The sequence below is a fragment of the Tamandua tetradactyla genome, chromosome 4 (assembly GCF_023851605.1).
Source record: "Tamandua tetradactyla isolate mTamTet1 chromosome 4, mTamTet1.pri, whole genome shotgun sequence".
In the NCBI taxonomy this organism is placed as follows: domain Eukaryota; kingdom Metazoa; phylum Chordata; class Mammalia; order Pilosa; family Myrmecophagidae; genus Tamandua; species Tamandua tetradactyla.
Genome location: NC_135330.1, coordinates 40,598,244 through 41,598,184, shown reverse-complemented (window position 1 = coordinate 41,598,184; position 999,941 = coordinate 40,598,244). Strand labels below are relative to the sequence as shown.

The window sequence follows — 999,941 nt, the reverse complement described above, 5'->3', positions numbered from 1 at the left end:
CCGAAGGGGACCTGCAAATACTCCTCCAGTCGCTGATCAAATCATTCTGGGATTCATCAGGGGATCACTCTGGACAAATCAACAAAATCTCATGTGCTACCTGAGATTCCAAGTACTTATGACATTCAATCAAACTATCTACATGGGTTATATTAGGAAATGCTCCAGTCAAAACCTAAATTTTGTAACAAATAAACACTCCTTGCTTTAGTCTCACACACAAGGTGACATTTTAAAGTATTAATTATCATCTATTTTCAGTACCCCGCAATAATGACTGAATGGCACTACTTTTGAGCCACTAAAATATTAAAATGTAAAGAAAGAATCCCTCAACTTTCTTTCTTACTTGCAATTTATATCTTCAATAGAGAAGAGGCAAAATATAGGCACTTTTCTAAATTTTCCTATGAAATTCAGTTGCGACTGTTTTTGATAAAGTTTTCATCATATTCCTTTTTTCACTTCACCACTGTCTTCGCTGTTACTTGAAATTTCTATACTTGCATGATTTATCTCCCTAATGATTTTATTAGTATTCTAAAGATAATTGTGATATATTATAATTTTGTATAGCCATAGTACCTGTCACAGGGTTGTCATAGTCCTTGCTCTAAATGTACTTGCTAAGTTGTGAGGGAAATTAAAGGAAAGAAAAACAGAAGCTGGTTGTTAATTATATATAAGAATAAAGAGAAAATGCAAATTAAACTTTCTTTATAGATTGTTTCTGGACAATTTAGGGCAGCATGCTAATTATGCCAAAAAAAAAACATAATATGAATTAGAAGTCATGGAAAAGTAGGTGCAAAGGAAAAACTAAGGTAGGAATATATAATGGAGCTAAGAATAGGTCTAGTGCAAAAAATATATATAACTTCACAATCTAAACAGTTGCTGAGACTATAATTATACATAATTAGAATTATTTTCTTAATAGAGTACAATTATGATGCTGATAATGAAACTAGGGTTGCTGCCTTCTCCAAGGTCAGTTTTAGACTCTGAAGTTTCAGGCCTGAGGGCGAAGGAATAAATTTTAAAAAGCAGCAGGATGGTTAACAGAATCTTCCATCTGAAGTTGCTTTCTTAATTTTAAACAGTTGCTTAAAGGGCAAAAGTTGAATGATGTTACAACCAAAAGAGAGTATCTTACAAAGAATGAGAGAGAACAGGAGAGAAAATGTTCCAGTCTCTTGGCTTCCTTTGGCTCTTTTAGAATATTACTAATGAAGCCCATCTATGCCAGCTTCTGAGTCTTTCCAACTTATCTCTGATTGAGCTCACATCCCTGCTTTTCTTTGATGGAAAACAGCAGTCTAAACTCAAACCCTTCCTCAGGGAGGTTGCCAGGCCATCTGGGGACTCTCTGGGGACCAGGGCAGTTTATCATACCCTATTACAAGCAGGCAGATGTGCCCTACATAAAGACCAATAGCTGCCTAGCAAGTCAAAAAGAGAATAAAAATGACCATTAAAAATAATTTTCATTGCTGCTTTTAAAGGGAAAACAGATTTGGTATCTGCACACTGCAGTTATATCTCCAGGAAAGCAACTTACTTCCCATGGGACACTATAGTCCCTGCTTTAGTTCTTCTAAATTTCTATGCCTTGAACAGTTTCCTTTTACAGCAAGCCTACTGGGGGCCTTTAATATGCCACTGAGGTGCAGCATGACCCACTGAAGGAAGAATATTATATATTTTAGTTTTCTTGGCTGCCCAAGCAAATATATTGAAATGATTTGGGTTAAATGATAGGACTTTATTAGCTCATGGGTTTGAGACAAGAAAAATTTCCAAATGAAGGGTTCATTAAAGTGATACATTCTCCCAGAGACTGATGTTCTGGGACTTACTATCTTTAGTCCCTGGCACTGGGTTCCTCTGTTACATGGCAACACATAAGTGGCATTTCTTAGCCTCTCCCTTCTTTCTCTTCCAGATTCCAATGATGGTCAGCTTCTTGCTTTCCATGGCTTTCTCTTTATCTGTCTGAATTTCATTCTGTTTATAAAGGACTTCAGTGATAGGATTAAGACCCATCTTGATTGAGTTGGGCCAAACCTTAACTAAAGTAACTTCATCAAAAGGTTCTACTTATAATGATGAAGTAACTTCATCAAAAGGTCTACTTATACACACAGGAATGGATTAAGCTTAAGAACATGTTTTTCAATTCAACAGCAAGATGTAACATTTATAAATATATATGCATCTCACAGCAGAGCCCCAGAATATGTGGGGATTTTGAAGAGGGAAATTGACAGTTCTACATTAATAGTAGGAGACTTTAACAAATCACTCAATAATGGATTGAACATCTAGTTAGAAGATCAATAGAAATAGGATTTGAATGAATGGCTAAAACAACAAAAGACCTAACAGGCATGTATACAGTGCTGCACCCAAAACAAACAAAATACACATTCTTCTTGAGTGCACATATATCATACTCCAGGAGAGATAATATACTGGGTCATGAAATGAGTTTCAACAAATTGAAAAATATTGAAATCATAACATGTATATTCTCTGACCACAGTGTAATGAAGGTAGAAATCAATAACAGAGGAGAAATGGAAAATTCACAAATTTGTAGAAATTAAACAACATATTCTTAAATAACCAATGGTTTAAAGAGGAAATCAGAAGTGAAATAAGAAAAACCTTGAGTAAATAAGTATGAAAACAGAACATACCAAAACTTATGGGATGCAATGAAGGCAGTACTGGCAGGGAAATTTATAGCTCTAAATGTTTACGTTACAAAAGAAGAAAGACTTTAAGTCAGAGACCTAAAATAAAAAATGGAAGAAACTAGAAAAAGAAGAGCAAACTAAACCCAAATCAAGTAGAAGAAAGGAAATAACAAAGATCAGAGCAGAGATAAATGAAATAGAAAACAGCAACAGCAGCAATGAAAAACATTAGGGAGAATCAACAAAATCAAAATTTGGTTCTTTGAATAAAACGATAAAATTGACAAACCAATAGCTAAACTGACAAAGAAAGAAACAGAAAGGATACAAATAACTAAAATTAGTAATATCAGGACATTACTACCAATACCACTGAAATAAAAAAGAATAAAATTGGATACTATGAACAATTATATGCCAATAAATTAGATAACCTAGATGAAATGGACAAATTCTTAAAAACACACAAACTACTCACATTTACTCAAGAAGAAATAGAAGATCTCAACAAGCCAATTACTAGTAAAGGGATTAAATCAGTCATCAAAAACATCCCAACAACAACAAAAAACCCTCCAAAAAAGAACAGAACCACATGGTTTCACAGGAGAATTCTACCAAACGTTCCACGAAGTCTTAACTTCAATTTTGCTCAAACTCTTCCAAAAAATCGAAGAGGAGGGAACACTCCTTAACATATTTTTTGCTCTCATACCAAAGTCAGAAAAAAGATATCAAATACACACAAAAAAACTACTGACCAATAACTCTTATGAATATAGATTCAAACTTCTTCAAAATACTAACAAACCAAATCCAACAGCATATTAAAATAATTATGCACCATGATCAAGCATGATTTATCCCTGGCTCAGCATAAGAAAATCAATTATGTAATACAGTACATTAAAAGAATGAAGGAAATAAAAACAGATGATCATCTCAATTAACTTTCTCTATTTGCAGATGATATGAACCTATATACAGAAAATCCTAAAAAATCCACCAACTCTACACCTAGAGTTAATAAATGAATTCAGCAAACTGGTGGGGTACAAGAACAGCATGCAAAATCAGAAGTGTTTTTATATATAAGCAATGAACAATCAGAACAAGAAAAAAATTTCAATCACAACAGCAACTAAAAGAATCAAATATCAAATAATAAATCTAATCAAGGACGTTACGTATCTGTACACAGACAACTAAAATACCTTGTTAAAAGAAATCAAAGACCCAAATAAATGGAAGGATATTCCATGTTCATAGATTTGAAGACTAAATATACTTAAAATGCCTATATAGCCCAAAGCAATGTATAGACTCAATGTAATTTCAATCAATATTCCAACAACCTTCCCTGCAAAAATGGAAAAACCTATCATCAATTTTATTTGGAAGTGTAAGGAGCCCTGAATATCTAAAGCCATACTGGAAAAAAAAAATGAAGTTGGAGGACTTGCACTTCCTGATATTAAAATTTATCAGGAATTTTAATTTGCTTACAATAAGCAAATAAGCAAAACAGCATGGTTCTGGCATGAGAACAGACAAATAGAATAAGGGAATTGAATGTAGAGCTTAGAAATCAACCCACACAGTTATGGCCAACTGATTTTTTTTAAGCACGTAAAGACCGCTCAATTGGGAAAAAATAGTTTCTTCAACAAATATGCAGGAAACTGGATCTCATTAGCAAAACAAAAAGAAAAGAAAAAAGTACCCCTACCTCACATCATATACAGAAATCAACTCAAAAAAGATCAAAGACCTAAATATAACAGCTAAAATTGTGAAAATCCTAGAAAAAAATGTAAGGGGGTGGTGTGAGGGTAGTTCAGTGGTAGAATTCTCGCCTGTCATGCAGGAGTCCCAGGTTTGATTCCTGGCCCATCCACTTCCTAAACAAACAAACAAGCAAAAAAAACCAAACAAACAAACAAAAAAACAAACTAAAAAAAAAGAAAAAGTCAACAAATGGTGCTGCAATAAGGGAATACTCATGAAAAAAGAATGAAATGTGACCTTGCCATATAGCATACAAAAAATTTTTAAAAATTTAAAAATAAGAGAGAATCTTTGTGAACTTATGTTAGGCAGTGGTTTCTTAGACTTTACACCTAGCACAAGCAACAAAAGAAGAAAGAGATAAATGGAACCTCCTCAAAGTAAAAAAATAAAAAATAAATTGTAGCTCAAAGGATTTTATCATGAAAGCAACAAAACATACACAATGGGAGAAAATATTTGGAAACCACATATGAGATAAAAGATTAAAATCTAGTATACAGAAAGAAATCCTTCAATTTAACAAAAAGACAAACAACCGAACAAAAAAATGGGCAAAGCACTTGAATAGTCACCTTGCCAAAGAACATATACAAATGGTCAGAAAGCACATGAAAATATGCTCAACATGATTAGCCATCAGGGAAATGTGAATCAAAACCATGATAAGATACCATTTCACTCCCATTAGAATGGCTGCTATTAAAAAAAAAGTGTTGGAGAGGATGTGGAAAAATAGGTACACTCAATCTTTGCTGATGGATATGTAAAATGGTGCAGCAGCTGTGGAAAGCAGTTTGGTGGTTCTTCCAAAAGCTAAGTAGAGAACTATCATATGACGCAGCAATCCCACTACTATGTATATACCCAAAAGAACTGAAAGCAAGGACTCAAACAGATATTTGTACACTCGTGTTCACAGCAGCATTGCTCACAATTGCCAGAATTGGATACAATTGGATACAACCCAAGTGTCTATCAATTGGATAGATAAACTATGGACTATGCTTACAGTGGACTATTATTTAGCTATAAAAAGGAACGAAGTCTTGATAAATGCAATAACATGGACAAATCTTGAAGACATCACATTAAGTGAAACAAGCCAGACACAGAAAGACAAATATTGCATGATCTCACTGATTTAAAACAATTAGAATAAGCACACTCATAGGGTCACAGGCTAGAATATAGGTTACTAAGGGACAGGGTGGAATAGGGAATGGAAAGTTAACCCTAAAAATATACAATGTTCCTATTTGGAATAATGGAAATATTGTGGTAATGATGGCCGTGATGGTAGTACAACATTGCAAATGCAATTAACAGTACTGAAATATAATCGTGAATGTGATTAAAGGGAAAGTATTAGATTGCATATATGATAACAGAATTTTACATATATGTGTGTGTATTTTATACGCTGTATGGTGGGGTTGCATTTCATTATTTTTCCATGTGAGTATCCCATTATTGCAGCACCATTTGTTGAATTTTTGTTTGTTTTGTTTTGGGGGAAGTGCATGGACTGGGACTCGAACTCAGGTCTTCTGTGTGGCAGGCGGGATTCTACCACTGAACTACCCTTGCACCACCAGAATAATATATATTTTAAAAAATCTCTGGAACTACACTACACAGTGAACCCTAAGTTAAACCATGGACTTTAATTAACAGTGCAATATATAATCGAACTGTAACAAATGTTCCACACCAATGCATGGTGTTGGTGGTGGGGTGGTATACGGAAATCCTGCGTTTTATGCATGATTTTTTCTGGAAACCCATCCCTTCTCTAATAAAGGAGAAGAAAAGAACATGTTTTTCTGGGATAAATACAGTTTTAAATCATCACATTTCCAATTTCCAAATGTAGCTTGGAATATGTTGGGACATTTGCATAAACTAATTTTCCTCAAACTTTAACATGCATCAGAATCATCTGGAAGGTTTGTTAAAGCAGATTGCTGCCTCCAACCCCACTCTTGAGCTTTTGATTCAGCCAGGTGTAGATGAACCTGCTGTTTCAGAGACTCCACTTTGAGGATCATTGGCCTAGAAACACGGTGCCTGAACCATTCTGGTTTAAATATATTTTCAGGATCATTTTATATCTGCCAAACCCCAAAAGGAAGTAATCTACAAAATAGATCCTACCTCATTGCATTTTGTTATGGTGGTTGTTAATCTTCAGCCAGATAATATTAAAAGCATGGACTATGATTTATGAGGTTCTCCAGGGGATCTGAGGGTTGTTCTATTACAGCACCAATATGTACAATATGACAATGTTTTCTTTTGTTTTGCTTTTTTTGACAAGAAAGATACATTGAGCTAAGTTATTCCATACTTGAAGGCTTCATCCCTTTGGCGACTCAAGGGAAACCTTAATCTTCTTATAAATTATGATTTTTTTTAACAGAAAGTGCGTGTCATAGTGGTATTTCATGTTTGTAATTGTTATTTGTTTTTGTGTTTAATTTTTGGTCCTGCTAAAAATGATTTTAGGGAAAAAAGTTTCAAAGCACTTCATTGGAAGCTAAATTTCTTTGTGGGCATGATTTTAGATGGGGATAGAGGAAATATCCCTAAAGAACTCAGAGAACTGTGAATCCTGTCAGTTAAGTATCAAAGTTAGTGTACAAATCAATATCAGAACATACCTGCAGAGGTCTTCCCATTTGTGGCAACGTCCTAAAAGTAGTTTCAGGCCAGGTAACCCCACACCTGCCTTTTATTGAACATGAGCTGTTCTCCCTGGTCTTGGTGTACAAAAGGGGAGCTAAAGTTGAACCTCAGTTTGTATTATTATGCTAATGACTATCAATAATAATTCAGGTCCATAGCCATTATCAACCCCCACCCCCAGGGACAGATGCATTTCGGAATTCAGAATTTCTTTAGAATGTATATCAGTTCAAGCATTTTGTTATATTTTGTAGGGTGCTAGACCACACCCTATAAAGAAATACATTGGTAGAAAAATATATTATTGGTCATGCCAAGTGGCCTAAATAAATGCATCAAACAGTTTTATAACATTAAGATTTGCTACCAAATGAGCTCATCATATTTTATTTCAGTTATTAAAACAGCTTTATTGAGATATAAATATAAATTTGCCATTTTAAAAAGTAAAACAATGGTTCTTAATATGTTCACAGAGTTGTGCAACTATCACTACTCTCTAATTTTAAAACATACTCATCACTCCAAAAAAACACCATTCCCATATCTAGTGACTCCCATTTTTCTCTCTCCCTCTAGCCCCAAGCAACCACTAATCTACTTTCTGTCTCTACGGATATGCCCATTCTGGACACTTCATGTTAACAGAATCATACAATCATACCAATTTTCATGTCTGGCTTCTTTCATTTAGCATAATGTTCTCAAGATTCATTCATATTGTAGTGTATATCAATACTTTGTTTCTTTTTAGGGCTGAATAATATTCCACCGTGTGAATATATGGCATTTCATTTATCCATATACCAGTTTGTGGATATTTGCAATGACTCCACTTTTGGTTTACTATGAATAATACCTCTATGAACATTTGCACACAAGTTTTTGTGGAAATATGCTTTCAATTCTTTGGGGTGAAATTGAATTCTTTGGAATTTCTGGATTATATGATAAATCTATGTTTAACTCTTTTTAAGAACTGCCAAACTTTTTTCCAAACTGGCTGCATCATTTACATTCCAACCAGAAATGTATGATGGTTCTAATTTCTCCTCATCTTTACTAATATTTGTCCATCGTTCTGATTAGAGCTATTCTAATGGGTGTGAAGTGGTATCTCATTTATTGTCTTGATTTTCATTTCCCCAGTGGCTAATGATGTTGAACATATTTCAATATGCTTACTGGCGATTTGGTTATCTTCTTTATTTCTATTTTGAGAAATTTTCATTCAAATCCTTTGCCCATTTTTAACTGAGCTATTTTTATTGTTCTTATTGAGTTGTAATAGTTCTTTATATTTTCTGGATGCAAGTCCTTATAAGATATATGTTTTACACATAATTTTTCCCGTTCTGTTGATGGTCTATTCATTTTCTTCATGGATTCTTTGAAGCACAAAAGTTTTAAATTTTGATGAAGTCCATTTTTTTCTACTTTTTTAAAAAAACATGTTTTTTTAAAAAAACATCTGTCTTTTTAAAAAAACATCTGTTTTTTATATCATATCACTGCCTGATCCAAGGTCACAAAGATTTACTCCTATGCTTTCTTCTAAGAGTTTTAGAGTTTTATTTCATACATTTAGGTCTATGTTCCATTTTGAACTGACTTTTGCATATAGTATAAGGTAGGGGTCCAACTTAATTCTTTTGTAGGCGGTTATCCAGTTGATGTAGCACCTTTTGCTGGGAACATTATTCTTCTCCCATTGAATTAACCCAGTGCCTTGTCAAAAATAAGTTGACCATAAATGTAATGAGCTAAGTAAATTCAAATTCTATCCCATTTATCTTTATGCCTATGCTTATACCAGTAAAACACAGTCTTGATTAATGCAGCCCTGTAGCAAGTTTTGAAATCAGAAAGTGAGTCCTCCAACATTGTTCTCTTTCAAGATTGTCTTGACAATCTAGGTACCTTGAATTTCTATATGAATTTCAGGATCAACTTGTTGATTTCTGCAAAAAATGAAATTAATATTATGATAAGGATTCCACTGAATCTGTAGGTCAAATTGTTGAGTGTTGCCTGCTTAACAATATTAATTTTTCTGATTCATAAAGATAAAATACCTTTCATTTATTTAGGGCATCTTTAATTTCTTTGAAAGATACTTTAGAGTTTCCAGTGTACATGCACTGCACTTCAAAAAATTATTCCTCAATAATTTATTGTTTTTAATGCTATAATAAATGCAATTATTTCTTAGTTTTTCTGATTGTTTATTGCTACTGCATAAAATGCAGTTGAATTTTGTATATTGGTTTGATCTTGAAAATTTCCTGGACTCATTTATTAATTCTAAAAAGACCTTTTTTTGTGGACTTTGTAGGATTTTCTGTATATAAGATCATGCTATCTGCTAATAGAGATAGGTTTACTTATTCCTTTTCAAACTAGTTGTCTTTTATTTCTTTTTATTAGCTAATTGCCCTGAGTAGATCATCTTGTAAAATACTGAATCGGCATGGTGAGAATGTGAATCCTAGCCTTTATCTAATCTCAGGGGAAAAATTCCATTTTTATTTTAAAATATAATGTTAGCTATGAGTTTTTCAATGCTGGCTTTCTCAGGTTGAGGAAGTTTCCTCCTTTGTTGGGATTTTTTTTTTTTTTAACCACAAAAGGGTGTTGGATTTTGTCAAATGCTTTTTATGTGGCTATTGATTTGATATATGGCTTTTCTCTTTTATTCTAATGGTGCATTACATAAATTTTCATATGTTAAGCCAACTTTGCATTGCTGGGATAAATCCCATTGGTTATTGTGTTTAATTCTACTTATAGGCTGTTATATTTAGTTTGCTAGTATTTTAATGAGGAATTTTGAATCTATGTTTATAACAAATATTAGTCTGTAATTTTATTTTTCCTGTTATGCCTTTGGTTTTCATATCAGGGTAAAATTCTTCTGAGAAAGGCTTGGGAAGTATTTTAGTTTCCTAGCTACCTTAACAAATACCAGACAACAGATTGACTTAAAAAATGGGAATTTATTGGCTTTGAGGGTAGAAAAGTGAAAAGTCAAGGTGTCATTAAGGCAATGCTTCCTCCCAGAAGACTGACCTGCTGGGGTTGGCTGCTGGTGATCCTTGGCCCTTGGCTTTTCTGTCACATGCCAAAGCACAAGGCAGCCTCCCCTGGCTTCGCAGTTGTGTAGACTTCCAGCTTCTGGCTGCTCCTTGTCTCTTTTTCTCTCTGTGTGGCCTTCCCCATAAGGACTTCAGTAATAGGATTAAGACACATCCTGACTCAGCTGAACAAAACATTAACTGAGGTAACCTCATCAAAAGGTTCTATTTAGAAAGTTTCACACTCACAGGATTTAAGTTTGAGAACATGTGTTTCTGGGGTACAGAGATTCAAGCCACCGCAGCCCACCTTCTGAACACCCAAAAGACATGTCCTTTCCACATGCAAAATACTTTCATTCCACCACAACATCCTACAAGCCTTGTCATATCAGTAACAATGCTAAGTACAGTTTCATGGGTGTAGACTGTCCTGAGGCAAAAGTCTGAGGACCTACAACACCTAGAAAACAAGTTATGTGTTTTCAATATTCAGTGTTGGAATAGGCATAGGATATACATAGAAACTGTAAGGCAAGCATGGGTCAGGGTCCCAAACAATTCCAAAACCCAGCAGGGCAAACTCCAATAAATCTCAAAGTCCTCCACTTCATATTTTCTTTTCAATATAACTTTAGCTATTTGGGGTCTCTTCTTCCATATAGATTTGATGACAGGCTCTTCCACTTCTGCAAAATCAGTTGGATTTTTGATTGGGATTACACTGAATCTACAAATTGCTTTGGATAGGTTGACACTTTAACATTATTTAGTCTTCCAATCCATGAACACAGAATGTCCTTTCATTTATCTATGTCTTTGATCTCTTTTAGTGATGTTTTGTAGTTTTCTGTGCGCTAGTCCTTTGCAACCTTGGTTGGACTTAATCCTAGATATTTGATTCTTTTCTGGGGCGGGGGAGGAGGTGCGTGATCTCCCGTATCAAACCTGTATCTCCTGCATGGAAGGTGAGCATTCTACCACTGAACCACCGATATTTGATTCTTTTGCTATTGTGAATGCAATTTTTTCTTGATTTCTTCTTCTGATTCCCATTGCTTGTGTTTAGAACCACTTCTGATTTTTGTGTGTTGATCTTGTTCCCCACCAGCTTGCTGAGTATTTGCTCCAGGAATTTTGTTACAACTTTTCAGAATTTTCTATATATAGGATCATGTCATCAGCAAGTTGGGAAAGTTTTGTTCCTTCCTTTGCAATTTGGATGCCTCCTATTTATTTTTTCTTGTCTAATTGTTTGACAACAACTTCCAGTACAATGTTAAATAACAGTAGTGACAGTGAGCATCCATGCATTTTGTTCCTGATCTTAGAGGGAAAACTTTTAGTCACTCACCATTAAATAGGATGTTTGCTGTGGGCCTTTCATATATTTTCTTTTCCATATTGAGGGAGTTTCCTTCTACTCCTAGTGTTCTAAATGGTTTGATCAATAAGGGGTTCTGGATTTTGTCAATACCTTTTCTGCATCAATTGAGATGATCATGTAGTTTACCTTCATTCTGTTAATGTGATATATTACATTTATTGATTTTCTTATTTTGAACAAACCTCACACATCAGGGATTAATCCCCCTTGATCATGTTGTATAATTATTTTAATATACTGCTGGATTTGGTTTGCTAGAATTTTGTTGAAGATTCTTGCATCTATATTCATAGAAGATATTTGTCTGTAGTGTTCTTATCTTTATCTGGCTTTGATATAAGGGCAACTCACTAAATGTGTTAGGAAGTGTTTCCTCCTCAGTTTTTTTTTTTGAAGAGTTTGAGTAGAATTGGAGTTAAGTCTTCTTGGAATATTTGGTAGAATTCCCCTGTGAAGCATCTGGTCCTGGGCTTCTCTTTGTTGGGAAGTTTTAGATGACTGATTCAATCCCTTTACTAATAATTGTTTTATTGAGATCTTCTATTTCTTCTTGAGTCAATGTGGGTAGTTCGTGTGTTTTTAAGGTTCATCCCTTTTATCTAGATTATCTAATTTATTTTCATACAGTTGTTAATATTATCCTATTTCTTTTTATTTCAATGGCTTTGGCAGTAATGTCCGAATTTAGTTATTTGCATCCTTTCTGTATTTTTCTTTGTTGGTTTGGCTAATGGTGTGTCAATTTTATTGCTCTTCCAAAGAACTAACTTTTGGTTTTGTTGATTCTCTCAATTTTTTTTGTTTGTTTGTTTCCTATTCCATTTATCTCTGCTCTAATCTATTTATCCTTCCTTCCTTCTATTTGCTATGGCTTAGTTTGTACTTCTTTTTCTAGTTCTTCCAGTTTTGAGGTTAGATCTCTGACTTAAAATATTTCTTCTTTTATAATGTAAACATATAGAAATATAAATTTATTTCTCATCACTGCCTTCACTGTATCTCTTAAGTTTTAGTACATTGTATATTCATTTTCATTTTCCTCAAGCTATTTCCTAATTTTGCTTCTGATTCCCTCTTTAACCCATTGGTTAAGAGAATATTGTTTAATTTCCACATATTTATGAATTTTCCATTTTCCCCTCTGTTAACAATTTCTACTTTCATTCCATTGTGATTGGAGAATATATATTGTATGCTTTCATTTTTTTTTTAACTTTTTTTTATTGTGACATTTAACATATATACAAAAAAGCAATAAATGTCCAAGTACCCAGAAACAAGTACTTATAGAACAGATTTTAAAGTTTGGTATGGATTACAGTTCCATGATTTTTAGTTTTTTCTTCTAGCTACTCCAAGACACTGAAGACCAATGATTTATCAGTCATGCTCATTTGTTAAATCCTACCTTCTCTGTTATAACTCCTTTTTCTCCTTCGATCCTTCTCACAATCTTTAGGGTTATTTGGGCTATGCCCATTCAAACCTTTTCTTCTTGGAAAGGGCTGTGGATAATATAGGATAGGGGATAGAACTAGTTGATGTTCTGGAAAGGCAGGCCCCTCTGGATTTCAGAACTTACCTGGCCTAGGAACCCATCTGGAAATTGTAGGTTTCTGGAAAGTAATCTCAGTATGTGAAACTTGTGCAATTTCCACTTATTTGTGAATTTTCCATCTCCCCTTCCCCATTGACAATTTCTACCTTGATTCTATTGTGGTTGGAGAATATATATTGTATGATTTCAATATTTTTTAATTTCTTGTGACTTGATTTGCAACCCAACATATGGAGGGAGAATTATATGTGTACCCTTGAGAAAGAATGTGTATTCCCTTTTGGTTAGGTGGCTCATCTGTTAGGTCAGAGGGTCATTCAAGTCTTGCACTTCCTTATCAATCTTCTGAGAATGGTGTATTAGAGTCTCCTATTATTAATGTAGAACTGTCACCTCACCATTTTTTTTTGTACTTTTCCCCACTTACATCTTTGTACATTGTATGTCTAAAACCATGGATTTATTATTTCTTTTATGCATTTGCACTGTAGCACCTGTTGGAAGTAAGAAGTGGAGTTACAAATCAAACAATACAATGCAATAATACTGGCATTCAAAATTACTAAAATGGTTACCTTGCCACAGCTCTTTATTTCTTCATGCTGCTTTATGTAGTCTTCTTTTCTTTCGGTCTAAGAAATTCCTTTAGCTTTGCTCATAGGGCAGGTCTAGTGGTGAGGAACTCCCTCAACTTTTCTTTATCTGAGAATGTCTTAATCTCTCCCTCCTTTTCGAAAGAAAGTTTCACCAAATATAAAATTCTTGGCTGGAAGCTTTTTCTTCCAGTACTTATGTATTTCATCTCACTGCCTTCTTGCCTTCATGATAAAAGTTGGAACTCAATCTAAGTGGGACTCTTTTGTACATAGTACATTGCTTTTCTCTAGCAGTTTTCAGAACTTTCTTGTTGTGTTTTCATTTGATAATGTGATCAATATATGGTGGAGTATTTTTTTTTCCCTTCATGTTTATCCTGTTTGGTGTTCTCTGGGCTTCTTGGATGTGCATATTCACATCTTTGGCTAAGTTTGGGAAATTCTCTGTCATTATGTATTTATTTATTTATTTTGCTATTCCTTCTGCCCCTTTCTCTCTATCTTCTCTATTTTGGGGGACTCTCATTATTGTATATTGGTGTGTTTGATAGTGTCCCAGAGATTTCTTAAGCTATTTTTTCTTTCTATAATTCTTTTTTCTTTCTGCTCCTCAGTCTGACTAATTCAAGTGTCTTGTCTTCAAGTTCACTGATTCTTTTTCCACCTCCAATTTGCTCTTGAAACTCTTCTGACAATTTTTCATTCCAGTTATTGTGGTCTTCAACTCCAACAGTTCTGTTTGTTTCCTTTTTAAAATTTCTGTCACTTTAGTTAGGCTTTCATTCATTCATTCATTCATTCATTCATTGTCCTGCTGATATCCCTTAGTTCTTTCTTTGTATTTCTCTTCATCTCCTTGAGTATTTTTAAGGTCATTTTTAAAAGGACTTGTACTTATGTCCACATTCTCATCTTCTTCAATCTTTTTTCTGATTTTTTTTACTCTTCCTTTGGATAGGCCATCATCCCCTATTTTTTTTTTTGTCTGTACTCTTTTCTTACACATTCACACTGCAATATTTTAAAATGTTAATTCTTAAGTTTATCCCCTGAGATGCCTGTATCTTAGTTCTGTAAACAGCTCATGATAAGATAGAGATTTTCTTGCTCTTCAACCCTCCTTCCTGGAATATCTGCCCAAGGTGAATGTAGCGTGCAAGGTTTTCCCTGTTTTTCTGGGTCTCTGTCTTGTCCTGGGCTTTTGCATGTTAGTTGCTTTGGAGTTCCCCTATTTAGGGGAGCTTGGTTGTCCTCTCTCTTTCCCAGGAAACAGAGCTCCCTCTTCTGGGTGTTTGGAACTGGCAAGCCTTTGTCTGAGATGGTCTGCATCTATAATTTTTTACACTCCTTTAATTGTCTTCCACTGCTTTTGCCTGGAGGGTAAATTCTGGTAGGAGAGGTATGTTGGAGAGTACTTCCCAAATCAGTCTTTCCCAGCCAAAACAGGGCCATGGACTCATGAAAGGTGGGGGGCACAAATCAGCTTCAAAATGTCTGTGGTGGAAATCAGGAAGGGCACAAGAGCTTCTCTGATGGCTCTCCAAAGCTGAGCTTTCCTGGCCTGCCCAGCAAATGCAGTCCTCCCACTAACTATCCCCTGCAGCCTTGAGGAAGTCCAACACGTTTAAAACTTTACCCTGCCACCAGCCACCTCTGTCAGGGGAGGATGGAAACAATGACTGCCACCAGCTTTGGCCAGGCAGACTGAAATATTTCTGCCACTGCCTTTGTTCAGTGTTTTTTGAACCTGGCCCTGGCAAGCCAAATTTGCTCATCAATAGTTGTGATCAATGACCAGCCATCCCCACCCTTTTCTTGGGGAATAGGATATTTATGTCCCTTTCTTTTTCCAGCAAACTAGCCAGTGGCTGGACCCTTCTATGGTCTGCCACAAACATGGGGTATAGACACTGGTGGGAACCATTAGCCAACACATAGAGAGCAATTTACTGTTCTCCATTGCAGTTTATCAGCCTCCTCCTCCTGCTCTGCCCTGGATACTGTACCATGTTCATCTGGCTTCCATAGTTTCAAAATAGTTGTTTCAATCACTTCCTGACTGTTTAATGATTGTTTTCTTGGAAGGATTAAGTCCTGGAGCTCTTTATCTTTCCATCTTCCTACAATCATCTGAAAGTAATTCATTTTAAATATTAAGCAGCTAAGAGCTACAAACATCCATGTTCGACTTATAGATTTTTAGACATTAGAATAGGAAATCAGGAACAATTCTGTTAGTAAAGCAGAAGGCACTAGTTTTTAGATGAATACTAATTTAAATAAATACTAATTTATTGAGCATATACTGTTTGTGTAATTACATTATCTCTTAATTGTTCATTTATCTCACAAATAATTGTTTTCATTGATCCAGGTAGAAGGTAACAGGGAATAAAATAGACCACATTCCTGCTCTCATGAAATTCACATTCTGGTATGATAGGAAGTTAATAAAAGGAAAAATACATGCTTTAATGCCAAGTAAGTACTCAAATGAAAGAAAGCAGATAGCATGGCTAGAGACAGGAGGATGCTGTATCAAATAGGGAGGCTCAGGAAGGACATCTCTGAGGAGCTGACATTTGAGAGACATGAATAAAATGTAGGCATGGATCATATGTACATCAGAAAAGAGATTCTTCCAAGAAAATGTTTCAAGAAGTGAAAAGGTCCTGAAGTGGGAATATTTGTCCCCTCACCATGACTTCACTTATAGTCCAAGACTGGCAGAACAGATGAATGTTCAATAAAAGGTACTGTTCTAGTTTGCTAGCTGCTGGAATGCAATACCCAGAGTCAGAATGGCTTTTAAAAAGGGGAATTTAATAAGTTGCTAGTTTACAGTTCTAAGGCTGAGAAAATATCCTAATTAAAACAAGTCTCTAAAAATGTCCAATCAAAGGTATCCAGGGAAAGATACCTTGGTTCAAGAAGGCCGATGATGTCCAGGGTTTCTCTTTCATCTGGAAAGGCATATGGCGAACACAGTCACAGTTCCTCTCTTGGCTGGAAGGGCACGTGGCGAGCAAGGCATCATCTGCTACTTTCTCTCCTGGCTTCCTGTTTCATGAAGCTCCCCAGGACGCATTTTCCTTCTTCATCTCCAAAGGTCACTGGTTTGTGGGCTCTCTGCTTCTCATGATTATGTCATTCTGCTCTACTCTCTCTGAATCTCTTTCATTCTTCAAAATGTTTCCTCTTTTATAGGACTCCAGAAACTTATCAGGATCCACCCAAATGGGCGGAGACATGTCATCACCTAATCCAGTTTAACAACCACTCTTGATTTAATCACACCTCCAGGGAGATGATCTTATTACAATTTCAAACATACAGTATTGAATAGGGATTATTCTGCCTTTATGAACTGGGATTTTGATTAAAACATGGCTTTTCTAGGGTACATGCATCCTTTCAGACCAGCACAAGGACTGTGGGGTTGCTGCCCTGAAAGCATTCCCAGACAATTATAGCAAATAGGGAAGACCTTGAAAATACCTTTTGATCTACAGTTGGTTTGTAATTAGTTTTGGTACTTAAATCATAGACCTCAAAGTTCTTTTTATCTTCAATTACCCATCCTTCCATCTTCAATCATGGCCATGAAGAAATATAACCCCTTCAAGGAAATGCTGATTTTTTTTCCCTAAAAATTCATTTTAGTAGGACCAAATATTTTTTTAAAAAACAAATGACCTATATGTTTTAAGACATAATTAATGTGAGGATAAGAGCACTTAAATAATATTCCTATGATCAACAGTGAGTAAAATTTTTTCTGACTATAAATTCCATATTTTACATTTTTAAAAACATAGTTTTTGGAAAGAATAGAGGCTTAAATAAATTTTAAACCATGAGGGAAAGTTCTGAAGGTTGATTATGCAATCTATGGTGTCATCTAGTGGCAATTCACTCAAATTTCAACCAAATGCCCCAGAGGGTTACATTAAATCATTAGAGAACATGACTAAGCATAGCTCCTCCAAATTAAATGATTGTCTATCCAAGGACACCACTTTAAAAAAATAATTATAGGATCAGAGAATATTGCAAAGATAGTACAGAGAGGTTGCCTGTATTCTTCATGAAATTTCCCTCTATGGTTACATCTTATGTACTATATTTTGATATTAAACTGGGATATTGATATTGGTAAAAGGTGTGTATATAGTGTTTTCTTGGTTTTGTTTTTGTATGTTGTATGGTGGGGCCACATTTTGTTCTTTTTTCTATGTGACTATCCCATTATTACAGCACTATGTGTTGAGTTTTTTCATTGTTTTGTTGTTGTTGTTTTGGGGAAGTGCATGGGCTGGGAATTGAACCCAGGTCTCCCACATAGCAGGCAAGAATCTACCACTGAACTATCCTTGTGCCCTCATGGTGTGCATATAATTTTATATCATTTTATCACATGCATGGGTTCATGTAGCCATGAAAACCATGAAAATTCAGAAAAATTCCATCACCCTAAATATCTTGCTCTTACTTCCTATTTCCTATTTCTCCCTTACCATCCTAACCTGAGAAACCAACAATTTATTCTCCCTCTCTATAATTAAATGAAATCATATACTATGTGACTTTTTGACATCAACTTTTTTTAACTCAGCATAATTACCGGGAGATTTGTACAAATTGTTGTGTGTATCAATATCTCACTTATTCTTACTGCTGAGTAGTATTTCATGAGATGGATATGCCACAGTTTATTTTACCAAGGATCTATGAAGGACAACTGAGTTGTTTCTGTTTTGGGCTTGTGCTGGTTTGAAAATATTACGTACCCAGAAAAGTCATGTTTTAATCCTGATCGAATTTTGTGGGAGCAGCTGTATTTTTTTAATCCTGATTCAATAATGTAGGTTGGAAACTTTTGATTATATTATCTCCATGGAGATGTGACACACCCAATAGTGGGTATTAACTTTTGATCATATGGAGCTGTGACTCCACCCATTACAGTGGGTCTTGATTAGTTTACTGGAATCCTTTAAAAGGGGAAACATTTTGGAGAGAGAATCAGAAATAACAGAGCCAGTAGAGAGAGAGCCAACAGAAACTTCAGAGCTGACAGAGAGGGTGGAAACACAGAAGTTTGGAGATGCCTGGATCTCAGCAGGCATTGCTGTGTCCCTTCCTGTGAGATGTCAAGGAAACCAGAATCTGGAGAGAGCCAAGGGAAGCCAAGAGATGAAAGCCAGCCCCAGAGAAGCAAAGTGAGGAACCCCCACAGGAACAGAGGTTGAAAGCAACAGAGCCCAGGAGCAAGGGACCATCAGATGCCAGTCACATGACTTCCCAGCTGACAGAGGTGTTCCTGACCCATCAGCTTTCCTTGAATTAAGGTATCTTTACCTGGATGCCTTAGTTTGAACATTTTTATAGGCTTAGAACTGTAAACTTGTAACTTATTAAATTCCCCCCTTTGAAAACAAATCCAGCTCTGGTATAGCACATTCTGACAGCTTGCAAACTAACACGGGGCTATTACATATTGAGGTGTCATTAACAATCTTTGTAGTGGCTTAGAGCTATGTGTCCTAAAAGAAAAACCATGTTCTTAAACTTGATCCATTAATGTGGATGTGAGCCCTTATAAACAATGCCCTGTGATGAAGTTACTTTAGTTAAAGCGTGACCCAACTGAATCAGGAAGGACATTAACTCTATTACTGAAAGTTTCATAGAGAAGTTGACAGAAAGTGAAAAAGCTGGAAGGAGATGCCCAAAGGTGAAAGTCAACAGAACCTGAAAGAGAAAGGAGAAGCCAAGAGAGGCTGCTGTGTACAATGCCATGTGACAAAAATTCAAGGATAAATGATCACTGGCAGCCAGTCCCAGAATGCCACAGCCTTCTAATGCCTTGATTTTGGACTTCTCCCAGCTTCAAAATTGTGAGCTATTAAATTCTTATTGCTTAAACCAACCCATTGCATGGTGTTTGTTTGGGCAGCTAGGAAACTAAAACAGTTTTTAATACTGGAATGTGAGTACTGCTATTAAAAACACCTAAAAATATGGAAACATCACTGGAATTGGGTAATGGGTAGAGGCTGGAAGAATTGTGAGGTCCTTTCTAGAAAAAACCTAGATTGCTTTGAAGAGGCTGTTGATAGAAATAAGGATACTAAGGTTCTTCTGATGAGACCATGGAAAGAAATGATGACTATGCTATTGGAAATGGAGGAAAGGTGACTCTTGCTTCAGAATGGCAGGGAAATTGAGGAAATTAAGTTCTGATGTTGGATGGAAGGCAGAATTTGAAAGTGATGAATGTGGATATTTAGCTAAAGGGATTTCTCAGCTAAATATGGTAGGCGTAGCCAGGTTACTCCTTGCAGCATATACTGAAATGAGAAAGGAAAGGGATAAGCTGAGAAATGGGCTTTTAGGTACAAGGAAACAGAAATTGATGTTTTAGAAATTCTGAGCCCATCCAGATGGTGTGCTAGAAACTAGGACCAGAATTGGCTCTATTAGGGAGCTCCCTTATCTTCCAGAAAGTGAGTTCCTAGAGAATACAGCTTCTGTGTGAAGGTTTAATTGAACATGGGTCCAGTCAGCCATTTCAATGGAAGTCAGGATTGGAGGTGCAGTTATGCAAGAAGGATATGTGAAAAGTCTTTCTATCTGACAGTTTGAACCTATTTTACTGCATGCAAAACTGACAAGGTTTTGTGAAATTTGTATGAGCAGACTGGACTGAAAGGGAAAGAAAAGGGAAGATTTGAAAGAGAATGACTTCAAGGGCAAAACCATTAAAGCTCAGGTCTGGACAAACAGATTTCTGTAGACCAAGACAGTGGGCCCACCCATGTGTGGGAAAAGGGCAGGTTCACACCTGTTGGAGGGAATAGGCAATCTACCCCAACATTTTCAGAGAGTGGGCTCTGTGCCCAATTGCTCAGGGAGAGTGCTACTCCAATGTTTATAGAGAGTTTTGGCCAGTGCCTGGACATTCATAGAGGGCTTGTGTACCTGCCCAATGCTTGGAGAGGGTGGAAGCTTCATCCAATTTTCAGGAAACCCATGGTCACTGTGCTCAGAAGGGGTGGGGCTGCTGCTCCATCAGGCCTAGAGGACAAGATTTCAATCTACAGATGACTCTCATACCTTGAAATGTATTGGAATTTTCCTTGCTGGGTTTCAGTATTGTTTAGGACCCGTGACCCCTGTTTTCCTTCCAATTTCTATGTATATCCTATGACTGTCCCAACACTGAATATTGGAAGACATAACTTTTCTAGGTTTTATAGCTCCAGACAGAAGGGACTTTTGTCCTAGGACAGACCAAATCCATGAGTCTGTACTTAGAATTGTTGCCGATATGACAAGGCTTATGGGATGTTGTAATAGAATAAATGAATTTTGCATGTGGAAAGAATATGTCTTTTTGGGGGTTCAGAAGGTGGGCTGTGGTGGCTTGGAGCTATGTACCCCAGAAACACATGTTCTTAAACTTAAATCCTGTAAGTGTGATGCCTTCTAAATAGGACCTTTTGATGAGGTTTCTTCACTGAAGGTATGGCCCAACTGAATCAGAATATGCCTTAACCCTATTACTGAAGTTCTTATGGGGAAGACCACACAGAGAGAGAAAGTGACAAGGAGCAGCCAGAAGCTGGAAGTCAACAGAGCTGTGAAATCAGGGGAGGCTGCCTTGTGGATTGCCATATAACAGAAAAGCCAAGGACCAAGGATCGCTGGCCACCAGGCTCCTCTGACAACACCTCAGTGGACAGAGGGGTTGGCCTGCAATTTTGCTGCTGGGTGGGGGTGGAAGATTAGGCTTGCTTGGAGTAAGGCAGTTGCTGTTGAAAGGTTTCTATCTTGCTAAGCTGTCCCTTTCCTTGTCCTTTGGCTAGAAAGAATAGGCTTTTCTTTGGGCTTTTTATGTAGCATCTATTGGTGTCCCGAGATTGCTGGCTTCTTCATTACACAGTCCAAGGTACATAAGGCAAAAAAGAAAATCCCAGGAATATATTGCCATGTTGTTCCTGGTGTCCCAAGGTCCCAAGATAGTCTGAGTTCTCCCCACATTTCATAACTTCTTATGTTTCTTTCTATACAACATCTAGGTTTTTTTTTTCAGCTGTTCTTAACAGAAGTAATAAGAGGAAATGGTGTGTCTGTCATCACTTTTTATATAAAAAATATTTTCACTATGATTAAGAAATGCGAGAATAAAATTTTCACTTACAAATAGCTGATCGTAAAGTTGGTTTAAAGATCATGGATTGAGCACATGCTACATTTCTCCCTTCAAAATCCCTAGAGATGGTATAAAGAAATTAGTTAATAGATAATAAATTGCTTAATAGATAACTAAACTCAAAAATAAGATGGAGAATCAGAAGCTTTGTGAATCAAAAGCTGTGAAAGTTAACCAAGAACAGATCAAACTGTAAAATCTAGTCCTCCATGCTCATGAAGTCTGTCGGAACTGTCAGCAATGAGAGTGCAGGGCCTTTTCTTCCCAGTTAGGCTATCCAAAGAGATACAGAAAATGTCCAGGGGACATTCTTAAATACTAAGATGAACATGCAAATAGTTCTCATCTAATATTTTAGGAAAACCATGAAAAAACAGCAAAATGTATACTTGGATAAATGCTCTTAATAGAGCGTTTAGAACAAGATTTAGAATGAATATAATTAATAATGTATTTGGAGTTGTGGAAATATAGTATTTATTATTTATATTTATAGCTATATTTATAAATATAAATTTATAGGTATATTTATTAATATAGCATTTATTAAAAAATCAACTAGTGAGGGAGTGCAAGGGTAGTTCAGTGGTAGAATTCTTGCCTGCTATGCAGAAGACCCAGAGTAGATTCCCAGTCCATGTACTTCCTCAAAAAACAAACAAGCAAAACAAACAAACGGGAATTTAACAAATGGTGCTGCAATAATGGGATACTCACATGGAAAAATAATGAAATGTGACCCCACCATACAACATACAAAAAAAAATCAACTAATGATTACAAAAATAAAAGATCTGCTTGGTGAAACTAAAAGTCAACAGATGGCCTTAATCATATTTTTGACTCAGCAAAAGAGAAAATTGTACTTTTGCAATTCATTTCAGGGATTTCCCTAAAATACAGTACCAAAGTACAAAATACATGCAATTTGAAAGAAATAATTTATGGAGGGCAAGATTTCTACTATTTGTTTCTAAAACTAGAAAAATATATACACATGATAAAATATGGGATGAAATGGATTAAATATCATGAAAAATATTTCCAGAATTGAAGGAAAAACATGACTTAATATTTCAAAAAGACTGACTGACATCTAAGAGAAATCCATTATTTAAAAGTCCACACTGATAAAGATAGGAAGAAATTTACTAAAAATTTTGAGAGAGGAAAAAACAGATTTCTTACAAAGGAGTGAAAAAAAATAAGATTAAATCAGCAATATCTAAGATAACAAGTGGAAAAAGAGTCCCAAAATTTGATAGTAATATATTCTTGAACATAGAATTCTATACTCTAGCTAATAATCCTTCAATTGTGAGTGCAAAATAAAGAAGTTTTCATTTAAGTAAATACTTAGGCATTTTACTTCTCAGAGACCCTCTCTAAATTAATTAATCCCTTGATGCTGAGTCCCAGCTCATTCTCAGATTTCTGTCCCATGTTGCCAGAGAGGTTTATACCCCTGGGAGTCATGTCCCACATAGAGAGGGGGAGGGCAGTGAGTTTGCTGGCTATGTAGAGAGAGAGATAGGCCACATCTGAGCAACAAAAGAGGTTCTCTGGGGGGGGGGGTGACTCTTAGGTCTAATTTTAAGTAGGCTTAGTCTATCCTTTGTGGGAATAAGTTTCATATGAAGAAACCCCAAGATTGAGGGTTATGCCTATTGATTTGGTTGTCCCTACTGCCTGTGAGAATATCAGGGATTCTCCAAATTGGAAAGCTGAATTTTCCCTCTTTCTCACCATTGCCCCAAGGGGACTTTGCAAATACTTTTTTATTCACTGTTCAAAACACTCTGGGATTTATTGAGGCATCGCTCTGTACAAACCCACAAAATCTCATGCCCTATTCAAGGTTCCATGTACTTATGGTCTTCTAGACCAAAAGGGGGAAGAGAGAAATGAGACAAAGTAAAGTGTCAGTGGCTGAGAAATTTCAAACAGAATCGAGAGGATATTTTTTTGATATCCCCTTTTTAGTTTAAGGTATATTAGAGAGGCTAGAGGAAAGTGCCTGAAACTGTAGAGCTGTGTTCCAGTAGCCATGTTACTTGAAGATGAATATTTAATGTTACAGCTTTTGCAATGTGACTTTGTGATTGTGAAAACCTTGTGTCTGATGCTCCTTTTATCTACAATATTACAGATGAGTAAAAAATATGGATTAAAAGTAAATAAACAATAGGGGGAACAAATGTTAAAATAAATTCAGTAGATTGAAATACTAGTGAACAATGAGAGGGGATGGTAAGGGGTATAGAAAAAAATAGAGGGAACAAAAGCTAAAATCTATTGTGTAGATGGAAATACTAGTGATCAATGAGAGGGAGGGGTAAGAGGTGTGGTATGTATGAGTTTTTTCTTTTTTCTTTTTGTTTCTTTTTCTGAAGTGATGCATATGTTCTAAAAATGATCATGGTGATGAATATGCTACTATGTGGTGGTATTGTGAGTCACTGATTGTACACCATACACGAATGTTTGTATGTTAAGAATGTTCATGTTTGTATGCTGTTTTGGTTTGATAATAAAAAATTAAAATATTATGTTATTTTAAAGTCACTATATTTGTCATAATTTGTTCCAGCAACAATAGGAAATGAATACAAAAAGTTTAAAATTTGTGTTAAGGGTGACTCACAGAAGTAGAAACAGAATAGAGTATATAACTTCTAAACCATTTAAGAAAAAATAAAAGAAAGAAAATTTGAAAAATTCAACAAATGACAGAAAATTGGCAGAGGAAAAATGGAAAATACAGTAGAGAGTCAAAAGTAAAATTTGTCAAGACCAAATCTAGCATAATGATAAAAATAGTAATTTACTAATATTTTATTTAGGGTTTTTACATTTGTGTCTATAAAGAAAATTGGCTTCACATTTTCTGGTACATTCTTTTCCACTTTTGGTATACATGGGTTCTGGGACATTTTAGTATTAAATGGGAATTGTACTGAGTGGTGTATGAATATATTTCAATAAAATTGCAAAAAAATTGGAATTATGTGTTTCTTGATAAGCTGAGCTTTCCTATAAAACTGTAGATACCTGGAGCTTTTTGAGAGTTATACCTTTTACAACCATATAAATTTCTTATGTGAATCTTATTTTATTCAGATTTTCTACTACTTCATAATCTGATATTGGTAATTTACATAATAAAATTTCTGGTATAACATGCAGATGCCATTAAAATCTCTTCAGTAGTTGAGGTAAGTCCATTTTTCATTTCTGATGTAGAGAATTTGTGGATTCTTCTTTTTTACTTGATTATCTTGTCTACTGTTTTTGTCTTAACATAGGTTTGGTTTCATTGATCAACTTTTCTTTTTTTCTTTAGCTTTATTCCCTGTTTGATTAACTGCCGTTGTTTCATTTTTTTGTTACACTCTTTTTGGATTTACTTTATTTGGTTTCTCAAATTGAAAGCTGAGTTACTTAATTTTTAAATGTTTTCAAATAAATACATTATACCAAATATGATTTCCAAAGATGAATACTTTTTAGTCATGTCACAAGTTTTATGTAAATGTAAAAACCCTTAGTAAAATACTAGTAAATTGAATACAGAGTGAATTAAAAGAATTGCATTTCATGGCCTAATTGGATTTTTCCCAGAAATGTAAGGATGCTTCCACTTTGTAAATATTATCATTATAATTTATTACATTAACAGATTTAGACTATTTGGTATCTTTATAGATGATGAAAGTCATTTGATAAAATCTAACACCTATTACAAATAAAGAAAACACAAACTTTTAACAAACAAGGAGTAGAAAGAAATTTCCTTAACTTGAAAAAGTGTATGATGAAAACTAAAGTAAATATACTTACTGGCGAAACTTGAGACGCATCCTCATTCAAGTTGGGGGGAGGAAAAAGATGGCATTATCCTCTCAATTATTCAACATTGTTCTGGAGGTTCTATGCAACACAATAAAACTGGGAAAGCAAAGAGAAAATTGTTAATTCTAAATGATGATAACCTACCTAGAAAAGGCAAGGGAATCCGTTGGCAAACTGTTAGAACTAAGTAACCTGTGTTGTTCTACAGTGTATTAGGGCTCCTGCCTCATTTCTCCCTGACTCTCTGTGGTTCAGTTACACTGAAATTTGTTCAGTTTCTTGAATGTCTCTTTGTTCCGCAGTGTAGTCTGTTGACCAGCAGCATCTCATGTCACCTGGGAGCTTGGTAGAAATGCAGAATCCAGGTTTCATTTCAGTCCTATTATCTTTTATAAGATCCTTGGATGGCTGTTGTCCATGTTCAATCTGAGAAGCACCACCCTACACTGCTTACCTTCTTGAGGACATTGTGTATTATCTTACCTTTACTGGGACACACATGCCCACTTCACTTCTCTGAATTTAATTTCTCAAACTCAAACATTTCAACTCAAACTCAAACTTTCTAGACCTTTCATACTAGGCCAAGGGCTTCCCATGCATTCTCGCAGAGCAACGTATACTGTTTCCTCTCTGTATTTGTCACAGATCATTCCTTAATACATGTTTAGTTAATGTCCATCTTCCCTCTAGACCTCCAAGTCCTTGGGGAATCCTATCTATTTTGTTACTTTTTGTTTCCAGTGCTTAGGCATTCCTAGTACTCGGTAAATCTTTGTAGAATGAGTAAATAGAGTAGAAAGGCTGTCCTACAGGCCACATTTCTCTTGGTTATCAAAAAGACTTTTATTATTACGAAAAAACAAACCTTGCTTCAGTTATCTGGTAATTCACACAATAGGATAATTTAATCTGAAAAAAGTTTCTTAATTATCCTAAACAAGATTTTTTTGTTTGTTTGTATTTGTCTCAAAATGTAGAGATTTAAAATATTGATTCTCAGTCCTGGAGGAACTTGAGAATCATCTGTAGCTTTAAAATATTCCAGTTGCTAGGCTGCATCCCCAGAGATTCTGATTACATTCATCCCTGATGGGGTCTGAGCATTGAGGAAACTTTACCTCTAGCTGGACACAGCTTCAGAAGTAAAAATAAAAGAAAAATCAGGGCTGCCAGGTTTCAGGAGGATGGCTGAATAGGGTAAATTGAGTTCAGCCCTGCTCCAAGGAAAAGTTAGAGAAGGGATGGAAGGGCAACTGAGATGATGATTCAAGAGTGCAACTGACCCGGGAGAGCCTTTTGCACCATACAGGGTGGCCCTGGTTGCAAAAGCTGAAGAAGTGAGAAGCAGAAAACTGGAGCCTAAAGTGGAAGCTCAGAGCCCACAGGAGTGCATGGACCGGGAGACAGAGACTAAGAAGTAAGCCAAGCCTCCCGCGTTCCTTGAACACATTACCCTCATCAGCACAGCCCCATGACCTACAGCTCACGCCACACCCCATACACCTGAAACTGTAACCTGTCCCCACTCCCAGTCTCCTAGCGCCCCTGCCCCACCAACCCCCAGCGTGAGTACCACCCCCCACCCCCACCCCAAATGCAGCCCAATTCTCCTCTTCTACTCTCCTCCTGAGCACCACCTCCTCCTCCCTGCTCCCTGCATACCCAGGCAACATGTGTCCCCCATCCACATGTCACACAGTGGATGACTTGTGCATCTGGGTCACATCTGCCCCCAGCCCATGAAGTTATAATGCTGACCCACTGCCATAGCTCTGCACATGCACACAAAGGGCACTGCACCCTAGACCAGTGCACAACAGGGTCACGCCCCCCAGACCCATACACCTGCACAGCTGCATCCTCCCTGGCCGCTGGGTGCCCACTTTCACAAGCATCAGCTTAATATCCTCAGTCTGTGCCTATATCTGCGCTGCAGCGCATCACCTCACTGTTGTGTCCTGCCCTGTATCCTGCATCCTGCTACACGTCCATCCTGCAAACACAAGGCCTAGACTACTGAAGGACATCAACTGCCAGAGTACATCAATCAAGATATCTACATGCAACGAAAACAACAGAAGATCACTAAGCATATCACAATGCACAAATATAGCCCAGTCTAATGACCAAATTAAAACACCAGAGGAGACAGATGTTGGAACAACTAATCAAAGATGTTCATATAACTCTGCTTAATAAAATAAGTGGGATGGCTAATGACATAAAAGAAATCAAGAAGACACTAGAAGAGCATAAAGAAGAATTTGAAAGAATAATTAGAAAAATAGCAGATATCACAGAGATTAGACATTCTGTTGACCAAATAAAAAGAAAAATCAAATAATGCTACCTTTCACCATTCATATAAGAAAATTATAAACCTATGACCAAGACAAACTTCTCTTAATTTAAAGTTGCTAAATTACTGGATTCTTGAACTGGTTGTCAAGAAAGAATTACATAAAACTTCAAAACTACATCATTTGTGTTAGGTGTGCTAATATCATGATGTCTATGTCATATTATCTTGATTCCTAGGAGAGTGTACATAGTTTTAAGAATCACAGAATTATATAACTGTTATTATTAACATCTTCAGATAGTGTATCATTATGAACTAGATGTCCAAGACATTTCTGCATCATTTAGATCACTTACACTACTCAAAAAATCATCTCATGCTCTGAAATCTTAAATTACATGTCTACAGTCAAGAGAAAGACATGTCATAGCTTTCCTATCTTTCATGAAGAGAAATGATCCTAACTCTTACTGAATTGTGTCAAAGCCCACCAGCCAAAGACTATCAGAAACACATTCGTAGTTAGTGTTAGGTTTATTGAGATTGCTGCACCCAGGGAGCATGAGCTCCATAGGACTCCTGGATGTGTCAGCAAGGGGTAGCAGGAAGGGTCTTTCTATGGGGTTTGGGCTTGTGCTGAGTGATTCTAGGATGGGATTAGGGAAAAGCAAACAAGCTAAGTACTGGCTAAAATCTAGAAACAGAGGTGATTCAGGTATTTGGTATTTCAGCAATCCTATCTCTTTCTCACTTGAATAGCTCCGGATATTTTCAGTATGACTCCAGATGTCATTCTATGCCAGACTTTGTCTTTTTCAATTTTTCAACAATTCCCTAGTCTACATTTATTAACTTCACTTTCTGAAGCCACTGTAGGTCTGCTTTTTGTTTGTTTGCTGCTGCTGTCCCTTATGTCATGCTGCCTCTTTATGTGCCTTGTTATTTTGATTATGCCAGACTTTGCATTTACAAAAATTATAGAAACAATTGGATGCTATTTTCCTCTAGTGAATTTATATTTGCTTCTGTCTGGCTCTTTCATATTTTAGGCATTGAGATCGTTCAAAGCTGAGCTTTAGTTTCTGCGAGAGCCATCTATTTCTGGTTCCCCCTCTTCCTAGGGTGCAGCTCTCTTTGTCTCAAACTATTGCCAGGGGGCTCATCAGGTAGCCTCTTGGCAGATTCTGGATCCCATCCCTGTCTTCCAAGCCCTGTGAGGCTGTTAAAATCACCCTTCAACTTATCAGCCTCTTCCTCTGTGATTCACAAATGAGCCCTCCAGGACTGGTAAACATCCCTGGGGAAAAGTGACCCCAAATTCCAGACTCCCTACCTAACCTTCTGTCTTCTGGGTCAGTAACTCTTCACTATTCGCTCTAAAATTCCACCAAGCAGCTATTTTTAAACTATTTTGTCCAGATTTTCTAGCTGACTTCATTGAGAGGGTAGGTCTATTATTCCTGGAAACACAATTTCATACTATATAATTTAAAATAAATCTTATAAATTAAACTTCTTGCATAAAATTAGTGATCTAGGTATGGCATATTTATGATGTCTTTATTGCTAAGAATAAGTTACTATCCAGACCTCGCTATCTCAAATCATGATGGATAACTAAATTAATTGGACTCTCTAATTAAAGAGCAGTTTAAATTTCTTTAGAAGTAGAGTCAGTTTTATGAAATTTAATTATTAGAGATTTGTTGCTACATCCCAAGGCTTCATAATTAAGCTGTCCAGTTCTATGTTTCTCCTTCCGGATCATCTTTAATTAATTTAGAATTCAGTCTTCAATACATTGAATATTAAGGACACTCATGAAAGGAAGTATCAGTTATAAACCTCCACAAATTAAAGAAATAAATTAATTAATTTAGCCATTACTTTTGCAAGACTTGTCACCAAAGAAGGTAGAATGCCAAAGAGACATTACTTCATTATAAATGGACCTCAGACCATAACTTGTTTCCTTTTTCTAAACCATGCACATCATGCACATCTGTTAAAAAGAAGGGTTGTTTGCAAAGTAAATACAGTTTTACCATTACAAAATCTGCAAAAGGACATAACAGTCTTTTCAAAATTTACAGTCTAAACATAATATTTGTATTTGCCCACTTTCCTGCTGAAGTTAATTTAAGTTTAAATTAATCTAAAGGAAGTTTTTAGTTTGAAGGAAAATGCCCAGTTGGGGCCATAGGGCTGATGTAGCAGAGATGGAAACTTTCCAGTTTGAAACTACTTCATAGTATGATTTAATCATGACAAGATGAAGTCCCCAGAAAAAAATGTCATTTCCATTTCCTTTATTGCAAGTATTCATTGAGTTTGAATCTTTAATATCACTGAACCTAGACCAACATCAGGGAGAGTCCTTAAAATAAGTGATTTTCCAGCTTTTTCCCCCTCGAGGTGTCAGGCAAAAATTTAGCAGAATCAAAAGGCATAAAAATTCCTTTTATTGTATCACTGATTATAAAGTCTGCATTAAAGAGTATTAAAGAAATGTGACATTAATGGGAATATTAATGGCCATCTCAGTGACTGAGCAAACTCAGTACAGATGCTTATTCTAAATAATATTAACTAAGAAAGACATTAACCTATGCACATTTTTCAAAAAAGCAAGCTAGAAAACAGGAAATGAATTGGTGGTGGCATTGGTTATACTTTGCCTCTTGGGATTAAAAACAAATACCATAAAAAATATTTTGAAATCCAATTTTCTTCAGTCACTCTGAACTCCAGGGAAAGAAAATGAATTACCAAGAAGAGTCACCTGTGAACTCCAGCTTAGATGCAACATGTGGGAACAGGGTATTGCCTGACTGCCCTCTCTATACCTGATTTGGGGGAACAGGGAAGTTATTCTTTCTCTCGCATAGTCAAGCACACTGAGCAAGAATGAGCAAACCTTGATAAAAGGTTTCATAAGAAATTGGTAGTAGGTGCATAATTTGTAATTTTGTTATAATAAAATAAGCAGAGCTTATTGAGATGGGCATTACCAAATCTAAAAATTTCCTCTTAAAAATGGTGAAATGAATCAATTTCAGTAAAGATGAATCAGCCTTGTTAGAAGTGCTGAGGAAAATCACCATGATTTAACGCATAAATGTTTGGCAAGAAGTTCTACTCAGTCTTTTGGCAAGGGCTCTGGAATTTAGTATTCCCAAAGAAAGACAGTTGGTTTTGAATCACGGGTCTACTTGGAAGATATATTCATTCAGAAATGTTGATGTCAGGGTGCTACATGTTCATTATGATTGTCATGGTCAGGCTCATGAGTCAACTTGACCTGCTGATGGTGTCCAGTTGTCTGGTTAAGCAAGCACTGGCCTAACCATTTCTGCGAGGACATTTTGTGGACTTAAATCATCAATCAGTTGATTGTTATCTATGGTTGATCATGTCTGCAATTAGCTAAGAGGAGCACCTTCTGCAATGAGAGAATCCAATAGCAGGATTTAACCCAATCAGTTAAAGACTTTTAAGTGTGAGGTGATGACTTTAGCAGCCAGAAGAGAAAACTTTCATTTCTACTTCAGCCAACCAGCCTCTCCTAGGAAATGCATTCAAGATCTTCACCTTTGTTGCCAGCCCACGGCCTGCCTTATGGAATTTGGACTTGTGCATCCCCACAGTTGTGGGAGACACTTTATAAATCTCATATTTATAGATTTCTCCTATTGGTTCTTCTTTCTTAGAGATCCCTGACTAATGCAATGATCCATTGTCACTAAAATTCACGTAAATAGCCATTTTGATACTATTGTGGGTAGTTACATGATATTAGTACATTTTGGGGAGGCTAATCTTGTAGCATTGATTGTATATTTTTGCCTATTGCTCATGTAAGAAATTACCTCAAACTTAGTGGCTTAAAACAAAACAGATGTATTACCTTAAACTTCTGGAGGTCAGAAGTCTGCAGTGGGTACTATGGGACCAAATCAAGGGAGAGCTACATTCTTCATGGAGGCTCTAAGGGAGAAGCCACTCCTTGCCTTTTCCAACTTCTAGAGGCTGCCTGCATCCCTTGGTTCATGGCCACTCCACTCTGACTTCTGCTTCACTTGTCACATCTCCTCTCTCTCTTACTCTCCCACTTCCACGTTTAAAAAGACTTTTCCTTATATTGTACTTACCCAAACAATCCAGGATAATGGCCCTATCTCAAGATTCTTGATTTAATCATATCTACAAAGTCCTTTTTACCATATAAGGTAGCATATTCATGGGTTTCTGGGATTAGGACTTGAAATCTTTGGGGAGGACATTATTCTGCCTACCAGAGACAGCAATGATACCATCGATAGAATTCCATCTCTCACGAAGTACATTTCTGTAGCCAATTTTAAGTGTTGAAGGACTTTCACATCTATGATGATCACTCAACTGAACCTCAAAGAAGTCTTTTGAGACAGAAGAGCCAATATCTTTAGTCCATCTGAGATGAGGGTAGTGATGCCAAGAGATGTTAAAAGCCTCTCCCACAGATCTGAAGTGATGGTGACTGCACGAAAATCCATTTCTGATTTCTTAGTTCCAGGGTTTTTACACACTGTGGCATTTTAAAAGTATTGTGGTTATATACGACATGAAGAGGTGAAAACTAAAAACAAAGCAAAATATGTTATGGTCTGAAGAAAGGAATTGCTTCAGTGTTTTGAAATGCATTTTCAACTTTTATGAAAAACTCATGCTCCCATATTGTGATTGGTTTTAGTGCTCTTAATTTCTTCAAGATTATAGGTCAATGAACCCATGCAAGTTTTCTTAACTTTTGGAGGTTTCTTTATGCTTTGCTGAACTAATCCAAGAGGGTATTAATTTTTTAAATAACTACATTTGTGATAATAAATTTATTTATTCATGCAATTAAAAAACCCTGAGCATTAACTATAAAAGTTCGCTTTCTTTAAGAAGTTTTCAGATAGACACGATTTTCTTTACTGCTGTATCCCCAGATCTCAAAACAGAGTCTTAGACTTTAATAATTATTTGCTGCAGGTAAGTAGGCAAGTTTGATATGGTGTGACAGGTGCTATGAGAGAGATAAGCACAAGTGTAATTCCTGTGGATTAGGCAGCATCTAAACCAGTTAGGGGAAAGAAGAGGGTCAATGAGAGAATTCAGGTGAAAGGAAAAGACATTCCAGGGGATGAGGGAAGAGGATGACAGAGACTAAATTCTAGAACACTGTCTATGACTTGCTTTCACATAAAATATTGGACATTTTCTCTACTTGAATTTAAGAATGGCAAGTAATTCCATCATGTGTGCAAGTGTGTAGAAATAATTTGTCTACTTGGTGCTTGGTAAATCACAGTAACCTAGTGTTCTAGTTTGCTAGCTGCCAGAATGCAATACACCAGAAACAGAATGGCTTTTAAAAAGGGGAATTTAATAAGTTGCTAGTTTATAGTTCTAAGGCTGAGAAAATGTCCCAATTAAAACAAGTCTATAGAAATGTCCAATCAAAGGCATCCAGGGAAAGATACCTTGGTTCAAGAAGGCCGATGAAATTCAGGGTTTCTCTCCCAAGTGGAAGGGCACATGGCGAACAGGGCATCATCTGCTAGCTTCTTCTCCTGGCTTCCTGTTTCATGAAGCTCCCTGGGAGGCATTTTCCTTCTTCATCTCCAAAGGTCACTGGCTGGTGGATTCTACTTCTCATGGCTGTGTCATTCTCTGCTCTCTCTGAATCTCCTTCTTTCTCCAAAATGTTTCCTCTTTTATAGGACTCCAGAAACTAATCAAGACCCACCCAAATGGGTAGAGACACACCTCCGGCTAATCCAGTTTAACAACCACTCTTGATTAAATCACATCTCCAGGGAAATGATCTAATTACAGTTTCAAACATTCAATACTGAATAGGGATTAGAGGAAACGGCTGCCTTTACAAAATGGGATTAGGATTAAAACATGGCTTTTCTAGGGTACATTCATCATTTCACACCAGCACACCTAGGCTGCCATTTCATCATATAAAGCTACTGGTGATTGACAAAGAAAAGTATGAGGCATGCGCTGTGAAGACATTTAGGGATGACAACATGATTCTTAAATTGAAGTATGCTCTCCTCTTCAAGGCGAAATAACATTGACTAATCAGTCACCCAGTGAAGATGATGACTGGAGTTAGAGGAGATTTGGAAACTTTGTTAAAAATTTTGACAGATAGTATAATGAATGTGACTTAGGGATCCTATAAAATATCTCTTAAAAGCTTCCACACAGGCGGTTCCTCAGGAAGCTAAGAATAAAAATGCCATATGATCTAGCAATCCATTGTTAGGTATATATTCAGAAGCACTGAAAGCAGAGACATGAATAGACATTTGTGCTCTGGTGTATGTAGTTGTAGGATTCATGATTGTCAGTGAATGGATGGAGGTGGCCCAAGGGTCCAGCAACCGATGAGCAGAAGGGTGATCTGGGGTGTATACATACGATGGAACATTGTGAGACTGCAGAAAGGAATGAAGTTGTGGGGCATGCAGCTCTGTGAAAGAACCTTGAAGACATATGGTGAAGCCAGAAATAAACCAGAAACAAAAGGACAAATACCGTACGGTCTCACTAATACGAACTGACTATAATGACCAAACTCTGAGAGTTAAATTCGAGCGTATTGATTATCAGGAGTTAGAAAGAGAGCAGAGATTGGGCAGTTGATGTTTAAGGAAACAGAATGTTCAGTAAGGTTGGTTGTAAAGATACAGAAATGGATAGCACAATACAATTCGTGTAATTAACAAAGCTGAGTGTGAGTATGGTTGAAAGAGGAAGGCTAGAGACGTGAGTGTCACCAGAAGAAAAGCTAGAGGATAAAAACTGGACTGTATAACTTAGTGAAACCTGGGGTAGATAAAGATGGTGGTTAATTTTATAAATATAAGAAAGTTCATGCATGAACTAGAGCAAACCAATGTCACTATTAAATGGTGTTAACAGTAGGGTGATATATAGGAAAACACAATTAATATAAACTAAGATCTATAGTCAATAGTAACATTGTAATATTCTTGTATTAATTATAAGAAAGACTAAATGTCAGTGATGAGGGGATATAAAGAGTATGGGATTTTTCCCTTTGGAGGAAATGAGAATATTCTCATATTAGCTGTGGTGGTGAATGCATAACTGTGATTACACCAAGAACCAGTGATTGCACGCTTACGATGGATTGTATAGTGTGTGAATAAAACTGTTGAAAAAAATACTATATATCACATTATGATTTTACCTACTTATTGTCACAATCTAACCAAATATGGATGGTTAAAATGTTTTATTGTAGAATGATGGGACTTTTTTAAGCAGCAACAAGAAAAACAAACAAAAAAGTTTTCACCCCAAATTCTCTCAGTATCTCAGGTATGGTCAGAAATTAAAACCTGGAGCCACAAAGAAGTATAGAATCTGGAAATCCTTCAAATTTAAACGTTGTTTCCTCTGGCAAATAGTACTTAAATCATTAAACCAAAATGTTCATAATAAAAACAAAGTTTTACCCGTGGCATCATATCCTCTTGGTATCTGTTCTGGTCTGGTTTGAATTGTGTAGCTTTTCTAAACAAAGTAAAACTTTATGAAACTTGAGACATAATTTTGAGCTGTGGCTTTGTATTTGACAAAAATCATCCACAGTGCTTTTTCATAGCTTGAGGAGAATGAGTTAAACAGTATCCTTTCACAGAGCAGGCATTACGTAAATATTTATTGAACTATTTAATACACATTTATAACGCCCTTTTGTACACAATTGTGCATCTGTTTTGGGGAGATTTTGAAACAAACAAAAAAGTGTAAAGAATAAGTTGAAATCCCTATAATATTTGTGTCCAGAGATAATCTTTACTAAAATTCTGACATATTCCTTCCAAAAATCTAATAGTAAATATTGTCAAACACTTTTAAGTAGATTCACAGATGACATATTACAGAGTCAAAGAAAATTAATTTTTAAGGCTTTTAGGAGACAATGGCATATTGTATAAGCAGTTTAGAATCCTAATTTTTCACTCAGATAATCTGTATAATAAGTGTGTTCTGATATTATTAAAATCTGAAATATCTTTTCAAGTTCGTATGATATTTCATTACATGAATATATCATAATTTAATTCGTTTGTCCATACTTCTATTTCTATATGAAGTTCTTTGTTTTTTCTAGTTTATAATAAACACCATAATAGGTATCGATTCATAATCCTTCTGCATACTGCTTTGATAACCAGAAGAATTATAGCATAGGATGAAAGTGGTTTCTAAGGCTCTTGATGCAAACTGCCAAATTACTGTATAGAAATATTACCTCAAGAAATAGAACATAAAAGTGCCTGATGCATTGTTCCTCTTTTATATATGCACATATATATATATATATATACATTTACATGTTTTGCTAACACAATAGATACAAATTATTTCACTTTAATTTTCAGCTATTTGGACACGTGTGTTAAATAATTTTCCAAATTTCTTTTTGTTCATCTATTTGGACATCTAATTAAGATATTATTAAATATATTACACATATAAAAGAGATATGTAATTTAAACATTCAATTTAAATAATTATTATAAATAAAATAAGTAATTATTTTAAAATAGGGCCCCGTGTTGCTACAATTCTGTTTATAAAATAAATTATTCTCTGGACTTTGAAGGCTTCTGTGCATTCCACTCTGACCACATCTACTTTTTTCCTCTACAGAGATAACCATAACCCTGAATTTCTTCGATTGATCTTAATAGTTTATCACCATGAGCTTTTCCCTAAAATAATTTGTTTAATTTTCTTTTGAAGACTATTAAATAAACAAGACTATGTTCAGTCTGTACTTCCACATATTTACTTTCTTTGACAGTCTCTTTGGCAGTTCATCCACGTTGCCCTATGCAGCTGAAGCTCAATTATGTTTTCAGATCTACACAATATTCCCTCCAAGAATATCTCACAATTTATTTATTCATCTTACTCTTTAAAGAAATTTGGATTATTTCCACTTTAATATATTTCAAGTGATGCAGTTTTAGACATTCTTACATTTATTTATGTTTATAAACTTGAGCAAAATGGGAGAATAACTGGGTATAGACTTTATGCATCTTCAGCTCTGTGGAGAAATTCAAAATTATTTTCCAAAGTGATTGTACCTTTGGTTAGCATGAAAGTTCCCATCACTTCACAACTTTGCCAACATTTGGCGTTGTCACCCTTTTCATTTTTTGCAAATCTGGTGGACAAAAAACAACAAATGTTGTTAGTTCTACTATTCATTTCTTGATTATTAATGAAGTTGAGTATCTTTTTATATTTTTTGTCTGTAAAATTATTTCTCTATTGTTTTGTTTACTTGACTACTGATCTGTGTCTAATTGTCTTGTTGCTTTATTGTAATTATTTAAGTATATTCTGAATGCTAATCCTCTATGATCATATTTACTACATATATCTTATTTTCATTTTTCAGTCTATCCCTGGTGTCTTTGAATGAATAAAAATTTCAAATTTTAGTGAATTAGAAAATATAAATATTTTCCTTCTTTTCAGTTTGTGCATTTTGTATCTGTTTTAGAAATCCTTCCCTTTCCCAAGCCCTTAAAGGTATTATTTTAAGTTTTCTTCCAAGTGATATAATGTTTTGCCTTTTCATATTTAAATCTTTAATCCTTTTGAGATTTTGTTGTGTATGGTGTGAAGTGTGGATTAAATTTTATTTTATTTTTCTATATGACTAGAAGTTGCCCCAGCACAATTTGTGGATAACCCCTCCTTTTCTCTCTGATCTACAAAGCTACAGTCATACATTAAGTTTCCATAATTCATTGGTCTGCTTCCTATCCCTGTAGTAATACCATACTATCGCAATTACTATGGAGCTTTAAAATAAAGTTTAGATATTTGGAGGGGCAAGTCATCCTAGCTTCATCTTCTTCTTCATGGATTTTGGCTTTTATTCATTTTTTGCTTTTTCTTGTACATTTTAGAATCAGCTTAAAAAGTTGATTGATAACAGGTACATATACTTCTAATTTTTTTAAAAAATTAAATAGTTCTAGATTTACAGGAAAGTTGCAAAGATAGTAGAGAATTCCCACATTACCTCACACCTAGTTTCACTTATTGTTAACATTTTACATTACTATGGTACATATTGCATTACTAATGAATCAATGTTGATATATTATCATTAACTAAATGCTATAATTTATTCAGATTTCATTCATTTGTTTTCTCTATTCTAGAATCCTATCCAGGTTACCAAATTACATTTAGTTGTGATGTCTCCCCAGACTCCTCTTAGCTATGACAGTTGTACAGACTTTCTTTGTTTTCAATGAGCTTAATAGTTTTGGATAGTAATGGCCAGGAATTTTGTAGAATATCCCTCAATTTAAGGTTGTCTGATGTTTTTCTCATGGTAAGACAAAAAATGATAGATTTTGGAGAAAGATTACATAGATGAGATACCATTCTCATTGTATCAAGGGCACAAGATAACAACATGACTTATGATGATATTAAATTTTCCCAACTGGCTAATGAGATGTTTACCAGTTTTCTCCATTGTAAAGTTAGTTTTTATCCCTTTCCATACTGTACCCTTTAGGAGCAATTCATTAGGTATAACCCACTTAAAAGTTGAGAAGTTATTCCTTAAAAATATCTATATACATTATTTGGGATTCTTTTCGGTGGGAAATTTTTTCTCCTCCATTTATTTATTTATTAATCATGTATTTATATTAGTATGGACTTCTTGGATATTTATTTTAAACACATTGCTATTCTGCCTGCAATTATATTGAATCTATCAAGTATTTTGGGGAAAATTGGTATGATATTGAATCTTCCTATTCATGAACATGGTATGTCTTTCTTCACTTATTTCTTTTAAATGTCTTTGATTTTTTTTCTATTCCAGAAATACTTTGCACATATTTTATTGACTTAGTCATTGGATTATAGATTTTTTAATCTGTATCATCAACATCCAAACAAAAGAAAGAATACATACCCATCATTTGAAAAGAGAAAATTTGATATAAAGAACTAATAGCTAGCAAAAGGGTCTATAAAGAATAAAAAAGTACTCTAAATAATACAAGAATAGCAAATGTAGGTAGCAGTTACTATCTCTATGGCTAGGGGAAAGTACTCAAGAAAAGAATAAGTTTGACAAAGCTCTCCTCCGAAGGCTGAGATTCAGACCTCATTGGACAGGATGTATCCATGCCTCAATGGATAGTGGAAAAGTTCAAGGAGATGTTGCAGACCATGGCTATTGCTTACCAGCCTGGCAAGCAAATCTATCTGCTGAGGTGTTGGTGAAACTTGCTGGAATATATACACTACTGGGTCTCTCCCCCACACCACTGGCAAGGAATCATCTCCTTAGATGCCATAAAACTCATTGATGGTTGAGCCTTACTAGCCTTCTGCACATCACTGAGAGTGTCTTGTAGGAAAAAAAGGAAGGCACACCAAGACTATGAAGACAATGTTACCTCTCTTATGCTTTGCAGTGTCCCTCTAGTCCTCTTTACTGAAAATCCTAACTTTGCACCAGCTGGCAAAAGATCCAGCTTTAGAATTACAAAGCAGAGCAAAGAAAGGTGGATCTGGCCCTCTATCAAACATAGTATTTTTAAAAAATAAAATGTTCTATTTATTACTGGTTTGTAGAATTATCGTGCTATTCTGTCCATTGATATATTTAGCTATCTTGATAAACTCCCTTATTAATTGCAATAATTTATGTGTATATTATTTTTTTTCTTTGCAGACAATTTTATTACCTGTGAATAGTGATCACGGTGTTTCCTTCTTTTTATTCCTAAATGTTTTTCTCTTTTTCTTGTCTTATCCAGCTGAATAGGATTTACCACACAATATTAAGTAGGAGTGATGACAATGGCATTCTTGGCATGTGCCTGATTTTGAGGAGAATGCTTTAAAATTTTTACCTTTGAGTGTAATTGTTAAGTAGGCTTTTAAAATTGTAGATATATTTTATTGGTTTAAGAAAGTTCCTCTCTGTCCCCAACCTTAGGAACTTCTCACCAATGGAGTGATTTTTTTTTTTTATAAAAGGCATACTCTCTAGAAGACCTTTATTAAAATTATAGGAAGATTTTACTTAATATTAGGAAGCCTAGAACTAAATTCATTCGTGCTCACTAGCAGCACTATATTATTAATACCATTAATAATATTTCATACTTAATCTTTTTTTTTTTTCTTTCTGGTACCTTGCATTCCAGCAGCTAGCAAACTAGAACAATACTTAATCTTTATAGTTAAAAAATCCTTCATATTCACTGCCTTATTTGAGGGAGGAGAGGATGTAGCAGAACACGCTAGTTGCCTACTCCACCCTGTTCCGTCCTTTTCCCACAATCATGAACTGTTTTGCTGTGGTACATTGCCGTTCAGAATAAAGACGCTTTGCCCAAACTCTCCACATCGCCAATGTGATGTAAGTTGAACTGGCATGCGGCACCTTCAGGAGAACGTTTGCCTTTTTCCTTTACCCTTTCCTCAACCTTGCTGTCTAGGGCATGAGTGCTGCCCCCTGAGAATGTTGGAGGGGCGAGCTGGGAGCAGCCGGGTCCCTGGGGTCTTGGATCAGCACCACCCCCCCAGTTATTCTTCATTTCTGCATGACAGAGAGAGAGAGGGAGAAACTCTCTATCTCGTTTAAGTGACTCTCACGTGGGATTTCTCATATTTTCTCAATTTATTCAACAGAGAGGAGAAAAATAATTAATGTACACTTACATTAAATATATGGTGGGATAGATTATTAAGTTAAAAATATATGATTGTTTATATATATATATATAATCATATATATATATATATATATATATATATATATATATATATATATGATTACTATGCTCGCCTTCCATGTGGGAGACCTGGGTTCGATTCCTGGATCATGCAACCCCCCTCCAAAAAAAAAAAATATATATATATATGATTATCTATAGGGGGCTTGATCGAGAGGATAGGGTGCAGGAACAGGGATAAAACCTAGACTGATCTGAACATAAGTTGTTGGAACCAGATAAATATTTTATAAATAGGAACCATAAAACATAAAATAAACAAAATATTTTATAGAACAAAATCACATTAAAATTTTAAATCCCAAAAATATAAAGCAAATTAAAGCAATGGAGAGTTGTATATACAGTTAGTAACACAACTAAACAGGAAGAGATTATTTCAAGTGAATTTGAAACACTGTAATTTACGTAACCCTTGTGGGGTATGCCCTAAGGACAAAAAGAATTGCCAAAAAAATCTTAAAATGTGTTCAGAAATCATACTATTGGTGGCAGGGTTGGTATTGTTTTAGATGCAACTGTTTGTTATCAACTGTTTATGTGGGATAAAATTGATGGTAGTTTATGTTGGTGCTGTTTATAATAAACATTTTTGTCATGGGAGAAAGAAGATGGCAATTAAGAATAATGAAGCCAAATTTTAAAAACCCTGTAGTCCTAAACTGAATTGGAATTAAAAGTATGAACTCACGATGCATTTCATCTTAAAAAGAAGAGCGATCTAGCTCTGTTTACTGAAAAAAAGTCCTGAAATTTTGACTAACACTGTAATAATGAACACATGTAGTGTTCACGGGCTTCTAAGTACCCTTTCCTTCTAAAGGATTGCAAGGGCTTCTTGAAGAACTGGCTGATTGCAGATCTGGGGGAGAAAATGTACAAAATGAAACAGGAATGTTATGAATTCTATTACAGACAAAAAAAAAAAGAAAAAAGAAAAAAAAAAAAAAAAACAGAAGCAGCAGCAGCAGGAATCAACCAGAAGAGGCTCCTACTCTTCTGATCTGAATATCAATAAGGATACTAGTTGCAATGTATCGAGTGTGTGTAAATCTACATGCTCATAAAAATAAAAAACCTCTTAAGGGCACCTTTGAAAGGTGTTTGTTAGGGAAACAACTTTTATTTTGAAGGGGGGTAAGTAAAGGAAAAGAAACATATATCTTGCTTTTCCCATATGAAATATCCCTGGAGGTAACCACATGGTGATGGGAAATGCCTCTTTCTAGAAATATCCCAGTTAATGATTGCAAAATGAGTTATACAATTAGAATATTGCCATTTTGCAACTCTCCATGAATTAGGGGCTCTAGATAATGGCTATTAGCAGCTAATATCACAAAAACAGATTCTTAGTCATTGTATATACACCACTGCCTATCACATTCCTTGTCAAAGAGTGAGTGATCATCGACTGTGTTGAGGTGCCCAATCTTACACCATTACTCAGCTATTTTTTTCCCAACCAAAGGTTCACTTTGGCCTTTGGAATAAATGTATTTGCTTCTCACTGGAACCTAACTGTTTTCATGAGCTCCTGTACACTCTTACGAAAGTTCACATTGAGCTGCTCAGCTCACATGGAGGCTCAGCTGGAATTATCGGACTGGTAATCTTATTCCGTCATTGTACAAATATGTAATAAGTCTTATACTTTCAGGAAGGGGGTTAGAAAGTGAGACAAAAAATTAAAACAAACCAATGATAAACCATATTTTTTCCCCTTGCAGAGTTTATGGCTTTCATGTGGAGAGTTATACAAAAATAAATATACATGAGCTCAGTATAAATTGTATACCCTAAATAATTAAAAGCAGAAACTTGGACATATATTTGTATACCACAATACTTACTACAGCATTGCTCACAATTGCCAAGAGATGGAACCAACCCAAGTGTCCATCAACAAAAGAATGGAAAAACAAACTGGGTGTCAAGACAGAGGTCGTGCGCTCGCTGCAGGGATATAGCAAAACTGTCCCTGTGGGGAAAGGCACCTAATGTCCTGAAAAGACTAAAGTGTTGCAAACTGCCTGAGTCTGGGGCAGAAGGACGCCCTGGGAAATGTGTCATTTTTGACTCATCGGGGCACAGGGAAGCAGATGGTTCAGCCTGTGCTTCCTCCTTCCCTATCCTTTAGTTACGCTTCTGTTACTTTCTTTACCTCACAGCCTTATAAAATAAACACTGCTGAATTTCTTGGGATCTTTGAGTCTCCATCAGAGCTCAGAGTCCCACCTGGTCCCAGCTTTAACTATATCTTTGTCTCTTCTCTTTCTTTCTTAATTCTCTGTCTCCTCCCTTCAGTCCCGACACTGAGCTGTGCTGGTGGCGGCAACTGGGGCTTATCCATACAATAAGATATTATCAGCCACAAAAAGAAATGAAGGTCTGGTACATGCTACAAAATGAGTGAACCTTGAAGATGTCATGTTCAGTGAAATAAGCCAGGTACAAAAGGAAAAATATTGTATGATTTCTCTTATATTAAATATTTATAATAATCAAATTCACAGAGACAGAAAGCAAAGTAGTGGTTACCAGGGAGAGGGTAGGGTGTGGAAATAGGGACTCATTGCTAAATGAGTACAAGTTTTAGGTTGGAATGATGAAAGTAGATCGGAAATGGACAGTAATAAAAGTCACAAGTATTTTCAATGTGTTATACTCAATGTCAAAACAATCGTCCTCTTAAAATGATTTCAATGATTTTTATGTTATATATTCTATCAAAAGTAAAAATAAATAAATGAGTAAAACATCAAAAACTGTACAATGCAGGGATATTTGTGATAGTAGGGAGATTTGCCAGAGGTTTGTCAGCTGGGAAGTGACAAGATCATTTATGTATAGTTGAAATATCATTGTGGCAATGGTATAAAGTGATATGGGTTCAGAAGGCAGCTCAGATTTGTAATTAAGAGAATGGAACTCTGACTACCAGACTGCTTAGGGTAGAAAATTGCCTCTGTTCTGCTGATAATCTGTGTGACTAAGGAAGGTTAATTAACCTCTCTGTGCATCAAATCCCTAAATTGTAAAAAGGAGATCAATATAGTAACCTTTTACAGGACTATTTTGAGGATTAAGTAGGCTAATAAATGTAAAACAATTAGAATAATCCTGGGCATAGGGTAAACCCTATATAACTATCTCCTATTATTATTGTTAATTTACTTTATGGCATAAAATGCCTCAATTAGTGCTAATTTTGAGAATAATTATCTCTGGAGATGATAGTCTGATAGTCATAATTCTACTACCTACAGCACAAAAATCACAGGAAGAGGGCAAATGATATAACTCTTGCACAGGGAGAACGTGCAAGGGTAAGAAAATAATTCCAAGAAGAAAATGAAATATAGAGAAAATTATAAAAATATGTCTGGAAGGAATTCACATTAGGTTGAAAATTATGGTGAGTAATTTAATTTGGCATATTTTAATCAAATGTCCTGAATTACAAGTCACATCTAATAGGCGCATGACGAAGTCTTGTCAGCTGGGAACACAGAGAAATAAATATAACAGAAAAATATAGATTTTTCTTTACTTCGAAAAACAGATGTCCTGGGATTTTGAAATTATTTATTTTTTGTCAGTATATCACTGAGAATATTAAAGTATTTCCTCCTCCTTATATGAAGGGAAATTTGTCTCATTAAAAGAATCCTGTTTTCCCTGGTTTATGTTTGGGAGGTCATCTTCAGCTGACCAGTTCTTGAAACCATGAGACACATCTTCTTTTAGGAAATGAAATCTTGCCCTAATTAAATGGCGGTCACCACAAGTGCAGCCAATCCAAACAAAAAAACATGTGGCAAATATTTGAGATGGAGAGAAAATAGATTCCTGGGTAGGCAGTGGACGTCTTGGGGTCCCAGAAGAGGCCTTTTAGAGGACAGGAGGCATTCTTTGGCTCTCACTGAATAATTAAGCCTCAATTATATAAAATAAGTGGTTGTTGCTGGGTTGGCGAAATCTCTTGGTGGACTCAGTGGTGTAACCCTTAGTTTCTTTGGCCTTAGCACTAGGAGGATGTTTTTCCTCTAGGATAACATCTCAAAGACATACATAATTAACTTCTTAAAGAAAGATGATAAAAACCAGTGGCCACGTATTCGCGGGGGCAAACGTAAAGGGAAAAGGTCATTTCCCTCATCGTCCTCACTGGATGCTTTAAGGACACCACCATTCTCAAGAGTTCATGTGTGTGCGTGTTTCCTTCAGAAAGCATAGGGGAGATGCGATCGGGATATTACTGGATTTTTGAGACTGGGGCTTTGTTGAAGAAGGCTTCCCTTTTTCATACGGGATTTTTTTTTTCAGTTTACAACTTGAGTTTTGACAGTTCGTTTTGTGAAATTCCAGACTTCCTCCCCCTTGTCCCCTGCCAAATCTCTATGGTCATCTAGAGGATTTCAGCATGTGGAGGGACATCTTGATCTTTATTACACAGGACGAAGATAATTTCAAGATTACACAGGAGCTTGTACTCTGTGATGTTGTTTCACCAAACAACAAGCCATGAACTCATAAAGCCCCCCAGGAGTACACAGAATATGGTGTGATTTCAGGAGTTCTAGGGCAAGACCCTGTGTCATGAAGGATTTTCGTTCTTTTAATAGAGTTCCCTATTAAAACACAAATGCTGCATAAGGAACGGGTGGTATTGACTAGCCTTTTATTTGGGGTCAGTTTAATAGCAAAACAGTTGCTGTGAAAATAGGACCCTGGTAGGGACCCAGAGAGGGTCAGTCATCAGAATTCAATGGTTGAGAACATTAAAAATATAAGCGGGATAGATAACATTGCATGTAGTCACCTAATAAAAATAATAGCAATATTAATACTATTAATAATGATAATGATAGCTCATGGCAATGAGGACTTACTATAACAACAGACAATAGCTTAGAAACTATTATTTCCCCCATTTTACAGATGAGAGCTTAGAAACTACTATTTTTACTACTTTGCACCTGAGGGAATTGAGACAGAGATTAAGTAACTTGCCTACCACCACACCAGAGGAAGGGGCTGGAGCTGGGATTCGAGTCCAGGCTGTTTGGTTCTGGAGCTCTTGTTCTGAACCAGTTCCATCTATTTGACTTTTACTCTCTCAGCCCATATGACAAAATCATTTTAATATCAAAGGTTACAGATTATTCTGTGCAAATTAGCTGAAAATAGCCTGTTCCTGTAGTACTTTCTTCCATCTTCCATCTGCCCTTTGTATGGATCCCAAAAGTCACTGGCAGATCAGGCAAGGCCCACTGATAAGGACCTTGCTTTCTGTTGCCATTAGCCACACCTGGGACCTGAGCAGTCATATCACTGAGGCTCCCTCTGAGTGTTTGTGGCAGATTGAATCATGTCCCCAACAAAAACATGTTCAAGTCTTAACCCCTGGTTCTGTGGGTGTGAAGTCATTTGTAAATGGGAAGATACTGTTAAGATGAGGCCAAACTAAAACAAGGTGTGTCTTAATCCAATATGATTTATGTCCTTAGGTAATTTGAACATGGAAGTAGCAACCACAGGAGGAGACGGAAAGAGACAGTTTGCCATGTGTTGGAGGCAGAGATTGATTGCCAGCAAGCCACCACAGGAACATGCAGACTTTGGAGAAGGCATGGCCAGTCAACAACTTGAATTTGGACTTTTGGCTCCCCAAACTGTGAGACAATAAATCCTGTTGTTTAATCCAACTAGACTCTGGCATCTGTTACAGCAGCCCTGGCCAAAGTGTGTTTGCATATCCTCTCATTGGGAATGGCCCACTGTAGCTGAAAGATCAGAGGCATGATGTCTCCTAATTGAATCATCCATCCCTCTCCTCCTGATCTCTTTTTTTTCTGCTTCTGTCTAGAAGTCATTCACTCTCCAACTCATGTAGAGTGACAACTCTGTTGTCCTCTCAACCCTGCTCAAAAGCTGGCATGTGTCTTGCCCAAATGTTGCAGTTTGACTGCTTTTACATTTTCTTTAACTTACTTCCATGAAGTATTGAAATACTTCATACAACCCGCATACTCAAGAAACAATGCCTTCCCCAGTGATCACCAGGGATTATCCATACACTTGGCTATTTATGCATAGTTTTGCCTCTGCAGCTCTGTATAGAACCACTCTATATGACAGTAATGGAGTCACCTTGCAAGAAGACACAAGGCAACACAGAATGGGATTATCCATACACTTGGCTATTTATGCATAGTTTTGCCTCTGCAGCTCTGTGTATGAATTTCTATTTTTCTGTATGTTTAAGGAGGCATTCCACCAGACAGGTGTCCAGTAGAGTAGGGCAGGACAGAAGTCACCTTGGAATATATGAAAGTAGCCCTATATTTTTTATTTCACATTAGAATAAAATTTATATTTGATGGTTAAAAAAAGTTGTGATTCAACTCTGTGAGGCAGCAAACACTAGATCTAATGCTAACCAATTCTCCCGGGTTGACATGATCAGAGAGGTGGCTGTGTAAATGAACTGTTTGAGTGAATTATTTGATAGGGGCTATATTGAAAGTTAGTACTCAGAGCCAGTATGAAGAGAGGGCTCTTGGTGTTGGAAATTATCTTTTCCCAAAGCATCACTAGGAAAGTGCTTTATTCTGGTAACCGTAGTAGTTGTAGCAGAGGATTTGGTCTTTACCTCTGTGACCTAGACTCAACACATGTGAACATCCTTATTGAAGAATAGAACGTTTTTTCCTCCCAGCATCATCCAACTTGAGAATCATTCTGTGTTGCCTTGTGTCTTCTTGCAAGGTGACTCCATTACTGTCATATAGAGTGGTTCTATCAGAGCCCAAATCTCTACAACTCTGCACTTGCAGAGAAACTGGGAACTGAAAGAACTTCAGTTAACAAAATGCTGGTCAACTTGGCAAGGAGCTTTTCCACTGAGTATAGCATTGGGGTATGGGTTATGCTCAGTAGACACATTCAGTATTTCAAGTCTTTGATAGTTCACAACATGATTCACCAAGAATCGTTTATAATCACAACCAGTTCTTTCTGTCTTCCTTGCACAATCAAGATGCAAGATAAATTGGTCTCTCCCTTCCAGTTACTTTTAAGTCTCAGGACTACTCTCCTGATGTATAACCTAGAGGAGTTTGGAGAGTGATAGGCTAGACTTGTAGATACAGATAAAGGTACAAGTATAAGTTTCAGCTTTTGCATTTCAGATACAGATAAGGAGAAACTAGTGTGTACAGACAACCCAGAAATGTGTGTTTAGAGCCTTATATATGCTTATTCTGGTGTCCATGTGTCTACATGTGTGTGGGGGGGAAGTGTACTTTCAATGTTAACATATCATCACTGGGAAAATAGAATAGATGCCAAACTGAAATTTAAAAGTATGGATATGATTCATTTTCTATAAATAAAGAATAGTGATTAGTTGTACAAATAAATTCAAATTACTAATCTAAACTGTAAATCATGAATTAACTTGTGTAGACATATTAGAATAAGGATTTAGTAAAAACAAAAAACTGGAGCAAAATTTCAGATGTAGCAAGCAGTAATGGATTTTTATCTCCCTCTCTCCCTCCCTCCCTTCCTTCTGACTTTCTTTCTTTCTTCTCTTTCTTCCTTCAAATTTAATTAAAATGAAACATACATGCTGATATGTTGGTATTCATGAGCTGCGTTAGTCAAAGTAACAGTAGCTATTGTAATAACTAAATCCGCAAATTGCGGTGCTTTGTCACAGTAAAAGCTTATCTCTAGATCATGTAATAGGTTAATGCAAATGGTCCTAGTTGATAAAAAATGTCTAACCATCTTAAATTGCCCAGGATGGAGGGTTTCCAGGACAGGAGACTTTTAGTGCAAAAACTGGAAAAGTTCTGAGCAAACCAAAACTAATTAGTCACCCTACTTAGTCAAGGAGTTCTCCTTGAAGGGGTGATCCAGGTACATGGGCTTCTTCCATCATTATCTCTTGACTTCTAGGGTTTCCCTGAGGTTGTTTCCTTTCTCAACTGGCCAGAAATAGAAAAGAACATGGCAGATATCGGAGGAGATCACATGGGCTGTGCCTGGACACGGCATACATCACTTCAGTCTGCATTCCAGTGGTCGGAATCAGTGATGTGGCAACACCTAACTGCAAGGGAGACTGGGAAATACAATCTATCTGTGCTTTCAGAAAGAACTTTTTTTAGTGACCAGCTAGCAACAATGGGCATATGAGTATATGTAGGCTGTTGTGAATATGTATATATGTAAATATAACTCCCAACTGTTTTAGTAACATGCAATACGATATTTACCCCAAATGTTTTTAATTCTGATCATTCCTTTGAACAGTTGGTTGTATGTTCTTATAAATGATATATAGATATATAGTTAGCCATTTAACAATTGCTTTTGTGTTTCTTTCATTGATTCTGCCCCAAGAGGAATCATTAGTTATCAGGGAGTATTTCAGGGAGAAGTAGAACAGGGTAATTCTCTCCCACTGCTTGGAAGATTATTAGTTTGCTAAGCTGCCAGAATGGGACATACCAGAAATGGAATGGAATGGAATTTTAATAAGTTGCCAGTTTATAGTTCTAAGCCTATAAAAATGTCCAAACTAAGGCATCCAAGAAAAGATACCTTAATTCAAGGAAGGCCGATGGGTCAGGAACACCTCTGTCAGCTGGGAAGTCACGTGACTGGCATCTGCTGGTCCCTTGCTCTTGTGCTCTGTTGCTTTCAGCCTCTGTTCCTGTGGGGGTTCCTCACTTCGCTTTCCTGGGACTGGCTTTCACCTCTTGGCTTCCCTCAGCTCTTTCCAGGTTCTGGCTTGCTTAACATCTCATGGGGACATCTGCTGGGCTCCAAACATTTCCAAACATCTGTGTCTCTGTTCTCTACATCTTGGCATCTGTGTCAGCTCCGCTCTGAAGTTTCTGTCAGCTCTTTCTCTGTCAACTCTGGCTCTTTCCAAAATGTTTCCGCTTTTAAAGGATTCCGGTAAACTAATCAAGATCCATCTGGAATGGGTGGAGTCACATCTCCATCCAGTCAGAAGCTCACACCCACAATTGGGCATGCCACATCTCTGCAGAGATAATCTAATAAAAATTTTCTGCTCCATGATATTGAATCAGGATTGAAAGCATGGCTGCCCCCACAAGATTGGATCAGGATTAAAGCATGGCTTTTCTAGGGTATATAATACTTTCACACAGGCTCCAAAGGGAAGTTTCACCAGAGCAGTGCTAGCCACTTGCCATGTATACCATATCAGGAGCTTCAGGGAGCATGTCCCAGGGATGTGTGCAGCAGCTTAGTTGAACTTTGGCCCTTCAACCCAGACTAGATGGGAAAGATGAAGTGCTCTTGGGGTGGTGTCTCTCCAAAAAGGGTCAGGATAGAATATCTGATATGTTGGAGTTTTGAAAAAATGGAGAATTATTATCAGGAAAAAAAGAAGATTAAAAATTCCAAATAAAAAGACTATATGCAAATAAATGGAATCATAATATACTTTCACTCTTCAGTGGATTGCATTTGTATAGCCATGGTAATACAACTACCAATGACAACGTGACATTGGGAACACGTGGCAAGGGGAGGTTGAAGTTGATGGAAAGATAGTTATATCCTCATTTATCACAACAGAAAGCATATAGATAATGTCTAAAATTGATAAATCATAAAATAGAAGTACAGTCATATTATTTAGCAATACAAAATCATTACAATAAGACTTAGTTAAAAGTTAAAAGTTGTTCAAATTGGGAGATGCACAAAGAACAGGGACGGGGAAGGCTGGGAACAATTTTTCTTTATCACCAGACTTTCAATGCTTTTTATAACTATGTGTGTACATGGCATTGTTAAAAATAAGTATTTACTTAGAAAAGAACAGTATATCTTTTTGGATTCTTATAACTATAATGCCAAAGGAGCTAAAATATTATTGAGGTTACACAATATTAGACATCAGTGTTCTTTCTTGAAAACAGAAATGAAAGGAGGTCAAAAGGAAAGATAAACAAGAACATACCTATATGAAACACAGAGCAAGAGACTGGATTACTTAGTATTGCGGCATACAAGATCAGTAAGAGTGAAATCCATGGATTAAACTAAATGTGGGCATTTTTGTTGGTTGGAAGTACTGAGATGATGGAGGCAAACTACAGTAAAATGTTGCTATCATGCAATTTAACAAAAAGTAGAAAATGGAATCAATATGTACTGGTTCAAGAGATACGGTATGAGAAAAATTAGAAGGTATACTTTTTTGTCCATTACCTTTGTTCTATTTATTTATTTTAACTTTTTTTATTATGAAATGTAACAGATATACAAAAAAGCAATAAATTTTGAAGTACATTGTAACAAGCAGTTATAGAACAAAATTTCAGAGTTTGGTATGGGTTACTATTCCACAATTTTAGGTTTTTCCTTCTAGCTGCTCCAAGTCACTGGAGACCGAAAGAAATATCAATGTAATGACTCAGCAGTCATACTCCTTTGTTAAATCCTACCTCCTCTGTTATAACTCCTTCTTTCCTTTGGACCTTCTCCCAATCTTTAGGGGTATTTGGGCTATGCCCATCCTAACTTTTCATGTTGGAAAAGAGTGTCAATAAGATGGGATAAGGGAATAGAACTAGCTGATATTCTGGAGAGGCTGGCCCCTCTGCATTTCAAGACATATCTGGCCTAGGAACCCACCTGGAAGTTGTAGGTTTCTGGAAAGTAATTTTAACGTGTGAAACTTTTGTTGAATTTCAGATAAAGACCTAGGTATTCTTTAGGATTGACACGGATGGTTTTGGTTGAGGTTTGGCAAACCCTAGTAATTAGCAATATCTAGCTGAAAGTTACATAAAAGTAGCCTCCAGAATAGCTTCTAGACTCCATCTGATATCTCTTTGTCACTGTTACCTTATTATATTACATCTCTTTTCCCCCTTTTGGTCAAGGAGAAGATAAACTCTTTATACTAGTGAAAGTAAGCTACTCAGTCCACAGGGAAGTAATTCTGAATTCATTATATACATACATTTTAAAGGAAAACTGCCAAGCATCTATTTTATTTAAGCTCTTTCAAATTTTAAGGAAAAAGAATGTCAAAGTTAACCTAGATGATGAGGGTTTAAATAAGTGTGCAGGACAATTCATTAAAATGTTTTAAACATCTTTTTTGCTCTTTCTGCTAGTGTTTTCCTCCTCACATTCTATCAAGAGAAAGTAGCCCTTGCCTCATTTTTGTGTTTTAGTACAAAATGCAGCAGTTGCTAGATTTCTGTATGCTAACTCCTCTTCCCTTTCCTTCATGAAAGCTTGTATTTCTTAATGGAAGTTATTCTGGATTGCCCAAGGGGAGTACTTGGAGTTGAAGGATAAAAGAATCTAAAGCCCTTCAATGAGGAAATTTTTAGATATTCTCCAAAATTGGGAAGATTAACAGCCTCTAAGAATTTTCAAGTGGGGAAACAAGTTTCCTGTTCCCTCATAGTGTCCCAGGAGGTGCCATGCCTTTAGAAGAGGAAGTACCTGGTGTATCAGTGAAGATAATACTAGCTGTGCTATAACAAACAGACCCGCACTGTATAATGACTCAAATAAGTTGAAGTTTCAAAAAAGTGATATGGATTCCAGGCTCTTTGCATCCAATAGCTCTTGCAGCATAAACATTTGGCTTCAAGGGTGAACATACCCATTTTCATCCAACTGATAGAGAGACCATGAGGGGGAGGTTTTCATAAGACCAGCCTGGGAGCGGTATATATTACTTTCACCTACATGCATTGGCTGGAATTCAAGTACATAGCTACATGTCACTCCAACAGAGACGGGGTGGGGGTGGGGGTGGGGGGGGCAAATATTCTGTGGGCTCAGGAAGAAGAGGAAATGGGTTTAGAGAATAGCTAGCTAATCACTGCCAGGCCTAGAGAGGGTGGGCCTCAGGAACAGAGATTTTCAATCTTGTTAAAGATTTTAACATACAAACTTGGCCTTGGAGCTGTGAAGTCAACTGCTTTTGGAGAGTCATGCTCCAATGGACAAATATTTACCAGCAGTGACCCATGTGGACGGACAGTCAGAGGCCCTTTCTTAATGCTCAGACCCCACGTAAGATCCTTCGGTCTTTGCAAAGATATCATCAGTGATGACTCAGTTTGAACTTTACTCCAGTCAGGGGAAAGGAAGATTAAATCTGATTTAGGTGATGTTTCAGCTATTGCTCAGTAATAACCAGCCACAAAATGTCAGGGGCATATCACAACTAGCGTTTATTTTTCTATTGCGCGTTGGTGAGAAGGCAGAGGTTTATGTGATCTAGGCTGAATTTGGCATATGCTATAGGGTGGTTACATTATACTGAGTAATATGTTCTAAGTGTTTAGGCACATTTTGATCTTCTCTGGAGGAGACATGAGTTTGAGGCTTGTCTTAAGTTTCCTCATTCATTCTTTCTACAGTGAAGCTCCAGGGGAGTTTTTTGTTTTGTTTTCTACCGCCCCGCCCCCGCCCCAGGATTTCACTGTCCTGAGACAGTCAGGGACTGGAAACCCAAAACCCTGGTGAGACGGTGAGAGGCGTGGGCCCGGGTTCAGACCCAACCCAATGACATAAGCTGAGACAACCTCGCTCTGCCAGATTTGGAGTCTTTACCATGCTTTGCTGCAAACATGTTTTTCCGAACACACCCAAATCCCCAAAATTTTCAGCTTTGTCAAATAACAAGATATTACAGAGAAAAGAAGCCTGTCTAGATTCCCAGTAGGGCAACTTACTACAGAACCTCAAGAGGCAATGAGTTTTGGAATTGCCCTTCAACATTTTTTGCTCAAAGATTTTTGAAATATTATGTTTGTTGAATAATCCAGAGAAATGGAAAACAGGAGCAGTGTTCTCCTAGTTTAGGAACTGCAAGTGACTTGACGTGGAGTGTTTGTTTTGTTTTCTTCCGCATGGGCAGGTGCCGGGAATCAAACCCGAGTCTCCAGCATGGCAACCAGGTGAGAACTCTGCCTGCTGAGCCACTGTGGCCCGCGCAATGTGAAGTGTTTTTAAAGCAAACTCAGTGATTTAGTATCTGCTATTAGTCAGGGTTCTCTAGAGAACAGAATCAGCAGGAAATATCTGTAGATATAAAACTTATAAAAGTGTCTCATGTAACTGTGGGCATGTAGAGTACACCATCCACAGGGCAGGCTGTGAAGCTGACGATTCCGATGGAAGGTTTGGATGAACTCCACAGGAGAGGCTCGGCAGCCGAAGCAGGAAGAGAGCCTGTCTCTTCTGAATCCTTCTTAAAAGGCTTCCAGTGATTAGATTAAGCATCACTCATTGCAGGAGACACTCCGCTTGGCTGAGGGAAGTAAGGAAATTAGGAAGAGAGGAAGGAGACAACTGAAACACAATTGTCTCTTTTCTTCAAAGTGTTGTGCACATAAATAAGGATCACCCAAAGGAGAGCAAGCAAAAACTGTTTAATCAGTTTCCTATAACAAGGGAGTTGGCCAGCAGCACTTAGGTTTGGCAGAGACTTCAAAAAGCAAGGGGAGGGGCGGGCCGCGGTGGCTCAGCGGGCAAAGTGCTTGCCTGCTATGCCGGAGGACCTCGGTTCGATTCCCGGCCCCAGCCCATGTAACAAAAAACGGAAAAACAAAATACAATAAAACAAGAAAATGTTTAAAGTTGTTTCCCTTCCTTCCTTCCTTCTCTCTGTCTTTCCTTTAAAAAAAAAAAAAAAAAAGCAAGGGGAGTGTAAAAGCTTTATAGTGGGAAAAAACAAGGTTTCAAGTATGCCCTCATTGGAGGATATTGACAGAGGGAAGCTGGAGGTAGGCTAACTAGAAGTGGAGCATCCTAAGTGATTAATTAAGGGAGCACCTATGACTTTCTCTGATTGGTCCAAAATTGGAAATGGGGGTGGGGGTGAGAGTGGAACAACAATTAAGACTTGATCAAGTCCTGCCTATTCTGGGCCAATTGCTAGAGAGGTTATTGTTTGGCCTTCTGGACTGTTTACTGCAAAGGTTGTGGGGTGGAGTTCTATATTTACATATGAACTTCTTTGTATATGTAGTCTGTCAGTGCATTTCTCCCAAGAAGTCATTAAACCTTACACTTGCTCTTCTTCACTTCTGCACTTGCTTGTGCTTATCCTGTTTGCTATCTACCATAATTTTTTAGCTTGATTATAATACATCAACAAATATTCACTAAACTCCTCGCATGTGCCAATCACCCTTCTAAGCACTGTGGAGAATAAGAAAATAAGTAAGACAAAGGCCTTTCTGTTAAAGAACTTACTATTCAGTAGAAGACACAGGGCATAAAACTGTAATAATATTATAGTAATAAAAGAGCTCCTTAAAATACTTCAGGAGAAAGTTTGGGAGGGTTTCATATAGGAAAAAACATTTGTGCTGATCTTAAACAGAATTTGGATTTGCTGAGGCCACTCAAGAGATAAGGAAATGAATCTATAAGCAAATGGATGTTGTATGAATAGGGTAATAAAAAAATCATCATAATTACTCCTAGTAAGTGAGCACCTATTATGTGTCAGCTCTATGCAACGTGCTTTATATGCACTATCTCATTTGATTCCCAAAACAAGGTGTGGAAATAAATTGCTACAGGCTCAAAAACTCTTTGTTTAAAGAGTTAAACAAGATTAAAATTAAGATGAATCCATAGGGCACAAGCTTCCACAGAGGAAATTTAGGTGTTAGGATTCTGAGCTATTGACACATGGGCTTTGGAAATACAAAACACAAATTAACCTTAGCTTTTTAAAAATAATAAATATAAGAAGACTGGAGACTATTAACCTGACAAGTAGTTTAAAGATTTTAACTATAAAATCTTTATTATCTATCTATGTTTTTCCTGTTGCCTGTCATCATAAAATTTGTGTATCTATGCACAAATCTATGTTTTTCCTGTTGCCTGTCATCATAAAATCGGGTGGCTTGTTTATAAGAAGTTCCCTGTGGGAATCATCTGTCTTAACTAAAAGAGCTCTCAACTTTGAGTCCATGATATTTGTTTTGAGTAAGAAAGTTATATTCATTGTTTGTTAGGGAAGACTGGATTTACTTATGAATCTTGTAACAGATCTTGTTATAATTATTTCAATTATTTCAAACCATGTAAAATGTTGTCAGATTCTCCTGGGGTTAGGAAACATACCTGATTTTTATTTCAAAATTATACAAGTGAATCTTGGCCTTTCATTGACAAAAAACCATGATTTTGATACTATATTATCCCTATTTCAGGGCTGAGGAGACAGATTTAGAGAGGTTTCCTGTGGTGGCCATGACCTTGTGGCTTGCAGAACTCCAACTAATGCCAACTTTGCTCTAAAAAACCACCTGTAGTCGTTAGGTTCAGGTGTCAACTTGGCCAGGTGACGGTGCCTAGTTAGGTTACTGTGGACATGAACCAATGGCATGTGAAGCTTATCTGTTGCTGATTATATCTGCATTCAGCTAGGGGGCATGCCTACTGCAATGAATGATGTTTGATTTAATTGGCTGGTGCTTAAATGAGAGAGCTCAATGTAGCACAGCCCAAGCAGCTCAGCATACCTCATCTCAGCACTTGCAGCTCAGCCCAGGCCTTTGGAGATGCAGAAAGGAATCACCCCTGGGAAAGTTGTTGGTACCCAGAGGCCTGGAGAGAAGGCCAGCAGGGATAGCCCTGTGCCTTCTAGTGTAAGAAAGAACCTCAGTTGAAAGTTAGCTGCCTTTCCTCTAAAGAACTATGTGTTTAGCTGAATAAATCCCCTTTTATTGAAAGCCAGTCCATCTCTGGTGTGTTGCATCCTGTCAGCTTTGGCAGACTAGAACACCACTTTTGCATTTGCTTTCACCAAGGCCATGCTTGTGATCCATGTCTGCTGCTCCCAGCCGGTGGTGGAGTGTGGTGAGGATGCTAAAGCAGGCGCGTTCTTGGGTGATACTGAACTCCTCTAACAGCCCGTTTTGGCTTGAGGATTTCTGATAGCCTTGCTGAGCCTCCCTTACGCTCCACAGCGGTCTAAAATACTTCCACTCAGACTTCTTCCACTCTCTCCATCACTTGGGGTGAGACTTGCACCACATTCTGATGGCTTTTCCAGCCTTCCCTGGCTCCTGCCCCATTTTCTCCTGCAAGTGTTTCACCTATAATAAAATCATTGCTCCTTAATCCTCTGCTGGCATCTGCTTCTTAGGGCACCCAGTGACTTGGCCAAGGTCACACAGTAATAATGTGGCAAAACCGGGCATACTGGTTTGAAACTATTATATACCCCAGAAAAGTCATGTTTTAATCTGGATCCAAGTTTTTGGAAGAGGCTGTTTCTTTTAATCTTAATTCAATATACTGGGTGGCAACTTTTGATTAGATTATCTCCAAGAGATGTGGCATGCCCAATGGTGGGTGTGACCTTTTTATTAGCTGGAGATGGGACTCCACCCATTCCTGGTAGGCCTTGACTAGTTTAATGGAATCTTTTAAAAGAGGAAACATTTTGGAGAGAGTTAGAAATGACAGAAGCCTCAGAGCCAACAGAGAGAGAGCCAACAGAAATTTCAGAGCAGAGCTGACACAGATGCCGACACTTGGAGAACAGAGACACGGATGTTTGGAGATGTTTGGAGCTCAGCAAATGTTGCCACGTGACATAAGTAAGCCAGAACCTGGAGAGAGCCAAGGGAAGCCAAGAGATGAAAGCCAGCCCAGGAGAAGCAAAGTGAGGAACCTCCACAGAAATAGATGTTGAAAGCAACGGAGCCCAGGAGCAAGGGACCAGCAGATGCCAGCCACGTGACTTTCCAGCTGACAGAGGTGTTCCTGACCCATCGGCCTTCCTTGAATTAAGGTATCTTTTCTTAGATGCCTTAGTTCGGACATTTTTATAGGCTTAGAATTGTAAACTTGTCACTTATTAAATTCCCCTTTTAAAAAACTGTTCCAGTTGTGGTATATTGCATTCCGGCAGCTTGCAAACTAACACACCAGGACTCACACCCAGCTTTGCATGGCTCTGGAACAAGGGAAAGCGTAGTAGGAAATAAAGCTGCACAGTGGTTACTGTTAACAAAACTTCTCTCTATATCTTTTTGGTGAAAAATTCTGTGACAAGTTGGTTGTGAGGCAGTCACCAATTCTCAGTGGGCCTTATTCTAGAGGTAAGATAATGAAACACCACTCTGGAACACCCACCAAGTTGAAAGCTCCAAGAGAAAGGGTGTTTGTCTTTTTCATGGCTGTATCTCATAGTATAGCAGAACACCTGCACACAGCAGGAGGTCATTAAATATTGTTGCATGCAGGAACAAATGGATGAATGGATTTAATGTGCTTATCTCAGAGTAGATCCTGTCCAATATTTGCTTCTTTCCTTTCTGATGTCCTGTTAACAGATTCTAACAATTTGAAGAGATAATGCCTTCCAAGAACATGTGCACTTAAAACAGGATGTCTAAAGAGGCAATAACCCTCCCTGGAATGAATGTCAATTTCTGGAAATTCAGAGCTTATGCTTAATTGGGAGTTTTAAGCAAGGGCATTTACCCTTATCCTCATGCGCCAGCTAACTGCTGTGATGCATTGACACTAAACATGATAAAAATAACAAAAATATAATGCTTTTTGATGCATGGTTATGGGGAAGGACTTTGGGCAAATAGTTGTTAGCCCAAACAGCACACTGATTTAAATATAACAGCACTCTTATATGCTCTCTAGGCTCTTTACTTACTTTAATTGTATCTACATCATAAAGTTGCTGTGATATTCAAGATGCTGCACACACACACACACACACACACACACGTGTGTGTGTGTATATATATATATATATATATATATATATATATATATCTTCCTTCCCTGTTCCTTACCTATCCATGAGGACGTCTTTGTGTCTTTGTATTTCAGCCTTCGAGCATGTTTGCATTTCTCCATCTCCAGTGCCATTGCTCATTCTGACCAGCTGCCATTTATCTGTTCTTGCCAAGATTATGGCAGTGACCTGATTGCTCATCTCTTCATACTGGTATTTTGCCTCCCCCAGTCTCCCTGTTGCCGCTGAAGTGACTGTCCTATAAGGCAAATCTGAGCAACTCACTGCACTATGGACAGCACTGTGGGTGGCAGGCAGATACTTTTGAGATGATTTAGATGATTTTTTTCTTGTGATATTTTCCCCCTCTCCTTTTCTTCATTTGAATAGGGAGCCAGCTCTGAGTTCTTCAGGGGAGGTTTGTGGCATGATTTCCAGGATTTTTTTTTTTTTCAAAGGCTCATAGAAGAGATTCTGTGAGGTATTTTGGCAGGGTCAAGCACAGAGGAAGTGTCTCTGAGGGAAACTTGGAGAAGAATCATCTCCAGGTCAGAACAAAATGAAAGACTCTGGGGTAGGTGACAGAGGTCCACGGGTGTCAGATTCCTCAGGGGCCTTGAGCCAGGCTCCACTGTGGAGAGCTGGTAGCTTAGGGCTCGGGCCAAGGGAACACTTGAACAAACAAACCAAGGACCCATGGGCAGTGGTGATGCTGTCAAGAGCAAAATGGTGTCCTACAAATAGTTTATAGCTTTGGAGTCAGAAAGACTTAAGTTCCAATCCAGGTTTTCCACTTGTCATCTCTGCAATAGTTAATTCACTTCTGTGACCTTCAACTTCCTCACAAGTAAATGGAGATAGTGATAAAAAAAAAAATTTAAAAAACTTTGTTAGAGAAAGCTGAGACGAGCAAACACAGCTTGGTGTAGCCTAGGGAATCAATAAGGATCAGATTAGTTTCCTCTATCAAAAATGCAAACTGTGGTCTACATGTGAGCATGCCTATGTCAAAGGAAAGTCCTGTTGGTACAGCTCTTCTTTGCAGAGATAAGTAATAGGCTCTATTTTTAACTGTGTTAACTCTGAACAGTTTTATATTCAGCCTTCCAAGGTGAGACTAAGGCAGCCACAGGTTAGATGAGACCGCAAGGATGCCGACAAGGCACACACGTGCTGCTGCTTTTCGATGTGGGTTCTCCCTCCGTATTGTTTTTCTGGGCTCCTCTTTCAGATGATTATCCTGAGAATTGAGTGCCCTTTTGCATTTGGCCTTTATTATTGTGCTGTTATCCCCAAATTGTAATGCCTTTTAGGCACTAGCATGATTGAAGGTTCAGCATTATTCATGCAAAGATGGTTTCATTTCGTGGTGATTTCAATTGGAAAACTGCTCTGGTTGTTTGACATGCAAGCATGTACTTGCTGCACAGAAATAGTTATTAGGTAAATACAGTGATGTCTTTGTATTCTCACACAGAGCATTCTGGTGTTCAGTAACCCATTTATAGTAATCTTCTTATTGTACGCAGTGATTTTATTATTAAGAACCCACTTTCCACCAATGACTTTCAACATGAAACACAAAATATTTGACTTATTTAGTCTCATAATAGTGCACATATTACCACACCTGCATTCTAAAAATAACTTAAACTCATTACTTCCATCATAATTCCAAAGCTATCATAATTAACTCAATGTTGCTTATTCAGAGTGTCTCAACTTAGAATATGCAAAAGGCAACTATATCATCAAGCTAATTTAATCATGATAATCCGTAATCATATAGCAGACTTCCATATTTAATTTGAGATTTAACAGAGACTTTCCTTGGCTTTTCATAGGCCCCCTACCCACTTAGGGATAGGTTATTCAAAACTAGGATATCTGCTTATTTTAACAAGCCATGTATTTGCAAATGTCTTACTGTATACGTCAGAACTGTCATAAGATTTCTTTTAAAAGATGATATTGTAAATGGAATAAAATTGAAAAATTAGCCAAACTCAGATTTTTAAATGATTGAGCCACCAGGAGAGGACTGCAGCTAGCATTTAATTCTATATTAAAACTGCATTACCGTTTGCTAGAATTAAAGTTATTTTTATAAGAATTAGGCTGCTTTTGATTAATCAATTTAGAGTTGCTGTTTGATCCATTAATTCCATAAAGGGATCCTGGATATGGTTGAATGTGAATGAATGCACTGTAATAACCAGGCATATTCCACTGCTGCTAGAATCCTTTCCTAAATGACCCCTCTTGAGTGTCTCATTGAAGAACCTCTGCAGACTTCAGGAGCCTCCACTGTGGTTATTTCTTCAGGACTGCCAAAGAAGGGTGGTGGCAAAGACTATTTGCAGCCACCATATATGCAAAGTCATGCTATGTATAATTAGAAGTTGTAGTTGCAATTTCACCTTTGTAAACTCATGAGCCTACTGAGTCTCATGTTGTCAATATCTGTATTAAAAATCGTGGGCTTTGAGCAGGTCACGGTGGCTCAGCAGGCAGAGTTCTCGCCTACCATGCTGGAGACCCAGGTTTGATCCTTGGTGCCTGCCCATGCAAACAAAAAAGCATGGGCTCCCAGCACTGGTGTCCTGCTTCTCTAGCTAAAATGATACTTGCTTCCTTGGTATGATGACATAGAAGGAATTCAGGTGGAAATTGCAATTATTGAAGACTTTTCAGTTTTCTCAGGATGCATATGGCTTTTATGTTCATTTTCCATTTCCCTTTTTCCAAACAAGATATCGTAATTAGATAAAACAAAGTGCTCATGCTGTTATGCCTCACGATTGGGGGCCTATTTTCTTAGTTATCATCTGGGTCATTAGATTGGAGTGGACATATTAATTTAGTTAAATAGGCCAAAGAATGACATTAGCCATGGTTTACAGATAGAAATAAACTCATATTTAAAAAAAAACATCATGACAAATAATTTTACTTGTGCATTGTATTATTTTTTTGGCATGGGCAGGAGCTGGGAAACGAACCCAGGTCTCCAGCTTGGCAGGCAAGAACTCTGGCTGCTGAGCCACCATTGCGCTACCCACGGGTATTGTATTTTGACATGTCTTGTGTCAACTTAGCTAAGCTGGAACTACTTTTCCCAGAATTTCCTTCCTTGAATAGTTCTAGGTTAGTATACATCGTGAGAAACATTTCACACAGGCTTTGGAAAGGGGAAATAAACAACAGCCATATTATTTTTGCCCCTAGGAGGCTGGTGCAGCCCATGGACATTGACCTGGATCTGCTGGCTCACCTTGTGGGCGTGGGCACCAGCTGAGCACCTCCAGCTCCCACCAGACGCCCCCTGCACCCTCCCCTAGTCCCGCGTCAGGAGTACGTGCAGTTCCGTGATGGCGAGTGCCAGCAACTCCTGTCGTCACCCACGTCTTCCACGTTGGAAGCTTGGAGGCTGTGAGAGACCTACAAGTGTTCTGGCTTGTCCTCATGGGCTCCAGTTTGTCTCTGCTTTCCCTCACTTCCTGTCCATCTTTCCTTCCTGATGGCTCGCTGGGCTGACCCCAGGCCCAGCAAGTGATGCAGAGCCAACGGCAGAGCACAGACTGTTGAACTTGCTCCCAAGATTGAGTAAGATCAAATTTCTACAATAATCTCCTATTAGATACATAATATCCTAAGAGTTTTGTTTCTCTAATCAAACTCTGACTGACACAATTAAGAGTGCCTCGGTGTCCAAGGGTCTTTAAGTCAGAATTCCTTTCCCTAAGGAGCGAAGCCCACAGGGAATCACAAACTAAGGACCTGCATTGATGCAGCAATCCTGCTAATAGGTCAGCTGAAAGGAAACATAGCAAGAACCTGAATATTAAGAAGCAAATACTTAATTCTGATGATTTTCAAGACCTCTTTTCCTATATATTTGTGATCTTATGGGAAGTAATTCTATAAGAATAGAAATTCTCCACTGAATCTGTAATAGATACATCCTTGTAAAACACAAAATCAGATGCATGCTGGAAAACATGGAAAAACAGAACACTTCAGCCGTGCTCTGTGGGCCAAGCTGATGGACTTCATTGCACAGTGCTGGAAGCTTGGGTTTTAGAATCAAATTAGATTCAGACATTTATTGCTCTGTAACCACGGGCAAGTTATCTAACCTCTCTGATTCTCAGTTTCTCTAACTGTAAAATTCCACTTATCGTGGAATTGCTGTGAGGACTGAATGAGATAATACATAAGGGCCAAACAGATGCCCAGAGGAATATAGGATTTGCTGCGCACCGCTAAGTCCTTTGTTATCTGTGCATATCTCAACTTTTAAAATTTGAAAACGCCCTTCTGGGTGGAACGGTGACTTTTTCATCATTGTTTCTAGCACTGTATGAAGCGTTCAGTAAATAGATGCTCATCTTTATTGCCAATGCAGCATACCTAGACTTGGAATTATTATATCTTCTTTCGTGGGGATCAAAGTGGGTAAAGCTGGCCATGACGTTTGGAGATCTAGGCGTGTGCATGGGTGAATAGCCAAGAATCAGTATGTCTGATGTAATGTTTAAGTTAATGCTTTCTCGTTTGCAGATCTTGGAATGCAGTTACGAATGCACACCAGAGGATGTCACCCTTGGAACACACAAATGTGCTATCAGGCTCTGGACAGGCAAGGCAGAGACTGCACAGATGTTTGCTTCTCTTCCCCAGGATGTTGTGGGCAGTGATGTTGTTCTCCAGATGACACCAATCATCACAGAGCCTTCCATGTTGCATCTTCATCCAAGGGTAAAAAGAGGGACTGGGGAAAACTTTGCAAAGTATGCTTTTATCTATAGGAATGGTGTTTGTAGATTGATGGAATTTGGGGAATGCCTCTTACTGAATTAACATCATTCAAAAATGTTTTTCAGCTGTCATAGTAGTTGTCTCTGGGGAAGAAAAGTAAGGGATTCAGGCATAGGAATGGGAAAGAGATTTACTTTTCACTTTAGTATCTGTTGTTTGTACATAATAAATCATGTTTGTTAATAACTCACTCATTCAAAAGTAAAGATTAGAGAATAAATGAAATATTGTTTTCCAAAGCTTGGTAGTGTACTCTTTCTTCTTTGAATTGTCAGTTACTGCTACTTCCCTGTTATTGACTAGGGAAGCTTCTATTTTGAAAAGTCTTGCTAATGTTCGCTGCAATGTTATTGCTTTCCATTATTTAGTCTCTGATGCAGATTTTAATTCACATTCATATTCGCTTATTCAAATATATATTATGCACCTATGTGGTAGGTGCTGTACAGGTGTGGGAGTACAGTGGTGAATAAAATAACAGCTTATTTTTAAAAAAAGAAAACTAATAATTACAGTAAAGGAAACACATCATTTTCTAAGTTATCTTTGCCTGGTTTCTAGTTGTATAAAATTAATAGGTAAAGGGTGGGCCATGGTGGCTCAGCAGGCAGAGTTCTCATCTGCCATGCCAGAGACCCGGGTTCGATTCCTGGTGCCTGCCCATGCAAAAAAATAAAAAAAATTAATAGGTGAACTTATAATTTAAAAACAAAGTTTATAGGAGGAAGGACATATTATGCCCTTCCTGACAAACTCAACTGTTTTCCATCCGGGAATATAAATTGGTACAATCTGTTGCTAGAGCAATTTGGTGCTATTGCTCTGAAACCTCGAGTTGTCATAATTTTTGTCTCAGAAATTCCATTTTAGAAATCATCCTTAGGAGACAAAGAAAGATGCATTTTAAAAGTATGCATGGTGCATGGGCAGTTCAGTGGTAGAATGCTTGCCTCCCATGTGGGCAGTTCAGTGGTAGAATGCTTGCCTCCCATGCGGGAGACCTGGGTTCATTTCCCTGACCATGCAAACCCTCCCCCAGCCCCAACAAAAAGCATGCACAATAAAGATTTTGTGAGACCTATTTATATTAGAGAAAAATCAGAAGCAAAAAAGAGGAAGTATAATAATGACTCCTTAATGAAACAGTGTGGCCAGCATGACACAGTTGCCAAAGCACAAAGACAAAGCTGCCTCGATGACTCTCAAAGTTTCAACCATCCCTTTGCCTTTGGATTGCTTTGTGTCACTGTGCCAGGCAGGAATTTGACAAGAGGTGGGCTCTCTACTTCCACTTCTGGGTGGGGTAGGAGATGGCAATATGGATCAATACTGATCACAGTATAAGATGCCCCACCAGAGATGGACAGACTTATGTTTTAAGCAAAAAACCATAGAAGCCCACTGCAGTTGACAGGGGAAAACAGATCTTTACCAATTCTAATTGGTTTCAGTTCTCTCTCTTGATGAGAATGAATTTCAGGCTGAAAAAGGTAGAGCGTTTTCGAGATGATACTATAGTTTAAAGATGGGTTGACAGCCATCTAGCTGCTTTAAATGAGTTTGCATGTCTAGGACTGGACAATTAAATCCTGGGCTCCTAAAGGAACTGGCAAATGAAATCATCAAGCAGGCATCAGAGATCTCCAGTGAAGAGCTAGAGAGATACTGGGAAGCTGGGCACAAATAAAGATTTTTAATTTTCCAAAGGATAAAACAGATTCTAAACATGTTAGGCCTTTGAGCGACAGGTGAAGCTTCTTAATTCTACCATACTTCAGGGAACAGTTAGGTGACGTCAGATTATCAGGCTGCTTCTTATAAGTACCCTCTTGCTGTCTTTCTCTTTCTTTTGTAATCTTATTCTATTTCATATTCTATTCTTTGCCATACCTCGACCCCTCAATCCCCATCATCTCCAAACTCTTCTTGTATTTATTTGTGTTCCCCGGGGTATTTCTGGTTCTCGTGTTCAGGTGAACCAGTGCGAAATTTGGAATTGATCAGGGCAACCAAAAATGTAAACATTAGGGAGTGCTTTATTAAGGAGCAGTCAGCCTAAGGTGGCATCTAAACACCTGGTGTGACCTTACCCATGTTACTCATCTTATCTGGACCTCAGTTTCCTCATCTGCAAAACAACCTTTAAGCTTCCGAGTACGACAATTCTAAAATGTGTGAGCAGAGCAGGTGGCCGACATTTCTGAAACAGAGGAGGTTACGACAGCCTGAGACAAGCCCATACTGTTTGGGATAACAAGACCTGCAGATAAATTGTAGCACATCCTCATTTCTCTGCTGGGATAGACACAACAGCAATATTCGTTTCTTGTTGTTTTTAACTCACCCTCCGAGGCCTGCTCAAACCCAATGTTCGAAATAACCTCCAAAGAAGGCAGGAACTATGGAAGCCACAACTGGAGAGAGCCTGCCCTACCAGGCAGCCAGGCAGTGCTGTCTTCCGCAGGTCTGGTCACTGCTTCTGCGGCATGTCACAGGATGCCTATTTTCCATCCCTATATCTTCTTGCCAAAGAGGTAATAATAATGAGGTGTTAGCCTGTAAAAAGAACAGCCCTGCATCACATGAATATCCTTCTTTGATCCAACTGAGCCAGATGATAGTTATTTTGATGTCAAGAGACTAATAACAAAAGGCTAGGCAATGCCGTAACGCTTTAGCTGGGTGTGTGTCAGTTGAGGACAGACAAGTGTGCCTGTTTTACGGGAGTCTGGGAAGGCTCGGTTTCATTTGCTCAGGGTATGGATGGAACAATTGGTACTCAAAAGCCAGTTCATTGGAATGAAGCTTCTGAGGTATAAGATTAAAGCATCTCTTTTTCTATCTCTACTTTGTGAAATAACACCCTGAAGGCAGGAAGCCCAGTGCATGGGTAGAAGTGTTAACGTGTGTGTGTGTGTGTGTGTGTGTGTGTGTGTCTTTTGGGAATAAAGCTACTTATAATTTATTTGTTTGTATTTATGTTTTTTAAGGAAATGCCTTCCTAGAGAGCAACCACATCATTTGAGCTGTGATTTATTCCAAAGTGAAATGAAAAGTTACAGGCATGACAGCAACGCATTGGCATGTTGAGGTTGATTTATCAGATTTTATTCTTGCTTTTAATCTTACTTAATAAGGAGTATTTAGGGGTTTTTCCCACCTATTGTAATGGCTTTTCGGATGCTGCCAAGTGTCTAGTTCTTTTTGCAATTCCTGTGCAATCATGTAACCTTACACCTCACGCAAGGAATGAGGACTGTCATGAAGATAAGCTCCCTGGTGGTCACTGGGCCCAGACCATGTTTCTCTCTCAATGCCCAGGTTTAAGCTTTGCCTTAGTTTCTCAATTTCTGAGCTCAGTGTCTCAATTTCTGAGAAACTTCAGTTTCTCGATTTCTGAGACAGATATTCTTCCTCCTATGCTAGGTGCCCATTTATATACACGATCTCATTAGTTCTTTTTTAGAAATAAATGAGATTATATTTCCAAAGATACATAGGTGAGGCTTTTTTTCCTGTTAGTGTGCCTAACTCGACTGATTAAGGTGTTCCCATGCCCCAAAACCCACCTCTGGTGTCCTGGGCTCCTTGCTGAGTACACTGGCCCATTGTCTTTTAAAAGGGATGAGACTAAAACTCATCGTACTTCCTGGTCTAGAATAGGGCATTGACTCATTTCATTTTATAGAAAATAAATGAACTCTGTCAGAACTGTAAAATAACCCATTTCCTAAATACCTGTAGAAATGTCATATTCCCCAGCTTGGGAGGGGCGCACAATAAACTGAAACTGCCCAGGGTTGACCCTTTAAGTCGAGTCCTTCAGGGTCTCTCAGAACAAATTCTGATTCACGTCCTCTGGCAATAAGGTCAACCCCCCTCAAAAGGATTTGTGGGATCTTGCATATTTTGGCATCTGCTTAATTCTCCAGCCTTTCAGGCCTACTGAGCTATTCACTCTCTTCTGGGCCCTGTAAAGACGGACTACTTCTCTGGAGAAGGCCCTCTGTCCTCGGATCCTGCTTTCCAGCCGAGCCACGCGGGACCCCCCACTGCCCCCCGCCCCTGGCCCCCAACCCCGCCCCCCGCCCCCCGCCCCCCACCCCCGCTCCCCGCCCCGTGGGAAGGGTTACCTCACTCCTCTGTTTCTCTGTTCTCTGCCTCTGTTCCTTTATTGTAAACTGGGGATAAATTATAGCTGCTGCCTCATGGGGTTGTTATTCATTCGTTCATTTATTTTATGCATCTAAATGAATCATTTTAATGGATTGAAAACAGTGAGATCTATGGAAAGCCACATGTCCACAGAAAAAGAAAATAGGCATTTGACATCATTTAAATGAGCACTTAAAGCAACTGCTAACTTGGCATTTGATTTTGGAAACACCTCTGCTGTCTTTGCAGCATTGATGATTTTGAGGAATTTCTTATTTTATGGTATGTGATGATGTTATTCAGGGTTGAGATGTATCCTGCGAGCCGCTCGGAACTGGGTGAACCGAGGCTCATTCCCTTGCCCCAGCTGAGAGCTCAGGGTTGCTTTAGGAGCCTGTGGAAGTCCACGGCCCCACAGTTCTCCAGGTCACGTCCCTGTGCAAGGCATCAAGCTGACCCATTCTCCCCAGTCAAGGGCACGGTCACGGCCGCAGAAGTCACTTAATTTGTTTAGTTAACAGACATACAGCACAAGACACTGTGTCTGGCACAAAATAAGTGCTGAATGGGGCTTAGCTAATGTAATCAGGATTCAGAATTTAGCTCAGCTGTCACCTGTCCTCCAGGATCATTTAGTCCTGATCACCTTGCTATCCACTTAAGTGCCCTAGTTGCACTTCTATTAATTTCTTGGGACTGCCATAATTAAATTGCTGCAAATTTAGCGGCTTAACACAAAGGCGATTTATTCTCTCAAGTTTGTGGGGGCCAGAAGTCTGAAATCGAGGTATCTGCAGGGCCATGTCCCCTCCAAAGCCTCTAGGGGACAGTCCTTCCTTGCCTCTTAGAGCTTCTGGTGGCTGCTGGTGTTCCCTGGCCTGTGGCAGCGAGGCCCTTGTCTCTGCCTCCACCATCGCGCCTCCGCCTTCTTCCTGTGGGTCTCTCTGTGTCCTTTCCTCTTTTCATAGGGACACCAGTCATTGGGTTTAGGACCCACCTAAAAACCAGGCTGATTTCATCTTGGGAGCCTTATCTAATTACATCCGCCAAGGCCATATTTCCAAATAAGGTCGTATTCTGAGGTTCTAGGAGGACGTGGATGTTTGGGATATCTTCAACCCACTAAAGCGCTCTTCCTAATCACATCACTTATCACACAGAATGGCAATTTGGGAAAGAATTTCATGCTGAGATGAGCTACAGTGGTCCTGTTGACACGCATTTAATACTGGTACCACAAAATGGTTACACTTCATCTCCTTCCACTTTCTCCTGTGTTGCATATCCCAATCATTTAAAGAATGTCCTTTGAACTCCCAAGCCACTAACTTTTAATGATATCACATAAAAAATTTAGTTTTCAAAGGAAGGACCGATGCAAGTCCTATCTTAGGAGCATCTCCTTCCTTCCCCCGTTGAGCCCACAGAACGTCTCCTCACATACTAATTCACCACAGTGAACCCAGGAAGCAACTTCATTCCTTTGGCACATGACACATTCTTTTATCAAATTCCTCTGCATGAAATGGATAGAAAGCCTTGTGGAGTACGTTCTGATGGAATTCTACCTTTGCCGTACATCTCCAGCTCTGCCACACACTTGGCCTGGTGAACATTCAGACAGATACAATATGCAGAAGGCACATGTCTCACCACACTCCCCTTTACTACCTCTTCTAAGGTTATTGTCTACATGTTGGAAATGCCTGTAGGATACACACAAAGTCCTGCCTTGTTGATGGTCTGGCACCAGTAAATCACTGGTTTTCAGGCGCTGGACTCACTGGGAGTAAAGTTTGTAAGAGGCTCGACTGTGCCTGAATACACAAGAGATACAAGCAGGTGAAAGATGAAGCTTTCAACCATGCTTCCCAATGCTTTCAGATCCTAGTGAGTGTGAGTTTTGTGTAGACCAAACATCTGCAAAAGTTAACTGAAAATTCCATTTGTCATCCAGATGTTTCTATGTACTGATTTCTTTAATCTCACTTTGTCTCCTTAACATCAAAACAGCTGATCTGTTTAGTAAGCACTCTTCCCCACCTCTCATTTACATTTTTCATTTGGTCTTACCCTGTCATCCCAAGCCCTATAACCCTTTGAGCAGTTCTGACACTGCAATCCACAAGTAAGGGAGCACATGAGATGTTCATTGTGTTTTAGGATGGCAGAAAATTGGCAGCTTTAATTGCACTGGAAAGGTCTGTAGGGATCTTTGATTTTAGGGGGGATAATGCCAACACAAAGAGCTTCTAAGCAACTTTCAAGCATCTTTGTCTTTAAGATATATTCAGTATATAATTTTATTCTTTCATCTAAATTCAGTCCAATCAATAAAACTCTCTCCATCACTACTGTGTTGGGTATAGTTATATTCACTCATACATTTATCAAATATTCATTCGATGACTGTTATATGCCAGTTACTGCACTAAGTGCAGGAGGTACGTTATTAACAGATGCTTGGGTGTGGGCGTGGAGGAGGACTTAAGTATACAGATCATTTCCATATACTGTTGATTTGCTCATGATGCTGTGACTACATAGAAGGGATTAGAGCTAAGATCGTAAGAAAGACAGGAAAAAGTAATGCCTCAGCTCAATGTATAGGCAGCATTTACATTTTGTAAAGGCATTTTCTAGCAGGTTTACAGCACAGCAGAATTCATTCACATTGAATGATAGTGCAGCAAATACTTGTATGGGCCTTTGCTAGTAACATGTACAAACAGACATACCTAGAACAGTGCTTTTCAATTTTCTTTTTGTATGCTGCATAATAGGGGTCCTAGTTCATTCTTTTTCCATGTGAGTTTTCTGTTATTGCAGCACCATTTGTTGATTTTTTTTGGGGGGGGGAGTGGAGAGCATGGGCTGGGAATCAAACCCAGGTGTACCACATGGCAGGTAATAATTCTACCACTGAACTGCTCTTGCATCCCAGTTTTCAATATTTTTAAAGGAATAGTCAACCTTGTTTTTAACTGGCTTTATACCCATTTTTTTTAATTAGAGAAAACAGATTAAAAAAAACTCTCACTGAAGGGTTTGGAGTGGATATTGGGGCCTAGGTACCACCCACTGAGCCTTGCGTCCTAAAATTATCCATGAGGCACCACTGGATATCTCAAGGCTCTAAGGAGAGCTACTGCTCTAGCGTTGTGCAGGGCAGAAAGCTCTACATGCTAAGAACTGAACGCTGCTCTGTAAACAGAGACTGAAACCTCTGTTCTGAAGACAGAGACTGAAAACCTTTCTCCAAAGAGGTGAGCTTTTCATGGATGCCTGGCTTATAGCAGGACAGCGTGGACATTGGCTGGCCAGCGATAGAGAGATAACTTACAACAAAAAGACAAAAGAATAACCAGTGAGAGAAAAGAGCCATTCACTGCCGCTTTGGGACAAGGGATTCACCAATACCCTTTACACCGCCTGGTTTAAGCACGAGAATATGTGCCTAGAAGAGTGAGGTTTGAACAAATCAGTGTGCGAATGCTAATGGGATGAAATGAGCACCTCTATTTCTTTAAGAATGGTTTAAGAGTGTGAATGGATTGGGATGTTAATTAGCCTATAGAGCTGTATGTAGATATTTAAAGAGACAGATTTGAATAAGTAAAGGATCAATTAGTAGAGATACAGAAAGTTCATACAGAGGATTTTTCATATCAATCCAAGTATTGGATATTTCCCTAGAGTTTGGATCTTGAATATTTTTCTGCCACGTGGATTGTGTTTTCTTCCTCTTCTCTGCTTGCCTAGGTTTTTCCTGACATTCACACTTTATGTATACCTTGTCTCCAGGGGGCCTACAGATTCTGATGCCAAGTCTCCTTCTAACCTTTGGTTGTATGTACCTGTCTCTATTCTGATGTGATTACTACTTAGGTGCCCTGAACATCACCTTTTGAGGTTTTCTGTAAATCGTGTTCGTTCCTCTGCCCGACTCTTATATTTGTGGACTTCTAGGCAGCCTCCCCTCTCCCCATCTGCAACTGAACGAACCTTGAAGAGAGAGATTGCTCTTATGGGTGGCTGAGTGCTAAGGAGTGAGCAGAAGCGTCAAAGCTTAGGTTCTATCTGATATGTTCTTTTTCTCTCTGAAATTTCTCCCTTGAGATACACATCTCTTTTGAATTCAGGGTTCCATTTCCCATGCAACTGTGGGAAGCATACCTTCCCTGACAAGCCGCTGGAGAAAGAAGCCAAAAATATCCCTCAGTCTAATTTTCATGAAAACAGTGGGACCCACTTAGAGTCTAAGTAAAAGTTGTTCCAGCTCAAGAAGAGCCTATATTACTGATGCGGCTAAAACTCCCAGTTAGCAATAAAGAGCGTGCATTGAACTGAACTTAGTATTCTCTCCATGCAAACTGATTGTGGTTGGGTGGCAAACAGTTGGCTGAGGATCTTGGTTCTGGGTTTAATATCATTTCAACACTACTAGCAAGTTTTACTGCAGGTAGTAAGAAAGGGAGAGACAAATCCTAATGGAAGATGATTCTGCTACTGAGTGTTAGGCTGACATCAAAGGAGGGTGAACCAACAAAGAGAAAAGCAAGTCCATGCAACCGATGTGGTAAAGGCCAGCATAAGGGCAGCAGTGGTAGAAATGGGGAGGGAGGACCTCTTCCTAAAACCATTGTGAAGAACGTCCAAATTCCCAGGCAGTTTCTCTGAGAATAGGGAATTTGAAACAGAGACTTGGCAAAGCATGGTGATTGGGAAACTACAATCATTCCGACCAGTTACATGTCTACTGCTGCTCTGGCTTGGCAGTGAGCTTTCTGACTCAGTGGAGAGGTGATTGCACACTGAGAACTTGGCCCCAGTTTGTCCCCTCTAAGGACCTCTGGAACGCTGCAGTTAATCAGCAGACCGGCCATCATGGGTCACTTGACATTTTGAAAATGTGTTTTAGATACCTGGGCAAGCCTGTTGATACATTCTTTCAGTGTCCCTACAGAGTTGGAGCAACCCATGGCCAGCAGGCCATGTCAGGCACAGCCTCCACACATGGAACTGCTTTGTTCAGGAGCCCAGGCCAAAGTGCGATGAGTTTGTCTCCATCCTGCTGTCTGACTTGGAGGTGGTGGAAACTGGAAACATCAGGACAGTATGCATCACAAGCTTGAAAATCAGGCATGCCGGGAGCCTGCAACCCAACAGAAAGAGAACAAAGTAGTTCAATGCACAAGAGCGGTCCCCTAGCACCAGAAAATCATGTAGGAGCCAAAGACTTGTTCTCTGCAGAATGTCGGAAAGGAAAGCAATTGTTCCATGGGGTCAAAGTACATTATTATCAGGAGGCTCATTCTTAGGATGGTTAGGACACAGGGTTTCTTTGTGGGGCCTGAGTCCAATAACACCAAGCCCCTTCCTACCCTCCCCCCACCCCATGAGCGTACATCGATGTGCTCACTATTACTCAGAGATATCAAGTAAATGTGAAGTTTTGAAGAGAAAACCAAATTTCACCAGGAGAGGAAGCTAAGGAAACAAGGATGCTTCTTCCAATTTTGCCCTGTAAATAGGGAGTAGAGGGTTTGTATGTTGGTCGAGTGAGTGTAAATTCAAATGTGTTTTTCTTTTTTAATGGCAACTAGCTGATGAAGTCAGTGCTTCTTTCCTTCCACATGTCTTTCTACTAGAAGCCAAACTCCTTATGGCATCAATGCTAACTTCTTGACTCCCCCAGTCACCTAAAGCAACAAAATGTAGAGCTCAGAATAATCCTACCCTTTCTAAAGACTTCTTCAATTTGTATCTTTTTATTTCTAGTTCTACATAGTACCTGGCACAGAATAAGAAATGACAAAATGATAATAATATGTAACAAGAATAGAAGTTGTTGTTATTAACACCCCCATTTTAAAGATGAAGAAACTGCAGTTTGAAGAGATTAAGTAATTTGCCTAAATTATGCTCTTAGGAAATGAAGTTAGTTATGAATTCATTTCATCTAACTCCAGAACCTAGGTATGCAACCATTTTTTTGATTCAGAAATAATGTTCATCTCCCCAAATTGATCTATAAATTCAGTGTAATCCTATCAAATTCCTGCAGGCTCTTTACAAAAATTGAAAAGCCGATCCTAAAATTTATGTGGAATGGAAAGGGACTCGGTATAGATTAAATAATCTTGCAAAAGAACAAAATTAAATTACATGAATCAGTCAGGGTTCTGCAATGTAACAGAACCAACAGGATACATGTATGTGTATGTATATATATGTGTGTGTGTATATATATACTTTACACATGTGTAGTGTATGTGTGTATGATTTATTTTAAGGAATTGGATCATGCATTTGTGGGACTAGCAAGTCCAAACTTTGTAGGGGAGGCTGGCAGACTGTAAACTCAGACAAAAGTTGATGTGGTATTAACTCTTGGAATAGGTTTTCTTCTTCTCTGGAAAACCTCAGTGATTTGCTCTTAAGGCCTTCAACTGGCTGGATAAAGCTTATCCACATTATTGAGGATAACCTTCAATAGTAACTACCTGATTGTGATCAGTGAACTGACTGTAGATGCCAAGCACCTTGTCCTGGCTTGAATTTGTGGACCCCAGAAAAGCCATGTCCTTTCATCCTCATTCAATATTGCTGGGTGGGAGTTTTTGAGTTTTCCAATTGTGGGCGGTAACTTGATGAGATGGTTTCCATGGAGGTGTGTTCTCACCCATTCAAGGTGGGGTTACTTACTGGAGCCCTTTAAGAGGGAACCATTTTGGAAAATGCTACAGAGCCTGCACAGCCAGAGACCTCTGGAGGTGAAGAAGGAATCCCTCCTCCTGGGGGAGCTTCATGAAACCAGAAGCCTGGAGAGAAAGTTAGCAGATGCCGCCATGTTCGCCATGTGCCTTTCCAGTTGAAAGAGAAACCCTGAATGTCATCAGCCTTCTTGAAACCAAGGTATCTTTCCCTGGATGCCTTAGATTGGACATTTCTATAGACTTGCTTTAGTTGGGACATTTTCACTGACTTAGAACTGTGGACTTGCAACTGAATAAATTCCCCCTTTTAAAAGCCATTCTATTTCTGGTATATTGCATTCTGGCAGCTAGCAAATTAGAATACACATTTACAAAATATCTTACCAAGGACAATTAGGCTTGCACTTGACCAAACAACTGGCCATCAAAGCATAGCCAGTAATTCATTTATGGTCAGTTGATTTGTGACAAAGGTACCAAGGCAAGTCAATGGGAAAGAATAGTCTTTCCAACACATGGTGCTGGCACAATTGGATACACATATACAAGATGAATTTGGACCCTTACCTTATGTCATATGCAACAGTTAAGTGAGTGGATAATAAACATAAATGTAAGAACTGAAACTATTAAGCTTTAAGAAGAAACATGGGAGAAAGTCTTGGGGAACTTCAGTTAGACCAAACCACTTGGTGCTATATGTCTTTTTGTTTCCTACATGCAGGTCGCTGGCTGGGTACTGACTGCATATTGGGAGAGTCACACAAATAAATGCACTGAAACCAGAAATGTTTATAATTTTCAATACAACTACTCAGTAATCCTTTATATATCTCCAATTTGCTCCATCTCCTGTTTCCACAGAAGCTAATGTTTACCCATCTTCACTCCTAACACCCTCAGTGAGTGGCTTTATTTCTCTCACATTGGGACCTTTCAGTGTCCTGCCATTCACTCGTCTTGTCCTTCTGTATGCCCGCTACCATGTTTTAGCATCTAATCTTCTTCATCATCCGTTTGCCTTTTGTTCTTTCCCATATTAAAAACAAGGCTGATGGCTTGCTCCAGTGTTTCCTCTCTCACCATATAACTTTCCTTTTCTTCACAGCTTCTGGAAGAAGTAACCCCCTTCTCACTTTTCCAAGTATCCACTTGTTCTAGTTTGCTAGTTGCTGGAATGCAATATACCAAAAAATGGAATGGCTTTAAAAAGGGGAATTTATTAAGTTGCTAGTTCACAGTTCTAAGGCCAAGAAAATGTTCCAGTTAAAACAAGCCTATAGAAATGTCCAGTCTAAGGCATCCGGAGAAAGATACCTTGATTCAAGAAGTCTGATGAAGTTCCAGGTTTCTTTCCCAAGTGGAAAGGCACATGGTGAACAAGGTCAGGGTTTCTCTCTCATCTGGAAATGCACATGGTGAACTTGGAGTTGTCTGCTAGCTTCTTCTCCAGGCATCTTGCCTCATGAAGTTCCTTCAGGGGCATTCTCTTCATCTCCAAACATCGATAGGTGTCTTGCCCCATGAAGCTCTCCCAGGGGCATTCTCCTCACCTCCAAAGGTCTCTGGCTTCATGGCTCTCATCATTCTGTCATCCTTCTCTGCTCTCTCAGAACCTCCAGAGTTTGCTGGCTGGTGGCCTCTGTGGTTCTCTTGGCCTCGTGGCTCTGCTCAGGTCTGCTGTAGCTGTCTCATCTTTCTCAAAAGGGCATTCTCTCCAAAAATGTAACCTCTTTTATAGGATTCCAGTAAAGTAATCAAGACCCACCTGGAATGGGTGGAGATAGCTCCACCTAATCAAGTTTAATACCTACTCTTGATTGAGTCATATCTCCATGGAGATAATCTAATCAAAGTTTCCAACATACGGTACTGAATAAAGATTAGAAGAAATGGTTGTCTTGACAAAACAAGATTAGGATTAAAACATGGCTTTTTTTAGGGTACATAGACCCTTTCAAACTAGCACACCACTCCCCATTCTCTCAGATCCTTGGACCGAGATGCCTAGTTGCCTCCTTTTATTCTATGGTAACAGAGCACGGAGCTCAGAAAAAGCAGTAAGTTTCTTTCTTTCCCTTGTAGCTATCATACTGTGGCCCAGGAGATATCAGTGAAAATGCTGTGTGGCCACTTTTGAGGAAATTTTTTTAAAGGAGGGGTGTGTCCTCTTTCTTCTTGCTGTCTGAAATGTGGCCTTTTACCTATTTATCCCAGGTGAATTTAGGACTACAGCCCCTATATTTTCATTGCACTTTGTATATACTTTTATTATAGCTATCAGATTGAATTATAATTGTTTGTTATTACCTCTGACTTCTCATTGGTCTCTAATTGTTCCTTTGTTATTCATATTCCTACAGATAGTATTCTACACATAGTAGGCATTCAGTGTACATTTTTTTTTTTTTTTTTAGAAAGAGGGAGGAAGGGAAGGAAAGACAGAGAGAAGGAAGGAAGGAAGGAAGAAAGGGAAACATCTTTAAACATTTTCTTGTTTTATTGTATTTTGTTTGTTTGTTTGTTTTTTACATGGGCTGGGGCCGGGAATCGAACCGAGGTCCTCCGGCATGGCAGGCAAGCACTTTGCCCGCTGAGCCACCGCGGCCCGCCCTCAGTGTACATTTTTTGAATGAATAAACAAATATATGAATGAATGTATTATTTCTATGGAAAGTCTTAATCCTCATATGCTTTGGGTTCTTTTTTATCTAAATTTAAAAAATTCTAAATTACTACATAAGTGTGTGGAGCACATATTGGTTACAAAGTCCTATGCTAAAAGTCATGCTGGATAAGAGAAGACTCAGACCCCCAAACTACTGCAGTCCAATAGCTAAATGAATCCATGTGCCAAGCAAGTATAATACAAAGTTGAAGGTGAGGCATGCCATAAGAGAGAAAGACTCACAGAGAAAGACTGTGAGTTGAGTGGAAGAAGAGAGGTCTTTTGTATTAAAAATCAGGGAATATTCTAATGAGGGTCTGGCATTAAACAGGACTTTGAGATGAGTGTGAATTGAGAATGTGGAGTTGGAAAGCTTTTTCCAACTTTTTCATCCAAAAGGTGAAAATTGAAAGAACATCGGATTGTGGGATGCGTGTGGTACCATTACATGGAAAATGGGACATATAGAAGAAAAGTCGTGGAAATAAACACTGAAAGGTTATATTGGGATCTGCTTATGGAGAAATCTGGGCTTACCCCTAGCGATGTGGCTTTGAATGCAAAGATGTCTCAGACCTTGAGATCTTTCACATAAATAACGATCCATTTAAGTTGTAATTCTTTCTCTTTCATTTTGGTTGACCTAATCATGATTTTAAAATGTCAACCTTCTGCACAGGAAGGTGGAGTGCTTAATTTTCTTAGTGGTGTCAAGTCTCATTTTTTCTGATTCATCAGAGGTTACTTGATGTTAACAAAACGTCAGGCCCTCAGACTACTCACAGCTGATTCCAATTGATGTTTTTTAAGGATGAGTGATAACTGGAACTACATTAATAGCTAAAGCGGAGCTGAGATGGGAGACTTGAAGATACTTTTCCAAAGCACCAAGGTGAGGTGTTATTGTTCATGTTCACACTGAGATTCTTATGTGTGGATAATAAGAATTTATCTTATTCAAGATATTGGCAAGTAGCATGGCTTTATAGTCAGGTGGACGTGGGTCCACGCCCAGCTCTGCATCCCCGACTGGTGATGGGAATCTTGCAGCAAGTTATTTCACATCTTTGACCTTCATCTTCCGCCTCTGTGAGATAGTGGCCTATCATTTTTAGTTCATGGTGGGGTGCATTGCACTGCTTTTCAAACTACCTGTGGAAAGGGACCAGTTTTTAAAAAATTACTAATCTGTTATAAATGGCTACTTCCATAAAATACAGTAAAATGAATTACTAAAAAATAAAATGAAAAAGACATAGAAATAAAAGCTCCATTTTCTTTTTGTCATTGGATTCCACAGATATGAGTCTGCTTGTGGGTCTAGAAATAAAAGTGAGTAGGTGTGAGACCTGAGGAGGGGCAGCAGTCCCTGGTAAGTCCACTGCTTCAAGGAAAACCATTACAAATTCTTCAGAAAAGGAGAGACAGAACTTCTCAGACAGAGGGGAAGGTTAGGCTACTTCTACTGGTAAAGAAGTCTCAACATATTTGGGGGTCAAAGTTCCCAGGTTTGTTAAAAACTGCTCACACGGTCCCATGTCAATTTTCAGGGCCTTTTTTTTTTCCTCAGTCAATGCCCTGACTTAATGTAAAAGACCTGTGAGATTGGGAATATAATTTCTGTTGTAGTTTAGACACCCTCAGGATCAGATTTTTGGTCTGTCTTTCAAAAACACTGGCCTTGCAGTTTTAGGCTGTCATTAATTCAGTAGTTCCTTTCAGGCAGTTATTCAACATTATATCCTTTTCACAGACCATGAGCTGGGTATTTAAAGCTCTGAGCTCATTATTTTCTTTTGGTAAATTCTTTAGCACACTTAGAAGCAAACAACCAACCACATTATACTCCTCCCTATTTTCCCTAAAATGATCTATGAAAGTAAATGCTTGACTGTGTGAAGTCTAGGCATTTGATTAAAGATGTCTATAGGTGATAATTTAGGTAACTCTTGTCAGGACATCCCATTAATCACAAGTACTATTACCATTAAACCTTACCGGATCAGAGGGCCAATTACAGCATTTCTGAACCAATTCATAGAATCCAAATTTTTCAACAGTGAAGTTTGATCACAGAAACTGAATCACTAGAAGTTTTGTATATTATACTTGATATAATATATAAAACTTCCTTCAATTTGTGGAGTTAATTAATGCCTGTATAGTCTGTATGAAGCATTGCCTCTGGGTAGGGAGCGTGAAGTCAATGGAGCACAGCGGGGAAAGCAAAGACAAACTGAAACCCGTGAATATGAGCTGACACCCATGAGGACAGATTGGAACCTGTGTTCATTTCTCACCATCTTCGATCCTCCAGGATTTCTCGCAGGGACAGCTAGAGCTCCTTGTCACGAAGATAAACATATATTTGGCCCCAGGGTTATAGATGATGACAAAGGATCTGGTGGGAGGTGAAATGGCATGGGCCCACCACTACCCCACATTAACAAAGGGAGCCAGCAGATTGTGGCAAGGCCCATGAGCCACAACAGCACCTGGTGATGCTGTTTTACATTTTTGGTCTTCCTCTGTTTCATTTTCTACTTTCTGAGTCTGCAAGTTCCTCAACGCCCTAGGTAGAATAGCTAGCAGAAAACTGAAGGTCTCCAAAGGGAAACCAAGGGACCAAATGAGAGATCTAAAAGGTATCATTAGCCTCCACTACATACAGATTCTCGGGCAATCCTTTACATAGCATATGAAATCTACCTGCTATATAAGTAGTTAATTAATCTGACTTTAACGTAAAAAGAAGTACAATCTATATCGGGGTCTGAAAAGGGCAGGATAGTAAATATCTTCATTTCTACTTTCCAAATCTCATGCAAAATGTCTCATGTGGCCCATACTCTGAACTCTGTGGATATAGGAAATGCAGTTTTATCTTATCTAAGTTGACACATTACAAATTCATGACAAAGAGCTAAGGAGAAGCCAGAACATATAGGATCTTAGGCCATGAAAGAAAAGAATAATGGAAAGTCATCGATGGGGTAACATGATCTTATGGATGTTTTTAAAACAGAAATCTGGTGGAGAATGGGGTATGGCAGAACAGGATAAAAGGAACCATCTAGGAGTGTATTATGTGAGAAAATGATGGCCTTGTCTAGGGGGATGGCAGTGAAGATGGAGATACATGTATACAATAGGATGTGAGAAGATTGGGTGAGTGAGGAGTTACCAGTGAATCCCAGGCATTCAGTAGGTGAATGATAGTACTACTAACTTGTTAGGAAAGACTAGGGGAGAGAAAGTTTTGGAACGTTGTGCTTTGCATGAATATATTCAGCTGTAAATATAGATAATCCAACAAACCATGGCTTAAATAAATTCAGGATTTTATTGGTTTCATACAACTGTAAGTCCTGGGGTGGTTCGAACAGTAATAATAGAGTGGTTCAATAATGCCACATAAAGGCTCAGGCTCTTTCTTTCTTTCTCCATCCTAAGTATGTCGTCTTTCATTCTCAGAACTATTGCCTCATTCTTGCAAGTTGGCTGTCACATATCTTTCGATATTTTGAACATGAAAAGATGAAAAAGGACAAAGGCCAAACTGACACACCATCAAGATCATCTTTTTAAAAATGATTTCTTCAGAGCTCCACCAAGTAACTAATGTTTAATGTCTTAGCACATAATGGTATCATCTGACAACTGTAATTAGAAGGTTGCCAGGGAATAGGAAATATCTGCATTTATCTATATGTTGGATATATACATGAGTTGGCTGTTAGCCAAGTGGAAGTATGAAGTAGCCAATTGGACAAATCAGTTTATATCTGGGAAGGGAGGCATGGTAGTTTGTACCTGAATGAACCCCAGAAAATCATGTTCTTAAAGCTAATCCATTCCTGTGGGTATAGACCTAATGTGAGTAAGACCTTTTGATCAGGTTATTTCAGTTGTGACATGTCCCAGGTGGGATTTAATCCTCCTACTGGAGTCCTTTATAAATGGAATGAAACAGAGAAAGACCAGGAAGTTGAGAGAGAAAACCACTGAAACAGAAAGAAAGCCACTGAAGCCAGAAGCTGGAAGCAACAAAACCTGAAAGAGAAGAGAGACCAGCAGGTACTGTCATGTGCCTTGACAACTGACAGAGGAGTCCAAGATCACTGGCAGCCTGGATTCCTCTGTCAGATGTCAAGGCACATGACAGCATCAGGAAGAAGGTATGTCTTGATGAAGCCTTTATTTAGACATTTTCATGTTCTCGGAACTATAAGCTTGTCAATGAATAAATTTCCATTGTTAAAAGTCAACACATTTCTGGTATATTGCATTTCAACAGTCAAGCAGATTAGAACAGGAGGGACATATTTTTGCCCTACCTGGCTCATCTGGACAAATTAAGATGTAGAATGATAAATTCTGATGAGCATGCTTTTATCTAGCCCTGAAAAGCAGGTATGTGTATGTCTGTATTTAAGAAGAGAATGGGGTCTTAAACCTGGTTGGTAATTAATGACAGCTAAGTCTGCAAACTGGTTCAATGTAGAGAATAAGAATGGGTTATGGAACTGGGCAGGACTGCACAAGCAGAGTCAGCATTTTGTTATAAAACTTGTAAGAGCCATCACCTCTATTCTGTACCCTGCATTTCCTATCCCTGCAATCCTCTTAGCTTCACCTGTAAGACGTATGACATCTTGGGCTGCTGTGAGTCATAAAAAGAATTATACTTACCGTGCAGAGCAGAGGTCTGCAAACTATGGCTCTCAGGTCAAATTTGTCCTGATTTTGTAAATAAAGTGTAATCAGAACACATGCTTATATATTATCCATGGCTGTTTTTGTGCCAAAACAGCAGAGTTAAGTGGTTACATCAAAGACTATTTGGACCACAGAGCCTAAGATATTTACTACCCTGCCCTTTTCAGACCCCTGATATAGACTGTACTTCTTTTTATGTTAAAGTCAGATTAATTAACTAATTATATAGCAGGTAGATTTCATATGCTATTTAAAGGATTGCCCAAGAATCTGTATGCAGTGGAGGCTAATATGCCTTTTGGATCTCTCATTTGGTCCCTTGGTTTCCCTTTGGAGAACTTCAGTTTTCTGCTAGCTATTCTACCTGGGGTGTTGAGGAACTTGCAGAATCAAAAGACTATAATAGTGATACACAGAGTGGACACTTGTTGCTTCCAGCGATGCTAGATACCACGGAGGAGGAGGGCTTCAACTCCCTGTCCTGTCATCCCAGGGCACATTCAGGCCTAATGATCGATCTCCTTGTGTAACTCTGCTCAGTCACTGGGTGCTTATGAGAAGCTTCCAGGAAATTCTGTCAAAAATACTTGGTTAAAGCCAAGGTTCTGGCGGGACCTCCTGGCTCCACGTAGGAGTTTCCAAATCAAAGATGGTAGTAAACATAAGTCTGTTGCTAGTAATGACTGTGCAGTAACTCATGTCTGGTCACTGTCCTGTCATTCTCTATGCTTGCAGAATGCTGGACAGAGGAAATGAGCAAACATTAGTGTGGTTTAATTTTAGAAAGAAGCTCAATGGTCAGGGTGGCATGCTGTAATTGTTTATCAAAGTAGGCTGTAAAGTGTCCTTTCTAAAGACCAAAGAGTGTGAAGTAAATGTCTTTACTGTATTAAACCACATTACCCCGTTTGGTAAGATATTACAATATAGTGGGGAGACAGTATAGTTTTACAATGAAATAATTTGGAAAACATTAACTTGAACGAGTTAAATCTGTTTACTGCTGAACTTCTAAGAGCCTTTAATGTTCACTGTAAATCATTAATAGGAGGACATGTTATACAGTGTTTTTCAAACTTGTTTGATCATGCAACCCTTCTGACTCAAAGAATTTTTACTAGACAAGTGTTTTATAGAACATTCTTTGGTAAACTCTGATTTAAACAATCACCTGCCTGATTGGCAGATTGTGGACTAGATGAATTTTTCCAGGTTTTTTCTTTGAATTATGTAATTCTAAGGGAAAATTCTTCAATCTAGGACATGACTAGGCATTCACTAATCTAGTACTTATCACAGGTAGGAGCTAAATTAATTCAGGATGAAATATAAGTGAACTACATGGGTGAGAAAGCAACTGTCATGTAGTGAGAATAACATTTGACTTGGAGTCAGAAGAGTTAGTAGGTATGATATTTCTCCCACTAACTAGCTCTGTTGTTTTAAGGAAATTGCCTAAATTCCTTGAGTCTCAGGATCCTGATATACAAATATGGATAATACTATTACTTATCTCAAGATGTGTTGTGATGATTTGACTAAGATGTGTGTGTTTGTGTGTGCTGGTATGCATGGACATGTGGCTGTTAACTTTAACACGTGCTGTTGCTGTAGGAAACACATTTTGTTTGTGTTTTTTTTAACATGGGCAGGCACTGGGAATCGAACCCGGGTCCTCGGGCACGGCAGGCAAGCGTTCTTGCCTGCTGAGCCACTGTGGCCCGCCCTTGGGTTTTCAAAAGAGTTGTGAAAATAAAAGAGATGTGAAAATTTTATTTAGGCTGATTTTACTGTAACATTGTTTTTATTTTTATAAAATAATTTTATAAAACAGTCCATCAAGATATTGTATGGAAAGTACACACTAAGGTAATACATATATACACTTCATAAAAATAGAATACATCTTGGCAATTGCTTCCAGCGTTTGTTTATCACCATGTACAGTGTATTGACATTTAACATGTATGCTAATTTGAACACACAAGGTTTTTAAGAAAGACAAAGTGATCCACTTTATCGATATTTAAAAAATTATTTTCAACTGAATGGAAAATTTATAAACATGCTGGAATATAAACATTTTGGAGTTAACTGAAGGAAAGATTATCTCAAAATCTTAAGAGGAAAGATCCATGCTAGGAAAAATCATATTAGGGCAAAGTAATATATATTTTTCTATTATCATAAGTGGTTCAGCTGATTTCACAAAATCACTGAAAATAATACCGGTATTTTGCACATTCAATCAAGGTAAGTACCATCTGAGATTGAATAAACCTTCTAGTGGCTGTGCTATTTTTCTAAAATGAGTGGTGTTTCATTTTATTCATAAAATAAAAACAATCTATATAAGGCCTACCACAAGGTATCAATACCTAAAAAAAAAAAAAAAAGCATCTTTATAAGTTATTTCAAAAGTTTAATCAGGGTGGGCCATGTGGCTCAGGCAGAGTTCTCGCATGCCATGCCAGACACCGGGTTTGCTTCCTGGTGCCTACCCGTGCAAAAAAAAAAAAAAAGTTTAATCAAAGAACATGCAAGTTTTATTACTTAAAAAATAGTCAAATGCTCAAAAGTCCACTTGTTTTTCTCACTTCTGGTTATTTTGGCTTTGTTTTTTTTTTTTTCAGGGAAAATGATCCTAGCTACTACGCTACTATAAAACATCACTAATGTGCCCTGTTAAATGTTCAGGACAATTTTGGGGAAGTAACTGCTCCAGTGTAATAAATAAAGAAAACAATAAGGGACTTTTCTAGACCTTATTAAAAGACATAACCACAGTGGGATAAATGAAAATGCCTTGGAAGTACCAAGGAAGGCACATATAGCAGAGCACAGCACCATTTTCAAGCTGCCAAGATTGCAACAGTTCAGGAGACAGTAATATGAAAGGGGATTGGATTCCCATGATTAATGCAGTTTAAATACATGGATTAGGCTTTGGAGAGCTTCTTAGTATGGATAGGCAGACACAGCTATATAAACTATGAATGTGGTCTGATATTCAATGGTCCCATTGGCACTGTAGGATAAGGCTCGAACCTTCATGCGGTAGGTATCTGCTTCTCTTAGCGGTCGTGTTGTATATACCACTCCCTTCAGGTTTTCATCCCTTAAGGCAAAAGGGACTATTTGTTCCCCATCTACCATGAGGAAGGTTGTCCTGGGATGCATCACTCCATCCTGCGTGTATGCAACCAGACGGATTAAATCTTGATTGGCAGATATTCCAAATGGGAGGGAGACAAATCTGTACTCTAGGGCATATGGGCTCAAGGCACATTCCAAGTCATTGGGTGGACAATTCTTGAGGCAGAACCTAAGGATAATAAGCACATGAAATACACACAGTTGTATCGCTTGGAAGGAGAAGACATGATGCAGGTGATCACGATCCATGACAACTTTTAAGCATTAAATGCAGGAGACAGTCTGACTGCAAGAGCAATAAGGCTCCCCCCAAGTCCTAAGTCACTAATTCAGACCAGATGCCAGATGACTATGAGAGTGTGCTGGTCTTGAATCAAATATCTATTGCTCAGCTCCATTAAAATCAGAAGTATTTGAACCATTGAAGTAAACATGAATATCACAAAGAATGTCTTTAAAATAAAAAGTTAAATTTGAAAATGAAAGCATCTGCCCATATACTGGAAAGAAGGACTTCTTAAATAAAGGAATACAGCTTTAAAAAAAAAAAAACTTTAACAACCACCCTATGACTGTCTGAAAGCTGAAATAGGATATACTGATATATGATTTATTTTTCTAACAATTATAAAAGGTCAATTAGGATTCCTGAAAAAAGAAACCAACTTCCTTATGAATTTGTCCTCCACCTTAATTTTACTTTAAATATATCACATTTTCTTTTGCCAGAGCCCCCACTGGCTGTTTCTGAGTCATCATGATTTTTAAATTGTCTGTCAGAAATCACTGGTAGTAAAAAGGAAAGGAAAGTAATGTACAAAGGACGATTTTCTAAAGATAGGGATTCTTTAGTCAAAGTATTTTTAGAAGTTTCACTGGTTTACATTTCTTTACTCCCTCCTTCCCCTTTCTTTACCCCTGGAACCAATCACAGTAAAATTTCTGGTGGGTCCTGGGTAGCCCACACTTGACCCTATTCCAGTGGCACTCTCAGAAGTGCCAGCAGGTACTACCAAAAGGAAAACAAAGTGTGGGCTCCAGCATACATTTGGTTTTAGAACCATCTTATTAGCAGGGCTATCCAAAATGAGCATTATCACTTGTTTTCAACCCCCTGGTGATTTGATAACTGACCAAAGTTCAACCTTTCTGTAGGGGTGAGAGGAAACAGAGAAGGAATTTATTCAGAACCAGAGAAGACAGTGTTTCAGACAGCAGGAAATGTGAGCAAGATGACATAAGAATGGGCAGACTATTGACTCATTCTTCCAGATCTCCATTTTCTCATGGAGTTGTGAGTCATGCCAATAACAGAAAAGGTGCTTCTTGAAGCACTGAGAGCCCATAAAACCCAAGGCAACATGGAAGGAAACTGTAACTTTTCAAAGAAAGGCAGAGTCTATTACGCGATAAAACTAGCACTGAGGCAGAATTCTAGGTGTTGCACGGGGCATCACGTGCTGGAGGGGCTGCCCCAGGAAACACTGACAGCCAAAAGTGAAGCTTGAGCTGTAGAGCTGCTGTTGGATGAGCTCAATTCTTGCCCTTTCTTTGAAGAAGGAACACGCTGGAAGCCCATTCCCTACTGGGTTATTAACTTTCTTTTAGTTAAATATGGCTACAGACAAGTTTTTTTGGTCAAAGAGAAAAAGGAAGAAAGATTTTCAAAAGCACGTCTGTGGTGAGAAGGCGAGACATACCCTGTAACAGGATCCCGTTGGTAGTTGGGTGGACAGGGGGTATCAATGCACTGGTAGCTTCCTCTCATGTTGAAGCACATGCGATTTGGCCCGCATCGTACACTCTGCTCCAGGCACTCATCCACATCTAGTAACACAGAGGGAATATGCAGCATCAGTAACATAGGCCAGAAAAGGCCATCAGAGCAGAAATTGTAGACACTGGACTGCAGTGTACAGGGTCAGATTTCACTTCCCACAAATGAACTAGGTGGTCATATACAAGCTTCTTCTACCACAGAAGGGGTATCATGATACCTGGTGTGCCTAATTCCCAGATTGCTTTGAGGCTACATTTCTTTAACATGTGAAAAGACATCAAACAATAAGAGCTATAAAAATAGAGGATAAGTTATTAGAGTTCCCTGGTGTCTTTCATATTTGGAAAATACGGTGCATTTGAGATTTGTAAAGAAAACAGTATTTTAAATGCACTAAACACTAGATGCAAATTTAAAGGATATTTTGTGAATCTTTTTGTAAAGAGAGGAATCTCTTTAAAATGTGAGCATAATCCTTCCCTAATTTGTATAATTAATGCAAATTGTTGACTGGGAAGGGGTGTTCAGAATTTATTGAATAGGGTGGTACAAATTAAGTTATAAAGTCAGGGGAGGCTGTATGGGTCAGTCAGATCTTGTGGAGAGAGACAGAAAAAAAAAATAAAACAGGATCAAATGAATGAGCCAAGAACTGTAATTCAAGTTTGGTCAAATGGAGCAGGGAATCCACATGAATCTCAACAGTGCAGGGTCCATCCTCAGTTGCCATGGTGATGGGATGCTCTCCTTAGGGTAACAGAAACATAACTAGGAAAATATGCAAATTAAATAGTGTCTAGTCTTGTTTGCTACAGAAAGTTGTTAAATAAGTACAGAGCTACTTAAATTACTAAAATTAAGAAACATCAAGATGGAGCGAAAGGAAATTTTTTTGAGCTTTCTTAAAATGAGTGTTTCTGAGCTGTGATTCTTAACTTGAGGTCATTATTTGAACTTCAGAGGATCTGTGAGATTAGATCTTTGAAATTACATAGAAATGTTTTAATGCATATGTGTTTGTGCTGTGTGTGTGTGTGGAAGAGAGAGAGAGAGATGAATAATCTGGAGAAGGGGTCTAGAGAGTTCTACAAAAAATTTAAGGGACTCTGAAATCTCAAAGTGAAAAACATTTTAGAGAAATGTTTCTCAAACAGTGTATACACATGAGGGCAGGCAAAGCCTCAAATTAGGTGCTCCTTCCTAAATCTAATCTGCCTGAGAACTTCCTGTGTTCTGGGGTTCTTCTTTCCTTTCTCCCCTCTTAAAACTGTCTTCTGCTTTACAAGAAAGGTCCCCATTCATCCCTAGTCTCTTTATAATACCCAAAGTATAAAAAGCTTCAGCATGCAAACTAAGCTTAGAAATATTGGTAAGAAATAGTTGACAGCAGCAGGCCTTATTATTTCACCAAGGCTACAAGCCTATGACCTTAGCTCGCTATTTTAAATCAGATTTCAAAAGTAAGCTGGTTGTCACGGGAACACTTGTTAATATTTCGTTTGAACAGAAAAATGACCTTAGACCTTTTCTAAAGATAAATCTGGTTGGTTTGTCAATGTATGCAGATTAAGTTACATAGTGGTCATCTACGATAAACTGAGGGAGTTAAACGTTCTGCTTCAAAGTTTTGATGAAAACATATTTAAATCATATATTCATTAAATAACATGCCAGAAACCACATCCTTTGCAACTATTTAAACTTATGGTACAAAATTCTAGAGACCAATTTTCTAAAATTCTAAAGTATGAGGAAAGTACAAGGTTTTCCATATTCTTTAAGGGTATGTGCACAACAAAATGGAGGACCACTTATTTTAAAGGAATTCCATGTAGGCACTTGTAACATTACTTATCTAGCATCTGAATAAACACAGATCCTGATGTTAGGGAACAATTACAAGTAAGTGGACTCAAATCCATTTTCTGGAGATGTGGGCCCTAAAGGCCAAATGCATATCTACCATGAAATTGCCTCCAAGACCCAATGGTATATGTAAATATTATGTCAGTTCTCAGTAGTATGTGGCATAAAGGGTATTTAGGCTGGATTTAGGTTAAAGTTGGAAAGTTCTTTTGTGAACCCTCAAATGACTTGGGATTTTCTATATAAAAGGAGAAAGGAGAGAAGAAATTCCAAGATAAAATATAGTAATCATGGACAATAACTATTAAATTTATTTCTGAATTATTTGCCATTTGCATTTTTGGCTTAAAAATGAACATTTAGATTTGGTTTCAAATATAGTCTGTTTTCTAAGTCAACAACAGAAAATGTAATTATTTACTTTAACCTTAATATTCAGCATTAGTTGTCTCAGCTCCTGTATCTCATTTGAACTATTGGTTTGTTCCTTTGACTGGGCCATATCTTCAATTTTCCGAGCGTCATCCATTATTTTCTGCTGGTGTCTGGGCATTTGATCAGATTTCCCTGGTGTGGGACCCAGCTGGTTGAAAGATTTTTCTGTGAAATCTCTGGGCTCTGTTTTTCTTTTCCTGCCCAGTAGGTGGCGCTCGTGGCGCTCGTCTGTCTGCACGGCAGTCGGCCCGGGAAACCGCGCGTGGAGGTGGGGGTCGCTGGCCGCCGCGGCTTGGGAGAGTGCCAGTCCTAATTGCCCAGCTGGCCCGAAACGCCAAGCGTGACGGGAGGGCCCCGCTATCCAACGTTCCCAGTCAGACTGGGGAGCCACGTGAGTGGAGGGGACCCCAGTCGCCAGCCGCCCCGGCCGGAAAATGCGCGCCCCTTGGGTATCTCACCGCAGCAGATTCTCCCTGCCCGTTCAGCTGTTCCAGACGCTGTCTTTTTGGTCTCTGTCGTGACTCCGGGAGCTGTTTCGTATTGTTTCTGTTTCTTTAGTTGCTTTTCTGGAGGAGGAACTAAGACCCGCGTGTCTTACTAAGCCGCCATCTTCTCCGGAAGTCCACTTACTTGACTTTTTAGTTACTTTTATGTGCTGACAAAGATAGGTGCTTTCTGTTATTACTCTTATATTAGGACTAATTTTGATTCAGAAATGGAACATACTGTAAAAGAAGTTTTTATCTCATTTAAGGCTTGCCTATTGTCTCTGTGAACCAATTTCTAATTATGATTTTATCTGTCAGAAGTGCTTCATCTCCTTGACAAAATGAATTTGTCTCAGAATGAAGTGAAAAGTCCTCTAGGAAAACGTAAAAGAAAATCAATTAGCCTTATCTTCCTTTCTCTTATAAAACACATTCCCTATGCAGCCATCTGCCAAATTTCATTTTAGCTCTAATTTATATAGTGAACTCAAGGAGAAACTTGGAGGCAGTAGGCTGCCTTGGCTCAGGAAAATGGCAGCATGGAACCAGAATTGAGGTGCACATTCATATGCATATAAAGAGCTGCGAACTTATCATGAATTTTCATTGACTGAATATGGATCTATAAGGAAATACAAAATTTAATATACACAGTATTTGTTCTTGGATCCATAAAAATGTACAATCCCCAGAGAAAAGCTTTCATATGTATTTAGGTTGCTGGGCAGGTGGTCTGCCTTTATCTTAGATGTGTTACTATCTCCTCAGAAATAAACACAATACAGGCATTCATTCCTCACTCTACTCATTGGCTTTACAAAAAGAAGCTAGAAAAAAATGGAGAAATCATACTGTCTTTTGTTAATTATACGAGTCTGGTTTTTATCAAATATTATAAAAACATTCTTGTGATAGAAATGGAAGTATAGACATTTTATAACATTAATATTTTTACTACATGAAAAGAATCCCAAGCAGAGCTGACAAACTTTTATATTAATAGCTTTGGAACATGTGATGCATCTAACTGAATGCTTCTGGGTGCTTTGTATTTTTTTTCAGAGCTTAAGATAAACATACTTAAAACATGTGTTTTATAGAAATTATAGAATAATTCAAACCCGTGATGAAAATTTTAGATTACTTTTTAAAAACATGAATGGATTAGAACACTCATTTCAAATGCACTGCCAATACAGTGTCTCTAAATTTCTGGAATTAGACCAGTGGTGCTTAAAATTAGCCTAAGGATCTTTTCGTTTTTACTCTCAGCTTCTTGGGCAAATCGTGATTGGTATTGTTTTTTCAATTTTGCAGTCCAGTGACTGCCACTTTAATCACTGTCCTTGTTCAATGTTAAATTCATTTTAATTCCCTTATTGCTGATAACATTTGTAATGCTAATGTATAAAGCTTTAAAAAGTCATATATGATTGAAAAACAGTCTTATGTTCTTCATAAATGTCTCAAACAATTTCTAGAGCTATAAAAATACTCAAAGTTTTCTTTAGAGTAAGGAATTCTTTAAAGGGCATAATTGTTTTGTCTCATGTCTTTTTAAAACCACAAAATGTGTAACCCATTTAAATTGGAGACGTTTCCAATGACACCTGTTTCTGATTTGTTCATTATTTTCCACTCTCTGAAGCACAACCTAAGGCTGAAAAACGTTTTGAACTGAATGACTGACAAGGGCAATTAAAAACCAAAAGGGTATAATTTAGGAAAGAAGAAAAACTCCCTAATGAGAATACAACTTAAAGGTTTTAAAATCTGACGAAGAAGTTTTACAGTTCATTTGGTTATTCCAAATGCTTCGGTATCTACGCTGCTTCCTTCCTTGGTGCCTTTGCTCCTGTCGGGGGTGTAGTTTTATTCTTGGGAACTGCCAGCCTTTTAGTGGGATTCTTGAGAAGCTGGAGAAAATTATAAACCACAGATGGGTTACTGCTCTCACCCCACCCTGTAGCCACAGTACAGTGATTCTGAGGGCTCACAGCATCATCGGAAAGACAAAGGACAGATCCAGATATTATGAGACCTGGGCCCAGGTCCTGCCATTGTTTTTAATTGCTTTAGGACACTGAGGCTCATCTAACCACTGTGAGAATTGGTTTTATCTGTAGAATGAGTACAAGTTATTGCTTTTGACACGTCAGTATTGCTGATTAAAATTGAGAGAAAAGTTGCTTTAGAGAAACATAAGACCGTAATATAAATATGTTATTGCAGTGCTTCAAATCTCTATACAAGGTTTTGCATAGGATAGGTTCTTAATAAACATTTGGTGACTGATGGGTGGGAACAAAGGTTATTACTGAGTCACTTTCCTTCTCCAGCTCACACAACCTGATGGTATGGGTGTGGGCTCCTCATAACTCAGGTGACACCTTAGTCCATCCTGGTCTTGCCTCCAGGTATACATTTCCCATGTGATAAATCCTAGCAAGCTTTGTTTTGTAAATCCCACAGAGAGGAAAAATGCAGTCTACATTTGATTGTTACTGATAAAATACTCTCTTGAATATTTTATTCGCTATACTTCAGAAGAGGATATAGATTGTACATGACAAAAATTAATGCAATTAGGAAGTTTATTAAGACCTATAGAATATTCCTAGAGTTTTTTTTCCCACAAAGTTGAGGGACTTTCTCAGAAGATTTTCAAGGTTCATAAAAGTTCCTATTTCTTTTTTTTTTTTTTTTGCATGGGTAGGCACTGGGAATCAAACCCGGGTCTCCAGCATGGCAGGTGAAAACTCTGCCTGCTGAGCCACCATGGCCCGCCCTCTACTTCTTTTTAATCTGATAACACATTGCAATATAACAAAACCCACTGAAGTACATGGCTTCTTTCACAATTTTATGTAATGAGGGAATTAGTGAGGTTGATAATATTTTTTTAATTTCTACTATCACTATACTTTGTTCAAAAGTATCACCTTGCACTGTAATATTTACCTATTTACACATCTATCACCAGACTGTAAGATCTTAAAGGGAAGGGTCTGTACCTTACTCATCTGTGCAAACCTTTCAGATCCTACAATGTTAGTACACAGTCTGTGCTCAAGAATCCTATGTTGATTCAAAATACAAATGGATTATTAAATCAATTATTCATAGATGAGTCTAAGAAAAGTCTAACGAGAAGGACAAAATAGAAAATAATGGCTAACATTGATGCAAAATCGCTGAACACTTTACCCATTTCCCCTTATCTCTTAGACGAATTATAGAAAACTGTTGCGAGAGGTCTAGTCTCCTTAAATTAAAAAAAATATGAAATATGAATTGATTTAGGCATTCTTGCTCCTTCCAGTAAGATCATTCTAAAAATGTTTCTTTCCTTTGCTTAATTCCTTTCTCATTGCTTCACTTACTTTCAAAAGCAATTTAAAAGATAAGACCGTCCAATGGGAATGACAAAGCAGGAGCAGTAACTAGGAGAGTAATTATTCAAGAAGATAAATTATTTCATTTCTCACACTCTTCTATTTTGGTTTCAAGTCAAGTTGCCATAACAAACATCCTAACATATTCCCACCTTGGCATGTTTTTCCATTCAGCATGAGTTGATAGCCAGGTGGGCAGAGACACTGATAGCTTCCAAAGGTATTTTTACATTCGTGTTGGCAAGTGTCTCTATTTTCACATTCATCAATATCTGTTCAGAAAGAAAGCAGAGGGTATAATCTTGTAAAACAAAGGCAGAAACCATGACAGAGCCAACTCTAAACAAGTTGTTTGATATACAAGCAATAATCACCTTGGAGGTTTTACACACGTGTTTAAAAATGCTCAGAGCTGTTTTATACCAGAATCTGTTTTTAATTAAGTCCAATATAAATGTTACTATAAAATGTGAGCATCTTTTCTGTGTGGTAGTATATATAAGCTGAAGCCAAAAACTGGCCAATTTTTACATCAGTTAAATAAAGTAAGACTGAAATGACAGAGGAAATGGATTTCTACAAGCTCCTAACATACCACAGTACTAAACTCTTGACAGAATGATAGAATTAAATAAAAAGATAAAGTTTCTATTGAGATTAATTGGAAAAAAGGGATATTATCTTTATTTCATTTAAACTTTAGCCCTTTCTCTCTCATTCGCTTTCTTCCTACCCCACCCACATGCATAGTTTCCCCATACACATATAACAAATGGAAGTATATATTTCTTGTGGTAGGAATATCCATTCAAACTTTTCATGCAACTGTAAGTGCTAATAGCAACTATATAAGTTGGCATTCAGCATGAGTTGATAGCCAAGAAGGCAGGTATATTGAGAGTTTCCAAAGATATTTTTACACACAGGCTGACTTTCATTTCTACATTCATTGATGTCCATTCAGAAATCTTTGCTTTGCTATTACATAGTTGCTGTGTAACTTAGGCCAGCTACTTAACTACTTAAGACCTCATTTTATACACCTGCCAAAAGGAAATGTTAATACAATCTGCCTTATTTCACAGGTTGGTTGTGAGGTTCATGTACAGTAATATATGGGGATGAATTTGATAAACTATAAAGGCTTTTTAATCTGTTATTATTAAACAAAGTAAAAAAATACAATAAGAAGGACAATTGAGTATGGAGAGTAATTCAAACATGATTGATATCTAATTTTAGGATATGGGTTATGATTTTGGGGGCCTCAGATTTCTCTTCCTACATTTGCTTTGCTTTGACTAATATTGAAATTTGCTCACAGTCCTGGAGCACACACCAACCAGTGGGAGAATGAAGAGAAGAGCATGGCATGAAATAGGAGTGGGGATGAGGGTAGGGGGCCCTAGGGTGAAACTTAAGAGATCACAGTGAAAACTGGGAGACGATGAGGGGCAAAAGGATCTGCTCAGCCAGCATATTTTCAGATGCTCAAAACATAATTGCAATTATTCAAAATCTGTTAATGATAAACATTCATCAAGTATTAGTCCAATGTTTCATTTATCATCTAAGGTGTGATAGCTAACTAAGGCATTTATTCCATAATTAGTGAATTTTTATTTTTCCTTTTATAATCTTACTTAACATAAAATAACAGAAATGTAAATGACGTTAAACTCTTTAAATGATATTGAACTCCAGGTTCAATATTATACTCCAGGAGTATGAATTCTGAAGGGGGCTTCAGTGGGATTTCTTCAAAGGAAGCCCTGTTTTCATAAGTAAGGCAATGTTCATTCTTCCTGGATGCTTTGGAATCAATTCCTTAAAAAGCTAAGTTTTAGCCCAAGTCTAACAAGATTCCATATTGTTAATCTAAGTCCTTTGTAGATTGTCTACCCCAGATGGCTAGTTAAAATGCATTTGGTGTTTATGTAAGTTGCTCTTGTTACATAATTACGAAACTGTCAGCAATCTTTGTGTAAATTTCTTTGTTAGCTCCCGGTACTATAAAATACTCCTTATAATTTAAGAAATGTCTACGCCTATTAATTACTACAGGACAAAACTTAAAATTCAGTAATTGGTTAGTTATAAAAGTTTACTTCAGATTTTCTAAGATTGACTCTCACTCTATAACAGTAGCTGCCTGAAATAGTGGATGGTTGTCTAGGGAAGATAATTCTGATAAACATAAAAATCTAATACGAACACAAAGACACAGAAACATTTTAAGACTTTAATATTTGAAGACATTTTAAGACTTCACTATCACAAAACCGTATGCCATAGTGATGAAGAAAGAGAGAATTGGCAAACTTTCCTAAAACTACTTGGACCTTCAGATGATTTTGAAGAAACCAGCTAGATGGTGTATGGACTGGGGGTATAGTTTAGGTCATTTATCATGGCATAATTAAAGATTTTTTAGGTAGGAGAATAAAGATAGAACAGAAGAAAATAATGTCTAAAAGGAAGGCTGAGAATGGGATTGAAATAGGATATGAAAAGTCTCCAGTGGGAATGACTATTTGGAAGAAACTTTGAAAAACAAAATGTCAGATGTTAATTTTGTTATGAAAGCATTAATGAAAGGGTTTAACTAAGAGCCAGGTCAAAATTGTGGGCATGAAAAATTACAAAAACCCAGAATGGTTTGGGGCAGTTGAGAGTAGTGTTTGACATATCAGCAAGGGTGGTGAGTCCACAGATAGAGCAATTAAGTGGCATTTGACTATATGGGACAAAATGTAGCGGGTTGTAATGAGTACTCTAAGGTTTGAAGTTTAAGGATAGAAGAAACTGGTACTGTTCACAGTGAGAGAAGCTGATTGTAAGAGAGAGGGCTACATAGCCATCATAAGTTTTAGCTACAACAGAATGTCTAGACAGAAATATCCTAGAAAATATTTAAAAATTATGGATCTAAAAGAACAAAAGATAAAGGTTGAGTATCTAGAGCATTTGAGAGTCCTACTGAGTACAGGTCATATGAGGAGAGTAGAGAAAGAAATAACAAAAGCTGAAGTCAGGAAGAAAAGACATTTAAAATATGTAAAATAAATGTTTTAATGACAGTATAATTTGGAAAGAATAAGCAAAGCATAGAACACTTAAGAGAAATGTAAGAAAATTAGGTTGGCCTAGTGGTTTTTGAATTTAATCAATCCTTCCTTCCTTCCTAAATTCCTTCCTTCTTTCCTCTCTCTCTCTCTCCCTCTTTATTTCCTTCTTTCTCCATCTAATGAATATTAGGGCAATGAATGAACTATATGTTCCTTATGTCGTGCTTGTTAAATCCCCTTGGTGCGTTGCTCAATGACATGGCATCTGTGGATACTCACAGAAAATTGAGTTAAGTAAAGGACAGATGGTAATGGTTTGCAATCTAACTGAAAACAAAGTCTTGGTTCTTGACTCGGAAATTACACTTCACTTTTGCAAACAAATGAAACTATAGACTTGGTCTGTGAGTTTAGGTAAAGATATTGAAAAGACATATTCTAGAGTGATGGAAGCAACTTCATTTTATCCTGGCTTACATTATTTGTTAAGTAATATACAGAAATACAACATAAATAGAAAACAATGCTACTAAGAAATTCATGAGGACTACAGGGCAACAGTCAACAGATGTTGGCTGTCGTATAGAACAAGCCGTCAGCTGTGTAACTGAAATCTTCACAAACTCACTGCTTTGGTATCCATCATACATAGCCATAATCTGGTGGTATTATATTATGTGGCAACACATATATTCTCATTTTAAAAGCCATATTCCGGATGCCACTGAACTATATTTATATATGTAGCAATAAATTTAGTATTATTTTCAGAGATGACCCAAAAAAGAAACATCAATATAACACAACACATTAGCATGCAAACATGTAACTTGATCATTATTTGAATAAAATTTGTGATCGTTTTAGGTGCCAGAGAAACAGTTGAAATTTTAAGTCATCCCAGATTTGAGAACAGTTGCAGTTCACGGCACCCAAACGTTCACAGGTGCTGGAGATACACTCCATCTCTGGCCAGAAACGGAGCCCACAGAAAGGAAATGCAACATGGCCGACATTTACCTACACATGTGTCATGTCTTGCCTCAGAGCCTTCGGGGCAAATTTTCCTAATAGTCCTTCTAGTCCTGGAGAGAGATGTTCTGCTGTTTCTATACTCTGAGTAGGAGCTGTAGAGATGTGAGTATTGTCTGTAATGCTGCTGAGGTTGATAGTTGTTTCTCACAGGGGAGAATCGGGCAAGGTTATAGCTATTGTACTGAGTGCCATAAATCGGCAGCCTCTCCAATCCAGCGCAAGATTTCCCGTCCCCTAATAAATGTTGTCCTGGCGGACAGATACACTTGAAGCTGCCGGGAGTGTTGGAGCACTGATGTGCACAAGGTTTAGGCACTTGTTCACACTCATTAATGTCTGCTCATGTGGTGGCATGATATGTAAAAAAGAGAAAAAAGACACACACACACACACAAAACACAGGAAGAAAAAATCAGTCTGTGAAACAAACTGAGGACATTATGTTACCCTACAAAATCCAGGGATACAGTAATTTCTCCTCAAATGTTGTGAACCTCTGTGGAAGCCTTATTAACATAGTTCTTGAATATGTAGAAAGACTTTGTGTCTCTCCCTAATGACTGCTTCCCATGTACAAGTTTTATTTGAGCATTTGCTTTGGAATGGGTGGTTAGAAAACCAGACACTAGTTCTGTGAATCCATCCTCCTTTTAATTTCAGTTGTGATGGCCCCAAGAACTAATGGACTCTGTCTTCATTCTTGTTTTCTTATCTGGAAAAAACACAACTTGGATGATATTTCAATTTGGGCTAATTTGGCATACATTATGACACGTGATTGTAAGTGGCATATTAAATCTTACAAATACTACACACAGCTTTCTAAGTCCAACTAAGAAGGAACATTCTAAATTGTTGATATTTACATATCTTCCTCTCGAAAATATAGGGGGAAAAAAGAACACAAAATCCAGAATCAAATCAACACAATTATCATTAAATTGCATGGACGGAAGTCTGAATCCTGGCTCTTAATAAATGCTACGGTACACTTTCAAGCTTAATATTTCTTTTTCTTGCTCTTTCTATCTTTTGACAAATATATCATTTAGATGTATTTCTGATTTTCCTAACTGATTAAAAATGTTGGACATATTTTAATATGTCGAAATATCATTTTTTAAATTGTATAATTACATTTATTTTCATGTAAGTGTACTTGGTCTTCTGCATATACCATGGCCCATCTGTGGTCTATTCTCCACAAAGCAGCCAGAGGGACCTTTTCCAAAAGTAATCATTTTGCACTGTTCATTTGCACAAAACCTTCTTTGTCTTCCCATTACACCTTCAGGATAAAATCTAAACTCTTTAGGGCCCCTTTATTCTCTGCCTAACTTCAACAATACTGGTCCCTAGCTTGTTCCTTGACTGCCTGAACCTGGGTCACTCTCTCCCATAACCCTGCTTTATTTTTTCTCAGTGTGCTTATCACTACCTGAAATTGTGTTGTGCTTGGTTTGTGATCACTGTTTCTCTCCATGGAAGACAGACTTCCTGAAGACAAAGACCTGGTGTGCCCTGCTTCACACTGTGTCCCCTCAGCCTGGAATATCATCCTGCATGTATTAGGTATTCAAGAAATATCTTTTGAATTAATGAAGGAATGAACTTGACATGGTGTGCAAATCAAGCCACTAACAGTAGGAACATAAGGGTCATATGGTAAATTAATGTGGTCTTGAACCTAGAGAAATCAAAGTGCAAAAGCTAATAGTGGGGCAAGCAATGGTGGTCCAAGTGGCAGAGTTCTTGCCTGCAATGCCAGAGACCCAAGTTCGATCCCTGGAGCCTGCCCATGCAAAAATAAAAAAGCCAATAGTGGTCTAAATTCCATTGGTGGGTGTCCAACTCTGGTCTGCATTTAGTAACAATATTGATCACTGGTACCTCTAATCTTTCATACAATTTTAAGTTTCAGATTGAGGATTATCGGCACACCAATAAAAAGTTTTATTTACTTTTGAATCAATAATCTTGAATTAATAATCTAGGCCAAAACATTATTTTTCAGAAGATTTTTTAATCTTCAGGAAATGAAGACAGAATCATTTCCTAGATATAAGAAATGATATCTTTGTTCAATACAAAACTGACAAGCCTCGCAAATTTAAAAAATGATATTCTCTTTCTATTTCTAGGTCAAGACATGGAGTTATGTACTTGCATATCTTCCGATATATTGGAAATGCACATGTAAACCAGGGATTGAGACCACATGCTTTAATCCATTACTACAGTGTAAGCACGAAAATAAGATGAATAGTTAAAATAAAAATAGTAAATTAAGCTGAAAAATTATTTCATTGATGAAAGACAAAATCAATACTTTTAATCTCTTAAAGGTAGTTGCCCTGCCTTCTTTCATTGTTTCCCCACACTGTAATGCCTGACATTTAACTGCTAGTCAAATTAATGAAAGAAAAGAAAAACATTCCATTCTGACAGGTCACTGTTCTGAATAATCAAGATGTTAAACTATATATAAATTACAATATATAAACAGAAGACTAAAATGATATGCATTTCTGCTATTAAAACATTTTTTAAAAAACATTTTCTAGTAATGGCATTAGCTTGAAGATTTGCTATGTGCCAAGTACTATGCTAGTGACTGCATAAAGATAGATCGAAGACTATATGGGGATATTTGCTATAAATAATTGGTACGTAGACAACCAAAGGAACCTATTTAAAAGCATAGCACGAAACCCAGAAGTATTAAAAAGCTCACATATATTTTTGTAGTACTTAATTATTCTGAAGAGGAATACAATTTGATAGATCAGCTTCTTAATTATAATTGCAGTAATTTTTTAAAAAGTGCATGGCTTTCTTCTTGCAGATATTTTCTATCATCTCTTATCTACCTTACTTTATACTCAGTTATAACTAAGGTGGAAACAAATGGCAATTGGGTGAATTACATGAGATATTCTCACTTAGCGCAGTGAACGGCACAAAGGAAGTACCAAATGTGTGGTAGATGAAGTGATAGCTATCAATTTGAATTGTGTAGCTATTACTTCTACACCTTCTATCTCATACTCAAATAAAATATATCTATGGAGACATTTATGTCATAGTCATAGAGACATAATCGATGAAATAATGTTGATAATTACATTGTCCTGGTTATCATATCAAAACCTCCCTCTGTTAAGTATTGTGTCTAGTAAGCACTCAGTAACTATTTCTGTCACTTGAAATCTAAATTTGCAAATTTAAATGAACTCAATCTGAATGAAGTCTCTGAAGCAGTAATCCAAATTATGTGACTTAATTAAATCAATTTACATACTTTCTAATTGTAGCAAGGGAGCATTTGGGAAATAGGGGTCCTAAGCAAATTGGTAAGGTTAAGTAGCTCAATTATCATTACTCAGCCAGAGTGCCTATTAACTTACCCATACAGGGCCTTCCAACTCCTTGAGACCGATAGCCTCTCGGACATACACAATGGTAGCTGCCTCTCATATTCTCACATATTTGATTATATCTGCACTGATGGGTCCCATCTTTGCATTCATCAATATCTACAGACATGGAAACAACAGAAAGGAACAACATTTCCTTTTTCAAAACTCAAAGTCATTATATTTAAAATAAACATTCAGTAGCAATTGCCAAAGGTCGTATTTCTCACCACGTGGGTAGGGAGAGATCAATTTATGACTTCAAGTCAGCAAATCTGGGTTCAAGTCCCAGCCCCGCCACTCATGAACTAACTTCCTTTTCTTCCTCCTGCCCCCTATTATGGAAAGAGTTTTCATTCTCAGATTTCTACCCCCCGCCCCCATGGGCTCTCAGCCTTTGGTCATCTTATTTATACTAGCCCCCACCCCACGCTCTCTCAGCCTTTGGTCATCTCATTTACACTAGCAACCCTAATAAGAAAACTGTCTTTGCAGAGCCAGGGCGCTTGTACCATGCCCCTTCTGGTCTGAAATTCCAAAGTTTCAACTGCTCCCTGGACATATCCATCCTCTGTGTTTTAGCAGGACTTCAAACCCAACCTGCCTCAGGGTCTTTTCCCTCCTACTCCTTTGTTTTTAATAATGGCACTCCTGCTTTACCAGTCAAGTAGGCTGAAAATGTCAGTCACCTTTGACTTGTCCCTGAGTTGCTGAAATTGGGTAATTCTACTTTCCTAAATCCCCACATTTCATTCCTACCTAGCTAGATTTTTGCTGTAGCTTTGTAATAGGTGACTGACCTTTCAGCCCATCTCATTTCTAATTAATCTTTTATTTAATTATAGGAGTTAAGAAAAATATTTATTGATATTCATAGTATCACCACAGAAAAGAGTCTTTGAAGTCTGATAGCCCAGCTACTTTAGCTTATTTTTATTTAAATTTTATTAATGAAATATTTAAACATATATGTAAACAGAAAAAAAAACAATTATGTAAACAGAAGTAAAAGTATAATGAATCCCTATGTACCTCAATAAGCATTAATGCATGGTCAATCTTCCTTTATTTATATCTGTATCCCCCCACCTACTATCGTATTATTTCAGAATAAATTTAAGACATCTTGCAACAGTATTAATAAATATGTCAGATTTTAAAAAGCCTCCTTTTTTAAAGATGAGAAACTTAAATTGCTCTGTGGTTTTGAAGTTTGTCTAAGGTCACATAGCTATCAAGAAGGAAAGACTGATTTTAACACCTTATCTCTAAGTCCAGACCTTGCACAGGGCTTTCATTCTATACTTTTTCTTCCATCTGCACCTATTAGCATTCCATTCAAGGCCATATTTAAATATGATCATATGAAACCTATCATATTAGATATAACCCTCTCTCGGGTACTCTCATACAATTATATTTGTACCTCTTTTATGGTCTTTCCTTCTACCTGGTATTACAGGGTCATTTATTTTGTTTTGGTGGGGGAAAGCTTAGGCCAATCTGCCTCAGTGGACTGTAAGTACTCGAGGGCAGGAATGATATCTGTTTTGTTTTTGCATATCTTGCAGCTCCTAGTTATGCTAGCTCTGGCAAGCCTGTGCAAAATAGGCAAACGATGCACTTAAAGGGACATATGATCTGTTTCATTGTCTAGTCATCGATCTGATAATTAAGGATATTTCTAAAACGATTATTTTTTGACCTTTTAATAAATTCTACAAATGCAAATTTTATTTCCCCCTCATTTGAAATTCTACGCATATATGTTAATTTCATGTTAGGAAAGATGTGAGAAAATAGTAAATTATGTGATTATGAAACTATCTAAACTAAATGTGTAACTGACAGGGACTCAATATGGTCACAAGTGTCTATAGTGAGCTTCCTTCTCCCGGCATCTCCCTAAGCCTGGGACCTTAGTGCTCAAACTTACTAGAAGTTGGGAGCTAAAATCTATGACAAAAGACAGATATCCTTGTTAGGGCATTTACTCTAATTGGTAGTTTTTATAACAGATGCCTTCGGCTTGTGGATGGTAAATGGGTCTCGGTTACTGAAATGGCCACACACTCACCAATACATGTTCCATTTTCTGCCTTGGTCATTCCGTTTGGACAAAGGTCGATGCACTTATAGCCCCCGCGGGTGTTCTTGCAGTGCTGGTCTGGTCTGCACACACTCTGTCTGCATTCGTTCACATCTTGATGAAAGAACAAAGGCAATGCAGACTGTGAAAAGATTTCTTCTACTTTTCTAGAGAAAACATACTTATGGGTTTTAAGAATATTACCTTTTGAACTAACACAGATCTTCATTGCATAATCATTGCACAAGGTTAAAGTGCTTAAATTCAGTAAGGTACGGAATATATTTTACTTTAGAGCAGAATAACAAAAATAAACAAAACCAAGATATTGTTTCACCAGTTACAACGCCAACCAGTTACTCCCCCTAGAAAAATAAAGATTATTCATATAAATATATATGTGTGTTCACACATATGTGTGCATATGTTATACTTTTGTGGAAAATTTCAGTCAATAGCATAGGGGAAATGTGAAAAGAAAAGTGATGCAATTAGAGGAGATACGTAATTAGAAGAGGAAACATAAAGGATTTGCCTCTACTTTGTGTTTGTGTGGCTCACATTCAGGATACATGGTGGGTGTCTTAAATCAGGTCGAGGACATGGCACATGCGTTTAGTTCAGGCAGCACTGAGAAATTACAGAAACAGCATTGCTTTGAACTCAAGGTGCTTTTCCTACCCATGCATTTTCTGCCTTTGAGCTGATATCCAGGTTCACATCCACAGTGGTAACTTCCTATGGTATTGAAACAGCGCTGGTGACAAGGGCTGGATTCCTGGCATTCGTTGATATCTGTCAAATAAAACTTTTATTAAATGTTGTGTGAAAAATGGGGTTAATTCTCCCCAATTTTTAACATTTTAATGATCTTTGATCATTACTATATTTAAGATCCCAAACTTATCCAATACATTTGCTCTTAGATGATTTGCTAAGTAGTTGATAGGATGAACTATCAATTCACCTTTTTGAATATTGAAGAGGGCATCTCTCTTCAATAATTTAGAAAGGAAGATATTTGCTAGTGATTCAGAACTATGTTGACACAACACTCCTACAATTTAAGTATTTTACCATATGACTCCCACTCCTGCTTCTAGGAAGTTCCAGCCAAGAACAGACTGGGATGCTGAAGGTAGGAAGGAAAAAAAAGAAAAGCTAAGATCTTCTGCAGTATCTTTTGAAATTGACCTTTCTTCCTCACTCTTGCTGCTATTAACCTGCTTTGGGTCTTTATCAACTTTTTCTGATTGCCTGCTGCAACATTAGCACCTTTCCTTGTCTTCAGACATTGCCAAATTAATTTTCCCAAATACCACGTGTCACAGTGTAACAGAAAGAGCACAGGCACACACTTCCCAAAAGTCTTGTGTACTTATCTGTTTCTTGCACCTTCTCTCCTCTCCTTCCCTGCAGCATCATAGAGAGAGAGCACCCTTTTCCCATATAAGAACAGCCCTCTATTTGAACTCTGCAGCCCATCACCACCTACATCAGGATGAGAAGCATTCCCTTTTCTTGTATACTTTTCAAGTCCTTTCTCTTTACTGTCATCTTTCCCATAACCCTGTATACATGCTCAACTCTTTCCTATAATAACAACATGTCTCTCTGAGGTCTGTGCACATCTCAAGCTCCTGCTTATTCTACCCTTATCTTACAAATGCTTTGAAAGAACAACCATATTTGGGCTCTTCACATCCTCACCTTACATTTCTTTACAGTCAATTCAAGATCACTGATGTCTCTTATTTTCTGCATGTTGTCTATTTGAGATCTTTTAATTTAATCTCTTAAAATCCACAATATATTAATTTATATAAATGGACAAAAGTCATCATATGCTTTTTAAAATAGTTTTATTAGTGCAGTTCTTTCCTCCCTCTTTTGTTGTGGGTTGTTCTCCCTTACCCTTTTTACCTTCTTTGTCCATGAAAGGAAGCCTGCGCAATAATTTGGTGTGTATCATGGCATATGTCTTCTATGCACACATATATATTTCCACTTAAAACTATAACCTTGTACTATGGTTATTGTTTGTTTTCTAGTTGTATACATTTCTATACAAACTATATACAAAATTTGACATCTTGGTTTTCTCACTTGACAATGCCTTCTGGAAATCTTACCAAGCCAAATATTGGTGCTCCAATTCACTCTTTGTTATGCTTGCACAATGGTTCATAAAGTGGATGAATTCACAATTCATTCATTATTTCTACTATTAAGGCATTCAGTTTGCATACACTGTTTTTGCCTCTGTGAAAAATCCTGCCAAAAGCATTCTGTAGTTGTATTTACTAGAGTTTATGGAATAGATTCTATCAGATTTTATTAATCTCTTCTGTCAAATGGTAACAGGCAAGATACTATTACTCAAAACCACTGTACAACAAATTTAAAATTGTTGTGCATTATTTTATCTATGTGAGATTTTAACAAGTAGCCTAATCTATGAAATATCTAAAATGCAAATCTAATTTCAGTTCTATGGAATCTACTTGCTTGATAACTTCACAGTCTCTTCCTCTTTATCCAGCCCCTCTCACCTGGAGTCTTCTGACAGGGTTAACTTTAACTGAGTCAAATGACAGATGGTCTTAGCTCTTAGTATAAGGAAGATAAAGCAAGGGCCTCCATTGTTATACCTTGACAGCTCAGCCCATCAGAGGTTCTCCGAAAGCCAACTCCACAAGGGATCACACAGCGATAGGATCCAATGGTGTTGTCACAGTCCTGACCCGCATGGCAGGTGTGCCCACCTAAAGCACACTCATCAATATCTGCAACAAAGTGAGTCATTCAACTGAGGTGAGTTGAAGAAGGCCCAATCAATGAATCTGCTAAGGAATGGGAATAAAAAATGGGTGAATGACATTCAAAAAATAAAAAAGAGCAAGAATAATTGAAGTTTTGGGTGAGCCATTTCAGGAAGGTTAAATAGCTGACAGCCTTACTGCAATATGGTGTGATATCCTTATAGACAAACCCATCAATTAGAGCACTTGTGAATATGGTGGTTTAAAAAAAGTTATTTCTAAAAGCTGATTACCGGACTTCCTGGAAGATGGCGGCTTAGTAAGACGCGCAGATCTTAGTTTCTTCTCCAGGACACCTACTAGGGGAGTAGAAACGATACAGAAAGCGCCCAAAGCCACAACAGAGATAAAAAAGACAGTGTACCCCATCCTGGAACGGCTGGCTGGCTGAGAGAAGCAGCTCGGGTGAGATCGCCGAGGCGCGCAGGCCTTACCGGGCGGGGTGGCAAGCGGCCGGAGTTACTCCCTTCCCCCTTCCCGGGCCGGCTGGGAGAATTGGAGAGGTGGTCCCCTGAAACCAAGGCGACTGGCGCCCACACCACGCGCAGCCCCCGGACCAACTGAGAGAATTGGATCGGAAACCCCCAGGCCGCGGAGAACGGTGACCCTGTGACTCCAGGGGAACGTGCACTCTCTCGGGCGGGCCGCTGCCGCTGGCGCCCTCCCGCCACGCTTGTTGCCCAGGGCCGACTAGGAAATTCGGACGGGCTCTTTCCCTGGCTGCGGCGACCAGCAACCCTCCCTGCGTTCGGACACCCTCCCTGCGTTCGGAACCTGGGCCGGCTCAAGCCGCTTCGGCTAGCGAATCCCCAGGACGGCGAGAGTTTTCCAAAGTTTAAGGTCCCACAGCACCTTTTACTGGTGGGACCCGCAGACAAACGTGTGCCACGAGCGCCACCTACTGGGCAGGATAAGAAAAACAGAACCCAGAGATTTCACAGAAAAATATTACAACCTTGCTGGGTCCAACACCAAGAGAAATCTGAATAAATGCCCAGACGCCAGCAGCAGAAGATAACTGTCCACGCTCAAAAGATTGAGAATATGGCTCAGTCAAAGGAACAAACCAATAGCTCAAATGAGACACAAGAGCTGAGACAACTAATGCTGAATATACGAACAGAAATGGAAAACCTCTTCAAAAATGAAATCGATAAATTGAGGGAGGACATGAAGAGGACATGGGCTGAACATAAAGAAGAAATAGAAAAACTGAAAAAGCAAATCGCAGAACTTATGGAAGTGAAGGATAAAGTAGCAAACATAGAAAAAATAATGGATAGCTACAATGATAGATTTAAAGAGACAGAAGATAGAATTAGTGATTTGGAGGATGGAACATCTGAATTCCAAAAAGAAACAGAAACTATCGGGAAAAGAATGGAAAAATTTGAACAGGGTATCAGGGAACTCAAGGACAATATGAACCGCACAAATATACGTGTTGTGGGTGTCCCAGAAGGAGAAAAGAAGGGAAAAGGAGGAGAAAAACTAATGGAAGAAATTTTCACTGAAAATTTCCCAACTCTTATGAAAGACCTAAAATTACAGATCCAAGAAGTGCAGCGCACCCCAAAGAGATTAGACCCAAATAGGCGTTCTCCAAGACACTTACTAGTTAGAATGTCAGAGGTCAAAGAGAAAGAGAAGATCTTGAAAGCAGCAAGAGAAAAACAATCCATTACATACAAGGGAAACCCAATAAGACTTTGTGTAGATTTCTCAGCAGAAACCATGGAAGCTAGAAGACAGTGGGATGATATATTTAAAATACTAAAAGAGAAAAACTGCCAACCAAGACTCCTATATCCAGCAAAATTATCCTTCAAAAATGAGGGAGAAATTAAAACATTCTCAGACAAAAAGTCACTGAAAGAATTTGTGACCAAGAGACCAGCTCTGCAAGAAATACTAAAGGGAGCACTAGAGTCAGATACAAAAAGACAGAAGAGAGAGATATGGAAAAGAGTGTAGAAAGAAGGAAAATCAGATATGATATATATAATACAAAAGGCAAAATGTTAGAGGAAAATATTATCCAAACAGTAATAACACTAAATGTCAATGGACTGAATTCCACAATCAAAAGACATAGATTGGCAGAATGGATTAAAAAACAGGATCCTTCTATATGCTGTCTACAGGAAACACATCTTAGACCCAAAGATAAACATAGGTTGAAAGTGAAAGGTTGGGAAAAGATATTTCATGCAAATAACAACCAGAAAAGAGCAGGAGTGGCTATACTAATATCCAACAAATTAGACTTCAAATGTAAAACAGTTAAAAGAGACAAAGAAGGACACTATATACTAATAAAAGGAACAAATAAACAAGAAGACATAACAATCATAAATATTTACGCACCGAATCAGAATGCCCCAAAATACGTGAAGAATATACTGCAAACACTGAAAAGGGAAATAGACTCATATACCATAATAGTTGGAGACTTCAACTCACCACTCTCATCAAGGGACAGAACATCTAGACAGAGGATCAACAAAGAAATAGAGAATCTGAATATTACTATAAATGAACTAGACTTAATAGACATTTATAGGACATTACATCCCACAACAGCAGGATACACCTTTTTCTCAAGTGCTCATGGATCATTCTCAAAGATAGACCATATGCTGGGTCACAAAGCAAGTCTTAACAAATTTAAAAAGATTGAAATCTTACACAACACTTTCTCGGACCATAAAGGAATGATGTTGGAAATCAATAATAGGCAGAGTGCCAGAAAATTCACAAATACGTGGAGGCTCAACAACACACTCCTAAACAACGACTGGGTCAAAGAAGAAATTGCAAGAGAAATTAGCAAATACCTCGAGGTGAATGAAAATGAAAACACAACATATCAAAACTTATGGGACGCAGCAAAGGCAGTGCTAAGAGGGAAATTTATTGCTCTAAATGCCTATATCAGAAAAGAAGAAAAGGCAAAAATTCAGGAATTAACTATCCATTTGGAAGAACTGGAGAAAGAACAGCAAGCTAACCCCAAAGCAAGCAAAAGGAAAGAAATAACAAAGATTAGAGCACAAATAAATGAAATTGAAAACATGAAAACAATAGAGAAAATCAATAAGGCCAGAAGTTGGTTCTATGAGAAAATCAATAAGATTGATGGGCCCTTAGCAAGATTGACAAAAAGAAGAAGAGAGAGGATGCAAATAAATAAGATCAGAAATGGAAGAGGAGACATAACTACTGACCTCACAGAAATAAAGGAGGTAATAACAGGATACTATGAACAACTTTACGCTAATAAATACAACAATTTAGAGGAAATGGACGGGTTCCTGGAAAGACATGAACAACCAACTTTGACTCAAGAAGAAATAGATGACCTCAGCAAACCAATCACAAGTAAAGAAATTGAATTAGTCATTCAAAAGCTTCCTAAAAAGAAAAGTCCAGGACCAGATGGCTTCACATGTGAATTCTACCAAACGTTCCAGAAAGAATTAGTACCAATTATCTTCAAACTCTTCAAAAAAATCGAAGTGGAGGGAAAACTACCTAATTCATTCTATGAAGCCAACATCACCCTCATACCAAAACCAGGCAAAGATATTACAAAAAAAGAAAACTACAGACCAATCTCTCTAATGAATACAGATGCAAAAATCCTCAATAAAATTCTAGCAAATCGTATCCAACAACACATTAAAAGAATTATTCATCATGACCAAGTAGGATTCATCCCAGGTATGCAAGGATGGTTCAACATAAGAAAATCAATTAATGTAATACACCATATCAACAAATCAAAGCAGAAAAATCACATGATCATCTCAATTGATGCAGAGAAGGCATTTGACAAGATTCAACATCATTTCCTGTTGAAAACACTTCAAAAGATAGGAATACAAGGGAACTTCCTTAAAATGATAGAGGGAATATATGAAAAACCCACAGCTAATATCATCCTCAATGGGGAAAAATTGAAAACTTTCCCCCTAAGATCAGGAACAAGACAAGGATGTCCACTATCACCACTATTATTCAACATTGTGTTGGAGGTTCTAGCCAGAGCAATTAGACAAGAAAAAGAAATACAAGGCATCAAAATTGGAAAGGAAGAAGTAAAACTATCACTGTTTGCAGACGATATGATACTATACGTCGAAAACCCGGAAAAATCCACAACAAAACTACTAGAGCTAATAAATGAGTACAGCAAAGTAGCAGGTTACAAGATCAACATTCAAAAATCTGTAGCATTTCTATACACTAGCAATGAACAAGCTGAGGGGGAAATCAAGAAACGAATCCCATTTACAATTGCAACTAAAAGAATAAAATACCTAGGAATAAATTTAACTAAAGAGACAAAAAACCTATATAAAGAAAACTACAAAAAACTGCTAAAAGAAATCACAGAAGACCTAAATAGATGGAAGGGCATACCGTGTTCATGGATTGGAAGACTAAATATAGTTAAGATGTCAATCCTACCTAAATTGATTTACAGATTCAATGCAATACCAATCAAAATCCCAACAACTTATTTTTCAGAAATAGAAAAACCAATAAGCAAATTTATCTGGAAGGGCAGGGTGCCCCGAATTGCTAAAAACATCTTGAGGAAAAAAAACGAAGCTGGAGGTCTCGCGCTGCCTGACTTTAAGGCATATTATGAAGCCACAGTGGTCAAAACAGCATGGTATTGGCATAAAGATAGATATATCGACCAATGGAATCAAATAGAGTGCTCAGATATAGACCCTCTCATCTATGGACATTTGATCTTTGATAAGGCAGTCAAGCCAACTCACCTGGGACAGAGCAGTCTCTTCAATAAATGGTGCCTAGAGAACTGGATATCCATATGCAAAAGAATGAAAGAAGACCCATCTCTCACACCCTATACAAAAGTTAACTCAAAATGGATCAAAGATCTAAACATTAGGTCTAAGACCATAAAACAGTTAGAGGAAAATGTTGGGAGATATCTTATGGATCTTACAACTGGAGGCGGTTTTATGGACCTTAAACCTAAAGCAAGAGCACTGAAGAAGGAAATAAATAAATGGGAACTCCTCAAAATTAAACACTTTTGTGCATCAAAGAACTTCATCAAGAAAGTAGAAAGACAGCCTACACAATGGGAGACAATATTTGGAAATGATATATCAGATAAAGGTCTAGTATCCAGAATTTATAAAGAGATTGTTCATCTCAACAACAAAAAGACAGCCAACCCAATTACAAAATGGGAAAAAGACTTGAACAGACACCTCTCAGAAGAGGAAATACGGATGGCCAAGAGGCACATGAAGAGATGCTCAATGTCCCTGGCCATTAGAGAAATGCAAATCAAAACCACAATGAGATATCATCTCACACCCACCAGAATGGCCATTATCAACAAAACAGAAAATGACAAGTGCTGGAGAGGATGCGGAGAAAGAGGCACACTTATCCACTGTTGGTGGGAATGTCAAAGGGTGCAACCACTGTGGAAGGCAGTTTGGCGGTTCCTCAAAAAGCTGAATATAGAATTGCCATACGACCCAGCAATACCATTGCTAGGTATCTACTCAAAGGACTTAAGGGCAAAGACACAAACGGACATTTGCACACCAATGTTTATAGCAGCATTATTTACAATTGCAAAGAGATGGAAACAGCCAAAATCTCCATCAACAGAAGAGTGGCTAAACAAACTGTGGTATATACATACGATGGAATATTATGCAGCTTTAAGACAAGATAAACTTATGAACCATGTAATAGCATGGATGGACCTAGAGAATATTATGCTGAGTGAATCCAGCCAAAAACTAAAGGACAAATACTGTATGGTCCCACTGATGTGAACGGACATTCGAGAATAAACTTGAAATATGTCATTGGTAACAGAGTTCAGCAGGAGTTAGAAACAGGGTAAGACAATGGGTAATTGAAGCTGAAGGGATACAGACTGTGCAACAGGACTAGATACAAAAACTCAAAAATGGACAGCACAATAATACCTAAGTGTAAAGTAATCATGTTAAAACACTGAATGAAGCTGCATCTGAGCTATAGGTTTTTGTTTTGTTTTGTTTTGTTTTGTTTTGATTTTACTATTATTACTTTTATTTTTTCTCTATATTAACATTCTATATCTTTTTCGGTTATGTTGCTAGTTCTTCTAAACCAATGCAAATGTACTAAGAAATGATGATCATGCATCTATGTGATGATGTTAAGAATTAATGATTGCATGTGTAGAATGGTATGATCTCTAAATGTTGGGTTAATTTTCTTTTTTCCGTTAATTAAAAAAAAAAAAAAAGAGAAGGGATAATTGGAGATGAAGGGATACAGACTGTACAACGGGACTGGATATAAAAACTCAGAAATGGACAGCACAATACTACCCAATTGTAATGCAATTATGTTAAAACACTGAATGAAGCTGCATGTGAGGTATAGGTTTTTTGTTTTTGTTTTTTTTGTTTTTTTTTCTTTCTATTATTGTTTTAATTCTTATTCTGTTGTCTTTTTATTTCTTTTTCTAAATCGATGCAAATGTACTAAGAAATGATGAATATGCAACTATGTAATGTTATTAAGAATTACTGATTGTACATGTAGATTGGAATGATTTCTAATTGTTTTGTTAATTCTTTTTTTAATTAATAAAAAAAAAGTTATTTCTCTTTTCTGAGATCTCAGTTTTCTCATCTGTAAAATGAGGGTGCTACCTGTCTTCAGCGTTGCTGTGAAAAGTAAATAAAACAATATATATAAGCTGCCCAATCCATACTGGGCATCCATAAATGTTATTTCCCTGTCCTTCTGCACCATTTTCCCCCTTCTCCTTTGCATTTAGAAGGGGGCCTTCTCATGGACAGAGGGAAAAATCCTTTCTTCTTTACATTTTTGATTGACTTATTAAACTAGGTTCTAAACAAGTTTAATCATGGAGGGTACATAGGGTCAGATAGAGAATTTGTTTTTCAGTTTTTGTTTTTTTAATAATGTTCTCTAAATGCTATCGGAAGTATACAATTGATTTAATTCCCTTAAACCTTTTTATTTCTTCATTTCATGATTATAAAATGAGGATGGTAAAAGCCCTGCCTGCCCCTTCAGAGTATTTGGGGGATTGAATCAGTCACTTGGGCATCCTACTTGCAATATCCCATTTCAAGGCAGTGCATGAGCAGTATTTCCTCTTTTTTTCTTTCACAATATGCCAGTTTGAAAGTACTATGTACTCTAGAAAACCCATGTTTTAATCCTGATCCAATCTTGTGGGGCAGCCATTTCTTTAATCCTGATTCAATACTGTAGGTTGGAAACTTTTGATTAGATGATCTTCACAGAGATGTGACAAGCCCAATTGTAGGTGTGACCTTTTGATTAGATGGAGATGTGACTCAACCCATTCCAGGTGGGTCTTGATAGGTTTACTAGAGTCTTTTCAAGGGGAAGCATTTGGAGAAACCTCAGAAATGACAGCCAACAGACAGAGAGAGAGCTGACACAGATGCTAACACTTGGAGAACAGAGACACGGATGTTTGGGCATGCTTGGAGCTCAGCAGGTGTCGCCATGAGATGTTAAACAAGCCAAAACTTGAGAAAGCTGAGGGAAACCAAGAGATCAAAGCCAGCCCCGGGGAAATAAAGTGAGAAACCGCCACAGGAACAGAGGTTGAAAGCAGCAGAGCCCAGGAGCAAGGGACCAGCAGATGCCAGCCACGCGGTGGAAGGGTTCCTGACCCATCAGCCTTCCTTGAATTAAGGTTTCTTTTCCTGGATGCCTTAGTTTGGACAATTTTATAGGCTTAGAACTGTGAACCTGTAACTTAATAAATTCCTCTTTTTAAAAATCATCCTGTACTGGTATATAGCATTCTGGCAGCTTGCAAAAAACACACAACCTAATGATGACCTGCTCTGATTATTCCCAAAGTAGGAGCTGAGAGAGTAGGAAAAATGAGAAGCATCTAGCATACTTTTCTGGGGTTGGGAACTGTCTTTACCATTACTTAAATACATCTAATAGATTAAGCTTTGTGAGTACCTTGACAAGTTCTTCCATCTGCTGCTATGGTTAGGCCTTTTGGGCAGGAGCAATAGTAGGTTCCCATGGCATTGTGGCAGCTGTGGGAGCAGGGATTCCAGACTGCACATTCATTTTCATCTGAACAAAGAAACAAGAAGGCCCAGTCAGCATGTAAAATCCTTATTTTCTAGGAGTTATTAAAATCAGTGATGACAGTTGCTTACAGAGGCCAAGGAATTGAACCATGTACAAAAGAAAATACTCTAAAGCATCATAAAAATGGAGACACTAAATAAAAATTAATTTGGGGTCCTTGGGTTATTACTGATAGTGAACAGATGTTTAGATTATATTCTAAAACAATGATAACTAATTTACACACACACACACACACACGCACATATACCCATACAAAATGCTGTAATCTAAATGCTTTACCTGCTTTAACACATTCCTCATAATGCTCCCAGGAGGAAGGTATTTTTATTACTATCCTCATTTTGCAAAGATAAAACTGAAGAATAAAGAAGCCAAGTGATTTTCCCAAGGCTAGAGTTCCTCAAGCCATTTACTTAGCTGTTTGCCTTATCTTTGACTCTTCTGTCCTGGCACTTGGGTGGGACAAGGCTGGTTTAGTCATTAGTCCTAGAGCCACCATACTGCCCTATCTTGTGGTTGAGCAATTCTAGAGTTAGGTGTTTTAGGGTTGGATTATTCTTGTCTCATGCCCTTGGCAATCAAGCAGGCAAACCAAATCTAGCATTGTTTCTGTTCTCACTCCATATCTGTACGTTGTCACCATCCCTGACAGAGTTGATCATGGCCAAATGCCACCAAAAGTACAAGCTTTGTCATCTAACTTCAGTTCATACCTAACTCTGCCACCTGGCAACTGATCTTAGACAACTTACTTACTTTCTCTACATGTCAATTTCCTCACCTGTAAAATGAAAAACATATAGGACTGTTGTGGAGATTGGATACCTAAAAAAATGACAGTAGGCACCTGCTAAATGGTATCTATTGCCGACATTTTAATAAAAATAAAAACATTATTCTTGTACTTACCAGTGCAGAAGGGTCCAACTGAGTCTAAAATGAACCCAGAGGGACACTGGTTACTGTGATCTCCTGCACAGAGAGAGAAGCAAAGTTCACTGGTTTATTCGAATGTTAGCATCTTGTTTCTCTTCAGTACAATCTTCACTGGGAAGATATGCCAAAGGTGGAATGCATGATGCAACAAATGCAATAGGTAAAAACAAGCAGAAATGGAAAAATTTTCCTGCTTTTCAACCGAGAACTAAATGAATCATAGTCCAGAGATTGTTGGCAAGGTGCCATTGGAAACAGATTTTCCGTTTAAGTTGTTTACATCAATCAAAAGAAAATTAAATTAAATTATCCTGTGGTAATTAAAAAGGATCCAAGATCAATGTGTATGCCAGGCATAAACAAAGGCAAAGTCCTGTTCCTCCAGCCTTGACTCCCCTGCTTTGTTCTAGAAGGAGAAACACTATTTTCAAGTATTTATGTCAGTGAAAAACTGAAACTCCGTGAAGAAGCCCCTCCCTTTGTGGATTTCCATCAGATGCAATGTCGAGTACCTGGATCAAAGTCCTCTAAGGTGTTACCAAATGTTTGTCCCTTCCATTCAGTCCAAGCAAAGGATAACTGGTGTATTGTGATAGAACGGATTTGAGATAGAAGTCAGAAAAACATGCTCGTAAGAAGTTACAGGTCAGAGAGGTCAGGAATCTCCTTAAAGGTCATGTAACTGTCTTGACTGGTTTAAGCAGTTTAGAAAATCTTTTTCAAACATCACTGACCTGTACAAATTTACATAAAACTCATCTTTCAAGTTACAGAGTAGTGTATGTCTCACACAACTTTAGGGCAATTGTCAAATTCCCACAGCTGGTTAAGTGGCCAACTTATTATCTTGCATCACAAACCTAAAAACAAAATTAAGATCACCAAACAACGTTTATCAGGTGGCATTTTGGGTCATCAAAGCTCAGCTTTTATGGGTCAAGTGTAAATATGCACATTCTAGTGATTATAAAATATGTCCACAATGTCTTTGATTTGCCTCCCTTTAAAAAGAGAAGTCCAATTCCTCTTTTCTTGATTGCAGCAGTACTTAGTAACTAGCTTGTGATGAGTATGTGAAAAAGTGGACGAGTGTCACTTTCAAAAGGGCTTTTTTATTTTTAAAGGCATTACAGCATCTACCCTCCTTGTTCACTCTTCTGTCACTCACTCTGGTAGAAGCCAGCTGCTGGGTTGTGAGGACTCTTAAGCAGTTAGTTCTACGGAGGAACTGAGGTGTCCTGGCAACATCCAGCACTAATTTGCCAGCTGAATGAATGAGTCAACTTGGAAGCTCATCTTTCAACCCCAGTCCAGCCTTCAGATGCATTCAGTCCCAGCAGACAGCATGACTGTAACTTTACAAGAGACCCTGAATCAGAACCACCCAGCTAAGCCATAACTTGGATTCCTACCCACAGAGATTGTGTGAGATAATAAATGTTTATATTTTTAGAGGTAATCATGAATACAATACATTTCTCTTGGGGGAAATTTTACTTCACTCATCTTATCTCTTAGAAATTATCTTAGGTTTTCTTTCAATTTCAAATGCACAAACCAAGGTTTATTTTATTTATTTTAGGTACTCTTATTAGAGGGAGTCTGGATATTAGTTTTTTAGATTTGCTTTGCTTTGGAGATTCTCTGATTATAATATTGTTTCAGCCATGCTAAGGACATAAAACTTTTTTTTCAAACACTGCTTTACACATTTATACATTTTGAAGATAAAAGAAACACTACTCAATTGAAAATGTTTCCTTGAGTAGAAAGCTAGGGCACTATTTGCTATTTCTAGGCAACCAAATGCCCAAAAAACTTGAACACAAAGCAGAAGTATACCGGAGCATAAAAATGACTTCTAGAGTATTCATGCGTCTTCCTGCACATGTAAGGCTGTGGGGATAGGCTGGGTGGAACAGAACACCTAGACATACTGCCAAACGATTACTGAGTGATTATCGTGAGCTTCATGTGCTTTATCTCATTTAAACTTCACAACTCCATTACTACCACTTTTCGGATGAGGAATTTGAGTCTGAGGTTACATAAGCTGTCCAAAGTCAAATAGCAAATAAGTGCTGGAGCAAGGATTTGATTCAAATCTGTTTCACTTTCAATCACTGGATTCAATATAAATCAGATGGTGATTATCATTTGTTTCATTTTTCATTTATCCATACATCGTTTAATTTAGCCAGTATAATGTGTGGGCCTCTGTATTGGGGAAAAATATGAACATAACTTATTATTTGACAATATTTTTAGATTTCTGGTACTAAAAGGGAGAGATATTTTTCATAGATGGCATTTGGGAAACTTGGGGGGAGATAAACTGTAGTTGTCAGGATGATAGGGGGGACTATTAAAATTAAGCGAGCGGGGGAGACCCTGATGCAGGTTTATAACGCTACAATGTGTGGGGATAGTCTTGTAACATGAAGAGTTGACCCTTGACCTGCAAGAGTTTCATGGAAGTGAGATAGATGTTTGTAATTCTCTAAAGCTAGCACCTGTCTTCCATATATTAAGCATTTTTTACATGATTTAAATACACAATGAATTTTCCAGGAATGCAACTGTCATCTATATGGATGGCTGATTTGTGCTTTGTTTATTCAGAACTTTACAAGATTGCTCAGTATTTAAAAAAACAAATCACATCAGGATTCTATATATAGGTTTAGAAATTGGACTACTTCTCTGTGCCTTTTGGTGTACTGATATCCAAGGATTTCATATTGAAATACAAAATATTATATATTACAAAACAGTTTTATACTATAAAGTATGGTATTTTGAATTATATTAACTATGATTTCATTCTAATATAGTTGTGGAGGCAATATCAGATATTTATAAATCTGTTTATGTTATAGTAATATATGATCACTGTAAAATCTTTGAAATGTATAAAATAAAATTTTCTGGAAGCCTGCCACTTGGAACAAACCACTGCCGACATTTTGATGATTTTCTTTCCATTCATTTTTTTTTTTTTTTTTTTTTTTAGGTATATGGTCTGGGAATCGAACCCAGGACTCCTGCATGGAAGGTGAGCATTCTACCACTGAACAACCCATGCACCTTTTTCATTTTTATAAAATCTGCTTTTAAAAGGTAAGTTATGCTCTTACATTATAGCTTAACAATGGCCAAACTTTACAGATCATAAAAAATCACTTGGGGAGCTTGTTAAAAATTAGATGTTTTGGTAGGAATTGGCAATGATGAAGCTTGGAGATCTATATTTTTAACCAGGGTAGAGGTTTCTATATAATCATTCAATAGTGGGCATCCCTCATTTAGATCCTATTGTATACTGCTTTTCCATTATTATCATGTCAGGAACATTCTCCTTTACTTGTTCACAATTACACTGTCATTATCTAGAACAGTGCCTGGGACATGGTAGCCACCTAACAACTATTTGCTAAAAGAATTAAATCATTAAAAGTTATTTTAATGATTGCTTACGAGTTTATGATATAATTTACATATTTATTCACTAGTTAAAAATATTCATTAATGATTTTTCCATTATAAATAACACTGCCTGTACCTTCCTTGGACACACATCTTTGACCATTTCTGTGATTTTCTTAGATAGACTCCAGAATGAGATAATTGAAAAGACTTGAATATTTGAAGGCTACTGATACATATTGCTTTTCAGAAATGTTGAGCCTCTTTGTCGTCCCTGGCAACAGGTATGAGGGGGTTCATTTCCCTGCACCTCTCCAATCCTGAAAGGGGCGGGGGTGAGGAGCAGTTATCATGGTTTTTAATTTCTGACTATGAGAGTTGGTAAATGATACCACATTGATTCAATTTTCATTTTTTTACCTATTCACATTCATTTTTCATTATTATTTCTTCTTTTTCTGTTTATGGTCTTGATACATTTTCTACTGGGGTCTTTGCCTTTTCTAACTGATTTGTAGGAACCCTGTATATAGTATGGGTTGATCATAGCTGTCCATAATAAATTATGCAAATATTTTTCTCAGTACATTTTTCTTGACCTTCTCATTCTTATGTTTCCATTTATCCCATGAAGAATATTTTAAATTGATCTGTAGCTGATATTTATTAATCTTCACCTTTATGGTTTCTGATATCTTCTTTTGCTTAAAATTTTTAAATATTTATTAAAAAATAATATTAAAATTAATTTTAAAATATTATATATATATATATATATATATATATATATATATTTTTTTTTTTTTTTTTTTTTTTTTTTTTGCATGGGCAGGCACCAGGAATTGAACCCAGGTCTCTGGCATGGCAGGTGAGAACTCTGTCTGCTGAGCCACCGTGGCCCAACCATTTATCATCATATTTTAAAAATAGGTACATTTATATCATTATGCCAAAACTAAATGTCAATGGGCAGGGGCCATGGGAAAGGGGTATGGATTCTTTGTGGAAGAAAAGGAAATGTCTTTAGATACAGTATGGTGGCGAAGGCATGTCTATACACTTAGGTTGGATTGTATGATGTGTGAATAAAACTGTTTAAAAATGAAAAGTACACACATTTGAATATAAAGGCTCAAATTTTAAAATGAAATTGATTTATAGTTGTGAGTCATTTTGTCTTGACCAGTAGTTTCCAAAAGATAACAGGCAGATCAGCTGCATTAGAATCAGCTGGGGGTCATATTAAACTACAGATTCTCAGGTCCTACCTACATTTGCTAGACCAAAATCTCTGGGCTTGGAAATCTTAACTGTCATCAAGCTTTCTAGATGGTTAAAATGCACTGTAATCATAACTCTAAACTAGACTCAACACAATGGAAGAGAGAAAACTTACTGGTTAAGCTACCAAGAGTGCAAGTTTGCCCCCTGGTGGTCACTTAAAAACAACTACAGGTACACAGTTCTTGAAATTTTCAAGAAACAAAGTCAACAACAAATGGACACGTATATCAGATACAATTCATAGACTTATTGGTTGCAAGGGTAGCAAGGGGCTGTTAATATCCTACAGTGCATTTCCCTATATTGTGAGACACAAGCCCCCTAACAACATCCTTACAGATGTCACGAAGACCTTCAAGCATTTTCAGGCTTGCCGGATTTATATGATAGGGTAGAAAATACAAGTGATTTTTCAAAAATCATTTTAATTCTGTATTCCCAGATGATATAAATTCATTTTCCACCAATATCTTGTAGGCAGTTATCTTTTTAAAGAGGGTAGAGGACTTGAAAAAGTAGAGCTGGAGATTAGATTTTAAAACTGGGCATAATTGTTAAAGAGAAAACATAATTCTTAAATCCAGTGACTTATCTTTTAATGCAAGTGAACTGAATATGACAATAGTAGAAGGAGGTAGAATAGGAGAATGAGGTGGTAGCAATGAGGCTTCAAGAACCTCTCATCACCTCAAAAAATGTGAACACCTATTCCCAAATTACTATGGTCTCAGATGTGATAAAGCAGTTCTGACAGATGCTGAAGAAGAAAACAGTTCTGTGCACAACTGATGAAAGCAAGAGTAAATAGTGAAAATGAACTTTCATTTATCTGCTGAGCATGATAAAAGAAAATGGTGCCGTTTATAATTTTCTTGGGTCTGTTTTGAGAAAACCAGCCCATGCCTAAACAACAAGGTCAAAGTGAATCATTTTAAGTTTACTCATGGGATCCTAAAGTACTGGGGCAAAGGCATGCAACCATTTAGTGCCTGTAACATAACTATATGCAAGGGTCTCCAAGCACCAAAGCCCCACAAAATACGGAATGCAAATTGCTGTGGTGCCTTTTATGACTGAAAAGGAAAATTTAGGGGACATACACATCAAAGAACCCCCAGCATAGGGGAATGCTGAGATCAATGGCTGCAGAAATATGCTTGGAAAATAGAAAACAGTTCAAAATGATAATTTCCAGGAACAAGAAATGATAGCTGGAATCCTGATTAATGCTGCACAACTTGTAAAAGCATCTTTTAAAATATGAAATATTTTTTGACTAGTTTAGGTTAAAAGTAACCCTTACAATATGTTTCTGGAATGTTTAAAAGTCCTTGACAAATATAAAACCTCAGAATCATAACAAATGGACTTTATTTCCTGAAGACATATTGTTCTAGCAGATTATATATTTACCCTTTTCTGCACAAACAGAATAGAACAATAACAACATCACTATAGTGTATGAAGAGGAACTTTAGTAAATTAAATGTAGCAGGACTCCAATTAGATTGGCTCATATCACAAGGTTTTACCTACCATGGAACACGGACAACGTGCATCAAAACCCCTGATACCATCACGTTAGGCCTGGGTGTTAACGCCTTTATTTTGAATGGCATCGATGCACTTCTTTTTTTTACCCTTTAGACTGATATTACGGCATAAAGAGATGGATTTTCTTGTAACCAAGTTACCTTTGGAAATTGAAGCATGGATTTTAAAATCTAAAGTCTCTTTTAGCTGGTTGTAGTCAGATTCCACGGAGGACGCATGAAGTGTTTCTACCAAGAAAGGCATTTTTCCTCGGGTCTGATCATAGAAAACAGTGTGGTTCCATGCGTATGGGATGCTGGTGCCATCGATGGTGAAGAGCCTGGTTGAGTAGGCGTGCAGCTGCCCGGGCCCTGTCTGAATGTAGTCCTCTGTGTAATCCTAAACAGGACAGTACGGATTTGAATACCAGCAAGGCTCATACTATTTTGTTGTTGTTGTGGAGGATACTATGAAAATGCCCAATGAGAAGAAAAGACTTCAGGTGCTAAAATTCCATCATGTCAAATAAATTGTGATTATATAGTCATGTTCAGGAAATAACTTGAAGTTTGAACATTTTTATGATATTTATATTAGTTTCATAATTTTACTACTATAAACAGTTCTATAAGGGACTTGAGGTAACATGACAAGAGGAATGAAAAGATGTGAAAGGGCCATTATTATTTTTCTTTCATTTTGGAAATACTATGGTATACAGAAAGTTTTGTATATGAGTTATGATTTTCTATGTCTGTAGAAAATTAAACTCATGGCTTTAATCAATATAGGAACGATCTGGTTCTGATGAGCAGGTAATACAACCAACTAGATAGAGTGTTTGTAAAGCCTTGTCCCTGAAGATTTTTAAACAAAGACCAGCTATCCATTTCTACCTTTAGTGGTTTAGACATCTACTCTCTAAAGTCTTTAAGGAAATCTACACAAAAGTTCCCTGGGAACTTTCTATGATTCCTTGACTCATTCTCTTACCATAACTTCAATAAACAGTGAAGGCAAGTTATCCTGTTATCTTACCTTTACAGTGACATCGACAGGTGATTGAAGCTGCAGGATATGGCCGCTCACAACGATATCCAGCAGCAAAGTGCCATCAGAATCTAAGCCCCGGGCTATGTGAGTCATTCGCAAGATTTCTCCTGGAAAATTTTAATGCATTCATTTTAATAGCAATAGAAATATGGTTTGTGTAGGCACAGAGCAGATTTACCTTACCTACCACTTCAGCTATGTTATTTTAATTCAAACTTGAATAAACATAGACAATGAGTATATTAAATTAGAACTTAGCTCCCAAAGTCATTACCTATTGCACTCATTTCTTCTAAAATTTATTTTCATTTGACAAAAATGTAGCATGTGAATTTGTGAAGGATTCCACATTTTACACTCACAGCAACAGCATGGCAGTTTTACAAAAACTCTACAAGTTTGGCCAGAGGGTTTTGTTCTCTCTCCTCCTTTAAACAGTGGTAAAAGGGCATCTTAGTAAGTGGGTGGCCATGAAAAGATCCCACTTGTCTTCTGGGCTGATTAAATGCTGATTAAAGATATACCCTCCTTCAGTCCTTCTTTAAGGATCGTCGCACTGAGGCTGAAATCCCTCGAATAGACTTGAAATGAAGGTCTGTAACAACCTTAATGCACACACAGTAAGAGCCAAGAATGGCTAATACATATTTATTAAGACTAAGAGCAAAAGCAAAAATCCTTTCCATTTGTTTTATTTTCATCTTTCTGATAAAGAATCTCTGTAAGGGTGTCATAACTGAATCTTGGGATAACAGACGAAAGTCTTTGATTAACAATAACAATGGCATTTTCCTGCTCTGCTTTTGCCTTTAAAGCCTTCTCTAAGGATTAAAAGACAAAAGATACAGAAAAGAGAAAAAAGCTTTATTTATCATTATACTGCTTGAAAACACATGGCCTCATACACCCCGAGCATTATAAGTTTATAGGAAAATATTACACTGCTTCTATATCATTGATGATAAGATTGGATCGAAAACTGAAATTATTCCCTCCAGAATCTATGACATATTTTTCTTAACCACCAACACTTAAGGTAGTCATATTTTTATACAAACAGAATATTAAGTTAAACTGACACCAACCAGTTGCAAATTCCACTTGGGTTTCTCTCTTGAAGACTGCATTGGTGAGGGTAAAACCATTAACTGCTTCTCCTATTTCCTTTGCTGTTGTCCAGTAAATAGGATTTAGAATAGAAGCTATTTTTCTCATTGCTGGGCCTAAGGAAAAAAAGGAAACATAAAGCAACAAGGCAAAATAGTTACAGTCCACTCCTATTGTTTTTATAGCATGTTATTCACCAGGATTAATCTTGAATCACAGCAAAACAAATATCAATTGTAAGAGCTTACCATTGGGATAGCTACTGATTATTTAGTAGTTACATCCTCTCCGAAACTTTAAGTGAAAATGAGATGAAAAAGAATGGATAAGTTGAAAAAAAAAAAGAGGCTTATCAAAGAACTATTATAAGCAGAGACTTACCAAGGCTGCGAGGTATGTTGGTAATTTTGGCATGTATTATTTTAGTATCAGAGTTAGGGCTGTCTGTTACTGTAGCATTAAGGAAAGCAATTCCAAGTTCAACATCATTAATATTTCCAATAACACTTCCTCTGGCTCTCTGTGGTCCACCTATTGGAATAAAAAACATTCCTGGATAAGGCAACAATTCCTTCAACATTACATGGATGAAAAGGCCTGTGGTCAGAGACACTACAAATCTTTTCTCAAACATCAAAAAAGAACATATGACGTCTGATTTAAGGGTGTAATAAATCAGCTTTCAAAACATTCTACTTTTATGTAACACCCATCATTCCACATAAATCTAGGATCCTTCCAATCTATGTATATCATAGTATTATTTCACAATCCAAAGAATACAATCAGCATCCAATGCCTAAGCCAAAATAAAGAATGTGTCTGTGGATGGTGCTGAAATGATGATGGTGGTGGTGAGAGCTTACTGAGCATGGCTTGTACTATGGTAAGCACTACCATCAGTCGTCCTGTAAGGCAGCTTTAACCACAGTTTGTAGAACAGGAAACTGAAGTTCAAAGAAATGACTTCCCATTATTACATAGCTAATAAGTGGTTGAGTGAGGATCTGAGCACAGGTTTGCCTGGCATCAACACCCAAGGTCTTTGATCTATTGCCTCCCTCATGAGGACACAGAGGGAAAGGGGGGGATCACCAGCAAAACCAGCCCCAACCTTATAACAGGTCACCTCCACATCAATATTAATATCTATGGGACAGCGTTCAATCTTGGGTTTATAAATAAGGATTTTCATTCCAGTAGATGGTGGGCTTATCTAATCCTTCACTGTAAAGCAATTATATATATATATATGATAACAGTATCTGAAATATAATTATTTTAAATGTATCCAATTACAAGGCTTAAATAATGAATATTTATTAATTTCACCATCAGCTTTTTCCTTATGTATACATATATACATATATATATATATGTATAACTTTGAGAAAATTTTGAGGATATTGAATTTTCAACAGTACAATTATGGTGAAAGGCAATATAAAATTTAAAAAGTATTTCAACAATATTTTAATGTCCTCTTCCACTGTTCAAACAAAGGTGTTGGTTTCTAACACAGAATAAATAGCTACTGAACTTTTAAAAATGAATTGTATGCTTTTATAAGAGAGGGAAACATAAGGAAAAAGCTGATGGTGAAATTAATAAATATTCATTATTTAAGCCTTGTAATTGGATACATTTAAAAATAATCATGTTTCAGATACTGTTATCATGCATTATATAATGGGAAAAATCTGAGTATGGTATCTTATCATTTTAATTTGCACCTACTTTGATTATTAGTGAGAGAAAACATGTTTTCATGTTGATTCAGCCTTCATATACCAGGTTACAATAATTTTTTTCTCAAGCATCGAGGATACAATAGGAAAGGAAAAAAGGACATAAGGACTGCCTTCATAGAACTTTTATTCTTACAGGGGATAAAGACATTCATCGAAATTCTACAAATAAATGTAAAGTTCAAATGTGACAATGTACAAGGTATCTGCTACTCAGGGAGGTCTAAGAAGGATGTAAAAATAGAGTAGGATATCTGAAAGAAATTTAAGCCTTAACTAACCCAGGGAAGGGGTGGGGAAGGGCTTTCCAAGTAGAAGTACCAGGTGTCACCCTTTTGGGCGGGGAAGGGGCATTACTTGCCACATCTGAGAAACCAAAAAGGTAGAGAGGTTAAAGAGTGATGGGGTTCATGGTGCAGGATTATGCAGGAAAGTAGACAACACAGCCTGTCAGGCCCTGGTAGACCATTATGATCCTTACCCTTGGTCCTAAGCAAGGGGAAAGCTGAGTAGAAGGACCACGAATGAACTCACTAGTTTTCTGTGCATCACTGACATCTCAACCTCCCGTTTTGACTCTGGTCTCACAAAGGAATATCTCTTGTGTCCCATTGCTCAAAAGAAGTCTCCTAGCTATGACTCTCTCGCTAGGATTCTAGAAACTTTCTGCCAGACTCCCGTAACCCAAATTTATGCCTACTTGGATTTTTGCTTATTTGGATTTTCTGCTGGCTGCCACTGGAACCCCAGCAACACTAGATGTTGAGCTTCAAAATGCCTCAGCTGAAAGGCGAGCTATCCCTCGGCCTATTTAGCAAAGCTTCAAACCCCTCAGAAATCAGTTGATAGATCGAGCAGTTGACTGGTAGATACCCTTTTAGATTGTCTGAATTCCGTAACTCTTTTAAGGTAATCTTCTTCTCTCAGTCTGTCAAAAAGGTCCTGTACTTTTCAGGGACATTTTATTTCTAAAGCAACCTTAAGGCTCTGTTAAGTCTGTTGCCGTCCTGACACTTCAACAACGTGAAACTGCTGTTGTTCATTTCCTTACAGTCCTTAGAAGTCTAGCCCCTAAAATAAGTACCCTTTGGATTATCCACCATTTCTTGGGATTATAGCTAACTCTTTGGAAGCTCCATGAGTTCTAAAATTCCAAATTTGTTCCTTCCGAATTTTTCCATCATATACAACATAAAGCCATATTGCATGACTTGAGGATTATGGTGCTTGAACTTTTCCTGTTCTTTTTCCTCAAACTAAAGTGGTTCTCCTCAAACCCTGCTTTTATTTTTCACATGCATGTTCTCCTGTCCGTTAATGGACAGTCTGCAGCTCTGTACTTCTGTTACATATCCAGTCTCCATCCTGGTTTCACTTTATCCTAGAGTCTCAGCTTGGCTTTCCCCACACTGCCTTATCATTTTACTCCTGAATCTCAGGACTTCCACTCATGGCTGTGCAGACTATACCTTTTGAACAAGGGAGACTGAAAATGAGAAAGCAAAAACTAAAACTCAGACATGAGCCTTGTGTAGAGCGGCAAAAAACAGGGGGAAAAAACACATTGTTTTTTCTTCCTCCAAGTGTTGGCACCATGATGTAGTTTGTGTGCTCAGAGTGGCACCTTTTTCTAATTTGTCCAAATATGCTACAAATGATTCTGCCAAAGTCTAATTCAATTCCTCACCAGGACATGCTTGTATATTGCATCTGGATACTTGAGTAGCATCTCCTGGACAGGGATGACCACTTTTAGATGGCACTGGGTTGTTGCACAGCCGTTTCCGAGTCTTTTCACCTCCCCCACAAGAGGCAGAACACCTGCTCCAACTATGCCAGTTTCCCCAACTTCCATCCACTGAAGTTAGAAAACAAGAATGGAATGGTCAATATTAACACACTGGTAACAGATTGGTTTTAAAATCTACTTTTAGGGCAACTCTGCATTTTTTTTAAGACCTCAAAGCATAAGTTATTACAATGAGCACCAAATGAAATGCCATACTCATTCTACTGTCGGGAGTGGGAAAGCTCACCAGGACACATGTTGGTGTTGCATCTCTGGATCTGGGAGTCAGGCCCCCCACAAGCTCTTCCACCATTGGAGGGACGAGGGTTATCACATGTGCGGTACCGCCGCATTTGCCCTCCGTTACATGTCCGGCTGCACATTTCCCAGCCACTCCAAGGACTCCAGTTACCATGAACTACAAACACAGAATCATTTTAACAAGAAAATGATCCCTATGAATGAGAAGTGTTATAAACAATGACATTCATCCACAAGGTGTGGGAAAGTCTGTCCAGGGACTGAAAACAAATATGTATGTCTATAAATAGGCAACTTTCAAAGGCAGGAGGTTAAGCTGCTGCTTTGATTAGAAACTGTACATACATTCCAGAGATTGTGTGATTCCATTTAACATACAGCTATTGAGCCTTAAAGTATGCCAGAAGCTGGTGAGTATGAACAAAACAGGGTCTCTATCCATGATGAGCCATGGCTGTAACACTCAGAATACAATAAAACTCAGATTTCCAGATAACAAATTGCTGCTAGGGTCTAAGACTCTAGCTTGGTGACTGAATTAAGGCAATAAGATGATTGGTTGCCTCCATAATGGAGTCATCAACACCCTTAACAGTTAGCATATGAGAGCATCCTCTTCCTTGCACTCTGTAGCCAATCCTATATAAAGAAAAAGAAATAGGACACAGCTCCTGCCCATGCAAATCAATGATATCTATTTATTATACAGATATAGCAGAAACCATACAATGTTTTGATATGCTAAAGATAGGTAGAAGAACCAAGTGACAGAATAATATTGATGCAAGTATTTAAGATCCGAATGAAACTTGAAGGAAGTGTGATGGTGACTCTCCTATTTCCGACACTCACTTGGACAAGGATCATTATTGCAAGAATCGCTCTGGACATCACTCCCTTCACATTTGCTGCCTCCATCCTGGGGGGCAGGGGCAGAGCAGTCCCTTGTTCTCTGTCTGGCTCCTCCTCCGCAGGATACAGCACAGGCACTCCAGCTGGACCAAGTTGTCCACTTGCCATCAACTGGTATTGGGGGAAAACATAGGTGCTCAGATACCCCATAAACAGCCAGGATGGAACAGACTGGGAACTGATACACTCTCTACATAAGAGATAGGCGTAAAGTTATTGAAGGTTTAACCAGTATTTCTCATACCTGGACAGCGTCTTTCATTGCAAACTTGGATCTGGGTTTCTGCTCCAGCACAGTGTGACCCATCAAAGGATGGTGGTGGGTTATTGCACAGTCGTGTTCTTGACTGAGTGCCTTTCCCACAACTTTTGCTGCATGTGCCCCAAGGCTGCCAAGTGTTCCACGCTCCATGAACTATAAATACCCCAAGAGACAGTTTCAAGTCACAGAACCAGTTTTGTTAAAAAACAAATAAAATTATACGAAAAAGTTAACTCAGTAATGAGTTAAATTAGTCCAGAATCTAAAAAAAATGAAATTGGGCCAAAGGAAACATACATCGTTTTTCCCTTTCTCTTTCTGGTTATATTCGCACAGGAATTTGTACTATAGGTAAACTCAGGAAGCTTCCTAATGCCAACATACATGCTTAAAATTATCCAAAGGGGTTATTCTATTAGAATTAAATATAATCAAACTGGCATATGTAGACACAATCTGCATGTTTAAATTGTAGCAAAGTATTTGTCTGTACTTTGTACTCTGTAAGAAGTGGCAGAGATGAGGAGTGACAGATCTGTTACGGACAATGTAGATATTTCCACAATGATAATTTGAACCCCAGATTCAGCTTCATCTTTAAATATGTACTTGGCCTTTCAACAGCATGATGATTTGCACAGTTGAAACTCTTTGAAAATTTTTCTCCATTACATAATGTTCATGAATTAAAAATCCTGAATAACACATTCACCTGCTTCCTAAACAAAAGAAAACACTGACCAGAAATTTCCAAGGAATGATATTAAAGCATTCCTTTTGGTAACTAACACATTACACCATCTGACCGCAAAACTGGAACAACCTTAAGTTTCCTACCAGGTCTATGGGCTGAGAATCAACGTTATGGTTTCTCTTATGTACAAGTCAGTACCAGGTTATATTTTCATTTTAAGGGAACTTTCTAGATATGGGTTCATAAATTATTTTTTTGGTTACCATGTTTAATCAAGATATGAACCAAAATTGGGAGCCTCAAGGTCCATGTTTAAATAGTCTCTTAATACAACCTCTAATGCGCCCCTCAAATAAGTTGAAAACCAAGTAATGAAATTATCATTTGTCTGCTTTGTTTAGAAAATATGTAAAAATGTGTCTTGCATTTTCTTTGAATTAATTAATTTCTGATTGAGTTGACCAAATATCCTTGTACTTTGTAGACACAGGCAAACAGTCATCCAAATCCACTTTAGCTGACAAGAAGTTGTACTAGGAAGTATGTGATTAAACCTAAAAGGAAGGAATTAAACCTTTAAATATATGGTAGATGTTACTCAAAACTACAACTGTATTGATTTGAATACTGTTGATCAGTCCTCATAAATGTACTCTTTATAATTTCAAAAATTCTGCCTTTTAAAAATATGTTAATATGTTCTATTTTCAAAGCTGTTGGTTTATAAATGTTCAAACCTCTTACAATGTTAAGCTACATGTTACAGATGCATCTTTTATTGGAGGATTGCAATTGGGTGATATTTATTCATTTAAGTCTTGTGTAGTTTCTCCTATACATAAGCAGAAATTTTCAACTGAAGATTAAAAAAATCAATCTAGAAAACACTAATCAGAACTGTCTTTAATGGCATAAATTGTGGTTGAGAGTTAAAATGTTTCTTATATATGTATGGAACGATAAGAAAAAAGGAAGAAGGGTAGTAAAAACCAGAGAAAGCATAAAACACCATGATATCTAAATAATACAATATTAAATGACTATAGAGGAATTAGTATATGAGAAAAATGCAACATATAATGAAATGTACTTGCACTTCTGGTTACTGAAAGGCAGTAGAGCATGGCGGTTAGCAACAGGTACTGGAGCAGACGCCCTGCGTCTGAAGCACCACTCTGCTCTTGTTAATTGTGTGATCGTAGACAAACTCCTTGGCCTCTTGTGCCCAGTTCCATCATTTGTACATACAGATCATAAAGAATCTACCTTATTAGGGCTGGGTGAGGAAATAATGAGTTTATACATGCAAAGTGCTTGGAACAATGTAGGACACACAAGAGCTACACAAATATGAGCTATGAGTTATTACAGCCATTCTTCATTTAACTTTCTCAAAATGAAGACCATCTTTAAAATGTCAGAAAGACACTGTAGCAACACACACACACACATATATATATGCATATGTATTTTTTTTAGGGCAATGATTTTCAAATGGTAGCAAGATGGGTCTCTTCAGAAGACATCAATCTTTTGGAAGAATGGGAGTTTTAAAAAAAAATTCTTCTAATATATCTTATATACAGCTAATCCTTATTACTCTTGGATTTTGTATTTATGAGTGCACCTAGTTGTTAAAATTTGTTTGTAACCCAAAAATCAATGCCTGCAATGCTTATGGGTCATTCAAGGACATATGCAGAGTGGCAAAAATCTTGAGTTGGCAAATGTGCATGAGGTTGAGGTTAGACAAGGCAAGATGCTCTGCCTTTTTGTTTCAGTTCTCATACTGTAAAAAAATATCCTTTGCAAGGTATATTTAGTGTCATGTTTTTTACATTTTTGTGCTTTTTATTGGTGTTTTCACTGTTAGAAGTGCCTACAAGCATAGTACCAAAGTGCTATCTAGTGTTTCTAAGATCAAGAAGGCTATGATGTGTCTTACAGAGAAAATACACAGTAGCTGTTGGCTGTGGGCTAAATGTTAATAAATCAACAATATATATTAAATGAGGTTTCTTTAAGCAGAAACACATAAAATAAGCTATATATTGATCCTATGACAAACATGTGACCACAGGCTCAAAGGAGCCTAGCCCTGTATTTTCCCTAGGAGCAATGGTTCAGCGCTAGTGTTTGTGGCAACTTTATGGAACATAACTACCGTGAATAGTGAGAATCAACTGTACATCTCTTTCCTCTCTCTCATAATAGAAAGACAGATACACAAAACTCTGTGTTTTTAATCTCCTAGCTCTGTCTGCTGAGGGAGCCAAGATACCCAGACCTTATTTTCTAAATTCAATTCTTCTTTAAAAAGATCAAAGATTCCCTGTAGAATCTTTGAGGCAGAGAAGTACAAGATGAAATATCTATTTGTACTGAAAAGTAAGGAAGTACGCAAAGAGTCATGGGGACATGTCCAGAGAACACTGAAGCTAGCCTGAGGAGGTACCCAATAACCATACAGGGACAATTTGAGCATCACAATAATAATAATAGTAGCGGGCTATAAACCATTGAACTAAATGATATTTGAGTCCTTACTGATAGAAATCAAGAAATAAGGAAATAAGAATGAATAGAAAGGCCTTTCGTACAATAATAAATGTAGAAGCGATAGTGGGATGAGAAAATAAGTATTTTTCACAGATCACAGTAAAAACTGTTTCAGGAAAGAATGATAAATGGATGCTAAAACAACTGTGTGAAAGTTTGATGCAAAGTAAAATGTTTATCCAGTCTCAAAGCAACCCTCCAAAATGTTCATTAATTACAAAGGTCAAAATAGTAACTATAAAAGGGACAGACACCACCTTAAACAAGTGATCAGAATTAACATCATCGGTCTGGAACAAATTGCCATCACGTGCCTTCTGATATAATGCTCTGAGAGGGACACCAAATCATTTCGGTGTTATTCCTGCCAAAATGCACAACCTGAATCTAATCATGAGGAAATATCAGTAAACCCAAGTTGAAAAATATCCTACAAAATAATTGGCCTGTATACTTCAAAAATGTCAAAATTATGAAAGACAAAGAAAGACTGAGAAACTGTTCCAGACCAAAAGAGACTAAAGAGACGTGACAAATAAATGCAATGTGTAATCCTGAAATAGATCTTAGATGGTGGAAAAAAAAAAAAAGAGTCCTAAAAGATATTACTGGGACAACTGATGAAACATGAATATGGACTTTGGATTAAAAAGTAAGATTAGATAACAGTATTGTATCATAAAACTTCCTGATCTTGATAATTGTATTGTGTTGATGTTAGAGAATGTCCTTGTTTTATGGAATATACGCAATTGGTGAAGCCGGGTGAAGAGTATATATAGGTGTTATTTGTATTATTTTTGTAACTTTTCTGTAAGTCTTGCATTATATTAAAACAAGTTAGTACTAAAACAAAAATCTCTTTCTTGTCCCTCTAGCTATGTCACCTCAGTGAAATACTTAAAGTTTATTTTCTGAATCTTAGTTTTCTGATATGTACAATAGGATGCAATATGTAGCAGATAACAGTTTCTCTTGGGTCTGTCTGCATTCCCTTTTTTTTTTTTTAACCACCCAGACAGGGCATTTCTCCCAGTTGTGCTCCATCTCTTCAACTCAATTAGTTTGTTCAGTATGTGTATCAATATCTTAAAGATATTGTCTGTTTTATTTGTCATTCTAAACCTAGCACATAGAACAGTGACTTCGGTATAGACTAGGTACTCAATAAATACTTGTTGGATGAATGAATGAATGAACAGTCCTTACTGTATTCCATATGATCCCTTTGAGGCTGCCAAACAAGGAGCCCTGCCCCTCTTGTCACAAGGTAGGCAAGTAGCCCAGGCTGGCTATCAGAGTAACCTTCTTCTGGACACAGTTGAGTCCAGGATGGGCATGTGATGCGAGCAGAGCAAAACAGGTTTCTTTCTCAGGGGTTTATATGAGTGCTGAGAGCAACAGAATCTCTTCTGCTCTGAGGCGTCAGACTACATGGCTCCTGTGAGCCAGAAACTGCCAGCAGTCATTTTTTCCACCACATGGAGAGAGTTTACTGGAGAATAAAGCCAAAGAGAGGAAAGCAGAGATGAGAGATAGAAAACATGCTAGGAAAAACATTGGCCAAATCCTTGACTCTAGTTGTTTCTGAAGATTTTTCTACTGAAGTTTAAGTTTGATTTCTGTTACTTTCATCTGAAAAAGCCCTAAAATAGTTGTTTTACAAAGTCAATAACAACATTTGCATAAGGCACCTAACACAGTTCTGAGGATATGATAGGTATTTAGTGAATGGTGGCTGCTATTATTTTACCCCTCATCAGTTGGGTATTCCTGAGGAAATCCTTAACCTAACCACTCTAGGCTTCATTTTTCTCACCTGAAAATGAATGGCTGGATTAGGTGTGACCTAAATTCCCCTTTACCTCCCTAATTCTATGATTTTAGAAATACTTAATGCTTTCTTTGCATGGTTAAACATATACAACAGTTTGGAGCCTGTTATAATGTTCAATTAAATCTGTGTTTTACCTAATATTTTGAATAAGAAATTTTACTTAATGTGGGTAATGTCATATCTCCACAAGGATATCCATGAGACAGAACTAAGACCACAGGATCAATATATCCAAGGACAGAGGCTATAACGTCTTTCACAGCAAAGAAGAAAAGGTAATTGAAACCCCTTTATAGGAGTTAAACATATAAAAGTTTGCTTATCCTGATATTATTCGTGGATTCTAACCTGGGCAAGGTCTAATGTTGCACATGATCGTTTCCACAGCATTCCCTTCACAAGGCCGGCCGCCATGCTGAGCTGATGGATCGTTGCAAGTTCTGGTCCTTGTTCGATTTCCATGTCCACAGCTCCTTGTGCATTCTCCCCAAGGACTCCATTCTGACCAGCTACCATCCACTATACAAAGGCGAACAATTATAAACATCAGATATGATTCAATTGAAAGTACTAACCTTATGGCAATCCACAGTCAGGGACCAGAAATGAACATCTAATTAAGCACATCCTACCAGTTGGACAAAGAGATGTACCTGGACATGGCTTATTTTGACAGTTTTGCATTTCTGAGTCTGACCCTTGGCAAGACTTCCCACCATTGGCTGGAAGGGGGTTGTTACATAGACGACTCCTCTTCTGGATGCCTTTTCCACAGGTGGCACTGCAGGATCTCCATGGAGACCACTGGGAAAATCCACCATGAACTGCAAATAAGACATTGTACTTTGTCTTAGGTTTTTGTAAATAAAAATTTGTAGACCAGATTTCAGTGAAGATATGCATTGTATCTAGAGCTGAATCAATAATTGCTGAGAAATCTTGCTTATGAAATCTGCTCTTCTTTAAGGTAAAATTAAAATCTAAGAGTGCAAGGACTCCCAAACAGTTAACTAGAGTTGCTTCCCCGCTCCCATCCTGACTTCCTTGGACATAACTACTAAGAGTTATAGACCAAGAAGTTAATATAACGTTTACTTTTTGGATACAAAGCATTCTTTAAAGCAAAATATATTAATTTATTTCTTAGGATAAATTTGACTTAATTTTGAATAAAAATTTCAGTTTGGGATTTTGAACTATTAACTTGACATTTTTCAGCTTCAATCTGTATTGCTTTAGTCTCTTTGGCTTGTAAATTGTGATGTGCTTTTGTCCTAGCCCCATAACCTAAGATTTTGTATTGGTAGAAAAGACTTGGACTGAAATACTGAATCATTTTTATCAGTCAGGTTTTCTCAAGTGCTATTTAATATGAATGCCCTTTTGATCACACTCACCCTGGACTGTGACAGGAACTTTGACAAGGACAGAACCCATCAAATTTCGAGCAACACATTCATATTCAGAGGTATCTTCTTTCTGAGCAGCAGCAATATGAAATGAGTTGTTGGGCAATATAGTAACCCGGTCATTCCAGGGGATGGGTTGCCCTTGACGGGACCACATAATGGTTGGACGAGGCTCTCCAGTTGCCTGACAATTCAAAATGACTTTTCCACCAGCATTAATGACAATTTCCACTGGCTCAACAGTGATAACAGGAGGACCTATAGGAAGAAGCACATTTAGATTTTGTGCAGCCACATCAATATTTTACCATTATTAGAGTAAAAGTTTATTGTACATTATGTGGTAGCATTATGTTGAAAAAAACTTTTTTATAACACTATAGCTTTCCAACCACCAAAATTGCAATTGCCATTGACAGAATTTTCATAGCTCTGTCTTGGTAAATGTAAAAATCTAAAATATCAAACCAGATTAGTCTGGAGCATAAATACTACAGCCATGCTTTCCAGATACAAATCCTACCTACTTGGAGGGTTCTTGTTAGACTCAACTAGGATGATGCAAGCACAACTTAGATAGGTTACACACACATAAACAGCTATTGTTGTTGTGATTGTCTTTATATTATATGGTGAACATTCCCTTCTTTCCCTTTGATCATTTTTAAGGTAAAGAGTCATCATTCATTCATTCATTTGTTCAATAAATATGTATTGAAAACCTACTGTTTGCCAGGCATTGTGCTAGATGATGAAGTTACAGAGATAATAGATATAATATCTAGTCTCAAGGAGTGCACAGTGCATTGATAAGACAGACATGTAAATAATTATTTATCTGTGCTATAGAACAGGTAAACAACAGTAACATCATAGATCAAACAAAAGCATGTTATTGGAAATGGAACAAAAAAGGAGGACAATTCAAGAATTGTTAAAGTAGGAATAACAGTACTTTGTCATTGAGTGGCATGATGTCAGGGGAGGAATCAATGACTACCAGATTTTGACTTGTACAATACAATCATTGTTTGGGCAATTCGACAGAACACAGGAAGAGTAACAGACTTGGTGTGAGGGAGTGAGAATGATGATGTGCATCCGTTTTGGATCGCTGAACTTTGAGGTACCTGGGAATATTCAGGTAGAAATGTCTAAAAGCAGCTGGGTGTTCAGATTTGGAGTTCAAAATAGAGATATGGTCTAGAAATTTAGATTCATGACCCATTCCTGGATGGATAAGATTGCCTCACAAGGGAGTCTAAAATGAGAGGAACAGGACCCAATACAGAAACCAGTGGAACAAATACTTAAAGGATAGGAGACAAGTGATAAATGATTCTATAAATTGATCACTGAGGCAGGAAGAAAATTAGAAGAAAATGTTTTCTGGAAACCAAAAGAGTTTCAAGAAGGGATAAGTTAACAATATTGATAGTGGATGGTAGCTGATCATGTGGAATCCTTGGAAAGAATGTAAAAGTTGTACGGAATTGATGGCAGAATATTTCTCTTTTCACTGGTCTCCAGTGCCAAGAAAGATAGAGTATGAAAGAGTTCATGGAAGAGAAGTGACTTGAAATAGATCTTCAAAATGAGTACTGTTATATGGGCACAGAGGAGAGAGAAGAAGGAAGCAGCAAGGCATGGAAGTGGGATTTAGGTTTTTTGTTTTAAATAAAGCAGAGGTTAAAAAGAATAATTCATCCTAAAGAGCAGCAGCATATAAGGATTTAAGCACTGTTCAAAATTAATTCACAAAGAATCTTTAAAAAACATCAGAAGGGTTTATACTTGAATAGGTAAGTAAAAGGGAGAGTATGCATTTTTGAGTAGAATGAAAATGTTTCAGTAAGATTGAATTGAATGGTGGAACGATTCACTCAATGAAAGGTAACGTATATCAGATAATTCAGGGCGGTGGCTGCCTATTTTAGACTGATAAATGGAACACATAAAATATAAGACACAAATGGGAATAAAATGTTTTTTATTTATGATATTACTATGCTAATTGTTATTGTGAAGTATTACTGCCTTTTCCAAAAGTAATTATTCCATGTGAGGTTTGAATATCTTATAATTCTCAGATAATGAATTATTCTTATATATACCACATGGTCCTATAAAATTGCCTTTTTACTTGATGTTTATGTTAACTTCACTCCAGGAACTTTCAGTGTCGGGACTTTTATTTCTCTCCCACTGCTCTATTTAAATCTATTTATTCAATAAACTGTTGTTGAATAAAGCAAATTTCTTGAATTTTTGGACATACAGTCCATGAATATACAATTACTGGTTCACAATATCATCAATATAGTTGTGTATTCATCACCATGATCATTTTTAGAACATTTGCATCATTCCAGAAAAAGAAATAAAAAGAAAAAAGAAAAAACTCATATATCCCATAACCATTACCCCTCCCCCTCACTGACCTCTAGTATTTCCATCTACTCAATTTATTTTACCCCTTATCCCCCTCGATTGTTTAGTTTTGTATCCATATTTTTTTACTCATTGGTCCAGACTCTGGATAAAAGGAGCATCAGATACACGGTTTTCACAATCACACAGTCACATTGTAAAATCTATATTGCTACACAATTGTCTTCAAGAATCAAGGCTACAAGAGCACAGTTCAACAGTTGCAGATACTTCCTTCCAGCCACTCTAATATACCATAAAAAGGCATATCTACTTATTGCATAAGAATAGCCTCCATGACAACCTCTCGACTGTTTGAAATCTCTCAGCCCCTGAAACTTTACTTTGTCTCATTTCTCTCTTCCTTCTTTTGGTCAAGAAGGTTTTCTCAATCCCATGATGCTGGGTCCCAGTGAATTCTAGACATTCTATTTCTAATGGAACAATTATTATCAATTATAAAATACTTGATAGGGAGATTTACATTCCTGGGAATCATGTCCCATGTAGAGGATAGGGCAGTGTTCACCTGCCAAGTTCATTTAGAGAGACCACATCTGAGCAACAAAGGGGAGTTCTCGGGGGTGACTCTTAGGTATAATTATAAGTAGGCTTAGCCTATCCTTTGCAGGAATAACTTTCATATGGGTGGACCCCGAGATCATGGCTCAACCTATTGATTTGGTTGTCCCCACTGCTTGAGAGAATATCAGGAATTCTCCAAATGGGGAAGTTGACTATTTTTTCCTTTCTCCCCAGTCCTCCAAGGGAACTTTAAGGCAGCCTTTTTTAAACTGGACCAGTGGAATACTCTTCCAGGAGAGATTAATGGTGTGGTGCTCTGCATACATCCTCCCAACAAAGAAAGGAGAAGGAATCACTTAGCAGCTTTTCGGCAAATGTGGCATTTAATATCCTCTTCATGTAGACCTATAATTCACAGCAGCCTATTAAGATTCCTAGGAAGATCTACTACAGTGAGTAAACTTGGTTCCTCTAAGCAGAGTTTGGTACATAGTGGGTGCTCTATGTATGCTTGTTTATAAATGGATGAACTTTCCTGAATGCCTCTTTTCTAGGATTTACTTGGCCATGGGACACCACACTGTTTTTTTCTAATAACAACTCACAAAAGTTATCATTTGATAGATATGGACCTTAGTAAAACCCTGTCTTACATATCTGTTAAATGTCTATTATCTATTAATGTCCCAGACAGTTAGTCAAACACCTGTTGGGAAACATTAGTCTAGAGTACCTGAATAATAAATGAAGACAATGTATTTTAAATTCAGAAAATTAATTGGTTTGTTTAAATTTTCAACCAATAACTCTGCCACGGGTCAGTCCTCGAATGGTTCCGTTGACCCTCCAGTGGGCCTTCAGAGTCTTTCATATTTTTCTAATTATGAAAGCTCTGTCTTCTGATGTTTTTTTTACTGAGAGCTTCTCAATAAGCATGGGGATTCCATCCAAGAAGCAGTTAATTCATGGATCTTGGTGTAAATAAACCCTGGAGCTCTTTTGAGTTCATTTACATTATTCTTTTTTTTAAAATAAATATTTCTAAAGTCCTATCAATAATATCTTAGCAACCACATTGCAAGAACTTGAACAAACTTGAAGAAGAGTTTTCCACTGAATAGGTGTCAAAAAAGCACTGCCACCAAGCACTTGCACTTTAGGACTACACATGCTCGACAAAAAGGTAGAAAATGTCTATCAGTTTTATACGTGATAATAATTGTTCCATTAGAAATAGAAAACTAAATTAGACATGCTCTGAAAACTACTATTAAGGTACATGCTATACATTCAAAGCAAGTGAACATTCTTTATCAGGAAACATTTCTTAAATCAAGTGTTGACTACTTGGAGCCTAAGTATAGAACATGTGGAGTTTAAGTAAACAGCTTACTTTGCAGAGTCAGGCTCATGCTGCGCTCCACCACCCCAGCTTCATTGGCCGCTACACAAGTATAGTCCCCAGCATCTTGACTCTATGAAAATAAGCAGTGTTTCATAAAAATAGGAGTCTGTGGAGCAGGGAAAATCTCTTTTATCCACATGAGCCTAATTTACATGAAAATTTATTTTTGAGAAGGCATTTTAATGGAAATAGATAAACATACATAAATCTAACCTCATCACTAGGTTTAAAAAAAGAAATTCTTCTCCTTAACTTCTTGAAGACAGACAGTTCATCATCCCTCTCTGGAAATAATAATTGATAGGACAACAGAGAAAAAGTGACATATTTTTAGAGCAGCTATTAGAAATTATCTAACTAAAGAAACATGTTTTAAAGGCATTAAAGTAAAACAAATGAACAAATATTGTATCCTTCCTAATGGAAGTTATTTAAAAGACATTAAGTTGGCTTCTGTCTTTAGAAAGCTTGAAATGAAGAGAAAACAAAAGATTGAATTTACTTGCAATAATAAATCACAAAAGGTAAATCATATAATCTTATATATATATGGCATAGAAAATAACTCCTATATGGATTTAGATTTGGTGACTAATTAGAATATCAGATTTCCGTAAAGTTCTTGTGAATGGGACAATTCTGTTCTCAATAGAAAAAGTAACTCAATAGATGGGACCTGATTTGTAAGGAGTGCTATAAACATTGTTTAGATGTTTAATTTGAGGTTTCAATGTATTACCAAATAAACATTTCTAGTTGGAAATGGAACTTAGAAAAGCTTCAGGACTGGAGAGAATATATTCAGAAATCTGAAATAGTATAATGGGAAAATTTAGCATAAGTATTAACATTGGCATTAGAAGAAGCCCCAAGCACTTCAGAAGTGATAACATTTGAGCAGAGGAAAAGGGAAAAAGTGGCAATGAAGAAGCCAGAGACTTCTTAGCGTTAATAGAAGCTAAAGGTAGAAACCATCTTAAAATTGAAGGAACAATTAATAGCATTTAATGCTGAAGTGAAACCAAGGTGAATCGAAGACTGAAAATAGTCCATTGGATTAGGTGACTAATAGTACCTTTTAATTAATAATTATTTCAAATAACTAACAACAAGAGCACCTAAGAGATCTCATCAAATGTGAACTAAAAAAATTACCTATATGTATTCTAGGTGAGACATTTTTAGATAATAATGCATCCATTTGACTCCAAAACTAACATAACTGAAAGTTCCAATCACTTACTGAGTTACTGAAGTTTTGGGAAAAGCCTAATATAGTTATGGGCTTAGGGATGAAATCTACTCCTATAATTTATTTATAATTGTAGTTGTAATTCTTCAATTTCCTTATTCTAAAACAGATTTGCAGAAGTTATCCCCTAATGTTAAAATGATAGGTCAATGACTGGGAACAATGTAGCAAAATTATCTTATTACTTTTATTTATTTGAAAAGGCTGAAAATATCAGCTTAAAACCCTTGTTTCAGTTTTTAAAAAATAACCCATAAATTTCGATTTTATGATTTAAGAGAATCTTCTCCCATTCCTGGCACACACACTGGAGGCACTGAATGTGGCAGTTTAAGTGGGCATTGACGATTCCAAAGTAACTTACTATGGTGCCATAGATGGCCAGTGAGCCATTACCAAGTTGCCGGATTCTGCGGCTAATTTCAATTTCCACTCCCATTCTGCTCCAGTGGATGGTTGGGGCAGGGTCTCCTTTCACCTCACAATTCAGGATTGCATTACCACCGAGTGGCTCAATCCAATTAGAAGGGTCATCACCTTTGAAGACGGGAGGTTCTGGGAAATACATAAAACAAATACACAGTAAAAGGGAGCACTGACAATTTCCTTGTGATTTTGACCTATTTAGAAACATAATTCACAGTAAAAAAGGAAAATCTACTCTGGAATCATACGAATTGTCCAGAAAAAGCTGCTCCTGCTAATTAACAGATAATTTTGTCCATTTTAAGAATCTAAGCTAAGTCTACTTTGTGCTAGTCTCTTTATTTACTATTTACCTAACTTGAGTTGGTGACTCATAATTTTTTTCTCATGAATATGCTCATCAGTGAAATAGGACTATATACTTTAATAAACTGACATAATACTGTATTACTATTTAAATGATGCAAAAAACAAACCACTCCTATAAATAAATTGTAAATTAAAAATAGAGAATTTTCCTTACCTTTTACATAAACAAATCCAATTGCTTTCACAAAACCAACACTGTTGTCTGCAGTGCATACATAAGTGCCTGAATCCTCTTTTGACACTCTTTCAATAACAAGTTCACTGTGTCCATTGATGCTGTCAAAGTGAGCTGAGGGGAACAAATTAGGAAACAACACAAATAACTCAGTAACCTAGGAAAATATTCACGACAGGTCAATAATTTGCAGGTTAGATTTACGAGTTAGCAACTGAACCCAAGAGATCTCATCATGACATTGGAGAAGAGAGCTGTTTTCACAGTTTTCTTCCTCTGAGGTATTCTGTATGTATACAGAAACTCATTTGAAGAATGAAAAACAGCAGAAGGAACAGGAAAAGAAAATGAAAACAAACGTCTTTTGAAATTATTTTAGATTAAAATAAACCTTTCGTCCAGTTGCTTAAAGCTGGCTCATAGCCTCTCGGGATTCAAAATCTTTCATTCAGAAAAACGACATCTTCCATTTCATTTTATCTCACCATGATTTTCTACCCAAAAATTTACATAAAACACATGAAACCCTTTTCGGTTATAATTCAACCAATTTGGCAGGTCAGAGGGGGGAATCATGAAAACACATGCTAGTTAGGTAATAATGACAACATGATCAAAGTTGTAATAGTTTAAACTCCTCCATAAATGATGAGGATATAAATATTTATAAAGGTAGTTATAATATTTGGAAAAGAATATAAGGTAAACATGCTAATCCTAAAATAATAGACGCTAAGATTCTAATTAGCACAACCACTGTCTGTGTTTATCTTGCATGCTTCCCTATCTTTCCCTATTGTACCTTTCTAATTTCATTATGCTGAAATAGTTAAGTGGAAAATCAGGCTTTAGAAATTTAAGTAGCCAATTGAACACTACAACTTTAAAAAAAAAAACTGATGAGATCTTTGACATTGCTCTTTCTTAGCGGGATGCACTGCTGTTATTAGTAAGATAATACAGCTGATAAATTCCAGCCATTAAGATAAATCCTTATAAAAGCAAAAGCTCAAGCTGATTACTACTTTTCTAGCAAGACATTTATTAAATGCTTATAGTGCAGTACTTCAGAAATCAGATTTTCGATGCAACCACTTCTCAATATGTACACTTTTATGCTGATGACACAGTCTAACAATAAGTAGATACTTGTCCTCCCAGGAATGAGTGCTACTGGATTCCAGACACTGCCTTAGCACATCATGTACATATGCACCAGAAATTTTCTACATAGATTAATCTATATTTATAATAGAGGTTGAGTCACACAGTGGAAGCAGAGTTCTTTGTAAAATTAGGCGAATCTTCAAAATTCAAACAGTAATCACCTTGATTTACCTTGATAAAGGGATCAAGGAGATAATCCCAATTCATCTAGGTAAAATAAATTTAGATATACATTATTGTCTATGCAGGAGGAATTCGTTTTAGCTTAAAAATATCTAACTATGCCTGCACCATAAAGTTCTGCAATAAACTTATCCTTTTAAAGGAATGGATAGAATGCATATGCTGGGTAAACAGTAAAATCTGAGCAGAGGAATACATTTTTCAGAATTTCAAGCAATTCTTCTCAGTAATTTTCCAGTCAAATCCCATAGAGGAAATGGAAATTGGTTTAGAGCTCTAAATGGGCTTTTTAATTCATCTCTTAAAAATCATATCACCAACCTGGAATTATATTGTTATTGAAGGTCCATGTTAACTTGGGCAATGGAACACCAGTTGCTTTACAGCTTAATTGTAGCCGTTCTCCTCTATTTAATGACACATCTCCAGGAAGTTCAGTAAAAGTGGGGAGAACATGCACAGTCAGGCTGACAGTGTGTGTGTCTTCACCTGCAGCATTGTTAGCAACACAGGTATAGGTGCCAGAATCCTCCGGCTTAAATAAAAAATCATAGTGCTTAACATTATAGGAACTTACATCATATCACACAAAATACATAAGAGTGCATAGTTTGGTCCCTCAAAGAAGCATCCTTATTTAAAGACTACTTAAATTTCCCTTTCTAGTCTGAACCATTTGGTCAGACTTTGCATACCAAAACTCCATATTGTATAAGAGTTCAAATATAAGCCATTACAATATTATACCAATCATTTTATAGTAATACAATCTCAGGAGACTTCAGATTCTAAAAGTTAACTAAATATCAAAGTTTGCAATGTTCAAATAAAGAACAGAAAAGCCCCAAGGCTGGTCACATTTTGACAGCAAAGTTGGCTCTGTGTGTAATGTGGCCCCAAAGACCATTAAAATTATCAGGGAAAATCAAAAGTAAGGGCAACATAATCTGCAATTCTCAAGTTTCACTTGCTAAATCCAATAGCCAGTTGTCAGCACAATCTTATTTGATGTATTGGCAGGATGTGACATAATCTTTTCTCTTTGAAATCTTGTCCTCACTTGGTTTCCAGCCACCACACTCCCCTAGTTTCCCTCCTCCTTCACTGCGGTTGCTCCTTCTCCATTACTTTTGCTGGCTTCCCCTCGAAATTAGTGTCTTAATGCTGGAATGTAAGAGGACTCAGTCTCTGTTCCTCTTGTCTTCTCTGTTCTCTGTTCCTTGGTGATGTCATCCTGTCTCATGCTTCAAATACCATCTATATGCTGGTGTCTACCAGGATCTCCAGGCCAGATCTTTCTTTTAAACTCCAATTATATTGCAAACCCTCTGCTTGGGTGCTTAATGGATATCTTAAACTCATGTCTAAAACTGAACACCTAATCTTTCTCTTATGCTACTTGCAATCTATTAGGAAATCTGAGCTTCAAAGAACATGCATTATCTCACCAACTTTCACCCCTTCTCTGTTAACATTCCGCTCTGAGTCCTGTCATCCTTTACTTAGAGCACTACATTAGTTTCCCAACTGGTATCCTGCTTCTTTCTTTGCCTCCCTACTCTGTTCTCATCAAAATAGCAAATTAAAGTCCTGCAAAGCATAAGTAAGTAGTGCTGCTCCCTCGCTCAGAAACTGCAATGGATTTTGATGTCGATTTGTTCTGATTTGGTCCTACATGATCTGAACTTTTCTCTTTGCTTTCACTGGCCTCCTATTTCTAAAATGCACAAGACACGTCTCTACCTTACTTTCTTTGCTCTAGCTGTTTTCTCTGTCTTGTATGCTCCTCCCGCGGATATTTGCTTGGCTAACTCATCTACTTAAGTTTTGTTCACATGTTACCTCCCCAAAGGGGACTTACTCGGATCACGTTAATTAAAACTGTAACTGCTCCTCCTAGCTCCTGATGCTCTTTATGCTGCTTTTTAAATTTTTTAAACTACTTTTTGTCTTCTGACTTATTGTATAAGTATTTATTATGTTTTTTTTTAAATTGCCTATCTTCCCTCTCTAGAAATAAACTCAATGAGGCCAGGGATCTTTGCTTCTTTTGTTCTTTGATATATTCCCAGTGCCTAAATCAGTACTGCACACACAGAAGGTGCTTAATTAATACCTGTTGAATCAATGATGAATGCCTCTGGATGCATTAAGGAATATATTGTGGACATTTCCATTTCCTCTCAGAAGTTAAATAATACATTTTTTTTGGATTGAAACACCAAAAGGAATTAACTGTAAATTTAACATAAAATTATAGTCATTCATCATAGATACAATCGAAGTTTGGCTACATCCTATTACATTTTTAAAAAGGACACACAGGAATAAACCATATTCCCTGTCAATGTTTCCTCCTACTGCCCATTTTAAGTATTTTTAAATACCTAGACTGTGAAAATTTAAGTTTAAAATTAAGGATTTTATGAAAGTGAAGCATTTACAAATTTGGATTATACATATTAATCACAAATAGAATAATATGCACTTATCATTTAGGTCTCTCAGCTGGTATTTATAATCTATCTAATTGCTGATTCTCTCATAAAGTATCTGGGTTATTTTTCCACTAAAATCATGGACATATTTTTTCATTTTTAATTCCTTAAAGTCTGGAAGAGAAACTGTATGGTTAAATTCAACATTCCTGAACCTGAGATGATGCCCGAAAGAGATATTTAGCAGTTGAAACAAAATAAAAATATTTATCCCTATTTCATCAATTCCAAAGATCACATATTTTCCACATTTTAACATCTACAAAATTGGGATGCAACTTAAAATTAATCATCCATCATAGTTTAATTGACTGTAGTTATTCTTACTTAACGGTACATAAATTAATGATGCATCTTACAACTGAAGCAAACAAGATTTGAATAAATACGAACTTTGTTGGCACCTTGATTAAGTTAGGCCTATCACTAATGACAGTTTACCTGCTACCCAAGAGCTTGACTAACTGATTGAGGTTATTCTATAAAATGAATGTGATCAATTTTATAATTTTAATCCATTCTAAATTAATTTCATGCAATTTGTAATGAAACGCAGGTATTATAAAAAGAAATCTGATATGCACAAGAACCCTAAAATTCATTTCACGTTTTAATCATACTTTACTATTTGGTACCAAATGATGATACTGTTAAACCATATTTTGAAAAAAAGAGTCATGAAATATGCACAAATACAGATTTCTGTTCAGGCTATCACTAAAAAACCGAGATGCCCTGACAGCTCTTATTTTGCAGATATGGAGAGGTACGAGCTAACAATATTCAAACACTTAGTCTTCTGTAGTTTCCTAAGACTTCAATTCCTATGACAATCATTAGGAAAGGTTATTTAAAAACCTGAAAAGAACAGAAAGCTGCCTTTTATATTTGCTTAATAATATATCCAACATTATTACATGCCCTCTCCTGTTTTCATTTACATAAATAGTAACAAGCATGGAATATAGCACAGGTATTCAGAATTTTTCCCCTAAAATATCAATTTCCAAAAAAATAAAATAAAATATTTTTAAAGGGGGCTATTTATGCATTTCTATAATCTGTTCAATACTATTATCATAGAATGAACAGAAAATGACAAACATGAAATATGTATAAAATTCATTTTGTGATTTGGATTTATAAGAGTATTTTTCTTTCATAATTAGACAGTATATTTCCAAACAAAGTTAGTGAAAGTAAAAAGGTGAATTAACAATCTGGCTTATTGTATCTATTCATTTTTATTAAACTTACCACAACATTTTCCAAAATGAGTTCTCCATATGGTTCAGCAGTGTATTTTCCTAACAAGTCAGCTAAAAGAACATTGTCTTTTTTCCAGTTAATTGCTGGTGTGGGGATTCCATCAGCTACACATGGAAGAATGGCTTGCGAATTCTCATTGACCGTGTAATGCACTTCTGAACTACGGATTCTGGGTGGTACTATAAAGAGTTTTTAAAAAAGATAGTCATTCAAGATGTTGAGTTGTTGAATTCAACAGTATCTCTATTTACATTGAAAATTAAGACACAAAAGACTGAGGGATACATTTGTTAGAAATATTTTTTAAACTTTTTTTATTATATAGTATAACATATATACAATGCATAGAAATAAAAAAGCAATAGCTTTCAAAGCACTCTTTCGTCATGGGCTACCATACGATCCTCTCATATGTTTCCTTCTAGCTGCTCCAGAATATAGGAGGCTAGAGGGCTTAAATACTTTTTTGTCATCACAGCTGATTTCTTTTTCCTTTTTTAATGAACAACAATATATATGTAAAAAAGCTATAAATTTCAAAGCACAGCACCACAATTAGTTGCAGAACACATTTCAGACTTTGACATGGGTTACAATTTCACAATTTTAAGTTTTTACTTCTAGCTGCTCTAAAATACTGGAGACTAAAAGAGATATCAATTTAATGATTCAGCATTCATATTCATTTGTTAAGTCCTATCTTTTATGTATAATTCCACCATTATACACCCCAATACCTCTCATTGGGGTTGTTTGGGCTATGGCAATTCTGAATTTTTGCTACTGGAAGGGTCTGTCACTAATACGGGGTAGGGAGATGTAACTATCTGATGTTCTGGAGAGGCTGGGCTAGGTTTCAGGACTTATCTGGACCAGGGACCCATTTGGAGGTTGTAGGTTTCTGGTAAGTTACTCTTGTGCCTGGAATCCTTGTGGAATCTTATATGTTGCCCTAGGTGTTTTTTAGGATTTGCTGGAAAGGGGGCTGTCAGGTTATGATAGGTAGCAAGGTCTACCTGAAGCTTGCATAAGAGCAACCTCCAGAGTAGCCTCTCGACTTTATTTGAATTCTCTCTGCCACAGATACTTTATTAATTACACTTCTTTTCCCCCATTTGGTCAGGATGTAATTGTTGATCCCACAGTGCCAGATCTGGATTCATCCCTGGGAGTCCTCTCCCACGTCGCCAGGGAGACTTTCACCTCTGGATGTTATGTCTCATGTAGGGGGGAGGGCAATGATTTCACTTGCCGAATTGAGCTTAGAGAGACTGAGGCCACATCTGAGCAACAACAGAGGTCCTCTAGAAGTAACTCTTAGGCATGCCTATTACTTATAATAGGCATTATAAGTCTAAGCTTCTATGCTACCTACATAAACTTTACAAGAGCAAGCCTCATGATTGAGGGCACGGTCTATTGATTTGGGTATCCCTAAAGTTTGACACAGTATCAGGGGATTCCCCTGATGGTAAGGCTTAATAGTTCCATATTCTTTCTCTCCTCTCAGGGGACTTGCCAATACTTTTTGATTATCTAGTTAGTATACTCTAGAATGTTTCTAGGCATTACAATTAGAAAAATTTTTAAAAATACTTATTAATATATTGATTTATTTGTTACCATGAAAGCAATCAATATTTTTTATACTATAAAGAACTCAATTTTGAACTTACTGAATATTTAAATTTAGTTTCAGAGCATGAGCTGGGTTGGAAATTTCTAGATTTTATTTGGCTTCCTGATTTCTCCTTAATTCAGTTTCTTCTGCTTAATGCAGTAAAGTAAACAAACATACAACAACAACACTAAAATACTTCTATGGTTGTGTAACTGCTGGATTTGTATCATAGAGATATGGTGAGCATGGACTAACAAACGTTACTATAAGACACTTAACTGTTATTATCACGAAGTGCTAAAGAAAAAACAATTTATTTCAGTATTTCAAGAATGTTATAACAAATGTAATTAAAACCAGAGCAAGATATTTAAATTCAATCATGTCTGAGAGGAAATTTTTATAGTGATTTCATCACTCAGTGCATTGTAGTACCAAGCCAAATACTTTTTATGCCACAAGTTTTTTTGGCGGGGGGAACTTGAATTTAAGCAATAAAGAAAGATAAATGGAATACTTTAAGAAATACCTTAATTGACTAAGAGCTAAAATATTTCTAAAAGAAAGACTTAAAAAATCATAAAAATACTTGGCTCATAAAGTAAAAATATACTCTTCCACCAAAACAATGAATTTTGGAATTATTCAAACATTAGTGAGAAATGGACCAATTTGTAATGATATTTTGAAAAGTAACAACACAACAACTGTTCTCAGCAAAGATAACATTGCTACACAAATACTACTTGTTCATACTTTGTTTTTTTTAATTATATGAGTAAATATACAAACTTATATGAATGAGCATCTGCTAAAACCTATAATCTGGAAAGCAGAATACTTTGCTGCATGGATGGTCCAACTAAACATTCAATTCATTCTTCCTTGATTTTTTATGTGTTTTCATTATTGCCATTATCTTGGTTTTCTTGGGGTTGCTTTTTTTTTTGTTTCCTAACTGTTGCAGAATTTCAACATTAAAACTTTTACTTCAATTTTTTCTTTTCCCTAATGAAAAATTTCAAGGCTTTGACTTTATCTTTGATTTTAGCTTTGGCCACACACCATACATTTTGATATGTAGTGTCCTCATTTTTATTATTTTCCAAATAATCTGAAAATAAAAATATATCCTTTGACCAACTAATTAGTTAGCAGAGTATTTTTTATTTTGTCTGGGGCTAGGATTTTGAAATTAAAACTTTATTACTGGGAAAAAAAACAAAGGAAAACAAAAACAGAACAATCTTTATTCCAGGGGGCATGGGCAGTTCAGTGGTAGAATGCTCACCTTTCATGCGGGAAACCTGGGTTCAATTTCCAGACTATGCATCCCCCCCCAGCCCCACGCCAAAAAAACCCCAACTTTACACTGATTTCTAGGTTTACTCCACTGTGGTCATGAACTGTGACCCATACTTTTAAAATCATTCTTTGTTGTTTAATATATGGTCAGTTTTGGTAAATGGTCTACAAATACTTGAAAGGAAGAGTATTATTTATTTGTAAGGTAAAGGTTAATGCATATTTATTAATTACAATGATAATAATTGAAAGTAAATATAAATCAGGGAAAAATTTAGAAAACTCAAAAATCGCAATTTTTAAATTTTGGTTAAATTATTTATTTAATCAATTAAAACTACTTCCATTTGAGATTGTCACCTTTACTATTAAGTTGTAAGATATTCAGACACTTCAAAACTAAAAATAGCTTCCACAAATTTTTGAAAAAGAAAAAGCAGAAGCTTATTTTTAAAATAAGAATTACTTCTGAAAATAGTGTTTGGGAACAATTCAATTTGCCGATTGTTGTTCTCCATGACTGATACTAATAGTTATTCTATCTTTTGTCTTAAAACATGCATTTAAGAATTAAAATATTTCCATGCTTATTTAGATATTTGGCTAGATTTCTGAATACACAGGAAAAATAGGTCACCTTTCTGATATAAAAATCTACGTGTAAATCTTTTACAACTTTAAAATAATGAATCAAATACACCTCCTATTCCTATTGGGTTTAAACCATATAATGTAGGTTATATGATGATAAGTTTTGAGTCAAGACAACTCGCAGTTTGAGAAGAAAAGCAAGAGTCTCATAACACAAAAAGACAGATCCCAATAATTGCAATATGATGGCATTATTGGCAGCATATTACTAATTCCGACTATTTTAATAAAATTGCCCTTTCTCTCTCATACATTTTTATGATCACCCACAGAAAAACACAGCCTACAGAACACATATACAGGCAAATGTACCTTCAAACATCTCCTTCACCCCGCCCGCCACAGGTTTGGATTACACGTTTTGCACAGTTTTGATTTCCATCATATTCGCCCACAGTGGCCTTTTCTCTTTGCTAAATTGATGCAACAGACTGAAATCTTTGATGTTAAAGAACCCACCGTGGACCGTGAGCTTGGTGGTCGTGCTAGTCGATCCCGCCACATTAGCTGCCATGCAGGTGTACTGGCCAGCATCACCAGGCTGCGCAAATGCTATCTGCAGAGCTCCGGAAGTGAGGACATGCTGGCGGACTGATTCCAAGACTACATGCCCATCTTTATGCCACGTGACGTCAGGTGGTGGCAGGCCGTCCACCTCACAGGGCAGTGTGATGGGCTTATCCACAGCAATGATGTATTCCTTGGGATGGAGGCTAATGACTGGAGGAACTAAAAGATGCAAAATTTGGACCTCATCTTAAACCATGAAAATACCATTTACACACTATAACATTCCTGTAGCAAAATGAAACAAGAAACAAAATCCTGATAGAACCAAATCGTCAAAAAAGGGTGACTAGAGTTTGTTTTCAGGGAACATACAATTCATCAAGCCCTTTTAAGAAAATTAGTGTCTATATAACTAACAAATAAGTGTAAGAAATAACCAAATTTAATTGAGGAAAAAAACATATTCATGAGGGTTTGCATGTATAGGAAATTGAGGTTGTGTCAACAAAGGCATTTTCTTTAATATATATGAATTGTCTCGCTTCACATGCTTAAACTTCCAAAACAGACCTCCTCAAGCTTTGGAAAATGTTCATCTACTCAAACATACTTTTACTCATTCGTTTCCTACGGTGCTTAGCAGGTGTCTCTCATACACAGTGGTCATTTTAAATAAAGTATTACTTGACTGAATGAATAAATAAATGAATCATGGAAATAATTATATAGATAAAATTCTTTCTGCTTCAGAAAGCTGTGGAAGGACTTATGGCAAGAATCTCCCTTCCAAGAATTTACAATAGGTTGACTATCACTTAAGTATTGTCTAGGATATACTACTGATTCTTAAAGTATTCACCACAAAAAGACATACTATATAGTTATGAATAACCATGTGGGATCATTGATAGCAACCAGACTTCTTTGGTTTAATTTGTTCTTTGTCCTTATATACTGTACCTGGGTAAGAAGAGATTTTATTCAGAAATGTTCACACTTCAAGAACATACAATTATCTCTGAGTGCTTTTGCAATGTTGAAATGTTATTAGCTGTTTAAGGTGTTTCTTTGTCCGTAATTGCTCTTAATCAATAATTTTAATCGGTGAGGAAAAAAACCACAAGAAATCTCCAGTTGGAAACTGTTCATTTCCATGACCTGTATGTTGTCAAAACCAGTGAATATTTCTTGGTCCTTATTCTACCAGACCTCCTAACTGGATTTAACAAAGTAGCCCACTCCCTTTACTCCCTTTTTGAAACACTCTCTTCTTCTGTCCTACCTGATGTGATAGTTATTTGGCTTTCCTCTGACCTCTCTGCTCTCTCCTTTGTATGTTTTCCCAGCTTTCTCTCCTTTATCAGATCTCTAAATCACACAGCATCCTCAGCTTTGTTCTCAGTTCTCTCTTCTATCCACATTCTCTTTTCATAGGTGATTTTATTCAGTCGTATGCGTTTAAATACACTGCTTATATCCACATTTATATCTTAGACTATCCTTCTCCCATGAGCTCTGAATTCATAAATATTCAACTTTCACTTTGACATTCCCACTAGGATTTCTAAGTTTCCTACATTTAGCATGATTAAACAGAAATCATGACTTTCTTCTTTCAAGCTTAGTTCCTCCCCATGAATTTCCCCATGACACTATCATGTACTCAAGAGTTCAAGTCTAAAGCCCAAGAAACATAATTAATTCTTCTCTTTTTCTAATCCCTCCAATATAATTCATTATTGGCCCTGGCAATGTAATAAATACTTGAGGTATCTACAAAGATACTTCAAGCACATGACTTTTTTCTTTCATCCCTGTGATACTCACATCATCTCCCCCACTCTGAGCTAGACAATCACATCTTGCCATGATCATTTGAACAGTTCTTGAGCTCTAGCCTTGCCTTTTGACCAAGCTGTTACGTACATAGCACCAAAAGAGGTCTTTTTTTTTTTTTTTTTGAGCATTCTTGCCTGCTGAGCCACCGTGGCCCGCCCAAAAGAGGTCTTCCTAAAACCAAATCAAATTCCTTGAAAAGCTTCTCACTGCACAGAAAATGAAAACTAAATTCCTTACAAACGTTTGGGCCCTCCATGCACAGGCTCCACCTACTTTTTGGACCTCCCTCATGCTGTGCCAGCTTTTTTCTTTTCTCTGCTCTTTCCTGCCTCTAGACGAATGCACAATGGACATACTGGACACTCCCCCCCAACCGTCACATGGAGTATCGTAGCTTATCTTTCAGGTCTCAGCTTAAATGTCAACCACTCAGAAAAGCCTATCCTAACTATTGAGCTAAAGCAGTCCCCACTTCCTCCCATTTCTCCCTACCTCCACCTTTTTATTTTCCCTCTGGATAGCATATATCAAAATTCAAAATTATTTTATTTATTTGGTTGTTTTTTTCTTTTGCCATAAGAGAAGGATTATGTCTATTATATTCACTGCATCTCCAGTTCCTATCCCAATACGTATTTATTGAATAAATTTTGAAAAACCACAAAGAAACTTAACTTACAATATGCAGGAAAGTAAGCTTTACCATGTTGATTAATTTGCCATAGAAAAGCCGGACTATAGGGAAATTTAAGAACAGCACATTCAAATGAAGTAGAATGGCCCCTATTTCTGGATTCTCTTTCTAGGTCACACAAAAGCAGCACATGCACAATATCAAAATCATATAAAAAATATCAGCTGAATGTGAAAAAATATCCGTGCTTCGTCTTGGGCATATTTTTATCTCAGCTAGTTGGTTAAACTGCAGTGATGTGGACAGCACAGTTCAGTCTCTCGTCGTGTATCCAAAGTGATGTTATAGAACAAATGATTTTAAAAATCACCTTAAATATGCACTGTAATGAAATAAAATATCAAATGGTGATCCACAGAAGTCCAAAGTAAGGTAGACTTCCTCAAATTTCTTATAGAAACAATGGTATAAAATAACCCATTTAATTTTCTTTGTTATAAGGGTAATAGAAAAACAAAGAGGATCAGATAAACTGAGAATACTGAAAACTATCAGAGAAAGCAGCAGTCATTTTAGAGATATAAATATTTGATACCCATTGTTAAAAACCTATTTGAAGACAGGGATCAATTATTTAAGTACCTTGAACATTTAATTTGATCTTGCCCAAGGCTGTACCAGCTGAATTCTGAGCCACACACATGTAAGTACCAGCATCTTCTCTCACAGCTCTGGAGATTTGCAAGCTGCCTTTAGGAAGAACAGCGTGGTTTTTGCCTACATCATAGTTATGGAAACAGAAAGCAAAAATAATTTTAATTTTCATTAAAAAAGAATTATACCAACTTCTAAATTATAAACGTGGATGCTGTCATGAATTCCTTGACAGAGACAGTGGTAGTTACCTAAAGTGATGACATTGATGCCTTCTTTCTGCCAAGAAACGAAGGGACTGGGTATCCCTGTTGCTTCACACGGTAATAAAATGGCATTGTTTATTATGACATCTAGTTCACTCGGCTGAGGTCGAATGACTGGAGGCTCTATAAAAACCAACCAACAAAAATAAGTAACAGCGCCAATTAATAGCAGAAATGTTTACTAAAGTCATGCGATTAAACACACCCAAATCCGTAATTTCAACACATTAACGATTTGATTGTTCAAGAGAAAAGCAAATATTGGCCATATTGTGTTCTTTGAGACTTGCCACAACAACCAGTGCCCATTAGAAGAACAAGACTAGAAGCAGAAAAAGATGATAAAAATCCCAAATGGGAAATAATTTAGAGACTCTGTGTCACTGTGCTTTTTTTTGTTTTTTTTTTTTTTGTCTAATGAAGAATATTTTCCAAGATTTCACATTCCCAAGATATTAATGCGGATCACAGCTCCAACATGTGTATACTTTTCAAGAATAAACATGACTTTTTAAGAAAGAAAAGCAAATCAGCAGGCTTTAAATAAATAAATAACCTTCCGTACCCTGGACGCGAAAGCTCACATGTCGATGTGCTGAGCCAGCTGCGTTCCTGGCCACACAAGTGTACCTTCCAGCATGGCCTAATTGGGTGGCAGATATGTCAATGGCTCCTAAGAAGGACAAAAGTTATTATGTCTGGTGTCCTTGTCTTTCCGGTTTGATTGACTGTGTCTCTCTCATTTTTTTGTTTCCAGCACTTAGCACTGGGGTGCTTGACGTCTATACATCCTTGTATACCTGAAGTACCTAACACCACAATACTTAAAAAAAATTATTCCTGACAGTTTAATTCATGCATAATTTACACACCAAAAGTTCACTTAAGTGTACATTCAATGATTTTTAGGCTGTTTACAAAGTTGCACAACTACGATCACAGTCTAATTTTAGAGAATGTCTAGTGCTACAAAAAGAAACCTCAGGCCCATTTACAGTTATTCCTCACTCGCAGCCTCAGCCTTAATAGTAATTCACTTTCTGTCTTTATGGATTTGCCTTTTCTGGACATTTCATGTCAATGGAATCATTTACGAATGTGGTCTGATTTCTTTCACACTGAGGTTTTGAGGTTCATCCATTGTAGCATGTCAGTATTTTGTTCCTCTTTATTGCCAAATACAATTCCATTGTATGGATATATCATATTTTGTTCATCTATTCACCACCTCAAGGGACATCTGAACTGCCTCCACTTTTTGGCTATTGTGAATAATGCTGTTAAGAACATTCTATACATGTCTTCGTGTGGAAATAGTTTTCATTTCTCTTAAGTAGATTGCTAGAAATGGATTTGATGGGTCATATAGTAGCTAGGTTTAACATTTTTTGAATTTCCAACCTGTTTTCCTAGCATAGCATTTTGTGCTGGAGGATAGTTAATATATATTTTATGATTTGAATTGTGACCAGTCTAGACAGGTTTCTGATGTAGTCATCTTGGGAACAAGATTTTTATATTATTTCCCTTCTACTAAAGAAATATGCAAATTCTCTTAAAATAATATGCACACACTTGTAAATTCCCAGAGTACTGGCTGCTACTTTCATATTCTCCACATCCCCTCCTGTTTTTCCTCCCCCTTCCCCTCTTCGTCTTCCTTCCCCTCTCCCTCTTTGCCCTCCCCTCTTCCTCCTCCTCCTTCTTTCTAGTGCCTCAATGCAAGATGAGTTTCAGAAACACCAGTGTGAATCACCCATTCTTTCATTTAGGTGAATGTTTTTTCTGCTCAATACTAAAACTTTTAATTGCATAAATGATTGTTATCACCACCCTCTAAAATTATCCATTATAGCACATATCACACAGTCATATCTGATGATAAATTATAAAAATGTTGAAAGCTATAACTCTGTAACTCTGTCTTAATTAGCATGTATCCTCAGAAACTTAGTAGAGTATGCAGCTTGTTTTAGTACTTAAATAAGTGTTTGTTGACTGAATGGTGGAGATAGTATTTAATAAGGGAAGAAGTGTGTTTCACTCACAGGTAGGCAGTGAATTCGTTAAACCTTAGGTTTAGTAAACATGCACATAAAACACGAGTGCTCATGTTTATTTTATTCAACCAGTCTTAGATATTTATTGTTTTGTTTCCAGACTTCTTTTTTCCTTTCCTTTCCCTAGCTCTCCTTCTCATTCTCTGCCTTCTTCCCAGATACCTAAATCTGGGAATACACATGCATTTAATTCTGGTGAAACAAAAAACATGGTGAGGCCACTATGAATGACTAATCCAACTTCTAGATGTTTAATCACTGAGCTAGAGGACATACCTGAGGGTAGAATTCTGTAGCCATCTCCCCTGGGAAGCAGTCTCATACCATTTTTGATCCAGTGAATTGAGGGGAATGGAACTCCTGAAGCAGTGCAGGTAATTATGGCTGGGGTATGTTTGGTTACTAGGAAGTCCATAGGCTCATCAGCTATCGAAGGTGGAACTAAAACAACATAACAACACAAAGAAAGGAAAGTATACATGCTCTGTTTCCAATGCTTACAGATTTTCAAAGCCTCATTATACAATTTTCTTTCTCTTCTGAAACTGAATGTGAGGGAAGTAGAAAAGAAGCTCCTGTGAAGCACTGGAAAGAAGTGGTATCATTATAATAAATTTCTATCCACATGCTAAAACAGTTCTACCGTGTACAGTGAGATCCATCGTTCTCTTATCCTCTCCAGCATCATTTGTCACAGTGCACTCGTAAGCTGCAGTGTCATCCACAGAAGGGGAAATAATTACTAGTGAGCCCGAAGATAGGAGCCTAGAAGAGAGATTTTAAAGCAATGAGGTACTGGATTTCATAATTTTTCTAGTCCGTTCAACATGGTATAACTTCAGTTAGGCTGAAGAAAGAATTTTATCATCTCTTAATGCTTATATCATGACCAATTTTACTCACCTAGGAGAAATACAGGGCAATACTGATGACAGTCACTATTTATTAAGTGTTGAATAAATTCCTGGCAACATGTTAAATGTTCTGCATAAATTATCTCTAAGTTTTACAATAACTATGCAGGTTGGTATTATGATTATTTGTATTGTCAGTTGCGAAGATTCAAAGTTAGGACTGGTTAAGCAATTTATCTATCGCCACACAGCAAATCGGTGGCAGAATTAGTATTCAACTACAAGGCTCTCTGTCTAGCTCCTTTCATTATTTCTCATAGCTCTTTAGATGTGAAGGCTACCCTGGAGGCACATAGCACATACATCAAAAAGTATGTCTTTAACTTCTAATCAATTCAAAACTAAAGTGATTCAAATGTTTAGGAGGCTTAGTAAATATACAAACATGATTTAAAGTAAATCTAAATAAATATAGATATCATTTTATCTCAAACTATGCAATGAATAAATAGAAATCATTCTATTTAACGGAAACATATTTGCATAGTTTTTATACAATGGCATCATTCATTGTCCACATAGTGTATACCTTCAAGTCACTGAATCCCCAATGGCAAAAGAATAAAAGGATGAGAAAGAGAAAGCAATAGTATTTCAAGTAAAACACTCCTAGTTTCATGTTTCCTGATATTTCAGAACTGATTTTTGTCAAAGTATATGTACGAGAGCATTCGTTTTCAGTATATGGCAAATCATCTGACAAGATAATTATCTATTAATTTGTTTGAGATATAAGAAATGAACCTCAACTATAGAGTCAGAAACTCCTAGTTATTTAAAGTTAAGCATTAAAAAACATGCATTGCCATATTATGAGCTATGGTAGTAAAGCAGGAAGAATGGAAAATTTTGGAGAAAATACTATTTTTATTCCCCATACGTGCTTGCAATGACTAAATTTTATTTGAAGGGATTAAAATTGATTTTTATTCTACAACTAAAGGTTGCATTTATTTGTAAAGTATAATTTTTCTTTTATGCCAAATGATCATTTTCTATCCTTTGTCTTTGTAAAATTCCAAGAGGTGTTACAAAAATAAAGCAGGAGCTTCTGTGAAAATGGTTGACTTGAGTGGCTCGAGATTAGCCCTGCTCCACGGAAAGGTTAGAGAAGGATCAGGAGGGCGACTGAGGCGGCAATTCGGGAGTGTGGCTGACCTGGGAGAGCTGCACCACATGTGGCAGCCCTGGCTGCGGAGGCCAAGGAACTGAGAGGCAGAAAGCCAGAGCCTGGCATGGAGGCATGGATCCCATGGGAGTGCACAGACTGGAGCCAGGGACTAGGAAGTAAGCCAGGCCACGTTCCTTGGGTGCGCTACCCTCACCAGTGCAGCCCTGTGACAGGTGACTCACCCCACACCCCACTCACATGAGCCCCCTCATCCTCTCCCATTCCCTGTGCTCCAGGCGACCCCACCCCACCAGCCCCCAGTGCACGTACCTGCCCCACGCCCCACACCCCACCCCAAGTGCAGCCAAACCCACCTCTCCTGCACCCCTCCCGAGCACTACTTCCCCCTCCCTGTTCCCTGCAGGCTGTTGCCAGCACATAAAGGTTGCGGGCACTTACCTCCATACCTAGCCTACCCCAGCCCCCTGTCTATAGTGTTGCATAGCCTCACCTTGCCCTCCCTGAGCTCAGCACATCCCTTTATGGCACTCCCAGGCCCGTGCCTGCCCATGGGCCCCCAATCACATCATTCTATTCTGGGAACCCCACTTTAAGAAATCCTAGAACCATGCATGCGTGCAGCCCTCAGCCTCACTTTCCAGCTCTTAGAAAGTGCCAACCTGCGCAGCCAAATCACATCTGCCCCAATCCACGAAGACCAGTGCACACCAGGGTGACACCCCCAAGACTGGTGCACCCACACAGCTACACCCTCCCTGGCCGCTGGGTGCCTGTGCTCACAAGCATCAGCGTAACATCCCCAACCTGAGCCCATACCTGGTCTGAAACAAATCACCATCCTGAGTGCTCCACCCCATGCCCTGCTCCCTGCTGTACAATCATTCTGCAAACACAAGGCCTCAGACTATTGAAAGAAGTCAACTCCCAAAGTAAATCAATCAAGATATTAACATGCCATGAAGACAGCAGAAGATCACTAAGAGTATTACAATGCAGACAGATACAGCTCTGCCTAATGACCAAATTAAAACACCAGAGGAGACACAGACATTGGAACAACTAAGCAAAGACGTTCATACAATTCTACTTAATAAAATAAGTGGGATAGCAAATGACATAAAGGAGATCAAGAAGACAACAGAAGAGCACAAAGAGGAATTTGAAAGAATAAATAGAAAAATAGCAGAAATCATGGAGATTAAAGACTCTGTTTACCAAATAAAAAACATCGAAGACTTAAAACAGCAAATGGCAAAAAAGATAGAAAAAATAGAATGGGAACTTAGGGTAATGATAGACAAAACAAAGCGCACAAATATTAGAATCATTGGTGTCCCAGAAGGAGAAGAGAGAAGTAAAGGGCTAGGAAGCGTAGTTGAATCTATAATGTGGGAAAACTTTCCAACCCTCATAAAGGACTTAAATATACAAGTCAAAGAAGCCCCAAAGTATCTTTTAAAGGCTTAGTTAAATCCAATGAATACAAATAAGCCTTCCCCAACACACATACTAACCAGTCTGTCAAATGTTGAAGAGAAGAAAATCCTGAAAGCAGCAAGAGGAAAACAATCTACTAAATACAAGGGGGATCAAATATGACTGAGTTCAACACATTGGAGGCAAGAAGGCAGTGGTATGATATATTCAAGATCCTGAAAGAGAAAGACTTCCAGCCAAGAATTCTGTACCCAGCCAAATTGTCCTTTAAAATTGAGGGAGAGATTAAAGTTTTCACAGACAAAGAAGTCCTGAAAGAATCTGTCAACAAGAGGCTGGCCCTATAATAAATACTAAAAAGAGTTCCGCCGGCTGAAAAAAATGACAGTAGATGGAGTCTGGAGGGGGACACACAATTGAAGAGTACCACTAAGGGTAATTTAAAGAATACAAAAATAAAAAAGGGAAAGAATATAAATAAAATATTCTTAAGAAAGATAAATAAAAAAGATATAAAATAAAATAAAATAAAAAAGATAAGATTGTGGAATGAAGAAACATCTTTTCAGCAATAACTCTGAATGTTAACAGATTAAAATAACCAATTAAAAGATACAGATTGGAAGAATGGATTAATGAACATAATCCAGCTATATCATGCTTACAAGAGACTCATTTTAGACACAAGGATACAAATAGATTGAAAGTGAAAGGATGGAAAAAGATTTTCCACACAAGTTGTAACCAAAAGAAAGCAGGAGTAGCTATACTAATATCAGACAAAATAGACTTTAAATGTAGAGACATCATAAAAGACAAAGAAGGACACTACATACTAATTAAAGGATCAACTCACCAAGAAGATAGAACAATCATAAATGCTTATGCTCCCAATCAAGGAGCTCCAAAGTACATGAGGTAGACATTGGCAAAACTGAAGGGAGTGACAGATGTTCAACAATAATAGTAGGAGACTTCAATACACCACTCTCCTCTATAGATAGAACAACCAGACAGAAGATCAACAAGGAAACAGAGAAGTTAAATAACTTGATTAATGTATTAGACCTAACAGATATATATAGGTCATTGCACCACAAAGCATAAGGTTATACATTCTACTCTAGTGCGCATGGAACATTCTCCAGGATAGATCATATCCTGGGGCACAAAACAGGTCTTTATAAATTTAAATATATTGAAATTATTAAAAACACATTCTCTGATCACATGGGATGAAGCTGGATGTCAATAACCATCAAAGAATGAGAACATTCACAAATATATGGAGATTAAATGACACTCTCTTAAACAATCAGTGGGTCAAAGAAGAACTTGCTAGAGAAATCAGTAGCAATTCATTCTTCTGGAGATGAATGAAAAAGAGAATACAACTAATTAGAACTTATGGGATGTGGCAAAGACTGTGCTGAGAGGGAAATTCATTGCCCTAAATGCCTATATTAAAAAACAAGAAAGAGCAAAAATCGAGGACTTAAAGTAAACCTGAAGGAACTTGAGAAAGAACAACAAACTAACCCAAAGCAAATAGAAGAAGAGAAATAACAAAGATTAAAGCAGAGATAAATGAATGGGAGAACAAAATAATAGAAAGAATCAATAAAATCAAAGTTGGTTCTTTGAGAAAATCAAGAAAATTGATGGGCCACTAGCAAGGCTGACAAAGAAAAAAAGAGAGAGGATGCAAATAAACAAAATCAAATGAGAAGGGATGTGTTACCACAGACCTTGAAGAAATAAAAGAAATAATAAGAGGATACTATGAACAACTTTACACCAACAAATTAGACGACTTAGATGAAATGGACAAATTTCTGGAGACACACAAACAAGCTACACTGACTCAGGAAGAAATAGAAGGTCTCAACAAACCAATTACAAATAAAGAGACTGAATCAGTCATCAAAAATCTTCCTACATACAAAAGCCCAGGGCAGGATGGCCTCACAGGGGAATTTTATCAAACATTCCAGAAAGAACTAACACCAATCCTGCTCAAACTTTTCCAAAAAATTGAGGAAAAAGGAACTCTACCTAACTCATTTTATGAAGCTAATATCACTTTAATACCAAAACCAGGTAAAGATGCTATAAGAAAGGAAAACTACAGGCCAATCTTCCTAATGATCAAAGATGCAAAAATTCTCAATAAAATATCAGCAAATCAAATCCAACAGCACATTAAAATAATTATACACCATCACCAAGTGGGGTTTATACCAGGAACGCAAGGATGGTTCAGCACAAGAAAATCAATTAATGTAACACAGCACATTAACAAATCAAAAGGGGAAAATCACATGATCATATCAATTGATGCTGAAAAAGCATTCAACAAAATTCAGTATTCTTTTCTGATAAAAACACTCCAAAACATAGGAATCAAAGGTAGCTACCTCAATATGATAAAGGGAATACATGAAAAACTGATATCCAGCATCATACTCAATGGAGAGAGACTGAAAGCCTTTCCCCTAATATCAGGTACAAGACAAGGATGCCCACTGTCACCACTATTATTCAACATTTTGCTAGATGTTTTAGCTAGAGCAATCAGGGAAGACAAAGAAATAAAAGGCATCGAAATTGGAAAGGAAGAAGTAAAACTCTCATTATTTGCAGATAATATGATACTATACTTGGAAGATGCTGAGAAATCTACAGCAAAGTTACTTGAACTAATAAACAAATTCAGCAAGGTGGCAGGGTATAAAATTGATGTGCAAAACTCAGTAACATTTCTATACACAAGCCATGAGCTAGCTGAGGAGTCAGTTAAGGAAAAAATTCCATTCAAAATAGCAACTAAAAGAATCAAATACTTAGGAATGAACTTAACTAGGGATGTAAAGGACTTGTACACAGAAAACTACATAACATTGCTAAAAGAAATCAAAGGAGATCTAAATAGGTGGAAAGACATTCCCTGCTCATGGATAGGAAGGCTAAATATAGTCAATAAGAAGTCAATTCTTCCCAAGTTGATCTACCAATTAAAATTCTAACAACCTACTTTGAAGATTTGGAAAAGCTAACTACCAAATTCATCTGGAAGGGAAAGAGACCCCGAATAGTTAAAAGCATCCTAAAAAAGAACGAAGTGGGAGGATTCACACTCCCTGGCTTTAAAACCTATTATAAAGCTACAGTGGTCTAAACAGCATAGTACTGGCACAAAGACAGAAGCATTGACCAATGGAATCGAATCGAGAGTGCAGAAATAGACCATCAAATCTATGGTCAACTGATTTTTAACAAGGCCCCCAAATCCTCTGAACTGGGACAAAATAGTTTTTTCAATAATTGGGCATGGAAGAACTGGATATCAGTAGCCAAGAGAATGAAAGAGGGCCTCTATATTACACCCTACATAAAAAATTAACTCAAAGTGGATCAAACACCTAAATATAAGAACTAGCACCATAAAGCTTCTAGAAGAAAATGTAGGGAAACATCTTTAAGACCTAGTAATAGGAGGTAGTTTCCTAAACTTTACACCCAATGCACAAGCAACAAAAGAAAACATAGATAAATGGGAACTCCTCAAAATCAAATGTTTCTGCTCCTCAAAAGACTCTGTCAAAAAGGTGAAGAGGCAGCCAACACAATGGGAGAAAATAGTTGGAAATCACATATCAGACAAAGGTTCGATTTCCTGTAGATACAAACAAATCATACAACTCAACAACCAAAGAACAAACAATTCAGTTATAAAATGGGCTAAAGATATGAATAGGCATTTTTCTGAAGAGCAAATACAAATGGCTCAAAAGCATATGAAGAGATGCTCATTTTCACTGGCTATAAAGGAAATGCAGATCCAGACTACAATGAGATACCATCTCACACCTATAAGAATGGCTGCTATTAAACAAACAGGAAACCATAAATGTTGGAGAGGATATAGAGAAACTGGGACACTTTTGCACTGCTGGTGGAAATGCATAATGGTGCAGCCACTATGGAAGACTGTTTGGAGGTTCCTTAGGAAACTGAATATGGAGTTGCCCTATGACCCAGCAATAGTACTACTTGGTACATACCCAGAAGAGCAGAAAGCAATGACACAAACAGACATTTTCACACCAGTGTTCATAGCAGCATTATTCACAATCGCCAAAGGATGGAAACAAACCAAATGCCCATCAACAGACGTGTGGATCAGAAAAAAATGTGGTATCTACATACGATGGAATATTATGCAGCAGTAAGACAAAATGACTTCCTGAAGCACATGACAAGAAGGATGAGCCTTGAGGACATAATGCTGAGTGAAAAAGGATAGATAACTGAATGAGTTCACTTTTATGACCAGCATAATGGTATAATCAGAGGCTTATAATACAGAACATAGGGGACTTAGAGATACATAGAAGCTAGAGATGTGTGACCCATTAGCTAATGAGGTTGAACTCCAATTAAGAGAATAGATAGGAGCGAAGGTGATTTCCTAGTGGGTCTAGAAGTAATATTACCATATTGAAGATGAACAAGATTGAAAGGGGCTGCATAGACCTACGTGTCCCACTGACTCACACTAGAAATATGAATGCGTTCTCATAAGAATTATCTCAAAGATATGGTTCTTGTATAAAGTGTTTAAGTCCAGGGTTCAGGGGTAAAATTGCTATTGCATGCTATGAGCTATGTTCAAAAGGAAACCATTAGCACTACCACAGCAACAGCAGAGGTAAATAATGGGGTGAGGGACAAGAGTTAAGAGGAGGTGGAGATTTCCTATTTGGTGAGGGTGTGTTTATTGGTTTTCTGTGTCTTGGGAACAATGAAATTATCTAAAATTGAGAATGTTGATGGACTGTGGACTTTGGGGCCTCTACATGATGCCTGATGAATGCAGGTGGCTGAAGGATGCATTGACAGAGAAGTAGATTGGTGAATGATGGTGTATGCTTATGACTGAAGGTTGTGCTGCTACAAAAAAGAATCAATGTCGTGAGGTATGCAACAATGTGAAAAAATATGTGGGACATTTGCTGAGACAAAATAAGCTAGAAACAAATAAAACAATGGTATAGTCACGTTTAGAAAATGCTTATAAGGAAACAGAGGCCTAGATTGTAAGCTTTTAGAGCAGACACATTAAGCCTGCAGTGGTGATTATTATTTCTGGATTTTGAGAGGCTGTTTTATATATGTATATATAACCTGATATTTAGAGATAAGAATTAAGCCAAACAGGTTTGGGTTAAAGTAATTCAGAACACAGAAGTAAGGAAGACAGTGTCTATATTTTAGAACCACACATATTCTTTGAGACCAATGGAAGAAAAGATTATTTGATCTGGAACTGAAATTTTCTGTAGTGCATAAGCTAATTTAACCTACCTGTATAGCTTATTTGAACAACTGAAACCCAGAAAGCACAAAATAAGAAAGAGGTCCTTCAATCCTGTATAGATTATTGTAATGCCTGGAAACATCTTAGAGTATATTAGCCAGATAATAAAAAAGTATTGGCAAAGTCCCCCGAGGGAGGGGAGAAAGAATATGGAACTATTCAACCTTATCATCAGGGAATCTCCTGATACTGTGTCAAACTTTAGGGATACCCAAATTAATAGGCCATGCCCTCCATCATGAGGCTTACTCTTGTGTAGGTTAGGTAAGTAGTGGAGAAGCTTAGACTACTTATAGGCATGCTTAAAATTTACTTCTGGAGGGCCTCTGTTGTTGCTCAGATGTGGCCTCAGTGTCTCTAAGCCCAACTATGCAAGTGAAATCATCACCCTCCCCACTACATGGGACATGACATCCAGGGGTGAAAGTCTCCCTGGAGATATGTGAGAGGACTTCCAGGGATGAATCCAAACCTGGCACCGTGGCATCAACAATTACATGCTGACCAAATGGGGAAAAGAAGTATAACTAATAAAGTATCAGTGGCAGAGAGAATTCAAATGGAGTCGAGAGGCTAATAAAGTATCAGTGGCAGAGAGAATTCAAATGGAGTCGAGAGGCTACTCTGGAGGTTGCTCTTACGCAAGCCTCAGGTAGACCTTACTACCTATCTTAACCTGCCAACCCCCAACCAGGACCCTTCCAGCCAACCCTAAAGAATACCTGGGACAATATATAAGATTCCGCAAGGGTTTCAGGCATGAGAGTAACTTGCCAGAAACCTACAACCTCCAGATGGGTCCCTATTCCACAGAAGTCCTGAAACATAGCCCAGCCTCTCCAGAACATCAGAAAGTTCGATCTCCCTACCCCATATTAGTGACAGACCCTTCCAATATCAAAATTTAGAATTGCTATAGCCCAAACAACCCCAAAGATATGGAAAGATTAAAGGTGATGGTGGAATTATACATAGAAGATAGGAATTAACAAATGAATATGAATGCTGAATCATTATATTGATATCCCTTTTATACTTCAGTATTTTAGAGCAGCTAGAAGTAAAAACCTAAAACTGAAATTGTAACCCATGTCAAAGTCTGAAATATGTTCTACAACTAATTGTGGTGCTGTGCTTTGAAATTTATAGCTTTTTTATATATATGTTGTTGTTCATAAAAAAAGAAGGAAAAAAAAGTCGATTGTGATGATAAAAAAGTATTTAAGCCTTCTAGCCTCCTATATTCTGGAACAGCTAGAAGGAAAAATATGAGAGGATCATATGGTAGCCCCTGACAAACTCTGGGTTCTATCCTGTAACCACTTGTTCGAGAGTGCTTTGAAAACTATTGCTTTTTTATTTGTTTACTTTGTATACATGTTACATTGCACAATAAAAAAGTTTTAAAAAATAAAAATAAAAGTATAAACACGTAAAAAAAATAAAAAGTAAAGCAGGATAGAAATCTAATCCAGTAGACCTCATGGACAGATATTCAGAGGCTTTGCATATGGAAAAGTTGCATCTATAATTTAGAAAAAGATTTTAGGTGATAAAGCTAATTCCATAGTGGAAAGAAAGAATACTGTGTATATACTAGCCAATTATTCGTAATTTATATATTTGCTACTCCCATTAATAGAGTTAAAATGTAGGTTCTTTTAAAAGATACTTTTTTGAAATAGTGAGGTGGGATTTTTCAACTAAATTATTCTTACCTGTATGAATTCTGATTTTGATCTGCATTAAGAAGATGCCCATTTTTCTTCCATGTGATTGACGGTTTGGGTATTCCAGCAGCCTCACAAGACAGAGTAGTTTGAACATTTACTGTCACAGTTATGTTGTTAAGACCCGGAGCAATTGATGGAGGAACTAAAACGTCACCAAAAAGAGGAGACACATTCAGCGAATAGCATGCCATCTGAAGTATTTCTGCTGAACTAAAATTAATCGTTTGTAATTTATATCATTGTTATGCATGAATTTAAATTGTGCAGAAATAGTGGGCATGGGGAGAAATCATAAGTCTTAGCTCATAAAGTGATGCATTTAAAAGCGTGGGCATCAGGGTCTTTATGACTGTACTAGTTTAGGCTATAGAAATGCATTTTACCCAAAGACTGGGTGATGTTTATAAAGGTACATTTACCATGGACCTGTAAATCTATTCTCCTGCGATCTGTTCCAGCAGCGTTGGCAGCCATACACAAATACCGCCCAGAGTCAGTGACATGTGCTGACTGGATATGAAGGAATCCATTTTCCAGGATCGAATATCTACAAGAAAGATCACAAATAATGTTGTCTGAATCAGTCTTATCTTATTATTCTCATTTTGGCTGAAAGTATCTTTTAAAGGCTTAGTTAAATCCAATTTTATTCCTTTTCCTGTTTCAAATGACACTTTCTTGGTGGAAGAAATGATAAGAAGCAAAGGTCATAGCAAATGGGCTTGCAATCTTGAATGGATTATAATCATTAGCCTTAAGAATTATGCTTATAAAATGCTCCTTTTTGATTCTCATGTAAAGTTGAAGAGACTACATCTAAATAAACAAGATTAAAAGAATTCATTGGAAAAGACTAAAGGATTTGTATTTCAGTTCTTACAGTATTTTTACCCCTTCTCCAGCATTGTTACCTTGCATGATTCCCAGTTAGAATGGTTCCATCCTTTCTCCACGTAATTCTTGGTGTTGGCACACCTTCAGCGAAGCATTCCAATATAACTGACTTATTTAAGTGAATGACAAGGCTCTGGGGGCCACCCTTTATGTGTGGAGGAACTGCACATGGGACGCACATGAAAAAAATCCAGTTATAATAACATAGCCTGAACCCAAGAACCTGCAGGGGCAATATGAGCTGAGCTCTGAGTCAGATATAAAGCTTTGCCTACAGCTAAATTAGGTTGGTAGAAGTAGCATTGCAGTTTAATTTCTAAAGTCTTATTCAAGATACTTTGTGTGCAAAACTAAAGAGTACCTAAGGGAGGAGGATTTTAAATTCCTGATATGGTGTGTGAAATCTGGCTCTCTATGAGAGAGGCTTCAATAAAAATCAGCTCCGGTCTGATGTAAATTAAAGATGATATTTCTTATTTCTCTCTGGCCAAATAATGGTCAGAGAATGTTAACACTGGAACAACTTCACTTTAAATAAAGAACAGAAAGTGGGCTGTTTTATGAAATGTACATCTGTGATTAATCAAGCAGGTCTTGGAGCATTTATTTTATTAAACATTGAGTTCTATGGGAAAAGAAAACTGGAATTTTAATTTTAGTATTAGAGATATGGATCATGCGTATCACCAAAAAACCTGTAAAATCTCACATATTAAAAATCCAAAAGGGACTGTTGTAGGAAAATTCTACATTATCATCTTGAATTTTGACAAATTTTAGAATTTAGATTTTATGTTGAAGAAAATTAGAGTCCTATGGCAAGTTCCATCTAGTGCATATTTACTTCCATGTCACCATCAATAAATTGTGAACCAAATAATGGGCCACTTGTCATCCAGAGATTTAATGGGTAGACTTTCTCAATGGCTCTGATCTGAATGACAAAACATCAGGACATGCTAATAGCAATTGGTCATAAATTATTCCCTAATATAGGGAATATGTGTGAATTTAAAGTTCTAACATAAATACTTTATCTTCTCTTTTTCAAAAGAAACACAATAACCACAAGGATTCATTAAGAATGCTCATAGGAAATAAATATATCATCTCTTTGAATGCTTTAGCTAAATTTTTAAATTGTGAAACAATGATTAACTTTTCTTACCATTTATAGTGAGAATAAATTCTCTTGTAGTTTTTCCTGCAATGTTGCTGGCAACACAGGTATAATTGGCTGTATCACCTAGATCTGCATTATTAATTTGCAAGTATCTCCCTCCAGATAGGATTCTCACTCGAGGTGTTGCCTGAATTCAGCAAGTAAAATTTACTATTAAAATGTCAGCAAAAGGGAACAAAATGTTACTTTATAGCATCAGAAGTAGCTACAGTGAACTATAGAATTCCTGTCTGCCAGGGTGCTTTGCCTATGCCCCCCCCCCCCCCATATTATTCTGGTATCAAAAATCCTTGGGAACTATTTCTAGAGTGTGTTTAAGGCATGGGTAAAATCAGGGTCTATAGCTTCCATGACCACAATGATCTGTTCAAGGATGGGCCAGAAGTGCTGGGGAAAGGCATGCCTTTTTCACTGTGATCATTGGTTGGGAGGGAGACCTAAGCCCAGTGGCAGTCTTTGTCATCAGGGGGTGGCTGCTCGTCCTGAATCGAAGACCAAAGAAACCGAGTGAGAGCTGTAGAAAGGACATAGATGCCTGATTACACGATTAGAGTTCCTGGATCTAGTATGACTAAAGCTAAATTCACCAATCACCACAGCCATTCGATTTCCTTTCCTTTTCTTCATTTAAATTCACTTGAATTTGTATTCTGTCACTTTCAACTGAAAGTTTCTTGACTAACATATTAACGTTTGTCAACTTAGAGGAAAACCTTATCCCTTAACATTTTAAAAAATAAACAAGCTATTCTAGTTTATTAGTAACTGTTCCGTGTCTAAGCATGGGGCCCAAAATTAGGAAAATGTTAAGTAAATGAGACCCACTCTCTGCTATTAAGTCTCATCGGGGAGATAGATGCAAACAGATAATTTTAGTATAAATCAAAATGTGTAGAACTGTTCATAATCATTAAAAAATGTCAGGTAACATCAAAGACTGATATTTTCTGGTTGTGTACAAGATGGAGCCATTTCAAGAAGAGCACAAGTAACATTTCTCTAACACAAGTGTTCTGTCCCAGACAGATATATATACCTAATGAAAAATAATATTTTTCCACACTAAAATACGCAGTTCGGGTTTGATTGCTATTGGAGCTACTGGTGATACAATCGTTTTGCCTCTGATGAACAATTTCTTGCACATATATAGTAAGTTCTATGAACCATATTTTAATTTTTAATGTTTATATGGATATAGTAGGATTTTAGCCTAAGAAAAATTATTTTCAGGGTTGATTCTTATAATGTCATACTTCCATTAACATCAGTAAGTGCTACTAACTTAAGTATAACTGTAATTTTCTTGAGTTCTCCTACTATTTACTGCTAGTGATTCTTCTGCATCTGACTTCTTTCCTCAAATAGAATCCCACTTTCAGCTGATGACCTTGCTTCCTATTCCACAGGGAAACTTAAAGCCCTGCGACTGAAATTCTTTCCTTCTCCCGCTGACAAACTTATGCGCATATGAATACCACCTTTCTTTCTATTTCACCATCTCTGTGGAGAAGGATGGACTCTTCTATACAAGGTTCCTCTCTTTATCTGCGACCTGGGTCCTATTCATCCCCCATCAATACTGCTTGTCCTGTAAACCTCTCTTTCTGTTCCTTGTATCTTCAATCTCTTTCTTTCAGCAACTGAACATATACAAATCACTTTTATATTTAAAAAATAATCTGCATTTGTCTCTGTTTCCTCTTCCTCCATGAACATTACACTCCACAGTAATCTGCCTTCTACTTTAATCACTCCATTGAAGAATCATTGCTCAGATATTTAAACATACACACACACAATCCCAAAGCCAATGGACACAATCTAATTTGTATCTCTGCTTGCCACCTCTTCACTTTGCCTTTGACTTTCAGTACCTCAGTTGCTTCTACTTTTAACCCTCCTCAGTCTCTTTCCTTTGCTTGCCTTGTAATGCTATGTTGCCAATGACTTAATCCTCATTTTACTAGTCTTTTCACACTGTAGGCTTTCTGGTCTACCTCATGGCCTATGGCTTAAACAACAAGTTGTGCCATTTGGACTACCAAATCAAAAGATTTTTTTTTTTTTTTGATGAGATATGGACCTATATTTCTAATGCTTTTTAGAATCTCTACTTGGGTAATCTACAGCTAATTCAAAATCAAAACATCTAAAGCTGAGTTCATCTTTTTGCCATCATGGTCTTTTTCTGGTATCCCATTCTCAGTGCTGGGATCACTCGGTCTTATCTGGGATCACTTTGGACTCTTCCATCATCAACAGTCATTCAGTCCCTACCTTGATATTTAATGGTCTAGAGTGAAATATGTGCATAGGATATGAGATTGCGGAGGCAGAAGTCAGAGTATGATTGGTCTTGGGAATTAAGCTGGCATTATAATATTAATCCTGAAATCAATAGGGAGCTATTACAGGATTTTAACCAAGGACAATGCAATCGTACCAAGATACTTAGAGTTTCTGGAACAGCAGCTTCCCTTTTCTGCAATGGCTTTGCCCGTGCCATTTCCTATGACTGGAATCCTCTTCTCCTTCTTTCTCATCTACTCATCCTTCAAAACTCAACTCAAGCCCCCTAAGGGGTTTCCTGAAGATATTCCTCACCTTTCCATCTGGGTTATTTGCCCCTCCTCTCTGTTCCTATAAAATATTGTATATACCTCTACCACACAATTTATCAGCAGTATCAGTTCTAAATCTTTGATTCGCTTCTCTGTATTTTCAGATAGTCTGTGATTGATAGAGTCAAGACTACTCTCAGCAGCAATCACATTGCCTGGTGTTATAGTAGGCACTCAAAATTAAAGAAACTGAGGCATAATAGGATTAACTGGTAAGCATAGAATGTCAGTGATTATCAGAACCAAGCCTCCTGTTTGGTGTGGCTGGTGGTGGAGAGTAACTTTCTCCCTTAGATAGTAGGTAACATCTATATGATTAGCTGAGAAAACCCAGAACATACCACAATGGGTTATGCTAACTGAATGAGGAAGAACAAAGGAGAGGAAAAGAGAATAAGAAACTACGAGAATATGGGCGATCAGAGCATTCAGTCAAAGTTTTGAGCTGGTCCTCAAAGGCTACTGGGCTGTGACACTCTATGAGAGCAGAGTAGTATCTCCTGAGCCAGGGAAGCTTTACAGAACCAGTTTAGACCACAGCAATTCAGTAACAGACTGAATTGGTCATGAGACTTGGCAGAATAGGTCAATTCTTGAAACTCTGACGGTTTCTTCCCTTTCCAGGAGAGAAATAGCTGAGTGTGTCAAACTTGACTTGAATCCCTGGGCTCTTGCAGATATATGTACTTGGACCAGTTGACATAGCGACATGAATCTAAAAATCTATCTTTCAACCAATAACTAATTACTACCTATTCCAGCAAAGGTTGAGAGAAGGAGAAAGCTGATTAAAGGACCATGCCCCATTTCTGAAATGTTGAATACCTGGTAGCCTGAATTATTTGGTCTTGGACCACTTAGCAAAGAATTCGCAGCTGATTTTTTTTTTCCTAAAAAGGAGTCTGTGGAACAAAAATTTTACCTGTAACTGCTCCCCATTTTTAAGCCAAGTGATTATAGGTGGAGGCACTGCATCTGATTTGCATTCCAATGTCGCTTGTCTGTTTCGTAACACAGTGAAATCTTGAGGCTCATCAGTTCCAGCAATATTAGGGGGTACTAGATGTGAGAACAAATAAATTAAAGATTTCAATAAATGAGGTATAAAAGTATCCTAGTTATCCTAAATATTGAGCAAATTTTGGTTCTGCAATATGCACTAGAAGCTATAAACTTAAAACATTGCTCATTTAACTTACAGTAGAAATAATTACAAATAATGGTAAAATTTTTTACTTTGCTCAGTACTTTCACATACATTGAGTAATGAAATATTTCCAACAACCCTGTGAATGATAGCATAGGTAATATAATCACATTATTATCACTATTTGACAGGCAAAGAAAGCAAGGCATAGAGAAAGGATACTTTGTACAGTTTCTAGACCTGGAAGGAGTTTTCTCTGAAAATCAGATTTTAAAACAAATCAGAGTCTACCCATCTTAATATATAGAACTGCATATCCTTTCCTATGTGATCTTTTTATATGACTCATATGTAGGTTTTACATGCCTATTAATGACAGATAAAATTTATGTGCATGAGAGGGATTGGCACTTAAATCTGAGAAAGTTTGCTATACCAAGTCAATTATGCCATGAAAATGAAATAAAGATCTTCTGTTTAGTCTTTTAAATGTTCTTCCCCATGTGGAGTAATTCCCATTTATATGTCAGAAGAGTATATAGGTGAGAGTCCAATTGGCAGAACTTTTCTGGAAGGTAATTTAGCAATAAGTTTCAAAGTGTATGTGTTTACCCAATTATAGAAATTTATCCAAATAAAATAATTAGGGAAATAAGTCAGCATGTATGTACCAAAATGTCTTTAATGGTATTTTTTATACTGGTGAAAATACAGAAAGTGTCTAAAAAATATGGAGTGGATTAAATAAATCATGGCACATTCATAAAATGGGACACTATGATTACTAAAAATGATGTTGTAAAATACATTTATTGACATGGACATGAAAACAGTTTTCCCATACTCCTAGGTGATAAAAAAAGCAAGGAAAATACTATACATTATAAGATCCTATTTTTGTGACAAACCCTTTAGATGTGAAAAGTCTTAGCTGTGTATTAAGACTATGGATGATTTGTATTTTTTAATCATAATTTATACTCTATGATTTTAAAAACAGCAAATATGAATTATTTGAGAAGGAAAAAAGCAAGTAGCTCAAAAACCAATTGAATTATTCCAAAGAGCACTTGATTAGCCAAATAAAAGTATTGGATTTTCAAAATATACATCCTAACATATAAACATATCTTATGAAATTCTATGGAGTTTCCCCTTGTTTCATAAATCACGCCTTCTAAACATATGTGTGTATGATGGACTGCAAGACATTTTGCCAAATTTACCATGCACTCTCACTAAATATTCTTTATCATCATCTCCTGCAGGACTGGATGCCAGACATGTATATCTTCCTGTATCCTCTACCTAAAACAAAACAAAAAAAAGTAATTACACAATATTAATATGTTGGTTTAAGTGTTGAGAATAGATATCAGTGGGAACTAATTAAAAAGGCCCCATATAAAGCAAGGTTTTCTTAAGGAAGTACTACAATTACAAACTTAAAACTGGTTAACACTTATGATTAGCATTCTGATGGTGAGTGTTGGTTGACATGTTTAATATAAGTAAATCTATGCTTTAACACATTTTCAGTATTTAGTCTCAGATTGTTTGCAACCTAAGTATCCTTAATGATTTCAGAGAAGGCAGATATATAGGACCTGGTACCAGACATGACAGATTAGATGCTCAATGTTTATGAAAGAAATAAGTGAAATACATTTATTAAATAAAAACAAACAGATAAACAAAATATCAGGTTATTAAAATAAAGAAAATTGATACCATATTTTGAATATAACTTTCACATATATGTTAAAATAGAGGATTATATAACATAATTTGGCTGTTAAAAGTGTCAGGTTGACAACAGAATCTATTATTGTCTAACTAAAATTAGACATTTCTTCAAAAAACCCACATTCATAACAACTTCCACTGAAGTGTTAGTTTTCATCTATATAGTTGACATTGTGTAGACACAACCCATCTATTTTGTACATGGAAGGCATACTCTGAAAAATCTGATGGTCTTACTACTGTGAAAAATGTATCTTGAAAAAGGAAAATAATTCTATTTTCATTTATTTTACATTTGAACATTCCTAGACTATTGGGACTTCTAAAATTCTTGCATATAAGATTGACTTTATAGGTGATAGAAAAAAGTTTTGGTAGATTGTGAAAATTCCTTTGAAAAAATTTAAGATTAGAATATTTGGAAAAATACTTAATATAATTTTAGAAGAATTGCTCTCACATAGTCTTTCAGTTAAAAATTCAAAATGATGCACCAATGCCTAGAAAATAATTTCTGGTTTTCTCATCATATATATATATTTAAAAACTCTAAAATCTCACTTTTATTTATGAATTTAATTAATTCCTAATTCATTAACTCTGTCTTGACTTTAACCAAACTTGAACCATCATTTGTGGCTACTCTTAAATCCTATGCTCTCCAACACATACTTCCTAAATAGTATGCTTTTCTGGACACATTTATTTGCATTATTTGTTATTATTTGTAGCTACATTTCCTAAAATAGGTTCTGTTAATAGAGTGTTTGACAAATAGTTTAACAAGGGGTGCTAGGGTAGTTCAGTGGTAGAATTCTTGCCTGCCATGCAGGAGACCTGGGTTTGATTCCAAGTCCATGCACCTCCCTCCCAAAACAAAACAAAACAAACAAACAAACAAAAATTCAACAAATGGTGCTATAATAATGGGAGACTCAAATGGAAAAATAATGAAATATGACCCCACCATATAGTATACAAAAAATTTATTTAACAGGTCTCTGTAAATTATATAATTTCACAGAGGTGTTGACATGCACTATGACTCAGAAGGTTGGGGACGGGGCAGCAGACACAACATGCAAAGTTTTCCAAATCTATCTGTTCACAGACTGTCACCCTTCCCACCTTGGAATAAATCACAGAAATAATGTTCCATGGAAGATGTCCAAGGAAACTCTTGTCTCTCCTACGTAACGTGGAATTTGCAAAGTATGTGCCAGACATAACCTTATGTTGGAAATAAATACACAAAAATATAAAGCTCAGGAAATAAAATATAACACGGTAAGAGCCATAAGAGAGCTATATAGGAAATGGTATGAAGACACAGAGGAGCTGGGGGATAAAATTCAGTCTTTGGACTTGATCATATTTAGTTTTTATACTTCTATACAGTTTTTAATGGCTTTCATTGTTCCATGCCCAATTTTACCTTATGTCTAGGTTTATTTCCCCTAGATAACTCGAAACTTTCTGAAGGTCGAAACATGTCTTATCTACATTTTTGTTCTCCACAACACCTAGCCATGTTGGAAATACAGTCAATAAATTTTTACAGAATCACATTCAAGCCCCTTTCTTCTCTATAGCAGAATGTCACCATTTAATACTAGATGAGCCCTTTGTCTTGTTTTGTTGTAACCCAAGTTTTCTCTTTTGCATTTGAGACCTACTATAATGTAGTCCTAACATCCCTTTTCAAGCTTTATTTACCATTATTCCTTTGAATTTACGCTTCTATTCCACACACTTTCTTGTCTCCATGCTATTCCTTATGTCACAAAATTCTCTTGCTTCTAATTTTGTCTGTTTAAATTGCATCATTTGAGGGTTTTGATTCAGTATGTGGCTTGATAATTTAACCTGACTTTTCTCTGAGTAACTGTGATGTCTAAAATGGAGAGAAAAGCAGGGAACAGAGGGTATTTTCTCCTTGATGCTAGAAACATGAACTGTGCTGAGTTCCTGCTGACAAGGCTTCCCAGTGAGACCCAGGTTTGAGCCCAGCTCCCCGAACAGTGATGAGCACCTGAGGGACAAGCACTTATTCTCTCTGTCCCTGTTCCTGGATTTGCAGTCTGGACATCTAGACATTGCTTCACAGAATTGTCACAAGGGATGCATGCGACAGAGAGCTCAGAGCTGAACACAATACTGACACAGCGTACAACGCATAATCTTTAGTGCTCTTCTCCCAGTAACCTTTTCTTTCCTCTTTCCTCAGGGAAGGTACAAACAGAGTATGAGTAAGTAATTCTGTTATCAGTATTGAAAGGGATGACAATAGCAACAGTAATAATTTTCCCTAACTCTTTCTTAGCACTCACTATACACTTGTGGCAGCAATCTAAGTAATTTATGTTAGATTTTCTCATTAAATCCCCAACTGTAGAAGTCGTTATTATTATTATTATTATTATTATTATTATTATTATTACTATTATCCCCAGTCTATAGATGAGGGCATTAGGGCACAGATGGAGAATATCTGTAATGTCTGTAATGTAAGGTTTGCCTCTGTTACTAGACCAGAGGATTGTATCATTAAGCCATCTACAAACTTAATTCTAATAGGTTCATATTTAAAATTGAATTCCTTAAACACAAACTAAAAGAACCAGTCAAGTTTTTTGAATTAATCCCTGTTGGTAAAACTCTGTCTTTGCGGACTCTCATGCCTTGTTCGTTTTAGAGATCAAAAGTGCTATCTGAGGGGGTGCAAGCGTAGTTCAGTGCTACAATTTTCGCCTGTCATGCAGAATACCTGGGTTCAATTCCTGGCCTGTGTACTTCCCAAAAAACAGATGAAAAACAAACAAAAATTCAGGAAAGGCACTGCAATAATGGGATACTCACATGGAAAAAGAATGAAATGTGATTCTGCCATATAGCATACAAAAAAAGTGCTATTTGAAGCCTCAATACAGATAGTCTAATACAGCTGTGCAGTCCAATATAGTCGAGCATTTTTAAGCAGTTTTATTGCCATATATTCACACACCGTATGTATTGATTTTTTTTTTTCATGGGCAGGCACTGGGAATCAAACCCGGGTCTCCCACATGGCAGGCGAGAATTCTGCCACTGGGCCACTTGAATCGCTTTTTGCTAGTTAAGTAAAGTAATACATGCAACAAATAAGAGCCCCAGGATATATATTAACATTATAGCATTGTGAAAACTTGCAAAATTTGTATATTCTGCTCTCTTAAGAGTTTAATGAGATACTTCTCCTTTTTAGTCATGTCACTCTGTAAGTGCCTACCTAATCATGCATATCATAGGACTAACCTACCTTTGCAAAAGTTACACAGACCTGTGGGTCTATTCAGATAAAAAGACATAATTTCTCCAGCATTTCTGCTATATTTGCAAGTGAGAAGTTTAATATGGGGTAAAATAATGGTATGAATTTAAACACTTACCTGAGCACTAGATATTCGAAGAATCTCTCCCTCTCCTAGGTTTTGCACTTGATCTATCCATGGAATGGGTCGCCCATCTTTCATCCACATAATTTTAGGAGCTGGGATTCCAGAAGCAATGCAGGTAAGTTCAAATGGATTACTAACAATCACTGATATCTCTTCAGTTTCTTTGGACCTATTAATATGAGGTGGTTCTATTTAAAAGGAATAAAAAAACAACAACAAAATAAACCTTCTGCTTGATAAAATGCTACTGACTAGAAACATCTGAAAAGAAAATTCAATTCAAATTTATGTTCATGGTATATGAATTATTGATTCCAAGGAAACCAAGATGGTAATTCCTAGATATCATTACCATTTATTAACAGTACTATTTCAAGAGAGAAGGGTCACACCGGTAAGTAACTGGTGATTACAGAATGTCAATTTGAATTCAGAAAATTACATCCTTCTTACCTAATTGTGTAGATTTCAAAGCAATGAAAATTAAACCTATCTTGTACCACTTTTTAAAAGAGAGGTACTTAAAAATATTTGTGCAGTTTTACGCCTTTTATATAAAGATCGCAACTACAAAAGCAACAGGTGAGCGTTATGGAATTTCATTATCATCGTTTCTATGAAAACCCCTTATGGGAAACAATGATTAAGCAGCAGAAAAAATAGTTACATTTAGACATGATGATCTTCACATAAAACACATTTGTTTGTGAAGGGATCATTTCCTTAACTGTTTCTTTTGCTTCTAAAATTACCCTACTTAAAACAAAACAAGACAAAACAAAAACAAAAAAAGAAAAAATATATATAAAATTATCTTTCTCAAAAGGATGTTAAAGAATCCAAGCACTGTAAAGAAAACTTAAGTAACCTTGGTTCAGTTTCCCCCAGGTTTAGAGAACCCTTTAAAACAGACTCTGTTTATAATTATCATTAAACTTTTCTATGAACATTTCCAGCTTACTTTTTCACAAAGCAGCCAAAGAAACTGTTGGACAGCTCCAAGAATTAGCTGTTCCTTTTTTTCAGGCACATAGTCCATATAGTACTTCACATCAGAGACTCACAGCCTGAGTTCGTATCCTGGCTTCAACAATTATTAGCTTAGCAGATTTAGGAAAATCTCTAAACTGAGGATAACAGTGTTATTCATCTAATAGGAGTGGTGTGAAGATGCAGGGATAAATCTATGTTTTCAGCACAATTCAGGCGCATAGCAAATGCTCCAATAAATATTGCTACTATGAAGAAAGATTGGGAAGATAGTGGTACTGGAATAGGTTTCTGAATCTCTCCAAAATCACATGTAAAAAACAGACCTACTACATAGCAAAAATCAAACACTTATAGATAACATTTATAACAATGCTAGATGACAAAATATCCCCCCACAAACCCCCAAATGCTAGCAGAGAGACAACCCACCAATAGCTACAACACCTGTTGATATGGGTGTCTGTGGTAAAGACAGTAGAAGAAAGCAATAGGGCACTTTATGGACACAAACATAGAAGACCCGTCTCATGGACAATAGCTATTCATTAGAAACCCAGGCCAGTTTGAGAAGAGCAGCTAAAACTTGGAGGGGTTCTGCCTTTTTCAATGACCAATGCAGTAGCAGTAAGTACTCCCATCACCTAGAATGAAGTTTTATCATTGATAACCTTTTCCTCTAAGAGAAATCAGAGCTTCCTGAAATAGTTAATTCCAGACCTGGGGCAGAAAATGGTGATTTTGTCATAAAAGATAGCAAGAAAGTTATCAAAGGCTACTCAAGTCATGCCAAAAAGTCTCAGGAACCAACTTAAAGAAGCATCTACTGGCCAAAGATGGGACAATTTGAACTCCCCAAAGGAAAATAATTATAATTGTTTAAATCATTGAGTTCATGATGATACTATAATTTAATAATGATATTAATAATTAACTAGTTACTTTTGAAAGATGACAGGGAACAAATTCATTGTCTTAAAAACTGACACATAAAGGGAAAGAGTCAATCATTTAACCTGTCTTTTCTTTGTGAACTATATGACTGGATAACCAAAACGTAAATGAGAGAAGCATTTCATAAAATTATTTTAGCTAATAAATGAAAACAAATGCTTGCATTAGAATGCCACCCCTTTGTGAATCCTATTGTGGTAGTTTGGAGCTGCTATGTACTCAGAAAAGGCCATATTCGTTTAATCCATCCTGTGGGTACAGACCTGTTGTGGGTGGGACCTTTTGATTAAGTTATTTCAATTGAGATGTGACCCAGCTCATTCAAAGTGTATCTTAATCCTTTAACTGGAGTCCTTTATGAGGATAAAAGATACAAAAATCCTAGAGCCCTCAGGGAGAAACACCCAACGAAGTTTGGAGAGAGCTTAGAGAGAAAAGTTCTAGAGAAACTAAGAAATGGACCCACAGAAACTCAGAGAAGAGGACCAGTAGACAGAGGTCCTGTGCCTTGCCACCTGACAGGGGAACTCCAGATATCAGCAGCCTGTTTTCAGAGAAGTTACCATCCTGTTGATGTCTTAATTGGGACATTTTCACTGTAAATGAAACTGTAAATTTGTAAGCTAATATATTCCTATTGTAAAAGCCAATCTATTTCTAGTATACTGTATTCCTGTAGTTTTAGCAAGCCGAAACACCTACTTTATAAGTGATAGAAAAATCATACGCATTAAGCATCAGTAGCCTGTCACCACAAAAAGAGAGAGAAGCAGAATGGTGTGCCTCCTGATAAAAGAACACACCATGCATGGCTTGTAATCTTGCCAGAGGTATTAAACCCCACTCTGGACCAAGCCTATGCCAATTTTTAGGAAAGAGAGAGGCTGACGAACGTGCTGAACTAACCGCAAATGTTCAAGTGGCAAAACTCATACTGTGGGAGAGTATGCAGGCCAAATGGGCCAGATTCTGGTAGAGAGACAAAAGTAGGATGGTTAAATTAAAGAAGACTTAAAGGGCACATCAAAAATTGCAAAATGGGGGCACTAAATTGTGACGTCTAGGGATATACACTGGTGTGATAAAATCATAAAGAATTTCAAGTAAACAATTTCTATAAACATCAGGATAGTGGTACTATGGGGGAAAAAATCCACACGGAGGATCTTCTAGGTGGCTGGCAAGGTTTTATTTTTTGACATGGATGGTGATTACAAAGCTCTTAGCCTTATAGTAACTCATTAATCTATACATTTCTTTTGTGTTTCTGTTCTAGTTTGCTAGCTGCCGGAATGCAACACACCAGAGACGGATTGGCTTTTAATAAAAGGGGATTTATTTTGTTGGCTCTTCAGAGGAAAGGCAGCTAACTTTCCACTGAGGTTCTTTCTTATGTGGAAGGCACAAGATGGTCCCTGCTGTTCTTCTCTCCAGCCCCTGGGTTCCAATAACCTTCCCCGGGGTGACTTCTTCCTGCATCTCCAAAAGCCTGGGCTGAGCTGTGAGTGCTGAGATGAGGAATGCTGAGCTGCTTAGACTGTGCTACATTGCATTCTCTCATTTAAGCACAAGTCAATTAAGTCAAACGCCACTCATTGCAGCAGACACGCCTCCTAGCTGACTGTAGATGTAATTAGCAGCAGATGAGATTCACCTACCATTGGCTCATGTCCACAGCAACAGAACTAGGTGCCTTCACCTGGCCAAGTTGACAACTGAATCTAACTACCACAGTTTCTTTATCTGTTTTAGTTTAAAATTAAAAGATTTTTAAAAATAATTACTACTATCATTTCTACTACAGCTGTTGGTATGACTACTAAAATCTGCTTCCTAAAAATTTGTTATCCTAGTTTTCCTTTCTGCTAAAAGATAATATTAAATCTGTTATCCTCTTCAGATTATAATTAAGAAATCAGAATTTCTTAACTGTTGTCCCAAATGACCTTTCTTTGCTTTTTTTTTTTTACTTCTATCCGTCTTATATACTGCTGCCAAAATAATTTTCTTAAATGCAATTTAAGATTGACCAAAGATTTCCTGCTCAAAAGATTTCAATGGCTCCCATGTTGCTTACTGAATGAAATAAATTTTCTCATTATGGTTTCCAAGGCTTCCATAATGTGGTTTCAATTTATCTGTATATCATGATCGACTTTTACTATATGTAACCAACACTACAAATAAGACTACTGTCCCTCAAAAAGCCCAGTGATTTCTTACTATTCCTTCTATTAGAATATCTTCTCACATAGTCCCACCCCCTAAGTGAGCCTGTTGAAAAATTATCAAAATCACATTAATGTCATTCAGTTCATTTTGTAAAAACCATAAATTCTTTCTGGATTTTCTTAAGTATGAAATCTCTATCCCCTTTAATTTCCCATAGCATGGTGCCAATACCAGTCAAAAAGCATTTATCTGATTCTGCATTTGACCAGTCAATTATTTATTCCTCCGACTTAGTTGTTACTTACTACTCACTGTAGGTACAAAGATTACTGACACAGGCCTTTACCTTCTGAGGCTTATTGTCACTAGATTTAAAACAGTAACAACATGTTCCCAACTGGCTCAAAACCCAGTCTCCAAATCTTACATGTAGTGATTGTGAGTTATTTTACTGTATGTCTTTATCTATGTGTCTTGTACTCTGAGTAGAATAGAAGCTGCCCACACTCTGACTCTAGAAATTATATTTCCAGCCCAGAACTCTCTACTGAGCTCTGTACTCATAAACCCAATTATCAGATAACATCTCTACTTGGATGAATGAAAATGACTTCAAACTCCACATGCTTGCAAACTAAATTTTTTATCTTAGCCTTCAGAATTTGGTCCTCTTTCAGCAAATCCTTCATCTATGTGATGGCTCCACACAGTGCTCAGTTATGCAAGTAAAAACCTAAGAGTCCTTTTGAAACTCCTTCTCCATCACTTCCTTATGTCCACATCCACAACAAGTCCTAATATTTCTACTTGCAATTATATCTCTAATACATCTTTTTCTCTCCACCTCCACACCATCACACTAACTTGAGTTACAATACCTTTCTCTTGGACTAATGTCTCCTCCTTCCTGGTTGTAGTTGCCTACCCAATAGTACCTATTTGTTTCTTTCTTATTAACAGATCCCAACTTGGTTGATTGTCAATATGCTAAAAGTCTACATTTCCTAACTTCTTTATCAGGCAGCAGATGAAGAGGCCGTGTGATGATTCTGATCAAATGCAGTGGACATGGAAGTGGTTTTGTGAGTCTTCTATGACAGTCTCTTTAAAGGAGACTTAGTATTAAATCTAGCAATATTGAGAGTGGACAGATTTTGTATGATCACTGACCAATCATTAAGCAGGTCAGGATCCTGAACTTCAAATATCTGAACTTCTGAACAAATACCAACAACTGCCTACCTGCAGACATCTCAGTGAGAAAAACCAAAGTTCTTTGTTTAAGCTGCCATATTTTGACTCTATTATTCACAGCCAAATGCAATTCCTAATAATCCATTCTAGTCCTGCTACAAGAAGCTCTCTACTATACAGCCAGAGTAATCTTTACAAATAGCAAATCTAATCATATTATTCCATTTCTTAGAAATTTTGTTGGCTCCCCACTGATGAAAGATATCAACCAAAAAATCTTAATGTGGTCAACAAGGTCGTTCATAGTTTGGACCATGTCAAAAAACCCTCATATTTATTTTGGATGGTGCTATCTCTGGTTTTCAGTGCGTTAGCCACAGTGGGCTTTTCAGAACTCTAATATGCCATGAAACCTCCCACCACTTGAATAGGTTTAAGTTGAGAATAGCAGTTCCCCAAGTCAGGACCTTTACATGCTGATCGATAACATTGCAGCATGTGAAGAGTTTTTCAGATTTTCTTGGGATTAGCTTTCAACAGATGCTAAAATACTGAAATCTCTCTCTTGCTGCTGAGCCAGTTTTTCAACTCTGCTTTAAGAAAGTATTATCTTTATAAACTCCAGCTGGGAGGTAAATCTTTGTTTACTACTCTAACAATACTATGGTTGTTTATCTCCTTCCTTTTCTTTGCCTAGAAATGCACTGGGCAGTGATTTTGCTCCTGAGTTCTTATATTCTTAGAGTTGTATTCCTTCTGTCTTTTCCCAGTGCTACCATGCTGGACCCCTGAAATTTTAGTTCTGAATGACACAACAACTACATCAATTCATGCTTCCCTCTGTCATCAGAGTGATTTCTTGGGAATGAAATATAGCGTAACACACTCTTTTTAAGTTTCTTATTTTCCACTTAGGATGAAGTGTAAGCGCTCTAAAATGACCTCAGTGCTCTTCATAATTTGGCCTTGCTCACATTTCTAGCCTTGTCTCTTGCTATTTTTCTTTTCAAACTCAGCTTCTATCAGTCTGGACTAAGGAAGACTTTCTCTGACTTAGTACCTGTCACATACTAGGTGCTTAATAAATATTTGTTAAATACTAAATAGAAGTATGCCATCTGACACATTATATATGTTCATAATTAATATATGAAAAATGAATTATGAAATCATATTTATGTTTTTTTGGGTGGGAGTGGTGTATGGTCCGGGAATCGAACCCGGTCTCCCACCTGGAAGGCGAGCATTCTACCACCGAACACGTGTGCACCCCATATTTATGTATTTTTATGTTATTTCTCTCATTCTGAATATTGATGTACAGGTATCAGTTACCTACTCCTTCACCCTGCTCCCCCAAACCCACACATATACATGAACATTTTTCTCTCTTTTGCCTCTGTATAACATGGGGTGCCTTCTTAATTAGCATCCTTTTTTCTATGTAAGACTCACCTACACCAGAATATTTCACATGATTTAGAGACTATTTTGCTTACCTATATAGTTAAAATCTCCCTTAATGTCTAACTCAGCTCTGTTCAAGCCAAATGTAGTGCTAAATACTGGGAATATGGTAATAAGTAAGATGTGTACAGTCTCTGCTCTCTAGAACTTAATATGTAGGGAAGAAGCATGCTTCTAAAAGTGCATAAATAATTAAATTTTAATATATGTGATGAGAATGAATTGTAGGGCATTCAGAAAATATAGGCTAGCTCCAGCTAAACTAGAGTCTTACCAAAATTCTTGCAGTTCTTTCTTGGGTGCATTCTATACGGTGCTGTGAATATAGAGTGTGGGTAACTGATCCAAAACCATAGTAAAACAAACAAGAAAAACAAACACCTCCCCCATCTTGATTATTGAAATAGTCAATTCATATTATACACCTTTTCTCTCACAAGGTTAAAAATTTTGATTTCAAGGAAAGTTTGTTCTCTTTATATTATTTATTTGCATGTAGAGCACTGGAATACACAATTTAAATATCTATTATAAATGCATACAAGAGTAAATAGAACTGAACTATTTGAAATGACTATTCCAATTATAATCTACAGATTGGATCATTTAAAGACTAGTCAGAATAGCATGCAATATTATAAATATGCTCTTTCATTAAATTGCTATTATCTGATAAACTTTTTTTTGGTATGCTGTATGTTTTTTTTTTTTTTTTTTTTTTTTTTTTTTTAAATAAAGACAGAGAAGGAAGGAAGGATAGAAGGAAGGAAGAAAGGGAAACATCTTTAAACATTTTCTTATTTTATTATATTTTTGTTTTTGTTTGTTTGTTTTTTACATGGGCTGGGGCCGGGAATCGAACCGGGGTCCTCCGGCATGGCAGGCAAGCACTCTTGCCCGCTGAGCCACCGCGGCCCACCCACTGTATGTTTTTTTGGTATGCTATATGGTGGGGTCACATTTCATTATTCAATGAAATAATGGGCTACTCTCATATCCTGTTATTGCAGAACCATCTGTTGAATTTTTGTTTGCTTGGTTGTTTTTGTTAGTTTGTTTGATTTTTGGGGGGGAACATGGACCTGGAATCGAAGCTGAGTCTCCTGCATGGCGAGAATTCTACCACTTACTCTTTCATCCCCTATCTGATAAACTTTTAGTTCTGCTACTTACCAATCAATTGTATGACTTTTCTCAATGAATAATGTTTTACAGGTAGATGTTTTCATTTTTTTCAGACAGATAAAAAAATATAACAATTTAAATTTAAATTTAACCATGTTAAATTTAGATGGATTATAAAAGAGATATATGAGGTATTATGCAGTTTTCACAACTTTTTGTCCCATAACACAATGACCCTAAGAATTATACTTACAAAGTCTTTTTATCACTTACTTCCCAATTATTCTATATTATTCAAATATTTACCTACCTAGGACCTTCAGAATGAAGTGTTTACTGACTTCTCCAGCTTCATTTGAGGCAACACAAGTGTATCTTCCAGAATCTTCAGTCTCTGCTTTGATGAGCTGAAGGACCATTCCTTGATTGCTTATTGTCAGCTGGGCACCAAGTCCCACAGGTTGGCCATCTTTGAGCCAGGACATATTGGGAGTTGGAGTTCCATCTGTAAAGCATGTCATAGAGGCAGGACTCCCTTTGATAATTGTGATTTCCTCTGTTCCCATTGAATTGTCCACATTTGGTGGCACTTTACAGAAAACAAAAGAAAACAGCCAAAATTTAAAAATCTATTTTAAGTTAAGATTAACTAAATAAAAAATAAGAAGTACTATAATGTTTCTATGGCCTAATGAGTATATATAGTCTCTAATGTATTGATGTATTTACTATAAAAATATGTATTAGGCCGGTTAATTATCAGTCTTCCAAATATTAGCAATGACATCACAAAAATGGTTTTCTTATAGAATATGCAATCAATGTGTTTTAAATAATGGTCATTTCTCAACATCCTAGGTTTATCTCTTGATGTGTGCGTTATGATTCTAGTAGTATATTTTCAACTACCTTATGTAAATAAATGAGGTAAAATTAAGTTCTAGAATAAGCTTTATATAGTCCAGTATAAGTTATTTGTAAGCTACAGAAAACAATTACTTAATTGTTCTGAGATACGCCAAAGGATTGAAAAATGTGGACCAGCAGACCTCAACAATTCGGAAATAACAGATTTCGAGTTTTCTCTCCCTACGCACACACATTCACACACAGGCACACACAGGGGCATATGTGCACAAGCATCCATCCATCGTTTAAATACTTGAAATGAGCTGCTAATACTATAGGAAAACAGTCTTAACTTTCTTTGTATGAGAAAGACTACTCTTGGGTCTGGATTGAAGAATGATTGTGGATTTAATACAAAATTCCAGATCAGAAATTGTTTGGCAAAGAGAGAGTGTAGTCCAAAAATACAGACCCTTTGGGAGACTATGTGCTGTTTCCTATTCAGTAAAATTCTGTTTTTACCAATCTTTTTCTGACACATGAGGAAGTCAACCTTCAAATATAAGTCCATTGCTTAATACTGGATATATAGCATAAACTGGGGTCACTTCTGCAACATACCAAAAACTTGAAGGCTGTAATATTTATTATCCATCCCAGCTCTGTTGGAGGCCACACAAGTATACACTCCAACATCAGATACCTGAGCCCTCACAATCCTGAAAAACAATTGGACACATTTCATAACTTGAATCCACTTAACATATACAAATAAAATAATTATGATTTATAAATAATTTATTGAAAGTGATTTATGCTGAGAAATTTTAGTTAAAAGCTTACAACCATCTGTCACAAACTACAGATACCGTGAACACAATTTACTTTAAAAAGTTGGATAGGCAGTGGCAGTAAGTCACTGAAAACATAACACAATTTGAGGATGAATATTATTTCTCAAATATACATTAACAGGGTTTGACAAAACTCTCAATTGTAGTAGGCATTTTCCTACTATCTTATATCATATGAAATTTTAGGTAAAAGAGTAATTTTTGGAAATGCACATGTGATAGTAAGTCTGTCTATGAAAAGAGAAATTTTATATAAATTTACTAAAATTCAAGTATTCAAATAGATTGAAAAAATATTTTAATTTTATATTTGTTTATCTTTCATCTTCTGAAAATGTACTGATAGGAAAAAAAACATGGTAAAATCTTAGAAAACAATTTCTTAAACACTGTTCAGAAAAATTAAACGTCTACAATCACAGTTATTTTATTTGTCTAACAAACCACACATAATAAAAACTGACCTGATAACCTGTCCTCCTGATAGTAACCGGATATGAGAGGAAAGAGGCAAAGGAAGTCCATTCTTTAACCAGTTTATCTGGGGTAGAGGCGTCCCTGTGGCTTTGCATTCAATATTTATTGAAGTATCCAACAAAGCGATTACTTTCTCTGCTTCTTTTTTATTACCCCTAATTACAGGTGGAACTGTGCCATGCAGAAGAGAGTGAGAGAGAGAGGGAGAAAGGCTATGGATTACTAGTTTAAATCATCTCAAATACCACTGCCCATTTGTCTGCTCTGTGTCCCCAAAGAAAACATTACTAGCATCGGATTTTAACGATAAATAGTGGCGATGGTAGTCCAACACTGTGAATGTAATTAATACTACTGAGTTGCACATTTAGACAAGGTTAACATGGGAAATTTTATAATGTTATCACAATAAACATTTTTTTAAAAGAGAAAGTATTTGGAAAACCGCTTGGCGGTCTTTGAAAAAAATAAAAGTAATTAAAATAAATAACTAAATGATCCAGACACCTGCTCCTGGATCTTCATTTCTACTGATCGATTCCCAATGTAAGCAGAGCCAAGAGAGGGTGAAATTTTGAATTTACCATAGATATTCAAGTTAAAAATTCGGTCCTCTTCTCCAGCAGGATTAGTAGCGACACACATATATTTCCCAACGTCAGCTGTGAGAGCTCCGTAAATGTTTAATGTGCTGCCATCCGGAGTCACCCTATGGAGAAGTTCAGAGGAGAACCACTGACCTGGTTTATGTGGAGCTAAAATCTCGACAACTCACTCATAATTATTATGTTCTTTAGAAAATATCACTACAGAATGGTGACTGTATCTTCGATATAATGGTTCAAATCTATTTCAGTAAGAACACAGAAGCCTGCTCAAGTCATAGCTGGTGAAACTGACGGTGATTTCATGCAACCAAATGAAATACTACAGTAATGGTCCTCACATATTCACTGCTTACTTATGAGAAAAGGGAAATGAACAAACTGATTAGGAACTTCTTTAAATAATAGACAAAAATATTTTTTTCTGAGAGTTAGAATATTTTATCTTTAGTCAACAATGTAAGGTTTGAATTACATAAATTAGAAATTCTGGTATGAAAATTGAATAATGTTATAGACAATGAGAAATTGAAAAATATCTACCTCTAAATGACTTAGTACTCTTACTGAGAAGGAGCAGGAGGGATTATTTATTTAAACATGACAACTCTGTATTATGTATGGATAAATTGTACAAAACTTTTCCTACAAATTGCTTAAGCTTTTCCTTTGTGGTACATGCTAGGAAATGATAAATAGACAATTATATCTTTAAAGATATCTAAGTAATATTGCATTATTGGTTCTCTTTGTATGCCAGCAAGTAACCAAATAAAACTTTCTGTTTTTTTGTAAAGAGATTAAATTCTATTATGGTTATTCCTATAACAGTGACTTCATTCAACTCTCCCAGTGTTAAAAACAAATACTCAATCTATACTATGTCATATTATTAAATATGACTCTTTAGAATTACAATATCATAATTTGGGTCTAGTTGCATTTCCTCTATTTCATAATACGAATTTTAAAACTCCCCATGAGTTTAACTATAAGAATAAACAAAAAAGAAAGTTACTGTGACTAAAGGAAAGAAGCAAGTTGATTTTTGGAAGAATTATCCTATTTGACAAATTGTCTCACTTACAAATCTGTGCATATTGTGAAGCAGTGAACAAATATTATTCAATAAACTGGATATAAGAATAGATATAGGATATTAATGGAAGTGGAGTGATAGATTCTCAGTACCTGAGTACAACTATTATTTTATATAATATGTTTAGGTTTGGCAAATGTCTAGTACCTAGCTTGGCTTATGGTCAATACCAGGTGATTTAGTACAAATAATTATATGTTTTCTAGTGAGATAGAGATGTTCACACCAGAGATATTAACCCAAAATATACCTCTTTAATATTACCTGGAAATTTACCTAATCTTGTGAAATGGACAAATATCTGTATCTTAATATACAAAGAAAATTACAACGATTGATCTTTCCTTAAATAAATATAAAAATTCTGGTATGACATTTATTCAATTCATTGACTAGAAAATACACTGCAAGCTCTCAAATTTAAAATTTTGGCTAAAAATGATAAACTCTTAATTTAAAACATATTTAATTAATGTCTACTTGTGCATATATGATTCTTCAAGTAATTATAATACCTCTGACATGTCTATATAATGGGACTTTATGATGATGTAATTTAGAAGAGTGCAAAATGCTGGATTGTCCTGCTAAATGAATTTGTTGTTGAAAATAGGAGGAGGCCCTAACCACATTATTATTCCACCTCTTATGTGGTCTGTGCATGGGTAACATGCCAGCTGAAAATCAGATTTGTACAAATCACTGTAAGGGATGAAACAGGTTATGGTATCATTGTTTCCTTTTACAAAATGAGTCAAGCAGCATGGCCTGTACACAATTTAGTGGCTTCAAAACACAAAGATAATGTCTAGGATTATGGATCTATTTTTTATAGGAAGAAACAGAAAAAAGAGCTAATTATTTATGATGTAGACTTTGATATAAACATTCCTGATATTAGAGAAATAAAATCAACAATGGTTAATTAACATTTAAGAATTAGTCTGAGTAGCTTTTACCATGCAGAGTTAATGGACAAGGAATACAGACACACAATTTTGAGTGATTCTCTAAGGAGAATTTATGTGTTCAACTTCCCCCAAATTTATATCTTTTCTCTAATGATACTGAAGTTCACAATAAGGTTGAACTTGGAATTTATTCATGAGAAATCAGAAGCATGATGCATCACAGAAGACCTCATAATTTATAAGGCAAAGATCCTTTTTAAAACATACCGGATTCTTTCTGTTTCACCACTGGCTATGGACTTTCCATCTCTGAGCCATTGAATAACTGGGGTGGGAATTCCATTTGCACTGCAAACCAGCTCAACATTTTCTCCTACAAGGACACTGACTTCACTTGGCATTTCAGCACCAGCAACACTTGGAGGAACTTTGGAGAAATAATTAGGGCTTTCATTAACAAGGTTTGAGAATATAAATTCTAGTGAGTGCAGCACAATCATAGAATAGTATGCCATTTTTATTTCATATTCTTTTGTTATCCTCATGAATTATTGTAAAATGAGGGCTGGGTAAAGGAATCACTTCAGTATTCTTGGTATAACTGTAAGTCAACAGAACTATTTAGCCATAGGACCTCGTATCTACTTCACGGACTCCTTCCCCAAGTCCTGGCTAACTGGAATCACTCTGAGGTCAATCCTCACTAAGTGATTTAGGATTAATTCAATTCAGCAGAATCTGTTCAATAAAATATTGGTGTAAGGTTGGAGGAAAGTATCACCTTAGATTATTTCATCCTCCATGATCCACTTTACATTTTATTTATTCTGAATAATTGAAAGGCTTATTGCAGGTTTCAGGATCCAATGACTACTATTTTATTTTTCTTATCCAACTTTTGTTTTCACTTTTATGATTTTATTGATAAATAATGTGCAAAAGCAATATCGACAAAGGCATTACAAACATTTGAATCCCTGCTCCACATTTACTAACAAGCTTATTTAACTGCAGTGGTGTGTTGGAGGCTGCTCCCATCAGTTCACAAGAGCTGATTTACATGTCTTTGCTATTCCATGTGTAGTGGCATCTCATTGGTAGCTTGAAATTGATCATGGTGGGAATATTTACACCATGGAAATTGGCGAATGCTAAAAGTGAGGACCTTTTCTTTTTGCTTTTTACTTTTTTTTTGCATGTTGTATGGCAGGGTCACATTTCATTATTTTTCCATGTGAGTATCCCATTACTGCAGCACCATTTGTTGAATTTTTGTTTGTTTATTTGTTTTGGGAAGTTCATGGGCTGGGAATCAAACCTGGATCTCCCGCATGGCAGGCAAGAATTCTGCCACTGAACTACCCCTGCACCCTCTAAAAATGATGACTTTTTTTGTCAGGAGACTCTTGTTAAATATTTGTTTACCAACACATTAATGCATAAACTCTTCAAATCTTAAGTCTCTTAGTCATCCAGAAGAGATGAACATAATACCAAATTTCCAGAATTTAGACGATTAAAGATGTCAAACTAATCAGAATGTTAATAATAAAAGCTATCCTATATTGAGTATCTAATACATGGACAAGTACGTCACTAAGTCCTATATGTGTATATTGTTTCTAGTCTGGAGATAAAGCCTCACAAAATATTTAGCCATATCATACACCCCATGCCCCATAACTGGTATTTACTATTACTAAAGCATTAAACATAATTCAGCCTGAACTTTCTGATACTGCATCTTTGACTAGGTAGTTTTCTTTTCATGCTTCTGAAATGTCTAAGCATCACTAATCACCATAAAGAGCACTACTTATATCCATAAATATTTTAATTTAAAAAATTGGAGTCAGCTTAGCAGAGCACACATTAGGCAGCTAATAAATATTCTCAATTATATTTGTAATTTATGAAAAACGTTTTTCATAATAACCATAATAAAATTATACTAAGCAAGCATTTCAACTTAGTTTCAAGTAAGACCTTTGCTTGAATTTACTACAAAAAGTTGCAATCACAGTTTTATTGCAAAGAAAAATATTAAGTTTTCTCTACAGTGCTCAACACTATGCTGGAGCCCTGTAGGAATTCCTTAATATTTGTTAGATAATGACTGATCCTTACGCTCACACCAAAACTGTATAAGTGTTGTACCTATTTTAAATTCACCTAATCCCCAATCTGTAGTTAAAACATAGTACAACCTCTTCATCAATTAAATCTTACCTATTCATAAATAAGAACAGACCTATAGGCTTAGAATTAAAATAAATTATGCCAGTTTCAAATAAATAAGTATAATTTAATAGAACATATCTGTTCTAGGAAGGTAATAATTTTGATAAACATGGAGAAAATGGAGACCACTAAATTTCCACGATTCTTTTTCCAACTTATGTCCATTTCTATGACAAAACAAAATATTTTTTGTTACTTTAAAGATATTTTGGATCAATCATAAAAGATTCCTTCAAATGCAGACTTATTTTGAATTACAAATGGAATATAACAAATAAATTAAAGATAGATTTCAAAGTACCCCACATACCTTGAATTGAGAGAATGTAATTTTTCTGTGCTTTACCCTCAGTATTTGATGCAATACATGTATAGTTTCCACTGTCAGAACGCTGAGACCGAGCAATTTGGAGCTTGCTACCTCCAGACAAAATATGAACTTCAAGCGAGTCAGAATTCTCTACAGGTGCAAAGATAAATAAGCTTTTAATTTTAAAATCTTAGCAATTAAACATTAAAACGTCTTGCTTTTTGGTGATAAATAGTATTTCTTAAAAATTCTTCCTATGTGCTTTCATTTTTAAATGAGAGCCTTTGGAAAGGAAACTGAGATACATCATTTTTGAAATGAATAATCACTCCACAATGAACTTATTTTATAAGTTTATATTTCAGTAAATGAGATTTTCTTTAAGTGAGCACAAGCATGAACATAACATTGAGAACATGCCAACTTATAAATCTAGGAAATGAAGAACAACTACCACCACAAAAACTAACAAACAAACACAAGAAAAATGAAGCTGCATCACCTATGGGTTTGTAGTTCTTTAACCATGATATTGTGGGAGGCGGAATTCCAGCGGCATCGCAGGTTAGGGTCACAGGATTGCTGAGAGTCTCAACAACCACTTCCTTCTCAGGACTTTCAATACTGGGTGGCACTATAAAAAGACAGAAGAAAATCACGCTGCTCATTAAGTTTGTTCAGGAGAATATCTGTCATTTGCATATCTAGGGGAAAAAGAGTTATTTATATTAGAGGCAGATGCTCACCATATACATTGAGGTGGAAATTTTTATCATCCCGTCCTGCTACATTTATAGCTCTACATACATACTGGCCTGTGTCAGATACCTAAAAGAAAAAGATACTATTGTATGTGCTCCAGTAAATTATAGATGACCAATCACACTGTTCAAGTGTAGATTAAATCATCAGTCATCTTTATGTTCAAGTACCCCAGTTCTTATTGCCTTCTGCAATCCTTTCTTTTTTCTTAATGAAGATAAGGTCGGTGGTAATGAAGTCTATTTTTTAAATGAAAATCAGTATCCACCGTAGCAAAGGGAATATGCAACTTCTAACTCTGTCTTCCCCAACCCCAGCAAAGAAGGAGACACAAGCGAAAATAAAAGATGCACCTCAGCTTTCTTGATGTGTAGCATTTGTTCATCTGCTAAAACGTCCAAGTGAGCGGAGTCTGTGAGCATTCGCCCATTCTTATACCAGGTGATGACTGCGGGAGGGACAGCGTTGGACTCACACGCCAATGACACCGAGGTTCCTTCCCTTACATTAACTACAGAAAGAGAGTCACTGCCACGGTCTTTAATGCTTGGGGGTACTGAGGGAGGGAAACAAGAACAGAAGGAAAATGTTTCCCATTAAAATGCTCAGATAGAAAATGTTTAACATCAATTTCAAAATGAGCAGAATCTTGCGAGCAGAGTGAAAACAAACCATAAACAGTCAGGGAAACTTTTTTCTTGCTTTCACCAGCTTGGTTGATAGCGATACATGTATATTCACCACTATCAGATGTTTTGGCCCGAATAATTTGTAGAGTTCGACCACCTGTGGGCAAATAAAATGAAAATTGAACAGTGGCAGAGAGGTTGCTGTAGTAACTTTTCTATCAATACAATAAACAGTAAAACAGGTCCTTTCACTTGGAAAAAAATGGATATAGAAAGATTTCATATGGGAAATGAAGGAACTGGAACAGTTTTCTTTGCTCCTTCTTTATTATTGTTTCTATGTCCACAGAAAGCAAGAAATACACAGAATTTTTCTTTCCAGTGACAAAATATGGATAGTAGAACTGTCTGATATAGGTTGTAGCGAGCAAACAGTAATGATACTTTAGTCAAAATACATTAACAAATATTTTCTGAGTCTAAATCTCTCACAGTACAGAGTGCTCTGTCTGTCTATCTATCTATCTATCTATCTATCTATCTATCTATCTATCTATCTATCTATTTATTTATCTATCTATCTATCTGTCTATCTATCTATCTATCTTTCACCCATTCATTCATCCCTCTGCCCATTCATTCATCCCTCTGCCCATCCATTCATCCATCTGCCCATTCATTCATCCATCTGCCCATCCATTCATCCATCTGCCCATCCATCCATCCACTCACTCATCCCCAAAGAACTTTAAGATTGACTAAAGGAACCAGAGGACTTATCAGTAAATTACTATTTATCTACCTACCACTCCCATGGAATGAATAAGTAGTTCTGCTCCTAAATTTCATAATTTTTTGAAGGAGAACTTGTTTGCATTTTCACTAAAATCAAAAAGTCTTCACAATCCTAAGGGCTTCAAATTGCCAGAAAGGCATTTATGTGAACAAATAAATGAGGCAAGATAAAGTTTGGAAGAGACTAAGTTGAAATGTCATTTCTATTAAGATAAAAGAAAATGAGAAAGTTTGTTCACCTTATTAGAATAACAGGCTCCTTACCAGGCACAATGAGAGCATTCGTATTTGGGCTGATGGGTTGTTCATTCTTGAGCCAGCTGAGGTCAGGAGGTGGGAAACCAGAGACTTCACAGGTCAAAGAGATGAAATTGTTCACCACAACAGTCAGATTTTCGGGGTTAGGACCAATGACACTTGGAGGAACTACAACAGTATTAGTAAAATTAAAATCTGATGCTATCAGCACACATATTCCAATTTACTAAATATAAGTCCAATTCCCGTATTCTGTGAAAGCACTTAGTTCCCTACAAATAATATCATATTGTGGAAACCTATCTTGCGGTATTTCTTCTTAAAATCTTTAAGCCTTCATCAAATCCATGTCCATAAGTTCATTTCATCGCAATTGAAAGAGAGTGTCAGAATTTTTAGACAGAATTATTCTGCATTTTACTTGTAAAACACACATAGTAATTCCTAAGATGGTTTTGTTGATATACAGAGAAAGACCTAGTAATGTTTTTACTAAATACATTTGAATATTATTCTTCTCTAACAAAATAAAAAATAAAATAATATTAAAACATTCAATTTTAGGGTGTCTGTCAATAAATAATACAGACTATTTTTCAATAGTGTAAATCAGTAATTTTTAAGATGAGCAGAAAATTTAAGAAATGAGCAATAATATCAAGTTTTATAAAAAAAATCTGAGAAGCAAAAGCAATGCTGAGAGAAAAAATAGAGAAAAAAAGAATCAGATCCATAATACAATATGATTTATATATTAAAACAGTACACATGTCATAAGAACACATGCAAATGGAAGTAAAAACACCATACATAATCAGATGGTTCCCTATGAAGGGGAAAGAGAATGGACTTGAGGATGGAGCATAAAACTAAATAAAAAATGAATGAATAAATGAATAGATTAATAAAGAAGAGTTCTTGCTTAAATGAAGATAGTAGGACCTATGTTAGGAAATATGGTAAATATAATGTTCTATTATGTTGAAACTGAGATATTAAAGCAACATTAAAACAAAAATAGAATATGAAAAAGGCAAAAACCTCTTTTTTCTTTTAATATCATAGATGGCTATTTTTTATCCATTAACTAATTCTACTATTCATTCATGCATGTATCCATTCATGTCTTCATTCATTTATCAAATGTTTTTGAATAGCATGACATTTGCTAGGTGATGCTGATACAGTGTGAAAAACGTTATAGGCAACACCCATACTGAGTCAATAATTTGGTAGTGTTACGCATGTTGACTAAACATTTTTTGAGTGTTTATGCTGTTCTAGGCACTATTCCAAACACTCCACATACACTATCTCTTTGATAGTATATCAAAATTCTGCTAGCACCTTTGCTAGTATATCAAATTCTGCTAGCACCTAGAAGGCTAGCAGAATTTGAAGAACAAGGGGCAGGATGGATTAAAGGGCTAAGACAAATCTAAGACTTATAGGACCATCTGTGTATCATTAAGAATGTTGAATTATACTCTAAGGAAAATGGAAAGCAGAAGAGTGATTTGATCAAAAATCAATTTAAAAATATTATCACACTGACAGCAGTAGAAAGCAATTATTAGAAGGTCAGCAAGGAGGCTCTGGGTGTTGTCTGTAGGCCTAGGATGGTGTCAGAGGGCTCAAGAATAGTGAATGGTGCCCAGATTATTTTCTAGGCAAAACTGTCAGGAATTGATACTTTGGGATTGAGATTGAGGAAGAGGAAGAGTCAGGAATGACCCCCAGATTTCTGGCTAGATGGTGGTTTCCTTTACTGAGACAGAGTCATTGGAGGAGAAACATGTTTTGGATACATGAGTGCTGTTTTACACACATTGTTTTAGTCTGACTATTAAGCATTCGTATCAATAAGTATTTTTGGATATAAAGATCTTCAGCACTTGAGAGAATCCAGGCTACAGATAAAGATTTGGAAATTATTTGTACATGGACAGCAACTGAAGTTTAGGAGTATATGAGCTCACCTATGGATAATGTGGGAAGGAAGCAAGATCTAGGGCACTGAGAATTACAAAATGCAATGGTTGAGTAGAGGAGGAGTGTGCTGGTTTGAAAGGATCTATGTATCCTAGAAAAGCCATGCTTTAATCCTAATCAATCTTGTGGGAGCAACGGTTTCTTCTAATCCCTATTCAGAACTATAAATTTGACTAGGTTATCTCCAGGGAGATGTGACTCAATCAGTTGTGGGTATTAAGCTTGATTAGATGAATACATGTCTCCACCCATTCTACGGGATCTTGATTAATTTACTGGAATCCTATAAAAGAAGAGACATTTTGGATAGAGTTCCTTTATTAGAAATTTATTTATTTATTGACATGGTCAGGCTCCAGGAATTGAACCCAGGTCTCAGTCATGGCAGGTGAGAAGTCTGCCTCTGAGCCACCATTGCACTGTCCAAGAATTCCTTTTTGAGAATGTCGTAGAACCACAAAACAGAGAGTCCACCAGCCAGCGACTTCTGGAGAAAGAAGGAAAATGCTTCCCAGGGAGCTTCCTGAAGCAAGAGGCCTGGAGAGAAAGCCAGCAAATGCTTCCATGTTCGCCATGTGCCCTTCAAGCTGAGAGAGAAACACTGAACATCACTGGCCTTCTTGAACCAAGGTATCTTTCCCTGGATACCTTTGATAGGACATTTCTATAGACTTGTTTTAATTGGGAAATTTTCTTGGCCTTAGAACTGTAAACTAGCAACTTATTAAATTCCTCTTTTTAAAAGCCTTTCCAGTTCTGATATATCACATTCTGGCAGCTAGCAAACTAGAACAAGGAGGAACTAGGCAAAGTCAACTGAGAATGAGATATTGGAAATGCAAGATATAAACAAGGGGCGTGGGTGCCACAGAAGCCAAAAGAAGTGAAATGTTCAAAAAGAAGTTGGTCAAGAGTGTCAAATGTGCATAAATAAAAAAGATGAGGTCTGAAAAGTGCTCACTCAGTGAGCAGCGCTAGTGGCATATGGGAGGTAGAATCAAGAAAGCAATGGCGGGAGGAGTGAGAGGGAAGTTAGGAAATGGAGACATTAAATATACACCACTATTAGAGAAGTTTGCTATGAAATGAGGGAGAAAGAAAGGGAGGTAACTGTAGGGAAATGTTGGGTCTAAGGGAGATGCTGTTTTTTTAATGGGAGAGATGAGTAAATTTAAGTGCTTCTGAGAAAGACACAGTAAAGAATGAGATTTCAATATTCAAGAGAAAAAGAGGAGACTATAGGAGATGTTTTAGTTTGTAAGTTGCTGGAATGCCATATACCAGAAATGGAATGGCTTCTAAAAAAGATAATTTATTAAGTTGCAAGTTTATAGTTCAAGGCCATAAAAATGTCCAAACTAAGGCATCCAGGGAAGATACGTTGATTAAAGAATGGTCAATGGGTCCAGAACACCTCTGTCACTGGGAAAGGCACATGGCAACATCTCCCAGCTTCCTCTCCTGGCTTCTTGTTTCATAAGGATTCTGGGGGCATTTTCCTTTTGTGTCTCCAAAATCTCTGGCTGTGTGGGCTCTGCCTGCACTCTGGGCTCTGTTAGGTCTGAAGCTTTTCACAAAATGGTTCCCTCCCATAAGCAATCCCACCTTGAATGGGCAGAGACACATCTCCATGGAAATCATCTAATCAAAAGTTACCACCCACAATCGGGTGGGTCACCTCCATGAAAACAATAAAAAAGATCTCATCCAACAATATTAAATGAGGATTAAAGGACATGGCTTTACCACAGTTTCAAACCAGCACAGAGGGTTTTAGAGTTCAGATCAGTGTTTGGCCTTGGGAAGGGATGCTTCCCTCTCTTACTGTGATAGAAGGGAAGAAAGAAATAGCGGGAAGAGTAGTATTCTCAATTTGCTGGTAGGAAGCTGAGGTGGTTTCTGTAATACACCTTTTCTTTTTCCTGTAAAGCATAGAATATGAGGTGAGGACATTTTGCTAAGAGAAGGGCAAGGAGTCTGTGACATCTGAGGATAGTGGTAAGCATGAGGCAGTCACATAGAGTAGAGACAAGAGGAAGAGTGCCAAGTAGTGTGCAGGTTCCAGTTAAAGTTGGTCCTATGAATTTGTAATGTTACCAATATTCCAGTGTCCAAGATTTCCTCCAGCTATGATAAGCTATGGGTGCAGGTATGGTGCAGATGTAGGAGTCTATGGTAATAGAGAAAAGCATCTTATAGTCTGGAATCAGACTCTCTGGGTCAAAATCCTAGTTCTTCTCCTGAAAGCGGTGTAATTTAGGGCATATTACTTAATCTATCTGTTAAAGAGTTAAGCAATGGAACCACGTGCCAGGGAGAATTAAATGAAATAACGTATGTTAAGGTACTGAGTACAGTGCCTAATATTTATTGAGCTATCAGTACATTTTTGTTACTGTGGTTGATATCATTATATGCTGTTGCTGAGCAAGAGATATGAAAAGGTATGAGCTAAGAGAAGTGATTGAAATATTGATCACGAATGTTAAATTGGACTGAAAGAAAAGTGAAATCAGGAGAAGGCTGAAAAAAATCAAGACGTCTACAGATTAGAATGATAAAAAAGATGCAGTGAGGGATAAAAAAAAAAAGATATGTTTTTAAGTGAAAATAATTTAAATTATTTCTACCAAAAAGAAATTTTCCAATATTTAAATATGGGTCCTGATTGCAGTCAGAAGTTAACTGACACCTGACACCATTAACTGAGTTCTAATCCTTCTAATGGTCAAATACTACTGACTACTTCTCAATTCACCTGATGCTCCCAATTCAGGTGCTTCTAGTGTGCATCAGGAAAAGGCAATGGAAATGAAGAAGATAGAGTAAATTAGCAGCAAATACTACTACAACTACTACAACTAAACTACTACAACTCAAGATACCATCTACTTTTGGGGAGACTGAGATGAGTAAACATTGGTCATTTGCTAGGAGCATTTATAATATAGTGAAGGGATAGAGGTGAAAATACAGGCATAAAGATAAATAAGGCAACAGAGAAGGAAAAATTAATTCTGCCATGGGGAATCAGGAAAAATAGTCAAGATATTTTATTTTTCAGCATTTAGTTCACTGTACTTGACAGGTTAGGATGTCTGCTTTCACAATGAATTCATAACACATTTGTTTCTGCCTTGCTCAGATTCACTCACCCAGAAAACCCAAAGATATTTATTAATCACCCTACTGCATGCTATTCATCATATAAACATATGGAATACAAAAATAAAAGTGTTTAAAATGTCCGTTACACAAACACCAAGCATTGCTAGATATCAATAGTCCCTACAATATCACATCAAACAAGAATATTCATGATGCTAAATACAAGTTCTTTTGTGATGAGAGAATTTTCATGGTCTTTTAAATGTCCGCTATTTCTAAAATGAGCTAGAATGTTATATATGCATCACATATGTAAAGGGAACCTTTCATAATCATTGTTCACCATTTCTAATGAAATATTCTTGAGGCAGCTGCCCCCTCAAGAAAATAAAACTAATATATAGTGGTTGACAGCCAACTGCTTTTTTAAGCAACGAAATAGTATTTATGGAGTGTCTAGCATGTATTGAGAACTTAAATAAAGTCTGGTGAATGAATTAGGTATGCAGCTGGTTTTTAGGAATCATTAAACACCATGAAGTGACTTTTTCTTCTCCGGGGAGTATATTAGGTGTTGGTGGATGTAGGTCAATATGAATTCTGCACTTGCAGACAGAAATTGGTTCCAACCAGGACCAAGCAGATAAATTTTTATGAGGATAAGACCTATATTTGGTTCTAACATCATATAAACCTATAATCTTTGGAGTTCCAAATTTTGATTTTGCTTTCAAATGCATATGAGTAATAGCTTCCTCTTGGGGAACTGAAACAATATAAAAATGGGCTTCCTAGAAGGCACGTACATTATAAATTAAACGAGAAAGAAGAAAGGAGGTTGAATGAATAGAGATTTCACATAATGCTCCAGTTACAAAACACAAAATAAGCCTAAATAATCTAAAACATGGTTTTCCTGCTTTTTCAAGTGTACTGTAACAGATGTATCTGGAACTGAGCTCTTACCATGAACATTGAGGTTGAAATATTTTTTGGCACTTCCAGCTGTGTTCTCAGCAACACACACATATCTGCCGATATTTGTTATTTGGCCATTTAGAATCTATGGGAAAAATGAAAACAATTCCAACTGAAATTTTTAATAAAACAACTTGTCATATTTATCATTGTTAGAGTAAACTATACATATTCATCCTAGTTACTACCAGGTAAACATAAGAAAAAAACACATTTTGTACATAACAGTGCAGATGCTGACTTTTATTAGTCAGTCTGTCAAATAACTACTTATTTACAAAGATTTCCAATCAGGAAAGGCAATTTTATAAGCAGTGATGGCACACTGATTACAAAATATCTCAAGTTATTCCCTTATCTCTCTATCCACTTCCCTAGCAATGTGACTTTGAACCTCCTCTCATCAACAGCTAGAGTAAAGACATGAAATTTAAGCTGTGTTGTGATTGCCTTGGTCAATAGAATGTGATGGAAGAGACAATGTGCCAGTTCAGAATCTAGGTCTGAAGAGGCCTTGTGCATCTTTGCTCTTTCTTTTGAAACCCAGTCACTACCATATGAGGAAGCCAGGACTAGACCGCTGGAGGGTGAGAAATCACATGGTGCAGGATCATACCAGGTATTACACCTGAGGCCCCAGAAGTGTGCAAGAGTCCAGACAAGATAAGCAGAGCCTTTGATCCAATCCACAGCTCTATGCAGACACTTGAGTAAGCCTAACTTACACCAGAAGAATCATCCAGCCATCCAACCAACTAGCAGACTCATGAGCTAAAAGCTTTTTGTTTTAAATCAAGTTTTGGGGTGGTTTGTTTTATATAGCAATAGTTAAATAATATAGCAGTTATATCTCAACTGGTCATTGAGATAAGCCAGATAAATAAGATGCTTAAAATATATTTGAAATGTTCAGATTTTATTTCAAGGAAATCCTTGGGCCATTCAAACTGTGTTTCCCAGCCTCACTAACAGTGGTATTAGTATCACCTAGGTACTCAGAAATGCAAATTTTCTATCCATTTGTATATTTATTTGGCCCTAGATACAGAAACATTTAAGTATTTTCATAAAGGTTGTATGATCATCAAATAGAAATATTCATGACATTTAGAAGATACTTTGAGAATTCAAGGTTATTTATAAGGCAGTGAAATCTGATTATTTGCATGAAGAACTCCTTAAGGTGTGTCCATTGTTAGTACACTGATAGTTAGGCTTATATTTGGGCCAATATAATATTATTTATTGTATTCAAGAAGTAATGTATTAAGTTGTAGACCGACAAAAGAAATGATGCTATTTCTACAAGTGCCTAACTTTCTTTGAAAAGAAATATATAGACATGGTCTTTATTGAACAAAAATCCAAGACATTTATGTGGATTTCTTTATTATTTATTATCAAACTTTTGCCAATATAGGAAAAATTTCAATCTCTAGGACTGTTGTACCATCTTGAATTTTACCAACAGAAACATGCAACAAAAAGGATTGTGACACCAATTTGCTTACAATGTGGCTTTTATCACAAGGGCCATATTGCAGTAAATTTAGGGGTGAGTGTGTGCATGTGTGTGCCTGAACAGGAAATTTCTGGAAGGATTCTTGCAAAACTGTTAGGAACACACATTTTATATACTTTGTGTGGTTACATATCTTTACAATATAGCATTTACAAATCAGCAAAAGTTATTTTTAAAAGTAACAAATATCATAAAGTACAAAGTCAAAATAGATTTTTTTTAATTAGACTTTTGCTTTTACCTGCAGAATTCTTCCATTAGATAGGAATTTATGATGGTCATCTTCTAGCAAGGCTTGTCCATCTTTTTGCCAGGAATTCCTTGGTGCAGGGCTGCCACTGGATAAACATTCCATCATTGTACTCTTGTTCACCAGCACAGTGATCTCTTCAGGGAGATCACTATTGGCTCCCTTGATAATTGGCGGCACTAACAAACGATTGCAACCGAGAAATAATGACAGGAAAGAAGGATAGTTCAAAATTATTCCATTTTCTGCCAGTTTAAAAAAGTTTGGGGTGAGAAAAAAATCTCGAAGAGGAGACCCATGATCCTCAGGCAATATTTCATACTAACAGATTTGAGTGGTGATAATTATTTTAATTTGGGTTTATTCTCTTTGTCTTTTTATCTAACCTTAACTAATCCCTCCACCCCTCCCCACTCCAATTTCACTCCCATTTAGCTCACTCCAGTTCTTCCCTAATTGATTCTGTCCTGTCTCTCTCTGAGTCCCTGTGGAATTTCAATCACAAAAAGGTACCTGCACAAATGAGCACATATTTAAGTCTATCTATTCAGGTCATTGAGATAAGCCAGATAAATAAGATGTTTAAAATATATTTGAAATGTTCAGATTTGATTTCAAGGAAATCCTTGGGCCATTCAAAGTGTGTTTCCCAGCCTCACTAACAGTGGTATTAGTATCACCTAGGTACTCATTAGAAATGCAAATTTTCACATCTCATCCAGACCTCTTCAATCAGAATATTTATGAAGGGGTCCATAAATCGGTTTTAACAAGCTATCCAGGTGACCCTTATGCATGCTAAAATTTGGGAAGCCCTGCTCTAGATTTTCCTACACACACCCAACCTTTTTTAAAAAATACTGTAAAATACAAGTACATGTCTACCTTGTATTAGACTAGTCAATTATGAAAAGACACATATGCACAGAATTTTAAAAAATGGAAACGTTAAATTAACTAAGAACATGTCTTGATCTCTTTAAAAATTTAGAAATTCATTTACAAAATGAATTTTGTTTTGTCATGAAAACTTGGTTATTTTATGCCACTCTTAAAATGTACATACTTTTAACAAATAGAAAAGACCGCATGTTTAATGTAAATGCAGTCCTGTGGCATTTAGGTGTCTCAAAAACTAACCTAAAAGTCTGTAAAGAAAATCATCATTGATACAAAGCACATAACAGAATTTCCATGATATTCTGAATGCATACTTTTACATTTTAAGTCACATGATTTTTAATACACTTTAGATAACAATATAAAACTTGAACTGAATGAAGATTGGTAAATAATAAACTTGGGTTTCTAATCAAATAAGACATTTGATGCCATGAAAACTGACCAGATGCAGAGTTGAGACATAAAGACATGATATATTCTTCAATTTTTGATGGGAGCTGAACTATTAGGAGATATGTTATATGGACATCTGACATTTAAGATCTACATAGCAGTTTCTTTGCTCTGACCTGCTCCTCCAGATGCCACCCCCCACCAGCTGGGTTACATCACTCAAAATCGTTCTCAGTAATCCCCTAAGAGGGGTGCAAAAGACATTATGAAACAGCCTTAGTTTTTGTTTTTTTTTTTTTGGCATGGGCAGGCAACGGTAATTGAACCTGGGTCTCTGGCAAACTCTGCCTGCTGAGCCACCATAGTCCGCCCAACAGCCTTAATTTTGTCAGAATTCAGGGGCTAATTTTTCTTGTTTTGGTCTCACTTCCCAACTCCAAGCTCATCTGCAACATGCTTCCTGGTGACTGAAACAAACAACCCGAAAGTATGAACATCTACCCTTGACTACCCAACATCATAATTCTATTTCATTTGAATTCCAGTCCTTCCCAAACTATACTATCTTGCTTCTTTATCATTTCCTCCTACCCTGTCCTAAACAAAATTCATCCTAAACTTAGATCAAATAACAAGCCAGGTGGTACAAGGTACTCCACCATTCTTGATGATGTTAGCACTGATTTTTTTATTGTCTTCTCCTTCCTTTGCTTATAACTGAGGGCTTTAAATTTATGTTGATGACCCATTCATCCCCTAATTAACTTAATCTTTATGTTAGTTATCCATAGCCAGTCATACTTAGGACCATTCACTATGAATACCTCTTCTCTCTGCCAAGTCATATAAGGACTGATATCCTTTGTATTCACTGCGGTATCCTCAGAGTCTAGCACAGTTTCTGGAACACAGTGAACAATCAATAGACATTTGTCAAGTAAATGGACTTTGAACTCTGGTGGTTTTTTTGTCTTCCACCTCTTTTGGGGCTTCCTTTGTAACCTGCTCTTCATTTCACTGAAAACTTGAGACTTTCTTCACTCCCTATTATAATCAGTCCATCAGCCTCCTTCCAGTCTCATTTTCCATCTTGCTAAATCTAGAATTCATGGCGGGTCATTTCAGTGGTGCTCATCTCATTGTTCATTCTATGCTCTCTTACCCTCCAGTGTTTCCACAGTGTGTCATCGTATGGTACCCTCCCTGGGTAGACCACATCATCTATTTTCTCTACCTTTGCCCCCAGGTTACTGAGTGTTGCTGCAGAAAGCATTGTCTCAAAGCCAAACAGCTCCAACCTCAATGGCTGACCATTTAGTATATCCTTTATAGTGGCAATCACTAACATATTTTGTTTTCCTCAAGCCCCAATCCATCTGGACTCTCTTACTCTTATTTTCATACTTAAGAGGACCTAAGAACAGTTGGTATGCATTCTTATATTTCTCTTCTTATCACTTCAAAATTTCTATCTTTATCCATGAATAGCTAATTAACTCCTCTTGGTCCTTTAATTCCATTTTTCATCTGTTCTAGTCCCTCCATGCACACATACTTCAAACTTTAATTTGTCCCTTTCTGTTGGATCATTTCCCTTGGCCTATTCTCATGTTCCATTCTCTTTTCAATCTTTTCATCCCAAGAAGCTATTTATACCCAAACTCTCATCTGCTTCTTGCCTCCCTTGCAAAATGTCTTAAGAGTACCTTATATTTGTTTACTTTATGATCACATACTTAATATTCATCCTTTTCTTCTGTGACACTACATTACTCTATGCCAACTGGATCTGTTGAATTTCATCAATGATCTCTTAGTTTCAAAGCCAATGGCCTTTTCTGAGTTTTTATTTTCTTAAAGTTGCCTTAGCATTCAATACTAACATTTATTTTTTGATAGGTGTTGTGTGACACAGCAGTTTACTGTTTTTTGGTAAGACTCCCTACCCCACGTAAAATGGCAGCTTAACATCAGCCAATTACATTCCCTCACTTGCTTCTATATTTGTCCCATATAAAAGCTCCTCCTTTCTACTTCTAATTGAGGTTGGGCTGTCGCCTGATTCATGAATCATAAACTGCTCATTATAGATGTGATATCTTGTCTAATATTTCATTGTAAACTTGTAACATCAACTTTTCTTTTCCTTGAAGGAACAACACTTCTTCTACCCTCAGTTCTTGCATGGAGACGATGCTAGTTCAAGTGTGGGTATATGAGCCAGGTCTTATCACTTAGAACACTGCAAACTCTTGGCCACTGTAATTGGTTCAAGGATGGATATATAACTCACACTTGGCTACTTAAAACTGTGAAAATTGAAATCTCGGACTTCAGTTATAAATACTGGGAAAGAAAATGTTGGCAATTAAACATGTCCCCCACAAAAGGCATGTTCAGGTCCCAACTCCTGGTCCTGTGGGTGTGAACCCATTTGTAAACAGGACCTTTGAAGATGTTCTTAGTTAAGGTTCTCCAAACTGAATGCAAGTGGGCCTTAATCCAATTTGGCTAATGTCCTTATAAGCAAACAAAAGTAGGCATAGAGAGAGAGGCCACAGAGAGCAGTCAGAAGCTAAGAGACAACAAAATCCAGAAGATAAAGGACAAGAGGCCACCACGTGCATTGCCAGGTGATAAAAAAAGCCAAGGACCCAAGACTCACTGGTAGCCAGTCTCAAAACATGAGTCTTTAGAGAGAAAGAATCACCTTGCTGATGCTTAGATTTTGAACTTCTTCTAGCCTCAAAACTGTGAGCCAATAAATTCCTCTGGTTTAAGCCAAATCATGGTATGATATTTGTTTTAGCAACCCAGAAATTTCAACAGAAAGTAGGAGGTTATAAGCCTAAAGCTGCTTTCCCCCCTACCTGAGACTAAAGCTAAGAGAGAAAGCAAAGTCAAGAGATAGGCAAGGTCCTGTAGTTCTCTTTTGGGCCACAGCAATCAGATACAACTGAAGCCAGCTTTACCTTGGGACCGCTCAGGTTTACAAGTCAATGAATTCTTTTCTTTTTAGCTTGAGTCAATTTGTTTGTACCTGAGGAGTCCCGACTAATGTGCTTTTCTTATACATAAGACAGTTAACTCCTTGGGGGAACAATCAGTTTCTGATTATCTTCATAGTCTCTAAATTGCTTAGTGTAACATCTTGCAAACATCAGTTCATCAGAAAACTTTTTGAGTGAAAGAATGAATAATAAACAAAACAACCACTCACAGAGTACACGGACATCATACTGAAGGGAATCTTCTCCAGCTTCATTCACAGCCACACACGTGTATCTCCCAGCATCTTCTACCTTAGTGCGGGGAATCTGCAACACTCGCCCTCCTGAAAAATATATCCCAATGTGTTTATTTCTCCAAATCTTAGAACGAACACAAGTCACAAAGAGTGACACAATTTCTTAGGTCTGATGACTTTCTAATTTTTCTTTTAAGGTTCCTACTTCTACCAAATGTACTTTTAACCCCAGATACCACTTTTATAGCAAGCACAACTGTGGTAGTTTGGAGCTATTATGTACCTCAGAAAAGGTCATGTGATTTTAATCTATTCCTGAGAGTGTAGACCTACACTCTGGACCTTCTGGTTAGGTTATTTCAATTGAGATGCGACCCAAACCATTCAAGGTGGGTCTTAATCCTTTTTAGTGGAGTCCTTTATGAGAGGATAAAGGACAGAAAAAGCCCAGAGAACTCAAAGAGAAACACCCAGAGGGAGCTGAGAGAAAAAAGCCCCAGAGATGCTAAGAGAGGGCTCACAGACACTCAGAGAGGAGGCCACTGGAACCAGGAGCTGAAAGCAACGAAACCTGGGGATGACAGACCAGCAGATGCTGGCCATGTGCTTGCTGTCTGTCAGAGGAAACCCAGAACCTTCTTCAGAGAAAGGGTCTTCCTCTTGAGGTCTTAATTTGACCACTTGCGTGGGCTTAGATTCTAAATTTGTAAACTAATAAATCTCCATTGTAGAAGCCAACCCATTTCTGGTATACTGCATTCTGGCAGTTTTAGCAAACTCAAATAACATTATTCTTTAAAAAGAACCAATTTATGGACTGAATCTCCTAAGAAATGAATAGCTAGTGATTTTCCTAGAGGGGGGAAAAGTTACTCTATTCAGGGATTTTCTTGTTTCTGCAATTTTGAACACATTTAATGGAAGTTTAAATGTGTTTGCTGTGAGTTTACCGTTTTGACAAAGTAAATTCTAGGAATACAAAAGGTATAAAGTATACTCTAATAATATAATTCTGAAAGTTAGCTCTGTGTATTGCCTTAACTTTTAATGTTTCTATAGTTCCAAACTTAGTGAAAAGTGGCAAGAAGTATATAAAAGTGCATCCATGTTCACTATTTATTTTTCATTCTATTTTATCTCTCATATATAAATATATATTTTTCCTGAACCATTGAGAGAAAGTTGGAGACCTAGTCCCCCTTTTCTTATGAGATACATATTTCATATAAAGAGGACAATTTTTTAACAACCAGAGTACAATGATCAAAATCAGGAAATTTAAAAACAACAGAATTGTATTATTGAATTCGCGGTCCACTTTCAAGTTTTGTCACTGCTTACACTAATGTATTTTAGCTAATTTCTCCCTGATGTGAATACATTTTAGCATTACATATTACATTACAGTTGTCATGTCTCTTTTGTCTTCTTCCATTTTTAATTTTTTTAAAGTAGTTTTTGACTTAATACAGAATTTAGTAAAATGTACTGACCTTAAGTGTACAATTTGTTAAGTTTTGACAAGCTCTGCGTATTTTAATGTTTCTTAAAATAAAATGGGAACCTTGTTTCTTAAAATAAAATGGAAGCCTTGTTATTCCATGACATTTGAAGAATTTTTGCAATAGCAAAAATATTTGAAAATTATATCCTATATTTATTTAGAATAAATGCCTTAAATGAACTAAATAACAACTATTTGCAAATGTCTTTTAATTAATTAATTAATTAATTTATTTATTTATTATTATTACTTTTTACATGGGCAGGCACCCGGAATCAAACCCAGGTCCTCCGGCATGGCAGGCAAGCATTCTTGCCTGCTGAGCCACCGTGGCCCACCCTGCAAATGTATTTTAGATTTCATCATTAATAATATATAGAAACCAAATTGATAATCTTATCTCACTATGAGAAAAATGGAAGCTCTAGGAAGCCAGTAGACTTTCTAAAGTTGATAGAGTGATCTGCAGTAGAACTGAAAAATGAACTAGGGTGTTCTTTCTTTCTGTCTAATTCTCAGCCAAAGCTACATGGATATCATTGACATTCAGTAGCCTAAATGTCATTTGAATTGCATGGGCAGGAAGCCCATCAATTTGATTGCTTTAATAAATTAAAAGAAACCCATTTTGCAGAGAATTGGATATTTACCCTGTTCCCAGCAATCTTTACCTGGTAAAATTAATACTCTATCATTTGAGGTTAGAGGATGGCCATCTTTGTACCATGTCAGAGTAGGAGGAGGAGCAGCATTTGTCTCACAGTAAAGAGAAATTGGATTGTTGATGACCACGTCTTTGGCTTCACCACTTCTGCCTGTATCCAGCATGTTTCCTATTTCCCAGAGTTTCTGAAAACTTGGAGGAACTATGGAGGAAAGACATACAATTTTGATCATGAATGAATGCTTGTGCTGATCCATTAAAGGCCCTGGCTGTATTTTCACAAGAAAGATTTGTAAATGTAATAAATCGGATTATGTGAAAATATTTGAGTCCATGAACCTACCAACTTGAGTTGCAACCAAACATAATAGTAGACAGAAGTTGGAGCTGGTTGTCAAGTAGAAAAACAAGAAATATGGGTCTCAGAACATTGTTTCCTGACTTTGATCTCCCTGTAGAAAGGCTGTTTTTAATACAAGAAGAAGGAGCTGCTCTCGGGCAGGCACTACTAAAATAAGGAAGTCTACTGAATATGGTCATAGCAGGAAAAACCTTATTTTGAAAAATCATTAAAACAATTCTGGTTTAATTGAAAATATTTTCAGATGAATTGTATCACTAAGTAAACTAAAGAAGTTGTGCTATCAGGATTAACTAACAAAAATGATGAGACAGATGCATACTTTTCTGGGGGACAAGTATGAATTTTCTAGAAGGCAATGTGCCTGTACATCAAAGGCACTAAAATTTTCACTATTAAGAACTTATTATGGAAAAAACTCACAAAGATGTGCAAACTTTTATGTATTAAGATGGTCACTAAAGCACTATCTATAAGTACTGAAAGCTGGAAGCAACCAGACATTTAATGATAGGAGTCTGGTTAAATAAATATTTAAATATTCAGCTGATGAAACAGGTGTGTGTATTAAAAAATCACGTTGAATAGTAACCTCAAAAGTAGAAATATCAACAATAACAGCAAGTATCATTTCCTATGCATTTTGCTAGGAGCTTCAGATATTTTATCTCATTTGTTATTAACAGCAATTCCATAAGGCATTATTTTAAAAGTGAGGAAACTGAGACTTAAAATATTTTCATAACCTGCCCAAGCCACACAACTTGTAAGAGCCTAAATAATTATTCAACTATAAATCTGACTACTCTAAACCCTGTACTTCACCATTTTGCTAACTTCCATGTTTAATGATAATAAAATGTTCATGATAAACTGTTAGGGAAAGCTACTGTAACAAAGAAACATGTGACTCTGTAAAGCAAGTTATATATTTAAAAAATTCAAAAAATATAAAATTAAAAGAATAAAAAAGTTATAAATTTAAAAATATCAGAAGAAACACATAAAAATAACAGATTAATCCTGGATGATGGAACTATGTATATTTTGTTAATTTTTTGTGTTCAATTTCCAGTAATGAATTTCTATTATTGTAAACAGAAAAAGACTATTAAAAATAGGCCAAGTCAAAATTCTTTTTCCATTGTTTTTATAGAACATGAAACTCAAATTATCTGCAATAAACATATCGGTATTACCTTGTATATTCACATCGAAATCCAGTTCATCTTCACCTGCAATGTTAGATGCTACACAGGTATATCGCCCAGTGTCTGATAGTTGAGCCTCCTTTATTTGAAGTGTGTGTCCATTAGCAGCAATATGAACATGATCGTCTGATTTTAGGAGCTGTGATTCAATTGTAATAATATTAGCATTGAGTATATTAACAAATCCTCTGAGATAATGCAGTTGAGACTTTCATAACTTCAAAAAAATGAAAATAAAATTTTATGTGAAATATTCATGATAATTTAATTAGATTAAATGATTGCTTTGGAACGAACATGTTTTCAAACATTGAAAATTTTATCTAGTATAGTCTACATTTGTGCTAGATATTTGTGAGTAGTGTTTTATACATTTTTATGATAACAATATGTTCATAATAACTACATCTATTTATCCATGTGGAAAAAACATTTTTGGCTGATTCTATATTGTGTTAAAAAATAAATCTCCTAAGCTGATTTTGTAGAAAATTGCTAGAAACTTTTATGAAAGAATGAGGACATTAGCATAATCTGATTTGATCTGAAAAAATTAGTGTTTTTCATCCAGAAATATCATTACTTCATAAATGAAAATTTTTAACCTTAAAGTATTTATTTTATCAAAATCACTGCTATACTTAATAGAACATGAACTTATAGATATTTATATTACGATGCTTTTTATAACATTGTTTACACTTAATAGAATATTTCTCATTTTATAAACATGTCCATTTTTACTAAATTCCTCCTCATTCCTTGAAGATTTTTGGGTACAGTATGAGTCATACTCCAACTTCAGAATTATCAATAACCACATCCTCATCATAATCTCAGTTTCTCTGGCCACCACCTCCTAACTAACAAACTTCTTCGGGCATCCCAATTCCAACAAGTGTTTGACTCCATGGGAGGATGCATGATTCCATGAACTTCCAATCTTCTCACTGGCTCTCTCCCTCATCATGACTTCTATTCTCTCTTTACCCAAGAAAAATCTATCATGATAAACACTCCTTGTATAAACTCTTAACTCCTTGTCTCTTCTCTATTTATTCCTCTGGCACTGGCAAAACCCACTGAATAAAGCCAGTCTCTGCCCATTTTGAATATTGGGTGGTCTTTTTCAAGAACATCCATCCATCAAATGTCACCTCTCTTATCTACCTCATCATCAATTTATTTCTTTCCACTGGATGATTTTCATCAGTATACAACATATTAATCTTCCCTTTAAAAGAAATCTCTCTTGACAGCAATGTACTTCTAGTTATTAGTCACATTTTTATACTCCCCTTTGCATGAAAGTGCCTTAAAAGAATTTTCTACACTTAGTATCACCAACTTCTTTCCTCCAATTTTTTCTTGAATCCATTCCCTATCAGGCTTTCATCATTTTTCCTTCATCAAAATGACTTTGTCATGGTCACCAATGATGTCCATGCTGCTAAATTGATTGGTTCACTTGTCTTTATGTTACCTGATCTATTAGTAGTATTTCATACAGTTTAACTTGCCTCCCTTTTTAAACACTTTTCTTGCTCATGTCTTTTGGGACACCACACTCCCTGCTCTCCAAACTCTAAGTGTAACTTAAACCCATTGCTTAATTCTTGAACCCTTTTTCTTTCTATCTGTATTTACTCTCCTAGTGACTTCAGCTAAAATCTTGGATTCATCTTTGACTTCACACTCTGCACCTAATCTGAGCTCCTAGACCATTGCAATAGCTTCATATCTAGATCTTCTCTTTCTCTTCCCAACACAAGAGCCAATGTAATTCTTTTCAAACCTTAGAACATGTCACTTTTCTGTTCAAAACTTTCCAGTGGCTTCCCATTACACTCAGAATAAAGGTTAACAGACCTACAAGCCAGTATGATCTGACTCAAGACATTTCTGCTCACATCATCTGGATTCTCCTTGACGAGGACATTTGAGCCAAAATGCCTTAGAGACTTTGCCCTTGCTACTTTCTCTGTCCTTCAAGTTCTTCAGGTTTCTGCTCAAATATTATCTTATCAGTGAGGACTTTCCTCTTGAAATAGCAGACCCCTCCCCACATTCCTACCTTCCTCCTTGATTAAGTTTTCTCCATATGACTTACCCCACTTGACACATTATATATTCATTTTTCTTTATTAGAGAAGTTGTAGGCTTACAAAACAGTCATGTATAAAATATAGGATTCCCGTATCCTGCCCTACATTACTAACGCCTGGCACTGGTGAGGAACATTTGTCACAACTGACTAAAGCACAGTTTTATCATTGTGCTAGCAACCAGAATCCACAGTTAAATTAGCGTTCGCTGTTTGGGTACACTGTGTACCACTGTTTGTTTCCAGGATAATTAAAAAAAAAAAGATCTTCTGTTATCATATGTACAACCTAACATTTTCCCTTTTAACTACATTCAGATATTCATTTCAGTGTTGTTAATTAGGTTCACAATGTTGTGACACATTATACATTTTATAGGCTTGTTTGTTTAGTTTTGTCTTCCCCAGTTGGAATGTAAAATCCATATGGGCAGGGTTTTTGTTTGTTCCCTAGACAATTATACTTCCAGCACCTAAAACAGCATCTGGCTAATAGCAGTGCTCAGAAAATATCTTGGAATTGAATAAAACATTACCATGATACAATTAGATAAAATACAATAATTTAAATTTCCCATGCCAAAGAAAAACTTCAGAGTATGAATAAATAAAATTCAGTGATTCTATCAATATTGTGGCCAATACAACAAATATTTTAAATGTTTTTTCTCTGCTTCACTCAAGTAGTGTTGCTTAGCTGAAGACTGAAATAACAGAAGAAAGGATATGAAAAGTAAAAAAAAAAGCTGCTTTTTTCTTTGTACGTATTCTAGAGGACTAACCCAAAACTGAGACAAAAATAGTAGTTTAACTAAAGCATCATAATTGGATCAATTTCAGAGTCCAAATTTGAAACTCTATTCATAATGAAATAAAAAAACTACCTCATTCCTAGTGCAATTCCAGTCTTTATCCATCCTTTATGTGTGTATATGTTTGTGTATGCATGTACAATAACTACAAGAATGAAAAGATTTAGAGAAAATGAAAAGTAAAATAATATGATTTCAAAGGGAAAAAATTATGTTTTCAAATAAACTCATATAGAATTGATATTGTATTATGAAGTGTGCTTGTAATCAGAAAAGAAACTGTAAACAGAGCATGGTGGGAGTTCCATATTTTTCCTTTTGCGATGACTTCCAGATGAAACTTGCTTATTTTATAAGAGAAGACTTTTTTTTTCTAGCTGCCAGTATTGCAAAATCCATCTGGGATCTGAAAAAAATAAAACTATGTCTTTTTTGCATCTTAAATCATAACTAAGACCCGAACTTCTACAACTGGAATTTAACTGACCGTTTGGTTGATTATGTGTAAAACAGAACAAACAGCAGCTTAGCTATATCACATCTGTACTGAGAACAGTGTTAACTGGAGTTAAAAAAAATCTATTTTGGTCTAAGGGCATCAGTAGTACATATGTCTTTAAAATACGCAGAGAAGACAATCAGTTGAATGAGAAATAAGGGTGTGTGGTCTGAAAGTCAGCTCACAGAACTAAAGGTTCTTCCCTTTATTTGAAGTTTTGCATTGCCTCAGTGAATTGTAATGGACATTTAATCATGTCCTTTAGTTTTTTCTTCAACGTGGAATATGAAAAATAATATCTTTTTTATTAAAAAACCAGTGGTATTTATAGAGTTCTGAATAAATTCAGTACTTATATTGTACCTATAACCCTTAGCTTAGTATAGCTTTTGCATTTCTTCCTTCCTCACAGATTACTTATTTACTGCAGAACAGAGAAGCTGTTCCCCTAACTTCTCAAGTGGAAGAGTAGCCAGATATTCACAGACAACTGTTAATGCACACTGAAACAATCTGGTAAACTTTCCAGCAAAGGAATAACGCTAAAATGGTTTACCAGGTTTTTGTTTTCAGTTTTAGTTTCTCTCTGCATGTGATTGATCTAATTCTGAAGGCCACATTAATTCTCTAAGTCACTGTGTCTGTTTTCTTTTTAATTTACCATTTCAGTCTTTAAGAAACCATCAACAAATGAAAAAGATTATGTGACTGGCCTGTCCATCCTTGTACCAGCTGAGGGAAGCAGAAGGAATTGCATAGGCCTCACATTCCAAGGTGAGGGTGTTGTTTACTTTGATCTTCACTTCTTTAGGTGAAAGACCTGGACCCAAGAGGTCTCCTTTATTGATTATGGGTGGAACTGCATAAAAATGAATATTAAAAAGTTAAAACTTATTTTTAAAAATAAACTGAGGTTCTCTTAATAAGCATACAAGGGTACAGTAGATGTATTTCCTTTGTTCTGCTTTCCTTGAGGACATCCTTTGAAATAGCAATGTTCAGATACAGAATATGAAGGAAAATATCTGTCTCCTTTCATCATTATGTACTGCCAATTAAGCTAAAAGTCCTTTACAGAACAGTTGGCTTCCTTTGTTCCATGTCCACAGACACAGTCCTAGCATGACACATAACGGGCATGGTTTTGGTCATCAAAGGGACTGAGTCAAAGAATAAAAAAAAAAAACGATCAGAAGGATACAGTTCCTTTTTGGAAAAGATCACACATACACACACACACACACAAACCACACTGAAAAGCAGGTCCTATTTATGGTAGTATTAGCTTTGCCTTCTGTTTATAGGCTAATGTACATTGGAACAATTCAACATCATCAATGAACTAATCTTTAGGCTGCTGATTATAGTATATGCATTTAAACAAGTTTTGTGGATGAAGGAAGTATAACTCAGTCCAGAAGGTAATGCAGAAGGAAAAAAAATAGAGAAATTTAGAAAGTGTCACCGACAAGTTTTCCAACAAGGGGTTAGTAATCAGATTGAATAGGCAACTGAGGTTATGGGTATAACGTTTAGTGCAACCACCATACTGTCTTTTTTTTTTTTTAACTTTTTAATTGTATAATATACAAAGCAAAGAAAGAAAAATGCTATAGTTCTTAAAGCATTCGTCAACAGGATATACCCAGAGTTTGTCATGGACTACCATACAATCATCTCAGATTTTTCCTTCTAGCTGCTCCAGAATATAGGACAGTAGAAAGAATAAAATTTTTTTTATCAACATAATTGATTTTTTTTGTGAAAAATAACATATATACAAAAAAAGCAATAAATTTCAAAGCACAGCACAACATTTCATTGTAGAACAGATTTCAGAGTTTGGTATTGTCCACAATTTTAGATTTTTATTTTTAGCTGCTCCAAGATACTGGAGACTAAAAGAACTATCAATATAATGATTCTGCACTTATACTTGTTTGTTAAACCCTACCTTTCCTGTATTTCTCCACCATCACCTTTGATCTTTCTATCCCACTCTTTAGGGGTATTTGGGCTAGGCCCATTCTAACTTTTCATGTTGAAAGAGGCTGTTAGTGTGAGACCCCCGAGCGGCGTGTGATTTCCCGATCAGCGGCAGCTGCGGTGGTCCGAGCTACTCCCTCCCTCCTTTCCGGGCTGGCTGAGAGTATTGGAGAAGCAAGTTTCCCAAGCCGAGGCAGGCGGCACCCCTCTTTTGCGGGCAGCTTCGAGTCTGCTTCGAGTCCGCGGATACGAGTCTCGGATAGGAGGGCTATCCAAGCCGCGGTAGCCCCCCCCCCACGGGAGGCTTCCTGGTCTGGTGGGGAATCCCCCAGGCCCGCTGCGGCCCGCAACCAGCCACAGGGTCCCCTCAAGCCGCGGCAGCTGATGTCCCCACCACGCGCGGCCCCTGAACCAACGGAGAGAATTGGATCCGAAATCCCCAGGCCACGGAGATCGGTGACTGGGGGAGACCCATTCCAAACACTTGAGACAAACGTGTGCCACGTGCGCCACGTACTGGGCAAGATAAGAAAAACAGATCCCAGAGATTTCACAGAAAAATCTTACAACCTTGCTGGGTCCAACACCAAGAGAAATCTGAATAAATGCCCAGACACCAGCAGCAGAAGATAACTGCCCACGCTCAAAAGATTGAGAATATGGCTCAGTCAAAGGAACAAACCAATAGCTCAAATGAGACACAAGAGCTGAGACAACTAATGCTGCATATACGAACAGAAATGGAAAACATCTTCAAAAATGAAATCGATAAATTGAGGGAGGACATGAAGAGGACATGGGCTGAACATAAAGAAGAAATAGAAAAACTGAAAAAACAAATCGCAGAACTTATGGAAGTGAAGGATAAAGTAGCAAACATAGAAAAATAATGGATAGCTACAATGATAGATTTAAAGAGACAGAAGATAGAATTAGTGATTTGGAGGATGGAACATCTGAATTCCAAAAAGAAACAGAAACTATAGGGAAAAGAATGGAAAAATTTGAACAGGGTATCAGGGAACTCAAGGACAATATGAACCGCACAAATATACGTGTTGTGGGTGTCCCAGAAGGAGAAGAGAAGGGAAAAGGAGGAGAAAAACTAATGGAAGAAATTATCACTGAAAATTTCCCAACTCTTATGAAAGACCTAAAATTACAGATCCAAGAAGTGCAGCGCACCCCAAAGAGATTAGACCCAAATAGGCGTTCTCCAACACACATACTAGTTAGAATGTCAGAGGTCAAAGAGAAAGAGAAGATCTTGAAAGCAGCAAGAGAAAAACAATCCATTACATACAAGGGGAACCCAATAAGACTATGTGTAGATTTCTCAGCAGAAATCATGGAAGCTAGAAGACAGTGGGATGATATATTTAAAATACTAAAAGAGAAAAACTGCCAACCAAGACTCCTATATCCAGCAAAATTATCCTTCAAAAATGAGGGAGAAATTAAAACATTCTCAGACAAAAAGTCACTGAAAGAATTTGTGACCAAGAGACCAGCTCTGCAAGAAATAGTAAAGGGAGAACTAGAGTCAGATACAAAAAGACAGAAGAGAGAGATATGGAAAAGAGTGTAGAAAGAAGGAAAATCAGATATGATATATATAATACAAAAGGCAAAATGTTAGAGGAAAAAATTATCCAAACAGTAATAACACTAAATGTCAATGGACTGAATTCCCCAATCAAAAGACATAGATTGGCAGAATGGATTAAAAAACAGGATCCTTCTATATGCTGTCTACAGGAAACACATCTTAGACCCAAAGATAAACATAGGTTGAAAGTGAAAGGTTGGGAAAAGATATTTCATGCAAATAACAACCAGAAAAGAGCAGGAGTGGCTATACTAATATCCAACAAATTAGACTTCAAATGTAAAACAGTTAAAAGAGACAAAGAAGGACACTATATACTAATAAAAGGAACAATTAAACAAGAAGACATAACAATCATAAATATTTACGCACCGAATCAGAATGCCCCAAAATACGTGAGGAATACACTGCAAACACTGAAAAGGGAAATAGACTCATATACCATAATAGTTGGAGACTTCAACTCACCACTCTCATCAATGGACAGAACATCTAGACAGAGGATCAACAAAGAAATAGAGAATCTGAATATTACTATAAATGAACTAGACTTAATAGACATTTATAGGACATTACATCCCACAACAGCAGGATACACCTTTTTCTCAAGTGCTCATGGATCATTCTCAAAGATAGACCATATGCTGGGTCACAAAGCAAGTCTTAACAAATTTAAAAAGATTGAAATCTTACACAACACTTTCTCGGACCATAAAGGAATGATGTTGGAAATCAATAATAGGCAGAGTGCCAGAAAATTCACAAATACGTGGAGGCTCAACAACACACTCCTAAACAACGACTGGGTCAAAGAGGAAATTGCTAGAGAAATTAGCAAATACCTCGAGGCGAATGAAAATGAAAACACAACATATCAAAACTTATGGGACGCAGCAAAGGCAGTGCTAAGAGGGAAATTTATTGCTCTAAATGCCTATATCAGAAAAGAAGAAAAGGCAAAAATTCAGGAATTAACTATCCATTTGGAAGAACTGGAGAAAGAACAGCAAACTAATCCCAAAGCAAGCAAAAGGAAAGAAATAACAAAGATTAGAGCAGAAATAAATCAAATTGAAAACATGAAAACAATAGAGAAAATCAATAAGGCCAGAAGTTGGTTCTATGAGAAAATCAATAAGATTGATGGGCCCTTAGCAAGACTGACAAAAAGAAGAAGAGAGAGGATGCAAATAAATAAGATCAGAAATGGAAGAGGAGACATAACTACTGACCTCACAGAAATAAAGGAGGTAATAACAGGATACTATGAACAACTTTACGCTAATAAATACAACAATTTAGAGGAAATGGACGGGTTCCTGGAAAGACATGAACAACCAACTTTGACTCAAGAAGACATAGATGACCTCAACAAACCAATCACAAGTAAAGAAATTGAAGCAGTCATTCAAAAGCTTCCTAAAAAGAAAAGTCCAGGACCAGACGGCTTCACATGTGAATTCTATCAAACATTCCAGAAAGAATTAGTACCAACTCTCCTCAAACTCTTCAAAAAATCAAAGTGGAGGGAAAACTACCTAATTCATTCTATGACGCCAACATTACCCTCATACCAAAACCAGGCAAAGATATTACAAGAAAAGAAAACTACAGGCCGATCTCTCTAATGAATATAGATGCAAAAATCCTCAATAAAATTCTAGCAGATCGTATCCAACAACACATTAAAAGAATTATTCATCATGACCAAGTAGGATTCATCCCAGGTATGCAAGGATGGTTCAACATAAGAAAATCAATTAATGTAATATACCATATCAACAAATCAAAGCAGAAAAATCACATGATCATATCAATTGATGCAGAGAAGGCATTTGACAAAATTCAACATGCTTTCCTGTTGAAAACACTTCAAAGGATAGGAATACAAGGGAACTTCCTTAAAATGATAGAGGGAATATATGAAAAACCCACAGCTAATATCATCCTTAATGGGGAAAAATTGAAAACGTTCCCCCTAAGATCAGGAACAAGACAAGGATGTCCACTATCACCACTATTATTCAACATTGTGTTGGAGGTTCTAGCCAGAGCAATTAGACAAGAAAAAGAAATACAAGGCATCAAAATTGGAAAGGAAGAAGTAAAACTATCACTGTTTGCAGATGATATGATAATATACGTCGAAAACCCGGAAAAATCCACAACAAAACTACTAGAGCTAATAAATGAGTACAGCAAAGTAGCAGGTTACAAGATCAACATTCAAAAATCTGTAGCATTTCTATACACTAGCAATGAACAAGTGGAGGGGGAAATCAAGAAACGAATCCCATTTACAATTGCAACTAAAAGAATAAAATACCTAGGAATAAATTTAACTAAAGAGACAAAAAACCTATATAAAGAAAACTACAAAAAACTGCTAAAAGAAATCACAGAAGACCTAAACAGATGGAAGGGCATACCGTGTTCATGGATTGGAAGACTAAATATAGTTAAGATGTCAATCCTACCTAAATTGATTTACAGAGTCAATGCAATACCAATCAAAATCCCAACAACGTATTTTTCAGAAATAGAAAAACCAATAAGCAAATTTATCTGGAAGGGCAGGGTGCCCCGAATTGCTAAAAACATCTTGAGGAAAAAAAACGAAGCTGGAGGTCTTGCACTGCCTGACTTTAAGGCATATTATGAAGCCACAGTGGTCAAAACAGCATGGTATTGGCATAAAGATAGATATATCGACCAATGGAATCGAATAGAGTGCTCAGGTATAGACCCTCTCATCTATGGACATTTGATCTTTGATAAGGCAGTCAAGCCAACTCACCTGGGACAGAACAATCTCTTCAATAAATGGTGCCTAGAGAACTGGATATCCATATGCAAAAGAATGAAAGAAGACCCATATCTCACACCCTACACAAAAGTTAACTCAAAATGGATCAAAGATCTAAACATTAGGTCTAAGACCATAGAACAGTTAGAGGAAAATGTAGGGAGATATCTTATGAATCTTACAATTGGAGGCGGTTTTATGGACCTTACACCTAAAGCAAGAGCACTGAAGAAGGAAATAAATAAATGGGAGCTCCTCAAAATTAAACACTTTTGTGCATCAAAGAACTTCATCAAGAAAGTAGAAAGACAGCCTACACAATGGGAATCAATATTTGGAAACGACATATCAGATAAAGGTCTAGTATCCAGAATTTATAATGAGATTCTTCAACTCAACAACAAAAAGATAGCCAACCCAATTACAAAATGGGAAAAAGACTTGAATAGACACCTCTCAGAGGAGGAAATACAAATGGCCAAAAGACACATGAAGAGATGCTCAATGTCCCTGGCCATTAGAGAAATGCAAATCAAAACCACAATGAGATATCATCTCACACCCACCAGAATGGCCATTATCAACAAAACAGAAAATGACAAGTGCTGGAGAGGATGCGGAGAAAGAGGCACACTTATCCACTGTTGGTGGGAATGCCAAATGGTGCAACCACTGTGGAAAGCAGTTTGGCGGTTCCTCAAAAAGCTGAATATAGAATTGCCATACGACCCAGCAATACCATTGCTGGGAATCTACTCAAAGGAATTAAGGGCAAAAACTCAAACAGACATTTGCACACCAATGTTTATAGCAGCGTTATTCACAATTGCAAAGAGATGGAAACAGCCAAAATGTCCATCAACAGACGAGTGGCTAAACAAACTGTGGTATATACATACGATGGAATATTATGCAGCTTTAAGGCAGGATAAACTTATGAAGCATGTAATAACATGGATGGACCTAGAGAACATTATGCTGAGTGAGTCTAGCCAAAAACTAAAAGACAAATACTGTATGGTCCCAATGATGTGAATCGACACTCGAGAATAAACTTGGAATATGTCATTGGTAACAGAGTTCAGCAGGAGTTAGAAACAGGGTAAGATAATGGGTAATTGGAGCTGATGGAATACAGACTGTGCAATAGGACTAGATACAAAAACTCAAAAATGGACAGCACAATAATACCTAATTGTAAAGTAATCATGTTAAAATACTGAACGAAGCTGCATCCGAGCGATAGGTTCTTGTTTTGTTTTGTTTTGTTTGTTTTGTTCTTATTATTATTACTTTTATTTTTTTTCTATATTAACATTCTATATTTTTTTCTGTTATACTGCTAGTTCTTCTAAACTGATGCAAATGTACTAAGAAACGAGGATCATGCATCTATGTGATGATGTTAAGAATTACTGATTGCATATGTAGAATGGTATGATGTCTAAAAAAAAATTGGTCAGCACAATACTGCCTAACTGTAATGTAATTATGTTGGAACGCTGAATGAAGTTGCATCTGATCTATAGTTTTTTTTTGTTTTTTTTTTCTTTCTCTTATATATTTTTGTACTTTTTAGTTTTATTTGTGTTTTCTCTGTGTTATCACTTTATTTCTTTTTCTGTTGTCGTGCTATTTCTTTCTCTAAATCGATGCATATGTACTGAGAAATGATGACCATACACCTATGTGATGATATTAAGAATTACTGATTGCATATGTAGAATGGATTGATTTCTAATGTTGTGTTAGTTAATTTTTTTTAATTAATAAAAAAAAAAAAAAAAAGGTTAAGGTAATCTTCTGTTCACATCTTACTGAGTCCAGCTGGGTAAAGAATGAAAATAAAGCAAGATACTTTAAAAAGAAAAGAAGTCAATATCAAAAAAAGTAAAAGGAACTTCTAGAAATGAAGATTTGAGTCGTTGAAATAAAATGAAAACCTCAGTGAATCCACTTAAACAATAGTTTAAAAACAAATGAAGAAAGAATTAACGAACTAAATAAATATCTAAGGAAATCCATTAGGCTGTAGCAGAAACAGAAGGGATGGAAAATATGAAGGAGAGGTTGAGGGATCTAGAAGACAGAATGAGAAGGGTCAATATGTTCCTAATTAGAGTTCCAGAAAATGAGACAAAAGAGAATGAGCAGAAGGAAATAACTTTTCTTTAAAAATGAATGACTCAGGATTGCGATGATAAAATTTAAACTTTCCATCCTTCTATATTCTGGAGCAGCTAGAAGGAAAAATGTGGAGAGGATCGCATGGTAGCCCAGGACAAACTCTGGGATCTGCCCTGCAACTGCTTGTTGAAGAGTGCTTTGAACACTATTGCTTTTTTATTACTTTGCTTTGTATATATGTTATACTATACAATAAAGAAGTTTTTAAAAAAATGAAAAAAAAAAAAAAAAAGAAAGAGGCTGTTAGTAATATGGGGTAAGGAGATGGAACTAGCTGGCATTCTGGAAAGGCTGAGCCTTCTAGGTTTCAGGACTTATCTGGTCCAGGGACCCATCTGGAATCAATGACCACTTAATGAAGCCGACTCCATAAATAACAATCTTTCATGATAAGCATAAATAATTATGAAAAGCAGGATTGAATAAAACAGAAACATTAGGGAAGATATGAAAACACGTTATCACTCAGAACTTACTGTAGACTTTCACTTCATAGTGCTTTATCATTTCCCCAGCTTCATTAGTGGCTACACAAGAGTATCTCCCAGCATTATCCTCCTGTGCATTTAGGATCTGTAGAGTTCTACCTCCTGAAAAATCATGGAACATCAGAGCATCTTTGTGATCATGATGGCAGCAGAGGACTGCCATCACCAAATCACCAGTTTTAGTTCTTGTTATTAACATATTTCTTCTTATACATGCCCATTCTGTGACAGACTTTTGACATAGGAGAATCCACAATACAAGTGGACACTGTAAATTGTGTGATGACAATCATTAAGTCTTCAGTGTTCCTCTGTGATAATGACTCTCAGGCCCATTTCTGTGTCTCCCAGCCCTCTGGACACCATGCTAACTAGGACCCTTATTTCACTGTCTTCAGAAACAGCCCTTTGTCTTAATCCTCTCTCTCCTCTCATTTACCTGGCAAATCAGGAGAGACTAATCTTACTAAAACACAGTTTTTGTCATGCTGCTTTCCTCCTTAAAAATCCTCAATGGTTCTCAATTGGATTCAGTATTAAGTTAAACTCTTTCATCCAGGCATTCACAATATGACTGCTACTCAATTGGGGGTGAGGAGGCTACTTATTATTACTTGGACATGGCTAAGCGATATCCACTTTGTGCCTTCCATACACTAGTTCCCCTGCTAGATCTCAAACCTTTCCTAACTCATTTCTTTTTTAATATTTTTATTGACAAATCTTCACAAAAATACAGTTCATACATGGTGTACAATCAGCGGCTGACAGTATCATCACATAGTTGTACATGCATCACCATGATCATTTTTAGAACATCTGCATCACTCCAGAAAAAGACAAAAATAGAAGAAAGAAAAAACCCATATATTCCATACCCCTTACCCCACCCTCTCATTGACCATTAGTATTTCAACGTACCCAATTTATTTTACCCTTTATCCCCCTTATTATTCATTTACTTTATGCCCATATTTTTTTACTTCTCTGTCCATACCCTGGATAAACGGAACACCAGACATAAGGTTTTCATAATCACACAATCATGCTGTAAACATTATATCCTTATACAATCATCTTCAAGAATCAAGACTACTGGAACACAGCTCAGCAGTTTCAGGTACTTCCCTCCAGCCACTCCAATACACCATAAACTAAAAAGGGATATCTATATAATGTATAAGAATAACTTCCAGGATAACCTCTCAACTCTGTTTGAAATCTGTCAGCCACTGGAACTTTATTTTATCTCATTTCTCTCTTCCCCCACTTTGGTCAAGAAGGCTTTCTCAATCCCATGATGCTGGGTTCCAGTTAATCTCAGGAGTTCTATCTCACGCAGCCATGGGAGATTTACACCCCTGGGAGTAATGTCTCATGTAGTGGGGAAGGCAGTGAGTTCATCTGCCAAGTAGGCTTAGAGAGAGAGGCCACATCTGAGCAACAAAAGAGGTTCTCTGTAAGTGACTCTTAGGCATAATTTTAAGTAGGCTTAGCCTGTCCTTTGCAAGAATAAATTTCATGGGTGTGAATACCAAGATTGAGGGCTTGGCCTATTGATTTGGTTGTCCACACTGCTTGCAAAAATAGAAATTCTCCAGGCGGGGACGTTGAATATTTCTGCCTTTCTTCCCACTCCCCCAAGAGGATTTTGCAAATACTTCTTCATTCACTGCCCACATTACTTTGTGAAATATCAGGGCATCACACTAACCTGAACAAACCAACAAGATCTCAGGGCCTATTCAAGATTCCATGTACTTATGGTGTTCAACGGAACTGACCATACAAGTTAAATTTCTCCTAACTCATTTCTAGCCAACTAAATTCAGTAACTTTCTCTTAAGTCTGATTCAAGTTCTGACTTTGCAACAAAGCTATATTTGACCACTTCAGGCCATAGCGAACATTTTTTTTATTTTGAATTCTAATAAAACTCATCATTATGCCATTTATCACATTCCATGACTGTTAATCCTCCATGATTATCTCCATATCTATGTTGCTAATTAACTTTTCATGACAGTAAGTTTCTTAAAGCCAGTGATCACATAATCACACATTTTAATTCTTTCTTATTTCTACAGTGCCAGGTATTAAGGAGAAATAAATAAATTCTATCTAAATACTAACTCTCCTTCAAGGTTTAATTCAATAAGAAATGAATTTATTCTTTTTTTTGGCATTCCACATTATAATACGCTCTAGCAATTAACTACATTGTGGTATGCACATTTTATCTTTTATTTAGGTATTCTACTACTCTCTCAAAAACAATTAGTTACCTTGGATTAAAAGATATATGCAAACAATTAAAAACTTAAAATATAAACAGAACACAATCAATAACATAGGAACTTTCACAAAAAATAACTAATGATTCTGCTTTTATACAATAAAAGATGAAGCAAATGCATCTTGGGAATCTGAAGTTAACTAAATACCTGGAAGAATCCGAATATTTTGGTTAGTTTCTAAAGGAGCTCCATCCTTAAACCAGGTAATTGTTGCCGGGGGATATGAGTAAGCTTCACAGACCAAAGACGTGGGGCTATTAAGGATAACAATGACATCTTCAGGACTGCCATCATTGTCTATGCCAGCAATTGTAGGAGATACTGAAAAAGATTTAAAAGTTGATGAAAGATAAATTATAAATTTCTCTATTTTATGCATTTCTAAATTCCATTGTGCCTACTGATGTGATTCCATTCCTACAGTTACAGGAAACAATTGATTATCTTTCTTGTTCTACAAAAAATGAGTGAGATCCCTTTAAACACTCACAGAGTAATAAAGGAGATAAATAAATCATGGGGATGTTGGTGCAGGATATCTGGAGGCATGGCATTCAATCCAATCTGAGGGGTAGAGTATAAGGACTCTCAGCAGGTAAGTTCTCCTAAATTGAGCATTCAAGGGTTACTGGTAGAAGAGGTAGGGTACTGTGGGTAGAGGAGAAGAAAACAGTGAGGAAAAATGGAATATAGAAAGGTTGGATTTAATGGCTTTAATATTGGAGCCAACAGCAGCAATGCTACCAGGCAGGGGCAGGTACATTTGCTCTACAAGGGATAATGAAGGACTGAAATAGAATGCTGAAGGAAGGCACAAAGAGATGGGAGTAATTTAAGAAATATTTAGGAGATGGGGCCAATGGTAGGACTTCATAGAATCTGGGGACAAAGCGAGGCAGAGGAGTCAAAGATAACTTCTAGTTTTGTTTTGTTTTTTTCCTTGGGAAACTAGTTAAAATGCACTGAAGCAAGGGAAATGGAAAATGTAACACAATTTGTTCATTCAGAAGGGGAAGGAGGTTTATTCATTCTGAATATCATGCATTTTGAGTGCCCATGAGAATTCCATGTAGAAATGTCCAAATCAGTTATACATAGGAATCTGAATCTTGGGGAAAAAATATCATCTTGCAGATATGGATTTTTTGAAAAGTTGAGTTGGTAGGAGATGATAGATAAACTTCTGGAAATGCAGTTTATCATTCAAATACAATATGAGCTGGAAGGTGAGGACAGAATATGAGGGGCCCCAATGTTTAAGAAATGGATCAAGTAAGAGACCATAAAGGAGAGAGAAAAGGAAAGGAGCTACCAAATGTAGGCAAGGATAATAGGAAAGAGCACTGTCAAGGAAAATGTGATCCATAATGTCCAAAACTTTAAGATAAGGACCATAAAAATATTCATTGGCTCTAGTAATAGGGTGGTCCTTGTCAGAGCAATGTCAAAAATGATGTGGATGGAAACTAGATTTCTGTAGGCAGAGGAGGCAAGAGAGTAAAGAGAGAGCATATAAACAAGGAGTTGTTATAATAAAATGAGATGGAGACAGCAAAAGATGAGGCTGCAGGTAAGGCAGAGAGTGAGAATGACTATGGCTAATGTACCGAGAAAGTGGGAAGCTATTGGACCAACAGCGTAAGTGCATGCAGTAACTGTTAACAAGAAGAAGGATAACTCACTGGGAAAAGAAAGGAAAAGCACTGTGGTGACTAGGTGGACTGAAAACTGCAAACGCTCCCATCCTAGGAAAATTGGTATCTCTAGGAAGGATAAGATTTCATTAAAGCAAGAAGATGGAGGGAGTTTTAAGTCAGATTTCCAGAGAGCAGAAAGAACAGGAATTGAATATGGGTCAGTACTACGAGGGGTCAGTGATGGGAGGAAGGAACCAAGAGGAACTCAGAATGCTAGGAGAAGGTGAGCTACAGAAGGGAGGTAACCCAGGGCTGGGCATTTGCCTTTGTACACTGACTCACAGGGACTGCAGGCATGTTTGGAAACTGGCTCATGAAATCTCAATCATATCTATCTACATATTCTGTTATTCAATGCTATGTGTTAGGCACTAGGGCTAAATCTTATATAAGAAAAACAGGGTACAGCCCTTTCTGGAGAGTTTATGGACATATAATTATTATTTCTAAATACTATTCATTTGGCACTTACTTATACACCATAGAGTACTGTGATTTCGCTTTTCTCACATGCACATCACCTCTCTCCAATTAGACTGTCAGCTACCTGAGGGCTGTGCTACGTGGGTAGTTCTTACGTATGGGAACACCTATGTACTTCCCACAGTCTAAACAACAACCACTAAAAAAGAAAACTGCAAAAATTAGAGTTAGTACTCAAAAATTGGCAGCTTTGCTGATTTTAGTAGGACAACAAATATTCTGACATTAGTAACTAAGTAAAACACATACGGGTAGTGCATTTTAAAATTCAAATTCAAAACATGAACTGCGATTTAAGATCTATTTTGTCATTCCTGAGACATGAACTTAGCTTTGGTGCTGTAGGAACTGAATATACCAACATACTCAGTTAATTCATCACTCTTGTTCCACAAGGCTATAATATGGATAATTACCAATAGTAGCAGAGCACCACAAAGGAAGGATCCAAAATATCAGCTTGAGCCCCCTCATTTTTTTATCTGCTTCTCTTTGACCACCACTCCCTTATTATTTTACGACTAACTTAATATCTATCTTATTCACAATTGTGTCCCTAGCACAAAACACAGTTCTGGAACATAGTATGTATTGCAGACATAACGGATGAATTTATGAATGAATGAGTTAATAAATGAAAGAAGAACCAACTACTCTATACAAGCTCTTGTTCTCCTTATGTTACGGAAGTCTATGATAGAAACATTAGGTATAAAGAAAAAGAAAAGGAAAGAACTTAGCCTATACGTCCTGTGTGATTCTACAGGATTTTTGAAACAGTGCTTACACCTACCAAACACATTAAGACTGAAACTTTTGCTCTTGTCACCAGCTGCGTTCGAAGCCAAACATGTATATCTCCCAGTGTGTGACACTTGGGCGTTGGTAACTTCAAGAAAGCGGCCACCAGACATGATGTGGTGCTCCTCGTCTTCTTGGAGAAGCTGCCCATCTTTGTGCCATGTTATTTCTGGCACTGGATTCCCTGTAAGAAAAAGCTATTTCTTAAAAGTTGGTTCCTAACCATATATCTGCAACTGATGAACCCTGAAAGAAAAAGGATGTTTTCACTCATTTGCCTATTTAAATACCTCACTTCCTACATAATGCAGTAACTGTCATTTAAAAGTAAATTTGCAAACATTATTTCTCTTAGAACAATAATGGTTATGTTACAATTTTAAGATGTACATACAGATTACTAATCGTTTTCAAATATAGATGATTTTTTGTGTGTGAGTGAAATGGTTTTAAATTAGTCTTTGTGTTTAAATTTATATCAACTCTTAGGCTATTATAATTAAGAATATTTTTATAACACTATACTTTAAAAAGAATGGAGCGTGCATTTTTATTAAGATGATTAGGATTTTTTTTCATTCAGGTTAAAGTTTTACAGAACATTTCATATGTTGAGAGAAATCTGTAAAAAATAAAATTTCAATTAAGTAACTCAAGAAACATGTTTTTTGAGTTTATGCCAGTATTTCTAATGTAGATAGGATAGATGGAGAGATAGATAAATACATTATTCTTTTACTATTTATGGCCTATAGGGAAAATATTTCATCTTTTTCAATAACACATTAAAATTAAGTTTCAAATTGTTAAAATATTTTTTTGAAATTTTAAATCCATAAAAGCAAGTTCTACCAGGAAAGACAGCTTGGATGATATTAAACTAAAAGGCTTGAGGTAAAGATGTTGTAAAATTTAAGTAGCAGTTCTTTATGTAGCAGTTGTGAATTACCACATCATTTCTAGAGAAGTAATTTAACAGGTTAAGTAATGGTATATGTCACATTCTTTCTGTGTGCTTTTCAAATGAAATAAGAAACTCTTAATGGTTTCCTTAAAATTCAGGCTTTCCATAAAATGTAATGAGCTTCTGCTGTTCCTTCAAAACTGCAAGACCATCTCCAATACAAATACAGATGTGAAAATGTCCTCCCAGAAAAGTGTATTAAGAAAAAGGGACAATTTTATTTCAGGATAATACCCTGGGTATTCCCCATTATAATGCAATGCCTCTACCTGCCTATTTCTTTGAAATGAAATTAAGAAAAAAGGAAAGGAAAGGAAGACACAAGGAAGGGAAATTAAGGAAGAGGAGGAACGAGAAATAAAGAGGAGGTGAGGCAGAAAAAACCTACAAAGTAAAAGAAGAAATAAAGAAAAATAATTTTTTGAATTGAAAGAAAAGACCAATATGTCCATTTGATTTTTTTTCGGAGGGGGAGGCAGTGTGCATGGGCTGGGAATAGAACCCAGGTCTCCCACATGGCTGGCAAGTCTGCTTGATTTTTATTGTCATGGAATCTGAGCTTCCCCCCCCCCGACATTTCTGCCAGTTATACTGGAGTAGAATTCCATTTCAAATGCCTATTGGTATTTACTAAACTTATTCCTATTTAATTAAGATATACAATGGAGGCAGTAAGTAGCCACTGATGAAACAGCAGAAGTACCAGAGCTGGGCCCCTTACCTGTCACTTCACAAGTCAGTGTAATGCTCTGTTTCTCTTTTACCTTCAAGTCTTCCAATATATTCTCGCCTACAATGTGAGGTGGTACTAAAAAAGTGGAAAAAAGTAAGTCACAAAACTAACAGCAGGATATTATTATGTAGGCATTGCTACTTAAATTTTTATTAGCTATAACCTCAAAAAGAATGCTCCAAATTCTCATTCATTACTTGATTACTAGAATAATGTCATAAAAATAACTCTAATTTTAAGATATATTATGAAGTTATATGCCAGGAATACAATTATAATAAATCTAATTGTAATGTAAATTACAAGATTTGGATAAAAATGTGTCTGCAAGTTATTGAGTTAGAAAATGTATTAGACACTTATTTCTTCCACTATAACTGAAAATAACTTACGTTAAGTTATCCAGCATCTCAGAATATTGCAGAACAATCACAAACTGACAAGATATGGTATATCAGCCCTTTCAATCAGTCTAATCGCCTCCCAAACATTCTAACATTGAATTATCATCACGTATGAGTGTTCGGGGCCAAAGAACACATGGGCATACATCTAGCTGTAAATAAATTTCAACTCTGCTTCCAGAATGCATTTTAGCCAGTTAGAATCTTTTCTAGACATTGGAAATTACACAAGTACCTAAAACTGAAAGTCCAAAGATTTTTCTTTCTTCTCCAGCTGCATTCCTTACGATACAAGTATACTGGCCAGCATCTTCAATTCTGGTCTGCATCAACCGTAGAGTTCTACCTCCTGGAGATGCAAACCACCAGATGACTCACAAAGAAAACTGGAACTTTACAAGTTGCGTAGACTAGCTAAAAATCTAATCAATACATTTTAAAGGGCTTTAAAATGAATATATGCATATTTTAAAAAATAACGTTTTAAGCCTATATAAAACAGAATAAATAATTCAGAACAAATTTCCAGTTCAGTAGATTAAAGAAACAAACACAGCATAAATACAATACTGTATGACAGGCAAGCAAGAATGGCGTTTTAGACAGCAGGTGATTTTTGAACATAATCTTAAAAGGTGAATATATTTTAACACACAGAGGAGCTGAGAGGTGCCATTCTAAGTGGAGAGTGGATCAGAAGTGTGGATCTAGATGTACTACATCCAGAATGCAGATAATGGTATCAAAGTTAGAGTAGGCAGAGAAAATGCTAATAGATGAGACTAGATAGAGTGTGGCCAGATTCTGTGGGCCTTTGAATATCATGCTAAGGAGTTTAGACTTTATTTTGTACATTAACAACTTTGGAAGTGCATAAGGAAAAAAAAAGTCATCTACTGACTTCTGATGACAAATCACAAATGTGAATGACAATTGTGGCAAGATGTCTCAGAAAAGATTCCCTGTGCAGTTGAGCATACAAAAACGGAATTTATAAAGAAGACTGGACCAGTGCCCCAGGTTTGGTTGACAACTATGAATAAGTGATAAATGAAGCCAAGAGGAATAACTACCAGTTTTCAATTGTTCCTAGAATTATTTACAGCAAAATTTATGGGGTTATCCCACTCAAGAGCAACTCTCTGTTTCACTTTAAGAGTTTGGCCCCCTGTGTAACATTGGATTTGAAGAAAGACTGTTTGTTCAAGAAGGGCATGTAGATGAGAGCGAGGCTAGGATATGGAGGTGTTATTTGGAGGGAATGACCATGTAAGTTCAGAGGAAAAGGAGCCAGCAAATGAGGCGGAAACAAAGCCTACACAGAACTAAAAGACAGAGAGAGTGGAATCCTAGTAACCATTTGAGAAGAAATGTCCACAGAAGAAGACTAACTCATTTTGTAGATTTTATAATAGTTTTTCAAATTGGTATTAATTTTGCTTGTACTCTGAATTTGCATCAAAACCACTTGAAATGGTTAAAGATGAAATTTTCTTGTAAATATTCACCTGGATCTGGTTTTGTCATGAGTTTACATCTGCTTTCTGTTTTTATAAACACGAGCTGTCATAAAGCTTTTGCTGGAAGCAACCACTCCTTCCCAACCCACTGAACAGTGAACTGAGTAGCACCAGTGATTGGGCCTTATTTACACAAACAAAGCTGATTACCTCAAGGCAGTCCTTTTCCAATTGAATTTAGACAAAGTTGAATATAGAAATAATCTAAACATGCTTAAAAAAAGCTTTGGTTAATTAGGAAAGGCTTCAAATACCCACTGCTACTCCAGGATAGTGAGACCACAGTATGATTTCCTGTTGAGGGAGATTTAAGCAAGTCAACTTTTATGAGTCATTGCTGGCGCTGCAAATCTTATGATCTTTCTTTTATCTTTGTTTCCTGGTCCTCTCACCTACTCCAGGAAAAAACATAAGCTATACTTATGGAGACATTTCTTGCACCTATTAAATTTTTATAGCAGTTACTTTTTCTTGACAGATAACTTCATAACAAAGATAAGTCCTTTGTCAATGTACCTCTTTCAGAAAAGCTGTACTTTAAGTCTTAAGAGAACTGATCTTAATGAAAGGGAAGTGTGCAGCAGAACAAGAAAGGACAGAGCAAGTCATATGCCATTCATTTGATTCTCATTCCTCTATGCACAAGACACATGCTCGGACTGTAAAACTGAATGACCCCTTTGGCAAGCACCGCAAGTTGAAATATTTTGAATGTGTTTGCTCAGAGATATCCTGCAGCTAGTCAAGCCAAACAAAATAAATAAAACCAAAATACAACTTAATGCAAATCTATAATAAGCCAGAGTACATATATCATTCTATCTTGCCTTTTACATTTCCAGGAGCTCTGAGGTCGTTATTGCATTTAAAGTGCTTACTTTTTCAACAGTAGAGAACTTCAAATAATAAGCCAAACAATAGGAGGACCATTTTCAGACAAGGAGAAAATGTGTTCAGGTTTTGATTAGCCAAATTTCAAATAACTCTTTGTCATTACTGAGAATTTCCTAATACTCTAATTAATCAGCAGAGACTGTGAGGAACGTGAAAATGAAAGCTTCATGGATGGACATAAGAGCAGGCACTGCTCGTAGCATATGAGCCGGCACTGTATTAATAGCTTTACATACATCAACTCATTTCATCTTTATGACAACCATAAGAGGAAAACACTTTCAATATCACTGTTTTACCAGTGAAGAAATTGAAGTTAGCAGAGTTAAGTGACCTTCCTGAGCTCATGAGTGAATATTGCAGACAATAAATAAATAAATATGCTTGATAGCAATGTGCATTCCTCTTCAAGTCCAAGCTCCTATTATGTGTAGACCAAGATGATGGAAAAACAGAGGGACCTTAGACATTTAGGCCTAATTCCAATAGTAGAAATGATTTTTTCTGAAAAAGCTTTCAAAAGTGGAAATTTATGCTTTGCTTGAAAAGCTTTAGGAGCAGGGAGTTCAGTACTTCCTAAGTAGTTCATCTTTATTTTAAACAACCTAAATATCTTTTAAGTTGCTATATGAGATCAACATCCATCCATAGAATATTCCAAACACTGAATTAGTTTTAACCTCTGGAATTAGACAGAACCAAAATAATCCTTTGCTACAACATGGCTCTTCAAATACTTAAATGTAATTTTCATGATTTAACCATTTACTTTATTTTTCCAGGTTAAATACAATCAGACATATCATTTGAGGTCATTGACCATTGTGTTCACTGTTCTTTGGAAATACTGTCAATAAATCCTTCGTCTAGTCTTCCTGGTGATGTCTGTTAAGTCCAGAGTATAAGCGGTCTTACTTTCCTTATTGGGGAAAATATATTATTTTATTTATGTGGCAAAACATTGCATCTGTTTCCTTGACAACCATATTACGTTGTTGGTACATGCAGAGTAAATAAAATTCTGAGATCTTTCCACAAGAAGAACTGTAAAGCTATATCTCACCACAATTTCATATGCATAGGAGTTTATTAACCTTCACTTTGTCAGATTTTAATTCAAAAGTTCCAGTATGAGGTAGGTTTGAATTCTGATGCCTTCATTCAACATTTTAGGTATTCTTCTAAATATCTAAGTTTTATTAACAAAAGAGCTAACAAATTCATCCTCTTTGTTTGTATCCAAGTTATTAGTAAAAAGGGCCTAGTGCAGATTCCTATGATATGCCATAATTAAACTCTCTCCAAGTTTATTTTGATCCATAAAATTTTTACATAATTTTATGAGGAATAAGCTAAATATCTGTTCCACACTAATGGTAGAAGTCTAGCTCACAAGAAACAACCTGACCCTAGTAATATAAATCCACTTAGATTAGAGTCATGAGTAAGTTGAAATACTCTGTTACAGACGTACTTTATATAACGTGATTCAAACTCTATTATCTGCCTGGGTTTTTAAAAATATATATTTTTTCTATTATTTCTATTAGTAGGACTATTATTTTTATATATTTATATCTTTGCTGATTTATTAACTTTATCTCCCTTCTGTAAGTACCAGTCTGAGTGCATTCAAACATATCTTGGGTGTCTTCTTCTGACTTTGTGAATTGAGCCTGGGTCTCTCACATGGCAGGCAGGCATTCTGCCACTGAACTATATGTGCATCTCTGCTTAGCATTTTTTTTTTTACATGGACAGGCACCAGGAACCGAACCCAGGTCTCCGGCCTGGAAGGCAAGAACTCTGCCACTGAGCCACTGTTGTCCACCCCCTGCCTAGCTTTTAATAGATCCTCAAGTAGAATTTTACCAACTATATGAGATATGGGCCTTGGTTTGGTGGGGAATTACCAACAAACCAAGTGTAAGAGGGAACCTTCAATGCAAAATCAAATAAATACAAAACTTTAGATGACTAAAGGAAACCAGCTTGCAAAATAACCTTATTAAGACAATCAAATGCCCTGAACACAACAGAAAATCATAAAGCATGTGAAGATCCAGGTAGAAATGACCCAGCCAAATGACCAAATCAAAACACCAGAGGGGACAGAATGCTCAACAACCACTAAAGGGAATAATGCTAGCTGAAAAAAATGACTGGAGAATGAGGTCTGGAGGAGTTGACAGAATTAAAGAGCAGTAAGGGTAATTTAAAGGATAAAAAGAGAGAGGGAAAAGAATATATAGATCTGACAAATAAAAACTAGAGGATAAGATGGTAGATTCAAGAACTGGTTTTACAGTAATAATTTTGAATGTTAATAGGCTAAACTCACCAATTAAAAGATACAGATTGGCAGAATGGATTTTAAAAATAATACATCTATATGCCATCTATAAGAGGTGTATCTTAGACCCAAGGACACAAACAGATTGAAAATGAAAGAGAAAAGCATGTTCTATGCAAGCTGTAACCAAAAGAAAGCAGGAGTAGCTAGACTAATATCACATAAAATAGACTTTAAATGTAAAGACATCAAAAGAGACAAAGAAGGACACTACATATTAATAAAAGGGACAATTCACCTACATGAAATAACAATCACAACTGTCTATGCTCCCTATCAAGGAGCTCCAAAGTACATGAGGCAAACATTGGCAAAAATGAAAGGAGTGACAGGTATCTCAACAATAATAGTTGGAGATTTCAATATACTTTCCATTATAGACAGAACAACTAGACAGAGGAACAACAAGGAAATAGAGAATCTAAACAATGTGATAAACATATTAGACCTAATAGAAATATGCATTCTTCTCTAGTGAATATAGAACATTCTCCAGGATAGATCATGTGCTGGGACACAAAATCAGTCTTAATAAATTTAATAAGATTGAAGTTATTCAAAGCACCTTATCTGATCGCATCAGAACAAAGCTGGAAATAATTACCAAATTTCATAAATACATGGAAATTAAACAATGTACCCTTAAATAATCAGAGGGTCAAAGAGGAAATAGCTAGAAATTGGTAAATATCTGGAGATGAACAATATTGAGAATACAACATTATCAGAACTTATGGGATGCAGGAAAGGCAGTGCTGAGAGGGCAACTGATTGCCCTGAATGCATATATTAAAAAACAAGCAAAAACCAAGTCCTTAACTTCTCACCTGAAGAAATTAGAGAAAGAACAGCAAATAACTCCAGAGCAAATAAAAAAGATTAAAGCAGAAATAAACGAACTGGGGAACAATAAAACAGTAGAAAGAATAAACAAAACCAAAAGTTGGTTCCTTGAGAAAGTCAACAAAATTGATGAACCCATAGCTAGATTGATAAAGTAAAAAAAAAAAAAAAAGAGGATGTAAACAAACTGAATCAGAAATGAGAGAGGGATCACTACCAAGGACCCTGAAAAAAAAGTAAGAGGATTCTATGAACAACTGTTTACCAACAACCTAGGCAACTTAGATGAAAGGGACAAATTCCTAGAAACACAGCAACTATCTATACAGTCTCGAGAAGAAATAGAAGATCTCAACAAACCAATTATGAGTAAAAAGATTCGATCAGTCATCAAAAATCTTCCGACAAAGAAAAGCCTAGGACAAGATGGCTTCACAGGGGGATTTCATCAAACAGTCCAAAAAAATAACTAACAACAATCCTGCTTAAACTCTTCCAAAAAATTGAGGAAAAAGGAATGCCACGACTCATTTTATGAAGCTAACATCACCCTTCTACCAAAACTAGATAAAGATGCTACAGAAAAGGAAAACTACAGACCAATCTCCCTAATGAACATAGATACAAAAATTCTCCACAAAATACCAGCAAATTGAATCCAACAGCACATTAAAAGAATTATACATCATGACCAAGGAGGGTTTATACCAGGAATGCAAGGGTGGCACAACACAAGAAAATTAATATAATACAGCACACTGACAAATTGAAAAGGAAAAATCACATGACTACATATCAATCAATGCTGAAAAAGCACTAAAAAAATTTAGCATCCTTTCCTGATAAAAACACTTAAAAAGGAAGCATTTGAAGGAAACATCTTCAATATCATAAATGGTATATATGCAAAATCCATAGCCAGCATCATACTTAATGTTGAGAGATTGAAAGCATTTCCCCTAAGATCAGGAATAAGTTAAGCAGGCCCACTGTCACCATTATTATTCAACATGGTACTAGGAGTCCAAGTTGGAGTGGTCAAACAGGAGAAAGAAATAAAAGGCATCCAAATGGGGAAGGAAAAAGTAAAACTTTCATTATTTACAGATGACATGATCCTATACTTGGAAAACCTGTAACATTTCTATGCACAAGTAGTGACCTATCTGAGAAGACAATTAAAGAAAAAATTGTATTCAAAATAGTGACCAAAAGGATCAGGAATCTTGAAATAAGCCTAACCACGGATGTCAAGGACTTGTACACAGAAAACTACAAAACATTGCTAAAAGAAATAAAAAATGATTTAATAGATGGAAAAACATTCCATGGTCATGGATAGGAAGGCTGAATGTCATTACAATGTCAAGTTTACCCAAATTGAACTACTGATTCAATGTAATATCAATCAAAATTCCAACAACCTACTTTGAAGACTTTGGAAACACTATTATCAAATTTATCTGAAAGGGAAAGAGACCACTAATAGCTAAAGATATCCTGAAAAAGAAGAGTGAAGTGGAAGGACTAACACTTTCTGACTTTAAAACTTACTATAAAGCCACAGTGGTCAAAACAGCATGGTATTGGCACAAAGATAGAAATATCAATAAATGGAATAAAATTGAGAGTGTGACGAGAGACCACCAAATCTATGGACAATTGATTTTTGATAAGGCCCGCAAATCCACTGAACTGAGTCAGAATAGTCTTTTCAATGAATAGGCATGGAAGAATTGGATATCAATAGGCAAAGAATGAAAGAGGACCATACTTTATACCCTCTACAAAAATTAATTCAAAATGGACGAAAGGCCTAAATGTAAGAGCCAGTACCATAAAACTTCTAGAAGAAAATGTAGGGAAACATCTTTAAGATCTAGGAATAGGAGGTAGCTTCTTAAACTTTATACCTGAAGCACAAGCAATGAAAGTAAACAGGTAAATGGGAACTCCTTAAGTTCAAGAACTTCTGTGTCTCAAAAGACTGTACAAAAGGTGAAGAGGCAGTCAACTCAATGGGAGAAAATATTTGGAAATTACATATCAGATAAAGGCCTGATATCTTGTGTACATGAAGAAATTATACAGCTCAACAACAAAAGAACAAAGAATCCAGTTATAAAATGGGCAGAGGATATGGATAGACACTTTTCCAGAGAGAAAATACAAATAGTTAAAAAGTACATGAAGAGATGCTCATTTTCATTAGCTATAAGAGAAATGCAAATCATGATAACAGTGAGAAATCATCTCATATCTATGAGAATGGCTGCTATTAAATGAACAGAAAACTACAAATTTTAGAGAGGATGTGGAGAAATTGGAACTCTTATTCACTGTTGGTGGAATGTATAATGGTGTACCTGCTGCAGAAAATAGTTTGGTGATTCTTCAGAAAACTAATATTGAGTTGTCCTATTACCCAGCAATACAACTACTTGGTATATACCCAGAAGAACTGAAAGCAGTGACACAAACAGAAATTTGCACACTGAAGCTCATAGCAGCATTATTCACAAATTGCCAAAAGATGGAAACAATCCAAGTACCCATCAACAGACAAATGGATAAACAAAATGGGGCATATACATACAATAGGATATTATGCAGCAATAAAATGAAATGAGTTCCCTAAGCATATGGCAGTACGGAAGAACCATGAAGAAATACTGCTGAGTGAAATAAGTCAGACACAAAAGGACAGATACTGTATGATTTCATTATTATGATTCTGGTAAGGGTCATCTCATAGGTTACCTTGCAAAATATATAGCAGACCTAGATGTACACAGAAGCTGGAGACAGGGGAAAGGCTATCCAAAGAGGTTGAACTTAAATACAACCGAAAGGATAGAAGTAATGGTAACTAATTAGCTGTTTTATATGTAACATTTCCATATTGAAAGTGAATGTGATTGAAAGGGATGTATAGTGCCATGTATCCCACTGATTAAATCTACAATTATAAATAAATTCTCACATGACCTATTTCAAAGGTTTGATATTGGACAAACTGCCAACAGTAGAGGAGTATAGAGGGAAAACTAAAACTGCATGCTACAGCCAATAGCTAATAGAAAGACTCTAAAAGTACCATCACACTACCAGGGGCAAATAATTGGGAGGGGAAGGATAAGTGATAAGAAGTAGTTTTGATTTGAAATTTGGTGATGCTGTTTGTGGTTCTTTGTCACTATGGATCAATGAAAATTGTCTAAAATTAAGAGTGCCGCTGATTGTACAACAAAGTGAGGATACTGTAAGACATAGCTTGCTTATTTAGGAAATTATCCATGATGCCCAATAGATGGAGAGAGCTGAAGGGTACAATGACTGAGAAGCAGAATGACAAACTGTGATACATTTATATGATAGAATATGGTGCAGCTATAAGAAAGAAGGACACTGAGAAGTGCACAACTACAATGAACAAACATTGGGGACAGTATGTTGTACAAAATAACCCAGGAAGGAAAAAACAAATATACTAAGGTCTCTTTTAGAAAATATTCATAAGAAAATTAGAGCCTAGATTGTTAGCCCTTATAGAAGCCACATTTAGGAGGAAGTTGTAACTGTATTTTTTAGATTCTGAGACACTGAGCTATATATATATCAACTGGTATTTCCATGGAACTTTGAGTAACTCTATGACATCTAAGACCAAGAAATGGAGTGCTACAGCCCTGAAAGTTAGCATAGCTATATTCAATAAAAAAAGTAATCGAAAAAGAGACCAGGCCTCTATTAGAGATAAGAGTGAAACCAATCTGACTAGGACTAAGGTAAATCAGAATACAGGTTAAAACATGATAGTGTATATACTCTAGATCTTCACCTACTGTATGAGATCAAAGGCAGAGAGGTTTATCATGTCTAGAACTTAAATTTTTTGTAACACACAATCCAAATCAATGTGTCTGGATAACTCATTTAAACAAATTCCTTGAGTCTAGAAGAGGAACAAGCCTTGTAATTTTGTATAGCTAAATGTAAAACCTCAGAATATGGTGGGCTGATAATTAAAAAGTATTGGTAGAGTCCCTTGAGGATCTGAAGTGAAAAAAAAAAATGGAACTATTAAACTTTCCCAGCTGGGAAACCCCAGGTATCCTCTCAATCATTGGGGACTCCCAAGAAAATAAGCCAAGCCCTTGATTTTGAGGCTTGCCATTATGAGTTATTTCAGTAGTGGAGAAAAAAAAAACTACCTATAACAAAGCCTAAGAGTTGCTTCCAGGAAACCTCTTTTGTTGCTCAGATGTGTCCTCTTTTTCTCTAAGCCCAATTCGGCAAGAAAATCATTACCTTCTTCCCTACAGGGGACATGACAGTCACAGGTGAAGACTACCCTGACAATGTGGGGCATGACTCTAGGGGATTAGTGTGACTCTGGCACCAAGGGACCCACAATGTCTTCCTGACCAAAAGGGGGAAAAGAAGTATAACAAAGTATTTCACTTCTTAGGCTTTAGTGGCTAAGAGAGATCAAATAGAGCCAAGAGAGGCTATTCTGGAGGCTACTTTTATGCAAGCTTCAATTAGATAGTGCTAATTGTCATGGTTTGCTAAACTCTAACCAACATCACTCTTGTTAATTCTTAAGAACAATTAGAGCTCAAATTAAGACTATATAAAAGTTTCACGCACTAAGTTTGCTTTCCTGGTACCTATAGTTTCCAGAGGGTTCCTAGGCCAGATAAATCCAGAAACCCAGAGAGACCAGCCTCTTCAAGATTATCAACTAATTACATTCTCCTATCCTTTAGTGTCAACACCCCTTTCAGTTGAAAAAGTCAGAATGGGCACTGCCTAAAGATCCCTACAGATTGGAAGAAGGATCAAAGGAGAAGGAGGAGTTATAACAAAGAAAACAGGATTTAGCAAACGAGTATGACTGCTGAGTCACTGTATTATTTTTTCTAGCCTCCAGTGTTTTGTAGCAGCTAGAAGGAAAAATCTGAAATAGTGGAATGGTAATACATAACTATGAAATCTGTTATGTAACTACCTGTTGAAGTGTACTTTGAAAATTATTGCTTTTTCTTTGTATATATATTTCACAATTTAAAAACATTTAAAAATGTAAAAAACCATACAACTCTTAGAAGAAAACATAAGGCAACACCTTCAGGAGCTTGGATTTGGCAATGCTTTCTTGGATACGACACCAAAAGCACAAATAAAAGAGAAACAGATAAAATGGACCCCATCAAAATAAAAATCCTTTGGGGTGGGCCATGGTGGCTTAGCAAGCAGAGTTCTTGCCTGCCATGCCAGAGACCCGGGTTTGATTCCCAGTGACTATCCATGCAAAAAAAAAAGAAATCTTTTGTACATCAAAGGACGTTATCAAGAAAGTGAAAGAAAAATGAACAGAATGGGAGAAGACACTTGTAAACCATATATCTGTAAGGGTTTAATACCCAGAATAATGGCTTGAACAACAACATAAAGAGAAACAGCTCAGTTAAACAATGGACAAAGGACTTACATAGACATTTTCCCAAAGAAGATAGACATTTCTCCAAAGATGATATACGAATGACCAATAAGCACAAGAAAAGATATTCAACATCATTAGTCATCAGGGAGATGCAAATCAAAACCACAATGTGATATTACTTCATACTTAGTAGAATGGCTATTATCAAAACAAACAAATAAATAAACACAGAATGTTTTGGAAAGGATATAGAGAAATAGGAACCTTTGTATATTATTGGTGAGCATGTAATGTGATACAGCTGCTATAGAAAAGTTTGGCGATTTCTCAGAAAGGTAAATGTAGGAGCCAAGGGTTAAAACAAGACCTGCAGAATTTGTTGGGAGCAGCTGGCGTCAAAGTAGCAGCAAGAAATTGAGGAGATAGTAATTTGCTTAATGGAGTACAGTCTGGGGGAAAGAGAGAAAGTTTGTTTTGTCTTAGCCCCAGGTTCTTTGTGGTCATCTTAAGTAAGCACTCTGTACTCTCACCAGGTGCATACATACTCTTTGTCACATGAATCCTGCAATATATAAGCAGGAACTAATTAAGAATAAAGTTGTCTGATGCCTCTGGTCTGTTATTGCTGAGCTTCAGACCCCCTGAACCCATCTTTGTTTGTCTTTTATTCTTTCTTTCATTCTTTCTTTCTCATCATTCCTTAATATTCTTCGAGCTCCGTTTCATAGGAAGCAACAGATAAACGTAGAAGTATCATATGAACAGTCATTCTCACTTCTAGGTACATGCCCCCCACATTGAAAAAAGTGACTAGAACAGATATCTGTACACCAATGTTCATAGTAGCATTTTTACAGTGGCCAAAAGGTGGAAGCAACTCTAAAGTCCATCAACAGATGTATGCATAAAATGTGGCATAGCCATACAACGGATTATTATTCAGCCATAAAAATGAGTGAAGTTCTGATACATGCAAAAACATGGATGAACCTTGTAGACAACATGTTGATTAAAATAAGCCAGATACAAAGGACAAATATTGTGTGATTCTACTTATATGAAAAATATAGAAATAGCAACTTCATATACACAGAAAGTAGATTACAGATTACCTGTGATCGGGAGGCAGGGAAATGGGGAGTTATTGCTTAATGGGTACAGAGTATCTGTTTGGGCTGATAAAAAATGTTTTGGTAATGGGTGGTGATGATGGCAGCATAATATTGAGAATATAATTAATGTCACTGAACTGTATGCTTGAAAGTGGTTAAAATGGGGAATTTTTAGTTGTATATATGTTATCACGATAAACAATCTAAATGAAAACACCAAGAAATGAAAAATTAAGGAGAAACTGTGGCCACATGAAGCTATTCAGATTATCAGGCTACCAGAATTTCTAATACCTGAGAGACTTCTCACAGAACTGCTGAGGCTAATTGGCCATCCATCTCTAAGCCAGGTTATTGAAGGCAGTGGTATTCCTGAAGCTTCACAAGTCAAGGACACTGAATTCTTTTCCACCACACTAATATTTTCAGGTGCACCATGGTTTCCTAAGATGCTTGGAGGGGCTGCATATACAAAACAAAACAAACAGCAAGGGAAAGAAAAGAAAGACAAAACACAAATCAAACACCAATCCTAAACAGCTTGGTAACAGCAAGACTGACATTTCCTGATGAACAGTAAGCAAAATAAGCAATCACAACCATTATTTTACTTATTACTATTTTTTTTAGTGTGACATTCCTGGGCATAAAAACTTTACTTCTTCTCCACTAATGGCAGTAAGTGATTTTCAAATTAGATTTTAATAGTGGTGAAAGATTTTCCATGGTATACTGGTACTTTTCTGGAAAATTTCTAATGTGAATTCAAGACCTTTATTTTTCAGGTAGGATGCTCTAATAAATTATTCTACTTAAAAGTAATTTGATGAAAAGATATTTGAGAAATTCCATTTCTTTTTTTATATTCTGATTTCTTTAGCTTTGGCTCACATTTTGCCTGCAAACTGCAGAACATTGATACTGGGCTTTGTGCATGTCTTAACCGCACTCAAGGTATAAGATTTGGGTCTATTAAATTTACCATTGTTTCTATGAATTTAAAATTCCAGTTCAAACTGGACGTATCCAAATAGGTGTTCCTGAGCACATGTAAGTTTGGTCTATTCCTATGGATAATTATGGCTCATTAAATAAGAACTTAAAGCTGATTTCCCTACTACTCGTGTCCAGCTGATGCAGAGTCAGAAATCTCTAAACTTAGGTTTAGTCCAGCCTAGTTAAGATAGCAAATTTGAATATATACAATCAAGGAATTTATTTTGGACAGCATTGGGCCAAATGCACTTGAAGAAGACGATTATCTGCTCTGCCATTTGCTTTCCTAAAAGAATATTCAGTATGTGCTTATCTCAACAGGGTAAGAAATGGACGTCAAGGATAGGAGAAATGATGAGAAAGATCTAGAGAAGTACTGCAGATGTGGAAAAGAATAGACTAGAAGTAAATGACTCTTAACACTTGAGGCCTATAGAAGCTACAGATTATACCATGCAGTGATTAGACTTATTGAGTCTCTTCATATTTACCATGGACACTTAAGTCATATTTTCTGTCAGCCATTCCTGCTACATTCACAGCCACACACACGTAGCGGCCTGTCTCAGACACATGAACGTTCTTCAGTTGAAGGATGCGACCTTCACCCAGGATTTCTGCTCCCCTTCCCTTGGCCATGGGGCGGCCATCTTTCATCCAGGTCACTGCTGGCTGAGGAATACCCTGTGCCTCACATTCCAAGGAAACACTCTTTCCTCGAGTCACAATAATGTCTGTAGGGTGGCTCCCACTGTTGGATATGATTGGACGAACTGGGGAAGAAATAAACAAAATTTGAAGTGATTGCATCAAATTTTACATAGTCAACTGATTTTCTGATGTCAAAAATGCCAAAGACTCAGGAATTACATGTGACGTTGCTACATTGAGAGGTAGAATTATTCTCCAATATTTCTAAGTAGTTTCATATGTCAAATGAAGTTGCTGATGCAGAAAGGAAAGGATGCTGTGTTTTCTACCATTCCTGCTTTTGAGAAGTTATACAGATATATGAACTTATCATTTGTAGATCTGATTTCCAGAAGTCTTCCTGATACTAATTTTAGAACAGGTATAGTAGCCTAACTCAAGGTAGACTCTCCATGGTCATCTGTTGAATGAATTTTATGATTAGAAAAATACATACAGACACTTGTCATGATTTCAGTCTTTGGAAATATATGGCTTTCCCTCTGTCAAATGAGAGAGACAAAGAAGCAGAGAGAAAGAGAGAGAGAGACATTTTTAAAAAGTACAGGAAACTGATGAGATTAACTTAATCACATCATTTAACCTGTTATACCGAAACTATTACCCTTTTAAAATGTAATAAATTAAAAAATAACAATGAGATATTTACATTATTTTTATTTCACACAGTCTTTGCTATCTGGTGTGTATTTTATATTGCCACACATCTCAATTTGGTTGAACTGCATTTCAAGTGCCCAATAGCCAAACGCAACTAGTAACTATCTTATTGGACAGTGCAGCTCTAAATCACTGGGAGATCTAGGACTAATGGCTATGGCTTTTCATTGCAAGATACTGAGAGCCTGGCACAATGCCTGGTACATATTTGGCAATCAATAAGTATTTCTGCAAAAAAAAAAAATCAACGTGATCATGTTTTTTTCCATTGTTCTAACAACAAATTTGCTGATTCTAATATGCTTTTTCTAACTTTTCCACACTGAATATCTATTGCCTTTGTAATGAGAAAAGGAATTTAAGCAACTGTTTTAAATTTTAAAATAGAACACTTTCAGTAATGGAAGGATATTTTGGCATCCTTCAATGTAAAAAAATGTTGGAAGGGTGCATAGGTGGTTCAGTGGTAGAATGCTCACCTTCCATGTGGGAAACCCAGGTTTGATTCCCAGACCATGACCCCCCCCCCCCAAAAAAAATTGGAAGTACAAAGGATGTCCCATTTGATATCATTTTGTGATAGCATATAGTAAACATACAGGAACTCCCCCCCCTTTTTTTCACCCTGTTTCTCTCTTCTTTAGAATGATTAAAATTACATTAGGACTGTGGCAGATACTGCTAATCAGCTGGCCCTGTGTCTGTTTCTTCTTTTTACATTCCAATATAGGGGTTGGAAAAGCTAAGAGTATTTCTCAGGATTCTTTGAAAATCTTTCTATTTCGGGCCAATACAATCTAAAAGGACGCCTGCTAGGAAGATTTGGGGAAAGCTTATGCTTTCTTGGTCAAAGGGAAAGATGCCACCCTCCCCCTTCCTTGCCTTCCATGTGGACTGGACACCACAGCTGTAGGTACCATGTTGAGACCACAAAGGAGACACCAAAGAATCCCACGGCTCTGTCCTGATAGGAATAAGCCGGTGATCAACCACCTACAGTGATTAACTGTCTACCCTCAGACTTCTCATTACGTGTTTAAAATACTGATTGTTAATTATTCTGCTGCTTTGCAGCTAAATTCACCTGATACAGTTCTAAGAAAGGAAATTAGACCAACTCTAATACACATGTGTTTTAGTGGGATGAACAATGGCCAGCATCAGTCATCCCGAGTTTAATGCCAGTCCTACAGCATATGAGCCCTGTGACAGTGATTCGCCACGGAAACCTCTCTGGACTTACGTTTCCACATCTGCAAACTGGAGGCAAATAGCTTTATTTTATATCATGAAAAGGTCAAGCAAGATAATGCAAATCATTTTAAACACCATAAAATCGTATATGAATTACTCTTTAAATTTAGATATTTTAAATATTGTAAATAAACCCTAAGGTAAAATACCACCACCTCCAACTCCCAAAAACATATCCACTGTCTCACTCCAAACAAATCAGTCACATTTTGCATCTGTCATGAAAGAATGGTGCAAAGTGGGCAGCTGTATTGCTGAATAAATAGCACGAAACAGGTGCTTGTTGCCTGATTATATCAGCACAATTTAAATATTTAGGTCATATGTTAGTTGTTATATAATACCCATATTACTATGAATGAGCTTAAAGATATGAAGAGAAGATGAAAAGTAAGGATGAAATAATGTTAAAGAAAATTTTACCAAAGCCTGGCTAATCAATAACTTACTGTAAACTTGCAGATTATAGTCTTTTTTTGCAGTTCCAGCAACATTTGATGCCACACATGTATAGAGCCCTGCATCAGACTTCTTAGCAATTGAAATCTGTAACTGTCTGCCTCCAGATAAAATTCTGATACGCCCTGCGGAATCAGCCAGCACTGGGGAGTCTGCAAAGAAAACCAAATGAGGCAAAACATAAAGCATATGTACATATTGTGATAAATATTTACATTTAGTTTTGCTTTCTAGTTCAAGTATCTAAAAAGCAAATGATACCATAAAACAAACCTGCTCTAGCATGCCAAAAAAAAAAAAAAAAGACTAAAAAGATAAATTGAAAAACAGGAGGAGGCCAATAACAAGTGTTTACCAAGGTTATCTCTGCCAGTTTTTTCTATCAATCAGTATGATATTTGAAATAAAATATACTTAGGAAAACAAACAAATAAAATAGTAAAATAAAAATGATGTTTACTATCAGTTAAAAATTTAGATACTTTGTCTGGGCACTTAGTGGAAACAAATAAATATTGGCTAATGAATAAATTTGAAGATCTATTCATCTACAGAACTCAATCTTCATATATATTGCAAAACTTTTACAAATATAGCAAAATTTTTGTTTTAGAAAATAATTTTTAAAAATCTATTTTAAAGAAGAAAATTTGGTTATTTGAATAGTGGATGAGTGATCATTATAGCTGACCTGCAAGCATTTGATTAAAAACAATAAATCAATGTAGAAAATTAGTGTCTTCTGGGGAGTACTTAAAACTCTGAAAAAAAGAAAATTTTCAACAGGATAGTATAAAAGTATCATACATTGCACAGTTAATATAAAGCAATTATGCTCCCTAGCATTTTAGTATGCAAACTATAGGAAAGTTTCTAAATAAATTAACATGTCAAACAAAATATAAATTCATTTTATGTTTAAATTTTATTTTATAACTATCAAAGGATAGAAACTGACCTTTCTTCTTCCAAATGAGATTTGGGGGTGGGATACCACTAGATTCACACAATAGGCTAATGAGGTTTCCTTCAATAACTGTAAATTGAGCAAGTTCACCAGAATCATAAATATTTGGTGGCACTAGGAGAAAAAAAGAGAAAACATGCTATTTTTATACTCATTTCACATATAATTTTCTTAATATCTTCCCATTTTTACAGAGGGAAATTTAATTATAAAATATTCAGAGCAATGAAGTAGCATAAAAGAGGCTAATTTATTATACATATTTAGACATTTTGCACCAAAAAGCTAACGGGTCTACCAAGTTTCAAATAAACTCAGGCACTGGTTCCAAGGACAGATCTGATAACTCATATGCTGAACAGAAGTGGAAAACATCAGGATTACAACCTATATTAGAGAACAGAGGTAACAGACTTAATCTAAGAAACAGACGTACTATCTATTCTGGATTGCACAGCCTCCCACTGGCCTCCAGTTTCCTCCTGGAACCTTCAAAATGAGTCCTGACTACCCGTGCTTTTCCCAAAGATGCTGGAGCCTGCAGTTGCTGGCCTGAGGCTTCCCTGATGACATGTGATTGGCTGCGATATCATATGGCAGATGCTTGTTCTCCCAAGCTTCTGGGCATTGAGGGTTGGGAGAATCCTTTGCACTCCCCACTGCAACTTCCAGTCATTGTTCAACGATAGCCATGTGAAAGCCTCTATTCCTTTGAAGTTCATGCCTCCAACTTATTTCTCTTGCTTTCTTATCATCATCTGTGACTCTCCCTGTCATTCTTCTGTTCACTTAACAATTTGGCACTTGTTCTTACACTTTCTCATCCCACCTCATCCTACATGAACCTCTCATTCATGTTTTTAACTAGACTGACACCCTGGCTACTCAATTCCTTGATCTGCTCATCCATTTTCCCCACTCAAGGTCATACCTTGGCCCTTGTTATCATCTAGATGTCGCTCTTATACATTTATACATTTTGGCCACTCTCTGACAATGCCTACATCCTTCTAACTGTCTCACTCAATTATTCCAATTCTCAATTAGCCAACCTAATTGAACCTCAAGTTCATTGAGCTCTCAAAATTCTCCCTATCCATCTGCCTACTTTTTGTTTATTGACTTCTCTATCCTATCAGCAATTTCAACTGCTCCTTTGCCAATATTCTCAACTGCTTTGTACCTTTGTCCTTCCTAATTGGCAAAATCTTTATTCTGTATGAATCCTACAGTTTACTTTGTTCTCTTCTATGCCATGGATCATAAATACTGCAAAAGAAAATGACACAGTTACACAGATTGTCACTATTATAAAATTAATTATTTCTCATCTAAACTCTACCTTCATGTACCTTATGGCTTCAGGTACCATTAATACAAATACGTTTATGTCAGTATGTATAATACAAATTCCCTCTGTAATCTAGACTCATATATCCAACTCACAATTTGGGCACATTAAAGACATTGTCAAACTCAACCTGTCCAAAATTTAACTCATCCCATCTTTGATACCCCTCTAAGGTCCCTTTCTCCACAATCAAGCTGGTTCAGTCTACCAGGCCATTCATACTTGCCTCTTCTAGTGTCCCTATGCTTAACCAATTAATCCCATTGATTCAATCTCTTGAACACTTCTAGAGTTTATCTGCTTTCTTCCTAAAAGACAAACCTGATATCTCATTTCTCCTTTAAGTCCCTTTAATGGTATTCTATTGCCCTTAGTATCAAATCCATATCTTTTGAATTGGTGTCTCCTTCTACCTTCTCTCCCTAACAGCCCCTTACTATTTTCTGTACTACTCTAGGCTCTATAGTGAATGGTGCTAAGTTCCTTGAACACAGAAAGCATTTTTCAGGTAAGTGGAATGCTTCTATCCTCTTCATAGAGTTAATGTATACTCATCCTTAGATGTCATGCACTCTTGATAATGTCTTCCTACATAATCTCTCCTATCACAGCTCTTATGAGATTTCATTTTCATTGGCTATTCAAAGATTTGTCTATACTAGCAGACCATAAGTTCTTTGAGATCAGTGTCTTTGCATTTCTTGCCCATGTCTATGCCTACATCTGGCATAGTGCCTCATACACAGAAGGCACACCACAAATATTTTTGCATGAATCTATCCTTTATGTCTCAACTTTCTTCTTTATCATTCCTTCCTGTCTACTGCATTCTGCTTTCTACTATTAATAAATTGCTTCTCTGTGAGAGACATAGGTCTGCTAATTTAAAAAGTATATTTTATAAATATGTATTTACATGAATATAAATATATATGAAGTCTGATCTGACTTCTCTGCAGTATTTAGTGTTATTTATTCATTTACCATCTAACCATCCCTGTTTAACTGGTTTTTTTTCATCCACATTCTCCTTCTGGGAACACTATCATCCCTTGGTTTCCATGACAAAAATTTTACCCTTTCCTCCCATCTCTTTTACTGTTCCTTATAAGTTTCCTATTAGGCATCCCCTTTTCTGTCTTCCTTTTCACACTGGTGCACACGAAGGCTATTCTACCATTCTCTGCTGTACACATTCCTTTCTGTCTCTCTCTAGGGGATCTCAACTGCTACCAATATACTTATGTCTACAACCTTAAGTTTTTAACTTTTAGCCTCTCCCAAACTATAGGCTCATATTTCTGATTGAATGGTGGACAGTTTCACATGAATAGTCTACAGATACCTCAAACATGGAATTTCAAAAATGAATTCATCACCTAACTTTCTAATTGATAATTACTCTTAATTTTTTTTCTATCTTTATTTGATAACATCAAGATCAGTCTCTTGTCTAAAGTGGGGGTCATATGCATACTTTTCCCATGTAAAATAAATAAAGGAGGAAAAGAGAGAAATATAGGGGGAAAAGCAGAGAAGTGGGTAGGAACAGGAGCTAATGACACATAACTAATATGTGATAAATATAAATCTAGCATATAATAAATCTCACTATTTAAAAGCAAATTAACCCTTTTGCAGATTCTTACAATCTGCCTCTAGAATTTTTTAATGATAATGATGATTTATAATTAATAAACCACTTTTCCACATAAATGTATATTTTTAAAGTTAAAAAAATTATTCCCCATTAGAATCAAATTATTTTCCTTGCTTTTTTATTTAAAAATTTGTTTCTTGAATAAACTTTTACAAATAAAAGTAAATTTCAGTTCATGGGTTCAGTAATTAAAAGTTTAAACAAATACTATCGAAATTAATAAGGGTTCAATGCAATATAAATGAATTCTTAAAAATATTTAACATAAGACCATTAAGCTGAGAATGGAAATATTTTTTTAAATTAGCAAACAGCAACAACCAAGGTAACAGTTGTGATTAGTTATAAGGATGATCTTGGTACAAATGGTAAAATTCAAGCAAGAGAATAGCTTTTGTCACTGGTCAGTACGGTCACCCCATCTTCCAGCACATAAGAGGTGCTCACACACATGCACTCACACATACATACATACATACACAGAAATTCATACACATAATTTGGCCTTTTGGTTTATTTTCAATTGATCAACTGATTAGTATTTCCTGGAGAAACTCCATCAATAAAGATCCTGGCTACAGAGGTGAAAGGACATGTTATCTGCCAGGAGAGAAGAATGCTACTACATCATAGTTATAATGCTACTATGTTTAGATTCAGGAAATTAATCTATACTTGCTTTTGAGTAAATTACGTGAGCTGATAGCACAGTTCAGCACCATCTAAAAGCACTGATTAATGTCCACCTATGTATCACAACCAATTTTAGTTATGCAGATGTCATTTTAAGAACTGACACAAAATAAAAAGTTAAACCACAGGCTTCATCTTTAGTTTTACAACGGTTGATCACACTTACCCCAAATGTTGACATTATAGTTTTTCTCAGTTTTTCCAGCAACATTTGTTGCCTCACAAGTGTAACGACCAGTGTCTTGAACTTGAGCTTCTTCAATCTGAAAACAGAATCATGTTCTGAAACCACAGTTTCTATTTCACCTCACTACCAATTTCTGGAGAAGCTCAATCAATAATCAGGATTTTCCTATTAATGTTATTTTTGATCTTTTACCTTACTTATCTTTATTCTGAAGATTTGCAATCATATATAGAGAGACTAGTAAAATGAATGGCTATATCCCCATCCCCCAGATTCAACAGAACAAAATATAAAAATTTCACATCATATCTTATATTAATCTGATTTATAATAGTGGTTGAAGGATTAGAAAGGTCTTTTAAATATAGTTCAGATAAAACAGCAAAAGAATCACAATTTTGAAGCATTTATTTAAGGCTATATAATACACAATCTTCATATATTCAGGATATTGTTTGGTAAAATAACACTCCTATAATTGGTTTATTACATATGTCTTTTCCCCACACTCAGTTTGTAAACTTTTTCATGTCAGGTATTGTATTTAATTGTACCCAATCTCCTAGTATTTCATTTGGTACTTGTTAGGTAGTTGGGTATCAAAAATATTTTCTATGTACTTATCTGTGGCATACATCAATACTCACTCATCATTCATTTATTGATCCTTCAACAATTATTGAGAACCCTGTTCTAGATATTGCAGGTGGAAGGTATAAGGTATAACATAACACAGAGTTTCTGATTTAACAAGTTTGTAATCTAGTTGATAAGTAAAGTGTATGAACATAAAAAAAGAACTTAATAATAATACAAGATAATACAAGAAGTATGACAAACATAATAATTTGATTTCCAAATTAATTTAAAAACATAATGTGATTGATTTCCAAATTAATTTGCAATCAACAACTGCTAAACCATTCAAAAAAGGGAGTCACTGGGATTGGAGTGACCACTGGAGGCATTTAGCAATAGTAGGGGTATACAGTAAGCAATCAAAAACACTTAATAGCTGCTCAACATGAACAAATAGAGCTGGGATTTGATCAAAGCACAGAAAGAGAACTAAAAAATATTAAACCTGGAAGAGTACTTAAAATCTATTCTCCTCATCTTACCAATAAGGAAACTCAGGATCAATGAAGAGATTTAAAATGCTCAAAGTCACATAATTGGTAACTGAGCCACTCAAACCTGGGCTCCAGGTCCTTAATATCAGTAAGCCCAGGTCTCCACATCCTGAAGAGAGTCAGCAGGTGGAAAGTAGGAAGTATCATTTGAGTGCCTACTGTATGTGAGGCAAAATAAATTGGTAGGATTCTATAACTTGATCAGGTTAAAGATGTATATTAATTGTTTTGGGTAGCACATTAGCAAATAATTTCAAAAAGAGGTAGATAGTTTTAACTGACTAAGTTTGAATTTTATAGTCTTCATTTCCACAGGATCTTCTGTCTACCTTCTTCAATGGGACCTAACACTGGTCTCCCACTTGCCTCCAGAGTGGAGATTCAAAGGACCCCAGGAATTCTTCACCGTCAACTCTCCCCCATTCCAAGCCACATTTGGTTCTGTGCTCTGAAGATAAATGGACCTCTATACCTACTGATACTTGCTAAGATGGTCTGCATCATGCAAAGCTCTTCCCTGCCAGTGCTGGGACTTGTGTTCATACAATCATCTCCCTCTATCATTCAGTCAGAGCTGATTGGGAATTTGGGGCAGTGCATATTTTTGCCTATGCAGATTGATTAGTTTATCCCACTTTCCTTCCTCACCCAGTTCTGTAATTAGAAGATATTTATACCTTAGATCTTCATCCTTTTGTCTCTAACATGCACCTGCGTGTTCCATCCCACTCTTGCCTGTGAAAACTCAGTTGTACTGCCCACCTGTGCACTGGCACCCATCAACAACTCCATGTCTCATTATTCTGTTTGCGATTCATGACTTCCCTTTACCAAGAGGCTAGTGGTATGGTGATTAGTAGCATGTACTCTAGAAGATATTTCACCTGTGATTAGACCCAATTTCTACCACTTAGTAACTCTTGGAAGACTACTTAGCTATTCTTTCAAAATTTCACCTTGGTTATTATGAGGATTATATAAACATTTCAATAATCTGTTACTTCCTGAATCCTAACTTCATGGGATGGCTTTCAATGTCAGAATTTTTGTTGACAGTGATTTTACTCAAATCAACCCCATCAACTTCATTTTCAAATATTTCATTTTGCTAAATTCTTTGTTTCAGTCAAACTAGCTTACTCACATCCCTTTGTCCCATATGTCTTTAAAGAGCCAGGTAGCCTTACAAGACAACTCAAGTCAACTACAAGCTCGCTTTTAAATGTATTCTCTGTACCACTCACTTGGTAATTAACTCAGCCTCACAGCAATTTTTCAACTTTTTCATTTTTAAACTCTTATTTAATTTATTATACACTTATGTAAAATTGGAAGATATCCCACAGACAGGCAATGTATCATATACTTTTTTGCATTTCTATCCAGAGACCTTGGAATGAATATTTGTTGATAAGCCGACTGACTGAGAAGTTCAGACACTCCTTGAATATTTTCCTGGGTGAATTTTTTGAGATGGCTTCTGGGTAGAATTAAATATTTAAATATCACTAAACATATAATTGGAAAATATTACAAATACTATCCACAAAAGGGTTCAAGAACTTTTGAAACAGGAAATTGGCAAAACACTCATAAAACAAGTAATTTTAATGGGTGCTAATACCCAAACCATGAGCTTACGAATAGTATAAGAATAAATAAATGAGTCTTACCTTCAACATACTTCCATTTTCAGAGACAGTGAAGCCTGGTTTCCTCAGCAAAGGGCGTCCATCTTTTAACCATGTCAGCGTAGGTGGGGGAATAGCATCGCTCTGACACAGTAACTCCACAGCTTGGCTAATAAGGACAGAGACATTCTGTTCTTCTCCCATAATGTTTGGTGGAACTAAGTAAAAGATGGGTTTTACCTCAGGATAAAACAGGTCAGCACACTGTTTATCTTCATTAATCATCGGGATATATTCTGAGTAACTTTATTGGTTCTTTTAAGATGTAAGGTCACGAGCATTCTAAAATACCCACTTTGCATTATTTGCTTCCAAGTCAAGTGTTAAAAAATCATTAATTAATGCATTCTGGTTGAAAATAAACAGTTCTTTTTTCTTTTTTCATTTAAAAAACTTTCAGAGGTGGAATTTCTAAAAGTCCATTTTGGAAATTTCTAGAAGTAGGTTTTCTGCTGCTTAAGGGTTTCAAAGTAGCAAGTCACTCATGAAATATTTTGGAAATGATAGAATTAAAAACAAATACAACTTCAACATTTATTTGTAGTTTTTACAAAATAAATTTCACAGTAGTGAAGGCAAATAAATAAATAATGAATGAATGGATGGATGACTGCTGAAAGAGACCACAGGGATCATTCAGAACCAATTCACAGGGTGCAAAACATGAAATGGGTGACAGATAATGACTTGTTCAAAATAGCATGACTAATTGGTGGCAAAATTAGAGTCTTTTGACTCTCTGTTTAGTGTTCTTCTGTTTTCCAGGGTGCCTGTCAATTTTTAAGGAATGAAGTCCATGTGGAAGAAATGACACAATAGAGAACAAATTAAATTAGTGACCAGCTGTACAACATACAAGTAAATAAAAAGAGGAAATGAGTTGAAATTTTAATAAGATTAAAATTAGAATTTCCTGGCTAATAAGGCTTGTCAGGTGCTGAAATGTGTTCTTGGAGACATTTAAGGAATTTCCTTTCCTTAGGAGTATTAAAGAATAGAGTAACAATCATTTGTCTTAGATGGCTTAGGTGCAGCCCTGCCAAGAATGAGAGGGTACACTCTATAACCTTTCAAGGACATTTTTAGGCAAGTACACATAATAATTCAGAAAACACTAATGATGAAATAAGGCTTATTACAAGAGGATACACTAAAAAAATGCAGAGGGGAAATTCCTTGGCCATTTTTCATTAAATCCCAAAACTATTCAGGCTTATAGGAAACCTACCAGATTTGTAGAAAAGTTACACTAAGATATTTTTACAACAAAGTGTAAATTGCATTGAAATAGGTCCTAGGGACTTTTCAAGTGCTTTCTGAAATAATAAGGAATAGATTTTAATGGTAACAATTTTATTATAGTTCATTAGCCATTGATGCAGGCTTGATATCCCAGCATTATATTAAAATAGCAGTGAATGTTAATGGATTGTGACTAGGCATATTGTATTTCTGAAATTATGACTCTGCTACCATGTCTACTACAGAGGGAAAGAGAATATGAACTAAAGGGCACTTTCAGATGCTGTTTCTGGCACAGGACATGTGCTAAATCCAAAGGAATTGAGGTAAAAGGAAGAAATACCCAGCATGACAGCTGAAACAGACCAGTGGGGCATATCTGCAGTGGATCATGATGCTCTTTCCAATAAGTTGAATAGCACACAGACATCTGGCTCATGATAACCTTAAAGTAAATCTACATGGGAACAGGAACTAACGGGATTATTTCTGATATGTTATGCATTAGCAAAGATACCCAACTCATCTGAGATAAAACTGCTATAATATTGTAATGTTAATAGAAGCACAATTAGTGCCACTTTCTAAGATATCAAATAAACAGATAAATTCAAAGGCTTTTTCTTTGCACAAGAGGCCCTAATACATTCGCTTATTCACAGTTTGGAATAATTTTGGGTAAAGCCTGGTCTCGTTGGACAAAACACTACCATAACTATATATAAATATATTTATCTTAGCTTATTTGCAGAGTTCACAAGGAAGCATGAGTTCTTTATGGCTGTTCATAAAAGTGAAAGTCAGAAACAGTTCAATACAGCAGGATGCTAATTTATTTCCAAATATTTTTCCTTCAGTTATTTTCTTTAGAGCCAAATGGGTTGAATCAAGTTCAAAAGGAAATCAGATTTTTCAAAACGGAGAGGAAAAATGCAAAAAAACAGTAGTGAAGTTGTTTCTTAAAGAACACATTAAAGTGAATCTAATTACAGACACGGATATATATTACTGAACACATCTATTTTTTTCTGTCCTGTCTCTTATTTCTAACTTTTTGTTTAGTCTGAGAAGAGAACAGTTTCTACCCTCTTGATCCTTAGTTTTCTTCGATGTTATCCCTATTCTGCTCTTTTGCTACTTAGGGAAGGGGTATACTCTGTTTCTGTTTCTCATCCTTCATATTATATTTGCCAAATTTAATTACCAAAGTAAGAATTGCCATAGAGTTGTGCTCAGTGAGACGCTGGAGAATGTGTGATCTCTTAGAAACTTTTCTGGCTTACATTTTTAAAAATATATATATTACAGGAATGTCAATCCTTTGAAATGCAATTCTCTTGTTTCAGCTAGTCAGAATATGGAAAAATATTCTCTAAATTTATACCTGGGAGAAAATTCTTTAATGAACTATCGTTGTGATTGTAGGAAAAGTTTTTCACCCACTTTTTATTCTTCCTACTGTTTCTACACTCAATGTAAATCTGAAGAATGCTTCTTTCTGGGAATTAACATCTATTTCGCATCTATAATAGTGCCAAGGTTACTGCTATAAACAAGAAAACAATGTACGTAAGCGTGGTGGAGTATAGACAGGAAACTGGTTCCAGATTAAAAATCTGTTTCATATTTACAATTCTTTAGTAGCTGGCTATGCATCTATATTTCAAATGCCAAACACATATTACATTTTCAATCACATATATATAACAGCTCGCCGTTTGACATTTAAACCAGAGGAAAGATTCTGGTTTTCAGGCTAACAGGCTGTTTCTTTCTATGACTCCTGGAAAATATCAACTCTCTACGCTAAGCGATGTAGAAATAGAAGGAGCCAAACCTACATTTCCACTGCTGACAAAACCCAGCCAATACCGATGTCACTGCCTTGCTTGCTTGCTAATGACTGGAGGAGCTATTGCGTCACACACTTTGATTGATTGATGAATCATTCTCTAAGGATATTTTACATTGGCAGCCTTCACCCTTCCCGTTCCTTGTAAAGCATAAACGCGACACAACGAAAGGAAACAGAATGCCAGGGTTAGGCCTTAGAGACCGATCTGAGATGCAGAGCACCGGCAGGTCTGCGCGTTGGATGTGGACTCATGCAACTGCAATTAGGATAGAAACAGGAAATGGTAGACATCAATTCTTACTGATGCCAACTGGGATTTTTTTTTTTTTTTACCTTATTTAGGAATATAGGGTATTCGTGTTATGACAAGGGACCGTTTTATTAAAAATATATGACCTTATATAAATTGTCTGTGATCATTACACTTGCTTTTGGCAAATACATAAAAGGAAGTCAACCTACATGAACTGAAGGAAAACAAGTCATATTTTGTTTAGGGATGAATTCTTTGGAATCGAGGCAGGACTGAGGGAAGGTCTGTACTATTAAACAGATACTCTTCTAGAGACTCTAGGATTCTGAAACAATTTCATATTTCCACTAAACAAGGGATATAATGCAAATAAGACACACTGAAAAAAAGTCTGAAAAAGTTCTAAATCTTAAAGGCATATTGAATGTATATAGAATGACTAACATAACCTGTGAATGAACCCAATGAAGTTCAACTTCATTCCGAAGGACATTTGCTGTGATAGAGTCAGACATACCCTGTTAACTTCATAGCTGCATTGTGGGTAGGAAAAAATTTGAATTTTGTCTATTTATGTTTAGTTTAACTTTCGCTTCACAAATAGACAAAGTATTGATTTAAAAAAATGCCTACTGTAAATATAATTGAAAAGTAAAAGTAGTAAAATCGTGGCTGTAAATAGAATAGATGAAGAAAGCAGCTTGAACAAATGCTTGCTTTGATGAAAAGATTTTATCTTCCAAATTGTAAGGCTGTTTTCAATGGTTACGTTCCTTAGGGTGTGCTCTAAAATCAACACTCTACATGCCGAATTAGGCATTTTAATTTCTTGGAACTGTTTAAAAGGAAAACAAGTCAAAATCGAGGCAGAAAGGTAGAATTTGATTTGAGCTGATCCTGTAATATTATTATTTCTACTGTTCATGGTTCTTTATTGCCAACAATACTTCCTCAATGATCTTAGGACATAAACACATCTATAATCAGAACAGAAATAATTATTAAAATACCTCACCAAATACTCTGAGGTCAATGTCCCTCTGTTTCTCCCCAGCAGCATTCACTGCCACACAGGTATATCTCCCCGTATCACTGATTTGTGCACTGGTCAGTGCTAGGATTCGACCCCCAGAGAGAACCTAACAATGATAAGAAAACTAAATTACCAACATGCCCTTGACAATGGTCAGTTCAAATAGACTTTGCTTTATTCTTATTTTCTGTGGTTGATCAATTGACAGTTGACTCTACAAAGAGTTTTCTTGGGTATTTTAAAGTGGGGAAACATAATGTAATCGCCTTCTAATATTCTCTGTGGACAAATATCAGAGGCTAGAACCAAACAGTAACAACCAGTGAAAATGAGTATATACAGGATTAAGCAAAGGTCAAATTCCATTGATACTACAGAGAAAAAAAAAATCTACAAGGAGAGGAAGATGGGAAAAAGTGGGAAACAATTAAGAGTTAACACTAACAGAAAAGTAGTAGCCAAATAAACTAATTAGCCACATTCATTGATTCAGTTGGGCCTCTTAAATATTGACATTAACTCTAAATGTAGCATTTCAAATTCCAAATGCATTGGATTTTCAAGAAAGTTTAAAATAGAATATCAAGAGAACTTATGGTCTCTGCTAGGCAAAATAAAAATAAAGCAAAGTTTAGTTTAAATATATGTGCTTCTGTATCTTCACTTAGGACTTTTTTAAGGTTTAAATTTCATTTCTTGTACTATTTCCATTGGAAAGCTTACTTTATTATTTGATGATTATTATGGTCTATATGGTTAGCTTATTCATTATTTCTAGACATTTAAATATAAATTCTACCAAGAAATCCCTTTTTATGTGGCTGCTAAACATTTCAATGTGTAAGATGTAACTTGTAGTTGGGGAAAATGGTCAAAATATGAATGTAAACATTACCTACGTGTGAGGTAAGGGAACCATTCAAATAATGACTCTTAAAAACACTGAGCTTTTAAAGAATTGTTTTGAAACTCCAAATGTATGTTCCTGATACCTGTGTAGGCATGTCACATGTGTTTGGATAACCTTTCTTGACCATTGTTCTCCAAACTCATCAACAGCTTTACTTGTTTGTACTTCTTATACTGAGTAATCAGATAGAAGATTTCATCAAAGAACTGAAAGGTGGTACCTGTATTCCATTAGAGAAACTAGAGACAGGGCTTCCATCTTTTAACCAGGTCAGACTTGGGGCAGGGATACCTCTGGCTTCACATTCTAATCTCACCAGATTATTAACCACCACTGCCACCATGTTATTGCTGCCAGAAATAGATGGGGGCACTGAGAAAGGATGAAAAATAAATAAAAGTAAAGTATGTTAACATTACACATTTCATCACAAAATAATGAAAAATATATGTAATTTCCACAATAATGTGTGTGTCTTATTTTCATGTGGATTTTTTTCTTTAAGCCCTTACACTTCTCTTCTTTAAAATTCCAGTCACAGTCATCCTGGGAGGCAAGGAGGATAAACATTAATATCTCCAATTCACAGATGAGGAAAGGAGGTTTTATTATTTTGTTTAACAAGTCCAGTTTTATAATGCCAGGGTTAAGAGCTAGGTTTTTTCCTTCTCTTTTTAGGGGAGGAAGGGGTGTTACACAATGGGGGAACTTATTCACTCAAGCTTTGAGGCTGTGAGTCCAAATCAAGGCACTATAGTATTTTTTCTTGTTATATATATATATATATTTTTTTTTTTGGGGGGGGGGGGTGCATGGTCCGGGAATTGAACCCGGGTCTCCTGCATGGAAGGCAGGCATTCTAACCACTAAACTACCTGTGCACCCCACTACGGTATTTTAATTTCTTGATTTTTCAGTAACACGCACACACACACACACACACACACACACACACACACACGACATCCCCACTGTAGTATGTTAACTACAAATTCTTCTTAAAAACAATATTAAAGGTAATTACTTAGAATTGTTCTTTAATATCTATGATTCTGTTAGAGACTATTTACAAGAACAGTTAACGTGTTAGTTGATAAGATCACCAAAGACTATTAAAAAAAAACCAACTCATCTGAAGCAACTTTAAGGTCAACAGCAGGTGAAAACTGGGCATTCTAACAGGAATTAGGAAATAAACACTGACAAATATTTATACTAGAACTTTACAGAAGCACTTAATTATTCTGTATATTTCTTTAACCCGGAATAATTCTAGGAAGAGCTGTGCTAACCGTGAACCTGCAGACTGTAAAATAACTCTGCAGCTCCAGCTGAGTTGGTGGCCACACATTTATACATGCCAGCGTCGGAAATCCGGGCGCTTTCAACATTCATGATCTGTCCTCTGTTCAAGAAAGTCACGCTGGTGGTACCTGAGAGTGGATGATTGTCTTTGTACCAAGTAATAGCTGAAGAGGAAAGGGAGAGAAGACAATATATGTAAACATTTACTTTAAAAGCTCAAAACACTAAATTGAGCTCAACAAAAAAATTCAACAATTGCTTTATTTTTATGTTTATCATTTTAGTTTCATCTGTTTAAACAAACGTCTCCTTAAGGCTGATTGATACAAGGAGCAATCCCAAGAAAAACACCAACCCAAGTCACCCTAAAAATCCTGAAAATATATTGTATTTAATGAGTCAGTATAGTTATTCTTTGACATTTAACTTTCAACCTATTTTATTTGTTTGTGTTGTGTGTATTCTTGCCATCTTTGAAAATTTAGCCCATGGGTCTCAATCAAAATTCAGTACTATATATATATGTATATACAGTTACACTACAAAAAATAAAAGATATTATTGGTAGATAAGATTAACCTACCAGTGAATAAATCAACACAACAAAATAATATTCTCATCATAATTATTGTGATTTATAAAGATAAACAATTGAGGCTAATTGTCATGATAATATCAAAGGTTTAAGACATATTTTATAACGTAAATATATGTCAAATATCACTGTCGCAGTTGCAGCAACACTGTGGACAGGAAGATTCAGGTACTCACATATTTCTTCATTGCTTAACTTGATAAATTATTTCATGTAATTAAAAGTTCAAAAATGCCATCTGCCTTATGATATTCTTATTGTATTATCCTCGAAATGTATTCGATAATTGCTCATTTGTTAATAATTACTATATTATCACCATTTCAGTTATTCCAAGAAATCTTGAAATGTTAATAAGTTCCAGAGTCTAAAAGTAAACACACCAGGCAAAGGATTTCCAGCTGCCTTACACTCCAGCTGTATGGGACTGTTCAGCACTACTGTCTCATTCAGGACGCTCCCTGAATGCTCCAGACGAGGTGGCTCTGGAAGAGTCCCAAGAAAGATAATTAATCCACTTAAGTAGGATATTGAAACCAAAATGATTTACTCAACGAAAATGAAAATTTATTTTTTCTTTCCTTCCTTCTTCTGTTTCTTTCACATAAATAAACTGATTTTTTTTTAACTTTTTGTATTGTAAGTATAACATATATACCAAGCACAGAAATAACAAAGCAACAGTTTTCAAAGCACTCTTCAACAAGTGGTTACAGGATAGATCCCAGCGTTTGTCATGGGCTACCATATGATTTTCTCATATTTTTCCTTCTAGCTGCTCCAGAATATAGGAGGCTAGAGGGGTTAAATACTTTTTTATCATCACAATCAACTTTTTTTCCTTCTTTTTTTTTTGTGAACAATAACATACATACAAAAAACAATAAATTTCCAAGCACAGCGAATTAGTTGTAGAGCATATTTCAGACTTTGACATGGGTTATAATTTTACAATTTTAGGTTTTTACATCTAACTGCTCTAAAATACTGGAGACTAAAGAGATATTTTAATGATTCAGCATTCATATTCATTTGTTAAGTCCTATCTTCTATATATAATTCCACCATCATCTTTGATCTTTCTGTAGCTCTTATTAGGGTTGTTTGGGCTATGGCAATTCTAAATTTTTGATACTGGAAGGGTCTGTCACTAATATGCAGTAGGGAGACAGAACTATCTGATGTTCTGGAGAGGCTGGGCTAGCTTTCAGGACTTATCTGGACCAGGGACCCATCTGGAGGTTGTAGGTTTCTGGCAAGTTACTCTAGTGCCTGGAACACTTGTGGAATCTTTTTAATTGCCCTAAGTGTTCTTTAGGATTTGCTGGAATGGTCCTGGTTGGGGGTTGCAGGTTATGACAGGTAGCAAGGTCTACCTGAAGCTTGCATAAGAGTAACCTCCAGAGTAGCCTCTTGACTCTATTTGAACTCTCTCTGCCACTGATACTCTATTAATTACAAGTCTTTCCCCCTATTTGGTCAGGATGTAATTGTTCATCCCACGGTGCAGGTCTGGATTCATCCCTCTCCCACGTCACCAAGGAGACTTTCACCCTGGATGTCATGTCCCATGTAGTAGGGAAGGTAATGATTTCACTTGCAGAGTTGGGCTTAGAGAGTCTGAAGCCATATCTGAGCAACAACAGAGGTCCTCCAGAAGTAACTCCTAGGCATGCCTATAGGTAGTCTAAGCTTCTATGCTACCTACATAAGCTTCACAAGAGTAAGCCTCATGATCGAGGGTACGGCCTATTGATTTGGGTATCCCTAAAGTTTGACACAGTATCAGGGGATTCCCTGATGGTAAGGTTTAATAGTTTCATAGTCTTTCGCCCATCCCTCAGGGGACTTTGCCAATACTTTTTGATTATCTGTTTCATATACTCTAGGATATAAACTGATATTTTTCATAAAAATAAAGTACATGATCAAGTAGAAGTGAAGAAGAATATCAGATTATCTATTTCTCTGTGATCAAATAGGAAAAGCCTTTGAACTGTAGATTAGCAGAGTGGTAAAAGAGACTATGAAGAATATTTTTAAATCACAATTACTGATCTGATGAATTACTTTTACCAAGAAGTAACCTACCCAATTTGAACTCTTCCAGTGAAGAAGAAATCTATCTCTTTCAAGGCATTCTTCTCTATCTTTAGACAATGCTGCCTTCAACTATTTCAGAGAAATGAGAATCCATTCTTGTTTGCTTATTAGCAGACTTTTTGTCTTTTGATACAAAATTTACATACAATTAAATTGTAAGTAAAATTAAATGCTAATCTATATTTTCAGCTTTAAGTAATCAATGAAAATGCTATTAATTAATACACTTGTAAAGTCTAAGAAGGAAAAGTTGTAAAAGGAATAACACTTAAGAACAGAAATGATGGATATTTTCAATGATATATCAGCAAATGGAAAGGGGACAGGGAAAAAAGAACAAGAGAGTAACATGATTAGGACTGAATAAGATGATGAAAATAAAGCCAATATACAAATAAGGACCATGAATACGACTGGTTTTATTTCCTGGCTTAAAATACAAAATAGTTCACTTGACTAACATTACTTTTTTTAAAACTAAAATCCTAGTGTACAAAAAGCACAACAAAAAGGAATCTACCAAAACCCTGACAGAATAGAGCTGGACAAAGACACAGCAGAAGTGTGACAAACTGGAATACGAAACAAAAATCATTAAACATGACAGCAACATGCTTTGTGTTGACTGAAACATAATTCATGACGAATATATTATAATTACAATGCATGATACATTGAATAACAAATTAAAAATAATTAAAAGACAAGGAGAACTTGAAAAATCTCACATATGGCATAGTTTAGTACATATCCCAGAGAAATTGTGCAGCAAAAAACCCACAAGGCTATAGAGGATTGAAAAATAAAATTACCTACCCTAGTTGTATAAATGTATATATATGTTTGTGTTTATAGGTAACCAAAGATTTATATTCTTTTCAAATGCTGATGGGACATTTTCAATATAGACTCTATATTAGGCCACACACACACATACACACACAAACCAACCCTCAATAAAACATTATTTAAACACATTTCACTAAAACTATAATGAAAAAGAGAATAGATATCAACAACAACAATCTAAAGGAATACACATGGTGAAAAAGTACATTAAAGAGGAAATAAAAGCCAAAATTGTAAGCTTAGAAGAAGAAAAATTAAAATGAGACTGAATAATATTAAAATCCATGGTTTGTTTCCAAAGCAGTACAGTACTCAGAGTAAATATTAACACTCCAATTAATACATGAAAAACTAATATTAGGGAAAATAAATATTCTAAGAATTCAACCTTAAATCTAAGAGAAAAGATCAGTAAAATTAACTAAAATAAACCACGATTAAAGAGTTAATGAAGATAAAAGCAGAAAACAATGCAAAGATAATAAAACAACAACAAAAAGGACAATAAATCTTAAAGCTAGTATTTGACAAGTCTCAAATAAATAAAATAAAGTTTAAAAGGGGGTATGTGTCTTTGTAGGACAGATGTCTATTGTTCTGGGAGTTGTTCCTGAAGACCCAGCCTAGACCCACTCCTTCTTCACTCCTTCAATCCCTTTGGTATGCATCTAACTCCATGTATTAACTCTTCCTGCTAGAAATGCATGAGAAGTTTTGTTTATTGTTCTGAATTCTAATTTGTGATATGGTACTTAAGGACAAAAGACCCTCAAATATGGGTATCTGACTTGGTTTGGATTTAAGAAAATAAACATCCAACTAGAAAATATGAAATAATTAGTCCATGGCTCATTCCTTCAAAATAGTCATTTAAATACTCATTTGAAGCCATCTGGAATGAAGTGCTCATTGAAGACTTTGACAAGCTGCTAAAATAAAACATGGTGGAATAAGAAGTATACAAGCTACGGAGTGGATTGGCTATTTCTCAATGCTCTAGAGACTGCAGAGAAAAAAGATTGATGTCAGCAATAACAGCAGAGTAAAGACTTTTGAACATCTACTCCAACATCAAAGAAATTAGAACACTGGCAAAAAATCATTTCTTCAGAATTGGAGATTAACCAAAGGCTTGCAACAATCCAAGAAGTGTTTTGTCAAGAAAAATGGCTGAATCTCATTAAGATCATTGAGGTTTGTGGTGTTTTAACATGACCAATTTCCATCACCTACTTCTAGCTCAGTAGTAGTCTTGAAAGTCAACAGCCCTGCATTCACTCAATGCAAACAGCTTTTTCCCCAGAGTTGGTCATTGAAAATAAATTGCAGCAATTATTTAACAGACTGAGATGGTAATAACGGCCGGGGCAAAGAAGAAGCTGGCAAAAAACTTAGAAAGGAAAAGATGGAGGATAAGAGTGAAGTTTCCATAGGGAGGCTTTTAAAAGTTCTGAGATATTTCCAGGAATCTAGAAAACTATGTGCATGCACAGGTCTGAGAACTCAGGGGCTAGCATCAAGAAGACCCTAAGCTCTCAACTCTGGTTAACCTTGAGGATCTGCACAATCAGGATGTGAAGGTAAAGGCAGAGTTGCAAACTGCCTATTTGAGTTGTTGAAGGCATACCTAAACATGCACACTGAGCCCCTCAATAATGGCTGGGAGATTTATTCTTTCTAGGAATTCAAGGAAATCTGTCCAGATCTTAGTTGACCACCACGCTATTTGAGAAGACTCATTATAGATTTTGTTCAGAAAAATCACTGCATTTGAGTTGGAAGAAGAAAGAATCAGTAAACTTGAAGAAAGGACAATTGAGACTATTCAGTTGTAGGAACAAAAGAGTGAAGAAAAATGAGCCTCAGACACTGGTGAGTCACCATGAAGCATATTGCCATAGGCATAATGGGAGTCCCATGAAGAGAGGAGAATATTTGAAGAAATGTTCTGAACCTTCCCAAATTTAAAGAAAAACATTGATTTACCCATCTAAAAACTCAACAAATTCCGAGGGGGATGAACTCAAAGAAAATCCACATAGAGACACATCATAGCCAAACTTTCAAAGACAAAAAACAAAGAGAGAAAATTCAAAGCAGAAAGAGGTCAGAAGATAGTGGAATGACAAATTCAAAGTGCTGAAAGAAAAAGGTTATCAATGAAGAATTCTATACCCAATAAAACTATGCTTTAAAACTGAAAGAGAAAAACTATGATGAAAGAAATAAAAAAAGATCAAAATAAGTCAGGAGATATTCTATTTTCAAGGACAGGAAGACAATATTATTACGGTGCCAATTCTTTCTAAATTGATCTATAAATTCAATTCAGCACCAATCAAAATGCTGCAAACAGCTGAAATGCATCATTTTCTGGATGTTGGCAAATGGATTAAAGTATATATGGAAAGGCAAAAGACACTGAATAGCCAACATAATATTAAAGAAGAAAGTCAGAGGATAAATAGTACCTAATTTTAAGACTTACTAATAGTAAAACTATACTGATGAAGACAGTATGGTATTGGCAAAGAATGAGCAACTAGGTAAATGGAAAGAATAGAGAATCTAGAAATAGATCCAAGCAAATATAGCCAAATGATTTTTGGCAAAAAAGTATAGGCAATTCAATGACGAAAGGATAGTCCTTCCAGTAAACGGCGTTAGAACAACTACATGCAGTGAAAATGAATCTAGACACAGAACTTATACCTATAGTAGAAATTAACTCAAAAGGGATCATATACCCAAATGTAAATTGAAAAATTATAAAATTTCTAGAAGACAATATAGGAGAAAATCTAGGTGACTTTAGATGTGGTGATAATTTTTTAGAAACAACAACTAAAGCACAATCCATGAAGGAAAAAAATTAAGTTCAACTCCCTGAAATTAAAATTTTCTATTTTGGAAGAGAAACCATTAAAAGAATAAAAGAAAAATCACAGACCTGGAAAAATATTTATAAAACACATATCTGATACAGGACTTGTATTTAAAATCTGTGAAGAACTCTTAAAATTCAACAATAAGAAAGCAAATAGCCAGATTAAAAATGGGTGGAAAAATTGAGCAAACACATTACCAAAGAAGATATGTAGACAGAAAATATATGAAAAGATACTCAACATAACTTCACTGGAGAATTGCAAATTAAAACAATACAAAACCACTACATGCTTATCAGAATGACTTAAATCACAAAACAATAACAACATCAATTATTGATGAGCAACAGGAAATCTCATTCATAGCTAGTGTGGATGTAAAATGGTATAGCCACTGTGGAAAAGAGTCTGGCAGTTTCTTAGTATGCTAAACCCAGGCTAACCATATGATTCAGCCATCATGCTTCTAAGCATTTACCCAAATGAGTTGAAAACTCACATCCACACAACATATTCACATGGATGTTTGCAACCACTACATTCATTATTGCCACAGCCTAGATGTCCTTCAATAGGTGAATGAATATATAAACTCTAGTACATCCTTATAGTGGAATATTATTCAGCAATAAAAAGAAACAATCCATCAAGTCCCTAAAAGACATGGAGGAACCTTAAATATGTACAGCTAAGTGAAAGCTGAAAAAGTTATATACTGTCTGATTCTACCTCTATGACATCCTGGAAAAGGCAAAACTAAAGAGAGTAAAAAGATCAGTGGTTGGCAGTGATTCGGGGAGAGGGATAAATAGGTGGAGTGCACAGCATTTTTAGGGAAGTGAGACTATTCTGTACACTATTGTAGTGGGGGATATGGACAACTGCACATTAATCAAAACCTACAGAACTGTAAATCACAAAGAGAAAATATTGATATAAACTATCAACTATATTTAATAGTAGTGTGCATTCCCCATGCAAGAAATATTAAAGAGAATCATTCAGGCTAAAATGAAACAGTACTGTGATTACACATGAAGAAGTGAATAGCACCAGTAGCGGCAACTATATAGGTAAGTATAAATGTCAGTAAAAATGTATGCTTTGTTTTTTAACTATTTTTTCTCTTACCTATTTTAAAAAGGAACTGCATAAAGCAATAATTATACATGTGAGTCAATAGGTACATTTTGTATAAAGATGTAAAATACTTGACAATGAGCCTAGAGGAAGAATAAAGGACTAAAGTTATATAAGAGCAAAGTTTCACATACAATTGAAATTTAGTTGGTATTAATTCAAACTAGATTACTATAAATTAAAATGCTAAGTATAATGCCCATGGAAACAAAAATAATACAACTCAAAAATAAACAGTACAAAATCCTATATGGGGGAGACTTCTGGGGAAAATGAGGGAGCAGCGAGACCCAAGACTCAGTCCTCCCACTGAAACAACTATTAAACAGGCAGGAACTGTATGAAATAACTGCAGGGGCCAGAAATGTATACCATTCAGGGAAGAATGACAGGAAGAGGCAGATGCTCTTTCTGCATAGTAGCTATCGGTGTTCCTATCACACTCTCACGGCAGGATGCCATGAGGTCTAGTCTTTGGGTAGCTGAAAGAAACATAAAAATCCTCTTCCCCAAGAACAGGGGTGGCCATAGCCCATCACTGATCAGTTAGTGAATTCAAATCATAGCTCCAGGGCTCTCAGGACAGCTATTGTTTCAATCTACACCAGACAAAGACAGCAGGCAGTCATTGTTTCATTCCCCCACCCTGGGCAGAGGTGGAGGCAGTGGAGATTTAAAAATGCAGCACTTTCTCAGGGCAGCAGGGTATAGGTAGCTGAAGGGCTGCATTTGTTGGGCATGCCAGAAAGCTCAGCTTTGGGGAGCCATCAGAGAAGCTTTTAGAGCTTTGCGGCCCTTCCCAAGGTGTTTTGGAGCTAGTCTGCACCTACTTCATGGGTCCCTGGACTTGTTTTGGCTAGGAAAAATTGACTTGGAATAATCCTCCCCTGGGTGACCCTCTGCCCAGAATTTGCCCTCCAGGCAAAACCAGTGAGAGATGACAGAAGCAGTGTAAAAAATTATAAAGGCAGACAGTCTGGGACAAAGGTCCTACTCATGCCAAATACCCAAGAGAAGATCTGTCTACTGGAAAACAGAGGGAACATCTAAGCTTCCATAAACAAGGGCATTCTGAAACAACTAGCAAGCAAAATTCCAGGACAAGACAGACCCAGAAAGATAGGAAAAGCCCTTCACAGTGCATTTGTGTTGGGCAGACCTTCCTGATTAGAAGAGCTGAAGCTCAAAAAAATCTGTCTTATCACCAGCTGGTTAGAAAACAAAGAAACAGACATCACAGGAAGTAAATCCCAGAGTTAACATTTTAAACTATTAAATGAACAGTATGCAACAAGAGTACAAGACAAACAAAGAAACAGGAAATGATGACCCATCCAAAGAAAGAGAATAAAAATACAGAAAACACCAATGAAGATGAGAATGTGGACATTCCAAGCAAAGCCTCTAAAAAATTATCTTAAATATGCTCATGTAGATAAAAGAACATACAGAGGAAGAACTAAAGTTTACCAGGAAAATAATTAATGAACAATATGAGAATCTAAGAGATAGACATTTTTAAAAAGAACTAAACAGAACTATGGGAGTTGAGGATCGAAATAATTGAAATGAAAAATTCCCAAGAACGTTTCAAGGGCAAATTGGGGCTGGCAAAAGAAAGAATGAGTGAACTTGACAAGAAACTTGAAATGAGCCAGGCTGAGGAGCAAAAGAATTATTGAAAGCACAAATAGCCAGAGAAATCTCTGGGATACCATCAAGTGCATAAATATACACGTTATGGGAGTTCCAGAAGGAGAAGAAAGAGAAAAAAGGGCTGAAGGAATATTAGAAGAAATAACAACAAAGAACTTCCCAAACTTAACAAAAGTTGTGAATATGTACATCCAAGAAGCTAAGAAAACACTAAACAGCATAAATAGGAAGAAAAATACAGTCCATCATATATTGAATCACAGTATCAAATGCAAAGACAGGAGGAGAGCTCTGAAAGCTGCAAGAGAAAATCAACACTACATATTAAGGAGTCCCAATCAGATTTAGTACCAAATTCTCATCAGAAACCATGGAGGCAAGAAGGCAGTGCAAGACGTGTACGTGGAAAACTCAAAAACAATGAAAGAAGTTAAGATACCTAAATAAATAGAAAGACAATCTCTGTTCATGGATTAGAAGACTTAATATTGTTAAAATGATGAAATTCTCTAGGTAGATCCATAGATTCAAACCTAATGAAAATCCCTGCTTCCTTTTCTTTGGAAAGTGACAAACTGATCCTAAAATTCACATGGAACTATAAGTGGTTCAAAATAACCAAAATACTCTCGAAAAAGAACAATTATAAATGACTTACATTTCCTGATTTCAAAATTCATTGCAAAGCTACAGTAATCCAGATGGTGTGGTACTGGCATAAGGATAGGCATATAGATAATGGAATAGAGCTAAAACTGACAGTGATACAACCTTACATTTATGGTGAAATGATTTTCAACAAGAGTGTCAATGCCATTCAGTGGGGAAGAGCTTAGTCTTTTCAACGATGGTGGTGGGAATGACTGGATATCCACATGCAAATGAGTGAAGATGGACACTTATTTTAGACCTTACACAAATATGAACTCAAAATGCATCAAAGACCTAAAGTAATAGCTACAGCTATAAGACTCTTAAGTAAGTGTAGATGCTAACTTCATGACCTTGGATTAGACAACGGTTTCTTAGATATGACACCAAAAGTACAAGCAATAAAAGAAAAAAATACATAAATAAGAGTCATCATAGTTAAAGGTCATTGTGCTTTAAAGGACGATATTAAGAAAGTGAACAGACAATTCACAGAGTGGGAAAATATTTGGAAATCATTTAGCTGATAAGGGACTTGTATCTAGAATAGATGAAGAACTCTTACAACTCAATAATAAAAAGACAGCTCAATCTAAAAATGGGCAAAGGTTCTCTACAGATACTCTTCAAAGAAGAAATACAAATGACTGAAGAGCACATGAAAAGATGTTGAACATCGCTGTCATCAAGGAAATGCAGATCATACCACTTCATACTCACTAGGAGGTACGTAATAAAAATACAGGCAATAGGGCGGGCGATGGTGGCACAGTGGCAGGGCTCTCACCTGCCATGCTGGAGACCTGGGTTTGATTCCCAGTGCCTGCCCATGTTAAAATAAAAAAATAAAACAAAATTTAAAAAACGCTTTTCTTTGGGTGAGCCACAGTGGCTCAGTAGACAGAGTTCTTGCCTTCTCTACTGGAGACCCAGATTTGTTTCTCAGTGCCTGCCCATGAAAAAATAATAATAAATAAATAAATTTTAAAAATACAGGCAATAACAAATGTTGGCATGGTCATGGAGAAATTAGAAACTTCAGGCATTACTGATAGGAATGCAGAATGGTACAGCTGCTTTGGAAACATTTCCTCAAAAATGTAAATAGAGAATTGCCATATGATCCAGCAATTCCACTCCCACATATATACAAAAAAGAAATGAAAACCTATGTTTATGCAAAAAAATGTACAAAGATGTTCACAGTAGCATTATTTACAGAACCTTAAAGTAGAAACAATCCAAATGTCCATCAACTGATAAGTGGATAAACAAAATGTGGTATAGCCAAACATGGAATATTATTATTCAGCCATGAAAAGGAATGAAGTACTGATACATGTTATATAGCATGGATGTATCTTGAAAAATTATGCTAAGTTAAAGAAGCCAAACACAAAAGACCACATATTGTGTGGTTTCATTTTTATGAATGTCCAGAATATGCAAATCATAGAAACAGAAAGTAGAATAGTAGGGCATGGAGAGAAGGGAAATGGGGAATGACTGTTACTGTGCATGGGATTTCTTTTTTTTGGCATGGGCAGGCTCCAGGAATCAAACCCGGGTCTCCAGCACGGCAGGCAAGAATTCTGTCACCGAGCCACCATCGCCTGCCTGGGGATTTCTTTTTGGAGTGATGAAAATGCTTTAGAATTAGATAGTGGTTATAGTTGCACAGATTTGTGAATATATTAAAAACCATTGAATTGTATATTTAAAAGGGTTTATTTTATATGGGATTTATATCTAAATAAAAAAAAGGTTATTAACTTCAGAATTTTAAATGCTCAGCTCAGGAAACAATCAGAGGATGATGGAGTTCCCATAACTGACTTTCAAGAATCAGTTATGAAAACTCAGGCGAAGGGTCTGATTTCTGTTTACTATATTTCCACATAATTTGAATACACAGCCTCAGATGGCTGCAAAAAGCCAACTGTTCTCTTACTCTAAAGAGTTAGAGATAGAAATTGTTGCTTAGAAACATTTTCAAAAGCCTCCCCTTACCCTTAAGTCTTCTCAGACAGGCTAAGCAAATATCACATACAGCATGTTACCTTAGACTTCAAGTGCTCTCAAGGTAGCGCCCACTAGAAATGTGTGCTTGGAAATATTAAACACAGAATCCAGTAACTAAAAGAGGAAAGCTGAAGAACAAAGAATTCTGTATACAAGAGTTCCTTGGCTATGGGACTGACAAGAAACACATGGACTGGAAACCTACAAAATTCTTAAGGGGATTGTTTCAGCAAAGAAATTACAATTCTGTCTACAAAAGTACGAGATAAAAAGGGGGTTCTAATATCTAAGTTCATATGATAAATATCAGAAAAATCTGATTTCTTTCTCATTTTTAGGTAAAAAGTGAATAAAAATATAAATTCTATTCCCTTCTAGCATTTGAATGGATAGCCTTGCAACTTTGAATTTGGGAGAATACTGTTTGAGACAGAAGCATCAGTAAGGTAAAAATATCTTACTGAACAATAAGAAAATGTCAGCATTCTCCCAGCAGGCTTTTGAATTCCATTCAACTTGCCGGGATTTTGTTTTCCTTATTCCAAAAGCTGTACGCGTACCACGCCAAAACCACAATACCTTCATCTTGCTACATCATGGGCTAGATTCTTCCTAGTGTTTTATTCACTCAAGAGCATGAATTAACTCTTTCAAAACTTTGATTAAATTTGAATTAATACACAAACGATCTAAAAATGATTTAGGTGAGTTTATCCTCCCTAACTATTAAAATTATAAAATAGTGAAAGGATGAATTCATCTGTACCAATAAAATAAAAAAAAATTTATATAAAATAGTAAAGTCCTGAACTAAAGTTATCCATTATAAAAGAAAAAAAAAAAGTGTTCCCTACAACATTCCCGAGTGTACCCTTTAGGCCACAAATGAGCTTAAAACTTTTTTTCCCCCTTTTTTAAATTAATGGGTTATTAGCAGATGTTAGCCAAGGAAATACTTAGACAAAAAAAATCAAGAGGTCCTCTAATACTGTTTTCACCAGACAACGAATGCAGACCTAAGAGGGTTCTTGGCCAACAGGTTCACAACCACCTCCATGGGTATGAGTGTATCATTACCCTTCTCATTTTACAGATGTGGAAAATGAGTTTTTAAAACCCCAAGGTACTGAACTTACAGACAAATTATAGAAACCCAGACCCAAGGTCAGTGCTCTAATCACAAGATTCTACTTCTCAGTGTGCTTTTACCTCGGTTGAATTTTCCTGAGAAGTAATTATGTGCAGATGAAATGAATGTTTGAGCCATTAGACCCCAAATAGTCATTTGTTTGTGGAAACATCTGTTTTACTTGGCAAATATCTGAGATTTAGATACAATTTCATAGTTTGGTCTAGAGAATAAGAACTTCCAGAATTATGAAACTTTGATGATCAAAAAGGACCACCTACTGAGGGCTCCTGCCTTCAATAATAGCCAAAACGACCCCCTGGAAAGTCCCACAAGAATGTTCCTGTTCACGTGTTCCTTAGTGGCTCTTCTAAGACCAGGAGACTAGACCCTAACTTCAGCTTTTTTTTCTTTTTTTTTTTTCTTTTGCATGGGCAGGCACCGGGAATCGAACCCGGGTCCTCGGGCATGGCAGGCAAGCACTCTTACCTGCTGAGCCACCGTGGCCCACCCAACTTCAGCTTTTATAAACACATTTTTGCTATGACTGAAAAGAATGGCAGCAGACAGAATCTTTTCATAGGGAAGAAAAATACTAAACAATTGGAATGCTCTATTTCTTAGGATTGAATACTTTGGGATGACAATGGCAGTTAATGCATGTTTGCTCAATCTGTTGCCCTATGTCGTCAGTAAGAATCAGAACAAACAAATCCAACTTAAAAGGAAACCACAGAAGTAGTTTCCAAAATTTAGAAAGATAGGTGGTCCTAAACTTCAGAGTTAATTATGTTCTAAATGAAAATGTTCAACTTTACTGTTTTAAATGTGCAATTTATTTGTCTCTCAAAACCAACTATGATTAGCTTTCTGGATTAACATACGAAGCCTAGTGAATGCCATGTAAAGCATTCAGAGTATCAGAGTATCAGAAGATTTGCAATAATATTACAAATGACTGAATGATATTTTCTACATATTATACACTATCTTAAGGGCCTTCTTTATTAATTCATAACTGTGTAAAATATGCACCATTATTACCCCTATTTTACAGAGAAGAAAATGGAGGCACAAGGAATTATAATAGCTTACTCATGGAGACACACACCTAGTCACTGAAACAGTAAGGATTCGGATCTGGGCAGTCCAGCTTCTGAGTGTGTTCCTAAACCCAAACTATATGGCTTCACCTGAATACAAGTAACTTAAGTACAATATAAATAATTTAACTCAGCAACAAGAAAATTTCATACACACATTGAATTTTATTCATGATAAATATTCTTTTTTTCCTAGCTTTCTTCTTTTCCCCTTCAGCCTGAGGTAGGTACTGGCCAGTGTTTGTCTAAGGCCATCAGGAAAATAAGATTATTGATTTGATTTCCATAATTAACCTCTCTCTCCTTAAAGAAAGGGCAGTGGGGAAATAAGAGGCTGGTTTTGACACCCACGACCAAGGAAAATACTGGTCAAGAAAGATCTGAATTACAGAGTTAGGGATGGATACCTTAAATTATGTCAACTACCAATCCAAGAATCATCCACTTTATTCATTAGGCTCCTATGTAGACATTTTTCAGCAATAAAGGACATTCAGCTCCCTGGGCCATATCCACCTGTAATGAGCTCTAATTGTTAGCAAAATGTTGCTTACTTTAAACAAAATATGCCTTCTTTAAACATCAACACAGCACAACAATGACTGATAACATTTATCGAGCTTTTTGTATAAATGGCTCTGCTAAATACTTTACATGAAATAAATCACTTAATTATTACAACAACCTTATGCAGTAGGTATACAGTTATCAACATGTTAGAGAGGGAGACTAAGGCTGAGAGAGTGTGCATAAATTGCCAAGTGGCATAGAGAAACAGAATAAATCTAATCTATTTTCCAAATGGAATCTCTTTAAATAACCTTTAAACATAAATATCCTTTAAACATTCCTTTCTTCATTTTACAATATTTTCTTAAAATATTCTTCCTCCCACTTTTCACTGAATAACAAAAACAATCTATTAAAGATCTAGTTCAAATATCATCTCTTGTCTGGGTTACTCTAAATCTCCCTATGCAAAATTAATCACCTCATTCTCTACTCACATAGCACTTGGTGCCTACCCAGTGTGTGCTGGTAGACATTTAACAACCAGTTCTCTGGGTATAGCTCTTACATGAATATTCTTACATGAATTATAGCTTGATAATTTTGTTTATATCAATGAATAAGGTAAAAGTTAAAAAAGATATGTTGGTAATTCAGTCATTCATTCATGACATGAGTGACTTCTCAGATGAATCAAAAAATAGTTTTCAAATAAAGAATATTAATTTTTATACTATTCGAATATAGCAGGTACTGACATGACAACTTTAAAGTTTAATCTCCATTATTGTTTTCTCTATCACTTTCCTATCCCTAAGAAATGAGAAAAACAATAAATTGAGCTCTAATTTATAACATTTAACAATTTTTAGGGTACAAATACTCCAACCACTGCCAAGTTCAACCTACCAACCATGACATCCCTGAAAGTAAAGAGAAGCACAGTAGCACACCATTATATATTCCCAGCATACAGATACACTAGATCTAACTTTAAGAGCACAGAAAATAGTAAAAATAATTAGGAAGTGATGAGCTACAGCAGTTTGTCTTCAGAAAAGCTGCAAGAGGAAAATACAGATGCTCTAGTTTCAGACTGATAAAGAATAAAATTCAACCACTTTACTCACAGCTAAGCATTTTCCCCTTTGAATTTTTGTTTAGTTAGATAAAACAAAAATAGGGCTAATTATACCAACCTCAAAGAACTGTTCTGAAGATTAAGATTTTATGAATGTACTTGGCATGAATTGGGTCTTCCTGTATGATAACTACAATTAGTTGTTTTTATAAATTTGTCTATTCTATTAGAACAGAATCACTCATATGTTTTTGTATGCCAAGTATCTTGCATAGATTTGATTAAATACATTAATTAATTTAATTAAATGATAAGTGCTTCCTTATGGCTTTCTCACGGGCCCTCTTAATATATAGCCCTAGAACTGGATACAATTCTTAACTCCCTATTCCCTAACCCCACCCTGGTCCCTGGTAACCTGTATTCTAGTTTCTGATTTTATAAATTTGCTTGTTTTTCTTTTCACATTAATCCAAATGCTTTTCAGCTTGCTTTTCTTCTCTTTGATGACTTCCCGCAGAGGGGTGCACCCTAATTGCATCCTGTTCCAGTAGGGCATTTTGTTTCCACATTTAGACCACTGGCTTATAGACTCTTCTTCCTTACATATTAATCCTACTTTTTGTCTTCTGATGTTGCTCTTCATTTGATGAGATAGTAGATTTCTTCCTCAGACTCTGGTTTTCACTCATTCTGGACTACATCAGCCATCTCTAGGCCAGTTACACAAATCTGGGCCAATGTTTCTCCAAGTACTGGCATACAGGCCATTTGCATAAAGATAACGTTTCAGGAATGCTCGGACTGGGCCTAGGAAGCTGTATTGTTAATGTGTGCCACATATAATTTTTATGCATATTGAAGTTTAATGTCCTCTGCTCTATGCAGGGTCTTTACAGTCCTGGATACATAAATTCTGTCCCTCATCATAAAGCCTTCATTTAAGTATTCTAAACCAGTCTAGAGAATGAAAAAAAAATCCCTCTTTTAAATAACACCTCAGAGAGTAGAAGTCACTGAAGTTAACTGCTACCATCAAGTATCTATGAAGTGGGAGATATTTTATACCTCTCATCTCTAAATCCAAAATCCTTACGTAAATCAGTTACTATTATGTTCATAATAATCCCAAGATTCAGAAAATTAAGGGGTTTGGTCAAGGTAACTGCTTTGGCTTGCTAATGTTGCCAGAATGCACTACACATCAGAAATGGATTGGCTCTTATAAAGAAGATTTATTAAAGTACAAGTTACAATTCTAAGGCCATGAAAATGTCCAAATTAAGGCAGCAATAGGAGGATACCTTCTCAGAGGAAAGGCTGTTGGCATTAGAGTTCCTCCGTCACATGGGAAGGTACATGGTGATATCTGCCGGCCCTCCTGGGCTGGTTTCAAAATGGCTCAGTCAGCTCCCGTGGGTCCTTCTGGCTTCTGCTGGTCCAAAACTCTGTGTCTAGACATCTGCTCTATATATCAGCTCTGAGCTCTTTCTCTCTCTGTGAGCTCCTTTAAGGACTCCAATAAACTAATTAAGAACCACCCTGAATTAGCAGGTTCACACAATGGAAACAACCTAAGGAAAAGATTCCACCCAAACATTAGGTCTGCTCCCACAAGATTGGATTAGATTTAAAGTTTCAGAATTTGAACCAAAGTCAGCCGATATCAGTGACTGAGATGGCTGCATTATTCTGTGCTATCCCATTTAACCGCTTCCTCTTGGCCAACAATGGGGACCAGATAATAATATATTCAAGACCTTAAATCATTGGAATGGGGAAGACAAATAGCCTATATAAGGAGGAGAGAAGGAATCCAGGGGTAAGGAAAACTGTTGGGGGGAGAATCAATCCTGCCACCAGAACATTTTCAGACAGAAATGGGGGATTGAGTAGATCATGGAGACAGCTGGCAAAGAGTACAAGGAAAAGAAAGAACATCTTATGAGCAACAAGCAGTCTAGCAAATTCAAGACAACCTGAGAGAGAGCAGGGTCAGTCTGTCCCCTATCTTCTAAGCATGATGATCCAATTCCAAGATGGTTACATTCAGATATTGGTCTTCAAACTAATTAACTCAGTGAAAGTATTAAGACCTGTTTAAGGAAAAGTAGTTTGTATGTGTGAACATTGCAAGCATTCATATTTAGGGAATTGGAGAAACAATAAATTGGTTTGTTAGGAACATTTAGGGAAAAGATTGGAATGTTTTAACTGGTTGATTCAAATAAAACATGTAAAGAAGTAAATCAGAAGATTCACTATCCAATTTTTTTTTTACTATTTATTTTATTTTATTTTTTTATGGTCAAAAAACTTGTATTTAGAATTTGCCAGCTGGACTAAGTTTAGATGATCACAATTTTGTTGGCGACATCCAAAGCATCATAGTCCAGAGCCAGTCAAACACATGCTTTCTTCTCTCCATCAGGGTATAGACCTTGGTGACTTCAACGTCACCAGAGCTTCTTCTCAGCCTATTTGACCTGGTGCTTGATGGCCTTGACATCTACAATGAACACAAGTGTGTTCTTGTGTTCAGTCTTCTTCATGACTGAGTCAGGATCTGGGAGAACATGAGGGCGGCATAGTGGTCAAGCTTGTTTCTCCTGGGGATGCTCTTCAGAGGATATTTGGGTTGTCTTCTGAGATGCAGCATCTTGGGCCAGCGGAATATAGGTGAAGTGCTGATCTTTTTTTTGTGTGTGGGCATGGACATCTTTCAGTACTGCCTTCTTGGCCTTCAAAGTCTTTGCTTTGGCTTTGGCTTTGGTTTTGAGAAGGGCAGGGGCTTCCATCTTCGCTTTCAAAGCCACCTTTGTGAAAAACGCACTATCCAAATTTAAATGTATTGGTTCACTTTATTACTATCTACTCTTTCATTTGTTAACTATTTACTGATTACCTATTTTAATATGCTGAATTAAGCTAGTTGCTGGGACATTATTCTAGGTTAAATTGTTTCCTCTGGGTGGAATGCTTACTCTGCACGGCACATGAAATCAATGAAAGGTTGAACAAGCAATCACATAACTTAGAATGAATAACATATACACAGAGATAGTGAATAGCACTCTTTAAATATCCTTGGCTGAATTAGGATAGTACAAGCCTAAAGTTCTTGAACATTTCTGATGGGAATCCAGAACTGTGAAATCTTACATTCAAGGTCTGAATTTCAACTTAACTATGAAGTAGTGTGGTTAATGAAGCATTCCATGGTCATCCAGGTTTTTTATTAAAACAGAAGGGTAAAGATCATGAGCCAAGGATAACTTCTCTCACAGTCCCTCTCATAAGCAGGCAAGAAAATCACAAACAATGCTAACAAACAACTCTGCTTCTGTCTTTTCAACAAAAGTTGTCTTTAAAAAGTTATCAGTTAACAGAATACAAATAATTTAAAGCACAGGGTTGTCTATTAATTTATGGACTACATAAACAACAATGCTATTTGACAAACCAAAAACTAAAGATCTTAATATGAGCAATTATAATTAAAATTATTGTATTAGTTTCCTAGCTGCTAAAACACATACCATGCAATGGAATTACTGCCTCATAATAAATTAAGAAGTCCAAAATCAAGGAGTCAGCAAGGCGATGCTTTCTCCCTGGAGACTGTGGCATCTGGGGGTTGGCTGCTGGTGATCCTAGACCTTGGATTGTCTATCACATAGCAATGCACACGGCTGTGTCTTTTCCTTTCTCTTATGGGTTCCACTGACTTCCAGTTTCTGGCTGTGGCCCATAGATTCTCTTTCTGTGTCCAATTTCCTTTGGTTACAAGGACTTGAGCCACATTAGGTTAAGACCTACCCTCAATCAGTTTGGCATGCCTTAAGCTAATAATATCTTCAAAAGTCCTATTTATGAATGGGTTAACACACACAAGACCAAGGGCTGGGACCTGAACATGTCTTGTGTAGGGGACATGATTCAATACCCAACTATAATGTATAAAATTATTATACATTAATAGGTTTCTTCATAAGACTAAAATAAACAATTGTTTCTTTTATAGAATTGTTTCTGAAATTCAATAAACATGAAGCCAAGACTTTTTATTTTAGCCATAAAAGTATTCTTCTGTTAAGACGTGGTAATTACATTACCATGCACATGCACTCGAATGTGCTGCTGTGTTTCTCCAGCCGCATTGGTAGCCACACATGTGTATCTGCCAGCATCTTCCAATAGGGCTTTGGCAACTTGAAGAACTCGACCGGATGACTGTATCTAATTGGGGGCAGAAAGCATGGTAGCATTTTGTACTGTACGCTCAAACTTGAAAATATTCACTGAGCTATACAGGTACTTAAATTTATAATATATAATCATACTTTCATGCCAATATCTTAATTATCTCTTGATACATTAGAGCCAGATCACCTCATACATTCAAGAAAATCAACTAGACTGATTGAAAAAATTTCTAATTTTTTGGAAAAGGCAAAGCATAATAGCTAAGGTCAGCCTGCTGGTATACTCATAAAAATCCACTGACTAAATGAATTTAGCCCTGGACTATGAGGTTTGTGATTAAAATTTAAGCTATTTGAAATAAATATGGTCACATTTATATAACACTTCATAAATAGTTTTAAAACAACAATCTTTTTTTGGTTAAATGATCATGGAGGCCAGTAAAACAGCAAAAGTTATAAAATATGAGTAATGGGAATGGAGATAAATTTCTTCCTGACTGATTTTCCTTATTTCCCTCCTAAACCCATTTCAATTGGCTCCCAGCATATTGAAAGCGTTATTCAGGGATTATCCTTTTCAACAAATTATTCTGAGGTTAACAGTAATTTCCAATTACAATATGCATCTGCCTACATAAGCTCAGACTCTCTTTCATCATCTGCAGCATTTGGCATGGCTGCCTACCTAACTCCTTGAGATTCTTTACTCTGGGTGTTGAGGATACAACATTCCCTCAGTTCTCATTCTCTGGCCTTCTTAAGGGATTACTTTACAGAATGTGATTCTTTTTCCTGTCCCACAAGCATGAAACCCAGGTCCCTGACAGGTGTCATCCAAACCCATGACTTCAGAGATAAAATCATGCTCAGGTTCCTAAATCTACAGTTTGAGTCACAATTATAATCTTTTGATAAATAACTTGTGGTTTCAACTATCTGCTGACTGTTAGCACATGCTAACTCACAACCAAGTCTGAATTCATAAATGCTTCCCTTGCATTTGTTTCCTAAAACCTATTACTCATTGTGTATTTTCGATTTGTTTAATGACACCCACAATCCTTCAGTCATCTGGATTTTGGAGCCTACTTTGAACTTCCTTATTAATTATAATACTGTATGTTCCTCAGATCTTGTTTTCCATTCTTCTAACCACATGGGATTATAATAGTTCCTTAACTGAACTATTGTTCCAACCAGTGTCTCCAACCATCTCAACTGTTAGTCTCTCTGGCATACTGAATGCCAGAATAATTTGTCTAAAATGTAAATTTCACCTTTTTACCAGTCCCCCTCAAAATTCATTCATGGCTTCCTACTTTTCCCAGAATGAAATCTGAACTCAGTGTAGCCTTCCAGGTTCACCACATTCTGACCCCTAATGATCATCTCACCATACTCTTCCATGTAAATTGCCACATAACCTATTCTCCACCTACTATACTACACAACTTAAGCCAACACATCCATATATTTATATCCACTTTTAAATTATTGCACATAGCCTTTAAACATATTTTTTTTTTTTGCATGGCAGGCAAGAATTCTGCCACTGAGACACCATGGCCCACCCTGCACATAGCCTTTAAATACCATAAGTTCTTAAGACTCTGAACTAGGTCTATCCATTCTCCTTTTTCTCCTTGTTTTTTATTCTCTCCTTATATTAAGTAATCTCTGCCCATGGTTTCAAATATCACGTTTGTGCCAGTATCTCCACCAATACTCTCCTTAGAACTATAGTGTCATATATTCAAATGTTTATCTCACATTTCCATTAGTTTATTTCAACCCCCAAGTCTATAACTTCAATCATGCTTTCCCCCTCCAAACTACCCTCCCCAGTGTCTCCTGTCTTACACAATAGCGTTACTGTCCATGCAGTTGTGTGAGTTAGATATCTAGAAGTTTTCCTTGATTCCTCCCTCTCCCTCACCCTTCATAAACTATCACAGAACCCTAAGGATATGACTAATAAATGACTCTCAATTTTACTTACATTCCTTATCTCTATGATAAGTATGTGAGCCCAAATTTCTATTATTTTTCTCTCCTAGACAAATGAAAATAGGTCTTAATGTGTCCAATTCATTCTCCAGAGGGAGTCAAGATAACTATTTCAAATGAAAATTTGATCATGTCACTCTTCTCTTAAAACCTTTCAAAGACCTCCCATTACTTCAAAATAAAAAAAAAAAATCAACATTACTTAAATACCTCCTGTCTTCCACTCTCCTCTAATATCACCTTTCCCTTGCTCTCTGTTCCTCAGCCCACTGGCTTCATTTCACATTCTCAATAGGTACCATGCTCTCCTACTTAAAGTCATTTGCCATACACATCTTCTATGAAATTCTCTACTTACTTCTCTCTCATTACTTCATGAATTTAACTCCTTAGTATTGTACAAATCAATGTGAAAAGACTTTACTCATGAAGTTTCCACATACTCAAAGGCTTTTCTTAGTACATGCTCTTATAGTTTGCTATATTTTCTCTTAAAATTCCTCATCAATGTTTGCAACTATACTTTTGTATGATCATGTGATAAATGTTGGTCTCCATTTTTGAAACTGAGTCTTTTGCCAGTACGGATACATGAGATTAGCTCCATTGGATTTGAAAAATAAATGTATAATAAATAAGCAGGTCTACATCACTTCTATTAAATAAATAACCTGACACAGTCTTCATTACTGAGAACTTAATTACAAAGTTTGAAGCCATATTACTCAATTAACTTGAGCTTAATAGCAAAATTTGTCAATTCGATTTAAAATGCATCATTTAGATTATCAAGGTTTAAAATCAATTGTCTCTCAATTTACCTATCTAATTCAACAAATATGTACTCAGCTACACTTAACGTGTCAGAGCCTATATTCAGTATAAAAGATATTAACTAAGTCTTTGTGTCTTCCTGTAGCTTATAAAGTACTTTGAAGAAAATATTTTTCAAGATTATTTCCCTTGGTTTGTGTGAATATGACTTTTACTTAAATCTTATTCTGTGGTGAACATATTGAGTATGTACTGGCTTATTACTGATATGGTACAGTAGTTTTCCAATAGTTAAACAGATACAAACCAAAATTTAAAAAGTATCAATTACTATATTAAAACTGATATAATTGCTAAGGTTATTAAAGCCTGTAATTAATTCCATTCTTTACATCAAAATATTAAATTATAAAAACTCTAAGGAAAACACATACTGTTTCACTAACATTCCACAAAATCTGCCCACAAGAAAATCTAACATTAAGAAAGAATTTGATAGCTCCATGGTGCTCTGTGTAGCTTTCTGAATTGGGGCACCATGATATTTACACTTACTTTATAGTTTCCTTGGGCTGTGTTCACAGGTTGGCCATCCTTTAACCATGTGATGGATGGATTTGGAATGCCGTTGGCTATGCACTGCAAGGTGACAGGTTTGTATTTCACCACGGCTCTCTCGGAGAGGCCTGAGGATTTGATTGATGGAGGAACTAGATTTAAGAAGGGAGGAAGGAAGGAAGGAAGTGAGGAGAGGAAGGGAGAAAGGGAGGCCGGGAGGGAGGGAAAAAAGAAAGAAAACCACAATTAGTAGTAGGGATTTTAGTATTTAAAAATGTGAATGTAAGAACCTGAAACTTTAAAATTTAGAAAAGGGCAACCCCCTATTTTTAACAAATAGTGAAATCATCTCATCCCATACATTTAGTTTATACTTCAGAGCATTACATGAGTGTTCATCAATTCTAGAGATTACTTATATCTTAACCAGAGATCATTAATTCTTCAAAGTATAAGTAAAACATGTGCATAGCTATGCCTATCCACATTAATGCTTTTGGTTTACACCTTTTGGTATGTTTTCTCAATCTATAATGATCCTCCCTGTCTCTAGAACTTCCTCTTTAAATCAGGGTCGGTTCCAGCACCCTTATTTAAACCGTTTGACTCTTCTCCCAGCAAGGTTGACATAACCTGGAATGGTAACTTGATTTAAACTAGGCCTGCAAGATTCCTTCTCTTCAGAATTAGAACAGAAACTGTTATCCATATTCTAACACAGGACTGCAAAACCAGGGAGAAAAGCTGCAGAGACTGTGAAGAATGGAGTTGACATTCATAGAAACCTCTGTCTGTGGCTTTCAAGTGGGTCTCCAGTCTCTGGTTCTAGTCCCTCCCTTCCTGAGGACTGCCGGCAAGTGGGACACATAATACCTTGGCAGAGGGTTGCTTCCGTCATTAGATTAATAATTATAACCCTAATGTGCCAGTTCTGTAAATGCACTGTTTGCTCTGGACCCTCAGTAATATCCTCTGGAAACTACTTTATTCACACTCCCTCCTGTTTTGGCTAAACCCTTCAATACTAACACAACTCCTTTTACTTGGAATTTTCTGCCTGCCTTTTCTATCTTATTTGGTCTCATTCCTCAGACCCTGGCATTCCAGGCAGCACACACTTCCGAATATTTATATTCTGGCTAACTTCATTCATACAGTACCTCTTGGCTGAGTTTCTGAGCCAGCAAAGTGCCTTAAATTCTACCATTATTCAACTCAAATTTATATACTTCATACTACTTTCCATAACTCAAAGTTTATGCACACTATTGAGCTATAACCTGAATTAGACAATGAAATAATGCATAAAGTAATTTTAAATACAATGTGCCTATCCCTTCTTGAGCATACCATGAACAGTCACTTCAAATTCCTTTTTATGATCTCCAGCAGTGTTGGTTGCTATGCACCGATAAAGACCAGTGTCTGACACTTGAGCGTGATCAATAACAAGTTTACGCCCATTTAGTAAAATCTTGAATCCATCCCTTTCATCGACTGGCTGACCATCCTTCAGCCACCTATAGAAAAAAAAAAAATGCCTGGAGATATATTTTAAATAACCAGTTTTCTAAAAGATATACATCAATTGTGTATTTGCCTAATTTCCCAATTGCTCACTCTGTAAAATAAATTGTAAACAGGAAAGAGAAGAAAAAAGGAAACCTGGTCTAACACAGACGAAGGCATACAGTTGAACTCCATACATATGTTCTGAGTTCTGTATTCTACTTCTACTAATTTTAGAGTTTTATGAGGCCAAAGTTCCTAAATATTAAACACTTCAAGCATTAAATACTATTAACCAGAAAAACCCACACAATATTAACCAGCAAAAACATGTGGAAAAAAATCCTGAAAGCATATAGTATTGTTTTTACATTTTTTGTAAGAGTTATTAATTTCCATTTAGTTTTACTATTGTGTGAGAACACATTTTATGCCTCTAGTGAACTAACTGTTCATTTGTACATCTGAAAGTACCTTGTAAATGAAAGATAAGTTCTCAGTAAATGCTTTGTGAATGAAGGAATGAGAAAAAAGAATTGTTACATATTAATGCAGGTAAACTTCCTCGATTTCCCTAACATGTGTATACACTTCTTTATATTTAGTAGTTCATTAAACATTTCAATGTCTCAGAAAGTTCTGACATTAGAACTACTTAATATTCTGTGTCATGAACTGAAAATGTAATTTCTAAAAGCATTTAATGGAATTCCTCTAGTTGAGCAAATACCTGTGAATATCAAGTAGAAGTTGCCCTGTTTATAGAGTATATCTTTTAAAAGGAGAACATAAAAAATATAATTTAATAACTCTACTTTTTAATAACACAGGTTCTCTTACAAGATAGCTTTAAGACATGCAAACCAAAAAGTGGGAGGTATTTAAAAGACATACCAAAACCCTTACATGATAGTTGGTGGAGGTGAACCTATCACTTGACAATCTAGCTCCAGTAAATTATTAACCATCACAATGAAGTAGGATGTCTCATGTCCTCCTTCTATAGTTGGTGGCACTGAAAAACAGCAAAATATAACATACAAAGAAACTTGTACGAGAAAAAAATACACCATCACACCAAAGAATACTTAGTAGTTTCAAAGGATAGGTACTTGCGTAATTTGGTATATGGAGAGAATTTGAGGTATGAAAATACATTTTACAGTAAGCATTTGTTAGGATCAGAGAATGTGGTTTTGACATATTAGCCTAGCACTGTGGGGCTGTTGATGCCAAGTGAATAAAACATAAATTCATATTTCTATATTGCCTACTTTCATAAGAACAAGAGAAAGTAAGCCCCAAATTGGGCCAACTATTCATAGACCTTCAATTTGTAGATAAAGAAATGGATTCAAGTTTACCAGATGACTTTCCAAGGTCCACAGACAAGAGTCTTATTATGTAGTACAGTATTCGTGACAGAAGACCATGTTGTCACTCATCGCAATCAAATATTTTCTCACATGTAAAAATGCATCTATACACCAGAAATGCAAGCTGTGTCTATCAAAATCAGTGGAATATTCAGGTGGGTTTTTAGTGATAAATTCAACTCTCAGCAATGTACAGTCCAGAGTTTAACAGACAATTAAACCTCCTCTAAGATTGTTTTATCATTCTATGAACAAAAAGGTATTTAATAAACTAGTCAAGTTTTGCTGTTTCGAGTGGTGGCATCCTTATTTACCTAAGACATCAACTTCATATTTGATTTCCCTTTCTCCTGCCACACTGGTAGCCACACATGCATACTGCCCCCGATTGGCTTCTCGAGCACTGGTAATTTCGAGTTTCTTCCCACCAGCCTCTATGCGGATACTGTCACCAGCTTTCACAGGTATGCCATCTTTTAACCAGGTGAGTACAGGAGGAGGACTGCCGGCGGCTTTACACTCCAGGGTCAGGGAATGAGCAACAATCACTTGCTTTTTCAAAGGTGTAGCCAAGTCACCTTCAATCCTTGGGGGAACTAAATAGACAAAAGCAATTTTTCTGGCAATTATTTGTGCAGTCACAAAATACATCCTAGTGAAATAAAGGGGATTATTTTCTCATTTGCCACAGGAACTACTTACTTATATACCTTCCTCTAAGCTGTCGAGGAACAAATTTCTTAGTTCAGCTTGTTCACAACTATTCTAACCACTTTGGGATATACTGTATCATGTCTGGCTGATAAAGGAAAATAACGAAGAATGATCTTTGTCTTAATGCAACTCCTTTATCTTCTCCATAAGAACCGAATGGTTTCCATGTCCCAAGTGCTATGGGCAAATGGCTACCAGGATAAGTGGACAGTGTCTTATATACTTAGCCTTTATAAATGTTTTCCTAATCATGGGACAAATCATCCCAATTCTTAGCCATGCATATTGAAATTACCATAACACACCAGGGCTTTATGAGTGAGCTAACTGGATGTTAGAACACTAGAAAGCATAGGCAAAATAGTATATACTTAAAGTCCGTATTTTTGTCTTTACCATAGATTTCCACCTGGAATGATTTTTCAGCAGTTCCAGCAACATTGGTTGCATGACACATATATGTTGCTGAATCTGCAATCTGTGCTTGAGGAATCTGAAGAAATTGTCCATTATCAACATAAAGTGCTTGTGGGCTGGATATAACTGGCTGGCCATCCTTATACCAAGTAATAGCAGGTACTGGAAGTCCCCGTGTTTCACATTCCAGCTTAATCATGCTGTTTATGAGTGCTGATATTTCTGCGGTGACATTCCCTCCTTTAATACTGGGTGGAACTACAAAAGATTTCAAAACAAAAACAAGCCTTCTAAGTTTCAACATCTGCATCAAAATGTTAAATGCTATAAACGTTTAAATAATGCATTTAAGGTAAATCGGCATCAGAGACAATTAGGAAGTCCATAGTTTATCCACTGATAATTGGTTGCCTGGCTTGCTAAAATAATCTATTTCATTTGGATTTCATATTCCAATAACAGAAAGTCCTGGATTCAGTTTCAGTGGTTCATTTAAGTCCAATAAATCTTATTAGAGTAATTTAAAAAGTTATGTTTAACAAACAAAGCAAAACAAACGAAAACCCCACTGAAAGCAGATACAGAACGTTTGAAACCAGACCAAGGAAGCAAAAATTGTAAAATGTGATATAACTACATGACCCCTCCCCAAGGACTACATAAGTTCTAAGTGCTTTCAGAACCAGCTACCGGCAATAGTTGTAGAGTTTTAAATTTTTTGCTTCTTGCTCTTTTTGTTTATTTTTTGGATTTGCCAAGAATTCATTCATTCAGCTTTACTCATCTAATTGGCTACATGTGCATCTACCACAATTCGGCATCCACATGCCTGTCCCCTGCCCCATAGGACAGGAGGACCTGGTGTGGGAAAAACAACTTAAGTGGCTCAATTCCTGCGACATATTCTTAACATGGTTATGCTAGCTTGGTGCTATGATTGCAACAATTTAAAAGAAATCAAATGTCAAACGTCTGAATGAGCGCTTTAACATTATTTCAATACATTTTTAATTTTAGAATAGCTTTAGATCTACATAGAGTTCCCATTTAGGCATGTTTCCTCTATCTTAACATACTGTATCAGCATGGTACATTTGTCACACTTATTAAATCAGTATTGATACATTATTATTAACTAAACTCCCTAACTTTTTTAGATTTTCTTAGTTTTTGCCTACAGTCCTTTTTCTGTTCCAGGATACCACATGGCATTTAGCTGTTACGTCTTGTCTCCTTAGGTTTCTTTAGACTGTGACAGTTTCTCAGACTTTCCTTGCTTTTGTATGACCGTCACAGTTCTGAGGAGCAGTGGTTCGGTATTTTGTAGAATGTCCCTCATTTTGGGTTTGTCTGATTTTTACTCATGGTTATACTGTTGTTACAGTTTCTTGAGAAGTACACAACAGAGGAAAGTGCCGTTCTCATCACATATCCAGGGTGCATGGTGTCAACAAGATTTATCATTGTTGATAGAAACCCTGATCATCTGGCTGAAGTAGTGTTTGCCAGGTTTCTCCATTGTAAAGTTATGCTTTTTTCCTGCTTTTTATGGAAAACTCACATCTAAGGAGTGGAGAGTTAGGCTCTACTTCCTTGAGAAAGGTGCATGTATACTATTTACTTGGAATTCTGCACATGACATTTGTCCCTTCTCTCTCATTTATTTATTTATTGAATAATTTATTTATATCAATACAGATTCATGAATACTTGTTTTATACTTTGGGTTATAATCTAATGCTACATTATTTATTTTATTGCTCAAATAATTTCAGTTTTGACCAATGGGCGCTCTTTCAGTTGGCTCCTATGTCCCTATGACATATCCATGTTATTTTATCTTTCTTTAGTATTTCCTTATTTATTGTCCTATAAGATGCTCATCTTGTATATTCCCTGCCATAACCATAGAATTAGCTATTTCTCCAAGGTAACGTGGTTCCATTTAGTGGAGAATATTAGGAAATAAGATATGGGTGCTGGGTGGACAACTTTAACATTTTTAGGTAATCATTCTTGGTTCTAATCCAGAGTGACAAACATTGATATATATATATATATTTTTTTTTCCTCACACATAATTTAAGGCAAGATCTACTATACTTTAAGGCAGATATGATGGTGGGATGATTTTCCAATGAGTTGGCTTAGTATGCGTTGACCAGACTATGGGCCACAAGTGAGGCATGCAGATACTGAGATAAAAATGCTTTTCTACATTTTTATATGGTGAATAACAAAATCAAAAGAATAATAACATTTTGTGACTCATGAAAACTGTGTGAAATTCAGACTTCAGGGTCTATAAACAAAGTTTTACTGGAATACACCTGTACTTATTCATTTATACATTGTATATGTCTGCTTTCATGCTACATTGGCAGAGTTGAGTAGTTGTAACAAGCCAAATGTGGTGTTCTCATTGCTTGTCACTGCTACATAGCAAACTAAAAATGCAGTGATGTGACAGCACAACTATAGCTGTGCTAAAAGAATACAATATCCGTCTTCACTACTAGACTAGCATTCATAATATTTCCAATTCACAGACAGGAAAAAAATAAAAATGCAAAATTGAATGTCGCAGTATAGCAGAATTTCTTCACAAAAATAAAAAGTCAAACTGAGACTACAAACAAAGTGACTTTCTGAGTGGCTCATTAGCAGTCAAGCAAAGCTGTTTACCAAAGGCAAGCTAATTAAATCAGGTATGATTTAAGACCTGAAGAAATGTGTCCAGAAAAAATAAATTTGTCTAATATTTTTAGCCTTTCAGTAAGAACAGTTGCTGAAGAGTTGACAATACTAGGAGAAACATCAATAGACAATTAAAATACCAAAGCAAATTTTTCTTGGTAATATTCTTGGCTCTTGTTAAGTCGTGGGATGATATTACACTTCTTAGTTGTTTTTGTTCCATTGAGGAGTTAATGAAAAGTCTGAAGTGACAGAATATTAGTCTAGAAACATGATCTATGTGAAACAACTATAGACAAAAATATTTTCAAAGAAGTCAAGAAAACTTTAATTCATTGCAACCTGAAGTGGAATATGCTAAGATGTGTTACAACCAGTGGTGGAAAAATACATGCATAGAGCAAAGAAGGGTGAAGTTAGCAAGTTTATGCAAATGTAAGATGGTAAAAGCCTATGTTTATCCAGGAAGATGGCAGAGTGAGATGCTTGAAAGTTCCATCCTCCCATAAAAGCTTTGAACAAACAGCAAGTACTGGCAGAAACATCTTTCTTAAAACTCCAGAAAATAGTTAAAAGGTTGCAGTAACATAGTGACTCCAAATTAGGAAAAAAGCAAGTTAAAAATGGAGGGAAAACCTAGTGGTGTCCTTGCTGGTCAGCTCCATTCCTTCCCAGGTCATTATGGAACTCACTCATGCTCCCAGTCCAGGTCTCTGGTCCTGGTTCCAGACAGATCAGAGTAACATTTATGCACATACTATGGTAAAACGTATGTCTGAGCCAATCTGACTTAGGCAGCCTGAAAGACTGAATCAAGACACATGGCTTACCATCCCAGAGTTTGTGCTGTGCTTAGAGTTGTTCAGAGAGAATCACATAGAAAACTGAAGGAGAACTGTCCAATCAAGCTGCCTATGGCAAAGGAACACCAGCTATGGGTTACACTATACAGCACCTGCCCAGGAGAAGATAAATACACAGAAAAAGCCCTATACTTTGCTATGGGCTATTCTCTAAACTCATTATTAAGACAGTTAAGCTTTGAAGGAAAGTGTAAGTCAAATAGCAAAATTGGGAAGGTGTTTTCTCTGGGTTAGCTCCTAGCATTCAAGGAAATTTTGTCATAGCACCAGCTGGATACAAGCTTAAGGAACAGACACTTCAAAGTTAACACATTAAACTATCAAAATGTCCAGGTTGTTGCAAAAGATTACAAAACACATAAGGAAACAGGAAGCTATTGCAAGTTAAAGGAGAAGATTAAAGCATCAGAAATCTTCAGTAAGAAGGAATAGACCTGGGACACAACAGACAAAGGCTTTTATAAACTGTCCTAAATAGACTTATATAGCTAAAGGAACGTGTAGACAAAGAAACAAAGGACTTGAGAAAAAAAATGACAGAAGAACACAAAGAGAATAACAGTAAAGAGATAGAAATCATGAAAAGAAACCATACAGAGATGAAGACCACAGAAACAGAAATAAAAAATTCCCTATAGGGATTCAGCAGTGCGTTGGAGCTGGCGAAAGAAATAATGAGTGGACATGAGGATAAGACAATTGAAATCATGCAGTCCAAGGAAAAGTAGGAAAAAAGATTAAAGAAAAGTGAACTGAGCCTAAGGAATCTGTGGGACATCATCAAGTGTACCAACATATACACTGTAAAAGTCCCAGGACAAAAAAGAGAGAAAGGGATAAAGGGAATCTCCAAAAAATACAAAGTTTAAAAACTTGCCAAATTGAAAAAAAAACTTGCCAAATTTAACAAAAGACATGAATATATACACCAAGAAACTCAGTGTACTCCGAACAGGATAAACTAAAGTAGATCAGGTGACAAAGGTGTCCCAGATGCTGCCTTTTCTCCATGAAGATATTCTCTTTTTTAGCGTCTTTTCTTTTTAAGTTTTTTTTTTTTTTTTTTTTTTTTTTACATTGGCAGGCCTCAGGAATTGAATCCGGGTCTCTGGCATGGCAGGCGAGACAACTCTGGCCCTCTTTTTGGTGTCTTTTTTTGGGGGACATTTTCATGGTCTTAGAATTTTAACTTAATAAATCCCCTTTATTACAGCCAAACCATTTCTGGTATATTGTAGTCTAGAAGCTTTAGCAAACCAAAAGAGAGTCTCAATAAGAATAAGTCCCAATTTCTCATCAGAAACTATGGAGCCAAGAAGGTAGAGGGGTGACATTTAAAATCCTGAGAAAAACAAATGGTCAGCCAAGAATTATATATCAAGCAAAACTATCTTTCAAAAATGAGGGACAGTTTAAGTCATTCCCAGATAAACACAAGTTGATGGAGTTTATCACCACCAGACCAGTTCTACAAGAAATGCTAAATGCAGTTCTGTAAGTTGAAAGGAAAGAACACAGGGCAAAGATTGCAGCTGCATGAAGAAATAAGGATTCCTAGTAAAGGTAATAACATGGGTAAATATAAATGCCATCACTGTCATATTTTCGGTTTGTAACACCACTTCTTATTTCCTACAGGATTTAAAAGGCAAGTGCCTTAAAAGTAATGATAAATCAATGGTTTGGGACTCAATGTATAAGTATATAATTTGTGCCAAGAATTACAAAGAGGTGGGGAATTATAGAAAGATATAGAAACATAATTTTAATATATAACTGAAGTTAATTGGTATCAAACTGCAGGAGATTGTTGTAGATTTGGTATATTAAATATAATGGGTTCAGGGATTAGGGTGATGGGAAAATTCTAGCAATGGATGGTGGTGAGGGCAGTGCAACATTGTGATTGTAATAAGCTGCACTGAATGGTATGCTTGGGTGCGGTCGAGAAGGGAAAGTTTAGGTTGTATATATGCTTCTACAGTTTTGTTTTAAAGGGCAACTCAGAGATATTTGGGCAGAGGATAAAAATCTATTTGCAAAGACCCCATTGAGGGATTGGGGTAAAAGTGGAATATTAAACTTCCCCACCTGGAGAATTCCTGATATTCTTGCCAGCATTGAGGACTACCAACTCAATAGGTCTCGATCTTGGGGCTTAGCCTTATGAAACTTATTCCTGCAAAAGAGAAGCTAATACTACTTATAATTATGCCTAAGAGTCACCCCCAGAGAACCTCTTTGTTACTCTCTCAGAGCCAACTTGGCAGGTGAAGTCACTGCCCTCTCCGCTACATGGTACATGGTACATGACTCCCAGGGGTATAAATTCCCCTGGTAATGTGGGACAGGACTCCCAGGGATTAGCCCCCACAAATTTGCAGAGTATATATTTTCTGATCCCAAACTACAGTTCCAACAACATTTGTTAGACTGCAATGCAAATGCAAAGGAAATTCACACATTTTAAATTCATCCACTTCTGCAAATGAGGACCTTCCATCTAACTTTCAATTGGAATTGATTAATCTGCAATGTAATGATATGCTAACAGGTAAATATCAGGAGATACTGATATTAAGCGGATACGCTCAATTTTTAAAAATCATATGCTCGTGAATTGATAGCTAGTATTTAGCAGTACTTATCTGTATGGAAAGACATTTTTAAAGGTGAAATAAATAAACTGCAGAACAGCATGAGCAGATGGAACATATGCAATCTATTTTGATGACTGGGAATATGAATTTTGAATTGCAATTAAGTAAAATTTTAGCCCCCTCACCTCTAAAATCCCATTCTTCTCCATAGTAAATGTGTATTACAAAAAAATGTATTTGATTATTACTGTATTTCTAATTTCATAATAAAAGTTGTGGAAATTTGTTTTTTCTGTTGTTATATAATGTAACATCCTTGATTTTTGTCTCGTCATTTGAAAACCTAAAATATTTACTCTCTGGCCCCTTAAAAATGTTTTTTGACAAATGCTACTGATAGATAATTAGTAATACAAATTTGGGCCACTCTTTTGAAATGCTAAGAATAGCATTTTATTCAGGCTTTAAGTTTTCATTTTGATTTGAGATTATTTATGTTTTATATTACTCTGTAAATATACATCAAACTTTTGGCTCATATTGCCTAACTCAGCTGGCTAGCCTACTCAATTAGATAATATCTTTTTAAAGCCATGAACATAGTTTCAAGCAAATTCTTATCCTCCATGAATATTTTGCAAAGTAATATCTTTATACTGAAAGGATCTATTTTTAAATTTATATTTATGAAATTGAGCAAATTGCTCAACCAACATATCCAACTGATAGTAGAAAACCCACTGCTTGAATCTGCTAAATAAATATTTCACTTTCTGTTTCATTTTAATTCATATATACATGGCTGAGAGTTGTACTTTTTTGGGGGGAAGGGGAGTTACTGATAAAGATTATAGATATACTGTACATTAAAATGCACCTGTGCATAAGACACAAAGATACTTATACAATTTGAGTAGGTTCTCAGGTATGTGAAGACCATCCATGGATGTCAGGTTAAAATTTCTTCCCACAGAACTACTAGTTTTCAATTTGCATAATCTCTCCATAGAATATTAAAAGCTCTTTTATTTCTTTCCTTTGCTCACCTTCTTTCTTTTCCCTTCTTTCCCCTCCCTCTCTTTTATAATTGCCTCTTACTTTGTCTCTATTACTTTACTTATTTAGGCATAATGTGATTTCTACTTACATATGCACCCATCTGCTTTATCTATGTTAGTATGTAAATAATGAAATTAAATGAATCAACTGTAGTACGCAAGACACTCTAGATATAAAGTCTATGTAACTATTTTTGACAGGTAATCAAAGCATGGTATCTACTTTATTTCTTGTCCATCTCAGGAAGAAAAGCATTTTTCACCAGTGATATAAAGTAAGCTTCTGATTACCCACTTAGGGGTATAGGCAGGTATACTGGAGAGGAAATGGTATTATATCCTGAATCGTAAAGCTCAAACATCCCACTGCTACAATGTCTTTCATCTCCATCAATCCCAGAAGCATCATACAGTGTGCACAACAGGAAATGAAATGAAAGAAACCAAGTCCCAAGGAAATAGGAGTCTTATTGAATCACCAAAACTTTTTCATCATAAACCCTGGCAACAATACAATAATGTAGAGAAGACTACACAACAGCTCAGGGAAAATATTGCACCTATTGTTTAAATGTCTGGTTCTGGTAAGAAGCCAGTGGTAGCAATAACACTTTTGCTTAACTTGGAAGCTTGTATAGCTAATTTTTCAGTAGTGTTACTCTTTTTTGGAGAACATGTCTTTTTATAACTGATTTCTTCCACAGGCTTCAATTTATAGATAGAAATTATTTAAAAGCCTGCATTAAATTAAATTTCTTTGAACCAAGAAACCTATTCAAACTTTATTTAGGCACTAACATTAAGAAAAGGGAAATGTGGAACACAGATTCTATATACATTTTAAGTTTTAAAACAATTCAATCATTATGTCGATAATGATAAACAACTAACAATTATTAAGTTCTTACTATAAGTTAGGTAATTCATGTATTTAGCAAAACACTCTTAAGTAGGTGCTATTATTACTCCCATTCCATTGATGAGGAGACTGACTAAGAGGAGTTGGGTGATTTATCCAGAGTCACAAATCTAGTACATGGTGAGGTTGGTCTGAACCCAAGTCTGTCAGTCTCAGAAGCCCAAGCTCTTACTAACCACTAGACCTGTGTTGTCCAATAGAAATAAAATGCAATCCACATGTGTGATTGAAAATCTTTTCTAGTAGCCACATTTAAAAACATGAAAGAAACAGGTGATATTAATTTCAATAAGACATTTTATTCAGTTCAATATATTCCAAAGTTTCATTTCAAACTGTAATCAATATAAAATTATTAATTAAGTACTTTACATTCTTTTTATATCAGGTTTTCATATCTGGTATGAATTTGATATGTAATATCTGTGCTTATACTTGGAGCACATCTCAATTTAGATGAGCCACATTTCAAGTACTCAATGCCCACATGTGATTAGTGCTACTATATTGGACAGTATAGCACTATTACGTATTCATTCATTTAACACATTTTTCTTGAGAGCTAATAGGTACCAGCACTAAACTAGGAATACTAAGGCAAACATGATAAACAAGGCTCTCTGTTCTTCTGAAACTTATCTTCCTTGGGTAGAAAGAGCCAATAAGCAAATAACCCCCCAAATAAGGAATAAACTCTCAGACACTGATAAATAATATGAAGAAAAGAAACTGGGATGATGTGACAGTGTGACTGGATGGCTGCTTTCGGTTGGGAAAGCCCCTATGAGTTTCCCTGTGTGTCATCCTCTATGGATGGACAGAAGGTAGCGAGTAGAGACACCAAAAATTTGACTGGACAGTTGGGTTCTATTTCTTTCTATTGAGTAAATCTTTGTGCTAGAAACATAATATTCATGAGCCTTCCTATAGTTCTATTCATAAAAATAAAATTGACCTTGGAAATCATTTCCTTCAGAGGACTTTGAAAATTTTAATGAAATGAAGGCTACATATTTCTGGCGGAGACACAGCTGGGGAAAACAGTAGCATAAGCATAAGGTACTTACAATATTACCACATGGTCAGATTAAAGGCCAAGATGGAATGAAAATAGCACAGACAAGTTGTTTCCACACCATAAGCTTCATTGTACTTAATGAAACTCTACCCCTTTTAAAGCTTTGTTTTGTCCCTTCGAGGATTTAAGAATTTTTATCAAGCCTAACAATTAGAAAATACTTGAGTTCTTCTATATGATCATTTGAAAATCCCTGAACAATTTGAAGAAATACTTTAATTTTGGATGAAACATGTTAATATTAAAGTTGGCTCTTTCTTCTGAAGTAGTGTTCCCAATGCTCAGGATTGTATAAAAGGGCAATTAAGATTAATCCTGATGTTCAATTTATACTAAGAGTTTAAAATAATTAAAAGCCTAAGAAAGGAGGGTGCAATGGTAGTTCAGTGGTTGAATTCTTGCCTGCCACGTGGGAGACCCAGGTTAGATTCTTGGCCCAAACACTTCCCCAAAACAAACAACCAAGCAAAACAAACAGAGGAAAAACCAAACAACAAAAATTCAACAAATGGTGCTGCAATAATGGAATATTCACATAGAAAAAGAATGAAATGTGACCCTCATCATTTAGCATACACACAAAAAAAGTGTAAGAAAATCGTACTTACTATAGATAGTTAGTTTTATATCTTTGACTTGCCTGCCAGCTGTGTTAGAAACAGTACACTGGTATCGCCCCTTGTCACTTCTTCGTACATTTTTCAGATGTAAAACTTGTCCTTTGTCTTGAAGTTCAATATTAGGATCTCCCAAAAATAAAGGCCTAGATAAAATGACATTTTATTCCATGCAACATTTTAATTTTTGAATTAATCAATTATGACAGATAAGTGTTATGAGATTAAAAATATGAATCAAAGTCGATAAAAATGTAATCAATATTTCCACTCAGAAGAATCAAATTCATAAACCACTTTACTGGAAATTAGATAATTATCACTTCGGGATGAAAAATTTCTCCAAGTCAAACTTAAAACTATTTAATAGAAAATGTGCAGTGTTATATTTTGCTGCTACATTCATTCCCTCATCTATTCATTCTTTTTATTGTTTTTGGTTTACATAGCCAAAATTTCTACCATCATTTAGAAAGAAGAACTAAGAGCTGAATATTATAGTATAGCAGCTTCAAGCCAGGCAATACTATTTTTAAACCAATATCATTATAATATCTAGAAATGTTTTTATGATGGAAATAATGGCTATTACCTTCTAAAGATAATGATCATGCAATCTTTTTAAAAACACAGACATTTTAACAACTATTAATACATTTATAATCATAAGTATTGAAAGGTCCTGTAAAGACCAAAAGCAGCTCATAAACAGTTGCAAGAAAGGCTTTTTCAACTATACAGTCATTTAATGACTACTATAGAATGTTTGCTTTTTGTAATTAGTAACCACTTTATTTTGCCACTTGAAACATTATGATTATTAAAGTCTATGAAGGCTTAAAGAAAAAAGGAAAAAGTAAAGTCTATGGTGTCCTAAAATTATTACATTTAAAATATATATATCTTCTCTCAGAAAAACCCATAGCTAATTTTTAAAAAAACTGCACTGACTTAATCACATGATAAATACTTAGATGTGCTGCTATTTAATAAGCCACTAGTCAGACTACCAGATTAAATGCAAAATACATTTCATTTTCTATGGTAGCATCCTTTACTGTTTCTTTCTATGACACTATGAACAAAGTTCTCAAAAAGTTAAGAAAATGAATTACCTTAGCCTTAACATATGCCAACTATTTAAGAAAGTGAATACTTGATAAAATGCTACTCAATTTTAAGTACTTTAAAAATGTTATTGATGGTTAATTATGCAAGCAATATAAAAATTTCAACAAAAACTATAAGCATTATAAGAAGAGTAAGGTCTCCTTGCTTCATTACCTTTAATATGAGTTTTTACTTTAGAGATAACCACTGTTATCAATTTTGGCTCCTATTCTCACACAAGAGAATATTCCATACATTCCATAAACACTTGTCCAAACAAATCTAAAGTTGTAATATATAAATAGTATCACGTTGTCCTCCTTTTCTTTTCACTGGACAGTAACTATGGAGATCTTTTTGGTGCACAAAGCTTGCTCTTACCCTCTTTAATTGCTGCAGACTGTTTCATAATATGACTCTGCCATAAGTTATCTAGATATTCCCTTAAAGTTTGGCATTTAAGCAGATTTTGCTTTTCTGCCTTTGCATTATCACGGTACAAGGCTCCCTGCAGACATGCATGACTGTTTCCCTTTAGAAGATACTTAAAATGTAATTACTGGATCACATTTCAAATTTTAATAGATATCAACAGATTTCTCTTCTGGGTATTAGTTTACATTCTTCCTGGCAAAGCAGTCTATCCCAATTTCCCACACACTAGTCAACACTTGATATTTTCAAACTACGTTTTCTGTTTTTTAGTGGTTTCTTTTGGCCAATCTTACTGGAGAAAAACAAAGGTCTGTTTATTTTCATTTACATTTCCCTAATTATTGAGGGTGAGCATCTTTTAATGTTTATTGCCTATTCCTTTTATTCATATCCTCCAGGCATTTTTTTAGGTTACTGCTTGCATTTTCTTACTGATTTACAGACAGTTTGAATATATTTCTTTATTTCATATGATGCTAATCTTTACCCTTTCTGAGGTCTAACTCAGAAGGAAGCCCTCACAACCCATGCAGATCACTGCAGCCATTTCAGGGCTGGCAAATCTTATCAGCCCTTGAGACTTGCTGTTTGTGTGGCATCTGATTGCTCGGCTGTGGCTCCATCTTTCCCACATAAAGAACCAGTGTAAGCATTTTCATCTTGGTGTCATAAATACATTTTCCTTTCTAATAATTCAAACAATTCCATGCAAAGATAAAATCATCTTTGCATTTGGATCTTGCATTTCTCATTTCTCATTCTTAATCTTCGGACAGAGAATATTGGCTGTATAATAAATTTCAGTCTCTCTTAAGAAATTTCAGTTTTTCTACGTTTCTAAAATAAATTCCCATCATTTATAAAGAACTTGGTAACTCATAAGAATGAAAGACTTTGACCAATTTCTTGAGGACTGATATTTGTCCTTCATGTTTATTTAATAGTACTCTATATGGTAAAATACATAATTAAAAAGGAGGGAGAAAATTCACATGCATTTGCACATTTATTTCCTATGGAGTCTTGCAACAAATACAGAAAAGGTACTCACTTGCCATCTTTGAACCAGTGAATAATGGGGAAGGGAGTGCCTTTGACCTGGCATTCGAGGGTGGTGTCATGGTTGAGGATAACTGAAACTTCGTTTGGGGAGTTGGCACCTATTATGGTCGGTGGAACTTGAACAAAAGTGTTTTATCATGAAAATCTTTGACTAATCAAAAAGCAGGGAATGGGGAGCAGAGAATTAATAATTTATAAAATATTTTGACAAGATCATAATATTAAAAATAAAATACCCAATAACCCCTTTTCAGAGCACAGCGCAGACCCAAAGGTTACACTTAAACATCAGAGCATTCATGAGACAATTGTGAGTATGGCAATTACTGGGAAGACTTATGATAGTACAGAATCTTATTTAAGGATCATTAAACCCACATGTAATAATAGTTTAGAATAGTAGTTTAGAATAGTTTAGTGAGTAATCAAGTTCATATAATTTAATTTACTCCTACTATACATTTTATATAATGAAGACTGGCAAAATCAATATCAGTCACATAATGTCAAGTTCTACATATCATAGCCTAGTGCTGCTTGAAATATATTACCTGTGTCTCTTTTTAAACGGCTCCTCATGCTAAAATTGGACATGAGATATAGCATGAAAAAATGCTAGTTTTTATTAGAATTATCAAGCATACTAAAGAGCTTCTGCACAGTCCCTTGACCATCTAATTCTCTCCCTCATACAGTGCTAAGGTATTCGGTCTTCATCCCAAGAGCAACGGTTAGCCATTGAAGGGTTTACAACTTATGTTTTAAGACCACAATGGCTGTGAGGTGAAGAGTGGATTAGGGTGCCAAAGAGTGGAGTTAGTGAAGCAGTTAGGAGGCTTTTTCATGACTTCAGTATACAAATGATGGGTACTTTATAATGGAAATGGAAAGATGTGGTTGATTTAATATGTCACTGGGAAGTAGATGCACAGGATGTAGGAAGACTGAAGAGTGGGGTAGAAAGAGTGAGTCCCAGCTTCTGACAGAAGTTAGTGGGGGGGAGGGCAGAAGGCCTGGTTACCGGGCTGAGGGTCTATGGAGGGGAACAGAATAGAAATTCATTGGGACCTGTCAGCTTGATATTCTGCTAAGATATTTGAGTTAAAATAACGTGGAGAAGATTAGACATATAGCTCTAGAACTCAGAGAAGACGTCTGAGCTGGAGATAAAAGTTAAGTTGGCAACGCAGGTGAAATTCAAAGTCATGGGAGTGAATGAGTGCCAAAAGAAGTCATGTCAGTGAGAGTAATGGTAAGAAAGGTTATTTTATTTACTTAGTAGGCTATATGTAAATATAATAATGGTATTTTGGGTAGTGGAAATGCAAAGTACTTCAGGGTTTGAGAAGACTGAGAGCGATTATCTTAATGCAGTATCATTTCTGGTCCACCTCCACTCCAGACTTACAAAGCATATGCCCATTTCGATGAACAAAATATTGCAAAGCGAGGAAGGAAATTTTATCACAAAATAAATTTTAAAATGGTAAATATAATTCCAGAAAATAAAATTATAAATTGAAGATCCCCATTTACCACATTAAAAATGTATTATGGGCGGTGCAAGGGTAGTTACGTGGTAGAATTCTCACCTGCTATGCGGGAAACCGGGATATGATTCCCAGCACATGCACTCCCCTTTCCACCCCACCTCCCCGAAAAAAGAAAAAAAATTCAACAAATGGTGCTGCAATAACAGGAAAGTCACATGGAAAAAGAATGAAACGTGATCCCCACCATAGAGCATAAAAAAAAATTATGATCCAATTTATATCAGCTACTACCCACTCTCAGCATTCTCTACGATTAATTAGCATCAGGATTGAGATCATTTAGTTTCAAGAACAAATTAGAATGCAGGGGCAGGTGGCTTTGCCTCCTCTCCAATTCAAATAGGACCAGCCATTTCAGGTGTTGACAGCCTGATTGCGTTACACCCTGCAGTACTCTGTATTAGCTACTTCCCAGAAAATTACCTGTCCACTTAACAGGAAAAACTGACATGAGTAACAATTTACTATTTTGTACACAGGATATCTGTGTACAGATAAACAAAGATATCTCCATATGATGAAGTAATGCCTTACTTCATTACTTACATTACTTAAGTAAATGCCTTAAAATAGTCTGTATCACATTTCTCATTAACCAATATTAAAGTTAAAAACAATACAGTGAAACGAATGGTATTTCTCCAATCAATTTTTTTTATCCTTTTACTCTTTCACATAATTAACTCTATTCTACTTAAGAAATCCATAGAGATCATAGTTTTTCAAAGGACAATTTTGCTTACCTAGCACGTCAATGTGAAAGTCCTTCTGAGATGTGCCAGCAATGTTAACTGCTTTGCAGGAATACCTTCCCGCATGCTCAGGGGTGGCTCTGAAGAGCTTTAGAATATTCCCGCTGCTCACAATCTGAACAGTGCTGCCCTCAGTCACCTGTAAGGGCCAAAATGATCAATGTTATGATCCATCCCCAAAAGTGTGTAATTACAAACTGAAGTAACACTTCTCCAATATTATTAATAAGAAATTCATATCTGAACAATTTATTTCAGAGGCAACACAGCAAGGAATTATATTTGTTTGGATGTCCCCAGTTACCTGGTCATCACCTTTATACCACATGACGACGGGAGACGGAGTACCTTCAGCCTCACAAAAGAGAGTGGTCTGCTGATTTACCAACACGGACACATTTGTTACTTGTTCATTATCTTTAATTACTGGAGGAACTACAAAAGGAGATAGGTTATAAAATAAATTGTATTTGTATACTTTTTTCAAACCCTGAGATATTTGATGGCTAGAAGGGCTAGTTTATTTAAGCAAACATTTTATTATAAAACGAAAACATCTTGACCAATATATTTATAAGTATCAACCCTTATTGCATTTTTTACTTTAACTTCAAGTTCAGAGTTTAGGATTAAGGATAAATTTAGGAGAGAAACTTGAAACAAACCTATTTATTCCACATATCACTCAAAATGCAAGCATCTCGGGCCTTAATTAAGTCACATGGGACTCCCATACATTATTGATATTATTGATACATTATTGCCTGATATCTATAGAAACCAACAGCTACTAAATTTTTTAAATGTAAATACCCTTTGACACATGCAAAAATGATAAATGTATAAGATTTTCCTTGCAGCATTAGTTAAAATAGCAAACAATCGGCAACAACCTAAACACTTACTATTAATAGAAAAAGAAGCCACTGAATAGTAGGATACTTACGTTCATACAGTGTGATACTAGGTAGGCGTAAAATAAGACATACAAATATTAAATAATCTCTAAAATATACTGTTTAAGGGCAAAAGAGACTTTTTACTATGTATCTTTTTATACCATTTAAGTTTTGAATGATATAAAGTCATATAACCCTAAATTACATGAAATTTTAATTTTAATAAATGCAATCAGATAACCAAGTTTCTGATAATGTTTCTAGTCACATTAATATTAAATAATGACAGGAAGGAATGATTTAAATAAGAATTTGAAAATATTATGTATTCAATAATATATCTTCAGCATTTCATCTATATTTACCATGGACTTTGAGGTTATATTTTCTTTCTGTGGTTCCAGCTTCATTGACTGCCACACAAATGTACTCCCCATTGTCAAATGGTGTAACAGAAGCAATAACCAACAATGTGCCATCATCCAAGACAGAAATACCAGGCTCTCTGCCTGTCAGCTCTCTACCATTATGTAACCATTTAATGATCGGTTTTGGGGTACCTAAATCAGAAATTAAAGTACTGTGATATTATTGCAAAAAATCAGAAATCATTATTAAGGTTTTATGTTAAATATATTGACAATAAGTAAAATTTTATCATGGCTTTAGTTTTTTCCCTTAAATATTATGGTCCTGTCAAAATACTTTTCCCATCACAGGAATTTTAAAAGACTATGGTATTTAAAGCCTCTGATTCCTCATTGGTCTTAGAGCTATGACCTCCACTGTCAGGTTGTTTTAATCAAGACACTAAATGAAAGTAAGTAATGCATTTTCTTGAGTGAGTTCAGGTGACTAGTGCAGAAAAAGTTGTATTAATCAAAGGGACTAGTATTGGGGAGAGCTTTGGGTGAGAGCAAAAATAAGATATGGGTGCAGGAATACATCATGGAAATTGTACAATCCACACTTCTTCTGATGAGGAACTTGTACAATCCACACATCTTCTGGAGATCTCATACAGCTAAAAATAGTTAGGTTACTACATCAATTCTTGACTTGTTTTACTGAAAAGAAAGTTGAAAAAGCAGTGATGGGAATTGCTTTATTGGATTTAGTCATGACCTAAAAGTTCAATGAAAATGATGTGTTCATGAACAAAAGTGATAAAAACATCCTAAAGCAAATAATAGATCCAAAAGGATATATTGGAAATAGACAAACATTAACTACATACTAATAATTTATTTATTTAGCAAACAATGTACGAGACACTATTCTAAGTACTTGAAATTTTACTTAAACCCTATAAAGATAAAAATAAAATATTACATAAAATTAATATGATTATATTGGAACATTATTAATAATTTTATTAAAGCATAATAAAAATATTGAAATCTGAATACATAATCAAGGACAAGTATAAAAAATGGCAGTAATACATAGAATGTGTCATTAAGGCTAACCTCAAATTGAGTTAAGGACTCCTAAAAGTGACTATGAAAGTCATATTTATGGAAAAAAGAAAAACAAAAGATTGGCTTATTAATTGTGTTCATAACAAAATGCTCACTGTTGAGGGCGAGTAAAACTACTGGATTCCAGATGTCTATCCAGGCTGTCAAAGAAAAGGGGGGTTATAATCATTTAATTACATCCCACTAATTCCTGTATACATTTATGGCTTATTTCTCAATAAATACCTGTTGAGTTAATAAATGAAAAAGCAAGTGAACAAATAAAAGAATGAAGATGGATTACCTTTCATTTATAAAAGGGAGAAAAATTACAGTCAAGATTAAGCACATAGTAAAGATGGTGAAAGGCTATCTAGCTTCTTTACTTTGCCAGGCCTGCCATAACAAACACCACAAGTTGACTGGAATAAACAGTAGGAATTATATCACAGGTTTGAAAGACAGAAGTACAAAATCAAGGTATCAGGATCAGAATGAACTCCGTGACATTCTGGTGGGGGCCTGCCTGCCATCCATAACTCAATCTCTGCCTCCATCACATAGCCATCTCTCTCCCATCTGATTCTTATGTGTCCATATTTCTTCTACTCATAAGTACTGCAGTCATATCAGATTAAGACCCACCCTGATTTAGTTTGCCCTGATCTTAACCAATAACATCCTCAAAATCCTATTTACAAATGGGTTCACATTCACATGACCAGGAGTTAAGACCTAAGTATGTCTTATGGGGGACATGATTCAAAGTACAATATAGGTACTTTAAATGAATTCAAGATGGAACCAGGAAGCATCCACGGCACTTACCTGAAGCTAAGGCCTTCTGAAGAAGGTATTTTCTCCAAGTTTTGCCTCCCTAATTTTCGTAGGCTCTGGGAATAGTTAACTGATAATTCATTGGATATCTGAAAAGCTTTTTAAAGTTGCTTTATTTAATGCTGGCAGAAAATAGAGTCATTGCAGGTAAGAGCTACTGTTGAGAGATGCAAAATCTTGTTACAGAAACAGAGACCACTAGAGGACTTTCAATTGCTGCTGCCTCCAGCAACAACTGCTGGGATAAGCAAGTGGGAGCACTAATTGGAGAAAGCACCTGGAGCCTCAGGAGGTTATGAAAAGAATATTGCTTGGACTTTGCCAGAACAACTCAGTCTAGATTGGGTCATTTAAGAGGAATGCAAAAGCAAAAGAAAGGTTGTCCTCAACCACCTATTTAGCATCTAGGGTAAGGGGGCTAATGACAGTTGTTTTTAACATACACCTTTTAGGAGAGGTAATAATGGTCTCCTGTAAGGAAATATGCTGGGATTGCAAGACCAGAAATCCAGGGACAGGAGGTGCTTGGATAAACCTCAGAGAGTCAGAAGGCAGAAAGTATACTAACTGAGTCAAGTTTGAAAGAACAGGAGATTTTCCCATTGAAGGAAATAAAACACCTGAGAGGTAAAAATACCCATTCAAGGAACTGACATCTGAAAGAGCAATTAGTTTTTATGGTGTCTAAATATTATTATAAGGACCTTTTGAAAAAAGTTGTGTAAAAATGAAGCTTTGGCTTCAGTATAGGATTCTGAACAATATAACAGCATGGCAATGTTTATGTCTGAGTATTACACACCTTTTGCAGGACAAGGAAATGCAATGCGTTGATTGGCCACTCTCTCTTGGGATGGAGTGTTATATGGAGGCTCAAGATCTTCCAGTGTAGGTGGTTCTAGTAGAAAAATAAATGCATTATGACCAGGCTTTCCTTAGGTAATCTCAACTTTCCTGAGATACCATCACTAATGAGTTGCTCTTTGATTCTTCTTTTAAAAATGAATCACATCTCTGGTTTCCTCTTATTTGTGACCCAGGAATCTAAACTCAAAATGACCCAAAACAAAATACATCTCATGCTTTCCACTATCCTACTCTGCTTCCTTTATTCCCCAATTAAAACATCATACTTCCCTTAGTGGTTCTATCCTCTTTCTCCTATACTCCTGACTTCCATCCACATCATATTAATCACAAAGTACTTGGACACCTGTGTTCTCATATCTCTATCTTCTCTCTATCTTTAAGGTCAACACTTACTACAAACCTTAACTTTCTCTTATGAAAACTATTTCAATAGCCTTCTCATTGGGGTCCTTTCCTCATATATGTTCTCCTTTGGATCAATATTTTACACTGCCTCCAAAATTATCACTCTTAAACACAAATCTTATTATGTGGCTTCCCTGATTAAAATCATTGCATGTACTAATTTTGTCTATACAATAAAGTTGCAGACTTGGTCATTTATCAGTGTACCCTATCTCACTGGGTAGCCCCATCACCCATTCATTTCAGGAAAAAAATTTGGTAGTCACTCATAAGGCCTTTATTTCCTTTACTCCCTGTGTCCAGCCCATCACCAACAATCTGATGATTTCATCTCCTAATAACTGTTGAGTCCATCACTTCTTTCCTTAGTTACCCTTCAATTACCCCTATCCTCCATGAGTCCAACTACCATTTGCCTGAACTACTGTAACAGTCTACTACTGTTTCTCATCACCTCCTCTAACCATTCTCTAACCATTCCAAACCACTCTCTCCCAAAGAGTGATCTTTTAAAATCCTAATCAGACACATCACTTCCCTAGGTATAGTAACTCAAAGTATTTTCATTGTATTTAGAATAAAGTCTAAACTCCTTAATCTGAGTTCCTAGGTTTTGGATAATCTAGACCATGATCTGAATATCTGCACTCTGTCTGGAATTCAGCCAGATGGTATATTTATTTATTTGTTTGTTTGTTTTTATACCAGTGTCTCCAAAATATCACATACCCTCCTCTTCACATTCTATATCTTTCTCCTGGAAGAGTCTCCTCATGCCAGTCCTGCCCCTTTCTAAAAAATTTCTACCCACCCTTCAAATCTCAACTAAAATGTCTCTACACCAGAGAAGACATCTCTGATTTCTCTCTCTGTCAAAAGTTTATATAGTGTCTTCCACCATTTTGTGATGACACTAATCAGTTTGTAGTTATGTATGTGTAAGATTATTTTATTAATGCTATCTTTCCCATTAAACTATAAATGCAAGCACTCAACAAAATGTATTCAGTGAATGAACGAACTCCATAAGATTCCCAATAGTGATCTAGCTACTCATCCAAACAAGTATTCCAGTGTGTCAATTACTAAGTACTGTGCTTAGTACTCTACTGGTTAATCTTTTCAATTTGCCTTTGCACTGGCTATTCCCTTTGCCAAGAATGTTCTTCCCCCAATTTCTACATGGCTGGCTCCTTCCAGTTAACAAGAGCTCATTCTAGGTATCACCTCCTCATAAAAGTCATATCTGACAATCTAATCTAACATAGCCAGCTCCCTGGGGCATCACCCTATTTTTAATTTTCCATACAACACTTCTCATTGCCTGTATTTCATTTTATTTGTTTTCTTTCTGTCTACTCACAAAAGAATAGCTCATGAGTGCAAGGCCTTTTTTTTTTTTCCCCACTTTTTCTTCCCAGTGCCTAGAACATGACAATGCTTGGTAGAAGCTCAATAATTATTTGTTGCTTGAAGGAATAAATATTGATCTTTAAACTCTCAGAGCAAGGCCAACATCAATAGGGAATATAGCAAATCTATATTTACTAGGGATCAATTTTCAGTGGATCCTGCCATTATAAGGTAAAATCATACTCCAACCAACTCTGCCCACACTTTCTCCTAAACCAGAAATGGTGGGTGGGGCATTTATCTGAAATTATTTCTATTATCTACATCATCCATGGCAACTTTGGTTTCAGAAGTAAACATTCTAAAATTGCTGCAGGTAGAATAGTATGATGTCATTTTTATCATGTATTTTATACACAACATAGAAATGAAATAGAAATGGAAAATGGAATGGCTATACTTTAAAAATTAACTAAAGAATGATAAAAGTTACATTAAAATCTTCTTAAAGTGATCTAAGACAATAATAGACTCCACGGGTCTCCCCCCACCCTCCCGCCATACATATATTTTCTTCTGTCAAAAAATCACCTTGGACTTGAAGCGTTATCTCCATTTCATCGCTGCCTGCTATGTTAGTAGCAATACATGAATATACGCCAGCATCTGAGAGCACGGCTTGGTCAATTCTTAAGGTTCCATCTGGACTGCTTATACGCTGCCGTCCATCAGCCAGCACAGCACGTCCACCTTTAAACCAGGTGATTACAGGAAGCGGCATCCCCTGGACATTACATGGAAGATCTATTCTCTGACCAACTCGTACTTTCATAAGTTTAGGACCTTGTTGTATCTTTGGAAGAACTGGAAACAGCAATTCACTATTAATAAACCAAGTTAAAAAAAAATTTTCCTTCCTTTTCTCACTCTAAATAAGAGGCAGCATGGAAAAGTAGAATAATCTCAGGATTTGGTCCTGAGCCTGGGTCATTTATTAGCTGTGGGATTGAAGGCAAGTCAGTGATTTTACTGAGACGTGTTTCCTAGATAAGCAAGGTATAATAATCTCTTCTATACTAGTCCATTGCACAAATTAAAGGAAATAATAACTACTAAACTCTTAGCTCTGAGCTTCAGGCATAGCAAGCACTAAAGAAAGGTTAGCTTTCCTTTAATTCATATAAGTTTAATGTTCCCTTTCAAAGGGAACCTAGACAATTTCTGTAACTATCAGAGAGTAAAACAAAAGGCATTTTCTCCATGAACTCCTAGTTTTTGTTGAAGATTCAGTCAGAAGTAAAGAATGTTTCTTGTAGAAGCCATTACTGATTTTAGAGAAAATAGGTAAGATACAGCTTTTACTATTTCCTTTTATCCACCTTCCCTTAGAAATTTAAACAAAGTTTAATTTGTTTAAATTTCTAAAACACCAGCAAAAGATCATTGGTTTCCACATGTGCACACTGAATATTGCAGCATTGAGTTGATTCATAGGGATATAATTAGAATTTATGTACCTTGTATCCCTAAAAAGTCCCATTCCTCTGTCCTTCCTTTAAAAACTTACTATTTAACAAGCATGTTCTAAAGGCTGCCATACAATTAATTTATAAGTTTGAGGCCATTAGTATTATCATTTCATGAATGAGAAAACTGAAAATAAGAGAGGCTAGATAATATGCCTGATGACCCAGAGCTAGAGTAAATGACAGTGACAACACTGTTCAATGGATTCCAAAGCTAAAGGTCAAGAGGACACCATTACAGTGGTTGATGTAAGAGTAAAATCAGGTCAATACTGTCTGGAAAGATTTCTTCTAATATTTGAATATCAAGCATGTTCAACAATGCCTGTCTTATAATATGTATTCATTAAGTATGTGATGAATGAATGACTAATTGAATAAAATATGATAAATTGGGAGAATAAAGCAGATGAAATAGAATTTTAAAGTAGTCAGAGTCCATGGAACTAACTACACAGTGAACCCTAAGTTAAACAATGCACTTTAATTAATAGTACAATTATGAGAATGTGCATCAACAATGGTAACAAACGTTCCACACCAATGCAGGGTGCCAATGGTGGGGTGGTGTGTAGGAACTTTGTATTTTATACATGATTGTTCTGTAAACCCACAGCTTCTCTAATAAAGAAAAAAAAAAAAAACTTCTCTTGAAAAGTGAAGCCTCATACACAAACCGCAGCCAGAGAATCCTTGGTAGGAAATCCTTGGTATTTCTTAACTAAATTAAGAAATAATTCAAGAAAAATTTAATTATTTCTTAAAACTCCCTATTCACTTCTACAGAAAGCTACCAGTTTAAATATTTTCTTCCCATTGTATAACAACAGCATTTACAAGTCACTGTAGGCATACAGAAAAATTGAGAACAAAATTTTAACACTATCCATTTGAGGAAAACGGGGGAAAGTTATTTAGACATAATAGATAAAATTTTCAGAGTAATATGATGGAAAATCACAAGAGTATCAGACCTTAGAAAATGTTTCAATAATTACTCTATATATACTTGGAGTTTACAAAAACAACAACAACAACAAAAGACTGGGGTGACAGTGTACCCCTGGCCCATCCACAGCATTATCAAATGGCTTCATTTCAAAACTCACCATGGACATTTAATTTAACAGCCTGAGTCACATTCCCAGCAATATTTGTGGCAACACAAAGATACATCCCACTATCTGAAATGCGAGTCTCAGTGATCTTCATCGAACCAGAAGGGAGGAACATGTGTCTAAAAGAAAGAAACCATACAATAGACTATAGAACATGATAATTAAAATACCCCCACGCAGTTGCCCTTTGGCATGAAATTACTACTTAAGAAGCAGTTTTCAAAACCATTCTTCCATCTGTAATGCCATTTCTATATACCTTAAATGTCAGGAATTTTCAAATTATCTTGTGCATGTGGTTTGATGTTCTTGCAAACACTAAATCAGTTTTCTTTTACCTTTTTATTTATCCTAATGATCGGAAACAGCCAAATAATGTATATCTTCTACTTTACTAAGTTGTATCTTTAGAAAGTAAATGCATATTTTAGAGAATTTGGATTTTATTTTTACCATTCATTATTTCTCAATTTCATAATAATTTAGTGTTAAAAAGAAAAAAGGTACATATGTAATTCTCAAGCATATATCACATATATTCCTCTCATCAAACAATAATGCAGCTATAATAACCAGACCTGAATCTAAAAGTGTTATTACAATAACAGTTATATAGGCATTAAGGGACGGGGTAGAGAGAGTACAGGATCTACCCAAAAGCAATATTTCTTGTAAAAGTACATTAAAGTGTGCAACTGGCCCAGAGATAGACAGATATTAGTTAAAGACAGAGACGCCCTCCTCCCCCGCCAAATATCTGAGCATAACTATTGGGACCTAACACATAATATATAATATCAGAAGTAAAGAAAGAATTTCAACTATCAAAAATAGTGTTGGGCTTTCCATGTGGTAAAAATAAAATGAAATTATCTAATACTAAATACAAAATAAATTTCACATAGATTAAAATCCAATATTTGCCATTAGCGAAATACAAATCAAACTCCCAGTGAGGTACACTTTAGACCCACAAGGATGGCTATTATTTAAAAAATGGAAAACAAGTGTTGGAGAAGATTCAGATAAATTGGAACTCTAATGTATTGTTGGTGGGAATGTAAATTGATGCAGCCACCATGAAAAGCAACGTGGCAGTTCCCCCAGAAGTTGAATATAGAGTTACCATATAATCTAACAATTATATTTCTAGGTGTATACAAATGAGTGAAAACGGGGACTCAAGCAGAAACCCTTGTTTGTAGCAGGAAACATTCACAATAGACAAAAGGTGGAAACAACCAAGTGTCCATCAACAAATGGCACAAACAAACAGAATATTATTTGGCCATAAGAAAGAATGAAGTTATGAGACATGTTGCAACATGGAAGAGCCATGAATACTATGCTTGGTGAAACAAGCAAGTCACATAAGGACAAAAATTGTAAATCACAAGAGATGACTAGAAATAGAACATTTGCAGAATTATCAGACTGGAGGGTATGGGAGGAAGGGGGGAAGGGGGAGTATTTGTCTATAAAATGAACTAATTAAATAAATTTTTAAAAATCCAAGATTCGAAAAACAAAACTCTAAAATATTAGACTAAAACATTAGAGTTTGCATCTTTTTTATCGCTTTCATGAAAAAGATAGAAAAAGAACAAATCTGAAAAAGAATAGATTAATACATTGAACTACATGAAAATTTTAAGCTTTTTATACCAAAGACATTGTTCATAAATAAACTAAAAAGCCTAACAGTAGGGCGGGCCATGGTGGCTCAGCAGGCAGAGTTCTCACCTGCCACGCCGGAGACCCAGGTTCGATTCCCAGAGCCTGCCCATGCAAAAAAGAAAAAAAAAAAAAGCCTAGCAATACAATGAGAGAAGATATTTCAACACATATGACATTTAATGCATGTGCCAGTTTAAAACTGTTATATACCCTAGAAAAGCCATGTTTTACTCCTGATTCAGTCTTGTGCAGTTAGCTGTTTCTTATAATCCTGATTCAACAATGTAGGTTAAAATCTTTAGATTAGATTATTTCCATGGAGATGTGACACATCCAATTGTGGGTATTAACTTTTGATTAGATGGAGATGCGACCCACCATTCCAGGTGGGTCTTCATTAGTTTACTTGAATCCTTTAAAAGAGGAAACATTTTGGAGAGAGTCAGAAATGACAAAAGCCTCAAAGTCAAAAGAAACCTCACAGCAGATGTGGACACATGGAGAACAGAGACACATATCTGAAGATGCTTGGAGCCCAGCAGATATCACAAGATGTTAAGCAAGCCAGAACCTGGAAAGGCAGATGCCAGCCACATGACTACCCAGCTGACAAAGGTGTTTCTAATCCATGGACCTTCCTTGAATTAAGGTAATCTCTTGTTGGTGCCTTAATTTGGATACTTTTACTTCTGTAGAACTGTAAACTTGTAACTTATTAAACTCCCTTTTGCAAAAGCTGTTCCAGTTCTGGTATATTACATTTCAGCATATAGCAAACTAACACAATGACTATTGAGAATAAAGACAAAATTTCTATAATTCAATAGGAGAAAGGCAAGTAAGTCACTAGAAAATTGTGCAGCAGATTTAAAGAGGCCATTCACAGATAGCACAAATAATCAACAAACAGGTGAAAGCATGCCTGGCCTCACCTGAGGACAGCTGCATGAAAATGAAAGGAATTGTAATGTTTCCTTTCATGTCCATCCTGCCGGCAAAATGTTTAAAGGCGGATAATGCCATGCACTGATTGGAATGGGTAACAGGTATATCCACATTCTCCTGGTGGGAGGGTAAATACGTACAGCATCTTTGGAGAGCAATTTAGCAATGTACAACAAAACTGAAAATAGTTCTTCACTCTGATGAGAAATAGTAGTTCCAGGAATGGACCCTAAAGAAATTCTACATAAGTATACAAAGAGATTTAATTAAAAAAAAAAAAAAAAAGATGAGAAGATATTCACTGAAATTCCTTGCTTGTAAAACAACAAAATTAAAATAAAAGAAAGAAGGAAAACAACAGCATGAATGTCCATATACGGAGGAATGGATAATAAGATGCAGAATATGTGCACAGTTGTTAAAATAAATAAACCAAAAGTCAATGTATAAAAATGGGTAAATGTTGACTTAATAAAGCAAATAGAATGGTAATATATGTTACCACAAGCAAACTGAAAACAGACACAGAACAAATTAAAGACAACAGAAAGCAATCCTCTGAACTGTTTAAGGATATATGTATACAATGCACCCCAAATTTGTACATTTGTAGGGTTTGCTCTTTGAAAGGAAAAAAAGAGATAGTAAATGGGGGGAGGAACATTTATCTGTAACGTTACATTTATTTTATTCAAAAATATTCAAAGCAAATTTTTTTCAAATAAATAATAAAATATTGTAAAGTAATTCTTATTTTTTTGCCCTTCACCAGCAGTAGGGAAACTACAGCAGCATTAATTGATAGCTTCATAGTAATACATCAACAAGTCTGACAATAACTAAAGGCATAATTCTTATACCACCAGTAACTTTTTGCATGATGCTAAATTAAAATAGTAATTGCTGCCATTCATCGAGACCTAGAGATTGGGGATGTGTAATATACATAATCTTATTACAATCCTCTCAGGGAGGTATTATCCCCATTTTACTGATAGGAAATCTGAGGTTCAGAGAGGATCCCTGAAAAAAAAAACACCCGAAGTTTCAGGCAAGCTCTAGTAGCAGACATAAATTTAAACTTAAATCTGGCTGTCAAAAAAAGTTATGCTCTTTGAGGGCGCCAGCATTCTCCATGTCAATTAATCTATCACATTAATGATTTCCTTGGGCCTTTATTGCTTCTATGGGATTTATGGAATTCTACGTGTGTACACTTGTACTAACAAGAATCAACATATAAATCAGCTACATTTTAATAACTAGCATGTAAAATGCACCAAGCCAAATAATGTCAGGTCTGGGTGCTAGCATTTCTGATATTAAAGAATGAATTAGAAAGTATTTCCATTTTTGTAGGCTCAAATGTACTTTTGAATTATCTCAAACTTGAGAGCTATTTTTCGAAACATTTAAAAACCTGAACAGGCTCATCTGTTCAAAAAGGCTAGATTTTCATGTGTTTGATTCATACCTTGGAGAGAATGGAGAGATGAGTTGGGTTTCCTTGGCCCACGTAATTATGGGTGGAGGTAAACTCTTCACTTCACATGGAAGTGTCACCTCTTCCCCTGCAATGACTGAGATCTCAACTGGTTTATCCCGGGACAGCCCTCGTTGATCTCCAAACACTCTGGGCCTTACTAAAATAAACACATTTTTTTTTTGAAGGGAAATAGTACATTAAAAACAAAGCACAGTTTAATTTATATTAAAATGTGGGCTATTAACGTCCTTAAATAATTTACAAAATGATGCTGTTCTTTCCAAAGTTTCAGAGCATATCTAAAGCTTCTGTTAATGTGGTTAATTATGAGATGCAAAAGGAAAAAAAAAAAAACTAGAAAATTTCCCTTTTTAGCTTTTTCTTTCAGAACATAAAGAAAAGGTCAGCTAAAATGCCCTTTTAAAGTCTGCCATCCACAAATGTAATCCTTCAAGGCAGAGCATAGTTGAGGTTTGGCTTTGCTAGGAGTTTTAACTAAAGATAGTTACTGAAGAGGGCTGGGTATAATCAGCATAGTCCTTGGATAAAAACAGTATACATTTTCTTCTGAAAGGCTATAGAATTACTCTTCTTAAAAATCAGAATACAACTAGAGGAGATTTTGGTTGGCAATAAGAATGCATTTTTGTAAAAATTATTTACTTGGGGGAGCAGTCCACTTGAGGGGTACAGTCTTCTCTAGTAACATTACTTGGGAAAGAACTGTGAGTCTTGGCAAAAATAGACAGTCAATGGAAAGCATTCCTCCTGGGGCTCTCACCATATACAGTCAGCTGCACTTTCCTTTTGGCGTAGCCGGCCACGTTGGTGGCAGTGCAGAGGTACTCCCCACTTTCCTCCCCTCCCGGGGACACAACGTACAGGCTTCCATCAGCCCCAGCTGAAAACTTAGCACTGCTGGTCAAAATCAGCTCTCCTTTCTGCAAAACATAACAAAGAGCAAAATGTTTTTTAAGATAATAAAGGAGTGACTTAATGTCTGGAAGTGACAAACAGAAAAAAAAAATCTTCAAAGGGGGGAAACACTGGATTAAAGAAAGAAAACTCATATTGTTAAGGAAAATTAAACAAATAAGGTGATAGTTCTCCATAACAATAGCTCTTCATTCTAGAGCCACTTTACAAAGGGAGAGAATGGTAATAATGAGAGATGGCACAATGGGTGCTTATGATATGTGTGGTAGTCAGATTTAGTTGTCAACTTGGCTGGTGAAGGTGCTTAGATCTATCGCTGTGGACATGAGCCAATGATAAGAGAACCTCATCTGTTGCTCATTACATCTGCAGTCAGCTAGGAGGCATGCCTGCAGCAATGAATGATGTTTGATTTAATTGGCTGGTGCTTACATGAGAGAGGTCAACATAGCACAGCCCAAGCAGCTCAGCATACCTCATCTCAGCACTTACAGCTCAGCCAAGGCCTTTGGAGATGCAGAAAGAAATCACCCTGGGGAAAGCTGTTGGAACCCAGAGGCCTGGAGAGAAGGCCAGCAGAGATCACCCTGAGCCTTCCCACGTAAGAAAGAACCTCAGATGAAAGTTAGCTGCCTTTCCTCTGAAGAACTAATGAAATAAATCTCCTTTTATTAAAAGCCAATCCGTATCTGGTGTGTTGCATTCCGGCAGCTAGCAAACTAGAACAATATGCCTGGCACTGTTTTGAGTATTCTATGTGAATTAACTATTTTAACTCCCACAACCACCTCATGAGTAGGAACTCATAAAGCTCCCACTTTACAAAAGAGAGTGTTAAAGCACAGAGGGTAGAGAAACATGCCCAACAATGCAGAGACAGGCAGTGGCTGGATTCCAACTCTGGCAGTCCAGCTCTGGAGACCAGGCTCTTAACCTCTGTGATATACCATGGTACAAAGGCCAGAATGGAAAGAGGCCTTCAGTTTTGCATTTTCCTAAATTCATTAAAACCTCTCTTCAGGGCCAGAAACTGTGCATTTGGGGGATCAGCTTCACCACTGCACATCTGTGTCCAGGAGGCAGAAATGTAAACCTTTTCTGTTAATTTACAGATGTCAACACTGGTTTCTCCATACATTAGAGATTTTTAGATGGATACAATTAAGTGGATGGCAAATTATTTTGGTTGAAATACTAAATATACGTATGTCACATTTCATTATTCTCTTATCGTTTCATCTTATTTTACATCTGCCTGCTTGAAATTAATTTACAGAAAATGCGCCATCTTCATGGCTGTCCAAAGACAGAAAGGACTGCCTCAGAACATAAGCTTCCCCTCACTGCAAGAAAACAAATAAAATCTGAACAACGGCATTGCAGGGATAAGAAGGAGAAGAAATGAGCTCATATATGTGTCTTATTTGGGTCCCCTGAAGAGCATAGTGTGAGCCATAGATTTGGGGGTAAGAAGTGTACATGGGAGGTGATCCCTGGAGGCTTGAGAGAGAGAATGGGGATGTGAGGCACAGACGGAAGGAAAGATAATGGAGGGCTACACTGAGACTGATTCTCCTCCGTGAAATGATAGGCTTCCATGCGCTGGGGACCTCAGAGGAGCAATTCAGATGTGACTTAGAAGGTTCTCTTATGAACAGAAAGCCAATTTTTATCCGTAATGCCTGCACCCTAGAGGAGTTAACTTCCTGGCTACCCTGTCCAGGCTGAGTGGACTCCCAAGGCTGCAGAGAAAGCCCTGAGGCCAAAATGTATACAGTGGCACATGTATGAAGTGCATCCCTCACAAAGTGTGCAGATCTGTCCCCCAGAGCTGCTCTGGAATGAAAAGGGCTGAGGGAATTTGGCAAGCTTTAAAAAGGGGCCACCTACAGCATGTAAAGTGCTTAGAATAGCTCCTGGAATACAGGCTATGCTATAGAAGTGTTCAATGTTGTTCTTGTTAAAACTATTAAAGCATCAGGTAGGTAATCATATTAAGAGCCTCTTAAAATCCCTTCCAAGTGTATGACTATATGGCTTTCCTTTTTATAATGTTCTGTGGTACAGTCACAAGTTTAATGCATGACCAAAAATATTCAAATGTTATTGTTATAGCATGTTACACTGATGAACATTACTAGATGTGTCATTTACCTTGGACCAGGTGATAGAAGGTTTGGGAATTCCACTTGCTTTGCATGGTAAGGTTATGGGAACACCTTCAATTGTACTAAGTATCTGCTGGCCATGCTGAATAGTTGGCAGAACTGAAAAAAAATAGATTTCAAAATCTGAGCACCTGTTCTTCTATTTAGTCTCATATGTTGAAAGTCAGAAAGATATAAAACTATAAAAAATGTCACATTTTCTAATAGAAATGTAGGGTAATTTGTAAGGGAGTGTGCTAAACAAAGTAAAAACAATAGTTATGATCTCAAAAACAAGGTGACCTTCCTAACAAAAATGAGAGGAAAGAAGAAAATTCATTTTTCCCTGGAAATCCAAGAAAGAATTGCTCTCTAAGAGCCACACCTTTAACACATATCTTTGGTCAGTGTCCATTCCTCATTAATTACAGCAAGCTAACTCAGGCCTATCTCCAGAGAAATGGGCTGCCCAATCACCACATTAAATATCTACCTATACACATGAACCAGTTAGCCAGCTACTAAATTTAGCCTAGAAAAAACGATTTGTTTTCTTAAAAGGTAATTCAAACAGTTAAAAACTGAAAGGCTTAGGCGTTAACATTTAAAATACTAAATACAGGATTCTAAGTCAATATTTTTCAGTTAGAAAACATCTGAAAAATTAATATTACATAAGTAGAAGCAAAAGGAAAAGGGAGAATGTTAAACACTCCATTCTGGGTATATTTCATTAGTTAGAACCAATTCACTCACAAAAGTTATCTATACTCAATGTTTTCAAAATAATGATTTTGATGAAAAGATTCCCCATATAGAAAGGTTCCTAAAACAGTACAAGTAACACTATAAAAGCCCAACTAAAACCAGTCCATTGTCTTTACTTTCCCAAAAATATGAGGTTAGGACTGGTCCACCAAGCTCAATTACTCATTATGTCCCTTGTCTTAGGTCAGATTTCTTCAAAGTTATCATAGATGTTCTGGAGTGGAAGTTTGTCTGACTAAAAGACCAAAGATCTCATTTATACTACATGCTCATATTTTCCTATAGCTGGGTTTACCCTTTAGATAATTTCTTCTTAAAGAATTGACAGAAAATTCCCAGGCCTAGACAAGAATGACAGACTATTGTGTAATGAAGACATTCGATCTTTAGAATTGTCATGGAATAATAATCCTTCAACTATGCTGTCAAATTGGGGCAAAATAGAATAAGTCATTTTCTTATATGTTTATTGAGTTTGACAGTAATAAATGAAAGGGGCAAATTTGGATAAGAGTTCTGAAATCTGATGACAGTTGGGTACGGAAGAGCAATTTCTTTCCAGGTTGTCACTCTACATAAATCAATATTACAATTGAACTGCTTTAGTTGTCATTTTAATTTGCATATTTATTTGCATTCATTCATTTATTTCAGAAATGATTGAGAGCCTTTAATCAGCATTCTTAAATGTGGAAAGGCAGAGTGATGCAAGAATGGCAATGCTAATTAACATCTATGCAGAGGTATCAAGAAGTTATGATGCTGCATCACATACAACTCAAAAACAAATTTGCCAGCTAAATGGCTGTTTGGTTTAGTTCATGCCAAATAGTTGGGCATTTTTTACTTATTGACTAAATCAGCTGCTCATTTTGAACAAATATGAATTACCAAAGAATACTGTGGAATGACCTTTTAACTCATAATTGTAAAGATTTCTTGCATCATAATACAGCACATCATGGAAGGCATAAATAACTTGGTTTGCCTGTCTTCACCTCACTCCAGTCATCTGGCAGATGTCATAACTAATCACGTCAATTTTCCTAAGTATAAATTTGGCTCCAGAATTTTTCTCAACAAAGTATTTCAGGCAGGCTCTAGAAGTCAAATAGAGATGACATGAGGACTTTCCTACACTAGATTCTTAAATCAGTCCATAACCATCCTCCAGGAAATCTTTGGACTACTATTCTTTAAAAGTAGCTAGATATAACAATATCCACATGTGGAATCATGTAATTACTCCTTTAGGCTATAACTAAATCAGTGTTGTTTTGGTATTTCTTCCAGCATGCCTCATGTGAGCTGATGGATATTTGTTATAACGTCGAGCGAGGTGGAAGAAACTGTTTAAATGAGAAAAAGACGTGAAAAAGGAGGATGGCCTGAATCCACTGACATTTCTGACAGAACAAACAAAATCTGAAAATTACTAAACTAAGTGATTCCCTGATTCATGTCATAAATAAGGTCTGAATTAAAAACTAAGAATAAGGGTTATACGTTATTTTATCCTCTAAGATATTCATCCCTATAGACAAAGGTGTTTTTCAATAGTACACTTTAAAAAATAAAAACAATGTTGGAAATTGCTTAAAGGAAATATACAAATAAGTTATGATAATTTCCTGAACTATGAAGCTGTCATTTATTTATTGAAATATAAAAAAATCGTAACTGACAATCATGAATGGAAAAAATTGTTTCCAGACTTTTTTGTGACCCTTAAATTGTTTAACAGCTAAAAGGATAATTTGGTCAACAGGAGATGACCTTTAGAAATATTTATGTCATTTCTAGCTGAGACACAATGGAGTCATTACATTACTAAGGTCATGATTATCTCACAATCCAAAAGATAACGTCAATTTGGTATAATAAGTTCAGCCTGCCTGGAACTAAAATGTATTTTTAAACATAATTATCTGAGAGCACAGTTCACTTTGATCACTTGAGAAGCCATTCACAAAACCCCTTGGTCAGATTCAACTGGTGACTGCCAATGTCTTTCTGTGTATATAGAAAAGAAAAATCTGGAAACATGATTAACAATGTAGATATTGTTCAAAAATATAAGGCTTTTGGTAAAAATAAAATTAGGAGAGTTATACTTCTTATAATTAAAGCATCAGAGTTATTTGTTTTAAATATATTTTCCAGGCTTTGAGTACAGTTGGACACTATTATAAAAGGCATTTCTCTTACCATGCACAGCCACAGTGACAGTTTTGTTACTGGTTCCAGCAATGTTAGTGGCCACACAGGTATATTTCCCTCCATCCTGGAGGCTGGCTCTCTCAATATGGAGACTCCCATCATTGCGCACAGTGATGTAAGGATTTTGTACCAACTTGGAAAACAAAAGTCATTTTTAACTTAAACATGCAAGGATTTTCCTGAGCCAATACAGGATTTGCTTTTTATTTTTTCAACTGGATTATTAAATGTCTTATACAATAACAACATATTTTAATACCCTTAAGGGAAGTGATGAGCAAAAGATGTTCTGAAAAATGGTATCAATTGTATTTAATCCTGATATACCTCAAAAGTTTATACTGATTAACACTTATCAAAGAGTTATGTGCCTGCTGGGAAAATGAAAGAAATAGGCATGCTACTTGTATTTTCATCCTGTATTTTTTTGTCAGCACGCAAGATGAAAATTCCACTGGTAATTTTTACTTCTGGTTTAAACTCTTCTTCTCCATGAAGACCTTATTACCACTAGCAAACTATTTCATATTCTATTTTGGCACAGAGGAAGTCAGTCAAGCCAAGAGAGAGTGACCTCATCTCAATGCCCCACTAGAAATACTAGAGGACAATATATAATACAGGAACTGTGTCAGGGAGGCTGGCAGTATTTTCAGTTAAGAACAGTCACCTCTAGTTCTGTACCATTTATGCACATTGTTCCATCATGGGATCCTGCAGCACTCAAACAGTATCATCCTATGTTATAAGGGCATTTATTACTGAATGGGTTAACACTAATTTTTCTCAAGTTTTAATTCTAATATCTATAATTTTACATCTTCTTCCATGGGGTCGACTTATCTTTAATAAGTACTTCAAAAACAGGGTGAGTCTAAAAGACTTTATCATGAAAGTAAAATGACAACCTACACAATAGGAGAAAAACAGGTGGAAACCACATATTTGATAAAGGATTAATATGCAGAATATATAAAGAAATCCTTTAACTTAACAACAAAAAAGGCAAACAACCCAATTAAAAAATGGGAAAAATGCTTGCACAGACATCTCACCAAAGAAGAGCTACCAATGGCCAGGGAGCACATGAAAAGATAGTAAAAATCATTAGCTATCAGAGAAGTGTAAATCAAAATCAAATCAAGATACTATTTCACACCCATTAGAATGGCTGCTATTAAAAAAAAAGAAGAAGAAGAAGAAGTAGTGTTGGAGAGGATGTGAAGAAATAGGAACACTCACTCATTGCTGGTGGCAATATGAAATGGTGCAGAAACCGTGTACAACAGTTTGGCAGTTCCTCAGAATGCTAAGTATAGAACGACCATATAACTCAGCAATCCCATTACAAGGTAGATGCCCAAAAGAACTGAAAGCAGAGACTTGAACAGATATTTGCACACTGATGTTCACAGTGGCATTATTCACAATTGCCAAAAGATGGAAGCAACCGAAGTGTCCATCAACCAATGAATGGATACAAAAAATGTGACAAAATGGAACATTATTTCGTCATAAAGAAGGAATGAAGTCCTGACACATGCAACGACATAGATGAGCCTTAAAGACATCATTTGGAGTGGAATAAGCCAGACATAGAAGGACAAATATTATTTTGATCTCACTGATTTGAAACAATTAGAATAAGCAAGCTCATAGAGTCAGGAGTTAGAAAAGGTCAGGATAAGGAAAGGGAAGTCAAGGCTTAAAATGAACAGGGTTCCTATCTGGAATGATGGAAATATCTTGATAATGGTTAGTAGTGATTGATTTGAATGCATTTCACAGCACCGAAATACATATCTGAAGATGACTAAAAAGAGAAATGTTAGATTGCATTTACGGTAACAGAATGAATTTTTTTTCAAAGTCCATGGAACAGCACTACACAGACAGTGAACCCTTAGTTAAACCATGAACATCAATTAATAACACAATTATAAAAAGATGTTTCAAACCAATGAAAGGTGTTGGTAGTGGGTTGCTATAGGGGAATCCTGTATTTTGTATATGATTGCTCCGTAAACCCACAAATTCTCTAATAAAAAAAGAAAAGAAACAATGCGATTAAGAAAAAAAGAAAAGAGTGAGTCACATACTTTGGGTAAACAGGGAATATACACCAAACTAGATTGAAATTTATGGCCATCAATAGTATGTTTGCAGAAAAATTTCATAGGAATTTAGGAACATTTAGGAAAATGTTCATATCCTTTCACAATCAAAACTTATACACTGAAAATCTGTGCTATAGTATACACAAAAAATTTGATACGATATAGATCCCCATTTTAAAGTAGCTAATGAGAAAAATATAATGGCTGAAGTTAATAATAAAGAGAAATATGTAAAATGGAATTTTATGGGGCTATTAACATTTCATAATGTCCTACAAGAATGGTATAAAAATATTTAAATACTATTAAAGTGGGTTAATATCTGCTTCAGTTTTTACATATTCCTAAGTGAGCTTATTAGTAACATTGAATTTAATGTGAAATTGTGAAAATTATGCCATTACTTCCATTTTATTAATCCTCAAATAATACTAACTGTGTAAATATGTTAATAGTGTTACACTTTGGTATTAGCCTTGGCACACTCACAAAATATATTTTTGTATATTTATTAAATATGCACATGATAAATATGAACATTTATTTTAAATGGTTGGAATACATTACCTCCTGCTCCAGAAAATTTAGAATCAAATGCATGTATTTTAAACGTTCTTACCGTGGCAGAGTTCTTGATCCACTGACGTTCTGGAATGGGATTTCCAGCCAATAGGGTACAAGGCAGAATAAGCTGTTGTCCTTCAATTACATTAGCCACTGAAGGGCTGATTCCAATAAGTGGAGCAACTAAGTTAGAGAAAGCACAGGTACTTTATTTCACCCAAAAAGAAAGGCAAACTTTTTATAGGCCAAGACAACTATTACTAAAAATGTTATGAAAATTTTATTTGTCAAAAACAAAAATTTTAAACATAAATGGGTATGAATTTTAAGGGAGAAATAAAGGACCCCTATAAGCAAAGGAAATGGCAAGAGAGCAGGTAATAGTGGACCCTTCAAGAGAGTAGGAGAGAATAAATCTGCTGCAGCAGTAAGATCAGGCAAAGCCAGAAACATCAAACCAAGAGATGTGAAATGTCTTCAGTTGATAAATGAAGAACGACTGAAAGCATTTAAATAGAAAGGGTGACTCATCAGAACCAGGCTTTTGGAAATAGTCATTTTAAAAGAGTGTGAATATGAAGAAAAAAAAAAGTGTGAATATGGATAAACTTTGAAGACATAATTTTGAATGAAATAAGACAGACACAAAAGGATCCCGTGATCTCATTTAGATGAAATAATTAGCTTATGAAATTGCATAGATTCAGAAATTAGAATACAGATAACCAGGAGCAGGGCTGGGAGTGTGAAGTGGGGAGTTATTGCTTAATCAGTACAGAGTTTCTGTTAGGGGTGATGGAAAAGTTTGAATAATAGAAGGTGGTAATGATAACACAATATTGTGAATGTGATTCAAACCACTTAATCGTATTCTTAAAGAGGTTAAAATAGGAAACTTTGTGTTGTATATAAGCTACTAGAATAAAGATTTAAAAACAAGCAAACACACAACTATACAACACAAAGAGTGAACCCTAAATTAAACTATTAACTACAGACTATAGTTAAAATACAAATATAACAATATTGGATCATCAGTTTAACAAAGTACCAAACTAACACAAAAAGTTAATAATAGGGAAAACAGTGTGTGTGAAGTTTTAATTGAGAAGTTAGGACTTAAGGGATGATTATGGTTGCTGACTCATTGTATAGATACTCCTTTTTTAAGTTTCTGATATATTTAAGTACCCAAAGGGAAATACCTGAAATTCTGAAATGTAATCCAGCTGCTTTGTTCTCTGATAATGATTGTATAGCCTTTATCTTGTGCCCTTGTGTTTGTAAAAGCCTTGTGATTAATCTTTACTTGAAATCATTTACCCAGGTTTCTTACTTCAGAGTCTTATGATCACTAAAGACAGCTCCTAATGTTTATTAATGAAGGGTCTTGGGTCAGCCCAGAAGGAACTCACCCGAATTCCAAAGTTATCTTGATAACTGAAGCTCGAGCTAACCAAAATAGGCCCGCCTGACATGCACAGTAGCTTAGATTTTTACTTATAAATGACCTAAACCTCATTATAATACTAAAAATCATGCCCATTATTTTATTAAGGCCACTATTTTCCTACATACATTTTGTGACTAAACACATAATCAACCTGCACATGGTCAATAATTTATATCACCACTAATTACATCATCTAGAGCCACTGTGCTCATTATCCTAAAACCTACCCAGCTTTTAAATAAACTATAAAACTATCAGAATTAATGCTGTGCGGGGTGACAGGTTTTTAGGCCAATAGGCTGTCTGATCTCCTGCTTTGCGACTGGCAATAAGCTCTCCATTTGAAACTTGACATCTAGGAATTGGTCATTTGAGCACATCAGACAAAGAATCCATTGCTTTTGATCAGTGTTAAGGTAGGGAGTATGTAGGAATCTGTATTTTCTGCATAATTTTTCTATAAATCTGCAAATGCTCTAATACAAATATAAATGAAAAAAAGTTTTAAAAAAGTGTGAATAGGACCCACTGGAGAACAGAATAACTGGAAGTGCTGGGATCATATAATATAATAGCTCAAAGATTCTCTTAGGTGGAATGATAAATAGGTATTCTAAAATACATTTCTATAGAAATCAATTAATCAGTTTATCATTGAAGAAAAATCCATAAGAGATTTTTTTTTTTTTTTTTTTTTTTTTTTTTTTTTTTAAAGACAGAGAGAGAGAAGGAAGGAAGGATAGAAGGAAGGAAGGAAGGAAGAAAGGGAAACATTTTTAAACATTTTCTTGTTTTATTGTATTCTGTTTCTCCGTTTTTGTTACATGGGCTGGGGCCGGGAATCGAACCGAGGTCCTCCGGCATAGCAGGCAAGCACTTTGCCCGCTGAGCCACCGCGGCCCGCCCACCATAAGAGATTTTATTTGAATAAATTCAAATTTATACAGATAATAAATTTAAATTTATGTAGAGATGCAGGTAGAAAATTTCATAGAAGGGTACTAAGGAGAAATATGCACAGCTAGATTTAAAAATCACATTACAAAAAAAAAATCACATTACATGTTAAAGTAATTTAAACAATGTAGTAGTAGTGCAGAAACAATAAAATTCAAATTAATAGACGTAGCAATATAAACATAGCCTATGATCAAGTGAACATTTTGATCAGTGGGAAGAGAATAGATTATTCAATAAAAGATACTGAAACGAAAAACTCACCACTTTGGGAATAAAGGATATATATATATATATATATATATACATACTTCACATTATGACACAAAAGTAATTCCAAAATGGACTAAAATTATAACTTAAAAAGGTACCCAGAAAAACAATTCCTCCATCCTAAATATATTAGAATATAAATGTTTATATTCAGACTTTATCAATATGTTTAAATTGATCTTCATTTCTTCAAATGGAAAATGAAGAGCTGGGATCAGATAACCCCTATGGTTGTTTCAAGTTGTAACATTCTGTGAACTGTGAAATGGAGTAGGGAAGGGAATGCTAGTCTAGTGATTACGTATTTATCTAGTTTTTTTTTTTTTAAGTGGCACAGGCAAGAAATGGTGAAGTAAAAGAAGTCTGATTATTTTGAATAGTGTGGAGTATAAACACTTAATTGATCTTACCAAGTCCTGTCACTGTTACTGTTGTCTGGGACTGGATCTTTCCAAACTGATTTTCAGCTTCACAAATATAGGTTCCCTTATCGTTCGCCCATAAGTCTAAAACGAAGAAAAGATTTATGCATCCAACATCATCTATGGGGCATTAACTATGTGCTAGGCACAGTGATGAGATGTGAAGATGGAAAATATGGTACATGCCTTCTAGTAGTTTCCATTCTAGGGGAGAAGACTTACACAGGAACCAATAATTACCCCATGATATCAAATGCCATGATATTATGAGTTTCAAACCATGAGCTCTGGAAGCACACATAGGAGTGACTAATTGCAAGTTGATAAATCAGGGAAGAATTCACATAGGAGGCGATATATGAGCTATACCGTGAAGAGCAAGTAGACTAGAGGAAGGACAGCCCAGACCTAATGAGCTACAAATGCAAAAGCATGACTTAAAAAATCATGGTCTCTCCAAAGAACGGAAAGCTGCAACACCAATGGATGCTGCACTACCACCCTAGGGGCATTCTGCAAGTTTGGGGGAGACGGGTTTTTAGTTGGCACAGTGATTGGGGGATTTAACTGGCATTTAGAATCTACTGGCAAAAAACAGGGATCCAATGCATAATTATCCCAAGTTCAGGAGGACTTTTGAAGTCCCTGCTAGAAATTTATGGATTTGATAATCTGTTAAATATATGATAATTTTATGAGCTTAGAATCTAATTGTGTGTAAATAGAGGAATGAACAGTAGAAGAATGATGTGTCATTTTAGAATATGGCATCACCAACTTGGAATTCTTGAGTCATCAATCCCATACTCCTTTAATAGTCTTCACTTGAGCTGCTGAATTCATGGTGATGCTAAATAAAAGTGTATCATATGGTGTAGAAATTGTTAGAGTAGTTACGTATTGAAATACATACATTTTACTAGAAAATCATTTTCCTTTATGTTCCTTTGTATAACATTTTGGGCATTAAATTAATTTTTTATTATGTAAGTGGCTCATATACACAAGAATTTCTTTTCTGGATGATAAAAAGAATATTGCGAAGGGTGGGCCACGGTGGCTCAGCAGGCAGAGTTCTCGCCTGCCATGCCGGAGACCTGGGTTTGATTCCTGGTGCTTGCCCATGAAAAAAAAAAAAAAAGATTTTGTGAAATAATTTGTTATAACAAGAGGATGTTGGAGTCAATTGGGATGACAACTGCTGGTTTATAAGCTTTGTGTGTGTAATCGGGGGACTGAAATTGAAGAGGAAGGCTGGTGCCCAAGGAGCGTGGTTTTCTCTGGCTAGCAATACAGGAGGCAAGAAAAGACTTTAAATATGGGAACTATTATATTCTTTGCAAATACCTTGACTACAATAAACACAGTTTAATTTATTGATAAGACTATGACAAAGATAAATGCAGCTTTCCATTATGCAGAATTGCATCTGGTAAACTTAGGCAGTGCCCATTTTAAACACCTGACTAATAAGTTAAACATATTAGTCAGGAAATCACCTAATAAGTTAAACATAATTTCTAATCAAGGTATTTTCAATATTGTCAAGTCTTGGACTGATTTGCACAGAAATGCAAAATACTACTGGGAACAGAGTTTCTAATTACTAGTTTTCTTCTAGATAATTATTGATTTAGGCAACTGGGCAACTAATGCTCAATATATATTGTCCTCTGTCATTCTTCTTTTACTTTCATCTTCTCTAATTGAATAGTTTTTAGGTCTCATTTTCTTTCTCCCTCAAGGCTGATTCTCATCACCACCTGTACAACTGTGAGTTTCCCCATTTGTCCCTTGCGGTAATCTTTCCACCTATTTGCAGAAGAATCAGTCTGAAACCTCACTATCACATGCATTTTCCTTCCCAGGAAGGCTGGGGAACTCTCTATGTTCTACTTTATCAACTGTATTTCTTCATCTTGATAGTTTTGGTCCTCCACATTCAAATCCTATTTGTTGAGTGCTTTCCAGTAGGTATCACTTTTGGCAATCCACTCAGGTTGTGGATTACAAAAGACTGAGTGAGGGACTCCATAATTGACTTCTGTCTTTAGTGCCTAGCACTTGTAACTAAGACAGTTGAATTTTATTTGGAAGTTTAAGTGGCTAATGTACATTTAATTTTGCCAATAGACATAGAAATTACTGATTGAAGACTTTTTATAAAATACTTCAAAAATCCAATCACTTTTTAAAAAAACCATAAATCATCCAAATATTCCTCTCCTCATGCTACCATGCATGGACAGGCACCGGGAATCAACCCAGGTCTTTGGCATGGCAGGTGAGAATTCTGCCACTGACACCATCGCACTGCCCCATCCAAATATTTTTAACATTATTGCTAAAGTAAAAAATATTTTCAAATATCTGAATGCTAAATAGCTAAAAAATTAAATTTTTAGATAACTGAGTACTTGACTTTTGGGGGAATCTTCTGCTTCAGGGGATACAGGTATGAATCAAGGAGTTTCCATAGGGTACCCATTGTGACATTATGTAACAGAAAAAAAGTAAAATGAATTTACTACTGAAAAACAAGAATTAAAATTAATGTACTACACAAGTAAACACTTCACCTTTCTATACAACAGTTGGTAAAAGATTCGGTAATGTGAGTACTTATCTACCTACAAGCCCAAGTGACTCTACTTACAATAAGAAATTGATATATGAAGAAATCCTATTGCTTCATAAGCCTTTTTGACAGCTAATGACTTACCTTTGAATAAAATTTAGCCAGTTTGTGGCATTTTTAAATATACAAGTTCAGTACTACATTAAGTGAAATGCAGCAAACATAAAATACGTTGGCAAAATTAATTTGCTATTTTAAATATAACCATGACTAGGTATAAAACATGGATGTATAATGCATATATACATATTCATATAAAATATATTTCCTTTAACCTACTTAAAATAAAGAGGGCTCCTGTCCTTAGCTGGCTGATGGAGCTAACTGAAAAGGGTCTTGAGAAAATCGGCATGTTGTCTAATCTTCGCCATTTGACCCGTGGTTCTGGATAACCCTGAACATAGCAGGGTATTGTCACATTTGAGCCAATTTCCATAGACACGTCGGTAGGTTCTTGTATGAAAACAGGAGGTGCTGGAAGATATTTTGAAAACATAGGTCATTGGTAGAATATTGAATAAAAATTTCATTATTAAGCTGTCAACAGGTTGAATTTGAACCAAATCATTGTTCACATATAATAAATTTATCCTTTAAGTATTCTTGTCTGATGTAGAAATAGCAGATATTCCTTCTTTATTTTATATAGAAGTATTTACCTCTATAGAGATTAAACTATTTCCTTAAAGTCATAGAGAACGAGAAGCCTGAGAATTTAAATCAAGACTACTTTTAATAAAGGAAATGTTTCATTTTAGGAATTGTTTTCCATTTGAGTTTCTGTCATACTGCTTAAAAATTTAGACTTTCTTATAATAAGATGGCCTTGAAGTGAAATATTTTTGACACTTTTCAAAACTTTACTCCCTGTGCTGGTTTGAAATTGTTATGTGCCCCAGAAATGTCATGTTTTCTTTACTAATCCCATCTTGTGGAAGAAGACTTATTACTCAGAGCCAAAACTTTGACTGGAATGTTTTCATGGAGATGAGACCCACCCAGTGTGGCTTTCTGATTAGATGGAGATGTGACTCTGCCCATTCAAGTCGGGTCTTGATTAGTTTACTAAAGTCCTTTAAAAGGAAAAATATTTGGAGAAAATTCAGGCGCAGATACAGACATTTGGAAATGTTTGGAAATGCAGAAGTCCCAGGAGGCATGGTTGCTTCAGAGCTGACAGAGATACAGACATTTGAAGATGCTTGGAGTGCCAATAGAGAGAGCAGATGCATAGACACAGACATTTGCAGATGCAGAGCCAGCAGATGTCACCATGTATCTTCCCATGAGAGATGCTAAGCAAGCCAGAACCCAGAGTTGGTCCCAGAAGAGCTAAGTGAAGGCCCACGGTTGCTTAGAGACAAAACCTAACAAATGGCATCAGAAGCTGGAAGCAATAGAACTAAGAATAAGGACCAGCACATAGAAGCCATGTGCCTTCCCATGTGACAGACATTGCCCTTACTTGAGTCAAGGCATTTTTTTTTGGATGCCTTAGTTTGGACATTTTTATGGCCCTAGAACTACAAACTTGTGACTTAATAAACCTCCATTATAAAAGTCAACCCATTTCTGATAGATTGCATTAAGAAACCAGAACACTGAATATTTAAGATCAACTTGCTGAATATTTAAGATGAACTTAATTTATATCAGAGTTCATTCTTCAATACATCACTGTATAACAAGCTTACAGTATTTAATCCTAAATTGTATCCCTTTTCTGTACCATATTTTTTCTTCTCATATCCTTCATACTTTCAAGTTACAGAAATTTATATTGAGATGTGATGATTAAACTAAAGCAATAATGTGATATTTGTTAAGGAGAAAATAAGTCTTTAATATCATAGAGTTAAGAAATTATCCAGAAATTATAAAATTATAGATAAGGTGGCTATGGATATTCACATAATTCAGGCAACCACAGAAAGCAGAAAGAATTAGAAATATATTAGTGACACACTGTGGGCAGCACAGGAATACAATAATTGTGAGGAAGCCATCAGCAGGTTCAAACAAAAGAGACTATCAATATGTCCCAGCTAACTTGTTAGTAATGATGTTTTAGGTATCATATATATATAGTGTACTTTCTACATATATTAAATAAGTATGCTATATACTATAGATTCTATATGCTATCTACAACACACTATATACACTTTACTATAGATATATGCACATATGCTCTAAGTGTAGATATCAAAGGGCTTCTCCTTGGTAAAGTCAAGATTAAATGTTGATTAGAAATTACAACAGTTATCACTTAAACAGCCAACTACTATGTTAAATGTTTTACATTAATTATCTCATGTAACCTTTACAATATCCCTCTGAGGTAGATAGTATTATTACAGATTTTACAGATGAAGAAATAAAGACACAATTTGTTAAATGTCACATGGTGCTGAATAGTGGAGCTAGGGTTCAAAAGTAGGTCAATCTGACTCCTGAGCCACAGCTTTTCACCATTTTACGAATTTCACCTTTGCTGTGGTTTCTTACAATTGCCCACAGTCATGCTGTTGACCAGGCTAATAAAAATGAATGCAGAAATCGCTTCTTTCTTTTTCATGGGAATTCCGGCTTGGAGGCACAGCTTTCTGAAGAGCAGTGAGCCTGGATTCCCAAACCTCCTCTTACTTTGCAGCTGCATCTTCCACTATTTCTCTACACAAATCCCGACTCTGGCCAACCCAACCCCTCAATCTTCTCCAAACAAGAATTGACCTTCCCCTTATCAGTGCCTGCATTACCATTATCCTGTCAAATGCAATGTCTAGATCTCCAACTGTTGAAATACTGATAATTCTTTAATTCAGTTTAAAAGGCCTTCATCCATGGTTTCTTTTTTACCTTACCAGAAGGACATGATTTCTCACTCTAGACACGGATGACCATTGCCTCATGTAGTTTATTATTATAAGCTATTTTTCCTGCTAAATTATAAATTCCTACTAAATTAGGAATTTATATATTTATATAAATTATAAACTTATAAATTTATAAAAATTATATTTATTTTCCTACTAAAATATTCATTTATAAAGTTTATATTTGCAGCTATATTTTTATCCTTAAGAGCAACTTGCATAGTTCTTTGTGTATTATATCTGATCTCTACATATTTGTGAATGAATTATTGAATCAGTATTAAAACACTTCAACAATAATCCAGCCTGTGTATGTCTGTCTGTAAGTGTATATGATGATAACAATCTTGACCCAGTACATTTAAACTTATCCTTTTGAAGGAAAAATGGCAACTTCAGAAGCCCTACTGCCTATTTACTGAACCTAAAGAAAATAAAGTCAAATATAACAATTGGACAATGTTTTTAAAAGTGAAGTGGTGTTTCTGTATTTGGATTTCTCCCAATCCATTTACACATGAATTAGACTTACAAAAATAACTGGAAAATGGAGTGGGAGTGTGGGAAGACCGAAACAACTAGAAGTCACAGGGTAGAGTACTGGAGAGAGAGCTCTACAAACAGACGGCGCTCCATAAATCTGCAAAGGCCCCAGCCTCAACCACCAGTATTCAGCAGAGTACTGATCAGAGCATGCATGCAAAAAAACTACCTGAGGATGGAGAAAGAACCATTCCAAAGGACTAAAGGGGGCAGTACCTACCCCAAACTCACGCAGTACCGGGATTAGTGCCTGTTGCCATCAATTAGGAGGAAAGATTCATAATTCACAGGGTATTGGGTGGAGGACTCTGACAGCTTTGCCTCAGTTAGTGAGGAAAAATATTCTTAGACTAAATGCTGTTCTTACCACCTATCAAAACTTAAAAGCAAGATGTGAAAGGACCAAGCTCCTTCCAAGTATTTGAACTGCATCCTAGAACAAAGCTCAAGAATATTTTTAGGAATAAAAATTTCCAGCACACAACAGTTCACACTGTCTGCCACCCAAGCAAAATGATCAGGCATGTGAAGAGACAATAAAACATGGCACATGATAGAAAAATTAACCAATCAAAACCATTCCAGAATGGCGGGAATGGTAGCTCAACATTGTGAATGCAAGTAACAGCATTGAAATACATATCTGAATGTGATTAAAGGAGGAAATATTGGCCTGTATATAAAGGTAACAGAATAAAAATTAAAAAAAAAAAAATCTATGGAACTAAACCACACAGTTAACCCTAAGTGAAACCTTGGATTTAATTAACAGTAAAGTTATAAAAATGTGCTACTATCAATTGTAACAAATGCTTCACACCAATGCAAGGTGATGGTGCTGGAGTGGTATATGGAAATTCTGCATTTCATGCATGACTGTTCCACAAACACACAATCTCTCTAATAAAAGAAAAGTTAAAAAATAATAGGAAACTGGACATATTTTTATAATAGCTTATAAAATAATTTATCACTTGCTTATGCTAAGTCTCTAAGGCCTAGTTTCTTTTCTCTGGAATGTTAGCAGCACTCATTTATTCTAAAACAGGTAGTTTTTCTGGAAACCGAGGTTAAGTATAAAAGTCTCAGGATGTGTTAAATTTAGAATGTGGAGAGGTGAAAGGCAGGGATGGGGCAGAAAATAAATCCCAGACCAGAGAAAAGATATGTAAACACATTGGATTAACCATATATTTGTGGGGATAAGGAGGAAAGTGGGAAAATATTTCCTGACACATTAGAACATAGGTGTCAGTGAAAATGAAAACAAATTAGAATTTCCAGAGCTAAGAAAGTTTAAAAAAAGGGTAAGCAAAGCTCAAGTTATGCCCAGAAAATTCAGTTAAAACAGGAAGAATCATCCGCAGTGAAGAAGCAACAGGCACAAGACAAGTAAAAACTGAAATTAGAAACATGTAAAAGGTCTCTGGTCAGAATATACATTCTAGTACCTAAAAACAAGGCAAATGAGAGTACCAGGCACTGAGTAAGCAGCCAAGCCAGCATCGATGACAAGTAAACCTCAAAAATGAAACAACGCCAGGCTCTGGCCAACATGCCTTTTAAATACTTCCTTAGTCTAAGTGTGGCCAACTTGAACTCCAAGTGAATTACATTAGGTGGATGGTAAACAGATTAATCAGAATGGGGGGTGAGGAGCAGCTGGCGAATGTAGTATACTATACAGTACTTACACAGGAGGCTGTGCTACTTAGAGAGGTCCAGAGCCCACAGAATGGTTTCAAATAGCAGTTCCACTACTTTGTAGCCTATGATTTCAAATAAATTATTTTACCTCTCCCAGTCCGAAATATTCCAAGAATGAAAGAGGAAATAATAGCATGTTCTATCCCATAGTTAAAAAAGGCAATCTTTATAAATCATTCAGCACATATTAAGCTGCAAATATTAACTACCACTAGGCACAAATATTTGTAAAGTTGACTTATTAAATCTTGGTTCTAGAGTTCAATACTTTCATCTTTTGGCCTCTGCATATATTTTAGTCTGTTAAGATCATGTTGGATCCTCTGTGACCACGTAAATATTTGTATGCAAGCACTTTCAGAACTGCACGGGCCCTGGCACGAAACAGTTTTGTTGTTACTCACAAATAGATATCACAGCATGCATACATTATTTTGAATATATCAAAATTTAAAACAGATTGAGCACCTTGCTCTAAAACTTATTCCATAAAGCCATTCTAGTTTCCTTAGTGATACCTAAAATGCCAACTCTTGCATTATATTAGTCAAACAGAACTTGACCTTTCAAAAAACGGCTGGACACATTACTATGGTTCTTTCAACCCTCAAAATACAAAACCACAGTCTAAGACTCAAACCCTAATGTGGTGGGGAGTGCTGCAAACAAAATCACTGCCAGGCCAACTTTTTGTTTGATGTTGCTTATTTTCTTTTCTACCAAATGACTTCATAATTCACTATACCCAGTGTAAATGGAAAAAAAGGCCTTTGTAACTTTCCCTGTTGACCTGAAATGTCCATAACATAATAATAGTCATAATAATGAGAAATAAGAAAAAGGACACTCATTGCAAGAAGACAGAACTGAAGAATAATATTAATATAAAAATTACATAAATGTATTATTATCATTTGTGTAATATTACTGATATTTAGTAATATGACCATAGAAAACAATCTTAAGACTCAAATATCTACATGATATGATAACAGATGTGTTTTTCTTAGGTCATAAGCTACTTAAATGTATGTACAATAGTTTTGGAACTCAAATGAATAATTTCATGCACTATAAACAGTTTAGTACTTGACTTGTTCCAAGTCCTTGTTCTTTTAAAATCAAATTGAGGGGGTGCAAGGGTAGTTCAGTGGTAGAATTCTCACCTGCCATGCAGGAGACCTGGGTTTGATTCCCAGTCCATGCACTTCCCAAAAAACAAACAACAAACAAAAAATTCAACAAATGGTACTGCAAAAACAGTTTACTCACATGGGAAAATAATGAAATGTGACCCTGTCATACAGCACACACACAAACAAAAAAATCAAATTGAAAGTGACTCTCACGTCAAAAACCCAATCCTTAATTGCTTAGTCTATTATATACATATATTCTTTGATTCATTTTTCAAGAATCAAAGAATCAACATGACCATTTAATGAACAAATTTATATTCACCTACTTGGCACACGTCACATTAAGCAGGTTCAGGGGAGAAACAGTAACCACTGACATGCAGATGGCCTCAAGTGCAGGTCTCAAGTACTGTGCGTGGGAGATGTTCGCTCATTTTATCCTCATACCCACACTATGAAGTAAGCACTATTTATGTCCTTATTGTATAGATGATGAACGGCAGACAGAACTCTCACACAGAGAATAACAATAAAGCTGTTTTTCAAAAACCCCATCTCTCTCCAGAGCTCATTCTTTCAACCATTATATAAATTCAAGGGAATTTTTGCTTGCTTGCTTTTTCCTAAATCTAACATTGACAACCACACCATCAACATAACTGTGATTTGCACAGTTCTTGGCCATTACATCTTCTCTCTGCTAGGATATTTAACCACAGTTTTATGTGGACAGACATAATAAACTTTTGTGAGATGCAATGAGCAAGATTCTAATGGTGAATAATGAACCAGTTAAACCATAACAGAAACGTGACTGACTGACTTTAACACCAAGTTACTGGGCAACTGTTACAGTGATCCGAGATGCAGTAAGCAAGCAGTTGAGTTTATTTTAATGGTTCCACCAGGACAATTACTGGGACAAAAGTGGAGAAAGCCATTGTTTTAGAAAGCGTCAAAGTGAATGAAAATCTTGAATATGAATAAAGATGAAGCAAAGTTCAATTCAGTTCAAAGAATGAAGATAAATGCAAAACATGTGTTGGAATGTTTCCTTATTCAATTCATGTTACCTCGGTGCAGGCAGGCGCTGACCTAGCGTGGTGTACCCCAGGCCACAACAGGGAACCTGCAAAGGTTCAGAAGCTAAACACATTATCAGAAAAGACCAGGAATAAGTAAAGAAGGATATGCAGAATTTTTCATTTTGCACAAACTTGGAGAAGGTGAGAGTATCATTCTGTTTTTGCTGACAATAATGACTGAGGTTGCTTCTCTCTTCCTCTATAGCTGGGCAATTCTAAAAGAATATTGGTTAAATATGAAATATCTGTGCAATAAGAATGGAGAAGGAGAACAAGAAGTTGTTGAAAATCAAAAACATGGAACACAACCCATTGATAATCACCCTCCTTCCTCTAGGTCTTAAATTTCTAGAAGCATTATTCATGTTTTATACCCTGCTGTTAGATTCAGATACCCTTCACCAGAGACTCCCATCCCATTTCCAAGGCAATCCTCTTAATGACCACAGAGTTTAGTGATGGTTCAAACACATCTTGCAGTGCCTTAGATTCTACAATGGTCTTTGTGGCCACTTTTAGCTTTGAACCCCAAAGGCACAATCACCAAGAATACAGAATGTTCACCACACAGCCCAGGGCAAGTGGATCAGAAAACAAAATACTAGGATTAAAGAGCCTGTCATTTCATTTAAAGAACTAGGATAATAGAACTAAAATGCTTCAAGTTAATTTATTCTTTAAAAGATGCATTTTCTTATAGTTCTAACTTTTTTGAAAAAAATTGGCATAAAAATCATCATACATGAATGAAAGTACAATTTACTGAATGTCACATTTTATAAGCTTTAAGTGTTAGCATTCTCTGTTTAAACTAGGCTGCCAGGTAATTTTTTTATACAAAGCAAGCCGTGTTTTATTTCATGTTTTACCATACCATGTACAGAGTTTTATCAAAGAGACATCAGATAGAGGAACAAAGAAGGGACAAAGAACTATAATTTTCACTCACTGCAGTCAACAATTATTTGTAGTTAGTATTCTATTTTATGCACTGGAGAATAATTGCTAGTGAATTTTAAGAAAAAGTAAAAACACGACCTGCTGCTACCTTTGCTGTCATCAACATCTCCACATTATGGTCTAGAGCCAAAGTCTAATTTCTGGTCTCCAGATGTTAATAGTTAACGCTTTTGGTGTCAGATGAATGACTCCTGATAGGAAAATGTTTGGCAACGTGATATATTGGCTAAGCACAGAGTCTCTGCTGTCAGACAACCTGAGCTCAAATAACCAGTTTGTGCCCCTCCCTAGCTCTACATCCCTGGTGAAGTTGCTTAATCTTTTTAAGCCTCATTTTCCTTACCTTTAAAATGGAGATGCCAATAGCATCTTCCTCTCAAAGTTGTAATGTGAATTAATGAGGTAATGTAAATAAAAGTTGTTAGTCGAGTACCTGGTAAGTAGAAAGCACTTAATACATGCCATGATTACCAAAAATCTGAAATGCTCACTCTACCTGTGCCATTCTGACAAGTAATTTTTTTTCAGGGAACTGAGCTATTCTTATTTTTATTAATTTTTTATTTTTTTAATTCTTTAAAAATATATCAAACACAAACATTCTTAGCATATGATCATTCCATTCTACATATATAATCAGTAATTCATAATATTATCACATAGCTGCATATTCATCATGATCATTTCTTAGAACATTTTCATCAATTCAGAAAAAGAAATAAAATGATAACAGAAAAAAATTCATACATACCATACCCCTTACCCCTCCCTTTTATTGATCACTAGCATTTCAATCTAAATTTATTTTAACATTTGTTCCCTCTATTATTTATTTCTATTCCATTTGTTTTACTCGTCTGTTGATAAAGCAGATAAAAGGAGCATCAGACACAAGTTTTCACAATCACACAGTCACATTATGAAAGCTATATCATTAAACAATCATCTTCAAGAAACATGACTACTGGAACACAGCTCTACATTTTAGGCGGTTCCCTCCAGCCTCTCCATTACATCTATTAACTAACAAGGTGATATCTATTTAATGTGTAAGAATAACCTCCAGGAAAACCTCTCGACTCTGTTTGGAATTTCTCAGCCATTGTTACTTTGTTTTGTCTCTTTCGCCTTTTGGTCGAGAAGGTTTTCTCAATCCCTTGATGCTGAGTCCCAGCTCATTCTAGGATTTCTGATCCATGTTGCCAGGAAGGTCTACACCCCTGGGAGTCATGTCCTATGTAGAGAGGGGGAGGGTGGCAGTTTGCTTGTTGTGTTGGCTGGGAGAGAGAGGCCACATCTCAGCAACAGAAGAGGTTCTCTTGGAGGTGACTCTTAGGCCTAATTTTAAGTAGGGTTAGCCTATTCTTTTCAGGGTCAAGTTTCATATGAACAACCCCCAAGATTGGGGGCTCAGCCTATTGCTTTGGTTGTCCCCATTGCTTGTGAGAACATCAAAAATTCTCCCCTTGGGAAAAATTCAATTTCTCCCCATTCACAAATGGTGACTTCACAAATACTTTTTTATTCACTCTGGGATTTATCGGGGCATCACTCTGAACAAACCTCCAAAATCTTATGCCCTGTTTAAGGTTACATATACTTATGGTGTTCAGTTAAGCTCTCCACATAAGTTATGTTAGGAACTGTGCTAGTGAAAATATAAATTTCATACCAAATAAACATTTTTTGCTTTAGCCTCACACATATGTTAAAATTTTAAAATATGAATTACCATCTATTTTCAACACCCTGCAGTATTGACATTCCTTTGTTCTTCCTCATGGAAAAAAGATTTTTAAATTTCTGACAAGTAATTTTACCCAATTGTTTCAAAGTCATTAAACATGGAAAACAGGCAAATCAATTTTGAAACAAGCTCATCTATCAAGTGGGGTCCTTACAGCCAACATCCAGAGTGATCTTGCCAGTTGCTCTTCCAGCATCGTTGATGGCTACACACGTATAATCACCAGCATCCAGATCTTGTATTTCTTGAATCTTCAAAAGTCCCAAGAAAGGGTCAATTGTGAGGAACGTTGAGGGGCTTAGCTCAAGATCCCCTAGTCAAAACAATGGGGAGAACATTAAACATGAAAATATTTACACAATTTACTCTACCATTGATTTGATTTCAAAATTTCTGAATAAAGTTGATTGCAACATTTTAAAGTACAAGTGTCTGGGATAAAGTATATACTTAGCAGTGTTTATACAAGGAAAAGTGAAATGTTTCTTGGCGTTGAGCTGATTTATTAGCCTATTTCTGTTAACTCTCCTATATGCAAAAATCAGGCCCTATAATGAATTATGTGCAAATATTTCCTAATTTAGAAGTACCTAAATAACAATGAGCTCTTCTTTGAAGCCACACTGGAGGACCGGGGAAGGGTGGCAGGTGTAACTGTGGCTCTGATAGGTAAGCAGGGAATTGAAAGATGAAGGTTGAAAAGAGGTTTTTACCATCGCTTTGTAAGAGGATGAATTTCGGTGGGACATGAGAGATCTTCTTAGTTTGGCTAATTTCCAGGTTTTATGTTTGCTGAATGCTCTTAATTAGATTTGTCTTGTGAGAGGGGTAAGCTGGCTAAGAGGATTCTGAGGAAGGCTGGGGAAGAAAGGACCTCAAATGGCTAGAGAGGAAGGAAGAGAAACTATGAATAAGGAACTTCTGACAAAGGCCATCGTGATTTTGTTACATAGATCTCCGTAGATAACTCTAGAAAATCTGTATTATTCACCAAAACTTCTGAGGTCAGAGTTATGGTTCTGGGAATTTGGGGGGGGGTGTTGTAGACAGTAAATGTGTGAGAGATGGAATGACCCATTGAATTTGACCCTGATGTGACAGGAGGATGCCCTAAGTAAAACTAGTTATGTCTGGTTTACCAGTTCATGCTGTGTTTCACTGCAGCATCTCATATACCCCCAAATACCTCTATTTGAAGACAGGCAAAGCTAAGTTAGGTGAAGCTTCTCCTTCTCTTTACTCCTCATCCAGTGGTATTTACATTTCAAAGAATGAAATCAACCAGGATGACCAGTATAATAAAAAGTACGTATTACTGGATGTTTAAATCCAGTTCAGTGTCCACATCTTTTTCATTTGTTTTTGTAAAGGGTGATATACAACATTTAGGGGGTTCAAAAAACTTCCTGGAAGTTGAAGGACCATTGCTCTTAGGGTTTCATAGCACTCCCAGATGTCAAATCTGAAAACATATTGTCTAAAATGTCACATACTAGCCATGTGCCTTGGGCCTGAGGCTATAGAAGTAGCTTCGTTAGCATCTGTAGGCAAAGAACCCTAGAATGAGTAATTCTCTAGGACAATACCAGAAGCACAGCCAACACACTCAGGGCAATAGACAGACAATTCTCTTTTTGCTTTTATATTTTTGGAAAGAGAGGTCAGAGGCACTCTAAATTTAAAAGCAAAAAATTACATTAACATCCAACTGCAGTGCCAAAAACACAAGTATTTTTCAGCATTCCAGTATTTAAAATGCTAATCATCCTTTTAAGCTTGCTACTACATACCATGTGAGAATGAGTGAAGCAACTAAAGCCATGTCCATGTGCCTCTGGGAAATTTCCATAAATAAAAGCAGATGATGTTGACATAAACTTTCCTCCACCAAGGAAGGATGCAATGTGACCTAGCTGTTTATCAAGTATTAAAATATTTGGACTAAAATTCATTTAGAGCTTTAGAATTTACTTCTCCCTTATTTCTTCTATGTCAAAGGACATAACTTTTTGCTGGTAGCTTTTTTTATTTAACAAGATAAAAATGTTTTAGAAACAGCAGTAATGAAACAAAATATAAATTGACAAATGCTGTTAAAAAATTTGCATTTTGATAACATTTGATAGCGTCTCCCTTCTTCATTTCAGCTGCAAAATTAGTTATAAAATTATTGAGAAGCCCTAGAGAAATACAGAACTTTCTAGATGGAAATGAAATAGGGATTAGTTAGTTATCTACTCCTCATATTAGCTAAGATTAGAAGAATGTTACACATAGTAAAATACATATATGTTTCTGACGATCTATTCCAGGATTTAACAATCATTGCCATTGAGGGGTATTCTCTTTCTGTAGCAGTTTGAATTTAATCCTGGCCTCCGTGGTTAAGATCATTTTCCCTGGAATAAGATCCTTTCAAATCATTCATGGTAATTAAATGGTTGGTCCACAAACTTTTTTGTCTCAAGACCCCTTTACATTCTTAAAAATTATTGAGGACCCCAAAAGGCTTTTATGTAGATTATATTTATTTAGATTTAGTATCTTAGACATTAAATGGAAAAACTTAAAAACACATGTACTAATTTCTTTTAAAATAACCTAAACTCATGACATTTAGCATAATGAGCATATTTTATTTTATGAACGATAACTATATTTTCCAAAGCAAGAGAAATTTAGTGAGAAGAGTGGGATTCTTTTCTTTCAAATCTCTATACTATTTAGCTTAATAGAAGCCAGCTGGGTGCTCACTTTGCTTCTGCACTGCATAAAAGCTCCAGAAAACTCCACCACAGGCACATGAGACAATGAGTGTGAAAAAGACAACGAAGTCTTAGTTTTATTAAGAAAATAGTTTTGACCTCATGGACCCCCAGAAAGAATTACTGGAATTCCCAGACAACACTTGAGAACCATCCAGTTTCTTTAAGATTTTACCACAAATGTCCTTTCATAACATTTTAATAGTGTCCCTGATTCTCCTTTGAACCCACTTCATGATGCTCTTTTCTGAAATAGAAAGCTTTAAAAATTTGGCTGAGGAATTCTTATTACTTAAGGAATTTCTATTCTCCGATGGTGTGAATGAAATACAGCTTATTGTTTTCTTTTTTAAACACCTACTTTATTCAATCAGAAATGCCTGGAGAAATGAAAAAGCTATTCTTATAACTAGGGCAGGAACTCTTCTTCCCCCTTACGGTTTCCAAGAGGAAGGATTTTTCCCAACCCTCCTGGTGTCTTGTCCCCCCAGCACCCTAAGTGGGAGAGAAAGGCTCTGCTGCTCCCCCTTCTTTCTCATTGGATTCAGCCTGCATGCAGAAAAGGTTGCCCTCTGGTTTAGCTCTTGATGACAGCCCTGAGAGCCATACCTCCAACAGAGTCTGTCCAAATGTAATGCTGCATTTCTGTTGATCCATAACTCAGATAGGGAAATGGGAAGTTAGTGACTGTGCCCACTGAACTCCAACATCTTTGAAAGAACGGAGTTAACAGTGAGTTCATTTCAGAATCTTCCATACAGTACTGTCAAGTAACATGATTTGAGCGTGGCTCTCTCCTCCCTCAGCTTCTAAGTCATTTGCGGGAACAAAGCTGCCCTGAGGACTACCATATTCAAGAGAGCATCCACAATTTGGGAAAATTAAAGACTTTCCTTGTGACTGCTACATACAGACAGAGAAATCAGCATACCCCATTATTTTTTTTACATTTTCAACATAAATGACAAACATTTTTAAAACTGAAATACTGTCTCAACAATGTATTTTTTTTTCTGGTTCTATTCAATTATAATACGAAATTTTAATTTATATCTATTTCATTTTGCAATTAAAGGATTTAAGTATCTTAAATAAGCATAAAAATAGTTTACATTAACTGAAATAAACCTGACTAAAGAGAAAATCCGGAAATGCTTTCTTCTTAGAGAAAATATAAAACTAAGAAGCATTTAATATGGAAAACCATCAAAATGGCATTATCTTCCAGTTATCCTCCCTGTTTTTGACTTGTTTACTTAAAGTGTTTTCTACATAAAGCCTTTCTTTTTCACCCATGTACCCCAAGAGTTTGAACCCGAGGTAAATTCATAATTTTGTGATTATGACATCAACCTGTTACTATGGGAACATCAGTGATTTGACAAACAAAATCATAACAAAAGTGCTTTGTACTTTAGCATTTTTCATCTGAAGATTAAAAAGTATTTTGCAAACAGTATCTCAATAACCCTAGCAACCTCTCTGCTGGGGTTTTTGTGGGACTTTTCTTTCTCATGAATTTGAAGAACTGAGACAGAAGCAGGAGGAGGGCTTGGTTTTTTACAGATACTGTCAGCATCTGAGCCTCAACCAGTATTCAAGTGTACTCTCACTAAGGTCAAATGGCACAATACTGTTTTATTACAAAATCACAGAAAAGTCGTCTTTATGTTACAAAAACAGGCAGATAACCTCTATGCTTGATACAAGGAAGTGGATGATGCAGCTGGCCATGAAATTCATTTGTCCTTCAATTGTCACAAAGCGTCAATGTGTGTCTTCATTTTAGTACTTTACGGAAAGCATCTTTGAGATCCTCTCTAAGAAAAGTGAACTGAAATCAGTGAAGCCATTTTAAATGTTAACTGAATATTTCTGGACAATTTTCTACAGGAAACAATCCTAAACTAACAAAGAGAATGTTCAGCTGGATTAGCAAAGACAGAATTTTCCTTCTTTGATTTTCATGGCCCTGTAATCCAGACCAGATGTGAAATCCTGACATTTAGAGCTCAGGATTTTGAGCGATAGTCTCTAGTGAGATAATAAACACATTTTATGAGGCTTCTAAGTTACACCAAAACAAATTTTAACAAATGCATTTTTTATGTAAAAGAGAAAACAAAACTAAATTAATCTCCATGAATATACTTAAGAAACGTACCTTTGAACCATTTAACTTGAGGTAGAGGAACGCCAGAGGTTTTACATTCCATAGCTGCTGTATTCCCAACGGCAACCAAAAGCTCACTCTGAACTACAGTCAACTTTGGAGCTTCTGAAAGGAACAAGAATGCCTAGTTCTTTACATACGTATGTCAACATCTAGCACAATGTGATATGCGCCTTGTTTTATGGGTATTTATGTGCTGTGGCTATTTCAATGTTTGTAAACAGAAGAAAACTCTAATAACATATCTGCACATATATGTGTCTTACGAAAACATCATTTATTAAGGTCAAAAAAGCATATTGAGCAAAAATAATGAATAAAACAATAATTATGATAAAATGGAGTCCAAAAGACTTAGGAAATTGAAAGGTCTTTATCAAAAAAAACGTGTATGGAAAGAAAACTCTTGGAAAGTTGAGCATATGTTATAGAATCAATACTAAAGAACAAAGCAGGGATAATAATAATGGAAACACAATCAAAAGAGGCATGATGAGACGGATGGCTAAATTAAGATTTGAGGATAATAGGTGGATTTGTTTATAAAATTTTCTACCTGATTTAAAGGATACTCAGGTCTAATGAAAGACAGGTATTTGCAGACTAAGGCTAAAGTGTTCATGTATGAAAATTAGAATCTCCCAGTTTCAACTCTACCTTCCCTTTGATGCTAAATATGGATGTTCGCTAGTTTTTGGTTTTTTTTTTTCTCTTTAGCTCTTTTTGCTTCACCCCTTGCAGAATGTTGCAGTTCACTCACAGTTTTCTCTCAAATGGAAATTTTAGGATGTCATAACCTCGTTTTAAACTAGGACAAAATTTGACTTCTCAAAAACTGTGACATCGCTTTTCTCAAAAACCTTCAATAATTCCTTATTGCTTTCAGAATAGTTCAAACTCATTAGCTGGATTTCAAAAATTGCAAACTGGTATGCAACTTTGTTTTCAGCCTGATCTTCCATTACAGTACCTCACTTATTACAAGGTATAGAGCTACATTCATAGCCCTAAACCTGCCCTACTCTCTCGTATCTTCTTGTCTTTGTGAAAGCTGTTTACTCTACCTGAATGCCCCTTTCCCACAATTCTTCAAATCCCACTCATTCACCCAGACTGGATTTAAATCCTGTCTTCTTTGAGACATCTTTGCAAATTCCCCAGTCAGAATTAACATTTCCTTCTGTGTACTTCCCACTATAGAACTTGTTTACCTGTCTTGTTATATTTCCGTACGTGCCCACCCTCATTATGCAGGCTCCTAGGAGGCACGTACTGTATAACACGCATTTATTTTACATTCCAAAATCCCAAACACTGCATTTTCCACACTCTGGGTGCATAACAAACTTTAAAATGTTTTGGCTTTTATGTGAATGAACCAAAATTTGTTTCTGCAATGCAGAGTTTAATTTCAACCACCCATTCTACATTCCCATCTGTCTGTTCTCTTCCCACCTGGGTGACTTTCCAACATTTTAAATTCAATTGTCCATATACAAATCAGAGTCATCTTCCTGTCTAAATGTATTTTCCATGCTGCCTTTCTCATTTCTATAAATGAAACTACCTCTTTCTAGGATACCAGGTTCAAAACTTGTGACACTTTGGTTTCCTCCCTCACCTGTGCACATGAAATCCAATTATCTATCTTTTAGCTCTTTCTATACCTCTTCCTTTCCACCGCCACTCACTACCTTCCTATGAATAAATGGAGAGTAAGAATGAATGGGTGGTGGATTGCTAACCGTTAACTGTTCACAATTTATAAACTAACACTGTGTATATAAGGCCTTTACTCTTTATTTGATTTAGAATGACCATATTAAACAGAAACATTCTATGGAATAATTATCACAAGCTAGACTTTTTACAAATGTTTGAGTTTGAAGGGGAAAAATTGCAGGTAAACAATGAAAATAGTATATGAATAAGATAACTGACAGAAAAATTACAAAGAATAAAAAATATAAGTGGGAAATGGAAGATGGAAATTGGGGCAAACTATAAAGGATAAAGCATGTATTAATTTTAAAGTGAAATATTGCGAAGAACAGATGAACTGTGGAGGGAGAAAACTCTAAGAACAATCAGGAACTTTGCCATAAAAGTTGACTTTTGTTGACTAACAAACCTATTTATTTCCTAAAGTTTTAAGTTAGTCACAAAATTTGCTTTAATCAATATGAAATGTATAATTAAACTATAATATTGTATATAACTCCTAATATCAATTTACTGAAAAATATTTTTGCATTGCTTTTTATAGTATTCATACTGTTTTAATTGCCTTTTAAACTGATTATACTTGCCAATGTATCTGAGGGTAGACATCTGTTTATCTATTCCAGCTGAATTACTTGCTAGGCAACCATAGATGCCTGCATCTTTAGGAACTGCATTTTTTATAAATAAGGTACCTTCTGAGGTCATCCTATACCTATGGATAAAAAAAATAAAATGAAAACAAAATTGAAAATACAATAATAATAGTATCAAGGTGGATTTAGTATCTTCCTTTCAAATATATTCAAATATTTGATAGTTATATTTTTGGTGCTGATTGCAGAAATGATTAGCATCATGATTTTGCAAATAGTTATAATAATAATAAGAAGAAGAAGAAGGGGTAACATGGGTCTAGTACTTTCTATGTTTCAAAGACTGTCTAGCTTTACATTTGTTGATTTTTTAAATCTTCATAACAATCCGATGGGTTAGATACTATTATTACCTCTTTTTTACAGGTGAGCAAAGAGTTTACTTGCCCAAAATCAGAGTTATTAAGCGAAAGAACTGGAATTTGCACCCGGGCAATCTTGTTCCATGTGGTGAACTGCTATGCTAAATGGCGCTTCAGACAGAAAACCTTAGGGATGAAATGGCTCAGGTCACAGTGAGTCAGTGATGAGTCTAGGAATAGAATCTGGCTCAGTTTACTGGCTCACACCTAAGCCCTCCTCCCCATGCCAAACCCAGAGTAATGGAAGCCTGATGGTTGGAAAACTCATTGTTTATGTTCCACATGTCCGTTCCACTCTTTGAGCATGAGAGGATTCAATGTCTTTAAAAAGCATCCAGGAGAATAAAATACCTCTCAATGTAGTATGACAAAGTGGACAGTAGTTACAAGGAATGTCTGCACACACTTAACTTAGAGCTACTGTCCTGTCCTTTGCCTCTCTTTCTCTCTTCTGTTAAATCCCAGGATCATGCCCTTAACAGATTTATTAAAACTATAAATTTCTTTACTCAACAGAAAGTTGATTATCCCCATTTGAACTATTCAAGGTAAACCAAGAGTTCTGGTCTTATATTGTGCAACTTTTATTGGCGAGCATTTACAGATATTGGATTTAAGACTCAACAGCCTCAAGCTCTATAAATTCATCTTTTTTTTTTTTTTTTGACAGTTCTTGTTCTATTTAAACAACCTAAAGTTGTGGATTTGGGAGAAAGCTCCCTTAATCTTAGGGATTTGGTTTGATTAGTTTTATCCACAAATATCATCAACTCTTCTCACTCAATTAAAAAAACAAAGAACATGATACAAACCCAGTACCTGTGTGAACCCATGATAAACATATCATTAATGGTCCAGGTGATCTTTGGCTTGGGATAACCCGTTGCAGAACACATGATGGAGACATCAGACCCTCCTGTGAAAGACTGATTCTTGGGCATCACAGTGACTTTGGGAGGTTCTGCAAATAAAATGAAGCATGTAATCACATGTCACTTTATCAGAACTTGATGTTAGGAGCTTACTCTGTTACCAGATACGTAGGTTTCTCATCATCCCCCCCCCCCCCTTTTTTTTGCATGGGCAGGCACCAGGAATCGAATCTGGGTCTCTGGCATGGCAGGCAAGAACCCTGCCACTGAGCCACCATCACATTGCCCACCGTTGCACTTTTACTACCTCCCTTTATGGATGATACACCATCAGAGACCTGGCTCTCTCTGTGCAAGAACAAAACCAAATGTAACAAAGCAGGGAGGTAAATTCCTTTGAGATTAAAATGAATTTGATCCTGATGTCTGCCACATTTCTGTGTCTTCACTGGTGACTGTCCACTGATCTGGAACTTCAAAATAAACCTGTTTCCAGGCGGGTCTCTAGATAGGGTCTTTGGCCCCACCTGTGTGAACACAGGTTTGGAGGTACAATTTGTCGTGACTATGCTGTTTGCTTTGTTTGAACTAATCTTTATTTTTATTTACTAGATTGTAAATTTACTGAGATCAGAGACCATGCCTTCAATAGTAGTCCTTATTTTATATTCCATCATATTGCACAGCATGTATCAGCTCTTGGGTGTTATGTGATGGTTTGCATATGACAGACACTTAAAGGTATTGATGGCAGTCAATCCATCCCTAAACTGTCACTTGGTTCTGACCAGTCCCTCATGATTCTGCTATACTGAACATTTACCTCATACCTATAGAGACATGAGACCTGACTTAATAAGAAATATCAATTATTAAAACTTTCTATTGCATTCTGCTTCTATGGGGAAAAAGACATTAAATCAGGAATTGATTGTCAAAAAGAAAGCAAAAAGTTTTTGGAGCAATCCTAGGACGTTGATCCATTTGCTCTAATTATACATTTTACATCTATAATACCACATATTAAGAATTAATCTTCAAAGAAAGTACCACCTAAGAAATATTAAATGATTCTTTCAATATATCTTCCAATCAATTAAGATAAATGAAAATAAATTCATTTCTGCAGTGCTTGAAATAGACAAATTCTATGAGTTTTAACAAATATAAATAAATTCATTGAATAACATGTTTTTTGCATAAATATTATATGCCAAGTACTGTGCTAAATTCTAGGGGTACACGGATGAACCAAATAGACATGGTATTGTTTCCCATTTCATTGGGTTTTCACTAGAACTGAAATTGGGGAACACAGTTACTTGGATCTGGATATATTTATAATGTATCCTTATTATGAGTTAGTCTGAAAATTGTGTCTTAGTTCCACTAAGAAAGATCAGTCTGAGGGATCCCAATACATTCAAAAGAGACACAAGTGGTACTGTTGGACTGCAGCAGCTACACAACTGAACAAACCTAATTAGTGCCTAATTGCTAGCAGCTTACAATCACCTCCCTTTTCCGGTTTGCATTACGTTTTTCAAATTATGATGATGTAGTCTTTGAAGTTAATGTTTGAAAGGTTTTTCCGGACCTGGTTGATAGCCTCATTATCCCATGGTTTCTTCTTGGTGATGGGCTAGAGAAATGCAGGAGGTCAAGGGCAGACTTGCCATAGCCAGTAAAGTTTAAATTGTGATTCCATCTGGAGTTCATCAATCCTGAAATGCTGGAGGATGACACATGCTGAGAGAGGTATTACATATGATCTCCAGGGGATGAGGAAATAAAAGAACATTTCTTTCTCTTTGGAACTTACTGAATACCCACACTTATCATAATTCTATCCTTCCTAAACCTGAAGTGTTTCTTAGTTCAGCTCATATTGACATAGGACTGCTACAAAGATTTAGACAGTTTCGAGAATTTCATCTAAACATGGTACTATCTAACGGGTTCTGCCAGAGTTGGCCTGGCTTTTCTCCCAGCCAGTATTCCACTGGTCAACTCTGCAATTCAGACAGCAAAACGAAAACAAACACCAGTTACCCAGACCAGGATGCAGAAGGCTAAGAGGTCATTTAGCACATAAAGCCTGGATATAGGGTGCTGCTAGGGTCACGAAATAAGTCTGTGTGCAACACACAGATGGGATGAGATCATCCACAGAAGGTGAGAAATCCATTGCCCTGCAAATAATATTCTTGCTGACAATAAGAAATCAGAACGGACATAATCAAATACAGAAAAGCAAAAACTGAATTTCCACCAAATAGCGCTGAATAAAAATGGTCAAAATAACTCGGCCTTTACCTGATTGGGTTAAATAAGAACACAGCAGTCATTATTTTAACCGTTAAAACTTCTTAGTTCCTTCTATTTGTTTTAAAGTTATTTTGGGTAAGTTCTTCAATTCTATTCCAAAGCTTTGTTCAAACTGAACAAGAATTTCAGCTATACTATTTCCTGAAAGGATTTCAGGTTTTTTTGTTTTGTTTTGCTTTGTTTTTCTTGCATAGGCAGGCACCAGGAAACAAACCAGGTCTCCAGCATGGCAGGTGAGAAGTCTGCCTGTTGAGGCACCGTGGCCCGCCCTCAGGTTGTTTTGTAATAAGGTAGAGTTAATGGAGCAAGAACATGGAATTGAAGAATCATAGTTCCACTCAATCAGTGAAATAAAGTAATTTGCCCATGAACAGCCCAACTATACATCTCCTGATTTATAACGCAATGTCATACACCATATTTTGATAGGAAATCAGCACTAAAATTGGATTTAGAAGGTCAGAGTACAATTTTAGGCTTGGAGAAAACTGACCAATTCTTCCCAGTTGGCTTTCCATCTCATTTTACCACCTCTGTCATTGTCATCAGCATGGAGCACCATCCACCCTGTTATCATGAACCATATCATCACTTTCACCACCGACTTGCTTCTTAGTAGCCAAATCAGTGGGAACATGGTGCTCTATTAGGTATAAAGGCATGAATTCCTTTATTGTATTTGAATTCTGACAAAAGTAAAATACATGCATTTCTGTAATTTCTCACCAAGGATTTAAAATAATTAAAAAGATTGTATGATACTGAAAACCAAAAATAAACACTACTTTAAGAGTTGGGTATCTTAACTCATTATCACCAATAAAGGTGACAGTATAGAGGATTATATGTGGTCAGAAGTGAAAACAGCCATCACACCACCTTCAAAGATTAGGAAAAATAAAATCTTGCCACTCCAGGAAATTTCTGGTGTCTTATTTATAACCAGGAAGCATGTTTCTAGTTAACAGTCAGTGGGGCCTGAATTGTTACTGCTATGCCTCTGATGGGAAATTCTAAAAGAAAAGATCTAAGGACTTTGTCTTCAGGGTGATTTAATTACCACCAATAAACTAGTCATTTAGTTTATCATCATATAATGATGATGTTTTGAATTATCTAAGCATGGTGGCTTGTAACTATATAACCCAGGAAACCATGTTCTTAAACTTAATCCATTCCTGTGGGCAGGTACCCACTGGAAGTAGGTCTTTTTGATGAGGCTACTGCAGTTGAGGTATGGCCCTGCCCAACTGAGGATGGGTCTTAATTCTATGCCTAGAGTTGCTCTAGGGAGAAGCTAGAAGCTGAAAGTCAATGGGACTGAACAGAGAAGCAAGGAGAGCCTGCCACATGCACTGCTGTGTGACAGGATAACCGAGGACCCAGGAGCAAGGGCAGCCAGTCCCAAAATGCTACAGTCTTCTGGGAGAAAGCATTGCTTTGATGATGCTTTGATTTTTACTTCTTCTAGCCTAAAAACTGTGAGCCAATAAGCTCCCATTGTTTAAGCTAACCCATTGCATGGATTTGCTTTGGCAACCAGGAAACTAAAACACTAGGCAACAAGTTGACAACATCACTCACCACCGGTATATTTAGTACTTTGGCAAATTTCTGTGTGTTTTTGTTCATTCACTCAAGACATATCTGTTAGGTATCTACCATGTGTCAAGCATTTTTCCCCTCAAATAACCAATACCATACAGGATAGAGAAGTATATTATGTACAATTAGGGGCAGCAATCAGTTCATTGTAATAGGAAGGTGGACTAAAGTTAATTTTGTACCTGTTCTGTGCAAGGTATTTAACTCTAGACCCATCATTTATTTTCCCCAACAACCCTATGAAATAAGTGTCATTGCAATTCTACAGATATGGAAACTAAGGCTCAAAATGGTTAAACAATTTGCTCAAAGCTACTCAAAGGTGGAGCAAGGATTCAAACTCAGACCTTGCTAGCTCACGGTGTCTGTCTATACCTGAATGGGGATAATAATAGTACATACCTCACATGGCTACTGTGGATTAGATAAGTTAATATACCTAAAGCACTTAAAACAATGCCCAGTAAATAGCAAGCTTTTTATTCTATTACATAAAGCCAACAGAGGATGACACGATTAGTAACACAGTATTTAAAATACATATGTACATATGTACGATCTAGATATTTATAAATGAAACTTGTTTACCACAATGCTCACACATGCAAATTCCATTTGGATTACATGCCCTACTGATAAATAATAGTTATCATATCTCATTTAATTCTTCTGAAATTTGAGATGTTCCTAAATACTCAAATTTCACTAGAAATTTCAATAAAATAGTCAAATTTACTAATTTCCATGTTTTCTGGTGGCACATGTTAAAAAAGAAAGATGATGATGTAATGAGCATGTGGTTATGATAATGTCAATTTTATGCTTAGTGAAGTAATTCTGGTCATTAGGGACTTACTTTATTAATCATCTTGAGAAATATTTCCTTTCTTATTGCAGTGTTTTCTCTGGTAATGTAGACTAATTAATGACAGACATTTATCCTTTCCTGACACCTTAGAAGACAAATTAAAATTTCTAATGTTCCGACGGAAATAAGAAGAAGAAAAAGAGCCTCTATCTTGTCCTTTAATCATAGTCAGCTTCTCACTGATTATGTTCAAATTTAACCAAGACTCTTCTATTCATCTTCAGCCTAAAAATCCCCCTCACAAAGAAAAAACAAATGAAATGAATACAAAATTACTTCTGACCCCAGATAAATAGGAAGGCAGTCTTTTATAAACAAAATATTAAACACAAACCATAAAATGACTGCTACCCCACTTATTCCAACTTTTACTTGTAAGCCTGATCCTTTGAAGTATTTGAAAATTTAGCAGCCACTGTATCACATGAGAAACAACAAATTGCTTAAACTATTTTGTAAAATTTTGCAAACTCACTCACATGATATAATTTTTAAATTGGGTGATCTCATTTAAACAAAATTTTTTAAAAACATCTGTAAATTTTCCATGAAATAGTTACCAGATTTTGTTATAAGAATGTGGTGTTAAATGTAAGCAGCAATATGCTAGCATGTGCTATAACTCAAAAAGAAAGTACTTACATAACGAAATTTAAAACTGCTGATGTGATTCAAATAACCCATGGATATTAACACGGAAACATGAAAGATATGTTAGTGACTTAAGTCTTCCCTGTACTCTCTCATTGCTACTATGAAGTCTATTCAGCAATTAAGGAACACATATCTTATTTGGTGTCAACTATGTCCAAAGCATAGGTTAAAAAAGAACAGTAAGCATCTCATGGTACATATAATACAATTAGACATGAAAGGAGTCATGATTAAGTACAAAATTGTGTGGCAGAAAATAAAAATTCTATAGGATATCAGAACAAAGAGATCAAGAATAATTAAAGTAACCAGAAAAGAGGTTCTCTTAGTTTATCAGAGCTGCTATGAGAAATACCACACAATGGGTTGGCTTAAACAAAAAGAGTATTGGCTCATAGTTTTAAAGGCCAGAAGTGCCAAGTCAAGGGATCAGGAAAGCCATGCTTTCTCCTGGACTCCACAGCATTCTGGTGGTGGCTTGTTCCAAGTTACGGTGTCCTGCATCTCTGCCTCTGTCACATGATGATGTCCATAGTCTCCTCCTATGGCTTGTCTGACTTCTGGCTTCTACATTTTCTGGCTCCTCCGACTGAGTCCAAATTTCCCCTCTTTATAAGGCCTTTGGTAATACAGATAATACCCACCATGACTCAATTTAGCCACACATTAACAATAACATCTTCGAAATGTCTTATTTACAAATGGTTCACACCCATAGGAAGCAGTTTAAGATTAAGAATGTGTCTTTTGTTAGGGTACATGAGTCAATCTACCATAAAGGCGATTTATGAGGTGGGTTTCATATTACAGGTAGAACTTAGTTAAGCAACATTGAACTCAAAACAGCTCTGAGAAGTCAAAAGAACTCGAATGAGAGTGGTATAGTCTGGAGGCAGTGAGGATGCTTCTGTCTTTTAGGTAATGGGAAATGGCACTGGAGAAAATCATAGCAGGATGAAAAATAATGGAGAAGGGGGTTAGAATTAAAGAAGTGGGCAAGAGGAATCCCCTGAAGAAAGAACGGACATGGAGATTGGCAGAGTAAATATCCAATAGGAATAAAAATCCCAGTCCTGGAAATTGAAGACAGGGCAAAAGGAGAAGCACAGACTTGAGAATCAGTCTCCAACCATTCTTTGAGAAATTCAATAAGGAGAAAAGTCAAAATTCATACACAGACACCAAAAATAATCAATCTATTTGACATATAACATCTAGCAGCATGAATAATATTTTATGGCACAAAATAATTAATCTGATAGTTTATTTTTAATCCATAAATAGAGGTGGCTTAATATTAAACTCAAAGATTCAATTATCTATATTAAGGAAACACGAATAATGGAAAATGTGAATATGTGATTCTTAAATGTAAAATAAAATTCACATACTGAAAGGAAATATTTCTATTTCTATTTTTCATGCATGTTTTGTGAAAGGAAAGGTGGAAGGTTAAGTATAAAAATGTGTAGGGGTTAAGTCTGTAGAGAACTACAGAGTATGAATTTTATTTTGAGGTAATTAGGAAATAACAAAAAGGTTTTAAGTAAAAAGTAAACTAACATTTAAAGCAATATTTAGGGAAATTTAGACAGCAGAATATGAACTAAAGTGGGAAAACAAAACTGAAGAAAAGAAGTCCATAAAAAAGAGGACTTTAATATTTCAGGCACATGGCTTGGCAATAGGATGAGGGTGGTGCCAGGAGAGAGAATGAGAAAGGGAGTGATAGGAGAGAAAAACGAAATAATCAGTCACACATAGGGAAATCCTAAGCCTAAAAAATCATTACATCTGGTATGATTCCATCTGAAGTCTAAATTTTACATCAGGCTCGTTCGCACTGATCTTTATCAGTATTACTAAGCATCCAATGATTCAAGCATCAGCACAATGAAAACATGACCTAAATAGATGTCCATAATAAAAAGGACATGACATTAAATATTTTTAATTGATACATTGTATGTGTATGGTCTACAGAAAAAGAGACCACAGGAAGAGGAGCAAGGCATGATTCCTATAAGCAGATCCCAAATGCCCAGCACACTAGCCTAGTGGTCTTTCATTACCTTGAAGCAATTACATATACTTAATCAGCAACGCAAGGATGTCTTTATCTCAATAGCTTCCAGCAGTCAAACAAGTTGAGGTTATAAAGTTTTAGATGCTTTTATTTTTCACCCAAAAGGATTTATGCCCAAAAGGAACCAAACAGATCAAACAATTCTCTAGCGTTTTTAGAAAAGTTTAAACAACATTTTGGAAAAAAGCATTCAAGGCCGCCAAATCTCTGCAATACAAGTTTCCCAAGCTTCTAGGAATAAACTAAAACCCTACATATCCTTGGAAATGTTCTTGGTGATAATTGTATGCACTAAGGAATAGACAAGACTCTGATGAGGAGAAAGATATGTCATTAGCTAGTTTAAAGTGTTGTTCTTTTCTTGCTTGAATTGTCACAATGAAATTTAAGTACACTCATTTTTGATACAGTAAAAAACCTACATTCTCCCAACTATCTAACTGACATTTACCTGAAAACATAATAGGAACTTGTTTACAAGTGTTACCAAATGTATTTTTCATTGTGGTCAATGTACTTCCCCTAAAATATGATCTAATACCAAGTATGCTACATGATACTGGCAAATAAATGTTTTCCCAGAATAAGATGTAAGGATATTTATGTGGTCAATGTTTGCTGCCTTGATATCCATTTTAAGAAATTCCTAGTATAGAAAGTTTCATATATCAATGTTGTTTCCATTAAATTTTCCATGTGTTTTCTTACCTTAACAACAACAAAATCATGAACTCAGGAGCTTCTTTTGGTGATTAGCCAAAACAAGATAAGGCAATAAATACAAACGAGAAGAATGGAATTGTAAAAACTTTTCAGTCTTTCTTACTCAGAATATCTTCAACTAAATATCTGGCAGTCAATATTACATTGTCTTTTCTTCACTGGCTCCACTGTATAACAATTTCAAAAATCATAGAATTTCAAAAAAACGCAGAAAGTCAAACTTTATACTTACATTCCCACTGGCTTAGAGAAGAGTGACTAACCATAATTAGCGTTATTATTCATAGCAAATCAGAAAAAGATTATTGAGATTTTGCATATCTGTATGTCTATTGCCTGATTCAAACTCAATTACAGCAACAATATTTTTAACTATAAAAAACTGGTTAAGGGTGGGCCATGGTGGCTCAGCAGGCAGAGTTCTCTCCTGTCATGCTGGGTTCAATTCCCGGTGCCCGCCCATGTTAAAACAAACAAACAAACAAACAAACAAAAAAAAAACTGGTTAAGTACTCAAAAAAGGGATAATTTTACATAAATATGCAACAGTGATAAACTCAAAAGCATATGAAAGTGGATTTACACAGTACCTCTTAAAGGAAAGACTTAAAACCTGGCAGTTAATTTAAGCTGCTAGGCATATTCATTTGTTATTTTTTCAGGGAACCAATCTCGATGTGGTTGAAAGAACATTTGCCTTCAAGTCCAGCTTGAGGCTGGCAACCGTCCTTCCAGCTGTCACTCTCCAGTTTCCACCTTGCCCCCCTCCAACTTTTTCATGACCACCACATCTTTGAACCTTCCTTTTGTTCCAGTCTATCGGAGCCTCCACAGGGTGTCACTGCAGCCACTTTTTATCCAGTTATCTTGTCTGTGCATGAACCATCCTCACAAAGCTACAAGCCTGAGCCATCCCTCTATTCATATGTAAAAGCTACTGAAAACTGCAGGAAAAAAAAATCACACTATGATAGGAACAGACCTCCCTATCCAGCCAGCTCACTTTTCTGTGTTTTCATTCCTCCATGGCTCTGCGCATGACATTTTCTCCATTTAGAGAAGTTTGCCTGACTTTCACCTGGCAAATGCTGGCTCATCGTTCAGAGGTCACCTCAGGCCCCACCTCATCTGTGAAGCTCTTCTCACGTCCCGCCCATCACTCTGAAACAGAATTAAAGGCTCCTGTGGCATCTGGCAGAGTTCTCATCACATTGTGTTGTTAATGATTATTTGTTGAATTTACTTATTTCTATTATGAGATTTCTAAGGGGAAATATGTTGCTGTCTTCTCATTTATATCCTCAGCAAGGAGCCTCACACTTAAACTTTTGGTCAATAAATAAGTGGATGAATCAATGAATATAAAATTAGCAAACAAGATTTTTCTGACCTTTTCTAGCAATTTGTTTTTAGTCAGGACTCTTAATGAGTTTCAGCATTTGTTTCCTGTTACATGAATAAACATTTTCTTAACACATAGCATGATTGAGATAGTACCATGGGTATAGCAAAATGAAGATCCCAACATAATAACTACTATCAGTTTAGACTCTCAAAATCAAATAATCCTAATATATATCTCTCTACAGCTGCAGCAAATAAATATTTTTATTTTGTAATACTAGCTCTAATTCTATTTTTATTTATAATAGTCAAATTCCACACTTCCTTCTTCATATATAAAATAGCAAGTTTAATATATTGTTTCTTGTATTGCTAACATCTATTCATTAGAAACAATTACTTTTTAATTGAATAATTCATAAAATAATATCTCAAGAAATATTAACCCATACTTAGGGAGAATTTTAGTACATGATATGATATAAATATATGTAAAATTATATAAGGCATTGAAGATATAAAGTTGAATAAAATTGGGCTCTTGCTTTAATGCAACTTACAATCTAACCATGTTACATTTTCTCTGAATGTTTATATTTTTTGGTAACACATATGTAGTTCTTTCTCCTCTAGATCTCTGCTTAGTAACTACACTAACATAACTCAGACCTTAAGTCAAAGGATTCATTGAACTGCTGCAATACAAGTGGCCTACTCTAAAAGGTACCAGAGAAGGGAGGAGTAAGGGAGAGTTAGGGAATTAAAATGGAATGAAATGAAATAAAATCAAGCAGTGATTTCCCTAAGCACTAATTCCACATATTGCTAGCATTCCAGAGATTCTTTACTCCATTCATGAACAGGGACCTGCAGCTACCTTGTACCTTTTCTATTTTTTAAAAAAATGTTGTCCACTCATTTTCTGTATATTCTCAAGAACCCTTCCTTTATTTTCTCTTTTTACCCTACCTGTACCTTAGGCCTGTTATTAGCAAATAAAGGCATTTCTGTTTGCAATGCAGATAGACGAAAAGACAAGAAGTCTTAATTCAAATCCAGACTCGGACACTTGCTGGCTTTGTAACGTAGGGCAAGTCACTATTCCCTCAGAGACTACACTTTCTTATGAGCAAAATACAGGTACAAATAATAAAACAATTTTTGAGGATTAGATGGTAAATGTATTTCATGGACTCCTCAATTTTTTAAAATGTTAGTTGAAAGCTTTCTTTTAATAATTTAGTGGCTTAAAATATTTGCTTCTTCATCTGGCCGACATTTTCCCTCCAGTTACTACATTATGAAAAGATTAGTATCTTCTTTCCAGCTGTCACATTCTAGAATTTAACCTCTCCGAAATCTGAATAGTCTTTCTTCTAGCTCACTTAACACCATCAGGCTTGGTTTAATGTACTTTTTCTTATGGTCCATTTTTGGTGAAAATTAAATTTCCTTAGTATACAGCTTCTTTAGAAGAATTTGTTATATACTTGAAGTATTTATTTGTCCATGCTACATCTTTTAATTTTCCTTTTTCAATCTAAATATGTCTAATTCTTTAACCTTTCTTCTAAGTTTTATTTAAAGGTGCTTGAAATCTCTCTCTCTTCTAAGCTTTAAAGAGATGTAATTCTTTCTACCTATAATTAAATTACTCCAACATCTAAAAAGCATAGAATTGACTTGGATGAAGACCAAAGGAAGTAGAATATACAGTATTCATTTGCACATTTTATTGCACAGAATTGGAATATATTATAAAGGAAGCTTGCTCCTCACCACTGAGTCAATAAATTATGTTAGGCAGATAAAGTAAGTGAAAGTTAAACTTTCTCTTCATAAAATTTACAGTCAGTGCAGAATAGAATTGAGATAGAAAATATTTTTATAGAAAAGATACATATATCTCAGGTACCACTGGGGTGAAAACTTCATGCAACTACAATCTTTTAAGTCCAATGACTTCCAACCCATTCTTTGTAAGATCCCTAGCAGAGTACACAACAAAAGCCAGTATTTTAACAAAGCATCTCATTTATTTGTGCTGACTCATATTAAGACTTCAAGCAACAAAGATAGTCAATAAAATTAAGTTTTGACAGCAAGTAATTATTTGGGGGTTTTTATTGAGATATGGATTTACCACAAAGTGGTACTAGTATTTAAATAAACACATACAATCCTCAGATGAATCCTAGAAAAAGAAAGCCTTAACTAGTACGATTCTGATGTATTCAAATGTCTAGAAAAAGAGAGTTAACTAATTAAAAAATCAATTTTCATTTTTCAAACATGGATATAGATTTTTATAAATTAAATTTAATTCCTGTGAACATCTTACAAAGGGGAAAATTGGGGGAAATACTAAAGAGAGTTTTCATCTCTCTTACAAGTCTATTTACTCTAAGAAAACCTAATTTAGTTATCAATTAAAATTCTGCAAATATTATTGTTTTTAGATCCCACCTTGATTCAGAAAGGCTTTCTCTGTAATATAATCCTATGATTTACAGATCCTTAAGCTTTCAAATATGAATTTTTGCACTGTCAAATGTTCTAACTTTAAATTTTAATTATTTTATGACACTTCGTGATTTACACAGAACTCCCTATGGTGGATATTTGTTAAGTACCAAAGAGATTTAAAAATATTAGAATAACTTCTGAAATTTTATAGCTATAAACCTCCTAAGTGGACTAGTCACAGTAATCCTGTCTGAAGACCAAGTAAGGTTATCATATCAATTCCAAGAGTCTACCATGTAAATGCCACGTATTTGTGATTTTTAAAACAAAACAAAACTATTTCTAAAGTGTTAAAAGAAGAAAAATATTCAGCCTTTTGAAAGAAGGTTCCAGTAGCTACCAATCATCAGAGAATAAATTTCATAATAATAAGGCTTCTCAAAAGTAACATTTTCTAATACAGCTTTATTAATTAAAATGAGCTCTGCACTCACCATGAGTGATTCTGAGGTGTGGGATCATATTCTTTGGGAATGGGAGCTTTGTTTAAAAATATGGAAGAAAAGAGCCAAAGTAAGCACATGTTTCTACATATGAAAACAGTAATTCTGAAAAGGTGTTTCATTAGCACATGGCAAAGAAGTGATATCCTATACAAAAAAGTTAGTAGACTAGATAAAGGTGCATCTCCATAGGTGAAACTGTTTCAGTAAACCAGAGGTTATAATAGAGGGAGTAAACTTAACATGGGAGTTTTTTTAAAAAATGTGTCAACTGTGATTTGAACTTGAAAAAGGAAACCCAAGCCGAAGCACACATGTGAAAGCCAAAGTTAGTAAAAGATGCCACAAGATTTACCTGTGCATTATCCTATTATATATCAAATGGAGTTTCTTTTCATGTTAATATAACATATTTAAATATGTTTTTAATTATAAAAGTAATAATATTCTGGCATGAGCTGATTCCATTTCTAAGGTAGCCATACGTAGAACGAACCTCTACCACTCACATGCAGTGATGTAATTGCCGTCGTATCTTTATAGTTAACTGAAAAGAAACTACCTACAAGTAAATTGTAGGAAGAATTATCCTCTCCAGAACAACCTTTTTAGAACAAAACTTTTAAATCTGAGGGCACACATTATGAGGTTATTAGCTCGTACTCTAAACTTACATTTATATAAATCAGGTACAAGATGTTTCTTCTGTTACATTGATGTTTGATCTATAAATATTTTCTTTTAGGCTCTGACGTTTACTTTTTCAAATACATTATTTACTTTCTTAATTATTTCTTACTTTTAATTATCTAATATATTTTCTTATTTATTTCTTATTTAAAATATATAGTAAAGCTACTTTACAGATTATTTAGCAAAGAAAAGGAAATTTATTACCCATAATTCAATCTTCTGCTAACAATAACATGAGCAATTTAGTGTATTTCCTTTCAAAAGATTTAAAACTTCATTTTAAAAAAGTTTAAAACCTATCTAAGACTATTAAATAAATTTTGTCAAGTAAATAAAAACATAAGAAAAATGTCACTTCCAGTTCCATTACCCCCAAACAATCAAATTCACATTTTTGTTTGTATCAATCCAGTTTTCTTTCTCCCCTCATAATAGAATTAGAGGCTTCTATTTGCTTGCTTGTTTGCATATCTGGACTTCTGAGTCCTGTGTAAATACTGCTTGAGGGAATCCCTTTCTTTAGGAATTCCTGTATCTAATTTCCACTATTCCCACAGAGAAGAGTTCTCAATGAAATAAGTTTATCAGCTCATTCACATTCTCATATGCTCGTTAGTGTGGCTGATTCAAACAGCCATAGTTCTAAGGTTAACATTTCTTCTCAAAGCTCTTCTGATAAATCGGTCCTGTGGCTGATTATAATAAAAAGGACCCATCAGTCCTTTTTACCACAGCTTCTCCAATTTTGATCTCCTATTTTTTAATCAGTTTCAGGTAGCTAACTGGCATCTTCAATAAATCATTATAAGAAGAGCATGTGTTTTTCTTCCCTGAATATTTGAGCATTGGAAAATGTCTTTTTAATGACTTTTCATAGGAAAGAATATTTGACTGGGTCTTAAAATTCTTGGATCCCAAGCTCTACTTTCAAAACTACATCTATCTCTTCCTTTCATTATGCCAGTCAGAGTTCTCAATTGCAAACAACAGAAACCAGCGCTGGCAAAGTTAAACAGAAAGCAATTCATTGGAAGCATACTTTTTAAACTACAGGAATCAAAAGGAGACTGAAAATCAGGCAGAAACCAGAAAGGCTAGGCAGCTGAGAACATAGCCAAGCTCATGTAAAGAAACAGTCTATTAGGACAGCAGTACTCGTCAACTAGGACACTTGTTTCTGCTGCACCAGACTCTGAATTCCATGCTGCTGCCAAAAGTGGAGTCTTTTAAGTGTAGTCTTAGTAAGAGCCAATTCCCACTGGGAGCATCTGATTGGTTGATACTAGGTTATATGATCTGCTAGAGAATGTGGAAAGGGAATTATCTGATCTCATTTGTTTTCTGCTTCCCACCAATATCATGAAGGATTCTTCCCCAAATTAGGAAAAGGGTTCAGACCCTAAAGATCAAAAAAATGACAAACATCCACTGCAATTATCTTCCAACCTTTAGGGCATCTGAGAAGTGTGACACCAGCCTGATTGTATCCCTCTGTTTACAATGTTTTTGTTTAGTCAACATGCTTATAGGGTTGTTTTCTCTTCATAACAGTGATTTCAAATTTTAGCCAGGACATGTCTAGATAAAGTTCTCCCTTAATTGAACTTGCTTGATTTGCTTACCTAGGACAAATTTATTTTCTTCCCTAGGGCAGTTTTCTTCAATTGTTACCTTTGACTATTTCTTTAATTTCAGTTGTCTTTGCTCCTTAAATACCTATAAATCTTTGAAAGAGGTTACATTCTTCTGTCTTGAATTTCTTCTTTTTAAAAATTCATATTATTTTTCTATTAGCTGTTTTCCTCAGTTATCTGAAAGAACTCTCAAATTCACTGTGTACTTTCTGCATGATTTGTCTGTAAACTTATACTTTGATAAAATTTTCAAAAATTTTAAAAGATGATAGGTCTTTTTGAAAGACATCGGTGTTACCAAATATTTTTTCTTGTCTTTAGAATAAATTACTTTCAAAGAATCCATTTCTTCTAAGTATTCGCTGCTTTTGGTTCCCTAGTATTTTTTCCCTAGATCTCATATTTTATTTTTTCCTGCTCTGTTTTTCTTATTTGTTTTGATAGTTTTCCATTTATTCCCAATGAGATGACATCCTTTCAGACTCAGTGTTTGTCCACAAAGTGTTTGGATGGACCTGGCTTCATATTTTTGTCCACATATGAAGCACTTTTTTCTGAGATGGGATTCTCTCTTCTGTTTCTTTCCGTTGTCTCTTAAATCCCCAGCTGACACTTCTATCAATGTTTCTCTCGCTTCCACATGTTTTTACTGGTGGTGAGCTTATATCCCGGGTTGTGATTTTCTATGTGGGGCCAAGCTGCCTGTCCACATCCTATGTACTGTTTTCCTAAACTGAATGGCAAAATGAACTAATAGGTACAGAAACATAGTATTCTGGCTTCCTAAGAGAATAATTTTTTCTTGCTTAAGCAAACTATGAAACAGAGGGACAAAGGTGTTTCCTTCCTATTTTCATGTGAACATAAAAAAAGACAGGCCTCTGATTCAGATTTTCATTCCATTGACCTTAAAACAGAAATATATATTACATATACATATTTTTAGTATATATACACATGTACATAAATAAAAATCTTTGTATACAATAGAAATAAAATTCCCCCTTAGGATTTTTTGTTACTGTTAATTGCCACTGTTGATTTTCAGAATTCCTCAGTTTTTGTCTTTTTTTGAAAGGTATATATATATATATATATATATATATATTACTATTAGGTGAGGAAAGTTAGACAAATGCTATTTAAACCAGAAAAGTTCTTAGGAACTGTATTTCGTACAACTACCAAAAATTTACAAAATCTGGATTTTAACTCTTAAAAATATTCCAATAGAAGCAGCTTCCCAACAGACCTGTAAAGGGGCAGCAACATAAATGAGGCGATGAATTAAGCTATAAATTCACTTGAAAGCAAGAAAACTATTTCTAAAGTGAATATGAAATCCAAATGAACAATTATATCTTTGACATAGAACTTTTTTTATTTCTGCTTTCTAAAACATTTACTTGCAAAAAATGAAATTGATTTATAATTTAATATATAATGTCAATATATTACAGCATCTTATTAAAATACATTACTATTCTTCTGAACTATACTCCTGAGTGCAGCGTATCCTTGATTAAATAGCTGTATTTTTTCAGTAGTGCATCTGACCATAAAATAACACATTAGAATGCCTGTAGTTAGCTACAGCTTCTTCTTTCTACTAAATAATAACATAAATTCTGGAATATGCTTTTTTTTCATATTAGAAAAACATGCTTCTTCACCAAAATTTCTCCTCCAACTCAAGGCCAACTTGACAGGGCATAAAGGAAGACCTCTGAACAGACTATACCGTTACAGATCCCAGAGTCTACACAGTGATCATGTAATGTCACATGATTTTTGTATTGATATTTGTGTACTATATAATATCCCATCTTATTACCTTTGATAATAATGGTTCTATTGTAACAGCAAGAAGAGAACAAAGGGCTTCCCTTAAAAGTATACATTTCTAGATCACAGGGTAAAATAAATTCAAATGCTGTTTTTAGAAAATATGGTTCATTGAACCATCTGCAGAGGCTGTTTAAAAATAATAATAAGGAGGGTGCAAGGGTAGTTCAGTGGTAGAATTCTTGTCTGCCATGTGGGAGACCCAGTTAGATTCCTGGTCCATGCTCTTTCCAAAAAACAAACAAACAAACAAAAATTCAACAAAATGGTGCTGCAATAATGGAATACTCACATGGAAAAATAATGAACTGTGACCCCAAATTACAGCATTCAAAAATAATAATAATAACAATAATAATAAGAGTGAGACTTCCCAAGCCCCACAAAGATAGAATCAAAATATTTGAATCTGGAGTTAGGAATCTGCTTTTCTTTTTCTTTTTTTTCTTTAAACAAATTCCTTGAATAAGTTTCTTCCCATGAAAGCTGAAGATTCACTGTCCTAATGCACTAAACAGATTATTGATGGGGAAATAAAGAAGGCTCTGGTTTTATTTTACACTCCCATTTTAAGATACTTCAGGTAAAGAACCAGGATCAAATTTCAGAAGTATTTATTTTACCTGAAACAATCAGTTTGGTAAAAATAAATAGTTTCAAAGTTCTAGTAACCCAAGTTTCTACTTGAATTGATTCAAATTATCTAGGCAGTTTACCATGTGGGACTATAGTAAACCATTAACAAAAGCATTGTCTCCCTAGAGGTTTCTAGATCAACTAACAAAAAACCCACATTCAGCTACCAGGAAGAAAACCAGAATCAGATGTCAGCCATTTTGTTAGTTCTCACAGTAGTTTCACTTTTCTGCCATTAATAACATGAGAAAGCTAGGCTTGAAATTCAGTGGTCATTCTCTTAGATAACCTTGTTAGAAAAACCATCTGAGAGTGTTACTTCAGGAATGTTGTAGTCGTTTCCAATGCCATAATCAAATATGCCCAATTCTGATGTAATCAGTCTTCTACATCAGGGATTGGAAATGAAATATTCTGCTGAGGCAGCAACTGAACCTTTCAGCTTAACACTGAGAAACTGCCAATAATAATTTGCTCATTACATTAAGACTGCAGCTGGTATATAGACTTTTAGAAGCAAATATGGTTCTAATGTTAGAGAAGCTTTGGAGCAGATTATGATCTTCATTTGATGGCCCTGAATTATATATATATATATATATATGATAGCCATTAAACCACATTATGAATACTTTTTTTCTTAGCCATCTGAACATTTAGTCTATATAGACATAATTCAAGATCAGTTTACCATTAGCACATTTGTATATGTGTGCATGTAAGACAAATAAGGATAAAATAACTCTGCTTAAGTTCTTAATTTCACAAGATAAGGAACATCTTAAAGCTTTAAGAAAAATAAAAGTAGGGCAGGCCACGGTGGTTCAGTGGCAGAGTTCTCGCCTGCCATGTTGGAGACCAGGGTTTGATTCCCGGTGTCTGCCCGTGCAAAAAAATAAATTAAAAAAATTTAAAAATAAAAGTAAATTAACTATATATGCAAAGAATACAGTATTCAAAATTTGGAAGGAATATTTTAAACCAATTATTAAAACAAATATAACTTTTAAAATTTTTGCATGGCAGATTGGAGAATTCAAAACTATTAAGCCATTCAAAGACAATTTCTATTTATATTCTCCTAAAATAGAAGTCTTCAACTAGTAGGATTAATTTTGCCTGAAAGTTCCCTATTTATCGGTAATATTTCATTTTTCAGTTTAGTCAGCTATAAATCACTGCTATCCACAAGTATTCTATCATTCAAAACTGTATTTGTTTGAGTACATGCCATTCTCTAAGGTGGCAGACTTGAGGGGACAGAGGTCTAAGAAGGAAGACAGAAGACACAGGATGCAGCAGTTATCATAAGTACTGTACCTTGCACTGTGAGGAAAACCGAAGCAGCTGATGATCCTCCTTCATTGAAAGCCATACAAAGATACTCCCCAGCGTCACTGAATTTCACACCCCTTAGCTCCAAGGAGAGGTTGGCCAAGGTCGTCACTCTTTCTGGGTCTGCCAGCCTGACATCTCTATCGCTCCTCTGCCAGGTTAGATTATAATCTACCGCACTGATGACAAGACATGTCAAAACTGCTCTTTCTCCAGGAGTGACTGTAATGTTTTTAGGCGCTTGGATGACTGGAGGGGGCTCTGTGTGAAATCAAAAGACTCAAGTCAAGAGACCTAAAAGCCATTTTATTCACTTACAGATGTAGTTTAAAAAATTGAATAACTATTTGTTGTGCATCTAATGGAAAAGAAGCACTACAACAGAACACAGTGGGGAACACATATGTCTATGACCTTAAGGAAATTATCATCTGGCTAAAAGGCACTCAAAACTCGTAGTGCACATTTATATATTGAAGAATACTCTAGTCCAGATCTATGAATTAGAGACATGTAACAGTCCAGAGGGATGGCGAAAAGATGACTAGACTGGTTTAGGATTGGGGAGTGAGAAAAATTTTGACTGAGTTTTGAAGGAAGTAGCATTTATGGATTTTTAAATTTCAAAAATACAGAGCTTTTTAAAGAAAATAGCACACCAAGCATAGTAGACATGACAAAAAAAAATGTGAGTATCAGCTGTAGGGGGGCTTATAATATCATTAGAAAAATACCTTACAATAGTAAAAAAGGATAATTTCTTCCCCAGCAGAGTGGGTAACGTTGATTTAATGAGGTGAAATGAAAAGTAAGGGTACTGACTTAACAAAATTGTATACACAGAATCATGTACACAAGAGACATTGGATAATGTATGCATACTTCAGATGTGATTAAAAAATTGCTAATTAAATGTTTAACCAACATTCCTCTAGAAAATCACATAGTGCTCTAATTACTTAACCAAAATTTCTTGAGAAAAATTATAATTTTTCATGTTTCTGTAATTTTGATCACTAGTCCCTATATGTTTATATGCACTAAAAGAGATAAATAATTCTGTCTACATCCATTTCACATTAAAACAATGAACAGTCAACATTTCAAATGAACAAAAATCCTTAAACACGTTAGCTAGAAAAATATGCTGAAAAAGAACTGAAGTAACTTAGTAGAACTTTGGCTCTCTTTCAAACTGCTCTTGGGCATTCTTTGACTTTTACAAAATAAAATAACGTCCACTGTGACACAAGAGTGCCACTGTCCCATAATGCCTTATTTCCCAACATTCTTTTCCAAAACAAGATTATCCTGTGATTTTACATTGTATTCCACTGGTGCTAAGAAGTAGTTACATCAATATGGCAGAGCAAGGACGTCAAAATGACTAAGGGAAATTCAGAAATGGGTGGAGATTACTGACAAGTAAACCTGGTAACAGATGATGCTGAAGAAATCTCCATTCCTTCAAGTCCAAAAGACATTTTTTGGTTACTTCTGCTGTTCTAGTCATTACCAATATCATTAATGCTTCTGTTCCTTCTTTAAACATTGAATAAATAGGACACAATTCCTGAAAATCGGCTTTGATGTCACCGCATGGTTGACATACACTCATATTAAATGGGTATGTGAAAGATCATATGCACAGAGTTACTGACACCACAGAGACATAAAAGTAGCTCACAAGCTCTGACACTTCCTAGTTATTTATGTAAGATGACTACATCAACTCAAACTTCTTTCCTATTATCCTTCCCTTAATTAATATTGCTAGGGAAAAAAAACTCAAGTGCTCAAGTGTTTTCCCAGAAACTGAAGAATGTTGATACAATTCCAATGCTTCCCAGTATTACCGGAAATGATAAAATGAATATTTTATGATGAATGTCACCTGTCTAAATTGAAAAAGTTTCAAAGGACAAACTTCATTTTTTGAGGATGAGAATGCACATTGTTTAACAGTGCATTGTCTGACTCACACGTTTCTGTTTTAAAGTTCAGTTTGGACTTCTTCATAACAGACATAAATCCTAGGCTAATCAGCATCTTACAATTAAAAAGCTTCTTTGGTCTTATATTATTTAAGAAAATTCAAATCTATGTTCAAAGCAGTTAGAAGCACTGCTATTAATTTAGCAGCTGCAGAAAAGCAGCCACATATAGGTCCTAATAGGGCTCCTATTAAACAACATACAGCACCCCTAGACTGGTAGTGAGGGAGAAAATCATTCCATCAAAACAAAGTTTCCAATAAAGTTCTATATCTGTGCTGAGTAAGTAGCTTAAATCCTGATCACTGGTTACATATGCTAACATTTTTTTCCCTAAGAACTCTGGTAGACCAGAGGAAAAAAGGTGTTTTTTTCATATTAAAGCGTTCTATCTCATAAAATATCTTGAGAATTTTCTCCCTTTTATTCATAGGAAACATACTATCCAAATACTAAATAATTAGCATTCCTTCTGCCTTTCTTAATACCCATATTGTACCACTGAACTCCTGTGTGCCAAAACCTGAATACTTTCATTACTGACTTCAATTTAGATGTCAGAACTCATTCATGAAAGCACTCTGCTCTCTATTAATATGGGAAAAGGAAAAAGAAATTTTTACATCATCATTATCAGAATAGATCCTTTCCTCTCCTTAGATTTTATTTTCTGAAGGGAAAATGTTATATAGCTAGTTCAAAAAATATTTATTAAGGCCATATGATGATGATGATAACAACAATAATAAATGTCCATTGAGTATTTCCATGGATCAGTCTTCTCTTCTTTACATATGTTCCCTTACTTAAAGCTCAGTTCCTCTATGATGTAGAGACTGTTATTATTCTCATTGTATAAATAAGTAAACCGAAACACTGAGTGCATAAGTTATTGGCCCCAAGACAGTTACATAGCTGATGTAGGGTGAAGTCAGATTTTGAGTTCACAGTCTAGTGTAGAGAGACAATAATCAAATAATCATGAAGATAATTGTTTTAAATATAAACTGATTAGCAAGTATCCCATTTCAATAGCTGCATTAATACTCAGGCTGCTGTAAAGAAATGTGATTATTACCTGAAACATCAAAAAAAGTCTGTGCCTGTCCAGTTCCTGCACTGCTGACAGCGATGCATTCATAGGAGCCTTCATCGGACAAAGTGACGTTTTCAATATCCCAACTTAGGCTGGCAGATTCTCTGGGGTAAGAAAAGAGAAACCTTTGCAGTTAATATAAAAACAAGACCAAGATGAAAGCAATTATCCTACTTTTTTTTAAGTATATATCTAAAAGAATAATTTAAAAAATAAATAAAACTGCAGAGTTCTTTATACCTTAAAATTAGATACTTTCTTTGTTGTAATTAGAAAGTTAAACTCTTTTACTCTGCACAAAAGGCAATATACTATGGAGATTGAAAATTTCTGTAAGGAAACATTTCTGGCCATATTGAAATACAAGGTAATAGAGCTGACACTTGTTAAATCCTCTTCCTTTCCCTATCACTTCCAGGTTTTGGCCATGCTGAGTGGGGCAGTTAGCCAAAGCAATTCAACTAGGTAAGTCACAAATTTGAAGGTAGAAAACATAAATTTTTTATTCTAATTAGATAAATTCTCCTTAACTGTCTTATAAAATAAATCCTTTTACTATACTGTTTATTCATTCATTTAATAAATATATGTATGTGTCCTTTATTATTGATCAAAATAGGTTAGTCCTCATTTTCTAGAAGTGTTTAAGCAATAGATATTAATTCTGCTTAAAAGAGTCTAATTTTTTACATTTTCTTCTACAAAAAATAGGTATTATCTTGTTTTAAAACACAGTTGAAGTGTCATAAATGCTTATAAGTTTTTTTCTTATAATCATCTACAGTAATCCACAAACCTTTTAAACATTCATGATACAGATTAGATGAAAAACCTACTACACAGTCAGGATACTTTCCACTGGAGACTGAAGGTGGTATAAGCCATTTTATCTCATCGTGATAACTCCTGCTTTCTATTCAGCCTAACAAACCATATTAATCATCAAACAACCACAAAAAACTTAATTGAGCCTCTAATTTGCATTTAGTGCTGACCTAGGTTTTGTAAGAGAAAGTTAAGGCATAATTTCCTATCATCATAAAAATAAGAAACCAAGAAAATTCACCATTCCAAATATTTTAGTAGGTGAAAATATTCCCCTCATTACTGAATTGTATATAGGCTGATTAACGTTTCCTAACTCAATTCTGTATGTACTATGTGCCAGTGATCTAAACTGTCACTTTCAGAAGAAATTAATTTTGACTTTAGAGTATGCTCATCACCTAAGCTGCATCTTGAATGCTTAAGAGCAATATGCTAAACCCAAGTCTGCAGATGTCATTGTCTCAGTACTGGTAAGTTCCAGGAAGGTAGGAATTCGGAATACATGTGTCCTTGGTGTCCTCTGTATAGAGTCATCATATTAGGATTCATCAATAACTTAGACTCAGAAATTCTAGTCCCAGATTCCTCATTTTAAAAACTGGAAAAGTTGAAATCCAGAAAGAAGGAGAAGTAATTTGTTCAATGGTACATAACCATTTCAACTTGGCAGTAAAATAGTTATGTGGTTAAAAAATGTTCTTTGTGATTATACTTGTTCCTCTCTTTTTTGTGAAATGTTGCATGAAAATAACTCTCTTTTTCATGCAGACTTTTCGGTTATCAATAAGCACTAAATAGCCACAACAAAACAGTTTTAAAGGGGTGGCCTTTGGAAATAGAGAAGAAAGCATGCCAAATATACATGCTTCCTTCTGCTAATACAAACCGATTCCCTCTTATGTCACCTGGTGACCACAGTAAATGACATAAACAAAGATTAAGTCACGTGTCTCAAATTATTAGGAAATCTAGGACAGAGACATGTGTATAAATCAGGATTATAGCATCAATCCATCATCACCCATGCCTTATTTTGTCTCAAGCATCTGGCATCCAAAGAGCTTAATGTACGTCAGCAAGGCTTGTCATATCTCTGGGCCACAGAGCTGGAAAAATGAGAAAAGGAATTCTTGTGGTTTACCTCCCAGGGATTGTATAGAATTAATGAATTGATGTTTACAAAGAATCTCAAGTGTCTTTGAAAAAAATTACTATTTAAACATGAAGTACAATTATTTGAGTTCATCTGACAGTTATGTAGTTTCATCATTTGATTTTCTGGTCAGTTATGTTGCTGGTTATTAAATATGTGTCTAACTGAAACATCAAATATATTATGTCAAAAAAAAGCTCCAGGAAATAATCTAGTTCAATCTTTAAGGAATGGAAACTTTTACAAAATTATAATGAACATTTCTACCATTAATTGTGCTTAAAGTGATGCCCCATCAAGGAGACATATGAGCTAAAACTGTAACATATTTAGTGCCTTATGTAAGCTATGTCAATATTGAATTAATAGTGCAAAACTTTTGTGTAAAAAAAAATTTGTAAAAACAAATGTATTTTGGGGCAAGCCACGATGGCTCAGCAAGCAGAGCTCTCGCCTGCCACCAGAGAGCCAAGTTCGATTCCTGGTGTCTGCCCATGCAAAAAAAAAAAAAGAAGTCATTAAAACAAATGTATTTTGTTTCACAGTAAGTTGAAAAAAATAAAAATTTCCAGAAATCATTTTCCTCCCAGTTTTCAAAGTCTACTTAATTTTTCACTTATTTAGATTTGTCTAAACAAGTCACCCACCATCAAAGGAAAAGTTGGTGCCCCCTGTCCCACTCCTGATGATCTGATATGCAGTAGCCACACACGTTTCTTGTCCATGCATTCCCCCCACCTCCGGTACACACCACACCTCCCTGACTTCATCTCCTACTCTCTCCTAGATCACGGGGCTCTACCCACGCTGGCCTCGTTTCTATCTGGGTTTCCTCCATGTTCAATTCACTCTTGCCTAAGAGTGCTATTTTTCGCTTGCTTTTCCTGCTATCTAAATGCTCATCCCCTGGATAATATAATGGGCTTCCTCACCATCTTCAGATCTTGTTTAAATGCCCCTTATCCTGAATTTTAAAATTGCAATTTGCCCTAAACAACCCACCCTACCTCCCTAACTCCCAGCATTCCTTGTCCCATATAACCTGCTCTACTTTTTTCAGATTCTAAGGCAGATTTTACACCAAAACCAATGAAGCTTAAACTTTGGGGCCTCCCTGCAAGGTCCCCTTTAAAGATTTGGTACTAACTCTGTATTTGCACTCTTTGTCGTAATAAGGGATCCACAAATATGTAAAAATTAGATATTATAAAACCTGAATTTACCCTTGAACTAGCATTTATTATATAGCATCATATGACATTTATCATATACTGTCTATATTCCTGTATTACAGTAGAAGCTCCATGAGGCACAGATCTGTTTCTGATTTGTTCACTTCAATGTCCCAACAATGGCACAAATAAGTGAGAATTGCTGATGAAAAAGTACATTAAAATGATTACCTACTTGTATTTAGATTTTTAATGCTAAAAAATGATTGCTTATGGAAACATTTACATACTTTAAATACTGGTCTACTCCAAGTGTAACTCCATTTCTAACAAAACTCAAGGTAAAGGGCAAAAAACTCTCAACAGAGCAGGGAATTCGGCCTGGCTGCAGGTAGTATCCTGGGGTTTTCTTGGGCATTGTAACTTTGGGAGCATCTAGAAAAAGAAAAAGAATTTGGACAAGAAGGTCATAATAATACTGAGAACTTATCAATCCATTAACAAGTATCATACTTAAATTATGCCAGTAAATCTTCTGCATTCCAATTAATCTAAATCCCTAAAAGTCACTTTGTATCTTTATTTGTACAAAGTCCATTAATTTCTGGGTACCTCCATGGACCATAAATTATTCACTAAATCTAAAACTCCACTGAATTTTCAGGTGCAACATTACTTTTTGTACCACTAAGATAGAAACAGAAAAGTTTGCAAATAAGTTACAACATATCATCAATTGTAGGACACCTCAAAATATGAAAAATCCCATGTATCTCAAAATCAAATACATAAGGTAATTTTCTTCCCAAAAGGAATGGAAGAATAGGTTTTTAAGAATCCAGTAGATTTTGTAGCTTTCAATTTTGGGGCTAAGACAACTGATGAGAATATACTAAAGGTAGTTCTACTTTTATCATTCTACAGCAATTAAACAGCAACTACAGAATGGTGCCTGAATTACCCAAATCACAACCTTGTGAATGAATGATAGTTCAATTTTAAGAAACAATCCTTTATCTTTGGCAGTCTATGATTCATGGTACAATAGCTCAGGTATAGATAAATTGTAATGCTGCTTGATGCCAACAAATAACTCCTAATCTATGATAGAATAGAGATGACATAACAGCAAATATATAAGTAACTAGCTTACTAATGAACTAACCAACTAAATAAAGGCAATCACCACCAGTTTTTTGCAGTGCACTACTGTCCACAGAGCAGGTTTCTAACAATTGTATGTAGACATTTAGTTAGCCAGTGTAGACAGCTTAAACAAACATAGGTGCCAGGTATGTTTTAGGGGGAAGGAGAGAACAAGCATTCCTCAGTTTGAGTTCTTATACTGATCAAAGGACTGAAAACTATCAGCTAGATCTATGGTCAGTGAAACAATGCAAAATTTTGGGTGTGTGATATTACAGTTAGGAAAAATTGTGCTACCTAAGTGTAAATGTCCATTATTTTGGTGGCACAGTATTATTTATGATTCTGTAGTTTATTCTTTACCATTAGGGCCATACCACCCTTGGAAGCCATTACTACTTTAGTGTTGAATGAAATGTCTCACCTGGAACAATACTAGAAAAGGAAACACTTGAAACTCTTTGGAAGAGATAACCATCTTTATCATAGCCTGTTACTTCCAGAAAGAAGGCTTCATTTGGTGGAATGAAGTCAGAGATATTCCATATGCCATAAGGTTTTCGATCAGGATAATATTTAACGGGAACAGTCTTAAGGGGACTGCCTGAGATGCTCAGAAGCCCCAGGCGATCTACTCTAGCTGGAATAGAAATTCCAGAAGTATTCAGCAGCACATAGGTAGGTATTCCTACAAAAGAAAGACTTTGTTATCATTTACCAGTTACATGCAATTGAGGTTACATAACAAGTAATATTTGCAATATAATAACAGAGTACTAAAAAGTGCCCTGCAAACTGTAGAGCAATTGTAGAATCTTTTCTACATAAAAGACAGTTACTCATGACCAGAAAAACTTAGGAAACCCTCAGTAAAACATTTTTATAGTCTTTCAACTCTTTACATGTTGATATTTTTACAGATTCAATTATTTTGTACCTTTCCAGAAATTGCAGTAATAAAATAAAGGAACAACAAGCAGAAAAATATACTTAAAGAGATACAAGAGGATTGAGCTTTCTTTTTGGCTATAAAACTATGAATCTTCATATATGTATAAATCAAGAAGAAGAACAAGCTTTAAAAAGTCAGCAATAATTTCATCTTTAAATAGCTAGATACGTACACACAATCCCATTTTCACCATGACAGTGGGCAGTTTGCATTTTTAATCACAAAAAGTCTCACCATCCAAGTCAGTAATTCTCAAAGTTTAATAAGTATAGGAGTCAATCGGAGCTCTGCTAAAATACATATGACTGGGCCCTTGTCTTCTGTCATTCTAATTTGGAGAACTAGAGTGGGGCTCAGGAATCTTAATTTTTCAGAAGCTCTCTGAGTGATTTTTATTCACTGCCTTGGAACCACATTTTGAGAAACACTGCTTAGGTCAAGAAAACAATCATGTTTAAAATAAAGAAGCTTTATTTCCCAATTCTACTGAATACCACAACATTATAAAATCACAGATAGCCCAAGCAATATTCTTGACTTGGATATTAATTACGACAACTCAAGTAATAGCATATACAAACCTTGTACCGGTCTGCTGACTGTTTTTTTAAAATCCAGGGTAGGCTTTCGGGAAAAGCCAGCTCGGAAATCAATCGTACTGAGGCCAGTGATACGAACAGAGTGTCTTCCACTACTTGAAGTCTGAAAAATGTTGAATGACAAACTCAGTTAGCAACTGATGCAGGATACTAGTCATGCTAAACACTGAGCTGTGTGGAAACTGAAGAATATTTAATCAGGACTGATTGAGCCTCAGACCTGGGTGTTCTGAATTTAACTATGACTCGATATTTTAAATGCAAGTTTTGTAAGACCCCACATATCGCATAATTGAGTAAGCTATTGTATGTTCAATGGTAAATTAGATAGGTGTTTAGTTACTAGTAAATGGATGTGAAGTAAACCCGAAAAAACTCCATGAGGGAATGGATCTTGGTTTAGTTCATTGTTGTGGTCAGACAGTAAGTATTTGGCCTCTGAGGAGGCTTAGCCAGGACAAACACAAGATCTGACCATTATTCCAAACTGAGCTGGCTACATTCTCAACTCAGCAATGTCCCAGCTAAATTACTGGGTGCTCAAAATAAATGTAAAAAAAGCATGGTCCTCACCTTATAGGAGCTCATGGTCAATAAGGGAGACAAATGGAAAAGTCGTGCTTTTTAATATGAAGCAGTATATACAGTGATAGAAATTCATTAAAGGCAGTGCTTCTGGAGCATAGACCAGCATGGCGGTCAGCTGAAACTTCCTAAAGGGGTTGATGCCAGGAGGAAATCTTGAACAATAAACTAAGTCCTGAAGTGACACATATGTACATAAATTATAAATAATTTGGATTATGCCCATAGGACAAAATAATAGCTAACATTTACTGGGAAATTCCTTTGTGCCCAGACTTTTTAAATACATTAGCGTATTTTATCCACATTATAGGCTTATATGATAGATATCATCAACACCGTAAAGATGAAGAAATTGAGGCACCAAGATATTAAATAGCTTGCCCATGTTCACAGGGTTTATTAATTGCAGAGGTGGGATTTTCATACAAAGATCAGCTTCCAGTCTCTTTGGCACAGTGCTATTTTGTCTCGCAGGGACGATCTCTCCTTCTATCTCAGCATCAATCATAATATGAAGGCCATCTATACCAAGATCACTTGGGTGGGTTAAAAATGCAGATTCCTGAGCTCCAGCCCACATTTACTGAATCCAGAATGTCAGGCTGGTGGAAACTAAGAATGTACATTTCAAAAACCTCCTATGACTTATGAACAAGAGTTCATCATTAATTTGTTACATTGATCACCAGAATTCTGTCTCAAAATAAAATGAAAACATAATATCAGTATTTAAGTTGCAGTAGGAGATAGGGTTGAGAGAAAACCATACACAGGACACCAAGACACCAAATATGGATCTCAAGTTCAACACTTAGGCAGTATGTCATCAGAACAATGACAGGATGTACGAGAACAGCCAGGTTAAGCCACACCATGGTTAAAGTCCAGTCCCACCCTCAAAGCGCCACAAACTACAAGGTTTCCTGAATCATCATGGTTCCTTGTTTGACAATAAGGGCAGGAAAATTAAGAAGCCCTGTCTCTGATGCTCCCACATTAACTTCTCACTGGGCAGAATCTGCAAGAACTAACAAAGGAAAAGGGCATGAAGGTAGGGAGAAGGAAAAAAATACTTCTTCATGAAAACAGAGTTGTATGCTTCGCATACATGATGCGAGTTACTTCTGTTTACTTAAACAAGGGTCTCAAAGGACTGCATGTGGGAGTGTAGTGGCTTCTGCACTTATTTCATTATTTCTAAAGTCAAATGTGTTGTAAACTCCACACCACAAACAAAAAAGGAAATTATGGGCTGTGCTCAAGTTTAAATCAGGGAATTCCTATAGAATTATATAAAACCTCAAGTCTAACTTTGACTTTATTGAAGACAACATTTTTGTAAGATCAACCAGAGTACTCAATCTTACTTTTTATTTTTTTAATTATTTTTACTGACAAATCTTCACACACATACAGTACATACATGGTGTACAATCAATGGCTTACATAGTTGTGTATTCATCACCATGATCATTTTTACTATATTTGCATTACTCCAGAAAAAGAAGTAAAAAGAAAAAAACTTATATATCCCATATTACTTACCCCTCCCTCTCACTGACCACTCTATTTCAATCTACCCAATTTATTTTACCCCTTGTCACCCCTATTATTTATTTATTTTTTAGCCATATTTTTTTTACTCATCTGTCCATACCCTGGATAAAAGGGGTAACAGATACAAGGGTTTCACAATCACAGTCACTCGATCTTAGGATTTATTGATTTAGATTTATTCACTTATATCACATAATACTATTAGTTACCAAGTTGCTTAGAAAGTCGCTCTATGATAAAACAGCCGTTGAGGCTACCAAGGGCAAACCCAACATATACATTGCTATCAAATGTTCATTTTTTGTCAAGTGTTTTGTGTGCAAATCAACTAATACAGGTTGTTTTAAAAGAAGGTGTTTAGGGTGGACAACCATGGCTCAGTGGCAGAGTTCTCACCTGCCATGCAGGAGACCCGGGTTCAATTCCCGGAGCCTGCCCATGTTAAAAAAAAAAAAGTGTTTAATATCTGAGCAAAATATTTAGAAGTTAGCTAAATGTTTGAAAATATGCTGTCCTCTTTTGCTATGTAACACACTAAAAAATAAAGCAAAGTTGGTGAATAAAGAACTCTTTATAAGCCCTTAAATAAAATAAATTTATTTTGCCCTAAAGCACTGAACCAAAGTCTGTGCAAGTAAGGGTATAGGTTTATTATTCTCTAAACAATGTTAAAAATATGAAAATTATAAAAATGTAAATAATTATATTAATTTCATGCTTCTATGTTATAATGTAAACAGTAGGGTGATTACATAAATATTAAAAAGTTTGTAAATAAAAGATATTTCCAAGTGAGTCCATTTTTAAACAGAATAACAAGCAACTCTTCATTAACCAGGGTAATGGGAGCAAAGGAGGACATAAGCAAGACAAAATTACCAATGAAAAAATAATAAAAAGGCAAATATTAAATAAAGTTAGTTAAAAACGATCTCTGCTATTCAAGCATACATCTATCATTCTTTAATCATTCCCTTAAAGGGATTACAACAATGCTTGGAGAAGAGCTTAGGAACACTGATCATATTAAACTTCTTCTTGAGAATGTGCCAACAGTTTACTATTAAAGTAATCTATCATTTTAGTTTGTTTCTTATCTGAGCTTCCCTTTTTCAAATATTAGTGCAATACAGTGACTGTATTTGTAAGGATATTAAATGCCAGTAAATAGATAAAGGAGAAGGAAGGAGTATTAACGTACACAAAATATACACTGTATAATAGGCTAAATCATATATATAAATTATCACTGTTAATGCTCACAAAATCCTCTATGAGGCAGCGCTGTAATTATCTTTACATCGCAGATCAGAGAGGTTAAGGAGCTTACCCAAAGTCAGATACAACAGGCAGCAGAGCTGGGTATAAACCAAATCTTGAGGCTGTAGAAACTACAATCTTCAGCCACACTATGCATTTCTCATGATGATGTCAATGGACTTGATCACCCTGACTGGAGGATAAAGGTCACGATATGACGAACTGCTCTATCGAACAGAAGCAGAGCGATAAGAAAACCCCAAGGTTTTCCAGAACAGAGAAGCAGAGACATGTTACAGAGGGAAGGAAGGAGGGGGTGCAAGGGGAGAGTATAAGGGCACAAGGTGTGTCAAGACATGATCTCAGATCTAAATTTAAATCTACAAAACTCACAAAACGTTTGTTGTTAGTAGACTTCCTATGAAAAATTTGAAGGGGCTGAGTTTTGCTTTGCATCAAAGCACAAAAATTTAGAATCTACATAATCAGGAGGCAAGTAAGAAAGTAAGTCTACAGAAAACTGCAGAAATAGTGGCATAAAGCTTTAGATCATGCAAGTTATGAATCCGGTGGCATAGAAGAAATAAATTATATAAAGATCTTACAGAGGCCAGAGTTAGCTAACTTCTGTAATTGAATCAAGTGGAAAGGTAACCCAGCTCATATTTCTTTCCTCTGTCTTCTCTTATAAATTATTTTAGCCATCTTTGTAATATATATATATATTACATATATTGCATATTACATATATATATATATAATAAATACTTTCTATTTGGTCTTTTACATCATGCAGATTCAATCTGTAAGTTACATTAACAATAGAATATAGCTCTGAAGAACAAAGGAAGTTGTGCTGACAAATTCAGAGCCCTAATTAATATTTAAAGATTATTGTCTTTATTCACTTCCTTTAACATAATGTTCTTCCAAAAAGACTGGCATTGTTTTGGTCTATATTTTGTCACAGATGAAAATTTTAAAGAACATTAGAGTTGAAATAATGTTTTTAATTTTTTCTTGATGAATAGTATCCTTAACTTGATAAATCTAGCTCTACTAGTCTAAAACACAGGATTCAAATTAGGGAATCTTTCTGCTCTCCAAAGGATGGTACTATACCCATGTTGTATCCTACAGCTTCCTACCAAATAAATAAGTCAGTAACTTGGCAGCAGTAGTATATGTGCCTTTCTATCATCTAATATTTGGAAATGTCACATTTGCACTGAACTGTCCTGATCTCATGGTTTTGGTAGTTAAGAAGAGGCAAATTCAGGAGCAGCAGAGGGTCTCAAAGCATGACAGGCAACTTCTCTAGAAGCTAGGCACTGGAAAGGGTTTGTAGAGGCCAGAGATTCTGAGGGTTAGTGCTTCAAATAATTTATTTATTCATACAAATCGAAAAGTTGGAATGGACTGTATTACTACTCTGTGTTAGAAGTATCATGTTGGTAGATTGTGGAAGTCTGAGTCAGAAATACACAGGTTACTGTGATGGGAGCAGAACTGAAGCAGAGTCAAGATTTGGCAAATACGAGGTTATATAAGATATCCATTGGCACCCTAAAATTGATTAAAGGCTACCCTGGTGTAGCAGTTAGTAAGAGAATAGAAGGAGCAGACTGGATCAGAGTCTAGTTTTCTAAATTTGAGTGATTCTATCAGGAAGGAAGGAGTTGGACATTCTGAAATACCACAGAGCAAGCACCATGGAGAGCTCCAGGGAAAATCAGTTGCTCCTATAAGATTTTAGCTCAGATCTTTCTGGTCAGCTGTATTGCAGATGGATTTACTTCTTAGTTTAAGGACAAAAGCCTATTAAACACTTCCATCAGGGAACTAAGAATGTCTTATTAACTACAGAATGTTACTTAATAGGCACTTAAAATGTTTAAGTTTATTAAATGATATTAAAGCCATCCAATTACCTAATTTTGTGTTTTCCTTAGAATCCCTTAGGACCAGTTAACTTCAGGCTCATTAAGAATTCATTGACTTTTTCTAGAGATTTTATGCTAAACATGTTCACATGTTACCTCATATCCTAACTAATACATTCAAAGATGATTTTATAGCACGATAAAAAGCTAAGGCTCAAAGAAATGTGATCATGTAACCAGGTTTAGAAAGCAAGGTAAGTGGCAATTCCAAGTTCAATGCATTTTCTATTATACCTAAATCCAAGCATAATATTTTTGGAAAAAATAATCAGAGTAGATTTGGTCCCTATGACAGAAGACAATAATGCTCTCCAATTACTCATTTGTTTTTCTACTCAGTATCCTTACAGTTGGGAGGAGCCAGGTCAGTGGCGTGCTGGTAAACTGCTCTCTGAAAAAAAAAAAAATCTATAATCCATGGCATTTGCCAACTTCCACAGTATAAATACTCCCACCATGGCTGATTCTAAGTTTCCAACATAATATTGCATCGGTAGGAAGAGAAACGAATAACTGGTTCTCTATAAGCCATATCAGCCAACTCCAGCACCCCATTGGGCTATAGGAATAGTTCAGCTAATGGGTTGTAAAGGAAAGGAAATGTGTCCCTTCTTGGATGTGATAGACAAATCACCATTTCTTCTAGATTTGATTTACATTTCCAGTCTCCTTTCTCACTAAGTTCTGGAAAGGCTATTTGCTCTAAATTATGGGTTCTGGAATAACTTTGTGGAACCGAACATCCTGTCAATCTCCATAGGATATATAATATTAGTAAGAATTTAAGTTTCTTGTGTTAAGCCAATGAGAATTCCTCCTAAGACTAATTGTGAAACCTATATAAATCCAATTAAAATTGGATTGATAGAGCTGGATTTTATTTCTGTCTCATAAAGAGTTTTGATATTGCATAAAATAGCAAATAAGCCCAAAGGTGTTAAAAAAAAAAAGACTTCAGGTGTATCTTCATTAAAAGAAAGTAAAGCCACAATTTACATATATTCAAGAGAGTAAAAATAACTACACTGACCTGGCAAGTGTCAGAAATCTGTCTAAGCACTATACCTTTATTTCATCTAATCATGACAATATGAGGTAGAAATTGTTTTCCCCATTTTCTTCAGACAAAGGGAGGTTAGATAATTTCTCCATGGTCAAAAGGCTAGTAAGTTGTGGATCTTGAATTCAAATAGATGTTCAACTCTTTTCAAAGTATTTACTCTTGAATACCACAACATTCTTTACAAATTGATAATATACTGTCTTTCAAACAACAAATAATTATTGAACACCTACTATGGGATTGTGTTAGACACAAAGCTATAATCATACCAGCTAGATATAAATATCATCATAACACCATCATTTATTAGGCATTGTGTATTTGGAGAAATGTGATGATAAGGGCAGAACTGTAGCAAAACACAGGATAAATTCTATTTAAATATATGTATGCACACACTTAAGTACATACATATCTATATATACAAGCTATAAGTGTACAGAAATATATATATTTTTTTTAAAAAAAGAAGCATTCCATTTAGTTGACAGTCCGATATGTGCAGACCAAAACATCTGGGAAATTTTCCAGGGAAAATCGACTATAAAGTATTCCATTGACCCAAAATATTGAATTAGTACCACACCTGATCTATTTAAATAACACACCTGGTGTTGCCTGTGGAGTTATTCAAAAGAGTCACCAGGTGAGAAGAATTGGAGGCCAACATAATAATCTTCTTGTGTGGTCCTCCATAGATTCAGAGTTTATTTAATTATAATGCTTAAACAAGCCCATGTCATTTGAGTATAAGTTTTCAAATATTCTTATCCTATAGAAAATGCAATAGTAGATTTTGATACTCAACATTATGTAAAACCAAAATGTTTCTATGAGTCTCAGATTGTCAATATAATCATGTGGTTGGGCATACTTCCTTCTCCATTAGGGAGATTGTCTAATGATAGTTTATACAAATTTGCTTACTAGAAACATACCCCATGGGGTGTGTTATAATTACATGATCACATTGATAATCCTAGACTAATTGAAACATTTTGCATCACATAAACCATTGGGATACTGACATTCATTTATGTCTTTGCAGGGAATTTCCCTTAAAGAGCTGAGGACATTCGACCTGAGAGAATCTGTGGTTATATTCAAATACTCTCTTTATAAATAGATCTGCCTGAATGGAACGTTCCTATTGCTTTTTCAGAAATAAAATGCAAGATTGGTAGCTTTCCTACAAATGGAAATTGGGGGACATAAAATGACCTCTTGTTTTTAATGAAACATTATGTTTTTTTAATTACCCCTTTTTAACATGATTTTACTGACATCAGATGTAGCCTAAAATGATTGATTCATTTACGTGAACTATATAGAAAAGTTGATTCATTTTCTCTATTTAGTGAAAGCGTCCTTATAAAGTCACAGTAAAGTACTTACCAGGGTTTCAGATGAAAGTCACAGAAGAAAAGAAACTGCCACTCTTGTTGCATTTTAAATCATGAATACATTATTTAAAGTGTTTCGTGCCAATACATCAACTGTAGGCTACCTAAACCAAATCTGCTTCCCTAGAGATCATCAGAATAAATATTTTTCTTTTTATTCATAAATATTTACACAGTTCTTTCCCAGCTCTGTGGCATATGTTAATGTCAAAGTCTGGTTTTACAGTAAAATAAGGAAAGACAATGTATACACAAATAAATAAGATCTAAGAGAAAAAGCAATTTATGCCAAAAGGGAGGTGAGGAGTTACTGCAGTAGAAAGAGGGAAAAGATACCACATTAGATGGAAAAACTCAGAAAAGCATTGGTAAAAGTGTTGCCATTTGAGCTGGGCCTTGGGGGAAATTACTACTCAGACTAAAAGGAAGGGCATTCCAGGGAGAAGGGACAGTTTGAGAGAAAGTAGGGAGCAAGAGAACGTGGTGGGGGAGGGAGAAAGCTACAAAAATATGTTTCTAAAGTGTAAAAGCACATAATAGGAGATGAAGAATGACTGATCGGGGTTCAACTGGGTGGACCCTGAATGCCATACCAAGGTAAAATAATAGACCGTTCTCCATATTTGGGATAAAAACTGCTATGTAAAACATTTGAAATGCCATTATTCAACTGATAGAGCAGACATTTTCCAGACAGCAGACTGCATGGGAGATAGCACAGGAATATACTATCTAATCTTTGACATTTCTCCTCTGAGAAAGTGCATACGTAAAATGCTATCATTCATTAATTAACCAAAAGGGAGATCCAACGTCAACAGCAATATTTATGTCAGTAGATTCAGCCAATTTCTTTTCCATCAACATGATACATTCTTTTGGTTATCATATAGGAATGAAGTGAGTTTAACTATTATTTTCAAATTGTACTGAAATGGGCGGGCCACGATGGCTCAGCAGGCAGAGTTCTCGCCTGCCATGCCAGAGGACCTGGGCTCGATTCCCGGTACCTACCCATGCTAAAAAAAAAAAAAAAAAAAGATTGCACTGAAATGCTTATCCTTTGTTTAGCTCTTGTTGCCACAAATCATAATACTCCAGAAATGGACTAGATCAGAACTGGAGGCATTTTTGCTGAGGATGAAATATAAATTTCAGATAATATAATAGAAGCTGTGTTTTTTAATTGTTTCCTTAATTATAAGAGACTGAGCGAGCTTGCCCAAACAGAGTTTCCATCACTTCATCAACTCTTGTAGGCTAATAGTTGGTGCTGTGCTGTTCTAATTGTCAATTAACATGTGCTTAGTTAGTGCCCATTAAATATGTACCAAGGAACATGGCTAAGAGCAAACACTCAGTAAATATCTACTGAATGGATAATGGAATGAATGAATAGGTGTGTGGGCACAGGGTAGAATAACAGACATGTAATATCCCTCCTCTAGGCTATATTTTTACTAAAGGAAATGCCACTGGTAGCAATCCAAATCACTTGGAAAGGGGTTCATACACTTCACAATAAATTGCAAATGATATGGACTAATGGAATCACTTGAACATATTTTACAGACAATAATGGATAACTTAATGTCACTATTCAGAAAGCAAGGCCAAATTACTATAATGAAGTTGCTAGCTCAGGACATTGTTGGCTTAGGTCATGCTTAAATGTAAGCACTTTGGAGATAAACAAACTCAACACTTATCCTACTGTGGTCACAGAAAGCCAGACTCAACACTAGTCATATTTTGGAACAGCTGATTAAAATAACCACAGCACCAAATCTAGCCTTACATATACATATATATATTTTATAAGCTGTATGGCAGGGTTACACATCATTATTTTCCCATGTGAGTATCCATCATTGCTGCATCAGTTGTTGAATTTTTGTTTGTTTGTTTTGGGGGAAGTGCGTGACTGGGAATCAAACCCGGGTCTCCCGAATGGCAGGTGAGAATTCTACCACTGAACTACCCTTGTACCACTTTGGCCATATATTTTTTTAATAGATCACAGCAGTAAAACACTTATAACAACAAGTCTAATGCACTAAAAATATATTGAGCACCTATGATGTACAAAAAGCTGGGTGAATAAAACAGGCAATGCACCGGTTTTGATCTATTCATTAAGGAATTACTGGACTTTCTTTGTATTACTTTTCCCCAGGCACTAATCCCATCTAAAAAAAAGTTCATGCTCTAGTTTCTATCTTTCCTACAGGACTTAGAGTCTGAGAATAAAAAACTAATATTCTAGGATGCAAATGGAGTTATAATGGAAACTTTCATTCTTTGAACTAAGAGAGTTTATGTAGTATTTTAAAAACCTGACTGGCAGACAAAACTGATGCCTCAGATCTGTATGGAATAATACCCCATGCAATTTCATAGTAGCACTATAATTTGAGTCATAATCCCACTAATCTCAGTTTTTAGTAGATTTAGGTAGAAACTGAGACAACAAAAAAGTAAATGCTTGGGGTATCTTCATTTGAATTCTCCCAAAAGGATTCAAGGGCAAGTCAATTATTTGGGAGATGCGAGGGATGCTGGTAGAAAGCAGGAAAGTGATACAGGAAAAGGAAGGCAGCCAATAAAAGGTGACTTTTAACCTGCTCATATTGTGGATTGCTGGGACTTATTCCCGCAGGTGCTGAAGGCTACTTCAAAGGAGTGTTAATTCCCCAGCAAAACAGCCTTCCCCTGCTCCAGGAAAAATACCCTCAGACACAGAGATGCAGATACTAAAGCTGGAAGTAGGCCAGAGCACACTGAAAAGTCTGAGAAATGTGAGAGAGGCACTCACAGCATCTCCCACAAGAGGTCACACAGATTATTTACACCAGAACAGATCTCGGATTTATGGTATACTGCGTTTGGGGGCATATGATCTCTCCTTTCTATATTGCCAAAACACAATGCTTTCATAGAGTGAATATAAACACCACCTGATATAATTCTAGGATACCAACACCATTTTGTGCTAAAGAAAATGGTGAAGATAAATCCAATCAATAATAATAGCTAACACTCCTTGAGTATTTACTTTGTACCAGAAACTGTGCTCAATATTTCATGTGCCTCATCTTAATTTAATGTTCAGGACAAGCCTATGAAGTGTAAGACTATTATTGTCATCCCTATATTACAGAGAAGGAAATAAAAGCCTAGAGAAGTTATGTTCCCAAGGTTTTAACGTGATAATATGGGGATTCACACCCAGGGAGTTCCATACCAGAGCATATCACCTTAGCCATCTATTGGCTCTGTCTCTGATTGTTTTGGAAACAGGAGATATGCAAGTCAATAAAGCTAAAGATTGGATGATGGGAAAACATCCCAAAGATTTCAAGTGCCTGTTTGGCAGGAATAACTTTCAAGGTTATTAAACTTAACACTACCAAATTCATGTGCTCAAGATACCTCCTAAAAGTGAACCATGCATACGGCTTTTCTATTAAAAGCACTCTCCATGGTTGCAAGCAAAGATAAATAAACTGTGTACACATTATAAAACATGACAACATCAAAATAAAGTAATAAATAGGCTTTGTGAAATAACAGCACCTTCACTGTCCACATTCCAGCCTCTGGATCCTTTACGTTCACCACCTTGGCAGAGTTATGGATATTTAACAGCTCATTCAGACCAAACCCCTTCTTTATCAGCTTCCCTGAAAGACATATATAAAGGTAACAAGCATAATATTTCTCTCCGCTGTGTACATTAGCTAATTTAACACTATGAATCTAAGAGCACGATTAAGTTTCCAAAAAAAGATGGATTTTTTTTTAACTGAAGTGGGCTGCAAACTAATCCAGAGAGACTGTACTTTCCATTCTGTGGCTAAAATGATGTGCCCTCCATTTCCAGTATAAATAACCTGATAGACATTTGTACTCATAGCTTAAAATATCATTTTGTTTATATCCAAAATATACTTAGTTTAATGGTTTCTGGGCATTGGAACTAAAGTAATAAATTCCCATTTGTTATGCTGATTTGATCTTTAAGTGAGAACAATGATTGGTAGCCTGTGATCATATTTCATAAGCAAACCTAGATAATTAACTACTATGGCTACTGAGAAGATATGCACAGTAATTAGAGACACTTCATTAAATAGATGGCAAACACAATAAATCAGAATAAATGTCTTTTCAGAGATAACTGGTCTATTACTAACATGAGAGCCATGAGTGTATCTTTGCACCAAGTACAAACTTTAACTAGTTTTCCACGAAGCACAGGAGAAGGCTTTTATCTGACAGTAATTAATGGAGGCAGTGTAACCAAGTACCATGATGCCATCCCCTGCTGACCTGAGGTGCATCTAAAGTATCTAATAAAAGGAACTTTAGAAGGAAAACAAACTTGGAATTAATCCATAATTTAGTTATTAACTTCACCCTTGGCTCTGTATTTATATAAACAAATCTGCTACAAGAATCCTATGTTTGCATCAAAAGTTTTACTATCAGACTATAGACACTGACTTTTGAAGTAGTGGAGACGTAATTTAATGGATACAGGTATTTTTAAGTATCCAGATAGTATAAAACCCAAATTTTTCCTGAATAGCATGGATATTATTAGAGTAGAATGCTGCTGCCTTAACAGACAAATCCATTTATAAGGCCAAACCCTTAGAAATCTTGTACATGTAACCTCTGAAAATAATTACACATGCTGTTTTCTTTTAGGTATTAGTATTGTCTAACACTCTAATTCAAGTAAAAAAGCTAATTACTCCCTCCCATTTACAAATATTCACAAGTAGATGAAAAATATTTTTAACACATGCTGAAACCACACTGGAAATAAAACTGTTTTGCTAATAGGCATAGGCAAAAATTATTTCTAAATGCAAATGTTAAGAAAAATAAGATTTTTGCCTTTACCAAACTGCTTTTCATTGTAATTCTTATCATTCAACTAGCTAGCAATGGAGTCAAGGTTAAACTGTAAGGTTATAACATATATATATTTAAGTGAGGAAGTAAATTAAAACAATTCTTTAACAAGAATATAAATTTGGTCTTTAAAAGCTGTCTTCTATAAAATTAAACGTTATCAAGAAAATGATGTGGTGAAAAAGTAGACAGTTGTTTTAAAAGGTATTTTTCTCCTTGTGATCCATTTAGAAGTTACAGAAAATTCTGAACTTTACTGAATATGTTACTAAGAAATATAGATAAGGAAAATAAAATTTCAGGTTTAATTTAAATATTATCTTTTGTATTGCTTAGCTACAATTAATTTACTAAATCTGATATGTTATAAATCATTAGGATTTTTAGCTTTTTGGTCTCAAGTTAATTAAATACATTTTATGACTAAAAAATCATGTCATAAAAAAATCATGTAAGCATTTTCCTAGTTATTTTTGAATTTATTGAATTTATTCATAAAGTTAATAGCAACTTGATATAAATAAATACGCTAAAACCCATGTATCCTGCATGGTTTTTGCATTATATTGTATGAATTTAGATACATCTCACCTAACGGATTGCGAATTTCGATCATTGGAGAAGGGCCACTCAAAGACACAGTAACCTCTTTTAGGCTGGGATCAAAAGGAATTTTCCAAGTATTTACAGCCTGTTCCAAATGATCTGTGGATAAGAGATGTACTTTGGAGGCCTGAACTGCTTCTTCAACCCATTTTAATACCTATAAGAAACAAAGAGACGTATAAGAGCCATAAGAAAACATTTATAGTTTTTATATCACCATTACCTCCAGGTGCAGTAGTTAACTTCGCTAATCACATGACTCAGGGACCTTGTCTACTGGTGTCGGGTTTATTTCAGTCATTAGTGAAGACAGGACTTTTCTATATCTGGTTATTATATCAGATTCAGAATAAAAGGTTGCTGCTACCCCTGTTCAACTTCCAAAATTCCTCTCTTGGGGTAATATATTCAAAATGAAATTTTATCTACAGTGTCCAAAAACCAGTGAAGTGAAACATGCAGAGATATTAAAGGCAGTATTGTATTTCTCCAGAGAAATGCAAAACCAATAAAAAATGTAGTATTGCCAATAATGTGAGATCCCTCTTCATTCCATTCTTTCTTGACTTTATTCATTCCTAGGTGCAATTTCTGAAAGATACCTAGTTTAGCAAATTATCAAATCTAATTTCAGTATATTAGGTGCCTTAATTATTGAAAAATAATCACAATGTCAACAAAATAGTCAGTTTTTATAATAAAATGAAAAAATACTAATAATTATAGGGAAGTAACTATTGTATTCAAAGATAGCAGAAAAACATCTCAGGTTAGTAACAGTTTAAGTGACATATTCTTGCAAAATAATCTTTATCTTTGAAAAATTCTAAGAAACAGGGTTTTAAATGGTGTTCATGTGTGCTGGTTTGAAATAGCTGTGTACCCCAGAAAAACGATGTTCTTTAATCCTCATTCAATACTGTAGGGTGGAAACCCTTCTGATTAGATTATCTCCACAAAGATGTGGCTTTTTGAATAAAACTGTGACCCTGCCCATTGAAGGTGGGTCTTGTTTAGTTTACCAGAGTCCTTTAAAAGAGAAACATTTTGGAGAAGATTCAGAGCCAACAGAGCCAACAAGAGACCCAGACATTTGGAAATGCAGAGCCCAGTAGTTGTTGTCATGTGCCTTCCCATGAGATGCTAAGCAAGCCAGAACCTGGAGAGAGACAAGGAAAGCCAAGAGATGAAACCAAGCCCCAAAGAAGCAAAGTGAGGAACCCCCACAGGAAACAGGGGCTGAAAACAATGAATTCAGGAGCAAGAGACCAGAAGATGCCAGCCACGTGCCTTCCTAGGTGACAGAGGTGTTCCAGACAGCATCACACTTTCTTGAGTGAAGGTAGCCTCATGATGATGCCTTAGTTTGGACATTTTCTTGGCCTTAGACCTGTAAACTTGCAATTTAATACATTGCCTTTATATATCGCATTCTGGCAGCTTTAGCAAACCAAAATATCATGCCTCAGTGTTAACAAGGGAAACTTCCAACTTAAAAAATGTCCTGCAATAGCAGAGATACCTCCACATTGGACAAATAGTCAATGTCTGGACAGGCACTGCTTAGTTGATCTTACTACAGTTAATTCTAAGTCATGATCATCTCAAATCTGCCACAGATCTTTCTCTGGTTCATGTATCCTTCGAGATAGTATCCTAATATGAACAATAGCCCTTGTAATTAAGACACTGAAGAGAGTTTGCTATTAAACTACAGCCAAGCTATTCAAGATAAGCAAAACCTATTTTTTATTTCCGTAGTAGTAATCACAAATCAATTCAGCAATCAAACACTGTACAATATATTCCTTCCCTATTAAATAAATATATGGATATGTATATATGTAAATATATATAAACATATATATATATATTCCTTAAGGGTGGAGGAAGTAGCTGAGACCTATTATCTTATTATTGAAAATGTGAAGCAATTATGTTCATTCATAAAACAAATATTTATTATTCAAGGTACTCTTCCAGTAACTGAGTAATTTATTGATGAGCTTATATTTAATCAATATTTTCTAGCACTCTTTTTCTCTGAACTAGTATTTACTGAAATTTTTGTACTTATTATATATTATTTCTTTTTAATACATTCTCCTGCCTTTCCTCCAAATTCAAGTATTATATCTCTTATTTTTTTGTATACCCAAACCAGGTGGCATGCTCTAAAGTGATAATGCTAGAATATATACTAATGTCAATGAAGTTAATCAAGATGATGATAATGATGTCTTAATAAATAAAAGAATGTTATAGGAATTCAGAAATTAGGGAGCCCTTGTTGAAATAATGTATGCTAAGTGCCCACCACATTGTAGAAATTCATATGAGATTAGCCTCTTCCTTCCTCAACTAAATTCCCTTCTCTTCTGCTTGAGTTTTTCAACAATAGCTTCATAGGCAAAGTGTAATATTCCAGCTATGAAATTATGACAAGATTTTTGTAAAGGGAAAAAGGAGAGGAATTCATTTCAGTTTGGAAAGCAAGCCTGAGTATCTCAAATATGCTGTGAACACAAGTAAATCTATCTGGCTATACTACGGTGTTAAGATAAAGGAAGATCAGAAGATTAGGCTGAAATTTGTGTCAGGATCAGATTATGAATGATCATAAAGTCAGGCTGTGACATTTGGATTTTTATCCTAAAAACTCCAATGGAAAATAACTTGAAGGGCTTTAAGCAGAGGAGTTACATAATGGAAGTGGTATTTAACAAAGAAAACTTGTTTTTTTTTTTTTAGCAGAAAATCCAAATCTTTACAATTAATTACCCCTCAACTAAATTTATTATATTCCCTTATATTTTAACCTCATGAAGCAACTTGAATTTTGCACATAAAATAAAGCATATGTAAATATAATTGTCTCAAGAAGCAGATGCCAGGTTTTGGAAAAGGGGTTCTGAGTGATCAATCATGCTTGAACAGAAATGTATGGATTTTTCTACTCATCAAATCTGCCCATGTGGCTATAGATACTAGACTTATTATTACTAATATCTGGCCACATACATATCATATTTTAATAATCAGAGTGCTGACATTTTTATATCTTATACATGCACCATGGCTATAAGAGTCACCTTAACAGAAGGAAATGAAAAGGACTGACCTGCAGCCTGAGATAGCATTTAATAAATTGGACTGATAATAAATGACTTTGATCATAAAGTAAACTGCAGAGATTGAAGAGGGCAAAGGACAGAAAGAAATCTGCAAAGGAACTGAACATTTTACGGGCAAGAACATAATGTGATCCGAAATTATGCTCAACTGAAAAGGAGGAAAAGCGGGTTAGAAAACAAACACTACGAAGATTTGTTTGGTATCTCAAGTTCAATAATGAAATGTAATACTATTAAGTAGAAATTGAAGTGAAGTCAAATTTTTGCATATATCCTTATTTAAATTATAATAGTATCTCTAGATGGCTCCTTAAATATACTTTCCTGCAAGTTCAAAGCAGACAGGTATGATATATTACTGGAAATCTATCCTGTTGTCTGTTAGCTACACATGAAAATCACCAAGACCTAAGTATTCTTATGAAAATGGAAGCCCTTCCAATTTAGCTGCATTTTCATACAGTAAGTGTGTTCAAATGATACAGAATATAAGCAGGCTTTAGTTAACTCTCAATACCGTTTCCAATCCATCAACATTTACAAGGCTTTCACAAAGGGATTACCATGTGTCATAATATTACTTGTTGGGAAAGACATAGTACAGGCTTCTGTCAAGGGTTTCAAATAACTTTTTTATCCACTTATAAGAAAAATCAATTGAAAACAGATGCAACTCATTTTACTGGAAAATATAGATACGACTAACATATGAACAAATATAGATCACGGCAAGCTAAAAACTGCACCGTAAGTGAGGCTTCTGGCCTCTCATGTTGTCACATAAGGAAATAACCCTAACTTTTTAACCATGAAAAATGTTTTCATGAGATTGAAACGATCTTTTATTATAATGACAAAAGGAATAAAACCAGACTAGTTCGAGGCCCTTTGGACTGGGGCATTTTTATTAAAACAAGAATATTTTTTTCAAACCATTAGGGAGCCGTCTGCTGTGTGTTAAAAGTTTTAATGCGAAAATGGTTCATTCATGATTTGTATTATTTTATCTGAAAAGGGCTTCAGAGACTATATAATATACCTCCTTTATTTTATAGATGAGGAAACTGATATTTGAAGGTGTTCTTCTTTAAATACCTAACAAGACTAATTCTGGCTCATAGAGTTATATTTTTATATACACCAATATATGCCTGAAGCCATACCATAGTTTAACGATTTTATAGCCTACGTAATCATCAATACTTTAAAATAAGTTCCTATGTCTACTCAACTCCGGAATGAGATGCAAATATTTTTTTAAAACACAAACTAGCATACATTATTATGTATTGTGAAATACAATAGTATTAAAGGGAAATATTTGCACCTATCCCTTAAGAACAAAACTTGAGAATAGCAAAGATATTTCTTATATCATGAGTCATACCCAAATGAATTTCTCTAAGACATCCTATGTCTTCTTGTTAGGAAAAGAGAAATACGATAGGGTGCTAAACACAACTTGCAAATATGTACTTATTTGTATTTTTTGTTATTCTTTATCATGTCTTCCCTATTAAATTGTAAGCTCTAAGAGGGCAGGCACCATGCCAGATTTGTTCACTGTTGTAACCTTGAACCTAATCTAGAGCATTGTATATAGCAGATTCCTAAAAAAATATGTATTGGAGGGAGGGATGGAGAGAGGGAGGAATTGTATGTCAGATCTTTACCTTCAGAACTAAGAGTGTGTTAAAAGCAGCATTTTTAACCTGTGTTCATTTGTGACAAAGCCCATTAGGTGTAAATGCATCCACTAATAAGCAAGAATTGCCCTGGAAAAAAAACGAGAATTATCACTAATAATAATAAGCACTTTGATAGAACTTATTAAATGTAAGAATCTTCTAAGAACTTGAAATCTATTTTCACAACAGCCTTATGGCATAGAGACTATTATCTCCATTTGACAAATGAAAAAAGGCACAGATCCCAAACTTCATAAAGTCATTCAGCTAATCAGCAGGCAGGACTTGCTTCCTAATCCCAATAACTTTGCCTTTCACATTCTATTTTTGGAGTTATCTTAAGGAAAAAAAATTAGCAATTTCCATGAGTTAATCAGAAATAACAGCCAGTGAAAGCCAAAAACCAATGCAGGTGAGATTGGGAGTGGATTGGGAGTGGGGGCAAGCAGAATAGGGAGCTCCAGGAATCAGACCCTCCACTAAAACTTGAATTGAACTGGCTGGAACTCGCTGAGGCAGCTGTTGGGAAACTCCAGAGTCTAGTGGAACATTGTGCAGTATCCAGGGAGAAGCAGGAGTAAGAGGCTGGTAAATTAGAGTAAATACCTGTGAGTTTCATCCCCTGTCCCACCACAATGACTATCATTTCCCTTACCCTAGCCTGCTGGAAGGCAATCAGTGGGTACTGCAGCCCAGGTACCTGGCATAGTTTGCTGGTGCCAGGGTGGGACATAATGACCTAGTCCTCCAAACTCTGATGTATGTGGTCTGTGATCTTTATCCTTGATCAAGTACTTCAGACCCCTGGGGGCTGGTTTTGAGAGTGGCAATCAATCCAAGCCCCTTCAGGCAAAGACAGTAGAGGTATCTTAAACACAGGAATCATCCTCAAAACTTTAGAAAACATTTAAGGGGCTGCATTAACCAGGCAATGACTGACTCAAGAAAACAAAACTTCAAAAGTCATAGAAGAAGGTCCTACTACCCTTAATGGTCCTTCCCCATACTCCTCTACAACATAAGGTGAAGCCAGCTTGTACTCCCATTGTGGGTCACTGGCCGTGTTCCAGAAGTAGCTGTATGGCCCCAATGAACTGCTGGGATGCATGAATGTCAGTGTTAACCTATCAAGAGGAAGTCTGAGAGCCTAATCCTAGAAAACCTTCCTCAGGCTCACCCTCCCAGAGTCTGCCTTGCAGGCAGAACAGTGGCTAGCAGACAACTGGGACAATGTGAGGAAATAATTAAGTTGAAAGGGCCTAGAGCAAAGGATTACCTGCCTTAAGTTATTCAACAGACCACCCAGGGAGTTTGTTTTAAAGGGTGCAGAACGGGCATTCACTGGAACTCCTCTAAACTATAAATGGGGATTCTTATGACTTCTAGCAAACACAAGCCCAGAAGAAGAAGCAGTTTCCATGGGTCCAGTTCTGCACAGGCTCAAGTAAGACAGAGAAGACTTTGCCCTTCCCATTTGCCTTAGGCTGATATTATTGATAGGAGAACTAAGTTCTGAAAGAGATTATCAGCCAAAGCAGAGTCAATTTCCAAAGGTGTTTTCTGCTATAGCTTATTTGTTTTGATTAGCTCATGGTATCCAAGAGAATCTGTCATATCATGAACAGGATACAAACTAAAAGAACATACTACCCAGAGACTAAATCCCAGAGGTATCAATTTACAACATTAATATGTCCATTGCACCACAAAAGATTAAAAGACAACCAAAGAAACAGGAAATGATGATCCAGCAAAAAGGACAAGATAAAAATCAGATACCATCAACAAACTGAACTTACCTTTGGAATTAATGGAAAAAGACTTGAAAAAAAAGATACTCAATATTCTCAAAGAGAAAAAGGAAAACATGGAGAAATAACTAAGTGATATGGGAAAAAAATGAATGAACAATATGGGGATCTCTCCATAGAAATGTTGGAGTTGAAGATACAATAACTGGAATGAAAAATTCCCTAGATCCCAAAGGAGATTGGGGGTAGCAGAAGAAAGAATGAGTAATCTCAAAGACAAGACAACTGAAATGATTCAGGCTGAGAACAGAAAGATAAAAGAATAAAAAAGATTGAGCAGAGCCCAAGAGACCTGTAGGACACCTTTAAGCATTGCAATATATGTATTATGGGAGTTCTAGAAGGAGAAGAAAAAGAGAAAGGGGCAGAAAAAATGTTCCAAGAAGTATTGGCAGAAAATTTCCCAAATTAATGAAAGACATGAATATGCATATTAAAGAAGCCAAAGGAAACCCAAACAGGATAAATTCCAAGAAAACCATGCCCAAACACATAGTAATCAAATTATCCAATGCCAAAAACAAGGAGAGAGCTCTGAAAGCCATAAAAGAAAAGCATGAATTATGTACAAGGAAATCCCAATAAGATTAAGTGTCAATTTGTCATCAGAAACCATGCAAGCAAACAGTGGTATGAAAAAATCAAAGTGCTGAAAGAGAACAATTGCCAACCAAGAATATTATATCTGGCAAGACAAAAACAAGGGAGAGATTAAAACATTTCCAGATTAAAAAAAAGCTGAGGGAGTTCTTTACTATTAGATCTGCCCTACAAGCACGTCTAAAGGGAGTTCTTCAGATTACAAGAAAAGGGCACTAGGCAGTAATAAAAGCAGCATAAAGAAATACTGACCTCCTGTAAAGTAAATATATGGGAAATTATAAATGCCAGTAAAATTGTATTGCATTTTTTGTTATGTAACACCACATCTTTCTTCTTACAGATGTTAAAGTGCAAATGCATAAAAGTAATGATAAACAATATACAAAGATATAATTTTTAAAAAAGTACAAAATGACAATGGGGTGGTGGTGGGGATTATAAGAACAGTACGTATATACTATTGAAGGTAAGTTGCTATCAAATCACTTATGATTGTTATAGATTTAAGATGTTAAATTTTAACCCTATGGTGACCACAAAGCAAAAACATAGCTCCAAACTGCTACACCATTTATCTTCTTTGTAAAATGCCTACTAATGTCTTTTGCCCAGTTTTTAAGTGGGTTGTCTGTCATTTTGTTACTGAGCTGCAGATTTCTTTAGTACTCTGAATATTAAAACCCCATCAGATATATGATTTCCAAACATGTTCTCCAATTCTGTAGATTTTCTTTTTACCAGCACAAAATAACGAAATGGATAGAGAAGGGACAAATTGAAGGAAGGATAAATTCTAGGGAAGAACCATGGACTGAGGTCTGAATTGAAGAGATCTCTTTGGGCCAAAAGAGAGGGCCCATCCATGTGTGTGGAAAGGACTGGTTCACCCTTGCATTTGGAGGGGCCAAGCCATCTGCCTCAGCACTTGGAGGGAACAGATCTTCTGCCCCATTGTTCAGAAAGAGTGAGTTTGCCGTGCCAATGCTTAGAGATTTTGGGGTCTGTGCCCCAGGATTAGCTGAGAGTCTGCAACTCTAATGCTCAAAGAGAGTGGGGTCTCTGTCCTGGCATTTGTGTAGATCCTGGCTACCACCTCGATACCTGGAAAGGATGGGGCCGGTGCCAGCTTGAAAAGGTTTATGTACCCTAGAAAAACCATATTTTTATCCTAATCCTATTTTGTAAAGACAGCCATTTCTTCTAATCCTTATTTGGTATTTTATGTTTGAAACTTTAATTAGATCATCTCTCTGGAGATGTGACTCAATCAAGAGTAGCTGCTAAGATGGATTAGGTGGAGACGTGTCTCTACCCATTCTAGGTGGGTCTTGATTAATTTACTGGAATCCTATAAAAGAAGAAACATTTTGAAGAAAGCAGGAGATTCAGAGAACAGAGAAGGATGATAGAACATCACAGAACCATGAATCAGAGAGTCCACCAGCCAGTGACCTTTGGAGATAGAGAAGGAAAATGCCTCCTGGGGAGCTTCATGAAACTGGAAGCCAGGAGAGAAAGTTAGCAGATGGCGCCATGTTCGCCATATGCCTTTCCAGGTGAGAGAGAAACCCTGACTGTGTTTGCCATGTGCCTTTCCACTTGAGAAAGAAGCCTGAACTTCATTGCCTTCTTGAACCAAGGTATCATTCCCTGGATGCCTTAGATTGGACATTTCTATAGACTTGCTTTAGTTGGGACATTTTCTCAGCCTTAGAACTATAAACTAGCAACTTATTAAATCCCCCCTTTTAAAAGTCATTCCATTTCTGGTATCACATTCTGGGAGCTAACAAACTAGAACAAGGCCTGTGTCTAGCATTCATGGAGAGCCTAGTCACCACCCCAATGCTAGGAAGTGGTAGAACCTATATCCCTACATTCATGGAGAGACTAGCCACCATCCCAATACTCGTAGAGGATGGAGCCTAGCTTCAGAGTTCTGGGAAATCATGGCCACTGTGCAAGTGCTTGGAAGGGGCAGGGCTGTGGCTTTATCAGACATGAAGGACAAAACATTGATCAATAGATGACTCTCAGACCTTGAAATCAAATGGGGCTTTGCCTGCTGGGTTTCTAAGTATTTGGGACCTATGACCCCTATTTTCCTTCCAATGTCTCCCTATTGTAATGGGAATGTTTATCCTATGCCTGTCCCTCCATTGTATATTAGAACAAGATAACTTGTATTCTAGGTTTCCCAGACCCTCAGACACCTCAGACAAAGAGGAATCAGGCCCCAAGACAGATCACACCCATAACTGATTTTGATTAGACTTTGTACTTAGCCTTGTTTCTGAAATGACTCAAGTCTTTTGAAATGTTGTGATGGAATGAATGTATTTTGCATGTGGAAAGAACATGTCTTTTGAGGGTCCAGAGGGTGGACTGTGGTGACTTGAAGCTATGTAGCCCAGAAAAACATGTCCTTAAGCTTAATCTATTCCTGTGGAAGTGAATCCATTGTAAATAAGATCTTTTGATGAGGATCGTTGCTTAAGGTGTAACTCTGCTCATTTACGATGAAATTTAATCCTATTACTCAAGTCCTTTATAAGCAGAATGAAATTCAGACAGATGGAGTGAAAATCATGGGAAGCAAGAAACTGAGATTTAATGAAACCCAGAACAGAAACGAGAGGACACGATGTGCACTGCTATATGACAGAGGAGCCAAGGGCCCAGGATAGCCAGCAGCCAGCCCCAGAACACCAGAATTCAGAAAGAAAGCACGCCTTGATGATCTGGACTTCTCCTAGGCTCAAATCTGTCAGCAAATAAATTTTCATATTTAAGCCAACCCATTGCATGATATTTGCTTTAGCAACAAACTAAAACAGATAGCCTAAAAGCACATGAAAAGATGCTCAATCTCAATAGCTATTAGGGAAATGCAAATCAAAACCACAATGAGAGCCCATCCCACACCCACTAGAATGGCTACTTTTAAAAAACTGGAAAATTACATATAATAGAGACAATGTAGAGAAATAGGAACACTTATTGATTGCTGGTGGGAATGTAAAATGATGCAGTCACTGTGAAAGTTAGTTTGGCAATTCCTCAGAAAGTATAGATTACCATATGACTCAGCAATCCCATTTCTAGGTCTACACCCAAAAGATCTGAATCCAGGAACTCAAATAGATATTTGCACATTGATGTTCATAGTGGCATTATTCACAATTGTCAAAAGATGGAAGCAACCCAAGTGTCCATCACCTAATGAATGGATAAATAAAATGTTATACATTCATACAACAGGATATATTCAGCTGTAAAAAGGAATGAAGTTCTGATACATGAGACAACGTGGGTGAATGTTGTTGAGTGAAATAGCCAGAAACACAAAAGGACAAAGTGCATGATCTCACTGATATAAAAGATTAAATATAAGCAAACCCAAGGAGTCAGAAACTAGAATACAGTGACCAGGGTCAAGGGGGGGTAGGGAATGGGGAGTAAATGCTTAAATTGTACAGAGTTTCTATTTGGGTTGATAGAAAAGTTGTGGTAAGAGGTGGTGCTGATGGTAGCACAACATTGTTAACATAATTAACAGCACTGAATTATATATCTGAATATGATTCAAAGGGGAATTTTTAGGTTATATATATGCTACTAGAATAAAAATTGGGGGAAAACATAGGACTGTTCAACACAGTGAACCCTATTGTAAACAATGGGCCATAGTCAATAGTACAATTATAAAAACGTTCTGTCATGAATTGTAACAAATGTAGCATACTAACACAAGGTGATAATAATAGGTGCTATATGGGATTCTGTATTTTATGAGTGACTTCTCTATAAACCTACAACTTCTGTAATTAAAAAAAAAATCCTAGTAATTTTTTAAAAAGAAAATTAGCATGCAACATATAGTGATTTGTTTACCTGTCTATTTTAATTCTTATTTTGGCAGGAAATATTCAAGAATTAAACCATATGAAATTATTAAAACCTTTAAATCTATATTGTATTTTATGTGAGAAAGACTTGCTACAATTCCCGGACAATCTTTTGGTGGTAGCCTTTACATGGCAATAGTGACAGACTTTGCTCACTGAATTGACTATGAGAGAGATGTTCCTCTGGATAAACAGGAGAGAGCCTTTTCCTCCAGGTTCAATGTCATTTCCACCTGGAGTATAGCATGGAGCCCATAACTCAGAAATTGCTTAGAAATCATCAAGCATTTATTGAGCATATACTGAGTATAATGGAAAGTTCAGGATGTTATGGAGAATACCAAAGAAATAGAATATATATTTCCTGCCCTTTAAGATATGAAAATCTAGTTGGGGAAATAAGACACACATATATGAAAAAACTAGCTCTTACCCTCATGCAACAAATAAACCAGATCAACATACTAATGTCCAATGTATATGCCTAAAATATGATGCACTTTTCTACTCAATTTTTTTTTTTTTTTTAACATGGGCAGGCACCGGGAATCGAACCTGGGTCCTCTGCCTGCTGAGCCACCATGGCCCACCCTCTACTCAAATCGTTTTAATGATCCAATTTTCATTTCTGATAACGCCTAAGCCAGGAGGGTGCCCAGGGCTGGTAGTGTCCACCATTCACCTTGGATGTAGGTAACAGAGGGTTATGTTGTCTATAGAGAATTTCACAAACAATAACAACATGGACTAAAAGTCGTCTGCTTTTAATATCACCTAATATGCTCTAATTACTTTCGAGTTTCAATAATACATGAATACATGTAAGCTTCAAGTCAGCACATTTTAATTTCTTTTCCTTTAAGAAACACTGTATTCTACATGGACATTAATTCAAAGAACTCCAAGTTATATAGTAGGACCCTGATCATGAAAACTCTGCTATTCACCTTCATTTTAAGAGTAAGTAAATAGGTAGTATTGTGGTAGTTTTACATAGTCCTGTGTTTAAACAGTATATTTAAGCTAAATCATGATAGCATGGGAATGATACAACCTGATAAATCTTTAAAGGATCATCTGGTCTCTGTGTTGAAAATAGACTATCTGGATAAACGATCAGAGACAGAGAGATTGGTAAGGATTTAGGGGTAATCCAGATGGAAGGTGATGGTGACTTGGAAAAGGTGGTGATGTGGTGAAAAGTGGCCAGTTCTGGATGTTTAAGAAGGCAAAGTTGTAGAATTTGCTGAAAACCAGATGTGGGGGTCTGAGGCTGATACCTCAGTTAACATTAACTGTGACTGAGAAGGCTATATAGAAAAAACTGCTTTAAAGGGATGCTGGAAGGAAGAAGAAGGAGAATGTAAGATCTCAGCTTGAATGTGCTTAATTTGAGATACCTTTTAGACATCCAGGGGGAAGTTTAAAGGAGGCAGTCAGATCTGGAGTTAGTTGACAGGTTCATGTTGGAGATATAAATGAGATTAAAAAGCCCTGAAGTTCCCCATGCACGCCCTTCCCACCAAGAACTTAGACAAAAGAGGAAACACATCACACATCATCCCATGAAACTATACTTAGATATTGTGCTGGTTTGAAAGGATGTATGTCCCCTAGAAAAGCCATGTTTTAATCTAAATCCCATTTCATAAAGGCAGAATAATCTCTATTCAATACTGTATGTTTGAAACTGTAATCAGAACATCTCCCTGGAGATGTGATTTAATCATGACTGGTTGTTAAACTGGATTAGGTGATGACATGTCTCCACCCATTTGGGTGGGTCTTAAAAAATTTCTGGAGTCCTATAAAAGAGGAAACATTTTGGAGAATGAAAGAGATTCAGAGAGAGCAGAGCAGAATGACATAGCCATGAGAAGCAGAGCCCACCAGCCAGCGACTTTGGAGATGAAGAAGGAAAATGCCTCCCAGGGAGCTTCATGAAAAGGAAGCCAGGAGAAGAAGCTAGCAGATGATTCTGTGTTTGCCACGTGCCCTTCCAGATGAGAGAGGAACCCTGACTGTATTTACCATGTGCCTTTCCTGATGAGAGAGGAACCCTGACTGTGTTTGCCATGTGCCCTTCCAGATGAGAGAGGAACCCTGACTGTATTTACCATGTGCCCTTCCACTTGAGAGAGAAACCCTGAACATCATCAGCCTTCTTGAACTATCTTTTCCTAGATGCCTTTGATTGGACATCTCTATAGACTTGTTTTAATTGGGACATTTGCTCACCCCTAGAACTGTAAACTAGCAATTTATTAAATTCCCCTTTTTAAAAGCCATTCCATTTCTGGTATATTGCATTCTGGCAGCTAGCAAACTAGAACAGATATCAATACATAATGCCAGAATAGAGTTTTGGAACAATTCTCCCCATATTCTGATTCTTGGCAACTTTCAGGTGACAATTATCCTCCCTGTATGTCTGTAGAGAGAGAATCTACTAGCCAGCCCAACACGAGTGTTCTAGACCTGTGACAATTACATTTCTCATTGTAGATGACTAAGCTGGCATTCCAATTTTACACACCACTGCTATAAATTTGGTTAACGAGAGTCTACTCCTGAGGATGAGTCTATTCTTAGAGCGTTAATACAGCCTGCTGCTTAATTTGCAAATCTTAGCAAATCCAACAAAGATGCATTACCTTTTGAAGCCTTTTGGAAGGATATTCCCCTGACAATATTTCCTTGTATTACTCTTTGTGTACCATATGATGATTTGATTTGGAAACTTCTGATGTGAACTTTACCAATAGTAAGTGCTAATTAAACAAGTCTGGTTGGTGAGTCATTAAGCAAACCACAAATGCTAATGCTGAAGATATGTGTTCTAGTTTGCTAACTACTGGAATTCAATATACCAGAAATTCAACAGCTTTTAAAAAAGGGGAATTTAATAAGTTGCAAATTAACAGTTTTTAGGTTGTGGAAATATCCCAATTAAAGCAAGTCTATAGAAATGTCCAATCTAAGGCATACAAGGGAAAGTTACTTTGGTTCAAGAAGGTCAATGAAGTTCAGGGTTTCTCTTTCAAGTGGAAAGCACATGGCGAATATGGTTAGGACTTTTCTCTCGGTTGGAAGGGCACAAGGTGAACACGGCCTCATCTGCTAGCTTTCTCTCCCGGCTTCCTGTTTCATGAAGCTCCCCGGGAGGCATTGTCCTTCCTCATCCCCAAAGGTCACTGGCTGGTAGACTCTGCTTCTTGTGGCCATGTGTTCTCTGTTCTCTCAGTTTCTCCCTCCTTCTCCAAAACGTTTCCTCTTTTATAGGATTCCAGTAAACTAATCTAGATCCACTCAAATGAGTGGAGACACGTCTCCACCTAATCCAGTTTAACAACCATTCTTGACTGAGTCACATCTCCAGGGAGATGATCTAATTACATATTCAAACATCCAGGACTGAATAGGGATTAGAAGAAATGGCTGGATTTATAAAATGGGATTAGGATTAAAACATGACTTTTCTAGGGTACATACATCCTTTCAAACCAGCACAATATGTAAAATATGAAACAGTTTATATAATTTAAGATGTTTCAAAAAAAGAATTTCTGGAAGAAGTAAAGTTTTATCCAGTTCATACAGAAAATATGGGTTGGAGGAAAGGTTAGAAATTGTAGGAATCAGAAAACATCAGTTCTATGGAGAGAGGACAGATGAAAATGATGACTCTCAACTTCAACTCAATGAGTACCTAAAACTTGTGTAAAACTACCACACCTTCCACATAATGAAAGTTTTATAATGAATGTGCAACAGTTGAAAAAACTTAAACACACTTTTAAAGGGTAAAATCATTCATGCTAGTTATTTTAAAGTGTCAAGGTACTGAAAGGTTTAGGAGGAAAAAGGGTGAGAAAGAAGGACGGTAGACCCGGAAATTTAAAGTGTTTGGGGTTATTTCTGCGCTCCAGGGCTGAGCTCACCAAATCCAAGATGGAGGGAGGTGAGTCAGCACCTGGGTGATGGCGTGGCCAGTTTTTAAGCAAGGGGGTCAGGTGACGTCTGGAAGGGTGGTTCTCCGGAAGTCAGGTGTCCAGAAGGGGCGGTTCCAGAAGTCATATTGGGAGGGGCGACACAGCCTCCGCAGCTCCAGTTGCAGTGCCCTTCCCGGTTCCCCTGACCTAACAGGTACATCTTGTTCATTTATCTTCATAAAATTCTTGTGTTACAACTTCAATATGTTACAAATGATTGAGGAAATTAGCTTGACAAATTATGCCTTATTTTAAATAAAAAATTATAGAAGACTGACTTTATCATTCATGTCTCCTATTGAATCTTGAAATATTCCATGATATAGAGAGTCCACAAAGAGTCAAGAATGAGTATTCTGTTTTGGGGGACTCATATTCTGTGTGTAAGAGATATGCAAATAAATAATAACAATACTCTAATAGATGCTATAATAAGATACAATATACATTAAATAACATAACAAATATATTATAAATAATATAAAATGAAATAGAGCAAAATATGCCATATCAGATATTTTGGTGCAGAAGAAAGTAAACTACGTTTAGTTTTATCTGGAAAGGAGACCATGCATGTTTGAGGTGAATTTTAAGGACGTGCAAGAATAAAATGGACCAAAAGAGGGAGGACATTTGGGACAGAAGGAATAACAAACACAAAGGCATGTTCGGTTAAACATAGTATCTGAAATATGCAAGCACGTGTCATGACTGGTGTGCCCGTGGAGTAGTAAAAGATGAGGGTGGGAAGGGCTTGGCAGAACGTAAAAGTCCTCACTTGCCATGCTAGCTGTCAGACCTTACTCTGAAGATCCATGGAAGTCTTTGAAGGAGTTTTAAAAAGGAATAACATCAGATTTATATTTCATAAGGATCATATTGAAAGCTATGGAGGGAAGATTTGGGAGGGTCAGGGAAAGACTGGAAGCAGAGAGATCAGCAATGCGGCAGTTAAAACAGACTAGGCAAAATAACAAAAAAACTAGCTAATACAATGACAGTGGGAATGAAGAAGAGGGAATGGATTCCCAAGATATCTTAGATTCAGTGTTACATAGGTGGCAATTTAATGTGAAACATGAAACAGGAAACATCTGGGATGATTCTCGGGTTTTCTGGCTTGAGAAACACTGAGAATGATGATGCTGTTTAGCTATGACCAGAAAAACAACTTAGCTCTAATCAGAAAACCCAAATAAGAGTTTTTCTTATTTTCTTACCACCATTGAAGGTGATGGTGAATACCTCAGCCATTAGGAAGAAAATAGAAAAGTACAACAACCTGAAAATATATTTGAAATAGGCTTCAAAGATAACAATAATCATACTGATGAAAAAATGATGCTAGTTTTTTCAAAATACAAAAAAAAAAAACCTCCTTAAAATATAGCATATCTACAAATTCAAATAGTAGGTAAGCACATTAGTTTTGAATTCCTACACCACAATGGAAAAGGATTGCAAAACTGTTCTGTTCATGACTATCAGACTCATCCATATATTGAAGTAATCAGTACTCTAGTTTCGCCATCAACCATCTAACTCTGAAATTTGATTTGACCAAAATATTTGAGAGGTCAGTTCTAAGAATACTTTTCTGAACCTACAGTGAATAAAGTAAATTACTTATATTACATTTTTTTCAAATTTAATATGAAAACTGTTTCTTATAATATTATTATGTTATGTAAGAAAAATTGGAAAAGAGAGACTCACAGAAGAAAATAAACACACATTATGGTTCTTGTATTAGTTTGTAAGCTGCCAGAATGTAATATACTAGAAATGGAGTGGCTTTTAAAAAGGGAATTTAGTAAGTTACAAGTTTACAGTTGTAAGGAAGTGAAACAAGAGGTTATCTTCACTCAAGAAAGGCTAGTGGGTCTGGAACAGCTCTGTCAGCTGGGAAGTCACATAGCTGGCATCTGCTGGTCCCTAACTCCTGGGCTCCATTGCTTTCAACCTTTGTTCCTGGTAGCAGTTTCTCACTTTGCTTCTCTGGGGCCAGGTTCATCTCTTGGCCTCCCTTGCCTCTCTCCAGGTTCTGGCTTGCTTAACATCTCATAGCAACATCTGCTGGGCCCCAAGCATCTCCAAACATCTGTGTCTCTGTTGTCCAAGTGTTGGCATCTGTATCAGCTCTACTCTTTCCAAAATGTTTCCTCATTTAAAGGACTCCAGTAAACTAATCAAGACCCCACCTGGAGTGGTGGAGTCACATCTCCATTTAATCGAAAGGTCACAACCACAACTGGGGGTGTCACATCTCCATGGATATAATCTAATAAAAAATTTCCAACCTACAGTCATGCATTAGGATTAAAAGAAATGGCTGCCCTCACAAGATTGGGTCAGGATTACAACATGGCTTTTCTGGGGTACATAATAGATTCAAACCAGCACAGTCCTGTCTGAAAATGATCACTCTTCAATATTTTGGTATTTACTTCCACATTGTACTCATTCATGTGTGTGTATGTATGTATTTACAAGTAGACTTATTTGCATAATTAGGATGATACTTCGCATTTTGCTTTGTACCTTTCTTATTTCAATATATATTTATTACCACCTAGCATGTACTCATTTATGTAACAGATATCTGGAAATACAAAATGGGTGAGATAGAATTCATGTCCTGGAGTGGATATTACATGAAACTATAATTACGTACTTAAGGCTGGAGTTAGGGAACAAACTAAATGCAGCAATTTATAAATAATGAAATAATCAGTGGTCCAGTCTAATATGGTAAAATGCAAATCTGAATACTAGATATTCTTTTACCCAATAACAATGAAAGGAAGATTTTCTCTAGGCTCATTCAGTAAGAGCATCTTAACATGCAAACCATCATGGACTGGATGAACTCAGCAATTTGAATTTCCAGACCACAAAAGAAATAGTTTGAAATTCATCATGGTTCCATAAAGTTATCGCATTAATTTCTTGATGATTTTCTAAGACATTGTTTTATAAATAAAACACTGTGATAGACAGACATGAATAGACCTTTCTTATTTCTAAGCTATTTAATTTACTATGATAATTAGCTATGCAATTTTACAAACTTCTGGAGTTAAATATATTGAAATCATCATCTTTAATGTTAGAGCAATTTAAAAATATATCCTTATCTCAGTAAGAAACCAAATACTTTGGCCTGACCATGAATAGGAAAGAATACTGACAAGAAAATGACCACAGTGTTTCTCTCAGCAATCATGAGGTAAGAAATGGAATGATAAGCAAATTAAATAAATATTATTTAATACTTTGAACACATAAACTATCTTGGAACTTATGAAGAATCAAAGAAAAAACAATTCATTGGAGGTTTAATACATAGACAGCAAACCATAGGTTTCACTTACATGTTCACAATAGATAGCTGTAGCAGCAGTGAGACTTAAATACGTTACTTTAAATGTGATCCACCCAGCAAAATAGCACTTGCATTAATTCAAGTAAACATAAAATAACATATTCATGTTAATTCAAAAAAGTAATCAACACAATGTCAATTAAGTTATTCCCGACACTAATTCTGTGACTAAGAAGTTAGGTTAACTATGGAGACTATAATTGAAATGGTCAGTAGCTTTCTACAAAACCACAAATGATCATAGTTAAATATTACCAGAAAGATACAAAACAATCCAAAATGCAGTATTAGACATGTAGATGCTGGACTATGGTCAGGCAAATATCCCGAATGAGTAATTACATTTATGTGAATCCCAAAGTATAACTTAAAGTACTTATATTCAATAACTATCACCACACTTCTGATGGAAAAATCCAAAAAGAATTTCTATAAGTATTTTTTATGGATACAAAAGAAAATAATGGAGATACATATAATTACCAGAATTATTAAAATAAATAAGACATAAAACATCAAGTGTTAGTAAAGACATGGAATAGCTTAAGTTTGCATATACAGTTGGTGGGACAGTTTGGTGACATCTACTAAAGGTGAACATATAACCCATAACCAAAAATCTCCACTTCTAGGTATATAACCAAGACATTAATACATATGTATAACAAATAAAATGCCAGAGGATGTTCATTATAGCACTATTTGCAGTAGATTACAAGCTAGAAATGACCTGCTACGGGTTGAATTGTGTCTCCCTAAAAGTTATGTTGAAATCCTAACCCCCAGTACCTCAGAATGTGATGTTATTTGGAAAAAGGATCATTGCAGAAGGAATTAGGCAAAGTAAAACGAGGTGATGCTACAGAAAACTGGGCCCTTAACCCAACTTGGCAGGTCTCCATATAAGACAGGAAGACAGAGACATAAGCAGAGAGGGGGAGAGTACCATGTGAAGAGACAGACACAAAGATAAGGTGGTGATGTGACAGGCAGACACAGATTGAGTTATGCCAGAAGCCAAGGAACTTCAAGGACCACCAGCCCCCACAGGAAGCCAGAAGAGAGGCATTGAACACACGCTCTCCTACAGACTTCAGAAGGGTCATGGCTTTTTGGACATCTTCACTTCTAACTACTAGCCACCAGTACTGTGAGACAGCAAATTTCTGTTGTTTAAAGCCACCTACTTTGTGGCACTTTCTCATAGTAGCCCTCGGAAACTATGACATTATGCAGCTATCCATCAACAGTGGAACGGGTAAATCACTTGTGGTATATTCACAAAATGGAATATGGTACATCAGTAAGAATGAATGTTCTATAACTACATGCAATACTGTGACAGAATCTCACAGATACAGTGTTTAACAAAAGAAGCCAGATACAAGTATACTGACTGCATGAGTTCATTTACGTGAAGTAGGAAACTTGACAAATTAATGTATTATTTTAGAGGTCAGAATAATGGTAACTTTTGTGACTGATTGGTGGCATAAAGGAGGGTTTCTTGCCCTGATAATGCACTGATTCTTGATCTGACTGCTGGTTACCCACCCAGGTTGTTGAGTTTGTAAAAATGTATGGACTTGTATATTTATGTGCTCTTGTCTATGTGTATAGAACTTCAATGAAAAGTTTAAAATAAAAGAAAAATAATTCATAAAGTCACTTTTATAACCAAGCACAGTCATTATATTTATATTAAATCTAATTTAATTATAATAAAGTTTTACTAATTCAATTTTTAAAGCTCAACCATATGCCTAGCACTGGGAGATACACCAAAAGAGTACAATGAAAACTTAAAGAGGGCTGTAAGAGAGTAAAATAATACTGGAGCAGAAAATACTGTACCAGACCCACACAGAGCATTAGAACGCCCAATAATAATATATACAGTGATTTTTCAATTCTTAATATACCATAAATTGTAAGATGCACCATTTTTCTATGTACAATAAGGAAGAAACATTTTTGAATTAATCTACCACATGCCACTGATCATAAAATAAATTACAATTTAAGAGATGTTAAATTGTTTTAAAAAAAAGTGCCTTTTAGAGTGGACGAAAAATGTGTCATAAGAGATAGTATATACTGCAGATTTCTGAAGAGATAAGTGTACCATAGGAAGGGTTCATGCCTTAAGGGAGACATAAATGGTCCTTGAAGGATGGAAAGGAAACAAGTCAAAACCTGGAAAGTGAGGCCATTAAGGTTGAGAAAAAGTTAGGAGCAGAAATAACAAGGTAGCAAAATACTCAACACTAGGTATTTGGAGGCAGAGAAGAGATCAGCCTAATTAGATGGGGAATGGAGTATCAGGAAATATCTAGAGCAAAGTGAAGCCAGGTTATAGAAGGGTTGAAATTCCAGAATAATTAGGATATCAACCTATTGGAAGTAAAGATTCAGCTTTTAGAAAAGAGGCAAGATTTGATGAAAAAGGTATTTGAAGAAGCTGATCTTACAGTGCCGACAGGATTGGATGGAGAAGACAAGCAGAAAAAGAATAAATTATTCCAGCAATACAGGTGTGAGGTGATGAAAACTTGGAGAGCTGGAGTGCTGACATTGAAAAGAGCACATTACATAAAATTTTCTGCAATATATCTTTATGATAAATCCCATATGTAAAAATGAATTTGATGCTGGAGAAAGTTCAACTTCCTACGAAAAACTATGTGCTTTTCTTTTTTAGGAAACATTTGACTTAAGATTGAAAATTTGAAGATGTTTTCGATCTGTTAATCAAACCTTTGTGCAAATAAAAGATGAACGAAAAAAGACATAAATAAAAAAGACTAAATGAATAAGAAATAAATATTCCCAATGAGATTTATTCCAGATTTAACTTCAATTTTCTTGAACACTCAACTAGAAAATCTCTTGCGTATTTAACTGCTTATTTATATATGTCAGCTGTATATTTCATTTAGGTAATGTATGGCAATAGGCCATTGAACATGTGCCTAACAAGTTTTCTCTCCCTCTCCCGTCTGCTGTCCCCACCCCGTCCCTGTCTCTGTCTCTCTCTTTCTCTCTTCCACTCTTCTAGCTACAGTTTTCTTGAAACAGAACATTTAGCAAAGGACCTCAAATACTTGTAACTTTTAGACTAGTACAGAGGCTTAGAATGCCTGTTAAAGTGCTTCACTCAACGAAATGGGGGGAAATCTGTGTGGTCTTCATCACTGAACTTTGTAAATGATGATTAACTTTAAATCTTTAATAGATTTTCTTTGAATCTTTAAATAGATTGTCAAGGACACAGTAAGTATTCAGGTACTTTTTCAATTTAAAAGGATAGATTTCCAACTGGAGAATCCTTAAAGAATGGCTATAAACCATAAAGAGAAAACTTTTAAATTAAACCTAGTCTCGCATGCATTACATAGAATAATTCTCTTGAGCCATAATCTATGAAAACATAGTATTTTGGGCACAGTGAAAGAGACAACTGGAATCTATCTTTCTTAGAAGTTTTATAGATCACAGAACACTCAGAGTAGAGGTCTTTGTAGGGGATAATGTATCTGATATTGGGAAATAGAATTACCTATCATCTAACATCTTCCAATCCATCTCGCTATATGCACTTCTATTTATATATCTCAGTAAGAGAGCAATTGGAGTTAAGCCTATACTTTAAAAGACTTTGTAGAAGAGTTCACAGAGAAGCAGAATTCTTTACAGTAGTGCCATGCAGTGAAAATGTGCTATGAGGTTTTTCTAAAGGAATACATAAACATTGTGGCAAGCTGGCCACCACTTAAAAGCAATAAGAAAGCTTTTAATATAGTTAATAATAAAAGATTACTATTTAACTGTGGAGCATGATAATTTCAGAAAAGGACAGAATCAGATTATCTAGTTCCCTACTTCAATTTTATCTATACCTCCCAAGCCAGATAGTTATAACTTTTGCATGATGGATTTTCAAGAACTAAATAATCATGGTACAGGTAACTGCAGATGATAATCTTTTCTAAAACATCAAATTCTTAATTGCTTTAATAACTTCTGCTCCTCTGGACTACCTCAAAATTTTCAGAGATTTTGTGGCAAACAAGAATTATTAGCAGACATAATACAAAATAAAGTCTTGCCCAAGGATGGCATTTTTCCATTGAGTAGTATAAACCATCCCTAAATACAGATTCACGTAATTAGGTCTTCTGCTATTTTAACCAGCAAATATGTATTTTTAAACATAGTAATTTGCATCTTCACCTCAAAAGCTAGTACTGTTCAATCTGTTTGAGCAGCAAACACCATTTTTATTCCATTTCTTACAAAATGATCAATGTATAACATAACAAATTAAAGCTGCTCTAACCAATTCTGGGATATCACACTCATCACACTTTCTTCCATCTATCCTCTATCACTCTCCATCAAATACTCTCTGCAGGGGGACTATTTGCTTTCAAAATCAGGTACAGTTTTTGATAAATTTGCTTGGTACCCAGTTTCAGACTCATTTAAATCAATTTGTTTCATGAGAGAGTAGAAAAGAAGGAATTATTTTCTCACCAAAAACAACTAAAGCCTCTAAGCAAAACACAAATACAACTATTTTAAAACATCACTCAACAGTCAGCGTAAAACTGTGATCCTTGAGAAATGATAAACAAATGAGACAAGCCCAGGACTTCTACTCGGAGGCATGTTCCATCCTAGAAATTTCACTGAGTTGAAGAAACAGAAAACTGAGCTCAGGAAGGCTGAGGCAGCTAGAATTTTAAGGGCAAAATTCCAGGTAAAAGGAAGCATGTAGGCAAAAGATACAGATGGTTACATAGTGTTCCTCATAACTTCTTTGCTGAATACCAGTCTATGTATTATGAAGCTGAGAGAGAATCACTTCCCATAAAAGAAAAAATCACTGGGATAAGACAAAAATTTCCAGAGACTACACGGGATCAGAAAGTTTTAAGATTTTTTTAAACCAGAGTATGGAGACTTTTTAAATTCAGGGTGAAATTAGCAGAGATCACACCTTATAAGAGGGACCAACTTAGCCCTAGAATAAAAGCACTGTCCACCACTCTCTATGAGCTTAAAAATAAGCCACAAAGTAATAAAATTGTCTGTCAACCTAATTTTCTGTCAGATAAACTCCAATAATCTTTAAAGGAATATAACCAAATCCAGCATGGAACAATATAAAATTATCAATATCTGGCTTATAATAAAAATTTCCTAGACATACGAAAAGCAGAAAAATGTGACCATAAGTAGGACAGAGTCAACTGACACAGACTCATAAATAAATAAATGATGAAAAGCACCCAATGAAGAAAAAACAGCTACCAAAAATACATGCTGTATCTTTAAGGATATATATATACACATATATATATATATATATATATATTATATATATATATATGTATATATATAATAGACATAATGAGGAAACAAACAGAAAATATAAAATACAATCAAATGGAACTTCTAAATATAAATATAACTACAAAATCTTAAATGAAAAGCACACTAGATGGAATTAACAGATTGAACAGTATAGAAATAAACATTAATGAGCTTAGAAACATAACAATAGAATATATTTAAAATGAATCACAGAGACAAAACTGAAAAACATGAACAGAGCTTAGTGACTTGTAGGTTAATATCAAACATTTTAATATATATGTCACTGATGTCCCAAAAGAAGAAAAGGAACAGAACAAGTATATGAAGAAATTATTGATTAAAAATTTTCAAATTTGATAAAAACTATAAAACCATAGATACAAGAATTTCAACAAAACTGAAGCAAGATAAGAAAAAAAAGGAACCACACAAAATAATGTCATAATCATATTGGTGAAAACAGGTGACGAAGCAAAAATTTTTAAAGCAGAAAAAGGGAAGCATTACCTACAGAGAAACAAACACAATCACTACAGAATTCTCTTTAGAAACTAAACAAGCCAGTGTTAAAAGAAAAGGAAATCTGTCATCCTAGAATTCTATATCCACTTAAAATAGCAAAGATAAAATCAGCACTTCTTCCAATAAACAGAAGCTAAGAGAATCTGTCACCAGAAAACAGGTATCCCTAGAAATATTAAAGGAAGCACAATTGGCAAGAAGAAAATAATACCATTTTGAAACTGCATCTACTCAGAAGAATGATGACAGCCAAAAATGGCATATTTGAGGATAAATATAAAGTGCATTCCTCCATTTAAATATTTATTTAAAATGATAATTGACTATTTAAAGCATTGTAATTATTAGCACTATATTCTATATTACATAAATATTTAGAAATAAACTGAATGACAATAGCAGCTCAATGGACGAAAGGATGGGAATGAAAATTGACTATTGTAAAATTTATTAATAATATATGTGAAGTAGTATTATTGAAGGTAAATTGATAAGCTAAAGATGCATATTATAAACCCAAAAGCAACAACTAAAAATATGAAACATTGAGATATAGCTAATAAGCCAACAGTTGAAATAAAGAATGGAGATAAAAATACTCAAGGCAAAACAAAGGCAGAAAAAAACAAGAAAACTATTATAAAAATAAATAGAATAAAAAGAAAACAAATAGCAAAATGATATAATTAAGATGAATCATACTTATAATTATATATGGTCTAAACACTCCAATTTTAAAATAAAAGAAAGAGCATTAGGATACAAAAAGCAAGACCTAATCATGTGCAGTTTACAAGAAAATACCTTAAATATTAAGACATTGATAGGCTGAGTGGAAGAATGACACACACACAAAAGATATGTCGTAGAAACACTAATTATAAGAAAACTGTAATTATCATACCACAAAAGCTAGACTTCAGAACAAGAAATATTACCAGTGACAAAAAAAGAGTGTATAATGAAGGGGTCAATTTATAAGAAGACACAGAAATTCTATAAATGTATGCACTCAATAACAGAGATTCAAAATACATGTAGCAAGGCCTAACAGAACTAAAAAGAAATAGACAAATTCACAATTACAGTCAAAAAGTTTACCTCTCTTTTGGTAATTGATAGAACAAACAGATACATTACCAATAAGTACATAGATGATCTGGAAAATTCTACCAAACAACTGTACCTCATTGGTATTTATAGAACACCCCTCCCAATAGCAGCAAAATATACATTATTTTCAAGTGCATCTGGATCTGTGTTGGCCATAAAACAAGTCTTAACAATTTTAAAACAATTAAAGTCACACAAAGCTGTTTTTCTGACCACAATGGAATTATGTTAAATATCCATAGCAGAAAGATGTTTGGAAAATTTCCAAATATTCCAAAATTAAACAACACACTACTAAATAACCCATGGTTCAAAGAATAAGCCACTAAATAAATTAGAAAATATTTTAAGCTGAATGAAAATGAAAATACAATATATTCAAATTTGTGGGATGAAACTAAAATAATGCTTAAGAGAAAATTTTACTTTTAAATGCTTATTGTAAAAAATAAAGCAGGTCTGAAAACAATCTTAGTTCCATATCCAGAAATTTAAAAAGAAAAGCAAATTAAACTCAAAAGAAAAAAGGGGGAAATAATAAAGATAAGGACAGAATACATGAAATAGAAAAATGTTTGGGAGGGAAGGAGGAAAGAAAAGAGGAAGGGAGAGAGAAAAAGAAATCAGTACAAAGACTGGTTCCTTAATTTTCTTCATAATTTCTTTTTTATAAATTTGATAACCAGATCAATAAAGGGAAAAGAGGGAGAAAACATAAATAACCAATATTATAAATAAAACAAGTAATTACTGATTAACCCTCCAGAGAGAAAAAAGAATAAGAGAACAATACAAACAACTTGATGTCAATAAATTAAGAACTGAGATGAAACGAACACATTTCTTGAAAGTCAAATTGCCAAAGTCTAGTCAAGAAAAATATGGATATTCTGAAAAAACGTTTGTCTACTGGAGATATCAAATTCATAATTAAAAACCTTCCCAAACAAAATCTCCAAGCCTAGATTGTTTCTAAGGAAAAGCACTATCGTGATTTCAAAACCAACAAAAACATTATAAGAAAAGAAAATATCGCTCATAAGATGCAAAAACCTTAAAAATGGTTTAGGAAATCAATAAAGAAGAGAGCCAAAAAAATTACGAGCCAAAGGTTTGAACACACAGTTCACAAAAGACATATACAAATGACTAATAACCACATGAATAAATGTTTGACATCATTAGTCATGAGAGGAATGCCAATTAAAGCCACAATGAAATTTTTAAAAACACAGTAGCATGGTTAAAATGAAAAAGACTGACAATACCAAGTGTTAGCAAGATCGCAGATTAACTAGAACTCTCATATACAGCTGGTGAAAATGTAAAATGATACAATAGCTATGGGAAAGAGCTTGGCAGCTTCTTGAATTGTTAAATATGTACTTGCCATATGACCTAGTTATTCTACTCCTAAGCATTCAGCCAAGAAAAATGAAAACACATCTGCATAAAGAACCATACAACAATGTTCATCCTAACTTTGCTCACAGTAAACAAACAGTTGGAAATCCCCTAAATGTCCAAAACCAGGAAAATACATTTTAAAAAATTTTTGAGGTACTCTAATACACTAAATGAAAAGGAATGAATGAATGACACACACCGCAACACTGATAGATCTCAAAAACATTAAGTTGAATGAAAGAACCTAGAAACAAAAATTTCCACTTATATGAAATTTTAGAAAAGACCAATCAACAGTGACAGAAAGTAGATCAGATGAGCTGCAGGACAGGAGTTGCCCTGACAGGGAAGGGGCATAAGGGAAAATCTAAGGGTGTTTGTGGTGGTGATTACACACGTGCATAAATTCACCAAAACTCACTGAAATGTACGCTTAACATAGATGCATTTTAGTTCATGCAAATTCTACCTCAACAATATTAATTTAAAGGTATTCTGCAAATATAGAACATGTATAGAAATCTGAATACAGCTCAATGGCAAAGATAAATGTCATGAGTATGTCTTATTTGTGTTCATAATAATGTGGGTGTATGTATACATACATGCATGTACGGGTGCTTATATATACCCATATATGATCATAATAAAAGGCTGTGATTCATCCACTTAGTCATTGTTCAAAAAACATGGTAACTGAACACTACAATAGAATAAGGTGATAAAATTAAGACAAAGCCCCTGCCTCAATGAGCTTATAGTCTGGCACTACCAATAAACACCCAGAGAAACAGGAGAGACTAATGAGAGATTAATTCAAAGAGGCACAAGGAATTCAAGAGTCAGCAATGGAGAAAGAAGAATGTACCTTTACACGTTTTATAAATGCTCTCCCACACTGCTATAAATGAAACACATTTTATTTTTGCCAAATAAAAGCAAAAATATTCTTCTTAAAACTTTTAACTAGTTGAACACACTATAATTAATTATTTTTTATAGTTAAAGAACCGATCACAGAAATAGGAAAACATTCATAAAATAAACTTCAGTTGACATTTTAATCCCAAAAGTTAAATGTTATTTTAATCAAGCTTTATATTCTAATTGCCGAAGTGGGAGAGTGGTGACTCCCAGATGTAGTTTTAACATAAACGAAATCCAATTTCATTTTTCAGCAGCAATTTATAACCCATTTGAATGCTCTTCAAACTTCCTTCAAACCTCTTTTTCTTTACTTTTTGAAAACAGGGCACTTTCGTCAAATCAAATCTTACACAGAAATAAAGACAGAACAGGTAAAAGGAGAACTGTTGTAGAAGAAGCTGGGGTGGAGCCCACCTTCAAAGCCTCAAGACCTATCACAAGCAAGCTCCATGAGGCACACTTAAAAACCATTTACCTGCAGAATCAGTGAATAACATGATAACTAAAAAACAACGAATTCATTTCTTTGGCATTGACACAAGGCAGCCAATACACTAATTTGTTTATTATTCTTTCAGGCAGGGAATAATGTTTGAATTCTTCATCAGAGTTTACGCAATGAAGCTGGACTCGTAAAGTCTTTCCAGGTGGGAATTAGCTTTGTTCATTCCACCACCACATAGATTAATAAGTATTTGGAAAGTCTACTATAGTCAATGCAACTAGCCAAGTAAGTGTGTGTGCCTTCAAAATAACACTTATATGCTAACCTTCTAAAGCTAAAATAAGTTTAAACTTCTCAAAAAAGGTATTGAGTCTGAAAAACCTTCAAACGTGAAATGAATGATTTTCCATTAAGGTCCCAGTTGTTCCTACATCTGTTTAGGCTAGGAATTTCTAAAAGAGCAAGTTCCCCTGTGAAATTCTCAACTCCTATTTCCAGACCTTGTCTAAAAGAGGAAGTACAGGAATAAATGAAATTATAAAATACTAAAAAGTTTATCCAAATATTTTTGAAAGTGCAAAAATATTCAGGGTAAGTTTTGGGCAAAAGTAAAAATTGGTTATTATTGTATAAAAACAGGATATTCTTACCGAGTTTACTCTGAACCTCATCTAAAAATGAGGTTTTGTCTAAATCCATGTATTCAGTATTGTGTTTTATTCCACATGTCTAATAAAAAGAGAAGACTGTAAAAAAAAAAAAAAATCCAGAAACCAGAATCGAGATACATTAGTGGGTAACATTTCCACTATTGCAAAATATTTGATATTTGAGACAATTATAAATAAATAAATAATTTCCTAAAGAGCATAAGAAACTGAATTAAATCTATGAACAAATCAAATTAACCCTTTTGTCTGCTCTTTCTGTACTTCATGATTTTCTCACTTAACTATCCTATGTGAAGCAATATTGTTTAATTCAAAGTTTAAATTATTATAGATATATTAGTTTATCCACTGACTTTCTCCACTCCACCAGACTATGCTAATAATAGCACTATAAAAATTCCCTCTTCTTTGCCATACGTGAATCACCTCATATAAAGTATATCTGTCTACTAAATTTCTGTAAAATCTCTGCTCATTTACATCTCTAAAACTATTATCTTTAGTGCTGTTTATCTACTAGGAAAATAAAGAATCCAATACAAATAGGAAAGTATATTCAGTGACAAAAACAGTCTTAACTGAATCTGGGGATATACAAAAAGAACAAAATCAGCTGATAGACACAGAGAACCAAAGTAAGAAGTAAGTAAGGGGGAACAGGGGCCTCCATGAATCCATTATGGAAAGTCCTGAGCCCAGGGTGGAAAGGAATGATAGAGAGAGCTCTGGACACTGAGTCAGAGGACCTATATTCTTGGTCAGCCTCTGACAACAGTAGACAATCAGCATCCCAGCCTACAGTGGATGTCACTCTTAGCTATAAGGCCTCTCTGTGTACAATAAAACCATCACCAAGAAAATTTATTTCTTACTCAATTTGCTGTGAATATAATAATGAACAAGTGGTAGCAGGCTTGGGATTTTTTTTCCAAATTATCCTACTCCATTATAGTGCGATTTCATTTTACTATTTCTTTTCTTCATCCATTGATGCAACAGAGAGATATTAAGTACCTGTTTTATCGACTCTATGCCTGGTACACTGGTAGGCATCAGATATAAAACTAAAAAATAAATGCAAGTCTTTCTCCTGTGGAGTTTACAGACCAGTATAGCAGATATAATATTATTATACAACCTGACGATGATAGACAAGGACAACAGTTGAGACTTAGCACAAATCTGGGGACTCAGGGAGGTTCACTGAGGGAAATCACTTCTAATATGAGATTGAAGGATAAATAAGAATTACGTAAATGGGGGTGAAGAGTTGGTGGCTGGTTATTAGTTCAAGAACTGGAAAGTTTTCCAGGAGGAAAGCAGAGACCATGTGATGTTTCAGGGAAAAGAATATGGTACATCAGAGAAACAATCAGCAGCACATTATAACTGAGCCCACCCATCCCCACTCCCAGTTCACATCTTCATAAAACTTGGTCAAATCCTAATATAGAAATGACTTCAATTACCTATCCTTTTCCAAACTTCCATCCCATCCTGTTCTGTACTTTCTCTCCATTGATCTGACCTTTCACTAATCTTGCCGGCCTGAACTACTTCGCTATGAATTCTAGAAGTCATTTCATTGTTGGACTCCCAAACACTTAGTTTCCATTGAAAATTCAAGATAGTTCCTGACCTCAAGGGAAATTTGTCTATCATTTGGGCCTAGTATCTGTTCTGATCGAGACCTATCACCTGGCTTACTCTTTCTCTCCATCTCAAATCTTTCATTACTGGCGTGGTTTCCACATTCGCATAGAAGACATATCCAACTTGCTGACCTCTCAATACTGTGACTTTCTTCTCTCCTGTGACCTCATCCCTGATCCATTTCAGCCACACATTCCCATGGCCACACCAAAGAACTTGCCATCAGGTGGGCGTCTCGTTTTTTTAAAAAGACATCACTTTTTTTTATCAGTCTGTGAATCTGCAAGCCTTTTTTCCTCAGTTGCTTCCCCTACGATCATTTTGCTCCATCAAACAGGCACTACAACTATTTTTGTTCAATAGCAGATCCTCAAAGCCACAGTGCCTGACACACAGTGCTAGGCCTCAGCAGTATTTTCTGAGTGAATAAATAAATGGACAAATGAATAATTAAGTAAAGGAAGCAAAGCATGAAGGTATAAATAATGAAAGAATGTTGGTGAGATAAATAAAAAGGCGGCTACAGTATACACTATATATACACTAGGTGAGGAAAAGATGGACTGATAGGGAAGGATAGTATGAAAATGGAATGGAAAAGACTTTAACAAATAACTGACTGTGGCCAACAAAGGAAGGAATGGTGCCAAGGAAAACGGAGCATCTGAGTCTGGACGATGGCAAGACAAGTGGCAACTTCAAGAGTAAAAGGGAGCCACTGCAAAAGTACATGTCTGAAAGGCAGATATCAACTTTGAAGTGAGGGAAGCAAAGTCAGGTTAAGAAGAACAAAAAGTAGTTGGAATAAAAAATAAGAACTGGGGAGACAGTCGGGGCTGGGCATTTGTGCATCCTCTGCACTGAGGGAAAGAAGCAGCACTGGGATTTATTCCTTATTTAACAATCCACTTAGTAAATATTAATTGAGCACAAACTGTGTGTCAAGTGCTGTTCCAGGCATAAACAATAGACATACAATATTAGGCAGAGAGAAATGCTATAAAACCTAAAGTAGGATAATGGGGAATGGAACAGAGAATGAAGGGGTGTTATTTGAAATAATGCCATCAGAAGAGATACTTGCACAGACCTAAATGAAGTGAGAAAGAGAGTTATGCCTAGAATGGGGGGAAAGAGTAAATGTTTAAATTATAATATGAAGAGAAAGAGTACATATTGAGGCTAGCCAAGGGTGGAAAACACAACCTTGAAGTGAAAAAGAAGAGGCAACAGCAAAGGAGGCAGAGAAGGAACGGAGTTACTATTATTGGGAAATATTATATCATGGATAATTAGAGAAAAATAATTTCAAGAAGGCAGGAATGTTCAAAAGAGTCGCATTTTACAGAAAATGAGGAGAATGGAGACTGAGGCAGCAGCTGTATTAAGTTAAGACAACAGTTCTAATTGACTGGAGAGAGTCAGAGATCATAGAATAACCGGTGTAAGGAGACAAAGAAAATAATTACCACTCTAAAAAGTCTGGTGAAGAAGAAGAGTGCACACAGTAAAGCAGCAAAATAGAAGGTGGAATTTGGTTCTTGATTTTGTTTTCAGACAGGGGAGACTTGCTTTTTCTCCTAGCTTCTAAAATCTCGAGACATGAGATGTAAGTATGATTCATCTTTGCATCCCCATAGCTCATAGAATAGAGCCTTGCATATAAACCTGTCTCATAAATATGTGGGCTGGGTTTGAACTTTTCTTTTCCAGTGGAAATACCTTCAGTATTTTCCTTTATATTAAAAGTACTATATACGCATTATTTTTAAAATCAAGAAAACAAAAAAGAAACCATATTTAAATGACTTATAATTGAACTAATCAGTGATTCCCATTATCAACATATTTGGGTATAACCTTTCAACTTTTTTCTAGAAATATAAACACACACACATATATATAAATGAATATCTTTTTAAGCTTCAGTCTTAGACATATAATTCTACAAGCTTTGCTTGAATACAAAATTTAATGACTTAATTTATTAATTATATTGTAAAAGCTTTGCTTGAATACAAAATTTAATGACTTGTTTTAATTTATTAATCAAATTTATTGTATGTATATCATTGAATTAATTTGAGAATTTAATAAATATTATTTGAATGAACAATGGAAAATATTCACAAATTTTAAATGGTTAAACCGTATCAAGAATCTTTTCCTGTTCATAATAGAAATGAAGTTAATATAATAACTTAAAATGTTTTTAAAGTAAATAAATTATTTACCTCTATTTAAAACTTTAAGTATGTTGAGAGTTTTATTTCTCTTTCTTTTTATTCAGTCACTCACATGAAAGCCATTTAAGTTATATGGCACCTGACCTTAAACTATATTTTTCTTCTGGGACCTTTAGCAAGAAAGAGAGGAGCCATTTGTAATTTTTGTCAAAATGCCAAATCCTGACCAAAATGTTACAAGGGAGTTCTCAAAGTAGCTCATACCAACTTTCAAAAGATTTTGCTTTTATAACCCTATTACAGTCAGTTCATTCTAAGAATGCACAAGGAAACCTGGAAAATATATGAAGCATGGACTGTTTCCATTTATTTATCCTGGGTCATAAGGAAATTTCTCAAATAAAACTTCCCTTACTTTGCCTCTTAACTTCTTCGTCTCCTCTTTGTCATTGCAGAGTAAGAAGCAAAAATTAGACTGTCCCTGATGAATACTTTTATTTCTGTGGAACCAAGTTCAAATAAGGATAAATAATGAGATACGTTTCAGAATTTGCATAGTATTTACTTACTGTCTTCGCAGAACTGCTTATTACTTCATTAGATAAACCTAGCATTTTCAAAATTGTCTGTTGGTTCACACTGTGCAGAAATATTTAAATAAGACTTCAGGTTGAGTGTTCTTTACTGTTTGTATAAGAAATCCCTTAAACTGCTTCTTAAAAAACATATTCACATTTTTTGCCAGTGGTTTTAAGCTGTTTTTTAACTGATCATTCTAGCCAAAGATACTAGCAAAATCTTTTCCTGCTACTTTAAAACAATATCGATCTACTGTGTTTAGTACAAATGTTAACTCTTTATTTCAGATGAATAGAAATCATATGATGGAGCTCCTGGCAGGCTATTTAAGAAAACAAAATTATGTTCTTCTATGTGCAGAAATTAACAACAGCCAATTAACTTGCGATAGATCATTAATTTTTTTAAAGGAAAAAATAACATATTCTCCCCTCAATTACATAAATGTAAAGGTAATAGGCAGCATTTTCTTTGGACAAAAGATATAGTGTGGTAGTTAGATTCAGTTGTTAACTTGGCCAGGTGAAGGCACCTAGTTCTGTTGCCGTGGACATGAGCCAATGGTACCTGAATCTCATCTGTTGTTGAGTACATCTGCAGTCCGCTAGGAGGTGTGCCTGCTGCAATGAATGACATCTGACTTAATTGGCTGGTGCTTAAATGAGAGAGCACAACGTAGCACAGCCCAAGCAGCTCAGCATACCTCATCTCGGCACTTGCAGCTCAGCCCAGGCCTTTGGAGATGCAGAAAGGAATCACCCCAGGGAAAGTTATTGGAACCCAGAGGCCTGGAGAGAAGGCCAGCAGAGATCGTCCGGTGCCTTCCCATGTAAGAAAGAACCTCAGTGGAAAGTTAGCTGCCTTTCCTCTAAAGAACTAACAAAATAAATCCCCTTTTACAAAAAGCCAGTCCATCTCTGGTGTGTTGCATTCTGGCAGCTAGCAAACAAGAACACATAGTAACAAGGTCTTTTTATTTTTCCCCTTTCTGTAATAAAGACTGTCTTTTTGGTATCTTGGATTGACAAATCTCTCATTGGGATGGACCCATTGGCCAAGGAATTCAGAAGTGTTTTTGGAAGGAAGAGACTGAGAACTCAAAATTCTTCTTCCCAAAATCCAAAGTTAAAGAAACATCTTAGGTGAACGAGAGTGACGCCAGCTGAAGGAAACATATGAAGGACCCTAAAGTAGAGTCTGGGCTTGTGACTTAGGTTTGATATACGAGCCTTGGGCTGGCTCTGGCACAGCTGATGCAAGACCCTCTGTCCTCAGCTTTCCTGGCCCCTTGTGTCAGTGACTAGAAACAAACATGTAATTGGTCTGTTAACACTTTCTGGTTCCTTCCCTCTGCCTGTCCTTTGGATGTAGGACTGACCTCTTCATTGCACAAGTTCTTAGGATTTTTGAACAGTGAGATGGAGTGAAAAGCTCTCAAGAGAAAAATGCAGAACTTTCCGGTAATATCTCAAGCTAATGAAAAAGGTCATAATATTTGCAATTTTAAATTGATATTCTTCTTAAGTACTGTAAAACTCTCAAAATATTGTAGAGACATGATTGCACTTGTTTTTCATGCAAAAAAAATCTTGCTGTACATTAGATGACTGAAATGTAATTGCTTTCTTAACTATTTAAAAATCTTCATAAAATAGAGATATAATATTTTTCCTTTTAAACAAAAGGCATGTAACTTCTAAATGTGTTAGTTCTGTTATTCCTTTTGAATTCCTACAAGAATAGAAATAGTCATATATACACATACAGCAGGAGACATGCTTATTATTCTATCATAGATATGTGCTTTCTTAGAACAAAAGCTTTCAAAGGAATTGTTAAATTTTAAACAGATAAAATATGAAAGGAAATACGAAGATTGTTGAGGCTGTATGAAAATGGCTCATGGAAATTTATTTGTCCCAACAATCTCGAGTTTCTTCATATTTCTGTGTGTTCTTTTTGTACTTCCCAATAGGTTAACTCTTCAAGAGATCATGGTCAGTGATTTCAGTGGCTACCTCATTGTTTCTCTTTTAAATCTCAAACATTTAGGATATTTTCCTCTCCGTTTGAGTGTTTGTTTTCCACAAACTCCAGTAAAAATAAAGACCATGCTCTTCAAACGATTTCATCTGTTTCAAGTCCATGTGGATTCTGAATGAATTTTTCAGACTTTGGGATTGACATTATATCTTTTTCATGAACAGGAATCCTGCCACCCTGGAGTTGATGATGCATGTAATTGGCTGAATCAGTTTGCTCTGGCATCTTATACACAAACTCAATGTTTTATTTCAGCTTCTAATCAAAATAGTCAACCAATGAAATGAGTTTATTTCTATTTTTCTTTACTTTATCCTACTGAATGCACATAACTTATTGATCAGCAGTTACCCTGAAATAACATTTCTTCCTTAACTTTTTTTTAAAAAAAGAAATAGCCCTGTAGGCCTTTTTATGAGGTTCTTTTTGTAAAAAGAAGCTTTAGTGAGAATTTTTCCAGGACTTATACTTTAAATCCATGCATCCCCACCTTATAACCCCACATACACACTTTCACCCTCTAGGAGGGCCCTGCTTGATTCAGTATATCTTGCCTAAATAGGGTTCTACTGAGAGCAGTTATCTTATTTTTCCACTTGTGAGGAATCTTATCACTATGTATACTTTATGTGTCATTTTGAAAAATTGTTTACATGAGCAGAGCCCTATGAGCAATAGATGGTTTTTAACAGTAATGAGTATGCTATTTTTTCGCTTTATCTAAACAAACAGAAACATAAAGTACACATGGCTTCAATTAACCATATTAGTGACCTATAAAGCACTCCCAGGTGCTTGGAGTCCAAAGGTAAACTATGTGACTCAAACACTAGAGTCCCAGCGTACACTTATATGAATGACATATCAGCCTTAGCAAAACAATAGAGAATGGAGGAATTCCAGTATAACTAAGGTAAGATTTCCTTTTTTGTTACATAAACATCCATATTATTTTAAAGTATGGACTCTGAGCTCCCTGCTTAATTTTGACATTTAATTCGGTGAAAACAAAAAAAGAGATAAATGGAAACATTTACACATTCTTTTCACACATTTCCTGTGGCATTCTAGAATGCTATAGTCACTGCTGATACATTTTTAAATTTCAGAGGAAACACCCGTTTCTACTTATTTTCAAGGCCAGTAGTAAGGTTATGTTTTTCAGATGACGTCTGCAGTGGAACTCAGCAAAGCAGGGAAGAATGGCACGGACCCCATTTCAGAACACCAATTGTTAAAAACCCTGAATTTCAGAACCTCTCATCATTAAACTACATGCAGAAAGTTCTTGCTCTGAATTCTGGTCATAAATGGCCTTTTAATCAAGACAGCAGGACAGAGTTGTGCCAGATGCACACTCCAGTAAAGCTTACTGTTTTTCCATCATCAGTACTGACCCAGTAAAACTTGGTATCAAACGAATAAGAGAAAAAAATCCAATAATCTCTAATATATGAAGCTTTATGTTGTCGGGCTGTTGGTATTTTTCTCAGACGTGCCGCAAAATTGTCACTTCATTTTCCTAAGTTTTGATGACACTCCCGGAAACACCTAGGGGTTCAATTCTCTTCTTCCCGTTGGAAATTCTTCAGTGTAAAACATAAAGATGTTTTCTTCAACTTGGAGTCTCAATTCCTTCTCCAGAGAATTTTGCGAACCTATCTACTGCTCAGTTCCAAGATACTGCTCAGGCCCAAATCATCCCCTCCTATACCCTGGTGGGCCACCCGGCGCGTCTGACGACTTCCCTCAGCTCTCAGTAGATGCAATTACTCATGCTGACTTCAGAAAGACAAGCACAGGGTGAGTCGTTTTTGCTCAGGTCCCCCTCTACTACCTACTACAAAGAGTTACTGTGAGTAGTAAAGGAGCAATTCAATAGTGCCGGGCACATAAGAAGTGCCCCATAAGGGCTAGCTGTACTATCATTGGAATTATTATTATTCCTAAAACAGGTAGTCAAATACTTTACCTTTTAACAGTTTCATTGCTAATCATAATAGAAAACAAGAAAAGTGACAAATACATAAAAAATTTCAACAGTTCAAAACTCTTACCAAAGCTCTTTAGTATTTCTAAGTCCCTTCTCCCTCCGTTCTTATTTGTAAAGGAGAAGCTCCCCAAAATACCCCTCTCTCGATGAGCCCTCCTTAGAATAAGGATGCCCCTGGGGCCTACAGTTACAGCAAAACCATCAGTGCCCTCTTTGGCAAAGAAATCATTCCCATCCTGCAGGAACTCCAAACTCGGGGATTTTGATTCTCATCAGACTCTGTCCAGCTTAATATACTGTGGCAGTTTGAAGCTGTTACATATCTCTGAAAAGGTCATGTTCTTTTAATCCATTCCTGTGGATGTAGCTCTACTGTGGGTGGGATATTTTGGTTAGGTTATTTCAACTGAGATTTGGTCCAGCCCATTCAAGGTGGACTTAATCACCTTGGTATAGTATTTTATGAGGATAAAGCACACATAGAAAAGGCCCAGAGAGCTCAGAGAACTCCAGAGAAGCTTAGACACAAGGGCACAACCACACAAGCTGAGAGAGGAAGCCACTGAAGTCAGGAAGCTGAGAACAACGAAACCTGGGAGAGAAGGACCCGCAGACATCAGCCATGTGCCTTCTCATGTGACAGGCGTGTCCCAGATGTCAGCAGCCTGTCTTCAGAGAAGGTACCATCCTGATGATGCCTTATTTTGAACATTTTCATAGACCTAGAACTATGAGTTTGTAAACTAATAAACCCGTATTGCAAAAGTCAAGTCATTTCTATATTGCATTCTGGTAGCTTTGGCGAACCAAAAACATATATGTACGGCTTATTTTACTTAATCCTTACAACAGTCCTGAGAGATAATTAAGATGAAGAAACAGAGTCTCAGAGAAGTTGCACTACTTTGAAAGGAAGTATGCCCCCCAGAAAAGCCATGTTTTAATCAAAATCCCATTTCATAAAGGTAGAATAATCCCTATTCAATACTGTATGTTTGAAACTGCAATCAGATCATCTCCCTAGATGATGTGATTTAGTCAAGAGTGGTTGTTAAACTGGATTAGGGGACGACATGTCTCCACCCATTTGGGTAGGTCTTGATTGGTTTATTGGAGTCCTACAAAAAAGGAAACATTTTGGAGAATGGGAAATTCAGAGAGAACAGAGAATGCTGCAGCACCACGAAGCAGAGAGTCCACCAGCCAGCGACCTTTGGAGATGAAGAAGGAAAACCCCTCCCGGGGAGCTTCATGAAACCGGAAGCCAGGAGAGAAAGCTAGTAGATGATGTCATGTTCACAATGTGCCCTTCCAGCTGAGAGAGAAGCCCTGACTGTGTTCGCCATGTGCCTTCTCACTTGAGAGAGAAACCCTGAACTTCATCGGCCTTCTTGAACCAAGGTATCTTTCCCTGGATGGATTGGACATTTCTATAGACTTGTTTTAATTGGTATATTTTCTTGGCCTTAGAACTGTAAACTAGCAACTCATTAAATTCCCCTCTTAAAAGCCATTCTGTTTCTGTTATATTGCATTCTGGCAGCTAGCAAACTAGAATAAAAGTCTAGTAATAACATAAATTCTACTAGCTAAAAGCAGAGAGATGATTCAAACAAAAATCTCTCTGCTTGTAAAACCCCCAAATTTCCCACTGTAACATGCTGCCATCTCATTACAGATGGGCATTAAATCTGTGTTTTTTGTTTTAGAAAAAAAATCTCTGCAAGGTTTTGGGGCTATTTTAATTAGTGTATGTCCACTAAACAAAAATAATAGCAATTAGTATTTCTTGATATGGTCTAAGGACAACACTCCTCTGAAGTAAGTACCATCATTCTCTCCATTTCCTAGTTGAGAAAGCTTAGGTATTGAAAATTATGTAACTTGTATAAGGTCACATGGCTGAACTGTGAGCCGAGGCCTCAGAACCTGGACTCTAAACCCTCATGCTCTCCTGCTTGTGTTGTGTATCATGTTTGCCCTGCTAGATCCTTCTCTACCCTTCTCCACTCAGCTCTGCACTTTGAAATGCTCACCTTTGTGGACTACCTCAAGGGTCCTCTTTAGTCCTGTAACTTCTTTCAGATTTGGGGAAATGTGGAGACATTAGCAGGAATGGGAAAGGACAAAAGAGGCATTGAGTAGTTGCTCCCTTGGCTTCGTCCTTGCAGGGCTTTGATGGGTGGCCCCCAGCCTGGGTCTATTGGTGCCAGCTCTCTTCCCAGCCTCTTCATGCCCAGGGGAAGTGGAGGTGGATCCACTGGTGCACTGCCATTCCTGTTTGCTGCCCTTAGGCCTGCCCACAGCATTCAAATTGTTCTTCTATAAACTCCCTTTTGCCACCAATGAGTGAACCATCTGTTTTCTGCTGGGATGATTACTGATGCTCTCCCTCTGTAATAGACTTTATCATCTTTAATCAGAGTGACAATTTGTGATCTCACCTCCCCCCTCCTTTTGCTGCTGTAAGAAAATTGATAATAGGCTCCCAGAGAATATAGACTTTAATAGCTATTAGAACAGTTTTGCCTAAGAGAATGGAAGTCTTGACCCTGAGATTCTTTCCTTTCGTTTTTAAAGAGGTTGTAGTTTACAGAAAAATCATGCAGAAAATAGAGCTCCCATATACCCCCCTAAGTACATTATAATAATTGCACTATTATCTATAGTCCATGGGTTAAAAATATTACCTGTTTGTATTGTATAGTCCTAAATTGTTGTTTTTTAAAAATTTTTATTCTAAAACATATATACAACCTAAAATTTTCCCTTTAAACCATATTCAAATATGTAATTCAGAGCTGTTATTTGTGTTCACAATACTGTGTTACCATCACCACCATCCATTACCAAAACTTTTCCATCACCCCAAACAGAAACTCTGTACAATTTAAGTATAAACCATGTATTCCCTAATTCCACCCCAGGCTCTGACAATCTGCATTATAGTTTCTGATGCTATGGATTTGCTTATTCTAATTTTTTCATATCAGTGAGATCATACACTACTTGTCCTTTTGTGTCTAACTTTTTTCACTCAGCATGATGTCTCTCAACAAGGTTCACCCATGTTGTTATTGTATGTATCAGAACTTATTCCTTTTTACATATGAATTATATTCCATTGCATGTATATACCACATTTTGTTTATTCATTAATCTGTTGATGGACACTTATGTTGCTTCCATCTTTTGGCAACTGTGAATAATGCCGCTATGAATACTGGTGTGCAAATAAAAGTCTGAGTTCTGTTTTCAATTATTTTGGGTATATATCTAAAAGTGGGATTGATGTGTCATATGGTAATTCTATACTTAGCTTTTGAAGGAACTATCAAACTGTTTTCCACAGTGGCTGCACCATTTTACATTACCAACAACAATGAATGAGGGAACCTATTTCTCCACATCCTCTCCAGCACTTGTGATTTTATGTATTTTTTTAATAGTAGCCCGTCTAGTGGGTATGAAATGGTATCTCATTGTGGGTTTGATTTGTATTTCCCTAATGACCAATGATAGTGAGTATCTTTTCAAGTCCTTTTTTTTGGCCATTTGTGTATTGTCTTTGGAAAGATGTCTATTCAAGTCTTTTGCTCATTTTTAAATTGGGTTGTTAGTCTTTTCACTGTGAGCTGTAGGATTTCTTTATATAATCTTGATATTAAAATGTTGTTGCATATGTGGTTTCCAAATAGTTTCTCCCATTCTGTGGGTTGTCTTTTTACTTTCATGATAAAGATCTTTGATGCACAAATGTTTTTAATTTTGATGATGTCCCATTTATCTATTTGTTTTTCTTTTGTTGCTTGTGCTTTGCATATGAAATCTAAGAAGCCATGGCCTAACACAAGGTCCTGAAGGTGCTTCCCTATGTTTTCTTCTAGGAGTTTGATAGTTCTGGTTCTTCAATTTAGATATTTGGTCCATTTTGAGTTGATTTTGCACATGGTGGGAGGTAGGGGACCACCTAAATTCTTTTGCAAGAAGACACCATTTTCCCAGCAGTATTTGTTGAAGAGACTATTTTTTTTCCCCAAATGTGTGGAATTGGCACCATTGGCCATAAGTGTAGGGGTCTATTTCTGAACTCTCAATTCAATTCCATTGTTCTATATGTCTATGCTTGTGCCAGTACCATGCTGTTTTAATTTCTGTGACTTTGTAGTAAGTTTTTAGATTAGGAAGTGTGAGTTCTCCAACTTCACTCTTTTTCAAGATAGCTTTGGCTTTTAGGGGTCTCTTACCCTTCTGTATAAATTTGGTAATTAGCTTTTCCACTTCTGCAAAGAATTCTATTGGAATTTCTTTGAATCTATAAATCGCTTGGGGTAGGATTAACATCTCAACAATATTTAATCTGACTTTTAACACTCTCCCATCTATTCAAAGAAAAGTGGAAAGCATTTCAGTGCCTTTCCAGTCCCTGATAGAATAGAGAGCAGTAAATTTAAGCACAGATGCCAAATCTATTGTTAAGGGATAGAAAGGACAGGTGGGAATGGGATTTCAGGTTTCATTACTTGAGAAAAAGTCAAAATTAAAAAACAAATAAGTAAACTTCCAGTATTGGGTCCAGCATATAATGATGAGCTTGGAAGTCATCATTCCTGTCTTCACAAAATACTGAAAGATTTAAAATCAGCAACTCTTCTTAGCTACATCAGAAAATCAAGGTCAAAGGCAAACCACTTTTCTGAAAACAAGAGGCAGATACAAAGAATCACAACCTACCTAGAGCAGAAACTGCCACTGGATCCAGAATCTAGTAAGAATACTTAAAGGTCATTTGCTTAATTACTGGAGACTCAGCTGGACTAGTTTGAGGGATAAAAACTTCTTGATTTGTCACTATTGTAAAAACTTCAGCTTTTGGTAAAAAAAAACCAAGGTGGAAATCACAGGTAGGAACTTAGCAGTGGTTAAGGATGTATTCTCAGCAGTCAGAGGACATATGTCCCCCATGTTGAAACACTTAGCCGTTAATCCTAGACAAGATGCTTTACCTGGCTACACTTCATTTCCTTCATTTCTAAAATGGGAGTGGTGCTCACTATGTCTCCCTCATGGGGCCATGCTATGGATTAATGGAATAACTCTTGTTGAATGGCTGATATGTAAAAAGCACTCTGTCATTGTGAGTTATCACTGGTATTATTTTCTTATTACAGAGAAATTGCCAAGGAAAGTTAGAGGTATGGGAGCCTTTCATGTCTAACAGAAACATGGATTGAGATGAATATTCCCATGCCAAAGAGAGCAGCACAGGTACAGGAAATAGCCAGCAGACTCTTTGCAAGTGCTCACAGAGGAATGCTGGAATTAAAACATTCTATACCAAAACCCTGAAAGTTATATAATAGAATGGTCATTAAGACACAGTGGGACTTCAAAATGTCATTATTTACCTACTTCAAAAAATCCAGATTATTTGGCAATTAATCCTTTATCTAATAAAACTTCCTTCTGATAGAATAGATGCTGCTAGCCAGCTTTATTTATAAGTGGGGAATGGGACCAATGTACTGGGCCAGAGTATCCAGGGAGAGGTTTGTTTTATCGTGTATTTGTTCTGGACAGGGGTGGGATAAGTTGTTTGTTGTTGTTTTGTTCATTTTGTTTTGTTAGGATTGAAGTTAGAGGAGGTAGAGAGGAAGGATGAGGAAATTCAATACAAGTGAATTATAAAATTATGTCCGCTGTTCATTAACAATAAATCCTTTTGTGTTAGTTTCTTTAATACAAGGATTTAGCATCTGTGGGTAACTGTGAGATTTGAACTTTTTCTTATGCCAAAAACAATGTTAATGAGGTCCACTGACAATCGCCCAGCTTACCCAGAAACGAAGGATTAATACTGCAATGGTTTAGCTCCTTTTCAGTCTTCACAGGTGAATTGTTTAAGTGTGCCCATGAGATACGTTTTAACTTGTGCTTCCAGAATGTAATACCATACAGTGATTTATAGATCACTGAAGCTCAGCCAAATACTTTCTTCAATTGAGTTTCTTTTATATGTTAAATGAAGATGAAAGATACCTGGATCTTCTACTTAATCATAGTTAAAAATAATAATAATAATAACTTCCTTAGCTTAAGAGAGAGTTGATACAGAAAACACCCCACTAGATTTGGAAAATGGCAAACTAGATTAAGGGATAAAGCAGTTTCCTTTAAATACTGTACATTAAAAACTGATCTTGGCAGTGCAACGGTAGCTCACTGACAGAATTCTCACCTGCCAGGCCAGAGACCCAGGTTCGATTCCCGGTGCCTGCCCATGTCAAAAAAAAAACAAAAACAAACTGACCTTGAGTAAAATGAGAGGATCCAGTATGTGGGTGGCTTCCCTGTAGTTCTTGTGTTTATTAAAGGTGCACCTATTTTCCCTAGAGTTTTTAATATTTATATAATAAAAGAATTTGGAACAATGAGAAAAGTGGCTAAATTTCATACCAAAAAGTGTTACAATTCCAATTTAAATACCATCGTCGTGTTCCTGTTAACAGTTTTTTCCACCCTAGTGGTTTGCTTTAAGCAATGTATTAGTTTAAACAGTTCCAGGAAGCTCTTTGCACTATTTTTTCATCACACGCAGAAGAAAAGAACATTTCCCTCTAGCCTCTTCCTGTACTCCCCCATTCAGATTTATTTCTCAGCAACAACTAGCCATCTGGTTTCTAACAAGCATGGCAGTGTAATTTCTCTGCTTCAAAAGCAAAATAACCAACACTACCAAAAGGAAATGTGTTACCTAATACAAAGTAAAAGTTCATCTTTCTGCACTATAGATTAATTTAGCTTGATCTTATCCCAGTCACATGTACCGAATCATCAGGATCACAATTAATTTCATTATAAAAATGAAATTATCAGATTCACAGAGAAGCCAGAACATTCTCCTTGGTGAGAGTCAGCTGGCTGCCAAGAGGAAAGGAAGTGCCTCCTGGCTGCTACTCACATGCAGTCCTCCACTGTGCGGTCATCCAAACAATTGACCAAACACTGTATCTCAATTCAATAATTAAAAGTGATTATTATAATAGGTAACATTTATTGAGCACTTACAAGACCTCATGCGAAACATTTTACATGCACTATCTCATTTAATCTTATAACAACTATCTGAAATGGATAATTCTACTATCTCCATTTTACACACAAGGAAACCGGCATCACAGAGTCCATGTCACAATTAAATACAGATTTTTTTTTTCCTTTTAGGATGCATTTATCTTTAGGTAATTGAATATTTAATTCTAACAGGCTGAAGTAGTACGATCATTTGCTTAACTCTGGAGGCTTAGCAGTATGATGGACTTGAGTGTTAATGTAATCAGAGGCTCTGAATTCTTCTTGGCTCTTCACTCCCCCTTGTACTGGTTTCATTCTCAGACTATAGTAAGATGTCTGCATCAGATCTGGGATTCACATCCTTTGGGGACAATATCTACATGACAATATCTATATCCATAACTAAATTTCCCTTGAGTCTTATTGGCCCAAAGTAAATGAGCTGTCCTTTCCTGAATCAGTTGGCAAGGGGGATAGACTTGCTCTGATTGACAGACTAATCAGGGCCCGTCCTTTATCAAATTCCAGACCACATGGGTACTACAAATGGAAGAGGAATAAAATGAATCAGATTGGGGGTAGGGGAGGGTACCACAAAGTACACAGAAGCAGTGGACTTCATGGACTCCATTTGACACCAGAGCTCAAGCTCTTCACCGCCTTTAGACACACTATCCTCCACGAGACTGTTTTCTTTGATGTTATACGTTATTTGGAATTTTAAAACAGTCTTTTCAGAGGATACAGAGACTAAACTTAATGATCCCGTTTTACTTCCTTTAAGAGCAGTAAAGATACTTTAGCAACAATTATGTATGACCAAAATTTAAGATTGCTAGAAAGTTAGGTAAGGAAAAATAACTCTTACAGTCTCTCATATTTTAAGTATTTAGTGAAAGATTTCATTAAACAGCATCACAAATTGAATATTCAATGTATGTCAGACAGAACCATGTGAACAAATTTATAATAGTATAAGTGTATTATTACTATTATAGGGATTATTCCTGTAATTCCATATGCAATTATAGGAATATGCCCAAGGCACAAGAATAACTCAGAAAATAAAATGGCTGTTGTTTTTTGGGGGGCTCAACAGACCAAATAGAAAAAAAACTTGAAAAGAAAAGTATGAAAAAGCACAGCATGTTTGGGGAAGAGCAAAATATATTGATAGTACTAAAGAGAACGTGGACAGATAAAAGATAGTCTAGAGATAAAACTAAAGCAGAAAGAGGCTGGAAGATAAAGGTCTGCTATGTAGGATACCCGTATGTGAGGCTGCCTGGCAAAGTTTCAGCTGATGCCTGTTTTCCTGGCTACTGATCAGTACACCCAAACTCCCTCTCAAATGCATCCTTACTCATAAACCATTTCTAGGACCCTACATTTCATCCTATTTGCCATCTTCAGCTTATTTTTCTGTGGAACTTTATTAATTCTCCCAGAAAAATTGCTTTTACTACAACCAAAAGTCAAAACTAAAGAACAGGAAGCTTCTATGAGAACTCAAATTTCTAAATTTTAGTTGTGTCACAAGATGGATTTAAGTTGCATAAATTTATTAACTGATGTACTAATGCATACAGTAATAAATGTAAAATGTATTCATAGTGAATGAATTTCCTAAACCATACACTGTGTCAAAATAAAATCCATTTTTGTCATGCAACACTTTTTTCATAATTAATATCTAATCACTAACTGCAAAGTAAAATGGTCTGTAATTTACCCCATATTTTTGTAAATTATTACTCTTGTAAATTAATTGGTATTTATTAAAATTGTTGAAATTTATTTAAGACAAAAAATGATGCATCGTGCCACAAGACAGTTATTAATTTTAGAAAGTGCTTGCCTTTATAGAGCTTATTTTGTTCATTTGAAAAAATAGTTTTCAATTTCATGTAATCCAATTTTCCCTAGGTATGAATATGTAGATATAAATGGAGTCACATTCATAAGACATATATTTTTCTAGCTCTGAAGTCCAGCTACTAATAAATTCCCCCTCAAAATTTCATCCAGTTTATTTTAGGAATCTCCAAGTTTGCTTACAAACAAGTCTGAGCAGCTATTCTTTCAAATGTTCTAGGTGCCAGTCATGTCTCTTCTCACATCTTCTCCTCTCCAGTAACTTCTTCTGGGAACTGTCATGTCCAGCAGGCATGGCACCTTCTCCTGGCTCTAATGGCCCCTCCTCTTACTGAGCACTCCTGCCTGGAGCGTCATAACAACCCCAGTCGCATGGTATTCCTCACTGATGCAAAAGAGAACAATGTCCTACCTCACTTGTGCCCCACTTTGCGCTGGTAATGCAGTCTGTGCCCCAGGACTTCACAGAAGTCTAGGTTAAAAGCAAATTCTACCAATAGCCTTTCCCTCCATTAGTTTCAAGCACAATCTATGGGATAGGGCAAGAAACCCAGTTCCTGAGAGGATCTTGCACTCTTCCCCAACCTCTTTCTTCACAGGCCCCCAAATTCCCAGGCAAACATTTATGCAAGTTAACTACTGAGAAGCTCCCCTTAGTTAGTTGCCAGGCCCTCCCAGATATTTTTGAATCCTTGTAGTGAATACAATATAGACTCAAGCCATAACACACGAAAAGGCTGTTTCTCCCAAGAAAACTTTTATAGACTAAAATAGCTTTCCAGGTTTTTATATATCAGTACATTGAAGAAAATAATCTTTGTTAGATTGTTCAATCTAGAAAATTATAATGTCTTACTAGTTCCACCATGAAAAAATAAAATTATTTAGTTATGAACAATCTACTGAACCACTTCATCACAGACACAAAGGAGTCTGTCATGAAATTCATCAAACTTATGCCAATACAGTGGCCACATCCATCAACTGCCAACCATGCCTACTTAAAAACCTAATCTTTGATGTGTTCCTAAAAGCTTAAATGGGAGCTGAATGAATGGATGAATGAATGAATAAGTAAAGTTTCATTAATCTGAACGAGGCCCAGGCAAGACAACCAAAGGGAGAAATAAATAATCATGACAATTGGACATATCGCAACATTTTTCTAAGGAAAAATTTTCTCACTATGTAAATTAAAGATTTTATTACCATAAAATTTTTAGATAAGTATATAGTTACTTAGTTATTGGCCTTTAATCATAAAAGACAAATTTCACTAAAAGTTCGCTCAACAATTAACTTTTTCATATGTAGTTCAGTAATCAGTCAAACTTCATTGTACCAGCTAACAAAAGTAGTGCATCAGAAACACAAACTGACCTTATCAAACAATAAAACCTAAATAATTCATCAGGATAGCATAATACAATGTAGAAATTAATATTAGATATTCCCCACATTGGCTTATTGTCTATTTGGACCTGTGGCCTAGGACTAAAGCATTTTGAATTCACATCTATCACACCAATTAAGTTGGCCTCACTGATTTTGGTAAGCTGCCTAGTAATAAAGCAGACCTACTTTATCAAACCTACCTCATTCACTTGCTTTTTGTCCAGATGGAAGACCTGACCAGAACTGGTAGAAGCAATTTCCTCATAGACTTTATATCCAATGTGGGTCCTGTCATCACAATCTCCAGTGAGCACAAATACCACCTATGATATTTTAAAAAAGAATAAATTTTTATTTTTACTTCTTTTTTAATTTTTATTTCTTTTCTGGAGTAACGAAAATGTTCTAAAATTGATCATGGGTTATATGCACCACTATGTGATGACACTGTTAGCCAGTGATTGAATATTTTGGGTAGTTTGTACAGTATGTGAATATAGCTCAATAAAACTGCAAAAATAAAAATACCATCAGAGATTGTTAACAGAAATAAAACAAAATAAAGCTACTATGGCTAAGAGATTTGGGGAAAAAAAAGAATACAGTTTAAAGGTCTTCCATAGATCAGCCAATATATATTTAGTGAGCACCTATTATGTGTTATATACTACTAGGTAACTGGAATATGTATATGACATAATTCTTGACCTTATACCCTGTCTGATGGTGAACACTGACAGGAATATATTTATTCACATTTCAGAAATATAGGTTGAACGCTAAGGAAGTACAAATGGGACTATGACTGCTGAATTACACATGGTCTCAATTATTCATCTCTCCCTGTATCCATGTACTTTTCAATGTGATTTTGCAGTTCCTCTCATTTAAAAAGTAAAATTTATTTTATTTATTCTTGAATCTAAGCTTGGTCATGTGACTTGCTTTTGGCCATTAGCATGAGGCAAGAGGAATATTCTACCGCCTTTGAATCTAGACTCAAAAGGCCTGGGTATTTCTGCTTGGTCTCTAGTGTTTCTGTCATAGCCAGGAGAAGGACATGTCTCAACTGGCCTACTGGTGTCAGAAAGAAGACGAGAAACCTATGAAACAAAATTAAGTCATCCCAGAGCCTAGCCTAGATCAGCCAACCTCAAGTGATTCCCCAGGCACATAAGCAAGAAACCCTAGGCTAGATCACCTGAAGCTGCAGATATATGAGAAAAAATTACTTATTGTCTTAAGGCATTGACTGTTGGGACAGTCTGTTATGTAGCAATAGCTAACTGATACAGGGACTAATTCTGATGGGCAAGATTCTACACAGGACGTGATAGTTGAAATATAAGCCTTTCTTGTTAGGGCTCAATTATAAGCTAATAACAAATGCCTTAATTAATCTCCAATCCATTCTACTCTATCTTAATAAACAAGGTCTTCGTGTGTACAAATATCACATATAAGGCTAATATATTAACATATATAAAAGAGTATAACATGAATATATGGATCAATAGTTATAATTATTGTTATTTGCCACACATAGAATAGTAATAGTAAAAGAGGAGGGGCAATATCTGAGTTATTTATTTTCCCTTACACATCATATTCATGAAAACGTTTTGGAGTTGATTCCTACTCACTTGCGACTGTTTCTGCTGGATAAGCTGAAGCACCTCGTGGGTGAGCCGATAATCCTTGGACCGTGCATCAGTGAAAACATAGATGAAAGAACCAGGAAGAGAAATTTCCAATGCAATCTTTATAGCTCCAATACTCATTTCTGGACAATCACCACCACCCTATTTGAGAGCAGAAAAAAAAAATGCAAGGTTCTCATCAACAAGGAAGAAAGGAGCATTGTGGTTGTAACATACTGTCTTAGGAGATTTAGAACTGAACAACTAACTTCTCTTCACCTTTATTTTCTGTTAGTTTCCCACTGCTTCAATCACTTTGGTGGGGTGAGGAACAGAAAATAGGTAAAGAAATGTGTAACTGGAAAAACCTTCATTTAGAAATAAGTTATAGACCCATCCAATACACCCCAAATAATACATCCTTAATTTTTACCTTTAGTTAAATTACCTGTTACTCTCCCACTCTCTTTTATTACTGTATTATTACCCCCTCTCATTTTTTATCACTCAAATTTGATGACCTTGCTTCTTATTGTACCAAGAAAATAGAGGAACTCAGAAGACAACATCCATAGGCTCCCACCACCATGCCTATCAACCTACCTACAACAGTAGTCACATACTCTGCCCAGCTGTGTACATGGCTAAGGCTAAAAATGTCCCTGTACACTAATCAAGGACATCACTCCTGTGGTTGTTCCCACTCTCTTTTCTATCAACTAAAGTTCCATCTTCATGCGCTTATTCTCACCAGCAAACAAATATACTGGTATATTTCCTGTGGGAGATTGAATTATGTGCCCCCAAATTCACATCTGGACATCATATTAATCCATATTCCTTTTAACACCTAAAAGAAAATGTGTTCTTTTAGTTGCAGTGTAGCCCAACTGAATGAGGTTACTTAAGCTGGATTCCTGGAAACCTTACAAAGAGAAAGAATCCAGAAACCAGGGTCAGAGAAAGCCAGGGGGAGGAGCCAGAAACTGAAAGTCAAAGAAACTATAAAGAGCAAGGAAAAGACATTGCCATGTGACACAGGACAGGGACACAAGCCAAAGAACCCCAAGGATTGCTGGCAGTCGGCATCAGAGTGTCGCAGACCTTGGAGAGAAAACATCTTGCTGTTGCCTCAGTGTGGCACTTCTAACTTCAAAATGGTGAGCCAATAAATTTCCATTGTTAAAGCCAATCCAGTGTGTGCTACTTGTCATGGCAGACTGGCAAAACCCGGACATCATCTCTCATACTCCTCCAAGTTTCTACTCAAATGTTACCTTAAAAGAGAAGCCCTCCATAACCGCTCTACATAAAATACACCTTTTCACTCCCGTCATCCTTACTCTGCTTCATTTTTTCTATTAGCCCATTCTTTTTCTGTCTTTTTGACTTTAATATACTTCAGATGTTTTCTTAATCAAAACTGGTCCCCTCTGTATGAGGAATTCTTGTCACGTTTATTTTCTCCTTAAGTATGTGGATTTGTACATGAAATTATGTGCACACTGTACTTGTAATTTTATATATTCGTTTTTAAACTTAGATTATATCCTGACTATATTCCCATGTCATCAGTGTTCTTCAGAAAACACAGGTTTTAATGATTGCATAATTTTCTAATTATTCTCTATCCCATAATTTAGTCAACCATTTCTCTAATGTTTATTATTTATGTTCTTTCAAAATTTTCCCTATTATAAAGATGAAATGTGACTATATATCATATAAATCCACCATGTGGAGTCTGTTCCTTTTTCTTTACTTCCTACCATTCGTTGTGTTATCTTTAATTTGTATAACGTGTATAGCTCACCAGCTCATCATTTACACTGTTCTTCCAATCAAACTTTTTTCCTGCAGTAAACATCTATATATATATATATATCACTTTCCTACTGAAAATCCTTCACTATTTGTCTTGCATCAAATTATCTTCAAACTTTTTATTGCCTAACACATCCTTCTCCACGGTTTACCCTTCAAACTGATACAACTTCCTGTTCTTTGAATATGCCCCTTGCTTCACCTCTTAATGCCTTCAATACTTTCATTCAAGTGATTTTTTTAACCACTCCATTTCCTCCATCAAACATTTCTTACCAATATATGTATGTTTAAGCTCTTCTCATTATTCTGTAAGCTTTTCAATAGCAGAAATTGTGTTTTGTTGAGCCCTTATCTTCTCAGTTTATATCATCATGCCTGACTTACAGTTATCACTGAGCAAATATTTGCTAAATTGAACTAGTTTTCTTTTAAGGTTGAGATAATTGGCCTTCCTCTCTTTAAACTCTTCTCTTTTATTCCAGTTGGATACATGTCTTCACTCCTCAGATGTACTCTAATAAGCTGTACTCCTTATGGTATTTACCATATTCTCCTTTGCATAACAGTTATTTGGGGAGTTATGTTGAAAAATGCCCTTAAATGAACTTTTGTGTTCTAGGAAAGTAGGAAATAACTGCTGGACATGTAAGTAATCTTGGTATGTTGAATAGGAATAATTTTTACCTGCAGCCAACTTAGCATATGAGTAATGCATATTCTTAGCTGCTTTAAAAATTTAGATTCCTGTTGCATTTTCAGAAGATGAAATTAAAAAAAAAAATTCCCAAGAGTACATGACATTAAACTGGAGTATGAATTATGATATAATTCCATGTTCCACAAGCATTTTTCAATGGCCAAGTACATAGTACAGTTCAACAGTAGTATAATTCTAGGGAGATATTAATTGCCTTTATTAATTATCTCCTAAAATGTCTCCAGGGCTAGGAGAAGTTTTCTGTCTATGGGTCAAACAGAATAGGTGAGAAACTCCAGGGATACATGGTAGGAATGAAGGCATAACAAACCTGTCTGGATATTGCGTGAAGGATTGTCTCTGAGCCATTTGACTTGGGTTCAGAGTTGCTCTAAGCAGAGTGAGGGATGCCTTAGGTCATCCCTAATCCCCACATAAGAGAAGAATTTAGAGACCACTCGAATCCTTAGAAATGATGCCAAACTAACTCAGCCCATTGGGATACCTGGCTAGCTTCAGGTTCCTCCCGAATGTAGTTCTAAGTAAGCATGTATTAAAATGGAATTTCCCAAGCCTTTAGTTTTTCATCCTATAAATCTGAATGAAGCAGTTAAAAACCACATATTGAAAAAACCAATATAGTCAAGAACATTTTTTTTAAGCAATAGAATCTGAATATAGGAATCTTATTCTCCTGAAAAAAAAAAAATGGTACTTTTTTGAAATGCTGAACCTCATATATATGAGGCTTAATTTTGGTTAATACCCAAAGGAAAGAATTTGATGAACTGACACAGCTATAACCCTGCAGAGCGTTTCACAAATATAATTGCAAATGAAAGGTACTCCATTTATTTCTTGAACTCCTTTTATGTCTTACTCTCCAAACCGAACTCTTTGACTTTTATGGTGGAACTAACAGAAAGTCTCAGAGCAGCCAGAAAATTGGGAAATGTCAAGTTAAAAAGGAAATATTTTGACTCACATATGTCAGAAAACCCTGCTGGAAGTGCTTATACATCCCTTAGGAGTGATTTGAATAGCTTAGTTAAATTTTTCCTGCTGTGGAAATCATTGTATTCTTTACAATAAAAATGATGAGTCTGCCCTGAATTTCACATGTGCAGATACAGAACATATTACTATCACATTGTTTAAAGTGTTTTCTCAAGAATAAAATTATCTTCCCCAAAGAGTGCAGTTTCTTTAAATTTATGACCTTTCTGCTTTAGCAGCTAGTGGCTAGTTTGAAAATTAAAAGTGAATGTTAACTAGTAACTCATATTGTGGTGAAATTATTTGCTTATTTCATTGTAGATGTAGGTTTCTGAGAAGAAAAATAAAGTTTCTTTTTTTCCAGAAGAAGTTCACATAGCTTTTATAAGGATAAACATTATATTTATTTAATACTTCATTTTGGTTTCCTAATAATTTTAAATCCTAAATAACTATTAACATGATTTATAAAAGGAATGCTTTAGATCCGTGCTACCTACTATAGGAGTCACTCACTAGCCTCAAGGCTCTTGAACACTTGAAATGTGGTCGATGGTACTGAGAAACTGAACTTTTAAATTTTATTTAGTTTTAACTAAATTTAAATTTATTTTTAAAAAACAAAGCAGAGCTGTTTTTTATATAGATGCATACTGAAATGATAATATTTTGGATATACTGGTTTAAATAAAATGGATTTTTAAATTCAATTTTAACTGTTTTTAAAATTTCATATGTGGTCCACATTATATTTCTGTGGGACAGCATTGCTTTAGAATGATACATTTGGTTTGGTTATGAAGACTTCCTTCTGGTCTATCACTTGTAGGGTTGCTGCTTTTATCAAAAAGTCTTTGATGAACTTTATTTCCAGTAGAAGTTACTTCCAGTAGAAGTTTTAAGAGGCAACATGCAAGTTACTTTATGTTTACTAAGAGTCAAGAATCAAGATAAATATATTCAAAAATCTTTAAATAAATAAATATATGTGTGTGTGTGTGTATGCATAAATAAACCAAAAACAACCCACTGATTTGTTAATAAAGTTCCTTTCCCAGATCATCAATTGATCTTATGTCTAATTTAGCTTTGGAAGAATAGGACAAGGGAGTAGCATTGAAAAAATTGTCAGTTTTTATACATAAGTCTCACAAATTCAGAGTGTTTAGAAAGATTTGTGTCATGCCTGGTGCATATGTACAGATTTAGAGGTTTGGGACAATGGAAATGTGACTGAAACAGTAAAAACAAATTATTTTAAGTTTTAGAGCAAAACAAATAAACAAAACAAAAGTAGCCTTTAAAATTCTTTAACAGTTTGTTTTGACCTGAATCCCAAATGGAAAAATAAATATATAAAAGAGTATGCCATAAGACATCCATGATAGAGGGGTTTTGCGTCTGTGAAAACTCTCACTAGTTTAATAGATATCTTTATTGTACATGAGGCCACGTACATGTAGTAACTCAATGGATTTCTATTCTTAGCCAAGTACTGAAATTGTAAATATTCTCATGCTGCATCAATTGATGATGTAGGTATCATTTTTACCACATTTTTTTGACAGCACTAAATCTTGGAAACCATTCCACGGGGTCACACAGATAGATAGTGAAAGAGCAGAGATACGAACTCACTTCTACTGGACCTGAAAGTTCATACAAGCTCCAATGAGGCATTTTATTACCTTCATCGACTTCTGTGACTGCGAGCAAGTAGTCTGTCTGAGACATTATAAAAGCAGAGGAAGAAAATTCCCCTTTTTCTGCACACCCACAGAATATTATTCATTATTCTATTGTAGCATTCACTGAGTTGCTTTATAATTTATCTGTTTCCCCCCACTAGATGTCTCATTCCTTGAGTAACTTAGTAGGTGTGGCATTGTTATGTGATGAATGAATGAATAGTGAGTAGATGAGTGAATTTGATTATGCAAAGCAATCTTAACATAATTTAGATATATCTGCTGTATTCAGCCTGCACTTCACTCAAACCTAATCCATTTCCAGTAATATAATTCAAAGGTTAAGGCCCACCTCTCCACAAAGGTACAAGTGCCAATAAGTTGCTCTTTATCTAAACTTGGAATAATATACACATCCCCTCTGAGAGGTATATGAAACTAACCACCCCCTGTTTGCCTCTCTTCCCCTTTCTCTGAGTTCTAGGGTATAGTCATGTTCAATATTTAACAAGAGAAAAACAAACACAGCTACGCAAATAAATCTCCAAAAACCACACACACTCACACACAAAAAATGAAATACGTGATGACCTGCATAATGCACTGAATTACACAATTCCCAAAATGCATATAAGAGGGGCCTGGCCTCATTAAATTTGTGCTTTTATTTGAACCTTGGAAGATACCAAATCAGTATCAGCAGATACATTCTTCCTCGGTGTTTTGATATTCATTTTATCTTTATAATTCTACTGAGAGCTACAATTTACTAAGTTCCAAGGACACTTAAGATGGTAAAATGTGTACTGAAAAAAACAGAAGCATGTGGGCTTTTAAAGTAAATGTTGCTCCTGGAATTAGAAAAAAAAAGGGTTACCTCAGAGTTATAGTGATAATTATGTTCAAAAGACGAATTCCTGGAAAGAAAGATTTAATAAGAATGAATAGAAATCTAATAAGTCAAGGGAGTAATAAAGCATAGATTAGCATGCAGTCTTTTCTAAATGCAAGACAGTGTGGGAGTGGCACTAGAGTAAACTGAACCTTTCAACTCTGAAAAAAGTTGGAGAAAAATGAGGACCCTGTCCAAAGCCTAACGGAAGCGTGCTTATCAAAAGAAGGGTCAGAGAACCAGGATCAGCGAACCTGGGGTACTGAGCTCAGAGCAGGCACTCTCCCATGCCTTCTTTTTACTCTTCTTCTATTCTCATCATCCATTTTCACTGAACCTGTTTATACCAATTGTTTCCCAGGTACACCTAATTCTAAGCAGTCAAGAAATGAAACTTTTCGGGTAGGCTCATGTCTGAGTCCAAAAGAATTCTTACTGTCATAATAATTCTTACCCTTATTCTAATGAGTGAAATCTACTAAATTCTGAGCCTCCTTTAGAAGTCAGGCTCTATTCCTTTCCTATGGAACATCCATAACTTGAGAATGTCTTCTGTGTATAATTTATCCTTTACCTGTAAAACTTAGGTATGATGTTCAAGCAAATGCAAATATAATTTTAGTGTTTTAAATGCAGTTGTGTGATTCTCTGACCAGGAAACCGTTTTGTACATGTGGAAACCATTAAATTGCATTGAATTGAATTTAAAGTTCACATCCCAGCCAGTATAAAATACATCAGAACTATTGCAGAGTTTCAGTGCATCAGTGGCCTGTACTGGGCTTCATTACTTGTAGAAAATGTGGAAAGTATGTATTAAAAGACAGTCAGAATATTTCAGAAAACAAACCTCAAATCTCTCAGAATAAAAGAACATGCTACATCCTAGGCATTCCACCATGTTATACAGTGATTGCTGAACAAACTTGAAAAAGATGAGATCTAAGTTGAAAGCATCAAAGAACCGCCAACCTCAATTCCATATGCATTAGAGCTAATAATTACAACAATTTCCATGGTTTCAGGTTATCATCTGTGAAGGAATAAGGGTCTAATTCTTCGGCAACTGATCTTTCAACTTGTTGGGGCTTCTTCCATGCAAGGGACAATGAGGCTCTTTCCATAGCTTCATTTGGTCTCAGAGGATATCCAGTTCAATTCAAGTCAAATAATTATAAAGAGCACACTATATACAAGGTACTCAATATCTTAATTAATACATCTGCAAGTGATGTGCCTTCATAACAAAGTTGGCTATGTTTAAAAATTTCAAAAGCTTCATAATGCACATCAAGTATGATGGGCAGGGATCCTTTCATGAGGGCAATGGCATGGGAGGCAACCAAGAATCACAAAAATATCACCTTACAGCTTCTAATTATGGGAAAGCATGTGGAAGCAGACAGGGCTAACTCTAGGTAAAAATGGGAACTGCAAAATGAAATATTGGTATTTCCAGTTACCCCTTTAGTAACCCTCCCCTCTTCTACTTGTTAAAGAATTCTTTTTCTTTCTCCTTCAAGGCTTCTGTCTATGCCTTTTCATTGTGACCTTCTTTCCTATTAAATTAAGACACTGTCATTTCCCTGGTCAGGATGGATTCCCAGTCTCTCTTAGCAGATGGCTCCTCTGTTTGCTCAAAGAGCATGTACCAGAAGGGCTTAGGGTCAGGGTCTAACGAGGTCCTTGTGCCCAACCACCACTTGCTTATTCATGGTTAGGTGTCCACCCTGCCTGCACTTCCACTGGACAGACCTTCCTCCTCCTAGTCTTCCTTCAGCTATGAAACATTTCTATCTTTCAACTGTACTGTTCAGACCCCGCCTGCACTTCCACTGGGCAGACCTTCCTCCTCCTAGTCTTCCTTCAGCTATGAAACTTTTCTATCTTTCAACTGTACTGTTCAGACTCCACTGAAATCTCTCTCTCCCCTCTACTACAACACCCTCATATGGATTTTTCATGCTTTCTAGCACATGTAACCTTGTACAGGATGCTCTGACAAATGCCACACAATGGGTTGTTTTAAATAATGGGAATTTAATGGTTCGTGGTTATGAGGCTAGGAGAAGTTCAAAGTCAAGGCATCAGCAAGGTGATACTTTCTCCCCAGGGTCTGTAACATTCTGGTGCAGTCTGCTGGCCATCCTTGGGATTCCTTAGCTTGTATCCCTGCCTCTGGTCACATGATGATGTCTTTTCCTTTCTCTTCTGGGTCTCCTTGACTTCTGGTTTTGGTTCTTCCCTGTGGCTTTCTCTGACAATGAATTTTTTCTGCTGATAAAGGACTTCGGTAATCCTGATTAAAGCCCACCCTCAGTCAGTTGGGCCACACCATAACTAAAATACATCTTCAAGAGAACCCATCTACCATGAATTTTCACCCATAGGAACAGGGATCAAGGCTAAGAACATGTTTCAATTAGGGTACATAACTCAATCTACCACAGGCATTATTTCTGTTATAGGCTAATTAATGAAGGAGACTGTAATGCCATGATTCCTTTTTGTGATAAAAAAATTTATATGTTATCCTGTGCATTGACAAAAAAAATCAATACAATGCATTTGTACTAATGAAGGCATTGTAATTATGAATACATTACATTACAGGGAAGTTTAAGATAAATTTCATGTTGTTTTTGAAGCTATTACTCAAACAAAGTTAATAAAAAGATATAGATCATCTAAAAGGAAGAAATTGAATTATGTGAAGAAGCAGAAGAATGATGATTAAAAAGAATCAACATGAACACAGAAGGACGGTATCATAGATTGAGTAGTGCCCCCCAAAAATTCATGCCCACCCGGAACCTTAGAATGTGGCCTTATTTGGAAATAGAGTCTTTGTAGATAAAATTAAAGATCTCAAGGAGAAATCATCCTGAATTTAGAGTGGGCCCCAAATCCAATAATTGGTGTCCTTATAACAAGAGGCGAGGACACAGAGACATACCACAGCATTCAGAAAAGAAGGCGATGTAAACACTGACGTAGAAATTAGACTGGTGTGTCTGTAAGCCAAGGAATGAACACCAAGGATAGCTTACAACCACCAGAACTTAGTAGAGATGCATGGGATGGGTTTTCCTTCAGTCTCCAGAAAGAACCTACAGAAGGTTTAGAAGGAACCTCCCTGCTGATCCCAGGATTTCAGTCTTTGAGGCTCAGGACTGTGAGAGGATAAATGTCTGTTGTGGTCATTTGTTATGGCAGCCTTTGGAAACCAGTACAAATGGAGACCTCGTTTAAAGTTTACACGAGGAGGCCTGAGGGACTTAGCTGATGCCTGGACCAGTATCCAATAACGTGATATGCCTGCCTAAAAAAAACTGCTAGTCTCTGGCACCGACAGCAAACTCCAGGCAATGGACCACAGGAGGCTCTAGGCATCATCTTGTGAGGAAGGTCAAGATGGTCAAATCTCTAAGTAGTGTTAATTCATGTCTGGGGTATTGTTAGGTTTCTGGAAGGAATTTAAACATCTAATGAGATAAATGGACAAATAATCTTCAAAGTTAATTTCAATCCTGAGATCCCACAATTCCTGAAAATATTTCAAGGCCCAGGCAGAAAAAAAAGAAAAAAACAATAACTGCTTTAAAACTAACTGTGTCTGATCAGTTTAGATTGAAAATAAACTATCTAATTTTCCCGTACATCCATGCTGTTAAAAATGAGGTTTATAATTCTCTCTAGGAGACCTGGATTTAGATCAAGGAACATTCTTAAAAGGAAATCTTTTTTACCTCCATCCTTACCATCCTCCAGTGACTGCCAAAATCCAATACAGTTACTGATTATGGGGAATAGAGCAGTCCCTTGGCTGGTTAAGTACCATGTATGTGCTAAATCCAGGCACCATAAATCAGTGGGTTCTTCTTCTTAAACATTATTTTGTCACATCCAATATTACAGTGCAGCATCCACGCTTGTACCCTTAAGATCGGTCTCACACATACATACTTTGAAAAGAAAAATCAAGAAGCTTGCCATTATAATCCCACCCATCCCACTCAAAACACTTGTATATTCTGCTTTAAAAAAGCAATCTAACAACCACCATACCCTTCCCCTACCCTTCTTTGGTAGGGGAAATGATTAAGAAATCAACCAGCTATTTGCTTCTGAATAAGGTACTAGAATAAACAGCTAGGAAAGATCCAAACAACCCAACCCCAGTGCCCTCCACTCTCTGATATCAGTCTCTGTCCCTTACCCCTTGAGTAGGGTGGTAGATGGGGACTCTGTATTTTATGCATGATTTTTCTGTAGACCTACAACTTCTCTACAAAAAAAAAAAATACTATTTTAAAAGAAAAACTTATAGGAAAGAACACTTTACAAATCTAGATTCCTCAGGGAATCCCTTGTTCAATCAGAAAACTGCAGCCGCATGGCAAAGTTTTAATAGATTGTTAGTTCAGTTCCAAAGAAGTTTCATCTCCAAGAACAAAGACAATCAAAAGTCTGCCTGCAAATATACACATAATAATTAGCATTGCTTTTCAGTCTCTTAAAACTGCAGCTTGCTCTTGTGTCTCTTAAGGTGTATGTGAGAGGTCTGTCTTAATTAAGCTTACCATACTACATATTGAGAACTGTGCTGAGGAAAGAGAGTAATTTTAGATTTATAACTAACTTTGTCACTCACTGCTCAGTAATTTTAGGTGAATCAATACTCAAATTGAGTGGAGGTAAAACCTATTTAAGTAATAATTCAGTTTGTTGAAGATGAGACAAGCACAATAAAAACATCTGTCTTTAATTCCCTACTTTATTACTTTGAAGTAAAATACAAAGAGAAGTTATATAAATAAATATGCTAATTTGATTAGATTAATTAGGTTACTTCAGCCACTATTTAAAAGCAAAGTAGCATAGCAACAAGAGAAATTGGCTTTGGAATTAAATACCTCATTTTAGCCCAGACTTGCTACTCATCAGTTTAGTGACTCGAGTAAGACATGTTATCTAATAGCTCCAAGATTGAGTTTCCTTATTCATAAAAATGAATATGAATATCTGTATTGACATGAATAGAGAGAATGGCATTAAAACATTTGCAAAGCCTTTTTCAAGGCACATGTTCTATAATTGTTGTTCATTTCTAGGCATAAATTTTGGGGAAATTATTTCCCTTAAAAGAAATGTGGAGTAGCAGTAGTGCTAGAAGTAATAATAATGGTGTTAACAGCTAATATTTATCAAGTCCTTACTTTGGTCTAGACACTGTTCTGTTCTTTTGCATGTATTGTGATTTAAACTCTTTATTACACTTTCCTAAATTAAAGGCATATATGTCAAATGCATATTAAGAAAACTTAGATGGAAACAAAACCTGCTTTTTAAATTTACTCATTTGCAATACCAAAAATGAGTGTGGAAATCACCTTTTAAATCTCTACATTACTATTCTGACTACTATTCCCTTCCCCTTCCTTTCTTCAGTCAAGTTTTTCTTTTCATCTTATTTCCTTAGTTATATATGAGACTGATCTTTTAAAAATTTTAAGTTGTATGTATATGTTACCAGAATAAAATTTTAAAAAAACATAGAACTGTGCAACACGAACAGTGAAGCCTATTGTAAATGACGGAGTATAGTTAGTAGTACAATTATTTAAACAACTTCTCTACAAAAAAAAAAAAATACTATTTTAAAAGAAAAACTTATAGGAAAGAACACTTTACAAATCTAGAATGGAGAAGCACACTTTTACATAGTAGCATGATTTTGAATATTAGAAATTAGTTTAAAAGTAAAAAATTGGCATAGTAAAATTGTTCTTCTAAAATCAGCTACATTATCTTTTCCTCTTCCTCTCACCAGTATTTGCCTAGCCAAACACTGTATTTCATATTCTCTCTTGGCAGTTAATTACAACACCAACTGTTCTCATACTATAGAAAAAGGTCTTTTCCCCTTAACTTCGGTCTGCTGTAGTTTAAGCCTATTTATTCTTCTGTTCTTGCTAAAGAATAAGAGTAATTTGGACTTTATCCTTCCTAACTCTGCTGCTGCAAGGTGGCAACACTGTTCCACATATTTTTTATCTTATCCTTGTTTAATTTTTTTAAGTTGATTTTATTAAAAGACTTCACAAATGAAAATTAAATGATGCATGCAGATTTTCATTTTCTGGTATCAACTATCATTATAAAAATTTGAATTGCCATTCCTTTATTTCATAAATATATTCTATGTATTTTTTTTTAAATTTCAAGCATTTGACTATTATGCCTTTTGTTCTTTAAAACATTTGGATAAAAAATTTGAAAGCATATCACTGCCAATATACCATTTTCTAAAAAGCAACACGCTTTATAGCTTCTTTAAAGAACGTGACCTGAGGCAGGACTTGGCACTCTATATTTACAAGGATATTAATTCCCAAAGCTCTGTGTGATTTGAATACCATTTGTTGTCAATTGTCTTTCTTTTTCCCAGAGGGGAAGCTCAGCTGCTTTATAGAGAAGTTACTTCTCTATAATCCAAAGGAAAGATGATAAAGGAAAAATAAATTAATGTTATAAATGTAATGGTTTAAGTTTATTGATTTTGTACTAAGTTAAGTTTTACTTGGAAAAATTTTAACTGCCTTTCCTCAAGTTAATTCCATATTTCTATGAGAATTAAAGCTGAGCCTAGTGTAATGGTAACAGATGATTATTTACTTTACCTAAAACTGATTTCAGCTTCCTTATTTTCAAAACTATTATTAATGTTCCAGGAAATTTTTTAAAGCTTTCCATTTTTTAAACCCAAGCTAGTTTTAAGAGGACAGCAATCCTTGTTGCCCTTAATATCAGCGATTTGGGAGGTGTTAATAAAAAAAAGTAGTAGAAGGACAACCAAGGAAGGGTCTGGAGATAATAAAACAAAATTTAGTATTTCAAACCAAACTTTTATGAAATTTATTAGTTCTTGTATCTTAGACTGATTTAAAAAATAATCAAATATTCTCTTGGTAAAAACTGAAAATGATGATGATGAGGCCTAGAGTCTTTTCATATTTGAACCTTAATTAATTAAATTTTGACATTAATTAAAAAAAGGATAATTAGCTAAAAACTTTGAAAGTAAAAATACTTCCATAGTATCCCCAATGCCCATTACAGTGCTAAATGTTTGAATGAAAGGAAAAAGACAATATTTGGTTTCTTCCCTGGCTGGTTATTCTAATTAAACATCCCCTTCGAGCCTAAGACAATGACACAACAAATAAGATGCAACCTGTCCAGAGTAAACATCCATTAAATGGACACCAGCTTTCCTCCCAGGGTAGAGACAAAGAAAGAACAGAGATAATATCATATGACCCTATAGAGTCTCTGTATCAATACCAGAAGGAAGTGGGGGACTATTGGGGAAGAAATCCATGGCGCATGAGTCAGGAATCGTGATCCTTAACCCTACAGACAAATGGAGTATGAAGGGTAAGGCACTCCCTGAAGATTCTTCAAGAACCAAAGAAAGGGAGAGTCAGGAAATCAGGAATTGCCAAATGCCAAGTCTCGTGGAGAATGCAGGTATTTTCATTCTGGCCAGATTTTTAAGAAAATGGCTCAAGTGCATTCTCACAAAGAAAAAAATATATATATGTATATATATACATATATATATATATAGAGAGAGAGAGAGAGAGAGAATTTAGTAATTCCTTTTGACATTCAATTGTCTACAAATCTCCATTTTTTTACCCTAATGAGATTCTATAATACAATAAAAAATGATGTCTGACTATTATGTAGCCTTTGCACAGTCAAGAAAAATTTAACTTTTATTCTATATAGTTTTACTGCTAATTGTGCTTTTTTTAAAAAAAAAAAAAAAAAGCCAATAAGGTATTGCACTCACTCATTCACTATTTAAAGTCCACTCTGCTGCAGATACTGGTTCATCCCACCAGTGATAAAGAGGCTAAGTGAGGTCAAACAACCAGGTCAATAACATTTCTAAATCCCATATCCATGTATAGGATAGAAGTTTCTGCATAGAGTCTTTTTCAGAGAATCCAGACATTCAAGGTGACAAAGACTTTTCTATACTGAGGGAGAGAAAAGTAAGTAAGTAGCTAGATAATGAGTGAAAAAGAATGATTGAGAAGGGAAATGGAAGATCTGTAAGTGGAAAAGACTATTTTACTTTAGTAAAAGAGAAAAATAGTCAAAGGATGACTGTATAAATCTATTTAGATATTCATGAAATATAATCAGTTTAGCATACAATTTTAAAATAGAGACAAGAACAAGAAAAGAATGCACCCTTGAAAATATAATTAGACAGCCAAATTTTGAGTTTCTCATCATATGCCCCAATGATGCTCTCATTATGTACAGTTCCAAATCAAGTCATTCACCCAAAGTGAAACAAAATTAAAGTATTACACAGAAAGTACTGTTTGGATTCTGTTCATTTGTACATACTGGTATATTCATTCATTCTTCATTTATCAAAAAGTAAGCAAGTGAGCATGTTCTATATGCAGGTATTTTACTACAGGATTCAATGATGATGATTTGTGATAGAGAGAGGAATGAGATATGACCAAGCTTGGAGCATAGGGCAAGGTTCTCTAAGGAAGTGGTATCAAGAGTAGATGTTGAATAAAAATAGGAATCTAAAGTAGTTAAAGGGATGTGGAAATGGAAACAAGATGAAAAAGGAAAGGAACATCCTAAGTAAGGAAAACACCACGGGGAAATGGTGAGGATACAAGTAAGGGGAAGCTCTGTGCAAGGTCCCTGAGGCAGAGACAGCATGGAGATAGAAAGAGAAAGCAGTACTACATAGGGCTGAAAATGCCAATCTCAGATCACACAGAACTTTGGGAAGAATTTGGTGAGAAAAAGGGATGGAGGTTTAAGGGGAAATGTTCAGAGATATATTTTGAGATCATTTTGTCTGCAGAATGGATAAAGGGCCAAAACATAAAAGCAAGAGTAAATGCAAGAGACCGCTAAATTGAAAAAGTGATCAGACTATGTCTAGAGATAAGAATGAAGCTGATCTGGATAGGACTAAGGTAAATTAGAATACTGGGTAAAGGATGATATCTCGGTTTAAATCTGCTGTGTACCCTAGAAGAGCCAAGTTGTTTAATCCCCATTCAATAGTGCTGGGTGGGAGCTTTTGATGTTTCTGTGGAGATGTGACCCATCAATTGAGGGTGGTAATTTCTGATTAGATGGTTTCCATGGAGATGTGTCTCCACCCATTCAAGGTTAGGTTGCTTACTGGAGCCCTTTAAAAGGGAACAATTTTGGGACACAATTTTAGAGCCACCAGAACCAACAGAGCCAACAGAACTGACAAAGCCCTGGGGAAGCCATGAAGATTCTGGGAGAGACAGCTAGCAGACCTTGTCATGCAATTTTCCAGCTGACAGAGAAACCATTAACATCATCAGCCTTATTGAACCAAGGTATCTTTCCTTGGATACCTTAATTTGGACATTTTCATAGCATTGCCTTCATTTGGACATGTTTAACAACCTTAGAACCGTAAACTTACAACTCAATAAATTTCTCTTTTTCAAAGCTGTTCCATTTCTGGTATACTACATTCCAGCAGTTTACAAACTAGAACAGATGATATGGCCCATATTTTAAAATTTCAACCTCTCTGCAAGACCAAAGGAAAAGATATTCATTTGGTACAAAATTTATATTTTGGCGAGCATTTATCCAGTTTAACTGGTATAGTCAGCTTACTCGAATACCCTAAGTACATGGAATCTTCAATAGGGTGTGAGATCTTGTTGCTTTATACAAGTTAGTGTGATAGTCAAAATATATCCCAGAGTAATTTAGGCAGTGAATAAAAAAGTATTTGCAAAGTCCCATTGGGGGATGAGGGAGAAAGGAGAAAATATTCAACTTCCCCATCTGGGGAATTCCTGATATTCTCACAAGCAGTAGGACAACAAATTCAATAGGCGGAGCCCTCAATCTTGGGACTTGTCTCACTGAAGCTTATTTCTGCAAAGGAGAAGCAGAGAAGCTAAGCCTACTGATAATTATGCTTAAGAGTCATAAAAAAGAACCTCTTTTTTTTTTTTTTTTGCATGGGCACACACTGGGAATCGAACCTAGGTCTCTGGCACAGAAGGCAAGAACTCTGCTTGCTGAGCCACCACGGCCCAGCCCAGAGAACCTCTTTTTTGGCTCAGACATGGTCTCTGTCTCTAAGCCAATTAGGCAGGTATACTCACTATTCTTCCCTCTACATGGCAGATGACTTCCAGGGGTGTAAATCTCCCTGGCAACTCGGAACAGAACTCTTGGGGATGAGCTGGGACCCAGCATCATGGGAATGAGAAAGACTTCTTGACCAAAAAGGAGAAGAAAGAAATGAGACTAAATAATGTCTCAATGGCTGCGAGATTTCAGAGTCAAGAGGTTATCCTGGAGGTTAGTCTTATGAATTATATTGATACCTCATTTTAGTTTATGGTGCATTGGAGTGACTAGAGAAATACACCTGAAATTGTTGAAACATGTTCCTGTAGCTTTGACTCTTGAAGAAGAGTATTAATCACATAACTTTTACAATGTGACTGTGTGATTGTGGAAACTCTGTGTTTGGTGCTCCTTTTACCCAGGGCATGGGCAGATGAGTTAAAAAAAAAAATGATAAAAAATAAATAAATAATAGGGGCAGATAAAGGGTAAAAATTGAGTAGATTGAAATACTGTGGGTCAATATGTGGAAGGGTAAGGGGTATGGGATATGAGTTATTTGTGTTTTTATTTTTTTTCTGGAGTGATGCCAATGTTCTGAAAATGATCATAATGAAGAATACACAACTATTTGAGGATATTGGGAGCCATTCATTGTATAATATGGTTGGACTGTACACATGTGGGTAGTTCTCAACAAAATTATTTTTTTAAATAAATAAATAATAAGGGAAGATAAAGGATAAAAATGGAAAAGATTGAAATACTGTGGGTCAATGCGAGGGAAGGGTTAGGGGTATGGGATATATGAGTTCTTTATTTTCTTTTTATTTCCTTCTTCTGGAGTGAGGTAAATGTTCTAAATATGATCATAATGAAGAACACACAACTATGTGATGATACTGGGAACCAATGATTGTACACTATGGTTGGACTGTATGTGTGTGTATGTATCTCAATAAAAATATTTTTCTAAAGAAAGTAAATCCATGAAAATCATTTAGATGCCTTTTTTCATTAGTACAGACTAAAGATGTAGTAATTTGGGCTAGGGTGCTACCAGGGTAAATGCAAAGAATCAATTGATTTAAAAAATAAAAACAAATAAAAATAAGAGGACCTAAAACAGCATGGTACTGACATAAAGATAGATATACTGACCAATGGAATCGAACTGAGTGTTCAGAAATAGACCCTCTCATCTATGGACAATTGATCTTTGATAAGGTGGTCAAGCCAACCTCATCTGTCCCCCACCTAGGACAGAGCAGCCTCTTCAATAAATTGCATTTGGAGAATGGATATCTATTAGTAAAAGAATGAAAAAGGATCCATATCTCACATCCGATACAAAAATTAATTCAAAATGGATCACAGACCTAAATATTAGAGCTAAGACCATAAAAGTTTTAGGAGAAAATAAAGGGAAATATCTTATAAATCTTGTAATAGGAGGCAGTTTCCTAGACCTGACACCCAAAGCATGAGCATTAAGAAAAGAAATAGATAAACAGGATCTCCTCAAAATTAAACACTTTTGTGCATCAAAGAACTTTGTCAGGAAAGTAAAAAGGCAGCCTATGCAATGGGAGTCAGTACTTGGAAACCACATATCAGATAAGGGTTTAGTATCCAGAATATATAAAGAGATTCTTCAACTCAACCACAAAAAGACAAATAACCCAATTGAAAAAAAAAGGGCAAAAGACATGTTCAGACACTTCTCAGAAGAGGAAATACAAATGGTTGAAAAGATGCTCAACTTCACTGGCTATTAGAGAAATGCAATTCAAAACCACAATGAGATATCATCTGACACCCACTACAATGGCCATTATCAAAAAAACAGAAAATGACAAGTGCTGGAGAGGATGTGGAGAAGAGGCACCCTTATCCATGGTTGGTGGGAATGTAAAATGATACAACTCTGGAAGACAGTTTGGCAGTTCCTCGGGAAGTATAGAATTGCCATATGATCCAGCAATCCCATTACTAGGTATATATTCAGAGAAATTGAAGGCAAGGACACAAGTGGACTTTTGCACACTGATGTTAGTAGCAAATTATTTATGATTGCCAAAAGAATGAAACAGTCCAAATGTCCATCAACAGACAAGTGAGTAAACAAGCTGTGGTACATACATATGATGGAATATTATACAGCTACAAGGCAGAATAAAGTCATGAAGAATGTAACAACATAGATGAACCTTGAGGACATTATGCTGAGTGAAATTAGCCAGTAACAAAAGAACAAATACTGTTCGGTCTCACTAATATTAACTAATATTAAAGAGTGAACTTTACGAGTTGGAGTTAAGAACACAGGTTATCAGGAGATAGAAATAGGGTTGAGATTAGGCATTTGGTGCTGAAGGAATACATGTTGTGCAACAGTACTGATGCTAAAAATTCAAAAATGGATAGCAAAATACTACCTGATGGTAGCACAATAATGTAAGTATACTAAATGAAGCTGAATGTGAATATGACTGAGGGAGAAGGGCTGGGGACATGTATAAAACCAGAAGGATAGAAGATAAAGACTGAGATGGTATAATTTAGGAGTTCCTAGAGTGGACAGTGATGGTGATTAAATGTACAAATATAAAAACATCTCTGCATGAGAAAGAACAAATGAATAGTAACATTGCAAAGGGCTGAAAATGGATGGTATATCAGAAAAAGTACAATCAATGCAAGCTAGGGTCTATATTCAACATTAACATTGTAATATGCTTCCACTGAATGTAACAAAGGCATTATGCCAAAACTAAATGTCAACAGAGAGAGGAACATGGGGAAAAGGTATGGATTCTTTGTTGAAGAAAAGGAAATGTCTTCATATAGACTATGGTGGTGAAGGCATGTCTACTTACTTAGGTTGGATTGTAATGTGTGAGAATAAAATTGTTTAAAAATGAACAGAGAGAAACAAGGGCTAGAGAAAATACAGAGAAAGAGATATACTTATCTACTGTCAGTAGGGAACCTGAGAGGTGCAGCCCCTTGGAGGGCAGTGTGACGTTTCCACAGGAAGTTAGAAGTGGGTTGCCATATGATCCTGCAACCCCATTGCTCAGTATATACCTGGAGAACCGAATATAGAGACATGAATGGACATTTGCACACGGGTGTTTATGGCAGCAGTGTTCACAGTTCACAACGGACGCGAGGTGGCGTTACAACGACTGAGGGGAAGAAGAGGGAACTGTAGTGTTACATACAATGATCTGCTGAACTGCTGCAAGAAGGAATGAAGTTGTGAGGCATGCAACTAGCTGAATGAAATTTAAGGATTATATGTTGAATGAAATGTCAGAAACAAAGAGGCAAGTATTATGCCTCACTTATATGGACTAGCTATCATATAAAAATTCAGTGAGCTGAACTCAAAAGCATGGGTTATCAGGTCAGGACCTATTGTAAAGGGTTCTAGATTATAACCTCTTACAGCAGTCACATATAGTCAGGAGTTGCAACTGTTATTTCTAAATTCTGAGATACTGACCTGTCATTCTTCGAAACTTTAGGTATTTATGTGACACCTGAGACTCAGAATTAGAGGTTTGAAGCTATGAAAGTCAGCACTACCCCATATAGGAACTGTTTAAAAAGTTGAAAAGGTGATCAGACATTGAGAAGAGATATGAATGAAGCTGATCTGGATAGGACTAAGGCAAATCAGAATTTAGGGCAAAGGATGATATTGCCCATATTTTAAAACTTCAATTTCTGTGTAAGACCAAAGGGAGAGATGTCCATTTGGTGCAAAATCTATATTTTGGGTAATGCATTACCTAATTTAACTTGTATGGTCAGTTTAGCTGAACACTATAAGTACATGGAAGCTGGAATAGGGCATGAGATCCTGTTGCTTTGTACAGGTTAATGTGACGGCCCGTAATATTCCAGAGTAATTGGACAGTGACTAAAGAAGAACTTGCAAAGTCCCCTTAAGGAACTGAGAAGAAAGGAGAAAATATTCAACTTCCCCATCTGAGGAATTCCTAATATTCTCACAAGCAGTAGGAGCAGCCAAATCAATAAGGTAAGCGCTTGATTTGGAATTCACCCCCATGAAACTTATTCCTGCAAAGAAAAAGCTAAGCCTACTTATGAATATGTCTAAGAGTCACCCCCAGACAACCTATTTTGTTGCTCAGATGTGGCCTCTCTAAGCCACCTCAACAAAGTGAGCTCATTGCCCTCCCTGGCAACGTGGGACAGAACTCCAGGGATGAGTCAGGACCTGGCATCATGGGTCTAAGAAAGTCTTCTTGACCAAAAGGGAGAAGAGAGAAATGAGACAAAATAAAGTATCAGTGGCTGAGAGATTTTTAAACAGAGTTGAAAGGTTATCATGGAGGTTATTTTTATGTACTATATGGATATCCCTTTTCAGTTTATGGTGTATTGGAGCGGCTGAAGAGAAGTACCTGAAACTGTTGAGCTGTGTTCTAGAAGCCTTGATTCTTGAAGATGATTGTATAACTATATTGCTTTTACAATATGACTGTATGATTGTAAAAACCTTGTGTCTGATGCTCCTTTTATACAGGGTATGGACAGATGAGTAAAAAAAATGGATAAAAAATAAATAGGGAGGATAATGGGTAAAATAAATTGGGCAGTCAGTGAGAGGAAGGAGTAAAAGGTATGGGATGTATGAGTTTTTTTCTTTTTTCTCTTTATTTCTTTTTCTGGAGTGATGCAAATGTTCTAAAAATGATCATGGTGATGACTACACAACTATGCAATGATACTGTGAGCCATTGATTGCACACCATGTATGGATTATATGTGTGTGAAGATTTGTCAAAAAAAATTTTTTTTTAAAAAAAGAAAATGATGAATGTGTTATTGGAAACCAGATTTAAAAAAATAGGACCTGGTGATGTTTTGGATTGAGGGGTAAAAGGGAGGGATATAGTAAGGATGATGCTAAGACTTTTGGCTTGCATAACCAGAATATTGTAGGCATCATTCACAAAGTTGGCAAATAAGGGACAAGGACCAAAAACCAAGTTTGGGGCTGTGGAAAAGGAACATGCATGAATCTCATTTTAGAAGACCATTTTGACATCCAAGAGATTAACACAAAGATATGATCCTCAGAGGAAGAACACAGGAGAGGTCCATGTAGTAGGAATGATTTTATATAAGGGAAGGATATAAAGAAAGAATACTGAGAGCAAGCACTCACCTGAACATACAGCTCTCTGAGTTCATACTGAAATTTCTTGGGGTCGGTGGTAATTGTCACTGGGCCAATTTCTGTAAAGATAAAATAGCATGGGTCAATAAATAGTCAATAGAATTAAAGATTTTAATTTACACTGCTCACAGATACCTTTTCACTCTGCACCACATGGTTATCTAATAATAAGAAATCGTTAACAAAACACCCAAACTATGTCTCAATATAGCTATGAAACAATCATTTTAATTTACTATAAATTATGCGCACCTAAAAGAGTACATTGTTAGCTTTGGGAAATGCAAGGGGAGGCAAATATGGTACAGCATTAAGAGTTCATAGACACCAGTTCCAGTCCTTTCTGACTCTCACCAGTCAGTGAATATTAATTGAACACCTACTTTGTTGTTAGACTATAAATGAATTAATTATTTCTCCTATAATCCAGTTTCTCAAAAAGAAAGTAAAAATTGTACATATCTGTTCTGTAAGTTTAAAAGTAGTTTACCAAAAGTTTAATACTAAAGAAAAAAAACAAGAAAAGAAGGCAAGAACCTTCATTGCACATCCCAGTTCTTTTTTTAAGACCTTGGAGAAGCACATATACAAAGACATTAACAGTTCAGGAAATGGCCCTGTTGTCTCCTTCCCTATGGGTGGGTTGCTGTCCACTGCACCACCATTCTCCTGAGCTGGATTTGCTCACCAGAATAATCTTTGGGACTATACCCATCCTTGGGATAGCCCTGAGGTACTGCAACAAGCATGGTTTCAAATGGGAACCCATGGGGGCCACTGCATTTGTTCAAGAGCCCAAAACTAAGTCAGATGAAGGGAATGAGACCAGGCAGCACTTTGGGAAACTTGGCAGGATATTTTTTTGTAGGCTATAACATGTCTATTGTAAATATTTTATTATCAGAAACTCCTTCCCTTTTTCAAAAAAAAAAATAAACCTTTAAAATAAATCAGTTGAAAGTGGCCTTTATGGATAGGAAGAGTATCAATTACTTTCCCCCAGAAACAGTCAGGTATTTACGTAGTAGTATTAAAATCCGTCTTAGCTTGTTGGTCTGTACAGGTCAGCATGATGTTCCGATACATCCTAGAGTAAGGCAGGCAGGAAATAAAAAAGTATTTGTAAAGACCCCTGAGGGACGGGCGGAAATGTGGAAATACTAAACTTCCCTACCTGGGGAATTCATAATATTCTCACAAGTATTGGGGACTGCCAATTTAATAGGACACGCCCTCAATCCTGGGGCTTGCCCTTATGAAACTTATTCCTGCAAAGGAGAAGTTAAACCTACTTATAATTATACCTGAGTCACCCCCAGAAAACCTCTTTTGTTGCTCAGATGTAGCCTTTCTCTCTAAGCCAACTTGGCAAATAAACTCACTACCCTTCCTCCTACATGGGACATGACTGCCTGGGGTGTAAATCTCCCTGGCAACATGAGACCTGCTTCCAAGGATTAGTCTTGGCCCTAGAAGAGAAATGAAAAGTTCAGTGGCTAAGAGATAAATAAAAAAAGTTTCAGTAACTGAGAGATTTCATAGAGAGTTGAGAGGTCATTCTGGAGGTTAGTCTTCTGTATTATATAAATATTCCTTTTCAGATTTTGGTGTATCAGAGTAGCTAGAGGGAAATACTTGAAACTGTTGAACTGTAATCCAGTATCCTCTTAGGTTGTATATATGTTAACAGAATAAGAATTTTTTAAAAGCACATAGAACCATACAAAACAAACCCTGATGTAAACCATGGGCTGCAGTTAATAGTACAATTATAACAATTCCCATTAATCAATTGTAACAACTGTACCACATTAATACAGTATGTTAGTAATGGGGGTGATGAGAATTTTGTATTTTCTGCACAATTTTTTCTGTAAACCTACAACTTCTCTAATAAAAAAAAATATGCACTCAGAACTATACTGTGAAACTGCAATAGAAAATTATAATGATATTTGACATTTTGTTTTAAACATCATTTTCCACCTTCAAAGGCACACTATTAGAAAAGAGCTTTATAGCTTCAAAGACTAATAATTAGCCAGGACTTTCCTAACACACTGTATGTGGTACAAAATTGTCTGCAGAATTTTAGAAATAAATCAATTGAAAAGGAGGCAGAATTTGTTTTCCATAACCCATGTAATTTTTATTACATGAAAAGAAATGCCTCCATTTTTCACTATAGATCTTAGACACTTTGTCAAATGCAAAAGGAATGGTGAGGAGATTGGAGAAGTTGTGTGAAAACGCAAACATCTGCATTCCATACAAAGAAGAACAGTCATTAGCTATGTAAAAGTTATGTCCCTAGTATACGGAAAACCAGAGAAGCCTATTCTCTCAAGACTAAACAAAGGCATACTTTGCAAAGGAATGCAAAACAGCAAAGAACATGTCAGGGAGTTATACACTGGCATATAAATCATCAACAGCATTGTCAAACCAAAATTCTGTGTTCCCACATAGGTTAATACTGAGCTAATTCTAGAATTTAGAACTTCAGTAGAAAAGAATACTAAGAATACCAGAAAAATAAATAAATAAATTGTAGACATGCAAGAACATTGCGTATAATAAAAAAAAAAAAAAAAAAAAAAATTTAGCTCTGGACATATGCCTGTTCTCCAGTAGTGGAAATGAAAGGACACTATGTGGAGGACAGATTCGTCTTCATTTTAGTTTTCCAGGGACTCTCAGACATACAACTGTTTTCAACAAACATATAATATTTTCTTTTGAAGCTAATTAATAAACATATTCCTAAATCACCTTAGACTGCTGATATAAATCTTTTATGCACTATGAGAAATTCACAGGAGGGATAAAGTCTTATTCAGCTGCTATAGCCCTCCAGCTGTAAGCACCTTTTCCAACTCTTTTGAAGTGAATATACCTATTTGACAATCAGTTCTCCTCCCTTTCAGTACGTGCTTCCATTCCAGCCCTTCTCTTCACTTAATAGGGTGTCCTTAGCAGTTCCCTCTTCCTCTTTGCTCTTTTTGGTTTCATCCCCTGCCAAGCTTTTGATGATATTCAGCAGGTACAACTTTGTCCTCTCCTCCTGCCTGAACATGGCCCTGTATACAGAATTATGGGGGTAATCTCCACGGAATTCCAGGCCCTTTCTTCTTTTTATCTAAACTTTGAACTTTGTCAACTCCCTTAGCATGGGGCTGCGGTGCTAGGTCCCTTAACTTCCCCAAGGCCATCCCCCACTCTCTTTCATCTTTCCAGGCACCTCTCTTTCTGTAAAACCCAATTTAAGTCTTATCTCCTTGAATATTGTGCCTTTCCTTTGTAAAACATTTTCATGATTTTTATATAATGAATCATGGAAAGAATGAAGGGCATAGCATTTAACAGAATGCAGAGATCACATACATTTTATGGAGCTTATTTTTATCAAGTTGTGTAAAAAGAAAACCCACAAAAAAGAATAAAACCCATCATAAATCTCCTAACAATGTCATAAAGCTATTAGGAGCATTAAAGAACATTTTATTCAACCTCCTTATTCTAGAGACAAGAAAACTTGAGGCCCAGAGGAGATGGAATTGATAAACTGTGGTAGTGAAAAAAGAAGTTGATATTAGTTGACTTTTTTTTGAATTGAGCAACTTGTGCAGCTCACTGTTTCTTTTTCAGGATCTCCAGCCTGTCGGTGGTTCTATCACTATCAACTTTCTCCCTCTTTTCTCAGGACTGTGAGCAGCATGGGCCATGATCAAAACTCCCTAATTCAAAATAGACACACCCAAATTTCTCTATTGTTACATGCCTGGATATTATCTTGGATAGAATGAAGATAATTATCTCCCTGGCCCAGCAGATACTGTAATTAAACCCACAAAGAAATTCCACTGGAAAATTCCTTCTCAGTTCTACTTAACAAAACTGTATTGAGGACCTAGTAAGTGTGGTTGCCACTGGAAACACAAAGATGAACAAATGCTGGCCCTACCCTCAAAGTCCTGATAGTCCAATGGAAATAAAAATATACATACATAATTACCATGCAATGCAGTAAGTGCAGAAACAGAGGCAGGGGGAAGAGAGTGAGGCAGCACTAAATAATATAGAGATGCTTTTTTTTTTTCCATAAAGAACCAAGGGGAGAGTTCAAAAAAGGTAAATTTCTTCATTTCAAATTAGATGAAACAAATTAGTTATTTAAAGTTAATTTCTTTGTTAATTCTGTATATCAAATTTGCAAGGTATTCTGCATTTCATCAGATTACTGTTATTGCTGTTAACTATATTTGCAACTATTTTACAATTCACAGTGCTCTGTAACATACAAGGACACCTTTGATCCCCACAACAACCTCATGAAGTAGGTAGAGCTGATATAGTTATGTAGACAATTGAAGTTTACCTGATAAACCGAAGCTAATCCAGCCCCTTAGAGGGCTAGGCTACCACAGTACCATGTGCCTGTGGCATAACAGATTCTACCACATGATATTATGATTGCCTCATTGTCTTATGTCTCTTTCATTTGACTGTCCCTACTGAGATGGACTAAGTGTGCACAGAAGGCCTGTGATAACACTAATTGATCCACAGAAAAATATTACAGTTTAGACAAAATGTTTTGTTCTTTACTTTAATCAAGTTATTGGTACAGATGATCAATAGATACAATTCTTCACATAGAGCTTATTTTAGAAGACAAAAGAAACAACTTAACATTTGTGGTATTTTGAAAGTGTATGTACCCCAGAAAAACATATTCTTAAAGCTAATCCATTCCTGTGGGTATATATATATATATATATTGCTGGTAGGACCTTTTGATAAGACATCTTCAGTCAAGATGTGACCCACTTTATTTATGTAGAGTCTTAATCTTCTTACTGGAATCCTTTAAAAATATAATGAATACAGAGAGAAGGAGAGTAAGCCAGGAAGCAAGAAGCTGAAATCTAAGAAACTCAGAAGAGAAGGGAGAGACCAGCTCACACTGCCTCTAGCCTTGTCATGGGGCACAGGAGCCAAGGATAGCAAGCAGCCGGTATTCAGGAAAAAAGCATGACCTTGATTTGGACATTTTCCTGGCCTCAAAACCATGAGCGAATAAATTCCCATTGTTCAACCTGACCCATTTCATGGTATTTGCTTTGAGCAGTCTAGGAAACTAAAACAACAATTATTACAAATATAAGAAATTTTTCATGCTTCAATAGACCACTTTTGATTTTTAAACCAAACAGTATCTGAACTACTGAGGAAGTCTTTCCTCTTTTCAGTAATTTTGTTATATCCCATTTCCTAGGGATTTATCAGATAGGTGGATTACTTCCAGCATTTCGGTAATTGTTCTCTTAATCTGACTCACTGGATTGTGTTTGAGAAAATAATGGAAAGAAGTTTATAATGTAATATTTTCTTTCACTGCTTGACTTGGCAAGATTGATATCCAGTTCCTCACTTCCTTTTCCCTTTCCACTAACAGACTTTGCTCCTTACAATTTCTCTTTGTCAAATTGGTTTCTTGATACTAAGTGGAATTGTTTATTGCTACCTTCAGGAGATTAAATGCTGGCTGTGCAAGGTTTGATAACAGTATTCACAATTTCTTTTTTTTTTTTTTAACACGTAATTCTTGGATTTATACTGACAGTTACCATGAATACATATGTAAAAAGCTAAAACTAGAACCCTTAAATTGTATTATAAATGAACTAATTAATATTTGCAAGGCATTATAGAACCAAAAAAATATATAAATCATAGGGTCTGCCAAAAGTGAAGCTTAAATACAGTTGAAAACTTAAAAAATAGTAAGCTATGAAAAGTTAAGAGAAGTCTAACCCATCGTCTGAGAAGGGTAAAGGATACTAATACAAATGAACATTAGGTTCTCTAAGTGAACAAAAGGGAAAGAGATACCCCTGAGCTCTAGGGAAATAAAGAGAAAGCATCAAGGAAGACAACAAGACATGAGCTGGAAATTTGAAAAGAACACTGATTTAACAGAGGGGTACAAACAGCAAAGAAACTTCAGACATTGACATCCTGCTCAATTTCCCTTTGATGACCTCAATCTCCACATGTTCCACTTTCCAAAAATTCTACTCTCAGTCAATTAATTTAAATGAATTGGAATGCCCTTAATGTGAAAGGTTGCTAGTATAAATACGTATATTGAAAGCATTCAAGTTGTTTTGTGGATTAAAATTAGTAAATTATGCTTCCTGTTTGGAGACACTACAAAATATGAGATTAATACCGATATTTACCTTTTGCTGTTTTCTATGTGATCCACAATACACTCTTCCCAGCTTTCTCTAGCCTCACTCAATTATATATTGCTGTGGAGCACCATTTTTAAATTGTTTGTATCTGACTGACAAAAGCAGGACAGTTTCCTGACTTTGAGCTGAACTAATGCCAAGTACATTTCAGGACTTATTTACCGGAAAACATTCCCACTCACAATAGAACAGGTAAATTTCAAGACCTCTTACAAACCCTTAATGATTGTTTTGGCAATGAAATGATGCATTTGGTATGGCCAATGATGAATTCATGGATAGCGTGTTTTCTGATATAAATCAAATGGCATTCTGCACCAATGAAGCAATTATTCACATTGACAGTGAGGTATACGATAACCTTAAATATGCACGCTTAACAAACTTGCAAACACTAAATGTACAATGAAATCATTTCATTTCATGGACTCTTGAAATGGGATTAGAAAAAAATTGTGAACATGAATTCAGCAATGTTACACACTGTTTAGAAGAGAAGCAAAGAAAAGGGCCTATAAATTGACACTGGGCTTTGTGCTATACTGAGTAGGAAGTTATTTCTTAGGCTGCACCTTGGCCAGGGCAGCAGCACGCTTACAGAACCAGCTGATGGAGTTTTAATGGCCAAGAAAATTCACATTCTCAGTTTTATTTGTGGTCCTACATATAATAGCATTTTATGTTTGCATATATATAAACATAAAATATAGCACATGCATAGATAAATTCACAGAGACAAGAAAACATAAAATATTCCTCATGTTATTTGATATGATTTAATTACCAAACTTTGCAGTATGACCAAGTACACTAAAAGCAAACAAACAAAAATAAACACAATGTTCAAGAACATTTTTAAATGTAAATAGTGATCTGCTTATAGGGAAATGTGTTTTACAATTTAGTATAAAAATATTAACATTCACTTCAAAGTTTTAAGTGCTCTCTTAGGCAATTTTTAACAATAATGTCTCTCCAAAGATATCCAGACTTCATTTAGAGATAAGAAAAAAAGTTATAGAGGTAAAAATGTGATAAAGAAGAAAAAATATCTGTTTGAAGTTCTTAGAAAAGGGCCATAGGTATTCAAATTTCCAAATTAGGGAAACAGACTTGACTTCCTAGCACTGATTATTTCCACAACTGAATGAATTTATGTAATTCTTTGCTCTATTTTCAGGGAAAATGTAATTCAGTGGTCCAAAGGACCATACTTATGGAGTAAACATTTTATTTGCAAAAATATGGCAATTGGACAGTGACAAAAAAATGACAGATTATACATACATATGCACACACACATATATATGTATGTCTATATTTGGTTTTGCTGAAATATTCAAATTCAATCAATACAGATATTATTACTTTGAAGATACTTCAAATTGGCAGGAGAAAACACAAGCGAACACAAATGCTTTTAAATAGAGATCTTCAGTGTAAGAGAGTCAGAAACTAATGGTTTACAAATTACAGAGGTCCGATTTCATGGATTTACAACCACTGCAGTTGTATAGAGTTCCATTCTCTGAAGGCCCTGCCTTGAGGTTCAATGCTTTGCAGTTCCTTGTTGAAATTCTTAACTTACTCTCTGAATTAGTGTTATTTAAGGGAAGTCCAAGGCCTGGAATTCATGCCTACCACCTTCAGAGAGAAGTTCATAGCCACATGCTTTCTGCTCCCCTAATGCCAAGGCCCTACCCTATAGCTCCCTTTCTGTTACTTCCCTGTTATAATCTTCTGTCCCTGACATGGACCTGGACACAGCACAGGGAGGGGTGGATTCAGAGCACAAATGCCCCACACCATCTCAGAGTGGGGCATAGTGGCAGCCATCCCTTATCCAGGCTGGCAGCACCATGGTGCCGTGCAGATGCCAGAGCCCAAGTCTCAGCAGGGGCAAACCCTTCACCCACTCTCAATCCAGGTACAAGCATGCCTCAGCATGGGGGGTTAAACTTCCTTGGAAGGTCCCATAGGAAGGGGACATGTCAGGCTCAACCTCACAAGACCTCAGCTATGAGCCAGGACACAGCACTTCTGTCCAGTGACTGGCAAGAAGGAGAGCTGGTGGCCCATTGAGGCCCGAAGGTAGAGCGTGGTCTGCACCATGAGGAAGGTCCTCCAGGAATGTATAAGAATGTGCACTTGCCCCGTGAGTATCAGTGCTGGACCTAAGAGTACTCCCTTGCAGACCCCATGCTTGGGGAATCCTCTCTTCCACCCTCCAACTTTCTAAAGTCTAGCTTAAATTAAAAACATGAATTTTACCATTCACTTTAATATTGTACAATGCTAGTTTTAAATGCAAACATTAGAGCAATTGGATTGTATGGGAAGTCACCAGAGTTCAATAATTTGTATTTCATGGCTCAGTTTCAGATGGTTCCTCCAGCTGGCCAGAAACAATAGCTACAAGTCAGATTAGGAAGGCTAGAAAAAAGGAGCCATTTATAATCCAAGCAACGATGTGAATATTGTAGGTTTATCATAACACTGGGTTACTGAAAGACACAAAGGATTATTTTTAATGAACAGAGATCATATTTATATAATAAAAAACTAAATACTAAAATATGTGTGTTCTCTTGCCAAATTAATTTACAGAATTAATGCATTTATAATCAAAAGCATAAAAGGAGTTTTTTTGCTTGCTTCTTTTTTAGAACACAGCGAAATGATTCTAAAATTTATTTGGGAAAGCATGTGGACAATTATATAAATGGATACTAAGAAGAACGATGTAAGAACATCACAAGCATCAATTATTAAAAGGATGGGAGTGCTAGTATACATATAAATATGTAATTATTAGAAAAGAATGAATAATCTATTTTCAAGCTAGTATCCCAAGACAAAATGGGTACACTAAAATTAATTGTTTAGTATATTTGACTTTAATTCATGTTTTACAATTTATAGCAAAACAGTTTAAAAATATTAAATGGTTAATTATAACCATTATAACTATCCAGAAATGAATCTAAATCAGAATATATATCTATAAAAAAACAGCATTTTCCTTTTCAGACCAATGCAAGAAATCACAGGAGAAACTACTGACAGATACTAATATATAAAAATTAAAATGGGAATTTAATCCTAAAATAAAAGAGAAAATCATTTTGACAACATTTATATCAACATTTAAAAGATTTAATCTATACTACTTATAGATATAATTCAAATCTATAAGGAAAACAATAAAACAACAATCAACACATGAAAGGAAATTCATTTAAAAAAAGATAAAGAAACAAGAACAGGAGCAAAATAATCAGGAGTTCTAATTAAAAAGACACAAGCTACAGAGAAAACATGATGTACACACTGTATGCAAAGAAATATTCTTCTTTAAGATTATTACTCACACAAGTGTCATGATAAGCCTGGAACATTCAAACGTTAAGTAGGGTTACAAATGATTACCCCTTTGTGAAATATACACTTGTATTACAGGTATGATCAGTATTAAAAAAAAATTAGAATTAAAATCCTTTTAAAAACTAATGGGACTATACAACATAGTGAACCCTAATATAAACTATGGACTATAGTTAATACTACAATTATAAAAATATTATTTTATCAATTGTAACAAAGGTAAGACTCTAATGCAAGGTGTTAATGATGGTGAACAGGGGCACATGGGAACTCTGAATTTTCTGTATGATTTTCTCTAAACCTACAACTGCTATAATAAAAAAAATTTTACATTAAAAATAAATACCTCCAGAACCTAAATTTTCTGTAGCACATAACCTAACTCAACCTGTCTAGATAGCTCATTTAAACAATAGAAATACAGGGAGCCCAGAATAAAAATGAGAGCCTTTAATCCTGTATAGCTTAATGTAATGCCTGGATATATTCCAGAATATATTAAGCAAATAATCGAATAGTTTGGCAAAGTCCCTTGAGGAATGGGAGAAAAAAATATGGAACTATTAAACTTTACCACCAGGGAAATCCGTGATACTGTGTCAAACATTAGGGACACCCAAATCAATAGGCCAAGCCCCTGATCTTGAGGTCTGCTCTTGTGAAGCTTATGTAGGTAGCAGACGCTTAGCCTACTTACCGATATGCCTAAGAGTCACCTCCAGAGGACCTTTCTTGTTGCTCAGATGTGGCCTCACTCTCTCCAAGTTCAATTGTGCAAGTGAAATCATTGCCTTTCCCCTTACTTGGGACATAACATCCAGGGGTGAAAGACTGGCCCTGGCACTGTGGAATCAACAATGCCATCCTGACCAAAAGGAGGAAAAGAAGAATAACAAATAAGGTATCCCTGGCTGAGAGAGCTCAGGGATAAATAGTCAAGAGGCTACACTGGAGGTAACTCTCACTCAAACTTCAGTTACACATTGTTACCTATCTTAACTTGCCAACCACCAACCAAAACCATTCCAGCCAATCCTAAAGAACACCTAGGGTGACATATAAGATTCTACAAAGGTTTCATGCTGTAGAGTAACTTTCCAGGAACCTACAACCTGGTCCCTGGACCAGATAAGTCTGGTGGCTCAATGGCAGAATTCTTGCTTACCATGCAGGAGACCCAGGTTGGTTTCCCAGTGCCTGCCCATGTGAAAAAAAAAAAAAAAAGCAAAAAAAACTATTGCTTTTTTTCTTTCTTTGCTTTGTATGTATGCCATATTATACAATAAAAAAAAGACAAGAATAAATAAATACATAAATACCATGATAATTTCTCTTTTCATCATAATTCACTGGCAATAAAAAGTCATTGTCATTTTTTCAGATATCAATAAAGGTCACAATAGGGAAATGATTAAAAACATACAATCCTCTAAAATTATTATACAGCAATTAAACTATTGTTGCATGTAAAAACATGAGTAAATGTTTATCATTTGATTTTTTTTCTAAAGGTAGAATTATATATACACTTTGATTACAACTATCTACAAAGATAAATATGCATATGGACAAATTCAGAAAGGTAACATTAGAGTTTGGAATAGATAGGATAAGGAACACTTATCTCTTCAAAATTTTCTAATGATTGTACTGCTTTATAATTTAAGAAGAAAAGGAGGGAGCTTCCCATTGACCAAGACAGTGGTGTAAGGCACTCCAGATCACCCCCAGAATCTTTGAACAATCAGCAAAAAGTAGCAGAGCCATATTCCTCAAAACTTCACAAATAATTAAAAGGCAAGTAACTGAGTGAACGCTGCACCCCACCCCACCCCCCAAAAAATGCAGCTTTAAAAAGCGGAGCAGAATCACCTAGAGCCCTTGCTGGCATGCCCCGCCCCCCAGGGCAGTGCTGGTCCAGCCCACCCTCCTGCTGTGTGTTCCCCTCCCTGTTGCTGAGGGAGCACAGTAACGCCTGTACAGGTACTGGGGTGCCTGTGCATCAGTGCCAGTCCATCAGGTGGCTCACGAAGACTGAAACCCATCCCTGGCTCACCCTCCCAGAACTTGCACAGCAGAAAGAAGCAGCCTGCAGACAGGAAAAGCAGTGTAATAAACAAGTTAATCAAAGTGGCCCAGAGCAAAGGACAACCTGCTTCAAGACATGCAGTAGAGGCCCAAGAGAAGGGGAAAGTCCATTTCATAAGGAGTAGAGGGAGCATTCTCAATCTTTAAAGGGGGGAAATCCCGCTAAGACTTTTAAGCAAGCACAAACCCAGGATAAGAACAATCTCAGAAAAGACAGAGGACCCTGCACTTCACATTTACCTCAGGCTGATATTTTTGATAGAGGGACTAAAATCTGAAGGAGAGCACCAGCCAACATAGAACCAACTTTCAAAGACTTGTGAAGGGTATTTCACGCACTGCTTTCTTTTTGTTACCATGTGGAACTCCAGGAAATTCCTGTCATATCACTAGCAGGATACAAACCTAAGGAACGGAGAGCTAAGGAATGTGTTAAATTGCAGAGTTAACACATTAAAATATTAACACACACAGTGTGCAAGAGATGCTCACAAGACAAAGAAACAGGAAATGCGACCTGTCTCAAGGAACAAGATAAAAAAAAATCAATGAAGATCATATATTGGATATATCAGATAAGACTTTAAAAATATGATCCTCAATATAATGACAGAGATGAAGGGAGAAAGAACTAAAGGATATTGGGAAAACAATGAATAAACAATATGAGAATTTCAGTAGATAGAAATCTAAAACTAAGGAAGCAAACATTAATACAGGAGTTGAAGACCACAATAACTAAAACAAAATTTCTTTACAGGGTGACAATAGTAATTAGAGCTGGCAGCAGAAAGAATCAGCAAACTCAAAGATAAAACAACTGAAATCACTCAGACTGAGGAGCACAAAGAAAAAAGAATGGAAAAAGGGAATAGAGTCTGAGAGAACTGTGAAGCACCATCAAGCATACCAATATATGCATCATGGGAGTTGCAGGAGAAGAAGGAGAGAATGGGAAAGAAGTAATATGTAAAGATATAATGGCAAAAAACTTTCAAATTTAATGAAAGATGTGAATATATATATTCAAGTAGTACAATGAACCCCAAACAAGATAAATTTGAAAGGAGCTATGAACAGACACATAGTGTTTGTGCTGGTTTGAAAGGAAGTATGCCCCCTAGAAAATCCATGTTTTAATCAAAATCCCATTTCATAAAGGTAGAATAATCCCTATTCAATACTATATGTTTGAAACTGTAATCAGATCATCTCCCTGGATGATGTGATTTAGTCAAGAGTGGTTGTTAAAGTGGATTAGGTGATGACATGTCTCCACCCATTTGGGTGGGTCTTGATTGGATTATTGAAGTCCTATAAAAGAGGAAATGTTTTGGAGAAAGAGATTCAGAGAGAGCAGAGAAGAATGACATAGCCATGAGAAGCATAGTTCACTAGCCAGTGACCTTTGGAGATGAAGAAGGAAAACGCCTCCCTGGGGAGCTTCATGAAACAGGAAGCCAGGAGAAGAAGCTAGCAGATGGCACCATGCTCGCCATGTGCCTTTCCAGATGAGAGAGAAACTCTGACTGTGTTCACCATGTGCTTTTCCAGATGAGAGAGAAACTCCGACTGTGTTCACCATGTGCCTTTCCAGATGAGAGAGAAACTCCGACTGTGTTCACCATGTGCCTTTCCAGATGAGAGAGAAACTCCGACTGTGTTCACCATGTGCCTTTCCAGATGAGAGAGAAACTCCGACTGTGTTCACCATGTGCCTTTCCAGATGAGAGAGAAACTCTGACTGTGTTCACCATGTGCCTTCTCACTTGAGAGAGAAACCCTAAACCTCATCAGCCGTCTTGAACCAAGGTATCTTTCCCTGGATGCCTTTGAGTGGACATTTCTATAGACTTGCTTTAATTGGGACATTTCCTGGGCCTTAGAACTGTAAACTGGCAGCTTATTAAATTCCTCTCTTTAAAAGCCATTCTGTTTCTGGTATATTGCATTCCGGCAGCTAGCAAACTAGAACAGTGTTCAAATTGTCAATACCAAGGACAAATAGAGTTCTGAAAGCTGCAAGAGAAAAGGCAATGTGTTATATTTAAAGATTAAAGATTAAATGCTGATTTCTCATCAGAAACCATGGGGGCAAGAAGGCAGTGGGACAAAATTTTTAAAGTGCTGAAAGAAGATAATTACCAAGCAAGAATTCATATCTGATGAGAGTGCCTTTGAAAAATAAGAATGAGAATGAGATATTCTCAGATAAATAAAATTTGAGGAAATCCGTCATCACTAGAGCTATGCTACAAGCAAGGCTAAAAGGAGTTCTTCCAATTGAAAGGAAAGGACACGAGACAGTAGATTGCAGTAGCATAAAGAAATAAGTGGCTCTGATAAAGGTAAACATACGGGTAATGATGAAAGCAGGTACTATTGTATTGTATTTTTTAGTATACAATTCCAATTCTAAATTCTTACAGTCTATAAAATGTAAATACTTTGATAAATCTATTTATACAACATATAAAGATATGACCTGTAACAAGAATAGCAAAAGGGAGGGAAGATGGTGGCAGTTGTGGCACAACATTTTGAGTGTAATAACCCCACTGAATTATATATTTGAATGTGGTTAAAAGAGGAAATTTAAGTTGTATAAAGTTTATAATAAAAATTTAAAAAAATAGGGGACTGCACAATACAAATAGTGAATCCAACGGAAACTATGGAATATAGTTATTAATAATATTGTTTAATCAATTGTAACAAAGTTTCCATATTAATGCAGTGTTAATAAGAGGGAAAACTATGTGTGTGAGGGGAGATATGTGGGAATTTCATAAATTTTTCTGTAAAACTACAACTTCCCTAATTTATAAAAAAAAAGAAAGGGAAAAATTTCACTTGATCACATGCATGCTTGAGGTTGTATTCAGGAATAACTGGCTGTGGGTGGTTATTAATTTGTTTATAATAGTCACTGGAAAAAGCACAAAAATATTTCTTAGCATTAAGTAACATAACAAGGAAAGCCTTGATTTGAGACATTATCTGTTAATATTCTGAGATGACATATTTTAAGTATTTTGAATTTAACCAAAACAGTCATTGTCTGGAAATGATGTTTGTTGTTTTGTCTTTTTTTTTCCAATCCTCTCACTTCATGCTTTTATCTTTAAAAGCATCTTTAAGTATACAACTCTTGGCAATGTTATCTTCCTATCATTAGTCTTTATTGAATATGCAAAGAATTACTTTTGAATGAATGAAATGAAACACTCTTTAGACTTTTAACATCAAAGTCAAAACCCTGCCAAATTTTGGTTTACTTCTACAGTTTATTATTGATTTTGATTTCCTCTATATTCTCTTGCAATGTGTGTGTATTTATGTATACATGTCCATTTGTCTTGCCTTTTTTCTTCCTAGAAAACAAATACCAAAACTATAAAATATCCAATACAATTATATATATTTAAATTGAAATCATCAATTAAGTATCCATCTTTAATTTAAATATCTAAGATGAAGAAGTTCAGAATATTCAACTTATATGGAAATCTGTATTTATGCATTATTTTTCTGTAAACTTACAACTTCTGCAATTAAAAAAAAAAGAAAATTCATCTTAGTTGGTAACTAATAACATCCCAGATTTGGGGTTACCATAGCCTTTTTCACAATCAATGAAATTAATTAATTTAATCCAGTTTAAATCTGTTCCAAGGACATTTTCAACATAAGACAGAATCCATGCTTTCGACTGATACTTGAAAGTAGGAAAGCATCTGCACACAATCCGTTCCACTTCCTCCCCTCACAAGTCACCAACGCATTGCTGCATTACAAGAATGGGCATTTGTGTCTCCACAGATAACTACAGATTGTGGCCTATATACAAAACATTCCAAAAATTATAGACAAAAAACAAGAGACATTCTGTGGCATTTCTGTCAAATGTGATGTGTCCACATTTATCATTAACTGATAGCACACACAGGATTTTAGTATTTCTGCTCCAAGTTCGCGTGCTTCTCTACTTCACTCTGAAGAGTATTTCTATTAACTGACTATACCAAACCTTCGATTTAAAACCTGAACTCCAAGGCAGGGATCGTTACTTTGATATACTATCTGTACTCAAACAAAATGCAATAATTAGCTTGTTTTACAGCCATCCATTAATAACAATTAGCAGAGACAATGAAAGGAAGATTTGGCCAAGTGAATTTCTCAAGCAAACTGATTAATAGGGCTTAGATTGCTGCTGATCCAGTGTCCACATGAAAATCTAGATGAAAAGTGGTATTTGATTTCAAATTGTTCACTCATATGGTCCACATTTATATTAAAAGCTTGAGCTAAGAGGCCTTCTTTTGAATGCTCAGGCACTGAAGTCAAAACTACTAGGATTTGAATCAAGGTTCTACCACATACTGGTTTAATTATTACTGCTTTATTATTGGTCAAATTCCTTAATCTCATTGACTTTTAAATGGAAATAATAATCATACTTATACCTTAGAGCTCTCATGAAAAATTTGTGAGTATAACATGCATGAGGTACAATGCTTAGGATAGATTAGGCATGCAATAAATGCTGATTCTCCTATTGCTACTGCTGCTACTGCCAGTAATTTTCATGGCACCACAGACACAATGCTACGCATTATGACTGCTTAAATAATTATCTACTATAATAGGAGGACCCACCGTGATCTGGGAATTACGAAAAACTAACACTTCTTTTCCGTCAATGGGTCAGGAACAGCTGTCAGCTGGGAAGGCACCTGGCTGGCATCTGCTGATCCCTTGTTCCTGGGCTCTGTTGCCTTCAGCCTCTGTTTGTGTGGGGATTCCTCACTTTGCTTCTCCAGAGCTGGCTTTCATCTCTTGGCTTCTTTTGGCTGCCTCGAGGTTCAGTCTTGCTTAACATCTCATGGCAACCTTTTGCTGGGCTCCAAGCATCTCCAAACATTCACGTCTCTGTTCTCCACATGTCCAAATCGTGTCAGCTCTGCTGTGATGTTTCTGTTGGCTCTGAGGCTTCTATCTTTCTGTCAGCTCTGAAGTTTCTCTCCAAAACATTTCCTCTTTTAAAGGAGTCTAGTAATCTAATCAAGACCCCTGGAATGGGTGGAGTCATATTTCCCTCTAATCAAAGGTTAATACCCACAATTGGGTGAGTCACATCTCCATGGAGACAATCTAATCAAAGTTCCAATTTACAGAGTTGAATAGAGATTAAGAGAAACAGTTGCTCCCACAAGATTGGATCAGGATTAAAACATGTGTTTTCTCTAGGGTACGTGATACCTTCAAACCAGCAAAACAGTATTTCATTACTATGCTTGACTTTTAATTTCTACTTCTCTGATAATAAAAATTATAAATACCCAAACAAGATTGAGGTGAAAATGGCATTTACCAAAACGAGAAATAGGTATCTACTTTAGGATTGCTGATTAATATTTTACATAATACCACAGTCAAGTATTAGTTCATTATTCTCCAAGTAATCTAGACTAATATCTCCTTATATTTCTTTGCCTGTGTTTCTCTGTATGTGGTTGTTTTACCCCTATACTTATCCAACCTTCCTTCAAGATTCAACTCACAGCCCAACTTTGTTGGAAGTCTTTCCTGAATACCTCAGGCCTTAGAGATCTCTCCTCTGAATTAATTTTAATGGTGTGTCTTAACTGTTTGGTATTTCCCACATGTGTTAGGCATCCTCTAAAATGACCTCCAGTGATTCCCCACCTCCTGTTATTTGCATGCTTGTGTAATCCCACTCCCTTGATTATGGGTTAGACCCAATGACTGAATTCTAATGAAGGGAATAGGGCAAAAAGAATAGAATGTCACTTCCAATACTAGGTTACGGGACAGGAGAAGAGGTCCAGCCAAACTGAAGCTGGTTGACCCGGCACCGACCCTCCCCCACCTGCCCTTCCAGCTTCACCCCCACCCCCTGTCCCCACCATGGCCGGGACCACGCTGTCCCTGCACTTCCACTAGGTGGTCATGGACGAGTTTAACAAGAACAAATTCGTCAACAAGCAAGAGGAGGCAGAGGCCAAACCAGGTATGGACTCAAGGGAGGTGGACAGGGTCCTGTGGCATGGGGGCATGCTTTGGGCATTCATGCAGCCTTGGGGAACCCAGGTGTCAACACCAAGAAGTAAGCTGTGAAGCAAGGAGCCCAGGGTGTGCCACTGAAAGTGCTAGTACATGGTAAGATCAGTGGAATAGAATAGACTGTGTAGTCACTGGGCAGAAATGGCATTGCCTTGTTAATGAAGTACATTTATAATGGGTTTGAGAAGCCCACAGGATATAGTAGTGCAGCATTACTCCAGTGGCATGAAAAGGCATTAGCAGTAGGAGGACTAGGCTTCATTGTAAGAGTTCCTACAGCAAGGACTTAAAAAAAAAAAACTCATGTTACATTGAGAAGATCATTATTAGAGGCACAGAGGGTGGAGAAGGAACTGACAATGGACCATTTTCCTAGGAACCCCCATCTAAACCATTTCAGGACATGCACATCCACTGAAAATGTGTTTCATTTTCAAGGTGAAAGGAGAAATTCTCTTACTGTTTCCTAAGTCTTTTACAGGATCTAATAGTCTATGCCTTTGCCTGCACGTAATGCAGAACTGATATTTCAACTGTCTACAGGGTGGCTGGCCAGTATTCCTGGTACATGTGTGCACTGCCTGTTTAAAATTGGAGAGGGGTGATTTGGGCAGGTACAGGTCTAAGGTCTGTGGTAAAAAGGAGAACTTGTTTTTAGAAGTGGAAAAAAACCAATGGTTTGTACAGACATCCGTCCTCCCAGAGAAGGCAGACTCTCTTGGGTTTATTGTAAAGTGCCTGCTGCTCAATAAAGCTCCTGACTTAGGTTACAAAGATTAGGTTACAAAGAAGTGATGGTTTCTTAGAGGCCCTCTCTTGCTCTCTAATGGAAATTGGCCGTATTGTGAGTTACCCTACGGAGAGGCCAAATGGCAAGGAGTTGAGGGAGGCGCTTGGTTAACGGCCAACAAGGGCCGGAGGCCCTCAGTCTAACAGCATATGAGGGACTCAATCCTGCCAGCAATTATGTGAGTAAGTTTGGATGTGGCTCCTTCCCCAGTCAAGCCTTGAGATTCCTGCAGCCTCAGGCAGTCCCTTGATTGAAGACTTGTGAAATAATCCATGCTGAGATTTCTGACCCACAAAAACTATGAAATAATAAATGTTTATTGTTTTAAGACGCTAAATTTTGGAACAATTTGTTATGTATCAGTAGATAACTACATTCATTTTAACTGCATATTCAGTCCCCCATGCTAGATTACTCTGATGATGGAAACTGTACTGCAAATCTCCAGCATTTAGCCAGTGACCCTCACTGTTTGATGATATTGATGTTACAGAAATACTTAGTGAGGCAAAAATTTTGAATAATACATACAAATAACTACTTTACAATAGTCACTAGAGCAATTATAGATGAAGGAACTCAAGTACAGTGCCTGTCTTCAAGAATCTGTATTTTCATTTGCAAAGCAGAGAAAATGTGTAGGTGTGTCTCTGTGGGTGTGCACAATAAGTAAACACTCACAATAGAAACACACAGATACATAAATCACCAATTTAGAAGAAGTGAATATTTAAGTACACATAATTGTGCAAAGGTAAAGTGTGAAGAGTAAAGAAATTAGATAAAATTACTATGGCCAACTAGAAAATGTTTTCAATTTTTTGAAAAGAAATACTGGGTAATTACAAAATCTTTTTAAATGCAACAATTATGGCATTTAATCTCAAAATACAGAAATGATAGCCATTAACAGAACTTCTGATGACACTCATACATTATCTCTCATGATGCCCAGAAATATCATTATGGTAATTAAGTAAAAAAAAAAGTTAGAGAAAAATTGATGGAAGAACTGAAGGAAATTCAGAGCAACTGAAATTGAACTGCAAATTCTAAAGAAGTTATTAATGAAGCATTACGATCTGCCAAAGAAGAAATTAGGAAAAAGTAATTGAGCTCTCTTTTGGCAAATACTTTTCTGACACTTTGTAATTCAGCAAATAATTTTTAAGCAACTGTGAGGCAATCATGCCCACTGCTTGAAGCTGAGTATTCAAAGCTTAATAAAAGACAGTGCACATTTTAGCTCAGTTACTATGTGTATTCATATGAATTCTTTTTGATCTTATAAATCTGAATTCATCTGTTGAATTTAGTTTTACAAAAGAGCTGAATATATTTGGCATAGATGATAAAGATGGAAATTCAGAAGATGTTTCTGATAATGGAATAGAATAGCCTAATTTTAAAAGATTATGGATGCCTCTTATTTGACAGCACTTTGTTAGGGCACCTCATTGTTAGGGCACCTATTATGGAAGAGACAGACATGATATGATCCCTTTAACAACCATGGAATCCACAGTCAAGAGAGGAAATGGAAAACAAAACAAATAAGCAAAAACACAAATAAAAACTTGGAATAAATGCCATTAGAGAAATAAATGGGCTAAAGAGACAGAAAAGCAAGAAGAGGGGTGGCCTCATATTACAGTAACATAAGAATACTTCTCTTTTATTTCCTTTGTGCAAAAAGAATGTCCATAAATTTTTCCAGTTTTATTTTAGGTTAATAGGTCTTTTTGTGTCAGTTGGTGGAAGCTCTTTATATATTAAGTAAATTAGGTTTTCTTTGTAATGAGTGTGATACGAATTGCAAACAAGTTTCCTCTAATTTGATTTTTGTCTTTTGATGTTTCTTTTAGCATTTTTGGCCAAGGAGAAATAGTTTACTTTTATATAGTTATGTAAAACTTATGAACCGTTTTATTATTCCTGGCTGTTATCATATCAGAGAAAGATTTCTTCATGCTAAAGTTAGAAAGAATTCTCCTATAAGGTCTTTAGTTATTTTATGGGATATGTGCCACATTACATCTTTAATCCATATGTAATTTATGATAGTCTAAGGTATGAGGTATGAATTATTTTTATCCAGATGGTTATTTGTTGGCTCATCATTATTTACTGAAAAACCCACTTTTGCCATTGATATTAAAGGCCACTATTATTTATATAAGTATTTCATATTCTAAGCCATTAATCAGTCCCTTCAAATACTATAACCAAATTGTTTAAATACCTGAGGCTTAATAATATGTTTTAATATCTAGTAAAGCTATTACCTTATCATTAATTTCCTTTTGCTGACTTTTTCTTGCTATTTGTGCATATATATTTTTCCATATCAACTTTACTCAGCCTATCAAGATCCAAAAATATCATGTGGGTATTTTTGTGGCTACCATATTTACTTGTAGAATAAATGTGGAAAAACTGACAAGATGCAGAGATATTCCATGGTATATCATTTCAATTATTGAAGTACTCTTGTGAAATTTAGTAGGCTTTTAAAGTTTTTTTTCTTTCATGTAGAAGCTTACACAATCTTAAGCTTATTGCTGGCTATTTTACCTTTTTGGATAATTTTGTAAATTGGGATAGTTCTTCCATCGCATCTTCAAAACTGCTGTAGCTTTGCATATAGAAAAGCTATTGACTTTGTATGAACCTTTTCTTTCACCAATGTACTTTCAATTACTCTTTTAAGATTTCCCAGCTAATTCTTTTGATTTTTCAGGTATACACTCGTACAAACTACAAATGTTTTCAAATTTTTATACCATCAATTCGTTTCACTTTCTAATTGTATGGATTTAGTACTCCAGAATCATGTTAAATAGTGGTGCAGTGATAATAAGGGACATCCTGGATTTGGTGGTTCGGTGCTATGTACATTAGAAAGATGTGTCATTAAACTTAATCCATTCCTGTGGGTGAGAACCTTGCAAATAGGACATTTTAATGAGGCTACTTCAATCAAGATGTGGACCAAGTGAATCAAGATGGGTCTTAATCCTATTATTGAAGGCTATTTACCAAAGGCCACAGAGAGAGAAAGCCACAGGAAGAAGTTAAAGTTGATGGAACCCAGTGAAGCCAGGGGAGGCCTCCATGTTCAACGCCATATGACCAAAAAGCCAAGGACCAAGGTTGGCCAGCAGCCAGCCCCCAAATGCCACAGACTTCTGAGAAAAAGTATTGCCTTTATGATGCTTTGATTTTGAACCCCTCCAAGACGCAAAACAACGAGCCAATAAATTCCCATTGTTGTAAGAGGACTGTGGAAAGATGGAAAAGTACAGAGCTTCAGGACTCAATCCTTCCACCAAATCAAATATTAAACAGTAGGAACTGTCTGAAACAGCTGTTTTGAAACTCTAGAGGCCAGAAGAGCTTTGGAGAGCATCCATGTAAAAGGAGGAGGAAGAGGTTGCTAAATTATGGCAGAAAAATCAGTATATTGCTCTCTCCATGTAGAGACCGGCATCCATGCCCCATCTCTTGTGATCATCCACTACGGGGTCCAGACCCTGACTGGGACAGAAAGGACATAAAGTTCCTATTCCCTAAGAAAGGGTAGACACAGCTGATCACTGAAAAACACAATACCTGAAATTAAAAATACCCAGGAATGTTCCATAAGCAGATTGGAGCTGACACAAGAATCAGTGAACTTAAAAACAGGATACCTGAAATGAATCAGGTTGAGAAGAAGAAATAAAAAAAAAATATTAAGAGTGAGACTAGCATAAGATACATCTGAGACACCTTCAAGCACAGCAACATACACATTATGGAAATCCCAGGAAGAGAGAAAGGGTCAGAGGGAATATTCGAAGAAATAATGACAGAGAACTACCCAAACTTAGCAAAAGACAAAAATATGCACACCCAAGAAGCCCAGAGAATACTAAACAGGATAAACATGAAGATAATATGCCCTATCATATATTGATTAAAAAAGAAAGTGAAGTTCAAAAACAGAGTTCTGAAAGCTGCAAGAGAAAAGCAACGTGTTGCGTACAAGGGAGTCCCAAATAGACTGAGTGCCAATTTCTCATCACAAACCATGGAGGCAAGAAGTCAGGGGTTGAAATACTTAAAGTGCTAAGAGAAAATATCTAACAGCTAAGAATTTTATATCTAGTGAGACTTCCTTTAAAAAATGGGGGAGAGGCCGGACCATGGTGGCTCAGTAGGTAGAGTTTTCACCTGCCATGCCAGAGACCTGGGCTCATTCCGCAGTGCCTATCCATGCAAAAATAAAAAAAAAAAGAAAGAAAGAGAGAAAATGGGGAAGAGATTATAACATTCACAGATAATCAAATACAGAGGGAGTTCATCACCATTAGACTTGCCTCACAAGCAATGCTAAAGGGAGTTCTTCAAACTGAAAGGGAAGGACACTAGACAGTGTATGTTAGGGTTCTCTAGAGAAATAGAACCAACAGGAGAGATCTGTAAATATGAGATTTATAAAGGTCTCTCATGCAACCATGAGATGGAAGATCTCAAAATCCTTAGGGCAGGCAATAAAGCTGGCAGCTCTGATGAACGGTCTGGACAAACTCCACAGGAGAGGCTCACTGGCTTGAAAAGCAGTGAAAGAGTCTCTCTTCTTCCTTAAAAGCCTTCAACTGATTGAATTATCTTATTATGGGAGACACACCTTAGTTGATTGCAGATGTAATCAGTCACAGATGCATTCAACTGACTGATGATTTAATACACCAGCCTTCTGGTTTATCAACCAGTCATGAAACATCCTTGCAGCAACATTCAGGCCAGTTCTTGCCTAACCAGACAATTGGGCCTCATTACTTGGCCAAGTTGAAATCAGAACCTAACCATGACACAGGAGTCTAAAGTGGCATAAAAATATAGAGACCTGAGGAAAAGGCAACCACTGGTAAACATAACTTCCAGTATTAAAGTAGTGTATTGTTTGTTATATAACTCCACTTCTTACTTCTTAAAGGTATTAAAATGTGAATGCATAAAATTTAAGATTAACCTATGTTTTTGGACATACAACGTACGAAGACATTAGTGGTAACAAGTAAAAAAAAAAAAAGTGGGGAGGCAAAGAATATAGGAAAAGTATACATGTAAGCAATTAAAGTGTAGTTGGTATCAGACCAAATATCATTGCTATAGAATTAGGATGTTAAATTTTAACCCCATGGCAACCACAAGGAAAACAGATGCAAAATAAGTCCAGACAGAGATGGGAAGGCACTTTATTGGTACAACACACACAAAAATCAAATAACTATAAAAGTAGGAATTACTTTTTTTGAGGGACAAAGAAAGGCATAGACATAAAAAGGCTGTGGTAGTTAGGTTCAGGTGTCAACTTGGCCAGGTGATGATGCCCCATAGTTCTGTTGCTGTAGACTTGAATCATTAGCATGTGAAATTCATCTACAGCCGATTACATGTGCAGTCAGCTAAGGGGAGTGCCTTCCACAATGAGTAATGTTTAATTTAATTAGCTAGAGGCTTAAAAGAGAGAGTTAAATGCAGCACAGTCCAAGCAGCTCGGCATACCTCATCTCAGCACTGCAGCTTAGCCCAGACATTTGGAGATGCAGAAGGGAATTGCCCTGGGGAAAGCCTTTGGAACCCAGAAGCCAGGAGAGAAGGCCAGCAGACGCCGCCCTGTGCCTTTCTGTGTAACAGAGAACCTCAGATGAAAGTTAGCTGCCTTTCCTCTGAAGAACTAGAAGTTTTTAACTAAATAAATCCCCTTTTATTAAATGTCATCCATCTCTGGTGTGTTGCCTTCTGGCAGCTTTAGCAGACTAAAACAAAGGCTAAATGCAAAATGACAGAAGAAAGCCCTGTATTATCAGTAGTGACTTAAAATGTAAATGGATTAAACTCTCCAATCAAAAAAGCAGAGATTGGCCAAATGAACAAAAAAGTATCACCCAACTACATGCTGTCTACAAGAGACTCACCTTAAAGTCAAAGTTACAAGTAGTTCAAAAGTGAAAGGACAGAAAAATACCATGTATTTCAGTTTGCTAATGCAGCCAGAATGCAACATACCAGAAACATATGCCTGGTTTCTACGAAGGGGATTTATTAAATTACGAGTTACAATTTTAAGCTGTGAAAATGTCCAAATTAAGGCATCAACAAGAAGATGTCTTCACTCAAGAAAGGCCAAACAAGTCCAGGGTTTTACTGTCACACGGGAAGGCATATGGTGATATCTGTTGTCTTTCTCTCCCAGCTTCTGGTTTTAAACAGCTCTCTCAGCTCCTGTTTCCAGTGGCTTTCAATGAAAGTATCTGAAGTTCCTCACTTAGCTTCTCCAGGGCAATCTGTGGGTTTCATCTCTTAGCTTGGCATCTCCAAACTTCTGTTTCTTGATTTCATCTTTCTGTCCTCTGTCAGCTCTTTTAAGAACTCCAGTAAATGAATTAAGACCCACCTTGAATGAAGGGTCAAATTTCCACGGACATAATCAAAAGGTCCCACCACCCACAATTGGGAGGTTCTCATCTCCACGGAAACAACCTAATCAAAAAGTCCCATCCATAATATGTCTGCACCAACAGATTGGATTAGAAGACTGTGGCTTCGTTTCAAACCAGCACACCATACAAGAAGGAACAAGAGAGAGCTGGGGTGGCTATACTAATATCAGATAAAATATGCTTTAAGTCAATAAAATAGTTATGACAGACAAAGATAGTCATTATATATTAAGGGGATAATTGAATAAGAAGATATAACAAAATATATATATATATAGAGAGAGAGCACCGAAACATATATGAAGCAAAAACTGATGGATTTGGAGGGAGAAACTGACAGTTCTACATTAGTCATTGAAGATTTTAATACACCACTTTCCATAACGGATAGACTAGTCACAAGATCAGTAAGGAGATATAAGACTTGAATGATACTCTAAACCAACTAGACCTAATAGACATATATAAAACACTTCACCTAATAAAAACAGGATACATATTTTTCTGTAGTGTACATGGATCATTACTCAAGATAGACCATAGGTTAGGTCACAATACATCTCTCAATAAATTTATAAATATTGAAATCATACAATGTATACTTCTGACCCAATGCAATGAAGCTAGAAATGAATAACAGGGAGAAATGGAAAATTCACATATGTGCAAATTCGACAACCAATGGGTTAAAGAGGAAATCAGAGGAGAAATTGGGAAATATATTGAAACAAATTCAAGTGAAAATACAACATACCAAAATTTTAAGGGATCAGCTAAGGCAGTGCTGAGAGGGAAATTTATAGCTCTAAAATGCTTACACTAAAAAAAAAAGAAAGACTTTAAATTGGAGACCTAGCCTGAAAACTGGACTTACTACAAAAGAACATCAAACTAAATCCAAAATGGGTATGAAGAAATAAATAAGAAATATTAGAATGGAAATAAATGAAATAAGAAAAAAATAGAATCAACAAAATCGAAAGTTGTTTGCTTGAAAAGATCAATAAAATTGACAAACCTTTAGTTAGATTGACAAAGGAAAAAAAGAGAAAATGGCATTGAGAGCTAAGAAATCAATCCTCACATTTATGGCCCAATTTATTTTTGACAATATGGCAGACATCACTCAATTGGGAAAGAACAGTCTCTGAACAAAAAAAAGGAAGACCTCTACCATACAAAGTTGGTCAAAGAGATAAACATAAGAGTTAAAATTATCAAACTCTTAGAAGAAAATGTAGGAAAGAATCTTCAGGACCTCCTGTTAGGCAATGGTTTCTTAGGCTTCTCTCCCAAAGTACAAGCAACAAAAGAAACAGTACTATATAGCTCATCAAAATTTAAAAACATTTATGCCTCAAAGGACTTTATCATGAAAGTAAAATGACAACCCTACAGAATGGGAAAAAATATTTGGAAACCACATATCCAATTTAAGTTTTAATATCCAGAATATATGACAAAATCCTTCAACTTAAAAACAAGAAGACAAGCAGCCCAATTAACAAATGAGCAAAAGGCTTGAAAAGACATCCCTCCAAAGAAAATAAGCAAATGGCCAGAATGTGCATGAAGAGATGCTCAACCTCATTAGCCTTTAGGGAAATGCAAATTAAACTATTATGAGACATTTTACCTCCATTAGAATGGCTGCTATTTAAAAAAATGGAAAAATAACAAATACTGGAAAAGATGCAGAGAAATAAGAACACTCATTCATTGCTGATGATGCAAAATGATGCAGCCACTATAGAAAAAAATTTGATGGTATAGAAAACAATCAGAAAGTTAAGTACAGAATTACCATATGACCCAGCAATTCTACTTCTAGATATATATCTAAGAGTTGAAAACAGAGATTCAAACAAATATTTTCACACGGATGTTCATAGTGGCATTTTTCACAATTGCCAAAAGATGGAAGCAGCTCAAGTGTCCATCAACTAATGAATGGATAAATAAAATGTGGTATATACCTACAATGGAATATTATTCAGCCATAAAAAGAATGAAGTCCTGATATACGCAACAACATGGATGAACCTTGAAGATATCATGTTGATAAAATAAGCCATACATAAAAGGCCAAATATTGTATGATCTCAAAATGATTAGAATAAGCAAACTCATAGAGTCAGAATCTAGAATACAAGTTACTAGGGAATGGAGTTGGCATAGAGAATTAGAAGTTCAGCCTGAAAATTACAGAATTCCTATTGGAAAGATGGAAATGTTTTGGTAATGATGGCAGTGCTGGCAGCATAACATTGTGAATGCACTTAGAACTGAAATATATATCTGAATGTGATTAAAAGAAGAAATATTAGATTTTATATATGTTAACAAAATAAAGTTAAAAAAAATCCATGGAACTACAATACACAAACAGTGAATCCTAAGTCAAATTGTGGACTATAGTTAATACTACAATTTTAAAAATATACCTTCAATTGTAACAAATGTTCTACACCAATGCAGGGTGTTGGTGTGGGGTGGTGTATGAGAATCCTGTATTTTATGTATGATTATTCTGTAATATTACAACTTCTCTAATAAAGAAAAAGTTAAAAATTCTCATTGTTAAAGTAGCCTATTGCTTGGTTTTTGTTTTAGCAGCCAGAAAACTGAAACATTTGTCTTGTTCCTGAAATTAACAAGAGTGCTTCTAGGATTTCTCAATTAAAGCTTATCCTGGATTTTAGATTGAAATGGATACATTTTACCAGGTTAAGAAAATATCCATCTATTTGTACTATATTAAAAGATTTTTTTTTAATCAAATCAAGCAGGAACATTAAATTTTATTAAATGCCTTTTCCACATGTATAGATATAATCTAATGCTTTTCTCTTCAGACCTAATGTTAATAGGCTTCCTTTTACTGAACCATTATAATATCCCTGAAATGAACACTCTTAATCAGAATGTTTTATACTTTTAATGGTGCTAAATTCAGTTTATCAAAATTTTACCTAGGATGTTTGCATAGGCATTTGCATGAATATGAATACGAATTGTCTAAGTAATTAGTTGTAATTAGTGCAATTTTCCTTGAGACACTATATCTGATTGGTGTTTGTTAACATTACATGATCACCTGAAAAGAAGATATAATCTCTGTTTACAAAAACATAGTTTCATGTATCAATTAGCTTTACCTTATTAATTATGTTAACTAGATCTATAGATTTACATATTTTTTGCCTGATTGATCTGTCATGAACTATGAGAAGAAAATTGAAATTTATCACTCTAATGTGCTTCTACCTCTTATCTCTTCTAATATTATTGTTCTATGAATTTTATTCTATGAATATTAATGCATTATTGGTGCATAGATATATTTCATTGTGAACATCTCAATCCTTTACTGAGTGTTATCTGTTTTGCATAGCATCATAAATGGTTCTTTTTAACTCATTTAAGGTTTTTAACCTCAAGTAAACCTTGCCTTATATCAAGATCATGACCCTGGCTTATTTTTAATATGCATTTCCTGATTTACCTTTCTTTCTATAATTTTTAACTTTTCCAAAATACTTTGTTGAGTTATGCTTTGTTACCCAATCTAAAAGTATGTTCTTTAGTAGGTGAGTTTAATTCATTTATACTTATTGTTATGACAGGCATATTTGTACTTAATTCTATCACATTATTTTGTTATGCTTTCAATTTTGTTAGCTTTAAAATATTTCAATTGGTAAGTAAGTTACTTCTCTACCTCACACTATGCCCTCCATTCCAAAAAGATTATTAAAGAGGTAAATAATTTTTAAAACTATAAAAGTATTAAAGAAAATATAGCAAAATATGTTTATGTTCTTAAGGTGGGGAAGATTTTCTCAAGCAAAACACAAAATATGTCATAAAAGGAAAAAATAATAATTATGACTAGTTAATTAAGAAAATATTCTGCAAAATCATAAACAAACTCAAAAGGAAAGTAACTTTTTTTAAATGAAAGAGATCTACATGTAATAATATAGAAAGACATCCAAATGAAAAATATGAATTGCAAAACTACATTCAGTATGGTCATATTTGAAAAAATAAAAACCCCATAGAAGTCCATATTTTTAATGGAAATATATGTATTTAAATACATTAAAAAAAGGCCTGCAACATAACACACAACATGCTCTAGGAAGATAAGCAGGATTGCATGATGGTTAAACAGAAGATTTCCTTTATCTGAATTTGAAAGTTTAAGTGCATATGTGCTTATACTTAAGTATAGATATATATTATAAATATATTTTTCTGTGAAATTAAAAATAAATTTTAATGAACATGGGGAGTATGCATAACTATGTGATGATGATGATGTAAGCCAGTGATTGTATACTTTGGATGGTTTGTGTTTTTATCTGTGGTAGTTAGGTGCAGGTGTCAACTTGGCCAGGTGAAGGCACCTAGTTCTGTTGCTGTGGACATGAGCCAATGGTACGTGAACCTCATCTGTTGCTCATTACATCTGCAGTCGGCTAGGAGGCATGCCTGCTGCAATGAATGATGTTTGATTTAATTGGCTGGTGCTTAAATGAGAGAGTGCAACATAGCACAGCCTAAGCAGCTCAGCATACCTCATCTCAGCACTTGCAACTCAGCCCAGGCCTTTGGAGATGCAGAAAGAAATCACCCCAGGAAAGTTGTTGGAACCCACAGTCCTGGAGAGAAGACCAGCAGAGATTGCCTTGTGCCTTCCCGCATAATAAAGAATGTCAGTCGAAAGTTAGCTGCCTTTCTTCTGAAGAACTATGCATTAATTAAATAAATCCCCTTTTGTTGAAAGCCAATCCACGTCTGGTGTGTTGCATTCTGGCAGCTAGCAAACTAGAACAGATTTGGTACTGAGAGTGGGGTGCTGCTGCAGTTTGCAAACACCAGATATGTTGGACCAGTTTTTTGGATGGCTAAGGGGAAGATTTTGGAGGCACTGTGAAGAGAACGATGGAGAAGTCCTGGAGTGCCAGGAGAGTGGACCCACCCATCTACATGGAGAGGATGAGTCTCCCATCCTGTTGCAGTGGAAGAGTTCTGCAGCCAAAGGCCTTGAAAAAGGTACAGCATGCTCCTTGGGAGAATGGGGAGAGCATGGCTGCCACCACATGGAGGGGTTGAGCATGTGCCCCAGAAATGGCAGAAAGTCCAGATGTGGCCCTGACGCTTGGAGAGGGTAGAGCCAAGAAAAGATGGTCTCTTCAATGTCCCCCAAGGTTGATTTGGAAAGAGGCAGGCCACTGCATAGGCCCTTGGAAAGGGTGGGACTGCCACTTTCTAAAGCTGAAGGATAAATTACTTTCAGACTTTGAAATCCAATGGTGTTTGCCCTGCAGGTTTTCCTTCCAATTTTGCCCTATAGACCCTGTGACTGCCCCTCTTTGCATATTGGCACTAGATAACTTGTTTTTGAGATTCATAGGTCCACAACCAGAAGAGAATTTGTTCCACTTTAATATCGTTAAAGGTGATGCATATAGCTGCCAAGTTGACAAGGGGTGGACATGTGGTAGTTAGGTTCAGGTGTCAACTTGACCAGATGAACATGCCTAGTTCTGTTGCTATAGACATGAGCCAATGGTACATGAACGTCGTCTGTTGCTAATTACATCTGCAGTTGGCTAAGAGGCGTGCCTGCTGTAATGAATGATGTTTGATTTAATTGGCTGGTGCTTAAATGAGAGAGTGCAACATAGCACAGCCTAAGCAGCTCAGCATACATCACCTCAGCACTCGCAGCGGAGCCCAGGCCTTTGGAGATGCAGAAAGAAATCATCCTGGGGAAAGATGTTAGAACTCAGAGGCCTGGAGAGAAGGCCAGCAGAGATCGCCTTGTGCCTTCCCATGTAAGAAAGAACCTCAGTCGAAAGTTAGCTGCCTTTCTTCTGAAGAACTATACACTAACTAAATAAATCCCCTTTTATTGAGAGCCAATCTGTCTCTGGTGTGTCACATTCTGGCAGCTAGCAAACTGGAACAACATCTCAATAAAACTGCATCAAAAAATTTAAAAAATAATAAAATAAAATAATTTTTAAAAAGTTTCAATTGGTGAATGATTTTCATTGCTTATTTTGTCTATTTCTTCTGGCACTTAAGACACTCGTATTTTTCTTCTGATGTTTATGTTTATAAATGCAATGTACTATATTTGTCATATGTTATATATTATATCTATTACTTCTCTACAATGATTGAAGATATTATTATTGTATTTTCTATTCCTCCATGCTCCCCTCTCTCCTACCACCTGATGTTTCAATTATATTATCTTTTTTAGTGTTTAGCTTTGTACTATTAACAGATTATACTTCAATTGCAAGGATTTTTAACAGCCTCTCTGTCATTGACTCCTTTGGTAGGCTGGTGAACTCTATAACCCTCTTTCAGAATAATACTTTAAAATTAATACAGTAATTAAATATGATATGTAGGATTACAAAGGAAACCAATTATAGTGTCATATACTTACAAAAACACATAAAATACAGTAGTATGATGTATGTGTTTATTTTTATATCATAAAATAACAATATTTACTGGTTGTATTTTAACTAATGCAATCATAATTTGCAATCATAACTAATGTAATTGCAAAATGTGCAACAATTATAACATCTAGATTCTTCAACTTCTATTATTAACAAAGTCATAAATACTGTTAATAGTTGTGCAATTTGCTGTTTACATCAATAGTTGAAGGAAACGCTAGATTTCAGTTAAAGATTAATGAAAATAAAGTTATTATTGTTTCCCACACAAGTTCACAAATGCCTGCATACTGTTCATTAACCCTTAAAGGGTCTCTGGATTCTATGTTAAGAATCTCTTGCTATTATATGCTTTTGTCTTTTTAAAATATTGACACCCAGTCATCTACTGAAAATGAGCAAATAAATGCACTTAATTACATCACTCACTTTCTTTCTGCATGTTGTCCTCATTTAGGTAAAGTTTATTACATCTATTGTCACCGCAGCTAACATTTATTTAGTTTGTTTTTGCCCTAATTCCCATATTTGTTTTAGTCTTAGTCAAGGAGTTATACAGATTCATCATTCATTACTAGTGTTTTGCTATAGTTTTTTCATACATCTATTGGTTAACAATAGTTCATCCTCTAATAAATTCCTGAAGACATCTCATGAGGACAATTATTTCATGTTCAAAATTATTTGCTATTGACTTCGTATTTGAGCATCGCTTTTGCTGGTTATAAAATTCTTGAGTCATACCCTTTCTCTAAAGATTTTGTAGATATTTTTCCATTATCCTCTAGCATTGAACGTATTGTGGAGAGGCTAGAGATCACAATAATCTTTTTTTTCTACAGGTGACATCTTTCTTGGCTAGTCAAAAGATTCCTTCACTATCTCTCATACTAATTCATTTAACTGGGGTATGTTTTTATATTGACAACTCTAGGGAAATTTCTATTGAACTTGCATATGTCCTTTCAGCATATCAATTCATGTCTCCTTTCCTCATGGAAGTTCTCTTAATTTTTAATTATCTTTAAATGTTTGTTTTGTCCTATAATTACCGTTTTCTTTAGTAGCAACTCCAATAACACGTACGTTTGATTTCTTTTGCCTGTCTTTAATGCTAACACTTTTCTATAATCCTTGTAAACTCTTTAAATTTCTGTTTCATTTGCTTACTTTTCTCATATCCATCATCTAGGTCTTTGCCTTATTTTGAGTAGCATTCTGTATTAGGGGTCTCTAGAGAAACAAATCAACAGGAGATATCTGTAAATATGAGATGTATAAAAGTGTCTTATGCAACCATGGAATGCAAGAGTACAAAATTTGTAGGGCAGGCTATGAAGCTGGCAACTCCAATGAAGGGTCTCGATGAATTCCACAGGAGAGGTTCACCAGCTAAAGAAGCGAAAATTCTCTCTTCTCCTTCAAAAGTCTTCAATGGCTTGCCTTAAACTCAGCTGATTGAATTATCTTGTTTGTGGTGGTGAGTCTTAGTTGATAATAAATGTAATCAATCACAACTGCAATCACTGACTGATGACTTAATAAACCTTCTGGTTTATCAACCAGCTATGAGAAATAACCTTACAGTAATAGTTAGGCCAGGGCTTGCCTGACCAGACAAATGCGTACCATCACCTGGCCAAGTTGATACCAGAACCATTCTTTCTTTACTCATTCCATTTTTACCTTTATTTCTATCTTGGTGTTATTTTTCTCTTCCATTAGTTTCCTGGGTCTCTCCTTTCACCTGCCATCTATCTATTTTCCGAGTTCTTGTATTTCTGATGTATACTAAGCCATCAGGAGGCATCTATTTCTTTAAGGTTCTGCTTTACTTTATTGTTAAACTATAGGACAATATTCAATTTTGTCTGCTTCCGTGGCCACATTATTCAATTTATCTCTTATGCTCTTTCCTTACCTGGGATTATGTTTCCCTCTTCATTTCCTCATTTTTTTCTTGTGAATTATTTTAAAGCTCATGGACTGGTTCCTTTTCCCCTAATTTATCACTGTAACAGGTAAATTCTTTCTGTACTGCTTGTGGGAGATTCATGTTGGGGTGGGGCAGGGTCAAGTTCCAAGCTAATTGGAATTTTTCTCATGATGGGAGGTTTTATTCATATGTTTATTTGCCCTTTACATTTCCTCAGCCAAGGGACATGGCAGCTGTGGTGGTTTTTGTAATGCAAACACTCTCTTTTTCACTGTAACAGGGACCAGATGTTTGCTAAAACTATGGCCTGTATTTTCTGGTAGTTAGCCTACCTCCTCTATTGCCCACTACTGGCATACCCAATCAGTCCAGTTATAAAACTGGAGTTCAGACATTCTACCTCATCTTCAAAACTGGCTCTCTCTTACCTGGGTAGCTGCTACACTCTCTCTTTGCAGTTATCCATTGCAAAATCCTACTGAACATTGCCCACTACTTGAGGCAGATATTCTTCCTCTTTGGAGGTCTGGGAGTTTTAACCATCTCCTAGTTTCACCAAAGATGGTTATCTGCATTTTTGTTTCCACTGACTTTAATTCTGGGAAGAGGAGGGGACAATGTGACTTTAAACTACCACATTCAAACTGGCAGTCCCTTCCTAAATTCTTTAATTTTCAGTCTTAACAATTGAACATTCGTGAAATCCATATGTTTTATATATTTAGTAATTAAGTGGGTTGGAAGCACTAGGAAATAATAATAGCCATCTGCTTTGTGTCAGGCATTGCAGAACACATACATTTATTTTATCCTGCAATCCTCAAAACAACCCTGCAAGCTAGATATTATAATCTTCATTTTACAAATGAATATGAGTCTAGATTTCAATCTGGATTTATCTATGACTCTAAAATCCATATATTTTACTCTCTGCCATATCATACCCAGATAAATATCTATTTTCTAAAGGTAATTTTAGAAGTTTTATTGTTGCAGAAAATTCAAGTTCCTGATTGTGGCACTGTTTCTTTGTGATGGAATCTAAATTTCTTTAGTCCCCTCCAAATACAATTTTTAAACCACTGGTTTCATATAGGGGGAAAATTTTTAGAACAGGCATGATTGCATGTTATTGAACAAGGACTGGACTTCCTAAACTGTAAAACCACAGAGCCCAACATAACACAACCAATATGCTGTTTAGTTTTATCCCCTAAGCAACTGACCAAACACTATTATAAATTTGCCTGCCAATGGATTTGACAAAGATTAAGAATGTTGATACACCCCTACCTAAAAATTAAACACTGAATAAACATAACTTAAATAACAAACAGACAAGAATTCAAATGACATTGAGAGTAAGATTATAAATGATTCACTTTATGATATAATTGTTTTGTGGACTTTTTGAGCTTGTCACGTGTATGAAAACTCCAAACACATCCAATATTTCAGACACAGTTAAAGACAGAAATTAGCAATTGCTACCACACTTTTCCTGGCATTCAAAACAAAGAAAGCACTGTGCAAATCTTCCCTTGTTTCAAAATAAGGTTTTATGAAAATTTTAAACTGAGACTGAAAGCAGAAAGAGCACTGTGTTTTTATTGTACTTCTATATTTTTATCAGTGTGATTTTAGACAAGTCAGTTAACTCTCTGAGTTTTAATGTCCTTGTGCATTAAATAGGCTTGGAAACACCTCTCCTCAGGGTTGATTTATGGGTAATACCTGTGTGAGCACCTAGCATAGTTTCTAACACAGAGTAGATGCTCAATAAGTGTTTGCTATTCTGAAAAACATTATGAGCAATTTCTCTTGCTTCTCCTTTCTGTTGTGCTAAGATTTAATGTAATGATGGCAATAAAACTCCAGTCACAATTTTTCGAAAGATACATCAGCCATTGTAGTTAACTTTAGAGATTAAATTTCCACTTCTATCTTTCTCTATCTTTGGCTATATTACAGAAGCAACACTTAGAGTGGAGCCAGAAAGTTTTCTACGTTATCTTAGTGTTAACAAAATAGATCTGTTGTTCTCATAGAGTTAAAAAAAGTGTGAAAAATCTTAGGCTATCAAATAAAACAAGCATAAGTACCGATTCCAGCTTTACTGCTCACAAACTATAGCAAGGGATTTAGCATCTCAGAGCATCAAGGTTCTGATTGATTGGTTACAAGTATATGGGATAAAGTATGTAAATTAGCACACATAGTAGGCATTTAATAAAAGTGCACTTCTTCCCCATGAAAACTTCCCAAAGTCTTTATAATTCCAATTGTGCTTACAACAAATACATGTGTCCACTCACCCCTGGGATCTAGAACAAAGCTTAGTCCGCAGGAGGTGTTAACACAGAAGTGTATATTAGTTTCCTACCATAAGGCATTGTGTAACTTGTAGAGAGGGGGTAATTTGCTGGGTTATAAAATTTTAAATTCTAAGTTTCTTCAACCTCTAAGTTCCAAAACACTACAATGCAGTCAAAATATTACAAATAAACCCAATAAATGCAAATGAGACTATGTAGGATAAGTGAGTATGGTACAAACAAAGTCAGTGGAGTCAAAGAAAAGAAGATGGCAATGCTTTCATCTGGGGCAATAAACCTGAAGTGGTTTCAAGCACGGAGTGTGAAGGTGAGACAGCCTGGGTTCCCCGTCCAGCTCCGACCACTTATAAGTTGCATGACCTACGGCAACTTAAACTCTTTTTAGGCCCATACTCACATTTTAGGCCTTTCCAGGGTTGTTGAAAGGATTAAACAATATGCATCATAAAGCCCAGCACCCGTACAACATTGTAACCAAGAAGTTAGGATTTAATGGATAATTATGGTTGCTGAATCATTCTATAGATACTCCTTTTGCTCTCTGGCATTTTGAAGTAGACAGAGGAAAATACCTGAAATCACTGAACTGTAATCCAAATGCTTTGATCTCTGATAATGATTGCATAGCCTTTATCTTGTGCCCTTCGATTATAAAAACTTGTGACTGACCCTCACTTGTACCCATTTTATTGACTTTTCGACTTTGGAGTCCTGTGACCACTAAAGTCAGCCCGTGATATTTATTAATGAAGGGCCTTGGGTCAGTTCAGAACTAATCCACCCCAAGTCCAAAGTTATCTTGATAACCAAAACTGGATCGAACCAAAATGGGCCCACCTGGTATGTGCAATATCTTAGACTTTAACCTGTAACTCACCTACACTTCATTATAATACTAAAATCACCCCCATCATCACATTAAGGCCACCATCTTCTTACATACATTTTGGGACTAAGCATGCAATCAACCTATGCATGCTCAGTAATTAGATCACCTCTAATGACATCATTTGGAGCCATTGTGCTCATTATCCTGAGCCTGACCATCCATTGATATTATAAAACTATCAGAATTACTACAACTCAGGGAGACAGATTTTTGGTCCAATAGGACATCTGATCTCTTGTGTCAGGTCTAGCAATAAACTCTTTCTCTCTTTGAAACCCCAGTGTCTCAAGAATTTTTAATTGAGCACATTGGGCAGAAAATCCACCACCTTTGTCCAGCAACAACATGTGAATTAATGGTAATATTCTTATTATTTCCTAATTCTCACATTGAACTGCAAATATTTTTACACCTATCTCCATATATCAGAGCTGTGTCAGCTCCCCATAGAATGCCACTGCTGCTGCTGCTAAAACAAATAAACAAAAATCTATTTATTTTAGTTTCAAAGCACCCATGTGTTTGAAAGTAAAAATAGAACTGGTAGCATATTAGGAGACATAAAAATATAATGAAACACTTGACTGTGCTATGAACCTAGGTAATTTAATTACATGTTTCTAGAAGTCTGAATTGTTTCCATTTTAAATTCAAAATGCTACTTCTTGCATAAATTTTACCTCTTAAATTAGAAATAAACAGGAATAAGAAAAGACACACATGTCCTTTGGGTGGTTTATTTTTCCAGAACAGAACATTTTTCTTCAGTTCATCTTGCAGCGTGCAATCATGTGAACTCCCCAATGGGTCTGACCTGGATCTCAGTAAGAACACAAAAATGAGTTTCCCTTGGGAAACTCATGACTAACTTTGATCATAAAAAAGTAAACATCTTTGCCAGAAATCTACAGTAAATAGACACAACATCAAATTAGTTGCAAATTAAGGTAACAAGACAACAACCAAAAGAGAAACATACCATATTTATGACTACAAACCTAAACATGATTTACACTTTATCTGAAATTCCTCAGAGCAACTTTTTTTGTATCATTTGTTGACTACACTCCACACTTTTTTCCATATTTATCTTGAAAATAATAGAAAGCTCATGAAAAATCATTACAAAGATTTTAAGTTTTGCTGTTGATTGTGGAAAAAAAAATGAACTACTGTTTTCTATAAAATAGTATCTCTCAACACCAGAATATATTTTCCAAAGAAATGATCAGATACAGTCAAAATGTATGTAAAAAGGAAGAAAAAAATCATTTTAATGCCCCATGGGAGAGAATTAAATAAATGATGGTCCATACATAATTTTTAAATAGTGCTTTAGAATAATGTCAATTTCTTGAGAAAATACTCATAATGTGTGAAAAAAAATGAAATACAAAATAAAATATCCTACATACCCTGTGTTTGAAACAGAAAGAGAAGAGAGAACAGTGAAAGGAGAGAGAGAGAAAGAGAGAAGACTGAAATGGAATACCAAATTTTAACAGTGAGAGTAAGTTAGAATTTTGCTGATTTTATTTTGTTCTTTATACTTTCATATAGTTTCAAGTTTTCTACAAGGAACATGAATTGCCTTTCTAAACAAACACAAATTCTGAATCTATAGTATTCTCTGTCAAATAAGATACTTCCTGCCTGTTACACAGATGTTTTCCATAAAGAAAAGCAATACCAATTTTTTTTTAATTGTTAAATCATAAATGAGGACCCCCTATCTTCAGCAAAAATATTTAGTTTGGATGCATTATATTTTTCAGACAACTAATGTGCCATTGAAACTTACTGAAACAGATTCAACAACGAAATGATTCTAATGCTATCCTAAAACAGATTTTAAAAAAGGAAGGGAGGGCATAATTTTAAAACATATATATTTTTAAAATTTATTTATTAATTAAAAAATAAACAAAATAAAACAACATACATAATCAGTAATTCACAATATCATCACTTAGTTGCATATTCATCATTTCTTAGAATATTTGCATTGATTTAGAAAAAGAAAAAAAAAGACAATAGAAAAAGAAATAAAACGAACACAGGAAAGAAAAAAAAAAGATTATACCTACCATACCCCTCACTCCTCGCTTTCATTGATCACTAGCATTTCAAACTAAATTTATTTTAACATTTGTTCCCCCTATTATTTATTTTTATTCCATATGTTCCTCTCATCTGTTGACAAGGTAGATAAAAGGAGCATCAGACACAAGGTTTTCACAATCACACAGTCACATTGTGACAGCTGTATCATTATTCAATCATCCTCAAGAAACATGGCTACTGGAACACAGCTCTACATTTTCAGGCAGTTCCCTCCAGCCTCTCCATTACATCTTGAATAACAAGATGATATCTACTTGATGCATAAGAATAACCTCCAGGATAACCTCTCGACTCTGTTTGGAATCTCTCAGCCATTGACACTTTGTCTCATTTCCCTCTTCCCCCTTTTGATCGAGAAGGTTTTCTCAATCCCTTGATGCTGAGTCTCTGTTCATTCCAAGATCTCTGTCCCATGTTGCCAGGAAGGTCCACACCCCAGGGAGTCATGTCCCACGTAGAAAGGGGGAGGGTGGTGAGACTGCTTGTTGTGTTGGCTGGAGAGAGAGGCCACATCTGAGCCACAAAAGAGGCTCTCTTGGGGGTGACTCTTAAGCCTAAATTTTAAGTAGACTTGACCTATCCTTTGTGGGGTTAAGTTTCATATGAACAAACTCCAAGACTGGGGGCTCTGCCTATAGCTTTGGTTGTCCATACTGCTTGTGAGAATATCAAGAATTCAACTTGGGGAAGTTGCATTTCTCACTGTTCTCACCATTCCCCGAAGGGGACTTTGCAATTACTTTTCCACTCACTGATCAAATCACTCTGGGATTCATCGGGGCATCACTCTGGACAAACCATCAAAATCTCATGTCCTACCTGAGATTCCAAGTACTTATGGAGTTCAATCAAACTTATCTACATAAGTTATATTAGGAAATGCACTGAAGTCAAAATACAAATTTTGTAACTAATAAATATTTTTTGCTTTAGTCTCACACTAAGCATTTTAAAATATTAATTACCATCTATTTTCAGTACCCTGCAATAATGACATTCCTTTGTTCTTCCTCATGCAAAAACATCTTTAAAATTGTACCTTGTACATTTCACTAGTATACACTCTAGGCATTCCTAGATTATACCATCTCAATCTTTAACATCTATCTTTCTTTCTGATTTCATTTATGTCCCCAGCCCTCCTCCCTCTATCATTCTCACATGTAGCTTCATTCAGTGTTTTAACATAATTATATTACAGTTAGGTAGTATTGTGCTGTCCATTTCTGAGTTTTTGTATCCAGTCCTGTTGTACAGTCTGTATCCCTTCAACTCCAATTACCCAATATCTTACTCCTGATGGTCTCTGTTACGAACAAAATATTCCAAGTTTATTCTTTAATGTCAGTTCATATCAATGAGTTAAAACATATATTGACAGGAAGAATGCACTCTTGAATTTTCTAATGGACTCATTCAAGCATATTAATGTAGTTGTGTGCAGAAGGGTTTAATTTGCAGTGGACAAGGACAAGTCCTTCAGGTTAGTAATAAAATGTTGACCAAGACAGGCAGAAGCTAAAACACCCTGTCTTGGTATGTGTGGGATTCCTAGTTTGCTGGCAGCATGAAAAGCACTAAGCTTATTTTACAGCAAAGTAATCACCAGGTAATAATAGTTTCACTTACCAGGGCAATGCCTGCTACCTCTCATCCCTACAGAATCCCCTTTGCCTGCCCAACCACTTCCTCAGTGCTCAGCCTTCTCCTGGGCTTTCCTGAACCTCCCCAAGTTGGCAGAGCAGAAGGGGACAGTGAGCAGTTCCTGCTGCTAAGGCATCTTCCTCAGCTGAAGGCTTTTTTCAGACCAAGGTTAAAACTTAGTTGTCTCACACACACACACACACACACACACAACACAGTATAATTGCCATCAGACTCTCAAACATCTGATAAATAAACTGCATTCTAGAAAGGTGGTTTAGTTGCAAGAGTTACATGTATCAGCTCTGGGGAAAGAAATCACCCACTATTGTGGCAACTCAGTAAGGACTGTTGTATGCTATGCTCAGACTTAGTTATCATCTATTAGTTTCTACTAATATGACGTAAGTATGAATAAAAGTTTCCTAAACTTTTCTAACCATAAAACAATTCACTTGCCTTGGATCAAACATATGTCAAATATATAATGACATGCAGTTACTATGAATTTAAATGAGAGAAACCAAAACTTGGAGATTCTTCAGAACTCCTCTAAATGTATATACCTTTAGCTAACTTTTGCAAGAATCTGAAGTGAGGTGCACATATCTGAAAAAGTTGCACAAGAGTATTTGTATGCAAGAAATTTCTGCTCATATTTATTTATCTCAACCATTTATAAGATTTTGCATAATACAGTAGAACATTTTATATATTATAAATGTTTTATTTATTATAAATTTTATATGCATATATTTTATGTATTATAAATATTAACAATCTAAAGATAAATGAAAATAGAAAAAATATTAATCTAATATATTGCAGAATATATGAAATTTGGCACTTCTGTTTGACTTCTAGGTTAATATATATATATTTAAGTACATACTCAATGTTTATATCAATGGGGTGCTTGATTTTAATTTGCTGATCGGAAGTATAAAGGAAAATATCTATATAAAAAGTCTCTGTACAGGGGCGGGCCGCGGTGGCTCAGCGGGCAAAGTGCTTGCCTGCTATGCCGGAGGACCTCGGTTCGATTCCCGGCCCCAGCCCATGTAACGAAAACGGAGAAACAAAATACAATAAAACAAGAAAATGTTTAAAAGATGTTTCCCTTTCTTCCTCTCTTCCTTCCTTCTATCCTTCCTTCCTTCTCTGTCTTTCCTTTAAAAAAAAAAAAAAAAAAAAAAAAGTCTCTGTACAAATAAATATCAATGTGCTGATATCAAACTGAGCAAATATCTTCATCCAGCTGAAGACAGATGGTTCCTTTCACTTGTAGTTTGTTGCAAGCATTTCACAGCCAGAAAATATTGCTAGACAGCATTAAAATATGGTATGCGCTATTGACATTGTTTCCCACAAAGTACTCCCTTATGACTCAAATGTTTTTGGTTAATGGTATTCACCTTGATTTTAATTGTATTATCCCCCTAAATCCTAAAACTGCAAAGAGCTGCATGTACCACAAACTTAAATATATTTTTCAGACAGTTGTAAATTAACTACTTGTAGCTTTATTTGATTAGAAAAAAAATCTTAATTTCAAAAAAGAAATACATAAATTGCTGTGAAGTTAAAGTCACTGGGAACCAAGTCTATCACTTCTAACTAGTTTGACCTAGCTTGGTGGTTAATCAGTTCTAACAACTAAGAATATTATTACTATTATTTGCATCTGTCTCAGTACCACAATTTTAAAAACCAATTTAAGAGATATGAATGAGGAATGCCCTGAGTGATAAAATGTATATAGCAAACTTCGATCCCAAATACTTATTAAATCTAGTTAGCTTTAGTCACCCCTGTATAATAAAAATAGTATCTTGGTGAGGTGCTCCAGATAAAATGAGAGAAGGCTAATTTCATTTGGGATCAGGGCTTCCAGGCTAATTTGGCTCCTTGGAGAATAAAGACAAAGTAACCTCAGACTACATCTACACTTTCCCCTGCTGACAGCTTCCAATCAAAGGCAAATAGCATGCACGTATTTATCAGCACCATTGGCAGTCTTTCCCTGGCCCTTTTACCCTCTTATCACACTTCATTGTGCTTTTTTCCTTCCTGCTAACTCCTTTATCTACTTCCTGCCTCTTCTCTGGACTTTTCTTCTCCTGTGCCTTGCTGCACCTTTGAGAGATCATGTTAAAGATACCATAATATGATACATTGTTAGTAAATGGAAAAGAAAACTACATTTCAAAATATTGGCCGGGGGTACCTATTATAAAGTTGTTTTATGGACTTTTCTAATGTGGAACCACCCAGTAACCCAGTAGAATTCCCTCATTGGTTTTGGATTTCTCCTGTCTTTAATATTTTGGTTCATTTCTTACAAGCCTGCTTCTTGCTCTAATACTTTCCAAACAGGATAAGAAGAATTTTTAAAATAAAAGATTTATGAAGAAAGATTATAAGAAGTTATAGGAAAACCATTGTTAGACAAATAGGTGCAAAATAATTGAGAAAATTGGAAGCGCATAACTGGCCAATATGAATACTATATTTTTCTCCCATTTCTGTCTAAATTATGTTTTAGTTTCTGAAAGAACATACAAATGGATAAATGCAGAAAATGAGATTTAGTTAAGGATAAATTCTACATTCAAATTTTCAAAAGTACTGAATGGTGTAAAACTGGTATCATTCATTTACTCATCCAACTGCTGTTCTGGGCAAATATTTCAATTCTTATGAAAAACAAATGCAGAATTTGCCCAATTGTAACCTTTACATTCACTAATAATATGAGGTCACTAATAGAAAAAAAGTCATAAATCTTAAAGTTAATAGAAACAAATATTGCATTATGTCCAAGAAGATTAGAATTCACTCCAGTCAGTTCTACTTAATCTACATCTGGAGAATTGTATTCCATTACAATGTTAAGAGGAAACGGACCAATTGGGGTATATCCAGAGAAGGGCTATCAATCAGGCTGTGAGGTGTCAATCTGAAAACCATTTCGAATGATTATTTCATGACAACAGAATAATGGTCTCCAAACATTTATAGCCATATCATTGAACATAAAACGACCTTTAGTCAAAGGGTAAAAGATTCAGAGGAACAGAATTCAGCTCAATAAAATGAAGAATTTTCTAAAATAAAACTACAATGCAATGGGCTGTCCTGTCACTCAAAGTACTTAAAAGGAGGTTGGATGATCAACTTTAAAGATGTTGTAGAGAGGCTTTGAATGATTGGATGATTATTTGATTGATCCATTCTTAAAATCAAAGATAACTACTGTGCAGTGAAAGAAATATGAAGAGAGAATATTTAGGTGCAGATACAGGTATGCCCTGCCTTGTGAGAATGGGGAAGTTGAAGGAGGTTTTCTGGAAAAGCCCAGAGGAAATAATAAATGATGCAGGTTGTAAAGACTGAAATGCAGGAGAGTGGCAGTTGGTGAAGGGAACATAAAGAAATTAATATGTGTGCAAGCATCAAGATAGGAGAAAACATAGAGGTGTAAATAACTAAAAGCATTTAAGTCAGGCTAAACTGTCTCCCAACTCTTGAGATTCTGTGCACCGTAGCTTTTTGTGCTGCACAAAAATTGGCAATTTTTAGGCTTTTCTCAATCTCCCTTTCCTATGGTTTAAAATCTAGAGGTAGACAGACTAATGAAAGGCTGGACACTTCCTGGGCTACTTTATAATAAATACATTGGAGATAATTCCTTCAGAAATTTGGAATTGAACATTATGTTCTTTAAGCATGTACAAACCTTTAATTCTACATTAAATCTTCACTATTTAAAATGTGAGCTGCTTCATCATAGTTTCCCAGCCATCCATAATCTGGCCCCAGCCTTCTCTCCTACCTCATCCTCTCACATAGCCTACCCTGGGCCCAATTTCTCTGTTTATCGTTATGCAAGCATACTTTAAAGTTTCCAAAACAGTGTTTGCTCAGCCTGGGTATACTCCCTTCTACTGCTACCTATTGCTAACCATCTGTCCTTGAAGGCCTTACTATATATCCTCAACCTCAAGGGAGCTTTGCAGTTCTTATTTGCCTCTACAGACCCACAACCCTTGAGGTTATTCTACATTTTCTTTAGTATATACAACATGTACTCCCTGTTGGGTTCTGGGCTTGCTGAGAACAGGAGTATTTCTCATTCATTTTCATTTCTCTCATCACACCTAATAAAGCACCTTGCACAGAATATTTTCTCAGCAAATTCATTTACTCAATTTATTCACAAATATTTACTGAGCTCCACATGCCAGGCACTGTTCTAAGACAATGGGGATATACAATGGTGAAAAAACAACAGCAATCTTTGCCTTCATGGAGCTTCCATTGTGGGATAAGGGGAAGTCTCAGCAGCAGGCCCAGGGGGGCAGTCAGCCATCAAACCAGTGTATGGCAGTCAGAGTTAAAGCCATCCCCCCTAATTTTCCTCTGTTTGTTTCCAGGCTACCTCCCACCCACCCACCCCCAGCTAGACCCATGGGTATATCAAATTCCAGGCACTTAACCTAATGGAGTTTCCAAATCCATAAAATCCTACGATGAGATGTACTTAAATGCCTCAGCCTCCACATTGGGGCATTACACTGAGTCATTCTCCCTGCTAGGATGTTACTCAAGACCGACCACTGATTTTTCCATGTTATGTTCCAAGCTGCCTTTATTGTTAATCAGATACAGCTGACATTAGCAGCCTGGTCATACATAATTATTAAAAATTTATTCCATTATGTGGAGATTAATGAATTGTTTTAATCGTCTTTCCTATAACCAACAAGTCGAACATATACTGAGAAGTCACAATGGGATAAGCATCCTGAGATTTGGAAGCTGTGGTTAAACCATGATTCTAGAATTCTGGGGACCTCCTTCATATTTAAAATATTACAAGCATCCCAAAAAGTACCAAGAATTGTTGCTTTAGTATTTCCACACACGACTGCTTTTCATATAACAAAGTGGTAAAACAAGATATTTCCGGCCACTTTACATAGTCAGTTTAGCACAAGGATAGATGGATCCATGTTAGTAACTGCCTACAATTTGTTCTTTTTTGGAGGGGTCCCTCAACCTTCCATTCTAACCTGCTAGTAACACACTCAATGTCCATGCTAAAATTAAGAATATTTTTTTTCTGACAAGGGCAAAACACCCTCTTAATCAGCTAGTCCCAATTTTGCTTGTGAAAAACTTAGTACCTGAATTCTTGTTTGGATTCTGACCCCTCAGCCTAATTATTCCTTAATTGTACAATCTCATAAGTACAATACTGCTAAAGAAAAGAGTATCATCACCGAGGTATGGGGTACACAGTAGTATCTGAATTTATAATAACAATAAATTAAACTGGTGTTGAACAATATAAAATAGCAAATACGTTAGGAATGAATTCTAGCCATCTGCAAGTCTTAGGCAACCAAGTTACGAACAGTGACAATCTCTGAAAATAGCAACAGCCTAGAACTGAAAGGTTGTTTTCACAGATACCTAGTTTGGTAAAGCTTAATGAGTACTGTTGTCAGTACTTATTTATACTTATTTTCACAGGTTAAGTATAAGCAGTCACAGCACTTTCAAGCTTATACAAACCTTAAATATGTACACAGCACTGCATATAACTCACTGAGCACACTGAAAAAGATGTTATATTTTCTCTAGAGCACATAATTAGCTCACACTACTATCTAGGCTTGGTTTCATATTTTAAACGCAAAATTACAAAATTACTTCCACGGCAAATAATCTGAATAATGCCAGGTGAGATTTGAAAATTCTTATTAGATATAAATCTATTCTTTCATTCAACAAATATTCTAGAGTATCTTCTAGCTGTAAGTACAGTTTTAGGTAGCTTGGTCAATAAAATATGATATCACTTACTAAATTATTCTAGGTACTTACAACCCTATTTTGTTTTGTTTTTTTTTGACATGGGCAGTCACCGGGAATCTAACCTGGGTCTCCAGCATGGCAGGCAAGAACTCTGTCACTGAGCCACCATGGCCTGCCCACAATCCCATTTTATAAAGGAAAATAAGAATAATTTATTCAATCTGTAAATAATTGACACATCAACTTTTAACATTAAAAATTTAAACCTCAGGACTTAACAAATCATTTATCTCACCTCATTATCTGCCCCATCCTTTCATGGTCTGTGCCAAGTGATATGTTTTAAAGGTTAACTAGATCATTCTTAGGATGTGGTTCTTAAAAATTATCTAGTTAGTATATTTGGGTGATCCATCTATCATTACATATGTAAAATTGATAAAATATAAAGCTCTCTTGTTTGTATTTGCTTCAAACATGTTTTTCTTGTCTAATCAATGGGATTATTTAGGAACTATGAACTTTTATTTTCCATAACCTCTAAATAATGTTATATGATAATAATGAATACTAAGTGCAACAATATAATTAAAAGATATTCTCCTGAGAAACAATAGGTAGGAAATATAAAAACAAATGCATTCTTTGCCAAATGAGCCCCAGTGACTAACTGACGATGTATTTTCAAACCCCTAGCTTTGCCTTCCATTAACTAGGTTAAGACATTGTTTAAGCAAGAAAAGAATCGTGAAAGCAGATGTTCATCTTCAACTACATCCTGGTCAGACTGAGAGTAATCTGCTCCAAAGAATTTGATTGTAACACATATAAACTGTCGGTCTATTACTAAAATTTAATGTATTGTGGAAACCAGTATATATACAGCATCCCTACTCCTGTCTCAGCACTAATTTTTAATGTTATAGCACACAGATATCCACCCCCAAAATTAGCTATCTAAAATGCAAGAGAATGAAACATCGAAGGCATGAAAACAAGTTCCAAATCTGAAGGTTTCTTCAAGTTTTCAAGTTCTCTTAATCAACTTTCTTAAAATAGAGGTTTAATATGACCATTCATAGCTAAAATATTTTTTTTTCCTTTTGGAATTCTAGTTTCCCACTCAGGACAAAGTATACAATGAATAGCAAAATGCCAGAAATTGATAAGTGGAAGGTAAGCCAAACATGCATAAATGGACTAACACCATCGTGAGCTCCACTATGATTTGTCTGTCACCTTTACATGAGCTCCATATCCTGTTCATACACCCCATTCTTTCCTCATTCTCTTTCCATGATGAGTCTAAATTTGGCTCTAAACTGGAGTCTAAACTGTTTCAGTTACCAGGGTGTATGTTTTGATAGAATATATTCAAGATAAATTGCATATAATATAGCAAAATTATAACATTGGAAATATGGCAAAGATAAATCCAGAGTTCAAGTCCATAGAATTAAATGCGAAAGAGTCAAAAAGGTTTTCTTATTAAATTCCAAACTGTGGTTATTATACATACAGAATTTATGATGTGTACTTCATATCATAATATATAAAATTCCTTACATAATTATCGACCAGGATCTTAGTTCTACCACATATGTGAACCCACTGGGAGAGTCCATGTGTTATTCAGCATTGGAATACAGCTCCACCTGCTGGTGCCCTAAAACAATGTTAAAAACCTTTGTTGTAGGCTACTCTTAACTAAATTTATGCAGTTTCAAAGTGGACCTAAAGCCTCCTATCTCAGGATACCTTACAAGAGTAACTAGGACTTTATTTTGCTTAGAGTTTGTCTAAAAGTAAAATTATATGAGAACATATAATGGTTCTATTCATTCATCCAACTTTCACATCACTATGTTTTTACACAGCTGTACATTAGAGGACTAATAGTGGTCAATATTATCAGAAAAGTGTTGTCACCAGTAATTATGAAGCTAAGAATCACCAATTATTTTCAAAGAAATACAAAGAGAGGAAAATTAAAAAGAGATTAGACAGGAAGGAAAACTCCAGCAAGAGAAGTGATACCTAAAACCATTTGCTCATATTGCCAGTAGCTATAGTCAATTAATAATTCTGAATGTTGTCTGCAGCTACAAGAAATGAAGAGACAGCAATACTTGTGCAGATGAAACAACCTCTATACCAAGAGCCATGACAGTCTAGGCTTGACTGCTTAGAAAAGCTCAGAAGTTTCAGTTTACACATTTTCTGGAAATTTCTGAAACAATGCATACATATTTATTATATAAATCAGCAATCTACTACAAATTTTCACATATTAGGCAATTTAGAAAAGACAAGGTTGAGATATACAGTCTCAAACTGCATTTTTATTTCTTTCTATGATACTTGAAGAGTCTGAATTTAGAATAAAGGTAGGCTCTCCCATCAAAGAAGAGGTGGGACTGATGAAAAGAAACAAAAAAAAAGGCTTTTGGAGTCAGTTGCGCTCAGAATAATGAAACACAAAGCTGGATACCTTTGTGTGACTGGTGAAACTTGGGGGCTGGGGACTGACTCTGAAAAAGGATTTCTTATTTCTTTAAAAGGTTCTAAATATCTCACTAGAGAAAGCCTCAGACATTTTCAATTGTCAGCGCTGACCCAGGCAAGGGCAGAGTTAAGATAGGTCTGAGAGACAAAGTAACTAGCCAATTGAAGGAGATAATTCCCTAAAGGACTTCTCTTCCCCAAGAATGGGGTAGGGGCAGCTCTCATGCAGAGAGTTCACACCCCAGGGACTGGAAAACAGAAACAGTTTAAGCCCGCGTTCTACTGCAGCCTCTGTCTCAGCCGTGCTGTGGCTGGGTCAGGGTCCACCGAGAATTAAAGGCACCACACTACTTTACACCAATAGGGAGCTGCAGGGTGACAAATGGCTTCTGCTGGCCAGATATGAAAAGCACAGAGTCTAGAGGCTTCACAGGAAAGTCTGTGTCCCATCCTCTGGGAACCTGGATACTGATTACACCCTCATCTTCAGACCTGGGCCTGCTTGGTATCAGAAAATCTGATGGGAGTCAATCATATCTGGGAAGACCCTCCTCATAAAAAAGTTTCATATAGGCAGAAAAAGAAGAGCTAAAAATTTCTGATCATTGTGAAAAGCACAATGGGGACTTACAATGGCAGATTTGAAGAGGAAGAAGAAAGGATTAGTAAACTAGAGGTCAGGATATCTGAAATCCTACACACCAAAGAACAGATAGGGAAAAGAATGGAAAGATATGAGCAAGGTCTCAGGGAATTGAATGACAACATTAAGTACACAAACAGGAGTAAGACAAGATTGCCCACTGTCACTGCTGTTATTCAATATTCTGCTGAAAGTTCTAGCTATAGCAATTATGCAAGAAAAAGAAATAAAAGGCATCCAAATTGGGAAGGAAGAAGTAAAACTTCTGCTGTTTGCAGACGACATGATCCCATATGTAGGAATATCCCAAAAAAGCTACTAGAGCTAATAAATGAGTACAAGCAAAGTGGAAGGCAAGATCAACACACAAAAATCATTACTGTTTCTATTCACTAGTAATGAACAATCTGAGGAGAAAATCAATTTTTAAAATTCCATTTACAATAGCAACCAAAAGAATCATATGTTTAGGAATAAATTTAACCAAGGACATAAAAGATCTATATACAGAAAACTACAAGAAATTGCTAAAATAAATCAATTAAGACCTAAATAAATGGATGAACATACTGTGTTCATGGATGGGAAGACTAAATATAGTTAAGATGTCAATTCTACCCAAATTGATTTATAGGTTCAAAGCAATACCAATTAAAATCCCAACAACTTATCCTGAAGAAATTGAGAGAACAATCATCAAATTTATTTGGAAGGGCAGGATGTCCTAAATAGCTAAAAATATCCTCAGAAAGAGGAATGAAGCGGGAGATCTCACACTACCTGACTTTAAAGCATATTACAAAGCTACAGTGGTTAAAACAGCATGGTACTAAACATTAAGATAGATAGACTGACCAATGGAATAAAATGGAATGTTCAGAAATAGACTCTGTCATCTATGGATGATTGAGCTTTGATATAGCAGTCAAGCCAACTCAACTGGAACACAGCAGCTTCTTCAATAAATGATGCTTGGAGAACTGGATATCCATACCCAAAAGAATGAAAAAGCACCCCTATCTCACACCTCATACAAAAATTAACTCAAAATAGATCAAACACCTGAACATTAGAGATCAGACTACAAAACTTTTAGATAAAAATATAGGCAAATATCTTAAAGATCTTGTGGTAGGATCTTTAAGATCTTGCTTACTGTCAAAGTGCAAGCAATGAAAGAAAAAATAGATAAAAGGAATCTCCTCAAAACTGAACACTTTTGCACATCAAAGGACTTTGTCAGTAAAGTAAAAAGGCAGCCTATGCATTGGGAGACAATACTTGGAAACCACATATTGGATAAGGGTTTAATATCCAGATCCTACAACTCAACAACAAAAAGACAAAAAAAAATTGTTTTTGAAAAATGGGCAAAAGACCTGGACAGACACTTACAAAGAGGAAATACAAATGGCTCAAAAACATATGACAAGACATTCAACTTTACTTACAAATTAAAACCACAATGAGCTCGCCTGCCAAGCCAGAGACCTGGGTTCAATTGCTGGTGCATGCTCATGCAAAAAATAAAAACAAAAACAAAAAAACAATGAGGTATCATCTCACACCTACTAGAATGACCACTACCAAAAAAACAGGAAATTACAAGTGCTGGAGAGGATGTAGAGAAAGAGGCACACTTATTCACTGTTCATAGGAATGTAGAATGGTGCAACTGCTCTGGAAGGCAATTTGGCAGCTCCTCAAGAAGCTAAATATAGAATTGTCATAAGATTCAACAATCCCATTACTAGGTATATATTTGGAGGAACTGAGGGCAGGATCACAAACAGACATTTGTACACCCATATAGCAACATTATTCATGACGGCCAAGAAATGGAAACAACCTAAATTTCTATCAATGGATGCATGGATAAACAAAGTGATAAATACATACAACGGAATATTATGCAGCTATAAAACAGAACAAAATAATGACATATGCAACAATATGGATGAACCCTGAGGACATTATGTTGAGTGAAATTAGCCAGAAACAAAAGGACAAACACTGTATGGTCTCGCTAATAGAACCAACATTAATAAGCAAACTTTGAGAGTTAAAGTCGAGAACAGAGCTTAATAGGAGATAGAAAAAGGCTAGAGATTGGGCATTTGGTGCTGAAGGAGTACATAATGTTCAAAGGGACTGACTGTAAATATCCAGAAATGAATAACAACATAATATCTGATGGCAGCACAAAACTGTAAGTACATTGAACAAAGCTAAGTGTGAATATGGTTGAAAGAGGAAGGCTAGGGGCATATATGACAACACAAGGAAAGATAAAAGATAAAGACTGGGACTGTATAATGTAGTGAAACCTAAAGTGGACAATGATGGTGATTAAATGAAAAAAGTATAAGAATGTTTTCACATGAGGGAGAAAAAATGAATATCAACATTGCAAGGCTTTGAAAATGGGATGGTATATGGATAAAATACAAACAATGCATTCATTTCCCAGTGCATGCCCAAGAAAAAAAAATGCAATCAATGCAAACTAGAGTCTATAGTTAACATTATAATATACTTCCAGGAAATGTATATACCAAAGCTAAAATATCAGTAAGAGAGTTATATAAGGTAGAGGTATGGGATTCTTGGTATTGTTTTTTCTCCTTTTTATTTATTCTTCTTCCTTTCTTTTTCATCTTCTTTCTTTGCAGAAGATATAGAAATATCTTCATATAGAATGTGGTGGTGAATGCATAGCTATGTGATTATATAGCGAACCACTGTTTATCTACTCAGGATGGATTGAATGGATTGTGAATAAAACTATTTAAAATTAAACATATCTGGCCTAGGAACTCATCTGGAGGTTGTAGGTTTCAGGAAAGGAATCTTAGCACATGAAACTTTTTTAGAATTTCAGAGTTTTAGATGTTCTTTAGGGTTAACAGGAATGGTTTTGATTGGAGTTTGGCAAACCATGGGAAAAAGCAATATCTACTGTAGCTTGTGTAAGAGTAGCCTCAAGAATAGCCTCTTGACTCTATTTGAACTCTCTCAGCCACTGATACCATTTTTGGTTACAGTTCTTTTCCCCCTTTGGCCAGGAAGACATTGTCGATCCCATGGTGCCAGGCCAGGCTCATCCCTATGAGTCCTGTTTCATGTTGCCAGGGAGAATTTCCTTCCTGGATTTCATGTCCACATGAGGGGTAGGGTAATGATTTTCTCTGCAAGGTGGGGCCTAGAGAGAGAATGAGGCAGCATCTGAGCAACAAAAGAGGTTTTCTGGAAGTAACTCTTAGGCATAACTATAGGTAGGCTCAGCTTCTCTGCTAGATAAATAGCTTCAAAGAACAAGTCCCAAGATCAAGGGCTTGGTGTATTGACTTGGGAGTCCCTAATGTTTGAGATAGTACCAGGGGTTTGCCCAGTGGTAAACCTTAATAGTTCCATATTTTTTCTCATGTTCCTCAGGGGACTTTGCCAATACATTTAATTATCTACTTGAATAAGGAGTAAGATACAGGTTTAGGGTGATGCCCTGATATAGCCCAGAGTAATCTGGGCAGAAAACAACAATAAAGAAGTATTAGTAAAGTCTCTTTAGGGACTGGGGAAAAAATGTGGAAATATTAAACTTCTCCACCTAGGGAATTCCTGATATTCTCATAAGCACTGGGAACTACAAATTTATAGGCCAAGCCCTTGTTCTTGGGGCTTGCTCTCATGAAACCTATTCCTACAAAAGAGAAGCTAAGACTACTGATAATTATGTCTTAGAGTCACCTACAGAAAAACTCTTTCATTGCTCACCTCTCTCTCTAAGCCAACTCAACAGATGACTTTATTTCCCTCCCCTCTTCGTGGGCATGATCCCCAGGAGTATAAATCTCCATGACAATGTGGGGCATGATTCCCAGGGACGAGCCTGGCCCTGGCATCATGAGATTGAGAAAGTCTTCTTGACCAAAAAAGGGAAAAGAAATGAAATAAAATTAAGTTTCAATGGCTGAGAAGTTTCAAATAGTCTAGAGGACATTCTGTAAGTTATTCTTATGCATTATTTAGATATCCCTTTTTAGTTTTTAGTGGGTTAGAATAGCTAGAAGGAAATACCTGAAACTCTTGAATTGTAACCCAGTACCCTTGATTCTTGAAGATGATTGAACAACCATATAGCTTTTATGGCATGATCATATCATTGTGAACCCCTTGTGATTGACACTCCCTTTATCCAGTGTATGGACAGATGAGTAAGAAAACAAAGACAAAAATAAATAAATAATAGAGGGTATGGGATGTTTTGGGTGTTCTTTTTTACTTTTATTTTTCTCATTTTTATTTTTATGGAGTAATGAAAATGTTCAAAAATTGTGGTGATGATATGGTACAACTATATGATGATACTGTGAACTACTGACTGTATATTTTGGATGATTATATGGTATGTGAATATATCTCAACAAAAATGCATTAAAAAGGAGTTATGCCTCATTTCCTTTCACCAAGTATGTTGTCTATCACTGAAGGAATATGTGTATGGTATGTGTGGATGTGTGAGTAAATGTATGTACATTCTAAACAAGTGTCAATATTGGGATAATCAAGAGCTAGGAGGTAAAATTGCCTAAATCGTTTTCCGTACTTCACAATTATTCCATAAATTATTTACTTAGTCTTACTTTATGCACAAATATTTAAACTGTTTTGAAGGCCTAATAACTGCACTAAATAAATACCTTAAAAAATTCACAGCATTTCCAAGACCCTCACACCTCCAAACAGGATAAACCCAAATAGATCTACACCACAGGATATTATAATCAAACTGTCAAATGTCAAAGATAAAGCAAGGAATCTGAAAGCCCCAAGAAAGAAGCAACATGTCACATATAAGAGTGCCTAAATAAGACTAAGTGCTGATTTCTCTTCAGAAACCACGAAGACAAGAAGGCAGTGGGACGGCATATTTAAAGGGTTGAAAAGGAAAAACTGCTAGCAACGAATTCTAAATCTAGCAAAACCATCTTTCGAAACTGAGGAAGAAATTAAGAAATTCCTAGATAAACAAATAGTGAAAGATTCCTAACCACTTGACCAGACCTACAAGACACGCTAATGAGAATTCTGCAGGTTGAAAAGAAAGGAGTGTAGGCAATGGACAGAAGTCATATGAGGAAATAAAGATCTCTAACGAGGGTAACAACACGGGTAAATGGAAATGCCAGTACTCCTGTATTCCTGGGGGTTACTTCCGACAGGATCTAGAAAGCAAATGCGTAAAATGTAATGCTAAATCAGTGGTTTTAGACCCATAATGTATAAATGTAATTTGTGTCAAGAAGTACATAGTAGTGGGGATACAAAGGGCTATAGAAACATAGTTTGTGTTTACTTCTGAAGTTCAGTTGGTATCAAAGCAAATGAAATTGTTATAGATTTAGGATGTTAAATTTAATCCCCATGGTAACAACAAAGAAAATATCAGAAATATACAAGTTCATAGAGACAGAAATTAGAGTATAGGTTTCCAGGGTTGGGAGGCAGTAGTAACAGAGTTAATGCATAATGAGTGCAGGGTTTCTATTTGGAGAGATGGGAAACGAAACGTGGTAAGGATACCACAGTTTTGTGAATATGATTAATTCCACTGAATGGTAGGCATAGGTTAAGATGGTAATGTTTATATTGTATATAAGCTTTCACAATTAGGAATTTAAAAAGAAAGAAAGAGCAACTAAAGAGACAGTGACAATTAAATGTGATACATGATCCTAAATGGGATCTAGTAAGAGAGGAGAAAAGGCTCAAAGGGGCATTATTGAGACATATGAAAAATTAGAATACAGATTGTAAGCTTTATATCAATGTTAAATTGCTTGAACTTATTAACTGGACTTAAGGAGATTACATAAATGAGTATCCTTCTCCGTAAGTAATGCACATGGCAGTATTAAGTGGTCAAGGAGTATAATATATATATATAGCCTAGAGAAGTCAATTTTTCCTAAAATGGATGGATGGATAGACAGACAGACAGACAGACAGACAGACACAGACAGACAGACAGACAGACAGACAGACAGACAGATAGATAGATAGATAGATAGAAAAAGTGATATGACAAATGTGGGAAAAAGGTAAAATTGGTGGCTCTGGGTATTTGGGGGAGGTAGAAGTATGTTGGCATTCTCATATGGGATATGTATTATTTTTGTGACTGTCCTATAAGTTCAAACATGTTTAAAATTAAAAATTAAAAAAAAATTCACAAATTTGGCTTTTAAAATATGAAACAGATTAAATTTATAATTTTTGCATCCTAGATCTCAAATATTATGGGTTGGATAACCAATAGATAAGCAGAGAATGTGAAAAAAATGAAGAGGCTTTTCAGTAAGAAATCACTTTAAGTTTTTTGGTGATGCATATAACAAAGCACTGCTTTTTTGGTTTTGTTTTAAGAAATAGTTCCAGTAAGCCAAAATTATGTTCATTTTTCCAAGTCAATTAACTTTAGAATGGTCTAGTCTCATCTATGTTTTTCATTGCTTTAAATATGTATGTGAATGGTATGTGTGTGTGTGTGTTGGAGGTGACAGTGGTGAGAGTGTTAGTTATGTTTTTCAATAAAACGTATCAGTAACATTTCCATAAAAAGAGATTCATTAAAATTATTATTTAGACAGGGCATCAGCAATAGTCTGCTCATCCACCCATTCACCAACCACTCATATCCTTTCCTTCCTTCTTACCACCACTTACATTTTGACCTAAGAATAACAACATACTCTAAAGCAGATGTAAATTTAAAATGTTGACCATCTGCAACAAATACATGGTACCTAGAGATTAGCTGACTGGGTTATTAAAATCCTAGTCCTCAGGAACTCTAATTGGCAGGATCTGCCTTAAATTGATAATAAACGTCCTTAATAAACATTACTATCTGTCTCCAATTTTCTACATCCTCATCTAGCTAGGTGGTAATAAACAAATGGGGGAAGAGAACAATTTTTAAGGAAATGCCCTAGAAGTTAGTTCATCTCATTAACTGAGGCAACCTTAAAATACCTAACAAGTAGTAGAAAGACAAACACCGGCAGGGGGTCGGGGGGGAGAGGAAGAAAGCTCCCACAATTAGGGTAGTTCGGTATATTTTCTTTAAATCTCAACAAACAATCCAATGAAGGCATATACATATATGTACATGAACATTTTTTGAGAGAGAGATCATATTGCCTATTTTTTCTTACCAACCAGTCTCCTTCCTAAAACCCCAAATCTATGAGAAAAACAGGTTTCAGTAATGTACCCTCAATTCACTTCTATATGAAATTGCATTTAGCTTTATCAATTAGTCTGAGACGGGGAGAAGGGCATAAGGTCATGGCCCTAAGTAAATAATGCATATATGTTCAATTCCTGAAGTACCCCTTGAGGGCAGGATACACATATTTCTTTATGGAAGTTGTGAAAGAGACTCTACCTTACCGTTCTAAAAGCCTTTTCTCAGATTGAGCCTTCCCCCTGAAAATTAGTCTTTTTTTTTCTTTAAGCATTTTTTGAAATGCTACAAGATCACTACCATCTTAAGCCCTAAATGTAAGGACATGTGGTAGTGGAATCAACAAATAGACTAAAACTCATGGATACAGAACACATTTGAGATTAAATTTCATGACACTTGAAAAAGCATTCCGTGACAAACTTTTAACTTGTTTGAAAGATCGGGGGTGTGGGGTGGGTTTGTTTTTTAATAAGCAAATACAGATGTTGAGGGAAAAAAAGTTTAGATTTTTGACACTGTTCTTTGCTAACAGAATTGCAAGTGTTTTCCATAAGCAAACAATGTTGAAATGTCTGTATTTTTTTTCTTAAAACCACCACTCAGTAAACTTTGAAAAATGGAATTTACCAATTTATTGTTAATAAGCTTACATGTTTTAAATTTATTTCCTTCCTGATCAATATTTCTCTGTACAACTCTTCATTTATTTTCTATGTACTTTAAAAGTGTTAATAATTACAGAAAAAAATCATGATTTTCCTACATTGTGTACATTTGAAGTATATAAATGCACATTAACACACACACTGACTTGTTACTTATTTGATTACCACATTGTCCATGACCAAATTATGGAATGAAATAGTTCATTTTACTACCTACAGAAGTTTGTATTATCTTTATATAATGTGCAAAACTATATTCAAGTATCCATAATCGGAAGAAAAATTCAGCAAGTAAAACAGTGATAATAGTTTTCTCATATTTGAGTTTCATTTTAAGTCATAGCTGTGATGTCTGTGAAGCTTTTTATAGGGCCAAGAAATATATTTCCTTTTAAGCTTCAAATATTCACTGATAGTCTTTACTTCCGTCTCTTACCATATTGTACACAAAATTAAAAACTGTCCCAATTATTAATGGAGGTTTCTAAATTTGGTTAAAATACAATTGCCCAATTGAAATATTAAGAGCCTACTGAAGAATGAGAAAATTGACAAATGAAAAGGGACCAGGCTTTATATTTAACTGCAGAATACGACCTCATTCCATTTAATAATGTGGACAAGGGTTGAATGAGATACACTCTCAATTTTTTTGTAGCACTACAACCATGGTGTCAAAATACTACTTAGCAATTGCCAATAAACCCTAAAAAGTGTTGATAATAAATCTGCCTCTTTTGAGTGTTATTTTCTCCAATCTCTTCACTAGAGAAGACTAACAATAAATATGGTAAAAAAAAAAAAGTCCCAGAATGCAGAATAAAAATTTACACTAAAGAGAAAAATAATATTACGAGGATTGTCTAAATTCTGCATAAAAATTTGGAAGTTTCTGATAGGCAGTGGTAGCAGTTTAAATTGCTTCAATAACATATTTTAAGTCTTTCAGAGTGGTGAATAGTAACAAATTAATTCTCTAAATGTAAGTATAGATGGAATCTAAATAATGCTTAGAGTACTTCATACCTGGCTGATCTCATCATCTGTATGGAAAGTACGCTAAGATCTTACTTAATATTATTATTTCCAGAAATGACAACTGTACAAGGGCAAGGCTCATTTTTTTATCTTCACTATCATCTTCCTATCTTCATCATCTCATCAAGCTGCATAGTGGGCATTCCAGGATTGTTTTTTAATTAAATAATGAATAAATTAGCAAATAATGCCCAAGAATTTCTCATGATAGATAGTGATATATATTTTCCCCTAGGTTCTATATATATATATATAGAGAGAGAGAGAACACTGTGTATATATATATATATACACACACACACACAGTTATTCATTGTTAATGGAGTAGAGAAAACAAAAACATTTTATTAATCATAAGTATCACAAAACTTCCTATTAATAAAGAATATCAAAAGACATTTGAAAATTAAAATACTTAGGAAAAACTGCCAATTTCTGTTTTCCAAACAATACTCAATTGCTTTGTCTGTAAAATGAAATTTTTAGTGTAGTGAAGAAAAATACTTGGCCTCTATCTCATTCTTAGACATGTTAGGAATGAATGAAACATTAATAAAGTGCTTATACATCTGCAGAAGAAAGTGCTATACGAATACGATCATAATATAAGTCAAATTATAATTTGATGAAAGGTAATTACACATTTGAATCCTTTGGTTCTGGATCACAGAGAAGGAGGGTGGGTAAAGTAATCTTGAGTAAGTAGTCTGGTATAAATTAATAGTTATTCATTCCAAAGAGCTAATCCATTACGTACTGCCTATTGCTATTTCCCATCTGAATACTTTTGACTAAATACTTTTTGTGAAATTTGCCCGAAGACCCAAGTTGGATGCCATCACGTTAACAGTCAAAAGAATGAAACATCGATCTGCCAAGAAAAGGAACAGTTAACCTCTCATGCAATTTAGAAGGCTGATGAGTAGGGAAGATTTAATGCACTTTGAAAGATTCTCTTATTACACATAGTTTTTCAAGGCATAAAGATCAAACCGTGATACTATGAAATGCAGCTGTAGGTTTATTCACATAAAAAGAGTATCTTTTATGAAGTATCGCAAGCCATTCAAAAAATTTAACAGTCATTACCTAAAACAATAACTGAAGCAAATCAAAGGTAATATGCTGGGTTTTGAGTGATTTTTTTTAATTAACAGGTTTTATAACCTTTTGGAAATTTCATTACAAAGCAAAGCTGTCTCTCTACATCAGAAAATGAGATCATAAAGTCCCATATCTTAACAGTTTCTAAATGAAACTATTTTTATCACTTGTTTTCCTGAACATTTTCCAAGATATTTACTTCATAGAATGCTAGTAATGATATACCATTTTTATTTGTTTTCTCCTATCTTTCAGGCTATAAGAGAGGAAAGAAGTTTTTGTCCTGAAAGAATTTTTGCTAAAGATATAAAATTCATAAACATGAAGGAAATTATATTAAAGACGGAATGTAAGGCTCATCCTCACATTTTATAATGTTGGAAAGCCTATTTTAAAGAAAATCTGCTTTATATATTTTACAATTCTTAAAATACAAATAATTCAACCCAAATATTCACCCTTTTTACTAGACACTACTGTAACCATAAATTCTTGTGAAGTTAGTTACTTCAAAGTCAAATGCACAATTTTAAGTATTTTCAATCAATGAAAAAACTTCAATGGCCTCACTGATGAAATGTTAAGAAAAAATTACAACAGGAAATGAGAATAGGAAGCTTCTCATAACAAAATTAACTCAACCTTCTCAACATATTGCCTACATTAAGCCACATGAAATAAATTAAACATAGTCAAAACACAGTGGGCATCTTACATTTGCATTCATGATAAAAGCTCTGTTATGAGCTATATTTAATTTTCAAAATCTGAAAAATGAAAAGCCTCTTCTAAAAAGCAAACAAGTTTGTAAAGGTAAATGAAGCAATGCCAACATACATGACAGATGTTTGGTAAGTACTGCTGAGTTAGATTTTTCTGGGTAGACCTCATAATCATAAAGAGTGAATCTGACAAAAGCACCCTCTAGGAATCAGAGGCAGTAGAGAGTAGTGGTTAAGATATGAGCTTTGGAGTTAAGACTGTGTTCCAAATTTCATTTTTGTTTCTTTTTTGCTGTCTGCTGCTTAACCTCTTAATGCCAATTACCTCATATATAAAAGGGGAATGACAAGGGAACCTACGTTGCAGAGTTATTTTATACTTAAATAAATCAATAAACATAAAGCATTTAAAACAGTGCTTGGTATGTGATAAGCTCTCAATAAAAGTTAACTATTATTATTATGTGAAGTTTATGCATTCATGAATCCCCTCTAGAGTCAGCTCAATTTCTTCAACTTGACTGACTATTCTGCCATGAAGAATATTTTCTTCCAGAAATAAAAATGACAGGATCTTCTTTTCTTTGCCTTGCTTTTTACTTAATGGCAAATAAGCCTGGAACGTTTCAGGCAGAACACAGGATGCCATGCTGTGCTGCCAAAACAACTTTCAAAAGTGCCTTCTGTGCCCCAAGGACCAGGACTGGACATATGTGGTACAGAGAGGAGGGGTTGTAAGTAACGTATTCATAACAACAAAATCCTGTTCAATGAGCGGGCAGTGGTGGCTCAGCTCAGTGGCACAGTTCTTGCCTGCCATGCTGGAGACCCGGGTTCAATTCCCAGTGCTACTAATGTAAAGAAAAAAAAAAATCCTGTTATGCTACTCTGAAGGGATTAATTATTTTTTTCCAGAAAAATAGTAAGTTTACCTAAAGAATTTTTTGAGGAGTATAAAATACATTTCTTTTTTGTCCTCTTACTAATAATGAAGTGTGACAAATCTCAACAATAATTTCCATAAAGCTCAGAAGCAAAGTCAAATTTTATTTTATAGTCAGTTACTTTTAATTCATGAAAAACTTACATTTTTACCTAAATTTTATTAGGTATCGGTAAGATTTTTACTCTTTCCAGAGTTAACTTCAGGCTCTCCGCTTTATAATTGAGGAGTGGGACACAAAACTGTTACTGTCCATAAGCATATCTGGGGGCTTGAATTACTAATAAAAAAATTAATTGGAAATATGATACAAAATATTACATATTCTACTATGATAATAAACACGTAAAGCATTTTATTGCCTTTAGAGCAAGAGAAATGTGATTATATTCCATGTGTTTTTCTCATCTTCCTATTCTAAAGTTATAAATAAAAGACTACCATGAATGCAAGGAAAATCTGCCACCCTAATAACTTTATTCCCCTGAAAAACTAATTAAAATGATTCAGGATATGTTTCCCAATAGAATCTGTCCAATGTACAATTCCTTCCAAACACTAGCCTCGTCCATTTTCTAATAAAACAATTATAACAAGTCAATAGGGAAATAGTATACTTAAAAAAATAATATAGGTCAATAAATGTTACCTCAATATAACGCATGCTAATTTCTCACTGCAGGAATCTGTATAAAATTCTAAGCCCCCTCTGTTTAGAGAGCAAGAACTTAAGATTATAAAGGAGGAAATGCTACAGTCATGACGGGAAACAAGGTATAAGTAAGAATTTCCGCAGAATCAGGTCAAACTAAGGACACATTTAACAAACATCCTAAAGGTGCAAATAATACAAAACAATGAAGTCATGGGTGGAAGAAGGGTTAGGAGGTCTGTTTGGTGCTAAAACAACCCATCTATGAAACACATAAAATTCTGAGTTGAAAGTCAGAAATGAGTGTTTTTAAATTAGCAAGTAGTATAAAATTTCAAAGGGCCCTTAAATTGTAGAGTTCCATAGCCACTCCTCTGATTTTGTGGGAGGTGAAGTTGTACAGTGAATCTGAAGCAAGTCAAGCTTTCATTTTCTATAATAAGTCAGAGAATCACCCTCAAGATATTTTGAAGAAAAAGCCAGATATTTGGTTTGGACAAAAATCATTCTGGAAGATTGTTAAACAAGCAACAATGATGCAACAAAAAGCACCAGAATCATGCTCACTAAACGCATACCATTCAAAGCAGTCAGTGTTTCAGAAAGTAGGCATCATACCAACCAAGAGTTTCCTAACATCACTCTTTTGATTCTCCATGGGAAATTATTAGTGTCACTAGCATTTGGAATTATCACAATGTTAATTTACAAAAATTTACTTTGAAAGCACAGAATATATGGAATTCACCAGTAATCTCAATAATCAAATTTAAATTTAAAAACATACATTTTAAACTTTTTTATTACAGAAATTGTAAGTTAACAGAAAAACCATGCAAAAAGTACAGTTCCCATATACCACTCTATTATTAACACACTGCATTAATGAGATATGCTCGTTACAATTCATGAAAGAACGTCTTTATAATTGTACTATTAACTATATTCCATCATTTACATCAGGGTCAACTGTTAGTGTTGCATAATCCTGTTAGTTTATTTGTTTTTATTTTCCTTCTAGTAACATATATACAACCTAAGCTATCCCTTTCAATCGCATACAAATATATTTTAGTGCCGGTAATTATATCCACAATGTTGTGCTACCACAGTCACCATCTTTATCAACGCTTTCCCATGAAATCAAATAGAAACCGTGAAATATAAGGATTAATTCCCCATTCCTTCCCCCCTACCCTGGCCCCAGGTAAAATATATTCTAGTTTCTGGCTCTATGAATTTAACTGTTCTAACTATTTCCTATCAGTGATATCATACATATCATGTCTTGCTCTGTCTGGTTTACTTTACTCAACATGATATCTTCTAGGTTCATAAGTGTTGTGGTCTGTATCAGAAGTTCATTCCTTTATATGGTTAAATAATATTCATATGTATGTATGAAATTTTATTTATCGATTCATCAGCTAAAGGACACATGGAATATTTGCATCTTTTGGCAATTGTGAATAATATCACTATCAACATTGGTGTGCAAATATCTGTTAAAGTGCCTGCTTTCACTTATTTTGCATGTATATATGAAGTGGGATTGCTGGGTCATATGGTACTTCTACACCTAACTTTCTGAGGAATCACCAAACTATTTTCCACAGCAATTGTACCATTTTTCATCCCCACTAGCAATGAACAAGTACTCCTATTACTCACATCCTCTATAGCACTTGTGATTTTCTGCTTCTTTTAATAGTAGCCATTGGAAAAGTGGTACCTCATTGTGGTTCTGATTTGCATTTCTCTAATGGATAATGTGGTTGAGCATCTTTTATGGGCATTTTTGGACATTTGTATATCTTCTTTAGAGAAATGTCTATTCAAGTCTTTCACCATATTTTTTAACTGGGTTCTCTTTTTGTTGCAGATCTTTAGGATTTCATTATATAGTCTTGAAAGTAACACATCGAATATATGATTTCCAAATATTTTGTCCAATTATGTAGGTTGTCATGTACTTTTATGATTATGACCTTTTTTTTTTTACACAGAAGATTTGATAAGGTACCATTTATCTATTTTTTCTTTTGTTGTTTTTATTTCAGGTGTAAAGTCTAGAAACCATTGCCTAAAACAAGGTTCTGAAGGTGCTTTCCTTGTTGCCTTCTAGGAATTTTACAGTTCTGTTTGTCATATTTAGATCTTTGATCCATTTTGAGTTGATTTTTGTATATGATATGCAGTAGAGGTCCACCTTCATTTCTTTGCATATGGATATTCAGTTTTGTTTTTATTATTATTAATTAAAGAAAAAAAAGAAATTAACCCAACATTTAGAAATCATTCCATTCTACATATGCAATCAGTAATTCTTAACATCATCACATAGATGCATAATCATCAATTCTTAGTACATTTGCATCGATTTAGGAAAAGAACTAGCAAAACAACAGAAAAAGATATAGAATGTTAATATAGAGAAAAAATAAAAATAATAATAATAGTAAAAAAAGGGAAAAAGAAAAAAAAAGACAAACAAACAGACAGACAGAAAAAAAAAAAACCTATAGCTCAGATGCAGCTTCATTCAGTGTTTTAACATGATTACTTTATAATTAGGTATTATTGTGCTGTCCATTTTTGAGTTTTTGTATCTAGTCCTGTTGCACAGTCTGTATCCATTCAGCTCCAATTACCCATTATCTTACCCTGTTTCTAACTCCTACTGGACTCTGTTACCAATGACATATTCCAAGTTTATTCTCGAATGTCGGTTCACATCAGTGGGACCATACAGTATTTGTCCTTTAGTTTTTGGCTAGACTCACTCAGCATAATGTTCTCTAGGTCCATCCATGTTATTACATGCTTCATAAGTTTATTCTGTCTTAAAGCTGCATAATATTCCATCGTATGTATATACCACAGTTTGTTTAGCCACTCGTCTGTTGATGGACATTTTGGCTGTTTCCATCTCTTTGCAATTGTAAATAATGCTGCTATAAACATTGGTGTGCAAATGTCCATTTGTGTCTTTGCCCTTAAGTCCTTTGAGTAGATACCTAGCAATGGTATTGCTGGGTCATATGGCAATTCTATATTCAGCTTTTTGAGGAACCGCCAAACTGCCTTCCACAGTGGTTGCACCATTTGACATTCCCACCAACAGTGGATAAGTGTACCTCTTTCTCCGCATCCTCTCCAGCACTTGTCATTTTCTGTTTTGTTGATAATGGCCATTCTGGCGGGTGAGATGATATCTCATTGTGGTTTTGATTTGCATTTCTCTAATGGACAGGGACATTGAGCATCTCTTCATGTGGCTTTTGGCCATTTGTATTTCCTCTTCTGAGAGGTGACTGTTCAAGTCTTTTCCCCATTTTGTAATTGGGTTGGCTGTCTTTTTGTTGTTGAGTTGGACAATCTCTTTATAAATTCTGGATACTAGACCTTTATCTGATATGTCATTTCCAAATATTGTCTCCCATTGTGTAGGCTGTCTTTCTACTTTCTTGATGAAGTTCTTTGATGCACAAAAGTGTTTAATTTTGAGGAGCTCCCATTTATTTATTTCCTTATTCAGTGCTCTTGCTTTAGGTTTAAGGTCCATAAAACTGCCTCCAATTGTAAGTTTCATAAGATATCGCCCTACATTTTCCTCTAACTGTTTTATGGTCTTAGACCTAATGTTTAGATCTTTGATCCATTTTGAGTTAACTTTTGTATAGGGTGTGAGATACGGGTCCTCTTTCATTCTTTTGCATATGGATATCCAGTTCTCTAGGCACCATTTATTGAAGAGACTGCTCTGTCCCAGGTGAGTTGGCTTGACTGCCTTATCAAAGATCAAATGTCCATAGATGAGAGGGTCTATATCTGAGCACTCTATTCGATTCCATTGGTCAATATACCTATCTTTATGCCAATACCATGATGTTTTGACCACTGTGGCTTCATAATATGCCTTAAAGTCAGGCAGCGCAAGACCTCCAGCTTCGTTTTTTTTCCTCAAGATGTTTTTAACAATTCGGGGCACCCTGCCCTTTCAGATAAATTTGCTTATTGGTTTTTCTATTTCTGAAAAATAAGTTGTTGGGATTTTGATTGGTATTGAATTGATCTGTAAATCAATTTAGGTAGGATTGACATCTTAACTATATTTAGTCTTCCAATCCATGAACACGGTATGCCCTTCCATCTATTTAGGTCTTCTGTGATTTCTTTTAGCAGTTTTTTTTTTTTTTTTTTTTTTTTTTTTTTTTTTTTTTTTAAAGGAAAGACAGAGAGAAGGAAGGAAGGATAGAAGGAAGGAAGGAAGGAAGAAAGGGAAACATTTTTAAACATTTTCTTGTTTTTATTGTATTCTGTTTCTCCGTTTTTGTTACATGGGCTGGGGCCGGGAATCGAACCGAGGTCCTCCGGCATAGCAGGCAAGCACTTTGCCCGCTGAGCCACCGCGGCCCGCCCTTTTAGCAGTTTTTTGTAGTTTTCTTTATATAGGTTTTTTGTCTCTTTAGTTAAATTTATTCCTAGGTATTTTATTCTTTTAGTTGCAATTGTAAATGGGATTCGTTTCTTGATTTCCCCCTCAGCTTGTTCATTACTAGTGTATAGAAATGCTACAGATTTTTGAATGTTGATCTTGTAACCTGCTACTTTGCTGTACTCATTTATTAGCTCTAGTAGTTTTGTTGTGGATTTTTCCGGGTTTTCGACGTATAGTATCATATCATCTGCAAACAGTGATAGTTTTACTTCTTCCCTTCCAATTTTGATGCCTTGTATTTCTTTTTCTTGTCTAATTGCTCTGGCTAGAACCTCCAACACGATGTTGAATAATAGTGGTGATAATGGACATCCTTGTCTTGTTCCTGATCCTAGGGGGAAAGTTTTCAATTTTTCCCCATTGAGGATGATATTAGCTGTGGGTTTTTCATATATTCCCTCTATCATTTTAAGGAAGTTCCCTTGTATTCCTATCTTTTGAAGTGTTTTCAACAGGAAAGGATGTCGAATCTTGTCAAATGCCTTCTCTGCATCAATTGAGATGATCATGTGATTTTTCTGCTTTGATTTGTTGATGTGGTGTATTACATTAATTGATTTTCTTATGTTGAACCATCCTTGCATACCTGGGATGAATCCTACTTGGTCATGATGTATAATTCTTTTAATGTGTTGTTGGATACGATTTGCTAGAATTTTATTGAGGATTTTTGCATCTATATTCATTAGAGAGATTGGTCTGTAGTTTTCTTTTTTTGTAATATCTTTGCCTGGTTTTGGTATGAGGGTGATGTTGGCTTCATAGAATGAATTAGGTAGTTTTCCCTCCACTTCAATTTTTTTGAAGAGTTTGAGGAGAGTTGGTACTAATTCTTTCTGGAATGTTTGATAGAATTCATATGTGAAGCCGTCTGGTCCTGGACTTTTCTTTTTAGGAAGCTTTTGAATGATTAATTCAATTTCTTTACTTGTGATTGGTTTGTTGAGGTCATCTATTTTTTCTTGAGTCAAAGTTGGTTGTTCATTTCTTTCCAGGAACCCATCCATTTCCTCTAAATTGTTGTATTTATTAGCATAAAGTTGTTCATAGTATCCTGTTATTACCTCCTTTATTTCTGTGAGGTCAGTAGTTATGTCTCCTCTTCCATTTCTGATCTTATTTATTTGCATCCTCTCTCTTCTTCTTTTTGTCAATCTTGATAGGGGCCCATCAATCTTATTGATTTTCTCATAGAACCAACTTCTGGTCTTATTGATTTTCTCTATTGTTTTCATGTTTTCAATTTCATTTATTTCTGCTCTAATCTTTGTTATTTCTTTCCTTTTGCTTGCTTTGGGATTCGTTTGCTGTTCTTTCTCCAGTTCTTCCAAGTGGATAGTTAATTCCTGCATTTTTGCCTTTTCTTCTTTTCTGATATAGGCATTTAGGGCAATAAATTTCCCTCTTAGCACTGCCTTTGCTGTGTCCCATAAGTTTTGATATGTTGTGTTTTCATTTTCATTCGCCTCGAGGTATTTACTAATTTCTCTTGCAATTTCTTCTTTGACCCACTCGTTGTTTAAGAGTGTGTTGTTGAGCCTCCACGTATTGTGAATTTTCTGGCACTCCGCCTATTATTGATTTCCAACTTCATTCCTTTATGATCCGAGAAAGTGTTGTGTATGATTTCAATCTTTTTAAATTTGTTAAGACTTGCTTTGTGACCCAGCATATGGTCTATCTTTGAGAATGATCCATGAGCACTTGAGAAAAAGGTGTATCCTCCTGTTGTGGGATGTAATGTCCTATAAATGTCTGCTCAGTCTAGCTCATTTATAGTAATATTCAGATTCTCTATTTCTTTATTGATCCTCTGTCTATATGTTCTGTCCATTGATGAGAGTGGTGAATTGAAGTCTCCAACTACTATGGTATATGTGTCTATTTCCCTTTTCAGTGTTTGCAGTGTATTCCTCACGTATTTAAGGGCATTCCGGTTCGGTGCATAAATATTTATGATTGTTATGTCTTCTTGTTTAATTGTTCCTTTGATTAGTAGATAGTGTCCTTCTTTGTCTCTTTTAACTGTTTTACATTTGAAGTCTAATTTGTTGGATATTAGTATAGCTACTCCTGCTCTTTTCTGGTTGTTATTTGCATGAAATATCTTTTCCCAACCTTTCACATTCAACCTATGTTTATCTTTGGGTCTAAGATGTGTTTCCTGTAGACAGCATATAGAAGGATTCTGTTTTTTAATCCATTCTGCCAGTCTATGTCTTTTGATCGGGGAATTCAGTCCATTAACATTTAGTGTTATTACTGTTTTGGATAATATTTTCCTCTACCATTTTGTCTTTTGTATTATGTACATCATACCTGATTTTCCTTCTTTCTACACTCTTCTCCATACCTCTCTCTTCTGTCTTTTCGTATCTGACTGTAGTGCTCCCTTTAGTATTTCTTGCAGAGCTGGTCTCTTGGTCACAAATTCTCTCAGTGACTTTTTGTCTGAGAATGTTTTAATTTCTCCCTCATTTTTGAAGGACAATTTTGCTGAATATAGAAGTCTTGGTTGGTAGTTTTTCTCTTTTAGTAATTTAAATATATCATCCCACTGTCTTCTAGCTTCCATGGTTTCTGCTGAGAAATCTACACATAGTCTTATTGGGTTTCCCTTGTATGTGACAGATTGTTTTTCTCTTGCTGCTTTCAAGATCCTCTCTTTCTCTTTGATCTCTGACATTCTAACTAGTAAGTGTCTTGGAGAACGCCTATTTGGGTCTAATCTCTTTGGGGTGCACTGTACTTCTTGGATCTGTAATTCTAGGTCTTTCATAAGAGTTGGGAAATTTTCAGTGATAATTTCTTCCATTAGTTTTTCTCCTCCTTTTCCCTTCTCTTCTCCTTCTGGGACACCCACAACACATATATTTGTGCGGTTCAAATTGTCCTTCAGTTTCCTGATCCCCTGTTCAAATTTTTCCATTCTTTTCCCTATAGTTTCTGCTTCTTTTTGGAATTCAGATGTTCCATCCTCCAAATCACTAATTCTATCTTCTGTCTCTTTAAATCTATCATTGTAGGTATCCATTGTTTTTTCCATCTTTTCTACTTTATCCTTCACTTCCATAAGTTCTGTGATTTGTTTTTTCAGTTATTCTATTTCTTCTTTTTGTTCAGCCCATGTCTTCTTCATGTCCTCCCTCAATTTATCGATTTGATTTTTGAAGAGGTTTTCCATTTCTGTTCGTATATTCAGCATTAGTTGTCTCAGCTCCTGTATCTCATTTGAACTATTGGTTTGTTCCTTTGATTCGGCCATATTTTCAATTTTCTGAGCATGATCCGTTATCTTCTCCTGGCATCTGGGCATTTAGTCAGATTTCCCTGGGTGTTGGACCCAACAGGTTGAAAGATTTTTCTGTGAAATCTCTGGGTTCTGTTTTTCTTATCCTGCCCAGTAGATGGCGCTCATGGCACTTGTTTGTCTGCGGGTCCCACCAGTAAAAGGTGCTGTGGGTCCTTTAACTTTGGAAAACTCTCGCCGTGGGGGAGATTCGCCAGCCAAAGCAGCTTGGAAGAGTGCCAGCTGGCCCGGGGATCCGAACGCCAGGAGGGTCACTGGCCGCCGCAGTCCGGGAGAGCGCCCGTCCGAATCTCCTAGCTGGCGCAGGGCGCCAAGTGTGGCGGGAGGGTGCCAGCCGCCGCGGCCCGGGAGAGTGCACCGTTCCCAGCCGGACTGGGAAGCCACGTGTTTGGAAGGGACCCTGTTCACTGTTCTCCGCAGCCTGGGGATCTCCGATCCAATTCTCCCAGTTGGTCCGGGGGGGCCGCACGTGGTGGGGGCGCCAGCCTCCGTGGCTTGAGGGGACCGCCTGTCCAATGCTCCCAGCTGGCCCGGGAAGGAGGAAGGGAGGGACTCCAGCCGCTTGCCGCCCCAGCCTGGGGAAGCCCGCGCCCCTCGGCAATCTCACCGGAGCGGGTTCTCCCAGCCAGTCAGCCGTTCCAGAATGGGGTACGCTGTCTCTTGATCTCTGTCGTGGCTCCAGGAGTGTTCTGTATCGTTTCTACTCCCCTAGTAGCTGTTCTGGAGGAGGAACTAAGACCCGCGCGTCTTACTAAGCTGCCATCTTCTCCAGAAGTCTGGATATCCAGTTTTGATGAATGTCTTCCATTTCTGCAAGGAAGGCTGTTGTAATTTTTATTGGGACTACATTGATTACATTGAATCTGTAAATTGCCTAGGGTAGAAATGACATCTTAACAATGTTTGGTCTTCCAATTCATGAACCCAGAATATCCCTCCATTTATTTACGTCTTCTTTGACTTCTTTCTGCAATGTTTTTAAATTCTCTGTGTATAAATCCTAGACAACTTGGATAGATTTATTCCTAGATATAATGGACTCTTCTTCTTGATTTCTTCTCCAGGTAGTCCATTTCTAGGGTACAGAAACACCAATCAAAATCAACTTTTGGTTTTGTTGATTCTCTCAATTGTCTTTTTATTCTCTATTTCTTTTACCTCCACCTTTGTTAATTCCTTCCTTCTGCTTACCCTGGGTTTAGTTTGTTCTTATTCTGAATACTCCAGTTTTAAAGCTAGGTCTCTGATTTGAGATCTTTCTTCTTTTTGAAGGTAAGCATTTATCCCTTTCAGCACTGCTGTTGCTGTATTCCATACATTTTGGTATGTTGTTCTTTCATTTTTAGTCACCTCAACATATTAACTAATTTCCCTTGTGATTTCTTCTTCTACCAATCGGTTAGTGAAGAGTAAGCTCTTTACTACACACTTACGAATTTTATATTTCTCCCTCTGTTATTGATTTCTAGCTTCATTCCACTGTTGTTGGAAAAGATGCATTGCATGATTTCAATATTTTTATATTTATGGAGACTTGTTCTGTTACCCAGTGTATGTTCCATAATGGAAAATGACCTATGTTCACTAGAGAAAAATGTGTTCTGTGGCTATTGTGTGAAGTATTCCACATATGTCAGGTCTAACTGGTTCAGAATAACTTAGGAGTTTTCTATTTCCTTATTGATCGCCTGCATAAATATTCTATTCATTATTGAAAGTAGCATATTGAAATCTCCTAGTGTTAATGTGGAACCATCTATTTCTCCCTTCAACTGCCAATATGTACTTCATACATTTTGGAACTTTGCTGTTAGGTGCATACATATTTATAATTGTTATGTTTCCTTATAGAATTGGCCCATTTACCAATATATAATGACTTTCTATGTGCTTGTAACAATTTTTGACATAGAGTATACTTTATTTCATATGAATATAGCTACCCCAGCTCTCTTTTAGTTAATTTTTACATAGTATGTTTTTTCTATTCATTCACATTTAACCAACTTATACATTAAATTTAAGGTATGTCTGCATATAATTAGGCATGCTTTTTGATGAATTCTATTACTCTCTCCCTCTTGACTGGAGAGCTTAACCCATTTACATTTAATGTGACTACAGATGATACAGCACTTTCTTCTGTCACTTTGCTATTTTACCTTTGCAAGTCTTACACATTTTCTGTCCCTCCATTTTTCATTAATTCCTACTTTTATATCTATTTCACTTTTTTAAATTGTACCATCTGAGTTCTTTCCCATTTATTTATTATTTATTTATTTATTTATTTTTGCATGAGCAGGCACCAGGAAGCAAACCCAGATCTCTGGCATGGCAGGCGAGAATTTTGCCACTGAGTCACCATTGCACCACCCCTTCTTATTTATTTTCGAGTACATTTTTTATATATTTTCAGCCTGGTTACCATGGGGTTAAAATTTAATACCCTAAATCTATAGCAAGTATATCTGATTTGATATCAACTTATCTTCTTACAAATTGTATCTTCGTACACGGTATGTCTGAAACCACTGATTTATCATGATTTTTATGCATATGTATTTTAGCACTCCTAAGGAAAAGTAGAATTACACAACAAAATATAATAGGGAGGTGGGGCAAGATGGTAGCATAGAAAGGTAGAGATTTAGTTTGTCCTCTAGTAAAGCTAGTAAATAGCCAGGAACTGCCTGGAACAACTGCTTGGGGAACTTCCCAGACCAGATGCACATTGTATACCAGCCTGGAATTAGTGGAAGGGCCAAAATTAACAAATCACAGCACAGAATGGTAAGCAAATTCTTCCACACAGTAAAGGCTGGTGACCCTCTTCCACTGGCTTGGCAGGCTGACCTGGGTCTCTCCTTAGTGGAAAATAGAAGCCATCTCTACAGGGAAGGAGAGCTTAACTACACTCCAATTGCAGATTTGAGTAATAAATTCAGACTGCTGAATACCAGCTCTGAGCACAGATAAATCTATAACCCAAAGAAGAAAGAAACCCAGCAATCTATATTAGCCCCACTCCCAGTAGAGAGGATGCAAGTCTGATGAGAAAAACAAAAACAAAAAACAGGTTTCTCAGCCTCAGGAGTTGGCTGAGCTCAAAATTATGGAAAAGGGCTATGCACCAAGAAAAGGGGTACAAAGAGCTGGGTACGAACACTGGCTCTTGATGGGCAAACCCAGCTCTGGGAACAATCTTTTTTTCTTTTCTTAGAGCCCATTAAAGAAACCAGGAGACATTCTCAGTTTTCAGCATTGCCCCACACAAGGGTGGAATTAAGGAATGACTAAGAGACAAAGTAACTAATCAGGTAAAGGAGATAGTTCCCTAAAGGGCTTATCTTCCACCAAGAAAAGGGGAGGCGGGGCCCAGCAAAAAGTGGTGACTCTCATTCAAAGAATTTGGACCCCAGGGTCTGGAATATCAACAGCAGTTCAATCTCTGAAAAGCATAGTACAGCATCTATATCAGGCACACAGTTTCAACCTACAAAAACCTGAGCCTAGCCTGTCTCAAACATGCTCCCAGCATGGGGAAAGATGGGCTGTTTGACAGTCCTGTAATGTTTCCAACCCACAGAGCAGAGGGGACTAAAGAGTGGCTCCCCCTCCCAAAAAGAGGGGTGACAAGGCCCAGCACAAGTGGTGACTGTTATTTAGAGAATTCAGGTGCAGCAGATGGAAATCAGAAAAAAGTTTAAGCCCACCTTCAGCCTCAGCTTATGTCTCAAACAGGCCCCTGGCAGGGTTAGGGTCTACTGAGATTTAAAGGCACAGTACCAATTTATGCCTGTGGGGAGCAGTGGGTTAAGTGCCATATACTGGGCAGGACAGGAAAATGACAGACTTTAAAGGCTTAACAAAACAGACTGGCACCCTGCTGGGTCTCATCTCACAAAACCTTGACATTGATTGCATCCCCTTCATGAATCCTGGGTATGTCTTGTCTGGGAGAATCTGACTGGGATCATTTCTATCTGGGGAGACCCTCCTCTCAGAGCTAAACCACCAGATAAAAGTTATTAGATATAACATAATGACTGTTACAAACACATACAAACAAAACAAAACAAACAGCAGTTCAATATTCCTGGAGAGGAGGAGGGAAAAGAGAGTTTTATCCTGGGGGTGAAATATTCGCGCACACACAAAAAAAGGCCAATCTCAAAAACTTCCATATGGGCAGGGCAAGAATCAGAAAACTCAGAGCTGAAAAATCCTGATCAGTTTAGCAGCAGCCATACTAGAGGTCTAAAGTGGGTTGAACTGAATACCAAAGAAGAGTCAGATAAAAAAGCCAACCAACAAGAAAACCCTAGGCAAAACAGAGAAAGTGATCTCCAAAATAAAATAGTCAAGAAAAATCAGATGCCTAGACACCAGAAAAAAATCACAAGTCATACTAGGAAGCACAAAGACATGGCCAAGTTAAAGGAATAAACTAACACTTCAAATGAGATATTCAAACAAATCTTCTAAATCAATTCAATGAATTGATGGACAATATGGCAATAGAAATAGAGGCTATAAAGACAACTTTGGGCATCCATAAAGAAGAACTCAAAAGCTTGAAAAAACAAATGGCAGAACTCATGGGAATGAAAAGCACAATAGAAGAGATGAAAAACACAATGGAGATACACAACAGTAGATTTAAAGAGGCAGAAGCAAGGATTAGTGAACTAGAGAAGAGAACATCTGAAATCCTACACAGAAAAGAACAGATAGGAAAAAGAATGGAAATATATGAGCAGGGTCTCAGGGAATTGAATGACAACCTGAAGCACATGAATATATTATGGGTGCCCCAGAAAGAGAAGACAAGAGGAAAGAGACAAAAAGAATAACTGAGGATATAATCACTGAAAATTTCCCAACTATTATGAAAGACATAAAATTTTAGGTCCAAGAAGTGCAACATACCCCAAATAGAATAGATCCAAATAAATCTATTCCAAGATACTTACTAATCAGATTGTCAAGTGCCAAATACAAAGAGAGAATTCTTTAAAGCAGCCAAAGAAAAGTGATTCATCACATATAAGGGAAGCTCAATAAGAATACATGTGGACTTCTCAGCAGAAACACTGGAGGCAAAAATGCAGCACTATGATATATTTAAAATACTGAAAGAGAAAAACTGCCAACCAAGAATTCTATATCTGGCAAAACTGTCTTTCAAAGGTAAGGGAGAGTTTAAAATATTTACAGATAGACACTGTAAAAGTTTGTCAACAAGAGATCTGCTCTACAAGAAACACTAAAGGGAGTGTTAAAGACAGATAGGAAAAGATAGGAGAAAGAAGTTCGGAGAAAAGTGTAGAAATGAAAATTAACAGTGGTGGGAAGGAAAAGTACCTGCAAGGGCTGTGGGTGCACTGCTTGGAATGCCTGCACCAAGCCCGGGACTCCTGGTGCTTTCAGCAACCCTGGCACAGCGTCCATGGGCTCCAGGGCTCAGTCATCAGCCCTGCCCCTGCTCCTGGTGGCAAACTGCAGGCTTGGAATATAGTTGGGGAAATGGAAACCAAGAAGCAGCCGAAGTCCACTACCAATAAACTGATACAGCTGATGAACGACAAGAAACTCATGAGCAGCCTGCCCAACTTCTGTGGAATTGTCAACCACCACAAGTGGTTGCTAGATGAAGAAATTAGCAGAGTACAGAAAGACTTGTGCAATGATGCACTAAGTGGCACCACAAAGAAAAGGAGTGCAGAACTGACTGATGCTGAGGGACTTCTTTTTCAGGTACAAGAGAAACTTTATGTGCCTGTAAAAGGATATTGTTTTAGTTTGCTAAAGCTGTCAGAATGCAACACACCAGAAATGGATCAGCTTTGAATAGGAGATTTATGTAGTTACAAATTGTGGTTGTTAGGTTCAGATGTCAACGTGGCCAGGTGAAGGCAGCTAGTTCTGTTGCTGTGGACATAAGCCAATGATACGTGAACTTCATCTGTTGCTGCTTACATCTGCAGTCGGCTAGGAGGCGTGCCTGCTTCAATGAATGAGGTTTGATTTAATTGGCTGGTGCTTAAATAAGAGAGCTCAATGTAGCACAGCCCAAGCGGCTCAGCATACCTCATCTCAGTACTTTCAGCTCAGCCCAGGCCTTTGGAGATGCAGAAAGGAATTACTCTGGGGAAAATTGTTGGAACCCAAAGGCCTAGAGAGAAGGCCAGCAGAGATTACCCTGTGCCTTCCCTCAGTTGAAAGTTAACTGCCTTTCCTCTGAAGAACTATACATTAATTAAATAAATCCTTTTATTGAAAGCCAATCCATCTCTGTTGCATTCCAGCAGCTAGCAAATTAGAACACAATTTATAGTACTTCAGAAGAAAGGTAACTAGTTTTCCTCTGAATTTCTCTGTCAATGGGAAAGTACACAGTGACGTCTCCCAGTCTTCTCTCCTGACTTCTGGGTTCCAACGGCTTTCCCCAGGGAGATTCCTTTCTGCATCTCCAAATATCTGGGCTGAGCTGAAAGTACTGAGATGAGGTATGCTGAGCAGCTTGGGCTGGGCTGTGCTGAGTTCCCTTCTGACCTCTCTTTTTTAAGCTTCTAGCTAATTAAATTAAACATCACTCATTGCAGATATAATCAGCCATAGATGAAGTTCACAAGTTGATGGTTTACATCCAGAGCAACAGAACAAGGGGGCATCATCACCTGACCAAGTTGTCACCTGAACCTAACTATCACAAGTACCCAGACTTTAATTTTCTTGGGAGAATCCTTGGCCCTAGAGGACTTACAATTAACAGCTTGAGGCAGAAACAAGATGTAAAATAATGGTTTGAGGCAAAGGCTCATTGAGGGATAAAAAGGAGAAGCAAAATAGAAGCATGCCCAATTGAGAGCATCTAAATGAAGGTTTACATGTGCCAATCACTGAGGAAGATGCTCAGAGCAGAGCAGAAATAAAACTGATGAGGGCCATTGGAGAAGTGAAGAAATTACTGGTGCCCACTGCAGAAGACAGCCTTAAGAAGACGCAGCTGATGGAACTTGCAATTCTGCATTCACCAACAGAGATGCCAACATTAAATCACCAACAGCCCAGGCTGCCCCAAAGATTATTACTGGGCCTGTGCCTGTTCTCCCACCAGATGCCCTGCATACACCTACACCATAATGCCCTTGATCAGACAAATACAGACCACTGTCATGTAAATGGACATCCTCATCCAACTGCTGCAATATTTCCTCCAGGACCTGAAGCTGGTTTAATTTACATACCCTCTGAATACCTGTATACATTGGCACCACTATATCAATCCTTGAGTATCCTATTGAATCTAGTGGTTTATTAGGTGTGGTGGCTACTACAGTTTGAAGGCACAATATGTGTCCATCTTTACCAAGGAACGTGATCACAGACTAAGCTGCAGCCTGCAACTAACCTATGATCTTCTGACCTCTGAACTCTTCACCCAATGATGATCTGACCATGCCTGCAACTGGTAATCATCTTTGCTTGTCTGTCCTCAGTGCAGCGAGCTGAGGCATTTTCCATACATCCTACCATCTAACCAAACAAAGGACATAGAAATTGTTGTCCTCCATCTCAGCTTTTTGTTCCTGTTTGGATGAAAATGGTTCTAGAACCTACACAGAATAGCTGTAAAGCAGTAAGGCACAATTCTACCCACAGCACTGATCATTTTTTAATGTTCCACCCTAAATGAATGGTAAGAGGCCTCACTTAAGAAGGAGAAACACATGGCCCTTAACTACTCAGTGACTATCACAAGGACTATGAGAGACTTCCAGGAATCTTTCTTCTCATAGTGAAGTCCAAGCTCTCTGAATGGACTGTATGAAGATGCACCATGCATGAACCTTTGGTCAGAGAGGTCATTGGTAAAGTGATTTCAATAAGTGTTCAAAATTTGATATGCTGTTTAGTCACTACAGTGCCCTGAAAGGGTAAAGTTGCAGGCTTTTTTTTATTGCCTGCAAAAATTTGAAGTATTAGAAGAAAGTGTGCCATGAGAGAAAAATTAACAAGGAATTTTGAAAAGTAATTCAAAGAACAAACTTGCAATACTAATTTTAAGAAAAAAAAATCTGAGTTACAATTACTGAGCTTTTATTTTACTCCTCCTTAAAAAAATATATGAGAACAGGGCAGGCCATAGTGGCTCAGCAGGGACAGTTCTCACCTGCCATGCCAGAGACCCGGGTTGGATTCCAGTACCTGCACTAGAAGGAAAAAATATATATATTTGTATATATATGAGAACAAGGTACAGATATTACCTGTCACATTACTGAGCAAACTGTTCAAATAATTTTTTTAAAAACTCCCTATCGAGAAAAAAATCATTAAGGATGTAAAAGCCATGCGTGCCTATTGCCTGTACATATGTACTGAAATTGTAGATAAAATGAAGCCCATTGAAATAAATGAACAAAAAGTAGATATTTTTAATATACAAAGGGGCTGGTGCAGAAAAAATATGTATTTTTGGAAATGTAGCATTTTATACTTTCAAGTGCTATTTAAAAAAAAAGAACAAAGAAACCCTTTACTTCATTAAATGATTTTTCTGGTGGTTGTTAAGGAACAAAAGACCCAAAGACCCTTTTTGTCTTTCTTTTTTACTTTTTAAGTGTTGGAATAAGGCTAAAGAAAAGAAAGTGCCTTATTTTCCTTCATGTTCATTTAGTCAAGTATCTCTAAGATCAGCTTCTCCCTCAGAAAACAAGTTAATGCCTATTACTCAGCTGACCAGTATGTGAAAAGAAAATAGGAGGGGAGATGAATTTATTGATAGTTTGAGTCATATGATTTTTGCCACGTTACCTTGATGCAAATCTGCCAAATCTGATACTGTGAAAAAAAATTTGAAAACTTTTCTAGTGCCTGACTAGAAAGTTTTTAAAACATCTACTTTTAAAGTCATAATTGAGCATTTTTGGTTATTGCAGTCTTCAATGTAAGCGAGTCCAAAGAATTCTGAGATAAGAATCATGTGTGATTCTAAACATCAGTTTATAGACAATATTAGAGCTTTATTTTATTCAAAGGAAGGCATGCTGAATATTTTCTTATTAATTGGAGATGATAAAAATAGCAAATTTGCTAAAAAATAGCAAATTTTTTCACAAAAAATGAATCATGGTTTTCATCTGAAAAAGAGTGTTTTTAAATGACCTGAAAATTTTATTAGATTTCTTTCTACTCTATCAGATAACCTATACAGTTTATCTCTTTACTGATTTTAGTAAAAAATAAAAATAATTTTAAAACAACCCTACAAAGACACTTTTATCCTTTTTTTGTTTTTTAGCTTTAAAAGAAAGTGAAAAACTAACATCGTTTTACATACAAAGCCTCAACAACATTTTTGCTTTGTATATGTTATATTATACAACAAAAAAAAGGTTAAAAAAAAGGGTAAAAAAAAAAGAATTTCTCCAAGTAGCACCCACAAATGATTTTTTTATAGACTTCAGTGTTCATTCCATTATTAAATGAGCAAATCATATGTACTTGTTGCCTCTGCATTGTTTGTCTTAAAAACATTGTCCTCTGACAATTAATCTATGTCAAAGTAGAGTTGTTTTATTTTTGTTGTTTTCATTATGCTGTAACCCATTATAATATTATTCTATAAGTTTTTTAAAAGTCTCAACTACATTTCTATTTGAGCTTTTAATTTCTCATGAAGTTCAAACAGTTAGTTTTGTAGTTGAAGCAATTTAGCCAACATCTAAATACTTGAGTAAATAATCGTTAACTGCCCAGTACCAGACATGGCAAATATCAAGTGACGGTGGATTACCAGCTTATCTTCCCCTTCCCTCTCCATCCCTCATGGTGCCACAGTTAAGGTCAGCAGTCAGTTCAGTAAGCACCTATGTGGAGACCTCATCTGTCATTTTGTCTCACTTGGAAAGAGTTTTCAGTTTATTTACTATGCAACAGACATTCATTGTTTTATATTAAGCTAGCTTTGGTTTAATGTGCCACTACTTTGTCTTTCTGTTACACATAGAGTTGCTTTGATGTATTTACAAAATATGCTGTGCCATTTTTATTTTTATTTTGTTTGATTGGTTGAATAAATTTGTGACACTAAGACATATGAAGTGGTAGCTGTTAAAAAAATATATCAGTACTTGATCCAGTTTCATCTCAACTATGTTATACCTGGACATATTATATGTTTATCAAAGGTCTTTTATTTAGAAGAAACTAATATATGAAATTAATGTGTGACATTGATGGGTAATGTTGGCTCTGAACGAACTTTTGAGAACTTAGTTGACAAAATTTCGGACCAGCTGAAAAAGAAATGCATGACTTTTGAGAGCTCTGAATGCCTTGGTTTTCAGTATTATCATTCTTTATGAATTTATTTCTTATTAAAATATGTAGTTTTTAAGAATTTTCTCTGACAGTATTATATAATTTTTTTAGAGTATGTAAATGGGAGTATCACTTGAATGTTAACATACAGCTGAGATGTATTTTTGTCTATTATTTACTATCTTAATAGTTTCGTGCTGTGTGCATACCATAACCAACCACTGCCTACGAGAAACGTGTAAGATAATGCATTTACAGCCATTTTTACAAGTATATAATATACTTTTGTATCTTGTTTTATATGTATGTTATATAAAATTAAGAAGAATCTTTTTCCTTGATTGAGAAAAAGATACAAAATGCAAAAGCCACACTTTTGATAACTGAAAATTGCAAATTGTTTTGCAGTACTTTATTATATCATGTGTCTTGTCTTCCCCGAGCTTTTAGTTATCTAGTGAATGAATACATTAGGCACTTTTGGGTTTTAGTTGGGATTTTGTATAGCTTGCATTTTAACTATTTGGTTCTTTGCTCTTCTATTAACCCATAGCATAATTTTAATAAATGTTATAATACCAACCTATAAAAATAAACTCTGCAATCAAAAGACCTTGGCTGGCAGAATTGATAAAGAAACAGAATCCATCTATGAGCTGTTTAAGAGATTCACTTTAGACCCAAGGACAAAAATAGGTTGAAAGTGAAAGGTTAGAAAAAGATATTTCATGCAAGCAACAACCAAAAAGAGTGGGGGTAGCTATACTAATATCATACAAATTAGACTTCAACTATAAAAACAATTAAAAGAGACAAAGAAAGACACTATGTATTAATAAAAGGGGCTATTCTTTAAGAAGAAATAACAATCATAAATATTTATGCACCAGGCCAGAGTGCCCCCCAAAATATGAGGCAAACACTGAAAGGAAGAAGTAGACACTTCTACAATAATAGTTGGAGAATTAAATGCACCACTCTGCTCAATGGATAGAACATCTAGACAGAGAACCAATAAGGAAACAGAGATCTTGAAAAATATAATAAATGAACTAGACTTTATAGACATTTACAGAACATTACACCCCTCAACAGCAGGATACACATTTTTCTCAGGTGCTCATGGATCATTCTCCAGATTAGGCCACATGTTGGTCACAAAACAGATCTCAGTAAATTTAGAAGATCAAAATTATGTAAAACACTTTCTCAGAAAATAATGGAATGAAGTTGGAAATCAATAACAGGTAGAAGCCTGAAAAATTTACAAATACAGTGAGGCTATACAACACTCTCTTAAACACACAGTCGGCCAAGGAAGAAATTACAAAAGAAATTATTAAATATCTCAAGGCAAATGAAAATGAGAAAACAACATATTAAACTTATGGAATGCAGCAAAGGCAGTATTGAGAGGGAAATTATTGCCTTAAATGCCTATATTAAAAAAGAAGAAAGAGCAAAGATTGAGGACTTAACAGCTCATCTGGAGGAACTAAAGAATGAACTAGCCTACAGGGAAACAGAAGGAAATAAATAACAAAGATTAGAGAAGAAATATAGAAACTGAGAACATGAGAAGAATAAAGAGAATCAACAAAACCAAAAGTTTTTTTTTTTTTTTTTTGAGAAAATCAATGAAATTGATGGGCCTTTAGCTAGGCTGACAAAGAAAAAAAAAAAGAGGATGCAAATAAATAAAATTAGAAATGGGCAGGAAGACATATCTACTGACCCCACAGAAATAAAGGAAATAATGGGACGATAACATGAGCAACTATATGGTAACAAACCAGAAAACTTAGATGAAATGGAAAACTTCCTAGAAAAGGATGATAAACTAACATTGACTCAAGAAGAAATAAATGTTACTATTGGTCACTGAGAGGAAGAGGCAAAGGGTATGGGGAGTATGAGTTTTTTCTTTTTTCTTTTTTATGTCTTTTTCTGGAGTGATGCAAATGTTCTAAAAATGATCGTGGTGGTGAATGCACTACCTGATGATATTGTGAGCCATTGGTTGTATACTTTGGATGGACTCTGTGTCCAAAGATATCTCAATAAAAATATATTTTTTAAAACCCAGCCCTGCCCTCAGGGAGTTCCTCACTGTGCAGTGGAGGAGATGGCAGTGCCACCAGATAATGTCCCCACAGCAGAGAAATGGGTTCTCATGCTGGGTGCTGTGGAATAGAGTAGGGGTACTGTGGTGGCAGGAGGAGGAGGACAAGGAGGGGGAGGGGAAGAGGAGGAGGAGCAGTTCCAGGAAGGTGATGGAATAGGATAGGCCAAGTTCTCCCCTGCTCCATGGAACAGCTGGAGAAGTGACAGAAAAGTGACTGGGACAGCAATTCCAGAGGGCGAATGACCTGAGAGGGTATTCTACACTACATAGGGAGACGCTGCTTGAAAAAGCTGAGGAACTGAGATGCAGAGAACCAGAGACCATAAAAATAGTGCAAAGAGCCTAACATGCCCCGTTTCAAAAGGAAGCCCAAGCCCTCAGGAGCGCACAGACAGGGAGATGGAGACTGTAAGACAAGCCACATTCTTCGAATGCACCACAACCCCAGCGCCACTGCTGCCCATGCCCCACGCACCCAAGCCCTGCGCCTGCACCCCACCACAACCCATTTCCCATGACCCCCCATGCTCAAAGGCCCCACCCCCAGCAACCAAAGCACCTAGTCCAACTTCCTCAGGACATGTGCCTCCTAGCCCTGGTCTCCCACCCCACACACATGCACACTATGTCCAGTCTGCCTCTGCATCCACGGCCCTGTCCCCCTTGTCTCGGCCCCACCCCATCCCCCATGCATGCCCAAATCCTTTCCCAGTCCCCCTGCACCCACAGACCTGCACCCTATCCCCTCATAGGTGTTCATATGGGCATCCATGCCACAACCCCCCTGCCTCACACAAGCATGCACCCCCACCCCAACCCCACCCCCATGCTATGCCCTGGCCCCACAGCCCACCCAAGTGCATACATATATCCCAGCCCAAGCACTCACTCATGAGCCCTCACGCCTGACCCCCCTGCACCACAAATGCATGCACACCTGCCCCAGCTCCATTCCTTCTGCCCTGCACATGCACACACACTCTCCCTCCTGCACACACACCTGCACCCCACCCCCCTGCAGAAACGCACATGCGCACCGAAGCCCAGCCAACCCATACCATGAGCAATGACCCCCCATGCCACCTCACATGCCTCACTCATGTACATACCAATGCACATACACCAGTAACTGCACACATGTGACCTGTCCTCCATGCACCTCAGCCCAACACCCATCCACACACTGCTGCACCCCACCCATACACATGCACACATCCACATCCCAGACCCCACCACCACATAAGCGCTCACCTGTACCCCAGCCACCCCACCCTAGAGTCCCCAAACCCCACCACTGATGCAAACACACACCCATGCCCTGCCCCCTGTGCCTCAACCTCCATGTCCCAAACCCTAACACAACCACACCACACCTTCCTGTTCACTGAACCCTTCCCACCCATACACAATACCCCTGTGTCCCGTGCACCCTCACAGCACCCCCCCCATCTGCATCCATGTCCCCCATGTGGCGGCTACCCCTGCACTTTGAGCCCTGCCTAAGCTGCATCCTACCCCATGGTTCCTACACTGCCACCTCACAATCCTACTCACCAAATTCCATGCTCCCAGCCAGGTACAGCGGCCCTGCCCCATGCTTAGCCCTGCTCCACAACCCGCCACCATGTTGCTGTACTTCAACCCACGCCCCTGTCCTACCCCACACCTGCTCCACAAATCAAAACCTTGGACTACTAAGGGAAATCAACTTCCAGAGTAACCCTGTCAAGATAAATACATGGGGCGGGCCGCGGTGGCTCAGCGAGCAAGAGTGCTTGCCTGCCGTGCCGGAGGACCCCGGTTCGATTCCCGGCCCCAGCCCATGTAAAAAACAAACAAACAAACAAAATATAATAAAAACAAGAAAATGTTTAAAAATGTTTCCCTTCCATCCTTCCTTCCTTCTCTGTCTTTCCTTCCTTTCCTCCCTCTCTCTTAAAAAAAAAAAAAAAAAAAAAAAGATAAATACATGCCGCAAATGCAACAGAAAATCACAAGCATAAGAAGATGTGGACAGATATATTCCAGCCTAATGACCAAATTAAAATACCACAAGAGACACAGACTTTGGAACAACTACTCAAAGATGTCTATACAACTCTACTAAATAAAATCAAAGGATTAACTAATGACATAAAAGAGATCAAGAAGACACGAGAAGAGCATAAAGAAGAATTTGAAAGAATAAGTAGAAAAACAGCAGATATCACAGAGATGAAAGATACTGTTAACCAAATAAAAAATACACTAGAGACATACAACAGAGGTTTTGAAAGGACAGAAGAAGGAATAAGTGAACTAGAGGACAGGACAATTGATGTCTAAAGAACAAATGGCAAATAAAATGGAAAGCTTGGAATTGAATCCCAGGGAAATGATGGATAAAATGAAGTAGACAAATAGAATCATCAGTATCCCAAAAGGAGAAGAGTAAAGGGCTAGGAAGATTAGTTGAGGAGATAATGGGGGAAAACTTCCCAACCCTTATGAAAGACATAAATATGCAAATTAAAGAATCCCAATGAACCCCAAATACAATAAGTTCAAATAGGCCTACTCCAAGACACATGCTAATCAGTCCATCAAATGTTGAAGAGAAGCAGAAAATCCTGAAAGCAGCAAGAGAAAAGTGATCTACTACATACAAGGGAAACCTCATTAGACTGAGTTCATACTACTTGACAGGCAACACGGAGGTGAAAAGGCAGTGTTATGATATATTTAAAATCTTGAAAGAGAAAGACTTCCAGCCAAGAGTTCTATACCCAGTCAAACTGTCCAAAACTGAGGAAAAGAGTAAAATTTTCACAGACAAACAAATGCTGAGAGCATTTGCCAACAAGAAACCAGCCCTACAGGAAATACTAAAGAGAATTCTGTTAGCTGAAAAAGACAGGAGAGCAAGATCTGGAGGATGGCACAGAACTGAACAGTACAGTAAGGGTAACTTAAAGAGAAAGAGGAAAAAGAATATAAAGATATGATAAATAAAATCCAAAGGAAAAGATGGTAGATTCAAGAAATGCATTTACAGTAATAACTTTGAATGTTAACAGACTAAACTCACCAGTTGAAAGATACAGATTGGCAGAATGGACTAAGAAATGTGATTCATCTATATGCTGCTTACAAGAGACTCATCTTATTCCCAAATACATTGAAAGTGAAAGGATGGAAAAAGATGTTCCAAGCAAGCTGTAACCAAAAGAAAGCAGGAGTGGCTATACTAATATCAGACAGACTAGACTTTCTATGTAAATAAATCATAAGAGACAAAGAAGGATGCTACATATTAATAAAAGGGACAATTCACCAAGAAGAATTAACAATCATAAATGTTAAGCTCCCAATCAAGGAGCTCCAAGTACACGAGGCAAACATTGGCAAAACTGAAGGGACCATAGTGTTTCAACAATAATAGTGGGAGACTTCAATACACCACTCTTCTCTACAGATAGAACAACCAGACAGAGGATCAGCAAAGAAATAGAAAACTTAAACAATTTGATAAATGAATTAGACCTAACAGACATATATAGATTGTTACACCTCAAAACACCAGGATATACATTCTTCTCTAGTGCTTATGGAATGTTCTCTGTGATAGATCATATAATGGGACACAAAAATTTATAAAGAACAAGTCTTTATAAGTCTCACAAGATTGAAATTATTCAAAGCACTCTCTCTGATCAAAATGATATGAAGCTGGAAATCAATAACCACCAAAGAACCAGAACTTTTGCAGACATGTGGAAATTAAATAATGCACTCTTAAACAACTACTGGGTCAAAGTATAGATTGCCAGAGAAATTGGTAACTATCTGGAGATGAGTGAAAATGAGAATACGACATATCAGAACTTATGGGATGTGGCAAAGGCAGTAGTGAGAGGGAAATTTATTACCCTAAATACCTATATTAAAAAACAAGAAAGAGCAAAAATCAAGGACTTAACTGATTATGTGGAGAAACTAGTGAAAGAACAGCAAACTAACCCCAAAGCAAATAGAAGAAAATAAATAAAGATTAAACCAGAATTAAACGCAATTGGAAAACAAAAACGCAAAATAAAGAATCAATAAAACCAAAAATTGTTTCTTTGAGAAAATCAATAAAACTGATGGACTGCTAGCTAAGTTGACATAGGAAAAAAGAGAGAGGATGCAAATAAACAAAATCAGAAATAAGAGGGGGGTCATTACCATGGACTCTGAAGAAATAAAGATAATCATGAGAGGGTACTATGAACAACTCTATGCCAAGAAACTAGCCAACTCAGATGACGTGGACAAATTCAAAGAAACACAAGAACCAGCTACACTGACTTGAGATCTTCTCAACAAGCCAATCAGAAGCAAAGAGATACAACGAGTCATCAAAAATCATCCTACAAATAAAAGCCCAGGGCCAGATGGCTTTACAGGGGGGTTTTATCAAACACTCCAAAAACAACAAACATCAATCCTGCTCAAACCCTTGAAGTGAAAGGAACACTACCAACTCATCACTCTAATTCCAAAACCAGGTAAGGATGCTATAAGAAATATAAACGCAAAAAATTCTCAACAAAATACCAGCAAACTGAATTCAATGGCACATTCAAAGAATTTTACACCACGACCAAGCATGGAATGTATAATGGCACAGCTGCTATGGATGACAGTTTGATGGTTCCTTAGAAAACTAAATATTGAGTTGCTCTATGACCCAGCAATACCTCCACTCGGTACATGCCCAGAAAAGCAGAAAGTAGTGACACAGTCATTTGCACACCAAAGTTCATAACAGTATTCTTCACAATTGTGAAAAGATGATAATAATCCAAGTGCCTATCAACAGATGAGTGGATGAAGAAAACGTGGTAAACACATATGATGGAATATTATGCAGCAGTAAGATGAAATGACATCCTGAAGCATATAACATGGATAACCCTTGAGGACCTAATGCTGAGTGAAATAAGCCAAACACAAAAGGACAGATACTGCATGATCTCACTTTTAAGACCTTGGTAAAAGTAAACTCAGAGGCCTATAATACAAAATATGTGGGACCTGGAGATGTACAGAAGCTGGAGACGGGTGAACAGTTAGCTAATGAGTTGAACTTAAATGTAAGGGAATGGATAGACTTGTAGGCAGTTCATTTGGGTCTATAAGTAATATTACCATACTGAAGGCAAATGTGATTGAAAAAGGTTGTACAGAGTCATGTGTCCCACTGATTAATACTACAAATATAAATAAATTCTTGCATGAACTACTTCAAATCTATGAATCTTTTACAAAGAGTTCATAATATTGGGGTTTGTGGGAAAACTATGATTGCATGCTATGGGCTATGTTTAAGAGGAAGACATAACCACAGCAATACAAGGGGTAAATAATAGGGGGTGGGGAGAGGGAAGGACAAGAGTTAAGGGGAGGTTTGGATTTTCTATGTGGTGAGGGTATGTTTAACAGTTATTTTTCTCTTGGGAGAAAAGAAAATTGTCTAAAATTGAGAGAGTTGATGATTATACCACTAAGTGAGGATAATGTGGGATATGGACTGTTGATTTTGGACATTATACATGATGCTCAGTGGATGGAGACAGCTTAAGGTTACATTGACTGAGAAGTAAAAGGGTGAATTGTATGTACATATGATCGAATATTGTGCTGCAACAGACAGGAAATAAGTCATGAGTCATGCAATGTTGTGAATGAACCTATGGAATATTAGGAAATGCAAAATAAGCCAGAAACAAAAGAGCAAATATTGTATGTTCTCATTTATAAAATTAGAGCCTAGATTTTAAGTTCCAAAAGCAGTCACATTTAGTTTGGAGCTGTAATTGTTATTTCTATATTTTAAGAGGCTGTGCTATATATGGATAACCTGGTATTTCCCTGGAACTTTGGGTACCTGTGTGCCACCAGAGGCTCAGAGTAGTACTTCTGCAGTTCTGAGGGTCTACATTGCCACACAGAAACTGTTAGAGAATTTGGAAAAGAGATCATGCTTCAATTGGAGATTGGAGCAAAGCCAATTGGGTTAGGACTATGGTGGGTCACAGTGTAGGCATAAGGAAAAAATTAACTGTATTTTGGAACCTACTCTATGAGGCCAAAAGAAGAGAGGTTAATTCTGTCCAAAACCTAAAGTTTCTTCAGCACAAACTCTAACTCAACCAGTCTGGATAGATCATTTAAGCAAGCCAAACAGAGGGAGCTCAGAATGGTAATGAGGGCTTATAATTCTTTATAGCTTACTGTAATGCCCAGATACATCTCAGAGTATGTTGAGCAGATAACTAAAAAGTATTGGCAAAGTCCCTTGAGGGATGGGAGAAAAATATTGAATTATTGAATTTTACCATCAGGGAAACTCCTGATACTACCTCAAACATTAAGGATTTCCAATAGGACAAGCCCTTAATCTCAAGGCTTGCTCTTGAAAAGCTTATTTGCTCTTGTAAAGCTACTTAAAGCTCTTGTAGCAGAGAAGCTAAGCCAACCTATAGTTACACCAAAGATTTGCTTCCAGAAAACCTCTTTTGTTGCTCAGATGCAGCCTCTCTCTCTTAAAGCCCAACTCTGCAACTAAAATCATTACCCTCCACCCCATGTAGGACATCACATCCAGGTCTGAAAGTCTCCCTGGCAACATGGGATATGACTCCCAGGTATGAGCCTGGCCCTGGCACCATGGGATGACAGTGCCTTCCTGACCAAAAACAAATAAGGTATCTGTGGCTGAGAAAGTCCAAATAGAGTCGAGAGACTACTCTGAAGGCTACTCTTACATAACCTCAGCTAGATATTGCTATTTATCATGGTTTGCCAAATCCCAATCAAAATCATTCCTGCCAACTCTAAAGAACACCTGGGGCCTTATCTGAAATTCTACAAAGGTTCCATGCACTAGGATTACTTTCTAGAAACGTATAACCTCCAGATATGTCCCTAGGCCAGTAAATCATGAAACCTAGAAGTGCCAGGCTCTGTAATACATCAACTAGTTCCATCCCCCATCCCATATTATTGACAGTCCTTTTCAAAACTAAAAAGTTAGAATGGGTATAACCCAAATACCCATAAAGTTTGGGAGAAAGATCAAAGGAGAAGGTGGAGAAGATAGGATTTAACAAGTGAAGATGACTGCTGAGTCATTATATTGATATCTCTTTCAGTCTCCAGTGTCTTGAAGCAGCCAGGAATAAAAGCCTAAAATTGTGAGGTTGTAACACATACCAAACTCTGTAATATGTCCTATAACTAATTGTTGCAGTGTACTTTGAAATTTATTGCTTTTTGTATACATGTTATACAGACTTCTAGCAGCTACAGTATGGACTTACTAATTAGAATACTGTAAAAGTGCTGAGTTGGGTATTTTTGATTAACAAATTTTGAAGATTATAGCTTAACCTAAGTGATGCACACATAGTATCACATTGTACATTCTGAAGCATTTGAATGTAATAAAAGTTGTCCAATTATTTGATTAAAAAAGACAAAGAAATAGAAGACATCATCAACCCAATCAGAAGTTACGAGATTGAAACAGTCATCAAAAACCTCTGAAAAAAGAAATGTTCAGGACCAGGTGGTTTCACATATGAATTCTACCAAGTATTCAAGAAAGAACTCATACCAATTCTGTCCAAACTCAAAACAATTGAAGAGGGAAAGCTATAAACCTCATTCTATGAAACCATCACCTTAATACCAAAGCCAAAGAAACTACAAGAAAAAAAATTACAAATCAATCTCTTTAATGCATATAGATGCAAAACTTCTCAAAAAAATTGCAAATTGAATCTAGCACCACATTAAAAGAATTATACATCATGACCAAGCGGGTTTTATTCCGGGCATGCAAGGTTTAAGGACAAGAAAATCAATTAAGATAATACATCACACCAGTAAATCAGCTTATGATCACCTTGATGGATGCAAAAAAGGCATTTGACAATATTCAGTATCCTTTCTTGATAAAAACACTTCAAAGGATAGGAATAGAAGGAAACTTCCTCAACATGATAAAGGGCATATATGAAAAGTCCATGGCTAACATCATATTCAGCGAAAGCTTTCCCTCTAAGATCAGGAACAAGACAAGACTGCTCACTGTCACCATTACTACTCAACATCATGTGGGAAGTTCTACCTAGAGCAATTGAAAATAGAAAGAAACCAAAGACACCCAAATTGGAAAGAAAGAAGTAAAACTTTCACTGCTTCCAGATGGCATGATCCTGTATGTAAAAAATCAAAAAAAAAAAAATTCACAGTAAAGCTACTAGAGCTAATGAATGAATACAGCAAAGTAGTAGGATACACGATCAATGCACAAAAATCAGTAGTGTTTCTTAACACTAGTAATGAGCAGTCAGAGGAGGAAATCAAGAATAAAATTCCTTTACAATAGCAAACAAAAAAATCAAGTATTTAGGAAAAAAATTTAACCAAGGCTATAAAAGACCCATACACAGAAAACCACAAACCATTGCTAAAAGAAATCAAGGAAGACCTAAATAACTGGAAGGACATACTGTGTTCACAGATTGGAAAACTAAATATAGCTAAGATGTCAATTCTACCTAAATTGATTGAATGATTCAATGCAATACCAATTAAAATCCCAACAACTTACTCTGAAGAAACTGAAAAAACAATAATCAAATTTATTTGGAAAGGCATGGTGCCCTGAATAGCTAAAAATATCTTGAGAAGGAGAAAGAAGTAGGAGGTCTCACACTATCTGACTTTAAAAGCATATTACAAAGCTACAGTGGTCAAAACAGCATGGTACTGGCATAAGGATAGATATACTGACCAATGGAATGGAACTGAAACAGATCTTCTCATCTATGGACAACTGATTTTTGATAAGATTGCCAAGTGCAGTCAAGGGGACAGAACAGTCTCTTCAATAAATGATGCTTAGGAAATGAAAGAGCACCCCTAGTTCATGCCTTATTCAAAAACTAGCTGAAAATGGATCAAACATCTAAACATCAGAACTAAGACAATAAAACTTTTAGAAGAAAATGTAGAGAAATATCATAAAGATGTTGTGTTAGGAGGTGGTTTCCTAGGCCTTAAACCTAAAGAGCAAGCAATTAAATAAATAAATGGAATCTTCTCATAATTGAACACTTTTGTGCATTAAGGGACTTTGTCAAGAAAATAAAATGGCAGCCTTCTCAATGGGAGACAATATTTTGAAACCACATATCAGATAACAGTTTAATATCCAGAATATATAAAGAGATCCTACAATTCAACAACAAAAAGATAAACAACCCAACTGAAAAAGTCACGAACAGGCACTTTTCCAAAGAGGAAATAAAAATGGCTCAAAAGCATATGAAAAGATGCTCACTTTCATTTACTACTGCAGAAATGCAAATTAAAATCACAATAAGATATCATCTCACACCTACTAGAAAGGCCATTATCAGAAAACAGAAATGACAAGGCCTGAAGTAGATGTAAGGAAATACAGACACTTATCCACTGTTGAGAATGTAGAATGGTGTAGTCACTCTGGCAGCTAGTCAGGAAGCTAAGTAAAGAACTGCCATATGATTCAGCAATTCCATTACTAGGTATATACTTGGAAGAATTGAAAGAAGGAACACGAACAGACATCTGCACGCTTGTGTTTATGGTGGCATTATTCATGGTTGCCAATGGATGGACATGGCCTAAGGGTACACTGACTAATGAATAGAAGGGCAAACTGTGGTCTATACATATGATGAAATATTGTGAGGCTGCAGGAAGGAATGAATTCATGAGGTATACAACCAGGTGAATGAACCTGGAGTACATTTTGTTGAGTGAAATAAGCCAGAAGTGAAAGAACAGATATTGTATGGTCTCAGTAATATAAACTAACTATAATGAGCAAACTGAGAATTGAATTTGAGAGCATAGATTATTAGGAGATAGAAAGTGGGCAAGGATGGTTAAGGAGTACAGAAGTTCAATAAGGCTCATTGTAAAGGTTCCTGGATTGTAAGCTCTTACAGCAGTCATTTATTCCTGAGTTTTAACTGTTATTTCTAAATTCTGAGATGCTGTACTCTTTGTATATAATCTAATAGTTCCCTGGAACTTTAGGTATCTATGCAACACATGAGACTCAGAGTTAGAGTTCTGTAGCTGGGAAAATCAGCATTACTCCATACAGCAACTGTTAAAGAAACTGAAAGAGAGATCATATTTCAATTAGAGATTAAGAATGAAGCAGAACTGGTTAGGATTAAGATAAATCAGAATACGGGGTAAAGATTGATATTGTTTGCATTTTAAAACTACAATGTCTGTGTGAGACCAAAGGAAGAGATGTTTGTTTTTTCCAAAATTTATATTTTCTGTAGCACACTATCTAATTTAACCTCTCTGGTCAGTATATTTAAGTAACCCTATTACATGGAACCTAGAATAGGGAATGGGATCTTGTTACTCTGCGGAGGTTACTGTAATACCCTGATACATTCAATGCAATACCAATTAAAATTCCAAGAACTCACTCTGAAGAAACTGAAAAAAACAATATAATCAAATTTATTTGGAATGGCAGGATACCCTGAATAGCTAAAAATATCTTGAGATATTTTGGGCAGAAAACAAAAAATTATTTGCAAAGTCCCCTTGAGGGACTGGGGAAAAATAATGTGGAACTGTTAAACCTCCCCAGCTAGGGAATACTTGATAGTCTCTCAAGCTTTAAAGACTCCCAATTTAATAAGTCAAGTCCTCGATCTCAGGGCTTGCCCTTATGAAGCTTATTTCTGCAACAGCGAAGCTAAGTCTACTTATAATTATGCCTAAGAGTCACCCCTACAGAACCTCTTTTGTTGCTGAGATGTGGCCTCTTTCTCTAGGCCAACTCTGAAAATAAACTCACTACCCTCCCCTCTACATGGAACATCACTCCCAGGGATGAATCTGGCCCTGGCATTATGTGATTAAGAATGATTTGTGAACAAAAGGGGGGAAAGAAATGAAACAAAATTAAGTTTCAGTGGCTAAGAGAATTCAAACAGAGTTGATAGGTTACACTGGAGGTTACTCTTATGCAAGCTTCAGCTAGATATTATAAATTGCCACAGTATAACAAGCCCCAACTAACTGTATTTCTGAAATCTCTAAAGAATAGCCTTTCTATCTAAGACTCTATAAATGTTTTACTTAGTAAGTTTATTTTTTCAGAAACTGAAGACCTCCAGATTGTTCCTATGCCAGATAAGCCCTAAAACCCAGAGGCACCAGACTCTCCAAGAATTATCAACCAGTTTAATTCCTCTACCCCATAAGGTTGACACCCCTTTCTAGCCTGAAGAAGGTGAAATGATCATTGCCCAGATATCCCTGAAGATTGAGAGACTGATCAAATGAGAGGGAGGAAGTATAACTAAGAAGTTAGGATTTAACAAATGACCATTACTACTGAACATTATGTAGTTATTTCATTTTAGTTTAGATTTTCACTTTAGTTTCTAGGTTTTCAAAATATCCAGAAGGAAATATTTGAAATTGCTAAACTGTAATCCAGCAGGCTTCATCTTTAATAAAAATTGTTTAACTATATGGCTTTTATCATCTGACCATGTGATTATAAAAACTTTGTGACTGACACCCCTTTTATCCAGTGTAAAGGGCAGATAAGTAATAAAATGAAGACATTCATGAAAAAAATGATAGTAGTAATAATAATAATGTCAGGAATATGAGGAAAATATCCCTATGTAAACTGTGGGCAATAGTTAAGGTACTACTTTAATAATATTTCATGATTATAAAAAACATAATTACTGTTAAAAAATAGTAGAATCACAAAAACTGTGTTCGCAAGTGCAACAAATTTTCCATACCAATGCAAGTGTTGCTGATGGGGTGGTGTATGGGAATCCTGTGTTTTATGCATGACTGCTTTGTAAACCCACAACTTCTCAAATAAAATTTTTTTTAAAAAATTACAATAGTACTGGTATTTATAATTACCTATACGGTTACCTTTACAAGGTCTTCCTTTCTGTATGCTGCTTTGATCCCTGGGTAGGGTCCTTTCCTTTCAATCTGAAGAGCTCCATTTAATATTGCTTGTAGGCCAAGTCTGGTGGTAATGAACTCCCTCATTTGTTTATCTGGGAATGTCTTAATCGCTCCCTCATTTTTACAAGAAAGTTTTACCAGATATAAAATTCTTGGTTGGCAATTGTCTTCTGTCAGCACTTTTAAATATTTCTTACCACTACCTTTTTGCCTCCATGTTTTCTGATGAGAAGTTGGCTCTTAATCTTTTGGGGGTTCCCTTGGACATAAATCTTTTGTTTTTTTATTGCAGTTTTCAGAACTCTCTACTTGTCCTTGGATTTGGACAGTTTGATTACTATGTGTCTGGTAGTGGCTATCTTTGAGTTTATCCTGTCTGTGGTTCATTGACTTCTTGAATGTCTTTCACTTCATTTGGGAAGTTTTCCACCATTATTGCTGTGAATATTCCTTCTGCTCCTTTCTTTCTTCCTTCTTCCAGAACTCTCATAGTGCATATTTGTGCACTGTAATTGTACATTTTAATATTTTAAACTGTTAACTCTTGGATTTAGTTCCTAAGTTGTCTGTTCTTTAAGTTTGTATCCAGCTAGTGGTATGACAGAGATTTTTTTGACTAACAGGAGCTAACCAAATTAAACAAGCCAAAGCATAAATCACTTACACTATTGGGCAAATTGCCTGAGGTTTGGCCGGCATACTCCTTCAGAACTTATTTTCCTGTCAAGAAGATCAGCCTGATGCTACTGGAAAATACAAGGTCCTTTCTGTCTTTTCTGAGCCTATAGGGTACAAGAGCCATGAAGTAGGCTTCTTTTCAGGGTTTATGCTTCCTAGGGGCCTTAGGTTCTCCCTGTTCACAGTTTGCAGGAGTTTGAGTGAATGCAGCCCCCAACTTTTGGAGTTGAAATAGAACTCCTCCCCATCCTGTCTCTTTTGATTTAATGCAGGTAATCCTTTGTCCTAAGCCTCTTCAACGTAATGCTTCTCACACTGTCTCAGCTGTCTGCAAACTGATTCTCTGCCCTCAAGGACAAAGTCAGGGAGGGAGAGCCCCAGACAGGTTTCCTCGCTCAGTCCCTCAGACTTCCACCCAACAAAGTTTCACTGACGTATAACCCAGTATTCACACAAGGTTCACTCTGCTCCTTCTGAACAGGGCAAGGGACTCACAATGGGAGTGCAAGCTGGTTCCACTCTGCAATGTGGGGAGAGGGTCCAGCAAGGACACTAAGAGCTTCTTCCATGACTTTTGAAACTGCGTTTTTCTGATTCAACATATGCCCAGTTAATGCAGCCCTTTAACTGCTTTCGTTCTATAAGATTCCTCTATTGCCAGGAATTGAATCAATGGCTGCCCTCAGAGCTGGCCTCCAGTGGCATAAAGTAGCTAAATCAAATGTAGAGATCTGAGATCAGATCACACACACTCAGAGTTTGAAGAACTACGTCTTTAAGGCCCACCCTGGCACCAGGTAGCTGCACTAGGTGCTCAAGTTCCAGTCCCCACTGCTCTCTGCCATGAGGCTGGGGAAAGGGGATGGTAGCTAGTACAGAGAGGGTGAAACTCACCGGTATTTATTGCAATTTACCAGCTTCTTCCTCCTGCTCCTCTTTAGATGTTGCATAGCGTTCCACTATACTCCAGAATTTCAGAATAGCTGATTCAGACAATTCATGCCAGTTGGACTGTTTTGGTGGAGGGGTGATTCTGGAGCTTCCTACTCTGCCATCTTCCCACAATTAAAAACACACTGACTTTGAAAACATTTTGCAATCCAGTTGATTTGGGAGGAGATGGGAGGGTAGGGTGGGGCAGAGAAATGAATAAAAATGATCTTTCTTTTGGTACCAATTCATGTATCTGGGGCACAAAGGAGGATATTTCAGAAATAAGGACAAAGAATTTATTTTTGTTGACAGATAACTAAAGAATCCAAGAAGACTCATTCTGAGGACATCAACTGAGTGATAGCCAAAAAGCAATGACTAAAATTTGCTAAATGCTGGAGTCTTGGAGTAGGAAGGAAACTTGGTATTATCTCTTTCAATCCTATTATTTTATAGGTGGCAAAAGTAAAGGGTAGACCTACTTAAATTCACACAACTAATTAGTGGGTATTATAGGAGAGGATAAGAAGGTTCTAACAGAAATGGAAAATAAGTTTTTTGTACAAAAAGCAGTGTCTGAAGTGTAAGGAAATTTTAAAACAACTAGAATTCTACTTAATCCCAGAAAAGTGACTTTTCTGCTTCTCATCTTCCTGCTGCATTCTTTAAATGTTGGTAGAACATTAGTTGTTAGAGATTTACTTTTTAACTGCTTTCTTTTTCCCACCACAAATCCTGCTGGAAGATAAAACTGTCTGGGACAAAAAATGGCTATTGAAGAAAAAATATAATAGATCTTTCAGTTTAAATGACCAGATGTTGCCTGAATTCCACAGAAAAATATTCCCCCTTTCTTCTACGGACTGAAGTTACTGTGTGTTTGCAATGAAAATGACTTTTAATTACACAAATGTCAAAAATTATATATTTGAAGGGGTTTACAAAAATTAAAATAAGTTTAGAGGAAATTAACTTTCCTTTTCTTCCTTATCTTACCATTTTTACTACCCGAGGTCATTTACTCCTTGTTTTCTTGCTTCTGCTAATTACAGTGAAGGCATTTAATAAAGAAGAAACTTTTTCTTGGGTAAATGTTACTTTGGAAGTATCAAGAAGTTCATGGAAAATTCTGACATCCCTCTTCTTAAACTTTGATGTAAATAAACAATCAAATCCAGAAGCCAAAGAGAAAAACCTAATTCTAAACATGCAGTAAGAGCCTTATGTTCTGGATTATTCAATCTCTGTGTTGTTTATAGCTAAATCCTTCGCCTTTCCATTAGCTTTTTGTTGTGGTGGTGGTTCTTTATTTAATCAAGGTGACATAAAAATTTGCAAGTAAATAGAGGATTTAACATGATTTTAAAAAGACTTTTTTTTTAGTGAGGAGGCACTGTCTAAAACAATAAGGAAGGTCATAATGAACATACGTATCAATAAGTATATTGGTCTAATAAAACATAGAATCTCTGTCATCTAGGCAGATTACCCAGATGTTTAAAAACCTTTTTATAGCTTCTCATTAAAAGCAAACAAATAATCTAAGAAAACATTGTCATTTTAACAGTGAAACCAAATTCTTGTTTTATATGAAGATGCATCTGATAAGAAAACTATCAAAAATCTTATAAAAGTATAAAATCATAACCAACCTTAACCACAACCAATAAAATTCACTTCCTGCAAGACTTCTATAACTTTCTATATCCATCTATTTTGTCCTACACATTCCTGTTTCTTATTCTGCAACAATCAGTTATTTTACTCTAGGGGGAAAAGTACGCTTTAAAAAAAAAGGGGGGGGTAAGACAATAGTGGTTCAGTGGCAGAATTCTTGCCTGCCATGCCAGAGACCTGGGTTCAATTCCTGGTGCCTGCCCATGCCAAAAAAAAAAAAAAAACAGTATTCTCTTTTTCCCTAACAAAAATACTTCCTGCATACTTTACATATTTAAATTACTAGAAAAGATCCTGAAATCAGTCTTCAAGTTCCCATTAGCTTTTTTTTTTGGGGGGGGGGGAGTACATGGTCCGGGAATCGAACCCAGGTCTCCCGCATGGGAGGCAAGTATTCTACCACTGAACCACCTATGCACCCCCATTAGCTTTTAAATCTTTCAATTTTCTACAGTTTAAAAATGAAAAACAAACAAAATGAGAAAAAAACACCTCCCTGTTCCCCTTATTCTTCTCCCTCTTTGGACAAACACCAAAATACTTGTCTATGCTCACCACTTCCTTATCTCCCTCTGAAGTCTCAGTCAAATCCAGCCCTGTCAACACTTCACCAAAGCAGCTCTAGATCACCAATGACCTTCATGATGCTAAATCAACTAAGCATTTTTCAGTCTACATCTTACCTGATCTCTCAACATTTGGCTCTACCCCTCTTTTCTGAAACCCTCTTTCCTTGGTGACCCTAACCTAACATTTTCCTGTTTTTATCCCTCCTCTTTGATCATTTATTCTGAGCCTCTCAGTTGCATGCTCATTTTTTCTTACCTGGTCAATAAAGATTTTGAAGTTCCTAAAGGGTCATTCCTAGGCCATCTTCCTTATACTCTCCCTAGATGAGAGTATAGTTTAATTGAGTGCCTTCAATTAAACTCTATGCAATGATGGCCCCAAAACTGTACATCTCCAACAAGATTTCACTTATCAAGGTGCCTTATCTACATTTTAACTGAAATGTCCCCCCAAGGCACCTCTATTTCAACCTATCAATCCTCCAGTCTGGTTCTCTTCCAATGTGCCTCATCTCTATGGAAAGCACCTCGGTTCACCCAATTGCACAAACCACAAACTAAGCAGTTATCATTACCCCATCATCTCCAAACACTATCCGTTCACCTACTAAGTAGGTCTTCTATCTTTCTACCTTTGTCCTAACAATGCCATCTTCTATCTCCTAGAGGACCTAGACTATGGAAGAGCCACTAACAGTTCTTCAATCGTTCACTGTGAACTCTCTAACCCACTCTCCATTGGGAGCTAATGTGTTATTTTTGAGACATAAATCTGATTACACCACCTACCATCATTTAAACCCCTCCAATGGCTTCCTATCAGTCTTAGGGCAAAGTTGAAGCTCCTAAACATGGTCCATGATACCCCACATCATCCGGCTTCTGACTACCTCTCCACACCTTTTAGTTTCTCTTATTTGTCTTGCACACTTATTCTATAGGGGCTTTTTTTTCCCTAGAGTGTTCTTCCTTTTAACCCTGCCTCTGGTTAGTTAATTCAACCTTCAGTACCTTGGGTACTCTCTAAGTTGCATTTTATATTTTCAACTGTTTAATTTGACCATTTAATCCATTTCTGCCTTTTCACAAGACTGTTGTGCCAAAGGGTGAAGGGACACCTTGTTTTTCACCATATTCAGAGCTGCGCTGAGTGCCACAACATCGTGGGGGCTCAATATGCACTTGCTGAATAAAAGAGTAAATGACCAAACCAGAAGCTCAGAGCACTGAACCATTAGAACAACCTGCAGTTGCTAGAGATCTCAGACAACAAAAGGAAGATTGTACCTAGTCATTTCAGTTGTTATTTTTTTTAGAACACTTACTTCTCTTCCCACACACGTGATAACATCCCAGCCAATTGACTTTTTTCTGTTTCGGCACTATTCACTGACATGAGTCATTCTGAATTATTGACCAAACCCTAACCATGCTTACCCTTCATAGCAGCAGTAGACGATTTTTTGCTTAGGAAGGAGTTTTTTGTTCCACTCAATTCAGCTCATAATAATAATAAAGTAATCCCCTTGTGTTAAGCATTATAACAGGTACTGTGGCACTGTGCTTATTTGTTTTGATGTTGATACTATTTTGTTTTGTTTCTATATGTGGCCAAAACAGTTCATGTTTGACTCTGTGCGATTTCTAAAAACTGCAAAGCTTGAGAAATGACCAAAAGATAGTAGAAACACTTACTTGGTAAAATTATTAGGTATAGTGTTTATTTTCTGCACTGACTGTCCTATATCTATGTTTAAAACAAAAACTGTATTTTCCACAAAAATTAAACAGGATGATATTATCTAATAGTCACATCTCAGACATGGCCTAATATACTTTCTATAGTGTGCCCTTATTTATACTTTAATATAAATAGTTCAAGAATAGTAAAACAATTCATAAATTGGGTGTGATTAATTCAAATACTCTAAACACATGGAAGTTTTTATTCAAAGGTCTAATTCACTTGCAGAACAACTTGAAATTAAAATTGTAATTGTTACCTTTATAATTGTTTATAATAATATTTCCTACCATTTAATAAATATATACTATGTGCTAAGTGTTTATCACTAATCTTTAAAACAACCTGTAAAATAAATATAATTAGTCATATTTATAGAGAAGGAAATTGAAGTTTTGGAATGTTAAAGGCTAAACAGATGACTAAATGATTTTCAACATTTAGTTTAAAATAAGGAAGCATAACTATGGTAGTCACCACTAACATTATTCATTTAGTCTATCAACAAATATTTAATGAGTGCCTATTATGTGCTAGACCATGGGATACAACAGGGAACAAGACAGACATAATCCATAATCTTTATTGAGGCTACTTAGTATATCATTTTAAACATATACTAAGCAAACATCAGCTATGCAATGTAAGAGGGAAAATTCCAGACTGTGGTTCTTTAAGCAGCTATTTTTCAGGATTAAAGAGGTGAGAAAATTCTTATTTTTCATGAGCTAAGCATGCCCCTCTTCATGAACTATCAATGTAAACAGAGATCACATATTTCCCTGAGAACTTGAAGCAATCAGGAGAGATCCCCACACTCAGGACATTCCTATGAGGAGCTGTAACATAGAATCTGGCACCAAAAATCTCATCAGGATTTCTTGAGTTGCGTCCTTGGCATGAGGGCACCAAATTAAGTGTGTTACTGCAAGGTCATTTCAACAGTCAAAAATTGATGATTTATAATACGACCAACTCAACACGCAGCTCCTTGGGAAAAAAGGTTTCTCTTGGGAAGAGATTTTGAAATGAATATTTTTTTAGGATTCAGTGATCACATGAAGTAACAAGATAAAAATGTAGATTTCTTGGACAGCTAGGAAGCTGAAATATTTGGGTTGGCAGTGGAAAGTAATAAGTCAGTCAAAGGCATTATAACTTCCGTCAGCTAGTGGCCAATTACTAGGGGAAAGAACTTTCACAACTTCAATTATGACCACTCTTACCTTTAAAGCCCTATTATTTGACACTCGGTTGTGGAACTTTTTTAAGCAACCCACTGCGGAGTGTACTCATTAAGGTCCACTTGACTTTTATCTAGTGCAGCACATTCACTATCATTCCCTCAATGGAAAGCTAACTTCTAGCTGTTCCCAGAGACAGTGATTTAAATGAAGAATGGAAATAATTCCAGAACTGATATAAATATTCCAAAAGTTAAGGTTATAATCTAAGAATTCCTACTCTAATTATAGTGGCATTTTCCTTATAAAAGTCATATCTTGGCAATGTCATCACAGCACTTTTTTTTAAATCAATGTCATGCATACATCCAATAAAATTTAACTAAACATATAATTTAGGGCCAAGCCCACAGATGCATTACAGATGTATTTGAAGGCTCCCTGATAAGACTTTTTTAAAAATTGATCTCCAATTAGTTGGAGGAAAAGAAATGGCAAGAGAACTTACCAAATAAAGACAAAACTTGGATCTTTGATGCAAATTATAAAATTTCCCAGAGATGTCTACTTATCATGACATTTTGTGAAATCAGGTAACACATTAGCAGTGGTAACCTAGTGGCATTACGATCAGAAATTATTAGCATTTGGAATGTGTGGGTATTATTTATCTAAATAAAATTAATGGCTCAACTTACTGATAGGTCTTAGAAATTTAAAATTTAATTTAATTTAATTTCTGAAACATTTTTTAGATCTCCATACTGTTCATCTGCACAAGACACTCCAATTAGAATTACTTCTCCTAGACAGTGATTCATAACTGAGGGGAGGGAAAGGGGATGCAACTCCCACTCCCTGAGTCTTCCTGGCAGCATACATTATTTGAAAAAGGCCCCTTCCAAACCAGGAAAGATTTTTAATATGCTTTTTCATCCCTGTCAAAATTTCACTAATTTCATTATTTAATATTAATCTTTTAACATTAATCAGCATTTAAAATGTTAACATCTTAATGGCTTAGATACTTTTATTTGAAAGTCCCTGTGGCAGAGAGAACAATGGCTCCCCAAAGATGCTTACATCCTAATCTGGGAATCTATGTATATGGCATTTCACATGGCAAAAGGGATCTTGTGATGGGGAGAATATCCTGAATTATTTGGTGGACCCGATGTGATCAGAGGGAAGGAGAAGGGTCAGAGTCAGAAAGGGAGAAGTGATCCAAGAAGAGTGATGTGGGGCCATGAGACAGGGAATGCAAATGGTTTCCAAAAACTGAAAAAGGGGAGGAAGAAATTCTCCCCTGGAGTTCTTGCAGAAACACAATCCTGCCCATCTTGATTTTAAGATTTCTGACTTCCAAAACTGTAAAGTAGTAAATTTTCATTGTTTTAAGCCACTAAGTTTGTGGTAATCTGTTATAGCAGCAATAGGAAAACTAATACAGTACCATTCTGTCAAGAATTATAAAATCTATTAGAACCATGTTAGACTTGACATAAATTGTGTTAATCTGAATATTTTTATGTAACACCAAGAAAAACAATTGTTGAAATGTTAGCAGTCAGTAGATGATTTTTTCAATAAAATATTCCTCTTCTAAACTAGATTATTTATTCTTGAGTTCGGACACTGAACACATTGTTATAAAACATTATTGATAAGAAATAATAATTATAAAACTGTCATAAAATAGTATATTAATAATCACCCACTTCTTAAAAAAAACTTCATTTTAATAATATAAGTTTGCTCTTGTGTGAAAGGGGACAATGACAGAACTACCAGTGACTGGCAAGTGGTCACAGAAACCCCAACTGTGAAATACAAATATGAAGTACAGCATTCAGGTGATCGCAAAATGACTGTGAGCTAACTGGATAAATCCAAGTGGTAACTGTTCTCAGTCATTTCTATATCTTTAAGGTACAACCACTCTCAAAAAGATCATATGCTATAAATTTCATTCCTGAATCCATAAAACCAAAGGAAAATGCACAAAAAATATTAGAGCTGGATGGCTCAAGCTTGTTTGCCAACACTGCATCTTTTGGAGCTAAGTTATTTAAACACCAAACATATTAATTCAACAGCACCTATCCTATTCTGAGAAAATTACTTTTCATTCCACAAAGATGATCCTACCAAGCCACCAATAAAAACTGAGAGGATGCTTTGAGTGGTTGTCTTCATGGTTGTGAAGGATTTATGTCAGTCTGTTGAAATTTTGCCTCTATATCTCACTTTTAACAAAACTGTGATTGGGAATATAATTTGTGACTACTGAATAGATGAACACTGTGTGGTCCATGCAAGTAGCAATTGCCTTTTTTTAGCATGGTCATGCCCCCTTACCAAGTGAACCCACCAAATTATCATGAAACCACTTTCAGAGTCTCCATCTAAAATGACTTCTACACTTCTATTGCACATCTTTTTAAATCTTCATTATATCCATTTATTCATACTTCTATTTCCTTCACTAGATGGTGAATTTCTTGAGGGCAAGATTTATTGCTTCATTCGTCTCTCTACCCTCATGACCTGGAACATAATAAGCATTTTATAAATGTTTATTCAGTGAATCAGTCGATCTACCTACCAGCACCCTTCAGCAGCAACTAGCCTTCATCTGAGGGAAGCATATACAAGAGCAAAGAACACAAAAATTGCTTGCAAGCTCAGAATTTACATGGGTTTTTTTAAGCTATTTCAGATTGTCTTGAACATTTACGATGTGTAAAAATTGCATCACTCAATCCGAATATATGAACCAATTATGGCTAATTTAGCCATTCTGAATATTTCGATATTTCTGTTACAAAAGGCCAGAAATATACAATTGGGCAGAAAATTGTTCAAAACTCACAGAATAAAATGGTCAAATAGAGCATTAAGAATAAATGAGCTTGTCTGGTTTTAAGCATTAACTAAATTTTTATACCCATATAAGAAGTGATATTAACAGCTAACTGTGATGCCGTAAGGCAAAGATCTCATTTCTTGATTGCAGAATAAGAAAACTACAAAAGACCCTTGGCCAATGATTTGTTGTATTAACTATGCAACAAAGTTGTTCTTAATAAAATTAGAACCCTACCAGGAAAGTGAATCAGTATCCTGTCTCTTGAGCTATATAAAATCTTGAAGAGCATCAAAAAGTGAAGATTTAGGGCCAGAGAAATACTAGCAGATGTGCGTATGCCCACTGAGTAGTGCCTGGTATTTATCTACCGGCTAAGGGAAAACGGCTTCTACACACACAGATTATGCCAACTGTCAAAAGCTAGACTAAGTAGAGTAAGTAAACAGACGGAAAGTTGAAGATGCTTCCAAAAGCAAATGGAATTAGATTTTGAGAAAATAATACAGCAACTTGAAAAAGCAAAGTTTCAGAATAAGGGTTTATTTTTTAAAATACTCTCAATGATAAACAAAAGAGGTTCAAGAGATCAAGAAACAGTGAAACTCTGAAAATTCATTTAAATTTTTATGTTAGGGAGGGCCACCTTGTTGCTTATTGTTTTAAATTTTACATTTTTATGAGTGACCCCAATTCCTCCTCCTTTTCCAATTTCCTATCTTTTAATATCTTTCTAAATAATCACAATCCCTCATGTTTCTGTTTTCAAAATTACATTTTTTATCTTGTTCCAGGGTTTTTGAAAATCATCGCATAAAATATTACGTTTACTACGAAGCCATTCTTTCTAAACTCAGCTGGGATCTTACGCTACTTCCTAAACTATTGACCAAGTCTTTATTGACTCACTCTCACTGTCAGGATAAGACTTTTTCCCTCTACTTAAAGTTTTTAACTCTATCTACCTCACTCTGCAATGTTCATGGCCAATTAACATAAGCGCCCTCTAATTCCTTCTGCTCTACCTAAAAATTTTTCTGAATCTTACCATCCTCTCCCTCTTATTTGTTTTATTCACTCAACAGCAAATATTAATGAGGACATACACCATGCCAAGCACTAAGGTAGACATGTACAAGTTAGATTCCTGCCCTTGAGAAGCTTACTGTGTTCAAAGAGAGAGACATGAAAACGGACACAGGGTCAATGTAACAAGTGCTGGGTCAGGTGGTGAAGGGGTTCTCCAGCAGCAGTTCCACTACTTAGAGGTCAAAGGTTTTTCCAAGGAGTTTAGGTCTAAGCTGAATCCAATATATGATTCTCAGGTATTTTCTTCTGAAGCAAAACAATACAATAAAGATGGAGGCCCAGAAGTAAAGAAAAAAAATAAGCTTGGCAAAGTATAAATAACATGATATAGGAAGTGCACATTTTGTGGCAGGGGTGATGGAAAGAAATGACGTTGGAACTTACTAGTCTCTCAAAAATACGCAATAATAAATGAGGAAAGGCTTTTAAGACACACTAAGGACTCTCAAAAGAAAAAGTTAACCATCCTCTCTTGTTTCTTCTCAACAAAGCAGCACCACTGCTATAGAGGACATTTGGGAATGTGTGGAGCATTTTTTGGTTGGCACTATGGGGATGCAATCAGCAATTAGTGCCTAGAGGTCAAGGATGCCAAACATCCTGCTTGGGAAAGTCCCCCACGAGGAATAACTGACCCACCCAAAATGCCAATAAGACCTCATTGAGAAGGACTGCTCTAGGCCATGGGACATCAGATGCCCTTCCTCTTCACTCTTCCTCAGTGACTGCTAATCACAAGGCTGGGACAGTTAAATAACTTGTGCAGATGCAAAGAGTAAGGATCAAAACTGAAAATTCATGCCAGCCTGCCTGCTCCCTCCATGATGGAAGGATAAAGCAGCAGGATGAAATTCCAGCATAAAACATGGTGTTTTACGAGGAAGGAGAGGTTCACAGCATCCTATTCTACAGAAAAGTGAACGAGGATGAGACTGACCAAGTCACGTTTGCTTTGGAGCAAGCATGTTTTTGGTAACCAGATCGGTTTTATTATCAGGAATATAGGAAGGAGTGGTTGGGAAGTGGAAATTTCTATGTGTTTAAAGTGCTTTCAATAAATTTGACAAGGAAGGAATGCATAATATTAGAGAAGCAGTTTGTAGGGGCTGTCAGGTAGGAGCAGCAAATTTTTGTTCTTGTTGTTTTTCTTTTGGCCAGGAAAATGTTTCTTTCGGTATGTGGAGTGGTATGCGTGTGCGTATGTGTGTGTGTTTCACAAATGATAGGAGAAACTACAAATGCCAACCAAAACAGGGTGAAGGGGAGTTTCATGGAGGAATGGAACCAGAACAGATATTTTTCTGGGAAGAAGAGATTTGACAAATATTCAAGATCTGAAGTTCTTTTCAGACAGAAAGACTCAGGCAGATCCTATAGTAGGTAGCAGATAGGGTGCAGAGTTCATGACTGCACTAATAAACACAGAGATTATGTTTGACATAGAAGCAGAAACTTCTGACTGGACCCACAGGAGTTAAGAGAATATAAATAAAATTGCCTCTGACAACAGCCAGGACAGAGGCACTGCATTTATTAAAAGACCGTCACAAGGTACCTTTAGTGTAATCAGAGGGGCTATAATCAGAGAAACGGTCTCCACTCAGAAGCCTGGAGGAACAAATAGCCATGTCATAGATAAATCTTCTGGTTGCTTCCATAATCTGTAGCAAAATTTAGGTAACATTTACAATGATATTTCTGTTGCATAGAATGAAAAACTAATCAATGTATATGACACACTTCCTAATTTCAAAACGGTGCTGACCTATATTGAGGTCTGAATACAATGTCATGCTAAAGGTTGCTGGAGCTATTTTCCACTGTCTACAATTCCTACTGAGTTCCCCACAACCACTCCAAACATAAAAAGATCCAAACAGCTCACTATTTTCTCACTCTCGTTTTTCACATTTATTCCTTCTTTTAACTACAGAAAATCCACCACCACCCCCGCTGCCCAAACTAAAGAACATAAAATTAATGTCTGTCAAATCACATCACTATTCAATAAAGTACTATTGTTTTTTATTTCTTAACTGCTTTATAGATACCAGCAGTGGAAAGTTGTGACAAATACCATATGTGAATTCTAATTATTTTTTAAAAATAACTTACAACTCTTTGGGAATTTCTAGTAAAAACGAAAGTAGTTAAAATGCTTTTACTTCTCTATCTGAAAATGTCTCTAAGGCTTTATTTCATAATTTTTCAGAAAGTATCAGGTCAGCCAAATATTTTGAAATTTGCTGCTTTTTTACATAGGTATTGAGGGCAAATAAAATTAATCAAATCCCCATAATTTTTTCAAAGTAAGCAAGGAACATTTTTACTGAATAAATTACTTGAACTATGTTTTACTGAATATAATTTTGAAAAAAAAATCCATTAAAGGAAAAAACTGCATTTGGGGGCAACATCATGTCTTCACAGAATGAAACAAAAGCTCCGTTCTTCTGAGCACAGACTTGGACATACCATTGTACAGCTCAAGCTAACTCAGGAAATGTTTTAGTGATATTCCATTATCCCTTGAGACACTTAACTTCAGCTCATGAAAATACCAGTGTCTAAGGGATGAAAATTACAATGGCTTCCTGCAAAACCGCCCTCTAGGCTATGAGCTAATTTAAACAATATGACAAAACTCCAACCAAACCTCTTGACATAGGTTAAAGTGTCTTTCATTTCAAAGCTGATCTGTGCATTTATCTGTCAGTAGCAAATCCTCTCTATTACAGGTTCCACATGTTTTATATGTTCCCCAAAACTACAAACGAAACTATAATATATTCTAATGTAATATTAACTTTCACTGCCTCAGAGTTTTTTAGAGATGAGATGAGAAGAGGGGAAGGCTAGATACAGTGCCTTGCATATTTATAAGTACATGTAGAATAAAATATTCTAGAATGGCAAGGCAAATGCATAGATTCAGCTATATTCTCTTTTGGTCTGTTGCACTGGCATTACAAATGCCAAACTCTGCAATAATCCTTGAAGTTTTTTAAAAAACAAACATCAAAATAAAAGGTAACATCGGAAATTTCAGACTCACTGAACTGTTGGCCTATAATTGATTTCACTTAATTTACTGGGTTACGGACCAAAAGAGAAAGCAAGCTAAGGTAATTTTAAATAGAGACATACTTATTTTCAGTATCAGCGTCTGAGGATGGATGAATAGAAGCAAAAGTTTAAGTGTACATTAATTCAAATAGAACACTCTAAAGCCAAACACTTGAGCCTGAATTCCAATTATCACTTAACTGGTGTTTGGCCTTCAGTCAGTTACCTTATCTCTCTGAGCTTTACCTTATTATCTGTAATATGGTAAATATGTACATACATACATACATACATACATACATACGTATGTTAAAAGAGAAAAATGCATGTATAAGTGCAATGAATGTCAGTTTCCTTCCTCTCTTCTCTAGCATTTGCTTCTTCTACCTTGAGATACACAGATAAAATATATTCCAGCATTTTGCTAATCGAGGATTTCAATCACAGAGTACGGACTTGCCAATGAGAGCCGATAAATGACAATGGAAGTGCTCAGCATTTTAATGATTTTCAGTCTTCCTTGTTCCTCCACTAGTGAGTCCCTTCCCAACACTCTTTCCTGTGAGCTCTCAGACTTCACAGCATTGACATTACAATGTTAACATACCATGTGCTTTGGTCAACTAGCATCTCTGGACACTGAGAGTGCTTCTGCGAATCTCTCCAGATTCTAATTCATTGTGGCATGGGCCTGCAGATTCCCACTCTCTCAGCCCACAGTGAGAAACAAAACCAAGCTGGAGTTTAAAGTAACAACTCTATTACCCTCAAGCCCAATCTTAATCATTTAATTAGTCATAGAAGGGGTATCCCAGAAGGTATCATTTTTCCTTCTCCTTTTTAGACTGACTTTTCATCAAAAAAAGCTCATGTATAACACAGTGTACCACATCCTTCTCTCTAACTCTACCACGCATACATATACACAAACACATTCACCTTATGGGTTCAAATTTAAAGGAAAATATTTTAACATTTAAAATTATACTAAAAATAAAGGTCAAGAAAGAGGAAACAATGAAAAACAAAGTCAGGTCATGTTACCAGAAGCAAGTAAAAAAATCACATCCCTCCCTTGTGCATTTAGTTTTTAACAAGCCTGGAAAAAAAAGTCTCCCTACGCAATGCTGGCAAATGCAGCATTGGGGTGACACATAGTATAGGGTATGGTGATGCTAACCGCAAGTGGGAAATTAAGACATCACTATGGCCCAAACCTAGAGACTGGGAAAAATTCAATAGTTCTAATTTGGTTCTGCCATTTTTGATTTATGTAATAGATTCATGTTGGCTTTATATCTGGAAATGTGTCCTTCTTGAAATATTTTTAACATTAATAATTTGCAGATTGAAATCTGTGGTTAAATACATTTTAAGAGGGTATTTGCAGCTAGCAAAGGTTTGCATAAAGACACATTGCAACTGCTGGATCCAGAATGAGCCATAGAACAGATTTCCAAGGAAGTCACAGAAGCCAAGATGCAAGAGAACCCCAGATGAGGCAAAGAGAGCCAAGACGCCATTTTTAATACAAAGCCCAGTCTCCCCTTGCCTATGTGCATTTTCATATTAATACAAAATTATGGTTATTTCTTATTGGCCAAGTAGCCCCCTACAAAGAAAGAAATGACAGAAGAAAAAGATAATCAACATTAATGGGGAAAAAAGTAAGGCTAAATACAAAGTTAACAGTCATGCAGAAAGAACATGGAAGAATACGTATTGCATAAGTGTAAGTTCCAACCACTGTTTTCTGCATTTCCATGGAAAACCTCATGTTAGGGAAAATGATTTCTGGGCCTTCAATTTGGAAACTAAAACAGGCTTCCTTGGAGCCAGATAAATAACAACATCGTCATGATGTTCTAAAATCACAACACATTCTACTTCTGAAATATATCAAAATGCCTTACGACATCTTTTTGTTAATCTGCACAGGATTTCCTAAGATATGCATGTAAAAATTACTGGGGCACTTTGCTAATTGAAGAATTCAGTTGTAGAAAGAGTTCTGACTTGCCAACAATAGCTGACTGAGTACCAGGTCTACAGCAGACCACAATCCAGTACACAACATGGTTTGGAATTACAGTAGGTTCACAATAGAATCACTTAAAATCCCCTAAGTGAAGAAAAATGTTACATGTATTTTTAAAACATCCCACTAAAGAAAATGACTCTTTCGTTCTCATAACTGTTCTAGGATTTGTTCATGTTAATGATTTTTAAGGACAGTCTCCTATCTGCCACAAACAAGATCATAATATATCTGTCATGCTGCAGAAAAATTTTCGTTATTTGGTCTTCAAAATAGAATTATGAGACTTCTGAGGCAAGATGGCAGAGTATGGATGAATTTATTTGAAACATTTATCTTCTTTGAGAAATATATAGATAAAACATGGGGGAGAGTGAATTGCTTGAGTCATTTTCACGATTATTAATAGGACTCCTGGGGAGAATTAGTATTTGAAGCCAGATCACAGAATCTTCCTTCTCACAAACTTAACAGATGGACAAAAAAATTATTAAAACTGACAAGAAAAATATGATAGAATCAAATGAAGGAGGGGACACAACCTAATGTCACTATCTTCGTGTAGTGGTGCCACCATAAAATGGTGGCCAGAGGAGAAAGAAAGTAAAGACCCTAGAAAGTGGTGCAGGCATTCTGAAACCACATAAACCAGAGCAGTAAGTCAGACAAGTGGACAAAATTCCCAGGTTTTCCATTAATATCCCCAAAGTGGTGCAGTCATTCTGAAATACATCCTATAAACCAGAACAGTGAGTCAGACAAGTGGACAAAATTCCCAAGTTTTCCATTGATATCCCCAATTTTTTCAAAAGAAGGAACATGAAGAACATATACCTATACTATGACTAAGCAATTACAGTACCAGATATTTTTTCAAGAGAAATGAAAACATATATCCACAAAAGAACTTGCATACAAATGTTCATAACAGCCAAAAAACCACAAACAACCCAAATGTCCAACAACAGGAGAATGGATAAACAAACTGTAGTATGTTTATCCAGTAAAATATAATTTAGCAATGAAAAAAGGAACTGATAACATGCAAAATATTAACCTGAGTGAATGAAGTCACCCAAATGAATACGTACTCTATGATTTCATTTATATGGAGTTCTAGGACAGGCAAATTTCATCTATAATGATCGATATGAGAAGAATGGTGATCTTATATGGTGGGAGGATTGGTGAGAAATGAAATATTCTGGGGTAATGGAAACATTCCGTATCTTGATTTCCCTGTGGGATGGTGTGCTGGTTTGAAAGGATTTATGTACCCTAGAAAAGCCATGTTTTAATACTAATCAATCTTGTGGGAGCAACCATTTCTTCTAATCCCTACTGAGTACTATAGGTTGGACACTTGATTAGTTATCTCCACAGAGATGTGACTCACCCAATTACGGGTATTAACTTTTGAATAGAGGGAGATGTGACTCCTCCCATTCCAAATGGATCTTGATTACTTTACTGGGATACTTTAAAAGAGGAAGCATTTTGGAGAAAGCTGGAGAATGACGAGCAGCAGAGATGAGAACTACAGAGTCCACCAGCCAGCGACCTTTGGAGATGGAGCACACCCCTGGGGGAGCTTCATGAAGCAAGAGGACTGGAGAGAAAAGCTAGCAGACATCGCCATGTTTGCCATGTGCCCTTCCAGTTGAGAAAGAAACCCTGAACTTCATCGGCCTTTCTTGAGTGAAGTTAACCTCTTGCTGGTGCCCTAATTTGGACATTTTTATGGAGTTGCTTTAATTTGGACATTTCCATGGCCTTAGAACTGTAAACAAGAAACTTATTAAATTCCCCTTTTTAAAAGCCATTCTATTCTGATATATTGCATTCCCATAGCTAGCAAACTAGAACAGATGGTGTGGACATTTTCAAACTCATCACATCATACATTTAAGGTTCACACATTTCACTGTATGTAAATTATACCACAAGTAATAAAAAAATATTCTAAATAAATAAATAAAGCAGGCTGAGGGGATAAGTGGACAACCCATGGTAAAGACTGGGAACCGCCCACAGGCAAATAAAGCTTCCCAGGTACCACAGTGTATCACCAGCGCAGAAACTCCCATTGTGTCTATCCAACTTATTTTTCCCTCTATAGAAAGAAAACTGGGATGAGAAAACAGAACTGTCAGGACTAAACCACTAAATCTCCAGAAATAAAGAGGTATTTGACAGAAGGAAAGATAAAAAGGAAAATAAAGAGGATTGTCTGAGGGAATGGAGATCTTGTGGGAGGTGTTCATGAGGGTCTTGATGGAAGTCTTCACAACCCTTGTGACCCAAACCCACAGTTATTTCCCTCAAGTAAGAGTGGCTGGACATGTGAACACCCAGACACAATTCTCCTTGGAAACAGTGAAGGTTCTGGAGGTTTACCTTGTATCCCCAGATTCAAGGTAATAATAAGTGTCCCCAGGAAGGAGAGGAGATCCTAGCCATGTGCTTTCAATGGCCTTTAGGCAAACAGAGATTGGCCCACCCACTGAAGTAGTCCACCATAACCCTTCAAGTCCTGCTCTTCGCCCATGCCTGTGCTGTCAAGCCAGAGAAAAGCATATTGAGCACCCAGTATAGCAATACAGCATGACAAACAGGTCTCAAATGTGCTGGAAGCAAGAAGAATTCATGCAACCACTTTACAACCTGTTGGAGAGTGATGAAGCTGCCTGAATATAGCATGAATAAGATGAAAAGAAATGGCATGGAACACCAGAATTGTGCATACCAGAATTCTGATAATCCTACTTTAATAGAATATCAAACACCTAAAATAACAGAAACTTTTGGAACACTACTATAAGATTATGGGAGGTAATTTATTGAAAGTAAACAATAAATGCCTAATAAAGGTTATCAGAAGATGAAGTGTTCTGCAAAAACATCTTTGAACAGAGGCAGGTGGAGAAGAGTAAGCAAGAAACCTACATCTACAATGCTTCTCTTTGCTCCCATCTCTTTATGTTCTTATCTCACACACACACCACACAACCAGCCAAAGAAAGTAGAAATGAAAGGTGGAAAAGCTGGGAATTGTAGCACCTTCTGAGGATGGGAAATTATGAAAAATAAGTTTGTAATAATAAGTGTAAATGTTTTCCTGTTTGATCCACTGAATTCACTTTTAGATTTTAACAGTAAGAAGGAAAAGTAAGACATGATACACAACTACGTTCTCTTCTGTGCTTACATTTCACTTGGCTCTGAGCAAACCAAACTTCCAAAGGCAACGCAGACCCATTCTTCACAATAAATAACAATATAATAAAATAGAGTTCACTAAATGAAAGCAGCCATTAGTGAAAGAAGTATCTGTTAAGTCATAAAAAAGTGAATATTCCACCAGAAAGGAGATAAAAAGAAAAGCAAGCATCCTAACCAGGCAATCAGAATACATGCCATCCATATTATGCATTTTTATGTAATCATACATTCTGTTATCCAAAAGTAAAAGAAGCACCTGTCAGTGCTAAAAGCTTAAACTTTTCTCCTATTCAATGACCCTATTTATTTTAGCAGGCTTTCTAAGCAACTTCCCCACCCCCACCTCGAGGCAGAGACTAATAAAAGCAAGCTTCAGTCTTAATTTTTTAAAATTACAGATAAGGAAGTCATGAGAATGTAATTGCTAAGAAAGAGATTTGTATTGTTTATATTTACTTCACATTATGGTATGGCTATTTTGACTGAATAAAGACTACACACACACAAAAATCAAATCCTGTACAATAAAATCCAGTTGATGTTGAATGTTAATCACCACCAGAAGGGCATGTCCCTCGCCTGCCCATGTGTGGGAAAAATTCAATGACAGCAACTGGCATTCCAACCAAGGAATGAAGAAAGCATATGGCACTTAAAAACAAACCATCTAATTAAAATACAGAAAGACAGTTCCACTTTCCAATTATTAAAGACACAAGAGAGACAATTTTAAAGTTTATAAACATCTCTGAGAAGAAAATGGAGTGAGTTTATAAAGAATTTAAATATGAAGGCAATAAATTAGGCTAATAATAAATATAAACAGGAAATACCAATCGCTTTACACCTAGTAAACCATATGCACTGTGCCATCATTTGGGTCACATATATAAAACAAACTCAGACTTTGCAGCATTATATTTCAACGTATAGAACAGTCAATAAAACTTAAGGGGAGAAAGCACAACTTCTCTATACATCCCACACCTATTAAGGACATTGTCAATTACATGAGTGTACAGCAGAGGTTGAGTAACACAGGCTGACCTCTTTCAACAATGTTCAAGCTTTCACCAGCCTGGCCTAATAAACACATGTTCCCAATAACTCCCCCAATGAATAAGCCCCTTTCAAAAGAGAAACAGGACTCACATGAACACTAACTTCTTGATTAGAAAGCACATACTTAGCCAGTGGACTGTGAAGGTCTCCCCAAATTCTCATGCTTCAGGCTGCATTCACAATCAATTAGTTACATCAAATATCCTTTTGTTTCCCTCCAGTGACTTTTTATCACCCCATTACTTGACTCTTAAACAACTGCCTCACCTGGCTTTCATCCAGATTCCCTGCAAAGCATGCCCCTCCCAGACTATAGCAGCCGGCCTATGTTCATTTGACTAGCCTTGTAGAACTTCTGTAATGTGGCAGAGAAATGTTTTCAAAATAATTCCCCAAGTCAACTGAGACATTTATATCTTTTTCTTTTTAATTGAAGAGGTTCGCTTGTTCCTTTTCTTCAATTCTTTGTCAAGTACCTTTCTTTCAAATACTTCAGAGCTGCTCCAGGAAGGACACATTCAGCTGAGAACAAAGATATCCAGTTTATAATTTCAGTTTAGCTACTAAAAAGTGCCTGACTTTAGGCTCCTGCACTTGGCAGCTCCGGACCTTCAAATTCTTTATCCACAAAGTGGGAGGATTGGGTTAACTCTATTTGGATCCCTCAAATGTTATTTCTCTACAAGACAAGACATCCAAGAAGTGATCTGTCGCCTTCAATCATACTTTATCCATCTCTCATTTTAAGTAGTGTTTGAGCACCATCCCCCAAGTTTCATCTCTGAAAGGAGACAATGATGGCGAATGATCCATCCCACTCATATTTCCTAAAGTATCCTCTCAAAGTTTTCATTAATTACTCATAATTCCTAAAAAATTCTATATGCTAAATTTCAGAATTTATCTGAATATATTTCTTTTAATGATATGATGCTTAATAATTTCAGCAACATTTTTACCAGTGTTTTCAATTATTACTTTGCCAAATTACTTCTACTCTACACCCCTGTTACTCCCCAACCTTGGATTAACAATACTGTTTCCTTTCATGAGTCACTAAGCATTCATTGCCAAGGGGAATCACATAAATATATTAATTGGATCCATCATAAATTTATGAGATTCAACTCCAGCTGCTCAACAATCCATTTATTTATCTCTCTTCTACTACCTTTTCCATTACCTAAAAGTAGTTATTCCAAACCATCATCATTTTATTCAAGCACTTGAACACTTGGCTTCTGCCTGCCTCCATATCAGCGATAACTGTCAGAAAAATTAATTAAGGACTTTAGCCATGAACTCCCTCAACTGTTATCCTCTTCATTTATTTTGTATCATTTTTCCCAATTTTCCTCCTGGAAAAGCTAAAACTTCCACTGCATTCAAATGCAGCCTTTCACATCTCTTTCAAAGCCTCCATAAATGTTATCTTCCATTCCTTTATCAACGACTTGCTACAATTCCAGAGCCTTTTCCCCTTCTGTTTCACATATATGATCAAACCCTCCCAAACATCACCCACAAGACTAAACTGGGCCCCTACAGCCTGCTATACAAAGTCCTTCAGGATTTATCCCTTCTCCACCTCTAGAGCCTTAATTCCAGACACCCTATTTATCTTATTCTTTAGCCACACCAAATTATTTACTTTCCTCAAACCAGACATGTTGTTTCATACATCAGTGACTGTTTCAGTACTTCATGGAATGAGCTCTCCACTCCAAATCCTTCTTCAAGTTCTTCATACTTCTTGTGTATTATTTCCCTTGTGGTGGCTTCTATTCTCCCCATCAGAAAAATTGATCATTCTAGCATCTGTATTTCCATAGTACTTTTTAAAATATAATACTAATTAAACTTACTGTATTATATTAAGTTTATTCAATCTGCTTAGCTAGAGGTAAGGGATCATCTCTGTCTGTATCATCAGGTTTGGGTATAGTGCTTGCAGCATAATAGGAGAGTTCTAAATGTTGGGCTATTGAAATGAATTGAGCTGAATTAAATATAATTGTCCCTAAATTTAAATATGTCTCAGACCAAGTCCAATAAGTCAATTAAATATATTTAACTCTAGTAATAAGCCAAAGTATCTCAAACATTTCTATGCCATATGAATTATTAATAAAACCTTGATTAGTAGTCAAATAACTTAAGCCCAAAAAGTAAACATCAGAGTGGCAAGCGAAAAGTCAGCAATATCACCTACCAAAATCATCAAAATGTTAACTTCATGCTAATTATCTGCATGATTCAGAGAGGTTGTACACGTGCATATTCCTAGAGATGTCCAATCCCTCAACAAACCTCAATACCAATGATGAACAGGGTCTCAGTGGGTCTCTGAGAACAGGGATTAGAGCAGGAGCATCCCCCAAGCCTAAGGGAAGCCAAACCAGAGACTCAATCACATCTGAGATTTTTTGAATGCCACATTTCTAGAAAACAAGAGGGGAGTTTTAAAAAAAAATTTTCAAACCAAAACAGAAGCAGTGCAAAGCAAAGGGGTCCAGAGTAAATGGAGACTATTGAGGAAAAATCACTAACAGAGGCATAATCACTTTCAGTCTATTGTTGTATGCCTTTCTGTAAAAGATACCTGAATGATGGATACATATCAACCAAGGCATTGATAAATGCCTATAAAATAGAAAAAAATACTCCTTTGTAAAGCAATTTGGCAACATGTGTTGAATCATAAAATGTGTTCTCTGTCACAGAGGTTCTACTTTGGAAATCTTTGTGTGATTATTAGTTTTCTGTGTCAACTTGGCGAGGTTATGGTTTCCAGTTGTTTGGTCAATTATGGCCTAGTTATTTCAATGGAGGTGTTTTGTAGATGGACTTAGCATCCATCATCAGTTGATTGTGAGTGAAGGAGATTATTCTCAGCAATGTGGGTGGGCCTCATCCAAATCAACCCGAGGTCTTAAAAGTGAGAACTGAGGGTTTCCAGAATCAGAAGCAATTTGCCTCAAGACTACTACACCTTCCTTTCCTCCCTGTCCTTCTCTACAGACTCAGACTAAAGGTTTCAACATCACTCTTCCTGGAATCCCCAGCCTCCAACCTACCATACAGAATTCAGAATTCACAATCACATAAGCCAATTCCTTATAACAATCTCTTTATTATAGAGATTCGTTCTGTTTTCCTGTTGATTCTATTTCTCTGATGAATCCTAATTAGTACATTTTGCTGGACAAATTATTCAAAACCCAGAATAAAGTCAAGCTGGACTCCATGTCCATAAGAACAAGGACCAAATGCTCTCCTCCATTCTTTGAAATTCCTAAGGGCTCCTGTTCTAGTTTGCTAGCTGCCAGAATGCAATATACCAGAAATGGAACAGCTTTTAAAAAGGGGAATTTAATAAGTTGCTAGATTACAGTTCTAAGGCCGAGAAAATGTCCCAATTAAAACAAGTCTATAGAAGTGTCCAATCTAAGGCATCCAGGAACAGATACTTTGGTTCAAGAAGGCTGATGAAGTTCAGGATTTCTCTCTCAAGTGGAAAGGCACATGGCAAACATGGTCAGAGTTGCTCTCTCATCTGGAAAGGCACATGGCAAACACAAACAGGGTTTCTCTCTCGGCTGGAAAGGCATGTGGCAAACATGGTATCATCTGCCAGTTTTTCTCTCCAGACTTCTTGTTTCATGAAGCTCCCAGGGAGGCACTTTCCTTCTTCATCTCCAAGGGTCGCTGGCTTACCGACTCTGCATACTGTGGCTATGTTGTTCTGCTCTCTCAGAATCTCTAACATTCTCCAGCATGTCTTCTCTTTTATAGGATTCCAGTAAACTAATCAAGACCCACCCATATGGGTAGAGACATGTCTCCACCTAATCCAGTTTAACAGCCAATCTTGATTGAGTCATATCTCCAGGGAGATGATCTAATTACAGTTTCAAGTATATAGTACTGAATAGGGATTAGAAGAGATGGTTGCCTTTACAAAATGAGATTAGGATTAAAACATGGTTTTTCTAGGGTACATACATCCTTTTAAACCAGCACACCTCCCCTACTTACCCGCCTCCCCTTACATGGGGGCAGAAACTATCCACCCTTCCCAGCACTGCCCTCTTAGGATTCCATGCTGAAGGATTTCTTTTCCAGTTCCCTCCAGCCTGCAACTGCAACAAGTTTCCTCAGCCCCAGTGGTGAGGATGGTAGGCCCTCTCTCTTCTATCAGTCCTCTGGGAACCTAGGCCTACGTCCAACCCTTCCTGCAAAGAGTCCCTCCCTGCTACTGCTTGGTTGGGGACAGGATTCTTGCTCTCTAGGCTTCCCCTAAAGATCATCTCCACCAGCACTTTACTTCTGGCTTACAGGGGAGCAGTTGGGGTAGGGAACTTGGAGGGTATAATCCAGAGTCCTCAGTCCCTAGAGTCTCCACCTTGGGAAGGGGCCTTGTCTGTGACTATACTTGGAGGAGGGCATAAATAAAGGACATAGACACAAATTAAAAATAAAAATAAGAAACACGAAGATGTTTCTACAGCCTTTAAGCAAGAAAAAAATAGAAGCAACCTATAAATCCATTGTAAAAGACTAAACTTTTTACATTTACTCAAACTAGCTGTGTTTTCATATAGCATCTATATGACTACATGAAGTGAATCTTATAACACTTCATGTTTTGTTCAAATCAAAATTATGTTAAGGAAAAAAAAATGATGGGTGAAAAAAAAGCTCTACTGAAATATACCAAAAAAGATCATAGTTATGTCAGAGTGTTAGCAAGCTCTAAACTTTATATTTTATCAAACTTTCTACCAAAGGACTGTAGAGACCAAGTCATAATTAAATAACATGCATCAGTTTACATGTGCATTTGAGCTGAGGGCAACACAAAGCACCCATCTTCAGGAAAGGCAAGTGTTTGAGTGCATTACCACAGAGATAGGCCCATAACGTCTACTGGAGGCATTGGTCCAGTTTGACACCACTTTTGGAAGTCCCAGGAGCTCGGAATTCCGCTTAGAACTGCAGTCATAAGGCTCATCGGTATTGTCCCCAGAAATAAAGATTTGTTGACAGCAGTTTGTGAAGTCTGACTCAGAAAAAAAATTTAAAACAGCTGCTCTGGTACCCAAAGGAAGCCCTGTCCACCTGGGCACTTACCTTGACTGATCGGGGTAAAGAAGCACCTGTGAGTATCTGCATCCTTGCTGACCCTTCCTTTGCATCCGATCTTAACTGCATTAGCCTATTGGCCATGGTATAAGGGAGTAAGTATTCTGGAATGCTGTGGTTCTGGAGACTTCCTTGTTCTGAGCACACATAAAACCAATCACTCAGACATTAAGCAGGTACAATTAACGGCCCATTACAACACTGGTAAATTATATAACCAAATTGAGATTTGTCTAATAACATTATAATGTGGCCCTATTTGTCCTATCCCTGATGTTTCTGTTTAGTCCCATTTGCTAAGGCACCAGGAAAGAGGCAGGAGCTAGTAACAGGGCCTGAGCTAAGATACTGTACAGAGCTGGGACTGGTATGGTCCCATCGCCTTTAACTAATCACCTGCTGATCTTAAACACTGCCTTGATAAAGTCCTGTACTTAAATGTCCCCTTTATTTTCATTTCCTGCTCAATCAGCTGAAAGAGAGTGATAGATGCTGCTAAATGATTGCTCCGTACGGAAAGTAACTGAATATTACCAATGAGTACATAAAGAATATCAATTGTAGGAAAAGGGCAAGGCACACTCACACAGTGTCAAAACTGGAGGCAGTTTTTAGGAGTAAAGAGACATTACTTCTTTTGTTTTTCCTATCCCATTCACAACAGCAAAAAGGTCAGGTTTCTCAGAAATTCCTGTTTGAATATAGGTAGACTAAAATGGAGTTATTGCCTTAGAAAACAAAAGCACAATATTTCTTAAGGAATAATTACAGGCAGGTATATATCATTTATTTTGGAGGCTACAATCTGAATTTCTTCTTCTGTATGTGTTCCTTTTCTCCTCTTTTTAAATATTTACAGAGCACGGTTGATTTAGTCTTTAATGCAGTTACTCAAGTTTTTGTCTTCAATATTTCATCCAAGTTAAAGGTTAAAGCTAAATAATTGTTTTGGTCCTCCCTTGACTTCCTTATTCTTCCCAAACAAAATTCTTGTCAAGTTTCACATCACCCTTTCAGATCCTTCCAACCACCTCAAGCTAGAGAATTGTGTTTTTGAAGTTTGGGTAGAATCAGTCTCCTATAGTTCCTTTTCAAGTTCTTTTGTCATCATAAAATCTGCTAGAACTCATTTACCTGCTGTAGCAGGTTGCAAAAAATGGCCACAATTAGCTATATGCACACCCTTTGCAATGTGACTTTGTAGCTTCTTCCATCAAGAGGCAGAGTCTGTTTCCTCTCCCCTCCAGTCTAGAGCAGCCTCATTACTTGCTTTGAAAACACAATATAATGGAAGTGATGGTAAGTCAGTTCCAGAAGTAGATCTTCAGGAGATTTACACCTTTTCCCTCACTCTCTTTGGACCCCTACCAAGCCACTATGTGAAGAAGCCCAAGCTAGCCTGGTAGATGATGGTGAGACACAAGGAACAGGGTTAAGCCATCCCAGGTGTGGTCATCCTGGAATAGCTAGTCCCCAGTCATCTCGGCTGCTGACCCCAGAAGCATTTGGGAGCCCAGGTAAGACCAGAAGAAACTTCGCAGCTGAGCTGAGTCAAAACCGCTAACCCACTAGCTATATAAATGGTTGTTGTTTTAAACCTCTATATTTTGGGATAATTTGCTACCCTGAAAAAGCTAACTTATATAGCTGTCCATACACGTTCCTTAACCAACCTAGCCTTTTCTTCCCTACCTTGTTACTTTTCTTCTTGCATGCTAGACTAAATATTTCTGATACATTATGCTACCCTTTCATCCAAGCAAACCATTATACATCATTATAGTCTGACATAAAAATCCTCCTCGTTCCCGAAGTGTTTCTAACATAGTGATGACAGAGGAGGTATTTCGTAAAAATTTTCCTCAAGAATCAATTATCAAAACATACTATTCCATACAATGGTCATATTATATAAAAACAACCTTTTTCTTTTCCTTTTAGCATTATAACCTGCTATGTGACTATTCTGCAAATTATATCTCTTCTTTATCTTTTCTACGAGAAAAGTGGCTTAATGAACTTAACTATGTTGTTCAAGGTCAAAAAGTAAATGAATCGCAGAGATAATATCAAATTCATGTCTTTCTGAGTCCAGAATGCTTTTCCCATTAAACCACACTAGCTATTTTCCACTTTGAGAGGATGTGACTTTCTTGCCTTAATTAATTAAAGCCTCAAATTTACTAAATTTTACACCAATTCATAGGACTAAAAACCATCTCTAAGTTTTTTGTTTACCTACGTACTTTTCTCTTCTCACAGGTTATGACAATGGGTTAAGTCACTTTATCCTACTTATTTTTACATATGCTTTCCTGTCAAACAAATCAGCCACCTCCTCTAAAAGTACTTACTTTTCCAGCCTGTCTTCTAATCTATGCCTAAAGTAGATGGAGGCGGAGAAAGGTGAAATTCAAATTGAAACGTGAAAACATTCCTTAATGTAAGATGCCAACTTAATCTCACCTTTAAGATTCACCCTTAAACTTTGGTTCCACAGATTGTAAACTTTCTGGACATGTTTACTTCTTTTATTTTTTCATATGGTTGATATTCAGTAAATGAATATTGTGGAATAAACACGTGAAAAATAGAAACTATATTTTCCCTCTCTGGCTTGATGTTCCATTCAAATGAATTATCCTTTATGGCATTTAACCTGAACTTCATGTTTTTTTTTTCCTTGCTAAGGGCTATTAACATTAATACTGCACCACAGAGGGGATTTTTTGTTTTTATTCTTGATAGCCATCTTTCAACAAGTCTGGCTGCAAGTAAATGAGCTCAGCATTTCAAGAGCCAACTATTGTGTGGCTTATTGCCTGTACTTGCTAAACTTTACTTTCCCCATCATTTGCCTGTTTCTATCACTGACTCTATCGTGTAATGAAAATTAATGCCCTGATTTAAATGAGTGATATGAAATATAATCTCCTGCGCCTGCTGGTACACAGTATGTTTCACCTCATTACCACATTCTTAAAGAATAATTAGCATCTCTAGGGATGAATTGGCTATTACACAGCCAACGTTTGCAGATGCCTTTATTCATCGTTAGAAAACGGTGGTTCTATCTTTTCCACACACTAAATGTCATGTGACATTTAACTAGTCCTGGAAACTGAAATTATTCTCTGGAGGATACAGATTGTGTTACTGTCAAAACAGTTGCCTGCTGGTGGAGTCCAGAAATCTTCAACTTGCATACTTACAAATTTGACCCTATTGTTATATCTTTGCATTTCATCCAAAGTTACTTATACCATTTAAACAATTTAAGTTGACAAATGTTCTAGTTCTAGTTTTTTGGGTTTTTTGGCATGCCCACCATTAAAGTCGCTCCTCTTGTAGTCTCCTAAAAGTGGGAGAAAGGGGAGGATTACTGCTGACTCACCCTTACCCTGAGGGGTTAGCCCTTTGATTTCTCAGCTTTAAGCAGTGAGTATGTCTCCTCTCAGACTTCCCCACCTTAGGAAGGCCTTGGACTAAGGTTGGCTAGATTCGGCGAAATAGAATAATAGCTAGCCAGTGTCCTCAAGCAGAAGTAGCTTCAATGCCCCACTGACTTTTCTGGATTCTCATTTTCCAGTGAAATTTTGGCCAGGCAATTCCTTATTATTTTCTTTACCTTTCTAATGCTTTTTAAATGATACATGTGTTCTTCCCAGCCTTTTTAGCTATTTTCAGTGGCAGGACTAGTTTAGTCTAAGTAAACTAAGTAGTTTGGTCTAAACTCACCATGTTTTCAGAAATAGAACCTTCCCTATGTATAATAAGCCTAATTAAAGCAAATATATTTGAAGTGTCTGAAGCGTTTGCTTTAATTCTGTCTTTTAGTTGCAAGGAACAGAGATAGCTCAAGCTCCTTCAAATAACTTAGTTGATTATAAGGATATGAGTACATAGGACCCTAGGAGCAGCTGAATAATCCAGACCACAGAAAGAGAAGGAGCTGTTTTACAAAGAGGTAACAGAGACGAGAGCCAGGCCTGAAAGCAGCAGGAGACTGTGGTCCTTCCCTCTAACTTACGATCCTCAAACTATAGGGAGTATCAGAATCACTAGAGGGCTGTTAAGACACAGATGGCTGGGTCTCAGCCACAGAGTTCCTGAGGGAGGGCCTGAGAATTTGCATTTCTACTAGGTTACCAGTTGATGCTGATCCAGGAGACCCTTTGAAAACTACCACTCTACTGCATCACTGTTCAAGAACAAAGGTTCCTAGAGTTACACGGCTGAGATCCCAATCCTGAACACCGCCTACTTGATGTGAGAGCTTGGACATGTGATCTGACCTCTTCATGCCGGTTTCTTCAAAGTCTCTGTGACTCAGACTCATCTGTACAATGAGGAAACTGGCACAATTTTTCTCAAGGTGTGCGTTGAGAAGACCAGATAAAAGACGTAAAATGCTTAGACGGGTCCCTGGTATTTAACAAGTATTGATTATATCAGCTATATTTGTTACTATTGTCACTTCCCTATTTTAAATGGATCATATTTTAATATTTATACTCCTTTTTGTGTCTAATTTTGCTTCCTATGACTAAGCTCCTTTTTCAACTCTCTCTCTCCCTCTGTCTGATGGTTTTAAGATATTTTATCCTAATTTCCTTATGTTTACCATGATAGTTCATAGATTCACTACCCACCCGTGGCTATTTCTACTTATAGATTCTCTCTTTCCAATCTTTAGTGTTAATTATTAAATACTTAATTCTCTCCATCTTTCCCAACTTAAATTCCTGAGAAGGAGTCTGACTTGTCCAAATTATCATTTGGTACCATGCCATGTCACAGATTACTGAACAGTTCCTGAATTCACTGTTCTTGGACTAGGTCTTCCTGTCCAATTAGCTGAGGTGCAGCAGGATGAGGGTAATTGTAGCATAAACAGAAGCTGCATGGGGCTGCTTTTTCAAGCAGAGTCTATGCATGGAGGAAGATTCACTTAGGCCTGTATATGTAGCAGATATCATGACTGACATATCTCAGAAGTATCATTATAGGCTTAAAAAATATAAGGCTCTTGCTCAATCTGTTCTCATCAGAATTAAATACTGTGATTAGATTCCTTTATGTCAATTTACTTACTCTTTTATACATAGACTTTATTCAGATATATTTCAGCTTTCCTTTTATGTGCTTCACACACATTAAGATCATTGGAGAACTGTCAGCATTAAGTATAGGAGTAGTTCTTTAAGTGGGTAGTAAGGGACCAGGGCAACAACTCATCCCATCCCAGGGATAAGCTCTACTAAGTATGTATTTACATTACCTGCTTTGATGTTAATATTAGATTCATCAGTCCGGAACTACAATAAAAGGGATAATTTTTGGAGACCTCCTGAGAGAAGTCAGGTTCAAAAGAAAATCCATAATACAAACACGAAGAACAAAGTAAATATTTATACAGGTCAAAACAATAATCGAGCCCTTTCTAAAAATAGCATCAGATAATAATTCTACATAAAATGTGGTAGCTGCCTTAAAAATGCCATCATAAAATATCAAGTACTATACCCCTAACTTGCAAAAATACTAGTTATGGATCCATCATATATGACTTTATCTAAAGTTTCACTAAACCTATTTGTTTGGTTAAAACATACAATCGGCATACCCATCTTTTCTGTCCCTCATCCTCCATTTCATTGTGCAATGTAGAAAACACTATTGGTTTTTCTTCTCAAAATGTCCACTAACACAGTATTTCGGTATATACTTATTTTTCCCAAACTCATGGGAGTTTATCCTATCCTATACTTTAGGATTCCATCAGCTGTTCCAAGAAATTGATTAGAACAGTTTGTAAACCATCTTATCTGAACACATTTGTTCTCCATTCAAGAAAATTACTTCTTTCCTGTGAGGGATGAAGGTCCTCTCCTCATGGACCCCATCACAGGGGCAACTTCATCCTGGATTCTATAACACATTTTTTTCTCTCCAACTCGAATAAATAACTTTCACAATCAATTTTCTTGTGAAATAAATAATAAATAATATTACAGATATTCCTCATATTATGTAAGATTATAATTTGAACTTTTAAGGATAAAACAAAGAATGTTACAAATATTATAGTATGCAAAACTTGGAGGCTGAGTGGCTGGGCAACAGAGAGAGCGTGGTGTGCAGTGCCTTTAGGTGAATTACATTATCTCTTAGAGCCTAACTTTTTCATCTTCTCACACAAGTGCCTCCTCCCTGCCAAGGTTGTAAGAGGTCAATGAGATAACGCATGTGAGCACTTGGCAGAGTATTTGTTTTTAAGAAACATTAGTTTCTTTCCTTTTCTTCCAAATATATAACAGATGCAGAATCTATATTAAATGTGAGGTTGTCCTTTACTTTTACTAGGCATTTTAGGAGGAGGTAACTGTGACGTTTCTGGAAGAGCTGCCACTAGCTTATTCTGAAAATTAATTAACATAAGGAGCCAGACTACACCAAAGGAGGGAGCACCAGTAAAGGATAGGATATTAGACAAAATCGTTTTTGGGTTTCTGCCTTCAGCTTGATTATTTCAGTCCTCCCTCAAGCAGAGCCTTTCAGCAACTAAATCCTCATTTTTGGAAAATGACTGTTTCTCTGTCATTTCTGCCAGATCCTGACCCCAAACTTCACCTTTGGAATTTTCCCTTAGGCCTAAGTTCATCTCTGGCTGTCAGTCTGTCTGTGGCAGGCCAATGCTTGCTCTCGGGTGTCTGCTTCACTGTCTCCATGTGTCTCACTTCCTTTGATCCCATGTCTGGTACCAGCTCTCCCACATATTTTATTGCAGAAATGGACACCCTCCAGGTGTGATTAATTTACTACTGTCTCTGGGTTGGGAATGTAGGTACTTCTGGAATCAATGCTGCCCTTTTCCAGATAACCCCAACCAGAGGATAAAGCCCCTCTGTCTACTCATGCCCCTTACCCTGTTCTTTAACCTTTGTATTATTTATAGCTGTGAGTGTAAAAAAAGGAATAAATAAGTTAGCCATGGGAGAAATTTCTATGATTTGGGGAAGACATAAAGAAGATGGACAATAACATTAGAGGAAAGAATCAGAAAAAAAAAAACACTTTAAAAGTCTAGAAGTTTTACTTTAACACTTTTGCTATGCAAACACTTAAATTCTTATGGTCTTAGCCAACATCTAAATCTCTTCTACACTAAAAGCTTTTCATTCAGGTTCCTGGAGTATTTCTCCTTTAGGATACTATGGATACTTTTTAATCAAAGCCTATGTGAAAAATGGATTCACTTAATTACATATATTATGCTTATGATCAGTATTGTTGAATCATCTTTCTGTCCTGCTAGCCTCTCTGGCTGACTTCATCGCTGCAGGTGTAAAATTTCCTTCTCCTCTGATTAGTCTGTGGATAAACTGCTATGAAGGTATGTCTGGCTTCCATACTTTTCTTTCTTAGGAACCATGACTATGGGAGCTAAAGTTTCAGAATTAGCCTAAAATGACACAAGCCCGAATCTTATTCACTTTACTTTAATTAAAGCAGTGTCCAGGCAAAATGTGAGCACCTTTAATGCAATTACAGTTACTCACAGATGTGCACTTGAATGCACATTCCAGCATCTATAAATGAAAGTCTTGTATAAACATCTGCTAATCTTCTCCTACTCAAACCAGAGCGTCATTAAAACAAATGATTTCAGTTAAAAAAAAGGGGGGGGAGAGTACTTAAAACTTATCAAGGCAGTCCCTTAAAAACTGGCAATGCCAGTTATTCCCTTTCAGACAGACTTCACCTTATTTTTCCCTAGGCGGTAATCACACAAAATATTCTAAATGGAAATTATTCTAGTACCCTACAATTGGTAAAGCTAGAATCTCTGCTGCAAGCCAGTTTAAGCAGGGTAACTGGCTAGGAAATTATCCTATGTACACAGTTGATTTTAAAGGAAGATATCATTTTAAGCCATGCCTTTATATCTACCACTCTTCTTTCTCTCAGCTAAAACAATTAAATTTAGCATTCTTCTTTTGAAATAAATTTTATTATATTGTTATTAATAAAATAAGAAGAATCAATCAGAAAATTGTGGTCAGAGATCATGAATAAATTATCCAAAAATTCTATTTTACTCCAAAATATCCACCTCCTATACCACCAAAACAGTTTACCCATCAAGATAGTACAAGTAGTAGTAGCTGTCATTTAGTCATGTTTTTATTTACTTTTATATAGTATTTACTTCCTAAACCATAGAGTGGTTCATTAGTCTAGACGAAGAATTATCATTGAGACATGTTGCATTATTTTACCTGTCCTGTCCTTTGATGGAGCAATTAATGGGCAATGAAAGCATAAGTAAATAGGTAACAAAAATGAGAAGTGAAGGAGCTAGTCAAGAAACCAGTGTGATACCACACAACGTTAGTAGGCTAATGGAAAGAAACTTTTAACTACAGACCCATAACTAAAGAAGGGCCTGACCAGGAGAGTGAGAGGGGAATGTGGGATCTTATGAGAGAGATACCTGACTATTAATAAGATGAGAAGTCTAAGCATTTTTAGTCTACCTCCATTGGGCCCCCAGCAGAAGCTCACACATCAATCAACAAACAGCTCTTTCTTCCCACCTTGTCTATATGACTGCTTCTCAGTTTCACCACCTCCTTTTTCCCTTGAGTCTTAACCATGCTGTCCCTTCACCTCCCTTTCTCCCCAACTGCACCCTGCTCCTTCACCCAGGTGTATTGCCCTGGCCCTCCTTAGGGAAAATTCCTGGCTTCTGGTCGTGACCCTACATCCACCTTACACCAACATCCCAGGTGAGATGTTTTAGGGAGGTAGGAGAGTGTAATTATTAGAAAGCTGCATTGTAGAAGTAGATGGACTGGTTTCAAATCTTGAATCTACCATTCACTAATTGTGAGACCCTAGGCAGGAAAAGCTTACCTTTCTGGACTTCCATTTACTCATGTAAAATGTAAATAATACTAAAACTTACTTTGTAGAGTTGTTGTGAAGATTAAATTAGTTAATTCACATAAAGCACTAAATGCCTGATACTTAGTAAGTATTAGATAAATATTAATTACCAGTATTATTTCCACAAAATCTGGACTCCCCACATCCTATTATATGATATATCATTATATTACATTATAATTCCTATTTTCTTAGCATTATCCTCTACTGATCATAAGTTTTATAGGGGAAAGAACTCTGTCTATCTCATTAATTGTTGCATTCTGAGCACTACATACAGGACGAGTATATTTGATGAACAAATGAATGTGTGAATGAATAGGCAAATTATTGTCAAATAATATCTTGGCCTCCAAAGCTATGAGTCCATTCTTCTAGTTTTAGGGAATTGTCATCATATATCCCTATAATCCCAGTCAACATTGACAGACATGTCCTCTACCCACAGTTACAGTGTTTGGACTCTTTGGAATTAATCATTCCCTTCTCTCTCACTAAGTTCCACTGAGCATTATCTTTGATGCTCTTGGACTTGATTCTGCTGTTGGAATCCTCTCTCTCCAACTTGGTGGCTTGAGTCCTGCACTAAACACCTTGATATTCTTAGGCTTGATGGACTTGGCTCATTTTCTGGACTGTACATATGACTATGCACACTAGCTGCACATAGGAAATACTCTGCTGCAAGTAGAGAAACATTTCCTCTTTTCTAGTCTATATCCTATCCCTATCCATAAATGAAGAAACTGACACAATATCACCCAAAATATGGTTTTTTCACCAACTGGGTATCTCTAGAGAAAATAAGAATTATCTGTTCTGAACATCTACTAGAATTCTATTATTTGGTGCTTTCTCTTTATTATGGTACAATGACAATTGGTAATGGCAATAATGATTTGATTCAATATATTCAGTATCATTTCATTCTTCCATGTCTTATAAATTACATTAAGAATTGAATTTCCAATAGCATTTCCAAACCCCAGCCCAATGTCCACGACATGTAATAGAAACTATTTCATCCTAACAAAAGTATGTACTAGTGGGTTTTATAGAAGTTCACATCAAAGATATTAAAACCATGTTATTTTATGTATTCATTTAAAAAAAACATCTACAGACCACTATTGCCATGCACTGGGATAAAGGGTAGAGATGAAAAGATGAACAAATCATATGCCATGCATTAAAATGTTCACAAGTTACTGAGTTTAAGTTTAGGTAAAAATAATACTTAAGCATTTACAGTAAAAACATAGTTTTCCAATTTAGCTCTTCACCAAAAAAAATGGTGCCATCTTAAACCTGAAGGATATCTGCTGAGAAGTCATCTCTTTTGAAGTCATCTTTTATATTATTTCCATTAGATCCCCCTGAATATATATATATATATATGAGAAGCCTTTCTCCTTATGACTCTTTGTTCTTAGGTTAGGATAGAATCTAATAGAATAATAATAGAATAACCAATTCATCATAACGCCCCAAGTCTTCCCATCCCAGAAAATATCACAGGAAAGGCAGGAAGAGAAGCAAAGTTCAGCAGTCATATAATGAACTCTCTGCAATTCTCCCCATCTGTACAGTGGACCCACATTACTGCCATAGTTGAAACAGTGACAATATGTTGCAGGGGAACAGACAATATACTCAAATGTTTATAACCACAAACAATAATGTTTCTTTCTGCTTCATCTGTTAATACAGTTCCAAAAAACACTGTTGAGATAGCCTGGTAATATGGCTTTGGAATCAGGACTACCTGGGTTTGAATCCCACTTCCAGCACCTATTGACTGAGTAGTCTTGAATAAGCTATTTCACCCGTCTAATTTTTAGTCAGCTCATATACACAATGGAACAAATAAGTACTTCTCAGATTTGATATAAGGATAAAATGGGATTTAAATATGAAGGTACTTAGTAAATTTTTGTTCTCTAAACTACTGAGTTCAAAAATTAATTTTTTAAAAAGTAGGAAGATGAGGAGAAGCAAGAGAATGAAAAGGTTTTAAAATAATGAATGTCAACTGGTATGAAAACTGTAACTTTGTGGTTACAAAAGTAGAACAGCTACAGAATTAGAAGAGTAAAAGAACTTGAGATGCTGTGTATTGGCCAACGAAAAAAATGAATTCATTTTCCCCAAATCTAATAGGGCTGAAATAACAGCATGAGCATGGTGAGCACATTCCTAGAGAATGTCTTACAACAAGTTTGATTATATTCTGAATGTCAATCAAGTGTGTTTAGAAGTGATAGTGAGTCAATCTATAGACATTTTTCAGCCTGCCTCTTCTATCAGTATTTTAAGTTAGGGTGATGTTATTGCTTGTTATTGATTCATAATTCAACCAATGTTGATTGAATGCCTGCCCTCCAATTCTGCCCTCAAGGACTCTACAATTTAGTGGAAAATACATGATAATCATTAATAACTAAAACAAGTAACAACACAATAAATTCAGAAAGAAATACAGATGAGACACAATGGGGACTCCAAGGGAAAAGGAATTACCTGGAGTTGGAGTATTCTGAAAAGGCTTCATGAAGAAAATAACATTCATCCATCCATTCATTCATTCACTGAACAAATATATTTTGGCATTCTACCATGAACCAGGTACTATTTTAAGAGTTATAAACACATCAGTGATAAAAACAGATGAAATGTATAGCTTAGTGGAGGAAAACAATAAACAAGCCTATACATTTACACATTCGCAAGAATAATTTTAAATAATGATACCTTTTTTTTAAAATGAAGTACAGTAATATGATGAAGAGTGATTTGAAGCAAGAGGAGGCTACTTCAGTGGGCAAGAAAGAACTCTCTGGAGACTAAAATATTCCTGGCAGAGAGAATAGCAAGTGGAAAGTCCTTGAAATGAGAATGACCTGAGAATACTAGAAAAGTTGTAAGATGGCTGGGATACACTGGGGGGGAGAGAGAATAGGAGGAGAGATGTAGAGAGGAATACTGGGGCCAGACCACCTAGAGTGCCATAGACCGTAAGATAGAATTTACATTTTATTTGAAACCTATGGGAAGCAGTTGAAAGCTTTCTACACATCATCTAATGTGTAGACGATGTCATTTTTTCCATTTTTAAAAGCTGACCATAACTGTTACGTGGATGTAGGCAAGATAGACAATGAGATTAGATGAAAAACTACTGTACAAGTTGAGAAGAGAGATGATAATGACTGTATGCAAGCAGTGGAGAGAACTAAACAGATTAAGAATAAATTTTGGAATAAGGGAGAGCAAAATTTGCTGACAGTGTGTGTTGGGGGAGGGAGTAAAAAATTGTTTGACTTGACAACTTAGAACACTCGTAGGTAAAAATAAGGGGTGGGGGTGGGGGGAGGTTAAGTCAATTGCCCAAAGTCCCGTGACTGTGGCAGAACAGTTTCAGACCCAGGTCTATCTTATGTAAAACCCGTGTCCTTGACTTTGCATCTTCTCCTAACGCAACGAGAAAAGGAGAAGTAAAGACATGATGGCCAGCAAAGTATGCACAGGAAACCTGAAGCCACTCAATTTAGTTGGTGAATGGGTGTGAAGGGGAATTGTGAGAAACCGAACTGGCCATTAACAACTATCTCTTACCCCTAAGTTTCAACATGGAAGTGCTATTAAAAAAATAAAAAATAAAAAACTTGGCTCAAAGAATTGATGCACCATTCCCACACTGGCTTATTGACTTCCACTGTCACCCCTTCACTTCCGGGTGCTTTCTGGATTTGATATTTTGGAAGAGTGAATGCTTTCTGAGGTTGCCACTTAAGGGATGCAACTTTTATTCTCTTTTCCTCCAAATGTGCCCTCATGGCTGGTCCCTTAGTCCCATCCCGAGCTCCCACAAAATCCACCCCCCCAAATTCCAAGGAATAAATGGAGATCTCCAATCCCCTCTAATTCACATCAGGCATTATTGCCCTGGACTGCTTTAGTCCTCAAATACTCTTGAACTGCAGGCATGGCCTTTAAAGCAGCTGTGATCTCTTCCACAAGCCAATGAGAAGATACTTGAAACTTTTTTCTCTGGGTTTCCTTGCCTCATACTAGAATACCCAAACATGAATAGTCTCACAGTGGCAAGAAATGAATTCTTGCCCCTTATACTGGCACTGTACCCTAAGACTTAGCAGTTTCCTCCAGAGGAAAGAAAACCATGAAAGACAGTCTCACAGACATATTTGGCTAGTGGTGGCACTGTCTGGCCTAGACATTTAAAAGCCATCTGGACAATCTCTTGAATCAAGTAATTTTCTCCTGCTTTTCAAATCTCACAAACCTCTGAGGAAAATTCTCAATTTCCTCCTGAAAATCACCTCAAGGCCGACCCCAAGAAGAATGTACGTGAGAACTGAGAACTATGAGATGGAGTTTCTAGGCTACATCACGTCTAAATAAGAAATGCATGCAACATGGAACAGTATATCAGCAGACTTAGATATCTTCTTGTCAGTTGAGACCATTCAATGTTTCTACGAGTTTACATGACATAAACAACACTTTCTTACTGCTTCTTTCATTTTATTTCATTCACTGTTTAATGTTTGTTTCCCAACCTGATGATACACACCAAGATGGTGCGGATTATGGCTATCTTATTTATTAGTACATCTCCAGGATGTAGCACACTGCCTGGCCCATAAACCATGTGCGATAAATATCTGTTTATGCATTCGGTCCTCAATTCATTCGCTTACATAGGAGCAATGCCTATTTTGCATAGAAACAAACCCCAGCCAACATCAACTTCACTGCTTTGGAATAGGAACTGCTTACCACCAAAGCTGGCTTTGACGTGTGATGGCATTACCTCAACAGGGCCCAGTTTCCAAGAACTTAACAGTCTAAACACCACAGCATAGAGGTGTTAAACCCAGCACTTTGATCTATAGTACTTCATTTAGGTCATCATTTTGTACGACTTTTTAGTCACCGTTTCAAGTATTTAAAGAGTAACACTCTCTCCAGATGATCCAGGTCACATAAATCACCAGATGGATTTCTTCTCTCAGAATTCAGAATTGCAGGAGAGAGCAAATTTGGGTTTATCTCAAGTGACCCCGAACCAAGAAAACATGGCGAACAAAATGACTCCACATAGGCAGAAAACAGATGCCTAAGTGTAAGAGTATCTCTGGGAGCCTCAGAGTCAGCCCACAAAGAGCCTGACTTCAAGTGACAGCCCAGTGTCACATCATTGGGCACTAAAGTAGTGACTAACTTTCTATTTCTCCTGCTGAAGGGAGTTAAACCTTTCCATCAGGCAAACCCTAGGAAACCCAGACTCTTCACATTGGGAAGAGGTTGGGTCTGAACACCCTTAACAACTCTTCCCTCCCCCTACATATGGGTTTGTTTGAAGGCACCCACCTCCAGAACCTTGAGAAGTTTCTACTGTCCTACTGTGCCATCTTGCAGACCCCTTCAGATCTCAAACTCGTTCTCCTGGTCCACTTCTACCTGTGGGCTTGATATTTCAAATACCCCTTGCTTCCCACGCACTTCTCAGCCAACATGTTAACCATGATTTTCTTTTCTTTCTTTTTCCGATCCACAGATATGGCCAATCCAGTTTAGTTTCCCTGTGACCACTAAGTATACCAAAACCTAGGCAGGCTTGCTTTTCTAATCATTCCTAGAGACAACCCACTGCTGCCCAATTAACCCCAACTACCTAATTTGTCTTCATCCAAACTACCTGCCCAAGCACAGGGTATGACTTTTCCTAACCTCCACAAAAGCAGCACACGGGCTTGTAGAGGCCCTGGGATAAAGAAAGATACTACTGTACAATATTAAAATGGATAAACTGCCCAGTTATACATTGTAATAATAATTTTGTATGCATACAACATCATGGCTTTATAATGTACAGAGTAAAGCCTGACCAAAATACAAGAAGAAAAAACACAGATCATATTGGGTGACTTCAATATACTTCTATCACAAACTGAAGGAGCCAGCAAAGAAGCATATTTAGAAATAAAGATTTGAGCAATAGCAATCTAGGCATATAACACTTAATATGTGCCAGGCACTATTCTCTATTTTAAGCATGTATTAATTATCTAACCCTGAAAACAATCCCATGAGAACAAACTATTATCATTCACTTTTTACAAACTATGAAACTGATACATAGAGAGGTTATACTAGTAAATAGCAGAGCCAAGAATGAAACTCAGGCAGTCTGGCTCCCAAACCTACAATTTTAACCACTATGTTATGTCATCTCTCAATATAATTAACAAATTGATCAAATATATATAAAGAATCAAGCATTCAACATATAGAGAATACTGATGCTTTTCAAACATACTCAAAATACTTAAAAAATAATAATTGACCAAAGTAGTCCATAAAGGAAATCTCAACAATTAAAAAAAGAAGTTAGAAAGTATGTTAAGAAATTAAAACCTACACTCTTAAATATGATTAAAGATGATTAAAGCAGAAATCACAATGGAGATTACAATGTATATAAAATCAAATGACAGAGGGGTGCAAAGGTAGTTCAGTGGTAGAATTCTTGCCTGCCATGTGAGAGATCCGGGTTCGATTCCCAGCCCATGCACTTCCCAAACAAACAAACAAGCAAACAAAAGAAACAAAGAAAAAAAGCAAGCAAAAATTCAACTAGTAGTCCTACAATAAGGCTATACACACAAGGAAAAAGAATGAAATGTGACCCTGCCATACTGCATACAAAAAAACAAATAAATTGAATAACAACAGAAATACAGCATACCAAAATCTGTGGCATACAACTGATATGATTCTTGAAAATAAATGTGAGTTAAAGTTAAAAATTATGAATATGTATTATAAGGAAAAAAGATAACATAAACACTTAAAGTTTGAGTTAGAAAAGGAGCAATAGAACAAAATTAAGGAACTTAGAAGTGTCCTTGTTCATCATACATCTCTGACAAACAGCAAAATGGGTTGGCTCAAACAATGGAAATTAATTGGCTCATAGTTTCAGAGGTCAAAAGTCCAAATCAAAGCAAAGCTTAGACGGTCTGCTTTCTCCCAGAGTGAGCAGCATGATGGGTGCCAAAAATCCTGGGGTTCCTTGGCTTTCCCATCACATGGTGCTGTTTTGTTTTTTATGTTCTCTGTCAGGTTCCTGCTGAATGCTTGTTTCTGGCTTCTCCCCATGTCTTTCTCTATGTCTAAATTTCTTCTGCTTTATAAGGTCTCCAGGAATCCAGATTAAAGCCCACCCTCATTCAGTGGGACCACACCTTAACTAAAATAATACCTTCAAGAGATCATACTTGCAATGGGTTCACATCCACAGGAATGCAGGTAAAGACCAAGAATATGTCTAAATTGCAATATATAATTCAATCTACCACAAGGAGCTAAGAAATAATAAAGATAGGACTATAAATTAATGAAATAGAAAACAAAAAATTAGAGATGATTAGCAAAACCAAAGACTATTTTCTTGAAATAGACAAACATTTCTAGACTGACCATGAGAAAAAAAAGAATCACAAGTAAATATTGGAATTGAAAACAAAGTCATTGGTATAGATCCCCTAGAATTAAAAGTTCTATATGCCATTTTTATCTTGATTGCAATTTCAAAGGGAAAAATTCAGTTTCACCATCAAATTAAACGGTTGTTGTTTAGTTATTTGAAGTTTATTTTCTTTTGGTTTTTTAAGACTAAAGAAGTTGCCTTCTGGGCAGGCCATGGTGGCTCAGCAGGCAGAGTTCTCACCTGCCATGCCAGAAACCTGGGTTCATTTCCCAGTGCCCACCCAGGTAAAAAAAAAAAAAAAAAAAAAAAAAAAAAAAGTTCTCCTTCTATTCCTTGCTTACTAGGAGTTGTTTGTTTGGTAATAATGGATATATAATAGATTTCTGCATCTTTTGTAATATATGATTTTCCCCTCTTACCTGTTACTAAGATAAATCATAATGATTTATTTTGACCTGTTAAACAAATCTCTCTCTTTTTTTGGCATGGGCAGGCTCCGGGAATCAAACCCAGGACACTCCAGCACGGCAGGCAAGAATTCTGCCACTGAACCACCACTGCACTGCCCTAAACAAATCTTTTTATTCTTGGTCATTATTCATCTTCCTTTTTACGTACTTCTAGATTCATTTGTTAATATTTCTTTGGAATTTCTGCATCTAGTTTCATAAGGAAATTTGATCTGCAATTCGCTTTTCTGTATTGTCCTTGTCAGCTGTGTGGTACAGAGTTATGCTAGCCTCGTGGAAAGTATTCCCCTTTTTTCTATTGCTGGAAAGTAGTTCTGGAACACCGTGATTAGTTTTCCTTGACTAAATGGTAAAACTCTCCTAAGAAATTACCTGGACCTAGAGTTTTCCTTGTATGTAGATATTTTTACTATGAAAAGAACTTCTATAAATAGGAGAGATTTGGACATGGGTAAAGAATATAGAGACAAGGGAAAGGGTGAAAATATGAAAAGTGATCTCTTAGTAGCATGGAAGACTTAGTTGACATGGAAGACCCTCCCCCTATAAAACAGAAATGCTGGATAAAATAAAAATATCCTTTTTAACAAAAAAGCTGAATTTGAATGATAAAAATAAATAGAATTACTCCCAGGTATCCAAGATAGAAGGAGAACTCAAACCAGCTATAAACTTCAGTTGACACCATGGCAGCACAAAGGAGAGTCATGCTTTGACAGACTTCTTAGTTACTAAGATTTTAATGTCTATATGACTCAGTTTTAATGTTATCAGCCTCTACGAATCATATTTACAAAGCAGAACCCTATCAGTAAAAAAAGGATTAAGAAAAAATTCCTCCTACCAATCCAGAGAGCTGGCAAGAAAACTATTCAAGTCTCTAGGGGATGAAAACATTTCTGAGAAAAACTGAAACCTTAACCAGCAATGTATAAGGATATGGGAGTTGTACTAACTGTGTGTTGCAGGACTCCAAAGACAAAAAATTACCCCACAAATAGTAAAACTTTTAGAATACTAACAATAGCAAATGCAAAAGCCCTGTGTAGGCACATATTATTCAGGATGCTCTGGACTCTCTGCTAAAGATGCATTCACTGCAAAAAACTACCAATCATAGAAGGAAATAAATCACCATGAGAGAGCATCAGCAGATAAAAAGATGAGAGAATTTATACTCTAAGAACTAAAAATAATAAAATAAAATGTAAGAAACTATAGTATTGAAGAGTGAATGAAGAAAAACAGAATAGGTGGCTTTGAAAAAGAACCAAATAAAACTTCTGGAAATAAAAAACATAGCACTGAAATTGAATACACAGTGGAAGGCTTAAACAGTAGATTAGACAGAGTTGGAGAACAGTATGAAAGATTTGAGGAAATTGTCCAAAATGCAGCAAAGAGTGAAAAAGTAATGGAAAACATGAACTTTAAAAAAAAAAAAGTGGCTGGGGCGGGCAGTGGAGGGGGAGCTTGGAGAAGATTGAGAAAATCCAAAATATACTATGGGGTTTCCTGAAGGAGAGATTACAGAAGATGGAAAGAGGAAATATATGAAAATTCAATAGTAAGAATTGCCCAGAATTGAATAAAAAGTTTCCTTCAGGTAGGGAAGGCAATCTAGGTTCTAAGTGTAAGAAACAAAATCAAATCCACACTGAGACCCTTAACAGGGAACCACAGAAACAGAAAGACAAAGAGATCATTTTAAAATAACCATAGAGGAAAGATAGATAACTTATCTTAAAACAACAACAGCAATGGAACTAACAGAAGATTTCTCATCAACAACAAAAGAATGCTTCCACTGAAGACACTAAAATAATATCTTCAATTGACAAGATTAGGTACAAAATTCTATACCTAACTAAACTGCTCATGAAGAATTAGGGTGCTATACACAGACTCTCAAATACAGATAAAAGATTTCCTACTTACATACATCCTTGGAAAACCATCAAAGAATGTAAGAAACCCTGGAGAAAAAACTAAGAAGCCAAAAGGAAGGAGAGAAAGGAACTAGAAGCACCAATGGGTAAAGGAATCACTAAACAACAAAACAGATCTAAGTAATTATTGACTATATAAACAAAATGACTAACTTGGATGTGTTTAAAAACAAGGTAGATCTAAAATATCAGTCAACAATAATAATAGAACAGCGACAGTAATATAGAAGATGGAAGAAGACGATCAAGGCAAAGAACCCTAAGCCCCTCATATTACACAGCAGTCTAGAAATACTAACTTAACGTCAGTCAAATTAAGGATAATGATTTCCAAATCAATATGGCAGGAGGTGGGGGGGGGGCGGTTTGAAAACAATCAATTTAATAGAGAACAGGAAAAAAGGAAAGCCAATTAATAAAACTCACACTAAATAGAAAGCACAAAATGATATCATTGGAGTAAGTCCATATATATAAATAATCATAATAAAACTAATAAGATTAAACTTGACTGTTCAAAATAGTTTGAAAATAAAGGAAGGAAAAAGAGACATATTCAAGTCCTAATCCCTGTCCTCTGGGTCTAAACCCATTTGTAAATAGGATCTTTGAAGATGTTATTAGTCAAGGTGTAGGCTCATTTGTGAATAGGATCTTCAAATATTTAGATGAGGCTGAACTGAATCACAGTGGCCTTAATTCGTATGACTAGAGTCCTTATAAGCAAAGGAAATTTGGACACAGTCAGTCAGTGGAAGCCAGAAATTAGTGGAAGGCAGAAGTCAGCTGAAATCACAGAGAAAAAGAGAGAGTGACCAAGGATCCATGTGACCAAGGATTGCAAAATGGCCCCAGACTCTGGGAGAAAGCAAATACTTTCAATACCTTGATGTTGCACTTCTAGCCTCTAAAATCAGGAGACAATAAATCCCTGTTGTTTAAGACAACCCACTGTGTGGTATATAGCAGCCTTTGAAAACTAAAGCACAGGTTAAGAGGAAAGAAGCATGTGGGGAGATTTATTAGATCAGATGTTAGGAAAAGCCTCTCTGAAGAGGTGACTTTGAACCAAGGGCCACGAGAAGCGATGATGCAAGCTATGGCAAGATCTGGGGGGGAAAGGATCTGGGTGCAAGAGCAACAACTCTGGGTCAGGAGTGTGCCTGGCATGTCCAGAGAAAAGAAAGAAGCCAATATACTAAAATTGAAGTGAGTAAGAAGACAGAAAGCAGAGTAGAGACTGATGTGATCTGCCTTTCATTTTAAAAGGAGCTCTGGGGACAATAGCAGGGAGACCAGCTAAAGTGGCTCTGGCTAAAGGGGTAGGAGTAGGGGTGGTGACTAGTGGTCAAATTAAAAATTATCTGGACGGTAGAGCCAACAGCATTTGCAAAAGGATTGAATGTGGGATATGATAGAAAGAAAAGTATCCAGGATGACTGCAAAGGTTTTGTCTTGAACAATTTTAAGAAGACGGTAGTCCCTTCACTGAGGTGGCTAACACTGGGAAAGATGCCTGGGGGCTGGGGACAGGGATATCTGGGAGTGGGAAATACATGTGAGATTCCTACTAAATGCCCAGACAGAGATTCAAGCAGATAGTAGTTCCCTCCTGTCCCACTGCTGTATTGGCATTGTCTGCCTGTCCCCTCTGGGTATCTGCTGTTGAAGCTACTCAAAATTATCTTGGAAAAAAAAATGCTCAATCTTTCTCTGCCATAGAACTAATTCTACTGCCATAGAATTAATGCCTAATAGACTTGTCCAAGAGAAATTAAACTAACATTTAATGAATGTCAATTACATTAAGTCCTTACATTAAGTCCTTTCACAAATATTCTTTCATTTAGACATAAATCTCCTTTATGGGATGGATTTTAAGTAGAGGGTGAGAGCCACTTGTACACATCTTTTTTTTCAACTCCACATTCAGTGATATCATATTAATATTATGCAATTGGCCATAGAGGAGCATTTATTCATGAAAATCAACAAATCCTACAAATAAGGACTCCACTCCTCACCAACCCCTTAACCCAAGGGCCAGCTGTCAAATATTTACCAGTATGCCACTGATTATAGCCTCATATAAAACTAATAAGTTTAGACTCCAAGAGGTCAAGAGGTCAGTTACACTCTACATCAAATGACATTTTCCTTATAGAACACTGTTGAGTCCTTACTTTATGTCAGGCTTCATACAAATGTCTTACATACACTTTGTCATGTAATCCTTACAAGAACTCTACAAAGGAAGTAGGGTTGAAATTCACTCAGATGAACAGACTAAGACTTTAAGAAGTTAGTAGTTTAGCAATTTTCAACTGCTGATCTATTTGCTATTAGAATCCATTCCATCAAAACCTATGCCCTTCTAATTCTACCAATTTTTTCTTTGTCAAGATAAATCAAATCAACTGTTGATTATTACAAGCACAAATTAAGTCCATAAAAAGAATAATTTTTAAAACTACAATAAATATAACAGGGATCTCAACATTAAAAGGAAACACACTTCCCCAATACTCCAGAAAAATTCCTTGGAAGAGGTGAAATTTTGGAAAATCTTTTAATTAGAGACCAAAAAATGGCACACAGGGGGACATTTCAAAATAGAATAGGGTTTAGGAGAAAACATCAAGGCAAAAGTGTGATGATCTGATCAAAGGGTTAGTAAGTATGTCCGCCTAAGAAGCACTGGAAAGACTCTGGGGAATATGAAACAATAGAGATGACCTTTTCCGTGTGCTCAGGCAAAGGGCTTTGAAGTAGGAATAATGAACTAAAAAACAAAGCAAAACAGATTTCTCTTTGGATCTTAAGAAATGATATTCCAGATAATATAGTATCTTTTTAGAATTTTATTCTCTGTAGTTAATGCAATAATATGCTCTCTTGGCCTTCTACTTGGTTAAAATAAAAAAATAGGGAAAAGACCAATCTCATGTATTTATCTCCGTCCCATCACCCCTCCTTCTAATTTAATCAGCCCATCTCAAAACTTCAGAAGGGCAGCTACAGGTTGCCCTGAAGCATTTTTTGTGACGTTGTGCCTTCCAACCCTGGAACTTCAAGTAATTCCTCCCACCTGCTGTAAAACAGTGCTTAAAGGAAGGTTCTCAGATGTTCGGTGCTAATGGGAAAATTGCTACAATTAGTGTGAAGTTTCAAAAAAAAACCAGAAAGGAACAAATATAGGGTTATAAAAACCCCAAATACTCCTAGCTCCTTTAAAATGTTTCCCATTTCAAAATTAAAGCAAGAACTCCAAAATAAATTAAATAAAACTTTATTAAATGCCATGCTTTAAAAGTAAAATTCAACAGATTTTTTAAAAATTCAAATTATTTCAAGGACTTAAATAGCTAATCAAACATATTAATGCCTCTCCCCCATAATTCCCACAGAGGACCTGTTTCTATCCAAAAGGGGAGAGCTTAGAGTTCGTGATATTCCCTGATCCAAACATCTATAACAGAACGCGTCTTCCTAATTTAAGTTTTTAAAGGTTTTTATTTGTTTGTTTTTTACTGTTAATTGCTGAGTTTTCCCTGCCTTCTTGGGCACATATCACACATTTATCAAATCTCATGCATTTATCAAAGCAAAAAAACTTGTGGAAAGCTATTATTTTTCAAGAAATTTTGTACATTTTGTGAGAGTGCATAGTGTGTAAGAATCAATTGCCTCATGTGTAAAAATAGTATCTTCCATTTAGAGTTTCCGTGAAGTTTAAATGAAATACAGTAAGCAATGTATCTAGTCCAGTTCCATAGTAGGCGTTCAAAAATTAAAATGGTAGCTGTAATTATTAGGAATAAAAATTATGCTACTAAGCCTAGGTTAATATGAGACAAGATGTGAAATGAGGTGTTTATTCGGTAGTCTCTGCCAGCCATTCTGCCCTCAGCTGACTTCATCAGGCTTCAGCTCTCCCAGAGCCTGAATCAATATTAAACATTTACACCAGATCTTTAGTTAGAAGCTTGCAACCAGTATTTCCCACCCTGCTTTACCTCATCATCATCTGTAGCCACTGCCCAAAATACAAATCATTCATTTTTGTATTTTTTTCTCTCCCCTTATCCATTCTTTCACTCTCCTATACATTCACAAATACTGTGACCTCCCAGATGATCTTCTCATGAGAACCCTCTATCTACCTCTCTTCTTAACTAAAATAAGGCTCTCCCTTGATGACACTACCTCCCCTGCAGCCCTCCCCAGTGTACTCTGTTTATTCTATCTCACCCCATGGATATCAATTCATTTATCCACCCCAGTCCATTATTCCTCAACCAGCATGAGAAAATACCTGCCATTTTGAGATGTATGCCATCTATGATGTCTAATACTACATGTCAAATTGGCTAAGTTATGATGTACAGCTGTTGGATCAAACAAGCACTGACCTAATTGTTCCTGTGAGGGTATTTCATAGATGGATTTAAAGCATTAGTTAGTTAATTGCATCCATAGCTGATTGCATCCACAATGAACAAAGGAGATTGCCTTCAGCAAGGTGCAGTGTCTTCATGATATTCATTCAATCAGTTGTAGACCTTAAAGTAACATTTGAGGATTTCTATCCTCTATAGAATAGAAATACCGTATCCTGTATTCTCTAGTGAGATCTTCTATCTCTACCTCCTTCAGGAATTCAACTTCACCTTCACTCACTGAGTTTACAATTTGAGGTCTGCCCTATGGGATTCAGACTTACCAATTCCCAGAGTCACAAGAACCAATTCCTGTAATAAATCTCTTAATATTTACACACACACACACACAAATATATATCCTATTAGTTCTGTGTCTCTGGAGAACCCTTATTAATACTCTATCTTTGACGCACTCTAGCCCTCTTCATCATTGTAAACTGGCACCTGGTAACTTCTCAATAATTCTTATTAAATACAACTTTGATGCCAGATTCATTGTCTTCTTTGTCTTTCTAAGCTCTGATATTGATTAAGTTACTTTAGCATGCACGTTCAATTCTGCAACCTCAAGTCCCTGATCTCTGCAATCCCAGGGTCTACATTCTTGTTTGGTGGCCTTCTCCACCCACGCTAAATACCATGATCAATCCCTGGCTATTCATACCAACATTCTCAACTCCCTTGTCATATGGTCCTTCGCATACAAAATCCTGACTGTTGTTAGTCTGCTGCATCCAGATATGACCCTATGATCTGCCACTTCAGTCTCTCTCATCAGTATCATCTTCAAGTATATCCTATTTCTTTACTCCCACCTATGCTGCAAAATCCCAGCTCTGGATCAAATCAGCCATCTACTTCAGCAATTTACACCCAGGCTGCTCAGTACTTTGGGAGGAAATCATACAGTTTGGAGTGTTCAGCATTACACATTCATCTCCCGGAAAGACTTCTATGTGCCCACAGTCATGTTCTTCCTCCAAAACTCCAACATTCTTCAAAAACCCTTTAGACTTCTACAGCCTCCCTCCTCTCACCAAATAATCATTCTTTCTGTTTCTTAAAGAGGCCATCAAGCAGGTTGTCACCCAATACCCTGCATCCATACCTACCACTTTGTTAATGACCATGCAATCTACACCCCACTTCTCTCCTATCGCAGTGGTCCAGAGGTCTTCTCCTGCCTACAATCAATCCCTCTGCTTTGTATCCCATCCCCTTTTGTTTCCTCAAAGTTCTGGTTCCACAAATACTCTATTCTCTCTTTGGCATTTTTAATTTCTTATACTCTATTAACTCTTTCCCAGCAGTATTTAAACAATCTCACCTCTCTCATCTTACAAAAAATGTTCTTCCTCAACTTTTAGTCCCAATAATTAATGGTTATTAAGAAGTTACTGTGTGCAATTAATTACGCTAATTCTTGGACCTCTATTAATTCAATCAATCCTCACATCAACCTTAAAAGGTAGATAAAATTATTGTCCCCAGTTTACCGAAACTGAAACACAGAGAAGTTAAGATGATACAGCAAGTAAATGGACTCCAGGACCTGTACTTTTAACCACTTAAGCTTTGTTTCATAAAAGATACATATGGCACTTGCTAATTCCATTTCCTTTCCTGTTATTTCAGCCTTGTGGCCCCCTCAACTCCAATGATATTGTCCCTATTAGCTCAAAACTATGTAGGCTTTATTTGTGTAACCTTATTAATGGACAAATTGACCATTTCTCCTCCCCAAAACTAACAACTTTTTAGATTTCCAAACACTGCTCATTCCTGTTTCTCTTCCTACTTCCCTGGACTTTCCTTTCCAAAATCCTTTATGAACATCTCTTCTCCTGGTTGTTTTTAAATGCTTGTATTCTCTAGAGTTCTAGTCTTGCTTCCTTCTTTTCTCAGTCTACACACTGTTTGGATGATCTCATTTATTCCGATGGCTTCAGCTGTCATCTATATAAGTTTCAACTGGACAGAACAGATACTTGGCACTATTCATACTAACACCGACAATTGGAAACGCTGAGGGGTGATACCTGGAGTCAGACTGGCCACCCAAACAGTTCCACACAGGGAGACACTTACTTTGACAAATTCACCACAGGTCAAGGTCTGGCTCTCAGACTTGCAAACTCAGAAACTTGAACTTGACACTGTCAGAACAATTTAAACAATAGAGACTGATGTAAAAAACTAAGAAGGCCAAAATATGTGTTGCCAATGAAGACTGTAACTGTCTGATGAACCTGACGTATGTGTCTGTCTGACGAGAGCATACTCTCCCCATAACGAAAGTACATGAGGTTAAATTCTCAAAAGGCTGTTAGTGAGAGTTAATAATATGATCTGAATATGTAATGACATCACTACATATTTATAAGGATAAACAGAATATTCCTGATGGGTGAACTTATTCAAGTGTAAAATGAACAAACACTGTGAACCCTAGACAGAACTTGGTTGTACACTGCTTAAGGCTATCTCTCTGTAACTCTACTTGTCATTGCTGTTCCTGCCACACTTTTGGTTCATTAATATGTGAGGAGCTTACTATCAAGACTGGCCTGTGAGTAATTCTCTCTCTTAAAGCTAACTTTGCTTAATTTGTCTCTCCCATTGTATGCTGTCTTCATACCTTAATTTACACGAGGCAAACATATTTCCCTTCTTTGCAAGTTTTTAGGAGCAAGCCCAGACAATTGGATTTTTTTAATAGCTTAGACTTCTCTCTATAACCAAGTCACCTCAATATTTCTCCTCTAAACTACTGCAACATTCTCAGATTTCCTCTCCCAACTCCCAGGACTGCCTTGTTACAATTCACCAGAGAGATAGAGATCTAAAATTCAAACCTAATCATATCACGCACTGCTTGCAATCCTTGAAGGCTCCCCATAGTTTTTAGGATGAAATCCAAATTCCTTAATGCTTTGATTAAACTGCTTTTAACTTAAGCATTTTCATCAAGGTGGCACTTCGCCACCTTGAAAACCTTTGCAGACCATTACTCTCTTGATTTCAGTTCAGATACACTGCTCTAGGGCTCATACAGCACCCAGCACTTCTTTCTCTTACAACATTGATAATAGTGTGTGATTACTATCATATCTCTTGTCCTTCTCCCCATAGCTTCTTGATAGCTATGCATTATTGAATCAAGACCTCTTTGAAACAAGAGTACCTAGCATAGTCCCTGCCAAATAAGAAGTCAGTTATGACTAATAAGTGAGTAAATGAAAGAATGAATAAATGAATATAATGGCGTATCTTCAGGTTTTTAGATTCTCTTACTGATTTCCCAATGATCAGGCAGTAACCTAGGGCTAAACGGGACAATAGAGCAAAGGATATGTGCTTCTCAAATATTGAGTATAGTAAAATGGCACTACTATTGAACTGTTTGAAACTGTCATTTGCCTATAGGTTGATTGTCATCCAAGTAGATGACACTTAATTTCTATTTAATTTCTTAGTCTTATTGTATATATGTTCTATTAGTTCCCTTAATAACTGGCTTCCCTTCAGCACCTATTCAATCTTTATAGATCAATGTGAGTCATTCAGTAAGTAAGAGCAACATCATACATTCTATAGTACTTTTTTTTTTTTTTTTTTTTTTTTTAAAGAGAGAGGGAGGAAAGGAAGGAAAGAAAGACAGAGAAGGAAGGAAGGATGGAAGGAAGGAAGGGAGGAAGAAAGGGAAACATTTTCTTATTTTATTATATTTTTGTTTGTTTGTTTGTTTTTTACATGGGCTGGGGCCGGGAATCGAACCGGGGTCCTCCGGCATGGCAGGCAAGCACTCTTGCCCGCTGAGCCACCGCGGCCCGCCCCTATAGTACTTTTAAAGAACCTTCACATACATTATTGTTCTTACATGATAACATCACTAAGGTAGGGAAAATCAGTATCATTACATCTTACTTCACATAAGTCCAGTGTTCAATTCTTTCTGTTCTTCATAAAAATGGGAATTCCTTATGGGGATGATCAAACAAGGCAAAAACAAGTATGAGCCTTGCAAAAATGACCTATGATGTGGATTCTTTTTTTGCACAATGCTTCTTGGAAATCAGTTTATTTGTTGTGACATTCCTTCAATAATCCAGTTAAATTGGAAGGTAGGCAGACTGCCTTATAGCACGTAGCTGAGATGTTCCAGACTGCATACAAAATCCAGACAAATATTCAAAGGCTTCTCAACGATCCTTCCATTTCATATTCAAGCTTGGATGGGAGATACATATTCACCAAAATGCCTAATTAGAAAATCATGTTGTTTTATTATTCTTACTGTTGTTGTGCTTTAAAAAGTAAAATCGTAAAATCTGAAAGGCAAGATTATAATCCCCAGAGAAATCATCTGCTCTTATCTGCAGCACTCATTCATACATTCCCAAAACATTTCTTGGGTTCCTACTGTGTGCCAAGTCTATAAGAGGAACAGAGCCATCCTCGTCCAAAGATTTTAATATCCAGGCAGGGAGAAAGGTAAGAAAGCAGGATTATAAAAGCTGGAATGGTCACTGTTTGTTTGACTAGAGATTAATCATAAGCAAAGCCAAATTTTGATTTACAACACTAAGTTAAAAGACCGGACCTCAATTTACCCTACTCAAAAAAAGAAAAAGAAAGTTTCATTATGTGAGAGTAATAAACATGGTCATAATAGAGGACACATCCTCAATTCATTTAAAATAGGTAATTCACCAAAATTCAGTCTTTATACTTTGGAAGAATATCTGCATTGTACAAAGTGAAACATCCCTACATATCCTCAGAAAATATCCGGTGACATGGAATCTACACTTTCAGGTTAAAATATTTTTCATTATCTAACCAAAATCTCTCACTCTTTAATTTTAGTACATTTCCTCCAGTTGGATTTCTCTTGGACCTAAAAGTCCAGGTTTTTTCTCTTGAAAACCCTTCTTTCTATAAAATGGGCTACAGGCAAAGGGAAACTAATAGCACCTTGGCTCTTTTTTTTCTACAAATCTTGAAACTGAAAACATTTCTATCTGAAGCTCAGTTCATCTAAATTTGTATAGGCTTTCAAGGTCTGAATGTGCAATAATATCCTTATAAAATGCTTTCTACTTAATGTGATTACAGGTGATTTTTCTATCACTCAGAAAAATATACTAAGAGAATCTTTTTTTATGAAAGAAGTCCTGGAATATTTTGTTAACACTGTAGGTCCTACCAAGCTATACAGAGAAAGCCACTGAGGCTCTCACACGTTTCATTATAATGAAACTCTTAAATGCTGAAACATATGTAATGCTTCTCTTTCTCCCAAAGAGACTACTTTGGGTCTCTTTGCAGTCGCTTACCTTTCACTATATTATAATGATAATTAAAATCAGGGACTTTGGTGGTAACTCACTAATGCAGTAACTTTTAGATGGAGAAAGAGAGGCCTAAGATGAATTGATTTGTTCAACCAACAGGTATTTTGTAATAGAATAAGAAGAGAATACTGGACATAAACTGGATGTTGTTTTTACTACATTACATTTGCATTTTATAAAGTACTGGTTGAAACATTTATCAAATCTAAATTTTATTTTAGTTTCATGAACAAAGCAACCTTTTCAGTAGTTGGACACAGAAGTATAATTACAAAGATTTTGCTCTTCACCCGTCCTATTCTGAATTTACTCCAAACAGGCTTTTGCTCCCACCACTTTCCACCACTTCACTGAAACTGCTCTTGTGGAGTCACAAATGACTTCCACGTTGCTAAACTGAATAGCCAATTGTCCTCTTAATTGACTGATGAATCCTTTTTCCTTGAAACACTTTCTTCTCTTGGCTTCTAGGACAATAATACACTCCTTTTCTACCTCCCTGACATCAGTTTCTCAGAATTGCTTTTCTGACTCATCATCGTTTCTCTGATTTCTGAAAATTGGAATGTCCCAGGTCTCAGTCTTCAGACCTTTTCTATTCTCCATCTATGGTCTGCCCCTTAGTGGTCTCTTCTAGTTTTACAGGCTTAAATACCACCTATGTACATGCTTTGGATACTAAATTATATTTATGACCAAACCCTCTCCCCTTGAACTCTAAAACCTTATATCCAACTCCTTCTCAACATCTCCCTTTGGATATCAAAAGACATCTCAAACTGAAAGACATCCAAAAATAAATACCCTATCTCCAGATTTCCCTATCTGTTTCTCCTTCATTCTTCTTCTCAGTGAATGGCCATTCCTTCCTTTTACTCACTCAAGCAAAATCGTCAGTATTTGTCTTGTCTTTTTTCCTCACACCTCATATCCAGTCCATCAACAAGTCCTTTCTTTTGCTTTCATCTTCAAAATAACACAGAAAGCAACTATTTCTCAAAGTTCCAGCTATCAACTGACATAAGCTAAAATATCATTTTCTGTCTGAATTATTGCAAAAGTCTTCCAACTATTCTCCCTGTTTCTGCCCTTTCCCTGATTTAAACTAAATCTCAAATGAAAAGTCCGAATGATTGTGTGAATGCATGTCACTACTCTGCACAAAACTCTCAAGTGGCTCCCATCTCACTCAGAGTAAAAGCCAAAGATCTAGTAGCCTATACACCCTTTCGTGATCTGCCTCCCATCATCTCTCTGACCTCACCTCCTAACTTCTTCTCAGTCGCTCACTGTGTGCTCCAGCCACACTGGTCTTTTCACTATTCCTTGAATGTGTCATCATATTTTTACCATGAGGATTTTTTATTTATTGTTCCTCTGCCTGCAACAGTCCCCTGATGTCATTGTTTCCTCCCTCAATTTCCTCATGTCTTTCTTTGAACGTGACCTTTTCAAGTGGGGGCTTCCCTGACACTCATATTGAAAATTTCAAAGCCTTCAACCCACCCCAAACCCCCAAGCTATTTCCCCCCCTCTTTCTATTTACTTTGTATCAAATATCATCATTAGACATATTATACATTTTTAAATTATTTCCTTTATTGTTTTTCTTCCCCCCATAGAATGTAAGCTCCATGAAGGCAGAAACTTTTGTCTGTTTTATTCACTATTTATCACCACTGCCTAATACAATGCCTGAAACATAATAGATGAGTGAAAGAATAAATGAATGTAGACTGGTATAAGATAGCCTGGGAGAAAAGTGGGGACATAATTGTGAAAGAGAAAGAAGAGAAATTTTCTTTTTAAAAAATAACTCTTTAAAACACACTACATCATTCTATATCCTTCTGTCTCTGCGACCTACCTTACAGAGAGGAGGGGAAATGAGACATTGAGAAAGGAGCTGTAATCAGAGGGACCATCGCCCCTCCCCAAAATTGTGTTCTGAGGAAGATGGAATACGTTTTTCAGCATTGTTCAAAGCCCAGCAAAAATTAATATATTAAATGTCATTGTGGAAGTGGAAAACTCAGCATATTAGTATCAAAAGGCTGGCTTATGATGAGAAGTTTGGGTAATGGATGTTGTTGATGGTCATACAATAACATGTATGTAATTAATGCCACTAAATTGTACATTTGGTTAAAATGGAAAATTCTGAGTTGTATATATGTTACTACAATAAAAAGTCAAAAAATAAAAATTAAGTATAACGTACAAAAGAAAGAAAGAGAGAAATAGGCTCCCTTGAATTTCCATAACCCCTAATCTCTGGCATCTCTTCCTACTACAGATGGATTGCTGGTCTTCCAACATTGTGTTTCCTACACACACAGACTCTGAATTATTCCATCACCTCATTGTCAGCTTGGCAGATGTTCTTCCTCCTCTATGTCTGTGCTTTCTTTGTGTTTGAAGTTTTACCCCAATTCCCACCTCCACACACACACCTTGCCCCAAATCCTAATGCAGAGGTCCAAAGAAAAGGCCCTCAGGTTTTTGCCAAAAGCTGGAAACTATACTTCAAATCTTAGCCACTATTTCATCTAGTTAAATGTGATAGTAAGTATTCAAGGGCTTTGAAAAGCTGTAAGCATTCAAGGTTACTTGAAGGTTATTCAGTATAGTTATTATATGAAATTCCACACATTACTGCTTTCCATGTCAGTACGACCACCCAACCATAAGAATATGCATTAGGGACTATAACGAGAAACCACATGTAAAAATGTAGCCTTAAAATTTTTGCAGTTAGAGAAATGATCTTAGGGCTATTCAAATTCAATTCTCTCATTTTATAGTTGAGGAAACTGAGATTCAGAAAGGTAGATTAACTTTTCTAAGGTCACACAGTAAAACAGCCAGTCCCCATTCAAAGGCATTTCTGTTATTCCAAGATGACCATCAAGCAGTGAATAAAAAACTCTTCATGATCATACACATGAAAAGAGAGAGAGGGAGAGAGAAAAAAGTCTCAGATTAACACAAAGATAATAATACACACTATTAAAGTGAATTAGTAAACTACATTAAAGGTTAATAGTATGTTTTACTTTGCATTTCCCTCTTTATCTTCAAAAATATTTTAATTGGACTCAGATAGTAAAAAACATTTGGCCACCTCTGTCTACTTTGAACTACAATGGAAAAAGAATGAATAATTTTACTGAATTATATACACAAATTAATTTTTTAAAATTCTTGTCTCACATTTTAATTCAAAGAGCTCTAATTTACTACTCATCTGTTACTGACATGCCAAATTTCCCCCATTTTGAATCATGATTTCTACATTATAGGAAAGTCAACTGCAGCAATGTGTAAATTTTCCCATTTGGTAACAACTGGAAGGCAGGACATCATAATACAATTTATTCCATTACTTTCTCCTATCACTCACAAATGTTATGATGATTCATTTCCCCTGATAACTTAAGGCAATTTTTGTGTTTTGTATGCATCAATATAATTTCACAAAAATTTTTTGTTTGGAGACCTGCAGTGCTATAATTAAAGAAAACAATTTTTACTTTATTTTTAAGTCAGCTTCAGATTTATCCATACAGAAACAACATACATAAGCTATTCCCAAATAACAAAGCCTTGAACTGCATCATGATTGGCATTTAGACATTTAATAAATCAAAACATCATAGTATTTGAGTTATCTTACCAAGAGAGTAAACTCAGTCAACGGCCATTCCATTTTTATTCAAATATAAAGAACATTTCATGTTTAATCGATACAGAAATTACTAATAAGATGTACCTTCCAAAAGAATTGGATAGGTTATTGTTTTCATCATTTTGAAGAACATGAAAATCCCAGAAAGTTCAATTTCCCTCCAAATTTCTTCCAGTGCCATTTTTTTGAAATAGCTGAAACCTACCACATTAATAAATACCCATTAATGATTTGAACGCATATATGTTTGCAAAATGCACACGGAAAGAATTTGAGATTCTCAATATGATGCTCTCATCGGGAAGAGGCTGTGTCAAGGTCCTCTAGTGAAGAAAGAGAATTTCAAAGCAGGGAAAATATGGGAGAACTGTTGGGGAGAACTTTTAAGAAACCACAGCTTTATTTCTTCAACCGGGCAGTGTGTGTGCTAGTGAATCTCAGGTGGATGTTAGACAAAAAGCCCCAGGGCTTCCCCTGCAAGCTGCCCTGGGCTATGACAATAAGAGATCCTGTGAGCCTCACAGAGAGGTGCCACTTTAAAGAGAAACTGAAGAAAGTAAATAGGATCATATTACAGTAGAGCAACAGAAACCCACGGCTTTGGGGCACAAGTAAAGTTATTTTGCTTCAACTACCTTTAAAGCACACAGACATACCAAACTTCATGCATTTCTACTGGATGAAGCATGGTTACAATGTTTATATCCGTGTCTGAACCTAACTAATGATGACTTGGTGCAAAAATGAATAGTTTCTATTAAGAAATGAATGGCCGCTCTCTTCTATTTTCATCTCTTCAGTTCTACAAGCTTCCTTGTGTCACACACAACAACCCACACACACACACACACACGCACACACCTGGTGTGAGTTATCCTCACAGTGTGCTCTCTACGTGGAAATTAGCTCTTAAAGCATTGCTGCTGAATACTATGTCCAAGTTAGCCTTCATAATTAAACATTCTCTAACTCGAAATGAAAAAGTCAATTAACTCTGATTTTGATGTTGCTTGAGGCCCTTGGTTCTGTTTTTCTTAAGTCTGTATTCCTAGAGTTTGGGGATCACTCTAGGAGGTGCCTAAACAAGGCACCTACTCCATAGCTGTGACTTGAGTAGGTATCACAGCGCAAACACAGATGGCAGAGAGCAATTCTTTGTTACAGTTATATTTAGCTACACATTAAAAAAAAAAAAGTTTTTGAAACTTCCTGACAATACAACAATTTCACAGCATAAGAAATAACGTCATCACGAGAAATAACAAATACAAAGAATGAATATTTCCCTTACCTGGATCATGGAAAGGCACCAAAGCAAAGTTGTAAAGAGGTCTCTTAGGTCTTTTCAAAGACGTTTCCAAAATTTTGGAAGCCCCTTCGATAACCTGAACTAAATCATCATACATGGAACCAGTCACATCGAACACGAAAGCCAAAGTGGAAGCCCCCTCAGGAATTTCCTCAGCCCTGCTCTCTGCCTGCGGGCTTGCATCTTGAGCTAGGGAAGAATAAAGAAGAGCAACCAGGAGGACTGTGTGGACAATTTCCCAGAAAATCATTTTTTTTTTCCTGAGCGCCTAAGCACAGAGCTTAGCACTCAACAGGCAGAGGGTTTCCTCTCAGAGTAAGTCATTAGACTCCTGAAATCTCTTTGAACTAGCAAAAGTTTGGAGCTGGAGAATCAGATATGCACAGGCACCAAACCCCAATCCCTCCAGGGACTGAGCAGAACAGAAATGCTGCAGCTTTTGTCTGCACGTAGCTTCTTCCTCTGCCTCTAGACTGCTATCTGCCCGCGGGCCCCGGGCAGCGTGTCAGGGAGTGCGGGCAGAACGCCGGGTCCATGCCCCGGGGGGCAGCTCTGAGCCCTACAGCGCCGGGCACGAGTCCCTCTGCCCTCCGGCCGCCGCCGCCGCCGCTGCCGCTCTCCCGGCTGGGCCAGCGACTGCGGCTCCCAACTTTCCACTGTTGCAGCTCAGGAACAAGGAGGGGAATCCTGGCTCGGCCTCGCCTCCTGATTGGCCAGTTGCGTCCCCCCTTCTTTGCTCTGGAGCCCCCCCACCCCTTGAGAGTGACTTCCCTCAACTGATGTTAGGGTCAATTCAGTACCAGGGAAGCACTTTCAGTGTCAGCTCCACTCTCACCAGCACTTTCTAAACTCAAAACCCCAGTGTAAACAATGGCTTTCCAGAATGTGTGACAAAGACCCAAACTGAAGGACGCCGCACATAATTAGCACAAAGGGAATTTCATTTTTCTGACGGGTGACACGGCTTCAGATACCTCTTTCATAATTCTAGCCTGAAACCAAGAAGCCCAGCCTCAGCCCCACGGACACAACTCAGCCCAGCCAAGAGGGGAGCTGGAAAATTCTCTCAGCCAGGCTGCAGCCTCACTATCACTCTTTGATCTCCTCGGGGACTGTGGAGCTGTGAGAAGGGAAGGAGGAAAGAGATGGGCAAGGAGTTAGGGGAAAAGGAAAGGGGCAGTTGAGGGAAATGAAATAGACAGCAGGAACTGGGGAGTAACTGACTGTAGTTAGGAAATATGGTAGAAGGGAAGGAAGTCAGGTCTGAACGCAGGATGGAAGTCCAGTAGAAAGGATGAGAACAGAGAGACAGAGATCAAAGTGCAAAAAAGGAAGAAACACTGAATTCATGATAAAGAGAAATATGATTTTTTAAAATTTCATTATCAAGATTTACATTTGCTGAGTGGTTTGTATCTTCCCCATAGAATGCTGAGACTAAGTAATATCCCCATTTCACATTTCCTCCCATTGAACAGCCATGCCTCCAGTCTCAGCAAAAGAGCCATAAAAAATGTGTTCCCTTCTATGGCATTTTTTGTCAATGAGTAATAAAGTTTGCCTTGGAAACATTGCAAAGTTTTTCTAAGTTGTAATTATTATATATACTATAATATTAATAATACAAAAAGAGAGTGGGCAAAGAAAGTCAACCATGAGCCAAGGATTCTTTGCTTTATATTAATAAAAGTGTATTTTCTTTCCTGAAAAAGAGGGACAAACAGAGGCATGTTTCTATCTGTGTTCAAATTAGCATTAAGCCACCCATGTGACATGAATGCAGCCTAAGAAAGAGCCAGCTCCCATGAGCCTTTTATAGTTTACAACTGTCTTCTCTTTCAGACACAGCGGCTATGGGACCTGAGTTTATGATACTGTAAGTCATGTCACTTAAAGGAATTAGACAGCCCGTTTGGGTTAAGTGGGAACATGAGAAGCGAGGGGGGATGTACTTCCTTTCTGAGGAGTATTTAGAGAATGCTGTTTATTTCAAAGGGAAATTATAGCAAGTCAGAGTTTTCACTGAATTCTGAGCTATTGCAGTTGCCCAAGTGGATTGCAGAGCTTAAAGTTATAAATTCTGGGCCAGATAACCTGGGTTCAAAGCCCAGTTAAAATGTTTAATAGCTCTATGACCTCCAGCAAGTTACCTAACTTCTTCATGCTTTTATTTATCTGTAAAATGGGTATTATGATAGTACCTACTTAACAAGGATTAAATTATCCACTTCGTTAAAAATTCTGCATGCACTTGAAAAGAATGCTATTTGGTGGAATGTTTTATAAATTTCAATTAAGTAAAGCTGTTTGATCACTTTGTTCAAATCTTCTAAAGCCTTACTGATTTCTGCCTATTTGTGCTGTTATCGAGAGTGTGGTATTGAAATCCCTGACTGTAATTGTGGGTTTGTCTATTTCTCCTTGCAATTATATCAGTTTTTTTGCTTTGTGCATTTTTAAACTCTATCAGATGCATAAACATTTAGGATTATGACTTCTAGATTGATACCTTTATCATTATGAAATTACCTTTATTGTCCCTAGTAATGTTCTTTGCTCTGAAATATACTATAGCACTCCAGGTTTTAATTGTTGTTCTTTTCTTTTCTTTTGGGGGGATTAGTGCTACATTTTCCTTTAACATTTAACCTATTAGTGTCTTATATTTGAAGTGTGTTTCTTGTAGTCACCATAATAGTTGGGTCTTGCATTTTTATCCATCTGATGATCTCAGCCTTTTAATTAGTGTATTTAAACCATTTGCATTCAGTGTGGTTATCCTTCCAGCTAGGTTTAGATCTGTTATGTTGCTATTTGTTTTCCATTTGTCTCATCTGTTCTTTGTTCCATTTTCCCTCTTTTTTCTTTTGCATTATTTTTATGATTCTATTTTATCTCTATTGTTAGCTAATTAACTATATCTCTGTTTTGTTTTGTTTTTTAGTGGTTGCTTTAAGGTTACAAAACCCTCTTATCACATTGTACTACCTTCAGAAGATTTTTTACCACTTCATGTATAGTATGAGAATCTTAAAATTGTATATTTCAATTTCTCCCCTCCCAACTTCTTTGCCATTGTTATCCATTTTATTTTACATGTATTATATTTTAACCCCTACACTACATTGGTATTTTTTTTGTCAATTATCTTCTAAAGGGTGTTACATAATAGGAAAGGAATTAATATATTTACCCAATCAGTTGCCATTTCCAGTGCTGTTCATTCCAGATTTCCATCTCATATAATTTTTCTACTCCTTAAAGTAATTTTTCTACTTACTTTAACTTTTCCTATAGTTAGACCAGAATCACTAAGTCTACTTGTGAAAAATTCTTTCAACTTTTGTATGTTTTGAAAAAATATTTATTTTATCTTCTTTTTGAATGGTATTTTTGTTGGGTATAGACTTCTAGGTTGACAGAGTGTTTTCTTTTAGTGCATTAAAAATGTTACCTCACTGTCTTCTGGCTTGCTTTGTTACCAAAGAGAAATCTCTATCAACTTTAGATTTATTCCTCTGTATGCACCTTGCCTTTTCTCCTCTGGATATTTTTAAGAGTATTTCTTTAACACTGTTTTTGAGCAATTTGATCATGATATGCCTTCCCTCACATTTCTTGTTGCTTGGGGTTTTTGAGTTTTTGAGAACTGTGGGTATATAGTTGTCATCAAATTTGGTAAGTTTTTTGGCATTATTTCTTCAATTTTTTTCTGTATAATGCCTTCTTTACTCTGGAGACCCCAATTACACACAAATGAGGCCTCTTCAAGTTGCTATACAGCTCACTAATGCTCTACTAATTTTTTTCAAAGTTATTCTTTTTTTTCATCGTTTTGTTTCGTTTCTGGTAGTTTCCATTGCTATTTCTTCAAGTTTGCCAATCTTTTCTCCCCAATGCTTAATCTGCTTTTGGTCCCATCCAATGCATTTTTATTTTCAGACACTATACTTTTCCTATCTAGAAATTCAATTTGGAGCTTTAAAAATATCTTCAATGTCTCTTTTTAAGTTTATACATTTATGGAATATAGTTACAGCAAGTGGTTTTAATGTTTTTGTCTGCTAATTCCAGCATCTCTATTAGTGCTAAATCAGTTTCAGTTAATCAATTTTTTTCCTCATTATGGATTGTATTTTCTTATTTCTTTTTATGCCTGGTAATCTTTGAGTGGATGTCAAGTACTGCAAATTTTACCTTGCTTTATACTGGATATTTTTGCATTCCCATACATATTCTTCATGTCTGCTCTGGGACAAAGATAAGTTATTTGAAAAAAGTTTGCCCCTTTGGGGACTTGCTTTCAAAATTTGTTGAGGACAAAGCAGTTCTTAGTCTGTCTACTCTACCCAGTTCCCTGTGAAACATCAGGTTTTCTAGTCTTTATGGTGAGGATGGGTATTATTTACAACTCTGGAGATATTGAACACTGTTACCTTTAATCCTTTCTGGTGGTTCTTTCCTGGCTCTTCAGTAGTTTGCTTGTATGTGCATTTTTATCAGTACTTAGCTGAACACTCAAGGGAACCTCTTCAGATCTCTGCAGTTCTCTTTCCGTGTAGCTTGCTTTAGTACTATCTCCTGCATATTCTAGCTAATGTGGTTTCCCTGGACTTCCAGATTTGTCTCCTCAATTCACCCACTCTACTAGACTCCAGTGAGGTTCCTCCTCCATATACCATGATCTGATAACTCTCTGAAAGTAGTAAACTGGAAAAATTGTAGAACTCACCTCATTTGTCTCCCATCTCTTTAGCATTGCTGTCCATCTTTGCCTTACAATTAAGTGAAATGATGCTGATGAAGCATTTAGCAACAGCAATGTAGTAAGCAGGCAATAAAAATTAAACTTTAATTCATCAAATTTATTTGAAAGGGTGAGGGACCCCAAATAGCCAAAACCATCTTGAAAAAAGAAAAAGTTGAAGGACTCATTTCCTGACTTTAAAACTCATTACAAAGCTACGGTGATCAAAACAGCATGGGTAGATATATAAATCAAGGAAATTGAATTGAGAATTCAGAAATAGACCCTCAAATCAATGGTCAGTTGATTTTTTAATGTAGTTTTATTTAGATATATTCACATACCATCCAATCCATCCAAAGTATACAATCACTGGTTTAGAGTATCATCAGTTAGTTGTGCATTCATCACCATGATCAGTTTTGGAAAATTTGCATTACTTCAGAAACAGAAATAAAAAGAAAAAAAAACATTAAACATCCCATATTCCTTACCCTACCCTCTTATCAACCACTAATATTGGATTCTACCCAATTTTAAGACTTACAGTAAAAGTAAGTTAACTAAGACAGTGTAGTATTGTCAGAGATAGGTATATAGATCAATGGAACAGAGCAAAACATCCAGAAGAAGTAAATCCATACAAACATGGGCAACCGAGTTTTTTTGTTGTTGTTTTGTTTTTTTTTTTTTGCAATATACTTATACAATCATTATCAAAGATTAGGACTACTAGATTACAGTTCAACAATTTCAGGTATTTCCTTCTGGCTATTCTAAAACACTAGATACTGAAAATAAATATCTATATTAATGAGTCAGTAGTCATAGTTATTTGTTAAACCTTAATTTCTCAGTTACTCCTCCTTCCCTCTCAGTTGATCTTTCTCTGAATCTTCAGGGATATCTAGGCAATGATGATTTTAACTTCTTCACACTGGAAAGGGGTGTTGACCTTATGGCCAATTGAATTTTGACAAAGGAACCAAGTCTACTCAGGAAAGGAATATTCTTTTGAGGAAAGAATAGCTTCTTCAAAAAATGGTGCTGGGAACATTGTGTACCATATGCAAAAGAATGAAGGGGGACCCTATCTGACACATATACAAAAATTAACTTAAAATGGATCAAAGACCTAAATGTAAGAAGCAGGATTATAAAAGTCCTAGAATAATATATAGGGAAGCATCTTCAAAATCATATGATAGTCAATGATATGTTAGGCTTTCTACCCAAAGCACAGGCAATAAAAGAATAAAAGAAAAGAAAAAAATAGATAAAATATTAAAATTAAAAACTTTATGCCTCAAAGGACTTTATTTCAAAAGTGCAAAGACAACCTCCACAATGGGAGAAAATACTCGGAAATCATATATCTGATAAGAGTTTAATATCTAGAAAATATAAAGAAATCCTACAACTCAACAATAAAAAGACAAACAGCCTAGTTTAAAAATGGGCAAAAGATCTGAAAAGTTACTTCTCCAAAGAGGATATACAAGTGGTTAAAAATCACATGAAAAAGATGCTCAACATGTTTAGCTATTAGAGAAATGCAATGCAAATCAAAACCACAAGATATCATTTTATACCCACTAGAATTAATTAAAAAAAAAAAACAAAATTATGAATGTTGGAGAGGATTGGAGAAATACAAACACTCATTCATTGTTTTGGGAAACGTAAAATGGTGCAGCTGCTAAGGAAGATAGTTTGATGGGTCCTTAGAAAGTTAAGTATATAATTACCATATAGTCCAGCAATCCCAATTCTGGGTTTATACCTGAAAGATTTGAAACTAGGGAATTGGACAGATATTTACACAGCAATGCTCATAGTGGCATTATTCACAGTTGCCAAAATATAGAAGCAACCCAAGTATCATTAACTGATGAATGGATGAAGAAATTGTGGTATAGACATACAGTGGAATATTATTCAGTGATAAAAAGGAATGAAATTCTGATACATGCAACAACATGACGAACACTGAAGATATCATGTTGAGTGAAACAAGCTGTTCTGGTTTGTTAGCTATCAGAATGCAATATACCAGAAGCGGAATGGCTTTTAAAAAGGGGACTTTAATAGGTTGTTAGTTTACAGTCCTGAGGCCAAGAAAATATCCCAATTAAAGCAAGTCTATAAAAATGTCCAATTTAAGGCATCCATGCAAAGACACTTAGTTCAAGAAGGCTGATGAAGTTCAGGGTTCCCCTCTCCACTGTAAAGGCACGTGGCAGACATGGTCACATCTGCTAGCTTCTTCTCCAGGCCTCTTGCTTCCCGAAGGTCTCCAGCGGTGTTCTCCTTTTTCATCGCCAAAGATCACTGTGGTTCTCTCGTCCTTCTGTCATGGCTCTGCAGCTCTCTCCTCGTTCTCAAATGGAGCACTCCCTCCAAAATGTCTCCTTTTTTATGGGATTCCAGTAAACTAATCAAGAGACCGCATGGAATGGGTGGGGTCACATCTCCATCTAATCAAGTTTAGTGCCCACAATTGATTGAGTCACATCTCCGTGGACATGATCTAATCAAGTTTCCAACCTACAGTGCTGAATAGGGATGAGAAGAAACCATTGCTCCTGCAAGACTGATTAGGATTAAACATGGCTTTTCTAGGGTGCATAAATCCTTTCAAACCGGCGCACAAACAATATATGAAAGAACAAATATTGTATGATTTCACGGATACAAAATAATTAGAGTAAGTAAACTTACAGAATCAGAATCTACAGTATAGGTTTTCAGGGGCTGGGGTCAGGGTAGGGAGTGGGGAGTTTATGCTTGAAGTGTACAGAGTTTTTATTTGGGCTGGTTGTAAAGTTGGTAATGGGTGGCAGTGATGATAGTACAACATTGTGAATGTAATTAACAGCACAGAATTATACATTTGAATGTGGGTATATGGTACAACAATAAAAATGTTAAAAATACATAGGACTGGGGGTGCAAGGGTGGTTCTGTAGCAAAATTCTCACCTGCCATGTGGGAAACCCAGGTTCTGGTCTGTGTACTTCCCAGAAAGCAAACCAGCGAAAACAAACAAAAAATAATTCAACAAATGGTGCTGCAATAACGGTATACTCACACAGAAAAATAATGAAACGTGACCCCACCTACAGCATACAGAAAAAAAAAATACATAGGACTGTACAACACAAACAGTAAACTCTACTGTAAACAATGGACTAAAATTATACTTGGACAATGATAAAAATGTTTTTTCACTAACTGTAACAAAAGTACCTACTAATGCAATGGTGTTAATAATAATGGCACATGGGAACTCTATTTTATGCATGATTTTTCTGTAAACCCATAACTTCTCTAATAAAAAAGAATAGAAAAAATTAAGCATTATTATCAGTGTGATGTTTATTTTACAATAAACTTTTGAACGTTTAAACCCATGTTTGTGCACAATGAGGGCATAATGTGTTGGAGGGGACAGATGGACAAAGGAGACTTGAGCTTTGTTTACAGAAGATTTCTTTGCAGCCTCACTACCAAGGTAAAATCTAAATGCATGGCAGCACTCGGGTCCACAGAGCACTGAGATAGGGACAAGAAGAATGGCAAAGGAAGGGGATACTTAATGTCTCGAAAGGAATTTCACTTACCAATGCACATATGTAGAAATACACGTATGTTTTGTGTGATCCCAAATGTCTCTCTCAGTTTTAGTCTCGAGTAACTGACTTTGGATCTGGAAGAGAGATGCACGTGCTGTCTCACTCCTTTTCAATAACTGTTAATCTTTGTTGACATGCCAAGGCTTGGAGAAGAGGTAGCTCCTTGGACAGAGATCTTGTTTGCACTTTAGAATAAATGAGGCCCTGAAAGTAGATTTTGGCAGGCAGTCTTCCAAGAACACCAAGAATTTGGAGAAAGTGATTGAGATAGGAAAAGGGCAGGGCCCAGGATGAGGGTAGCTGGGTGTGGGCAAGAAAAGATAGTGATAATTAAGTCACTGTTTTATCCAGAAATAACAATATATCCTATCCCTTTTCCTGCTTTTGTTGTTACAAATAGTCTCTGTAAGTTTGGAAGGATCACTGGTCTGAAAACTAGTTTTGCTTTAGCCACTAATTGTTTCAGTCCTTTCACTCACAAGCAGATTATATTAAACACTTTCTAAAATTCATTTCAGCTCTTAAACCTTCTCTGACAGTCTTACCCAAAGGTTTCCAGAGAGCAGAGCCTGAGATGAGCATGTGCCGTGTGATCCTAGGTTGGAGACATAAGAAATGAAGCAGGGAAGAAGGGAAAGCCAATACAAGGGTGCGTTATCAAGCTGCCTCCCACTATAAGCTCCGGATTACTCAATCTTGTGAACTGTCTGAAAAACCACATGCAAAGTGTCTAAGACTTGGTGGAAGCTGTACGTGGCATAAAAGGGGAAAGTATCTACCTATCAGCTCCTATTCCCATTGCCAGAGTGTACTCCATGGGGCTTAAACAACACACTTTTGGGTACCCATACATGGGTATTTAAGCTGGTTTCCTTGTCCACCTGCTCCAACGCATCAATAGACAAGCCCAAGATTGAGGCAAGAGGCACATAGCAGGGGCTGAAGGTAAGACACTGCCAGGCAGGACCTGCTAGAAGCTGGCTGGAGCCTGAGGAGAACTGCTTGCTGAGCGAGGTGAAGCCAAGAGGATCTGAAATGAATAAGGTGCTCAGTAAACTGAACTAATCCTGAGAAATCTTGGATATTATCCAATATTGCCTCTTATTTGATAGATAGAGAAATAAAAGTCCAAAAATGGCATAGTTAATACCTTAAACCCAGCTCTCCGGTTTCTGAATCTGGAACTATACTCAGTCATGTACTTATTCAGTCCTCAAGAAATTTATGGAACACCTATTATCTGCTAAGTACTAGAGAAAAGATTCAGTCCTTGCACTCAAGACCCTTGTAGTCTAGTAGGACAGAGAAGACAGTGAAACAATCCTCCGAAAGAGGAAACCCAGCATTATTAGGGAGCAAATAGTGAAGACGTTCCTCTTAGGGTAGGAGGCCCAGAAAATGTGACCTCTCCAGTAAATATTAAATGTGTCAGAATTAAGCAGGCCTCCTTCTCGGAAGAGGAGGGGATGGTGAGGAAAGAGGCCAGTGGTTGTGGAGGGTGGAATCATTCATTTATAGAACTGCAAGTAAGGTTGGAGTGTGGGGAAATGTGACGGAGAGAGCCAAGCAGCCTGGTGTACCATTCATATGGTACATGAATTATATCCTGAAGGCACATTATGGCACTGAAGAAATTTAAGCTCAAAACAAAATGATTTGAATTATACTTTAGAAAAATCATTCAAACAATGAAAGATGTGGAATAAGGGGAAGAAATTGGGGAAAAGTACAAACATAGACGTGGGAAGTGGTAAATGGAATACTTCATAAATCGGCCATTTATGTGCCAGGTCCTGATTTAAATGTTCTAAAGGCATTAACTCATATCATCCTCATGCAATCCTCTAAGGGACTTACTATTAGATTCCTTATTTTACAGGTAAGGAAACTGAGATTTAGAGAGTTTAAGCAATTTGCCTAAAGTTAATGGCAGTGAGCAGTGGAGGCGGATTTGAACCCAGTCACCTGACTCCAAAGCCTGTGCTCTTAACTGCTTTGCAGTGCTGTCTCCTAGCTACAGGTGAAGGAAGCATGAACTAAAATAAAAGCAAAGGATGAAGCTGTAAATACAATGTCTAAATTATTATATGGTAACTTTCACTTGCTTTTTATAAAAAGAGCTATATAAGGTAGTTTCAAACAAGCACAAACAGAAAAAACACTCTTCTAAGGTTCTGGGATCAGAGACAGGGACAAAGGGAAAAAATAAAAGATCCTTTTAGTTTACTGGGAGCTGATACCCACCCTTCATCTATCCTAGCCCCCATTCATCCAAGAAGTTCTAGAAGGTCCTAGGAAGTAGTGAATGGAGTAGAGAAGGGAGTAGCTTCTCTTGAAGGTTATATACGCAATGGAACAGTTTGCTTCGACATGTAGCAGATTTTGTTTTCAGTTTCTTGCACAGTCACCAAATTATCTCTCCAAAGTCCCCTTTTACACAGATTCTCATCATTAATGTTACATATGGGGAGGGGTAGCAGAGGTGGAGGAGAACAAGGTACATGAAAAGGTAACTTCTTTTAAAAAGGTAGGTCAGTCATTGATAGCAAAGTTAACTTGGGAATCTTCTTTTCAATTCAGTTTTCTCCCTTGAAATTCTCCTACCTGCCCCGGAGAGACAGTACTCTGATCACCGATTGAGTAACTTAAATTGCCACATAATTGGAAGCATTCACCACAGTAGGCCTTATAAAGCCTAGCTGAGAAAAACACTGGCTTAAAAGAATAACATTTCTGAATTTGACTGTTGTAGAGCAGTGTAAACTGCTTCTGCAAATTACAAAATGGCTCAATGTATCCTCAATGATCCTTCCTAAAATGTCTGGTGCTCTATGTAATGAGATCCAGGGCTATTTTACATTTACTATGGCATAATTCTACAGGGTAACTTGCTATTACATTTTAATTGAAAGTAGAATATTTTTACACTAACCATAATGGGTATACTTGAAACTGTGATGAAACAAAAAAGAATAAAAATATAGTTAGATTTTTTTTTCTTCTCTTTTTTCCCCTAAAAAGGCAATAAAAGGACAGAAAGCCATCATGTTGTAACTGGAAAATTAATCACATCAAATATTCTTTTATACTAATCAAGTTATAAGTCTGGAACTGGCTTATATAAAACAGATGTTTACTTTCATATTCTCCTTTGGTACTAATGTCAAGAGAAGAGAGCACAGAATAACTATGTCATGGCGTACTTTGGGGAATGTAACACTCTGCTTTTACTTTTTTTTTAATGACGTGACGAAGCCAGTGGTCACTAAAGTCAGAGTGGGAAAAGTGCCTCAGGTCTAGTCTTCTCCTTATATAGGCAAAATTCACCAAGCAATGCACCAAGAAGTAAGCTGCCTAGGAAATATGGAACTGGTTCAGCAAAGTAGGAGGGGACAAAAGGCTACATGTGTCTGGTAGTTTCTCCAAAGGGAGCCTTCCTTTTGGTCCAGCTGATGTCCTAGTTCTCTAGGACAAGTTTTGATTCTGATTTGCATTTCAATGATGAACTTTTCTATAAGGACCTCAGCCATCCCCTCCTCCCCAAGTCATGACTCAGAGACCTATAGACTGTCCTCATTCCAGTTGGGAAGAGTTTTGGAAAGTCTAACCAAATGCATAATGGGGGTGAGGAACTTGAACTGATAATGCTTCAACTTCACTCTCTGAAAAACATTGAAGAAATGTATCCTCAAAATTCATCAAGATATCCTTTCAAACCTCCCTCCTCTCTCACAGGTAGCTGCTGGGAATAAAGCCAGAATTCAGGCAGTGCTCCCACATCCATCTTCTCTGCATCTTTATCCTCATTCAAAAGCTAAAAGGAATTTTAAAGAGCTTTTCTATTCCAGAATCTTCCCCTTGCAAAGAAAATACTGAGGCCCTGAGAATTATCTGCCCAAGATCTCAGAAAAAAAAAATCAAAGGAATTATCTAGTCTTCCAACTCACCAGATGTGCTGGCTAATAGCTATTGAGCACTCGCTACGTACCAGGCATTATCTTAAATGCTTTACATGCGTTAACACACTTAATCACCTTTAATCTTCTTCTAAAACTATGAGGTAATTAATTAGTATAATGGTCCCCATTTTTCAGAAAAGAAAATTGAAGCACAAAGAGTTTAGGTCATCTGTCCAAATTCTCAGCGCTTACTATTATTTGCCTTCTCTTACCTCGAGTCCAGATTTTTCCTATTACTTTATAGTAGTATTGAAAATTTTAATAATGAAACTTTGAAGTGTACAATGACTTTATAGTTTGTTTCAAAGTTTCATCATTAATATGCAATGCTTTTTTCAGAAAAAAAAATGCTCAAGCCTTGGTTTCTTCTACTTTGTGAATTATCCATGAAAATTTCTTTGGCCTTGAATCAGCTTTTCCTGCCTCTAAGCATACTTTTTGAGCTTTCTCCTTCATCACTTACCAGTACAAACTAATTTCATATTTTTCCCACAATACCATGAATTCCTTGAGAATAAGGTCTGTGTTTTATTCATCTTTAAAAATACAGTGTCCAACACACAGCTGGGATTCAATTTTCTTTAATGAATTGCTGAAGTCATTTTGATTAATTATAATGACAACCATAAGTATCAACTTCACTCTAATGAGTCTTTTACCGATATTCTAGCTCACATACACAACTCTATTTAATCTCCACAACGACCTTGCGTAAGGTGAGTATTATAGTAACCATTTCAGAGGTGAGGAAATTGAACTTCAGGATGGCAAGTAATTTGCTCAAGATCACATCATTAGCAAATGATCCAGCCAGGAGTAAAGCCAGGTCTTTCGGGGCTCTTTCTAATACACTCCATTGCCATCACCAAAATAATTTTACCAATTGCCTGAATATGACATCTACAGCAAAATGAATATTCTGGAGAAAAAGTTAATCATTCCAGGTCTAAAAGAATTGTTTAACTCACCTCGTTTAGGCGAATCAATTATTTGCCTCCACGTAAGTAATCAAGAAACTGGAGAAAAATTAGGGACAATTTAGCCGGATATAACTTTTTTCTAAAAACTTTAAAAAAGAGAATAATATGGAGCTGTGACTATCTAGCTAATCATCCATTCATTAGAAGAAAACATCCCTTACTGCCTATGACCAGTTTCCATTAACCACAAGGGACAGAGAAATATTCCAACATGAATATTTTGATACTCAAGAATATGAAAGCATATTAAAATACAGATTGAGGTGGTTGATATAATCCATTTTCTGTTTTCATATTTATTATAAACATGATTTTTAAAATGATGAAACCCTCTTCCTTCTCCTTAGCAGACCTCCTTCCACGTCTTCATAATAGGGATTTTACTGGGCTAAGGCTCTGATATGAGGGCAAAGAATCCCAGAATTCAGGGAGGGAAAAGATCTTCAAAAATCAGAACACCTACCGTGCTAGACAGCTAGAAATCTGTCCTAATTTTAAAGAGCAGACAGAAACTCTAACTTCTCTTCTTATCTTGCATTCCAGCGTTCAATAACTCTCTGTCAGAATATTTTCCCAGAATATTTTCTTCTGCCCTAATTTCAGCCTCCTTCTTCTCATTCTGTTTTCGGAGGAACTACAGCTGGCCTCCACCTAACACATGCACTTTTCCAGATCAATTAATGGAAGAGGAAAGGTACTAGCTTCAGTAATAATGAACTGAATCCAGACCTGCTGCCTTTGCTTTTTTTTTTTTTTAACTAATGTAGTCTTATTTAAAAGTAATATCACACTAAGTCAAACTGCCATAAATAACTCTAGGTTTCTCAGGAAAAAAAATCAGGGAATATTTCATGAGAAACAGTCTTCTTTCATTTTTATTTTTAGCTTACGGTCAGTTAAAAATCAAGACTTTTTTGAAGTAAAAAAAGAATAGTCTCTATGATCCCATGGTAAAGGATTAGAGTTGGAAGCATCACTATGAACTCATGTTTCATATGGATATTTAAAGAAATATTTATAGATATGTATATATATTATATATGCAGTTTAGTATACACTCCTGTGTTTCCTTGGTCTGAAGGCTGAGAGGGCCCAGAAGCAATGATAGTCCAGAAGCAATGAGCACAGCTAGCACCTAAATCCTAGTTTCTAGTATCATTTTCTAAAACATGGAATCAGCGGTCCTTGGAGAAATGGCTGATTCTAGGACATGGACAAGGAATATACAAGATGAGCCTGGAACATCCTTAAAGAGCCAGAAATTAAGGAAATGTTAAACACACACACACACAGAAATGCATACACACAACGATGAAGTATGTGGAAAGGACATAGAAGTCAAGTAAAAGAGTTCCCAATGTCCAAAGTTGGAATAATTCAATTAATAAAATAACATGGTACTGTTATTTTAAATAACAGAGTGCTATTGTTATATATATATATATCCCAAAGTATAAATATCCACGAATCCATACTGATAGAAATAATTAATTGAAAAAATAAATTCACATGGGGAACAGACACACATCCCAGGCAGAAGAACTTCAAATAATTTATGTAGACACTCCATCCTCAAGGAGGTGGAGAATAAATCCCCACCCCTTAAGTGAGAGCTGTGCATAATGACTTATTTCCAAAACGCACAGTATGGACACAGGAAAAAAACATAGATTTAAAGAGGAGAAGCCTGGCAACACTACCTCAGCTAGGCGAACAAGATTAGCATCAACAGTGATAAATCATGCTAATAGCACATAACTTTGACATGATGTGGTGAGTACAGAACTTCAACTCTTAGTTTTCTTTCCAAGGATCCTCCCAAGACTTCCTGTCACAATCTAGAGAAGCCTAAGAGACTGACAATTAAATAAAATGTGGCATCCTGGATAGGATAATGAAACAGAAAAAGGGCATTAGGTAAAAATAAAGGAAATATGAATAGAGTATGGAGTTTAGTTAATAATAACGTTAGATGTTAGCACCATGAGGTATATAGGAATCCTCTGTGCTAGCTATACAACTTTTCTGTAAAACTAAAATAAAATGTTTATTTTTAAATAAATAAGCAAATTCCAAAAAAAGCAACCTTCAAACCACTTTTTAATGCAATTTTATTGAGATATATTCACATACCATCTAATCATCCAAAGTGTACACTCAGTGGTTCAAAGTATCATGATAGTTGTACGTTCATCAAATTTTTAAACATTTTCATTGCTAAAAAAATTGCATATAAGAACAAAAATAAAAAAGAACACCCAGAATATTCCATACCCCATATCACCTCCATCATTTATTTTTTTATTGGCCTTATTTTTTTTACTCATCTGTTCATATACTAGATAATGTCAGCCACAAGGTTTCATAATCATATAGTCACACTGTAAAAAGCTATATAATTAGATAATCATCTTCAAGAATCAAGGCTACAGAGGTGCATGGGTAGTTCAGTGTTAGAATGCCTGCCTGCGATATAGAGACCCGGGTTCGATTCCCAGCCCAAGCACCCCACCCCCAAAAAAGAAAAGAATCAAAGCTACTGGAATATAGTTCAACAGTTTCAGGTGTATCCCTCTAGCTATTCTAATACACCAAAAACCAAAAAGGGAAATCTATATACTGCATAAGAATAACCTCCAGAATAACCCCTCCACTCTATTTGAAATCTCTCAGACACTGAAACTTTATTTTGTTTCATTTCTCTTACCCCTTTTTGTCAAGAAGGCTTTCTCAATCCCACAATTCAGGCTTATCCCTGGGAGTCATGTCTCCTGTTTCCAAGGAGATTTACACCCCTGGGAGTCATGGCTCACGTAGCAGGGCAGTGAATTTATCTGCCAATTTGGCTTAGAGAGAGAGGCCACATCTGGGCAAAAAAAGAGGTTCTCTGGGGGTCAATCTTAAACATTATTATAAGCAGGCTTAGCTTCTCCCTTGCAGGAATAAGTTTCATAGGGGCAAGCCCCTAGTTAGAGGGCTTGGCCTATGAAATTGGTAGTCCCTAATGCTTGTAAGACTGTCAGGAATTTCCCAAGTGGGTAAGTTTAATATTTTTTACATTTTTCTCCAATTCCTCAAGGGGTCTTTGCAAATACTTTTTTATTGTCTGCCTAAATTATTCTGGGATTATCGAGGCATCACAATTAACCTGTACAAACCAGTAAGATCTCATTCCCTATTCAAGGTTCCATGTAATTATGGTGTCAAATCACTTTTAGTAAAGCATGAAAATGTCAGCATCAAGATATACTATGATTTTTATTTGTTGTTTGTCATCATATAATGAAGTGAATTTAAAAAATTTGTGATTATTCATGAGTATATTTTACCTATAGAATAAAGTTTTATACTTTGAAGACTGAATAGCTGAAAGAAATTCTATTGGGGGCTATTGGAATCAGGCTAAAGGTACTATACAGTATAAATAAACATTGAAAATGTGTCCCAACACAATAATATTATTGTTGTTCATTGCCATTATGGCACCTCGTGGCCACTGAAGCATAGCTTAGAAAATATACATTAGTTAAACATTAGGAGTAGAAGGGATTCATGGTTCGTTTGTTTGTTTTTTCATCTATAATTTTGCAGCTGCCTAATTCAAGAATGAAAGCTTTCTGAGACTAAAGTCATTACCATGTGCATCACTCAGTTTGTATCTGGTGACAAACACTAGCACAATACTTGTGTGTTGCCTTGCAGTCTTTAGTCTACATGGTATGAAATTTTGCCTGGATGAATATAAACCCAAGCCTTCTACCAGAAAAGTTGCTTAAACAGCACATGTTATAAGATCAGGTGTGTGTGTGTGTGTGTGTGTGTGTGTGTGTGTAACTTGACCCGTGTTAACTCAGGCAAGGTACCCAAGCCAGAGGCAAAGCAAATTCTACAAAAAATGACTCTAGTGGAAGGACTTTGCTGGGATTGGATGGACAAATTTCAGCCAAATCCTTCCACTCATACAACAGCTATGCACAAGTCCCCCAGGAAAGGATTTGTAGTATAACGTCTAAGGCATCTCTGCAAATTTATTTTGCTGTGACTTAATGGGCTGGCCAAAGAACCAAATATCAAGAGTGCATAGAAAAAGGATGAACTGTAATGATGCCTTTAGGTCTATTTCCTAAACACAAACACACAATATTGGAAATGTGAAAACCCATTAGCTCATCCTAAAGGACGTTTCTTATTGTTTAATATTTAGCTATATGCTGAAACTGAGCATATAAAATTAGAAATGGCACTCTTTCCCTAAAAAAGTACACAAGTGTTGGAGATAAATTCTCATTCTCCCAACTAATTCAAACTACCAGCATTTCTGTTATTTCCCCATGTAACAAAATAAATAACTAAAACAATTTGAAGTGACAAAATAAAACATAAATATCCAGTAGACACATATTCACTCAGTTTGAATCAAATATTTCACTCAATTTGGCCTTAAAAAAATCTCAACTTAAAAATAACACAACTAAGATAAAAGAAAAATAAATAAGAATTTTTTTTTTAAATCCCAAGTTGAGTCTTTCTGATTTTGAATTCAGTCAAATGACTCATTTAGTTCAACCAGCTTGATAAATAATGTTAATTTACCTAATCTTGCTTTCACAAATTCAGTCTAGTCAAATATTTTTACCAGTACTAATTAAGCCTTGAAACTCACCTTTATAAAGTTCAGCAATACCACTCTTCCACTAATGCAAAGCAATAAAGATTAATTTCATTGATCTAAACCTAAAATTGGTAAAAAAGACCAGGAATTACTTTCCGAGGTCTTAACTGAAGCATTCTGTGAAACCTTGCAAAAAATGATTGCATTCTAAATGAAAGGGTAATATGAGAAGAATAAGTTTTCATCCTACACTTAGCCTAACCCAATCCTACACATGTATATATTTGATCACCATTTATGTATTCATTAAGAAATTCAACGAATAGTCATTTAGCACCTTCTATATTCTGGACACTGTACAAATATCACAAAGAGATGGTTATACTCCAGCAACATTACAATTAGCAAATGCCTAGAACTTTCTTGGCAATATAAATAAGTAAGCATTAATTCACATCAGAAATGATGGCACTTGAATAATCAAGACTATGCCTTATCTTTGCTTCTATTAAGTTACTAGTATTATTTGACGGGAAAAAAAATATTCTATAGCCTAAGATTTCTACTGAATAGCTATTCTATACTTAACTGTTTAAGATCAGTAGAGGTACTGTGAAACCTTGAAAACTAATAGTGCCCTCTACTGGCAGATTTCTTGAGTAAAAACGTTTCACTATTTGAACAAAGCAGTGCATTTATTTTGCATCTGTACCTGATTCCTCAATTGTATGTGATACACTTTGACATTAGAATATTAGAGTTTGCTTCTTATAAGTAGCATTTAGAATTATTTCTGAAGCAAAATCCAAAGTCTAGGCAACAATGATAAGCAAGTTAGCAACAAATGAAATAAATACTTTTTAAACTATATCTCTACCCACATCATATGAGTACACTGTTTTACAGCATAGCTGTTCAACATGCAAAAGTATCTTAATCTCATTTTATTGAACCTGAATCTAGCTATTCAAGACATTCCAAGCTCCTGTGAACTAGATCGCTCTGAAATTTAAATAGTCTTTGTCAGTCCACATAACAGACACTTATGCTTCTCTTTTTTGCCACTGAGGTTTATGAATTCCCTCTGGTTAAAAAAAAATAGACAAGGCATGAGCTTTGGCGATGCAACCATCTCACGATATTAGTGGTTTAACTGGTCCTACAGATTTAAAGTTTATATGAAATAAATCTGCCTGTTAGAAGAATTTGAATCATATTTGGTAATTGTTTCTATCATTCTTTAATTAGTTTCTCTTTTTTGGTAAATATTTGTGGATAAAAGCAGCTTGAGAGCGAGTGCTCTTATTTCATTGTTGTATTTCTAGTACTTAGTGCAGTATCCTATTTATAACACATATTTAAAGAAGATTTATTGAGTGGATAAATGAATTGGCTGTTCCATTTGCTATACTTAATCAAATTAGACATTATTTCCTAAGAAGATGCTTAGAGTAGAATGCAGTATGATGTGGCAGGAAGAGCATATACTTCAGAGTTGGACAGACTTGATACCCAGTTGTGTAGTAGAAAAGAAACCTACCTCTCTGAGCTGCAGCTTTCCCATCTGTAAAATAAGAAACAAAATACTTTCTTCTTGAGTTGTTGTACAGATTATATGAGATAAATTATGTAAAGTTAATGGGAATGGACCTGGCACATAATGGGCATTCAAAAATTTAATTCATCTTTCAGGTAATTTGCTAATTTCTTTCTTTTTAATCAATACTGTAAGAAAGCAAACTCATCTCTGATCAATTTTGAGAAAAGAAGAAAGGTCATCTATTGCAGTTACACTATTTAAATTCTCAAGCCTTCATTTTCCCCATCAGAACAGGTATATATGTTCAACACATAATCAATATATATTATAAAATCTCCCATATTTTGCCTGCTTTAGAGCTTCTACTGACTTCAAAAGAAGTTATCTATATTGGAAAATGCTCTAGAGTCATCATTTTTACCAACCACCATTTTACAATCAGGTAAAAGTAGAGAAATTATAATGACATTTTCCATTAGCTTAATGATTTGCAGATTTCAAAACACTAATCTATACTCTCTTACTTCAGTCTCACATTTAACCCATGTTTTAAAGCTAAGGAAACTGGAGGGGGTGGAGGGTGGGCTAATAAATGTGGGGGGATAAAACCAGAAGACTGCGTTCTGACTTCTCCTCCATGAATTGTACACTGGGAGTCACGCATCTTAACGGTCTCCTAGGAACTACCTTTGCATGTCGATGTAGTGCCCCCTGCCATCCAAGCTGGGCATTGCATCCTGGAATTAAATCCTTTGTTGCTGTCAGTGGGAGCCGGGTCTGTTGATTGAAGAAGACAATTAAGTTGTGTGTCCCCAGAGTGAATTTTTTGTCGTTTTCTCTGTGACTCACAATGAGACATGTGGTGAGTTGTTTGGAATTAACTACTTTTCCAGGGTTTTACAAAGCCTGATTGCCCTCGGTGGTATTTTTAACAATTCTGGGGACGTTCTTAGTTTATTTTCAACATTAAAGATGCTACAGCAAGTGTGAGCTGAATGGAAAAGTTGAGGCTCTTGTCTGTAGCGCTAGAGCTTCAGAGTCTCCATTAGAAACAGCTGTGCCTGTGAGTTTTCTTCTGTGATACATTTATTGACATTCTTGTTGCATTGCCAGCACTAGCTGGTGGCCAGCTGTTCTTGTCATATTTAATTAAAGAAGGTCCCACACCATCCAGAAATGTTCCGTACAAAGATGAGCAACACCTGTCTTCTGGTATTCCTGTCCCAGATCAATCTCTAGATCCAGATCTTAAAGTTATAATTAATTTTACTCTCACCATTCCCCACCTCAAATAAAATATTATTAACCTGGGAACCCTGGATGAGTCAGTTACTTTTACCCCCCTGAAATTGTATGCAGAATTTGACTTGTGTGTTTTTATGAAGATAAGACTCATACCTTTGAACACATTCTCAAATGGATCCATTTTCTTAAAAAAAAAAGAGGGTGGGGCAAAGAAGAGCGACTGTAGATAGGTACCCTTTTATAATAACTTCAGGAGAAATAGAATAATAATTGTTTCTTGTCTTAAAAAGCTCAGTCAACAATGGGAGACATGAGCATAAGGTAAAGACCAAATAAAGGAAAGGTAAAACATAGAAAAGAAAAGTCAAATACAATTAGAATTTCTGCTAGCTGCCAAGGGATAACAAATCACTTGAAAAGCATAGGTTACAAAATGGAAACTTCACCACCTAAATTTTGCCTGATGTATTCAACATATTAAAATTGTACATGTGTTAAACTCCTGGAAGAGGCTTTCAGGGAGACAAGGGCATCCTTCAAGTTTATAAGCTCATGTTGTATCCAGAAGAAAGTACATCCTACTTTTAGTAAAGAATTTATAAATCAACTGACTATAATTTGTTCGTATCTGTTGCTTTTCTCTGCTCACCTTCACATAAGCCAAGGGAAGTAGCCAGTTCAAAGCCATTGTCCACCTCCCTCCTCTACTGTAGTATAGAAAGGGTCACAGAACCAGTTCTGAATTTGCCTTCCTATGCCCAGAACCAAAATGTAGCATGTATTGGCCAAAATCACTGATGGTTCTTCTAATCCTTGCCTCCAAACTCAGAATTTAATGAGAAATCTCATTTAAGTTCTTCACCACTGCCTGCCTCTCATTATGCAAGGCACCCTATACCTAAACCTGTCCCCTGCTTTCTTCAACATGCTTACCTGCCCTCTCTCTCCCCACCCCTAAAAAAAAAAAAGCAGAAGAAAAAGAAAACATTAAGAATAGATCTTCTCTGGGGACAAGGGAGTCACTCCAAGACTGACTGACATTGTAATTGAAGGAAGACGCTTGAGTTTGTGGCAACAATTTCTACAGCCTCATCATTTCCACCCTGTTTTTGTTACTGCTGTCTCCATTCTCTTAAAAATCTCTCAACAATTTATCACTTCTCAGAAACCTTAATAAGCTCTAAGAAAAACAACTCTAGCATCCAACTAGAGCCATCCCAAATCCAATGCTTCTAACTACCCTCAATTTGTCCATTAATAGAATCTCTGAGAAAAGAAACAACAGGACTAGGGAAAAGGGAATATATATATATGTTTTTCTCCCTTTCTACCATGAAAGAAAAAAGAAGCTATTAGGTAGGGGAAAGGGGGAAGACAAATAAGGAAACAACAGCAAAATGTATACGCATACAAAATAGCATAATGGGCAAAATTTTGGTTGAAGAGAATAAGCAGATGGTAAAATTAAGCCCAGGTTGGTAATAAAATGATCATTCTAGCAACCTAGCTTTGGGGAAAAAGGTTACACTTGGCTCACTGCTAGTAAAATCCCATTTTTTTATTCCTATAGATTTATTAGCACTATAATGGAGCCCAACCAAGCATTAAAAAGTCCCTGCTTTGAAGAAAAAGAAATTGGTCCTACAATAAAATTTGTAAACTTCGTTTCTTCAGTGCCCAAGGCACTGTTTCCAGAAGCCCATTTAGCCTAGTATTATGTGCACGTACAGAATATCAAAATAAAACTTCTAGTGGGAAATTTAATAAGGTTATTTTTTTTAAGGAAACTAGTTTTACTACTAGATGCATGCTAGTCCTGACATTCTGAGTTTCATTCTAACAGTCATAAAAAGCTTCACATTTACTATGTGGTCAGGACAAGTTAATTCGTCCTAAGCACTACTGTATTTCTGCATTATGTTAAAGCTAAATAAAATTCATTTAAGATCTAAACAAAATTTATCAAGTATTTTAAGACTTCCTGAAATTCTATCTCCTCCACAAAGACTTGTCTGTCTAAGGTGACAATGTCTTTCCTCCCCCTTTCCCATCCTTATTTTCTCAGCACAATATTCATAAATCTGATCCCATTGACAACAGTTTTGGGAAAATGAAGGAGCTATGCCAGAAGGTCAAAGATAGGCAAAGCCCTAATTTTCAAAGATGTGGGGAACAGGAGAAAAAAATACCTATATACTCTTTGAGTTAAAAGATTAAGTCTTAATTACTTTCGTACTGCCAACACTCGTACAGGGTCTGTAACATGAATGAGTTGTTAAATGAATGAATGAACGAACTAATGAATGAATGAACAACTGAACAAGTGAACAAATGAAGGAAGATAATGAATTCAAACAGATTCTGAAAGCCACAGAATGTCAAATTTAATATCTACCTTCTTTTGAAATGGGAAATAACCTGAGGAATTATGACCCCTTAGAAAGAAAAATGACCTGGATTTTCTAAAAACAAATCACGCCAGGCTAAACTCCCCAAGGTTCTGTTTTTTTGCCCTATCCCTGATCAACTTAGATAAAAGCATAATCATCATGCTAATAAAATTTGTCCCAAGTTACAGTTGATGCAGAATGGAGATTCTACTTAATCTCAAAGATCTTAAAGATGAAAACCATCTACTTGAAATTGTAAAAAAGACAAATATGAATGTCTGTATTTAGATTCAAGAAAACTGTTACGAAGATTTACGATGGGAAAACTGGGTTCAATAGTAGTTTGCATTTAAAAAATAATGCAAGAGTTTCATTTGGCCACAGCTCAATATGAAGCAATGTTATGTGGTAGCTACTTAAAAGTTCATGTAAATTTTAATGTTATTAATAGGAATATTCTATATAGATTATAAAAGCAAATAGTCCATTGTATTTCGCATTAGTCAAAATCATTCTTTGCCCTCTGGTGTGATTCATGAAAAGGAAAGCTGATTAACCCGAGAGCCTTGAGAGGAGTAATACCAAGAAGATGAGAAGCCTTAAAAGCACATCTTATGACCAACATTTAAGAAAATTGAGGCATCCAAGGTGAGAGAGATGAATACTCACCTTCATGTTTGTTTGTTTTTGTTTCCTGCACCCTAAGGACATCAAAGTATAACAATCATAATCTTTGGTTTAAGTTGGCTTCATCACTGATCCATAAATGTTGATTATTTTTGTATTTGCATGTTTGCTTGTCTATTTATTTTTAATAATGTAGTAAGAGCCAATGAATCACCACCCAACAAAGAAATAAGCACCTTAACAACTTACTTCCGCATCTTGCAGAGGCCATGGAGGTGTCTCTGGCAGAGGGCCATGAAGGGAGCTCCCAATTCAACAGGTCCTTACAGTGGACCTTAACATTCCTCCCACTGAGCAGTGGGATCTGTATACCCTGCCCTTGAACCTGGTATGGCCTTTGTAACTGCTTCAAACAACAGTGTTTGGCGAAATTGATGCAATGCAACTTCAGAAGCTGGATCACAGAGTCCATGTACTTTTGCCTGTGTCTATTGAATGCTCCCTCTTGATATCCAACCATCGTGCTGTGAGGAAACTCAAACCAGTCCACACTGAGAGCCTGCCAGGAGAAGACCTACATAGGTGGTCCAGCCACCAACCATCATCAACCTCTAGACACTTCCAGATCATCCCAGTTCCCAGCTCTCAAGTTCATCTCCATCCTTGGAGTCTTCCCAGTTGTGGCTCTGACTTCATGAATCACACACAAGCTGCCCCCGTTGGGCCGTGTCCAAATCCTTGACTTGTAGAATCCGTGAGCATAATAAAGTGGTTGTTTCACGCTTCATGTAAAGTTTGGGTGGTTTCTTACCCAGCAATAGTAACTGGACACCAACTATGCTGTTGGCCCAATATATTTCCCTGCCTCACTCCACTTAAAGTAACTATTATCCTGAATCCTGTATCCCTTCCTTTCATCTTATATAGTTTTATCTCATATCTATGTATGCCTGAAAGTGTAACTTGATAAAAATTAAAAAGTCACATTAAATGTATTTCTTTGGAACTTATTGTTTTCAGTTAACATTATATTTGTAATATTAAACCTTTTATTGTATTTCAATAATTTTGACTGTTAAATACTATTCTTTTGCATGAATGTATAATAGTTTATCATCCACTCTCCTATTGATGGACTATTAGGCTGTTCCCAGGTTTTTGCTATTGCAAATAGTTATAGACATTCTCATACATTTTTCTTGGAGTATTTGTGCAAGAGTAGATCTTAGGTATAAAAGAGTTCGACAGCTAGAATGTGAGATATGTGAATGTTTTGATCAAATATTTAAGAGTGTGATAAGGAAGAGGACTACAGCTGAGGTACAACATAAAGAACTGGCCCTGGAGTTGGATCACTTAGAAAGGTATCTGAGTTCTGTTGCTCAAAAGTTCTATGACTGTGGGCAATTCATGTCATGATAGTCCATGATAAATTTTTGCTGATATTTAATTTGGCAATATGAAATCTCTTTGCGAACCATTGTGATATAGAATTACAGCATTATAATTAAGAATAAAGATATTGTTTTGCATTTTACTACAGAAAAAAAAGAATTAAGACCACAAAGGTAAAAGTTACATAACTCATATTTTGAACAAAGACCAGATAAGTTTTAAATAATTTAACTTGTGTAACAAAAGAACAAGCTTCCTTAAGTGTCTGAGAATGTCTTTTCTGTAAATGTCTAGAATCTCCCCTCAGTATTGGGTCAAGCAGGTAGGGGTCCCAAGGAAAGGATGATGGGCTGGGTTTCAGTACTGAATAAATAAATGAATGTGTAGGATTCTGAGCCAAGAAGCCAAGAACAGGGGCAAAAATATGGGACATACCTAGGCAAATAATTGAGCTTTTCTGGTGACATTATTGGGGGGTAAAGAGCCCAAGATGCATAGCCAGTTCCCTATGATTGAGTGGACAATGTACAGCATGGGTATGGTGAAATGGGTATTTTCATTGAAAGAATTTGGGCATGAAGATCTATAAATTTCCCTCCACATTCTGAGATTGCCCACAGTATCATGTAGTAAAATCCCTACACCAAAATATATGTAGAATAGCTATGTAGATTGTAGTAAGTAGACCAGAAAGTTCAGACAAGATATCTCACATGGCATTCATTTAAACCCCAGAAGTTTTAAATCAGATGTCCTTGGCTTCTCAAGAGATCCTAGGTGTCTACATACCTCTATCCATATAGTCCTAACATTTCCTTCTGATTAGATCTAGGAAAGAAACAGTAAAAGACTAATTCCATGATGGTCATTTGGAGATCATCAGATATAATGCCTCTTTCTGAATTCAGAACCAAGTACCAGAGAGTCCACGCCATTACATTGGTCCCTGAAACATTATGACAAAGCAAACTCATGATTTTCCAAAGTTAGAAGGTGCCATTGATACTTTTTTCTTTTATCAAACATGGACAGGGCTTTAGGAAAACCACTAATGGTACATGATTTGCATCTCTATTTCATCTGTTTTGGTTCAATATTTGCATAGTTTTATGAATGTCCATGTGTTCTCATATATACACAGGCTGTCCTGGATTATAAACTCTAGATGTTAAATTTTAGAGTTTATAAAATTTGTAAATTCTAGAGTTTATAATATTAAAACCTTTTTTATGGAAGTACTATTCTACAAGGTTCTTGAAGTCTTAAATTAGAGAATAGTAGTTCTTTAGTTAAGTATCATTGCATTACTATAACTCAGTGTTTAAAAACTGTAAACTGTAAACTAAGGGTGTTTTTAATCCTTTCATGGAGTTGTTGGGATGATTAAACAAGCACTAGGGCAAGGAACTTAGCACAGAGCCTGGCATTAAATATCAACTCCAGGTTTAAATCTGAAACAAATATCGAGTCAATATCTGTGCTTAAAATTTAATGTGCAAATTTTACGATCTTTACCACTGTATGGATACGATGAGAATTGGCAAAGTAGAGTAAAAGTAAGCTTTGGGGCCACAGTCAAAGGTGATGACAGGTGATTTATCTAACTCCCTCATCTTCTGTTACTATATCATAAAAGATTCATTTTCAGAGTCATTACGAGCATTAAAAATACTGCTTATAAGGCACCTAAGGTGGCAACTGGCACACTGTAAGCATCAGATAAACAGCAGTAAATCCAAGACGTGCTGCAGCCCCCACTGTCTCATCTCAAAAGATTCATCTAAGTAATTTCCATTCTTCAATACTCCATAATAGCTATCTAGGGAGTATTGACTACAGAAAAGCAGAAAATGGAAAATATTTTATTTATGTATAGAAAAATTTTATAGACAAATCTTAATTTGATCTAATTATTTTAAATCCTTTCTTTTTATGGTTATAGATATACATGTTTGTGTAATTCCTATACTACTTAAAATAATACAAATAATTTTTTTAAATTTTATATACCGTTTTGAAAGAATGTATGTAAAATAAAAATTAAGAGAAAAGGTAGATGGCATATCCTTTCAATATCATATGGGCATAAAGGTTTACTGAAGGATTATCTAGGAGAATTTAGCTGTTTAGCTTACTGTTTACTACTGACTAAAGGTCCCAGACTTAGTGAGGTTACCATGAAATTTGTACAATTTTGTCCAGCAGAGATGCAAATAATTTCCCTTTCATGGAACAGATAATCCCAAACACTATGGTTTATTACCCTACAGGTTATTAAGTACTTTAAGAAAACATTTAGTCCAATAATCTTTTCCTAACATTCCTTTATTAAATTGCATGTAAATACCTAGCACTCAAGTGCTCCTTGAACTGGTCCTCACATCTTATCGATTTCTTCATTAATTTGGGACATGTTCAGTTTATATTTGCACGTGAGTCATGATTTTAATTTTCTGAAAATTATACATTTGCAGCTCTGAGAAAACTAATTTGGAAAAAGAGTGATTATGGTTAATCTTTTATAAAGTGAAAAATTGTTTGACAATGTGAATGATCCCTTTGAAATTTATCTGTTATATAAATTTAGAATTTCTTCAACGCGTTTTCTCATAGCTGGGCATTCTTGTGTTCAGGCCACTGGCAGCAGCAAGTCCAGCTGCTACCTCACACACCGAGATAAGTTGGCAGAGGTTCTAAAGTCTCCCATGCAACATTATTAACAATGAATTCAAAATCACTGTAACAATCGCTATCGGCTTCCCTTTCTTTGCTTATTCCAAAATCTTTATTAATGGTCTGAGAGATAAGATTCATGTTACCACATGCATACAATGTCTGGCTAACTTTGCAGATATGAGATACAGTTTCACTCCACTTTTCCTGCCAGCAAGGGAAAATAAACAAGGCTGGAGTCTGAGAGAGTGGGCTTGCTGGTTTAAGCCGTTTTGCACCTTGTTAATATGTAGTGTTCATCAACTCAGAAAGCTTTTGGCAACACTTGGAGCCAAATTTCTGCTGAATTCAGGACTCCTTAAAACCATGTGAGCTATTATAGGCCCACAGAACTAGGGTTTAGAAGAAATAAAGATATGGACAATTCAGATTTGAATTTAAAACCTTGTAGTTGAGCATCTAGTGGTTCAAGTTTCTATGAACAAAAAAGTTAAGGTACACAAGGAATTCAATAAGCCAAAAATAGGAAAAGCAGAAAAGATTCAAAAGGGATGCATTATTCTTTTCACAGAAGGATTCTCTACTGTACAAAATGCAAAATGTTTTATAGTAGGATTTTTAAAAGAGCAATCAATCCCCCTAGTGCTCTAAAATTTTTTTTCATTATTCCATTATTTATTCTCTCTTAATACAAGCATTCAAAGTGATGTGGCAGAATGAGCAAGACTTAGTACTACCAGCACTGTGTGACCTTAGAGAAATCTCTTCCTTTCCCCTGAATCTCTCTCCTTTAGCTGAGTAATGAAGGAGTAGACCTAGTGAACTCTAAGCCTCCAGTCCGCTGTATTCCATGACCTACAGGCAACTTTTTGGGAGGACGTGTATGGTGGTTTGAAGCTGATGAACCCCAGAAAACATCCTCTTAAAATTAATTCATTCCTGTGGACTCTTTGTAAGTAGAATCTTTTGGTGAGGATACTTAAGTTAGAGTGTGACCCACCTCTTTCGGGATGAATCTTAATCCTCTTACTGGAGTTCTTTATAAGAAAATGAAATCCATGCGAAGAGAGAGAAAGCCACAGAAGCAAAAAGCTGAATTCATAAAAACCCAGAAGAGAAGGGAGAGACCAGCAGACACCACCATGTGCCTTGCCACGTGGCAGAGGAGCCCAGGATACAGCAGCCGGTCTTTGGAAAGAAAGCATTGCCTTGATGATGCCTTAAATTGGACATTTTCATGACTTCAAAACTGTAAGCTTGTTTTACCATTTTAAATATAATGATCAGGTTTCACTTTTGTTCTATTTTTTATTACTAATGTGGTTGATTTTTTTTCCATATTTATTAGCCGCTTCTATTTTTTCTCTGAATCATTTTCCATGGTCATTGCTCATATTTTGATCAATGAATTCAAGTTTTATGTAAATCTATTTTGTGAATATTTTATATAATATGCCTTTTGCCTTTATTATAATTATGGAAAATATTTTCTTTAAAAATTATAGACATTTTAATACCATTTGTGATTTTGTTGTTTAGATAGTTAACAAATAAGTTTACATTTTCTTTATTATTTCTTGCACTGTATTGACCCCTAGGAAGGCCTTCCCTTTCTTTATGCATATTTTGATATTTTATTGTATGTTTTCATTTTATTAATTCAACTTGATTTGTCTTCTGGAACTTAGCGAAAAAATGTACGGTAAGATTCTAAATTGATTTATTTTATCACAGTTTATAAAATAGTCATTTTACTCCTTTACCTTTAGATATTATATTCTAAATTGCTATATAGAGAGAGTCTTTATATATTTTTTGCTTGTCCTGGTAATACAATATATGAATTATTGTGTTTAAAAAATAAATAAAAAGTTGTAAGTTTGTAAGCTAATAAATGCCCATTGTTAAAAGCCAACCCATATTATGGTATCTGCTTTCAGCAGTTTAGCAAACTGGAACAGCATGTCACATAAAACAATATATTCCTCAAGTGATATGAGGAAAGTGATTACAGAGAATGCTATAGCCTCAGCTCATCTGGCCTAAGGAAAAAGAACCACGTCCCATGATTGGATCTACTCATGCTACTAGCTTGTTTTGTCTAAGTTAAGAAACAGAATGAAAAAAACACGGAAGGAAGTTTGGGGTATTCCAATCAGAGCTTCTACAATAGCTACTTGTTTGGTCTTGGTTATCTCACTTCACCTTTGTAAAATAAGGCCCAGGACCCCATGAGAGAGAGACCTGGGTTCGATTCCCAGCCCATGTACTTCCCAAAACAAGCAAAGAAAACAGATAAGCAAAGAAAAAAATTCAAGAAACGATGCTGCAATAAAGGGATACTCACATGGAAAAAGAATGAAATGTGACCCCCGCCATATGGCATGCAAAAAATTAAAAAAAGAGGCCCAGGACCTACTCTCTGCTTTCAGCACTAATTTTCTTTGTCTCTCCAATTTGAGTTATTTATCTAGATGGAAGGTAACTTGATTCACTCTGTATTTTCCAAATACTGGCCCTGCAGCCAAGTGTTAGGGCTGTGAATCCTAACTCTGTTGCTCGTAAGCTGTGGAATTTTATACATGTCCCTTAAATTTGTGGAGCCTCAGTTTCCTTATCTGTAAGATGGGGAAAGAGAGGCTAGTCATAGCATATATGTTGAAGATGGAGTGACTGTGTGTCTAAAGCGCCTGGAATGGTAACTAGTATATAGCTTTCACATGTAACAGTTATTTTTACCATTACAACCATGACATGATAAGATCAGATCTGAAAGAAATGTTCTACATAATTAATTTTTAAAAATCTATTTTCAAAGCTATTTATGTTCTTTATGATCCAGTGCAACTCCCTTGTAACTTCAAAATATCCTGTCTAAAATTTAAAAATGTTTTTGCATGAGGAAGAACAAAAGAATGGTCAATATTGCAGGATGTTGAAAATAGATGGTCATTCATATTTTAAAACTTCAACTTCTGTGTGAGACTAAAATGAGAAATGTTTATTTGGTGCAAATTTATATTTTGACTAGTGCATTTCCTAATTTAACTTATATGGACACTTTAATTGAACACCGTAAGTACATGGAAACTTGAATAGGGCATGAGATTTTGTTGATTTGTCCAGGTCAGTATGATGCCCCGATAAATCCCAGAGTGATTTGAACAGTAAATAAAGATGTATTTGCAAAGTCCCCATGGGGGGATGGGGAGAAAGGGGGAAAAAATTCAACCTCCCCATTTGGAGAATTCCTGATATTCTCACAAGCAGTGGGGACAGCCAAATCAATAGACAGAGCCCTCGATCTTGGAATTTGCCCCTATGAAATTTATCCCTGCAAAAGATAAATTAAGCTTATTTAAATTAGGCCTAAGATATCTGTATAGCTCATTTGAACAATTGAAAGACAGGAAGCACAGTATAAGAAAGAGGTCCTTTAATCCTGTATAGATTAATGCCTGGAAACATCCTAGAGTATATTAAGCAGATAACCAAAAAGTATTGGCAAAGTCCCCTGAGGGAGGGGAGAAAAAATATGAAACTATTAAACCTTACCACCAAGAATTCCCCTGATATTGTGTCAAACTTTAGGGCTACCCAAATCAAGAGGTCATGCCCTTGATCATGAGGCTTACTCCTGTGAAGCTTATGTAGGTAGTGGAGAAACTTAGGCTACCTATAGGCATGCCTAACAGTTACTTCTGGAGGACCTCTGTTGTTGCTCAGATGTGACCTCAGTCTCTCTAAGCCCAACTCTGTAAGTGAACCATTGCCCTCCCCTCTACATGGGACATGACATCCAGTGATGAAAGTCTCCCTGGCGAAGTGGATGATGACTCCCAGGATGAATCCCAGACCTGGCACCATGGGATCAACAATTCCATCCTTACCAAAAGGAGGAAAAGAAGTGTAATTAATAAAATATTAATGGCAGACACAGTTCAAATAGAGTCGAGAGGCTACTCTGGAGGTTGCTCTTACACAAGCTTTGGTTAGACATTGCTACCTATCATAACCTGTCAACCCCCAACCAGGACCATTCCAGCCAATCCTAAAGAACACCTAGGGCAATGTATAAAATTCCACAAGGGTTTCATGCACGAGTGTAACTGTCCAGAAACTTACAACTTCCAGATGGGTCCCTGGACCAGATAAGTCCTGAAACCTAGAGGGCCAAGCCTCTCCAGAACATCAGATAATTCCATCCCCTACCCCATATTAGTGATAGACCCTTCCAACATGAAAAAGTTAGAATGGCCATAGCCCGAACATCCCTAAAGAGAGGGATAGAAAGATAAAAGGTGATAGTAGAGTTATACAGAGAAGATAGGATTTAACAAATGAATATGCTGAATCATTAAATTGATATTTCTTTTAGTCTCCAGTATCTTAGAGCAGCTAGAAAAAAAACCCACAAAATTGTGGAATTGTAACCCATGTTAAACTCTGAAATATGTTCTACAACTAATTGTGGTGCTGTGGTTTGAAATGTATTGCTTTTTTGTATATATGCTATTTTTCACAAAAAAGTCAATTGTGATGATAAAAAAAAATATGTATGCCTTCTAGCCTCCTATATTTTGGCAATGCTAGAAGGAAAAATCTGAGAAGATCATATGGTAGCCCATGACAACTCTGGTATCTGTGCTGTAACTACTTGTTGAAGAGTGCTTTGGAAACTATTGCTTTTTTATTTCTTTGCTTTGTATATACATCATATTATACAATAAAATTATTTTAAAAATTAGGCCTAAGAGTCACCCCCAGAGAACCTCTTTTTTTGTTAAAATGTGGCCTCTCTCTCTCTAAGCTGACATGGCAAGTGAACTCACTGCCCTCCTCCCTCTATATGGGACATGATTTCCAGGGATGTAAACCTCCCTGGCAACGTGGGACAGAAATCCTAGAATGAGCTGGATCTTGGCCTCAAAAGATTGAGAAAATCTTATTGATCAAAAGGGGGAAGAGAGAAATGAGACAAAATAAAGAGTCAGTGGCTGAGAGATTTCAAACAGAGTCAAGAGATTATCCTGATGCCAGAGGACCCTGGTTCAATTCCTGGTGCCTGCCCATGTAAAAAAAAAAGAGAGAGAGATTATCCTGGAGGTTATTCTTGCACATTATATAGATATCCCCTTTTTAGTTTATGGTGTATTGGAGTGGCTAGAGGGAAGTATCTGAAACTGTGGAGCTGTGTTCCAGTAGCCATGTTTCTTGAAGATGATTGTATAATGATATAGGTTTTGTAACGTGACTGTGTGGTTGTGAAAAACTTGTGTCTGATGTTCCTTTTATCTATGGCATGGACAGATGAGTAAAAAATATGAATAAGAAATAAACAAATAACAGGGGAAGAAAGTTTAAAATAAATTGAGTAGATTGAAATACTAGTGGTCAGTGGGAGGGAGGGGTAAGGGGTATGGTATGTATGAGTTTTTTCCTTTTCGTTTCTTTTGCTGGAGAGATGCAGACGTTCAAAAAATGATCATGGTGATGAATATACAACTATGTGATGATATTGTGAGCCATTGATTGTAACCATGTCAAGAATGTTTGTATATCAGAAATGTTTGTATGTTTGTTGTTTATGATAAAAATATTTGTAAAATATTCTGTCTATAGTAGAAATTAAATTTTGGATTTCATACTAATTCTGTCTCATGAGTATATAAGGAGTAACAGTATAATGTTTATAATATTCTATTTCCCTGCAAATAAGAAACACTACATACCTATCTGGGGCTTTGTATTATATACATAAGCATATATATATACACACTTTTTTTTTTTTGCATGGGTAGGCACCACAAATTGAATCCAGGTCTCCAGTGTGGCAGGTGAGAACTCTCCCTGCTGAGCCACCATGGCCTGCCCTGTATTATATATATTTTAAAGTGACTGTATGAGATATTTGCATTGGATACTGTATTAGTTTGGAAGCTGACAGACTGCAATATACCTGAGTTGGAATGGCTTTTTTTTCTTTTGGAATGGCTTTTATAAAGGGAATTTAGTAGGTTATAAGTTTACAGTTCTAAGCCTAAGAAAATGTCTAAACTAAGGTATCCAGGTAAAGATACCTTAATTCAAAGAAGCTCAATAGGTCTGGAACAGCTCTGTCAGCTGGGAAGTCATGTGGCTGGCATTTTCTGGCCCTTTGCTCCTAGGCTTTGTTGCTTTCAGCCTCTGTTCCTGTGGGAACTCCTTACTTTGCTTCTCCAAGGCTGGCTTTCATCTCTTGACTTCCTTTGGCTTTCTCCAGGTTCTGGCTTGCTTAATATCTCATGGCGATGTCTGCTGGGCTCCAAGCATCTCCAAACATCTGTACTTCTCTTCTCCACATGTTCACACCTGTGTCAGCTCTGCTCTGAAGTTTCTGTCAGCTCTGAGGCTTCTGTCATTTCTGACTCTCTCTCTAAAGTGTTTCCTCTTTTAGAAGATTTCAGTAAACTAATCAAAACCCATCTGGAATGGGTGGAGTCACATCCCCATCTAATCAAAAGGTCACATCCACAATTGGGCATGTCATATTTCCCTGGAAATAATCTAATCAAAAGTTTCCAAGGGACAGTATTGAATCAGGATTAAAAGAAACAGCTGCCTCCACAAGATTGAATCAGGACTAAAACATGGCTTTTCTGGGGTACATAATACTTTCCAAGCACAGATACCATAAAGTAGATGACAATTAGAGAGGATTAGCGTTGAACACTAGTTGTTGAAGGAAATTTCCTAAGCAAACTGTTAAGTCTTTACAACTGAAATATCTTCTAAAAAATATTTTTAATGTCAGTATTAATGTTCATTCAAATATGTTATTATGTATAAGCCTTGAAAAATATGGATTGTATGGATTTTTACAACTCAATTTACATTTCAATTTTTTTAATTGAAAAATTTAAAACCAAGTATATAATCTAAAAAATCATAGAATTCACTTTATCTAAGATTGCCAAATTTTATAATCTTTGAGTGTCTACTGTAACCAGCATCCAAGGTGGTAAATAATTCTAAGGCTTAACACTGGTAATGTTTTTGCTTTAGTTACTAGTTAGTTATTTCCATTTAGTGACTTTCCAGTACCTAACCAATCCTTAATGCCTAATTGAAATTATAACTGTGTGAGGGAAAAACATCTGTTCAATGCACTGTCTCAAAAGGACTTTTGGATTTTGAGGATAAAATAAATCTTCAAATCCTAAAAGCAGGGGTGAAAATAATAATACCAGAATTTAGTGAACATCTACCTTTTATTGAGTATTTACTATAAGTCAGACATTGTTAAGTATGTGAGCATTTAATATTAGCATACTTGATTTTAAAAATTATTTTAGTTTGCCACAATTACAAAACCAACAAATAGCAGGACTGGGAGTTTTTTTGTTTTGTTTTGTTTTGTTTTGTTTTGTTCTTGGCCTTGAAGGCTGTGCTCTCTCCATGATGTTGCACTCTTCATTATAAGTTACATTAAAATTTTGGAGCTTCTTCATTTCCATCCTATCTTCCTTCCTCTTGCAAGCTATAGCTACAGCTTATCCTTGGGAAAGGAGGGGCCAATAACAGGGAAGAGAACTGTGTTGCTTCAGTTCATTCATTCAATGGTACCCATCTATAGAATGTGATATTTTCCATCATCCATAATAGTGCTTAGTCTTAAGTCTAGAGCTGAGGGTAAAAGGCACTTAGTGTCTCCATGTCCTAAGTTCAAGGGACTGCCAACATTTGGGATCAGCCTTATCACTACCAAAAACTCTTCCCCATACCCTTGCCTGGTCTTATAAGAAGATTGAGAGAGAAGGTCATTATCTGTCCTTTTTGAGGCGTAATGTCTGTGGAAAGGGAACTATCTTCCCCTTCTAAGAGGGCAGGAAAGGGAGGTTCTCCTTTCAGAAGGCAAATGAGGGTGGCTCTCAGAAAATTCCTAAAGGAGAGTGGAATGCCTCTAAGAAGGGGCACCATTTATTGGCTTAATCCCTGCTGGGTTGCAGAGTCCAAAGGCCCACATCCATCCTGACCAACAAGCTGGTGAGACAAGAGAGCATTTGTGGAAAAGAAGTCTATGGCATGTTTCCTTTACAGAACTTTCCCCCTATCTGGAGACCAAGGGAGGGTTGCTTAACAACTGTCCCCATGTTAAGAGTCTACTGAAAGTCACATCTGTAAGGACTGATGGGACTATTCTGTGCAAAAGGAACCTTTTGATTAGATGGGGATGTGACTCCACCCATTCCAGATGGGTTTTGATTAGTTTACTGAAAAAAGGAAGGGGGCCACCTCCTCCTCATACCCATTCTCCATGAAGAGAGCCCGTGAAGGTTATGTAATATCACCACTCGGGTTCCTTTAGCTCTTTGTGGAGATACAAACATCGACAGGGGCTCCAGCGACTGCCCAGGCAGCCCAACCTAGAGAAGATGTTCACATTTTAAACCTGGGACCAGTGAAGAGGCCAAAGTGAAGCTGAATGTTGCCCCTGAAATTTAAGACACCCATAGTCCCTCTGTGGAGACCCCTATATTAATAGGGGCTACCAACATCAGAGAGAAACAGGCTAACCTATCATCGAGAGTTATTAGAAATGCAGAGTCTCAGGCCTCATCCCAGATCTACTGAATCAGAATCTGCATTTTAGTAAGACCCCCGGGAAGTTCAGATATGCATGGAGATCTACCAAGCCTGTTCTAAACCAGAAATCGAAACCAGCTGCCACACACCAAAGCAGTTTCCTCTTCTTCCCCAGTAAGCCGCCTGCAGTGGGCACCCTAGGAACCTGTGGGAGTTTAGGATTTGATGCAAGGTGGGAAGGAAGTTCCACAAGGAAAAGAAAAAAGAAAGAGTGTGCAGAGAAGGCCCACATATGCCCAACTTAAGATCACCGAGTAGTCGGCATCTGGAAAAAAGAGGAAAGCTTTGGATCAAGTTTAACATGAAGTTTTCAAATAAAAGCTCTTAAATACTCCAACAAGACTGTTCCAATAATTAAATTAACAGGAACCATATGAAGTGTGGCTAATTATAAAGAGCAGACCAACAGAGCACTTTGAAACCAGTAATAAGAAAAAAATGCAAATGCTTAATGTTCCTACCTCAAAAGAGTCCTCAAGAAAGCACTTCAACATTCATTTCACCACTAAGCATTTATCCAAAATCTACCAAGGGTTGGGCACTCTGCTAGCTGCCGGGAATGCAAGCAAACAAGACATGGTCCCAAAGGACTTAAAGACAAGTGGGTGAGTTTCTTCAACAAATATTTATTGTTACCCATCTTGAGCCAGGTGCTGTTGGGACCACTGAGAATGCAGGCACGAACAAACGAGCAGAATCATCACTCGCGGTGCTTACGTCAGAGTGGAGGAGACAGACATGACATGTTATGGTTATTACCTGGCTGCTTTTTCTGAACCAAGGCAAACCTTGGACTATTTCTTATAGATCTCCCCGTAAGTTCTGGACCCTTATGTTCTACCCCATGGAGCTTAATTTCCCCATGGAAATTATGAGAAACAACAACTACTTTGTCTCCTCTTAACTGGCTTCTGCTGTACTAGAAGTGACTCAAAAGACGTTTTTCAAAATTCTCTACAACATTTAATGTTGAATTTCTCAAAACTAGTCTCTTAGAATAGGAGTTGAACAAAAGGTAGCAAGCTACTGCTTCATGAGGAAAACTCAACCCAAAGTAAACTGTACCTGAATTGTAAATTGCTAAAAACCCAATCAAAAGTCTCAGTGACCTTACTTTCAGACAGTGCCCATCCTGACTTCCTTTTAAGAAGAATCAATAAACTAGAAGCATAAAATCCATAGAAATTTACAATTTAAACATCTAACCACAAGGTGGAGATCTAAAGCAAAGATTATTTTTCACAGCAGGGCTCATTTTAGAATCCAGAAACTTCTTATCTAAGATTAGAGAATTGTCCGTGTTCTCAGAATGTGCCAGATACTGATTTATTATTTTAGTCTAGAAGTAAGCCCAGCGCTTATGTATCAGGTGTTCTTCTGTGCAGATTTGAAACATGTGTGGCATGTAAGGATTTGAGGAAGCCCTTGAGAGCACCTCAGGTGGCAAAGCGGAAATATCGATCATTTTAGAAATGGTAGCAATTAGGCCTAAAGTAGGGAGAGCACTATTGTTATATCACTTGATCATGCTTACATTAAAAAAAAAGTCTGATGTGAGTATTTTTAGCTCAGACATTTTATGCCTGGTATTAAATGACTAATTCGCCTTAACACTATGGATCACAGTATCAGACCAGTAGTCCTAAAGATTCTAAACCAGGAGTATGGCTAAAACATCCCTCTAGTTTTATGTCATTTGCAAATGGCATTGGGACTGAAATGCCAAATGAGACCCTCAAGGCAGCAGAAAGCTCCCGCCTCATTTTCAGACCACTGAGCTTCATCAGTTTACCCAATTATATACCAAATATACTTGTTCGATTCATAAGATACTCTCCAGGTCTACTCATCCCAGAAGTTTCATTCTTTTAAAAATAATCTAAATTTCCTTTAGTTTCTTTTAGTGTGGACAATTATTCTTCCCTATAGAAGCAAACAAACAAAAATAATTGAAAAAGAACATCTGAAACTAAATAGTAAAGAGGAAACATGGTGTGGTCTTCTGTCTGGTACTTCTACTTCCACAGGCCTTAACTTATTTTAGAGATCACCCAACAGAAGTTAATTAAATTGATTAGACTCAGCCTTAGCTAAAATTCTTGGCAGTGTAATTCCTTAAACCTCATCTGCTAATTTTTATGGCAATGAAAGAATTCATTTGGTAAATTATTTTCCCTCCCAGTTTACCACCAGCTTCTAAGAGCATGAATTTCCTAAAAGGTTTTGATTGCCTGTACCTTGGAAAATTAAAATGAAAGTGGTCACAAACCCAAGCATTGTTGATTTCAGCTATTGGTGGGAATTTCCCCTCCTTCTTAGGACTTATTTATCTCTGTATCTCAGTCACCTGCCAATGCTACAACTAGTAGAGCAAAACTCCAAGCTGTTTATTTAGACGAGCATCAAAGTTTGGGATGCTGAGCTGAACTTGAGAGAACTTTGATCCTGTGCACCTTGACTTAGGAATCAAACTGGAGCTCTAACAAGAAAGGTTTGCCTCTTCCGCTGCTTTCTGGTCTCAGCGAGTCAGGAAATACCAAGAGCCGGCTTCGTGGTAGTTTAGAACTTCCACTTCCTGTTCTGGACTAAAGTAGAAGCATGAAAAACATGAAAATGTTAACCAAAATGCACAATGACCTTTTGCAAACCACCACAACATCCAGGTCAATTTTAGTTCAAATGTTACCTCTTTACTTAACCAGTGCAAGCTTCTATGACCCTATCCCGAAAAGAAAAACCAAAATCTATAGAAAACTTTCAGGTCACCACACATAGACTGGTTCCCTGGAGAACCTGAAAGAAAGACTGAGAGACGGTCTTCAGGGGTGGCCTCCGGAACGCTTGTATGATGCTTGGGCCAGGTGACCAGGTTCGTGCTGCCAATTGAAGCAATGGCTCTCAAACTCCATGTGCATCGGGATCGCACACAGGGCTTGCTCAAGCTCCATTGCTGGTGGCCCTTTGCTCCCCCCAGTTCTGTTTCAGTAAAATCGGGGGCAGGGGTAGGGAATATGCATCCTACAAATTCCAGGATTGATGTTGATACTGCTGAGCTGATGGCCACACCTTGAGAACCACTGTTCCAAGTAATTTTACCTGGGAAAATGGTGAAACACCTTAAACCTCAGCAAAGTTAGGGTCTTATTTTAAAGAGGAAGTGAGACAAAAGAGTTGAGAACAGAGTCTACAATTAGCACACTTAGGGGTTTGAGTCCATCTGTCAAAAGCTGTGATTCTGTGCAAATCGATTAACCTTCCTGAACTATACTTCATCTGTAAAATGTGAGTTATACTACCTGTCTCTGAGAGCCAGGTGAGAGCTTGTGTGTAAAGTATCTAGCACATGGTACCATATAAATGATTATTATTATTATTACTTTTAATTGCATACACTATTAGTAAAAACAACAACGGTTCATATCTAAGTAATACCATCTGAAATCTAAGCACGGACTAGAGGAGAACGTTTACTTAGGAACAAATTTGAGTTGTTTCACATTTGGATTAAATGAAAAGAGGTTGAAAGAGTTTAGAAAAACAATCTTTCTCCTTTTAAATAAATCTCTCTCATGTGATCCTTGGTTCTTTCTTGAAACCTATCTCTAATTTGTCCCAAAACAATAAAAAAATCTTCCAACGTGGAAAAATTCTAGCAGTACCAAACTGCGATACAGTGGTATTTACCCTGTCCAGTAATCAAGTCAGAGCTTAAATACAAGAAAGAAAATTGATAAATTGAAGAAAAATAACAATATACCAGAGATAAACAAACTAATCTAGTTATCATTAAAATTAATTTATTCTGTCCAGTTTCCATATTAATAATGGACTCAAACTGAAGCATAAGAGATTTTTGGTTGAGAAAAGGAATAGTTCATTCATTTATTAAGCAAAAATTCATTGGGAACCAACTAGGTGTCTCTCTATGTGACCTTGGTAATACACTTGAATAAAGAGATCCAAGGTCTGGCCTCATAGCGTTATAGTCTAGTTAGGAAAACAAACATCAATCAAATAAGCACACAAATAAAGAAAGAGAAACAGTGACGGGGCAATGGAACAAAATTATAGGTGAAATAAGAGTCGGTAACAGGGAGACCTGACCTCTCTAGGGAAAGTGGCATTTGAGGTAAGGTGTGAAGGATGAGGAGTTAACTACACGGTGACAGTGCAGGTGAGGGAAGCAAGATAAAAAGCCCTTTAGGAGCTAGAATGACCTGTGCGAAGGCCGAGAAGTGTCAGGAGCATGAAGGCCCATCTGATGATGCAAAGGAGATCGGAGAGGCTGGAATTGGAGGGAAGAGGAGAGAACAGCTAAGCAGGATCACATAGAACCTGCGAGGCCATGTGGGTCTATAAAAAGAAGCAGCATGAAGCATTGGAAGGATTTTAAGCTAGGAATTGGCATGATCAAATTAGCAATTTTAAAAGACCCCCTGGGCTTCAGTGTGACAAATAGGTTTCAGGGGAGGGGAGAGGGGTGGCAAGAGGGAGTGCAGTTTAGGGCAAGATTGTTGTAGCCCAGGTGAGAGAGAGAGATGATGATGGGAGAGTGGACTTTGTGGTAAGGAAATAATTTAGTTATTTATTGTAACATTCTTTAGTAGAAGGTAGTGCCAAGAAGGAAAATGTCGTTTTTCCAGGGCAGTCAAAATATAGATGTGCCGAAAAGGCTGCAGATGGACCATGTGATTGTTCTAGGTCCCTTCCAAAATTCTGCCATTTATTTAGATGAAGATCTAACTCACACTGCCACATGACCAGTCTTATGAATATTTTATTTTATTTTAGGAGTATTGAACAGATGCCCCAAAATATCCATCCTCCTGGGGGCCTAAATTCACCATTTGATAGTTCATCTTTTGTGTGGAGAAGACTTACCATTTTTCAGGAAACACTTGAACAAATACCTCCCAGAGAAAAATGTTAATTTGTTTTCCAGTTTCATTACCAGTGAGGACTGAATAAGAACTAGCTGAGAACAAGCTTCAAGAAATATAGAACTGGGGAAAAGTGCTGAAGTAGAGTAGGATAGATTAGATGGGACACCAATGACCAACTTCATCTCCTTCCACAAGTTTGCCTGGGACCAGCAATGAGGAGCTCAGGAAGATGTTACAGGAAGTAGGCTGACATTTTAAATTGGTTTTACAAAACACCCTCCCCTCCATAGACTGTAAGCCAAGGATGAGGATGGATCCCAGTCACACATTTTCCAAGCAGACCAATAATTATTGGACATGACCGCAGTAAAGGCAGGGGGATGTGTCCCTGGTCATAGAATTCCTCTCCCACAGACCAGAAGACCACGACTTTTCATTTTCTCCTTTCAGTGCGTTCATGTGCTAAGGGTAGTCCCATCTCTTTTTACATGGATTGTCTCTGGTGAAGGTCATGCAGAGAGCCCACAAACTGTGACCACTACTAGGGGACCAGGCTGTTTATTTCTTCTCCCTTCAGGTGGGGCTTGGCCCTGACCCACTGGCAAATGACTTACACTTGAGAAGACCCCCACTGTTTTCTCTTCCAACTTGTGATGAGAACTTTCCCCCAGTTTCCTCCATACTGTTATTAAAGGGAGCTGTGTTGCCAGCAGGTTTTTAAGAGTCTTCCTGGAGTTGAAATATAAGGCAGTGCATATAGCCAAGTGTGGACAGGTGATCATTTACATCACATTTATCTTGACTGATTCTGTAAAAGTGAAAGTCATAGGCCCTGGTCCAAGCCTACTGGATCAGAGTCTGGATTGTAATAAATTCTCTAGGTGATTTCTACACACATTAAATTTTAGGAAGCACCGCTCTATGGCAGCTATGTTACAGTTCTCTATGGATGCATTGCTAGTGGGAAGGACTGGAGTGGATTGCTCAAAACCCTCAGCCTTCCTCACCCATGCAGTGGCCTGAGAGCTCCATTTATTACAGCAGTCAATAGGTAAATTGGGGATTTTGTCTGGGAGAATAATACTTTTCAAAATAAGATTTGAGAATAAGGAGACTGGGCATCATCCAGTCTCCACATAGGATGGTACCACCCACACGGTGGGCATTTGGAAATGTGGGTGGATGGGGGTTGTCGCATTGTTGCCTGCTGGGTGCTATGGAAATTTTTGGTGCTTGAGGGCCAGAGATGTTAAATATTCTGCTTTTTTGGGGGTGGGTGGGGGCGTGGGGGTAGTAAGACCCTCCCACTCAATAAAGAATTGTGCTGCTCAAATGCCAATAATGACCCAGTTTGAGAATCCCTCAGCTTTGATACCCCTCCCATGAATCTGGATGCTGATGTTTGAGATTTGGCATAGAGTTCTCTCTTTGCCCAATATATTGGCTATAATGCATGAATTTCTGTGTCATTGAAAAGAATGTACATAAAATGCCCAGCACAGTGCTTTAGCCTGGATAGCTTTAGGAGCCTCCAATTTATACTGATTTACTAAATGGAAATGAATGATTGAGAATGAATCAATAAGATTGTTCTCCCCCAAGTATCCCAACTTGAACACAACCTAGAGTGTGGTAAAACGGGAGAATGCTTAGATAGCCTGTTGTTAACTTATGAGGTCTTGTGAAGCTTCTTGGTTACCACAGGAAATTCCAGCATTTATTAGATTACAGTTCCCCCACTCTCTTTCAATTATAATAAGTAAAAATATAAAATTATTCAATTATACAGATTATACAGATTTGTCGTTAAAATTGACAAAGTACTTACCCTGAATCACTGTGCATCAATATTTACCATTAGCTTTCATTGCTGTTAACAGTAGTTTCTAAGAAAAATTGAACTGGCTATAAAAATAAATCCTGTGTTAGGAAAACATAATTTGTACCAGACTTGGGGAAAAAACTATCTTTATGCAAAAAAAAAGAAACTACAGTTGAAATGATATTCTTGTTAGGTATTACATACCATTCTGCAACTTATTTCCTTTTTAGTGGAGGAAGGGATTTCAAAACCAGAAGTATACACATACCCTACCAGTATGGCTAAAATCTAAATGTAGGAACCTCTGAACCAACTTCCACAAGATAAAATTAGAAATTCTGTAATTTATAGTATTAGATAATATAAAAATGAGGAGCGGTAGGTATTGAGAGATGAAACAAATTACACAAGGAAAGAATAGTGAGGTTCGGAAGATAAAACTAGAATTCACCATTTTTCTAAAATGAAAATGTGATCAGTAACCACTATCACCTTTAGGATGAAATCCAACTTCCTTAACATGTCATGCATGTACCTTTGTGATTTGGCCCTTTGAAAACTAACAAATGTACATATATTTTGAGTACTGTTTCAAAAGCACAGGAAAACTTGATATTCAAAAAAAAAAGCAGTGCTCTGAAAGATGGAAGGAGTGAAATTCTAATGTCAGCTTTGATGCCAACCTTGCCTGCTATATTGTGTCATTTGTGAAAATGTGAAACTAGCTGATATTTGAGATCCTTAGTGGAGCTAACAATTTGTTAAGTCACTTGAATTTCTTTGTCAGAATTGCTAAGTGTGTCATAAGACTCATGATTGATCTGTTTCATATCCTATTCTTTCTCTGTGAATTGTCTCTTGGATTAGCGTATAATTGAGAAGCATCTGCTAAGAGTTTGAATATTTATAACTCTTTAAAGTTTTGGCAGTGAAACTTCTGCTCTTTTACTTTATTAGAACATAAGTTTTCAAAGCTCCAACTGCAGTACTTTGTCCATCTATTCTTCCAAACATTCATTTGAGAAGAATCTCAAATTTTAACTGAGTTGCAAAAAGGTTGTTTTGATAATATAACATAATGAAGCAATTCAAGTTTGTGTAATTCTAAAGGTAGGGAAACCCTCTACATAGCCATTCATCACAGGGCATTACTGATGTCTTTCATAGTGATATTAAGAATATTTTTAGTGGGCGAATTCCCCCAAAGTTTTTTCAAAAGAAGCATGCTTCTAAATAGACTTTTAAAATAAATCTAATAAAAGAAAAGATAGTTTGGGGGCGGGCCACGGTGGCTCAGCAGGTAAGAATGCTCGCCTGCCAAGCGAGAGAACCTGGGTTCGATTCCCGGTGCCTACCCATGTGAAAAAAAAAAAAAAAAGAAAGAAAGAAAAGATAGTTTGGAAGCAGCTGCTTGGCAAAGGGAAAAGAAAAAAAATCTCTCGTAATTGGTTTATAAAGATTTATTTCAGGAAATCTGCACTGCTTAAATAAATTCTAAAATAAGAAAAAGACTTCGATATTACTACACAAATTAGTAAACTATCAAATACTTACACAGATGTAACAGGGCTGACACAGAAAATATAATCTTTATATTGCCATCAGCTACTCTGAGTTCCATCCAAAATAATCTAAGCCCCAGAAATGAAGTTAAAAATGAAGGGAATGCACTCTTACGCATTTCTAAAATCTGAGTAGTATAAGAAACTAGCGTCATGGGAGCCCCCTCCTGGCATCCTGCCCCACACCTCACCATCTTGCTCTTCTCCAGCCTGGCAGCTGCTTTGCTGAGGATCCACATTCACTAAAGAGCCCCAGGGTCCTGCTCACCGTATGTGGAGGCACCCTGACAAAATTCTGAGGCTTGACAGTGACATCCCAATTCACCGTACGCACTGTCAAGATGCTGGTGATGGAATTTTGAAGAATGAAGCAGAGTTGGGTTCTGGTGGAAAGAAAGAATTTCAAAGATAGTCATTAGAGCTTGCACTCCTTTGGGAAAAGGGCATTAGACAGAACCCATTAGCCGAAAAGGTTCTGCAGGACCCATAGATGTTTTTGTCACGTGAGAATGACAAAGAAAAGATACTACTACATTGTTGTCTCTCTGCTCCCACCAGCTAGGGAGACCTCCAGCTGGGCTGATGGGCTGAGAGGAAGCCAGTGAAGCATAAAGGCTGGCTGAATTCATACTAGAGGACTACTAGCCAAAGACAGGAAAACCAGATACATGAGCAAAGGATAAAGGGTGAAGGATTCAAGACAGCCTGTGTGAACTGAATTCGTGCGAGAGATTTTTGCTGCAGAGAGGCTTTAAAAAGATTTAAAGAAGTTCACTATCCAAGGGATAAGCTCTCCCCCTGGAATTTTTTTTTAGAATATAACAGTAAACATTAATACCCTTTCATTGTTTTTCATTGCCCAATTGATACTGTTTTGAATGTGATATCATCTTAAGGGATCTTATTAGTCCCTCAAGCACCACTGGAGATCAAATCTTACCAAAATGCAAAACAGATCAAAACACTCCTTAAAATTCTCTAAAGGTTTCTAATCACCCTCCCTAGCATTCCACGATCTGGCTGCTACTTAGGTTCTCTCTCATCTCCTGCCGTCATTCAAATTCTATGCTCCCCCCTTACATAAAATCTGTAGTTCCCAGAAGGCACTGTGATATCACAGACCTTCACAATCATTGCTGCTCTCTCACAGCTTGAAATGCCTCACACCCCATTCTTTCATTCACCCACTTACACAACAAATGTTTATTAAGCATCCCTTATGTGCTAGCACTCTTCTAGGCACTGAATCAACAAAACAGTGAATGACAACAACAATTTAAAAAGACAAAACAAAATCAACAATGAATAAAATACTCATATACAAAATCCCTTGCCTACATTTAACATGCATTCCAGTGGTTAATCCTTCAAACCTTCAAAACATACTCCAAAATAATCAAAACACAACATGTGGACCTTGTTTGAATCCTGTTTCAAGCACAGTCTGTCTTATTTTCCCAGCCGCTATGACAAATACCATGCAATAGGTTGGCTTAAATCATAGGAATTTATCGTCTTATGGTTTCCAGTTTCTGTTTTGGAGGCTGGAAGGCTGGCTTCCTGCTTCCTCCCAGAGTTGGTAGCACACATGAGGGCGGACAATTTTGGGGATTCCCTGGCTTGTATCACTGCCTCCTGTCAGGTGACAAGGCTCTCCCCTTTCTCTTCTGGGTTCCCACAGACTTCTGGCTTCAGCTTCCGGCTCCTCCCCTGGCTTTCTCTTTAAAAAGCCTCAAGTAACAGGGTTAAGACCCATCCTGATTCAGATGGTTACACCTTAACTAAAAATAACATCTTCAAAAGGTCCTATTTGCCATGTGTTTATACCCACAGGGATGCAATTAAAATTACGAATATGTTTTCAGGGATATATAACTCAAATCTGCCACACCATCTTAAAAAACTATCATGAGACAATAGAGGAAATTTGAATCTGACTGGATATTTATAATATTACACAATAATTGTTAGTTTGTAGGTCAGATAATGGTATTATGGATATATTTTAAAATAAAAACAAAAGTTTATCTTTTAGAGATACATACTAAAATATTTATGGATTAAGTAATACGAGAACTGTAATTGGACTGAAAATAGCCCATTGAGGGATTGGGGATTGTTCTAGTTTGCTAGCTGTTGGAATGCAATATACCAGAAACAGAATGACTTTTAAAAAGAGAAAGTTTTAAGTTGCTAGTTTACAGTTCTATGAATGTGAAAATGTCCAATTTAAAGCAAGGCTATAGAAATGTCCAGTCTAAGGCATCCAGAGAGCGATACATTGGTTCAAGGAGGCTGATGACATTCAGGGTTTCTCTCTCAACTGAAGAGGCACATGTCTGCTAGCTTTCTCTCCAGGCTTCTTGTTTCATGAAACTCCCCCAGGGACATATTCCTTCATCTCCAAAGGTCTCTGACTCCGTGGGCTCTCGTGGTTCTTGTGGCTCTGTCCCTCTCTCCAAAATGTCTCCTCTTTTAAAGGATTACAGTAAACTAATCAAGACCCACCTGGAATGGGTGGAGTCACATCTCCCTCTAATCAAAGAAAGGTTAATACCCACCATTGGGTGTGTCACATCTCCATGAAAATAACTTAATCAAAAGATTCTAACCTACATTGTTGAAGAAGGACTAAAAGAAACAGTCGCTCCTGCAAAATTGGATCAGGATTAAACATGGCTTTTCTAGGGTACATAGTCTTTTCAAACCGGCACGGGGGTGTTGGAGAAGGAAGTGTAGATGAAGCAATATTGGTTATCTACTGATGGTTATCAGATTCTCTCACTACTCTTGTACACATAAAAATATGTATGTTTGAAAATGTCCATACCACAAATTTTTTAAAAAGTAAGAAAAGAAAACAGGAAAGATGTACTTTGGACTTTCTGCCCTACCAAAATCCTTCCCAGCTACTGCATTCCCTGCCCAACACACTGCAGCCTGAGTATCCTGCCAATTGCCCTCCAAGCCTCAGCCTTCTTGGTTTTATCCCATCATCACATATTTTGTGGCTGTTTGTTTGTCTGTATCATACCCACAAGATGGTTAGCTACTTGAGGGTAAGGATTCTGTGTTTCTAATCATTCTTTCATCAGCTCCAGTTATAGGGCCTGGCAGAGAAATAGGCACTGAGCACCGTCTCAGCATATGAAAAACCAGAGAGATGGAAATCAGATTTCAATGAATGTGACATTGGTTTTAAGGGAACAGAAGCTTGGTAGCTGTCTTTTGTGCTAAGCAAAATGACCTAGCAGATGTGATTGCACTCGCTAAACACGTATTTATTGAATCCCCTCTGGGTGAGAGACAGTATATAGGATACAATATGCCTTGTTTGCTCTTCAGACTCAATGTGAATGGTATTCTCCTGTCTTTGGGGTCTCTGTGAAAGGTATTATACAAGGGTTCTCATGCATACGTACACACACACAAAATTAATTCCTTTTTTTTGCAGTTGCTCCCTTCAGGATCTAATTGAAACATAAAGATAGTATCCTTATAGTAATGTCTAGCATTTCTCTTTGCTCATTTTATGTACATTTTGATAAACAATACTATCATACTTTTTGTTGTTTAAAATGTTTACTGGGCCTCTTACATAAAGATTAAGTTGGCTGAGGATAAAAACTTTAGTTTTACCCCTGGGGTTTATGTCCTTCCTAAAAGAATTAAAAGACAAAATACATACGTGTATTATCTCTATTACTAATGGTATGAAATTGGTGAACAACTCACCAAAGCTAAATATCTTAAAATTAATTGCAGGAAAATAAAATGTAGTATCTAATAGAGCAAAATAGCTGAGGAAATGATAGTTAACAACAAGCTAACAAGAAAATCTCCATCATAGCATAATAAAATGCTATTTCTCAGTATTCAAAAGTTGTCAAATTACTTTATGAGATGAGAAGGGTTTTTACTCTCCTGACTTCCCAAAACTATAAACTTTAGCAAATCCAAATGACATCAGTTTTCCACTTAATTTATCTTTCCCTTACAACTGACCTGGAATGTACCAAACACAGCACTGAGCTGTGCATCTAGAACGGACGAGCTAAGAGACAGTTCTTCTTTTAGCAGCCATTTTCATTTAGAAAAGTCAGAAGAAATTACTCAACAGAGGCCGGCCCCTTTGCCCTTTACAGGCTTCCATAAGCAGTGGGTGATTTGAGTCTCTAAGGAACCTCTCCCAAATAATGGTATCCTGAGAAAGACTTTGGAGAACTCCTTTGATCATAGCCAATGTAACATTTTAATCAATTATTTGAGTGTAAATAATATTTTAAACATTCTAGTATGTGCTATAAAAATTTACGTATAATAACATAGAATAGTAAGTTCAGTAATTTCCATTCTCTACAAGAAGTATTTTATAGAACCAAGAAAATGCCCTACCGATTCCTGATGTCCAGTATTCTCCAATGTAAGGAATGGCACCCAGCTGTCAGAGCCAGAAACCTGTCTTGAACTCTTAGACTCTCCTTACCTCCAGTGCCCTATCAATTCAATGACCGAAGTAGACAGCACCTGGGATCCAACTATCTCTTCTTGTCTGCCTAGAAGATTCCCACTTTTCCTTCACAATGCACAATTCTGTCTAGCCTAACCTTACTCTCCCAGACAGAGTTAGGCCTTCCTAATAGCTGACATACCTTAGCCGTATTGCTGTTATAATATCATATTGTACTATTATAACTATTTGAACCTCTCCTCCCTTATGAGTGGGGTGGGTAAGAGCCAGGTCAGGCCTGATGTGCCAACAGGGGAACACTGAGGGGACAAACCCAAGTCCACATCCACAAGAGGGAGCCATAAATCAGGAATCAGAAAGGAGAAGCTAACTCCAGAACCAAAGGATCGGGCTAAAATGGAACCTGGAAGACCCAGCTGGGAAAGGGGGACGAGGAAAGAAATGAGAGCAGGTTAACATAAAGAGGAGAGTCCAGAATGATTACCTTAAAAACTGGTGAGTCAGAGAATCCGTGGCACATGGGAATACTAAGCTTTTAACAGAGCCAGGTCAAAGCAATTAGTCAGTGATGTTCTGTCTATGTGCCTCGTGGAGGGTAAGCTATGGGAACTGCAAAGATCTGACCTCCCATTCCAGGCAAGGGGAAGCAAGGCTCTTATTCCCTGGGATTCTAGAACTGGGAGTAAATACGGAGTGAGTCTGTGAGGTGGGCTGATTGCTATGAAGTGAAAGCAAAGAATAACTGATGTCTGTGGTTCAGGACCCAGGAAAAGGGTGGGCAGAACCAAAGATACTCCACAGCACTCATTAATTTACTCAACACATATTCATTGAGTGCCCAGTGTGTGCCCGGCACTGTGCTGGAGCCCCAGGCACTTGTGGTGGTGGAGCCTTTACAAGTACAAGAGTGTCATAGAAGGACAGGGTTTGGAGGAGAACATATACCAGGGGTTGCTAATCTAGTAAGCAAGTGTAAGGGAATGGTAGAAGACAAGAATGGGGCTCGAACCAGAATCAGGAGCAAAGACTCAATGAACCAGTAAGAGAAGCCAGCCTTGATAAAAAGGCATTCGGGAAACGATCCCTCCGGTGCCTGAGCGCAAAGGAGGGGAAGCTGAGGTGTTGGAACTGTTCAGAGAGGAAGGAAAAGGTCTTTGACCCATGTTCCCTCAGGCTGTAGCACCATAAGCAGAGGGCAATAAATAGTTGTTGAATACGATAATGAATATGACTGCCTTACTTTTATGGTAGTTTAATTGTCTGATCCACTAGAATTATTTTTTTTAACCAACAACTCATAAACTTCTGTTCTAATGATGGTCCAGTTTAGAGAACATCTATTTCCCTTTTCTTCTTTCTACTCCCCTTCCTCCCCTCTTGTTCCTCCTGACTCCATGACTGTTAGAACAGTTTAAATCTTACAAACCAGAGAAGAGAAAGGGCATGAAGCTGAGCTGTCAGGTCGAGTACTTTTAGGGAAGTCATAGCAAAAGACTTGATGGGAAAATGATTGTTTTTAAATTTCATTTCCCTATATGATCCTGGTACCACAGGCATAACAGAAATGGACTAATCCTTTCAATTGCAGGGAGAAAAAGCCCAAGTGTTTACAGTTCACCACGAAATAAAAAGCTATCTGAGCTCTTGTTTAAGCCTTGTTAGGATGTTATGCAATAGAGGAAGAGGCTGATAGGGAGAGCAAGGCTGCCTGATGCTTTGGAGCACGTATTCTCTTCCCACTCATTACCTTGAAAACGTGGGTGTGAGCACTTGGCCCTTCCCTGAGCAGCTTAAACTGGGCTTCTGCAGCTGCCTCTCCTATGTCCCTGGCTGTGTTACTGAGACTGTCAGCTGGATTCTCCTCAGCCCTGTGGGAAGTCACATGAGGAAGTTCAGTCAAGGTCAAGGAAGCTTGTTTTCTCTTCCTTGTCAATGAATTTACTCAATTAAACCTACTTGTCCTGCCAAATGGAAGGAAACCCGCATTGTCTTTTCACACTCGAGCTTCCCTAACGCAAGTACTATCTTAGGAGTTGTGATTAAGAAGCAAACTTATTTCATGTACGTGTTTGTTTTTTCCTGGAATGATGATGGGATCCTGGCCTGAGGTTAAGAAACAATTTATGAGAATTTCTGGAAGTATAAGGTGTTTATCAGGACTGATGGTGGTGGTTTGGTTATTTTACTCCTTTTGAATTCTGTTACTCTCTAAGGATTCTAAACGTGTTGCCTGAAACGTCATCAGAAAAATGTTTTATGGTGAAACTTTCTGAAGAGCAAAATGTTAGTAAGCCTAGTTCCTGCTCTAGCCTGTGTGTTGTAATATTTCATGCCTCAAAATGTAAGGATTACTAAAAATGAGCTTTTCTAAAGTTACAATAAACTTTATCTGTTTCTTCAGACATTTGAAAGGATGCCATACACTATTTTAAAGGCAAAAAATTTCATTTTTAAAATAAAAAAATGGTTTCTGAAGGAAAGCTACTTGCACAAAATTATAAAATAATAGGGTGAAAATGGCCTTAAAGATCAGTGCAATGATCAGTACAGTCCTGCAGCTGAGGAAGCTAAGGCTGCTCAGATGACATGATTTACGCATGGCAGCAAAGCTCATGGGTTCAGAGCATGGGTCCTTTGCTCCCAAAGTCCTCAGGCCATGTTAAAGAAAATTCTGGCCCACTTCACAGCTCCTCTTTCAAAACCACACATTTAATAATACATGTCTCACATCAAAGTTCCAAACTAGTATTCAGATTGAGATATGTCTCCATAGAGTTCTTTAAGCATTTTCAAATAGATTTTTTTTAGCTTATTGCATTGCATTCAGCCTTTATCCTCAACTCAAAACCTAAGCACAAAATCAAGGCTTTAGGATTATTTTTAAATATAAAGATTTCCTTAACATCTGAGACCTTAGAACTTCCTCAGATCTTATTTCAACTTAGCTAGTTTGACTTTCCTTTTTAAACTCCTCTATTTTCATTTAACTAAGGTAGTGGCGTCATCCCTTATCTTCTTACCTTTTGATATCTTTGTCTTGTTTAAGCATGAAAGTCTGACGACAATTTCATACCTAACAAGATTAAGAGGTACAATTGGAAAACCGAGACAATTTTGCTAAATTGAGCAGTACCAGTCAGAAAATCAGAAAATTTGAATCCTCCAGTTGTGAGCTGTACACCTGTGTGCACTGAATGACATCCATCACCTTGTCTAAGCTCAACCCTCAAGCTATCTCATTCCAATGTCCTTTTGTCCAGGAAAAGTATGGTCATCACCTTGGGGATATGGAGACAGCAAATATATATATATATATTAAATATACTAGAAAGATAAAAGATTATGAGAGTGAAGGTTTTATTTCATCTGACCAACTACAACTCTAAAGAATGAATGTTAAATAAAAATTACTAAGAATTTTAAACTCAAGTGTACTTAGTATTCTCAAACAGGTCATCAAAAATAAATGCTGACATATCATCCAACAAATTCAAAGCACTTTCTGCTTGGTAAAAAAAGAGATCTCTTGCACTAAATAATCATGCTGCCTTGAGGGAAAAGACTTTGATTTTACAGAAAGTGTTCTTCCCTCCAGGAATTAAAAGAAGTGGGGTTGAGGGTAGGGAAACCAAGCTGTTGAGTGGGAAGAAATTGTTACGGTGTCCGTATTAAGTTTGGCTACGAACAATATTGGTATATTTAATGTCCAAAGCAGTAAACTGAAGTCACTATAACGGATGAATAATTATTTTTGCAATATAACCATGTATTTTAGCAAACTACTCCCTTATGTAACACAGAAATGAGCAAGTTTAAAAGCAATGACTCATAACCATCTGCCACATCTATAAATCCAGTAATATACATCCCTATTATTCAAAGGTTAGTAATCCCATCTAAATCTTTTCATTCTCCACCTTTGTCAAACCAATCCATTTTATGACTATTGAGTCCATAAAGCATCTGAATCCCCTACAGCTCAGCTCATCACAAAAGCTGACCACATGACATGCAGGGCTGGTCTTGTGACAACACATCAATCCCTCCCCAAGACCGTGATAACCTGAGTCAACAGTGAACACATTAGGAAAACACAATTACTGGTTTATAGTGTAATTCCAGGTAGCCACTGAGCATGAGGCATCTTCTAATCCTTCCATTGTTTTAAAGAGTCATTCCATTTGTTTGCCTGCAGGCTGAGGGAGCATAAAAGATGAGGCAATGAAAGCAAGAGTGGATCTGTCCATTTAAAATAACTCCCATTATTTTAAAAAGAAAAGGCCTAACATTAATTGAATTTTTGCTTTAATAGACCATATCTAGATAGGGATTTTGAATTTAAAGTAACAATCTTTAAACTATAAAAAAATGACTGAAATGATCTGTATCAAAAAATTTTATTGACCTGTAGGACAGTCTAGATTCCTTGAAAGGAGTAGGGATGGGGGAAACTCTAAAAAGGTTAAAAAAAAAAAAAAAAAAAAAAAAACTTCTACCACCACCACCTCCATCAAAGTAAAAAAAAAATGCATATTTTTCAAAACAAAAGAACTAAACAGCTGATCTAGATGAGAGTCGTCTTGTCCCAGGCCCTCAAGATTAAAACTGAGGCCCAGATAGGCTAACTGATTTGAAGATGAACACAAGCCATTGGCTAGTTGTGGATAAAACAGAGATAGACTTAAAGGCATGCTGACCCCTGTTCTCTGCTCTTTCCATGTAGGAAAGAGTTCATTCTCACCCTCCTGCCTTCCCTTTTAAGATCTTCTCTCCATATCCCTTACTTAACTTATGTTCTATTCCAAAAGAGTCTGGCTTTCTCTAATGAGTTTGGAAAATAATCTCTTAAACCAGTGTGTGGTCTTAACTCAAATTGTATTTCATGGCATATTAGTAGATATTACCTAACAAAAGTCTTCTCTGATCAAATTGGTTTGGGAAATAGGTTCAACAAAGGTTTCTTCCATGTAGGATGTTTCCAAGCCTTTAATGTTCATTGTGAATCTTCAGATGTACACATCCCTATCTTATCTGATTACAGAATCTTTGTTTTGTTTTTAAACAGTGTATATATCACAGACACCAAGATAGAATGAAGGGCAGACTATGGTGGCTTAGCAGGCAGAGTTCGGGCTTGCCATGCCAGAGATCTAGGTTTGATTTCCGGTGCCAGCCCATGTTTTTTTTTTTTTTTTAAAAAAAAAAAAAGATAGAATTGAACACATTTTGGGAAACAATGTGATATAAGTAAATTATTAATAAGCTTAGCTCAGAAGTGTCCTTTCCAGACATATAGGTAGTTTATAATTATGAATGAAATGAATGATCATTTTGGAAAATTTGCAAAATACATGGTAGAATATTAAACTGACCTGTATTTAAAGTAGCCAAAGATAAGAAGTTAAAGGACTTGCATATTAAAATTGGTTTGGGGAAGATTAAGCAGGCTTTTAAGATGTGAAGGAATTAAAATTTGAAAGCTGCATTTCACATACTGTTAGAAGAGATATTGGAGGTGGGAAGACAGGCAGGAGGACTCTACCAGCTGCTATCAAGTCACTTCATACAACAAATCTGCTTCCTTGTAAAACTAATCCTGATAATAGAGGTGCCATTTAATAAGCACTTGTTGAATGCTAGGCTGTGCTAAGCAATTTACCTTATTCACAGCTGCCATCTGAGACGGACCTTATTATAATTCAAACCTCACTGATGCGGCTTCAAGGCCTATGCTATTAACCTCAGTGTAACACACCTGCCCCAGCCTAGCCTGATGACCAAATTTCCAATAAAAAATACAGTTTTTTCCCTCATCCACAATTCCAGAAAGCACCAGGATTTAAACCAGGATTCTGTCTATATTCCAGAACAATTTCCCTCTCCCTATGTTGGAAAAATTGAACTTCTTTGAAGTAGGCAACTGGATTCTGCAATGAATGACAAGCCATCAACTAAGCAGATGAAAGGGATGCAATTGAATTGATTCCAAATCTAAAGGGGCTGGAGAAAGTACTGGATCACTGTGACTGGAGTCACAACCTCTATTTCTAGTCAATGATACTGACTAACAAGGACTCCTACTACTACACAAACTATTTGTTATGGGTCTGTGATAAGGAGCTTGTGCCAAAATATACAATACATCACTAAGCACACTAAGTTCAGCTGACATTTGCTTTCAAGGCAAGAGTTTCTCAATGAAAGAAATATGGCACAGATTTACATTCTGGTGGGAGGTTCTTATCTCACTGCATTCTGGTTACAAATAGTTCATAAACAGGCTATTTTGAGTAGCATTGCTTCAATCAAGTTGTTAAGGCTATTTCCTTGAGATCCTAAGGCCTGGCTGGCAGAGTAGAAAGGACTTTGGAATCATACACAATTCTATCGCTTATTTGATGTGTACCTTGGGAAATTTATGCCATTTCTTTGAGTCTAATTTTCTTATCTATACAATGGGCGATTTAGTTCTTCCCACACAGGCTGTTGTGATGATTAAATAAGACAATGTTTTTAAAGTGCTGAACAACACATAGATATGTGCTTAAGTCCTTTTCTGCTACGGCCACATGGCTTCTATTTCCTGAGTAACTTGATCTGAGCGTGAAGAATGGCGAGACAGGTTGTTTTTCATTGGATCACAGAAAGGCAGAAGGAAAAGATAAGGAAGTCCAGTGATGGGATGGAAGGAAAAACCTAGACCCAAAAGACCTAGAAGCACAACCTTAAAATTTATATAGGAGAAAAAAATTTTATTTTACCGTTCACGTCAGATGTCCTAGAAAAAGAAGCCAAGGATTATGGAGAATTTTACCCTGTCTTTCAGGACCCTGAAAGATCCAGTTAGTATATCACTCTAGTATTCCCTATTATTTCAAAGAACAAGTATCCCTCTTCCTTCTTGTCTCAGGGTGTTTATTATTGTTACAGGACAAAGGCTGTGGATTCTTTCATCCAAGGCTCTCAATAATCAATTCCTGAGACACTGGGGTTTCAAAAAGAGAAAGAGTTTAATACTAGGCACGTAGTAGGAGAGCAGATACCTACCCACCCAAAATCTGTCTCCCTGAACTTCAGTACTTCTGATAGTTTTATTAGAGAAAAGATGGGCAGGGTTTAGGATAATGAGCACAGTGGCCCCAGATGATGTAATTGGAGGTGATCTGATTATTGAGCATGCGCAGATTGATTACATGCTTAGTCATAGAACATGTATAAGAAAATGGTGGAATGAGGTATAAGTGACTTGAGGTTAAAGTCTAAACTACTGCACATGTCAGGCGAGCCCACTATGGTTAGATCCAGTCTGGTTTATCAAGATAACTTTGGACTTGGAGTGGGTTAGTTCTGGGCTGGCCCAAGACCCTTCATTAACAAACATTAGGGGCTGTCTTTAGTGATTACGAGACTCTAAAGTTGAAAAACTGCATGTATCTGGGCACAGATGAAGGTTAGTCATAAGGGTTTTACAATCACAGGGGCGGAAGATAAAGGCTATACAATCATTATCAGAGATCAAGGCAGCTGGATTACAATTTAGAGATTTCAGGGATTTCCCTCTTCTACTCCAATGCAACAGAAAGCAAAAAGGAATATCTATATAATAATTCAGTAATCAAAATTATCCCTTAAATCCTGATTTCTCATTTACACTATCTCTACACCAATCCTATCTAACATGCTTCTAGAAACATTTTCTCAATCAGTAAAGATGGGATGCAATGAATTCAGTTCTTTACAGAGAAAAACTCTTGCCTAATATTTCATATAGCTATATGGAATGAGTGGGTTAATTGTCCCATTCTGCTTATTTCATGTGTTCTCCATTCCTTTGCATTGAAACTTCTCTACAAGGAGTTGAAATTCCCCAGCTGTCCACATTATGCATGAAAGACACAGTGAAGAACTGAGCAATCATTCTAACACATCAAGTCCTAATAATGTTAGCTCCAATCGTCTAAAACATTCAAGAGCCTAAGCTCTGTTCTGAATCACCGGAGGGTTTGCTCCCACTTCTCCCTTTAACGCTATCATGGTCTAGATATAGCTCCATAATCCTTAAACCAGGGACACCCTTGAGATTTCATTTTTAAAATAATCTTGAAAAAAGACTCTACTCCTGAACATTTCTTTCCGGTCTCCAATGAAGGTTGAAGGTAACTTGTGAGCTGTGACAATATAAACACGAAATGTTTCCCTAGTGTTTGATAAAACAAACAAGCACATATAAATGTAGTTAGAATGCACTAAACTAAAGATACAACCATAAAAATAGTGACATGAGAGAAATTTGTCAGAAGCTTATGCCCATGTTTTCACAGGGGAGTGGGGAACACAGAGAGGATGTATTTCTCTTCATTTATCTTGAACAAATATTTTCTTTGGTCTGTTTTTGCTTCCTCTCCCATTTCCTACTAAACATGTCACACTAGAATAAGTCATGTCAATATTTAAGGGACTCATTTAGCAGCTACATTGTTTCTATTTCCTGTAATCACCAAACATGAACGTTTAGTTGTTTTCTAGTTTCCAAGTAAGTTTGAAACAATTATCCCCATCCTTACACTCTCTTCCCAAAGCCAACCTCCACATTTTTCAAATCAAACCACTTCTAATAATAGTGAACCAGTTCTGGAATTCTGCTTTATCTGTGTTTCATACTTAGAGCTTCAGAAAAACTGGAGATATATAAAATTGATGCATTAATTCAACCTGCTGTCCTTCTCAATCAGATCTCTCTGTGGTAAGCCCTGGGTACCTGCATTTTTCTTATAATATTTTTGGAAATTCCTTCCCATTCTTTTCTCTTTTTTAAACCTTTATTAATTATATACTAGGTATTGTAGTTTGACTCTCTGTTCTTATTTTTTCTTTTGCTCACCCATCTTTTAAATCTTTTTGTTCTGCTTACTAGAAAATGCCTCAATTTTATCTTCCAACCTTTCTATTGAATTTTTCAATTTGCTATCATATTTTCAATTTCCAAGATCTCTTAGCTGCCCTCTTAATTGTTCTTTTCTGTGTTATACAGTTCCTTAAAAAAAAAAATAGGTGCAGCATTTCTTTCCTCTCCCTCTTGATTTATTCCTTATTTTAAGGAATTATTATTCCTTTAAAAAAAAATAGTATCCTGTTCTTTTTTTTTAATAGATGCAATATTTCTTTTCTGTCTGAGAATCTTAATAATATGGTTCTTTTGAAACTTTCTCTTTCTTCTTGCATTAGTTCCACTTCCTTTCCATGTCTTTTCTCTTTGTCCTGGAGTTTCTCTTGCATATTGGAAGCATTCTTCAAATTTCTGGCGATGCTTGGTTGTCCATTCATATTTAATATTGGAGCAATATAGAGTTGACTCATCCAGGGTCAGGGTGGGGGTGTGGCAAGCTGGATGACAGGGGCACGAAACTTAAGGAGGCACCCATTTTCAGGGTCAGGCAAGCATGTCAGCATTGGCACACCTCTAAGAGTGGGCGCTTCTTCAGATTTTGTGTTCTTGAGGCCTTATCCGCCTCACCTCTGTCCTGGCCCTGCTAGAAGCTCTGTGTGCATGAGTTGGACTTGTAGGGTTGTAAGAGTCATTATGGAGGAGGTGACCAGCCACACATGTGTTTGTCAGGGGCCCCAAATATCAGTATCTAAACATGTTTTCTCAGGGGAAGTTTAGGTTTTCCAAAGAAGGATCTCGCCTATGTATAGAAAAATAAGCTTGTTGGCATTCTAGAGGTGTACGGGGGAGAAAAGGCTGGGTGTCACCACTCAGCATGCAGGCTTTCCTTACTCCACTGTTTTTGGCTTAACATTGCACTTTGATTCCTCTCTGTTCCTAAATCCTGAGCCTTCCTGTCATAGTTTTTCCAGACAACAAAACTTTAATATCTCAAGGGAATCGGAGACAGGCGGTCACTTCACAGAGGACTGGTGGGAACCAGAAGACCAGGACACTCAACGTTCTTTATCCTGACCTTTCAGCAGTCCCTGTTTCCAGCTGCCTTAAGCTCTCCTTCCACGGTACCCGGTGCCTCCGCGTCCCGAGTGTGTCTGACTTCTGTGTGACCACACACACACACACACACACACACGCACACGCACACATCTAGGTTCGCCTGCCTTCTTTGATTACCGTTCCACCCACTATCCATCTCTGAGATTCTAAATGCCACCTGGTTTCATCCAAATGGCATGTGTACTTTTGTTTCTTATTTTCAGTGTTTAGGGTGAATTTTAAGAGAAGAGGAGCTGGAAATGTCTTTCCTCTCCCATTTTCAACAGTCAATTTAAAATATACTATTCCCCCCCCCCCAAAAAGGTTGTGTTTTAAAATTTTACCTAAAAATATCATCCTGAGTCAATCACCTTTATCAGCTACTTTTTTAATGCAATTTTATTGATATATATTCAAATACCATATAATCATCCAAAGTATACAATCAATGGGTCACAGTATCATCACATAGTTTTAGGTCCATCATTGCAATCGTGTTTTGAACATTTTCGTTACTCCATAACAATAAAAATAAGAATAAAGATAAAAAACAAAAGTAAAAAAGAATGCCTAAAACATCTCATACCTCCTATCTGCTCCCCCTCCCATATTATTTGTTTTTGTCTCTGTTTTCTTACTCATCTGTCCATACACTGGATAATGGGAGCGTCAGTCACAAGGTTTTCAGAATGACATGGTCACACCACAAAAGATATATAGTTGTACAATCGTCTTCAAGAATCAAGCACCAGCTACTTTTTAGCAATTCAGTAGATCTGAGGACAAATGAGTAGGTTTTGTAAGTCATGACTGCTAACATTTGATACACTTTCAAACTTCTATTCAACCAAGAGTTATGAAGTACTCAATAGTTTACAAGGACCATGCTAGTCTATAAAAAAGAGTTCAAGTCCTATGACAGGCCTAAGTAGAGGCTCAAGCTAACAAAGAAGGTAGAGTGAGGAGATCAGGAAAGAGCCAGGTCTTATTAGGGGGAGGGGAGATCCTGGACAGGTGCAAAAGCAGGAACTGAATGAAACCAAAGTGCAAAGGAGCTGGGCATGTTCAGGAGCCTTCATCCAGTCTCTACATCCAGAGGAGAGGTACAGACCAGAGAAGATAAAGATGGAGAGTGCAGTGAGGGCTCCTCTCCCCCTCCCTCTGTTCAAGCCCATTGCCGTGTGACTTTGCACTTCCCTTCCTTACAGACGCAGAATCTGATTTCCCACCCTTGGAACCTGGGTCAGTTTTGTGACTTGCTTTAGCCAGTAGAATTCAGCAGAAGTGATGATGTGCCAATTTTGAGGCTAGGCCTCAAGAAATTTTGTATGTTTCTGCTTGTGCTTTTTTTTTTTAACCTGTCATCCCCATAAAACATTCCCAGGACAAGGGATGCATGGAGCCAAGTCAAGTTGCCCCAGCCTTCCAACTAAGTCCATCCTAGACCAGCTGACAGACTGCCAACTACCAGACACAACGGTAACTCCGGGTCAAGCAGACCGCTCAGCAGATGACCCAGACAAAGGCGCAGTATATGTTTCTTATTGTATGTCCCTGAGGGTTTGCAGTTGTTTGTTACACAGCCTTATTGTGCTAGCAGACAGCTGATATAAAGAGTGGAGGACCTTGTATGACATACTAAGAAAGTTAAATTTATGCTTGATGAAACAAAAGCCACTGAAGGGTCTTAAAATGGAGGAACATGTTCTGATTTGCATTTGAAAAGATAATTCTGGTTGCAATGTGCAGGTTGAGTTGAAGTTGCAATCTCCTACGGTTGACCAGGTAAGAGATAATGAATGTCTGAATGAAGGCAATATCAGTGAAGATAAGAAAAAATATTAGAAATGCCAAAAAAAGGGGGGGGGAGATATTATAACATATGGTGCCTAATTGATTATGGAAGGAGAGGGAGAGGAAGAACTCTGGCATGATTCTGAGGTTTGGTGATTGCATATCTATACAGATGGCAATACTATGAACAGAATTAAAAGTTGGCTCAGGGAGGAAATATAGTAAGTTCAGTCTAACTATATTGAATTGGGGCCCCATGGGACATATAGGTAGACGCCTGGAAGTCGTTTTATACATAGGTCTCAGGGTCAGAGTGCAACTCAGGGTTTTTGATAGCAATACAAATTTAGGAAAGCACAGCATAGGGATGGAATGATCAGTAGGGCTGTGAAATTGGTTGGGATCCCCATGGGTGGGGCATGTTGGAGGGAGGATATAATTTAGAAGAGAGCCCAGGACAGAGCATGAATAATGTTTAAGGTGCTTGCTGAGAATGAGTATCAGTAAAGAGCAAGAGAGAAAGAGAGAAGTGTTAGGAGAATCAGGTATCTCAAAAGCCAGAGGAACATGTCAAGAAGCAAAGAATAAATGGTATCTATTTGTCGTGAGCTGTTTCTTTCCCAACAACAATACGTGTCTATCAAAATTTTAGAACCAGAAAGGGATTTAAAGATTAAGAACTCAACAGTGCAGTGACGAATACGAAGTTATTTTTCAAACTTAGTTATAAGAGTTGCCTCCTGCCAATCTGACAGCACAATAACAAGTTAAAATATTTCTCAAAATAATTAAAAGAATCATTTTAAAAATGGTAGAATCTCTTTTAAGTCCCATGAAATTTGAGAGACAAAAGAAGGAGAATTATTCTTGACATCCAAAATAAGCTTTTTCCATTCTAATTTCAGGTGGCTTTCCCTAGAGGGCCCTAGAACAGGTGTTCAGTGAACATAAAGGTCAACTCTCTCCACTTCAGGGTACCCTGGCTGTCTGATTATTTATAACTTGTCATTCACATGAGCTAATTTAAAAACAAGCTAGAAAGTCCTGAGGTCAAATGTGCAAGGACTTAAAGGAGCCCATTTTTTATTTTCCAATTTTGATTTTTTCCACTTTAATCTTGCCTTCCTACAGGACAGAGATTAAGCATCGTTAAATTAGTCTGTTGGGTAAAGGTGGTTTTGTCTCATTTATTTTGTTTTAATCTATACTCCTGAAAAACGTATTTCATGGACTTTCCCTTGTATAGGAGCAAGAAATTTTTAAAGACATTTAACACCCCTAGAATATAAGGAACTCTATCCTAGAATTTAGAAGTCATTCAAACTGAACAGCTTGTTCTGGATTTCTCAAACAGCTAGGTGTAAGGTGAACGAGTATCACTACAGTGTAAGTTCTACAATTTCATGAATGCAGCCATTATCAGGGGACAGTAGACTCCTCAAGGGAATCCAGTAAGGTCCCTTTAGATCCCCTCCCTTAAGGAATCTCCCTTAGGGAGACTAAACCAGCTACCTCTGACCACCGGAGGGGGCCATTTCATCAATTTCAAGCCTGACTCTAATTAAAAATAAACTATCCTTTGCACCACTAGGCCTCCCACCTAGTGGTGAGAAGCACTGTCTTGCTGTCTTCGTTTCAAACGGGGAGTCAGGACCCTATTTGGTTGGGGCTTGGTTTGAGAGAGTGCCTCAAACCTTTGATTCCCCTCTGGGAGGATGGGGAGTGTTCTGGCAGGGGAAGTGCCAACAGCCGCAACACTCCCCGCAGCTGTCCGTGTGCTGTTATCAGCCAGGTCCGCAAGGAAATAAGCATCACTCGCTTTCCCACGTACAAATTAACTCATGGCCAAACTGCAACACCAAACACATTCCTTGAGTAAAATGCCCCTAACAGAGAGGTCTGTGAAACTTGGGAGGCAGGATGAGAATGATTCTGCTTTAAATTTACTCACATTATTTAATCAGCACACATCCTTGAAGAGATTGGCAATTAAGAGCAGGAGCTTTTTAGTCACATCATGTCTGTGTCCATTTCAGTGGCCAAGAATAAAAACCCAGCTCAAACTAGCTTAATAGGTATAAACAGGAATTTACTGGGTCACTGAGTGAAAAGCCCAGCCGTACGCTCCCTTCAGGAATAGCTGGCTTCAGAATTTAATGTAGTGAGGATGCTGTTATCCCCTCTGTATCTGTTGGCCCTGCTTTCCCGGGTGCTAACTTCATTACAGGCAGGTCCCCTTCTTGTGTTAGCAGGCTGGCTTGAGTTCCAGGTTTAAATGGCCCCTATACCCAGAGACCCTAGCAAAAGAAGAGCATCTCTTTTCCAATAGCTCCAGCAAAAATCAAGGCTCTGACATGGCTCATTCCACCTTCAATTGCATGCCTGTCTGTAATCACTCACTGCGGACCCAGCCGAGCCTGACTCCTGCGGCCCCTCATGACCACTACCGTGGAGCTTAGGGGAGGGAAGGACAGAGGTGTGGATGTCCAGTCAGCCCCACCACGGCATAGAGTTGGAATGGAGCAGGGCTAATCTCCAAAAAGGAAAAACATATAAAACATTTTGTGTCAGTTTGAAAGGATTTATGTTCCCTAGAAAAGTCATGTTTTAAGCCTAATCAATCTTGTGGGAGTAACTGTTTCTTCTAATCCATATAGGTTGGAAGCTCGATTAGGTTATCTCCATGGAGATGTGACTCAATTGTGGGTATTAAGCTTGATTAGATGGAGACCCATTCTACATGGGTCTTGATTCGTTTACTGGAATCCTATAAAAGAGGAGACATTCTGGAGCGTGCCACTTGCAGCTGGCTGGGGCCTTCTCATCCTACTCAGCTTAAATGTCCTCTCTTCTAAGCCCTCCACGACCCTGAACGTTATGATAGGTATGCCACTCCCCCCTCCCGTGATTTTCCAGAGCCTTTTCAGGAGTTGAGGCATGCATGCTCTTCTTGAATATCATCAATGCACACCCTTCAACAAGACTTTCTTCTACTTGGCAAGGCAAAGATATTTGCCAGGATAAAAATGGAGGAGAAATTTAAACTAAATGGCATGAACACACAAAAGGGACATGAAGATTTCAGCAAAGGGGAAGAGTAAGCAGGGTTACAGGGAATGTTGTATTTTATTTATCACAGTATATTTAGCTCCGTGCTCGGTGCCTAGAACAGAGTGGGCACAGAGAATATTATGGATCACTGACTCAAGAGATGTTAGGAGGGACCAAGAGATGGAGGAACCAACTGATAGAGTGCCAAGCATAAACTGCATTTGAACACTCAGGGCTGGATAGGTTATTTTTGTTATCATGTTTGAATTTTTCATTAAAAAATATGAATTATGCAATGTTTGCTTTATGACAGAGGTAAAGCAGCACCTTAAAAAAGAAGAAAGAGAAAAAAAACTAGAAGGAAAGAAGTGAAGATTTGGGGCAAAGGGAAGTAAGAAACAAGCACATCTACAGGGTTGTAAGCTTAATGGTTTATATTCTTAACTTCTAGACTGTCTAAGAGCAAATGTATCACAGCAAATCCTGAAGTTACCTGCAATGGATTCCATTTTAAAGTATTGTTTTTGATCAAATTGAATGCTTTAAACTTTGATCAAGAACTGAGAAATTATATAGCTCTTATCCCAAATAGCATCGCTCAGACAAATGTGGGATGTATTTCCCATGAAACAGAAAACAACACATTAGTGGAGTGAACCTTAATAAAAGTTTTGGGTGATCTATTGTTTATCAAGCCAGCGGTCTGTATACATGAGCGGTAATGAAATAACCACTCCACAGGAACTTAATACACTCTGGGAACGATTCCTGTGTGTTGTACCCAGGGACCGAAATAATGAAACTTGAAGCAACTGTGTAAGAGGAAGAGGAAAACAACCCAAGCTGTTATCTCTTATTGAGTCTATTTTCTCCTAGAGAATCCTGAGAACACAAAAGACATTTTGTTTGAAGTGTTTTTGCCTTCTTCAAATCTGGGGGAAAAACAAAATTCCCTTTGATGTACTTACAAATTAAACATAACTGAAGTCTATTTCTTCCTTCATATCGGAAATACTCACTAATTCTGTAATTGGATAATTTTGTCTATCAAAATTTATTTAATTTACATCTACTTGTGCCTGGGTTGGGTATTGTGAAAAATGCAAGGGAAATCGCATCAGTGTTACCTGGGAACTGGTTAGAAATGCAAATTCTTAGGATCCACCTGGGACCCACTAAATCAAAATCTATATTTTAGCAAGAGCCCCAGGTGGCTTGTATGTGCTTTAAAGTTTGAGAAGCAATACATAGGACTGCACATGGGAATCACTTGGTGGGGGCAGGGCACAAGGGTTAGAAAACACAGTTGCCAGACATTCTTATTCAGTATGTATGGGATACAGCCTGGGCATTGGGATTGTTCCAAAGCTCTTCAGATGATTCTAATGTGCAAAAGAGTTTGAGAACTATCGCGATGGAGTCAGTGAAGCTATACCATGGTTCTGGTTCTTGTTGCAACCTGGGTTACTGCTGGTGCATGGCCCAAGTAGCAAGGCTTTATAGAATTCTAAGTACAGGACCAGGTAATCTTTTAAGACCTCTTTCTACTTTTGATTTTCTTTGGTTCTATTCCATGATTCACTGCCCTCAAGGATTTGAGGATCCTTTAGGTTTAATAAAAAGGAGAACTGCATTGCACTGAGTGAACCCATAACCTAAATCATTGCAAAAGAGAGAATCGGGGCTAGCTGATTAAAAAGAAATTATGATGCATGCTTGTTATACTGTATATTTTAAAAGTCCTGTACTACCAATAATCTCTTGACCTAACAATCAATTTTTGAAAGTGTTGAGCTCCATAGGCTTGCTGTGAGGATTGAATGATAAATAATAAAGGACTTTGCACAGGGCCTGGCACAGAGTAGGTACTCAATCAAGTCTTAAACTCATCCTGTTTCTAACTACATCGAGTCCTTACTGACTTTTGATACTCTTATCTAGAAGTATTTGGTGTTGTCTAGTTGTCAAAATATAATACGACCAAATATCTCGATCCTAAAATGATCTCAGCTTTGCAAATATGTCAAAATGATATTTGCCCACAAAATTTCCCCAGACTGATCTCAATATGCTTTTGATAAATGGAGTTAAAGAATTTATAACACACAACTTTGCTCATCATACTCACAAATTCATAATTAGAGCTAAAGGGTGTTATAACGCATCTGGTCCTATGCCTTTACTTCACGGAAGAGTAAACTATGGAATGTGAGGTTGACTTGTCCTAGGTCATACACCTAGGTGCAAGCCAAGACTAGAAACCAGCTTATTCACCTCCCAGCTCCTTTGTTTCACTAGTTTTACAATAAGGAAGATGAACTGAGCATGTTATTTGAGTAGACTGGCAGGCCTTTTAGGCGAAACTTGATAGAGAGACATTTCATTGAAAAATCAGCAAGGCAGGCCTTAGAACTCAAATTTATCTGGGTCCCAGAGTCCCTTGGGCTCAGGGGACTCTGACTTATGCTAGCCTATATAAAAAAAATAGAAGTATATAAACACTGATGTCTCTTTACTCAGTTTTAAGGGGGCATAGGTTTTTCTATATGACAGTGATATGGCTAGTGGCAATCAAGGATTTCCCCTGTCCAGTATCATTAGAGTTGGAAATGAATCCAAATTAATGAGCATGGAAATCAAAGCTCAACCCAGAAGAGAAATGATTTAACTACCTTAATTTCTAAGATTTTCAGGAGGCTTTTTTTTTTATCTGTATGCCATATTCCTGGGGTCACATTTCACTCTTTTTCCATGTGAGTACCTCATTATTGCAGCACCATTTGTTGAAGTTTTTTGCTTCTTTTTTTCCTTCTTTGTTCACTTGTTTGTTTGTTTTGGTGAAGTGCATGGATCAGAAATCAAGCCCGGGTCTCCCACATGGCAGGTGAGAATTCTACCCCTGAACTACCCTCGAACTCCCTTTCAGGAGGCTTTTTTATGTTGCTATAATATTCTGGATATTACAGCATACAACTCCATGTAAGAGTGAGCCTTCAAAGTCCCGAATTTTGAAACTTATGGAATTGGTTAAATAAAAGTGACAGTCCAACAACAGCAAACATCTCATAGGAGAGGGACCAGGGAAGCTAGAGGCCAGGCCAGTGTGGTCCAGCCCAGGACACAGGGTACCTGGGAGAGGAGCCTGGAGGGAGAGAAGCTAAAAGCAGTGACAAGGTGGTTTGTTAGCAGCACTGAAAACAAATTCTCCTTCACAATTTTCCCATGGCCAGCCTTGAGTAGATAAAATGTTTTCCTTTCAGTGTATTAAAAATATGCCTGGTCTTATTTCTAAATCTTTCTTAATATGTGTGTCTGTGAAAAGACCACAGCAGATGAGAACTTTATTATGAATATAGTTTTGTATCAGAAAAAAAAAGAATAAATGAAATCAAATTTGCTTTTCAACATTTATTTATTATTGAACTTCAAAATGAGACTAAACTAAGCCCATATATATATATACATATATATATATATATATATGTATATATATATATACATATATATGCTTGTTTTTTTTTTGCAGGGGTGGGCATGGTCCAGGAATTAAACCCGGGTCTCCCGCACGGAAGGCAAGCATTCTACTACTGAACCAGCTGAACACCCTAAGCCCATATTTTTAATATTCTCAAACCAAGTAAAATTCAGGACAAGCCAGCTATTTTGCCATTTTAAACACTCATTGTATAGGAATAAGAAAAAATTACTGATGTTATTGTTCTACAAGAGATGAAAATGAGAAGTTTATTTCCCATAATTATGCACAACACAATCTGTCCCTCTATTTTTTTTAGAGGCAGAAGAACTCCTAAACTATAACCAAACAGAACTATCTAACCTAACTTAACCTGGAAAATTATTCTAGAATTGATTAATTTCGTGGGTAAAAGGAAGAGTACGGTCTATTTTTTAGATTATGGAGAAACTTCTTTTCTTAAGTAGTTTACCCTTAAAAGTAATCTACACATACTTATGGAATACATTCATCCTATTTTATCATCATTTATCTCTTTCCAGGTCTGACTATCTGTGAACTCCTAAAGAGTAGGGATTACCTATTTCGTAGTTATATTCTCCGGACCCTCTGGTTGCTCAATAATTTTTTGTTAAATGAGTCATTATAAAACTATGAAGTTGATTAATACTCTAGTGAACTGCAAGGCAGGAAATCTAATGTAGGGGACATTTGTCATTTTTTTTGGTTTCACATCGTCAATGCATCTTTCATATGTGTACTGAATTTCCCTCGTGTAAGGCTAAATACTCACCTGTAAGAGCCCCTTGTCACACTGACCCCCTAATCAGTGAATTAGAACAACATAACACAGACAAACAGCAGCCCTGGGAAATCCATTCTGTTGGTGGCAGACACAGTCCTGCCTGAAACATTCAGACCCCGAGCGCAGTAGTGCCAGTGTCTAATACGCACAAAGTCCAGAGGTCAGCAGTAGTGCAGCAGTGACCTCACAGGATGGGTTATGGAGTGTGGTCCTGCTGCTGCCCAGCATCCCCTGATCCTTTCCCCTTTCTGATTCTGGTTCTCCAGCCAGGATGTGAGATGCCCCAGCTAGTCTAGATAAATCTCTTTTCTGCCTACATCATCCAGTGTTCATTTCTGAGCCCATAACTAAGAATCCTGCCAAGTTCAATTGCATTTCACCACTCATCAGCAGAATGACTGGCCCCTCTAAATGCTCTGGGATTAATTATATTACCCATGTGTAAAAATGACCTTTTTGATGATGTGTCTGAACTTCCTCCAGTCCTAAAATTCTTTTATTCCAGTAGGACAATTTCAGTGAGGAATGTAAATATTATGTTAACCCATTACCTGTATGTCTTATTCACCCATCCACAAATGTGTAACTGTGCCTTCTAGATGGATTGGTCAGAATCCATAATTTGTCCAGTGTTCTTTTGAAAACTGGTCAGTAGAGGGGTTCTGGATTTTTAGTTTTAGAAAAGATATAGAACCAACACTGAGAAGAGTAAAGGTTCTGCTACTTACATCACATTTATCTCTGTATGTGTCACTGAAGGGAAGAAGAGACTTCCTTTGGACTCAATTATGATCTGTAGAGCTATTCAGTAAAGTGCTCTCATGAGAGTTAGATATGCTTAGTGTGTTCCTTTATTATTCATGGCTGTCACATTTAGCAGACAAAGTCATTCTTGTCCAAATAAGAAAGGCACTGGCAACTCTATCACATAGTTGCTAGGATGCTTTTTTAAATTAGTTATGTGAAAGGCAAATTCAAAAAAAGCCAAATTGCACAGAGCTGGTTACCTGCCATCCAGCCAGCTATGGTTATCTTGTTTTCTTGGTCTTCATGCTAACAAAAGGCTCATGCACTTTGGCACTTATCAGGAAAAGGCACTAATTTTCTCTTCACTTACACATGAGATATCTCTTCCAGATGAGATTTAAATAGCAGATTAGCATGGAATCCTTGGCCTTTCTTCTATTTCTATAATCTGGAAGCCACTCAGTGAATCTGATAAGAGCAGTTTCCCTTGGCATTTGACATTGAGAGGGCACTTTGAAGAGCTACTATGAAAACTAAGTTGTTCTCCAAGTTTCATAGGAATGAATTATATTTTCTGTACTGAATTCAAAGGAGCTTCAACATACAGAATCTATACATTCCAGATAGTGTATTTTCCAAACTCTTTTTTTGTATGTAGAGAAGAATATTATTCATTTAAAAAATGTAACCCTTCCTTTTTTGCACTGAAAACCAAGTTAGGAACGCTTCTGTGAAAAAGGAAATGCAGCTTCTTTACTCTATTGGTAAACTTCTTTGATTACGATTCTCATCCCCACATTCTAAAGGATAATACACCCAAATTTGCATAATAATCAGTGACCCTTAAGTTGATCTTAAAGCAATGCCATGTTCATTTTATTTAATAAGTCCATGCTTCTTAAGCCTGGCCTATGCTAATCTGCAGCCCCAGACTAGCTATAGTGATAGGAAGAATAATTTTACTTTTAAAATTTCAGGTCTTTTAATGTCTCAAACTCAGGCCATAAATACTCCTGAGAAGAGCCAGGCAGCTGCTGTACCTTGCCCCTCTGCAGCCCCTGGGATGGTAGAGGCAGGTGGACAGAGGTACAGAGGTCAGACATGGAAAAGGGGTGGTAATTAGGCTGCTTACAATTTCCTGTCCTTTCCCCTGTCAGAACCCAAAGGTTTTTTTGGTCATTTGTCTGCCTGAGTGAATTTAACAAAGATCAAAGAAATAAATGGGTAGGAAGAAACTATGTAAGGTGACTTTTCTTTATTATTTTTCTCAAAACTTGGGGTATAGAAAACGCCTTACACAAAGGCAGTGGTACCAATCAAAAGCAGAGGGTTCTCTGCTGCCTGATGCATCTGCCTGATGCACTCAAATGACCCTTCTCTGAGACACCAGGGTTTCAAAGAGAGAAAGAATGTATTGCTAAGCAGAAAGCAGATCAGATGGCCTAGTGGCCTAAAAATCTGTCGCCCTGATCTGCAATACCTCTGACAGTTTTGTAGTACCAAGAGATGGGCAGGTTTTAGGATAATGAGTATAGTTGTTCCAGATGATAAAGTAGAGATTATCTCATATTGAGCATGTGCAGATTGATTACATGCTGAATCACAGAACATGTTAGAAAATGGCAGCCTTGATATGATGATGGGCATGGTTTTTAGTATTATAATATAAATTTACAGTTTACAGCTTAAGCTACTGTGCATGCCAGGCAGGCCAATTTCAGTAAGATATAGCTTCATCCAGTAAGATAGTTTAGGAATTGGAGTGAGATAGTTCTGGGCTGACTCTAGCTCCTTGATTAATAAACAGCAGGCACTACCTTTTGTGATCATAAGACTCTAAACTTGAAAAACAAGATAAGGGGATACAAGGAGGGGGCCAGTCACAAGGTTTTTATAATCACAAGATAAATGTTTTATAGTTATACAATCATTATCAAGGATTGAGACAGCTGCATTCCTTTTCAGTAATTTCAGGTACTTCCTCTGGCTACTCTAATATTCTAAAATGATCCAGTAATCATACTTATTTGTTAACTTCTGTTATTGCAGTAATCAAAACTTGAACAGAAAAAAATTAAAGAAATAATCTCAGGCATAGGCGACTGATTTCTCAACCAAGCAGGAAACTATGGAATTATTAGACCCTTGACTATTTGGGTGAATAACTCTTCAACTAAATTTATCATTCATCTAGAGAAAAGCAGCACCAACCTTCCCATGAGTCTGCAGAACTAATTAAATATATGTTTCATACATGCCATAGCCCACTGCTCTTAGGTTGTGTGCTCTCTGTGTTGCTTCTCATGTTTCTCTTCTGTGTTGAATGTCTAACCAATCATCTCTTCACAGTAAAAGTGGATCATTGTGAGATGGGTGGCCAAATTAGTAGTTTAGTCCATGGCTATGGAAAATACCTTACTTTACGTCATGACTCCAATCTTTGACTCTAGAATCATCTTCAGCAACAATCATTTGTGGTATATGAGGCTTCAAGCTACAATTAAAAGTATGTGGGTTCTGGATCAAACTGAAGGGTTTGAATGCCAGTCACATGCATTATTCTTGGTCTCTTCCTTTTTTCCTATACAGTGATGTGGTAAGCAGCTTCTCAGATGTCCTCAGTGACAGCCTCCTAGTATTCATGCCCTTGTGTAATCCCTTCCCCTTGTGGATGTTTTGGACCAAGGGCCTTGCTTGAATGAATAAAATGTGGCAAAAGTGATGAGATGTTGCTTCCAAGATTTGGTTACATAAGGGCTGTAACTTCCATTGTGGGGTTCTCTCTCCCACTCCCTCTGAGCCCTCTCGGGGAGGCCTCTACATTGTTCTGAGTAATTTATGGAGAGGTCCATAAGGCAATGAACTGAAGTCCCCAGCGAGGACCCAAGCCTGCCAACAGCCATGTGAGATGAAATAGCAACTACCAAAGCAAGGAAGTAGACCCTCCTTTAGTTCAGCCTTGAGATGACTGCACAATGGCCAATGCCTTGAGTGCAGCCTTTGAGAGGCTCTGAAGCAAAAGACCCACATTCCTGACCTTCAGAAACTGTTAGTTAAATGCATGTTTAAGCTGCTAAATTTGGTGTCTCTGTTGTGCAACAATAAATAACTAATATAAATGTGAAAATAATAACATCTCTGTTGCCCAGTTGTGTGAAGAGTAGAGGTGGTGTACACCTCGTGTTTGTTACATAGCCTCTCCTCAAGAAATGGTAGTTCTGACAATTCCAAGTGCCTTCTCTATGAAGAGATTTGTTCTTATCCTTTATATATCTAACATTTATCATTGTGCTGATTTGGAGCTGTGACGTACCCCAGAAAGACCATGTTCTTTGAATCCATTCTGGTGGGGTCAGGCTTACTGTGCATGGGAACTTTTGGGCAGGTAGCTCCAATTGAGATGTGACCCACTGTGGCAGGACCCCCTCCCTTAGGAGAAGAATGAAATCTTAAGCACATAGCAGCCTTGGTGACGAGACACAGGCCAAAGGAAAAACAGCCTCTTTGGAGGGGAAAAGAATGGTCAAGCCACATATCAAGAAAAGAGCCACTGAAGTCAGAACCTGAAAGCAACAAAATCAGGAAGAGAAGGACCAGCAGACACCAGCCCCATGCCTTCCCACGTGACAGAGGAGTTCCAGATGATGGCAGCCTTTCTTCAGAGAAGGTACCCTCTTCTTGATGCCTTAATTTGAACATTTGTATGGCCTTAGAATGGTAACTTTTGACCTAGTAAATCACTATGGTTACAAGCCAGTCCATTTCTGATATATTGCATTTCTGCATCTTTAGCAAACCAAAGCAATAATACACTTAGAGGAGAAATAGGTTTCCTTCAACCCTACCGTTATCTCTGAATTAAAATTAATTTGCAAAGAATAGAATTGTGTTGTTGGATGCTGTGGAATGGCAGACTGGTAGATTTTTTTTAAAGTATAGACTTGATGAAGGTGATAAAGGAAGAAAACAGAATAAGCTAACAAGATGATATGGAATCTAATATGGACTAGGATTTAGTCTCTTAAGAATAAGAGTCTAGACATTTGGTGAGACAAAATAATCCAGAAACAAAAAAAAAACAACAACACTGGTATATAGAAAATGCTAATAAGAAAACAAGGACCTAGACTGTAAGCTTTAAGAGTGGACACATTAAGTCCGGAGTGGTGATTATTATTTCTGAATTTTGAAAGGCTGTTTTATATATATAAACTGATATTTATTTCTGTATTTATTCATTTATTATTATTATTTTTTAAATATGGAACACTTCACATATTGACATGTCATCCTTGCGCAGGGGCCATGCTAATCTTCTCTGTATCGTTCCAATTTTAGTATATGTGCTGCTGAAGCAAGCACATAACCTGATACTTAGAGATAAGAACAAAGCTGAACAGGTTGGGGTTAAAGTAATTCAGAACATAGGATTAAGGAAGACAGTGTCTATATTTTAGAACCACGCATACTCTTTGAGACCAATGGCAGAAAGGTTTATTTGATCTGGAACTAAAATTTTCTGCAGTGCATAATCTAATCCAACCTATCTGTATAGCTAATTTGAACAACTGAAACACAAGAAGCATAGAATAAGAAAGAGGTCCTTTAATCCTGTATAGATCAATGCCTGGAAACTTCCTAGAGTATATTAAGTAGATAATCAAAAAGCATTGGCAAAGTCCCCTGAGGGAGGGGAGAAAGAATATGGAACTATTAAACATTACCATCAGGGAATCCCCTGACACTGTGTCAAACTTTAGGGGTACCCAAATCAAGAGGTCATGCCCTCGATCATGAGGCTTACGCTTGTAAAGCTTATGTAGGTAGCAGAGAAGCTTAGACTACCTACAGACATGCCTATGAGTTACTTCTGGAGGACCTCTGTTGTTGCTCAGATGTGGCCTCAGCCTTCTAAGCCCAAGTCTGCAAGTCTTCATTGCCCTCCCCACTACATGGGACATGACATCCAGGGGTGAAAGTCTCCCTGGTGAAGTAGAAAATGACTCCCAGAGATGAATTCAGACCTGGCACCGTGGGATCAACAGTTCCATCCCAACAAAAGGGGGAAAAGAAGTATAATTAATAAGGTATCAGTGGCAGAGAGAGTTCAAATAGAGTCAAGAGGCTACTCTGGAGGTTGCTCTTATGCAAGCTTCAGGTACACCTTGCTACCTATCATAACTTGCAAACCCCCAACCAGGACCATTCCAGTCAATCCTAAAGAACACCTAGGGCAATATATAAGATCCCACAAGGGTTCCAGGCACTAGAGTAACTGTCCAGAGACCTACAAACTCCAGATGAGTCCCTGGCCCAAATAAGCCCTGATACCTAGCTGAGCCTCTCTGGAACATCAGATAGTTCCCTCTCCCAATCCCATATTAGTGACAGACCCTCCCAATATCAAAAATTTAGAATTGCCATAGCCCAAACAACCCGAGATAGAGGTATGGAAAGATCAAAGGTGATGGTGGAATTATACATAGAAGATAGGAATTAACATATAAAGATGAATGCTGAATCATTAAACTGATATCTCTTTTGGTCTCCAGTATCTTAGAGCAGCTAGAAGTAAAAACCTAAAATTGTGAAATTGTAACCCATGTCAAATTTGAAATATGTTCTACAACTAATTGTGGCACTGTGCTTAGAAATTTATAGCTCTTTTGTATATGTTTTTATTTTTCACAAAGTGAAGGGGGAAAAAGTTGATTGTGATGATAAAAAAGTATTAAAGTCCTCTAGCCTCCTCTATTATGGAGCAGTTAGAAGGAAAAATACAAGAGGATCATATGGTAGCCTATGACAAACTCTGGGATCTTTCCTGTAACCACTTGTTGAAGAATGCTTTGAAAACTATTGTTTTTTTATTTCTTTGCTTTGTATATATGTTATGCTATACAATAAAAAAAAAAGTTAAAAAAAAAAGAGTAAGAGCCTAAAACTCCATTAACTGACTCAACCACCTCAGGCACAGTCATTTTCAAACCTTTAATGTAGCACTTGAAAATTTTAATGATAAAGGGTTAATCATTTTTTATTTGGTAAATAAAAAAATACATTTACAAAAGGCAAACAGAAAAAGTAATATTAAAGGAGTAGAAAGAGCTCCCCAGAAAGGCAGTATAACATCAGGAAAAGAATTAAAATTAGAAGCTTTGGTTCTGGGATTCACTTTGCTTTAATTCTTTCAAAAAACACACATTGAGAGACTATTATATGGGAAGCCCTTTTCTAACTCTATAGCTGCTGAAATATAAATAACCTGTAGGCATGTTAATGGGACATGAAAAAATACATATTTAATTACAATTATATAAGTACCACCAGGAAAAGAACAGGCTGTAATTAGTAAATGACAAGAGGGAACTATGCTGAACTGAAACGTTTAAGAAAAACTTCTCTGAGGAAGTGACATTGAACTGAAGGATTTGTGTGAGTTAGCCAGGTACCTGGGTGACAAAGAGCAGGGGAGGGATATATCAAAAGAGAGCAGCATGGGTGAAGACTGTAAAACAGGAACAAACTTGCCATATTTGAAGAACAGAGAGGTCCACCTGAGTAGACAGAAAAAGGAGAGCGGAGGTTGCAGAGATCAAGGGCCAGATCACACAAGGCCTTGTAGGTGTGTTAAGAACTGTGTCGTGGCACTGATGGATTTTCAGTACAATAATGAGCTTATCTTTTTTTAATGCAATTTTACTGGGATACATTATATATTCACATGCCATATGATCATCCAAATTGTACAATCACTGGTTCACAATGTTATCATACAGCTGTGCATTTGTCGTCACAATCGATATTTGAGCATTTCATTGTTCAAAAAAGATAGAAATAAGAATAAAATTTAAAATAAAAGTAAAAAAGAGCACCCAAAACATCCCATATCCCCCTATTATTTATTTATTTTTTGTCTTTTTTTTTTCTTATTCATCTGTCATACACTGGATAAAGAGAGTGTCAGTCACAAGGTTTTCACAATCCCGCAGTCACACCTGAAAAGTTCTACAGTTATTCAGTCATCTTCAGGAATCCAGAACTATTGGATCACAGTTCAACAGTTTCAGGTATTTCCCTCTCGCTAGTCCAATACATCAAAAGCCAAGAAGGGGTATCTATATACTCTATAAGAATAACCTCCAGAATGACCTCTTGATTCAAATTGAAATCTCTCAGCCACTGAAACTTCATTTTGTTGTATTTCTCACTCCCCTTTTGGTCAAGAAGGCTTTCTCCATCCCTTGATGCCAGGGCCAGGCTCATACCTGGGAGTCATGTCTCACATTGCCAGGAGACATGATATACACCCCTAGGTGTCATGTCCACATAGAGGGGAGGGTAGTGTGATCACCTACCAAGTTGGCTTAGAGAGAGGGGCCACGTCTGAGCAACAAAAAAGGTTCTTTTGGAGGTGACTCCTAGGGAGATTATCTGTTGATGAACGGTCACTCTAGTAGCAATACTGAAATTGGATAAACTGCAAAGGACCTGGCCTTTTAAACTAGAGTGTATACTGTAGAGATGGAAAGAAGGAGGTAGAATACAGGGACATGAAAAGCCCTGGACACCAAGGCTTAGGAGAGCTTCCCAGGTAGGCAACACTTTGCATGTGTTGTCACACATCATGGTTGGGAGAATAAAATGCCATTTCTGCACTCCACTCAGAGAGAAGTTTGTGCCTGGTTTCTCCTAGACGGTAACCTATGCACCTTTTCTTTTTGCTGATTCTAAGCTGTATCCTATCACTGTAATAAACTATAACCATAAATATAAAAGTATTTTCTGAGCTCTGTGAGTCCTTCTAGCAAATTGTCAAGCCTGAGGATGGTCTGGAGGACCCTGAGCACAGTAAAAAACCAGGAATGCTAAAATGAATTTGCATCTATTAAAGATGCAAAGCAGGACTTTTTTACAAGGTAGAAGGAAATCATCTTCATTTCCACTGGACAAAATAATTTGCATTACTACCATCTTTCTTAAATTTACGGAGTTGTAAAGCAGGTTAAAGGCAATGAAAAGCACTGGTCCTTATGGAATGAGACTCTGGAGGGTCAATTAGGCAAGGCTCTCCCAGCATTCTGTTGAAAAGACACCCAGTAATATTTTGCCCATTTCAAAGTCTTTCACAATCTTTTCTGGTATATTCATTAAACCAGTACTTAATCAATACATCTTAAGGAATTCCCTGGCCCAGGTAATGAAGAGTCTTTAGAGGCTAGCATTACTTTTAAAGTGGTTATTTTTATAGGTAATTGTCTTTTAATGTGTTTGATCGAAATAATGCCATTTAATTCTCCAGTTTATGAACCATGAATTTACTAATAGTGATGCAGAAACCTGTTCACTTTCTTTTCCCCAAGAAGGAGTCACAATTCCAGGTTATTTGAAAGAGAGGCACGCTTCTGAAAGAGATACAGATGTCTAGGAAGCTAGTTTAAAGATATCATCCTGAATAAAGTCTTCAATAGAGCACATCATTGAAGGAGCTGCCTCATGAGGGCATACAAGATTACCTAAGTTTAAATGATAAGGGAAGAAAGAATCAAAATCTGAATCGTGCTTGCAGGAATGAGGGCGAACATATGAATCCCAGAGTGGTGGAATATAGGGACAAAACTTGAAGCCTGCAGCTCGATACTCCCAATACCAATTCTTTATCCACATTGCCAAAGAGTAATCATCTTTAAAACTAACAAAATTATGGTACTTCTCTGCCTAAAATCTCCCCAACTGGCTTCTGACTCTTTCCAAAGCACTCACCCCTGAAAAAAATATCCAGATTTCATATTCTTCTTTTGACAAATATCAATCCCTTATTTTTCCTAAAGGCCTCTCCTTGACTTCAACTTGTATATCTCTTACAACATTAGCTTTCTCAAAACCTACACTTATATTCAAACAGGCTCCAGTCTCTGTCAACAGAGTTTAGTTTTCAGATGATGGAGGCAAGGAGTTTTCATTATAATCTTAAGAACAGTAGTTCTCTGAGTGATTTGAAGGACACAAAGAAAATAATCTAATGTTGATTTTTAACATTTTTAAATTAAGGAGAAGAGAACTAATAGAAAGTTTTAATGAAATTAAGCAGAAGATAGAGAAAAAAAGCATAGAAATGAGAGTGGGGTCCTTTAAGATAAGATAACATCTCAATGATGGAAATGGACTAGAGTTACTCTAAACTAAAAAAATCAAAGGTGGAATACAGTATGTAATATGTAAGAGCCTAGTAGAATAGAAGAAATAATTACTCTTGATTAAAAAATTAAGTTATTTTTTATAATATTTTTATTGCTAAAACAACATACAATATATGTTATACAATAAAAAAGATAAAAACAACAACAGTTTAAGAACACAAACATTCTTAACATGTAAACATTTCATACAGGGTGTACTATCAATGGCTGATGATATCATCACATAACTGTGTATTCATCACCATGATCAATTTTTTAGAATATTTGCATCACTCCAGAAAAAGAAATTAAAAGAAAAAAGAAAAACCTCATATATGCCATACCCCTTACCCCTCCCTCTCATTGACCACTAGTATTTCCATCTACCCAACATATTTTAACCTTTGTTTCCCCAATTTTTTTCTATACCCCTTACCACTCCCTTTCATTGATTACTAGTATTTCAATCTACTCAATTTGTTTTAACATGTGTTCCCTCTATTATTTATTTATTTTTAATCCATATTTTTTACTTATCTGTCCAAACAGTAGATAAAAGGAGCAGCAGACACAAGGTTTTCATAATCACATAGTCACATTGTAAATGCTATATCATTATATATTCATCTTTAAGAAACATGGCTACTGGAATACAGATCTAGAGTTTTAGGCACTTCCCTCTAGCCTCTCAAATACACCTTAAACTAAAAAGGGGATATCTATATAATGTGTAAGAATAGCCTCCAGCCTGACCTCTTGACTTTGTTTGAAATCTGTTAGCCACTGACACTTCATTTTGTCTCATTTCTCTCTTCCCCCTTTTGGTCAAGAAGATTTTCTCAATCACTTGATGCTGAGTCCCAGCTCATTCTAGAATTTCAGTCCCACATTGCCAGGGAGGTTTACTCCCCTGAAAGTCATGTCTCACATAGAGATGGGGAGGGCAGTGAGTTTTCTTGCCGTGTTGGTTGAGAGAAAGATAGGCCACACCTGAGCAACAAAAGAGGTTCTCTGGGGGTGACACTTAGGCGTAATTATAAGTAGGCTTAGTCTATCCTTTGCAGGGATAAGTTTTATATGAACAAACTCCAAGATTGAGGACTAAGTCTATTGATTTGGTTTTCCCCACTGCTTCTGAGAATATGAGGAATTCTCCAAATGGGGAAGTTGAATTTTCCCCCTTTCGCAGCATTCCCCCCAAGGCTTTGCAAATATGTCTTCATTTACTAAAAAATTAAGCTATTTTAAGGGTTAGATTAATGAAGACAGGAGAGAAGAAAATGAATCACAAAAACCAAGATCAGTTTTCCCATCTACTGCCCAACTGCTGAAACCATCCTTGGCGGAGACCTGAGTCTGTTCCAGCCCCCTGGTTCATTGTTAGAGCACCAACACCCATCTAAAGAAAGATGGGATGGAAGTCACTGAAATTTTGTCTAAGAAATGCTATGAGCCTTGTATCAACAAATAAAAGAAACTGGTTTTGATTTAACCCCAGTGAATAAGTAAACCAGGTATTATGGTTAATTTTGTGTTGACTTGTCTAGGCTTTGGTATCTAAATGTTTGGTTAAATGTTAGCCTAGATGTTGCTGTGAAAGTATTTTGTAGATATGATTAGTATCTACAGACAATTGACTTTAAGTAAAAAAGATACACTCAATTATGTGGGTAGGCCTCAACCAATTAACTGAAGGTCTGAAAAGCAAAGAACTGAGGCTTCCAGAAGAAGAATTTCTGCCTCAAGATTACCACAGTCACTTTTGTCTGAGTTTCCACCCTGCCAGCCACCCCTACAGATTTTGAGCTCAATACAGCAAAACTAACTCTTGGCATAATTGCCAGTCTGCCACCTGCCCTATGGATTTCAGACTTTCTTACTGCCACAATCAAGTGAGCCAATTCCATAAGTAAATCTCTTAATATCTACATATACACATACATTGTTGGTTCTATTTCTCCAGAAAACTCTGAACTAATACACCAGGCCAGGTTTATAGTAAAACCTCTATCTATAAAACTTCTCAATGCTCGGCAAATTATAGAAATGCACATACTGTAGTTTCTTCAGTATCTCACAAACCCAAAAGTGACAAATCATTCTCTCCATATTCCCTCCCTGAGGGAAGATGGATCTTTGGGTGTTGGAGAAGGGGCCTAGGAAACAAGAACTCCGGACACCTGTGCTCCACTTTTCTTGAGCATCATTGTCATTAAAGGACAAAATGTAGCAAACATACTTTGAAAGTCTATGTGGTTTTGCCTCTGAAAAATGACTCCCATATTAAATTCTTCCTTGAGTCATATTCTGACAACAGAAATTCATAGCATATTTTATTTGTAATCAACAATAATAGTTACTGTTCATATATGGGATAAAGGGCAAGAGATTAAATTTCTATCTTTAGATTTGTAATTCTGATAGTGACAAGGAACACTGATAAACTTTAGACTAGTAATTTTGCAGTTATCATATGTTGATCATATCTTGCCAGTTGTCCTGGTTTTAAAGTAAGAAGCACATATTTTGAAAAGATTGATTGAGAAGTAGTCGTTAAGAGTCCAAGGCTTATAGTCAGGAAAGCATGGACTTAACTTCTAGCTCACGAATTGCTTAACCTTACCAAGCCTTAGTTTCCTTCTCTGTAAAAACCTCCACTGGGGATTATTATGAGGATTAATTGTGATCATGTTTGTAAAGAATTTAGAACAGAGCTGGCACAAAACAAATGCTCTATAAATAATGATTATCATTATCAGTATTATTATACTCAGTTAAATTTCTACTACTCATAGTACAGTGTACCTCAGAGATATTATGGGTTCAGTTCCAATGCATTGCAATAAAGTGAGTTAAGTTAATTTTTTGGTTTCCCAGTGCATATAAAAATTATTACACTATACTGTAATAAGTATGCAATAGTATTATGTCTAAAAACTGTATAAACCTTAATTTAAAAATATTTTATTGCTAAAATATGCTAACCATTACCTGGCTTTCAGAAAGTCCTAAGCTTTTTGCTGAGGAGGGTCTTGCCTCAATATTGATGGCTGCTGATTGATAAGAGTAGTGGTTGCAGTGGCAATTTCTTAAAATAAGACAACAGTAAAGTTTGCCTCATCAATTGACTCTTCCTTTCATGAAAAATTTCTCTGCAGCATGTGATGCTATTAATAGCATTTTACCCACAGTAAAACTTCCTTCCAAATAGGAGTCATTCTTAAACCCTGCTGCTCCTTTATCAACTTAGTTGATGTAATATTCCAAATCTTTTGTTGTCATTTCGACAACATCCACAGCATCTTCACCAGGACTAGATTCTATCTCAAGAAACCACTTTCTTTGTTCATCCAGAAGAAGCAACTCCTCACCCGTTACTGCATGAGATTGCAGCAATCCAGTCACATCATTGGGCTCCACTTCTAATTCTACTTCTCTTAATATTTCTACCACATCTGCATTACTTCTTCCATTGAAGTCTTGTACCCCTCAAAATCATCCATGAGGGTTGGAATCAACTTCCTCCAAATTCTTGTCAATGCTGATATTTTACCTTCTCCCAGGAATCATGAATATTCTTAATGGCATCTAAAATGGTGAATCCTTTCCAGAAGGTCTTTAATTTCCTTTGTCCAGATCCATCAGAGGAATCACTATCTGTGGCAGCTATAGCTTATGAAATGTATTTCTTATATGATAAGACTTGGAAGTCAAAATTATTCATTGATTCATGGGCTGCAGAAAGAGTATTGTTTTAGCAGCCTTGAAAGCAGCATTGATCTCATTGCACATCTCCATCAGAGCTCTTGAGTGACCAGTTTTTATTGTCAGAGTAGTCATATTTTGAAAGGAATATTTTTTTCTGAGCAGTAAGTCTCAACAGAGGGCTTAAAATATTCAGCAAACCATGTTGTAAACAGATGTGCTGTCATCCAGGCTTTGTGTTCCATTTATAGAGCACAGGCAGAGTAGTTTTAGCATAATTCTTAAAGGTTCTACAATTTACAGCATAGTAAATGAGCTTTGGCTTCAGCCTAATGTCACCAGCTGCATTAGTTCCTAACAAGATAGTCAGCCTGTCCCTTGAAGCTTTGAAGTCAGGCAGTGATTTCTCTATAGCTATGAAAGTCCTAGATGACATCTTCTTCCAGTATGAGGCTGTTTCACCAACACTGAAAATCTGTTGTTTCATGTAGCCAGTTTCATCAATTATTTAGATGGATCTTCTGGATTACTTGCTGCAGTTTCTACATCAGCACTTGTCGCTTCACCTTGCACTTTTATGTCATGAAGATGGCTTCTTAATCCTCATGAACCAACCTCTGCTAGCTTCAAACTTTTCTTCTATAGTTTTCTCATCTCTCTCAGCCTTCACAGAACTGAAGAGAGTTAGGGTTTCTCTGGATTAGGCTTTGGATGAATGGAATGTTGTGACTGGTTTGATCTTCTATCCAGACCACTAAAACTTTCTCTGTATCAGCAATAAGTCTGTTTCACTTTCTTATCATCTGTGTGCTCACTGGAGTAGCACTTTTAATTTCCTTCAAGAACTTTTCCTTTGCATTCACAACTTGGCTAACTGTTTGCCAATTTCAATATTATGTGTCCCAGGGAATAGGGAGGCCCTGGGAGAAGAAGACAGACAGGAGAACAGCTAGTCAGTGGAGAAGTCAGAACACACACAACATTTATTAAATTCACCGTCTTATATGGGTGTGGTTTATGACACCCCAAAACAATTACAATAGTGCCATCAAAGATCACTTATCACAGATCACTATAACAGATACAATAACAAAAAGTTTGAAATATCATGAGAATTACCAAATTATGACACAGATACATGAAGTGAGCACATTCTGTGGGAAAAATGGCTCCAATAGGCTTGTTCTGTGCAGGGTTTCCACAGGTCTCCAGCTTGTGGAAAAAACACAGTGTCTGTGAGGTGCGATAAAGTGAAGTAGCAACAATATGAGGTTTGCTTGTAAAGTTTATAAGATAAGGAAGGTGACCGCCCCAAAGAAAGTCTGATATTTCTGTCCTGGTTCCCAGGGGTGGGGATGGGTGGGGTTACCTCTGCATTCTTGGAATTTCTGAATGATTGAAGCTTCTTTGTTATTTATGATGGGTCCTTGAACTACAAGGGACAGTTTATGTTCACGACACAAGGTGGGACCAGCCACAGCTATAGTCTTAGGTTGGGAGCTGGCTGAAGATCAACCCTATGAGTGGAGGGTTGGGGCTTTGAGCCGCCTCAGCTCAACCTCTGGGGAAGGGAGGGGTGGCCGGCCATTGAATCTTCTTTTGGTGGCTCTGATTTGTGTCCTTTATTGCCATATTAAAACTATAATCCCAGTAGAGGGATGTCCTGTGTTCTGTGATGAGAATTGTCACACCTGAGGGAGTGATAGGGAAATCCAAATTTGTAGCCAGTTGGTTAGATGTGAGAGTGGCCCTGGAAATTCCTGAATTTGGTTCTGAAGTGAGGGCAGTTTTGTGGAAGACTGCCCTCAACCTGTGGAGTCTGACCTAGCTCCAGAATCGAGTTGGAGCTTGTCCTATAACTCCGTTTTTATGGTCCTTTATGGCTTTCAAACAATGTTACAGTATCATTTAATCCTTACAGTAAGCCCTGAAATAAATATGTATAATTATCCTGCATTTTATAGATAAAGCAATTGAGACTCAAAGAAATCAAGCAGCTTCCAAAGAGCCAGCTTCGGTGGCAGCAGTAAGACTCTGGAACCTTCTGATGCCAAGGACTGAAGAGAAAAGTTCTGACTATTGAAATGTATAATCTGGCTCAAACTTATCTCTTTGAGAAGAATTCTGAGCCTGGTTAGTTTTATTCTGCTCTTTTCACATCCTGAGGAAGAGGGTTTCACTTGCTAAATTCTTTCTCAATCCTTGAGGAATGACTGGCTTGCAATAAGCCATTAGCTGAATGTGTAAACACGTATGTGTACATTCCTACATTTAGGTTGGTTTATTAGCATTTAACCAATGCTCACATTCCTCATATGTAAAATTTTAAATGGCACCCAGATCTCATTATGCTACTTTTCTCTGAAGATTCCTACTATCTACACAAGAAAGCACAAATTGTATAACTTGTATACAGACCTCCTTAGCTATTTCTAACTCCGTCTCCAGCCCCTCACAGCCTACACTCGAGCCACTCCAGACAGCTCACTGCTACCCAGAAGAACCCTGTGCCTGCACATCACCTTGCCCCTGTCTGCGCTGCCCCTCCACCTGAAGTGCCTGAGTCCTCCATTCCCTCCTCCTCCAACACATGCTTCAGGGTCCTGTTCAGATGTCACCTTCTCTGCAAGGCTCGCCTTTACCAATCTCCCTTTCAGGAAGAATGGCTTTCCCATCTGGGTTTCCATGGCATTTCCTCTCTACTGCACTTACATTTTATCATCAGTTTTTGTTTGTGTGTCTGGATGCGTCACTGGACCGGGGACTTCCTGAGGGCAAACATCATACGTCATTCATCTTTATAGCCCAGGTGCCTGGAGTGTAATGTTTGATCTATGAATTATACTATTTTTTATAAGTTGCAGGTGGCTTACCAAAATTAACAAAAATTACATTTCAGAAACCTAATAAAAACAGACCTTTGTAATGCTCCATATGTCTATCACAGAAGGTTGCTTGTAATTGGCCTGAGCCAATTCCAAAGGTTGACTCATAATCACGAAACAGACAGAAATGGTACTACACACTAGTGGGGAACTGAAAAATGAAAGACTTGGTTCACTTATAAATCACATTCCCAAAAGCAAAATCTTTCCATTCAAAATATATGCAAATAATAATGAATATTTAAATGTCAGGGTGTTTAATGTATTTACTATTTTGCCTTTTAACCATTCACTGCACGGTTTGGTAAGCTGGAGAGGGTACCAAATTTTTCTTTTTCTCAAGTCTCTAACAATTGTTAGTCTCTCTCAAAACAATTTTAGAACAATAATATCAAATATCAGAGTCCTCTGGGTAAAGTAATTCACAGCAGAACTTAGAAAGCCTGGGATCCAGTGTTAAAGTTTGAACCTCTCAGACAAGAGGAATACAGGCTGAAGATCTTTTAGGTGCTGTATCTTAGAAAGGCCTAGAATTCTTTTACCTTACCCTAAACATGATGCTTGAGTAACTCTTTTTGCCTTTGTTGTTTTTGTTTAAACGTCGTAATTTTTGATAACATTAATCTAGTGCTGACTAATTCAAATGTTTTAAAGTATATTTATACATCTATGCCTGAAACCTTAAGTCTTTTCTACATTATTTTCTTAATATTCATTTTGAAATTACTGTGGATCTAGGTGCTCACAAATTTGAGCATTTATCCCCACATTATAATCAAGATTTATTTTGAAAGCTAAGTTTGTAAACATTGCTTTGAAAACATAGTCTTTCTCCAAAATAACATTATATTTATATGTGCTTATTGGGTCAGTTACATTTATAAAAGATATGTAATTTTATAGTAGCTTCCTTGGTAAATTTCCAGTAATCACCATGAAATGAAAGGTGGAGGAAGGTTAGAAAATAGTTGGGGAGAAATATCACAGGTTATCACACACTTGAAAGAAATAATTCTCAAGATTCAAACCTTCATAACTCTTTTGTCCATGTGCTCCCCAGTGAAAACAGTCTACGTTAAGCAGAAGCCAGCTCACAGAACTCATGAATAACTTGCATTCTTAGGCTGGAGACCAGCCAATTACCCTGGGACCAAATTCCTGTTTACTTTATAGTGAATGTGGGAGACAAGCTACCTGCCAGTAGCTGTTAAAGCAGTGAAAACACAGCCAGAGGCTGTCACAAGGAGGAAATCACAGAGCAAGTTAATTTGTGAACTTCAAGGACAGAGATTAAACACTGTGCAATGAAGCTTGAATGGCCTTGTCTGAAAGGAGAAAAATCAAGGCTGAAATGCATCCTTAAGAGTTTGGTAAAAATATTTGCAAAATAAGTGGCATATCTTTTTTCACCTACTTGTTCTTATAATTCACATCCTTCAAAATTTTCTTCCAAAAAGGATATCGATTCATGATTTGGCAGAAATATAAGTTTGTTTTATTCTGGTTTTCTGATTTTTGATCATATGTCTGGTACAGAGAGAATTAAAGCTAAAAGGACAATGTTTGGGGCAAAATTCTGAACATCCCAGATAAAGTTTGGAAACCAGGATGATTATATCCCTGCTGGTTGTGAAGCTGCCACGAACAGGGTTTCAGGGATTGTAGACTGCTCCAAGTCCTATAGTAAGTGAGAGTTAAGAGTTAGCAAAGAGTACAGTTACTGAATCATACAGATGCTTTCTTACTTTCTACTATTGTGAAATAGCCAAAAGTAAATACCTGAAACTACTGAAACTCACTGAACTGTAACCCAGTTGCCTGTTAACCTTTTGATGTTGCCTGAAACAAATATCTGTAACTTACATAACCCACCAAACTGTGACCCAGATGCCTTGATTTTTGACGAATATGCTTTACAGTGTAACTATATACTCTTTACTTTGTAACTGTAAAGCCTCATGATAACTCGTGATTTGTCCCACTTGTATGCCCTTATCTTGTTTCACAACTTTAAAATCTTGTGATCACATAGGCAGCCCCTTAATGTTTATTAATTGAAGGAACTTGAGTCAGTTCAGAACTAACCCCTCTCCCTGCCCCAATTCCTAGGCTAGGTTACCAAAGCTAGTTCTAACCAGAATTAATTCACCTGACATGCACAGTAGCTTAAAGCTTAATCTCTAGGTACCTGCATCATCATGTTAGGGCCACCATTTCCTTACATATATTCTGTGACTAAGCATGTAATCAACCTGTGCATACTCAGTAATTAGACTACTTCTAACTTCATTATCTCAAGCCATTATATTTATTATCCTAAACCTGCCTGCCTTAGTTTGAGTACTATAAAACTCTCAGAGTTTCTGCAGTTTGGGAGTCATATCTGAGACTCATAAACCTCCTGTTCTCCTTACATTGCACTTTGTAATAAAGCTGTTTCTTTCTGAAATCCCGGCGTCATAGATTGGTTTTTATACGCATCGGGTAGCAAACCTGAATCAGCAACACTCTTACGTACATTGAGAACATGAGTAGTCTTTACCAAGAGGAAAACTGAGAATTTCCAAAAACATTAGCTCACTCATACCCTCACTCACACCCTACTCTTTAAGTCCTAAGAATTGAAAAAATGACTCCAGTTCACTGGGACCTCACCCTGATATCCTTAGGTTCCATGTCATGAGTTTTGTGGTTGTTTGGACATAGAATTAATAAACAAAAACCATGAGGTACAGTATAGGATGGGTAAGTACTAAACTGATTTCCAAAGCTATGACTAATCATACTATATTGAAGTTGCAATGTAGTGGATAATTGAAATGTTGTCCCATCACGGAAGACCTTGCAGGTATTTTTCAGTGTTTTATCATGGAACATGAAAATACCCTCCTAGGCCTAGAACCCAGGAGCTCTATCCATTAGCACTTTAAATCTAGTCAAATGGAATATGCACACAGTTATTGGGAGGTTTATAGGTTTGGGAAAGATGAGCAGCATAGTAACAAGAGGACAAATACTTAACCAACCACAAACCTTAAAGCTCTAAAAGGAAGCAGCCATTTTTAGGTTTTGTTGTTGTTATTGTATGTTGACTTCTCAATTAGAACACATGCCTTTTTTTTATCCTTTAGTTCAAATATTATTTTCCTTTGAGTTAATAAAGACACTAAGAGATTATTCAAGTCTATGCATAGTTTGCATAATAATTAAACCATCTTCCAATTTTTCCCAAAACTACTTTTACTTCAGTACAGTTTTCTTTCTGAAAAAAAATAAAAAGATATGTAACTCTCAAATTGTCCCCAGATCGCAAGCAGAAGGGGAAAAAAAGATATCAAGTGAGTTTCTCATATGGAAGCCTACCATAGTGAGCTGTATTTGGAACTCTTTTTTTTAAACATGGGCAGGCACCAGGAATCGAACCAAGGTCCTTGGGCGTGGCAGGCAAGCATTCTTGCCTGCTGAGCCACCATGGCCAGCCCTGTATTTGGAACTCTTAATTTACTTCTTTCTCTTGTCCTTGTCCGTCCCATGTAGTATCTTCCTGGTGACAGGGATTCAAAAGGAGCATGGAAAGACATGGTTTTTCTTGTCATCATTCTCTGAAGTTAAAGTTGTCCTGGTTTCTATTTGGAGCCAACTGTTGATGTCATATGTAAGTTCATCTTAGCTATTTTTTTTTTTTTTTGCTAAGCTGTTTGTGTATATTTTTAGTTTGTGACACCTCTTGAGATAATGAGTTATAAGTTCCATATGAGAGAAATATCGTTTATCCTTTACAATTAGAATAAATAGGCAGGAAAAGGAAAGATCCAGGGCCTGGTTCACTGTCCTGGGGAGTTAGGCCGTGACCTTGGGCAGCTGAAGAAAAATGTTTTGTAATTTTTGGTTCTTTTGCCTGCCTCCTACAATGGGATGCATGCATCTCGAAGGCAGAATCTGTGTCTTTGTGTTCTCAGCACCCAAATAGTTCCTAGCATATAGCAGGCCTGCCATAACTGTTATATAAGAAAAATGAGTGGATATTGTGTAAAAAAATGATGATGCACTAGAAAACACTTGTGAAGAAAGCACGTCTCTACTAAATTACTGACACCTGAATTCTCTACAAACTTCTTAATGAGTTAATACTGATTCCATTTCAGAAGTTACCTCTTTATATTTTACTTTTAAAAGTTTTGTATGTATTATTTTTTCAGTTAAAGTAGAAATATTTTAGTTGAGAATATCACAGATTTCAGGCTATATTAAGTTTACAGAAATAAAAACTGCCTGTAAGAAATGTATGGCTTCAGTTCTTGGACATAGCTGTAGAATGAAATGAGAAAAGGATTAATACAGATAAGGTAAAGAGGAAGCTAGCTGGATTGAAGCAGTGGGGTGGCATTAGGTAGAGGGAAAGTTCCATCACCAACTGCATAACTGCCAAACTTTGGGTGTGCCAATTATGCACCCCCCAAAAAAACGTATTTTAATTCTGATCCAATCTTATGGGGCCAGACCTATTGTTTAGGTTTTAAAGTTTGATTGGGTCATTTCATGGAGATGTGACACACCCAGTTGTGGGTGTGACATTTTGATTAGATGGAAATGTGACTCCGCTCATTCAAGGTGGGTCTTGATTAGTTTACCAGAGTCCTTTAAAAGAGGAAACATTTTGGAGAAAGCTCAGATTCAGATACTTAGAGAACTGTTGCTTCACAGTTGACGGAGACATGGATGTTTGGAGATGCTTGGAATCCTGACAGAGAGAGCAGATGCCTAGACATGGAAGAGCCCAGCAGACATCCCCATGTGCCTTCCCATGAGATGTTAAGTAAGCTAGACCATAGAGTTGCGTCCTGGAGGAACTAAGTGAAGGCCCACAGATGCTTAGAGAGGAAAACACTGGCATCAGAAGCTGGAAGCAATGAAATAGGAACAAGGAGCACACAGCCATGTGCCTTCCCATAACAGCCTTCTTTGAGCCAAGGTATCTTTCTCTGGATGCCTTACTTTGAACATATTTATGCCCTTAGAACTGTAAATTTATAACTTATTAAATTCTCTTTTTAAAATCCATTCCATTTCTGGTAAATAGCATTCCAGCAAACCAATACACTTTGGGAAAGTCAGTTAATCTATGATTTCCAAAATCTCATCTACAAAATGCGAGTGATACCTATTTTACCAGCCACACAAGGTCAGAATAAGGATCCAAATTAGATGATGTTCAAGAATTAGGCTATTAGCTTTCCTGTTGCATTTTTCTCAAGGACAAAAAACTTGTTTTATTCACCTTGGTATCCTTAGTTCCTAACACAGGGTCTGACATGTAGTGGGTGCTAAATCAGTGGTCACTGAACAACTAAACTTTGTAAATTTTAAATGGTCAAATGAGTAGCAGTTGTTTTCATCGTTAGGAATGCACAGTATAAAAGGCAAGGTTTTCAAGGTAAAGACAGGGGTGTGTGTGCAGTAATTTGTGCAAAACAAAAATGAAAGAGGAGAAAATTAGGATGGTCTGAGTGGGGTGGTCAAAGTGTTATCAAAAAGAGACATAGTCATATGATTTATTATGACATTGGTATAAAAGATATTATAAAAGGAAGAGAGATTCAAATTGTAAAGAAGGAAAACAAAAGGAAGACACTACCTACCCCAACCCTTGCTTTTCTTCTCCACATACCCAATTTATGCTCTTCTGTCTCATCCTGTCCAATTTCCTAAGCAATGCTCTTCCCAAAGATTTCTACCCACATGATTTGTACCTTCTCTGAACTTCTACGGTATTTTATGATCTCTCTTCTCATTGTGGAATATGCTTCTTGGCTATCTTCTTATTGTTCTGTTTCAGATATTATGGCAGAAGCGAATAATTGTCCATCAAAATCCACTCTCCCCTTTCTCCTTGGTTCTGGGACTTCCTTGCAGTGAGGTGGCTAAATGATTACATTCCCTCCAGTGGAAAGATGGATGTCATGTATTCCATAGCCAGGCCTGAGTCATAAAACTTCCCAGTTATGCCCCTCTATGCTACTCCCCTTTCCAAAGGCTGGTTAATATTGATGATGATAACGATGTGTTGAAGATGGCACAGCTAATATCAGCATGGGTTCATGAAGGACTGCATGGAGTAGAGGTCTTCCCCTATCAAGAACAAATAAGCAATTACTTGCAGGAAAATAAACGTCTATCATTTCAGACAGAAAACATCTTGAATTTAATTGTTACAGCCCACCTAATTAATATAGACAAGTATACCTTTTCTCAGCATTTAGATCGTATTTCTTACCTACACTACCTGCCCCAGTACTAAGGACATGGTAGGTAAATGATGACCACACAATAAAATATTTAAGAAAATAAAATTTAATTTCAACTTGCTGAGTTAAAATTAAATGGAGCCCAGGGAAAACGATGGCACAGCCTCAGATGTGGCATGAAGACTGGAGCTGATGAAGTATGGAATAAAGGGATGGCATACTCAGCTGAAAAGTTAGAATCCAGTGGATATTAGAATGTTATTGTTTAGATGGTATTCCTGTGTATCCAGAAAAAAACACTAACAGAGGTGTTTTGTTTTGTTTTGTTCATGTTTTTTTATTAATCCACATGCAATTATTTGTCTTCTGGTTTGTTGAGGCAGTAAGTCAGACAACAGACTCCACAGTAATGTTTGTCAAAGTGGCTGGCCACAAAAACTCCAGCACCACACTCAACTGAAGGACATTCTCGACAAAGGTGACCAATTTTGAATTCTCATTGACCTTCTAGTATTTCAGGACAGCCATCTTAACCTTCTTTCTCTTATGCTTATTCTCCTTGGAAATAGTGTGCGACTCCTTCCTTTTCTTAGCAGCACCGCGAAGTCTCAACACAAGATGAAGAGTGGACTCCTTCTGAATGTTGTAGTCAGACAAGGTATGCCCATCTTACAGTTTCTTGCCAGCAAAAATCAGTCATTGCTGATCTGAAGGAATTCCTTTCTTACCCTGGATCTTGGCTTTCACATTTTCTACTGGGTTCAACCTCAAGAGTAATAGTCTTTCCCATGAGGACTTAAATGTGGAACCAGGAGACCAAGCTAGCAGATGACACCGTATTCACCATGTGCCTGTCCAGCCGAGAGAGAAGCCCTGACTGTGTTCACCGTGTGCCTTCTCACTTGAGAGAAAAACCCTGAACTTCATCGGCCTTCTTGAACCAAGGTATCTTTCCCTGGATGGATGCTTTTGATTAGACATTTCTATAGACTTGTTTTAATTGGGACATTTTCTCAGCCTTAGAACTGTAAACAAGCAACTTATTAAATTCCCCTTTTGAAAAGCCATTCCATTTCTGGTATATTGCATTCTGGCAGCTAGCAAACTAGAACAGTATGCCCATCTTACAGTTTCTTGCCAGCAAAAATCAGTCATTGCTGATCTGAAGGAATTCCTTTCTTACCCTGGATCTTGGCTTTCACATTTTCTACTGGGTTCAACCTCAAGAGTAATAGTCTTTCCCATCAGGCTTTTTACGAAAATCTGCATCTTGTCGGCAGCTCCACTACAGATGGCAAATCCGAAAACAGGCAGAGGTTTTTAAACATTCAGTTTCTAGTGAAGCATATGGATTCTTTAAAATTATATTTTCCTCCATTAAGATATTTGCTGTCGGAATTTTTGAATATGTTTAAACCAGCATAAAGCTAAGGAGGTTTTAAGAAAGTGTTAAGTTGGATTTTCTTTTTTTTTTTAGTACCGTTATATATGCCTGAGGCTTTTGTGCCTGTGCTGGTTTGAAAGGATTATGTATCCTAGAAAAACTACATTTTAATCCTGATCCATCTGGTGGAGGCAGCAGTTTCTTTTAAACTCTGTTCAGTACTGTATGTTGGAAACCTGATTAGATTATCTCCACAGAGATGTGACTCACCCAATTGTGGGTATTAATCATTGATTAGATGGAGATGTGACTCCACCCATTCCAGGTGGGTCTTAATTAGTTTACTGGAATCCTTTAAAAAGGAAGCATTTTGGAGAGAGCCACAAAAGCCCACACAGCCAGAGACCTTTGGAGATGAAGAAAAAAAATGCCCCTGGGGGAGCGTCATGAAAAAAGAAGCCTGGGGAGAAAGCTAACAGACATCGCTATGTTTGCCATGTGCCTTTCCAATTGAGAGAGAAACCCTGAATGTCATCGGCCTTTCTTGAGTGAAGGTAACCTCTTAATGGTGCCTTAATTTGGAAATTATTATAGACTTCCTTTAATTGGGACATTTTCATGGCCTTAAAACTGTAAATTTGCAACTTATTAGATCCCCCATTTTAAAAGCCGTTCCGTTTCTGGTATATCGCATTCTGGCAGCTAGCAAACTAGAACAGTGCCTTTGGATTTCTGTTATTAGCTTGATAATTATTGGGGATTGAATCGTGTACATACAGATATATTCAAATCTCAATCTGCATTCTTGTGAGTGTGAATGCACTTGTAAATAGGACCTTTTGAAGTATGGCCAAACTGAACCAGATTGGGCTTTAATCTCTATAATCAGGGGCCCTGCAAAGTGAGGAAATTCAGACCCAAACAGTCAGCAGAAGCCACAGGAAGAAGCCAGAAGTCAGCAGAAACCAGAAGAGCAGACATAAAGGGAGAGAGATCACATTTGGAAAGAAATACAGATGCAAGCAAGGAACCCAATGGGTAGTGGCAAACCAGCACAGCAATGCTACAGACTAAGAAGAAAGCATGGCCTTGCAGGGGCCTTGATTTTGAACATCTAGCTTCCCAACCCATGAGCCCATAAGTTCAATTCTTAAGACAACCCATTTGTGCTGCTTTTAAACTGCAATGAACCCTAGAAAAGCCATGTTCTTTTTATCTAATCTTGTAGGTGCAGACTTATTGTGGGTGGGAACTTTTGATTAGGTTGTTTCCATGGAATGTGACCTACCTGATTGTGGGTGGAACCTTTTGATTAGATTATTTCCATGGAGAAGTGACCCTGACCATTCAAGGTAGGTCTTAATTAGTTAATTGGAGTCCTTAAAAGAACTCATGAAGAGAGAGAGAGCTCAGAGCTGGCACAAAGAAAAGAGATGAAATCAAGACACAGACGTTTGGAGATGCTAAACTAAAAGATGAAGTTCAGAGTCTGCCCCAGAGAAGCTAAGTGAGGACCCACTGACACTTAGAGTGAAACAGGAGCTGAGAGAGCCATTTGAAACCACAAGCTGGGAGAGAAGGCCAGCAGATGTCGCCATGCACCTTCCCACATGACAGAAAAACCCCGGATGCCATCGGCCTTTCTTCAGCATAAAGGTATGTCACTCGATGTCTTAATTTGGACATTTTCATGGTCTTGGGACTGTAAATTTGTAACTTAATAAATCCTCTTTGAAAAATCCAATCCATTTCTGGTATATTGCACTCCAGCAGCTTTAGCAAACTGAAATAGATTTCTATGACATTTGTCATAGCAGCCCTGGCAAACTAAGCTTTAATACCTGTATATGTCAGTAATTTTAATTTATCTTTTACTTACAAGTGTTATTAATTAATAAATATTATTGAGAGCCCAGTCCTTCTCAATTCCTTAGCAGAAATGTTGAGATTTCTTTAAATGAAATGTAAAAATGATGGGAACCCTTTATTTTTGCATGATTTTTCTGTAAATCTACAACTTTTCTAATTAAAAGAAAAGTAAAACTATAAGTAGTAGTACAGTTAAGAAACATTGAAAAGCAATCACCAATCCCTCCTAAAATTGGAATAGATCTGGTATTTAAATAGATCTTTGGCAAATACTAAAAAGCCCAATATCACCCAGTGTGCTGCCTAGGATTCATATGTAGAGAGGTCTGTATCCCACCCAAAAACAAGCAAAATGGAGAATCCTGAAGAGGGACATTCCCATCTTAACTCCAGGTTCTGTGGGTATGAACTCATTTATAAATAGGACATTTGAAAATGATGTTAAGGTGTGGTCAAAGTAAATGAGGGTGGGCCTTAATCCAATATGGCTGAAATCTGTGTAAACAGGAGAAATTCAGACACTGTTAGCTAGATGAAGCCAGAGAAAAAGAAAGAGGAAGATCCCTGTGTGATAGAGGCAGAGATGTATCTGCAAGCCAAAAAAGTCAATATTTGCTGGGAAGCACGACCAGAATGCTGCAGACCCTGGAAGAAAATATGGCCTGACAATACCTTGGTTTTAGACTTCCAGCCTCTGAAACTACGAGACAATAAATTCTTAGTGTTTAATCCAAGCAGTGTGTGGTATTTGTCATGATAGCCCTCTCATATTAAAACAGGACTACAGTACAGTGCTTTTGACAATTTGTCACCTCAAACACAGATCCTCATCAATTTCTCATTGAATTGGTGTAGATACTTTTGGTAAAACAGACTTGCATGGGAGCAAAGATGCCTGCTATCTCTCCCTAGTATGAGTGAGGGAGGTCTTCAAAATACAGAGGTAGAAATGAGGTATTCAGGATATTTCTAGTAAATGTTTGGAGGTTCAAAGTGATAATTGTTGACTATCACTGAAGGATCCATTCATCTAAAACATGTTTTAAAGGGCTTGTGTGTCCCCCATATTGATTCACCTAAATCTAGCACATTTGATGAACTTGTGGGATTTACTGGAAGTCGATTTCTCACTACCACCATTAATTATTGCGTTTAAAAATTTCACTTCACAAATGCTTTCAACAGCATGGAGAAAACATCGTTTTTCATGTTGCAGAATTACCTTCATCACCCCAGCAATATGATTTTGGAAATTCCTCTGAGGATGCATTTCAAGATTACTCAATATATGATAGTCATACTGGGGCCCTTGTCCTTTTTAAGTAAGCCAGATTTGTTCTTTCAGCGACTACCACATCAACTGAAACTGTCCCATTATGGCATAAAACTTAAGAAATGGCCTCTAGAATAAATACTGTACAAAATACACATAGAAAGCCATGTTGGTAGGCTCTAAAAAGCATTCGATCCAGGGGTGCAAGGGTAGTTCAGTGGTAGAACTCTCGCCCGCCGTGTGGGACACCGAGGTTCAACTCCCGGTCCATCCACTTTCCCCCAACAACAAAAAAAATTCAACAAGTGGTGCTGCAATAACGGGACAGTCACATGGAAAAAAGAATGAAATGTGATCCCCACCATCCAGCATACCAAAAAAAAAAGTATTCAATCCTTTCTACATGTTCTTTCCCTCGAGTATTTCTTATATTCCAACAAATCCGCTGATACTCTGCTTCTTCCAAGCTCTATGAACACAGGCAGTTTACTTAATGTTTCAGTGCCTCAGTTTACTCATCTCTAAAATGAATTAATATGTATGCAATGCTGCCTGACATAGAATAATATTTAAATAAACCACATAGATGACCATAAACATTCCAATCCATACATCTGTTGTGTTGTCAAATGCTCTGTTGCTTGCCCCAACCACAGCTACACTTGAAGATTCTACAAGCACCTTAAACTCCACAAATCCCAAATCAAATCCATCATATTTTCTATATTCTCAATCAGGTTAGTCCTTTGTCTCCCATTTTATTTTCTAAATTTGATATAATTTGCAAATCCAAGGAAATTGGAAGTTTGGGTTGCATCCCTAATTTTGGTTCGATTACTGCATGAAAAAGGAGAAAAGAAATAGAAGAGTTCGACCACAAATCTAAAATCATGACATGTAATTCCTGGTCTGCCAAGAAAATTGCATGGGAAAATTATATAAAATGTTTAAAGAAAAAAGTAGTTTGTCCTGGGCTTGTTAGAGAAGGTTGATTATATTCTCCTTTAGCATTGCTTATTTCTCAGCAGATAATGTTTACATGCGTGTATTTTCCCCTAAAAACAAGAGTATTAAAACACAAAAAAGTATTATTGCTAAATAATATGCCATTCAATGTTTCTTCATTATGCTTTTTCTTAGGTTTCTGAACAGTTTATGCTTAATCTCAGTGGCAACTGGGGAAAAAACAAGCACTAAATCCCCATGAACCACAGAAATAAATCAGTCGTCTTAATCTTGGAATGAGAAACAAAGACAGTTTCCTTCTCAGACAAAACAAAGAGATTTTCAAATTATACGGGCGCCATAGAAAAGGTTGACTCTCCCAAAATAGCAAGCTTAGACTTGAAAGTTGAAATAAAAAGGTCTGAGCGCTAATAAAAGCATTAGACTCTTACATTTGAAACATGTATGCAAAGTTTTGGTTAGCGTGCTGAGATGCACATGTGCATCTCATTGAGCCAAATAGGGGCACAGATATTGTTTGCTGCCTGTAGAAAAATTTATATGCTCTAGATGCCAGCCTGGAATTCCACAAAGATGGTGGTTTATTGTGAAAATAGAGTATTCAACTTGTCTTCTGACATTCTAGAGGCCACCCACATTTGCAGGGATGTGCTGCTATGCCACTTCAAGGCAGGGCTAAGTCATCTCAGAAAATATGAGGACTGGTCATGGCTGAGCCCTCAGGAAGGTCCCAAAGCTCAGGGCTTCAAGGCAGGAGTAAAATAGGCCTGGCCTAGAAATGAAGGAAGAACCTAAACATTCCTTCCACAAGACTTAATGCAGAGCAAGACTGAGTCACAATGAACCAGTCACCAGATGGAAAGCCTACTCTGCCTTTCCCACCGTCTTCACCACTTCTGCCAGATAACCAAATGATTTCAGCTACAAATAGAATCTCCCCTTTGACACTTTTTCCTTTTCATCTTATTAACATTTAGATGCTCTTTCTCACAGCAAATTACTTGTTTCTTGAGGCCTATCTGGTAAAGTCTAACTCCAGCCAAGTCAACATTACATAGGAGTTGTTTTCCCATTTTCAATGACTGAAGGTGACATATGGAGAATTCTTATGAGCTAAAACCAATTGTCTAAGTACAAAGTTAAAAAGAGTAAGGCTACACTTGTTTTTCCTTTTGGGATCTCAAGTGCTAATGGTTGAATTAAACCTGCCCCTCAGTTCAAAGCTTGCATCATTATGGGGTCACACAAAGTCATTCTTGTTTAATATTTATTTTCTCTTCATTTTCTACCCATTTTCTTCCTTCCTATAAGCACCCATTCTATTTTGTTTAATATGTGCTAGATATGTATATATTTCAAAAAAGTCATAATAATATTTATGCCCCTATACTTTTTTATTAATTAAAAAAAATTAACAAACAAAACATTAAGATATCATTCCATTCTACATATACAATCAGTAATTCTTAATATCATCACATAGTTGCATATTCATCATTTCTTAGAACATTTGCATCGATTTAGAAAAAGAAATAAAAAGACAACAGAAAAAGAAATAAAATGATAACAGAGAAAAAAAAGATTATACATACCATACCCCTTACCCCTCGCTTTCATTTACCACTAGCATTTCAAACTAAATTTATTTTAACATTTGTTCCCCCTATTATTTATTTTTATTCCATATGTTCTACTCTTCTGTTGATATAGTAGCTAAAAGGAGCATCAGACACAAGGTTTTCACATTCACAGAGTCTCATTGTGAAAGCTATATCATTGTTCAACCACCATCAAGAAACATGGCTACTGGAACACAGCTCTACATTTTCAGGCAGTTCCCTCCAGCCTCTCTACTACATCTTGAACAACAAGGTGATATCTACTTAATGCGTAAGAATAACCTCCAGGATAACCTCTTGACTCTGTTTGGAATCTCTCAGCCATTGACACTTAGTCTCATTTCACTCTTCCCCCTTTGGTCAAGAAGGTTCTCTCAATCCCCTGATGTTAATTCTCAGTTCATTCTAGGGTTTTTCTCAATCCCTTGATGCTGGGTCTCAGCTCATTCCAGGATCTCTGTACCACATTGCCAGGAAGGTCCACACCCCTGGGAGTCATGTCCCATGCAGAGAGGGGGAAGGTGGTGAGACTGCTCGTCATGTGGGCTGGAGAGAGAGGCCACATCTGAGCAACAAAAGAGGCTCTCTTGGGGGTGACTCTTAGGCCTAAATTTTAAGTAGACTTGACCTATCCTTTGTGGGGTTAAGTTTCATATGAACAAACCCCAAGACTGGGGGCTCAGCCTATAGCTTTGGTTGTCCACACTGCTTGTGAGAATTTCAAGAATTCAACTTGGGGAAGTTGAATTTCTCCCCGCTCTCACCATTCCCCTAAGGGGGCTTACAAATACTTTTCCAGTCATTGATCAAATCACTCTGGGATTCATCAGGGGATCACTCTGGACAAACCAACAAAATCTCATGTCCTACCTGAGATTCCAAGTACTTATGACATTCACTCAAACTACCTACATGAGTTATATTAGGAAATGCTCTAGTCAAAATATAAATTTTGTAACAAATAAACATTTTTTGTTTTAGTCTCACACATAAGGTGACATTTTAAAGTATTAATTACCATCTATTTTCAGCACCCTGCAATAATAACATTCTTTTGTTCTTCCTCATGCAAAAACATTTTTAAAATTTGTACATTGTACATTTCACTATTATTATACACTCTAGGCATTCCTAGATTATACCATCTCGGTCTTTACCATCTATCTTTCTTTCTGATTTCATTTATGTCCCCAGCCCTCCTCCCTCTATCATTCTCACATGCAGCTTCATTCAGTGTTTTAACATAATTTCATTACAGTTAGGTAGTATTGTGCTGTCCATTTCTGAGTTTTTATATTCAGTCCTGTTGCACAATCTGTATCCCTTCAGCTCCGATTACCCAATATCTCACCCTATTTCTATCTCCTGATGGTCTCTGTTACCAAGGAAATATTCCAAGTTTATTCACTAATGTCAGTTCATATCAGTGAGACCATACAGTATTTGTCCTTTAGTTTCTGGCTAATCACAATCAGCATAATGTCTTTAAGGTCCATTCATGTTGTTACATACTTCATAACTTTATTCTGTCTTACAGCTGCATAATATTCCATCTTACGTAAATGTCACAGCTTGTTTAGTCAACTGTCTGTTGATGGACATTTTGGCTATTTCCATCTCTTGGTAATTGTTAATAATGCTGCTATAAACATTGGTGTGTAAATGTCCATTTGTGTCCTTGGCCTCATGTCCTTTGAGTAGAGACAGCATATAGATGGGTGCTGTTTTTTAATCCATTCTGCCAGACTATGTCTTTTGATTGGAGAGTTTAATCCATTAACATTCAGTGTTATTACTGCATGGGTAGTACTTTCTTCTACTATTTTGCCTTCTGGATTTTATATGTCATATCTAATTTTCCTTCTTTTTACCTTTACTCATAGTCTTCCTTTCTACACTCTTCTCCACACCTCTTTCTTCTGTCTTCATATCTGTCTCTAGTGTTCCCTTTAGTATTTCTTGCAGAGCTGGTCTCTTGGTCACAAATTCTCTCAGTGATTTTTTTGTCTGAAAATGTTTTCATTTCTCCCTCATTTTTGGAGGACAATTTTGCTGGATATAAAATTCTTGGTTGGCAGTTTTTCTCGTTTAATAATTTAAATATATTATCCCACTGTCTTCTCGCCTCCATGGTTTCTGCTGAGAGATCTGCACATAGTTTTATTGGGCTTCCCTTGTATGTGATGGATTGCTTTTCTCTTGCTGCTTTCAAGATCCTCTCTTTCTCTTTGACCTCTGACATTCTGATTATTAAATGTCTTGGAGTATGTCTATTTGGATCTATTCTCTTTGGGGTACACTGCACTTCTTGGATCTGTAATTTTAAGTCTTTCATAAGAGTTGGGAAATTTTCAGTGATAATTTCCTCCATTAGTTTTCCTCCTCCTTTTCCCTTCTCTTCTCCTTCTGGGACACCCACAACACGTATATTCATGCACGTCATATTTTCTTTCAATTCCCTGAGTCCCTGCTCATATTTTTCCATTTTTTTTTTCCTATAGTTTCTGTTTCTTGTCGGATTTCAGATGTTTCATCCTCCGGTTTTGAAATCCTATGTTCTGTCTCTCGAAATCTACCATTGTAGGTTTCCATTGTTTTTTTCATCTCTTCTACTGTGTCTTTCATTCCCATAAGTTCTGTGATTTGTTTTTTCAGACTTTCAGTTTCTTCTTTTTGTTCTTTCCTTGCCTTCTTTATATTCTCCCTCAATTCATTGATTGGTTTTTGATGAGGTTTTCCATGTCTGTTCGTACATTCTGAATTAATTCTTTTAGCTCCTGTATGTCACTTGAATTATTGGTTTGTTCCTTTGACTGGGACATATCTTCAATTTTCCTAGTGTGATTTGTTATTTTTTGTTGGCATCTAGGCATTAAATTACCTTAATTAGTTTATTCTGGAGATTGCTTTCACTTCTTTTATCTAGGGTTTTCTTGCTGGATGAATTTGTTGTCTATCTGTTCTTTGACATTCCATTCAGCTTTATCTGGACCTTTAGCTTAAGTTTTGTTTAACAGAGGAGAAATTTTTGGTTCTTGTTTTCTTGTTTCTTGCCCTGCTTTTGTGGTGCCCCCCATACACACCCACTTAGGAGGGTCTACTTAGATATTATATACCCCAGCCAGATTTTCCCAGACCAAACTGGCCTCCTATGAGGAGGAAAGAGTCACCTGCGTAGGTTTTCCCTGAGGGTGAGACCCAGCAGGTTGAAAGACTTTCCTGTGAAGTCTCTGGACTCTGTTTTCCTTATCCTGCCCTGTGTGTGGCGCTTGTCTGACTGCAGGTCCCACCAGCATAAGATGATGTGGTACCTTTAACTTTGGCAGACTCTCCCTGCTGGGGGTGTGGTGGAGACAGAGGAGAGGTTGTAGGCTGGTTTTAATGGCTTCAAATTACCAAGCCCTGGTGTCTGAATTCCTTGAGGGAGGGATTCCACCTGAGTTGGGCTTCACCCCTCCCCTGGGGAAGGCACAGGCTCCAGACAAGCACCCAAAAGAGCTCACTTCTGCCTATGCCTGGGGCAGTTGCAGCCTGAAAAGTCCTGCCACTGTATCCAGAGGCAGTCAAGCCTTTGTAGATACACAGCCACAAAAACCTCTGTTTCCTTCTTTTTTTTCCCCCTTTTTCTGTCAGTCCTGCCCCCTTGGCGCTGGGGTAAAAATGAGCAACCTCTGCTTTGATCAGGTTCACCTGAGCTGGGGGCCTATTTTTAGTAGTCAGAATTTGTTAATTAGTTCCGCAATTGGAATTTGATTGTGCCCAGTCCCTGCTGCTGGTAAGGTCCTTTCCTTTCCCCTCTGGGAAGTGGCCTGTGGGGGAGGGGCGCTGGCCACCGCAGCTTTGGGAACTCACAGTTCAGGGGGGTGCTCACAGCCAGTCCAGCTGGTCCAGACTGGGGTACACTGTGTGTCTGGTCACTGACGTGGCCCCAGGAGCTGTTCTGTACTGTTTCTGGTTATTTAGTAGTTGTTCTGGAGGACGAACTAAAATGCGCACATTGTTAAGCCGCCATCTTGACCCGGAAGTCCCCCTATACATTTTTAATTTATATAAATGGTATTGTGTTAAACCTTGTTTTGGTTTGCTAAAGCTGCCAGAGAACACAATATACCAGAAATAGAATGGCTTTTAAAGAGGGAATTGATTAAGTTGCAAATTTACAATTCTAAGACCATAAACAATGTCGAAACTAAGGCATCCAGATAAAAATGCCTTGACTCAAGAAAGGGTTGATGATGTTTGGGGTTTCTCTGTCAGCTGGGAAGGCACATGATGATAGCTTTATTTCCCATCTTCTCATTTCAAATTGCTTTCCTGGGGACATTTTCCTCTTGTATCTCTAGAAGTCTCTTGTCTGTGTCAGTTCTGAAGCTTTTTCTAAAATGGTCCCCTGTTAAAGGACTCCAGTTAGCACCCCCAACTTGAATAGAGACACATCTCCATGGAAACCACATAATTAAAGAGGTCCCACCCACAACTGGGTGGGTCACATTCCCATGGAAACAACTCAATCAAAAAGATCCCATCCAATAATATTGAGTCAGGATTAGAGAAAGTGGCTTTTCTTGGGTATACAACAGTTAAAAACAGTTATTTTCTGTTTCTTACTTTTTTCACTCAACACTGAGTTTTTAGGATGTATCCATGTTGCTGTACAAATATCTAAGTCATTAATTCTGATTGCAGTAGAATATTCTAATATATGCTTGCAAAGTATCCTTTACCCATTTTCTAGTCATTGACTTTTAGGTTGCAATGACACCACTGACGAAAATGGACTCAATATTATAATGCATGACTCCCGATGGGTTTCTATGGATTAAACACACAGGAGAATAAGCTTTGTCTCAAATAGCCTGCACAGAACAAATTCCATCTATGCTGCCGGATTATTTTTCCAAATTGCTACACCAGTCTACCCTCCCTTGGGGAGTGTTAAAAGTTTCTGTTGTTCCATCATTAGGTATCTTCCAATCTTACTCTTTGTCAACCTGATTTCATAAATACGTAATTTTTATTGTAATTCTCGTTTATCTAATGACTAGTTAATATCATTTCCCAATTATGCATCTCTTTTTATATATGCTAACCAATTGGGTTTACTCATCCATTGCCATTTCATAACATCTTTCCTTTTTACTGAGTTTTGCCTTTCTTCATTGATTTACAGATGTTTCATATATACTCTTGATAGCAATCCCTTGTCAGTCTTAGACATTGCAATTTTCCCTTTGTCTGCCATCTATCTCTTAGCTTATGGTGTCCTCTGTTGAACAGAAACCTGTCATTGTGCTAAAGTTAGATCCACCAGGGTTTTTTTTCACTTTTACAGTACATTTATATCTTGTTGAGATAAAGTATCCTAATTCTCAGTCACAAAGATATGTTTCCATATTTTCTTTATTAGCTTTATATTTTCACTTTTGGGTTTCAGTACATTCAGACTTTATTTATGTATTTATTTGGGGTGTATGTGTGCATGACCCAGGAACTGAACCTGGGTCTCTCACATGAAAGGCTAGCATTATACCACTGAACCACCTGTATACCTCAGACTTTATAAATATGGTATTTATATTTATTTTTCTCCAACTAATGAAAATGGCTTTTCTAACACCATCCACTATTAATTCACTCCTTCCCTTCTGATATGAGATACCACCTCTATTATAAGTTTCTCCCATTCACAAGTAAGATGTTCTGAGTTCCCTTTTTCCTTCTTTTGCATAATTTCTGTTCCTATGTCTGAATCTTACATATTATTATCTGATAATAAATAAATAAATAATGCTCATATCTAATAAAGTTTCCATCATTTTCCCTTCCTTTACAAATTTATCTTTTCAAGCAGCAGAATTTTTATCAAAAGTACATTTAAAAAAAGTACATTAAATACATACCTTATTTGAGAGCAGCTGACATCTTAAAAATACATGAACAGGTATGTACTATTTATAATAAACTATATGTGTGTGTGTGTTGCACTATTTAATACCTTCTTTTGTACATTTTAATAGCATTTTAAAGTGTTCTGAAAAAAGTCTATCATGTATTCTTTATTTTATTAACCCCAAATACCTGTATTAGCTAGGTTTCTCTACAGAAAAACGAATCAGCAGGAGATATCCGTAGATATAAAATTTATAAAAGTATCTCACGTAACCATGGGAATGTGAATCCAAGGTCTGTAGGACAAGCTGCAAGCTGGCAACTCTGATGAAGGTCTTCAATGAACTCTCACGAGAGGCTGGTTGCACAACCCTGGGAATGAAAGAGTCCAAAATCCATAGCACAGGCTGTGAAGCTGGCAACTCTGATGAAGGGTCTGGATGAACTCCACAGGAGAGGTCCACTGGCTGAAGCAGGAAAAGTGACTGTCTCTTCTGAATCTTCCTTAAAAAGCCTTCCAGTGATTAGATTAAGCATCACTCATTGCAAAAGACACTCCCTTTCCCTGATTACCAATGCCATCAGCTGTGGATGCAGCCAACATGATCATGATTTAAGTCCATGAAATGACCTCATAGCAACAGACAGGCCAACACTTGCCTGACCAGACAACCGGCCACCACCTCCTGGCCAAGCTGACACATGAACCTGACCATGACAATACCTTATAAACTTTTTTGCTAATATGAATGATATCTTTTTTTAAACGTTTTGTATTGTTAAATATAACATATATACAAAGAAAAGAAAGAAAAAACAATGATTTTCCAAGTACACTTCAACAAGTAGGTACAGAACAGGTTTCAGAGTTTGTTAGGGTCTACCATTCCACTAAGAACGGTATCTTATTTGCTATTATGTCAATTAGTTAATTATTTATGTCATAGAAAAATATTTTAGTTTTATAGTTTGATCCTGTATCAAGCAAACTTGTAGAACTGCATTTGTTCTACTAGTTTTCTATAGAATCCATCAGGTTTGCTTTGTTAATGGGTGCCATATGCAAACAAAGGTAGTTTCATTTCTTCCATTTATATTTCTTTATTACTTTTATGTTGTCTTATTGCACTGTCTGGACAGTAATTGTTGGATGTATAGGTTTATATATATCAACTGGCTTGACCTTATTGGTCATAATAATCAGATCTTCTACAATTTGTTTACTTTTCTGTGCTTTATTTTTTATTTCAGAGATAAACACAATAAAATCTCAACCACAGTTCTGTTGATTTTTCTACTTCTCCCCATAGTTCTCTCTATTGCTTTTTATCTTTAAAGGTTATGTCGTTTGTTAGATATTTGTTATTGACTCATATCTTTTTGGTCTATGTGCTGGTTTGAATCTGTTATATACCCCAGAAAAGCCATGTTCTTCTAATTCAATCTTGTGGGGCCAGATCTATTGCTGGGTGGGACCTTTTAACTAGGTTGTTTCCATGGAGATGTGATCCTACCTATTTAAGGTGGGTCTTAATTTATGGGAGTCCTTTAAGAGGGAAACATTTGGAGACAGCTCAGACACAGGTGTTTGGCGATGCAGGAGGAAAACGCCCCAGGAGACACCAGAAGCTGAGAGAGATGTTTGAAACCAGAAGCCAGAAGATAAGGAAAGCAGATATTTCCATGTACCTTCACATGTGATGGAGGAACCCAGTGCTAGCTGCCTTTCCTCCAAGAAGGTATCCTTTTGTTGGTGCTTAATTTGGACATTTTTTCACTTGTAACTTAATAAACTCCCTTTATAAAAGCCAATTCATTTCCAGTATATTGCATTCCAGCAGCTTTAGCAAACTGAAACAGTCTATTTTTCCTTTTCCTGATATTTGCACTTTTTGTCTGCCAATTTTCACTTTATGTAATTTGAGGCCATGTTACAAAATGTACACAAATTTTACAAGTAGTGAACTGAATCTTTTACCTTTATGTAATAAAGGCATATCTTTAGCCATGATAATGTTTTTTTCCTTAAAGTCCATTTTGATTGATTTTTATCTGTATGTAAATGTCTTTTATCAATTTGAGAAAATTCTTAATCATTAACACTTTCATTATAGCTTCTGCCCATTTCTCTCTCTCCTCTTCTGGGACTTGAATTAAACATAGACTATAACTTTTAGACATTTTTGAATTACACAGGTTTGTATTTTATATTCAATTTGAATCTTTACCGTCTACACATACTGCTAGGTCTATATTCCTTCAAAACCCATCCAATTAGTTTGTAATTCCAGGTACCATATTTTTCAATTTTATAACTTCTGTTTGATTTTTTTGTTTAATTTCAATTATCTTGTGTTAGTTCTAACATTACATCTATTCATAGTAATTTAAATCCTGGCCAGCTACCTTTAAAATCCAAATTACATGGAGTTATGTTTTGACTTTCTGTGTTTTCTATTTTTTCTCTCAGTTTTCAGTCATGTGTTTTTATCTTTTAGTGTGTATAGCATTTTGGATTGAATGCTGAACTTTGATCATAAATATTATGGCATTACTGGTGCCTGCCCATATAAAAAAAAAAAAGGTAATGAAAAAAAATTATGACAGCTCCAGATGATACTGTCTTCCTCTAGAAAGGGTTCAATGTTTGGAATTAGGGAAATGTGTCCATTATTAGTATAGTTCATTACTAGTACAATAATGTAAGAATAAAGAAATAAAAAGCATCCAATTTGGAAAAAAAAGGCATCCAACTTGGAAAGGAAGAAGTAGAACTGTCTCTATTAGCAGTCAACATGATCATTTATGTAAAAAATCCCCTAAAGAATCCATAAAAATAGATGCTAGAAGTAATATCTGAGTTTAGTGAGGTCATTGGATTCAAGGTCATTACCGAAAAATTAAATGCATTTTTATATAATACAAACAAATTCCTCGAATTTACTATTTAAATGTAGTACCACTGGCAATAACATCAGAAATATGAAATATTTTGGGATTAGTTTAAAAAGTATCAGATATGCCATGTTCATGAATTGGAAAACTGAATATTGTTAAGATGACGGTTCTTCCCTAACTGATCTAGAAATTCAATACAATATAAATTGCATTATATGTTTACATAGTTGTAAAATTGCATTTGTTATGTATTTAATATAATAATTCTAAAACTGCATTTTATTATATATACTTTATATAGTATAATAAAAATCCTAGCAGGCTTTTTTGTAGAAATTGACAAGCTCACTCAATTTATATTTAAATGCAAAGCACCTAAAATAGCTAAAGTAATTTTGCATAAGAGAAAATTGGAGTATGTGGTGGCTTGGAGCTAAGTATGCTGGAAAAACATGTTCTTAAACTTAATCCTTACCCCTGTGTGTGAACCCTTGTAGATAGGACCCTTTGATGAAGCTACAGTTAAATTGAGGTGCAGTTGAATCAGGATAGGTATTAATCCTATTACTGAAGGTCTTATTCTGTAAGGTTACAGAAGGCTAATGCTTGAGGGAGCAGCCAGAAATTGAAAGTCAGTGGAACCTGAAAGAGAAAGGAGAGGCCAGGAAAGGCCGCCATGTGACTAAAAAACCAAGGACCAAGGATTGCTGGCAGTCAGCCCTTCAACATGGTCTTCCTGGAGAAAGGCTTCATTAATGCCTTGATTTTGGAGTTCTCCTAGCCTCAAAACTATCAGCCAATAAATTCTCATTATTTAAGCCAATCCATTGCATGCAATTTGTTTTAGCCAACAGGAAACTAAGACAGATGATTTACGCTACCTGACTTCAATACTTACTATAAATATCCAGTAATCAAGACAGTATGATACTGGTGTAAGAATATATATAGTACTTCTGGGAAGATGGCCAACTAGAGTAGCTCAAGAGTAGCACCACTCCACAGAAAAGTTAGAGGAGGGACGGGAGGGCAATTCAGGAGTGTGGCTGACCTGGGAGAGCCTTCTGCACCACATGCAGCAGCCCTGGTTGCAGAGGCCGAGGAACTGAGAGGCAGAAAGCTGGAGCCTGGTGCAGAGGCACAGAGCAGCAGAGCCCCTGGGAGTTCACAGATAAAAGCACAGGACTAGGAAGTAGGCCAGGCTGCATCCCTTGGGCACACTACCCTCATCAGCACAGCCCCATGACCAGTGACTCGCCCCACTCCCCATGCACCCCATCAGCCCCCCACCTCCACCTCAAGTGCAGCCCAACCCACCTCTCCTGCACCTCTCCAGAGTACTACCTTCCCTTCCCTGTTCCTTGCAGAATGTTTCTAGCACATAAAGTTTGCCAGCACTAACCTCCATATCCAGGCTATCCCTGCTCCCCCACACACAATGTTGCATAGCCTCACCCCACCCTCCCTGAGCTCAGCACATCCCATTTTCAGCACTCCCAGGCCCACGCATGTGCATGGGCCCCCGATCACATCATTCAGCTCCGGGAACCACACTTGACAGCAGTCCTAGAACTGTGAATGTGCACAGCCCTCAGCCTCACTTCCCAGCTCTGAGAAAGTGCCAACCTTCGTAGTCAGGTCACATCTGCCCCCAGTCCACGAAGACTTAATGCCGACCTTCTGCCACAGCTCTACACATGCGCACAAATGGTCCCGTGCCTTAGACCAGTGCACACCAGGGTTAGGCCCCCCAGACCAGTGCACCTGCACAGGTGCATCCTCCCTGGCCACTGGGTACCCATGTTCACAAGCACCAGGGTAACATCCCCAACCTACACCCACACCTGCCCTGAAACAAATCACTGTACTGAGTGCTCCACCCCGTGCCCTGTGCCCTACTGTACAACCATCCCACAAACACAAGACCTTAGACTACTGAAAGAAATCAATTCCCAAAGTAAATCAATCAAGGTATTTACATACGATGAAGACAGCAGATCACTAAGCATATCACAATGCAGGCCGATAGAGCCCTGCCTAATGACCAAATTAAAATACAAGAGGAGACACAGACATTGGAACAACTAATCAAAGATGTTCATACAACTCTACTTAATAAAATAAGTGGGATAGCAAATGACATAAAGGAGATCAAGAAGACAGTACATGGGTACAAAGAGGAAGTTGAAAGAATAAATAGAAAAACAGCAGAAATCACGGAGACTAGAGATTCTGTCGACCAAATAAAAACATACTAGAGGCATGTAACACCAGATATGAGGAGACAGAAGAAAGGATAAGTGATGTAGAGGACAGGATAATTGACTTTGAAGACTCAAAAAAAAGCAAATGGCAAAACAGATGGAAAAATTTCAATGGGAATTCAGGGAAATGATAGATAAAACAAAGCACTCAAATGTAAGATTCATTGGTGTCCCAGAAGGAGAAGAGAGGAGTAGAGAGCTAGGAAGAGTAGCTGAGGCTATAATGGGGGAACACTTCTCAACTCTCATAAAGGATGCAAATGTACATGTTAAAGAAGCTCAAAGAACTCCAAACAGAATAAATCCAAATAGGCCTTCCCCAAGGTACATACTAATCAATCTGTCAAATGTTGAAGAGAAGCAGAAAATCCTGAAAGTGGCAAGAGAAAAACCATCTACGACATACAAGGGAAATCAAATAAGACTGAGTTCAGACTACTCAACTTGCACCCTGGAGGCAAGAAGGCAGTGGTATGATATATTCAAGATCCTGAAAGAGAAAGACTTCCAGCCAAGAATTCTGTACCCAGCCAAATTGTCCTTCAAAATTGAGGGAGAGATTAAAGTTTTTGCAGATAAAGAAGTAGGGAAAGAATGTTTCAACAAGAGACCAGCCCTACCAGAAATATTTTAAAAAGTTCTGCCTGCTGAAAAAAAAAAGACAAGGAGAGGGATCTCTGGAGGAAGGCACAGAATTGAAGAGTACCGCTAAGGGTAATTCAAATAATACAAAGAGAAAGAGGGAAAATAATATATAGATCTGAAAATTAAAATAAAAAAGATAAGATGGTGGAATGAAGAAATGCCTTTTCAGTAATAACTTTACAGGCTAAATTTACCAACTAAAAGATACAGATTGGCAGAATGGGTTAACGAACATAATCCAGCTACATGCTGCTTACAAAAAACTCATCTTAGATACAAGGATATATATAGATTGAAAGTGAAAGGATGGAAAAAGATTTTCCATGCAAGTTGTAACCAAAAGAAAGTAGGAATAGTTATACTAATGCTGTACAAAATAAACTTTAAATGTAAAGACATCATAAGAGACAATGAAGGACAATATATACTAAGTAAAGGATCAATTCACCAAGAAAATATAACAATCATAAATGTTTATGCTCCCAGTCAAGGAGCTCCAAAGTACATGAGACAGACATTGGCAAAACTGAAGGGAGCAACAGATGTTTCAACAATAATAATAGGAGACTTAAGTACACCATTCTCCTCTATAGATAGAACAACAAGACAGAAGATCAACAAGGAAATAGAGAAGTTAAAGAGCTTGACGAATGAATTAGACCTAACAGACATATATAGGTCATTGCACTCCAAAGCACAAGGTTATACATTCTACTCCAGTGTTCATGGAACATTCTCCAGGATAGATCATATGCTGGGGCACAAAACAGGTCTTTATAAATTAAAAAATACTGAAATTATTCAAAGCACTTTCTCTGATCACAATGGGATGAAGTTGGATCTCAGCAACCACCAAAGAATGAGAACATTCGCAAACATATGGAGCTTAAATAACACACTCTTAAACAATCAGTGGGTCAAAGAAGAAATTGCTAGAGAAATCAGTAGCTATCTGAGGAAGAATGAAAGTGAGAATACAACTTATCAGAATTTATGGGAATTGGCAAAGGCTGTGCTGAGAGGGAAATGTATTGCCTTCAATAATTGGGCATGGAAGAACTGGATATCAATAGCCAAGAGAATGAAAGAGGACCCCTATCTTACACCCTACACAAAAATTAACTCAAAGTAGATCATACACCTAAATATAAGAACTAGCACCATAAAACTTCCAGAAGAAAATATAGGGAAAACATCTTCAAGACCTAGTAATAGGAGGTAGCTTCCTAAACTTTACATGCAAAACACATGCAACAAAAGAAAAAAAAGATAAATGGGACAATGGGAGAAAATATTTGGAAATCACATATCAGACAAAGGTTTGTATATAAAAAGAAATCATACAACTCAACAACAAAAGAACAATCCAATTATAAAATAGGCTAAAGATATGAATAGGCATTTTTCTGAAGAGCAAGTACAGATGGCTCAAAAGCACATGAAGAGATGCTCATTTTCACAGGCTGTAAGGGAAATGCAGACGAAGACTACAATAAGATACCACCTCCCACCCATAAGAATAGGTGCTGTATTAGTTAGGGTTCTCTAGAGAAACAGAATCAACAGGGAACACTCGCAAATATAATATTTATAAAAGTGTCCCATGTGACTGTGGGAACGCAGAGTCCAAAATCCGCAGGGCAGGCTGTGAAGCTGACAATTCCGATGGAGGGTCTGGACGAACTCCACAGGAGAGGCTCACCGGCCAAAGCAGGAATAGAGCTTGTCTCTTCTGAATCCTCCTTAAAAGGCTTCCAGTGATCAGATTAAGCATTACTCATGGCAGAAGACACTCCCCTTTGACTGATTACAAATGCAATCAGCTGTGGATGTAGCTGACATGATCATGATTTGATTCTATGAAATGTCCTCATCACAACAGACAGGCCAGCACTTGCCCAACCAGACAAACAGGTACCACCACTTGGCCTAGATGACACATGAAACTAACCATGACAGGTGCTATTAAACAAACTGGAAACTATAAATGTTGGAAAGGATGTGGAGAAACTGGGACACTTATGCACTGCTGGTGGAAATGTGGTATATACATACGATGAAATATTATGCAGCAGTAACACAAAATGACATCCTGAAGCACATGACAAAATGGATGAGCCTTGAGGACATAATACTGAGTGAAATTAGCCAGACTCAAAAGCATAGATACTGTATGATTCTACTTTTTATGACCAGCATAAAGATATAATCAGAGGCTTATAATACAGAATATAGAGGACTCAGAGATACCTCGAAGCTAGAGATGGGTGAACCATTAGCTAATGAGGTTGAACTCCAGTGTAAGGGAAGGTGATTCTCTAGTGGGTCTAGAAATAACATTGCCATATTTAAGAAGAACAAAATCGAAAGGGGTTATATAGACCTACTTGTTCCACTGACTCACACTAGATATGAATGAGTTCTCATAAGAATTACTTCAAAGATATGATTCTTGTATAAAGAGTGTTTAAGTCCAGGGTACAGGGGAAAACTGCTATTGCATGCTATGAGCTATGTTCAAAAGGAAACCATTAGCACTACTACAGCAATAGCAGAGGTAAAATAATGGGGTGAGGGACAAGAGTTAAGAGAAGGTCTAGACTTCCTATTTGGTGAGGTGTGTTTATTGGTTTTCTGTATCTTGGGAACAATGAAATTATCTAAAATTGAAAATGTTGATGGACTGTGGACTTTGGACCCTCTACATGATGCCCACTGAATGCAGGTGGCTGAAGGATGCACTGATACAGAAGTAGATGGGTGAATGATGGTTATACTTAAGAACGAAGGTTGTGCTGCTACAAAAAGGAACAGTGTTGTGAGGCATGCAATGATGTGAATGAACATGTGGGACATTTAGTGAGACCAATAAGCCAGAAACAAAAAAACAACAATGGTATGGTCACATTTAGAAAATGCTTATAAGAAAACAGGGGCCTAGATTGCAAGCTTTTAGAGCAGACACATTAAGTCCAGAGTGGCGATTATTATTTCTGGATTTTGAGGGGCTGTTTTATATATATAGCCTGATATTTAGAGATAAGAATGAAGCCAAACCATTGGGATTAAAGTAATAAACATAGGGGTAAGGGAGACAATCTATATTTTAGAACCACATAGACTCTTTGAGTAATCCCTGACATCTGTGAAAAGGTGGCAAATTGGAATTAAGACTGCAGATGGAATTAAGGTGGCTAATCAACTGACCTTCAAATGGACAGAGTATCTTGGATTACTCAAGCAGGCTCAATGTAAACACAAGGATCCTTATAAGAGAAGGTAAGAGGGAGGGGAATCAGAATCAAAGAAAGATTTGAAGTACTGCACTGCTGGCTTTGAAATGAAAGAAGGGGCTACAAGCCAATGATTACAGGTGGCAGTTAGAAGCGGGAAAAGGCAAGCAAGCAGGTTCTCCCCTGACCCTCCAGAAGGAATACAGGTATGCTGACACCTTGATTTTAGCCCATTAAGACTCATTTTATACTTCCAACCTCTAGAACTGTGAGAAGATACATTTTTATTGTTTTAAGCCATAAATTTGTGATTATGATCACTGCAGCAATTGGAAACTGATACAGAATGATAGTTTAATAGCGAGCAGTGTATCACAGTCAGGTTCATGTGCCAACTTGGCCAGGTGGTGGTACCTACTGTCTGGTTGGGCAAGTACTGGCCTGTCTTTTGCTATGAGGACATTTCATAGAATTAAATCATGATCATGCAGCTACATTTACAGCTGATCCCATTTGTAAGCAGCCAAGGGGAGTGTCTTCTTTAGTGAGTGATGCTTAATTTATTCACTGAAGCCTTTTAAGGAGGATTCAGAAGAGACAGGCTCTCTTCCTGTTTCAGCTGGCGAGCCTCTCCTGTGGGGTTCATCCAGACCCTCCATCGGAGTTGTCAACTTCACAGCCCGCCCTGCAGATTTTGGACTCAACGTTCCCACGGTTACATGAGACACTTTTATAAATTTTATATTTACGAATATTTCCTGTTGAGTCTGTTTCTCTAGAGAACCCTAAATAATACACAGTGCAAGTTTGACACAATGACTACATGGATTAGGTGATGTAATTGCCCAACACTGGAGGTTGGTTTTAAAGATGAGTTTTTGAAGGTGGAGAAAGGAGAGAGTGCTCCAATTAAGAAAATATCATGAATAAAATCAGGAAGGCAAGAAAGAGCTTTGCACACACAAGAATCACAATTTAATTGAAACTTAAATTATTAATATAGAAACCCAGTAAACGATGCTGTGTAAGTGTACACATATAAGTTAATATATAGTGATCAATGGCAGGACTGAAAATAGAACTCAGAGCATATTCCAATGAGTAGCTCTGATTTGTAAGCCTACTTTGGAAGGGTGACTAATCCGCATACTTGTTTCAAAACTAAATAGAAGCCTTTGTTTATGTTTTAAGTGTTTAAACAATTAATGTTTTTGAAAGACAAATTCCCTGAAACCTAGCACTTACAAGGGCAATGTGCTCTATGGTTTAATTTCAGTTCGACCACTTATTGGGTATGTGAGCTTAAGCTAGTTCTCAGATTTTCAGCATCTTTATCTATAAAATGAGGATAATTTTATTTGCCTCATAAGATTGTAAGGATTAAATGAAATGATGCATGTAAAGTAAATATAATAGTGCTAGCTACTCTTATTGCTACTCTTATTCTTGTGAACAGTTTCTCCTACAATACTATTAACAAAAAACTCAATTTAGGCAATTAATTTGTTTGGAAAGTTTCTACAACACTTTATCTGCCTCTTGCTTTGGACAGGCAGTGACAATAAATGAATTTCTTTTTGTTATGCCTTTGCTGAATAACATAACTAGGATCAAAAATGAAGCAAGAAATAATAATTTCCCAAAGCAAATGTGAACAGAGTGTGACATTGGAACAGACTGATTAGCTGTGAGAATTATGTAAATACAAATTTAAAGTATTTCTTTTCTTATGGGACAATACAGTTTATCTCTTAGATTATGCCAAACAGAACTGCTATTTATAATTTCTGCAATGGCTCTGGATGTTGCAGATAGAAGTCAACGCATAATAAACTAAAGAAACAAGTGTTAAGAAAATAACCATGGCAAAGCATAATAATTATACTTTGAGTTGTAATAGTAAAGTTAGCAAAATTAACTTCATTCTTTAATAGCTCCTCTACAACCTAGCCAACATATCATTCAATACCATACCCTATATGTAACTAAGTGAACAAATCCTCCCTGATTTCTATTGCAAATAGGGGCCAAGATGTCAGGGTTTGATTTATCCCTTGAGATAGCCCTGGCATCAGATGGTTACATATCAAATATTCAGTCATTACTGGCTAAGCTGGAAGGCTCAGGGAGACTTAAAGAAACAGAGGGCTTAATTAATCGAAACCATTTAATTGAAAAATGTTTCAAATAATATTGGTAGGATAATGTTCCTAAATCCTGATATTGAACTTTTGTTGATTAAATATAGAAATTATGTTGTATGTGTATTTATGTGTATACACATTTGCACTGAAAATAAAGATGAAACATTGTATGATTTAAATTTCTTTTCTTGAATTCCTTAAAGAGTCCTGCATTAGTTTTTATTATAGACAGCATTTCCATTCTTTACCTAATAGGACCTGAAATGTTGTTAAATATTTATTTCAGGAAATTAGCAAATCTGTAGATCATAGAGATTTTTCATGAAACTATATCAGACTCTTTTTCCCAAAGCTTAAATTAGTAGGGTGATGCACCTTGACTTGAGAGATGATGGCACTCACTTCAGCATCCGGAAAATTGTAGGTGGATGAATGGATGAGTGAACAAATGACTACATGATTGAAGTGGTAAAGGCAGGATTGATTAAAAAGGGTGATAGTTCTCTAAGAGTCTCAAAAAATTAAATTAAAACAATGTTTGCAGTTTATGTAATGAGGAATGTCACTGAGAGATGGCGTTGCAGGAGCCCCACAGTTCTCGAAATAAAGAGCTATAAGGCAGTAGCCACCAGATACTTAAACAGGTTGACATGTTGCACATATGATTTGAAACAAATTTCCACAGATGTCTTTTAATTTAAAGGGAATATAACATAGTATTTGGTCAGTGTGATCCTTTTCATGTATTTATGTGCCATTTTATTTCTTTTGATTCCTGCTTGAAAAGAACGAAAAAAGTTCTAACCTTCCTGCACTGACCAAAATTTGAACTCCGTGTTTGAAGAAGAACATGAAAAACAAGGAGGAGTACAAAGAATTGAAAACAAAAACTAGGACAGAAATTTGCAAACCAATGTTCGTATCTACATTTCATATTTGCCAAAAGGTGCAAGCAACCCAAGAGTCCATCAACAGACTAACAGATAAAGTGTGACGTAGACCTGTAATGCAGTAGTATTCAGCCCTAAGAAGGAATGGAGTTCTGACACATGCTGCAATATGGATGAACCGTGAAGACATCATGTTGAGAGAAATAAGCCAGACACAAAAGGACCATTATTTATCGCTTATATGAAATGACATAACATGCAAATTCATAGTCAGAAATTAGAATGTAGGTTATCAGGGGCAATTGTGGGTGTGGGGAATGGGGAGTTATTGTTTAATCGGTACAGAGCTTCTGTTTGTGGTGATGGAAAAGTTTTGATAACAGAAGGTGGTGATGGTTGCATAATGTTGTGAATATAATTAACATCACTGAATTGTATATTTGAATGTGGGTAAAAGAGGAAATCTTAGGTTGTATATATGGTAAAAATAAAATTTTTAAAAACTATGTACAGGGCGGGCCATGGTGGCTCAACAGGCAGAGCTCTTGCTTGCCTTGCCAGAGACCCGGGTTCAATTCCCAGTGCCTGCCCATGCAAAAAAAAAATGTGTAATAAAACTATGTACAACACAAATAAAGAATGCTAATGTAAACTATTGGCTATAGTTAACAACTTAATTGTAATAATATTGTTTTATCAATTGTAATGAAGGTACCACACTAAAGCAAAATGTTAAGACTAGGGATAACTGCATGTGTGATGGGGCACATGCGAACTCTATACTTTCAACATGATTTTTCTGTAAACCTATAACTGCTATAAAAAAAAAGAAATGAAGAGGAGAAGTAGAATCGCCATAGGTTTTCTGGTAATTAATTGCTCGATGTTGGGCTGGTCACTTAAGCCATCTGGCCCTTAGTTATACAACGTGAAAATGTACAATGTGAAAATATGGACTTAGTCACTAAATTCCTGTCAAATTCCACATTCAATGATTCCTAATTAAATAAATGTTATTCTGAATAAATATAACAAGCACACTAGTTAAGTCCTACCTTCACTCCCTCCTTCACTAATAAAGCAGTTGCTTTGTAAAACAGAGATTTACTTTTTTGTTCTTAATTTGCCAATTCATCAATGTTATCTGTGCATATAATATTGGCCAATATGTCTACAACCCAAGAGGAAAGGGTGTAAAGGACAAGAATGTGGTGACCTGATTTCTCCAAGAGTAATAGTATGAACAAGGGACGAGCTAATTTTCCACTGGGCTATGTCCGGTGGGGAACATCTCGTATTGAGGGCTATGAGGGTCAGGAAGGGGTGTAGACAAGGAAGTGACCAGGTGGACAGATGATGATGAGGGGACAATGTGTATTTGCAAAGAGTAGCCCAGTGACTTTTAGAAAACTGGAAAATTAAAGAAAGGAAAGGGGATTGTGATAAATTCTGCTGTGGACTACTTGTTTTGACTTCTTACTCTTCAAATTCTTGTCCTTTGAAAGCTTGTTCATCAAAATAAGTAAATGATTTGGGTTATTTCTAAATTCCCTTTTTAAAATAAAGTGCTTAAATGTTAGAATAGTTTGAAATTTATAGAACAGTTATGAAGATTGTCCATACCTCCCACATCCAGTTTCCCTGTTGCTAACGTCTTATACTACTATTGTATATTCATCATGTCCAATGAACCAATACTGATGCATTTTTATTACTAAACTTTATTAAGATTCATTAGTTTTTTTCTGATATGTTTTTTCTGCTCGATGATCCCATCCAGTATACCACATTACATTTAGTTGTCAGGTCTCCTTGGCTATGACAGTTTGTTATGACCTTTACAGTTTTAAGGTGTAGTGGTCAAGTATTTTGTAGACTGTCTTTCAGCTGGGTTTGTCTAATGTTCATCTCATGGTTCAAAATATGTGGTTATGTATTTTGAGCCAGAAGACCACAGAGGAAGTGTCCTTATTGCATCATATCAAGGGGACTTTCTGTTGTAACTTATCACTAATTTTCATTACTTGGCTGAGGTAGCGTTTGATAGATTTCTCTATTGTGAAGTTATTTTCCCCCTTTGCTTACTATACTCTTGGGAAGCAAGTCATTAAGCATAGTCCACACTTAAGAGGTGGAAAGTTATGTTTCATCTCCTAGAGATCTACAGAAATTATTTGGAATAATTTGTCTCTTCTCCCACAATTATTTTATTTATGCAATCCTTTTTTTTTTCTGCATAGACTCATACATAGGGTTATAATCTCAAAGTTATTTATTTTGTTGCCTGAATTAGTTTTAGGCTGAATTTATTATCTTGAATACAACCCACCAGGGCCATATAATCCCTTAAGCTGCCTTTTGAGGCCTTTCCTATTAGCCAAGATACTGACTTGGAAGAGACTCCTTGAGTGTCCGTGTTACTTTCTAGATCTTAGGGAAAATGGTTCAGAATTCTGGGGCCAGAAAGCCTTAGTTTTGTCAGGAAGCCATGGCTTAGACATTTCATCAAAAAATATATATATAAAAATGTCATGAGCCAGACCTAGAGATACACAGAAGCTTAAGATAGGTGAACAGTTAGCTAATGAGGTTGAACTTAATTATAAGTGAATAGATAGAAGTGAAGACAGTTCACTAGCGGGTCTGTAAGTAATATTACCATATTAAAGGTGAACATGATTGAAAGGGGTTGCATAGACTCATGCATGCCACTGATTAACATTACAAATATAATTAAGTTCTTACATGAACTACTGCAAAGGAATGAATCTTGTATAAAGAGTGTATAATTTCGGGGTGTAGGGGGGAAAATGCTATTGCGTGCTATGGGCTATATTTAACAGGAAGACATCCACAGTACCGCAGCAATACCAGGGGTAAATGATGAGGGGAAGAACAAGAGTTAAGGGGAGGTTTGGACTTTCTATTTGGTGAGACTGTGTTTATTGGCTATCTTTCTCTTGGGAACAATGAACTTATCTAAAATTGACGGACTGTTGACTGTGGATGTTATGCATGAGGCCCAGGAGATGGAGGTGGTGAAAGATGCACTGACTGAGAAGTAGATTGGTGAATGATGGTGTATGGATTGATTGAATACTGTACTACTACAAAAAGGAACAAAGTTGTGAGTCATGCAACAATGTGAATGAACATGTGGGACATCTGGTGAGGCACAATAAGCCAGAAACAAAAAAGCAAATATTGTATGATGTGCTGGTTTGAAAGGAAGCATGCCCCCTAAGAAAAGCCATGTTTTGATATAAATCCCATTTCTTAAAGGTAGAATAATCCATATTCAATACTGTATATTTGAAACTGTAATGAGATCATCTCCCTGGTTGATGTGATTTAGTTAAGAATGGTTGTTAAACTGGATTAGGGGATGACATGTCTCCACCCATTTGAGTGGGTCTTGATTAGTTTCTGAAGTCCTATAAAAGAGGAAACATTTTGGAGAATGAGAGACTCAGAGAGAGCAGAGAATGCTGCAGCACCATGAAGCAAAGAGTCCACCAGCCAGCGACCTTTGGAGATGAAGACGGAAAACGCCTCCCGGGGAGCTTCATGAAACAGGAAGCCAGGAGAAGAAGCTAGCAGATGATGTTGTGTTCACCGTGTGCCCTTCCAGCAGAGAGAGAAGTCCTGACTGTGTTTGCCATGTGCCTTCTCACTTGAGAGAGAAACCCTGAACTTCATTGGCCTTCTTGAACCAAGGCATCTTTCCCTAGATTCCTTTGATTAGACATTTCTTTAGACTTGTTTTAATTGGGACATTTTCTCAGCCTTAGAACTGTAAACTAGCAACTCATTAAATTCCCCTTTTTAAAAGCCATTCCGTTTCTGGTATATTGCATTCCAGCAGCTAGCAAACTAGAACATATGATCTCATTTTAAAAATACTTATAAGAAAATCGGGGCCTAGACTGTAAGTTCTCATAGTAGTCACATTTAGTCTGGAGTGGCGATTGTTATTTCTGGGTTTTGAGGGGCTGTCTTTCTTATATGTGTGTAACCTGGTATTTAGAGGTAAGAACAAAACCGATCAGGTCAGGATTAAGATGATTCAGAACACAAGGGTAAGGAAGACATTGCCTGTATTTTAGAACTTCACCCACTCTTTAGACCAAAGGAAGAAAGGTTTATCTTGTTCAGAACCCAAATTTTCTGAGGCACATAATCTAACTTAACCTGTCAGGATAGATCATTTAAACAATCCAAACACAGGGAGCCCAGAATAAGAATGAGAGCCTTTAATTCTGTATAGTTTAATGTAATGCCTGGATATATCCAAGAGTATATTAAGCAGATATTCAAACAGTTTTGGCAAAGTCCCTTGAGGGATGGGAGAAAAAATATGAAACTATTAAACTTCACCACCTGGGAAACCCAAGATACTGTGTCAAATATTAGGTACACCCAAATCAATAGGTCAAGCCCTTAATCTTGATGCATGCTCTTGTGAAGCTTGTATATGTAGCAGAGAAGTTTAGCCTACCTATAGATTTGCCTAAGAGTAACCTCCAGAGGACCTCTTCTGTGGCTCAGATGTGGCCTCTCTCTCTCTCTAAGCCCAACTCTACAAGTGAAATCATTGCCCTCCCCTCTACATGGGACATGACATCCAGGGATGAAAGTCTCCCTGGTGGGGTGGAAGATAACTCCCAGGGATGTGTCTGGTCCTGGCATTGTGGGATCAACAATTCTATCCTAACCAAAAGGGGGAAAGAAGTGTAACAAATTAGGTATCAGTAACTGACAGAGTTCAAATAGAGTCGAGAGGCTACTCTGGAGGTCACTCTTATACAAGTTTCAGTTAGACATTGCTACTATTTTCACTTGCCAACCCCCAACCAAAACCATTCCTGCTGTTGTATTATACAACAAAAAAGTAAACAAATGAACAAACAAAAACATTCCTGCCAATCCTAAAGAATACCTAGGGCATTATATAAAATTCTACAAAGGTTCCATGCACTAGAGTAACTTTCCAGAAACCTACAACCTCCAGATGGGTTCCTGGATCAGATAAGTCCTGAAACGCAAAGGGGCCAGACTTTCCAGAACATCAGTTATTTCTGTCCCCCTAATCCATATTATCAACAGCCCCTTCCAAAATGGAAAAGTTAGAGTGTCCATAACCCAAATACCCCTAAAGAGTAGGAGAAATATAAGGTGATGGTGGAGTTATACAGTGAAGATTGGGTTTAACCAATGAGTATGAGTACTGAATCAGTATCTTGATATTTCTTTTAGTCTCCAGTACCTTAAAGCTGCTAGGAATGAAAACCTAAAATTTTGGAATTGTAACCCATACCAAACTGTGGAATCTGTTCTACAACTAACTGTTGAAATGTGCTTTGAAATTTATTGCTTTTTTGTATACATGTTATTTTTCACAAAAAAAAAAAAGAGAAAGAAAAGTATACTAGAGAAGATAGGATTTAACAAATGAATATGACTGCTGAATCAATATATTGATATTCCTTTTGGTCTCCATTGTCTTGGAACAGCTAGAAGACAAAATGAAAAATTGTGAGCTGCAACCCATACCAAACTTTAAAACCTGTTTTATAACTACTTGCTAAAATGTACTTGGAAATTTATTACTTTTTTGCAAATATGTTATTTTTCTCACACACACACACACACAAAACTTTTTTTTTTAATTATGAGGGCAGGCCATGGTGGCTCAGCAGGCAAGAATGCTCACCTGCCATGCCAGGGAACCTGGGTTCGATTCCCAGTGCTTGCCCATGTGAAAAAAAAAAAATATGAGCACTTGACTTTAGTATTTAGTTGTATAGGCCCTACCCTATAAGGTTTGGATGGCAGCAAGGAGGGTGGTTGATAAAAGCTTGCTAATCTCTTTGATAGGCTGTATCATAATCAGGACAGGCTCACTGAGTATGTGCATGTATTAACCTTCTGATCTTCCATAAACTATTAGTCTGTCTGAAATACAAATTTAAAATTTGATGCCATTCCAATGTCCCTGAAACTTACATCTTAATTTCAAAAGATAGCAAGTCAAGTATCTTGAAAGATCCATATTGTAAAGATGGCTGTGTTTTTAAAAGTGTGTCTAAAAGAAATACCAAAAGTACAATTTACAAAGACATATCCCAATTTAAATATTTGTAAAACTCTGTTGCAGTTGGGGTGGTGGGAGAAGGAGGAGGTAGCAAATCAGTTATAAATGGCACCAAAGCAGGACCCGAAGCCTGAATTCCAGGAGGCCAAGCAAGTGCTGTACTTTCATGGGCCTCTGCTTTATGGGGCAAAGTGTGCAAAGGTTGCCATAAAGGACAAGCAAGTGAAATACTTTATACATTCCAGTGGTTGAAATAAAAACTGGGATGAATGGGCTCCAGAGAGCAGAGTACTCAAATATGTGGACACCAATCTGCAGAAACAGAGAGAATTTCACAAAGCCGATCAGGAACAATATGCAGAGGGGAGGATGTGAGGGGCTGCCCCAGGAAAGATGACATCTGGTCTGCAGCTGAAAAATATTGAAGGGAAAACAGAAAAGAACAAACAGAAAACATCTGGAAATGGAGATGATGGCAGTACCAGTGAGACACTTCAGCCTCCTTGGAAGAAAAGGGCCCAAGTAGATCCTGCTGTTGAAAACAAGGAAACATTCATGAACAAAGCTGAAGTTAAAGATTCCTGAAGAATTAAAACCCTATGGTTTGTTGATGACTGGGACTTAATTACCAGGCAGCTTTTACCTTCCTGCCAAGAAGAATGTGGGTTACATTCTAGAGGATTATGCAAATCACAAGAAATCTCAAGGAAACACAGGTAATAAGGAATATGCTGTTAATGAAGTTGTGACAGGGATGATGTCGGGCACTCGGCTACTCTGTAAATCTGAGACCACAGCATGCTGAGACCCTTGCAGGTCACCCTGCGCCCTCACGTCCCAGGAGGCTCCACACACCTACTCAGATGATTTGTACGAACTGGGGCAATGCTGGTTTATACACCTCTGAGTGAGAAGCGCCTTGCTTTATTACTGAATCATCGTCATGATTTCCTAAAGGATCTTGCAAAGAATTCTGCGACTTTGTTTAGTGCCACTGATTATGAAGTGGCTCCTCCTGAGCATTCCTGGAAAGCTGTGGGACACTGCGGACACCCACTTATGTTTGAATCTCCATTAACACATTTTTTGTTCCTAGTCCTTTTTTTGTACAAATGTACTTTGAAACCGTTAGTATATAGTAAAATGGTTGTATGTTTATTTTAAACAGAAAATAAAAGGGGGTGTGCTCCTTTTTTCTTTTCCTTTTTTTTCATTTCAAAATTGCTACCAGTATATTCAGTGATGGACAACAGAGAGACATGCTGTAGAATGTGTTATGACCTAATTGACAAAGCTGCTTTTGAATGCTGTTGGTTCTATTCCTTTGACTCTATGCACTTTGATAATATGTGTTAATGCTGTATGACAAAATGCTCTGATTAGTGCCAAAGGTTCAATTCCATGTATACAACTGAATACACTCATCTATTTGTGCTCTTTTTTGTTATGGTACTTAAAGTAAAAAGACCCTCCTTTGTAAGTCATCAACATTGTTCCTTAGGCATTTTATCTTTGCTCAGATTGTTGAGCAATGATGGCTTGCCTTCTGGCTTTTGTATTTGTGTCTAATGCATGTTTTAACATGAAGGCACAAGTGCATTCTGTAGCTACAGTTTTCTGGAAAAGTCAATCTTTTAGGAATTGTTTTTTAGATCTTCAATAATTTTTTCTTTGAATTTCAAAGAAAAAATCTCCTTTGTATCAATTTTGGTGTGCTAACTGCTAAAACAAATAACCTCAACATCTCAGCAATTTAACACAATGATGGTATATTTTTCACTTAAGCAAAGTCCAATGTAGATATTTCTGACCAGGAAGCTCTCCTGTAAGGCTCTCCATCCTGCATGGAAGAGAAAGGGAGGTTTGGGGGCCTGGCTTGGAAAGGACTACATTACTTCCACACCTTTTCATTGGCCAATGCTCAGCCCCATGGTCCCAAGTATATGCATTAGAAAACTGGAAAACAGTTGTCCTGAAGCTCAGGAGGAAAATAAAACCAGTGTGTTGAACATTGTGAATGCCACAGCTGCTTAAACTACTTTCCTGAAACATAATTCCCTCCTTTTTTCGTCATAATTTTCCATCCTCTTTGTATTAGCTAGGATTCTCTAGAGAAGCAGAATTAACAGGAGATATCTGTAAATATAAAATTTATACAAATGTATCACATAACCATGGGTATGTAGAGTTCAAGGTCTGTACGGCAGGCCACGAGCTGACAGCTGCAATGAAGGTCCTCAGTGAACTCTCAGGAGAGCCTGGCTGGGCAACCATGGGGAAACAAGACTCTAAGATCTATAAGGCAGGCCACAAGCTGGCAGTGCCAATGAAGGTCCTCAACAAACTCTCAGGAAAGTCTGACTGGGCAACTGTCGGGATGTAGGAGCCATGAAATGTCCTTATAGCAACAGACAGGCCAGCACTTGCCTGACCAGACAACTGGGCACCACCTCCTGGCCAAGTTGACACATGAACCTGACCATGACACTCTCTTACCACTCTTTCTCAAATTCTTTTCAGGATTCTCTTCTTCTACCTCATGATTTGATATTCTCTATGATTCTATACCTGACCAATAACTCATTCCTTCTTATTCCTATGTGTTTTCCCTCAAAGATCTTGTCCTTTTCCCTGACTTCAACTAGCACACATATGCTGTTGATTTCCACATTTATTTCTACCATCCAAAGCTTTCTCCTGCCTGCTGGGTTGTATTTTCAAATGCTTATGAGGCATGTCATCCAGATGGCCCAGATATTCTCAAATCTGATCATGTCCCAAGATAATTTATTATCTTCCTCCTAAAACATACGCTTGTTCCTTTATCTTGCTATTTCAGGGAATGACACCATCTCACAGTGGTTTCTCAAACCATAAACTTGGGAGTCATTCTAATCTTTTTTCTTCCCCTTCACAATAAATCTAATCTCTCTCTAGGTCCTTTTATCTATATCCCTAGGTAGCTTTTAAAATTTTTCATCTTCTTGCTATCAAACCTGTTAAATCCCTTAATTTAAGTTTTATCATCTCTCGTTCAGTCCACATAATCACCACATAACCATTATTACTTTCTTAAACTCTTCCTTATCAATTCTATCCTCTATATGGCCACTATAGTCATAATTTTAGACACAGATCTTACCAGCTTACTTTCTTTCTTAAAATTTTTCACTGGCTCCACCTCTGATGAAAGCTATGAATCCTCTCCTCAAATGGGACTTTGACAAATTGTCTGCTCTTCTCATAATTCCAACTTCCAGCCCCACTTCCCCAAAGTAGCTATTCCAACCTCATCAATAACCAAGGTAATGAGGGAGAAACTTTGGTCCAGCCAACTTATCATTTGAAAGGCAGAAATAAAACAAGCTAAAAATCATTTAGGGTAAGCCAATATTATAATGTCATGAAAACCAATTATGAATATTAAATCCAAAAAGGCTGGGAGTAATAAGAAAGTTGAGGTTATGGCTATAAAGACAGGTCAGTCAGAGTAAGAGTAAGCTAAGAAGAAGAAAGAGTCTGAAGCAATGGCTCAAGAAACTTTTGGGCATCCACAGCTAGCTTTCATTGGTTGGCCACCATATTTTTGGTTGTTGGATGACAGAGATTGCAGAAAATGAATGGCAGCCCCATGGCAAAGCTTAGGACAGAGTGAACTTAAATTAAATTCAAAGTGAATCCAAATAAAACTAATATTATATTTCCCTAGGACTGAGAAAATACAATATCAAAATTATCTCAAGAAACTCTCCAACTGAAAAAAAGAAAAAGGGGAAAGCAGCTGTAGTTTGAAGGGAAACCCACTTCTGTTCAGAAAAGGGAAGTAAAAAAAAAAATTAGTACCAATTTCATATATGTTTCTCTTTTCTTAAAGTTTGAATGGAGAAACTGATATAATTAGAAGTTTACCCAATAAAATTGCATGTTGGTTCTCACGTCAACATTCCATCTGCTCAGAGAATGTTTCCCAGTCTAGAGATGGAGATTTTTAAGGAGGTCTCCCTGATCACAGAATTAAGGATAATATCACTTTAAAATAAAAACAACAGCATGAACCCCCTAAAATTCTTGTATCAGTTGGGATTACATTCTGCTTTAAGAAATAGAATACCCAATATATGGGAATGGCTTAAACAAATTAAGAATTTATTTGTTCCTCATGTAAAAATCCGGAGGTACAGTCCAAGGTTTGTTTGGAGTTTTACGTGACAAGTACTACTTGGCTATCATTTCCAAGTTAACCTCCTTATCCAAGATGGTTCCAACCACTGGAGAGAAAAAGAGAGAAAGTGTGTGACCTCTCTCTTTGGCTATACTTGCTGGAAGTCATACACCTTCACTCACATACCATTAATCAGAGATTAGGCACAGGGCCATGTAGCTACAAAAGGGAATGGAAAGTGAAGTCTTTATTCTCAACAAACGTGCCAATTAAAAAATCTGGGGTTCTATTACTAACAAAGAAGAGGACAAGGGATATTGCAGGATAATCAGTAACAGTGTCACATTCTAATGTCTTACTCTATTCTCACATGTGTCACTGAATTTATTCTCTTTTTTCTATATTTGCTGAAAAATAATTAAATAGAAGATAATTCATTTCAGCAATGTAACTACTAGACCTGATCATTCTGCTACATTTGTTTATTTGTTTGTTTATTTCATTAACAGGATATGGATTCATGAAAAGCATGAGATAAAAACTTTTTAAATTAAAGACTGAGAATAAATTCACTGAAATATATTTGAATACATGCAAAATATATAAAGACAAACAAAACTGACGAAGATATCAAACCATCAAGAGAAAAAGACTTCCAAAAAAATGATAAAAGCGCAAGCTCAAAATATAAATAAGTTATACATATTGTATACATATATATAATACACAAATTTTATTTGCAGAAATGGAAAATCCAATCATCAAATTTATATGAAAAGGTAAGGTACAATGAGTAGCTAAAGCCATCTTGAAAAAGAAGAACAAAGTTGGAGGACTCACACTCAGCAAAACAGCATGGTACTGGCACAAAGATACATAAATAGACCAATGGAATCAAATTAAGAGTTCAGAAATATACTCTCACATCTACAGCCAACTGATATTTGACAAGGGTGCTGAGTCCACTTTTTGGAATAGTCTCTTCACCAGATGGTACTGAAGAAACTGGACGTTCATTTGCAAAAGAATAAAGATGGACTTCTACCTCATATCATATAAAAATAATCAACTGAAAATGGAACTAAGGCCAAAATATAAGAGCAAGAACTATAAAAGTCCTAGAAGAAAACATAGGGAAGAATCTTCAGGACCTTGTGTTACACAATAGTTTCCAAGATTTTATACCAAAAAGCACGAGCAACAAAAGAAAAAATAGATAAATGGAACCTCATCAATATTAAAAATTTCACGCACCAAAGGACTTTACCTGAAAGTAAAATGAAATCTACACAATGGGAGGAGATATTTGGAAGCTACAAATACAATAATGGCTTAATATACAGGATATATAAAGAAATCCTACAATCTAACAACAAAAAGTCCAATTTAAAAATGAGCAAAAGACTTGAGTAGACATTTCTCTAAAGAAGATATACAATGGATAAAAAGCACATGAAAAGATGCTCAATATCATCAGCCACTAGGTAAACGCAAATTAAGACCACAATGAGATACCATTTCACACTGTTAGAATGGCTATTATTAAAAAAAAAAAAGGAAAATCACCCGTGTTGGAGAGTATATGGAGAAATAGGACACTCATTTGGTTGTTGGTAGGAATGCAAAATGGTGCAACTGCTGTGGGAGGCAGTTTGGCAGTTTCTCAGAAAGTTAAGTATAGCTTTAACATATGAATAGGTAATCCCTATTTCTAAGTAATATACCCAAAAGAACTGAAAGTAGGAACTTGAACAAATATATGCACACCAGTGTTCATAATGGCATTATTCACAATTGCCATTATTATATAAGATGGAAACAACCCAAGTGTCCATCAATGGATGAATAGATAAACAAATTGTATTACATACATACAATGGAATATTATTCAGCTGTAAAAAGGAATGAAGATCTGATATATATATATATATATGACAACATGGATTAACTTTGACGACATCATGTTGCATTAAATAAGGCAGACACAAATGACAAATATTCCATTTTCTCACTGATGAAATAATTAGAATAAGCAAAGTCAGGGTGGGGATAGGGAATGGGGAAATAATGCTTACATTGTACAAAGTTTCTATTTGGGGTAATGGAAAAGTTTTGGTAATAGATGGTGTTATTGACAGCACTATATTGTGAATATAGTTAACGACACTGAATTATATATTTGAATGTGGTTATAAAGGGAAATTTTAGGTTGTATGCATGTTACTAGAATAACATTTTAAAAATCGCTTAGGATGAAGGACACAAACAGTGATCTCTAATGTAATCCATGGACTATAGTTTATAGCACACTTAAAATAATATTCTTTCATCAGTTGTAACAAAGGTACCACACTAATGCAAAGTGTTAATAATAGGGGTGGTATACTGGAACTCTGTATTTTCTGCTTGAGTTTTCTGTAAGCCTAACTTTTCTAATTAAAAAAAAAAGGTAAAACATATATAAATTAGAATTTCTGGTCACACAGCTAAGAATTTATTATCCTTTTACTTAGGCCCACGTCCTCAAACCAAGTCATTACACATTAGCCATTACTTTAAACTTAAATTGCAAAAAAAAAAAGGCATTTTCTTTTGTAAAATAAATATCACTTATTAACAAATTATATGACTCTTTCAGTATTTAAAATATTCTATACATTCCTAATTTTATTTTTTCATTTCATAATTTAATATTTATTTAGCTAATACTTATTTATATGAGGTTCTATATTATATGCAAAAATATGTGTAATATATAATAAATTCTATAAAACTAGACAACTTCTATTGAAGTTCAGAATAAAGTAAGACTATTTAAATATTTTCAAATACATGTCACTGATATTACCTTCTTCATCATGTGGTGGCTTGGAATTATGTACACCAGAAAAACATGTTCTTAAACTTAATCTATTCTAATGGGTATGAACCCATTGTAAGCAGGACCTCTCAAAGAGACCTTCAGGTAAGGTGTGGCCCAACCGAATCCTAACTATCACTAGGGTCCTTTATAAGCAGAATAAAATTCAGATTCATGGAGAAAAGAAGCCATGCTAAGGAGCCAGAAGTCAATGAAACTCAGAGACGCCAGGAGAGGCCACCATGTGCACTGCCATGGGACAGATAGGCCAAGGGCCGGGGATCTAGCCCCACAGCACCCCAGTCTTCTGGGAGAAAGCTTCACCTTGTTGATGCCTTGATTTTGGACTTCTCCTAGTCTCAAAACTGTGAACCAGTACACATCTGTTGTTTAAACCACCCGTTGTACGGTGTTTGCTTTAGCAGCCAGGAAACTAAAACAATCAGCTTGGAATACAAATATGATTATATCTCCCTCATAATACCAACTGATTACTTTATTAACAGCATTTCCCTTTGGGAAACCCTACTTCTTCTGAAATATATGTGTCTTAAGGCTTACTCATCTCAAAGCAGTCAGTCCTACTTCCAAATGTAAAGTGGTGAGAACTATAATAAAGTACGGAGACCATTATCATGATTCTTCAGAAATTACCACATCATGCATTAACTAACCACTGGTTCTACTCAGCCATACAGATGCTCTTTACTAACAGTGGTATTCTTACTGGTCCTTGCTGCAGTTCTTTAGGTCACCATCAACTTACTTAGTTATTGCATTTGAAACATGACCCAAGCATGTTTCTGGCTTGTCTCAAGAGTAGATGCCACCATATCCATATATTGTGCCACCAAAACACAAACCCTGCTGTTAAAACTGGCACAACAGTTCTGCACATTTTTTAGGAGAGTTTGGAATCCTCTCTGCCAGAAGACTTCACTTAGAATCAATTCTATATACTTGAGATGTCCTAATAACATTAATACTCAAAAGAGGGGGATCAGGTTCTCGATCTTTAAGTCCCAGGAGTCTCCTTTGCTCCCGTGTAAATTTTCCTGCCTCAAAATTACCTAAAAATCATCTCCCCCTACTTAGAACTATTGTGAAGAGCTCACTTTAGCAAGCCACAAAAAGTACCATTATACTTAGTTATTACTTTCCCTAGTATTGGAGCCTATCTTGTATTTTTTGTTGGCTTTCTAGAAGAGCTTCAATGTAAAAAAATTACATTAAAAGTTACATGCGAAAACATGGATGAACCTTGAAGACATCTTGTTGAGTGAAATAAAGCAGACACAAAAGGACAAATAGTATATGATCTCACTGATAGGAAATATGTATAATAAGCAAACAGACTCAGAATCTAGAATATAGGGGAAAGGGTAGGGGTAGGAATTAAGGCTTAAAAGATACAGAGTCTCTATTTGGGGTGATGGAAATGTTTTGATAATGGATGGTGGTGATGGTTGGACAACACAGTAAACATAATTAACAGTATGAAAATGTAAATATAAATAATATCCATATAAGTAAAATCAGAATTTATTTATAACTTAGAATTTATGAACTTGGTAAAACAAAAAGAAAATATATTAAATCTTGCATGTGAGGGTTGTATGGAATTGATTTGATGTACATTTTCTTTTATAAGCAGACAACTAAGCAGTTTCCCAGGACAGAAGAAAAGAAGCTATGAGTAGTGTTCCTTTGGAAGGGGATAATGAGACTACTGAGTTTTTCTGATGTGAATGTCAAGTTAGGTGTGCTGCTGCTGTGAAAAGGCACATCATACCTATAATTTCTTTCATCAACCACAGCTTTGTGAATCAAAGGACAATTTTCTACTCCATTTAGGAGAAAGCAAGAGATACAGAACTTAGATAGTGAGAACTACGTATTACTAATTAAGGAAGCTAAGAACAATCAAAAGACTATGTCTGTAGGAAAGTTAAATCTCATAACATAAATAAAGGACTGCCTAGTGAAGTGATTAAAAGTCTCAATATAGTGGAAAAGCCCAAAAGCATCTTTGGCCATTGAGGATGGGCTCCTTTCCAGACTGGAAATAGACTGTAGTTGAAATGCAGTTGACAACAACTAAGGATCACGAACAAAGGTACAGAATTGTACCTAGGTTTTCATTAACAACTTCTTTTGGGGGTGGGGTAGCATGCATGGGCCAGGAATCGAACCCAAATCTCCTGCATGACAGGCGAACATCTTTTAATCTTGTTTTAAATCTGGTACTTTAAAAATAGTAATCATGGGTGGCCACAATGGCTTAACAGGCAAGAGTTCTTGCCTGCCTTGCTGGAGATCCGGGTTCGTTTCCTGGTGCCTGCCCATGCAAAAAAAAATAGTAATAATGTTTATTAATTCTAGCTAATGCTTATGTTTTACTATGTTAATAAGAGTTACATTTTAATGTATTCATGTTAAATTACACAACTGTATAGCATAATCAAGGCACTACCTATGCACTTTATGACATCGTATCCTAATGGAAGGCAAAGCACCCAGAAGAAATGAGCTAACTTTAGAAGATCAGTTTCTCAAACTCATAACTGAACCTATGAAGAAGTAGCAAATGTATATTGATTAAAGGGGTAGAAAGAGTTCTGAGTCTCATCAAAGATTTTTTATGTTTGCTCTTTGGGTTCTTTTTTCTGTTTCTCACATAAACAGCATTATGAACAGAGAAAACAAAAACAAAAATAAAGGATAGTTTATTTTTAAAAATTGAGGGTGCACGGGTGGTTCAGTGACAGGATGCTCGCCTTTCATGCAGGAGACCGGGTCCGATTCCCAGATCATGCACCCCCCCCCAAAAAAAATTGATATGTGGGTACATTTTGAGGATACCACCACAAATGTACATTTTTAGAAATATACATACATAACTGTTTATTGTATAGTTATCTCCATCTTTTTTTAATCCTGATAAAAATGCATTTTGTCTTACAGTTGACAATATATCAGACCTTATATTTGTGACAGTCGATAATTCTAGTTTGTGTTGATTTAAGCAGCAGAATCAAAGCACATGGCATTATTGATGGATCAATGGCCAACTAGGACTGGCCATGGAATAATGATCCACAGGTTTTTGCATGGTTATTTTTTTGTTGGTTTTTTTTTTGTGTGTGTGCATGGGCTGGGTGTTGAACCCAGATTTCCTTCACGGTAGATGAGCATTCTACCACTAAACCGCCCATGCACTCTGATCCCCAGGAATTCTCTTTCACTAAGGTGATTATTGTTTTCTGATGCTGCAAATCAGAACTGGGAAAGCAGGTGAAACAAAACAACAAAGCTTCAATTGTTACAGACAATAACAAGGGATTATTTCAAGAAAATGAATGAGACAGATGAGTCAATTTGAATGATACATGACATGTTTTTTTGTTTGTTTTGCATGGGCAGGCACTGGGAGTCAAACCAGGGTCTCTGGCATACTAGTATGGCAGATGAAAATCCTGCCACGGAGCCACCATCCTACCGCCCGATACATGACAGTTCAATGCTCTTTTTATATGAAAGTTTTGCAGAATAGCTCCTTGTACACCAAAGTACTTATTTCACTAACTTTGGAGAAATATGGGAATTGAAATGAAGGAACTAAAGTACCTAACTCAAGTATTATCCTTAACCAAGAGGAAGTGGTCCAAAGTGACAGTTCTGCATTAGATATGCCATGCAAACACATCTTTTAATATAGTCATATGAGAAAAAAAAGTTTAAATTAAACCTAAAACTGTGTCTCTTGAGGTACTTAACAGTAGTAGACGGAACTGTGCAGTTACTTCTAATATTCTAAAATATCTCATGACAATCACATTTTTGTCTTTGTTAGAACTGTTCAGGATGATTTAAAACATCACACATTTATTTGTTTCTGTTTGGAATTCAGTTCACTTAGTGTCAAAAGTTTGTGGTTAACTTTTTAAATATTTTAACTCCTAAATATTGAGATATGATTTGTAACCTATTTATGGTTTAGGTGATAAAATCTTTCATAGCATGGGACTCTGGTGCGGAGAATAATAAAAGGGTCTCTGGGTAGAGCAGACCTACTACGTCTGCTAGGCTTCATCAGACAGTTAAAACCAAGGGCAAAGACTGTTAGAAAAGGCACATGTGATTTCCAAATGCCAGGACATCTGCAACCAACCACCAAGGAAAATGTAGAAAAGAAGAGCTTTTCCCAGAGTGCGCAGGCAAGAGATATATTAACTGGCAAGACTCTTTAGGAGCTGAAGCCAATCTATATAACCACTGATAACCTCCTTTTCATGCGTCTGTATCCTAGTTTTAAACCGCTTTAAGCCCAACAGTGACATCTTACAAAATTTTGTTCCTTGTCAATAATTTTTAAATATTTTATGCATATATTTCCAACTCAGAGCTTGGCATGGCATAAATATATAAAGAGCATTTTCCTACATTTCTGCATAACCAGAGGAATTAATCTTCATGACTCCGATAGAAAGTGTCAACAGCATATTTTATCTGCAAACACTCTCAAAGTAAATTATTGTACATTGAAGGGCAGAAATTAGAGAATCAGATGCTATCCAAAGTAAAGCCATGTCATCCCAGATATCTGATTATTTCTGCCCACCTCTTCCTTTATTCTTATCTTCCCATACTGGATAGCTTTCCTATAAAACCCATTATAAATATAAACATCTTCTGCCCACTCTTCTACATTTTATTATGTGATGCTGGGGTTAGAACTCTACCAACCACATTTGTTTTTCCTGCTGCTTCCATAACTTTCCACCGATGTTGGCCACTAGAGGGAAACGGAAAGGTGGCTCCTTTCTTCTTTTTTCGTGTTCCTGTCATCGCCTTAGCAACTGCCCTCCACCCTGGGATCAGCAGCTGACTTCAGTCCCTGCTATGTGTCATTATTCTTAGAACTCACCTGAATGTGCCCGCCCAGAGGAACAGGTACCCGCGGGGGCTGGGAAGTCTCCCCAGTGCTCTTTGCTCCACGTTCCCGCCCCACCCCCTACCCTCCGCAACCCCTGCCCTGGCTCCCCTGGGCAGATGTGGGAGCCAGGCCACGGCGACAGAGCTGAAGACTGTTCTCTGGAGAGGGAGCTGCTGCTTACACTTGCTCTCCCTTTGTCATCTCAGCATCCCATCTTTGGTTTTCTCATTTCTCCAGTATCTGTTTGACCAGTGTCTCATATTAAATTCTCACTCTTGAAATGCCCAATGTCCCTTTTGTTTTCCTGACTGGCCTCTCACTGATAAAACCGCTTTTTTTTTTTTCGGTGCCTAAGAGAATCAGATAAACTAGCTTTAACTATGTAAACGGAATCATTAACAAATAAAATTGGATTTCTTAATAGAGAGGCATGAGATATTAGGAAAACTCAGGTCTGGCTCTCACGGAGCTCTCGCGTCATTAGACCACTGTGCTCCAACCACACTGGCCGTTAGTTCCTCAGATCCACCAGCCCCCCGCCCTGAGTTCCCAGACATGCCTTTCCCTTCACTTGGAATGCTCCTCCCACCATTCACAGATCCCACCACTTCCTTTTTCAGATCTAAGTTCATTTATCACTCTCTTCAAGGAACGTTCTCTACCCCTCCAGGTGAAATTCTCATATACTCTGTATTTCTTCATTTCATCTAAAAGGGTGATAATGAAATAAATAATTGAGTAATTAGCTTTTTTGTTGTTGTTAAAAACATTTTTAAATAAAAAACGTATACATATGAGTGTGTCCTTGGTTAAACAAAGATTGAAATAACAACCTAAAAGATAAAACCCCCTTTCACCTCCCACCCCAAACCTGATCTTTATTTTTTATTGATATAATTTATTATATATTCACATACCGTGTAATCACACAGAGTGTGCAATCAATGGTTCACAATATCATTAGATAGCTGTGCATTTATCATCACAACCTACTTTTCTTTTCTTTTTTTGTGAAAATAACATATATACAAAAAAGCAATAAATTTCAAAGGATATCGCAACAATTAGCTGTAGAACAGATTTCAGAGTTTGGTATGGGTTACAATTCCACAATTTTAAGTTTTTACTTCTAGCTGCGCTAAGATACTAGAGAGTAAAAGAAGTATAATACAATGATTCAGCAATCACACTCAACTGTTAAAGCCTACCTTCTCTATATGACTCCACCATCACTTCTGATCTTTCTTCCACGCTTTAGGGGTATTTGGCCTATGCCCATTCTAACTTTTTCAGTTGGAAGGGGCTGTCCATAATATGGGATAGGGGCATGGAACTAGTTAATGTTCTAGAGAGGCTGGTCCATCTGCATTTCAGGACTTATCTGGTCCAGAAACCCATCTGGAAGTTGTAGTTTTCTGGAAAAACCCTAGTGCATGGAACCTTTGTAGAATCTTATATAACATTATATAGACCACTTCCTAGGTATCCTTTAGGATTGGCAGAAATGGTTTTGTTTGGAGTTTGACAAGCTATGATAGGCAGCAATGGAGTAATTAGCTTTTAAATGCTAGAATGTAAATTCTATTAGAGCAAAAAACAGTTTCTGTAGAATATTACCTGTTTCTGAACCGTTTCTCCAGTTCTTTTAAACGTTGATAAATAAATACAATAAGAAATAACAATTATTGAGCACTATGTGCTAGGTTCTGTACTAAATATTCTATATAGATTATCTCATTTGCCCCTCCCAAGTACTTTAAAAGGGAGGTAGTATTATTATCCTCTCTACCAAGGTATAAAAAGAGCCAGTGGCTTGAACACAGTCATACAGCTGACCAGTGAGAAAACCAGGTTCCAAGGCCCTGACTCTAGAGCCTGCGCTTTGAATAAATGAGTGAGTGAATGTACAAAGCTGCTGGTCTATTTGGGGAGGCAAGGTTTGTCCTTAACAGAAGGCAGCACAAGCTAAGTGTTAAAAAATGAAGGCAGACATAAAGTGTTACCAGAGCCCAGAGAAGGGGAAATCCCTAGGGCAAGGATGATAAAGAAGATTTCCTAGAGGAGCTGGGACTTCAGCTGGACCTTGAAGATAGAGCTGTACTATCGAAGGAGAAAAATGAAGGAAAAGCCTTTAAGGTAGAATGAGCAGCCCAAGAAAAACGTCCTTCAACCTCTTCACCTTCAGGTGACCTTTACAAAACAAGGAAACCATTGGAAAAATTATGCTGTGATTTTTTTTTTAATACTTTTAAGATTCTCATCCCAAAAACCAAAAATAAGCACAGTTATTGGTTTCTTATAAAGCACTTCTGATCCAAAAACGGACAATCATAAAGAAAGATGGAGCACAGGATGTAAGCCAAGGTCTGCTGGGCAAGTGGCAGAGGGCAGCAGAGGGCACCAGGACACAATGCCTCCAATCGGCCACTGCAGATACAGTGGCACAAAGCCATAAGAAACCGGCACAGTAGCATTTGTCCTGCAGAGCCAGGCAGGAAGTTTGCTTGAAAACTGACGCTGAGCTGGGACTCAGCATTCTCCAGATAAAGTTCAGAATAAGAGAAAGGAGGCAGCATGTGACAGGCACGATAATTCAAACCCAGAACCAAAGAAAGCCACTTAATGAAAAGGATCAGAGTGGAACTGTTTCTATTGACAAAGCAGAGATAGAGGTAGATTCTGTTGAAGCCCTATAGGGAAATAGGGAAATTTATGGAAGGACCAAAGACAATTAAATGTAGGCTGATTTTTTTACTCTGAAATACTAGAAAGGTCAGCTTTAACATGGACCCTCATGGGCTCTGGTTCAATAAGCCACATTAGACTCCTTCCCATGTAAGCCACTTTTATTTTGAGACTTAATACTTTGCAAACAATAAACTTTGCCCTACCTTGGGAAAGAAAACATTATCTATTTTCACATGGTTTTGTTTATTTTATTTTCTTTAGCTTTACCATTTCACGTTTAAAATGTAAAGATTGCTAAATATAAATAGTATAAAAATCACCTGAAAATCAACCTCCAGAGCTAACTATTCCTAATATTTTTATTACAATCCTTTCAGACATCTTTCTACATACAAATACATTAATATATGTATACAGTTTTGTAAAAATGGCATATACATTACATGTTTTTCTTTAAACTCCTTTTTTCACTCACAATATGTTTTGACTTCCTTCTTTGTCAGTAAATATATTTCTTCATCATTTCCATCTATTTTCAAGTTGGAAAAATTGAACTATAGAGTAGTAAAAAAAATTCTGCCTTAATTCTCTGAATCTTTGCATTCCTTTAGTAAATACCTATTCAGAACTTATCTCCACTTTCTTATTCAATTTATTCTTCAACCTACCCCAATTTGGATTCCAATCTTATTATGTCACTGACCTGCATTTCGCTAAATTCAATAGATACTTCTCTGTCCTCTTATTTCTCAACTTTCCAGCAGCGTTTTATGCATGTTACTACCTCTTTCTTCCCTTCACTTCTCTTGGCTTTCATGGCATTACCCTCTCCTGGTTTTCCTTCAGAATTACTGGCTGCTCTTTCTGAGTTTCCTTTGCCAAATTAATCCAACTTTTCAGTGTTAAAAAATTTTAAAATTTGCCTCAGGAATTTTTTGTCATTTGCTCTTCTCTAAAAAACTTTTGCCTTATTGATCTCATCCAATCCAATGGCTTAAAAGGCCGCCTCTATGCCGATGGCTACCAAAGTTGTATCTACAGCCCTAATGACTTACCCACTGCCTCCCCTTCCAAACTTCAGATCTAAAGGTCAGGCTTTGGAGCTTCTCCACATACCAGATGCATGACATTGGACAACTTACATAACTTCTCTGTGCCTCGGTTTTCTCATCTAAAAAAATGGCCTAACTTGTAGAGCTGATAATGTCATGAGAATTAATGAATCAACATATGTAAACTACTTAGAACAGAAGTTGGAATTATCAGGTTATGAGAAAATTGTGCTCATTAGACCAATATCGCTGCACGCTCCAATGCTAAACCCTAACTCAAATATAAAAAAATTTTGAGGGAGGAGGGGGCCAAGATGGCGGCTTAGTAAGGTGCGCGTGTTTTAGTTCGTCCTCCAGAGCAACTACTAAATAACCAGAAACAGTACAGAACAGCTCCTGGAGCCACGACAGAGACTGGACACACAGTGTACCCCAGTCTGGACCAGCTGGACCGGCTGCGAGTCTCTGGAACAGTGAGTTCCCCGAGCCACGCGCACTTCCCCAAGCCGTGGTGGCCGGCAGCTGGCGCCCCTCCCTCACAGGTGGCTTCCCAGACCAGCTGCGAGGCTCCGGACCGGCTCAAGTCTCTGGAACAGAGAGTTACCCAAGCCGCAGCAGCCGGCGACCGGTGCCCCTCCCCCACAGGCGGCTTCCTGGAGGGAAAGGAAAGAGTCTCCAACAGTAGTAGAGACTGACCTAACAAAACACCAATAGTGGCATTAATAAACAAATTCTGACTACTAAAAATAGGCCCCCAGCTCAGGCAAAACTGATCAAGGTGGAAGTTGCCTATTGGGCTAACTGGAAAAAGAGGAAACGGGACAAAACAGAGCCTTTTGCGGCTGTTTCTACAGAGGCTTGGTTGCATCTGGACTCAGCGCTGGGATTACACAGGCTGCAACTGCCCCAAACGCAGAACAGGCTGCTTTCAGGGCTATCTCCCACCTGAACCTTCCCCACAGGAGGGGTGAAACACAACCCAGGTGGAACCCCTCTCTCAAGGAATTCAGATCCCAGGGCTTCACAATTTGAAGCCATTAAAACCAGCCTACAACCTTTCCTCTGTCTCCACCACACCCCCAGCAGGGAGAGCCTTCCAAAGTTAAAGGAGCCAAAACATCTTTTGCTGGTGGGACCCGCAGACAGACAAGTGCCACATACTGGGCAGGATAAGAAAAACAGAGCCCAGAGACTTCACAGGAAAGCCTTTCAACCTGCTGGGTCTCACACTCAGGGAAAACTGACACAGGTGATTACTTCCCCCTGAAAGGAGGCCAGCTTAGTCCGAGAAAACCCGGCTGGAGTCTGTAATACCTATGCAGACCCTCCTGAGGGTAGGGAGGGAAAAGGCACCTTACAAGTAGGACAAGAAACAAGAAAATAAGAACTGAAAATTTACCCTCTGTTAAACAAAACTTAAGCTAGAGGCCCAGAAAAAGTTTAACTGAAGGTCAATGAACAGATACACAACAAACTCATCTAGCAAGAAAACCCTAGGTAAGATAAGTGAAAGGAATCTCCAGAATAAACTAATTAAGGTAATTAAATGTCCAGATGCCAGCAAAAAATAACAAATCGCACCAGGAAAATTGAAGATATGGCCCAGTCAAAGGAACAAAGCAATAGCTCAAATGAGATACAGGAGCTGAGACAACTAATGCTGAATATACAAACAGAAATGGAAAACCTCTTCAAAAACCAAATCAATAAATTGAGGGAGGACAGGAAGAAGGCAAGGAATGAACAAAAAGAAGAAATGGAAAGTCTGAAAAAACAAATCACAGAACTTATGGGAATGAAAGATACAGTAGAAGAGATGAAAAAAACAATGGAAACCTACAATGGCAGATTTCAAGACACAGAGGTTAGAATTAGTGAACTGGAGGATGGAACATCTGAAATCCAAAAAGAAACAGAAACTATAGGGAAAAGAATGGAAAAATTTGAACAGAGTATCAGGGAACTCAAGGACAATATGAACCGCACAAATATACGTGTTGTGGGTGTCCCAGAAGGAGAAGAGAAGGGAAAAGGAGGAGAAAAACTAATGGAAGAAATTATCACTGAAAATTTCCCAACTCTTATGAAAGACCTAAAATTACAGATCCAAGAAGTGCAGTGCACCCCAAAGAGAATAGATCCAAATAGGCGTTCTCCAAGACACTTGCTAGTTAGAATGTCAGAGGTCAAAGAGAAAGAGAGGATCTTGAAAGCAGCAAGAGAAAAACAATCCATCACATACAAGGGAAACCCAATAAGACTATGTGTAGATCTCTCAGCAGAAACCATGGAGGCAAGAAGACAGTGGGATGACATATTTAAATTACTAAAAGAGAAAAACTGCCAACCAAGAATTCTATATCCAGCAAAATTGTCCTACAAAAATGAGGGAGAAATTAAAACATTCTCAGACAAAAAGTCACTGAGAGAATTTGTGACCAAGAGACCAGCTCTGCAAGAAATACTAAAGGGAGCACTAGAGTCAGATACAAAAAGACAGAAGAGAGAGGTGTGGAGAAGAGTGTAGAAAGAAGGAAAATTAGATATGATACATAAAATACAAAAGGCAAAATGGTAGAGGAAAGTATTACCTAAACAGTAATAACACTAAATGTTAATGGACTGAATTCCCCAATCAAAAGACATAGACTGGTAGAATGGATTAAAAAACAGGATCCTTCTATATGCTGTCTACAGGAAACACATCTTAGACCCAAAGATAAAAATAGGTTGAAAGTGAAAGGTTGGGAAAAGATATTTCATGCAAATAACAACCAGAAAAGAGCAGGAGCAGCTATACTAATATCCAACAAATAAGACTTCAAATGTAAAACAGCTAAAAGAGGCAAAGAAGGATACTATCTACTAATAAAAGGAACAATCCAACAAGAAGATATAACAATCATAAATATTTATGCACCGAACCAGAATGCCCCAAAATACGTGAGGAATACACTGCAAATACTGAATAGGGAAATAGACACTACTACCATAATAGTTGGAGACTTCAATTCACCACTCTCATCAAGGGACAGAACATCTAGACAGAGGATCAATAAAGAAACAGAGAATTTGAATGTTACAATAAATGAGCTAGACTTAACAGACATTTACAGGACATTACACCCCACAACAGCAGGATACACCTTTTTCTCAAGTGCTCATGGATCGTTCTCAAAGATAGACCATATGCTGGGTCACAAAACAAGTCTCAACAAATTTAAAAAGATTGAAATCATGTACAACACTTTCTGAGATCATAAAGAAATGAAGTTGGAAATCAATAATAGGCAGAGTGTCAGAAAATTCACAAACACATGGAGGCTCAACAACACACTCTTAAACAACCAGTGGGCCAAGGAAGAAATTACAAGAGAAATTAGTAAATATCTCAAGGCGAATGAAAATGAAAACACAACATATCAAAACCTATGGGACACAGCAAAGGCAGTGCTAAGAGAGAAATTTATTGCCCTAAATGCCTATATCAAAAAAGAAGAAAGGGCAAAAATTCGAGAATTAACTGTCCACTTGGAAGAACTGGAGAAAGAACAGCAAACTAACCCCAAAGCAAGCAAAAGGAAAGAAATAACAAAGATTAGAGCAGAAATAAATGAAATTGAGAACATGAAAACAATAGAGAAAATCAATAAGACCAGAAGTTGGTTCTATGAGAAAATCAACAAGATTGATGGGCCCTTAGCAAGATTGACAAAAAGAAGAGAGGACACAAATAAATAAGATCAGAAATGGAAGAGGAGACATAACCACTGACCTCACAGAAATAAAGGAGGTAATAACAGCATACTATAAACAACTTTACGCTAATAAATACAACAATGTAGATGAACTGGACAAGTTCCTAGAAAGGCATGAACAACCAACTTTGACTCAAGAAGAAATAGATGACCTCAACAAACCAATCACAAGTAAAGAAATTGAATCAGTCATTCAAAAGCTTCCCAAAAAGAAAAGTCCAGGACCAGATGGCTTCACATGTGAATTCTACCAAACATTCCAGAAAGAATTAGTACCAACCCTGCTCAATCTCTTCAAAAAAATTGAAGTGGAGGAAAAACTACCTAATTCATTCTATGAAGCCAACATCACCCTCATACCAAAACCAGGCAAAGATATTACAAAAAAGGAAAACTACAGACCAATCTCTCTAATGAATATAGATGCAAAAATCCTCAACAAAATTCTAGCAAATCGAATCCAGCAAAACATTAAAAGAATTATACATCATGACCAAGTAGGATTCATCCCAGGTATGCAAGGATGGTTCAACATAAGAAAATCAATTAATGTAATACAACATATCAACAAATCAAAGCAAAAAAAATCACATGATCATCTCAACTGATGCAGAGAAGGCATTTGACAAGATTCAACATCCTTTCCTGCTGAAAACACTTCAAAGGATAGGAATACAAGGGAACTTCCTTAAAATGATAACGGGAATACATGAAAAACCCACAGCTAATATCATCCTCAATGGGGAAAAATTGAAAACTTTCCCCCTAATATCAGGAACAAGACAAGGATGTCCACTATCACCACTGTTATTCAACATCATATTGGAAGTTCTAGCCAGAGCAATTAGACAAGAAAAAGAAATACAAGGCATCAAAATTGAAAGGAAGAAGTAAAACTATCACTGTTTGCAAATGATATGATACTATACATCAAAAACCCTGAAAAATCCACAACAAAACTACTAGAGCTAATAAATGAGTACTGCAAAGTAGCAGGTTACAAGATCAACATTCAAAAATCTGTAGTGTTTCTATACACTAGCAATGAACAAGCTGAGGGGGAAATCAAGAAACGAATTCCATTTACAATTGCAACTGAAAGAATAAAATACTTAGGAATAAATTTAACTAAAGAGACAAAAGACCTATACAAAGAAAACTACAAGAAACTGTTAAAAGAAATCACAGAAGACCTAAATAGATGGAAGGGCATACCATGTTCATGGATTGGAAGACTAAATATAGTTAAGATGTCAATTCTACCTAAATTGATTTACAGATTCAACGCAATACCAATCAAAATCCCAACAACTTACTTTTCAGAAATAGAAAATCCAATAAGCAAATTTATCTGGAAGGGCAGCGTGCCCCGAATTGCTAAAAGTATCTTGAGGAAAAAAAACCAAGCTGGAGGTCTAGCGATGCCGGACTTTAAGGCATATTATGAAGCCACAGTGGTCAAAACAGCATGGTACTGGCATAAAGATAGATATATCGACCAATGGAATCGAATAGAGTGCTCATATATAGACCCTCTCATCTATGGACATTTGATCTTTGATAAGGCAGTCAAGCCAACTCACCTGGGACAGAACAGTCTCTTCAATAAATGGTGCCTAGAGAACTGGATATCCATATGCAAAAGAATGAAAGAGGACCCGTATCTCACACCCTTTACAAAAGTTAACTCAAAATGGATCAAAGATCTAAACATTAGGTCTAAGACCATAAAACAGTTAGAGGAAAATGTAGGGAGATATCTTATGAATCTTATAATTGGAGGCAGTTTTATGGACCTTACACCTAAAGCAAGAGCACTGAAGAAAGAAAGAAATAAATGGGAGCTCCTCAAAATTAAACACTTTTGTGCATCAAAGAACTTCATCAAGAAAGTAGAAAGACAGCCTACACAATGGGAGACAATATTTGGAAACGACATATCAGATAAAGGTCTAGTATCCAGAATTTATAAAGAGATTGTTCAACTCAACAACAAAAAGACAGCCAACCCAATTACAAAATGGGAAAAAGACTTGAACAGACACTTCTCAGAAGAGGAAATACAAATGGCCAAAAGGCACATGAAGAGATGCTCAATGTCCTTGGCCATTAGAGAAATGCAAATCAAAACCACAATGAGATATCATCTCACACCCACCAGAATGGCCATTATCAACAAAACAGAAAATGACAAGTGCTGGAGAGGATGCGGAGAAAGAGGCACACTTATCCACTGTTGGTGGGAATGTCAAATGGTGCAACCACTGTGGAAGGCAGTTTGGCGGTTCCTCAAAAAGTGGAATAGAGAATTGCCATATGACCCAGCAATACCATTGCTAGTTATCTACTCAGAGGACTTAAGGGTAAAGACACAAATGGACATTTGCACACCAATGTTTATAGCAGCATTATTTACAATTGCGAAGAGATGGAAACAGCCAAAATGTCCATCAACAGACGAGTGGCTAAACAAACTGTGGTATATACACACGATGGAATATTATGCAGCTCTAAGACAGAATAAACTTATGAAGCATGTAATAACATGGATGGACCTAGATAACATTATGCTGAGTGAGACTAGCCAAAAACTAAAGGACAAATACTGTATGGTCTCACTGATATGAACCGACATTAGTGAATAAATTTGGAATATGTCATTGGTAACAGACCATCAGGAGCTAGAAATAGGGTAAGATAGTGGGTAATTGGAGCTGAAGGGATACAGACTGTGCAACAGGACTGGATACAAAAACTCAGAAATGGACAGCACAATACTACCTAACTGTAATATAATTATGTTAAAACACTGAATGAAGCTGCACGTGAGAATGATAGAGGGAAGAGGGCTGGGGACATAAATGTAATCAGAAAGAAAGATAGATGGTAAAAATTGAGATGGTATAATTTAGGAATGCCTAGAGTGTATAATAATAGTGAAATGTACAATGTACAAATTTTAAAAATGTTTTTGCATGAGGAAGAACAAAGGATTGTCATTATTGCAGGGTGCTGAAAATAGAAGATATCTAATACTTTAAAATGTCACATTATGTGTTAGACTAAAGCAAAAAATGTTTATTTGTTACAAAATTTAGGTTTTGACTAGAGCATTTCCTAATATAACTAATGTAGATAGTTTGATTGAATGTCATAAGTACTTAGAATCTCAGGTAGCACATGAGTTTTTGTTGGTTTGTCCAGAGTGATCCCCTGATGAATCCCAGAATGATTTGATCAGTGACAGGAAAAGTATTTGCAAGCCCCCTTTGGGGAATGGTGAGAGTGGGGAGAAATTCAACCTCCCCAAATCAAATTCTTGATATTCTCACAAGCAGTGTGGACAACCAAAGCTATAGGCTGAGCCCCCAGTCTTGGGGGTTGTTCACATGAAACTTAACCCCACAAAAGATAGGTCAAGTCTACTTAAAATTTAGGCCTAAGAGTCACCCCCAAGAGAGCTCTTTTGTTGCTCAGATGTGGCCTCTCTCTCCAGCCAACATGACGAGCAGTCTCACCACCCTCCCCCTCTCTGCGTGGGACATGACTCCCAGGGGTGTGGACCTGCCTTGCAACGTGGGACAAAGATCCTGGAATGAGCTGAGACTCAGCATCAAAGAACTGAGAAAAACGCTAGAATGAGCTGAGAATTAACATCAAGAGACTGACAGAACCTTCTCGACCAAAAGGGGGAAGAGTAAAATGAGGCAAAGTGTCAATGGCTGAGAGATTCCAAACAGAGTCAAGAGGTTATCCTGGAGGTTATTCTTACGCATTAAGTAGATATCACCTTGTTGTTCAAGATGTAGTGGAGAAGCTGGAGGGAATTGCGTGAAAATGTAGTGCTGTGTTCTAGTAGCCATGTTTCCTGATGATGATTGAACAATGATACAGCTTTCACAATGAGACTCTGTGAATGTGAAAACCTTATGTCTGATGCTCCTTTTAGTTACTATATCAACAGAAGAGTAGAACATATGGAATAAAAATAAAAAATAGGGGGAACAAATGTTAAAATAAATTCAGTTTGAAATAGTGGTAGTTGAAGGCGAAGGGTAAGGGGTATGGTATGTATTGGTTTTTTGTTTTTTGTTTTCTCTCTATTATCATTTTATTTCTTTTTCTGTTGTCTTTTTATTTCTTTTTCTAAATCGATGCAAATGTACTAAGAAATGATGAATATGCAACTGTGATGATATTAAGAATTACTGATTGTATATGTAGAATGGAATGATTTCTAATTGTTTTGTTAGTTAATTTTTTTTTAATTAATTAAAAAAAAATTGTTTTGAAGGCACAATGGAGTGACCCAGAGGCAGGCAGATACTGTGATGGAATTGACACTTAGAAGAAGGGAACTAGGAGAGTTTCCCATTTTTTCGTTGTTAACCTGGAGTCAATCCCAGCAGTATGTGTCACATTATGTGGTTAAAACTCAGAAAAAAACCTCAGATTTATTAACTTAAAGAACAAAAGATAGAGTTCAAGATAACTGTAGCAACAGGAGAGTAAGGAGAGAAGTCTTGGAAAGGAGAAAGCCCCAAAGGTGGAACTCTAAATCCTTTGCATAATCTCTGAATAATATCTGAAATAAACATGCACAGGCCAGATTACAAACAGCCCATGCAAGCCTAAATTAAAAATTGAACTAAGATTTCATATGCTGTCCACTCGAGGAAAAAATTTTTAGAGTGAGTTCAAACATACTAACTTCCTGCTAATTTTTTAAAAATTTACACTGAAAAATAGCAATATACTGGTTCTGAGGAGCTGAACTGAATCTAGACTCTATACAAAATATCATTCACAATTTTGGATTGTTCAGGATACAGTTCAAAATTGCTTAGTATGTAAAGAAACAGAAAAATATGAACCCTTCTCAAAAGAATAGGCAAACGATGGAGTTGAATCCTAAGAAGACACAGATGTTGGAATTAATAGATGAAGATTTTAAAGTTGCTATTATAACTGTGCACAGTTTCACAAAGGAAAATGTGTTCATAATGAATAAAAAAGCAGGAAAATCTGGTGGACAAATACAAATTATTAAAAAAGAACCAAAGAAATTCTAGAACTGAAAAAGACAAAACTGAAATTTAAAAGTAAAAATTCTTGAAAGAGATTAACAGCAGATTGGAGATGACAGAAGAAAATGATAGATCAGCAGATTGACCAACCTGAAGAAAAGAGAAAAAAGATTGAAAGAAATTGATGGGGTCTTAAGGAGCTGTGGAACAATATGAGAAAGTCTAATAAAATGCCATTGGAATCTGAAAAGGAAAGGATAGTGAGGGAGAGATTAGGGCAGGAAAAAAACAAAGAAATAATAGCCAAAGAATTCGTAATTGTTTGTCTTAATAGCTTTGGTGAAAGATACGCATTTACATATCTAAGAAGCTCAGTGAACTCTAAGAAGGATAAATACAAAGAAAAACACACATTAGATACATCATAATAAAATTGCTGAAAAACAAATGAAAAGAGAAAAATGTGGAAGCAGCCAGAGGAAGATGACATATTACATAAGGAAGAATGATGGTTTGTGTTGCAAGCCAGAAGACAGCAGAACCACAACTTTATAATTCTGGAAGAAAAAAAAACCTGTCAACCCAGAACTCTATATCCCATGAAAATATTCTTTAAGAATGATGTACAAATAGACTTATTTTCAGTTAAAATAAAACTCAGCACTATTAGTAATACTAAAGGAAGTTCTTTAAGACTGAAGGAAAATGAGAACACATGGAAACCCAAATATTCAGGAAAGAATGAGATCCACCAGAAATGGTAAACATATGAGTAAATATAAAGGACTTTTTCCTTTTAAATTCTTTAACATACATGCTGCTATTTAAAAAAAAAATTTAACATCAAATTGTAGGTTTTATAATTTATATAGATATAATGAACATATAAACCATAGCATAAAAAAACAGGGGAGGGATAAATGGATATATGTGGTTGTAAGTTTCTTACATTTTATTTGAGATGGTACAACAGTAGCTCTAATGAAACTGAAAATTTAAGGACATATATTGTAATTCTAGAATAACCACTTGGAAAAATAATGATATGGAAAAGAAGTAAAGCTAAAAATCCAGTAACTGAATTAAAATAGAATTCAAAAAATATTCAAATAACTAAAAAGAAGGAAGGAAAGAGGAACATGAAGGGAAAAGTACAAAGAGAAAAAAATAATAAAATGGTAGGCATAGATTGAACAATATTAAAAATTGCATTAAAAGTTAATATACTGGTTCACTAGTGGATCCATAAGTAATATTATCATATTGAAGGTAAACATGATTGAGAGGGGCTGTATAGTCCCATGTGTCCCACCGATTAACACCATGAATATAAAAAAGTGCTTGCATGAACTGCTACAAAGGTATGAATCTTGTACAAAGAGTGTGTAAGACCAGGGTACGGGGGGTGGGGGGAACTGCTATTGCATGCTGTGGGCTATGTTTAACAGGAAAATATCAGCAGTACCACAGTAACACCACAGGTAAATAATGGGGGGAGGGACAAGACCTAAGGGGAGGTTCCGATTTTTATTTGGTGAGGGTGTATTTATTGGTCATTTTTTTCTTGGGAACAAGGAAATTATCTAAAATTGAGAGTGTTGATGGACTGTTGACTTTGGATATTATCTATGATGACCAATGAATGGAGGTGGCTGAAGGAGGCACTGAATGAGAAGTAAATTGGTGAACGATGATGTATACTTATGATCGAACACTATGCTGTTACAAAAAGGAATGAAGATGTGAGGCATGCAACGATGTGAATGAACCTGTGGGACATTTGGTGGGGCAAAAGAGCAAATAGTGTATGGTCTCATTTAGAAAATACTTGGACATAGATTATAAGCTCTTTAGCTGTCACATTTAGTCCGGAGTGGTAATTGCTATTTCTGGATTTTGAGAGGCTGTATTATATATGTATAACCTGGTATTTAGAGGTAAGAATGAAGCCGATGTGGTCTGGATTAAGATAATTCAGAATACATGGGCAAGGAAGACATTGTCTGTATTTTAGAACCTCATCTACTCTGTGAGTCAAAGTAACAAACGTTTATCTTGTCCAGAACCTAAATTTTCTGAAGCACAGAATCTAGCCAACCTGTCTGGATAGATCATTCAAACAATCCAAATACAAGGAGCCCAGAATAAGAACGAGAACCTTTAATCCTGTAAATCTTAATGTAATGCCTGGATATATCATGCCTCCACAATAATCACATAATTATTTCTTAAATAAATAAAAATATTCTTATGTCTTTCTTAAATAAAGGGAGCTTGACTTACTTCATTTATAGACAGGAAACAATCGTCAAAAGGCAGAGGCCTGTTATTGGCAAGTGCTGGAAGTGGAAGGGAGTTCTCCCTTTTTGACCGTAGTGCTCTCTCCATGCTGAGTTCCACAGCATCTTTTAGTTAAGAGAATTTGAACGATCATTTTGGAGAACCTCACCCTACAGATATTCTAGTAAGGTTTCAAGTGACACTAGTAACTCATATAGGATATAGGTCTAGGTACTAGGAAAATTAAATAAAATCTATTTAAATAATCCCATGGAGTAGCTACAGCAATTCAGCACTAGCTACATTGGCACAGTGTTATTCAGAAAGGATTGATTTTGCTTAGAGTGTCTTCAATTACACAGAATTGTTCTGTGCTGTTCAGCATCCCCAGGAAGATTTTGGATTCAGTTTACCCCTTCACTGGCCATCATCATAGCCATAGGTAGATTTCAGGATTGATGGCAGCTTTGAGAAGACAGGCAGAGAGCACCGTGGTGATCAGCTAGGGCTGACCCACCATGCAAGCATTATTATAACAACAACAACGCGCAAAGCAAACCTTCTTTGAGTGAAACCTCAATAGCAGAACAGGAATTTCTGGTTCTTTCCTACCAACATTTTACTATAAATTAAATTGATATAAGTAAAAAATTATAATCATAAAACAGTTATGATTTTAAGGGCCTGGGCCTTAAGGACGAATATTCCTCTATTGTGACCATTGCACCCCAGATGGCAGCATTTTCTCTAGAAATACAAGCTAATGCAATTATCAGACTTCCATGAAAAATACAGTCAGCTTCAAAGTTTGGGTGAATGTTGAAAACAAGGTCCCTAAATGAAAACATGAGTTGAATATTTATTTTGCACAAAGTTGCAATGGTACCACAAGCAAGCTGCAATCTCCTTAAGGTTTGCATAACATCCGACTCCAGAGATCATTAGACTTACTCATTGTTAGAATATTTCATGGATGTGCCACCAAATTCTGCTCAATGCCCAGAGACTATTTAATAAATATGAATCTCAGTCTGGGTATATAAGAAAATCAGCTATTTTAAAGTTATTTTTAATGTTCAGAGCACAAAAAAAAAACACCAAGGAGAAAAATCTCATTATGATTCCAAGTACTTTCCTGCCACATTTGTGCTTTCTATAGTTGAGCATGCAGAGAGTCACAGGAATACTTATCAGGCAGAATATTTTCCTGACTGCATCATGCAGTGTAATATGACTCAGGGTACAACTTGCTGCCAGGAAGAAGCATAGAATAAGCGCAGGCTGAGGAGGGTGCAGAATACACGTTTGCTGGGACACGCATGACCCTTGCCTGGTGAGCATATAAGAGGAAAGGGCTGGGGCAGGTCATGTCTACTGATAGCAGCAACAGGAAATGTCTGGTCCACTGGTCAGATCCAACTCTCAGTGTGTGGATCCGGTACTAGACCTTGGCTAGCCCTGTGCAAGAAATTGTTTCCCCCCATCGGACTTCTGGGGCTATGCTTTTTAGAGAAGAGACTCTATGCCAATATGTCTTTATCAATAATGGATCAAAATTTCAAAAAATTAATAACTCTAATTGAACAGGGTATGGAAAATACTGGTATACTCATTAAAATCCTCTTCTCCTCTTTCTTTTCCATATCTTCAGTTCTTCTTGTTTTATGACTGAAACTCCCATGTCCTCTCAAGTTTTTTGGCTTTCCCTTTCCCATCTCTATTTCCATCCTCTATTCCTGACTGCCTCCCTACATTATTGCACACGTAAATTTAGGCAAATTTCTCAATATCTTGGGACCTTTGTTTTCTCATCTATAAAGTTGGGATAATAATTCCTGTCTCAGAGCATTTCTGCGCCACCACATGCTTACCACCATGCTTGACTAAATGACACAGATCTCAGTTGGCCCCTTCTATCAGTGGTTCTTCCTTAAGACTGTCCTCAATCCTGACTTATAATTTGAGATTTCAACTGAACACATAAAGACACAACTCACCGAGCACCTGCCACACATTTGCAGTGGAAGAAGGAGGGGAGCAATCCAAGAATAAAAGAGACACACAAAGACACTCTAATTGTGGCATTGCAAATGGTGAGGTTGATTCAGTTTTTAAGAAACTTCATTTTACGGGCTGAGATTACAAAAACAAGTGTTACACCAAGTTTTATACTAGAAGCTTATCCATGAACCTGCCATTCTGCCATAATGAATGAAGGCCAGACTAGTTCCAAACAGAGAGGTGAGCCACAGCCAACTTTTGATTAATGATGGACAGCTGATCTGATTTGCAGCTCCTCTGGGGGGCCTGCAAGGCCACATATCTGTCACATGCTCTAGCTCTGGGATGGGCCTGGGAAGGAGCCATAAGTTACTATCAATCACGCACAGGCCTTAAGCCAGCTGGGGAAGATGGATGTCAATCTGCCTCTCTTTCATGGGAGAAGGGAGAGGACAAAGGTAATGCAAAGAATCCTAAGATGCTATTTTCAATTGTCATTTTTTGCCTATCTCCTTAAAGATCTTCCTGAGCTCTCTTTATCCTCCAGATTGTAGGCAAAGAAATGGTAGTGCTGGTAAAATGGTTCATTCTTGGATGCAGCAGGGGCCAGCAGGGCTGTAACTAAGGTTGTAATTAAGGTTGTAGCTCTACCTGGTTATTCATTAATACAATCAGTTAAGCATTAATAAGAATCTATTGTCTCCCCACTTATAAAAAAAACACTAAGTTAAAGCCCCTTCAAGGAAATTTTCCTTGGTTAGAAATTAATGTATATTTCTGCACCCAACTTTCCAAATATCCTGATTCAGTATTTCTAGTGGGGTTCCCAAAATGTATGTTCAGATGTGCAACACATGTAGGGAGGTAGATCCCACCATTTCATTCCTATTTGCTTATCATAAACATCTTCTTCAGACCACACTCTCTCTGGTTGTGGTGCATGTTCAGTCTAAAGGTGATAATTCGCTAATTAAATAAACTAAGCAAACACTCTCCTTCTCCTGCAATAATCATCCATCCATTTGACACACATATGAGCGTTAAGCTAGGTATGCGTATACTACACAAAGACCATCATTCGTACCCTATCTGGTCTGTTTTAAGAACGATCTTCTGGAGACATAGTCTTAGCAGAGAAAATGTTAAAGGGCATTTTTAGACCAGGGTAAGGTGATGTTTTAGAGGAAATATTGCACAATCAAGCAATTTAGCTGCCATTTACTCCAACCCATGGTACGTCTGGCTCAGACCAGGTTCTCAGAATTCAGGGGATATGGAGGAATTCTTCCCTAATCCCTTTAGAAGTAGAAGCCTGGAAGATAGCCTTCTGTTTAAACATAAAAACCCAAATAGTAGGACAGAACATGACCTAAGGAGACCCCCAGAGGTTCTGAGAAACAGATCAGCCACTCCTACGTAATCAGGAGTTGGCAGAGAGCTTTGGATAAGTTTAGAAAGATGATTAGTTCGTGCCTGACTTAAATGTTCTGCCTAGTTTTCATTATAGAGTTGACAGATATATTTTGAGTTTGAGGTTATCCATGCCAAATCTTTTTCCCTTAATAATTTGGAGTTGGCCACATTATTTGCCTAAAACATGTAATCTTTATTTTCCAACTCTGGAATGAACTACTGAGGAAAAATCTATGTGATCTTGAGCCCAAGAGGTCTAAGTTTTGGATGTAAGCCTTCCAGGAACACAGCTTTCAAAGGCAATATTTTCTGCAGGTCACTTCCATTTGTGAAACCAGAAATCATCAGATATGCTAATTTTGGTATGCAAAGGGTCAACAATAAATAATTGCAGAATTTCATTCTTAAATTCTCACTGAAAAGGAAAAGATAGGGGAGAAACATTGACTAGCATAGGCACTTGCATAAAGAGTTCAAAAGTTGGAAACTAAGAAACAAAACGAAAAATCTGTTAGATTAACTGGAACTTTTAAATGCACTAGAGAGAGTTTGAAAACTAGTTGTGCTGTTTTTCTTTTTCTCACTCCGCTCTAACCTTAAAAAGTCACTACAAGGAAGCAATGGAATAACCTGATAAAGTAAATAAGATTTGCATTTCTGGCATGTAACACAATATTGGTGAATAAGCAACTGGCTACATTATAAAATCAAAATACAAACTTTTTTTTTTTAAGTTAAATGTGTTTGGAAAGCAGCCTGAGGGCACCTTTTGTGATCCCACCCACAGAATTTAGAGTCTACCTGTTCCTCATGTGACTGTGAGATGATGGCCTCACATGGTTTAGGTCAGTTGCCAGCTGTACAGGTGGAGCTGGTCAACAACTGCAGAGCTGGGAATCAGGACTCATCAGACAAAGTTCATTTTGGTTGTCTGGCAATCTGAATGTCAGAAAAATTAGAGATTAAATGGGAAAAAAAAAACTGAGGCAAAAGAAAAAAAAAAAAAAACAAAGGACAGTTGAACCTGAGGTCACAAATAAAGAAGACAGTTTTCCTTCTTGTACTTATTCACCTTACTCCTTTTTCTAGTCTTGTTTTCCTGACTATTCAGTTCATCATGCACATGTGCACAGGATTCATTCCTCTATTTCTTTTCTTCCTCTATTACAATAGTAATGCCTAGCTAGCCTATGTAAGAGGAGCAAGAAACAGGTAAAATAAAATCACCATTTTGTTGCAGGAAGACTGTAGTCCCGGGACATTTATTAATCGGGGACCAAAAATAACCAGTGAAAGACATCACAGTAATGAGCTAAAGTATTCTAGACCACGCTCAATCAATAATGCATTGTTTTTTCCTTTCTAAGATTTGGGGTGGTCTATGAAACTACTCTCACTGAGGCTGCAGACAGCACTTTGACTAGGGTATTTGGTGGAGGGAAAGAATAGGCATTTACCAGCATTGCTAAAGAGTTTCTTAGTAGACAGAGTATATAACACTGGAAGAGCTTCTTATCTCTAACATTTATGCATTTGCTTGGGTTCATAAAAATCGAATTAGGAAAATAAATAACTAGGGTGAACCTAAAAAAAGCTAACTATGTTTGTGAAGCCAAGCAAAAAGTCTGAACTTTAAACAATTGCAGACTGAGGAATCAAAAGCTCTGTAACTATATATGTACTCTCATTCTAAGAAGTGGCCAGCTTGATGGTGAACCAGTGTGGAACAGAGTTTGGTGTGGAAACAGAGGAGACCCAATAAGAAAAATGCAAACATAAGAATGTCCAGACTAAAGAAAGGTAGTCCTAGCCAGGAGAGACTAGTAATCAGAATTAGAACGATGGCTTTCTCTTGTGTTTGGCGTCCTCTGTCACCTCCAGGAAGAGCTACCTGCAGTCCCATAAAACCCAAACTCTGTCACTGACCCTTCATAGAACACCTGGCTGAGCTGGCCACAGAGTTCCTGCTAAATAGTGAGACTCTAAGATTGTGGAGAGCCAATTAAATTGGCTATATATATATATATATATATACATATTTTTGGATAACATTGCCTGAGCAAAGTCAATTTCTGTTTACAGGCTCTCCTCTCAACTAGAGCATGAGGTTTGTTGTTTTTTTAAAATTTTGTTTTGTTTTGTTCTTTGAGGAAATGACTCTGTTTCACTCATTCACAAATCCTCAAACACATAGAAGATGCTCAAAAAATGGAAAGATTGGGCCAACTGTCCACTCAGGGCAAACATGGCTTCAAAGATATTGCTAACAATGATTCAACAAACATTTAGTGAGTGCCCAGCTAAATAGGGGGTTAAAAAAAAAAAAGACATCCAGGCCTTCAAGAAGCTCATTTCTCATGGGGGAGACAGGAACTATGATGCAGCTGTGGGGATGGAAGGAAGAGGACAGGCTCAAGAGGCAGTGAGGAGACGAAATCCATAGGGCTTGGTGCTTATTTCCCAGTCAGGTGGAGTGAAGGCATGATAAGAAAATTAGAAGGAGAAGAGCTTGAATTGATGACAGTGACACAAAATGACCAGTCTAAGGGGATAAACCATGTGAGAGAGAAGAGGTACTTGATGCACTGAAAATTGTGAAGGGTCCAAAGAAAAATGGAAACTAAAATACAAGAAAGGGTTGGTAACAAGCTCAGGTACCTTCCGTGATGGAGTTGACTACATCATGAGGTGGCCTAGTCTATTTTTAACAACCCTGAGGGCTTCATTGTCTATTTTGATATATTTTCTGCCCACTGATCCTTGTTTGATCTGTGAAATTCACACTGACTACGTTAAATTCCTCTTCTATATCACAGCCGTCAAATACACAATGACAGCTATGCCCTCCTTTCCTTTTAACTGCTGCTCATATGATATCATCTCCAGACTTTTCGCCATTTTAGTCATTCTCATGCCTTTAGATAGAGTAATCGGAAAATGAAAGCTATAAGAAAAGAGAACATAGAAAGATTAAAAATTTGTAAATTTATGATTGGCAAGATTTCTGGGGGGTATGGAAGGGGAAAAAATCATCACCTATATGTACTAAGCACTGGATTAGGACCTTTTCACACAGATTAAAATGCCAGAGGCATCTGAAATTATCTCCAATGTGTTATTCTCCTCTTGTTCATTTATCATTTTTATTTTCTTTTTATGAGGTCAGTCATATTGCCCTAAAATACATGAATCTTATTTGGCTTATCCTATTCTTCTGTATTAAAATACTAGTGTAATAATATATAAGGTACATTAAAATGAAATAAGTGTTTCAAAGTCTTTTAGAAGCAAAAGATATTCAAATGTAGGCAACAAACAATGATGGGTCCACAGTGCCTTTGGACATCATTAGTCACCAAAACAAACATTTCCTTTGTGGTACATTTTAAAGAAAAAAAGATATGAATATTTTATTTTGTCATGTGCTGCTCTTAGCTATTTGTACATGTTGGGAGGTAAAGGACAGGCAAGGCATAAACTCAAGTAATTTTTTTGCTTGCGTAAATAATCAAACTAAGAGATTATGAAAGAAGGAAATAAATTGCTCAATCAAGGAAGGAACACTAATTTCTTCAGGACATTAGAATCTATTCAGAAACTTTATCTTTCAACCATGCTTTCATCTAACTTGCAACATTTCAAATCTTTCAAAAAAGTATGGAATTTATTCCTTTTACATAAGTTGGAAAGCTTCACACTAGACCCAATTGATCCCTTTTCTCTATAGGACCATTCACGTTTCAGTTCAACATTTTCCACGTCTTGAGACACTTACTGGTCATCCCAATTCAATGGATGAATGAAAACAAATTAAAAGCCACAATGCCCAAACCAACACCATCTTTCACTCTTCAAGGTCTTGTTCTCCATGTGCAGACATTGAGGAAGAGGTAAACAAAATAGATTTTATCCATCTTCAATACTTTAGGAATTTTTTTCTCCCAAAGGGAGGTTTAGCATCACCATCTGCCACAACTTACCCCTTCCCATTTAAAGCAAAACCTTTAACTTTTTTTCAGGATAAACTCAAAAAATAGACTCTCCCTTTCCTGCAACCCTTGCAGTCTTTAGCAGTCTGGACTATCACTTAGCAATATATTCAAATCTCCACTGATGATGTTATCAAGTCTATTTAAAACTCTGTTCCATGAATTTGTATATGACAAAGATAAAGCTATGTATTTGTTTAATTAAACAAGCTTTTAAAAATATTTTAAAATATTTTTATTGAGAAATATCCACACACATACAGTCCAACCATAATATACAATCTATGGCTCACAATGTCATCACATAGTTGTGTATTCTTTACCATTATCATTTTTAGAACGTTTGCATCACTCCAGAAAAAGAAATAAAAAGAAAAAAATAAACTTACACATCTCACACTCCTTACCCCTCCCTCTCATTGTCCCACAGTATTTCAATCTACTCAATTTTCACCCTTTATGTCCCCCTATTATTTATTTATTTATTATCCTTACTTTTTTTTACTCATCTGCCCATACCCTAATAAAAGGGCATCAGACACAGGTTTTCACAATCACACAGTCACATTGTAAAAGCTATATAATACAGTCTTCTTCAAGAATCAAGGCTACTGGAACACAGCTCAACAGTTTCAAAGACTTCCTTCCAGCCACTCCAATACATCATAAACTAAAAAGGGGTATTTATATAACGGATAAGAATAACCTCCAGGATAACCCCTTGACCCTTCCCCCTTTTGGTCAAGGAAGCTTTCTCATCCCCATGATGTTGGGTCCTAGCTCATCCCTGAGAGGCAGGTCCCATATTGTCAGGGAGATTTACACCCCTGTGTCATGTCCCATATAGGGGGTAGGGCAGTGAGTTCACCTGCCAGGTTGGTTTAGAGAGAGAGGCCACATCTGTGTAACAAAAGAAGTTCTCTAGGGGTGATTCAGGCATAATTATCAGTAGGCTTAGCTTCTCCTTTGCAGGAATAATCTTCATCAGGTTGAGCCCCAAGATTGAGAACTCAGTCTATTGATTTTGTTGTCCCCATTGCTTGTGAGAATATTGGGAATTCCACAGATGGGGAAGTTGAATATTTTCTCCTTTTCCCTCAGTCCCCCAAGGGGATTTTACGAATACTTCTTTATTCTCTGCCTACATTTCTCTGAGATATATCAGGGTATCACACAAACCTGTACAAACCAACAAAATCTCACACCCTATTCAAGATTTCATGTAATCACACAGTATATTTTGGAGCATAGTAGAACTCTGGATATGCTCCAACAAGGGAACTTAACTCCCACCTGTCATTCAACTTTCAACTTGATATCTCTGTAGAACTTTCATTTCTATTTTATAAAATATAACAGTAATTGATATTCATATCTTTCATTTAATGCATTCTTATGAATTTTATAGGACATGTAGCTCATTTTAGTACATTTCTTCTTCATACTTCTATGTGAGCTTTGCTTTTATGGCATTCAAAAAAAATAGGGCTATTTTCAAGCTCTATATAAGGAAATTGTTTCCTTGGCAACCTTAACCACAGGCAAGTCATTTGAACCTCTTCCTCATTGCGTGGTTTGTTTGGTTTCTACAACACATCAGACCGTATCAGTGAAGAGTCAGATACTTAATATTGGAATTTATAGAGCCAGCTAGAAACAGAGCAGATGACACACTATCCAAACAATTGTAAAATGGTAAACACTAACACTTTCAGGCATTAGAGTTAAGTCTCATGACAGTCTCTAAATGGGCTGGATTTAAGGTTGGTATTTAAGATCTAAAATAAATGCCTACCCTTGAGGACACAATAAAAACAAAAGTAGCTAAACATGCCAAAGAAGTGAAAAATATTGCTTACCATGGAAAGTGGTTATCATCTGGCTTTTCGGTTTTATTAATTTATAAATAGTTGCCACATGACAACTTCCTAATCAGAAAGAGATGAGCTTCAAAGTTACCAAAGGAACATGAGAAATTGGTTAAAAGGACCACTACAAGAATGTATCTTGTTGAGAATAGACACAAAATATGGACTATCAATTTAAAACAATTTTTGAAACATTTCCATGGTAAAGAAAATGTGTCATGGTTCATAAGAGTCAAAGGATCTCTTTCCCTGGCAACCACTCAAGATGAAAAACATTTTGCCAAATATTAAGTTTTTGCCAATAACATGGAAATACTCAGTTTGCAAGGATTATAAAATCATGGGGAATATCAAAGGAGATTGTACTGTGATAAGCATCACCAGGATAAAATTGTTAACAAGAATATAGGACCTCGTGGTGCAACGGTAGTGTGTCTGGCTCCCAACCAGAAAGCTGTGTGTTCAAATCCCTTGGGGTCATGATCTTTTTGAATGAAACTGACCCAGATGGGATTACAGTAGTTCAGGATACAGGGGCAAAAAAGAAAGAAAAAAACGAATACGTAGCTCTCACACTAAGTCTCCTTCTGAACTCTGGCAAAGTCAGGATATAATGAAAACACAGTTTAATCATGATTAATTCTGAGGTATCGTCAGACAGGCTGGAACCAAAGAAACTGAACTTAAATAAATTATACAAACAATAGTATTTGGGATCATGTGTGATTCCTAAGAAAAAAATACACAAAAATTATGGGCCTAGAAATTTAATGAAGGGAGTTTGTGGAAACTGTTACTCCCCCCCTCCAAAAAAAAAAAAAAAAATGGAACTCTAGGTCACCAGGTAGGTTAGACAGCACTGAGCACTCAAGTAATATAAATTAATTTCTACCAGTGGTCCATATAAAATGAGGTTAAGAAAATATATCTTCTATATAAAAAAGAAACAATGAATTCTAGACCCAAATAGAAATTATTTTAGGATGATCCAATTTTTCTATATCAGCTCTCTCTTCCCCAATAAGAAGATAATAAAAGCTGCCTATGAATCTATTCCTCAAAACAAAGGGAAAAACAAAAATCTGTGCCCAGGGAGGCCTGACTTTATAAACCAGAATGTGTTTATTGCCATGATCCCACATTGACAGGCAGGAGACATCGGAAGCATGAATGGTCAGTATGTACAAAGTCAACAGGGCTCACAAAGCCACAAGTAGTCACTATGTCTTTATGCATTTTTCCATTCACCCAGTCTCAGAAAATGTGTGCACATAAGTGACTCCTGTTTAGTATCTAGTCTCAGTCCCTAGTTTCTGAGCAACCAAGGCCATCTATGCATCCATTATGATTCTTTCAAAGGAAGAATATTTCCTTCACTGTTCAAGCAAAAAGAGAGCAATTAATAGGAATTTCAAAGCTCTTACCTCTTCTGTTCTTGTTGATATATTGAAGAAAAGATACACATAGTGTATATTAGGCCAGAGAATGTCAGATTAGCTTGATACAGCAGACATATAATTGTGCATCTAATTCTGGAGGTAATAACAACTTTCCGTCATTATGATGGATGCTGGGTTTTAGGGCTTTGAAGGTCTCCAATTAAGCTTCTAGTTTATTCCTCTAAATCTCGAAGGCTTTAAAGAAAAATGACCTCTTATATCTTCATTACAAGAGTCAACTATGTAACTCTTCAGCAGGGAAACTACCTCTGAGCTAGATATATTTTATAATTGATTATATGTCTACATTATCTGAACAGGAGACCAATGCTGATGCTACTTTACAACAATAATAGGAAAATCCATTTCCAGTAAGCAAGCCCCAGAGATGGGCATGTCAATTTACTACAGACCCTTGTGATAAAAGAGAAAAGCTAGTTATTTTTCTTCAAGGAAAACTGGAGTCAGACATAGCAAATCTGTTATAATGAGAATTAATAGTATGCCAATTTAAAAGAAACAAAACATTTTTTAAAAACTCACCATTCTTTCTTGGCTTAGAACTGTAGCTTCCATTGTTAGAGGTAGAGTTATCAGTGAATATAACTTGGAGTAGGGAAGCCCTGGGTTTAGAGGCTATGGTCATGGGTTCAGGTTCCAGCACTACAATTTATTAGGATAGGACCTTGGAGGAGACACTTAACCATGAGAGGAGTGAAGCCTGAACATGAAGGAGTCTTAACTGTCCATGAGGTAACTGGGCTTGAAATTGGGCCTGATAGGAGTGGCCCTGACTGGGTGGTGACACACTGACAACAACCAAATCTTCTATCTTATGAACTGGAAATGTGAAATAAACATGCAAAAGAGATAGGGAGCAACCAAATTTGTGGGTTTGAAAAAAAGATCACCAAAGCTGCTCTTGAATATTAAAATAAATTCAGGTTATATCCCTATAGTGGAGAAATATGTAGCTAATAAAAGTCATGATTTGGGATAGGAAAGATTTTGATAATATGGATCACTCCCACAAATCACTCCAAGTAGGAGAAACAGTAAGATAAACAGTTGTATGTAAATAATTAATCTGTTCATACTAATTAAATCTATTACCATTACAGAGAATCCTATATAAAGGCTGTGAAGGAAATACAACAAAATGTTCATCAGTGCCCATCTCTACCCAGGGTCTCAGCAGAAAACAGATGGATCTCTTAAACTGAGTAATTTGAGGATTGTCTCTTTAAGGGACATTGGCAAGGTATGGGCAGGGTACAGGGATGGTGCAGTTTCCCAAGGGAAGAATCAGCTTAGACATGGTCAAGGGGAGGGAGTGGTTTTCTGAACCTATAGAGAGAGAGTTCCCTTGATAAGATCTGGGGCCTTCCACCCAGGGACAAGCCAAACTGGCAGTAACCCACCAGGGAGGGAATTGGGGAATTAAACAGCTAAATCTCGTTCTCCTGGTGGTACTCTCTGTTGGCCAAATTCAAAGAGAAGTCAGAAGGCAAGAGAGACTTTGATGGGTCAGCTTCCTCAGCACTCAGCAGGATACAGAAAGATGGATCTAGAGGGACAAGTAATGTGATTTCATTTTGCTATTTCTTCTTAACTGAATTTGCTATATTTTCTACAATGAACATGTAGAGCAAACAGGTATTTCCTAACTTTGAATTTCACAGCATAAATTTAAACTCCTCCTGTGGAACCCATTTTTTTTCATTCTTTCAGTGGGTTGGGTGAAAAAATAAAATAGGGACATGGGTCAAAAAAGAGACCAAAGATAAACAGAAGGAAATAAGAGAGGAGTGATTCTGGGGAAAGGAAGGATACATTTGGTGGCTTAAAAAGCAAACAAACAGAAAACAGAGCTCCAAATTTACTGGCCCAGCTGGAAACTGTTCTGCACATTAAAAACTAATAGTAACAGAAATAAATGTAATTTCTTATGGAATTTTTCAGGGTCTTCCCTGGCTCTGCTCTGACATATACAATCAGCTGTGAATGAAAACAAAAATTAAAACATCATCTCAGAGTTAGCAAGTCCACTTTGACTTCTCGTGTCTCTGACTAAATACATCTGCTTTCCAACCCAAAATTGGAAATTTTTTGCAAGTATATAAAATTAAGTAGAAGTCACATCTGGCAGATCTCAAAGATGTGATTAGTTTCAGTATAAGCAGATGTCAAGTCAAGCAAACCACTGTTATGAGCTAATTGTATACAGGTGAAATTGGGAATAAATTTTGTGGTCTCTATTTCCTCAGAGCTTAGTTCTGTAAGGTTGACCCTTGGTTTATCAAAAGTCCTCCTCCTCCCACCCCGGGCACCTAGGGCACGTAAGTTGACCCGGTAGAGGGCAGTGATAGGCCCATGAGCCTGGCCTGAAGCAAGGACTCCCAGTGAGACACAGGCAGGCTTCAACCACCTAAGGCAGCAGGGACACCTGAGTTCATTTCTCCCATCACTCTTTGGTCTATGGCTGCTCCCTTAGCGACTCTGCAGCCACTGCCAGAAGTCACAGGAATAGGAATTATGATTTTCGCTTGAGAGCTGTATCTCCGAAAACAAAAACTGCAGCACCTCTGCGCCAGCATTTAATTTATGGCTGAACTCCCTGGCTATATATTTCAGGCCCAAAGCAGACCCTGAATAAAATAGGCAGGGGGCTACTCCATTAGTGGGGCTGATTTTCTTAATCAAAAAGAAATCCCAAGCAGGAAAGGGCCATTGCTGCTCCTCGGCAGGCCTGTTGACCTTTAATTAAGCAGACCCCTGACTTGACATCAGAGTAAATGCAGGAGAGATAGGCCTGGTTATGAACAAGCAAAAACTTCCTTTACAAAGCATCAAATAAGCTGTGGAAATTATTGGTGTGGATTACCACCTGTTAGGCACCTCTGGATATTTCAAGGCTCTAGGAATTTCTAAAATAATTGCTATATAAAGAAATTCTTCAATTCAACAATAAAAAGACTAACAATCCAACTAAAAAATGGGCAAAAGACTTGAACATATAGTTCTCCAAAGAGGCTATACAAATGGTTAAAAGCACTAGAAAAGATTCTCAATAGCTAATCACTAGCTATTAGGGAAAGCAAATCAAAACCATAAGATAACATATCATATTCAGTAGAATGGCTACTATTAAAAAAATAGAAAACTACAAATGTTAAAAAGGATGTGGAGAAATAGGACTCATTCATTGCTGTTTGGAATGTAAAATGGTGCAGCCACTGTGGAAGACAGTTTGGCACTTCCTCAGAAATCTAAGTATAAAACTACCGTGTAACTCAGCAATCCCATTAATAGGAATATGCTCAGAAGAATTGAAAGCAGGGACTCAAATAGATATTTACACACTGATGTTCATAGCGGCATTAGTCATAATTGCCAAAAGATGGATGCAACACAAGTGTCCATCAACTAGGGAATGGATAAACAAAATATGGTCTATACATAAAATGGAATATTGTTCAGTCATAAAAAGGAATGGAGTCCGCATACCTGTGACAACATGGAACATGCATGAATCTTGAGGACATTATTCTAAGTGAAATAAGCCAGACACAAAAGGATAAATATTGTATGATCTCACTGATATTAATTAATTTTAATAAGCAAACTCATACAGTTGGATTCTAGATTATAAGTTTCCAGGTGATAGATTGGGGTTAGACAATGGGGTGTTAATGGTTCAGTTTTAAAGGATTTCTTTTTAAGTTGATTGTAAAGGTTTGGAAATGGATGATGGTGATGGCAGTACATTATTGTGAGTGTCATTAACAGCACTGAATTATATAGGTGAAGGTGGTTAAAAAAGGAAACATTAGGTTATTTATGTGATTAAAGTAAAAATTAAAAGATAATACATAGGACTGTATAACACAGCGAACTCTATTATAGATGATAGACTATAGTTAACAGTACAAGTATAAGAATGTTCTTTCGTGAATTATAACAACTGAACAACACTAATACAAGGTGTTAATAATAGGGCTGTATACAGGGAAAAAAATGCACCTAATGTAAACTATGGACAATAATTAAGAATACTATTTTAATAATATTTCATCAATTATAAAAAAGGTAACTACTGTTGAAAAATAATACAATTACAATAAAGTGCTATCACCAATTATTACATATATATGTGAAAATTAAATATGAAAGTAATATTTGAATCAAATATTTCCAGAACCCCTGAAGCACCTATCCATAAGGCACAATTTGAAAACCAGTACTTTGACCTAAATGTCTTCCTCAGAGCAAAGTGGAATTGCTCACCAAAAGCCACTGAAGACTCAATAGGATTTTTTAATTAGTAAGAACATGAACATAGTCGAGATAATTTCCATTTTATGCAGTAGTGGGAGGGACCTCCATAAATCTCCGGGGACTCAGCCACTATACCCTCAGGACTGCAGTGACAAATTCTGAGGGAATAGTTGGAACAAGGCCTCTTTTTTACAAACAGGAATAAGTTCCTTTCAAAGAATAACACTTTAGAAATCCCTGCCATTTTGATTCCTAGGAAACTAGATAAAGTAAGAGGGGAAGCTGTTGTATAGCAGGAAGCACAGCAAATTCAGTCAGAAGATCCAAATTCAAGTCCAACACTCACTTCTTACCAGTTCTATGAGCTTAAACAGGTCACTAAACTTCACTGGCAAAATTAAGAAATAAAATCATTGTTAATAGTAACTAAGATCAAACACATGCAGGTGCTTTAGAAAATGTACAGAAGGATTCAAAGCATAAAATTCAGCCACAGATAACCCTCAAGGACTCAGCTGATCTATAATCAAAGGAGCATTATAGTAAAAATGAGATTTAGTGTAAGAACATATGGGTTAACCTATGTTATCCTCCTGCTTTGTATTTGTTAGACTAAGTCTGACTGTAAGTAATATAATAATGGTGGCTCAATCCTTTCTCATATAAAAGTCCTAGGAGTAATCCATATGAATAAGGTTACCAGATAAAATACAGAACACTCAATTAAATTCAAATTTCAATTAAACAATAAATAATATTTTAGTGTAAGAATGTTCCATGTACTATGTGATGCATACTTATAATATATATACTAAAAAAAACATTTTTTAGTATAAGTATGCCCCACATATTGCATGCAACATACTTATACTAAAATATTATTAATTGTTTATCTGAAATTCAAACTTAACTAGGTATCCTGTATTTTTATTTCCTAAAAATAGCAAATTTAGACCCAGGCCGATCAATTACTTTCTTTACTTTCCAAGATGTTGTAATTCATATTGCAGGAAGCATTTCTATTCCAGGAAATAAAAACGACAAAAAAAAGAAAGAAAGAGAACTGTGCATAAGCACTAACTCATTAAGAGTTATTATGAAGACGTTATTAAAATGTCTTCAAGACCACTCTGACTACAATTCTACATCCATCTTATGGTCCAGAACTTACTCACATAGCCATGTCTAGCAGCAGGGGAGCCATAAAAACTAAAACTTTATTCTGGTCAATGGAATGTTCACTGAAATTTTCTATTACCATGAAAAAGGAAAGACTGAATATTGAAGAACAACTCTTACTAGAAGTCTCGTTTTGTAAAAATCAGTGTACCTCTCTAAGATAGAGTCTCCTTATCTCACATGACTCTTTTAAATGCAATTTTATTGATATATATTATATATCCACATACAAAATGATCATCCAAAGTGTACAATCAGTGGTTCACAGTATTATATTATAGTTGTGAATTCATCATCACATAGATTTTTGAACATTCTCATTACTCAAAAAAAAAAAACAAGAATAAAAAAGAATACCCAAAACATCCCATACCTCCCTATTATTTATTTTTTATCCTTATTTTCTTACTCATTTGTTCACACACCAGATAAAGGGAATGTCAATCACAAAGTTTCCATAATCATACAGCCATACCTTAAAAGATATATATTTATACAATCATCTTAAAGAATCAGGGCTATTGGATTACAGTTCAACAGTATTAGGTATTTCCCTCTAGCTACTCTAATACATCAAAAACTGAAAAGGGATATCTATATATTGCATAAGAATAACCTTCAAAATGACCTCTCAACTCTATTTGAAATATATCAGCCATTGAAACTTGGTTTATTTCTCTTCCTCCTTTTGGTCAAAAAGACTTTCTGAATCTCATAATGCCAGGGCCAGGCTCATCACCAGGAGTCATGTCCCATGTTGCCAGGGAGATTTATACCCTTGAGAGTTATGTCCCACGTTGGGGGGAGGACAGTGACTTCACCTGCCAAGTTGGTTTAGAGAGAGAGGCCAAATCTGTGCAACAAAAGAGGTTCTCTGGGGCTGACACTTGGGCATAATCATAATTAGGCTTAGCTTCTCCTTTGCAGGAATGAGTCAAGGCAAGCCCCAAGATTGAGGGCCTGGACATCAACTTGGGAGTAACCAATGCTTGTGAGGATATCAGATCTTCCACAGGTAGGAATGTTTAATATTTCTTTTTTCCTCATTACCTCAAAAGGACTTTACAAATATTTTTGGCTTCTGCACAAATTACTCTGGGATGTATAGGGGCATCACACTAGCCTATACAGAACAACAAGATCTCTTGCCTTGTAATTATGGTGTTCAAATAAACTAACCATACAAGTTAATTAGATATACTACCAAAAATATAAATTTTGCACAAAACAAATATCTCTTCCTTTGGTCTCACACAGAAGATGAAGTTTTACTATACAGTCAATATCTTCCTTTACCCTTTAGTCTGATTTACATTAGTCCTAACTAGATCTGCTTCATTCATATCTCTAATTGAAATCTAATCAATTTTCAGTTTTTTTTAACAGTTGCTATATGGAGTAATGTTGGCTTTCATAGCTTCAGAACTCTAACTCTGAGTTTCAGGTATCGCCCAAATACTTAAAATTCCAGAGAATGATCAGGTTATACACAAAGAGCTCAGCATCTCAGAATTTAGAAATAACCATTACAACTCCAGAATAGATGTGCCTGTGTTAAGAGCTACAGTCTAGGAGCCTTTACAATAGGCCTCACCCTGATAACCTATGCTCTCTAATTCTATTTTCAGAGTTTGCACATTAGAGTTAGTCCATATTAGTGAGGCATTATTATATTTGTCCTTTGGTTTCTGTCTTATTTCATTCAACATACTGTACTCAAGGTTCACTCACCTAGTTGCATGCTTCACAACTTCATTCCTTCTTGTAGCCACTCAATAATCCATTGTATGTATTCACTCTAGTTCCCCCTTCCATTCCTCAGTTGTTGTATCCTTAGGCTACATTCATCCATTGCAAATCGTGAACACTGTTGGCATAAACACAGGGTGCAAATGTCCACTCATATTCCTGCTTTCAGTTCCTCCAAGCATACATCTAACAACAGGGCTGCAGTATCACCCAAGCAACACCACACCTAGCATTCTGTGGAGCGACCACACTGCCCCCTAACAGGGCTGTACCAATCTACTCCCCTATCAACAATGAAAAGATACAACTCTCTTTCCACATTTTCTCAAGCACTTCTATCTCTCTGTTCATTTTTAAACAATGTTATTCACACATCATACTATCTAACCTAAGTAAAAAAATCAGTGGTTCCTGTATTAGCTAGGGTTCTCTAGAGAAACAGAATCAGCAGGAGATATTTGTACATATAAAATTTATAAAAGTGTTTCATGTAAAATGGTGATGTAGAGTCCAAGGTCTGTAGGGCAGGCCATGAGCTGGCAGCTCCAATGAAGGTTCTCAACAGACTTTCAGGAGAGGCTGGCTGGCTGAAGTAGGAAAAGTGATTGTCTCTTCTGAATCTCCTTAAAAGCCTTCTTGTGATTAGGTTAAGCATCACTCATAACAGAAGACCCACCCCTTAGCTGATTGCAAATGGAATCAGTTATGGATGCAGTCAAAGTGATTATGATTTAAGTCCATGAAATGTCCTCATAGCAACAGATAGGCCAGTGCTTGCCCAACTAGACAAGTGGTCACCACTACCTGGCCAAGTTGACACACAAACCTGACCATGACAGTCCACCCCTTGTCAACTTAGCAGCTATATGCATCACCTTAAACTATACCTAATCTCTAAATAGAAAACAATAACAGATACATTTTTTCCTTGCCTAACAGTAGTCAACTGTCCTACATACAACCAGAAGCACATTAAATTTCTCCAGAATAGGGTACAAGTCCTTGGGTAATAGTCACCCTCAAACTTGATATCTTAAAACTTAAATACTATCACATGAACAAAACAGTTTATGTCATATGATAAAGGGGATAAAATAAAGAGGAAAACAAAGATACTTGTTTTATGTAGAAATACATAGATATCAATTACAAAGCAAGGAAGGAATATTCATATCATTACAGTCCTCATTTCTGTAACTGATCGTATGGCCATAGTTTGTATTTATCACTATCTTCTTCCAGTACCCATTCCATGTTCCCTTTACCTTCAGCAAGCACTTCAGCTGGCCATGGTTCTTTGCCTGGTGGGGTGATGCAAACCTTCATTCCTAAAGTTTCAGAGCCATTGGTAGTCCTGCCTGGATTGAGTTGTTGCAGTTTTCCATTAATTTCAATCTCAGAGCATGTTAGTACTAAGAGGCACCCTAGGAGATCTCCTATATTCCAGGAAAACCTTTCTTTACCCCCATTGTGTGGGTGTAGTCCTATTTCTCCCTGATAGTCACAGTCATTCACCCCAGTCAATAAAGTAATCCCCTTCTTGTCTTGTTGATCCAGGGGCATGAGTAGCCCAAAGTGACCAGATGGCAGTCTTAGATTCCAGTTCAATGGAATCATTGTTGTTTCTCCTGGTGTAAGCACTCCCCCTTTTGGAACTAAAACCTGTAGATCAGCACAGCGCAAGGTCACAGGGACAGGAAGCAAAAATTTTCCTAGTGGATCACTAGGGGTAATAGTGAATGGTGCCACACCCATTTCCACCCCTTAAATCCTGGACCCATGGATCCTGGCTATGGGAGAAACAGTACCATACAGTGAGCACTGATTCAGAGCATACACAGCTTCCTGGAAAACATCACCCCATCTCTGCAAGGTATTGCCACATAGTGGGCACTGTAATTGCAATTTCAAGAGGCCATTCCACTGTTCTACAACTCAGCTGCCTCTGGATGATGGGGAACATGGTAAGACCAGAGAATTCCATGAGCATGTGTCCATTCCTGCACTTTATTTGTTGTGAAGTGGTTTCCTTGATCAGAAGCAATGCTGTGTGGAATACCATGACAATGGATAAGGCATTCTATAAGTCCACAGATGGTTGTTTTGGCAGAAGCATTGCATGCAGGGAAAGCAAACCCATATCCAGAGTATGTGTCCATTCCAGTTAGAACCAATTGCTGCCCCTTCTATGATGGAAGTGGTTCGATGTAATCAACCTGCCACCACGTAGCTGGCTGATCACCTCAGCGAATGGTGTCATATCGGGGGCTGAGTGTGGGTCTCTGCTGCTGGCAGATAGGGCACTCAGTAGTAGCTGTAGCCAGGTGAGCTTTGGTGAGTGAAAGTCCATGTTGCTGAGCCCATGCATAACTTCCATCCCTACCACCATGACCATTTTGTTTATGAGCCCATTGGGCAATAACAGGAATTTCTAGGGAAAGAGGCTGACTGGTATCCACAGAATGGGTCATCTTATCCACTAGATTATTGAAACCTTCCTCTGTTGAAGTCACCCTCTGATGTACATTCACATGGGATACAAATATCTTCATGTTTTTAGCCTACTCAGAAAGATCTGTCCACATACCTCTTCTCCAGACCCCTTTGTCACCAATTTTCTAGTTATGTTCTTTCCAAGTCCCTGACCATCCAACCAAACCATTTGCAACAGCTCATGAGTCAGTATACAAAGGCATCTCTGGCCAGTTCTCCTTCCAAGCAAAATGAACAACCAGGTGCACTGCTAGAAGTTCTGCCCATTGGGAGGAGTTCCCCTCATGACTGTCCTTCAGAGACATTCTGGAAAGGGGTTGTAGGGCTGCAGATGTACACTTTTGGGTGGTACCTACATATAGTGCAGAACCATCTGTAAACCAGGCCTGAGTTTTCTCTTCCTCAGTCAATTAACTGTAAGGAATTCCCCAGAAGGCCATAGCTCTGGTCTGGGAAAGAGAAAGTAATGTGGCAGGAGTGCAGATCATGGCATTTGGGCCACTTCCTCATATAACTTACTTGTGCCTTCAGGACCTGCTCTGGCCCTATCTCATATATACCATTTCCATTTTACAATAGAGTGCTGCTGTACGTGCCCAAATTTATGGCTTGGTGGGTCAGACAACCCCCAGTTCATGATAGGCAACTCAGCTCTCATGGTAACCTGGTGGCCCACGGTTAAACACTGAATCTCTACTAAGGTTCAGTAGCAGGCCCAAAGCTATTTCTCAAAAGGAGAGTAGTTATCTGCAGTAGATGGTAAGGCTTTGCTCCAAAATCCTAAGGATTTTGATTCTCCTATAAGGGCCTGCCAAAGGCTCCAGACAGCATCTCTCTTTGCCACTGACACTTCCAGCACCTTTAGATCTGCTGGATCATATGGTCCAAGTGGCAGAGCCACTTGACCAGCAGCCTGGACCTTTGCAAAGCCTTGTTCAGGACCCCACTCAAAATTAGATGCTTTTCTGGTTACTCAATAAATGGGCCAGAGTAGCACATCCAAATGAGGGATATGTTGTTGCCAAAATCCAAAAAGACCAACTAGGCATTGTGCTTCTTTTTCGGTCATAGCAGGGGCCAGATGCAGCAATTTATTCTTCACCTTAGAAAGGATATCTCAACATGCTCCACACATGGAAACCTAGAAATTTCACTTAGGTGGAAGGGCCTTTAATAGTCACATAACCATGCTTTCACCACCATAATCTATATGAAGACACTTCCATTTCTTCTGCAAAAAAATCCCATACCCCCCCATATCCCCCCAACTTACTGACAATTAGCTTTGTTATAATGCCTTCGTTACATTCAATGCAAGTTTATTACCATGTCATTGTTAATAGTAGACTCTAGTTTGCATTGATTGTATTTTTTCCATATACCATCCCATTTTCAAGATCTTTCAATGTTGACATTCAATTGCTCTCCTTCATGCAAAAACATTCTTATATTTCTACATTTACTCACCATCATTTTCCACTCTAGGCTTTGCTAAGTTATACCATCCCAGTCTTTATCCCTCTGTCTTTCCTTCTGGTGTCATACGTGCCCCCAAGCCTCCTCCCTCAATCACACTCATACCCAGCTTCATTCAGTGTACTTACAATATTGTTCTACCATCAGATAATATTGTTCTATTGGTTTCTGGATCTTTACAATCTGTCCTGTTGAACATTCTGTACTCCTTCAGCATCAAACACCCAATCTTTACCCTCTTTCTATCTCTTGATAGCCTGTTTTCTCAACTTTAATTCCCAAAGTTCACTCATTAATGTTAGTTCATATTAGTAAGATTATATGGTATTTGTCCTTTTGTTTTTGGCTAATTTCACTCATCTTAATGTCCTCAAGGTTCATCTGCATTGCTGAATAGGTCATAACTTTATTCTGTTTTCAGCTGTATAAGATTCCATTGTATGTATATACCACCGCTTGTTTAGCCACTTTTTCATTGATGGACATTTGGGCTGTTTCCATCTCTTGACAATTGTGAATAATGCCACTATAAACATCAGTGTGCAAATATCCATTAGTGTCCTTGCTTTCAGTTCCTCCAAATATATACCTAGTAATGGGATTTCTGGATCAATGGCAATTTTATACTTAGCCTCCTGAGGAACCACCAACTGTCCATGTCAGTCACTTTTTCAATTGAGTTGTTAGTCTTTTTGCTGTATGAAAGTCTTCTTTTTATATCTTAAAGGTTCTAAAATGAAAGTTCAAAAAAGGAATGATGAGTCTATGGTTTGAGACATAAAATTTGTAACAAGTACAACCAAAAGGGGGCATGAGGGGTAGGAAAAGTGTTTGTGTGCCCTCATGAAGTAAAGTTAGTGTTACATCAAACATGATTGTTATAGATTTAGGACGTGAAATTTAAGCCCTAGGTAACCACAAAGAAAATATTCAAAATATACATATAGAGGAAAATGAAAAGGCATTTGAAATGGTACACTACAAAAAAAATATGAAAGGATAAAAAAGGTATAAGACTTACAAAGACAAAATAGCAAAATGGCAGAAGGAAGCCTACATTATCAGTACTCACTTTAAATAAAAATGGATTAAACTCTCTAGATAAAAGGCAGAGATTGACAAAGTGGATTTAAAAAGCATGACCCAAATATACATTATTTACTAGAGAATCCCTTAAGTTTAAAGATACAAGTAGGTTGAAAGTAAATACATGGAAAAATATACCAAGCAAGTAGGAACAAAAAGAAAGTTGGGGGAGCTATACTAATATCAGGTAAAATAGACTTAAAGTAAAAAACTCTGATGAGGGATTCAACAAGAAGCCATAACAATTATAAGTATTTATGCAACCAACAGCAAAACCCCAATATATATGAAGCAAACATTGACAGATTGTAAGGGAGAAATAGATAATTTACAATTTACATTACCAGTAGGAGATTTTAATATACCACTTTCAATAATGAATGAAATATCTAGACAGAAGATCAATAGAAGACTTCAATGATGCTCTAAACCAACTAGACCTAACAGACATATATAGCAATTTACCCAACAACAGAATTACACATTTTTCACAAATGTACATGGATCATTATTCAGGATGATGGTATGTCACAAGACAAGTTTCAATAAATTCAAAAATATTGAAATCATATTATGTATATTCTCTAACCACCGTGGAAAAATGCTAAAAATCAATAACAGAAGAAGAAATGAAAAATTCACAAATAGGTAGCAATTAAGCAAAGCACTCTTAAACAACCAAAGAGTTAAAGAAGAAATCACAAGAGTATTTGGTAAATATCTTGAGGCAAATGAAAATGAAAAAATAATATGCAAAAACTTTTGGAATACAGCAAAGGCTGAGAGGGAAATTTATAGCTCTAAATACTTAAATTATAAAAGAAGAAAGATGTCAGTTAGTGAAATAACCTCACAACTGGGTGATGTAGAAAAAGAACAATGAACTAAACCCAAAGTGAGCAGAAAGAAGGAAATAACAATGTTAAAGCAGAGATACATGAAACACAGAATGAAAAAAAATAGAGAGTCAATGAAACCAACAGTTGATTCTTTGAAAAAATGAGTAAAAGCACCAATGACAGGTGAACCTGAAAAAAATAAAAGAAAGAGAAGACAAATAACCAAATCAGAAATGAAAGAAAGGACATTACTAAAGTCCCCAAAGAATTAAAAGATTATAAGAAGATACTATGAGCAACTGTATTCCAACAAATTAAATAACCCAGATGAAATGGACACATTTCCAGAAACACACAAACTAACTAAATTGATTAAAAAAGAAACAGGAAATCTCAACAGATGAATAACAAGAAATGAGATTGAATCAGTAATCAAACTCCTCCCAACCAAGAAATGCCCAGGACCAGATGGCTTCATTGGTGAATTTTATCAAACGTTCCAAGAAAAATAAAACTAATCCTGCTCAAACTCTTCCAAAAAATTAAAGAGGAGGGGACACTCCTTAATTCATCCTACCAGGCTGATATCACCCTCATACCAAAGCCAGATAAAGATACCACAAGAAAAAAAAGTGACAGACCAATATAGCTTATGAATATAGATACAAAACTTCTAAACAAATTACAAGGAAACTAGGTACAACAACACATTTAAAGAATTATACACCATGATCAAGTTGGATTTACTCCAGCTATGGAAGGGTGGTTTAACATAAAATCAGTTAATGTAGTGCACACATTAACAGAACAAAAGAAAACAACCACAATCTTCTCAACTGAGCCAGAAAAGGTATTTGACAAAATGCAGTGCCCTTCAGAAACCAATCAGAAAACTAGAAATATATGGAAACTTCCACAACAGAACAAAAGGCATATATGAAAAGCCCTCAACTAACAGGATATTCAATAGTCAAAGACTGAAATCTTCCCCTCTCTTCGAGATCAGGAACAAGACAAGAATGCTCACTGTCACCATTGCATTCTACATTATAAAGGAGTTCCAACTAGAGCAATTAGAAAGAAAAAGAAATAAAGGTATCTTAAGTGGAAAGGAAGAAAGCAAACTTTCCTTATTTCCTTATGATGTAGATGGCATCATCCTACATAGAAATAATCCTGAAAAATCCACAACAAACCTACTAGAAGTAATAAATGAATTCACCAAAGTGGCAGGGTACAAGAACAACAAGCAAAAATCAATAGTGTTCTGTATGCAAGTAATGAACAATCTGATGGGGAAAATCAAGAAAAAAAATGTAAATGTACAAAAAGAACCAAATATCTAGGAATAAATTTATCCAAGGATTTAAAAGAATTTTACATGGAAAACAATGCAACATTTCCAAAAGAAATAGAGGGAGACCTAAATAAATGGAAAGACATTCTGTGTTCATGGATAAATATCATGAAGATGAAGTCCTTCCCAAAGTGATTTACACATTCGATGCAATCTCAGTCAAAATTCCAACAGCTTTCTTTACAAAAATAGAAAAGGCAATCATAAAATTTATATGGAACAGTAAGTGACCCTGAATAGTCTAAACCACCTTGAAGAAGAAGAGCAAATTAGGAGGATCCACACTTCCTGATTTAAAAACTTAAAACAAAGCTACAGTAATTAAAATAGCATGACACTGGCTCAGTTACAGACATACAGATCAATGGAATACGATTGCAAATTCAGGAGAAAAAACTCTGACCTCTATGGCCAATTGATTTTTTTTTATTTTAATTTTTTTTATTAATTAAAAAAGAAAAGAAATTAACACAACATTTAGAAATCATTCCATTCTACATATGCACTCAGTAATTCTTAATATCATCACATAGAGGTATGATCATCCTTTCTTAATACATTTGCATCGATTTAGGAAAAGAACTAGCAAAACAGCAGAAAAAGATATAGAATGTTAATATAGAGAAGAAAATTACAATAATAATAATAATAATAAATATATATATATGTAAAAAGGAAAAAGAAAAAGACAGAAACAAAAGATACAAACAAACAAACAAACAACAAAAAAAACTATAGTTCAGATGCAGCTTTATTCAGTGTTTTAACATAGTTACATTACAATTAGGTAGTATTGTGCTGTCCATTTCTGAGTTTTTGTATCCAATCTTGTTGCACAGTCTGTATCCCTTCAGCTCCAATTACCCATTATCTTACCCTGTTTCCAACTCCTGCTGGTCTCTGTTACCAATGATATATTCCAAGTTGATTCTCGAATGTCGGTTCACATCAGTGGGACCATACAGTATTTGTCCCTTAGTTTTTGGCTAGACTCACTCAGCATAATGTTCTCTAAGTCCATGCATGTTATTACATGCTTCATAAGTTTATTCTGTCTTAAAGCTGCATAATATTCCATCGTAGGTATATACCACAGTTTGTTTAACCACTCGTCTGTTGATAGACATTTTGGCTGTTTCCATCTCTTTCCAATTGTAAATAATGCTGCTATAAACATTGGTGTGCAAATGTCCGTTTGTGTCTTTGCCCTTAAGTCCTTTGAGTAGGTAGCTAGCAGTGGTATTGCTGGGTCGTAATCCATTCTGCCAGTCTATGTCTTTTGATTGGGGAATTCAGTCCATTAATATTTAGTGTTATTACTGTTTAGGTAATACTTTCCTCTACCATTTTGCCTTTTGTATTATATATATCATATCTGATTTTCCTTCTTTCTACACTTTTCTCCATACCTCTCTCTTCTGTCTTTTCGTATCTGACTCTAGTGCTCCCTTTAGTATTTCTTGCAGAGCTGGTCTCTTGGTCACAAATTCTCTCAGTGACTTTTTGTCTGTAAATGTTTTAATTTCTCCTTCATTTTTGAAGGACAATTTTGCTGGATATAGAAGTCTTGGTTGGCAATTTTTCTCTTTTATTAATTTAAATATATCATCCCACTGTCTTCTAGCTTCCATAGTTTCTGCTGAGAAATCTACACATAGTCTTATTGGGTTTCCCTTGTATGTGATGGATTGTTTTTCTCTTGCTGCTTTCAAGATCCTCTCTTTCTCTTTGACCTCTGACATTCTAACTTGTAGGTGTCTTGGAGAATGCCTATTTGGGTCTATTCTCTTTGGGGTGCGCTGCACTTCTTGGATCTGTAATTTTAGGTCTTTCATAAGAGTTGGGAAATTTTCAGTGATAATTTCTTCCATTAGTTTTTCTCTTCCTTTTCCCTTCTCTTCTCCTTCTGGGACACCCGCAACACATATATCTGTGCGCTTCATATTGTCATTCAGTTCCCTGATCCCCTGCTCAAGTTTTTCCATTCTTTTCCCTATAGTTTCTGTTTCTTTTTGGAATTCAGATGTTCCATCCTCCAGTTCACTAATTGTAGCTTCTGTCTCTTTAAATCTACCATTGTAGGTATCCATTGTTTTTTCCATCTTTTCTGCTTTGTCCTTCACTCCCATAAGTTCTGTGATTTGTTTTTTCAGATTTTCTATTTCTTCTTTTTGTTCAGCCCATGTCTTCTTCATGTCCTCCCTCAATTTATTGATTCAAAAACTTTTGAAGAGTTTTTCCATTTCTGTTTGTATATTCAGAATTAGTTGTCTCAGCTCCTGTACCTCATTTGACCTATTGGTTTGTTCTTTTGACTGGGCCATATCTTCAGTTTTCCGAGCGTGATCCATTATTTTCTGCTGGTGTCTGGGCATTTAATCAGATTTCCCTGGGTGTGGGACACAGCTGGTTGAAAGATTTTTCTGTGAAATCTCAGGGCTCTGTTTTTCTTATCCTGCCCAGTAGATGGCGCTCGTGGCACTCGTCTGTCTGCAGGTCCCACCAGTAAAGGCTGCTGTGGCTCCTTTAACTTTGGAAAACTCTCGCTGTGGGGGCAGGTCGCCAGCCAAAGTGGCTTGGGGAATGCCAATCCGAGCCTCGCAGTCAGCCCGGGAAACCGCGTGTGGAGGGGGGGCACCGGCCACCGCGGCTTGGGGGAGTGCCGGTCCAAATTGCCCAGTTGGCCCGAGACTCCAAGCGTGGCGGGAGGGCCCTGCTATCCAATGTTCCCAGTCGGACCGGGAAGCCACATGTGTGGAAGGGACCCCGGTCGCCAGCCGGCCCGGGGAAGCGCGTGCCCCTCGGTGATCTCACCGCAGAGGATTCTCCCTGCCCGTTCAGCCGTTCCAGAATGGGTACACTGTCTTTTTGGTCTCTGTCGTGGCTCCAGGAGCTGTTTTGTATCGTTTCTGTTTCTTTAGTTGCTGATCTGGAGAAGGAACTAAGACCCGTGCGTCTTACTAAGCCGCCATCTTCGCCAATTGATTTTTTTTTCATCTGTATATATATATATTTTTTTATTAATTAAAAAAATTAACTAACACAACATTTAGAAATCATTCCATTCTACATATGCAATCAATAATTCTTAATATCATCACATAGCTGTATGATCATCATTTCTTAGTACATACGCATTGATTTAGAAAAAGAAATAGCAAGACAACAGAAAAAGAAATAAAATGATAATATAGAGAAAAAATAAAAATAAAAATAAAAAATACAAAAATATATAAGAAAAAAACTATAGCTCAGATGCAGCTTCATTCAGTGTTTTAACATAATTACATTACAATTAGGTAGTATTGTGCTGTCCTTTTTTTTTTTTTTTTTTAGAAAACATACCATTCTACATATGCAATCAGTAATTCTTAACATCATCACATAGATGCATGATCATCGTTTCTTAGTACATTTGCATCAGTTTAGAAGAACTAGCAACACAACTGAAAAAGATATAGAATGTTAATATAGAGAAAAAAAATAAAAGTAATAATAGTAAGGACAAAACAAAACAAAACAAAAACCTATAGCTCGGATGCAGCTTCATTGAGTGTTTTAACATGATTACTTTACAATTAGGTATTATTGTGCTGTCCATTTTTGAGCTTTTGTATCTAGTCCTATTGCACAGTCTGTATCCCATCAGCTCCAATTACCCATTATCTTACCCTGTTTCTAACTCCTGCTGAACTCTGTTACCAATGACATATTCCAAGTTTATTCTCGAGTGTCGATTCACATCATTGGGACCATACAGTATTTGTCTTTTAGTTTTTGGCTAGACTCACTCAGCATAATGTTCTCTAGGTCCATCCATGTTATTATATGCTTTATAAGTTTATCCTGCCTTAAAGCTGCATAATATTCCATCATATGTATATACCACAGTTTGTTTAGCCACTCGTCTGTTGATGGACATTTTGGCTGTTTCCATCTCTTTGCAATTGTAAATAACGCTGCTATAAACATTGGTGTGCAAATGTCCGTTTGAGTTTTTGCCCTTAATTCCTTTGAGTAGATTCCCAACAATGGTATTGCTGGGTCGTATGGCAATGCTATATTCAGCTTTTTGAGGAACCACCAAACTGCCTTCCACAGTGGTTGCACCATTTGACATTCCCACCAACAGTGGATAAGTGTGCCTCTTTCTCCGCATCCTCTCCAGCACTTGTCATTTTCTGTTTTGTTGATAATGGTCATTCTGGTGGGTGTGAGATGATATCTCATTGTGGTTTTGATTTGCATTTCTCTAATGGCCAAGGACATTGAGCATCTCTTCATGTGCCTTTTGGCCATTTGTATTTCCTCCTCTGAGAGGTGTCTATTCAAGTCTTTTTCCCATTTTGTAATTGGGTTGGCTGTCTTTTTGTTGTTGAGTTGAACAATCTCATTATAAATTCTGGATACTAGACCTTTATCTGATATGTCGTTTCCAAATATTGATTCCCATTGTGTAGGCTGTCTTTCTACTTTCTTGATGAAGTTCTTTGATGCACAAAAGTGTTTAATTTTGAGGAGTTCCCATTTATTTATTTCCTTCTTCAGTGCTCTTGCTTTAGGTTTAAGGTCCATAAAACTGCCTCCAATTGTAAGATTCATAAGATATCTCCCTACATTTTCCTCTAACTGTTTTATGATCTTAGACCTAATGTTTAGATCTTTGATCCATTTTGAGTTAACTTTTGTATAGGGTGTGAGAGATGGGTCTTCTTTCATTCTTTTGCATATGGATATCCAGTTCTCTAGGCACCATTTATTGAAGAGACTGTTCTGTCCCAGGTGAGTTGGCTTGACTGCCTTATCAAAGATCAAATGTCCAAGATGAGAGGGTCTATATCTGAGCACTCTATTCGATTCCATTGGTCAATATATCTATCTTTATGCCAGTACCATGCTGTTTTGACCACTATGGCTTCATAATATGCCTTAAAGTCAGGCAGCGTGAGACCTCCAGCTTCGTTTTTTTTCCTCAAGATACTTTTAGCCATTCAGGGCACCCTGCCCTTCCAGATAACTTTGCTTATTGGTTTTTCTATTTCTGAAAAATAAGTTGTTGGGATTTTGATTGGTATTGCATTGAATCTGTAAATCAATTTAGGTAGAATTGACATCTTAACTATATTTAGTCTTCCAATCCACGAACATGGTATGCCCTTCCATCTATTTAGGTCTTCTGTGATTTCTTTTAACAGTTTCTTGTAGTTTTCTTTGTATAGGTCTTTTGTCTCTTTAGTTAAATTTATTCCTAAGTATTTTATTCTTTTAGTTGCAATTTTAAATGGAATTCATTTCTTGATTTCCCCCTCATCTTGTTCATTGCTGGTGTATAGAAACACTACAGATTTTTGAATGTTGATCTTGTAACCTGCTACTTTGCTGTACTCGTTTATTAGCTCTAGTAGTTTGCTGTGGATTTTTCAGGGTTTTCGATGTATAGTACCATATCATTTACAAACAGTGATAGTTTTACTTCTTCCTTTCCAATTTTGATGCCTTGTATTTCTTTTTCTTGTCTAATTGCTCTGGCTAGAACCTCCAACACAATGTTGAATAATAGTGGTGATAGTGGACATCCTTGTCTTGTTCCTGATCTTAGGGGGAAAGTTTTCAATTTTTCCCCATTGAGGATGATATTAGCTGTGGGGTTTTCATATATTCCCTCTATCATTTTAAGGAAGTTCCCTTGTATTCCTATCCTTTGAAGTGTTTTCAACAGGAAAGGATGTTGAATCTTGTCAAATGCCTTCTCTGCATCAATTGAGATGATCATGTGATTTTTCTGCTTTGATTTGTTGATATGGTGTATTACATTAATTGATTTTCTTATGTTGAACCATTCTTGCATACCTGGGATGAATCCTACTTGGTCATGATGTATAATTCTTTTAATGTGTTGTTGGATATGATTTGCTAGAATTTTATTGAGGATTTTTGCATCTATATTCATTAGAGAGATTGGCCTGTAGTTTTCTTTTTTTGTAATATCTTTGCCTGGTTTTGGTATGAGGGTGATGTTGGCTTCACAGAATGAATTAGGTAGTTTTCCCTCTGCTTTGATTTTTTTGAAGAGTTTGAGGAGAGTTGGTACTAATTCTTTCTGGAATGTTTGATAGAATTCAGATGTGAAGCCGTCTGGTCCTGGACTTTTCTTTTTAGGAAGCTTTTGAATGACTAATTCAATTTCTTTACTTGTGATTGGTTTGTTGAGGTCATCTATGTCTTCTTGAGTCAAAGTTGGTTGTTCATGTCTTTCCAGGAACCCGTCCATTTCCTCTAAATTGTTGTATTTATTAGCATATAGTTCTTCATAGTATCCTGTTATTACCTCCTTTATTTCTGTGAGGTCAGTAGTTATGTCTCCTCTTCCATTTCTGATCTTATTTATTTGCATCCTCTCTCTTCTTCTTTTTGTCAATCTTGCTAAGGGCCCATCAATCTTATTGATTTTCTCATAGAACCAACTTCTGGCCTTATTGATTTTCTCTATTGTTTTCAATTTCATTTATTTCTGCTCTAATCTTTGTTATTTCTTTCCTTTTGCTTGCTTTGGGATTAGTTTGCTGTTCTTTCTCCAGTTCTTCCAAATGGATAGTTAATTCCTGAATTTTTGCCTTTTCTTCTTTTCTGATATAGGCATTTAGGGCAATAAATTTCCCTCTTAGCACTGCCTTTGCGGTGTCCCATAAGTTTTGATATGTTGTGTTTTCATTTTCATTCACCTCGAGGTATTTGCTAATTTCTCTAGCAATTTCTTCTTTGACCCACTCGTTGTTTAAGATTGTGTTGTTGAGCCTCCACATATTTGTGAATTTTCTGGCACTCCGCCTATTATTGATTTCCAACTTCATTCCTTTATGATCCGAGAAAGTGTTGTGTATGATTTTAATCTTTTTAAATTTGTTAAGACTTGCTTTGTGACCCAGCATATGGTCTATCTTTGAGAATGATCCATGAGCACTTGAGAAAAAGGTGTATCCTGCTGTTGTGGGGTGTAATGTCCTATAAATGTCTGTTAAGTCTAGCTCATTTATAGTAATATTCAGATTCTCTATTTCTTTATTGATCCTCTGTCTAGATGTTCTGTCCATTGATGCGAGTGGTGAATTGAAGTCTCCAACTATTATGGTATATGAGTCTATTTCCCTTTTCAGTGTTTGCAGTGTATTCCTCACGTATTTTCGGGCATTCTGGTTCGGTGCGTAAATATTTATGATTGTTATGTCTTCTTGTTTAATTGTTCCTTTTATTAGTAGATAGTGTCCTTCTTTGTCTCTTTTAACTGCTTTATATTTGAAGTCTAATTTGTTGGATATTAGTGTAGCCACTCCTGCTATTTTCTGGTTGTTATTTGCATGAAATATCTTTTCCCAACCTTTCACTTTCAACCTATGTTTATCTTTGGGTCTAAGATGTGTTTCCTGTAGACAGCATATAGAAGGATCCTGTTTTTTAATCCATTCTGCCAATCTATGTCTTTTGATTGGGGAATTCAGTCCATTGACATTTCGTGTTATTACTGTTTGGATAATATTTTCCTCTACCATTTTGCCTTTTGTATTATATATATCATATCTGATTTTCCTTCTTTCTACACTCTTCTCCATACCTCTCTCTTCTGTCTTTTTGTATCTGACTCTAGTGCTCCCTTTAGTATTTCTTGCAGAGCTGGTCTCTTGGTCACAAATTCTCTCAGTGACTTTTTGTCTGAGAATGTTTTAATTTCTCCCTCATTTCTGAAGGACAATTTTGCTGGATATAGAATTCTTGGTTGGCAGTTTTTCTCTTTTAGTAATTTAAATATATCATCCCACTGTCTTCTAGCTTCCATGGTTTCTGCTGAGAAATCTACACATAGTCTTATTGGGTTTCCCTTGTATGTGATGGATTGTTTTTCTCTTGCTGCTTTCAAGATCCTCTCTTTCTCTTTGACCTCTGACATTCTAACTAGTAAGTGTCTTGGAGAACGCCTATTTGGGTCTAATCTCTTTGGGGTGCGCTGCACTTCTTGGATCTGTAATTTTAGGTCTTTCATAAGAGTTGGGAAATTTTCAGTGATAATTTCTTCCAGTAGTTTTTCTCCTCCTTTTCCCTTCTCTTCTCCTTCTGGGACACCCACAACACGTATATTTGTGCGGTTCATATTGTCCTTGAGTTCCCTGATACCCTGTTCAAATTTTTCCATTCTTTTCCCGATAGTTTCTGTTTCTTTTTGGAATTCAGATGTTCCATCCTCCAAATCACTAATTCTATCTTCTGTCTCTTTAAATCTATCATTGTAGCTATCCATTGTTTTTTCCATCTTTTCTACTTTACCCTTCACTTCCATAAGTTCTGTGATTTGTTTTTTCAGTTTTTCTATTTCTTCTTTATGTTCAGCCCATGTCTTCTTCATGTCCTCCCTCAATTTATCGATTTCGTTTTTGAAGAGGTTTTCCATTTCTGTTCGTATATTCAGCATTAGTTGTCTCAGCTCTTGTATCTCATTTGAACTATTGGTTTGTTCCTTTGACTGGGCCATATTCTCAATCTTCTGAGCGTGGACAGTTATCTTCTGCTGCTGGCGTCTGGGCATTTAGTCAGATTTCCCTGGGTGTCGGACCCAACAAGGTTGTAAGATTTTTCTGTGAATCTCTGGGTTCTGTTTTTCTTATCCTGCCCAGTAGGTGGCGCTCGTGGCACACGTTTGTCTACGGGTCCCACCAGTAAAAGGTGCTGTGGGTCCTTTAACTTTGGAAAACTCTCGCCGTCTGGGAGGTTCGCTAGCCGAAGCAGCTTGGAAGAGTGCCAGCCCGCCCGGGGTCCGAACGCGGGGAGGGTCGCTGGCCGCCGCAGCCCGGGAAAGCGCCCGTCCGAATTTCCTAGTCGGCCCGGGGCACCAAGCGTAGTGGGAGGGCACCAGCCGCAGCGGCCTGCCCGGGAGAGTGCACGTTCCCGGGGAGTCACGGGTTTGGAAGGGGCCCCCCCACCGTCACCGTTCTCTGAAGCCTGGGGATTTCCGATCCAATTCTCTCAGTTGGTCCAGGGGGCCGCGCGTGGTGTGGGCGTCAGCCGCCACGGTTTGAGGGGACCGCCTGTCCAATTCTCCCAGCCAGCCCGGGAAGGGGGAAGGGAGTGACTCCGGCCGCTTGCCGCCCCGCCCGGTGAAGCCCGCGCCCCTCGGCGATCTCACCAGAGCGGGTTCTCTCAGCCAGCCAGCCGTTCCAGGATGGGGTACACTGTCTTTTTTATCTCTGTCGTGGCTTTGGGAGCTGTTCTGTATCGTTTCCACTCCCCTAGTAGCCATCCTGGAGGAGAAACTAAGATCCGCGCGTCTTACTAAGCCGCCATCTTCTCCGGAAGTCCTGAGTGTATATGGTCACTTTATTCATGACAAAGTTCACACTGCAGGGCAATGATGAAATACTAGCTTTTTCAACACAAGGTCCAGAGTCAATCAGGTACCCCAGTACAAGTCCGCGCGGCCGTATGGCATGAAATGGTAGCACAGCAGTCGCATCACCCACTCCTTGGGGAAGCAAAACCGCGACTTCCCGGATTTGGTGGTGTTGCCGCAGAGGGCAGCCGGTATTGCTGACCCTTTTGGTACCGGGTAGGTTGGTCCTCCAGCTCTCTGCACGCTCCTAGCTGCTGCCTGGCAAAGGCAGGTTCCCCCTTCACCTGCAGCCTCTAGGCCGTACCTCCTTCCTTCCCCCTGCCAATTGATTTTTGACAAGGGTGCCAAGTCCACTCAATTGAGAGAGTTCAATCTCTCCAAAATAGTGCCAGGAAAACTATATCCACATGCAAAAGAATGAAAGTGGACCCCTACCTCACACCATATACAAAAATTAACTCAACATTGATCAAAAATCTAAATATAAGAACCAAAACTATAAAAGTCCTAGAAGAAAACATAGGGAAGTAGCTTCAGAACCTTGTTTTAGGCAACAGTTTCTCAAAGCATGAGCAACAAAACTAAAAATGGATTCATCAAAATTTAAAACTTTTGTGCATCAAAGGACTGCATCATGAAAGTAAAAATGCAACTTACATAATGGCAAAATATTTGGAAACTAAATATCTAATAAGGGCTTAATATTAGAATACTTAAAGAATTCTTACAACTCAACAACAAAAGGACAAACAACCCAATTTTAAAAAAGAGAAAAGACTTAAATAGACATTACTCCAAAGAAGATATACAAATGGCCAATGGGCACATGAAAAATGCTCAACATTATTAGCCAGTAGAGAAATGCAAATAAAACACAATGAAATGCCATTTCACACTCACTAGAATAGCTACCATTTTAAAAAAATGGAAAATAACAATTGTTTGAGAGGATGTAGAGAAATAAGGAAACTCTTCTATTGTTTCCATTGTAGCTATTGAGGGGAATAGTTTGGCAGTGCCTCACAAAGCCAAGTATAGAATTATTCTATGGCCCAACCATCCCACTTCTAAGTATATGCCCAAAAGAATTGAAAGCAGAGACTCAAACATATTTTTGCACACTGCTATTCATATTGGCATTTAGGCAAAATTGCCAAACAAGGAAGTAATTTTAAGTGTCCTTCAGCAGATGGATGGTAAATAAAATGTGGCATAGGTATGCAATGGACTATTATTCAGCCATAAGAAAAGAATGAAGTTCTGATACGTGCTACAACATGGATGAATCTTGAAGACATTATGTTGAGTGAAATTAGCCAAACGCAAAAGAACTATTTTGTTCACAAAAGACCTCTCTGATAGGAAATAATTTAAAAAAGCAAATTCAAAGAGCCAAACTTGAATTCAGGTTACCAGGAGCCAGGGTGGGGGAAGGGGATGGGGAATTAATGATTAATTGGTACAGAGTTTCTGTTTGCAGTGACAGGAAAGCTTTGGTAATGGAGGATGATGATGGAACTCCTGTACAATTCTGAATGCGATGGTAACATCAGAACATTGTGAGTGGAGTTAACACCACTGATTTTCATGTTTACATGTGATTAAAAGCGAAAAGTATAAGTTGCAGATGTTTTCAGAAATTAAAAAAAAATACTATAGAATGATTCAATATAAACAGTGAACCCGAATGTAAACTATGTATTATAGTTAACAGTATAATTATAATAATATTGTTTCATCAAGTGTAACAAAAACAATCAACAAATGCAAACTATTAATTTTAGGGAAAACTGCATTTGAAGGAGTGGTATGTAGGAATTCTGTACTCTCTGCATGATTTTTCTATATACCTGTAACTTCTCTAATTAAAAAAAAAAAGACTTTTGCAAAAGCAAAAATAAATAAATAAAAGAAATATGTATGTGGGCTTATTTATGGCAAGACAAACATTTTTAATTGTATTTCTATCTTCACAGGCATGTGAACAGGCATATATCAATAATGTCTGTAAACCGTGTGTGCGTGAGGCTCATGAAGGTAGAATTAGCGATTAGCAGATTAGAAAGGGCATCTTCATGGAGGAGAAAGGATCTGAAGTTAGCTTTAATCATGAATAGAATGTGGAGAAATAGAGAGTATTGAGGAGGACATTTGTAGGAGGAAAACAGTGTAAGTAAGGGCTTAGAGTTGGAAACAGTCACCCCTTGTTTGAGGAGCAAGAAGAAACTAATATGACTACGATGAAGGAATTAGTGCAGAGAAAATTTCAAGAGTCACATTCCCATTGAGAGCCATTCCCCCCATCCTAATAATTACATTTCTTCTTCTTATTATTATTAGTTTTTGCATAGACAGCCACCGGGAATCTCCTGCATGGCAGGCGAGAACTTTACCTGCTGAGGCACCATGGCTTGCCCACATTTCTTAATTTTTAGTAGCTGATAATAAGATGATTTTTAAATGCTAAAACAGCAGTTTCTCTTAGTTCTGTAATAATTTTCAACAAATATTTATTGGTCATCTCTAAAGATCAATAAACCCTGGGGATACAGAAGTCAACAAGACGCTTGGTGCAGGGGCATGTAACCAATGACAAGATGATGTGGTCAGTGCCGTAATGGAAATATTTGTAGTGATCATGGAAAGTGAGCATCTGACTCTGTTCATGGGACTGGGTGGGGGGAGGGGTGCTTCCCAGAGAAAGGGGCATTTTTTTCTGAGTCATATGAGAGAGAAAAGGGAGCCGGGAAAAATGAAGGGATTATACCTGCTAGTAGAAACAATTAAAATGCAAAAATCTGGAATCACTGTGGAGTATGGTGAGTTGTGGGTAGAATGATGGATGAATGTCAAGAAATCTCATAATTGTAAGTGGAAAAGATTGACTCTGCTAAATTGTAAAGGCTTCCAATGACAAATTGACCTCTGGACCTCAGGAGCATGGATGCAGAAGATGGGAGCTTAACTTCAGCCTCTGATAATTACAAAGCAATGTGGCCTTGCTTGTATCATTAAATCTTTGCAGAATCTTAGTTTCCTAATCAGTGAAATGAAAGCCATACAAATGCTAGTTTTGGCTATTGCTATTATTATTGTGTGCAACAGAGAAATCTTGGAAATTTTTAAACAGAGAATGCACATTTGAAAAACATATATAGGAGTGATCCAGGATATGAATTGAAAAGCAAACAGCAAGAGGAAAGAACTCCTCCAGCCCTGATGGAAACTGAACTAAAGTCCTGGCAGCAGGCAAGGAGTGGAATCAATGAGCTTTCCAGGCAAGCATTCCAAGGAAGTGAGGAAGACAGAATTGAGGATAACTGAGTACCATAAGTACCCTGTATGTATATCTCCAAGGTCTATAGATGAGGCATTTATAAAAGAGCAGGTTCTGAATAAAACTATCAGGAAAAAAAGCAGGTTTTGTTTTAGAGAGAATAATAATAGCCAACACATCCTGAGTGCTTATATAGACCAGCAACTGTTCTAAAGCAGCAGTAATCGGTTGAATCATGTCCCACCAAAAAAATATGTTCATGTCCTAACCCTTCAAAACCTGTGGATATACAGTAAAAAACATCTTTGCAAATATAATTAAGCTGAGGATCTCCAGATGAGATCATCCTTCTGGATTCACATGGACCCTAAATCCAGTGATGTGTCATTATAAGAGAAAGGAAGAGGGAGATTTAACGCAGACATAAGAGAAGAGATGGAGGCAGAGCTTAGAGATATGTAGCCTTACAGGCCACAGGCCAAAGAATGCCTAGGGCGACTAGAAACTGTGGATTTCCCTACCCCCAGTGCCTTTGTTTTAAGACACCTATTTTGTTCTGCATTTTGTTATAGGAGCCACAGGAGGCCAACACAACATCTTAACTCTTTTAAAAATCACAATATTCAAGATACTGTTATTAATTCCATTTTAAAGATAAAGAAAAGTAAACACCATAACTTTAAGAATCATCCCCAAGATTATACATCTAGTCATTGGCAGAGCTGAAACTTGAACTTCTGCCATCCTGCTTCAGACCCTGTGCTCCACAGCTGTACAGAGGTGGAAGCAACTGTTTAGTTTAAAAAGCACAGAAAAGTGGTTTAGGTTTCAGTTATTTATGTACTCATCTCACAGTTAAGAGTCTTAGATAAGCTAAAGCTTGTAAGGTATTAAGTACAGTAGCTAATATACAGAAAGTCCTCAATAAGTTATTATTAATATTATTGCATGTGGTATTTGAAACCACAAGAATGGCTCTGTTCTTATCTAAAAAGTCTTCTCTTATTGAAATATAGAGAAAGTTGAATCAAATTTTTATATTAGAGAGGAGTATATGGAGAAAAAGAAATAAGAATAAACCTTATGAATTTAACATTAACATCAATGGACTCGTTTGAACCCTGGACATTAAAATGTAGCAGTAGTAAGAAGAGAATTGAAGGAAAGTTCCCACACATTAGGCAATAAAGGGAAAAAGTTAGCTCAAACAACATGAAAATAAAACAATTCCATAAACTGTATCTTGATTTGAGCACTTAAAACAATAATTAATCAAAAAAACCAAAAAAGAAATAAAGCAACAACAATTAACTTAGGAAAGCAGCACTCCAAACAGAAACTCAAAATAGTTGAATGATTAGCAACCTAACGCTGTCCACAAGATATCAGCATTGGTAAGACCTGAGATAATTTTTCTTTTGCAGTTCCAGGGCTAGGGTTACACGCTTGCTAACAGCATGCTAAAGGCAGAAGACACAACTTATTTGTCAGTCATTGCTGTTTATAATTTCTTGTTCTGTCTTATTCATTCAGTCAACAAATATTAAGTGCCTATGAAGTACAGTCTAAACTCTTGAAATATATAAATCATTTGGACACAGCCTCTGCCTTCAAGGATGAATGTGAGGCAGGCATTAAAAGACATTAGGACAGAGGGTTGAAAAAGGTAGTTCAGTGATGGAATTCTCACTTGTCATGAGGGAGACCCTGGTTCAATTCCCAGTGCATGCACTTCCCAAAAACAAACAAGCAAAAACAAACAAAAAGCAAATGAACAAAAATTCAACAAATGGTGCTGCAATAACGGGATACTCACATGGAAAAAGAATGAAATGTGACCCTGGCCATACAGCACACACACACAAAAAGACTATAGGACAATGTAGCAACACAGAGATATGCTTCGGATATTGATGGAAATACAGGGGAGGAAATCTGGAGACATGTGATGGAGGGTGGTCAGGAAAGTCTTCCTGGAGGAAGCGCTCTATCACAACATGGGCAAAGACAAGAGGGTGAAAGAAAGCATGAGGGATACACGAACTGTACATCTTCAGTGTTGTGAAACACCAAGAAACCAAACTGAGCAAGTAAGCAGAGGTCAGGTTAAAGACATTGTGTATCTTAACATTCTTATGTTTTATCGACTTATCTTCCAGCCCCTTGACTTGCTTCCTTTATCCTGGGGTTGGTATCTTTAAATCAAGAAGCATTTGTTTTGTTCTTTTTAATGAAGATTTGCCGGTTAGATCAATCACAGAACACTGTGGGCTTTTGTTTCTATTGCTGTCAGCACTTCTCAGCCCCTGAATAAGGCACCCTCCAACCAAGATGCAATGATGGCCAGAGGCAGGGAAATCTTTGAAGGCAGAAGGGCATGAGGAAGCCATTCAAACAGAAGAGGCTCAGACTGGCAGATAACTCTCCCATCCCCAAGGTGCACACAGCCTCTCTGGTAGGAAGTGGGAAAGAGCATTCAGCTCTAATTTTGTCTCCAAGATAACAGTAGCATAAAAAGTATTACAACTAAATTCATATTTCCCATCTTTCAGTCCTCTGTGACACGAAGGAATAAGGGTCTCAGTGCTTAACATAACTCAGTGCTGTTTCTTTCCTTTAAAATCAGAAAAAAATACTTTTAACAAAGCGTTGCTTAAATATGCCAACATCCATCTTAGTGAGAGAATCCTCCAATTCAAGGCTCTCTCATGTCTATTTCTCAGAATCACTCTGTTTTCTCACCACAGGTTCTGCCTTGAAAACTTTTTTTCTGGTTAAAATGAAAATGATAATCTGAATATACTTCCCTCCTCCAAATCCTCTCCCTATTTAGGTGTTATTTCAGAAAGGTGGTTTAAGAGGAAAGAAAAAAGCAAAACAACTTGACCACACACATATATGCAACACTCAACCATCCCCAACTCAAAATAAAGCACAGTTGAATAGTTTGCTTGGGACTATCCAAATAGTTACTAAAAGGAAATGATTCTGCATATCAAGAGGTAGAAGAAATGCCTAGGAGGACAGATTCTGATGAGATTTACCACTGTGCTCTGTCAAAAGCAACATAGCCATCAAACATCAACCTACAAATAATGGTAGTTACTCCCAATAAGTGGTGCTTTCTGTAGGACAAGCGGTTTCTTTATTTGACTACCATGTGTTTTTTTTTTTTTTTTTTTTTAGGAAAGACAGAGAGAAGGAAGGAAGGATAGAAGGAAGGAAGGAAGGAAGAAAGGGAAACATTTTTAAACATTTTCTTGTTTTATTGTATTCTGTTTCTCCGTTTTTGTTACATGGGCTGGGGCCGGGAATCGAACCGAGGTCCTCCGGCATAGCAGGCAAGCACTTTGCCCGCTGAGCCACCGCGGCCCGCCCCATGTGTTTTTGAAGAGACTTAGTATTACATGGTTTAAAAATAATATGATAGAATTGCTGGAGACTGTTTTGGAAACACCTACTCTGAACCCAGCCGTACAGACAGAGCCACAGAGTTGGTCAATTTCCCCTGTTAAAACTTCCAGAACAAAAAGTGTACAATTTTATGTCACCAGAAAACATGCTGTCTTGACAGGAAACGTTAAGTAGATCCCTGGGGATAAGTACTGCTGCAGAATCATGAAGGAATTTTAAATATTTAGTGTGTGAAAATACCACAAATACAAAAGGAGGTGTTGAGGTGAAAATGAACACTAGATGCCATTGAAAAATAATTTGTAAGTTTTTTTGTGATAAAATTAATTTTTTATTTTAAAAGTGGTTCCTTGGTGGTATGTATAACTACAAATGCAAAACAAAAATGTCCCTAGAGAACATCTGTTTAAATGCTTATCAAGAGAGTGATTTTCATATACTATGAAAAATAACATACAGAAGATAGAAGCATTTGAGACTAACTACCCAATCCTTTTAAGGTAGTGTGATATGAGAAAGACCAAAGAGTTAAAAGTTTTCTTTGATATAATCTCATCTCCTTCTGCATATATTTTTCATATATTTTCTTTGTCATTACTGCTTCTTGATAAAAACATTTAGAAAACTAGGGATAGAAGAGTATAATGAAAAGCCCACAGCTAACATCATACTTAACAAGGAAAGCCTGAAAGCATTCACTGTGAGATGAGAAACAAGACAAGGATGCCTACTGTCATCACTCATTCAACATCATACTAGAAGTTCTAACCAGAACAACAAAGCAAGAAAAAGAAATAAAAGGTACCTAAATTGGAGAAGAAAAAGCAAAACTCCCTATTTATACATGGGAATGCTGGGAATATATATAAATATATATACTCTCTATATAGAGTTTATCCTGAAAAATAAAAAAAAAACTACTAGAGCTAATAAATGAATTCAACAAAGAGGTGGGGATAAAGATCAACACCCAGATATCAGTAGTGTTTCTGTACATCAGTAATGAACAACCTGAAGAAGAAATCAAGAAAAAATTCCATTTACAATTGTATCTAAAAAAGTCAAATTACCTGGGAATGAATTTAGCCAAGGATGTAAAGGACTTGTACACAGAAATCCACAAAGAATTGCCAAAAGAAATCAAAGAAGACATAAATAAATGGAAGGCATTCCATGTTCATGAATTGTAAGACTAAGTATTGTTAGGATGTCAATTCTACCCAAAGTGATTTACAGATTTGATGCAAACCAAGTCAAAATCCCAACGGCCTTCTTTGCAGAAATGGAAAAGCCAATCATCAAATTCATTGGAAGGGTAAGTTCCCAGAGTAACCAAACATCTTGAAAAAGGATAAAGCTGGAGCGCTCACACTCCCTCATCTTATAATGTATACAAAGCCACAACAATCAAAACAGCATGGTACTGGTATTAGGAAAGATATATGGAACAATGGAATCACATTAAGAATTAGAAATCAACCTCACATTTATGGCCAACTGATTTTTTTTTTTAATTGTGAAAAATAGCATATACCTTCTTGCCTGCCATGTGGAAGACCCGGATTTGATTCCCAGCCCATGTACTTCTCTCCCCCATAAAAGAAACTCAACAAATGGTCACATGGAAAAAAGAATGATGGGACCCCTACTATACAGCATACAAAAAAAGAGAATAGCATATATAAAAAAGGAATAAATTTCAAAGCATATGACAATTAGTTATTAAACAGATTTCAGAGTTTGATATGGGTTATAGTTCTGCAATTTTAGGGTCTTCCTTCTGGCTGCTCCACGACACTGGAGACTAAAAGAAATATCAATACAATGATTCAACAGTCATACTCATTTGTAAATCCTATCTTCTCTATTATAACTCCACCTTCTCCTTTGATCTGTCTCCCAATCTTTACAAGTATTTAGGCTATGCCCCTTCTAACATTTTCATATTGGAGAGGGCTGTCCCATTTTAATTGTGTATTTAAATTAAATACACAGGGGTATTTAATTGGAGTTCCTGCTTTCAATTCTTTGGAGTAAAAGGTTAACACCTCTGGGTTTCAGGACTTATCTGGCCTATGAACCCATCTGGAGGTTGTAGGTTCTAGAAAGTAATCATAGTGAATAGAACCTCTGTACAATCTCAGATAAAGCCCTAGGTATTCTTTGGAGTTGGCAGAAATGATTTTGATTGGGGTTTGGCAAACCAGGGCAAAGAGTAATATCTAGCTGAAGCATGCATAAGAGTAGCCTCCAGAATAGCCTCTCAGTTCTGTCTGAACTCTCTCAGCCACTGATACCTTATTTGTTGCAATTCTTTTACCCCTTTTGGTCAGGATGGCATTATTGATCCCATGGTGCCAGGGCCAAGCTCATTCCTGAAAATCATGTCCCACATTACCAGGAAGACTTTCACCCTGGGTGTCATGTTCCATGTAGTGGGGAGATAATGATTTTGCTTGTAGAGCTGGGCTTAGAAAGAGAGATGGCCAACTGATTTTTGGCAAGGATGCCAAGTCCACTTAATTGGAAAAGAATAGTCTCTTTAACAAATGGTGCTGGAAAAACTGGATGCCCATGTATACAAGAGTGAAGGTGGGCCCCTACTCATGCCATATATAAAAATCAACTCAAAATGGATGAAAGACCTGACTATAAGAATCAGTATTATAAAAGTCATTGAAGAAATCAAAGAGAAACATCTTCAGGACCTTGTATTAGGCAATGGTTTCTTAGACTTTAGACACCCAAATTACAAGCACCAAAAGAAAAAACAGACAAACGGGATGTCATCAAAATTAAAAACTTCTGTGCATTAAAAAATTTCATCATGAATGTAAAATGACAACCTATAATGGAAGAAAATATTTGGAAATCACATATCTGATGAGATTTCATATTCAGAATTTACAAAGTCCTACAACTCAACAACAAAAAAGACAAACAACCTAATTAAAAATAGGCAAAAGACTGAAAAGACATTTATCCAAGGAAAACATATAGATAGCAAAAAAAAACATGAAAAGATGTTCGACATTATTAGCCATCAGAGAAATGCAAAACAAAGACACAATGAGATACTGTTTCACACCCCAAGCATGGCTACTATTAGAAAAATATTAAATTGCACTGTTGAGGAGGATGTGGAGAAATAGGTACACTTGGTCATTGTTGATGGGAATGTAAAATGGTGCAGCCACTGGGGAGCACAGTGTGGCAGTTCCTAGGAAAGCCAAGTATAGAATTACCATATGACCCAGAAATCTAAATTCTAAACACATACCCCAAAGAATGGAAAGCAGGGACTCAGACATTTGCACCCCAATGTTCACAGTGGCATTATTCATAATTGCCAAAAGATGGAAGCAACCCAGGTGGCCATCAACCAATGAATCATGAACAAAATGTGGTCTAAACACACAACGGAATATTATGCAGCTGTAAAAAGTAATGAAGACCTGACACATGTGACAACGTGGATGAACTTTGAAGACATCATGCTATGAAATAAGGCAGATATAAAATCAATTGTGTGATTTCACTGATGTGAAATAATTAGAATAACAAAATTCATAGAATAAGAAAATATAATACAGGTTACCAGGGGACAGAGTGGGAGTTGGGAATGGGGTCCCAATACTTAAATTGTACAGAATTTTTATTTATCTAGGATATAGGAAAGTTTTGATAATAGATGGTGGTGATGGTAAAACAACGTCATGAATGTAATTAATAGCAGTGAAATATATATTTGTATACCATTTAAAGGGGAAATTTTAGCTTGTATCTATGTTACTAGAATAATTTTTTTTAATATCCATAGGACTGAACAACACATATAATGAACCATAGCATAAAACATGGACTATAGTTAATAGTACAATTACAAAAATTTTCTTTCATCCGCTGCAGCAAATGTATTACACTAGAGCAAGGTGTTAACAGGATAGTATATGAGAACTGCGTACTTTGTGCATAATTTTTCTGTAAACCTATAACTTTTCTAATTAAAAATATTTAAAAACCAATTCGAGACCTATCTGGCATGCACATAGCTTCTGATTTCTTTTCCTGGATTTTATTAATTCACTACCTATATATGGTTGACAAGCTATATGTATGGTAAAGTGAAATTGGAAGACCATTTGTCAGCACAATTTGTTTTAAACCCTTGAATAGTAAAGCAGAAAAAGGGGCCGGATTGGCGTTCTTCTAACTCAGTCATTTCTCTAGGTGCATTCCATGGAAAACCATTACACAAGTCAGTTAGGGATGGTTATATACTTTAAAGGGTTCTATTTGCAAATAAATTTGAGAAAAGCTAGGTGAAATCAAGTTAAAACAGGCTTCTCTTTTTTTGGCATGGATTCTAAATCCTTGCTGTGTGAATGAGTATCGTTAATCTCCAAGGAAAGAGTATATTATCCAGCTTATTGGAGGGCACACAGGTGGTTCAGCGGTTCAGTGCTCACCTTTCATGCAGGAGACCTCGGTTCGTTTCCCAGACTATGAACCGCCCCCACCCCCCCACCAAAAAAAAAAGAAAAAAAAAAAAGCTTATTTGATTGAGCAACTGTTTTTCTCTATAAGCATTGCCTGGAATCACAATTGGGAAATACTGGAAAATTAAGAGCTTAATTGGTGACTGAAATCTTAATGTTGCTTCCAGTTCCCCCACTACAGGAATATCCCATCCCTCAAATCCTGTAAAAGTCCTCTCCAAACCTCCGATCTTCCCCGTGGATTGTAGCTTATATAAGGTAACAGGCTAGAGCACCACATTTAAGCAAACTTAGTATCTCTCACCAGTTGTGGGCTTGACTCCACTCACAGTTGTGACAGGCAGCATGCTAATAATTTATCCACTCTTCAAATAGGGTCCATAAATTGTAAAAATAAGCCCATACTAAATATTAACTATATGCCAAGCACCATTTTGATGCAATACACATTTGTTCATTGTTTATAATTATCTTGATGCAACATAATTTGGACCTTATGAAAGAGTTGACACCCAGGAAAGTTACAGAAACCACTGTTTACTGCCACCATTATCTATTGTGTATTGTGTAGATGTCTATAAGATAGTATTCATTGTCTCATATAGGGTATTATTTATTGTAATGTGGACATGACATGCACCAATTCAACAATTCAATACAAATTCCATTAGGATAAAGTGAGCACAAGTTACTCTCATGGTCATCTCATTACAATGCTGAATTTTTCACATTGATTATAACATTGTAACATTAGAAGCATACTGGTATAATATCCTCATAGCAAGTTAATATTAATGTAGCCAGTGTGATATAATGAATGCTGATAAACAACAAATTAAGAATCCATTAGACTGCTTTTATAATCTTCTAAATTAAATTTATTAGAAAATTATACGATGTTATTTTTAAGGTTTACAATGTCAAAATGAGAATTTTTCCCTGGAGGCATCTACAATTCTAGTGAGAATACCTTAAATTTGTATATGGCACCAACCAAAAAGAGCATTTACAATTCGCCTTGCTCCTGTTAATGCATATAAGACCATGTGTGATTTTTAAAAAATGAACATTAATTCATCTAAGACTACAGATGTTTTACAAATAGCATTAATCAATTGCTATGTGGGAAAATTTTTAAAGAAGTTTTAAAAATTATAACACTCAGGGAATTGTTCTCTTTATTATTTTTTTAAAACTGAATGTCATAGTAGTGTTTGCAATGGATGACAAAACATATCAGATAATCATTTATAACCTAGAAGTGTTCCAATTATATCTCAAAGCTGGTAGCCTAACTTTAAACATAGGTTTCATCTTATGAATAGGTTTAAAAAGGAAAAACACCTAGAGAGTAGAATTCCTCTTGAGATGCTCAAAATGACTAAGGAACCTACCCTTTATCATAAAAGTAATGAAAAGAATTTGGGTTTTGGAATTACACAGACTTTCCTATTTCATCTTTTGCTCTTTTACCATGGACTAGTCACTTATCTGTCTGAGTTATCTCACCTATGAATTGATGGTAGAGGAAATGATAACATAAGGATTAGCAATAACATATAACCTAGTACATGGTAGGCACTCAATAATATCCTAGATACAATACTCAATAAAAGATGCAAATCCTTAATCTCCTTTTTAAAAACTCTTTATGAAACGTCTTGATTATGAATCACCAGCTAGCAAGTAATCATAGTCTAGAATTTTCTTGATGTGACATAGTCAACTTAAGTGATTTTTCTCCCCCAATCTAAGGCAAAACATAAGGCATTTAGGCATCTCATTGTTAGAATAGGCGTTAGAAGATAGGAGGAGGAAAGGACATCAGGAAACTCTTGTGTGGGGCAACACAAAGAGGGTAGAGGAAAGGAAAAGGACCCAGAAAAGATAGTCCTATAAATTTGGTTTGCCACATTGTCTTGCTCTGCCACCTCCCCTGACAGTTTGAGAGCATCTTAAGAAGCTGAGATTGTATCTTATTTATTTTCAGTTGGCCACAGTGCCCAACACAGATTGAAACATGGTGCTCAGTGAGCATAGGGAGAACAGGAAGGAAGAATGAAGAGGTAAGGAAAAGGTACTAGGAAGAAGGGGAGAAGAAAGAAGGGGCCAGATGAGAAAAAAAGAAAGAAGATAAGAAGAAAGAAGAAAGAAGAACAGACAGGAAGACAAGGAAGTGGTTGCTCTTTCAAACAAGAATCAGAACTTATACTCTAAATTTAACCTACATTGATGTTTTCATGATTTTTAAAATTGTTTTCTTACTTTTGTAGTGTAAATTCTTTGGCTCAGAATTGAAACTAAGAAAACTGTGTAGTGGGCAGTAGGGCTCTCAGTGATGGTGGGACCAACTTCACCAGGTCCAGACAGATGGGGGAGCCAGACAACAAACTCATTAAATATATTGGTTTAAAAAAAAAAAGAAAAGAAAAAATGGGGGTACACAGGTAGTTCAGGGTAGAATTCTTGCCTGCCATGCAAGAGACTAGGGTTCAATTCCCAATCCATGCACACCAAAAGAAAAAACAGAATTCAACAAATGGTGCTGCAATAACAGAAAACAATGAAAAGTGACCCCCCACTGCAAAACATAAAACACACACACACACACACACACACACACACACACACACACAAGAAAACAACATACTGGTATGATGGCTAAGCCTTTCCTCTAATAACAGCCTGCTCACATATAGGACACAACCAAATTTTAGCCATTTCTCTTTGTGAGCCCTCAGAAAATCTATGCTTTTTTCTTTGCCTCTGAGACTCTGAATTATTTTCTTTCAATTCTATCTAATACATGGCTGTAACAACCATTTGCTGCCATATTCCCTGCTTCATAACATCCTTTAGCCCTTTGTCCTAGCTCCCTTACCTGTCACATGCAATTTAAACTCAGTCGGTTAGCTTTGTTCATAGTGCTAAAGAGGCTGAGATCAAAGGTTAAATTTCAGAATAAGCTTATAAATTCCTGGACTCACAGACATTAGAGTATGAAAAGAACCTTAACAACGGCTTATTACAACCCTCTTATTTTACAGATGAGATCATTAAGGCCCAGAAAAATCAAGTTCACAGAGAAAAAGCCTCTATACATGGCCGCAGAATGACCTTTAATCCTAGGCAATCATCTTGAAAATTCTTGTTTTGTATTTCCAGAGCTCAGGCAAGAACATGAATCGTATCACGTAATTATCCTACTCCCAGGGGAGGCAGGGAAACCACAAACCCTTTCAGTTCTCTTCCTCTAATTGCCAAGACCTTTCTCACTGAAGCATTTGTCCTAATCCTTAGCCCCACCTTGCATGTCTCTATTATATACCTGAATATCGAGGAGGAAGGAAGCCACACGAAGATCATGGAGAACACACAGAGGTGGTGGTGAGATGCAAAGATCCTGCAGACAGATGAGGGTTCAAGTCACAGCCCTGCAACCTCTTAGCCCCTCTTACTTTGGGCAAGTCACTTAACCTTACTAAGCCAAAATTTTGTAACTCAAAAAATAAGGATAATAGTAGGTCCTAACTTGTAGAGTTCTTGTGAGGGTCAGGTGAATAACCATGAAGCAGCCTTTCCCTATCAGCATTTAGGCTCTCGTTTTTGGCATATGTTGCAAGCCTAGAATCCCCCATTTCTCATGGTGAGTTTCTTCTTGGATGGGAGAAATCCCATCTCCTTTCCTGACAGATGATCTCAACTGGGACCACCTCAGTCTATTGGAGGTGTTCTGACAATATTGACCCTCAAAGAGGAAGTGATGAAGAATTCGATCCCTTTTATTCCTAGAAAGCTTCTTGTACCTTGTGGAAATATGCTTTCATTCTCCCTGCCCCACACACACCCACCAGCAACCACTATATACGAAGGGCATAAAGAGAGGCTGCTACTATCTGGCCAAATAAAACCCTGTCCCAGCTTCCTCCAAAAAAGCTACACCTGCTACTGTGCGTTCACATCTCCGAAAACAGTCAAGTAGTTCTTTCCAGAATAGAGAAGGTCTGGTGCAAGCTGACCTCATATCGCCAATACTAGAGACACACTTTTATATAGCAGTTATTCTTGCTATAAAATATTCCAACATTCCTTCTCACTGGACAGCACCAACAAAATTATAATAATATCATTTAGTACATTACTATTATGTCCTAGCATTTTTCATGTGATTATTTATTCCTCAAATAATCCTATTATGCCCATTTTTCATATGGGGTAAAGTATTTTACAAAATGTCACTTAGCCGGGAGACAGCAGAGTCAGCATTCACATCAAGTCTGCATGATTCTGTAATGCATGCCCTAACAGCATCTTAATTTACAGAATTCTGCACCAATGGAATGAAAGCAAGAGGCTTAAAAGGCATCTGTGGCAGAAAGTTTTAAGTCTAGGTCTCAGCCAGTAACTGAAGCTCAATAACTGTCTCGTAGCAGAGACAGTTTAGAGCAAAGGCCCAAGTGAAGTATATGTAATGGACCATACTTGCCAGTGGCTATGGGATGTGGGAGAAAAAGAGTTGTTGGGCGGCCTGCATTGCTAGAGCTCTTACTTTGAGCTCCCACTACAAATTCAGCCCAGCACTGGCTGCAACCCACGAAATGTCAGAACCAAAAAAAAACCTTCCATGAGACATAGCAAGTCCTGGTCAATGTTAAATCTAGTGATAAGTTGAAAGATGTGTATAAAATATAAAAATAGCCAAAATGACTAACTCAGAGGCTGCCACATTTTTAAGAAAATAAAAAAGGAAAAAAAGACAGATAACACTGCAAACATCTCTCTATAAATCTATATATATGACTATTTTTCTAACAACTTGGCATCCAATACAAGCCATCATTCTAGGAGATATATATCTGCCAAGATTAAAATCACCTGCAAAGATCAGAGAACTTATCCCTAATAGCTTTGAGATGGCATATAGTTTATCAGTTATAGTGTGGGGAGTACTTGAGCTTTATACTGCTTATCTGGACAACTGCAGCAAGAAAACCTGTGAACTCAGTGAGCCGTGGTTCTTGGGAGAAAAGGTTTCCCAGTAGTCAGGAGGATTTATTCTGGATTACAGACACTAGAAGGGGGTGGTGTCTTGAGGAAGATGTGTTATCCAGGAACCTATCTGTCATTTGGTCAGAACTACCAAGTTCCTTGAAGGTGCTCTGAGCAGTGGACACTTTGCACCAGGGATGGGTGAAGAGTAATCATAAGCAACTAAAGATGTAAACAGCATAATTCCACCTGGGTACTGCCCCTCCTTTGCTCTATTTCATGAAACCAGCTGGGCTTAAGCCCAGCTTTATCCTCTGGCTCCTTTTACTTCTTTGTTTCCTTTGATTAGACTTAGTGCTTAAGTCTGCATCTGCCCTTTGGTCCCATGAGCACTGACTTTTGTTTTGAGCCAAATCCAGGGGTTCAGAAACTGAGATGGTTTCTATTAGGGAGTTTCTCCTTCTACAGGCTAGCATAGATTAAATCAGTGGTTCTTAAACTGAAATGTGCATCAGATCCACCTGGAGGGCCAGTTAAACCACAGATCAGCTAGTGCCTGCCCATGCAAAAAATAATAATAATAATAAGGTAAAACACAGATCAGAAACCCACCCCCAGAGTTTCTGATTCAGTAGGTCTAGAATGGGACTTGAGAATTCATATTTTTAACAAGTTCCCAGTTGATGCCAATGCTGCTGGTCTAGGAATCACCCTTTGAGAACCACTGGGTTAAACAAACACATAGCAGTGATGCCTTAGAAATTCTAGCCTATGATGAAAGTTTGGATGTTGTGACTTTTCATCCAATCCTACAGCAATTAATAGACATTTAACATTCAACTACGGTGTATAAATTTTAAGGGCTGAAGGAGAGGAAGATGGATAAGTACCTTGAAGGGGAAGGATTTAAGCAAAAGCTTAAAAGGAAAACAGAAGAAGATCGGTGGAAAGAAGGAGAAAGAATGCCCCAAGAAACCACCTGATCAAATAAGAGGGGTTGAAATTAGTGAGATCAAGTTCTTTACTATCATATGATTATTTTTTCCCCCCAGTGTTTCATTTTCCACCCTTCGCATTCCCTCCATTCAGTCAGCTACATTGGTCGAGGTTGCTGGCCTGGGGGAAAGAATGCAACAGCAGAAAGGAAAGAGGAGAGTCATTTCTTTTGGGTTCTTTGAGTTTCAAAATGTTTGGGCTTTTAGTAGAGTGGAAAGACTCATGTTATATGGATAAAAGCACTAGGGGAAAGTGTGAGCATTTGTTTTCTCCACCCTACAGACCAGAACATTTGGGATGAGGGAGAAGAGGAGGACACAAGGACAGACGACACCAAGGAAATATGGACGCCCCACTTGATGCCTTAGTTCACTTTCAGCACCTGGGCCCTGGACACAGGAAATCTCTGATTTTACTGAAGTTGAGTTTTCATCAGCCCTAGAATGATGGCTTGATTGGAAGCCAAATTGTTAGAAAAACAAAGTCACACTTCTTGCATACCTCATGCTCTGAGATTCATATATGCCACAGAAGTCTAGTGTTTGCTTGGGATGTTGAGGAGGCTGGCCTGGTTGGGTGGAACATATTGGAAAGAGAGTGAGGAATTAGATTGTGCAGGCAAAGTGAGACCACAGTATGGTTGCCTTAGATATCACGGGGAAGTAAAAGTAGTAAATTCAGTTCCTGTGCTGAAAACCAATGCTATCTGGCTATGGCTTCAACTTCTAGTACCCCTACACCCTGCTCTTCCTTTCCTCAACCACAAACTAGCACTTATGTCATTCTTCAGTGGGATATTAATAAACCATCGTCAGGACCCTGCCTTCTCTTCCCACAGCTGCTGTAACAGCCTACCATAAACTAGGTGGCTTAAAACAATAGAAATTTACTGTCCCCATTCCAGAAGTGAGAAGAAGAAAATAATGAAGATGTTGGCATGGCCATGCTTCCTCTGATGTCTGTGGGGTTTGGGTGGAGGCTTGTCAGCTATCCATGTTATCCTTAGGCTCATGGCATAACTTAATCTCTGCCTCCATCACATGGCTGTCTTTCCTGTCTACCTGTCTGTTTCCAATTTTTTCCTCCTTATAAGGAAATCAGTCACATTAGATTAGGGCCCACCCTAATCCAGTTTTGCCTCATCTTAACTAATAATATATTCAAAGATCCTATTAAAAAATATTTTTATTGTAAACAAACATACAAACATTCTCAACATACAAGCATTCTTGACATGATTACACTCAATGGCTCACAATATTATCACATAGTTATGTATGCGTCACCATAATTATTTTTTTGAACATTTGCAGCTCTCCAGCAAAAGAAAGAAAAAAGGAAAAACTCATACATGTCATACTCCTTACCCCTCCCTCTCATTGATCACTAGTATTTCAATCTACTCAATTTATTTTAACCTAAGATCCCCTATTATTTGTTTATTTCTTATCCATATTTTTTACTCAACTACCCATACTGTAGATAAAAGGAGCATCAGACACAAGGTTTTAACAACCACATGGTCACAGTGCAAAAGCTATAGCAGTATACAATCAACTTTAAGAGACATGGCTACTGGAACAAGCTCTACAGTTTTAGGTACTTCCCTCTAGCCACTCTAATCACCATAAAATAAAAAGAAGATACCCATATAATGTGTAAGAATAACCTCCAGGATAAATTCTCAACTCTGTTTGAAATCTCTCAGCCACTGACACTTTATTTTGTCTCATTTCTCTCTTCCCCCTTTTGGTCAAGTTTATCTCAATCCCTTGATGCCAAGGCCCAGCTCATTCTAGGATTTCTGTCCCATGCTGCCAAAGATGTTTATACCTCTGGGAGTCATGTCTCACGTGGAGAGAGGGAGGGCAGTGAGTTCACGTGCTGTGTTGGCTGAGAGAGAGAGAAGCCACATCTGAGAAACAAAAGAGGTTCTCTGGGGGTGACTCATAGGCTTAATTTTAAGTAGGCTTAGCCTATCCTTTGTGGGGATAAGTTTCATCAGGGCAAACTCCAAGATTGAGGGCTCAGCCTATTGATTTGGTTGTCCCCACTGCTTGTGAGAATATGAGGAACTCTCCAAATGCAGAAATTGAATTTTTCCCCCTCAAAGACCCTATTTGGAAATAGGATAATATTCATGTGATGGAAATTAGGACTTCACATGTCTTTGAGAGTACAATTTGCACTGCTTTGAAAGGATTAGGTACCCTAGAAAAGCCATGTTTTAACATGAGCCATCTTGTGGAAGCAGCCATTCATTTTAAACCCTATTCAGTACTGTAGGTTGGAAACTTGATTAGATTATTGCCACAGAGGATGACACACCCAATTGTGGCATTAACCTTTGATTAGAGGGAGATGTGACTCCACCCATTCCAGGAGGGTCTTGATTAGTTTAATAAAATCATTTAAAAGAGGAAGCATTTTGGAGAGACCTTCGGAACAGCTAGAGAATGATATGAGGGCCATGAGAACCACAAGAGCCCACAAAGCCAGAGCTCTTTGGAGATGAAAAAGGAATAAGCCCCTGCGGGAGCTTCATGAAACAAAAAGCCTGAAGAGAAAGCTAGCAGACATCATCATGCTCACCAATTGCCTTTCCAGTTGAGAGAGAAACCTTGAACTTCATTGGCCTTTCATGAGTGAAAGTAACCTCCTTTTGGTGCCTTACTTTGGACATTTCTATAGACTGGCTTTAATTTCAACATTTTCACTGCTTTAGAACTATAAACATGCAACTTAATAAATTCCCCCTTTTTAAAAGCCATTCCATTTCTAATATATCGCATTCAGGCAGCTAGCAAACTAGAGCACAATTCAATCCATTAAAGACCCTTTGCTAAAGCCTGAACTGAAGGAGAGGTCTCATTTCATTACCATTCAAGATCTTACTTTTCATTTGACATTGGATAATACATACCTGATCATTTACAGAATTATTTCATCCAAGCATCACCTAAATATGTTCATAAAAGTTTATAACTTAGCCTACATATCGCGAAGTGACTGATTGTTTTTAGAATAGGCTCAGCTGGATTTTGTGGTAGACTATACCATTAGAAATAAATAAATCTTATCTTAAAATAAAAGGTATGCATTATTTTCACACCTTCAAGGAAGTTCTCCCAATTATCACCTGGATAGTTCTTTAAACTATCCCAAGGATTTACTTGGAAATTGTGTGAAAAAATGTTTTTTTCTACAGTCACCAGTTCATTGAACTTACTCTTTCACATGTACATGTAAAAGTAAATGCCTGGTTTAGATGCTATTGTAGGCAAATGCATTACTAAAGGAATTGCAGACACTTACCAAAGGATTATGTCCCTAAATGTTAACCACATTTTGCTAAAAGTTAAAACTTAGAATGTTTTCCAGTCCAAAAATCAGAGGTTTGTGCCATCTTTTCTTGCCTCTGGATTTAATGTAGTGTAATTTTAGAAAGTGCTGGTTGATTTTGGATATGTCATATTTTACATTTTCTTAAAACAGAATGAGAAAAAATATTAATAGACTGGATACAGCATCTTTGCAGATTTATAACAGTTGGCTTCTTTTATAGGGTAGTGGATGAGGGAATAATTTTCACCTAATTACATCAATCCCATTAGTACCACTTTGTGGAAAGTTCACTTTATATACAAAATTCCCTTTCTTTCTTTTTTTTTTTTTGGTTCTCTATTTCTATTTTTTTTAATATTTTCACTGAGATAGCTTCATGCACTTAAGTATACAGTCATTATCTCACAATATCATCACATAGTTGTATATTCATCTCCATGATCATTTTCAGAACATTTGCATCAGTCCAGAAAAAGATATAAAAAGAAAAAAACCACACATTCCATACTCCTTAGCCTTCCCTCCCATTGACCCCAGTATTTCAATCTACCCAATATTTTTTACCCCTTATCCTCCTCATATTATTTATTTATTTATTGTCTTTATGTTTTTACTCATCTGTCCATAGCCAGACACAATCACATGGTCACATTATAAAACCTATATAGTTATACAATCATCTTCTATAATCAAGGCTACTGGAATATAGTTCAACAGTTTCAGATACTTCTCTCTAGCCATGCCAATACACCAGAAACTAAAAAGGAATATCTATGTAATGCATAAGAAAAACCTCTAGGATAACCTCTCAACTCTGTTTGAAATTCCTCAGCCACTGAAACTTTATTTTGTCTCATTTCTCCCTTCGCTCTTTTGGTCAAGAAGGCACTCTCAATCCCATGATGCCAAATACTAGCCCATACCTGGGAGTCATGTCCCACATTGTCAGGGAGACTTACATCCCCTGGGAGTCATGTCCCACCTAGAAGGGAGGGTAGTGAATTTATTTGCTGAGTTGGCTTAGAGAGAGAGGCCACATCTGAGCAACAAAAGAGGTTCTCTGGGGGTGACTCTTGGGCATAATTGTCAGTAGGGTTAGCTTTTCCTTTGCAGGAATAAGTTTCATAGGGGTAAACCCCAAGATCAAGGGCTCAGCCTGTTGAATTTGTTGTCCCCACTGCTTGAGAGACTATTAGGAGGGAAGTTTAATATTTCCTCCTCTTTGCCCAGTCTCCCAAAGGGACTTTGCAAATACATTTGTATTCTCTGCCCAAATTATTCTGAGATACAGCAGGGCATCACACTAACCTATACAAACCAACAAGATCCCATGCCCTATCCAATATTCCATGTGTTTATGGTGTTCAAATAAACTAACCTTACAAGTTAAATTAGATAATACGTTAAATTTTGCAACAAATATGCATCTCTTGTTTTGGTCTCACACAGAAGTTGAAGTTTTAAAATACGGACTGTATCATCCTTTACATGGTATTACAATTTACCTTAGTCCTATCCATATCAGCTTCATTCATATCCCTAGTCAAAGTCTGATCCCTTTCTCAACTTTTTCAACAGTTTCTGCATGGGGTAATACTGACTTTCATAGTTTCAGAGCTCTAACTCTGAGTCTCAGGTGTCACGCAAATACCCAAAGTTCCAGGGAATAATCAGGTTATACTCAAATAACTCAGTATTTTAGAATTTAGAAATAACAGTTACAACTCTGGAATAGATGTGATTGATGTAAGTACTTACAATTTAGGAACATTTGCAATAGATCCAACCTGATAACCCATGCTCTTGACTTCACTTCTCCAAGTTAATTATAGTTGGTCCATATGAGTGAGGCATGATAACATTTGTATCTTTGCTTCTGACATTTCATTCAAACATACCATCCTCAAGATTCATTCACCTAGTTGCATGCCTTCCAACTTCATTTCTTCTTACAGCCACTTAGTAGTCTGTTGTATGTATACACCACAGTTCCCCCTTCCATTCTCAGTCAATGTACACTTAGACCGCTTCCACCCACTGCAAATCACAAACCGCCAAGTGTGCAAATGTCCATTCATGTCCCCACATTCAGTTTCTCCAAGCATATATCTAGCAACAGGGTTGTAGGATCATATGACAATTGCCTTCCTTTTGATGAATAAAACATTTATTTGGTTTCCTGAAAGGAAACTAAAAAATTAATCTGAGAATATGCACTTGATATCCAAATGCACTTTGCAGTTAATGTGAAGAGCTGGGCATGTGACAGAGAAAATGCGAGGAAAGGAGGAAGGCTGAACAAAGTATTAAAAAACAGTTTTCAAGATAGGTAAAATTTGAGAAGATCATTTCTAAACTTTTGGCTTAAAATCCAGGCATCTAAAGGAACACAAAATATTGATATTAGGGATCTAAAGTTAGAGTTTGTGCACTGAAAGGTGAAAAGAAGGGGAGATACTAGTAACAGTAATTGTAAGACTCAGAGAGTGGCCATTCTATGTTCCTGAAATAAATTGTAAACCAGACTAGAATCTTGACTAGGTGTTTTGAGCCAAGTAAAGTATGAAAGTGTACTCAATGTCCTAAACCCCATGTGTACCTCTGATGTGGCCAGAGCACAGTGCTTTTCCAAAAATGATCTTTAGATTCACAACAGCAACACATTCAACCTTCTGTCAACAAAAGCATCCATGAAAATAGCACTGCCCTTTATGTCCACTAGCCCATGTCCTTGAAAGAGTCAAAGCAGAACTAAAGGCAAACAAGTTCTATGCCAAAGGAATTAAGTAACAGGCTTTTGATACACTTTTTATGACTTTCCATATTTTGCATGTTTTAACAGAGGAATTTATGTCTAATAAAGAAAACTATTGATTTGTTTTACAGCAATAAAATATGAATTTTAAATCAGAATATTCATTTAATGGAGTATTTACAATCTTTAAAACATGTAATGACAGAAAAGATGTTTGATAGCTGTCAAGTAAAAAAAATTACAAACCAGTGTAGAGTAAGTATAGTTTTGTTTTGTTTTTCAAAAGGTAAAATCATGACTGTCATACAGATATAAAATAACCACATGTCAAAGATACTATTTAACTCAATATTATTAAATGAAGGAAGCAAGATATTACCATCAGTTCAAAGGAGAAATGAAAGAACCACACATTGACATGGAATAATGAATTCCAAAATATATTCACAAATAAACACATAGCTATTTTTTTTTCCTGGGGGAGTTATGGCGGAGGGTTGTCTCTTTACTGGACAAAAGTTATCTACAAGTCTATAGAAAAAAATTATTTGCATTTCTGTCAGTCATTTGCACATTACAAGGGTTAAAAATAGCCTAGTTGAAGACTAGGTATATATCCCTATAGCAGTGTTCCTCAATCTTTTTTTTTTTTTTTCATTATTATCCCTGCAGACTTTTTAGGTACCTTTACATAATCTTTTCCCTCAATTTAAATATTAAGGAATCAAATTTTGTCAGGTAGAGTTGAAATCTGGAGGGCCACAAGCCATCGTAATAGCTATGATTTTTCCACCCCTCAAGTACCAATTTTGTCCTCTTGGGGATGATTAAGAATTCATGTCTGATGGGATAAGATAATCTTTGGAGGCCTCAATATTCCATAGAAAGTATATCTAGTACTCTCTTTAGCCTATGTCAAGCTCTTAAATTGCCTCTTATTATGCAATAATGTTTGTTTGTTTTTTGCATGGGCAGGCACTGGAAATCAATAATGTTGTCTTTAAAATAAAATATAGGGCAGCCATGGGGGCTTACTGGCAGAGTTTTTGCCTGCCATGCTGGAGACCTGGGTTCATTTGCCAGTTCCTGCCTATGTTAAAAAAAAAAAAAAAAGCAACAACAAAAACCCCACAAATAAATACATATATATTTCTTATGTGTGCATATATATATTAAAAGAGATAAAAAACACAGTTTTAAAAGATAGAGATAAAGAACATAGTTTTAAAAGATAGAGATAAAAAACATAGTTTTAAAAGATAGTTTATACCAGTGGTCAGCAAACTACATTCTGTAGGCCAAATTCAACCTGCTGCCTGTTTTGGTAAAATAAAGTTTTATTGGAACATAGCCACACATTGTTCACTTACAGTCTCATATTGCCTCTGGCTACTTTCACACCACAACTACAGAATTGAGTAGTCATGACAGAGACAGCAGGGCCTACAAAGCCTAAATTATTGCTTATTCAGCTGTTTATAGAAATTTTGCCAACTCTAGTTTATATTAAAATGTTGAGGGTAATTACCTCTTATGCCTGTTTGAAGCTATTATGCACCCCAGAAAAGCCATGTCCTTTAAGCCTCATTCAATAATGCTCAGTGGGACCTTTTTGATTGCTTCCATGGAAATGTGACCCACTCAACTGTGGGTGCTGAGTTTTGATTAGATGGTTTTCATGGAGCTGTTTCTCCACCCACTCAAGGTATGGTTGTTTCCTAGAACTCTTTAAGAGGGAGCTATTCGGAAAAAGTTCATGCAGCCAGAGACTATTGGAGATGCATAAAGAAATTAACAAAGCCCATGCAGCCAGAGACCATTGGAGATGCATAAAGAAAACACCCTTGGGGAGCTTCCTGAAACCAGAAGCCAGGAGAGAAAGCTAGCAGACTTCACCATGTACACCCCTAGCTGAGAGAGAAACCCTGAACTTCATCGGCCTTTCTTGAGTAAAGATTACCTCTTGTTGGTGCCTTAATTTGTATTTGTATCACAGCCTTAGAACTGGAAACTTGCCACTTAATAAATGCCCCTCTTTAGAAGCCATTCCATTTCTGGTATATCATATTCCAGCAGATTTTACAAATGAAAACACTTCTGGTTAATAGAATAATGAATTATTTTAATCACTTAACCTACATTTCCTATAAATATGCTTTACTTATTGAGGAAACAAAAACATTTAAAAATATTTATTAAGCATCAGTTCTGTACAAAGCTCTTGAGGGATATAAGTATAAGACATGGTTCTTGGCTTTTAAAAAGCTTCTACTATAACATTGTTGGGATGAATTGGTGTTTTGTTATAGAATGTGGCTGTATAATTTTACACAAGTAAGCTAAAAATAGGAAAAGCAGATAGAGACAGAGAAAAAAGGTAGCATTAGCAAATATGAGCTGGGTCAATGTAAATTTCTAGGTTAAATTTTGGACTTTTGAGCCTTAAATATCAATCTCTACAGACTATTCTATCTATCCATTCAGCTTTATACTCACTGAGGTCATTAAAATCATTTATGCTAGAAGCTGCTACGAGAAGATATCTTCCAGATTCACAGTATTCCAGAATTTACCTGGCCCTATTTTTATTCTTTTCCTATCCAAGTTTCAAGATAATGTAACTTAATAGAGCAACTCAAAGTAATGTGGCATTCCATTGTTTGTTCTCTACAGCTCCTGGAAACCCACATTACCAGGAACTTTTGCCACAAAGGGTCCTTTTAATCTCTGAATGAAAATATTTTATGGTAGCTATCCTTTGTAATACAGGAATCTTTGATACCTAAAGCTATCAAGACCCAGGTAAAATGTTTTTCTCATTTTTCAATTCTTGGAATTTAAGAACAGGGCCCCTTAAATCCAGGATATTTACAGAATGAGAATTTTACCTGTTTGTAAGATAAACAAGTAGATAACTTAATGAACGGGTCTTTGGGAAATTAAAAATTTTAAATTTTCAGCTCAGAATTTCCCAAGAGAAAGTATAAGACTGTAAACATTAAACCCAAATTAATTCAATAGATATTTGAGGATCTAATACATCAGTTATTCCCAACTATGTTGTCATTATACACAAGTTCCGATCAATAGTAAGGGGTGTCTCCAGTAACATCACTGTGCTGGTTTGAAGCTACTATGTACCCCAGAAAAGCCATGTCCTTTAATCATCATTCAGTACTACCAAGTGGGATCTTTCTGACTGTTTCCACGGAGATATGACGTACTCGGTTGTGGGAGATACTTTTGATTAGATGGTTTACATGGAGATCTGTTGCCACTCATTCATGGTGGAGTTGCTTACTGGAGTCCTTTAAGAGGGAACCATTTTGGAAGAAGCTTCAGAGTCACCAGAACCAACAGCGTCCACATAGCCAGAGAACTTTACAGCAGGCTTCCCCCAGGGAAGCCTTATGAAATGAGGACAGAAAGCTAGTAGGCATTGCCATGTGCCCTTCCAGCTGAGAGAGAAACCCCAAACTTCATTGGCCCTTTCTTTGGAGTTAAGGTATCTTTCCCTAGATGCCTTAATTTGGACATTTTCACGGCCTTAGAACTGTAAACTTGCAACTTAATAAATTTCCCTTTTTAAAAGCCATTCCATTTCTGGTATATTGAATTCCAGTAGCTTGCAAACTAACACAGTCACTAATAAAGGTAAAATACTAAAGTTTGCAAATTATTTACTTTTTTCAGAAAATAGATTCAAGATTATCCTTATAATCACTGCTCTCACTTGCCTTCAAATATATAAAGAGAAAGAAGACATTAAGGGCAATGATGTGGGCACTTACAAAGGAGGGGTCTGGAAAATTAAATATCTGTCATTTTTAGCATGCTCTATAAAAGGAGATCAAACTTGAAACCAAAATGAGAGAACTACTGGGGAGAGAGAAAAAAGGAGAAAGTAGAGGAGGAAGGGGGAAGAAGGAAGAGGAGAAGGAGAAGAATCAATAACTGGGGGAATGAGCAAAGGAGACAGAGGCACAACAATCAGAAACTGAGAGAGAGGCATAGATGAAACGAAGAGAGCAAACTCTCAAAAAGGAGAGTGTGGTTGACACTGTCAATAAGTAACATTGCTGGAGAGGCTGCCTTAGTTTCATTCCTAGCATGAAAGCCAGAAAATGAAGAAAGAGTTCAAAGAGGAGATAGAAACAGCATCTGTAGACTCTGTTTTTCCAAAGCTTGGCCTTGCTGGGAAAAAGAAAGACAGGTTGGTAGTCAGAGAGGACACTGACTAGAGAAAGGCATTTTTAAGCATTGAAGAGACCTAAAGGTGTATGTGAGCTCCAAACAATTGAAAGGGTTAGGTTGAAAAGCTCAGGCAGAGAGGAAATGATCAATAGGGCAAGGTTCTTTTCCCAGAAAGGGTAAAAGAGGGGAGAATCTTGGACAAGGATTGGTCTTGAAAAGGATAAGGTATGCCTCTTCCTCTCAAACTGGAGAAAAGGAGGTACGAGTGTGTGCACTCAGAGGTAAATTTGGTGGCAACAGAAAGCCAAGGGGATTTACTCCCTACTGACCTGCTTTTCTCATTGTGAATTATACCATCATCAGCTGAGAGGGAAAGGGACAGAGTGGGACATCAATGGCTATTATAGAGAATAGAAGGGAAGGATGAACAGAAACAGGTAAAAATATTGCTCCAAGGGCCCCTCTGAGGCACCAGCTAAGAAGGGAGGATTAGAAAGAAAAAAGAACCACTGGCACAATCTTAAGGAATGTTTACATTTTTCAGAAGAAAGGAAGGAAGAAGCAGCAAAGACATCTGGAAAAGAATGGCAGTAGAAGTGGGAAGAAAATTGCATTACCATAGAAGTCATGGTAAGGAAGAATTTTAAAAGGAAAATGAAGTGGGAAAAAATTGGAGTTGATCAACAAAAAAGAAACTACAAATTGCTTTGGGATGATAAATATGGAGAAAATCCACTAAATCTGACAACAAGGAAGTCATTAATATTTAAGAAAGCCTTTCTTTAATGGCAAAGGTAAAACCAGATTTCATAGAATAGAATAAGGAGTTGAAGACAGTTATGGGAACTCTACCTTTTCAAGAATCTTATAAGTGAATACAGTAGGAGATATGGATAACAGTCCAAGAAGATGATGGTACTGACGTATCTTTTTTATGAAAGAAACCTAGACATGGGCCAGGGGAGTGTGCACTACAAGTCAGCAACTCAACTATCTTACCAGAGTATTTAATAATAAAATGAAAATACTTTAAAGAACTGAAAAGTAACATACTAATATCAGGTATTATTATATTCATTATATACAAATTCTCACTAGCTGAATGTGAGAAACATTATTTGGATTTTTCCTCCCTTGAAATTTGTATTTAGGGTTTTATATGAAAGCAGTGATGAATCAATAAACTGTATGCTTAGGGTTTTCTCCTTTTAGCCACTAAAATTTTTGACAACTCTGAAAACTACAATCCCCAGACAAATTGAAATCAGCAGTTACTGAGAAACTCAACGGAGAAAAACGGAAAATTTACATTAAGGTGATTTCTGTGGTTAGCAAACTTCTTTATACACCTGAAGGTTAGGAACAAAATATTGACTTTAGATGTTAATTTGATTTTTCTTTCTGGCTGTGGGATTTGTTGGTAATTTACTGAAACATGTATTTTTTGCCAATCAAGACCCAGGTAAGGCTTAGGTTAAGTTATAAACCCAAGCCTTTTATCACACTTTGGACAGCAAAATAACTAAGTCTAGAAAACGTCATTATCAGGGGATAATCAGTGCATTTTGCTTTGGGTTCTTTGGCTTAAGTTTCTTCTTCACATTTTAAAAACCTCTAAGATGCTAAAAGGGTTGTAGATAATGGCTAGTAAAGTAATTAAATTGTATATAAGCCAAAATAAAGAAAATCTATAAAGTAGTAGTATTAAATTCATTCTAATATATTGTCTGAATTTTTTTGTAAGAGTAGATTCTCAAGTATCAACTCTTGATATGAAATGAGTGGGCCTTTGGAACAGAGCAATTTTCCTGGGTTACGGTTCTTTTATATATTTGAAAGCAAGTCATTTAACCTATCTGAACCTTCATTTCCTCATACATCAATTGACGATAAGAAGAATTATCTTATAAAGCTGAACAAATCATCCTTATCTTCAAACAGCTTAGGGCATTAAAAAAGCAATATTACTAAAATAGCGTCTCTACTCCTTGAATGTTGAAAAACTTTGGCACTCAGAGATTAGCTATGGATTTGAAGCATAGAGAATATGTGCAAGAGCATGAATAAGAAACAAAAACCATGAAAACGAGAGAAGAGGCACACAGCAGATTCTAAGTATTGATCTCTTTGAGAGAAGATGAGGACAAGATGGAAACTGGAAGATTTGAACATTATTTTAATATGTTTGTGGTCACCCTGAGCATGTGTTGTTTCTTTGTAACTTTTGAAGTGTTTTTAGAATTATTAATAAATACTAAAAATAAATTCATATAATTCATGTCTAATACAAATTAATACAAAGTAATATCTAATTTGATAAAGTTGCATTTTAAGATGCATAAATAAAAACAGCTTTATGTAAATCTATATTATTTTAAGAAAGGCGTTTCAAACAGGAAGCCTTACATAAAATCATCAATTAGCAATTACATATTTCCCCACATCTGGTGAATTTCCTAGGCTGCTTCCAAAAAGTCTCGTTTGAGTTAAAAGATGCTTAGTAAGGAACAAAGGCATCTCTTCATGCCAATCTTACATAACATTGGCAGCAAATCTGCCAGGTTATCCTTGTCATATGCTAAAGACATGAACAGTGCAGCAAATTGTTGGCAGCAGAATGAATCACGGGCAACACCTGCCATATGCATTATTCTCAAGGTAAGTGCATGTCAATGAGACAAGGCCACAGAGTCCCAAAATAGTCTGAGCCTGTCACTTAGCACCCAAAATAACTACTCAAGAAATAGCTCTTTCTAAAGGGACAAATTATCCCATCAGCATAAAATGACATTGTCATGAGATTGTTGGAAAATATCTTTTTTTTATATAATAATTTCCTGGTGATCACCCTGACATGAAAATTACATCAGTGAAGGGAGCAGGAATTTTCTAAAATCTCTCCTCAGTTCCCATCTAGGTTTGAAAAAACTCCCACAAAAGGACCACAGTAAGGGCAGATCAAGAGAATCCATGGGAATCCACTACTCAGCATACTGAAAAAAAAAAAAAAGAGTGCCTTAGAAAGCCAGAAAGCCAGATGGTTTCCCCCAGAAAGAAGTCAGGAGAAAGACACTACCAGTCTGGATTCACAAGCACTTGCTCTGCTATGTAACATGAAAGGAATGACTCAACACAAAATGATGTAGACGTCAAACTTCCTGCCAACATAGGTCAGGATCAACTAAAATTGAAGTTTTCCAGGTCTCTCAGAAGCAACCTGGCCATCCGTTATCAGTATAATCTGGGACCTTGTAGTACAAATGTGAGGAAAACATAAAATATTAAAGCTAGAAGCATTCTTAGAAATCACCAAACACAACTACCTTACTTTATAAATGATTTAACTGATCTTTTCAAAGCAGAATTTATAACCAATCGCAGTCTGAAGACCTAGGGTACAATCAATTATGAGAGATTATGCAAATAAACTGTGTTTAATAGAAAGCACTAAGCAGTGAAGCTGATTCACTTTTTTTATACCCTAGGGTAGATTAAAGGCTGAGCCCATAATCACCTCACTGAAAATCACTTGTGTTTCTTGTGTGGGAAAGAAAGGAGCGGAGAGACAGCTAGAAGTGCTGAGAATTGTCCATAATTCACAGCCCACATTAATCTCTGCCTTGAAGGAATGTGGGTCAAACATGCAATGGTCATCCAAGTGTGTATTCCAGTATAAAAAGGCTGAAAACTTTCATTCATTCTAACAAACTGCATTTTGTTGTCATGCAACAGTTCTGTGATAAACTCATGCACTTCCCAGTTTCTAGACACAGACAGAATTGCAGTAGAGAGTTCCAAGGTGCAATTTAAACTCCCATTCCTTTAGCTTTCTCCATTTGTTGTTTTTCCTTTTTCAGATGTAGCAATCCGTGAGCTTGCTCTAGAATGTAGAGAAATGGAACAAGTAAAAGGAAGAAGGATTTCAGAAAAAATGTGCATTAAATGTCACAGTAGATCGCAACCTCAAAGAAGGTGGCTTAGCCAGAATAGGCTACAGTGTAAATCAAAGAAAATGTGTAAAAGACAACATCAAAAGAAAATCTTTTCCAGGCAATGCTGAAGAGCCTGCTTCAGGAGACACAGAATAATTGTCTCAGGTCTTCCACTTCCCAGAAGGAAGAAAAGAAAGACAGAAAAGTATAAGATTCAAAGAAATGGAGAGAAGACAACACAGGCATCAGATGCCTATCCATACCAGGAAACATGCTAGACACTGAAGAAACATCTCATTTCATCCTCACTTTCTTAAACATTAAGTGTTATCTCCATTTCACTGATGAAGAAATTGAGGATCAGAATATCTGAGTGCTTTTCCCATTGTCACACTGCTAGTGCCTGATGGAGCTGTGAGGAAATCAGGACGCCGGCTCACGACTATTCTTTCCAAGAAGGAAAGTAGAAAGAGGTCAAAATCCTCATTTCAGGTTGTTTCTTAGAAGACTCACATGCTTTTGGAGATAAAACTTTTCTTGAGGAGAAAAAATATACAGTAAAGAGAAAAATATATGATTTTAGTGCTGACTTGGATAAATGTTTTAATATATAATTTTTTATTAGAGAAGTTATAGATTTACAGAAAAATCATGCAGAAAATACAAGGTTCCTATACATGCCTTTATTATTAACACCTTGCATTAGTGTGATCCTATGTTACAATTAATGGAATATTATTATAATTGTACCATTAATTATAGTCCATAGTTTACATTAGAGTTGACTGTTTGCATTGTACAATCCTATCGTCTTGTTTTGTTGTAATATTTATTCTAGTTGCATATACGCAACCTACCTACTTCAAGGTAGTTGTGAACATTCATGAAACACACAGTATCTGGCACATGGCAATAAACATAAAACACAAATAATAAAAATTACAAAATATAAAACTGACCTAATTATTTCTTCCTCCATACATGTGCCTCCCCTCCCATCCCATTCTCCTAAGCTCATTCCTTCTGTCCCTATTACCTCCAAGTGATCACTAAGTTGTGCTCTTCTGATCTTCTAGTTTCTCCTCTTTTAGCATATAGAAAAAGAGTAATTATAAGAATTTATAAACTTGAATATTTTTTTTCCCAAAATGAATTCTGGCAAATTGAATGAGATAACAGAGCAAATTCCTATTTAATGGTGCTGACTTGAAAAACAAGATGTAGTATCTAAAAGTTTAATTGTTTTAATTTGGAAGTTAAATTATAGTATATTAACAAATGCTCACCACAAATTTTATTTCTTCTTAGTTCAAAGAAAAATCTCTTGGTTTTGCTTAATACCCTAAGGAATACTCTCCTTGATGTCTTAGATATCGCCAGTGCTGAGTTGCATAATACATCATATGGTCTTGGAAGGGGTATTTGGGTAAAATGTTTTGTAGAAACAGCAGCACTGCAAAAAAATAAAGAGCAATCTGTGTAACAAAGTGGCTCCAAGTACCTGGAGCAGATAGATCCCAGGTCTGTTTCCTTAAGGCTGTGTGACTTTGAGCAAGTCACTTTGACTCTCTGTGCCTCAGTTCTCTCATCTAAAAATTGAGGACAATAAAGTAATTACTTCACAGGATCGTTTCAAGTATAAAGTTAATGGGTATAAAGCACTTAAAAGAATCCCAGGCACACGGTATGCACTCAATCAATATTAACTGTTATTTTTATAAAGCTGTTTGAGATCAAATGAAACATCTACAATCTGTGTGAGCTATAAAAGTTGATATCATTATGTCAATAATGAAAAAGGAGAACGATATATTGCTTAACTCAGTTTGCTTTATATTTAAAGATTTATGAGGCTTTTATAACATATTTGATTGAAGTTAAGCTCAGATATAAAATAAAGATTATTAATCATTGCTATTTGAAATTCATGTACTATCATTGGTAAAAATGTATTTAACTCATTTGTCACCTTATCTTCATCTGGATTTGTATGGACTCATTCTTGTGGAATCTTGGAGCTCCTTCTAAATGTTCTCTAAATGCTCCATATTTGAGTAAAAATCACATTAGACTGGTAACAAGAGTCCAGGGTTGGAATTTCATTCTTACCATCAACAAGCTGAATGTCTTCAGGCAAGTCACTCTACTCAGCCTTGTAAATCCTCAGTCTCCTCGTACAAGAATTACCAGTTTGGAGCAGATAATCTCTAAGGTCACATCCAATTATAAAATTCCATGCATTGTAGTTAGGTTAAATAATACTATCTCTGTTTCCTTAGGAATGAGGTCTTTTTTCATTTTTTTTAATGATCATCCCATTCTACATATATAATCAGTAATTCATAATATCATCACATAGTTGCATATTCAGCATCACGATAATTTCTTAGAACATTTGCATCAATTCAGAAAAAGAAATAAAAAGACAACAGAAAAAAAATTCATACCCCTTACTCCTCCCTTTCATTGATCACTAGCATTTCAATCTAAATTTATTTTAACATTTGTTCCCCCTATTATTTATTTTATTCCATTTGTTTTACTCATCTGTTGATAAGGTAGAGAAAAGGAGCATCAGACACAAGGTTTTCACAATCACACAGTCACATTGTGAAAGCTATATCATTATACAATCATCTTCAAGAAACAAGGCTACTGGAACAGAGAGCTCTACATTTTCAGACAGTTACCTCAAGCTTCTCTATGACATCTTTTTTTTAACAAGGTGATATCTATTTAATGCATAAGAATAACCTCCAGGATAACTTCTCAACTCTGGAATCTCTCGGTGTTGACACTTTATTTTGTCTCATTTCACTCTTCCCTCTTTTGGTTGAGAAGGTTTCTCAATCCCTTGATGCTGAGTCCCAGCTTATTCTAGGATTTCTGTCCTACGTTGCCAGGAAGGTCCACACCCCTGGGACCACGTAGACAGGGAGAGGGCAGTGAGTTTGCTTGTTGTGTTGGCTGGAGAGAGAGGCCACATCCGAGCAACAAAAGAGGTTCTCTTGGGGGTGACTCTTAGGCCTAATTTTAAGTAGGCTTGACCTATCCTTTGCGGGGTTAAGTTTCATATGAACAAACCCCAAGATTGGTGGCTCAGCCTATTGCTTTGGTTGTCCCCACTGCTTGCGAGAACATCAAGAGTTCAACTTGGGGAAGTTGAATTTTCCCCCTTTCTCACCACCTAGGAAATAAGTTTTAAAGGATTTGCCCAGAATTATACATTGAGAATTTCAGAGAAATAAACTAGTTAAAAAACACCATTCTCCTGGCTCCCAAACTAGAAGTTTCAGTTCATGAATCTCAAACATTTCAAATCTAACTTCACAGAATTCTTCTACTTCCTAAAAAATACTGAAACTAAGGACAATTGAAGAAAATTAATTCCTCAAATCTTAGCAAGCTGACAACCCCAAGGTTGTGGAGAACCGTCACGCTTTTTCAGTTTTAATCACTTTCAAGACAAATAGTATAACTACTGGCTTGGTGGAGACAAAGCAAAAAAGTTTCTCATGGTAGATAAGGCCAGGGTATCCTATTTGTATCATCTTAGCCCAACAAACTACCATTTCTGCTGCCCTTCATTCTTCTCAATTCTGCCCAATTTTAAGAAAATTGCAATGGCCAACAGTCTATGATACTAGCAGGGCCCCCCGATCCACTTAACACTGCCTGACAAAAGACAGGAAGACCAGTGTCTTGTCAGATCAGAGATATGGACATAGAGCATTTTAAAGTCTACCATGTTCTTGGAGGTTATATTGACATGAGACAAAGTAGATTTCAAGACAAGGAATGTTATCAGAATATTACAAGAGATAGAGGGACATTCCATACTGATCAATGGGTCAATTAATTAAGAATATATGGCAAACAAATGTATATGCAGATAATAACAGAACTTCAAAATACACAAAGCAAAAATTAACTGAACTTAATTCAATTAATTCAGAACTGAATGGAAAAAAACAGACAAATGCACAAACAGGGTTGGAGATTTTGAAAATACTTCTTTCAGTAATTAATAAACAAATTGAAAAAATCAGTAAGGATATGAAGAATTGCCCAACACTTTTCTAACAGTTTGATCTATTTTATATTTACCAAAAAAAAAAACAACCAAGAGCTGCATAATATACATTATTTTCAAATTCATGAGGAATAATCATTTAGAAGGACCATAGGACTATATGCTGAGGAATAAATCAAGTCTCAAGAATTTCAAATAACTCAAGTCATATAGACTCTGATCACATAAGAATTATATTAAAAATTAGTTACCAAAAGATACATGAAAAAACAATTTGGAAATCAAGAAATTCAAATTTAAATGATCCGTGAATCAAAGAAGGACTCAAAATGAAAATTAGAAAATATTTTAAACAAAATGCTAATGAAATAAAAATGTGTGAGATGCAGCTAAAGTTGTGCTTAAAGGACAATTTGTAGCTTTGAAAGCTTATTTTAGAAAAGAAGAAAGATTTATAAATAATGACCTAAGCTGCTACATAAAGACTCTGGAAAAGAAGAAGATCCAATTAAACCCAAAATAATTAGATGAAAGAAAATATTAAAGAATGAAAAATAATAGAATGAGAAAAAGGCAATAGAGAAAATCAAATTCAGCTGAAAGCTGAATTTTTTAAAAGATTTTTAAAAAGTGATAAACCCTTTCAAGATTGATCAAGGAAGAAAAAGAGAAAAAAAAAAAGAGTCAAAATACCAACATCAGGAATGAAATAATACATCACCACAGATTCCCTAGAGATTATAGTAGCTTGGAGCTATGTACCCTCAAAAAACCTCCAGGCTAAAATGGTTTTCTTGGTAATTTAAATCAAACATTTGAAGAAGAACTAATACCAATTTATATAAACTCTTTCAGAAAATAGAGGAGGAAGAAATTTCCCAATTTTTTTTATAAAATGTAACAAGAACATTACAAGAGAAATTATAACCATACCTCCCTTGAATATAAATGCAAAATCCTTAACAAAATATTATTAAACAGAATCCAGCAAATTATAAAGAAGGTAATACATCAAGACCAGGTAGGGTTTGTATCACAAATACAAGCTTGGCTAAACAATCAAAAAAAAAAAAAATCAATCACTGCAATTCACTACAAGAGCATCATTAGAAATGTAGAAAAATTAGAAAAACTACACATACACTAATTCAGAAAACTAGGAATAGACAGGGAACATCCTCAATCTGATAAAAGGTATCAATAGAAAACATTGCTAACAGTATATTTAGTGGTTAAAAGCTAACACATTTCCCCCAATATCAGGAACAAGGTAAGGATGACTCTTCTATATACCTCTGAACTGGTGGTCTTAGCCAGTACAATAAGGGAAGGAAAAAAATAATAAAGGGCATAAAGGATCGAAAAGACAAAGTGAGTGTCTTCACTTATCAGTGATAATTCGTATGCAAAAAATTCAAAGGACTCTATACTAATATAATTAATAGATGAGTTTTACAAAGGTTAAGGCTACAAAATCAATATAATAAAATCAGTTATATTTCCATACACTAACAACAAACAATTGAAAATAAAATTTAAAACTTGTTTTCCAACTTTATCTGTGTATTTAATGTAATCACATTCAAAACTCTAGCAAGTTTTTAAAAAAATATAGACATTAACAAGATGATCCTAAAAGTTTGCATGAAACTGCAAAGAACTGAGAACATATATTTCTCAGAATATTTAAAAAGAACAAAACTAGAGAATTTATACTACTTGAGTTCAAGATTTACTTAAAACTATAGTGATTAAGATGATTATAATTGTGATTTTATTATTATGTTTTATTATTGATATTTTATTATATAATATTTTATTGTTTTTATTATAGAGGCACATTAGACAGACAACAGATTATTGGCAAAGGTGTAGATGTAATTCAATGGGGGAAAATATCTTTTCAACAAATGGTTCTGGAAAAATGGAATATCCCCATGAGAAAAAAAAGCTGAACTTCAATTCTACACCACACAAGAAAATTAATTAGAGATTGCTCATTGACCTAACCATACAAATTAAAATTATAAATCCTCTAGAAGAAAATGTAAGAGAATATCTTTCTGATCTTGGCACAGGCAAACATTTTATTGACAAGATTAAAAAAAATTCTAACCATAAAAGAAAACTGATCAACTAGACTTAATCAAAACTATAATATTTGCTCATCAAAAAGCAACAAAGAAAATGAATAAATAATCCACAGACTAAAAAAATATTTATGATACATACATCTAACAGAAGACTTATATCTGTAATATATAAAGAAATACTACAAAACAACAACTAAAAACCCAATTTTTTGTTTTTTTAAGTGGGTGCTTAAAATACACTTGAAAAAAAGAGACACAAATGGCCAAGAAGCATAAGAAAATATTTGTGATGCATACATCTAACAGAGGAATTGTATCTGGAATATATAAAGCAATACTACAAAACAATAATTAAAAACCCAATTTTTTAAGGGGATTCTTAAAATACACTTAAATAAAAGAGACACAATGGCCAAGAAGCACATGAAAAGGAGCTCAAGCATCATTAATCATCTGGGAAATGCAAATCAGAACCATATTGAGATACTACTACATACCGTCATTGTTTTAGTTTTAGTTTTCCAGGGCTTCTATGACAAATACCACACAATGGATTGGCTAAACAACAGGAATTTATTGTCTCATGGTTTGGGAGGCTAGAAGTTCAAAATCAAGGTGTCAACAGGCCATACTTTCTGTCAGAGTCTTCAGCATTCCAGCAATCCTCTGTCACATGACAATCTCCCTCTCTTTATTCTACTCCTCTGATTTCTGGCTTCTATTGATGGTCTATTTAGGAATTTCCTTTGCTTGTAAGGACTCCAGTCATATGGATTAAGGCTCACCTTGATTCAATTTGGCCTCAACTAAATAAGATTTTGGAAGATCCTATTCACAAATGAGTCCACACTTTAATAACAATATCTTCAAACATCCTATTTTATAAATGGGTGGGTTCACAGCTATAGGAACATGGATTAACAATGAAGATGTTTTATGGGGAATATGGTTCCATACCCATAACTGGTTAATGGCTAAAATTTTAACCCTGAAAATGTAATTATTGGCAAGAATGTTCAATAAGTGGAACTCCCATACATTTTCTTTTTTAGATAGATGTGGCAACCACTTTGGAAAACCAATTTCTTATTCTTTATAAATCACTCATATCCCTATTCCATGACCCAACAATTCTACTCCTAGAAATTTACCTAGGACAAATGAAAACATGTCCATGCAAATATTTTTATAAAGATGTAACTTTGCAGCTTTATTCATAATAGCCCAAACCTGGAAACAACCAAAATGTCCATCAATGGGAAAATGGTTTTAAAAAAAATGAATTATAATCATATAATGATATACTGCACAGCAATAAAAAGAATGAACTACTGATACTCATAACAAAGTGAACACATCTCAAAAACATTGAGGAAAAGAAGATAAACCAAAAAAAAAAAAAAGTATTCCATTAAAGGAAGTTCAAGAATAGAGTAAATTAAATTATGGCAGTAGATATCAGAATAGTGGTTGGGGACAAGGTAGGAACTGACTACAAAGTTGTACAAGGAAACACTGCAGTTTAATGGACGTATTCTATATTTTTATTGGGATACTGGTTGCATAGGTGCATACATTTGTCAAAACCCAAACTGTATAGTTAAGACCTGTGCACTTTATACATAAATAAGTTTAAAAAAAAAAACGAGCAGTTCAAATACCTTAGTTTATGTAAACTATATAGCAGAAAGATTCTGCTTTTAAAAAAATTAGAAAATAGCCAAATTCGGTTATGATAAGTCAGAGTTCAAGATGATTTTTGCCCAACCAGGACACTCACCTGAGAGTTCTTCTAAATAATAAGATCCTTTAGTGCACTTAAAGTATGATTCAATTTACAAATACATAATTTAAACCAGTGTTTTAGAGATAAATATCCTGAAAAAAAAATCAACTCAAAAATTGGAAAACATCTCAGTTGTTGGAAAAAATCTCTTGTGTACTTGACTTCCCGGCCCCAAAAGAAGTACATAACCCGAGATCACTTTCCAAGGAAACAGTCTTCATAGTAGGCACATCACAACCGATGAGCTCCCTGTGTGAGTCTTCTTAACATGCAGGTAGAAACATGTTTTAAGAGGATCAAAAGAAACATAAGAAGAAACTTTTGCATTCACAAGCCAATCTGCCTACATATGACATTTTCCTGCATGGGTAAACATTTTCAGTTTTATCTTGACATATCTATTGCTATCCTTCTAAAAGCTGTTTTTGCACATTCAAAATTGCCATTTTACATGTAGCAAAACACTTAAAATCTCCCTTGCAAAAAGAAAAAAAAAAACTCACAATCTCTGAAGATTCATTATATTTTTATCCTTACTGAGAACTAGTAAATCTTATTTATATAAGCTAATATGAATCCTACATCTTATTAACCAACCATGGTAAATATGACCCCCACAAGAACATACGGTATAACTAAAGTGTTTCCAATTATCTGCTTTCTTGATGACTTCCTTAATGACTATTTCAAGTCTGATCATAGCCATTCACATAAAAATAGAAAAAAATCACTCCCAGGACACAGGATCAAAAAGGCTTTGTCATTTGGGACAGGCACATAATGCCCTTTCTTACCAGTAATTGACAGATACCAATCCTACCAATACTTTCCCAATCTACAAATCAGAGAACCGAGTGGCACTTCACCTTGCCTTCAGTATAATGCATCACTACAAGTGACTCTGCCTGTGCTGCCTTGGCCAGTGTCAGAACTCATGGCCAGGGGTGAACAAGAAGGAGAAGGAAACCAACAGCAGGTCCACAAATCTGCTGATAGTACTGGCCCAGGTCTAGTAAAACAGAAAGATCTGCAGTGCTGCCAACAACTTGACCATTCTCCCCCTTTCTTAGTTATCACTAAATAGAGGAAAAGGAGAAGCAATTTAACCTTGCTGAACTGAGACACTACATCGAAAACTTCATTTGTGAACAAATAGGTTTGGTATGTATGTGGCCTATCTTGGGCGATATTCAATCTAGTTACAGAAGAATCCTGGGGTATTTTGTAGAAAATTTTGCTGTTAAAAAAATATTCCATCTATTTAGCCTAAACTGACAAAGGAATTATGGAATATTTAGAGCATATACCAGGTCACTAATGAATATATGTTAAGTGAATGAATGAATGGTGTAGGGCTCTAATATATGACTGAGCAACCCCAATACTTATGAATAAAATTAAGCATTATTTATTTGTTTCATCTGAACAAGTGTGTTTACACAAAATAACTGCAAATAACTCCCATTTACTGAGTATCTACAACGTAGTGTGAGAAAGCAAACACTCTGAAACTATTAACATAGCGTATTTGTATGTTGCTCCCCACCCAATCAATGGAGAACATTTAACACTTTCAAGGAGGGGTAAATAACAACGAAGCTATTGATCAACTTTAACTTGCAAATTATATTTGTTGGTGCCATTTCTAGTTTTGAGAAATAGGTTTTATTGAGAGGCAATGGGATTTTCCAAACTCAGAAGTTTTCCCTTGGAATATTATAAACCAAAGCCTGAAGAATAAAATAGGAAAGAACTCAGGATATAACTCCCAAGTGAGAGGAAGAAGAAATGAACTGTCAGTCACTGGGTAAGCTGGAGATAGGAAGAGAGAATGAAAAAATAATGAAGTGGTTTAGACTCAGGTTTCCTAGCTCTCTTAGGATCAAAACCCTGGGTAGGGATACAAGTGGGAATAGAAATATCCAAATAGGTTTGGAGGAATCCAAATACAGAGGAACTTAATCCTCATATCCCACATGAATAACCTCAGAAAACTACAAACTCCTCAGAGAAGCCTGGCCTTTGGCATGTAATTCTCAACATGGGGCAGGATTGAAATTGTAGGAATGGGAAAGGGTGGACCCTCCCATCAAAGTGTGCAGAGAGAAAACAGAAGGGAATCCTGGGTATCCCAGGAAGATAGGAGCCGAGAAGCCTGAAGTCAGGATGAAAAGCGATAGCAAGCAGGAGCCTTGTATCTAGAGGCTGTGACAGGACCCAAAATCTTCAAGAGAAGATGCCAGTTTGATGCCAAAAACCAGGCAGAACCAGTTGTTGCCTCAGTGGCCCACAACTCAAGACACCCAGAAATAAGAAGCGACCAGTACATCATTCAGACGCTCAAGAAGATGCAGAAGGAGGCACACGGCACCAGCCTCCCTCTCCACCATGATGATGTATGCTTGCTCCCTGCACTCAGTTCTCATCAGGGGAGGAAAGGGGGGAGGCGAGGGCCCATAAGAGAAGGTAGATGACTTCACAAGGAGTCTCAATTTTAAAGAATGAATATGTATCTAAAATAAACTATTTAAATTACTTTTTTCTAGGAATGTTCAGTCCCCTTCCCACAAACCACAACCCCACCACCATTAGCAGAATAAGAGTTTGAAACGTAGATTAGATCAGTTATACAAAAATAACTTGAAATTGCCTTCTTGGTGTGGAAGAGTTATATTAAAATAACAATAATAATTAATGAAGGCTGTTAAGCCTTATTATGTACAGGCATTATTCTAAGTGCTTTACAGTTATCTACTCACACATTAATCACAACTATATTATGAGGTAGGTACTATTCTTATCCTCATTTTACAAATGAGGTACTTGCAACTCAAAATTACACCACTTGTAAGCAACAGAACCAGAACACACTAAGGAACCTGGCACTCTTAACCTCTCTGGTAAACCTCTCTGGAGGTCAGAAGTCCTAGAGTTAAGGTGTTAACAGGGTTTTGTTCCTCTTTGGAGGGTCTAGAAAAGAATCCATTTCCTTGCCTTTTCCACCTTCTAGAGCCCCCCTTCCTCCATCTTCAAAGCCAACAATGTTAAATCTTCTGACCATCCTCCATAGTCGTATCTTTCTCTGACTACTTTCTTTTGCTTTCCTCTTCTACTTTTAAGGACTCTTGTGATTATCCTGGGCCCAACCAGGTAATCCTGGAAAAATATTAATAGACTGGATACAGCATCTTTGCAACCTAATTCCTTCTGTAATCTTAATTCCCCTTTGCTATGTGCTTTAGTTTGCTAAAGCTACTGGAATGAAATATACTAGAAATGGATCCGCTTTTATAAAGGGGATTTATTAAGTTACAAGTTTACAGTTCTAAGGCCATCATTCAGAGAAAGATGCCTTGACTCTGAAAAAAGTCCAAATGGCACCCAGATTTCCTCTGTCACATGGGAAGGCAAGTGGCTGGCATCTGCTGGTCCTTTCTTAGTTTCTCTGGAGCAACTCTCTCCAGGTCCTGGCTTGCTTAGCATCTCATGGAAAGGTATATGGCCACATCTGCTGCATTCTAGTTCCTCTCTAGCTTCTGTCGGGTCTCTCCATTCCTGGCATCTCCTGGGGCTTCTGCATTTCCAAACATCTGTGTCTAAACATTTCTCCTTAATGTTTCCCTGTGTCTGCTCTTTTAAGGACGCCAGTAAGCTAATCAAGACCCAACTTGAAAGGGCAGAGTCACATCTCCAACTAATCAAAAGGTTACACCCACAATTGGGTGTGTCATAACTCCATGGGTATAATCTAATCAGAAGGCCACACCCTACAATATTGAATCAGGTTTAGAAGAACAAGGCTTTTCTGGGGGTACATAACAGTTTCAAACAAGCACACCATGTAACCTAACACATTCAAAGGCTCCCAGGATTAGGACTGGACATTTTGGAGGAAAGGGCGTTATTCTGACAAATACAGAACCTAAATGATGCAGATAGCTGTATCAGGTGTGCTTACAGGCAACAGATATTTAAGGACATGAGGACAATCTGGAGGACATTATTTGATAATATTGGGGATGAACAGAATAAAAATCCAGTTGGTATTAATGGATGAAACTCCAGAGCCCATGGAACCAAAGGTAAAAGAGTAATCAAATTATTACTTGTGGTCACCTGGAATGAATGACTCATTAAAGCAAGGCTTTTGAAGATCGAGTGTTCTATAACTACATAAAAAGAATGAAGATATGTAAGGACAGTAAAGAAGAGGCAGTTGTTGCCGATGACATGTGACAGCTTAAGGAAAGATAAGGATAAGCCCAAAAAGATTGGCTCAAAATACAGACCGGGTTGGGCCATGGTTGCTCAGCAGGCAGAGTTCTCACCTGCCATGCCAGAGACCCGGGTTTCATTCCTAGTGCCTGCACATGCAAAAAAAAAAAAAAAAAATACAGACCAATAATCAAGGGCTTTCAGTAACTGTCCTATAAGAATCTCCAATCTCTTGCTCCTGCAGGCCAATGAAAACCCAAAAACAAATGCAAAGATTGATCTTAGATATCGCCTATTAACAATGTCAATTAAATTTACAGGCCAACCAGATCTCTTAGAAGAAACGTTAGGACATTGATAATGAAAGACTAAGATTCCAAGATTTGGAATAGGGACCTGTGAGAGGAGCCAGACGATTTTGACAAAAGTAAGCTAACTACCACTGAGAATCCATTGTCAATTAAAGAAGTTTTAAATACCCCTTCTAATAAGACTCATTAAACCTTGTAAGGCCTCACCTGGATATATTCCATAAATCAGAGATGCTACATTAGAAATGGGCTCCCCTGATTTCACTGAAAATATGATGATTCTAGGGTCACAGGTTGCTGCTGTGGTTTAGAATTTTATGTACCCCCAGAAAATCATGTTTTTAAAGTAATCCATTTCTCTGGATTGTTAGTAGGACCTTTTAATGAGGTTACTTCAGTTAAAGTATGGCCTAGGGTGGGTCTTTATCCTCTTATGGAGCACTTTATAAATGAGATGAATATTGTAGAGAGTGGGAAAGAAAGTCATAGAAGCAAGAAGCCAAAAACAAGGAAAACCAGAAAGGAAGAGAGAGACCAGCAGATGCCACCATGTGCCTTTCCATACAGCAGAGAAGTCAAGGATCTTCAACATCTTGTCTTTGGGGAAAAAAGCATCATCTTTTTTTTTTTTTTTTTTTTTTTTTTTTTACATGGGCAGGCACCGAGAATCGAACCCAGGTCCTCGGGCATGGCAGGCAAGCATTCTTGCCGGCTGAGCCACCATGGCCCACCCAAAAAGCATCACCTTGATGATACCTTGATTCAGACATTTTTCTCAGCCTCAAAATTTTAAACTAATAAATTATCATTGTTAAGCCAACTCATTTCATGGTATCTGCTTTCAGCAGCTTAGGACATGAAAACAGGAGTTGAATATTAGTATTTAATAATCAATTATGGATAACATAATGGGCAGAATGGTCTGACTTTCAATGATCCTTGGTTGTGGTAAGCCAATCATTGAAATAATGGATAACTCATTAAGATCCTACTTGATTTGTACAACTGAAAAACTTTAGGGCCGGCAAGCAAAGGGATGATTTGATCCACTATAATAGGAAGTTACTTTTCTCACCCAGATCTATGATCTGAGTAATTTCACAGACCTGGAAGGTAAGAAAGGCATTCACAAGGAAGAGTCTTGCAATAACATAAAAGCAGGTATTGGACATCTTCCTTCTAGTTTTTCTATGGAAACTATGGGAACTATGGTCATTTATGAGGATAAATATGCACTAAAAAGAAAATACCCATTACTTTGAAACTTTATTTACACTGGCTCTTAACTATGCCAAACACCTGGAGACCTACTTTGTGGTATACCATTCATAATTGGGGATGGATTATGGCTATTGATTAAGTCCACCTACTAATGGGCTCAGAATGACCCTAAACCTACCATGTGATGATATCCCCAGTTCTGAGTGTATAGTTGGAATAGGTGCACCCAGAATTTGGATTAGCTCCCTGATCTATGGAGTATTATTACAGATATAGGCAAGTAAAAACTCTTTGAACTCCCACTATTCATACAGAAATTAGTTCCACCATCAAAGACTTGAGAGTTGTAGAGGTGGCGATTCCAATCACATCCCTATTTAACTTACCTCTTTGATCAGTGTAGTAGCCAGATGGGTATTACAGAATAGCAGTGGATTATCATAAACTTAACCCAGGGCTGTTTCCAAATGTGTCTACTATTATGGATTTAGTTGCTTTGCATATTAAAACCAATATAGTCTTAGTATCTGATATACAGCCATTAACAAAGAAAATGCTTTTTTCTTTTTGTTAGTGTTTAGACATCAAAATTCCTGCTTTTATCTAACAGCTTTCAGTGCATTTTCATCATTTTTACTCAAAGTTATATTAACTTCCTGATTCTATGCTAAAAGTGAGTCCTTGAACACACTATCTTATATATCATTGATCTCCTATGGGATAAAAAAAAGAGTATGTTTCTTTAGATTCCTTGGTAAGATAATGTATACAAGAAGACACAAAATTCCAAGATAGTATCAGGATCTGCCACTTCTGTAAAATTTCTGGGAATCTAGTGATCTGTGATATGTTGAGAAAGCACCTCTAGAAAGTAGAGGTAAACTTTCTAACTTTGTATCTCCTCTCGTGGAAAAAGAGGCCAAACATTTTATGAATCTCTGGATTTGAAAGGCAACACTCTCGAATTTGGGGTAGTGCTCTGACCCATTTCCTGAATGACATAAAAGGCTCCTCCCCATTCAGTGGGGCCCAAATCAATAGAGGACTTTCTATTTGCTATAAACCACCATTAAGAACTTTGTTATTTGGCCTTTATGACCCCTCATATCTAACAGTGCTTAAAATATCAAACGAGGCAAATGAGGATGCTGAATAGAGCCCATGGCAAGTTATAATACAAGAATCTTATGGAGTACCACAGGGTTTGGGAAGAAAGCCATGCCCTTTTCAGCAAGTAATTATTGTCCTTTAGAGAAACACCTTGCAACTAGGCTTTAAAGGAGATTAATTGTCAGGTCATGGGACACCAGCTAACCATTTTGAGTGTGTTATCTCATCTGCCTAGCCATAAATTTTGAGCACACCCTGTAGCATATTATTGTCAAGCAGAAGTGTTTTTCAGAGGTGTGTTTTCCACATTCTGGAAGCACAATTTGCATGAGCTGGTGGTTCATATTTCTAGCATACCTGCTTAGGACCTAATTCCATCACTCCTTACCCCACACCCATGACTTCAGGAAAGTGGCCTGTAAAACTTTAACTGACTTTACAAAAGGTACTGCATGATATATTTGATCCTGGTTGAAAGGGGGTTGCTGAAATGTTTTACACTTATTCAGGGGTGCCTTGAGGGATAGTGGAGAAGGAAAATGCTTCCTGTGAGTGGAATGTTGAAATCTTTTTGTCTAATTTGCTTGTAAATAGCAATGATTTTGAGATTAGAAATATGCAGATTCCTTGGAGGTTGTTAATGGTTTGGTCAGATGTTCCCACATTTGGAATGAATGAGATTGAAGGATAGGAGGGAAAGTTAGGAAAAGAAGCGTGTAACTCTATGAACGGACCCAACTTGTGAGAATAACTGTGGCCCATATGAATGCTCACCAAAAAACCCCACTAAGGAAGGGACAAAATTATAATCCACCTCCTCCCACTGCCAGCTAGCATTTGCACATCAAGCTCAAGAGCAATGCGACAATGGTGGCAGAAATAAAAACTATACATGGATTCAACAATATGAATTTACATTTTCCACAGCTCCCTGGCAACCAAAACCAGTGCCCAATTTCTGAAGCAGAACCAACTCTGAGCCCCAAAGGGTACCAGAGCCCCTGAAGGACCAGCCAAATATCTGGTAGCAGTTTGATTATATTAGATACCTTCCCTCCCAAAGGAGGCAGACTTATCTCATTAGAGTGATCATGTAATCTAGATTTTAATTTTCTTTCCTTGCCTATTGTTCTACTTTGCTAGCTGCTGGAATGTAACACACCAGAGATGGACTGGCTTTTAATAAAAGGGGATTTATTTCATTAGTTCTTCAGAGGAAAGGCAGCTAACTCTCAACCGAGGTTCTTTCTTACATGGGAAACCACAGGGTGATCTCTACTGGTCTTCTCTCCAGGCCCTTGGGTTCCAAAAACTTTCCCTGGGGTGATTTCTTTCAGCCTCTCCAAAGGCCTGGGCTGAGCTGCAAAGGCTGAGACGAGGTATGCTGAGCTGCTTGTGCTGTGCTACATTGGACTCTCATTTAAGCACCAGCCAATTAAATCAAACATCATTCATTGCAGCAGGCACACCTTCTAGCCGACTGCAGATGTAATCAGCAACAGATGAGGTTCACATGCCATCGGCTCATGTCCACAGCAATATAACTAGGCACCATCACCTGGCCAAGTTGACAACTGAATCTAACTACCACATGTCCACCCCTTGTCAACCTGGCAACTACAGGCATAACTTTAAACGACATTAAGGTGCAAAAAATTCTCTTCTAGCCGTGGACCTATGAATCTCAAAACAAGTTATCTCGTGCCAATATGCAAAGGAGGACAGTCACAGGATACAGGTTTTCATTTCCATAGGGAGAAATTGGAAGGAACACAAGAGTCACAAGACCCAAACAGTTCTGAAAACCTGCAGGGAAACTCCATTGGATTTCAAAGTCTGAAAGACATTTATTCTTCAACTTTAGAAAGTGGCAGTCCCACCCTTTCCAAGGGCCTATGCTGTGGCCCACCTCTTTCCAAATCAACCTTAGGGGACATTGAGGAGACAACTTTTTTCTCAGCTCTACCCTGTCCAAGCATCAGGGCCATACCTTGGCTCTCTGCCATTTCCGGGGTACACGCTCAACCCCTCCATGTGGTGGCAGCCAGGCTCTCCACAGTCCCCAAGGAGCATGCTCTACCTTCTCAAAGGCCTGAGGCTGTACAATTCTTCCACTGCAATGAAATGGGAGACTCATCCTCTGCCCCTAGGGCTAACTCACCCTCTCCATGTATATGGGTGGATCCACTCACCTGGCCTGAGGTTTCTTGGCTTCAGACCTGAGCTTCCATGTTTCTCAGTCTGCAAACTCCAATTTATCCCTTTTGTGTCCACCTTTGTCCAGATTGGCAGTGGTTCCGTTTACACAACAGTCTCTTCAAGAACTCCAGGACTTTTCCATCATTCTCTTCACAGTTCCTCCAAAATCTTCCCCTTATTCATCAAAAAAACTGGTCCAACATGACTGGTATTTGCAAACTGCAGCAGCATCCCTTCTCCGGTACCAAGTCTGTTCTAGTTTGCTAGCTGCAGGAATGTAACACACCAGAGATGAACTGGCTTTTAATAAAAGGGGATTTATTTCATTAGTTCTTCAGAGGAAAGGCAGCTAACTTTCAACTGAGGTTCTTTCTTACATGAGAAAGCACAGGGTGATCTCTACTGGCCTTCTCTCCAGGCCTTTGGGTTCCAACAAGTTTCCCCGGGGTGATTCCTTTCAGCCTTTCCAAATGCCTGGGCTGAGCTGCAAGGGCTGAGATGAGGTATGCTGAGCTGCTTGAGCTCTGCTACATTGACCTCTCTCATTTAAGCACCAGCCAATTAAATCAAACATTCATTGCAGCAGGCACGCATCCTAACCGACTGCAGGTATAATCAGCAACAGATGAGGTTCACATGCCATCAGCTCATGTCCACAGCAATATAACTAGACACCGTCACCTGGCCAAGTTGACAACTGAACGTAACTGCCACACCTACTATGCTTCTGTAAATCTGTAGTTTAGTGTTGCAGTCACCACCTCCACATGTCTTACATCACTTCTAATCAAGGAACTCACTTTACAACAACAAAAAGGTAGCATGCTGAATAACATGTGATTTGCTTGCTTGCTAGGTACACTATCTCTAAAAGAGCTGGACTTAGAAAATGAATGAAGACCCAGTTATGATTTCAGCAAAAACTTGAAGATTTGAGATTCAGTCTTGGAGGATATCCATATATGTTGAACCAGTGACTAAATATTAGGTATTACAAATAAAATACTAGAGCCCAGATCCTAAGTAGCAAAATGGGTTGTAACTTCATTATGAAATATTTATTAAAATTCACAGTGAACTTATCTAGGACAAGAGTTTGGGGGCATAAATGTTAAAACAAGAATTATATCTATTTTATAAATATAGGGCTATTCAGGTTACTTATTTTCTTAGGTGAACTTTGGTAGTTGAATTTTTCAGAAAGTTTTCATTTCATGTAAGTTGTTGAAATTATTGCCATAAAGTGGCTTATGTTATTCCATTATTATGTTTTAATGTCTGTAGGATATATAGTGATGTCTGCTCTTTCATTGTAGGTTTTTGTATTTTTGCTTTTCTTTCTTGATCAATCTGGTAGTGGTTTATCAATTTTATTGATCATTTCAATAAAGATAGCTTTGTGATGGCTTTGGTCCCGCTGATTTTCTCTTATTTTGTTTTTTCTTCTATTTAATTGATTTCTGCTCTTATTTCCTTCCTTCTGTTTGTTTTGAATTCAATTTGGTCTTCTTTTCCTAATCTCTAAAGGTAGAAACTTAGATAATGATTTGAGACTTTTCTTCTTTTTCTAATGTAAGCATTCAATGCTGTCAATTTCTCTTTACTACCTTAGTTGCATCTCACAAATTTTCATATATTATTTTTCCATTATCATTCAGTCCAAAATATTTTCTAATTTTACTTGTGCTTTCTTCCTTGACCCACATGTTGTTTAGACTAGTGTTTCTTAATTATCATATATTTGGAGATTGTTTTTGTGTACTAGCTGCTGGAAGGCAGTATACCAGAAATGGAACGGCTTTTATAAAGGGGAATTAAATAAGTTACAAGTTTACAATTCTAAGGAAGTGAAAGTGCCCAAATCAAGGCATCCACAAGTTACCCTCACTCCAGAAGGACCGATGGGTCAGGAACACCTCTTTCAGCGGGATAGTCACATAGCTGCTATCTGCTGATCCCTGGTTCCTGGGCTCCATTGTCTCAGCCTCTGCTTCTGTGGAGCTTCCTCACTTTAGTTCTCCAGGACTGGCTTTCACCTCTTGGCTTCCCTTGACTTTCTCTGGGTTCTGACTTGCTTAACATCTCATGGCAATGTCTCCTGGACTCCAAGCATCTCCCAACATCTTATCTCTGTTCTCCACATATTCACATTTGTGTCAGCTCTGCTTGAAGTTTCTCTTGCCTCTGAGGTTTCTGTCATTTCTCCAGGTTCTGTGGTTTCTGTAGACTCTGTCTACTCTGAGCTCTCTCAAAATGTTTCCTCTTTTGATGGATTCCAGTAAATTAATCAAGCCCCATCTGGAATGGGTGGAGTCACATCTCCATCTAATCAAAAGTTAATACTCACAATTGGGCATGTCAAATCTCCATAGAGATAATCTAATCAAAAGATTCCAGACTGCATGATTGGATCAGGATTAAAGGATTGCTCCTACAAGATTGGATCATGATTAAAACATGGCTTCTCTATAGTATGTAATAATACTTTCAAGTCAGCACAGAGATTTTGCTGATTTTTTTTTTTTTTGGTTATGAGCTATAGTGTTATTCTATTGTGGTCCCAATATATACTTAATATGATTTCATTCTTTTAAATTGTTTTATGGCTTTACTTTTTTTATGGCCCAAAATATAGGATATCTTGGTGAATGTTTCATGGACTTCAAAAGAATGTATATTCTGCACTAGGTGATGGAGAAATTGGTACTTATCACTGCAATAAGCTGGGAAAAAAAAGAATTCTATTGTTGTTATGTGAGTGTTACAAAGTGTTAAAGTCAATTGGTGAAAAGCATATTTCAAGTTTTCTACATCTTACTAACTTTCTGTCTAATTCTGTAACTCTCTTAATTACTGAGAGTAATGTTGAAATTTGCAATTATAATGTGGGTTTGTCTAGTTCTCCTTGCAGGTCTGTCAGGCTTTGCTTCATGTATTTTGACTCTTCTTAGCTATATATACATTTAGGATCGTAGTAGCCTCTGGATGAATAGTAGCCTTTATATTTATGAAATGTCCCTTTTTATTCTAGTAATATTACTTGTTCTAAAATCTATTTTGTCTGATTTTAATATAGCCGCACCAGCTTTCTTTTGATTAGTGTTTACTTTGTATATTTCTTTATCCTTTTACGTTTACATACATATCTGTATGCTTACCTTTAAAGTGGGTTTCATGTAGACAGCATGTAATTGGACCTTGCATTTTTATCCAACTCAGCAATCCTTCTTTTAATTGAGATATTTATACCATTTATATTCAGTGTAATTATGGGTGGGTTTAAGTCTACTATCTTCCCTCTTGTTTTCTCTTTTTTTCTCATTTGCCCCTTGATCACTTTCTTTTCTTTCTGTCTTCTTTTGGATTAATTGAGATTTTATTGATGATTCCATTTTATTTTCACAATTGCTTATTACCCTTAACTCCCTTTTTTTAGTTTTTAGTGGTCATTCTTACGTTTACAAAAAAAAACAGCTTTAAGTCATCACAATCCATCTTCAAATAATGCTATACTACTTTGTACGAAGTGTAAGAACCTACAAAGATTTCATTCTTCATCCCGTTCCCTGGGCTATTATTATCATGCATGTTTCTATAAACAGTAACCCACAATACATTGTTATCATTCTTGTTTTAAGCTGTCCAATTTCTTTTAAAGAGATTAAAATGAGCAAATATTTAACCATATATTTATAATTTTTAGTACTCTTCTTTAGTTAATGGATATCCAAATTGCCACTTGAAGAACTTTTCTTCTACTTAAAGAACTTCCTTTAATGTTTCTTGTAGTGCAAGTTCACTGAACATGAATTCTCTCAGCTTTGTTTGTTTGAGAAAGTGTGTCTATAGCCTATATTTTTTAAAGATATTTTTGGTGTGTATAGAATTTTACACTGAGAAATTTTTCTTTCAGTACTTTAAAACTTTTTCTTCATTATATTCTGGTTTGCATAGTTTCTGACAAGAAATCTGCTTTCATTCTTATAACTGTTCCTTTGTATGCAAAGTGTCTTTTACAAGTTTCTACTTTTAGAATTTCTCTTTATCACTTGTTTTAATCAATTTTATTATGATAATGATTTACATACTCTTCTTTAGGTTTCTTTGCTTGGGTTTTATTAAACTTCTCAGATATGTGAATTTACAGTTTTCATCAAATTTAACTATTACACATCATTTTCCTCAACTATTTTTTGTTCTTCCACCTCATCTTTTTCTAAGACTCCATCATGCATTTATTAGACCACTTTATATTGTCTCACATATCATTGATATTCTGTTCCTTTTTTAAAATGTTTTATTTCTCTGCTTCATTTTGGAGTTTCTGTTGCTAATGTACTCAAAATGGCTAATCTTTTCTTGTTCAGTGTCTAATCTTCTGTTGATCTAATCCAATGTATTCGTCATTTACAATATTTTAGTTTCTATCCTTAAAAGTTCCCCTTGGGTCTTTCCATATCTTCGCATTCTCTCATCATCTTGCTCATGTTTTCCTTTACCTTTTTAAATATATTGAACATATTTATAATAGCTGCTTTCTTTAATATTTTTATTGACAAATCTACACACACATACAGTCCATACGTGATGTACAATCAGTGACTCACAATATCATCACATAACTGTGTATTCATCACCATGATCATTTTTAGAACATTTGCATCACTCCAGAAAAAAAAGAAAAAGAAAAAACTCACACATCCTATGCCCCTTACCCCTCCCTCTCATTGACCACTAGTATTTCAATCTACCCAATTTATTTTACTCCCTATCCCCCCTTATACTAGCTATTTTAATGTCCATTTATGTGAGTTCTATCATCTTTTTTCTTTCTGAACTTCATTTTATTGGCTGATTTTTCTCCTGGTTGTGAGTCATAAATTCCTACTTTTTTGCATATGTCATGATTTTTTATTGGCTGCCAGGCAGTGAATTTTACATCCTTGGTCATTGGATTTTGCTAAATTCCTTTAAGTAGCATTGAGTTTTGTTCTGGTATGCAGTTAAGTTACTCAAAACCAGTTAGAACACTTTGAGGCTTGTTTCTAAGCTTTGTTAGGGCAGGTCCAAGCACCCATTAGTCTAGGGCCAATTTATTTCCATCATTAAGGTGATAAATTTATAAGGACTCTATGCCATGAAATCTTTCCACTCAGGCTGGTGGGAACATAAATTTTCCCAGTGTTGTGTGATCCAAAAAATTGTTCTGCCTACTCCTTTTATTATTTCCCTGGCTTCAAATAGTTTCTTCTCATGTATATAAAGATCAATACTTAGGTGAGGACTTGAAGAGATCCCTCTACAGAACTCTGAAATTCTCTCCTGAGGAGCTCTTTCCTCTCCAGTACTCTGCCTGGAAAATTTAGCAGCCTTGATTATCTCAAACTCTGATTTTCATTCCTTCAACTCAGCAACACAGCCTCCCTAATCCCCTTAAAGCCATAGTCTAAAAATTTCCTCCAGATAGTAATCTGGTGCAATTTTGTTTTCTCTCAGAGATCACAGTCCTGCACTACATGTTGCCCACTGTCTGAAAACCATTATTTCATATAATTTTTCATTATTTAATATTATTGTTTTGTTGTTGTTTAAGGCAGAGTGTAAATTCATCTTGGCTGGAAGCAGAAGTCTGCAGTATCACTTTTTTTTTTTTTAACATTTTTAGTAAAGAAATTGTGGTTCTACAGAAAAGTCAAGCATACAGGATTCCCATATATTATTATATTCCCTATTATTTTATTATATATTATCCATATATTCCCTATTATTAAAACCTTGCATTAGTGTGGTACATTTGTTGGAATTGGTGAAAGTGCACCTTTATAATTGTACTATTAACTATAGTTTATGTTTTAACTTAGGGTTCACTGTTTGTGTAGCATAGTTTCATGAACTTTTTTTAAATTTTACCCTATTATATATACAATACAATATTTCCCCCTTTAACCACAGTCAGATACACATTTCAGTGCTATTAATTTTGTTTGTTACCACCATCCATTACCAAAACATTTCCATAATTCCAAATAGGAGCTCTGTACTTTTTCTTTAAAGAAAAGAAAAAGGGGAACACCCAAAACATCCCATTCTCCCCATTTACCCTCCTCTATATTTACTTTTTTGTCTTTTTTTCTTACTCATCTGTCCATACACTGAATAAAGGGAGTGTCAGTTACAAGGTTTTCACAATCACAGGATAGATCTTAAAAGCTCTGTAGTTATTCAGTCATCTTCAAGAATCAAGACTATTTGTTTACAATTCAACAGTTTCCCTCTAACTTCTTTAAAATATCAAAAAGTGAAAGGGATATCTGTATATTGCATAAGAATAACCTCTCAACTCCATTTGAAATCTCTCAGCCACTGATTCTTCATTTTGTTTCATTTCTCTTCACCCTTTTGGTCAAGAGGGCTTTCTCACTCCCACATTGCCAGGGCCAGGCTCATTCCTGGGAGTCATGTCTCACATTGCCAGGGAGACTTACATCTCTAGGAGTCTTGTCCCATGTAGTGGGGGAGGGCAGTGGTTTCACCTGTCTAGTAGGATTAGAGAGAGAGGCCACATTTGATCAGCAAAAGAAATTGTTTGGGGATGACTCTTAAGCATAATCATAAGTAGACTCAGCCTCACCTTTCAGGAATACATCTCATAAGGGTAAGCCCCAAGATCGAGGGCCTGGCCAATCAAATTGCCAGTCTCCAATGCTGGCAAGACTATCAGGTCTCCTCTCCTAGCCGGGAAGTTTAACATGCAGCATCATTTTTAATGGTTGCCTTGAAATACATTCAATGAGCATGTCATACTGGGCTATTGATATTTCATAGTACAAACCATGCCTTGCTCACTATTGTATCATAAGACTCTAGAGTATGATAGAGTTTGGCATATAGCAGGACTCAATAAATATTTATTGACTGAATAAATTAATAATGAGAATGTTTCCCTTTATTGCTTAGTATAAAATACGCTGAATGAGTATTTTCGTAACTAAATCTTTACCAGAATCTCACAGTCATAATTATTTATTTAGGCTTTATGTCTATAAATACAAATGCTGGCTCAAAGAGAAGGCTTATTTTAATATATTAATATTTATTTTCAAGTTGACAAAATAGAGTAAGTTTACCTCTTTACTGGCCAACAAGCTTTTTATGAATGCTTATTTCTCTAAAGCCCTATAAACTGGATGTTCCTTTTTAAAAATTTTTGCTAAATTTAAATGTTTAAAAATATTATTTTTGTTGCTATGTTATTATCTTTCACTACTGTTTAATTGATCATAGTTATATTTTTGTTTTCATTTGCTATCCTGCTTCTGTGAATTATCTGTTAATCAAAACTTTTTTGTGGTTTGTCTATTTATGAAATAGACTATGGGAACTTTTAACCCTACAACACTCATCCTATATTCAATGCAACATTCAAAGCTTAGAAGGATGTTTGTTTTTTAATAATTGTTTTTCCACTGAATATCATGTTTAAGTCAGCTCAAAAGAGTTCATTTGCAACACAAAAACAATGGACAGCATGCTCAAAGGATTCAGCGGTCTTTAGAATCAAACAGGCAAAGGGGGAAAGAAACAAACTGCGATTAAAAGCACTCTCACAGGTCAAAAGTGTAACCTTATTAATGTTTTACTGAGCAGATGGCATCAATGAGTAACCAAAGATGCATGTTCGTTGCTATTGTCCCCATCTTTATTCCTTTGATGTAAATGGCTCAGTAGATGTGAGGCGCTTTCTCAGATGATGAGGTTCAATAATTAACATGGACCCTGGTCTCTCTTCCTACAGAAACACTCAGTGAGGTCACTAAAAGAAGATGCACACTATTGAAGTGAATAGGAAACATTCTTGCCTTGTAAGAGAGATAGTTTACCTCAGCTTATATGGTAAATGATTAGCGATATTATGGGACCACTTCTAACTAAGGAAATATGCTGACATTCAAAATAAGATTTTTCCAAAAAAATTATTAACAACATGGAAAATTTTTCATGCTATAATGTTAAGTTAAAAAAAACACAGACACTTGTGCATGCATTAAAATCTTATTTATGCAAAATATGTGTGATTATATGCACAGATAAAGGACTAGCAGGGAATGCACTAAAATATTAACTTCATTATCCTGTGTAACAAGGTGATTGATAGTTTTTCTTCTTTTTACCCTTGTAATAACCACATGTTACTTTCAAAGTCAGATAAAAAAAAAACACCACCAGGAGTTATTTTTAAAAAGAGAGAAATACGTACCAAACTGATAACAGTAGTTACTTCTATGAAAGAAGGTGAAACTAGGGGTGAGTCAATGGGGACTTGCTTTGTCTGTACAGCTAGAATTCTTTTTAAAAAGAATTTGCTTGTCTCATATGTGAAATGAAATAATTTATTTTTTAAAAGAAGGGAGAATAGTGGAATATATTTTGGACCTTTATATTTATTTTACATTCTAACGTAAATCTCCATTCTAACACTGCAATTTAATATAGTGAAAGGCAGCCACCTTAATGTTAAAAAGAAAAGTTATATCTGGCCCAGGTTTCCCATTACTAGCTGTGTGGCCTTGGGCTGATCACTGAGCCTTTCTGTGCCCCCAAATCTTCACAAGTAAACATTAAATTGATACTTTCCTGGCCAGTAGCATAATATAATTTATATGAAGATACTCGTAAGCCATAAAATGCTCTTCAAATACAAAGTGTCACTGGGCACTAACAAAAGTACACTGCTACAAAACAGAAAGAAAATTTTTCCAGAGGTTTTCAATTTTGCCTTCTGAGCAAGGGTAATTTAAAATGGGCAGAATTTAAAGAAGCAGAATGAAAGAAGTATGAACATAGGATATGAGAAGAAAACTTCCATCACCTGGAAAAGGGAAGAGAAGATAATATTTCCTCTCTCCTTACCCTCTCTCTCTCTTTTAACAGATGAAGAAACTGAAGTTCAGAGAAATTGATTTTGGGAAATTCACATTGCACTAAAATAACCTCCCCACACACACACACACGCTCACCACCCCAAATTCCAATATCTTACACACCGAAGGTACAGAAGTCACATTATTCTACTATAATAGTGTGATGAGCCTTAGTGAAAGGTCTGCAGTGCCACCGGGCAGACAGCTCACTTGAGGAACCACCAGCCTCACTACAAATATACCAGAGACTTGACTTCTCTTTGCATCCACCCCACCTCTTCCCACTGGCATGTGTTCCTGTTACTAGACACGAACTGCCCAAGCTCCAACCGCTACCCCATCGTGGGCACTAGCTCTATCCCTTCTTGACATATGCCCACAATTCTCATTCCTCACTGCTAAAGTTTCTTTTTTTTTTTCCTTTTCTATTAGATGATTGCCTACCTTAAAAAAATAAAAACCCTCTCTCTTGACCCCACAATCCCTTCCATTTATCTCCTCAATAGAGTTGTCTAGGTTTGCAGTCTCCAATTTATCTCCCTTCTTCTCTCTTAAAACCCCTCCAGTTCAGGCTTTTACCCCCATACTCCCAGTGACTTCTATGTTGCTAAACACAGTAATTCTAAGCCCTGATCCAATTTGATCTGTCAGCAGTATCTGACATCGTCCATCACTCCCTTCCCTTTAATAAATGTTCCTCTGCTTTTTTCCAAAGTACCTTTCTTTTGTTTCCCTCCTGTCACTCTAGCTGCTCCTTCTCAGTGTCCTTTGCTGCTTCCGTCCTTCTCTTTTCCTGCCCTTTTAGCCAGAAAGCCCTAAGGCTCAGTCCTTGGCCCTCTCTTCTTCTCCAACAACCTTCACTCTCTGAGGATGTCATTGGGTCTCATGTCCCTCATCTGATGACTTCCGTAGGTATTTCTCCAGCTCAAATGCTCTCCTAAACTGCAGATTTAAATATCCCTCTCAACATTCTGTTTGGATGCCTAATAGACATCTAAAGCTTAATATTTCTAAAACGGAAACCTGATCTCTCAAAATCTGTTCTCTCCACTCCACTGTCTTCTCAATCTCATGAATAGGAATTTTATACTTTCAGATGCTTAGACCCAAAACCTTAAATTCATCCTTAATATCTCTCATCCTCTCACCAGAAAAAAATTTTTTGGTTCTACCTTCAGATTATATCCAGGATCTAGTCACTTCTCACAACTTTCATTACTACCGTCCGAGACCAAATTAAAATCACCTCTGCATGATTATTGCCAGTAGTTTCCTAACTGGCTTCCCTGCTTCCATCCATGTGGTTGGAATACATCATTGAACAAAACCAAAAAAAAATTTAAATGGCGCTCACTTCCTAACAGGAAGTGATAAGCAACAAATAAAACATTTTAAAAACCTGAAATGGCCAGGGTTTGCATCATTGCAAAGGCGGCATTTGAGCCAAGATTGGAAAGAGTTAGCTATTGCACGTTCAGTATCGCATTCAAAACAAAAAGAAAAGCCCTAAGGTGATGTCTGGTCTGACCTGCACAAAAAACAGCAAGGAGGCCATGTGGCTGGACCATTTGTAAGCTACATGGAGGAGGAGTGGCTCAGAGAGGAAATGGAACGCCTAGATCACCTGGGGCGTTATGGGCCATTGTGCAGATTTTGGCTTTTACTCTGAATTCAGAGGTGTTATGAATTAAATCTGGCCCTCCAAAGGATATGTTCAAGTCTAAGCCCCAGTCTCATGAATGTGATCCAGTCTGGAAACAGGATCTTTAAAGATGTTATTAGTTAAGATGTGGCCAAACTGGACTAGCCGTGGGCCCTAATCCAATAAGACTGGTGTCCTTATAAGGAGAGGAAATTTGGGCACAGACAGACAGATGGAGAGACAGGGAACTCGACCATGTGATGAAGGCAGAGACACCACAAACCAAAGAACACTGTGGAAGTCCTACAAACCACCAGCAGAACCCTACAGATTCAGAGGAAGCGTGGTCCTGCCAACAATTTGACCTAACTTCTAGCACTGTGAAACCATAAATTTCTGCTGTTTTAAGTGACCCAGTTTATAGTATTTTTGTTATGGCAGCCTTAGGAAGGTAAGACAGAAGGGAAGTAACATGATCTGGTGCATATTTTTTTCTGTTAGTGCTTCTAGATTTCTTAAGACTAAATCAGATTCCCTTAATGCCTAAGAGTCTTTAAAAGCTGTCTACCTCTTTAATAGACCAAAATAATATTATTAAAATGTCTATAGTAGTTTTGAATTATCTTCTTTTCTTTTTGATCTTTCCCACTAACCATCTTTTCAGCCATTCTGCCCCTTTAGAAGAGTACATACTTTGGCATATATGTGATTAAGCAATTTAGATAATTTAGAAATAAATTAGTGAATGCTTATTTGCATTGTAAAAGATTTATTAAACCACTGCCCACCCCCCCAAAAAAGCTCTTCCTTAGTCAAATAGTTAGCCATCCTAATATCTTTAAGGAACGATTCCATTTATATAAAAGAAAATGTGAACATAATAATTGAATGAAATGAAGGAGACCTATTCTAAACTATGTTTCCATTTCAAGTGAGAAGTCGCAGGTGCTATCTCACAATGATAAAGGGGAAGATATGTCATGCTAGAACAGATTATCAAAAGAATGAGTTCAAAGAGACGGAACAGATGATTAGTAGGGGCTAGTCAGGGTTCACAAAGAATTCCAAGCTAAACTTCCTTCATTATTGACAGGAGTACCAACTAGACTGATAGATTGGAAGAGTGCTATAAGCAAGGGGGATCTGATTTCAATCTTTTTAGATAACTTCAATTGAAAACATGGTGAAATGTGGACTGGATAATCATGCAGCTAAGTTCATTTCATAACTGGTTGAATGGCCTACCAAAGAATGCCAACTGATATCAACTTAAAGAAGACATGATACTACCTTCTGTCCTCATCCCTGTTTTACAGGGAATTGGAGAACAAATGACATACTAATAAAATGAATGGGTGACAAGAAGTAAGAACGAACAGAAAATTCATGGGATATAGAACTTGTATGATAGATGTATATACATAGATACACGTTTATTGTAAGGAATTGGCTCCTGCATTTGTGGGAGTGGCAAGTCTGAATTCCATAGGGTAAGCCAGAGGTTGGAAATTCTGGCAAGAGTGAAGTTGAAGTCTTGAGTTCAAACTTTTTAGGCTAGAAACTCAGGAAGGAGTGGAGGGCATAGTCTTAAAACAGAATTCTTCTTCATCTCAGAACTCTTAGTTCTTTGCATTTAAGGTTTCCAATTGATGGGATAAGGCCTACCTACATTATCAAGGGCAATCTCCTTTACTTAAAGTCTTCTGATTGCATATGCTAATCCCCTCTACAAAAGATCTCAGCAACAACTAGGCCAGTGTTTGACCAAACAACTGGCATCATAACATGCCAACTTGACACATAAAATTAATCATCACAGTTGCTATCCAAAATAAGTTCAATAAAGCCAAACCTTGCAATTAATTTTGCATGAAAAGTATGTGGATAATCAATCTTTGGCAGAAGGAAAATTAAAACCACAGTGACGTAATACTATGCACTCAAAAAAATGATAAAATTCACAGGACTAGTGCTGGAGAGGAGAGCTGGAATCCTGTCCATTACTAGTATGGGTATAAATTGATATAACCACTTTGGAAAATTGTTTGGCAGTATCTACTAAGCAAAATGTATCTATACTCCATGACCTAGCAATTCCACTCCTGAGTATATAACTGACAGATATGTAATAGAATGGACATAGTAGCTTTATTTGTAAAAGTCAAACAGTTGAATGGATAAAGAAATCGTGATGTAATTCATTCCAGGGAATACTAATAGCAATAAAAGAGTGCTTCTGCTTCACTCAACAATATGAATGAAACTCAAAGACAAAAAGCTGAGAATTGGAATTGCAAGATTACATTTATATGAAATTCAAAAACAGACCAAATTAATCTATAGGGATAGAGGTAAAAATCATGGTTATCTTTGAGGGGCTATTGACTGAAATGGGCAGGAGAGAACCTTCTTGAGTGCTGAAAAAATTCTGTATCTTGACCTAAGTGGTAGTTGGATGGGTGTTTACATGTCTAAAAATCACTAAGCAATATGTTCTTTACTATATGTAAAATATCCCTCATCAAAATGATAATATATATATGATTAAATGAAGAACAGCACTTAGGATTCACATAAGCATTTTTCTAGGGTAGAGGAGAATCCAAACTGCCACAACAATGAAAATATTAATAGGTTTCTGTTGTCCACACACACAATAAGGGTAAATGGCATTTTAATGCGGTTGTAATATTCATAAAGGTATAACATGAAGAATGAAAAAATTTGCTAGGCCTTCTCTGCAGTGTTTAAACCATAGTTGGGTACTGTGGACAATTCTTAATTGGAAGCTCATTGGTGAGCTGCCAGAGAAAAATAATCATAAAAGGGGAGGGGAAGGACAAGACAAGACTTAGAGGGGATCTAGATTATTCTACATGTCTACAGAAGGAAGAACTGGAATTAACAGGTGGAAGTTGCAAGGAGGTAAATTTTATTTAACATAAGGAAGAACTTTTTAAATAACAGAGCTTCTAGCTAAATGCCCCAAGATGAAATGAGTTGATCAAGCAATAAGCAGTCACATGCCCATCAGAGCTTCTTAGAGAAAGTTTCTGACTCAGCTAGTGGTTTAAACGAAATGTCCTCTAAAATCTCTATTAATTTTGTGATTTTTGTAATCTTCCCAATTAACATTAACTATATACTGGCAGGCATAAATAAAATCCACAAGCAGCTTATTTTGTGCAGAAAGTCACTGATTGTATCTTTCCACTCAAATAAGAGAGGCTTCTCTCCTACAGTCTGAGGCTCAATCACTATTCAAAGCCTTCATTATCCAGAAGAGCTCTCCTAAATGGATAAAATTCATTTCTGAAGATTATAAAATAGAAGAGGGAGTCTCTTGACAATAATTTTTCTGATTACCCATAATTTAAACTCTATCTTTATAGAAATTGCTTTCTTAGTTTGGATTATTTCCCTGAGCTACATTCTATAATGTGGGTGATAACTGCTTGAAAGGGCACAAAATCAGTTTGTTTTCAAGTTTAAATGTACCATCTTTATTTTATGTTTGGTTATTATACACAAAGCTGCTGTAAACATCCTTTTACACTTGCACATATATTTTTAGGACAGATGCTTGATTAGAATTGCTGCAATTCAAACTTTTGGGAGAGGGTTATAGAAGATGCAACAGGTTCTGAGGGTGCCCAAAGCCACAGGATCGTCTGAAGCCATATGGATCATCTTTTGCTCCATAAACACTTTCAATGGCAATTTCAGAAGAATGTAAATCCCATGAGGCCTGGGACCTTACGCCTTGCCCCAGAAGATTCTACAAGAGCCTAGAAGTCACCCAAGCATTTGTTAATTTTAGCTGAATAAATGAACTTACGTAGGCTAGGGCACAGGAATAGTCCTTCACCAGAATGCAAAATATCCACGGATTTTAGGACTTCAAAACTCGAAGAAATTTCTCTTCCAGAGATTTCAGAGTTCTCTGGGATGGCTCAGGCCTTGTGAATTCCCATCCCATCTCCCTTCTCCCCTTTTCCAAGCTATTACCCCTGAACCCCTCCAAAAGCCCATGACCCAGACAGAGTCAAACCACTTGCTTGTCCCAAGAGATCAGAGAACCTGGGATTAAGAATTGCATTTATGTAGAGATGATCGAAGGTAAGATTCGCTGTACCAAAGACAGAGAGAAATACACAATTTGAAACTGGGTTGAATTAGATGATCCCCTAGAGAGTAAATCCTGAACTACAGGAAGCATTCACCTCACTGAAATCTTCTCCAGGCTACCTTGAAAAGAATAACACAATGACTCAGTCAACTAGGGTAAAGTGTACATAAATCCTGCCCAAACAAGAACCCGTTAATCTTTCCCCAGTTAGTCCACAAATACTGAACATGAAACTTTGAGGCAGGCCTCAAACTGATAGGTAAAGACGCATTCAAGCAGTGCTCCCATTGCCAAGACTGAGGATCAGAGATTAATTAGACAGCAGACACATCTGACAGTAAAGGAGTTTCATACATAAACCCAAAGGGAAGATAGGGTACTTTGGGGAGCCAGAAGTATTTCAGATGATACAGAGGGCGTGTGATGAAATGAGGCAGAAAAATAAACAGGCCTTATAGTGGCAGCCTTGTTAACCCAAATAGAGTCCTATTTTCATGGTGCAGAACTCTTCTGCTTGAAGTTTTTATTACTGACCCTTTTTTTTTTTTTTAACTTCTGCCTCCTCTGGACCTAGCACAGTACCTGGTAAAGGTTAGCACAGATTTTTTTTTTTTTCTAATAAGCCGATCTGTCCCATCTAATTCTCAAAAAGGCAGCTTTTCAGTAGTTCTCCACAGGGTGTGGAAGGGGGCTTTTGCTTGTCATCCCCACAAAATCAGTTTTATTGCTCATACCAAAATTGGATGAATCATTAGGGCAATTTAAATGCACTAGTATCTGTTTTCACACTGACATGAATGTATCTGTTTTCTCACACCTTCATTAGGATTGGGTTTTGTCTTTGAAACTAAATTTTTTTTTCTAATTTAATAGTAGTAGAGCTTGGATTTGTTTCAACTGACATTCTGTAATTATTAATGAGGACAGATACTTAAAAGGATTGAAAGCCTGGGAAAAAAGCACTAAAAAATCCCATGATAATCAATCCCATTCTATTCGATTTGTCTTTTTTCCGCCTGAGTCTGTTTGAGCCGAACTGTTCACCACCATGAGAGGACCCCCTGTATCCTCCAAGGCAGGTGGTCCCCCCGGAATGGCAGCCACGCGCCTGGCGCCATCTTCCTTGGCACCTGTCACACATCCCACTATGGTCTTACCCTTACTCGTTATCCTGCTCTGCTCTGTCACGGGAACACTTTGCCTAGCCACATTAATATTCATGGTAAATACTGCACATAGCTTGTTGGCAGAGGGCAGCAGCCCCGTGAAGCATTCCTAGAGCACTGATGTGCCAGCGCATACCATGAAAGCATTGCTCTAAACCACATTGTTAGCAATAGAGTCCCCTTCACTGTAGGGTTTTGGGTAGCTTTTTCGTTTTACTAATTGACATTTGCTAATCTTTCAAAAGAGAACACGGAGTGTTAGTGTAAAAACACCCCCCAAAAATCATGGTGACAGAAACAGAGCCAGGTGGGGAAAATATTAATAGAAAGAAGGAGAAAAAAGATTAGATTTCCACACTACATTCTCTTTTAGCTTCCCTTTGTTCTTAATTAAACAAACAAACAAAAAAGTCTACCATAATAGGCTGCACTGATACATAAACTGTGACCAGCCACGGATCAAGGTGAAGTAAGAAAGGCAGGCATAGAATTCCAGAGAGACTTTGGATCGTATCCAATCTGAAGGCACCTGCTTCTCTAAGTCAGAAGTGGGAGGAAGAAGGAGGGGAAATGCCCCTAATGGGATGACTTCAAAGCCAGAGAATACTGGATTTTATGAAACACTTTTCTATTTGAGTTCTGAAAGGTTCCAAACCTAGTTGTCCATTACCAGACAATTCTAATGTGTAATCTAAGGAAAGGCAGGTGGAGAACACTCAGGCTTCTTGCCCTCCTCAGAGGCTGCTCAAAGGTCCTTCTATGGTTAACATTTTCATATATAACTAAGCTTCAAGGAAAGTCCTACTGAAAGAAAGATCCTTCCCTAAGTGCCAACCTGCCATTATAGCTTCCAAAACCTGACCCAAGGGAGAGCCAAGGCAAACATTGCTTCTTCCCCCGCCCCACCTCCCCCGGCTCATTGAACCTGTACCTGAGAAACACTTAAGGTACAGATCATTCCTCATTACTTTAATCCTTCCTCATGCACTGGCAACTAAGCCAGAATGCTGCATGAAAACGCAATTCCAACTCACCTTTTTAACTTTAACAATTTGAGAAATATCCGCTTTTACTGACACACCCAGGGAAGTAATTATTAGGATCTACCTCTTTAAAAAAATAGAGTTAAAATTACTTTTAACTGTAACCACTGATATTAAAAAACAAAATCTGATGCCCCTCAATCTACAGTTGAAAATGTACATTTAAAAATATTCTAGGTGCTTTTTATAAAACCATTTAACTTCAGATGGATCACAAATTGCTTTCTAAAGAAAAACAGCAGATATTTAACAAAATACATTAATAAATTTATGGGGTACAGATATCTTTTAGAAAATTATATGTAGACTGTGAAATTTTTGAAACAACTTCCAGAAAAACTTCATAAAAAACCTAACTAATAAATCTCCAGAAAGATGACCTTTAAAACAACTGAGTTGAAATTGCAAAATGTTTTAAAGTGGTGAAGTTTATCACATACAGGCCCTGGGATATGAGTTGAGAAGCAGTTTGTTCAACACCCATCGGGTGCCAGAATTCATGATGCTAAAGATGGGAGGAAGGGGCTGTGAATGCAATAAAAATTTTCTTAGGCTGTGAACCTGTGCCTGGAAGATCTGGTAAGGAATCTTGAAAAGGGGGGTTGAGTTCAATAGCAAAAGACAAAATAGAAAGCCAGAATTTCACCAGACAGGAGACCATGCATATACAGACAAGACACTCAGCTAAGGAGAAACTGCAGGAAGCTACGTGCCTGCAGCAAAGAAAAAGTCACCAAACAACATCCAAAGGCAAAATCCAGAGGCTGCCTGGGAGTTCAAAGGGTTTCCAGGAAAACCACACCAGCCTGCAGCTAAAGGGATAAGTCTGGGTCCAAATCTGAATGGACTTTGCTTCTCCAGAAACCTCAGAAGTGAAGGGAGAGAAATGTGTCAGACAGACAAGTCTAGGCCGGCCCTGGAGTTTGAGGGTCAGGATGAAACAGAAAGGAAAAATTCAGTTAACGTAGAGGCACTGAAGCTACCAGGGTGTGCCTAGCTTTTCTTAGCAGAGGGACTAAATTAGAGGCCTTTTAATCCTTAACGGACTCCAAACAAGGGAAGATAAGAAGTACCCTGAAATCTCCAGATACTAAAGCAAGCTTCACACTAAAATCATCTGACAAGGATGAGCTGCTGAGTCCCCTCTGCACAGTAAACTGCATGTGGGCAAGTCCGTGTCTCTGGTGCTGTGCACCATTACCTCGCAGACACCTGGTTAAGAGGAGAAGACACCCTGAAGGGTTGAATGTAGTGTGGCCCAGAGATGGGGGGAGGAGGCTGTCTCAACAAGGACTGAGAAGGGTGGATCCCAAATTCCATATGGCCTTTCTAGAGGCAAATCCCCTTCGACTCTTCTTGAGGGTAGGAGTTGCTCTCAAGAAGCAGCATTTGGGAGGGACGCCTTTCTGATTAGGGCTTGTTCCCCTGGGGATGTTCAACCCACATCTGACATGTGCCTGGCCAGTTCCCTAAGCATGCCAAGGCTGGCATTTATCTTCACATTTCCAAGTTTTTCAAATCTGTTCCTAAGCATTGCTTCCCTTTTAAGCAAAACTACAAAGCAGCCTTTCATATTATATAATTCCTTTGATTCTGGCTGCATTAGCAAGCCAGAATGAAATGTGGGCAATGGAAACGCCTTCCCATGGTGCTGTCCTGCTTCTTTGATGCCTCTGAGCTGTTTCCATTTGTTTCCGCCCTGACTCGGGAACTGAGCCTTGCACGGATATACATGACCAGCGTTAGAATGGGAAATTCCCTCTGCCTCTAAGCCCAGTGCTGCTATACCAGGCAGTCAAAGTGAGCTTATAAAGACACAAACCAGATCTTTTCACTCGCCTGCTTAAAACACTTCCGCGTTTCCTATTAATCTTAGAATAAATCCCAAACTTCTTTCAATGCCCTGCATGATCCGACTGTATCCAGCCTCCACCCTATTCTATCACCTTTCCTTTCTCTCTCCCTTCCCAATGCAATCCATCCGTTGAGGTCTGAGTGTCCTAATATCCAACAGAATGGCTTATAATAAAAGACCTAATCATACAGTCTTATGGTTTACTAAGTTTTTTTTAACCTTCCTTGTTCCAAAAAGATTTAACAGAGCTCTTGATTACTATTTAATCAAGATAGTAAATACATGTAGACATGCAGTTATTTGGACAAGTCCAAACTGAAGATTACTCTTCCAATCTTAGTTTATGACTACCCTGTCGAGTACATTACTCCCCTTTCTTATTCATACACCAATTATTCTTAATTTTTGATGATTACGTAGGGAGAGTTCTGTGAGAGCCAAGACTGAGACGGTAGACATTTACATTTCCAAAAATATCACTGAGCATAACCGTCTGTCCTTGAAATCTAGGATCACCCTCACAGCAGAACATCATCATATTATTTTACTAGAGTACAGCCTTTTTTTTTTCCTGCCAAAAGGCATTTGGTCTGTGGGATAGTTTTGCTGTTTTATTTTAATTACAGTGTTTGCAATCAGTGGGCAGCTCAGGACTGGGGTCTTCAAACAGGCTCATTACCCATCTTACCAACTGCCGCGTTCTCTCACAGCCACCAAAAGAACAGTGCTGCTTCAGCATTCCCAGGGAGAGAGTGGAAAGCACAAACTCCAGGAGCTCACGAATCAGGCTTCTTCCTGTGATCTCACCAATGACCCAGCAAGCTTTAAATGCAACCTGATTCAGTTCAAGCTTTCAAATTAGTGGTTGTTGACCAGAGGCTTAGTGATCTAGGAATGCCCTGCCTTCTCCTGGTGGCAGGTAGGGGAGGGACTTCACCATCTGAAAGATAAATGCCAGTTATCTCCACCATCTCTTTAAGCTATGCGAAGAGTAGAAGACACCTAGCTTGCCAGGCTGTTAGCGCACCAGAGGCAGCAATAGCTTCAGGCTTCCCACAGTGCCCAAACAAATAAGTGTCTTCTCCAGATTTAGAAGCATAGGTGACTCTTTGAGGAATCAGACTTCTCTGCAGTCTCTGAGTCATTTCCTCTGAAACTACCAGTATGCAGATATATCAGTAACATGACACTTGTTTGAAGTGCCTACCTTTACTTGAAAACCCACCACTCCCCCTGTTGCTAGGAGCCAACAAAAGAAAGCTACCGATCATTAATCAACAATGGCCTGTTGACGTTAGTCCTCACCTTATTTCTGTACCCTCTTCCTTCCAACTCTCCTAAGCTTCCATCCCTTTGACTTATTATTATTCTCCATTCATTTTCATGTTGGCACCAAGACTTTACCATCAAATTCAATCTTCTTTGTGACCTTGTGCCCTCTCTAAGACACAGTCTATGTCATCTTCTCTCTCTTCTTCATCCTGATCTATCTGACTAAATTATCTCACACCTTCCCAGTTGTGGTTTCCAGTCCATCTAACAAGTAGGCCCCAGGAAAGAAGCTCAAACATTAGGATTTCCACAAAAGATGGTACTTGCCAGCTCCATTAACTCAGAGGCTAAATCTCCAGTCTTTCCTTGCTCCCATCCTCTTATCCTCTATCTCTGCCTTTTTTGCATCTGAAAGTAAAAATCTTTCAAAACAAATTAATCTTTCCTCTGAACTGTATGGCTCCCAGAAAACTTCTTTCTTACTGTTCATGTATTTATCATTCTCCCCCTCACCCTCAAAGGTCAGCACCCTGGCCTCCTTTTCCATCTTTTTTTCAACACAAGGGCTTCACATGAGGTGTTTACCCTGCCTGGAATGTTCCAACCTTCTTTCAAGCCTGGTTCCAACTCACCCCTCAAGCCTCACTTTAACACTCTTAAATCCCCTTCCAGTTGCTGATTAAACCGAGTTGACCCCCTCCTTATGTCACTTCTTACCATCCTAATCTAAATATCTCCTTGTGTAATCATGTGTTTGTCTTTGGCAGACCCACACCACCCAGTGCAGTAGCTGCCTGCCAGCCACAAAAGGCTCATGAGCACATAACACACCACAAGTCCAGATGTCCTGTGCCATGAGTGTAAAACACACACCAAATTTTGAAGACTAGTACAATAAAATGGATGTAAAATGACTCGTCAATGATTTTTATGTTGGTTATATGTTTGACATGGCAATATTTTAGATACCGAGTCAAGTAAAATATATTATTAAAATGAATTTCACTGGCTTATTTTTACTTTTTTAAACTGTGGCTACCAGAAAATTTTAAGTTACAGTATCTGCTCATGTTATATTTCTGCTGGACAATGCTGCTGTAGACCTTGAGCTGCCCGAAGTCAAGGCCATCTTATTCATGAGTGCATTTTCAGCACCCAGCTCTGTGCCTAACACACAGTAAGTGCTTAATAAATGTATTTTGGAAGAATAGATTTTTCCAAATAATCAGGATTTAAATCTAGCATTCTTCTTTCTAGAAAAAGAGAAAACAAAGATAAATAACTATAGCTATAAAGGATTCTAGCAGCTTGTCTCTCCAGCATTCCTGGCTCTCTGCCTGCCCAGGGCATTACAGCAGCTCTGGGCCTTGTAGATTTGGTTACGAGCTGGAGTCCAAATGCGTCACAGTGGGGATGCTTCTCACTGGCTTAAGTTGATAGCATATCCATCCAAAACTACTCTGCAATTAGATTTTTCTTTTGAATCATGGAAAATCTGCTGAAATGGAAGGCAATAAAGAAAAGAATCTACATAGCAAGAAAGGATTGATAGAATCCACTTTCACACTATGATCTCATTCACTCATCTCAATCCTTAGTATCAGAAGGTTCTTACTGACTTAACTTGAATTCATTATAATTTGGCAAAACATGTAACGTGAACATGGGAAAGACCGAAGTGTCTAAAACGTCTATTGATGTCCTTAAGGGCCATTTTACTTTCCCAATGTCTGGCAGGATGTGCTCACTCACTTCCGTGGGCACCAACCTCACTGTGAGGTGACTCAGCAATTCCAAGTATCTGTATTGCATTACACCCAGATCCCGTGGTTGGCATGAATAGTACACTGCTTGAGGAAGGAAGAAGCCAAACCGTCCTGTGATTCCTGAAGACTAATCCAGAGAGAGAAGCACTGGTTAGTCACAGACAAGAGCACGGGGATTAGATACAGCTCAGCCAGATGTATCAGGTGTCCACTAGAGAAGAGCAGCTAAGAGCTGGGATGCCGAGGAAGCAATCCAACACCAAGACTCTTAGCACAGACACGCATTATATCTGAGGCATCAAGTGTTCATTACTTGGCAGTATCACTGCCTTCCCCAATGACAACAGAAATGAAAAATATCACTTTAATAAATTTTGCACAAGCCCACAGAGCCACAACTCTCTTTTTCCCATGTGTTTCAAAATCCACAGAGCTGAGAGACAGCCAGATGGTGGATCCTCAGAAGTGTCATCATCAGCCTTAAGCTTTCTCAAGTCATGGAAATAGTCTGGAACAGGAATGCGAAGTTGGGATTCTACCTCTTCTATCAGCTACTAATTTCAGAATCATTGAAATGGCATTAGGCCTGTTGTTGTCCATAACTGGAGTCAGAGCCACATTTGGGATTCTGCTCTCAGCAAATGATTAAAGCAGCAATAACTGTATCACTGAGGGAATTCAGCTTCCCTGTAGCCAAAGCTCCTTCCAACCCCAAGGAATCATGGAAACCCCAGGAACCAACAGGACATGTTAGCCTCCATGAGACTTTACCAACACAACATACATTTCTCCCCACCTCCCAATAGAGACAGATACACTTTTAGATTAAATTCAGAGTGAGGAAAAGAACTAAGAATTGTTAAGGACAGGGTGAGAAAGGATGTTGAAAAGGCACACAGGTTAATGACCCTGGAACAATTAGAGCAATAAAAATAATGATAGTATTGGATTATAACTCATAAAATAAATATCCATGAATCCACACTGAATTAAATGAATGAATGATTCCAACTAACAAAAGTCAAAGGAACAAAAGAAATAGAAAAATCACCATTAGAATGCCATTCTAATAATCACCACAGGCAAGATCCACAGATGGATGCTAAAATTAGTGGGCAGAAGTTTGAGGAGAAACAGGATATTTGCAAGATGTCAAAATATCTCTCCTACAATATGTGTTTATTGCAAACGGATTAAAAAAAGTAATTTTATAGAAAAGAAACCTAACAGATACCACCTTAACCAGGCAATCGCAGTTCATATCACCAGTAAGAAGACATGGCACCATCAGGAATCCTGTGTTATGATGCACTGAGAAGGGTATGACTGCTCCTGGTGGAGTCTTGCTAAAATTGCCTAACTTCAATCTAGATATGAGAATAGCAGACAAACCAAATAGAGGGACAGTCTGCAAAACGGTGCTCTTCCAGTCTCACCACCCTCCCCCTCTCTGTGTGGGACATGACTCCCAGGGGTGTGGAGCTGCCTGGCAACATGGGACAAAGATCCTGGAATGAGCTGAGACTCAGCATCAAAGGACTGAGGAAAACCCTAGAATGAGCTGAGAATTAACATCAAGGGATTGAGAGACCCTTCTCGACCAAAAAGGGGGAAGAGTAAAATGAGACAAAGTGTCAATGACTGAGAGATTCCAAACAGAGTCGAGAGGTTATCCTGGAGGTTATTCTTACGCATTAAGTAGATATCACCTTGTTGTTCAAGATGTAGTGGAGAGGCTGGAGGGAATTGCCTGAAAATGTAGAGCTGTGTTCCAGTAGCCATGTTTCTTGATGATGATTGAACAAAGATATAGCTTTCACAATGAGACTCTGTGAATGTGAAAACCTTATGTCTGATGCTCCTTTTAGCTATTATATCAACAGAAGAGTAGAACATATGGAATAAAAATAAATAATAGGGGGAACAAATGTTAAAATAAATTCAGTTTGAAATAGTGGTAAATGAAAGCGAGGGGTAAGGGGTATGGTACGTATAGGTTTTTTTCCTCTATTATCATTTTATTTCTTTTTCTGTTGTCCTTTTATTTCTTTTTCTAAATCGATGCAAATGTACTAAGAAATGATGAATATGCAACTATGTGATGATATTAAGAATTACTGATTGTATATGTAGAATGGAATGATATCTAAATGTTTTGTTTGTTAATTTTTTTTAATTAATAAAAAAATGTTAAAAAAAAAAAAAAAACGGTGCTCTTCAAAAGAGTCCAGGTCATGAAAGACAAGGAAAGACTGAGGAATTGTCACAGATCAGAGGGGACAAAGGAACTAAATGAGATGGGGAATTCTGAAACAGAGAAAGGAAATTAGTGGAAAACGAGTGAAATCCAAATGGAGGCAATCGTTTAGTTAATAGTGTTGCACCAAAGTTAAATTTTTTAGCTTTGACAATTGTACTGTGGTTGTGCAATATGTTAATATTTGGGGAAGTCTGGTAAGGGTATTCCACAACTCTCTGTACTATATTTTCAACTTTCATGTATATCAAAAGTAATTTCAAGGTAAAAAGTAAAAAAAAAAAAAAAAAAAAAGAAAGAAAAAATGGGAATTAAAACTTAGAAGGAGAGTGGAATTCTAATTCTAAATCAAAAAGTGACAGAATTCATTACAAATGTAAAAGACCAACATGAATAAAATTTCAAAATTTTGAACATGTGAAACCTCAGAAACAAAAAATCTAAATACCAGATGGAGAAAAATATGTGCAAAAAATACAAAAGTCTATGGAAAGTTTAATATCTTTATTTAGAAAGAGATTATTTCTATAAATTAATGTAAATTATTAAGAGAGTAAATTACTAATCATTAAATAAATGAAAAATGAATGCTGATATCCCAAAACAACATAAAAATAAATAAATAAGAGCCAAAAGTATGGAACCAAAACACATTCTCACTTGTTATTAAAGAAAAGCAAATTTAAAAAATGAGGTAATATTATTTTCACCTAACAACTAGCAAAAATATCAAAAATAATAATGCCAAATGATAGTAAGCACCCTGGAAAAAAACAGTACTCATAAATTTCAGTGTCAACACTACTTTTCTAACCAAGCCTTTACTTGCGCAAGTCATTTTAACTGTCTTTTCCTACATCCTAGTTTCCATACTGGCCAAGTTTAAGCCATATATCATGGTTCAAGTGCTACCATCTCTGAACAATTTTTTTAAGTCTTCAGTACATTCATTTGTATAGAGAGTAAACAAAGTACATATAGAGTGGCTGCAGGTTTGTCAGACAGACACCTTGATCTAGGGCTATTGAACAAATTAAGTAGCATATTTATTGTTGCTATTAATAGCATGATTAATAGCATGTTAATCAAGCTTAAACAGTTTTTCAGGTGAAAAGTAACAATATCAAACAAATGTGAGACGACATTAACAAAATGTTTTTCAGACTCTTGGTCATAAGATCTTTATTGAATCAGGTTGCAAATAATTTTGAATACTCAGCTACCTCCAAGCAAACTGAAAACTGTCTAGTGAATTCTAAGCTCCATAGTGCCTTTAGCTGGGCCTTTTCTTTCAAGTCACTAAAAACAGTGACAGATCCTTGTGGATGGAGAATAAGTATCGAAACACACTAAGGACAGTACGGTGTATGTGGTATGTATTCTGACTAGTTGCATTCAGGATCCAAAACCAAAGCTGGAACAGCTTGCCCTGAAGTGGTAGAGCTATAAAAGGATATACACTGACACTTCTTTAAAACACATATGATAGCATCCAGGTTCTCAGGATCAAGCCTAATTAAATGTATACTACATAGGAAAGCACTGGAGCAGGCTTAGTTCTCAAGAGTTAACATCATGCAGGTAAAGTATCTATTTCACAGCTGTTCTCCAGTGCATAATCAGTTTTCTCAAAAATGGGTAAGGCTGGTTCCCCAAAGGGACAGGAGCCAAGCTGCTGAAGAAACAACTCAAAGTCTAAATCCTACTAGTGACTTAACACTCATCTTAACACAACAGTTTACCAACTGGCGCCAAATATCTCAAGAGTGCTTGGTCTATCGCTGTACAGGTACCAACATTTGATGGCATATTAGAGTACTGGCTCAATCTCTATGTTTGATTTATGTGCCAGAAAAATATTTCAGATCAAGTGGCAGCTGGGAGGAAAAAGCAATCATTTTGAGACTTAAATATTTTGGTTAACTCGTCTTGTTTTAAGTTTGGTTAACTCCATTTTGATATGCAGCTATGGGTGAAGGTGAAGTGGCCAGATGAAATAGTGGTATATTCATTCTGTAAGGAAGAATGCTTACATGTTTTCTAATATTTTGTCACTACTTGTCACTAAGTCACTGCTTTAAAGAGGAAGTCCTTATACATATTAAGCACCACAGTGTGTCTTAAACACAGGTACATACTCAAGAATTTTCTCAGTCACTTTTCAGACAGAATTCATACTTTTTCCACTATTTTTTTTAATGGCTTGGGTATTTGTTAAGGAGAAGGAGAAACTGAGAAACAGTGAAATTTTAATGCTATTCATGCTTATTTTTAGAAGTGCTTCAAATATTTTGAGAAAGTTCTGAAAGGTTGTCCAATTAGATGGTTGGAATTCCCAATAGTATCTCATAAGCTGATAAACATCTGGACAGGTAGAAGGACATGCAAACATTTCCCTTCTTTTAATGTATTCACAAGTCTTGTTAGCATCATCTGGCCATGAATTGGACCTATCATTTTCGGATACAACACTATGGGACGGGAGTCTGAACCACACTAAGCAAGTGATGTAGAGTCACTCCAAAAGACCAGACAGACAGCACAGTGATGGGGATGCCAGGGTCATTGAGCTTGATAAATGGACTGCACTTGCTATCAATGTCCCCATGGGCCAAGAGGAGGTTTTAGTGCACACGTTTCCATGGATCAAGCTTTATCCTCCAAGTAACTCAGGGTACTGGCTAACTGCTTGGTAGCTTTGCACTTCCATGATGTGGTAAGGGCATCACTTTCATGGTGGAACAAATTCTTCCACCATGATATTCTCCACATCTTGGAAACAGGCACCACAGAGGTACACACTGTCTTTGTGAGAGACCTGTCTTATCATTCTGGCTGCCTCAGAGAAGGCCAGAGAAATGGCCCTGTGGCTAGGGTCTAAGATCCCAGGACAACTTTTGCGGATAACTTTTACTCTCTTCTCTTTGGAAGTTCCTTCATCATCCTTGTAATGCACCAATGTTTCAGAGGTGTGTTCACACACCTCTCCCAAGATACTACTTTGTTTAATATCTTTTTTGAGGATCTGGTTGAAACTCAGCTGGTTCATGGAGTAGAGAGACTGCCACTTTGGGCTTTCTTGGTAGCCACCAGCAGACTGGAGATTTCTCAGGGCTTGGGCTGGCAGCACAATTCAGCATGAAGCTGACACTGCCCATGCTCAGGATCTGCTTCTCTGTGTGGCTCGTGAGGTCTCCCAGGCTGAGGAAGCTGCAGTCTGAACCATGCAGACTGTACTGTCCCTTCTGTGCCCTGACTGGAAAATTCTTGAACTGTTTCTGGCCACCCAGTAGCTCAGAATCTTCAAAACATGATGGACATGAGGATGCTGTCAAAGTTGGTGCAGCTCCACCTCAGTACTGGTATCTCCTCCTCACTTTCTTCTTGCTGCAATTTGTTGATAGCATTTGTCTACAAATTGGACTACGATAGCTGTTCTGTAGATCTTGGATGACCAATGGAGAAGCCACGCCCATGCAGAGGTAATGATGGGCATCTGCTGTAAACAAGAAGCAGCCATCAACCAGGGACGCAAAGGACAAGGCCTCCTCCTAGCAAGAGAGGTTCAATTCCATTTTTGTTGTTGTTGTTGCCCTGCTTGAAAATGCCAACCACAGACTTTTTCATTACAATGGGAGTGATTTCAGGAAAGTATGAAAAAATTGTTTTTCCACTCTTCTTGGATTTTGATTTTCTCCTCATCCTTCTTGTATTTTCCAATTTTTTCTGCTTCTCTTTATTTTTTTTCCTTTTCAACAGGAATGATGTTTGGCGTCTGCCTCCACTAGATTCCAAGATTTCCAGTTAGCATCACTTCCTAATAGAGGATGTTTCTGCTGTCATTCAAATGAAACCGGTTCATTTCATTTTCTGATGAAATCAACAACAGGGACATCTCAAATATGTTTTGTCAAAGTTTCCAGTGTGGCCAGATATTTCATCTTCAGATTGTGCATAGACACTCTGCTGTCACAAATGGTCTTTTCATTCAATTCCTTTAGGAAATCCTTGAAAATATTATTTATTCATATCCTGGTGAGGAAGTTCCTGTTTGATGGACCCGTTTGATGGACTCTGGAATACACCACTTGTAGCTGATAACCTTGGCAAGTTCTGGCAACTGCATCTTCTTCATCATGACATAGCGTGATATGGCAGGATGGCTGTTCCCAGACACTTGTTCTCAATGTCACCACCATCTTGTTCAGTCTTGGGGTCTCCAATAGGAGACAGGCATTTGACCAAATCATACTGTCCCCGAGCAAAGAGATACTCTTGCGAGCCGGCGTCAGGAGATGGGTTGCATCTGGAACCTTTTCAGTCCTCATATATTTTTCTGTCTCTCTGGGTAAGGTTGCCATGCCGAATGCTCACGGATGTTGGTGTCATGCCACCTGGTGAAACAGAACCTCATCAGGTTGGACCCGGAGCAACGTCTTGTCAGCCGTGATGCTCCCACTCCAAGCATACCAGAGCCTGATGTTCTCATCATCAGAGCAAAGAGGTTGGGACACAGAGGAGAGATATGGCATTCCTGCGCGGCCTCGAACAATTCCTCTGCCGTGTACTCTCCGCAGCCCAGCTAAAGGGGCCGTCTATCAAACAGAAAGACCATCTCCACCCCTCGCTCCGGGGCCTTCGGATTCACCTCCCTCTTCTTGGAGCGCCTCATTTTAGCACTAAAAGTCATAACATTGCAGTCCCCTTTTATATTTAGATACATTGACGCGGCTGTCCAACGTCCCTCAAAAAAAAAACAAAAAAACAGACTGGATTTTCTTCTTCGCTTTACAAAAGCTGATGAGAGTTAAGCACTTCCGCGTGCACCGGGCTGAGCTGCTCAGGGCTGCTGCGCAGGTGGGGTGAAGGGGCCAGCTAAGTGGTCGGTGCGCGTTCCCGGGACTCAGCGCTGGGCTCTGGAGGGCTGGTGGGGTTGACACCTCCGCGGCCGCCCAGGCCTGTGCTCAGTGGCGCACCCGCCTCCCGCCCGGACAACTTTTTTCTTTTTTTTAAGCTTTGAAAATGTATTCGTATCACACAAAGAAAAAAAATGTAGCTTCCATCAAACCAATTGAATGATTTCATTTCAAATGCGGGCATTTATTCTCTAAACGTTTTCCAGTGTTTACTCTTGACCAGTACTTTCCTTCATACCAGAGGTAAAACAGAATGAAATCTGACCTGACAGAATCTGTATTCTAGTGAGGAGAAGAATGACAATTAGAAAAATGGGTGAGGGTGGGTGATGGTGGCGCAGTGGCAGAGTTCTGGCCTGCCGTGCTGGAGACCCGGGTTCGATTCCTGGTGCCTGCTCATGCTAAAAAAGAATAAGGGGGGGGGGGGGGGTGGGAGGTAAGTGGTGTTAAGGGCTATAGTAAAGGAAAAAAAAGAAACAAAACAGAGTATTAAAAGGCAGGCTAGGGAGTGCCAGGATAGTCAGGGAAGACTACACTGAAGAAGTGATAGTTGAGTAAAGATCCGAAGGTGGTAAGGGCTTAAGTTTTGGAGGAAAAGCATTTTAGGCAGAGGGAGTATCCTGTGCAGAGGCGGAGCATAACTGCTGTGTTAGAATAGCAAGGAGGTCAGCATTACTAAAAACAAAGCAACTCAGAGGATGAATAATGCCAGTGCTACTCAAAGTGCCAGTCTGCAAGGAGATAAGGAGTTCATGCCAGAAAGTAAATGGACACACTGGTTCCTTCACTGAGAAAGCCTCGTATGAATAAAATGTCCAGCAGATTAAACAATGTGTTTACTAATGTAGTTCATTTACATTCTGACACAAGCTCCTTATCTCCTCATGGACTAGTAACAGTTTACAGACAATCGGGTCATTGTACCATTCTCCAGTAGTACTGTTGTAGGCCATTGTAAGGTCTTTGGCTTTTATTTAGTGATAAAGAGGTTTGAGCCAAAAGGGATTTGATCTGACATTTTAACAGAATAACTTTGACACCCATATTACGAAATGTTGATGACTTGGACCAAAGTAGTAAAGAGTGGAAATAGTGTACGGGGTTGAATTCTAGATGTATTTTGGAGATAGTCAATCAAATTTCCTGCCAGGTTAAATGGGTATGCAAAAGAGAGGAGGCAAAGATGACATCCAGGCCTTTGGCCATTAAAATGGAAAGGATGGATGGAGTTATTAACTGAATTAGAGAAGACTATGGACTGGTTTGGAGAGGAACATTAGGAGCTTGGTTTTGTAATATATAAAGTCTAAGGTGTCTTTAAGATACTTGAGAAGAGATCAGGTAGGCAGGTGGACATAAGGGTGTGGAGTTCAGAGACTTTGTCTAATACCCTTCTTTCTCCCCTGTCCTCCAGCCTCTCTAGACAAGACCTGAACAGCTCAAGTCATTTCTTGTAATAACGTACACTATTTAAAAGCTTAAAACTACTTTTAAGTTTTAAAAGTACTGGAAGGAAACTACTAGGAGTTGCTTTATGTTGGCTATTTCTTATAATCTTCACAAATAGGCTGAGGATTAGATACTATTCTCCCTAGTGTCAGGTGAGGAAACTGAGGCTTAGGGATGTCAAGTAATTCGCACAAGGTTATATAGCCAGGAAGTAGCAGGATGTCAATTTAAAAATGACTCTGACTCCAAGCTCTGCTCTTTAGACACCTTGCTGATTAATTCTGGATGTTCTGCCTGGAGATGTGGTTATGGAAACCATGGCCCTCAAGGGGAGTTTGGTGAGGTTAGACCAGATGACTGAGATATTTCCCAACTGCAATTCTAGGTTTTTATAAAATTTACTTTGATATTGGAATGGCTTTTGGAATTTTTCAGCTCTTTCCTCTTAAAAAAAAAAATCTCTATTAGAAGGAACCTGTTTCCAGCTCAGGAAGGGAAATGGATATTTCGAGATGATTATGGGTAAAAATGTGTTTCCCCTTTCCCACCCTAGCTCCAAACCAAGGGACTTTAAATTATTTAAAAATATATATATCTAATGGTATATCACCACTACTTCCAATAAACATGCCTAAATACCTACTAGCTTCATCATAAAGCAAAGATTCAGAAAATGAAGACCACTTATATTGAATAAAAGTCACAAAATCACCGCAAGCCCGCTCATTAATCCACCATTCCCTTACTCTTCTCCCCTTCAACCACCACCCTCTCAGCAACTAGCCCTTAATGAGAGTTTCACTTGTTCTTCCCACTAAAAATGGCTTTCAAGTGTAGGAAAGTATCAGAAGTTCCCTGCTGAGCTGCCAGCTGGGGAAGTGTCACAGGCCACTGAACTCTAAAATGAGCTGTCTTTGTAACAAAAGGTCTCTTTCCCTTGGAACAACATCAAGGGGAAGGCACATTGAGGCCCCACTGCTCCCTTTGTATTCCAGTTTGATTAAACTGGGAATTGCTCAGTGCTCAGGGCTGTTGGCAACCCAGGTAGTGGATTCTAGAGATAAAGGATTATATAGATCCTTTGTTAAAAACAGACATTGTACGGCTTATAATATTTGAGCACAAATGCTAGAAGCTTCCCAGACCTCCTGATGATTATGCACACAGGAGACAAGCAATAAATACTATTCCCAACTATCCTATGGCAAACGTTTGCTGCCGGTGGATAAACACAGTCAAGCCACCTTAGCTAAAAATGAAAGAAACTGAAAAAATAAAGTATTTGTTATACCTGAAGTAAACCAAAGCAAATACAACCTGTAACATTTGTATTGCACTTCACAGGTTATTAAGAGAACATAGCCTATTCAGTATCTTATTTAATTCTCCCCAAACTTCTGTGAAATGGATATCATATGTTTGCCTAGAATCTAAATAAGTATATTGGCATTTTTCTGCTAATTTAGATTTTAGGAAAACATCTGTAATAAGATAATCTGATCTATCTAGAGGGTCAAAAAAGTAGAGTTGCAACAGCACAAGAAAAGAGAAAGATGTCATTCCTCATATTTGAAATGTATTTTACATGCTGTGGGTTCTTTCTGTGGGTCTGTGTCCTCCTATTGTTTAGCTGGAGTGAGGGAGAAAGAGCACTAGATTTGGAGTCAAAAGACTTGAGTTATAGTTCTGGTTCTGTTTCTAATGTGATCTTGAAGAAGGCACTTAAGATCCTAAATCTTACTCATCCCACCTGTAAAACAGAAACAATATAAACCTCAAAGAACTCTGTGGCTGAAGGGAGACAGCACAGATTCCCACAGTGACAGCCTGTAGGAAAAAATACGAACATATGAGTAGCCATGAGAGAAATTTTAAGCCTCAAGACCTTTTAACTCTCTGGTGTAAATACATTACTTTCCTAGAATAATCTGGGGGAAAAGGCAAAGCACCTCAATAGGTGGTTGCTTTGAGTTGACTACAGAGGGTTCTGATAGTAATGCCGGATGGAGAATTTCATGAGTAATAAAACACAGACACAGACACACACACGCACACACACACAAGTGCACACACACACATGCTTTTCCCATTTAAGATGACCACTTCAAGAACAGAGACTTCACCTTAACATCTTATTGGACCAAGTGCTATTGAGAGAAACAAAGTTTGATATTTACTAGTATCACATGGTTGCTCCTTGGAAAGATAAGGTTAAATATTTCTATAAGCACTGTTAATCCATTTAGCTTTTTCTACCTACTTTTAACATTGGAGACATTCAAATATTTTTTATGACTTAAGGTTTGTTTTTTTTTTAAAGTTAAATCAGAGAGGTGAAAAAAGTGAGGGAGGGGAGACTGCAAAAAGAAAAGTCACAGATTTTAAAGTGGTCTTTAACCGTACGAAGGTCAAGGGTTAGCATGGAGGCAGACAGTATGTACATGGTAGAAAGCATCCCTTGGAGTATCAGATGAAAATAGGTTCACAGTCTGTTTTCACAGCTCACGAGCAGTGTAACCTGTGTGCAAGTCTCTTACCTTCCTGAAATTCAAGTTAGGGATTGATATCCGTCCCTCTAAAAGATACCTTGAAGTCCTAATCCCCAGTACCTCAGAATGTGACCAAATTTGGAAATAGGATCTTTAAAGAGGGCATTAATTAAATTCAGATGAGGTCATACTAGGAGTAGAGCAGGCCCCTAACACAGTATAACCAGTGTCCTTACAAGAAGAGGAGAAGAAACAAGCGCACAAGAAGAGAGAACAGGGCCATATGATTTCAGAGGCAGAAACTGAAATGCTGTACCTGCAAGCCAAGGAATGTCAAGAACCAGAAGCTGGGAAGATGCAAGGAAGGATTCTCCCCTATAGGAGAGAGCATGGTCCTGTTCATACTTTGATTTCAGATTTCTGGCCTCCAGAACTATGAGACAATAAAGTCCTGTTGTTTTAAGCCACCAAGTTTGTCATAAGGCTTTGTTATGACAACCTTAGAAAAGTAATAAAACTCTGCTTCCTTTCCTGTAAAATGATGATGATAATACTTGTGAGTGGTTGTGAAGATCTCCTGAAAGAATGTAGATGGAAGGCTGAGCACCCAGTGTATTTAAGCCATTTCTTTAGGCTTATTATACATGTGAAGAAACCCTCTCCCTCTTTCCATGCCTTGTCCCCTTCAGCATTGACTAGGAATTTAACCTGCAAATGAGCAGAATGGTGTAACAATATCACTCATAGGAAGGAAAAAAAGACACATACAAGTGCTAGGAGAGTGGTTCAGAAAGGATGATCGTTCAGTAGAGTAAAATATCATGCAGATGTTAAAAGAATCAAAACTCTTGGATAGTAGCATAGACTGTGGATTGTTGAGTTCAAGCCAGCTTTACCATTTACTAGATGGGTGGCTCTGAGCGAGTTATTTAACCACTCTGTGCCTCAGTTTCTTCAGCTGTAAAATGAGGATAATAATCATGTTTATAGAGTTGTTATGAAGATTAACATGAGTTAATAGATTTTAAGTGCTAATAACAGTGCCTGGCACAAGGTAAGCTTTTGATAAATGTTAGTTGTTTTTATTAACATTCATTATCACTCACAGCAGCCTTGTATGTGCAATGCCATCAGGAAAAGAAGGAAGAAGGCAGGTGTTTGTATGAGGCAGAATTGTGAGAAAAGGCATGGCAGCAACATCAGGCCAATAAGCAATGGTAAAATGAGGTGTGAAAAGAATAACAAAAACCATTTTAATGCCTACTATAGGCCACACACTACACTAAGCATTTTATGCATATTAATTTTTTCAATCTTCCTAACAACCCTTTAAATTATTGGCTCATTTAATCCTCAAAACAAGCCTATTAAGGTAGATACAATGATTATTCCATTCCATAGATGAGGAAGCTGGGGAACAGAGAGGTTAGGTAATACTCCAAAGGTCATACGGGAAATGGCAGAATCAGGATTCAATCCTAGGCCATCAGGTGCAGAACTTGTGCTCTGAACCACATCCCATGTGTGATATAGGAGCTGAAGACATTTTTTTTAACAGTGGTCAGAAAAAGCTAGATGACTTGAGAACATCCAAATTAGAGACACCGTGGAGAGAGAAAAAGACAGACAGATATAGATAGGCTGGTAGAAAGACTCCTGAAATTATAGCAGTGTAAACAAAATGCACCTGCATGCCCCTATATTAAAGTCATAGGAGAATGTAAAAGAAATTAAAGTGGCAAGAATTCATGCAGAAAAAATGATATAAAATTTTATTTAACTTTTATTTAAAATAGGGATGGAGAAGATGTAAAACTTAGCTCTCTAGACTCCCAGCCCAATTTTCTTCCTATTTGAAATAACCATTAGGAAGGAAGTCTGGCTTGAAATATTATCTCCAACTTATACTTACATTAAAATAAGTCTTAATCCTAAAACAAATCCCCAGTGATACAATCACATACACCAAGAACTCCATTTCTTTCCATCCCAAGAAAACATCCAGCCATCCCAGAGAAGAACCAACTCTCTTGAGGGCAGGCTCAGGCCCCTTGAGTCCTTCCCAAGGAGTCTGCAGTAGCACAACCAGTATGGCAGGGGTGTTACCAACTGAGGGAGTATGACCAAGTCCTCGGAGCATACTGCCCTTTGTACTCTCTGGGAGAAAAGGAGGCTTTGCAGAAGGGCATCTTCATGCCTATGTTAATAAGCAAATCATGTCCTTGGAAGAAAAGGTTATGACCAGGGGCCAGACATTCTCACAAATTTGGTGTCCCCAGAATTTTCCATTTCTGCTGATTATTTTTTTTAATTGTATAATGTTTTGGTAGAAAATAACTGATCCTGAAAACAGGCAGTAACACTGAAGTTTTTTTTTCCTACAAATCTTGAGGAGAAATGGGGCCAAAGGTGAAGACCAGAATGAAGATGAAGAATTCGCTTACTTTCTGTCAATAGCTGCAACTTCTTTGTACTCAAAATTATTTGCTAGAGACAGAGATTTAATTATATTCCAGAGAACTGTCAACAGAAAGCTGGAATGGAACAGGAAAGTAGTTGACTCCAGCAGTAGCTTCCTAACTGATCTCTTGCCCCCAGATTCATCCCCATCCACAGTCATTCTTCCCACAGCCTCCAGTCATTTCTAAAACACCAACCTGATTCTCCTCCCCTCCCAAAGTCCTCCAAATATTTGCCATCACCTGGAGGATACAAGTCAGAATCTTCAGTGTGGTCTACAAAGCCCTTCATAACCTGCCCCCATCTAATCTCCTAAACTGCTAAAGCAAACACCATGAAATGGGTTGGCTTAAGCAATGGAAATTTATTTGCTTATGGTTTTGAAGCTGATAGAAAGTCCAACTCAAGGCATCCCAAAGACCAGTGTTCTGGGGCCGGCTGCTGGTGATCCTTGGCTACTTGGTCACATGACAAGATACATGGTATCGTCTCCAGGTCTCTGCCTTCTCTTCTGGCTTCCACTGATGAAGCATCTTGCTTCCTGTAACTTTTTCTCTCTCCATCTGAATTTGTTTCTACTTATAAGGGACTCCAGTAATAGGATTAAGATGCATCTTAACTTCTTAACTGAAGTAACCTCATCAAAATGTCCTATTTACAAAAGGTTGACTCCTACAGGAATGCATTAGATTTAAGAAAATGTTTTTCTTCAAACTACCACCCACCTGCCTTGGAAGTTCATCTTTCCCATCTCCAGGGTGAGGTGCCATGGGGTGCACCGGGCATCCAGTAAGGGTCTGTGGAAGAAAGAAGCAGGTGCTTGCTGCACTGGTAGAGTCTTTCTCTTTGCAGATTATGAAGCAGATTCCTGTTATTCATTTAGGAAAACTTGGTAGAGGGAGTCAGAAGATTCAAAGGGGATATACTGGAAAGGGAAAAAAATCAAACAGCATATGGTAAATAATAAAATGCATATTTGCAAAAGTTTTCCTCAAGCTTTTCTAAGTAAGTAGCTATAAATTCTTTTGCAGGTACTTATTATAGATTAGGGAACATATCTTTAATACCATTTTACAATTTAATTTCAAGTATTTGCCTTTCTTAGTTCTGATGAGACTGGGCCTATCTTGTTTAGTAAGACTGCTTCTTCCTGCTTAAGACAATCAAACAAGAAAATCTTGATTGACAATGAACTTTCTCAGAAATGCCTGCATTGTTGGTGAGGTAGAAGATGACTCACCTGCTACTGAACTTCCTCCTCATTATCATGAAAGCATCACCTGGGTCAAAAACCACCACCACCACCACAACAACAAAACCAATACATCTTAATATATATCGAGTTCTAGACTAATATAATGTTTAGTATAGAAACTGAGTAATCTGCTTTGTAAATTAAAATTTATACTTAATATATAAGAACCGTATTAATAAAAATGATTAATTGAAGGTGTTATTTAGTAGATATCTCACAGGACAAAGTGAATCACTGCAGATTGTCTTAAGTCAAAAAGTTCCTGTAAGATCTGAAGATGCAAATTACACTTAAGGAATATTAATTGACACAAAACTTCTCAATACTATATTTAGCACAGTAGTGGGAGAACAGACATGTCTTCCCTAAAGCACATAAATTTTCCCTATGGCTTCCCACCTTACAAGGTGTCAGAGCAAACAAGAAAGCCCTCTTGCTCCACCTGAAGAATCTGTCAGGAAATTTTATCACAAACTTCAGAAGTGATATTTTGCTCCTTTTCCATGTGACAGAGCCATTTCACACCTGCTACAGAAAATAGTGTCCTTGTAATAATATTTTTCAAGAGAAAATAAGAAATCAACTCCAAAGCAACTATAAATAGCACCCATCTACCACAATTACTATACCACCAACTGATACACAGGTCTCAAGCATATAAAGGTGATAAAGGGAAAAAATAAAGTGGCTATGATAATGAAGTCTCCCTCTTCCTGATGGGGAATTCCATTTGTAATTACTATTTCAAGGAGTTTTTAAGACATGGAGAAAAATAAAATTAAAAACATTTTACTAAATAGCCAGTTTAGTATACACATTTCATTCATTCTTTCATTCATTCATGTTAAGCTCCACAAAAGCAGGAATTTTTGTCTGCTTTAGTCACTGCTATATTCCCAGTTCCTAGAACAGGGACTTGCACAGAGTGGGAGCTCCATAAATATTTGTTAAATAAATTCATTCATCAAATATATGTTTTGAGTACCTGCTATGGATAAGCCTGGCAATAGGACCCAGAGATATAAAGACTTGCTCATAGCCTATAAAGAGCACTTTACCCAGCTCCAAATTCACATTTCCAAATGTTTCTGTCTCAGTTTGTCAGGCTGCTATGACAATGCCACACACTGGGTTGGCTTAAATACAAGAGTCTATTGGCTCACAATTTCAGAGGCCAAAGCAATTGTTGGCTAGAAGGGTTCCTTCCTCCTGTGGTTGATAGTTTTGTGGCTGACTGGCAGTCCTTGGGTTCCTCAGCTTTCCCATCACATGGAGATATCCTCTCCTTTCTCTTCTAGGTTTCCACTGACTTCCAGCTTCTGGCTCCTCCCTGTAGCATTCTTTCTTTAGGTCTGAATTTCTTCTGTTTTTAAAGGAATCCTGTAATCCAGATTAAGGCCCATCCTCATTCAGTTGAGTCACTAAAACATCTTCAAAAGGTCTTATTTATAATGGGTTCATACCCACAGGAACACAGATTATAATTAAGAATATGTCTAAATTGAGATACATAATTCAATCTACAACAGCCTCCTCAGAATGAAATAGGCTTTTCAAATTTAGCATGGCCAAAACAGAAATTTTTATTTCTATAATTGCACTCTCACCCCTTGCTCTAGATTATGTCTACACTAGTCTTCCTGTCTCAGTTGATGGCACTGCCATCCTCCCTATTGCTCAACTCACAAAAACATAGTTAACTTCACAATGAACACAGTCAAATACATTCTTACCCTACCCCTCCATCTCCACTGCTGATACTCCAGTTCAAGCTACCATTTTCTCTCCCCTAGTGTTTTAGTTTGTTAATGCTGCTGGAAATGCTATATACCAGAAATGGGTTGGCTTTTATAAAGGGAATTTATTAAGTTACAAGTTTATAGTCCTAAGGCCATAAAAATGTCCAAACTAAGGTATCCAGGGAAAAAGAAAGGATGATGGGTCCAGAACACCTCTGTCAGCTGAGAAGGCATGTGGCTGGGATCTGCTGGTCCTTTGGCTTCTAGTTTCAAACACCTTCCCTGGGGGCATTTTCTTTCTGCATGTCCAAATGTCTCTGTCTGTGTCAGCTCTGAGCTTTTTCCAAAATAGTTCCCTCTTAAAGGAACCCAGTTAGCGGATTAAAAACCCATTTTGAACGGGTGAAGACACATCTGCATGGAAACCACCTAATCAAAAGTTCCCACCCACAACTGGGTAGGTCACATCTCCATGGAAGCAACTTAATAAAAAAGATTCCACCACACCCCCCCCCCCCAAAACAATGAGTCTTCCCCTGCAAGATTGGACTAGGGAAAAGAACATGGCTTTTCTGGGATACACAAAAGCTTCAGACCAGCACACCTAGGCTACTGTATCAGCCTTTTAACTGGTCTTCCTGCTGCTATTCTTGCTATCCTTGCAATCTAGCTGGAGTAATCTCTAAAACATGAACCACATTCGCTTACCCCTCATTGTATTACTCCTGCCATTGTACTAGGAATAAAATCCTAACTCCCTACAGTGAACTACAAGCCCTGCCTCTGGTTTCTGGTTACTTCCCCAACTATTATCATGTCTCCCTCCTTCCTGCCCACCACACGCCAGCCACACTAGTCTTCTTCTGGTTTCTGAACACCTCCAAAGTGTCCCTACTTTGGGACCTTTGTCCACTCTCCTTCTTCACTGGAATGTTTTTTAAAAAAATGATGAGATCCTTCTCATGGTTCAAGTCTCAATTCAAATATCATTTTCTGAGAGAAATATTCCATATACCCCTGACCCACATTTTTTATTCTAAATTAGCACTGATGCTTACTTGGTCTTTGGTAAACTTAGCCTTAGGTCTCTAAATAGAGCCACGCCTGAGCCTTTCCTTCCATCACCAAGGGTTTGGAGGGATCCATTCACTAACATCTCTCTGATGCCCACCCAACTTTCTGATCATCTACTTTTCTCAAACATCCAAATGTTAAACAACCCCAACCCCACACATGAGTGGGTTGACCTTACTTTGACTCTATTGCTTCTGAGATAGAATCATTTTGAGGTGTGACTGGGTGGATCCTGCTGATTATTCTCCACCTGGTTCTGTCACATCACTTGGAAGGGATTGCTTCCCCCCACACACAAAAAAATGAACCCAACAATTCTACTCCTTGCACCCCAGGAGACAGATGAGAATATTCACTTCAGCTTTATTCTTTGCATCCAAAAAATTGAAAAATATCCAATGCCTGTCAACAGGAGAATAGATTAACTGTTTTCTGTATATTCATGCAATGAAATACTGTATAGCAATGAATACCATATGTGACAATATGGATGAATTTTTTAAAAATTAACATTGAACAAAAGAAACTAGACCATTTTGATGATTCGATATATAAAAAGGTCAGAAACATACAAAACCCAACTATAGTTAGTCTGGTTAGGAATCATAGAAAGGTGGCAAAATCTTGAAGAAATGCAAGGAAGAAACTACCATAAAAGTTAGCAGAGTACTAATATTTAGGGAGGAGAAAGCAAATGGAGATTGTAATGGAGTATTTGGATGTCTCCAGGGATACTGACAATGTTTTATTTCTTGACTTGGAAAATGGCTACACAGGTGTTCACTTCATATTTTGATAAGTTGCATATTTATATTTAAGTACTTTTTTCTATGTATTTTATTTGAGGGGAGAGAAGAGGTTTAAAAAAGCAAGGTATATTTTTACTAGGTAGAAAATAACTGCACCAGGACTTCTTGTTACTTGACAAATACAATCTATTTAAACCTTGTTGTAAGGTCTCCTATTATGTACAGCCAAATAAAATCCTACTTATATACCATTCAAAGTATATAAGAGGAGCAACGCAGGAAACAACAATAACAAAAATGTTGTGAGTAGTAATGAGAGAACTAGGAGAGCAGGTTAAGTAAGAAGGTCAGCCTAAGATCAAAGGACTGCCACAAAAGGATCAAATAGAATGAGGATGTAAAAAGAGGCCACTTTACTTGGCAATTTTGGTACTTTGTAGTGCCAAAAGCAACCAAAAGAAGGAAACTGATTAATGTACATTCATTTTTATATTTAGAGATGCTATTATTTATGCATTATTGAATTATGGAACCTGTACCTACTCATATAATATTTTTAACATTTCCTAAATGGCTAGAGAATCATGTTTTGACATATATCTGCTATCTCGTAGCAGTGGAAACTGAGTTAAATTCTGGAAGGAGTAGCAAAATCATGACCACTGGTATTCCCCTTACCACAATCAGGTTAATATATTCTTCTTAACATAATGAGGGATTCTATGAAAGAGAAAGAGAAGTGAAGAAGAAAGAGGGAGAGGGGAAAATAAAAGAAGGAAGGAAGTCTGAAGGGAGCAATGTAATGCAAGCAGCATTACAATAGAGTTAGCATAAGAAGCAGTGGAAGTATACAGAAGAAAGTCAGGGAGATTTCTCACCAGAAATAGTTTGTAAACTGAGACCTAAAATGGTAGAATTAATCAGATTAGAGCGCTCCAGAGAGACTGTTCCAGGGCCAGATAAGGAACGACCATGGAAAGAATGTTAAGCCTGTCTGTCCACTTATATCTCTCTCAAGATTCCTTCCCATCAAGATGTTGATACTTAACAGGTAAGCACTATTTTGACTTATGCTAACATATCTGACAGTTTGAAGCATTGACCATCATCCAACAAACCACTGGCTGGATTTTGCCAGCAACATTCTAGGTCCCAGAGCAAATTTCATTCTATTAAAACATTTAGCATCATTAATTGAGATTCACCAGTGAATACAGGAAAGGATAAACTGAAATCACTCTAGTCATTTATTTGAGTGTGGACATTCAACCTCACATATATCCCCAACTGAGACCATGGCATAGGTTTTGTGGTAGACCCCACATGCTCACTGTATAACACTTAATGTCAAGGAAGCATCCGAAATGGCCTAGATTGAAAAGTAAATGCCTCTGCTTGTCTCTATTTAATTTAGAACTGGAAAATGATGAAGATAAGAAAATTCCTTTTTACTGCCTTCCCTTGACTCTTTCTGTTCAATAATTGTCAAGACAATGTGAGAGCAACTTTTTGTACTTTGAGTTCTTAGTCATTTACTCCCTCATAATAGCTCAAGGAAGTAGGGATGGGGGAAGAATCTGAATAAGATTTAAAAAACTTGTCCTGTAACCTAGTACAGAACACTTTAAAGGGCATCATTTAAATCACCTTTACTAAAATATTCACAGCAGCCAGAACGTCCACATGAATTCTTATACACTGCTAAGAAAACTAAGGGAGGAAATTATTCTCTTGAGCTTAAATTGCAAAGAGAGAAAATTTAAAGATTCAAAACTTGAATGACTGTATTTTGCAGGATATATCCAGTTTACTAAGGTTATCATGAGCCTTACATTGAATAAGTCCTCAAGTATTTGTTAAATGAGTGAGCCAGTGAATGAGAATGAATGGATGAAAGGAAGGGAGGGTAAGAAGCTGAACTACTAGAATTAGCTATGTATATATGTGCTTTGAGTATTTAGACATTAATTTAAATCATTGTCAGCGTCCATATAACTGATGGTTGGGAGATGGCTGACCCAACACAAACTATCATCTCAATGAAACTATTAAAAAGGCAAGTGATTAGAACTCAGGTTTTAATCCAGTGGCTTCCCTCCTTTCTTATCCTGATGCTCCTATACTCAAATCATCTTTTTTTTTTTTAATATGGAACACCACGAATTTGCATGTCTTTCTTGAGCAGGGGCCATGCTAATCTTCTCTGTATCGTTCCAATTTAGTGTATGTGTTGCCGAAGCAAGCATTCTAATCATCTCTTTTTTCTCAACCACACACTTCCCAGATCCATGGCCCCAAAGTGTTTTGTGCGTATGTGTTTTCAGAATTTCCTTTATGCTAGCAATACTCAAACCTGTTCATTCATTGCTAAATTTACTCAACAATGCTACTAGATGCCAAACACTCTGCTTAGGCTGTAGCCAAGCACATCCTAGAATACACTCTTGGGCCCTACCTTCAGGCTGCTTATGGTCTTTTGGGAAGTGTTGTGGATTGAGTCATGTCCTAACACACATTTGCAAATGGTATCTGCAAAGAAAACTGAATCAGGGTGGACTTTAATCCAATATGACTGGAGTCCTTATAAGTAAAGGAAATTTGGAAATAGCAGTGGAGTGAGGGGGAGTCAGAAGAAGTCAGATTGTCATGTTATGGGTTTCCAGCAAGACACCACCAGAACACTACAGACTTCGGAGAAAGCCTGGCCTTGCCAACCTTGGCCTCCAAAGCAGGAGGCAATAAACTGCTATTGTTTAAGCCAACTAGTTTTTGGAAAAGTCCTGGAAAACTAAGGGAGATAGAGATAAGTAAACAGTCAACTACAATAAAAATGGAGATATATATTTAGGGCTCTGGGACACATGACCTTTCCAGAGCAATAAGATCTTCAATGGAATGAAGATGAGAAGGAATCACCCAAGTAGAAAAGTATGGGAAAAGCAACGGGAGGGTTCAAAATCATTTAAGGTAGAGGTAACCACATGTGTGAAGGCCCTGAGCTGACGGATTAATTTCCTGAGGATTTCTTTCTGAATAAGACCTCTTTATCTTATATAAAACAAAGCAAACTGAAAACTTTTCTAAGCACAATCACACTCTACTTTTCTGACTTTTCACCAGAAGCCACATGGGAATATCCTACCCATCTTGTTCCCTACCTTCCAAGACATAGTCTGGCAATTCATGCATGGTCCTAAAATCTTGCATTTATGTGCACTTTTCTGTTTTCAACTTGTTTTTACATATGTGCCTTTTCAATGCTTATGATATGTGTACTGTTATCCCAAACTGCTGACCTGCATTAACTTCCATTGCATTTCAAATGTCCTTTTGCCTCAACTTGATTGTAAATTCCTTCAGAACAGGATCCTAATTATCTGTGTTTTTGTTCCTTGCACAGTACTGTGCCATGGTAATGCTTTCTATTTATTATTTAGTGGTATGCTTTAGATAAGCAAATAATGAAACAACAAGATTACTACCCAAAATTACCTACTTGTCAGAATTCTTGACTATTCTGAGACAGAAAAGGCTAAATTGTCTTGGTGTCAGTTTCAATGGATCTATGTAGGGATCCGATGGCATAAGGAAAAAAAAAACCCTAAGCAGTTTCTGCCCTAGAAACACAATAAATTTGGAGGGGGAGGGGTTCAAAAAGTTGGGTCAACATGACACAAAAAACATTTTCATGTCAGAATGATTCATCCTTGGGATTAAATATCCATCCTCTTTTTAGAGATGCTGCTGACACCCAGATCTTCAATACCGCTGAAATTTCCACGAAGGAAAGGAGGATTCTCTTCAAATAACAGTTGAAAAAAGAGAGACACTTGGGCATGTGGCAGTAATTTTCCAACAAGATTTGGTGACCAGAAAATGGAAGCAAAATTTCTAGCCATAAAAAGATGTACGGTATAGGTAGCTGACTCCCCTGGGCAGGAATTTTTAGCACAATGACCACAAAAAGATTGAACTTTGAGAAAGATTATTTTCCCTGAGGCAGCATTCAGATGACTTTGTGTGTTTATTCAGTTCACTGATTCACAAAGTTGTAGGTGCATATAGTTTCAGTGTCCTGTGTGAGAAGCCCAATGGCAAAACAGCCATTCCAAGGCTCGTAAGGTCCTTTCCTTACATGGAAAACTCCACTGAAAGTAAAAAGTGATACTATCATGTCAATATACCAGTTCTCACTGATTGGTAGGCCTTAAATGCATTTCTACATTTACAGACTATCTAGCAGGATCAGGCTGCTGCAGGTGATAACTGGTATTTGCCTAATAAAGCAATGTGTACATTTTGCAATTTAGGATTTAACAGACTTAGTTATAAAGGAGGTTTAGGTTTCTTTGCCTTACTTCCTATAATTCATAATCTGCCTCTGAGAGATCTGTAATTTTCTTAAATTAGTCCAACACAGTTACAAAGTACTTGCTATGCTGCAAGCACTGAGCTAGGGCAAAGATAATTCAACCCAGCACCTTGCCATTCAGGAACTAAGAATCTAGTGGTAGAGACAAACATGTGAAACAGATTACTTTGCTAGCTAGTATGTGATGAATGCTGTAATAGAAATATGAAGAGAATACAGTAGGCTCAAAAGAACAAAGAATGCTAATCATTCCAACAAATGCAATATGCTAGAAGGGACATCAGCAGTACTTTGAGCAAAATAATGAGGGTCCTGGAGCCATTCTTCAATTGCTTTATTGAAAAATACATTTTAAAACCACTTATTTTTCTATCAGGAACTTTACAATTGAGTCATTGACAGTCATAATACCCATCAAAATGAGGATCAACCCCAGTGTGAGCTCAGCAGGTTCAAGCTCTCCTAAAATACCACAAAGAAGTCCATGTGATCTCTGGTCACCTTTGATCAGAAAAAGAGAAGACCAAGTTGATTCAAAAGCAACCTCAGGGAAAAAAAAAAAAAGCAACCTCAGGGGATGCAAGGGTAGTTCAATGGTAGGATTCTCACCTGCCATGTGGGAGACCGAGGTTCAACTCCCAGCCCATGCACTTCCCAAACAAACGAAAAATCAAACAAAAAAAATTTAATAAATGGTGCTGCAATAAGGGCATACTCACATGGAAAAAGGATGAAATGTGACCCCCACCATACAGCATATAAAAAAACAAAAAACAACCTCAAGCACAGCTTGGGTTCTTTGCACTCCCAAGGCCCCCCAAATTTACGATTTCACCTGCTTTCCCAGGCAATAATCGCCTCTATAGTGTCCCATCCTCCTTCCAGTCATATACTCCACATTCCCCAAGTACACTCTAAAATTCCTAGTTGCATAATTTTTTTATGCATTGCAACTTGCATATAACAAGAGCTCAACTGAATTTGTATGATGAGTGAATGGATGAGTGTTTCTACTTCTATGCACTTTATCAAGCTGTTCCTTCCATGTCAAATGCTGTTTCCATGTCACCCTTTCCTTCCTCTCCTACCACAAATCTCTGTCTACCCCATTCCCCATATCCATCTGCTAAAATATTTGAAAAGAGATGGTATAATTGATAAAATAAGGATTTTGAAATTAGCCCTGATTCAAATCCTGATATTACCTTATCATTACTTAATGTCTGTGGTCTCCAGTTTCTGCAACTGCAAAATGAGAAAAATGCCTCCTAATATACCAGTTTATTGTGTGTGGTAAATGAGATACGCTTTGGTGTGAGGCACTTAGTGTGCATTAAATGGTAGTCTCTTCCTCTCTTAGGAAACTCTGCTCTTCTGAGAAGACTCTCAACTACCCAGTTAGGATTCATTTCTACTATATCATGGTAGCACTTCTCCAATCTCTAAATGCCACTAGGAAAAGAAAATCTGCAATTGAGAAACTTTAGGCATGATAAAGAAAACAGGATTAGGAAACTGGGGGTATCAATAAACCTGAACTATTTTAAATTCAGTAAAATAAAACCATGAACCCATTTGCTAAATAAAAAAGTTATCAGTGACATTTTGCACATTTTAAATAAGTAATTATGACTGTAGTATTATCTTCCATTTAACACTCCCTACTCACAACTTCAAAGAAATTCCCTGTCCTGTCATATTGAAAATCTGCTTGAAAATTCATTTGACTTAGAGGCAAATAATCCACATACTACTAGAAAGTACGTTTTATATGCATCCAAGTGTCCAATGCCCATTTGATCTTACAGCAGAGCACTAACGACTTTTGCATGTCCAATTCCAATATGGTCTCCAAAAACAGGGAAGGGTCAGTACTTGAGAGGCAAAAATGCTTTAGCTAAACCCTAATAAACTGCTAAATAAGCACTATACAATCCACTTTCCAGTATGCAGGACAATGCTGCCTTCCTGGGGCTAAAATAACCTCATGCCTGTAGGCATGTTAACCTCCAACCACCCAAATACGAAGTTCTACAGCCTGGAAATTGACCTTTCTTTGGCTACTTCATCAGATGTCCCAGGCTTCATGGACAAAAACTTTAGAGCTATTCTGATTTCCACTTTCCCCTCTTTCCTAATACCTTCTTCTGTAGCATCCAGCACTTGATTCCTCTACCTTCAGTTCCCAAGCTGTCAGCTACTTTTAATTAAAAACAAAACTAAACTTTAAAAAATAACATTTAGGCGGGCCGCGGTGGCTCAGCGGGCAAGAGTGCTTGCCTGCTATGCCGGAGGACCCCGGTTCGATTCCCGGCCCCAGCCCATGTAAAAAACAAACAAACAAACAAACAAAATATATAATAAAACAAGAAAATGTTTAAAGATGTTTCCCTTCCTTCCATCCTTCCTTCCTTCTCTCTGTCTTTCCTTCCCTTCCTCCCTTTCTCTTAAAAAAAAAAAAAAAATAACATTTATGTGCCAGGTCTTCTTTCATTTTAAGTATTTTAATGTTCTAACTCATTTAATATTTACAACAAAATTAGGAGGTAGCTCCTATTATTATCCCCAGTTTACAGGTGAGGAAACTAACGCACAGACAGAAAGGCTGTAAGAGGTAGAGTCAGAATTCAAACTTGGGCAGTGTGGTTCCAGCAGTCTGCACTTTCTTAGATTTCCTAGATTCCTTGCTCAAACTGCAATTTTAGGCTACACGTTTGATTTCGTATAAAGTGGGTTTTCAGGTGAAATCACCCACGCATTTTTTCTTCTTTACATTGTCTGATTTAAAATAATCGTTGCTTTCTCATTGTAGCATCACAATTGGGTAGATTCACAGAGAAAAGTAAAGTGCCTCCATGTCATATCCCATAGGCTCCCTCTGCCTTATCCCATCTCCAGTCGAGAGAGGAGATCTTCTTTCTGAGATCACCAATAAAGACATGATACAGAAGAATTTTTTTAAAAAAACTAACATTATCATGAACAGGCCATAAATAGTTCTGTACAGTATTCCACTTTCTGACAGGAAACAACAAAGGCCATTTTGTATGAGACTTCAAGAGCTGCATGCTACAATCCTTCGTGCCTTTTAGTGAACTTTTAGGGTTCTAGCTCTCAGCAATATTTCACACTTGTGAACCAAGTAACACTATTAAAGTAGAAATTTCTTCAAATTTTATGCAATTTCTCTGCTGATCATTAAAACTAACTTCAGCATCAATTTGTATCCTCTATTTCTGACGACAGTAAATGACCACTAAGTCACGTCTGCTTCATTCAAACATTCCCCAAACACACTCTGGGCTCTGAGATACCATAGTGAGCAAGTCATTGTCCCTTCTTTCATGGTGCTTAAACACAGTACAGGACACAGACAATAAACAAGTAAGCACTTAATTATAGATAATGATGAATGTCGTGAAGAAAATCAGACAGGGTGATGAAAGTGAGAGAGTGAGGTGGGCGTAGGGGAAATTATATTACATTGGACTGTACTATCAAGGAAGGCCTCTCTGATGAAGGGATGTTAAGCTGAGACCTGAATACAGAGAAGCAAGCATGCACATTCCAGGCTGCTGAAACATGAATTCAATACATTCAGGTGAACAAGAAGCTCATGATTGTATGCACTTCTTCATGACTTTCTAAACTTTATACATGCATCCTATCAACCTCAAGCTTTCTGGGCTAAAGAATGCAAATCACATCTATGTGTTTCTGTCCTTCTCATTACTCTAGTTGCCAAGTTCTTAGGACCACTGTGTGTTGGTCCTTTCTCAAACACCCCTACTGGGGCAAGCTGTAGAAACCCAGTAATACCTGTTGATGATTAACATCAACAAGACTATTTGGAAAACAGATTTTGCAAGTCAGTCAGCCATAAAATTCTTTAAGTAAAGCTCAGGGGATTTAGCACAGTTCTTGGGGCTCTGGGCCATTTATTCCCATGTAACCAGCACCTTGCTCACCCCATCTCACCCTGTCCTGAGGGACCTCATTGCTGTGTTGAGTAATAATCTTTCTTAAACTACTGGAAGCTAGTAGTTATCAATTCAAGATGGTCTTTCTCACTGCTTTATGTTGACATACTCTTGACTAAGATTTTTGGGCTTGTACCGGTACCAGATAAGTTATGTTGTAAGATTTAACTGATAAACTATTTATGAGAGAGAATTTACAGAAAGGATAAGCTTTGCTAGACATTTCAGATGAGCTGACTGACACCATAGGTTTAAAAAACATCATAAAGTTATAAATAGACCGCATTCCCTATTAGTGATCATTATATTTTCCCATTGAGGATGGATATACTTTCTTTGTATTAAATCGATTCTTTATTCACTCAGATGAATTGCGTGAGCCTCAATTGCACCATTGGGTAAATGTTTTTCCCCCAACATAGCCTGAGTCTCCACATTCCCAAGGCTTTCGGGAGTTGCCTCATTGGTACACTCCTGCTAACATTAGAGTATAGTATTTTATCTCATTCACATCTTAATTCATTGGCCCACACACTTGTGGAGGATGGTAAGATTTCTTATACTTCTATATTTGCAGAAAGGCATCAGTCTCTGATTGAAGAGAATTTTTTAAAAAAACCTTGAAAGTTTTTGCTTCCATATATTGATTCAATTTATTTCTTTCTGTCCTGTAGCTTTGGGCTAGGTTTCAATCCTATAGAAACTAGACCTTTATAATGATATAATGAAGAGTGCCAATACAATAAGGAGACCTAAAAGCCAATCCTGATTTTATTTATTCATTCAACACTTACTACATACCTATTAAAGTATGTAATACAGATCCTGTACCACTAATAAGTTTTTGTTTTTGTTTTTGTTTCTAACTTTGGGCAAGTAACTAAATTTCTCTATGACCTAGTTTTCTAATAGGTACAAATCTCTATAAAGAGGTGATTATACCAGATAATTCTAAGACATTTTGTAGTTCTGGATGTCTTTGTTTCTAAGTCTAGATCTAATCTCCTTACAGTTACTCAATCATATTTGTTCATAACTAAACGGAGTTTGTCATATGGAAATTGCCTAGTAAAATGTAAGTCACCACCAGTTATACCTCCTAAAACATTACTGTGTGAGACTTCCAGGAAAGATGGCAGGGGAGGGAGCTCAAGGACACAGTCCTTCCACCAAAACAATATTAGGCAGAAACCATCTGAAAAAACTTTTTTGAAACTGGGAGCCAGAGAATACTGCACAGCAACCCGGAAGAGCAGGAGGAAGAAGCTGATAAATGGGGGCAAAGGACAGTAAATTGCTCTCTCGCACAGCAGCTGCCAGCACCCAACCACCTGGGGTTCCAGTCCTTGGCCAGCTCACTGGTGACGGAAAGGGACATAAAGACCCTCTGCCGCAAGAACAGGGGTGGGCATGGCCAAGGACTTATCACAACTTTTGATTGACAAATTCAGATTGCTGAAGGCCCGGATCTGAAGGCAACTATTGTTTTAATACCATGCTGGACAAAGGTGGTGGCAGCCATTATTTCAACCCTCCTTGTACAGTGGCTGAGGCAATGGAGATTTAAAGATAGTACTTCCTCGGGGTTGCAGAGTATATTAGCTGAAGGGCTTGACTTGCTGTGTAGACAAGGAAAGCTCAGCTTTGGGGAGCTGTTGGAGAAACTTTGGGCACCTTTCCCGACTCCCCATTCAGGGCACTTTGGAGCTGGTCTGTTCCCTCTTTTGTGGGAACTGTTTTTAGCTGGAAAAAACACTGAGCTGGGAAAGCTTTCTCTAGGGTGACACTCCTAGAATTTGCCCTCCAGAAAAAAATAGCTTGAGACAAGAAAGGAGTGTAAAAATCTATAGGGCCAGACAATCTGGGACAAAGGCATGTCAGCTTCAAACATCCAGGAGGGGGATGTCTGTCTCCTGGGAAACTGAGGGGAAAACCAAACTCCTGTAAAAAGGGGAACTCCAAAACCACTAACAAGAAAAAGCCCAGGACAAGGGAGAAGTGCAGAAAGACAGGAAAAATCCTGCGTGATGCATTCACTTTGGGCAAACCTTCCTGATGGGTTGGCTGAAGCTCAAGAAAATCTCTCTTAATGCTAGCTTGTTACAAAAACAAAAAAACAGATATCTTAGCATAAAAATCCCAACGTGAACATTTTCAAACACTAAAATGTACAGTGTACAACTGAAGAGTACAAGACAAAGAAACAGGAAATAATGGCCCATCCAAAGAGAGGAAAAAAATATAGAAAACACCAACAAAGACAAGAATGTAGGCATACCAAACAAAGGTTTTTAAAAAAAGGTTCTTAAAAATGCTCAAGGATGTGTTTGCAGAGCTAACAAAAGAGTTGAATGATAATTTTTTTTAATGTTCAATGCTCAAGGAGAAGCAGAAAAAGAGAAATAACTAAAGGATTTCAGGAAATCAATGAAGGAGCAATATGAATGTCTAGTAAAGAGACAGAAGTTTTTAGAACAGAAATGCCAGAGTTAAGGCCACAATAACTGAAATGGAAAATGCCCAGGAAGGATTCAAGGGCAGATTGGATTGTCAAAAGAAAGAATCAGTGAACTTGAAGATGCATATCCAAGAAGCTCAGAGAAAAACTAACAAGATAAACAGGAAGAAAAATAAACCCCATCATATACTGATCACACTATCAAAAGCAAAGAACAAGGAGAGAGTTCTGAAAGCTGCAAGAGAAAAACATGTTACCTACAGGGAGGTCCCAATTAGATTGAGTATCAGTCACTCATCAGAAACCATATAGGCAAGAAGACAGTGGATTGAAATATTTCAAGGGCTAAAAGAAAATAGGTGCCAGACAAGAAGTTAATATTTGGAGAGTTTCTCTTTCAAAAAATAAGGAAGGAATTAAGACATTCTCATACAAACAAAAGCTGATGGAGTTCATCTCCACTAGATCTCCCTTAGAAGCATTGCTAAAGGGAGTTCTACAGAATGGAATGAAATGACACTAGACAGTGGTTCAAAGCAGCATAAAGAATAAGCCCTGCAATAAAGGTAATCATTTGGGTAATTATAAATGCCAATATTCTTGTATTGTTTTGTATTATTTGGTATGTAACTCCACTTTTTACCTCCAACAAGTCCTAAAATGCAAGTGCATAAAAAGTCTTGATAAATCTATAGTTTCGGACACACAATATATAAAGATATAAGTGATAACAATTAAAAAAAATGGTGGGGGCAGGGTGGTATATGAAAAGTATATGGGTATACCATTGAGGTTAAGTCGGTATCAAACGAATATGAATGTTATATATTTAGGATGTTAAATTTCAATCCCATGATAACTTCAAGGAAAATAGATGAAAAATATATCCAGAGAGAAATGATCAAGTACTCAATATGGTACAAAATAAGAAAGCAAATAAATCTATAACTAGGCATTAACAGAAGTGAGGGACAAAAAAGGTATAAGGCTTACAAAAGCTGAATAGCAAAATGGGAGAAGTCCTGTGGTATCAGTAGTGACTTTAAATATAAATGAAATAATTTATATTACTCTAGTCAAAAGGCAAAGATTGGTAAAAAAGGATTAAAAAACCATGACCCAATGATATGCTGCCTATAAGAGATCATAACTTAACTTCAAAGATACAAGCAAGCTGAGGGTGAAAGGATGGAAAAATATATACCATGAGAGTAGTAACCAAAAGAGAGCTGGGGTGACTATACTAATATCAGATAAAATAGACTTTAAGTGAAAAACAGTTAAAAGAGAAAATGAGTTGCATTATATACTGATAAAGGGGACAATTCCATAGGAAGATGTAACAATTATAAATATATAAGCACCTAACAGCAGAGCCCAAAAATCAACACCTAAAAATCAGTAATGTTTCTATACACAAGCAATGAACAATCAAATGAAAAAGTCAAGAAAAAATTCCATTCAAATAACAACTAATAGAGTCAAATATCTAATAATAAGTATAAGCAAGAATGTAAAGGACTTGTACACAGAAAACTACAAAACACTGCTAAAATAATTCAAAGAAGACCTAAATAAATGGAAAGATATCCCATGTTCATGGATTGGAAGACTAAATATCATTAGGATGTCAAAACTAACCAAAACAATTTATAGATTCAATGCAATCCCAATAAAAATTCCAACAATCTTCTTTACATGTATGGAAAAGCCAATTATAAACTTTATATGGAAAGATAAGGGACTCCAAATAGCTAGTGCCATCTTGAAAAAGAATGAACTTGGAGTATTCACACTCCCTGATCTTAAAACATATTAAAGCCACAATAATCAAAACAGCACAGTACTGGCACAATGACAGACATATAGATCAATGAAATAGAATTGAGACTAAGAAATCAACCTTTACATGTTTTGCCAACTGATATTTTTTTTTGCATGGGCAGGAACCCAGAATCGAACCCAGGTCTCTGGCATGGCAGGCGAAAACTCTGCCTGCTGAGCCACCACAGCCCGCCTGCCAACTAATTTTTGAAAAGGGGGCAAAGAGCAATCAATTGGAAAAGAACAGTCTCTTCAACAGTGCTAAGAAAACTGGATCTACAGTTGCAAAAAAAAATAAGGAGCACCCCTACCTCATACCGTATGCCAAAATAACCCAAAATGTATCAAAGACCTTAAGAAAAGAGCTGGAACTATCAAACTCCTAGAAGAAAATATATGGAAATATCTTCAGGAGCTTGAATTAGGCAATGGTTGTTTAAACTTTACAACTAAAGTACAAGGAACAAAAGAAAAATAGATAGAACCTCATAAAAATTTTAAAATTTTGTTCCTCAAATACTTTATCATGAAAGTAAATTAATAACCTACACAATGGGAGAAAATATTTGGAAACCACATATCTGATAAAGTATTAATATCCAGAATATATAAATAATTCCTTTAACTTAACAACAAAAAGGCAAACAATCCAATTAAAAAATGGGCAAAAGGGATGAATCCTACCATGGCACCATGGAATCAACAATTCCATCCTGACCAAAAGAGGGAAAAGAAGTGTAACTAATAAAGTATCAGTGGCAGAGAGAGTTCAAATAGAGTCGAGAGGCTACTCTGGAGGTTGCTCTTATGCAAGCTTCAGGTAGAACTTGCTACCTATCATAACCTGCCAACCCCCAACTTAACCATTCCAGCCAATCCTAAAGAACACCTAGGACAATATATAAGATTCCACAAGGGTTCCAGGCACTAGAGTAACTTTCAGAAACCTACAATCTCCAGATGGGACCCTGGTCCAGATAAGCCCTGAAACCTAGCCCAGCCTCTCCAGAACATCAGATAGTTCCATCTCCCTACCCCATATTAGAGACAGACCCTTCCAATAAAAAAAATTTAGAACTGCTATAGCCCAAACACCCCTAAAGAGAGGGATGGAAAGATCAAAGGTGATGGTGGAGTTATATAGTAAAGATAGGATTTAACAAATGAATATGAATCCTGAATCATTAAATTGATATCTCTTTTAGTCTCCAGTATCTTAGAGCAGCTAGAAGTAAAAACCTAAAATTATGGAATTGTAAACCAAATCAAACTCTGAAATATGTGCTATGCTGTGAAATTTATTGTTTTTTTGTATATATGTTATTTTTCACAAAAAAAAGGGGAAAAAGTCAATTGTGATGATTAAAAAAGTACTTATAAAAAATATTTAAGTCTTCTAGTCTCCTATATTCTGGAGCAACTAAAAGGAAAAATTTGAGCGGATTTTATGGTAGCCCATGACAAACTCAGACTTCAACTGCTTCTTGAAGAGTACTTTGAAAACTATTTCTTTTTTATTACTTTGCTTTGTATATATGTTATACTATATAATAAAAAAAGTTTTTAAAAAATGGGCAAAAGATTTGAACAGACATCTGTCCGAAGAAGATATATGAATGGCCAGAAAGCACATGAAAAGATGTTCAACATCATCAACTATCATAGAAATGCAAGCCAAAACTACAATGAGATACCATTTCACACCCATTAGAATGGCTACTATCAAAATAAACAGAAAATAACAAGTGTTAGAGAGGATGCAGAGAAAAATAAGAACAGTTGTTCAGTGTTGGCAATGTAAGATGGTGCAGCCACTATGGAAGATGGTTTGGTGGTTCTTCAGACAGCTAAGTATAGAACCATCATATGACCCAGTAATCCCACTAGTAGGTATATATTCAAAAGAATTGAAAGCAGGAACTCGGATATTTGCACACCGATGTTCCTAGTGGCATTATCACAATTGCCAAAAGAGGAAGCAACCCAAGTGTCCATCAAATGAGGAATGGATTAATAAAATTTGGTATATACATACAGTGGGATATTATTCAGTCACATGCAGGAATGAAGTCCTGATACATGTAATAACACACGTGAACCTGGAAGATGTCATGTTGAGTGAAATAAGTCAGACACAAAAGAATAAATATTATATGATTTTCACTGACTTGAAACAATTAGAATAAGCAAACTCAAAGGAGCAAATCTAGAATATAGGTTACCAGGAAACAGGCTGGGGGTAGGGAATAGGAAGCTAAGGCTTAATATGTTCAGGTTAGGGAGAAAGCAACTGTTAATGTATAAATACTCACTGCCTCCTCCTTCCCATTCCCCCAGATGTTCTTTAAATATTCCTTCTCCCAGCCTCGTTTTAAATAGAAACTGGAGCAGGGGTGGAAGGATTCCAGATTATACACCTTGAGAAAATTCAGGTATTCTACGTTCCTATCTATAGAAGGAATCAATACCTTGCAACCTCAAAAAGAAATGAGAATGACATTCTATGATGAAAGTGGTCCTCACCCAGGAGGCAGTCTACTCCTTTGAGACCATGTGCAAATTCTTACCTTATCATTTCACATTGGTCAAATGCTTCCTTTCCCTTTGCCACTGAGTGGGTAAGCAAGTGCTCTTATGCAAAACTCTAAATATAATTGGGAGCCAAAACGGTGAAATGCTGAAATCATCACTTGAAAATTAGCAATGGCTATTTTTGTCAGGTTTTGATTTGAAGAGAAAGAAAAAAATGATACTCTAATCCACTTCCTAGGAACAGCTGTCATCTGCAGATGTCTGAGATGACAAAACTCAAGTAATCAAACTCCTTCCTCTTGTAAAAACCTCTTCAACAGCAACAACAACAAGAAAAGGCATCTCTGGATTTTTACGCGTCTAAATCTGGAAAAAGGTTTATGTCCAAATGGACTGCAGTTAATTTGTTTTACTGACATTTATATATGCTGTGTAATCATCCAAGGTGCACATCAATGGTTGACAATATCATCATATAGCGGTGCATTTATCACAATAGAATTTTTTTTCTTTTATGTGAAAAATAACATATATACCAAAAAGCAATAAATTTCAAAGCACATTGCAACAAGTAGTTGTAGAATAGATTTCAGAGTTTGGTATGGGTTACAATTCCACAATTTTAGGTTTTTACTTCTAGCTGCTCTAAGATACTGGAGACTAAAGGAAATATCAATATAATGATTCAGCAGTGATACTTATTTGTTAAACCCTTCCCTCTCTGTATAACTTCACCATCACCTTTGATCTTTCTCCCACTCTTTAGGGCTATACCCATTCTAACTTTTTCATGTTGGAAGGGGCTGTCAATAATGAGATAGGGGGATGGAACTAGTTGATGTTCTGGAAGGGCTGGCCCCTCTGCATTTCAGGACTTATCTGGTCGAGGGACCCATCTAGAGATTGTAGTTTCTGGAAAGTTACCCTAGTGCATGGAACCTTTGCAGAATCTTGTGTAACATCCTAGGTGTTTTTTAGGATTTTCAGGAATGGTTTTGGTTGGGATTTGGCAAGTTATGATAGGTAACAATGTCTAACTGAAGCTTGTGTAAGAGTGACCTCAAGAGTAGCCTCTCGGCTCTATTTGAACTCTCTCAGCCACTGATATCTTATTTGTTACACTTATTTTCCCCTTTTTAGTCAGGATAGCATTGTTGATCCCATGATGCCAGGGACACACTCATCCCTGGGAGTCATCGTCCATGCCGCCAGGGAGACTTTCACCCCTGGATGTCATGTCCCACATAGGGCGGAGGGCAATGATTTCACTTGCAGAGTTGGGCTTAGAGAGAGTGAAGCCATATCGGAGCAACAAAAGAGGCCCTCCAGAAGTAACTCTTAGGCATACCTATAGGCGGGCTAAGCTTCTGTGTTAGCTACATAAGCTTTACAAGAGCAAGCCTCAAGATCAAGGGTTTGGTCTATTGATTTGGGTGTCCCTAATGTCACTAATTTTTATAAGATATATAATCAGAAAAAAAAGATAGAAATAAATATCATTTCCTTGGAAGAAAATGTTTTGTGAGATACTTCTTTCTTGTATGGTCTCAATATCTAGACAGAGGCATGACTATGAAAATATCAGTCTATCTCTTTTGGAATTTGTATGTTGTTATCAAATCCCCCCAAATACAAGATGACACCAGAATGCTTTGCTATTTCCCCTCTGTTCCATTCTGTTGTATTAAGAGCTCTAAACCATCATTAGAACTTCGTTTACCTTCTTTCTGGGTTCTAATGCCAATCCCTTTGGAAAACAGATGAATAAGTCACTGGAAAAGTTCTCATCAGTTATTCATTCATTTAAATATTTATTGGTCTTACTATGAGCCAAACAGGATTCCAGGCATAGGAGATGCCATAGTGAACAAAACAGACTAAAATTTCTGCCTCTGTGGGGTTTATTTTCGAGGGGACAAAGAAGGACAATAAAACAAGAAAATAGAGAATAAGTCATATGGTGATAAGGGTGATAGAAAAAAATTAATTAGGGAAGGGGAATAGGGAAACCTGCTGGGGAGGGGATGGCAGTTTAAAGAGAATGCAAGTTATCACTGCGAGGTGACATTTGAGCAAACACCCAACAGGTGTGAGACAGGGAGGCTTGTAAATAACTGTGGAAAATGCAGTCCAGGCAGAGGGAGTTGGCCTGGCAGGATGAAGGAACAGCCAAGAGGCCAGAGCAGCTGGAGCAGCACCACCTAGAGAATGAGTAAGATGGCTGGAGTCAGAGAGCTCCAGGGTGGGGGGGGCTACGGCTGATCATGGAGGACCTTGCAGGCCATTATTAGGACTTAGCCTTTTATTATGAATCAGATGGGAGATCACAGGGGGCATTGAACTAAGGAGAACCACGCAATGGCACATATTATAGACACTCTGGTTCAGAACAGACTGCAGAGTCTCAAAGGGAGAAACAAGAGTCCTGGTAGAAAGCTATTGCAAGAGGTCCTACCAGGGGATGATGGAGGCTCAGACCAGGGCAATGCCGTGTCCATGGAGAGATGACCCCTCCAGATGGCTGTACACCCATCAGCTCTGCCCTAGGTGCCAGGAGTTGAGACTCACATTTTCCTGGAAAGATATATATATACATATATAGTCTTTAATAAAAAATAAAAGTATCAGAAAGTTTTCAAAGCAACAAATCTATATTTACATGTGTGAGACTGGTATGAAAGGGCTATAGTTAGTGAAGCTAGAACCTCTGTAATACCTCTATTCATAAGGGCTGAGTTTTTTCACTGGAGTTTCTATTTCGATAGATAGGAATTCTCATTTGTTGTTAACCTTGCTGTGGAAATCCTTTCATACACATAATCAGCTCACTTCCCTGCCTTAGCAGATGCTATATAGTAAAAACAATCAAATTAAATCAGTATTTCATGACTGTAGATATGCACTACCTCAGGATCTTAATTCTAACCAAAAATTCATATTAAAAAGAACCTAGGATATATATGTAAAAAATACATGACATTGGCCTGAATTTATACTGAATCAGAATTTAATATATACTCTAGAAATCTGATTTTTTTAACTGCCGCACATAACTGTGTGTTTGAGTCATTACACATTTTTCTCCTAAGAGTTCCATTGCAAATGAATTCTGGTTAATGGATTTATGGCTAATCAAGATATGGTTATTTTCCTGGAATCCCAGCCTTCAAGAATCACAGTCCACACCATTTGCTGACTCATCAGATAATAATTAAGATTCATCACCTTGCTTCTTAAATAAATACATTACTAAATGCAACAATGTTATTCAAACTACAGCTCAAAACATTCCTTTCCGTGATAAGCCTAAACTTTTATAGCCTTCTTTATTATTCTCTTTCCATCAACAACATTTTTCTGAACTGAAAGAACTGTTAACCAGATAATTTACATCCTCTTGTGCATTTCAGTGAAATTAATTTAAGTTGTCCTCATTTCTCACTGGCTTCTCAATAAATCTTACTGGCGGTTTAAATAGAAATATTAAGTCAGGATGGATTGTGGCAAAAATCGCCACTGCTGACTACTCTACCCAGAACTTAAGTGGTGAAAGAAAAACATAAACAAACAAACCCTGGAACAATGAGGAGAAAACTTTCCATTAAATATGAGACACAGTGGGAAATATGTGAATCTTCACTGTATATGAATAAGAACAAAATTCCAAGAGAATATTGCAAACACATTCTTAGAATTTAGGAAAGCCATGTGGCATAAATCTGTTGGCACCTATTATTTTTATAATTAACCATAGATTTTGGTTCTTTGAATGAGAGTATACCAAGCTCAAAGTATAGCATTTGACATCCTCATTCTAAAAGGATCACTAAGCCTCTGTGTAACCCAGCAAATCCACGGCAGAGGCAGAAAGTGCTCTGAAGCAATGGCATCTAACCCACTCTGTGTTCAGCATTCAGCTCTGCATATGAAAAGAGTCATTAGCCAGATTCAGTATGTGTCATATGAAGAATTTTTCTTTGCCAGGTGTCCTAAAATTTTGCATAATTCATGAAGCCAGATAGAAAGTGCTGTTTTGTGTTTTCTTAAAGACACTCACCTCAGAAAAAGACATCCCCTTGCTTTATATTTTTTCCAGACACATTTGAATATTGCCGCTTCCCCTTGGGCCAGGGATATGGATCCCAAATCCAAATCAAATCTGATATCTAAGAGGTATCTGTGGCAGGCATCACTAATTGGTCATGCCTCTCATTAAACTGGACATGGCTTCAGAATCCTTCTCAACACAGCCATTACCAATTCTTTGGGTTTGACACAAGAGACAAAACTTAATTAGCATCCCTGACCCAAACAGAATGGGCTGCCAGAAGCTACTGCTTGTCTTTTTCCATTCAGCTGCCCCTTAGACTAGAGGTTTCCAATGACCAGTTTCAGCCTTAATTCTTGACTAGCCCAGCTGGGATTGGTTTCTGTGTTAAAAAGAACCATTCTATAAGGACTGATCAAAGCAGGGATGGATCCAGGTTTTGTTGAGATTGAAATTTATACGATTTGGGGGAGGGGAGTCCCCTTTAAGGAAAAGGGTGCAAAATTACAAACAGAAAATTTCTACAGTCCCCTCTCAGGGCCTTGGAAGTGAGACTCCCTTGCAAGTGAGAGGCCTGACGCTTAAGATTCACTAACTTCAATATGGTAAATCTACCCCTATTAGGAGCAAAAATAAAAATTCTTCTGTAATGAGGAGTCACTCCCTTCTCTCCAACCCCTGTTGACGCACTCAGCTCCTTCAGTATCTACATTTTGCCTGCATCTTGCTCTAACGGGATTTGCTGTTTTTGTCTTCCTTTGTTCTCCATCAGTGCTAATTCATGGGCAGTCATAGAGTGGCCAGGATAGGAAATGCACGCTTGGAGCTGAACTGGAGAGCACACAGGCCCCAGAAAGCAGCATCTTCTTATTTAGAAAGGGCCAGGTAACTAGTTATTAAACCGAAGACAATTTTGAGTAAACTGGAGACCAGTCTCCAGGATATAGCAGACGGGGGCAAGCCACACCATCTCTCATTGGATTGAGGATTATGAAGGTTTCTGGAAATGGGGTACACGATTTACATGAACAGCCAGGGTCTTCTTAGGGGCATGGAATTAAGATTGCTATGGATTTTTCCAAACATCAGAAGTCATAAAAGCTGATGGGATGGATTGAGTTGGCTGTGTCCAAGTCTGGGTATCAAGAAGGCAATGAAACTCCTAAGGGAAAAAAGACATGATAACAAAAAATTAGACTGAACCACAAGCTTGTCTCCTGCCCCAAGATGGTCAGAGGGGGACACTGGTGTCAGATCCAAAGTTGGCTGGAACTTCCTAGACTTTACAGAGACAGCTTTTAATCCCCCTCCCCAAATGCTATGAGCAAGTAGGCAAGCTAGCAAGCTAAAAGACCAGTGTCACTGCAGAGCTGTACCTATGGAACACGGACCTTCTTCAGTGCCACGTGTTCATAAATGAACATAAAACCAATGGTGGAGGAACATCTTTTACACACCTAGCTTCTCCTTTCCCCTAGCCTCCCTCCTCACACATATCACTCCAATTCCTAGCATTTCCTGAGGCACCCAGGACTCCTCAACTCCAGGTTTTCCCACAAGGGGCAGTAGTGGTGGATTTGGTGGCAGTGGCATGCCTGGGATTGTGTCGCACTCTCAGCATCCAGGAATCCTTCAAAATTTCCATATCAAGGAAGCTTTTTTTTGACAGTGGAAAAGGTTTAGATTTGCTGGTCAGAGAAACCTAAGTCTGAATCCTAGCTACACCACAGGCAAGTTGTAAGACCCCAAGTAAGTTGATTTATCTCTAAAACCAATGGTGGAGGAACATTGGTTCTAAAACCTATATGAACTCAGTTCATTCATCTGTAAACTCAAGTTACTAAAGCCAAAAATCAAGTGAATTTGTCTCAAATATCAGCAGAACACTTGTTCAGTAAATATTGGTTCCGTTCCCTTGCACTCCTAAGAAATTCCCTGGCAATGTTTGGCCATCAAAAAGTTTTAATTTGTAGTATGGAATTAAATCGTGGTCAAAATAAGCCCTTAGTATCACTACCATCACCATCACTACAGGAATCCCCGTGGAAGCCATGGTCACACTCGCGTAGGGTGATGGGTGGAAAGTCCATGTTCATCAGAAACTAGCCTCACAGTTCAACACTGAATAAATATTGGTAAATGAGAAAAGAAAAGTAGTATCACTTGGCCTGGATAGGATGATACGACAAATCCCTCCAAAAAGTACGTATGGATAAAGTAGATCTGGATAAAAAATAAAATACATTTGGGATCAAATGACTAGGGCCTGAAGTCATTTGCTTTGTGGCATTCAAGAGGAAATTAAGGCATACTAGTGGCAAACTCCACTTCAAATAGCATTCACTCATCGTAAATTCCCTCCTCCTTACGTGTACAGGTTGGGCTGCTTCACCCTATATTTAGGGAGATAAAGCCTGAATGTGAACATAGATAAATGCAGAGTGAGACAGCCCCCTCCGGGAAAGAAATCATAGTTTCTTTTTTTTTTTTTCTAAATTCTGTTTGGGTAGGAACAGAGGAAAAAAAAAAGATGAGGAAAGGATAGGAGCAAGAAAGAGGGAAGGTGTAAGAAGAGACAAAAACAGAATGCTTGCTACAAAAAGAGGATTGTGGTGGAGTAGGAAGCTCCCAGAATTAGTCCCTCTACCATTCCAACAATTGAACTGGCAGGAACCATATGAATCAACTATTTTGAAACCCTGGATCTACTGGAACACTGTGCAGCATCCAGGGAAGAGCAGGAGGAAGAGGCTGGTAAATTGCAGTAAACATGAGTGAATGTCACTGTCTGAGCAGCAGCTACTATTTTCCATTCCCCCAGCCTTGTGGTATGCAACCATTAAATCTACAACTCCCACTCCTAGTACAGGCTGCCAGTGCAAGGACGGGTCATAAAGACCTAGTACCCCAAGTTCCAGGCATGCGTTCTGATGGCTGCTCACTGCTTTTGATCAGCTATTTCAGATTACTGGACACCCCACTCTGAGGGAGGCCATTGTTCCAACCCTGCTCTGCAAAAGAAGCAGAGTAGTGTTAAAGACACTTTGCTTCCTCAAAACTACAGAAAATAGCTAAAGTGCTGCGTTAACAGGGCAAGTGCTGAATCCAGAAAACACAGCTTCAATATACCATAGAAGAAGCTCCTGACACAGTTGCTAGACACTCCTTCACTCCCTCCCTAGAACAGTGTGGAACCAGCCTGTGCTCCCATGTAGGTGTCTGGCCCTGTTCTGCTTGGGAAAGACTGACCTAGGATACTGCTCTCAGGTTTTCTCCTCCACTCCAGAATATGTTCTCCAGGCAAAAGCAACAGGGCATAACCAGAACAATGTAACAAACAATTAAGTAAAATAGCCTGGAGCAAAGGTTTACCAGCTTTAAGACCTACGATAAAGCACCCTGGTGAGGAAGAAAGTCTATTTCATATGAAGTAGAGGGGGAACTTAAATCCCTGTTAATAAGGGAACTCCTAGGATCACTAGCAAGCACAAGCCCAGACAAGTCATGGGCCCAGAAAAGTCAGGGAGGACCCCTTCATATTACATTCACCTTGGGCTGACCATCCTGATAACAGGGCTAAACTCTGAGAGCACCAGCCAATGACAAGCCAATTAGCAAAGACTGGGAAAGTTGTTCGTGGAACTGGTTTGTTTGGCTTTATTAGCTCCTGGCACTCAAGGAAATCTCTTGTTGTGACACCAGCTGGATACAAAATCAAAAACAGACAACTCAGGGACTGAATTTCAGAGGTTATATTTTAACATATTAAAAGGTACAGAGTGCAACAATAGATTATAAGGCAAATAAAGAAATAGGAAATCATAGCCCATCCAAAGGAAATGGATAAAAATCCAGAAAACATCAATGAAAAAGAGCAAGCTGTGGATAAACTGGACAAAGACTTTTTAAAAATGATCCTCAGTATGCTAGAGGAGACAGAGGAAAATACAGAAAAATAACCAAAGGATGTCAGGAACACAATGAATGAACAATATTAGAAGCTGAATAAAGAGATAGAAAATTTTTAAAAGAATCAAGCAGAACTACTGGAGTAGAAGACCAAAATAATTGAAGTGGAAAATTCCCTAGAGGGTTCCAACAGCAGTTTGGAACTGGCAAAAGAAAGAATCAGTGAACTCAAAGACAAAACAATTGAAATGAGTCAGGCTAAGGATCAGAAAGAAAATAAATTAGGAAGAGTGAAAATAGCCTAAGATTGTGGGATACCATCAATCATACCAATATACATATTATAGGAATTTCAGAAGAAGAAAGAGAAAAGGGGGCTGAAGGAATATTCAAAGAAATAATGACAGAAAACTTCTCAAACTTAGCAAAAGACATGAATATTCATACGCAAGAAGCCCAACAAACAATAAAGAGGATGATACCCAGACACATACTAATCAATCTGTCAGATGCAAAGACAAAGAGTTCTGAAGGCTGAAAGAGAAAAGCAAAATCTATTGTGCAAGATTAAATGTTGATTTCTCATTGTACACCATGGAGGTAAGATGGCAATGGGATGAAATACTTAAAATACCAACAGAAAACAATTTCCAAGCAAGAATTTTATTTCAGGAGAAGCTGTCTTACAAAATGAGGGAATGATTAATACATTATCAGATAAATAAATGCTGAAGGAGTTTGCCACCATTGACCTGCCCTACAAGCAATACTAAAGGGAGTTCTTCAGACTGCAATAAAAAGACACTGGATAGTAGATTGAAACAACAGAATGACATGAAGAATTCCAATAAATGTAACCATGTGGTAATTATAAATGCCAATACTAGCATATTGTATTTTTTGGTATGTAACTCCACTTTCTACTTCTTATAGGATCAAAATGCAAATGCCTAAATAGTAATAATAAATCTATGGTTTGAGAAATGTAATGTATAAAGACAAAGTTTATAACAAGAATAACAAAAAGTGGGGGAGCGGAGAGTTATAGGAACACAATAGGCATATGCTGTTGAAATTAAGTTGGTATCAAATCAAATGTAATTGTTAAAGATTAAGGATGCTAAATTCTAATGCCATGGTAACCACAAAGAAAATATATGAAACATATGTACAGAAAGAAGTTAGAAACAGGTCAAAATGGTACAATACAAAATGAAATAGGAAAGCATATTAACACAAGGATTTGAAGGACAAGAAAGGTATGACTTAAAAAGAACATGCAAATAGTAACCAAAAGGGAAATCAAGTAGATATACTAATATCAGATCAAATAGATTTAAGTCAAAAATAGTTATGAAGGACAAGGGGGTCAAGTCAACAAAAGACATAACAATTATGAATATATGTACCTAACAGCAAAACCAAAAAATATATCAAGCAAACATTGTCAGACTGGAGAGAACAAGTAAACAGTTCTATGTTAATAGTAGGAGACTTCAATGTAGCAGTTTCAATAATGCACAGAACATCAAGACAGCAGATTTATAAGAAAATAGAAGACTTGAATGACACTATAAACCAACTAGACTTAAAAGACATAAATAGCCAACTAGACTTAAAAGACATAAATAGAACACATCACCCAACAAAAAGAGGATACACATTCTTCTCAAGTGTACATGGAACTTTCTCCAGAATAGACCATATGTGAGGTCAAAAAACAAATCTCAAGAAATTACAAAATATCAGAACCATATAATGGATATTCCATAACACAGCAGGATGAAGTTGAAATTCAGTAACAGAGGGAGAACTAGAAAATTTACAAATATATGAAAATTAAATACTCTTAAATACTGTCTAAACATCAAATGGGTCAAAGAAAAAATACACAAAGAAGTATCTTGAGGAAAATATAAATGATGTGCAACATACTAAAACATATAGGGTACAGCAAAGGCAGTGCTGTGAGGGAAATTTATAGCTTTAAATACTTACATTAAAAAAGAAAGATCTAGTCTCAAAACTAGAAAAAGAAGAATCAACTAAATCCAAATTGAGGAGAAGGAAGTAAATGACAAAGATGACAATGGAGATAAATGAAGTAGAGTTTAAAAAAACAATAGAGAGAATCCAACAAAACCAAATATTTTGGAAAAAATGAATAAAATTGACAAATTTTAGCTAGACTGACAGGCACAAAAGCAAGAGGATGCAAATAATTAAAATCTGAAATTAAAAGGGGAACATTCCTACTGACTCCACAGAAATAAAAAGGATTATAGAAGGATATTATTAACAACTATGTACCAACAAATTAGATAGCCTAGATGAAATGGAAAAATTCCTAGAAAAACATACAATTTACCTAAACTGACTTAAGAATAAACAGAAGATCTAAACAGATTAATAACAAGAAAAAATATTAAATCAGTAATTTAAAAACTCTCAACAAACAAAGTCCAGGACCAGATGGCTTCATTGCTGAATTTTACAAAATATTCCACAAAAAATAAAACCAATACTGTTCAAACTGTTTCAAAAAATTGAAGAGGAAGGAACACTTCCTAACTCACTCTATGAAGCTAACATCATTCTAATTACAAAGCAAGATAAAGATACCACAAGAAAAGAAAATTACAAACCAATATCACTTATAGACAAAAAATTCCTCAACAAAATACTAGCAATCCAAATCCAACACACATTAAAAGAATGATCAAGTAGGATTTATCCTAGACATGCAAGGATAGTTCAATATAAGAAAATCAATTAATATGCCATATCAATAAAGCAAAAGGAAAAAAACCACACATGGTCATCTCAATTGACTCAGATAAAACAATATCCAGTTTTATCTTCTTAATAAAAACACTTAGAAAACTAGGAATAGAAGGAAACTTCCTTGATATGATAAAAAGTGTAAATGAAAAAATGCACAACTAACAGAATACTCAAGGGTGAAAAACTGAAAGAACTCCCTCTAAGATCAGGAGCAAGAGAAGGATGCTCACTGTCACCATGACAGTTGATGTTGATAGTTCAGTACAATGTTGATGATGACAATGGAGATAAATGAAGTAGAGAGTTTAAAAAACAATAGAGAGAATCCAACAAAACCAAATATTTTGGAAAAAATCAATAAAATTGACAAACTTTAGCTAGACTGACAGGCACAAAAGCAAGAGGATGCAAATAATTAAAATCTGAAATTAAAAGGGGAACATTTCTACTGACTCCACAGAAATAAAAAGGATTATAGAAGGATATTATTCAACATCGTACTAAAAATTGTAGCCAGAGCAACTAGGCAAGAAAGAGAAATAAAAGGCATCCAAATTGGAAAGGAAGAAGAAAAATGTTCCCTATTTGTAGAGGATATGGTCCCATATAGACAACATCCAGAAAAACCTATAACAAAGCTACTAGGCTAATAAAGGAATTCAGCAATGTAGCAGGGTACAAGATCAACAGGTAAAAATCAGTACTGTTTCTATGCACTTGTAATAAACTGTTTGAAGAGGAAATTAAGAAAATAAGTCTATTTACAATAAAAACTAAAAACATCAAATAACTAGAAATAAATTTAAAGAAAGGATGTGAAGGATTTACACTCATAGAACTACAAAAATCCCTAAAAAAAAAAATAATAATAATAATAAGAAGGACATGCCATGCTCATGGGTTGGAAGACTAAATAATGTCAAGCTGTCAATTCTATCCCCCCCAAACAATGCAGAGTCAACATAATTCTAATAAAAATTCCCATATCCTTCTTTGCAGAAATGGACAAAGCAATTATCAAATTTATATGGAAGAGTAAGGGGTCCTGAATAGCCAAATCCATCCTATAAAACAAAATAAAAGGACAAAGTAGGAGGACTCACTTTTTGGTTTTTTGAACATATAAAAAACTAAAGTAATCAAACCATATAGACCGATGGAATCAATTTGAGGGTTCAGAAGTAAACACTTACTTACATCTATGGCAATTAATTTTTGACAATGGTGCCAAGTTCACTCCACTGGGAAAGAAAATTCTCTTCAACAAATAGTGCTGTGGACACTGGATATCCAAACGTGCAAAAGAATGAAGGTGGACCCCTACCTCATACCATATGCAAAACATTAACTCAAAATGGATCAAAGACCTGTATATAAGAACCAGGACTGCAAAACTCTGGAGGAAAATGTAAGGAGGCATCTTTAGGACCTTGTGTTACTAGACTTCACACCAAATTCATAAGCAACAAAAATAAAAATAGATTAGAGATTTTACGAAAATTAAAAACTGTGCATCAAAGGACTTTATCATAAAAGTAAAAAGACAACCTACAAAATTTGAGAAAATTTTTGAAAAATCGTATATCTGATAAAGGCTTAATATCCAGAATATATTAAAAAATCCTGCAACTCAACAATAAAAAGGCAAACAACCCAATTAATGATGGGCAAAGGGCATTTGTAGTGTTTCAGAACAGTATGTACCCCCAGAAGATCATGTTCTTAAAGCTAATGCATTCCTGGGTGTGAACCCATTGGAAACAGAAGCTTTTGATGAGGTTACTTCAGTCAAGGTGTGACCCACTTCAGGATTAAGACAAATCTGAGATTCAGGGTAGGTTTTAATTCTCTTACCAGAATCCTTTATAAAAGAATGAAATTCCAACAAAGGGAGAGAAAGCCAGGAAACTGAGATGCTGAAAGCAATGAAACTTAAAAGAGAAGGGAGAGACCAGCAGATGCTGCCATACAACTTGTCATGTGACAGAGAAGTCCAGGATCATTGGCAGCCAGTCCTCAGGAAGAAAGCTTCACCTTGAAGATGTCTTGAGTTGAAGATTTTCACAGCCTCAAAACTGTAAGCTTGAAGCTAATAAATTCTCATTGCTAAAAGCCAACCCATTAAAAAATTGGGTAGATTGAAATCCTAGTGGTCAATGAGAGGGAGGGGTAAGGAGTACGGGATGTAAGAGTTTTTTCTTTTTTTCTTTTATTTCCTTTTCTGGAGTGATGCAAATGATCACAGTGATGAACACACAACTATGTGATGATATTGTGAGCCATTCATTGTATACTACGATGGACTGTATATGTGTGAAGATTTCTCAATAAAAATATTTTTTAAATAATAAAAGCCAACCCATTTTCTAGGATCTGCTTCGAGCAGCTTAGTAAACTAAAAGAACTTGAGTAGACATTTCTCCAAAGAAGATACAGCATTTGGAAAGATGCTCAGTATCATTACCCATTAGGAAAATACATACCAAAACCATAAAGAGATACCATTTCACATCCACTAGAATGACTAATATTAAAAAAATAATAATAATAAAGGTAGTGTTAAGAGGATGTGGAGAAATAGAAATAGTCATTCATAGTAAGAGTGTGAAATGGTGCAGCTGTTGTAGAAGGCAGTTTGGCAGTTCTTCAGAAAATTAAGTATAGAATTACCATATGACTCAGCAATCTCAGTTCTAATATAAACCCCAAAGAATTGAAAGCAGGTACTCAAACAGATACTTGCACACAAATATTCATAGCAGCATTATTCACAACTGCCAAAAAATGGAAGCAACCCACATGCCCATCAATAGATGAATGGACAATAAATTGTGGTATATACAAACTGTGGAATACTATTCAGCTATGAAAAAGTACAAAGCTCTCATATATGCAACAACATGGATGAACCTTGAAGACATCATGTTGCATGCAATAAGTTAGACATCAAAGGAAAAATATTATATGATCTCACTGATATGAAATAATTAGAATAAGCAAATTTATAGAGTCATACTAGCATAAAGGTTATAGGGCTGGGGTAGCAGGAAGGTATGGGGAGTTCATGCTTAACTGATGCAGAAATTCTGTTTGGGTTGATGGAAAGGTTTGGTTATGTATAGTGCTGATGGTAAAACAACATTGTGAAGCTAACTAACTCCACAGAACTATATAACAGTTTGTGGTTAAAGGGGAAATTTGGGGTGGTGTGTATACATATATATACATACACATAGTGCTATAATAAAAATTTTTTTAAAAATAAATAACCATAGGAACATACAGCACAATCAATAAACCCTAATGTAACTATAGGTTATAGCTAAAAGTACAATTATATCAATATTCTCCACCAATTGGAACAAAGGTACCACACTAATGCAAAATGTTTTAAAAAGGAAGGGGGACAGATAGACAGTAACTCTGTATTTCCTACATGATCTTTCTGTAAGCTCACAATCTCCCTAATAAAATAAATATATAATAGAGATTAACTTTGCAGTTAAGTATCCTGTTAGCTATTGTTAGGACCTGAACATATGCAAACTCTGCTCTTCATCATTCTATTGAACTTGATACATCCATATACGTGGAATAGATGCTCGCTGGAGAATTCAGCATAAAGAGCCATGTGCCATGCTTTGACCTGAATCATCAACAGTAAAACAGTGAACTCAGTATAAGCTGTATTGTTCATTAGTGATTAACCAAGTGGAAAGCAAATGCAAGACTTTCCAGGACAGCTGTTACAGATAGAGACAAGGAGGCACAATAACTGCACACCTTGATTTATAAAAGGCTTTGTCTTTGAATTGAAATCCAGGTGTTTTCTTATTATGACAATACCTAAAACAAGATGCTGGAATGCAATATACCAGAAATGGATTGTGTTTTAAAAAGGGAATTTATTAAATTACAAGTTTACCATTCTAAGACCATAAAAAACGGCCAAACTAAATGTGATGGTTAGGTTCTGGTCAGGCAAGAACCTAACCAGTTGTCTGGTCAGGCAAGCAGTGGCCTAACCATTATGCAAGGATATTTTGTGGATTTTTTTTTTAAATCATCAGTCCATTGATTGAATCTGTGGCTGATTATATCTACGATCAACTAAGAGTGTGTCTCCCGAAAACAAGATATATCAATCAGCTGGATTTGATCCAATCAATTGAAGACTTTTAAGGGAGAAGAGAGAATTTTCTGTTTCTTCAGCCAGTGAGCCTCTCCTGTAAAGTTTGCCAAAATCCTTCATCAGAGTTTCCAGCCTCAGCCTGCCCTACTGATTTTGGACTCTTGTATTCCCATAGTTGCATGAGATACTTTTATAAATCTTATATTTACAGATATATCCTGTTGGTGCTTTTTCTCTAGAGACCCCTGACTAACACAGCTTGATGTCAACAGTGGTTCTTGAAAACAGAATCTTAAAAATGGGTTTTACAATTGGCTTTCTACTCTAATGACTTTGTTTACAATAATCAAGATGGCATTGACAGTCCATGGCATGAGTTGGCAATAGAGGTATGCAAAATATCACCATTTGATTCTGCTAATTGTACACTTATATGAGGCAAGGCTCTGGGTGGGAGTGTTTTTGACACGTTAATGGAGTTTCACGGAGTTAAGAGGTATAATGATGTTGGCTGGTTGATCTTAGATACCCTGAATACACTTATGAGGGATAGTGATGAACTGAAGGCTTCAAATTTTGCAACTTAAATGCCATATGAAAGATAAAAAGTTTCTATGTGTGCCCTGAAGAAAATCTTAATCCCTGTGGTCACAGCTTGCGATGTCTGAAAACCAGACCCAGAGTCTTATTGTGCAAGTAGCAGGTTTACAATGTAAACTGAATTCTCAATCTTACAGGGTATCTGCTGTTAAAGGAAGAGCTTTGACTGGAAGAGACTAGGATTCTGAAAGACATATGGGTTGATAATGATGGCAGTGGGAACATGGAAACCCTGGATTCTGCTGAATCATTGCTAGATAGACCTGCAATGGTCTGTCCTAAGGAGACAGCTACCCGATCTTGCCCAGCCTGCCCTGAAGAAAATGCTTCCCTACCCACAGCCTGCCTTAAGGAAGCAGCTTCCTGGCCTCCAGTCTCGTCAGAGGTGTCAGCCATCCAACCTCCATCTAAAGAGATTAACCCTTCAGTGTCTGCTAAACCTATAACCACCTTCCCTGGAGAAACAATCCTCACTCCTTTGTCTGGAGTGATTAATCTTGTTTCACCAGATGAAACTGCAGTGGAATGCCCTGAGGCAATTGACTTGAAAGACACTTATAATTCTTTACTGACTCACCCCAACCACCACCCCTCTTTTCTTTGAGACCTATAACTAGACTAAAGTCCCAACAGGCCCTGAAAGGTGAGGTACAAAGTGTGACCTATGAGGAGATATGCTATACTCCAAAAGAACTTCACTAGTTTTCCAATTTATATAAATAGAAATCAGGGAAATAAATGTGGGAATGGATATTAAGGGTACAGGATAAAGGCGGAAGGAATATTAAGTCATATCAAGCTGAAATTATTGATATGGGTCCACTAAGCAGAGACTCTTCATTCAGTGTTGTATCTCAAGGGGTTAGAAAGGGCATTAACAGCATGTTTGGATGATTGGAAAACATGGCTCAAAAGGTGGCTGACATTATCTGAGGTCAAAATGCCAGAACTGTCCTCGTATAATGAAATATATATATTATATATATAAGATAAGATATATATGAGAGGGTAGTATATATATTGAGGGGATCCAAAAGCTTAGAGAGCTTGGAATGTTAGAGTGGATTTATCGTGGAAAACCTGCTCACACTCCCTAGGAATGTCTAGAGGGCAAACCTTTTACCAGTACTTTGAGGAATAAATTTGTGAGTCTAGCTCCATTGTCCCTGAAGTGCTCTGTAGTCCCTCTTCTCTGTAGGTCAGATATTACTGTGGAAACTGCTATTAAGATGGAATCCTTAAATACAATGGGGATGATCAGATCCCAAGTTGGCAGAAGCCATGTGGCAAGAGTTAATTGCCATAGCAAGGTGGGCATGGTCACCATAATGGACAGCAGACTCAAAGCAGCAGTCAAAATAACCTGACTTACAGAGACTTATGGCTTTGGCTAATAAATTATTGGGTACTTAGAAGTAAAATAGTTGGTAGTGTACTAAATTCTTGCTTGAACTGTATAAGCAGAAGAGTTCTAGGTCAAGTGGACAGAAGTTTAACTTGAAGTACAAAAACAGAGAGTCATGGCCCCATAATCAATTCCCAGACTTGAGATAGTTTACAGACCCACAGTCCCTTGAATGAGGGGAAGATTGGGTACCTGTGGGGAAGGACACTACACTGCCCAAAATGTACACTCTTAAGCTTCCTCCAAGCCTTCCCCAAGGAGACCTACAGCTTTTTATCAGGGCAACTGCACTGGGGAAAAGGAAATGATCAGATCTTTTGTGGCCTACTAGACAGTGGCTCAGAAGTGACACTAATTCCAGGAGATGTAAAATGTCACTGTGGTCCACCACTCAGTGTAGGGGCTAATGGAGGGGAAGTGTCAGGTGATTGATGGAATTTTAACTCAGGTCCATCTCACAATGGGCCCAGTGGTCCCTGGACCCATTCTGTGGTTATTTCCCCAGTTCCAGAATGCATAATTGGAATTGACATACTCAGCAACTGGCAAAATCCCCACATTGGTTCCATGACTTATGGAGTGGGGGCTTTTATGGTAGGAAAGGCCAAGTGGAAGTCCCTAAAACTGTCCCCACTTAGCAAAATGGTACATCAGAAGCAATATCAGATTCCTGGAGCAATTGCAGAGATTAGTGCCACCCTTAATGACTTAAAGGATGCAGTGGTGGTGATTCCCACCACATCCCCATTCAACTCTCCTATTTGACCTGTGCAGAAGGCAGATGGGTCTTGGGGAATGACAGTGGATTACCATAAACTTAACCAGGAGGTGACTCCAATTGCAGCTGCTGTTTCAGATATGATATCATTGCTTGAACAAATCAACACATCCACTGGTACCCGGTAGGCAGTTATTCATCTGGCAAATGCTTTTTTCTCAATAGCTTTTAGTAAGGACCAACAGAAACAGTTTGCATTCAGCTGGTAAGGCCAGCAGTATACTTCACTGTCCTACCTTAGAAGTATATCAACTCTCCAGCCCTATGTCATAATCTTGTCTTCAGGGACCTTGATAACTTCTCCCTCCCACAAGACATTATATTGGTACATTATATTGATGATATCATGTTGATTGGACCTAGTAAGCAAGTAAAAACTACTCTAGACTTATTGATAAAGCATTTGCATGCCAGGGGATGGGAGATAAATCCAACAAAAATACAAGGCCTTCCACTTCAGTGAAATTTCTAGGTATCCACTGGTGTGGGGCACGTCAACTTATCCCTTCTAAGGTGAAGGATAAGCTGTTGCATCTTGTCCCTCCTATGAGCAAAAAAGAGGCACAGTACCTAGTTGGCCTCTTTGGATTTTGAAGACAACATATTCTTCATTTGGGTGTTCTACTCTGGCCCATTTACCAAGTAACCGGAAAAGCTGTAGTTTTGAGTGGGGACCAGAACAAGACGAGACTTTGTGACAGGTTGCTGTGCAAGCTGCTCTGCCACTTGGGCCATATGATCCAGTAGACCCAATGGTGCTGAAAGTGTTAGTGGCAAATAGAGATGCTGTCTGGAGCTTTTGGCAGGCCCCTGTAGGAGAATCAGAATGCAGGCCCTTAGGATTTTGGAGCAAAGCCTTACCATTCTCTGCAGATAACTACTCTCCTTTTGAGAAACAGCTTTTGGCCACTACTGGGTCTTAGTAGAGACTGAATGCTTAACTATGGGCCATCCAGGTTACCATGAGAACTGAGTTGCCAGTCATGAGCTGGATGTTGTCTGACCCACCAAGCCATAAAGTTGGGTATGCACAGCAGCACTCCATCATAAAATGGAAATAATATATAAGAGATAGGGCTCAAGCAGGTCCTGAAAGCACAAGTAAGTTACATGAGGAAGTGACCCAAATGCCCATGCCCCCACTCCTGCCTCATTACCTTCTCTTTCCAAACCCAGAACTATGGCCTCTTGGGGGTTCCTTACAATCAGTTAGACTGAGGAAGAGAAAACTCGAGCCTGGTTTATAGATGATTCTGCATGATATGCAGGTACAACCTGAAAGTGGACAGCTACAGCACTGCAGTCCATTTCCAGGAGATCTCTGAAGGACAGTGGTGAGGGGAAATCCTCCCAGTGGGCAGAACATTGAGCAATGCACCTGATCGTTCATTTTGCTTGGAAGGAGAACTGGTAGAAAGTACATTTGTATACTGACTCATGGGCTGTTGCTAATGGTTTGGCTGGATGGTCAGAAACTTGGAAGGAATATAATTGGAAAATTGGTGGCCAAGAGGTCTGGGAAAGAGGTATGTGTATAGACCTTTCTGAGTGGGCAAAGAGCCTGAAGATATTTGTGTCCCATGTGACTACTTAATGGAGGGAGACTTCAGCAGAGGAAGGTTTTAATTATCAAGTGGATAAGATGACCCATTCTGTGGATACGAGTCATCCTCTTTCCCCAGCCACTCCTGCCATTACCCAGTGGGCTCCTGAACAAAGTGGCCATGGTGGTAGGGGTAGAGGTTATTTATGGGCTCAGCAACATGAATTTTCACTCATCAAGGCCAACCTGGCTACAGCCACTGCCAGCAGCAGAGACCTACTACACTCAGCCCCCAATATGGCATCATTCCCTGAGATGATCGGCTAGCTATCTGGTGGCTGGCTGATTACATTGAACCACTTCCATCATGGAAGAGGCAGTAGTTTGTACTAACTGGAATAGACACATACACCAGATATGGGTTTGCCTTACCTGCATACAGTGCTTCTGCCAAAACTACCATCCATGGACTTATGGCATGCCTTATCCACTGTCATGGTATTCCATGCAGTATTGCCTCTGATCAAGGAACTCACTTCACAGCAAATGAAGTGTGTGAATGGACACATGCTCATGGAATTCTCTGATCTTACCATATTCCCCACCTTCCAGAAATAGCTGGTTGATAGAATGGTGGAATGGCCTTTGGGAGACCCAATTATGCTGCCAACTAGGTGGCAATATCTTGCAGGGCCGAGACAATGTTGTCCAGAAGGCTGTGTATGCTCTGAATCATCATCTACTCTATGGTGCTGTTTCTCCTATAGCCAGGATTTATGGGTCTAAGAACTAAGGCATGGATATGTGTGTGGCAGCAGTCACTATCACTCCTAGTGACCCACTAGGGAAATTGTTGCTTCCTGTCCCTAAAACCTTAAGTTCTGCTGGTCTACAGGTCCTGGTTCCAAAAGGAGGAGTTCTTCTACCATGAAACACAACAATGATTCCATTGAACTGGAAGTTAAGACTGCCACCTGGCTACTTTAAGCTTCTCATGCCTCTGAATCAACAGGCAATGAAGGGGATTACTGTTCTGACTGGGGTGATTGATCCTGACTATCAAGGAGAAATAAGATTACACTGACACAATGGAGGTAAAGGACAGTTTTTCTGGACTACAGGAGATCCCTTAGGGTGTCTCTCAGTACTACCATTCCCTGTGATTAAAGTCAATGGAAAACTGCAACAACCCAATCAAGGCAGGAATACCAATGGCCCAGAAACTTCAGGAATGAAGTTTTGGGTCATTACACCAAGCAAAGAACAATGGCCAGCTGAAGTGCTTGCTGAGGGTAAATGGAACATAGAATGGGTAGTGGAAGAAGGTAGTTATAAATATGAACTATGACTACATGACCAGTTACAAGAATGAAAATTATGATGGTATGAAACTAGGACTGTGATGCTATGAATATTTCCTCCTTGTTTTGAGTATGTTTCTATTTTTACATAAAACAAATATCTTGTTTTCTTCTTATCATATGATATAAGTTGTATTGTTCATGTTAAAGTATTTAAGTTACAGGATATCAAGTTTGAGTGAATGTTACCTAAGGACTTACATCCTATTTTGGAAAAATTTAGCGTGTTCCTGATTGTATGCAGGAGAGTTGAGTATTGTTAGGCAAAACATATGTCTGTTATTGTGTTCTATTTTGAAGTTATGGTGATGTGTATGGCTGCCAAGTTGACAAGGAGCGAACTGTGATGGTTAGATTCTGATTTCAACTTGGCCAAGTGATGGTGCCCAATTGTCTGGTCAGGCAAGCACTGGCCTAACCATTACTACAAGGATATTTTGTGGCTAGTTAATAAGCTAGAAGGATGGTTTATAAAATCATCTGTCAGTTGACTGCATCTGTGGCTGATTACAAGTATAGTCAATTAAGAGCACATCTCCCACAAATGAGATAATACAATCAGTTGGGTCTGACCCAATCAGTTGAAGACTTTTAAAGGGAAGAAAGAATTTTCACTGTTTCTTCAGCCAGCGAGGCTCTCCTGTGGCATTCACCAAGACCTTTCAATGGAATTACCAGTCTCGCAGACTGTGCTATAGATTTTGGACTCTTGCATTCCCACAATTGCATGAGACACTTCTTGTAAATCTTATATTTACAGATATCTCCTCTTGGTTCTGTTTCTCTAGATATACACTAATACACTAAGGCATCCAGAAACAGATACCTTGATTCAAGAAAGGCCAATGTCTGTCACATGAGAAGGCACATGGCTGGCGTCTGCTGGTCATTGCTCCCAGTTCTTTTCTTTCCATCTTCTTATGCCAGTGGCATCCTCTCTGTCTATGGACCTTCATTTAGTCTCTCTGAAACACAACTCTGGGTTATGGCTTGCTTAACATCTCATGAGAAGGCACACAATAATGTCTGCTGGGCTCTGCATCTCCAAACATCAATGTCTAGGTATCTGCTCTCTCTGTCAGCACTCCAAACATCTCCAAATGTCCATGTCTCAGTTGGCTATGAAACAACTGTTCTCCAAGAATCTGAACTCCATCCAAAATGTTTCCCCTTAAAACGGACTTCAGTAAACTAATCAAGACCCATCTTGAATAGGTGGAGTCACATCTCCATCTAGTCAAAAGGCCACAACCACAGTTAGGTGTGTCACATCTCCACAGAACAATATAATAAAAAGATCACACCCCCTATTGAATGGGTCAATCTCCATGAAAACAATCTAATCAAAGATATCAACCCTACAATATTGAATCAGGTTTAAAGGATATGGCTTTTCTGGGCTACACAACACTTTCAAACTAGCACACCACTTAAACTCATTATGATGGAGAGGATTATTACACCAGCCCAAACAAGCTAGCTCCTAGAAGTGACTCCTCCCACCTTCTCTAAATTCCCTTAGCGCTTTAACTGTGTTACCCATAAAGTTTTTAATATGCAGTCCACTGAATTCTAATCCTTTGGATTTATTTCTACCATATGTATCACATGTAGATTCCTTCAGGCAGTGACTCTGCCACATTCAACTCCGAAATTTACATAGCACCAAACCTAGTGCTTTTCACGAGTTTGCAAGGAAGAAATAAATTAATAAATTTGTTGCATAAATTAATAAAATTTGCATTGTCTTTTTGTCCAAAATGTGTTATCTTGTCTATTGCTTCATTTGGGCTTGAGCCCCAAGACCCAATAACTATGTATGAACTTTGTTAAACAAACACAATAGGGCAATGCAATGATTCAACAAACACAATTGCAGAATCACTGAGTAGAAGGTGAAGAGATACAGAGTCTAATCTTGGGGCTTTTACTGCATGTCAAGGTGAACTTCAGTAAGTTGAGTAACTTTTCTATACTTGTATTTTTTCATCCCTAATGTAAGGGGAAAAAATATCTTCCCTGCAAAGAAAGAAGGGAAGGAAGGGAGGACCCTTTACTGTGTACTTACTCTATGCAAGACAATGGGATAGGGGCAGGCACGTGAATCACCTCACATGATTCTCATAATAACCTTGCACTAGTGTCCCCATTTTACAGATGAGGACATTGAGACTCAAATAAACAACTGGCAGAAAGTCACTCAGCTAGTTATTGGCAAAACCAAGACACACACCTAGAGTGTCCAACTCCAAAGCAGTTCAGGTCAAGCTACTGAGCTGGCACCCAGACAGGTGCCAAAGATACTGAACTAAACAAACAAAAAGCTCACTCTCTAGGAGAGGATGAAGCCACACATAATTATATCAGACCATGATTTTAGGGCTCCTTCCCCCACCCTGTTGCTACTAAGGAGCTGTAAAAGATAATGTGTGTGAAAGTATGCCACTCAGTCAAAAGGCATATTTTAAGTATCTGTGCCTAATACAGTTGTAATTGAACTGGGAATATATTTACAAAAATAACTCTTGGTCCCTGTCCTCAAGGAGCTTACAATTGTATTGAAGAGAGCAGATGTATACTTATTTTGGAATATAAAGGTAATATTCCAGTCAACTTTGTATTAGAAGCAGTTCAAAGTTTAGAGGATGGCGGGAATAAGCCACTGTGGGGCGTGCCTCAATAAGCCCACCCACACCCATATGTCTAGAGGTCTGATTTTAAAGTTCAGTTCTTTGTAACACAGGGATAAGTCTTCTGAGCACATGAAAAACGTGATTCAAAGGCCCCATGCTAAGATGTCCTACTTTGTTCAATACAAAATAGACCAGGGTATCTTGGGCCATCTAAAATGTATCCAAGGTCAGGCAGGTAAAGTAAAGGAGTGAGGGAGTTAGTGAGACTTCAGTCAACAAGAAGATGTACATCCTGTCTACAGAATAAAGGCATGAGAGTAATTAAGAGACTTAAAAACTCTACAAAATGCAAGAGTGCATGTATCATGACAGAACCCAATTAATATTTATTTATTAATCTAGACCTTAAGAAGGTTAGAATTCAGTAAATTTTGTTTTAATTTGGCAAAGTTGGTGGATATCATACTTTTAAAATGGCTTAAATTAAGAAAATATCAGTGCTTGAAGTGAACTTCACTTATCTAGAACATTCACTTATATGGAACAATATATTCTCTTAAAATAAGGGGTAAAATTGACATTGCTATTTTTACTTTTGAGACTGCTTGACAACTATTACAATGAAGACCAAACAGTGTCTTTGCAGCATAATGAAGATGATGTCATCTCACATCAAAGGCTAATGTAATGTCACATAATCTAATCACACTTAATTAAAAATCTCCACATTCAGTAGGTTTATAGTAGAGAATATCCCATAATCCATTTTCTGGCTTTGGTTATATACTCCTCTCCAATTAGAGGCACTACTTACTGAAGTAATATTTAAAAATTTATAATAATGGTTCTTTTCCCTTGAAACAGTAATATTAACTTTTATTCACAAAATCTTCCCTCCTTGTCTTGTACTCTAGCATTGTGAACACTATGCAAGAAATTAAAACATCAAAATACATAAAGGAAGTTTCAAAAGAAAGTCAAGGCAAAAATTATGGCATCATTAACTAATAATTACAAGGCAAATGAGTTGTGGAAAGACTTTCTATCATATTGTTCCTTCAATACACTCCACTTTTGTATTACTGTGAGTACATTTTTTACAAGGAGGATTTTCTTGAATTTTCTTACCCTATTGTTGAAGGGTTTTTAGAACACATACACATAAGCCATAGGTTTAAATTCAATGATTCACTTTAATTTTATATTCACTGTGTTAAAACCAATATGCAATTTCAGGATATCTCTCCCTATGGCATACCGCAAAGGATTGATGTTTTTGTCCTCCTATACAAAATAAAAGCTTATGACTACTTTATTGTTCAAATAAGGTACTATTTTGAGGGAAAAGCCTTAAAAAACAATAGGTGCAAGCACACAAACATCACTTTTTGAAAAATTGATCAAAACATAAAACAGAATTCTATTTACTAGCACAGTGAGCAGAAAGAATGTGAGCTCATATTCAATATTTCATAATTGTCTAGTAAAGCACATATGCCCCTTCTGACTGCTTTGAAATCCCTTCAGATGTCAATTAACATTTAAATTAAAAAGAATTTATTTTGAAGTCCATAGCCTCATATTTTGGCTTTTGTTTAAGAAAGCTGATTGCCCATGGAAAGAATCACACACACACACACACACACAAAACAGGGCTAGGGATTTGAGGCACTAAATTAGGAAAGGCCACTTGTTAGAGGACGCAAAGATGAATCGGAGACCTATCTTTCCCAACAAAACCTCAGATGGCAACAGGTGGAGTTGGGTGCTGTCCCTTCTTCCATTTATCCATTTTGCTCTAAGTTACTTAGGGTTGAGAAGTTTCCTGGGAGTAAAAGGGCAAGGACTCAGATTCCTTCTATTGAGAGTCACTGGGTTTATTTCAAGACATGACGCTGATGTTTTAAGTGGAAATTCACCATGACATCACGGGTCTGAACAAGTCAATTTCAGAGTCGGTGGGCAGTACTGACATGGGTATAGAATACAGCTGATGCCAGAATTTGTTGAAAGTTACCCTATGTGCTGGTTTGAATCTATGGTGGACTCCAGAAAAGCCATGTCCTTTACTCCTCATTCAGTATTGCTGGGTGGGAGCATTTTGATTGTTCCCAAGGAGATGTGACCCACCCAATTGTGGGTGGTAACTTTTGATTAGATGATTCCCATGGAGGTGTGTCTCCACCCATTGAAGGTGGAGTTGCTTACTGGAATCCTTTAAAAATTTTGGAAACAGTCCATTTTTGTAGAGTTGGATAAAGCCAGCAGATGCTGCCTTGTTCACCCTGTGCCCTTCCAGCTGGGAGAGAAACATTGACCTTCTTGAACCAAGGTATCTTTCCCTGGATGCCTTAAATTGGACATTTCTATGGACTTGTTTTAATTGGGACATTTTCTCAGCTTTAGAACTGTAAACTTGTAACTTATTAAATTCCCCTTTTTAAAAGTCATTCAGTTTCTGATATATATTGCATTCTGGCAGCTAGCAAACTAGAACATCCTATATGTAAGTGCCTTGGGGGAAATGCCTGTGCTTATAAACTGAAAGATCTGTTCTATCAAAAAGCTCACTTGGGACACAGATATCATTGTTTGGTAATACTTCAAATGAGCATAATTTTCAGAGGAAACATGACCTTCCTTTCACCATGACACATGGGCAGAGTATACACCTGGTTCAGAGAGAACCTTTTTAGTCTCACCACCCTATCCATCCCCAGCAAGGTGATAGAAAAGAAGCATCAAAGAGCGCTAGTTCATGGCGACATCCATGCATCAAAGGAAGTTTAAAAATATTTAGAGTAATGTAATTTTCAGAGACAATGAGGCATTCTTGCTAATAAAGTAGATTGGGGGTATTGTAATTAGTATAATAAATAACAACCAAGAGTCATTGAGTACTTTTCATAAAGCATTGTATATATGTTTTTATATGTGTTTTACATATATTATAAAATTTAATCCTCAAAACAGGCCTATGAAGCAGATAATGATTCCATTCAACAGATGAAGAAAAATTGGCTTAGAACAATTAAGAGATGTACCCAAGATCACACAGCTAGCAAGAAGCAGATTCTAGAACCCATGCTTTTAACCTTATGCTCTCCAATACAGTAGCCACTAGCCACATATGACCATTTAAATTTACAATTAATTAAAATTAAAGTAAAAAATGCAGTTCCTTGTTTGCACCTAACACAATTCAAGCATAGCCATATGGGGCTAATGACTATTCTATCAGACAGTGCTGATTATAGAACATTTCTGTCATTACAGAAAGTTCTATTTGACAGCCCTACACACATCTCACAATGGTTAAAGAAAAACTAGTTTAAACACACATAGGCACTCACACGCACACACTCAAAGAAATTCTCCCTTCACCATTTCCCCAGCGGTTCTGGTGGAGGGGAGGATGTTCCTTTCATGGACTACGGGAGAAAACGAGAAAAAGGGTCAGCAATAGAGGAGCTCGGAGCATTGGAAAATTCCACAAGAGACTTCTGTGTGGATAACTCAAGAGATCTGTAAGACCAAGCCTCCTACTTAGCTCCCACATGCTAAAGGAGGGACCCACTGATGTAGAAGGGATTAGACATCCATGTAACAGGTGTAAATGTGACCCATTTACACTCACAAGCTGGGGAGACTGACATCACATTAGCCATACAAGTATCACAGATACAATCAAATTCAACAAGTAGATCTCAACAAGGATGAGTGCTTCCAAAACCATTTTGAATGATTCCAAAACATCTCTTAGAAAAATGTTAGTGATAAGAAATCAAAGTTATGTGCAATCTGGAATTTTTAAAGAAAATATTTTTCTTAGTCATGAAAAGAAATATATCGTAATGTTTCAAAATATTCCCATATACTTGCTCTCTGATTTTTTCAATAGTAATCTGCCACAGAACTGATGTTTCTTTAGAATTAACATTTATACAAAAAGAAAGATTATATCATAAAATATAGACCTTATTTATTTAAATAGTTGGAGCTGAAGGGTACAATGACAGAGAAGCAGAAGGATGAGCTGTGATAAATTTATATGATGGAATACAGTGCAGCCACCAAAAAAGGAAGGGCATTGAGGCACGCAATGAACTGAATAAATCTTGGGGACAATGTGTTGTACAAAATAAGCCAGAAATGAACAAGTATGCTAAGGCCTCTTTCAGAAAATACTTAAAAGACAATTGAAGCCTAGATCGTAAGCCCTTATGGAAGTCACACTTAGTCTGAAGTTGTAAGTTTATTTTTAGATTCTGAGACACTGAGCCGTATGTGTATCAGCTGGTATTTCCCTGGAACTTTGAGTAACTCTGTGACACCTAAGACCTAGAAATGGAGTACTACAGCCCTGAAAGTTAGCAAAGCTATGTACAATGACAGTTAAAGAATCCAAAAAAGGAGATAAGGCCTCAATCAAAGATAAAAACAAAGATATTCTGGCTAGGACTAAGGTATAAAAGAACATAGGGTAAAAGATGACAGTGTACGTACTCTAGACCTCCACCTACTGTGTGAGACCAAAGGCAGAGAGGTTTATTGTGTCTAGAACCTAAATTTTCTGTAACACATGATCTAAATCAACCTATGTTGATAACTCATTTAAACAACCCAAATTCCTGGGGTCCAGAATGGGAATGAGGCCTTATAATTTGGTATAGCTTAATGTACTACCCAGATACATCTCACACCATGTGAGCTGATTAAAAAAAAAAAAGGATTGGTTGAGTCCCTCAAAGGTCTGAAGAAAAAAAAAAATGGAACTATTAAGTTTTCCCATCTGGGAAACCTCAGGTACCCTCTCAAACATTGGAGACTCCCAAGAAAATAGGCCAAGCCCTTGATTTTGAGGCTTGTCCTTGTGAAACTTCTTTCTATAGTGGAGAAGCTGAGACTATCTATATTGAGATCTCAGAGCTGCTTCTAGGAAACCTCTTTTGTTGCTCAGATATTACCTCTCTCTAAGCCCATTACACTCCTCCCTTTGTGGGACATGATATTCAGGGGTGAAATATGACAGTGTGGGACATGACTACCAGGGATGAGCCTGGTCCTGGCACCATGGAATTGACAGTGACTTCCTGACCAAAAGGGGGAAAATAAGTGTGCTAAAATAAGTCAACAGTGGTGAAGAGAGATCAAATTTGAGTCATGAGGCTATTCTGGAGGCTACTCTTATGCAAGCTTCAGTTACATGTGCTAATTACCACGATTTGCTAAACCCCAACCAACAACAATTCTGCTAACTCTTGAGAGCACCTAGGACTTCAACTGAGACTCTTTAAAGTTCCATGCATTAATTTTAATCTTCTGGAATCTATAATTTCCAGAGGGTTCCTCAGCCAGATAAATCCTGAAACCCAGAGGGACCAGCCTCTCCAAGATTATCAATTAATTACATCCCCCTATCCTTTAGTGTCCACACCCCTCAACATGAAAAAGTCAGAATGGGCATTGCCTAAAGATCCCTAAATTTAAGAGAAGGATCAAAAGAGAAGGAGGAGTTATAACAGAGAAAATAGGTTTTAACAAAATGAGTATGACTGCTGAATCACTATATTGATATTTCTTTTAACCTGCAGTGTTTTGGAGCAACTAAAAGGAAAAATCTGAAATTGTGGAGTGGTTACCCATAACAAACTCTGAAATCTGTTCTGTAACTACTTGGTTTTTTGGTTGTTGTTTTTAAAATATTTTTACTGAGATATTTTCACACACACATAGTCCATCCAAAGTATATAATCAATGGCTTAAAATATCATCATGTAGTTGTATTATTTATCACCATGATCATTTTTAGAACATTTGCATCACTCCAGAAAAAGAAATAAAAAGAAAAAATTTATACATTCCATACCCCTTACCCACTCCTCTAATTGACCACTACTATTTCAATCTACCCAATTTATTTCACCCCTTGTCCCCCCTCCATTATTTATTTATTTATTATCCTTATTTTTTTACTCATCTTTCCATACCCTGGATGAAAAGTGCATCAGACACAAGGTTTTCACAATCACAGGGTCACATTGTAAAAGCTTTATAGTTATACAATCGTCTTCAAGAATCAAGTCTACTGTTTCAGGTACTTCCCTTCAGCCACTCCAATACAACATAAACTAAAGCAATATTTACATAATGCATAAGAATGACGTCAAGGATAACCTCTCGACTCTGTTTGAAATCTCTCAGCCACTGAGACTTTGTTTTGACTCATTTCTCTCTTCCCCTTTTTCGTCAAGAAAGCTTTCTCAATCCCATGATGCTGGGCCCCTTCTCATTCCTGGAAATCAGGCCCCACGTGGCCAGGGAGATTTGCACCCCTGCCTGTAACTGCTTGTTGAAGTGTACTTTGAAAATTATTGCTTTTTATTTCTTTTCTTTGTATATATGTTATATTTCTCAATAAAAAGTGTTTTATCACAAGTTTCAACAAGTAAAATTTTAATCCTTTTTGTATTTTAAAGGTAAATTAATCAGCTAGCTACAATTCTGGATTACAAAACCCAGTAGTTATGCTTTCAGGTAATATAATGAAGTCATCCCTGATTTTTATTTAAAGAAATGGCAAAATTATTTTTCCTAAGTAAAATGTAGCTTCCCTTCTGTACTAGTCAGGGTTCTCTAGGGAAATAAAATGGCAGGAGATATCTATAAATATTATGAGATTTTATAAAATTGTCTGACACAACTGTGGGTATGCACAAGTCCAAATTCCATATGGCAGCCTGCAAGCTGGGAACTCTGATGAAGGTTTTCAATGATTTTCACCAAGAAAAGCTGGTTGACTGAAGTTGAGATGAAAAGTCTCCCTTCTGACTGCTGAAGTCATCAGTTTTCCTTTTAAAGCTTTCAACTGATTGTATGTAACATCTCTCCTCGCTGAGGGCAATCTTCTCAGTTGATTGTAGATATAATCAGCTACAGATGAAATCAGTTTACTGATGATTTAAGTCCATGAATTGTCCCTTGGTAACAATTAGACCAGAGCTTGTTTGAACAAATGAGATCATCTGGCCAAGCTGACGCAGGAACCTAACCATCAGACCTTCTTACCCAGCAACTAGTTTTTGCCATAAATTTACTAATTTAGTAACAAAAGACATTCTTGTATCACTTGAAAAGATTATTTTATTTTTTAGTTCAACAAATTTTATCCCACCATTACCCCCTCACCATTTCATTAGATATGAACCTGGTAAATTCAGTGTGTAATAAGTTAATGTCATGTGTCAACTTGGCTAGGATATGCTAGAGTATGCTGTTTAGTTGTCTGGCCAAGGACTGACCCACTTGTAACTGTGGAGGTATTTTATAGATGGAATTTGCATCTACAATCAGTTAATTGCATCAATAATCAACAAAGGTGATAGCCCTCAGCAATGTGAGCAATCTTCTCACCTAATCAGTTGGAGCTGAAGGTTTCAGAGTCAGAAGAATTTCTGCCTCAGTTTCCACATTGGGTCTTCCTGGAATTTCCAGCCAACCAGCTTCCCCTGGAGAATTAGGACTAAGGACTTCAATTCACTTTTATCACAGTTTCTAACCTCTGGCCTGCCCTACAGAGTTCTGACTTGCTAGACCCATGGTTACCCGGACCAATTTCTTACAATGAATTTCTCCACACACACACGCACATACACACGCACACACACACACACATCCTGTCGGTTCTGTTTCTCTGGGGAACTCTGACTAAAACGTAATGCGTAAAAGGGATGGTGAAATGATGAAATGTCTTCCCTGACCTAAAAACCCTCTTCCCCATTTCCACTCTCAAGAACTAATCACTTTTTCCAATTTCTTTTATTTCAGGGATATTTTATGCAGATACAAGCATTTATGTGTATATCAGTGTTTTAAAACCAAAATGGAAACTCCACAGTAATAATTGTTGCAGGCAAAAATCATCAATGGCTGTTCGAATCAGTGGACAAAAAAGTCTGATGAGAAACAGAATATTTATATAGTTGCAAATGATCTCCCCGTAAGATACTTACTAATTGCAAAGGAAAATGCAGTTACTTGACAGTGGAGAACCTTGGCAGGCACCACCTTAACCAAGTGACCCAGTTAACATTGTCAGTAATAAGAAATTAGCACCATGTGCTTCCTGATATGCACTTTGAAGGGCACAACATCACTTCTGTGGCATTGTTGCCAAAAAAGGGGAAAAATCAGAGCCTGAACCTAATAATGAGGAAATATTAGAAAAGCATTAGAAAGATCCAATTGAGAACACTACAAAACACCTGGTGAATACACTTCAAAAGTGTGAAGTCATGAAAGATGGGTGAACTGGAGGAGATGGCCCAGATTGAAATAGGCTAAAGGATGTTAGTGGGGCAATTGCAAAAAAAGTTGAAAGAGTCTGTGGAACAGTAGAATTGTAACAAAGTTAAATTCCTGGTTTTGATCATTGTTCTGTGGTTATGTGAAATGTTAAAATTTGGGGAAATGGGTGAAGGGTAAACAGGAATTCTTTGTACTATTGCAATTTTTTCTAAGTGTAAAATAATTTCAAAATGAAAAGTAAAGATTTTTTCAATTAAAAACACAAAAGCTAGTGTTCAGTACAAACTCTGTCACTCAAAAACATGCTTCAGAATCATTCCATATAAGAATGGATATTATACTTCTAGAGGATGTGAGATGTTCTGTACTACAGATTTATGATATATTTAACCAGTTCTCTATTGATGAATATTTGAGTTGTTCCTAGCTTGTGCTATTACAGTGTTGCACTTATCATTCTTTTGCATCAGCCTTCTCATACACATGGTAAAGCCACTCCAGGGGTAGAGTAAACCAGTGGCCCTCTTTCTATATAACTTAGAATTCATGCTAGGGGAGATGGTCAGACTTGAGTAGTGGATATGACCAATCCATTCATCAAATCCACATTCAAGAAAAATAACATGTCTTCTTTGCTGATACTATCAATTCTCATTTGCAGTTAAAATGAGCCAATTTTTAATATTATCTTGTATACTAAATAAATATTCTTTATCTTTTCCTGTTTTAGAATATTTGATTTGAGGTTACATAAGAACAAAATTATCTCAAATTTTACCAATAAAACATTTTGGGGAAAAAAGAAGACATTATACCTCAAATTAGAAATGTAAATGTAATTAAGACTTTAACAAAATGTTTGGCATGCAAACAGGCTGTTATAAAGGTCTGTAACCCAGAGCATGTGCTAGAGTTTAACATCAACTTGACAGTTAAATGATATATCATCCACTTATCTGAGAAAATATTGTATTAATAACCAGAAAACTCTGACTTTGTAGAATGAGAATCAAAAGAATAAATTATCTCTCTCTTTCCTTCCCTGTACTAAAAACACAACCTTGTTTAATTTTCATTTGCCACTTTAACTTACTTTGGCAAGTGGAAGAGCACGGCATCTTGATTCCACGCCCATGCTTAATGAAAGAAGAGATCTTTGGACGTGTTAGCCTTGCCATTCTTGTCCTCTTTAAGTCACCTGTGATGGCTTGAAGCTGTGTGGACCCCCAGGACAGTCATGTTCTTAAAGCTAACCCATTCCTGTCGGTGTAAACCTATTGTAAGCAGGAGCTTTTATTAGGTTACTTCAATTAAGATGTGGCCTAGGATGTGACTTATTCTTCTTACTGGGGTCCTTTATAAGAGAATGAAATTCAAAGAGAGAGAAAGCCACAGAAGCAAGAAGCTGAAAGCAACAAAACTCAGAAGAGAACAGAGAAACCAGCCGCCGCCACCATGTGCCATGCCATGTGACAGAGGAGTCCAGGAACACTGGAAGCCAGACTTCAGGAAGAAGCATCACCAGATGATGCCTTGAATTGGACATTTTTCTCAGCCTTGAAACTGCAAGCTTTTAAGCAATTCCCACTGTGAAAAGCTGCCCCATTTTATGATATCTTCTTTGAGTGGTTTTAGCAAACTAGAACACACTAATATGTTCTCTATCACTAAAATTGCATCTATCAACCATTATGTTGGGTATTTTACAAAGCAAATGAATAATTCTTTCCTGCATTTTAGCATACAAGGAAAATGTAGTACAACAAACCAAGAAACATGAGGGTTTTGTGCTGAAGGACAAATAAATGGAGACTGGATGAGCTGTGGAAATTTTCTGGTCTTTTCCTTCTTTGAGGAGGATTTAATGGAGTTTTTAGGGGTCTTTGAAGGAAAAGTTAAGAGGCTGTATTGGTTTCCTGTGGCTGTTGTATCAAATTACCACAAGCTTATTGACTTAAAATGTCGTAGATTTTATTTCTCTCACAGTTCTGGAGGCCAGAAGTCCAAAATCATCATCACTGAGCCAAAATCAATCAAGGTGTCAGCAGCATCAAACTCCCTCAGGAGGCTCTAAGGGAGAATACCCCCCTTGCGTCTTCCAGCTTCTGGTGGCTGCCAGCATTCCTGGGCTTGTGGCCACATTATTCCATTCTGCCTCTGTGACCACATGGCCTTCTTTCTTTTTCTGTGTCAAATCTCCCTCTTTCTTATAAAGATGCTTGTGATTACATTTAAGGCCCACCCAGATAATCCAGGATAATCTCCCCATCTCAAAATGCTTAATTTAGGGTGCGTGAGTGGTTCAGTGGTTAAATGCTTGCCTTCCACGTGGGAGACCCAGGTTCAATTTCCAGGACCATGTACCGCTACCACCTATAATCATCTATAAAAATCCTTAATTTAATCACATCAGCAAAGACTCTTTGTCCATATAAGGTAGCATTTACAGGTTCCAGAGTTTATAACCTGATAGCTTTGGTGCCATCATTCAGCCTACTACAGAGGTTCCTCCCTTTTGTGGAGAGCAGCACAAAAAAGCCAACAATTAAAGTAAGGGATGCAGAATCTGTCACAGACAGGAATAATGAGTTTGGGTTGTTGTTGCCATTGGTTATCAGAGTATCTAAGTGAGGACCTGAAGGAGAAAGTACTTGCTGACATGTGAAGTTACATTGGCAGAAAATACAGAAGAGGGAAACAGTCAACAGCCTGGTCGGCAAGTGAAGCCCAGGAACGACAGATCCTTGGCTCACCAGGACATGGGGCTGAGGACTACCTAACTTTCTCCCATGTATGGCTTTTTATTTATTTATTTTTTATTGCAAGGCCAGGCTCCAGGAACTGAACCTGGGTCTCTGGCATGGCAGGTGAGAACCCTGCCACTGAGCCACCATTGCAGTGCCCCATGAATGGCTTTTGTAAGACTCACCTGCCACCAGGTGACCTGAGACTCAAGCAGAGACAGTCATGGCGATGCCCCCCAATTCCCACCCCGTGGCTTAGTTACTGGATTGCCTTTCCCTTCCCCAACTCTACATTTCCATCTTGTTCTGCTTTTCCTGCCAGGGTCTGCTTGTTCTTATTATATCTAAGTAGGATTTAGTCAGACCAAAATAAACCCCCACAGTCTTGACCTAAATTTTAGCTTTAAGTTTAATGCCTGTCTCTATACCAAGTTTTACATTTTTTGGTCTTCGTAAAATGTATTGAGGGGTGAGAGAGAGAGAGAGAGGAGTGAACAGGGTGACAAAGACAGACTGCTTTATATTTGCTATAAACTTTGAATAATTTTAAGCTCTTTTTACCACTATAACTTGGGTGCCAGCCCATATGTTCCCTGTGACAAACTGAGGGTGATGATAAAACACTGATCTCTCTCTAGGAAATGAAAGGGACCTGTCCCAAAGAGATGTTTCAGAGGAGAAATGCCTTTAGCTTTCTCTTCTACTGCATATTCCAGCAGGGCATATCATCCTCTGGGTCCAGAGTTAGACCACATGGGCTCAAACCCCCATTCCAACATTTGTCATTTCTGAGAACTGCTTCATGGGGATTATTTTGAAGGTTCAATGAGATAATATTTGTGTGATTGTCAGTTTTATGTGTCCAATTGGATAAGCTACAGCCCTCAGTTATTTAAGCAGACACTAATCTAGGTGTAGATGTGATGAAAATCCATAATCACTTTACTTTAAATAAGGTAAACTCCTTGATCCTTGATAATCTGAGTGGGCCTGACTCAATCAGTTGAAAGTTTTTTTTTTCAGAGCAGAGCTGTGACTTTCAAGAAGAAATTCTGACTATAGACGGCACTTCAGCTCATGCCTGAGAGTCCCAGGTGACTTCCTGATGGCCTGTCCTATCAAACCCCACAGGGTTTGGAATACATCTCTTAATTTTACCTACTGGTTCTGTGTCTCTGATTGAACCCTGATTAACACAATATGCAAAGCTCTTGGAATAGAGTGAACCCAGAGAATGGGCTCAGAAAGTTGTTGTTATTTATTTTTGTTGCTGCTGGTGGTGATGCTATTGTTACATAAATAAACTTCTGGAATTTTCCAGCACTGTTCTGATTTCCAGTATTCTGTCCCATTGACTGCTCAGATCATGTGATTCAATGCTCGGTTCAGAACATGCAGTGATTGAAAATACTCAAAACAACCTCACATTCCAAGCCATGTTATGACATTTCCACAGCCCGGTAACTAATGTACTTTCCAATAGCAATTCATTATTTAGGCAATCATTAGCCTAGAGAAATTCCTCACCCCTTCAGTATTCAGTACAAATTCTACATTTGCATTTTATTTTTTTTTAAATCCTGGAATTATATCATTTCTTTTAGTTTGCTTCCTTGTGTTTTCAAAACCCTTTCTAAGATATTACTTCTCACATCTTCTTCTGCTGCTATTTTCCACTTAACATGACAGAATTCCTTAAATTCCATAAAGCTATTTTTATATAGCAATTAAGACTCTACTAATAGCCTTGTTTTGTCTTTAACTGCTTCAAGGCTTTTTGTAGCAAGGGCCATACAAGCAATTCTTAAACCTTATAAATCACTTTTTCTACATACCTAAATGTGCTGAACAAATTTGAAGTACACAAAAATTTATTTTTCATTTTTCTTTGTAATATTTTCCATTTCCTCATTACTACTTTGTCCTCCAGAAGTATGTTTTACTTCATTCATTCAAAAGTCACTCACTGGGCACCTACTAATGAGTAAAAAGAATGTAGCACATTTCTCATGGCCACAGACTTTTTGACAAGGACGAGAGGTAAACATAGCTATCTCACTTGGAAGACTCTGTGAAATGCCATCAGGAGGGTACAGACAAGTTGTTACAGTGATTCCAAGAACAGGAAGGTCACATCTGGTTGGAATGAATTACTTAGACCGAGAAGTCCTAATAACAGAGATGGCTTCTGAAATGGCCCTTAAAGAATGGTCAGGATTTCAACAGACTGGCAGGGAAGCAGGCCCCAATTCAGAGAAAGAAAACAGTATGTAAGCACTATAAAGTGGCTGTCTTCATAGATAAGGAAAATGAGATAAGAATTTTCCTGGTGCCTCACAGCTAGTTAGCGGCAGTTAGAACCCGAAGAGAGACAAGACCCTCAAGGAAGACATCACAGCACTTTTAGCTCACTGTTCCCATTCCTTTTCCTTAAATATGAGACTGAGATCCGCACCACTGGGTCTTCCACTAAGAAGCCATTGGGGCTCATCTCCCCAAGCCTTTTATCTCTTTTTACTCAAGTCTAAGCCCCTCTCCCTCATCCATCCATCTCTCCCAATCCAGGTTCTCACACTCCCATGTCCATCCCACCCACCATTCTCTACCCTCCCCCCCCCCTTTTTTTTTACCAGGCCTTCTGGGACCCCCAGAATGGTTCCTTCACCTTCTCTCCCTAATTGAGACTTTGTTCCTCAGAAGGACACAAGCAAGGACTGCTTTATCTTTACAGCCTATGAACTCCAGAGCCTGGTCGGTGCTCTCCTAACTCCCAGTGCTACTTTCAAAGTTACTTCGCCAGCCTTCTTTAAAATATTCAGCTCATTTGAAAGAAATTTCATCTTCTCACCACCAAATCTACACATCTACCCTCTGTACCTATTTCTTCTACTTTCCTTTCTCCAGCTACTAAAGCTGGTGTGTCCCTTCTTCTAGAAAAGCCTACCTTGCTCACTTTGCCCTCTATATCCTCTCATCACCTTGCAATTATACCCTTTCTCTCCCATGTCATCTACTTCTCCTTCTCCTCTGAATAGGTCTCATCAAATACAGTCACTTCTCTCATCTTAAAAATCACCCTCTCTTGACCCAAAAGACTCTGTAGTTATCACCCATTTATTTCCTTCTCTCCAAGCTAAAACCTTAAAGAAGTTTACTATATTCCCTGTCTCTACTTTTTCTCCTCCCAATCTCACCTCAACCACTCTACCAGTTCCTGTCTCCTCCACGTTCTTGTTAAGGTAACCAATGACTCCAAGTTTTCAAATTCAATAGATACATTTACACCTTTGTCTTACTCAAACTTGTAACAACGTTATCATTGTTGACCATTCCTTGCTTCCTAAAACACTTTCTTTTCTTGACCTCAGTGTAACAACTCTCTCATAGTTTCCCTCATCCCTCACCAAACTTTCTTCTCAATCTCAAGCTCTTTTTTTTATTTCTGACCTCTGAACTTTGGACTAGTCTGGATTCTCTTCTTTTGCCTCACCTACATTTACTCACCAGTTGATCTCACCTACTCCCACAACTCAATAAAAAAAACTTTAAGTGAATTCATGACCTAGACTCCACAGGAAACTAAAATGTCCACTTTCCTAAATTAGGGTACAAATGCAATTTTCCTTGCATTTGCTTTCTTTTAACTTTTTTTTATTATGAAATATAACATATATACAAAAAAAAAGCAATACATTTCCAAGTACATTTTAACAAGTCATTATAGAACAGATTTTAAAGTTTAGTATGGGTTACAGTTCCACGATTTTCCTTTTTTTTTTCTAGCTGCTCCAAGATGCTGGAGACCAACAGAAATATCAATATAATGATTCAGCAGTCATACTCATTTCTTAAATCCTACCTTCTCTGTTATACTCCTTCTTCTTTTTAAATAACATATATACATAAAAGCAATAAATTTCAAAGTACATTGCAACAATCAGTTGTAGAACAGATACTTTGCATCAGCTTTCATTTGAATAAAACTCATTCCCACCTCTGTACCTTTACAATTTCTGTTCTTTCTGCCTAGAATGCTATTTCCCCATACCTTTATTCCTGGCAAGCTCCTTATCACATTCAGATATCTTTTTAAATATCACCACATAATGTAAAGGAGCCTCTCCTTCCATGCTTCATCTATGTCATCTCTTCATCTCCTTGCCTTGCCTTAGTTTCTTCATATTATTTGGAAATATTTAACTTATTTATTTGTTATTCATTTATTGCATGCCACATTCACTGGATATTTTAGTTTCCTAGCTGCTAAAACAAATACCATATAAACAACTTTTTTTTAACACATATTCCACTCATCAGAAAAACAAAACATAATAGTCCTCACTCACCAGAATCCATAGAAAGACCTACTTCTAGGATGAGACAGAATTGAGGCAATATCTCATATCTAATAATGAGGCCATAAATAAATGAATCATGACCCAAAGAACAGTATAGACTGTGTCATAAATCATTACTACCCATTGCACTAATCGTCAGGAGAACTCTCCTTGAGAAACATGAAACAAGATCTTTCTTTCATACAACCTCATACTAGTTTATGCTGTCACTTGAATCCTTCCAAACAGCTGAGAATCCAACCTGTTTTAAAATGGCTAGAGAAGGAAGTGTTACTCAGCTTTGCAAAGTATTGCAAAGGAAATGCATCCATGGTTCACACCACAAAGAGAGGATTGCTTTGTTTCATAGTTATATAGTTTTCTCTCCATAATAGTTTGAATTTCATATTCAGGATTAATAGTAGCATCACTAATCATCAATATCTTTGGAAAAATCTGTGTAAGATTTCAAATTCAACCCTTTGAAAACATTACTCTTTTTCCTCATGTTTTGATAGTCTGTTTTCCTTTCTATAGAAACTAACTTTCACTTTGAAATATGACATAGTTGTAGATTATTACAGAAGAAAATAAGAGAAAGAAATATGCTTTTTTACTGTTGCATATATGCATGTGTATTAAGTGTCTATTCTTCAGCCAAGCTTTTTGTTTTCCCTCTTTTGGAAAAAGAAATTTCTCTGTGCCTGAATGCATTCCCCTATTGGTATTTTACTGGTTCATGTATGGAGAGTTAATTCTCTTGGAGGAGGGATGGCGTGAAGAGTAAGAATCTCATATAAAAGACATGTATACAAAATAGCATAAAATGAAGTTTACCATATAGGTATGGGTCCCAGGGGCAGCCTAACATAGTGGGAAAAATCCTGGATGCAGAGTTTGGAGATCTTTGGAAATGAGAGGTGGCTGTAGAGGATTTTTCCCTGGAAGAATGTGACAGAAAGTAGACTTGGGACAGGAAGGAAGAGGAACTTCAGGAGTTTTGGAGTGGGTATGTGAGGATTAAACAGAAGGAATGGCTCTGGATAAGCTTGTGCGATCCAGCTTTCCTGGGGAAAGACAGCCATACGGGGTGAAGAGGGTATGTTAGTGAACCTCAAGGTGTGACCTCAGAAACCCAGTCCAGTTTTGGTGGGGAGGATACTTGGCTGAATGCAGCATAAATTTCTGGCTGGAGTCATCCTGGCTTGTCCCTTTAAGGACCATGAGGCTTAGTCAAGGGTCTGTACTCCAGAGTAACTGGAACCAGAGATTCAATCTTGTCACATATTTCTTACATGGCAGGCGGTGATGTGCCCCAGTGATGGCTGCCAGTCTTGCAGTCTGAGATGTGACATGAGCAGCAAGAAGGGAGGGACATCCTTTCCAATCAAGTTAACGTCCTGAGGTACTGATTTTCCTAAGATTACAATGGGAGGGTGACCTCAGGAAGGAGAGAAGGGCTCTTTTTTGCATTTGGTAAGATCCTGGCTGGAGCTTCTTGAATGGGACAAGAAAACGAAATTAATCCAAAAATACTTATCCCAACTGCTTTGTGGTTCATTCAGGCATTCACCTGACTAGTTACTTATATGCTGCTCCTTCGGAGACAAAAAGATTTCCAGGGTTTCGTTGCGCACTAGGAAATCTCCCTCTAATGACCCATTTCATGAAATACTCACATCTTACAAATGGTGTGGAACTAAAATAATTTTTAAAAAGTAAAACCTTTAGGCGGGTCACGGTGGCTCACGAGGCAGAGTTCTCGCTATGCCAGACCAGAGACCCGGGTTCAATTCCCGGTGCCTATCCATGCAAAAAAAAAGTAAAGCCTTTCTATAACAAAGTAAAGTTTGGCTAGATTTTTTCCTATCTAGACTTAGTCAGCTTGTAACACCCACCCAGCTCACAAAAGTAAATGTTCCAGAGCAAAGGGAAGGAAGTGGTTTCATCAAAACAAATTCCAGTTCTATCACGGTGTCCCTCTGACTTCCCTGATAAATATATGGCGAATTCACACTAGTCACAACAATGGCGTTTCCAGTCCAGGGTCTTGCTCTGATCAGTGCCCAGCTTTACTGCTCTCCTTGTCCTCAGTGTGAAAGCGCTGGAATAGAAGTCAATAAAGGGAGATCCTGGCTTGAATAATACCCAAAGATCAAGCTAAGAGGCTAACTGTTTAATCACACAAAATTAGTGGAAGATGATTGAGGTGACTTTATAATTTTGTAGCTGGTTTAACACCAAAGGCAACAATTTTATTATTTTTTAAATCATAGCTGGTTAAATTTGGATACACACAATTTTAAAATGTATGTATACCTAAAAGATAAAAATTGAAGACAAATGGCAAACTGGAAAAAAATATTTATAACATACGGAATCATGAATGTTAAAATATAACGCTCTCGGGCGGGCCACAGTGACTCACTGGCAGAGCTCTCACTTGCCATGCCAGAAACCTGGGTTTGATTCCTGGTGCCTACCCATGTAAAATTAAAAAATATAATGCTCTCATAAATATATAAGAAACAATGATCACATTAATAGAAATGTAGACAAAGGGTATACCCAGGAAATTCACAAAAGATAAATTAAAAGAGCCAGTGTTTATTTTTAAAAGTTAAATAATACCACTATTCAAATAAATGCAAATTAAAGCAATTAGATAACATTATGCCTTTTGAATTAGCTAAGATATTTTTTTAAAGATTAATACCCAGGGCAGACAAGAGTATAATGGCAACAAATTATATAAAAATATAATGTATATTGGCAACAATATTTCTGGTGGGAATTTGGCAACTTTATTAAAAGGTTAAAAATGTTACATGCTTGTGACCCAAAGAATCTATTTTAATAGTATGTTCCAATAAAATAAAATAGTATATTCTGCATAAAATTTCATCTCTTAAAAATGTACAAAATGGCAACTTATAATAATAAAAATTTGAAAAAAATACTCCAAAACATAAGATTGCTAACTAAATTATGTTACCTCTATTCCACAAGGTTATATGCAGCCATCAAAAATGTTGTAGAAGAATATTTAATAATATAGAAATGTGTTATTAATTGTTAAGTAAAAATAATTGTACACCTCAAAATCATAAGCCAATAAATTCCTGTTTTAAACTACCCCATTGTATGGTAGTTGTCATAACAATCTGGAAACTAAGACAATAACAGGTTATTTGTGCAAATTTAAAAACATACCTCCTCCAGGTTGATGGAAAAGGAACATGAAGGAGCTTTTCCCAATGATGGAAATGTTCTATATCTTGAAAGGAATTTAAATTTCACAGTTTTGCATTTGTTAAACTCACCAAAAATCACATCTACAATTTGTACATTTTGTGGTATGCAAATTTTATCTCAAAAGGAAAAAAAGAACTGTAAGCAAAACCAGTTAGAATACTGTGTTGAGAGCAACTCTGAAGCCACAGAGGGCTCAGAGTAGAGAGTATTGAAATCAATCAACATATCTGGTAATGTGGAGTTGTGATCACATCCATACAACATGGTGTATCCCTAAGATATCTTAAAGGTAGGTATTTATTTATCCATTCAACCATTTATTTAATGACTCCTTAGTGCTGGTTTGAAACTGTTATGTACCCCCAGAAAAGCCATGTTCTTTAAGCCTCATTCAATATTGCTGGGTGAGATCTTTTTATTAAATTGTTTCCATGCAGATGAGACCCACCCAATTATGGGTGGTACCTTTTGATTAGGTGGTTTCTATGGATCTGTGTCTCCACCCATTCAAGGTGGGTTTGCTTACTGGAGCCCTTTGAGAGGGAGCCATTTTGGAAAAAAGATTAGAACCAACATGAGACCCAAATGTTTAGAGATGCAGAAGGAAAACACCCCTGAGGAAGCTGTTTGACCCGAAAAGCCAAAGACTCCAACAGATGCCAGCCACATGCCTTTCCAGTTGACAGACATGTCCTGGACCCACTGGTCTTTCTTTGGAGTTAAGGTATCTTTCTCTGGATGCCTTAGTGTGGACATTTCTATGGCCTTAGAACTGTAAATTTGCAACTTAATAAACTCCCTTTTCAAGAGCCATTCCTCTGGTATATTGCATTCTGGCAGCTTTAGCAAACCAAAACAACTACTTATACAGGTTTTCCAGAAGCTCAGGGGAAAAGGGTGCTGCATTCATTCAGTCATGTCAGGAGTTGTGGAGTTATGTTTACACAATAAACTGTAATAACTTGAGGGTGGAGGAAAACATTTGTTTATTTGTTCCCTCATTAATTTAACAACTACTCATGTAGAGTTTCCTACATGCCAAGCACTGTTCTATGTGCTTTAAAAAACTTAAATCATTTTTTTCTCATAGCAATCATATAAGACAGATATGTTATTATCTCCTTGTTCCGATTTGTTAAAGCTGCCAAAATGCAATATACCAAAAATGGGTTGGCTTTTTACAATAGGGATTTATTAACTTACAATTTACAGTTGTTAGGCCATGAAAATGTCCAAATTTAGGCATCAACAGGATGATACCTGGACTCTGAAGGAAGGCTGCCAGCACCTGGGACACCTCAGTCACATGGGGTGGCACATGGCCGGTGACTGCTGATCCTTCAGTCCCATGTTCGTTGCTCTCAGCTTCTGGTTCCAGTGGCTTCCTCTCTGTGTCCTGCGGGTCCTTTCTTAGCTTCTCCAGAGTTTTTTTTTTTTTTTCTCTTAGTCTTCTCAGTGTTTCTCTCAGAGCTTTCTGGGCCTTTTCTATGTCCTTTATCTTCTCATAAAGGACTCCAGTAAAATGATTAGGACCCACCTTGAAAGGGGTGGGTCACATCTCAATTGAAATAATCTAACCAAAAGGCCCTACCTACATAGGTCTACACCCACAAGAGTGGGTTAAAAGAACATGGCCTTTCTGAGGTACATAATGGCCTGCTCAATCCTCTTCAGAGAGGAGAGGTTAGGTAACTCACCCAAGGCCACTAGTAAGTGGTATAGCCAGGATTCAAGCCCAGGCAGTCTGTTTCCCAAGTGTGTTCCCCTAACCAGAACACTATTATGCATAACGTCTAGCAATATATAATTATTGTACACAGAATACATTTTACAAGGTAAACTTAAAATCCTAAAATTAGTTCCAGAAAATACACAATATTACACATAATCAGAACTCAATAGACATATTTATACAAAAAATTCTGGGATTTCATTCAGGATTAGAATAATAATATAGCAGCTAAGAAACTAATAAACTTCTAGACTTCACCAATAGAGAGAAAGTAAGGGAGGGGAAGAAGGAAAAGAACTAGTATTTATTGATTGCCTACTGGGTGCCAGGAACTTTATATATGATATCTTATTTACTGTTTGTTATCAAACTCCTGGAGGTATTTGTGGTAGATCAATTGCAATATTGGCCCCAACAGCCTCCCTCTGTTCATGTCTTTTGCAATGTGATTCTGTAATTCCATGAAGTAGGTGATGGAAATTGTTTCCTCACCCCTTAAATCTTGTCTGGACTTCTTTGGGCTAAAGAATGCAAAATAAGTGATGTTTTAAGCCTAGGTCCTAAGAGAACTTGTACAATTCTACTTTCCCTCTCTTAAACACCCCTAGCCTCTATATGAACAAGCCCAGACTAACTTGCTGGAAAATTTAAGTTATCCTAACTAAAGTTATCCTATATCAGACTAGCCCCAGCCAACCTACTGATTTCAGATACATGAGAGGGATGAGCCAAGATCAGCCAATTCTCCTACAGTCTCAAGAAATATGATATGGTTGTCATTTCAAGCCATTAAGTTTTGGGGTTTTTTGTTTGTTACACAGCAATAGCTATTTGGTACCATATTATTTTTTCTTTTATAGATTTAGAAACTGAGTTTCAGTGATGTTTCTTCCACAAATCACTAGTTTGTAAGTGGCAAGACCAAAAGACAAACCAATCCATTTCATTTCTAACCTCAACCTCTTAACATTCTACCCTGTGTGTAACATTCAGCTATCAAAAAAAAAAATTATCTCAATAAGCTCTGCACTGACCCAGTCACATATGAAATACTGCCTTAGTTTTCAGGCTGCTCTATACAGATACTACACCTGGATTGGTATTAACAGTGAGAATTTATAGTTTACAGTTTTGAGAATAAGAGAAGTCCAAAATCAAGACATCATCAAGATGCTTTCTCCCCAAAGTCCGTAACATTCTAGTGCTGGCTGCCAGCATCCCTTGGGATTCCTTGGCTTATAGCTCTGTTTCCCATCATCACCTGGTGATAGCCTCCCCTTTCTCTTCTGAGTTCCATTGACTTCCAGCTTCCAGCTCCTCACCGTGGCTTTTCTTATCCTTATGTCTGAATTTGTTCTGTTTTATACAGGAATCTAGTAATTCAGAGTAAGGCCCAATTTCATCCCATTTGGCCACACATCAACTAAAGTAGCTTCTTCAAGAGATCCCACCTACAATGGGTTCACATCCCCAGGAATACAGATCAAGACAAAGAACTTGTTTAAATTGGAGAACATTATTCAATTTGTCACAAATACTATATTTAATTTTATAAAAACTAAAATGAGTCCAGAGAAACATAAAAATAATTTTTGAAGTTTATAAATGAATAAAAACAAGAGAAGTAAAAGGTATGTCAAAGTTGGTAAGATACAGGGGTAGCTACACTAATATCCGACAAATTAGACTTCAAATGCAAAACAATTAAAAGAGGCAAAGAAGGACACTACATACTAATAAAAGGAACAATACAACAAGAAGACATAACAAGCCTAAATCTTTATGCACCAAGTCAGAGTGCTCTAAAATACGTGAGGCAAACACTGAAAAGAGAAATATCTACCATAATCGTTGGACACATCAATTCCCCACTCTCATCAATGGACAGAATATCTAGACAGTGGATCAATAAGAAACAGAGAATTTGAATAATAAAATAAATAAACTAGACTTAACAGACATTTATAGAATATTACACCCCACAACAGCAGGATACAACTTTTTCTCAAGTCCTCATGGATCATTCTCAAGGATAGACCATATGCTGGGTCAAAAAGGAAGTCTCCATAAATTTAAAAAAATTGAAATCATACAAAACACTTCCTCAGATCATAAAGGAATGAAATTGGAAATCAATAATAGGCAGAGGGCCAGAAAAGACACAAATATATGGAAGCGCAACAACACACTCTTAAACAACCAGTAGGTCAATGAAGAAATTACAAGAGAAATCAGTAAATATCTCAAGGTGTGGTAGTTAGATTCAGTTGTCAACTTGGGCCATGTGAAGGCACCTAGTTCTCTTGCTGTGGACATGAACCAATGGTACACGAACCTCATCTGTTGCTCATTACATCTGCAGTCATTTACGAGGTATGCCTGCTGTAATGAATGATGTTTGATTTAATTGGCTGGTGCTTAAATGAGAGACCTCAATGTAGCACAGCCTAAGCAGCTCAGCATACCTCATCTCAGCACTCACAGCTTAACCCAGGCCTTTGGAGATACAGAAAGGAATCACCCCATGGAAAGTTGTTGGAACCCAGAGGCCTGGAGAGAAGGCCAGCAGACATCACCCTGTGCCTTCCCAAGTAAGAAAGAACCTCAGTTGAAAGTTAGCTGCCTTTCCTCTGAAGAACTAATGAATAAATCCCCTTTTATTAAAAGCCAATCCATCTCTGGTGTGTTGCATTCCGGCAGCTAACAAACTAGAACACGAGGCAAATGAAAATGAAAACACAACATATCAAAATTTATGGAATGCAGCAAAGGCAGTGCTAAGAGGGAAATTTATTGCCCTAAAAGCCTATATCAAAAAAGAAGAAAGAACAAAAATCAAGGAATTAACTGCCCACTTGGAAGATCTAGAGAAAGAACAGCAAACTAACCCCAAAGCAAGCAAAAGGAAAGAAATAACAAAGATTAGAGCAGAAATAAATGAAGTTGAGAACATGAAAACAATTAAGAAAATCAACAAAACCAGAAGTTGGTTCTATGAGAAAATCAATAAGATTGATGGACCCTTAGTGAAGTTTACAAAAAGAAGAAGAGAGAGGATGCAAATAAATAGAATCAGAAATGGAAGAGGAGATATAACCACTGACCCTGCAAAAATATAGGAGGTAATGAGAGGATACTATGAGTAACATTATGCTAATAAACTAGACAATGTAGATGAAATGGACAACTTCCTAGAAAGATATGAACAACCAACATTGACTCAAGAAGAAATAGATGACCTCATGAGACCAATACAAGTAAAAAAGTTTAATTAGTCATTAAGAAGCTCCCCCCGCCCCCCCCCAAAAAAAGTTCAGGACCAGATGGCTTCACATGTGAATTCTACCAAACATTCAAGAAAGAATTAGTACTAATCCTCCTCAAACTTTTCAAAAAAATTTAAAATAAGGGAAGCCTACCTAATTCATTCCATGAAGCCAACATTATTCTCAGACCAAAACCAGACAAGGATATTACATAAAAGAAAATGACAGACCAATCTCTCTAATGAATATAGGTGCAAAAGTCCTCCACAAAATTCTTGCAAATAGAATCCAGCAGCACATTAAAAGAATTATACACCATGGCAAAGTAGAATTCATCCCAGATATGCAAGGATGGTTCAACATAAGAAAATCAATTAGTGTAATACATCATATCAACATATCAAAGCCGAAAAACCACGATCATCTTGATTGATGCAGAAAAGGCATTTGACAAAATTCAACATCCTTTCTTGTTGAAAACACTTCAAAGGATAGGAATATAAGGAAATTATCAACATGATAAAGGAAATATATGAAAAACCCACAGCTAACATCATCCTCAATGGGAAAAACTGAAAACTTTCCCCCTAAGCTCAGGAACAAGACAAGGATGTCCACTATCATTATTGTTATTCAACATTGTGTTGGAAGTTCTACCAGAGCAATTAGACAAGAAAAAAGAAATATGAGACATCAAAATTGGAAAGGAAGAAGTAAAACTCTTGCTGTATGCAGATGATATGATACTATATGTCAAAAACCCAAAAATCTCCATAGCAAAACTACTAGAGCTAATAAATGAGTACAGCAAAGTGGCAGGTTACAAGATCAACACTCAAAAATCTGTAGTGCTTCTATACACTAATAGTGAACAACCTGAGGGGGAAATCAAGAAAAAAATTCCATTTATAATTGCAACTAAAAGAATAAAATATATTTAGGAATAAATTTAACTAAGGATACAAAAGACCTATACAAATAACACTACAAGAAATTGCCAAAAGAAATCACAGAAGATCTAAATAAATGGAAGGGCATACTGTGTTCATGGATTGGAAAAGTAGATACAATGAAGATGTCAATTCTACCTAAATTGATTTATAGATTCAATTCAATACCAATTAAAATCCCAAAAGCTTACCTTTCAGAAATATAATAACAAATAAACAAGTTTATCTGGAAGGGCAGCGTGCCCCAAATAGCTAAAAATAACCTGAGAACGAAAAATGAAGTTGGAGCACACTACCTGATTTTAAGGCATTTTACGAAGCTACAGTGGTCAAAACAGCATGGTATTGATGTAAAGACAGACATACTGACCAATGGAATTGAATAGAGTATTCAGATATAGACTCTCTCATCTATGAACAATTGATCTTTAATAAGGCAGTCAAGTCAATTTACCTGGGATAAAACAGTCTCTTCAATAAATGGTGCCTAGAGAACTGGATATCCACATGCAAAAGAATGAAAGAGGATCCATATCTCACATCCTATACAAAAATTAACTCAAAATGGATCAAAGACCTAAACATTAGATCTAAGATCATAAAGCTTTTAGAAGAAAATTAGGGAAATATCTTATAAATTTTATAATAGGAGGTGGTTTCCTAGATCTTACTCCCAAAGCATGAGCATTGAAGAAAGAAAGAAACTAGAACTCCTCAAAATTAAACACTTTTGTGCATCAAAGAACTTTGTCAAGAAAGTAAAAAGACAGCCTACACAATGGGAGACAATATTTGAAAACAATATATCAGATAAGGGTCTGGTAGCCAGAATATATAGAGAGATTGTTCAACTCAACAACAAAAAGACAAACAACCCAATTACAAAATGGGCAAAAGACATGCACAGATACTTCTCAGAAGAAATACAAATGGCCAAAAGGCACATGAAAATGTGCTCAACTTCCCTGGCTATTAGGGAAATGCAAATCAAAACCACAATGAGATATCATCTCACATCTAGCAGAATGGCCATTATCAATAAAACAGAAAACAAGTGCTGGAGAGGATGTGGAGAAAGAGGCACACTTATCCACTGTTAGTGGGAATGTAAAATGGTACAACTGCTGTGGAAGGCAGTTTCATGGTTCCTCAGGAAGCTAAGTATAGAATTGCCATATCATCCAGCAGTACCATTCCTAGGTATCTACTCAGAGGACACGAGGGCAAGGACACAAACGGACATTTGCACACCAATGTTCACAGCAGCATTATTTACAATTGCCAAGAGATGGAAACAGCCCAAATGTCCACCAACAGATGAGTGGCTAAACAAGCTGTGGTATAGACATACAATGGAATATTATGCAGCTCCAAGACAGAATAAAGTTATGAAGTATGTAACTACGTGGATGGACCTTGAGGACTTTATGCTGAGTGAGATTAGCCAGAAACAAAAGAACAAATACTGTATCGTGTCACTGATATGAACTAATATTAATGAAGGAACTTGGAGAATTTCGGTTAAGAATAGAGACCATCAGGAAATAGAAATGGGGTAGATATTGGGTAATTGGAGCTAAAGGGATACAGATTGTGCAAGAGGATTGATTGTAAAAATTCAGAAATGGATAGCACAATACTATCTAACTGAAATACAACAATATTGGTACACTGAATGAAGCTGAATGTGAGAATGATTGAGGGAGGAGGGCTGGAGGCACAAATGAAATCAGAAAGAAAGATAGACGATAAAGACTGAGATGGTATAATCTAGGAATGCCTAGAGTGTACAATGATAGTGACTAAATGTACAAATTAAAAACTGTTTTTGCATGAGGAAGAACAAAGGAATGTCAATATTGCAGGGTGTTGAAAATAGATGGTAACTCATATTTTAAAACTTTAACTTATGCGTGAGACTAAAGTAAAAAATGTTTATTTGGTACAAAAAAAGTTGGCAAGATAAAACTTATGGAGGACATGAAAGTGGGCGTAATGGTTTGAATGGATGTATGTTCCCTAGAAATGTCATGTTTTAATCAAAATTCCATTTCATAAAGGCAGAGTAATCCTTATTCAATACTATATGTTTGAAACTGTAATCAGATCATCTCCCTGGATGATGTGATTTAATCAAGAGTGGTTTATTAAACTGGATTAGATGACAACATGTCTGTACCCATTTGGGTGGGTCTTCATTAGTTTCTGCAGTCCTACAAAAGAGGAAACATTTTGGAGAATGAAAGAGATGCGGAGAGAGCAGAGAATGCTCAGCAACATGAAGCAGAGAGTCCACTAGCCAGCGCTTTGGAGATGAAGAAGGAAAACTCCTCCCACAGAGCATCATGGAACCGGAAGCCAGGAGAGAAAAGCTAGCAGATGACGCTTTGCTTGCCTGCCATGTGCCCTTCCAGCCGAGAGAGAAACTGTGACTGTGTTTGCCATGTGCCTTCTCACTTGAGAGAGAAACCCTGAACTTCATTGGCCTTCTTGAACCAAGGTATCTTTCTCTGTATGCCTTTGATTGGACATTTCTATAGATTTGGTTTCATTGGGACATTTTCTTAGCCTTAGAACTGTAAACTACCAACTTATTAAGTTCCCCCTTTTAAAAGCCATTCCGTTTCTGGTATATTGCATTCTGGCAGCTAGCAAATTAGAACTGTGGGCAATAGATCATCTTGTCTTCCTCCTGTCCATCTACTCTAATTCCTTTATGGAACAGCTCTCTGCTCCATCACTCATAGAAAGATATATCTAGCCCTCATTGCATATTATTTGCTTTAGATTTTGAACTCTCAGTCCTCATGGTCTTCATCACATGAAGGCCTTCTTGACCTTAGTAGACACAGCTTGCATTTTGAGATAGCCCATTCCAAGTCCATCTCTGCCTCTGACCATAACTGTCTATAGCAGGATGATTCCTTAAATTTCTCTCCAGGTGACATCTCCCAGTATGCTTGGCCCATGAAACTTGCCCCTTTCCTCTATGATGCCTGTTCTAGTTTGCTAGTTGCTGGAATGCAATATACCAGAAACAGAATAGCTTTTAAAAAGGGGAATTTAATGAGTTGCTAGTTTATAGTTCTAAGGCTGAGATAATGTTCCAATTACAACAAGTCTATAGAAATGTCCAATCAAAGGTATCCAGGGAAAGATACCTTGGTTCAAAAAGGTCAATGAAGTTCAGGGTCTCTCGCATCTGAGAAAGCACACGGCAAACACAGTCATGGTTTCTTTCTCAGCTGGAAGGGCACACGGTGAGCAAGGAATCATCTACTAGCTTTCCCTCCTGGCTTCCTGGTTCATGAAGCTTCCCGGGAGGCATTTTCCTTCCTCATCTCCAAAGGTCACCAGCTTATGGACACTCTGCTTCTCATGGCTATGTCGTTCTTCTCGGCTCTCTCTGAATCTCTTTCTCCAAAATGTTCCTTCTTTTATAGGACTCCAGTAAACCAATCAAGACCCACCCAAATAGATGGAGACATGTCGTCACCTAATCCAGTTTAACAACCACTCTTGACTAAATCATATCACCAGGGAGATGGTCTGATTACAGTTTCAAACATACAGTATTGAATAGGGATTATTCTACCTTTATGAAATGGGATTTTGATTAAAACATAGCTTTTCTAGGGGGCATACTTCCTTTTAAACAAGCACAATGCCACAAACACATTTTCTTATCTGGTCTTGCTCCAGAGATCAGTGGCTAAAACTGACAGAATTTCATCAGATTTTAGATCAATAAACAGGTGATATATCTCACAATTAGATGTGACAAATAAAAGCATTGGTCTTTCATGACCCCAAAAAGACCCCATGCCAGGAAGCATGGTATGTTTCATAAGGGAATCCGTATTATATTTGCTGCTGTAACAAATAAAGGCCAACATTTTAGTGACCCAATCTAATATTATACTCTGGTATCAATCCAATGAGAGTGTTTCTAATTAACAATTAGGTTTTCTCCATGTGGTGATTAAAGGATAAGCATTGAGGCTACACTAATTTGTGGCTGACCACATTGAGTCTTGTTTTGTTTTGTTTTCAATCCTACCAGAAAGTAGGAGATTAAAGAGATGGAGAAAGCACCTGCTTCTTAACCACTTTGGCCAGAAAGTTATGTGTGCCAGATTCCATTAGTGAGAATTAATCATAAGTCCCTAGCTAGGTGGAAGAAGAATTGGGAAAAGCTGGCAATTCACTTCCCAGAAATGACTTCTCAGTGTGGTAAGGGTATACAAATCTTTGGTAGAGAGCCTACCCTCTCTACTAGTTGAGGGTTAACCATAAGAGATACTCACTAGTTGAAGACATTAATCAAAAGCTCCTACATTAGACCCTAAGTACTTCGAGGGCAATAATTTACTCTTTTGAAAATTGTATGCCTAACACTGTCTACTGCACAAAGAAGTTGTCCATAAAATATTATTGAATACATGAACTGGGCATTATATTATCCAAGATTCCTTGCAAAAAATAAAGAATCTGAATTCAACCTTGAATTCAATGTCAAGTATATTTGTTTCTCAAGATAAATTTCTGTGCCTGTATGCTCCTGCCAGATTAAGCTAGTTATGCTTCAGTGACCATGTAGTAAATTTCCACATAAAGTTTCTTCTGACTGGATTCCTCTACCCCCACATTCACCTGGAAAATACCTTCCACTTCCTTGAGAGTTGGCTTAAGAAAGACCACCTGTCCTTCAGACAGCCTTACAGAATTCTCCAAGCAGACTTAAGTATTATACTTCTCCTGTGAGTTCATCACACGTTACAATTCTAATCTTAATTTATGGGAATTGTCTGAATCTCCATCAGATTATAAACCATCGAAGAGTAGGAATCATAGCCTTTCTTCTTTTTATTTTCAACATCTTTGCCACTGCCTGATATATAAGAGATGTTCAATTGATTAAGTAAACAAATTATCATTGTTTTAATTTATTCATACCTAAATTAAAGACATACCATTCTCTTTAAGAATGATATGCCTCCTTTTCACCCCTTTTTTTCAAGTACATAATGTTCTGAGTTGTATCAACAAATCTGAGTAAATATTGAAAGTAGAAAATCCTCAATACTTTATGCAAGCTGGATATCCTTAAATGGATATTTATTGTATTTTGTCTATGTGCTAATCACATCATCAGAAGCATTTTTAGAAAACTGTACCTCAGACCAAAAATACTTTATAAGCATATTATTTTGTATTTGTTCTGCAATATTTAAAAAGCTCAAAATTTCACTTACCTTCAGACTGAAATATTTAATTTTATCAGATATCATGAAAGGAGAAAAGAAAATGGAAATTAATATTAACTCAATATCTACTAGATCATTGATACTAAGTGCTTTACATGATTCACTCTTCCAAATTTTACAACAACCTTTTAAGAGGTAGACATTATTTTCACCATTCAGAGATGAGCAATGTAGGCTTAGAAAGTTTATACTACTTGACAAAAAAAAATTATTAGAGGAAAGCATTAGATCAATATGGCAGTGCAAGATGCTCCATTGTACCATCGACCCATAAAATCTTTGAACAACTAGCAAAAATTGGGAAAGCTATCTTCCTCAAAATTACAGAAAACAGTTAGGGATTACAGTAACTGGGCTGAGTGCCAAATCAAGAAAATATAGATAAGGAAAAAAAATGGTAAGGGACGCTCACAACACCCTTGTGGCCCCTTATCCACCTCTTCCCTGGCATGGTGTAGAGCCAGCCTGTGTTCCCACTAATTATGGGTTCCTGGTCCTGTTCCAGAGAAAGCAGAGCAACACCTATGAGCCCACATGTCAGCACCGATCTATCAGGCGGCAGCCTAAAAGATTGGAACAGGACATTCATCTCTGGCTCACCCTAGCAGTATTTACATTGCAGACAGAAGAAGCTATACAGCTAGAGCACTATAAGAAACAATTAAGGGTGCATGGGTGGTTCAGTGGTAGAAATGCTCACCTTCTATGAGGGAGACCTGAGTTTGATTCTCGGACCATGCACGCTCCCAAAAAATTAAGTCAAGATTGCAGCAGGGGCAAGGAGTGGTGGCAAGAAGGCAAAAGATTACTGGCTTTAAGATATATAATACAGCATGCAGGCAGTATGTGGGGAGAGTTTAGTTCATGGGGATATGAGAGGACATTTGGATTTCAGAATCCTATAAACAGGGGAAATCCTAAGGCCATAAGCAAGTGCAAACCCAGGACAAGAACTCAGACTCTGAAAAAGACAGAGAGGACCATGCACTTCACTTTTGACAGGGGTTAAACTTACTGATAGGAGGGCTAAGCCTGGAAGGAGACCACCAGCCAATACAGAGCCTGTTTGCAAAGATTGTGAAAGGTGTTTGTTGTTGCTTTTGTGGTTTTTGTATTGGTTTATCTGTTTTGTTAGCTCCTGGCACTCAGGGAAATCTCTGTCCTATCACTAGCTGGATACAAAATTAAGGAACAGACAGCTCAGAGTCTAAATCCCAGACTTAACATTTTAAATTATTAAAATGTACAGTGTGCAATGAAAGATTATAAAACAAACAAAGAAACTGGAAATAATGGCTTATCCAAAGTATCAAGGTAAAAATTCAGAAATCTTTAATGAAGAAAATCAGACTTTGGACATGGCAGACAAAGAGTTTAAAAAAATAATCTTCAGTATGCTCAAAGAGATAAAGGAAAACATGGAAAAAGAACTAAAGGATGTCCATAAAATGATGAATGAACAATATGAGAATCTCAATAAAGAGCTTGAAAATTCAAAATAGAACCAAGCAGAACTACTGAAGTTGAAGGCCACAATAATTGAAATGAAAAATATCCTAGAGGATTTCAGCAACTGGTTGAAGCTGGAAGAAAGAATGAGTGAACTCATAGACAAGACAACTGAAATAACATAAACAAAACTGCTGAGGAGAAAAAAGAACAAAGAATGAAAAAAAACAAATGTGGGCAGGGTCTTAAAAACCTGTGCCACCTTCAAACATACCTATATATCATCTAGGGATCCCAAAAGGAGAAGAAAGATGGAAAGGGATAGAAGGAATACTCAAAGAAATAATGGTAGAAAACTTTCCAAAATTAATGAAACATATAAATACATACATTTGGAACCCTATAAATCCCAAACTGGATAAACTCAAAGGGAACCATGCCAAGACACAGAGTGTTCAAACTGTTGAATGCCAAGGACAAGGAGAGAGTTCTGAAAGCTGCAAGATAAAAGCAACATATTATATATATATATATATTTTAAAGAGCCCTAATAAGATTAAATGCCAAATTCTCATCAGAAAGATGAGAGACAAGAAGACAGTAGGAGGAAAGTTAAAGTTCTGAAAGAAAACAATAGCAAACCAAGAATTCTACATCTGGCAATTGTCTTTTTAAAATGAGGAAAAGATTATGACAAAGCCAGATAAAAAAATTTTAAAAAGTAGAGGGGGGTTGTCACCATGAGTGCAACCTCCATAAGCAATGCTAAAGGGAGTTCATCAGATTTAAAGGAAAGCACACTAGACGGTAGATCAAAGTGGAATAAAGAAATAAAGATTTCTAGTAAAGGTAACCATTTGGATATTTATAAATATATATAGAGAGAAGGAAATGACAAAGGACTTAAAAATGGTACACGACAGAAAAATAAAATAAATATGAAATTAGACATTAATGGAAGAGGTGAGGAACAAAAAATGGTGTAAGACTTACAAGGACCAAATGGCAAAAAAGGCAGGAGAAAGCCCTGCATTATAAATAGTAACTTTAAATTTAATGGACTAAGTTTTACAGCCAAAAGTCAACCACTGGCAGAGTGGATAAAAAAAATCATGACCGAACTATATACTGTTTACAAAAGACACATCTAGAATTCAAAGACATAAGTAGGTTGAAAGTGAAAGAATTGAAAAATATATATACCATGCAAATGCCAAAAGAGAGCTGAGGTAGCTATAGTAATATCAGATAAAAGAGACTTTAAGTTGAAAATTGTTATCAAGGACAAAGAAGGTCACTTCTTTATGTATTTACATATAAAGGGCACATTTGAACATGAGTGCATAATTATTATAAATACATATGCACCTAATGGCCATATATATGAAGCAAATATTGACAGATTTGAGGGGAGAAACAGATGACTCTATATTAATAGTAAATATATTCAATACAGCACTTTCAATAATGGATAACATCTGGACAGAAGAACAATAAGGAAATAGAAGCCTTGAACAATACTAAAATCCTGTTAGTTCTAACTAACAGATATAAATAAAACACTTCACTCAACAGCAGCAGAATTCACATTCTTCCCTTGTATACATGTGTCATTCTCCAGGATAGACCATATGTTGGGTCATAAAAAAAAATCACAAGAATTTCCAAAATATTGAAATAATACAACGGATCATCTTCGAACACAGTGGAATGAAGCTAGAAAATAGTAACAGAGGGACAACTGGAAAATTCACAAATATGTGGAAATCAAGCAATATACTCACAAATATGTGAAAATTAAACAACACACTCTTAAGCTAACAATGGGTCAAAGAAGAAATCATGAGAGAAAATAGGAAATACCTTGAGATAAACGAAAATGAAAATGTAATATACCAAAACTTATAAGATGAAGCAAAGCTGTGAGGGATATTTCTGGCTCTAAATGCTTGTATTTGATAAGAAGATATTTAGACAATCCATACACAGGGAGCCCAGAATAAGAATGAGGGCCTTTAATCCTGTGTATTTCAGTGTAATGCCTGGATACATCCCAGAGTGTATTATGCAGGTGATGAAAAAGTATTGGCAAAGTCCCTTGAGGGATGGGAGAAAAAATATGGAACTATTAAACTTTACCACCGGGGAAACCCCTGAAGCTGTGTCAAGCATTAGGGACAACCAAATTAATAGGCCAAACCCTTGATATTGAGGCTTGCTTTTGTGAAACTTATGTATGTAGCAGAGAAGCTTAGCCTACCTATAGGTATGCCTAAGAGTTACTTCTGGAGGACCTCTTTTGTTGCTCTGATGTGGCCTCACTCTCTCTAAGACCAGCTCTGCAAGTGAAATCATTGCCCTGCCCACTACATGGGACATGACATCCAGGGGTGAAAGTCTCCCTGGTGGGGTGAGAGATGACTCCCAGGGATGAACCTGGCCCAGGTATCATGGAATCAACAATGCCATCCTGACCAAAAAGGGGAAAAGAAGTGTAACAAATAAAGTATCAGTAGTTGAGAGTTCAAGCAGAATTGAGAAACTACTCTGGAGGCCACTCTCATGAAAGCTCAGTTAGACATTGCTACCTATCATTACTTGCCAAACCCCAACCAAAACCATTCCTGCCAATCCAAAAGATCTCCTAGGACATTATTTGGATTCTACAAAAATTCCATGCCCTAGAGTAACTTTCCAGAAAACTGCAACCTCCAGAGGGGTCCCTGGACCAGGTAAGTCCTGAAATGCAGAGGGGCCAGTCTCTCCAGATCATCAACTAGTTCCATTCCGACATCCTATATTATCGACAACCCCCTTCCAACCTGAAAAAGTTAGAATGGGCATAGCCCAAATATCCCTAAAAAGTAAGAGAGCGATCACAGGTGATGATGGAGTTATACAGAGAGGTTAGGGTTTGGCAAAAGAGTGTGATTGCTTAAACATTATATTGATATTTCTTTTAGTCTCCAGTATCTTAGAGCAACTAGGAGTAAAAACCTAAAATTGTGGAGTTGTAGCCCATACCAAATTCTGAAATCTGTTCTACAACTAATTGTTGTGTGCTTTGAAATTTATTGCTTTTTTTGTATATATGTTATTTTTCACACATAAAAAAAAACTTTAAAAGTCAATTGTGATGATAAATGCACAGCTATATGATGATATTGTGAAAAATATATATATTTAATTCCTTTTACCATGTATATAATAAATACAAAAAACTGAAAAAAATAATGAGCAGAAAGAAAAAAAGTGCTGGAAAAAATGTGGAGAGACATACCTATTCACTGTGGGTAGGGAAACAGGTGCAACCCCTTGGAGGGCAGTGTGGTGGCTCCACAGGAACTAGGGGTGGGGTTGCCATATGATTCTGAAACCCCATTGCTCAGTGTACACCTGGAGCTGCTGAGAGTGGGGACAGGAATGAACAGTTGCACCCTGGTGTTTATGGTGGCAGCCTTAAGATTCACAATGGATGGAAGTGGCCTAAGGTACAAAGACTGAGGGAAGGAAGGGGGAGCTATGGGATATACATACAATGGACTGCTGAGTAGCTGCAAGAAGGAATGAAGTTGTGAGGCATGCAATTAGTTGAATGAACCTTAAGGACTGTATGTTGAATAAAATGTCAGAAACAAAAAGACAAATATTATCATACCTCACTCATATGGACTAAGTATAATGTATAAATTCAATGAACTGAAAGTTGATAGCACAAGTTATCAGGTTGAGGTATATAGTAAAGGGTCCTAGATTGCAAGCTCTTACAGCAGTCACATACATTCAGGAGTTATAACTATTATTTCTAAATTCTGAGATACTGAGCTGTTTTTATATAATGTGGTCATTCCCAGAAACTTCGGGTATTTATGTGACACCTGAGACTCAAAGTTAGAGCTCTGAAACTATAAAAGTCAGCATTAGCTCATACAGTAACTGTTTAAAAAGCTAAAAAAGTGGTCAGACTTTGAGCTGGATAGGACCTAGGTAAATCAGAACACAGGGTAAAGGATGATATGGTCCATATTTTAAAACTTCAACTTCTGTGTGTGCTCAAAAGAAGAGATGTTTGATAGGTACAAATTTATATTTTGGGTAGTATATGACCTAATTTGACTTATATGATCAGTTTATTTGAACACCATAAATACATGGAATCTTGAATACAGCATGAGATCTTGTTGGTTTGTACAAGATAATGTGATGTCCCAATATATCCTAGAGTGAATAGGACAGTGAACAAAAACTACTTGCAAAGTCCCCTTGGGGGTCTGAGGAGAAAGGAGGAAATATTCAACTTCCCCACCTGGGGAATTCCTGATAGTCTCACAAGCAGTAAGGACAACCAATTCAATAGGCTGAGCCTATTCCCCTAGGTTTGCCCCTATGAAACTTATTCCTACAAAGGAGAAGCTAAGCCTACTTATAATTATGTCTAAGAGTCAATCCCAGAGAACCTCTTTTGTTGCTCAGATGTGGCCTTTCTAAGCCAACTGGCAGGTGAACTCATTGCCTTCCCCACTATTTGGGACATGACTCTCAGGTGTGTAAATCTCCCTCACAATGTGGGACAGAGCTCCCAGGATGAACCAGGACCCAGCATCATGGGATTGAGAAAGTCTTTCTAACCAAAATAGGGAAGAGAAAAAATGAAACAAAACAAAGTTTCAGTGGTTAGGAGATTCCAAACAGAGTCAAGAGTTTATCCTGGAAGTTATTCTTATGCATTATATAGATATCCCTTTTTAGTTTATGGTGCATTGGAGTGGCTTAAGAGAAGTACCTGAAACTGTTGAGCTGTATTCCAGTAGCCTTGATTCTTGAAGAAGATTATATAACTATATTGCTTTTACAGTGTGACTATGTGATTGTGAAAACCTTGTGTCAGATGCTCCCTTTATTCAGAATATGGATATATGAATAAAAAATAAAGACAATAAATAAATAATAGGAGGGACTAAGGATAAAAAATTGGGTAGATTGAAATACTGGTGGTCAATGAGAGGGAGGGGTAAGCAGTATGGGATGTATGAATTTTTTCTTTTTTCTTCTTTTTCTGGAGTGATGCAAATGTTCTAAAAATGATCATGTTGATGAATACACAACTATGCAATGATATTGTGATCCATTGATTGAGAACCACATATAGACTGTAAGTGTGTGAAGATTTCTTAATAAAAATATTTTCAAAAAAAGAAAGAAAAGAAGAAATACTTCAAATCAGAGACCTAACCTCATACCTGGGGAATTTAGAAAAAGAAGAGCAAACTAAGTCCAACACAAGCAGAAGGAAAGAATTAACAAAGATTAGAACAGACATGAAAAAATAGAGAATAAAAAGAAAATGAAAGAATAAACAGAACCAAAATCAGTTCATTGAAAAGATCAATACAATTGACAAAACTTTAGCTAGACTAGCAAAGATTAAAAAAAAGAGTGAGGACACAAATAACTAAAATCAGAAATGAAAGGGGGAACATAATGATTGACCCCACAGAAATAAAAAGATTGTAAGAGGATATGAATAACATCTGTACACCAACAAATTTAAAAACCTAGATGAAATGGACAAATTCTTAAAAACACATAAACTACCTATACTGACTCCAGGAAAAAATATAGAAAATATCAACAGGCCAATAATAAGAAGAAAGATTAAATTACTAATCTAAAGCTTCCCAACAAAGACAAGTTCAGGACCAGAAGACTTCATGAATTTTACCAAACATTCCAAGAATGATTAATACCTATCCTGCTGAAAATCTTCCAAAAATTGAAGAGACGGGAACAATTTTTGCTAGTTTTCCATGTAAGTAAATGAATAGTCTTTGAACAAATAGTGCTGGGAAAAGTGGGTATCCGTATACAGAGGAATGAAGGTAGACCCCTACTTAATTTGCAAAAATTAACTCAAAATGGATCAAAGACATAGATATAAGAACCATTACTATAAAACTCTTAGAAGAAAATATAAATAAGCATTTTCAGAACCTTTTGTTCTTGTTCTCCAAGAAAGATATACAAATGGCCAATAAGCACATGAAAAGATGCTCAACATCATCAGCATGTGAAATGCACATCGAAACCACAGTGAGATATCATTTTTACACTCACTAAAATGACTCCTGTCACGAATTTCTAAAAAAACACAAGAACAGAAAATTACGTGTTGGAGAGGATGTGGAGAAATAGGAACACCAATTCATTGAGCCCTAAGTGTAATCACAAGTGTCCTCATAAGAGGGAGGCAAAGGAAGATCTGACCTCGGTAGATGGGAATGTGATGTGACCACAAAAGCAGAGGTTGAGCTGGTGCAACAAGGAGCCAAGGAATGCCAGCAGCCTTCAGAAGTAAAAGAGACAAAGAACAGATTCTCCCCTGGTAACTCCAAGAAGAACCAGCCCTACTGACACTTGATTTTTAGCCCTTAAGACTCATTTTGGACTTCTGACTTCCACAATTATCAGAGATTAAATTTGTGCTGTTTCTAGTCACTAAGTCTATAGTGTCGTGTTTCAGCAGCAGCACAAAACTGAAATGGGCTCCAGACTTAGGAAAACCCTTGATTTAATCAATTCAGTGCAGCAAACACCAAGTGTGATCTTAAGGCAGAGTACTTAAACCTCTTCCCGACAGCCAACAGCTGGAGCCATGTCAGAACAGATAGGGAAGTTGCAAATATGAAAACCCTCCAAGAACACTTGAACCATCATCATAACTATTCCAAAGTAAAATTTAGTCATCTTTAGGCAAATGCACCAGTGGATCTTCCCAGCTGAGAGGAAGGAACAGTGTGAGTGCCAGTCCCTTAGGTAGCCAAGTCTTAAAACCCTGCAGAGCTAAATCAAAACTTTGTACTGAACCCAGGAGCCTGAGGTGGCCAATATAAACCTCAGTAGAACTAGTTGTACTTCCAGTAGCAAAGTACTCTTAAACAAGTGCCATATTACGTTTCCAACTCTTGCAGCAAAGCTTTGCGTATGAACTACAGTAGCCCAAGATGGAATTTACCAAGGAGTGAGTAACTGAAAAAACAGATTGCAAACTCTATGCCTAGCCCAGATGGAAAAACAAGCTACTGGCTTTGATGCAGTACAAACTCCAGACCTTGTGCCAGCCGTGGCCTCCTCCAGGAATACATTTGGCATGATACCGGGAAATATAGTAGTTTTAACTACACCTACTCTCCAATGCAAAGTAAGTACTCCCATGAAACGGAAAGCAAGTTTGTTTATACCTCCTGTTGTTTACTGAGACAATTTTCATTGGCTTGTGGTTCCTCTGTCTGTTACCCTCTCAGAGAAAGTGCTGCAAGCAAGAAATCACCACCAAGGTAGGAGAAAACAGAATCTTCCGAATGAAATTAGCTTTTGTTTTCCTGCTCCCTTTTGACCTTCATGGATATTTCTGCCTGGAAATTTTCGAATATTAGCCTTCAGAAAAATTCTGAAAGGTAAGTCTCAGAGGCATAAAGAGCAAGGTTATCTGTGTGGTTAGGGGAGTCTGCCTGGTGGCAGCTGACTATAATCCAATTGAGGATGAAACATAAACATTATGGTAATGCTGATGGAACTCGAGAGGTATTTTAGTGGAAAACATTAAAAGTAAATAAAATATATATTGAAATCCTGAATGATAGAACTCTTCTCAAAATTTAAAGCCCCATTATTTCCCACCAATCTCCCTGAATCCCTGATGTTATGCATGAAAGAATTGTCAAGATTTATGAACGATACTGTCAATGCTTTACAATGGTTTTGACTATGACTTTTCTATCAGATCAGCTATTTCAAAAATTTTCTACCTAATACTAACTAAAATCAAATAGACAGTAATAGGCATCAGTTTTTTGCAAAGTCCTGGGGGAGATGCAGCAGTTTGTTAAAGTCAGTCCCCTCTCAGGGCTGGTTATCTAGAGAAAAAAGACAAAGGACATAAACATGTAAACATTAAATAACAGTTTTCAATATTGGTTTAAAGAAACAAATGCATCACAAAGTACCACACAGTCCACAAATGGATTCTATAGGTGGCAGCTGCTGTGGGAATTGAAGTCACAGTTGCAAGGTGAGAAGGAGACTATAGAATTTAGTCATTTCCACTGTGTCACAGTGTGGCCAAAGTATGGTGGGTAACTGGTGTGATGGGGCGGTGCACCAACCTTGGTCTCCTACTGGTCATGTGTCAAACTGCTTACCAGGTATCAGACCTTTGCAATTACTTCAACATCCTGAGCTCTTATCCTCCTCTATCAAATATGAATAATCTATCTTCCAGGGTTGCACTGATAAAGTGAGAGATGTATGTAAAGTTCTCAGCACATCCTAGATGCCCAGGATATATTAAAACCTTGCCATTGGCAGTGGTTATTTAGTCTTCAATAACATTTTGGGAGCAAATGTTGTGAAACCCTGTTATTCTTCACAAACCCAAGCATATACTTTATTTCAGAGGTCTCCTGAAGCATTAGCTCTCTGTAAATATTCTGTCAGCTATTTCATTGTGATTTTCAGATTCCCCAAAATGAAAACATAGAGAATCCTGCTTAAATTTATCAATGTACTTTTAAGCTAAGAGAAAAGTTACCAAGTGCTACTCCTAGTTAAAGAGACCAAAAGTTTTCATGGATTTTATCTGAAAGAATTCTGTTTCATGTTTCTGATTTTTACTAATTCTTAGATTTAGTTCTGTTCTTACAGGCACTGGTCTTTCCCCGTGTTTGTTGTGACACACTAATGACCTTCTACAGTGTCAGCTGAATCACAGAGAACTGAGTGTTAAGACCACAGGTTCTCTCACAGGCTTCCTGTAGGTTCATGAGTTTTACTTGTTTCCATTGTCCCAGAGCATATGGATAAAGCTAACTGTCTGTGGTAGTTAGATTCAGTTGTCAACTTGGCCAGGTGAAGGCACCTAGTTCTGTTGCTGTGGACTTGAGCCAATGGTACGTGAACCTCATCTGTTGCTAATTATATGTGCAGTCGGCTAGGAGGTATGCCTGCTGCAATGAAAGACATTTGACTTAATTGGCTGGTGCTTAAATGAGAGAGCACAACGTAGCACAGCCTAAGCAGCTGGGCATTCCTCATCTCAGCACTCGCAGCTCAGCCCAGGCCTTTGGAGATGTGGAAAGAAATCACCCCAGGGAAAGTTGTTGGAACCCAGAGGCCTGGAGTAAAGGCCAGCAGAGACCATCCTGTGCCTTGCCACATAAGAAAGAACCTCAGTGGAAAGTTAGCTGGCTTTCCTGTGAAGAACTAACAAAATAAATCCCCTTTTATTAAAAGCCAATCCATTTCTGGTGTGTTGCATTCTGCCAGCTAGCAAACTAGAACACCGTCTGTCTCAGAATTTGTTGCCCATAATTATGATAGTGAATAGGTAGGAAAGCACAGATAAAATTAACACAAATCTATCACCAAATAACAGCCATTTGCTCAAGGACTCCTTCCCTCCCGGTAGAGTGTTGACTCAAGGCTGAAAACAGTGACGAAAAAAGAGAAAATGGTTCTCTAAAGCCAAAATTTAAATAAAAAGGAGATGTCCTTAAGTCAATCTGCATCCAACCAGTATAAAGTCTCCCCCAGTTACCAAGCCAAACAACAGAACTGACCCTCCAGGCTTTATTCTACCCTCATCATCAGGCTGACATTTTGTAACTTCTTTTCTCCTTCAGTCTCAAGGTTGCCTTTGCTGTTCCTTTTAATATGAATGTCACTTAGTGGGGAAAATGTCTTTCCAGTTTCAAAATGTCTACATTCCTTTCATGCAGCCTATCATCTTTACAGTAATTCTGGTAGCTTTTGTCCATTTTTTACAAGATTGTCCACTTTTTACAAGATATTTGACAAAATGTCATATAGAAAGGAAATAAGGCATGCAAAGCATCAAGCATTGACCATCCTCAGGCAGAAAGATGATTAATGGTGTTGAAGAGGCAATATTGTGGTTCTCCTGTGGCTGCCCAAGAAGGCATGAGTTTCCATCATGATCATCACAAACACAATGTGGAAAGTGACTCTTCCTTCAGACACATTTTTTCAAACTCCTTTCACTGCCATGGGACACAAGAACCTGAGTATTTCCTCAGTTCTGTGATGCATATTTTTCACATTTAATACTTTTGAACTAGGAATGTGGCTTACAATTGAAATAAAAATAAATCTGCCAGGGATGTCCTTTTTTTATGAAAATGCTGCCATTAATATAGTAGGTTTGTTTTTGTTCTTGTTTTTTTTTTTTTTTCAATTACTGGCATTTTCAAATAGAGGAAATATCCTCATGGCACTATAGAAAATGTGGCTTTTGTATAGAACTGGAGATGGGCTCAAGATTAGAGGCAAAGAGCCACAGATTTTGTAATTTCTGTAACCACCCCCTGAATTTGCAAATCAACATCATGCAATTGAACAAGCATTGTGCAGAGCCTTCCATACGAACCAACTGGTTCTCTGTCCTCCAAAACTGTTCTACGAACAAGAGCATAGGCATAGCCTAAAACATCTCTGCAATTAGCCACCCCTGCTCTATAGCAAGTCATAATTGTGTAGGCCTGAACAGGAGTGACCAGAGACCCATTGGAAATGATGGTGAACATTTCTCTTAGCCACAGGAGTCAAGAGCTCCTAACTACAAAAGGGTTATCTTAAGGGTTATAAATTCCTTAAAGCAGAAGACCTAGAGGATGGTGTTTGGACCTGCCATGGATTCTTCACAATGCTTTGGTGCTTTGTGGATGGCCCAGTGGAGCAGAATTAATCAGGGCACTAGATACTTCCTTCTAGAGAGCCAAGCTCCACCATTCACTGAACCTGGCTATTGTTTCCAACAAGCAGCATAGGTCATAGCAGTTCACCTAGACTAGGACTCTCAGGAGTAGCTAATTCTTCCAAGGACTCCTGTATTGTCACTCCCTTTCTTCCTCCTCTCCGTTCTCCATGACTCACCACTCTTTACTCTTTAGGGACTGTTGCTATTGCCCATGTATGTATTAGTTCAGAACCAAATTATTTGGAAACTCTGAGTCTGGTTTGTTCCATCTAGTTTCAAATCCTTTAATATTTGGTTACTATACCACATTATCTTTATATTTGGTTACTGTACCATCACCTTTCCTCCCCTGTATTCTTGTTATCACCCAGCACCATCGGTCTGTAGTAGATTGTTGTCAATATGGTGTCACTGCCAAAACCTGCTTCTAGTCATGATCTCAGAGAAGCTGGAAACTACTCTTCCCAGAATCCTCTTCACCATGTGATTCTGGGTTAATTTCCAGCACTCACTGGATTTGGAAGGTGGAGGAGGGAAAGCCATCATTCTAGAAGTAGTTGTAGGCTGACACAGTGCCAACAGCAGACATGAGGTTCGTAGCACCTCTGGGCAAGCACTTGAGAATCATTTGCCCCTTGCCTCAGGATGAGATAATCAGTGTTTGACTCTCAGAGTTCTTAGAATTCAGAGAAGCTTCTAAGTAAGTTTCTGAGACCACCAGCTTTGTAGCTACATGTTCCCCCAACTCTTTTAACACTTATGGCAGCCTCTAATCTGTACTTGGAACTCATGGAATGGATTCAGTTTTCCTGACATAGATATGACCATTAAAGATTCTCTCCTTTGACCCAAATTCCCAGTAAATCCATCCACCCTAAACTGTTTCAAATGTGGAATTCCTGCTTCTTGGTAAATAAACTTTCTGGCTTTTTCACTCATGTTACAGATGCCCTTTCTCCCTCCATCTTGGCCTTCACTGAAATTGTGTGATGCCCAAGGGCAGAGCACAATTGTGCTGCACGTTCTCCCACACCATCAGGTAAAAACTCCAGATGCTGTGGGTCTCATGTCATTTAACTCTTGCCTCTTTTCCATTATTGCCCCTTTACATTATTGTCATTTACCAACTGCCCAGTCACTGGTCACCTGTTCAGGAAACATAGTTCATCCCAACATGCACTATATTCCCATGTTTGCAAGAAGTTATCTTCCATCCTTGGAAACTTAAATAAGGCTTCAGTGGGCCAATCCTCAATTGTAGAAAGGCAAGCTTTCCTGGGACGTGGGGTAAACAATTAAGACCAGGGATGCTTATGTACATAGATCCTTTCTCTCACTCCTTTCACTAAGAAGTAAGCCCTCCTGGTCAAAAGCAATGTTGTGTGAATTATCACACTGGTACATTAGGAACTCATTAGTCCACAGTTGTTGCTGCTGTTAGAAGCACAATGGATAGGAATTATAAATTAAAATTCAATTTAAACTAGCTCCATATCAGTAGGGGTCTAAATATGTGCCTAGCCCCTCTACTCTTCACTTGGAAGATGATACTATATGAAATATTCAGGTTAGGGCATTGCTAGCCAAATTTAGCACTCAGTGGAGTCAATGACCAAATCAATGTTTGTAAGAGAAATTTTGTTGTTCAATGCATGTACAGCTTGCAACTCTGACCCCTACTTTGTTCATAGACATGAGGAAAGCACTGGGGTAGCTGGGACAAGGCTAAGTGGCATCCACAAAGCAGCTCAATACATTCATCCTTTTATTGAGAGTCTTCTCTGCGTTAGATGTTCTTTGGTCAAGACTCTGTGTAACATACCCAGGGCGCATTCCAGAGGATCACACACATGTCTCTTCCCAAACCTCCCTCCCACCAATCCTTGGTCTTCTCTCCTCCAGACAAAATGGACCATAAGGTGTACTGCTCAAAATGCTGCCCATTGGGAGGATTCCTTTCCTTCCCTAACCTCCAGAAAGATGTCTCTGCTTGCACTCAGCAGGTTCCAGCAGAGTGGTCTGTAAGCCAGACTCCAGCTTTTCCCTTTTACCTGAAGGAAGCAAATGCCCCATGGTGCCATGGGTATGGGGGCTACCAGCATAATGGTAAAAATAGTGAGAAGAACAGAAATTTTCAGAAATGGGGGGGTTGGTTAAATAAAATATAATGTATAGAATGAAATCACACACATTGATTTTAAATGATTCTATGAATACTCAATGAGATTTAAATACTGTTGCTATTTGGTGAAGTGAGAAAATGCAGGTTAAAAAACTGACTATCTCTGAGATGTAGAATTATGGAACATTATTTTTCTTCTTTTTGCTTATTTGAATATCTTAATTTTTATATGATGAACATGAATTAGTTGTGTAATATACCTTTAAAATAAAAATCCTTTGGTAGACAAAACACTACTGTTAGAAAGGAGGAAATATGGGGAATTCCTGATAGTCTTGCAAGCAGAGGGGACATCCAATTCCATAGGCTGAGCCCTCATTCTTGGGGTTCACCCTTATGAGCTTATTCCTGCAAGGAGAAGCTAAGCCTACTTATAATTATGCCTAAGAGTCAACTCCAGAGAACCTCTTTTGTTGCTCAGATATGGCCTCTCTCTAAGCTAACTTGGCAGATCCACTCACTGACCTCCCCACCCATGTGGGAAATGACTCCCAGCGGTGTAAATCTCCCTGGCAATGTGGGACAACTCCTGGTATGTGCTGGGACCTGGCATAATGGGAATGAGAAAGACTTTTAGACCGAAAGGGGGAAGAGAGAAATCAGACAAAATAAAGTCTCATGGCTGAGAGATTTCAAACAGTTGAGACATTATCTTGGAGGTTATTCTTACACATTATATAGATATCCCTTTTTAGCTTATGGTATATTGGAGTAGCTAGAAGGAAGTTCCTGAAACTGTTGAACTGTGTTCCAATAGCCTTGATTCTTGAAGAAGACTGTATAACTATATAGCTTTTACAATGTGACTGAGTGATTGTGAAAAACTTGTGTCGATGCTCTTTTTATCCAGGGTATGGACAGATAAGTAAAAATATGAGGCTAAAAAATAAATAAATAATAGGGGGAGATAAAGGGTAAAAATCGGGTAGGTTGAAATACTGGTGGTCAACGAGAGGGAGGGGTAAGGGATATGAGATGGATGTGTTCTTTTTCTCTCTTTTTATTTCTTTTTCTGGAGTGATGCAAATGTTTCAAAATGATCATGGTGAAGAACACACAACTATGCGACAATATTGTGAACCAGTGATTGTGTAATATGGTTGGACTGTATGTATGTGGATATTTTTCAATAAAACCATTTTTTAAAAAACACCACTGTTAACATGCATATTTTGAGTATTTGCTGAAGGATAGTGCTAAGGTCAGTGGAATGATTTAAATGCTTTTACTTGTTGCAGGGAGTATATTAAGCAGGAAAAAAAATAGTCATTTTCTATAAATTGCTTAGTTTTTTTTTTTTTAGAGATCCAAGACATCCTAAAGGAACTTTCTAAATTTCTAGACAACAAATTCCATTCTTAAAAAAATGTTTAATTCTAGTTAGGAAATCATTCTTTGGGTCAGATACAGTAGAGGCATATCTTTGGGAGGGGGTTATCTATACCCTTTTCTATAATCAACATGTATACTACATTTATTCCAATTTTATTAAGATTTAGAGAGATTTACTTATTTGTTAAGATTTACTTATTTGAATACTATACATTTGCTTTTATAACATACTATTATTATATATTGACTATATCAATGTCTCACTTGACTCCAAGTTTAATTCTAACATCGTTTCTATAGAAAACACAATCCACTCTGCATTGACCTACTTTATGATTGTGTCCAAGAGCTTGCTGCAAAGGAAACTGTCTAAAGAAATACACACAAGGATCTTTCCTTGGTCTGGACCCTCTAAGGATAGACTTGGCTTGATACTCCTGTCTGAGAAGATTATCTGCAATTCTCTACCTCTGTCCGACTCAGACAGCTTCTCCAACAAATTGACTGCCAATGATAGGCCAAAATAAATGCATTGATAAAGTTCATTTGGACGAGAGACTGAAAGGAAGAGATTCTGAAAAGATGTTCTTCAAAAGTGTTGATATTTGGTTTGTTTGTTTAATCCAAGTTCCTAATTATCCTTCACAGATATACATACAGTTTCTTTGGGGAAAGTGTTGAAATTATATATTTAAAGAGAAACGCAATAGAAGGAATGACATAGAAACTTCATCCCGGCATTTGTTTCCCACCATTTACTAATAGCCATTTGTCTCCCTTCCATAAGCACACATGCCAACTGAGGAGAGTAGGCATGCTCATACCTGGGCTTGTGACCCTTCCGCTTCTAAGAGTCCACTGATTGCCAGATGGTTATTCCACCTCCTTACCTAGAAGGAAAGAAAAAGAAATGACTTTATCATTCAACTAAAATGATACATTTTTTAATGAAATGATAGAAAAATAATTAACTAGATAATCTTTCCTGTAATATGTAGCATCTTATTTACCCCAGAATAAAGTGTGTTATATGCTTCTTATTTTCCTAGAAGGCTATGGTGATTTCCATTCATCTGTATACTGGGAGGAATCATCCTGAGTCTTCTCTTGCCCAGCATTCTCCATTTACTTCATGGGAAGAACTCTCATCCATTACATAAAACTTTGACAATGTCATTGGAGAGAGTCCCCAGTCTGACAATTTCTTTTCTCCCTGATCTGAATTTCTATTCTTAGAAATTCATTCTGGGGATCTTAAAAGCCTTGTTTTTCAGTTGCCAGCTTTCTCTTGAGAAGAGAGTAAACCCTGTGTCCTGGAAAGCGCCAACACTCTGAGGGTGTAGGGATGGGCCATGTAGTATTGGGGGATGGGTCCCAGGGGAAAGACAGAGCTGACAGGACTGGGGCAGACATCTCAATGGAGGCCAAATTTATATCACACTTCAAGTACAACAACATTTCTTCTACAAACCACTCTATTTCTTTTACTGTTGTGTTAATTTTTAGGTCCAAATGATGACAAGTCAAAATACCAAAGTTATAGACCACACTACACCAGTAAGAAAAAGGGGCAAAAGTTAAACACTTTGGGGAAGAGCAGAAATATGCTGTAAATGCTGAACTGTGGTGAGGGTGTTCTGCACACTTCCTTCCCCAATTACACCACATCCCTTACACTTAAAGCAGAAATTCCTGACCAAAATGTTGCAGAACCCTAAAGGTCAAAAGAAACGGTCTCAAGGGACAGCTGTTTGAACCATCAAACTGTGAGGCCCACCCCTCAGCCCTCGCTCACAGCCTGGAGAGCCTCCTGGAAGGGGTAGCCCGGGGGAAGGGCCACAACTCCACATGGTCCCTGCAACCCGTCAGAGGCTTTGCAAGTCTGGCCACAGACAGAGTCGGAAGAGAAAGGATCTGATCTGAGCCTCTCCAGCCTCTCCTTTCACTGCTCCTTTCCTGCAATCCTTGCCCCAAAACTAGAGCCTTTACCACATCCACATAATATTACCAGAGTCCCTGTGAACTGAAGACTATAAAAAGGCGGCAAGACCCCCAAATGAATTCCCAATGATATCATTTCAGACCTATGGAGAAAAATATTTTAAGACAAATGACCCCCTCAAGTAATGAGTTGCCTTCAAAGCTCCCAAAGCTATGGTCCGCCACTGAGCCCCACAAACCTGAGACTGTCAGTGACCCCAGCAGTGACGGACCCTCCCTCAGGCTTCTCCAGACAGCTCCCCGAGCACAGTACCCCTGCTTCAGGCCACCTGGGCCCCACTCTCCTCTTCCATCTTCAGAAAAGATGCACAGAGACACAGAAGGGTAGCACTGTGGTTCTGTGATTTAGATGGGACTGGTGAATGCAGATTTACTTTAAAGGAGAAAAGGCCTTAGTATCTACAGTATGGTAAAGATGTTTCAAAAAGTAGAAACCTATTGGGAATTTCCCTGCTGGAGTTGGCTCAGGGTGGATTGACATGCACAAAGACAGGAAGCTATCCTGGTAATGAACCTGGAAAGACACCACCCAGAGTAAATGGGCAGGTTTCATTCGTTGTCCCCAGATGGTGCAGAGTGGGGAGCACCATACTGCCCAATGCAACTTTCAACAGCAGGCCATGAGTGTGACAAGCGAGGGTCACCCAGGCTTGACAACTCCACAGAATAAATCATCTGCTATTTTCTGAGACCCAGCAAGAACATCTGGCATTACTTTAGGGAGCTTTGTCATCTAAAGCAGCCACACCAGTCTTTTCTCCTTTGGTTTACTTTCAATAATGATAACAATAAATAGCAATAATAATAACAACTATAACACTCATTGAACTCCCACTGCATTGCAGGCATTGGATTAATTTCTTGGCATACATTATCCCTTGTAATGCTCACGTTATTATCTCTATTTTATATAAGAAAAAAGTGAGCGGCACAGAGATGTGAGATTAATTATCCAAGGTCAAACACCTAGTAAGAAGGGATAGTATTTGAAGCAATACACTGACTCCAGAGCACTTAGCAATCTTTCTTCTTTAATCCACTTTCATGAGGCAACATCATTCTACTAAAATAACATAGCAGGATAAACACAAGCCTCGGCCTAAAAAGATGAGTGTTCAAATCCTGGTTCTGCCAGCAACCAAGGCAAGTTATTTAATCTCTCATCCAGTTGCCTACTATATCACATGAGGGTAATTAAAAAGCCCAATCAAACTAATATAAATTGTATCTATTATTATTATTACTATTATTTTCTTTGCTGGTTCTGTTATATATATATTTATGTTTATATAAGACAATAAAATTGTACTAAAATACAAAATAATAATCTAACAATATTATTATTGCTATTATTTTCTTTTCTGGTTCTGTTATATATATATATATATGTATACAAGACAATAAAATCATACTAAAATACAAAGTAATGTTTCTCAATGCAGTTTGTGTTTGTATTACTAATTCAAAGTTATGCTTTTAGCTAGTTTTTCAAAAAAGATGAGATTTAGATTGAGCCTTTTTTTCACCTCCTTTTTAAAAATCACTGATTGTTTAACACTGCATCTTCATTATCCCAATAGCATCTCAAAATCTTAGGAAGACTCTTTGAATAATTTAAAAATCATGTTTAATTTATTATACATGCTCATAGCAACTATTTTCACAGACTGAACCTTGTTAAATGTCTCAGAGGCCTTTAGGAACAGGTGGCTCCATTAAAAATGTATTTTTAGTTTTCTTGAGAGTCTTTTTAAAAGTGTTGTGATGGGCACATCCATAGTTAATTGACAGATTACATGCTACCATATTCACATTTGAAGAAACAATGCTTTTTTTGTCTGAAAATTAGTTATGTACCAATACTTTCCACTTCTGGATTTCCTACTTTTTGGATTACAATTAAAGCATATGACATAAGACAACCTGACTGATTCAATGCTTTCCTGGAAACTAGTTGAAGATAGAATTACAGGGGAGAGCTGGGAGTGGGAAAGAGAGAGAGATATGAAGAGTGGGGAATGTATGTTTCCAAAGTCGAGCAATACACAGTGGAGGTGGAATGCAGTGGGGAAGCTAGGATCTTTCCTAAGCATTTTCCAAATGCTCTAAATGAAATAATCTGGAAGATGTGGAACATTTTTCTCTGGTGGTGACCCTCACTCTTCTAAAGCCAACATGCATTCCCAGCTAGATTGTACTCACTAGTACTTACTTGGAACAGAACTGAGGTCAGTACATGGCATATTTTTCTGTTGAATCTAGGTGTGTTATCCATCAAATGCTTTAAGTTTCATTTACATTTAGCCTAAGATTGCAATCACCTAATTGGGCCCTCTTCTAAGTGACCATGATGCTTTCTATGTTCTAAGCCAATAGGAGCTACTCAATTGTAGTGGTGAGAAAAACATGAATATAATCAAGGATAAGTCAGTTCCAATTAGCATGGTCTTGGAGATATTGATTCCACTTGGGTTGATGCAGATTGATTTTATAGAATGTATCTGAGGTTAACAGTATTTCTTAACTGATGTTGTTATACCACAAAAACTATAAGGAGTTCAGGTTTAGGGAAAATGTCTCTTTCCATAACTGAGGAACTCAGGAGACCCTACACTACAAAACAATGTGATATTCACTCTACATTCCTGACAGACAGACCAGGCTTACGGTTGGCTCCAGAAGTATCTGTAAACATAATTGCTAGTTTTGTGGGGTTTTTTCGAAACAGACTAAATTATTTCTATTAAGGTAATATGAAAAAAGTGGCCCAGGATTCAGGACAAAATATTAAGTGATCTATTTGAGAATGTTCGCTGAATCATGTACATTTTTACTTCAGCCTTTTGTTTAACGCAGAATGTCAAAAGCAGCTGTTGAGGGCAAACGCGGACTTCACTCGTCATTGTATGTTTGATAAAATGCTAGAGCATAGGAACTAGGACACAGTACGAGGTTAAAAGTATTTGTTAATTGATTTACAGATTCAATGCAATACCAATCAAAATCCCAACAACTTATTTTTCAGAAATAGAAAAACCAATAAGCAAATTTATCTGGAAGGGCAGGGTGCCCCGAATTGCTAAAAGTATCTTGAGGAAAAATAACGAAGCTGGAGGTCTCACGCTGCCGGACTTTAAGGCATATTATGAAGCCACAGTGGTCAAAACAGCATGGTATTGGCATAAAGATAGATATATCGACCAATGGAATCGAATAGAGTGCTCAGATATAGACCCTCTCATCTATGGATATTTGATCTTTGATAAGGCAGTCAAGCCAACTCACCTGGGACAGAACAGTCTCTTCAATAAATGGTGCCTAGAGAACTGGATATCCACATGCAAAAGAATGAAAGAGGACCCGTATCTCACACCCTATACAAAAGTTAACTCAAAATGGATCAAAGATCTAAACATTAGGTCTAAGACCATAAAACAGTTAGAGGAAAACGTAGGGAGATATCTTATGAAACTTACAATTGGAGGCGGTTTTATGGACCTTAAACCTAAAGCAAGAGCAGTGAAGAAAGAAAGAAATAAATGGGAGCTCTTCAAAATTAAACACTTTTGTGCATCAAAGAACTTCATCAAGAAAGTAGAAAGATAGCCTACACAATGGGAGACAATATTTGGAAACGACATATCAGATAAAGGTCTAGTATCCAGAATTTATAAAGAGATTGTTCAACTCAACAACAAAAAGACAGCCAACCCAATTACAAAATGGGAAAAAGACTTGAACAGACACCTCTCAGAAGAGGAAATACAAATGGCCAAAAGGCACATGAAGAGATGCTCAATGTCCCTGGCCATTAGAGAAATGCAAATCAAAACCACAATGAGATATCATCTCACACCCACCAGAATGGCCATTATCAACAAAACAGAAAATGACAAGTGCTGCAGAGGATGTGGAGAAGGAGGCACACTTATCCACTGTTGGTGGGAATGTCAAATGGTGCAACCACTGTGGAAGGCAGTTTGGCGGTTCCTCAAAAAACTGAATATAGAATTGCCATATGACCCAGCAATACCATTGCTAGGTATCTACTCAGAGGACTTAAGGGCAAAGACACAAACGGACATTTGCACACCAATGTTTATAGCAGCATTATTTACAATTGCAAAGAGATGGAAACAACCAAAATGTCCATCAACAGACGAGTGGCTAAACAAACTGTGGTATATACACACGATGGAATATTATGCAGCTTTAAGACAGAATAAACTTATGAAGCATGTAATAACATGGATGGACCTAGAGAACATTATGCTGAGTGAGTCTAGCCAAAAACTAAAGGACAAATACTGTATGGTCCCACTGATGTGAACCGACATTCGAGAATAAACTTGGAATATGTCATTGGTGACAGAGACCAGCAGGAGTTAGAAACAGGGTAAGATAATGGGTAATTGGAGCTGAAGGGATACAGACTGTGCAACAGGACTAGATACAAAAACTCAAAAATGGACAACACAATAATACCTAATTGTAATGTAATTATGTTAAAACACTGAATGAAGCTGCATCTGAGCTATAGTTTTTTTTTTGTTTGTTTGTTTGTTTGTCTTTTGTTTTTTTTCTTTTTCCTTTTCTTTTTTTATTATTATTATTATTTTTACTTTTTTCTCTATATTAACATTCTATATCTTTTTCTGTTGTTTTGCTAGTTCTTTTCCTAAATCGATGCAAATGTACTAAGAAATGATGATCATGCATCGATGTGATGATGTTAAGAATTACTGATTGCATATGTAGAATGGAATGATTTCTAAATGTTGTGTTAATTTCTTTTTTTCTTTAATTAATAAAAAAAGTATTTGTTAAATAAGAAAAAGATGTGTACTTAATAGTGAGCAGACTCCAGCATCCAGATTCATCTTATGTAATACGTTCAGAGAAAGAATAAATACATACAGCGTCAACTCAGTACAACATCTGCTTGCCATGAGGTCAGTTTTCTCTCAGGGGAGGGAAGAAATTCATTTAGAAACAGATCTTCTTTGGATACAGATTACAAGAAAGAATACTATCATTGGGAATGGGCATAGTCCTTTATAGTTGTACATTCCACAATACTCAATTTGATTAGCTTTGTTAAGATAAAGACCCTGGAATTTCAGGATTAGTACCTATTTTACAGATGGATAATGAAAGGCAAAGGTAATAAGGATAGCTAACATTGATTGAGTACTGACTTATCTTCTTCTTAAGGGTTAAGATCCTAAGATAAATGGTTAAGTATATTATCTAATTCTCACAGCCATCCTGTGAGTTAGGAATGATTTTTAGTAAAACTGAGGTTCAAAGATGTTAAGTGATTTGTTAGCTTCACATGGCTGCCAAGTGGTAAAAGGAGGTGTTTTAGTTTGCTAAAGCTTCCAGAATACAATAAACCAGAAATGAAACAGTTTTAAAAGGCAATTTAATAGGTTACAAATTTACAGTTCTAAGGCTATAAATACGTCCAAACTGAGGCATCCAGAGAAAGATACCTTGGCTCAAGGAGGGCCGATCTGGGAAGGCACCGGCTGGCATTTAATGGTCCCTTACTCCTAAGTCTGTTTTGGTTTGCTAAAGCCCACCAAGAATGGTGGATGCTGTCTGGAACACCTCTGTCAGCTGGGTAGTCACATAGCTGGCATCTGCTGGCCCCTTGCTCCTGGGCTCCATGGTTTTCAGCCTCTGTTCCTGCAGGGGTTCCTCACTTTGCTAATTAGGGGCTAGATTTCATCTCTTGGCTTCCACTGTCTCTCTCCAGGTTCTGGCTTGCTTAGCATCTCATGGGAAGGCACATGGCGATGTCTGCTGGGCCCCTCTATCTCCAAACGTCTGAGTCTTGAGTGGATTCTATCTGATCTGTTGCTTCTGTTCTCCAAGTATCTGCATCTGAGGTTTCTCCAAAATGTTTCCCCTTTTAAAGGACTCTAGTAAACTAATTAAGACCCATCTTGATTGGGTGGACTCACATCTCCACCTAATCAAAAGGCTATATGCACAGCTGGGTGTGTCACATCTCCATGGGGGAGATTTGAACCAAGGTCTGCCTGACTCCAGAGTTCATGCACTTAAACAGTGTCCTTTACTGCCCGCATGCTCACCTACCATAAAGGCTCTGATAAACTCAGTAACTGGACACGGTACTTTAATGAGACAGGATTTTCTAAGATCTCAGAGCAAATATCCTTTAAGAAAATATAAACAATAATTTGGATGGATTACATAGAACCTTGGAGGCAATGGTCTGGGTACCTACATGCTGAGGTTTTCTAATCCTTACTTCAAAGTTCTAGTTCCAAGTTTATAGCAGGCACCTGGGCCTCTCAGCCTGCCCACCCAGTTTCATTTTGAGCTGCTCAGCACCAAACAGACCTCTTCCATTTTAATCAGGCTTGTGTCTGTAAAATTCATACCATACATTTTATGTTTTCCTGTCTCTATTTTCTTCTAGAAGTTCTTCTCCCAAACTAAAATGCCCATGCTAAGTTAAATATGGCTATGAACTCTTTGCCCACCAGGAGGTAGAATTTATTTCCCTACTGCCTTGAATCTATGTTGACTTTGTGAGTTTCTTTGACCAAAAGAATGCAACAGAAGCATTATACGAAATTCCAAACTTTGACTTGAAAAGGCCCCACAGCTTCTGTTTTCAACCTCTTGAGCACTTTTGCCCTGTGAGCAGCCCATTGATGAGGGTGAGAGGGCCCATGAGGAGAAAGAGGCACGACCGTCCCAGCCATTACAGGAATCTCAGAATCTCAGCCAAGGCCCCAGATTGTGAGTAAGGCTGTCCATGACTAAATGCTCTCCAGCTGAACCACTGTCAGCCGTGCACATGAATAAGCTCAGCAGGCAGAGTAGAGATGAGCTGTCCTAGCTGACCTCTGCCCAAAGTTCCAAGCCAAAGAACAATTACAAATAAATGGTTGGTTTTTGAAGCCCCTAAGTTTTGGGGTGTTTTCATTGCAGCAGGAGATCACTAATGCATGCCCTTTTATTATTTTCTTTCCTATATGTCCATTTCCTACTTGTAGACTGAGCTTCAAAAATCACTCCTCCAAGAAAGTTTCCCTGACCAAAATTTCCTTGTAAGGCCAGTCTCCCTCTGGCTTAACTAGATGCCACTTCCTGACATGATTCTAAGGGCACAGAGACTTCACTTCTTTCCTAAATATCTTCTCCATCCACTGGCTGATGCTTGGAATTTCTCCATTAAAATTTAATTCCTTACATAAAAGCATAGATGCCTATTAAATTTTAAGAGTTCCTGCAAGGGATAATATGTTTTTGCTTTTGATTTTATTTACTTCTATTAAATAATAACATAGGACTAGAAAATGACCCTACATAAGATCTCTTTTCTAATAAAAAATTTAAAAAAAAAAAATGGGGGCTGTTCTAGTTTGCCAGCTGCCAGAACGCGATATACCGGAAATGGAATGGCTTTTAAAAGGGGAAATTTATTAAGCTGCAAGTTTACAGTTCTAGGCTGTGAAAATGTCCAAATTAAAGTAAGGCTATAGAAATGTCCAATCTAAGGCATCCAGGGAGAGATACCTTTGTTCAAGAAGGCCAGTGACATTCAGGGTTTCTCTCTCAACTGAAAAGGCCATGACAAACATGGCAACATCTGCTAGCTTTCTCTCTAGGTTTCTTGTTTCATGAAGCTCCCCCAGGTGAATTTTCCTTCTTCATCTCCAAAGGTCTCTGGCTGTGTGGGCTCTAAAGCTTTTTCCAAAATGGTTCCCTTTTAAAGGGCTCCAGTAAGCAACCTCACCTTGAATAGGTCGAGATACATCTCCATGGAAACCCTCTAATCAAAAGTTACCACCCATAGTTGGGTGGGTCACCTCCATGGATAATCTAAAATCTCCCACCCAGCAATATTGAATGAGGATTTAAGGACATGGCTTTTCTGGAGTCCACAACAGATTCAAACCAGCAGAGGGGCCAACTTGAATATAAACCTTTAGAGATGTAGATGAAATACTTACATATCTAATATCAATATTTAACTTATTAATTTAACTAAATATACATATTTAAAAGCACATCATATAAAATAACATCAATTTAGAAATATTTCCTTTTTCCACTCATGCATTCCATAAAGCTAGTTCACTCAAAGTTGCCATATGTGTCTTCAGTGGCAAGTGTCTTCCTTATTGCCAAAGATATTTTTGAGTCATCTGACAGTTTTACAAATATCATCCTCTCTTCTACCTAATTTGCGTTTCTTTTTTTAGCCATGATGCTACCATTTGGAATTTTTTATCCAAGCTACAAGTTCACGAAACACTCAGACAATTTTTTTCCACTCATCATGGAAGTGTATATTCATAATCTTCACAATGCAATATTGCTTTTTAAAGGGACCTTCCAAAGTTTGCTCAATATCTTTTAATTTAAAGAATTTAACCCAAAGAAAGGATTCATTAAATCCATCTTTAAAATTTCTTTGTTCCCACTTTTTTTCCTTTTTTTTAACCAGAGACACCATAGCTATGTAAGAGTTTAGGATATTTTAAAGTCATTTCAGGCCAATGTGCATTCCTCAAATGTAACTTTGTGGTTCAAAAACAGTCATTGAGATACTGATTGCATATGTAGAATGGAATGATTTCTAAATGTTGTGTTAGTTCATTTTTTTTTAATTAATAAAAAAACAGTCATTGAGAGAGCATCACATAATACAAAAGACTTTATGGAAGGACTCTAAAGTAAGGCAAAACCTTCTTTTCTGAGCAATAATTTTATTGGGGGGAGCCAAACCTTTTTGTTTGGTTTGTGTAGTAATACATGTTTGCTCTAGAAACGTCAAACAATACAGAAAATTAGAGAGGTGAAAACAAAAATCATCAATAATGCCACCAATCAGAGATAATTATGAACCAAAGTTCATTTCCTTCCAGACCTTCTTCCTATGCATTATTACATATAACATCAAATCATCAAAACATCAATCAGCTCTGTGTCTATTTAATTGTATAACATGAGCATTTCCCTTATTAGGAATTCCTTGTAAAAAAAAGGCACGTCACCATTCACTTCATCATTTTCCCGTTACTGTACATTTAGATTGTCTTGGGTGGAGGCCTTTGGTACTTTGGTGTGGATACATTTTTTTGAGTACTTACATGGGTAAAACAGACTAAAAATGAATGAAAGACAGTCCCCGCCCTCAAAAGAGACAGACCTATAAAAACTTAATGGCATAAATAATGAGCAGTGCTTTTGTTTCTATTGTAACACAAGAATGAGACGGTCAACCGCACAGGGGAATGGTCAGGGGAGGTTCCAGGAAGGAGTCAATATCTGAGGATTTGGAGGCTTTTTTGCATGTTTGTTAGTTGCTTTGTTTTTGCACATCAAGACTTAGTTCTGAGAACATCTGCAAAGTCAGAAGAAATTTACAGGCATCTTTCCCCATCTACCCTGGGGAAACAGAGCACCTAGCTGGCTTAACTATACCTTTTGATGTAACAGTTGAAGGCTTCCTGGACCAGAGACTTTTCCCCATGAGCAGGTTTGGATGGGGGAAATAGATCATGGGGCACCTGCGCCTGAAGGGATGGAACAAAAAAGAAGTGAAGGACAAGTGCAAGCACGAACACCCAGAACAAGCCCAGCCTCTTCCTTGTGTTGCTAGAAACAGTCCTGCCTCTCCCACGCTCTTCGGCACTTTGCTTGGCACGTCTGTGTCCCACATGCACTGCAGTGACTTGCATTGCCTGTGCTTGCTAGTCCTTTAAAACATGCATGTCTCGTCTCCCTCCACTAAATAGTAAGTTCCTAGAGTTTAGTGGCGGTCATACTGTAATCACACAGAGCCCACAGCCTGCATTTGAAGCCTGACTGTACTACTCACCATGGGATCTCTGTGACCATCAGTCATTCCTGGCTTCCTTCGCACTCTTGTTTCTGCCCAAACACCTAATAATCTCCCTCTCAGTTTACAGACAGAGCCAGAAGCAGACTTCAGCCTGCACTGCACTTGATCTCAGCCAAAAGGCCGAGAAGCAATCTTCTTCAGGCCACACTGACCCTGCAGAGTCTCCATGCCAGATCTATCCTGCCCATACATGGCACCTTGGATTTGACATTTTCAGACTGTACTAAGCCCATCACAACCAGAACTCAAAGGTCTGTTTCCCTCTATTCCATGTGAGGGCTCTGGGGCTGTCCCAGACGTCAAGCCAGACCAGATAAGAAAAGATCCACAGATTTAAGTCACGCCAAGTAAAGGAGGTCACTAAAAACAATCACATTCTAATTAAAATGTCCCCTCCTCTGAGGAGTACTCTCTGACCACCCCACCTAAAATGGGCACCCCCCCACACTTCCAACCCCATCACTCACTGTGTTTATTTTCCTCATAGCAGGTAATGCTGTCTCAGATGATCATGTTGGTTTTCTTGTTTATTGTGTCTCCATATTAATATGTACCACAAGAGCAGTAATCCTGCTAGCAATGTGTGACATGAATGAATAAAAGAGCAAAGATATAATAAATGTGGCACTGAAAGCACTCACTTCCATCTAGCACAGCCCGGTGCTAGATGCTCAGATAAAGTGCTATCAACCTAGCCATCCAAGTCACATTCTAATAAGAAGAAAGAATAATAAAAATAGTAAATGAAATAATTGCAATACAATGTGAAAAAGGTTAATAGCAGATGTATAAATAGATACTGAGACAGTACAGAGGAAGAGGCCTAGAAATTTGCTGAAGGAAATGATTTCTAAACTTAGTTTTGAATACTTGGAAATTTGCCCTGTAGATGTTGAGGGAAATTCCTTTCAAGAAGGCCACTTAAATCTTTATTCTGGCCTAAGCGTTTAATCTCATTTGCTTTCACCATGGAAACTCAGGGTTTTAAATACCCTTTACAATCATCTAGTACATTAGTTCTCAAAAAGGACTGTGGGGGTTTTAAAATATACCTCACATTCTTTGACTCTCTTCCCTTCTGAGGACCCTAATTCCTCTCCCTTTGAGTGTGGGTTGTATTTACTGATTTATTTCTACTGAATAACATGTGGTAAAATGATGCAGTGTGACTTCTGAGGCTAGGTCATAAAAAGACATTTGTGGTTTGCTTTTTATTCCACCCCACCCCACCCCCATCACTCACTTTGGGGAAACCAGCTGCCATGTTGTGAGGACACTCAACAAACTGAGACCTCCGGCCAGCGGTCACATGAGCGACCACCCCGGAAGCAGTCCTGTAAGCCCAGGTAAAGTTTGAGATGGCGGCAGTCCTTGTCAACGTCGCACCTGCAAGATCGTGAGAGACCCTGAGGCAGAAGCACCAGCTAAGCTGCTGAATTCCAGACCAACAGAAACTGTGAAATAGGAAATGTTTGTTGGTTAAGTCCCTAAGTTTGGGGGTGGTTTGTTACACAGCAATAACTAACAAACACAAGGAGCTCAAACAGTTTCTGTTTATGTGCATTAAAACTGACATTTACCATATTAGAAATTAAAACTGAGAAAATTTTAAATACTTATGTTTTAATTTGTTAAAAATAATTAACTGTAATATATATATTACATGTTTTACAAAAATAATACTTTGGTTAAGTTTTCCAGGACAAAAAGTATTTAATGAGAAGAATGGTTGTTTTACATTTTTACAAATCTTGTTACTGTTGGGTTTAATAGAAGATAGCTAGATTCGTATATCCACTTTTGCATTTAATCTGTTGTGAAATCACAGATCCTGTAGCCTCTAGAAAGCTCCACTGTATATTTTATGAAAGGGTGAGAGTGAAAAAGTCCACCAGTCTAGTCAAGGGTCTTTCTAACACTCATGGCAAGTGGACACACAGGTCAGGCCATCTTGAACATGCTCAATAAAATGGAAACTCTGCTTCCCCAAAAAGGCCCACTACTCCTGCCAAACATCTCTGATGATTAGAAATTTCCTCCCTCTGTCATGCAAGCTTTGCTTTCCCATAACTCTTGTGCAATTTCCTTAAGGCCATTCATAAAATGCTTAATAACTCCTCTAAGGGAACAGCCCTCAAATACTTTTTATAAGTTTTTATTCATAACTTTATAGTTTACAGAGCACTTTTGTCCAAGTTCTCTTAAAGAAATAATTTTAAGCCAGCCAATTCAATTCAGTTCTGAATGAACTTTTTAAAAGCAGTTACCATTTTATTCTTTCCTACCAATATTAAGGATCTGATGACATTTTTCCAAACATGAATATTCCTACAGCAACTATTTGCAGATGTCAGGTTTGCACGACTTGTAAGCTTAACATACCTGGCGAGATAATATAAAATGAACATTGAAAACAGTCAGTGCCATTTCGCACAGAGCTTCTTCTTTTTCAGTTCCTCTTACAGCATCTTACCGCCACATCTCTGATAAATAACTTGAGCTCAACTGTTCATCAAAATTGTCTGTCAGATCTCTATTTCGAGGTGGTCTGGGAAGGACTTTCTGCAGCTTTCTTAGAGTAGCAAGAAAATTTAAGTGGTTGGTTCTAAAATGCAGAAACAGGGCCTGGGAAACACCTCAAAAAAAAAAAACTTATTCAGAATAGAAAATTATGAAACTTCTCATCTCCTTATGTTAACTCTGAATTCTGAAGGGAAAGGACAGTATTTAGCCAGACAATTTTAAAAATGAGTTTGAGCTTCTTTTATATCCACATGAAAATTCTTCACAAAAAAATATAGCTTTGAACTGAAAATATCTGGAAGCCATTAGCTGGCATTTCCAATCTCCTTATCAGAGGGACCCATGCAGAATAGATACTACCTGTTTTATTAGAGGATTTAGAGAACATAATGTTACCTCTGGAGGGAAAAAAAACTAAAATTGTATCACCCAAAAAACATATAGCACAATTCAGAGGATTCATTCAGCCTTGTTCATTCATTCTCACTGTGTTAGAGAAAAAGCAAGAGATTAATATTTTACTATTAATAGTAACAGCTAACTTTTTTTGAGCACTTGCTAAATCAAAGATCATGCTAAGAACTTTCCCACTTTAGCTCATTTAATCCTGATAAACCTGCTAAATGCTATTGTTGTCCTCATTTTATAGATAGGAAAACTGAAGTTTAAAAAGATTATTGAAAAAGATTTTATATCCCAAGGTCACAGAATTAGAAAGTGGCAGAGTGGGAATCCAAACACTGGCTTGTGAAATTCCAAAGCTCAAACTCTGCATCACTATATGATAAAAACTAGATAGTATGGAAAATCTTGATTACATTTAGGTTGGGATGATAGTTATTTACATTTGGATCTTGGAAGAGATGAACTGGGAACGGCTCAGCAGCACGCAGGTCCTCATAAATGTAAGGACTTTGACGCCACATGCCTGTCCTGTAAGAGACTGGAAACAACAACCTTCCAGGTATGGAGGGAATTGTTCACTTTAACAAGTGATCAGAGAGACCTGAACACTAACAAAAGTAGGAAAGAAATGGTGAATTGGTTTGACTACAAAAAAGTAATACTAAATTAGAGTTATGTGTGTTCTTCAGTTTACATTTATTGTGCAAAATGGTATCAGAATGCACTGATTCTATGTATTTATTGTGCACAGCTTTATTTTAGCACACCAGGTTCTCCCCTGAAGCTCTCAGACCACACTTGCATTACAAAGGCAGAGGCAGCAGGACGTGGGGCTCAGGCTTCATCCCGCAGGACGAGAGTATGAAAATTGCTGCACCATTATTGGCTGAGTGGCCTTGGGCATGCTGTGTAAAGTCTCTATAACCTCAATTTCCTTACCTGTAAAGTGAGGTTTTAAAAGTGGAAGGACATGTCTGAAATATGTATGTCATAGGGTTTAATACATGAAACTACATGGTGCTTCATTAACAATTGTATTACGATGATAATTAATAACAGCACAGCTACTTGATTACAGTACTTTTATTTTTGTAATTTGAGGAAAGCATTGCTTTCACCTCCCTCCATTTTGAAGCTGTTTCCAACTTATAGTCTCACTCGTGTTATGAGAATTCAACACCTTATAGTAAATACACTAAGTTGCTAAGGGAAGAAAGGAGAATAAAAAGGCAGGAGTGACAAAAAAAAAACAAGAGCCAAAAGAGCCACCAGAACTGACAGAGCCAACAGAACGGACAGAGCCCTGGGGAACTTGCGACTTAATAAATTCCCCTTTAAAAAAAAAGAAAGCAAAAGGAGGAAGCTATCATTTTTTAATGCATAAAATAGCATGCATGTTGCAGACATAGATACAGTATTGGGAACAGAGAAAGAAAATATCTTTGTGAGACTTCCTGGAGGAGGGCATAAAATTTACAGCAACAAACCTTCCAGAGTAGGTTGGAGAAGAGGCCTTGCTCCAATTATTAGGCAACAACCTATTTTGTGACACACAAATACCCAGCAGCCAGATACAAACCTACTGATTTCACGATCAGAACAGGTAGTAAATGTGAATTAGGAACCCAGGTTAACTGAAAGGTGGATTATGAGGGGTTTTAAAAGGTTGAGCAGGGAGAATTGAGAGACGTTGCTCTAGGGTTTGGTCCTGGCCTTAAATGCATGGCGTGAAACACATGAAACCTCGAGAAAATACCGGAGACTTTTCAGAGAAGTGCATAGGAACAAATGAAAGGTTCAGTAATCTTTAGAAAATTCTAATCCCAATACTTGCTGTATTAAAGAGGAGTCAGAATAAGCCGCTTCTGCAGAAGTCAACAGAAGTTAGAGAGACACAGAGAAAGAGAGCCGTGTGGCTGGGGATTGCCAGAATGCTCCAGGCTCTGGGAGAAAGACAGCCCTGCCCAGACCTTGACGTTGGATTTCCAGCCACCAAAACAATGAGACGATAAAATCTTGCGGGTAAAGCCAACCCTTTGTGGGTCTTCATCAGAGCAGCCCTGGCAACCCAAGTCAGTGCTCAATAAATCTTAAGTATTTCTTGCTTTGTTTGAAACAATTTTTTAAATAAGCATGTATCTACTTAAGCAGATTTTGACATACAGCTAGGCTGCAAGGACGGTGGGGCTTCCTCCCCCCCGCCCCCAGCCCCCATCCAGCGATGCATTTAGCTGTATCATGTGGTCCGTGTTTCACCCTTGCTCCTTCTGTTGCTGTGCCAGGTGAGCGTCCTCTCTCCAAGTGGCCCTTCCTCGTAGATTCCTGCTCCCTCAGGCCTTGGGCCTCCTGGAAAATCAAACAGTGCCAGTCTAAGTGCTGGGCCAGAGGGCCACTTCACTGGTCCCTTGCTCTTCCCTCTTATCCCACTGACCTCCCGATTCCATAGGCTGGAGCCCCGCCCCACCCCCGTTATGCTCTATCACAAAATCCTGCTCCTTGCCTTTAGTATACGTAGCCCACATTCTAATTATATATTAGTTTTCTAAAGTAAAAGGAACAAGACCACATCTACAATGATTCATCCCTGTATCTTCAGTCTTAGCACTGTTTACACATAGGTGGCACACAATGAAACAAGTGATAAAGGGTGGATGGAGAAATGGCTACCCCCATCCACCGGAACACACCCCGCTTACTGGCCCCACTGAGGGTCTCAGGCAGCCCACTCATAGCAGACCCAACCTGCACAATCGGAGAGCTTATTTATTGCCCCTGTGGCTTGACTTGAGGAGAAATTCACTCACGGATAGAGTATGCTAGAAGGGCTATTCCCACAGCAATTTAAGCAACCCGGTAGGGCTGTTTCCTGTGCTGCTACTCAGCTCCTTTCCCTCCCACACCGACAGGAACAGGTTTGAAAACATCACTTCACAAGGCACCCTCTTTATTCAATCAGAAACACCTTCGAACATTTTAAACCCCTCAACTCCTTGCTGCCTCAGTGACGCCTGGACTTTCTTCTCAGACTCCTCCCCGAAGACGGCGGCAGGTTCTCTTTGAAGCTGAAAATTGACTTGGAATGCCTACTCCCAGGATAAAATAAAATGGCATTGTGTTCAAATTGATTTTAAACGGTTTCTTTGATTTTTGCATTAGGCAACACATGTTTTTCTGTAACCACAATAATCTTCTAAGGTTAAATACTTTTGTGCTCCTTGGGTGAGAAGTTTGAAAGTGAGAATGCTTCAAACTCCAATTCTGTCAAAATGCTGGTATCATACCCAGCCCCTGCTCTTGATCTTTAGCTCATTTATTTTCATCCTTGAGAGGCATATTGATTCACCTTGCATAGTAGAAGACTTAAATTTGTTCTTTCTTTACCCCTTATGATGTCACTTCTCACCAGTTACATTTTATTTTCCAATATTGTAAGTTCATTTTTAAGTTTCCCTATTTGAGCCTCAGATTTTTACATATTTCCTCAGCATGGGGAGAAAAGAACATTTAAATCTGTGCTTGCTCACAAACTAAACTTCTGATCCTGAGGATTGTTTTTCTTCTCTTTAATCTTTCCTAATAAGTAAACCTCTAAGAAGCGACTTCACGCATCCTGCAACACACCACACCCTTTAAAGCGAAGGCTCCATGAAACAGTGACAAAAACCTTGTGCTTCTTTGCATAATGTTACCCTTGTGTTAGAAAATAGGCATCTACAAATGCCTCTTACTCTATCAGTTCCTAAAGTCACAAAGCATGACCTGAAGGTCTTGAGTTGCTATTCAAAAGCAGAAAATGGAATTGTCACAATATTTTCTATGTTTATTTACTGTTGTTTTAAATTGTCGGAACCTTTGCTTCTCTGATTACAAAGACACCCACCACCGACACCGGGTGTGGACAGGAGCAAACAGATGCACAGAGGCTGTGCAGACTCCAGGACTCGGTTCCAGATGATTCCAGCTCTAATGTTTCTACACCTGCAGAGCTCCTGTTAATAAAGATTCTACTGTTTGAAGCCAACTCTTCATTATCCTCTTTCTCCACTATTGATGCTTTCTTTATTTTTTTTTCAGCCTTGGAGAATTCTGACTAGCAATACTTGGAAGTCATTTGCTAACTCCAAAAGAAAAACGAAAAAAAGCTGGCAGAACAAGAATGTTAGCTAGGATTAAGAGCTTCTTCCAGTTAATGCAGGTAACACAATTTTTTATTTTTTCAACCCAACTTTTGGCTATGAAATACAAAGTAGAAAAATGATGCAAGGAAAGGCAAACAGATATAATAAAATTATATTGCGTTGTCTGCCAGGACCCCACACTTCCCTGGGTCCTCCCCTCCCCAAACACTGGCTACTCCTTCTCAAGTATCCCTTACTAGTTCCTCCTCATCTCTTTGACTTTTTTTAAATGTGCTTTTTAAAAATACAGCTTTATTGAAATATAATTAAATACCATAAAATTCACTTGTTTTACTTGCACAACCCAAAGTAAATGACTTTTAGTAAATTTACAGTGCTGCACTCCTTCACAATGCAGTTTAGAACATTTCCATCACCCCAAAAAGGTCCCTCAAGCCCTTTTCTTTGGTTGCTTAATGGGGAACTTGGTCTTTGGACCACTTCTCTTTATATGTCCTCCATATATGAGCTCATCTAATCTCCATGTTTAAAATACCAGATGTATACTGATGATCCCAAATTTTTATCTCCACACTCAATTTCTCCCCTAAATTCCAGACTCATCTCCTCTTAGATGCCTAACAGGCATCTCAAACTTAGCGCATCCAAAACCAAGTTCTGATCTTCACCTAAAGCTGCTTCTCCCTGTCTTCCCTAACCATTTAATAATAACTCTTTATTTTAGTTGCTCACGCCAAAACCCTTGGAGTCATTCTTGACTCCTCTCTTTGCCTCATACCCCAACACCTAATCCAATACAAAATCCTTCTGGCCCTTCCTGCAAAATATATCTGGAATCCTGCTGCCTCTCACCCCTATCCTGCTACTACCTGGGTCCAGCCACCACAGCTCTCACCTGGATGATGGCAGTAGTCCCATTACTCGTCCCCTTCTCCGACACCCAGTCCCTACGCTCTCTTCTCAACTCAGGAGCCAGAGTGGTTCTTTTTAAAAACCTAAGTCAGAAGGTGTCACAACTCTATTCAAAACCTTGCAGTGACTTCCTACCTCACTCAGAACAAAAGCCAACATCCTTACCGTGACGGAAGAAAACCCTCATGATCTGGCCCCACTAAGCACTCTGATCTCAATTCTGAGTATGGCCCCCCATGTTCACTCAGTGTCCACCTCAGTGGTCTCTTGCTCTTCCTCACACCTGCCTCAGAAGTCCTGGCACCGACTGTTCTTTCTACCTGGAAGGCTCTTCCCCAGAAAACTCATTGGCTAATTTTTTTTTACCTCCTATACCTCTTTGCTCAGTCTTACTTTTCAGTAAGGCCTACCCTCCCCACCCTATTTAATACCATAATCCTGCTAGCACCTGCAATCCCCCTTACCTTGTTCTACCCTTTCTTTTTGTATGGTATTTTCCACACCTCAACTTTACAAGCTGATCCTAAATTTCACAAGAAAGAGTCAAGGGCTAAGAATAGCTAAGACACTTTTGAAGTAGAATAAGGAAACATATTAGCCCTACCAAATATGGAAACTTATTATCAAGTTATAATCAGTAAAAGGGAATAGCAATGGTGCAGAGGTGGAAAAATACACCAATTGAATAGAACAAAGAGCCAGAAAACCTTTATCTACCTAGGAATTTGGTATATGGCATTTTGGCATTACAAATCATTGAGAAAGGAATGACTGTTTAATAACACATGCAAGGACATTGGCTTTCTATTTGGAAAAAAGGTGAAATTAGATCCCTATTTCAGACCAAACATGGAAGTTGATTTCAGAGGGATTAAGGAACTAAACATAAAAAGACAAACTTTCAAACCCAAAAATAAAATATAGGAAAATATCCTTATGATATCTAGGTAGGAAAAGATTCTGTAAACAAGGCAAAAAAAAAAAAAAAAAAAGCACCAACCATAAATGAAAATATTAACAAATTTGACCATATAAAATAAAACATAAAAAGAGATCAGTATAACAGAAGACACAATAAATAAAGTTGAAAATTCACCACAATCTAAACGCTGGTATTTGCAATACGTATAATTGTAAACGAACTGATTTCCAGTATTTATATATAGTTTCAAACGTCTATTAATCCCAAAGAAAAGACAAATAACCCAATGGAAACAATGTTTAAACATATGAATAAGCAATTAATTCACAGGAGAAGAAATTTCATACTTAATTTTTTAAGAATTTAAAAATTCTTAAGTTGTGTGTTAAATATAGAGAAAAATAACCTGGGAATCTGTTATATTATTTTCAGAATTACTCAGAATATTTGACTTGTTGCCTGATGTGTTTAAAGAAGCATGCCATCATTCTTTCAAAACTCACCATGTTCATATGAATATTGTAGAACTAGACATGACTAAAAGATTTGGTTCACCATTTGTTTTGAAGCCTGGCTACACAGAAACTTGGAAATATTAAATCTCAATTTATGTAACTGACCGCATGAGCCACAGTGACTCAGACTAAACAAATATTTTTGACACACCCCATTGTGAGGTAGCATATAAACTAGAGTTAATGGAAAAATATCAAACCCTCAATTAATTAGAACTCAAAAACAAATTTTCTTTCATGGAAAAAAAATCAAGTTTTAGGAGAAAATAAAACAAACTGAAATCAAAGATATTCTTTAATTTTCAGATTAAGTCCTGGGATCAGTGTTGAGTCAAGGTAAAATATTCCCATTTAGGTTCAATATTAAAGTAGAGTGTATGTACAGTTTTGAGAAATACGTTCAACAAACACCGAGATAAAATGGGTTTCTAAGTGATCATTTTACCAACTTAATTAATTGTGCGTCCCATCCCCCAGCAGTATTGTTTTAATTGAAATAAATTATTTCAATTTTGTTGAAATATAATACCAAGATTTAAATTTTAAAAAAGAAAACGTACTAGAAGAGGGAGTGGGGTAGGGATTATAAAGAAGCTGTATGAAATCAGACCTATCTGTAAATTCCAAGTCCCCTGTAGAAAAGTTCCACAAATCTCTATAAAAGTCAAGAGATTTCTAAGAAGCCACGTCCACGGTTTTGATAGATCATTTCACACAAACCCCACAGTCAAATGAGGGACCGAATCTGCACCTAAAACATAAACAAGCAATAACCAAAATCTCTGGCACGCGGAGCCAGGAATACAAGGTTTTCATTATGTAGAAAATAATGGAAAGTTCTGTAACTTAATTTGTCAGGTAACAAATACCACATAATGAACTGGCTTAAACAATGGGAATGTGTTGGCTCATGATTTTGAGGCTAGGAGAGGTCCAAAATCAAGGCATCATCAGCAAGGCTATGCTTTCTCCCCAAGGTCTGCTGTGATCCTTGAAGTTCCTTGGTATCCCAGTCTCCCTTCATATACAGAGGTCCTCTCCTTTCTCTTCCCGATCCGCTGACTTCTGGCTTCAGCCCCACCCCCACCCCCACCCCCACCCCACCCCTCCCCACCCCCAACCCCCGCTTTCTGTCACTCTCACTTCCAGTTTCTCTCTCATAATACAGCCCCGAGTAATCCAGATTAAGAGCCATCCTCATTCAACTGGGTCACACCTTAATTTAAAAAAAAAAATCTTCAGGTGATCCCATTTACAATGGGTTCACACCTGCAGGAATGTAGATTAAGATTAACAATATGCCTAAATTGGGGTGCATAATGCAGTCTACCAGAGTGTGGAACCAACATCGTTCCTGGTTGTAAGAAATGAGAAAAGGCATTTGTTCCCAGAAAACAAGGTTAGAAGGTGGGATTTGGAAGAGGCTGGTGTGAGCCAAGCAGATTCAAGCAGTCTGCTCTGAATCAAGTCAGGTTACCTACAAGCCAGGCCCATGGAATAAAACAATGCTATCCATAGCTGAAAAAGAATCAATTTTATTTATAAACAGAGGTACAAGGCTAACCCTTTAAAATTTAATTAGTTAGTAAATATATTAAAAGCCATTTTTTTCTCTCTATTTCTTCTATTCCCCTTAACTGATTATGATACAGTCTGTTGCAAGCTCTTTAGATTTAGATTCTAATAAAGAATGACTGCTGGCCTTCAAAAATGGCACAGCAGGAGATCAACGTCGCAGAGTGAAGCCAAATAGCAAAATCACCTATGCCAATAGCTGAGAAAAAAAAAATTAGAACATATATAATAATAACAATGTAAATAGTTTAATATGTGCCAAGCATTATTCAATGGCTTTATATAAACTACATATGTGTATATATGCTCAGTTAATAATACAATAATTTTATGAGACGCAATAATACTATTATTAATTCCATTTTACACATGTGGACACTATAAAAAGCAAGGGAAAAAATCTCCATAGTTATCAAATAAGGACAGAATCTAAGCTTATGCTATAAACTCTGAAAAGAAAAAGAAACAAAAGACAAGAGTGTGCACTAATCCTGTTTCACTTACCAGAAGCAATACTGGATTAACAATTTGAGTCAAACAAGTCCAAAAAACTCTCATTAATACACCTCCTTTCCTCCAGCCTCCCAAATTGGACTTGTTTGAAACAAATACTCCAGGCCTTCCTTACCACTTTTCAGGATTCTACAAAGAATTGGGAAAACAACCTAAAGCCAAATAGAATCTATGAAAGAATAAAATACATCCTCAACTAGTTTCGTTGATCTCTGATAAAGTTTTAACAAAATCTCGGAGGAGTAAATGTAGTTCAGGTCTTCCAAGAGACTGCATGCAGCTCCAAACACAATATATAGTCTACAAACCATGCTCCAAATGGAAGAGAAACAAATCTCAGATAGGTGGAAATGTCCATAAGAATCCACCTGCATCAAAGCAAACTGAAGCTTGGTGCACATTGAAAATGAGCAAGATAAAAATTAATGGTATAGCGATGGCACACACCAAAAAAAAAAAAAAAGATTAAGAGGAAGAAGAGGGAATAAGGAGGGGGAAGGAAACCTGAGCTGTGTTTGCTCCTCCAAAATTTTATTTATCAGAGATCAGTGAAACTAGTTGGGGATACATTTTATTCTTTAATAGACTCTACTTGGCTGTAGTTCATTTTCCCAATTCTTTGTAGAGTTGAGGAAGAATGACAGAGAGAGAGAGAAGAAAGAAAAAGAGAAAGAAGGAACACGAAGGAAATGAATATGACATGTGACATGCAGAAAATCAAATGAGGAATCCTGCCTAGAAGAACCCACAACCCAAAGAATAAAAAAAAATTTCCTGCAAGTATTTTTTTGCAGAGTATGAAAAGAACATAAACGCAATAAAATGCAAACTGAAAAAAAAAACAGGAATGGGGATAAAATAAGATGAAAAGAGAATTTGTAGAGTTAAGAAAACTAATTGAGCACCAAAACTACTTCACTGAATTAGGGGTCTACAAACCTGTGGAACCAATCTAGGCCACCGCTTACTTTTGTAAATAAAGTTTTGCTGGAACACAGTCACATCCATTTATTTGTGGATCGTCTGTGGCTGCTTTAGCATCAGCATGCAAAGCTGGATAGCTGTGAATAAGACTGTATGGACTTTTGGTAAAGAAAAAATATTTAGCAAGTGGTCCTTTACAGGAGAAGCTTGCTGACCCCTGCACAAGAGAATTAATACATGAAAAACAAGTTGGTCCTCCTGGGCTCTCCTACCCAATATCCTTTCTAATTATACCCTGAATTTGAATGCTCACCAGTTGCAAATGCAGTGTGAGTTGCACTTTGGGACCTTTGGAAATTCAAACCAGGCCCCTGCTAATCCCATATTATCATTTGCTCTTAAAAATGTAGACTTCTCACAGTAGTCCAAGCAAATACCTTTCAATAATATACAATTATAACAGCTAGCATTTACTTAGTGCTAAAAAATCCATTATTGGTTTTATTGCTGAATATTGTCTTCTGTTTCAATAACATGAAATATGCTATTCCTATACAATATTTACAGCCCTTAGGATATCAGATGAATGTTTATTGTGGTTCTCCTTAATAAAATTCAATAACGAGCTTTGCTTCTTCAGAATCTAATTTGTTGATCAACATTTTAGGTTATAAAAGTACTGTGTCCTTTCATAAGAATATGGAAAAAATGTTGAAAGTGGTATACAAATAAGTAAAGTTTGGGCAGGATCACCTTAATAGAAAATATTTCGCTTTCCCTGTTGTATAGTAATTCTCTTTTTAGATCAATCTAAAAATGTAATGGTAAGAAAAAAACTCAGGCTCAAACTTTACAAATACTTTATTCAGCCTCTGTAAAGATGGTTATTGGCAGTAGCTTTTTTTTTTTTTTGCATGGGCAGGCACCGAAAATCAAATCCAGGTCTTCCACATGGCAGGCGAGAATTCTGCCACTAAGCCACCATCACACCGCCCTGGCCCTAGCTTTTAAGTAAACATTTTAGAGATCTGCTTTATTTATATGCTTTATTACCTTTCAGCAAAAATACTAGGCTGCAACCCTGATTATTGAAGATTTATAAGGTTGCAAAACACAGTACAAAATTATATGTTATCATTTTGACCTTGGTAAAAATAAATAAAAAGTACATTTCATTCTCACTGGCCAGACTGGAATTTACAATTTTTAGTCAAAATATCCCACTAGTCTTGCCTGCTTACCAACTTCTCAAACTCCTCATCTAAGCTTCCACAGCTTCACTGGATGTTTCTTTTTTTCTTTTGCATGGGCAGGCACTGGGAATTATACCCAGGTCTTTGGCATAGCAGGCGATCCATTGGATGTTTCTTATTATTGAACATAACCTAAACTTACTTATTTGAAAGTAATTATAAAATCTTATATGGAAAATAATTTTTTTTCAGATGTAAATTTTTAATCTGCGTATCTCATTGCAATATTGGCATTAATTTTTACATTCACCATTATTGTTTTTTCTCCATTTTGTTTTTTTGCTAAATATTGTCTTCTGTTTCAATAACATGAAATATGCTATTCCTATACAAATTTACAACCCTTAGGCTATCATATTAACATTCATTGTGGTTCTCCTTAATAAAGTTTAATAATGAGTTTTGCTTCTTCAGAATCTAATTTGTTAATCAACATTTTAGGTTTAGAAATTACTTTTAGAATATATTAATTCCTGATTTTGGTTCAGGAACTCCAGTGTAATTAATTCACTAAAGAATAGGGAATCTATGCCATGCTGTGATGAAAAAGAAGTGAAAATGCATCCTAAATGTGATTTCTTTGATATGAATTTTCACTAGAATAGGCAACTTGTACCCAGTTTATAAGAGTTGCAAAAAAGATACAATTAGATGAGTACAACCAAATCCAGTAGGACATCCTTGGCCCAATTTGTCACACCTCACTGATGAAAGCCTGGAAATACCAGTGTTTCCAGTCATGGCTTCTTCTAAGGAAAAGTCTGAGTACAATGTTTCAGATTAATCTGATTTTACCACACTTTTATACAACTGATCAAAAATAAATAAATCAAGAGTCGGAGATACTGAAAAAACGCTGAGTTGGGGAAAAATAAACAGTGAGTAGAGCTGAGAGTCACGACCCAGAATCTAGTCTGAAACATATGAAACTGATCAATTGACAGTTTCTACATCTAAAAAATTAGAGAGTTTGGTTAGAAGATCTTCAGGGTTCTCTCGGGCTATAATACCCTAAGCCTCTATGAGTCTACAATGATAGGAAAGCAAAATAAGAAAGCAAGAGAAATTAGAAGAGAGACGATCAGCTTCAAACTCAGACAATAGGAGAAAGCCCTTGTTTTAAAGATTAAATTTGTATTTAGGACATTTAAGAGAAACTGCCATGCAAATTCATTCAGAAACAAATGCAAGCCAGTCCTCTGGCCATTTTTCTAAGTTGCTGGCTTATTATAAAGGTAAGTTATGATCAGCTAAAATGTGCCCATATAATCAAATCCTTGTAGAAGTAAGGGTAGGAAACATCAATCTGTAACATCATGAGTTAAGCTACATCACAAATTTGTGTACTCTGAGTGAAGCTGAGTGTGAGTATGGCTGAGAGAAGAGGGCTGGGGGCGTGTATGACACCCGAAGGAAAGAGAGGATAAAGACTGGGACAGTATAACTTAGCGATGTCTAGAATAAACAATGATGGTGCTTAAATTGTACAAATATAAAATGTTTTTGAATAGGGAGAACAAATGAATGCCAACGTTGCAAGGTGTTGAAAATGGGATGGTACAGAGGGAAAAAAATACAATCAATGTAAACTATTGCCTATAATTAACAGTAACATTGCAATATGCTTCACTGAATGTAACAAAGGCAATATGCCAAAGCTAAATGTCAGTAAGTGGGGGATCTGGAAGAGGGGTATGGGATTCTTTGTGATGGCAATGGAATTGTCCCCACATAGATTGTGCTGGTGAAAGCATGGCTGTGTGATCATACTGGGAACCACTGATTTTTTTTACTTAGATTGGATTGTATGATGTGTGAATAAAACTGTTTAGAAATGAACAGAGAGAGGGTGGGCCTCAACGGCTCAGCAGGCAGAGTTCTCACCTGCCATGCCTGAGACTCAGGTTCAATTCCCGGTGCCTGCCCATGCCAAAAAAAAAAAAAAAAGAAAGAAAAAAAATAATGAACAGAGAGATACAAGTGCTGGAGAAAATATGGAGAGAGGAATGAGACCTAGTCACTGTTGGTACAGAAGTAGAGTGGTGTAGCCCCTCAAGAGGGCAGTGTGGTGACTCCACAGGAGGCTGGGGGTGGGGTTGTCATATGATCCTGCAACCCCATAGGTATATACTCAGAGGAACTGAAAGTGAGGACATGAATGAACAGTTGCACACTGGCATTTATGGCGGCAGTGTTCCCGATTTGTAATGGACAGTGGTGACCTAAGGGTACAGCGACTGAGGAATGGAAGGGGAAACTATGGTGCTCATATACAATGGACTATTGAGCAGCTGCAAGAAGGAATGAAGGTGTGAGGCATGCAATGAGGTGAATGAAACTTGAGGACAGTATGTTAAGTGAAACTAGTCAAAACTGAAAAGATAGATATTGTAACACCTTGCCAATATGGACTAAACTATAGTGTACACGGAGAATTGAATTTGAAAGAATAGGTTATCAGGTGAAGGTCTATAGTGTAAAGGTTTCTAGATTGTAAACTCTTACAGCAGGCATATCTATTCCAGAGTTGTAACTGTGATAACTAAATTCTGAGAGATTGAACTTTTTGTGTATAACCTGGTGGTTGTATGTATAACCTAGAGCTTCAGGTATTTGTGTGACAACTGAGACTCAAACATAGAGTTCTGCAACTACAAAAGTCAGAATTACCCCATACAGCAACTGTTACAAGCATTGGAAAAGTGATCAGACTTCAAATAGAGATATGAATGAATCTGATCTGGATAGAACTAAAGGAAAACAGAATAAAAGGTAAAGAATGATATTGACTATATTTTAAAACTTCATCTTCTGTGGGAGACCAAAGGAAGAGATGTTTATTTTGTACAAAATTTATATTTTTGGTAGCACACTATAGAATTTAACTTGTATGGTCAATTTATTCAAACACCATAATTACATGGAACCTTGTAAAGGGAGTGAGATCTTGTTGGTTTGTACAGGATGGTGTGATGCCCCCAATATATCTCAGAGAAAAATGTGGAAATATTAAACTTTCCCAACTGGGGAAGCCCTGATATTCTCGCAAGCATTGGGGACTGCCAATTTGATGGGCCAGGCCTTCGATCTTGGGGCTTGCCCCTATGAAATGTATTCCTGCAGAGGAGAAGCTAAGCCTACTTATGATTATGCCTTAGAGTCACCCACAGAGAACCTCTTTTGTTGCTCAGGTGTGGCCTCTTTCTCAAAGCCGACTCTGCAAATAATCTCACTTCTTCCCCCCTATGTCAGACATGACTCCCAGGGTGTAAATCTTCCTGGTGACATAGGAGCAAAAAAACCTTCTTGACCAAAAATGGGAGGAGAAATAACAGTTTCAGTGGCTGAGAGATTTCATACTGAGTTGAAAGGTCTTTCTGGAGGATATTCTTCTGCAGTATATAGATATTCCTTTTCACTTTTTGGTGTATAAAAGGAGCTAGAGGGACAGGTCTGAAGCTGTTGAGCTATAATTCAATAGCTTTGGCTCTTGAAGATGATTGAATAACTACAGAGCTTTTAAGGTATGAATGTGTGCATCTGAAAACCTTGTGGCTGACACTCCCTTTATTCCGTGTAAGAATAGACGAGTAAGAAAAAAGGCAAAAAATAAATAAACAATAGGGAGAATGGGATATTTTGGGTGTTCTTTTTACTTTTATTTTTATTTTCTCTAAATAAAAATGTGCAGAGTTCCTATTTGGAACAATGGCAATGTTTGGTAATGGATGGTGGTGATGGTAGCATGACATTGTGAGCATAATTAACAGCACTGAAATATGTATCTGTTCTAGTTTGCTAGCTGCCAGGATGCAATATACCAGAAACAGAATGACTTTTAAAAAGGGAATTTAATAAGTTGCTAGTTTACAGTTCTAAGGCCAAGAAAATGTCCCCATTAAACAAGTCTATCTATAGAAATGTCCAATCTAAGGCATCCAGGGAAAGATACCTTGGTTCAAGAAGGCCGATGATGTTCAGGGTTTCTC

The 999,941-nt window shown here is 36.8% G+C and overlaps 1 protein-coding gene, 2 long non-coding RNA genes, 3 other non-coding genes and 5 pseudogenes across 10 annotated transcripts; 4 read left to right on the top strand and 7 right to left on the bottom strand.

The window, feature by feature from the left end:
* Positions 1–83,691: 83,691 nt before the first annotated feature.
* Positions 83,692–614,992, bottom strand: HMCN1 (hemicentin 1). 4 transcript variants are annotated; one of them, XM_077157239.1, is made up of 107 exons: positions 614,351–614,992; positions 461,206–461,276; positions 439,718–439,876; positions 438,275–438,397; positions 390,274–390,445; positions 388,336–388,442; positions 376,928–377,048; positions 375,819–376,082; positions 374,539–374,683; positions 371,078–371,199; positions 367,991–368,266; positions 349,233–349,374; positions 347,983–348,110; positions 345,665–345,778; positions 340,890–341,048; positions 330,958–331,152; positions 328,029–328,124; positions 324,991–325,118; positions 322,243–322,387; positions 319,274–319,386; positions 316,965–317,124; positions 316,172–316,340; positions 312,067–312,194; positions 310,023–310,295; positions 307,606–307,701; positions 304,872–305,066; positions 303,912–304,042; positions 303,599–303,746; positions 301,292–301,418; positions 298,687–298,841; positions 288,843–289,121; positions 288,047–288,328; positions 287,263–287,371; positions 286,198–286,367; positions 284,845–284,999; positions 281,416–281,539; positions 262,552–262,653; positions 261,561–261,737; positions 260,489–260,640; positions 259,341–259,464; positions 254,958–255,133; positions 252,131–252,227; positions 248,252–248,374; positions 247,284–247,445; positions 244,701–244,982; positions 243,508–243,675; positions 231,278–231,391; positions 230,627–230,713; positions 228,934–229,125; positions 226,108–226,281; positions 223,652–223,765; positions 215,301–215,446; positions 211,161–211,311; positions 209,608–209,802; positions 207,406–207,519; positions 202,881–203,068; positions 201,106–201,202; positions 195,046–195,207; positions 194,030–194,143; positions 193,711–193,913; positions 193,342–193,423; positions 193,098–193,229; positions 192,596–192,745; positions 190,312–190,471; positions 188,014–188,138; positions 187,417–187,600; positions 186,720–186,817; positions 185,560–185,838; positions 177,339–177,535; positions 173,391–173,472; positions 171,940–172,076; positions 168,379–168,520; positions 167,228–167,372; positions 166,736–166,863; positions 166,302–166,458; positions 156,364–156,485; positions 155,997–156,161; positions 154,226–154,333; positions 153,646–153,783; positions 153,383–153,517; positions 150,217–150,486; positions 146,169–146,359; positions 142,735–142,948; positions 141,043–141,177; positions 140,458–140,648; positions 138,830–138,911; positions 134,470–134,739; positions 133,726–133,896; positions 133,421–133,591; positions 127,965–128,135; positions 127,661–127,831; positions 126,795–126,965; positions 126,446–126,616; positions 123,392–123,541; positions 122,989–123,126; positions 121,889–122,010; positions 121,012–121,249; positions 114,581–114,643; positions 113,531–113,650; positions 105,323–105,457; positions 103,353–103,466; positions 102,660–102,785; positions 100,574–100,702; positions 97,152–97,502; positions 93,216–93,335; positions 86,800–86,926; positions 83,692–85,268 (listed from the first exon to the last, which is right to left on the bottom strand). In XM_077157239.1, exons 1-107 carry the CDS (start codon positions 614,616–614,618, stop codon positions 84,902–84,904), a joined length of 16,908 nt encoding a protein of 5,635 aa, XP_077013354.1. In that variant the 5' UTR covers positions 614,619–614,992; the 3' UTR covers positions 83,692–84,901. The 4 variants fall into 4 exon arrangements, with proteins under 4 accessions (XP_077013354.1, XP_077013356.1, XP_077013355.1 ...); XM_077157240.1 differs by lacking the exon at positions 97,152–97,502 and having other exon boundaries at positions 83,693–85,268; XM_077157241.1 differs by lacking the exons at positions 371,078–371,199; positions 374,539–374,683; positions 375,819–376,082; ... (5 more) ...; positions 461,206–461,276; positions 614,351–614,992 and having other exon boundaries at positions 349,226–349,374; positions 367,991–368,104.
* On the top strand, positions 478,884–479,329 carry LOC143679078 (actin-related protein 2/3 complex subunit 5-like protein pseudogene; annotated as a pseudogene).
* LOC143679074 (KH domain-containing RNA-binding protein QKI pseudogene) lies at positions 536,233–538,296 on the top strand (annotated as a pseudogene).
* On the bottom strand, positions 559,047–559,117 carry TRNAG-CCC (transfer RNA glycine (anticodon CCC)). Its single transcript has one exon. It is a non-coding gene; the product is annotated as a tRNA-Gly (tRNA).
* Positions 614,993–687,643: 72,651 nt separating the features above from the next.
* LOC143681766 (U6 spliceosomal RNA) lies at positions 687,644–687,750 on the bottom strand. The gene has a single exon (XR_013174827.1). It is a non-coding gene; the product is annotated as a U6 spliceosomal RNA (small nuclear RNA).
* Positions 687,751–705,467: 17,717 nt separating this feature from the next.
* LOC143678904 (ubiquitin-ribosomal protein eS31 fusion protein-like) lies at positions 705,468–706,759 on the bottom strand (annotated as a pseudogene).
* Positions 706,760–736,839: 30,080 nt separating this feature from the next.
* On the top strand, positions 736,840–748,776 carry LOC143680217 (mortality factor 4-like protein 2; annotated as a pseudogene).
* A 32,420-nt stretch (positions 748,777–781,196) lies between these two features.
* LOC143678903 (uncharacterized) lies at positions 781,197–866,200 on the bottom strand. Its single transcript, XR_013173468.1, has 4 exons — positions 865,690–866,200; positions 830,564–830,730; positions 785,808–785,948; positions 781,197–781,367 (listed from the first exon to the last, which is right to left on the bottom strand). It is a non-coding gene; the product is annotated as an uncharacterized LOC143678903 (long non-coding RNA).
* Positions 866,201–872,728: 6,528 nt separating this feature from the next.
* LOC143678902 (tyrosine-protein kinase JAK1 pseudogene) lies at positions 872,729–875,010 on the bottom strand (annotated as a pseudogene).
* Positions 875,011–888,569: 13,559 nt separating this feature from the next.
* LOC143681890 (U6 spliceosomal RNA) lies at positions 888,570–888,671 on the bottom strand. The gene has a single exon (XR_013174941.1). It is a non-coding gene; the product is annotated as a U6 spliceosomal RNA (small nuclear RNA).
* Positions 888,672–963,024: 74,353 nt separating this feature from the next.
* LOC143680761 (uncharacterized) lies at positions 963,025–995,202 on the top strand. 2 transcript variants are annotated; one of them, XR_013174169.1, is made up of 5 exons: positions 963,025–963,291; positions 963,395–963,547; positions 983,529–983,617; positions 989,274–989,394; positions 994,401–995,202. It is a non-coding gene; the product is annotated as an uncharacterized LOC143680761 (long non-coding RNA). The 2 variants fall into 2 exon arrangements; XR_013174168.1 differs by lacking the exons at positions 963,025–963,291; positions 983,529–983,617 and having other exon boundaries at positions 963,302–963,427.
* Positions 995,203–999,941: the final 4,739 nt, after the last annotated feature.

Bases quoted from the DNA above. Each gene is read 5' to 3' on its own strand.
- HMCN1 (XM_077157239.1), bottom strand. From the start codon at position 614,618: ATGATTTTCTGGGAAATTGTCCACACAGTCCTCCTGGTTGCTCTTCTT. The intron at 287,372-288,046 runs GTAAATAAGGAT...GCTGTTTTTCAG, and splicing joins ATATGAAGTTGATGTCTTAG to TGCCACCAACTATAGAAGGA. The intron at 188,139-190,311 runs GTATGTTTTAAA...ACTTCTCCATAG, and splicing joins GGTGAAACAGAAAGAATCCG to GGTGACTCCGGATGGCAGCA.